The following is a 1,153,433-nucleotide window of genomic DNA, read 5'->3' on the forward strand; positions in this document are numbered from 1 at the left end:
GCCATCAAACACTTTTCATATGACAAGCCATTCAATTTTGGAATTATTTTCATGAACCTCCTTTGAACCCTCTCCAGTTTCAGCACATCCTTTCTAATAGAGGGGAACCAAAACTGCTAACAATACTCCAAGTGAGGCCTCACCAGTGCTTTATAAAGCCTCAGCATTACATCCTTGCTTTTATATTCTTGTCCTCTTGAAATGAATGCTAACACCGCATTTGCCTTCCTTGTCACAGACTCAACCTGCAAATTGACTGTGAGGGAATCCTGCACAAGTACACCTAAGTAACTTTGCCTCAGATTTTTGTATTTTCTCTCCATTTAGAAAATAGTCAACCATTTCATTTCCCAACACTCTGCGCAATACCAGAGCTATCTTTACATATTGTTTGAGCATTTTATCTCATTGGGACATTTCATATGCTCTAAGACATGTTTTCTAATTAATTTTTCAAGAACTGAGCGTTACTGGGAAGACCAGCTCTTATTATTCATCCATTGTGGCCATTAACTGAGTAACATGTTAAACCATTTCTGAAAGCACTTCAGATCCAAACACATTGGTATGTGTGGAGTCACATGCATTTAGTGTCTGCTTTATTAGGTATACCTGTACACCTGATCATTAATGCAAGTATCTAATCAGCCAATCATGTGGCAGCAACTCAATTCATCAAAGCATGCCAACATGGTCAACAGGTTCAGTTGTTCAGACCAAACATCGACTACGGAAGAAATGTGATCTAAGTGACTTTGACTGTGGAATGGTCGCTGGTGCCAGATGGGGTGGTTTGAGTATCTCAACAACTGCTGATCTCCTGGGATTTTCACACATTACAGTTTCCAGAGGATGGTATGAAAAACCAATAAAATCATCCAGTGAACGACAGTTCTGTGGGCAAAAAATGGCTTCTCAATGAGAGGGGTCAGAGGAGAACGGCCGTCCTGCTTCGAAGTGACAGGAAGGCAACAGTAACTCACGTAACCATGCGTTACAACAGTGGTTTGCAGAAGATTATTTCTGAACACACATGTTAAACCTTGCTTTGGATGGGCTACAGCAACAGAAGATTGCACCATTGTCCACTCCTATACCTTATAAAGTGGCCACTGAGTATATGCCTAACCAAGTATGAATGGCAGATTCCCTTCCTGAAGGGTAATGGTGAACTATATAAGGGTCTTAACACTTACTATATTTCAACGTTAATTATGGATTATGAACTGCAATTCCACAGCTGCCACAGTGGGAAGTAAACTCAAATCTCCACATTACTTGTTTGGTATTTTAACCACAGCATTACCACCATTCCTCTCAAAGCTGCCTGTTAGCATTACTCATGCAAGTTTCCCAAAAAGTATTTTCCTTCTTATTAATTATATTTAAGACAACAAAAGTTTAAATAATTAGTTAATTATTACCTCATTATCTTCAGAGGGAAACTAGGGTTACAATTCTTTGACCTGGTTGTCTATTTAGCCAAAGGGTGTCTGTGGAACATAGAAAATAGAACGAACAGTACATCACAGGAACAGGCCCTTCAGCCCACAATTTTGTGTGGAACCAATTAAATTAGTGATCAAATGGCCAACTAAACGAAGCCCTTCTGCCCACACAATGTCCATATCCTTCCATTTCCCTCACATTCATGTGCCAATCTAAATGTCTCTTATGAGTCCCTAATATATCTGCTTTCACAGCCACCCTGGGCAGCATATTCCAGGCAGTCAAACTCACAGTGTTTTAAAAACTTGCCCCTCACATCTCCTTTGAACTTGCCCTCCTCATCTTAAATGTATGAATACATTTCCACAGACAGTTGTGGAGGCCAAGCCACCGGGTATATTTAAAGTGGAAGTTGATAGGTTCTTGATTAGTCAGGGCTTCACAGCTTGGAGAAGGTTGCAAGTGGTGCTGAGAGGGATATTAAATCAGCCATGGTGGTTCGGTTGAGCAAACTTGATGGGCTGAATGGTCTTACTCACAGATGCAGTCTGACCTGCTGAGTATTTGCAGTATTTTCTGTTTTTATTTTAGGTTACTATTAAATGCTGCCTCTGTGTTGAGTGGTGTTTCACTGTCTTGACACAGGGCAGACATTCCTTCTACGAGTGTCACAATTAAAAAAAAAGTTCCACAAAAATATTATGTTTTAATGATTCGCTGTAATATTTTAAAATATACATGAAGGCAGCAAATAAAGTTATAAAAAAAGCAATCAAAGGCTGTGTTATGGAGTGACAGAAAAAAGGATTGTGTGCTCTGTTGAAACATTGGATGTCTGTTTTATCTGACAATGGCAGTTTGAGGTTTTTTTTAAGTGGAAAAGCCATTGCAATGGGCAGTTCCACACTCTCTTGACCTCAGAAGTCCGTCCTCAGTGGTAGGAGTAGTCATCACAGCTGGGGTCTTCCTGGGGTTCAGTGAATGACCATGACTTATTCTGTACCTTGTCGTGCCCTTCGCTCTCCACGAAGCATTGCAGAACTGTCTGATCTCACTGTTGGTCTCCTCCGCCCAGTTCTCTGGGGCAGACTTTGCATGCTAGGATAGGCATGTCCCTATTTTGCCAGAACGTGAGAACTGCTGTCTACCCTCACCTGGTTTAGTCCACCTGCGGAAGCGGTGTCCCAGGGTGCGGCCACTGTCGCATGCAAACAGCTACTTGGAGGCACAGGTAAGAGCTGAGTGCCCGCTGGGGACCAAAGGTGAGTGAGCTGCCTCAGATTGGACACGACATGCCCCTTCATCAGAAATACTACCCCTCTCTGCTTGAGCCATCACCCCTACTGGGGCACAGGCTGCCAACAGTATTTCACCAGAGACCTCTGTCCCTAGGTGTAGCCCATCTTTGAAGATGCCTTGGAGCTTCTTTCGGTGTTTCTGTAGCTCTGGGTTTTGCAGGGCGGGATTATTAGCCCGACGGCCAACCTTCCTCCTTTCACAACTGGGGTTGGGACCATCCATGGCAGAGTTCTGCCCCTCCCTATCACCCCTTAAATGAAGCATTAAAACTAGTAAAAACTCATGAAATAAAAATGATTGTAATCATAGGTTTACGTCTGGCTGCCTGTCCTGTATCTGTAATATATACATACATGACCACCTCATGACAGGACAGTAGCCTCTGGGAGCATTCCAGCAAGTTGCATTTTCTGAATCTGCCAAATGACTATTCAGAAGTATAAGGTAGACAAGTTTTAGACTGTTGTTCAACATATTGTGAAAAGATTTTAACCATCTTTAAATGCTTGGTTCATCAGCCAGCTGAGAGTGCAGTGTGATGTGATACCAGAGTGGTGAGAATCTCGTCGTGTGTCTCTATTGACAATTGCTTCAAGCGATTAGCAAGTGTGTGTGAGGACAACAGAGCAAGATCAGTCTCATAGTCATTCTGTGATTGGAGCTGGTGACAAGCTCTACAGGATACTGAGTCCATGGCAACTGTCAAGCACCCAGCCGCAAGCAATCTGCCGTAGGCCGAGCAGCATCTGTAGGAGGAAAGTGTCCCTTGACATTTCCAGTCAAAACCTTGCATCAGGACTCTCTGGAGAGGGGGAGATGGCCAGTGTAACATGGAGAAAGGGACCGTTGAGAAAAGGGTCCAAGTTGGTCGGTGGATTGTGGAGGGGTATATGATGACAGGCGGGTTGTGCCAGGTATGGGAGAGAAATGAAAGGGCAGTACCAGGTAAATGCTAGATGGAGGCAGAGTGGGGAATACGGTAGAGGCACGTGGAGTAAGTTTGGAGACAGCTGCTTGAGGAGAATAAGCTACAAAAACAAGAACAAAAAGTGACCTATCTTATTGTATTTTTCCAGCTTTGTTGTCAACCAGCACTTGCATAGACAGAGTCTGATTAGGAGTCAGCATGTAGAAAGTCATACTTGACGAATCTTTTGGAGTTTTTTTTTGAAAGAGGTAACCAAAAGGTAAATGAGAGCAGGGTAGTGGATGTTGTCGATTTGGAATTTAGCAAGGCATTCAATAAGGTGCCACACAGCAGACTGGCCAAGGTCTGGAAAGTTGGGTTCGATTGAATCCAGGAAGAGCTAGATGGACTTTCTCTACGCATGAGCTCCCAGAGGAGGTGGTTGAGGCAGGTACAATAGTTTAATTGAAGAAGCACTTGGATAGGTATGAGGAAGGGTGGAGCTTAGAGGCATTCAGGCCAAACGTGGGAAATTGGGACGAGCTGGGTGGCAGCTGTTCAGCATAGTCTCGATGGGCCAAAGGGCTACGATCTGTGATGTGTTTATTGTTCTATTATTCTGAATCTATTATATTGCCACCTCTTTTCTCACCTACGCTCTAGAGGCAAAGTAGCCAATGAACTTACTGACTGCAGTTTCCTTTCATGTGAATTGTGGCTAATTAACGTGTGTGATGTGGGAAGTATGAGAATAGGATGGTGGAAGTGGAATTGGGAGGGATGATGAAACAGGCATGAGGAGGCATCCAAGTTGAAGTAGCATTTATTATCTAAGTATGTATATGCTACCATTGTGATTTATTTTCTTGCAGGCATTTACAGGGAGATAAAGAAATACAATAAAATTTATGAAAAACTATAAACAAATGGCCGATAAACAACCAATGTGTAAGAGAAGAGAAATCGTGCGAAATAATATTGAGAACACGAGTTGCAGAATCCTTGAAAGTGAGTCCATTGGTTGTGAAATCAGTTCGGAGTTGAGGTGAGTGAAGTTATCCACACTGGTTCCGAAGTCTGATGGTTGCAGGGTTATAACTGTTCCTGATCCCGGTGGCATGGGAACTAAGGTTCCTGTACCTCCTGCCTGATGGTTGTAGTGAGAAGAGAGCATGGCCTGGGTGGTAAGGGGCCTCGACGATGGGTACTGCTTCCTTGTGGCAGTATATGGTCTAGTTGTACCTCCTTTGTTAATTGGAGAGTTTAGTGTAAAAAACTGTTGTGGGAGCAGCTAGATACACTGTTCCATAAGGGAGTAAAGGCACCACCTGCAATTTGTTTTCAGGAATATGAAGTTTTCTTCGAAGTGAGTAGCTGATTGAGAGTGTTTCTGATTTTGGTCCTGTAACCGGATGGGTGAACGAATGTATAAGAGACAGGCATGAGAACACGACTCTCTCTAGTCAGCAAAACCAGTAAGCAGAGAGCTGACAAAAGGTCACCTTTGCCCTCCTTATATGGGCGACGCGAAGAGGTCAGGCAGAAACGAGCAATGTCTGCATAGAGCAATGTTGGTTAACATTCAACTGATGGTCAGCTTGGAAGTGGTGGGACTTCTTTCTTACACCTTCTAGAGTCATACTTCAAAAGTCTGCACAGGTTTTAGAAAGGATGGGAGTTCTGCAGAGAATCCAATTCAAACTAGGTAGCAGGAAGAACAGTGAAAATAATAGATGGAAGCAGAACAAGTATGGCTTGGGTGTCCCTAAATTAACTTAAGACCACAAAACGTAGGAGCAGGATTAGGCCATTCAGCCAATCAAGTCTGCTCTGCCATTCCATCATGACTGATTTATTATCCCTCTCATCCCATTCCTCTGTCTTCTCCCCATAACCTTTGATAGGATCAAGAACCCATCAACCTCTGCTTTAAATATACCCAATGACTTGTCCTCCACATCCATCTGTGGCAATGAATTCCACAGATTCACCACCCCCAGCTAAAGAAATTCCTTCTCACTTCTGTTCTAAAGTGTTGTCCTTGTACTCTGAGGCTGTGTTCTCTGGTCCCAGACTCTCCCACTACTGGAAACATCCTCTCCACGTTCACTCTGTCCAGGCCTTTCAATATTCGGTAAGTTTCAATATCGAATAATTTGGGGAAACAACCAAAAGAACTGAACAAAATGCAAATTTAAACGAGAGTAATTCAGCAAATCAATCCTTTATGAGGTCAGATAATGGCCAATGTCTAACATGTCAATTTTTCAAGTGTCATGCTCGCTTCAATTGTAATATTTAAGAGAAGTTTGAATAGGTACATAGATGGGAGGGTTTTGGAGGGCTAGGGTCTGGATGCAGGTAGATAGATGGGAGTAGGCAGACGGTTAGGTCAACACGGACTCGATGGGCTGAAGAGTCTGGTTTTTGTGCTGCTATACTTTCTGATATCATATCATTAACATCTTCTATTTGTACTACAACAATAACCTATCTTTAATAATTTCATGCATTATCCTCAGAACAGCACAAGAGGGAGACATTTTGCACATTAATGGGTAGAACTTGAATCTTAAGAAGCAAATGTTTGGTAATAAGGTCTGTTAGAATGACATCCAGAGGAAGGCAGAAAAGATTTATGCAAATGTATGATTGAAGATCAAATCAAAACTGTAAATCTGAGAACTACCCTTCAACCATCAGGCTCCTGAACCAGAATGGATAACTCCCCTCATCCCAACACTGAACTGATTCCACAACCTATGGACTCACTTTCAAGGACTTAGAACTCGTGTTCTCACTATTATTTATTTATAATTTTTCTTTTGTTTTGCTTTTAGTGTTTTCACAATTTGTTATCTTTAGTACATTTGTTGTTTGTCAGTTTGTGTGTGATAATTTTCATTGATTATGTTGCATTACTTTGTATCTATTGTGAATGCCTGCAAGAAGTTGAACCTCAGGGTAGGAAATGGTGACATATATGTACTTCGATAATAAATTTACTTTGAACTTTAAAATGGAAACAGAAGATGCTGGAAATACTCAGAAGCTCCAGTATTTCAGTTTGAAGATGGTACTGGGCTGGAGGGGGGAGAAAAACAACTCATTAAGTTGCTGGAACAGTAGGACAGGGGAGATGTTTCTGATAAGCTAATAAGTTGTAATCAAAATTATCTAGTCAATGCACAATTTGCTTCCACTTCTAATCTAATGTACTGGATTCAATATGTTCTCTTTTACATTGGAGGAACCAAATGCAGACTGGTTGATTGCTTTGGTTCACAGGGGTAACCAAGATTCCTATTGCCTGCCTCTTTTAATTCCCAGTACCACTCTGACCTATTGGTCTGTATCCTCCTGTATGATTAAAATAAGCCCCAACTCAAACAGTTCCTCATTTTCCATCCGGGTACATCTGCAGTCATCTAGACTCTTGAATCCTGCAGCTTTAGGTAAATTAATATCCCAGTCTGTGTCAGTCATCTATCCGTGATATTGGCTTAGCTTATTTTTCAAAATCTTTTTTGCTTCCTCTGGGAGGACACGGCCAGCCTGACCTGTGTCTATGTCTTCCTGCTCTGCATTTTGCTCGTCCTACATTGCTTTAGCTCTATCTGTCAATGTTCTCACTCTCCAACTGCTCCCATTCACTCATTGGCCAAATAATCTTGTTTACAGTGTATCCCCATGGGCACGCTGTTTTCCCCGATCGGAGACATTCTCCTGCTCCTCAAATTTCCCTTCAGCTGAATGAGCTTTCTTTCTTTCCTTACCAACTCTGATAGAGGACCTTGGATCTGAAACATTAACTCTTTTCTCCTCCCATGTATGTAGCCTGACTTGATAAATATATGAAATGTTTTGGTTTCCACAGAGGGTTGAGTACATGAATAGAAACCTTAGAAGCCTGCACAGGTGACTGTAAGATTTTGGTGACAAATTTTAATCGAAGGTTAAAGATCTAAAAGATCAGCTTTTTTGCCACATTGAAACATTTTGCCATGTAGTAACATACCTTACAGCTGGTGGTGGGAATTGAACCCCAGACTTAAGTTGCCAGTGTAAAGCACTATGGTAACTGCTACACTAGGGGATCTGCAGCAGAAAAGGATCAAGGGGTGCACAATCAAAAGAAACCCATAGGGGGAGTAGCTCATAGCCAAATCACTTAACATGAATGAAAAGGTTCAATGTGATGGAATCGCAAAGATAATTCACGAAGACAGCCAGTAATGAAGGATAAGAGAGGGCCAATGTGGACTGATAGAAAGCACTTAAAAAAAAATGCAGTTAGAAATCAGTACATTACTGAAAGACAGATTGGTGTCAGGGATCCTTTGTTAAGAAAACAGACACAAATGTAGTATTTTGGACATTAAGATAGGTATAGACAAGTAAGAGGAAACAGGAGAAAAATTGCAGGTACAGACATTTGGGATATTACGTGTAGATGATGATAAGGATGTTCAGCATGGTGAGGGAGGAACAAATGGAGTATTGATTTGAGAGGAGGCAACAGGTGATGGTTGGCCTTTGAGGGGGCCCACGATTATTCTGATCTTGAAGAATTTTCTGGAAGTAGTAGGATTTAGTTTTAGAAACATCACATTATCATTATAGAGTAGATTTGAGTTGAAATCAGCTTTTAGCAGGTTAAATGGGATCCAGGATCAGCCATGATGAAATGGTGAAGTGGACTTGATGGTCTGAATGGCCTAATTCTACTTTGTTTTTGGTTTTATTAGCTCCAAGTCCAAACCGTAGTTTGCACAAAAACAAAAGTAGAAGCCAAAGATTTAAAAACTCTGAAACAAATGTTTTTTTTACTAAACAATGTATCAACACATTGATCTGGTTAATCTTGTCACATAAATTTGTGCCCTTAAGTTTTTCTGCAAGTCTAGTTCACCATAAGGAATCAAGTAACTGTGACTGAAAATTGACCACAAGTTCCTCCATGTTAGAATGGGTTTTTCCCCCCCCCCCCCCATCCAAGAGTGTTTGGGGTATGCATTCCATCACATGGGTGGCAAAACAAAGCCTTGACATGTTTGGAGTATCTATACGCTCTTAAATATCAATCTACAAGACCATGGATCAAAAGCTTCAGTGGGATTAGGTTGGGTTTGTCAAGTGGTACCTTGCACTGCAAATATCTATTACATCTGTCCCAATGGAACAGCTATCTCCAGCAATCTTTATCTTCATTCAACAGCAGTGACACAATATGCCATCTTTCTCCCTACTCGATAACACACCACAATTACCTGCACCATGTTGACACACTGTCTTACATCAGTTTCACAAGTCAATATATCTTCCAGCTGAACATGGGAAACTGATCATTTGAAGGATCTTCAAAATGACAGTCGCTGATAGTTTACATGCCCCATTGTTATAGTCCTTATTTTTTTCTTCTGACTATACAAAGTGTGCTACGTCCTTGGAAGTCCAAGATGTTTTGTTCAATTCTCTATATGGTCAGGGTCACACTCTGAACAAAGTTTAAAACGTAGCCTGGTGTAATTTTCTTCCATTTAAAGTTTACTGAACAACAGATTTCCTCATTTGAGCACATACTGAAGACTCATTTTATCCAAAGCAGGAACAACTCTTTCCCTAATGTTTCAATGTGCAACCAGCATAAAAAAGTGATTGATATTGAATATACAAGTCATATTAGATGAGTTATGTAAGTTTATGATAACAAGAAATTCTGCAGATTCTGCTAATCCAGGGTAACATAAACAAAATGCTGCAGGAACTCAGCAGGTCAGGCAGCATCCATGGAGAGAAATAAACAGTCAACATCTTGGGCCGAAACATCAATTGTTTATTCCTCTCTATAGATGCTACCTGACCTGCTGAGTTCCACCCACATTCTGTGTGTTGCTCTGGTAATACTGTAATTTGGTAAGCAATATTATCCTTTCCATAAGCTCACAGAGAGCTAATTAATATTTTGAAAGGAGAATCTACAGTGGTTCCAGGCAAGAAAGACCAATCAATCATATATTTGGATTTAATGCTACACATTTTTTACCCTGTGTCTTCCTTCTTATCAGAAAGCCTGAAAGATAAAGTTAAGCTACCAAACCAACACTTTTAGATTTCATGGATCCTTAGCTGTGATCATGTATTTACCAAAAAATTCATGGCAGTTAATAACAAATTATCCCCAATCATATATTGCTATATTTAACACAGAATTTACATGTCACTTGATTCAAAACTAACATTGGTAAAAAAAAATTGCCTGTTAAAATACAGCAGTGTTAAATATCAAACTATAGTGTTACCATAGAGATGAAGATTTAGTTTCCAAAGATTAAATGACTCTTCAGGTGTAAATCTATTGTAGGAGTGTAACTTGAACATGCAATTTTTTTAATATCATGGACAACATTTGAAAGTTGTTGATTGTAACAAAATGCTGAACAATTTGCATATCTGGGATATGACACAGCAGGTGAGTAATTGGCTGCAATATCCAATTACACAGCTTCATTTTATGAGCTCTTCCCCCCTTTTGCTCTGCAGTATTGCCTCTGGCACAAATGTATACAAGGATAATTATGGCAATAATCCAACCATACATTTCCTCGAATACAAGAGATAAAGCTTTGAAGCAGCTGAGCAACAAACTTAGTATTGATTTTTCTGGAGAGAACAATGCCTTCTTTTCCGGTTTATAATGAAGGCTGCCAAAATGTTACATTTTACCATAAATAATCTACTTTATGGCTGTGTTACATCAAAGACACATGTACCTTTTAGACCACATAACAGTACCATACAGGAAAAGGCCCTCCAGCCCATGACGTCTGTGCCAAATATGACACTAAATTAATCTAATTTCTTTTCCCTGTTAATGATCTATACCCCTGAATTCCCTGCAGATCCATGTGCCTATGTAAAAGCCTCTTTTCCATTACTCTAATATCTACTTCTATTCCCACCCTGGCACTAATGATTATATAAACTAAATATGCCATGCACATTCCCATTACACATTCCCTTTCTCAGTTTAGAGATATGCCCTCTAGCATTCGCTATTTCTACCACAGGAAAACAATTCTAGTTGTCTACCCTGTGACTGTCAATTTTATAAATTTCTCAAGTATTTTGCAAACTCTATTTCAGTTGCATCCTCTTTTAGTAGTGTAGCAATGCAAATATTTGGAAAATAAAGGGCTTAATCAAAATAGGACCACACATCCAAATGGAATGGAAGATTGCAATTTGATGGCTGTGTACTGCCAAAGCATTGAAAGAGAGAATGTCCACGTGAATGAACAGCTGAAGAATCCACTGAGTAGAATGTAGCCTCTACACCCTGGAGACAAGCTCACGTTACCATTTTGTTATTTGATTCAGTATCACTAGGAATTGAACAGCTTCCAATTCACTGAAGGCCCAAATTGACATACTGAAGTCTCCACAACACTATCTTTTTATAGAAAAAGATACCTTAATAATGCCAGATGTACTCGTGGCAATATTAAAGCAATTGCACTTAGCACCTATTTAAATTATAGACATTGATACATTTTCAGAGTCAATAAGTCAATTTTATTTTTTTATTTATTAATTGATATCTACATCAAAAGTTGCCTCCTCCCCAAAGCTGTTGTTATCACTTGGTCATACTTGATAGCCAGCCTAATTTAAAGAGTGACGATGTTGTTGAAGATGAGGATGTATCATCATCCTGTAAAGAAGCCAGCTGATGAAATAAGGTGCCGGGCTTCAGACTTTCTTCTGTGACCAATGTGGGCAGTATCTACAACAAAACAAATACAATATTTTAAGTTCCACTTTCTGCGTACATTTATTGTGCAAGACTGAAGGTTACAATAGAGAACTGTGCAAGTAAGGTCATTCATTATTCAGCGCTACTCCAACAGTGTGTGTTGCAACAAACATCCCACTGTAATTCTACATTTTTTTGGCAAGTTAAAATCAATTATTTAATTTAGTGATACAGCACCCTTCAGGCCCATGAGCCGCACTGCCCAGCAACCCATCTATTAGCCTAATAACAGGACAATATACAATGACCAATTAACCTACTAGCCAGAACGCCTTTGGACTGTGGGGAGAAACTGGTGCAGCCCCATGGGAGAACATGAAAACTCCTTACAGATAGCACTGGAATTGAACTCATATCCAGAATGCCCTAAGCTGCAAAAGCTTCATGCTAACTGCTATGCTGCCGTGGTGCTCCAACAAAAATGTTCTTAACTATCTTTCTCATTGTTCCCTGAATAACTCCCTCCACAAACTACATAAACTGCTTCAGAGAGATCACCGTTTATAAGCACAATATTCTATGCACACCTGCCAGTGGATTATATGATGAAATAATATATGGTTGACAATATTCACTAAAAAAAAAACCACACACACACACACACACACACACAAATCAACCAGCTGTATCATGATGCAAGGTCATTTTTGGAATGAAAGAGGCCAGATGTGGTAAGTAATACAATTATGTGATGGATCCTTCTATATGACCATCCAGGTCATGCCCTCTTCTTGCTGCTACCATCAGGCAGGAGTACAGAAACCTGAAGTTCAGGAACAGGCGCTTTTCTAAAATGATCAGGTTCTTGGAACTGACCTGCGCACTACTAATCCTCCCTCAGCAATGGAAAACTCGACCTCTTGCACTATCATGGACTTGCCTCTGATTGTGCTTTATTCCTGCACAGTCTCTCCCCCCCCCCCCCACTTCATTGTATAATCTGTGTATAATTCATTACTTATTTAAAGATCCAGTGCAGCAACAGGCCCTTCTGACCCACGAGCCCACACTGCCCAATTACATGTATAGAACTAATTAACCTACTGAACAATACATCTCTGGAGTGTTGGAGGAAAGCAGAGCACCAGGAAAAAACCCATGCAGTCCCAGGGAGAATGAACAGCTGTAGCAGGAATTGAACTTGGACGAATACACACAAAAAGACGGAGGTCACTGGTCGTGTAATAATATTATGCTAACAGCTATGCGAGCGTGCCACCCCACGGTCTTGTATGTATAAAATTTATATTTTGTGTCATCCGAATCTTTGTGCGTGTGATGCTGCTACAAGCAACTTTTTCATCTAATCTTGTAACCTCACCTGACTTGTGCACATGACAATAAACGTGACTAGTCTATTAATTACAACACAAGGGTGAAGACCATTACTCAGTGTCCTGTAATGACATTAAAGCTCTAAAGTATGGATTTGTTCTGGCCAGGCACAGCTGTTCACCTGACAAAGTAGCTGAGATACGAAACCTATTTGGCTCCAACTGAAATTTCCATTGGCTAAAGGTAATAAATGGGAGATAGTTAATACTTGGGACTGCAGCAAGTGCAGTCACAATTCCAGCAGGTCAAATTTAAGCAATGGAACATGCAGTCCTCCTGACAATGCATTCACATGCTTTAATATATCTGACAACTTAAGCAGCAGAAAACTAACTTACAGATTAACACACAAAATATTGGAAGAACTCAGCACGATGGAGGGGAATAAACAGTCAAAGTTTTAGGCCTGGACCCTGAAAAGGCCTGAAAAGGAAGGGGGCAGAAGCCAGAATAAGGTAGGGAGAGAGGTGAAGGAGTACAAGCTGGCAAGTGATAGGTGCGACCAGCTGAGGGGAAAGGTGTGCTGTTGGAGAAGGGGGACGAAGTGAGAAGCTGAGAGGAGGTAGGTGGGAGAAGGTAAAGCACACAGTTTCCTATCCAGAAGTCAGAATGAGACCTGTGAGTTACTTTGCTGCTGGACTTCAATGACAGGGTCCAGTTTTGCAATGGTCCTCTATTTGAATGTGGAAAATTGTCATTTAAATGCTGACCCCACTGATTTCAATGGGAATTCTTGACCTGTAAGTCTATTGTTTTATTTTGACTGTCCTGTTATAAATTACTATAAATTGCACATTGCTCACTTAGATGGAGACATAACAAGGATAATTCAATTAATTATTTGTATCTTTATTTTATGTAAACATTTTTAAAATTATTAAACTTAGAACTTGAAGTGATATACATCACATCTCAAGTAATAAAAGGCCTCATAGATAAAACTCCATCTAAGAGCTGCCAACTGCAGAACTCTTACAGGTTGAGAGCGATTTGGACCAAATGGAAGGAGCTCAGTTAGGTAACTTGGTCGGCACAGATGAACTGGGCCAAATGGCCTGTTTCCTGAGCTGTAGAGATCCATGACCAGTGCATCAGGGATGGGCCACTGTACTTTTCAGCACTCTACCTAGTTGAAAAATTGAGACATTGCAGCTGGACTCCAGGGTATAGAAGATCAGGACCGCCTTCCTGCCCCTGAGCACTGTGGGAGTGCAGACTTGGTCCAACACAATCTGACTCACTCTTACAGATAATTAAGGTAATGCCAATTAAAGATTTATATTAGAGTTGATCATTTCTATTCCACTAAACTGAAAGATCTGAATTTAGAGCTGGCTTTATCCAAAAGATCTATGTATCACAGCCAGTTGATCTATACCTTTCATCACCATGACTGAACAGCGTCAACATAGTTTTGAGCAATTATCTATTAGAAATTCAATGCCACAGCTGTTTGGCATTTCATAAAAACACACACCTCACATGCACACTGACGGATATTGAAACAAGCTGCATTACCAGCATTCGGCAGCAACTCTTCTAGGACGGGAACACAAAGTACAAATATATGGCAATAAATTACATTCATGAATTTGATCTATAAATAATTCAAACATGGCATGTACTGAGTATTATGAAGGCCATCAACTCCGAGAACCATTTTAGTTAAAGGTATTGACTTGATTCAATGTAATTTTGTTGTTTCAAATTAAATTTTACTTCTTAACATTCATTCATAGAATTTAAGTGTTTCTGTGTAAGACAGCAGATAAAAGTTTTGTTGAAAGCTACATAAAAATTCAGTCCTCAGAGTATTGGGTATGTTTAACCAAAGCAAATGTTAGAATTGTTAAGTTGTAGCCAGATTAAAAGGGAAAAGCTGCTCTACAACCAATCCTGCCCAACTCTACAGCAACTTCTGCAAATCTGCAAGCAAACAGTCCATCACTGCAAGCCACTCTTGCCACATCCAGGTGATTCGTTACAGCCCCGATTAAAATGCTTCTGGGCAATGCAGTAAAGCAGAACACACAAACCACTAATAGTAGTTTCTGGGCAACAGTACAAAAGTTATAAAAGAAAAAATCAGGTAGCAATAAAACCAGTGCATTTGAACTTGGGTAGAGCATCAGTGCCTCCATCAAATTTACTCAAGAACAAAAACAATTCTCGTGCATAATAATGTCAAAAATTACAGCAAAGGGTCTGTGGACCCCAGGCTGGGGATCCCCACTTAAAGAGTGTTTGTGTTGGATAGCAAAACTAAAATCATAAGTGAACTTTTGAATCCACAATGCAGTTCTTGTTTCATAATTCTGGACAGGTAAATCCAACCAAATCATGAATGTACACATAATCAAACAAGGGATTCTACTGACACTGGAAATCCAGAGTAACGCACAAAATGCTGGAGGAATGCAACAAGTCAGGCAGCATCTATGGAGAAGAATGAACAGTTGATGGTTCGAGCCGAGATATTTCATCAGGACAAAAAAAAAATTCATCTGTTTATTCCTCTCCATAGATTCTGCTTGTCTTGCTGAGTTCCTCCAGCATTTTGTGTGTTACTACAGACATAATCTCTTCAGTATTTTGTAACCTCTCTTGCAAATTCGAAGCTGTTGGTTAATCACAAAATTTGCACTGCTACCAAAAATTGTAAAACAAAGTACTGTGCTGCAGACACACCAGAAATTGTCTTTTCTTTCCCTCAATATTGTCTCTGAACTCCGAGTAAACTAAGAAAAATTTGTAACCACAATCATTAAGGTTAGCAAATAGTTCAGCCAGTAAAAAGTATGGCAGAAATGAAAACAGTTGTAGAGAAGTCAAGGTAAGCTATTTTTTCTTTCTCAAGAACATGGTGGATCACAGAATTACATTTCAGCAATTAACAATCAATTTTGCACTAATGGAATGGGTTTCGGGATTTAAACAGCATTCTTTTTCATGCTACAGAGTCAGTGATAATCTCAATGTCTGTTCAGAAAACTGCTTCAGAGCAGATATAAAACTCAGTACTTATTGAAACAGAGAACACAAGGTAACTCCTTTTAGAAAAGCACATCCAATTTGAAACTAAGCTGAGTTAAATTTACTTCTAGCAGAACTAGCCATGCATAGGCTTGACTGTCTTCACACTACTGCACACTTACTCATCAGAAATGCACTGGCATTGCTGTCCATCTGATCATAATGCTGTTTATTGTATATGATTACTCGAGCATAATGCAAAGCTAAATATGCTGCACGTGACTATAAATACCCAGTGAAGCTTCATCAAAAGGTCGCAGATGTGACAGGTCAATGGTTCAGCTGAAACTGAATTTACAGAAACCAGTTAAATTGGAAGCACATTATGAATGAAGATCCAAGTTTTAATGTTAAGTCTTAAATGTTATAATATTTTATGTAGTGTGGTATCAAAGAAACTAAAATACACCAGGATCGATTTAATATTGCCACCAAGACATCATCCAGCGTCTTGGTGAAGGACTGGTTTCAGTAAGAGGATGCTCTTGCTCTGCTAAATTAGCATCTGCTCTGTGCAGAAAAAGTCTCAGCCTTTTCCAAAAAATTAGTATCAAGTCAAAAATTATCAATATCTTTAAGGAGCTAGGCGCCTTGTAAAATATACAATTATAGAAGACTTTATCCACCATTTTGATAAAACCCATTGTTGCATACACTGTAATAATGATTAGGTGGGAACATTTAAAACTATTGTTATTATGATGAAACAGATTTCTTCAGGTATAAGAACCAAGGAATTAGCTGTTTTACTTTTGTGGTACAAGAGTTAAAATTCAAACCACATCTATATTCACAGTAATGAAGTCCACACCTACCTGACTCTTAACTTCACTTGCTCGGACAGATGATTTTGGCTTTCGGGAACTTGCCATACTAAGTGGCAGTAGACCAAATCTAGAATTGCACATTTACAATGTTAATGAGATGTATGATTAGTTCATACCAATAGTTGAAACTAACATTAATGACCAAGTTACTCCATAGTGTATAAACTAAAAATTAGTTGAATTAGTAAGCTACTAATATGCCTGAAACAGAAATTGGATTTTGTTTCTTTGCACAAACATTTCTTAATTTATACCAGGGCCAGTCTGCAAGGTGGCAAACAAGAGGATATAACACTGAAACAAAGTTGTGCCAAAATACAGGTACTCAATATGCAAATGAATATCATTATTGGCCAACTCAAAATGAACTTGCAACATGAACCTTTCACTTCAATGTTGGCTCTGCCTTTAAGAACAAATCAAAACTAAGTGCAATCTCAATGAAAGGTCATTGACATCTTCCACCCCATCCTCCACTCCTCGCCAAGTACAGAAAAAGCCCAGCTATCCAGAACCTCGCCACCTGACATGCTGTAGTAACTGAACATCCCGAGTTCTCTCAACTGGGACACCAACATTCTGATTTATTCAAGAAAACTATTCTAGGTCCCACAGTACTGCAGGAAGACCCAAAGGAACTGCAACAAAATCCCAAGGAAATGAAATTTTGCAAAGGAAGTGCACACTGAATTTTCATTGTTAAATATTTGACTAACCTGCCATATAGCACTGATTAGACACTGAGGCTCACTGTCAATGTTGACCCTAGTCCCATTTACCAGCACTTGGATCAGAGCCTTCTATACCTTGCTAAAGGTTGAGAAGGTACCGGACTCCTCAAGTAGTGTTGATAGGTGGGGGATAAAAAAATCTCAAAATCCCTCTAACCTTCTCACTCCTCACATTAAATCTGACCATCTAGTATTCTATATCTGTTATAGAAAAGGGTTCTTTCTGTTTATACTAATCAACTTTGTATCTCTCTCTAAAAGTCCTTCATCAGCATTCTCTGCTCAAAGGAAAACAAATCATCTCCAGATAACCTCCATGATACAGAAGTCTAAAGTTCAAAATAATAGGTTATCAAAGTACATACATGTCACCATACACAAACGTGAGATTTGCTTTCTTGCGAGCATACACAGTAAATACAAGAAACATGATGGAATCACTGAAAGACCACACCAACAGAACTAACAACCAATGTGCAAAAGACAAACTGTGCAAATACAAGAGAAAAAAATAATTATAATAAATATTGAAAACATGAGATGAAGAGTCCTTGAAAGTGAGTCCATAGGCCGTGGGAACTGTTCAGTGATGGGGCGAGCAAAGTTGAGTGAAGTAATCCTCATTGGTTCAAGAGCCGGATAATTGAGGGGTAGTAACAGTTCCCGAACCTGGTGGTGTGGGTCCTGAGGCTCCTGTATCTTCTTCCTAATAGCAGCAGCATGGCCTGGCTGCAGGAGGTCCTCAATGATGGATGCTGTTTTTCTGCAACAATGCTCCATACAGATGTGCTCAATGTGGAGAGGGCTTTACTCTGATGGAGGTTAATGGAGGTTATATGCTACCTCCTACATAATAAAAAGCACAAGCCTTCATCAACACCTTTTAGTATTGTGCTGCCCTCTTTAATAATCTACTGTATGCCAAAATCCTCTCTATTTCTCACTCTGTAGGGTCCTATCATTCATGGTGTATGTTGTACCCTTAATAGACTTCCAAAAAATTCAGCACCTCACATCAGGATTCTCGTGTCCACTCAACCCTCCCCACTGATCTCCCTGAGAGCAGGCAAAGTGCTACAGCTGCCCATTCACCGCCTCCCTCACCTCCATTCAGGGCCCCAAACAGATCTCGCAGGTGAGGCAACACTTCACCTATGAATCCTTTGGGGTCATCGATTGAATCCCGTGTTCCCGATGTGGCCTCATCTGCATTAGTGGGACCCATAAATTGGGGGACCACTTTGTCGAGCACCTCCAACCAGTGGCTAACCATTTTAATTCCTATTCCCATCCCAACATGTCAATCCGTAGCCTCCTCTTGTGCCACGATGAGGGTGCTAGAACAACACTTCATATTCTGCCTGCATAGCCTCCAATCCGATAGCATGAACATTGATCTTTCCTTCCGAAAAAATAATTCCCTCCCCTTCTCTCTTCTTTTATTCCCCACTCTGACCCCTTTCGCCCCCCTCTGATGCTCCTCCTTCCCTTTCTCCCATGGTCCATTCTCCTCTCCAGCTCTTTATCTTTCCCACTTATCTGGCTTCACCTATCACTTTCTAGATAGTTTCCACCCTCCTTTTTATTCTTGTCTTTCTCCTTCTTTTCCAGTCCTGAAGAAAAATCTTCGCCCGAAACGTCGACTGTTTGTTCACTTCCATAGGTGCTACCTGACCAGCTGAGCTCCTCCAGCATTCTGTGCATGTTGCTTTAAATTCCATCTGCCACAGCCCTCAACTTACCAGTTGATCAATATCGTTCAGTAGCCAAAGGTTATCCTCATTATCGACATCAACAATTTAAATTTTATGTGTCTTCGCCGCTCAATTACACCTGTGTATCCGATTACCCTACTAACCCATATGTCTTTGGAATGTGGGAGGAAACGGGAGCATCCAGAGGAACTATACAGGGTCACAGGGAAAACGTACAAACTCCTTCTAGACAGCAAAGAGAACTGAACCCGAGTTGCTGGTGCTGTAATAGCATTACATTACGCTACCACTAGGCCACCATTATGTTTATTATGTTCACTGCAGCCGTTATGTGCTTTGGCAGTTTTTAAATTTCAATGATATGCAAGAATCTCGCTTGCTGCTGCCAGAGGAAGGTGCCTGTGGTTGACCAGTCTCTATCGCCCTCTTGCCCGAGGATGTTGCCAGAGTCTTGGGTCTCAAGATTTAATCCACTTGGTTTGTGGACTGGACTCTGTAATTCATGTTACATGTGTTTCTCATCTCTGGTTACCGTTTTTTTTGTTGCTATTTTGTGCGATTTTGATCAAGGCGGACCAGCTCTGTGGTCTGCAGTCAGCGAGCAATACAACACTGAATTGAAATGAAGTGAACTAAACTGAAAATTTCTAGACTGTTTCCAGGACTCTGTCATTTGATGTTTTATATTCAGTGTGTTTTTTCGTTTGTTTTTCTGCCATTTGCACAATTTGTTCCTTCTTTTTGCACATTTCTTTGTTTCGTGGCTGTGGGAAGGGGGATCTCAGAGTTGTATATACCATACAATCTTAGATAACAAATATACTTTGACTCTTTGAATTTAGATTTTCATTGATAAGTAAATAAGTCTTTAAGCCAACATTCAGCCAATGAAAACACATTACAGAAAATTTACAATATTTTCACCATCTCTGGTGTTATTTCAGATCACCCCTTTTTACAAGATGTTGTCTCTACCACGTTGCTGGATCAACTTAACAAAAAAAACTTGGGGAAATGTGAACATCCAATCTGAACAATAAATGATCAAGAATGATGCTAAAGTGAAATCAGTCCATGTACCTCAACCTCTACGATTCCAGGAAGGAATGGGACAGGTTGTTGTTAATAAAAGATACAGAGTGAAAAGAAAACAGACCATGGGTATACTGAGCATAAGAAGGCTAGACAGACTGAAGATGTTCTTCCCCCTGAAAATGTTTCTATGTTATGAAATAAAGATAAAAATGATAGAGTGAATCTGCAGATGCTGGAAATAAATAAAAACACAAAATGCTGGCAAAACTCAGCAGGCCAGACAGCAAGGGTTTCAGCCCGAAACGTCGTCACTACCTCCTCCCATAGATGCTGTCTGGCCTGCTGAGTTCTACCAGCATTTTGTGTTTTTATAAAAATGATAGAATCCAATGGAACAAACTTATAATTCCTATGCAATTAATTTATAGCATCCTTAACATGATTCACAAAAGCTTCAAATAAAAATTGCCCAGTAATACCTTAAGTAGGTTACGTGTCCACATTCAAAATTTTTATTATCTAAATGAGACTAAATTGCAAACCAGATCTGTACAATACTAAGACCTTAAGACATAGATCAGAATTGGGACCATTGAGTCTTATCCACTAACAATTTTCCATTTGAATACCAAATAGCCCAGCAGCATCTAACAATATGAAATAGGGCCACATACAGGCACACACACTTACAACAGTTACACCCGTCCAAGCTTACCACAGAAATGTGATAAGGATTCACTTACCGGATTTGACTGGAAGCCAAAGGCAAGATATTATGAGGTTCTTGTGAGTTAAATATTGTACTTCTGTTAGTGTATTGTTTCTCTGTGCCAGTTAATAATCCAAAAAGCACCTAAAAAATAGAAACAATTTTGTGGTCAGGCTCAAAGCAGAGCAAGAAAAGCAATCATTCCTTTACATTTTGTACTGCTGTACTCAATTTTCTTTTAAAACGTTATGATTCAGAATCATTATGAAAGTGTTCACTACAGCCCTTTCCTGTTTTTGCAGGCTCTGTAATTCAATGACTCGATACAGTTGCCAGAGATTAGATGGTCAGTGAGGGAAAAACAAGTCTTTAAGCCCACTTTCAGCCAATTTTAGCTTTTAATATTAGGCACCAGAGGCTAGGAAATAAATTTACAACAGAATAAATGAGATTATATAGAGCAGGAGTTAGGAAGCTATGTTCCAGATGTCTCTTTTTACGATGGCATGATTAGCAGAACTAAAATAGGGCTAATTCTGATGCCTGTGGTTGATTCCGTTTAAGGATTTACTCAATGTTATGGTAAATCAAAACTGATTAGTGTAAGGAGGCAGAAGTGCATGTGTTTATTTTACATTGATATCTAGTAGCACAGAGGCTTAGAAAAATCCATCAGTGAATAGGCACACATTTAAGTAATAGGGATTGTAAATAATATTTTTTGCAATATTTATCACCAGTATTGCTAACTATAATGCAAAGCTTGTAAGGAGCTCAAATAATATTTATACATGTCTTTCCATGTATATTCACTTTCTGCCACTGTACTGTACATTTTATCACATTAGTATACTACATATTTAGTGGCCACTTTATTAGGTACATCTGCTTGTTACTGGAAATATCTAACCAGCCAATTATGTACTCAATGCATAAAGCATGCTGACATGGTCAACAGGTTCAGTTGTTGTTCAGACCAAACATCAGAATAGGGAAGAAATGTTATCTAAGTGACTTTGACTGAGGAATGATTGTTGGTGCCAAATGGGATGGTTTGAGTATCTCAGAAAAGCGGATCTGGGATTTTCACACACAACAGACTCCAGAGCTTATAGAAAAAGACGTGACAGACAAAAAACAAAGCAACCAGTGAGCAATAGTTGTCTGGACAATGCAGCTTGTTAAGGAGAAGAAAATGGCCAGACTGGTTCAAGCCGACAGGAAGGCAACAGTAACTCAAATAACCATGTGCTGCAACAGTGCTATACAGAAGAACATCACTGAATGCAGATGTTGAACCTCGAAGAGGTTGGGGCACAGCAGCAGAAGGCCACAGCGGGTTCTACTCCTGTACCTGATAAAGTGGCCACTGAGTGCATTTCAGAAAGGTAGCACAAAACTTATTATCTTTACATTCATTACAATTATTCACCAGCCAAGTACAAAGCAAACTAACTTCATCTTCCTTTCATCCACTAAACTACACTATTTCACAATGCTTTGTCCAGAAATCCAACCGAGGTTTGGAACTACTCTATACAAATAAAGATTTGATTCAGACTCAGCTGTTCTACTTACTGAAGTCCTTTGAGAAAGCTTACTCAGATTGTTGTTAAGGTGTGGAGTAAAAACATCCAAATCAAATGGATCAATGTGGCTTTCCAAAGTGTCTGACACATTTTGAACCCTAGTTTAGTAAAAGCAAAGAACAATGTCAATCTTAGTACAAGTGTTTACATATCTTTTCAGAATTCAAGAGCATTTGTATAAAATATTTAGGCTTTCTCAAGGAAGATCAGTACCTTGGGTCTTGCTGATGCCTGCTGCTTTTCACCTCTTCATTTCTGACTGTTAAAACTGAACTGAGGTATTTAAGATCAAAAAGTAGTTGCAAAGCTCTGTTCTGGGTTAAAGGGAATGCAGAGTCAACCTGAAACAAGACATAATGGTAAACACACACATATACAATCAGTGGCCATTTTGCTAAGTACACCTGCTCATTAATGCAAATATCTAATCAGCCAAACATGTAGCAATAACTTAATGCATGAAAGTATGCAGGCATGGTCAAGAGGTTCAGTTGTTGTTCAGGCCAAACATCAAAATGAGGAAGTAATGTGATCTAAATGACTGACTGTGGAATAATTGTTGGTGCCAGACAGAGTGGTTTGAGCATCTCAGAAACTGTTGATCTCTTGGGATTTTCACACAAGTGTCTCTAGAGTTTACAGAGAATGGTGCAAAAAGAAGGAAATAAATACACACACACACACACACACACACACACCCCCCATAAAATTTGATTCTTAAATACTTTGGATCTTAATTAATGCTCCACCATGCTGAGGATAAACCATAGAAAAAAAAGCATTTAATACTGAAGGTCCACCAATAAAGATCTTACTCCTCTAACAATATGATGCTGCCTACCAATCCTCAAGAAAGGGCAAAACTACTTAAGTGCTATAGATCTAAAACAGCATATAAACATTTAAGAGAATGAAAAAATATTTTAAAAATCAAAAGTAATCTCCAGCCCATATTGCGGTGTGGTTACCAGTCAACAGTAGATTTTAAGCACCATCAAATATTTCAAGATCAGATTGCAATTGGAAAGAGCAAGTTACGCTTTGCCAAGGCAAGGAAAGCCTGTCAATCCAATGAAATATTGGGAATTTCTGAACTATATTCACCCTTTAGCAAATCAGACAATGAGGGATTATTTCATGTAAAAGTCTTTTATATTTATTTTGATGTAGAAAAAGATAAGAGTTTCAAAACCACTATACAAAGCAGGTGCCTACAAAGGCACTAAACTGCTATTCTGAACCATAATATAAAGAATGATTGCAGAAATCTTGTAAAAGAATGATCAGCTTATTTCTACTTTCATAAAAATTTGATGATTTTCTCATAAAGTACTATAAACTATTTAGCTATTTTTTTTGTGGGGTGTGGTTTCAATATGATTCACCTCAACTACTGTGCAATCGCAGTCCTAGCTATTTACTTTCACAGAAAAGCACATTGGAAACCAAAGCCATGATTACAAAGACCACATAATCCACACGTTATAAACAGTCTTAAGCAAATCAGAATCAAGGATGAACTACACCACCTTTAGGATTCTTAAGACATTCATGGGATCTTCTTTGTCCATATGTACCATATCATCAAAATGAAGATAAGACAGCTGAGCTTTGTACTGTACTTGAAGTCACCTTTTATTCTACCAATTTGTAATAAAATGTAAGCCTAACCCAAACTATCTTCATATATTAACCCCTTCACTCCAGACATCAGTCTTGTGAACCTTCTGTACAATGCCTGCAGATGGAGTCCCATCATCATGTAATGTGGCATCAAAATAATTAATCATTAAGCATTAAAATTTAGGAACAATATCATCAATAATTTACTTGCTCCTGCTTTTCCAGTACTTTACTGGAATGACAGAGAGTCCATTTTCACAATAAAATAGTTTCTGTAACACTTCTGACGTACATCATAATGAGCAAACAAAAATTCTGAGAAACTTGATATCCTTGAAACTCATGTCACATCGGCAGAAAATCAACTAAAAATTTGCAGTCCTTTGCATACCACTCACATGCACAAATCTTTCTCAATGTCGTCAAGTTAACAATGGTCTGCACCGAATGCTTGATTTCTGTATTTTCTTTGAAAAATTACTTAAACAGCTTTTGGATAAGAGATGACATTAATAAAGGAAATTAATACCCAAACACTGACGACATCGCAAGCTGAGGTACCATGGAAGGAAAAGGTGAATGATCACATTATAAAAACTGTCACGGTGACCAAGCTTAAATGACTTCCTGAATAAGCATCTTTGTGAACAACAGATGCAACACAAATAAATGAGCTTAACATACCTTTTAAATTAAACAATCCTTAATAGCTTTAGTATATTCACAATTATTAGCCAGTCAATGAGACTTTATACGATCCAAAGTTTTAATTGAGCCTTTCATTTCACTACTTTGTAGCAACAAAGATCTGATGATTTTTAAAAAAAAATTCCATACCTCATCTAGTTTTGTGGAACACAGTCTTTCATAAGCAGGAAGCACCTCATCCAAACAGGACTTCAGCAACTCCTGAAGTGTGACCTTAGGAAGAGCATGACCTCCAACCCGGTTTATTTCTTGGCATAAACTAAAGAGAAGTGACTGAACATACCAAGAAGGCTACGGAGGGGGGAGAAAAATAAGGATGTAAACGAATGAAATGCTAGAATAATTATTTTTGACATATGGTATGACTTCATTCACACTATTAATTTGTAATTATCTTGTAGTAACATACTTTGTGAAATTACAATGCCTAAAATTTTTTTTGCAATTTCACTGAAATTACCAGTGACATTAATGTTGAATTTTTGCTAAGCAAACTTCTGCAGAAAGCACAGTAGAGTAGCTGGAAAAAGGGAAGTAGTATGAACGTAGATGAAAACATTGATAATCAGGACCTACCAGAATAAATCCATAGAGTCTAGGGGAGACAGCAGGGATCACTAATAGTGTGATTAATCATGCACTTTTCATTTCAATTCAGTACTATGTGGAGTCAGGATTTAAGACTTTTCCACATCTACGGTGCTGATAGATTAGATTACAGTCATCTGTGGCTTCAAATTACCATGAGCACTACTTTTATTACCGCAGAAATAACCCAACAAATTCTGGCGCAGTCAAGTAACAGTTGTACTTCACTATAAATAACATCGCTTTGGAAGAACATAGATCGAAGCTCATTTATCGCACATTCCGCCACCCCACTATTCCCAAACTCCCACAGATAATACATCGAGAAAAGACAAATAACTATCCACCAGTTAACAATTGTATGTTTCATATTATTTGCTATTCTTTAGATGCATCTTAACTTGTGGTTCAAAAATGGCTTTAAATAATGTCAGCAGATTATTGGTCTAGCTTTACAAGAAAGGTTGTACACAATTCAATTATACTGGAAAATTCTGCTAAAAGGCTATTAAAGCTTCAGGGTTTTTTTTTGCTAACAGCCACATACAGTACAGTGCAAAAAAATTACGGTTCCCAAAACTTTTGCACAATACTATTTGTACTTGTGCAGCAAAATACCACCCTGGGTCCACTCCTGTAGCTGATAAAGAGGCGACTGAGTGTATAACATACGATGTAAATATATGGTGGGAAATCTAGAAGAATTTATCTACACTAGCAAGAACAAAATTTTATTGCTAGTTGAAATCCAGTAATCCTTCATATATATACACTTATGCGAAGCTGGAGCAATGTAACAAGGGCTTAGGTGCAATCAAGTTTTAAATTTAACATGGATGTTAAATAAAAATGTATTATTTTGAAATAAGTGGTATCAGGGTAATAAACGGTGTTAACTATATTAACAGTACCCTGAAGACACAATAATGTCTTCAAAAAGAGATTGTATGTGCTAATACATTGAATATGCAAACAGCTCCTGAGCTGCAAGAAAATATGTATTGAAGAAAAGAAAATTAATATCTATGCTACCCACTTAATTTGATATTTTTGGATATTACCATTCATAACAGCAAACGTCCCTACAATTAGTGCAATATGTATGGAGAGAGGAGACAGAAATTGATGCTGATAACCCAGGGAAATGAATGGGAAAACTATCATATAACTACCAATCAGATGTGAATAAAGATTTTGATGATTGATTGTGTCCTTGATTTTTCTCCTGAAAACAAGTTATTTGAATGAGAAGAACAAACAATCCTTCTAACCTGTACAGGAAGACGGATTCTGGATGTCACACTATTCCCAGCTTCTGTTTCCTCTTGAATTTCAATTTCATCCCAGCTGGTCGCTGTGCACAGAATAGCCCCAGCTGTATGAGAGTGCAATGTATGGGTGAAACGGGAAACTAAAGCCTGAAAGGAGAAATATCAAAATTATCAAGAAACTATAAGTTACTGAAAAAAAATAGGAAAATGAACTGACAGGTCTTTACATAAACCATCAACTTACATCACACGGGTTCATATAATGTTGCATAGCATCCAACGCTATCTCATAAAAACTAGACCGAACATTTCACACTAAACTTATATGAAATGCAGGACTTAAAGAAACATCTTGAAGCAGGAAAGACAGAACAGCATGTTCACTGACCAAATGCAACATTTCCAATTAATCATGTTTACACAACACAATACAAAATTTCTCAAATTTATAATAAAGTGGCCACTTCATTAGGTACAGGAATGCAACCCAGTGTGGAGTTCTGCTGCTATAGTTCATCCACTTCAATGCTCGACGTGTTGTGTATTCAAAGATGCTCTAACTGTTAGAACACATGGCTGTTTGTTTCAGTTACTGTCACCCTTCTGTCAGCTTGAACCAGTCTGGCCATTCACCTGATCTCTCACATTAACAAGGCGATCTTGCCCAGAACTATCGTTCACTGGATTTTTATTTTGTTTACACACCATTCTCTGTAAACTCTAAGAGACTGTTGCATACAGAAGTCCCAGGAGATCTGCAGTTTCTGAGAACTCAAACCACCCTATCTAACATCAGCAATCACTCAATGGTCAATCACTTAAATCACATTTCTTCACCATTTTTGGTTCCAAGGTTGTCAAGCCGAGGAGTAGTAGCAGGGACAAACTCCCACTACCTAAAAGTGCTCCTCACAGCATGCGCCTCAAATAGCCTCTGACAACCAAGTCCAACTCCTGGCCTTCTCATGTGCCTTAGCCTCTAAGTCCAGCGGAACTGTTTCTACTGACAGGAGAAGGGGCAAAGGCAGGTCCTGACACCTTAAAACCAGTGCTTCAGGTAGATGGAGCTCATCAGCCTGGGAAGGCAGTCCATCTGAGAGAGGGAAAACTCTGATTTCAAACCTCCGCTGCCTTGCGGCCATACCCACTCATGGGAAAGGCTTCGGGAGTAAACCCTGAGGACAAATCCGGAGCTGGAGTCCCTAAGGCAGTCCGACGTTGTCATCAACCTCGCTCTGGCAACTCCTGTGACGTCACTGGTGCAAAGCTGTATCGGCCCTTGCCCTTCCCTTGGACAACATCGGTGGTGTGGAGAGGGGAGACTTGCTGCTTGGGCAACTGCCGGTCTTCCATACAACCTTGCCCAGGCCTGTGCCCTGGAGAGGACTTTCCAGGCACAGATGCATGGTCTCACGAGACTAACGGATGCCATCATCATCACCATTTTGATGTTTGGTCTGATCAACAACTGAACCTCTTGACCCTGCTTTTATGCACTGAGTCGTTGCCACATGATTGGCTGATGAGATATTAGCAGAACAAGCCAGAGAACAGGTATACCAAATAAAGTGGCCAATTAGGCATTGCTTCATGGAGCAAAGGGGGAAAACTACATCAACATTTTACAAAAAAAAAGATAAAAATATTCAGAATGGTGTTGCCTTGTAACTCTTTCCAACAACTAGCTGCTGTTCTCAACTGCCAGCCAAAAATTTTCAGCAAGGATTAGGAAGCAAATTCAGAATATGGAGTGGTGTGGTGTATTGGGGGGGGGGGGGGAGGGAAGATAAACTTTACTTTATTTCCTCTCAGACCCATGATGGAGAAAGAATGGCCAGAACAACTGGCCCAGTCCAGCATTTGAAGTGATTGTCCCTGCCAAATGACTGTCCATTCTAACAGCCTGGCAAACTCCACAGGCTTTCCTGCTCATTCTACACATTCCCTGCTCTGCAACAGATTCTGGCCTAGGATCCCCTTATAGCAATCACGCCGCGTGCTCAACCACTGATGCCATTTCTCCATCTCTACAGACTGTGTTTGCAAAACAGAGTGGCCATGCGAGGCAGCACTCAGCATTCTAACAAAAATTTGTGTAGAGATGTAATATTGTAGAATCCACAATTTTTAGAAAATAGCAAACCGGGGGAGACTCAAAAATCCTTACTTAAGGTTACTTAAATCTACAATCTTGAATGCATCTACAGTGGCATCTCAGTTAATTCAAAAAAACTTTATCCGTTAACAGGCCAAGTGTCGCCTCACCTGACTGGGGCCATGAATGGTAGTGATGGAGGTAGTGTAGGGATAGGCATAGCGCTTGTTCTGCTGGGAAGGCAAGTGCCTGTGGGGTGGGGGTGGGGGGGAGATCAGTAGAGAGGAATGAATGGACAAGGGAGTCACGTAGCGAGCAATCCCTGCAGAAAGCAGAAAGGTGGGGGGGGGGGGGGGGAAGAGAGAAACATGTGCCTGGTGGTGAGATCCTGCTGCAGAAGGCGGAAGTTACAGAGAATTACGTGCTGGACACAGAGGCTGGTGGGGTGCCAGGCGAGGACAAGAGGAACCCTATCCTTGGTGGGGTGGTGGGAGAATGAGGTGGGGCAGACATGGGCAAAATGCAAGAGATGCAGTTGAGGGCAGCATTGATAGTGGAGGCAGTGAAGCCCCTTTCTTGGAGGAGGACATCTCCTTCATTCTGGAATGAAAAGCTTCATCCTGACAGCAGATACAGTGGAGCCGGAGGAATTGAGAGAGGGGATGACATTTTTACAAGTGACAGGGTGGAAGACGTAGCTGTGAGAGTCAGTGGGTTTGTAAAAGACATAAGCTGTTTCCAGAGATAGAGACAGAGAGATTGAGAAAGGAGAGGGAGTTGCTGGAAATGGACCAGGTAAATCTGAGGGCAGGGTGGAAGTTGGAGGCAAAGTTAATGAAGTCAACGAGCTCCACATGGGTGCAGGAAGCAGCACCAATGCCATCGTCAATGTAGCGTAGGAAAAGTGGGTGAGTGACACCAGCGTAGGCTTGGAACATAGACTGCTCCACATAACCTCTTTTGTTTGAAGGAACTGGGAGAAACCAAAGGAGAAATTATTGAGAGTGAGGACAAGTTCTGCTAGTTTGAGGAGAGTGGTGGTGGAGGGGAACTGGTTGAGTCTGGTGTCCAGACAGAAATGGAGAGCTTTGAGGCCTTCCTGGTGGACGATGAAGGTGTACAGGGACTGGATATCCATCGTGAAAATAAGATGATGGGGGCCAGACAACTTGAAATCATTGAAAAGATCAAGAGCATGTGATGTGTCACAGATCTAGGTAGGAAGGGACTTAACTAGGAGGGAATAAAACTGAGTCAAGGTATGCAGATACGAGTTCAGTGGGGCAGGAACAATGGCTCTACCTGGATAAGCAGGTATGTGGATCTTGGGTAGGAGGTAGAACTGGGAAGTGTGGGTGAGGGTGATGGTGATGGCAGTGGATGGGAGAACACCAGAGCTGTGTTTGATGATGGAGTGGGAGACAATGCCTCCCCTTCTCCCTCTCTCACCTCATCTCCTTGCCTGCCCATTGCCTCCCTCTGGTGCTCCTCCCCTTTTTCTTTCTGCCATGGCCTTCTGTCCTTTCCCATTAAATTCCCCCTCCTCCAGCCCTGTATCTCTTTCACCAATCAACCTCCCAACTCTTTACTTCATCCTTCCCCACCCTCACAGTTTCACCTATCATCTGTTTCTCCTTTCCCTTCCCCCACCCTCTAATCGCAACTCCTCATCTTTTTATTTCTTCAGTTCTACTGAAGGGTCTCAGCCCAAAATGTCAACTGTACTCTTTTTTCCATAGACGCTGTCTGGCCTGCTGAGTTACTTCAGCATTTTATGTGTATCAATAAAATCCCCCTCTTTTGGAGCTCTTCTGTCCAATTAACCTACCTGCAAGGTCAGTAATAACCTTGCAATGTGGCATTTCATCTGCTGATCTGTCGTTGACTAAACTGTTTCATCAAGTGCGCTTGAGCAGAAGTCTCTTTCAGTTACACATAAATTGTAAAGTAACTTGCATCAGGAGAACCTTTGTATTGACACAGTACAGGTTACAGTATCTAGCAAATTTTCTTAATATTTCCAAATCATTGTAAAACAATGGGGAATTTAACCAAGTAAAGAGTTAAAAAAGTACTATGCGGCCAATATCAAACTATGCATGTGCTGGTGTTTCTGTTAAATCTAACTGGAATTTTCAGTGTTTGTATTTACCTGAGATTCTTCAGAACCAAAATGAAATACAGACATCTAGTAAGGCCACACCAGTGGTAGAAATGTTTTAACCCTTTAGTGCTGCATTTAGTGACTCTCAAGCACAAATTTAATCCTGAACCGCACAGCCAATTTAAAATCAGGGACAGTCCAGAAGAACATGGAGGGCTAAGAATTTAAAGTTAATCGAACAAGACAACTAAATTCACAAGTTATCATCTAAATAGCATAGCACTGGAGGAGGAAAGAAATCCTTAATTGAACTGAATGCACTTCAGGACAAAAGTGTTTTCCAAAAGGGCAAGAAGGTGCCAAGTAATCGACCATCAAACTTGTGGGTACCAGTTTTTCCAAATGTAGATTATACTTATTTAAAAAAAACACAGGACTGAAAATGTAAATCTAGAGTTACGGCATCACTGTAGTATGGAAATTGCACTGCAGCAGATGAGAGGTCATTACAATGGGTAGTTAAAACTATCCAACGCATCACCGGCACCAGCCTACCCAAAATCAAGGCCATATATACAGAAAGAAGCCAGAAAAAAGCCAGCAACATCATGAAGGTTCCTACCCACTCTGCTTATGGATGGTTTGGCCCACTCCCAAGAGCGGCGCAGTTTACATAATATCCACGCCAGGACCACTAAGCTCAAAACCAGTTAGTTCCTCCAAGCTGTCAGGCTGATTGTACGTGGCCTATCAGCGGCGTCGACAGAGCTCTACCAAGAGGGATTTCTCGCAGGCCGGCAGTGGTTATTTAAAAAGGGAGCTTCAAGTGCATTTGTCCATTGTACATGGCCTATCAGCGGCGTCGACAGAGCTCTACCAAGAGGGATTTCTCGCAGGCCGGCAGTGGTTATTTAAAAAGGGAGCTTCAAGAGCATTTGTCCATTGTACGTGGCCTATCAGCAGCGACAACCAGAGCACCAATCGTGAGTTAGAGAGCAGGGAAGGTTCAGGCATTAAAGCGAGACATGGCCTAGTGCAGCAGTCCTCAAAGGAGTGGTCTGAGACAGAGTGGTAGGGCTTTGGCTCATTTGGGCTTCAACGAGATAAGTGGGTGAGTGGACTTCATCTTCATTTTCTTTCTTTTTTTTAAAGAATAAAGAGGATATCTGTAAGGCTAGTACTTTGCTCTGGGTGTCAGATGAGGGAATCCTGGGAATTTTCCAGTCTCCCTGATGGCCACACCTGCGCCAGGTGCACCGAGATGCAGCTCCTGAGAGACCATGTTAGGGATCTGGAGCTGCAGCTTGATGACCTACAGCTTATTAGGGAAAGTGAACAGGAGAGATAGAAGCTACAGGGAGTTAGTCACCCCGAGGCTGCAAGAGTTAGGTAAGTGGGTGACTGTCAGGGAAGGGAAGAGCTCAGATAGTAGAGAGCACCCCTGTGGCCATCCCCCTAAGTAATCATTATCTCATTTTGGATGCTGTTAACAGACAGACAGAGGACGACCACTGCGATTGGGTCTCTGACACTGAGCCTGGTTCCATGGTGCAGAAGAGAGAGAAGATGAATGCAGTAGTCATATGGGATTCCATAGTGCGAGGAACAGACAGGAGGTTCTGTTAGCCTGATAGAGATATCTGCATGGTGTGTTGCCTCCCAGGTGCCAGGGTACAGGATGTCTCGGATCAGGTGCAGAGTATTCTGAAGGGAGAGGGTGAACAGCCAGAAGTCTTGGTACATGCTAGTACCATTAACATAGGTAGAAAAAAAGGGAGGTCCTGAAGAGAGAATTCAGGGAGTTGGGTAGGAAGCTGAAAAGCAGGACCTCCAGGGTAGTAATCTCAGGTTTGTTGCCTGTACCACGTGCTAATGAGTACAAGAATAGCATGATCAAGCAAATTAATGCGTGGTTGAGAGACTGGTGTACGGGGCAGGGCTTCGGGCTCCTGGATCATTGGGGCATCTTCTGGGGGAGGTACAACCTGTACAAAAGGGACAGGTTACACCTGAACCCAAAAGGGTCCAATATCCTAGCAGGCAGGTGTAGTAGAGCTGTTAGGGAGGGTTTAAACTGATTTAGCAGGGGGATGGGAACCGGAGTGATCAGTCAAGTCAAGTTTATTGTCACTTCGACCATAAACTGCTGGTACAGTACACAGTAAAAACGAAACAACGTTCCTACAGAATCCTGGTGCTACATAAAACAACACCAAACTACACTAGACTATGAGAGACAGCACAAGGCTGCACTAGACTACAGACCTGCACAGGAGTACATAAAGTGCACAAAACAGTGCAGGGCAGTACAATAATTAATAAACAAGACAACAGACACAGTAGAGGACAAATTACAATATAAAAGTAAATGATGTAGGTGTCAGTCTAGACTCTGATAGGGCTGGGGGAGGGGAAAAACAGAAATAAGTCAAAGATAGCTTTCAACAGAGATGATAGAAAGGACAGGCAGGAGATGAGGCATAATCACAGCCAGTAGTTTGAGCTAAATGACAATAGAGGTATGGTGCAGTTAAAACGGAAAGCAACAAATACTTGACCGAAAGTGTTGTATTTGAATGCATGCAGCACAAGAAATAAAATGGATGATCTTGAAATTCAGCTATAGATTGGCAAGTACGACACTGTGGCCATCTGAAACTTGGCTAATGGATGGCTGCCATTGGGAGTTAGGATACACGGTGTATCGGAAGATAGGTTAGAAGGCAGGGGGGTGGTATGGCCCTGCGTATAAGCAGTAATATTAAATCGTTAGAAAGGGATGACATAGGATTGGAAGGTGTAGAGTCTCTATGGGTTGAGTTAAGAAATGGCAAGGGTAAGAGGACCCTAATGGCAGTTGTATTCAGGCCTCCAAACAGCAGCCGGGTATGGATTACAAATTACAGCAAGAGATAGAAAAGGCATGTCAGAAGGGCAATGTCATGATAATCGTTGGGGATTTTAACATGAAAGTGGATTGGGAAAACTGGTCCTAGAGAGAGAATTTGTAAAATGTCTAAGAGATGGCTTTTTAGAACAGCTTGTTGTTGAGCCCATGAGGGGATCGGCTGTGCTGTACTGGGTGTTGTGCAATGATCCGGAGGTGATAAGAGAGCTTCACGTTAAGGAACCCTTAGGAAACAGTGATCACAATATGATTGAGTTCACTTTGAAATTTGAGGAGGAGAAACTAAAATCCATTGTGTCGGTATGTCAGTGGAATACCGGAAATTACAATGGCATGAGAGGGGAACTGGCCAAAGTTGACTGGAAAGGGATACTAGCAAGAAGGACAGCAGAGAAGCAACAGCTGGAATTTCTGCAAAAAATGTGGGAAGTGCAAGACAGATATATTCCAAATAAGATTAAATTTTCGAATAGAAGTACACTACTGCGGCTGACAAGTGAAGTCAAAGCCAAAGTAAAAGCAAAAGGGAGGGCATACAAGGAAGCCAAAGTTAGTAGGAAGACAAAGGATTGGAAAGATTAAAAACTTGCAGAAGAAAACAAAGAAAGTAATTCGGAAGGAAAAGATGAATTATGAAAAGAAGCTGGCGACTAATATCAAAGAAGATAGTAAACACTTTTTTTTAAGTATATAAAGGGTAAAAGAGAGTCAAGGGTGGATATAGGACCAATAGAAAATGACGCTGGAAATATTGTAATGAGAGACGCAGAGATGGCAGAGGAACTGAATGCGTATTTTGCATCAGTCCTCACAGTGGAAGACATCTGCAGTATACCAGACATTCAAGTGTATCAGGGAAGTGAAGTATCTGCAGTGAAAATTACAACTGAGAAGGTACTCAGGAAGCTTAATAATCTGAAGGTGGATAAATCTCCAGGATCTGACAGAATGCACCCTTGAGTTCTGAAGGAAGTAGCTGGAGATTGCTGAGGCATTAACAATGATCTTTCAAGATAGATTCTGGCATTGTACTGATGGCTGGAAAATTGCAAATGTTCCATTATTTAAGAAGGGTGGGAGGCAGCAGAAAGGAAACTATAGACCCGTTAGCCTGACACCAGTGGTTGGGACATTGTTGGAATCGATTGTTAGGGATGAGATTATGGAATACTTGGATGCACGTGACAAGATAGGACAAAGCCAACATGGTTTCCCGAAAGGAAAATCCTGCCTGACTAACCTATTCAATTTTTTGAGGTAATTACAAGCAGGGTAGACAAAGGAGATGCAGTAGATGTGGATTTTCAGAAGGCCTTTGACAAGGTGCCGCACATGAGGCTGCTTAGCAAGATAAGGGCCCATGGAATTACAGGGGAGTTACTAGCATGGGTAGAGCATTGGCTGAACAACAGAAAACAGTGGGAATAAAGGGATCCTATTCTGGCTGGGTGCCAGTTACCAGTGAGTCCCACAGAGGTTGGTGTTGGGACCACTGCTTTTTACAATACATGTCAATGATTTGGACTATGGGATTAATGGATTTGTGGCTAAATTTGCCGATGATACAAAAATAGGTGGAGGAGCAGGTAGTGTTGAGGAAACAGAGAGCCTGAGATAGTTTGGGAATGGGCAAAGAAGTGGCAAATGAAATATAATGTTGGAAAGTGTACGGTCATGCACTGCGGTGGAAGAAATAAACAGGCAGACTATTATTTAGATGAGAAGAGAATTCAAAATGCAGAGATACAAAGGGACTTGGGAGTCCTTGTGCAGGATACCCTAAAGGTTAACCTCCAGGTTGAGTCGGTGTTGAAGAAGGTGAATTCTTCACCACTGACTCATTTCTAGAGGTATAAAATATAAGAGCAGGGATGTGATGTTGAGGTTCTATAAAGCACTTGTAAAAGTATTATGTGCAGTTATGGACTCCTTATTTTAAGAAAGGATATACTGACATTGAAGAGGGTTCAGAGAAGATTCACGAGAATGATTTCAGGAATGTAAGTGTTACCGTATGAGGAATGTCTGGCAGCTCTTGGGCTGTATTCCCTGGAGTTCAGAAGAATGAGGGGGATCTCAGAAACATTCCAAATGTTATAAGGCCTGAACAGATTAGATATGGCAAAGTTATTTCCCATGGTAGGTGAGTCTACGACAGGCGGGCACAACTTCAGGATTTAAGGAAGTCCATTTGGAACAAAGATACGGGGAAATTACCTTAGTCAGAGGGTGATAAATCTGTGAACTTTGTTGCCACGAGCAGCAGTGGAGGCCAAGTCATTGAGTGCATTTAAGGCAGAGATAGAGAGGTTCCTGACTAGCCAGGGCATCAAAAGGTATGGGGTGAAGGCAGGGGAACGGGGATGACTGGAAGAATTGGATCAGCCCATGATTGAATGGCGGAGCAGACTTGATGGGCCAGATGGCTTACTTCTACTCCTGGTCTTATAATCAACACCTACACCCATCAATCCATCCACCACCACTACATACACTGTTACTTTATGAACATACAAAAAGTCTCCATAATATACCCATTTTTTATATTGTATTTTATAGGATGCTTTTACATTTATATTTATTGTGGTATTTTTGTTTCTTTACTGTATTCTTAGTGCTTTTTTTAAGCTGCATCGGATCCGGAGTAACAATCATTTTGTTCTCCTTTATACTCATGTATTGAAGAACGACAATAAACAATCATGAACCTTTGTAAAGATTCCCTAATATCAATGCACTGCTATATTCACTAATAAACAAACAAGGTAAATGTAGACACTGACCTTTGATATGGCAACATTCCAAATTCGATACGCACTCATGCTCTGTTGCAGCAGTTGATCCTTTATTTCCTGCCACTTCGCCTGTGCTGGCCTCACTTCTTGAAGCTTCCCCTTGCCCAGCTTCTTGACAGGACGGAGCTCACAGACAACATCGTTACTACTTGACTTGCCCAAAATGCACTGCTTGAGATGAGGGCAGAGCTCCCCTATGGACTGACACAATCGTGCCATAAAAAGGATGGTGTTGAGATTACAATCATTGGGAGAGTAAGGGCAGCTTTGCAGTCTCTCCTCTGCCATTTTAAGCTCTGCTCTCACACAGTTCAGAATGTACTGCACACAAGCAACACACTCTGTCTGCAGCATCTCTTCCACCTTCGCTGTGTCAGCGTATCTATCAAATGCAGAATTCTGTAGCTGTTGGGTTGAATAGTCATTGACATTGTCTTTTAAGGTGGAAGCAGCTGGTGGAAGATACATCACTAAATCATCCAGTTTAAGTTTTAATTTGGAATCGAGTGCTGAACAGAAACTTTGAACACAAAGTGTGAGAGCCTGAGTCTTCATGGAGAGTCCACTCTTAACAAAGTGACTACGATTTGTTACACTGACCCAAGCAGTGTCTGGTAAAAGATCATTATTGCTCTCCGACCAAAGATATGCAGCAACATTGTATTCAAACTCAACAGGTTTATTAAGGGCAGTGCTGGTATTTTTGGCCCGAAGCTCCTGTAGTGCTGAAATCAAGAGTTGTTTGGAACTGTGCGAGATAGATTCTACACCTTCTCTTGTCAGTGCCTAGAAAGAAGAAAAATGTTTATGAAATGTATCTTGTAGACCATAACTTACCAATTTCCCAAAATATTCTTCCTTTCATATTCCCTGACCACATTTTCAATTATAAGTATTAATTCTTTGATTTTTGGCCTTACTGCAAACAATAATCCAGATAAATACAATGGCCTTTAACAAAGAAAACAGCTCTCTTTACAAAGGCATAAGATAAGTAAGTGAGCATTGTCTAAAACTTCAAACACAACTAACGAGTTTGATAAACCTGGGAGAAGTTATGAAGAGATAGACTTTGCAGAGGATTCCAGATCATGGGATATAGAAGAAAATGGCTCAGCCTTCATCTTGAGATAGAATTATTTTAAAGAGTAGTGTGCAAGACACTGGCATCGTGGATGCAGGAGTGCAATAGACTTACAACAGGAAAAGGTGACAGAGACAGGAAGAAATAAGGGTATGGACACACCAACACAGAGAAAATAATATTAGAAGTGAATTTTTGGTAGAGATACTAATGGTTTGAGTTTTAAGATGAGTTTTATTTGTCATATGTACATCCAAACAGACGGTGAAAGGCATTGTTTATGTCAATGACCAACACAGTTCAATATGTGCTGGGAGCAGACAACAAATGCCACCATCTCTCTGGCACCAACTTACTAACCCTAGCCCTTGCATCTTTGAGAGGAAAACCATGCCGTCATAAAGAGGGAACATAAACTCCAAACAGACAGTGGCGGAAATTGAATCCTGATCACCGACTGCTGGTGCTGTAAAGTGTTGCTCTAACTGCTATGCTAGCATGCCATATGCAAGCTTGGATGGGAATATGTTTAAGTTGTTGCATCCAGGGATTTAGAGATAGATGGACTGTAGTAGAAGCCAGTGTTAAAACTAGGATAGACATAGGAAACTCAGTTTGACATGCAAAATGTCACCAAGATAATGGAGTGATTTTGCCTACGTAAAAGTTGATGGCCCACTCTTGTGCCAGTCTGTTCCATAACTTAAGAATAGTTGTAAAATGTTATCCATTTAAGCAGATAACCTGTGTCTTTTTAAGTGTACAGAACAGAACAAAATTTTTCATTTGATTTTTCAAATATGAAAAATTATTATAAGCATTAGTTCTCCCAGTCTGTGTTATTAAAACCCACTCAGCTACTCAAGAAACTATAATGGGAGCAGTTTATTCCTTTGTAGGTCACAGATAAAGATTTAACCATTCTTAAAGATAGGGCATTAGTACTGTAAACAATGGAAAAGAGTAAAAGGTAAACTCAAAATTTTAGGATTGATTGACAGCAGATTGTCATTGAGTTTGAATGCAGATGTAACAAAATTTAAATCAGGAAACATTAGTGGTATTCTACCTGCAATCTGTCAAGGAAGAGCTGCTGAAGGAAATCTTCCCAGAAGGAGAAAGGCTTCTCCAGGAGTCGGTAGCAAACAGTTTCCCAGTTCTGATATATTGATTCACTAGTGAGGAGTTCCCACACAGCATCTCGGATTCCGGCAAGACCCTTCAGACTTTTCACATAGATCAGCAGATTCCCAATTCCCATTTTTATGTCATCCTTACACCTTTAATAAAAGTGAAAAATCATATCACATTTGTAAGTCTTAACTACAGACAAGGTACGCACTTAATTTCCATTAAATTTAACCACTTCCTCCCAATTTACACCATTTTTGCCTTGTGGCCTGAGCTTAAATATTAAGTTACTATACAAATATTTATTCTATTTTACCCATATGGCGATCATGATAGATTTAGGCTACGATTACAAGCAATGTTCCCTCTAATTCGTAATGACCAGTGGCTCAAAAACCCTGTGCTGTGCAATTTTTTTTGCCCAGTGATGACAATATGTGCACACTGAATAATTGCTTCAATAAAAACAGTATAAATAAGCCAGTTTTAAAATCTGCAAACAAATCATTGCAAGCTCCATGTTGTAAACACCTTTCATATCAGAAACCAGAAAATGAAATGTAATTGTGTACTATTGTGAAATACACTTAACATGCCAACAAGATAGAGGGTGACAACCTTTTGTGTACGGTTGAAGTTCCTTTGTGCACTAGTAGCAAAAGATGTGTGCACACACACACCTTAGAGGGAACATTGACTATATGAGTGGCTCTTCGGGGAAAATTTTTGATAAAAAAATAAATGTACACTTAAAAGATACCATTCATGTATAGTGCAAATTTATTACTAACACGTAAAAGATCTGACGCTACCTTGGTCCATTATACAGGCAAACAATTAGGTTATTATTGCTATAAAAGAATAAAAATGTGCAAAAGTAACAGTTTATCTTGCCACAAGCTACTCATCCATTGTGGATGACACGAGTAATAGAGCTGCTGTCTTACAAATTCAATAGTGCAGTCTGTTTGGAGTTTGCACTCTCTACGTGCTTTCTTTGGTACTCAGGAAAGAAAAAATTCACACAGACTGGTCCACCATCTGGCCTCAGTAAACTGCCCGTGTTTAAACAAATGATAAAGTTAGGAGAGGGTAGTTCAATGGGAATGTGGGGAAAATAGCTGACAATCTGTGAAGAATGGAACTCTCCTGTGACCTGATATAGATAGGCTGAAATTCCTTACTTTTGCATCATGATCATGGTCAAAGATGACTTATTTCCTCTGTTTCTCTAAGTACTAAAACCACCAGAGGCATTATGGGAACTGCAGATTCCTCCAGAGATGGGGCAGACCTTGTGAGAAGCCTATGAGGAGGTCTATGTCTTCCACCACTTACACAGGGAACTGATACACTCTCAATCCATGAATTCAAGGCTCTCAATGGCATTCCAACACTGAGCAATAGATTCATAGCAGTTAGGAGCTATGTTGCATTTCAAGGGAAACTTTCCATTGTTTGCAAAGTAATTTCAATGAGAAAACTGGAAGAATGTGTCTGTTTTATATACGCCAACAAAACAAAGGAGCTGGTCATTGACTTCAAAAACAGGGATGATGAACATTCCCCCGTTTACATCAACAGTGCTAGGGTTGAGAGCGTCAAATTCCTAGGTGTGAACATCACCAATATTCGTCCTGATCCAATGAAATTGATGTCACGGGATGAAAGCCCACCAACGCTTTTACTTGCTCGAGGCTCAGAAATTAGGTTATGTTCCCATTGACTCTTACCAATTTATATTAATACACCATAGAAAGCATTCCGTTTGGATCCATAAAGACTTGGTAAGGCAACTGCTCTGCACGTGACCACAAGAAACCGTACAGAGTTGTAGGCACAGTCAGAACATCCCCTCTATGTATTCACTGCCTCAATAAATCAGTCAGCATGACAAAAGACATTTGCTCTTCTCCCCTCACCCATCAGGCAGAAGATACAAAAGCCTGAAGGCACGTCCCATCAGGCCCAAGGGCAGCTTCTATCCCACTGTTATCAGACTCTTGAATGGAACTCATGTACAAGATGGATCTGGCCTGAATCTTCTTTGTTATGATCTAGCACTTTATTGTTTACTTGCACTGCACTTTCTCAATAGTTTTTACACTTCATTCTGTACTGCCATTCTTTTATCTTATTTTAGGTCAAGTCAGCAATGCAACTGTTGCTCTTTTGTATTGCACGTCACATCTGAAACTGAACTTTACACAGTCAGTCCTGCCCTTCCCCTTCCCACTACCACTAGTGCCAATTCAACACTCTGTCATAAAATATTCACTCCACCCAAGAAAAAGCTTATGAAATTCATACACAGATCGTCTATCTCAAATCCAGCATCATTAATCCGGTTCCACCACCGGTTCAGATATAACTTTCGCCAGTCTCATTTCAAATTTCCCGCATCACCACGCCAACCCGTCACCTCTGTTTTGGTGGTGCCATTAGCAGAATCAGCCTTTGGCATGGTCCTTAAACAAAGCAAGTCATTCCTCTGTGATATTCTGCATTTATTTTTATAACCCGTGCTTATCTAGCCCCAGTCACGTCTTCATTGAATAAAGAAAGTGCTCTTCGTGGTGTAAAGCACAAACACCATATGTTATCTATACAAGATAAGGTGGAAGTTCTGAGAAAACTACATTGGTGTGTCTGTGAAAAGCAAATGCGGCTTGTGTAACACCAGGACTTACAGCATATAATATAAAGAAACAGAAAGAAAAGTTATGGCAAATCCAAAATATCTCAATAGACCATGGATTTGCACCTTGGAAGTTTCCAGGGCAAGATGCAAGTCTCCCCTCTCCACGCCACCGATGTTGTCCAAAGGAAGGGCATTAGGACCCATACAGCTTGGCACCGGTGTCGTCACAGAGCAATGTGTGGTTAAGTGCCTTACTCAAGGACACACACACAGCCTCAGCCAAGGCTCGAACTAGCAACCTTCAGATCACTAGACGAACACCTTAACCCCTTGGCTATGTGTCAGCACCCCAAAAAAAAAAGTAACAGATGTGCATAAGAAAAACAATGAAAGATGGGAGGTGTTCACAACTAGATAAAGTTCTCAAAGTGGTTTAAATTCTATATCAGTGAAGGTGTAGACCTGTCAGGAGAGATGGTGAAGGAACAACTGAAATTATTTCATGACATATTAGGACCAGATTATGAGTGTGATTGTAGTGAAGGGTGGCTTCAGCGACATAGCATAAAATTTCATCCGGAGCTTTCAAAGGTATGAAGCAGTTTACCATGCCAACAATAAAAAAAAGGATGAATTACATTGGAATAGTTAGAACATTACTTTGTTCCAGAAATGAGAGCTCACTGACTCTGGTGGTCTGGACAAAAATTGTAAGATAATGTTGATTTTAGATAACAGCTCTGCACATCCAAAAGCAGAACTCAAGGTACTGTTTACAGGGCACTTTAAAGGCAGGGTGAGATGATCATCAAGTGGGTTAGAGATGTTTATTTATTTAATCCTGACCTAACCATCTGTGATTCCGCTCTTATCACTTATCCGGCTCTGCACAGGTCCCAGTCATTCTGCATGTGTGGTGGTCAGCATATACCAATTTAAATTTGAAAAATTAAACGTTGCTGGAAGCCGAAAATATACAAAGACAGGCATAATGAGTTATGTGCATATTTTGTGGAAGGAAGTAGTTAGTTAACGTAAAGAGGGCAGTAAAGACAGGTGGATGGTCTCGCCCTTTACAATAAAGAAATATTGGCAGGCCATCTAAAAGCAATTTATTTTAATTGTAACCATTTATAATCTTCACAGGGTTCAACAAAACACAACTAAAACCCACTTTCTTACATGTTGATCCATTGCTGAAGAGTGTCTCTCAAATAATCATGGCTTATCGGATGAGCAAGTGTCCTCAGAGACGGCTGAAAATTCACAATGGAAGGCGGCAAATATTTGAACCAACTCTCAGATTTCACTTCTTCCTTTAACATAGTGATTCCTTTCTCTGCACAGATTAATCAAAGATATGTTTAGTTGCCTATGCACAGAAAGAAAATGCAATAATTTTACATTTAAAAAAATCAGGCTGGTGATTTTTAAATGACAGAAAATGACGCTATGAACCATATTTCCTACAAATATAATATTTTCAACATGACACCAAAATCTGATGCTGTCATTAAGTAGTGTATCATTCCTCAACATAGCCTGGGCAATCACATCCACATACTGCTGCTGGCTTGTGTGCAAATCGTTGTAGGTATGCTCACCTATTTGCACTGGGATTCCTTTTGTTCTCAGCCAAGTAGACCATCAGACTACAAGGCAGTGGAGCAAAATTAGGCATTCTGGCCCATTGAACCTGCTCCACCATGCCATCATGCCTGATTTATTCTCTCTCAACCCCATTCTCCTGCTTTCTCCCCGTAACCTTTGACGCCCTTACTAATCAAAAACCTATCAACCTCCGCCTAAAATAGACCCAACGACCTGGCCACCACCACCTGTGGCAATTAATTCCACAGATTCACTACCCCCTGGCTAAAGAAATTCCTCCTCAGCTCTGTTCTCAAGGTCAGTCCTTCTATTCTGAGGCTGTGCTCCCTCGTCCTAGACTCCCCCACAATTGGAGTACTCTCTCCGTGTCCATCTAGGCCTTTCAATATACAGTAGATTTGAGACTACCCCTCGTTTCTCCGAACTCCAATGAGTACAGGTCCAGGGCTATCAAATGCTCCTCATATGTTAACCCTTTCTTTTCTGGAATCATTCTCATGAACCTCCACTGGACCCCCTCTCCAATGCCAGCACATCCTTTCTTAGACAAGGGGCCCAAAACTACTCAACAAGTAATCAGCCTTTGTGAGAAAATCCAGGGACAGAAAAAATGCTGCACAAAATTTTTTTGCAACAAGTCTTTAGATGGTTACTGAAAGCAGTCAAGGATATTTTTCCCTTTCTCAATGGACAATGGTCTACATCAACCAAGGTCACAGAAATGAAACAGCCCTGCAATAGCTCGGACTGATGTGGTATGGCATAGATAGTACTCCCAAATAAGCACATGGAGGAAATTTATATTAAAATGAGCTTTCTATATTACTTTCAAAAAAGTCAATGAGACCCGACAAAGTAAGGTTAGACACCATATCTCATTATATTCTATAGCCCAATAATCTAGACTCAGAAGGAAACAAAAGGATAAAATCTCTTTTCAAACATAATACATGTCTGAAGACAGTTGTAACTGAAACTGAGAGGCTTGTGCATACCTGTTGGGGACCCACTTGTGATGGATTCCAAGGTAGTAAAGAGAAGGCCAGAGGTGAGTGTGGAATCTTGTGCTTTTCCTTGACTTGGGGTATAAAACAGAGCTTGAGCCTGATACATTGTGGTGGCTAGCAGTTCAACCAACGAACACACCTGTGCCTTGATCCCAGCTCCTAAAAAAAAGCAATATTAAAGGTCAAAGTGTGATATAGCCTTCGATTCCTTGAAACCATCATTAAAAAAAGTAAAACAGAACTCGCAGCCCAATGGCATCATTCCCTGCCATAATAACCAGCACTTTTCATCTGTCCAAAGAACAGAAATGGGATCAATAATTGTGCTCACCATGGTGGGGTTGGTTCAGTAACTGCTGTATTGCTGATTTCCTAGCTAAAAGGAAATCAGTGAGGGCCTGGCGTGGCGAACTGTCTTCCAGCAGGATAATGGAACAGAGAGCCTCTGCGATTGCCTGGTCTGATACAGCACGGCCCTTAAGAAGTGCTTTACTTTCCTGCAAAATGGATGATCTACAAAAACAGCACAAATGGGTAAGAAACAATATTCCTTCTGTTCAAATGAAAATAAAACTTTATTCCATGTAATTAACTCAAAAACTTCCAAAAATAATAAACTTTCCATTTTTGCATGAAATGAAAAGTAGTGAATGACTAATATCTAACAAGTGCCACATATAAAGTTTGAGTGCAGTACTCATTGCTGACCATGAGCAACACACACAAAATGCTGGAGGAACTCAGCAGGTCAGGCAGCATTGGTGGAGCAAAATAAGCAGTTGACACATCCTTATCAGGACACAAATGAAGTTTTCATATTGCATCGACTTATTACTAACAATCATGCTGGCCAATCCTTCTCTTTTCCTTTGGGTATAGTCTGACATGTTATACTAGAACCACATTAATAACATATTAAGCACTAGTATCTTATACCACCAGGCTGGAATCGTTCAAACAATGGTGATACCACATTTTGCTGCCACACAAAAGTAACTTGTTTCTTTGTCTATTAAGGTGGATGGATGAAGAAACATCAGCTCCGTCTTACCACAGACTCTGCATGACCTGCTGGGTTTTTCCAATGCTTTCAACCTTCTGTGTATTTTACCATGTTAGCTCAGTTCTTCTCATCAACTCATTAAGTCTAGCCTCCTACCTCCTTACCATTAACAGTACACAGATTCAGAAGCTTAACTTCTGTATTGCTGATTTCCTAGCTAAAAGGAAATCAGTGAGGGCCTGGCGTGGTGAACTGTGAAGATTCAGAAGCTTAACAAGTGCTATGGAGATTTATCCATTTTAACTCTTCACATCAGACATTCCCTCTATTCTACACATTGCTCCTACTACCCCAAACTACAGCATCTTCTTTGCTACAACCATGTTGAGAACTGTCATGGCAGATTGTGCATTTACTTCCCACAAGGATAGCATTCTCTCCAATTAAAACTGTTTAACTCTCACCGGAGACTATGCTTGAGACATGGATAAATAAAAACAACAATGCAAATCAGTGACCCATTGAAGAAAGAGCCCAATTTTCATTTCCTCTGAGATCAATCCATAACTCGATGTATTAAGCTTAATACAAGGCCAGCAATGGGAGCTTGTTTAATGTGTGAAAGAGACCACAAAAACAAAAGCAAGCCTCCCAGTTCCAAACAGAACTATTTCTCAGAGTCCATGAATTCATTATCTATTTAATGCTAATGAAATTAGCTGGCTGGTGGTGTAGTGGCATCAGCACCAGATTTTTGAGGGAAACAGACCCGAGTTTGAATCCGACCGGCTTCTTACTCACTTTCCATCCGTGCTGGATTAAGCATCAAGCTAACAACTCAGTCTCGTAAAAAACAGTCAAATGCTACAGAAATGGCAAAAATCCACCTGATACATTGTGGTGGCTAGCAGTTCAACACTTAAAACTGCACTGCTAATGAAAATCAAGCAATCTCTTCTAAGACAATTACAGCACCAACACAGTAGTTACCAACATGTAAAGGCTTCTTCCTTTTCTTTGTGTCACACTAAACCAACAGCTCCCTCTCAGTAGATAGATACTTTATTGATCCCAAAGGAAATTAGCATCACAGTAGCATAAGTGCACAGGTATACAAGAGTGGTAAGAAAGAATTTAAAAAGTTACCTATTAATGCATTAACTCAATATTCAAATATTTTGTTTTTAAGTCTGTGCTTCATGCAACTATATGAGGATGCTTCAATTATACTGTTTTAACAAAATCACAAATGGATGTTTATTCATTAAAGCCCAAACTTCTTCCCATATTCTTCAAGTCTGATTTCAAAACCACTGACTTTTTTGTCATTCTACTCAAGATAAGAATTCAGAACTGAATAAAAAATGTCTCAAAATGACAATTTTAGAATGAAATTAAAATACCTGTAGTGAATGGTAATCTCAAAATTCATGCGTGTCAAATTAGAATTGGTCATTTTGTCCAAGGTGAAACGTGACTGATGAATGCCAAGGTAAAGAAAAATTGTTTTTATACACGACCAGCTAACCTGAAATGGCCTGCTGCTGCGACCTGTCGTACAAGGATGGGGAATCGCGCCATGACAGGACTGTAATGGGAACTTGAGGAGTCCAACTGGAGAATGCTATGAATGTGGCAGCATAGCAAGTACATCTGAGTAGCATAGAGATAATGTGATGATTCTAAGGCACTCCAAATCTTCTCTGGCATATTCAGAAGGAGTTTAATCTGCACTGCCATGCTGTAGAATTTCTCCTGGGACTGTTGCTGAACCTGAAGCAGAAATTAAGCAAAAAGAAAAATCAGCGTCTGCATGTCATGTCTTTATTACACCCGAACAATTTGAAGATCAAGTTTCTAGCATCAAGATAAACACAAAATGCTAGAAGAACTCAAGTAGGTCAGGCAGCATCTATGGAGGGGAAGGCACACACTCAATGATTCAGGAATAGCTTCTTCCCCTCTGCCATCAGATGTCTGAATGGACACTGATCCCATGAACACTACCTCACTACTTTTTTCCCCCCCTCTTTTTGCACTACTTACAATATTTAACTTAACTGTTCAAATATATACTTCTTAACTGCTGCTGCACAATAAATTTCACGACACATGCCAGTGAATGAACTGTCAACATTTCAGGTTGAGACTCTTTATCAGGACTTGGGCCCAAAACATCGACCGTCTAATTCCCCTCCACTGATGCTGCCTGACCAGAATTCCTTTAGCATTTTCTGCGTTACTCTGGATTTCCAGCATCTGCAGAATATCCTGAAGGATCTTGGTCCTAAATGTCAGTTGTTTATTCATTTCCATAGATGCTGCATGACCTGCTGAGTTCCTCCAGCATTTTGAATGTGCTGTTTTGCATTTCCAGCATCTGGAGACTTTCTCATGTTTATGAACTGCAGAATCACTTGTGTTTCACATTAAGATGACCTATATTAAACAATGCAAAGATCAACTCACCTGCTGCATATCTCAAACACATTCTGCTTTAAATTCAATCTTTGTTTGGCTCTACCTACTCTACTGGTGGCCACAGAATATATCTTTTATCCTCAGATGCTTGTTAGTCTGCATCAGTTTTGTCCCAAATAGGGAAGCTTCTCCAAATTAATACTGCAAAACTGATGTCACTCTGTCAAAACTGCTTTAAGATATGAACTTTGGCTATCAAATCCACTGCTCCCTGGTCTGAAGGGCAATGCAATTTTAACAAATATCGATGATTTTCCACAAATTAACACACTAAGTACAATAACAACGCAAAATGCAGCCAGCCCCATAGTTGTTGACACACTATAACTCCTCCCTTTGAACTGCAATAGCATTTATTGTTACTCTTAGCTCTGAACTCTACATCAGTCTGTTGCAAACTTCCCATCCTATATTTTCTATCAGGCTACCCAAGTTCCCTACCTCACCCTGCCCTGCACCAAACTCATGCTACTTACTTCCTAACTCCTTAACCATGACTATTATATTCAGTCTCCATTGTTTCAAAGTTTCTCAGTCAGGTCGCCTTAAACCTCACTTTACCCAAAATCCCTGCAAACAGAAGAAGTGCTACACCTACCCCCACACTTCTTCCCTCACCACCATCCAAGGCCCCAGACAGTCCATTCAGGTGAGGCACCACTTCACCTGCGAGTCAGCTGGGGTGATATACTGTATCCGGTGCTCCCAATGTGGCCATTTATACATTGGGGAGACCCGCCGCAGACTGGGAGACCGTTTCACCGAACACCGGCGCTCAGTCCTCCAGCAGTGGCGGGATCTCCCTGTGGCCACACACTTCAATTCAACAGACCACTCCCACTCCAATATGTCTGTCCATGGTCTCCTCTACCGTCAAGATGAGGCCACACGCAGGTTGATGGAGCAATACCTTATCTCCCACCTCAGTAGCCTCCTACCTGCAGGCATGAACATTCAACTCACATACCTCTGTTGATAACCCTGCCCCCCCCTTACCCCATCCCTATCTATAATTTTAGTCTGGTTCTCTTTCTCTCTCTTTTTCCCCCCTCACTATAATCTCCCCCCAGCCCTACCTTTCTTTCTCTTTTATTTCTCATAATTCTCCACCTTCCTCCTAGCCCATTTCCCTTCAGCTTATCACTTCCCAGCTCTCTACTTCATTCCTCCCCCCACTTCTTATCCCCCCTCGACCATCCCATGTTACTTCACTCCTAATGAAGGGTTTCGGCCTGAAACGTCATCACTACCTCCTCCCATAGATGCTGTCTGGCCTGCTGAGTTCTGCCAGTATTTTGTGTTTTTATTTATTCCCAGCATCTGCAGATTCACTCGTGTTTACACAAAATGATGCTGGCTATGTCTTATCAGCCACAATATTCGTGAACACATCACTTTAAAATCGGCATACTTATGTTCAACTCCTTGATCATGATAAACTTCTCATTTTTAACCTCATGCGGTTATTTATGATTTATTTATTGAGAAACATTGCAGAACAGGCCATTCTGGCCTTCTTTGAGCTGCGCCAACCAGCAATTCCCAATTTAATCCCAACCTAATCACAGGGCTATTTACAATGACCAATCAACCTACCAACTTGTACATCTTTTAATTATGGAAGGAAACCGGAGAACCTGGAGGAAATACACGTGGTCACGGGGAGCTGTACTGTCCAGCAATCCCCTGATTTTACTCTAGCTTCATCAGAACCAATTAACCTACCAACCAGTAAGTCTTTGGACTGTGAGAGGAAACCAGAGCACCTGGAGGTTTTTTTTAAATGCAAAGAGTGGTGAGTGTGTGGAATGGGCTGCCGGCAACGGTGGTGGAGGCAGATACGACAGGGTCTTTTAATAGACTCCTGAATAGGTACACAGAGCTGAGAGAAATAGAGGGCTATGGGTAACCCGAGGTAATTTCTAAAGCAAGTATATGTTCGGCACAGCATTGTGGGCTGAAGGGCCTGTATTGCGCTGTATGTTTTCTATGTTTCTATGAAACCCACGTGGTCACGGAGAGAAAGTGCAAACTGCATACAAGACGCCTGTAAAGTGTTGTGCTAACCACTGTGCTACGTGCTCTGGGAACAGGGACACCGCTCTGGGAAAACCTCCTTTCCTTTTCAGTGGCTTCCTAGTCATCCTCCTTCCTTCCTTTTGCCACCAATGGTCCTGTCTTCATAGAGTATTCATGAATTCCTTTTCTAATTCTAGATGCAGAAGACTGTACAGAGACTCCAGTACAATGCTGAAAATATGTCAGAGATGACACGACACACTAGGATTCTCTCCAGTGGGTATCAACACAAGTCCTGGGGTGAAGTCCCAAGCTAGAGGCCTGACGTCTGTAAGTCTGAGAATCCGACGATAAGGACCGAAGACCCAGAGTCTTGGGGTTGGAGGCATGTCTGTGTGTGTGAGCGGGTGGATGGGAAAGGGGGTTTTTCTTGCTGTTGTCTTGTTGCTCTGTGCAATATTGTTAGCATTCTACCTTGCCGCTGAGCTGCCCACAGCACATCCTTAGGTCAGAACAATTAGGTTTAATATCACTGGCATGTCATGAAATATGTTGTTGTGCAGCAGTATTACATTGTAATTAACAATAAAACAGCAAATTACAGTAAATATACATACTTTAAAAGTTAAATTAAATAAGTAGTGCAAAATGAGAAAAAAAAGTAGTGAGGTAGTGATTATGGGTTCAATATCCATTCAGAAATCTGATGCCAAGAGGGTAAGAAGCTACCGTTAATCGTTGAGTATATTCTGGTTGTCAACACTAACAACGCACTTCACTGCATGTTCTGACGTACACAACGAGAACAAATCTGAATCCGGATAAGGTTCCACGCATTACTTCAAACAACAAAGCAATTCTTCACAGCTTTCAAAGCAATATGTAATCTCTGTTCAGTTTCCTCTATCAGCACTCTACAAATCTACACGACCTCGAGCACGACTGATAACAGCAGCAGAGCACACCACCTACAAACCCGCCCGCCAGTTGCACACCAGTTTGGGAATGTCACAGTTGAAACCCCAGCACGAGAATTGTAGCAGTTCCGAAAGAAAGACAGCCTCACCTCCTCAGAGGCAATTAGGACTCGTAATAAATAACACACACAAAATGCTGGAGGAACTCAGCCGGCCAGGTAGCATCTATGGAAAAGAGTACAGTAATAAATGCTGGCTTTTATCCCACAAAATAAACCATAAAAAATAAATTACTTGCGCCGTGAGGAAGTTTGAGAGTCTCCTAAAGGACAGTGACTACATGGTAAATATATGACATTGACCGTAAAACGCTTGGGAATGTCTCTCCTTCGGGTTGGACACTTCCATCTCATTGAATACACAGCAAACGAAATTTCAACAAGATAGTAATCTGCAATGCAATAGGAGCGACTGTTCCGACCTGCTGAGTTCATCCAGCATTTTTGTACGTCAGGAGCTGGACCCCTCCCTCCCCGCACTCACCTGGTTACTTCGGGAGGTGAGAGCGGCGGCTCTGCCGGGGGCACCTGGCTTGATCCGGGTACAGTAGTCGAACATCTCCTGCACCGAGGACACCACTTTCTCGGAGCAGAGCCGCATTTCGGTGATGGTGTCGGCCGCCTCGATCAGGTCCCGGTACCTCTCGCCCACCATCTGGCGCAGTTCCTCCTTCTTCTGCTCGATCTCAGCGCGGACTCGCCGCTCCACCTGCCGGATCTCCTCGGTGCTGTAGCGCTCGAAGAGCGACGCCGAGTCGTGGATGTCGCTTACACGGAGGCTCTTGGCGGGGACGGCCATGGCTCGGGGCGGGGGGCCAGGAGCTGCGGCGATCCCGACTGGAAGGTGGTCACCGCCTGTCGCTGAAGGGCGGTCAGACCAGCCCGAGCAACGGACCTGCCGATTCACCGAGACAGTTCGATGGCGAGTGCACCATCCTGTACACAGCGGCCCGAGTCGGAAGTCGCTTGGTCCTCCCGTCCGATTAGAGACGTGGCTATTCGGGGGGAGGATGGAAACTGGTCCTACTACGCAGGCGCGACACTGGAGCCCAAGGGCGCATGCGTGGAGTCTTACGTCCCGGCTCGAATTGGGCTACGGTTTGCTTGACGGGTAATCAACCCTCCAGTCTGTCGCATGCGTGGAATCAACACCTCCAGCCTGAGGAGGTCGGAGCTTGACGCATGCGTGGAATCAACACCTCCAGCCTGAGGAGGTCGGAGCTTGACGCATGCGTGGAATCAACACCTCCAGCCTGAGGAGGTCGGAGCTTGACGCATGCGTGGAATCAACACCTCCAGCCTGAGGAGGTCGGAGCTTGACGCATGCGTGGAATCAACACCTCCAGCCTGAGGAGGTCGGAGCTTGACGCATGCGTGGAATCAACACCTCCAGCCTGAGGAGGTTGGAGCTTAACGCATGCGTGGTATCAAAACCTTCGGCTTGAGTTGGTGGTGTTTGGCGTTTCCCGTTCGGCGCACGCGCGGGAGCAGTCCTCTTCCCCCCCCCCCCCACCCCGCCCCTCCGGGATCGGGGCGTAAAATGGGGGCGGCGCAGTTGCAGTAGCGGAAGTTCATAGGTGAGCGAGCAGCATGACAGCTCCTCACCCTCGGCTCTGATGCCGGAGTGTCGACGGCTGCGGCGCTGGTGACACTCACCTACCTCGTCCGGTAAGTGTTGGCCGCTTTCCAGTTCGGCTCGTCGCGGGCGGTGAGGGAGCCCAGACCCCCCCACCGGCGTTCCCAGGGTAACGGGATGGTGGCCTGATCGACTTGGGTAACTTCTGCTTCTACCAGGAAGCCAAACTGCAAAAAAAATACCGGCGGATCCGCATCGCCCAGATCCTGTTTCGCTGTAGAACTAGGGCTGGTCTAGCTGAATCCCCTGCCAGTCGATATTTCTTGTTGCAACTCAAGGACAAATTTTATTTTTTATTTCATCTTGCATTGTGTACCCTGCAAATAGACCTATCAAATAATGTATAGTTTGTACATCAATTAAACCTTTCCATTGGAAATTAACTCCCCTATCCCTAAGCTCATAAGCATAGACCGATAGATGCAGCGTCTTTTATGTTGTGATCTTGATATTTTTGATGACACAGGTTGACTTGTTCTGTAAATTCCATTACTGTGTTTAAAAAATCCGATTAATTGGGTTTTGGATACACAGGAGACTGCATTTGCTGGAACAAAAAAGGAACAAGCTGCTGAAGGAATGCAACAGATCAGCCAGCCAGTATCTGTGGAGGCAAAGGAATAGTTGATATTTCTATTGAGAGCTTGCATTAGGTTTGGAAAGTGTGAAAGTATCAGTCCTGAAGAAGGGTCTCGGCCCAAAACGTTGACTGTTCACCTTTTTCCATAGATGCTGCCTGACAAAATTCACTTCACATGCTGGTGATGATAAACCTGATTCTGATTCTGAAGTGCTGAGTTCCTCCAGTATTTTGTGTGTGTGTAACTTTGGGGCCTCACCCCTACCACTCACCTCTATATGAATATGCCCCCTTTAACTTTTCAGTTCTGATGCAGAGGTTCAACCCAAAATCTTGAGAAATCCTTTTTCCACCACAGATGCTGTCTGACTACACTTGTGTTTTTTTTTTGGTGAAGCTGCCAACGTGTACATTTCTTGCTGGTCCTTTGTACACGTTGAGCTGGTGGTTGGTTTTCAAGCCATGATGACGTTTGAATGCTGTCATTTAGGTGTGCCTGAATTGAATCTCAGACTCTTTCATTGTCTTTTCTCAACCCACATTTCCCAGCTCTCAGCAACCAAGTTTCTACCCACAGCTGAGCTCATAAGTTTTGAAGGCACAAGCAACAACATCATGACACTTGAAGCAATAAGTATTTTCTCTCAGTTTGGTTTGATACCCAGTTGGCATTCCACTTCCAAACAATGTTAAACCTGAAGTTTTACCAACTTTGAAAGTGTTGTACATTTTTGCTTAATGTATATCAGAACCCAAATATAAAAGCACTTCCATGACGCAGTAGAGAGGTTAACCACCCTCTTCAAGAAGAAGATCCCATCTTTTATTTTATAGCTATGTACCTGTTGAGGGTATACTAATGAAAGTATCTCAACATGTACTCTGTCTTACCCCTTTAAGATCTTGTACATTTCAAGAAGGTCAATTACCATTTTTCTGAAGTTCCAACAAATACAGATCCAACTTTTTTAGCCACATAAGTCAAGACAACCCTCTCACTCCAGAAGTTAGTCTATTAATCTCTTTTTGACTGCTTCAAATGCTAGTATATCTCTGCTTAAATAAAAGGGCCGACACTACCTGATACTCCAGATGTGGTCTCATCACCAAAACAGATATAGTACTTTTGAGCAATGTACTTTAGCATTGTGAAATTTGATATTTTCTCACTAAAGCTCCCCAACCCCCCCCCCCCACCCTTCCTCTATTTCCCACACTGATCTTTTACTACTTCTCACCTGTCTCTTACTTCCCCTGGGTACCCTCCTCCTTCCTATTCTCCTGTGGTCCACTCTCCACTCCTATCAGATTCTTTACTCTCCAGCCCTCGACCTTTCCTACCCACCTTGCTTCACCCATCACCTTCTAGCTATCCTACTTCCCTTCCCCCCATCTTTTTTATTCTGGCATCTTTGCCCTTCCCTCTCAGTCCTGAAGAAGAGTCTCAGCCCAAAATGTCTACTGTTTACTCTTTTCCATAGATACTGCCTGACTTGCTGAGTTCCTTCAGCATTTTGAGTGTGTTGCATGTAAATTTTTTTTGTAATGAGCAAGTAGGAACAAGTAAGCTTCTGTCACAATTTAGCATTATCTGCAGTAATCATATTGTTCGCTGTAGATTTGTAGCATCTATTTAATTTATTTAATCTATCTAGTGAATTTATGTAGCTTCAGTTGCATAGTGGTGAGTATAACACTTTACAGTGGCAGCTGCCAATTCCTGCCATTGTCTGTAAGGAATCTGTATGCTCTCCCCATGACCGTGTTCATTTCCTCCCACATTCCAAAGACATACAAGTTAGGTTTAGTTATTTATGGGCATACTATGTTGGTGCCAGAAGATTGGCGACACGCCAACACATTATCCACGCTAAAGATGTATGTATGTATCGATGAAACACTGCATTTTCGATGTACATGTGACAAATAAAGCAAGGGTCTCGGCCTGAAACGTCGACAGCGCTTCTCCCTATAGATGCTGCCTGGCCTGCTGTGTTCCACCAGCATTTTGTGTGTGTTGTTGTTTGAATTTCCAGCATCTGCAGATTTCCTCGTGTTTGCTCTTTAAAATGATATTTTAGCTTTCAGTAACCCATGTCCTAAGCCATTGTATCTTGGATAAGAGTTAGTTAATTATGGATTTGGTTGTCATGTGATGAATCTATAATTATCATTTATCGCGGATAACAAGGCACAGAAGTCAAGGTCATCCACTGCAACCAAGGACGGCCCCCATTATGACAACTACTCATATCTCTGGACCCGGACTTCTGATGTCAAAAAGTGGAATTGCCCCAGTGCAACGGCTTTTCCACTTTAAAAATTCTTTCGCACAGTTTACCTGTCATTATACGGACAGACAACATTGCAGGTTACTTGCAATATCTTGGCAGGCTAGCAAGATACACTAATAATGCAATGCAATGCAATAGAGATAATCTGACCCAAACTCCAAGTGAAAATGAAATTAAAGCACTTTTTTTAAAAAAAAGTCATCTGAGAGCTTCAAAGTTTGTCAGATGTTCAATCCTTATATGACTTAAAAAAATAAATTGTGACTACTTGCTTAGAATTTGCCAGCTGTTAACTGTAGTTCACGTATGATCATGAAATCTGGCATTGTCAGACAAAAAGGCAATTCACATTGTTTACAGAATGGAATTAAAGCAAGACTTTGAACTAATTGTAAGCCAGCAATGCTGAAGTAATAAACTGGGGTACTTGCAACAGGAGGGGTGAGGTGAGGGTTAGGATTGGAAATAGAGCAGTATGGGGTTCGAGATAAATGTATTCCCTGCTGTTGTGGAATGGTGAAAAGGAACCAGAGGAGTTTTATTTTCCCGTGCTTAATTCTACCAACACTTTTGGAAGCAGAGAAAGCTAAGATCCTGATGTGAGTTCCTGCCCAGAATACATCAAGACAACTGATCTAATCAGTAACAGCTATATTACATATTGCAAATGATAGTCAGCGATTAACAAACCACTTGTGTTATTTATTTCTCTGTGGAAATTGGAGAGAGTTATGGTCTCTTAACTGACATTTTGTGTGATGAGGAAAAAATTGGATGATCAGAGACATTTTTGTTCCACTTGGTTAACTTAATTATAGTAGTGTGTCAACTGCGGCTCACTTAGTGGCACTTTCTCCGCCAAATCACATGTTGTAGATTCAAACCCCACTGCAGACTTCAGCTGTCAGTTCACTGCACTGGGGGAATGATGCGTTATCAGTGATGTTGTCTGATAGATATGATGTTAAATGAGTGCTTCAAATGAATATGGAAGATCAATTACTTTATTTTCCTGGTGACCTGGTCTGTATTTATCCTTTAATTATAATAATTAAAAAGCAAATTATCTTGTCCTTGACACATTGCTATATGTAGGAGCTTGTTTTCAGCAAGTTGGCTACAATGTTCCTCCATTTTAACAAGGATAAAACCTGAAATAAAATGTACTTATGGTGGAGGAAAGGCAGTATAAAAATGCAAGTTTTTCTTCTTTAACTCAAGTAGGTGGATAATTGGGATATAACAAAAGCTTCAGCAAGCTACAGAGTACACGCTCTGAAGAGATGAGGCAACCAGGATCGAGCAAACTGAGTGAAGGCAACTTAAGAAATATTAGTGCTGAAAGATCATAAAATGTAAAATTGCACCTTTGTTTGTGGGATTTAGTGTAAAATAAAAATCCTCTTTTCAGAGTTAGCTGTTCAATTTTCAGCCCAAAAATGTTTATTAGGGGGTTTCTGTGGATCTTTATTGGGAGATCTTTATTCTCTAATTTAGCAATTGCAGAAAATTAAAGTAATTAAGCAAAGCTCTTTAACTTGTTTTGAGAGTTGTTGAACTGTTAAATAAAGGAAAATATTTTGTGCGAAGGTTGGGAGAGGGGGCTTTGGCTTCAATATTTCTATCATTCATTTTATCAGGTTCTTGTTTTGTTGATGTCTGTGAAGAGTATGAATTTCAGGTTGTATACGTGTATTAATACAAAGGGGGTTGTACACTTAATAACTTGACACACACTTTGTTTTTCAATAAATTAACTGACGATAAATAAGTCAGGCATTTCATCAATGAATTGAGAATTTAATGACAGTAAACCCATGATAAATGGCTATCCTATCATTCAGAAAGCACAGTTGTTCTGCTTCTAACTCCTTTGCTTCCCATACTCCCCCTTAAACTCACCAGGTCTCGGGTCTGTATGTGGGCTTTCTATAATTTGTGAAACAGCCTTTTTGTGTTGTAGAGTGAGGGAATTAAAAAAGCAAATAGCAAAAACTACTTGTGTCACAGGCGGTTAATGGTCTTCTATCTGTATTCCACAGTATTTTTTTGGAGACAGTAGTGCCATAGAAGTGAATGGGTTACTCTTTCAAACAGCTGTGGAAGTTGTGATAAAAATACACAGTAGCAATACTCACTGACTTCCAGGCTATAAGTTCAGCAGTGCATTTCCCAAGGCAAATATAGACAAATTCTTATGAGGTACTGGACAGTTCTTTGTTTCAAGTATGAATTTTGCATTGATAATTTGAAAAATCTTTTCCTTCCTATTTTGTACATCCATATTGCTAGCAAACTGATGATTATCTACGTCAAATTTATCATCTGATTTCCTGTTGATGGATGTAGAAAAATTGAACTAGGAACTTAAACTCTGAACCTATTATTATTAACAGTTTTCCCCTGAAGTATGTTTTATTGAATATATGCAACTACAGATCTTGTTCAGTTCAGATAAAAAGATTGACATAGCAAACCAGTGCTTCAGGAGTTCAAAACATTTATTTCTATGTTTACTTCGAGGAACTTGAGGTAAATTACTAACAGCTACACTGCTGAGTGAAGCACAGAGCGCACAACTGAAGCTTTTCTTTGGGGGTTAAAAACTGATGTAAATTCAAAGCTGGATTCGGCTACTAATGCTGAAACCCTGAGGGAGTGCTGAATAATGAGTCCTTTTTATTAGTTGCCGTTGGGTGAGTCTGACGTTTTAGAGATCTGTGTCTTATTTGCAGACAGATGTAGTCTGTTGGGGTGAGTTTCCAACACACTGAAGTCTTCTGGCTAACAACTGCAAATGGTCACATCAATACTTGGTCTATTCGCATCTCAAAGCAGGCTTTTCTAAGTTACATGTGCATCTGATTCAAAGGCTGTTTTTAATATTCAGAAATTGTCAGGAGTTTAATAATAACATATAATTACTCAGATACAGGCATTTTATGTGTGTGTCATTATACTTATTCTTGTTTTTCTTACCTGAACAAACCTAATAGTTACTAACAGACCAAGCTTGTTAAATTTGTTTCAGCTGGGGTTTCTTTTATCAGATGTTAAACATGAAATGTTTGAAACACTGAGCGAGTCAGGTGATATCTGGAAAAAGAGATAACCTTTCAAGTCTGAGAGCCATAATCAGAAAGTCAAAAGGTACACAAAATAAATGAATTATTGAATCCAATTATTTGTTTTTTAATATTTCAGATAACTATCAAGAATATTAAAATGATCTATGTACAAAATTGTTTAAGACCACATTAAGCAAATTTTATTAAATCAAAACGTGTGTGTGGTTTTTGTGGTAGGTCAATATTACAGCAGGAAATTCATCTTTTGCACTTGAGAAGACTTGCTGTAAAATTCAGCTGTCAGGTCTCAGATGAAAAGCTTAGCTAATATAGAGTATTTCTTCAAGGATTATCGGACACCTTTTATTAAGGACTTCCTATGCGGTGAAAGTATGTCTTGTGTGTAGTAGTGCTAGTTACTGTAAACTTATTTTGCTGAATCCACAGTTCTCTAATTAATACTTTAGCTGAATACTTCAGTTGGACTGAGATTTTATTTTTATTTATTATATATATGTATATATAAAACTATTACCTTCTATGGCCATCTTGCAACATTATTTAAATGTTTTTGTAATGTATTGATGTAGAATGAAGGAGTCCTTCTGAAGGGTTTTGGCCAGAAACATCAAGTGTACTTTTTTCCATAGATGTTGCCTGGCCTGCTGAGCTCCTCCAGCATTTTGTGTGTGTATTGCTTGGATTTCCAGCATCTGCAGATTTTCTCTTGTTTGAAGTTTTACCATTTATTTCCTTTCTCCTTTCAGATCTAATTCTGCCTTTGCTGAAGCCTAATGTCTGACCATCTCTATGGTTTGCCTGAAGGAAATGATTCTATGAGCTCCCTTCGCATATCCATTGGTGGTCTTCCCGTTATAGCTTCCATGACAAAAACAAGAGACTCTCGTTTTCACCTGAAATGGAAGGCTATACTAGTAGCTGCTGTCATTCTCTTCATATTCTACATGGTATATTTTCACAAAGGATCCTCACCTAGTTCTCATCTGCGAAATGTCCACAACTGGCAGATTGATAATTTTCCGAGGGACAGGTACAACGATACATACCCTCTTTCACCCCCACAGAAAACGCTGGAAGGCATCCGATACCGTATCGGCCTGATTGCTGACCTGGACACCAGCTCAAAGAGTGAATTGAACACTTGGGTCAGTTACTTAAAGAAAGGCTACTTAATTTTATCAAACAGTGGTGACAAGGTGTCTATAGAATGGGACAAAAATGACTCCACTCTCAAAACACATTTGTCGGAAAAAGGACGTGGCATGGAACTGTCAGAGCTAATAGCATTCAATGGAAAACTTTACACTGTGGATGACAGAACTGGAGTAGTGTATGATATTGATGGGGACAAGGCAGTCCCTTGGGTCATCCTATCTGATGGTGATGGGACTGTTGAGAAAGGTATTGCAGTAATTTACTTTCTCTGTTTATGCACTATAAATTGCTGTAGGTCTTTTGGAAGTCTGTAGCTTTCAATTCACTGTGTAAGATCCTGAGTAAAAGTTGGTTTATTTAATGCTTTTTATAAAGTCACATGTAAAACATCTAAAACCTGTAGAGAACATCGAATTATCTGGAAAATAATTTCATTTCATATAACCAGTAATGCAGCAAAGTCTTTGCTTCACAAAAAGAGAGGTGAGCTCTCTCAAGAAGAGATGGGAAACATTGAAGAAGCAGATTGCTGAGGCCTTCTCAGATGGTGAAAACTGGTAATTAAAAGAAGACTGAGTTTCGGAATGTATTGAGTAAAGATGGAAGGCTCTGTAATCAATAGTGAAAGGAATTGCAATGGGTAAATGGAAAAGGAGTAAGTCATAGTTAACAGAACTGCTGATGTGATGTTAAACATACATTGGAGGTACAAGGAGACTTTGGAGTTTTTGTGCAGAATTCTCTAAAGGCTAATTTGCAGGTTGAGTTGGTGATGAGGAAGGCAAATGCAATGTGAGCATTCATTTCGAGAGGACTAGAATGTAAAAGCAAATATGTAGTAATGCTGAGGCTTGATAAGGCATTAGTCAGACCACACTTGGAATATTGTAAGCAGTTTCAGGCCCCTTATCTAAGAAAGGATGTGCTGGCATTGAAGAGGTTCCAGAGGAAGGTCACAAGAATGATCCTGGGAATGAAAGGGTTAATGTGTGAGGAGTATATGGTGATTCTGGGCCTGTACTTGCTGGAGTTTAGAAGAATGGGGGGAGGGGGAATATCATAGAAACCTATTGAATATTAAAATACTTAGATAGAGTGGATGTGGAGAGGATGTTTCCTATAGTGGGGGAAGTCTATGATCAGAGGGCACAGCCTCAGACTAGAGGGGCAACCATTTAGAACAGAGATGAGGAGAAATTTCTTCAGCATAGGACGTGAATCTGTGGAATTAATTGCCATAGACAGATATGGAGGCCCAGTCGTTGGGATTATTTAAAGTGGAAGTTGATAGGTTCTTAATAAGTCAGGGTGTCACATGTTATAGGGGAGAAGACAAAGAATGTGGTTGAGGAGTATAATAAATCAGCCATAATGAGCATATTCAATGGGCAAAATGATCGAATTCTTCTCTTGTGTCTTACAGTCTTGTAGAAGATGTTAGGCAGTGGGATTAAGAAAGGCATTGTGAATGTCCTGACTATGAACAAAATCACCAGAGAGACACTGAAGTTAGTGGATATAGATGTCTTTATTCAGCAAAACGAGCAGCAGGCACCATATTTGACACATTCTTGAAAGAAGAGGCCTGTGTGACGAATATTACATGACATTTTTATATACTAAGGATCAAAGGTAACAGCAGGACAATTCTATAGTTGCAATGTATCTAAAATGCTTCCTTTGAATTACATTTCTAATTTTCAAACACCTCCATCTTCACACCCATACCCCAGACACTCAAAATGAATGTTAATTCCCACTGACACTGAGCAGCATTCATGCATATGCAGGCATCTGCAGTCAAATGGACTGTTTCTTGCTTTGCAACCACCCCCAAAATGCAGCTCCAGAGCGACCATTGTTCAGAGCTGCATTTTAAATTCAATCTACAATCCACATTCGGGCCTAAAGACTGGCTGCTGTTAAAATTAGAACTTGCTATATACCATTACTCCAGAATATGCCCAAACAGTGAACAAAGACAGAGTTTTCCAAGTCAATGCCCCTAGAGATGTGGAACCATCAGGATCATCTTAATGAAGGTAATGAGTGAGCCAGGCTTATTTTAAAGTTGAACTCAGGTAGCTACTCATATATTGTAGTGGGGCCAACATTTAAACTATTTGGAAGGTAACAAAAATAGTCATAATTTGCAGGAAAAATAAATGCTTTCTATGGGTTATTGCAAAATGTTCAGATGAGTAAGTGATGTGTTATCAGCGATTCTGTTTGATAGATGTGTAAAATCAGTGCCTAAAATGAATGTGGATGACCATAGTTGGAGAAGGAAGTAGAGGAACACATGAAGAAGGAGCTGGCATGAATCTGGGGAAGGAATTGAGCGCATAATTTATGTGAAATGACATTAAGAAAGAAGCTTGACGATGGGAAAGAATTTGGTTTGATGCTGGAAGGGTTGAACTTGATAGGCAGGGGGAAATCAGAGAAAATAGTGTACAGTGATGCAATTGTACCTTAATGAAAAATAAGAAAAGGAGCTCACTGGGGTATCTTGAAGTGAGAATGAAGAAATAGGTAAAGCATTTGCCTTGCGTTTCCTCAAAAGGAGCTTATCGCTATTGAAGTTTAACACTGATGATCATTATCCGCAGTCAATTCTTGGATTACTAAATGTTGCTTAACACAACCTGTTGGAGCAGTATATTTTAAAATGGTTTCTGCAAGAATGGATTAGTGGCATGCTGCCAATTCATTATTATTAACAATGTGCCAGGCTCTTGGATTTGGTGTTTTACTTTTACAAATTGAGGAGTTCCCCCTCACTTTCACTATAAGAAATTTCCAACCTCTGGTCCCTTCCAAAACCACTTTGCAACACATTGGATTTCTGTAAGCAAAATGGTTTCACTGGAGAATTAAAATACCATGAAGAGAAGAAAATTCTCCAATGGAATTATTCCATGGGAAACATTCTTGAGCTATTTGAGGCAGTTTGGTTAAAATCATAAACCTAAGCTTTCTCACTGCCTTTTAATGCTATAATAAGATCAGTCATGGGAGACCCCAACTGTGACAATACTCCAAAACCAACGCTAGTAACTGAACAAAACTGTGTTCTTACATTTAATGTCTTGAAGGCAAATTGGAGACATACTTTCATTTGATGGTTATTTTACTGTTTATCAGTCCATTGGTGAAAATGCAAGTATAAAACTATATTTTATAAAACCATGTAACACAAGAGCAGAATTAGGCCATTTAGCCATCGAGTCTACTCTTTCCCATTTGATTACCAACTAGCTCGACAGTATCTAGTAGCATCAAATTGGACCATAAGCAGGCACACAAACTTATGTCAGTATGCATATATTATATATACTATATATATTTTTCTGTTGCATAGACATGAGTAACTCAGCAGTCTGTGAAGGGATAAGTCTTGTTCATGTTTCACTGTATGCCATTCATTCAAAAGGTTTGTGTAAATCCTTAAAATGAACTTCTGTGCTTTTTTTAGGCTTCAAAGCTGAATGGTTAGCAGTAAAAGATGAGCACCTTTATGTAGGAGGACTTGGTAAGGAGTGGACTACCACCACAGGAGAGGTAGTCAATGAAAATCCAGAGTGGGTGAAAGTTATTGGCTACAAAGGTGATGTGAATCATGAGAACTGGGTGCCTCACTACAATGCTCTCCGTGCAGCTGCGGGCATCAAGTCTCCAGGTAAGAGCAGTGTGTGCCTTTGGTGACTCAGCATACGTGCAGAAAAACCTAGTATAACCTGGTCTTGTGCAAAGGGTGATTATTTTCCTGTGGAGATATGAAAGAGCAACAAGTGAAACCGTGAAAATGAAGTGACCCAAAAATTGGAAATTAACATGGGTGCACACCATTTTCTATCAAGGTTACAGGATTATTCCTGTCACTGCCCCCTCAAAGGGTCATAAAGATCTTTAAAGTTGTGATCTACTTTATCACTGGCATATAATCTTACCGGTCACTTGAGTAAGCAGTGTTGAGCCCCTTACTGAGAAAGGATGTGCTGGTATTGGCGAGGGTCCAGAGGAGTTTCACGAGAATGATTCTGAGAATGGAAGGGTTAGCGAAGGAGGAGCATTTAATGGCTCTGCACCCGTAGCGACTGGAGTTTTGAAAAATGGTGGGGGGGGGGGGGGGAGGAAAGATCTCTTTGAAACCTATTGAATATTGAAAGGTTCAAATAGAGTGGATGTGGAGAGGATTTTTCCAGTAGTGTGGGAGTTTAGCACCAGGGAGCACACCCTTGGAATACAAGGACGTCCCTTTAGCACAGAGATGAGGAGGAATTTCTTTAGCTGGAAGGTGATGAATTTGTGGAATGCATTGCCTCAGGTGGCTGTGAAGGCTAAGTCATTGAATAAATTTAAAGCGGGAGCTGATAGGTTCCTGATTAGTAAGGGCATCAAAGGTTACAGGGAGAAGGCAGGAGAATAAGACCATAAGACATGGGTACAGAATTAGGCCATTCGGCCCATTGAGCCTGCTCTAGCATTTTCATCATGGCTGGTTTATTATTCCTCTCAACCCCAGTCTCCTGTCTTCTCATGAATGATTTAGATGATAGATTTGATGGCTTTGTGACCAAGTTTGCAGATAATATGAAGATAGGTGGAGGAGCAGGTCGTGTTCAGAAAGCAGGTAGTCTGCAGAAGGACTTAAACAGATTATGATAATGGACAAAGAGACTGATGGAATATAGTGTAGGGAAGTGTATGGTCATGCACTTTGATAGAAGGAATAAAGCTGTAGACATTTTCTAAATGGGGAGAAGATTCAAAAACAGGTGCTAAGTTCTTGGGAGTTCCCTGCCTTTTCCAATGTTTTATGGTCTAAATGTTTTTTTAATCACAGTTGTTTTAGATCATAAAATTAACCAGTTGCTCACTGAGTAACCTATTCCATAAACTTGGCGACACCACACATTCAAAAATCAGATTTGAATTTTATTAAACCATAGCACACATTGCAATTTGTTTTGTCAATAACAGAATATTATCATTGGCTTGGCTTGCCTGTATGAATTACTCCATGGGGAAATAGTTTTGGCTTTGCTTTTCTGCCGTACACTAGAAAAAAACAATTCAAAATTGTGTTTCCGTGCAAAGACTAGGAGGGCAAACCTACCACGCGTAGAAATGGATTACAGTTGGAAATTTTATTTACCAAGTAATGCACATTTACTTTGTTTTTACCAATTATGACAATTGTAATGTTATGGAAGTGGATTGAAAACGTACCAAAATTAAAATTTGAAGGTGGATATCGGTTCTCATTTTTAGGGCTATATTGTTGGGATGTACCCTTCTCATTCTTTTAATTTGTAGCACTGATAAGCCTTCTTAATTAAATTCATTTTATAGGAAGATTACAAAAGAGGGATATGGTGTAACTGAGTCTTTGCAATGTGATTTGCAATTTTCCTAGATTGAGAATGAAGTGTCATCATTCTCTTCTAACACAGGATATCTGATTCATGAATCTGCTGCGTGGAGTGATCGGCTGCAGCGCTGGTTCTTTCTGCCACGGCGAGCCAGCAATGAACGCTACAACGAAAAAGATGACGAGCACAGGGGAACGAACCTCATTATTAAATCTACTCAAGATTTCAAAGAGGTCTCGGTGAGCAAGATTGGAGAGGTTAACCCAACACGAGGATTCTCCTCCTTCAAGTTCATTCCTGATACAGACGATCAGATCATTGTGTCACTGAAATCAGAGGAAGATAATGGGAAAATAGCCACCTACATTATGGCTTTTACTTTAGATGGACGCTTCCTTTTAGAGGAAACTAAAGTGGCTGACATAAAATATGAAGGAATAGAATTTATATAAGATTCCTCCTAATCAAAAGTGTTGGGATTTGGATCAAAGTGCTACTGCTTCCAAGAATATCCAGAAAAGCATTTCCTGATGAATGTTGGTTTCCTCTTTAGAATGGTTCTTCGTTGCTTTTAATCTGAAGTTGTGTTCTTTTGTAATACCCTGTTTGTTTACATTAAAGAAATTGAATCTGAGGTATTGCAAAATCAGAACCTCTGCACTCTTCTTGAAGATATTTTTAAAATTTTCTTGTCATTTTTAAAAATATATATAGCTGGGATGTTGCCTTGTATTTACATGCCATAAAACCTGCAACCGTGCCGTAAAGTTTACTTGTCCCTTTCCCTCAGATCAAAGCTGATTGTTTTGTTAATCTGTGAATTTGTAAACTTTAAACTTAATGAAGTTACATATCTTAAAACCGGAAATAATTAGTAAAATTACTATTTCACATGGATAGAGTATCAATTTGCAGGATAGAATATCAGTGACTTTTTCAAAGAAATCCTGACCTCACCAGCATGTGTTTTATATATATTCATACATGGGAAATGAGCATCACTGGTTCAGCCAGTATCTATTCCCCCATCCCTCATAAAGCATGCAGTTCTTTAACAGCTACTTTGACTGTGCTGTTCCAGAATTTTAATGCAGCTGCAAATAAGGAACGGCAACATATTTTCAAGTCAGGATGTGTTATTTGAAGCTCGTGAGGTTGTCATGAGCTGTGAGCCACATCCATTTGTGTGACAGTTTGTGGATTTGCAATTGAAAAGCCTTGGTAAATTGCTGCATGCAAGTTGTGGCCACTGTAGTCTGTATGTGGTAATGGATGATAGGTGCTGAATGGACTGGCGCTCAAATGCACTGATGTACTCGAGATATTCATAAGCTGGAATCATCCAGGCAGTGTGGAGAACAATGGTTTACTCGTCTGTAAAATTAAAACCTAGTCCAAATGTGATGAAAGCCTAGGAATGGGATTCTCAATCATGACCAAATCTCACCTGTAAATATAATCATCTCAAATGTGCAATTGAAACAATTTGTGTGTATTCTTAAATGAGCATTATTCAAAGAATTTACAGAAAAAGTATTCTGATTGCTTAAGAATACTCCAGTGCTGCCAGTGCACCTTAGTTTTGGTGAAGTTGCACTCAATGCTACCAGAATGTAATGTATATTTCTAACCAGACTTTGGATCTTGGGGTATACAACAGTGTATCTATTTCACCAACGTGATGTATCCCATTCAGTCTCCATCACAGGATCTTCTGTGTTGAATATTGCTGCAACTGGCCTATGTTCCATTCTTAATAGGTATTCTTCTATCCAATAAGTCAATGAAGCCTACTTTGGCATATCATGAACCCATTTGCTTGTTCCACAGGGTGTATGTCTTTATACCGTGTAGTTCAGTGTACTTTAGGAAGAAAATAGTCAAATATTGCTCTCTTGTGCAGGTCTCTCACTCCCACTTTCTTCTCAAGCCATTGACAATTGTTGATATTAGTGTATCAGGAAGAAGAGCCGTACTTTTATCTGACCATGGAAATTCAATGCTTTGTGAAATTATATCAGATACCCATCTTCCTCAAGTTCTCTTTGAGCTTTGTAAAATGTTCAGAAGAAAACCACCAAAGACTGCAACATTACAGGATTGTTTTCCAATCTATATTTTTTCATCATACTGATCAATGTCTTTTGCAGCTCCTGATTAGTCTCATAAATTGTATTGTATTCTGTAACTTCCATCTGGTTTAGTTTTACACAAATTTGCTGCAAGGCTGCACTTCTTCCTACACTCGACCAAGAATTTGGCATCTTCCTTTCTTTTTAAATCTGGCATTTAACCAAAGCAGTTTTCAATTGATTAGCCAGTAATTTGCCAGATTTATCACCACATATATATAAAACTGTCTCCTAGTCTTAATTGATTTTCAATCGAGGATGTTAATAATAGACTATGCTCCATTTGAAGTTCAACTCTCTTTTTATAAAGCTCCTTACTAGGAGCAATAGAATATTTCTTAACAATTTCTTTAATCTTGTCAACCAGCAGAAGTATTTCATCATTGATTCGTTTTTTCACTCCAGCAGAATATGAAATAATTTGTCCACGGATATATGCTTTAAAAATGTCCCATAATACCCCACTGGAAAAGCCAGTAGTTAGCAAGGATCTACCATTCAGACCTGAAATTGTTTCATAATGAACAATTGAGGTTGAAGAATCTATAAAAATAGAAACTCCTTTCACTTTAGCCTGAGAGTTCGAATAGTACTGTTCTCCCTTCCAAAACCTGAAGAAATATTGATTATCCTCTTTCCTCACATGAGTTTCTTGTGCAAAGATAATATTAGCATTCATTCTGTGGAAAACTTTTTTAAAAAAAAAATTTCTGTTTAATCAAATGGTTTAAACCATTTGTATTCCAAGAAACAAAATGAATAATCTTATCCATGTTACTAGTATCTGCCATATAGTAGGTAAAAGGTTAATCAGAATACAAGCTCATGAACCCAGAAGAGGAAAAAAGGTTCAAAGAGGAACCGGAACTTTCGACACTTCGGACATTTTTGTAGTTTCCAGTCAGCCCAGTTGGAAAAATTTAAACTAAAAGTAAAAGTAGAAATACCCCCTGCCCCTACCCACAAAAGCCCAAAAATAAGCCAAAGAGTGGTCTGAAAGCAATCTAATTCTAAATCTAACCCCATCTCTCCTGAAGACAGCCCAAAAGATACATGATTTGAAAAAAAAATTCAAAAAAATAAAAAAAGATTACTGTAAAGGAAAAAAAGACTACAATGGTTAATAAAAAAGTTTGCTTTTTTAAAAAAATACTAAATTTAGAATATAAAATAGAGTACCATTGTACTAATATTTTGAAAAAAACAAGCGCCAAATAGTATTGTTAGTTGTTTTCAAACACAAACGATTGAAAATGACGTATCAAAAAAATAAGGTCTTATGGGAAGAAGAAGGCAAAATGACATCTTGGAAAAAAAACAAAAAAAAACTGAATACTTCTCTGTAAAAATTTCAAAGAAAAAAACAGAATCAAACACCAAATCCTTTACTTAATTACTCTCAGAATCAAAAGATTAAAAGTAAAAAGAGCAGAGTCACTAAAGGGAAAAGAGAGCGTTTAACTAGACATACAAGACAAACCTACACTACAGACCGAAAGCAAAGATCCTCAAATTATAAAGGTCCAGATCTATAAGGTAATTATTAGCTCAAAAAAACCAAATCAGAACAGATGATGAAAAATACGGTACATTGATTAGTCCATAATAGAAGAACGCTGCTCCTCGAGGAAATTTTGAGCTTCACTTGGAGAATTAAACAATTGGCGAGAATTATCCGGAAGGACAACTCTCAAATGCGCTGGAAACAACAGAGTTTGTTTAAAACCTTTTTGATGGAACTCAGACATCACGGATTTAAAAGACATCCATTCCCTCAAAACTTCAGGACTAAAATCTTCGACGATGCCAAATTTGAAACTTTGAAAATCGATCATACCCTTCTGCCAGGCAATTCGAATCAAACGATCCTTGATATGAGCATAATAGAGACGAATAACAATTGGCCTCGGCTTGGCATCACTGGAAGGTTTAGGACGAGGAATGGGATGAGCGTGATCGATCACTGGGGGTCATCCAAAACTTTTGAACCAAACACATCAATTAGAAATTGAGAAAGGTATTCAATAGGATCACCACTTTCGACGTCTTCAGGAAGCCTGATTATCCGCAGGTTCTGTCTCCAAGATCGATTTTCGAGGTCGATAACTTTGGATTTATAACGTTCCAACAATTGAGAGGTCGAAGATAGCTTTTGTTCCAAAGTTTCAATTTTACGATCTCTCTGGCGAACGGCTTCATCGAGTTCTGAAATTCTTGCTTCTTGTTCATGTCTAAAAGATTTGATACTGTCTTCAACCATCTTAAAAACTCCAAAGTGGAGAAATTTTCATCTAGTTTTTCATATAGAAGCTTCAACATTGTATCAAAAGTTAGAGGGACTGGCTTGGATGAAGAGTTTGGCATCTTTTGCAGCCCCTTCAATGCTCTGGAACCTCAATACACATTGGAAGATACTCTAGTATGCATGACCTGACAATTTGGGCGTCGATTTTAGTCCAAGGGCAAGTACCATTTCCAATCTGTAATCCAGGCTCATTCATCTAAATTAGTTGAGTCAAGTTTAAAGTATTTACAAACAGCTTTAAAATGCAATTCATGATTATTTTCCCTGAAATTGCATTGGTGCTATTGAGATTTGACTGGGTTTAAACTCTTGTACAATGTAATGGCAAGTTATTGCCAATTAATACATTTTATGGTTGGCCTTCCCTATGTCAGTTATTGAAGGAGGTGCCTGTGGGAATAATACATCATTACTTTGAGAAATTATTTTTTGCTTCCACATGAAGTTGTACTCTGGATTGAGTAGCACACCACTTGTTAATACTCAACCATAGGTAGCATTCACATTGATAAGCTGTTGAGATATCTCAAGTGGCACTCCTAGAGATGGTTTGGAAGACTTGAATATCTTTACTGATGGAGACTTGTACATTTATCTATGATTTCTCGTAAGCAGTTATATTTTTTGAATTGTTTTAAAATGATGTCATGTACGACTAACTAGACTCTGTACATTGAGTAATGCTTTCCAATGTGCCACTGCAGGCATGAATTGCCCTTTATTTGCTCTCATAATTCAGTGGCTTGTAAGTTTCCTTTGAATGAAACCACATGAACTTTTAACATCACGCAAATCAACAGTATAAAAACGTTTCCAAAAGAGTTATTCTTTCCTGCTACAAAGCTATAAACTAGAGAACATTTTCAATGAAAATAAAACATTTTCTTTTTATACCATTCAGATCCATCTGCATTTCATATTGAGAAGAATTTCCCTCTTTGTTTTATTTTACAGAATCATCCACCCTAAACACAGATACATCACAAGCAGCATGCTCTTTTCAATTAGTTCTAATGTAGTCAGAATTAATTTTTGTATGTTTTTGTACATAAAATCAAAGCTTGCTAAAATTTATTACAATGCATTTATTTATAAAGTACTGAGCCAGCCAAACATTAACCAACTCAAACTTGAATGTATGGCACAATATACACCCCGCCCAAACTTGCCCAACACAGTTAGGCTCAAGTTGGGAAGCCAGGCTTTGGTGGAAAATATTACACCACTGTCCTGGTTTTAGCTTTTTACTTATTGAAAAGCTTTGGAGAGTAAGAAGTTGGGGCACTGAGTTCTGTCCTTCTTTCTGTAGTTAACCAAGTAAGACTTAAACCTACTCTTCTCCTGTTTGCCCCCTCCTCTGAGGAGTATAGTGTAAGATTTCAATATGAGTAGTACCATTAAATGCCAAGGTTTCATAAGAATGTTACCGGAGACTTTCAAAGCATCTTCCAATATTCTGTGCTTTTGTATAAGTACTTAATACTTGATGTTGCACACTCTCAAAAAGTAATGGTGGAGTTTTTCTGTTGAGTTCTCACACAAATTTTTCCAGCATAACTTGTCCAAAATCATCCAAACCAGTGCAAATGATCACCAAAATTGAACTGTTTTTTTTTAAACACACATTGTAGTGCACAGCTGGAATACTTTGTACAGTATACTGTGTTCTCCTTTTAAAGGCTATGCTTGTCTGGGAGGCACTGGAACAAAATTCTCGCTTGATTTTTGGGATGAGGGGTGTCCTGAGAGGTTAAATTGTGAGGCTGTTATCTCTCAGGTTCAGAAAAATGGAGTGATCACAAAATAATGTGCATGCTTCAGACTTGCAAACTAGAATTGAGGAGATAAGGATAAAACATTCAGAATTTTGGTAAGAAGGAAGTTCTGAGGATTGAGATTTTTTTGGGGGGTGGAATTTGCATATTAAAGGACTATGCTTGTTCAGTTATTAAGTGTTTGTAATCAGAGAATTGGATAGGAAAATGGAGTTCAGGTAAAAGAGTTGCCAAAATCTTGGTTTAATATTTGAGTAATATTTAGATTGTTTAGTAAATTAAAGCAATGAAACTACTAAGTGTGCCTGCATATTTTAAATAACATTCAGTAATTTCAAATTGAATTATTTGCAGATCACAATCGACAATCATGTTTATTTTTTGTAATTAAATCACTTTATGCTCCATAAGTACACCAAGTTACTTCTTTACCCATACTACCTGTTTGTGCTTGTTACTAGCATGTCTTGCATCAGTGAAAGAGGTGAGTTAAAGTGAATCTTGGTCCATAACACTTAAAGAAAGAAAGCACAGTTTGTACTACAGCTTGCAGTCAAAGTAAAAACTCTACCCCTGTATCATGATGGTCATCTTTATTTTGACTTGAGTTTGATCATCTGGAAATTGTATTCAGATAGTTATTATTCATTTTAAGTGCATTTTGCATTCTGGAAGAGATCACCTTCTGTTTGCAGATTTAATCACCTTATTCATGTGAAAATCAATTTAAGTCTGATAATAAATTAGTAATGAAGTAGTGGTTCTCTGCTGCTTAATTAATTTTTATTTTATTTCTGTGATTTAAATAATGGTTATGGCCATGGGGTGTTTTAACTTTATCCTTATGGTAAAACACTTTTTAATGTTATTCACTGGATCTTTAGATGGGAATGGTTTGTGAAAAAGGCACTGGGAATTTTACAAAATAGGTGTTTACTTAAAATTGAAGTCCAATAACTAACGCGACGTACAGTGCATAGATGTGACTTGTCCGCCAGTTCTACTCTGACTCATCTGTATTTGAACAAAAGAATGTACGGTTAAATTTGTTTGGATTTCATGTAATTGTTCATGCTGACACCAATAAATCTACATCCAATAATTTAAGTAGTGTTTAGGTTTGTTCACTTCAAACTGCACTATTACCAATTACTAGCCCAGTCAAACTTGTCAGTAACAGAGCTGTTGCCCAATTTTGAACGAAGTGTGACTTCTGAATGAGCACTTGCAAGACTAAGATATATTATCAGCTAAAATAAAGCCACTACATTGTGTGTAATAACAACAACAGAGCCAATAATTTAATTCAGATTTTTAAGTAAATTTTAAAGATGTAATTGAAACACCAACCTTCTCAATGGATAATTGGTATGAAGCAATAGAAAATCTTTTTGTATTCATTCAAGAGAGCTTCATAGGCTCAATCAGCATTTAATTTCCTATTTCTACTAGCCCTCAAGATGGCATTGAATTGTGGTCTTGAACCACTGATGTCCTTGAAGTGTGGGTATAACAGCAATACTTTTGGGAGATCACATTTAAGGAATATTAGTATATTTCCAAGCTAGGCTTTTATTTGGCTTGGATGGCAGCTTCCAGTCCTGTTCCCATTTGCTTCTAGTTCAGGGGTTCCCAACCTTTTTTATAACATGGATCCTTAGTGTTAACGAAAGGTCTGTGGACCCCAGGTTGGGAACCTCTATTAGTTGGCAGACGTTGTGCATTTGGAAGGTGTTTCTGAAGGAGTCTTGGTAAGTTGCAGCAGTACTTTCTGTAGAATATAGGTACTGTGCATTGGTGGATGGAGTGAGTGAATGGAAGTGGACTTGGTGCCCTTTCAGCTTTTTGAGTTGTTGTAGCTGCACTCATCTAGGCAAGTGGAGAATATTAAAAAATAGGAGCAGGATTAGTCCAACTGGACCATTCTACCTGCTCTTCCATTCAATAAGATCCTGGCTCTGTTTTCTTCAACCTAGTATGCAAAAATCTATTTCTAACTGTGTCTTAAATATATTTAATGAGGTAGCATCCATTGCTTCACCTGGCAGAGAATTCCACAGATACACTGTTCCCTGGGAAGAACAGTCCAGATTCAAATTTGTTTATCACATGTACATTGAAATGTAAAAGTGAATTGAGTCATTTGTATTAACAAACATCACAACCTAAGGATGTGTTGAGGGCAGCCTGCAAGTGAAGCCACACATAGAGGTGCCAACATAGTATACCCACAATGTTCAGTAGAACAACAAAACAGGGCCCTTCTCTCCCTCCCATTCACACACACACACTAGACAATTCTCCATTCTTAGAACAGGCCTTCAGTGTACTCGTGGCCTCTGACTTCCCCAATGGACTCACAAACTCAGTGCAATGGCCATCAGGCCTCAACTTTCAGACTTTTAATTGACCTTCAGACTTTGATCTTCAGTTATTGACCTCCAGGACTCGCCAATGACCAAATCTTCTACTCCGAATCTTGAAGGAGATCATCCATTGAGAATGTCAGTGTTGCAATTAAATCTCTAAAATTTAATTATCTCTCAAGATCTCTCTAATATCTCCCTCACATCTAATCTCACCTACCTGTGGAAAGAACTTGCCTATTCCTTTCCCCACTGTGTTTTCCATCATCCCTTCTTTAAGATTTGTGGATGGTCAGCATGTTTTTGAGATGAGTTACACACTACAGGATTTCAAGCCTCTAAACTGCTGTTGTAGTCACATTATATGCATAGCTACTCCATTTCAGTCTGTAGTCAATGGTAACTAAAGTTTAAATTTCAAAGTAAGTTTATTATCAAAGCATGTGATGTACCCTGCGATTGCCTGAAACTACCCTGAGATTCATTTCTTTGCAGATATTAATAGTAGAGCAAAGAACTAAAATGGAATCAATGAAAAGCTACACTCCAAGGACATTAACAGTGAGGGTTCAGTGATTGTGAATTTAATGACAATGATTGTCAGGGGACAATGGCTGGATTTTTTCTTTTTGGATATCCGCATGGTATGAAACTAATTAGGAAAAACCTTGCTCTCCATTTGTCCACGTGTCTCCCATCAAAATACAGAAGAACTACAATTACAATAAAGGTATTGATATTAGCAGATCTCCAAATGCAAACATTAAAGCTCTGAATAACTTGACATTTAATAGGTTTATGGCTTGCACTGGATTATCCAAGCGAAGTTAAGAATATGATGTCAACATTTTCAGGTTCCTAGTCAAGATTCATTGCATTGTTGATAGTTGTCTTGTTGATTCTTCTCTTCGTGACTGCATAAAACCACAGAATCTCCGACTGCAGAAAACCACAAAACCAAAGTTGTCAAACTGGTTATGACATTAGACATTTGCTACTCTCTTCAAAAATGCTTCTGTATAATAGGGGAGATGAAGCACTGGTTTATGATTTACAACAAATCTTTGGGAAATGAGTCTTCCCTTTAATACAAAATTATTAAAGTAAATATTCAGTATACTTAAATATATCAGTTAAAAGTATGCAACGTCTTTCGAGAAATGAAAAATTCACTGTGTTAGAACATTGTGAATTCAAACTTTTTGATCAGACAATCTCTAACTTAGAATGTAAATATAAGAATTCTGGTTATGAATTTTGATCTTGACATTTCAGAACATAATTAGATTTGTAAGATATAAAAAATAAATACACAAGAATACGATAACAAGTAGCATGTTGGTTAAATATTATTACTGTTCTTAAGTGGATTATTATCTAGGATTTGAATCAAAGTCTTCCTTCCAAACCTGGTTTCATTGAAGAAACAGCTTTAATTGACAACAGAAACACAAAACGCTGGGTATACTCGATGAGCCATGCAGCATCTGTGAGGAGAGGTGCAGCTAAAATTTCAGGTCTTCAACAGAAATGAATTGTTAATATTGTAAATAGTTGAGATTCATAAGTAGATAGAGCCTAGCTATGAAATGCAGTGAAGGACTTCACTGACACGTTCGTAATTTGTGAAATCAAATCAATCCTACAGTAGAACAGAGATGAGAAGGAATTTTTTTAGTCAGAGGGTGATGAATCTGTGGAATTCATTGCCATAGATGATAGTGAAGGCTAAATTGTTGAGTATTTTTAAAGCAGAGGTTGATAGCTTCTCTATTAATAAGGTAATCAAAGGTTGTTGGAAAAAGGCAGGAGGATGGGGTTGAGAGGGATAATAAATCAGTCATGATGAATAGTGGAGCAGACTCGATGGGCTAAATGGCCTAATTCTGCTGCTATGTTTTATGGTCTCAAAAGGTAAAACTTTGATTTGCAGCTTTAATGTGGGTTGTATCCTTGTATTTTAATGTGCTATCTCAATTGATAAGGTTTAATATCAACCACTTAACTTCAATTAAAATACTACACTGTAATATTTTTGACATAGCCCTAAATCTCCCGATTCTTCTAAATAAAATGTGAATAATAACTGACATTATTAAAACTACTGAACTATCGGCAGTTTGTGTAGTTCGCTGTTACTTGATCCAAAAATATACATAATGTTCAATAAAGACTTGTTTTCAGTGCTGTAGCTATGAAGTTCATGGCCATTTCTTCTGCAATTTGCATTAAAGCAAATTTAAAGGTCAGAGTCTGATTAATCATGAAAAGCTTTTCATATCTCGATTACACCTTGTTTGCTTTTTGTTCTGAGCATACACTGAGTACGGTATGCAAACAGGCACAGCCCTACTCCTTGTTGAATCACATTCAGTTTTTGTTCTTGTCATCTGTGTACTTAGACCTCATATGGCTAAATATTATTCTTACTCTTGGCCATTAGGCTCTGCCAACCTAAATGATGACCCCCTCCTGTTTGAGGTAACTTATTTTTTTGTCTTTTCTTCTCTTCTAATAAAGGTAAAGGGCTGAAGAAAAAGGAATCTGATAGGAGAGGAGAGTGGACCATGGAAAGGAAAGAGGGACACCAAAGGGAGGTGAGGAGAAGAGAAGAGGTAAGAATGAGGCCAGAATGAGGAATTGAAGAAGAGGGAAGGGAGAGTTCTCTTTGTAATTTCAAGTTCTGTGTACTTGTCCTCTTAGACTGCTCCAAAGAAGCTTAATGGAAGTTCAAGAAACAGGATGTTTCAATTAGAAACCTTTCAATATACACATTGAATTCAACAATTTCTTAATGTTATCATCCCTATTTTTTGTTTGGTAATGGTCCCACTGTTCCTGAATGCATCTCCTGTCAGCCCATATTTTGCTTCTTTTTGTGTCAAACTACCCCCTGTATTTTCTCCTTTTGCTCATTTCCTTTCATTTCTTCAATTTCTCCTCTCCCTCCCCTCGCCCAAACTCTATCTGAATATTGGCACTTGTTACACATATCAACTTTTCTCAATTCTGACAAAAGATCAGAGAATACAAGTTGCTTACATCAATGAGGTATTTCCAGCAGTTTCTAATTCTATACAAGCCTCTTCTGAAGTTCTTATTGCACCTTTTTCCTTCCTTTTAAAGCATGTTAGTTTTTTTGTCACATGTACATCAAAGTGTGTACAGTGAAATGTGTCGTTTGCGTCAATAACCAACACAGTCCAAGGATGTACTGGGAGCTGCCCACAAGTTTCACCATGCTTCCACGCCAGCTTAACATATCCTCAATTTACCATCCCTAACTGGTACGTTTTTAGAATGTGGGAGGAAACCAGAGCACCCAGAGGAAACCCACGAGGTAAAGAGGAGAATACACAAATTCCTTACAGACTGCAGCAGAAATTGAATCCCTTTTGCTGGTGCTATAAAGTGTTATACTACCTGCTGCCCTATTTACGATTTTATGGATCAATCCAGTAAAAATTCTCTTTGGGAAGAATTGTTTTATGGAGTTACAGTAGCAAATGCGGGGAAGGTCGGTTTCTCACCTGAAGGAGAAGTAGTTATCTAGGATTGTTACAGTACAGGCCTGCCTTTTTCACAGCCATGTTTTGATATTGATGTTTCCCACCGAATAACACCATTTTCCATTCTGAATTGTGACATTTGTGATATTTAACTGAGAATTCCAGGTGAAAATCACAATAGTATGGATTACATTTTTCACCTTCGATGTGGGTAAATGTAATATTCTCCTCTCTTTGGGCAATGTGGTGAACTACATATACCTGTCTGGACACACCCCTCTGCTGACTGCTCCTGTGGCTCCTCCCGCAGACCCCTGTATAAAGGCGATTGGAGGCACTGCTCCTCCCTCAGTCTCCAGGATGTTGTGTGATGGTCTCTTGCTGCTGACTGCTCTCTTCCAGCTAATAAAAGCCTATATCTCGCCTCACATCTCTGAGAGTTATTGATGGTGCATCAGGCATTACTTGGGAAAAATTTTTGAAACTTGTAACCCATCTGCTGCTATGAAATGACATGATTAAAGGAGGGGATCTCAGACACTGGTATATGCTATGGTGCTTCTTACTCTCATTCAAAGAATAATATACACTCAGTGGCCACTTTATTAGGTCCAGGAGTGGAACCTGGTGTATTCTTCTGCTGCTGTAGCCCATTCACTTCAACGTTCAATGTCTCGTGCATTCAGAGATGTTCTTGTGCATATTGCTGTTATAACACATGGTCATTTGAGTTGCCGTCATCTTCCTGTCAGCTTGAACCAGTCTGGCCATTCTCCTAGGATCTCTCTCATTAGCAAGGCGTTTTTGCCCACAGAACGGCAACTCTAGATGTTTTGCATTTTTCACACCATTCGCAGTGAACTCTGGAGACTGATGTCCATAAAAATTCCAGGAGACCAGAGGTTTCTGAGATACTCAAACCATCGCATCTGGTATCAACTATCATTCTATAGTCAAAGTCACTTAGATAACATTTCCTCCCCATTCTGATGCTTGGTCTGAAAAACAACAGAATTCTTGACCACGTCTGCCTGCTTTCATGCATTGAGTTGCTGTCACATGTTGGCTGATTTGATATTTGCTTTCTGAACAGGTGTACAGGTGTACCTAATAAAGCAGATAGAGTGTATATCTAGCATGAACGTCTCACATATTTGAGAACACAAAGTTGTATCATTAGATGAGGTTTTTAATGACCCCCCCCCCAGATAAAACTGGATACTTAAATAAGCCAAACAAAATGGTAAACTTGTGATCCAATTGTCTGTTTGCCTTGCAGGGACCTGCACCTTGGAAATGTTTGTATTTATCTCTTAATCGGTGTGACTGGACATTGTGATAAACAACAGCAATAGCAGGAATTCTAACTTTTGATCAAATCACACCAGTTCCTATTGTTTCTGTTACTCTCTCTGAGGGCACAGCCTCAGAAGAGAAGGATGTCCCTTTTGAACAGAGATAAGGAGGAATTTCTTTGGCCAGAAGATGATGAATCTGTGGAATTCATTGCTACCGACGGCTGCGGAGTATGTCATTGGGTATATATTATAGTGGAGGTTGATAGGTTCTTCATTAGTAAGGATGTCAAAGGTTACGGGGAGAAGGCAGCCAAATGGGGTTGAGAGAGATAATAGATGCACCATGATAGATTGGTACAGCAGAACATCTCTGTATTCTGAGGCTGTGCCCTTTGGTCCTAGCCTCCCCCACTATAGGAAACATCCTTTCCATGTCCACTCTATCTAGGCCTTTCAATATTTGATAGGTTTCACTGAGATTCCCCCCCCCCCCTCATTCTTCTAAACTCAAGCAAGTACAGGCGCAGAACCATCAAACACTCCTCAAATATTAACCCTTTCATTCCTCGGATCATTCTCATGAACCTCCTCTGGACCCTCTCCAGTGCCAGCATGTTCTTTCTTAAATAAGGAGCCCAAAACAGCTTGCAATACCCCAGGTGTGGTCTGACCAATGCCCTATAAAGCCTCATTATTACATCCTTGCTTTTGTACTACAGTAACAAATCTGGTACTCCAAGATCTTCAATAACACCCAACCATTAATTGTGAATCTTCCACTTTCAACATCCCTAAAATGCATCACCTTTAAGGATAAAATTCCATTTCCCATTGTTCTGCCTAATTTGAGCACAATCATTCCTCCCTCACTCGCCTCAACCTTGTTGCTGCCAACCTCATTATTAACACCAATTTTTTGCATCGTCTGCAATATTTCTTACTGTACCTCTGACATTTATATCCAATCCAAATTAAAAATATACAGGAGGTAAGTGGACACATGACAAATACTAAGGCGGATCCTGGAAAGTCTCCCAATCCTGCACGGCAATGGGGTGTTCTGCAATGTATCATCCTCACGTGGAGGGGGCAAGGAGAAGTCACACTCAAACAGCTAGAGAAGCTTTCACAGCCAGCAAGGTGCAGCCGCCCTGTTTTGACAGCTGCCAAGGCTGACGTAGACTTCGATTGCTATTGATATTGGTTTATCGTAGGCACATGTACCAAGATACAGTGAAAAGCTTGCCTTGCATACTGCTTACACAGATCAAATCATTACGCAGTCCGTGGAGCGAGATGAAGTTAAAATAATAACAGCGCAGAATAAAAGCTACTGCAGGTGAACGATAAAGCGCAATTCATTGTGAGGCCAGGAGACTATCTGATCATTCGAGTCTGTTAACAGTGGGATTGAGCCTGCTTGTGTGGGATTTCAGGGTTTTGTATCTCCTGCCTAATGGGAGAGGGCAAAAAGAGAGAACGCCCGGGGTGTGTAGGGGCTTTGGTTTTGTTGCCTGCTTTCCTGAGGCAGCGGGAAGGATAGACAGAGTCCACAGAGGGTAGTCTGGTTCCTGTGACGTGCTGCGCTGTGTCCACAGCTCTGCAGTTTCTTGCAATCCTGTGCAGAGAGCAGTTGCCCCACCAAGCCATTATGCATTCAGACAGAATGGCTTCCATAGTAACTGGCCTGAACGTTGGATCTGAATCTATTTTGAACATCGGCGCCATAAATTTCTGCATAAGCGAAATCAGAGACATTAAAGGCAAGATATCACAATATGGTTTGTGTTCGATTCCATGTAACCAAAGGTTTTAATGGCATTAATTCATTTCACTCGTCATTTCCAGGTATGGTTCCCTGCCTGAGGTATTTGGCCATATATTCTACTCTGCTCCAGTGCAAACCACTCATATCTTCTGTTTTCATGACTTTTGCTCTGTACGTTCTTCCCCATACGACTGCGGGCCCATCCCTGAAACATCACGAGTAGTGCGTGAAGAGCTTTACCACTCCTCCAAGAACCAGTCAGGATATCCAAATGGAAATTCTGGAAATCTGTAATCTGCTGGCCCTTCCAATGTTCATCTGTTCTCAGTAATAATTCTGGCCTGCACTTCACTGTTTTTACATGTCCCAGTTTATGTTTAATCTCTCCCTAACAGCCCTCATTAAACTATCAACCTGTTGGTTTAGAAGTAGCATATTGCTATGGCAACCCTGGTCCCACCCTATCAGTCATGTCATCTTTCACCTAACCAACCATCTCTACACTCTCACTCTACCAGTTCTGTTGAAGAGTCCCAGGCCTGATGACTTAACCCTTTCTACACATGCTGCCAGACCTGCTCAATATTTCCGTCTATTTTCTCTGGTATAACATCAGACTTCTGAACCTTGTCACGCAAGTCTAAGGTAGGGTCGGTGCTAAATATCAGATCTCAGCAGAAGATAAAACATTTGTTTCATTTCACTAGAGTCATACGACATGCAATCAAGCACTTTAGCCCTGACCTACCCACAGAGCTACTCCCATCCGCCCACATTTGGACGCAGCCCTCTGAAGCATTCCTTTCTATGCGTTTAACCAGATTTCATTTAAACATTGATAATGTGGCTGCCTCAGCCTCTATTTCTGGCAGCTTATTCCAAATATGCACCACATTTGTGCAAGAAAGCTGGCTCTGAAGTCACTTTTAAATCTCTTGCCTCTGATCTTCAGTTTATTTATTCATTACCTCAACTGTTTATTCATTTCCATAGGAACTGCCTGACCTGCTGAGTTCCTCCAGCATTTGCATCTTCAACCTACGCCATCTTTTTTAAGCACATCCTACCTGAGAAAAAAGCTGTGCTTTCACCCTGCCTATGCTCCCCCGCTTCTATCTCCTATGTTCCTGGGAATAAAGACCTTGTCTATGTAACTCAGGCACCCAAGTCCAGGGAACATCTTGATAAATCTATTCTGCACTCTCTAGTTTAATAACGCCCTTCCTATAAAAAGGTGACTAAAACTGTACACAAAAATGCAAGTGCAGCCTCATCAATATCTTACATAATGACAGTATAACTTCCAGCTCCTATGTAACAGGATCTAGTGTTTTCCCAGCATGTATGATGAATAAACTCTTCTCGGGCTTCCAGCTGGGTACAGGTATTGATTATAACCGATGTATCGATGACAAACTCTGCCACCTTCATCAGGAGTCATGCAATCATCTCTCTCTTACAGCCGTCATTAAACCATCCAACTTGTTAGAAAGCAGCATATTGCTATGGTAACCCGGGCCTCGCCTAAGTAGACATATTACAATTGAATTCCGGTTCTTACTAAGATTGAGACCTTTGTCTTTGTTAAAATTCTTTTCCTGCAGTTTTATTTCAATGTCTTCCTTCACCAGGCGGTATTGGTGCACCATCAATAACTCTTGGAGACTGGAAGTGAACGATAGGCTTTTATTAACAGCAAAAGGGAGCGCAACATCTCAGAGACTGAGGGAGGAGCAGTGCCTCCAATCGCCTTTATACCGGGGTCTGTGGGAGGAGCCACAGGAGCAGTCAGCAGAGGGGCGTGTCCAGGCAGGTATACATAGTTTACCACATTCACCCCTCCTTTGTTTTAAAAGAGAGTCCCCACGGGGTGAAGTTTCTTACAAATATATTTACAGGTCAAGTCTATCAGGCGGTCAAGTCTGTCGCTGCGATCTACGTAGCACCGGTGGTGATTGCACCGGTGACGGTGGTTGTGCTGGCTCCGGCCTGACTTGAGGTGCCAGCCTGTTAGGCATCAGTAATCCCTCATGCGTGTGCGTGGCGCCCGGTATGAGAGTGTCGTGAGGAGTCTGTGTAGGGCTTGGCATGCGCAGTGTCTCGTGGGTATATACATCGGTGGGTACGGGGTTCATAGTTACCGTGGAGCGTTCAGGGTAGGGGTCTGGTGCTCCTGTGGGCACCAGGTCGCAGACGGAGACCGTGTCCTCCCGCCCATCAGGTAAGACCACGTAGGCATACTGGGGGTTCGCATGAAGTAAGTGAACCCTCTCAACCATCGGGGAGTATTTATTGCTCCTCGCATGTTTCCAGAGCAGCACCGGCCCTGGGGACGTCAGCCAAGCTGGTAGGGTGGACCCAGTGGCAGACTTCCTGGGAAAAGAAAAGAGTCGCTCATGAGGGGTGGCATTGGTGGACGTGCATAACAGGGAGCGGATGGAGTGGAGTGCCTCAGGGAGGACCTCCTGCCAGCGAGAGACCAGCAATCCCTTTGACCTAAGGGCTAAGAGTGTGGCCTTCCACACTGTGGCATTCTCCCTCTCCACCTGTCCATTCCCCCAGGGATTATAGCTCGTGGTCCTCCAAGTAGCAATACCCCTAGCCAGCAGGTATTGGCGCAGCTCGTCACTCATAAACGAGGACCCTCTGTCACTGTGGACATAGCAGGGATATCCGAACAGAGTGAAGAGCTGGCGCAGGGCTTTTATGATGGACGTGGCAGTGGTATCGGGGCAGGGGATGGAAAAGGGGAACCACAAGTACTCGTCGATTATGTTAAGAAAGTACACATTGCGGTCAGTGGAGGGAAGGGGACACTTAAAGTTGACACTTAGTCGCTCAAAGGGGCGGGTGGCCTTGATAAGTTGTGCCTTTTCAGGACGGTAGAAGTGCAGTTTGCACTCAACGCAGACTTGACAGTCCCTGGTCATCGTCCTGATTTCCTCAAGGGAGTAAGGCAGGTTCTGGGCTTTCACGAAATGGAAAAGCCGGGTGACCCCCGGGTGGCAAAGATGTGCATGGAGGGCGTATAGCTGGTCGAGCTGTGCGCTGGCACACGCTCCCCAGGATAGGGCATCAGGGGGCTCATTGAGCCTTCCAGGCCGGTACAGGATATCATAGTTGTAGGTGGAGAGTTCGATTCTCCACCTCAAAATTTTATCATTTTTGATTTTGCCCTGCTGTTGGTTGCTAAATATGAACGCAACTGAGCGCTGGTCGGTCAGCAAGGTGAACCTTTTGCCGGCGAGATAGTGCCTCCAGTGCCTAATAGCTTCCACTATGGCCTGGGCTTCTTTCTCCACCACGGAGTGCAGAATTTCAGAGCCTTGAAGGATACGAGAGAAGAATGCTACCGGCCTTCCTGCCTGATTGAGGGTAGCAGCCAGCGCGAAGTCGGAGGCGTCACTCTCTACTTGGAAGGGAATGGTCTCGTCCACCGCATGCATCGTTGCTTTGGCAATGTCCCCTTTAATGTGACTGAAGGCCGCGCGGGCCTCAGCTGAGAGGGGAAATGTGTTGGCTTGACCAGGGGGCGGGCCTTGTCTGCGTAGTGAGGGACCCACTGGGCGTAATAGGAAAAGAAGCCCAGGCACCGTTTGAGGGCTCTGAGGGTGGTGGGAAGAGGGAGTTCCAACAGGGGGCACATACGGTCGGTGTCAGGGCCAATGACTCCGTACTCCATGACATACCCAAGGATAGCAAGTCGGGTGGTTCTGAACACACACTTGTCCCTGTTATAGGTAAGGTTAAGAGCTTTGGCCACTTGGAAAAATTGTTTGAGGTTGGTGTCATGATCCTGCCAGTTGTGACCACAGATGGTGATGTTATCCAGATATGGGAACGTGGCTTTCAGTTGGCACTGGTCCACCATCCGGTCCATTTCCCTCTGGAAGACAGAGACACCATTTGTGACACCGAAGGGGATGCGCAGGAAGTGATAGAGCCTGCCGCCCGCCTCGAAGGCGGTGTAAGGGCGGTCCTCCGGGTGGATGGGGAGTTGATTGTAAACGGATTTCAGGTCTATGGTCGAGTACACCTTGTACTGAGCTATCTGATTGACCATATCCGCGATGCGGGGTAGGGGGTACGCGTCAAGCTGTGTGAACCTATTGATGGCCTGGCTATAGTCCACGACCATCCTATTTTTCTGCCCTGTCCGAACAACGACCACCTGGGCCCTCCAAGGACTTGTGCTTGGCTCAATGATCCCCTCCCTGAGCAGCCGCTGCACCTCTGACTGAATGAAGGCCCTGTCCCCCGCGCTGTACCTCCTGCTTTTAGTTGCCACAGGTTTACAGTCAGGGGTCAGGTTGGCGAACAGCGGTGGGGGAGGGATCTTGAGGGTGGAGAGGCTGCAAGTGGTGTCAGTAGCGCAGCTGTTGGCATGGTGTTCGGTGGGAAGTGCGGGTCGGTGTGTGTGTGTGTGTGTGGTCAGTAGCGGGGTATATGATGAAGTCCCACAGAACTGAGGAGTTCTGACAGTGATTGGTGGGAGGGGCCCGTCATACTCCATTGTCACACTTTTCAGGTGGCTCTGGAAGTCGAGCCCCAATAGCACAGGGGCACACAGTTGAGGCATGACCAGTAAGACAAAGTCCTGATACTCTGTGCCCTGCACCACTAGTGTTGCTACACACCCCCCCCCAGATGTCTGTTGTATACAACCCAGAAGCCATGGTGACCCTCTGGCTTACCGGCTGTGTCACGAGTCTGCAGCGTTGCACCGTGTCCGGGTCAATAAAACTCTCAGTGCTGCCCGTGTCAAACAGGCAGCTAGTCCTGTGCCCCTCCACCAGGATGTCCATCATTGACCTTGCGAGCTGGTGTGGAGCGCTTTGGTCGAGGGTCACGGAGGCCAGAGTTGAATCGCCGTCTTGGTGCCCGGTAAGCACCCATGGGTCGGAGGCAGTGCGAGGTGGCGCCGACAAAGATGGCCGCCCGCATGCCTCGCACACGGCGGGGAGGCAAGATGGCGACCACCATGCCTTGCACACGGCGCTGCTCGACCCTGCTTGTGGTTTGGACCTACAGGCCTTGGCGAAGTGGACCTTCTTTCCGCAGCTGGAGCAGGTAGCTTCTCGGGCCGGGTAGCGTTTTTGGGGGTGCTTTTCGAGTCCGCAGAAGTAACACTGCGCGGACTTGCGACTGGCAGCAGCCATGGTCGATTCGCCGGCAGGTTGCAGGGTCTGCGGCGCCCACGAGGCCGTCGGGAGATCGCACGCCTGGACAGCGTCAACGTTGTGCAGAGCAGCCTCCAGCGTGTTGGCCAGCTCGATCGCCGAATGTAAGATAAGATCAGCGCGTTCCAGCAGCCACTGGCGCATGTACACTGACCCGATCCCCATGACGAAGGCATCTCTTACTAGGAGCTCTGCATGCTGTTCCGCCATCAGCCCCCTGCAGTCGCAGGCCCGCACGAGTGTCTGTAGGGCCCGGACAAACTCAGCGCCTGACTCTCTGGCCTGCTGCTGCCGTGTCGCTAAGCAATGTCTTGCGTAGACGGTGTTCACCGGCCACCGGTATTGTCTTTTGAGGGCATCCATCGCACCCTGGTAATCCGTTTGGTCCCTGATCATGGAGTAGACCCTTGGACTGACCCTGGAGAGGAGAACCCTGCGCATTGTGGCAGGCTCGGTCACATGAATCTCCTCCAGGTACGATTCGAAGCATGCTAGCCAGAGTTCGAAAGCGTCGCCGGCTTCCTGGGATTGAGGGTCGAGATCCAATCTGTCGGGTCGTAAAATGCTCTCCATGTTTTAAAATTGCTGTTAATAAAATTGATGCACCATCACTAACTCTCGGAGACTGGAAGTGAACGATAGGGTTTTATTAGCAGCAAAAAGGAAGCATGACTTCTCAGAGACTGAGGGAGAAGCAGTGCCCCAATCGCCTTTATACCGGGGTCTGTGGGAGGAGCCACAGGAGCAGTCAGCAGGGGGGCGTGTCCAGACAGGTATACATAGTTTACCACAGGTACCAAAAGCCATTGGCGGGCCTCAGTATATTTGTGCAGTCGAAGTCAATCTTGGGAAGATTGTAGGCAAGATGGGATAGCAGAAACCTGATTGGATGAGGGCTAACCAATCAGGAGGGACGGACTACAGGGGTATAAATACCACTGGACCAAACATGCCCAGGCATCATCCTGATGAAGATGACGGAGTTTGTCATCGAAAAGTCGATTATGATCAATTCCTGTACCCAGTTGGAAGCCCAAGATGAGTTTATTTTACCAACTCCTATACTCAATGTCCCAACAGATGAAGGCCAGTGATCCAAGTGCCTTCTTCACCCTATCCACTTGAGATGCCACTTTCAGCAAACTATGCATTTGAACTCCCAGGTTCCTCTGTTCTGGAAAATCCCTAGGGCCACAACATCCACTGTATGTCCTGCTCTGGTTTGATCTCCCAAAATACAATGCCTGACATTGAAAGCCATTTGCCAACTGCAGCCCACATACCTAGCTGAATAAAACACCCAAGTAATTTTTCATAACCCTCCACACTGTCTCCAGCACTAACTATTTTAGTATCATCTCAGCAGATGTGTTTTGGGTTCAGATACAGGATCCTGAAGGCACTCAACAATGGCACACCTCAGGGGTGTGTGTTTAGCCCACTGCTCTACTCTCTCTATACCCTTGACTGTGTGGCTAGGCATAGCTCAAATACCATCTATAAATTTGCTGATGATACAACCATTGTTGGTAGAATCTCAGGTGGTGACAAGAGGGTGTACAGGAGTGAGATATGCCAATTAGTTGAGTGGTGCTGCAGCAACAACCTGGCACTCAGTGACAGTAAGACGAAAGAGCTGATTGTGAACTTCAGGAAGGGTAAGACGAAGGAACATGTATCAATCGTCATAGAGGGATGAGAAGTGGAGAGAGTGAGCACCTTCAAGTTCCTGGGCGTCAATATCTTTGAGGATCTAACCTGGTCCCAACATTTTGATGTAGTTATAAAGAAGGCAAGACAGCAGCTGTACTTTATTAGGAGTTTGAAAAGATCTGGCATGTCAACAAATACATTCAAAAACTTCTATAGTTGTACCGTGGAGAGCATTTCGACAGGCTGCATCATTGTCTGGTATGGACGGGCTACTGCACAGGACCAAAAGAAGTTGCAGAAGGTTGTAAATCTAGTCAGCTCCATCTTGGGTACTAGCCTGCAAAGTACCCAGGACATCTTCGGGGAGCGGTGTCTCAGTAAGGCAGCGTCCATTATTAAGGACCTCTGCCACCCAGGACATGCCCTTTTCTCCCTGTTACCATCAGGCAGGAGGTACAGAAGCCTGAAGGCACACACTCAACGATTCAGGATCAGCTTCTTTCCCTCTGCCATCTGATTCCTAAATGGACATTGAATCTTTGGACACTACCTCACTTTTTTTTTAATATACAGTATTTCTGATTTTGCACATTAAAAAAATCTATTCAATATATATAATTGATTTACTTGTTTATTTATTACTATTTAAAAAAAATATTTTTTTTTGTTCTCTGCTAGAACAAAAAATATTTTTTTTTGTTCTCTGCTATTGCATTGAACTGCTGCTGCTAAGTTATCAAATTTCACATCACATGCCGGTGATAATAAACCTGATTCTGATTCTGATCTGTCAGTATTTAATCTCATGAAAGAGTCTGGAGACCTGGGTTTACACAAGTGACAAATCTGAAGCACCAATCTGCTGGAGGAGGTCAGCAGGTCAAACAGCATCTGTGGGAAGAATGGAATTATTGACATTTCAGGTCAAATCCTTACGCCAGTCCCTGCCTCCCAAAAGATTCTGCTCAACATACTGACTTCTTCCAGCAGATTGTATCTGGAGATCCCAGTGTCTACAGTCTCTTGTGTCTTTAACATTAGATCTGTGCCCAATTTCACCCAAGTGTCCCAAGCCATTCCAGAGACCTGGAAATTCAAATGCATACTGCTTTTTTTTCAGTATCTCTTTGCCATTTGCCAGGAAAATGACTGCATCCAAGATCTCCACAGGTAATAAATGGGTTCTGTTTATACAGATATCCTTAGATCAGAAAATACACAAAAATCACTCACTGTGGTAACCATATCTCCAAAATATTATCATAATTGGCATCAAAGCACACACAAGACTTACAAGAATGAACAATTCTAAAAGTGGAAAGAGAGGAAACTAGTTTTGATGTTTGCAGAAAAAAAATCATATGTATGTGTGGTGAACTACATATACCTGTCTGGACACGCCCCCTGCTGACTGTTCCTGTGGCTCCTCCCACTGACCCCTGTATAAAGGTGATTGATGTCTGAGCCCGGGCTCTCTGTCTCCAGGATGTAGTATGGTGGTCAATCACTGCTTGTCCCTTCTTCCAGTCAATAAAAGCCGATACCTCGCCTTCACATCTCAGGGTGAGTTATTGATGGTGCATCAATATGTACAATCAGACTTTTTAATTTTAATAATATTATGGGAGTTCACTTATATGTGTGATTGTCAACAAATAGGGCATTTGTAACATGGGAGATGACCTGAATTGCCTTTAAAAGTCTTTCATTGGGCAATGCCCAAAACACCCATGATTTATTAACACTTCTGGATCAGGATCTTAGTTTGATGCAGGCTAATTAACACATCCCTTTGTCTTAGAACATAGGACATAAAATGTATTCCACAGTACAGGCTCTTCAACACATGATATAAATCTGTAATATCATAAGATATAAGAGCAGAATTAGGCCATTTGACCAATCAAGTCTGCTCTGCCATTTCATCGTGGCTGATCCAATATTCCGCTCAACCCCAATCTTCTGTCTTCTCCCCATATCCTTTCATGCCCTGACCTATCAACTTCTGTCTTAAATATACATAAAGGCTTGTCCTCCACAGCTGTCAGAATTCCGGAGATTTCCCACTCTCTGGCTAAAGAAATTCCTCCTCATCTCCATTCTAAAAGGACGCCACTCAATTCTGAGGCTGCGTCCTCTGGTCTCAGAGTCTCCCACCACAGGAAGCATCCTCTCCACATCCACTCTATCAAGGCCTTTTGCCATTCGATAGGTTCCAATGAGGTAAACCCCTCATTCTTCTGAATTCCAGTAAGTACAGGCCCAGAACCATCAAACTTTCAATCCTGGAATCATTTTTGTGAACCTCCATTGAGCCCTCTCCAGTTTCAGCACACCGTTTCTAAGATAAGGGACCCAAAACTGTTCACAATATTGTGCCAACCTTTTAACCTACTCCAAGATCAATCTAGTACTTCCCTCCCAAATCGCCCTCCATTTATCTTTCATCCATGTGCTTATTTAAGAGTCCTCTTTCAGGACTCTGGGATGTAGTCCATCTGGTCCAGGTGACTTATCCACCTTAAGTCCTTTGAGTTTGCCTATCACTTTTTCCTTTGTAATAGCAATGTCACTCACTCCTGCTCACAATGACACTCACAGACCTGTGACAGTTTGTGTTTTCCACAGTAAAGACTGAAGCAATGTACTTATTAGGTTCATCTCCCACTTCTTTGTCCCCCATGATTACCTCAACAGCATCACTTTCCAGTGGTCCAATATTTACTCTCACCTCCCTTTTATTCGTTATATAACTGGAAAAACTTTTAGTGTCCTTTTCATATTATTTTTTAGTTTGCCCTCATATTTCATCTTTTCCCTTCCTATTGCCTTTCGTTGGATTTTAAAAGCTTCCCAATTATCCAACTCCCACTCACTTTTGTTACCTTATATGCCCTTTCCTTGGCTTTTATGCAGTCCTTAATTTCCCTTGTCAGCTACGGTTGCCTAGCCCTCACATTTGAGAACTTCTTCTGTGGGACATTTCTATCCTGCACCTTGTGAACTATTCCCAGAAACTTCAGCCACCTCTGTTCTGCTGTCAACCCCACCAGTATCCTCCTCCAATCTAACTCGACAAACTCCTCTCTCATGCCTCTGTAATTCCCTTTATTCCATTGTGATACTGATACATCTGACTTATGCTCCTCCCTCTCAAATTGCAGTATGAATTCAATTGTATTATGATCACTGTCTCCTAAGGGTTCCTTTACATTAAGCTCTCTAATAAGATCTGGGTTATTACACAACACCCAATCTAAGACAGCCTTTCCCCAAGTAGGCTCAAGTACAAGCTGCTCTAAAAAGCCATCTCGTAGGTATTCAAAAAATTCCCTCTCTTGCAAGCTGACACCAACCCCATTTTCCCAATTCCCTTGCATATTGAAGTCCCCTTTACAATCATGACATTACCTTCGTTACATACCCTTTCCAGCTCTCTTTGCAATCTCAACGTCACATCATGGCTACTCTTTGGGGGTCTATATATGATTCCCATAATGTTTTTTTTTATCCTGGCAGTTTCTTAACTCCACTCACAAAGATTCAACATTCTCTGCCCCTATGTCAGCTCTTTCTAAAGATGTAATTCCGTCTCTTACCAACAGAGCCACACCGCTGTCTCTGCCTTCCTGCCTGTCCTTTTGATACAAAGTATACCCCCAACTATGACCTTCTTTCAGCCACAACTCAGTGATGCCCACATCATACTGGCCAATCTCTAATTGTGCCACGAGTTTGTCCACCTTATTCCGAATGCTAAGTGCATTTAAATACAGCAATTTCAGTCCTGCGTTCTTCGTCCTCATGAATTTTGCCTCTGTGGTACAACTCAACTCTTTGCTCTGTAGTTGTACTGATTCGCTCTTCACTCAAACCTGGAACATCTGTACGGCAAAGATGCTTTCATCAGGATGCCTTTTATCAATGACAGCTCAGCATTCAATACCATCATCCCCTCAAAACTAAACAATAAGTTCCAACAACTGGGCCTCAGTGACACCTTGTGCAATTGGATCCTGGATTTCCTCACTTGCTGACCCCAGTCAGTTTGGATTAACAACATCTCCATCAGCACTCGTGCACCACAGGGCTGTATGCTTAGCCCCCTGCTCTACTCGCTTTACACCTCTGACTCTGACAGCTCCAATTCCATATTCATGCTTGCTGATGACACCACTGTTGTGGGCTGTATCAAAGGTGGTGATGAATCAGCATACAGGAGGGAAATTGAATATTTGGCTGAGTGGTGACATAACAACAACCTCTCACTCAATGTCAGCAAGACCAAGAAATTGCAGACTTCCGAACAGGGTAACCGGAGGTTCATCAGCCAGTCATCTTCGGAGGATCAGAGGTGGAAAGGGCTATCAACTTTAAATTCTTAGGTGTTACTACTTCAGAAGATCTGTCCTGGACCCAGCACATAAGTGCAATTGTGAAGACAGCACAGCAGTACCTCTACTTTCTTAGGACTCTGCATAGATTTGGCATGGCAGCTAAAACTTTGTAGACGTGTAGCGAAGAGTGTATTGACTGGCTGCATCATGGCCTGGTATGGAAACACCAATGCTTTTGAACGGAAAATCCAAATTCGACTGACTACATCAGGGGTAAATCCCTCCCAATCATTGAGCACATAAACATGAAACGCTGTCGTAGGAAAGCAGCATCCATCATCAGAGATCCTCACCACCCAGGCCGTGCTCTTTTCTCACTGCTGCCGTCAGGTAGATGGTACAAACCCCTCAGACTTGCTCTCCCAGCTTCAGGAATAGTTATTACCCTACAACCAGCAGGCTCTTGGAACATAGAACATAGAGCATAGAAATCTACAGCACGTTACAGGCCCTTCAGCCCACAATGTTGTGTCGACCATGTAACCATCTCTAGAAACTGCCCAGAATTACCCTACCAAATAGCCTTCTATTTTTCTAAGCTGCATGTACCTCTCTAAGAGTCTCTTAAAAACTCTTGAACAAAGGACCATAAGACATAGGAGCAGAATTAGGCCATTTGGCCCATCGAGTCTGCTCTACCATTCCATCACAACGGATCCTTTTTTTGTAGGGGATAACTACACTCACATGCCCATCCATTGAAATGTACCCACAACCAATGATCTCACTTTAAGGACTCTATCTTGATATCTCATGTTCTTGCTATTTATTACTATTTATTTATATTTTCATTTGCACAGTTTGCTGTTTTCTGCACTCTGGTTGATCTTTCATTGATCCTCTTATAGTTACTCTTCTATTGATTTGCTGATTACGCCTGCAGGAAAATGAATCTCAGGGTGATATGTGTACTTTGAAAAAAGGATCTAGTGCTTTCCCAGCATATATGATCAATAAAATCTTCTCGGGCTTCCAGCTGGGTACAGGTATCGATTTCATCAGGGATTCATGAAGAAGATTGTAGAGTTTGTCATCGAAACGTCAATTAAAATCAATACCTGTACCCAACTAGAAGCCCAAGAGGATTTTATTACTTATATGTACTTTGATAATAAAATTTACTTTGAACTTCAACTGATTCTCACTTGAATTAATACCTGCTGCATACACCTACTTCCTTAACCCCTGAATCTATAACAGTGAATAAAATTATTTGTTTTATTTTTATTTATGGATTCAGAGCAGAATAAACCCTTTGAGCCACACTGCTCGACAAACCCGAATTAACCTTAACCTAGCAACAGGTCAATTTACGATGTCCAATTAACCTACCCGGCATATCTTTAGTAAAGTGGGAGGAAACCAGGGGACCCAGAGAAGACCCACGCATTCCACAGGGAGGACGTACAGAGACTCCTTACAGAGAACGCCAGGACTGAACTCCGAATTGCAATGCCCCAGGCTGTAATATTGTCACGCTAACAGCTATGCCACTGTGAGCTTCTTTCGTGATCCTCCCCGTTTGTACTTTGGAGGTACTTAGGATCTGCTGTTTAGTACATTTTTACTCCCTCCTCCAGGATGTTAGCACAGTGGAATAACAATTATGGTTCAAAGTCGAGATGGTATGTGACTTCAAAGTTAAAGTCAAAGTCTAGTTTGTTGTCATTGGCACAGTATGTGTCTGCACAGGTGCAATGAAAAACTTACTTCCAACAGAATCACAGACACACAGCAACATATAAGTGGCATTCACAAGAAAAGCATAAATTAATCATAAATTACAATTACACCAAAAAACAAAAACACAATTAGAAAAACAAACACAAAGCCTTTTGTATTGCAGGTTGATCATAGTATTGCTAACCTGAGGTAATGATTAGGGTTGTACTGGCCGGTTTCAAGAACTGAATGGTTGAAGGGAAGTAGCTGTTCTCAAACCTGCCTGGTAGTGTGAGACCTGGGGCTTCTGTACCTCCTGCCAGATGATAGCCAAAAGAAGATGGCATGGCAGGGATGGTGGGATCTTTGTTGATGGATGTTGTTGTCTTGAGGCAGTGCCTCCTATAGATACTACTGATAATGGGAGAGGGATGAGCCCGTGATGTATTGGGCTGAGTCCACTACTCTCTGCAGTTTCTTACACTCCTGCTCGTTCAAATTGCCACAGCAGACCATGACACAACCGTTCAAGATTCTTTCAAAAGTATATCTGTAGGAGTTTGTACCTCCAAGAGGACCACGACCTTGTTGTAGGGTTTGGAGGCTTGTGTGCCTCAATGACCCAGACAGCTGTGCTGGTTGAAGTCAGGGCTTTACACTTTGGCTCTTGGTAGTGTCACCCATGCCAAGCCGGTCAAAGGGTAGAGGCCAGACTAAGAGTGGTCCACCAGTCCTCCAGGTTCAGGGGCTCAGCTCAGGGCCAACAACCCTGACTGGACAAAGAAAATTGTGACAGAAACAGCAATGAAGAATCCCTCTCTATCTGTGTGTGATGGTATGGACAACCAGCAGCGTAGTGGGCAGTAAGCAAGAAATTTGTAAGAATGTTCAATGCCATGCCAAACCTTGTCAATATTCTGGGAGGTTCACTCAGTGACTGTGACAGACAGACAGACTTACTTTATTGATCCCGAGGGAAATTGGGTTTTGTTACAGTCGCACCAACCAAGAATAGTGTAGAAATATAGCAAAATAAAACCAGAAATAATTAAATAATAATAGGTAAATTATGCCAAGTGGAAATTAGTCCAGGTCCAGCCTATTGGCTCAGGGTGTCTGACACTCCGAGGGAGGAGTTGTAAAGTTTGATGGCCACAGGCAGGAGTGACTTCCTATGACGCTCAGTGTTGCATCTCGGTGGAATGAGTCTCTGGCTGAACGTACTCCTGTGCCTAACCAGTACATTATAGAATGGATGGGAGTCATTGTCCAAGATGGCATGCAACTTGGACAGCATCCTCTTTTCAGACACCACCGTCAGAGAGTCCAGTTCCACCCCCACAACATCACTGGCCTTACAAATGTGGTGTTCCCGTTTAACAGTGGCCCATATCCCTCTTGATGAGCTTGGAAAGTACTTTTGAAGAAGTGCTGACAATTTGCAGCAAGGTCATTTTTAGCACATCTTCAGGTTATATTGCAACGATGGTGGAGTGAGTGACGACTTAAGGGTAGTAGGTGGGGTACCATTCCAGTGGGCTGCTCTCTACTCAACTGTGTCAAGCTCCTTGAATGATATTGGAGATGTACTTTTCCAGTGAAGAACATCCACCAAGCTCCTGGTTTGAACTTTACAAGCGATGAATTAAGAGATGAATAATTCATTGCAGAATATTTGGCCACGAGCCTGCTCTTGTGACAACTGCATTTACATGATTGCTGCAGTTAAGTTTCCAGTTAGTGGAGACTCTTGGAGGGTGAGATGATCGGAATGTCATTGAGTGTTGATGGGAGGCAGTTAGCCTGTGTCTCTAGTTAGATTTGTCATTGGTGGGCATATGCCATCTTTTCTGAACATTGTCTTGCTTTTGCTCAAGGCTATGGGCTAACTCATTACCAAAGCAAGTGTCAACTTCACTCATTAGCAAATGTTCCTCATATTGTGATGAAGGTCACTGATGTCACAATCGGGCTAAGGCAGGGCCTTGAGAAACGCCCAACACTGTCCCCTGATCCTGTGATGACTGAGCCCCAACAACCCTAATCTGCCTTGGCACCAGATTTGGTTCCACCCATCAGAGAATTCAACAACATCAGTTCCTGATATTTTGCATTGGACTAGATAGGCTGAAAGGTCAGGTTCTTTACTGTAGTGCTCTGTGACTCGGGGAGTTCCATCGATAGCAGGTTTTCTGGTGCTGAGCGGTGCCAAGCTTGGCTGATCGGTTTTTTTTAGTTCGAGGCGGTCAGTTTTGCCTCATCTGTAGAATTCAATTATTTTTTGCATATTTGAACCAAAACTCTAATGATGTCTGAAAGGCCTAGGTAGAGTGGAAGTGCAGTGGATGTTTCCAGTAGTGGGAGAGTCTAGGACCAGAGAGCACACCTCAGAATGTAAGACATGTCTATGGAACAGAGATGAAGAGAATGTTTCCTAGCAGAGTGTGGTGAATCTGTGGAATTCATTGCCAGCAGCGGCTGTGGAGGCCAAGTCATTGGGTATATTTAATTAGTAACGGCCTCAAAGGTTATGGGGAGAAAATGGGAGAATGGGGTTGAGAAGGCAAATAAATCAGGTATGGTGGAGCAGACTCAATTGGACGGATGACCTAATTCTGCTCCGATGTCTTGTGGACTAAAACTGAACTTTGACAGGCACGTTCTCCACAATTTCCAAAAAAAACTTCACAGGCAACATCACTTCTTCCTTCTGCCACCAGATGGCACTGCATTCAATAAGCTGTAAATTAAACAAGGTGTTCCAGACTCACTTTTTCTGCCTATTTATAACAATATGGTTGTTTTGCAGAAACATATACTTTTAAGAAAGCTAGCGTATCACAGCCAGATATCAAAAACTCAAGAGATTCTGCAGATGCTTGTAATCCAGAGTAACACACACACACACACACACACACACACACACACACACACACACACACACACACACACACACACACACACACACACACACACACACACACACACACACACACAATGCTGCAGGAACTCAGCAGGTCAGGCAGCATCCATAGAGAACGATAAACAGTTGATGTTTCGGGCTGAGACCCTTCATCAGATATTAAATATTGTATTTTATTCCCATGTGCTATTGAGAGAGGGGAAGAGCAGACAATATTTTACACTCCAGATGTTTTAAGAATTTTCTAATTAAAAATAAAACTGTGGAAGTTTGTCAAGCAAAGCATTGCAAACCTGAAATAAAATCAGAGCATCAGAATTGTATCAGATTATGAGAAGCGTAGATGAAGAGCAGAGCAGGGAGCTTTTTCCCCAGGGTTGAAACATCTAATGCTAGAGGGCATACTTTTAATATGAGAGGGATTTAGTTCTTAGGAAATGTGTAGGGCAAGAGGGAGTGGTGGGTGCTTGCCAGGAGTGGAAGTGGGGGCATTTAAAATGCTCTTAGATAGGCTCTTAGGAGAATGGAAGGACACAGGCCTCGTCCCAGCAGAAGGGATTAGTTTAGTTAAATTAGCACAACATTGTGGCAGAAGAAACTGTTCCTGTGCTGTACTGTTCTATGTTCTGTTTTACTAGAATGAAAGGGAAAACAGGTTAATCCATTGACTGAATGAACTTCCATCAAACTGCATATGTGAACCAGGTTTTATTAGTTAGCCTGTGGATAACACCCATGCTTGTAATAATATCCATGGTGTCCAACTGAAGTTCCAATGGTGAAATTAATCATTACCAATAATTCATGTGGCCTATGTTTTATCACACATTCCATCTTGGTTGTCGCAGAGACCCTGTCAGTGTAGGATGACTGCTAATGCCTTCCCTGGATCTTCCTCAGCAAAGGGACAGTGACTGTCTGTATGCTGAAACCAGGCGGACATTTTGAGCCGGACAAGTGGTGTTCCATTGCGTACATTGTTCTGTCTGTTTTAAGCCTGCTTTTTTTTTATTAAGATCAACTCGTATACAGTAAATTTTCAATGTAGAATAATATCCCAAGAGGCCGCACAAAAAACATAAAGAAAAGTTTGGACAGTCGAAGTTGGAAATGTTGGTCAAAGTAGAAGGAGGTCAGTGGAAAAATTTGTGATTGGAGAGTTGTACAAAAGAGTTTTCAAATCAGTGTCCTGCTATCCTTCTCCTGTGTCATCATCCAATGCCAGTTACCTCCACCGTATTACTTGTGGCTTTTTCTCTAACTTTTCTCGATTCCATTCAACTGATGTTACCCGCAGTCTATTTCACAACCAATGTCAAAGGCAAGAGCATGAGCAGCCTTGGAAAGAAATCCATCCAGCTTAAACTCTTCCTCTTGAAAATGGAAGCAAGAGATAGAACTTGGGTCTAAAATGATTCCTTGTCTGTACTGAAGGGGGCAGTGGTGTCAAATATGTAGCGTAGACAGCAACCATCACATACAGTAAATCATCTATAGCTTGAATTACTTCATGAGTTTACGAGTACTGTAAATCAATAACGTTCTAAAGTAATGAAAATCAGCACAATACACTAACAAATAAATGTTTCTAGTGATTTATACTTCCTTAATTCTGACCTAATGAATGACTAAGGACAAATGTTCAGAATATGTTACAAGTTAGTTTACTTACCAAAATAACACACTCAAAATGCTGGAGGAACTCAGTAGGTCAGGCAACACCTATGGAAGTGAATTAACGGTTGATGTTTCGGGCAGAGACCCTTCCTCAGGACTGGAGAGGAAGGGGGAAGAAGCTAGAAAACCAATTGCCAAGCTTTTTTCTAATTAGTTCGTCCACATAAAAGCTGCCTATCTGTTTGTAAAGTAGTCCAATGCTTCCAACAGAAGGAAGTGGACTTCTATTCAAAGTATTTATATTTGAAGTCTGGTTTCCACTGCATTCATAACTGGCTAACTTGTAAGAGATTTTAATAGAGCTCACACAGAAGTTTTGATCTAGCATCTTGGTGCATAGGAGTGTTTTATCTTTGCGGTGGTGAAGGAATTGGAATATGCATAAAAATTCAAAGGCGCCTTCTCTCCTGCTGTAAAGCCCACTTCCTGCCACTGACAACAAAATGGTTTTTAAAGCAGCCTTGCCAAAGTTTCATCATCAGAATTTCCCATTGTTTAATGTCATTCTTCAGGACACAATTATAAAGGAGAAAAAAATGATTGTTACTCCAGATCCAACGCGGCACAAAGAACACAATCAATATAAGTATAAAAGCAATCCTTTAAAACACAATGTACGAGTAACTGTTTGAGTGTGGCTGTACATACATAAGAATAGCTCAAATACATAGACTGATTGCATGTACATAAAGTGATGCTAGATGCAGGAGTAACTGACTCTGACAAAGTGACAAAGGGACTCGGTGAGAGGAACTCTTCCAGGTAGCAGCAGTGCGTGTGAATTGAATTGAATTGATTTTATTTCTTACATCCTTCTCACACAGGAGGAGTAAAAACCTTTATGTCCCGTCTCCATCTAAATGTGCAATGTGCAATTTATAGCAATTTGTAATAAACAGTATGTAGAACAGGACAGTCAATATAACATAGAAATACAGTTGTGGCAGTGTAAATTAATCAGTCTGATGGCCTGGTGGAAGAAGCTGTCCCGGAGCCTGTTGGTCCTGGCTTTTATGTTGTGGTACCGTTTCCCGGATGGTAGCAGCTGGAACAGTTTGTGGTTGGGGTGACTCGGGTCCCCAATGACCCTTTGGGCCCTTCTCACACACCTGTCTCTGTTAGCGTCCTGAATAGTGGGAAGTTCACATCTACAGATGCGCTGGGCTGTCCGCACCACTCTCTGCAGAATCCTGCGATTGAAGGAAGTACAGTTCCCATACCAGGCAGTGATGCAGCCAGTCAGGATGCTCTCAGTTGTGCCCCTATAGAAAGTTCTTAGGATTTGGGGGCCTATACCAAACTTCTTCAACCATCTGAGGTGAAAGAGGCGCTGTTGTGCTTTTTTCACCACATAGCCAGTATGTACAGACCAGGTGAGGTCCTCAGTGATGTGGATGCCAAGGAATTTAAAGCTGTTCACCCTTTCAACCCCAAATCCATTGATGTTAATAGGAGTTAGTCTGCCTCCATTCCTCCTGTAGTCCACAACCAGCTCCTTTGTTTATGCGACATTGAGGGAGAGGTTGTTTTCTTGACACCACTATGTCAGAGAGACGACTTCTTCTCTGTAGGCTGCCTCATTATTATTTGAGTTAAGACCAGTCAATGTAGAGTCGTCAGCAAATTTAATTAGCAGGTTGGAGCTGTGGGTGGCGACACAGTCATGGGAATATAGAGAGTAAAGGAGGGGGCTTAGGACACAGCCCTGAGGGGCTCCTGTGTTGAGGGTCAGAGGTGCAGAGGTGAGCGAGCCCACTCTTACCAGCTGCCGGCAATCTGACAGGAAGTCCAGGATCCAGCAACACAAGGCAACGTGAAGGCCGAGGTCTCTGAGTTTCTTGCCGAGCCTGGAGGGAATTATGGTGTTGAATGCTGAACCGTAGTCCAAGAACAGCATTCTCACATAAGCATTATTCTTCTCCTGATGTGTAAGGATGGTATGAAGAGCCATGACTATTGCGTCATCTTTCAATTGGTTGTGTCGGTAGGCAAATTGTAGGGGATCCAGTCTGGGTGGCAGCACGCTGCAGATATAGTCCTTGACCAGCCTTTCAAAGCACTTGCTTATTATTGAGGTGAGTGCGACGGGATGCCAGTCGTTCAGACACGTTACCTTGGTCTTTTTAGGTACAGGGATAACGGTGGATGTTTTGAAGCCGGAGGGCACTCTGCACTTGGAGAGGGAGAGATTAAAAATGTGGAAGCACAGCGGGACGGTGACTGTGTCAATGTAGGTATGAGGTGTGGAGTGTAAGTGTGAAGTGGGAGTGCATGACGGCTTGGAGGTGCTGAGGGGATGTGGAGCGGATGTAGTGGTAGCGAATATTTCCAATATTTATTCCTTATAAAGTATTGGAAATCTGCATCATACAGGAGAGCTGAAATGAGTCCAACCTCTGAGGGGAAAAAAATCACGAGATTTAAAGAAAACATTGCATGGAGCTATCGATTTAAATTTAGACATAGGAATAACCAGCAGTCATGCTGAGTGTGTCATGTTCTTTCTGCTTAATGCATCAAAATTATGTGTTGTCATCTGCACTCACTTTTCAGTCACAGTTCGTTCCTGTTTTCTTCATTTCCATTCTGATTTTGCTCTTGGCTCAAAATAGAATGGAGCAGAGGCGGTATATAAAGGTCAAAGTTCAACGTAAATTTATTATCAAAGTATGTATACGTCACCAAGCACTACCCTGAGATTCATTGTCTTGCAGGCATTCACAGTAGATACAAGAGAATCAATGAGAAGCTACATTTACTGGCAAAAAAAAAATGTGCAAAAGAGACAAACTGCAAATACAATAGATAAATGGACAGATCAATCGGTAGATAGATAGAGAGCTACATACGTACATGAATAATATTGAGAACATGGCTTGAAATTGAGTCCACTGGCTGTGGAATCACTTGGAGTTGAAGTGAGTGAAGTTATCCACACTGGTTCAGGGGCCTGATGGTTAAAGGGTAATAACTGTTCCAGAACTTCGTGGCCTGGGACCTAAGGCTGCAGTACCTCCTTTCCAATGGCAGTGAGAAGAGAGCATGGCCTTGAAGGTGGGAGATCCTTGAAGATGGTCTTAAAGTGACAAAAGAAGGAAGTTATCATAGAAAGGCTTTGAAAAGAGCTGTTCCTCAATGTTCGACAAGTTCACTAATAGGGCGAAAGCAGTACATGAATTTAAAAATGTAAGGATAAGAAGCTCACATTCTGATGCCACCCTGATGCCAGTAATGAGCTCCAGAAAGCAAAAGGCTTAGGTGCACGCCTCATGGGTCTGGTGGGATTTGGAATGGCCATTTGTATTCGATGTCGTTTGGTCTACAGCTGCTCCTTCGAACATATCCGCCAGATGCAGCAGCCAGTTGCTACATGATGGATGGAAGTGGTTTATTTACCGGGAACTCTGGCTTTGTATCCCGTCTGGGTTCTCTTCCCGGAGTGGCAGTGGAATTTCTCTGATCCGAGAATGGGCATCCACAAACGTTCCTGATTCTTTGCTCAAACCCAGCAGAGTTCACAACCCCACAAGCTCAGAGCTTGGCCAGCAAATATCATTTGGGTTCTTAAATGGCGATGACCCCATCTAAAAATGTGTGCCATTAGTTACCAAAAATGGACAGATTTCTAATGCTGCAAATGGCTGGCTGAATAAAAAACGATTTGAAGGGTAATTTTGCTGGAAAAGGAGTTCAACTCAGTGTTGAGTAATAAGAATTAATTATTCAGAAAAGAGGGCTACTCACAGTATTCTTATTTGTGCTCTACCTCCATGGCACTGCAATATTTCACATTAGACCATAAGACCATAAGACGTAGGAGCAGAATTAGGCCAACCGCCCCATTGGGTTGGCTCCATCATTCCATTATTCATGATTTATTATTCTTCCCAATCCTATTTACCTGTAACACTTGACACCCTTACAAATCAAGAACATATCAACGTCTGATTTGAATATACCCACTGGCTCGTCCTGCATAAAGGTCTGTGCAATTAATTCCACAGATTCACTACCCTCTGGCTAGAGAAATTCCTCCTCATTTCTGTTCTAAGGGGACGTCCTCCTATTTTAAGGCTGTGCCTGCTGGTCCTAGACACCCCACTATAGAAGGCATCTCCTCTGTGTCCATTCTATCCAGGCCTTTCAATATTTGGAAGAGTTCAATGAGAATCACCACCCCCCCCCCCACCGCTATTCTTTTAAACTCCAGCAAGTACAGACCTAGAACCATCAAATGCTCCTCATACATTAACCACCTCATTCCCAGAATCTTCTCTTGACCATCTCCAGTGCCAGCACATCCTTTCTTAGATAAGGGACTCAAAACTGCTTCACAAAACTGCAAGTGTGGCTGGACAGAAGCTTTATAAAGCCTCAGCATTAATTACATCCTTGCTTTTATATTCTAGTCCTCTCAAAATGACTGTATTTCTGAGCTATATTTCTTTAGGAGTTTGAGGAGATTTGGTTTGTCACCTAAAACTTGAAAATCACTACAGATGTCCCATGGAGAGCATTCTGACAGGCTGTATCACTGTCTGGGTGGGGGGCCACTGCACAAGACCAAAAGAAGCTACAGAAAGTTGTAATATTTGTCAGCTCCATCTTGGGTACGAGCCTCCGTAGTATCCAAGACATCTTCAGGGAGTGGTGTCTCAGGCCTGCAGTGTCCATTATTAAGGACCTACATCACCCAGGACATGCCCTTTTCTCATTTACTGTTGGGAAGGAGGTACAGAAGCCTAAAGGCACACATTCAGTGATTCAGGAACAGCTTCTTCCCCTCTGCCATCCGATTTCTGAATGGACGTTGAACCCGCGAACACTACCTCACTTTGTTTCTATATTATTTCTGTTTTTGCACCCATTTAAATTTAACTATATAATATACATATATATACTTACTGCAATGATTCATTACGCTTAATTTTCCATATTATCACATATTGCAATGTTCTGCTGCCAGTAAGTTAACAAATTTCATGACATATGCTGGTGTTATTGAACCTGATTCTGATTCTGCTGAATGCTAACTTCGCATTTGCCTTAAGAGTATTTATCCAGCTCTCTCTTGAAATTACTGCGTCCATCACCCACAGGCCGGATATTCCAAGTCACCATCTACTATGTTTGGAGACATTTTCCTAATTTCCTGTCAGTTACCTTGTTGTTGACATTCACTGGGAGAACATAAATTATTCAACTCTGAATAACCAAAGGAGGTTCACTTACAATCAGCCATCTTGGTGACCACAGGGCAGTTGAGGAGATTCCCCTTGCACGGGGAACAAATGCCGTGGCCCAATCTCCAATGCAATTAAAGAGGTGCGACAAATGGCACCAATAACCAGTTGATGTTTGAAGGAAGGATAACTAGAAGCAACTAAATATGTGCTCACATTTTTTACCCACACTGCTTATCTTTATTAAGAACAAACATAATGGTTAGTGGGATGAGTTAAAATGTAACAGGGGGCCGAAATCAAAAAGGATGATGAATACAGGACCAAAGGTATTATATTTGAATGCACCCAGTGTATGGTATAAGGTGGATGATCTTACAACGCAGTTAGAGATTGGCAGGTATGATGTAGTGGGCATCTCCAAGTTCCAGAAAACAAAAGGCTTAGATGCACGCCTCATGGGCCTGATGGGGTTTGGAACGGCAACTTGGATTCAGTGGCATTTGGCCTACAGCTTCTCCTTTGAACATACCTGCCAGATGCAGCAGCCAATTGCTACATGATGGATGGAAGTGGTTTATTTACAAAGAATCCTGGCTGCGTATCCCGCCAGATTCTCTTCCAGAAGTGGCAATGGAATTTCTCTGATCCAAGAATGGGCATCTGCAAGCATTCCTGATTCTTTGCTCAAACCGTGCAGAGTTCACAATCCCACAAGCTCAGAGCTTGGCCAGCCAATATCTTAAATGGCAATGACACTGTTTAAAAATGGGTGCAATTAGTTAGCAAAAATGGACAGAATTCTAATGCTGCAAATGGCTGGCTGAATAAAAAGTGTTTTGAAGGATAACTCTGCTGGAAATGAATGCTAACATTTACATTTGCCTTATGGGTATTTATCCAGTTCTCTCTTCAAGATACTGTTTCCATCACCCACAGGCTAAATATTTCAAATCACCACTTAGAATGTTTAGAAAAATTCCTTATCCCTTGACTTTGTTGTTGAGATTCACTGGGAGAGCATAAGTTATTAGTTGAGGCTTCAACTCTGAATAACCAAAGGAGGTTCACTTACAGTCAGCCATCTTGGTGACCACAGGGCAGTTGATTGAGGAGATTGCCCATACTCCGGAAGGAAATGCCATGGCCCAAACTCTAATGTAATTAAAGAGGTGTGATGAGTGCCACCAATGACTAGTTGGTGCTTGAAGAAAGGATAACTAGAAACAAAAGAAAATTAAATGCTTCCTGTGGAAATGTACATAGTAAAACCACCATTTGCAGTAGAGTGAAGGATCAAAGAAAGAGGGAAATAAACTAAAGAATGGGGAAAACAGGATGATTAGATTAAGAACACAAGAAATTATGAAATTCTGCAGATGCAGGAAATACAAATTCAGGACTGATGAAGGGTCTCAGCCTGAAACATCAGCTGTTTATTCATTTCCATAAATGCTACCTAACCTGCTGAGCTCCCCCAGCATTTTGTGTATGATTTTTAGATTAAGGTTCTTTAATAAGAGCAGATTTATGCAAAAGTAATTTTGATGAGAGAATACAGTAAAGTTGAAGTTCATGGATTCCTGCAGCTCCATTTCATTAGGAGCTTAAGAAGACTTTGTACATCATCAAAGAATCAAGCAAGTTTCCAGATGTACCGTGGAGAGCACGCTAACTGGTTGCTTCACTGTCTGGTATGGAGGGGCCACTGCGCAGGATTGGAAACAGCTCCATCATGTGCGCACTAGCCTTCCTACCATTGAAGACATCTTTAAAAGGCAATGCATCAAAAAGGTGCCCTCCATTACTATGGCCACCACCATCCAGGACATGCAGTCTTCCTGTTGAGGACTTGTGGCCATGTTTGCAGCCAATACTGAAATAGATTGAAAGGCAGGTAGTGTTGAGGAAGCAGGGTGTCTGTGGAAGGACAAAGACAGATTGGGGGAATGGGCAAAGAACTGGCAGATGGAATATAGTTTCGGGCAGTGCATGTTCATGCACTTTCGGCTGAAGGAAAAAAGGTGTGGACTATTTTCTAAATGGGGAGAAAATTCAAAAATCAGAAGTGCAAAGGGACTTGGGGAAACCTTGTGCAGGATTCCCTAAAGAATTCCCAAAAACTTGCCGGCTGAGTCAGTGGAATGGAAGACAAATGCAACGTTACAATTCATTTTGAGAGGACTAGAGTACAAAAGCAAAGTGTAATGCTGAGGCTTTATAAGACACTGGTCAGATCACACTTGGGGTATTGTGAGCAATTCTGGGCCCCTTACTGAAGAAGGGACGTGCTGGCGTTGGAGAGAGTCCAGAGGAAGTCCACAAGATTGATCCCAGGAATGGAAGGATTAACATTTGAAGAGTGTTTGATGGCACTGGGCCTGTACTCCCTAGATTTTAGAAGAATGAGTGAGCATCTGATGGAAATTTATCGAATATTGAAAGGTTTGGATCAAGTGGATGTTGCCTACAGTGGGGGAGTCTAGGACCAGAGGGCATTGCCTCAGAACTGAGGGATGTCAATTGGGAACAGAGATGAGGAGAAATTTCTTTAGGCAGAGTGTGGTCAATCTGTGGAATTCTTTGCAATAGAAGGCTGTGCAGGCCAAGTCATTCAGTAGATTTAAGGCAGAGGATGATGGGCTCTTGATTGCTAAGGACATCAAAGGTTACAGGGAGAAGGCAGGAGAATGGGGTTGAGAGGGAAAATAAATCAGGCATGATAGAATGGCAGAGCAGATTTGATGGGCCGAATGGTCTAAGACTGCTCCTCGGTCTTATAATAAACCTGATTTTGAAGGACAAAGAAGCTAAATCAACCAGTTAGAAATAGCAGCACAGGTTCATAAAGAAGGGATTACGCATTCAAAATAGTTCAGTAAAATCAAAAGGAATAAAGCTGGAAGAGGAACAACCATGAACTTTAGATTAGTATCGGTGCTGTGTGAGCATCTGCTGTGGGATGTTCCTTAACTATAAAACCAGGAATAATGGATGAAGAAAGACAAAATTGTTGGCATATAGAAAGGATGAAGAATATAATGTAATTAAACCTGGGTTATTTGCCCCAGAGAGTTCAGAGAGGAAGGGTAGTATTCTAATTTCCTGTGTGCAAACCACTGAGATGATCAGTCAATGGGGACAACTTAATTCGATCTCACTTGCCCCATCATTGAAATGTTTCCACAACATTTGGACTGACTTTCAAGGACTCTTCATCGCATGTTGTCAATATTTATTGCATATTTATTTATTATTATTTCTCTTTTTTTTGTTTTTGTAGTTTGTTGTCTTTTGCACACTGGTTGAGTGCTCAAATAGGCGCGGTCTATCATTGATTCTGTTATGGTTAGTACTCTATTATGGACTTATTGAGTATGCCCGCAAGAAAATGAATCTCATGGTTTTATGGACTTTGATAATACATTTACTTTGAACTTTTTGAACTTACCTCTGTGCCGTGCATGAATCTGTCTCAGATTGCTTTGGATACCCGTTTGTAAGGTACATTTCTCTTTGAGATCTCTGACAAGTACCTGTGCAATATAATTTATGCCAATACTTTGCAGCTTGTACTTTAAAAAGCTATAGGGGAAAGAGGTTTAAGGACAAAACTTGTTGCCATTATTATTGCTCAAAGCCAAGTTATTTTTATAGAGCTAGACATTATTTAACAAGTTCCATTGTGACTTTATGTTTTTGCACTGTACTGTTCCACAAAACAACACATTTCACTTCATAAGTATTTTTTAAATTTAGAAATACAGTACAGTAACAGGCCCTTCTGACCCAATGAGACCACAATGCCCAATTAGAGCCGTGTGCCCAATAAGCCTACGAAGCTGTACTTGTTTGGAATGTGGGAGGAATGAACCCATGCCACGGGTGCTGCAAAGTGTTACACTAACCACCATGTTGCCATGCCACCCCCTGTACTAATGTACTGCCCTGACATATGTCAGTGATAATGAAACCAATTCTGACTCCTTCACTTTGATTTTGGGACAATCAGCGACTCTGACTAGGAACTCTGAAAAGATCCTGGATTTGTAAAAGTAGTTGAGGCGGCTTGATGCCAAAAACTTTGCGTTTTCTTTTTTCCGTCCTGTAAAGCCAATTAATAACAATTTATGCCTCTCACATTAATGTGTACTCCGATAAACATGGAGATAGAAATGGGGTAGTCTAGCTAACCCCTCCAGGCTGACTTTTCTCACTGCCCTTTGGTATCCCCCAGTTGACAAAAATATCAGTCTCCATCTCTAAATTAACACCCGATTCAGAGTCAATTATTTGAGGAAGACATTTCCAAGCTGCTTCCCACCTTGCATGCAGGAGTGCTTCTTGCCTTCATTTTGAAAAGTCTGGCTCCAATTTTTAAATTCCTGATCTGTCCTACTGGGGAATATACTTCTATATCAATTCCCTTCAGTATCATGAAAACTGCAGTTAAATCACCCATAACCTTCTACATTCCAAAAATATGGCCCAAGGTTATAGAAGCTAATCTCACTTTAACCCTTTGAGTTAAACTTTCCCTTCAATAAATCTCTGCTGCAGAAGCGAATAGAGTTGCTCAGGTACTGTCGAACAAGGGACATGTTTATCTGCAACATACATTGTTCTCTAGATTATAAAGCCCAGGATACCTTTAATCTTCTCACATATTTCCTATGGCTGCCCATGACATTTTAATGATCTGGTACATGGATTCCCTAAGCTTCTTGTAAACTTCATTGCTTCAAGCTTCTCATGGTTTAGAAAATACTTTGTTCTTCCTTGGTCCAAAATGAATGACTTGGGAATCATAAACATAAGAGATTCTGCAGATGCTGGAAATCCAGAGTAACACATGCACAGTGCTAGAGGAGGTCAGCAGACCAGGCAGCATCTATGGAAATGAATAAACAGCCGAGACCCTTCATCAGTTAGAGTTTTGGTTATCGTCGGCCCTCCTTATCCACAGGGGATTGGTTTCCTAGACACCCCGCGGATACCAAAAAACATGGATGCTCAAGTCCCTTATTTAACCTGTCTCAGTGCAGTGGACATTAGGACCTGGCGGCGCAGCTCTGAATCCGCAGTGCTTCTGTTCACGAAAATAATCATGATCACAATTGAAAGTAAGGTGGAAGTAATAAAACGAGCGGTAAGAGGTGAAATGCCATCGGTCATTGGAAAAGCGTTAGGCTACAGTCGGTCAACAATCCGAACAATTTTAATGGAGCATGTGAAAGGCCCTGCCCCAGTGAAAGCTACAGTTATTACTAAGCAACGCAGTGGTTTAATTATTGAAATACGTATGTTTCTTAAGTGTTTTATATGCATAGAAAGGTAAAATATGTACTATATACTAAGACAAATGTTTGACTAACTGATGCTAAATAATACCGGATGTACCTGTTCCGACTTCAAATCCGGCTTAAAGACGGACTCAGGAATGAAACTCATTCATAACCTGGGGACTGCCTGTACTTTTAAGTCATTTTTAGATTACTTATAATACCTAATACAATGTAAATGCTATGTAAATAGTTGTTATACTGTATTGTTTAGGGAATAATGACAAAAAGAATAGTCTGTACATGCTCAAACAATGAGTGCTGGAGAGAGAACTTCCGGGTTTTCCTGATTCGCGGTTGGTTGAATCCGCGCTTGCGGAACCCGCGGATAAGGAGGGCCGACTGTATTCACTTCAAGATTCAAGATGTTCTGTTGTCATTCTTCAGTACACGAGTGTGAAGGAGAATGAAATGATTGTTACTCCAGATCTCATCATGGCTTGGCTTCGCGTTAGGAAGGGGGCTGCCCACGTCTGCTGCGGGCTCGCTGGTGGCGGACGAGGCCAGTACAGGACAAGCAGACCCGGCTGCAGCGGATGCAAGGGAAAATCTGTTCTGGGTTTGGTGTTGCTGTGTCACTCCAGATCTGATGCAGCAAAAAAAAAACACATTTAGCATAAAAACAAAAACTACAAAAATACAATAAATGTAAATATAAAAGCAATCTATAAAACACAACGTACAAGTAACTGTTCTATACATATGTAGGTTTTCGTAAATAAAACGGCAGAGGTGTTTTAAGTTTAAGGGAAACCAAAACAACTGCTTTATTGTCACCTAAACACAGAACATAGCGTGCAGTGAAACACTTCACGTCATTATATTCTATTCAAAAGTGAAAGATGGAGGGTTGTGCCTACCAAAGTTGGAGATCCAAATCCCGATCGCTGTGATGAGGAAGAGGCTGGCCTTGGAGCTTTCAGATGGACAGAATTATTAAAGCATCTTTCAGTATGGCTGAAGAGGACAACCGGGCAAAGATTCAGAGGCTGGTAGGCCTCCAGGTGCTAAAGGATGTCATGGGTCAGCAAGAGTTCGACATCGAGGCATACTTAGGGAAGGACCCTTTTATGCTTCGGGACGTCCTCGGGGAGATGATGGACGAGGAAGATGGTGGACCACCTAAATTCGAACTAGATTGGCGGTCAGTGGAGTTGGACAAGAGGGCCCAACTTACCCAACAAGGTTCGGGAGCTAAAGACTTCAAAAGCAATGAGCCGTCTAATTGGTGGCTGAAAAACCACGAAGGGTGGAAAGGGTATCAAGTCATGGATGCTTTGCTGCTGAGATGTGGTCAATACCCGATGCGATGTATGAGGAATAAGGGAGACAAAGGGAGAGTAAAAACCTGCAGGAGATGCGGTGAGGCCGATGAAACCCTGGTCCACGTCTCCGGAATCTGCTGGGTCGTCAAGAGAAGCCGTATCAAACGACATAACAAAGTCGTGGAAAGGTTGAAGGAAAAAGCCTGTAAGAAAGGATGGGATGCTTACGTGTGGAATGAGCTGACAGGTGAAGTGGTGAATGCGGGCTCACTTTTGACACTTAAGAAAAACTAGGACAGGTACATGGATGACAGGGGTTTGGAGGGATATGGCCCTGGTGCAGGTCAGTGGGACTGGGCAGAAAAATGGTTTGGGCCTGCTTCTGTGCTGTAATGTTCTATGGTTCTATGATTACACCAAAACTTCAGACCAGCGTCTTAACGTGAAAAACAACTCAATGTCGATGGTTCAGAGTTGTGCATACAGTGCCTATAAAAGGTATTGACTCCCCCCCCCAGCCCAGAAGTTTTCATATTTTATTGTTTTACAACATTGAATCACAGTGGATTTAATTTGGCTTTTTTTGACATTGCTCAACAGAAAAAGACTCTTTCGTGTGATACTGAAAACAGATCTCTACAAAGTGATCTAAATTAATTACAAATATGAAACGCAAAATAATTAATTGCCTGAGTATTCACCCCCTTTAATATGACACACCAAATCATCACTGGTGCTGCTAATTGATTTTAGAAGTCACATAATTAATTAAATAGAGATTGCCATGTGCAATCAAGGTGTTTCAATCGAGTGTAGTAAAAATACACCTGTATCTGGAAGGTTCAACTGCTGGCGAGTCAGTATCCTGGCAAAAACTATACTATGAAGACAAAAGAACACCCTAAGCAACTCTGCGAAAAGATTATTGTAAAGCTCAAGTCAGAAGATGGATACAAGAAAATTTCCAAATCACTGAATATCTCTTGGAGTACAGTTAAGTCAATCATCAAGAAATAGAAAGAATATGGCACAGCTGTAAATCTACCTAGAGCAGCCAGTCCTCAAAAATTGAGTGACCGTTCAAGAGGGGAACTAGTGAGGGATACTACCAATTCTGGAGGAGTTACAAGCTTCAGTGGCTGAGATGGGAGAGACTGCGCATACAACTGTTGCTCGAGTGCTTCACCAGTCGCAGCTTTATGGGAGAGTGGCAAAGAGAAAGCCACTGTTGAAAAAACACATGAAATCTTGGCTAGAGTTTGCCAGAAGGCATGTGGAACTCTGACATCAACTGGAAGAAGGTTCTATGATCTGATGAAACCAAAATTGAGCTTTTTGACCATCAGACTAAACGCTATGTTTGGTGTAAGCCAAACACCACACATGATCAAAAACACACCATCCCTGCCATGAAGCACGGTGGTGGCTGCATCAGGCTGTGGGGATGCTTCACTGCAGCAGGCCCTGGAAGGCTTGTGAAGGTAGAGTGTAAAATGAATGCAGCAAAATACAGGGAAATCCTGGAGGAAAACCTGATGCAAGAGAAATGTGGCTTGGGAGAAGACTTGTTTTCCAGCAAGGCAATGATCCCAAGCAGAAAGCCACAGCTACACAGGAATGGCTTGAAACAACAGAGTTAATGTCCTGGAGTGGCCAAGTCAGAGTCCAGACCTCAATCCAATTGAGAATTTGTGGCTAGACTTGAAAAGGGCTGTTCACTCATGATCCCCTTCTTGCACAGTCACTCAGTTTTTGAGGAAGGCCTGCTCGAGGCAGATTTACAGCTGTGCCATATTCTTTCCATTTCTTGATGATTGACTTAACTGTACTCCAAGGGATATTCAGTGATTTGGGAATTTTCTTGTATCCATCTCCTGACTTGTGCTTTTCAATAACCTTTGGACAGAGTTAGTTAGGGTGTTCTTTTGTCTTCTTGGTGTAGTTCTGCCAGGATACTCACTGAACATGGAATCTGACAGAGCTTGAGCAGTTTTGTGAAGAATGGGGAAAAATTACAGTGTCCAGATGTGCAAAGCTGATAGAGACCTATCCACACAGACTCAAGGTTGTAATTGCTGCCAAAGGTGCATCTACTAAATACTGACTTCAAAGGGGTGAATACTTATGCAATCAATTATTTTGTGTCTTATATTTGTAGTTAATTTAGATCACTTTGTAGAGATCCATTTTCATTTTGACATGAAGAGTCTTTTTCTGTCGATCAGTGTCAAAAAAGCCAAATTAAATCCACTGTGATTCAATGTCGTAAAACAATAAAACATGAAAACTTCCAAGGGGGTTGGATACTTTCATAGGCACTATATGTTTCCCCCATTACATTACCCTACATATAGACTGATTGTATGTACATAAAGTGCAGCTGATGATGTTTATGTAATGGTTGGGGTTGGATTAATGGGTGGAGGTGTTGATCAGATTGACGACTTGGGGAAAGCAACTGTTTTTGAGTCTGGTGGTCCTGCTGTGGTTGCTGCGTAGAAGTTTCCCTGATGGGAGTGGGACAAACAATCCATAAGCAGGGTAGGAAGGATCCTTCATGACATTACTGGCCCTTTTCTAGCATCTTTCTGCATTTATGTCCCTGATGGTGGATAGGTAGGTGTCGGTAATGCATTGGGCAGTTTTGACGACTCATTGTAGAGCCATTTGGCCCACTGCATCTGCTCCAGATGAACAGATACAATGAATTTGTGAAGTCCAGACAAATTCCTGGAACTTAGCATCAGCATCACAGAGAAAAGTGGCTGAAAATAGACAATAAGTTGGAGGTGACCTCCTGAACCTTCCCACATTCTATAACATTGCCATTAAATTGAAAGGGAGAATATGTGGCACTTCTGCAGCTGTGAAAGGAAAGGAAAATTAAGGAACTAGACCAGCTGTTGGCAAATGCTGCATTCTGCAATCAAGGGTGTGGTTAGAGCACTTAGAAAATTAGAATGTAATTAAGCAACATCAATGTGCTTTCATGAAAGGAAAACCTCACATTTCATAAATCTAATAATTTTTTGGACGAGTAAATAGCTGGGAGTTTAGGAGAAATCACTGGATTTTCAGAAAACATTTGTTAGAGAACACATAAAGGTTGTTAACAAAATGAGGGCTTACAGGACAGCATTAAGGAATCGTGTAACCTCTCCTTTTCATCGATAGAAAGGAACAAGAACAGAAAGCGATGGAAATACTTGGTAGCATCTACAGACCCCAAAGCAAGGTTAGTGTTTCATGGCAATAATGCTTCATCCTCACAGGTTAAAGGGGAGGTTAAAGGAGAGAATTCTGAGATCAGGTGTGTGGCAATGTCCGCGGGCTGCCCCCAGCACACCCTCGGGTTGTGTTGGTTGTTAACGCAAACGATTCAGTGCAACGTAGGTTTCGGTGTCCATCGAAACGAATTTGAGATGCAGCGCTCTGTTTCGCTTTCACACAGTGTGGTGCCTCAGTGATCAGTCCGACCACCCAGCTGTTGTCAATTTACCTCAGTGGCTCAGATGAAAAGACAGGATGCAATGTATAAGAATATGCCAATAACACAAAGGTTGGTGAAGATTAAGATGCACTAGGGGGCCTCAGGAGGCACCGACACTTAGTGGTTACTTTATTAAGTACACCTATACACCTGCTTATAATGCAAGTATCAGCCAATCATGTGGCAGCAACTCATGGAGGCAGTGGGACGTTCGGACAGGCTGTACATATACACAGGATGGCAGCAGGGTGTTAAGTTGAACAGCCTGGGGCAAGAAGCTGTTAGCCAGCCTGGCAGTACTGGTTCTTAAGCTCCAGCACATTCTGCCTGATGGCAAGAGATCATGGAGATTGTGGGGAGGATGTGAGGGGTCTTTGACAATGCTGAAGGCACTATGAATGCAGTGCTTCTGATGTATTTCCTGAATTGTGGGAGAGAGACCCCAGTGATTTTTATCACAGTCCTCACTATCCATTCCAGGGTCCTGCGAGCTGATGCATCGCATTTCCCATCCCAGACGGCGACGCAGCTGATCAGAACACTCTTGATGGTGCTCCAGTAGAAGGTGGTGAGACGCAGAAAGGCCTTCAACTTTTGAGTCAACGGGGAATGTTGGCACACAAAGAGAACTTGGTGATTATTTGGGTGAGGAACCAGGCCAACGATGACAGAATTGACCCAACAAGGGAGCTGCAAAGTTGGAAAGGGAAAAGAGAGTGGGCGTCTTTGCTGAGCCTCCATAATTCAGTTGACCAAACAAAACTATGAGATTCCTTTTTCATTAGAATAAAACAGCTGGTCCAACTTGCTGAGGCAGTTGAATGGACACGTGATGTACTAACTGGAACCATGTGTGATGTGGACAAATGTAATGCTATCATTAATATTTTGAGCCTGCTATATTACACATGTATCTTTTGGTAAGGCTACATAAGTTGCATTCCATGAATTAGTTAAAACCACATGTTATGCTTTTTATAAAATGGCATTGTGTTTCTCATCATCCGTACTGGCAGGCTCATAGACATCATGGGTCTTAGTTACTGAGATCACTGAAGATCAGTTGCACGATGAAGCTTTGGTTTCCTGAGTAATGCCTACTTATTTGAACAATCTCAGACAGATTTGCAGTTCAGCATTTAATCACTTAACGTCCTGCTGACTAACGTGGTGACATGGGAGCGTATTACAGCACCCGCAATGTGAGTTCAGTTCCTCCACTGTCTGTAAAGAGTTTGTACTTTCTCTCTGTCACTGTGTGGGTCTCCTCCGGGTGCTCAGGTTTCCTCCCACCGCCCAAAGACATGCGGGTCAGTGGGTTACTTGGTCACACGGGTGTAGTCGGGCAGCGTAAACTCATGGGACCAGATGGGTCTGTTGCCGCCTTGTATCTCTAAATAAAAATAACACAAATGGTGAACCTGAAACTTGAGATGTAAAGAAGTGTTGAAGACCTCTTCAATTTTCACAATGAACAAAAGCCTTCAGAAGACACAAAAATAGAAAATGTCGGAAATGTCCAGCAAGTCGGGCAGCGTCTGTGGAGAGAGAAATAGAGTTAGCGTTTCCGGTCAAAGGCCCTTTGTCCGATCTAGGAAGGAAAGATGAAAATATGCTTTAATGTTGCAGCGAAACTGGGGGAGAGACAGAGAGGACAGACAATATCTGTAAAAGGATGAGGACAGGTTAAATGGATTCATAACGGCAATTAGAAATGGTTATGCTTCTTTATCTGTGTGAAATGTTGGTAACTGCACAGCTGTGGGACTTGCTTAGAAGTCAGGCTACTACTAATGGAAAGAAATGAACTAAACCACAGACTGGTAAGTTGGTAAATGGTTTATTATTGTCAGACATGTCAGAAAACCTTGTCTTACATACCATCCATACAGATCATTTTATTACAACAGGGATTGAGATCGTACAAGATAAGAGAATAACAGAATGCAGAATAATGTGTTCCAGTTACAGGGAAAGTGAAGTGCAGGCAGACCATAAGGTTTAAGGCCATAACGAGGCAGATTGTGAGGTCAGGAGTCCCATCTTCTTGTACTATATCGTAGATGGATGACTGACAATAAAAATAACCAGTTTTCACAAAGGCAGAAGAAGCAATTTGGTTAAAATTGAGGAATAGGACGTTGAACATAAAACATTGTCACATTGTTATGTTTTATAACTTCAAAACATTAAACTAATTCAAAGAAAGACATGTGAGTCTGGGAATGTGGGTCTAACTTTGTATTGACTTTAAACGAGATGCGCGGGTATCGCATGGTAGCGTAATGATGTATACAATTCATCTATTTAGACATATAACCCACAATGAATCATTTAAATCAGCAAGAGTACTTAATCAACTAATATATATATACAAGATTACTCAAATATTACTTAAATATTCTTCCCTTCTTCTTCGGCTGTCCATCGATTTTCGATGATGACTGAGGCCTGGGCAGGGTTGTATGGGAGACTGGCAGTTGCCCAAGCTGCAAGTCTCCCCTCTCCACGCCACCGATGTTGTCCAAGGGAAGGGCATTAGGACCCATACAGCTTGGCACCGGTGTCGTCGCAGAGCAATGTGTGGTTAAGTGCCTTGCTCAAGGACACACACGCAGCCTCAGCTGAGGCTCAAACTAGCGACCTTCAGATCACCAGGCGAATGCTTTAACCACTTGGCCACGCGCCACATACTTAAATATTAAATACACAGCAAACATAGAACCCCACAGCACAGGTCAGGCCCTTCATCCCATGGTGTTGTGCCTACATTTTAACCCACTCTTAAGATCAATCTAACCTTTCCCTCCCACATAGCACTCCATTGTTTTTGACCATGCATGTGTCTAAGAGTCTTTTAAGTGTCCATAATGTATCTGCCTCTACCAGCAGCACTGGCAGCACATTCCACACACCCACCAGTCTCCATGTAAATAAAATACTACCTCTGACATCCCACCCCCCACATACTTCCCTCCAAACACCTTAAAATTATGCCCCCTTGTATTAGCCATTTCCGCCTCTGGCTGTCCACTCGATCTCTGCCTCCTATCATATTACATACTGCTGTCAAGTTGCCCCTCACCCTCCTTCACTCCACAGAGAGGTGGGCTGCAACCTGGCAAGCAGAAGCCAAGGTGCTCTCCCTCAAGCTTGTAACGCACCTCAAGCTGGAAGCTCAGGGTCACTCCTGCGGACTACATGCGCCTTGTGAACACTGTTGTGTCACCATTCTGCACACTGATGGTTTCGCTGTGGGCTTGAACTTTTTCCCAATGTGCCCATGCTTGGCCACAGAGCTTGCAGCAGCTCTTCACAAACCTAGCCAGCGCTCTGCTTCGCTAGTGTGCCCTGGGTTATTGTCAACGTGCTAGCATGCCCTCGTGGCAGAGACACCTGCATCTTAACCTGAAGGAATGCGCTGAGACCGCCTGCTTTTTGGCATTGCTGTACCATAAAAAGCGATACATTCACAAACCAGGGAAAATCTGCAGATGCTGGAAGTCCAAGCAACACACGCAAAACACTGGAGGAACTCAGCAGGCCAGGCAGCATCGATGGAATTGAGTTAAACAGTTGTCATTTCATGCTACATTCACGCTTTATCTGGATGACACAGATTCTGGTGGAGCAGAAGCAGTTACAAAGGTACTAAAATTAAAAAAAAACAATTATACCAATTGTTCGAAGTGAAACCAATTAATCCTGACATGTTGCAAATTGATGTGCCATTTTCTGTTGAAATTCTAATTTGTACTTTGGGCATTGCAAAACAGAATGTCACAGACATTTCAAAAGAAAACACAAGGTATCATCTGTGAAATGAAGGTGGATCAATTATCAGAAGAACTAAAATGGTAGAAAGGGAAGGAGATTCTCTCTGGGAATTTAACAGGCCCTGAGACTTCTGTGCTAATTTATTTTGTATGGGAATATTACAAGAATTACTCTAATGTTCAGAACATGGAATTAATTTGGGAAAATTAGGAACAACACATAATAGAAGAATGGTTTTATTATTCAGACATCTTATTTTCTTCTAATTTTGTAACACAAATTATGCGATGCCTCAAAATCACCGATGTCGTTAGTAAATGGTTCATTCATGTAGGGGGGGAAATGAGCTGGTACACAGTAGGAAAGTGGCTCACGCAGTCAGTATAACCGGGCTAGGGCAATGTTAGGAATGTAACCACATCAGTAAGAAATTTACATTATTGGCGGTGAGGAAGGCAAATGCAATGTCAGCATTCATTTTGAGAGGACTAGAATGTGAGGGCAAGGATGTCGTGCTGAGGCTTTATGAGGTACTGGTCAGACTGCACTTGGAGTTCTGGGCACTTATCTAAGAAAGTGTGTGCTGACAATGGAGAGGGTCCAGATGAGATTCATGCGAACAATCCCAGGAATGAAAGGGTTAACGTATGAGGAGCGTTTGCTGCCTCTGGGCCTGTACTCGCTGGAGTTTAGAAGAATGAAGGAGGGTCACATTGAAACCTATTAAATTTTGGAAGGCCTAGTGGATGTGGAGAGGATGTTTTCTATAGTGGGGGAGTCTAGGATCAGGGGGCACAGCCTTAGAATACAAGGACATCCCTTTAGAATAGAAATGTGGAGGAATTTCTTCAGCCAGTCACTGGCGAATCAGGGGAATTTATTGCCACAATCATCTGTGGAGGCCAAGTCATTGAATAGATTTAAAGCAGAGTTTCTTGATTAGTAAAAGCATCAAATGTTATGGGGAGAAGGCAGGAAAATAGGGTTGAGAGAGATAATAAATCAGCTATGATGGAACAACAGCAGCAGACTGGATGGGCCAAATGGCCTAATTCTGCTCCTATGTTTTATGGTCTTCATCCCCTGCATTCAGGAATGTGGACATCTTTCCTTCTCATGAAACATTGTAACTTGGGCAAGGTTTAACCATAGTAACCTATTGCAATCTGAAGTAGATAGAACATCTTTCATATGCATCTTTCTAATCATTAGAAATATAACAATCTGAACAAAGATAATGATCATTTACTTTATCGACAGAAGGTGGATTTTACCTGTAGGAGATAAATGCAAGGCGAGCATGTATTGAATATCAATAATAATGTCATTAACAAGGAGAAGCTGTCTTCCTGAACTGAAGCAGTATTTTTTGGAGATTGTACTATTGCCTGGAAGTGATCCAGGATTTAGATCTGACGACAATGAAAGATTGACTGTATACCTTCAGTGGCCATTTTATTATGTGCAGGAGTGAAACTCTGTGTGGTCTTCTGGGGCTGCAGCCCATCCCCTTCAAACTTCGAAGTGTGGTGCGTTCAGAGATGCTCTTCTGCACGCCACTATCGTCAAGTGCAGTTATTTGAGTTACCGCCACCCTCCTGTCAGCTTGAACCAGTCTGGCCATTTGCCTCTAACCTCTCATTAACAAGGCATCTTCACCCATAGAACTACCACTCACTGGGTGTCTTTTCTTTGTTTTACACACCATTTTCTGTAAATTCTAGGGACTTGCGCGTGAAAATCCCAGGAGATCAGCAGTTTCCGAGATACTCAAACTACCTAGTCTGGCACCAACAGTCATTGTCTGGTCAAAGTCAGTTAGGTCAGATTACCTCACCATTCTGATGTTTGGTCTGAACCTCTTGACATGTTTTCATGAGTTGTTGCCGCCTGATTGGCAGATTGGATATTTGTATTAATGAGAAGGTGTACAGGTGTGCCTAATCAGGTGTCCTCCGAATGCATTTCCAAATTAGGAAAGTATGGGATTTGAAGGGGAATCTGTAGGTGTTCCTGTGTGACTGACTGCCCTTGTCCTGCCTGGACATGGAAGTTGTTGATTTGGTAGATGTGGTTGGAGTAGTCTGGACAAGTAAATCCAATGCATTCTGCAGATGGCGTTTGACTCAGTTGCAGCGTGGCAGTGGTGAAGAGAGTGAATGCTTGGTACACTTGCTCAGTGTCAATCATACAGCGTGCTGTATTCTGGATGATATTGAACTTCCTCTATGTTATTGAAGACGCTGTCATCCAAGCCCGTGAAGATTATTTGCTAGCACAATTAAATCTCATTTACTTCAGAAATGAAAGATCTTTAGCATCAGTTTAATTTGTCACATGTACATCGAAACATACCGTGAAATGCGCAGTTCGCGTCAAATTGAACCAGCGAAGATTGTGCTGGGGGCAGTCCACAAGTGCCCCCATGTTTCCAGCACCGGCATAGCAAGTCCACAGCTCACTAACCTGAACCCATTTATCTTTGGAACGTGGGAGGTAACCGGAGCATCTGGAGGAAACCCGCGGGGTCATGGGGAGAGCGTAGAAACTGCTTCCACGCAACAGCAGGAATTGATCTCTGATCGGTGATCACTGGTGCTGGAAGACCACTGCAATAACCATTGCACTACTACACCACCCTCAAGTAACTTGCAACAATTCCTCAGGGCTAACAACCCGGATCTTCAAACAAAACTGTTACAGAAACAGCAACGAAGAGTCCTTCCACGTCTGCGTGTGACAGTATGGCCAAGGACGGACAGGTGGAGGACCTTCACTGCTGCCCTAAATGCCAGCAGGCGTAACGGGCAGTAAGTATTTCCTTAGAATTCAGTGAAATAACAAAGCAATTTGCCTTGCCCTGGGGTTAATTGATGAATTTATGTAAGGTTTGATCTGTCTAGTTTTGTAAAAGGCCAGAGCCCCTCTGAGCATTTTTACTGCAGCTTTGCAATAACAAGTGGGACACTGTTTCCTTATGTTGCATTATGACTTGCTAATAGGAGACAGATAAAAAGAGATATGGATGTTTTGCTCCTGATTTTGAAAAAAAAAAGCCCTATGCTTCAAGGACACAATTGCCCCAATAATAATTGATTTAGCTGTAGAAAATTGCAAAGAAAAATAACAAATTAACTGCTGGCCCTGATCAGTGTGGAACGTGTCTCTGGTAAGTGGTTCATTAACATGTGAACATCTCTTTATGTTGGAGCAATTTATAAAATGCTGGAGGAATTCAGCAGGTCAGCCAGTGTCTGCGACAAATAACTAGTTGACAAGTGGCTTTACTGTATTGCTGTGGGAAAGCAGTGAATATTTCTGAAACATGGCAGCATGTTTCCATGAAAATAGAATTAAAGGATGGTTTCTGTTTGGAAAACACAGGCACTTTAATTTGCAGTTTGCAACCCGTATCAGAGCTGGCAATCGTAAAACAAAGGGTATTCGCATCATTGGAATCATTTCCATCTCCGGAAAATAATGCACCCTTCAGTTTCCTAATATCACAATTAACTACTCATATTGCATTCAAGTTAAAAGCAGATTGAAATACTGGATAAAAATCATTGGGGCGGTGCGGTAGCTTAGAAGTTAACGTAACACTATTATTGCACCAGCGACCCGGGTTCAATTCCCGCCACTGTCTGTAAGGAGCTTGAATATGACCACGTGGGTACTCTGGTTTCACATTCTGAAGACATACAGAAAACCATCCAGATTAATTTCACATCCAAATGAAAGATACGTCTTAATCCTCATTAGATCATCCAAACGTTCCTTATAGTCTGTTTCAGCATTTACAGTTGATTGAATTGATAAAACTGAACCTATATTTTCAGTTAGCACTAGAGGCTTGAAATGTGCCAACAATGCCAACAAGAACTGACAGTTCCTCAAATTCTTCTTTTCTAAGTTCGTAGTTCAACATATCGGCGAACATCTTCATTGATCCAGTCCTAACTTTCTCAGAAATGACAAATTTTAAATCACGATATTTTTGAGGCAATGCTTTTGTCTTGGTTTGTAACATAAGTCCAGAGGGTTGGAATGAGGCCATTCTGCCCATCAAGCTGCAGCGCCATTCAAACATGACTGATTTATTTTTCCTCTCAACCCCATTCTCCTGCCTTCTCCCACTAACTGTTGATGCTTTTGCTAATGAATAACTTATCAAACTCTGCTTTAAATATACCCAATGTCTTGGCCTCCTCAGCCATTTCTACAGATTCACCACTTTCTGGCTAAAGAAATTCCTCTTCATCTGTGCTCTAAAGGGACTTTTTTCTATTCTGAGGCTGTGCCCTCTGATCCTAGATTCTCCCACTATAGGAAACATCCTCTGTGCATCCAATCTATTGAGGCGTTTCAATATTCAGTAGGTTTCAGTGAGATCTCCACTCATTCTTCGAGATCGTATCAGTTTAACTCTCCTTTACCTTGATCCCATTCACCCATCTTGGTTCCATAACCGTCAGTGTTCTTGCATATGCAAACATATTACTGTTATCCTGAGCCTTTCCTGTGATGTAAGACCATAAGCTATAGGAGCAGAATTAGGCCATTTGGCCCATCGAGTCTGCTCTGCCATTTCACCTTGGTCCTTTCGCCATTTTTCTTTCAGCTCCAGTCTCCCAGCTTCTCCCTGCATCTCTTCATGCCCTGACTAATCAAGATTCTATCAACCTCAGCCTTAAATATACTCAATGGCTTGTCCTGCACAGTGGGAACATTTTTCTGAGGAAGAAGAGTAGGGATGTATTTCAATTTTTATTATTCTGATGTGAATAATTATTTGCTGGTTTTACTCCAGTACAGCTGAACTCTAATTTCACCATCTGCGTGCTTGCTTCTGACTCCCACATCAGAGGAAATTCAAGTACTCGACTGAATCTTTTTAAACATCTTAAAGACATCGCTTAAATTAACTCCGTCATCTTCCACTCTCAGGGAATGTAACCCCGTCAATCTAACCAGCCCGCATAATTTAACCTTTTTAGTCTGGGTATTATTCTGTCGATGCACACACAGAATATTGGACTGCAGTCCCCTCTTTCCCTGCAATTTACATATCTCCGACCTCTTTACATTCCAGTTGAGATCATATGATACAGCTCAGCTTGTCAAAATTAATAAAAGCCAGGAGGCAAAATCAGAATCAGGTTTTGTATCACTGACATATGCTATGAAATTTGTTGTCTAGCAGCGGTAGTGCAGTGCAAAAGTTAAAGAAGTACTATAAATTGCAATAAGAAATATAAATTAAAATTAAATAGTGCAAAAGGAGAGCAAAATAAAAGCAAGTATGAGAGCAGGGAGCCAGGTACAAAATGCTTGAGGAACTCAGCATATCAGGCAGCATTTATGGAGAGGAATAAACAGTCGACACTTAGATGGAGTTGCTTTCTCACACACATGAGGTCAAAGTCAAAGGAAAATGATTCCCGAAGTACGTTTATGCCACCATGTACTTCTTTGAGATTCATTTTCTTGCAGGCATTTACAGGAAAATGAAGAAGTACAACTTATGAAAACTTATGAAACTTAAGGGATTGGACACGCTGGAGGCAGGAAGCATGTTCCCGCTGATGGGTGAGTCCAGAACTAGAGGCCACAGTTTAAGAATAAGGGGTAGGCCATTTAGAACAGAGTTGCGGAAAAACTTTTTCACCCAGAGAGTGGTGGATATGTGGAATGCTCTGCCCCAGAAGGCAGTGGAGGCTAAGTCTCTGGATGCATTCAAGAGAGAGTTAGATAGAGCTCTTATAGATAGCGGGGTCAAGGGATACGGGGAGAGGGTAGGAACGGGGTACTGATTGTGTATGATCAGCCATGATCACAGTGAATGGCGGTGCTGGCTAGAAGGGCCGAATGGCCTACTCCTGCACCTACCGTCTATTGTCTATTAAAACTATACATAGACAAAGACTGACAACAACCAACGTGTAGATAAAGACAAACAGTGCAAATAAAACCTAATGAAATGACACTGAGTTGCAACAGCTCTTGGTACTGCTGCAATATTGATGTCAGCATTTGAGACAGTTTGTGGGCGTTTCCTGCAGTTCAGAAGTTTATAAAAACGCCAGAAGAAAGTAAACAAAATCAAATGATTCAGCTGCAGGAGCAGTGGGGTGTTGAGAATATCTTTTTTAAAGCTTGAAGTGAGTTAGCGCCAATGGGTTGAGATAACCCCAGTCTGGCAAAACACTTTGTAATGATCACATGCCTGGAACGGGCGCAACACTGAATTTTTCCGTCGTTGTGACTGCTCTCTCGCCCTTCTTGTTGGCGAGTCATTCTGAGCTTTTCAGCTGCACTGTTTTTCTGTGGACTCGCTTGTTTTTGTTACGATTACCGAGTGCCAACACAGATGGATATAATATGTTCTGACAAAAGCCAATTACTCCAACCCCCACCTCTCCCCTTAACAAATTGCAGCTGGAAATAATATTGTGCAGCGGTGTCAACAATTTGTGCTCCTTTTATGGTTGAAGTCAGGCTTGAGCTGCAAAGCCAAAACAAACACTATTTCATGGAGAAAATGTGTGTTAATAGAACAAAACTCTGCGTGGTCAGTGAACTGAACTGAGAGGAAATGAGCAACTTGCTAACACCAAGTAAATGGTTCTACTTCCCTTACAGAATATACAGAATACTTAACAGATTTTTACCAATATTCCCTATTTTAATGGAATATTCATGAGAATTCCTTAAAAGTAATGTTCAAAGTTCAAAATAATTTTATGATCAAAGAACACACGTATCATCATATACCATCCTGAAATTCACTTTCATGCTAGATTTTACAGTAGATGCAAAGAATTCATGTACAACTGCACATACAAATACTACCAAACAACCTAAGTGCAAAAACAAGGTGAACTGTACAACTACAAAATAAAAACAAATAATAATAAATAAATACAGAGAATATAAGTTGTAGAGTCCTTGAACGAGTGTGGAATTATCCACACTGGTTCACAAGCCCGATGGTTGACGGGTGGTAACTGTTCCTGAACGTGGTGCATGGCACCTAAGGCTCCTGTACCTCCGTTTTGATGTCAGCAGTGAGAAGGGAGCGTGGACTGGATGGTGGGGGTCCTTGATGATGGATGCTGCTTTCTCATGGCAATGCTCCTTGTAGATGTGCTCCATGTTGAGTAGGCTTTGATGGCTTTGCCGATCCACAGCTTTTTCCATTCCTGGGCACTGGTGTTTCCATACCAGGCTGTGATGCAACCAGTCAGGATACTCTCCACTGTGTAACTACAGAATATTAATCTAATATCCATAAAATATTATTAAAAATCCTTTTCGAACAATCTTTTCATTTCTTTAAACATTTCATCTTTTGCTTCTTCAAAAGTAAGACTAATTGCATGTTAACAGCTAATTAACTGAGAATCAATAGTTCATAATTTTACAAACTTTGCTCCTTTTAATCCTCTCCCTGAGTCTTTCCTCCAAGCCTCCTCCCTCATCCTTCTGTGCACTGCAGTTCAGCAAAAGAGCACCAATGCAGCTGACAAATAGCCATCATAACTCCAGAAAATAAAGCAGCTATTTATCCCAGTCCATCTACCTGTCAGTCAGATCTATCAGCTTCTCTATGTCCCTTTCCTTCATCAACCCCACTTTCTTTAGTTCCGTTAATATCCAAAAATCTATTGATAACTCTGATAACTTAGAAACATAGAAAACCTACAGCACTATACAGGCCCTTCGGCCCACAAAGTTGTGCCGAACATGTCTCTACCTTAGAAAATACTAGGCTTACCCATAGCCCTCTATTTTACTAAGCTCCATGAACCTATCCAAAAGTCTCTTAAAAGACCCTATTGTATCCGCTTCCACCACCATTGCCGGCAGCCCATTCCATGCACTCACCACTTTCTGAGTAAAAAAGTTTAAACAAACAAACAAAAATCTATAAGTCCTGATGAATGGTCTCATTCCAAAATGTCGACTGTGGATTCCCCTTCATGGATGCTGCCAGACGTGCCGAAAACTTTCAGCATTCTCTGGATTTCTAGCATCTGCGCCATCTCTTGTGTTTTTGATTTCTACCATTTATCGCTCCAATTCTTTTAGATTGCACCTTTAGAGCAGTGTTTAGCTTGAGTTTGCAATTACTGGTGAAATATTACTGTATGTTGCTGATCTTTCACAAATCTATCCTTCCTTGGATAACTTAAAACCGACGAAAGTCAGAATCAGAATCCAGTTGAATATCACCAGCATATGTTGTGAAATTTATTGTCTTTTCAGCAGTACAATGCAATACATAATATAGGAAAAAACAACCCTGCGAATTACAGTACATATTGTATCATTTAAATTGTTAAATTAAATGATTCAGGTATCAGTAAAATAATTAGAAGCAGACTCAATGAAGTAAATATTTTGGTTTGATAGAAATTATTCCAAAGACTGATAATTGTAAAGTGTACCCATTGCTGATAGCAAATGAAACAAGGTCAAAGAATGTAGATGAGCATTTTATAATAAAATAACTATCATACCAGCTCTTTTTCTGCCTCCTTGCAATGGGGTCTGGTTCACAATACTGTGAACAGACTAACATGCAGAAAATGCTGGAGGAGCTCAGCAGGTCAGGCAGCATTTATGGAGGGGAATGAACAGCTTTGGGTTGAGACTTCATCAGGATGAAGAGGCTCGGCCCAAAACATTGACTGTTTATTCCCCTCCATAGATGCTGCCTGACCTGCTGAGTCGCTCCAGCATTTTGGGTGTTTTGCTCTGGATTTCCAGCAGCTGCGGAATCTCTTGTGTTTATGGTTTACTGCTAACAGGCTAACACTTAATATCCAAGCAGAGCACCATTTATTGGCTCACTAATGTGCAGGAGTAAGTAGAAACAGCCCAAGCTAGATGAGTATTCCTCAGGCAGCGGCAATGACAGAAATGAACAACATCCCTGTGGTCAGCTTCATCTGCCACTCAGTTCCAAACAAGCAGTGGGCTTGATCGTGAACTCTCAATTAGTTTTGGTTTTTGATTGCAAAACCTCCTGCAGTGGCCCAGCACATTCATTTTACCAGTTAACAGCATCTGCACTCTCTTGTGTCCTTCCTCTACTCTGTTTAGTGTGCCAGTTCAGTTACCCTCTGTCTGGCTTCCACTTGATAGAGACAAGTCCCCGAGGCAGGTTCAAACGCAGTTTTCCAAACACACGTCTAAAGCCTTAGAACATGAAACAGAGAATAGCCCAGTGCAGTGTAGGCCCTTTAACCTACTCCAAGTTCAATCTAACCCTTCCCTCCCACATTGCCCTCCATTTTCCTATCATCCATATATCTATCTAAGAGTCTCTTAAATGTCCCTAATGTATCTGCCCCTATCACCACCCCCTGGCAGCACATTCCACACACCTACCACTCTCTGTGTAAAAAACCTATCTCTGACGTCCCACCTACACCTCCCTCCAAATACCTTAAAGATATGCCCTCTTTTTAGCCATTCTGCCCTGGGAAAAAGGAGCTGGCTGTCTACTCTTATTTTGTACACCTCTCACCTCCTTCTCTCCAAAGTGAAAAGCCCAAGCTTGCTCAACCTATTCTCCTGAGTCATGCTCTCCAATCCTGACAGCGTCCCAGTAAATCTCCCCTGCGCCCTCCGCATCCTTCCTATAGTAAGGCAAACAGAACTGAACACAATATTGTAAGAGTAGTCTTAACTGAGTTTTATAGAGCTTCATAAACACAAGAGATTCTGCAGACGCTGGAAATCGTGAGCAACACACACAAAATGCTGGAGGAACTGAGCAGGTTAGGCAGGGTCTGTGGAGAGGAATAAACAGTTGATGTTTCAGGCTGAGACCCTTATCAGGACTGGAAAGGAAAGGAAGGGGGAAGAAGCCAGAATAAGAAGGTTGGATGAGGGGAAGGAGTACAATCTGGCAGGTGATAGGTGAAGTCAGGTGAGGGAGAAGGTAGGTGAGAGGTGGAGAGGTGATGAAGTGAGAAGCTGAGAGGTGATAGGTGGAAAAGGTAATCCAATAGAAGGGCAGACTGGACCATGGGGAGAAAGGGGAGGATAGGTGCACCGGTGTGTGTTGATAGCCAAGTGAAGAAAAGAGAAGGGCTAAGCGGGAACCCAGAATGGAGAATGGGAAAAGAGAGAACAGGAAGGGAGGAGAATTTTTCATAAGTTAGAGAAATCTATGTGGCTTTAGTAGCAAGCCTGGGTGCGCACATGGTCAAAGAGTCGGAGATCAGAGAGGGGGAACAGTGAGAGAGGGTCTCATTGAACTCCTGTTAATCTGAAATTATACAGCTTCTTTGTGCATCTTACACAGAGAAATTGTGACTATGCCAAACCTCTCAGTTTCAAGAGGTTGAAACTATTTTAATTTGTTTTTTTTTGATCATCACATTTTCAACAACAAACCTTCTGATGCAAATAACAGAAAAGAAATCAAATTAAGTCAGGCTGTGGCGGGTTAAAAATAATTTGTTTGCTCAGATGGAAGAAGAGATGGCTGACAGACTGAATTGCTCATTGCTGGTCAGTTCGGCATGCTGGGATAGATCTGGGTTTGTTTTCCAGCTACAAGATGGAAACTTGGAGCCGGATCAAGATTTCACTTAGTCATTCAGCTGGAGTGGAGAGGAAGAGTGTCAACAACTCGGATTTTGTTTGGATTTTATGGATTTGACTAGATTTTTATCAAATTGAATTAAGCCACAGATATTCATTCATTCCTTTATTTCTTTCCTGGTTATTTAAATTAATTGCTGAAATTCAGTCATCATTAAAAATATATATTTTTGGGATACAGTATTTAATCCTCATACATAAATAGATTAAGAAAATTATTTTAAACATGGCATAATTATGAATTAAATGATTATTATTACAAGGCAGTGATAAACAATTATTGACATCTCTTAAGATCATATGGAGATCAGGTTGAAAACAAACCATTCAGCCCATTGAGCCCATGACATCAATCAACCACTCATTTGCACTAACACTACAATAATCCCTTGTTCTGCTCTCCCCTCGCTCTCATTGACCCCCTTTCAGATTCAATCACTCACCTACCCACTAGGAGCATCTTCCAGTGACCACCTAACCTACCTACCTGAAAATCTCGAGGTAGGGAACTGGAGAAAACCCAATATATATACATGAGTACTTGAGTTACAGGGAAAGATTGAATAGGTTAGGACTTTATTCCCTGGAGCACAGATCTTTTAGAGGTATACAAAATTATGAGGAGTAGAAATAGGTAAATGCAAGCAGGCTTTTTCCACTGAGGTTGGGTGAGACTAGAACTAGAGGTCATAGGTTGATGGTGAAAGGTGAAATATTTAAGGGGAATCTTCACTCTGAGGGTTGTGTAGCATGTGAAACGAGCTGCCAGTGGAAGTGTTAGATGTGGTTTCAAATGTAACATTTAAGAGAAGTTTGGATAGGTGCTGGTGTTAGTTTATTATTGTCATATGTACTGAAATACTGTGAAAAGCTTGTCTTGCATACTGTTTATACAGATTCAATCATTACACAGCGCATTGAGCTGGAATAAGGTAAAGGAACAACAATGCAGAATAAAGTGTAAAAGCTACGGCAAAATGCAGTACAGGTAAACGATAAAGTGTAAGATCATAACGAGGTAGATTGTGAGGTCAAGAGACCATGAGTCCATTCAAGAGTCTGATAACAGTGGGGTAAAAGCTGTCCTTGAAGCTGCCCTTGGAAGTTCAAGTTTATATTTCTTCTTCATGATGGGAAAGGGGAGAAAAGACAATGCTGAGGGTGGGTGGGGACTTTGAATTTGCTAGCTGCTTTACTGAGACTGCGGTCTGCTGAGCTGTGTCTACAACTCTCTGCAGTGGAGGGCTATGGTACAGGTGAAGGTAGGCACGATGAGATGGGCTGAATGGCCTGTTTCTGAGAACCTGAGGCTCTGGTGCTGTGAGTCAGCAGTTCCACTAGCTGGGTCTCTGTGCTGCCCGTTCCTGCATGAGGTGAGACACACTCATGTCCCTCGTTCGTGAATTCCACAGTGATGCCCAAACTCACTCTACGTTGAGATACATCCCTACCTGTGACATGGTAGTGCTGCACTGTTGGAGATGTTGTCTACTCTGGATTATCTCCTTTAGAAGGACAAGGTAAATGCTATAGAAGAGCAGAGATCCTGGACAACATTTATTTTGAAAGGGGCAGATAGATAATCTGCCTTTCCCCTATTACTGTATACGGGAGCTCATTGTATACAAATTTGCTGCTACTGAGAACTCATGTTTCTTTTATTTACTTACTACTTTTATTTGCACTATATGTCCTCTTTAGCATATTGTTTTTTGTCAGTCTTTTTTTGTGTATTTTTCATAAATCTTATATTTCTTCACTTTCCTGTGAATGCCTGCAAGAAAATGAATCTCAAGTGAGTATGTGGTGTCATTAATAATAAATGCACTTTGATTTTGTATGTACACTTTAAAAATATCTAATTGGCTATGAAGCATATTGGGATGTCCCGAAAGTAGGTCAAAAGTGCCACATAAATGCAATCTTTCTTTCTGTGAAGTCTTCTGTTTTCAGGCAGTTAAGGTCAATCCAATGTTATTTTTTTAATTCCAACCTAACAATGAAAAAGCAAAAGCCCCTTACTTACATTACAGAATTAAAAGATATTGAGTGTGCCTTTCATTAGAACAAGGGACGAGAGAGAATCGATGAGACTCATTCCGAGTTATGAGCCGATTTGAACGAATGAAATCAGAATATTGACTAGTTAATCAGTCACCAACTGTGCAGAATACACCCAGAGTCCTCAGCAAAAGAGAAAAGGTGGGGGGTGGGGGGGGGGGGTAAAGGGAATGGGTAAGACATGACCTACAATAGATGATGGAGGAAACGGAATTCATAATGACTTTCATGAGTTAAATATTTGGACAAGATATTACAATTAAAATGGCACGGCTGAAAAGCAGAAGATGGAGATTAAGCAGAAAATCCACTCAGAGCTCATAGAACATAAAACATACAACACAGTACAGGCCCACCCTACTTCAATGTTGTGCCAACCTTTAAATCTACTTGAAGATCAATCTAACTCTTCCCTCCCATATAGCCCTCCATTTTCTTTCATCTGCGTGCCTTAAATGTCCCTAATGTATCTGATTCTACCACCACCCTTGGCAGCACGTTCCATGCATATACAACTCACTGTGTGAAAAGATTACCTCTGACATACCTCTACACTTTACTCCAAACACCTTAAAATGATGCCCCTTGTATTAGCCATTTCCACCCTGGGAAGAAGTCTCTCACTCTCCACTCAATCTATGCCTGTTATCATGTTGTACTCCTCTATCAAGTCATAGAGACATTGAACACCACAGCACAGAAACAGGCCCTTTGGCCCATCTAGTCTGTGTCAAACTATTAACCTGCCTACTTCCATTGACCTGCACCCACACCACAGCCCTCCCATCTATGTACCTATCCAAATTTTTGTTAAATATTGAAATCAAACCCACACCCACCACTTCCCTTCATCCTCCTCTGCTCCAAAGAGAAAAACACCAGCTTGTTCAACTTATCCTCAAGAGTCATGTTCTCCAATCTAGGCATAATCCTGGCAATGTTTTGTTTGGCTGAGTTCAAGGGTATTCACGCATAGTTGAATGACAATTAAACTTGAACTTGTTTCCCCTCAACCAACAAGCTCTTGAACCAGAGGGGATTTCTTCACTCACCCCAACACTAAACTGTTCCCACAAACCATGGACTCACTTTCAAGGACTCTACAACTCATGTTCTCGATATTTATTGTTCATTTATTAATGACCTTTTTTTTGTTTCTCTTTTTCTTATTTGGACAGTTTGTTGAGTGTCCATTTTTGTTGTGTGAAGTATTGAACACTTAATACACAACATATGTTGGTGGGGTGGAGATACATCTCTAGCAAAGGAAGTGTAAGGTGCTGCTTCCATCCACTAGCCTGCAGGTTACCCTTAGCAAGGTGTAGCACCTGCTTAGCCCCCGATAAGTGTCACGTGAAGCCACGGAAGCAGGTGGTGGATGGTCGTATGAGCAGGTGGGGGATATCACAAGTACTGGTTATGTGACCACTGACACCAACCAGATATTCTCTGAGGGATATTGATAATGGCTGTGGTCACCCGTCTTGTAAAGACACTTCCCAGAAGAAGGCGATGGCAAACCTCTTCTGTAAATTTGCCAAAAACAGTCATGGGCGTGGGATCATGATTGCCTACGCTTTGACACGACTATAATGAGATGATACAGTGGTTTTGATGGCTGACAAAGGTGTATCTAAAACATTAAGACAACTGACAGCTATGGAGGAAAGAACTCAACAGACAATGGAGATGTTTTGAGAGGGTAGGATTGAGATAGTGAAAACATAATCTGGAAAATCTGATACTCAACAAGTTATCTCATCTGTGGAGGGAAAAAATAGAAATGGTAACTCATTGATCAGGAACATTGCTTGCATATTCCTCTTCACAGATACTGCCTGGCCCACAGAGTATTTTCTAGCATTTTCTGTTATTATTTTATTTCAGATTTTTAGTGACCAAGGTAAAATGCTACCTATCCATTCATTTTTAATATCTCCGTTATCTGAATTCAGAACTTGAAGTAGAAATGAGGTGATAGGCTTTTTTTATCACAGTTCTCCAGCATTTGAAATTTAAATAAATACACAGCAAAAAACTTCCTCTGCTGTATTTTTCCCTCCAAACAACAGTTCAAAGTTCAAAGTAAATTTATTATCAAAGTACATATATGTCAGCACATAAACCCTGAGATTCATTTTCCTGTGGCCATTCACAGTAAATACTAGGGACACAATAGAATCAGTGAAATGCTGCACCCAACAGAAAGGACAAACACAAAAGACAACAATCTGTGCAAATCCAAAATGAAAGAAATTTTTTTAGGCATCCGTTAGTCTCGAGAGACTATGGATTTGCGCCTTAGAAAGTTTCCAGGGCGCAGGCCTGGGCAAGGTTGTATGGGAGACCGGCAGTTGCCCAAGATGCAAGTCTCCCCTCTCCGCACCACCAATGTTGTCCAAGGGAAGGGCAAGGGCCGATACAGCTTGGCATCGGTGTCGTCACAGAGCAATGTGTGGTTAAGTACCTTGCTCAAGGACACAAACACGCTGCCTCAGCTGATGCTCGAACTAGTGACCTTCAGATCACTAGACCAACGCCTTAACTTGGCCACGCGCCAACACGAAAGAAATAAAGAAGTAGTAATGATAATAAAAATAAGAAAGAAATATTGAGAACATGAGATTAGAGACCTTGAAAGTGAGTCCATAGGTTGTGGAAACAATTCACTGATGGGGTGAGTGAAGTTGAATGAAGTTACCCCCTCCGGTCAAGAGCCTGATGGTTGAGAGGTAGTAACTGTTCCTGAACCTGGTGGTGCGAGTCTTGAGGCTCCTGTACCTTCTTCCTATTGGCAGCAGCAAGAAGACAGCATGAGCTGGTTGGTGGGGGTCCTTGATGACAGATGCTGTTTTCCTGTGACAGCACTTGGTGTGGACCCATAAACACGTAAACCTGCTGATAATGTACTATGGTTCATCATCAACCCACACAAATCATGGACTTGTGAATTAATGATGTCAAATAAATTAGTCAATCATTAATCAATAGTCTGTTGTACAATGATTCACTCAAATAAATAGTGAGTCATTGTTAGCCATATGATTCCTGAGTCATTTATTCCAGAACAGTTGGCCCACAAGTTAAGGTTTTCATCAATATTAAATAGCATCCTGTCCATTTCTGATCTCCACATTGCAGGAAGGATGTAATTATGCTGAATAAAATGAGAAAGAAATTCACCAAGATGTTGCCTGGAATGGGGACTTTAGTTAAGGGTAGAGGCTGGATAGGCTGGGCTTGTTTTCCTGGAGTGAAGGAGGCCTGATGAGTGGCTTGATAGAAGTATACAAAATTTCTGAATGGACATCGAAATCACGAACATTACCTCACTACTTATTTATTTCTGCTTTTGCACCACTTATTTAATTTAACTATTGATAGATATATATATATACTTACTGTAAATCACAGATTCTTTTCTATATTATCATGTATTATATTGTACTGCTGTTGCAAAGTTTACAAATTTCATGACATATGTCTCTAACATTAAATCTGATTCTGATTCTGATAAGAGTCGCAGATAGGGTAGATAGCCAAAGTCTTTTTTCCCCATGGTAGGAGCTTCAAAAACAAGAAGACCTGGGTTATGGTGAAAGGAAGAAGTTGTAAAGGGGATCTGAGAAGAAAACCTTATAGCTAGAGAGAGTAGTTGATATCTGAAATGTTGCCCCGGGTAGTGATAGAATCAGACACAATCATTTATGTTTGAAATACATTTAGTTAGTCAACAAAAATATATATAAGGACCTAATACAGACAAATGGTGCTAGTGCAGATCAGGGGTTCCCAACCTGATGCCCATGGACCAGGCCTAATGGTATTGGTCCATGGCATAAAAAAGGTTGGGAACGCCTAGTGTGGATGGACAGAAAGGTCAGCATAAATGTGATGGGCTGAAAGGCCTGTTTCTGGGCTGTAATGACTCAAATACATTCAGCATTTGGTAATGTTACTTCTTGCATCTAATTGCTTCTCTATTCACACACCATTATAATTATATTTGTTTCTCAAACTAACCTTAATCCCATCCTGTAACTGTGAGGTAAATTTTAGATAAGTGCATTGTTTTTAACTATCAGAAGAATCAGATGATGGTTTATACTCTAAATGCCATAAAATTTGGTCTTGAGCAATGGCCTCTGTTCCAAGATTAAAGATTTTAAAGATTTCAATTCATCAGAATTACTGCTTTACTGTGCAAGTTTCAAAAACTTCTGTTATATGCCCGAGTTCCACAAACTCTAACTCTGAAGTTATTGGACATTGAAGCTGGGCTCAATATGAAGGCTTGGCCATTGATTAATAATTCATCCTATCTGGATTTGTGTTGAAGACCAGGCATCCATCTTCTTCCACAAAGGTTGCTTCTAGAGCTTCCATTGTTGGTGGTTGCCTCAAACCTTTCCCTCCTTGGCAAGGTCTTTATGCCCTCCCCAGTCTATCATTGGGTCACACTCAGGTCATCTCCCTGGCAACCAAATCACCACTTGATCATTTGTGCAGCCATTCTGTTCATCCAACCATCTCCATCTTGGGATCCTTTCTCTACACATTATTCTCGCTTACTCACAGCCTTCTCCCACAGCCTTTCCCTTCACCATTCCCTCTAATCTACTCCAGAACACGCTTCCTCTTGCAATAGCAGGAAGTGGTGGTGGCCCTTTTTGTGGCTTTGTCCGCAGAAGAACAACAGAGCCTTGTGTCCGCACCACAGAAACTGATGCAACCACATGTGCAGTGCTAGTTTAATATCCAGTCTCGTACACAGACAAACCTTTCATGCATTTAACCCATCACCTGCTTATTCCCCCGGATGAACATAACAACATAAGAAACAGAACTTCTAGCCGGATGTCGGGAGTCTGGGGGTTGTCAGACACTCCCCACGCAAGGACTGAGTTTGAGCTGAGTTGTCACAGTTCCGAGATACATGATTATTGGTGTGGACTGTAGTTTATATTCCCTTGTCTGTTTTCTTTCGTGTTGCCAGTTGCCAGGCAGGCGATACGTTACTCTTTCTGGGTGAGGGAAGGGATGGGGATCTGCAGTCTGATGTCCTTGTTGGTGTTTTTCCTTGTGAGTGACCTGTTAGATTTTTATGTGTGAGTGAGAGGGTTGGCGTTTGATGGTATTGTCGCTGTTCTTTTTTTGCATGGGTGAGAGAGAGAGAGAGAGAGAGAAAGAGAGAGAAAGGAGAAGGGGAGAGAGAGAGAGAGAGAGAGAGAAAGGGGGAGGGAGAAAGAGAGAGAGAGAAGGTGGAGGGGGGAGAGGGAGAGGGAGGGAGAGAGAGAGAGAGAAGGGGAGAGAGAGAAAGAGAGAGAGAGAGAAAAAGGAAGGGAGTGTTGGGGACAAGACATCATCTCATTATTCCTTTCCATTGATGCTGTATGATCTGCTATGTGTTCTTCCAGAATCTCGTATCTGTTACGTTGAGTAGCACATCTACCAAATAATGAAGGTTTGATTTCATAGAGCCGCTCTTGAGAAGGATGTTTCACCTTGTTTCTTTTATGTAAAAATAAAAATATTTTAGTGAAGATTTATGAACTAACACTGGGCAACAATTTTTTTTGAACATGTTGCTTCCTCAGAATTTCTTTTTTATTTATGATAGATCGTTTGAAGCAGAACACAAATACAATTTCAGACTACTTTTAGCATGTAGCAATTTGGAGAAACAAGAAATTAACTTTTATTGAATATAATCTATTTAACTGCATAATGGTGTTGTCACTTTGCAACAGTTCAGCTAAGCTAAAAATGTTTTGTTCATGAATTTTATTTGTACTCATTGTCTGACTTAAACGTCCAACAATAATCAGCCGGCATAGTTGTCCTGATTCTGTTTCTCCATACTGCAATATCCTGGTGAAACATTTCACCATGCTCGTCACTGACAGTGCCAAGATTTGCAAGGAAGAAGCCTAACTGGGAATGCAGAAAATGAATCTTTTAGTGGTATGTTAGACTTCATGGTTTTGTACGCTTGAAGCATGTTTTCAACCAGCTGCATGTAGTTTGGTGCTCTGTAGTTGCTAAGAAAATTTTCAACAACATCCTTGAATGCTTTACATGCGATTTTTTTCGGTCCCACCGGAAGTTCTTCAAATTGGCTGTCATTGATGACCTGCTTGGTTTGTCGCCAACAAAAATGCCTTCCTTAATTTTGGCAACAGTTACTCTGACTCGAATTATGAACTGAAAGAACAAATATAGATGATTTTTTAAAAAAATGGTGTATGGTAGGGAAATATCATGGCAATTTTTATAATCAGCAGACCAAAATCTATAAGCTATATCCAAAAGTGTTCAGGAAGCAAAATCGTTGTTCAATATTATTGGTCATTTTGTCATTCTTGATGTTGTGGGGTTAACTCAGTTTGAGAAAGAAAAACTAACAAAAATTAAGGAGTATAAATCATCAAAGTTCAACATTCAAAATGGATTTATTATTGAAGTATGTATAATATATGTCATCAACTCTGAGATTCATTTTCCCTGCAGAGATTCACAGGAGAACACCAAAATGGAGACAGGATTTGTGAAAAACTGCACACTAAAACTGACAAACACCAATGTCCAAACAAAGATAAGCTGTGCAAATACAAAATAACAAATGATAATAATTAATAAATAAATAACACTGAGAACATGAGTTGTAGAGACCTTGAAAGGTTGTAGAATCATTTCAGTGTTGAGGTGAGTGAAGTTATTCACAGTGGTTCATTTGCCTGATGGTTGAAGGGTAATAACTGTTCCTGAACCAAGTGCTTCATCGTCAGGGTAACATCATATCATTTCATACTTAGTTCCTCACAGACAAAGCGAATCCTTTTCCCTGACATGGTCTGCATTTTGCAATAATGATTTCAAAGAAATCAACATAGCAAAGTGAAATAGACTGGAAACTGGGGATTTCTGTGTAAGGCAGGTCTGCCACAGAAACTCTGAAATTTCTCTCAACAGCTCTCTGTCCATCACAGACTATTCAGTTTGCTCTCTTCCATCACAGACTGTGCAGTTTTTTTAATGTTCCCTAATGGAAAACTGGAAAATTGAATTAAATTAATGTTAAATTCATGTATTTATAAACTAATCCCACTGTAATAATCCCTGAAAATGTGGCACATTATTGGAGGTCTAAATCCATTGTTTGCAACTTCCTCAATGCTAAATATAAAATTTATGTATGTAGATTTTAATTCTCTGAGCTAAGTATTGCAATAAATTCTAAAACAACAACAGTAAGAAGTTTTTATTGCTGATATAACTGTTAGTTACGTAAACATTTGTGCTTGATCCATTCTTTATTTAGCACAGTCAAGTGTTATCAAATAATAATCTAAGATTGCCCACGCTCCTATTGGTTTTGTCTGAGACAATTCTTCAATGTGATTGGTCATTCAGCCAAATTGTTTACATTACTGTTGCTAGGTGCCAGGTAGCAACACACAGCTGACAAGAGATGGTTAGATCGTTGTCACTAGCGTTCATCAAGGTTTACAGCTAACACTGGTTCTTCCACAAATGAGGTCATTAAAGCAATACAAAAACATCGGCATAAGTGACAACAGCAGAAGTACCACAGCATTAGAGATTGTTACCCTAAATAAATATTACAAATATTGGGATCTATCTTTTCCAACCAGGAAAAGAATGCCAGCGCTGCAGGAGGAAGCGATGAAATATGTGCGAGTCCTAATGCATAGAATTATTAATGGATTTTAGGATATGTTAATAGTGACTCGAGAAATGCTGACTATGTTGATTCTGTGTCCATCTCCTGAGTGAATACAGATGTAAAAAATCCATTTAACATCTCCCCCATCTCTTCTTGCTCCATGCATAGGTTTCCACTCCAATCTTCCAGAAGACCAATTTCGTCCTTTACTATCATTATGCTCTTCATATATCTGTATAAGCCCTTAAGATTCTCCTTCACCATGACTGCTGGAGCAACCTCATGTCTTCTTTTAGCCCTCCTCATTTCCTTCTTAAGTGTTCTCTTGCACTTCTTATACTCTTCAAATCCCTTATTTATTCCTGTCTGCCTATACCTGCAATTCACCTCCTTCTTTTTCTTAACCAGGGTCTTAATATCTCTTAAAGACCAAGGTTCTCTCAACCTGTTATCCTTGCCTTTGATTCTGACAGGAACATACATATTCAGTACTCTCAAAATTTCACTTTTGAAGGCTTCCCACTTATCAAGTACACCTTTGCCAGAAAACAACCTGCTCTAATCTACATTTGCCAGATCCTTTCTGATACCATCAAAATTGGCCTTTCTCCAATTTAGAATCTCAACCCAAGGACCAGAACTAACCTTTGCCATATTTACCTTGGAACTAATGGCATTATGATCACCAGGTACAGAGATAGGATGTTATGTAGACGTTCTATAAGATGTTGGAGAGGCCTAATTTGGAGTATTGTGTGCAGTTTTGGTCACCTACCTACAGAAAAGATGTAAATAATGTTTAAAGAGTACAGAGAAAAATTACAAGAATGTTGCTAGAAGTGGGGGCCCTGAGTTATAAGGAAAGATTGGATAGGTCAGGACTTAATTCCTTGGAACGTAGAAGACTGAGGGAAGATTTGATAGCAGTATATAAAATTATGAGGGGTATAGATAAGGTAAATGGAAGCAGGCTTTTTCCACTAAGGTTGGATGGGACTACAACTAGAGATCATGAATTAAGGGTGGAAGGTGAAAAATTTAAGGGGAACATGACAGGAAACTTCTTCACTCAGAAGGTCATGAGAATGTGGAGCGAGCTGCCAGCACTAGTGGTGGACGTGAGGTCAATTTCAATGATTAAGAGAAGTTTGGATGGGTACATAGACAGTAGGGGTATGGATGGCTATGGTCTGGCTGAAGGTTGATAGAAGTAGGCAGTTAAATTGGGTTGGCATGGACTAGATGGGCCAGATAGCCTGTTTCTGTGCTGTAGTGTTCTATGATTCCATGACTCTATGTTACAAACTTAGCTCTGATATTCCACCCCCCCCATACTTTCCTCTTTTCTTTGTCTTGTTTTTGGATATTGGTTGTTTGTCAGTCCTTGTTTATGCGTTGAGTTTTGTAAATTCTATTGTAGTTCTTAATATTCTTGTAAATGCCTGCAAGAAAACAAAGAGCAAGGTAGTACCTGGTAACATATAAGACCATAAGACATTGGAGCAGCAGGTCTGCTGTACCATTCCAGCATGAATGATTCATCAGCCCCCTGAAGATCATTCTCCTGCCTTTTCCCCATAACCTTTGATGCCCCTACTATCAACCTATCAAACTCCACTTTAAATGTACTCAATGACTTGGCCTCCACATCTGTCTGTGGCAATGAATTCCACAGATTCACCACCCTCTGGCTAAAGAAATCCCTCCTCATCTCTGTTCTAAATGCATGTCCCTCTATTCTGAGGCTCTGGTCCCAGACTCATCCACGATATAGGAAACATCCTTTCCATATCCACCTTATCCAATCCTTTCAATATTCAATGTGATCCCACCCCTCATTCTTCTAAACTTCAATGAGTACAGGCCTAGAACCAACAAATGCTCCTCTTACATTAACCCTTTTATTCCCAGAGTCATTCTTATGAGCATCCTCTCCAACGCCAGCACATCTTTACATACTCTGATGGTAAATTTATTTAACGTTTTAACTTTGAATAAATGGAGGTCACCATATTGGCCATCCATGTCAACACTTTTAGTTGCACTTTGCCATACCCTCGGGTCGCACTTCCCGCTTGTCAGACATGATTCTCCCAACAGTGTTTCCTCCCTTTAAAAACACAAGGGATTCTGCAGCTTCTGGAAATCCAGAGCAACACACAAAATATTGGAGGAACTGTGCAGGTCGAGCAGTATCTACGGAGAGGAATCAACTGTCAACTTTTTGTGCCAAAAACCTCCAGGAGCAGCTGTAGGGTATCAGCTCAAAAATGTCAGCTGTTTATGCCCCTCCATAGATGATGCCTGACCTGCGGAGTTCATCCGGCATTTTGTGTGTTGCTTTCTCCCTTCGCCCTTTTGCAAGCTAGCATGAGGTTCCTGCACTGTAATCAGCTCTTCAGTGTCCCCAGACCTGCCAGAAACAAGGATTTTCTTTTTTTTTTGAATCACTTTTCACAGTTCAATGGATCCAAATGCATTTTACAGGAAATGAAGTGTTGCAGAAAATGTGGCTGCTGATTTGTATACAAAAAAAAATTCCCTCCTGTAACTGCCAGATGATTAGCAAATGTTCTTTATTTTATTGGTGCCATATGAAGGATGAAAATTAGGCTGGAGACGAGGGGTTATTTTCTTCTGCTCTGTTTGTAATAATGATGGTGGATCTTTCGTGTCCGTCTAAGAGACAATAGTTTAATGTAGACAGCAGACGGTGAAGAGTGAAGAAGGTCTCTCTCAGATTTCCCTTAAACATTTCACCTCTCGCATAAATGAGTAGCGGGGAGTGGGGTGGAGATTCATCTCTGCCGAAAGGAGGTTTAAGGTGCTTCTTCCGTCACGAGTCAGCAGGTCACCCTTGGGCAGGCGTAACACCTGCTTACCCTCTCCCCACCCCCACCCCCCGGTCAGTGTCACATGGAGCCATGGGAGCAGGTCATATGAGCAACTGGTGCATATCACAAGTCCTGGTTATCCATCCATTAACAACAAGCAGACAACCTCTGAAGAGTATTGATGATGTCGGGCTTACCCATCTTGTAAAGACACTGCCTAGAAGAAGGCGATGGCAAACAACTTGTGTAGAAATATTTGCCAAGAGCAACCATGGTCACGACAGATGGAAGACAGATGATCGCCACGTCATACGACACGGCACATAACGACGATGATGAGTGACAACAACACACTTCCAGCACTGTGGCAGACTGGCAGATTTGCAGTACCAGTGCAAACACTCAAGTCATGCAAACAGTTCTCCCAAGGAGCTATTGCCTTCATGGAGAACACTTGTGTAGGACATTGTTTAACATGGGGGGGGGGGGGCTGATGCACCATACAGTCCTTGACACGTTGGAGTCAGGGGCCAGTGGCACGTAGTGCAAGATGATTGGGGACCTTTGGCTGCTGCAGCCTTCCTCCACCTTCACTGCCGCTGTGATGTGTCATCATCTTCTGCCAGCTCCACCGTTGAAGTCTTGTTTGGATCGCTCTTTGTCTGGATCCTCCCCTTGGGCGTGACAGCATCACTCCTCAGCAGCTCACAAGCCTCTCCAGCAGGACAAGATGACCATCCTCAGATCCTCAGTGTTCACTGTACGTGCCTTGTTTTGCACCTTGGCCCCGGAGAAGTGCTGTTTCGTTTAGCTGTATACATGTGCATGGTTGAATGACAATTGGACCTGAACTTGGACTTTTGTCTATATGCCTTACAGACAGACTATTCCACACATAAGGACATCAAGGTGTACAGAAGAATAAAATTGTAAACTGTAGCGGTAAAGTTACAAAGAAAACATAGTGCACGTCGATCAGTAAATTCATGCAGCCATGTAAAGGTAAATTGAGAGATTGAGAGTTTGGCCCAGGAAGGGCCAACCAAAAATCTTGAATGACTATCGTCCAGTGGCCCTGACCTCATGTTGAAACTAGAGAGGCCGGCCCTGGCTCACCTCTGTGCCCTGGTCAGGTTAGCCCTCGATCCCTGCAGTTTGCACACCTGGAGCACATTGAAGCTGAGCAGATCCTACTCCCATTTGGATAAGCAAGGCAGCACTGTGAGGATCATGTTTTTATGATTTCTCAAGTGTTTTCAATACCATACAGCCTCATCGCTGGGGGAAAAGCTCCATTCAAAGTAGGCTGGCACTTCCATTGTACACTGGATAATGGACTACTTGTCTGACAGACCACAGTTTCCGCGACTTGAGAGCCATGTGATACATGGCTATAAACAGCACTGGGGCCCCACAGGGGACCTTATTGGTTCTCTTCCTGTTTACCCTGTATACCTCGGACCCAGCAATATTTGGGTATATGAGGGTAGGATGGGAGGATGAATACTGGGCCCTGGTGGAGGACTTCATCAAATGTTGCAAGCTGAATCAACTGCAGCTCATCATCAGTAGGACAAAGGAAATGGTGATGGGCTTTAGGAAGACCAATCCTGCTATTACTATTGATGGTGAGGACGTGGATGTGGTGAGGACCTGCAAGTACCTGGGGGTGCACCTGGATGAGAGGCTTAAGTAGAGCACCGACACAGAGGCTGTTTACAAGAAGGGCCAGAGATGCCTCTACTTCCTGAGGAGAAGACCGAGGTCCTTTGGAGTATGCAGGCCTCTCCTTCACACATTCTACCAGTCTGTTGTCACCAGTACAATCTTCTATGCAGTGGCAATGGCATCAACACAGGTGATGGTAACAGGCTCAATAAACTGATTAGGAAGGCTGACTCTGTCATAACAGTCAAACTGGACACACTGGAGGCTGTTGTGGATCAAAGGACCCGACAGAAAACCCTGGCAATTCTGGACAATGTTTCTCATCCTCTGTATGCCACCTTCACTGAACAGAGGAGCACTTTCAGTAATAGACTAAGACAACTGCGCTGCTCCGAAGAGCGCTGTATGAAGTCATTCTTACCCTCGGCTATTAGGCTCTGCAATGAGTCAGCCTACAGCCGGGGAAGTGATGGCCCCCTCCTGTTAGACTGTTTGTGGTAACTTATTTTGTATCCTTCCTTACTTCTCTTCTAATATTTGTACATCTGTGCACTTGTAATGCTACTGTGACACTAATTTCCTTTGGGGTCAATAGAGTATCTATCTATCTTTATCTTTAAGGTCTGTTCAAGAGTCTGATAAAAATGGGTTAGAAGCTGACCTTGGTCCTGGTGGTGTGTGATTATGTGATCTCAAGTTTTTGTATTTTCTGTCCAACGGGGGGGGGGGCATGTTTGGGGAGATGGGGAAGAGAGAATGACCAGAGTGGGGAGGGTTCTTGATTATGTTATGCCATGTAATACCCTCAGAAATGGTTAAAAATTAGGACCTATGTTTGGACAGTTGGAATGTGATGATTCCTATGAAGATCTTCATTAGTTTAATTAAATTGAAGGACCATTGATCCAGTTATTTATTTATTTTTAGAAAGCTTGTTGCTGTAACCGAAGTTCTAGCTGAGTAATCTATGTGAACTCCTTGCAAAATATTGAACTTTTTGCGGAATCATGAGTTACTGTTTAAACCAGCCCTATACATAATTCAAACATGTCACTTTTCGGTTCTTCCCAACCACACACAAGATCTGCTGAAAAGCTTTTGCAAACTTAAAAAATCTGAGTCATTCTTCAACTTGTGACTTTGTGGTTGTAAGCCTTGGGATGACCTTGTTGATCGTACAAATAGGAAAGATTTTCCAACATAACATTTCAGTAAAACTCATCATTTCAAAGTAAAACCCTTCCAAGTGCCTACTGATAACACTGCAGACAAAGCTGTCGCTGAGAAGGTTAAAGGATCTCCGACTAGCTAAATAATTACGTATGAAAGATATACTCTGCTCTCAGGCTCTGAAACTCCCCTCATCTTGTCAATTTCAACAATGATAATAAGTAAAATAACACTTGGGCTAAAAAGACCATCCAAGATAAGGATATGGCGTTCAAGGTCTAATGGTAGGCGTCCTTGGGTTTCACCATTTCTATACAGAATCTGAGAGAAATTTAACCCATCAAATCCTCAACTGTCTGGGAGCGTGGTAACCCAATGAGATAACGGACTCACAAATGGATGTTTTCAATGTCACATCCTGGCATTAGTCACAGATTCAGATCCTTCCCCATAATGGCCAGTAGCTTACTAACCTTGAACTCAATATACATCCAGCCAAATGATAGATACTCAGACCCTGGTGGGCAAAGTTCAAGGTACATTTATTATCGAAGTAGGTATAAGTTATACAACCTTGAGATTCGTCTCCTTACAGGCAGCCACAAAACAAAAGGATACCCAAAAGGACACCAAGATACACCACCAAACACAGAATGGCGGAGAGAGAAACAAAATTGTGCAAACAATAAAAGCAAGGAACAGCGGTCAGAGTGAAAGTGAGTCCATAGACACGCAGCCCGGAGCAGCCGGAGCAGGCCACAGCCTCAGCCCCAGTTCATCACACGGCAGAGCAAATCATTGCAGAGCTTACAGCCCGGAGCAGCCGGAGCAGGCCACAGCCTCAGCCCCAGTTCATCACACGGCAGAGCAAATCATTGCAGAGCTTACAGTCCGGAGCAGCCGGAGCAGGCCACAGCCTCAGCCTCTGTGCCACAAAGAGTAAAGTAAATGTTGCAGAGCAGCAAATAGAGCTTGACCAAACCTTGCCTTTAGTCCCAACACCTTGTCTTTTCAATCCATCTGGCCCGGTGCTTAAGTTGTCCAACCATTGGGTTATTCTATACTCTAAGACCTGGGCCCTATCACATCGATACGCTCTGGGCCTGGACCCCACCACCATACCCAACCTTTTCAAATCAGCTTGGTGCTAAGATTGATCAGACCTCTACTCCTCAGCTTTCTTTTTTCTCCAGTTCTGCCAAAGCGTTTCAGCCCGAAACGTTGACTGTACATTTTTCCATCAATGCTGCCTGGCCTGCTGAGTTCCTCCAGCATTTTGCGTGTGTTGCTCAGATTTCCAGAATCTGCAGATTTTCTCTTGTTTGTGATTTGATTTCCTCTAGGTGCTCTGGTTTCCACCCTCATTCCAAAGACATACGGGTTAATAAATTTTGGGCATGCTAAGTCTGCATTGGAAACAAGGCAACACTTACAGGCTGTGCTGCACAATCCTCGCTGATTTGATTTGATGCTAAACTTTAGATAGGTACATGGAGCTTAGATAAGTAGAGGGCTAAGCGCTAGGGAAATTCTAGGCAGTTTCTAGAGGTGGCACAACATTGTGGGTTGAAGGACCTGTAATGTGCTGTAAATTTCTAAGTCTATGCTCTATGTCTATTAAACGGCACATTTCACAGTATGTTTCAATGTTTTGACGTGCATATAACAAATGAAGCTAATCTTAGTTGTAAACTTAGCCAGCTCCGTCATAGGTATTATTCTCTGTGGTATCCAAGACATCTCCAAGGAGTGATGCTTCAAAAAGGCAGCATCCATCATTAAGGACCCCCATCACCCAGGTCATGCCTTGTTCTCATTGCTACCATCAGGAAGGAGGTACAGAAGAGTGAAGACACACACTCAATGATTCACAAACAGCTTCTTCCCCTCAGCCATCTGATTTCTGAATGGATATTGAACTATGAACACTACCTCACTACTTTTTAAAATTTCTATGTTGACATTACTTATTTAATTTAACTATAAGATCATAAAAACATAAGATATAAGAGCAGAATTAAGCCATTTCGCCCATCGAATCTGCTCTGCCATTTGTCATGGCTAATCCAATTTTCCTCTTTTCCTCTCAGCCCCAATCTCCTGCCTTCTCTCCATATCCCTCCATATTAGACCAAAAGACCATAAAACATACAGGGTACTGGATAATGGACTACCTGATTGGCAGTCCATAGTTTGTGGGGCTTCAGAGCTGTGTGTCAGACATGGCTATAAGCAGCACTGAGGCCCTGCAGAGAACTGTACTGGCTCCCTTCCTGTTTACCCTGTATACCTTGGATATATTGAACAAGTCTCCCAAGACCCCTTGCACCTCAGTTTTTTGTATTTTCTATCCATTTAGAAAGCAGACAACCTTTTCATTTCTTCTACTAAAGTGCATGACCATAATTTCTTGATACTGTATTCCATCTGCCATTTCTTTGCCCATTCTTCTAATCTGTCCAAGTCCCTCTGTAGGCTCTCTACTTCCTCAAAACTACTTGCCCCTCCACCTATCTTCATATCATTTGCAAGCTTTGCAACAAAGCCGTTAATTCCATCATCCAAATCACTGACATATAACGTAAAGAAAATCAGTCCCAACACGGACCCCAGTGGAACACCACTAGTCACCAGCAGCTAACCAGAAAAGGCTCCCTATATTCCCGCTCTATGCCTTCTACCAATCACCCTTTGCTTTATCCATGCTAGAATCCTTCCTATAATACCATGGGTTCGTAGCTTGTTAAACAGCTTCGTGTGTGGCACCTTGTCAAAGGCCTTCTGAAAATCCATGTACACAACATCAACAGATTCTCCTTTGTCTGGCCTGCTTGTTCCTTCTGCAAGGAATTCCAACAGATTTGACAGTCAAGATTTTCCCTTGAGGAAACCATGCTGACTACAGCCCATTTTATCATGTGCCTCCAAGTACCCTGAGACCTCCTTCTTTAATAGTCAGCTCCAACACCTTCCCAGCCACTGAGGTTAGATTAACTGGCCTGTACTTTCCATTCTTCTACTTCTCTCCCTCCTTGAAGTATGGAGTCACATTTGCAACTTTCCAGTCTTCTGGAACCATTCCAGAACGTAGAGATTTTGAAAGATCATTACTAATGCCTCAGAACCCTGGGGTGGACACCATCTGGTCCAGATAACATATCTACGTTCAGACCTTTCGGTTTCCCAAGAACTTTCTCTCTAGTTATGTACTTTCATACACTTCATGTCCCCTGACACCTTGAACTTCTACCGACTGAAGAAGACTGATGCAAAATACTTACACAGTTTATCCGCCATTTCATTATCCCCCATTACTACATTTCCAGCATCATTTTCCAGCGGCCCAATGTCCACTCTCACCTCTCTTTTACACTTTATGTATCTGAAGAAACTTTTGGAAGAAATTATAGTTTCTTTTAGGAGAATGTTTTCTCTGTTATCATGTATTGAATTGTACTGCTGCCGTATAGTTAACAAATTTCACAACATATGCCTGTGATATTAAACCTGATTCTTTGTCTACAAAAACATCGCTGGCTTTATCAGAAACACTGAACACTGATGGTAATTGGTACATTAAATGGTCCTACTAAAAATACAGTGGAAGTCAATTTTCCAGTGGGTTTTAATGAAGAAATGCATTAATAGGTGAAAAACAGAATGGATATCATCAAAGACAGGTGAGTAAGGACACCTTCAGACACTTGGGCCAGATCCAATGCACTTCTGTGCACTGTAAACTTTCATGGTTCTGTGAATTTATTCCTCATTATTTCTGACAATTGTGTCATTGTGTCAAAACCATTGCTACTTTAATTTCTACTAGAATTCCTCACTCCCAGCCAAGCGCAATTCATTTAAACGAGTACGCAGTCAACACATTCCTGAGCTGCCACGTCTACTGTTACAAGTCAGACGGGGGTGCCAACTTCTACATCCTGGCAGATCTTTTATGAATGCTTAAAAAGCAACATTTCACTGCAAATTGAAATTGCATCTTGGCTGCTATTGAAGAGATAAGCGAAGGACTCACTTATAACCTCAGAGAAGTACAGCATGGAAAGAGGTTCTTACGGCCCATTGAGTCTGTAACAACTCATTTACACTAATCTCATATCAATCCCATTTTTCCTGTTACAGGGAAGCAGCATCCATCTTCAAGGACCCCCACCACCCAGGGCATGCTCTCTTCTTGCTGCTTTCATCAGGAAGAAGATAGCGGAGCCTCAGGACTCACACCACTAGGTTCAGGAACAGTTTCTACACCTCAACTATCAGGCACTTGAACCAAAGGGGATAACTTCACTCAACTTCACTTGCCCCCTCATTGCAATGTTCCTATAACCAATGGAGTCACTTTCAAAGACACTACATCACATGTTCTCAATATTTATTGTTTATTTATATGTTTGTTTGTTTATTTATTATTTCTTCTTTTTGCATTGGCACAGTTTGCTGTCTTCTGCACACTGGTTGAATGCCCAAGTTGGGTGGTTTTTCATTGATTCTCTTATAGCTATTATTTTATCGATTTATTGAGTATACCCAGAAGAACATGAATCTCAGGGTTGTATGTGGTGACGTATACTGTATATTCAAGATTCAAGTATGTTTATTGTCAAAGAATGCATAAATTATACAACCTTGTGATTTGCTTGCTCTCAGGTAGCCACAAAGCTTTTAAATTGTCTAAACAGTACATTGTAGCTCGCACTAGGCACCCCTGCTGTGAAAGGCTCCAGGCCTAAACCACGCTGCCCGGTAATTCATTCCTGGCCCAGATTTCACTGCCCAGTAACTCACTCTGGGCCTAGACCATGCTGCCAGGTGACTCATTCTGGGCCCAGATCAATCACCTACACACTAAGAGGTATTTACCCTTGCCAATTAAACAACAACCTGACAGCCTGATGTGGAGAAGAAACTGGATTATCCAGGGAGGTCCCAGGGAGAGTAGCAAATTCTACACAAACAGCAATGGCTGTGGATTTGAACCCAGAGATGCAAAAGACAGCAATGAAGGACTGAAGTATTGAATCCAGATGACTGGAGCTGTGAAACCACCTGTACTCTATTATTAACAGCAAAACTGTTCTCTTCTCAAATTCTTCCCATTGAAGATTCTCAAAGATGTTAATATTGCCATGATTCTCCCCTTCTGTAATCTCCAACACTACTACTTGCCATTCATTCAACTCTGACTTCAGGATCTTGGGGCTCCCTTCCTTACACATGAGGTGTGGTATGTGCACACCTTGTGCATTGTAGCAGCTGATGCAGGCATATCACCTCCAGAATTTAACCATCCATTCCCAAGGTGCTGGCTCAGGTGACACTTGAATGAACAAAAGAAGAAAAGGAGAATCCTGAGAATATAACCTAATGTGTGCTCTCTCCTTCCTACCTGGTGAGAGGGAACAAAACGCAATTCAGTCTCCCGTGGCAGAAAGACTCAGCGGCCTGCTTTTGTGGCAGAAAACTGTTGCTAGAACCTTCGGCCTGAAATGGTTATGTTAAAACCATTGCAGTGTGACTGGAAGGTTTCAGGATTCTCTCAGTGACTCCTCCCCTACAGTCACCCTTCCTCACGGCAGTTCCGGTAGAAATTCCTGTGGTGAACTACATATACCTGTCTGGACTGCTCTTGTGGCTCCTCCCACAGACCCCTGCTGACTGCTTCTGTGGCTCCTCCCACAGACCCCTGTATAAAGGCGATTGAGGCCTGATGCCCGGCCTCATTCTCCAGGATGTAGTGTTGTTCATTCTTCCAGTCAATAAAAGCCGATACCTCGCTTCTTACGTCTCAGAGTGAGTTATTGATGGTGCATCAATTCCCATTCTGAACACAGACTCCTGTTGGACCTCTTCTTTTCCAACCCGCTTCCCTTTCCCAACTTCTTCCAGCTCTGACTCCGTCAACATCTTCTAACCCATTCGCAGTCGACGTCCATGTCTAAGACCAGAGGACACAGCCTCAGAATGGAGAGGTGTCCTTCTGGAATGGAGATAAGGAGGAATTTCTTCAGCCAGGGAGTGGTGAGTCTGTGGAATTTGTTGCCACAGGCAGCTATGGAGGCCAGGTCATTGGGTATATTTAAAGTAGAAGTTGAGAGATTATTGATTAGTCAGGACATGAAGCATGCAAATGAGGTCAAGCGGTTCAGACCAAACATCAAAAGGGGAAGAAAACTGACGAGAGTGACTTTGACCGTGGAATGATTGTTGGTGCCAGACAGGGTAGACTGAGTATCTCAGAAACTGCTGATCTTCTGGGATTTTCATGCTCACTAATCTCCAGAGCAAGAGTTCCCAACTCTTTGGACCCTACCATTAACCAATGGGTCCCAGGTTGGGAATCCCTGCTCTAGAGACTATTGAGCATGAAAATCCCAGGAGATCAGCAGTTTCTGAGATACTCAAGCTACTCAAGTCAGAGGAGAATGGTCAGACTGGTTCAAGCTGACAGGAAGGTGACAGTAACTCAGATAACCCTGCGTTATAACTGTGGTGTGCAGAAAAGCGTCTCTCAACGTACAACACGTTGACCCTTGAAGTGGGTGGGCTACGAACGTGTGCTCAGTGGCCACTTTATTTGATACAGGAGGTGCCTAATAAAGTGGCCACTGAGTGTAAGATCAGTAAGCACATCATTACCAGGTGGTATTGGCTGGAGGGGTAAACTCCAACATCATAGCAGTGGCATCAAATCAGCATTGCAAGTTTTGCTCAATGCCATGACCTGTCAGCTCAGTGCATCTCCAGTAAATGTTCACGGTCCCTGGGCCAACTGATCTCATCAAAATGATGCCAAGCACAATCCACACCACAGATGTAGACCAAAGCAATCAATATTAACTTGAGGTTCCAAGAGCACCTCTACTGCCCAAGCATGGGTGCCAGAGCATCACAGTTCCTCACTGATTGTCCTTCAGTCCGGATAATTATATAAATATTATTGAGAATGAGATTTGTAGAGCCCTTGAAAGTGAGTCCATAGGTTGTGGAATCAATGCAGTGCTCAGGTGAGTGAAGTTATCCATGTTGATTCAGGAGCCTGATGGTGAAGGTTAATAACTGTTCCTGAACCTCGTGGTGTTGTATCAGGTGGGCATGTAAGATCGTTGCCATGTTCAACACAGACTTCACCCGGACACCTGGGGCGTAATTCATCTCTCAGTCAGTATCACAGAAGCAGACTGCTCAGTCAATCATTGATTTCACAGTCCGCTGGATCGTATTGGATGCCCACACCCCATGAAGGCAGTTGCCACCACCTTCGTAAGCGCACTCAGACATGGGCGCTTAAAAGCTGTCTCTGCCTGTGAAGCCCCACCCCTTCAATCTGACCACTGTGCTTGAAGCCTATAAACACAGCGCTAACAGAAGAGACAAAACACAACTTCCTTCATCTTTGGAGATGAAACATAGAAACATAGGTGCAGGAGTAGGCCATTCGGCCCTTCAAACCTGCACCACCATTCAGTATGATCATGACTGATCATCCAACTCAGAACCCTGTACCTGCTTTCTCTCCATACCCCCTGATCCCTTTAGCCACAAGGGCCATATCTAACTTCCTCTTAAATATAGCCAATGAACCGGCCTCAACTGTTTCCTGTGGCAGAGAATTCCACAGATTCACCACTCTGTGTGAAGAAGTTTTTCCTCATCTCGGTCCTAAATGGCTTCCCCTTTATCCTTAAACTGTGACCCCTAGTTCTGGACTTGCCCAACATTGGAAACAATCTTCCTGCATCTAGCCTGTCCAATCCCTTTAGAATTTTATATGTTTCAATAAGATCCCCCCTCAATCTTCTAAATTCCAGTGAGTATAAGCCTAGTCGATCCAATCTTTCTTCATATGAAAGTCCTGCCATCCCAGGAATCAATCTGGTGAACCTTCTCTGTCCTCCCTCTATGGCAAGAATGTCTTTCCTCAGATTAGGGGACCAAAACTGCACACAATATTCTAGGTGCGGTCTCACCAAGGCCTTGTACAACTGCAGTAGAACCTCCCTGCTCCTGTACTCAAATCCTTTTGCTATGAATGCCAACATACCATTTGCCTTTTTCACTGCCTGCAGTACCTGCATGCCCACCTTCAATGACTGGTGTACAATGACACCCAGGTCTCGTTGCATCTCCCTTTTTCCTAATCGGCCACTGTTCAGATAATAATCTGTTTTCCTGTTCTTGCAACCAAAGTGGATAACCTCACATTTATCCACATTAAATTGCATCTGCCATGAATTTGCCCACTCACCTAACCTACTCAAGTCACCCTGGATCCTCTTAGCATCCTCCTCACAGCTAACACCGCCGCCCAGCTTCGTGTCATCTGCAAACTTGGAGATGCTGCATTTAATTCCCTCGTCTAAATCATTAATATATATTGTAAACAACTGGGGTCCCAGCACTGAGTCTTGCTGTACCCCACTAGTCACTGCCTGCCATTCTGAAAAGGTCCCATTTACTCCCACACTTTGCTTCCTGTCTGCCAACCAATTCTCTATCCACATCAATACCATACCCCCAATACCGTGTGCTTTAAGTTTGCACACTAATCTCCTGTGTGGGACCTTGTCAAAAGCCTTTTGAAAATCTAAATATACGACATCCACTGGCTCTCCCCTATCCACTCTACTAGTTACATCTTCAAAAAATTCTATAAGATTTGTCAGACATGATTTTCCTTTCACAAATCCATACTGACTTTGTCCGATGATTTCACCTCTTTCCAAATGTGCTGTTATCACATCTTTGATAACCAACTCTAGCATTTTCCCCACCACCGATGTCAGACTCATCGGTCTATAATTCCCCGGTTTCTCTCTCCCTCCTTTTTTAAAAAGTGGGGTTACATTAGCCACCTTCCAATCCTCAGGAACTAATCCAGAATCTAAGGAGTTTTGAAAAATTATCACTAATGCATCCACTATTTCTTGGGCTACTTCCTTAAGCACTCTGGGATGCAGACCATCTGACCCTGGGGATTTATCTGCCTTTAATCCCTTCAATTTACCAAACACCACTTCCCTACTAACATGTATTTCCCTCAGTTCCTCCATCTCACTAGACCCTTGGTCCCTTACTATTTCCGGAAGATTATTTATGTCCTCCTTAGTGAAGACAGAACCAAAGTAGTTGTTCAATTGGTCTGCCATGTCTTTGTTCCCTATGATCAATTCACCTGTTTCTGACAGTAAAGGACCTACATTTGTCTTGACCAATCTTTTTCTTTTCACGTATTTATAAAAGCTTTTACAGTCAGTTTTTATGTTCCCTGCCAGCTTCCTCTCATAATTTTTTTCCCCTTTTCTAATTAAGCCCTTTGTCCTCCTCTGCTGGTCTCTGAATTTCTCCCAGTCCTCAGGTGTGTTGCTTTTTTTTGCTGATTTATATGTTTCTTCTTTGGATACTATCCCTAATTTCCCTTGTCAGCCACGGGTGTACTACCTTCCCTGGTTTATTCTTTTGCCAAACTGGGATGAATAATTGTTGTAGTTCATCAGTGCAATCTTTAAATGCTTGCCATTGCATGAAGTTGCTTCTCTGTTGTCAATCAGCCAATCTGAAGAAGCATCATTGCACTTTCCAAGGATAATTTCATTGCTCTGAGTTTAAGACAATTCAGGTTTTAAGTCAGGGGCAGCACAACAGTGTAGCATAACACTGTTATAGTATTGGCAATCGGGGTTCAATTCTAGCCATTGTCTTCCCGTGACTGTGCAGGTTTCTTCAGTTTCCTCCAACATTCCAAAGATGTATGGGTTAGTAGGCCAGTTGGTCACGTGGGTTCAATTGGGCGGCACTGCCTTGTTGGGTTGGAAGGGCCTGTTAATGTGTTGTATCTCTAAACAAAACCATGATGGTGGAAACAGAATCGATGTACAGTACTGTGTGAAATTCTGAGGCTGCCTGAGACTTTTGCACAGTACTGTATTTGGCAACGTGGAGCAGAGAGCGAGTTTGTTTTGGGAATGGTGAGAGGTGTAGTGCCATGGGATAGGTGGCAGAGAAGGAGTGCCAGTGCCAGGGACGGGGAGGGGGGCTGGCGAGGTTCCAGATGCACCCGGCCCTGAGACGCCAGGGATGATCATTTGATTCCAAACAATTAGCTTTTAGATCATTACAAAATCTCCCTGGTACTTCCCGCTCCCCTGCCCCCCTTTTCCCAACCATGATTCCCCTCTCCCTGCTCCCTTCCCACTCTCAGCCCACAACAGAGATTCATATCAGAGTCAGGTTTATCATGAAGGTTGGGGGTTTTTTTTGCAGCAACAGCAGTACAGTACAATTCAGAAAGTAGCTACAGTTCTATGCTGAAGTCTTAGGCGCCCTAACTGTACATATGTGCCTAAGACTTTTGTACAGTACTGTATATGTTTTCAATCACTTCAATTACTGCCTTTGCTTTACTCATGGGAGGGGGGTGCTCAGCAGCATTAATTGGTACTTTTATGGATGGCAACCACAGAGATTATCCTCTTTAATCATTTTCAACATGTTTTTCATTTAACTAACATTCTTTTCCTTCCTTCATAATTGCTTCACTTCAACTCTTCATTAAAATCAACGCTGCTTATCCCATTACATTCACCATGAAAATGCTGGAGGAAAATATACTCAATGGACACTTTATTAGGTACCTCCAGAAGCTAATAAAAATAGCCACTGAGTGCATGTTCATGGTCTTCTGCTGCTGTGGCCCATCCTCTTCAAAGTTCGACATGTTGTGCATTCAGAGGTGCAAAGATTCAGAGTTGTAACACGTGGTTATTTGAGCTACTGTCAGCTTGAACCAGTCTAACCATTTTCCTCTGACCTCTTTCATTAACAGGGCATTTTTGCTCACAGAACTGTCATTCACTGGATTTTTTTTGTTTTTTGCATCATTCTCTATAAACTCTAGAGACTATTGTGCATGAAAATCCCAGGAGATCAGCAGTTTCTGAGATACTCCAAGCACCCTGTCTGGCTCCAACAGTCATTCCAAGGTTAAAGTCACTCGAATCACATTTCTTTCCCATTCAGATGTTTTGGTCTGAACAGTAACTGAATTTCTTGACCATATCTGCATGCTTTCATGCATTGAGCTACTGCCACGTTATTGGCTGATTTGATATTTGCACAAACGAGCAGATGGACATAATAAAGTGAACTCAGAGTTGGTATATACAGTACAGCCTTCCTTTGATGCTTAACTCCAATCTTAACTTTTTAAAGATTAGCATATGTTGCCACATGTAGATCAAAACATCAAACATATTATTGCGTCAACGCCCAGCACAGACTAAGGATTAGGCTGGGGACAACCCGCAAATGTCAGCTTGCTTCTGGCACCAACATAGCATGCCTACAGCCCACTAACCCTAACATACGTCCTTGGAATGTCTGAGGAAACTGGAACTCCAGGAAGAAACCCACGTGGTCACAGGAAGAATATACAAGCTCCTCACAGACAGCGGAGAGAATTGAATACTGTTCTCATCACTTCAACATGTCCTTCCTTTGCAGCACACAAAATGCTGGAGGAACTCAGCAGATCAGGCAGCGTGTGCAAAGAGGTAAGGGGCCAGAATGGGGAATAGAGGAAAAGGGGAAGGGAAGGGAATCTTTTTTTTTACAGGAAGGAGAAATCAATATTCATACTATCATTTTGAAGGTCACCCAGTCAGAATGTCAGGTGTTGCTCCTCCACCCTGAGGGTAGCATCATCTTGGTACAAGAGGAAGCCATGGACTGACATGTCAGAACAGGAATTGGAATTGGAATTAAAATGTTTGTCCGCTGGGAAGTTCTGCTTTTGGTGGATGGAGCAGAGGTGCTCAACAAAGCTGTCCCCCAATTTACGACTGTCTCACCAACGTCGGGAGCACTGGACACAGTGGGTGACTTTAGGTGTTGCCTCACATGGAAGGACTGGTTGGGACCCCGAATGCAGGTGAGGGACGAGGTGAATGGACAGGTGTGGAGCTGAGGGACGAGGTGAATGGACAGGTGTGGAGCTGAGGGACGAGGTGAATGGACAGGTGTGGCACTTTGGCCGCTTACTGGGATAATGCCTGATGGGTGATTAGAGGAGAGGAGTGAATGGACGAGGGAACCATGGAAGGAGAGGTCACTGCAGAAAGCAGAGAGTAGGGGTAGGCAAAGGTATCTTTGGTGGTTGGACTCCTTTGGAGATGGTGGAAGTTGCAGAGGATTATGTGTTTCCTTCCGCATTCTTTTTCACAATTATCCTGAAGTTCAACATGGTGGGTATCAAGAGTCATGCTTCGCAAAAGTCCTGGCTTTTATATCTAGGCCACAATTGTGTTTTTATTTTGAAAAACACAATTTGCTACGTGAAAGAAGGCTCTTGGATGAACTTGAAGCCCGTTCTGTGGGAAATGCTCCCCGGAACGCAAAAAGCCGATATCAGTTATGATGAATCATTCTTGGGGTGGAGTTTGCAGTGCACTCCGTAGGTCGAACTTGTTTGGGAAGGCAGTTCGCTCAGGTGGTGGCAACGAATGTTCACAGGGAGTTCAATAAACATTCAAAAATAACGGGCAGGGTTGCAATGGACCCAAGCCTGCTTCACATTCACTTTGCCCATTGTTGAACTTACTCCTTGAGGCTCTGCGATTGCCAGAAAACTGCCGGCCTCACTGCTGCTGGCAATTCCATGGTGGAATTGCTGACCAGACTACAGGCAGCAACAACCATCTTGGTCCAGGCCCACAATGAGGGCCATGAGCCAGTCCTTATTATGGAAACGGGATGGAGAGGGTCAGGAGCTTGAAATTCCTTGGATTTAACATTTTAGAAGATCTGCCTTGAGATCAGCATGTAAGTGTCATCATAAAGACAGCACAACATCTCTACTACTTGTTTAGAAGTCTGCATAGATTTGGCACGTCACCAAAAACTTTGACAACCTTCTAGAGATGCACAGTGGAGAGTGTCCTAACTGGTTGCATCATGACTTGGTATGAAAGCCCCAATGCCCAGGAATGGAAAAGGCTACAGAAACAGCGGACACTGCCTAGTAAGCACAAAGTACACTGCAGATGCTGTGGTCAAATCAACATGTAAAAACAAGCTGGAGGAACTCAGCAGGTCGGGCAGCATCCGTTGAAATGAGCAGTCAATGTTTCGGGCCAAAACCCTTCGTCAGGACTGAAGAAGGAGGGGGCAGGGGCCCTATAAAGAAGGCGGGAAGGAGAAGGCTGGTAGGTGCCAGGTGAAGAACCAATCAGAGGAAAGATCAAGGGGTGGTGGAGGAGAAACAGGGAGGGGATAGGCAGGAAAGGTGAAGAAGGAATGTAAGGGGAAAGCACTATGGGTAGTAGAAGAAGGCAGAATCATGAGAGAGGTGATAGGCAGCTGGAAGAGGAGGCAGAGTGAAACTAGGATGGGTGAAGGGAGAGGGAGGGAATTACCAGAAGTTGGAGAATTCAATGTTCATGTTAGTGTTTTCCCTTTACATTCCTTCTTCACCTTTCCTGTCTACCCCTCCCTGCTTCCCCTGCCCCACCCCTTGATCCTTCCTATGATTGGTTTTTCACTGGGCACCTACCAGCCTTCTCCTTCCCCCTCTCCCCCCACCTTCTTTACAGGGCCCCTGCCCCATCCCTCTTCAGGCCTGACGAAGGGTCTCGGCCCGAAACGGGCACGGCCTAGTCCATCAAAAGCAACATGCGCCCCACCGTTGTGCACAGTTACATGCAGCACTGAGACAGGAGAGCAGCATCCATCATTAAAGACTCTCAGCATCCAGGCCGCGCTCTCTTCTCACTGCTACCGCTGGGCAGGAGACACAGGAGCCTTAGGCTCCACACCACCAGATTCAGGGACAGTTATAACCCTACAAGGATCAGGTTCCTGAACTGGGGTGGACCATTCACCACCACTCTGAGCTGATCCTACAACCTACAGACTCACTTTTGAAACTCCTCCTAACCCGTTCTCAGTATTATTTATTTTTATTTGCACGTTTTGTCTTCTTTCGCAGGTTGGTTGTCAGTCTTTGTCTTTTTCATAAAATACTATTTATTTTGTAAATTCTATTGTATTTCTCTTTTTCTGGAAATGCCTGTCAGAAAATGAACCTCAACATAGTATATGGTAACATTATACAGTATTGTGCAGAAGTATTAGGCACACATATATAGCTAGACTTTTGCACAGTACTGTATTTATCAATATGGAGCAGAGAGTGAGTTCGTAAATCTGGAGGGAGCAAAGATGTTGGGAATAGTGAGGGTGAAGCGCTGCAGGAGGGGGTGTTGGACAAGTGCTGAGGCGGGGTGGTGTGGGTGCAGACACACCCAGCAATGAGACACCAGGCAAGGTCATTTGATTTCAAACAATTGGTTTCCTGATCATTACAGAATGTCTCTCTGGTGCTTCCCGCTCCCTCCCCTCTCCCTTCCCCTTTCCCCAACCATGATTCCCCTCTCCCTGCCCCCTTCCCACTCTCAGTCTGCAATAGAAACCCACATCAGAATCACATTTATTGTCGTGAAATGTGATTTTTTTTTGTGGCAGCAGTAAATGCAGTACAAAACATGCAATCATCTAAGGCACTGTAGCTGTATATATTTGCCTCAGACTTTTGCACAGTGCTGTGCGTACTTTGTTAATAAATTTACTTTTAACTTTGATCCTTCTCATAGTCTTTTGCACATACCGTATTCCAGTTGCTTTCAATGACCAGACACGTTTAGACACAGATGAGAAACTGGGATATAGCAGCAAGTCAAGAATTTATTAACACTAACCCATACGTCTTTGGAATGTGGGAGGAAACTGGAGCACCCAGAGGAAACCCTCATGGTGACAGGGAGAATGTACAAACTCCTTCCAGACAGTGGTGGGATTGAACCCCAACAGCTAATTGCTGTAAAGTGCTATGCTAACTGCTACACTACAGTGCCGGAGGATATGAACATAATGCTGAAAAATAGAGGTGAGGAGAACCATCAGCCAAGATCTTGATTAGTATCAGAACAGACTCAAAGAGCTGGATGGGCTTCTCCTAATTCTCATGTTCTTTTGTCCTGAGTAACTATAAAGAATAATTAAAAAAAATAAATTCCTTAAAACCACCCTTCAGTTCAGTAAATGACATAAAACATGAATGCTAGTTAAAGTGAAAAACGAACACTTTCACTTTCTTTTTGGGTGAAGGCTGGCAATGCTATGCATGTGAATGGTGTGTTGGGGCAGGTTCTGGACATAGGCAAAATATTAACTTCAGCAACCAATCTTTAGACCTGAATGTGTACTGTAGGTTTAAAATGCAGCTCTGGACGACGAGTTCCTAGAACTGTGAACAGTGGTAATTTGAAAAACCAGACAATGCTGATTAACATTCATCTTGTGTGTCTGGAGTATGAGAGCAAAGAGGGAGGTGTGAAAGTTATATGTAATTCAAAGGAAGCATTGTAGCTACATTGTAAATATAGAATTGTACTTTGATCTTTAGCATATAAAATGTCATGTAATATTGGGTCTTCCTTCAGAGAGTGTCTCATTTTGTCGAATAAAAGACTACATTATATCTCCCAGCCATGTCTCTCCGTTGACTGTTTACATTACAACATGGTGTCATGCTGTGGTTGCTGTCAAGCTGAGGTCAGAATACAAAGCACATTCAGTCCCACGCCTCAAATCAGACTGTACCGACTGGAGTTTAGAAGGACTCCAGTTGTGGGGAGAGGATTTCAATGGAATCTATTGAATATTGAAAGGCCAAGATAGAGTGGACATGGAGAGGATGTTTTCTATAGTGGGTGACTCTAAGACCAGAGGACACAGCCTCAGAATAGAAGGGTGACCCTTTAGAACATAGATGAGGAGGAATTTCTTCAGCCAGAGGGTGGTGAGTCTGTGGAATTTATTGCCACAGATGACTGTGGAGGCCAAGTCAGTGGATATATTTGAAGTGGAAATTGATGGCTTCTTGTTTAATAAGGTAACAGGGAGAAGCTTGGAGAGAGATAATAAATTAGCCATGTTGGAATGGTGGGGTAAGTATGATGGGCTGAATGGCATAATTTTGATACTGTCTCTTCTGGTCTTTTCACAATGCAAAGTCATAAGGAATAGGAGTGTTATGGAGAGGGAGGAGGTGACTCTGAGACAGCAGAGGAGAAAAGAACAGTATCAGGAGGCAAAATTAGAATAGGTTGTGGTGGAGGGACGAATTGTTTAATGTACAGATTTACTATGGCCTGATTACCCTTGCTGATCCACAGATTGTTATACAGGCACAAAAGAAATGGACGAGGCTACACACAAGATTCTGCAGATGCTCGAAATCCAGAGTTACACACCCAAGATGCTGAAGGAACTCAGCAGGTCAGGCAGCATCTGTGGAGAGGAATAAAGGGTCGCCGTTTCGGGCTGAGACCCTTCTTCAGGACTGGAAAGGAAGGGGGAAGAAGCTAGAGTAAGAACGTGGGAGGAGGGGAAGGAGTACAACCTGGAAGGTGAAAGCTGAAGCTGGATGAAGAGGAGGGTAGGTGGGTGAGCAAGGGGGAATGAAGTGAGAAACATGGGGTGATAGGTGGAAGAAGAAGAAGAAGGAATCTGATAGGAGAGGAGAGTGGGTGAAAGAGAAGGAGGATGGACACTAGAGGGTGGTGATAGGCAGGTGAGGAGAGGAGAAGAGGTGAGAGGGAGCCAGAATGGAGAGAAGGAGGAAGAGAACTTGCTGCCCTTTTGCCTTCTGAGATTTTCTAAGCCCCAGCAACTTGCCTACTATGCTTTAAAATTAGAAATCTTGTTAAATTGAAGGCTTGTAGCCTGATTCAAATGTCTTGGCAATCCTCGTGCTTCCTGAGAGTGGAAACGGTGGCCCAAAACTCATCCTTCATCTCAGACAGTCGATGATCTCGGTCTCCTGTCTGACTGAGATCTGCCCCCATCCAAAACCACACAGCTTTTGGATGCAAAGATTACTCCAAGTGAGGAGAATTTTTGGCTGTGATAAATCTCAAATGTTTAACTAAAACTGAAGCGTCTCCTCTCCTGAGCCCAATATTCCATTCCTTCAGTAGCAGATGGGCTGCTGAATGTAAGCATAATTATTCTCTGATTGTTTGGCAAGGCACAACTTAATCCAGTGCCACATGCATCCTTTTCAACAATAAACCCTCCTTCAATTTGGGCAGGGGAAAATAATTTATAACATTCATAAGGTTTCAAATCTTCAATATTAATTTTATTTTTTTAAAAAAATGAACCTCCCCCTTCCTGCTCTCCACAGCTAACACAGGAAAATCATTTTATTCACTGATAAAATCTCGTGCCAGCAATAAGTGCCAACTCTGCAGAATTTACATCTTCAAGCATTTTGCATTTGGAATAATCCATATGTGGATTTCAGAATGTGGATCCAGAGGCCAAAGGTTCACTCCATTTCTCACTGCAATGTTAAAACAACATGGTCAATTACTAACAGCGAGGCAGGCTGGAGATACGTCTCTACCAAAGGAGGTGTAAGGCACTCCTTCCCTCCACTGGCCTGCAAGTCACCCTTGGGCAAGGTGTAGCACCTGCTTAGCCCCCCACCGATCAGGGTCAGGTGACGCCATGGGAGCAGGTGGTGGATGACTGTAAGAGCAGCTGGTGCATGCCACAAGTCCTGGTTGATGCCAAGCAGACAATCTCCAAAGTGTATTGACGGTGGCTGGGGTCACGCATCTTGTAACGACACTATCCAGAAGAAGGAAATGAAATGGCAAACTACTTCTCTGGAACAAAATTGCCAACAGCAATCGAGGTCATGATCACCCACATCACTTAATGAATGGAAGATTGAAGATTACTAACACTGGGTGTGAAAGCTGTATCGGCAGTGAGATTTCAATGATTAGAGTTATGCAATAGGAGTGTTGGTGCTCCCTATTGATACGTTGCAGGTTCCTTCAGCTGCCAGCGTTAACACAGCAGATGCGATCTTTGCAGTCGCTCTTAATGGGATATATCAAGTGAAGTTGAGTTTATTGTCATGCCTACAAGTTCGGTGGGGTACGAGTACAATGAAAAGTTTGCTTACAGCAGCATCACAGGCACATAGGTTCAGACAGAACACAAAACATCATAACGCACACAAAATGCAGGAGGAATTCAGCAGGCCAGGGAGCGCCCATGAAGAGGAATGAAGAGTCAATGTTTCGGGCCAAGGTTCTTCATCAAGACTGGAAAGGAAGGCGGTAGAAGCCAGAATCAGAAGATGGGGAGGGTGAGGAGTATGAGCTGATAGGTGGTAGGTGAAGCTAGGTGAAGGGGAAGGAAGGTGGGAAAGGTAAAGGGCTGAAGAAGGACTCTAATGGGAGGGGAGAGTGGAGAAAGGGAAGGGGAGGGGCACCAGTGGGAGGTGAAGAGAAGGGGGAAGAGGGGAGCCAGAATAGGGAATGGAAAAAGAGAGAACTGGGGAGGGGGAAGAAATTACCAGAAGTTAGAGAAATTGACGTTCATAGTGTTCATTTTTCTTCTCTTCACTGTCCTGTATAACCTATGCATAATCTGAGAGTTATAAGACCACACTCAGGTTGGAGGAGTAACACCTCATATTCCGTCTGGGTAGCCTCCAACCTGACGCCATGAACATAGATTTCTGCTAATTTCTAACCCCCCCCCCTCTTTTTCCATTCCCCATTCTGCTCCTCTCTCACCCCCTTCTCCTCATCTGCCCATCAACTTCCCTAGTGCCCCTCCGCCCTCCCTTTCTCCCATGGTCCACTGTCCTCTCCTATCAGATTCCTCCCTCTTCAACCCTTAACCTTTTCCACAGGTAACCACAAGAGCAATGCTCTTCCAGTACAGTGCTGCTACTGACAGAACGTATAATGAAGGGGGAAGGTAAAGACTGGAGCTCCTAGTCCTGAGTCGGAATGGGCCAAGGCCAGATACAATAATGGAAAAACGGCGCCGAATTGAGAGCTGTTCTATGTGGATGGGAATTGTGGATTCCCTACAGGACAACTGCCAGGGATTTGTCAAGCAACTCTGTCGGGTAATGTAACAGGTGGAAACATACAGAATTCACTACTACCAAATCTGCATTTGGTCTGACGTGATGAGGTAACTACGTAAAGGATTTTTACCGCGCTTTGTGTTCAGTTTTTGGTGTTCAATAAATGAGTCGCTATGGTTTTTCTTAAACATAAAATGCCTCTGCTGTTTTATTTGTGAATTATAGGGGCATTCATCAGTCATTCAGAATGCTCGGGCTTAAAAGGAGAGGGTGCACAGCTGCAAAAATATCAACAATTTGTAATGTTGGATAACATAATGGCAACGTCATAGTTAGCAAAACACTGTTGCGAGACCTGAGTTCAATGCCACTGCTTTTTGTAAGGAATTTACGTCCTTTCTGTGACCATGTAGGTTTCCTCAGGGCGCTCCTGTTTCCTCTTACATTCGTGGGTTATTTCATCACATGAGTGTAATTGGGCCGGTGAGGGCTCGTTGGACCAGCGGGGTCTGTTACGTGCTGTAAGTCACAGCCAGGGACTCTGCCGCACGGGTTACAGAACGGCAGTCACACTCGTGAGAATGCACATTCCACCCAATCAGTGCTTCATTGTGGCGGTATTTAACCCCCCCTCTCTCTCATTTCAGTCTCATCCAGACCAGACCAAAGGCAGAGTAACGTCAACGCCCCCGCGCACTGTTGTCCTGGTTTTGGGGAAGCAGGGTACCGCTTAGACTGACATTGTTAAGGAGTGGAGTTTATTTAGTATTAAACTACTACTGCTGAGCATTAGCTTTAGTTTAGAAGTTCTAGTTAATGACCCTGCTGGCCTAGCGTTTATTGTTTTTCCTTTATTTCTGCGCAGTTCCTATTAAAGGTCAGTGAACTGTTGATCGGCTTCTGTCTCTCTCTCTCTCGGCCATAACCTCACACCTCTGTCACAATATCTCCAAATAAAAAATAATAACTTCATCACTCCAATTAATGTAAAGGTAATTCTTAAAATCAAAGCAGCTTCTTCCCTTCTGTCATGAGATTTCTCACCAGTCCATCCACCCACGAACAGCACTTTTCTATTCCTCTTTTGCACTGTTTATTGATTTTATTACCCTGACGAAGGGTCTCGGCCCAAAACACCAACTGTTTATTCCTCTCCATAGACGCTGCCTGACCTGCTGACTTCCTCCAGCATTTTGTGCAATGCCATTCAAATACTTGCGTGCCAGCCCGTCCCTGGCATAAAGCTGAGTGCCAGGTTGTGAAGCGTGTCTGGGTCCTTGCTCCGACATTCGATTCAGTAGCTACTGTAGTTCAGGAGCTGGGTGACAGAACAGTCATCTGTCAGCTTGTTTCAGATCATTGTAATTTCCATTCTGTGTGTATTGAGGGGTTGCTGCCCCAAACATTAACTGTTACTCACAGCAGACACTGCCTTGCCAATTGAGTAGTTCTGGTATTTCCTGTTTTTAGTCAAGATTTACGGCAGTCTTTTTTGAATATACAGTATCCTTATCCACAGGGTTTCAATTCCCTCATTATCCTCCTTTTCACTAACTGAGCCCAACTGCTTAGCACTGATCCGATAACTGTAGAATGGGTCTCTGCAGCTTCAGAATTCTTCAAAGACCCTGCTGGCACTTAGGTGAAATTTAAAAATTAAACATCTAATCCAACTGACTGCTCGTGCTATGAATGTCGCATCTGAATTCAATTAACAGAGGCTTGATCCACCATGCCTTTAGATGGCCCTCGAACCACAGAACAATATTTGAACAATTCTCAAACTCAACAACAGCAGCTTACACTCTGTGGCCAATTTATTAGGTATCTCCGGTGTATGTTCGTGGTCTTCTGCTGCTGTAGCCCGTCCACTTCAAGGTTTGACGTGTTGTGCATTCAGAGATGCTCTTCTGCACACCGCTGTTGTAACGCGTGGTTATCTGAGTTACTGTCACCTTCCTGTCAGCTTGAACCAGTCTGGTCATTCTCCTACGACCTCTCACATTAACAAAGTAGCTTTGCTCACAGAACTGCCACTCACTGGGTGTCTTCTGTCTCCCGCACTATTCTCTGTAAACACTAGAGACTGCTGAGCGTGAAAATCCCAGGAGATCGGCAGTTTCTGAGATACTCAAACCACCCTGTCTGACACCAACGCTCATTTCATGCTCAAAGTCACTTCAATCACATTTCATCCCCATTCTGATGTTTGGTCTGAACAACAACTGAACCTCTTGACCATGTCTGCATGCTTTAAAAAAATGTGATTTAACTTATAGTGGCACAGCGGTGTAGTGGTTACTGTAACGCTACTCCATGATCATGTGGGTTTTCTCCAAGCGCTCCTGTTTCTTCCCACATTCCAAAGATGTGCAGGTTAGTAGGTTCATTGGTCACATGGGGATAACTGGACTGCAGGGGCTCATTGGGTCTGAAGGGCCTGTTAGCATGCTGTATCTTCAAATAAATAAAGCAACTTGGAAGCTAAAAACACAAAAGAAACATTGATAAATAATGGAAGTTACTGAAATACTCTATTATTAAGCAAAAAGTAAAAGAGATCACTATTTTACCAATTTTCTGTTTGGTCATTCCCCTGGGGCCTGCACCAGCTTCGGTCCAAGTGCTGATTCTCAGTCTAAGAACACTCCCACCTCTGAATCCAGAGAACTCATATGGCTCCAACCATTCCTCAGCACGTTCAAGCCTCCCTCCTTTAACAGTGCCTCCACAGAGGTGCCAGGGCTGCTGGCACTGAGGAGACAGCTCCCTCCAGAACCTTGTGGGTCAGGTCAGTATCTTAGGACAGGTGATCGGGAGCTTGGTCAAAGACTCCTCCATTTTACGCAGCATTTCGAAAGGGAAACAGAAGGTAGAGAAGTGTTTTGGGAAAGAAATTCAAGGGTTAAAAGCCCCACATTTCCTGTGGACCAAACCAGACCCTTTCTGCAGGACATGAGAGATGGAAGAATCACAGAAAATAGAGTTATACAGCATGGACCAGGCCCTTCAGTCCATTTCATCCATGACAACCAATTTGCCTTCCTGAGCTCGTTCCATTTACCTTCTTTCAGCCTTCATATATCTTTCCTATCCACGTCCCTGTCCAAATGTATTTTAAATGGTGCACCCCGATGCCTTTTCTGTTGCTGCAGGGGATTTTAACCATGCCTGTTCTGAACCACTACCACCAACATACTGTACTACCTGTGAAACCAGAGGAGCCAACACACACGACCACTGTTACACTACCAGCAAGAACGCTAATCATGCTATCCCACGCCCACGTGTCAGAAAGTCCGATCACTTGGCTGTACTTCTACTCCCGGCATACAGGCAGAGACATAAAGACTGCAGCAACAGTGGTGAGGACCATGGTCAAGGGAGGCAGAAGAACACTCATAGGACTGCTTTGAATCAGTGGAATAGACGACATTCAGAGATACATCTTTTGATCTGAATGAATACACCACAGTTGTCATCAGCTTCATTGAGACCTGTGTGGATGAGTGCGTGCATTTGAGAACATACCAGACAAAGCCAAGCCAAAAGTGTAGGAAGAACCAGGAGATTCATAGAATGCTAAAGGCTACATCTGTGGCATTCAAGACCAGCACTATACATAAAGTCCAGGTACAACTTATGGAAGGCTTTCTGAAGAGCAAAATGTCAATTCCAATTGAGTGAGAGACAGAATTGGATGCACATCAGCTCTGGCAGGGTTTGCAGGCAATTACTTCCTACAAGGCATAACCCAACATCATGAATGGCTGTAATGCTTCACTCCCAGATGAGCTCAATGCCTTTTATGCACGTTTTGAAAGGGAGAATAAAACTACATCTATGTGAATCCCTGCAGCATCTGGTGACCCTGTGATCTCTGTCTTGGAAGCCGATGTCAGAACATCTTTGAAGACAGTGAAGCCTTGCAAGGCATCAGGCCCCGATGGTGTACCTGGTAGGGCGTTGAAAACTTGTGCCAATCAAATGGTGGGAATGTTCAAAGACATCTTCATCCCCTCACTTTTCAATTCAGAGGTTCACATCTGCTTCAAAAGGGCAACAATCATACAAATACTCAGGAAGAGCAGATTGAGCTGCCTCAACAACTAAGCACCCAATTGTACTCACATCTACTGTGATGAAGTGCTTTGAGAGGTTGGTCATGGCTAAAGCTAATTCCTACCTAAGCAAGGATTTGGACCCACTACAATTTACCTATCGCCATAATAGTCCTATAGTGGATGCAATCTCACTGGTTCTCCACTTGGCCTTGGATCACCTGAACAACATTAATACCTACGTCAGGCTGCTGTTTATTGATTACAGCTCAGTGTTCAACACAATCGTACCTTCCGTTCTAATCAACAAGCTCCAAAACCTGGGCTCCGTACCTCCCTCTGCATCTGGATCCTTGACTTCCTTATCGGGAGATGACAGCCTCTGTGAATCGGAAGTTACATCTCCTCCTTGCTGACAATCAGCACTGGTGCACCTCAAGGATGTGTGCTTAGCCCACTGCTCTACTCTCTCTACACCCATGACTGTGTGGCTACGCACAGTTCAAATGCCATCTATAAATTTGCCAATGACACTATTGTTGGCGGAATTTGGATGGTGACGAGGAGGCATACGGGACTGAGATAGGTCAATTGGTTGAGTGGTGTTACAGCAACAACTTGCACTTAGTGTCAGTTAGACCAAGGAATTGATTGTGAACTTCAGAAAAGGAAAGTCAAAAGAACTCACACCAGTCCTCTTCAAGTGGTGGAAAGAGTGAGCAGTTTCAAGTTCCTGGGTGTCAACATCTCTAAAGATCTATCTTGGGCCCAACATGTTGATACAATTACAAAGAAGGCATGACAGTGACTAATTTTCATTAGAAATTTGAAGAGACTTGGTATGTTACCAAAGACTCTGGCAAATTTCTACAGATGTACTATGGAGAGCATTCTAATTGGTTGCATCACCATCTGGTGTACAGGGGTCACTGCACAGGATTGGAAAAAGCTGCAGAAAGTTGTAAGCTCAGACAGTTCCATCATGGGCACTAGCCACCCTAGCCTCAAAAAAGCAGCATCCATCACGAAGATCCCCGTCACCCAGGACATGGCCTCTTCACATTACTATAATCAAGGAGGAGGTACAAGAGCCTGAAGACACTCAAACAGCTCCTTACCTTCTACCATCAGACTTCTGAATGGACAATGAACTCATGAATACTACCTCACTATTTATTTGCTCACTTTTTGCAAGGCTTACTAAACTTAATTTTTTAATATATACTGCATTTATTTTGGTAATTTATAGTTACTATTATGTATTGCAATGTACTGCTACCCCAAAACAGCAAATTTCAAGGCATATGCCAGTAATATTAAACCTGATTCTGATTCCGAAACGTTGCAATCATACTCAGTTCTACCACTTACACTGTAGATTATTCCACATACTATTGTTGTGAAAAAGTTAACCCTCGGGTTCCTTTTAAATCTTTCCCCTCTCGTATTAAACCTAAGCCCTTGAGTTTTGAACTCCCTTACCCCAGGGGAAAATTGTGGCTATTCTCAGGATCTCTGCCTCTCAAGATTTTATACACCTCTGTAAAGTCACCCCTCAGCCCATTTGCACGCCACATAAAAAACTCTGGCCCATCCAGAGCCTGCATTTAACACAAACCCTGCAGTCCTGGTGACAAATTCATAAATCCTTCTTTGCACCCTCTCCAGCTTAGTGGCATCCTTCCTGCAGCAAGGTGGCTAGAACTGTATGCAGTACTCTAAATGTATTTCAACAATTATGTTTTTTGGTTTAATTTTAATATTCTGGTTACTATTTTATAACACAAGAAAGCAGCATCCATCATCAAAGGCCCTGCCTTCTTATCTCCACTGAACCAGCGTGGATAACTTCACTCTGAACTGACTCTACAATCCGCAGACTCACTGTCAAGGATTCTCTACAACTCATCTTCTTAGTATAATGATTATTCATTTGCGCAGTTTGCCTTCTTTTGTACATTGGTTTATTCTCAGTCTTTGCCCGTTTATGTATATTTTTTGTAAATTCAGTTGTATCTTTTCCTGTAGATGCTGCAAGAAAATGAATCTCAAGATGTATATGGTAATATATATAATGCTAGGGTGCATATCATGTCAGAGTGATTGGCAAAATGCAACAGTAGATTGCTTTACAATTTTTGAATAGCTTAGTAAACCTAAAGGAAAATGGCGGCAGGTCATTTATTGAACAATAAGACAATAGCTGAAGATCTCAGGGGGTAGATCAAGGTTTGTTGAGAATCTATGTGAATTAATCTCCCCCGACTATTAATTAATCATTTCTAATAGAATCATTGAATCAATGTTATTGAGAATTTCTATTTTCATCCAAGTAGATCTTAATTCAATAGTAAGGCTTCAGTGGGGGTGAAATCAATGCCCTAACGAGTGCAATAAGTCATTTCTAAGACAAATCATTATTTCTTTGCTCTTGGAACAAATTTCAGATCACTATGCTGAGGGAGGCAAGCCATTCAAAGAGAACCTACTAATCAGCTTTATACACTGGTGTAGTCATGTTAGAGTGATTGGCATTATGTAATGTTAGATTGCTTTACATTTTTTGAATAGCTAAGTAAACCAAAAGGAAAACAGGCCTCAGTGTTCAATTACATAATGTTTACTGCATAATGTTTACTACCAAATTTTTCGAGTGCCTTATCTTAATTAAATTGCCTTAGCGGTTATACTCCAGCAGTTGGCCTCCAAAGTAATGACTAACAGTTTACTCTGACCTACAGTCCGATGGTTCCTTCTCCACGCATGCAGCCCTGTGGTTTCTTCTTCATAAAGAGGGAAGACATTGTCAAGAGGTGCGGTTGTTGTTCAGACCAGACACCAGAATGGGGGAAGGAATGTGATCTGAGTGACTTTGGCTGTTGGTGCCAGACGGGGTGGTCTGAGTACCTCAGACGCTGCTGATCTCCTGGGATTTTCACGCACAGCGGTCTCTAGAGTTTACAGAGAATGGTGTGAGAAGCAAAAAAAACATCCAGTGAGCGGAGGTTCTGTGGGTGAAAATGACTTGTTAATGAGAGAGATGAGAGAAGAATGGTCAGACTGACTCAAGCTGACAGGAAGGCAACAGTAACTCAAATAACCGTGCATTACAACAGTGGTGTGCAGAAGAGCTTCTCCGAACACACAGTACGTCGAACCTTGAAGGGGATGGTGTACAGCAGGAAAAGACCATGAACGTACGGGAATACACTCAGTGTCTACTTTATTAGGTACCTCCTTTGCCTAATAAAGTGGTCACTGAATGTACAGATAGCTTTCATCTTAATCATAGAAGAATGAAGGACAAATTTCTCAGTGTGTCCCATCATGTCCCTTGCACTTTGCCTACCAGCATTAAGTTCCCTTTGTCACTGTAACACTATCTTCTGCATTCCGCTTTCCTTTTCCTTTTGTACTACTTCAATGTAGAGTCATAGAAAAGTGCAGCACAGAAACAGGCCCTTCAGCCCATCTAGTTTGTGCCATACCTTAAAACTGCCTACTTCCCATCGACCTACACCCAGATCATAGCCCTCCATACTCCTTCCTTCCATGCACCTATCCAAACTTCTCTTAAGCGTTGAAATCAAACTTGCATGCACTACTTCCACTGGCAGCTCGTCCCTCATTCTCTCCACCCTCTGAGTGAAGAAGTTTCCCTTCACGTTCCCCTTAAACTTTTCACCTTTCACCCTTGACCAATTACCTCCAGTTGTAGACCCACACAACCTTAAGTTTGGAATGATCTCTTCGGAATGGCATGCACAAAAGCTTTTCACTGTATCTCAGCACATGTGAGAATCATAAGCCAATTACTTCCGCTTTATTTCAGATACGAAGGCGCTGAACTTGCTGAGTGGGGCCTGTCACGCTGCTTTGCAGACAGGATATGTAACTTGTGCACAGGTTGTAGTTTAAATATATCAGTAATAGTAGTTGGATCTCAATGATGCAATTGGACACCATGTGTACTCATCAAGTGGGTCCTGGAATGAGATCCACTGACCTGCAGAATAATCTATGGCACATTACCCCATAGGTACAACAGACAAATCCAGTAGGCTGCTCACCCATTTTCAGCAAAACAGAAAGGGTCCTTAGTCTTTCAGAGCACAAGATCTTGTGCCACACACCCAAAATGCTGGAAGAACTCAGCAAGCCAGGCAGCATCTATGGAGGGGAATAAACAGTCAACGTTTCAGGCTGAAACCCTTCGGCAGAACTGCAGAAAAAGAGCTGAGAAGTAGATTTAGAAGGTGGGGGGAGGGCAGAGAGGAACACCAGATGATAGGTGAAACCTGGAGGGGGAGTAATGAAGTAAAGAGCTGGGAAGTTGATTGTGAATGAGACGGAAGGCCGTGGAAGAAAGAAAAGTGGGGGGGGGGGCGAGTACCAGTGGGAGGCGATGGGTAGGAAAGGAGATAAGATGAGAGAGGGAAAAGGGGATGGGAAATGGTGAAGGGGAGGTTGGGAGGGGGGGTCATTTCCGGAAGTTTGAGAAATCAATGTTCATGCCATCAGGTTGGAGGTTACCCAAACGGAATATAAGGTGTTGTCTCTTCCATTTGGATTTTGTGCCACTATGCTTTCAGAGGACTTTGATGGTTGCACTTTAGCCTAGGAAATTTAACCAGCAGACATTTGCGTGGATGACTCAGAGAGAATAATAATTTACTGTCCAAACTCCAGATGGTTCTGATGATGAACAATTCCTTCCACTTTTTTATAGTATAACCAAATTATTTAAGGCACAGAACTCTTATGTATGTCAGCTATCCCAATGAATCAGAATCGGTTTTATTATCACTGACATACGTCGTGAAATTTATTGTTTTGTGGCCGCCGTACAATGAAAAACATAAAGAATTAGTATAAGTTACAATAAATAAATAATGCAAATGATGATTTTTAAAATTTAGAGATATAAGAGGCCCTTCAAGTCCAAAGAGTCAATGTTGCCTATTTGCACCCATGTGACCAATTAACATACACTTGGGAATGTGGGAGGAAAATGGAGCACCTGAAAGAAACTCACGCGGTCACGGGGAGAACATGCAAACTCCTTACAGACAGTAGTGGGATTTGAAGCTTTAGTCGCTGGTGCTGTCATAGTGTCACTGTACTCTACAGTGAGGTAGTGTTTATGGTTCATAAACTCTTCAGCAGTCCGATGGCAGGGGGAAGAAGCTGCTTCTAAAAGAATGTGTGTGCATCAACAGGATTGTGTACTTCCTCTTCTGGTAGCAAGTTGAAGAGGCGTGACCCAGGTACAGATGGTCCTTTCTGGTGAGGATCAGTAATGATAATGCTGGATGGTGTCAGAACCAGCAAAGGAAGGGAAGGCAGGAACAGTTTTAAAAATACATGAATCCTTGGATATACACGAGCAGTGGCCACTTTATTCTATATGCCTGCTTGTGAATGCAAATATCTAATCAGCCAATCATGTGGCAGCAACTCAATGCATAAAAGCATGCAGACATGGTCAAGAGGTTCAGTTGTTCAGACCAAACATCAGAATGGGGAAGAAATGTGATCTAAGTGATTTTGACTATGGAATGATTGTTGGTGCCAGATGGGGTGGTTTGAGTATCTCAGAAACTCCAAGGACTTTATCGTACAGCAGTCACTAGAACAGGGGCTCCCAACCACTCATTATGCCATGGACCAATACCATTAAGCAAAGGGTCCATGGACCCCAGGTTGGGAACCCCTGCTCAAGAGTTTACAGGGAATGGTGTGAAAAACAAAAAATAAACCCAGTGAGCAGCAGCTCGGTGGGCAAAAATGCCTCGTTAATGAGAGAGGTCAGAGGAGAATGGCCAGACTGGTTCCAGCTGACAGGAAGGCAACAGTAACTCAAATAGCCACACGTTACAACAGTGGTGTGCAGAAGAGCATCTCTGAACACACAACACATCGACCCTTGAATTGGATGGGCTACAGCAGCAAACCACGAACTTACACTTGGTGGCCATTTTGTTAGGCATGGGAAATATCTAATAAAGTGGCTGCTGAGTGTACTTTGAGGTTATCTCCCACCTGGTTAGTTTGGATGCTTGGGATTCTTCCCATTGTACGTCAGTGGTGGAATATGGAACACCTTTCTGTTATGGATTCTGCATAAAGCTGTTGTCTCACACCATCCCCTTGGTTACCTGGGTAGCTCTGACCCCACATTAGTGCCAATTAAAATTCAATTCAAATCCATGTAGTGCTACTAAAACCACACCAATCATTTAGAACCTGTGGAGAGAGCAGATGATTGTCCCTTGGCTTGACTTTTACCTGAATTCCATATGTACAGCTAAATTTCTTCTATCAATCAGACAGAATTCATTCAAACAAAATCGGATTTATTCTCACTGTCTTATATGATATTTGTTGATTCATTGCAGCAGTACCGTTCAAGACATAAAATTACTATAAACTACAAAATAACTAAATAGTACAAAAGCAAGAATGGCAAGGTAGTGTTCATGGGTTGATGGACTCTTTAGGAATTTGTTGGAGGAGGAGAGGTAGCTGGTCCTGAATTGTTGAGAGTATGTTTTCAAACACCTTTATATCCTCCCTGATTGTGGTAATGTGGGCGCGTCCCAGATGGTGAGGGTCACTTAGTGATGGACATCGCCTTTTCTTGAACGTGTCCTTGATGGTGGGGGAGGTTGTGGCCATGATGGAGCTGGCTGAGCTTATAGAACCCTCATATGTCCTGAATATTCAGAAATCTGTTGAATTCTATGTTGAGTGAACTTCTCTGCCTCCAAAGCCCTCTGGGTAGAGAACTGCAAAGATTCTCAATCTCTGTGTGAAGAAATCTCTCGTCAAATCTCACTCAACAATTGACCTCTTGTTCTGACACTGACCACTGGTAAGGGACTCCTCAGCTAAGGGAAACATCCTCTCCACATCCAGCCTCTCTAGCACATTGGGGGGGGGGGGGCAACACAGTAGCATACTGGTTAGGAGCACCATCACAGTGCCAGTGAGCTGGCTGGGGTCTGCATGAAGTTAGTACATTCTCCCCGTGACTGCATGGGTTTCCTGCAGATGCTCCGATTTCCTACCACGTTCTATATACGTACAGGTTAGTGGGTTAATTGGGTGTAACTGGGCAGTGGGGACTTGTTAGACCAGAAGGGCCTGTAACCATGTTGTATCTCCAGATACAAAAAAAAATAAATCGACTCTGTAAGGTTCAATAAACATCAGCAGTGCTCAGAACACAGAAAAGTGAACCGTTGCTCGGCTCACCCAGTGGATGGTCATAATAATCCTTTATTTGTTATCCTTTGTAGACAAAGTATTGTGCTTTTTAATCAGATTGTTTATAACGCTGGAATCTGGATCAAGACTTTTGGAGTCTCAGTGTAATTGTTTGCATTCCTTGGAACAAAGTGTTCATGAGTGTTAGATCAGCAGTGATTACGGTACAAAGAGAGTAGCAAAGAAGTGGCCAGTAAGCATGGACTTTGCAGAATAACGTCGCTGGGACAGTAGAATGCTTCTGTTTCTAAAGACTAGTCTGGAGTGCTCAGAAGGAAATGTGGAAATGTGCTGATGACATTGAGGAAGAGATTATTGCAACATGGAACACTGTTACAGAGAAAGGATGAAACAAAATTATTTCTGTGAAAACATTTAGATATTTAACAGATTTACAGGGAGAAAATACTCCTGTAACTTGTTTTAAATTCTTCAGACATAACCCACATAAAAAGCCTCATGGTTGTACTTCGATACACATAGTACTGTGCAAAAGTCTTAGGTATATGTAAAAACAAATTCTGTAAAACAAAGATACTTTCAACAATAATGAAATGAAAGGTTTCTAAATATCAAAAAATTACTATAAAGAGCAGTAAACTGTAAAAAAAACTAAATCAAATCAATGTTTGGTGTGACCACCCTTGGCTTTTAAAACTGCATCAGTTCTTTTAGGTACACTGCCACGCAGATTTATAATGAATTTGACTGGTAGGTTGTTCCAAGCATCTTGGAGAACTTGCCACAAGACTTTGGCTGTCTTGCTTGCTCCTGTCTCTCCAGGTAATCCCAGAAAGCAGCGATGATGTTGAAATGTTGAAACCATACAAAAAATCTAGGGTGCCTAAGTCTTTTGCACAGTTCTCTGTAACTCTGAGTTTCCCCAGGCAGGGTCATGGTATAAAGGTAAGACAGCAAAGTCAAAGTACATCTATTCTCTATGTATGCTATAATCAACCCTAAGGTTCATCTCCTTACAGGCGGACACAAGACAAAGAAATCCAATAGAACCCAATAAAAAAAGAGGACTGTCAAACACCCAATGTGCAGAAAAAAAACCAAATCATGCAAACTGAAGTTCACAAAAGTGAGTCCGCAACCAACAAAGCCAGTCCTGATGAAGGATCTTGGCCTGAAACACCAACTGTTTGTTGCACTCTGTAGATGCTGCCTGACCTGCTGAGTTCCTCTAGTATTTTTTGTGTGTTGCTTTGGATTTCCAGCATCTGCAAAATCCCTTGTGTTTATGAAGCAGCAATAATGTTCTTCCCCAAAATACAAAATGATAGAAATTATAATTGACCACTGTAAATAGCCTCATGTTTGTAGGAGAGTGGTAGAATCTACGGATAGTTGATGGGACTGTGGCAGGAATAATAATTGGGATTAGTGTAGGTGCATAATGGTCAGTGCAAACTCAACAGCCTGTTCCCATAACTTTAGGGGTCAAAAGCCAGAGCAGGAGTGGTTTTGTGTGAACTCATAGCTAGTATGCAACTTCTCTTATTCTCCATCTGAGTGGCCTTGTGTTCATTAGTCTATTCTCTGGTGTTCATTAGTCAGATTCAGAGAATCCACAGTGATGAGACTGGGGATACACTGTAGAAAATTAAAAACATGCATGCAGATGTTTAATTTCATGAAAACATAGTGAGGGTATAATTTTCTACCACTAAACTACCTTCCCCAAATGGTCTGTTCCACAGAATTAAGGAATACTCTCTCAGAACTGAAATGCCAAACCGTTATTTCAAAGGGTTTACAATTTATGTCATTGTCTGGCAGAAACAAAACCCATTGTTGAAAATAGACTGGCCTTGGCAACACACGATGATCTGTAACAAGGCAGTTTTGTAATGGAGACAGAAACATAGAGGTCTCGAAGATGGAGGTTAGAATGTCAAGCAACGTCTGAGTAGGAAGCTCAATATTTAACGGCCATGCTCTTAGATTCAGGGCAATCTTTCCAAACCCACCACAAACTTAGCTCTCGAGATGTTAAAGATAAAGATAACAATTTATTTATTGAGATACAGCGCAGAGTGCCCTTCTGGCCCTTTGAGCCAACTACCCCCCAATTTAACCCCAGCCTAATCACGGGACAATTTACAATGAACAATCAACCTACCAACCGGTACATCTTAGGACTGTGGGAGGAAACCAGTGCACCCGAAGGAAACCCACACGGTCACGGGGAGAACGTACAAACTCTTAGAGGGTCGCGGTGGGAATTGGACCCAGGTCGCCTATGCTGTAAAGCGCTGTGCTAACCACTACACTACCATGCCACCCTTTAAAGACTGAAGCTTTACTTGTCGCATGTCTGTCGAAGCATACAGTGAAATGAATTGTTTTGTCTCAGCGACCAACACAGTCTGAGAATTGTGCTGGGGGCAGCCTGCAAGTATCACCACGCTTCCAGCACCAACAGAGCATGTCCACAACTCACTAACTCTAACAGTACATCTTTGGAACGTGAGAGGAAACTGGAGCACCTGGAGAAAACCCACACAGTCTTGGGGAGAAGGTAGAAGCTCCTTACAAACAGTAGCAGGAATGAAACCCCAATTGGAGATCGCTAGCACTGTAACATGATCATGCTAACCACTGCCCTACCATGTCGCCCGCAATTGTTATTGTTTTGATCAAAATCTCCCTTGCTTTATAATTATTTAAGTTACCAGTTAAAAAAAGAAACAATTTATAAATGTCAGAATCTACAGAAGAGCCCCTGACTTTCTGTCAGTTGTATTTACTAATAAATAGTGAGTAATGGGGCCTTATCCACAAGATGGAAATAAATCATTCAAAAATGTACAAAAATAATTCCTGCAACAAATATAATTTGGGAAAGAATATGGAGAAAACAATGGAATTGCAGGAAGAGTCATTTCCATGAATTGAAGAGGGTCTGGCCAAGGTAAATCAGTACATCAGTAAATGAACGAGACCATGGCTTTGGGAGGGATTGTATGTGTTTCCATGAAGGAAAGGGATCCAAAGTCAGAGGACCCTGTATGACTAATGATATGGAAAGAAGTGAAATGGAAAAAGGCTTTTGATAAATAACATGTACGTATCATGAAAGGGTCTGCTGCTTTTTAGGTTGAGGTCAGTAACGGTATAAATCACTCAATCCACAAACCTCCAGGAAATGGGTGATTTACTCAAGGGTAAAGCTCAACTTTAAATCTACGGGAGCTGCAATCACAAGTTATAACCTCTGTCTCAATTCTGAACTTGCAACGTGATAAATGTGCCTCGCTTTTGCCAAGACAAACTGTACTTAGATCTGGATATTTTAAACATTAGAAAACAAAGCAAATGCGTAGCCTTTTGCACGGCAGCTCTGTGGTCAAGGAAAACACTATGAAAACATTTCTTGCTCTCTGTGTATCTACAACAAGGTTATGTTTTATCTATCAAATCCATTTTTCAACACCACGACACTGTCTTAGAGTGATGTTGCTGTCACAAGCATCTAAAGAATACTTCAGTGGTTGGAAATCTGTGAATTAGAAGCTTAAACGCAGGGATTGAAATTTTCTTTTTTTAAAATCAGCTATTGGGATTAAACTGTTTTTGCAAAAGGCTTACAATTGAGAAAAGTCGTATAGTAAATGGATTATCAACTGAGCATTTTTCATGTATCAAAGAGATGAATGACAAGTAAGATGTCCAGTTGGAATTCCGTAGTGAATGCGGTGTTAGTTGGTGGAGGTTCCATTCCAATCTGTTCAGAGCACTCCCAGAGTCCACACAGGTAACAAGGTAGCATCTGAACATTATTTGAACTGAGCTAATTATCTACGTGTGCTCAATTCCTTCGAAATAGACGTGGATGTATTTTCTGGAGACAGCTTGCGGATCAATTTAGTTACTGCTAAGTTACTTGGGTGGCGGGGTGGAGTTACGTTTCTACCAAAGGAGGTGTAAGGTGCTCCTTCCCTCTGCTACACTCGAGCAAGGTGTAGCACCTGCTTAGCCCTCCCGATCAGGGTTATGTGAAGCCATGGGAGCAGGTGGTTATATCGCACCTCCTGGTTATTCAACCACTAATGCCAGGCAATCTCTGAAGAGTGTTGATAATCAGAATCAGAATCAGGTTGAATATCATCGGCATAAGTAGTGAGATCTGTTATCTTTGTGGCAGCAGTACAATGTAATACATGATAATAGAGGGAAGAAAGAAAACTGTGAATTACAGTATATATATATATATACATATATATATATACACACACAGTATGTATATTAAATAGTTCAATTAAGCAGTGCAAAAAACAGAAAATTAAAAAGTAGTAAGTAGTCATGGGTTCAATGTCCATTCAGATATCAGATGGCAGAAAGGAAGAAGCTGTTCCTGAATCTTTGAGTGTGTGCTTTTAGGCTTCTGTACCTCCTTCCTGATGGTAGCAATGAGAGGAGGGTATGTCCTGGGTGGTGGAGGTCCTTAATGATGAACGCTGCCTTTCTGAGGCAGCACTCCTTGAAGATGACCTGGATACTACGGAGGCTACTGACCTGGGGGGTCACCTATCTTGTGAAGACACTGCCCAGAAGAAGGCAATGGCAAACCACATGTAGAAAAATTTGCTGAAAACAATCACGGTCAAAGATGTGATCACCCATGTCATGTGACACAGGCACATAATGATGATGATGATGACTCTGAATAACCCTGACATGTTACTTAAGTTAATATCATAGAACAATACGTTCAATTTAATGTCAGAGAAATGTATACAATTACATCCTGAAATTCTTTTTCTTTGCTAACATCCACGAAAACAGAGGAGTGCCCCAAAGAATGAATGACCGTTAAATGTTAGAATCCCCAAAGCCCCCCCAGCTCCCCCTCCCACGTACAAGCAGCAGCAAAGTGACAAACAACCAGCAAAAAAGCATCTTCACCCTCCACCGAGCTCTCAAGTGTGCAGCAAAGCATCAATAAAGACACAGACTTGCAGTACCCCAAAGACTACTCATTCACCCAGTAATTGGACATACCACAGGCTCTCTCTCTCCCTAATAAGAGTAAAAGCGGTGTCCCCATTTCACAGTGAGAGGGGAGACATAACAAAACAACTTGCCGACTTATGCTGTTAAAGAGTCTGTTGTGTCGTTTTTTCCGAGCTCTGTGCCCAAAGATCTCAGGTCTCTGGGCACACAGCTGGCAGCCAGCTCACTGCTTTCGATCTTCCGTGTCCTCCCACGACACACACCAGTTTTCTGCGGCGGCACCGACCTCGAATTCGCCCGCCTCCAAAGCCACGAAAATCCGGCACCCTGAAGGCGCACCAGTCTTCTAGGCCGCGTCCTTGGCGCATTGAAGAACAGCTGGTCGTGAGGCCCTAAGAGCGGGTCCCATTCCCGCAGAGTGTAACTCCAGGTCAGGGTCTTCAAAAGAACCCTGAAAAGGAAAAAAAAAGGAGATATTAAAGATAGAAATAGAGCTGTATCTGAAGATACAAGCAAAGCAGTTGCCGTTTAGCACCATCATCCTAATCTCTGCCCTCCATTAGAAAACAATTATTCTATTGCATTTTGTGTTCCACTATGAATGCTCCCAAGAAAATAAATATCAGAAAATGAATATGGTGACATATACATACTTCGATAATGTTTACTTTGATCTTTGATGAAAAGAATAAAAGTAGGATCTTCTTAGAGCGATTGTGATCTGAAGTTAATGGACTTATAATTTATGAGATATGGGTGTTGAGAGGAGTACACCAGGCTTGTAAGAAGTCGAGAGATGTGCTGGATGGGTCTCAGCCTCAGTGAATGTGAAGGTGATGCAAAGTAGCTGTAATGAAGGAATATTGGGTTTCAAAGAGGAGAGGGATTTGGAAACACATTTTCAAAAGATGCAAAAGAAAACAACTCAATTATTTAAAGCCCTGAAGAGAGCTGAAGAAATCAGGGAAGAGAAAGTCATGTAGCTCTAATAGGATCATGGCTAATCTCTTGCTTCAAGTCTGCTTTACTAACCCAAACCCCCCTGTCATTCTCCCTACATTTCTCACCGCCTCAGAGAAGCAGCCAACATAATCAAAAACCCCTCCCACTTGAGATATTCTGTCTTCTTCTCCCCTCCCCAACTCACAATCAGAAAGAAGATACAAAAGCCTGAAAGCACAGGCCACTAGACCCAAGGACAGCCTCTATCCAGCTGTAATAAGACTATTGAACAATCTCCTAGTATGACCTCATAATTTACCTGGTTATGGCCTTGTACCTAATTGTCCACCTGCACTGTGCTTTCTCTGTATCTAATACTTTATTCTTTATTCTGCATTCTGTTATTGATTTTCCCTTGTACTACCTCAAAGTAGCGATGTGATGAAATGATCTGTATGAATAGAATGCAAAACAAACTGTACCTTGGTACATGTGAAAATAATAAGCCAATAACTGCCAAATCCATATATTTTCTGATCTCCTCGGTGTTTAAAAATTGCATTGACTTGAAAGCAAGCACAGTACATCCTTCCCTAGGGTCACAATGGTCTTGATAAGCTGGGCTGATGCATGATGAATACTTAAATAAGACTATGTTTTTTCAGGACCATTGTGTTACATGACACAGTACAAAAACTAGACTGAGCTACATAAAAAAAACAACACAGAAAAAAATCTACACTAGACTACAGACCTACCCAGGACTGCATAAAGTGCACAAAACAGTGCAAGCATTACAATAATTAATAAACAAGACAATAGGGCAGTAAAGTAACCAATAGGGCAGTAAGGTTGAGATGCAATGGCAAATATCTGGCCCTTCGAACCTGCTCAGCTATTCAATACCATAATTAGTGTGTAATTAAATCAACCAAAAGTCAAGAATATAGAGCATAGAATCCCCACGCTATGTCCTTGATGGTTGGGAGGCTGAGTTGGTTTTTAAACCCTTTTGACATTGTTGAACTTCTCTTTTACCCTAAAGAATGAGTGATCTCTCATGCTAGACTGAAAACCAATGTGCTGATGAATGGTGGCGTGACAAAATAGCACACACAAAATGTTTCAGGAACTCAGCAGGTCAGAATGCATCTTTATTTACTTGTTTACTGCCTGTTACGTCTCTGGTGTTTAGGGCAGCAGTAAAGGAACCCAGTCTCTGTGTGTCCATACTGTCACACACAGATAAAGAAGGATTCTACATTATTGTTTGCGTTACATTTTTTTGACCAGTCAGGGTTTTTAGCCCTGAGCTGAAGCCCTAAACCTAGAGGGCCAGTAGAATATACTTAGTCTAGCCTCTACCCTTTGACCTGTTTGGCATGGGTGACCCTACCAAGAGTCAAGGCTCTGACTCTAGCCAACATAGTTCTCCAGGTCATTGAGGCATGCAAGTCTCCAAACCCTGCGACAAAGTTGTGGCCCTCTTGGAGGAGGCAGCATCCTTGGAGAGGAGTGAAGAGTTGACATCTCGGGCTAAAGTCCTTCACCAGGACAGAAGATCCTAATGTAGGGTCTTAGCCCAAAACATTGACTGCTCATTATAGATTTAGCTGGAATCAACAGCGTATGAAAAGAAGCATTATTTAAAGATAGTATAATTGCAGGGCACAGCAGAGTGCAATGGAGCACTCTATTGCATTGATGTTAATCTTACTTTGTGGTGCTCCAGAAGAATGCAACCAATCGCAGCTGGCTTCTATCAAGTCAACATCAAGTTGATTGCCACATGCACAAATACGGAGAGCTCCGGGAATAATGAAAAGCATTCTTGTTGCAACATCATAGGCACGTACGAACAGCACACAGAGTATAAATTATGCATAAATTTACAAGACAGCGAAGAGAAAAAGAACTGTGCAAGTCAAGACATTATTGGAAAATAAAACATGTCTATTTTAATGCAAGACATAGTCTCGTTGGCTTGTTGCCATGCATCACAACAAATTCCAAACGCATATAAAGGCTCAAAGTTCAAATTAAATTTATTATCTAAGTACATATATGCCACCATACACCACTCTGAGATTCATTTTCTTGCAGGCATTCACAGTAGATATAAAGAAGCACAATAGAATCAATGAGAAACTACGCCCAAAGATGGGCAAGCAACCAATGTGCAAAAGACAACGAATTGTGCAAAGAAAAACAAAACACTAAAAATAAGTAATTAAATAATACTGAGAACATGAACAGTTATTCAGGAATTGATCAGGAACAGTTATTATTTCTCAAACATCTAGAGGGAATAACTTCACTCGGCTTCATTTGCCCCATCAATAAATTGTTCCCACAACCTATGGACTCTTCATCTCATGTTCTTGATATTTATTGTTTATTTATTATTATTATTACCATTATTATTATTATTTCATTTTTTCTTTATTTTGTATTATCACAATTTGTTGTCTTTCGCACATTGGTTGTCCTACCCTGCTAATGTGGTCTTTTGTCAATTATATTACGAATATTGGATTTATTGAGTATGCCTGCAAGAAATGAACCATGAACCTTGGGGCTGTTTCTGGTGACATACTGTATATGTACATTGATAATAAATTTACTTTGAATTTTGAACTTATTGAACTTGGTAAAGTCCTCAGAAGTGAATCCATAGGTTATGTTCAGTGATCAGTTCAGTGATGTGGTGAGTGTAGTTATCGACTCTGGTTCAGGAACCTGATGGTTGAAGGGTACTAACTGTTCCTGAACTTGGTGCTGTGGGACCTAAGGCTCCCAAGCCTCCTGCCTGATAGCAGCAGTGAGAAGAGAGCATGGCCTGAATGTCGGGGGTCCTTGGTGGCGGATGCTGTTTTGTTGTGACAGTGCTCCTTGTAGATGTGTTCAAAGGTGGGGAAGGCTTTACCTGCATATGGTGAAGAATCAGAAAAGGTTGCAAAGAGGAATGGATTCCATGCACGTTAATGTCAAGTAGCCACTGGCATGTACACAGTTCATAGAAAGTAGAGAGGCTACAGAAGGACTCAGTCAGATTAGGAGAAGGGGCAAAAAAGTGGCAGATGGAATATAGTGTCGGGAAGTGATTGGTAAAAAAACATTAAAAATCTGAGGTGCAAAGGGACTTGAGTCACCTCGTGTAGGTTTCCCTAAAGTTTAATTTGCCCATTGAGTGAGTGTTGAGAAAGGGAAATGCTTTCAACATTATTCTAAAGGGATGTCCCTCTATTCTGAGGCTGTGAACCCCAGGTTGGAAACACTTACTCTAGAAACTCCGCTGATGGCGTACTACAGAGATCCCGTGCCACCTATTGATGCACCATCGATAACTCACTCTGAGATGTAAAAGCAAGGTATCGGCTTTTATTGACTGGAAGAAGGAACAAGCAGTGAGTGACCACCATACTACATCCTGGAGACTGAGAGGCCGGGCTCAGACCTCCATCGCCTTTATACAGGGGTCTGTGGGAGGAGCCACAGGAGCAGTCATCAGGGGGCGTGTCCAGACAGGTATATGTAGTTCACCACATTCACCCCCCTTTTGTTTTAAAAAGAGTCCCCATATGGCGAAGTTCCTGACAAGTATATTTACAGGTTAAGTCTATCATGTGGTCGAATCTGTCGCTGCGATCTACGTAGCACCGGCTGTGATTGCACAGGTGCCGGTGGTGGTGATTGCACAGGTGCCGGTGGTGGTGATTGCACAGGTGCCGGTGATGATTGCACAGGTGCCGGTGGTGGTGATTGCACAGATGCCGGTGGTGATCGCACAGGTGCCGGTGGTGATTGCACAGTTGCCGGTGGTGGTGATTGCACAGGTGCCGGTGGCGATTGCACAGATGCTGGTGGTGGTGATGGCACAGGTGCCGGTGGTGATGGCACAGGTGCCGGTGGTGGTGATTGCACAGATGCTGGTGGTGGTGATTGCACAGGTGCCGGTGGTGGTGATTGCACAGGTGCCGGTGGTGCTTTTCGAGCCCGCAGAAATAACACAGGTCGGGCTTTCGCCTGGCCGCAGCCGTGGTCAGGTTCGGGAAGTTCGTAGAATCGCGACTGGCAGCGGCTTTGGCGAATTCGCTCGCGGGAACCGGCGGGAACCGGCGTCTGAGGTGTCCACGGAACTGGCGGGGAATCGCACGACTGGACAGCGTCAGCGTTGTGCAGAGCAGCCTCCAGCATGTCGGCCATCTCGATCGTTGAGTGTAAGGTAAGATCAGCATTTTCCAGCAGCCGCTGGTGCACATACACTGACCTGATTCCTGTAACAAAGGCATCTCGTACTAGCAGCTCCGCATGCTGTTCCGCCATGAGTGTTTTGCAATCACAAGTTCGGACGAGTGTCTGTAGGGCTCGGAGAAACTCGGCGCTCAACTCTCCAGGCCACTGTCGTCGGGTAGCTAAACGATGTCTTGCGTAGACGGCGTTCACTGGCCGCAGGTACTGACTTTTGAGGGCATCCAGTGCCCCTTCGTAGGTCGACAGGTCCCTGATAAGTGAATAAACTTCTGGGGTGACCCTCGAGAGGAGAATTCGATGCATAACAGCGGGTTCAGTTACACTAATCTTCTCTAAGTATGATTGGAAGCATGCAAGCCAGAGTTCAAAGGCAAGAGCTGCTTCAGGGTCTTGGGGGTCCAAATCCAATCTTTCCGGACGTAAAACTCTTTCCATGTTTTAAAACTTCCAGTCAATAAAATTGATGCACCATCAATAACTCACTCTGAGATGTAAAGGCGAGATATCGGCTTTTATTGACTGGAAGAAGGAACAAGCAGTGAGTGACCACCATACTACATCCTGGAGACTGAGAGGCCGAGCTCAGACCTCAATCGCCTTTATACCGGGGTCTGTGGGAGGAGCCACAGGAGCAGTCATCAGGGGGCGTGTCCAGACAGGTATATGTAGTTCACCACACCTATATACACAGGCTGTTTCCTTTGTCAAACTGAACATCGATTCAATAAACGGAGAAGTTTCCCTCTTCTGCGACGTTTTTCTGTCGACATTACTCACCTGAAACTGAAATTAGATTTTTTTTTCCACTAACGTTGGTCTTTATATAAAACCAAATCAATTCCTGCAGACATATTCATTCAGGAGCAAAGTCTTCAGAAATGGGTGTAGGTTGAATTTCCTGTTTCAGTGTAGCAATGATAGTTGCTTTCTGCACAAACTCCCACGATGACCTGACTTCTTTTTCTCCCCACCACTGGTATCAAAACATTGTTGCTTTCCTCCTGCTTCACTCAGACAGCTTTAAACTTGCCACTTATGACACAGATTTGATGTTGGAACGAACTGAGGGAAGTAAAATATCAGCACATAGCAAACCTTCATGGGTACAGAGTTGTACAGCTTAGAAAGGGGCCCTTTGGCCCATCATGTCTATGCTGACTGTGAACATACCAAAGTCAAGCTGTGACTGCCAATCTTTCAAGTTGACCAAGCAGATACGGAAACACCTATTAACACTCCGCTATTCCCATTTTTGTCCCTGTTGTTGCCACAATACATCCATCCTAAACATTTCTTCCCTCACAACCAATCCACCATTGCTATGGAGCATCTGCACAATCCACTGCAGTTACTATGATGTTACATCAAAGGTCCCCAGTAGCACCTCTTGGACCCATGACCTCAACCACCAAAGTCTGGTTATGTCACCATATACTACCACGAGATTCATTTACTTGCAGGTGTTTATTGGAAAATAAAGAAATACAAACAGATTTATAAAAAACTATACATACCAAAGAGAAACATTAAATGTGCAAAAGAAGACAAATTGTTTAAATAAGAAAAAAGTAAATTTGGGAACATGTAGAGTCCTTGAAAGTGAGTCTATAGGTTGTGGAGCCAGTTCAGCGTTGAGGTGTGTGAAGTTATCCATGTTGGTTCGGAGCCTGATGGTTATAGAGATTTAACTGTTGGTGAATCTGGTGGGGTGGGTCCTAAGGCTCCTGTACCTTCTGCCCGATAGTAAAGTGAGAAGGGAGCATGGCCTGGATGTTAGGGGTACTTGATGATGGATGCTGCCTTCTTGTGGCAGCGCTCTTTGTGGATGTGTTTATCTTTGGGGAGGGCTTTGTCTGTGACGGACTGGGCTGTATCCATCACTTTTTTTGCAGACTTATCCATTCCTGGGATTTGATGTGTCCATATCACTCCATGTTACAACTAGTTAAGGTACTCCCCACAGTGCATCGATAGAAGTATGTCAGTTTTAGTGACATACCGAATCTGTGCAAAGGTCAAAGAAAGTAGAGGTGCTAACATGCCTTCTTAGTGATGGCACTTACATGCTGGGCAGATCCTCTGCTATAGCCGTGGAAGGAATTTAAATTGCTAGCACAGAAAAGCACCACACCCTGTATCTTCAGCTGACTCGGAAATATATTCCCATTCCTTCACTTTTTATAAGATGATGAGAAGCATTGATCGTGTGGATAGTCAGAGGCTTTTTCCCAGTGCTGAAATGGCTAACACGAGAGGGCACAGTTTTAAGGTGCTAGGGAGCAGGTACAGAGGAGATGTCAGGGATAAGTTTTTTACGCAGAGAGTGGTGAGTGCGTGGAATGGGCTGCCGGCAACGGTGGTGGAGGCGGATATGACAGGGTCTTTTAAGAGACTCCCAGATAGCTACACAGAGCTTAGAAAAATAGAGGGCAATGGGTAACCCTAGGTAGTTTCTAAAGTAAGGACATGTTTGGCACAGCATCGTGGGCCAAAGGTCCTGTATTGTGCTGTAGGTTTTTTATGTTTCTAATTTTGTCAGTCACCTACTCCCTGGAGCTCCCTGACTAGTAGCTGAGTCACCTTTTAAAGAGCAGTTAAGAATGGACGATAACTACAAGTTTTTGACCTGAAACACTCACTTTGTTTCACCTCCCTTAGATTCTGCCTTATCTTCTGAGCATCTCCATCAGTTTCAGATTATATTTAGATCAGTTTATTTGTGCACTTGAAGTGTTTCACATTAAAGGTATATTTGCTTAGAGAAGGCACACCTCCAGATCTCAATCCACAACAGAAACAACCGTACCAAGAGTGGCAGTTGCAACCGTAGCACAAGGAGACAAACATCAAGTGTTGCAGACAGATCTTCAACTCGGTGAAAGACGCTCTTTGCTCTGCCCGAGACTTGTTGCTGAAGATGTCCGTAGAGGAATTCTGCCAAATAGCCTGTTCCAGGCCACAGAGGTACATGCTGAGGGATGAACTGAAGCTGGTGCAGTCACTGCAAGGGCTCAGTGTAGAAGGACCAGAGTACGGGGTTGTTCTCCTACTGGAGAGGGACGGGTCAGGTGGGGGGAGGACACCCCTCAGTTATTGTACTAGTTAGTATAACAGCCCAGAGGGCCACATGAGTGGCAGCTGAGCTATTAATGTGTATGAACGCAATAGAACAGTATGGAAAGCATTGACCGTGTATGTAAAGAATGAAAAGGCATTGAATGGTTTATTCTTGTAAATAATTTTTTATTATGAATAAATTTTATTTTGTTTAATTAAAAAAGCGGCCATTAAAATGGGGGCACTCCCAGATGAGCTCAATTCCTTTTGACTTCTCTAACTTCCGTTAATGCCCCTCCTCCCCTTCTTACCCCATCCCTGACATATTTAGTTGTTTGCCTGTTCTCCATCTCCCTCGGGTGCTTCCCCCCCCCCCTTTCTTTCTCCTGAGGCCTCCCGTCCCATGATCCTTTCCCTTCTCCAGCTCTGTATCACTTTTGCCAATCACCTTTCCAGCTCTTAGCTTCATCCCACCCCCTCCAGCCTTCTCCTATCATTTCGCATTTCCCCCTCCCCCCACTACTTTCAAATCTCTTACTATCTTTCCTTTCGGTTAGTCCTGACGAAGGGTCTCAGCCCAAAACGTCGACAGAGCTTCTCCCTATAGATGCTGCTTGGCCTGCTGTGTTCCACCAGCATTTTGTATGTGTTGTTGTTTCAATTCCTTTTATGCTAACTTTGACCTTCAAAACATGGAGACACCTTCACAAACTCCCATAGCCTCTGATGACCCTGTGATTTCAGTCTCTGAGGCCAACTTGAGAGCATCCTTCAGGAGGGTGAACCCACAGAAAGCATCCGGCTCAGGCGAGTACCGTGCAGATCAACTGGCTGGAGAGTTCACCGATATATTTGGCCTCTCACTTTGGCAGTCTCAGGTACCCACCTGCTTCAAGCAGGCTTCCCAGTGCCTGCGAAGAACGTGGTAGCCTGCCTGAATGGCTATCATCCAGCAGCACTTGCATCCACAGTGATGAAGTGCTTTGAGTGGTTGGTGATGGAACATATCAACTTCTGCCTGAGAAGCAACTTGGATCCATTCCAATCCACTCACCAGCACAAAAAGTCAACAGCGGATGCCATTTCATTGGCTCTACACTCAACCCTGGAACATCTGGACAGCAAAGATGCATACATCAGGATGCTCTTATTGACCACAGCTCTTATTGAATTCAATAAAACTAATCAATAAGCTTCAAGACCTCGGCCTCGATACCTCCTTGTACAGCTATATCTTGGATTTCCTAATTTGCAGAGCCCAGTCAGTTCAGATTGACAACGACATCTCCTCCACAACCTCCATCAGCACGGGTGCACCTCAAGGCTGTGTGCTTCGGCCCCTGCTCTACTCCCTTTATACTTAGACTGTTTGGCTAAGCAGAGGTGCAATGCCCTGTTCAAGTTTGCTGATGACACTGCTGGCATTGGCCAAATCAAAAGTGATGACGAATCAGCATATAGGATGAGGTTGAAAATCCGGCTGAGTGTTGCCACAACAATAACCTTTCTCACCAATGTCAGCAAGACCAAGGAGGTGATTATTGGCTTCAGGAGGAGGAAACAAGTGGTCCATGAGCCGATCCTCATTGGGGGATCAGAAGTGGAGAGGGTTAGCAACTTTAAATTCCTCAATGTTATAATTACAGAGGATCCAATGACCAAAACCAAGGGATTGGAGGCCTATCCTGGACTTGGAGGGCTGTCCGTGTGTCTGAATGTGTGGGAGTGAGGGTGGGAGGGAGAAGGGGGCTTGTTCTGCTGCTGTTGTTTTTTTAACTGATTGTGTTCGGTGTAGTTTTGCGTTTTGTGTTGTTCTGCGAAGCATTGTGGGCATGCGACGTTGGTACCAGGATGTGTGGCAACACTTGCGGGCTGCCCCCAGCACATCCTTAGACGTGTTGGCTGATAATGCAAATGATGTTCTGGACTGAATGTCTCACTGTACATGTGATAAATAAATCAGAAAATAAAAGACCAGGCTGCTTATCTTGTTTAAATATACGGCTGCTTTCTGAAGAGCAGTTAATGAGAATGGCACTATCTCCAACCCTTTATCTTGGCAAAGTATGCTACTTCAAGGCCATTTTTCCAGACGTGTCCTTGTCAAAGAATCCGAATACATTTCCAGACCTTTTCCTATTAACTTGCCTTGTGCTGACTGCTCTGACCCACAGTTGCAGCAAATGTTTTCCTTTCAACTGCAAAGATTACAAGCGAAACACAATTTCTCACAGCGCACTATTTGTTAAACTCAAGTCCTCCCATAGTTACTGTAGAGGTTGGTCACGCATTTAGGAAATTGTCACAACAGTTAAGAAGTAGGGATCTCATTTTCACCAGCTTTCTTTCCAGGTATATTGAAGCATATAATCATATTAAGACAGCTTCATCCTTTCAGATATATTCCGGGCAGATTGCCTATGCTTGTGGAGAAGGTTACTGTGATGTGAATTTTTGAGATCATCATCTATTGGAAACCCTAGTTACTCATAGTGTTCTGCTGCCTGCCTGCACAATTCCTTGGCAAAACACAGTTAACAGTTTCATAGGCACAAGAAATCCTGCAGATGCTGGAAATCTCTAGCAACACACACAAAATGCTGGAGGAACTCAGCAGTCAGGCAGCATCTATAGGACAGAAACAGACAGGTGACGCTTCAGCCCGAGACCCTTCATCACGATTTGAAACATAGATCGTCTATTTCCCTTCATAGATGCTGCCTGACCTGCTGATTGTTTCCAGCATTTCTACCGTTATTTCAGATGTCTATTTTTTACAGTTTTTAAAATATTTTCGCTTTCAAGGACTCACTTTCGCTTTCAACACATATTCTCAGTATTATTTATTTATTTTTGTATTTTCACAGTTCGTCTTCGTTTGCACATTGCCTGTTTGTCAGTCTTTGTGTGTAGTTTTTTTGTTGATTCTATCGTATTTCTCCGTTCTACTGTGAATGCCTGCAAGAAAATGAATCTCAAGTTAGTATGTGGTGACATATATATAGAAATACTTCAATAATAAATTTGTTGAACTTTGAAATAAAATACATGATCACCACCATGTTTAAGTCGCTGGATCAGCCCTAAACAATTCACAACATCGGTGGCTAATTCATAGCAATGTATAATCAACAGTTAATGGTTGTTCTTCTCAACTCTTTTACTCATCAGAATCCAGTGCTTGATAGCCTTTTGTGTTCCTTTTTATCTCTGTCTCTTCACACTCATTGCCCCAACTTGCTCCATCTGTCCCCCCATGTCTACTTTTCTTCACTCTGTCTGTCTGTCTCCATGTACTTTCCACTGTCTACCATCACTGCTCCCTCTCCTTGCCCACTTGTCTGACATCTACATTCACCAGTCACCTTGGAGCCCTTTCATACCTTTCCCCTTCCCGTCTTTAAACTGGCCATTTCGCCTGGCCACACCCAATCCTGATGCTGGAGTTGAGTCTCCTGAAAAAGACATTTAGGCCACCTCTTTGCGGACTGGGTTTGAGAAGAAGGCGTGGAGAAAGATACAAGGGTCTGTGTCACAGCTCACCCTGAGCAGCTGCGTGTCAGAGGCCTCTTCGAACTACGGCCTGTTCCCTGTGACTCAACGGGAGATGGATAACAGGTGCTGCTGGCAGATTTTCAGCTTGGTGAGAGGTGCCCTTGGGTTGTCCGGAGAGGAACGCTTCCAACAGGCACATTCCAGGCTAAAGCAGTATGTGCTGAGGGATACGCTGATACTTGGCGAAGCCACCGCGAGGGCTCTGTGGAGATGGACCATGGTGTAGGGTTCTTCTGCTACTGGACAAGCGAGAGCCAGGATGGGGGAGGAAGTCCCTCAATTATCATAAAAGTGTACCACGCCAGCGGGGGGACATGAACAGCAACAGATCTATTAGTTTTAAGGAATGTAATAGAACAGTATTGAGGGCATTGACTATGAACGTAAGAATAAAAAAAGGCATTGCATGGTTTACTTATTATGATCACTGTTTCCTAAGCATTCCATTACCTTAAGCTCCCTAATCATATCCAGCTCATTGCACAACACCCAGTCCAGAATTGCTGATGGCCCAGTGGGATCAACCTCTAGCTGCTCCAAAAAGCCATCTTGGAGGCGTTCCATAAATTTTCTGTCTTGGGATCCAGCATCAACTTGATTTTCCCCGTGTATCTGCTCATTGACATCCCCCATGGCAAATGTAACATTGCTTTTTGACATGGTTCTTCTATCTCTTGCTGAAATTTCTAGACCACACCCTAGCTACTGTTTGGAGGCCTGTAAATAACTCCCAACAGGGTCTTCTTAACTTTACAGTTTCCTAACTCTACCCAGAAAGATTCTACATCTCCCAACCCTATGTCTCATCTTTCTATTGATTTGATTTTATTTTCTACCAGCAGAGCACCTCCTTCTCCTCTGCCTACCTGCCTGATAGATTGTGTATCCTTGGATAGTAAGCTCCCAACTACAAATGTCTTTCAGCCATGTCTCCGTGACACCCGCAACGTTATACCAGCCAACCTCTAACTCTGTTGCAAGATCATCTACCATATTTCGAGTACCGCATGCATTCAAATATAACACCTTCAGTCCTGTATTTGTCACCCTTTTCAATTTTATCTCCCTTTTACACTGCAACCCATCCCACTGACTACAACTTTGCCCTATCGTCTGCTTGTCCTTCCTTACAATATCACTATACGCTATCTCTGTTTGTAAAAACCAACATTCCTATCCTCAGCCCTATCATTCCGGGTCCCATTACCCCTGCCAAACTAGTTTAAACCCTCCCCAATGGCTCTAGCAAACCTGCCTGCAAAGACATAGCACCCCTTTGGACTCAGATGCAGCCATCCCTTTTGTACAGGTCATACCTTTCCCAGATGAAATCATAAATCTGAAAATCTGCCCCTACACCAGTTCCTCTACCATGCATTCATCTTCAAATAATTCTATTCTTACCCTCAATGGTGACTGTCACAGACAGCAATACAGATATTGGAGGACTTGTTTTTTAGCATTCTACCCTTTGTACGTCTTTGGACAGTGGGTGGAATTGGAGGAACTGGAGAAAACCCACCCATTCCTCTACGGAAGGACATCTAGACACTTTACAGATGGTGCCAGAATTGAACTCTGAACTCCAGAATGCTCTGAGCTGTAATAGTGTTGTGCTAACCACTATGCTACTGTGGTACCAGAGGTTCTCATACTCTATCGTGGCCAAGTGGTTAAGGCTTTGGGCTGATGATCTGAAGGTCACCAGCCGAGGAAGATTGTGTGTCCTTGAGCTAGACACTTAAGCACACACTGCTCCTGCACGTTTATAGCCCAGTGGCAGTAGTTGGTGCAGTATGGATAAGTCAAGACAAGAAGGAGCTCAGTAGTCAATTTTCACATCCATTAAGAAACCACAGCATTAAGTTCCCCCAGATACAAGAGGAGAGACTTTTCCTTCTAATAACTGGTGGTTATCTTTAACACAAGAGATTCTGCAGGTGCTGGAAATCCGGAGCAACACACACACACAAAATGCTGGAAGAACTCAGCAGATCAGACAGCATCTTTTAAAATGAATAAATAGTTGATTGTTCAGGCCACAACCCTTCATCAGGACTGGAAAGGAGAGGGGAAGACATCCGAATAAAAAGGTGGGGAGGGGGAAGGTAATGGTTGAAGCCAGGTGGGTGGGAAAGGTAAAGGGCTGCAGAGGAAGGAATCAGATATGAGAGGAGCATGGCTCATGGGAAAAAGGGGAAGAAGGAGGGGCACCAGGAGGAGGTGATAGGCAGGTGAGGAGAAGAGGTAAGAGGCCAGCGTGGGGAATAGATGACAAGAGAGGGTGGAGGGAGTCATTTTTTTTTACTGCAAGGAGAAATCAATGTTCACATTATCAAGTTGGAAGCTACCTAGACGGAATATGAGGTGTTGTTCCTCCACCCTGAGAGTGGCCTCATCATGACAAAAGAGGAAGCAATGGACTAACATTTCAGAACGGGAATTGGGATAGGAATTAAAATGATTGGCTACTGAGAAATCCCACTTTTGGTGGATGGAGCGGAGGTGCTCGACAAAGTGGTTCCCCCAATTTACGTCGTGTCTCACCAATGTAGAGGAGGCTGCTTTGGGAGCACCAAATGCAATGGATGACCGCAATAGATTTGCCGGTGAAGTGTTGCCTCACCTGCAAGGATGGTTTGGGGCCCTGAGTGAAAGTAAAAGAGAAGGTAAGTGGGCAAGTGTAATATATCTGTCACTTGCAGGGATATGTGCCAAGAGGGAGATCAGTGGGTGGAATGAATGCACAAGGGAATCACAGAGAGAGTGATCCCTGCAGAAAGTGGAGATAAAGATGTGTTTGGTGGTAGGATCCCATTGCAAATGATGGAATTGGTGGAGAATGTTGTTTTGGATGCAGAGGCTCATGAGATGGCAGTTGAGGATGAGAGGAACTCCATCTCTGTTAAGGCAGTGAGAAGATGGGATGAGTACTGATGTCTGGGAAATGAAGGAGGTGCAGGTGAGGGCAGCATTGATGATGGTGGAAAGGAAACCCCATTCTTTGAAGAAGGAAGACACCTCTGATGTCCTGGAAAGGAAAGTCGCATCGTAGGTACAGATGCGATGGAGATGAAGGAACTGAGCAAAGGGAATAGCATTTTTACAGGAGACAAGGTGGGGGGCAAGAAGAGGTATAATCAAGGCAGCTGTGGGAATTGGTAGGCTCATAAAAGATCTTGGTAAACAGTTTGTCTCCAGAGATGGAGACAGAAAAATCAAGGGGAGGGCGGTGTCAGAAATGGACCAAGTGAACTTTACTACAGGTAACCAAAAAAATTAAATTAATTTCTTCTAGGGCAAATGTAGAGCAGCAGTTCTTCATGATTCTATGGACATTTTGTTTTTGTCTTGTTTATGCACTCATAAATATTTAAAAAATGAGAACAATTTTGAATCCAACATCTTGTTGGCAGAGTATTGGTTGAAAAGTACATGGCTTGTTCAAAGGGAAAACGGGATTTCCTTCATTACAACCCAGAGAAACTTGGTATTTCAATAAATAACATGGAAAATACATATCTCTTAGTTTATTGCTTTCAAACATAACAACATCTGTTTTTTTTTGTTGTCCAATCTTAGTGACATTATTCACATACTGTATTTTCCTTTTTTTTCTATTAAGAGCCAGGAAAATTAAACTATTTCAAGAATCAACTACAGACATATTGGTTTCATAACCCACATTCTTTTGAGATTATGTGTGCAATTTTGCATTGGTTTCACAAAGCAAGATTTGTAGTTCCTCAAATGGTGTGGATAGCACTATTAACAGCTGCAGTTTTATTTATTTCTGAGTCATCTTAACATTTCTGCTTTTTTGTAAGTTCTAAGACATGGCTTTGATCTCAAGATTTCCTTTCAAGTTGCGATGTTTATTTTCACTTGGGTTACACGACCAGCAGCTCCACCCCAGGCAGACTTTATCCCACAGCACTTGTGCTAATTGCGATATTGTTCAGTTGAACCTTGTCATGATGCCAGATTGTCTTCGACTTGCTTAGCAAAAGCAAAGAGAGTGGATCCTCTTTTTGGTCAATAATAGGGACCAGATTTTGAGTTTAGAAATATATATCGCATGACTGTCTAATTGGTACCAGAGGGGGTGACTGGAGGCACCCTCGTTGAAAATAGGTCAAAGGTTAATGCCCAATGGAAGAATTATCAAATAGAAATATATGACAGAGTTAAGATCAATTTTAATTTTTAGAAAGTTACAATTCAAAACATACCAGCAATGTGCTCTTTCAACTCATTTGCCTGAGTCTCGATTGCCATGCTGTCTGATCACTCCATCCAGAGAGCTATAAAATCATCATATTTTCTACCAATGAACCGTTATGTTTATTGCTAAACTTCCTCTTGAGTTGGATGAGACATGAAATATCACTTTTTAATTTTCAGACCTCCAAGGGGACCACAAACTTGTTGTGGTTTGGAGGCTTGCGTGCCTCAATGACCCGGAGAGCTATGTTGGCTGGAGTCAGGGCTTTAAGCTTTGGCTCTTGGTAGGGTCACTCTTGGTAAAGGCTCCACCCAGAACCTGCATGATTGACGCTAACGAAAACTGAGAGGAAACTACTGGCATGATGAAGGAATCCCTGTCACCACCAGAGATGGCGGACCTTCATTGCTGCCCTAAACACCATGGACAGTAACTAAGTCATTCTCAGATCCAAAATATGTTTTGCATTCAGATAGCCACCAGCCATGTTGTGACGTATGTACGCTCTGCCCCTAACATTAACAGAAGTAAAACCATGCCTGATTTTTCTCCTGAAGCTGCTGTGAAGACAATGTTCTTGGTTTTGCAGTGAAAGACCTTGCTCCATTGCTCATTAGACATTCAGCAAGTACAACAACAAGCTGGCTGGTGGTGTAGTGGCACCCACACCGAACTCTGAGGCAAATGGTTTCGGGTTTTAATCCAGCCAGTTCCGTGCACGCTTCCAATTCATGCGGGGTTGAACATCGAGCTAGTAAATCAGCCTCGTAAAATAAACCAGATAAAAATGCTAAAAGAAATGGCATGGTTGCCGCCTGATGCGCCACATGTTGTGGAAAGGGGGGAAAAAAACACAACAACAAACTCTCTTTGTTGCTCCCCTCAAGTCGAAGGCCATCAAACAAAGACTGTTTCAGGCTACACACTAGCTATTGTTGATTTTGCGATCCACAAGTACTTCATGATTTTAAAAAAAAACTAAAAATAGATGTTGAGAAACCTCAGTCAACAAGGCAAAATTTGGCCTAATTTTTGCAATTGATTGAGAGTTGCCTTTTTCTTCACTCAGTTCTCTTCACCCTTCCTCAAGGGTACATCTAACTATTGTTGAGGATAACCCCCCCATTCATTTTTCCAGCTTCCATCTCCGAAGAGTCACTATCTTTTACCAGCAAAAGAGATAGGTGCAGAATTAGGCCGTACTGAAATGGCTGATTTATCTTCCCTCTCAGCCCCATCTTCTCTCCATAATCTTTGACACCTTTACTAATTATGTACCAATCAACCTCAACTTTAAATATACCCAATGATCAGAGAGAGCATTAGACATTAACTCGGTTCCAACATTCAACAGTGGGAAGTGGTTCTAAAGGCATTTAAAACAGAGGTCCAACAGGACACCATGCCCTTGGGTGGAAGGGGTGATGGGCAAATCACAGGCCGTGTCATCTGCAGACTTGCCACCAGCTTCCTGAAATAGCCACTTTATTATAAATACGGTAAGAGATTAAAGGATCGAACTCTAGTATGTCCTGAAAGTCTCTGAAGAAGTGTGACAACCCCAAAGTTAGTGAGAATCCCTGGCACATGGGCACTGTAATTCTGACAGGCATTGTAAACCTCAAACACTTTATACAGTATATGTAATTGTGAATTATGAAAGGTACACACCTCAGCCCTATTGTACCCATTCAGCACAGGGCACGCTCCCCAGTTTTGTGCCAAACTAATTTTAAAAATGGCCTCTAATTAATCAAATCCTTCTTCCCTGTCCATTGGCTAATTCTCTCCCTTCTCTGCATGTTCATGTGCCTATCTAACAGTCTCTTAAACACTCCTATGTTACCTGCTCCACTCTGGCAGCATACTTCAAGACCTCCCCCCCTCCCCCCCCAACACTCTGCATAAAAAAATTTGCCTCGCACATCTCAAGTTAAGTCAAGTCGCTTTTTATTGTCATTTCGACCATAAACTGCTGGTACAGTTCACAGTAAAAATGAAACAACATTCCTCCAGGACTATGGTGCTACACGAAATAACACAAAACTACACTAGACTATGTGAGACAACTCAAGGCTACACTAGACTGCATAAAAACAACACAAAAACTACACTAGACTACAGACCTACACGGGACTACATAAAGTGCACAAAACAGTGCAGGGCAGTACAATAATTCATTAATAAATAAATAAATAATACATGAGACAATAGGCACAGTAGAGGACAAATTTCAATATAATAATAAATGATATAGGTGTCAGTCTAGACTCTGGGTATTGAGGAGTCTGATGATTTGGGGGAAGAAACTGTTGCACAGTCTGGTTGTGAGAGCCCAAATGCTTCGGTACCTTTTGCCAGATGGCAGGAGGGAGAAGAGTTTGTGTGAGGGGTGCGTGAAGTCCTTCACAATGCTGTTAGCTTTGCGGGTGCAGCGTGTGGGGTAAATGTCTGTAATGACGGGAAGAGAGACCCCAATGATCTTCTCAGCTGACCTCACTATCCGCTGCAGGGTCTTGTGATCTGAGACGGTGCAATTCCTGAACCAGGCAGTGATGCAGCTGCTCAGGATGCTCTCGATACAACCCCTGTAGAATGTACATCTCTTTTGTACTTTCCCCCTCTTGTCTTAAATACATACCCTTTATTACTTGACTTTGCAATCCTGGGGAAAGGTTATCTGTGTCTCACATAATCTTATAAACATCCATCAAATCTCCTCTCAGCCCCCTCCATTCCAGAGGAAACCGTCACAGCTAGTCCAAGCTCTCCTCGTAGCACATGTCCTTCCAAACCAGGCAGAATCTTGGAAAAACTCTTCTGAAACATTTCCAAGGCCTCCACATTCCTTCCTGCAATGAGGTGACATTGAGCTGAACACAATACCCTAAATTTCCACACAGAGCTCATTAACCAGCTGAGAATCCCCAGGAAACTCAACAAGTCATCCTTGAGCACAGGGGCCTTCATAGGAACTGGGAAGGTAAACCCTCATTTGATCAATCAACATTCAAACGTTCTAAGTAAATTTATTATCAAAGTACGTATACGGGTCTATGTACAACCCTGAGGGTCCCTTTCTTGTGAGCTTTCACAGTAAGTACAAAGAAACACAAGCAAATCAACAGAAATCTACACACAAAGACGGACAAACAAACAATGCGCAAAAGACATCAAATTGTGCAAATACAAACAGAAAAACAAATAATAACAATTGACGAACAAGTAGTAAATAATATTGAGAAAGGAGGTTGTGGAGTCCTTGGAAGGGAGTCCATAGTTGTGGGCAGCACACGCAAAATGCTGGAGGAACTCAGCAGGCCAGGCAGCATCTATGGAAAGGAATAGACAAGTCGACATTTCAGACTGAGTGGGTCCGAAAGTTCTGGAATCAGTTCGACCTCAGTGTGGGGTGAGTGAAGTTATCGACTCACCCCAACAGTGAGGAGCCTGATAGATGAGGGGTAATAACTGTTCCTGAACCTGGTGGTGTGGGTCCTGAGGCTCCTGTACCTTCTTCCTGATGGCAGCAGCAAGAAGAGAGCATGTCCCCCCCCACCCCAGTGGTGCATGTCCTCGATGACAGTTGCTGCATTTCTGCAACAGTGCTCCTTGAAGATGTGCTCAGTGGCGGGGAGAGCTTTACCTGTGATGGACGGGGCTGTGTCCACTACATTTTTGTGGAATTTTCCATTCAATGGCATTGATGTTTCCATACCAACCAATCAATATATTCTCTGTAGCTGTACAGTGCAAAACATAAAAATACTATAAGTTACAATAAGAAATATAAGTTATAAGTAGTGAATCAGAATGAGAATCAGGTTTATTATCAGCGGCATGTGTTGTGAAATTTGTTAACTTAGTAGCAGCAGTTCAATGAAAAATAATAAATAAATAAATCTATTACAGTATACATATTGAATAGATGAAAAATTGTGCAAAAACAGAAATAACATACATTAAAAAGTGAGATGGTGTTCACTGTCCATTTAGGAACTTAGTGCAAAAAAAGAGCAAGCCAGTGTGTTCATTAGTTCATGAACCCTGAATTTCCCTTGTTGATGGATTCCACAGATACAAAAGTGGATAACTTAACTGGTATGGGAAGAGAAGCTTCTAGAATCTATTATTGACAGGATCCCTTTCAACCATGCACGGTACACGGTAGATCTGGACTTCAGTGCACTTTTGCAATTCAGATTTGATTGGTTATATTTCTTTTAAGAGCTGGCCGTGCGGGAAACGTGTGTCATTCCAGTGGAATTTTGTTTTAATAATGGAAGATGAATATTTACCCGGGAAGTTCAATCACATTCAGGTATACATGTAATTTGTTTCTTAGATAATTGTGCAGACTGGCTTCTCACCAGGATTGTTCTGAATATTTTTGAATAGTCAATCAATGTGTCTCCTAGGAAAAGCATCACATGGCGCTTTATAACCAACTATGCTTCTGAACTGGAGCACTGCGCTGCACACAGACAGTAAAATTAGTAATGTATTTGCCAGGACAATTGGGCATTGTGAGGTAGAGGAGTCTTGTTCAGCAATTTTGCATCCGCAGAAGATTTGATTTTGAAAATATCCCCATACACATGGGGGTGGGGGGGGGGGAAAGTAAAATAATTTTGCAGTTAACAATGCAAACTTTAGGGCTGGGGAAAGAAAACTGACAAAATCAGAATCAGCTTTAGTATCACTGACATATGATATGAGATTTGCTGTTTTGCAGCGGTACAGTGCAATACATAAAATATTATTACAGTAATAAATATATGTAGAAATAAATAAGTAGCGCGAAAAGGGAGCATTGCGAGGTAGGGCTCATGAATGCTATTTTCCCTCCTTAATGGGTTCCACAGACACAAAAGTGACTAACTCAATTGGTATGGAAACGAAGCTTCTAGAGTCTATTATTGACAGGACCCAATCGAAACGTGGGTGCGATTGCTGGCATAGGATTAATAGGGGTTTAATCCTAGGACACGCATTAAAAAAAAAGTCTGTCTGAAAAATCAGGTCAGCTCTTGGTGTTGGTTTATTACAAGTCCACGATTTTAAAAAATATATTTTTTTAATGAACTGAGTCACGGCGGTGCACTCTGGAGAGGTTTGTGGCTCATTAAACAGGATTAAAAAAAAAATGTGGAATTGCCAAAGCAATGTTGAGAGACCGGGGGGGGAAACAACATGCGTCTTTGAAATTGCCCTCAACGCTGGCTGCTTGCTGTAACTGGCCTTTGACACTGGGAGGCGGGGATAGCTCCCGCGTTAAATGGGGCTCAGCTCAGAGAAGGGTGCTGGGTGAGACAACACAGACAGAAGGCGTAGAGCTACAGCACAGGCAACTTGATGTCATTTTATCTTCGTGGATTTCTTCCTGCTTGACCGCGATCGCACACCAGCACAACTTGCCTGCTGTTCGAGAGAGCTCCGGCACCTGTAGGCGTTCTCTGCTGCGAGAGAGGGTCTTTTTGTGTGTTGTTTGTAAGAGCTTTATTTTAAAAAAAAACACAAAATGAGTGCTACGTTCAGCAATTTTGTGGCAACGGTATTTCTGCTGCTGGCTTTGAGGGTGGAACAGATTGCCGAGGCATGTAGCTGTGCTCCTATCCATCCGCAGCAAGCTTTCTGTAATGCAGATGTAGGTGAGTATAGACATCTCCGCACACTTCACTCCGTTCCGGGGCTCCGTATAAACCGTGAATTCATTGTGCGCGTACCGTGGCCCACAGAAGTAACCTAAGCCGAATATCTGAAAGGAAAGTTTAAAGAGACGCGTTGTTGCACGTTTGGGCTCAGTTTGCAGACGGCCTCTCCAGATATATATATATATATATTTCTCTCTGAGCAGCTTGGAACATGACGGGTTAATCTCAAGCGTTGCCTGTAAAACAAAATTAAAATGTGTTTACTTGGAAGGGGAGGAGGACCTGTACGTTGTGCAGGAGAGTCGCCAGCCTGAAGTTTCGTGAAAATGATTCTTTGAAATCATCAGCATTAAACGTGACCTGTTTATCCTGTTGATGTGCTCATCGGGAGAGTTTTGTACGTGACTGTTGTGGGTTTTGCCTCGGCTCACTGGGCTGTGTGCTGTGTCACATTAGACGCATGTTGTGGTCAGTTTTCTCTCTTTTTTTGGACCTATGAGGCTATGAACTACATTTGTACAGAATGAAGCCATTTTCTTTTTTTTGGAAATGTTATAGGAACATTTTTAGCGTTCTTTAATTATACACATCTCGTGAACAGAATATGACAAATTGTACTTCAAAATCAATTAGTGTGGAGAGGTATCGGAAATACTGCATTTTGACAAGCTTTTGATAAATTACCTCAAATTAGACCGTATCTATTTTTTTTCTGGACAATCGAAGGTCTGGTTGCATATCAAGATCCTTTCCATAGTCCTTTACGGAGAATCTGAAACAAAATGTACAGGTTATGTATGGTAAATACAGTAGAGGCAGGTTTTCCCGATGTTCATTTGATTCTGGATTAATTTAACCCATTATAAATTAATGGAAAAAGCAACTACATAATTTGTGTCTTGACTGAACTAATATACACGGAAGGCCGGTACTTTGACTCCGACATCATGTCCAGTACACGAACACATTCTTCGAGGTGCAGCTTTGTGAACTTAATTATATCCATACTTGTGAAAGTACTGACTCAGTAGCATTAGCAAGCAAACAGCAAAGCCAGTGAAATTTCCTGCTACAGAAATTTGTGCTTAGAATCAAATGCATCAAACTTAATGCCAGAATTATTATAGTTCCATGCTATGAATTAAATTAAAATATGCATTATATGTTTATCAGAAATAATAGATCATTTATACAAATAATTATTTGGCGTCTTGGGGTCATTAAGAATACTGTCCTCTCTCCTGAGGGTGACAATGATAGTGACAGGCCCGGTCTGCTGCTGAGCAGTGTGACCATATTTGTGTGTGTGTGTGTGTGTGTGTGTGTGTGTGTGTGTGTGTGTGTGTGTGTGTGTGTGTGTGTGTGTGTGTGTGTGTGTGTGTGTGTGTGTGTGTGTGTGTGTGTGTGTGTGTGTGTGGAGGAGGGGTGGTGGTGTGAGTATGGCTTATGAGTACTTTGCTGGAATGCCCCGCCCCTAGCCTCTCTTGCCAAGTTTCAAGATTGTTTAATGTCATTTCCAGTACACAAGTATTAAGGAAAGCAAAATATTTGTTACACTGGATCCAGTTTAGCACAAAATAAAGAACACAGTAAAGCACAATAAGGTAACTTGTGTACAATGATTATGTGTCCATAAAGCGACGCTGGGTACCGGAGTGACTGTATGTAAGGTGAATGACAGGATATGATAAAGTAGTGGTGATGGGGGGACGTGGAGGGGTGGGTTAGTGGGTGGAGGTGTTGATCAGCCTTACTGCTTGGGGAAGGTAACCGTTTACAAGTCGGGTGGTGGCCGCCTCCCTGGAGAAAGTGGGACAAAAAGTCCATGAGCAGGATGGGTAGAGTCCTTCATGACTAATGCAAAACCAGGTAGAGGAAGCCTGATGGTTTTAATTGCAGGGAAGGTCTATCAGTAAAAATTACAGTGGGGGTGATGTGCTATCAATTCACAAGGGTAGCAATTCGATGTTAGAGAAAACCTCTTTGTATCTCTCCTGATTCGATCCTTAGGAACGTGTCCTGTCCCGGAGTCGGGGAGCCAGGTCTGAAAACCTGCTGCAGAACTCTCATTCTTGTGACTGTTAGAAGTAATATCTTTCCTCTAAATCAGGGGTCCCCAATATGGGGTCCACGGGCTCCTCGCTTAATAGTCCAGAGTTCAGAAAGGTTAGGAATCCCTTCGCTAAAGCCTCTCCCTATAAGCTAAGGGGAGAGGCAGGAAGGTGGGATTGAGAGGGATAATAGATCAGCCATGATGGAATTGCCTAATTCTGCTCCTATGTCGTGAAGTCTTGTGGTTAAAAACGGCCTGGTTTTACCAACTGGAGAAGCCATGATTGAGTGCACAGTGTTTGCCAACTTCATTTGCATCAGCTCCTGGGGCAGGGGTTCCCAGCCTTTTTTATGCCACCACATAACTGAGGAGTCTGCGATTTCCCCACGTTGGGAGCCCCTGTAGGCAGTCCCTTGTGTTTAAATAGGAGCCCATCTCGTGAAATTCTGACCACAGCGATGGGTTCAAGTTCAGAGTGAGTTTATTATCAAAGTATTTATATGTCACCATAGATTCGTTTTCTTGCCAGCATTTGCAGTAAATACCAAAAAAAAAACCCACAGTAGAATCAATGAAAAGCTGCACACTGAAGTGGAGTGGGCGTGGTTGCTGGTAGGTGATGGCTGTCAAGGGCAAGGAAATAAAATTAAATGCCATTCTAGAGGCTTTAGTGGAACCTCATAAGCTTTGATTTGATATTTTTTGATCGCATGCACCAAGACACACAGTGATACGCGTCGAAAGTGAAAAATCAAAAAATGGTGAAAAGTGCAGTCAGCTTTGGATGTAGCCGACGACCAGAAGCCGAGTCTGTATTCCATCAAAGGATCGCAGTCTTAAGAGCCTGTTTCCTGCAGCTGATCTGGAATCAATTGTTTTAAACAGATCATAAAGAAATTCAGTACAGAGTACCAATCAAATTAATCTGCTTTATGGCCTCTCAGGATCTCTTGGATGTTTTCCATTGCTGCAATAACATTACATCCTTGAAGTTTAAAAAAAAAATCAGCTTCCATAGTTACTCCATAAATGGGCATTAATTTCACATCTGGACAGATTTTTTTATTTTGGTCTATAAACTAGACAGAATGGTATTGCTGGGACTTTTGGGCATTGGAATGTTAAGAGTTGATTGTGATTAAGTTCCACTGTCTAACTGAACATCTCCTAAAATGCTGGAGTGTTCCTGATTTTTAAATACAGTAAGGGTTTGAATGAGCTGTACCTGACGATAACCAATTTTCCTTTCGTGGACTTTTGTACGTGATCAATACTTAAGCAGTTTTGTCTGTAGTTTCAAGAGATATGGTGGTGACTGTTAAAGAATAATTTGTGGTTTTGTTCATTTTTATACACTTGCTATCAACTCGAGCCTTAGTCTCCCTTACAAGCACAAAGGATTCTGCAGATGCTGGAAATCCAGAGCAACGCACATGAAATGCTGGAGGAACACAGTGGGTCAGGCAGCATCTATGGAGTGGAATAAACAGTCAATGTTTAGGGCAGAGACCCTTCATCAGGACTGGAAAGTTCTCACTTCTTCCCCCTTCCTGATAAACTGGAAATTACCGACTGTTTATTCATCTTAGTCTCTATTGCCAGGTGGTTTTTGTAAATGACTTTCTCTAAAACAGGCTCTCAAAATGATTGGTTACTCTGAAGTAAAACTTCAATTTACAAATCTTAACCCCATCCTAGAAAAGGAGTGGTGCTAAAAATAGTTCTAAAAGATTGCAGTGTAGTCTCCCAGATGAATAGCAAATAATAAAATCTTTTCTTCTCCCTCTGGAGACATTTGGTCAACAAATATTTATTAAACTATCATAGCTCGCATGGACTAAATGAAATAAAAAGGTCTCTGAGCCTTTCCTGCCTTAACTGATGGGGAAAGACGAAAGAATCTACATCCTGTTTATCCGACTAAAAAAAATCTGCTTAGAGGTGGTTAAAGAAAATCTCATGATGTTTGTTTTACATATGAGCATGTTGATTTATGTGCCAGACCCTGCATTCAACTTTATATATAGTTTCCACAAGTTGGTTTAATGTCTGTCATTTAACAACTACAAAAACTACTTTGTCAAATGATAATTTAAATTCCTTCGGTAACCACTTAAATCTGTGAGTTTTTCAGTAATTTTCCTTCAGAAGGAAATCTTGATTAGCGAGGACTGACTTTGCAGAACAAATGCAGAATGGTAATAGAAGGCTACCTGGAACTGCAGTCTTGTAATTATAAATGGAACTAATGTGCTAATATTATTTTGTGACTGTATGTGCTGGATGGTAACTATACGTGCTGTGATTTGCATCTCGGCCCCAGAGGGATGATGTTTCATTTAGCTGTATACATGTGTGTGGTTGAATGACAATGAACTGGAACTTGATGGACAATTGACACAGAAGTACACTGTATTGGTAAATGGTAGTTACTTCATATTATGTTAGCCTTCAAAAGTCAACCCTTTGGTTTCATAATCGGATGTGTAAACTTTGCCCAGTATTTCGTACAGGGTCTTGAAGAGGAGATTTGCATATAGATTGGCATGAACAAAATAATATTGTCCACCTGTCTCCCCTTTTTAATTAGTCTCCTATTTACAGTGACTTTTATTGATACTTACTGTGGGGTGCCACAGTAGCGTGGCGGTCTGCGTGATGCCATCACAGATAAGAGGTCAGAGTTCAATTCTGGCATCCTTTGTACATTCCTTCCTGTGTGCGTGTGGGTTTCCTCCGGGAGCTCAGGTTTCCTCCCACATTCCGAAGATGTACCAGTTAGTAAGTTAATTGGCTAGGGTTGAATTGGTGGGTTGCTGGGCGGTATGGCTCAAAGAGCCAGTGTAACAAAACAAGTTTGCCACAAGTAATTTCTTCCTCCTTTCCAAACCCCCCCCCCCCCCCCCCGCTCTCCCAGTAGCCCTATAATTCCCATTATCCCTGCCTGACATTCTGCTAGGCTAACACAACATGGGCTGTTCTATTTGTACTTGCACACCAACAGCTCATCCCTCTGCAATTGGACCTTGGACTTTCTGACTAACAGACCCCAATCTGTTAAAATAGACAACCTCTCCTCCTCCACTCTCACCCTGAACAGCAGCGTGCCTCAAGGCTGTGTGCTGAGCCCTCTTCTGTACTCTCTTTTCACCTATGACTGTGTTCCTGTACATGGTTCTAACTCCATTATCAAGTTCGCAGACAACACCACAGTGGTTGGCCTGATCAGAGGGGATGACAAGACAGCCTACAGGGATGAGGCCCAGCATCTGGCCGCGTGGTGTGCCGACAACAACCTGGCCCTTAACACCCAGAAGACCAAGGAGATCATTGTGGACTTCAGGCATGCTAGGAGCCACACTCACATCCCCATCTACATCAATGGAGCTGTAGTGGAGCGTGTATCAATCTTCAAATTCCTTGGTGTCCACATTTCCGAGGATCTCGCCTGGTCCCTGAACTCCTCCATCCTAATCAAAAAGGCGCAACAGCGCCATTATTTCCTACGGAGCATCAAGAAAGCTCACCTCTGTCCCAGGATACTGACGGACTTTACCGATGTACCATTGAGAGCATACTCACCAACTGCATCTCAGTGTGGTATGGCAATTGTCCCATATTAGAGCGCAAAGCACTCCAACGTGCAATGAAAGCTGTGCAGCGGATTATCGGCACCCAATTGCCCACCATTGAGAACATCTACCATAAATGCTGCCTGGGCAGGGCGAAAAGCATTATCAAGGATGCATCTCACCCTAGCCACGGACTTTTTACTCTCCTCCCATCTGGTAGGCGCTACAGGAGCCTCCGCTCCCGCGCCAGCAGGCACAGGAAGAGCTTCTTCCCTGAGGCTGTGACCCTGCTGAACCTCACATCACAGCGCTAAGCAGTATTGCACCCATATTGTACTGTCTCAGTACTTTTATATTTGCATGCTGTAACACTTTCTATTTGCAGTTATTTTGTTCTTTGCATTTCTGGTTAGATGCTAACTGCATTTCATTGGCTTTGTATCTGTACTCGGCACAATGACAATAAAGTTTAATCTAATCTACAGGATTTTAGCTTGACACATCCAGCCAGCCAGAAGGGGCTATTCTGTGCTGTATCTCTGAATAAAATTTACTATTTATGTTAACAGAATATGGAATTGTTGACTGATCTTGGTTGACCTGCTAATGATGATTTCATTAGTCAATATGAATAATTTCATTTAATATCAGAGAAATGTGTACATCTTGACATTCTTATTCTTCACAGACATTCACAAAAACAGAAGAGTGCCCCAAAGAATGGGTGACAGTATAAATGTTAGAGCCCCAAAGCCCCCCCACTCCTCCCTCCTACGCAGAAGCAGCAGCAAAGCAACGACCCCCACCCACTTCTGCAAAAAGCATCCGCACCCTCCCTCCACCCACCAAGCGGGCAATGACAAAGCCCTCAAGAAAGAGACCATAATCTGCAGTACAACAAAAACTAATCATTCACCCGACAATTTGACATACTGCAGGTGCTCGTGCTCCCTCTCCCTCTCCCAATAAAGGGGGAGAAAGAGGTATCCCCTTTCCACATTGAACTTGCTTTGCGTGAAGTTGGAGAACCTTTGTGTTGGTGAAGCCCTGTGTCTACATTTGCATCCTGTGCCATGGGTAAAGTGGGTTAGACCAGCACTCCCAAAGATTCCTTTAATGTATATGCACTTCCAGATTTACCAGCTCCTCATACATAATTGTCCACAATTATTCAATGCTTTAACTCCTCAAATGCCAATTATTTTGTTTGACCTCTTAAATCTTGAAGCTGTTAAATTTCCTTCAGCTGATGACATGTTGAAACATTTTTTCCTCCAACTTTTCAGAGGTTTGCTTAATTAGTAATGTTCATTGAAGTGATAATCTTCGTTGTTTAATTAGTAATCTTCACTGAAGTGATGGTCCTACATTTCATCAGCAAGACCATCTTCAGGAATCAGGTGTCTGTCTACTCCAGCATTCTTACTGAGCAGCCCCAACTCCTTTCTGAATGCCTACAGCCTCACAAATCTAATAGTGTTCTTGTACCTGTGCCTATAGACATTGTCTTACCCCCACGGATATGTGAGCTGTGGTTCGGATATGCCTGGGTTTTTTAAATAAAAAGGTCTGCTTTCAATTTTCCTTGCCTGCAGTTTGTAATACCACTCTGAATTCCAGTTTCCCATACCAGCTAGTCTTGTACCATACACTTTGTTAATGCAGGTCGTATTGCATATAGGCACATCAACTGTTCTAAGCCAGTTGTTTTTTGGGCGCATTTGTGGGTACATTTCACGTGGCTGATATCAATCCAGTGTCCATTTCCGACTCTATCCAATTTGTACAATAACGCCAATAACCTGCAGTTAATTTGGTGTTAGAGTGACAGCTCATTTGTAAACCTAACCCATCAGAATGAGCCTTCCTCAATCCACGCGCTTTCCATCTTAACTCTGCTGTGAGCAGAATTCATTCCATCAAGCTGCCCTTATTATTTTACATAGGTTTGAGCCATAAATATTTATTTTTGCAGACTGGTTCGAGGTTTAACTATTTGACTTAAAATAGTAAATTTTTTATCCCAATTTTTATTCCTAAATCTTTTTTTGATTCCTTAGACTCTATTATTTTGTCATATCTGTGGCAGAATAAGCGCTCTAGAATTAATAAAATCCACCTCCAAAAATCTAAAAAAGAGGGTGGCATGGCTTTACCTAACTTTCGCTTATATTACTGGGCAGCTAATATACGTTGTGCTGCCTTCTGGTCTTTCTTCCACGGTCAACCTGAGTGTCCTAACTGGGTGGCAATGGAGTTGAGCTCCACTAAAGAATTATCTATATCTGCACTTCTTGGCTCTGCACTCCCTAGCAGTCTGCCCAGATCAATAGCTAATCCTCTGGTTAGACACACTTTGCGTATATGGGCTCAGTTCAGGAAATGCTATGGTTTCCAGGGGTTTTCCATTTCTAGCCCTGTCGCACATAATCACCTTTTTTTACCTACCACATTCGATTCAGCATTCCATGTTTGGTACAGGAAGTGTATTAGACATTTTGAAGATCTCTTCATTGATAACCGCTTCGCTTCTTTTCAACAGCTCTCTGTTAAGTTCAACCTGCCTAACGCTCACTTTTTCAGCTATCTCCAAATCCAACACTTTACTGCTCCTTTAATTCCTAACTTTCCTGAAATGCCTGCGGAAAATGCTATGGACCTATTTCTCTCCATTAATCCACTAGGTAAAGGTTTAATTTCAATTATCCAAGATAAACTAGCAGCCTTACGACGGGCCCCTGTGGATAAAATTAAAATGGCCTGGGAGCAGGATTTAAATATCTCCTTATCCGAGGAGAGCTGGGACTCAGTTCTCAAATCGGTTAACTCAACCTCTCTTTGTGCTCGCCATTGTCTCTTACAGTTTAAGATTGTTCATAGAGCCCATATGTCTAAATCTAAACTATCTAGATTCTACCCTGGCATTAGTCCGCTCTGTGATAAATGCAAGAGGGGCGTGGCCTCTCTCATCCATATGTACTGGCTCTGTCCTAGCTTGGAGAAATTCTGGAAAGATGTCTTCACTACACTATCGGGTATTCTGAATCAGCACCTAGAACCTAACCCCTTAATTGCTCTGTTCGGTTTTTGGGGCGAGACAGATTTATGTCTGGGTCCGACCAAATGCCGAATACTATCCTTTGCCTCTCTCCTGGCGAGACGCTTGATCCTCCTTAGATGGAGAGATGTTGCCCCGCCCACTCATGCGCAATGGCTTAACGACATTATGGCCTGCTTGGACCTCGAAAAAATTCATTATTCAGTTCTCAATTCGGATTTAAAGTTCCATAAGATCTGGGGGCCTTTTATCGAGTACTTTCATAACCTTCCTCTTGACTAGGGTTTTTTTTTTCTTTTCAGTCCCTTGCTTTCAGCTCCCTTTTTTTTCTGGTAGTAGGCATTATTATCCTCTGTTGCTAAGTGTATTTACAGTCTGGGAGTTTGACTGTCCGGACTTATACTCTCTATATTGTGTGGTGGTTGGTCTGGAATTGTTTTTTTTTCTTGTGTTGTGGGGTTTGGGGAGGACACTAAGCTCACTTGTCTTTAATTTAGGTGCTTTTTTGTTAAATTCTCTTCCTGTGTAGCATATTGTTATTGTATGCTTAACCTTGCTCTGTATTAATGCCCCTCATTGGGATTTGGGGTTTTTAATTTTGTAAAATGTTTTGAAAAACTATATAAAATTTTTTTTTAAAAAAAATAGTAAATTTTAAAGAAAAATGGCACGAGATGGTCAGAAGCTGATAAGTGGCAGAGCAGAGGAGCTCAACCAATCCAAGCAAGAGCTTTTCCAGAAAGTGTACAGATGCTGGCATTCCGCTCCCGTGCATTGATGGCCTGGGCTCGCAGGATGAAGTGGAAAACCGGAATTACGTGCTGCGTATTGCCAGCCCTTCGTCTTTACATTGTGCCGATACTGGGAACACAGAAGCTCATTCTGGTCTGAGGTTTTGGATGACTCACTGTGTTATTTCTGGGCAGGTGGCATGGATGCCGTCACTTTGGCCCACCTGGCTCTCCTCTGACCCTTTCTCTTTTCCTCACCTGCCAGTCGCCTCCGTCTGGTGCCCCTCCTCCTTCCCTATCTCCCATGGTCCACTCTCCTCTCCTGTCATTCCTCCTTCTTCAGCCCTCTTCCACCTGTTGCCTCCCAGCTTCTCACTTCAACACCCCTTCTCTCTCCACCCTCTTTCTCCCCCCCCCCCCCCCCCCACTTGGCTTCGCCTATCCCCTGAAAGCCAGTCATCTGCCAGCTTGGTCTCCACCCCCTCCGCACCTTATTCTGGTTTCTTCCCCCTTATTTTCCAGTCCTGGTGAAGGATCCTGACACAAAATGTTGACTATTTATTCCTCTCTCTAGATGCTGTCTGAACTGCTGAGTTCCTCCATCTTTATGTGTGTCTGTCTCTGTATTTTCAGCGTCTGCAGTCTTTTGTGTTTACTTCAGCCCATTGAGTCCATACCAATGACCAGCCCTACACGCATCTCCTAATCATGTTTTATTCTCCCACATTACTGTCAACTCCTCCCCAACACGCGCGCACACACACTTTGCCACTCATTGACACATTAAGGATGGGTTATAATGGTCAGTTACCTGAATCACATGTCTTTGGAAGGAAGCCCTTACAGTTACAGGGGAAACACACCTATTGCACACATGCAGATCACCTGGAGGTTGGTAGAGAACCGCAGCTGCTGGAGAGATGGGGTAGTAGTTTGCTCAGCAGGACAACTGTGCCACTACAAGGAAGCACAGTACTGTTGCTGCCCAGGCCAATGGCTGAAGACTACAGTGTACACCATGCAGGTCTGGAGCAGGTACTGAACTATAAGTGGGGATGGATTTCCTTGTGCTATTAAATTACACAGAGTTGTGCCATTGAAACTATTTAATGCCTGTTTGTGAGCAATGGGCACATTTTTGTTGGCCTGTTGCTGTTATGACTAGGAAACCTGGTTCTCTTCTGATTAATCCACAGTTTTGATTTTACTTAGAGGCAATAGGTTGAAAATGATGCCTCAGTTTTAAAACTGTGTCAAGGACTTTTTTGGGATTAGTCCACAGTTTTTAAAATTATTAACAATATTTAGTTTGGAAAGTTCTTTTAATTTCATATTGGGTCTAATAAGTCCCCTTCTAATGGGAAATAGGACAATAACTGTCTCCTTTTAATACACGAGGTTTTTAATTCCTTGGAACATTGGAGAATGAGATGTAACCTTATAAAAGTTTTTTTTTAATTGAGAGGCATAGATTGTGGTGAATATTCACTGTCCAGCGCCAGGGGCCTATTTATTTTTGTCAAGCTCAGCTTTCTAAACAAAACAGCTGACACTTCTGGCGATCTAAGCTTCCAACCAATATTCTTGGTTTAGCTTCTTATTGTAAACGGGAACCAGTCTTTAGTTAATGTAAATGTCGAGCAGTAATCAGTTTGAAGTTAAAAGGACAGCTTTGCAAACAAGCCCCATCTATAGAGCAGACTTGCTGGCCCACATCACCTGGGATTATTGCTCAAGAGATGCAGTGTAAGACAATGGGGTGTGTTAATTGGGCTTGTTAATAAAAGGGGCCTGTTCTGCTTGGCTGCCAGCAACAAGTAGTATTCCGCAGGAACCACTTCTTTTCACATTATATGTCAATGATTTGGATGCCAGAATTGATGGCTTTGTGGCCAGATTTCCAGATGAACAGTGGAAGGACAGATGGTGTTGAGGAAGCAGGGTGTCTGCACAAGGACTTGGACAGATTGGGAAAATGGTCAAAGAAGTGACAGATGGAATACAGTGTAGGCAAGTGTATGGTCATGCACTTCGAAGGAATAAAAGCATGAACTATTTTCTAAATCGTTTTCTAAATGGGGAGAAAAATTCAAAACTCAAGAGTGCAGGGGGTGCAGGATTCCCCAAAAGGCTAACTTGCAGGTTGAGTCGATGTTAAGGAAGGTAAATACAACCTGAGCATTCATTTCAAGTGGACTAGAATTTAAGAGCAAGGATATGATGCTGAGGCTTTATAAAGGCATTGGTCAGGCGATACTTGGAGTATTTTGAGCAGTTTTGGGCCCCTTATCTAGGAAAAGATGTGCTGGCATTGGAGGGGGTCCAGAGGAGGTTCATGAGTACGATTTTGGGAATGGAAGGGTTAATGTATGAGGAGTGTTTGATAGCACTGGGCCTGTACTCACTGGAGTTTAGAAGACAGAGGAGGATCTCATTGAAACCTATCAAATATCAAAAGGCCTAGATAAAGTGGATGTGAAGAGAATGTTTCCTATAGTTAATGAGTCTAGGACCAGAGGGTGTAGTCTCAGAATGAGGATGAGAATAGAGGATCCATTTAGAACAGGGATGAGAAAGAATTTCTTTAGCCAGAGGGTGGTGAATCTGTGGAATTCATTGCCATGGATGGCTGTGGAGGTCAGTTCATTGAGTATATTTAATGCAGAAATTCACAGGTTCTTAGTCAGAATCAGTATCAGAATCAGGTTTATTATCACCGGCATGTGTTCTGAAATTTGTTAACTTGGCAGCAGCAGTTCAATGCAATACATAACGTAGAAGAAGAAGAAAAACAAAAATGTGATAATAAGTATTCAATTACAGTATATGTATGTTGAATAGATTAAAAATCATGCAAAAAAAAACACCTCCCACTTGCGCCTCCAGCAGGATATTGGCAAAAACTTGACTCCTTACTACGACTCTATGTTTGGAACAGTAAACGACCCAATATAAAGTGGTCAGCTCTACAATTCAAAAAGTCGGATGGGGAATTGGCATGTCCAAATTTTAAACTGTATCACTGGGCATTTGTATTAAAAAGTCTTAGCTATTGGATGGAGGAGGATAAAGTTCCGTCATGGAAAAATATAGAACAAGAGCTAATAGCAGCAATAAGGTTGAAGGACTTTCTCCTTATAGGTATGTCTAACAAAAAATGTGATTTGTATTACGGTCCAATTTTAACCCATATGCTACAAGTGTTTACAGCAGCAGAAAAATTCCTTAAATTTAAAAGCATATGGTGCAAATCATCTCCATTATGGAACAATAATCATTTTCTATCTGGGGGAGGAACCATTCACTAACAGAACTTGGGAGGATAAAGGTATTACTATTCTTCAAGATATTAATGGGGCAAGTATTATCCTTAGCTTTCATGAATTGGTATCTTGATATAATATTGATAAACACTCTCTTCTACTTTAGAGTAAGATCAGCTTGTAAAGCCTGTGGGGTTCCCTGGGGGTCAGATTTAAAGGACCATCCCATTTTAAGTTGGATACAGAGTGCTCCAAGACAAATAGTGTCAGATATCTATGATAAATTAAACTCCTAGAAATATATGCCCACGTCAGGAATGAAAGCCTAAGATAGGGACATATCTGAATTGGGACAAGACTTAGAATGGGATGCGATTTGGGATAATGCTGCCAGTGCTTCGAAAAACCCAAGTCATTGGTATATATACACTTGAAATTTTGTTATAGAGCATATCTAACACTGAGAATTAGACATCAAATGGGACTGGTTCCTGACCCATATTGCTCATTTTGCCCCCACGGAACCGTTGGCTCTTTTATACATGTTGTATGGGAATGTCCAGGGGTTTTTGGTTTGTGGGGGAAGGTTATCAGTACTCTTACAGAACTAACGGGGGTACAATTACCAATGGACCCCGCTGTGCATCTTCTAAATGATGACTCCCACCTTTATGGAAAAAAACATGCAAAGGCTGGCTGGCAGGCTTGACTGCAGCTAAGAAGATTGTAGTCCAGCGTTGGAAACCTCCCCATGATATTTCAAGTACTCACTGGCTTCAGAGCTTTTTGGACATTTCTTACCTGGAATTATCATCAGCAAGAGTAAATGATGCACAACCAAACACAATCTTCATGTGGACAAATTTGATATCTAACTTAAAAGATCTTCTGTTAAAATAGGAATGCTCTGTCTGTGTATGCATTACTATTCAGTTGGTTGGTGGAGGGGGGATGGGGATGAGGGGTGGAGGGGGGATGTTGATGAGGGTTGGGGGTGGCTGGGTTAAACAGTCAAAATGTAATCGGCAGCTGGTTGTACTGAATGTAATTTGTTGGTGAAGCAATAAAAATTAGTGATAAAAAAATCATGCAAAAAAACAAATAATATATATTAAAAAGTGAGGTAGTGTTCAAGGGTTCAATGTCCATTTAGGAATTGGTTGGCAGAAGGGAAGAAGTCATTCCTGAATCATTGAGTGTGTGCCTTCAGGCTTCTGTACCTCCTTCCTGATGGTTAATCAGGGTGTCAGAGGTGACAGGGAGAAGGCAGGAGAGTGGGGTTGAGAGGGAAAATAAATCAGCCATGATGGAATGGCGGAGCAGAGTTGATGCGGTAAGTGGCATAATTCTGCTCCGATGTCTCAACAATGCTAGCTAAATTATTTAATCCAAGTAAGCTTATCAACCAGGTTAATAATACCACTTAGTATATTAAATATCTTAATAATTGGAAGACCTGTGTGCTCAGAGTCTGCTTTATAGCATTAATTGTAGGAATCTAGGAACTATTCCCTGGATGTTTGTAGACAACTTGTGTTAAAAGATAATCTGGGAAAATATTGTGTATTTGAAGTCGGCCAAGTGGCAGGAAAAGAAGTATAAATGTAGAGAGCGGTCAGACTTTTTAGGAATGATCCAGCAACGTCAAGAAGGATGACAGAAACATGGGGTGAACTAGAATCCATTTCGGTGATGGGCAACTGGTTCATCTGCAGTTCATGGGCATGTCTTTTTAGCTTTTAGAAATTGTACCTCCTGGTTTTGTAAATTCTTTGTGTTTTATAAATGGTATGTAATTTGGAAGTCTTAAGATAGAAAGCCTCTGAGTTTTAAATGTCTTTTTAGTATATTGTTTAAATGTATATCACCGAAAATAAATGAACTGTGTTTTAGCTGAAAGTACTGCATCTCCTCCTTGTGGGGGGGGGGGGGGGGCACCGGTCAAATAGTGGGTATTGGCTGATTAACTTACGGAGGGAAGTGAACTAGTCTTTGAAGATTAGTTAGTTATAATACAATCACCCTATAGTGAGGGTACCTGTATCTATCAATATCAGGCATAGCCTAAGGTCTTTATTTGAGTTTAGAAATTTGCTGTCAGCAAATCCAATTCTATCACAAGATGAGATGGGTTGTAACCTGAGGGACAATTCTTCACACAGAGAATGAGCTGCCAGAAGAAGTGGTTGAGGCAGATACTACTGTGTCACTTAAGAAGCACTTGGACAGGTACATGGAGAGCCAGGGCTTCAAGGGATATTCGCTGAATGCAGGAAATTTGGACTAGCTGGGTGGACAGCATGGTCAACGTGGACTGTATCCATTGATACTATTGCTCTGTGACTCTTGACTCTAAATAGGACTAGCTTAGATGCCCATCTTGATTGGCTGGGAAGTCAGACTAACTTAGCTTGGCTGGGCATTGTGGTCAGCATGAATGAGTTTCTGTTTCTTTGCTGTATTATTCTATGACTCTTTTTCCCATTAAAGCATTTAAGAGTGGCTATTGTTCCTAAATAGCATGCATCAGCAGCCTAATACATTCCCAGCCCATGGTTCCCGCAAGATTTACAATCCCAGAGAGGAATGCTGAATCATCACTGAGGTTGAAAGACTTGGGACGCTTCAGGGAACTGAGAGATTTGGAATGGGTAAAACAGGTCGTAGTCTTTTTCAAGTATCCATGCACTAAATGGCTCCTTCCACTAGTTTGTTGGATGGTGTTGGTATACTCGGAGGCCTTCCCACTCCTGCTTGGTAGTGGAAAGGGCTCAGTGGCCCCAGAAGTATTTGTAATGATATTAAAATGGTAGAGCAAACAATATGTATAATATTCCTGTTTTAGTGATGTCTGTGTGTGTTCTATATCTCGCCAGGATCACGTGGATTTGATTTAAGTAAAGAGTTTGGAGAAGTCTTGCTTTGGTGCCACATACATTACAGTATTTGGTCAGGACAAAGGTTAAAGATGAAAAGATAGAGATTAACTTTTTGAAATGCGTTGGGAGCAGTCCACAAGTGTCACCATGCTTCCAGTGCCAAAATAGCATGCTCAAAATTTGCACTAATTGCCATGTTGCTCAATCATATTGCCTATGATCCAATGGGACTACAATGAGAATCCTTGCCCTGACAACGTGAATAAGTTACTGTAGGTTGGTTTCTGTTTTATCCAGACTAATGCTTGAACCCTCAATCAGAATGAAATGAAGAGTCATTTACAGTAGTCAATGTAACTTACAATACTTATTAAACAGAAGACAGTATTATTTCAAATTACTGTTTTCAATTTTGAATCATCAATCTGCCATTCAAATAAGTTGGTTTGCAGTTGATGACTTTTATGATTTTTTTTTACATTTAAGTTCATAAAACCCAGATCACTGGAGAATAATTCCTTGTGAATTATGGAAATGTAGATGGGTACCTGATGTCATCTGTGACTCTATGCCAAGTTGGCAGAGGGCGCTAGGCTTAAAGTTTCTATAATGCGGTTTCTATATCCGAGTGCACTTTGTTATTTAGAGGTGACTAAAAGGTATCCCTGTTAACATCATTCAAACCTTTATTAATACTGTAAAGGGCATCTGACATAGTGGTTCCAGTAGTTTGGTTATGAGAGCGTGTGTGTGTGTCTGTGTGAAGATTAGCTTTCTTTGTCACGTGTATACCGAGCCACACATTGAAATGCGTTGTTTTTGTCAACAGTGTACAGGGGGCAGCCCACAAGTGTTGCTATGCCTTCAGTGCCGATGTCACATGCCCACATCTTTTCCCCCCCTAGCTTGTACTTTTTTTTCTTTTGGAATGTGGGAGGAAACCAGAACACACGGAGGAAATCCACACGTCACGGGGAGAACATTGAAACTCATTACAGACAGCCGTAAGACCATAAGATACAGGAGGAGAAGCGGGCCATTCGGCCCGTCGAGTCTGCTCCACGGCAACTGAACTCTGGTTGGTGGTGCTGTAAAGATACGCTAACACTCAATACGGGGGCACGGTAGTGTAGTGGTTAGCACAACGCCTTACAGTACGGGTGACCAGGGTTCAATTCCCGCTGCTGCCTGTAAGCAGGTTGTATGTTCTCCCTGTGACTGCGTGAGTTTCCTCCGGAGAGCTCCAATTTCCTCCCACAGTCCAAAGACGTACCAGTTGGTAGGTTAGTTGGTCATTGTAAATTGTCCTATGTGATTAGGATTAAATTGGAGGGTTGTTGGGCAGCACGGCTTGAAGGGCCGGAAAGGCCTATTCTGCGCTGAATCTCAATACATAAATATAATTCTATTATGGATTTATTGAGTATGCCCACAAGAAAATGAATCTTGGGGTTTTATATGGTGACATATATGTACTTAATAATAAATTTACTTTGAATTTTGAACTGACAGCCACAGAAATTGAACTCTGATCTGTGGCCCTGTAAAAGGTAACAGCACTACGCTATTGTACCATCCCTGTCTTTCTCTCTTTTGCTGTCTGTGTGACTTGGGTTGATTTGACAATCTGCTGCCTAAAGAATATATTAGTACAGTCATCTCAAAAGTAAGACAATAGAAATGCACAATTTCAGACGTGACACAGTCTGAGGAGACATTTAAAACAAAGGTTTGTTCATCCACACCTAACATTGTGTTTCAGTTACTGAGGTTAATTTGTATCAGATGCAGAGGTCACTTATGGGTGTTGAAAATTAATTGTCAGTTCCAACAATGTAGTCTTTCAGCGCTGATCTGAAGCGTGTCTCTGGCATTATATTGTTGGAAGCCAGCTTCACAAAGGTAAATGGTGCTTGCCTTCATTCTGCTCCTGTTGGTATTATAACAGAGCAGCAGATTAAAGCCAACCATTTAAAATGTCATCTGTTACATCTGCTATATCTTATGTCAGTTGGCTTTTGATTTTTTTTTTGCTGCATAGCCTTGGGCAGAAATCCAACATTTAAAATGAGCTGGAGTATGCTCCTCCAAAAAGAAAGGAGTTTATTATGTACAATTTTATAGCCAATATTATTAATTTTAGATATTGTAACAGATAGCCTGTCCAGCTATGGTAGAACAACATCTTGAGGTGAATATATTAGATGTCTCCCGTACCTAATAAAATGGCGTGCGTGTGTGTGTGTGTGCATGTGCGTGTGCGTGTGCGTGTGCGTGTGTGTGTGTGTGTGTACACGTGTATGGTCTTCTGCTGTCGTAGTGCATTCACTTCAAGGTTCATGCTTTTCTGCACACTACTATTGTAACACGTGGTTATTTGAGTTACTGCCGCCTTCCTGTCAGCTTGAACCAGTCTGGCCATTTTCCCCTGCCCTCTCTCATTAACAAGGTGTTCCCCCCCACAGAACTGCCACTCGGTGGTTTTTTTTTGTTTTTTGCTCCATTCTCTAAACTCTAGAGACTGTTGTGCATGAAATCCTAGGATATCAACAGGTTCTGAGATATTCAAACCACCCTGTCTGGCACCAACAATCATTTCCTGATCAAAGTCACCTGGATCACATTTCTTCCCCATTCTGATGTTTGGTCTGAACAACAACTGAACCCCTTGACCATCGAGTTGCAGCCACCTGATTGGTTCATTAGATATTTACATTAACGAACAGATGTACCCAATAAAGAGGCCACTGAGGGTATCTAACTGAGCGAAGGAGGGCTTAAAATACCAAAATGAAATGAATTTATTCACTCTCTTGCCTGGATAAATGTTAAAGTAGATTAAGATTAGCTTAATTTGTCACTTGTACATTGGAGCATACGGTGAATTGCATCATTTGCATCAACAAGCCCACAGCATGAGGATGTGCTGGTGGCCGCCCACAAGTGCTGCCACGCTTCCAGCTCCAACATGGCACGTCCATGATCTACTAACTATAACCCGTATATCTTTTTTTGAATGTGGGAGGGAACTGGAGCACCGTTGGGGAAAACCGTGCAGTCACAGGGTCAGTGCACAAACTCGCTACAGACAGCAGAGAGGATTGAGGTCCGATCTGCCAACCACTGGTGCTGTAAAGCGTTATGGTAGCCATTACACTAAGGATGTTGATGTACGTTCTGCAGGTTGGGAAATGGATGACTTTGGAAGAGTCGCAACCATTTAAACCGGATCACAAAGCGTGACTGGCAGGCAAGGGAGAGAGAGAAGCTCAGAGGGAAATGAAAATGGAAAGCGATTTCTATGAGATTTGGTATAGACTTGATGGCCTCATCTTACTGTCAGAAAATATGAGAAATTGCACCGGGCTACAACTGGTCAGTCCTAACATGGAATTAAATATTGAAATGTTTCAGACACTTAATTGAATTTCCAGTTTATCAAAAACAATTCTGGATTATGACAAAGTCAAAATAATAATCATGGGTGAAATTCTGATTCCCTTCGAGTTGGGCATCTGTTTCTGCTAAATCAAATGAGGAGATGAGCTTCCAACTAATGTAGATAGGCTTTCTCAAACTTTAAATGTAAGATGTTGTAAAGCTTCAATTTTTTTTTTGGCATTGCCTTCCTTTTTTGTTAGTGCTGTCACCGGAAGAGATGTTGCAAAGGTTGGTGCAAATGGGTTTTATAGTGGTGTAGGTAAGGGGTGCTTTTCATCAGTTTAAGATGTATAGTTTGGAACAGACTAGATGGGCCGAAGGGTCTGTTTCTGCGCTGTAGTGCCTTCCTTGTGACCCTGATTGTGCTTCTTCTTAACCCGTAACATGCAAAGTGAATTCAGCGTCAATTGGGAGACAGAAAAAAAATCAAAAGTGAAGAAAAACTGGGTTAAGAACAAAAGAAAAAAATCTTAAAGAAATAATATTTTGCACATAACCTCCAACAACCAAGAACAGGGGTTCCAACCTTTTTAATGCCCTGGACCCATGCCATTAAGCAAGGGGTCTGTGGACCCCAGGCTGGGAACCTCTGAAGTTAGAGCTGATAGAATGGCTGGTGTGCTCAATAGAATCTTTAGAGTGAAGATAGTTTAGTACACGTGAACCAGATAAATACAGCAGCTTTATACTATTCGTGGGAGAGGAGCAATGCAATGCTTCTTTTAGCAAACCTGATTGAGGAAACTTGGCCGTGGAGGATCCTCAGGCCAGCTGGAAAAGGAGGAGGGTTGGGCATGGGGCTAGTAACCCCACCCCATTTTAAAAAAACCCAGAGCTACACAAGTACCAACAATAGTTCCAAAGCCATCAACCCTGGGAGATGGGCTACCCCTGGGGACAGCTTGAAAGACTGGCCCAGGACAGAGGACTCTGGCGAGCTGCTGTCGACAGCCTGCATCCAAGGAGGGGTGATGGGCTTAAATAAGTAACTATGCAGAGCAGCGCCTTTCCATGGCAACTCCTAAACCCAATATCCCCACAAACCCTTTTTCATCTCTGTTACCCAGCTTTAACGTGGAAGAACACAACAGTCTCTGCTGGGACATGTGCTGACTAAATCAAACCGGAGTTGTGCAAATGTAGTACTATTGATTGCAGAAATCATTTGCGACCCTTTCCCAAGTTGTACAGGACAGTGCAAAAGTCTTGGGTATCCAGGCTATGATATACATGTATATCACTCGTTCCCACCAGTTTGTAAATGATGGTGGAGGGAGGGGCGTGGGATAGATGATAGTGAAGGAGTGCCAGAGTCAGGGTACGGGGGTGGGGTGGCTCAGGTGCAGCATCCCCCAGCCCTGAGACACCAGGCAAGGCCATTTGATTCCAAACAGCGGGTTTATTGATCATTACAAAATGTCTCTCTGGTGCTTTCCTCTCCCTTCCCCTTTTCCCAACCATGATTCCCCTCTCCCTGCCCCCTTCCCACTCTCAGTCCACAATAGAGACCCATATCAGAATCAGGTTTATCATCACTCACATGTCATGAAATTTGTGTGTGTTTTTAATTTTACGGCAAAAGTATAGTGCAATACATACTGCGCAAAATGTTTTAAGCAGCCTAGTTGTAAGACTTGCACAATACAGTGTACTTGCTCATGTGCAGTGGCATCCTGCTGGAATTCAGACCTGTGGGTATGAATGAAGTTACTTAATAGTCATTGCGAATGATGTAACATGGGTGAATAGTTTAAAATTAAGCTTTGGGGATTGGCCTTAAACCTGTTGCCATTCTATGACTATATCTGTCACAGTTGTGGAGGTGGAGAGGGTGAGTAACTTTAAATTCCTTGGTGTGATTATATCAGAGGTTCTGTCCTGGGACCAGCAGGCTTGCAAGAAAATGATTCTCAAGATAGTATCTGATGACATGCATGTACTTTGATAACAAATTAACTTTGAATTTGGTTTTGAATCAAGCAGCACATTGTAGGACATCCAGCCTCTGCCGATGTATCACTGTTCGAGTCGGTGGGGTGTTGGATATGGGTAGGACACGTCCAGTTAAGCTGCCTTGAATTACACAAGAGATTACTCTTTGGAAAGTTAGAAATGGGGTTGCTTTGCCTCTTGTTCAGACGCTCAGCAGATTGTTCCACTCCTGTCTGTAAAACCAGTTCAGACTGGGTAACCAGAGGTTACTCAGATCGATTAGCTGAGTCTTGACGTTGGTTTTCTTCAGTCAGATCCAGAGTGTCCCACGTGGTGGCATGAAGAGGATTGTGAATGATTGCAGTGGTAAGCTAGTGAAGAGGATTCTGTGAAATAATTCCTTTGGGTGACGCAAGTTCAAGACCATAAGACTCAGGAGCAGAATTGGGCCATTCAGCCCATTGCGTCTACTCCACTACTCCATCATTATTGACCCACTCAACACCATTCTCTTGCCTTCTCCCTATAACCTTTGACACCCTGGCTATCAAGAACTTATTAACCTCTGCTTTAGATGTATCCACGTACAGCCATCTGTGGCAATGAATTCCACAGAGTCACCTCCCTCTGGCGAAAGAAATTCCTCCTCGTCTCTGTTCTGAAGTGATGTCCTTGTGCTCTGAGGCTGTGCCTTCTGGTCCTAGGCGCCTCCATTATAAAGGAACATCCACTCTATCCAGGCCTTTCAAGGTTCGATAGGTTTGACTAGATTCTCCCACCACCATCCCCACCCCCCCCCCCCCCCCGCCACCATCCTAGGGAGTACAGGCCCAGAGCCATCAAATGCTCCACGTGCATTACCCCTTTCATTCCTGGGGTCATTCTCGTGAACCTCCTTTGGACCCTCTCCAATGCTAACACATCGTTCCTTAGGTAAGATGGAGGTTTCTGTGAAGTTTCAGAGATTGAAGGATATTATCAACTATTGGACCAGATACACAGTGGTATTTTACTTTCTGGGTTGAACAGATCATGGAGGCTGCTTGCAGTAGAGTTTAAACTAGGTAAGAAAGGAATAATTAATGTAATCAGTGCTACATGTGCCTGAATAATATGGCCCAGATATTGTTACTGAAGTTGAATTAAAATAAATGTTGGAATTGATGATGTATGGTAGTATTTTATAAAGTACACTAGAGACATTTCAAATCACAGATAGTAAACTGATAATTTTGATGTGTTAACTATGTACAATGTTCCCATCCTGGGGTCCATGGACCCCTTGACTAATGGTATTGGTCCATGGCATAAAAAAGATTGGAAACCCCTGGTGTGTATGTATTTGACTTTTTCGTCAAGTGCCAGATTTCCACTTTTGGCGGGGGGGGGGGGGGATTAATTCTTAATAGTGATTGGAAACATGGAGTTTGCGGGGACTGGATGGTGCGTGAGAGATAAATAATGAAAGGAAATATAACAGCCAGTGGCATCATGGTAAAGTCAGTGATCACTTTAGAAGACTGGGGTGGCTTTGCAACGTGGCCTGTTACAGCGGCAGTGACCTGAATTCATTTGCAGCCCCTGTCTGTAAGAAGTTTGTAGGTTTTCCCCATGGCCGAGTGGGTTTCCTCCGGGTGGTCCCGTTTCATCCCACATTCCAAAGAGGTAAGAGTTAGTAGGTTCTCACAAAATACTCTGCAGATGCTGGGGTCTAAGCAACACGTACAACACGCTGGAGGAACTCAGCAGGTCGGGCAGCATCCGTGGAAACGAACAGTCAACGTTTCAGGCCGAGACCTTTCGTCAGGACTGAAGAGGGAAGGGTCAGGGGCCCTATAAAGAGTTAGTAGGTTAATTGGGAGGGTGGGGGCCTGTTGGGCCAACAGGGCCTGTTACCATGCTGTATCTTGAAATAAAATGGTTAATTTTAACCAGTTCACTGTTGAACCCATAATCAGGTTTTAGTTGGGTGAAATGTACGTTTATTAGGCTTGCAGTAATATGTGTGGTCTGCAGAGGACAAAAACCAATGATTATGTTTTTATATTGTGGGGCACCAAAGTAGCATTAGCACAATGCTTTACATCTCGGGCACCGGAGTTTAGAGTTCCATCCTGGTGTCCACTGTAAAGGGTTTCTATGTCCTCCCCATGGGTTTCCTGTGGGTGCTCTGGTTTGCTCCCACACTCTAAAAATAGACCAGTTAGTAGATTACTTTATTGTCACCAAACAATTGATACTAGAGCGTACAATCATCACAGTGATATTTGTTTCTGCGCTTCGCACTCCCTGAAGTACAAATCAAAGTAAATATAATAAAAATTTAAATTATAAATCATAATTAGAAAACGGAAAGTAAGGTAGTGCAAGTCAGGTCCAGATATTTTGAAGGTACGGCCCAGATCCGGGTCAGGATCCATTGAGCAGTCTTATCACAGTTGGAAAGAAGCTGTTCCCAAATCTGGCCGTATGAATCTTCATGCTCCTGAACCTTCTCCCAGAGGGAAGTGGGAGAAAAAGTGTGTTGGCTGGGTGGGACTTATCCTTGATTATCCTGGCAGCACTGCTCCGACAGCGTGCGGTGTAAAGTGAGTCCAAGGATGGAAGATTGGTTTGTGTGATGTGCTGGGCTATGTTCACGATCTTCTGCAGCTTCTTCCAGTCTTGGACAGGACAACTTCCATACCAGGTTGTGATGCATCCTAGAAGAATGCTTTCTACGGTACACCTATAAAAATTAGTGAGGGTTTTAGGGGACAGGCCAAATTTCTTCAGCTTTCTCAGGAAGTAAAGGCGCTGGTGGGCCTTCTTGGCAGTGGACTCTGCTTGGTTAGACCAAGTCAGGTCATTTGTGATACATTGTCCCGTGATTAGGCAAGGGTTAAATCGGGTGTTGCCTGTTAAAATAAATATATATTTTATACTCGATAGAACTACAGATACAGGAACAGTAGTGAAAACCTTTTCAGAGTACCATCAATTAATGATCTTTTTTATGTATTCCATTTAAGCATGTATTGGACAACCCTCCCCATTTTAAGAATACTTTGTTCTCTGTTGTAAATATCTCACTCCACCATCTATGGTCAATAGCCAACTGAATAACAGAAGGTCCACAGTGGCCTCTCAGGAAGCTCCTAGTGGGAAGTAATGTTGGAATACCAAGACGTCCACGTTTGCTTGCCTCAAGGATTAGGCACAGCTTGGCGTCAACTCGTTAAGTCAGCACAGTGCTTCTAGTGTTCCCTTCAGTAAGGATTTTTTTTTTTAACTTCTTGTTATCGTTGTTTTCTGTGTAAACAGCAATACTTTAGCGAAATACAACAGACATGGGTAAGTCCAAGGCAATAATAAATATCTCAAACACATCCTAACAACTTCATCCTTTGGTCTACAGTGCCAGAGTTCTACACGCTTATCGTGGCTTTGCCCATTCCTCTTTGTTGCTCCACTTTGCATATTGGCTCTGCTCTTTCTAACCATGTTTACAGATTGATTGGCTACAGATCCACGGCTATAGAGCTTACTGTATCATTGCTGAATCTTTACCGAGTAGGTACTAAGGAACATGTGATACCACCCAAGCAGCAGAGCTGTGCTGACCATCTCTTCAGTGATGCTGTGTCAGCCTGTCCACTGTAACGATATGGGGCAGCATAACTCTGTTACGATATGACTTGAGCTGTATTTCTTATTCCTGAAGGAGCCAGGACACCCCACGATGAGCAACTGTGGCAGATACTGAGTGCTGCACATTTATTCATATGTAAAATAATTTACTAGTAAATATGAAAATGGCAGAAATGTTGATGAATAAGTACAGTGCCCTGATGAGGCGTCTCAGCCTGAAACCGCGACTCTGTTCCTTTTCCATAGAAGCTGCCTGATCTTCTGAGTTCCTCCAGCATTTTGTGTGTGCTACTCCAGATTTACAGCATCTGCAGAAGCTCTTGTGTTTATGATTATATAAAGTGTTTTTCCATTCATCTTTCTGATGTCAAATGTACAATGCCTCCTTAGATGTATGGGCATGTAATCTGAATATATCAGAATCGGGTTTAATATCACCAGCATATGTCGTGAAATTCGTTAACTTTGCAGCAGCAGTACAATGCAATACATAATAACATGTTTATTAAATAATTAGTGCAATAAAAATGCAGTGGGCTAGTGTTCATGGTTTCAGTGTCCATTCAGAAGTCTGATTGCAGAGGCGAGGAAGCTGTTCCTAATTCGTTGAGTGTGTGCCTTCGGACTCCTGTACCACCTCCCTGATGGTAGTGATGAGACGAGGGCATGTCCTGGGTGATGGGGGTCCTTAATGATGGACGCCGCCTTTTTGAGGCATCACTCCTTGAAGGTGTCCCGGATACTACGGAGGCTAGTGCCCAAGATGCAGCTGATTTAGTAATCTGCAGAGAGTTGTTAACTTCAATCCTGTGCTGTAGGTAGCTCCCTCCCCCATACCAGACGGTGATGCAGCCAGTTAGAATGCTCTCCACAGTATCTGTAGAAATTTGTGAGTGTTTCCGGTGACATGCCATATCCCCTCAAACTCCTTGTGAAATATAGTGCTAGCTGCTGCTAGGTTTAAATAGTATTATCCCAGCTTTATTTCATCTGTGCTGAAAATGTTTATTTTTAACAATTTACTGGTATATTTTAACTACCTTCAATCATCTCATATTGACTCCGTAAAAGCTCCTTGTGCTTGAGAACATTTGGGGTCACGTTTTCTTTTTGAGCAGATTGAGTTAATTTATAGCCATGAGTTTTTCTTTTTCCCCCTTTGCTTTATAGTATCACAAAAGCGTCCAAGATCAACAGGGACCCAGCGGCAGCTGAACTGTGGCAGCTCCTTACCTGCGGTTTTCAGAGGGCTGATGATTACCTCACCGGTTTTCAATCTCTTCTCGGCTTTTATCACACAGTTTGCAGAAGGAATATCAGCAGGTTTTAATGCCTTAGTTTGGGTACCTCATTATACAGGAGGCTGGAACCTCCGCTGCCAGTACGGAGAGCAGCATGCTGAGAACAGCCAAGAATATGAACATAAAATAAATTCTGGTGTTTGTCCCTACATTTATTTTTCTACATTAATTATTCCTTTAAATCCAATTTCCACTTGAGGCAGACAATTTCCTGAATTATTTGCTCAGCAAGAAATTCAGATCATGCAAGGATAAAACCTGTTTTTGTTATGAAAGGCACTTTTTCAAATTAGGTTTAAAATACAATATCAGCAGAATTGAGACCGCCAGCAAAATTCAAATGAGGGTATTTTACTTCTTCAGCTTGTCGTATTCCGAAATCCTCCCAGCATATAAATTTTTGGAGGTTTTTTTTCTGTAAGTTGATGCAATGTATCACATTTATTACCCTTTTTACAACATTTTTGTTTCTAATTTGTTTTTTTATTGAAGTTCATCAAACAAACATGTCCATAAGATGTATTTCAGACATTGTACATATATATCATATAATCAAATATATCACAAAATCTCCACAAAGTATTTATCTGGGGTATACACTTATAGAAAAGAGTGGAAAGAAAAAACAAGCAAAAGGAAAGAACTATGTACAAGTAGGGAGCGATCTTTTTTTCCACAACAGATTCATTGATTTGTGAGAATAAAATCAGGCCTATGAGGCATTATGTAGTTAAACCATTTTTCCCAGTATGAATCAAATTGTTCCAGCTTATGATTAACAGATGCTGTTATCTTCCCCATTTTGTAAATGTCAATTGTAATTTCCATCCATGTATTTAAAGTTGGGCAACATTTTTAAAAAGACCTCATCTACCCCAGGTATTTGCTCTTGTTCCTCAACACCACCCCCCACCACCACATTGTGCATAAGGTACAAAAATCCACAAGCAAGTGCCACCAGCTTCAAGGGCAACTCTTGTAGACTATTGAATGGTCCCCTAGTACAATAAAATGGTCTGTTGACACCTCAGTGTAGCCCAGTTATGATATTGTGTGGCTGTACTGCACTTCCTCTGACACTGTAACACAGTGGTGGGTGACTGGAATAAACTGCCTGGGGTGCTGGTGGAGGCAGAAACACTAGAGACTTTCAGATAGGCACACGAATGTGAGGAAGACATTGTGTAGGCAGAAGAGATTAGTTTGGTTAGCCATTTAGTTACTAATGTAAATGGTTCGGCATAACATTGTAGGCCAAAAGACCTGTTCCTGTGCTGTGTGGCTCTGTTCTATTTGGCCCTCTCTTTGTTTTCCCTCATACTACCTCCGTTCACTACCGCAGATGGCAAGCAAAACAAAATTTTGTCACAGTACCTCGGTACCTGTGACATTAAACCAATTTGCAACTCGAAGTGCATTACAGCTGAATTTTGTAACTTCATGAAAAATCTGAGCTCTGGTTCCCAGGTTCTAGAGCACGAATTTAATGTTGTTAATAGTAAAACATGGCTCTGGAATGTTGGGACAATAGCTTGAGGTTTACGTTTCATTTTGAGCTGCAGAAGAAATATTATCCAAGTTATGAAACCAGCAAATTACGGAGCTGTTGAGTGGTATTTGACCCCTGTGTTGGACAGATTTGTATGGGTGATCAAAGGCATTGTGAAATGTCACTAAAGTAGTCATGTATTGTGTAGAAATGCCATAACATAACTGGTTTTCTGAACTTTTGCTTAAAAATTCAGAAAATGATTTTTTTTGCTTGGTCATCAAAGACCTGACAAATTGGTTAGCCTGATTCAGAATGAAATGGTAACACTAGTTCCCATTTCTCAGCAGGAATGCTAGACAAATGTGCAATTGCTTGGTAGCCCCTGCCAGGATTGGCAAAGACCAGCAGAACCTAGCTGTCTTTGCTAGAAATTGAAACTCTTAATGGGATGTTAAGGGATTGGAAATGATAGAAGGCACAAGAGACCTGCAGCGTGATGTGCCCTGTTTGTTCTCTCAGCTGTTAGGTGAAATGGGGTGACCAGTCAATAAAGGTGGGGGGGACTCCCATTATCTAGCCAGCTATCCAGACCTGGATGGTAGTTTTGGCTTGAAATGTTTCCAGTGTCTGCTCTGAAATTGAGGATAGACTCTCAATTGCAAGATAATTTTCGATTTCCTCATTTGCAGACTCCAGTCAGTTCAGATTGGCAGCAATATCTCCTCCATAATTTCCATCAGCACGGGTGCACCACAAGGCTACAAGGCTGGCCCTCTGCTCTACTCGCTTAATGCTTGTGACTGTGAGGCTGTGCACTGCTCCAGTGCCATTTTTGCATTTGCTGACGACACAACTGTCGTTGGCTGAATCAAAGGTCGTGACGAATCACCGGACGGGAGGGAGATTGCAAATCTGACCGAGTGATGCCACAGCAACAACATCTTCCTCAATGTCAGCAAAACCAAAGAGCTGATTATTGACTACCGGAGGAGGAAGGTCCATGACCAGTCCTCATCGAGGGATCAGAGGTGGAGAGGGTCAGCAACTTTAAATTCCTTGGCATTATCATTTCGGAGGATCTGTCCTGGGTCCAGCATGTCAGTGCCAGTACAGGGAGGGCATGGCAGTGCCTCTTCTTAGAAGTTTGTGAATATTTGGCATGTCGTCTAAAACTTTGACAAACTTCTATAGATGTACAGTAGAGAGTACACTGACTGGTGTCATCCTGGCTTGGCATGGAAGCATCAACGCCCTTGAATGGAAAAACCCACAAAAGGTAGCGGATACTGCCCAGTTTATCGCGGATGAAGCCCTCCCAAGGAGTGCTATTGCATGGAAAGCTGCATCCATCAGGAACCCCCACCACCCAGACCGTGCTTTCTTCTCGCTGCTGCCATCGGGAAGGAGGTGCAGGAGCCTCAGAACCCACACCACCAGGTTCGGGAACAGCTATTACCCCTCAACCATCAGGCTATTGAAACAAAGTGGATAATTTCACTCACACCAACACTGAACTGTCCCCACAACCTAACAACTTGCCTTCAAGGCTCCTACAACTCCTGTGCTCAATATTTATTATTATTATTTTGTTTTGTATTTACACAACTTGCCTTGTGTACGTTGGTTGTTTGTCCATCCTTTGTTTTGCATTGATTCTGTTTACAGGCTGTCCACAAGCAAAGGAATCTCAGGGGAGTATATGGTGACATATACATATCTTGATAATAAAATTACTTTGAACTTGAAACTTTGAATTAGCTTTTTTTTGAGAAAGAGTTAGTTAAAGTGTTGCAAGCTTTTTATGGTCTAAATATTTGTAAATGTGCATAAGAATCTCAGTCTAAGATGGCAGCGGTCTCTCCAGGTCTAACGAACGAAGCAAATGTTTGTCTTGCACATTTTTCTTTTGATCCTGTTGGACATTAATACAAAATACTCTAGTATTATATTGTGATTTTTTTTTATTGGCTGGATCATAACTATTTGTGCTGTGTGTGACTGTACGTACTGCATTTTGCATCTTGGTCCCAGAGGAACGATGTTTTGTTCAGCTGTGTGCGTGTGTATGGTTGACTGGCAATAAATTGAACTTGAACTCAACTGGGTCCAACAGCTCCTTCCTCACCGCCACTTAACCCCACCCTTTCTTCTCTCTCCACTGCCATAAGTTCCATTTATTGGCAAATTAGTCATAGTTTAACTTTTTATTTTAAGTGTTTAGAAATGGGCTTCACGGCTGAGGAGTGTGCCCGCATGAGTTCGTAAAGCCAGTTCTGCCAACAGATGGCAAATCTGAAGAGATTAACAGCTTGCTGTGCTATCCCAATTCCATTGACAAAGTAAGTACGTAGTACATTTATTATGTAACATTAGGAATACTTTAATCATATTGCAGTTTGCAAAGCTTTTTTTTAAAGTTGGATTTAAGAAAGCATTAGGTAGTCTTAACAAAAACGTGCATGTTTCCTTGCTGCTGACAGATGAATATCATTTCTTGTGAAATGGCTCTGTGATGAAGTCAGCTTTTGAGAGAAAGGAATAAAGGAATATTTTTATGCTGAGCATAAGGGCGCCCAAAGTGACATAATAACATGTGTTATTTGTTATGACTTCATTCCTGTAAAATGGTTGCCAAGGGAAGTAGTAAAGAATAGAGTAGAATTTTGGATTCTAATTCCCAGTGCAAAAAAAAAGCAGCCAGATACATCCTTGTGTAATTAACCCTTGGGTTGCTGCTGGAAAAAAATGTATCCAAGCAAATAAATTGAAACTGTGCTCTGTGTCCATAAGATGCAGGAACAGAATTAGGCCATTCGGCCCATCGAGCCTGCTCCGCCATTCAATCATGACTGATTTACCACTCCACTCGACCCCATTCTCCTGCCTTCTTCCTGTAACCTTTTGATGCCCTTACTAATCAAGAACCTTTCATCCTCATCTTTAATCATACCCAATGACTTGTCAAAGTTGAGCTCAAGTCTTAAAATTCACCTTGTGGAAACAGAGACACATTTCATTTTGGTAGGGAGACATATTAGGAGAAGCAGATCTACTACTTGCTTTCTAGGTTAAACTCCAGGTATCATTGAAGAAGACTGAGCTTGAAGCAGTTTCTTTTCCTCCTTGCAAAGATAGTTCAATGTTGGGCAAGGGAATTTGTTCCAAGACAATACTGTGGATTCCAATTTATCAGGGCAGCCACTTATTTGGGATAACTCTTAAAGAACAGAAGCTAATCAAAAAAATGCCAGGATTACCTTCGTTTATCTCAGACACTATGCCTCTCAGTGGGGACTGGGGACTGTTGCTGAATAGGTTTTGACTAGTGTCAGACGTGTATACTTGTGTGGTTGTCTGACACTATGCTTAGAGCAAGCAGTTTGAAAATAGTGTCAGCTGCACGTGTGCGTTCAAAAAGCAACAATTTTTTTGTCACTGTTGGTTGGTGGGGAACAAGCAGTAAGACAAATCGGAACCATTTTGCTCACTGCAGTTTCAAGCATTCAGGCTTAGAGATGCCAGAACAGCCGGGAGTGAAAATGAAACTATTTCACTGCTTCAGCAAGTTGGGAACTACAGAGAATTTGAAGGTACCAACAAGCATCTTGAATGATACAATGAAAGTGAAGATTTGGAGGATGCAGTCGTCGAAATCATTGTATGAAGGTGGCCCATTATATGCACTCGGTCACCATTATATGCTGATTTTGTTTATTTAAAGTCAATCAAAGGAATGTGTACACTGGATGAATTTCTTTCTAATACAGGAACTAATACAACTTTTACAGTGCTGTAGAGGTATTGGCAGCTTTCTATGTTTTTCTGTATTTCATATGTAAACATTATTTGTTACTCAGTTAAACATTTCTACCATTTCAACAATTTCCAGAAACTCTGGCTAATTGGAGCAGTTGTTTAATTGGGCCAAAATGTACTGGTTCTGATGTGTCCCAGTTAACCGGCGTCCACTGTAATTCATTTACACTCTGGGAAGTGAACAAAGCGACATCACAGTACATGGGAATACAAATTGTTCAGCAGAGAAACGGATCCTTTGCCCCGTGATGACTAAGCTAGACGCAATGCTAAATTATACCAAGTCTCCTCTGTCTGCATATGATCGTCCAGCTATTTTGCTGTCTACCCACCAATGAACATATAGCATTGTGATTTGGCTAAACATACAGCAAGCCAATCATTTCAAGGTCGTTTGTTGTTCTTTAGTGCACGAGTGTAGAGGAGAACAAAATGATTGTTACTCCAGATTTGATGCAGCATAAAAAAAAGACATGTACATGGCCACATACAGTTGCATAAGATTAGCTTGTACGTAGACTGATGTACATGAGGTGGGATGTAGTGGTGGTGGATTGGGTTAGTGGATGGAGGTGTTGATCAACTTGCTGGCTTGGGGGGAGTAATTGTCCAGTGGTGCTCGTGTGGATTCTGCCTAGCCTCTTCCCTGATGGGAGTGGAATAAACAGTCCATAATCGGGGTGGGTGGGAGCTTCATGATGTTGCTGGCCTTTTATGGCAACTTTCTCTATATACAGCAGTGGTCCCCAACCACTGGGCCGCGAGGAAACGAAATGATTTGGCGGTATGAAGTGATTTGAGTCAGTGGCACTGCAGCTCGCTCCATATCACTTCATACCGCCAAATCATATCATTTCCTTGCGGCCCGGTAGCACGTGCTTTACGGCCCAGTAGTTGGGGACCACTGATATACAGTATGCCCCTGACAGTGGGTAGGCTGGTGCCAGTGAAGCATTGGTGATACTGGGAGATTTGAATTCCCTATAGAACTGTTCAGTTTGTTCCAATATTAAATAGTTAATTTTATTTAAAATCTCAGAAAATAATTGTAGTAAAGAAGCAGCAAATGTTCATGGCACTTCGCGTATCTTTTAAAGACTTTGCATAGATCCAGGTGTCACGGTGGTATAGCGGTTAGCATGACGCTATTGCAGGTTGGGGCGTCAGGCTAACCAATATACATTCACTTCAGAGTTCAGTTCTCGCAGTCCCTGAGAGTTTTCTCCAGGTGCTCTGGTTTCCTTCCGCAGTCCAAAGTCATTCCAGTTAGTAGGTTAATTAGGCATTGTAGCGTAATTAGGCGAGGGTTAATGGGGGTCACTCGAAGGGCAGGAAGGGCCTATTCTGCACTGTATCTCAAATGAACAAATAAAACTCCTGGTACATGGTTTGCACTAGACGACCCCACGCGATACTGAGCTCGGCAATGGCCACAGCTACCCTTTGCTCTGACGACCCCACGTGATACGGAGCTCGGCAATGGCCACAGCTACCCTTTGCTCTGACGACCCCACGTGATACTGAGCTCGGCAATGGCCACAGCTACCCTTTGCTGTGACGACCCCAGGTGATACTGAGCTCGGCAATGGCCACAGCTACCCTTTGCTCAAACGACCCCACGTGATACTGAGCTCGGCAATGGCCACAGTTACCCTTTGCTGTGACGACCCCACGTGATACTGAGCTCGGCAATGGCCACAGCTACCCTTTGATGTGACGACCCCACGTGATACTGAGCTCGGCAATGGCCACAGCTACCCTTTGCTCTGACGACCCCACGTGATACTGAGCTCGGCAATGGCCACAGCTACCCTTTGCTCTGACGACCCCACGTGATACTGAGCTCGGCAATGGCCACAGCTACCCTTTGCTCTGACGACCCCACGTGATACTGAGCTCGGCAATGGCCACAGCTACCCTTTGCTGTGACGACCCCACGTGATACTGAGCTCGGCAATGGCCACAGCTACCCTTTGCTCTGACGACCCCACGTGATACTGAGCTCGGCAATGGCCACAGCTACCCTTTGCTCTGACGACCCCACGTGATACTGAGCTCGGCAATGGCCACAGCTACCCTTTGCTGTGACGACCCCACGTGATACGGAGCTCGGCAATGGCCACAGCTACCCTTTGCTCTGACGACCCCAGGTGATACTGAACTCGGCAATGGCCACAGCTACCCTTTGCTGTGACGACTCCAGGTGATACTGAGCTCGGCAATGGCCACAGCTACCCTTTGCTCTGACGACCCCACGTGATACGGAGCTCGGCAATGGCCACAGCTACCCTTTGCTCTGACGACCCCACGTGATACGGAGCTCGGCAATGGCCACAGCTACCCTTTGCTGTGACGACCCCACGTGATACTGAGCTCGGCAATGGCCACAGCTACCCTTTGCTGTGACGACCCCACGTGATACTGAGCTCGGCAATGGCCACAGCTACCCTTTGCTCTGACGACCCCACGTGATACGGAGCTCGGCAATGGCCACAGCTACCCTTTGCTCTGACGACCCCACGTGATACGGAGCTCGGCAATGGCCACAGCTACCCTTTGCTCTGACGACCCCACGTGATACTGAGCTCGGCAATGGCCACAGCTACCCTTTGCTCTGACGACCCCACGTGATACTGAGCTCGGCAATGGCCACAGCTACCCTTTGCTGTGACGACCCCACGTGATACTGAGCTCGGCAATGGCCACAGCTACCCTTTGCTCAAACGACCCCACGTGATACGGAGCTCGGCAATGGCCACAGCTACCCTTTGCTCAAACGACCCCACGTGATACTGAGCTCGGCAATGGCCACAGCTACCCTTTGCTGTGACGACCCCACGTGATACGGAGCTCGGCAATGACCACAGCTACCCTTTGCTGTGACGACCCCACGCGATACTGAGCTCGGCAATGGCCACAGCTACCCTTTGCTGTGACGACCCCACGTGATACGGAGCTCGGCAATGGCCACAGCTACCCTTTGCTGTGACGACCCCACGTGATACGGAGCTCGGCAATGACCACAGCTACCCTTTGCTCTGACGACCCCACGTGATACGGAGCTCGGCAATGGCCACAGCTACCCTTTGCTCTGACGACCCCACGTGATACTGAGCTCGGCAATGGCCACAGCTACCCTTTGCTCTGACGACCCCACGTGATACGGAGCTCGGCAATGACCACAGCTACCCTTTGCTCTGACGACCCCACGTGATACGGAGCTCGGCAATGGCCACAGCTACCCTTTGCTCTGACGACCCCACGTGATACTGAGCTCGGCAATGGCCACAGCTACCCTTTGCTCTGACGACCCCACGTGATACGGAGCTCGGCAATGGCCACAGCTACCCTTTGCTCTGACGACCCCACGTGATACGGAGCTCGGCAATGGCCACAGCTACCCTTTGCTCTGCTGCCGATGCTCTTGGTGCTTGGAATCCCCGGCTCAGCAATGTGCTGCCGGATGGTTCCTTACTCTGCCATTAACCCTGTGAATCAGTGAAACTCCCTGAAACTTGCTGCCTAGATCAATCATTTTAATCTAAATATATGTGAGGTGGCATCATTTTGAGTTGATTTGCAGGAAAGTATGGGGGTGATGTCAGTTTTCTTTTACACAGAGTGCTGAGCGTGTGGAATGCCCTGCCTGGGGTGGTGGTAGGGGCAGTTGCATTATTTGAAGTTTAAGAAACTCCTTAGGTAGGCAGATGGATGATAATAAAATGGAGGACGTGTGGGAGGTGTGGTGAACTACATATACCTGTCTGGACTGCTCCTGTGGCTCCTCCCACAGACCCCTGCTGACTGCTCCTGTGGCTCCTCCCACTGACCCCTGTATAAAGGCAATTGAGGCCTGTTGCCCGGCCTCATTCTCCAGGATGTAGTGTTGTTCATTCTTCCAGTCAATAAAAGCCGATATCTCGCTTCTTACGTCTCAGAGTGAGTTATTGATGGTGCATCAGGAGGGAAGGGTTAGATTGATCTTAAGCAGGTTAAGTGGTCAGCAGGACTTTGTGGGCTGAAGAGCAGGTACTATGCTGTAATGGTCTAAAACTGTATCAGGCCTGACCTGCTTGGAACATAACATCACAAGTATTAGGCATGCATCATGATCTGCCATTCAATAGATTTATGGCTGATCTTGTACTTCACTTTCTGACACTAACCTTAAAACCCTTAATATTTGTAAATCTGCCCATCTCTCTGAATATACTTGATAAGTGAGCCTTCGCAGCCCTCCAGTACTATAAACTCCAAAACTCCGCACTCTGGGTGAAGAAATTTCCCCTCATTTAAATGCCTGGCTCCCTAGTTTGAGGATGTTGCCATGTTCCAGACAGCCCAGCCTAGAGTGGCTTAGTAAACCAGGTAAATAAATAAAATGCGTCCAGTAACTGCATTTTGTGTACCATCACTTCAGTACCTTTACAATGGTTTATTATTGTTGCATGTACTGAGGTACAGTGGGGAAAATTTGGTCCATATGGACTGTTTCGTCACATCAGTACATCGAGGTAGTACAGAGGAAAAGTTCCTTTGAACTTACGGTTCCAGAGAAAGGGCAGTCAGAAAAAAAGGGGTAAGACCTTGACAAGGTAGATTGTGATGTCAGAAAACCATCTTAATGTGGAAGATGTTGAATAAACTCTCTTAGTCTTCCAACCCGGTACAGGTATTGATTTTAACCAACGTTGCAATAACAAACTCTGCCATCTTCCATCAGGGATTATGCCTGGCCATATCTAGTCCAGTAGTACAGGGGTAGAAATACCCCCGGACTAGATGGCAGAGTTTATCATCGATACCTGTACCCAACTGGAAGCCCAAGAAGAGTTTATTTGTTTATTTATTTGTCGTATACGCCAGGAAAGCACTAGGTCCTTTTCGTAGAAGATGTCATTTCAATTTTATAACAACTTGTTAGAAGTTGTCCTTGAGCTTGGCGGTAGATGCTTTCAGGCTTTTTGTTACCTTCTGCTCAATGGGAGGGGGAGAAGAAAGAATATCTGGGGTGGGAGGGGTCTTTGATTATGCCGACTCATTTACTGAGGCATCGAGAAGTATTGACAGAGTCCAGAGAGGGGAGGCTGGTTTCCGTGATGAGCTGAGCTGCGTCCACAACTCTCTCTGCAGTTTCTTGTGGTCTCAGGCAGGGCAGTGGCAGTAACAAGCCACAGTGCATCTGGATAAGATACTTTCTGTGGTATGTGTTTTTGGGGAATGCCTTGATGTAGCATGGTCATTGGAAGTCACCGCTGTCGTTTCGACTGTGTGTCCGTTGCCAAATACCCGTTAAGATACCACCCACTTGCAACGTAGCAAACTAAAGTAAGTCTAACATCTTACTTAATTGAGGATTTAGACTAACAGTGTTGTGGTGAATTATATAGTTGGATTCGGACAAGGTGTTTGCATCACTCAGACACAAAATTAATATAATTGTGCCCGTAGATTTTGTAGTATTCTTTGCTTAGTTGAAGGCTGAAGCTAATTAAAGCAACATCAAGTGAAAAATTATTGTAATTTTAACGGAATTAAAGTCAGTTTTCGCACTGGATAATTAAGGCAAGGTGCTATTTAACAAATTACTTTCAAAGGCTTATCTTCCAATGAATAAAAATCCCCCAAAGCAGAACTTGGTGTGAGTTATAGCAGGCGTCGGTACATGGACCGGGCCTCAAAGCTGGGGTGTTGGCTGGCTGGTGTCGGGGCCAGTCAACACGTGATATCAGTGCGCTGTGGGGTTTGGACTAAATGCATCCATATTCCGCATTGTTGTATCAAACCGATATTCTATATAGGTTTGTTGACTTGTTTGTGTGAGGACTGGGCATCAAACTGCGGTGTCGAGGGGTGGGGGTGTGTGGGACCCTTATTACGTGATTGTGATGGGACTCTTATCACATGATGGTGATATTGTACGTGACTGTTGATAATGTGTCTTGACCCCATGGTAACGCTGTCTCGTTTGACTATATTCATGTATGGTTAAATGATAGTTAGAATTGAACTGAGTTAAAAGGACCGGTGGAGGGGAGTGGGTGAAGAAAAGCAGAACTTATTAATCACCTTTCAAAGGAATTTCTTCAGTGTACAATTGTGACATCCTCCAGCGGATGTGCTTGGGTCTGTTATTTTCAGACTCTTGACCTGTAATTTGTATTGGTGAGATATACAATTAGGAATCACAAAGAATGCATGCCAATGGTTCTACTTCTTTAGGAGTTTGAGGAGATTCAGTAGGTTTCCAGAGGCCCTTGCAAGCTTCTATAGACGTACAGTGGAGAGCATTCTGACAGGTTGCATCGCAGCCTGGTATGGAGGCTCCAATGCACAGGGTTGCCGGGGGCTACAGAGGGTTGTAGACCCAGCCAGCTCCACCATGGGCACAACCCTCCCCACCAGCGAAGCCAACTTCAGGAGATGATGCCTCAAGAAGGTGGCATCCGTCATTTAAAAACCCCTCATAATCCACTACATGCCCTCTTATTATTATTACCATTGGGAAGGAGATACTGAAGCATGAAGACCCACACTCAGTGATTCAGAAATAGCTTCTTCTTCTCCGTCATCGGATTTCTGAATGGTCCGTGAATACTACCTAATTATTACCTCTTTGCCACTACTCAGTTATTTTTCTAATTTATAATTTTCCTGTCCTTGCACTCCTGTGTCGTAAACAACCACTTTCACCTCATACAAGTAGGTGATAATAAATCTGATTCTGATTAGAGATTGAGATACATTCTTTTCAGTCGATCACCAGCAACGCGGTAGGCCGACACTGCAGTGTAGCGGTTAAAAGCACTTACAGTGCCAGTAATATCAACGATGGTAGTTCAGTTCCCGCTGGTGTAAGGGGTTTGTACATCTCTCCCATGACCACGTGGGTTTCCTCGGTGTTCTGGTTTCCTCCCACAGTCCAAAGATGTACTTGTTAGGGTTAGTGAGCTATGGGCATGGTATGTTGGCACAGGAAGCATGGTGACATTTGCAAGCTGCCCAGAACATCCTCACTGATTTGACACAAGTGATGACATTACACTGTATGTTTCGATGTACATGTGACAAATGAAGCTAATCTTTAAACAGCTTAAAAAAAATTTTAAACTCTTCGGTTTAGTCTTTGCTGGGATGAAGACTCTTACTGATGTATAGTGTCAGGAACCGAAATAAATACTACCTCTGTGGTAATATAGATTGCCTAACTGTTTCTAGATCATCAAACTTCATTGGAATTTGATTCTTATCTCTGAGTGAGATCATTAGGAATTTCTAGAGCGATGCTGATGGGAACTGCACATCACCAGACCACTGTTGCCTAATGATAAACAGCAACCAAGGATAACTTTCTTTATTAGACCACTAAACTAAGCTGCTCAAGATTCAGACGCTCCTCAGTGCGTAGCAAAGGCTGAACACCCCAACACTGTTTCAGTTAGACTAGCAAAAACTAAATGAATATACAGTTGGTGGCTGGTTAAAAAGACTCTTACTGGGAAATGGTTATCACAGGAGAGCCCAAATTTAAATGCATGGATGGAAATGACAATGGACATTTACAAAATGGAGAAGATAACAGCATATGTTAATCATAAGCTGGAACAATTTGATTCATACTGGGAAAAATGGTTTAACTACATAATGCCTCATAGGCCTGATTTTATTCTCACAAATCAATGAATCTGTTGTGGAAAAAAAGATTACTCCCTACTTGTATATAGTTTTTTTCCTTTTGCTTGTTTTTTCTCTCCACTCTTTTCTATAAGTGTATACCTCAGATAAATACTATGTAGAGATTTGGGACATATATGATTATATGATATATATGTACAATGTCTGAAATACATCTTATGGAAATGTTTGATGATGAACTTCAATTAAAAAAAATAAATTACAAAAAAAAAGAATATAGAGCCTCCTTAAGGTTAGTTTTGCGTTTAATATGGTGCTGCTGAAGTGCAGTAATGACTTGCTGGCATCAAAAACAACTATTAATTATTTTATCAATCGTACTTTTTTCCTCAGTCACTGTAATCAATAGCCTGTAACATCCCTTTTGAACCTGGCTTTTTTGCTTTGAGAACTGAAGTCTCGAAGATGCAGGACTTCTGTGGTGTGTGTAGGCTGAATCAAAGCAGCGTGGCCAGGGCCTGAGAGTGGGGGAGTAAAACAAATGTTTGGCTGCTGGAGTGGACTTGGAGGCAGAACCGAAGCAATGTGGAGGCAGAATCGAAGCGAGGCAGAGTCACGGTGCCGGGGTCCAGGACTGAGATCGAGGTTTGATCAAATTAAGTGCTGGGTCGATTTGGAAAGGTTGGGTGCAGGCCAAACTGAGGCGCTGGGTCCCAGGCCCAAGAGCATATCGAAGAGGCAGTGCCTGGGTCCAAGAGCGGGGAAAGACCCACTTTTTGGTTATTTTAACACCAAGTCAGTGTGTCAGGACCAGAGGCAAGGGATGGACCAGTGTTCAGCTAACTGCTTTGAGGTTTACTTGCTTCTGCGCTGAACTGAGACTGTGACAGCAACTAACGGGCTCCTGGATCGGCTGCGGTGATGACTGTCTTCGTGGCTGTGGACGCACTTCTGTAAACTTCAGTTCTGAATGTTCTTTGCTTACTTTGGGTTTTTTTCCCCTGCACATTGGGTGTTTGACACGTTTCTATTAATGGGTTCTATTGGGTTTCTTTGTTTTGTTCCTGCCCGTGGGGAGATGAAACTCGGTATGTATATAGTATACATTGTTGTTCCCTTCTTCACCTTGTGGCACATCGGGTGTCAACCTTGCCGTTTCTTTAGCATTTTTGTCAGTTTTTTACGAGACCGAGTTGCTGGCTTGATGGTAAACCCAGCACAGATGGAAAGCAAGTAAGAAGCCAGTCGGATTCGAACCCTGGACTACTCTCCTTGAGGTCCAGTGATGATGCCACTACACCACCGGTCGGCTATATAGTATACATACTTTAATAATATACGTACTTTCATCTTTGAACTGTAGAGGGGCTCGTAAGTAACAACGGGCGGAATCTTGTTGGCTGTGGCTGGTGATTCCAGAGGAAATGATTGGCATTTGGCCAGTTGAACAGAATGAAGTTTTGGACTCGTAATTGCTTCAAGTCCAGTGACAGGTTGCATCACATCACGAATCCGTCACTCGCTCCCTCGTTCACTCAGACGTGGGACCTCAAGCAGCAATGAGAGTTCATGTGGAAGTCCATATTCAGCTGAAGTGGCGGAAGTAATGATATGAAATGTAGAGCCAGAAGTGATGCAAGCTGTCACTTGGTGGGGAATCGCCACTCGTATCCTGCATCAGCATTCTGATTTCAGTGAAGATCCCGAGCTTGTGGACGTGAAGAATTCTTTTAAAGAAAATACAGTATAACAGTCTTGTGTGTGATAATGTACCACCTGTAGCCGACTATAATCAAGCTTTTGAGATATTGCATGGTGCCATCACCAAACGAGAAACAGTCCACCCCAACGCATTTCATATCCTAGTCTGGGATTTCAGTCCGGCTTGTTTGAAGAAATCCCTGCCCAATTACCACCAGCATATAACCTGAAGCACCAGGGGTTCCAACACACTAGGCCGCTGCTTTACTACGATTAGCAATGCCCACTCTTCCATGCCTAGACCGCATTTAGTGAAATCTGATCAGTTGGCCGTCCTTCTCAGACCTGCATACAGGCAGAGGCTAGAGAGCAAGACTCCAGAGATTAGGACAACAAAGAGTTAGTCACAGGAAGCAAAGGAGCACTGCAGGAATGCTTCAAGTTGGTGGACTGGGCTGTGTTCGAGGATTCAAAAAAGGGACTTGAATGAATAAACCACTGTTGTCACGAACTTTATATATTAAAAAAAAATCATTCCGAGTCTTCCCCAACCAGAAGGTCTGGATGAACCATGAGGTCTGCAATCTGCCTGAGGGCCAGATCAGGGGCATTCAAGTCTGGCAAAAAGAAAATTATAAGAGGGCCAGGTACGATCTCCAGAAAGTAATTTCATCGGCACTTGGCTTTTCCAGACTAAACTTGAATCAGTGAAGGATATTGAACCGCTGTGGCAAAGCTTGAATGGTGTCACCTCTGATAAAGTGAAATCAGGCGCCATAGATGACAACAGGGCTTCACTTCAAGATTTGCTCATTACCTTCTATGCTCGCATTGACCATGGAAGCATGGAGGAACCATCACAAACTCCCACATACCCCGATGACCCTGTGATTGCTGTCTCTGAGGCCAACTTGAGAGCATCCTTCAGGAGGGTGAACCCACGGAAAGTATCCAGCCCAGATGGGATGCCTGGCAGTGTACTAAAGACCTGAGCTAATCAACTGGCCGAAGCGTTCACTGAGATCTTTAACCTTTTGCTTCAGCGGTCTGAGGTACCCACTTGCTTCAAGCAAGCTTCACAGTGCCTAAGAAGAATGTGGTAACCTGCCTCAATGACGGTCATCCATCCACTGTGATGAAATGCTTTGAGTGGCTGGTGATGGAACATTTCATCTCCTGCCTGAGAAGCAATTTGGATCCACTCCAGTTTTCCTACCATCACAACAGGTGAACAGCGGATGCCATTTCATTGGCTCTTCACTCAACTCTGGAACATCTGGACCATGACGATGCATACACCAGGGTGCTCTTCATTGACAACAGCTTGGTATTCAATACTATCATCCCCTGAAAACTAATCCATAAACTTCAAAACCTAGACTTCAATACCTCCTTATGCAATTGGATTATATTATCGTCACTCGCAGACCCCAGTCAGTTTAGATTAGCAACAACATCTCCTCTACAATCTCCATCAACACAGGTGCGACACACAGCTGAGCGTTAACCCCTGCTCTACTCAGTTTACTTTTATAACTGTCTGGCTGAGCACAGCTCCAATGCCACACTTAAGCTTGCTGATGATACGACTTTCGCTGGCCAAATCAAAGGTGGTGATGAATAGGATGGAGACTGAAAATCTGGCTGGGTGGTACCACAATAATGTCAGCAGGACAATAGGAGCTGATTACTGACCTCAGGCGGAGGAAGCCTGAAGTTCATGAGCCAGTCCTCATCAGGGGATCAGAGGTGGAGAGGGTCAGCAACATTAAATTCCTCTGTGTTATTTCAGAGGATCTGTCCTGTGCCTGACACAGAAGTGCAGTTATGAAGAAAGCACAACAGACCTTTACTTCCTTAGGAGTTTGTGAAGATTTGGCATGACATCTAAAACTTCGACAAACTTTTATAGATGTGTGGTGGAGAGTATATTGACTGGCTGCATCACTACCTGGTATGGAAACACCAATGTCCTTGAATGGAAAACTCTAAAAAAACGTAGGTTACAGCCCAGTCCATTGTGTGTAATGCCCTCCCCACCACTGAGCACATCTACATGAAGCATTGTTGTAGGAAAGCAGCATCCATCTTCAGGGACCCTCACCACCCAGGTCATGCTCTCTTCTCACTGCTGCCATCAGGAAGAAGGTACAGGAGCCTCAATACTGGCAGTATTAGGTTCAGGAACAGTTATTACCCCCTCATTCTTCAGGCTCTTGAGCCAGAGGGGATAACTTCACTTACCCCATCATTGAAATGTTCCCAATCCTAGAGACTCATTTCCAAGGACTTCATGTTCTCGATACTTATTGCTTGTTTATTTATTGTTGTTGTTTTCTTTTTGTACTTGCACAGTTTGTTGTCTTTTTGCACACTGGTTGTCCACCCTGTTTGTGTGATCTTTCATTGATTCTAATATGTTTATTGAACTTATTAAGTATGCCTGCAAGAAGATGAATCTCAGGATTATATATGGTGAAATATATATACTTACTTACTTTGAACACTAAATATTTTGAAAAGTTTTAATTATTTCTATTGTGTGTCCTTTATATTTTCAATTTAAAAACTGTAAATGTTTCGGTTTTAATTAGCTATGAATTTCCAAAATTTAAGATGCAGTTTACTGTGCGGGCCACTTCTAAAGGCTAGACAGGTTCTGCAAAACCTTGCCTAAATAAAATACCCATGCTGCCTTATTGTAATGTAGAAAATATCAGATGTACATCAAAACTGGGCAATATAGAAATCTATTAAAAGACTGTGGGGCGTCACAGGTAGTGCAACTCTATAACAGCTCGGGACGTCAGAGTTCAATTCCCTTGCCGTGTGTAAAGAGTTTGTACTTCGCCCTGTGAGCACGTGGGTCTCTTCCATGTGCTCCAGTTTCCTCCCGCGTCCAAAGACGTACTGGTTGGTAGGTTAATTGGTCATTGTAAATTGCCCTGTGGTTAGACCAGGGTTAAATAGCTTGGCTCATTACACCAGTACGGCCTGATCCGCACTGTATCTCCAAATAAAATCGTTTGCATAGATGCTGCCTCACCTGCTGAGTTCCTCCAGCATTTTGTTTGTGTAGCTTTGTATTTCCACCATCAGCAGAATTTCTCATTTTAACAATCCAAGTTGGACTAATGCATCAAACCATGTGCAGAGTACAGTACTTCCCTCAAGTAATTTAGCCATTATTTAGGAAATAGTCTTGTTCAATGGTACCTTTGGGTAGTTCAGTGCCTTTTTAAAGACTGCATCAAATGATTATATCCCAACGTTGCCTCCACTGTGCGCACTATTCATTTTGAACATGGGCAGCACTTTAACAATCGCTCTTGATTCTCCGTGCTTGGGTGAGTGATTGAATTCCATATCTGAGCGAGTGGGTGATTAATATGATACTCTGTTTTAGAGGCTAGTCAGAGAATATCTCTCAGTAGACAGCAGTATTCAGTTTCGTCATTGTGCTTGCTTCAAATTGTTTTCAGAAAATTGGCTCATAACACTCGATGTGAATAGTGAACATGGTAGGGGGAATGGTAACATTAGGATTATGTTACTGGGTTGGACAATCCAGCAACGTATCTGAATGGAATTTTATAAACTCTGCATTCACATTTGATAATTAAAACAAAGGCTCAATTTAACTAATTAATTATGTGCCAGTAAATGAACAAGTGAATAAGATGAACCTGAATTAAAAGTGTTTGGTTAAAAAGACTTGCAGAGGAAAGCAAGCTACCCATTTTTTAAAAAAATTAAATAAAAGAAACAGACACTGGGTGGAGGAACTCCAGATGACTATTGAGGGATCTAATCTGAAATATAATAATTTTAAAATCAAAACCTTGATAAAATGGATCAATAACCATGGGGATTGTGGGTGAACAGTATTTGGCATGACTTGTGACAGGACAAGAGTTTTAGTTAAACTTCAAAGTTACTCCTTGTCATATTCCCTCTGCCTTCAGTATGTTAAAATAAACAATACAGTATTAATGCAATGTGTCGAGGTCTTAGCAACAAGAGAGAATTTGTGTTATTATTGAGGTAGACATTGACAGCATAAGGACTGAAATCCAACTTGGTCACTCAATATCAGTGTTACTCAATATTACTGAAAGGTCTGAACAGATTGTTTCAGTTTTGACTATTTCTCAGGAAGAGGAATAATTGTGAGTAGACATGAGGCCGAGTTGGTCTCTGGGACTGAAGATGAGGACTTTTGCTGTGCTGTGTTTGTTGGAGATCTCTGCCTGACCAGTACAGGGTGTTTGACAAGAATTTTGGGATAACAGGGAGACCAAAGTTTCAGCAATGCTATTACATGGTGCCACAATACTCACTTGCCCCCATCATTGAGGTGTTACCCACAGCCAATGACCTCACTTCAAGGACTCGTTATCTCATGTTCTGGCTATTTATTTACATTTGCATTTGCACTTTTTTGTTGTCTTCTGCACTCCGGTTGATCTTTTCATTGATACTTTTCTAGTTACTATTCTGTAGATTTGCTGAGTATGCCCAGAGGAAAATGAATCTCAGGACTGTATATGGTGACGTGTATCTATTTTAATAATAAAAATTAACTTTGAACAAGGCAGAAAGAGGAGTGGGCCACAGGGTTGGTACAGGAGAGGGTTGGGGTTGAACCAGATGTAATGAAAGGAATAATGGTCTGAAAAAATCATTTACCACTGACTGGCTACAACCTATGGACAAGAATTGGACCAGGTGTATACTAGATGACAGGAGAGAGATTTACGGAGATTAGTGCATTCCATCACGTCAGAGGCTGCAGTTGGCTCAGAAGAATGAAGAACAGATCATGTTTATCACAGCTGCATAAGGTATCATTAGTAACTCTCATCAGGACTTCCTTTTTGGAGGGCTGGGATTAGCTTGGGGGATGTGATCTGCACTGGCTGAGCCAGCATTTATGATACATGAAGAAGGGACTTGGCCTGAAACATTGACTGTTTATTCAGTTCCATAGATGCTGCCTGACCTGCTGATAGTTTGGTAAATATTTATTGACTAAAGGTTTCCAGTGGGAGAAGAAAATATTTTATTATTTGCTATTCATCTGGGAGACTACACTGCAATCTATTAAAACTGCTTTTTGGTAACATTCATTCCTTTCTAGGATGGGGGTAAGATTTGTAAATTGAAGTTTTTCTTCAGTCTTTTCGAGAAACGAGAGAAAATCTGCAGATGCTGGCAATCCAAGCAGCACACAAAATGCTGAGGAACTCAGCAGGCCAGGCAGCATCTACGGAAAAGGGTAGAGCCTATTTTAGGGAAAGTTATTCACAAAAACCACCTGGCAATATAGAGACTAAGATGAAGAAACAATTGACATTTCAGGCTGAGACCCTTCATCAGGACTGGAATGGAAGGGGACAGAATCCAGAGCGTTCTAGTCCTGATGAAGGATCTCAGCCCAAAACAATGACTGTTTATTCCCCTTCATAGATTCTGTCTGGCCTGCTGAGTTCGTGTGTGTGTGTGTGTGTGTGTGTGTGTGTGTGTGTGTGTGTGTGTGTGTGTGTGTGTGTGTGTGTGTGTGTGTGTGTGTGTGTGTGTGTGTGTGTGTGTGTGTGTGTGTGTGTGTGTGTGTGTGTGTGTGTGTGTGTTGCTCTGGATTTCCTGCATCTGCAGAATTTCTTGTTTATTATTTATTGTACATTGCTAACTATGTCTCTGAAGGTGGTGAGCTGACTTTCTGAATCCCTGCAATTCAAATGTAAGTGGTCAGCCACAGTTAACAGCAGAATCAAGTTGAGGTCCAAGGACTACTATCACAAGCATGTACATCACTACACCTCGATCTAAAATTGTTTTTAGGTGTATGGTATATTTGGCTTTATTAGCAACACCACTGAGTCCGAGATTTGGGAATCTGTGTTGCAGCTTTATAAAACTGGTTGGTCCACATCTGGAGTACTGCATCCTATTGTTGGCGCTCCATCATTGGAAGAAAATGGAGCATTTTGAAGAGGTTTACCAGAATGCTGCTTGGATTAGAGGGAATGTGCCCATAGGAAGCTGGGCAAACCTGGGTTGATTTCTCTGGAATGATGGATACTGGGAGGAGATCTGATTGAAGTTTATGAGTTTGAGAGGTATAGATAAGAGTAGACAGCGGGTATCTTTATTTTTCAGGATAGATCGTACTAAGGGACATTCATTTAAGGGGGTGGGGGGTGCAGCCTTTTAAAGTAGTGGGTGCCCGGAATATACTGCCAGGGTGGTAATGGAGGTGTCCAAAATATTCTTGGATAAGGAATTGATTGATGGGAGTGCCAATCAACTCCTGCCGCTGTCTGTAAGGAGTTTGTATGTTCTGCTTGTGACTGTGTGGGTTTCCTCCCACAGAGCAAAGGCTCACTAGTTAGTAGGTTAATTGGTCGTTGTAAGTTGTCCCATAATTGGGCTAGGGTTAAATCGGGTGTTGCTGGATAGTGTGGCTCGAAGGCCAGAAGGGCGTATTCCATGCTGTATCTCAATAAGTAAGCTTGTCCTGGATGAAGTTGGTTTGGAGTTGATGTGTGTATTGAAGTTGATGGGAAAACCTTTAAAGTGTCAGGGTAAAGCTCTCTCTACATCCCCTGACTTGTTTTTGCAGTCACAGCATTCTCAGGGCTGGTCCAATTGAGTTTCTGGTCAATAATGACCACTATGATGTTGATAGTGACAGACTCTACAAAGGTGATAGCAGGAGTCTCTTGTTGGAAATGGTTATTGCCTGGTCAGGAATATTATTTGGCAGTTTTGGTGATTAAATGTTGAAGTGCTCCATCTAGACCATATTTTGTCTGCTACCTCCAGTGCTAATTCAAATGTCGCTTCAATTCTTCAGCTGAGGGAGGACAGAGCCAGTCAGAAGAAGGTTTTCTTTCCCCTGTTGCCATGAAACAACATTGATTCTAGAATCAAGTTGAGGTCCAAAGACTATTATCATCAGCATGTACATCACCACACCTCTACCTATGGTGGGACTGTTCTGCCAGTGGGAGTTCCCCAGGGATTGTGTTGTAGAAGTGTGCACGTCATCTGTGAGATATGACTCTGTGAGTAAGTCCTGTGTCAGATTAGTTTATGGGGGGGATGAATCTTCAGATGTTGGCAAGGAGGTCTTCATGAAGGTGACTAGGCTGGGAGCAAATTTCCTGTGTTTGTATTTGGTGGCCCATCTAGTTGTATCCGTTTCTGTATTTTAACCTCTGCTTTAGCCTTTCTTGATGCCATTTCCGAGGGAAGTCACTATCGACCACGTCACCGCAGGTCTGGAGCCAGGTGTTGTTCAGATTAAAAAGGGAGGTGGACTCAAACCCCAAAGGTTGTTTGTTACTGAGGCATGTTAGAAATTTCACTGGAGGAATTCCTTCAAAAAGCAAAGTTGACATAAATCCAAGAGTTTAAAAACATGCCCAACCACTTCAGAAAAAGAAGGATTCTTTAGTTGAGACGAGAATAAAATTAAAACAGTATTTCAAAAAACTGAATAGAAATTAAACTTTCTCCTCCATTTTGAATTGATGTAGTTATAAAAATAGTTCAAGAAAGATAACAGCTTGCTAATTTTCCTATGCAGCACAGTAGATCTTGGATTCAAAGTGCATTTATTATCAAAGAATGTATAAATTATACAACCTTGATTTGTTTGTTTAACAGGAATCACAAAGCAAGAAACCTGAAAGAACCCAGTTTAACAAAAAACATAAGACCAACCCCCAGTACCCACAGAGAAAGTTTTTAAAAAAAAAAATCAAAACGAATCATGCAAACAATAGAAGCGAGCAGCAACAACAACAGCATTCCAAACCAAACTGAATCCTTGGATTCAAACCCCTGGAGCAGCTCAGAGTAGGCCCAAAGCCTTGGTCTCAGTTCATCATATTAGCGGGCAAATTGCTGCTGATTTATCTACCCTGTTTGGATTATCTCTTATCATTTGGGTTGCCTTCCAGATATATGCAGATAATGTGACACCTTAAATTTGACTTTTAATAGGTAAACATTGGCAAATAAACTCCTCTGGCCTTCAAGCTGGGTACAGGTATCGAGTATAATAGGTGATCATTGTTTTTCTAAATTGTATGTATGGCTTTATGTAATTATATTTGCATAGCTAAACCAAAAGAACAGGGAAACTTACACTCAATTTGATCTCAGCTAAAAATACCCCAGGTTCAAGGGGTTCCCAACCCTTGCTTAATGGTATTGGTCCTTGGCACAAAAATGGTTGGGAGCCCCTCCTTGGGGAATTCCAGTTTCTCACTAAATTCTACTTAAGACAGTGCCCAGGGTTGAATTCTACTTCAGCTTTCATTTCAACCTGCATTTATTCTATAGGCTTTATAAGCCAGATGATGGAAGAGTGGTGATGACACTTAGGGAACAGAATGAACAATGGCGGGCTGTCTCACCATGGCAACTTTACTCAGGAACAAGATCCATCAGGATAAACTTGTCACATAAAGCAGCAAATATTCTTTTGGTTGTCTTGATTAAAAGTTTTTTTTGTTTTGGATTCATTGCAATTCTCTCTACTTGGGGATTACGGTATTTGCAGAGTCTTGCAGTACAGAAACAGACACAATCAGAATCTGATTTATTATCACTTGAGTATCTGGTGAAATCTGTTGCTTTGTGGCAGCAGTACTGTACAAATTTACTACAATTACTATAAATTACAAAAATGCAAAATAACAACGTTACAAAAATAGCACAAAACCGGAATAACAAGATAGATTTCTGAATTGTCCATGAACTCTAATAGTGGGTGGGTGGGGGGGGGCAGTTTCTGAATGGTCCATAAACCCATGGTTGACTGACTCTGCACTGTCCATTAGGGACTTGTTCACAATGATCCTATTTTATTCTGCCTGTATTACATTTTTTTAGCCAGAGGGTCGTGGATTTATGGAATTCGGTGCCACATACAGCTGTGGAGGCCCGATCATTGAGGGTGTTTAAGGAGGAGATTGGTGGGTATCTAATTAGTCAGGGTATCAAGGGATGTGGGGAAAAGGCCGGAAATTGGAACTAGATGGGAGAATAGTTTAGCTCATGGTGGAGTGGCAGAGCAGACTCAATGGGCCGAATGGCCTACTTCTGCTCCTTTGTCTTGTGATCAAGACCCTCCACTTTCTGAATTCGCCAATTAAATTGTCAACTCCTTAACTCTTCTATGGTAGAACAAACAGGACATGCTACTGTTCCATCAAGCATCACAATCAAATGGATCAGATTGACTGTTATCTGGCCAAAGGAGGAAGCAGTGAATTTGGGTGATGTCCATTCCCCATGGGAGAATCTTGCTTGGTTGGTGGGGGGGGAGGGGGTTGAAAGCAAAGCTAAAATGGGAAATAATTTCCAAAATATGGGTGTTTACCTCAGAAAATCCTTGAGGCAATTTTAATCAGTTTTTTTTTAATGTTCACTTGATAACTTATAAAGGAATGCTGGGATTGTGCCAACTCAATAATGCAAAGCCTTTATTCAATATTCCTCTTGAATTGTCATTCAATACATTTTTTATCAAAAAATCATTTGTGGGACACAAGCATCAATTGTAAAGCACTTATAAGCCATCACACACAAAATGCTGAAAGAACTCAGCAGGCCAGGCAGCATCTATGGAGAGGAATAAACAGTTGACATTTAGGGCTGAGACCCTGTGGTGAACTACATATACCTGTATGGACACGCCCCCTGCTGACTGCTCCTGTGGCCCCTCCCACTGACAGTGGCTCCTCCCACAGACCCCGGTATAAAGGCGATTGAGGCCTGAGACCGGCCCTCAGTCTCCAGGATGTAGTATGGTGGTCAACTACTGCTTGTTCTTCCAGTCAATAAAAGCCAATATCTCGCCTTCACGTCTCAGAGAGTTAAGACCCTTCATCAGGACTGGAAAGGAAGGGGGCAGAAGCCAGAATAAGATGAAGAGCCTCAGCATATGGCATGTATGGTACACAGAGTGAATCTCCCTCTACACCATCTCATCGCGCACTCCACTTGCACTTCAGTGATGTCAAAGTAAATTTATAATCAAAGTGTGTATGTCTCCATATACTATCTGACGGTAGATTTTCTTACAGGAAAGTAAAGAAATGCAATGAATTTACAACAGCTATACACAAACAAAGACAGACAAACAACCAATGTGCAAAAGAAAACAAATCGTGCAATTAATAATTAAATAAATAACACCGAGTATTTAAGTTAAAGAGACCTTAAAAGTGAGTCTTTGGGCTTTGGAATCAGTTCAGTGTTGGGAGAGGAGTGAGGTTATCCACGCCAGTTCAAGAGCCTGATGGTTGTAGGATAATAACTGTTCCTGAACCTGGTGGTGAGGGACCTAAGGCTCCTGTACCTCCTGCTTGGTGGTGGTAGCAAGAAGAGAGCATGTCCTGATGACTGGGGGTCTTGTTGATGGATGTTACTTTTTTTTTGTGGCAGCGCTCCTTGTAAGTGTGGTCAGTGATGGGGAGGGCTTTGTTTGTGATAGACTGGGCTGTATTTACCACTTTTCTGTTCCTGGGTGCTGGTGTTTCAATCCGAGGCGATTGCACTGCAATTCGGAACAGATTGTTGAGGTTCTTTGTACTACAGGTTTTGTAACTGCCCGTGATTCCATTAGGAAATAAGCTGTGGGGATTGTTTCTGTTTGGAACCTCTGCTGCTAGGGCATCGTTTATTGATGATCCCTAGATGTCCTGAGGAGTCTGATACAGTGGTAATTAGGAGAAACCTGTTTCTGATCTCCTGGTCTGATTCATGTCTGATTGATACACTCTTTTTAAAACGAACTTTCAGTCTCTGCCATCAGGAAAGTGGTAGCAACTGTTTCACCTTGCAGCTCATGGTACTTAAGCTGAAAGATTTTTTTACCAAAATAAATAGTAAGAAAATTGAAATACAATTTCACTCTTCCAGTTGGAACCTCCTGCTTTATAATGAGAAGTGGCTGACTTCTTTGTAAGTCCATCACCCCTGCTGGGCATGGGCTGCTAATAGCAGCTCGTCAGAGACCTCTGTCCTGGGCTGAAGGTTGATCAGGCCCTTTCTCTTCTGCTTTCACCACGTGACTTTATATACCCTCCAGGCAAGGATCCTTCTTCTCCCAAGGATAAGGCCTTTGGAGCTTCTGTTGGGTTTTTACAAGACAGGGTTGCTAGCCCCACGCCCCGCCCTTCTCCTCTCACACCTGGGTTTGGGATCATCTGTGATGGAGTTGATGAGAAGTGTTGGAATCTGGATTTTTGCTCATTACAAGATATCAGACATAAAAAGGTTTGCAAAATCACCAGGTTTCTGGATCTTTCCCAAAGCGTACAATGGAAATTTCACGTCCTGCTTGACAGCCAGGTTGAGGGAAGCCCCTTGGGCACCTGTGCAATAAATTAACAGCGAGAATTTGTTCCCGCCACCTGGAGCCATGCCCAGAAACGCAGTGTCATTCCTTCAGAAGGAATGAGTCATACTTGGTCTCTGAAGGGATGGGCTGGGGTCGAGGGGGTGAACAATTTGAAAAAAATATATATTTCCCCCCCCCCCCCACGTCCTGGTTACTATTTGAAGAACGTTGACCAAAATACACATTTTGAAAAATAGTGATCACACAGTTCATTCCACGATACATTACTTTTATTAATGCAGTAGGTCAAGAAAGCATATTATTGTTGGAAACAGTAGGAAGTTGCACTCAAAATTCTGCAATTCATTATTCTTGAATTTAAATAATAATATTGGTTTTAAATTAAAGGAACATTGCCGCATGTGAAAGAGTTGGCAGCAATTCCAGTTCAATATCTTCTGTGATCCCATCATTAATCCCATCATTGATCCCAAGGTCCCATTATAATAAGTTATGTGGAAGAAGTGTATACGTGCTAAATTTTTTCTTAGAGTGGATTTAAAAGGGATAACGCCAGAATACGAAGGTGGAGGGGTTTCTTCCCTGATCTTGCTTCTTTCCCCCTTCCTTTCCAGTCCTGATAAGGGTCTCAACCTGAAACATTGACTGTTTATTCCTCACTTACAGATGCTGCCTGACCTGCTGAGTTCCTCCAGCATTTTGTGTGTGTTGCTCTGGATTTCCAGCATCTCTTTTGTAAACTTTGCACAATGTATTTGATTTAATTTTTAGGTTTGGTGATTTCAGCAACTTAGTTTTATTTTCATATTTTCGTAAACTACTTGAAACAATGAAACATCTACACTTTGAACAGTCGATAGATTCAAAACATTGGTTTAATCTTTTGGTTACAATTCTAAGATCTCTAGCGTAAGAGCTAAATGCATTTTAATGTCAAAGATGTTGCCCTAAATTTAAAATCCTGAAGAAGAATGATTATATATCATTACTAATATACATATTTTAATATGGAATTTGCATCGAGTTTGGTTTATTCGGCATATTATTAATATAGATATAGATAATAATCATCATCATCATAATATAGATATTATTCGGCATAATATCTAAAACTTTGACGAACTTCTATAGGTGTGTAGTGGAGAATATATTGACTGGCTGCATCACAGCCTTGTATGGAAACACCAATGCCCTTGAAGGGAAAATCATGCCAAAAAGCAGTGAATACGGCCCAGCCCATCACGGGTAATCCCTCCCCACAATTGGGCTTATCGACATGGAACGCTGTTGCAAAAAGGCAGCATCCATCATCAGGGGATGCAGGGTGGATGCTCCCCACCCAGGACGTGCTCTCTTCTCACTGCTGCTAACAGGAAGAAGGTACAAGAGCCTCAGGACTCACACCACCAGGTTCAGGGACAGTTATTAACCCCAACCATCAGGCTCTTGAACGAAAGGGCATAACTTCACTCAACTTCACTTGTCCTATCATTGAAATGTTCCCACAACCTCTGAACTCGCTATCAAGGACTCTTCCTCTCATGTTCTTGATATTTGTTGCTTATTTATTTTTTATTGTTTTTTTTTTGTATTTGCCCAGTTTTTTGTCTTTTGCACACTGGTTGAGCGTCCAAGTTGGTGCATTCTTTAATTGATTCTGCTGTATTTATTATTCGATGGATTTATTAAATATGTCTGCAAGAAAATGAATCTCAGGGTTGTATATGGTCACATGTATGTAATTTGAAAATAAAGTTTACTTTGAACTTTGTGTCAGTATTAGTGTCTCACAAAAGCGTCCTCTTGCTTGATTTCAACATCATGTCTTCAAGTGTCTGTCAGGTCATCAGACCTCAAAGTTCAAATTAAAATTTTATTATCAAAGTAAACATATGTCACTGTGTACAACTCTGAGATTCGTTTTCCTGTGGGCATACTCAGCAAATCTATGAAATAGTAACTCTAACAGGATCAATGAAAGATCAACCAGAGTGCAGAAGACAACAAACTTTGCAAATGCTAATATAAATAAATAGCAATAAGTAATGTGAATATTAGATAATGAGGCAGAGTCCTTAAAGTGAGATCATTGGTTGTGGGAACATCTCAATGGATGGGCAAGTGAGTGTGGTTATCCCCTTTTGTTCAGGAGCCTGGTGGTTGTGGGCTAGTAACTGTTCTTGAACCTGGTGGTGTAAGTATTGAGTCTTACTTGGAACAGATTTTGAATCTTTCTTAATTTGCTAATTACTCTTGTAGGTTTCAGGTTTGCTACTAAGTCTGTCACATTCTTTTTGCAAAAAGAAAATCAAAAGGGTGATTATGCATTTAATATTTAGTATTCCAAAGATTAGCTTGCTGTTATAAGCCTATAGTTATTAATTGTAGGGATATTCTGCCAGATCAATTGGGATTAAATCCCCATGCAGCCAGTACTAAGTGTTGAGCTAAGGTTCAGGAATGATATCCTCTTTTGGGAAGATTCTGTGTTTCTTTTTTGAGACCACAGGCAGCTACCCGGAGCAACTCATTTGATTTAAAGGAAATATTGAGGGAAGAGATGGAGGTGTAGAATTTATTGCCACTAGAGCTTGGGTAAATCTGCAAGGTGTTTGCTGTTGCTGCATGTATAATAAACATTGTCCATGAATCTGGCAGGTTTCCACACTTCTTCCAGCCCAGTGAGTGAGCAAAATGTGGGAATTCTTCATATAGATTTACCTTTCTCACCCCTGTCGTTGCTCCTCATCAGTCTGATCGCTTGTGTCGAGTAAGATTCTCTCCTAAAGGGTTGTTTATTGGTGGGTCCTCGGTGGGAGGAGGGGGGGCGGGGGTCTGTAGAGGCCAATCCAGGATCCACATAACCGGAATGGTAGGGTGAATTGTGGATGCCTGTGCGTGACTTTGTTTAATGCGGGGAGGCTGATGCATGGTGGCCGCCATGCACTCCTTGATGGATCGCATCAGGGTCCAGTGGCATGGAGTTCAGGAGGACTTGGAACCCTTCATTGCTGCAGCCTTCCTCTGGCTTTACTGCCATTGTGATGTCATCATCTCCCACCAATCTACTGCTGGATCTCTCTTTCCCCAGAACCTCCCCCTTTGACCTTCCTGCCACGTGTGACCCGACCAGGAACTCGGCGGCAGATGGCATTGCTCTTGGGAGCTCAGGAACTCACAAGCCTCTCCACCACAACAAGATGACCATCTCCACCCAGCAGCTGTATAAAGCAATCCTAGTACATCTGGCTGCTTCATTCTGGCTTACAATGGATTTTAGGCAGGACTGTGGTTGGATAAACAATGAGGTTTTAACATTCACATTGCTTCATTCATGACACTGTTTTCCTTGACTCTTGTGGTCTTCCAAGTTAAACGTGTCTAAGACTGTGCTCTTGATTAACTCTGATTCTACTGGTGCCCATTTTGGGTTGCTTTGATACTTTTTTTTTAATTGGGCGTGAGTTTTGTGTCGTTGAGCACTACAGCACAGATTCAGGCCCTTCAGCCATCTAGTTCATGCCAAATATTATTCTGCTCAATCCCATTTACTTTCACCTGGACCGTAGCCCTCCATACCCGTCCCATCCATGTACTAGTCCAAGCTTCTTTTAAATGTTGCAGTTGAACCCCTTTCCACCTCGTCCACTGGCAGCTCATTCCACAACTCTCACCACCCTTTGAGTGAAGAAGTTCCCTCTCATGTCCCCCTTAAATATTTCACCTTTCACTCTTGACCCATGACCTCTGGTTGTAGTCTCACCCAACCTCAGTGGAAAAAGCCTGCTTGTGTTTATTCTCTCAGTATCCCTATAATATTGTCTGCTGCTGTCAAATTTCCTCTCGTTCTCTTAAGCTCCAGGGAATAAAGTCTGAACCAATTCAGACTTCCCCTATAACTCGGGTCCTCTAGTCCCAGCAACATCCTTGTATATTTTCTCTGTACTCTCATTATATCAATCTCATTGATATACAGTAGATTCTGGTTATTTGGGCCATCAGTTAATAAGGGCAGCCACTTATTTGGGACAACTCTTAAAGAACAAAAACTATTTGAGAAAATAGCCGGATTCCCCTCATTTATTTGGGACATTATGCTGCTTAATTGGGTCAGGAGACTGTTAACAGTTTCTAGCTAGCGTCCATTGCGTGCACTTGTGTGGCCATTAGATATTGCACTGTGCTTGGATGGAACATTTTTTTAAATTGCGTCAGTTGCATGGGTTTGTCTTCACAAGGCAGTGATTTTTATCACTGTTAGTTCACAAGAAATAAGGCAATTCGCAATGGTTTTGCTCACTGCGGTTTCAAGCATTCAGGCTTCTAGATAGCAGAAACAGCTGGGAGTGAAAATGAAACCATTTCACTACTTCAAGTTGGGAACTATGAAGAATTTGAAGGTATTAACAATCATCTTGAATGTTACAATGAAAATGAAGATTTGAAGATTGCAGCTATTGAAAGCATTGTATGAAGGCAGTCCATTATCTGCACTGGGTGTCTGAGCTGATTTTGATCATTTAGTCAATCGAAAGACCATGGCAGCATACACTGGATGGATTCCTCTGTCAGTAACTATTAGGAACTAGTACACAATTTTATAATACTCTAGTAGTATCGGTAGTGTTCTAATGTGTTCAGCATTTATATAAATAAATAATTTGTTGCTCAGTTAAATGGTAACTTGTTTTTTTTTAATATATATACCTTTGTTACTATTTCCATGAAACTCTGGCTAATTGAAGCAGCCAGACTGTATTGGTAGCAATGTGTCCAGTAGATCCAAAATGTATTGATGTGTCCCAATTAACCAGAATCCAGTGTAATTCCTGTCGGAAATGCAGAGCAGAACTGCACATAATAGTCCAAATTGGGTCTCACCAGCGTCTCATACAACTTCAACGTAACATCTCAACTTCTGTTCTCAGTACTTCAATTTGTGAAAACCAGTGTGCCAAAAGCTCTCTTTGCAACTCTATCTGCCTGTGACGCCACTTGATGATGGATCTGTATTCCCAGATCTCTCTGTTCTGCTGCACTTCTATAAGCCCTACTCTGGTTGGTCCTTCCAAAAGTGAAACACCTCACACTTGTCTGTATTAAATTCCATCTGCCATTTTTTCCAGCCCGTTTTTCCCGCTGGTCCAGATCCCGCTGCAAGCTTTGATAGCCTTCCTCGTGGTCTACTGCGCCCCTCTTGGAGACTTTGCTGAAACGTTGCTCAATATTAGCAGCGTACCACTGGTGTGCCCAAGGAAAGGTATAGCCATCATAACACATTGAATATTGCATTGAGAGCAGCAATTGATCCTTAATGAATGGATCACAGAAGACATTTGGCACATTGAGTCCTTAAAGGTTTGGAGTAATTGTGTCAGGCCCACTCCTCCATTTTTCCCCATACCTCTGCCAATTATTATCACTCAAATGCCTATCCAATTCCCTATGGAAAGCAGTGGTTGATTAGCAACTGAACTCTGTTACAATTAACTTCGGACATGCACACTTAAAAATGGGTTTGGCATATTCAGGTGTGATTAAATGAGAGAATATTTCAAAGAGAAGATGAGATTTCTTTCACTAGCTGTGCTCCACGGTTGAACAGTAAAGCCATTTTCTAGTTAGTGAAGTCTTATTTATCAGGATGCCACAGTGCAACGTAAAAGGTGTTATGAAGATCCCTTAACTCAGTTGTTATGCGAAACTCTTCTGGTGCCGTGTGGAACATGGACCGTAAGACACAGGAACAGAATTGGGCCATTCGGGGAGAGAGGCCCTCCCAGTCAGATCCTCCGAGCATCACTCCCACAATCCACTGCCTGTGGGACGACTGTAGTGGGAAAGAGACAGTAGCACACCACTTTGCAGTCTGTGGGCTTGCCAAGAGGGTGTGGAGAAAGACGAAAGGGCCCGTATGGCACTTCACCCTGAGCAGCTGTATGGTAGGGGTCTGTCTAATTTAGGGGCTGTTCCCAGGGGCTCACAAGGAGACAAACATCAAGTACTGCTGGCAGATCATCAGCTCGGTGGAAGACGCCTTGCTGGTCTGCCTGAAAGTTGCCGGCACACCGAGATCTCCGTGGAGGAATGCTGCCAACTGGCAAGTTCCAGGCTGCAGCAGTACATGTCGAGGGAAGCACTGAAGTTTGGACAAACTGCCGCAAGGGCTCGGTGGCGAAGGACCAGAGTATGGGGTTGCTCTCCTACTGGAGATTGAGGGGGCAGGTGGGGTGGGGGGGGGGGAGGAAGCCCCTCAATTATTCTTGTAGTAGTATACCACCCCAGAAGGCCAGATGAATGCCAGCAGTGCTATTGATGTGTATAAATGCAATAGGACAGTATGGAAAGCATTGACCATGAATGTAAAGAATGAGGAGGCATTGAATGTAAATATTTTTATTATGCATAAAGTTTGTTAAAGTAGAACTAGGGCCATTCAGCCCATCGAGTCTGCTGCGGCATTCCATTGTGGCTGATTTACTATCCCTCTCAACTCCGTTCGCAAAGTTCAAAGCACACTTATTATCGAAGGATGTATGCATTATACAGTCTTGAGATTCGTCACCTTACAGGCAGCCACAAAACAAGAAACCCCAAAGAACCCACTTAAAAAAACAACGAACACCGGATGTGCAGAGAGAGGGAGGGGGAGAAAACAAATCGTGCAAACAATAGAAGTAAGCAAATGGTATTTAGAATGAAAGTAGGTCCTCAGACGTGAAGCCCAAAACAGCCCCACAGCCTCAGCCTTCTCCCTGATGAGATCCTCCAGCATTGTGTGTGTGTGTGTGTGTGGCTACAGCTTGTCACATCTTTCCCATGAACAACACAACGTGCTTCCACTGTGCTGAACGGATAATCAGTGTCTCCCTGAAAGCTGTATTAATAGGGTAAGCAGCATTAACCAAAATGAGATGCAGATGTACTAACACCAAAATGTTTCTCGTGGACAACATCAAGTACTCTGTGCATTAATACCAGTAATTTAAAAGTACAGAGTCCAAAAATGTATGAATCTGCAAAAAAATGACTCCACAAACTGAATCATCACCACTCGATCCTGTCAGCCCACTAAAACTGGATTGGTCTGTCCGGATACAAGGATACTTTATAAACTGCTTTAAAATCCCTTTGCACAGATATTTCTAAGGGAATAATAATTTTAGAAACACAAGCCTTGTGGTTATAAACGAATACTTCATTGTAAAGTTTATTATTGGTTTTAATAATTTAAAATATTAAAAATTAAATATAATTAATTTAAAAATGTTCTACCAAGTCAAAAGAATTACTGCCATCACCAAGTATAATCAAGATCCATTTTCTACCAGGCAGCTGATGATCGTAACCAGTCCATTTTATGTCAAGCTCAAAGTGGAACATTTCAGATCTTGGGCACCCTGCTATTTTGATGTGTAAAAATTTGGCGTTGTTTTTGCACTTAAGTTAGTTGCACTTTGATAGTAGGTGTTCTGTTAAGCCTCTTGTTGAGTCTCAAAAGTGCAGATGCTACTGAACTTTGCAGTGAGCGAGAGTTCAAAGTAAATTTATTGTCAAGGTATATATACAGTATATGTCACCACATGAAATCCTGAGATTCATTTTCTTGCAGGCATACTCAATAAATCCAATAACTGTAATAGAATCAGTGAAGGACTGCTCCAACAGAGCAGCCTCATAGTGTAGTAAAAGCTATCCCATTTGAGTCTTGAAGGCCATGTGTTTCAATTTGCACTTTTTCAACAGAGAATAAGACCATAGGTCATAGGAGCAGAATGAGGCCATTCAGCCCATCAAGTCTACTCTGCCTTTTCTTTATGGCTGATTATTATTCCTCTCAACCCCATTCTCTTGCCTTCTCTTCACGACCTTTTGATACCTTTACTGATCAAGAGCCAATCAACCTCCACTTTAAAGACGCTTATGACTTGGCCCCCCACTGCTGTCTATGGCAGTGAATTCCACAAATTCACCACCCTCTGGCTAAAGCAACTCCCCCCTTACCTCTTCTCACCTACCTATAACCTCCCCCAGGCAACCTCCTCCTTCACTCTCTCCTACGGTCCATTCTCCTCTCCTGTCAGATTCTTCCATCTCCAGCCCTTTGCCTTTCCTACCCACCTGGCTTCACCTATCTCCTTCTACTTATCTTCCTTCCCCTCCCCCACCTAATTTCTGGCATCTTCTCTCTTCCTTTCCAGTTCTGAAGAAGGGTCTCAGCCCAAAACATTGACTGTTTATTCATTTCCACCGATGCTGTCTGAACTGATTTCCTCCAGCATTTTCCCTATAGATGCTGCCTAGCCTGCTGTGTTCTACCAGCATTTTGTGTGTGTGTTGTTCCTCCAGCATTTTTGTGTGTTGCTAAAGAAATATCTTCTCATCCCTGTTCTAAATGAATATGTGTCTCTATTCTGAAGCTGTGCCCTCTGGTCCTCAACTCACCCACGATGAGAAACATCCTCTCCATATCCACTCTATCTAGGCCTTGCAATGCTCGAAAGGTTTCAATCGGAATTCCCCCTCCCCCATTCTTCTAAACTCCAGCGAGTACAGGCCCGGAGCCATCAAACATTCCTCGTAAGTTAACCCTGTCATTCATGGCATCATTCTCATTAACCTTCCCTGGACCCTCTCCAATGCCAGCAAATTAATTAATTTCTAATTCTACTCATTAGGGTATCAAATGGACTAATTCCCTCATTGATGTAAATTGGCTTATTCCCACAAGCAAGTATTTTTGTATTCAACTATTCGACACAAAGATAGGAAAAGTATATTACCATCATCTATAGGCTTACCTGAAAGACACCTCTTAGATTTTTTACTTGCAAATCGTACTACTTCGAAAGAAACACAACAGGAAATCAGGAGGTATCCAACAATAATTCTAGGGGATTTAGGGAAGATTTTTTAGAAAACAAGTGGCCTCTATCTGAAATGAAAATTTCCTCAGGAATATATTTTTTAATTGGTAATATCTTGAAACATAATTGTCAAGCTGAGGAGTGGTAGTGGGGACAGGCTCTCACTACCTAAAAGTGCTCCTCACGGCGTGCACCTCAAATAGCCTCTGACAACCAAGTCCAACTCCCAGCCTTCTTGTGTGGCTTAGCCTCTAAGCCCGGCGGAACCGGAGAAGGGGCGAAGGTGGGTCCTGGCGCCTTAAAACCAGTGCTTCGGGTAGATGGAGCTTGTCAGCCTGGGAAGGCAACCCATCTAAGAGAGGGAAAACTCTGATTTCAAACCTCTGCTGCCTTGTGGCCATATCCCCTCATGGGAAAGGCTTCGGGAGTAAACCCTGAGGACAAATCCGGAGCTGGAGTTCCTAAGGCAGTCCGACATTGCCTTCAACCTCGTTCTGGCAACTCCTGCGACGACACCGGTGCTAAGTTGTATCGGCCCTTGCCCTTCCCTTGGTATGGAGAGGGGAGGCTCGCTGCATGGGCAACTGCTGGTCTTCCGTACAACCTTGCCCAGGCCTGCGCCCTGGAGAAGACTTTCCAGGGGCAGATCCATGGTCTCGTGAGACTAACGGATGCCACAATTGACAAGAAATTCATTCCTTCATTGCTACTGAATTGCTGAAGACTTGCGCAGGTTGAGTACTTCAGCTGGGGTGAACTACAAGGCAAATATCTTCCAAAAGATTCTCAGTGATCATAGTTATATGATAGGGGGAGGAGAAGAGCTTAGTCTGATTTCTAACTGGAAAAAAATCACTGATTTAATTGTGCTTGAAATGTATTTGTTAGTCTCCAGATTTAGGCCTGGGGTAATCAAGCTGGCCCCACTGCTCCCCCTTTAACCCTTGACCTCAATCTTGTCAGGTCAGGCCCCCGTCTACACTAATTCACTTGATTACCATCAAGGATGAACTTGCATACGTCTCCAAAGCCCAGTGAAGTTAAAGTCCACCACTTGGCCCTAACCAGAGCTGAATGTGTGGGGGTGTTTTATCCATTTGGTTTCATTCGTAAATCTACATTTTCTATTGCCCTTTTCAGTGGAGATATGTAAAGTTGAAAGTAAATTTACCACATACAACTCTGAGATTCATTTTCTTGTGGGCATACTCAATAAATCTAAAGAATAACAACCATAACAGAATCAGTGAAAGATCACCCAATTAGAGTGTTCAACCAGGGTGCAGAAGACAACAAACTTTGAAAATACAAAAAGAAGAAACAATAATAAATAAATAAGCAATAAATATCAAGAACATGAGATGAAAAGTCCTTGCAAGTGAGTACATTGGCTTTGGAAACATTTCAGTAATGGGGCAACTGAAGTTGAGTGAAGTTATCCCCTTTGGTTCAAGACCCTGATAGTTGAGGGTTAATAACTTACTGAACCTGGTGGTGTGAGTTCCGAGGCCCTTTTATCTTCTTCCTGATGGCAGCAGTGAGAAGAGAGTGTTAAGTGATGATTAATGCAAACGATACACTCTGTCTCTAATCTGTCTCTAATCAAACTTGTGGTTTGAAAATTTGAAAACAGCGTCACGTTATAAATAATACATTCAGCGGGGAAGTATATTAAAGATCCAAACGTGCAATTCTCCTGCCCCTTAAATCAAGCGTTGCCACAAGTGATTTGGTATTGCTATAAAGCAAATGCTTATTCGTTTGCAAACGGATGCTGGATTCCAGAGCAAAGAACAAATTGCTGTGGGAATCCAGTCAAGACCCTTCATCTGTCTACCCATTGCTCTCCGCAAGTGCTGTCTGTCTCACCGATTTCCTCCAGCAGTTCATCTTTTGCTTATTCATGTAGGTAGAATCTTCTGCAAAACTGTTCTTTAATCTTCTAACCTCGGAAGTTGCTCTTCCTGGTGCATTTTTGTTGTTTTAACTATATTTCTGCTGGAAATTAATTTATCTCCTTTTTTTTTTAACTTTTCCAGTGATCAGAGCAAAAGTCATTTCAACTAAAGAAGTGAGTTCTGGGAACGATATCTACGGAAATCCCATCCAGAAGATCCAGTACGAGATCAAACAGATTAAGGTACCATCAACAAAGACCGAAAGAATATTCTGATTTTAATTAGAAATTTAATTCTCCAAATTCAGATCTGTATTACATTCTGAATCACCAGCACTGCAACAACAACTATTTAGTTCATGTTTTGTCAGTATGTTAGTCCAACATAAGAACGAAGTATAGTGAACCAGTGATGGTGAATATCCTGAGTCACTAACATACCAACAGAAAAATAACTGTATTTTGTTCATGTTACAGTGGTATATTGGTGACACCCAACTCCACTCATTAGAGTCGGTCTTCTTAATCTAATGTGGTCTCAATCCCGTACAGTTCAGTGATAACATTGGTGTGGGAAGGACGATAGGTCCTTGCAGAGTTTTGAAATTAATATATTTATCTCATTTTATCACTACAAAGGTAATTGCCCAATTATGGTGCTAAACAAAAATAATATATTTTTGCTGAGCTGAGAATCAGTTCTAAGTGATGTATGTGATTGATACAGGGGTCTCAGTCAACTAGACGCACTGTAAATGGTCATGTTCCATGTCTAGTAAATAAGTCTAGAGTCTACATATTCTATTGTAGCTTCCAAAACAGTTTTTATGGCCTCACTGAGATTTGCACCTCTTGCCCCAGCCAATATTCTCTTGCCTTCCTGTATTCCCACCCAGTCATCGCACGGATTTTGATCTGTCCTTCACACAGACAGTGACTTTGAAGGGATGAGATTGCTCTTGGCACATCTCTTGGTGATGTAATGTTGGATGAATGCTGGCAACAGCATAGCACAGAGCCAAGGGGAATAGGACTCATCGGCCTAATGATGTGATCATTAGCAGCAAAGGTTCTTCTCGGACTTCTCTGAGAAACTGTCTGAATGTCACCCAAAGATCTACTTGCACCTCTGTGATCTTGGTAAAGATCATCAGCTTTGTTCCCTGTGAGTGCAAGGCTGGTTTGTGCAATGGAAGTTACCAGCTCCCTGTAATCTTAAAGTCTGCTTCTATGGATGGTACAGTAGTGTGGTGATTAGCATAATGCTATTAGAGCTCCAGGGTTCAATTCCCGCCTCTGTCTGTAAGGAATTTGTACCTTCTCCCCATGACCATGTGGGTTTCCTCCCACGTTCCAAAATAAGATGTGTAGGTTAGGCTTAGTAAGTTGTGGGCATGCTATGTTGACACCAGAAGTGTGGTGACACTTGCAGATTGCCCCCAGCACATTACAAGCTATGGTGCATTCTACTAACACAAGCTTCTGCAGATGCTGGAAATCCAGAGTAACGCACACACACAAAATGTTGGAGGAACTCAGCAGGTCAGGCAGCATCCATGGTGAAGAATAAGCAATCGACGTTTCAGGCTGAGACCCTTCATCAGGGCTGGGGAAGAGTCTTGGCCTGAAACGTCAACAGTTCATTTCTCTCCGTGGGTGCTTCCTGACCTGCTGGGTTCCTCCAATATTTTCTGTTTGTGTGTGTGAGAGAGAGATGCATTTCACTGTATGTTTCAATGTGCATGCGATACATAAAAACTAATCTTCTTTCTTTCTCGTCATCTCGGGAGCTGTTAGGCCAACGATTCAGTCGGTAATGGTGACCTCAGTGGAGTTGTTGAGATCGCCTGCTTTACTCTCTCTTACTCAGACAGCAGTGGAAGTGAGCCAGGGAGTTCAGCTGCAGTACTAATTCCCTTGGCACTGAAGGTGCCCAAGGAGACACCAGCAGGGTGTGTGAAGGGTTTTAGATGCTGAATGTTCTTACGTGAACTCTTAAGCTGATTGGCAGTAAGTATAGGAGGTTGCCGGAGGTAGGGTTTTCACGAAGGCACTGTCTCTACCCGTGATTTCCATTAGCAACATGTTTGCCCAGCAGTTCCACGAGGATGGTCCATACCAGGACTCTTATTACAGCACAAATTCATAGAGCAATACAACAAGAGAGAGGAGTTCTTCAGCACAGCACATCCACATTGACCAAGTTCCTTAACTAACCTAGTCCCATCTGCCCGTGTCTCTCTAAATCCTTCCTATCCCTGTACCTATCCAAATAACTTTTTAAATGTAATTGTACCTGCCTCTACCACTTCCTGTGGCAGCTCATACCACATACTTACCACCACCTTGTCTAGAAAAAGTTGCCCTTTCAATCCCCTTGTTAAAATCTTTCACTAGTAACCCTATGCCTTTTAAACATTCCCCTGGAGGCAAGACCTTGACTGTTTACCTTATTTATCCCTCTCGTGATTTTATGAACCTCTGTATTAGGTCAGTCTTGTTATACGTATCCAAGGTCTGCTCTCCCCTATGCCTGTGTGCGACTTCCGTTTGAGCCAAGTGTGCCAAGGACATCAAACATTTTTTTCCTGCTGATCGAAAGAGCTTATCGAGCACAGACGAGCTACATTGGGTTCAGTGCTCTTGAGATAAAGAAGGTGGAACCAAGGGTCTGCGTATCTTTCTCCTGGCAGTCAAGCAGTCGTTTATAAAGTTCAAAGTAAATTTATTATCAAAGTACTTATATGTTACCATATACATCCCTGAGATTCATTTTCTTGCAGACATGCAAAGTAGAACTGGGAAATACAATGAAAAACTACATACAGCAAAGACGGACAAGCAGCCTAGGTGCAAAACGAACCTTACAGTGCCACGGACCCGGGTTCAATTCCCCCTGCTGCCTGTAAGGGAGTTTGTATGTTCTCCCCGTGACCGTGTGGGTTTCCTCGGAGTGCTCCGATTTCCGCCCACAGTCCAAAGATGTACCGTTTGATTGGTGAATTGGTCATTGTATATTGTCCAGTGATTAGGCCAGGATCAAATCGGGGGTGGGGGGGGTGGGGGGGGGGTTTACTGGGTGGAGCGGCTCGAAGGTCCAGAAGGGCCTATTCTGCACTGGATCTCAATCAATCAATCAATCAATAAATAAAGTGCACGTGAAAATAAATATATAAATAATGCTGAGACCAGGAGTTGCAGAGTCCTTGAAATTAAGTCCACAGTTTGTGGAATCAGTTCATTGTTGTAGTGAGTGAAGTTATCCACTCTGGTTCAGGAGCTGATGGTTGAAGGGTGATAACTGTTCCTGAACCTGGTGGTGTGGAATCTAAGGCTCCCGTACTTCCTTCCCGACGGCAACATTGAGAAGAGAGCGTGACCTGGATGGTGGGGGCTGTCAATAGTGGACGCTGCTTAGTTGTGGCAGCGACCCTTGTTGATGTGCTCGATGGTGGCTTTCCCCGCCTGTCCTGTTTACCATCCTTTCAAGATGAGTTTGCAATTCTTCTTAGGAAACGGATACAGCCGAGTGCAGGTACATTGACTAGCTGGCCCCTGTTTATGGAGCCTCTCTGACACAGCTGGGAAGTGACGGATCTGGATTCTGCCAGGAGTCACTTCTGCTGAAGGAGGAGGTTGCGATCTGCCAAGCAATCGAAAGGGTTCCTGCTGCTTGCTTGCTGTCCTTTAGTGTATTTGATCTAAGCTTTACAGAGACAGTAGTTGTTCCTAAATGAACTCCTTTATACTGCTATTATCCCATGGCACGTGCAAGTTAACGTGCTAAAGGAAGTTTGATTTGGAACTTTCCATGCTGCTCCCCCTACTGGTGGATTGTTTTATTTTCCAACACGGTAACTATATTTAATGATAGCATTGCTCAATAGTAAATCCAGGGAGGGACATTTTTATTGTGTTACGAACCCCGTAACTGGGTGTCTTACCAGCAAAGATAGAAGTGTCCGTTGGAGTCTGGTGATACTATTTTTCGCAATATTTATTAGCAAAAATATACAAAATAATATCAATGCGAATATACAGAGAATATATGTTAGCAATACTAAACCTAAAAGTGCGGGTATAATAGTAATCACTAATGAAACAAGCTCTATCGTTGTCTAGGGGATAATGAATTGTCAGATGGAAATATAAAGTTCAGTTCAGTTCATGCAGGCTGCAGTAGTTGTCAGTCGATGTGTTGCAATTGTTGGAGAGAGAGAGAGAGAGAGAGAGAGAGAGAGAGAAAACGTGTAAACAGTAACAGCTATTATCTTGCCAACCTTCCTTTACGATTTTGATCCGTCGATGCGTTGTTGTTGTGGCCGTTCACGTATGACCCCTCCGTCCTTTAGCTAGACCATTCTTCCATGGTGGACTCGTCACCCAGGCAAGGGTGGACACACACACAAGCCCCCACCGGTCTCGCTACAAAACACTGTGAGTTAAAATTTACCGACCTTTCAGTCGGTCTCCGATGTCCCACACTGTCTCGTGGGTTTCTGCTGCTCACTAGCGTTTCTCCTGGTGCGTCTGAGGGGTGTTACCCCTCAGACCTCACTTTTATCCCCACTCACGGGGTCTCAGGTGTCAATCAGGTTGGGATGATGTAACCCATCAAACCAGCCCACTCTGGTTGCCCCCTGAGGGGTTTCAATGAATAGAACAGTACCAAGTAAACAATCCTTCTCCAAAAGACAATAGCAGTAAATCAATGGTTCCGCTCCTCTTTTGTTAGTAGGAGACATTCCACCTTAGCTGTGCCTCTCTCTCATTAACTTTCATGAGCTGTTATCAATAACAACTGCCCTGGCAGATTTCCTTTTGTCTCTCTTACTTCCTTGTTAGCAGCATCGAAATAATAGCGATTTGCGATTTTCCAAAAGGGGAGGGGGCATGGGCGACTCTGCACCCTTCTGCCCATCAGAGTTGTTCATCCTTCGTAACAATTGTAAATGCAGAGTTTGCTAATATGGGAATTATCAACAGTGTAGTGTTTTAAAACAGTGTGCGGTTACTTCTAAATCAACCAGGTGTTATATAGTGATAACTTCTCCTCAGTCTGCATTCCATTTGAATGCTGATTTGATTTGGGTGATTTTTATCACAAAATAAATCCAGAGGTCTTTTCAGTTGACTACAAATGCCTTGTATTAACCTGTTTAAGATGGGTATGCTGAGTAAACTGGTTGGTTAACCATTAACTACCACTAAACTGGCTAAATGTCTTCATTTATAGATGGCTAGATAACGTCACTACAGATTCCACAACCTATGGATCATTTTCAAGGACTCTGCAACACATGTTCTCGGTATCGCCAGTGTCTCTAACTTCTGACCCCCAATTTTTGCACATTGGTTTGTTTGTCCATCTTTGTGTTTAGTTTTTCATTGATTCTATTGTATTTCTTTGTTCTAATGTGAATTCCTGCGAAAACAATGAATCTCAGGTAGTATGTTGTGACATACGCATACTTTAATAATAAATTTAGTTTGAACTTTAAACTTCATACAGTACCGATTAAGTATGTTTAAAATGCATTTAGACTGTCTCATAGACAGGCAGGAAATGGATGGATATAGACCACGTCCAGCCAGATGGAATTAGTTTCAAGTTAGCATCATAGTTAGAAGAGACACCATGGGCCGAAGGGCCTGTTTCTATGCTGTGTTGTTCTATGTTTAATAAATCCCAATGGTATCTACTGAAACTTGGAGTACTGCAGCAGAGTGCCAGCATTGTGACGCTTAATAAGATGCTAAAGTACCAGTATACCAAGCCAATGAATTATAAACCCACACAAGATGATGGTTTTATCAATCCATACTGAATCCTTGACCTATTATTGGACTGAACATAGACTTACATTCAGGAACATAGAATATAGAACAGTACAGCACAGGAGCAGGCCACTCATCCCACAGTTTTCAGCTGGTTCAGCACAACAACAAATATAGAACACCCAAACACTAGTCCCTTTACCTACACCATGTCCCTATCCCTCCATCTTCCTTATATCCATATTCCTACCCAAAGTCTCTTAAAAGCCTCTAATATATTTGCCTCTACCACCACACCAGGTGGTGCTTTCATCACTCTCTGAGTAAAAAAAAACTTTCCCCTTGCGTCCCCCTTGAACCCATCCCCCTCTTCTGAGAAAATCTACGAAGTAATTTTTCCCCAATTTAGATCAGTTACTAAAATGATGAAAAAGATGATGTGATTTCCATGTTCTTGGTACTCATACAAATTCTGGTATTATTTATTTAGGGGTAACAGAATGGGGTAAACCCTTCCCACCCAACAAGGCACACCATCTAGAATTCACCTATTTAACACTAGCCTAATCACAGGGCCAGTTACAATGACCAGTTAGCCAACTGACCATATGTCTTTGTGCTGTGGGCAGAAACTGGAGCACAAGGAGGAAACACATGCACACATGGGAAGAACGTACAAACTTTATTAGAAATCCAAACTCCGACGCCCCCAGCGGTAATAGCTTCGTGCTAACCACCAGGCTACCATGGCCCCCCAATAGAATACCTGTTGCTGAGCCATCCAAAAACGGTTTTACTGGGCTGAGATGTAAGGTGACTTCAGTTATAATCCTGTGCATTGTCTTAGTAGTAAAGGATTACTACGAGCAGTAATCCAGAAAGCGACTGATTCTTCCTTGAGAAAATTGAGACTGCCAGCAACATATTTGAACTGCATACTTGGCATCTTTATCAAGTCTGCAAAGGAACAATTCCTGCTGATGCAGTATTGAATTAATGAAGTAGTTTCTACATTCCATAATGCTTTATAACAAAAATACCCACTGTATCGATGATCTGCAGATGCCTAGAGAACTGGAGGGAGTAATTGCGATTCGGTTGACTCCTCTGGAATTGTTGTGGAAAAATGACAGTCATAATTGGTGGTTTATCGAATGTTCAGTGTGATGAGGCTGGGATGTAGATGTATTACCTCCTTGGAAATGAATCATTTAAATACCTGTTACTCATCTCTTCACATAGAGTTGTATGAAAGCATAGAATTGTTATGGTAGAAAGCAGAACAAAGTTAATGAATGTTGATTTGTCACAGCTGCAACTTACATATAAAAGGGTAAATTACTTAACCGAAGGATAACCGTGATATTGAACAGTAATGGAAATTAGCCTCAGGCAATTGCCCAGCTCCATAATTCTATCACTGCAGGATTTCTAAGATCTATTGTACATCACTGCTTCTGAAAATGTCAAACCACAGCTGGAGCTGCAGATACATAATTCATAAGTACCATTACCCGAAGATGATTATCTAGCTGCCTAAAACATAAAAAGTTTCTTAGATGATGCTGGATTCAGAATGAGAACGGGTAAAGAAATCAACTGTGACACTGGTGGTTAAGGGTTTATGCAAGATTCACTTGCATTTGAAAAGACGTTTTAAGGTATTGTACATTGCCCCCAGAATTCCACTAATACATTTAAATGAAAAAAAAAACTCATTGTTATAGAATAGCAAAAATTCTGTACTTTTTCTAGTTGTTTGGTTTTGTCTTTCATGTAAGCTTCACTGATGGCTTTCTATACGGCTGAATTAACTGCTCAATTTTATGATTCCCAAATGAATATCATGCCTGGAATTCAGTACCTAAGCAGGACTAATATGATGTACAAATTGCATGAGTTGGTCTTCAGTAAATGCATGAGCATCCATACTTAAAAGATTAAGTTTAAAACACATGACACATATGCGTGCTTTTAATCTAGGCAAAAACACAGTCTACCAAGTTCAAAGTTTAAAGTAAATTTATTATTGAAGTACATATACAAACCAGAAATTCGTTTTCTTGCGGGCCTTCACAGTGGATACAAAGAAACGTGATAGAATCAATGGAAAAACTACACTCATGTGAAGACAGACAAACAACCGATGTGCAAAAGACAACAGATTTGGTTCGGAATACTGTTGTTGCTTGCTTCTATAGTTCGCATGATTTGGGTTTTTTTCTTTTTCTCTCTGCGCGTTGGGGGTTAGTCGCTATTTTATTTTTTTAATTGGGTTCTTTTGGGTTTCTTGCTTTGCGACTGCCCGTAAGAAAACAAATCTCAAGGTTGTGTCATTTGTACGTTTTTTTTTATAATAAATGTACTTTGAGTCTTCAAAATTGTGCCAATATAAAAAGAAAAACAAATTAATAAAAAGAAGAAAGTGATAAATGATTTTGAGAACATGAGTTGTAGAGTCCTTGAAAGCAAGTCCCTAAATTGTGGACTCAGTTCAGCATTGGGGTGAGTGAAGTTATCCATGCCGGTTCAGGAGCCTGATGGTTGAGGGAATATAACTGTTGAAAAGTGGTGACATTTTTTAATAAAGGATATTTAATCAGTGGATTTCACAATTGCCTATGTCTTAACCAAATTGCCCTCCTGTTTTCTGGTATTCCACTAATTTAATAGGCAAATTCCATTGTTTACAGATGTTCAAAGGACCAGAATACAATATTGAATATATTTACACTGCCCCTTCATCAGCAGTGTGTGGAGTCATGCTCGATACAAGTGGGAAGAAAGAATATCTAATTACAGGTAAGTACATGCTTTTAATTTCAAGACTGCTGTCAAGATTTAAAGTTAGTTATGGTCTCTTCGGGGATCTCTGGAAGAATTTGCTAGAAAGTGAATATGAGGTCAACTTTGCTGTTTAGTTTTTTGGTTTCATTAATGTAATTGGACAAGCTTAGAGTGAAGACTCAGTGAAAAGCCTCCTGGGAAGGTGGGAAAAAGCCAATAATAAATTGCCTTCTTGTACTCTTGTCATCTCCAGGCAGTAGATTTGGTGCTGTGTTAAGAGCAGCCATGATGTTGCCTGCTGAGTAATTGATGGTAAGGAGATAGTTAGGACATAGGAGCAGAATTAGGCCATCGGCTATTGAGGCTGCTCCACCATTTGACCATGGCTGATTTATTTTCCCTCTCAACCCCAATCTCCTCCATTCTCCCCTTAAACTTTTGAGACTTGGCCTCCACAGCTTCATCGCCCTCTATCTCAAGAAATTCCTCCTCATTTGTGTTCTGAAGGATTGTCCTATTCTGAGGCTGTGCCTAAACTTTACAATAAACAGTTAAGTTCAAAGAATCTGCATTGTTTCTTCACATTCCACCAACCGGGAAACCAAATGGTTTTTGCAAATGAAACTGCAATTTACTTGCAAGTCCAATTTGGTGTACTGTATTCAGTACCTACAGTATAATTTCCTCTACACTGGGAAAGCAGACTGGGTAATCAGTTTCCCAGTTCCAGAAAATTAGTTTCTGGAAATTTGAAATGAAAACAGAAAATGCTGGTAACACTAAGAAGGTCAGCTAGCCAAGGGTCTCAATGAATTGCTGACTGCTTCTTTCCACAGATGTTAGCTGACTTACTGAGTATTCTTTCCCCCGCCCCCTTCTCTCTTTTAATATTCCCCATTCTCACTCCCCCTTACATCTTCTCTTCCCCTCACCTGATTATCACTTCTTTTGGGTCCCTTTCTCCCAAGGTTCATTCTCCTCTCCTATCAGATTCCCTCTTCAGCCCTCTATCTTTTCCACATATCACTTCCCAGCTTCTCACTTCACACCCACTTCCCATTTACCTTCCCCCTCCCCATCTCCCTTCCCCCTCACCTCTTCACCTATCACCTTCCAGCTTGTACTCCTTCCCCTCCCCAACCTTCTTATTCTGGCTTCTTCCCCCCCTTCCTGTCTGCTCTTGACGGCTCTCAGCCGGAAATGTTAACTCTCTATTTGTTTCCATAGATCTTGCCTGACCTGCTGAGTTCCTCCAGTACTTGGTGTGTGTTTAGTATTTTCTGTTTGCATTACAGACTGAGTAACAATTGAGTGGAGTGCCTCTGTTTGGGAAGTGTGACTCCGAACTTCAAGCTGCCTGCCACTTTAATTCTCTGTCGCGCTACGGCTCTGACTGTTTACAAAGTTCCGTTGAAGCCCGACATTAGCTTACGGAACAGCATTTTATGTTCCATTTGGGAATATTGCAGCCTTTGGGACTCAACACAGAATTCAACCTTTAAACATTAACTCAGTCTCCCTATCTTGTTTTGTTTCCGATCTCCAGCTGCTGATGCGTTGTGCATCTCGAGTGCCAGCAAATTCTTTTTCCTTCCCTCTGACTATTCCTGCTGACAAGATGGCACCAAAAACAATGTTTCCATCTCTTAGCTTTACCCCTCCCCCTCCTGTCTTCTCCTGTCATTTCGGATCTGCCCTTCCCACTTTCAAATCTCTTACTGTCTCTTCTTTCAGTTAGTCTCGGCCCGAAACGAAGACTGTACTTTTTCCTGTAGATGCTGCCTGGCCTGCTGCGTTCCACCAGCACTTTATGTGTGTTGCTTGAATTTCCAGCATCTGCAGATTTCCTCGTGTTTGTTTCACCTGCAAAGCTGACTTCTCTGTCACCACCTCTCACAGCAGCTTGTTCAGTTCAGAAGACACGTTAACGCTGTTTCCACAGATGTTACCTACCCTGCTGAGTGATCAAATATTTCCTGTTTTATATGTGCTTTACAAGTCAAGTCATCAATCATCATCATCAACATCATCTCATATTGACATGGGTGATCATGGTCTTATCCATGACCATGATTGTTCTTGGCAAATTTTTTCTACAGAAGTGGTTTGCCATTGCCTTCTTCTGGACAGTGTCTCTATAAGACAGGAGACCACAATGATCTGGCATCCATGGTTGCGTAACCAGGACTTGTGATAAGCACCATCGCACATATGACCGTCCACCACCTGCTCTCATGGCTTCACGTGACCCTGATCAGGGGCTAAGCTGGTGCTGCATCTTGCCCAAGGGTGACCTGCAGGTTTACGGAGGGAAGGAGTGCCCTGCCCTTCCTTTGGTAGAGACGCATCTCCACCCTGCCACCCATCAAGTTAAGGCAGCCAATTTAATTACAAAGACGAAAGATTCTACAGATGCTGGAAATCCAGAGTAACACACTGAACACTAGAGGAATTCAGCAGGTCAGACAGTACCTAGGGAAAGGAATGAAGAGCTGATATATCGGGCCAAGACCCTTCATCAGCTCTGGAGAGGAAGGGGGAAGAAGCCAGAATAGGAAGTTGGATGGGAGGGGAAGGAGTACAAGCTGGCAGGTGATAGATGAGTGGGGGAGGAGGAATTAACCAATTTAACTTTTCGTTTTAAATAAGATCCCTGGCATCAAGTTTCCTGCAGAACTTAAAGCCAAGTTTCTGATCATTTTAGAAGTTTGTGTTTAGTGTTAGACTTTGCACTGTGGACTTCACTGGCAAAGTTGGCACCGATGCACATCGCTACTCCTACCAAAGATGGTGGTGGAAAGCCACCTTCTGGATCTTTCGTCGTCCATCTTGGTGAACATGTCGTTTTGTTATTGGGAAGAAAAACTCAAGAATTTTGCCCCCATGAAAATGAACAAATGGCAATGCATATCCGGATTAGAATGGGAATTCACTTGTTTCCCTGGAGATTGATGGGGTGTGTGGGAGGTAATTTGGGAAGATTGTGTCTTACTTATCCCATTTTTTGCTGGGCGTTTTTGCTCACTTTGTATATATTTTTTCTGTGACTAGGTATGGTGTAGATCTCCTGTTTTGCGAGTTTGATGTGGTGCATGCAAATAGCATCCTCATTGGGGTTGGGAGAGTATAATTCAATTCCTAAGGTTGGAGATGTTCTCTGAGAGGGCAGTGACATTGATTCCCACCAGTGGAGATTTTGCAGAGAGTGTGTTCATGGTATCTCTCTAATAAAATGTGGTGGCTGTTATGGGTGCTCCATATCACTGAAGTGTACAGGACAGCAGAAGTTACTTCTGTGGGCTCGAGGTCTTAATCTTGGCTTGATCGCCAGATCATCAACTCAGTGAAAGACTCCCTTTGGTTTGCCTGCAAGTTGTTGGCTTGCCAGCACATCAAGATGTCTGTGGACGAATGCTGCCGACTGGCACGTCCCAGGCAACGTATGTGCTGATGGACGCACTGAGGCTTGGTGTAGCCACTGCAAGGGCTATGTGGGGAAGGACCAGAATGCAGGGTTCTTTTGCTACTGGAGTGGGAGAAGCTGGTTTGAGTGAGGAATCCCCTTAATTATTGTAATAGTGTACATTGTACTAGCCCAGACAGCTACATGAGTGGCAGCAGTGCTACTGATCTGTAGGAATGTAATAGAACAGTACCGAAAGCATTGACTATAAATGTAAAGAAAGAAAAACCATTGCATGGTTTATTCTTGTAAATAATCTCTTTTTAGCTTATAGCCAAAATTTTTTTGCAAATAAAAGGTGATGGTGAATACCAACATTCATTGAAAGATGAAATGTCAAAAGTGTGTCAGAGTCTCGTCACGGACCTTGGTGAACGATCTTTGTTTTGAGAGTGTTTATGGTAAGGTCCACTCTCCTGCATCAGCGAACGTCACGCAAGCACTGCCTGACCATTGCAATTGAAGTACCAAGTTTGGAGTGGCCTTGATTCTGAAGCAGAGACAACGCAGGTTTGTCATTTTCCCATTTATCCTCACCCAAGAGAAAAACTGTTAGATGACAAAGGCTGTCTGACAACGGTCTTCATCAAGATTCATTAAAATCACAGCGTTCATGCCATCACGTAATAGAATATTGTCAGATAAACATAAAGGAGAGTTCTAAACCCCAGTATGGATATTGGCAGCTGTTGGATTATTCTTGCAATATTTATAAGAATAAACCATGCTATATGTCTCTGTCCAAGTGAGATACCACACGGCTGCCTGGACCATGACAGCTATTGGATTAAACTTAATCCATTTTCATTGTCATCAGCCAGACCCCAAAACAACAGCAACAAGACCATAAGAAACTATCAAATATTGACAAAAAGAAGTACATGCTGAAGTATTCAAGAACTTTAAGACTATTGTTCTTCTCAAGCAATACTCCATGGACAACAGGAACCACAATATGTCTGTGGTGCCTGGACTGCCTTAAAGTCCAGCATGTCACATCTGTGGAGAGACTCTGGCATCTCCGTCAAACTGCGGAGGTCTAAGAGCTAAATGCAAAAGCAAAGTGTTCCTTGACTGGAGACCCTCAATGTATCAAGGGGGAGGAAGAAACAGCTTTATAGACACCCAATGGCAGTAGTGCAATAGGAAATTGGAATTGGAAATGGTGATGAATCTGTGGAATTCATTGCCCAAGGTGACTGTGGAGGCCAAGTCATTGAATATATTTAAAGCACAGGTTGATGGGTTCTTGATTAGTAAAGGTTATGGGGAGAAGGCAGGAGAATGGGGTTGAGAGTGATAATAAATCAGCCATGATGGAATAGTGGAACAGACATGGGCCAATTGGCCTAAGTTTACTTCTGTGTTTTATGGTTTAAAACTCATGATCCAGAGATAGGTGGTGAGTATAAAAAGAGCAAAATGTCTGCCGAGTCATTGACTGCCTCAACCTGAGTGGATTCTTTAGCACTCCCAAGACCAAGCACTCCATTAAGAGCCAACAATTGAGGTGAGATCACCAAGGACAGGCAGATGATCAACACCAGCCAGAAGCAGCATTATGAAAAACTCCAGAACTGTAACTCTGTCTTGGTGCCAGTGACCTTGATCACATCCCATGGCATATTACTCTGTCCAGCCTTGGCCCTGCCCCAAGCAGCAGAATGTTGAAAATAAATATCAAATGAGGAATGATGAGGTCTCAAGAAGATAATATCCCTGATGTTCTAAAACATGGTGGGGAAGAACTTCAGATACAAATCCACAACCTTCCCTCCCGTGTCTGGGAAGAGGATGACGTGCCAAGGAACCACAGAGATGTCATATTCATGACCAGCTTCATGGAAAAAAAGCTAAACGTGATATTGGTAATCCCAGGGTGGTCTACTTGTTTTACTGCCCATCCACGTGAAGGTCCATTTGAAGAATAATGGATATTATCTTCAATATGCAGAAACACTAGATAAATGCAGGGAATAGCTTACATGATGGATGCCAGGATGCATCACTATATATGTCCTCAATCTACTTCCTTCAGTGACCAAGAGCTGTTGCCTGAGTTGCATCTTAAAGAAAAATGGATATGATCTTCGATATGCAGAAACACCAGATAAATGCAGGAATTAGCATTAACCACCATACATGACTTCACAGAAGCCATGGGCGCTGTACAGATTTGAGGGGTATCCTTCTCATAGCTCACTGATGTCACAGATTCATCTCCTTACTACATCTACAAGATTCTGGACTGCGTGCTGGTGGTGAATGGAGTGGATTGATGGACAGTTGAGCAAGGAGACCCATTGTCCAAGGTGGCATTTAGCTTCGTAAACTGCAACAGCACTCACCCATACGAGTGTTGGAAAATATCTTGAAATGGTTGGAATGGCTTGATGAACTGGATGGTGAGACATTCATCATAGGGTACCCAACCTCTGAATCTCTCTGGAGGTCCACTATTCTTTGATAGATTAAGCTTTTTTCAAAGGTGGCTTGACCCAGAATGTTAATGGTGAGGTGCTCAGTTATTGTCATAGCCTTAAATGGTAGAAGACTTGGTTGTGCACCAGTTGGAAATGGTAATTTACCGACAGAAGTTAGCACAAGTATAACCTTGAATACATCAGCCCAGGCTTCTTTGGAGACGGAAAGATGGTAAGACTTACCACTGAACACTTCTCAGCTTATGATGTCAAGGAGGTCACAGAAGCAGTTAAACTATGTTGGATGTGGCTCCAGGAAGTTCCTCCAGCATTGTCTGGAACTGTAAAGGCAGATCTCCATCAATCATCTTCATTTGTATCATGTAAAGCTCCAATCAATGGAGAGGATTATCCTCAGCTTTATGGACGGATTTACTTGGGTTGTTCTGTCAAATATTGCCAATACCCATAAGTCCCATTTTGATTTTGGATCTCAGTCCCAGTAGTAACATTTCCATTTTGGCTGTAAGTGAGGTGCTGATCTGTCAAAGGACTTTTTTCCTTTCCAGTTAATGCTTGTGTAGGGCCCTTATATGGAAACTCGGTAAAATGAGCTGCAGCTGGAAAGGGCACAAATCGAAGAATTTTGGTCGGAAGAATTATTGACCATCTCACAGAACTGAACAACACACTGCAGTTCCCTGAAGGACACTGAAGGATGTTCTGAATTTCAGCGGGTGACCATTGTCACATCTCACGGGAAAAATGCAGCTCACTGCCGATACTTGACAAACTCTGTAGAGCTTAAAAGTTGTGTAATCCTGAACAATCTTCACTCCTTTGGCGATCAATGATGGCATCGCCAAAGGAGTGAAGATTGTTCAGGATTACACAGCTTTTTAGCTCTACAGGATTTGTAGAGCTAGTTTGTTTTAAACTGAAAACTGCGGCCTCCATTTTTCATTCTATCAATTAACATTTGGAGACAATGGGAGATTAAAACTGAATCCGTAGTTTCAAGATTCTGACTGTTAGTTTTTAAACTAGAGGTTTTTTTTTTAAACTTTTAAAAATTTGATATATTAAAGGTGATTTATTTTTTTATTTTCAAAACTCTTTTGCGCACGTTGTGTGGCTGATTCCTTCACTACTCCCAGATTGTTGAAATGAAAGTCCTCCTTTTGTGCAGCTGGAAAGACTGAAGTAAAATGATTAGATTATTCCCAGCTCTGTTGAGTTGAGTGCAAGTCAGTAAATTAACGTCCATACTTGCACACTTGGAAAGTTTGTGAATGAATTACAGGTAACTGCAGAGTTTGGGTTTGAGGTATCTAGTATAAAACTGGAATTAATCAACAGGGAGCCTGATGTAGATGATGGGTATAGGAATGTATCATCCACAGCACCAGGACATTGAACAGGTTTTGTAGCCTGGGGAAAAGTACACACTCAGGACAACAAGTACTTATTCGGGTTTTAATTCCTTTATTTGTTTTAAATGTTTTAATGCCAGAAGAGGGTCTTAAAACAAAACAAACAAATTTACAACCAGTTCCTGCCGTCACAATCTCAGTTTAACCTTCGATCCACACCCTTGTGTATCGACAAATTGCGTATGCAGTGTAAAAATGCATAAAGGAAACCACACACAACTACAGTAATACAAAGCTAATACGGTAGTGGCAATTCTGAAGGAACACAATACAAACATTAGAATCGCCCCAACCCTGTACCTTATACACAGCAGCAACAATGTAAGCAAATACACCTCATGTAAGACGTCTACTCCCACACGTGCTTAACTTCCAAACAGAGACTAAACATTCACGTTACACTGTTACATTCACAATCAGTCATGATGCAACAAAGTTAGACAAAAGGTACACTTTGGCACAACTTTTACACGATATTGCCTGGTAGTTAAGTTACAAGAAGGTTGACCTACTTGGCCGGTGAGGATCTTTGCAAGCCACACTATCCAGTGCTGATGCCTTCACTCGCGAAAATCTAAAGCATCCACATGTAAAACATGTCAAATTATAGATATTCTCAATTTGCCAGCAAGCATAAACGAATTCACATGGATATCGTCAATTAATACTCGCCTTTCCTCAGCATGCCCGGTATCTCTGGGAGGAACTTAATCCCAAAGCCCCACCAGCTTCTTTTGCAGAAAACAAAATGGTCTCCCCACTATATCGCACGTGCATAATGACATCACCATCTCCCCTTAAAGGCACAGACAACTATTCTAGGATTACCCAGATGGATGCCTTATACACTTTTAACAATAATGAATGAGATTGGACGGTCACCTGGTTACACAGGAATGAAAGCCACTCTATGTGAGCCTTTTCACCAGAAGGTGGCCCACCTTCACCTTTTCTGAGGCCAGCTTGGGAAAGGAAATGCTGGAGGAACTCAGCAAGTCATACAGTATCTATGGAGGGGTAAACTGTCGATGTTTTGGGCCGAGACTCATCATCAGATCTCAGACGGAAGCTTTTATTGTTTATTTCTCTCCATAGATGCTGCCTGACCTGCTGATTTCCTCCAGCATTGTGTGTGTGCTGTTCAAGATTTCCACCATCTGCAGAATCTCTTGTATCTATGACTTGACCAAATCCCACAAAAAATTAGTAAATTGAGGATAAAGGAAATGGTAAATTGGACCACGCCCTTCATTATTTACAATCTACTACTTGTCAAGGACTTGCAAGTGTATATAAAAGATATATTTGTTGTATGTCAGTTTGACACAACAACCTCAAGTTCACTTTGATTTAGGCATTGTAGTCAGTGTGCAAAACTTTATTCAGTAATTGTCAATAAAAATAACCTGGGTTCATTTTAATATACCCACAGGCAAACTGGACAAGGATGGAAAGATGCTAATTACGCTCTGTGATTTTATTTCTCAATGGGAAGTGCTAACTGCTACACAGAAGAAGAGCTTGAACCAGAAATACCAATCAGAGTGTGATTGTAAGGTAAGGAGCAAGTGGCATGGAATTAAAAAATACTATGTAGGTGACAATGAAATTGTAATGCACATGCCTGGTCAATTGGTGCTTCCTTAGTCAGACTGGTTCCTGCTTCCCCTCTCGTCTCCAATTGCCATTGAATGCATCGACACTCAGTGGCCAGTAGTACCTCCTGCACCTAATAAAGTGGTCTCTGAGTGTATGTTCGTGGTCTTCTGCTGCTGCAGTCCATCCACTTCAAGGTTCAACAGGTTGTTCTTTCAGAGATGCTCTTCACCACATCACTGTTCTAACCCGTGGCTATTTAAGTTACTGTCACCTTCCTGTCAGCTTGAAGCAAACATGCCATTCCCCTCTATCCTCTCTCGTTAAGAAGGCGTTTCCACCCACCTTATGAACTCTAGGGACTGATGTGCATGAAAATTCCAGGGGATCAGCAGTGTCTGAGATACTCTCACCACCTTGCCTGGCTCCAACAATTATTTCATGGTCAAAATTATTAGATCACATTTCTTCCCTATTCTGTTGCTTTGGTCTGAACAACTGAACTTCTTGACCATGTCTGCATGCTTTTATGCAGCGAGTTTTTGCCACATGATTGGCTGATTAGATACTTGCATTAATGAGCAGGTGTACCTAATAAAGTGGCCACTGAATGGAAGGCAATTAACTTGTAATATTCATGTCTGGTCAGTTTCTTTGTTAAACTGGTTCCTGCTTCCCTTTTTCTCTCCAAAATCCATTCATGTGAATGTATCTATTTTCAAGTAGCCCCATTCAGTGGACATTCAGTTAACCAGAATTCTTCACTTGACTGTGGAAAGAATTATATAAAGATTTAACTTGGAGGTCAATGTACAGATAAGGAACAAACTGTACATAAACACCATAATGTATTTACAATGTAAACAGCATTTTAAAACGTGATTCAGTGATGGGGGTAAGAGATAGAGGGGGGTGGGGTGGTGACCTAGAATGGTTGATCAGATTAATTGCCTGGGGGAAGACATTTTTATATGGTGTGAAGTTTTTGCTTTAATAGCCCTATAGCACTTTTCAGAAGGGAGCTTTAGGAAAAAGGTAGTTTGCTTGGTGGGAAGTGCCAAACTCGTGTCAAATATAGAGGCCTGATACAGAAATAACAGAAAATGCGGAAAATACTCAACAAGTCAGGCAGCGCCAGTGGAAAGGGAGACACACGAGAGACCAGAATCTGGAACAACAAACAATCAGCTGGAGGAGTTCAGTATCATCTGTGGGGAGGGGAAAATGCTTAACCTGGAACATCGGCACTTCCTTATTCCCCCACGGATGCTGCTTGACTCGCTAATTTCCTCTGACAGATTGTTTGTTTCTCTGGTGAAAAAATTAAACCATTCTGGTCAATAAATGTTATGCCAGTTCTTGCATTTTCAGAACTTTGTACTGAAACCCAGCCGGTTATTGGGTGCAGTAAAAAACAATGGGACATTTGTGAACGTTTGAGTAGACTTGTACAAAAAGCACAAACCTTGTATGTGGGTCTTGCAACCATTTAGTAAAAGGCCTAGACAGAGTGGACTTGGAGAGGATGTTTCTAATAGTGAGGGATTCTAGGATCAGATGGCACAGCGTCAGAATAGAGGAATGGTCATTTAGAACAGAGATGAGAAGAAATTTCTTTCGCCAGAGGGTAGTGAATGTGAAATTCATTGCCACAGATAGGCCAAGTCATTGGGTATATTTAAAGCAGAGGTTGATTAGTAAGGGTGTCAAAGTTAACAGGGAGAAGGTAGCAGAATAGAGTTGACAGGGATAATAAATCAGCCATGATAGAATGGTAGAGCAGACACAGTAGGCCAAATGGCCAAATTCTGCTCCTATGTCTTATGGTCTTATAGATCTTATCTTGAGATTTAGGACAACTAGTGGTTTAAGAAAAGAAGAGAGAAGAAGAAATGCTATAAATGGAGAGCTTTTTGTGAGGCCATGCCTGATATCGATAATACTGTTCTAGTCTCTATATTGATAGTGGCTTATTGCCACATGTACCAAAGTATAGTGAAAAGCTTGTCTTGCATATTGTTCATACAGATCAAATCATTGCACTATGCATCAAGCTAGAATAAGATAAACAATAACAATGCAGAATCATTGTTTGGATGTTTTGCTTTGAGGAGATTAAGGTTCCACTAATACTGGAGTTGGGAGGGGGGGCTACTTCCTTTCAAACACTAGAGATTCTGAGGGGATGTGTGATATACTTATAACAACACATAAGGAACCTCGGAAGTCCATGTCAGCTCCTAGTAAAATCATCCCTTTCCATTCTCCCTTAGTTGCTCACCCTGTGATTTACTCCCTCTTAATGATGCCCACCAGCTTCCTTGATTGTTTTTTTTGCCATTAGTTTAGCCGACCATCTTTGGGATGTCAGAAGAAACTCACATGATCAGAGAGAATGTGCAAAGACAAATCGAACATCCAGCACAAACACTCAAAGGCAGGATCTAACCCAGGTCCTTCAGTCTACTGTGTCAATGTATTGTGGCAAGGCTCCCTTTCACTCCAAAACTCAAGGAACAGTAATAGGGGAAAGGTTGGACAGGCTGGGACCTCTTTTCCTTGGAGCATAGGAAACTGCAAGGTGATCTTGTAGAGGAGTATAAAATCATTAAGGGTGTAGACAGGTGAATTCACTCAGTATTCCCACAGGGGGAAATCAAGAATTTTGCGCCATAGGTTTAAGATGAGAGGGGATAGATTGAACTGGAACTTGAGGGCAATTTTTTGTACATCAAGGGTGGTATGTGGACTGGGGTACCAGGGGAAGTGTTTGAAGCAGGCAGAATAATGATTTTGAAAAATGGATGGACAGGAAAAGTTCACAAGTTTATGGGCTAACTGCGCCAGCTTGGATGGAAACCGTGGTTGGTGTGGACCAGTTGGGCCAAAGGATCTCTTTCCACACTGTGTAATTTTACCTAATGATCAGGTGCTGGGATGTGAAGGAGACCTGGACTTCGTAGAGTTGTACTTCTGTGCCACAGAGGTTTGGAGATGACTCATCACTAGAGATGCTCAAGGCTAAGATGAATAGATCTTCTGGAAAGATCTATAGACACCAAGGGATTTAGGTGTTGTAAGGCTCATGCAGAAGGTGCAGTTAAGGTCAGGGTAAGTGATCTATTTGAGTGATAGGGAAATCCCAATGAGACATACACTCTAATCCTGTCCTTTGCTCCAAGAACTCAAGAATATAAAACAATATTATTCTGTGTAAATGCTCTGAAAGGCTGAATTGAGTATTTTAGGTACTGTGAGGAAACCAGTAGAGGGTCACACAGACCATCAACACTAATTCCTCTCAATTTCTATTTACTACGTCCACTGATTCTCTTAATTCTGGGGGGGTCTTGACAGGTTAGATGTGAAGGTTCGCGTTTTAAGGAAGAGGCTAGAATTGGGGTTCATTATTTAGAGCTAAAGAGTTGCCATTTTAAAACTAAGATGAGATGAAAACTATTTACTGCGAGTTGTGAGGCTTTGAAACTCTGTTCATCAAAGGGTAGTGGAAATGGGGAAAAAAGCAGAGTTCGATAGATTCTTGACAAGCGCGAATGCAAAAAAGGGAGTAGTAGGTGGTCACCGGACTTTTCCAGCCTGTTCCACGATTGAATATGATCATGGCTGACCTACACTCAGTGACCACTTTAATAGGTACAGGAGTGGAACCCAGCGTGGTCTTTGGCTGCTGTAGCCCAACCACTTCAAGGTTTGACATGTTGTGTATTCAGTGATGTTCTTCTGCACACCACTGTTCTAACGCATGGTTATTTAAGTTACTGTTGCCTTCCTGTCAACTTGATCCAGTCTGGCCATTCTCCTCTGACCTCTATCATTAACAATGCATTTTTACCCACAGAACTGCAGTTCTCTGGATGTTTTTTTGTTTTGTTTCTTACACCATTCTCTGTAAACTCTATAGACTGTTGTGTATCGAGTACTTTCATAACCTTCCTCTTGACTAGGGTTTTTTTTTTCTTCTTTTCGGTCCCTTGCTTTCAGCTCCCTTTTTTTTCTGGTAGTAGGCATTATTATCCTCTGTTGCTAAGTGTATTCACAGTCTGGGAGTTTGACTGTCCTGACTTATACTCTCTATATTGTGTTGTGGTCGGTCTGGAGTTGTTGTTGTTTTTTTCTTGTGTTGTGGGACTTGGGGAGGATACTAAGCTTACTTGTCTTTAATTTAGGTGCTTTTTTGTTAAATTCTCTTCCTTTGTAGCATATTGTTATTGTATGCTTAATTTTGCACTGTATTAATGTTCCTCATTGGGATTTGGGGTTTTTAATTTGTAAAATGTTTTGAAAAACTAATAAAAAAAAAAGAAAAAAAAAAAAGACTTGTGCATGAAAATCCCAGGATACTGGCAATTTCTGATATACTCAAACCACCCTGTCTGGCACCAACAATCATTCCACAATCAAAGTTACTTAGATCACATTTCTTCCCCATTCTGATGCTTGATCTGAACAACATCTGAACTTCTTGACAATGCATGCTTTAATGCACTGGGTAGCTGCCACAGGATTGGCTGATTAGATATTTCCATTACCGAACAAGTGTACCTAACACAGTGGCCACTGAGTGTATGGTCAACTCCTCTTCTGTAGCAGTTCCTCAAACTCAGTTCTTCATCACAAGCTCTGTTGCTGATTTCTTCACATCAGTTTATATCAATGTGCATCAAAATGAAATGGGTAAACGGGGCAATAGTTCGCAGACCGCTTGTCATTTAATAAACTGTTCATCCTTCTCCATTAGATTGTCAGGTGTCCGTCTGCCCCCTGCTACATCACCTCTCGAAGCGAGTGCCTGTGGACAGACTGGGTGACTGAGAAAAGAATTCAAGGACGTCAGGCCCAGCACTACGCTTGCATTAAGAGGAGAGACGATTCCTGTGCATGGTACCGTGGTGTGACGCAACCCAAGAAAGAGTTTCTGGATGCAGAAGATCCGTAACTTTATTTCATCCAACTCTCCTTTCATTGGAAAGTAAACACGAGAAAAAGTGTTGTCTATAATCTGAAAAAAAATGTAACCCAAATTTCTCTGTCCAGTATAGCAGATCTGTTTGCTTACTGTTTGGTGATACCTGTACGTAATAATGGCATATACTTATATTTCACATTTGGCATCAACTGTGCAGTGACTGCATTTCTCTGGCTAAAAATAGAAATGCACTTTTGTTTGTTACAGAAAGCTGCAGCATTGAAAATATTTGGTACAAGTCTGAGTGTGTTTTTAAAAGTGAGGATTGACTCCTCAGTTTTGTAAGTATTTTTACCCCTTTGAAGACGTAGAATAAAGCATTTGCATTCATGTCCAAAAATGATACTTTCCCCTCATTTCATTTTAGGAAATGCTGTTTTTCTTTTCAGATTCTGGACCATTCTCGAACAAATTTAATAATCTTGTCACAGTAACTTAACAATACTGCAGTTTTAGACTTTGCATGATGGAAATGTGTTGCAAGCTGAAAATAATAATAATCTACGCTGAGAGTCTTAATATTTATTCCTTTTGCAATGTAATAACTTTCATACTTCAATTATAGTTGTCACAATATCTTCTGATTTTAAAGTTAACCCAATATGAGCCATGATATTGATTATCATTTAGGCCATAATTATGTTTTGATTTATGATAATCTTTAAGTTTTTAAGTGCTTTTGTTCATCAAGTTTTTTGTTTTGGGCATGTAACTGCTACCCCTTTTACATCTGGTAATGTTTCACAGCCAGATGCAGAGTAACATTTGCAGAATTATCCCTTGGCTTTCTTAACATAGTCAGATATCCCGAGGTGCTTCACAGAAACATTATGATTCAAAATTTGACCAAATAAGGAGATAATAGGAGAAGTGAACTAAAGCTTGCTTTAAGGAGTGACTTTCAAGAGGGAGATAAATTTAGCAAGTGAATACCAAAGCTTAGGACCTCAATTTGACAATTCTCAAGTCAAAGTAAATTTATTGTCAAAGTAAAATCACAGTGAACCAACGAAACATTTTTGCTTCCTTTCCTCTCTAATTAGTGTTTATTAGGACAGCTATGATCTGGAACTGCAATACAATTAAACAAACTACAATGTTTGCAGTCCGAGTGAAAAGAATTTTATCCGTCTGAGATTTAACCTTGTGTATAAATCCACTATTTAACAAGTGACTTCACCCAGTTGTCTGCTGATATGGTATTTTCATCTCTAGATTTTTGAATAATATCTAGTTGATTAAAATAAAATCTGCAGTTGGAAAGGTATTCATATTCTTTGGCTTTCTGATTGGGTGCAGCAATCTGAAGCTTTACTGAGTTCTCACAGCCATTTTGTACCTTGACTCTTCAGTGCCCCATGTAGGGAGAGTCACCAACAATCTAAATTTCTTCACATCCTCGCTGAGGAATATTCTCCACCTTCCACCTCTGGAGAATACAGCCGCATGAGGGACCATTTCCTCTGATGTGAGAATCCAAAGCAACAGGGAGTAATCCTGAATCTGAAATCTGGTCCTTCAAGAGAGAATTTTGGAAGCATTCCATCACAGCCAGTGATAAACGTTTGGAACTCTTTCTCCAAAAAGCTGTGGATGTTAGATCAGTTGAAGAGTTTATTTTTTATTTTGAGCTGTTGTTCCAAGTACTTTTATCTCCTTCACCCCATTACCAAATGATTCATAATATTTCAGTGAATCACATGGCATAATAGGCTAATTTTTGAATGACTTACTTAAACCCACCCCTACTGGGACATAGGACACTGATAGCAGCTCGCCAGTGTCATCTGCCCTTGGCCAGTCCCTCAAGTTGTCCCCAGGTGTAGCCTTCTCTCTCCCAGGAATGAGGTGTAGGAAGGTTCTGCTTGCACTTCTGTAGCTCTAGGTTTTTACGGGATGGGTTTGCTAGCCCCATGCCCAACCACACTTTGTGAACCAGCAACTATTTTACACACTGTGCAGTGCGCCACAAGTTAGTGCAGTGTTAATGGCATTACAGCCAAAGTTAATTGTTGGAATTGTCAAGGCTCTCTGGCAGGGGTTCCCAACCTAGGGTTCATGGACTCCTTGGATAATGGTAAGGCTTCGTGGCTTATAAAAGGTTGGGAGCTCCTGCTAAGGTAAATAGGATTTTTTTTTAACGTGACCATCATAAGAAAAAGAGCAGTATTTCCATATCAGACTGTCTGTTTTTAAGCTATCAGAAGCAAAGTGGTATTTAAGGCAATGGCAAGTGTTAGGTGTTTGCTGTATGAATAAGTTCAAAGGTAGAGTGCAAAAGTTAGAGATCTGAAATAAAAATAAATAATTCTGGAAAGACATGGAAGACTAGAGAGCAGCTCCTGTACAGAAAGGACCAAAGGGTTCACAGTTCTGTTCCATCACACCCCCTTGAATAAAAGTCCAACCTTTTCACAGACATTTACTGATCTGATGGGAGCCCCCATCATTCCTGCCTTTATAGTCGTGCAGTAGCATTATTTTCAGAAAAGCTAGAAATTTTTAGAGAACTAGTGTTCTGTTGCAAATTAAGTATTGCCTCTTGAACTGCAGTATTTAATCAGTTCTCAATATTCTGCGTATGTCACCAGTTGGAGGGAGACATTTTGACATGATGTTGGATGCCAGTGGGGTTTTCAATGGGGAGAAATTCCAGTCAGGTCAGGAAGCTAGCCTTCAGGTTTGACCGAGTTATGACAGGAACAGGCATTCTCTGCGTTCCCAAGAAGCAGGTTGGCATTTCAAATTGGTTAGTAAATCTCAACCACTTTATTTAACCCACATTACAGACTTTATTATGTGAGGCAGATTTTCCTAGGACACGTAAGTGGATCACAATGGTATTTCCTTTGTTCAGGAGAGGAAACATCAAGTTTTCCTGGAAAAATCCTCTTACTTTCCAAACAGGCCCAGGAATGAGACAACATTCCTGCACACCCAGAGCTTGTGACTGGAGCTACTGTTTCTTCAATCTGCTCCAAATTATTTTCCATTCTGTCATTAATATCTACATAGTGAGCTTGTCATTGGCTAAAAGACTCACACAACTTCAACAATATGCGAGAAAATACCGAGTTACATATTTCCTTCCCAAAAATTCACTTCCCACCACCAACCCCATCCATCTCGCAAGTAATGCACACCAGTACGTGCCCTACTGTGTTGGAAGTGAGACGTTAAAAATTCAGTTTAGAGGAATATAAATATAGCTGACCACCATCATATTTTTCAATGCCAATTACCGGTATATTATTTAGAGGCAGACAAATCAAAGCTTTATATATATTTAAAAAACAAACTGATCTGAAACATTGAAATATTCCCAATGCACCACTAATACAGCTGCCTTGTAAATACCTCGTAAATATTTCTTTCATAATTAACAAATTCTTTAAGTATTACCAATAATAAAGATGAGCTTTATTAACACAGTGGATAGAATGTCACATACCAAAAGTTATTTTTCTACATTCTTGAAGTATCTTTGTACTTAATGCCCAAGCACTAAGATTTGATCTATTTCTTCTGTAATTCTTCAAAGTTTTATTAATAGAGTGTTTAACTTATAATTCTTTTAAAGCTAAGCCTTTTAAGTAATGTGTTCAGAAATTGCTGCCATAATTTAAGGCTTTGATATTTTGCGATGATTGTTAGAAGTTTAAAAAAGTCAGAGACTTGCAATTTGATCTGTGAGCATATAAGAGGATGATGAGAAACATTTGGCGCATGTGTTACTCTGTATAATTCATGTAGCAGATTCCATGTGGACTGAATTCATGGAATAAAAACTATTATCAAATAAAGATTTATTACTATATGTTATTGTAAAGTTTCTGTGTTAAATAGATAGGGCTTAGAAATTTTGGAAAATGGTGTAAAACAAATTTTATCAAATCCTCAGGACTTCACATACAACACCAATATTCAGTCTCATTGCATACAGTGGAAGTCTATATTGTCCTCAGCTGCTCTCCCACAAAAACTGCTTGCTTTGCTTGCAGGGTTAATTTTTACCCCTTGAATTCTTCTGTTAGATCTTGGAGAATCTGAGTTCAGAAATTATGATTTCAAAGTTTCAAGTTTCCAAGTGCATTTATTATCAGTGAGTGTATAAATTATACAATCTTGAGGTTTGTTTGCTTAACAGACAGCCACAATTCAAGGAACCCATACCCACGGAGAAAGATTTAAAAAAACACAAATCACATAAACAATAGAAGCGAGCAACAACAACAGTATTCCAAACCAAATTGAGTACTTAGATACGAATCCCTGGAGTAGGCCCAAAGCCTCTGTATTCGGTTCATTAGAGTAGCGGGGCAATTGCTGCAAAGTTCACAGACACGAAGCACAGCAGCCTTAGCATTGCGGAGAGAGAAGACCCAGACTATCTGGGCTGGCGTTTAATTTCTTCGGAGATCTAACAAAATTATTAACTTAATACTGTAGATAAAAATTGATTACAATTCTTTGTAAAATCCATCATGAGGGGACACCCCCCCCCCCCCCACACCGTCACTGAGACTGTGCTTTTATACTACTACCATCAGAGAGGACGTGCGGGAGCCTGAAGACACACATTCAACATTTTAGGAACAGCAGCTTCTCTGCCGTCAGAGTTCCCAACACCTACGATCGCTACCTTACTTTGTGCTCTCTTTTTGCACTACTTATTTATTTTTTAAAATATACTTCTAAATACTGTTGCCACAAAACAACAAGTTTCACAACACGTTGGAGATATTAAACCCGGTCCTGATCATTTCCAGCACAATCAGTTGAAAAACATGTTGAACAGAACATTTTCTCTTGGTAATTAAGAATTCTGAGGTTAACTTTGATGCACACATTATGAGTGATGCTGGCTGTGGTGTTTAAGACAAAGAAGTTTCCTTCTTGTGCTTTAACTTGAAGAAATAAGGTAGTCTGAACTTTTTAAGATCTCCCCGGGTTTAACAAAATTGCTTTGAAGGACAGGCAGTCTTCCTGCAAAGTTATCCATCTCTCACATTAGAAACCAAATGCAGAATGTATTCTACCTACGTTTTATCAACTTGTAATATACTAATTATAAGTAGATTGAAAAAACCACGGATGGATTTGCGATCACTTCCCTCAGCTACTATTTCTGCGCAAAAGAAAATCTTCACTGCAGTCGTACCATAATGATCCTAACAATGCCAAACCACATCAAATCAGCTGATTAAAATCAAATATTCAAAGTAAATTAACCAGTTAGTTGGAGCCCTATCAATGGAGATCTATTGTGGCCCAAATCCAAGGGCCTGCAATATCAGAGGCACACATTTCAAATTGGAGTTAAAGCTATTCACAGCTGCATCTCCGTTGCTAAGATCAAATGGTGCTAAGCTTCTGTGCATGTTTCCATAGAAATGGACCTTAAAGATGAGCTTTATTTGTCACATGAGCAAATATCAAAGCATGCAGTAAAATGTGTCGCTTGCACCAAAGACCAACACAGTCTGAGGATGGGCAAAGTCGCCATGCTTCTGGAGCCAGCAAGCCATGCCCGCAACTTACTAACTGCAACCCATGCATCTTCGGAGTGTGGCTGTAACCAGAGTACCCAGAGGAAACCCATGTGATCATGGGGAGAACATGTAATCTTACAGGCAGCTGTGAGAATTGAACCATGCTGACTGTTATGCTGCCTAATTCTAGGATAAATTTGGAGATTCAATGGTCAGGCTTCTACTATACTTACTGATGCTTGCAGGCAACGTTCCCTCTCATTTTTTTTTACACAGCTGCATGGAAAAACCATTGCTCTGAGCAGGAAATCTCTACACACCCTGAAAACTGCACGGCATTTTAATAAAATGTTATATAGAAGAAAATTCCAGCTGCGTGGCAACAACAGCTATGTGCTTAGGAGCATTTTGGTTACTGTGTGGCTGTGCACAAAGAGCAGAAGGAGTCTTTTCAGTCTAAGCAAAAAGTTGAGACTCAGGTGGAATCCTGTTACAACTTCACAACGAGGAGCTTCTTTTTAGTCAATACCATTTTATCACCAACTGACACACACAGAATGCTGGAGGAACTCAGCAGGCCAGGCAGCACCTATGGAAAAGAGTACAGTCGACGTTTTGGGCTGAGACCTCACGGCAGTACAGTCTTGCCCGAAACACTGACTGTACTTTTGTGTGTGTTGCTTGGATTTGCAGCACCTATAGATTCTCTTGATTATCACCAATTGGTTTTACTGGACATTTTGTGACTTTACACTGACTTGTAGTTCAAAATAATGCAATGGTACAAAAATAAAATCTATCTGAAGTCATGTTAAATATAAGGCACCATAACGGTAGAATTCCAGAAAGGCAAAATAGGAATGTCCCAATTTTCCTCAATAAAACCATATTAAACTAATTCAACAGGAATATTTCTTTTATGATGTATGACTTAACTTTAAGTTTTTGATTACAGAGTGGTATACCATTATGTGTTATGCTATAACATTTTGATCAATTTTATTACAATATATGAATGTACACAAGTTATGTTGAGATGTATCTATGTGTTGCACTCTGTAAATCTTGTTTTTTTTTCTTCTGAATAAAAATATTGTAAAAAAGAAAAAAGAAAGAAACAGGAATATTAAGAAGACAAATGCAGTCTTATCCCATAAAAGACTGATAATCTCTAGATTCAAGTACCTTAAAGTCAAGTTTTTCTAATCATGCAACATAACATGAAAGCATTCCTTCGTTTTTCAAGAATTTGGACAACACAGAACGAGAGTGTTGCCAGGACTCGAGGTTGAGAGTTAAAGAGAGAGGCTGAGAAGGTTGGGACTTCTTTCAATGATGTGTGGGCGGATGAGGGGTGATCTTACAGAGATGTATCACATTCTGAGAAGCATAGATAGGGCGAATATGCTGTCCTTTTCCCAAGTTTGGGGAATCAAGAGCAATAAGTTTAAGGTGAGAAGGGAGAAATTTAATAGGAACTGAGGGCAACTTTTCCACACAGAAGGCGGCCAATATATGGAATGAGAGGAAATGGTTGAGACAGATACATGGATGGAGACAGGCAGATGGGACTAGTTTAGATGGGAATCTTGGTTAGCATGCACCATTTGGGCCAAAGGGCCCGTTTCTGTGCTGTATGTCTTTTTGTCTGCATTTGAACTCTTCTTTTTTAATCCATGACATTGCCTCGAAATAACTTTGCCCTTGTTTTTGCACCCCGTGTAAGTTCTGTTCATCAGGAAATTCATGTACGGTATTTCTGGAGACAGACAAGGTGAACAATATACTCATTAACACACTCAGTTCCTCATCAGTAATCATAACTAGGTCATCATCATCATCATTATGTGCTGTGTTGTATGGCGTGAGTAATCTCTGACCATGATTGTTCTTGTCAAATATTTCTATAGAATTGGTTTGCCATTACCTTCTTCTGGGCAGTGTCTTTACAAGACAGGTAACCCCAGACATTATCAGTACTCTTCAGAGATTGCCTGCCTGGCGTCAGTGGTGGCATAACCAGGACTTGTGATAAGCACCAGTTGCTCATACAACCATCCACCACCTGCTCCCATGTCACCCCAAATCGAAGGCGGGGGTAGGGGTTGCTAAGCGGGTGCTACACCTTGCCCAAGGGTGACCTGTAGGCTAGCGGAGGGAAGGAGTGCCTTACACCTCCTTTGGTAGAGATTTAGCTCCACCTGCCACCCAACATAATTAAGTAGATTCTACTTTTCTTGATCTGTGTGGTTCCTCTTGGTAAAATAAGTCGCAAACCCTCTATTAAATTGCCAAGCAAATGTGACTTAAAGCTTCCTCACTGGTACATACTGTTTTGCTTCTTTGTTGTGTCTGCTTGGCTGGTCAGGGATCTGCTTGGCTGGTCAGGGATCTGCATGTGCATCTAATCAGTTGGACTACCTGCAGAAGATTTTCACCCACAGTACCTCCAGCTCCGATCCCTGCCTGAAACATACAGTAAGTTGGAACTGTTAATGACACACGAGTGGACACAAGGGTATGATTACAGGAAGGGGAGATGATGCAAAATACATTTTTCATTTTCAGTTTTTTTTATTGGTTTTAAACAAAAAAAGGATACAAATCAGAGGAGAAGTTATAACAAACACATAATGCAAAAAGTGTACAAACAACAAAAGGGATATATACTATCAAAGTCATATAATTGTATATAAACAAGAAACCACAACAACTGGCAAATCATAGAAAGAAAAAATTGGAAATTTTTGATAAAGAAAAAACAACCCCACTAACCTAACCTGAAACAAAACAAAGGAGACCGGGCAGTCCATTTGAGGATACAATTAAAAAAGAAAAAAAGAAAACATCCTTCTAGTCAGTTCTGAACCTTTATGGATGAAGAGGGACAAAATCAAAACAAACAAAAAACAACAAAAAAAGAAAATTTTACCTAAAAAAATAAAAAAGGGAAAAAAGAGAGAGGAAAAAAAGATTAAATCAAATGAAAATATTGAATAAAAGGTCACCAGGCTTGTTCAAAATTAAAAGATGTGTGAAACGTCTGGCTTCTAATTTTCTCCAAACTTAAGTTGGACATAATAGAGGAGAGCCAATGAAAAACAGTAGGTGGATTAGAATCTTTCCAGTATAACAAGATAGCTCTCCTAGCCAGTAAGGTTGAAAAGCCTATCACATGTTGAGAGGAAGCAGGAACACTTCCTGTTTCCTCTGGAATAATCCCAAAAATTGCCGTAAGTGAGTTAGGTTGTAAGTCCACACCTATGACTTTTGATAACGTTCTAAAAACATCCCTCCAAAAATTGTTTAACTTTGCACAGGACCAAAACATGTGAGTTAACGTAGCTACCTCGGCATTGCATCTGTCACAGGTGGGGCTTATGTTAGAAAACATATGCGCTAGTTTATCTTTTGCCATATGCGCCCTGTGTACTACCTTAAACTGAATTAAGGAGTGACATGCGCAAATAGATGAGTTATTAACTAGATAATAAATTTTACTCCATTGATCATCTGAAAGTGAGTGCTGAAGGTCCATTTCCCAAGCACGTTTAACCTTATCATTAGGCATCATACCAGCATTCATTAACTGTTTATATATAATGGCTGTCAATCGTTTTTGAAGTGGTTTGAGTTGAAAATGATGCAAAATACAGTGTGGACGGGGATTCCCTCCAGCTCCTGCCCTTTCCTATAAGCTAGCCTTTTGCACAGCGGCTGTGGTTGCAATGAAGGGTGTACTCATGAGATCCACTTCCCACAACCCCTCAGCAGCAACAACGTGGCATCTGCAATCTCCGCACGCAAATAGCACTGAGAATTATCATTGACTGTGCTTCTTCCTGTAGATGCTGCCTGGCCTGCTGCGTTCCACCGGCATGTTGTGTGTGTTGCTGAGAATTATTCAAGGTGGGTTTTAACCCCAGAATGGGAACAATACTTCAGATTGTTTCAAAGGTAAAATTTCACCATTCTGTTTTTATCAGTACAGGACCAAATGTGGTACACTTCTACAAACTGAAAACGGCTGAAATTGAATTTCCATCATTTTCTTTCCAGAATCAGAGTTGGGTTTGCTATCACCAGCATATGCCGTGAAATTTGTTGTTTTGCAGCAGTACATAATAATAAAAAACTGTAAATTGCAATAGGTATATATTTTGTATACATTTTTGTAGGTATATATATATTTTATTTTATTTAAGTTAAATGAAATGAATAGTGCAAAATGAGAAAGAAAGGTAGTGAAGCAGTGTTCCTGGTTTCAGTGTCCATTCATAAATTTGATGGCAGAGGGGAAGAAGCTGTTCCTGAATTGCTGGGTGTGTGCTTTCAGGCTCTTGTACCTCCTTCCTGGTGGTAGCAATAATTCCTGATTGAAACATAAGTTGGAACTGCTTATAACACCGGAGTGGGCATGAGGGTGTGATTACAGGAAGGGAAGGAGATGCCCTAGGTGATGGGGGTCCTTAATGGTGGATGCCGCCTTTTTGAGGCATCACTCCCTGAAGATGTCCCGGACACTGGGGAGGATAGTGCTCATGATGGAGCTTTGGGAACATTATGGCATTTAGAGTGTCTACCAACATTTTTATTCACTGATGTATGCTAAACTGCAAGTTGACATTTGGAACAGATTTTGAAGTGGTCCATTGTTAAGATGAAAACAAATGTCAATTTTGTGAAAGAAGTTTTATGTTTCAGCATCTTGTATCAGAATATTATAAAACTGAGGGAAAACATCCACTGAACTCTTGTACTGGCATCCACCCTCGTAATTCTTGTAATTTTGTATCACTGCCAAATAGTTTATCAGACCTAAATTAATTTTCAACCTCCATGTAGCAATGAAAATTTCTGGAAGCTCTTTCGCATACTCTTGTTACTTAGTGTTCAGATTTATATAGTGCATTGATATGAGTTACATTCTATATCTACAAGTGACTGCTTACAAAAAATACTGTGCTCCAAACAAAATCTGAAAGTCACTCAAACTTTCAAGTGAGAAAGGTCTGAATCTTCATCCATGTTTGGTTAAGTCATAGAAGGGAGGGGTATGGAGGGCTGTAGTCTAGGTGCAGGTCAATGGGACTTGGCAAAATAATAGTTCAGCACAGAGTAGATGGGCCAAAGGGCCTGTAGTGTTCTATGACTCGGTGTGTGAGGGAAGAAGTTAATTTGTTTCACCAAATTCCAGAGCACGAGCTTTGAGTGAAAGATTATGTTTGAAATCGTGACAGGAGACACAAGAGACAGCAAGTGCTGGAACTTGGAGCAACAACTTGCTGCCATAGGGGTTCCCAACCTTTTTTATGCCATGGACTAATTCCATTAAGAAAGGGGTCTGGAGACCCCAGGTTGGAAACCCCTGTGCTGGAGGAACTCAGCATATCGAAGAGCATCTATGGGAAAAATTGTGGTTGTGTTTTAGGTCAGGCTCCTCTGTCAGGGCTGTGAGTGGAAAGACGGGCTGGTAGACTTCACCCTTTCTCAGTCCACCAATCACCTCACCTTGGATCCCTGTCCCACCATACCGCTTCTCCCTTTTATACTGGTCATCCCATTCTCTGTCCTGATGAAGGGTTTCAGTACAAAATGTTGACAATTCCTTTCCTTCCACAAAAGTTTGAAATCAAAGAAAGTAAAACAGTACAGGCCCTTCAGTCCATGGGTTTGTGCTGATCATTTAACCTACTCTAAGATCAACGTAACCCTTCCCTCCATTATACTCCTCCATCTTTCTTTCATCCATGTGCCTATCTAGAAGTCCCTTAAATGCTCCTAATGTATCTACCTCCATCACCACCCCTGGCAGGGTTCTCCATACACCTACCATTCTCTGTGTGAAAAAACTACCTCTGACATCCTCTCCCCCCGCCCCCCCCCCCGTATTTTCTTCCATTATGCTCCTTCATATTAGTTAATTCCATCTGGTCTATTCACTCCAGTTCTGCCAAGTGAGTTTTTGACCAGCTTTACCAAGTGAGCTCTTCCAGTATTTTGTGTGTGTTGCTCGGATTTCCGGCATCTGCAGATTTTCTCTGGTTTGTGACCTTTCATCCTCCTTCACTCCAAAAAGAAAAGCCCTTGCTCAGTCATTGGACATGCTCTCTGATCTCCTGATAGATCTCTTCTATGCCTTCTTTAAAGTTTCCACATCCTCCCCCTACTGAGGCAACCAGAACTGAACACAATATTCCAAGAATTTGGTCTATAGTTTTGCAACATTAACTCGCGGCTCCTGAAGATAATATCCAACCCCCTCCCCCCGCCACCATCTCCACCCATCCTCGCTGCCCTCCATCTCCACCCATCCTCGCTGCCCTCCATCTCCACCCATGTGTGAAAACCAACACATCATACACCTTCTTAACCACCCTTATCCACTTGCACGGCAACTTTGAGGGACCTATGGATACGGACCACTTGACCCCTCTGTTCCTCCACACTGCTAAGAAATCAGCTAAATGCAAATTAGTATGTTTTAACATTTATTTGTAGAATCATAGATTCAAAGTCTTAATTGAGCCATCACAATAGGACAGTATTACAGAGCAAAATTGTTAATAGTATTTCATAATTAAGAGTGGTAACCTGGAACAAGTTTTATTATCAGCAGTTAACATGCACTTATCATTAGAGGTACTTATTTCAGTAAGTGTATCCTGCGTCAATCAGTAATGGATTTAAAATCAATGCATCATTTAATCATTTCATTCACAGAGAGGCCACTTTATTAGGTACATCTCATATCTAATAAAATGGCAACTGGGTGTATTTCCGTATGTTTGTGAACTTCTGCTGCTGTAGCCCATCCATTTCTACGTTCAACATGTGTGTTCAGAGGTGCTCTTCTGCACACCACTGTTGTAACTCATGGTTATTCGTGGCCAGCTACAATCGGTCTGTCCATTCTCCTCTGACCTTGCTCACTAACAAGGCATTTTCGTCCACGGAACAGCTGTGGGCTCTAATGATAAGTATCCCACTGGATACTTTCTTTTTCTTGTTTATCTGCACCAATCTGGAGACTATTGTACGTCAAAATCCCAGGAGGTCGGAAGTTTCTGGAATACTCAAACCACCCCCTCTGGCATCAACAAACTTTCTACAGTCAAAGTCCTTAGATCACATTTCTTCCCCATTCTGATGTTTAGTCCGAACAATAACTGAACCTCTTGACTATGTTTAATACTTTTATGCGTTGAGTTGCTGCCACAGGATTGTCTGATTAGGCATTTGCTGGTGTACGGGTATATGTAATGGAGTGGCCACTTCATGTAAGTCAGTTTGAAGCAAATAGAACAGTTGCAATATGATAAAAGTTTTAAATGTCTTTCAGCCATCGTATCAACCTCTTGAACAAATCATGTAATGCATCATTCTTTATTTTGAAATATTTAGACAGCTATAGCGATCAAATAGCTTGCTAAAGCTCAGAGTCTGCAATTAACCTCATTCCCATTGCCCTGTTTTTTTACTTAAATAGAGGTTTCAGATATACGGAAATCTTTTTACCCATTTTTTAACAAAGTACATACTGTACACGTCAGCATATACAAGCCCAATACTCATTTTCTTGTGGGCATCCACTGTAAATACAAAGAAACACAATCGAATCAATGAAATAACACACACACAAAGACAGAAAAAAACAACCAATGCACAAAAAACAACAAATTGTGCAAATACAATAAAGGAAACTGATAATAATAGATAGATAAATAATTAATTATTGAAAACATGAGTTGTAGAGTCCTTGAAAGTGAGTCCATAGTTTGTAGAATCATTCACAAACTATGGTACAGAAGTTACCCACTCTGGGTCAGGAGCCTGATGGTTGTAGTGTAATAGCTGTTCCTGAATCTGGTAATATGGGATCTAAGGCTCCTGTACCTCCTTCCTGACGGCAGCAGTGAGAAGGGAACATGGCCTCTTCATTATATCCTGTTCAGATTTCAAATTTGTTAACTAAAGCAACACCAAAAAAAAAGCAAGATTTGTGGAAACTAATTTTAAACTTGAAGAAGATATTATTCTGATTGTCAGCTGAATAAAAGGTGCTAAAAGTTCACCAGAATGACGTCCTCCCTACTGCCTCTCTGGTTAGACTCCTGACTTAAGATCATAAGCAACAGATGGAGCAGTGGGTGATATTCACACCCCTGCCGTCAATACCCATCATGCCAATTAGTTGTGTCTGACCTTTTACCTCAGCACCACTTTCCTGCACTAACTCAATATCTGTTGATTCTTTTCACTGTCTGACAATCTACTTTGAATGCATCTTGGGTAGTGAATTCCAAAGATTCACTGCCCCCTGGGTGAAGAACTTTCTCCTTATCTCTGTTCTGAATGACCAGTTCCTTAACTTGACATACGACACTTGGATGTAGAAACCCCAGTTATTGGAAACATCAGTAATGATGTACTCAATCAGATACCTTCAGAATTTTGTACAGTTTAACAAGATGATCTTTTACTTTACTAAAATTGGAAGTAAAGGTGCAGTCTGCTTTATTCTCCGTTAAGCAACAGACACTCTATTCCAGAAACAATTTTGTGGCTATTCACTGCAATCACTCTACTTTGCTTTAGCTGTAATAGAGCACTACAGCACAGGAACAGGCCCTTCAGCCCATCTAGTCCATGCCAAATTGTTATTATGACTTGACCCATCGACCCAAACTTGGACCATAGCTCTCCATACCCTTTCCGTCTATGCACTTATCCAAACTTCCCTTAAGTTTTGCAATCAAAATCTGCATTCACCACTTCCACTGGCAGCTCGTTCCAAACTCGCACCACACTCTGAGTTTCTTTTTTTTCTTTTTTTGCTCTCTTTTTGCACAACTTATTTAATTTTATTTATTTATTTATTTATTATTGTTGTGATTTATACTTTTTTATTATGTATTGTTGCCACAAAACAACAAATTTCATGACATATGCCAATAATTTTGATTCTACTTCCGAACAAGTTCCCTCTCAGGTTCCCTTTAAATATTTCACCTTTCACCCTTAAACTATGACCTCCAGCTCTAATATCACCCAACCTCAGTAGAAAAAGACTGCTTGCATTTACCCTGTCTATAACCCTCATAATTTTGTATACCTCTATCAAATCATCTCTCATTCTCCTACATTCCAGGGAATAAAGTTGTAACATATTCAACCCTTCCCTATAACGCAGCTCCTCAAGTCCCAGCAACATCCTTGTAATATTTTTTTCTGTACTCTTTCAATCTTATATTGTAATATTAGTTAAAATCAATTCAAAGATCTTTTTTTGCAAAAGTTATTTGTTGAAGCTCGGCCAGACCTCATTTATTCCAGTAGAAGATTACATCCAATTTTGGTCTCCTTATTCTAAAAGTAAACAGGTATAACATCCAAGCATTATCAAGGGAACAATTTTCTTTTTAATAGTAAGCAACAGACTTGCTCAGTTTGTAGCGTTTCATTTGTGCATTAAGCTTTGATTCACTCCAGTATATAGCTCTAGAAATATGAATTCCTGGAAGGAATTTTGGGCACATCCAAATCTCTGCAGAAATGTTTTCCCCTTCAGCATAACCAGCTGATAACTTGTTTGTTACTTTGGTAGTTCAAGTGGGATCCCGCCAGTGACATGGCCAAGTTGACATAGAGTGGTTCCGCAGTGCCCCCCGCCGGAAATACTATGGTACTGCAGTTGTTTGAACAATGCATCAACATCGACTCAGTGGCCACTTTATTAGGTACCTTTCTTCTAAAGACTACCATCAGAAAGGAGGTACAGGAGCCTGAAGACCTACAGTGGTATGCAAAAGTTTGGGCACCCCTGGACAAAATTTCTGTTACTGTGAATAGCTAAGCGAGTAAAAGATGACCTGATTTCCAAAAGGCATAAAGTTAAAGATGACCCATTTCTTTAATATTTTAAGCAAGATTACTTTTTTATTTCCATCTTTTTACAGTTTCAAAATGACAAAAAAGGAAAAGGACCCGAAGCAAAAGTTTGGGCACCCTGCATGGTCAGTACCCCCTTTGCCAAGTATCACAGCTTGTAAACGCTTTCTGTAGCCAGCTAAGAGTCTTTTAATTCTCGTTTGGGGGATTTTCACCCATTCTTTCTTGCAAAAGGCTTCTAGCTCTGTGAGATTCATGCACTGCTCTCTTGAGGTCTATCCACAGATTTTCGATGATGTTTAGGTCGGGGGTCTGTGAGGGCCATGGCAAAACCCTCAGCTTGCGCCTCTTGAAGTACTGTAGTCCATTGTGGATTTTGATGTGTGTTTAGGATCATTATCCTGTTGTAGAAGCCATCCTCTTTTCACCTTCAGCTTTTTTACAGAAGGTGTGATGTTTGCTTCCAGAATTTGCTGGTACTTAATTGAATTCATTCTTTCCTCTACCAGTGAAATGTTCCCTGTGCCACTGGCTGCAACACAAGCCCAAAGCATGATCGATCCACCCGCGTGCTTAACAGTTGGAGAGGTGTTCTTTTCATGAAATTCTGCACCCTTATTTCTCCAAACATACCTTTGCTCATTGCGGCCAAAAAGTTCTATTTTAACTTCATCAGTCCACAGGACTTGTTTCCAAAATGCATCAGGCTTGTTTAGATGTTCCTTTGCAAACTTCTGACGCTGAATTTTGTTGTGAGGTCGCAGGAAAGGTTTTCTTCTGATGACTCTTCCATGAAGGTCATATTTATGCAGGTGTCGCTACACAGTAATACAGTGCACCACCACTCCAGAGTCTGCTAAATCTTCCTGAAGGTCCTTTGCAGTCAAACAGGGGTTTTGTTTTGCCTTTCTAGCAATCCTATGAGCAGTTCTCTTGGAAAGTTTTCTTGGTCTTCCAGACCTCAACTTGACCTCCACCATTCCTGTTAACTGCCATTTCTTAATTACATTATGAACTGAGGAAACGGCTACCTGAAAATGCTTTGCTATCTTCTCATAGCCTTCTCCTGCTTTGTGGGCATCAATTATTTTAATTTTCAGAGAGCTAGGCAGCTGCTTAGAGGAGTCCATGGCTGCTGATTATTGGGACAAGGTTTGAGGAGTCAGGGTATTTATAAAGCTTTGAAATTTGCATCACCTATTGCAGCTCCTAGACTTTGGAACAGCATTCTCCTCCCTATCAGATCTGCCCCCTCCATCGACTCTTTTAAGTCCAGGCTCAAAACTTACATTTATTCACTAGCGTTTGAATCCTCCTGATGTGGCTGATTTTTGGTTTGTGCCTAGGCCCTTGTGAAGTTTCTTTTGTGCCTATAAGCTGTCCGTCTTGTTGGTTATGTTTGTCTTTCTTGTATTTGTGATTTTAGCTATTTACTCTGATCTGTACAGCACTTTGGTCAACGTGGGTTATTTTTAAATGTGCTATATAAATAAACTTGACTTAACCTGGCCTTTCCTAATGATGTCTGTGAACAAGCCATAGCCCTAACAAGCTAATTAAGATCTGAGACCTTGGTAAAAGTTATCTGAGAGCTCAAATCTCTAGGGGTGCCCAAACTTTTGCATGGTGCTCCTTTCCTTTTTTCCACTCTAAAATTGAACAAAACAAAAATAATACACTAATCTTGCTTAAAATGTTGAAAAGAATGTTTCATCTTTAACTTTATGACTTTTGGAGATCAGTTCATCTTCTACTCGCTTAACTATTCACAGTAACAGAAATTTTGACCAGGGTGCCCAAACTTTTGCATGCCACTGTACACTCAACATTTTAAGAACAAATTCTTCTCCTCTGCAATCAGATTTCTGAATGGACAATATACCAGCCTCAATATTTTTGGTCTCTTTTTGCACTACTTATTTGATATAATTTTTTATGTACACAGCATTTTGTATTGTAATTTATAGGACTTCTATGTATTTCACTGTGCTACTGCGGGAAAACAACAAATTTTACGATATATGTCAGTGATATTAGTTGTGATTCTGACTTATTGAGATACAGAGAAAAGCTTGTCTTGCATACTGTTCATGCAGATCATATCATTGCACGATGCGTTGAGGTAGAATAAGGAAAACCAATAACAGAAACAGTTAAATAAAATCCCTTCTTTGTGTGAGCAGAAGGGATTCGTTAAGTCAGGTGGTTAATTACTAGTTTAATTAGTTCAGGACATGTATATGTGGTAATGGTGGTGGTAGTGATGGCAACCATGGCTGTACTTTTCCTGGCTCTCTTCTGTCCCACCTGCAATAGAGCTTGTGGGTCCAGGATAGGACTGTATAGTCATCAAAGATCTCTCCGTTAAAGGGGTGGACAGCGTCATCGGGTTTCGATGGACAACCGAAGAAAAATTAGTTCAGCACAACATCATAGGCTGAAGGGTCTGTACCTGTCCTGTACTGTTCTGCGATACATGTAACGTTAATGGAAAGAATGTTTGCGTTGATATTTCGGGTGCCATGTATTCTAAAAGCAATCATCTCCGCAGGGTAGGTTTTTCCCGTACACGGTCGGAGGGATTTGTTAACACACTTCCAAACACTCCCATCTGCCTGAACCACTTTATTTATAGAGGTGAAAATCACTGTGCCTCCACATTTTCCCACATCATTCCCAACATCAAAGTAATATTGTTATCAAGGTAAGTATATGTTACCATATACCATGCTGAGATTAACTGAGGAGTAACTGTTCCTGAACCTGGCAGTGTGGGGCACAAGGCTCCTGTACTTCCTTACTGATGGCATCTGTGAGACGCCTTGGTGGTGGGCGTCTTTATTGATGGACCTCTTCGGCTGATATGTTGCACATCGCCCAATACAGAACACATTGCACCTAGCATACAGGATGTCGCAAGTGGTCATGAAAAACACAGCTGTTTCCCTGTGTACGTCAACACCTACAAGACAAGCTTACACATCGTCCTCACCCATCCCATAACAGCAATGTTGTTCTGCAGTGAGTCAGAAAGTCAGTTCCTTGCCATGCTCAGTGACAATTTCATTTTTAAAAAACTCTACAACCCAAGTTCTCAGTATTATGTATTTATTTATTTCATTATTATTTTATATTTGCAGTTTGTCTTCATTTGTGCATTGGTTGTTTGCCAGTCTTTATTGTATTGGTATCGATTATCGCTTTCTCCTTCTGGTAAAAGTAATTTCTCCTCCCCCTCCCCTCTTCTATTCTGCACTCTGGCCTCTCACCTCCCACTAGGTCCCCTCCTCCTTCCCTTTCTCCTATGGTCCACTCTTTTCTCCTATCATAGGTGATAGGACTTTTTCTCCAGTCCTTTACCTTTCCCATCCGCCTGGCTTCACCTTCCAGCTAACCTCTTTCCCCTTCCCCCACCTTTTTATCGTGGCCTCTTCCCCCTTCCTTCCCAGTCCTGAAGAAGGGTCTCAGCCTGAAACGTTGCCTGTTTGTTCGTTTCCATCGATGCTGCCTGACCTGCTGAGCTCCCCCAGCATTTTGCGTGTGTTGCTTCAGAGGTTTGTTGTGTGTAGTTTTTCATTGATTCTATCGGGTTTCTGCAAGAAAATGGAATAGTTCTCAGTGACTTATCTGTACTTTGATCATAAACTTACTTTGAACATTGAATTAGGAAAGAACAATTGACCCTGATATCTTCCAGAATTGTTTATACTCATGAGACACCCAAATCCTCAGGGCAACACCTTATCCTTATTGCCTCTTCTGTTGCACAATAGACAGTTTCATCTTTATGACTAATTGATTCACATATGCACGGGTGAGTATGTTCAGCACCCAGTGGATGCAATACTGGAAAATTGACATACCCACAACCAAATTAACTTCATTTTTTTTGCCCCATTATCACACCTCTCTGGAGGCAAGTGACTGAATTTTTATTGTCTCAGATTCAAACCAGGAATGTGTTTTAAATAAACTATGTCCCACATTTTGCACTAATTTTGACAGAGCAATTGGGCCAACATGCACAATCATACATACAACTAAATCTTTACAAGTTGATGGAATAATCTGATCTAGTTGAAATGTAACTGTAGGAGTGATGCACCATCAATAACTCTAGGAGACTGGAAGTGAACGATAGGCTTTCATTAACAGCGAAAAGGGAGCACAACATCTCGAAGACTGAGGGAGAAGCAGTGCCCCAATCGCCTTTATACAGGGGTCTGTGGGAGGAGCCACAGGAGCAGTCAGCGGGGGGGGGGGGGGGTCTGTGGGAGGAGCCACAGGAGCAGTCAGCAGGGGGTCTGTGGGAGGAGCCACAGGAGCAGTCAGCGGGGGGTCTGTGGGAGGAGCCACAGGAGCAGTCAGCGGGGGGTCTGTGGGAGGAGCCACAGGAGCAGTCAGCAGGGGGTCTGTGGGAGGAGCCACAGGAGCAGTCAGGGGGGGGTCTGTGGGAGGAGCCACAGGAGCAGTCAGCGGGGGGTCTGTGGGAGGAGCCACAGGAGCAGTCAGCGGGGGGTCTGTGGGAGGAGCCACAGGAGCAGTCAGCAGGGGGTCTGTGGGAGGAGCCACAGGAGCAGTCAGCAGGGGTCTGTGGGAGGAGCCACAGGAGCAGTCAGCAGGGTCTGTGGGAGGAGCCACAGGAGCAGTCAGCAGGGGGTCTGTGGGAGGAGCCACAGGAGCAGTCAGCAGGGTCTGTGGGAGGAGCCACAGGAGCAGTCAGCAGGGGTCTGTGGGAGGAGCCACAGGAGCGGTCAGCAGGGTCTGTGGGAGGAGCCACAGGAGCTGTCAGCAGGGGTCTGTGGGAGGAGCCACAGGAGCAGTCAGCAGGGGGTCTGTGGGAGGAGCCACAGGAGCAGTCAGCAGGGCTCTGTGGGAGGAGCCACAGGAGCAGTCAGCAGAGAGGCGTGTCCAGACAGGTATACATAGTTTACCACAAGGAGTGAGAGAAGAGGGGAGAGAGAGGGGGAGGTTGAGGAATTAGAGTTGCATTCAAGGGCCATTGAATCAAACAGGACCTCAGTACCAACCCACACGAAATTGTGCCTTTGCTACTTTACCTGGTGGCATTTACTGTGTTTTTTTTAACTTTAACTTCAGTTCAAAAATCACACCCTAAAAATTGTAGAGCAATTCAGGTGTGAGGGGCGCTGAATGTTTTACCTGCCTCTCAACGTGAATTGGGAATTCATTCTAAACATCAGTTAAGGAAACATATTAATGTGCCGTGAAATGTTGAAATTCACACGTCTATTTAAAAGCTTCATTCGCTCAAACTTCCTGCTGGTACTTGACTTTTCATACCGCTACACGGCGAAGCCCCCCTCACGCTGCAATGAACTGCGATGGATTCCTCCTCCCTGCACCTCCAAGCCAGGAGGCGCTGCAGAGCAGTTCCAGTCACTGTACTGTGATTGGCTGCTCCCGTCCATGTGATGTGTTGGCGCTCGCCCCTTACAATTGATCAGAGGCGGCTTCATTGCGGCGGTGCGAAGGATAGGAAAGTGTCAGGTATTTCGCTTTTCTAACCCTTGTAGTAGCTTTAGACGGCGAGTCTACTTGGAAAGATGCTGGTTTAAAGTGCTCAGTTGTGGAAATAAGGTAGCGGGATGTCGCACCCGGTCTGGAATATAAAAAGTGGCTTCTATTTGATGCTGCCGGGTTCATCCGTGCGCCTCCTCATCGTCTGCGATTAACCGTATATAAATCATGCACAAATTCCGGACTTCATCTTGTAGAATCATCTAAAATATTGTCAGCGTTCTTCCTGTTATATCTATAATGGCACAAATCCATTCAGTTACGAACCCTTATACTGTATTTTCATTAATAAAGTGTCTTATGAATTGCTTCTGGTAAAGTTCAGTCACATAAATAAGAAAATCTATTACATCAATGTGCAGAGTATCAAAAATAAGTAAGATTTTATCAAATCTATTTTGTTAGCTAAATAAATAGTCTGTAATCACAGTAAGGAGCATTGCACCCCCCACCACCACCACCAACTCCCACACCTCTATCACTAATACAAAGGTCCATTTGGGGGACATAACTTTCCCCAGAGAGCTGAGGACAGAGATGAAATAAGGATAGAGTGGGATTCAGCGCACTCTCAATGTGAATTGGGAGTTCATTCTAAACATCAGTTAAAGAGACATATTAATGTGCCTTGACATGTTGAATTTCACGCATCTACCGGTATTTAAAAGCTTCATTCGCCCAATCTTCCTGTTAGTCGGTGACTGACTTTCCATACTGCTGCATGGTGAGGCCCCTACACGCTGCGGTGAACTCCTCCTCCCTGTACCTCCAAGAGAGGAACACTTGAAGGTTTCAAATGAGAATATGTCCTTAGTATGAGCATCCTTGTCTCTGATCTACAGCAACTCGTTCAAGAATAACTTTTTGACAGTGTAGAATAACAAAGCCTTGGGAGTAGATTGTATCCCTGCTCAAGTCCTAAAGCTCGGCAGTGTAGAAGTTCAGTGACAAATCCACAGCCATACTCAGGAAGCTGTAATGCTGCATCTCCTCTTAGGGAACAAGGCAGGGCAAGTAACTGAAGTGGCAGGGAGGACTTTGGCTTAAGTGACCTCCATTTGATTAGCTTTAAAATAGAGATGGAAGAGGATAGGATATGTCCATCAGTTAAGGTCCTGAACTGGAGGAGGGCTAATTTGGGGGGGATCTTAGGCAGGACCTAGATGGGGTCCATTAGACATACGTAGGAGCAGAATTAGCCATTCAACCCATTGAGCTTGTTCCACAGTTTGATTATGAGTGATCTATTATCCTGTTCAACTCTGTTCCTCTGCCTTCTCCTTGTAAGCTTTGATGGCCTTACCAGTCAAGAACCTATCAACCTCTGCTTTAAATATACCCAGTGACTTGGGCTCCACAGCCATCTGTGACAATGAATTCCACAGACTCAGCACCCTCTGGCTAAATAAATTCTTCCTCGTCTCTGTTCTAAAGCGGTATCCCTCTCTTCCATACACACAACAAAGAGCTTGCTTCTTTATTGGTCTCTGAAATGTCTAGAAATACCTTCAATGTTACCAATACAAAGCCTTGCCACTATCTATTAGGTACGAATCAGTCACATGATAAAATACTTTGCACTTGTGTCGATGAACGCAGCTTCAAAAACCCTCAAGAATCTTGATGCCATCCAGGATGAAACACCTTGGTTTGGATGACACTCCATTCACAAAAGTATTTACTCCTTGCACCACCACACGTGTGCCCTCCAGAAAGTGCATCACTGCCACTTACCCAATTCACTCTTAAACCTGCCAGTTGTATCTTCAAGAAGAGTAAAGGTAGTAGGTACATGGGGAATATCACCATCTGCAGGTTCCCTTCTGTCCCACACATCATCCTGATCTAAAAATACATTCCTTCAGGATCACTGTGTCTAAATCATGTAACTCTATCCCAAAGCAGCTCTGTGCAAATACCTTTACCACTGGACTGTAGTGGTTCCAAAGAGCAGATGTGCTGGACAATAAAATCTGGCCATGTACAATCACGTACATGGATAAAAGAAACAGAGATAGGTACATCAGAGCTAAACTTCACAAGTGACCATTTTAACGGGAGATCTGAAAGCATGAAGTGGACCATTAATGGGATTGCTTTGAGTTATTAATTGGATTGATAATTTTAAATGAAAATGCAGTCAAAGCTGAAGCAATGAATGCATGCTTATCACTGTCAATTGAACTGAATGATAAAGGTTAAAGGTTAAAAAAATGCTGCAAATTGAGAAAATGGGAATTTACAAGCTGAAATGTCTGCACGCAATTCAGATAATCTCTCATGATGTCAATAGCGTTTACCATTAAAACCATAAGATTTAAAAAACAATAATGACTCCTTTATTGGAAAGGATCATAATGGTGCACACATTTGTGCCTTTTAATTTATGTTCATTTTTTACATAGTGGAAATACAGAATTATATACACACAGTGGCCACTTTTGAATGCCTGCAAGAAAATTAATCTCAGGTGTCATAAATGTACTTTGATTAACATATTTAAAGCCTGTTTGAAAGGAAAGGAATGAATGGCAAGTGGGAGAGTGTGATATTAAGAGACCAGGGCAGCATGCACCTGTTAGGATGAAGGTAAATCTGGAAAGTTCAGAGAACACATCCGCCAGCAAGGTAAAAGAAGGAAGTTTGAATTTTGGAGGTTGGGGATGAGTGAATCCCGAATTGACTATAAAAAGATGAAGAATACCCTTAAGAGGGAAATCAGGAGGGCAAAGAGAGGGTATGGGATGGATCTGGCAAATCCGGTTAAAAAATCTCATAAGTTTCCACAGCTAAATTATGAGTAAAAGGGTATATAGGAGAAAGTAAGACCCCTTAGAGATAAGCAGGACCATCTATGTCTCAAGCCGCAGGAGATAAGTGGAATTGTTGGTGAATAGTTCTCCACTGTATTAACTGAAGTGAAAATCATGGATGCTCAAAAAGTAAGGAAAATAAGTGGAGATATTTTATAGAATATTGATATTACCAGGAAGATGAAATCTGCAGCCTTGCCGTGTGTAAAGTTGGATAAGTCCCCAGGACCTGCATTGTTGGACTTTGTGGGAGGCTGGAGAAGAAATTGCAGAGGGCCTTGCACGGATATTTGCTTCATAATTAGTTACTGGTGTTCTAAAGACTTGAAGGTGGTTAATGTCATTGCATGTTCAAGAAGGCAGCAAGGACATACCAGGAAACTACAGGCCAGTCAGCCTGACATCCGTGGTGCTGAAGTTACTAGACTCCAGTAACTAGAGGAAATTCTGATGGGTAAGTTGGCTCAGGATGGCTTTGTTTGTGAAAAGTAGTGTTTATCAAATATTTTAGAATTTTTTGAAGAGGTAATCTAAAGGGGAGATGAGAGGAGGGCAGTGGATGTTGTCTATTTGGACTTTAGCAAGGCCTTCAACAAGATCCTGAATGATTGGCTGGTTTGGAGTGTTAGGTCCCATGGAATCCAGGGAGAACAAATTAGATGGATTCAGAATTGTCTCAGAAGTAGGAAACAGAGGGTGGTAGTTGAAGGTTGTTGATCGGAATGGAGGCCAATGACTGGTGGGTGCAGAAGTTGTTGTTGGGACCCTTGTTATTTATTATTTATATAAAATATTTTGAATTGAATGCAGAAGACTTGATCCGCAAATTTGCAGATGACACAAAATTAGGATGCACTGTTGATAGTGAAAAGAGATCATCGTGGAGGCAAATGGACATGAGGCACATTTTGGAAAGTCAAACCAGCCTTGGACATATTTTATGAATGGTAGGGCATCAGAGAGTGCAATGGAACAGAATGGCTGATGAGTTCATTGAAAGCAGCATCACAGGTACACAGGGTGGTAAAAAAGGCATTTAGCATGCTGGCCTTCATCAGTCAGGTCATTGACTATAGGAGTTAGGATATTGTGTGAATATATAAGTCATTGGTGAGTCTCTACCTGGAGTACTGAATACACTTCTAGTTGTCCTATTATAGAAAATACATGATTAAACTGATTAAAGAATTAAGAATAGAATTGCGAGTATGTTGCCAGGACGAGAAAACGAGTTATAGGGAGACATTGGCCAGGCTAGTTCTGTATTCCTTGGATCTAATGAGAATGAGGTGTGGCCTTATAGAAGTGTTTAAAATTATGAGAAGCATAGAAAAGATGGATGGTAACAGTCTTTTCCCCAAGTTCATCATCATCATCATCTTCATCATTAGGTGTCGTGTCGTATGATGTGAGTGATCATGGTCTATGATCATGATTGTTCTTGCTAAATTTTTCTACACAAGTGGTTTGCCTTGCCTTCTTCTGGGCAGTGTCTTTACAAGATGGGTGACCCCAGCCATTATCAATACTCTTCAGAGACTGACTGCCTGGCGTCTGTGATCGCATAACCAGGACTTGTGATATGCACCAGCTGCTCTTACGACCATCCACCACCTGCTCCCATGGCTTCATGTGACCCTGATCGAGAGGTTAAGTAGGTGCTACACTTTGTCCAAGGATGACCTGCAGGCTAATAAGTACCTTACACCTCCTTTGGTAGAGATGTATTTCCAGTCCACCACCCCAGGTTTGGGAAGCCCAAATCAAGGGGATATAGGTTTAGGGTGAGAGGAGAAAGATTTAATCTTTTCACACAGAGCTTGGTGAGTATATCGAATGAGCTGCCAGACGAAGTGGTTGAGGCAGGTACAACAGTATCATTCAAGAAACCTTTGGATTGGTAATGGAGGGGCAGTGTTTAGAAGGATATGAGCCGAATGCAGGAAATTGGGACTAGCTAGGTGGGCATTATGGTCAGTATAGGCTTGTTGGGCTGAATGGCCTGTACTGCACTGTTTGTTCTATTGAATAACAGGTTATCAGAGTTTTTTATTGTAATATTGGAAATGTACCAAATTTTCTGGTTTTGAAAACTAAATCTATCATTGTGCCCCACAGACTTCAAATTAAGTTGCTGACTCAGCTCTTCCCAGCAATCCTACTATTAAGAACTTCTCTTTTACCATAACCTGCTGTTTCCAGTCATCCACATGAATAATATCACCAAAGTGACTCTGCAAGTTAATCATATTAAAGTATTTCAACAGGCAGCAATCCAGAAGGAAAAAGATGTGTTGTAAGATCTGGGAAGGTTCTTTGGGCAAGTTTGTGAAGACAAGTACTCATAAACTCAGCTCACCAGCTGCTAACTTTATTATAATTTATGGAGGGGAATAAACAGTCTTGCTCGAAACACCGACTGTTATTCCCCTCCATAGATGCTGACCTGCTGAGTTCTTCAGGCATTTTGTGTGTGTTGCTTTGGATTTCCAGCATCTGCAGAATCTCTTATGTTTATCTATTGTAATTTTTCCTTATTCATAAAATTTGTTTTATAAATGTTTTCCAATTTTGATGAAAGATCATTATTTTAAATGTAAATTTATTTCTCTTGTATTGATCTTCCTTAACCAATTGAGAATGTCCATCATTTCCTGTTCTTACCATTGGGTTTTTCCTTTGCTTTTTAATTTGATAACCAGAAATGCCCTCTTCTATCAAAACATGAAAATTCCTCTACTGACATATCTTAATTAAGCTATAATCACATTTCCAAAGACATCAGCTTCCTGAGAAATTTGCCACTGTTTAATGATACTATGTCTTCAAATTCAAGAACAACTTCTATGAATGCAATGATATTTAAAAATTATTAAATTGAACTTGAATTGTAAATGTAATTTTATAGTATCTATCATTTTAAAAAGCCAGATGTGGAGTGATGGTCATAAAGTTCCTAACCAATGTTTTTAATGAAAGATCATTGAGTTTCAGCAGGCTATTAACAGGAGCTCCAGGAGTTATGCCCATGCTCTTGATTTTTTTTTGCTTTCAATAGATGCCATTTATATTGTAAATATAAATCAAACATCTACAGGCTATAGAATCTGAACTGTGCCATTGGGAGAACTATTGGTGAAGTCATCTAGACCTGGTCTCTCTCTAGCAGAGATATTCTCTCTGTCTATTCCCTCACACTCTGCAGGATCATTAACTTCAAAGTAAATTTATAATTGAAGTACATATATGTCACCATACACAATCCTGAGATTCATTGTCTTGCGGGCATACTCAATAAATCCGTAGTATCAAAACAGTAACAGAATCAGTGAAAGAAAATGCCAACTTGGGTGTTTAACCAGAGTGCAAATGCAAAAAGAAAGAAATAATAATAAATAAATAAGCAATAAATGTTGTGGGAGCATTTCAATGATGGGACAAGTGAAGTTATCCCTTTGGTTCAACAGCGTAATTATTTAGTGATAATAACTATCCCTGACGCTGGTGGTGTGAGTCCTAAGGCTCCTGTACTTTCTTCCTGATGGCAGCAGTGAGAAGAGAGCATGTCCTGCATGTTGTGGGGGGGGAGAGAGAATCCCTGATGATGGATGCTCATTTCCTGCAATAGTGTTTTGTGCAGATGTGCTCAATGGTGGGGAGGGCTTTACCTGTGATGGACTAACCAGAAATGTTAACCTTGTTCTCTATCCACAGATGCAGTCTGTCTTGCTGGATGGTTCCAGCATTTTATGTTGCTCTTTGGGATTTATGTGTGGCCAAGTGGTTAAGGCGTTTGACTAGCGATCTGAAGGTCGAGAGTTCAAGCCCCAGCCGAGGTAGCATTTTGGGTCCTTGAGCAAGGCACTTAACCACACAGTTAACCACACTTCAGTCCACCCACCTGAAAATAGGTACCGGCAAAATGCTGAGGGTTAACCTCACGGTAGACTGGCGTCCTATCCGGGGGGGAGTCTCGTACTCTCAGTCACTTCGTGCTACAGAAACCGGCATAAGCACTGGCCGGATGAGCCTAAAAGGCTCGGGACAGACTTTAACTTAACTTTAACTTTGGGATTTATACTGAAGTTTAACACAGTACATTTTACGATATTCCATAAGTGTGCTGTCAAACGATATCTGACGTTAAGCAGATGTTCCTTTGTTTGTTCTATTTAAACTGACTGATGGTACTTGCAGCCATCTACAGACACCACATTGGTGACAGGCTTTCTGTTTCTCTGTGTAACAGTGTGAAGAGATCCAACATGATGAAACTCAAAAGTATGGTTCTCAGAGTAGCAGCTTGTGAGGATGTCAGGGAATGGATATGTGAGATCCGTAGGAAGGCATGAAACGTACCAGCAGACTCGATCATTCACCCTGTATTTGGACTACGCGGAGCTTTTCTGTGAGGCGAACAACATCACTAAGGTCTCAGGAAAGGACACAGAGAGAGGAACGTGATGATGTGTGAGGAGAGGAAAGTGATACAGCTGCTCTTAGTATGGCTGAAGACATATGAGACACAGGTGAGTCTAGTCACCCCACAGAGCACAATCAGAGTCTATAACAAGAAGAATGGAAAAACTTTGATGAGACATTTCACTCTGATGCTGTCAGAAGTTGTTTTGAGAAGCAGATTGGTGTGGTGGACTAAATGCAAGATTTTCACCAGTAGGGAGATGCTGTGTGAGTTTGTGAGGCAGCTTCATTTAGAGGCTGATCCTGAGGCATTAGCACATAGACTGCAGATTCAGTAACGGTGTCATGGTATTCTTCACCAAGACTGAGTCTCACAGAGACCTCACATGGGTTCAGTGGGAAGCTTGCAGGTCACAAGGTTGAGAAGACTCCTGAAAACATGGGTGGAAATGGTGGAGGCATTCAGCTTCAGAGTGCCTAGTGTCACAAATGCAAAAGGGTAGGACCCAATCCACTATGGTGGAGAGGCAAGCAGCAATGGAGAAGATAATTCCCGTAGGGTGGCGGATGAGCATCTGGGGTACATATTACAAGTCCTAGTTATGCAACCACTGACGCCAGGCAGACAATCTCTGAAGAGTATTGATGATGTCTGGGGTCACCTATCGTGTAAAGGCACTGCACAGAAGGCAGCAACGGAAAACCTCTTGTGTAGAAAAATTTGCCAAGAACAGTCATGGTCATGGGATCATGTCATATGACATGGCACATTATAGTGATGACAATGAATTCCCATATGTCTTGGAAGCAGGGAGGTAAGTCTGAGAACATAGGGTGTACCTGAAATGGATAATTGTAAATAGACGTAACAGTTTTTACTGCACTTTTGATGGACTAAAGATGATAAATGTATTGATTGAGGAAATGATCAGAAGGAATTTTATTATTTATTTAGCAATGTAATGTAAAGTAGTACCTTCCAGCCCTTTGAGCCATGCCACCCTGTAACCCCCTGCAACCCCAATTTAACCCTAGCCTAATCACAGGACAATTTATACTTTCCAGTTAACCTACCCAGTACATATTTGGACTGTGGGAGGAAACCAGAGCACCTGGGAAAAACCCATGCATTTCACGGGAAGGACATACAAACTCCTTGCAGAGGGTACCAGAATTGAATTCCTAACTCCTACGCCCTGAGCTGTAATAGCGTCGTGCTAACTGCTTTGCTACTGTAGCACCCCAGCATAGACTGAGAAGTTTGAAAGGATGAGTAAATATATTTGGTTACATTTATATCTGTACATTGCATAATTTCACAACTGTAAATAATTATCTGATGGAATAATGTACATGTGACAGGTCATATTTTAAAGGGCTTGTTGCTTTTTTAAGGGAGAATCAGTCTAGTGTATCTTCAAGAACTGTGTGCTGCATTGTAATATGCTGCTGCTTAGTTTGGGAATTGGCTATGCTTAAAGGTGTTCTATTATTAGTTCTGTCAAATCTGAGTGATAGTACTTGAGGAAGTTTCAAAGAACACAAAACAAATTTAAAATTACCAATTGATCTCATCAATTGCTCTTTACAGAACAGTTCCAGATGCCTATTTCCCTCTACGTGTGTGTTTCCTGACATATTTCAGGGAATTGTGGCTCTAATTCTTAAACCATGTCTTTCCCCCCTGTCAATTTAAGTGGCATCTTTCAGTTTTTTTCAAATCTTTTTGAATTATTTTTTTTGGATACCTAGTTGTTGTTGGAAAGGCCAGCATTTCTGGGAGATTTGCTTACATAGACTGGTGAATAGCAAGGCAGAATAATTTTAATTAGTGTGAGATTGAAATGTGTTTGTGCTTATAAATCCAGGGTGTCCTTGCAGGTTTGGTAAGCAATCCAGAAAATAAAATGTATGTGCATTTGATTATTAAAGAAGATATGCTGTTCTTCAATCCCTGGTGAAACCCCCACCTGGAATATTATGTCCCACCTGAGGAAAGATACAATGCTGAGGGAAGGAAGGCTAATTTGTTTTTTTAATCCAAGGTCACAATCTGAAAATAAGCCTTTCAGAACAGAGGTGAGAGGAGCAAATCCCTTCACCAGAGATTAGCTAAGCTTTTAAATCCTCAACCCAAGAGGTTCATCCATAGCATGTTCAAAATTTTTTTTGAAATTATGGGAAGGAGGGATAGAGGCTGTGAAGAACAATGGCTATGATCTTACTGAATTATGAATCGGGCTGAGGGGCCGAATGGCCTACTCCTCCACTTCTTAGGTCCTTTATGTCATATCCCTGAAACGTGTTTGAAGTTTGTAAAACACTGTCATCCACATAGCAGAATTAGAAATTTTGAATTCACCAATAGATGCATGATAACAACACAACGTGCTTCTGACCTACGGTACTCGGAGAGCACTCTCCGGACATTTACATGCCCATTCACCAGGCATGTCATCCGTCAATCATTGCTGTTTACTGCATGCTTCCCCGGATGTACAATGCAGCTCTGCGCCGAGTCCATGTTGTGTGACACATCTGCAGTGCTTGCTGGCTCCACATTCGTTCTGCTCAGGTAATGCTGACTGGCTTCCTTTCGGGGGGCGGGGGTGGCGTAATCTGGTGTAGGACGGGCGGGTTAGGTTCGGGTGCAGTCGCCAGCCCCGAGGGATTCAGTGGAGTATGCAGCGAGTGAATATAGCGAAATGTTGCACAATGTCACTGCAAATGGATACACGCAGCCAGCTCGAGGCTGGTCGGCCTGCTTTCAGGGTTCCGCTCTCCCCGTTGCTGATTGGTGTGCGTCGCCACTTTGCGCAGCAAGTAGGCGGAGATTAGTGCGCGACTGGCTTCCAATTGGACGAGTCGGTCGTCGATTAAATCGTGGCGAGAAGGAGGAGGGGAAGAATCAGCGTTGCGAAAAAGCAGCTACAAAGTATCCGTGGCGCCAGAGAAGGAAGTCAGGTCAGAATTGGCGCAGTACCCCATGACACGCCGCGATCGCAAATTAAATATTTTGTACATGTTTAGATGTATTATTCAGTGTGGTTGTGGATAACGGGGAGGTTTGAGCGTGACTTTCACACTTGACTGGCCGTCTAATGTCCTGTTTGGAGGGTTTAAACACGTGCTTGGTTGCTGCATGCCGGAGTCAATCGCGAATTTAACAGGTCGTGATGGAATCCCGGCATCGGTCTCTCTGACTTTAACACTGCTACCTGGCAGGATTTATCTTTATCAGCAAGAGGCTTTCAGAATTATTCTGTCATCTCACGTTTATTATGTTTCGAAAGCATTTTTTAGTCGAGGTATTCTCTGAAGCCATTAAACGTGGTGACAGCACCGCAGCATTTTCGGAAACGGTTAAGAACATAAGTCAACACTTCAGTGAACGGTACTAATTTAACCGCGTTATTCTGTAGCCTTTAATTTTGCCCGGTCCGAAAGACAACTCCAGGTTTTTAAGGTTATGGTTTAACAAATTCCTAGTACTCTGCAGTTTGTTTTTCTGATTTTTGAAAAAAAAGAAAGTATCAATGAGTTCATGGCACAATATTTGGGTTTATTTAACCCATCAGATATTGAGAATCTTGGATTTAGTGATATTTCAACATAGTGAAGGAGTTAATGTGAGGACTATCGGTCACACTTTGGTCTTGTTGGCACGTCGAGTTGGGTAGAAATAGCCTTGTTACACTATTTGAAGAAGAGCTCGGACTTGTGTGTCTTTGTCAATCTCTCACCCTCGGTGTGTATAGGTACCAGGAAAATGCACAAGGGTTCATTCATCTTGTGGTGGGAAAGGCAGCCATATTTGTCCTCTCAGGAACTTGTGCTGCGCATCAAAGCAGTTTGTAAGGTCCTTAAGATGTTCTTAATGCATTAATTTAATTTACCTTTCCTCTTGCTAATTAAAATATTACTTAAGTTGTTCTGTATTACAACTATTGTGGAGGAGGTACAGGAACAAGAAGACCTGTTTTAACAACACCTTCTTCCCCTTCACCTTCAGATTTCTGAACGGTTCATAAACCAATGAAATTACTTTTTTACTATTTTTTCAGCTTGTAGTTTTGTCTTGGATTGTACTTCTGCCACAAAATAAATTCCTGACATATGTCAGTGATGATAAAGGCACGTTTATTTTTCTCTCAGGTAAGGAAGGGGTAGGTACAAAAGTTTGACCACAAATGGTGAATTGTTAATTGGCTTGATTTCTGCCATGTTGGTGTGAAAGAAACCAGATTTTAGAATGAACACAGAGGAAAGTATTCATGTTGGAAGTTGTGTTTAAACTAGCCTGTGTATCAGGGTAGAAATGTACCAACAATAGAATACAGAGTCAGGAATATCCAGGCTTCCGGTGTTGGTCTATGGTTGTTCGTCCTGTCTGACAGTGACAGATTTGTGCAGTTCTTCTGTTGTGCAGTCGAGGCTGGTTGTTGGAGTGCAAGTTGTGCACAAGTCGCTGCGGTGTTAATCACAGGAAGAGTGTGCTAGGGCAGCCCCATACAAGCAAGTGGGGAAAATGGTGAATAGTGACTACTTTAGCTAAGCAAGGTAAAGGATTGAATAGTTGTTTCCTCTAAAATTGTATCAAAAGCAATCTATGTATGCAGGAGATCTGAAACAAAAATAGGAAATGCTAAAAACACACCACAGGTCAGGTACACTCAGTGGTAACAGAAGTGAAGTCGGTGTTTGAGGTTGAGGGCCCTTCCCGAAACCTGAAATGTTGACCCAGTTTCTCTTGTCATAGATGCTGCCTGACATGCTGATTATTTTTGTTTTCCTTTGATATTATATGTAGCATGAATCTTCGGGCCAGTTTGGTTGAGGGGCTAAGAATATTAGCATCTAGGTCCTTTGAAGATAAAATTATAAAGTAATTGGGGAAAAGTAAAAATAAATATTAAAATTATTTTGAACTCCATGGAACATGTGGGGATCCTCCGATATCCAGGCAATCTTTCTTTTTTTTTCTTTCTTTAGATAAGGGTTAGGGGGGGAGGGGGAGGGTTAATATTATTTTTCTCATTATTTTATCATCATATTTATTCTTCGTAATTTTCTAAAATTTAATAAATAATTTTTAAAAGAAGAATATTAGCATCATGGGTGGGAGAAGGGATGTAACTATTCTTTTTACATCTATCTATGCTTATTGATTGGAATAATTATTTTGTAGGATTTTACTTCTTGCAATGAAGTATGCTTCCAAATATCTTATTGTAACATATTGTATATTTTATGTAGTGCAAAATATCAAATTTCACAATTTCGTATCAATTTCAGTGATATTAAACCTGATTCTGACCTTATTCCCCTGAAATAAGGGGAAGACACCAAGGAGTTGCTATGAAGCAAATACTTGCTCTGTGTTTTTTTTTGCAAACCTAACGAATACTGAAAGGCCAGGATAGAGTGTGGAGAGGATGTTTCCATTAGTAGGAGAGTCTAGGAATCTCCTGGCCTTTAAGACTCTGATGAAAAGTGTGTGTTCAGCCAGTGGGTGATGAATCTGGAATTTTGTAGCTTCAGAGGCCTGTGGAGTCCAAGTCATTCAGTGTATGTAAGACAGAGATTAATAGGTTCTTGATTGGTAAGGGGATTAAAGGTTACAGGGAGAAGGCAGAATGGGGGGGGGGGGGGGAATAACAGCCATGGCTGAATGGCGGAGAAGACTCACTGGGCTGAGTGGTCTAATTTCTGCTTCTATATCTTATGGTGTGTGGTCTTGTGTAATGATGCTTCTGAAGCATTGTAGATGATATCCTTATACGGACGGACTGTGGGTAATGAACAGGTGCTCTGCTTTTACAGACGTCCATAAGTTGATTTTATCCATAGGTTGGAAAGTACATTAAAAAATTCTATATGGTAACCTTTCCTTCAATTTTGTAATGGCATTAAAAAGACAAGGCTGATAAGCACAAAATATTTATAACAGTGGTGGGAGAGAAGAAACTAATTCTGCTATGTGTAGGAATGGATGTATGTTTATGTGCCAAAATTTTGGATTTGATTATATTAGTGGGAGCTTGTTTATCTATATGAGTACCTGTAAGGTGGGAGTTCAAAACCCTGGGGACAGTCTTTATAGTAAAACATTGCATCTCTTTGAAATAAATTGGTATCTGGGTCCTAGCCTGATGTGATTTGGACCTAGAAATAATGTATCACTGATATATGGGTTCTGCCGAAATGGAATGAATTAAGTGACATACAATTTTTCATGTACACCTTTACTCCATTATGCTTCAATCTTTACAATAATAGGCATATGCTGTTGTAAAATATACAATTACTTACCTAATGCTGCCAGAAGAAAGCTATTCAGTCCAATGTGAATGTCCATTTCAATATAATTTGGAAATTTTCCATATCGTTGCAAAGCAATTATACTGTATGTATCCTGCTGATAAAGCAGGCAAAAGGCTAGAAGTTGTGCAAAGTTGAACCAGGACGAATTTTTCCAAATGTCCTCTAACATCTTTCTTTGTTTGACTCAGTACACAACCATGCCCGATTACACAGTGCAGCTCTCTGTTGAGAAGCAGCATCGTATGTGTCTCTGTTAAAGATGGAGATTAAATTAACATTTTATAATCAGAGGGCATGGTGTGAATTGATGTGGCTGTGCTTTGTTTTAAATCAAGTACCTCTTAGCTTTGTTTATCATAAGTAATTATTGCCTGCCTAGTTTTACATAACTTGGTGTATGTACTGCAACCTTTAAGTAGGTGGTTTGATTTTGAAAGGAAGATAATATGACAGATATAGAACATAAAACAACCCACGATGTTGCTTCGACCTTTTACTTTACTTTAAAATCAGTCTAACCCTTCCCTCCTACGTAACCCTCCATCTTTGTATCAGCCCTGTGCCTTTCGAAGAGCTTTTTAAAAAAAATGTTCCTGATGTATGTGTCTCTACCACCATCCCTGGTAGCGTGATCTATGCACCCACCACTCACTGTGTAATTTTAAAAAAATCTTACCTCTGACATTTCCCCCCCCCCACTCCCATACTTTCCTCCAGCCAGCTTAAAATTATGCTGCCTAGTATTAATCATTTCAATCCTGGGAGAACTTCTGGCTATTTGCTTCTTAATCATCTTGTACACTCCCAGTTCAATGAATTGGTGACTCTTTATATGCTCTGTGTGCTTCAGTGAAATACAATGTTTGTAAAATGTCAGCCTTTAAATTCTTCACCCACAGATCCTTTTGTGGTTTCATCATCTTCATTTGTACATCCTGCCTTATCCATCATTGAGTTCCACTGTACATTTTTAGTTCCTGTTCTCTGGATTTAAACATTCTGGTTGACAATACCTTGGTCACCTCTTGTAACATTTATTCAGCGCTTCTAAAGTGGAGCAACCCTTCTGGCTCTTTGGGCCACACTGTCCCAGCAACCCCACAACCCCAATTAATCCTAACTTAATCATGGGGCACTTTACAATGACCATTAAAGCTACCTGATACATCTTTGGACTGTGGGAGGAAACCAGAGCACTGGGGAAAACCCACCCATTCCATGGGGAGAACATGTAGAGACTGCTTACAGAAATTTTAACAGAGCTCATATACCATAGTTGTTCAATGAGCAACTGTAGTTATACAGAACTGATGTTCTCTACTTTTGTATGTGTTCTATGTGAACAGCTTTATGTGAGTGTTTGTTGGTTGTTATTTGGTTTGTATATTTTGTTACAAATTTTTTTTTTTAAATGTATGTTAGTTTTAATACCCAAGAAGCTGCAGAAATGGCTAACGGCTTGTGAAAGGCTGAATCAGAGAAAGATGCGTGCTTTTGAAGTTGTTTGGATATAATTTTATTTCCCTGAGCAGGTGCACAACTTTCACTTGCCCGTCTTTCATTGACTTAACACCTGGCCCCTTCTCTGTCCCAGTGGAATTGGCTGTAAATGGTAATTGTGTTGAGGCATACCGTTTACTAGCTTAAGCATTTCTCCCTCAGAAATTATTTTTATTTTGATAGCAAAACTATCTCCAGATCCTGTCATAATTCAGAATACAATTTGGTGGGGGGAGAACCGAGCTCTGTTTGTGCTGTTACCTTGGCTGTAGTAGCCTTGTGTTTACTGGCTTATGTGAAACTGGTTACATGAATTCTTGAGCCGCACATAATCTGCTGGAGATGCTCCTGGGGTCAAGCACATCAGTTGGAGGAAAGAGGGCGTCATTGTTTTGTGTTGAAACCCTGCATCAGGATTGAGCAGATTGTGTTGCTTCACATTCCAACATCTTGCAGTCTCTGGCGTCACCTGAACTTCCAAGATCAAAGCAAATTTATTATTGATGTGTATGTCACCATATGCTACCCTATAACATACCATATACTTGTTTGAATCAGTCAGACTGGGTTGTGCTAATATGTTTTCAATGCCGTTAAATGTTAGATTTCTACTCAGGGTGTACTCCCTGATGTCGCTGCAGGAAAATTGGTGAAAATTTAGTTTAAAATAAATATTAATTAGTATATCAAATAAATTTGATGTGGACTAGTGAAAACATAAAGAGCTTGAAGTAATTTCGGAAGGATGCGAATGTGAGGTCACTTTTTTCTAGCTCTGGAGTTGCTTAATGGATTACAATAAGAGTCTTGTGTCAGCTTGTCCTTGGATTTGGAGCAGATATTCCTAATAGCTTCATTTCATTTGAAATGCATTCTTCAAGGGCAATACTTGATCAATAACATTTAATCCAATGGAGTAACTGGTTCTCCATACACAATTAATCTTCCTGACTCAGACTCATCTTAATTTTGAAATCTCTCTACCTCAGCAGGACCAATGCTAGAATTCCAAGTGCTGACATTTAATAAATAATCACGGATGTGAACTATTACTGGAACTGACCAGTGTAGTTGGCAAACCTCGTGGTTTACATGATGCTTTTGTAATAAATAACTATCATAATCCCATTTGATTGCTTTCAGTTGTCTTGTAGGTGGCTGCACTTGATTTAATCAGGTAGACAGAAAGGAGAGGATATCTTGATGGAATTTGATAATCCCTCAGTCTTGCTTTCATTGTCTCTCTATATTGACCATAATTAAAGTCAGCCATGGCAGCTTATTGCTGCTATCTACTACTATATCTGAGGGATGACAATAATGAATGTGAATCATCTCCAACCAAGAAACCTCTTCCTGTCTGGAACCCTACTTGCCTCCTGAGTTGTCCAAGGATTCTTCCTTGACCTCTTTCCCTTTCATCCCATAACCTTTCCCAGGTGCAAGTAGAGGCATGGGTACAAATGAGATTCGCTTCTACTCTGCATAACATTCTTTGGCTGCTTCTCTGCTTTCCTATTTCAGGAAAGCCCAACTTTTTTCCCAGGCAGCATTGAAAGGGCTGGTTTGCTACTTTACCAGGTGAAGGCTTTAAAATAATCATCACATTTATTGTTTTAAAAAAATACCATTTGTGATTATATTGCATTAAATTGGGTTTTAAACCTTGTCCTCTTGTGTGCACAGATGACTTGTGGGCTCCATTACACAATCTTTAAAGGCTATAAACCTTCATCATATTCCAACTTGATTACTTAAACCTTTTTAATGGCTAAAGGCTTTATTTGTCACATGTACATTGAAACATACAGTGAAGTGTGTCATTTTGCATCACACACAGTTGGCAGATTGTGCTGGAAACACTCTGCTGGTGTCGCTACATTTGCAGAGCTAATGTAGCATTACCACAACTCAACTAACCGTAACCTTAACTGTATGTCGTTTGAACGTGGGAGGAAACTGGAGCATCTGGAGGAAATCCATGCAGGCATGGGGAGAATAAACTCCCTACGGCAGGAGGTGATCTCCCATCGGTGATTGCTGGTGGTTTAAAGCTTTGCGCTAACTGCTACACTACCGTGCCCATGTTATTGCTGTTCTCTGCCCAACATGACAAACAAAAAATTTATATCAACACACACACAAAGTGCTGGAGGAACTCGGCAGGTCAGGCAGCATCTATGGAAAAGAGTAAACAGTTGCCATTTCAGCTGAGACTTCTTGAGAACTAGCCTTCTGAGTACCTCCAGCATTTTGTATGTGTTGCTTTGGATTTCCAACATCTGCAGATTTTCTGGTGTTTGAAAATTTATATCCATCTTCTCCCATGTGTTGTTTGCCTGCTTTGTCTTTCCTCACTGCTCTTCCATTGTGTTCTTGGTTACCAAATGCCCTCATTTAATGTCTTTGCTCTTTAAGTGTGTCCAAGATTTCTTACCAGTCCATGTCCTCAAACATTTTGTACTCTGCATTCTTCTACAACTTAGAATCTCCTCATCCACTTCTTCACACCAGCGCATTATTACACTGCCACTCTTCGCCCATTTCCTGCTTTAAATAATGTTTTATTTAATACCTTTTTCTAAATATCTTTTCAGTTGTGATCTTTGATCAAGATTTTGGCTTTCTTCCTAACTTCTGTTTTCATGGGTAAGTGTGAATGTACATTCTGCTTTCCAATTTCAGATTCTGAGGCTTTCAGGCATATTTTGAAATTCGTTGATAATGATGCAGTAAGTACCTGCTGTTATTTTGAACAATATTCTTCTTTGGATTTTCAAGCACTTACGTAATTTTTTACTTTAAAAATCAGGAAGACCAAAGGAATAAATTGTAAAATTAATTGTGAGCAACCTTTCTCCCTTCCATTCCCCACTCTCATGAAACTAATATTCTAATACATATAGTATGGATTCCTCCAGTGAAAAAATAGATGTGAGACAATTTTAGAGAAATTTGACATAGTAGTGCTGGAAGTAACCAAAGTTTTTACCTCTCTCAATTCACTAATTGGAAACTCTTAACATCATTTTACACAGAATTTACTGCTAGAACAATTGTCATCTCTTGGTAACATTTTGATACAATGTTCTTTAAAGCTACAGATGCCCCCCATTTTGCGAATGTTCGCTTTACGTCAACTCACTGTTATGAAAGACCTACATTAGTTACCCGTTTTCCCTAACAGAAGATGTTTTCACTGTTACGAAAAAAGGCAGCGCACGCCGAGCAGCCAAGTTCCTCCCCCAGAGCTGCATTCTAGCCGGCATTGCTTAAACACGTGCCTGTGAGCATCTGTGCTTTACGTCGATTTATTTTGTGCATCCGTTAGCAAGATGAGTTCTAAGGTATCGGAAAAGCCTAAAAGAGCGCGTACGGGTGTTACACTTAGCATAATTAAATGTTTCGATTGTGGTGAACAAAGTAAGGACATAGTGAGTTTGGCTAAGGGTTTTTGGAAGTTGATGAAGATGATGTTGAAGAGGTTTTGGCATCCCGTGACGAAGAACTGACAGATGAAGAGCTGATGAAGAGGAAAGGATAACAATTGAAACCGAACGCAGTAGCGAACAGCCCGTAAGTGAAGTCATCCAGGAACTGAAGGGGAAGCAATTGTGTGAGATTTTCGCTGCGATTGACAACGCTGCAATGATTGCAGAAAAGTATGACTTTAATTTTGAAAGGGTACGTAGGTTTAGGGCATATTTGCAGGATGATTTGAGTAGTTACAAAGAACTGTATGATAGAAAAATGCATGAGGCTAAGCAGTCAAGCATACTGTCATTTTTCAAGCCTTCCACAACAGCCACAGCAGACGACGAAACTCGACCTTCGACATCAAGGCAGGCAAACATAGAAGAAGGTGACCTGCCTGCCCTGATGGAAATAGACGACGATGAGATGACACCCCAGTCTCCTCTACCTCCCACCGCCCCAACTACCAACGACTCAGCCTAACACACCATCGTCAGTGTCCTCACTGTCTTCCCGATTCTGGTAAGTGAAACTACACTGGGCGTACATTATTTCTACTTTATATAGGCTGTGTGTTTTTATGTGTTATTTGGTAGCTTCATAGCTTAAAGGTTACTGGAAAGAGTGCTTCTGCCAGGAGCGCTTGCGCCATGTGTTTTTGGCGTGAGTGCTGCCGAGAGCGGTGGTGGGTGGACGGTGCTGCAATAGTGGTAGAAAAGTATTCCTACATTATATAAGCTGTGTACTTATTTGATCATTCCTGCTTTTACTATATGTTACTGTTATTTTAGGTTTTATGTGTTATTTGGCATGATTTGGTAGGTTATTTTTTGGGTCTACGAACGCTCACAAATTTTTCCCATATAAATAAATGGTAATTGCTTCTTCACTTTATGACATTCCGGCTTACGAACCATTTCATAGGAACACTCTACCTTCGAATAGCGGAGGAAACCTGTATTTAGTGAATCTATTTTTGAGTTAACTGGATGCAGTTGTTTTGTAAACAACAAGGAAATGGTGTATGTGAATTGAGAGCCAAACTAATGATGGATGGATTCAGCAGGTTGGGACGGGGTGAGTTTATGTTTGGAAATTTGTTGATTAAAAGACGTTAAAGCTTATCAGGTTTTAAGTACATTACAGAGTTTGGGTGAGTGTAGAAACTAGAGTAATTAATAGGCAAAAGCGGGATGTAATAATGGAATAAGAAACAACAATTAGGAGCAGAAGTGTAGAGGTGTAGTACATTTATTATCAAAGTCTGTATACTATGTACAACATTGAGATTTGTCTCCTTACAGGCAGCCACCAATAGAACCCATTAAGAACAAAGAAGTCTGTCAGACACCCAATGTGCAGAAAAATCGTACAGACAATAAAAGTAAGCATTCAAGAAAGTGATCCACAGCCATAAAGCCAATCATCACTGTATCTGATCCAGTAGTCCATTAGTTGGAGGCCACGGCCTCAGGTGTAGAAGCAGCAGGATAAAGGATTTCCCCAAAGCATTTTACCTCCATTGAAATGCAGTCACTGTTTTAATGAGGGAAACATGACAACAAATTTACCTAAATTAGATGGTAATCAGTACTGGATTTCAGTTGGAGTTTGTGGAGATTTACCGCCTAAGGCTGGTAAATTTCTACAGATGTACAGTGGAGAGCATTTTGACTGGTTGCATCACGACCTGGTTTGGAGACTCCAAAGTGCAGGATTTAAAGAAGCTGCAGAGGGTTGTAGACTCCGCCAGCTCCATCATGGGCACTAGCCTCCCCTCCATCAAGGACCTAAAGTAGGCAGCATTCAGCATTAAGAACCCACCAACTGGGCATGCTTACATGCACCTCATTACATGTTTCTCATTACTACCATCAGGAAGGAGTCACACTCAATGTTAGAGGAGAACACACACTGGAGACCCATACTCAATGTTCACTGTTTTAGGAATAACTTCTCTACTCTCATCTGATTTCTGAACAGTCCATGAAGTCATGAACTGTTGCAGCTAGAACAATTGTCGGCCATTCCCCTTTTGTTCTGTTTAATTATTTATTGTAGCTTGCAGTAAATTTTATGTCTTTCATTGTTGTTTTGTGGCAACAGTACAAATTTCATGGCATTTGTTAATGATAATAAATCTGATTCTAAATGACGCTTCCACAAAACAGAACTGAGTTGCGCTTTATAATTTGGGTGGGTCACAGCATAATTCCCTTGTCTTTCAAAATTGTTTCGTGGATTCAGTTTCACTAGAGACTGAATGGGGTCTTGGTTCAGCCCCTCATCTCAATGATGGTTCGTCCAGTAAGTACCATTCAGCCCTTCGAGTCTGCTCCACCATTGCAATGTGGCTGATTTATTATCTCTTTCAACTTCATTCTCCTGCCTTTTTCCTGTAAGCTTTGACACCCTAATTAATCAAGAACCGATCATTCTCCACTTTAAATACACCCAAAAACTTGGCCTCCACAGCTGTCTGTGGAAATAAATTCCACAGATTCACCGGTCTTTGGCTAAAGAAATGCCTCCTCAACTCTGTTCTAAAGGGACATCTCTCTGTTCAAAGGCTCTGCCCTCTGGTGTTAGACTCTCCCACTATGAGAAACATCCTCTCCACATTTACTCTATCCTGCAGTCCTGCTCTGGAGTTTTTGTGTTCAAATCTCCAACAGGAGACTGGAACGCACAGCCTTCTGAGATTGTTCTAAACTGAGGAGCCTTTCTAATAGTGGATAAATCTGGCAAAGTAGGGAAGGTTAATTGTGATCTGGAAATTCAGCAGAAGGACTGCTGGTGGTGGGAACAACTCTGGCAAAGGCACCCTGCAAAACTGAAGGTGTTTTTTTTTAAAAAACACTTGCTAACCAAACAGAATTGCTTTGTGCTGAAATGTAATCATTACAAGTGTCAGATATGTTAGTTATTATGGGAATGATTTACAAGAGTTTATTTTTAAGCAGTGAGACTGTGATTTTTGATGTAATGAATAATGCGTTTTGATATCTCAGAAGGTTAATTTTATGTTCTGTTAAATTTACACATTTTTATGGGAGGATAGCAACTTTGCAAAAGTGTAGAAGCATTTCTTTTTTGGAAAGTACTCTTCGGTGTTTGAATCCTCTCCTGCATTTTGGAATGCAGTAGAGAACCTGTCAAAAATTTTTCAAAGATGCATGATTTATATTCAAATTCTGTGTGATCTTATGCTATGATAGTTCATGAAAAGGTGGCATTTTCATTTGTCCTAGTGTTGTAACGTGCCTCTAAAAATAGAGTAGGAATTGTAATTGCTTAAGGCCAGTTACCTGACCTGTTTAAGTACCCTCCTGTGATTCAGACAAGGTTATACTTTGAAACAGAATTGGCACTGCTTGTTTCCTTTTGTATGTTTTCCAATATTATGTTATGGAAAGTTTAACAATGTGTGTATTGTGCATGGTCAAGGTGCTCTATTTCATCCCTCTGCTTTGGATAGGGAGGTAATTTGCGAATCATAATTTAATAATCTCCTCAACTTGTACATGTGGAATTCAGCCAATTGAATGAGTTCATGTTCTGGAATTTGAGTATTTGGGCTGAACAAGATGATGTGTAGGGAAAGATGAGGGAAAAAAACCGAGTCTTGACATTTTGGGTGACACTTAAAAAAGAAGTAAATGGAGACTTGTCTTAAGTTAAATAATTTCAAAATAGAGCTACTGGTATATGGTGATGTTTTGTGGGTAGCTCACGGGAAAACTACTGGGTATTTAGGTTAACTGTTGGCACAGAACTACAGTGAACTGTGGCTGAGGCCTGCAACTATTAAAGCATGGACTCACTTTTGTGAACTTCAGTTCTGAATGCTATTTGAACGTTGTTATTGTTTGCGTGTCTTTTTCTCTGTATGTTGGGTTCCTTTGTTTTGTAGCTGCCTGTAAGAAGACAAATCTCAAGGTTGTATAAAGTATCACACGCAAAATGCTGGTGGAACGCAGCAGGTCAGGCAGCATCTATAGGGAGAAGCACTGTCGACGTTTCGGGCCGAGACCCTTCGTCTGTTACTATCTTTCCTTTCAGTTAGTCCTGACGAAAGGTCTCGGCCCGAAACATCGACAGCGCTTCTCCCTATAGATGCTGCCTGAATTTCCAGCATCTGCAGATTTCCTCGTGTTTGCTTTGTATAAAGTATACATACTTTGATAATAAATGAACTTTGTACTTGATGTGGTTTTGCTACGGCTCTGGACTGCTCCTTGTTAGTATACTTGAATCTTATTGTCTCTGCAGGCCCGCATATTTGCCTGCTACACCTGCATGTTTATCTTCTGCGAATGGTGCTCGAGGGCACCCAGGTCTCTTTTCATCTCCCTATTGACCTTCTTGCTGGATTGAATATCTTGAAAGTTCTAGCTGTGATGATGGGAAAATATTAATGTTATGCATCATTACATGACAAAACTGACTCTTGGAGTTTGGATCTCCCCAGCTCAATGAAAACATCCTGAAGTTCCCACTTCACAGACTGTGCTGTTTTTAACCTTCAGTAGCATAACTGGCAATCAATAAAGTGATGTAAACATCAATTTATTTACAAACTATTGTTGCTGCAAAATATCCTGAAAATGAGAATCGTGTTGCATGAATGTAAGCGAATGTTTCAGTGATGTGAGCTAAAATAATTTTGCATGAATTGTAAATTCTTCATTTTTCAGAACAACTGTTCAGTGATTATCGAAGGAAGAATTTTTGACTTTATTAAAAAGAGTGTGTTCTAATGCTCATTTATAGCTCTGTAATTTTTAAATAACTAAATACTGTACATTTTGCTTCCTGTTTTACTGTTGTGTGTTCACATGAATTGTTCCGTGACTCATAATGTTAAGGGTTGCATTGAATTGAGCAGTCAAAGGCATGCCACAGAGATAATATTAATATAATTTCAGACTTTTCTAAACAATTCCTTTTTTTGCAGCAATTTGTACACATCCAGATTTCTTAGTTATATTTATAAGATAAAATTAGTCTTGTTCATCACATGTACATTGAAACACACAGTGAAATGCGTCATTTGCATCGTCAACCAACACAGTCCAAGGATGTGTTGAAGGGCAGCCTGCAAGTGTCACCACGCTGTCGAAAATGTCTCCACTCTTAAAAGGACACTGATAATCTTGCATAGAAATGAAATCATTCTAAGCGGTATTGATGTTTTAGTATATAAGTGAATATTTGATAATGAAGTGAGAAATTAATGATCTTAGACCTGAGAACAGAACTAGTGCACCCGAAATCAATTAAAATTAGCAATGGAGCACAAATAATTGAGGCACACAGCTATGTGTTTTTAAAAAAAATGCAAGGACTTGCTTTTCCATAGTGCCTATCACAGTGTCTGAAGAATATAGTCACATTTGTAATATATGGCATGGCAGCTAATTTTGGTACAGAATTTTGTGGCTGACAGGATACGGTAGATGGGGAGCTCCCAGTACTCACTACCCCACCTGCACAGAACATAGTCAGACATCATCATCATTACGTGCTGTGTCTTGAGACGTGGGCTATCATAGTCTTCTGTCTATCATAACCGTGATTGTTCTTGGTAAATTTTTCTACAGAAGTGGTTTGCTATTGCCACCTTCTGGGCAGAATCTTTACAGGATGAGTTGTGCCAGCATTTATCAATACTGTTCCGAGATTATCTGCCTGGCATCAATGGTTGCATAACCAGGACTTGTGATATGTACCAGCTGCTCATATAACCTGCTCCACCACCTGCTCCCTTGGCTTCACGTGACCCTGACTGTGGGGCTAGACAGGTGCTACACCTTGCCCATGGGTGACCTGCGAGCTAGTAGAGGGAAGGAGCACCTTACACCTCCTTTGGTAGAGATGTATCTCCATTCCACCACCCAATACATGTCCTTGCAAAATCCAGCCTCAGAATCTTGTGGTTGACAGGAACTGGTGGATGGGGAGCCGCCTACCTGCACAGAACAGTGTCAGACATGCAGAGTAGATGCCCCTTCAAAATCCCTAACTCCTCAGGGTGGGGTATTTCTCATTGCAGGGTATTTTCATTTCAAACACTGACTTTTTATTCTGGTGGCCAACTTCTCTGAATCGGCAAGACTTAAGCAGATTACCCGTGCATTCACGATTGCAGATGCTCAATATTTTTAGGAGATTTTTAATGCAATGTCAAAAATTTAGAAACCATTAAAAATCAATTCAATAAACAAAATTAAAATTTTTTAAATGATAGAAAATTAAGACAACTTTAAAACAGTTAAATATTTTAACTTTAGTGTTGGCTGATTTGCGCACAAATATTTGAAAACTCAAATCCTATCACTTCTGAAAATAGTTCTCTGACATGTAATTTGCCTGGTGATATATTGTCAATGGTTTTGTAAATTTGCATGCAAGTACAAAATGCTACTGGCATTTAATTGCCTTTTGAATCCAGTTTGTTTACATGGGAGTTAATGATGCAATTTTTAGTACATTATGCAAATAGGAGTTTCTCAGCTTGCAAGCTGTTGGGGACGTTTATACATAGGACATGCCATTATCACATGGTGATTTACTGAGAAAATAACAATGATGTGGATCTTTCAAGATGTGGCTGTCTTTGTTGTTACTGAGCTCCGCTCATGTCACGCATTGAAATGTAATTTGATTTTTTATGTGTTCTGTTCAACTGCCTTGTTTTCCTTGGTATTCTGCAGTCTTTCATGTTCCTTTGTAAATATTTGAAAGAAATATGAAATAACCAGTGAACACATTGACAAATTTGACATTGAAAATGGGTAATTATTGGAAAGTTTTACCAGTGGAAGGATGTCAGCTGTGAATTTGGGAATTTATGGGCAGTGCTTACATTTTCACTTTCACACTTAATGATAATTTAATGAAAGTACATGTACGTCACCATATACAACCCTAAGATTCATGTTCTTGTGAGTACAGGGGGCCCCCCGTTTTTTGAACATTCGCTTTACGACAGCTCGCTGTTACGAAAGACCTACATTAGTACCTGTTTTTGCTAACCAAAGAGGATTTTTGCTTTTACGAAAAAAAGATGCCCGCTTTATATGTGTGTTTACCCCGAGAAAGTCTACAATGACCATGAAGCCTTGTGTGGGCAGTTGTTTGTGCATGTGTGTATGTACATACGTATGTGTGTGCGTGCAAATTTTTTTTTCTCCAAATCGATTTTGGCTCACTGTCTTCCCGAGTTTGATAAGTGAAACTACACTGTACATACAATATTTCTACTTTATATAGGGTGTATATTTATCATATCATTCCTGCTTTTACTATATGTTGGAGTTATTTTAGGTTTTATGTGATATTTGGTAGGTTATTTTTTGGGTCTGGGAACACTCAAAAATTTTTCCCATATAAAAATAATGGTAATTGCTTCTTCGCTTTACAACATTTGGGTTTACAAACGGTGTCCTAGGAATGCTGTACCTTCAGATAGTGGGGGAAGCCCGTATACACAATGACTCCAAGAAACACAATACTATCAATGAAAGACTGCACCCAACTGGACGGATAGACAATCAATGTGCATAAGATGACAAATTGTGTAAGTACAAAAGAGAGAAAAATGTTAATAAATAAGTAAGCAATAAATATCAAGAACATGAGATGAAGAGCCCTTGAAAGTGAATCTATAGGTTGTGGGAACAGTTCAGTAATGTGGCAAGTGAAGTTAACCCCACTGGTTCAGGAGCCTGATGGTTGAGGGGTAATAATTGTTCCTGGACTTCCTGTACCACATTTTTGATGGCAGCAGCAAGAAGAGAGCATGACCTAGATGGTGGAGATTCTTGATGATACTTTCCTGTGACAGTGTCCCATGTAGTTGTGCTCAATAGTGGGGAGGGCTTTACCTGTGCTGGACTGGGTTGTATCAACTATCTTTTGTGGGATTTTCCATTCAAGGGCATTGATGTTTCCATACCAGGTTGTGTTGAACCCAGTCAATATACTCTCCACCACATATCTATAGAAGTTTGTCAAAATTTTAGATGTTGAATCTTCACAAACTTCTGAGAAAGTAGAGGCACTGTTGCATCTTATTCATAATTTTACTTGCATGCTGGGCCTAGGACAATTCCTCTGAAGTAATAACACTGAGGATTTTAAGTTACTGACCCTCTTTGCTTGTGATCCCTTGAAGAGAACTGGCTTATGGACCTCTGGGTTCCTCCTCCTGAAGTCAGTAATTGGCTCCCTGGTCTTGCTGATGTTGAGTGAGAGGTGGTTGTGGCACCACCCAGCCAGATTTTCAATCCCCCTCCTTCATGCTGCTTCGTCACCTCCATAGAATGTAAGTTCCAACGATTTTCTCCTGCTTCAGACCATCACTACCGAGCAGTCTTCCATAAGTTGTCATTGAAACCTGTTGGATATTGAAAGGTCTTGATAGAGTGGATGTGGACGGGATTTTCTTGTAGTAGGAGAGTCTTAAGACCACAGGGCACTGCCTCAGATCAGAGATGAGGAGGAATTTCATCCTATGAAAAGTTAGGTCTGAGAAAGCCTGCTTTGGAGTTGGTCACTTATCCTGAAACCTTAATGTGTAAGTATTTAATTTCTCCCAACGTGTCTGCAACATTGAGAGGTTTTGGGCTTGTTTTTTGCTGAAGTGCATGTACTTCGTTAGATCTAAGAATCTGGAGCAGTGGTTCCCAACCTTTTTTTGGCCATGCCCCACCTAATCACCTCTAAAATCCTGATGCCCCCTGTGGTGATATATAATTCTTATTATTCAAAAAGTGAACTCCTATTCACCTGGAGGAAGCCTAAAAGACCATTAACTTGGTTTAAACAAGCTTCCAAAGAACATGGCATTCATGAAAGAGAAAAATAAAAGAACTAAAGGACTGTTAAAGTTCTGAGGAAGAAATTACTAAGAAATTGTAAAAAAAAAAAGAACATTAAGTGATATTAAAATAATAATAATAAATAAATAAAACAATGCCGATTCGTTTCTACAGCATACAAAGACAGATACACCGTTTAAAAGAGATGACGCAATGTACACACCTTCACACCACCAAGAACCGAAAGCTACTGCAAAAAGCAGCATTGGCGCGACCTCGTACGAGTTTCTTGCGCGTTTGGACTTGTTCATTCATTCCTTCCTACATCAGTCAATTCATTAATTTAATTATGAAAGCCATTTGATGGTTGTAATGATGGTGATACACTATATATACAGTACATACGCAATTAAACGTACATACACACAAGTATTTTTATGTATGCATACTGTATATACACATGTATTAACTCGCGCGCACACACATACTCACACAGACTTACTAGAAAAAAATCACTGTTAATAACTCATTCTCAAATTGCCCCCCTTAAAAATCAAATTACCCCCCTGTGGGGCGTATGCCCCACGTTGGGAACCACTGATCTGGAGTATTGAGAAGAGGCCCCTTTTTGTTAGTTTTTATATTGATTGAGTGCTTTTCCAAATTAGACAGATGATCATTCTCACTTTGCTAGTATCTGTTAAATACCTGTAATCATTCTTTTTTGTACAATCTGAACTGGAAGATGTTATGCAGAAGTATGCTATGCTCTGTAAATGACTCATTTGGCTTCCTTGCTTAAGATTGGAAACAAAATTAAAATACAAATACGTTATCAGTCACCAAGGAGATAATATATCTTTAAATATTATCTTTCAATCTTGTGTTACCCACATTTATTCTACAATAGAAAATCAAAAATTAATTTTATTTTGTGGCCTTCACCAGCAAACAAAAACTGTGCTCTGTTGATATGAAACTTGCTAATGTTTGCCAGCATTATTTTTATTTTGGAATTGGTATTTGATTTTCGGAAAGCTAATGAATCATCGCTGGTGGGATTTTGTGGTAGGAGTAAATGTATTGAGGCATGAAGTCTGTAATTCAGGTACATTAAGAGATTCTACTGCATAATTGCCAGTCTATATAACCAACAGCTATTAAATAACTACCAGGCCAGGAATTGATGCACAAGTATATGGTTTTCATAAGTTTTTAATTTATTGAGATACAGATCGGAATCATCCCTTCCAGCTCTTTGAGCTGAACCATCCAGCAACCCCAGACTTAACCTTCAGCGAATCACGGAGCAATTTACGGTGACCAATTTACCTATCAAAATGATATGTTTTTGGACTGTGGAAGGGAACTGGAGCACTTGGAGGAAACCCACACTGTGTTAGGGAAAATGTACAAACTCCTCACAGGCAGCATGGCAGGAATTGAACCTGGGGCACTGATACTGTAAAGCGTTGCGATAACCACTACGCTGCGTGTCAAGTAGATGCAGATGAGAGAAGAAGAGAAATGTGGAGAAGAGTGGGAGTGAAAAAAATATTAGCACAGAAAAGAAAAAGACGGACTTAAAAATGCAAGAAAGGGATGAGCAATAATTACATGCGTGGAGGGGATCCTTCGTTTTCATTTGCTAAACTACTTGTTATGATGAACAATGTATTTACAAAACTGGTTAATTGTTCAGAAATCAATTGTAGTTCTGCCTCACATTCTTTCATGGGTTCTATATTTGCTCAAGTCTCAGTTTTGGAATATAATTCCTGCAAAATCAGGTTGCTTGTTTTCAATGGTGTTTCTGTAAGTGAGAATGAAATTAGCTAAATCACTACAAACTGGATACAGTGTGTTAATTCTTATTTTCATTGTATTGAAAAAATTAATTCTTCCATCAAAATTAATTATGCTATACTTGTTTTATATTTTATGATTGATGTTTTTGTTTGGCTTTTTTCATTTAATCATTGACAATTAAGATTAAGTACCTGTGTGTCAGCCGCTCCTGGGTTACGAACACCCAAATTATGGGTATGCCTACACATATGAGCAACCTTTGTCCTCATTGTTTCCTTTCTAGTAAAAAAAACTGTTCAATCTATGTCAGATCTTCTTGTGAATGCTGCTTATGATGGCCTGTGCCTGTTGTAAGATTTTCACTACACCTGTGCCTGTGACAATAAACCCGACTTTGGCTTCCATAATATTATTAAAATCAAAAGTCGGTGACTTGCGTACATACGAAGATGTACATATTTTCTTCTCTCGCTTCACCCTTAATGATTGTTCTTATCAGTCTTTGTGCTTCTGATGCCATTCATTTCAATACTTTGGAGGTTTGGTTACTATATTGAGTGTTCTTAGCGTATTCTATGGCTTGTTAACACAATCAATGTATTGATGTATGTAAAACTGAACCCAGTCGTTGCCTGCATATTAATTAGGCAGACCTGATCTTGAATTTTGTTTGCATTCACTTTTGGAAAATGGGTGTCTCCGGAAAGGTCAATATTTATTGTCCTTGAGAAGGTGGTGGTAAACAGGTGTCTTGTTGCTTTTCCTGAATAAGTGTGCTCTCTAGTTGCTGTTGGTTGGGGAGTATGAGGATTCAGACACATCGAGAGTAAAGAACTGACAATTTCAAACCCTGGATGGTGTGTAACTTGGAGGAGAATCTGCAGGTGCTGGCATTCCCTTGCAGCTGCTATTCTTGATGATGAATGACATGGGCTTGGAAAGTGCTTTCAAGCAGCTGGTTGAGCAGCTGCAGTACATTTTGTAGACCCAGCCATTATATGTAATGAGTAGCCGAGAAAATGGAATACGTTAGGGGGCTGGTGAGGTTCTAGTCAAGTGGACTGCTTGTCTGAGATGTTGCCCGGCTTCTTGAGAGTTGTTGGGGTTGCACTCATCCAAGCAATTGAATGTATTCCATTGTGTTCCTAACTTGTACCCTGCACCTCAGAATGATCTTGGGGCATCTGGAGGTGAATGACTTCCGTAGGAGTCTGTGGAGATATGCCATGGCATCCAAAACTTTGACAAACTTCTATATAAATGTGTAGTGGAGAATGTGTTGACTGGCTGCACCATAGCTTGGTGTGGAAACACCAATGACTTTGAACAGAAAATCCTACAAAAGGTAGTGGATTTGGCCCAGTACCTATGTGAAATGCTGTCATCGGAAAGCAGCCTCCATCATCAGAGATTCTCACTGCACAAGCCATGCTCTTTTTCTTGCTGTTCCATCAGATAGATGGTACAAGAGTTTCATCTCTCATACCACTAAGTTCAAGAGCAATTACTACCCCTCAAGCATCAGGCTCCTGAACAAAAGGGGTTATCTACGCTCATTTGCCCATCAATTATCTCACTTTTAGGACTCTTTATCTTGTTATTTCATGGTTTCTTTATTTTTTTGCTATTTATTTATATTTGCATTTACACAATTTGTTGTCTTCTACACTCTGGTTGATCTTTCATTGATCCTGTTATAGCTGCTATTCTATAGATTTGCTGAGTATGTCCACAGGAAAATGAATCTCGGGGTTGTATGTGGTGACGTATGTGTACTCTGAGAATAAAATTGACTTTGAACTTTGACTTGCACGCAATACCAGCCCCTAAATTGTCCAAGTCTTTGTGTTCCTGGCCATTTATCAGCTCATAATTGAATGATTTTTCCAGGTCTTAATTTCAGTGGATGATTCTTGATAATTGTAATTCATTTGTCTGTCTTCAGGAAAACATATTTTGAATTGCACTGGGGGAATAAAATGCACAAATGTTTTTGTTAATTATCAGGAACTAACCAAAATGGACAAGAAAATTAACATCTATCTGCAGCCTTTGCATAAATTGTGGACAGTAAAACTTTGCTGTCTGCTGAGTTTTTAGAAGTTTATGAAGAGGAGGTAGAATATCTTTTGCTCTCTGTATAAACAGAAGATTAGAATTCCTGTTTGATTAAACCACAATTGGGGATCAGGTCTGATTTTTTTCAGAAGAGGAAAACTAAATAAGATACTATTTCATGATTGCAGACACCTGAAGGGAATGTGCTTCTACAATTTTTCCTCAATTGTATCATTTGGAGAATTTTTGTCTTAACCCTGAGTTTTGTAAATCTGTGTCAAAACAAAGTTAATTTGAGCTATCCTTATTTCTACCTAAAAAGTAAACATTTCCATCTTTGGAAACTGTAGCTTAAATATGTAACCACTGTCGGAATGATTAGTTTTCCAAATCCAAGTTCACTTATTTTAGTAAACTTGTTGTGGTTTATCATACTGCTGCTGTTTGACTGAGATAATTCTTGTATTGATTAGTTCAGTGTGCTGCTGGCAGAAGATGAACTAGATTGTTGCATTTTTGCCTTTCAGTGATGCACCATGCCTATAGTAGACAAATTGAAAGAAGCACTGAAGCCCGGACGAAAAGATTCTGCTGACGAAGGTGACCTCAACAAACTGCTGGCAGCTTCAGCTAAGAAGGTTCTTCTTCAGAAAATTGAATTTGAGCCTGCCAGCAAGAGCTTCTCCTACCAGCTAGACTCACTGAAGAGTAAATATGTCATTTTGAACCCAAAACCTGAAGGGGCTACTGGTGAGCAAAATGCTTGTTCTGCCCCAACAAAGAAACAGGGTAAGCCACTCTGAACAGCATTTATTATTGATTGCATTCCAAAGTTCAATGAATATAGTGATTAGCTCCATTTTGGGAACACTTGATATTTATGGTAACCTGACTTCTTGCAAATCTCAGTTAAAATATCTAAATGCCAGAACTGCCTGCAACAAAATGAATCTCAGGATTGTACATAATGACATATATGTACTTTGATAATAAAATTGCTTTGAACTTCGCCTGCAAAGCAGACTCTGAAAATATATCTGAGTCAGCATGGAGGTGAGTGAGAGATGATATGTTAGATGAAGAAAAGTGGCGGGCTTGAGACTTGGATTTGCTGGTGTGAATAGCTGATTTCAGTGCCTTAGCTCCCATGTACTTTATGTATTTTCTGAGTGGGCCATGAAAAACCAACATCATGGCTAAATCTTGCAGTAAAGGCCAGATTTGTTGTGAATGGATAGCATTATTTCTGGAATTGTGATCTCAAATGTTCTGACATTAAAAAAATGCTGTAACAATGAAACAAACCTTCGCGGTAGTTTTTGTTCAGGAGCATTTAAATTTCCTGCCATAAGTAGCTGCTGACAAAGACTTGTGTTTTATGAGCCATTGAAAGTTAATTTCACATATTTTCAGGCCTGTGAATAAAAGATCAGATGTTAATTCATGTGATCACTGTGCATGTACTTTTCCTTATTTTGTAACATTTACTTGAAATTTTAAAGCTATCTGGCAATGTTGATTTCTATGGACCTGTTTAGAAACTGGATTTTAGTTTCAAATTTTGAACATAATGTTAAAGGAGGAAAAGTAACCTGATTTGAATACTTTAGTAACACACAATTTAGTACTTTTCAAGAAGTGTTTTAAGTTTGGATATGTATTTAAACAAAAATGTCACTTCAATGTTTAGAATAATTGCCACAGCTCCGAATTGGTTCAAGCACAACTTTTATGTCAGCTCAGGTGCCTGTAAATGTAAACCTGAAGTAGTGGAACTGTAATGCATTTTATTAATGGTTTAATTTTTATCCTAGCTGGTACCCAAAAATCCTGTTTGTTTTTATATTCAGTTTATGAAACAAGCAGCATTCCAAATGACGGCATCCCAGCACCTCAGAAAATTTTATTTCCTATGGAAAAGCTGTCCATGAAATGGGTGCGTGTGTACAGAGTTGGAGCTGGATTGCACAACCTTGGGAATACTTGCTTCTTGAACTCCACTATACAATGCTTGACGTATACACCACCATTGGCCAATTACCTCCTCTCGAAAGAGCACAGTAAGACATGTAAGTTGCTGCATTTAAGGTTTTTTGAAATTATTATGCATTTCTGGTAGTCACATTAGACCATAAGACAGAAGAGTAGAATTAGGCCATTCGGCCCATCAAGTCTGCTCTGCCATTCCATTATGGCTGATTTATTATCCGTCTCAACCCCATTTTCCTTCCTTCTTCCCGTAGTCTTTGATGCCCCGACTAACCACAAACCTGACCTCTCTACAGCGTCCTGGGGGAAAAAAATCAAGGACAGAGTTTAAATCAATTTTGTTTTCAGCAATCGAAATGCTTCTTTCTGAAATCTTTTATGAAAGACACAGACATGTCACCGAGTAGTGGATAAAGGTTGAAATGGTTGATAGATTACTCGAGGTTTATTACAGAGGTGTCAGCCCCAGAATATGGGCTGTGTTCCCAGTGTTGGAGTTAACGAATGCACCATGGGAGGAGCAGTGAGGAGGGAATGCCGCACAATGGGAGAGAACTTTTCACATCTTCACATCCAGAAATATTTTCAGTATTGATGTTCCAGTTTTTACATTAAGGATCACTGTGTTTGGATTGTGGGGGCTTTAAAACATACTGAGTTATATTCCTTGGTGAGTCATGAAAGGTTTAATTTTATTGCCACTTAACCAGCTCAGGAAGCTTTTGGAGCACTCCGGTGCAGTCAGCTGCAGGCTATGTGCTGACCTTACAAGACCTGAATGCGATGAAAATAACACCTGCAAATCAATTATTAAAGTAAGCTACTGCCTACTGCTGATAAAGAAAAAAATGCATTTATATAATGTCCTTCACCCTATCAAAACATGCCAAATATTTAATTTTCAATTGCATTCTTTAGAACTGCTATCACTACTGTAATCCAGGAAACAGCTTGTACACAGTACTCTTCAATAAGACGGCATTGTGATAATCAGTTAACCATATTTATCTTTAACTATAATCCCATAATTTGTGCAAGATTTTAAATTATTAGTGACCCTGCTAATGAAGTGCTTTTCACAAAATAATCATCTTCGTGCAGATGCTATTGCAGATTATTTAAAAACATTATTGTCATATTCAAATGTTTTCTCTTGATGCGATTAAATCACATATTGCCTTAATCCTGGTTTGGTGCCCTCTTTTAGTTTGATCTAATTTTGATGGGCACAAAATTGCCGTAGAGTACAGTTTTTGAAATGTAAATTGATGCCTGCATGATTCCCCAGACAAGTTCATTTGTTTTCATTTGGACACTTTGGTCTCTGTGGCATTGGGCGGCACAGTAGCGCAGTTGCTTTACACCGCCAGCAATCATCAGTTGGGGTTCAATTCCCACTGCTGCCTGTAAGGAGTTTGTACATTCTCCCCGTGACTATGTGGATTTCTTCCAGGAGCTCCAGTTTTCCTCCCACATTCCAAAGACGTACATATGGTTTGGGTTAGAGAGTTATGGGCATGTCATATTGGTGCCAGAAATGTGGCGACACTTGTTGAGGTTCCCAGCACAATCCTCACTGATTCAATTTGACACAAAAAATGCATTTCACTGGGTGTTTTGACGTGCATGTAACAAATGAAGCTAAACTCTTTAAATTGTGGTGAAGCGAAGGTATATTGCTCAGACCATTCACGTGAAAGCTGTGCATAAAATGTCAGATGCACATTGCAGTATCCGCTCAATACAGCGCAAATATTTTTTGTGCTAGATAATACACAACCAATATTTTTTTCATCTGTCTTGCTCTGTTATTTCCTGTGCTGCCTATTAAAACTAAGCTATTTCATAGATGTTCAAAGCTCTTTCAGATTTCTGACCTAGAAAGCAGAAGAAAATTGTCAGCCTTCCTGCAGCTGTTTTTTTTTTGTGTGAATATGAATTTTGTTTAACCTTGCTCACCATAATGAGCAGGCTATAAATCACCGCACATTTTGCTGTGCTCATCATCAGAAGCTAGTGCACTTCTATTACTCTGAGATGTGTTGCAGAAGAATCTGCACCACATCTGTCTTTGGAACAAAACTTGTCATTATTTACTTTGCCATGGTCATAGTCAAATTTGATGAGGAATCACAGTATTGAAATGGAACTGGGCTCATAAGATAAGGGATGCATTTAAAATGAAATTCATGGAGTGATTGTATAGGAGGTGCTGCATTCAGCACAAATTCCAAGTATTTAAATAGATATTTGAAAGGAATCTTAGCATATATACATATGCATGTATTATTGATCTAGAGTCAAAATTTCAACTGCTTCTGCAGCAGCTGAAGGATTTAAATTTAAACAATTAAATATACGCTTATTTAAAAGCTTGCCTAAGTGCTGCTTAAACGTAATTACAGTATTTGCCTCCACCACATCTGGCTCAGTGGCCGATTTATTAATTGCCTCTGTACCTAATAAAGAGGCTACTTGTGTGTATCCTCCTGGCCTTCTTGTGCCCATCCACTTCAAGGTGCCACTTCATGGCCCATCCACTTCAAGGTTCGATGTGTTGTGTGTTCAGAGCTGCTCTTCTACACACCACTGTTGTAACGCTGGTTAGTTGAATTACTGTCTCCTCCCTGTCAGATTGAGTCTGTCAGGCCACCCTCCTGACCGTTCTCATTAACAAGAACTACCGTTCACTAGAGTTTTTTTTTGTTTATCACACAATTCACTCTAAACTCCTGAGACTGTTGTGTGTGAAAGTCCTAGGGATCAGCAGTCTCTGAGATACTCAAAACCACCCCGACTGGAACCAAGAATTATTCCACTGTCATTGTCACTTAGATCACACTTGCTCCCCAGTCTTATGTTTGGTCTGAGAAACAGTTGAACCTCTTGACCCTGTCTCCATGCTTTTATGTATTGAATTGCTGCTCCATGGTTGGTTGATTAGCTGTTTGCATTAACAAGCAGGTGTACAGGAGTACCTAATAAAAAGGCCACTGAGTGTACGCATGTGCTTATATTATAGATCCAGAGGCAAAACTTCAAATCCTGCTGCATCAGCAGGAAATTTAAATTCAAGCAATTAAATATACACCATTCAAAAGCTTGCCGAAATTCCTCATAAATGTAATGACTGCATTTACCTCCACCAGCTCTGTCAGTGATTACATAATCTATCTTCATTTAATTTTTCAATCTTTTTTATTGATTTTCAAATAAAGAATATACAACGTAATCTAGTATACTTCTTTCAGATCACCCCTCAGCCTCCTTCACGCCAGGTAAAACAACCCAGTGTATCTAATCTCTTCCCCCATAACTAAAGTCCCCAATCCACAAAACGTTCTGGTAATTCTCTTCTGCACATCTTAGAACAGCACAGCATAGACCAGGCCCTTCGGCTGATGATAGTGTGCTGACCATTCCACCTATTCATAAATCAATCTAACCTTCCCTCCCACATAGCCCTCCATTTTCTTTCTTCCATGTATCTGTCGTAGGGTTTCTTAAATACCCCTTACGTAGTTGCCTCTACCAGCACCCCTAGTTCCCTGCACTTGCCACTCTGTGTAGATTAAAAACCTACCTCTGATGTTCTCCCTATACATCCTTCAATCACCTTAAAATGATATCCCCTCATATTGGCCATTGCCACCCTGGGGAATTAGCTCTGGCTGTCCATTCAATCTGTGCCTTTTGTCATCTTATACCCCTCTATCGTCATCTCTCTCACTCTCTTACACTCCAAAGAGAAAAGTCCTAACTTGCTCAAATTTTCCTCATAAGATGTGCTCTCTAATCCAGGCAACATAGTGTTATAATTAGACCAGGCTATATGGGTGACATCAGGAAGCACCTCATTAACTGAAGGTTGCTCGAGATTGAGAACAGAATTGCCGAAGGTCACCTGGTTCAATTGAAATCTTCCTTCATGAAGAAAAGTATTTAAGTATTTAATAATTTGAATTATAGTTATAGAAATGGACTTAGTCCTAGACCAGTATTCTTTTAATATCTCCTGTGTTTTGTCTACATCCAACGTGACATTAAATGCTGAAACAGTGCAGGGCAACAGTTATCAAAATCACTTAAGTAGAGCACAAGGGAGGTGGTTCTCCAGACATACCGGGAATGCTGTGTCCTGTTTTGGCTGCCAATGGGCGAGTGCAATAATGTAGAGAAACATGCCCTGGCATGGTTTTCTTGTTTGGGATCTTAACTTAAAAGTAGTTGGAAAAAGGTAATATGGAAAGAAAGCACCTGGCAGACAACCTTGTTTTGAGGCATTTGAGCATTGAAAGGCATTAACATTAAGCAATAAATACCTGAAACTAGCAAATTTCCAAGTCTGAGGCATTTGTATCATGTCATTGAGGTATTTGAATTATAAATGGATAAGTGGAGTGGAGGTACAAGTTGGAACAAGTGTTATTTTAGAAATGATTTAGTAAACAGCTTTCAAGTCAAATTAAAAGAAGTGATAACTTAGAACTGTTTAGGTTACTAATGCTGTACTGGGTGGATTTTAGGATTGTTATGGGAAGATGACGTACAATGGAATGAATGGTTATACTTATTCACGTATACATTCTGCTACTGATGAGGCTATAATAAACTGACTTAAAACTGAATAACATTCAAGACCACTGCCGTGTGTTTGGGGTCATGTGTAGGCCAGACTGGCCAAGGAATTAAATTCCTTCCTTGAAAAACATCGGTGAACTTGCTGGTATATTTTAACAATTACCTTACTGTTTTTTTCCCCTCCAAGTTTTTTTTTAATTGCCTCACCATAAACTTCCCAACTCCTGCGGTTAGATATCATCTTCAGTTCAAATAGTACAGTCCTCTGCTAACCTAACCCTATCCTGCAGTATCTCGTAATATTCCTAAAATATCTGAGAGGAATGAAGAAAATTACTTGACTCTTTTGAATGGCACCCATGCATATAGAAGATTAAATTGCAATTATATTATAGTTTCTGTCACCATATAGCTATTTCTGAACCTGGAATATATAACGAAACACTTGGGGAGGATACAGTTAAAACTATTAACTCTTCCTAATCCATCTACACGTTTCATTAGTTCTCTGGAGGACAGCTTTTGTCTTAAACTTAATCATGTTTGGTTAAATCCATTGTAATTTGGGTGGGAAACCATCTGAATTCCTCAAAAAAAAATTGAAAAGCAAATAAGTTTGATATTTAGTTAATTTAGTTTCTCCTTTGAAGAATTAATATTAATTAATAATGAGTTGCTTTAGATCTGCATGAAAAAGTGATTCCTTTTATTTCAGAAAGAGATGATCTCATGAGTGACGTTAGGCTGCTTTACAGGGGTCGATTTCGAAATGTTTCTGTATCAGCAGGTTTTACTTGAGTACAAAATTCCATACATGTTGATAAGTCATTGGAAAAATATTCTGCTCTCTTGGACTCGACAACTGTTCTTATTGTGTGTTCGCTGTATGAATCATCTCATTGAAAATGTACTTACAGGGCTTGGTGGCAAAAAAAACTGGGGAACATTGTAGGGTTTTGCATTTTGTTGTTTGTGATAATGAAATTGAGTATTGCTTGAACGCTGTGAAATTCCAGCACCATATGGCTGTTTTTATTTTGGGTTTTGTGCTGCACTAATGATACTTGCTCTTGGTTTTGCAGAAGCAGCAGTTGTTGCCACACAGTAAACTTGATAGATCCTTGTACTTGGCAGCAGGAAAGGGCACATGTATCCTGCCAAGCTCCTCCCCACCTATCTCACCACCTCACTTTGAATGTGACAGATCATTGTTAATTCTAAATTGGATTGAGCTACTGTAATTCAAGATTTATTACCCTAGTTTAAAGGAGAACCAAATAATTATTTCTCTGCTTCCAGGTCTGATGCAGCATCAGAAAATACAATTGTATAAAGAACACAATTTTAAAAAAGCACACAATAAACATAAGATAGATTGTATGTATATAAGGTGATGCTAGGTGCAGGAGTGTCTGAATGTAAGATGACTTTTTATGTTGAAAAATCATGGCAAGCTAGTTCTCTTGACACCTTGCTTCCGGTCTGAACAATGAAAGCTCTGCAGTGCTGTTACTGTGTTTATCCTGACCTCAGTGTCACTTCTTGCATATTCACGGTGACCAGATTGCTTACTTTTATCACTGCAGCTGTTTATCCTTCTCTCTCAGCATTTCTTGCAGCAGAAACCTCAGCCCTCTTTCTACTGCTGTTTGATTAATTACTGCATCTTTTTTTTTGCTTGTTTGTGGGGTGCCATGGTAGGATAATGGTTGGCAAAATCACTTTACAGTGCCAGCTGTATTACTGGTTTTGATTCCAGCATAATCCTCATTAATTTGATTCGACACAAGCAACTCATTTCACTGTACGTTTCAATGTACATGTGACAAATGAAGTGAAGCTTATCTGTCTGCCATTTTGTCTGTCTTAAATTTAGCTGATAGTAACAAAAAGACACAAACTGAAACAGACCAAGGATTTTTTTTCTTTTACTCTGTATTTGTATAATAGCAAATGGTTTAGAGAGCAACCAAAAATATACAGTGGATTCTGGTTAAATAGGACTCATTAGCCCCAATTAGCCAAAGATTTGTGGAACTTGTTAAAAATGTATCAGAAAGATAAACTACCATTCAACTAATTAACAAATAATCTATTTAAATGAAATAGAGAACAAATTAGGACACTACCAATATTACTGCAGTACTATAAAACTGTATTAGTTCCTTGTCTAACGGCAAGGGAGCTGGTGTATGGGGTTGAGTAGGATCTGGGCTGAATGGGCTAATTCTGCTCCTATGTCTTATGGTCTAATAGTTATTGACGCAGGAATTCTTCCCATGTACACTGCCATGTTCTTTTGACTGAAAATGAACAAAATCAGTGATAATTGACTGCCTCGTTGCCTTCCTGCATTGAAGTAGTATGGTGATATTCCAAAGTCAAAATAAAAAACAAAAATTATCAAAAATCACTGCTTTTTGAATTGGCATCTGTGATTCCAAATCGATAACATAACACAAGCACATGCATCTGATGCTGTTTAAAAATTGTTTGCTGTAAGCACGGTGTAGTAGTCTAACGGCCACACAGAGCACACGACTGGTGTTAGTTAGGAACTGTTCAGCACCAGTTTCCTGTCCCAATTAAACTGCATGGTGTCTCATATAAACAAAGGGATCCCTTTTTCGATTAGTGTTGTTCCAAATAAGCAGCTGCCACGATTAACCGATGGGCCAATTAACTGGAATCCTCTGTACTCGCAAATTGCATCTATTGTGCATGGATTGATCAGTCATATTTTGAATTTTAGATGTGCTAATTTGTGATGTGAGTAAAGGCCAACATTGTTAAAAACTCGGGTAGCAAAGGGGCAGGTTCTAATGTGTATCATGATCAATTTAATCGGAACTAGAAGAGATGCATTTGATTCTTTGATGACCGAAAGTACTTGATTTTCACCAATGGTATAAAAAAAATAAAAAATCACTGAACCAAGTATAAAACCCAAATAATGTGTGCATTGCATCCTTCAACAGCTTGCATCCTGTTTTCAAAGACCAGCTATTTTATTGTAGCTTGTGACTTGGCATAGGGATGGATATAATGCAAGGGGGAGAAAAGAAAATTGCCATTGGCTTTCCTATTTCCAAAGATGTTCTAGTTTAAACATTTATCATCTTGCTTGAACTTGCTCCTTAATGTCCCTGCCTCCTACTACTTCTGTTTTAAAAAGAAACATTGATGGGCGACACAGTGATGCAGTGATAATCTAACTACTACTCAGTTCCAGCAACCTGGGTTTGATTCTGACTTTTAGTGTTGCTTTTGTGAAGTTGTCACTTTCTCACTGTGAACACTGTTTCTCCCATATTTCACAGAAGTGCAGGTTGGTGGGATAATTAGCTACTGTAAATTGCACCTAGCTTATAGCAAGTGGTAAAAAACTGGTGAAGTTGATGAGATGGTGTGCAGTGAAGAAATAGAACTAATGTAGGAATTGTGCACTTAATGGTCCATGGACATATTGGGTCAAAAGGTCTGCTTGCATGCTTTGATCCAATAAAATGGGGTTTTCAACCTGGGATCCACGACCCTAGCTTAATGGTATTGGACAATGGCATAAACAAAAGTTCGGGAAACCCTGCTGTAAAAGAAGATTTAAGATTATTTATCACACGTACGTTGATCCACTTTTGTGAACTTCATTTCTAAATCTTATTTGCTTTTATTGTTTACATGATTTGTTTTTTTTCCCTGTACATTGGGTGTTTGGCAATCTTTTTTTAAATGGGTTTGATTGGGTTTTTATTTTGTGTTGCCAGTAAAGAGATGAATCTCAATGTTATATATGGTAAACATACATTGATAGTAAATGTACTTAGAATTTTGAAACAAACAGTGAAATGCCTTGTTTGCATCAACAACTAGCATAGTCCAAGATGTGCTGGGGACAGCCCACATTTATGTAAGCTTTATGCTTTGAACCTCTTCCCCTCTCGCCTTCCAGGACTTGAGCAGTCTTTCAAAGCACTTAGTCCAGTTTAGTGTCTTGCATTTATTTCGTGCACTTGATGTGGTATCTTCGACATGCATAAACATTTGCGGATCACCTGCCTTCCATCATCAAGGACCCCCACTATCCAGGCCAAGTTCTCTTCCCACTGCTGCCATCAAGCTCTTGAACCAGCATGGATAACTTTACTCACTTCAATGCTGAACTAATTCCACAACCTACAGACTCTTCCAAGGACTCTACAACTGTGTTCTCAGTATTATTTATTTGGTTTTTTTGTGTGTTTACACATTTTGTTGTCTTTTGGACATTGGTTGCTTGTCAGTCTCTGTAGTCTTTTCATTTTTTCTATTGTACGTCTCTGCTTTAATGTGAATACCTGCAAGAAAATGAATTTCAGGGTGGTATATGGTGACATAGACTTACTCTGATAATACATTTACTTTGAACTTTAGTTAGCAAACCTGACAGCTTCCATAGCCTGTTAATGTAATTCTGTGTCCCACTCACACTTTTGCCTCTTTGGTGTTCTACACCATTCCAACACTGACAATGTAAGCTTGAAGAATGGCACCTTGTTTTCCATCTGAACACTTTAAACTCAATACTAATTTCAAGAGCAGCAATAATATCAGTAATCTAGGTTTTTCCATCATGCAGAATCAGAATCAAGTTTATTATCACCAGCCTGTGTCGTGAAACTTGTTAACTTGGTAGCAGCAGTTCAATGTAACACATGATAATATAGTAAGGGAAAAATAAGTAAATTACAGTAAGTATATACATGTATATTGAATAGATTTAAAATGGTGCAAGCATAGAAATAATGTTTTTTTTTAAAGTGAGTTAGTGTTCATGAGTTCAGTGTCCATTTAGGAATCGAATGGCAGAGGCTGTTCCTGAATCGCTGAGTGTGTGCCTTCAGGCTTCTGTATCTCCTTCCTGATGGTAACAATGAGAAGAGGGCATGCCCTGGGTGATGAGGGTCCTTAATAATGGACATCACTTTCCTGAGGCACCACTCCTTTAAGAAGTCTTAGGTACTGCAGAGGCTCGTACCCAAGATGGAGCTGACTAATTTTGACTTTCTACAGCTTCTTTTGCTCCTGTGCAGCAGTACCCCCTTCCCATCCCCCCCCCCAGCCAAGACAATGATGCAGCCTATCAGAATGCTCTCCATGGTACGTCTCTAGAAGTTTGAGTGTTTTAGTTGATAAACCAAATGTCTTCAAAATCCTAATGAAACATAGCCACTGTCTTGCCTCCTTTATAGCTGCATCAATATGTTGGGACCAGGTTAGATCCTCAGAGATCTTGACAGTCAGAAACTTGAAATTGCTCACTCTCTCCACTTTTGATCCCTCTAAGAGGATTGGTTCATGTTCCCTTGTCTTATCTTTCCTGAAGTTCACAATCAGCTCTTTCATTTTAGTGACATTAAATAAAGGTTGCTGCAACACCACTCCACTAGCTGGTATATCTTGCTCCTGTATGCCCTAACATCTTCATCTGAGATTCTACCAATAATGGCTGTATCATCAGCAAATTTATAAATGGCATTTGAACTATGCCCATCTACACAGTCATAGGTATATAGAGAGTAGAGCAGTGGGCTAAGCACACACCCCTGACGTACGCCTGTATTGATTGTCAGTAAGGAGGAGATACTATCATCAATCCGCACAGATTGTGGTCTTCCAGATCCAATTGCAGAGGGAAGTACAGAGACCCAGGTTCTGTAACTTACCAATCAGGCTTGTGGGGGTGATGGTATTAAACACTGAGCTATAGTCAACGAACAGCATCCTGACATCAGTGTTTGTATTGTCTAAAGCTGTGTGAAGAGCCATTAAGATTGCATCTGCCATTGACCAATTGTGGCGATAGGCGAATTGCAGTGGGTCCAGTTCCTTGCTGAGGCAGGAGTACAGTCTAGTCATGACCAATCTCTCAAAGCATTTCATCACTGTAGATGTGATTGCTACTGGGCGATAGTGATTAAGGCAGCTCACAGTACTCTTCTTGGGCACTGGTATAATTGTTGCCTTTTTGAAGCAGGTGGGAACTTCCGACCATAGCAGTGGGATGTTGAAAAATGTCCATGAACATCCCCGCCGATTGTTTGGCACAAGTTTTCAGAGCCTTACCAGGTACTCAACCAGGGCCTGCTGCCTTGCGAAGGTTCACCCTCCTTAAAGACAGCCTAACATTGGCCTCTGAGACAGAGATCACAGGGTCATCGGGTGCAGCAGGGATCTGCACAGCTGTAGTTATGTTCTACCTTTCAAAGCGAGCATAGAAGGCATTGAGCTCATCTGCTAGTGAAGCATCACTGCATTCATGCTATTGGGTTTCACTTTCTAGGAAGTAATGTCTTGCAGTCCCTGCCAGAGTTGTTGTGCATCCAGTGTCGCCTACAACCTTGCTTGGAATTGTCTTTTTGTCCTTGAAATAGCCCTCTGCAAGTTATACCTGGTCTTCCTGTACAGACCTGTTGTCAGACTTAAATGCCACAGATCTCGCTCTCAGCAGATGGCATACATCCTGATCAATCCAGTACAACAAGTTTTCGTCGGCACACATTCATCCACGCATTTGTTTATTTATTTCTCTTTATATAAAGAAAAGGGATGTGCTGTCTTTGGAGAGGGTTCAGAAGAAGTTCACTGGAATAATCCCAGGAATGAAAAGGTTAACATATGAGAAGTGTTTCTGGCTCCAGGCCTGTACTCATTGGAGTTTAAAAGAATGAGGGGGAATCTCTTTATTGAATATTGAAAGGCCTGGATAGTGTGGGTGTGGAGAGGATGTTTCCTACAGTGCGGGAATTTAGAACCCAAGGGCACGGCCTCAGAATGGAACAGAAAAAGAGTAATTTCTTTCACCCAAGGTAGTGTATCTATGGAATCCTTTGCCACAGACAGCTGTGGAAGCCAAGTCATTGGGTATATTTAAAGTGGAGGTTGATAGGTTCTTGTTTAGTCAGGGTATCAAAGGTTACTTGGCAGGAGAATGGGGTTGAGAGAGATAACAAATCAGCCATGGTAGAATGATGAGGCAGACTCAGTGGGCCGAATGGCTTAATTCCACTCCTGCGCGTTATGGCCTGTGGTCTAATTGCTAGTATTTAAAGTAATGCTATCTTGACAACTTTGACCTGCATCTATCTCATACTTCTGTTTTCTTTCCCTTTCCCCTCTCTGCAGCTTAAAACAAGTTTGTTTTCTTGCCCTTCCACTTGTGATGAAGGTCATTGAATTAAAATGTTAACTATTGCTCTATTCCTGGATGCTGCCTTATTTGCTGAGTTCTTCCATCGTGTTCTCTTTTCATTCCCAATTCCCCACTTGTGGAAAGCCTCTTGGATGTATTTCATGCAAGATGCAGTTTGTTATTGGAACATATTCAATCCAGTTGTTGGGTTTCTTTTTATTAGTTTATTTCTAACCAAGTATTAACCTTTATGAACTTAGCTGTTTTATTCAACTGTGATATTTATCAATGAAACAACTAACAGTGGGATTTTTGAACTTGCATTTCATGTGTAAATGATCTGTGTGTTGTTTTTTGACAGGTACTCAGGCTGGGTTTTGTATGATCTGCATCATGCAGAACCATCTGATACAGGCCTTTGCCAATAGTGGAAATGCTATCAAGCCATTGTCATTCATTCGTGAATTAAAAAGTAAGCTGTAGTTTTTCTCTGGAAGTTGGTATGCTAAGTGTTTCGACATTTTATTTTATTGAGGACCTTATTAAAATTCCATTCATTTCAATCTGTTACAACATGTACTTTCAGTTTCTTAACTAAATATCTTGCTGTACTTTGATTTATAAAGTTTTATTATGGTATTAATTTGCTGTTTAGGAACTAATGACAACATTTTTGACTTGAGAACCAGGAGTAGGCCACTTAGCCTTTCAATCCTGTTCTGATATTCAAATAGATAATGCAGGTCAACACACACACTTGGATGTTGCTCAGATTTCCAGCATCTGCAGATTTTCTCTTGTTTGTGAGATAGTGCAGGTCTGTGCATTAACTCCACCTATCAGCCTTGGTTCTATAATAATTCATACTTATTCCTTGGAGAAATAAATTTCTTTGTTTTCAATTGACCAAGTCTCAATGACTTTTGAGGGAAACTTTGTAAAGTAGTGAAATTACTGGATTAATGTGCTGCTACAATTTTATTTGTATTCTTCCTGCTAAACTGCAAGACTCAAGTTATGAAATTAATTCCTCCTAACTTACAATATTTTTTAAGTTTCATTAAAATGCAAAGTAACTGTATGAAACATTGGTTCAGTCTAATCCCAACACCACTCATCCCCCACCACCCACAGTTGTAGCTAATTGTTTGAGGCATCCTTCCCAGAATGTATTTGGAAGATTTTTCCAAAGGTCATTTTCTTCAGACCATGTTATTGTGAGAATAATAAGAATGTGACCAAAGTAGACAAAGCTAACCTGTGGCAATACCTATGGGTTGCCCCTATCCTCGGATGTGCTAATTTTTAACACAAGCAAAACATTTTGTTGTATGTTTCGATTATACATGTGATAAATCTGAATCAGAATGTAGAAGTGCCCGTCACATTTTATGGTTGTTGTGATTGAAAAAATTCATTGGAGAGACACTGAAGTTAGTGAATTTAGAAGTCTTTATTCAGCACAACAAGTAGTAGTCATCATGCTTGACACACACTTGAAAGAAGAAGCCCACCTGACCCAATAGAAACATAGAAAACCTACAGCGCAATACAGGTCCTTCGGCCCACAAAGCTGTGCCGAACATGTCCTTAGCTTAGAAATCACCTTAGAAAATTACATGACATTTTTATATGCTAAAGATCAACAGTAACAGCACAATGATTCTATAGTTACAGTCAATCTACATTGTTTTCTTTAAATTACATATAATTTTCAAATACCTCCATCTTCGTACCAACACTCCTAGCTGCTATGCAGATCGTCTAGGACTCGCAAAGCTGCTATGTAGGTTCACTCTGTGGTTAAGAAGGCATATGGTGCATTGGCCTTCATCAACTGTGGGAATGAGTTTAAGAGCCGAGAGGTAATGTTACAGCTATATAGGATCCTGGTCAGACCCCACTCGGAGTACTGTGCTCAGTTCTGGACGCCTCACTACAGGAAGGACGTGGAAACCATAGAAAGCGTGCAGAGGAGATTTACAAGGATGTTGCCTGGATTGGGGAGAATGCCTTATGAGAATAGGTTGAGTGAACTCAGCCTTTTCTCCTTGGAGGAACAGAGGATGAGAGGTAACCTGATAGAGGTGTACAAGATAATGAGAGGCATTGATCATGTGGATAGTCAGAGGCTTTTTCCCAGGGCTGAAATGGCTAGCACGAGAGGGCATAGTTTTAAGGTGCTTAGAAGTAGGAATGGGCTGCCGGCTGCAGTGGTGGAAATGATAGGGTCTTTTAAGAGACTCCTGGATAGGTACATGGAGCTTAGAAAAATAGAGGGTTATGGGTAAGCCTAAATAGCTCTAAGGTAAGGACATGTTTGGCAGAGCTTTGTGAGCTGAAGGGCCTGTATTGTGCTGTAGCTTTTCTATGTTTCTACTTAGGACATACGTGATGAATGTTAATCCCATTAGCTCTACAGTTGTGTATGCAGCTCAGGTAAATGGATGTTTCCTGCTTTGCAGTCTGCAGCTCCGGGAAGACTCTTCATTCAGGGCTGCATTTTAAATTCAGTCTACAATCCACATTCATATCTGAAGGCTAGCTGTTGTTTAAATTATATGCCACAACTCCAGAATACACCTCAACAATGGTGAGAATGGTATAGAATTCTACTTGTATGATGTGATTTTTTTTTGCCTCATGTTCCTGTAATTAATTTTAATTACAGAAATAGCAAGACATTTTCGATTTGGGAATCAAGAAGATGCACATGAATTTTTAAGATACACCATTGATGCAATGCAGAAGGCTTGTCTCAACAGCTATACCAAGTATGTTAATTTTTGCATATTGTTGATTTTGAGAACAACTGGTGAGGATGTAAACAAAGTGCCTGCTTATTAAAAGAAAATTGTTTTTTCCCCTTGCATCATGCTAGTACCCTCGTGGATAAAATCTGTGCATGGAGCGGAAGGAAGCAATTTGACAGATGTTTTTTTTTAGTGCCAACTGAGACTCAATTTGGTATTGAATTAGGCAGGCAGGATTTGTGATATGACTTTCCGATCTGGGGCCCACCATTGCACAGTGTAATTAAAACAAAGTTATTTTGAAACATTTATTTTCTTAATTCACCAAGTGGACAGTCAGCTGAATGACTGAGTACTTCTGTCTCCCCGGATTACAGTGAAATGGAGTTAATTCTACTTTTTATGTGAACAATGTTTCTTCAGTGTAATCCACCAATTGAGTGTAATAGTGTCTCTCTTTTCCTCCAATCCATCTTCCCCCCCCCCCCCCCCCCAATCGTTTACAAACCCTGAAGGCTGGATCGACAAACACAAGCTACTTCATTAGTTCATCAGATCTTTGGCGGATACCTTAGATCACGTGGTAAGTTCATTGAAAAAGTGTTTCAAATGGATTCTTTATGTAATAGTAATCTTGATACTTGAGCAATGTCGTAAAGAAATAAAATCAGAGGCCTTGTCAGCCCACTGCATCTATGCCCCACTGCAGAAGATTTTTAAATTTAATTTTTTTTCTGGGATATGTGGGTCGTTAATGCAAATGACACATTTCACTGTATTGTTTGATATACATATGATAAATCTGAAGGTGAATCTCAATCTGAATCCCAGTTGCCTGCTTCAGGTCCATATCTTTGTGCTTTGTCTATTCGTCTGCCTGTCTAGATGCCTCAATGTTGTGATTATATCTGATTCTACAACCTCCTCTGACACCATTTTCCAAATTTCAACCACTCTGCATACAATAATAAATTCCCTCCGATCTCCTTTAAAGCCCTTTCCCTTCACTTTAGACATCTGCATTTTTGTTTTTGATATCCCTACCTTGGGGAAAATATTCTTACTAACTACCATGGATCTGGCTCTCAAAATGTTATGTTCTTCAAACAAAAAGACCTAGTGCTTTCCCAGTGTAGATGATGAATAAACTCTTCTTGGGCTTCCAGCGGTATCCCACAAGAAGCCCAAGTAGAGCTTATTTGATTATGTTCTTCGCTCAGGTAACCCATCAGTTTCCTTTTGCTCCAGGGAAAGCAAATCTCTCCTCATACTTTAGCTAGAAAACATTGATCATATGAAGTTATAGAACAAGGGAGGTCATTGGACCTACACTCAGCAGTCACTTTTTTAGGTACACCCATTAATATAAACACCTAATCAGCCAATCATGTGGTAGCAACTCAGTGCATAAAAGCATGCAAATATGGTTAAGAGGTTCAGACCTAATATCAGAATGGGGAGGAAATGTGCTCTAAGTGACTTTGACTGTGGAATGATAGTTGGTGCCAAGCAGGGTGGTTTGAGCATCTCAGAAACTGCTGATCTCCTGGGATTTTTCACGCACAACAGCCTCTGGAGTTTACAGAGAATGGAGTAAGAAACAAAAAAACAGCAATGAGTGGCAGTTCTGTGGGGAAAATATCTTGTTAATGAGAGAGGTCAGAGGACAATGGGCAGACTGGTTCAAACTGCCAGGAAGGTGACAGAAACTCAAATAACCACACATTACAATAGTGGTGTACAGAAGAGCATCGAACCTTGAAGTTGATGGGCTATAGTAGCAGAAGAACACAAACACACACACTCAGTGGTGACTTTATTAGGTACAAGAGGTCCTTAACAAAATGGCTACTGAGTGTATTGTAACCATGCTGACTGCAGATGCCTTGCTGAAACAAATCTAGCTTTCCAGGTGTGGTCCATGATCTTATAGATTATGGTACATGAAGTGCTTTAACTATTAGTGAGTTTCTGCCCCCATAGCTCTTTCAAGCAGTGAATTCATGAGTCTGAAAATACTGTTGTTGGTCTCCCTTCAATCCTAATGAATAATATTCACCTGTTGTAGGATTAAAAGTTAACCTTTGTATTTATTTTTAAAAAGTACATATTTCGTGCTTTTTCTTAAAATTTTAAGATCATTGAAAGTAGCTGCACAAGTTTATAGGATGGTTAAGAAGGCTCTTGGAATGCTTGCTTTTATTAGTTGAGGCATTGAGTTCAAAAGTCACGAGGTTAATTTGCAACTTTATAAAACTGTGGTTAAGCCACATCCGGAGTATTGCATATAGTTCTGGTTGCCTCACTATAGGAAGGATTTTGAGGCTTTGGAAAGGGTATAGAAGAGATTTACCAGGATGCTGCCTGGTTTAGAGCTAACATGAGAGGCTGGATAAACTTGGAGTGGCACAGGCTGAGAGGAGATTTATAAGTTTATGAGAGGCAGGAATTATCTGCTTTCCATGGTAGAAGTATCCAATGTGCATGGATTGAATGTGTACAGGGGCAATTTCAAAGAGGATGTGAGAGGTAAGTTTTTTTTTACTTGAGACTGGTAGATGCCTGACAAATACATTAGAGGCTTTTAAGAGATATTTAGATGGGAACATGAATGTGAGGAAGATGGAGAGATATGGATATTGCGTATGTAGTAGGGATTAGTTTTTGGGTGTTTTTGTTTTACTTTTTAGCTGGTTTGGCAGCTTAATCTGGACCGATGTGCCTGCTCCTGTGTTGTACTGTTCTATGTTCTATCACAGCCAAGACTTCCGTCAAAAATGTCATCATTTACCTTGAGTGAGCTTAGTAATGTTAAAAGATACATTTAAAAAAAATAAGGCATTTCCTTTTTAAGAGAAGGAATTGAGAATGAGTTATTGCCTTGTATTGCTTAGCATAGTGAGATGTGTATAAATAATGTACAGGTGTAAATTGATTATTTGAAGTACAAATCATATTTCAGGCTAAGTGCACTTTTCAGCATTAGTCATCATTTGAAGGGATTCCCAGAAACTGAAAACTACATCATAGACTTTGGCAGCTAATGCCACACTATAATTCTACCAATGGTGATTTGAGGCCAAAGGGCAAGTGGGGGAGGGTTTCCACACTCGGTATCAAATGTTCATTAATTATTACTGTATTTTTGTTTTGTTTTTGAATCTCTTCGCTTTCTGCATCCAAAGTTAAGTGTTCCATGTGCAAGAGTGTATCGGATACGTATGATCCTTATTTGGATATTGCCCTTGAAATAAGGGTAAGTGGATCTTTCTGAAGGGTTAATGTCATTTTTGAAAAATGATCTGAATATAGGAGCACATGTGTGGGTCCTGTTTGAGTTACACCAAAAGATGGAATGTAAACTTCAGTATGAATGTTAATTTTCAACGGAGTTATTATCCTGAATGGGCGTCATCAAGAGTGATGCCTTCTTAGTGTCTTGTCAGTCTGCCTTGGTTGTTTTTAATTTTAACATGTTGCATCTTTCATGTCCTTTAATCTTTGAAATAAGTGATGTATGGGTTATTAAGTTAATTGGTCACATGGGTATAATTGGTGTCGTGGGCTCGTTATGGCAGAAGGGTCTATTACCATACTGTGCCTCAAAATAAAATAATCCACATCTTAATTTTCTCTAACATTTAAGCCGTAACATCAGTGCACGTCAGAGAGTTCAAAATAATTTTTTGACTTAAATTTCACGAGTGAATTTTTATTCAGTAGATCAGATTTTTTTGGGATAGATCTATGAATTCCATCAGACGAGTTTCTGTTACCCAGCACTGGTGTAAGCTGGGGTTTACCTGTGGCCGAGCATTTGGCATAGTATAGTGGAAAGCCAGAGAGGGTTATTTGAAATACATTTAGATATTATGAGGATATCTTGTAAGATTAGCAATTTTTGTTAGTGTAGATTAAGTAGAGTCATATATTTTTAATAAATACCTATTCAGCATTTCCTTTTTGGTCTGACCATTCTGCATTGTCTTCCAGCAAGCACCCAACATTGTCCGAGCTCTTGAACTCTTTGTGAAACCTGATTTTCTCAGTGGGGAGAATGCTTACATGTGTGCAAAGTAAGTGTTTATAAAAATGTCTTAAGTCGTGTTTAACATTTGTGAATTTGGAAAGTAGGAAAGCTCATTGAGTAACTGCTTAACCTGTGTTGATCAGGAAGGTACCATGATTAATCTTTTTCCTCAGCTAAGGGAGAGAATAGAAAATTGAATATACTATGTATCCAGGCTCAGGAACAGTGAATAATTGATTCCTTTCTTTTCACACCATTGTTTCCTTTTAGGTCAAATGTATTTTTACTTTAGATCAGCAGTTTGTGCCTTGAACAGTAAATGTCTGAAGCTGTACAACAGCAGTGCACGTTCTTCATGTAAATGATATGTTGCTATCTTTTCATGTGATATATAATAAATATTTTTATAGAGGTGCCAAGGTAGCATAATGTTTAGTGTGACACTATTACAGCTTGGGGCGTCAGAGTTCAGAGTTCAATTCCAGCATCCTCTGTAAGAAAGTTTGCAAGTTTCTCCCGTGTGCATGTGGGTTTCCTCCAGGTGCTCTGTTTTCCTCCCACAGTCGAAAGACATACTGGTTAATAAGTTACTTGGCCATTATAAATTGTCCCGTGATTAGGTTAAGGGTAAATCAGCAGGTTGCTGGGCAACAAGGCTCAGTGGGCTGGAAGGGTCTGTTCTGTGCTGTATCTCCAAATAAAATAAATATTAATTCCTGGCGAAACTAACAGCTTGCTGACTCCCAAAACTGCTTTGGAAAAAGTCACTTCAAAATTCTGCAGATGAGCTGGGGGTGATTCTCCATGTTATTTTTTTCCCAACCTTGCCACCTGATTCTTGCTATGCAGTTGTTCGAAGTTCAAAGTAAATTTATTATCAAAGTGCTTATAGTTCACCAGATACAACCTTCATCATCGTTGTCTTACAGGCATACAGTGGAAATCCAAGAACCATAATAGAATCAGTGAAAGACATACCCAATAGGGCAGACAAACAACCAATGTGGAAAAAGCAACAAACTTAAATTTTAAAAAAAAGGAATAAATAAATATATAAATATTGAGACCATGAGATGAAGAGTCATTGAAAATAAGTCTGTAGGTTGTGGGAACAGTTCAGCTTTGGGACAAGTGAAGTTGAATGAAGTTATCCCCTCTTGTTCAAGACCCTGATAGTTAAGGAGTAATAACTGTTCCTGAACCTCGTAGTGTGAATTCTGAGGCTCCTGTACCACCTTCCTGATGACTTGTCTTAAAGAAATTAATACAGTGATAATTTTAATGTCCCATTTCATTCTACTATGAGTTTAATGATATTTTTGTTGCAATATACTATTTTTAAATGACATTCTTACTTAATTTACATTCTTCTTTGAGAGGGAGAATGTTATTCCATGATTGTATTTGAAACACCCTGGTTGCAAAAGTCTAGGGAAGACAATGTTTGTCCCTGCCAAATTAGTGAGATTGAGGCGCTCTCCCACTCCAAACCCTAGTTTGTGTGAGTGCTGTGTAATTTGCTATCCTGCTACCAATTGGTGCCACGAAATAACAAACAGTACATTGTATACGATTAAAGGAATTATATATATGAATCTTAAAATCTAATTAAGCAGTCAATTGTGCACAAGTTAGAGCTCATCTTGAACTTCTGTCACTCATGAGTTGGGCCCTCGTCAACGTGAACGCCCACACCACCTTCCGAACGTCATTCGCAATCCATCTTGAGCAAACGGGTCTCCCACCAGATAGTATGCTACAACTGGTTCTCCCCAGCCTCTTCTCTCTTCATCGTCTGCTGAACAAAAATAGAAACCCAAGACCAGCCTTATTGTCCCTCACCAAGAAAACCTCTCACTAATTGGATGGCACACATTCTACATCATCCCTTATCTTCAGGAGTAGTCCAAACTAGCTGAAGTGGAGCAAGCTGAAAACAAGCAGCTCTTACAGAACTGCCAAAAATGAAATACATACAGCATAACAGTACAGATATGAACCAGGGCATTACATACTTAAAAACAGTAATGTATTTAAGGCAAGGTAAGCATGCTCATTTTGCTCTTCCCATCAGACATTTTATGCAAGGTTTTACAAGCCTAAGATAATTAATACCCTTAATTTTCAGTACTCTTGTGAAATTTCATTAAATTTCTTGGAACCAATACATTCTTCTGTTTAGCACTAGAAATGTACATGCAATACTTGTCAGATATTCCAATAGTGTGAATTTTAACAAATTAAGGTTGGGTATATATAACAAATAGTTGAAACAATTTTAAAATATCTTAAATTTTTGCAGGACTGGATTAAACTGTATTGCAGTTAGAATTTAGGCTTTTGTTTGCCATTGTTGCTGAAGTACAGTACACTACAGTGTTAACATTGATCTTTAACTTATTTGAAAAGATGTTATTGACTATAACTACCACTTTCATTAGGTGCAAGAAGAAGGTGCCAGCTACCAAACGCTTCTCCATTCATAGAGCATCAAATGTTCTGACACTTTCCTTAAAGCGATTTGCAAACTTCAGTGGTGGCAAAATCACAAAGGTGAGTTCGTCTTTAGTTAATTACCTTAATAGCTGTGACATTTTGTTATGCTGTAGCAAAACTTTACCTGGCAAAAAAGTAAATCAGTGGTGAAAGTTTATGCATTGTGAAGTGGTGCACAACTTCCTTCATTGTTTATTATTTCAGAATTTCTAAGTGGATGCTGCTTTGCAAGATCTTAGAGTCATAAGAAAGCTGGCTAGTAAATGCCTTTAAATCGGGTTAGCAACCTCAGGTCCACTGACCTCTTGCTTAATGTTACTGGTGCATGGCATTAAAAAGTTTGGGAACCTCTACTTTAGATCTAAAATGTATCTTGCTTCTGGTTAAAATCTAGTTTTCAGCTACATAAAGTTTCATTAGTGAATCCCCTTTTTAGTATATTGGTATATACTTTTTAGTATATATTATCTTGGACAATTGGTTTGAAATAATGTTTTGACATATCTCTGAATGTCTCACATTTGGAAATAAAGATTAACTCTGAAACCTGCTTTATATTTTTGCTCTCTGCTTGAACAGGACATTGGCTACCCTGAACATTTAAATATACGTCCATATATGTCCCAAACCAACGGTGAGCCTGTCAATTATGGGCTGTATGCAGTGTTGGTACATTCTGGATACAGTTGTCATGCTGGCCACTACTACTGTTATGTGAAGGTGAGAAGTCACACAGTTAACTTCACAGCTCAAAACTGTTTCACTTCCCTGAAATGTGGGCAATTCACCATAATATTGAAATATGGGTAACACCCTGGTTAAGATCTTTACTGTTATGCTGTAGGTATTTCATTTTCGCGGTTCGTTAAGAGCAGTCTGTTCTGTTTTTAGCATGTTTGGGTTTGAGCTAAAGTTAAGGGGCTATGTTTAAATTTTTTTTTATTGAATTTTCAAATAGGTTACAGAAAGAAAAAAAATTGTCAACCCTTCCCCCCTCAACCCCTCCCCCCAAACATATCCCTATAGGAAAAAAAAGAGAAGAAAAAAGAAAGGAAAGAAAGAATGCCTGGATATCGGAAGATCCCCACATGCTCCATGGAGTTCATAATAGCTTTAATATGTATATTTAATTCTTTCCCCAGATAACCAATAATTTTATCTTCGGAGCACCTATATATTTAATCCTATCTTTTGTAAATAAGGGCGCCAAATTTTCAAAAATATTTCATATTTATCTCTTAAATTATAAGTAATTTTTTCAAGTGGAATGCAGCTAAAAATTTCATTCTTCCAACGATCTATACTTAAGTATGAATCCGATTTCCAAGTAACTGCAATAGCCTTTTTGGCTACTGCCAATGCAATTTTTATGAATTCTTTCTGATATTTATTCAGTTTCGATTTCGATTTTATCCCTTCAATATCGCCTAGTAAAAATAATGTTGGATTATGTGGAAGTTGTATTCCAATAATTTGTTCCAGTAAAACTCTTAAATTTGTCCAAAAAGGTTGAATATTAAAACAAGACCAAGTAGAGTGTAAAAAAGTACCAATTTCTTGATTACATCGAAAACATTGATCAGATAAATTTGAGTTTAATCTATTTATTTTTTGTGGTGTAATATATATTTAATGTAAAAAGTTATATTGTACTAATCTTAGTCGAACATTTATTGTATTTGTCATACTGTCAAGACATAATCTTGACCAACTTGTTTCATCAATTTTAATATTCAGTTTCCCATTTTTGTCTTGACTTATGAATTCCTTGTTTAATTGCCTGTTTTTGAATCAAATTATACATACCAGAAATAATTTTTTTAATTTTTCCTTTATGAATTAAAGTTTCTATTTCATTAGGTTTCGGCAATAACATTGTTTGACCCAGTTTATCTCTTAAATAAGCCCTTAATTGGAAATAACAGAAAAGAGTGTTATTTGATATTTTATATTTATTCTTTAATTGGTCAAATGACATTAATATACCTCCTTCAAAACAGTCTCCTATATATCTAATCCCTTTGTGAAACCAGTTATATAAAAGTTGATTATCCATTGTAAAAGGGATAAGTTTATTTTGAATTAAAGGTCTCTTTGCAAATAAAGATTTCTTTATCTCATCATCAACATTTATTTTATTCCATAAATCAATCAAATGTTTTAGTATAGGAGATTCTTTCTTTTCCCGTATCCATTTAGATTCCCATTTATATATAAAATCTTCTGGTATATTTTCTCCTATTTTATCTAATTCTATTCTAATCCATGCCGGTTTATCTTCATCAAAAAAATAATAAATCTAAGTTGATTTGCTTTGTAATGATTCTTAAAATTTGGTAATTGTAACCCTCCTAGGTCAAATTTCCATGTCAATTTTTCCAACGATATTCTTGACATCTTACCTTTCCAAAGGAATTTCCTCACACATTTATTTAACTCTTGAAAAATCTTCTGCGGTAATTGTATTGGTAATGTTTGGAATAAATATTGTAATCTAGGGAATATATTCATTTTTACAACATTGACTCTACCTATTAATGTTGTTGGTAACATCATCCATTTATCAAGATCCTCTTGAATTTTTTTCAATAATGGCAAATAATTTAGTTTATATAAATTCTTTATATCATTATCAACTCTTATACCTAAATACTTTATACCGTTTGTCGGCCATCTAAATTGAGTTATTAATCGACATTGACTATAATCTCCTTTAGTAAGGGGTACAATTTCACTTTTATCCCAATTTATTTTGTATCCTGATATTTTCCCATATTCTTCCAAATTAGAAGATAATTTATGCAACTAATGCAATGGGTTAGTTAGATAAATCAGAACATCATCAGCAAATAAATTAATCTTATATTCCTCCTGATTAACTCTGAAGCCCATAATATCTGAATCAGTTCTAATTAATTCAGCTAATAGTTCTATCGCCAACACAAATAAAGCATGTGATAATGGACAACCTTGTCTAGTTGACCTTGTTAACTGAAATGATGTTGAAATTTGGCCATTTGTCACCACTTTAGCTTTGGGGTTAGTATTTAAGGTTTTAATCCATTTTATAAAAGATACTCCTAATCCATATTTTTCCAATACCTTAAATAAAATATCCCATTCCAATCTATCAAATGCTTTTTCTGCATCCAAAGCAACTGCCACACTCATTTCTTCCCTCTTTTGTGCCAAATGAATTATGCTAAGTAACCGAGTTACATTATCTGCCGATTGTCTATTTTTAATAAATCCTGTTTGGTCCATGTGTATTAATTTTGGTAAGTATTTAGATAATCTGTTAGATAAAATCTTTGCTATTATTTTGTAGTCTGTGTTCAACAGAGAAATAGGTCTGTATGATGTTGGCTTTAAAAGATCTCTTTCTTCTTTTGGCAATACTATTAAAATATCTGTCAAAAAAAGATTCTGGAAGTTTATGCGTTCTTTCCGCTTGGTGTATTAGCTCCATAAAAGGAGGAATTAATAACTTTTTAAACTTTTTGTAAAATTCAGGCGGAAAACTATCTTCTCCTGGAGATTTATTACTCTGAAGTGATCCTAGAACTTCTTCGACCTCTTTTAATGTAAAAGGCACATCTAATCCCTTCTGTTCTTCCGAATTCAATTTTGGGAGAGTTATTTGTGATAAAAACCTTTCTATCTCAACAATATCATTTTGTGATTCTGATTGATACAGTTCAGAATTAAAAATTTTAAAAATTTCAATGATTTCTAAAGGTTTATAAGTAATTTTATTTACACTTGTTCTAATTGCATTTATCATTTTGGAAGCCTGGTCTGTTTTTAACTGCCAAGCAAGAATCTTGTGTGATCTTTCACCTAGTTCATAATAACTCTGTTTAGTTCTCATAATTGCTTTTTCTGTTCGGTATGTCTGAAGTGTATTGTAGTTTCTTATTAACAAGTTGTCTTTGTTTTTCTTCTGTCATATATATCTTTGAGATTCTTTTTCTAATTTTGTAATCTCTTTTTCCAATTGATCTATTTCTACCATATATTCCTTCTTAATTTTAGAAGTATAACTTATTATCTGGCCTCTCAAATATGCCTTCATCGCTTCCCATAATATAAATTTATCATCAACTGAATGTGAGTTTATATCTTAAAAAAAACTGAATCTGTTTTTTCATAAAATCACAAAAATCTTGACGTTTTAATAATATTGAATTAAATCTCCATCTGTAAATCGATTCCTCATCATCATTGTCATTATCAAGGGGGAATGATCTGACAATATTCTTGCTTTATATTCCATATTTTTCACTGTCTTGAATATTGGCTGATAATAGGAAAAAATCTATCCTTGAATGTTTTATGTCTATTTGAATAAAATGAATAATTTCTTTCTCTTGGGTTAATTCTTCTCCATATATCAATCAAATTTAAATCTTTCATCAATGATAAAGTTAATTTTGCTACTTTTGGTTTTGTAACAACCTTTGTTGACCTATCTAAAACTGGGTCTAGACAAAAGTTAAAGTCTCCACCTATTAATATTTTATCGTGAGCGTCAGCCAAATTCAAAAAAGCCTCTTGTATAAATTTTACATCGTTTTCATTTGGTGCATAAATATTCATAAGAGTCCATAGTTCTGAAAAGATTTGACAATGTATAATTACATATCTTCACGCAGAATCAATGAATACATTTTGTATTTTAATTGGTAAAGTTTTGTTGACCAAAATTGCAACTCCCCTCGCTTTTGAATTAAATGAAGCTGCTATAACATTTCCGACCCAGTCTCTCTTTAATTTCTGATGTTCTATCTCTGTTAAATGTGTTTCTTGTATAAAAGCTGTATCTATTTTCATTTTCTTAATGTATGTTAAAATTCTTCTTTTCTCCGGTCCATTAAGCCTATTAACATTAAAACTTTAAAAATTCAGTAAATTAGTCATTATTTTTAACGGGGTTACTCCAGTCTATAATAATACACAATATTTCAACTCTCATAGTACCTTGGGGAATTATTTTAAAATTCTCCATGTTGCTATGTGTCTCCCCTCCGATCATCCAGGCAAAGAAAGAAAGATAAAAGAAAAATAGATTATTAAAAAAAAACCCTGCTAATGTCGTGAATGGGAAAAAAAGCACAACATTACCCCCCTCCGTTGTGCGGGTCATGGCAAACGCCATGATTACACACGTGAATCCCTTAGCGATCGATCCGAAGTTCCCCCAGCTCCCCCGTAACGTAATAAAAGTATATATAAGAGAAGAAAAAATAACATCACTACTCTCGATTAATATTTCTCAAATTTTTACCTTTCTCCCCCTGTATCATATAATTAAAAGTATATTTAAATATTCTTCTGTCCTTAATGTCCATCAATTCACTTCACTGTCCCGGTCTTCATCTTTAATCTGTTTCACTTTTAAATCTTTACCGTGTCTAACGAATATTTGGGAGTTCTTGTGCAAACTCCTCTGCATCCCGATGATCAGTAAAAAATCATCTTTTTCCGTCATCCAAAAAAATTATCAGTGTTGCCGGGTGGTGCAATATAAATTTATAACCCTTTTCCCATAAAACATTTTTCACTGGATTAAATTCCTTCTTTCTCTTCAAAAGGTCATAACTTATATCAGGATAGAAAAGAACTGCTTTCCCTTCTATCATCAATGGTTCATTTCTCTTTCTGGCACATTGGGCAGCCGCCTTCAGGATCTTTTCTTTATCTTGATATCTTAAGCATTTTATCAAGATTGGTCGTGGGTTTTGATCAGGTTGAGGTTTTGGTCTTGAGGCTCGGTGGACCCTTTCGATTTCAATCAACTGGGTTCCCTCTCCCTCTATCCCTTCTTTAAGACCAACAATTTTAATATTATTTCATCTACTAAAATTTTCAAGCACGACTATTTTTTCCAACAGTCGTTTTCTTTCTGATGTCCAGGCAAGAATATTATCTTCCATTTTATTCACTCTATCAATAGTGTCTCCCGTTAATTCTTCCAGCTTTTTAAATTTCTTGTCCATTTTCTCCTGTTTTTCACCATTTTATCAAACATAGTCTTCATATTTTTAATATATTTTATTATTTTTAATGTTTTTAATTCTTTTAATTCATGCATTATTTGCGCCAAAGCTTCTCTTATGTCTCCAGAATATCTTCCACCTCCAACCTCTTCCTGTTGTTCTTCTTTTACCTCCTCATCTTCATCTGTATGTTCCAGAGAATCCGAATCCACCTTGGGTTCATTTTCACTTCCACTTCCAATCGTAGCTGGGATTTGTAGTTCAAATTGCTCATGTTTCCACATGCCCTTTCCTTCGCGCACGCGCAGTTCCTGTTGTTTCTTCTTAGAGACTGTTGATGTTGCCGCCGATTCCTGTTCTGTATCGCCGGATGTGAGATGCACTCGAGTCCGAGGCTTCTTCATGGTGGCCGGGCCAGCTTGTATTGTCTTCAAAGTAGTAGTTTTCTTCTTTGTCTGTTTAGGAGGCATATCTAAGGAAAATCCTGAGTAGTTTAGACGTAGTTTTTAGAAAATATTTACTAACTTTTCTTCACTTAAGCACTAATTTATTAGTTTTTTACGGGAGAGCTGGACTTCCACGTCTCGATCCTACGTCATCACGTGACGTCCCCCAGTTAAGGGGCTATGTTGTTCAACTTGGGAATGTTGTGTCAGCCAGTCAGGATGGTGGAATTGGGAGAAGGCTCTGAAGAACACTAGGTGGGGAGGTTTTTGTGACGGACACTGGTGTGGGTCGAGGTCTTTATGACGGGAGCTGGGAGAAGACAGGAGGGAAGATGGCTGAGGATGCCATCCCTGTTGGACAAGGTGCTTTATGCAGATGAATGGCTTCAAGGAGGAAGGACCAATACTCCTATGGGAGAGCCCGTTTGTTCATAATGAATTTCGAGTGACGTTCAGAGGGTGGTGTGGGTTTTCATGCAGACTGTGGGTCCAGCATGTGAGTTAAGGACAACTTCAAGATGAGCTCCACCTTGTGTGCACATTTAGACTGGGTTAACTGCAATGGTCCCTTTTTAAAATCTTTTTCCTCCTAACTGATAAAGCTGAAATTTGTAAGTATACTTTATTATTGTATGCAGTGTACAATCTGTTATTTCTTGCCAATGGCTAGTTGCATGGGGCAGTATTTACACAGATCGGGGTTTGGATGCTCAAAACATCCCAACTTTCTGGTTTTGGTGGGACCCAAATCATACCAACACTAGATATATGGAGACTGAGAAAGGTGGTTTTCACACCGCTGAGTCCAATGGCTGTTAGCAAGGGGCTAAAGAGCTGCATCTATAGACATGCCTATGAGGTTTCCTATGTAATTACCTCAAGAAGTTACTCAGTAGTTAGATTTCTCATTTATCTTGTATACTGGACTTGCGCTAATTCTTTGAATAGTAACTTTTTATTGCGTCCTATTGATTTATGAACTACTTTCAAGACAGTTGTAGGTAACTATTTTCTTCCGCAAGTATTGTCAAAAAAATAACCTGCAAAAATGAACTCATGTTTACATCCAACGCTAGATCAGTTTCAATCTCTAAAGTTATAAGTTCATTTGTGAAAATAAACGGAACATTCAGTTCTCCTCAGAAGCACTCAGTGATTAAAAATGAAATGCAAATCAGATAAAAAGATTATAAAGGCAATTTTGTGGTAGATGTGGTGAGACAGGTTACACAGTCTCATGAACTGATGTTACAAAGATCATGATTTATCCAGATTGTGAATATTATTTTGCTTTCTTTCAGGCTAGCAATGGTCAGTGGTATCAGATGAATGATTCAATGGTCCATTGTAGTAACATCAAAGTGGTGCTGAACCAGCAGGCTTATGTCCTTTTCTATCTGAGGTTGGTGTTGCTGATTGCCTTGTGGTTTCATCGATGTTGTATGTGTAAAGATTCAATGTTTTAGTTGAAGTCTACAGTGTATTTTTGGGATCTAACTGTTGCAAAAGACTAGAGTGTCTGTAATTTGAAAAATTATGTCTTTTAACTTGGAACTGCTTCACTGTCACAGGATGCCAAACGCCAAGAGTAGTGTGGATGAAGTGTCAAAGCAGAATTCTATTCAGCAAATTGTCAAGACCAGCAACGGCACAACTGTGCCAAAGAAACCTATACAGAATGGATATTTGGGCTCTCCTCTGATGATAAAGGTTAGTTTATACGTGAATAATGTTGGGGTTGGGGGGGGGCATGGAAGTGAGGTGGATAATTACAAGGCCAGCGACCCAGTTTCAATTTCTGCCACTGTCTGTAAAGAGTTTGTATGTTTTCCCCATGGGTGCATAGCTTTCCTCCTGATGCCCAGGTTTCTTCCCATGTACCAAAGACGTGGGTTAGCAGGTTAATTGGTCACATGCAGGCAATTGTATGGCGCAGGTTCTTTGGACCGGAAGGACCTGTTACCATGCTATATCTCTAATCTAACATAAACATTATGTTCTAGTGTAGGAATAGCAAAGCCTGCAACACTTCATTGTTCTGAATGGGAAATGGCATTGCAAGACAAGGCTCAGGAGAGATCCACAGGCACATTGTCCAGCTATATTCAATATATATACTGTATATATGCAAGATGAAATTTGTAGAAAAATAATCTTCACTATGTCTTGAGTTAAATGAAATTCAAATGCATCACTGGTTGTTTCTCAATCTTTTCAGTATAATTTTTCTTCCACAAGTCTACAGTCTTTATCAATATAGACATGACCACTTTGATACAGTATCAAGGGATAGTCAGGTGTCTTACTGATGGAGAACATAACAGAAGGAACAGAACAGTCCCGTAATCCTTTGATCCCTCAAGTTGAACAAATAAATTCAGTCATCATATATCTGTCTGTAATGAGTGATACTAAATTCTGTTCTGCTAATGGTATATTAATCACTAATAATCCTTAACTAGAAGTTGACATGAGATGACCAGAGTTATTCAGAATTAAACAAGTTAATGCCTATGATCAATATTAAACACAGATGAAATGCTTTGAGAGGTTGGTTATGACTAGACTGAACTCCTGCTTCAGCAAGGACCTGAACCCATTGCAATTTGCCTATCACTACAATAGGTCAACGGCAGACACGATCTCAATGGCTCTTCACAAGGCTTTAGACCACCTAGACAACACAAACACCTATGTCAGGATGCTGTTCATTGACTATAGCTCAGTATTTAATACCATCATTCCCACAGTCCTAATTGAGAAGTTGCAAAACCTGGGCCTCTGTACCTCCCTCTGTAATTGGATCCTCGACTTCCTAACCGGAAGACCACAGTCTGTGCGGATTGGTGATAACGTATCCTCTTCACTGACGATCACCACTGGCACACCTCAGGGGTGTGTGCTTAGCTCACTGCTCTACTCTCTATATACACATGACTGTGTGGCTAGGCATTGCTCAAACACCATCTACAAATTTGCTGACGATACAACCATTGTTGGTAGAATCTCAGGTGGTGATGAGAGGGTGTACAGGAGTGAGATATGCCAACTAGTGGAATGGTGCCACAGCAACAACCTGGCACTCAATGTCAGTAAGACGAAAGAGCTGATTGTGGACTTCAGGAAGGGTAAGACGAAGGAACACATACCAATCCTCATAGAGGGATCAGAAGTGGAGAGAGTGAGCAGCTTCAAGTTCCTGGGTGTCAAGATCTCTGAGGATCTAACCTGGTCCCAACATAATGACGTAGTCATAAAGAGGGCAAGACAGCGGCTATACTTTATTAGAAGTTCGAAGCGATTTGGCATGTCAACAAATACACTCAAAAACTTATATAGTTGTACTATGGAGGACATTCTGACAGGCTGCATCACTGTCTGGTATGGAGGGGCTACTGCACAGAATGGAAAGAAGCTGAAGAAGACTGTAAATCCAGTCAGCTCCATCTTGAGCACTAGCTTACAAAGTACCCAGATCATCTTTCTGAAGCAGTGTCTCAGAAAGGCAGTGTCCATTATTAAGCACCTCCAGCACCCAGGGCATGCCCTTTCCTCACTGTTACCATCAGGTAGGAAGTACAGAAGCCTGAAGACACACACTCAGTAATTCAGGAACAGCTTCTTGCCCTCTGCCATCTAATTCTTAAATGGACTTTGAAGCTTTGGACACTACCTCACTTTATTAATATACAGTATTTCTGTTTTTGCACAGTTTTTTAAATAATCAATTCAATATATGTAGTTGATTTACTTATGTATTATATTTTATTTATTATCATTTTCTCTCTCTGCTAGATTATGTATTGCATTGAACTGCTACTGCTAAGTTAACAAATGTCCCGTCACATGCCAGTGATAATAAACCTGATTCTGATTCTGGAGATGTTATCAAATGGTTCACATAATTAGCCTTTGAAGTCGTATCAAATTGTGAAACAATTAATTGCCTTTCACGTAGAGTTTGGATCATTTAGTAATCAAAGCATCTATGAAGATGGTTAGGGTAAATGTTAAAAGTTGGTTTCATTTGATACAACTCTAATCCATCAAGGGCATTTAAGAGCCAGATAGCAAAAGTTGTTTATGCAAATCTTGAGGAAAAGTCATACAATTGGCTTTTAAAATTAACCTCAAAAGATTTGAATTGTTCTCATCACACAACTGAAGACCATTGACAGCTGCTGAGTCCAAATTTAATTCTTTCTTGCGTGGTCCGAAAGGTGATTACTGTCTTAAAACTAGAAAAGACTGGAAGCACTCAGCAGCTCAGGCAGCATCAGTGGAATGAGAAACAAAATTAACATTTCAGGTCCATGACCCTTCGTCAGAATGAAATGTTCCCAGAATTTTCAATTTTTATTTTAAATTTCCAGTATCAGCAATATCCACCCCCCTCCCACCACTCCAAGCTCCAGTTTAGTGTCTATGTATATGTCCATGTCTATGTATACAACCTAATGAAACAATGCTCTTCCAGACCAAGGTGCACATTACAGTACATCTAACTTGCACACAATACATAAAGAAATAACACAATTAAATTAACAAATTTTGCAGGAGAACTTTGATTTTTTTTGTGCATACATGGATATGAACAGCTGAAATCACACTTTTTTTCTCCTTCTCACCAATGCTACTGCAGCTCACAGGGTTGCAGGTGGTTACTTAGTAACATGGTATCTTTTCCTCATTTGAGTGGATTTAAATAATTTGCAGATAAACAGTTGCTCTCATGTCTGAGGTAACCAAGAAAGCTATAGACAGAAAAATGAAGTTGCCAAAATCTGCTTTGCTTTATCTGCTTTTTCTTTTAAAAGGTAGTGCATCCAAATCTGGCAGGATTTTAGTTATTTTAAAATTAAGGTCCAAATACTGTAGATCTGTTTTATCCCCCTTAATATTATGGTCTTTGAGTCATCTTGTGTTTTTAGTTCAGGAGAGTGCAAGTAAAATAAAAAAATATCAAACAAAAATCAGTCCATTCAGCCCCAAATAAAAATAAAATCTGCAGATGCTGGAAATCCAGGTAACACACACAAAATGCTGGAGGAACTCAGCAGGCCAGGCAGCATCTATGGAGAAGAGTACAGTCAATGTTTTGGGCTGGGACTCTGATAGGAGTCCACTCAGCCCAACTGTTCGTTTTATTTAAGCTCCATCAACTTGTTTTCCCTAACCCAATTAATGTATCTATTTTTATACTGTGTGTTTTTCTAGCTTGATGTAAAATACTTTTTTTTGCCTTAGATACTGTAAAAGAGGGTCAATCAGTTCCACTTCAAGTAAAAGTTTATGAACTTGACACTACTTTGCACTTAAAGTTCTTGACTGTGATTTTTTTTTTTGTTCCCCCAAACATTTTTGACTACCCTACATTATGACCACACCCCTCTCAGTCTTTTTTTTTTAGGAGAAAGATGCCGAAGCTCGATTTGATATCTTGATAGATATGACTTGAATTTTCCAATAGCTTTTCATTACATGAAGACCAAAACAGTCTACAGACCCCCTAGTGTGGTCTAGTCAAGATTTTAGATAAAGTTAATGTTTTTTCTTTACTCATCTCCTAGAAATGAATCTGTTTTAATCCTAAGCAACAGGCACAAATTGCTGGAGGAACTCAGCAACTCGGTAGAGAGGAGTAGATGACGCTTTTGGCCAAGCCTCTTCATCGCAATCCTGATGAAGGGGCTTGACTCGAAACGTTGACAGTGTACTTGATTTCCAGCATTTACAGAATCTCTTGCATTTCTTTTTTTTTAATTCTGCTTTTTTCTGCGGTCTTTATTACTGTCTTGAAAATGATCTGTGTATTTGAATTACTAAGCTCCTTGGCTTTCATTTTCCACTATATTTCTCATTCTGGTGTCCAATTCTTGTCTGTAAATAAGATATTTGTTTTGTTTGATATAGAAACCAGAGTCTCAGCAAGCAAAACTCCAAGCATCTGGGAATGTTGGCGTGCCAGTGCCGAGAACCACTATTAGCCAATCACCAAGGCTTCCAGGGAAACCAACAAATCCACAGACTTTCATAGATGAATCACTGAAGAAGATTAAGAAATCTTTACCTCAGCTGCAACCAAAATCTTCTCAGGGCCAGTCAGCTAATGGTTCAAGTAGCAGCAGGCCACCTCTAGAAAGTACAAAGGTGTCTACACCAGAAAGCAAGGAACTGCCTTCATCTACCTCATTGAAGTCATTGGCATCCACTGGTGGAGCAGAGCAGAAAGGAAAGGAAGGCCCCCAGAACCAGCAAAAAGGCATTGGCAGCCCCAAATGTGTAGTGAATGGGAGCAATACTACAAAGAATAATCAGCAGTCCGAGCCAGAAGAGTCTGATTCTGAATCTCAGGCACACAGCTCTGGTAATGAGAGGACTGAGAGCAGCAGTGAGGAACAGGGAGTGGCCAAGATAAAGCCCCAGTTACTTGCAGAAGAGCAATCCAGTACCATGTCACCACCTCCAGCAAAGAGGCTCGCTCTGTCGGCCAAAAAGGTGGGTGTGTATTCTGGGATACGGGAGTCATTCTATAACTAAATGCTTATTGAGCTTTTTTTTCTGTTGTTCAGACTGCTTTGTTATCCCAGGGTGGAGAAATAAATTCACATTTAACTATGTTGGCTATGTGTATGTTTGCCTCTTCATCCATCTCCAAGCTGTACTTTCTGTATTTGCCATTCTATTGTGGTCTCTGTGGATAAAGGGTTTATTTTACCACAGTGGTATGAAAACACAAAAATATCTACTTTTAATCATTTACAGCTATCTTAAATACAAGGTGATCCTGTATGTGGTGGCGATTCCAAATGGCTTAGGTCAGATCAGTATTACAGGCAACGATTTAACCTCTATCATTTTGACCAAGGAATTTTAATAACATGTCTATTACTGCACTATGCCAGTCTGATGATAGTTGTAAATTCTCTGCTTAATGAACCCTGCCTTCTTCCTCAATTTTTTTTTTTGCTGCCATTTTATTTTCAAACATATCTTCCATTTGATGCGAAGCAAAGTGTGAATTTATTTGGGTTGATTTGTTCATTTCTTCCTTCTCCCTCTGTTAAAATACTGACTTCTATTTAATCCCATTTGGTATGCAATTAAATTCAGAATAATTTGTGAAGAATTCTGGGCTTGAACCCACAGCGGACAGTTGTTGGTTTGGGTTGCTTCCTGATGTAATGCAGTGGAATAATACTTTCTGGGCAATGGAGAAATATCTGAAACATACCTAATTTTATTTTGTTGATGTTGAAATTGGTAACATTTTAAAGTGAATTGCACTTAAAAGGTGTGAATTTGTCAGTTTATATTAAACTAGGGTGAGCCTATAAATCAATTTCCATTCATCTATTACAGTAGTTGGCTGCAACACTTAAAAGATTGGGTTTTATCACCACAAAGCAATTTGGGAGGGAAAAATTTTGACAAAATGAAGGAATCTTCAGAATTATCATTCAATCTTAATTATTTTATTCTAAATGGGATTGAGTTCATTTTCTCTTCAAAGTGTGTGGGCCTGGTTGGTGACACCAGCATTTATACCATGTCTTAAATGCTCTTGAGGTTGTTGTAAACCACAATTTTGAATTACTGAAAACTATTGGAACACTTACTCTCAACAGTCCAATTAGGTAACAAGTTCCAGCATTTTAACTCGGAGATGTTGAAGGATGGAAATATATTACCAAGTCAAATAGGCGATTTATGAATTTGATACTTCAAGCTATTTGCTGTTACAGTTCTGAAGAAGAGTCTCAGCCCAAAAGTTGACTATTTATTCATTTCCATAGATGCTGACTGACCTGCTGAGCTCCTGCAGCACTTTGTGTGCTTTGCTTTGGATTTCCGGAATCTGTAGACATTCTCATGTTTATGATTTGCTGTCATTCAGGATGGAAATTTGGAGATATAATTGAAATATTGGCGGAAGTGGTTCTTGTTGGTACCTTTTTCAGTGGTAATGTTCTATCGATGGAGGAAATGATGCGTGTGCAAATCACTTTGTCTCCATGGTATTTAGCTTCTGGCGTATTTTTGGAGTTGTGCTCATTAAGCCATGTGCATTGCATTGCACTGCTGATCTGCTTTTTAAATGGTAGGTGGGTTTTATGGAGACTCGAGAGTCACTAGCTGCACAGCGCCCAAACCCTGACCTGCTCTTGCACCTCAATGTTTATGTGAGTAGGCCAATTAAGTTTCTGACCAGTGGCTGAGATATTAATGATGGAAGATTTTCCCTGTTAGTGTTAATGAGTGTCAAAAGAGTCTGGCTGCTGTTTTGTTGGGGGAAGTCATTAACTGAAGGTTATGTGGCACACTCATCAATGAGCAGCCTACTTCTGTCCGATTTTGTTCCATGTAGCCATGGATTGCATTTCTTGAAGCTCGAAGTTAGTTGGATGCTGACCTGAGGAAGACCTATTGTGATATTCTGTTGACCTCAACACCAAGCATCAATCTTAGTGCTGGGTGTGACGTTCCCAACAGATTTGTACATCTTGGATTTCCCACCGAATTTTACCAGGTCCTCGTTCCTGAGTTTTACTTGGTCAATTACTCGCTGAGCAGTTTCAGTTATCCCAAGATTTGGGCCTCTGCTGCAGTTGGGTCCAGAGTGGACCAATCCTAACAGAGGCTAAGCAGAACATCAGATTAATGCTGACATAAACAACTGCAGATGCTAGAATCCGGAGCAACACGCAAAATGCTGGAGAATCTTGGCAGTATCTGTGGAGGAAACGGACAGTGGATGTTTTGGGTTGAGGCCCTCCATCTGGACTGAAGGAGGGGAGGTGGCCTTCATGAACAAGGGTGGGAGTTCTGCACTTTTAACATTCCTCCCTACTCATCATTGTCTTTGGCTGTCATCCTCATCCCAGAGAATGAACTCTAGCTCTGCTCTAACCAGGGCTTGTGGTAATTTGTATGGCTGACCATAATCGTGTACTGGTTCAATTGAGAGGTTTCTCTACTTCATGTTGCTTGCGGTCATGTTTTATGTAAACAGATTCAAGAATCTGGAGTAGTTAAATCAAATATGAATTGTATTTATTTCAAGCAACCACACAAAATGCAGGAAGAACTCAAGAGGTCAGGCAGAATCTATGGAAAAGAATAGATAGTTGATATTTTGGGCCAAGATCCTCCTTCCGGGCTGAGAATTTAATTAACTAGTTAAAACAGTAGTAAAATAATCTTTCAGTAAGCTGGCAAGCATGATTCCATGAAGTGGACTCTGGGATTACAACTATTGCTTTTTCATTCCAGAACAGTTTGTTTATGTGCACTGGCGGTGGTTTGTGTGCCTTTTACATGAGCTTATATTTGAATAATTTCATTCAGCTATAAACACAAGACATGCACTCAGTGGCCATTTAATTAGGTACGGATGTGCCTCATAAAGCGGCCACTGGGTGTATATTATAAAACACGTTACATTGGTATATTTTATAATTTTAAGATTTCTGATTTTATTTGTGTCCAGCATTAATAATCTAAAACTGCAAATCTATCTAAACTGATAAATGGTAATTATTTTAACATTTTCTGTCTATTGTTTTCCTACTTTGTTTCCCTAGCTGTCTAACCATGAAAACTTTCTGATTCTTCTTTGCCATACCCTCTTTTATGTTTTCTTCATTCATGGATACTTTTTAGACCACCAAGTTTTTATTTATGTCAATAACTGCAGGCCACCACCAGCTGGAAGGTGACAGAAAATGAGCCACGCTCCCCATCACTCTCATCAGTCCACAAAGCAAAATTAATGAATAAAGGCCACCCATTTCCTTCTGCAAACAAAACTAGGTAAGAGAAACGTGCTGCTTATGAACTGAATCATTCTTTCATGGTGAAATTGCACAAGATGAACAAAGCAGCTCAAAGAATTCAATAAATTTTTATAACTACTCCTTAATTGTCTGATTAATTCAGTTCAACCTCATTCACTTGTTATGTACCATGTTCTAAGATGTGAGCGATCACGGTCTTTCCATGACCATGATTGTTCTTAACAAATTTTTCTACAGAAGTGGTTTGCCATTGCCTTCTTCTGGCCAGTGTCTTTACAAGATGAGTGACCCAAGTCATTATCAATACTCTTCAGAGCCTGGCGATAGTGATCGCATAACCAGGACTTGTGGTATGCACCAGCTGCTCAAACGATCATCCACCACCTGCTCCCATGGCTTGCCCAAGGTGACCTGCAGACTAGTGGAGAGAAGGATCACCTTGCCCCTCTTAGTAGAGACACATCACCACCCTGCCACCCAACAGTTTAACCTCCTTAAGTGATAGTGTTCTAAGTAATTTATTTATTGAGATACAATGCAGAATGGGCCCTTCTGGCCCTTTGAGCTGTGCCAACGCAGCAAGCCCCTCCCCCAGTGCACCCTACCCTAATCATGGGACAGTTTACAATGACCAATTAACCTACTAACAGGTACGTCTTTGGACTATGGGAAGAAACTGGAGCACCTGGAGGGAGCCCATGTAGTCACAGGGAGAAGGTACAGTTGCCTTACGGAGTAAGGGCGGGAATTGAACCTGGGTCACTGGTACTATAAAACATTGTGCTAACCACTACACTACCATGCCACCCCAAGTTCTAAAACAGGGGCTCCCAACCTTTTTAATGCTATGGACCCCTACCATTGAGGGGTGCGTGGACCCCAGGTTGAGAACCACAGGTCTAGAGACCTAATGCAATGCAGACTGGGCATTGAGGCCTCGAAGTTCTTCTGGGTTATTTTAATTTTCATAGACTCTTTCACCACTCGGGGTACACGTTGTCATCTATATCAATGAACTGGATGATAATGTGGTAAAACTGGGTCGGCAAATTTACAGATAATATCAGGATTGGAGATGTAATGGCCAGTGAGGAAGGCTATCAAAGGTTGCAGTGGGATCTGGACCAACTGTAAAAATGGGCTAAAAATTGCAGATGGAATTTAATGTAGGCAAGTGTAAGGTGTCCTCCCAAAGTGCATTGTTTTTAGTGTAGCGACACATCTTTGAAATTCGGTTAACATTTGAAATTATCTATTTGGGTCCTAAGCATTCCTATAGTTTCTAGTGAGCTAGCAAGTGAAGAGCTCAGTGCAATTTTTGAGAGTTTCATGCAGGCAAATCTGGACAAACTTTAGGAACACCAAGAATTGAAAGCCTATTTGTTTTTAGAGCTTTGAGGGTTATTATGATTAATGTCATTATTTTGACTTCATCAAGAGTTTTTTTACACACTGAAGTAATTATGCATCCACAATTTTGTTCAGTGAGTGTATGGATAAAATATACAGATTGTTCGGCTATATTGCAGGTTGTTTATAACGGGACTGATGGATTAGAGAACACTCTTTGCATTATATGGGTTGCATTGGTTATTTTGCAGTCGAGAAAAGCTGTTGAAGGCAACTACAGCCTGTTCTGCTACACTGCAACTTTCTGTAATGGGAGTTTCTTAAGAATATATCTATCATGTTAAAGCAGAATTGCCTGTACTCTATTTAGCCGTAAATATTTTAGGTGGCCTGTTAGATTTGCTTTGTTTTGTCCAGTTTTAATTTTAATTTTAAGCCAGTGAACCTTTGAAATCTGGTATTTTTAAAGATTATGTAAAATATTATATACTTCAGATGTGCAGCTCCCACATTGGCCTAATTAGTGGTCTCAGAACCCACAAAATCCTTCTGGTTGCTGAGAGACTGCCCAAGAAAAGAGACTCATTCAACTGACTACAGGGGTATGGGTGTACCAGTAGTTGAATGAGATTCATATGTACTGTTCCCTCTAAGTTGTGCGCCAGCGCAGTAACTGTAATGCTCCTGTACATGTAGCCTTGTTGCACAGCTGGAATTTTCTTTTATACAATGTCTTTTGAAGTGCCACACAGGTTTCTGGCCTCGTAAACCAAAAAAAAAAATCCTGCTCAGAGCAATAGTTGGTCTGTGCAGCTGTAAAAAAAAAACACATATATATCCACTTGGAGGAGTTGAGAGGAATAATGAGGTGATCGTACTTGTTGAATGGTGGAGCTAGCGGTTAAGGCATTCAGTGTGATTCCTGTTTCAGTACCATATTTGTGTTCTAGGAAATTAGTTGTTAAGAAATTTTGCAAAATGCACTTTTTCTCTATTTTAGGACTTTCCCACCAACTCCAAAAATGCAGATTTCCCAACAAACAGGATTTTGTTCTTCATCTAAAATCTCTAAAAAGTCATGTAGTTCTAGTTACTCTGAGTCGCAGCTACAGTCATCAAAAGCCATGGAAGCAACTGGGCTGCCCTGTTTTCCAGTTGATGGCAGTGCTACCTCATTGGAAAAGAATAGTTTATCCAGTAAGAGTACTGGAAAAATGTGCAATTCTAAGACTGAATTGGCAAATGAGCCACACAGACTTAGCATCGCCAACTCCATGGACCCATACAACAGTAGTAAAAGGAAAAAGAAAAAACATAAATCCGCTTTGAAAAGGGATGCGATTTCTTTTGATTCTGAATCAACTGTCCAGACAAACTGTGATGAAGCTGCCAAGACTCACAGCAAACACAAAGGCAAGAAAAAGCGACATACGGCAGAAGAGAATGGTGGTGCATGTGACCGACTGCAAGTAAGTTATTCCGTGGAGATGTATTAGTACGTGATTCATTTCAGCAGTATGAAAGCGAACATGATGTGTAGTTTCTTTGTGTATATTTTATCATGGGACTGCATATTTTCATTGAAGAAAAACACGCTCTTTTTCATGTAGACTTGGCACATCAAAACTGACCAAACCTACTATTTTAAGATGAGCCAGAGTAGTGAGAAATTTACTGGTCAGTTCGAGAGATATTAACCTTTTGTAACCTCGTAACGTTTTGTTAAATATGCAGTCTCAGTTTATCTGTTCAAGAAGGCATGTTAGCTATGTCCTTGCCTCACTGCTCTAAACACAATACTGCACAGATTCTTAAAATAATTGAAATACCTTTTTGAATTTTGTGTGCCACGTTTGGATACTGGATTGAATATTTTAATTGTCATAAAAATGTCAAGATTCTAAGCTGTGGTAGAAAGATGCATGCATTAGTATCTTGTTCATTACATTTGTTTTCTGACCCATTACATTAAAGGTGTTTAAGCAATGTGCAGTTTGAAGTGATTGTATGAAATAATTTCTAAAGTAGGCTAATGTATTGCAGAATGAGAAGAATGGTTCAGGAAGGCTCATCCAAATGAAAGTTAAGAAAAAAAAGAAGCGTAATAAGCATGTCGAAGTATCTGAAGAAAACCACCTTGCCGAGACTGCTGTTGAAAGGTACGTGATTTATGATTGGTCAGGATATTTTTATGATTTGATGGAGTGGTGTTTTCCATTAATTTCCCTGAATTTTTCCAGTACCTGTGTTTGACTATTTTCATCCCCTGAAATACTCTTGGCTGTCTAGCTTATAACCTCTGGCATGAAGTGACTGCTTTTTATTGCCCCCAGTGTTTAAATATACACATGGAGTGGCAACATCTGCTTTTGTATTCAGGCGTTTTTGCTGGACTCTCACTGAAGGTAGATGAAGAAAATTGTAGAGGCTATGGGCATCATACAGGCCTAATTTGGTTTCCACATTTGGTACTGTCAATCCTTAAACACTTTTGTTCTCACTTGAAATGTGTTGCTCACTTTCCTGTCACTTGGCAGCCAGTGTCATTTTCGAACTTTGACACTTGTTGCATATTTGGGTTGTTTTGCTGTTTTATTTCACAGGTTCCCTCCTACATGAGGAATATCCAGGTTTGATAATATTCCTTGGTGATCCAAGTCCTGTTGACTGAAGTGTGTATTTCAGAATTTGTATAGAGCTGCCACTTGCCATTATGGTAATTCTTTAACTGGAGACCATCCACTGGGTATTGCGTTTCTATCGCTTAAAAAATAAGAAAGCCATACTCAGTGCATCAGTATATACTGAGTGTATGTCCATGATCCTCTGCAGCTGTAGCCCATCCACTTCAAGGTTCGACAGAAATTCCCTTCTGCCCACTACTGCTATAACGTGTGGTTATTTTGAATTACTGAAGCTTGAAGCAGTCTAGCCATTCTCCTCTGACCTCTCTCATTAACAAGGCATTTTGCCCATCGAAGTGGTGCTCACTGCATGTTTTTCTTCCGTGCCATTCTCTGTAAACTCTAAAGACTTGCGCTAGAAATTCCCAAGAATTCAGCAGTTGCTGAAATACTCAAACCATTCCATCTGACAGCAATAATCATTTCACAGTCAAAATCACTTGGATCACATTTCTTCCCCATTCAGATGTTCTAAACATCTTGACCATGTCTGGATGCTTTCATGCATTGAGTTACTGTATTATTTTATGGCTTACAAGATTTGGACAAGTGACTTCTCTATTTCTAAATCATACAAGGTGGATCAAAGGTATGTGGAATTTTACATGCCACAATTCAAATCTCCTATCAAAAAGCAATGAATAACAGTGAATCCCATCCAAGAATCCAAGGGCAGTGGGTTCAACCCATCATCCAGGCTGGAAAATTGCAAACATAACACAGATGTAAAATCAATTATTTGCAATAATTTGGTTAAAGCCTCAACACAATGCACTGCAGAGGGACCCTGAGACGCCTGATTTGCAGAAAATCTTGATTTTAATGACAGTGAAACTTGCTGGGGTAGAAATTTGGCCTTGGTTGCTTGTGCTGAATCTGCTCGTCATTGTGTCACTTACTCTTTCCCTGAAGCTCCATTATGTTACCTTAAAATTTTTAGAACAAAGTTTTCAAAGTGGTATTTGATGGAGGTCTTCTACCATATAATTTTCTCATCAGAAGCAGCCAAGATTTGCAAGGGGTTTTCCTGTAAATGTGTTATTCTGTAAGTCTTTAGTAGATAAAACAGATTGTTTAATTTTTTAAAAGACTTACTGTTAATCTATTTTATTATAGTTATTCAATGCAGGATGAACTACAGGCTGAAGAGGAACTGGAAATACCTGAAAATTTTGAACTGAAAAAGAAAAACCATGAAGCGAAAGATGGCAAAAAAAGTGAGAAAAAACACAGGAAACGAAAGAGAAGCATGAGTTTAGATGAATATTCAGAACCTCCAACAGAGGAGCCAGCAAAAAGAAAAACTGGAAGTCAACAAGGTAGGTTATTTTATTGCATTTATAGATTATTAAAAATTAGCAATGCCCTCTTCTTGTTCAGCTTCTTGTCACATGCACAAGTACTTACTTGCCACAGCATCGCGAGCACATGGCATCAAATAACAGCATTCACAAGAAAAAAACATAAATTAAACTATTTTTACAAGAGAGAATACAGTTCAAACAAAATGAAAGTCCATTAGTGGAAAGTAATCAAAGTGATCAGTGTTGCTAAACTCATAGTGATTAGAGTTCTGCCAGTTGGTTCAAGAACCAAATGACTTAAAGAAGTTGGGTTTCCATGAGTCAAATTATGTGGTAATTCAGGCTTTTGTGCCACCTGAAAAAGGGAAAATTTAAATTTCTGAAAATTATTGCCAGCTATATTGGGATTATAAGTGGTATTTTCTACACTGCTGACTCTTGTGTATTAGTTTTCCTTGTAGAATATTTGCAATGAAAACTACCTGTTACAACAGGTTCAACCATTTTCTTTGAAATAATTTAAGAAAGGAACATGAAATCTAACCCTTGCACTGAGTTCTACAAAGGTGTTAAGGCATTCTTTGCCTTAACCCTTTTGTTGTGGGAATGACTTATATGCATTTTAACCCTTTTTTTAAAAAAAAAAATTGTGTTGTCCTTTCTGGCTAATTTTTCAGCCCAGATTTTTAAGTATTATGTATAGAAATTTCTCCTCACCTTGGCTGATCTTTTAATATGAGGTTTTATCACTAATACTAAACTCTGCAGCCAGGGGAAATGGTCTTTAAACATCAGCACAGCCTGGGCCTCATAGCTCACTTTTCATTCTACTGAATTCCATTGTATACGGGCCATGTCTTAAGCCTTTCCTTGTAGGACAGCTCTCATGCCAGACATCAGTCCTTCACTGATCTACATTTTGATGTCTCCAGCAATAGTTAACATCTTGATCTAGTTACTTACAAGAAATTCAAGCTCTCTGGGATAGTTCCATCTTGAATGCCCTGTATCTTCGGTGCAAATTTCCAAATAGACTGTCTTGGTGAAACATGTCTGCACTGTCTGGACGGGTTGCACTTGGATCTGAGGGGGACCAATATCCTGGCAAGGAGGTTTGCTAAGGCTATTGGGGAGAGTTTAAACTAGAATTGCTGGGGGTGGGGGCTGGAAACCAAACTGAAGAAATGGAGGAAGGGGCTGTTGACTCAAAAATAGAGAAAGCTTGGAGACAGTGCAAGAGGGAGGATAGGCAGGTGATAGAGAAGGGATGCACTCAGACCGATGGTTTGAGATGTCTGTTCTAATGCAAGAAGCATCGTGAACAAAGCCGAAGGGCTTATAGTGTGGATCAGTACTTGGAGCTGTGATGTTGTGGTCATTACAGAGACTTGGATGGTTCAGGGGTAGAAATAGTTACTTAGAGTGCCAGGCTATAGATGTTTCAGAATGGACAGAGAGGGAGGCAAAAGAGGTGGGGGCAAGGCACTGCTGATCAGAAATAATGTCACGGCTGTCGAAAAGGTAGACGTCATGCAGGGATTGTCTACCGAGTCTCTGTGGGTAAAAGTTAGAAACAGGAAGAGCTCAATAACTCTACTGGGTGTTTTTTGTAGACCATCCAATAGTAACAGGGACATCGAGGAGCAGCTAGGGAGACAGATTCTGGAAAGGTGCAATAATAACAGGGTTGGTGTGGTGGGTGATTTTAATTTCCCAAATATTGATTAGCATCTCGCTAGAGCAAGGGGTTCAGATAGGGTGGAGTTTGTTAGGTGTGTTCAGGAAGGTTTCCTGACACACTATGTAGATAAGCCTACAAGAGGAGAGGCTGTTCTTGATCTGGTATTGGGAAATGAACCTGGTCAGGTGTCAGGTCTCTCAGTGGGAGAGTATTTTGGAGATAGTGATCACAATTCTATCTCCTTTACCATAGCATTGGAGAGGGATAGGAACAGACAAGTTAGGAAAGCGTTTAATTGAAGTAAGGGGAAATATGAAGCTATCAGGCAGGAACTTGGAAGCATAAATTGGGAACAGATGTTCTCAGGGAAATGTGGCAAATGTTCAAGGGATATTTGTATGGCATTCTGCATGGGTACATTCCAATGACACGGAAAGGATGGTAGGGTACAGGAACAGTGGTGTACAAAGGCTGTTGAAAATCTAGTCAAGAAGAAAAGAAAAGCTTACAAAAGGTTCAAAAAACTAGAAGACAGAGATCTAGAAGATTATAAGGCTAGCAGGAAGGAGCTTAAGAATGAAATTAGGAGAGCCAGAAGGGGCCATGAGCAGGATTAAGGAAAACCCCAAGGCATTCTACAAGTATGTGAAGAGCAAGAGGATAGGACGTGAGAGAATAGGACCAATCAAGTGTGACAATGGAAAAGTGTGTATGGAGTCGGAGGAGATAGCAGAGATAGTCAATGAATACTTTGCTTCAGTATTCACTACGGAAAAGGATCTTGGTGATTGTAAGGGTGACTTACAGCAGATTGAAAAGCTTGAGCATATAGACATTAAGAAAGAGGACGTGCTGGAGCTTTTGGAAAGCATCAGATTGGATAAGTCTCCGGGTCCAGATGAGATGTACCCCAGGCTACTAGGAGAAGATTGCTGAGCCTCTGGCGATGATCTTTGCATCGTCAGTGGGGTTGGGAGAGGTTCTGGAGCATTGGAGGGTTAGAGATGTTGTTCCTTTATTCAAGAAAGGGAGTAGAGATAGCCCAGCAAATTATAGACCTGTGAGTCTTACCTCAGTGGTTGGTAAGTTAATGGAGAAGATTCTGAGAGGCAGGATTTATGAACATTTGGAGAGGTATAAAATGATTAGGAATAGTCAGCATGGCTTTGTCAAGGGCAGGTCGTGCTTTATGAGCTTGATTGAATTTTTTGAGGATGTGACTGAACACATTGATGAAGGTAGAGCAGTAGATGTAGTGTATATGGATTTCAGCAAGGCATTTGATAAGGAACCCCATGCAAGGCTTATTGAGTAAGTAAAGAAGCACGGGATCCAAGGGGACCTTGCTTTGTGGATCCAGAATTGGCTTGCTCACAGAAGGAAAAGAGCGGTTGTAGACGGGTCATATTCTGCATGGAGGTTGGTGACCAGTGGTGTGCCTTGGGGATCTGTTCTGGGACCCCTTTGTGATTTTTATAAATTACCTGGATGAGGAAATGAAGGGATGGGTTAGTAAATTTGCTGATGACACAAAGGTTGGGTTGTTGTGGAGATTGTGGAGGGCTGTCAGAGGTTACAGTGGGACATTGATAGGATGCAGAACTGGGCTGAGAAGTGGCAGATAGAGTTCAACCCAGATAAATGTGAGGTGGTTCATTTTGGTAGGTCAAATATGATGTCAGAATATAGCATTAATGGTAAGACTCTTGGCAGTGTGGAGGATCAGAGGGATCTTGGCGTCTGAGTGCACAGGTTGTGTGGTTAAGGCGTACGATGCATTGGCCTTCATCAATGTTAGACCCATATTGGACCCTGGTCGGATCCCACTTGGGAGTACTGTACTCAGTTCTGGTCACGGAAGGATGTGGAAACTATAGAAGGGTGCAGAGGAGATTTATAAGGATGTTGCCTGGATTGGGGAGTATGCCTTATGAGAATAGGTTGAGTAAACTTGGCCTTTTCTCCTTGGAGCAGTTGAGGATGAGAGGTGACCTGATAGAGGTGTATAAGATTATGAGATGCATTGATCGTGTGGATAATCAGAGGCTTTTTCCCCAGGGCTGAAATGACTAACATATGAGAGGGCACAGTTTTAAGGTACTTGGAAATAGATACAGAGGAGGTGTCAGGGGTAAGTTTTTTTTTTTACGCAGTGACTAGTAAGTGCGTGGAATGGGCTGCCGGCAACAGCGGTGGAGGCGGATACGATAGGGCCTTTTAAGAGACTGCTGGATAGGTACATGGAGCTTAGAAAAATAGAGGGCTATGGGTAACCCTAGGTAATTTCTAAAGTAAGTACATGTTTGGCACAGCATTGTGGGCTGAATGGCCTGAATTGTGCTGTAGGTTTTCTATATTTTCTATCCATTGCAAATGGATCTTTGTGGATTTTGGGTCTTATTAACTGAATTTCTTACCATTCTCACACCTTTGATCGAGTTAAGAAGGGATATTTCTTTGTCCATGAGTGTCTTGGTACGACATTGCTGTAGGTCAGTTGTCCTTGCAGGCTTTTGTACTTATATAGTACAAGTTCAAATTTATTGTCAAACATTCTTGCGGTATTAATGCCATGAAAATTATCATTTTGCAGCAGCAGTGCAGAATATGGCAAATAGAAATTTCATAAACTTAGCATTAATTATACATAACTTGCACAGAATAAATAAAAGTAAACATAACCAACATTAGTGCAAATGGAGGGATATATAGTCTTGAGTTAAAATTGGTTTTTAAAGTCAGTTCAAGAACCTTATGGCTGTGTGGGAGTGTAGTTGGGTTGGTGGCTGGTCTGTCTGTCCTAACTAAAGTCAGAAATTCAATATCTGTAAGAATAGTTGTTGCTGTTTTGTTTCCTTCCCAATGACCATCTTATTTAAAAGAAAATTATTGTGTTAGTACATTTTCAATATTGGGTGTTGTTTATTATTGGGTCGGGTGTTGTGGATTTTGACTGGTGAGTTTGCATATGTCACAGGCATCATTTATGGGCAGTGGTACAGCAGAGCTGAAACCTTTCTTTGTCACTAACCTAAATGGCTGAGCCATAATTCTGAGACTAATTGTTTCTGTCAAAATCTACTATATTAAATTGGCATTAGAACTTGACTGGTCATGGACTCATGCAAATCAACTGTCTGGCTGCAGGCGCAAAGCAGATGATCTTACAGTGGGAACCAAGAAGTTGGTCATTTGATTGTCAGTAAACTGCTTCTGTGTTTCAGCTCCAGTTATCTTATGGGACAGTCAGATCATGGGTGGCTTTAGACGCTCTCAGAATTATTCTGGTGAGGGCAAAGCTGCAGAGCCCATTTCAAGCCTGGCCCAGGATGAGAAGAAGGGATCCACTGTAATTGAAGAGCTCTTGAAACATTCGAGCAACAAAGCTTATGGAACTGAAGGTTTTTGTTTTTTGCCTTTTACTACTAATCACATGGTAACGCGTCATTTAGTGTAACGCTTTATAGCACCAGCGATCTAGGTTCAGTTCCTGCCACTGTCTGTAAGGAGTTTGTATATTCTCCCTGTGACTGTGTGTGGGTTTCCTCTGAGTGCTTCAGTTTCCTACCACATTCCAAAGACACATGGATTCGGAGGTTAATTGGTTACATTGGTGTAATTGGGTGGTGCGGGCTCAAAGAGACTGTTACCTTGTTCCATCTTAAGAAGAGATGTCCATCCAACCACTGGCTATCTACTCTCAGTTGTTTAATTTTTCCATATACTTTTGAGGTCTTCTCATAACTTAAACCATGCATAAATAATGGTCATCATCTTCCTGCAACTCATACACTTCCCCAAACTAACAGAGCAGAGGCTTGAGGCCAGTTTTGTTTCCCTTCTGATGATGTGACTAAGCTGAATTGCAAATTATCTTGAGTGTATTTTCCTATTTCCAGTGATGAGCGGTTGCTCCTCACATTGGAGTACATTTGCATCTCTCTGAGAAACTTAGTAAAACTTGGCTTTATTCATAGGCTCTGATTTATTTATTTACTTTGTAGGCTCAAACAGCTTTGATAAGCCAGGTTAGTATCATTTCGTTTTGTGACGATCGAAGCTAGCCCTTTCAAAAACACTGTAAGGCTAAGAATTTTTGCAGGTTGCATCTCTGAACTTCATGCAAAAGTTGAATTATTTATTTTCCAATCAGGCAGTTAAATGGCAAGTCAGGAACTGTATATTTACCTTTGACACATAATTAAGAGAGACAAGATTTAATTATTTAGCACTGAGATTGTATTGATCAATGTTTTTAGGTATAATTAAACTGAATCATAATTGTTCTATCCATCATTTTGTTCTGGTAGTGCTGACTTGGGGAGGGGCAACATCAGCGATCAGTGAGGATGCCATCAATTATGTAAAAAATGCAAAAGAAGAGCGTGTCATTGATGAATGGGATGAAGAATTCGATCGGGGAAAGGTAAGAGGCTCTGTTTATCCTTGAAGCCCTTAATTAAACAGAATCGTGTATATACACTCAGTGGCCACTTTATTAAGTGTGGGAGTGGAACCTATTGTGGTCTTCTGCTGCTGTGACCCATTCACTTCAAGGTTTGACGTGTTGTGCACACCATGGCTATTTGCGTTACTTTCGCTGCCTTGTCAGCTTGATAGTCTGGCAATTCTCTTCTGACCTCTCTCACATCAAAAAGGCGTTTTCACCTGCAGAACTGCCACTCACTGGATTTTTTTAAATCAGTTTTTTTTTGCATCATTCTCTGTAACCTCTAGAGACTGTTTTGCAATCCCAAAAGGCCAGCAGTTTTTGAGATGCTCAAACCACCCCGTCTGGCATCAACAATTATTCCATAGTCAAAGTCACTTGGATCCCATTTTTGATGTTCAGTCTGAATAACAACTGAGCCTCTTGGCTGTGCCTGCATGCTTTTATGCTGCCTCATGGTTTGCTGATTAGGTATGTGCATTAAATAGCAGGTGTACCTCATAAAGTGGTCAATGGATGTAAATACAATGTGAGTAAATCAGAAAGGGCCCTAACTGCACCTCCTGGCTGCTTTACCTTCCGTAAGGTTGAGGGTGATATTTACCCTGATTTTTCCCAACTGATACCATCTCTCGTGGTTACTAATAGGTCTAGAAACATTTCAATTTGGGGCTTTCGTACTCGGCATGATAGAGGAGTTACAATATTTCGAGTGATGACACCAGTCCTGTGAAGCTGGCCTCCTACCTGCGATTATTGCCTTTACTTCTAGAGCTTCCAGCAAAGGGAAACTTGTCCACACTTTCAGAATCTTGCATGTTACAATGAGATCTTCAGAGAGTTGTCAGCTCATGGTATCCAGTCTCCCCTCAAAGCGTAGCTTTCCTGATGTTCCCCTTTCTTTGGGAGCTGCAACATCTTGGAAAATTAAAGCAAGTGTTGCCCCAGAATTTTTGTCAATGCTGCTTATCGAACTCATAGTGGTTTTATATCTCGTGTAGGAGAGGTGGTTGGAATTGTTATAAACTGCGTTGCCTATCCTAGAAGAATCCAGAGCTACTTAAAAGGTTCATGCTCCAAGCAGAACCTGCTGACAGATTACAGAAAATCGGAAACCTGGCCAATCACATTAGTTGTGTGACATATTGTTTTATTTGCCGATTATTCAGGAGTAGCATATTTTGATTGAAATCAACAGATGCTATCTCTGAAATTGCATTGTGTAATACTGATGCACAAATGGTAGTGTAGCGGTTCGTGCAGCACAATTACAGCTCGGGGCATCAGAGTTCAGAGTACAGTCGGCCCTCCTTATCCGCAGGGCATTGGTTTCAAGACCCCCCCCGCGGATACCAAAGTGCGGTGGTCTTTAGGACCCAGCGGAACCCAGGACTTTATTTAACATTCTCAGTGTGGTGGGCATTAGGACCTGGCGGTGCAGCTCTGAATCCGCAGTGTTTCTGTTCACGAAAATAATCACGTTCACGATTGAAAATAAAGTGGAAGTAATAAAGCCATCGGAAAGAGGTGAAACGCCATCGGTCATTGGAAAAGCGTTAGACTACAGTCAGTCAAAGATCGGAACAATTTTAATGGAGCATGCGAAAGGCCCTGCCCCGATTGAAAGCTACAATTATTACTAAGCAACGCAGTGGTTTAATTATTAAAATAAGTATGTTTCTTGAGAGTTTTATATGCATAGAAAGGTAAAATATGTACTATATACTAAGAAAAACGTTTGACTAACTGACACTAAATAATACCGGATGTACCTGTTCCAACTTCAAATCCGACTTAAAGATGGACTCAGGAACGGAACTCATTCGTAACCCTGGGACTGCCTGTACTTTTAAGTCATTTCTAGATTACTTATAATACCTAATACAATGTAAATGCTATGTAAATAGTTGTTATACTGTATTGTTTAGGGAATAATAACAAGAAAAAATAGTCTGTACATGCTCAAACAACAAGTGCTGGAGAGAGGTTTTCCTGATCCGCAGTTGGTTGAATCTGCGCATGCAGAATCCGTGGATAAGGGGGGCCGACTGTACAATCCTGGCGTCCTCTGAAAAGAGTTTATGCTTCCTCCCCATGAAAGTGGGTTTCTTCCAGGTGCTCCAGTTTCCTCCCACGGTCCAAAGATGTACCAGTTAGTAGATTAATTGCTCCTTGTAAATTGTCCCAAAATTAGGCTAGAGTTAAATTGGGGGTTGCTGGTGGCAGCGCAGCTTGAAGGGCTGTATTTCTCAATAAATATTGAATAATTTCTGTGGCTTCTAACTAACAGAAATCGAGCAGCAATATTTCAAAGATGACATTTTTGACTATAATTAATACAAGTCAAGAATCGCACAGGTATATCATTAGCCTGATCAGAAACACGAGGTTAAGCAGATGCTGAAAGTCCAGAGTAACCCACGCAAAATGCTGGAGGAACTCAGCGAGTCAGGCAGCATCCATGGAAAGGACAGTCAATGCTTTGGGTCAATACTCTTCATCAAGACTGATGCAGGTTTATTGGCCTTATGCTGGAATTGCATGAGTTTCTGATAGATGAAGATGGGATTAGACTTTGTTATTTGCTTGCTATTTCGTAGCAAGTCTAAACTCATCCACTTGATGTGTGATTTAGGTCCTGTAGTGTACAACTGCTGCCAATAAACGTACTGTCAGGTGGTTTAAGTTGTAATAGAAATCTGCATTTTTGTGTTCTCAGGTCAAAAAGATGAAGAAATATAAAAGAGAAAGAAGGAGAAGCTTTAATGTTTTCCAGAGAATGCAAAACAGAAGGAATTTTTGGTCGACCACTCACTATCGAAAGTTTTCCAGGTTTTGAAGTAAGTATCGTAGCCTAGCGACGAACATACAAAATTACAGCTCTTCAGCCCACAATGTTATGCCGACCTTTTAACCTACTCAAAAGATCAGTGTAAACCTTTACACAGCTCCCCATTTTTCTATGATCCATGTCAGTATCTGCCTGTACCACCACTCCTGGCAGGACATTGCACACACTCATCACCAACTGAGTAAATAAATTGCCTCTAACACTCTTCTCTCGGTTTTCCACCCCCCCCCCCCATACTTTCCTCCAATCATCTTAAAATTATGTTCTCTCGTATTAACCTTTTCCACCCTCTCTGGATGTCCAATCTATTAATGCCTCTTATCATCTTGTACACCTCTATCAAGTCACCTCTCATTCTGCTTTGACCATGACGTAGGAGCAGAATTGGGCCATTTGGCCCATCAAGACTGCTCCATCATTCCATCATGGGTGATTTATTATTCCTCTCAACCCTATTCTGCGGTCTTCTCCCCATAACCTTTGTTGCCTTGCCAAAGGTCTTCTGAAAATCGAACCAAACAACATTCGCTGACACTCCTATGTCTATCTTGCTTGTTATTACCTCAAAGAATCCCTAGAGATTTGTTTGGCAAGATTTCCCCTTAAAAACCAAGCTGACTTTGCTGTACTTTATCGTGTGCCTTCAAGTACCCCGAAACCTCATCCTTAGTAATGGACTCAAACATCTTCTGAACCACTGAAATCAGGCTAATAATTATAATTATTAGCTTATAATTTCCTCTCTTCTGAAAGAGTGGAGTGAAATTTGCAATTCTCTAGTCCTCTGGAACCATGCCAGAATCTAATGATTCTTGAAAGATCATTACTAATGCCTTCACATTCTCTTCAGCTACCTCTCTTAGAGCTCTGGAGTGTAGTATAGTTGACTTGTCAACCTTAAGACCTTTCAGGTTCCTGAGTACCTTCTTCTCCTTAGTAACAGCACAGCACTCATTTCTGTCCCTACACTCTTGGATTTCTGACATACTGTTAGTATCTTCCACAGTGAAGACCGATTCAAAATCTTATTACCGGTAGTTCGTCTGGCACTTCTTCATCCCCCATTACTGCTTCTCCAGCGTCATTGTCCGGCAGTCCAATATTCACTCTCTCCTCTCTTTTACTCTTTATGTATCTGGAAAAAAAACTTTAGGGATCCTCTTATATTATTAGCTAACTTACCTTAATATTTCATCTTTTCACTCCTTACCACTTTTTTAGTTGCCATCTGTTTGTTTTTAAAAGCTTCCCAATTTAACTTCTCATATAATTTTTGTTATATGCCCTCTCTTTTGCTTTTATGCTGTCTTTGACTTTATTTATCAGCCACTGTTGCCTCATTTTCTCTTTACAATACTACTTTATTTTTGGGATGTATCTATCTTGCGCCTTCTGAATTGCCCCCCAGAAAGTCCAGCCATTGCTGTTCTGTTCTCATCCTTGATAGTGTCCCCTTTCAATCAACTTTGGTCAGCTTCTCTCTCATACTTCTGTAATTCCTTTTACTCCAGTTAATACTGATACGTCTGACTTTATCTTCTCACTTTCAAATTGCAGTTCAAATAATGATCACTGACTCCTAAAGGTTCCCTTACCTTAAGCTCACCAATCAAACCTTTGTTCCAAATAGAAAAGCTTTAGCTTACTTCAACCTCTTCTCATAAGACATCCCCTTTACAGCTGGGGGTAGCAAGTTCATATATTTTGTATAAAGATTCTACCTAACTGTTTCAGTATTTATATCAGTCTTGGTAATCATCCAGATTTGAAGTGTTCCAAAATGTATTAATATCCTTATAAACAGCTAATTACTTAGCCATTGCCAATATAAGTACATGATTTTGATCAAATTTGTGTGACTTTGCAAAGATTTATGAATTGCTTAAAAACATCATTTAAAATCAGAATACTATACTGATGTCCAATTGTTTTTGAATGAAGAAAACTTAAGTTGGAATCATTAATTAATGAGATTGTGCTTAGGATATTGTGAAATGAGTTATTTTCAGTTAGTCCAATAATACACCCGGAGGCCACTTTTTTAGATGTCTCCTGTACTTAATTCAGAGGCCACTGAGTGTATATTTGTGGTCTTCTGCTGTTGCAGTCCATCCACTTCAAGGTTTAACGTGTGTTCAGCTATGTTCTTCTGCTCACCACATTTGTAATGCGTGGTTATTTGAGTTACTCTCCCCTTTCTGTCAGCTTGAGCCAGTCTGGCCATTCTCCTCTGATCTCTCTCGTTAACAAGGTGTTCTTGCCCACAAGCCTGCAGCTCAATGTATTTTTTTTTTTTTTGTTTTTGCACCATTCTCTGTAAATTCTGAAGACTGTTGTGTGAAAATCTCAGGAAATCAGCTTTTGAGATGCTCAAACCACCCTCTCTGGCACCAACAATCATTACATTGTCAAAGTTACTTAGATCACATTCAACTGAACCTCCTGACCTTGTCTGCATGCGTTTAAGCATTATGTTACTGCTACATGATTGGATGATTAGATATTTGCAATAATGGGCAGGTGTACCTAATAAAGTGGCCATTTTTCTCATGTTTAAATGTATCCATAAAACTTCCACATTCTTTTGCAGAAGAAAACAGACTTCAGCTGGTTAAAGACATGTACAGGAAGAACCAGCACAACAAACTTTCGGCGCTGTGGAATGTTGTGACTTTTGTTACAGTTCAAACATTGATACTTAAGCCATTGTTGGCAGAAAACCCAAGTTACAACATTTAAAACAGAGGTTTATTGGTGATAACAGATCTGTAACACAGCTAAACTGACTGTGAACTGAGAGTCTGCAATCAAGTGTGGATTAGGTGTCTCTGATTTTATGAAGCTCATCACGTCAATAAACAGCAAAAAAAAAGCTGGATTCAGAATTCCATGGAAATGCATTATTTGTGTTAAGAAGGTGTTTCTGATTTATGTCCAAAATACAGAACCGCATTGCAACTCTATTCATTTTCTCTTACCTTTGGAAGAAAGAAAACTAAAGTCCTATATTGCATTGTAGCAGCTAGTCATGATATTCAGTGAAAAGATGTTTGCTGGGTATTTCTATCAGTTGGTCAATGAGAAATTACATATTTACTTAGAGAAACGATAAAATTTATTTGATGTACAACAGGGCAGTACTAGCCAAGGTTCTATTTTGTGTTAATAAATAATTTTATATAGGGCAGAGAACATAAGTATTGCCTTGCTAAACCAGTCATCTGAACAGGGTACATTTAAACTTAAATTCTTTCCTTTACGCCATCTTTGCCAATGTTCTAACGTTAGAAGGGAAGAACATACCACTGGCTTTTCCTCCTCCCTGAATGCTACTGATAGTGTTTTTAAACAGTGCAAGACACTTGTTATGTACCTTCCTGCTCTCCAAAAGGTGTCCTAGTAGATGATTTACTTAGTGTATTAGCCTGGCACATTACTTCATTTACTGTAATTATATCAGTGCGGCATGGCGGTTCAGAAACAAAGTGCCTATAAAATAGGTGGGGTTCAATAAAGACTTGGAAAACAACAGGCATGGTGCTAAGAGCAAAGCTGACATTTGTGTACAAATTATACAACAGTGGCACTCCTTTGCCAAGTTTCTGACTTTTATTTGCACTATGTTAGTGAAAGAGGTCTCCGTTAGCTGCTTTTTTTAACTATTGCTACATGTTCTTGGTGGGGTGGTGGAAGGCAGGAGAGAGTGTCCTGAATGTCAAGATTAGTTGCTTAGAAACTCAACTTCTTCAGTGTGTTATATTGTTACTGCTTGGGAGTATTCCCAAATTTTTATTTCACACTCTGTGTATTAGGATAGTTCCAATTTAATTCACTTTGACTTCTGCAAATGTATATTTACTACTAAAAGAACTCATTACTTTTTTTCCAATGGAGTATTGCTGTATTGAAATAAGATGCAAAATCAGCACACTGAGATGCAAGTAGATACTGAGGAATATCAGTATATATTAACTTTGACTATATATGTTAATCAATGAGTTACCAACAAGACACCGACTTGATGCTTTATTAAAACAAAATTAAGAATTTGCCTTACTTCTGTCTGCTTCAAATCTTCAGCTCCAGAAACAAGACATGCTCTTGTCTATCATTTGAACAAGAAATTACTGTAACTTACCAGTGTAAGTAACTAGATCCTTAGGTGCTTTAGAATATTGTAATCATTATTTGATTGAAACAAAATATTAAACAAGGCGATGTTAAATATGTCAATATTAGAAAGGGTTGCAATTTAAATCAAACAACTTTCCTGTGGAAAAGTTCTAATAGCTGAGTTGTCAAGAGTTTACATTTTGTTTGTAAAAAAGAAGTATTTTAACAAGTTAAAAAATTTGATTACTGGTCACAATTGTACCTTATTTAAACTGTATTGAGTGGATTGAATGATTGGTTTGGAAATTCCGAGCATTTGTTAATGTTTGAGTAATGTATTGAATTGTAATGTGATGAAAGTTTAGGTTATTAACTGAAAAATGTTGGTTAAATGGCTTTGTAAGGAGAGCATTTGAGGCTTTAGAACTTGGTTTTACTGATATCAGACTTATTTAATATGTCTCATCATTTTTTGAGATGCATCATTCCAACATTTGAGAGGAAAAATATCCATGTCTGTTACCCATTGAATGTATTTTTTAAAAGTTTGATTCTGTATCATATTAATTTACATATGTGTATGATGCCTCTATTTCATATAGAGTTACAGGGGAACCGTGCCTGGAAAATGAACAAGTGAAATTCAATTAGGACTTCGTGTTTCACTATTCTGGTTTGTGACATTAATAACATGCAATCAGGCAAAACTTCAGTAGATCAGTAGAAATGGTGAAGTGAATTACTGAAATATTGCAGATTTACCCATATAAATTTATAATTAAATTAGTTAAAGCTTTACAAAGTGTTTTATCTGACTTTCAACTTAGAAATTAAGAAAGAAAATGCTATCAATGAAATGCTCAAATGAAAACCTTCGGTGTCATTTTGATTTGTGCAAATGTGATGAGTTTCTTTATTTTGTGAAGCAATAGGATATTGCAAACCAATCAGTTTCAGGACTTGAATATTAAGAGACCCACTTGTAAATTGGAAGAAGAGGTTCACTCTGCAGAATGCCAGCTGCAGCTCAGTTTTTAAAAATTCATGTTAAATTTTTACATTGAGTAGTGGGAGTTGTGGTGAGAGTTGTTTAATGATGGAATTCCAGGGCTTTTCCATTACTATGCCCCACCTGAAGCAGGAATTCTGTTGGAGCAGTTCTAAAGCTTTGGAAACCTGAACTGTCAGCTTTGTGTACCTCTCATCTCAATGTTGAGTGGAAAATGGGAGCCTGAGCTGAGACACAGGAGCAGAATCATGCCATTTGGCCCATCTTTGCTATGCTATTCAATTGTGGTTGATTTATTATCCCTCTCAACCCTGTTCTGCCCTCTCCCGTACTCATTGGAATTGAAACAGCAATCATGATTTGAATGTCTAAGAGGTCTGTGACCATGTTTACATATTTTAAAGGAAATGGTTATCATCATATTATCATTGCACTTGTGGGACATCTAAGTCATTGTTCATGTGCCGTTGTGTCAAATGTTTAAGGAGCAAATGGAACAAAAGAATTGCAGTGGTCTACGAACTTAGAGGATCAGTTGTAGATACTTGTAAATATCTGGCTCTGGATGAAAAAGACTTGTCAGAAAACCTATGCTAACCTTTTTCTTATTTTCTTTAAATTAAAATGCACACTCAGTAGCCATTTTATTAGGTACAGGAGTGGAACCTACTGGTGCTGTAGCCCATCCACTTCAAGGTTTGACATCTGCATTCAGAGATGGTCATTTATTCACCACTGTTGTAACATGTGGTTTTTTGAGATATGGTCGCCTCCCTGTAAGCTTAAACCATTCTGGCCATTCTCCTCTGACCTCTCTCATTAACAAGGTGTTTTCACCCACAGAAATGCCCCTCACTGGAATTTTTTTTGTTCTTTGTACCATTCTCTATAAACTCTAGAGACAGTTGTGTGTGAAAATCCCAGGAGATCAGCAATTTCTGAGATTTTCAAACCACCTTGTCTGGCTCCTAAGTCACTTAAATCACATTTATTTCCCATTCTGATGTTTGGTCTGAATGACAATTGAACGTCTTGACTATGCATGTTTTTATGCATTGGGCTGCTGCCACTTGATTGGCTGATTAGATATTTACACTAACAAGCAGGTGTATCTAATAAAGTGAACCTGAGTGCATTTTGTAACAATGTGGTATGTGAATTGAAAGGTACAGTACAGAAATGAGCTCTTTTAAATATGTTTGAGCAAAGGTAATAGAGGAGCTAAATATTTAGATGCTCTTATTAGGGTTGCTTGGACTTTGAATATGTTGAAAATGGACTTTTCTCACCAACCCATTAATCACACACCTACAGCTAAAATATATCTGTCTAAGTTTAAGGACTCAATTAGTGTTTTAAGTGCTTTTTAAATGAATTAAATTGCTAGGATAATCTTGGGTTCTTGCAGCTATTTCTCTCATTGAAACAAATGGAATTGCTATTTCTTTGCAAAAGGTGTGTTACATAGTCAAAGAAATTGTGGCAAGAGGATTAGGATTTCTGTGTTTGAATGCTCATTCAGGGAAATTGCAGATTTGCTCTTACATTGGCAATTCCTTGAGCAGTTGCAGAAAATTGAGGCTCTGTATGCTTGAGATTTTCTGCAGCTCAACATGAAGCAAATTCGCCAGAATGGGCATTGTGAGCAGTGCTTGCTGGTCGATCTGTTGTGTTGCTGTCATGAGTAAGCCATATACAGTATATGAGTTGGAATTGTGTACATTTTCAATTGAATTTGCATGGAATGAAAAAAGTCACCAGCCTAAATTCCTCAGCTGTAGAGGACTATGCAGATGGAAAGCCAAAGTCAGTTGTGTTCCAAAACCTGGTCCAGATAAAATTTCCTTCCAAGTTTATACATCATATCACTGTTCATATGTTAGATTCAGTTACAAACACTTTTAAATTTCACTTGTAAAACTTTTGCACTTTTTCTGCTGTGCTCTTTATTATGAAAATGAGTTTCTTAAGTCACAGGAATTAATGGAGTGTACAACTAAATAGCCACCTGTAACAACAGTATTCTGGAATACGTAATCCTATTACAAGGTAAGCATTCAGTAGAAAACTAAAGAAAATTGAATCATTTTCAAGTCATCGTTCATTAGCTAATATTTGGCATCATCTCTCCACACAGTTTTTCCAACGTGCATTGAAAATTCTGCATTTTATTGTCCCAGGCTGTTAAAATGTTATCTTTTAATAAAGTACACAAAACAATTTCAGTTGCTGCTTATCTTACTGCCAATGTCAGGAACATATAGGAAATCTGAATCCAGATTGGATTGTATGAAATATTCTTTGCTTCATATATGTCCAAAGAAAGAAAGTTTGTGACTTAAATGTATTTTATGTTAATGTCATGATTTCCACTCATATCAATGTGACCTGTATAGAAAGTGCTTTAAGATATGCACTTTAAATCCCAATTGTTTTTTAAAAATAGGCTTATTTATAATTAATCTGGATCATTTAATTGATTAACACCAATGCAGTTAATAATATAGGACTACAATTTCAACATTTCAGATTCTGATATAAATGTACATGTTAATTATCTGCAATATGTTATTATTTTGGCATTCTAATGATTTACTTGATGGTTTTTAGATGCTGATTTTGGTCTAATGGTTCTTTCAAATTAAATGTTCATTCTTGGCATTTAGTTTCAGCATTTGCCGCCTTATTGATATTAAGTATCTCTTTAAAATATGTGCAATAATGTTGCCTGTCTGTGATGTGGATGAAATATATGCACATGTATATAGACTTGACCTATTGTCCTTTGTTTTTAATATGCCAAATAATTTCTAATGAAAACTGACGCATGCTTTATCTTGAAAACATGCATTCTTTGAGTTTATTTGCGATAGACTGGCATCCTATCGGTGGGGAGGGGGTGGGGGGGGGGGGTCTCATACTTTGGCGCTTCACACCACGGAAACCGGCATAAGCACGGGCCTGATGAGCCTTTAAGGCTCGGGGCAGACTTTAACTTTGAGTTTATGGGTAACATCATCACTGAGTTGGTGGTCTTCTGCTGCTTTGAATTTGATCTGTCTCATGAAGAAACTGAAATCGGTAGTTTAGAAGTAATAAATGTTACAAATAACTGAGGAATTACAAATGATATGCGTGCTTAGAGAATTCTTAAACTTTGTTTCTGCGCACAACCTAAATGTAAATTTAGGCCATTGGACTGATTGCAGTTTTACTAGTTTGAGAGAAAGTGGAGACAATGAATAAGGACACTTAAAAGAAATTAGAAGTCTATGTTAGCAATTGATCATAATGTATGTACAAGATGTAGATTAATTAAATAGTAATCATTTGTAGTGGAAGCACTTTATCAATGCATTATGAATTAATTATTGCAGTCTTTGAAAAGATGGGATTTTATCTATCAGATAACAGACATCCAGTCTTAACTGAGATTTGTTTGCTACAATGGATATTAATCTGGATTATCTATAGCTGTGGTTATAATTTAATTAGGGCAGCCTAGTGGTGTAGCAGTTCGTGCTATTGTCTGGGCTCTGGGGAGACAGATTAGACTGGTAAACTTGGGTACTGTCTGCCTGTGGAGAGTCTGTATGCTCTCCCTGTAACCACATGGTTTTCCATTATGTGGTTTGGTTGCTGCTGAAGATGTGCCACTGAGTTAACTGGCTTTTATAATTTGCCTCTTGGCTATGTAAAGAAAATGAATGGGGAGAGATGGGCACATGAAAGTCGACGTGGTAAACCAGGGAAGCAGAATTAGATTTCTCTACTGCAATCTGGCATAGACCTCGTGGCATGGATGGCCTCTTGTGTTGTTGTAAGATCCTAAGAATACAATTAAGTCATTCAACCCATTGAGTCTGTTCTACCATTCAATCATGGGTGATATTTTTCCTCTAGTTCCATTCTCCCATCTTTTCCCAGTGCACCCAATGTCTTGGCCTCCACAGCCCTCTGTGACAATAAATTCTAAATTTGTCACCCTCTGGCTGAAGAAATTCCTCCTGATCTCAGTTTTAAAGGAACATCCCTTTTTATTCCAAAGTTGTATCTTGGATCCTAGAGTCTCCTACTAATGGTAGTAACCCTCTCCACATTCACTCTATCCAGGCCTTTCAGTCTCCATTAGGTTTCAATGAAATCCACTCCTCCCTCCGTGAGTTCGTTCCTCCAGCATATCGTGTGTGTTCCTTTGGATTTCTAGCATCTGCAGACTTTATCATGTTTGTGATTGACCCTCCCATATCCTTCTGAACTCCATCGAGCACAGGTCCAGAGATAACAAATGTTTCACATAAATCTTACATTTCAGGGATCATTCTCGTGAACTGGATCCTCTCCTTGGCCAGCACAGCCTTCCAGATACAGGGCCAAAGGAAGCAATTCCACTAATAAGATCTTTTAAGTGCTACAATTACAGTTATATGTGGCCCATTCACCCTCTCCCTCACCTCTATTCAGGGCTCCAACAGCCCTTTCAAGTGAGGCAAGACTTCACCTGTGAATCTGCTGGCGGCGTCTTGTGTCCAGCGCTCCTGAGGCAAACTCCTCTACATTGGTGAGACCCATCATAAATTAAGGCACTGCTTCGTTGATTGCAACATATAAGATTATTAAGGGATTGGACAAGATAGAGGCAGGAAATATGTTCCAGATGCTGGGAGAGTCCAGTACCAGAGGGCATGGTTTGAGAATAAGGGGTAGGTCATTTAGGACAGAGTTAAGGAAAAACTTCTTCTCCCAGAGAGTTGTGGGGGTCTGGAATGCACTGCCTAGGAAGGCAGTGGAGGCCAATTCTCTGGATGCTTTCAAGAAGGAGCTAGATAGGTATCTTATGGATAGGGTAATCAAGGGATATGGGGACAAGGCAGGAACCGGGTATTGATAGTAGATGATCAGCCATGATCTCAGAATGGCGGTGCAGGCTCAAAGGGCCAAATGGTCTACTTCTGCCCCTATTGTCTATTGTTGAGCACCTCTGCTCTATCTGCCAAAAGTGGACTTCTTGGTGCCCAAACATTTTAATTCCCATTGTCATTGCCATAAGGAATTGAAACCGTGGAGATATTGGTCCATGGACGCCTCTTGTGTTACAATGACGCCACTCTCGGGGTGGAGGAGCAAAACTTTGTTTTCTGTCTGGGTGGCCTCCAACCTGATAGCATAAATATCAAATTCTCCTTCCAGTTTTAAAAAAAAAGTTTCTCTTTCCCTCCATCTTCTATTCCTGATTCTAGCCTCTTACCTCTTCTCACCACCCTGCGTCCCCTACTCCTTTCTCCTATGGTCCACTGTTTTCTTCTATCAGATTCCTGTCTCTCTTGCCCTTTTCCTACACACCTGGTTTCACCTAGCTTCCCTCCTGCCCCCTCCCCTTTATTCCAGGGTCTTCCCCATTTCCAGTCCTGAAGAAGAGTCTTAGCCCAAAACATTACCATAGATGCTGCCTGACCTGCTGAGTTCCCAAAGCATTTTGGATATCTGTTGCTTTGGGTTTCCAGCATTCACAAAATTTCTTCGAGTTTATGGAATTCGGTTGCATTCCTTGTTAGTTGTAAAATGGCATGTTAAACAACTAATTGAGATGAAGAGAAGATGATTTGGTGTTTCCAGCAAATTAGTAGGGCATAAACTAAACATATTTAAATACAGTTTGCGATATTCTCACTTTGTTCCTGCAGAGTTTCTTTAATCACTGTAATTATGTGCTGATGAAATTAGTAATCATAAAGATGTGGCTTGTACACCAGAGTTTACATTTTAAACTAGTTTCTCTAATCAATTGGTAGCATTTTGAAGTGGTCACTACTAAGAATAACTTTCATCCTTGACTTTAAAATAACACTTTCCATTGTTCATTTTCTAAAGGTCTTGCCGTCTAGTCTTCTGATTATTGTCCCCTTTCCTGCTTTTTGTTCACTTTTCATCCTGAATTAAATTGAGTACTTTGGAAAATGTTTTGGATCTATGGTTTTGGAGAAAGAGCAGCAAGTGAATGAAGAGTGTGGTATCACCCATGTTCCTACTGAGCAGCAGAGCAGCTTCAATGGGTTAAATGATCCACTCTTAGTCTTACAACTTGCACTCAGATAAAACAGAAAAATGATGGAAACAGTCAACAGATAAGACAGCAAATGATAACACAAGATTTTCTAGATGCTGCAAATCCAGAGCAACACTTATAAAATGCTGGGCAGGCAGCTTCTATAGAGTGGAATAAACAGTTGATGTTTCAGACTGAGACCCTTCATCCGACAGTATCTGTGGAGAAGGAAAGAGTTAACATTCTAGTCAGCAACCTTTTATTTCACATTTCCAGCATCTGTGGTATTTTGCCCTGAGTGTTTGAAACAATATTCTGGTATTGAAGATGAGAAAATCTGCAGATGCTGGAAATCCAAGCAACAAACAAACAAACAAACTCACACACTCACTCACTCTGCTGGAGGAACTCAGCAGGCCAGGCAGTATCTATAGAACAGTTGACATCTTGGGCCAAGACCCTTCATCAGGACTGGGGGATAAAAAGATGAGAAGTTAGATGAAGAAGGTGGGGGAGGAGAGGAAGAATTAGAAGGTGATAGTTGATAGGAGAAACTGGTGGGGGGTGGGTGAAGCAAAGGGCTGAGAAGCTGATAGGTGAAAGATAAAGGGCTGGAGAAGGATAAAGATCTGATTTAACTTTTCATCTTTCTTCCCAGTCCTGATGAAGGGTTTAGGCCTAAAATGTTGACTGTTTACCGTTTTCCATAGAGCTGCCTGGCCTGCTGAGTTCCTCCAGAATTTTGTGTGTGTTCTGGTACTAAAGCTAATTTGTAACAGTCGAATAGCATGAAGGGTCTGATTCCTTCACACATTACTTTAAATCCATTCTCAACTTGTGTTCATTCTCATCTTATGACCTTTTAACTTCTCACCTGGCCCACCCCTGGGTGCCCCCTCCTCCTCTTTCTCCTGTGGTCCACTCTCCTCTCCTACCAGATTCTTTCTTCTCCAGCCCTTGACCTTTACCACCCACCTGGCTTCACTCAGCAATTTCCAGCCACCCTCTAACCCCTCCTTCCACCTTTTTAATTCAGGCATTTCTGCCCACCCCCAGTCCTAAAGAAGGATCTCGGCTTGAAAGTCGACTGTTTACTCTCTTCCATCAATGCTGCCTGACTTCCTGAGCTCCCCGAGCGTGTTGCTCATGTTACCTTTGCGGTGCTAAATTTATTTGCTATACTACCTTGGAACCAGGAGGTGGCGATCCTGCTCAATCCATTCCTTGTAACTTAACACATCCTTTGCCAAGCAACACACACAAAATACTGGAGGAACTCAGCAGGCCAGGCAGCATCTATGGAAAAAAAGTATAGTCAATGTTTCAGGTCGAGATCCTCAGTAGGACTCTTTTCCATAGATGTTGCCTGGCCTGCTGAATTCCTCCAGCATTTAGTGTGTGTTATTTGTACTTCCAAAGCATCTGCAGATTTTCTCTTGTTTGTGATTGGACATCCTTTGCCATTCCATCCATGCATTTTTTAATATGTGGAAATCCAGTTAAAATGTGTTCATCCTTTAAGAACACAGTAAATTTGCTGATGCCATGCAAAAGAAGTAGTAACCGGCTGGTAGTGTAGTGGCATCTGCACTGGGTCCAGGGTTCAAATCTGGCCGGCTCCTTGCAGACTTTCCATCAGTTGATGGATACAAGAGTAACTCAGTCTGCTTTTTTTTAAAAAATGTTAAAAATGCTGAAGAAACGGCAAGGTTGTCAGCTGATGTGCCACAAGCTATGGAAAAGAAAAACAACGATGCAAAAAAGAGTCAGATATTTTGAGACGACAAGTTCAAAAAGTCAAAGTAAATTTATTATCAAAGTGCATATGTCACTATATACAAACCTGTATTTCATTAAAGAAATACAACAGAATTTATGAAAACTGTGCATTGTCAAAGACTAGCAACTAATGTGCAGAACAATTCAAATGGTGCAAATAAATAGATACTGAGAACCTGAGTTGTAGAGTGCTTGAAAGTGAGTCTGTAGATTGTGGAATCAGTTCAGATTTGAGGTGAGTGAAGTTATCCGCACTGATTTGGGAGTCTGATGATTGTAGGTAATAATTGTTCCTGAACCTGCTGGTGTGGGATCCAAGGCTAGGGTATCCTGCCCAAATGGAGGTAGTGAGAAAAGAGCATGGCCTGAATGGTGGGGGTCCTTGATGACGGATGTTGCTTTCTTATGGCTGTGCTTGTAGATGTGCTCAATATTGGGGAGATCTTTGCTTGCAATGGATTGGGCTTTCTGTATCCATCACTTTCTGTAGACTTTTCTGTTTCTGGGCATTGGCACTTCCATGCCAGCCTGTGATGCAACCAGTCACTATATTCTCTACTGTGCATCTATAGAAGTTTGTCAGAGCTTTAGATGACATGCCAAATCTATAGAAACTTCTAAGAAAATAGAGATGGTGGTGTGCTGCCTTCTGGTAAAATGGTGGCATGCTTGGGTCCGTGACTCAGGGTGCTAACGTAACTATATGAGCTGGTGCAGTGACAACAACTTGATGCTTAATGTCACCAAAACCAAGGAGATGATTGTTGATGTCAGACGGTCTCACCCCTCAGCATCAGCGGCTTCACAGTGGAGAGAGTGGAAAACATCAAGTCCCTTGGGGTGCAAATCTTGGACAATCTCACCTGGTCCAGGAACACCACAGGGATTGTGAAACGAGCCCAGCAGTTTCTGCACTTTCTGAGGAAGCTTAAACAAGCATCACTCCCCACTAACATCTCAACTACATTCTACAGAGGAGTGGTTGAGAGTGTGTACTCCAGCTGCAGTGCTGCTGACAAAAAAGCCTTGCAGAGAGTGGTTAGGGGAGCAGAGAAGGTTATTGGGGTCTCCCTACCTTCTGTCCAAGACCTCGTTCAGAGTCAATGCCCTCCAGAAGACACAGTACATCATTAAAGACCCCTCACACACTCTCCATGAACTGTTTGTTCTTCTGCCATCAGGTAAACGTTACAGGAGCATCAAAACAAAAACCACAAGGTTACTAAACAGCTTCCTCCCACAGGCATTCAGACTGCTAAATAGCTGCTCTACCTGACTCTGCTTTGGACACTTTTAACTTGCACTGGACACTTATAACTTGTTTTTAACTGACATGTGACTGCTGTGTTTTACTATTTATTGTTATGCTCATTATTTAGTGTTGCGTTTGTTATGTTATGATTGCACTGCTCCTGGGAAACGCTGTCTCATTCTGCCCTGCAGAGCTGATGTACGGTTAGAATGACAAAGTTTTTGAATCTTGAATCTCGAATCTACTTTGCACCATGGCCTCAGAGGAACGCTGTTTCACTTCGCCGCATGCATCTGTATGATTGAATGACAATTACACTTGAACTTTGTGATAAGACTTGCATACTGGTCCCAGGACAGATCATTTGATATTATATACCAAGGCATTTAAAGTTACTGATCTTCCCCACCTCCAATCCACCAATGAGTACTGGCTTATGGACCTCTGGTTTCTTCCTGCTTTGCATTGCCAACGTGAACCAATCTGGCACAACCACTGCATCTGCTGTAAATCTGAAATTAGCACACAACTTGCTGGAGCTTGTCTCCCAGCTCAGGAAGGATGTACAGAAAAGGAAGTGCAGAGGGCATTGCAGGTCATTCACCTTTTACAGAAACAGTCATTGATGAAAAGTCATTGAACTTGGAACAATAACTGGTGCACTAAAGCTGCCTGTTCTGGTAAATCCCCATAGCTGCTGTCTACTTAAAAACAAGTGAACTTTCTGTATTGAAAGAATTGGATGGAAAACATAAACTTTCGGATTACAAAAAAAATCACATGGCTTGCATTGCCCATGTAAAAGGGAACCAAAACTGATAGTTGTCAAAAGCTGAGGGAGGGAGGGAGGGGTTGGTGTCAGTGCAACAAGAATCATGAAATTCCAACTTAACCAAACTGAGGAAGTAAAACTTCAAACTCAAGGTTTTCCAGTTAGGAGAAGTGCCTGAAAACCCCGGAGAAAGGAAGAAATTCAGATTTGCTTAATCATTGCCAGTTCTTGGTGGTGGGGTAGGGGTGTGTGTGGAGAAAAGTCAAAATTGGTCTATTGGTTCAGTGGAAATTATGGACTTAAATATGTATCAACGCAGGTTTGGTTCAGGGACGTCACCAGAGTGTTGATTGAAAATAATCTAAACCTCAGCTAGACGTTTCTTCAACACCTTGCAAGGCATTTCACAGAAACATCAAACTACATTTTACACAAGGTTGCGTGATGTAGAAGGGGAAAAAATTGAGGCGCAGTGTCTTTTCAGCAGCAAAATACAAAATTGCTGGTGCTTGAAATCTGAAATAAATTCCCACCACATGGGCCACGACGCCACTGCACATACATCACCTAGCACCACTTTATGTACATACAGTCAGTCTACGTATATAACAGCCCATGTACATTGTGTTTTATACGGCTGCTTTTATAATGATTGTGTTTTATTGAGTTCTTTATGCCTATTCTGTTTTTTTAACGTTGCACTGGACCCAGAGTAACAATCATTTTGTTCTCTTTTACACTTGTGTACTGAAGAATGACAATATTGAATCCTGAAAACAGCAAGTGTTGTAAACCAGAGTTTTCCACCATCCTGTGTTGCGATTTTAGGCTTTCAAGTTTCCTTGAAGAGGAAGAGCAGTCGGGGGAGGGGGGTTTACAGAGTTTCACAATCATCCTCATGTTGGCATTGCATCTTACTGTCTGTCTGCCTGCACTTTCTCTGTAGCACTATATTCTGCATTCTGTTAGTGTTTTCCCCGATACTACCTCAATATAGTGATGTGATGGAATGGATAACATGTAAAACACTTTTGTTTTAATGTACCTCAACACATGTGACAATAATAATCCAATTTGTTGTCCCTGATCACTGGTGAACCATTGCTGAACCTGAGGCTATGACTGGTTAGACTAGATTTAGAATGCGGTACTGGAGTTCACACTTAAAAGACGAGGAAAGGGAAGATTTGGAAACGTGGATGCAGATGTTAAGCTGCTTAAGGTAAATTTATTATCAAAGTACGTGTATGTCACTTTGAGATTCATTTTCTTGTGGGCATTTACAGTAAATGCAAAGAAACAATAGAATCAGTGGAAACACAGCATGCAAACAAAGATTGACAACCAATGTGCAAAAGGCAAAATACAATAAAAACCATTGAGAACCTGAGTTGTGGAGTGATTGAAAGTGAGTCCATAGGGTATGAAATCAGTTCACTGTTCTGGTGAGTGAAGTTAGCAAATTAAAGGGTATAAATAACTGTTCCTGAACTAAGAGGTGTGGGACCAGAGTCATTATGGTTCTGCTGGTCCTGTTTTGAGTTGGAAAATGGGCAATAGAGTTTTGGTTAAGTTTGCATTTTTGGAGGATAACTGAGCCTATGTGCTGGAATATTATTTGCAGTAATACAAGCTATTACATTAGCTTATTTATTATTAGTTTCAGATTCCTAGTGTAGAAAATTAATTCTGCTGATGATTACACGTCTACGCAAGGACAATTTTTTCCACAGCAACATTTGGTAAACAGAAGCTTTGAATATGCAAAGTAATACTTAATGTACACGCACGCACGCTGTGGTTAAAGTCTTAAAATTCCCCCATCCCCTCTTTAAACAAATTTGCATAAGGTATGGACATGTATAATGAGCTCTTATATTAGGTTGTGTCTGGATGATAAATCTGTTTTGTTGTTTTGCATAATTGCCAAGTCTTTGTATGCAGACTAATATCAAGACACGTGGAAAGTTTACTTAAATTTCAGGAGAGGTGGGAGGAGAGATCTGAATTTTAGAATTCTCATCTGGAAAATCGTGGGAGTTTTTCTGCTTTGAATACCACAAAGTCCTTCCCCTTTATTAGATAATTAAGTTGTTTTCAGCTTTCTACTAGTTGCTCTCTGTAGCATAAGTAAAAATGATTTTTACATCCTAGATTGGACAGCTGAAGGGTTTTCACATTGTCGCGCATTATTTTTAATAATATTCTGGCACTCGACTGTAAAATTGCAATAAGATCTGTTCCTGGTCCCCTGTCCACATTTTCACTAAATCTTCTCTGTCACTGTTGTTGGTGGGTCAGTAGCCACCTTGTTCATCCTGGTTCTCACACACCAGTACACCATGCAACAGCAAAAAAAATTACTGTTCCCATCTTTGCTGACCTGAGGCTAAAAGTTAGGCTAGGATTAACATGCAGTACTAGAATCAACACTTAAAGGCTGAGACGTGGAAAACAAGGATGCAAATATTGAGCTATTGTTGACCTGGGAGACATTGTAGTTCTACAGGACCGGGTTTGAGTTGGAAAATAGGCAATAGACCCTTGGCCAAGCTTGAGCAGACAGACGACGAGGAAGGATTGGAAAACAGTGATGCACCATCAATAACTCACTTTGAGACGTAAGAAGCGAGATATCAGCTTTTATTGACTGGAAGAATGAACAACACTACATCCTGGAGAATGAGGCCGGGCTCAGGCCTCAATCGCCTTTATACAGGGGTCTGTGGGAGGAGCCACAGGAGCAGTCCAGACAGGTATATGTAGTTCACCACAAACAGCACATGCTAATTTGAGGCAGAATAGTCGCAGGGAGTGTCTTGATCCAATTAAGGCACAGTAGAATCCACGAAGGGGAAGCAGAGAGAGGGGAGTCTCACAAAACATCTGCTAAAGAGAGGAGGAAAACTGCAAAGTCAGAATGCCTTAAAGAAACTCCACAACAAGAGTAGTACAATATATGCTCTAATATGTCATCAAATATTTGGATGCTACATGTTGAGGTTCATAGGAAGTTGTTTTCTGGATGAACAAAACTCAACTCTAAAATCCTCATTCCTAATTCACTCCAGTTATTCTGTAGACTTCATTCTTGTGAAAGGTGAATGGTTGCAGATTTATTTGTGTGATCTGTTTCACTTTGTCATTATTTCTCTTTTCAAAATCTAATTGTGAGTTGGCATACTTATGTAATGCCTTGGTTAAGTTTTCTGATGCTATGCTGTGAGGTATTTTATTGTAGCAGTTTTCTGTCAAAACAGTGTGTCCTGCTGGTAATAGTGTTTTTGGCTTTGGCTAAAGATGAGGAGCCATGTTGTTCAACTTGGGAATGTTGTGTCAGCCAATTGTAATTTTTTTGCCAGTGGAAGATTCAGGAGAGCTGGACGGGATCAGATTTCTGAAGGACAGTAGTCTGGTTTGGGGTCTTTTGGCAGGAGCTGTGGAATGGAGCATGAGGGAAGATGCCGCAGAATGCTGTTGGAAGGGGAGTCTCGGTTGCAAGAAGTAGTTTGTGCAGATAAATGGTTTCAAGGAGGAAAGGCCAATATTCCTGAGAGAGCCAGTTCATTTGAGATGGTCTTCAAGAGAAGTTCTGAATGTAGTGGACGCTTTTACGCAGAGTGAGTAAAGCAATACACCCCAAACTACTCCAGAAATTAGCTCCAACGTTTATGTGCACATTGGACTGGTTTAACTGTAATGAGCCCTTTTGTTTCTCTTTTCTTTTTCTGTAACTGTTTGTTAAAATGGAAAATTTGGTAAATATGCGTATTTTCTTTATAATTTTATGTTATTGTACAATCTGTCATTTCTGGGCTACTGGTAACTGTATGAACAGTATTTACACAACGTTCGTGACAACCTGTGTTCCTTAATTGGAACATCCTAACATTCCCATTTGGTTGAACTCCAAATCATACTGACCCCAGATGTATATAGTTTATGAAAAGTGGCCTTCTCTCTGCTGAATCACATGGCTGTCAGCAGAGTTAGCTAATGAGCCAAGTTTGTATTTGAGGGTTACACTTATTTACTACACATTGTGCTGCTGGTGTTTAGGGCAGCCATAAAGGTCCTCCATCATAATAGATTCTCTATTGCTATTTCTGTAGCTCTCCGGGTCATTGAGGCACACAAGCCTCTAAACCCTACAATAAGGTTGTGGTCCTCTTGGAGGTATGAGCTGGTATGAAGTGAAGTAACAAGAGTAACCACAGACATACAAACCAAAAGCACACACAAGCTTTCTCCAATTTTTAGGCGTAGTTGATTTTTTCGCATACTTGGAAAGTTTTGATTGTCTGCACTTAGCAAATTGGCATGGTTGCAATAATTCTTGTAGTATTGCATTGCTGTTCTTTGGACTTAATTTTTCTAATTAAATTTTGAAAATTGATCTATGGAACTAGATATAATTGAGCCACTGTTTGTTCTTTTTTCAGATGAGAATTAGGATTGAAAGTATTGCGCAGACAATAAATGAATTTCATTATGTTGGCTGACTTTACTGGCAATGCTGCTGTATCCGAATGCTCTTTATAGAAAGAAACTGTAAGGTAACACTATGGTGTGGTATATAAACCAGGAATAGGTCATCAGGCCCTTTGACTTTGTTTTTCCATTCATCAGGATCATAACTAATCTTCTGCCTGGATACTTTTTACCTGCACCATCCTCATATACTGTATCTCAATTGCCGTAATACCAATAATTCCACCAATATCCATTCTGAATGAACTCAATGACCGAGTTTACATGCTAGACAGAGTGAATAATTATAAAGATTCAGCACCCTCCAAGTGAAGACATTTCTCCTATTTTGTCTTAAACAGCCAATCGCTAAACTGAGTCTGTAACCAGTAGTCTCGACTCCTCGGACAAGGAAACACCCTCTTTGCATCCATCATGTCAAAACCTGCAGGAATGGTCACTAAGACCCCGCACAATTGCAGTAAGACATCCTTACACCTGTATTCAAATCTTTTTCAGATAAAGACTCCTGTATACCATTTGCATTCCTGGTCAATTCTGACACCTGTATGCTGGCTTTCACTGATATGTTCACAACACACCTATGATCCCTTGAATATTGAATTTCTATTCACTTAAAATAATGCTCTGATTTTCGTCTTTTGCACCAAAGTGGATAATCTTTCTCATTCCCTCAACCCCAAACTTAATTATCATCAGCCAAGTGGAAATGTAATATTCAGTGAAATTGAATATCATATTTTATCATGTTTTGCACTGTTTTTAATTTATTTAGTATGTGCATATATACTTTAATGGATTTACCTATTTAATTTTTCCTATATCATCATGTATTGCATTGTGCTGCTACCGCTGAGTTAACAAATTTCGTGACATATGCAGGTGATATTAAACTCGTAAGGTTTAGCAGCTGTTTAGCCACTCTGATCAGAGTCATGTGAAGCCATGGGAGCAGGCGGTGGATGGTCGTGTGAGCTGCTGGTCCATATCACAAGTCCTGGTTATGCGACCACTGATGCCAGGCAGACAATCTCTGAAGAGTATTGATAATGGCTGGGGGTCACCTGTCTGGGAAAGACACTGCCCAGAAGGAGGCAATGGCAAACCAATTCTGTAGAATTTGCCAAGAACAATCATGGTTATAGGCCATGATCGCTCATGTCATACGACACGGCACATGATGATGATAACAAGAGGATAAGTAAAATTTAGTATGTACTCTGACAGTACATTTTACTTTGAACTTTGAGTAAGAGACACAGATTGAGTGGATAGCCAGAGACATTTTCCTAGGGTGGAAATGGCTAATACAAAGACATAACAAATCTGAACACTGCATTCTCCATTGATGGTTTATGGACATATGACGAAAGTATTTGAAATATGAGCAGACTGATGCACCATCAATAACTCTCGGAGATGGGAGGCGAACTATAGGCTTTTATTAGCAGCAAGAGACCACCACACAACATCCTGGAGACTGAGGGAGGAGCAGTGCCTCCAATTGCCTTTATACAGGGGTCTGTGGGAGGAGCCACAGGAGCAGTCAGCAGAGGGGCGTGTCCAGACAGGTATATGTAGTTCACCACATTCACCCCCCCCCCCCTTTGTTTTAAAAGAGAGTCCCCGTGGGGTGAAGTTTCTTACAAGTATATTTACAGGTTAAGTCTATCAGGTGGTCGAATCTGTCGCTGCGATCTACGTAGCACCGGCTGTGATTGCACAGGTGCCGGTGGTGATTGCACAGGTGCCTGTGGTGGTGATTGCACAGGTGCTGGTGGTGATTGCACCGGAGACGGTGGTTGTGCTGGCTCCTGCCTGACTTGAGGTGTCAGCCCATTAGGCGTCAGTAATCCCTCATGCATGTGCGAGGTGCTCAATATGGGAGTGTCGTGAGGAGTCTGTGTAGGGCTTGGTGTGCGCGGTGTCCCGTGGGTATACACTTCGGTGGGTACGGGGTTCATAGTCACCGTGGAGCGTTCGGGGTAGGGGTCTGGTGCTCCTGTGGGCGCCAGGTCGTGGACAGAGACCGCGTCCTCCCACCCATCAGGTAAGACCATGTAGGCATACTGGGGGTTCGCATGAAGTAGGTGAACCCTCTCGACCATCGGGGAGTATTTATTGCTCCTCGCATGTTTCCAGAGCAGCACTGGCCCTGGGGACGTCATCCAAACCGGTAGGGTGGTCCCAGTGGCAGACTTCCTGGGAAAAGAAAAGAGTCACCCATGAGGGGTGGCATTGGTGGACGTGCATAACACGGAGCGGATGGAGTGGAGTGCCTCGGGGAGGACCTCCTGCCAGCGAGAGACCGGCAATCCCTTTGACTTGAGGGCTAAGAGTGTGGCCTTCCACACAGTGGCATTCTCCCTCTCCACCTGTCCATTTCCCCGGGGATTATAGCTCGTGGTCCTACTAGTAGTAATACCCCTAGCCAGCAGGTACTGGTGCAGCTCGTCACTCATAAAGGAGGACCCCCTATCACTGTGGATATAGCAGGGATATCCGAACAGAGTGAACAGCTGGCGCAGGGCTTTTATGACGGACGTGGCAGTGGTATTGGGGCAGGGGATGGTAAAATCGGGTGACCCCTGGGTGGCAAAGATCTGCATGGAGGGCGTATAGCTGGTCGAGCTGCGCGCTGGCACACGCTCCCCGGGATTGGGCATCAGGGGGCTCATTGAGTCTGCCAGGCTGGTACAGGATATCCTAGTTGTAGGTGGAGAGTTCCATTCTCCACCGCAAAATTTTATCATTTTTGATTTTGCCCCGCTGTTGGTTGCTGAACATGAATGCAACTGAGCGCTGGTCGGTCAGCAAGGTGAACCTTTTGCCGGCGAGATAGTGCCTCCAGTGCCTAATAGCTTCCACTATGGCCTGGGCTTCTTTCTCCACCACGGAGTGCCGAATTTCAGGGCCTTGAAGGGTACGAGAAAAGAATGCTACCAGCCTTCCTGCCTGATTGAGGGTAGCAGCCAGCGCAAAGTCAGAGGCGTCACTCTCTACTTGGAAGGGAATGGTCTCGTCCACCGCATGCATCGTTGCTTTGGCAATGTCCCCTTTAATGCAGCTGAAGGCAGCGCGGGCCTCAACTGAGAGAGGAAATGCGGTGGACTTGACCAGGGGGCAGGCCTTGTCTGCGTAGTGGGGCGTAATATTGGGCCCATCTTCCATTGGGCGTAATAGGAAAAGAAGCCCAGGCACCGTCTGAGGGCTCTGAGGGTGGTGGGAAGAGGGAGTTCCAACAGGGGGCGCATACGGTCGGGGTCAGGGCCAATGACCCCGTTCTCCACGACATACCCAAGGATAGCAAGTTGGGTGGTTCCAAACACACACGGTGTTCACCAGCCGCAGGTACTGTCTTTTGAGGGCGTCCAGTGGCCCTTGGTAGGTCGGCAGGTCCCTGATTAGGGCATATACCCACGGACTGACCCTGGAGAGGAGAACTCTGTGCATGATAGCAGGCTCAGTCATGGGAATCTCTTCCAGGTACGATTGGAAGCATGCAAGCCAGAGTTCAAAGGCAATGGCTGCTTCGGGAGCTTGAGGATCAATGTCCAATTTATCTGGTCGTAAAATGCTCTCCATGTTTTAAAATTGCAGCTAATAAAATTGATGCACCATCAATAACTCTCGGAGATGGGAGGCAAACGATAGGCTTTTATTAGCTGCAAGAGACCACGATTAGTAGCAAGAGACCACCACACAACATCCTGGAGACTGAGGGAGGAGCAGTGCCTCCAACTGCCTTTATACAGGGGTCTGTGGGGGGAACCACAGGAGCAGTCAGCAGAGGGGCGTGTCCAGACAGGTATATGTAGTTCACCACACAGACTTTGTTTATTATGAATTCTATTTAACACAATTTCAATCTTTTGCATCTGCAATCTGTAACATTATCCAGAGCGATGTCAGTAAAAATCAACAGGAATGGATTGTCAGGATTGTATTTCTGAATCTGTTTTATAAATATCACACAGGTACACTAGAATATTACTTCTGTTCAGTTTTAAAAAGGAAAATGTTTTACTAATCTGATATTTCCTTCTGTAACACCACCTTGATTTTTCTCGTGTTTTTACACTGTACTGGGCATCCTCAGTACATCACCTCATTTCTTCTGGCATTTCTGGTTCCTGCCTACATCCTTTCCAGTCCTAATGAAGCCCAAAATGTGGACTGTTTATTCCCTTCCATAGATGCTGCTTGACTTGCTGAGTTCCTCCTGCATTTTGTGTGTGTTGCTCAATACATCACTTCTTTCTGATGGGCAAAAAAAAAAGCAATCGATAGATCAGAGAAAGTTCCAATTCTTGCCATGCATCTATTATCCTCTTATTTGAGTTCAAAATCAATAATGCTTTGCAATGATTTGTTTCATTTGGCAGACATGTGCATCGTTACGGATTCAATAATACAAGCTATGCATATTTTATAAGGTACATATTGAAAAAGGGATAGATAAATAAACTCTCAAACGCTGGAGGCCCAGAATTTAGAGGTGGTCATTTCCGAGCGCATTCAAAGTATCAATTGGATCTATGGTCAGAATTTATTCCCTTGCCTTAATGTTTCCACATCAATTGCTATATAAATTGGGATTAAAGACAATACAAAATGTCATTTTATGAATATCCATTAATAATTCACTTTTACACTAGACAGCATGAGTAACTTACCTAAATTTTGAAATTCCCTCTGCTATTCAAAACTTTACTTTTTTTTAATAAGACTGAAAGTAGAATTAGGCCTTTCGTCCCATTGTGTCAATTCCACCATTTGATCATGGCTTATTTACTATTCCTCTCTACCCAATTTTCCTGCCTTCTCCCTGTAACCTTTGATGTCCTTACTTATCAAGACCCTATCAATCTCTGCTTTAATTATACCTAATGACTTGGGCTCCACAGCTGTCTGTGGCAATGAATTCCTGAGATTCACCAACCTCTGGCTACAGAATTTTTTTCCTCCTCAAGTCAAGTCAACTTTTATTGTCACTTCGACCATAACTGCTGGTACAGTGCATAGTAAAAATGAGACAATGTTTTTCAGGACGATGGTGTTACATGACACAGTACAAAAAACTAGACTGAACTACGTAATAAAAAAAACCACGGAGAAAGCTGCACTAGACTACAGACCTACACTGGACTGCATAAAGTGCACAGTGCAGGCATTACAATAAGTAATAAACAGGACAGTAGGGCAAGGTGTCAGTCCAGGCTTCAGGTATTGAGGAGTCTGATAGCTTGGGGGAAGAAACTGTTACATAGTCTGGTCGTGAGACCCCGAATGCTTCGGAGCCTTTTCCCAGACGGCAGGAGGGAGAGGAGATTGTATGAGGGGTGCATGGGGTCCTTCATAATGCAGTTTCCTTTGCGGATGCAGCGTGTAGTGTAAATGTCTGTGATGGCAGGAAGAGAGACCCTGATGATCTTCTCAGCTGACCTCACTATCCGCTGCAGGGTCTTGTGATCCGAGATGGTGCAATTTCCGAACCAGGCAGTGATGCAGTTGCTCAGGACGCTCTCAATACAACCCCTGTAGAATGTGATGAGAATGGGGGGGGGGGGAGATGGACTTTCCTCAGCCTTTGCAAAAAGTAGAGATGCTGCCGAGCTTTCTTTGCTATGGAGCTGGTGTTGAGGGACCAGGTGAGATTCTCCGTCAGGTGAACACCAAGAAATTTGGTGCTGTTTACGATCTCTACCGAGGAGCCGTCGACGTTCAGCGGGGAGTGGTCGCTCCGTGCCCTCCTGAAGTCAACAACCATCTCTTTTGTTTTGTTCACATTAAGAGACAGTTGTTGGCTCTGCACCAGTCTGTTAGCCGCTGCACCTCCTCTTTGTAATCCTCTCTGTCATCTTTGTTCCAAAGGGATGTCCTTGTATTCTGAGACTGTGTTCTCTGGTCCTCTCCATGTCCATGCGACCAGGCCTTTCCATAATGAGATTTCAATTCTTCTGAACTCCAGTGTGTACAAGCCCAGAGGCATCAAATGCTTCTTGCGTGTTTATCTTTTCAATCCTGGGATAATTTTTGTGAACCTCCTCTTCAATGCCAGTAGATCCTTAAATAAGGGGCCCAAAACTGCTCACAATACTCCAAGTGCAGCCTGACCAATGCCTTTATAATGGCTATTGCTTAACTGGTGGCTTATAAGGATCTTGCAGTCTTTACCTCTAATTATTGTCTATCCTGCAATACTATACCTTCTGTCAATATGTCCTGGCACTTTGAAATTTCTATGAACTGATCTATTTAACCCCTCTTTCTTTGTCAGAATCATGTGATATGTCTTAAAATTTGTTTTGTGGCAACAGTACAGTGCAAGGCATAAAATTACTATAATTTGCAACAAATAGTGCAAAATAGGAATGATAGACCTCATATTCTATTTCTCTCAAAATTTTGCATACAAGCTTTTGCTTGCTCATGAATAATGGGTCAAAATTACAATAGACTGGAGGCCACCCCCTCATGCTTAGTTCTAAATCAACTCTCGCCTGCTGTTGTGGAAACAATTGAGACCACACTTCTTGTCAAATGTGTGATTTTCCATTTACCATGATGATGAAGTGTGTCGCTTGGCAGAAGCTCCCTGAATGTGTGTGAGGAAGAAACTAAGAAACTGTTGTCTACTACTAAGTTGTCCGCTGGCCTGCTTGAGTCTGCCTCCCCATCAATGCGTAAGATTAAAACTGAGTGGAACTTGGTCCCAATGTCAGTTTGCCGCTCTGATTCCTTCCGTTTTGAAAGCTGGCAGCATCGGTGTGGACCGAGAATGCAAAAGGTAGCGGCAGGGCGGAGAAGTAGTGTATGGGGGGCGTTTTCCGGAATAAAAGGGGTTATCTGTAGCACCCCCCCCCCCGTCAGCGTACAACCACTCCAGAGGTGCGACTCTACACACACACAGAACGCAATTGTGCACCCCATATTTCCCTGGCAAACGAGGGCCACGAAACTCGTTCTCGTAGCAATCGATTATCTTGCTCAGCAGCTCTTTCATGTGATGCTCTTAGCGAATTGTGCAAAATATTTGGTGCAATCGCAGGCGAACAGCTTGCACGGATAATGCATTTTGGGCATGGGCAGATTGTTTGCGGTATTTGTTGAGCACGCCTCCGGGGAAGGGGGTGGATTGGGGCGGCGCTGCGTTGGGCGAAACCGCCGGGGTTTCGCAAAGGGCCAGGTCGGTCGGTAGGTCGCAGCCGCCCGGTTTCCCCCGCCCGCGACCTCGGGGGTCGCTCGCTCCTGTGGACAATACAGCCGGGTCACGTGCACCCCCCCCCAACCCCGCCAGCCACGCCCCCTTCTCCCGGGGCAGTGACGTCAGGGCGTGTGGCCGGGCTGCTCGAGACGAAGTGTGTGTCCCGGGCCAGCGCGAGCCCCAGTCAGCTGGCGGGCAGCGGCGCGTGAGGAGAGCGAGGCGGCGACAACAACAACAACAACTCCCGGTCATGGACGAGGACAACGACGGTTAGTGGAAAAAAAAATAACCCCGTAAATCAATGCAGAAGCTTGCACCAGCCGGGGGCTGCAATCTGGATTGCACCTCCTCCTCTCCTCTCTTTCCCCCCGCGTTTGTGCTCGGGAGGGAAGCACCGCGGTACAGAGAGAGAGAAAAAAAATCCAACTATATATTCTTTTCTTTTAATTTCTTCACCCACCCCCCCGCCCCTCCGCATCGTGAGGTTAAGTTGTTGCAGGAGGAGAAATCCTGTTAAGTTTCCTCACTCGTGAGAATCTGGAACTGCAGTGTCCAGTTTTCACACCACGCTGCTTCCAACCACGCTTCGGTGGGCGTAAATGCAACTCCCTTTAAACCAGCACGTGACCCGCGTGGGAGTCTTTAAAATAGCCAAGTTTTCAGTAATATTTTTTCTGCAGGTGTTGTTAGAAGGGCGAGTCCCTCTGCAGACGAAACAAATGCACGTATTGAAGTTCGTTGCATGAGGAATCAGCATTTCTTCCTATTTGTTTTCCGGTGTCTTTTTACCCCACTTCACTTTTTCCAGCATTTTCAGTTTTTAATCTTGACTGTGGGGGAAAAAAGATCATACAGTAGTGACCTGCTGGTGGGACAAGTGTGGTATAAACTTTTGCTTCCTTTCATGTGGTATTCAGTAACTGTGAGACTGAACTTCGCGTCAGTCAACTCAACCGTCCAACCTGTCAAGGAGCACTTTCACACACTTCTCACGTAATGTGACTTGGCCTTTACAGAAGGTTTGCTGAGCATCCAATAAAATTAATTGCATTCTTTTCATGCATAAATGATCAGTTTTAAGAATAATTTGTGCACAGTTTAATTGTTTATATATTCTGTAGCTTGTTTTTGCTTCATGGACTGGTGCACTTCATTGCAAAAACTCCTCCTCCCCCTCCCCCCGGTTTTATTACTATTTTGGATCTGCTATTACACGTTCCATTGATTGGTTTTTTTTTGAGGTGCGGAGAAGTGGTGTTACAGAGTGAAGATGAGCCTTGTGCTGGTTTAGTGCATTGTCAAGCGCCCAGAAGAGAATACAAGGACAGCCTTGTTATTCATAATAGTGTAGATTTTCAACAGTCTGTTGGTTTACCATTGATTTTGAGGATGACGATAGGAGCTTTTGAAGTGGGGCAGTTCCACTCTCTCGACCTCAGAAGCCCAGTCAGAATCAAGTTTAATGTCACCGGCGTATGTCATGAAATTCCTTGTGCAGCAGCAATACATGTTAATACATAAAACCTGTAAATTAGAGTAATAAGTGTGCATGTATATATTTACTTACCTATTTAAAGAAGTTAAATTAAGTAATGTAAAAAGAGAGGTAAAAAAGAGGGCAGTGTTCATGGGTTCAGTATCCATTCGGAAATATGATGACAGAGGGGAAGAAGCTGTTACTGAATCATTGTGTGTGTGCCTTCAGGCTCCCGTACCTCCTTCCTGATGGTAGCAATGAGAAAAGGCCATGGCCAGGGTGATGGGGGGGTCCTTAGTGATGGATGCTACCTTTGTGAAGCACTCCTTGAAGATGTGCTGAATGCTAGGGAGGCTAATTCCCATGATGGAGCTACTTTCTGCAGCTTATTTCGATCTTGTGCAGTGACCCCACCCACCCCCGCCCCATACCAGTTGGAATGCTCTCCACGGTACATCTAGAAATTTGCGAGTGTCTTGGGTGACATACCGAATCTCCTCAAACTCCCAGCGAAATGTATTCCAGTGGTACGAGTGATCGTCACAACTGAAAAACGTCCTTGGTTGCAGTGGGTAGCTGTGACGTCTTCACGGAGTGATGAAGAACTGCCTACCCGGCCACTGGATCTCACCGGTGGTCTCTTCCACCTAGTCCACCAAAACTGACTTCGCATGCTATGATAGGCATACTCCTGTCTCACCGGCATTTGAGGCAAACCGGCTACCCTCTCCTGGTTTAGCCTGCCTGTCGAGGTAGGGTGCCAGGGTGTGGGCGCTGTTGTAGCTGCTTGGAGCCAGAGGTGAGGGCTGTCCCAGAATGGACATGTCAACCCTAGGGGCTCCCCCTCCCTGGACACTCATGCACCGCTTTCAGCAATCTATGGTTTGACAAATGCACGAGGGTCAAGATGATACCTGAGAGTCGTTCGCAAAAGTACAACTAAAGATGTGCATTTCAGGTAAGGCTTATTGATGATTTATCCATGAACAATTGCATAGTTTAAATTGACTTTTTACAACGAGAACGTGAGATCTGGCTGGATTGTTGAGCTCTACCCAAGTGAAAGCGCATTGAAGGGATCATGGAAGATATTCATTTAAGGAAGGTTTTGACAGAGCTTCTTGCCTCTATTACTGCATTTTTGTGTTTTGATTACTCTCCTTGAAGTTGTGTCTCTGAACAAGGGAAACAAGATCTGTCTTGTCAGAAACAGGTCTAATATCATAGCATTTTGTTGTTTTGTGGCAGCAGTACCGAGAAGTAGCAAAAATACCCATTAAAATAACAAGAAATACATCAAACATGAATAAATAATGCAAAAATAGTGAGGTAATGTTTATGAGTTGGCTCATTGTCTTCAGAAATCTGATGGCAGAGGTAATGAACTAGTTACTAAAATGTTGAGTGTGTCTTCATCTCCTGTGGCTCCTCCCTGATAGTTGAAATGAAAAGAGGGCACGTACTGAGTGATGGAAAGTTTTTAATGATGGATTGCCACTTTTTTTGAGGCATCGTGTTTTGAAGATGTCCTCGATGCTTGTGTGGCTAGTGTCCGTGATGGAGCAGGCTGAGTTTGCAACCCTTTTGTTGTGGGAAATCAGGTTTGTGGGTTGGGTGAGTGGGCACAGAAGACAAATCACTATCAGTAAGGGGGTTAACTATTTATTTACAAGACAGGTCAAACGTTAAGCGTTCAGTAAACACTCCAGCTAAACTCGGTTACAGGTATTTATCTAAACTGAGCACCCGAAGTGGCAGGGCAAAGCAGAAGCAAAGCATTCACGCAGTGGCAAATACTTTAAAGCCTGGACTTTCTGCATTGCAGCACACACCCCCACTGTCTACTGCATTCACAGCACCCTCGTCTACCTGGTCCACGGTGAACCGAGTGGAAAAGAGTTGCCGCACACTAGATTTAAGCCCTACTGGTGCCGTGTTGTCATCAGCTCAATGGAAGCTAGTGGAAGGGGCTACAGTGCTCCTTACAAGGGCCAGTCCCTGCTTCCCATGGGGGAGTGACTTTTGACGAGCAGGTAAATCAAGACATGAACAGTGGCATATCTGTAGCTTTTTCAGTGGCCTCTCCTTTCCAGACAGTGATGCAACCAGTTAGGTTGCTTCAATGATACATCTGTAGAAATTTACTAGAGTTTTTGGTGACATACCACATCTCCTCAAACTCCTAATGAAATTTAGCCGCTGGCGTGCCTTCTTTGTAACTGTATCAATATGTTGGGCTCAGGATAGATCTTCAGAGACACCAGTAAATCTGCAGATGCTGGAAATCCAAAACAACATGTGCAAAATGCTTGAGGAACTCAGCACTTTGGGCAGCTTCAAGGAAAAGAGTAAGCAGTCACCATTTTGGGCTGAGACTTTTCTTAAGTGCTGAAACGTCTAGGCCCGAAATGTCAACTGTTTACCCTTTTTTGTAGATGCTGTCTGACCTGCTGAGTTCCTCCAGTATTTTGTAGATCTTCAGAGGTGTTGATAGCCAGGAACATTGTGTGGGTGTTACAACAATTCAAGGAAGGAAACTGAGTCGGATTTTTTTTTTGCTCCTTTCTATGATATTGTGTCATAATGTCATTATTGCATCATCAGAAATACTTCTTAATAATCTATAAACGTTGTACAATGTCCCACTTGCACATTTCAGTGAAGTGATGATTAATCACATTTGTACTTTGTATGGGTAGATTTTAAAAAGTTCACTAAAATTCTTACTTTTAGTGAAACTTACTAACTTGGGAGTACGAGTTCTGAGGACTTTCTACGAGCCTACTTCTGGTCTTGGCTGAATTCACAGTTTTATCGGTCTGTAATGCAGTGAGGCTTTCGGACTCTTTAGCAAAGTTTTGCAGTCTTGATTCTGGAAGGGGACAAACGCAGTGGGATTGATGCTGTCATATTTTAACTGGCATTAATTAGAAAATGCTGTGAATAAATTAATTAGGAAAAAATTGTGACTCTGAAGTTCTTCAATTCTCTGGGAAATTCTTCGATTCTTCCATGAAACCAAGAAAGAAAAGAAAGGCAGCAGGATCATCAACCCCCAAATCCCACCACCCCACACAAAAAAAACCAAAATAGATGTTCAGCTATGCAGTTTAAAAATTATGTTATTCCTGTAACCTTAGAATTAATTTTTTAATATCCCTAATCTGGACCTTGGAAGGTGTTAGCAGAATGCCTTCCAGTCAGTTGTATAATACAGAAGTGGGCCCTTTGGCCCGTCATGTTGATACTGGCCTTGCCAGCTTCTCCATCTTCCTTGCATTAGATCCCAATCCTTCAGTTCCTTGCCTGTTTAATGGCCTGTAAAAATGTCTCAAAACATAGCAATTATATCTCCTTCCAGCACCACTGCTCTGACAGTGAATTCCAGATACTAAGCACTCTTTGTGTTGCAGGAGGGAGAAAAACAAACTTTCCCTCAAATCACCTTTAAAACTCCTTCCTGTTGCTTTAAGCTTATGGCATCTTGTTTTGATAACTCTCATCGTCATCATGTACCGTGTCATGAGTTTTTCTACATAAGTGGTTTGCCATTGCTGTCTTCTGGACAGTATCTTAACAAGAATGGTGATCCCAACCATTACTAATACTCTTCAGAGATTGTCTGCCTGGCATCAGTGGCCGCATAACCAGGATTTGTAATGTGCACCAACTGCTCATATAACCATGTACCACTTACTCCCTTGGCTTCACATAACCCTGATTTTGGGGTGGTGGGCTAAGCAGGTGCTATACTTTGCCCAGGGCGACCCGAAGGCTAGTGGAGGGAAGGAACGCCTTACACCTCCTTTGGTAGAGATGTTCCTTCATCCTGCTGCCCAATTTGATACCTCTAGCATAGGGAAAAGATTCTGACTGTCTGCCCTATCGGGGCCCCTCATAGTTATATATACTTCTGTCAGATCATACAACAGCCTTCTTTGCTGTGGGGAAAACTAATCTAACTTATCCAGTCTCTCTCACTAAAGTCCACAAATCAAGGCAACATCCTAGAGAACCTGGCGAACCTCCTCTGCATTCTGTACAGCACAACCACATCCTTCCTCTTGTCTGGTGACCTAACTGGTGTTTTTTTAAGTTTCAGCATCTTTCTTTTATGTTTCATTCCCTGATCTATGAATGTAAATTTCAAAATAAATTTATTATCGAAGCATGTGTGTCACAATGTACTTCCCTGGGATTAATTTTATCACAGACATTCACAGTAGAACAAAGAAATACAATGGAATCAATGAAAAACCACACAAATAAAGACTGGCAAGCAACTAATATGCAAGAGAAGACAATCTGTGCAAATACAAACTATAACAAATAGTAATAATAACTAACTTAATAAATAATTACTGAGAACATGAGGTGTAGATTCCTTGAAAGTGAGTCCATAGATTGTGGAATCAGTTCAGTGTTGAGGTGAGTGAAGTTACCTCTCTGGTTCAGGAGCCTGATGATTGAAGGTTAATAACTATTCTTGGAAACAATAAGCATGCCATATGCCTTATTCACCCTATCTTAACTGCTAATTTCAGGGAACTTTGGACCTGAACCCTCTGTGCATCAACATTATTTAGCACCCTACTACTTCAACTATAACCTCGTAATAGACTGGCGTCCTCTCTGGCGGGGTGGGGTGGGGGGGGGGGGGAGACTCATACACTCAGTCACCTCACACCACGGAAACTGGCATAAGTAATGCCTGATGATCCTATAAGGCCTGGGACAGACTTTAACTTTAGCTTTACTTCAAATAGCAGGACATAGTTCAGCTGGAAAGATGAAAGATGGTTTTTTTTCTCCAAGACTTTATTGATCTCAGACAAAAATATGACGAATGTATTGTTAAGACAAAATTCAACAAGCCCATAGTGTTTTTTTTAATTGATTTTCAATACTGTCATAGCATGCAGTTTAAGAAGATTAATTGGGAAAGATAAGAAGGTAGACTGGAAAGATTTTTATTGCCCTTTAGGAGCAATTTGACTAGGTGCTTGTATTGACATTGTACAAACAAACATCAGTTATTATCTGACAGGGATGTTTCTTCAAAAAAAAAAGGAAAATCCCAGTAGTCACATGGAAGGAAGCTGTGGGCCTCTTGTGTCTGTTTCTCAATATAGTGGGTTGCACTTCCCTCTACTCTGTCTGTAGTCCTGCAGATTCTTTCCATTGCTACTTATTCAGCTCCTTATTGAAATGTCTGTTTCTGCACCTGGTGTTCATTACTGAAATCACTCATTGTTATACGTACCTTGTCCTACCGCAATGCACTATTTTTTTCAAAAGTTTATTGAGGTACAGCGTGGTATAGGTCTTTCCGGCCCCTTGAGCCACAGTGCCCAGCAAATCCCCCAATTTAATCCGAGCCTGATTTCAGGACTATTTACAATGACCAACTGGTGCATCTTTGGAATGTGGGAGGAAATCCACACGGTCACAGGGAGAATGTACAATTCCTTGCAGTGAGCAGTGGCAGGAATTGAACTCTAGTTGCTTGTACTATAAACAGCTTCTCTCTATCCTATTCTTTATTATTTTAAAGAGCTCAGATCTTGCTGGTTCCTCAATTCCAAGAAGAAACCCAGATCACTCACACCCCTCTTCTGTGGAATTATTTGGGCAATTTCATTCTGCATTCTCTCCATGGCCTTCCCACTTTTCCCAAATTTGGCAACCCACTGGGTCCAGATGAATGCACCTGTGGTTGATGAGGGAAGGAAGGTTGCAGAAATCATTACAAAAACTAAAATTACTTGCAAGACAGTTTCTAGTTCCAGTTTAGAGATTCAGTCTTGAACCTGATGGTGTGAGACTTCTGGCTCTGTAACTCCTCTGCAATGGTAGTTGCAAAAAGATGACATGGCCAGGATGGTTGGAGATGTTTCTTCATTTAGATGCTTCTGATGGTAGGAAGAAATATGTCTGTGGTGTAATTATGTAGGCAAAGGACTTTTCCTTTTCAGTTTCTAATTAGCCGAGCTTCTTCTAGAACCCTTCTCTCCTTTTCTAACCTTTCCTTCACATAAAAAGTGCACTAAAATACGATCAAAATATGCCAGTTATTTCAAATGCTCTTATTTTAGCGCTCATTCCCATTTTTCCTTTGTGATCTTTCAGTAAGCTGCCTGCTTTTCACTTGTGTTAACAATTATGCATCTGTCATCTGCTCTGTTACTTTGATGTTTAGCTCACTCTTGCATGTCTAGGAACTCCTGACTTTAATTTCTATATCACCGAGGATTGAAAAAAGAAATATTTAAATGCTTTCATTTGAAGCAGAGGTGTGTATGTAATTAAAATTAATGTATTTGTACTGAATTGCTAGTATGGTAATTATTGCAAATATGTGCTTGGCATTGGTGGCCTTAGATTCTGTGTTTTCCATTTTAAATCGTTAGCTGGGTTTAATCTAATAGTAGACTTGGCTCTCTATGTCATGAAGTACATGTCTCAGAACATTTTAAGTGGATGAATTCAGCCCAAAGCCAGATACAAAAGTCAACAGCATGAAATTTTTAATCCAATTCGTAGTTACTTTGTGTAGCTCCAGCTCTTCATTTTAAGATGATGAGGAAGAGCAACAAGAGACTAATTGGCCAACTATTTTCAGATTCAGTTTATTGTCATTTAGAAACCACAAATGCAATGCAGTTAAAAAATGAGACAATATTCCTCCAGAATGATATCACAAAAGCATATGACAAAACAGACAACACCAGAAAATCCACATAACGTTTGGCAATCCCCAATCCAGAGTCTGGAGAGGCTGCTGCGTATTAATATCGTGCTATTGTCTTAGCGTGTTCCCCAGAAAGGAGCTCCAAACCACCAGACAAAACAAGACCAAAAACTAAAGCTACAAGACCTGCACAAAACCACATAGTTACAACAGTGCAAACAATACCATAATTGATTTAAAAAAACAGACCATGGGCAAAGTAAAAATAGTCCAAAGATGTTAAAAGACTATAAGTTCGAAAGGAACCACCACACAGATTCCACAAGTCCTCAGGGTCCTGATTTGACTCATCATCCCATGCTGGCGGCAGAAGGGAATACCCCCGCTATGGACTTCCATGGTGCCGCCCGACTCAGCCTTGCAGACACAGCACACAGTGAAAGCTCCGTCGAACCCAGCCTTGCAGACGCAGCACACAGTGAAAGCGAACTGACCGCAGTGGACTCCGAGTCTGTCGAACCTCCAAGTCTCCGACCATCCCCTCTGGCACAGCTTCTCCGAGCACCATCCTCTGCCGAGCATATTGAGACGCCCCCGCCAACGGCCATCAGCAGCACGACTCTGAGGACTTGGGGGCCTGTTCTTCCCAGCAGAGACCCGGACCTCACAGCAGCAGCAGCAATGAAGGTCTTCCTGGAGATTTCCAGATGTTCCTCCGTGCTCCCACGTCTGTTTTCAACCGATTATGATTGCGCACGGCACCCTGCTTCACAAATAACAGATACTCAGCTCCAGAGTAGCTGATTTGTAGAATAAGTTATTGTTCAATAGAACTATCTTATTTTTAATTTCATGTCAAAGAGCTAACCTTTGCCAACTCAAACCCAGTAATCTTTTGCCATCCCGCTGTTCACTGAAAATAATCTTGTACCATATTCTTATCTTTAAATGGGTAGTAATGTTCTTGAGATGAGTTCCTCCCTGTAAGCACATAAAAAAATGAGTTGTTCTTATAATTATCTACCAAATCTGAACTTTTTGGAACTTTTTGGAAAAGGAGGGAACTTCATTTTGCTAGTCTTTTCAACATTGCCCTAACCTGAGGCCCACCTAATAAAACTAAATGTGAATTTCCTTAGATATCTCCATTGCAGCAATTCATTTGGAGAAAATTGTTTTTTTTTTAATGACATCCAGTGAGGTGTGAAAGGTTAAAAGGCCTTTACTTTGCAAAATGAGATGTACACTCACTGAACATTGATCTCTTGAACTTCTGGTAATGCACCCCACCCCTCCATTACCATTTCTCATCCCCTTTTTCCCCTCTTACCTTATCTCCTTGCTTGCCCTCTGGCACTTCTCCCCCCTTTTCTTTCTTCCATGACCTTCTGCTCTCTCCTATTAGACTCCTCCTTCTCCAGCCCTGTATCTCTTTCAACAATCAACTTCCCAGCACATTACTTCATCCCTCTCCCTTCAGGTTTCACCTATCACCTTGTGTTTCTGTCTCCCCTCCCCCCACTTTTAAAATCTAGTCCTCAGTTTTTTTTCTCCAGTCCTGCTGAAGGGTCTCAGCCCGAAATGTTGACTGTACTCTTTTCCCCACAGCTGCTGCCTGGCCTGCTGAGTTCCTCCAGCATTTTGTGTGTGTGTTGCTCAGATTTCTAGCATCTGCAGATTTTCTTGTTTGTATACTCAGTGAATAATCAGTCACCTCCTGACCCTAATCATTCCATGGTCATGGTCACTTAGATCACATTTCTTCCCCATTCTGTTTGGTCTGAACAGCAGCTGAATCTCTTGACCATTTTATGCATTGAGTTGCTTTCATGCGATAGGCCGATTAAGTATTTACATTAACGAGCAGGTGTACCTAAGAAAGTGTGTATGCAAGGGGACGATCTGCCCACAGATTCAGGTAAAAAGAGACCATTATGTTTTCTGTAGGCAACTGTATGAGTACTCCTTCGTTTTTGGCCATGTTCCTCTAGCCAACTGTACTTCATTAAAAATAAGTCTGATTGGTCTGATTGGGAGTTGACTGTGTGCAAATTGGCTGAGGTGTTTCCTACACAGCAATACTTAAAGGTCATTGTTATCAAATCCTTTTGGAGACTTGATCTGTTGCTTTGAATTAAATACAACAATTTATTTTAGGCTTCAATGTAAAAACAGAAAATGATATCAACTCCTAAGGTGTTATTTTCTTGCTTTTATCTGTGATGAAGCTTCTGCAAATATCAGTACATTCCTGCAGACTTTTGAAAAACAACTGACAGCTGTCTGAAGAAAAATGGTTCTAAAATTACATACCACCTTGTTATGAACGTGTGAGCTACTTGCAAAACTGTGGGCTCACTTTTGGGACTCTGCAGCTTATCTTCTATTATTTTTTTACTTTTTAAAAAAACTATTTGCACAATTTGTCCTCTTTTGTACATTGGATGTCAAGACATTGAATGTCTTTGTGTTTTTTGATGGATTCTATTATGTTTCTTTGTTTTATGGGTGCCTGCAAGATGAATCTCAAGGGTGTATCAGGCATACATAATTTGGTAATAAATAAATTTGAACTTTGAACTTGACTTCCAGAGATCCGATGATCCTCGTCCAAAAAGCTGTACACTGTGATATTTAATGTTTTACTGGATCTGTGAAATTTAATTGCACATGTGAAAATTGGAATGACCAGATGACCGCAACCAACAGACTAGTATCGTTTTGATGCAATGCAAATTCATCTGAAATTAAAAAGAAGATGCAACTACACTTGTAATCACTGATGCTTAAAAGGCAATGTGATATTAACTTTATGAACTATGTTTGAGCAATTTTGCAGTCTTGTAGCTTCACTGCTATGCACAATATGTAAATGTTCTACGGCAATTTGTACAACTGATCTTTATTCCTGTCCATAGATGCTGCCTGACCTGGTAAGTTCCTCCAGCATTTTGTGTGTGTAACTCTGGATTTCCAGCATCAGCAGAATCTCTCGTGTTTATGCTTGTACAATAATTTCACATTATAAACATGCTATGGAGTTACGGCAGCACAGTGGAATAACAGTAGACCTGCTGCCTCATAATTCCGGCGACACAGGTTCAATTCTGACCTCCAGTGCAGTCTGAGTGTTTCAAACATTTTCTCTGATACTGGTGAATGTCCCTAGTTTCTCGCACATCCCTGAGAAATACTGGTAGGTTAATTGGCCCCTGTGCACTGTGCAGGATTTCCTAGACTGTCATATCTAATCATTGGATAATGCAGATTATAATTATAATTTTTCTTACCTCACTACTTAGAGGATTAAAGATCTTTTAAAATTATATTTCATGCTTATTTCTTAGTAATTTATTCTCCTTTGCACATATATTAATATGTGCTACCTATACTTGGATAGGGGCTGATTAACCTACTGATGTTTCTTGGGGGCGTGGGAGGAAACTCAGGATATTCACACAATATCAGCAAGAATATTTAAAATACACAGACTGCACTGGGGATCAGAATTGAATCTAAATCACTGGAGTTAAAGGCAGCAGGTGCACTGTAGTATATTATAATTCCATAGTGTGTTCCTAATGTGAACCTTTTGCACTGATAGCGGTTGAACTACTAAGGCTCCCCATGGGGGGGCTGCATTGGGCTGGAGGCCGAGAGGCTGCATCTCGGCAGATGAAGGCCCCACAGAAGGACACTTGCTCTCTTCAATGCTGATGGAGGATGTTCTAAAATTCCCATCATCGTGATTATTATTGGTGTGGACCGTAGATTTTATTGGGGTCTCAGTTTTTCTGTGTTTTCTTTCTTGCTTCCAATTGGCAGGTGGGCAATATTACTTTATTTTAGGTGAGGGAGGGGTTGGGTGTTTGATGTTATTGTTATTTGTCCCTTTTTTTTGCATGGGATGGGGCTAGGGGGTTAGGAGTTTTGATGTTTTAGCTGCCATGGGCAATCTATTAGTTCTTGTGCGAGGGAGAGGTTGTGGGGGGGGGGGGGGTTGGGGTTTGCAAGTTTTGTTTCTTTTTTTATGTGTGTGTGTGTGTGTGTGTGTGTGTGTTGATGTCTTTTCTTTCAACAACATCCATGCTTTTTCTGTATTTCATGGCTATCTGGAGAAGACGAATCTCAGAGTTGTATTCTGTATACTTTGTTAATAAAATGAGCCTTTGATTTACATTTTGTGTGTAGCAGTAAGGCTACAACACTGCACAATTGATGAAATATAGTTCATAAAGTTTTGATCACATTACTTATTGGAAGTGTGGGTGGTGAAATGGCAGATGGAGTTTAATCTGGACAAGAATGAGGTGTTGTATTTTGAGAAGTCAGATGTAAAAGAAAACTGTATAGTAAACGGCAAGACCCTTGGAAGCATTGATCTTCAGAAGCTCTTGAGGTTCAAGTCCATAGCTTCCTGAAAGTAGCAATGTAAGTAGATGAGATGGCAAAGAAGTTGTATGGTAGAGATGCCTTAATCAGTCAGGGCAAGGATTGCAAAGAAATCATGTGGCAGAGTTGCCTTAATCAGTCAGGGCAATGAGTATAAAAATCAATAAGTCATAATATAACACAGAATGGAAATGACTCCTTTGGTTCAACTTGTCTGTGTGGACAAAGATGCCCAGCGGAGCCCATTTGCCCCATGTCCCTCTAAACCTTTCCTATGTCAAGTGTCTTTTAAATGTTATTGTACCTCGATCCATTCCCATTGGCTGCTTGTTACGTGTATATCTGTATGTGTGTCCTTGATGACAGCTAGTAGCAGTGATTGTGTTGGGCAGTTTCAGCTACCCATTGTAGAGCCCCCCCCCCCCCCCCCCCCCCGTCTGCAGCAGTGTAGTTTCCCACCACACAGCATGTTAGAAGTCTCTTAGCTGTGCATCTGTAGAAAGCCGTGAGGTTTGATGTGCATCGACCGGCTCTCTTCAGCCTCCTCAGAAAGTAGAGGCCTTGGCGAACTTGTCTGTGGAGGGCATGTTTTGTGATCATGAGCAGTTGTGTGAGATGTGTGCTTCCAGGAGTCTGAAACAGCTTGCAGTTATATACTCACAGTCATACTATGAACAGTTTCTGAATTGCTTGCAATCATTCTGCTAGCATGAATTTGTACAGTTCTAATTGTAATGTTTTGGTTGATTAATGGAATATAGTAGTTTGTTATGTGGTTGTTGGGACAAAGGGTGTTGCAAATAAAGGTAGACCTGAAAAAGGATCTAGTGCTTTCCTGGCACATATGACAAATGAACTCTTCTTGGGCTTCCAGCCAGGTACAGGTCTCAATTTTAACCGATGTTTTGATGACAAACTCTGCCATCTTCATCATAGATGAAGCCTGGGCATGTCTAGTCCGGTGGTATTTATGCCCCCCTTCGTCCGTCCCTCCTGATTGGTTAGTGCTCATCTAGTCAGGTTTCCGCTGTCTCACCTTGTTTACAATGGAATTCCAGTTCTTACTTGGAGCAAGACCTTCGCCTTTGTTAAAATTCTTTCCCTCTAGTTTTATTGCAATGGCTTCCTTCAGCAGGTCTTCCCAAGAGCCATTGCCACGGCACAGTAGTTTTATGCTGTTGAAGTCAATCCTATGGATGTAGCAAAGGTAGATTGACATACAGATCATCTCTTATTGGAGCATTGAAAGTGATAGCTCTCAGAAAAATTGCAGTGATTGGGTGCAGCAGTACACCAAGAGCAAATACCATGTAATATCACATGATTATTCGTGGTTTACTGTAGAGAGAAATTAGTAAATTGTAGGTTTTGTTCTCAAGAAGTTTGTTGTAGCTACTGTGAAAGCACAGATTCACAAGCAAATGATAATGTTTCAGATGTTATCTATATGAGAGGCTGTTGCTCCATTTGCAGACTGATTTCATGTAATTCTAAGTCGACTGTTTATTTGCCCTCCATAGATGCTGCCTGGCCTGCTGACGTGTTCAGTGTTAATGGAACTTTACTAAAAAGAAGACTTTGGTTATAAGTTTTTGGTCTTTTTTGAGGAGGGGGAAGGGGTATGATGCACGCAGGTATTGGCAAACAGGTATGAACCAGTTCAGCATGTCGTGCATTTAATGTATCTTTAGTACTTTCAGGAAGGATGAGGGAATTGTGGTTTCTATAAAGTTATAAGTTCAGCAGATAAAAGGGGAAAAAGGTGTGTGTCAATTGCATATGTTATGAATCCTGTGGTAAAGAGACAGCCGAGGTGTTCTGTAATTAATTTGATGCTGTAAGTCAATCCACTGTATGAAAAGAAATGATTATTGAATTTTGTTTTGAGTGAATGGTTTGTGTATTGCTTGTGTGAAGATGGTTCTGTTATCACCTGTCAGTCATTTTTTTTTTCTCTGTTTGTTCCTGAATATGGTGTCTGGCTGGTCTACTGATGAGCACGCAGCATAGACATCACAAAAACCACAAACACGATACTCTGCAGACGCTGGAAATCCAGACTAACACAAACAAAATGCAGGAGGAACTCAGCAAGTCAGGCAGCATTTACAGAGGGGAATGAACAGTTGATGTTTCATGCTAAGACCCTGCACCTGGACCAAAAAAGAAAGGGGAAGAAGCCAGAATAAGAAGATGGGAAGAGGGCAGTGAGTTCAAGCTGCCAGTTGAGGGAGAAAGTGGGTGGGTGTGGGAAAGTGAAATGAAGTGAGAAACTGAGAAGTGATAGGAAAAGGTAAAGGGCTGAAGAAATAAGAATCTGATGGGAGAAGCCCCTATCTTCCCCTGCCCACATACCTTCCTCGTCCTGCTAGCTTATATTCCTCCCCCTCCCTCCACCTTCATATTCTCTATTCTCCCCCCATTCCTTTACAGTTTTGACGAAGAGTCTCAGCCCAAAAAGTCGACTGTTTATTCCTCTCTCTGGATGCTGCCTGACCAGCATTTTGTGTGTGTTACTCAAAAATGTCACTTCGTGGAAAGCTGCCCCTGCCTTTTTAGAACAAGGATTTGTGTCATTGCCAAGACTTCATTTCAAAATAAGTTCTTTATAAATTTAGAATTTGCTGCAGATGTTTTTTCTGAAGCTCTTGTACACTTTATGTGTGATGGATGTTTTAGTATTATTGAGGGTAGGCTGAAAGCTCAACAATGGGATATGAGAGAAATAGAAATAGAAAATAGAGAGAGTACAGAGGAGATTTACTAGAATGTTACCTGGGTTTCAGCACCTAAGTTACAGAGAAAGGTTGAACAAGTTAGGTCTTTATTCTTTGGAGCGTAGAACTTTGAGGGGGGACTTGATAGAGGTATTTAAAATTATGAGGGGGATAGATAGAGTTGATGTGGATAGGCTTTTTCCATTGAGAGTAGGGGAGATTCAAATAAGAGGATATGAGTTGAGAGTTAAGGGGCAAAAGTTTAAGGGTAACATGAGGGGGAATTTCTTTACTCACAGAGTGGTAGCTGTGTGGAATGAGCTTCCAGTAGAAGTGGTAGAGGCAGGTTCGATTTTGTCATGTAAAACAAAATTGGATAGGTATATGGACAGGAAAGGAATGGAGGGTTATGGGCTGAGTGCAGGTCAGTGGGACTAGGTGAGAGTAAGCATTCGGCATGGACTAGAAGAGCCAAGATGGCCTGTTTCCGTTCTGTAATTGTTATATGGTTATATGAGAGGTGTTGAGCATCTTCAAGTCTGATGCCTTCATCAGAACCATGTGATACATCCTTCTGACAAAGGGTCTCTCTCCACAGTTGCTGCCTGAACTCTCCCACTACAGGAAACCCCCTGTCCATATCACTCTATCTGGCCTATCGGTGTTCCTGATAAAAGGTTTTGGCCCGAAACATCAACAGTTTATTCTTTTCCAGAGATGCTACCTGACCTGCTGAGTTCCTCCAGCGTTTTGTGTGTGTTGCTTTGGATTTCCAGCATCGGCAGATTTTCTCATGTTTGTGATTTCCTATCAATATTTGATAGGTTTCATTGAGCTACCACACACCCCTTCCTTCTATGCTCCAGTGACTACAAGCTCAGAACCATCAAACACTCCTCGTACATTTGTACTTTCATTCCCAGGATCAATCTTGTAAAAGTCTCCTCTTGACCCTCCAAAGCCAGCACACCTGGGGCCCAAAACTGCTCTAAATGTGTTTTGTCCAATGCCTCATAAAGCATTGCATCCTAGATTTTCTACTCTTGCCCTCTCAAAATGAATACTAACATTACATTTACTACTGACTGAACCTGCAAGTTAAACTTTAGGGAATCCTGCACCAGGACTCCCAAGTTCCTTTGATTTCTAAATTCTGTCTGGATTTAGGAAATCGTCCACGCTTTTATTTCTTCCATCAGAACGCATGACTGTAGACTTCCCTACTCTGTATTCTTTGCCCATTCTCCCAACATGTCCAAGTCCATCTGCAGACCCCTCAACATGACCTGTCCCTACACCTATCTTTGTATTGTCCATAAACTTGGCGACAAAGCCGTCAATTCGTCATCAAGATCATTAACATGAAAAGTAGCAAACCTTGCACCAACCCTTTGGGAACACCACTGGTCACCAGCAGTTAACCTCTTTATTCCCATTCTTTGCCAACTGATGGCCAGCCAATCTTTTATCTATGCTCATATCTTTTCTGTAATACAGTGGGCTCCTATCTTGTATAGCAACTTCTAGTGCAGTACCTTGTCGGTTAATAAAGCTTCTATGAAACTTTTATTGAACAGGATAAATTACAGACCACATATTTGTCTTTGGTTGAACAAGGTTTCAGACATTTTTACATAACATTAATTGCCAAGTATTAAGGTCATAATGTATTCATCTCCACATAAGCAGTGTTTTTGTGAAAATGAAGAATCTGATGTTTTTTCTGATAATACATGTGCTATATTTTATTGAAATATCACAGTTGTATATTATCAGTTCCAACTATTGAAGTGGTGTGGTACAATGAGTTTAAACAATGAATTTGTATGTGGGGAAATTTGCACATCTGTTGCTCAATTTAAAAGTATTGAAAATATTGAAAAACTTCTAGGCAGTCCAACTTCATACCATGAATATTGAATTTGTATTGTTGTCAAGGTTGGAAGTGTTTACCTTCAATAGCTTGCAGTATGCAGTCCTCTTAGCGATCTTTTTAAGATACCGCATACTGGGTGTGGTGAAATTGTAATTGTTTCTTTTGGTAGTCAGTTGAGTTGCGCGACATCCTGACGAGGTTTGCCAGACTCGAGGCCTTAAACAGTGTTGACCAGTTTCATTTTCAATTGGATAGGATTAGAATTCTGCATGTGGGTTAACTGTTGCTGGTCTTGTGTTTATTTTATTTAGAGATACAGCGTAGAATCGGCCTTTCTGGCCCTTTGAACTGCACCGCCAGCAACTTTCTGAATTAACACTTGCCTAATTATAGGGAAATTACAATGACCGATTAATCTACGGATCTTTGAATTGTGGGAAGAAACCCACGCATTCATAGGGAGGACGCATAAACTCCTTCCAGGACTCTGGAATTGAACTTGGGACTCTTTGGCACCCCGGTCTGTAATAGTGTTGCGCTAATCACTACGCTACCATGTGTGTGTGGAAATAAAGAGGGAACGTGGATGAGAAGTGGGACTGGCCAAGGGTTGCTGAAGCAGTGAGTGTTCAGTCACCCTGACTGGCAAACAGTGTTTGTGATTACTGTGAGCGGTGAAGAGACTTGGCTGTAAAGTCTTAAGGACTGAAAATTCCAATATCTGCCAATGCCTGTATTCACAGAATAACGTGGGAATAAAGGAAACTTCTCAGTGGCACTTCGGTACAGAAAGCCAATGAGCAGAAATTGTATTATCATTGTAATGGAGTTTTCAGCTGTTACTGTAAATATAGTTTTATATTTACACCTGAAGATTTAAATGCTTGAACTAGTTTATAAATCTTAGCAGTGGTACTTTGCCTGACAGCAGGTATTGTGACTACAGGTCCTCCCCAAGTTAAGGCAGAGTTCTGTTCCTGTGAACCCTTCATAACCCAAGCAGAATCAGTATCTGGTTTAATATCACTGACATATATCATGAACTTTCTTTTGTGGCAGCAGTACAGTGCAAAAAAAGCTATAAATTACAATAAGAAATGTATATTAGTAGTGCAAAAAGAAAGCAAAATATGGTAGGGTAATGTTCATGAACTGGTTCATTGTCCGGAAATCTGATGGCAGAGGGGCAAAAGCTGTTACTAAAGCATTGAGTGTGTGGCTTCAGGCTCCTGTACTACCTCTCTGATGGTAGTAATAAGGAGAGAGCACGTCCTGGGTGACGAGTACTCAAGGTGTAAATGTGACCGTGAACAGAGTTCACGCAGTAGAAGATGCTTGCAGCTTGGCAGCAGCTGGCGACTCCATTCAGCTGGTCTCCTAAGAGCTTGTATGTGCTGTCTGTACATAAATACACTAGTCATACGTTGAGGAGGACCTGAAAATGTTCTGCATTTATGTCCTCAGAGGTGCTCGAGTGCTAACTTCATTAAAATAGCTAAATTCCTGCCATCATTATGATGCCAAGATGAAAGCTTTAATCATTAATGATGGGTATTGCTGACCCAAGGTTACCTGTAGCTCTTTGATTATGTGCACTGAGAAATCTGGAAGTTCTTTCCCCAAAGGTAAATTAACTGATGTTAAATTGAATACAAAAGGTGTACAGTCGGCCCTCCTTATCCGCGAATTCCGCATGTGCGAATTCAACCAACCGCGAATCGAGAAAACTTGGAAGTGCTCTTCCAGCACTTGTTGTTTGAGCATGTACAGACTTTTTTTTCCTTGTTATTATTCCCTGAACAATGCAGTATAACAACTATTTTACATAGTATTTACATTATATTAGGTATTATAAGTAATCTAGAGATGATTTAAAGTATACGGGAGGATGTGCGTAGGTTATCGTGGATCGGGATCAAAAAAATTCAGAAGTTCTCTTAGTAAGTCGGAACAGGTACATTTGGTATTATTTAGCATTAGTCAAATATTAGTCAAATGTTTGTCTTAGTATATATTTTACCTTTCTATGCATATAAAACACTTAACGTATGTTTCAGCGCCGGGCTTGGGAATGGAAGTTCCCAAATTCGATCCAGTGACAGATCGCTTCCTAGCGCGCTTTCCATCCGTGCCTGGTTGATGTGGAGGATCAAAAACCCGAAATCCCAAAACCCAATAATTAAACCACTGCGTTCCTTAGTAATATTTGTGGCTTTCATCGGGGCAGGGCCTTTCTCACTTTATCCTTTAAAATTGTTCCGTTTGTTGATCGATTGTAGCCTAACGCTTTTCCAATGACCGATGGCGTTTCACCTCTTTCCGATCGCTTTATTATTTCGACTTTATTTTCAACCGTGATCGTAATTATTTTTGTGAACAGAAACACTGTGGATTCAGAGCTCTGCCACTGGGTCCTAAGATCCACCGCATTGAGACGGGTTGAATAAGGGACTTGAGCATCTGCGTTTTTTGGTATCCGCGAGGGGTCCCGGAACCAAACCCTCGCAGATAAGGAGGGCCGACTGTACAGTACCTCTCTGGTTGTATTTTCAGTCACTGTTACATGCAGTAATAGGTTGAAGAAGTGTTGAAGCCATGTTGCTGCTTGTGTAGGGGGGAAGATTTGCATGACAATGAGTAGCGAAAATAGAAAAGGAAGGCAGCATCAGTAAATGAAAGCAATGTGTCACCTGTGACTCCTTCAGATTTTCAACATTTGCCTTTTTAGTTTCCTCTCCACCCGCTTCAAGTATCTTTTTGTATTCTTGGAATTGAATTTTGATTCTTAAAAGCTTTGAGCAAAATGCAAACTTCTTGACCACTCCTACTTTCCAAGGACGAAGGTCATTTTCAGTAAATGGGGAAGAAGTGAAACTACTGATCAACTTGGGTAACATACACAGAATGCTGGAAGAACTGCAGGTCAGCAGGATCTCTGGAGAGGAATAAACGTTTGAGACTTTGGGCTGAGACTGGTCATCAGGTCTCAACCGGAAATGTTGACTATTTATTCCTCTCCAAAATGCTGGAGGAACTCAGCAGCTCAGGCAGCATGTGTGGAGAGGAATAAATAGTTGATAATTGGGTTGTTGCCTGATGAAGAGTCTCATCCCGAAGCATCAACTGTATATTTCTCTCCACACATGCTGCCTGACTCAAAGAGTTCCTCCAGCATTTTGGAGAAGAATAAATAGACAACATTTTGGGTTGAGACCTGATGATGAATCTCAGACTGAAGTGTCGACTGTTTATTCCTCTATATCGATGCTGCCTGACCAGCTGAGTTCCTCCAGCATTTTGTGTGTGTTATTCTGGATTTTCACCATCTGCAGAATCCCTTGTGTTTATCATCACCTTGGGCTCTCTCAGGCTTATTAGAGGACTGCACAAAAATAGTTGTAATTTAAGGGATTGTTTTAGAGTCATAGGGTAATATATCACAGCGACAAACTCAAATGGTCCACGCCGACCGAGATGTCCATCTCAGCTAATCCTATTTGTCCACATTTGGCCCATGTCCCTCTGAACCTTTCCTATCCATGTACCTGTCCAAGTGTTTATTTCCAGGGAGTGATTGCTGTAATTATTTTCTGTGGTGTACTGCATCAACTGAGTGCATTTAAGTTTTGCTGGTCACATCATCTGACTGGCAAATCTGTAACTAAGAAGTGTGGACAGCAAATTTCTTGTGTACAAATTGAGACTAGGGTATATCTGCTCAAGCCACACAAGTTGATAGCCAGAACATGGCTGCAAAGCAATTTTGTCCATTGCAAAAGTCATTGCCACAAATGGCCAAGTGGGTATATTTAAAGCAGAGGCTCTCAATTGCTAAGGATGTTGAAGGTTATGGAGAGAAAGCAGGAGAGTGAGGTTGAGAGAGATAATAAATCAGCCATGATGGAATAGTGGAGCAGACTTGTTGAGCCGAATGGCTGAATTCTACCCCTTTGTCTCATAGAAAATCACTGCAGCAATTTCAGTTTTCAATTTGGAACGTAACATGTGCATACAGTGCAGTAGTTGGGCCACAGCAGTATATTTAAGGGAATTCTATCTGCTGAGCGAGGAGAAACCATGTTTATACTGCAAAGAAGAACTAATACACTTTTAAAAATAAGATTAACCTAGTGCTGTTTTTATAATACAATGCAAATGTCATTGAAATACTTGTACCGGAAAGTTTGAGTTGCACACTTAGATTCTATAAGCAGCAGATGTAATCAGTGAGATGGAAAGTAGTTACTGTTTTTCCAATCTGTATTTTTTTTATTCGCATCTTCGTTTAGCCAGGTTACAAGCATTTAAATTACTCAATCAACAATCAGTCTGCTTGAGGAACTCGAGGAGATCTGTCCCTCCACAAATGATGCCTGACCTACTGAGTTCCTCCAGATTGTTTGATGCTCCGGATTCCAAGATCTGCAGTCTTCTGCGCCTGTATTTAAAATATTTGACTCTCCGACTTTGCCAAAAATAAAAAAAATTGTAAATGTAGATCCTCTTAAACTTGCTTAGCCAACCCTTGATATTGAAATAAATTGAATCACTGTTCCCCCTACCAGGTTTAATCTGGTATGGATTCTGCAGGCTGATTTCCCTCCCCAGTGCAAGTACTGGTGAAGTGCAACCAATTTCTGCTCTTTAATTGGATTCCATGGGGAGACCAGCAACAGCGCACAGATTGGAAATTGCCAGTGAAATTACCGATGGCACTGTGATGCAGCTGGTAGAACCGTTGTCTCACAGCACGAGTCCCAAGTTCAATCCTGACCTCAGGTACTCTCTATGTGGAGTTTGCACCTCCTTCCTGTGATCTAGTATGTTTCTTCCAGTGTTCAAAACTACATTTATTGTGGGCGGCATGGTAATGTAGCGGTTAGCTTAATGCTGTTAAAGCACCAGTGACCTGGGTTCAATTCCGCTGCTGTCTGTGTGCCATCTATTCTCTCTGTGACCTGGTGGGTTTCCTCAGGGTGGTTCAGTTTCCTCCCACATTCCAAAGATGTGTGTTAGTAGGTCAATTGGTCATATGGGTGTAATTGAGCAGTACAGGCTTGTTGGGCTGGAAGGGACTGTTAACTGTGCTGTATCTCAGTATGGGTTCAGGAATTCCTTTCCCTACAGGAATTCAGGGCTTTATGGCACTTGTACAGAGAAATGCTGGCAGTGCCTCATGGAATCGCCAGCATTTGGCAAAATCCAGCCTATTGCAGTAATTAGACTTTTCCTGACAAAGTGCAAACTTCTTTTCGCACAAAGTCAGTGCTACATTAGAATGGTGAGAGCACCATAGCCCAAGCTTGGAAATTGCTCTTAAGTGATGTCAGTGCTATTTAGAAAAGAAACTAATTCTCATTGCTCAAGTACTGCTGAATTATGTTCAGTTTGGCTAATTTAGTTTTGTTACAAGTTAATATCAAACAATCAACAACAAAATACTTTTCTTTGGACCTGAACCATGAACTTGTGCCTTTTGCTCCACAGATGCTGCTTGTCCCACTTGATTCTTCCAGCTTTTTGTTCCATCCCTCATACCTCTTTCTTGGATGTAATTTTTCCTTTCGACCATTTGTAGTGCCAGACTAAATTGTGCAATTCCCTCTCTGAACTTTGCAGAGGTGTAATGGCATCAATGATCTCTGAATAAGAAAGCTTTAAATCTACATGCAATTACCGGTAAGTTGTAACTTAATCTTAATACAATTCTGCTCAAATGTATTGCTGCTGTGGTACATAGGTAAAAACCATATTGCAAATGAAAATGGGTCCATAAGTGCTCAAATAATATCTGCAGAGCAATAGTTTGTTTAATTATTCTCAAACATACTGTTTATATGTATTCTGCTTGGCAGCTTTGAAAGATTTCTTTTCAAGAATTTTGCATTGCCGACTTCACAATATAGCACCTATCACCCAATGCCCATGTATCCAGCAATACTGAAAATCTGCTTGTTCACAGAAGCACCCAGAGATCTCTATTATTATCCAAAGAAAGTTCAAATGTTTTTGAGAAAATTGGCTTTGGGACATAATTGAATGTGCAGTCAGTTATATTGCTGTTGAGTCATTAATTAGGGAATCATTTGTCAACGAGAGATAAATTGCTATGTTTAAATGCTATTATGTGTTTACTGAAAATAAGGAAAAGACACTGAGTATTAATTGATTTCTATCTGATGAAATAAAACTATTTAACTTGTTAACCAAATCTGTGTAGTGATCAACTGCATGTCCGTATCTGTATGTTCAGTGTGTTAGACAATTGTCAACTTGTCCTTCACCAAGGATATTGTGGATTTAAATCCTTTTGCTGTACTTCAGCAATTAATCTAAGCTGCTTCTGTTGTTGAGGAAGTTCTGCATTGTCAGTGGGCCAATTCTTGGATGAAAATTGAACAGAGACTCCATTCATCCATCTTGAAGATCAAGTGACTCCACCAGGTTATGGCAGCAGTTTATCAAGAGTCCTGACTAATGTGCTTCCATTTAACAGCACTGAGAGTGTCCCATGACTGGCCTTTAGTTCAGTTTGCTACTATTTTGGAAACTTGCTGCCCATGAACTGAATGCCTTGTTTGATTCTATTGGAACAATTGATGCCTTGGAGATTTGTGTGTGGATCGCTCTGCGATGTTTGCTGCAGAGATTGGTTTTGTTTTAAAGTCATCATTTTTAGCATAGCCCTCTTCCACCAGGCTGTTGGATTTCTTAACACTCTGCTGCCACCCAGCACACATGTACACTCTGTCTGAATGCCCTGCTGCATCTCCCCACACCCCCCCCCCCCACCCCCTGTCCCCAAACACTCCTCAACTCACAGACACACTTTCATTCTACACTGGTCACTTCATCTTTTATTGCTACTGTTTCACTTGTTTATAGGATGTTTTATTATAATAGTGTCAGTAACATAAACGTGCACCTCACATTTTATACCAACCTGTCAGTCTTCAGGCTATGCCACTCGGGCTTGTCTTACGTGACTGTATGTGTCTGAATGTGCTGTGTGTACTGTTTTGCACTTTGGCCTCAAGAGGAACAACGTTTTGCTTCGCTGTATACATGTGTATGGTTGAATGACAATAAACTTGAGCTTGAACTGCGTGGCTGGCATTTTCAAGTTGTACTTTATTCCTCACTAGGAAAACGCGTTGAATAATTTATAACCATGCCCTTACCCTTCTTTTGTCACAAGCATGAATCAGAATAATCAGAATCAAATTCAATTTCACCGGCATATGTCATGAAATTTGTTGTTTTGCGGCAGTAGTGCAGTGGAATGCTTAATAAAAAAGCTATAAATTACAACAAGAAATATCTACATGTTAAATAAAATGCGTAGTGCGAAAAGTGAGCAACAAAAATTGTGAGGTAATGTACATGGGCTGATTGTCCGTTCAGAAATCTGATGGCAGAGGGGAAGAAGCTGTTCCTATAATGTTCAGTGTGTGTCTTCAGCTTCCTCCTTGATGGTAGCAATGAGGCGAAGGCATGTCCTGGGCGATGGGGGTCTTTAATGATGGATGCTGCCTTTTTGAGGCATTGCCTTTTGAAGATGTCCTTGATACTCTGGAGGTTACAGCCCCTCATGGAGATGGCTGAGTTTGCAACTTTCTGCAGCTTTTTCTGATCCTGTGCAGTGGCCCCTCTGTACCAGATGGTGATGCAACCAGTTAGAATGCTCTCCACATTACATCTTAGAAATTTGCTAGAGTCTTTGGTGACCTACCAATTCTTCTCAAACTTGTAATGAAATATCACAACTGTCATGCCTTCTTTGTAACTGTGTCAGTATATTGGGCCCAGGATAGATCTTAAAAGATATTGTCATCCGGGAACTTGAAACCGCCCACTCTTTCCATTGCCAATCCCTTTGAGGACTGGCGTGTGTTCCTTTGACTTCCCCTTCCTGAAGTCCAGAATCAATTTCTTGGCCTAACTAACACTGAGTGCAAGGTTGTTGCGACACAACACAACCAGCCAATCTACCTAACTCCTGTATGCCTCCTTGTCATCATCTGAAACTCTTCTAATAGTTGTATTATCTGCAAATTTATAGACAAAGCTTGAGTTGTTCTCAGGCACACAATCATGGGTGTAGAGAGAGTGGAGCAGTGGGCTAAGCAGACATCCTTGAGGGGCGCCTCTTTTGATTGTTAGTTAGCAAGGAGGAGATATTATTTCCGATCCACACTGACTGTGGTCAATGAGCAGGTTAAGGATTCAGTTGCAGGGAGAGGTTCAAAGGCCCAGATTTTGCAGCGTATTAGTTCTGAGGGTATGATGGTGTTGAACACTGAGCTGTAACTAGTAAACAGCAGTCTGACATAGGTGTTACTGTAGTCCAGATGATCTAAGGTCAGGTGGAGAGCCAGTGAGATTGCATCCGCTGTAGACCTATTATGGTGATGGGTAAGCTGCAGTGGTTCCAGGTCCTTGTTTAGGCAGGAGTTGATTCTGACCGTGAACAACTCCTCAAAGCATTGTAGATGTGAGTTTAACTGGGTGATAGTCTGGTAGCTGACCCTTACCTTCTTGGGATTGTCATCCTTTTGAAGCAGGTGGCAACTCTGATTGCAATGGTGAGAGATTGAAGATATACTTGAACATTCACGTCAGTTGGTTTACACAGGTTTTCAGGGCCCTACCAAGTATAGTATCAGGACCTGGTGCCTTGCAAGGGTTCACCCCCTTGAAAGACTTTCTGACATCAGCCTCCGAGACCGAGATCATGGTCACGAGGTGCTGTAGGGATTCGCACAGTTGTAGTTTTATTCTTTTGTTCAATTGTAATCACCAGCTAGAGCCAGATATACCCACTATTAGGTTACAAGTTCCAAGAAAACCTGTAATCGTGTCTTTCTTAGCAAGGGAGTTTTCTTGCTGATGAAACTTCAGTCTGTGGACTGAGCAAGTTCCTGCTGTAACATTGGCAAAATGTGTTATGCTGAAGTTAAGTTTGGTGAGAGTAAGCGTTCGGCACGGACTAGAAGGGCCGAGATGGCCTGTTTCCGTACTGTAATTGTTATATGGTTATATGGTTAAGTTGCCAAATAAATCTGAAGTTGTAAGGCTTTTCCCCAGTGCTGGAACGGCTAACATGAGGGGGCATAGTTTTAAGGTGCTTGAAAGTAGGTACAGGGGGGATCTCAGAGGTAGATTTTTCACACAGAGTGGTGGATGCATGGAATGCACTTCCAGTGACGGTGGTAGAGGCAGATACAATAGGGTCTTTTAAGAGACTCTTAGATAGGTAAATAGAGCTTAGAGAAATAAGGCTAAGTAGTAGGGTAATTTTAGGCAGTTTCTAGAGTAGATTACATGGTTGGCACAATCTTGTGGGCTGAAGGATCAATAATCTGTTGTAGACTTCTATGTTCTATGTTGGATATTCCTGTACAGTCTTGTGAAATAAAAAATAGACATGCATTTGTATAGTGTTCCCAAGGATGTCCAAAAGCACTTTGTAGCAAAAAGTACTTCATAAATATAATAATTGTTAAATAAAGCATGAAAACCAGTACAAGCTCCCATAAACGGTGAAGTAATAAGCTGGATGATCTGCTGCAGTTAAGTTGCTTGAGGAATAAATACTAGGCAGGACATCAAAGAGTATGACTGAATCCTCTGAGTGGAGCAATGGGATCATCTGTGTGCAGCTTGGATGGCAACCTTTAATGTCTTGGGCATATCCAACGAGTTGGTACCCTATTACTACTGCTCTCACTGTTTAGATTTTATACTCTGCAGTGCAGATTGGAGCTTGAGTCCATATCTTTTTAACATGAGAATATTTCTTCCCTCGCTTTCATACAATTATGTTTCAGCTAAAAAATAATTCCATTAATAGCATTCAACTCCTCCTCAAGATCCTAATTTTTATCTTAGCTTCCTCTTTGTCTCATTTTCCCCTGCATTCTTGGGCTAAGCAAGAGAAAGGGCAGGGAGGCAGTACTGGAACCTGAACGCTCACCTCAAGGTTCAACAAGAGCTGCATCTACACTGCCATGCAGAACCCTAGTTCTACCTTGGACTATTGTGCCTCAAGTTGCACCAATATTGTTTTTGTAATTTGTCATATTGGAAAGAGTGCAGAAGTGGTTTTCGCAGGTGCTGTCTGGACGAGAGGGCCCAAGTTTGTTGGGAGGGTTTGGTCCCATGCTGGATCTTTATTCGTGGAGTGCAGGAGAATGAGAGGTGACCTCATAGAAATTTATATAATTATGAGGGGTCTGGCTAAGGTGGATAGTAATAGTCTTTTCCCCAAGTTGGGAGATCCAAAACTAGATGTCACAGATTCACGGTAAGAGGAGAGTGATTTAAAAGAGAATTGAGAGGTAACTTCTTTACACGTGATAATGAGAATCTGGAATGAACTGCCTGAGGATGTAGTCAAGGCATGTATGACTGCAGCATTTGAGAGGTATTTGAATAGGTACATGGATGGGAGGGTTATGGGCTGAGCATGAATAACTGGGACCTATGGGGAGGATGCTATGGACCAGTTAGGCTGAAGGGCCTTTTATTGTGCTGTATTATTCCATCATGCAAGTTATGTCAAATTAACTTAATTTAAGTTTATATAGTTTGTGAGGTTTGTAATGTACTGTGCTGTATATATATGCCCAGAATTTATATACTGGATGATCAGTATATCCCTATGGCAGTAAACTTGAACGTCCCTGGTACAGTTGCAACAAAGGCTATTTTGGTCTTGGAAAAATGTCACCAACCTGATTTGAGCCCAGTGGCTTCAAAAGAACTTGATCCACAGAAGTAATGTTCTTGTGTAGTTGTTTGAAGTTCTTGCATCAAATGATAGTTGTTCATTCTGTTTCTCACCAAAATCCAATGAGCTATCACTGAAGTGGAAAAAAGTTTTCATCAGAGCTCTTTTGGAAGAATACTTTCCACTCATGTGTTGTCTTAAACTGTCTGGATCTCTCTCAGGATTGTTTGATTCTCACCAAACTCAGTTTATTTCAACCTTCACCTTACTTTACTCCTTTTGAGAAACTGTCTACATTAAGTTGTTCCAAAACAAACTTAACTGTCTATAAATGGTATCAGAAAAAGCTTTAATTTGCTGTACACAGAGTGGGATTTGGGGTGGAAGGTAATTTAGTTATGACCAGGTTCAAGGCGAATGCAATTCTTTGCACAAACTTGTTAATTCAGTGCTGAGTGAAGCAGAGTTTGTGTACCTATGTATCGTAGAGGATGGAAACTTACGAGAGAGGTTTTTTCCATTTTATTCTCCTGCAAGTGTTGATAGCTGCTTATCACCACCCACATGATTTTTTTTTAAACTGCATATAGTTTGATGTGGAAATGGATTCTGTAAAAATATTGTGCAGTCAATTACTAGTGGACTTTGCTTTGCAAATTGTTTTGCTTGGTTACCATAGTAGATAGAGCAGTTGAACAGTTGTATTTAAAGTATATAGAAGTAACTTCTAGTTGGAGAATAGGTATTGAATTAAATTACACATGAGCCATAAACATCTTCATTATTTTTCCTTGTTTATTAGATAATTGTGCTGAAGATAATCATCCTTGGACTGCTTCAATAACTGTATTATCCCTCAGTGCTGCAGTCTTTTACTGATACACAGTATGTGTCTTCAGCATTGACACCACCAACCTCCATATCCACTGTTCCCTTGCCTCCCCTTTGCCCCTGCACATGAAAATTTGATTTTTCCACCATTACCTTTTATGTCCAAACCTTCGAAAGCCTCATGCAACTTCATTCTGTGCACTTGCTTTTCTTATTGCCTAGTTATAGTTCATTGTTGCAGAGTGACAGAAGTTTGGTGTATGTGAGGAGTGTGTTCCTTTATTCTTATTAGTTGGTTAATCACTTAGGCAATCCATTAAGTCTTGTGCCCTTGATTCTTGATTATTCTGCCTTCCCCTTTCCAGTCTGAGGAGGGGCCTTGGCCTGAAACATCATCTCTTAAATCTCATAGATGCTACATGACCTGTTGATTTTTCTCCAGCATTTTGTATGTGCTAATCTTGTGTCCTTTATGAGGTGGAAGAAAATCTCAACGATTTAACTGTTGTTCTTGCATATTCAGGTATGGTATGTATTTCAAAATTCTAAGTAAAATTATTATCAAATGCCACCATATACAGCCTTGGGATTCATTTTCTTGCAGGCATACTCAATAGATCCATAATAGAATAATAATCCTAATAGAATCAGTGAAAGACCACACTAACTTGGGTGTCCAACCAGTGTGCAAAAGACAGCAAACTGGGCAAATACAAAAAGAAAGAAATAATAGCAAATAAATAAGCAATAAATATCGAGAACATAAAGTGAAGTGTCCTTGAAAGTGGGTCCATAGGTTGTGGGGACATTTCGGTGATGGGGCTCGTGAAGTTGAGTGGTTAATCCCTTTTGGTTTAAGATCCTGATGATTAAGGGGTAATTACTACCTGTTCCTGAACTTGGTGGTATGAGCCCTGAGGCTCCTGTACTATCTCGATGGCAGCAGTGAGAAGAGAGCACGGCTGTTTAAATTTAACCTTGTTGGAAGTTTGAAGCTTCAAGTGTATTTTTTTTTAAGATAAAGTCCTGAGATGAAAAGGAGGAGGGTGGGAAAGCATTTAGTTGACTTTGAAATAGCTGCCAGCTAGTTGACTCTTGGGTGAAGTTAAAAGAATCCTTGTCTTTCTGGGGCAAAATACCAATTTTGTTTGAGTCAGAATCAGTAAAATCACATCAGTAAGTTTGCCACCTCTGGAGCTGAGACTATATTCACTGATTCCAGCAAATGTATGTTAGGCAATTATGGGCTTCAGAAATAACATCCAATCTTTCTTATGATTGATCTTTTGTGCTTCCAGGCATGGACCCATGGTATGATACAATAATTTACATAATTGCCTTTAAAATGGAAACCTTACTCATAAGTCACAGTATGGCTGATGCAGTAGGGGGTGCGCTTCTGAGTACAGAACTGCAAGATGTTGCAGAGCTGTGGGAATTAACTAACTTTTCCTGAGTTCAAAGTGTTTGATTTGTACAACTGATGATTAAACTGGGAAGTCATTTCCTGTCCTTCACCTTGACAATTATAGGGATCAATCACTTTTAAAAAGAAAATAGAGTTTGAATGTCAAGGTTCTGTTACGCCTGTGCCCCCTCCTTTTTGAGAATCGCAAGATCGCTATTAATTCAGGTCAGGAGGCCCAGGAAATGAGAGAGTGACGTTTGGAATGTTTGGCCCTTCGGCGATACAAAGCCACGGAACAGGTCATTGTCTTTTGGAGACGGAATTGTGTATTGAATACTGTATGATTCATCGAAGCCCCCCCAGGCAATGAACCGAGGGGGGTTGGTGGAGGGATTGCATCATCTCAACCTGATTGACAGCTGAGACCCTGGGAGTCAGGATAAAAGAGGATCTGTGGGAACAGCCCCTCAGACGCACCAGAAGAAATGCTAGAACTCCTGTAACAGCATAATAGCGAAAGCCGGTGGAAAAGCCCACGTGCGTCCTTTTCCATTTGCCTCGGAATTGGTGGGGCCTTTACCATGGAAGCCCGGCTTTAGCTAACCACAAAGGGGAAATCAGCCCCCAACGACTCTCGAAGGATTGACATCATAAAAGGAATGGGCAAGTTAAACCTCCGTCTCTCTCTCCAACCCAAAAGCTGCAGCTTGAATGAACTTGAGTGACTTTTATATTTCCATCGGACAATACATTATCCCCTAGACAACGATAGAGCTATTTCTTATTGATTATTATTATACCCGCGCTTTTAGATTTAGTATTGACGTATATTATATGTGTGTTTGCATTGATATTATTTTTGTGTATTTTTATCAATAAATACCGTTAAAAATAGTACCATCAGACTTCAACGGACCTCTCTATCTTTGCTGGTAAGTGACCCAGTTATGGGGTACATAACAGTTCTGATAACTTGAAGATTGAATAAAGCATTTTTATTAATTTCATATAGAGCAATGCAGGTGTATATCAGTAGGTTAGAAATTGTTGTCGTGTGTCATTCTGTATGGTGATTGAGGGCCTGTTTATGAAATAGAAGAAATTGATTTTTGACCTTAGTTTAATTGAGATCTTGCTGTACTTAATGTTTGGGTCCATGCAAATCAGTTTGATAATTGAACTTGATTTCCCTATGATTGCAATAAATTTTAGGACCTCTGTATATAAGACCATAAGATATAAGAGCAGACAGAATTAGGCCAATTGTAGGCCTTTTCAAAGTCACTTTTTTGACTAGAATGTAGCAAATTTTGTTTTGGTGCACATTGAAGAAAAGGGAAGTTTAAAAATTACAAAGAGGCTGTCACTGTCAGATAAATGAGCTTGCGAGTTGTGTCAAGAGTCCTGGGAAATTCATTAATACTGTAATTTTTCCCTTATTGTTTATAGTTTTAGTATTTATATACAGTTTAAAAGTTAACATTTGTAATGTTTTACATAAATATCAGATCTGGCTTTTATTATTTGCCACATTGACTGTATCATGTTCAAGGTACGTTTGTTGGCAAAGTAAGTATGCAGTATACAACCCTGGGATTCATCTTCCTACCGGCCTAAAAAATCAAAGAAACACCATGGAACCCATTCAATGAAAACATCAAACACCCGATGTGCAAAAAAAACCAAATCACACAAACGGCAAAAACGAGCGAAAAGCACAGGATTTAAAACGTCAAGCACAGAATCATTGAACCAATCGAGGAAAGTTCAGTTCAGTTAAGTTTAATTTAGTGCTCTGTCGTTTGTTGACTTCAGGCTGCTGAACCAGTCTGCTCCAATCAAAATTACACAAAATAGTAATTAAAAAAGGAGTAACCAGAAATGCACAGTGACCTGAACTACACAGTCTAATCCACAAACTCCATCGATTAAACGTTGCCCAAGACCCAAGACTCTGGCATTATCCACCACCAGCATCAAGCCAGAGGGGAGAGAGAGACCTGTGAAACGCAAGCACCTTGAGCAGCAAGCGAGAACAAGAGAGACAGGGCAGATGGAGATAACTTCCTCTGGCAGCATTGAGGGAGAGGGCGAGGGTGAGGGAGGCCGGTCAAATGCAGGCAGACAGTACTGAACACCCGCTTGCCTTTTGCTCTTGTCCTTGTGGATTTCAATCTTGTTTTATGCTCCAATCGGCAAGAAATCGAATCGATCATGGGTTTGCGTCCTGTCTGCAGGCTCCTTGGCCTCTGGGCCACATACACTGCTCGAAACCTCGGAGACAGGAAAGCACCAGATTGTTCAATTGGCCTGAAAACACACCATCAAAATGTAAGTCATGGATTCTAATAGTAGCAGAATCATATCTGGAAGAACAAGAAGTAGTAGTAAAAGAAGTAGATTCGTGAACTGTCTGAAGGACATCATCTGTGCTTATGTTCACTAGTGCCATATTCTTCATTTTGGTTCCCATTGAAATGGAAAGAAGGCTGAGAAATCATGTGGGCTTTTCTCCATAGTTGGGAGCTTAGTATCAAAGGATATACTTTGTATGTACAGCACAGGCAGGAAGGCATAGGCGGTAGTGCATCTCTGTGGTAAGAGATGGAATTATATCTTTAGAAAGCAGTGACATAGAGTCATAGAATGTTGAGTCTTTCTGGGTGGAATTAAGAAACTGCAAGGGTAAAAAAAAATTATAGGAATCTTCTCTTGGCCTCCAAATAGTAGCCAGGTGGTGGGGTTGAAATTGAAAAGGGAGCTGGAAAGGGCAAGTAGTAAGGGTAATGTCACAGTTGTAAAAGGGGACTTCAATATGCAAGGGGATTGGGAAAATCAGGTTGATGGTGGTTCACAAGAGGGGGACTGTTGAATGCCTATCAGATGACTTTTTTAGAGCAGCTTGTGCTTGAATCTACTTGGGGAAGGCTATCTTAGATTGGGTGTTGTGCAATTATCCTGATTTTTTTGAGGGAGCTTAAGGTAAAAGAACCCTGAGACAGTGATCATAATATGATTGAATTTGTATTGCAATTTGAGAGGGAAACATATGAGTCAGATTTATCAGTATCGCAGTGGAATAAAGGGAATTAGAGAGGCATGAGAGAAGAGCTCGCTCAGATGGATTGGAGGGGGATACCTGTAGGGATGACAACAGAGCAGAGGTGGCTGAAATTTCTGGGAATAGTTCACAAGGTGCAGGATAAATATGTCCCACAGAATAGTTGTTCTCACATGTCAGGGGTAGGCAACCATGGCTGACGAGGGAAGTTAAGGACTACATAAAAGCCATGGAAAGGACATATAATGTAGCAAAAGTGAGTGGGAAGTTGGATGATTGGGAATTTTTTTTTAATCCACCAAAAGGCAATTAAAAATCCATAAGAAGGGAAAAGATGAAGTATGAGGGAGAACTATCTAATAATGTAAAGCAGGATATTAAGTTTTTTCAGTTACATAAAGGGTAAAAGGGAGGTGAGAGTTGATATTGGACCACTGGAAAATGATGCTGGTGAGGTAGTAATGGGGGCCAAGGAAATGGCAGATGAACTTAACGGGTACTTTGTGTCAGTCTTCACTGTGGAAAACACTAGCAGTGTGCCAGAGGTCCGCGAGTATCAGAGAGCAGGAGTGAGTGCCATTGCTATTACAAAGGAAAAAGTGATAGGCAAACTCAAAGGTCTTAAAGTGGATAAGTCACCTGGACCAGATGGACTACATCCCAGAGTCCTGAAGAGAGGTTGCTGAAGAGATAACGGATGCATTGGTCACGATCTTTCAAGAATCACTTGATTCTGGCACGGTCCCGGAGGACTGTTATGCTGCAACTGCACAGTATACTGTTGAAGCCACAGGTGATGTACTGTGAGCAGTTCTGGTCTGCTTACTTGAGGAAGGATGTACAGTACTGGCTTTGAAGGCAGTGCGGAGGAGGTTCTTCAGGTTGATTCCAGAGATCAGGAGGTACACTATGAAGAGACATTGAGTGGCCTGGAGCTGTACTCACTGGAATTCAGAAGAATCTTATAAAAATATATAAAATTATGAAAGAGATGGATAAAATAGAGGCAGGAAAGTTGTTTTCACTGGTAGGTTAGACTAGAACTAGGGGACATAGCCTCAGGATTCGGGGGAGTAGATTTAGGATGGAGATGAGGATGAACTGTTTTTCCCAGAGAATGGTGAATCTGTGGAATTCTCTGCCCAATGAAGCAGAGAAGTTATCTGGCTAAAGTTTGTGCGAATCATTGCTTCTTGCTGTGACTGCAGTGTAGTGAATTGCTATTGATTTAAAGTGAAACTGGCTGATTTAATTGTCCTGCAGAATTTCTTACCCACAGATGCTGGCCGGTGCTACTGGTGGTTTCAAATTTGTCTCCGATCTCCTGCGTCTGCAGTTTCTTTATGCTCTAGTCCTGTGGGATTTCTTGAAGTCATGTGAGAATCGAGAGTTCATCTTAACTAGATGTACACCACAAAACTGGGAGCTGGAAACTTCAGATGCTACCATCGCGATGAGCAATAGTGTGGGAAAAGGGGAAGAAAGACTTATTTACAAACATTTTCAACTCCTGTTAGTGTTGAAATTGAAATGTCTGATATTTTTACTTAAAATCTTGATAGTGGTGTAGACTTTAGTCACATACTTATGATAAAACAACAAATGAAGTTTCCAACTGTCACAAGTAAAAAACAGACTTTTTGAGCTGAATGACCTAATTTTGCTGCTGTCCACAGAGACTGCATCATTGCTTGACAAAGAGGGCAGATGGTTTAAAAGGGGAACAAAAAGTACTGGAGGAACTGAGCAGGTCAAGCAGTATAACTAATTGCACGCAATGAAATTTGACCTAGGGAAAAGAATTTAAATGGCATTTCAGCATGTCGTGAAGTTGACATTTGGAATCAGAATCAGGTTTATTTTCACTGAAATTGGTTGTTTTGCGACAGCAGTAGAGTGCAATACAATAAAATTTACTGTAAATTATAAATGTATAAATAATTCTAAAAAGCAAAACAGTGATATGCATGGGTTAGTGGACCATTCAGAGATGTGATGGCAGGAGGAAAGGAGCTGCTCCTAAAATGTTGAGTGTGCATCTTTAGGCTCCTGTACCTTCTCCCTGATGTTACAATGAAAATAGAGAATCCAAGAAAGTACTAGTTGATTGCTCAACATCTGATAGAAAAGTAACCCATAAGGTTTTGCTCTGGAATAACGATACTGTAATGCTAAAGCTAAATTTTCCTCTTGCTTACTAGATGATTTGACAGACGGTATTTAAGGATCTAATCCAGGGGTTCCCATGGAACCCCTGATCTAATTTCACATTGGTGTTTTGCTACATAAAGTGCAATACTTGGGCTATGTTCCAGATACAAAGGTTGAAGTATTTGATTTTCAAACTGAGAATATACTCTGGTTATGTAAGTAAATGAGGGTTATCTAGTGAGGGAAGTATCTTCCGTAAGACATAGGAGCTGAATTATGGCATTCAGCTCATCGATCTATACCTTCCATCTAACTGAAGAGTAGTATAGGAGGCTAAATGTGAGTTGTTGGAGAACATAGTCCTTTTCTTTCTTTCTTATGGATAAATAATCACTTCACTCTTTGTCCAGTACAGTGACTTTACAAAATAACTTATAGTTATTTGCCATGCTTCACAAGAGTGTATCAGGCAAACCTTGCCACTGAGGCACATAAGAAAATAGGCTGATGTTTGGAAGTATGGTGAAAGAAGTTTTCATGAATGCCTGAATGGAGGAATGAGGGAAGGTTATCAAAGAGTAATAGTGCACACTCTGTTACCAGTGGGTCAAATGCAGTTTAGGTGATCCAGTTTCTTACCTGCTTATCATCTCCCTCTGGTGCTCCTACCTTTTTCCTTTCTTCTATGGTCTTCTGTCCTCTCTTAACAGATTCCCCTTTCCCCAGTCCTTCACCAGATCAGATGAAGGGTCCTGGTCTGAAGCATCGACTGTACTCTTTTTCATAGATGCTTACCTGGCTTATTGAGTTCCTCCAGTATTTTATGTATATTGCTTGGATTTCCAGTATCTGCACATTTTCTCTTGTTTATTTTGGTGTAATGTGTTTGTGTAATTGGACAGTTATAATCTTTTCTACCGTTGGGGGGAGGAGGGGAGAGTACGCACAAATTGTGAACGTCTTGTAATTCCCTTCAATAAGTGGCATTTGCTTAGTTACGTAAGAAGGCACAACAACCGGTTGAGTTGACTGAACAGCAGTGGTTTCACACTTAACTGTTTAACCTTTTGAGATGTGTGAGAATATTGTTGTTTTGGAACCGTGGTAAAATGGTATCAGTTTAATAATGGAGACACATGAGGTAGCAGATGCTACAATGTGGAGTGAAAAATGAAAAGCTGGCTCATGAGACAAACAGCATCTGTGGAGGAATAGGGATGGTCAATGTTTTGGCTTGTGACTTGCATCAGGTGTCAGAGTGTGGAAAGAAGATAGTTTAGAGAGGGAGGGGAATGAAGATTGGTGGGTGATGGTAGAACCACTGGTTTGATGATGAGGGAACTAGATTGAAGAAGGCAACATGCTGGTGGATGATAGGAAGGGAAAATGAAGGCAGATGGAGTGGTGGAAGGAGGAAGGGTGTTGAATTGAGGATGGAAACCAGATAAGAGAGGGATAATGGGAATATGGGGAAGGGAATAGAAAAGGGTGACCAAGGGAGTAGCATTAGGAGGAGAGATGTTGGATGATGGGCAGATAGAGATGGAATGGTGCACAAAGGAAGATGGAACCTCGGTCAACTGGAAGGGTGGGAAAGTGTCAGGGTGTGTTGGTTGCCTCAAATTGGAGAATTCACTGTTGGTAGTATTGGGCAGAAGGCTACCCAAATGGAATGTGAAGTATTGCTCTTTAGGTTTGCATTTGTCCTCACTGTTGCAGTGGAGAAGGCTGAGTGCTGAAAACGTGCATCAGAAGGTTAGGACACCATCCAGTTGGTGTATTTTGAGAGGCGATAGTGGCCTAGTGTTCTGTGGTGGGGTCATGGCCCAGGGGATGTATGAGGACCTATCTGAGAACTGCTAACTGGCTTCATTTTAAACTGGTCTAAAATTAAAAACGGGTGTGTGAATTACTTAGTACACTTGCAAGCAATGGAAAACATCCAGGGTACTTTAGAAAACCATAATGAACAAAAATAAAATGTGAACCAAATTCTTAGAAATGTTATATCACCAAATTTTGTGGTGGGGGCTTGTTGATGACGTGATCTGTATTGCTGAGACCAAGGGAAGGCGAATGCCCAAGGGCCAGAGTTAGAGCATCACTAAGTTTTTGAAGTGTGCAGCTGAAGAGGTTGTTCACCAGAAGGTGTTGGGCGGAGTTAGGTAGATGTGGATGAGTTTCAATGCAAGGATGAGAATTCTAATTGGTGTATGCTGTGTTTGTAATTAGAAAGCCAATGCTTGGCAAGCACAAGGTATGCTCACTGAACAAAATTTCAGAAAGGGCAAGATCTGTGCCGAATTTAAGGGTTGATGTTTGAAATCTGGCTGGAAACATTCAGTTTCATTACCACTGACATGCATTGTGAAATCTGTTATTTTGTGGCAGCAGTACAGTGCAGTACATAAATTATCCATATAAAACATTCATAAAAATCAAAATAAGATGCATGTATAATACAAAATTAAATAAACAGTGCAAAAAGAGCAAAATAGTGAGATAGTGTTCATGAGTTTACTGTCTGTTCAGACATTTAATGACGGAGGGAAAGAAGCTGTTTCGAAAAGATTAAGTGTTTGTCTTTAGGGTCCTGTCCCTCCTCTGGTAGTAATGAGGAGAGGACAGTGGACGTGCTTTTGAGAAGAAAGTTTAAAGGTAAGCAGTTCAGTTAAACAATAAAATCACTGGAATGCTGTAGAAGGAATCCCGTTTTGAGATTACAGCAGAACTGAGATAGCAAACAGCATTCATTCACTCTTGTTTCTCCCCACCCCTACTAACAATGCTGATGGAGAGGCTGTCAGTACCAGTTTGCCTCTGTCTTGCTGGCCACTGTTGTTTTCTTCACGTTTCTCCTTCTTGTCCATTCTCCATGTCCTACCTTGGAAGCATGACATCTCGCACAAGAAGGCCAGTGATGTGGTCAGGTGACGAAGGAGATCCACTGTCCAGGCCTCCAGTCTGCACTAGACAACCAGTGAGCAGGAGGCACGTGGGCTGGTCACTTCGGTGCACCTGGAGTTGGAGGTCCTGCCATTGGCTAGTCCAGGAGTCAATACTGAAAATTAGAGCCCAAAGGTCATTCTGGTTTTGAAGGAATTTTGTGGATGTGAGGGAGAGAGGAAAGGGGCTTGTGTTGCTGTTTTTTTATTATTGCTTGTTGTGTTCTGTTTTGTGTGGTGTTCTCCCAAGCATTGTGAGTGTGCTATTTTAGTGCCAGAATGCGTGGTGACACTTATGGGCTTGCCCCAGTACAGCCTGGAGGTCGTATTGGTTGCTAAAACAGATGATGCATTTCACTGTATGTTTTGATGTACAAGTGATAAATAAATCTGAATCTGAATGTGCTGCACCTACCTCTTACCTATCCAGCTCTCATGCACCTGCTCTCTCAGCTACTCTTACAAAGCCAATGGCTTTGGTGTTGATGTTTCAGAGATTGAAGTGGACTATACTGTTGAATTAGAGCAATGATATGTTGAAGTTAACTATTTCCTTTATTTATAGGCATGTGATCTCACAGTGAGACATACTTATAATAATAACTTAGAGGTATGAATGTGTGGAGTGTGGGTATACTAAAAATTTGAAGGGAAATTAATGAACGTGCTAGATAATGTAATAGCTCTCCTATCAGACTGCATTTAATAATGGAGCAGTGGAGATGTTCTGATTTCACAAACAGGATTTCTTTATGGCATGAGACTGAATGCTTGAGCACCAGGAATGCAGATGTCAATAATCTAAAATGTAAATGATCAAGATACACTATTTTTCCTTTTTTTAATATGCAGAATTGGTAATGAGACAAACCGAGAGAGCCAGAAAAGACAAATGACTGCAAGAATAGTGGAAGAGTGGTTTGTATCATGCAGAACCACTTGGACACACTTTGTTAAAGAAAAACAATCTGTTACTTGAACTATTGTTGCCATTTTGTGTGCTGTGAAAATGCACACAGAACGTTCATATAAGGGACCACAGACGTTAGATAGCTTAAATCACCAATCACTTCCTTCCTCAGAGACGAGTGATTAATTTGATCATGGGTGAGTTAACATTCAGTGCATCCTGCACTCATGCATTGGCTGATATTTGTCATATCCCCTGATTCACTTACAAACATTTACAGATACATTGTTGAAAGTATCCTGACTGATTGCATCATGACCTAGTATGAATTGGAAACCGGTCTATTATATGTCATGAAACTTGTTCCAATGTACAGGAGCACAACAGACTGCAGAAAGTAATGAACCCAGCCCAGTTCATCGTGGCCATCACCCTCCCCACCATTGACAGCATCTATAAGGAGGAACTATCTATCAATAAGGATCCCCATCATTCTGGTCAGTCTTGCTGCTACTGCTAGGAAAAAATTGCACAAACCTGAAGTACCGCACCACCAGGTTTCAGGAGCAGCTAATTTCCTTCAACCATCATGTCTTAAATACATCTGCACAACGCTAACCACGCTAACCCTACCTCAGGGATGGAACACTGGGCCTCCTCTTGCACGACTGTAGACTTGTCTCTGAATGTCTTTCTTTTTGCGCTAGTGTTTATTTTTGTATAGTAGCTATTTCTACTTTGCTGTCTTTAATTTTTATTCTATAATTTACTGTATTTGCATTGTCTGTATCCATGGCCTGTGATGCTGTTGCATTCAGGGTTTTCATTGTATCTGTATGTCACCATTCTTATGCATATGTTAATAAATTTGACTTACTCTAATGTGAAGTAGAGTCTCTATTGTCCTTGTGCTGTTCCTTGAGATTGTGAATTTTCAATTTTTGCATAATTAGCACCCACAGCAAATGATACAGAAATTGTGATTTGTCTGAATGAGATCAAAGACCTTTTCAAGAATATTGAACATTATTCCCTTCAGATTTATTGATTTAAATGTGTTTGTTTCAAATAGGAACTCAGCTTTGGATAACTTAGATGATTAGGAGCAATGAAGGCAACTTGCTGGATGTCTGAGAAATTCCCTCTGCCCTTTAAAATTTGGAATTGGCAAGCACAGTCCAAATAGATAGTTGCCTTTCATTTTACTAACAGCTTGAGTAAAATTAATTTCCTGTGTTCTACCACCAACAGTGAATAAATCTTTAAAAAGTGCACAAATGAATGACCTGAAATATCAGCAATCTGCAGGTATTGATTGTCTTAAATAACAGATTCAGCTGGCAGAATAATAACTGTCCCCATCCTTTTTTATAGGCACTTAAGAACAAATCAGGAAATTTTATTCAGTATTTCTGTTTCATAGCAACATATTTCTATCCTGAACTTCAAGGTGAAGTCAGAGCGTTCAACCTCCTGACTACAGATTTTCTGTAAAGGTTTCTGCTAATATTGCAGAAAATGAGACATGTATTTGTGGATGTGATTAAATTATATCTTTGTTTCACACTGTCTGATTTTTTTACCATAGACCTTCAGGATCACATTTTGCTTGCATGGAGGCTTTAGGAATTCTTTATTAAATTAAAAAAAAATCTACATTCATCATCTACAGCATTTGATTTTGAGGTGATGGAAAATAGATAATTATAACACAGGTAAACTGCTTTGAGCTCAGGCTCTGATGTTTTTAAGACCATAAAACATTAGGCTGTATGGCCCATCTTGTATACAGCGCAATTTGATCATGGTTGATTGTTATTCCTCTCAACCCCCATTCTCCTGCCTTCACCCTGTCACATTTGACACTCTTACTAATCTAGACCCTTTTACTCTTGGGGTTGTGTTGGTTGTCCATCATATCCAACAATGGCAGGAGACTTGTGCAGGAGGGTTTTTAAAAGTGAAAACACTGTTGCACTGGGGCAGTTCCACTCTCTCGACTTCGGAAGGCCCAGTCCAGTGGTACGAACAAGCTTATCAAACTGGGGTCTTCTTTGGTTGCAGTAGACGACCATGATTTCATTTGTGCCCTTTCATGCCCTTTGCTGTCAATGAAGTGTTGCGGAACCGCTTTCCTGGCTGTTGGATCTCACTATTGATATCATTCACCCAGTCTGCTGGAGCTGACTTTGCATGCTAGGACTGACACGTCCCTGGTTCACCGGGATATAAGGCTCTTTGGCTACCCTCATCTGATTTTGCCCAATTATTGAAGTGGTGTACCAGAGTGTGGCCACTGTTACATGCAAACAGCTACTTGGAGCCATAGGTGAGAGCTGAGTGTCCGGTAGAGCCCAAAGGTGAGTGAGCTGCCCCAGAATGGGCATGACAAGCCCCTTCACCAAAGGTGCTACCCTCCCTGGACACCCCATAACCGTTCTCGAGATTGTACATTACCAAACGCAGTGAATTCATTGCGCAACCTACAGTGAGAAGTCTTTAAAAATATATATTAAAAATAATAATTGCTTGAATTAAAAAGGCACAGCTGTTAAAATAGCTGAAATATGTGATTAAGGGAAATAGTGTTTTGATTATCATGCCAGCATATCTTCAATTGATAAATTGTTGGAGGTGCAAAGCTGGGTTAGTGTGGAATGTGTGAAAAACGCAGCAAGGAATAAGAGGAATATAAAAAGATGAAGTGTGTAAGGATCACAGAAAATTTTCTTGTGATTACAAGACCCTGTTGGACATTGGTAATAAAGAATATGCAAATTTGGTTTACTGGTTTATTCTGAGACCGACAGCGGGGGAGCTGTGCCGCCTTGGTTGCAGCTCTGGCGGTGGGGGGGGGGGGGGGAGGGGAAGAGACACTGGAGGCGGTATGACACAGTGTCCATGTTGGATTGGGGGCTGGCCCTCCCATTGGTACTACAGTCCAATGTGTGCTCGCTGGAAGACAAACTGGATTGTTTGCACACGTTCGTATGCAGACTGCTGCCGACCTGCTCTTGCCAACAACACTCATGTGCCATCAATTTATAAAACATCACTCCAAGAACTTGGGTTATGTTATGTTTTTTTTTGTTTCACTGTATGTTTACTGCTATCTTACATGTGCTATATGTGCCTAGTGCTGTGTTTGACTGTTGGTACTGCTTTTATGCACCTTGACCCTGGAGAAACATTGTTTTATTTTGGCTGTATTCATGGGTATTCTTGTATGATAATTAAACTTGAACTTGCTGTTGGATATGATATAGACAAGTTTGAGGTCATCAACTTAAATGTGAGAAAGAGTGAAAGGTTTTGATGTTCAGGAGTATTTGGTCAACCTAGTTTGGGAATCACTAAATCAAAATAAAATCAGATCAAGTTTAATTATCCATACATGGATACAGCTGAACAAAACAGCAGTCCTATGGGGCCAAGGTGCAAAACGTACACAGCACGTTCAAAATAGGGAGCAACAAAATAGTCATGCAAAAAAAAACATATATAGTCAAGATCCTGAGCGACATGTCCTGCAAAAGTTGGTAGACCAGCCAGCATTTCCATTACATGGATCGTTGATTTTTTATTGGAAGAATATTAGCATATGAGAAGAATAGCTTCCAATTACTTGGAGCCCTGCTGAGATATGGGTCTGTAGAATCTCTACCTGAGGAGTGATATATTTGCAATACTGCAAGTTTACTGATGGTGTATGGAGCTGATTTGTTGGATGGTGGGTTTGGAATATAAGGAGAGACTAAGCAAGACTGGATCTTTATTCTCAAATGTACAAGAATAAAGATGAAGAAATTTCTTTGCCCGAAGTATGGTTTCTCAATGGATTCCTCTACCCAGGAGGGCCGTGGAGGTGCAAGTTTAGCATAATTAAGAGCGAGGTTGATGGATGTTAAAGAAATCAAGTAGTTTTGGGTGGCACAGTAGTGTAGTGATTAGAGCATCGTTTTACAGTGCTGGCTGTAAGATCAGTCTATGAGGAAATGGAACCCATGACCGTGTAGATTTCCTCCAGATGCTCCGGTTTCTTCCCGCTTTCCAAAGATGTACTGGTTAGGTTTAGTGAGCTGTGGGTATATTATGATGGCTGTGGAAGAATGGTGACGCTGATTTGACTTGACAATGCATTTCACTCTGCTTTGATGTGCATGTGCTAAATACAATTGATCTTTGCAGGAAAGTGACGCTGGGATAAGAGACACATTCTTGATGATATACACTTGTTTCACCAGCAATCTGTGCATATGGAGCAATACACTGTTTACCAAAGCTGTTGGGAAGGGAACATAGTCAAGAATTGATTAATGCTTACTGTGTGAATTCTCATCTGGTGAACATTTCTGGGCTTCAGTCATGTGTAATATTTGATTTTGAATCGACATGAGTTTGTAGTTGGCAGAGGACTGGTACTGTGAATTCCCAGCAGAATAAAGATAATGTTATTTTCCAGTGTGATATCCAGGAGGAGATTTTTTTCCCATGGATGTTAATCTGCAACAACATATCACATTTTATAAATTGCCAAGTTTAACACTGAAAGTGACCATTAAGTTCATTTACATATCCCTTGATGTGATAATTAAATTCTTAATGTGTTGCATTCATTACCGATAGTGTATTATTATATATTATAATTGTGATTTATAGGTGGGAAACAAACTATTAAGCAACATTCTAAGACCCTATCTTAAATGAGTAATCATGCAGCTTTTAATCCCTGTGAAGACTTTGTCTAATCATAACGCAGTGCCTGGTGTATTCATGATAGGAGAAGACAGGAGGGGGAGGGGTGCAGCTAAGAGCTGGAAAGGTGATTGGCAAAAGGGATACAGAGCTGGAGATGAAGCCACACTCGTGTTGGAGGAATAACCTTATATTCCGTCTGGGTAGCCTCCAACCTGATGGCATGAACATTGATTTCTCTAACTTCCATTAATGCCCCTCCTCCCCTTCTTACCCCATTCCTTATTTATTTATTCCCCCTTTTTTCTCTTTTCTCTCTTTGTCCCTCTCAAAATAACTCCTTGCCTGTTCTCCATCTTCCTCTGGTGCTCCCCTTCCCCTTTCTTTCTCCCTAGGCCTCCCATCCCATGATCCTTTCTCTTCTCCAGCCCTGTATCCCTTTTGCCAATCACCTTTCCAGCTCTTAGCTTCACTCCACCCCCTCCGGTCTTCTTCTATCATTTTGGATTTCCCCCTCCCCCTCCTACTTTCAAATCTCTTACTATCTTTTCTTTCAGTTAGTCCTGAAGAAGGGTCTCGGCCCAAAACATCAACTGTGCTTCTCCCTATAGATGCTGCCTGGCCTGCTGCGTTCCACCAGCATTTTGTGTGTGTTGCTTGAATTTCCAGTATCTGCAGATTTCCTCGTGTTTGCGAACCCCAGTACAGGCCGCCTCCAGTCCTTGGCCCTGGGTTCTCAATCTTGCAGATATCATCAGCCCTGCAACTTTTGACTTTTCTGACCATGGGTTTGACCTTGGTGTCCAGACTTGAATAACCAGTCACCCTGGTCCTTGTGACTCCTTCAGGCCTCTGCCCCCAGATTTGCCATGTTCTGGACTTCAACCTTCAGCTTTGCCCTTTGGACTTCATCCTTGGATTGTATTGGTCGTTGACACAAGTGATGAATTTCACTGTTTCAGAGCAACTTGGGCTTGTTGAGCCAGAAGGGTTGTTGCCATGCTGTATCTCTAAATGAAATAAAATTTCCGCAAAACTTTAGAAGATCCAACCCCAGTTAATCACATTAAATTGCTCTTATTGAACACATGGTGAAAGTGCATAATAACTACAGAAATGAAATCAATTTTATTTTCAACATGTACAGTAATAGCATATCCTGCAGTGAGTAATAAAATCCTTGTAATAAAATGAGCACTGACAGATAACTGATTTTGATGTCTTGATGAAGGGTCTCGGCCCAAAATGTTGACTATTTATTTCCCTTCAGAGACGCTGATTGACCTGCTGAGTTCCTGCAGCATTTTCTGTGTGTTGTTCAAGATTTCCAGCATCTGCAGGGTTTTCCAATCTAAACAACCAAAAATGTCTTGCTGAACTTGTTTCAGATTGCATTATGTCTAAGAGAGCTGATTTTGTTGTTCTTTTTTTCGTTTTGGAGACAAAAACAGAAGTAAGAGGCTGAATTTAATTTTTGTATTTGCCTGGTCCCTGATTAACAGAAGCAGTGGTATCTGTATTAGTACAGGGTAGCGTTGGTAGGTTGTGAGCAAGCTATGTTGGCAGCAGAAACATGGTGACACTTTCAGACTTCCCCCAACACATAATGAGACTGTTAGATATTGACCCACACGACACAATTCACCGTATGTTTTGATATTTTTATGTACATGTGACAGACAAAGCAAATCTTTAAATTTTAATCAGCCCTGATGAAGGGTCCCATCTGGAAAGTCAACTCTATTCCTCTTCCGTTGTTATTGCCTGAACTCAGTTCCACCAGCATTTGGTGTGTGTTCGTCTCTAAATTTAAGCTTGTCACCTTTTTACATTGGGGGTTTTCCAATCTAAACAACCAAAGATAAGGTCTTGCTGTACTTGTTTCAGATTGCATTATGGAAAATCTAGTTTTGGAAGTAATTGAGTATGAATATTTGAAACTTCTCTGGGGGAAATGACCCAGCATTATACCCTATTCACAAAGTGATAGGTATGTATACAGTCAGCCCTCCATATCCATGAGTTGCGCATCCATGGATTCAACCAACCGCGAATCGAAAATATTTGAAGAAAATTCCAAAAAGCAAAAGTCAAATTTGCCGCATGCCGAGCACTATGCTGAATCCACGCGAATGAAGTGATGTGTAGGCATACCCTTCTGTAGCCTCCCGCCATTTCACAGATCCTCAGTCTCTCTCCAGCACTCGTTGCTTGAGCATTGTTCACCTCGTGTCTCATTCGTTCGCTACTTGTGTTGTGAGTGAGAGGAAGGAGTTTAAGGCTAGTAAGGGATGGCTAGCTAGCTATGTAAAGCACTACAGCCTCAAGAACTTAAAGATTGCAGAAGAATCGGCATCGGCTGATGCCAAGGCAGTATCAGCATTCCCAGAAGAGTCACGATGGTTGCGTCTGTACTGAATATGTACGGACATTTTTTTTCTTGTCATTATTTCCTAAACAATACTGTATAGCAACTATTTGCATAGCATTTACATTGTATTAGGTATTATAAGTAATCTAGAGATGATTTAAAGTATATGGGAGGATGTGAGTAGGTTATCTGCAAATACTACGCCATTTTATATAAGGACTTGAGCATCCGTGGATTTTGGTATCCGCGGGAGGTCCTGGAACCAATCCCCCACAGATACTGAGGGACAACTGTATTATCAATGATTCAAAAGAATATGCTTTTCTGAAGCTCCCTGTGTTGAAATTATATATTATTACAGCAAGTTTTGGCTAAAACTTGCAGGAATCCATGTAATACAAACCTACGCATGAGATTCTGCAGATGTTGAAAATTCCAAGACCACCTGACTGCGTAAGCAAATACTGGCAACCAATTGTTCAGTGGACTCATGGAGCTGGGGGATGTTTGAGAGGCTGGAAAACACACAAACGACCGAACACAAGGGAGGTTCTACTGATGCTGGAAATCCAGTCTCGACCCGAAAAGTCGACTGCTTATTTCCTTCTATTGGTCAAACCTTCTCTTGTGCATGAAATAGTTATTTTATAGTATATACAGTCTGCATGGACTTGACAAGCAATAATAGTATGGTTCATTTGACCCCCGTTACTGTTTGAGTAATCATATCAATAGCAGCCAAAACCTCAGACAACTTTATTTCCTCTCCTCTCCATTATTTAACATTTTATGCATTAGTGTTATTCATTAACTATTTCTGGCCATACATTTAACAAACATATTTATTCCATTGTTTAATGTTTTGTATGGTTTCCATCTGTCTCATGCTCAATCTTGCCATACATTAAGGAATGCAGTACAGTTAGTCCCCGAGTTACGAACGTCCGACTTACAGACAACTCATACTTATAAACCGAGGAAGGAGAACACCATCTGCCATTTTAAGTTGGATCGCAACGCTGTCCACCATTTTAAGTTGTTGCTGTTGACACTGTTTTGAGTGTGTAACTTTGTATTTGGCTTAAATTTTTCTTAGCAAGATTCACCCTGACCCCCGCCACCTCCCCCCCCCCATTCCATTCGGCTGGTGGTGCAGTGAGATCAGCGCCTGGCAGGAGAATAGAGTTTCTCGAGTTTGATCCAGTTGAGTTGATGTCGATCCAGTGACTCCTGTACCATCCGTGCCGGGTTGATGTCGAGCTCGAAACTCAACCTTGTAAAAATAAAAACACTGCCACCTCCAGTTTAAATTCCCACACGGAATATTGAGGGGGATCTAATACCCAAACCCAGTACAGCCCCCACTTGTCCCATTTAACCTGTCTCAGTGCGGTGATCCTTAGGACCCAGCAGACCTCAGGAGCTGGCGCAGCTAGGGACCCACCACCCACAGTATTTCTGTTCTGTTGATGGGAAGCGATCGCGATTGAAAATAAAGTTGAAATAATAAAGCGTTTGGAAAGAGGTGAAACGCCATTGGTCATTGGAAAAGCGTTAGGCTACAGTCGGTCAACGATTGAAACAATTTTAAAGGATAAAGTGAGAATAATGGATCATGTGAAAGGCCCTGCCCTGATGAAAGCTACAATTATTACTAAGCAACGCAGTGGTTTAATTATTGGAATATATATGTTTCTTAAGTGTTTTATATGCATAGAAGGGTAAAATATATACTATATACTAAGACAAACGCTTGACTAACTGACACTAAATAATATGGGATGTACTTGTTCCGACTTAACATACAAATCTGACTTAAAGACAGACTCAGGAACAGAACTCGTATGTAACCTGGGGACTGTCTGTATTCGATTAACACACAAATGATTGAGGAACTCAGCAGGTCAGGCAGCATCTATGGCAATGAATAAACCGTCAACATTTTGGGCTGAGAGCCTTCTTCAGGACTAGAAAGGAAGGGGAGAGATATTAGAATAAAAAGGTGGAGGGAAGGAAAACAGGACTACACTAGCTTAGATGATGATGGGTGAAACCGTGTGGGTGGGAAAGATAAATGGCAGAAGAAAAAGAAATCTGGTAGGAGAGAAGAGTGAACCGTGGGAGAAAGGGAAGTAGGAGGTGCCCCAGGTGGAGGTGATAGGCAGGTGAGGAGAAGAGGTAAGAGACCAGAATTGGGAATAGAAGACGAGAAAAGGGGGGGAAAATCAACTGAAAGGAGAAATCAATGTTAATGCCATCAGGTTGGAAGGCTACTCAGACGGACTATGAGGTGTTGCTCCTTCATTCTGAGAGTGGCCTCATCGTGGCGGAAGAGGAGGCTGTGAACTGACATGTTGGAACAGGAATGGGGATAGGAATTAAAATGGTTGGCCACTGGGAATTTCTACTTTTGGTAGATGGAGTGGTGGTGCTTGACAAAACAGCCCCCAATTTACTTTGGGTCTCTCTGATGTAGAGGAGGCTGCATCTGGAGCACCGGATACAATAGACGACCCCAGCAGATTTGCAGGTGAAGTGTTGCCTTAACTGGAAGGACTGGGGCACTGAACGGAGGTAAGGGTGGAGGTAAATGGGCAATTGTAGCATTTCTGTTGCTTGCAGGGATATGCATAATTTCCAATTAAAATGCAATTAGTTAAATATATCATTTAATTAACTATTTTTAATCATTATTGATTAAAATGTTTCATCTTAACCCTTCATTTCATCGGTAAAGTTGGAATTAATTCTATCATGTTCGACATTGATCATTGTGAAATCATGTAAAATATTTTAAGGTATGTTTACACATGTTAGAGAGGCTGCATGTCTGTCTTAAGCTGAGACTTACTTACAAATGCAACTTGAAGTTGTTTTGACATCAAATTTTTGTTTGAAACATTAAGTTTAATGAGAAAAAAATCTTTACACTGGGTTATTTATTGGAAAATTTTTGAAAGGCATATGGTTTAGTTTAAAAGTTTGAATACAGATCAGTAAAGAGCAATCAGAGGTCTTTTTTTAATTACCATTTTTGTGTCTGAAAGACCGTGATATTGATTTTATTTAGTGGAAAACCTTGGATATTTAAGCAGAGATTGGTAAATTCACAAATCTATATTAAGATGATGAATATGGCATTGGAATACTGATATATTTGTATTTAGCTGCTAATTGGAATCACATTGCATTTTGTGGGAAAATGCAGAAATGGTTCTTCAAGGAAATCAAAGTTGCTAATAATGGATTCTATCAAAGAAAAGTCCTCTTATGACCAGAATTTGAATTGAAGTGACACGAAGACCATGTTTTTATTACATCATGTAATGTTTTGTTTTCTCTCCATCTTACGTTTTTGATTATCGAAATGTTATTTTTAGTTACTGATTTACTGTTAGTCCAGTGATTGCAGACAGCTTATTTTTTCAATTGACATCAAATTTGTGTTTGTTGGCTCGTGTACGTGCGGTGATACAGAAAGTCTTAGCTCCCTGTACAGCAGAAAACCAATTATAAGGTTGCCATGAATCAAGTAAGCAAGCCCTAAGGTTAATGATTTAAGTGTGGAAGCTCAGTTTTCTGTTGCTAGGAAATTTCGCTCTTATGTCATTTCATTTGTATTTTGTTTCTACTTCACAGACTTTGTTAATGCTTTCAGGGAAGCCTGCATGTAATTAACTGTGGATGATGTAACAATGCAAGAGATACAAAAGATTAATGCAGACTGATGCTCTTAAATTTAGAGTTCCTTAAGTTAAAAGGAGGACCCGATTTTAGAACAGCTGACAAGGGAATTAGAACTTGCTAGGCCATCAATTCGAGAAGCGAAGACGCGTCTTTTGGCATTATGTCTCCATACAGTTGCAAACTGTCCGGTGCCTTTGTCTGAAAACTCTTGCCTAAACTATAAATAAACTTTGCTCTGTCAGGGACTGTGTACAAGCGCTGGATGTTGTCTGTTTTTGTAGATAGACAATTGTAGTTTTCTTGCCTGCTGAGAGCTCCCTTTATTGTGCTATCGCATGTGATATTGCTTGGTGTTTTATTTAAAAGCAGTCATTGTGCAACAGCTTTTCAAGGAGAATAATGATGGAAAGGTTATGCATTCGATAGTGGGGACTATTTTTCATTTACTGGTATATCATTTTGCTTTAGTAGCAAACTGATGCTCCGAACTCAAAATTAAGGAAGTGAAGCAGTTATATAGAGTTTCACTTCTGTAATTTAAGTGGGATAAATCTGCTGTAGATGATTATCTGTTGTCCTTTGGAGTTGATTGTAACTGTGTGTCCAACAGCCCGGAAGATTAGGCAGTTTGGAAGCTGAAGCAACTCTTGTGAGGGATGGTGGGGGTGGGTTGGTTGGGAGAAGAAACTCTGATAGTCAGCTGCAGCTACTTCAGAGTATTGAGTATGAGAGTTGGGATGTTATGTTGAAGTTGTATAAGATGTTGGTGAGGCCAAATTTTGAGTATTGTGTGCAGTTACGGTTACTTATCTGCAGGGAAGATATCAGTAAGATTGAAAAGAGTACAGAGAAAGTATACAAGGATGTTGAAAGGACTGGAGGATCTGAGTTGTAGGGAAAGGTTAAAAGGGTTTATTTTCTAGAGCGTAGGAGAATGAGGGGAGATTTGAGAGAAGTATACAAAATTATCAAGGGTGTAGGTAGGGTAAGTGCAAGCAGGCTTTTTCCATTGAGGTTGGGGGAGACTAGAAGTAGAGGTTATGGGTTAAGGATGAAAGTTGAAATATTTAAAGGGGGAACCTCTTCACTCAGAGGATGGTGAGAGTCTGGAAGTTGTGGATGCAGGTTTGATTTCAATATTTAAGAGAAGTTTGGATAAGTACATGGATGGGAGAGGTATGGTGGGGCTATGGTCCAGGTCCTATGATGGGATGAGGCAAAATAACATTTTGGCATAGACTAGATGGACCAAAGGGTCTGTTTCTGTGGTGTTGTGCTCTGTGGCTCATATTCTTGACTTCTTTACAGGAAGATAGTCAGAAATGATTAAATATACACTGTAAAATTTGTGGGATAGAGATGATTTTAATTTATCAAGACTCACTCTGTATTCTACCATTTTATACTAGTAATGTACTTGAAATTCACAGATAATGTTTTAAGGGGCAGGTTTAAAGCATTGTCAAGAAATCTGATGATTTATAATTGACATTAAAATGTTCTGCTGAGAATTGGTTGGGTATGGCTCCGTTTACCTTTAAAAACGGGATTGGAATTGCATGCTGCTGTTCTCATTCTTATGAAGCAAGTCTGAGTTGTAATCACTTTCTTTTATTTAAGGTTTTACTTCTCAGTACATTAAGTCTTAATTTCTTGTGGTCTTTTTTCAGAAGACCATTTGTTACAATCATGATGGTACATTTTATACAGTATGTTCATTTCATGTAACAGAATTGAGTTGCTAAGCAACAGTGAACATGCTACCCAACAGGTGCATAGAATCCTCCCTTCAATTCATATCTATAGAGAAAAAAGAGATTTTATGGAATTCAGTGTAGAGGGGTTGCTGTAAAATAGGGTTGGCCATATATTTGATTCAGAATCATTTGAGGTTTGTCCTTAATTGTAGCTTAGCTTGTTCTTTCCTCTGTCTGTATCGGATTGGCTGACTGAAGACTGAGGCTGATCTGTCAGGCAATGACGTTGTAATATTTAGTAAATTGGAAGTATTTTCCTGGGATGTTCGGCCAGTAAAATCTGATTATTGTCGGTCTGCTGCAGTGGTGCATTATAAGACAGTCATATGGTTTCCTCTATATATAGTAATTCCTTCCTTAGGAGAGAACTTCAAGACTCTCTGACGGCCTGAGAAATTAGATGATGCTGTGAAGTCTCTGTGGGGGGGAAAAGCCACTGTCACTGAAATAAATGTACTTGACAGCTCTTGGATTACAAAAACGTTGAACCAAATGATGGGGACCGTCAGTGAGCTCTGTGCGTCCAGCTTCCAAGCTTTCCTGTGTCCAAGTGTAAATGTAAAATCAGGTATGTTTGACCAGCTTTCAGACAGAAGAGAAACCTTTTAGGTTCTGCTGTGTAAGACTTTCTTGGTAGTGTTGTTAAAAAGTGAATAGATGTTACAATGTTGAATAGCCGTTGCCCAGATAGAATGGACATAATGTAATGTCTCTCTTGAACAAAAATCACCTTTAATCAGCTTTATCGTGATCTTTCAGAGTGATTGTTATTGTGAGCAATTTATCCACGTAACTCTATGGCGTTCATCTGCTTAACAGGGCTATGGCACAGGAAAGTGAACTGGAGGAGCTGTTGCTAAAGAATAGTTTCACGAGTCTGAAATTTCATTTAGAGAGGGAAAATCAAAAATAAAAATGGCTACCAAAAATGTTGATTCTTAAAAGATGTTGATTTTGTGGAATTTATCTCCAATGTTGGCTATGGCTGTTACTTTACAACACACATAGCACTGGGCCGCTGAATCCCCAAACACCTGGAATCCAGCTGGGGATGTTATATCTACATATTATTTTCATTACTGTATGGCTTTGTAAACTTCATATTTTTGTCCCCTCATAAACTAATGTGAAAAGGTCAAATTTGTGCTTGGAGAAGTATTGTTTTTCTAGTTGCACGTAGCAGTCTACAAATTAATAACTATATTGGAGAATATCACTATTCATTTGCAGTCGGTTAGTTGCAATTAAGTGAGGTAATCAGCTTTCATACTAGGTAAAGTAAAATAAATAATAAAAATAGTGTATCCAGCAAGAAAATGTACAAGCTGCTCTGTTAAAACCTTGCAGCTATATTGAAATGTGATTTTTATTTAAAAGCAATAGTCTAGAAATTAAATGCTTAAAGAAAAATAGGTTATGTATTATAGATACTGATAGTGGTTGACAGTGTTGGATTTTGCTGTAAATATTCTATAGCTGGTATTCGATTGTATGATACATTAAATAAGCTATCGAAATATACTAGATTTGGTTGAGTTTGTTAACACTGTAGTTTATGCCTAATTCCTGTTGCAATGACCCATGGTGGGCACCATATGGTTCTTTCAAAAGCAGCTGGAATGTGGACAATGTCCCTTGGAGAATGCTGGCTCATCTTGCTTGGATTTGATAAGTAATTTAAATATTTTGTAGAAAATATGCCTCAGGGCATTGTGTGACAAACGTGTGCCTTCCATATTGTAGCTATCTTACAGACACATACTAAACACTTGCAATTGCATACAGTTACAAACTGATTAATCTAAGTGAGCAATTAGCATTCATAATAGGTAAAATATAATGGTTAATAAAAGTGTTATGCAGCAAGAAAATCTTTGAGCTGTTCTGTCAGAACTTTCCTGTTTCCTATCCTTCAGAGCCAAATCATGCCAGAAAATACAGATTTAATTTTGTTAATTTACAAATATTACATACTGTGGGGGAAATGGGAGTTGATCATTTAGCTTTTTGAACTTGCTCTGTAAGTTAATACTTTCGTGCTTGATCCTGTTGCAATGCCGTATTCCCATTTTCCACATACCTCTTGCTTCTCAGGAATGTATTTATAACCTTAAATATATTATCAACATGCCACTACAGCCCCTGTGGTAACAAATTCCAGTTTCATTACTGAGTGAAGAAGCTTCTCCTCATCTCTGTCCTAAGTTTCTTGCCTTGTAATCTAAGACTGTGACCCATACTCCCATTATAGACTCTCAACTAGAATAAATATCTACTTCACATACATACAGTCTTTCTGAACCAGTTAGAATTTTATGTATTTCGATTATTCCATAAAACTCTTAAGTCAAAGCTTAGAAAATCTCTCTACCTGGTTCCACCATCAGGAGGGTCAAACTCCGAAAGTATACCGAAATGTTGGTCTTGAGGTGACCTTTGCAAAAAAAAAAAGATAATTTGATTGATTATATACAGTACCACAGCAAACTGGAAATGGCATGAATTTAGAAAAGCTGATTTGTAATTTTATGTAATTAAATCTAGATTATTTCACGGGCAGAATGAGATTTCCCATCTTGAATTGTTGGCCATCACTAGTTTTTAGTCCAATGTATTATTGTTGGGGATTTGGAAGAACCAAGTTTTAGTTGCTTTTGTAAGTTGGGAGCCAGGAAAGATTTAGAAAGTTGTAATTTAACAAAATTTGTTTTGACTTAACATTTTTAAATTTGAATCTAGAGAGGAAATGTGAATTAAAAAAAATAATTTGGAAGGCACTGCATGAAAAGATGGTAGAATTTCAGCTTTCAGAGTATCATCAGATACTGTTTGGCAGCAGGCAGCAAGGTAATTCGAGGGTTATGTGCAGAGTGTAAAGAGTGGGAATAAATGACTCACATCAGGCTAAATAGTCTTATGTGTTTTTCTCTCAACCCCCCCCCCCTTCATTCCTCTGTTCAAAATTGTAAAATAATAACATTTATTTTTTGTTTAAGAAAACCTATACAAGTTAATCTCTTAATGAAGGGTGCCTCTATCTCTGTAAGTGATAAATGCAGTCCTGCAATTAAATAATGGTTGATTTAAAGGATTGGATAGTAGCACCTGAGTGGTTTATAATCTCCAACCAACCATTTCCAGCCTTGAACCCATATGAGGATAATGACATCGAATTATTACTGGATTGGGAGAAGGGAGAAGAATGGGGTTGAGAGGGATAATAGATCAGCCATGACAATGGTAGAGAAGACACAATGGGCCAAATAGCCTTATTCTGCCCTATGCCTTATGATCTTACATCTTTAATGGACCAGGATCAATCTGACAATGTGCAATATTTTGTGGATTGTTGTCTTTTATAAGAAATTTATAACTATAAAGGATGCAGACTCAGTTGACACTATTTATTTAATTGTGTTTTTAACTAACATCTTTTTGCCTTTTATTTTCAAGTTTGCACTTTATCCCACTGTAAAACACTTTGAACTACTTTGTATGAAAAATGCTCCATAAATAAGCTATTATTAGTTTGACTATAAATATAATGGCTACAAATAAAATGTGTATCCATATGTCTGGTATATGCTTGCATATAGAATAATGGAACTAATGATGTTAAACTGATTGAGCATGGAGCATGAATTACTTCAATTACTTAAGGGTTTCTAATCCTAAAAGCTGTTTCCCCCAATTTGTCTGTATGTTTATTTGTTGTACTATTTAAGAAATTAAATGTCTTTCTGTGACTTAAACAGGAATTGAATCCAACTCTGCAAGCAAATAATTGTTTATCTTTAATCTGTTTACTTCTAAACTATGATGCAAAGTAATAATACATATTTTACGAATTCTAATGCAACACTCTGATCTTGTTCCCAAATACGTACTGTGAAGAAGTTCTTATTGGAGCCTGTAGGCTACTTTCACAGCCATGGTATATCACAACTAAGAAGGGAAGTGTTTCAAAATAGAAATGTCTATCAATTGTAGTTTTCAAATTGTAACAGCTACCTCTTAAAGGGACCGACCAAAGGTTTTATGATTTCTTTCTGAATCCACATTTAATTTGGTAGAAACCTGAATTATTGGGTTGAAATTTCCTGACATCATTTTCTGTGCTTATTGGAGCAATTTCTTCTTGCTTGCAAATCTGTAAATAATGTCAATCTTACTCTGCTGTTATGAATTCAGAATGTAAGCATTGCTCAAAATTGATTCTAATCACCATTATTGACAGCAAAAAAAAGCTATTCTTTGAGCATGATAAGATGTGCTGTCTGTGAAGCTCGCCCATGCCTGTTCCCATCCCTTCCCAGCTCTTGAAGATTTTATTTACCGTAACTGAAATTAGGCAGGTCTGAAGTTTTTATAAAAGTGCTATTGGGAAAGGGTGACATCTGGTAATATTGGAGCCATTCACAAATGCTGGACGAACTCAGCAGGCCAGGCAGAATAAAAAGTCGGCATTTTGTATAACTTTTTATTTCTGCAGGATCTTTTGTGTTTATATTAGAGCCATTGCTATTTAGCTAGAAACCTCTAATTTCAAGCAGGTTAAATTATTTAAACTTGAGGGTAATACCTTGAAGGTGAAATGATTGATTCTTGCCGTTCAGTCTTGTCACTCAGTGAGTTGCTGAAATAGGGCCAAGAACAAGTCTTCTTCAATGGTTGAGAATCATTTAAAAAATTTTATTTAGAGATGCAGCGCAGAGTGTGCCATTCTGGCCCAATGAGCCTCGCTGCGCAGCAACCCACCTATTAGATAGATAGATAGATAGATACTTTATTCATCCCCATGGGGAAATTCAACTTTTTTTCCAATGTCCCATACACTTGTTGTAGCAAAACTAATTACATACAATACTTAACTCAGTAAAAAATATGATATGCATCTAAATCACTATCTCAAAAAGCATTAATAATAGCTTTTAAAAAGTTCTTAAGTCCTGGCGGTAGAATTGTAAAGCCTAATGGCATTGGGGAGTATTGACCTCTTCATCCTGTCTGAGGAGCATTGTATCGATAGTAACCTGTCGCTGAAACTGCTTCTCTGTCTCTGGATGGTGCTATGTAGAGGATGTTCAGAGTTATCCATAATTGACCGTAGCCTACTCAGCGCCCTTCGCTCAGCTACCAATGTTAAACTCTCCAGTACTTTGCCCACGACAGAGCCCGCCTTCCTTACCAGCTTATTAAGACGTGAGGCGTCCCTCTTCTTAATGCTTCCTCCCCAACACGCCACCACAAAGAAGAGGGCGCTCACACCAGCAATTTACAACGAGCTATTAACCTACTAAATGGCAGGTCTTTGTACTGTGCGGGGGGGGGGGGGGGGGAGAGGGGGGAGGGTGGAGGAGAGCTGGAGCACCCAGAAGAAACCCTTGTGGTCATAGGGAGAACGTACAAACTTCTCATAGATGGAATTGAACTCCAAGCTCCGACACCCTGAGCTGCAATAGTTTTGTGCTAACTGCAGTTGTGCTACTGTGATGCTGTATGCATTTAGTGTGCTAGCATGATGTATAACAAAAAAATGACAAACTTGAATAATTATAAAGAAAAAATGTGTTAAAGTTAGAGGTTAAAATATGGATAGGAAATAAAATACACAAATACTAGCAAGTATTTACAATGTAAACAGCTTTATAAAATGTGGTTTTAAGTGTTTACAGTGCGGTGATTGCAAGGGGGTGTGAGATAGAAGGGGTAGGGTGGGTAATTAGAATGGTTGATCTGATTAATTGCCTGAGGGAAGAAAATTTTAAGATGGTGTAAAGTTTTTGTTTTAATAGCCCTAAAGTGCTTTCCAGAAGTGGGATTTTGGAGAAGGCAGTTTGCCAGATGAGTAGTATCCACGACAATTCTTTTTTCCCCTGCCTGCTTCTTTGGCCTGGATACATACAAGTTCTGCAGTAATGGTAGACTGCAGCTAATGTCCTGACAGTTCACTCTGTTTTCCTCTGGTCAGATGTTTCTCTTGACCTTGTCCTCTGCTGCCTTTCCTCTGATGTCGTCTAGCATGGTGAACTCTTGGTCAGTCTCTGCTGTAAATTTGGTTGTAAAGAAAATGAGAGTATTTCTGAAGTGCTTTTCACAACCTCTGGACTTTTTGAAAGGCACTTCACAATCAGTTTGGTATTGAGCCAGTGTTTTCAATTCAGAAAATGTGGCAACCAATTTGTAGTCAGCTATCTCTGATGAAAAGTGGCGTGATGATGACAAGGTAATCAATTACCAACCTTGAATTAACCTTTGGGCAATTGTGTATCCTTTCATTTGTTCTTGTCTTGCTTCAGACTTGAAGATTTGAAAAGGATATGAAAGTTACTGATGCATCAATAAGGAGTTACTGGAGAGCCTCAGGCAGGCACTACAGGGAGCAGAAAAAAGAGAATAACATTGTGTGAAAGAACTCTTTTTTTAAAAAAAAAAGTTTTCGTTCCATAAATGCTGCCTGACCTGCTGAGTTTCTCCAGCATTTTATGCATATTACTTGCAAATAAAAAAAAGGATTTGGGATTAAGAACCAGATAGCATGATGTGAATCCTTGGGGAGGATGGTGGTGGTGGTGGTGGGCAGGAAAATTAATGAATCACACCACTTAAAATAAAGGCCTGAAAAATGAGGAAGTTGCAGAGAAATGCTTACAAGATTGTTTTTATCCAAAAGGACTATATAATTTCAGACCAAAGAGCAGAATTAGGCCATTCGGTCCATTGAATCTGCTCCACCATTCAGTTGTGGTTGATTTATTTTCCCACTCAACATCATTCTTCTTCCTTCTCTCTGCTGCCCTTACTAATCAAGAATCTATCAACATTAGCTTTAAATTTACCCCTATTTTAGTGCAGTAATACATAGTATTTTATGTCATTGTATTGCCATTAGCAGCTAATTTTAAATTTTTAATTTAGATCTGCTAGGTTTCTTTAAAAATTATAGAAATAATGGCATTGAAGAAAGCCATTCAGCCCATCATTTCTATCCTGGCTCTGAATTCCATTCACCACTTCTCTTTCCTCACATCCTGCAATTTATTCTTTTTCAAATGTCAACACAATTTCCTCTTTGAAGGTCCTGATTTTTGTTTTCATTATAGAACCATATATCATAGAAATAGGCCCTTTGGCTTAACTTGTCCAGTTGGGCAGTTTTATTAGCCTTTGATTTTTGCCGTGTTAAATAAATGAAAACCTCTGTTGTAATTTTTTTTTGCCTGTTGATGCACTTGAAAGTTTTGAGTGTAATATTTTTGGATGTGCAATACTGTAATCCTGAACATCTTTCCATTAGCACTCAGAAAATTAACCAGCAGCAGCAGGAATTGCAAAGAGGTTTAATTAAACCTGTAGTTTTATTAATCTCTTCATTGGTTTCCTATTTATTTTTGCTTTAAGTATGCTGAAATTAAGATACCTGTGGTGTTTTTAGGTAATGCTCAATATTTCTTTAAAGTACTCCTTGGTGGTCTTGCTGGCAGATGGGAAAACCTCTGTAGAAACTGCTTTTTCTGGACCTTTCTCAATTCTTTCTGCTTCATGCTGCCTATCCCTTGGTGGTTTTGGACTTACTCTTCAATAGCAGTAAAATCAAAATGCTACTGGTGAACTGTAGTGAAAATATGAAGTTTTTACTATTCTCTGTTGTATTTTTGCACATCACTGATAGAATTTGGTAGAAATCTGTGGAGAACTTGGAAATACTTGGTGAACATCGAACACCGATAACAAATTTCACAAAGTGCTGGTGATATTAAATCTGATTCTGAACATTACAGTACAGTACAGGGTTTTAGGCTCATGATGCTGTGCTGGCCTTTTAACCTGCTCTAACTCTTCCCTGCTACATAGCTCTCCATTTTTTTTCTAACATCCATATGCCTATCTAAGAGTTTCTTAAATGCCCCTAATGTATCTGCTTCCACCACCACCCCTGGCAGGATGCTCCACACTCCCCCACTTCCCCCCCCCCCAATCTCTGAGTAACAAAACAACTTATCTCTGATATTGCCCTTATTGCTTTCCTCTATTCTGCTTAAAATTATGCCTGCTTGTGTTAGCCAATTCTGCCTGAGGGAAAAAGCTCTGACATATCCACTAGGTCTATGCTTTAGACAATATTAGTGGAGAGCAATGAGTTAATATTTCAGATCACCAGAAGCGTTAATTCTTGCTGTGATCTCCACGGAGGAGCTCCAGATCTGCTGGAGGTTGTGGTCGTTGAATTTACTTGCCAGCCAGGTTGATTTGTATGAAACTACATTTTGTCACTTGAAGCAAGAGCAATGAATTTCATGTTGATTAAATTCACAGGAGTTTCTCCAATGTGGTTCTGTGCATCACTGAATATAAAAAATATATCAATGTTTTACTTTTAACTTGCTCCAATTTATAAAGGTTTGATCACAAGTTAATAATGAACTGTGCTTTTTGTTAATGTATCTGAACATTTACCTAACTCAGAGGTTCCTATGGACCCCTTGCTTAATGGCATTAGTTCATTGCTTAAAAAAGGTTGGGAACCCCAGATATAAATCAAGCAAGGATATAGGTGGTAAAATATTGAAAGAGATAAAATTCTGATGGTAAAGAAGTACCTAATTTACTTAAGCAGCTAAATCTCCAGAACAATCAATGCCTTATTGAATCATGTTCTAATGTACAAAAATGGGTGACAGATTTGGTTTTCTGGGCCTTTCCCTTCCTTCTCTGTATTTGCTCCTTGCTTGTATTTCTCTACTCCTTGCAGAGCTGAAAAGGTCTAATTTCTATTCTCAAAAGGTAATGCAAAAACCCAAAAGGTAATGCAAAAAATATAGTGACCATTTCCATTTGGGTGGAAGAATAAAGAGAAGCTATCAATGCAGAATCGGCAAGGGTACCAGTATAGAATCCAGGAGAAATACTTCACCCAAAAATGTTTGAACTGCAGAAATTGTTATCGTAGAAAGTGGTCGAAGGGAATAGTGTTGGTGCATTTAAATATGGTCAGGGGTACAAGCAAACTGGGCTGATTGACCTGTTTCTGTGATGTATGGTGTGTAATCGAACATCCATATTATCCTGATGCAGGTTTGCTGCTTGACCCACTGAGTTCCTCCAGCAGATGATTTGTTGCTTTAAGCTATCTTGAAAATTTCATTTTATTTGTATGGCTTCCAGCATTAGGTTTCATTTGGATTGAAAAACAGGACTGTGTATTCAAGAGGGATCTGTGCTACAGTGCTGTGCCGAAGTCTGAAGCATATATATATATATATATATATATATCTAGGGTGCCTTAGACTTTTGTGCAATACCTGTACTGTTATAGTTTTATGTATTTCACTGTACTACTACCTCCACAAAAAAACCCAACAAATTTCATGATAAACCTGATTCTGACATGGGTCTCTGTGGACTGAAAGTGGAAAGGGGACAGGGAAAGTGGAGAGGGGAATCATGTTCGGGAAAGGGGAAGGGAGCGGAAAGCGCTAGAGAGACCATCTGTAACGATCAGTAAACCAATTGTTTGAAATCAAATGACCTTGCCTGGTGTCTCAGGTGATGGGTATACCCCTCTGTGCCACCTGTCCCACATACCTCATGCAATGCTCCACCTTTGCCAATCTCATCATCCTTTGCTGCTGCCAGGTTTACAAACACTGTCTCTGCTTCATGTTGAGGTGCATCTCTGTCAGGATTAATGGACACTTTGCTGTCAGAGATCTGGAAGAAACATATCTGTGGGAAATGCTCTCCACTTCTATTAAAAAGCTGCAAAATGAAATGTAGGCTTTACCATCTTAACCCATTTAATTGCTGGTTAATTAGGCTAATTCTCCCTTGTGTGTGCACTGTTCCCTCCTGAGGCAAAATAATTAGTCTTGTGTAGCACATGCGAAATGCTGGAGGAACTCAGCAGGCCAAGCAACATCTATGAAAATAATAGAGTTGAAATTTCGGGCTGAGACCCTTCATCAGGAACCCCCATGAAGGGTCTTGGCCTGAAAAGTCGACTCTTTATTCTTTTCCATAGATATTGCCTGACCTGATGAGTTCCTTCAACATGTTGTATGTTACTCTGGATTTCCAGCATATGCAGAATCTCTTCTGTTTATAATTAAGTGACATTTTGCACTTATATCTTTGCTTGATTTAGGCAAATATTCATTGTTAGATGCATTAATGAAAAACACAGTTCATTTATTCACTTGTGATCAAACCTTCCCAATTGTTAAAGACTATAATAGATACATTTTTGTATTCATTAATGTAGAATATTATAAATTCAACTCCTTGTGAGGAATTGAGGTGTGAGGTTGAAATGAGATGATAGAAATTGCATCTTGGGTGCTGTACCAGTGCATTTACTGGAGCAATATCAGTATTGTACTCACGATGCATTTGTGAGACATCCAGGGACACGTTCATAACTTTGTTTAAATTCCTAAATGCCTCACCTACACGAGACAACTGAGAAATATGCTAAATGGCCACTTTATTAGGTAATTGTGGTCTTCTGCTATACCCCATCCACTTCAAGGTTTAACACATTACATGTTTAGAGATGCACACTACTGTTAATAACGCATGGTTATTTGAGTTACTGTTGCCTTCCTGTCAGCTTGAACCAGTCTGGTCATTTTCTTCTGACCTCTTTCAATAACAAGCTGTTTTCGCCTACAGAACTGCTGCTCACTGAATGTTTTTTTTTTGTTTTGCCTCAACATTGTCTATGAATTCTAGAGATTGTTGTGCATGAAAATCCCAAGAGTCAGCAATTTCTGAGATAATTCAAACCATCTTGTCTGGCACCAGCAATCATTCCACAGTCTGTCATTTAGATCATGTTTCTTCCGCATTCTAATGTTTGGTCTGAATAACAACTGAACCTCTTGACTATGTCTGCATGCTTTAAAGCATTAGGATGCTGCCACATGGTTGGCTGTTTAGATAGTCACATTAATGAGCAGATGTACCTAATAAAGTGACCATTGAGTGTATTTGTGCAACTGTACATTCACGAGTGGTAGTACGATATAAATAGTCTGTGAGGAATAACATTTCATCTGTAGTGGGTTAATGAACATTTATGTATATTCAAAGATAAGCAATTTTGGTAGATTAAATCCAATTTTTGAAATAGATTTCAGTTCATGTGTGGTAGAAATTCCATTAACCAAAATTAAAATATATTGCATCTTTAGTTCTAGCTTAAAGTAGCTTTCCATTAACTAACTGTGCACTGCTGGGAGTTCTGTTTGAATACAAAGCTTCAGCTTTTACTGTGCATTAATCTGTTGGATTAACTAGTCCAAGCTTTTATTTTATTAAATTTTGTGGATAATGTTGAAATTCTTGGACTTCACATTGGGGTTGTGACAAGTGATGACCTGATTCTCTTTGTGTGAGAGAGCATGCAGTCCATGGGAACTTAAATATTCTGCTTGTGATTTTCCAGGTGTAAAATGTACCTAAAGATTGAGTAACTTGACCAGCAGATGCTTGCTTATTATCTATCTGTGGTGCACTGATCTTGTATTGATTCAGGTTCACGTGCAAGCATTTAGAACTTAACTAGAATTAAGACCATGAGACATAGGAGCAGAATTAGGCTATTCAGCGCATTGATTCTGCTCCGCCATTTCATCATGGCTGATCCATTTCCCTCTCAACTTTGTTCTCCTGCCTTCTCCTCATAACCTTTTAAGCCCTGACTTATCAATCTCCACATTAAATGCACCCTGTGGCCTAGCCTCCACAACCGCAATGTGGCAATGAATTCCATAGATTGACCAACTTCTGGCTAAAATACTTCCTTCTGATCTCTGTTCTAATTGGATGTCCCTCTATTTTAATACTGTGCCTCTGTTTCAATGAAACCCACCCGCTCCCCTTATTTTTCTCAATTCCAGTGAGTATAGGCCCAGAATCTTCAATTGCTGCTCATATTATAACCTTTTCATTTCTGGAACCATTCTTGTGAACCTCCTCTGAACCCTCTCCAATGTCAGCACACCCATTCTTAAATAGGAGGCCCAAAACTGCTCACAATGCTCCAAGTGAGGCCTTATCAGTGCCTTATACAACCCCAGCATTATATCCTTGCTTTTATATTCTAGTCCTCTCAAAATGAATGCTAACATTGCATTCACCTTCCTCACCTCCAATTCAATCTGCAAAGTAACCTTTAGGGAATCCTCCATGAGAACTCCCATCTTCCTTTGCACCTCAGATTTTTGAATTTACTGCCCATTTAGAGAATAGTTTGAGCTTTTAATTCTTCTACCAAAAGGTATATCTATACACTTCCCGACACTATATTCCATCTGCCCTTTCTTCGCCCATTCTCCTGATCTAAGACCTTCTGCAGCCTCTCTGTTTCTTCAACACTATCTACCCCTCCGCCTATCTTCGTATCATCCGCAAACGTGGCCACAAAGCCATCAATTCCTTCATCCAAATCACTGACATACAACTTAAAAAGCAGTCCCACTAGTCACCGGCAGCCAATCGGAAAAGGCTCCCTTTATTCCCACTCTTTGCTTCCTGCCAATCAGCAAATGTACTGTCCATGTTTCCTGTAAGACCCTGGGCTCTTGCAGTCTCATGCGTTCTGCTTTGTCAAAGGCCTTTTGAGAATCCAGATAAACAACTTCCACTGACTCTCCTTTGTTCAGTTGTTGTTCAAACGAAACATCAGAATGGGGAATTAATGAACATCCTCATTTATATAATAAAGTTCCTATGTTGCTCCACAGACTTTCGATAAAATTGATCTGCCTCAGTGCCTGAAATATGATAAACACATTTACAGCAGGTACAAAGAATATGTTCCCTACTGTTTAAATGACCCATTACATCGTGACGTGATTCAGTTGGTGGATTCCCCCCCACTGGGTAGTGTTTTAAGAACGGCAAAATTAGTAATGCCGAAGGAACTCAGCCAGTGAAACAGCATCTGTGGAAAGAGAAATCTGTAAATATTTTGAGTTAGAGCATGCTGGAGTAATGCTGCATGTGCCGAGGAAGCCCAACTAATCACCTGAATGTGTTCATGCAGCACGTACGTTGTTAGCATCTACATCGGACTGCCACTTTGAACTCCTGGAGTTATTTTATGTTAAGCATGCTGAGCAGAGCCCCCAGAATCAGAGTCTCCATTCCTTAGGATTTCCTCCTTAGTGAGGGAGGAAAAAAACCGGCATTTCAGATAAAATATATAGGTCTGTTCAAGTCAGCAAAGTAAAGGTTAACAGTACAACTGGCAACTTTTCAACATTTAGAAATACTCAAGATATCTTTGTGCTTTATATCACTACTTGTTTGGGATCAGTGAGGCACAGGAGTGTTACTAATGGTGAGATACACTCTTGTCTTCTGAACTGTTGCCTCCAGTTTTATGGCAAAGATTAAGTGGTGACTAATCATCATCATCATTATGTTCTGTGTTGTATGAGCATGATTGTTCTTGGCAACATTTTCTGCAGAAGTGGTTTGCCATTGTGACCTTCCGGGCAGTGTCTTTACAAGGCGGTGATGCCACCCATTATCAGTATTCTTCAGAGACTGTCTGCCTAGTGTCAGTGATCACATAACCAAGACTTGTGATGTGCACCAGCTGCTCATACACTCATCCACCACCACCTGCTCCTGTGGTTTCACGTGGCCCTGATCGGGGTGGGGGGGGGGGCAGGTGCTACACCTTGCCCAAGGGTGATCTGCAGGCTAGCGGAGGGAAGGAGTGGCTTACACCTCGTGTGGTAGAGACGTATCTCCACCTCTCCATCCGCTTAAGACTTTCATTGTGACATGCTGGCTTGGGTGGAGCGCTTGTATTCTCAGAGAAGGTACAGGTTGTGGTTCATGAGGTTTTGATTCTTTGTGAAGTTTATATGTTGCTTCTGTTTCTGTACTTGTCAGCATCTGGGATAGTCATAATGAAATCCATGCTGACTACACCAGCAAAAAGCGTTATAGGAAGGATCTGAGTTTCTGGTGGCTATCTTTGATCTCAAAAAAGTTTATTATCAAAGTACATTTGTCACGATACACCTTAATTTTCTTGCAGGTATTTACAGGAAAATGAAGAAACACGCTAGAAGTTATGAAAAACGATACTTAACTAAGCCTGACAAGCAGCCAGTGTGCAAAAGAAGATGTGCATAGTATTATTTGTTATTAATGAGAACATGACTTGCAGAGTCCTTGAAAGTGAGTCTGTAGGTTGTGGAGTCATTTCAGTGTTGAGGTGAGTGAAGTTATCCATGCTGGTTCAGGAACCTGACAGCTGAAGAGTGAAAACTGTTCCTGAGCCTGGTGGTGTGGGACATAAGGCTCCTGTATCTGCTGCCTGAGGTAGTAGAAAGTGAGAAGAGAGCATGGCTTTGCATGATGGTTGTTTGCAGGATGAATTATTAATGGTGCTTTTATACCAATTCAATCTAATTTCAAATTTGACCAAATTGAATTGAATGTGGCATTATGTTTGTTGCTGCTTTAATGTAGAGACACTCAGAGCTTGCATCATTGTCTCTTAAGTGATACTAGTCAATGGACCTCCTGTTCAACTCAGCAGTTGACTAATAACACAACACAGCTTATTTTTAGTATCTGTTTAATGATTTCCAAAATTGAGACATTTCTGTAAATGAGAATCTCTTGCTTCGAGTTGCAAAGACAAAATGAGGGCTGGAAGGTTTAGAGATGGTGATAGGTTGGGTTATTAAGGGAGGGTTGAAGGTAATGATAAAGTACAGTATTGCAATAGAGATAATTAGGAGACTGGGATTGAATTTGGTCTGTGGGTGTTTGTCACCTATTGCAGGATCAGTTAAAGTTTCCTCATCGGAAAATTGAACACTGTTCAGGAGGTGGTGAAGGTTTAAGCAGTGGACCGACTGAAGCCAGGAGAATGTAGCAGATGTGGAAGGAGGCAGCGTGCTGGAGATGATAATCCATGCAGGATGTTCAATGTGGCAATGAAACACATCATACTGAGCTAGTGGCTGGGAAGGGACATGGGATAGGTGCCAAGTGTAACATTTGTTAAATGTAACATGGTTTGCCAACCATCATTTCAGTTTTAAGGGTAAGTCAACATGTATCATGTGATTGACTGCTCCCTGTTGCAACAGTATTTTAGAGCTCTAAGGAATCTGTCTGGTTAGAAGAATGACATAGTCAAAATGTTGCCACAGACTAAACTGATGTTATTTAACAAAGTATCTTTTGAGGTTTGAATTTCTGGCTACATTTTTTTAACATGGTAGTCAGTGAAAGAGAGAGATACCGAGACTGCAAGTGTTGCAGAACTGGGCTGGTAGCCAAAGATAATGGCTTTTTCTGCAGAACAGACAAGTGGATGAGATCAAAATTACCCGAGTCGATGAACCAATGAAAAGTACATGAATATTCCAGATCTCTGTGGCTTTGTACATTGTTATGGCACCAAGAAGCCTGTAGTGGAAAATACTTACTGTGAGGTCCTGTTGATGCATCACGTTATTGCCTTGGGATGTGATATTAAGCACAAAACTAAATTGAAAACCCCAAAGGCTTTGTGTGAGACTCTTCATGAAAGTTCCAATTTGGCACATATTGGGTGAGTTTCAGTTACCTATGTAGGTTCATATATAAAAATGAAATCGTCTTTATAAAAAGAGTCCATGTTCTCCACATCCTGCCATGAATTTCCTGTCATAACAGGTGGCTACTTGATTTTGTTTCTAATTCTTAGAAATTAAATTTATTTGCATGGAAATTTGTGAAAGGGGGCATCTGATAATCCAGTCACAGGACTGAATTTTACAGTGACACAAAACCCATTTGTTAGTATTGTAGGGTAAACTGACAGCAACTTTCAGAGACTGGTAGATATGCATTTAAATGCTGAAATTGGTAAGTTATGAACACAAGAGTTTCTCCAGAGGAATTCTGCAGGTCAGGCAGCATCTATGGAGAGGAACAAACAACTGACATTTTGGGCTGAGACCCTTCATCAAGACTGGAAGGGAAGGGGAAGGAAGCTGAACAAAGACCAAAAGCTCACACTGGTATTAGGCACAAAACAAAACACCCACTCATCCAGCCTTCTCTCCTGATTGGATGGCTCATATTCTGAAGCACCCATTATCTAACTCTAACCCAAGTATTGCTTGGCCATGACATGAAGACCATTACATGAAATAACCTACAACATTAGCAGTGAAACCTTTACCAGGGCATTACATGAATAATACGGAGAACACGAGTTGTAGAGTCCTAAAAGTAGGTTGTTGAATCAATTCAGAGTTGAGGTGAGTGAAGTTATCCCTGCTGGTTTAGGAGCCTTATGGTTGTAGGGTAATAACTTCTGAAACTGCTGATGTGGGCCCTAAGGTTTCTGTACCTCCTGCCTAATGTTGATAGTGAGAAGACCAAGCTCCCATTTCCTGCACTTATAATGTCACAGAGCAATACAACAGGGATTCAAGCCCTTTGTCCCAGCGAATCCAAGCTCACTGCAGTGTCCACCTAATTTCCTGCATTCAGCCCATATTTCTCTAAGCCCCATATCCCTCCATGAACCTATCCAAGCGTTTCTTAAACAATACTATTGTACCTGCCTCAACCACTTCTTCTGGCAGCTCCTTCCATACACTCACCACTCAAGCTGACAGGAAGGCGACTGTAACTCAAATAACAACACATTACGACAGTAGTGTGCAGAAGAGCAGCTCTGAACGCACAAAGCATCAAACCTTGAAGTGGATGGGTTACAGCAGCAGACCACGGACTTACACTCAATGGCCACTTTTTTAGGTACAGGAGGTATCTAATAAAGTGGCCACAGAGTGTATACAAGCATTGCTAATGTTGTTTCATGTCTTTCAAGGCTCTCTGAATGCAGACTAATGTGCACATATCTTCAGCCTTGATACTTCAGTGAATGTGAAAAATACACCAGTTTTTAATGCCTCTGAGAAGGTTTCTTTACTAGCAGGTTTCTAGATTATTTCAGAGCACATCTGAGAGTAGACCATGGTGCCACAAAGCTAGGATGTAAACAAACCAGGCAGGGCAAGAATGACAGTATAACGTAGACATAGGAGATTCTGTAAATGCTGGAAATACAGATTAACTCACAAGTGGTGTAGGTCAAACAGGATCTATTGAGGATGACAGGACTTTTCCATGAAAGGGATGCATTTTTTAAAATGCCAGTCGCTTAGTATGAAACTTTATTTTTCATCATTATAATTTCATAAAGGTTGGTCTGGAGGCGATGTGTCCATAGTCTTTGTCAAGGTACAATTTGCACATTCCTAATATTAACAGCAGCCTTCAGCCAACAAAAGCTCCATATCTTCTCATTTACAAAGCATTGTTAGCAATGTGAGATTTAAGAAGTGACGGTTTGATGAAAATGAGCCAAACACTAAATTTAATAAAAACAAAAAAGGTCGTCTGAAACTAAAATTACTCAGTTGCATTTTGTTAATTAAAAAAAAGATCTGAACTCACTGAACATGCTGTTTATTTTCTATTTCCTCCTGTTATGGTACTAATCTCAAACAGATTGCAAAGGACACATGTGTACCCAGCCACTGGCTCGCAGTTTACACTCCAGCATCCAGTTACAGCCAGCTACTACCTCCCATTTTGGCAATGGCTCCCTTGTGCAAATCCAGCAATACAACAGGCATCAGCATACAACATCATGAATTTGGAGATCCAAGTCTTCCAGGCCAATGAGTACCAGAGACGATATTTTGACAAAAAGAAGAGGATAAAAGGATTCATGAGGATAAAGAGTGTGTGAGGCACAAACAATAAGTAGATTGAGACATGAAGAGTTGTTTGCAAAAGAAGAGCTGATGTAAGAAAACCCACAGAAAGGGACTGACATGTATGAGCATTGTGTAAGAGAAGCATAAAGGCAGCAAGTGACTTTTCTAAGAATAACATAGGAAATGGATAATTTCCTTACAGGAACAATATCAAAAGATTGAATGAGTGCAGAGAAAGTTTATAAGTGTGTTGCCAGGACTTGAGGATCTGAGTTAAAGGGAAAAGATGAATAGGTTAGGTCGGGAGGGGGGTGGACTTTGGGGTTCTTATGTTTAACTGTCATTCATTCTCTGGGGCACTCCTCTGTTTTTGTGGATGTTTGAAGAAAAAACATTTCAGGATTTATATTGTATACATTTCTCTGACATTAAATTGGACCTTTGAACCTTTATTCCTTGGAGTATAGGAGAATGAAGGGAGATTTCATAAAGGTAAACAAAATTATGAGGGGTGTCGATAGGTCAAATGCAAGCAAGCATTTTCCACTGAAGTTCAGTGAGACCATAGATTAAGGATGAAAGGTGAAATATTTAAGGGGAAGTGGCAGTTGAATGTTCAAGACAAGTTTGGATTGGATAAGTACATAAGTACATGGACGTACTCTGCCTACTGTAGAGAGTTGTAGAGGCCAGGTCATTGACATATTTGAAAAGTAGATAATTTTTGAAAGTTTAGGGAATCGAGGGCTGAGGAGAAATGATGCAGGAGATTATTTGGGGTCTGGTCTGATCAGCCATGACCATACAAAATGGTAGCACAGGCTTGAGGGACAAGCTGTCTTCTCATAGTCCTAAATTTTTGTGTTGTTATTTTGGAAATGCAGCTGCTGTCATACACAGAACAAGCTTGCATGAAAGCAATGTACTTATAATAAGATAATCTGTGAATATTGACTAGGACACTAGAAATAACTCCCCTAATAATTTCCGAGATAGTTTCAAGGGATTTTTTTTTGAGAGAAGACAGACCCTCATCAAAAAGATATTGCGAGGGGTGGGGACATCAACTTAAGGAGTGAGAAAAATAAATTCAGAATTCACCAAATGAGGAACAAAGAATCAATAAAGATCATGAACATAGAGTACAACAGCAACCTTTTGGAAACAGACTGTAAATGAAAGGAAACGTCAGAAAAAAATGTTTAACTGAGTCCTAGACTGAGACAGGAGAAATTGTATTTGAGAATAAAAAAAAGCAGGAAGATTAAATCCATATTTGAGAAAAAAGATACAGAAAGGATGTGGAGCTAAATGAAATCAGAATTTCAGAAAAGTATTGGTGGAATTAATAGGACTGAAAGCTTTAATTATGCTAGCTGCTTCACCAAGGCAAAAAGAAGTATAGACAGAGTCCATGGAGAGGAGGCTGGTGTCTTCTCTGAGAAGTAGGCTGGTGTCTACTCTGGTGACTGTGCTGAGCTGAGTCCACAACTCTCTGGAGTTTTTTGTGGTCTTGGGTAGAGTAGTTGCCATACCAAAGAGTGATGTGTATGAATGGGATGGTTTCTAAAGTGCATCTTTAAAAACTGGTCAAGGTCAAATGAGATGCCAAATTTCTTTAGACTCTGGGTGGAAGTAGAGGTGCTGGTGCATTTCTTTTTAATGCCTGTAACATCAGCTTGATTGGACTGGCACAGGTTGCTGATGATGTTCATTCCAAGGATCTCGAAGCTCTCAATCCCCTTTACCTTGGCACTACTGACATAAACAGGAGCATTTGCACCACATCCTTCCTGAAGTCAATGACCAGCTCTCATTTTGTGGAAAGATGTGGGTTCTCAGAAGAAAGCACAGAGGACATTTACAGAGACGTTACAATGATTGGCATGTTGCTGCAAAGGAAAAACTTGACAGGTTGAGGCAGTTTTCTTTGAAAGAGCTGGCCGAGGGAAAGTGTGTTTTGGGCTTAGATTGAGTAAACAGAAAGGGCTGGTGGCTCAGTTGTGCAGCTTGTTCAGGTGTTGCTTCATAGCTCTTGTGATCTGGGTTCAATCCCGACCTCTGTCTGTGAGGAGTTTGACTGTTCTCCCTTGCACTACATGCCTTTTATTTACTACTCTGGTTTCCTTCTGCATCTAAAAAATTGTAGGTTGTACATTGCCCCTAGGAAGTGTTTAACTGATCTACATCATGTTACAGAACAAAAATATCCATAATTTCCCATAGATTTCCTATGCTTCTCCTTATTCTCATTATGTATGGAAATTGAGGTCGCGGCCTATGATTTTATCATAGGTCACATGAATATTTATTTGGATTATTTACTGACTACTGATCTAAGGAAGGTCATCAGGACAGATATCTGGAATGAACACTGTGACCTGAGAACATGGGAACTTGTTTCAGAAGATTACTGGGAATGACTAAGGATGAAACTCATCATGGCCTCTTTTATTTAATTACACCTGGTGTTTATAAATTCACATCTAGAAGACATACCGGTACTCAATAGTGATTGACTGGAAGTAGTAATTAGTAAAAATTTAAAAGAAACATTAGAATCCATAAAAATGGAGCTCAATTTTATTTAACACACAGAAAATGCTGGAGAAACTCAGCAGGCCTGGCAGCATCTATGAAAAAGAATGAACAGTTAATGATTTTGGCCAAGACCTTTCATCTAATGAATCCATAAATAAATGGTAAAGCAGAATAGCAATGGCAAAACTAGCTTCAGGTATTCAACTGAGAGTTTGCCAGAGCAGCTGGGGAGACCCTTGTTCAAAATGAGCAATTTCAGTATAAAATTATGTAGTTACACAATTTCAGAGATGTGTGTATTAAGTTTTTCTTCATGTCCATGGAAACTTGAAACTATCACAAAGCTTGCCATTACCAGTTCTGTCAGTTACATACATTAATCTCAATTGCTTTGTTGAATTAAATCCTGTGTATAATGAATGGATCCCTGGATCTGGATTGCAGTAATTGTTTAATGATTTTAAGTTTCATCAGACACTTTGTCCTGTCACAAAGTGTTACCATTGGCTGGAGACATATTGATAATTAGAACCTGCTAAGAAGTTGTGCCTAGTTCTGGTGGCTTGTTGATTACAACATGTGTGGACTCTACAATTCATATTCTCAATACTTATTTCTTGTTTTTTATTATTATTGTTTGTTTTCTTTTTTTGTATTTGCACCATCTGTTGTCTTTTGCACGGTGGTTGTTTGTCCATCTTTGTGTACAGTTTTTTTTCCCATTGATTCTATTGTATTACTTAGTATTTACTGTTAATGCCCACAAGAAAATGAATTCCAAGGTGCTAACAGTGATTATATATGTACTTTAACAATAAATTTACTTTGAACTTTGTCCTTGACCAGAGTGTTTCATTGATCACCTGTAGCTCAAGGATTAATGGTAAATGTGCTTGATTACAGTAGAAATGGCTGTGTTAGTTTCTTCTCAATGTCACCTGGTATCCAAGTCATAATAACAGAGCAGACTATGGCACTCTGTAGTTCAAGATTTTAGATTAATTTACATTCAGTTATATTTCACAATCCATTACTGCCACATTTTAGAGCTGATGATTTTAAGTGCAATCTAAATTTGTTTATTAAAATTGCAATAAAAAGTATTTTAAGGCTTTGTAATGCTGTTTAACTTGCAAAAATCACATAGTGTATTTCATATTTCCCCATGACATAGAGGGAATCCATTAGGTCCATTGATTCAATGTTGGCTATCAAAACAATCCTGTCATTCCCAATTCCCCCACTTATTCCCTCTTAGATGTCCATCAAATAACCCTGCAATTCTCGCTGATGCAATATCAGTAATTTACAGCAGCTGATTACCTAGAATTCTCCTTTTTAAACATCACCAAAATTTTAAAGCAGTTTTTGGCTGGTCACTTTTAATCTGCTTCCCCAACGTCCTGAGTTCTACCAGTCATAAACCATAAATCTTGCAGAATGGCAGGTCCTTGCATTTGCATTAAGGTCTATTTCCAAGAAGTATCAAAAAGTAGAGGGCAGAAGTTTAAGGTGAAAGGAAGGAGTTTAAATGGAGATTTTAGAGAAAATATTTTTGACGTTAAAAGTTGTTGATCTTTGGAAATCACTGCCAAAGAGGCTGGTGGAGTTAGACACAATCACTGCTTTGCTGGTGGATTCAGACACAGGAACAAATAGACAAAGCTGAGAAGGAATGGATCAAGTGTTGGCAAATGAAATTAATGTAGTTGGGGCTAAAAGGGTCAGTATGGACATGTAGTACCAAAGAATCATCTCTATGCTCTACAATTCTCGGATTCTATCACCCTGTCAACCAGAGCATCTTTGAAATATGTGAGGAAACCAAATCATTGAAGCAATATTCACAGAGTCAGAGAGAGAACGTGTCAAATGCACACTGATAGCACTGCAGAATATGATTGAACTTTAGGTATTGGAGCGCTAAAGCAGCAATTGCCCACTGCACTGCCCAAGGGGGCATTTTGATGTGTCGTTCCTGTGCTGGCTTATTGAAAGGTCTCTTTTATTCTGCCCATTACCTAGTTCTTTCCCCATAGCTTCAGAAAATTTCTTGTCAAGTATATATAAAATTTTCTTTTGGGAATTAATGAGAGAGCAGATAGAAGCTTGGGCAAAGGGACAGGGCCACCGTTTAAAAAAAAGGGCAGCAGATTATAGAGGCTAAAACTATGCTTTACGGTATCAGCGACCTGGGTTCATTTCCTGTCATTGCTCACAGGGAGTTTGTAAGTTCTCCCCGTGACCGCATGGGTTTCCTCCAGGTGCTCTGGTTTCCAAAGTCCAAAGAGGTACCAGTTGGTAGATCAATTGGTCATTTTAACTTGTCTGGTGATTAGGCTCAGATTAAATTGAGGGATTGCTGGGCGCTGCAGCTCAAAGGGCTGGAAGTGCCCATTCTGTGCTGTAAATAAGTAAAAATGACAAAATTATATATAGTATAGCATGGAAACAGGCCATTCAGCCCTTCTTGTCTGTACTGACCAAGATGTCAATGAAAGCTAGTCCCATTTGTCAGTGCTTGTCCTATACCCCTCGAAATGTTTTCTTTCCATTTTGTTGAAACTTGTTGGTTCACAAGATTAATTTGTCAAAATATCAGTTGCAAAGCAGCCACCATTTCACCTTGTTTTGATACCATAATATTCATCATTTGCGTCACTCCCCTGAGCTGCAGTTTCTGGCTAGGTAGTTATGGAAATTATGAAATACTCCATCCATTTTGATTAATTATTAGCACCAGCTGGTTGTCACTATGCCCATTCTTTACATAGTTTTCATTGGTTTGGGATTTAACTTCTAGATTATGAAGTATAGTTTTATTTGTATTTTAAGAAATTGCTGTACAGGTAGTTCCCGAGTTATGAACGTCCGACTTTCGGACAACTTGTACTTATGAACCGAGGAAGAACGCCGCCTGCCATTTTAAGTCAGAATGTGACGCCGTCCGCCATCTTAAGTCAGATCGCGACACCGTCCGCCATTTTAAGTCGTTGCCATTGACACTGTGTTGAGTGATTAACTTTGTATTTGGCTTAATTTTTCTTAGTAAGATTCACCCTGACCCCGCCCCCCCACACCCCTTTTTGGTGGTGGTGCAGTGAGATCAGCGCCGGGCTTGAGTTCCATCCAGTGACAGACTGCTCCCGTGCCGGGTTGATGTCGATCCAGTAAGTCCCGTACCATCCATGCTTGTTGACGTCGAGCTCGAAACTCAACCTCATTAAAAAAAAACACTACCACCTCCAGTTTAAATTCCCACGCGGAATATTGTGGAGGATCAAATACCCAAACTCAGCACAGCCCCCACTTGTCCCATTTAGCCTGTCTCAGTGTGGTGATCCTTAGGACCCAGCAGACCTCGGGAGCCGGCGCAGCTCAGGACCCACCACCCACAGTGTTTCTGTTCCATTGACGGGAAGCGATCGTGATTGAAAATAAAGTGGAAATAATAAAGTGTTTGGAAAGAGGTGAAATGCCATCGGTCATTGGAAAATCGTTAGGCTGCAGTCAGTCAACGATTGGAACAATTTTAAAGGATAACGGATAAAGTGAGAATAATGGAGCATGTAAAAGGCCCTGCCCCGATGAAAGCTACAATTATTACTAAGCAACGCAGTGGTTTAATTATTGGAATACATACATTTCTGAAGTGTTTTATATGCATAGAAAGGTACAATATATACTATATACTAAGACAAGTGTTTGACTAACTGACACAAGCTGTTTCATTGTTCTTCATCGTAAATTGTACTTGTTCCGACTTACGTACAAATCCGACTTAAAGACGGACTGAGGAATGGAACTCGTATGTAACCCAGGGACTGCCTGTATTTCTCCATTCTTGAACTGTCAACACCGTTATTTGCTGCATCTTAAAGCTTTGAAGGTGATTAATAATATTTTTATTTTTGCTTTCTGATGATGCTCTGAGCAGGATCCCAGTGAACCCTTGCTTTCAACAATTTTTTTACATAACATGGAGCAGAAGTAGCACATATACTTCAGCTGTGGTCATAAGGTTTGGTACATGATTAGTATAAATTGACCTGTCGTTTCTCACAAAGCTGATTACTCTGTGAACTTCTTTGACCTTGTCCAGATTGAGGTATTGATTATAATGTTTTGTGTACTGGCTTTTCCACCTTTCTCACTTCTGTCCTTGTCAAAGTATCATTACATTTTATAACTGCAGTACATATCCTTGCATTTCAGTCTAACTCCCTTTCTAGTCTCCAATGGAGAATGACTGATGTCCCTGTCCATCTCTGCTCAGCTTGATCACAGCTCGCTAATTCTGTGTCTTTTTAACACTTTGGTTGCATTGGGCAAATCATTCCCTAGTACTTCATGTATCTAGATCAGGGGTTCCCAACCTTTTTAATGCCATGGACCAATACCATTAAGCAAGGGGTCTGTGGACCCCAGGCTGGTGACTCCTGGTCTAGATAATATGGAGGGACTATTTGACCACAATGAGCAACCTTTCTCTCTATTCTCTGGCATCTCCAGTCGAATCAAAGACTGGCATTAGATTGTGCTTATCATGTTTTTTTTTTCAGGATACGCCAAAGTACTTCACTGGTCATAGTTATATGGTAGGAGAAGCAGTTGCTAGTTTGTGTACAGAAAGCTTGTACAAACAAGAGTGAGCTAGTGAAAATGTAATCTATTAGAGTTGGGTAAAACTAAAGTCATTGGGCATCAAGGGGAGTGTGTTTCAGCACTGAGTACATAGTTTGTACAGAGGAAAATGAATTTGGGCATTGATGCCAATTAGCTCAGCTCCAAAGAAATTGCTGTAGGAGCACTTTGTGGGAGTGACTTAGGCCCAACCATCTCTAGCACTTTCATTCTTGGGTTAGAAGTCTTTGCGGATTTTTGATCGACTGGACTTGCAAGTTCTCAGATGGGAAGCAGTCCATTGCTGCGTACAGCAAGACCCAAAGAACTTTCAAGTGCAAACCGATAAGTGGCAAGTAACATGTGCACTCCTCAAGTGCCAAGCACAGGACATCACTGACAAGGGAGCGTTTAGCTTTACCACTTGTTATGCATTGGGAATGTAATTGGTGAGTTCCCTTGACATTATCTGGATGCTTATCACCATTTGGCAGAGATCTAACTGGACGAGCCAACCAAATTCTGTAATGATAGGAACAGATCAGTTCAAGGTAAAGTTATTATCAAAGTATGTATATGTCACCTTGAGTTTCATTTTCTTGCAGGCATTCTCAGGAAAATAAATATAGTAGAATTTAGGAAAAAATTAAAAAGCTAACAAGCATCCACTATGGAAAAGAGGATAAATCATGCAAATATTAAATATCAAAAGTTAAATAAATAATACATAAATATAACAATAAATAAAAGTAAATAATATAGAGTCCTTCAAAGTCAGTCTTATAGGTTGTGAAATCAGTTCAGCATTGAGGTGAGTGAGGTTATCCACACTGATTCAGGAGCCTGATGATTGTTAGGTAATAACTGTTCTTGAACTTGATGCTGTGAAACTTGTACCTCCTGCCCAAGACAGAGTACAACATAAACTGAAGTTGATTGACTCCCTATCCATCACCAATACATTAGCTCTCATACTGAGGATACAGTGTGCTTATTTGCAATGTGCAAGACAATTGTTCAACTAAGTTAGTTTGTCAGCATCTCCCAAACCTCAGTGCTCCACTACTAGGCTGGGTAAAGGGAGCAGGTGCATGGGAATGTCACCACCTGCAGGCTCCCTTCTGAGTCATGTGCCATTATGACTTGAAAATGTGTCACCATTCTTTCATCCTTATGGTATATAAATTGATCCCTGCTGCATCACAGCCAGGTACGGAAGCACCAATGCCCAGGAATGGAGAAATCTACAAAAACTGGTGTCTACAGCCCAGTCCATCATAGTCAAAGCCCTCCCCACCATTTAGCACATCGACAGGGAGCATCATGCAAAGCTCTTTTCTTGCTATTACCATTAGTCAGGAGGTACAGGAGTCTTGTGTTCCACCGCACCAGGTTCAGGAACAGTTAGTGGCCTTCAACCATCAGGCTCATGAACCAGTGTGGATAACTTGCCTCACCTCAAAGCAGAACTGACTCGGCAACCTAGAGATCCACTTTCAAGGACTCTATAATTCATGTTCCCATTTACTTTTTTATTTACTATTTGTGCGATTTGACGTCATTTGTGCATTGGATGTTTGTCTTTGTTATGTATAGTTTCTCATCAATTTTATTGTTTTTCTTTATTTTCCTGTAAATACCTTCAAGAAAAGGAATCTCAAGCTAGAATATGGTGACATACCTGTACATGAACTTTGACAACACTCTGAAAGTACTTCATCAGGTAGCCTGCAGTGTCCTTGGGTGCTGGCCTTGCTATATCACTAGGATGAAAAACTATTGGCCAGGGCACAGGGTATAATTTCCCTGCTCTGCTTTCTAATAATTCTCCTTTGAAATAATTTTGTGGAGGTTTTTGCTTCACTTTGAAAGAACACAGATTGGCTGTTAGGTTAATGCCTCAACCGAAACGGAATGTTGATTTTACCCTTGATACACCAGGGCAACTGAGGTCAGTCTGATCAGAAACTGGACATTAGTATGTTAAATAGGTAATCTGCATTTTAACTATGTAGTGCCTTAACTAGTTGAAATATTTAAAGGTTGCTTGCTAACTTATTTTGATAATTTTAGGTAATTTGAAATTATTTCAATCCAACATGGAAATAAAAGAGGAGAACGTCCATTTGGTCAAACTTTTACTACAGCTCTTTACAAGAGCAAAATAATGGATAACAGGCATACCGAAATACTGATATTTTGATAAATTTTCAGCCATTTTATCTTTGTATTGGGTAAATACAATAAACAGTAACCTTTAGCAGAGGTTTCCTGCCTTGTGCTGTGAAATCAAACACAACCATCCTAGTTAAATTATGTTTTCCCTTCTGTTATTCCCACCCTGAGTTTTCATACTGTTTTCAACTTCCCTCAATCTAAATTTAAGTTTCTATTTTAGTAGGAATAAGTGAATTAATATCTAATTTGGACTGATTCCAAGTGACATTTTTGTATAATCACTAAGATTAATACAGACTTGATTCAATTCCCTCTGTTAAAATAACGTAAGTGTCAGTATGGTGGAGGGGAGAGATTTGAAACTTGTATTTTGGATTGATGCACTCCCCCCATATGAAGGCAAACAGTTATTTATTTTGTCTTATGTTTTCCCCATTTATTATAGAGGGTAGTCCAATGTTCCTCCACTCATCGTCAATACAAGTTGAATCATTCAGCCCAAAAGTCCAATTGTGTGAAGGAGAATCAAATCTCACCCCCTGCATTCCACCACCTTTCTTTCCTGCTGTACTCTCAAAACTGAATACTGCTTGGAGATATTACTGAGGAGTCTTGAACTGCTGTAGACACAGACATTCTTTGCTGCTCTTACACAGATTTTTAACACACAGACATGAGCAATACTAATGGGGCAGTAAGATATCTGCCATATGTGTATGAGGCACAACTTCACTGAGGGGTGCCTGGTAATGATTGCTTCCTGCAGGAACTATAAATGTCCTTCATTGCTGCCCTTTTGATTATAGTCAAGCTTTGAACTAAAATAAAACCCACTGTTTTTGCTCAATGATTTCAAAGCACCAATAGATTTTAACCACAGGACTGCCGTCTTTTTAGCAAAGAAAAACAAAGTGATCTTCTCAACTTCCTGTTTGGCTTTTAGAATATAATCCTCAAAACTTCAGCAAGGTTTCTGTTGTTGCCAGAGGGCATTTTAAAGCAAGTTTACAACAGGGGATTGTGAAGAAATTTAGTTGTTCTGAAACAGAAAAATGAAGTTAATTGGGCAGTCAACAACATATTTAACTTAAAAGTCAGTGTCATGCCATTGTACTTAATGCTGTGCATTCCTTGTGAGCCAGTATCTTACAATTACTTGTTTCTGCAAGTTTGAAAACTGATCAGGTTAGTATTTGCTTTTGTTTGACCCACATCTTGGGTACTGTGGCTCAGCATTTCTTACTCTTCTTTTGCCCATTATGCCATTGGCATTTAGGGCAGCAATGAAGGCCTTGCATTTCTGGAGCGTTCATGGCTTCCTTCATTATGCCCTTAGCTTCCTCTCGGTTTACTGTCAGTCGGTGATGCAAGTCCCAGGTGGAGACTCAGGAATACTGTGGCACACAGACGTATAAGGATTCTTCATTGCTGTTTCCGTAACAGTTTTGTTTGACCAGTAAGGATTGTTGGCCTTGAGCTAAACCCCCAAACTTGGAGACCTGGTGCACCACTCCAAGTCTGGCCTCTACCCTTTGACCTGTTTGGCATGGGTGATCCTACCAAGAGCCGGAGCCCTGATTCCAGCCAGCATAGCTCTCCAGGTTATTGAGGCATGCAAACCCCCAATCCACAAGGAGGTTGTGGTCCTCAGCATTAGTTATCACTGTGCCTGTGTACTTGGAAATGACGTAAGATATTTTGTCCATTCAAGGTTTCTCCTTCCTTTCCTGAAAGTACTGGTTTCTTGTGGGAATGGTTTCATAGTTTCCAGGGCTTGATGTGGCTTATGAGTGATAGTAGAATGGGGCAGCACTGCTGAATGGGATCCTGTGCTCCATCAACATCTATGAAGATGTACATTTTCAGAGAGAATTGGGTAAAGAGTGGGAATTTGGGCACAAAAGTGGGAGTTTTGCAGAGCAGACTTGATGGGCCAAATGGCCTAATTCTGCTCCTATGTCTTGTGTATTGTAAAACCAGGCCACAAAGCACTGGTGCTAATTGATGCGTGACTAAAATCTATTGATCCAGCCCAGGTAGAATTAGTGACCTCCCTTGTGTGCTTCCACCATTCCACTATGAAACATTTAGTGCTGGATCGTTTAAGCATTAAATGGTTGAAGGGGAGTAACTGTTCTTCAACCTGATGGTGTGGGACTTAAGGCTTCTCCTCTTCTTGTTTGATGGCAGTTGTGGGAAGAAGGTATAAGTTTTCTTTAAGAATGCCAACATTGGTTGTATCTACAGGAGGCGCCACCTCAAACAGGCAGCATCTGTTATAAAAACCCTCCCATCTAGGAATTGCCATCTTCTCACTCAATGTTATGCTGCAATAGAAATGTCAAAGGTGACTTGGAGCTTAATTTCTGAATGTGTGTGTACATTAGCACTATTCTCTATACGACAGCTCAGTGATTGAGATTGGAGTGCCTTGAATATTGAAAAGCCTGGATGAAGTGGACGTGGAGAGGATGTTTCCTATAGTGGGGGAGTCTACGTCCAGAGGGCACAGCCTCAATATAGCAGGATGTCCCTTTGTAACAGATGAGGAGAAGTTTCTTTAGCCAGTGAGTGGTGAATTAATTGCCAGGACGACTGTGAGGGCCAAGCTATTGGGTATATTCAGAGCGGTGGTTGATAGGTTCTTGACTAATAAAAGTATTCAAGATTACAGAGAGAAGGGAGGAGAATGTAGTTGAGAGGGATAATAAATCAGCCATGATGGAATGCTTGAGTAGACTCAGTAGACTGAATGGCCTAATTCTGCTCCAACGTCTTATGGTCATATTGATTGGCAGGCAGCTTTGAGAAAGGCAAAGTGGTTTACACTTCCTATTTTCTAACACTTCCAGGGGAGGTTTGTTGGAGATGAGATGCAGAGTTGCAGTGAGAAATATTGAGAAATGTGTTGAGCCATGATGTAGCCTTCTTCACTAAGATAGGTTCAGATTAAACCTGCTGGTTAGGATCATTGTTTGCATACCATCATGTATTGGGAATTGGGAAGAATTTCTGTTGGTAACCAAATTTGATGACAATTTGATATTCATTGCCATCTGTTGAAGTCAAAGGTGTAAGGCTAAGAACGCCAAGTTCAAGCACAACATGTTAAAAATAAGTAATCAAGTAATTGATAAAGTATAAAGTATCCATACAGAATCAGAAACACAAGAGATTCTGTAGATGCTGGAAAATCAGAATAACGAATAGAAGACGTCCTGAATGAAGAGCCTCAGTCTGAAATGATTATTAATTAACTATTCTATGGACAGAAATTAATAGTTAATTTCTGTCCATAGATGCTGCCTGACCTGCTGAGGTCCTCTAGCATTTTGTGTGTCTTAACATACAGAAGTATGTTATGTGGTGTAGTCCCAAAGCAACAGGGTTAGAGACCAAGTGGGCCCCATTCCCATACTTTTCATTGCAGAATAAATTGGAATTTTAAAAAATTCAATAATATGAAGCTGTCTATTTTATTCTAAATTCCTTTAACCTCTATTTTGTAATAATTTAAGCCAGGAATACACAAAGTTTAAATGATCAAAGTACATATATGTTGTCATATACTACCTTGAGATTTATTTTCTTGCATTTATGGGAAAAAAGAAATAAAATTTTATGAAAAATATCTAATACATAACCAATGACTGACAAACACCAATGAGTCAAAGAAAATGAACTACAAATACAAATAATACTGAGAACTGGATTATTTGTATTTAATATGTGGTGGTTTAAATTGGTACAAAATAATTTTTACTTTCAAAGGTTTGCCCTGTATCGTGTTTAATGTCCTAGAGCTGAATATGGTGGGTTCAAGGTTTTGTTCTATGTTAATTTTTAAGCTGCAGGGTATTTTTTGAAACAAAATAATCTTAAATGCCAAACAGGAAGCAGATTTCCTGTTCGTGAACTTGCAATTTTACATATTTTAGTTCTGCTTTTGATCAGTCTGTCCAAATGCTCAGCAATTCACCTCGCCCCAGGCACGTACTACAGCCAGAAAATAAAATCATGATTTGTTATCTGCTGTGTGCACCTTCAGATCCACACACTACACTATTCTTGCAGTAATGTGAGCAATTGTGCTCGAAATAACTGATAGGTCTATTAAAATGTATGTTTAATTCTGAGTTTGCACTTGAGGTTGTAGTAAGGGCACGCGGGCAAGGGTGAATACCAGGCGGGAAATGAGGTATTATACTGTTTTATTGTTTCCCATCTATTAACAACAGCACCGAAAAGCAGATATAAAATTGGTCAAATGGTCTTTTCTTGCTGTCCCCTAGTAATTTACCTCAAGACCAACATGTAGCAACACTCTTCTGTTGAACATCAGAGAATCCCTCTTTCTCACTTAATTCTTTAATCTCCATTGCCATATTAATTACAGTATTTATGGTTAGCTTTGTCTCAAACAATGGAAGTTTTGATTTTATTATGACAGAGCTTCTAATCGAGTTTCTCAAAGGAAGGAAAAAAATACTTATTTGAGCTTCAACCGGCTTTTTTTTGGTTTGATTTGTTGCTGGTAGACATTGTTCCTGTAGGAAGCTTTCAATAAATGTGTCGGTGAGCTATCACACCACCCAAAACAACATCACGAGATGTCATTGTTGGCTCAGTTGGTAGCACTTTTTGGAGCTTAGAAGAATGAGGGGAGATCTTATTGAAACATAATGTCCTTAGGAAACATGACAGGATCAATGAGAATTTTGACTGATGGGACATAGGTACCTGATTAGGAGGCAGTCATTTCAAACTGAAGCGCACAGGTACTTTTTGTAGGGGATGGTGAATCTTCGGAATTCTCTTCTCCAGGGGGTTTTGGAGGGTTCGATCATTGGGGAACAAGTGGATAAATACCTGAATGATGAAGGAATTGAGGGCTTTGGGGAAATGACTCAGAAAAGGAAGTAAGGCCTGAGGCAGGCACTAGGGCCTGACTGACCTGTTCCTACTCCTATTTTCTAATGTTCTGTGGATACATTAGCACAAAAATCTAGGCTGTGAGTTTTTATTGACAGGAGTGCTGTCTTTTCTCAATGGCGTGTTAAACTGAGGCAGTGCCTGCTCTCATTTAAAAAAGATAGCCATGGCAATATTTCAAAGTGCAGAGGAGTTATCCCTTGTGTTCTGGGTAATATTTATTCCTCAAATTACATTCCTTAGACAGATTGTCTGACCATTATTGCATTGCTCTTGTAGATGCTCCTGGTCTCAAATTGACCCAACACTGCCACATTTTCCATATTTCAACAGCATCTGCACAGAAGTACTTCCTTGGCTGTAAAGTGCTTTGGGATGTTCTAAAAGGGTCATAAATTAGGTTACACATCAGCAAGTCATTCTTTTATTACTATACTGAAAACTAGACATCATTTTCTAAATAATGAAATGAGGCCAGCAATCTTAGATGTCGAAAAATATAAATGATTTTTTAGAATTTATTTGGAATAGAATTGACCCGGGGAAACATTAAATGCAGTTTGTGCTGAAATGGCAGTGCTTTTAAATAATCATTATCAATGTGACAGCAGGAATATTCTGAATTGTTTGAGCTGAATGGGATTTTTTTTCTCTGACTGTTTTTATGTAAAGTTTTGAAACCTGCCTTCCACGTTCACTTGCTTTGTTTTTCATTAATACTATACTTTCCTAGATGAAAGGACCTCACCTTTGCATGGAGATGACTTAGAGAGACCTTCCTATGAACTTTCAAAGCTCAGGGCAGTGTTGGAATTATTTATTGCTTTGTGTTCCTGTGCTCCAATGAATCACATGCTGCTGGCCTTGTGCAATAGGAAGTGCTGCAGCACTCAAAGTTGCTTTTATTCAGTTATAATTCTGCTTTTGTTTAAACTCTTAAGTATTTTTTAACATTCACGATCTATACAGAAGGCAAAAAAAATCAATGGTCATTTAGTGAAATGTCTTGTGTAACATCAATAGTCCTATAAAGTCAATTTGAACAGCATTAATGACTTGAGTTTATTAATCAGCCAAGTTGGCTGTCACAGATGCAGTAACTTTGATAGTCATGTCTTCAGTTTCGGACCATGGCAGCTGTGCTATCCAGACTTGTGCACAGTATAGAATCGTGAATGACATTCTGAGCAAATGTCGTATATCTTTGTAATGCAGGTTAAAATGAGCACAAAATTTGTTCTTTCATGTGCAATTCATCTGCTGGACTTCCTTACCCTTTATAATGGCTGTCACTGGAACACAGAATTTAATCGTTCTTGTGATGCCAATACATAACTAATAAAGCAATTGATATGTGATTAAAACTGAATAAAATTCTCTTAAAATTAATTCAGGTTTGCTGTTTATAATTCCTGGTCACTGCCAATAGAGTTCCATCGCGTACATATTTCAATCTCAAGGGTAAAATTACATAATTACTGAAGGCCTATTTATTGCATTTTTAGTAGTTTTAAGACAGTATAATTTACTTAACTAATAGTTCTGTGTGATGCAAAAATTAGAAATAACCGACTTTTAACCATTGAATTTCAGTGGCTAGAAGATGTTATTTTTGGTCTGTCTGTGGAAGGGCTGATTAACCACAAACTACTCACTAATCCACGCCTTCTGCTTTGAGCACCAGGTTTTAAACATTATTTACCGTTGTCTGCAGCTGACAGTTTTGATTCCGCTCTATCATGATTTAACCTTGTGGACCCCATACATATTACTTGTATATTTAGACTTTGTTTGTTCCTGATACCTCAGTTAACATTAAATTGAAGTTACAGTACTGTGCAAAGTCTTAGGCAAGTCTTAAGTCTTAGTATTTAATTGTTCAAGTGGTTTGGGGCATTGTGGATTGTGGTGGTTGCAATCAGAGTTCAAACTATTTACCTACTTGTCAGTACTCAAGCCATTTGATCGGATGCATGCTTGCTTCCAGAAGAGGAATCCTCTATTGATCCTTTTCCCATTCTCTCACTTTCTATCAACACTATTATTTTTGCCAATTACTATAGAGGAAATTAACAGATGCCAGTTAACCTATCTCTATTATGGGAGAAAGCCAGGGCTCCTGATGGAAACTGACACTGCCACAAGAAGAATGTGCAAACTCCACGTAGACCATGCCCAAATTGCAGTTGAATCTGGATTCTTGGAGAACTGAAGCAGCAGCACAAACTACATCACCATGTTTTCCACCTTTAATCTCTAACTATTCGACCGCTTGTAACACTTTCTACATTCACAGAGTTATGCAGCATGGAAGCAGAACCTTCAGTCCAATTTGCTCATGCTGGTTAAGATGGCTATTTACAATAATCCCATTTGCCTCTCTTTGGCTCATATTCCTCTAAACCAGGGGTTTCCAACCTGGGGTCCACAGATCCCTAGCTTAATGGTATTGGTCCATGGCATAAAGAAGGTTGGGGAACCCCTGCTCTAAACCTTTCCTATTGATTTATCTACCCCAATGCCTTTTAAATATTGTGATGGTACTTGTCTTTACCACCTTCTTAGGCAGCTTGTTTCATATATCCCACCACTCTCTGTGGAAAAATTTGCCCTTCAGGCCCCCTTTAGATCTTTGTCCTGTCATCTGAAACATATGCCCTCTAGTTTTTGACCCTGGAGAAAAGGACTGCAATTACCTACCCTATCTACTCCTCTCATAATTTTATTTATCTGACTCATGTCATCTTTCAGCCTCTGTTGTTCCAAGAAAGAAGTTCCAGTCTAACTAATCTGTCCTTGCAACTCAGCTTGGTTGCTGTGGCCTAACCCACAGGTGGACTATTGTGTACAATCTAGTTGCCACAATTTGGACAAAGGTAACATGATGTTCCATCTCCTATACTCAGTGCTTTGGCCAGTGAACGCAAGCATATGGTACGGCATCTTTGCTACTCTGTCCCTTTGTGTCATCACTTTCAGGGAACTGTGTACTTGTAAACCAAGGTCTGAATGTCCAATAACACTCCCAGGATCCAGCCATTCACTGAGTATGTCATGGGCCTGGTTTATCTCTCGAAGTGCACTGGGGCCACATGGGTTTCCGTCAGGTGCTCTGGTTTCCTCCCACATTCCAAAGACGTACGGGTTAAGATTAGTTGGTTGTTGGCCTGCTCTGTTGGTGCCGGAGGCATGGTGGCACTTGTGGGCTTCCCCCAACATATCCTTGACACAAAGGACAGCTCTAGACATAGGAGCAGAATTAGGCCATTTGGCCCATCAAGTTTGCCTCGTCATTCCATCATAGTTGATTTATTATCCCTCTCAAACCCATACACTTGCCTTCTTCACGTTACCTTTCATGCCCTGACTAATCAAAACCTATTGATCTCCACCTGCACAACCATCTGTGGCAATGAATTCCACAGATTCACCACCCTCTAACTAAAAGATTCCTCCTCACCTCTGTTCTGAATGAATGCCCCTCAATTCTGAGGCTGTGCCCTCTGGTGCTAGACTCCTTCACTGTAGGAGATATCCTTCTCCACATCCACTCTGTCTTGCCCTTTCAATTTTTGATAAGTTTCAATAAGACCCCTCCTCCCCCTCCCCAATTTTTCTAAACTCCAGTGAATGTAGGTCCAGAGCTATCAAATGCACTTCATACATTAACCCTCCCATTCCTGGGATGATTCTCATGAACCTCCTCTAGGCCCTCTCCAATACCAGCACATTTTTTTTCTTAGATGAGCTGCTCACAGTACGCCAAGTGCAGTCTGACCCATGCCTTATAAAAATTGTAGCCTTGCTTTTGTATTTTAGCCCTCTTGAAATGAATGCTAATATTGTATTTGCCTTCCTTTCCACTGACTCAGTCTGCATGAGGACTTCTCTGCCTTTCTTTATATTGTCCACAAACTTGGCCAGAAAAACATCAATTCTTTCATCCAAATCATTTACATAGAGTGATAGAAAAATTTAGCGCGGAAGCCAGTCTTTCAGCCCATCTAGTCAATGCAGAGCCATTTAAACTACCTACTTACGTTGACCTGCACTGGGACCATAGCCCTCCATATTCCTCCTATCCATGTACCTATTCAGACTTAAACATTGAAATTGAACTTGCATGGACCACTTGCGCTGGCAGCTTGTTCCACACTCTCGGGCACTCAGAGTGAAGAAGTTTCCCCTAAGGTTCCCCTTAAATTTTTCACCTTAACCCATGACCTCTAGTTGTTGTCTCACCCTTTACTCATTGGAAAATGACTGCTTGGATGTAACCTTATCTATATCCCTCATAATTTTGTATAACTCTATCAAATCTCACCTCAGTCTTCTATGTTCTATGTTTAGAAGGGGTAAGATGAGGGAACACAAACCAATCCTCATAGAGGGATCAGGTGGAGAGAATGAACAATTTCAAGTTCCTGCATGTCAAGATCTCTGAGGATCTAACTTGGTCCCAACATATTGATGCAGCTATAAAGAAGGCAAGATAGTGACTATATTTCATCAGGAGTCTGAGGAGATTTGGTTTCTCACCTGAAACACTCAAACTTTTACAGATGTACCATGGAGAGCATTCTGACTGGCCACATCATCATCTGGTATGGGAGGGGATGGTGCGGTTCCTGCACAGGATCGAAGTAAGCTGCAGAGAGTTTTGAAATTAGTCAGCTTTCGTAGTATCCAAGACATTCTCAAGGGGCCATGCCTCAGAAAAGCAGCTTTAATCATCAAGTACCCCTTCCACTGAGGACATGCTCTCTTCTCATTGTTACAATCAGGGAACAGGTAGAGAAACCTGAAGGCACACACTCAGTGATTCAGGAACAGCCTCTGCCATCCGATTCCTAAATGGACGTTGAACTCATGAACACTACTTCACTACTTTTTTCTAAATTTTTGTTTTCACACTACTTATCTTAATTTAACACATGTATTTTTTATATATATATATATATATATACATACACACATACTGTAATTCCGTTTTTATCTATGTTTAATCATTCCAACTTTTTTCTACATTTGATCATGTATTGTATTATGCAGCTGTCCTGCAGTTGATAAGTTTCACGACATGCAGGTGATATTAAACCTGATTCTGATTCTGAATAAAGTCCTAACCACTTCAGTTTTTCCTTATAACTAACTTCATATTTCCCTTTGATAAATATAACTTTCCTTCTGATGTATAACATGGAAAAAAGCTGTCCCAACACCGACACCTGTGGCACACCACTGGTCACTGGCAGCCAACCAGAAAAGGCCCTCCTTGTTTTGCCAGTCAGACATCTTCCATCCATGCTAGGACCTTTCCTGTAATACCATGGGTTCTTAACTTGTTAAGCAGCTTCGTGCAGCACCTTGTCAAAGGCCTTCTGAAAATCCAAGCAAACAATATCCACGGATTCTCATTTGTCTATCCTGCCTGTTATTTCCTCAAAGTATTCTAGCAGATTTGTATAGTAAGATTTCCCCTTTAGAAAACCATGCTGATTTTATCATGTGCCTCTAAATACACTGAGACCTCTTCCTTAATAATAGTCTCAAACAACTGACAAAGAAATGGTTGTTGACTTCATGAGGGCACAGAGCGACCACTCTCTGCTGAACATCGACGGCTCCTTGGTAGAGATCGTTAAGAGCATCAAATGTCTTGGGGTTCACCTGGCGGAGAATCTCACCTGGTCCCTCAACACCAGCTCCATAGCAAAGAAAGCCCAGCAGCGTCTCTACTTTCTGCGAAGGCTGAGGAAAGTTCATCTCCCAACCCTCATCCTCACCGCATTCTACAGAGGTTGTATTGAGAGCATCCTGAGCAGCTGCATCACTGCCTGGTTCGGAAACTGCACCATCTTGGATTGCAAGACCCTGCAGCGGATAGTGAGGTCAGCTGAGAAGATCATCGAGGCCTCTCTTCCCGCCATTACAGACATTTACACCACACGCTGCATCTGCAAAACACACAGCGTTATGAAGGACCCCACGCACCCCTCATACAAACACTTCTCCCTCCTGCCATCTGGGAAAAGGCACCGAAGCATTCGGGCTCTCACGACCAGACTTTGTAACAGTTTCTTCCCCCAAGCCATCAGACTTCTCAATACCCAGAGTCTGGACTGACACCAACTTACTGCCCTCTACTGTGCCTATTGTCTTGTTTATTATTTATTGTAATGCCTGGACTGTTTTGTGCACTTTATGCAGTCCTGGGTAGGTCTGTAATCTAGTGTAGTTTTTTGTGTTGTTTTACGTAGTTCAGTGTAGTTTTTGTATTGTTTCATGTAGCACCATGGTCCTGAAAAACATTGTCTCGTTTTTACTGTGTACAGTGCCAGCAGTTATGGTTGAAATTACAATAAAAAGTAACTTGAACTTGAACTGAAGTCAGGCCTATAATTTCCTTTCTTCTGCCTGCCTCCCTTCTTAAACAATGGAGTGACATTTACAATTTTCCAGTCCTCAAGAACCATTCCAGAATCTAGTGATACTTGAAATATCATTACTAATACTTCCACAATCTCTTCAGCTACCTCTTTCAGAATCCTGGTGTGTAGTCCATCTGGTTCAGCTGACTTATCTGCCTTCAGACTTTTCAGATCTCAAAGCGCCTTCTCCTTAGTAATAGCAACATCACTCACTTCTGCTTCCTGACACTTCCACATTTCTGGTATTCTGTTAGTGTCTTTCACAGTGAAGACTGTTGCAAAACACTTACAGTGCCTACCTGTCTGTCCTTTCAACACGTGCTACAACATCATACCTGCCAATTGTGCTACAAGATTATCTACCTTATTCTGTCTACTGCTTGCATTCATATATAACATCTTCAGTAGTCATCACCCTTTTTGATTTTAGATAGATAGATAGATAGATAGATACTTTATTCATCCCCATGGGGAAATTCAACTTTTTTCCAATGTCCCATACACTTGTTGTAGCAAAACTAATTACATACAATACTTAACTCAGTAAAAAAAAAAATATGATATGCATCTAAATCACTATCTCAAAAAGCATTAATAATAGCTTTTAAAAAGTTCTTAAGTCCTGGCGGTAGAATTGTAAAGCCTAATGGCATTGGGGAGTATTGACCTCTTCATCCTGTCTGAGGAGCATTGCATCAATAGTAACCTGTTGCTGAAACTGCTTCTCTGTCTCTGGATGGTGCTATGTAGAGGATGTTCAGAGTTATCCATAATTGACCGTAGCCTACTCAGCGCCCTTCGCTCAGCTACCGATGTTAAACCCTCCAGTACTTTGCCCACGACAGAGCCCGCCTTCCTTACCAGCTTATTAAGACGTGAGGCGTCCCTCTTCTTAATGCTTCCTCCCCAACACGCCACCACAAAGAAGAGGGCGCTCTCCACAACTGACCTATAGAACATCTTCAGCATCTCACTACAGACATTGAATGACGCCAACCTTCTAAAGAAGTACAGTCGACTCTGTGCCTTCCTGCACAAGGCATCTGTGTTGGCAGTCCAGTCTAGCTTCTCATCTAACTGTACTCCCAGATACTTGTAGGTCTTAACCTGCTCCACACATTCTCCATTAATGATCACTGGCTCCATATGAGGCCTAGATCTCCTAAAGTCCACCACCATCTCCTTGGTCTTGGTGATATTGAGACGCAGGTAGTTTGAGTTGCACCATATCACAAAGTCCTGTATCAGTTTCCTATACTCCTCCTCCTGTCCATTCCTGACACACCCCACTATAGCCGTGTCATCAGCGAACTTCTGCACATGGCAGGACTCCGAGTTATATTGGAAGTCTGATGTGTACAGGGTGAACAGGACCGGAGAGAGTACGGTTCCCTGCGGCGCCCCTGTGCTGCTGACCACCGTGTCAGACCTACAGTCTCCCAACCGCACATACTGAGGTCTATCTGTCAAGTAGTCCACTATCCAATCCACCATGTGAGAGTCTACTCCCATCTCCGTTAGTTTGTGCCTTAAGATCTTGGGCTGGATGGTGTTAAAGGCACTAGAGAAGTCAAGGAATGTAATCCTCACAGCACAACTGACCCCCTCTAGGTGAGAGAGTGATTTGTGCAGCAAATACGTGATAGCATCCTCCACTCCCACCTTCTCCTTATACGCAAACTGAAGAGGATCCTGGGCGTGCCTGGTTTGTGGCCTCAGATTCTGTATTATCAGCCGTATCTGTATTATTTGCCCCTCCGTTATACTTTAACTCAACCCACTGATTGCCATGCTGCCCTATCATCTGCCTGTCCTTCCTCACGTCCACTACACACTGCATCTAGTTGTATAGCAACTGCCCCATCCTCAGCTCCATCACTCTGGTTTTCATCCTGCTGCCAAATTAGTTTAAACCCTCCCCAACAGCTGTATCACTCAACAGCTGAATACCTACACTCGGTCCGCCAGAAAAAGCAGGATCTCCCAGTGGCCACACATTTTAATTTCACGTCCCATTCCCATTCTGATATGTCTATCCATGGCCTCCTCTATTGTCAAAATGAATCCAAACTCAGGTTGGAGGAACAACACCTTATATACCGGCTGGGTAGCCTCCAACCTGATGGCATGAACATTGACTTCTCTAACTTTCGTTACCTTCCGTTAATGCCCCTCCTCCCCTTCTTACCCCATCCCTGACATATTTAGTTGCCTGTTCTCCATCTCCCTCTGGTGCTCCCCCCTCCTCCTTTCTTTCTCCTGAGGCCTCCCGTCCCATGATCCTTTCCGTTCTCCAGCTCTGTATCACTTTCGCCAATCACCTTTCCAGCTCTTAGCTTCATCCCACCCCCTCCGGTCTTCTCCGATCATTTCGCATTTCCCTCTCCCCCTACTACTATCAAAACTCTTACTATCTTTCCTTTCGGTTAGTCCTGACGAAGGGACTCGGCCCGAAACGTCGACAGTGCTTCTCCCTATAGATGCTGCCTAGTCTGCTGTGTTCTACCAGCATTTTGTGTGTGTTGTTGTTTGAATTTCCAGCATCTGCAGATTTCCTCATGTTTGAGCTGTATCACTCATCTGTTTTACTGTATGTTACAGTGTACTTGTGTGAGAGATATATATATATCTTTACAATTGTCTGAATTAAATTCCACCCACCATTTCCCTTGGCCACTTCCCCACATGATCTGAATCCTGTTATAAACTTAGCTTCCAATTTTGTTGTTTTCAACAGACTTATTAATCGTGCCTCCTACCTTCTCTGCCAAATCATGATGAACATGGCTAATGAAGATAGAAATATCTCTGCCAAGGCCAATTTATACTTCATATGTTGCTGTCATTTTCCAATTTATAAGACACCTCATTGTGCCAAGGTTTGGTGTAATAACTGGTTGAACAGTTCACTGGACAGTAGGTGGCAGATTAACATGCAAGTTGGGATATTCATATTGGGAACCAAATATTTTCTGGGTTTTTTTTGCATGAGTGTGCTGCAAAGTGTAGGTGTTCTTTAATCATTTTCTAGTGTAATTCCTTAATTTAATCCTCATGTTTTACAAGCTAATAATTCATGTAGTACAGTAATTAAAACTGGTATGTAATTTGTGTAGAATTTGATTGTATATTGAAAGCATTTGCATGCTGAATATTACCAGCAGACAAGAAGTATTGAATGCTATTGTGTATTTTGGCCTAATAAAAATCTAATTAATGGTGATTCAAGAAGATTTTTGAAGATTTGTTTTCCTCCAACCTTGGAAAATATTAATTTTTGGTAAGACCTAGTTGTTCGGATAGATCTTCAGATAGACCTAGTTGTTTGGAATCCAGTTTCAAGACCAGTGCTTCAAATGAAAATCTATAATGTTTTAGTTGTAATTGCAAGCTGTCAGGATGGGAGTGCAGAATTTCAGAAAGCATCTTACAACTTTGAAATCATTTTATATTCTCTCTCATTGCCTGAGTCAAAGGAAAGGATCTTAATTTTGTCCCTGGATTTTGCTTCTGATCTGGTGTAGTGGTGAGGGTGTGCTGGATTGTTGAGAAGACAACATAGAACTAAAATACCAATTATATCATTGCGCTGAACATCTATGCTCTGTCCGCCAGAGAAAGCAGGATGTCCCAATGGCCACACATTTTAATTCCACGTCCCATTCCCATTCTGATATGTCTATCCATGGGCTCCTCTACTGTCAAGAGGAAACCACACTCGGGTTGGTGGAACAATACCTTATATTCTGTCTAAGTAGCCTCCAACCTGATGGCATGAACATTGATTTCTCTAACTTCTGTTAATGCCCCCCTCCCCTTCTTACCCCATTCCTTATTTATTTATTTATTTATTTTTTCTTTCTCTTTTCTCTCTTTGTCCCTCTCACAATAACTCCTTGCCTGTTCTCCATCTTCCTCTGGTGCTCCCCTCCCTCTTTCTTTCTCATCCCATGATCCTCTCCCTCTCCAGCTGTGTATCCCTTTTGCCAGTCACCTTTCCAGCTCTTAGCTACATCCCTCCCCCTCCTGTCTTCTATCATTTTGGAACTCCCCCTCCCCCTTCCACTTTAAAATCTCTTACAATCTCTTCTTTCAGTTAGTCCTGACGAAGGGTCTTGGCCTGAAATGTCGACTGTACTTCTTCTTGTAGATGCTGCCTGGCCTGCTGTGTTCCACCAGCATTTTGTGTGTGTTGCACCAATTATACTCAGTATTCTCTTTATTAAGTGTACACCTGTACACCATATTATTGCAAATATCTAATCAGCCAATCACAAGTCAGCTACTCAATACAAAAATACATGCAGACATCATCAAGAGTTTCACTTGTTAAGACCAAACACCAGAATGGGGAAGAAATATGATCTAAGTGACTTTGACCATAGAATGGTTGTTGAAGCCAGGCGGGGTAGCTTGAGTATCTCAGAAACTGCTACTCTCCTGGGATTTTCATGCACAAGTCTGTGGAATTTACAGAGAATGGTGCGATAAAAGAAAAAAAACATCCAGTGAGCTGCAGTTCTGTTGTCAAAAGCTCTTTATTAATGAGAGGTCAGAAGTGAATGGCCATACTGGTTCAAACTGACAGGAAGGTGATATTAATGCAAGTAACTACTCGTTACAACAGTGGTATGCAGAAGAGCATCTCTGACAGCACAATGTCAAACCGTGAAATGGATGGGCAATGACAGCAGAAGTCCACTTCGTTAGGAACAGGAGGTACCCAATAAAGTGGCCAGTGAGTGCATACCCAAATTAATGTTGATAATGCTATGAAAAGGTGAAGAAAAGCAGAAGTGGTTCTATTATCACAACCAATAGCACCAAGATTGGAGTTGATTTATTCATGGTATTGTTTTATAATTGTCACATATACCAAGAAACAGTGAAAAGCTAGCCTTGCATACTGTTCATGCAGATCAATTCATTACACAGTGTATTGAACTAGAATAAGGTAAAACAATAATAATGCAATATTAAGTGTAAAAGCTACCCAAAGATTGCAGTGCAAGATCACAATGATGTAGATTGTGAGTCCATCTATCGTACAAGGTCTGTTCAAGAGCCTGATAACTTTGGATTAGAAGCTGTCATTGAACCTGGTACTTTCACATTTTTGTATCTTCTGTCTGACGGGGAGAGCGGAAAAGAGGGAATGTCCAGGGTGGGTAGGGTCTTTCATCATGATGACTGTTTTACTGAGGCAGCAAGTAGAGACCAAGTCCACGGAGGGGAGACTGATCCTGTGACGTGCAGAGCTGCACCCACAGCTCTCTGCAGCTTCATGTGGTTGCGTGCAAAGCAGTTGCCACACCAAGATATTATGGATTCATATTGTCACGTGTACTGAGAGACAGAGCAAAGCTTGTCTTGTACATTCTTCATACAAATCAAACTATTACACAGTACATTAAGTTAGAGCAAGTTAAAACAATAAGAAAATGCAGAATAAAGTGTAACAGCTACAGAGAATGTGCAATGTAGGTAAACAGTAATGTGCAAGATCATTGTCTGATCATCCTTGAAAGTTTCTGTGAACAAAGTGGCTGTTTCATTTATCACCAAATGACAGTCACTGTATTTCTAAACCATGCCAGAGGAGTTTGAAAAGCCTTTTCATAAAATTGCAAATGGTCATTCTGAAATGAATCAGCATTACCATTTATTGAAACTGCAAATTTATTTCTGAAAATTGTACCACAGTAGGAATTTTATGTAAAATTGTGCTTCACAACATTGAGCTTTCGATACTGTTAGGGTGCATCCAGAAATCACAAAGTTTGTAAAGGCTCAGCTTTCTCAGCATTTGGATTTGAAAACATTGTCACTTTTGTTGGAGTGGGACCAGTGCTAAATTATTCCTTGCCTATTACACAAAGCCATTTACCTGAATTCCACATTGGGTCTTTGGGACTACTGTAGAAGAGGCAATCTGGAGTGCTATAATGAGCTATAAAAAGGACATTTCTTGCTGTTTGTTATTAGCATTGGTTTCCCTGTGGAAAAAGCGTTCCTAGCAGAATCTTCTCTAAAAATACAAATGGTCCTTGCATTCAGGCAGTGATATGATCCCTTGAGATCATCAGCAAATGACTGCAATGTCTTCCTCTGTGTACTCCAATTTCCTCCCACATTCCAAAGATGTATGGTTTAGGGTTAATGAGTTGTGGGCAAGCGAAGTCAGTGCCAGATACGTGCAACATTTGAGACTGCTCAGTATAATCCTTGCTGATTTGATTTAGCAAAAAAAAAGCATGTTGTGATGTACATTTGATAAATAAAGCTAAACTGATCGTTATAAAAAAAATACACAAGCTTGAAAGGATAGCTACAAAATCACTTCAAAAGCTTAAAGATCCTACTAAAAATTTGATTGGGTGAAAGGGTAGCCCATTAGGTATTGACCACTGAATGGAGAGCCACACAATAATCTTCCTTTTGCTTCAGCCTTGAGCCATTGTTTCACAAAATTCCGGTTCTAATAAACTACACTGGGTGGATAGGTCTCTATCAGCTTTGCACAACTGGACACTACAATGTTTCCTCATTCTCCTTTACAAAACTGCTCAAGCTATGTCAGATTGCATGGGATCACGAGTGAACAGTCCGTTTCGAGTCCAGCCGCAAATTCTCAATTGGATTGAGGTCTGGATTCTGACGTAGTCACTCCAGGACATTAACTTTGTTGTTTTTAAGCCAATCTTGTGTAGCTTTGGCTTTATGCTTGGGCTTATTGTCTTGCTGGAAAACAAATCTTCTTCCAAGTCTCAGTCCTCTTGCTGACTCTTGCAGGTTTTCCTCCAGGATTTCCCTGTATTTTGCTGCATTCATTTTGCCCTCTACCTTCACAAACCTTCCAGAGCCTGCTGCAGGGGAGCATCCCCACAACATGATGTAACCACCACCATGCTTCATGGTAGGGATGGTGTGTTTTTGATGATGTGCAATGTTTGACTTACACTAAACATTTGGTTTTGATGTGATGGCTAAAAAGCTCAATTTTGGTTTCAACAAACCATAGAACCTCCTTCCAGCTGACTTCAGAGTCTCTCACATGCCTTCCGGCAAACTCTAGCCAAGATTTTATGTGAATTTCTTTCAGTAGTGGTTTTTTCTTTGCTACTGTCCCATAAAACTATGAGTGGTGAAGTACCTGGGTAACAGTTGTTGTATGTGCAGTCTCTCCCATCTCAGCCACTGAAGCTTGCAACTCTTCCAGAGTTGTGATAGGTCTCTGGGTGACCTCCTTCACTAGTCCCCTTCTTGCACGATCACTCAGTATTTGAGGATGGCCTGCACTAAGCAGATTCACAGCTGTGGCATATTCTTTCCATTTCTTGATGATTGCCTTAAATATTCTCCAAGGGATATTCAGTAACTTGGAAATTTACTCGTTTCCATCTCCTGACTTGTGTTTTTCAATAACCTTTTGCCCGGATACTGCCTCACCAGCAGTTGGACCTTCCAGGTACAGGTGTATTTTTACTGCAATCATTTGAAACACCTTGACTGTACACACGTGATCTTCATTTAACTAATTATCTGACTTCCAAGTCCAATTGGCTGCACCAGTGATGATTTGGTGTGTCATATTAAAGGAGGTGAATACATACGCAATCAATTAATTAATTAATTCACTTTGACATGAAAGAGTCTTTTACTGTTGATCAGTGTCAAAAAAATCAAATTAAATCCACTTTGATTCAATGTTGTAAAACAATAGAACATGAAAACTTCCAAGGTAGTGAATATTTTTTACAGGCACTGTACATGCTAGATGCAGTTCACAGCAGCCAGTTAACCTACTGAGTGTACTTTGGGATGTGGGAGGAAGCTGGTGCACCCAGTGGAAACCCACATCAGCAGGGGTCAGGATCAAACCTGGATTGCTGGAGCTGTGAAGCAGCAAGTCTACTAGCTATGCCATCTGAATTTTAAATCGGGATTATTCCGTGCGTAATTTAAAGATGATTTCTTGCCTATCCCTTCACTGAATTTTTCATACCAGTTTGAACATGTGTCCCCAGCCTTCATATTATCTGCTAATGGGAGCAGCTTCTCTATTTACCGACCTCTATTCTGGTAAAATGGTGGTGCAGTGATTTCTGTGTGACCAACCAAAGGTATTATTGTCTTTTTTTAATGTATTTTTTTACAACTGAAAGACCCTGCTGGACATTAAGAACTTAAAGTACTGCAGGCCTAGCCTATCAGTGGAGTTGCTCATTGGCAGAGAAACTGAAGGAGCTGGACTTGATGCGGACTGTGATGCTGCTTGTGAACAGAGAGGCGTTGGTGCACGAAGGGAGGTGTGTAGTCTAACAGCAAGTGATCATGATAGTTGCTTTTCTTGTGATTGCAAGACCCTGTTGGAGATTAAAGCTCTGGAATACTGCAAGTCCAGTTCATTGGTCTTTTGGCTAATGTCAGGGGTGGACGGCGGGGGAGCTGTGTGGCCTCAGTTGCCGCAAGGACTAGGCCTCGAGCCATGGTGTTGCCTGTTTGCCATTGTCCAGGGAGAGGCTTTGGAGTTGGCAGCAGGAGTGCCGGAGGCAGTGTGGCGTGGCATCTGTGCTGGAGTCGGTACTGCTCTCCCCCCAGTGTTCACTCAGCAAAAGACAAGCCGTAGTATGCTTGACTGGAGACTGCTGCAACATTCATGGACTCAGGGACTTGAACTATATTTTTAGTGTGCGACTATATTATTGCTTTGTTACTCGTGCCTTGTGCATGACTGTTGGTACTGTGTTTTGCACCTTGGCTCCAGAGTAACGCTGTTTCATTTGGCTGTCTTCGTGGGTACTTTTGTATGGTTGAATGACAAATCAACAAACTTGAATTTAAATCCAATTTCTGAATAATGAGATAGTGGATTCTCAAGCCTTACTGTAAATAGGTTGGATTTGGTCATTGAATACCATTCCCTAAACGCTTGCTTAATATTCAGGTTTCTGGGAAAGGAAAGGGAGGACAGTAATGGAAAGATGTGAATGATGGAAGGTAGTAATGTAGAACGATCAAGCTTTTTCTTATATACTGATCGTGTGTCTGTACCCTGGAAATTTCTTAGCTTAAAAATACATTGAAATAAAATATAGTTATGGGTTTTTGCAAATCTTATAAACCAGTTGGTCTTTGGGGAAATTATGATTCCATGTAAACTAGAGGAAACCTGCGGACCTACAAGAGACTGCAACAATCTAGAGTTGCTCGAGAAAGCCTGTTTCCAATACTAAACTTATCATCACTGATGCCACAGACATGAGTCCATCTTGATTCACTTGGTAGAAACTTTGAAATTTGAACATAATATGAATTCTGACGTTGCTCAGTCCTGAGTAAATATTTTCAGTGAAGCCCCCTTCTATATATCTGCCATCTTAGGTATGGTACAGTCTTTGAAGAAGAATCTCTCTGCAGCAATTAGAGTATAGAAGAACATGGAACATACAACAGAGGAACAGGCCCTTCGGCCCACAGTGTTGTGCTGAACCAATTAAATAAGTGATCAAATAGTGGACTAAACTAATGCCTACATAATGCTCATATCCTTCCATTTCCCTAACATTCAAGTACCTACCTAAACATCTCTTAAAATCCCTAATGTATCTACCTCTGCCACCACACCTGGCAGTTCATTCCAGGAACCCACCATTCTCTATGTTTAAAAAGTTGTTTTTTGATTTTACCCTCTCTCCCTTAAATGCCTGCTCTCTGGTATTAGAATTATCCCTTAACTAATAATAGTCACAAGCACTCCATGTGGTCACTTATCTCTCCTACGCCTCCAGTATCTATACGCAAATCGAATGTGGTGTTTCAAGCATTATAGTGAAATACGGTTTTAAACAATAATCAAAATTTAAAATGAGTGCTCTTACTGGAAATCTGAAATTAAAGATGCGCAGGAAATATTGAGCAGGTCAAGCAGCAGCGTTGGAGAGAGGAGTTGAACCATCTTAGTTCAATAATATTTTATCAGAAGGGTATGAAAACGTGATGGAAGTTCATCAGCTTGAAGCATTAACTCTGTTTTCTTCTTTGGTACTGTATGGCTCTCTGGGTATTTCCAGCATTTTCAGTTTATATTACAGTTCAGATTAATCAGTTCGGCATGTCCTCAGGATGTGCAAAATGGAACAGAAATCATTCTTGAAGTGAAGTAGAAAAGTGCCCTGAAGAACAGTTTCAGCCCGAAACTTTGACTTCATTTCCATGTTGCTGCCTGACCTGCTGAGTTCCTCCAGCATTGTGTTTTGTAATAGAAGTCATTGTTTATTCTTTTATCATTTCTACTAATAATAGTAAGGTCTCTATTTAATATGCTCTTTGGCCTCGAAATACTTTGTATATTGTGAAAATTGAAAACAAAAGAAGGAAATTCTCATGCTCTGTAAATGATTATTTTCTAAATATTATGTCATAATTTTAGATCTATTAGAAATGATTATTCTCACAATATGTTGTTCTGTTGTCATAAAATGTAGGTTGCTGAAGTACTACCTTCGGTTTATATCAGTAATCCTATAGCTAGGTACTACAATTATAAAGGTAGCAGTCTGTTATCATGGACAAGGGTACAGTTTAATCTGATGATGGAACCACAGGTAGGCAGTCTAGTATAGGAGCGTGTATTCATTATAAGACTGAAGAATATATTATGCATAATATGTGCATGGCTGCATTGAGGTTTGGAAATGAGGTTGAAGAATCTTGCTTGATTTGCAGAGGCTCAGGGAGTCTGTGAGTTAGATCAATAAAGGGTTGATCATTATATGGGTTGGAAGAGGAAATAGCTAAAACAACACAGTAGATTGAGGTGGAGAGGCTGTCGAAAGCGATGGAGCTGCTGAGCACCACTGAGATGAAAGTATGGATATAGATCTCAACAGTGGAGAAGGAGGAGAGGTGCAAGTAATAATGTACAGAGATTAAATAAATCAATCTGGAATAGAGCGGAAGATGCAGCCCTGGGGGTCAAAGAGAACCTGGACAAGTACACACCAAATGTATCCATTTTGTTTTCTAAAGCAAACCAATGTTTCAGAAGAGTAGGCAATGTCATTGAACAGAAAAGCCTACAAAAAGTAGTAGAGATGGCCCAGTCTGTCCCAGGTAAAGTCCTCCCCACCATTTAGCACATGTACACAGAACATTGTTGCAGGAAAGCAGCATCGATTATCAGGGACCCCACCACCCAGGTCATGCTCCCTTGTCACTGCTGTCATCAAGAAGAAGGTACAGAGCTTCAGGTTCAAGAACAGTTGTTACCCCTCAACCATCATGCTCTTGAATCAGAGGGAATAACTTGTCCCATCACTGAACTGTTCCGCCACTTTCTCAAGGACTGATCATCTTGTGCTCTTGATATTTAATGCTTATTTATTTGTTTGTTTATTTACTTTTTGCATAGATTGTTATCTCTTGCACATTGCTTGGTTTTGCCATCCTGTTGGGTGCGGTCTTTCGTTGAATCTATTATGGTTCTTAGTTTTACTGAGTATGCCGTCAAGAAAACAATTCTCAGGGTTGTATGTGGTGACATGTATGTACCTTGATAATAAACCTATTTTGCCCTTTGATTTTGAGCCTTGAGCTTCATTTAAACGCAGATAACCTCAAATATATCAGTGACATGCTACAATTGGGATTTGCTGATGCTTGTATCTGTTGCCAAGCCTATTATTTTTGGAACAGCTCTGAAGTTGTCTTTGTGCAAACACATGTGCAGGCCTGAAAATGCCAAAGTCACTGAGTCATTTATTACTTCGACAGACAGGAAGGGCGCCAGCTCAGCTGCATAATCAGGGTGTGCCTGTCTCAAGGGTAGTTGCTGCAAATGAAGCTCAGCACCTCCTTATACAGTGACAGAGCAGGCAGCCAATTGGTGTTCTGTGGCTGTTGCACAGTCAATTGTTAAATTACACAAAGTGTAGTGATTGGCTTATGAGTACTAGGTACCGATAAGCCCCGCCTGCTTTTCAGCAACTTGAGCTGTGTTAAGAATTCTTGGATCTCTGCTCAGCAGTTTAAGTTTCAGCTTCAACTGTTTCATTGAAATAGTTTTTATTTTGTTATTTTGATCTAGAACGGGTGCCGGGAACAATGGTTCTCAACGCTGAAGGTGGTGTTGGTAAGTTTGAATATCTGACAGGAAATCCATTTCCTTTCAACAGTGTAATCTGTTTATTCTCTGCCAGTATAGGTACGAGTTTATAATCATGAAGGAAGCAAAGAAGCATTGAGTGTTTGTAAAGTTAACTTATAATTTATTACTAAATTTCTGAATATACTTTACAAACATTTTTAATAATGGAGTATATGTCCTGTGACGCTTTTCATGTTACCTCGTTCTAAACTGAAAATGAACATGATTGTAACTTTTTTTTTGTGCTAGCTATATTAATTGACCTGCAGATGGTGTTATACCAGACTTTACTGAACAATGCTGGATAATTCGGAAGTAGCTGTTCAAGCATTTACGTATAAAGTAATGACTTTGGAGCTAAATTGCCGTCTTAACTAGAATACATTTTGTCAACATAATTGGCAGCATCAGATGATATGATTTTTCCTTGATGAAACTAAATGACAAATCATTATTGATCTGTGAAGTGTCTTTGTGGCTGTAGAACAGGGGTTTCCAACCTTTTTCATGCTGTGGACCAATACTTTTAAGAAAGGGTCTGTGATAGAATGTTTATTGCTCCATCCACTCCATAATGTACTGGTTAGGCACAGGAGTACATTCAGCCAGTGACTCATTCCACCGAGATGTAACACTGAGCGTCATAGAAAGTCATTCCTACCTGTGGCCATCAAACTTTACAACTCCTCCCTTGGAGTGCAGACACCCTGAGCCAATAGGCTGGTCCTGGACTTATTTCCGCTTGGCATGATTAACTTATTAATTAATTATTTATGGTTTTATATTGCTATATTTCTTCACTATTCTTGGTTGGTGCGGCTGTAACGAAACCCAATTTCCCTCGTGATCAATAAAGTATGTCTGTCTGTCGGTCTGTTGCTCCAAAGTATTGAAAATATACTTTTATAACCTATTTCACTTCTTGCATAACCTCCATGGAACATTCTGCTTCTTCTTTTCTTAAGCCCTTCACCCCTACTGACAGCAGCTCACCTGTGTCACCTATCCTGGGCCAGTCTTTCAAATTGTCCCCAGGTGTAGTGTATCCCTCCTCTCCCCAAGACAAGGATCTTTGAGCTTCTGTTACGTTTCTGTAGCACTCGGTTTTTCCCAGAGTGGGGTTGTTTGTCCCAGGCCCAATCCTCCTTCTTTTGCAGCTGGGCTTGGGACAATTCATGACGAAGTTGAGGAGCCTTGCAGCCAGTAACAGTTCTTAAACCCTATTGCAATGCAAGCAGCTTTGTAGCTGGCTTCTTTATAGCCAGCTTCTGCAAGTTGTAGTGTCAGAATGGTCACAATTTTGTTTTGATGATGTTGATTGAAGGACCAATACTGAACAAGACACTAGCGAGTACTCACCTGGTATGGATTAATGTCTCATCCAAAAATTTACTAATCAGATTGAGTCATTGCTAATTTCTAATTCTGAAATTTAAGCAAATTAATGAAAATAAATAGATTCAATATGAACTATAAATGTTCGCATTTTATTAGTGAGTTCTTCACTGAACTAATGATTTTATTTCTGGTTCAGCATGCTGCTTTAAATCCGACATGGTTGTTTAGAAACATAAAATGATGGCTTACACTGCAGTGACTCCAGCAGAGAAAAATTCTCCTCTTCAAAATTCACTCCTTGTGTGTAATCTCAATATACACAAGTTATCAGAAAATGGAAGTGGGAAGCCATATAAGGTTTAACAGTTTGCAATGATCTTTCTCAAGTTAGAGAATGCAGTTTTGTTCTTCAAGTCATAATATATGGATTTTTTTAAAAACTCTCGAATCAAAAGTGCACAAACTCTTTGTTTAAATTATATAGAATAGTGGGAACAAATTGCAGCAATGCCTCACATTATAGGGAATTAACTTTCTGCTTAAGGATAGCCTAATCAATTCCTGTTTAAAATTATCTTAATATATTATGTAAATGTTGAATCTTACTGCTAAAAATGGTACATCTTATCATTATGTTGGGGTCAGGTAGAGTGGGCGAAAGTGTTTGCACACCGTTTTAAAAACAAGTAAAATAGGTTAGCTTAATTAGAATTGTGTTATGTGCTGCCATCTAAGTTTAAACTCCAGCATAATTTCAATCAAGTCAATACTTTTTTTCAAAAATTATTACCGTTGTCTTCCATAGTTGTAGGAGACACAACCCCTTAATTTAATTTGAAGGACATTTGAGTGCTGTGCATTCTTTATTTCTTTGCTTCAGTATTAGTTCTTTGCTTCATCATTGTGCACTCTCAGATGCCTGCCCTTTGGCCACAGCTTCAATTACTTGGAATAAAGAGTTGACATTTCAGACAGAGACCCTTCATCAGGACTGCGAAAAAAAGGAGGAAGAAGGTGGGGGGAGGGGAAGGAGTCCAAACTAGAAGGTAATGGGTGAAGCCATACCAAGGGTAAGGTGTGTGGAGTGGGGGGGGGGGGGGAGGTAGTGGGTGAAGTGAGAAGTTGGGAAGTGCTGGATAGAAAAGGTAAAAGGCTGAAGAAGGGTGGCAGGTAGCATAGTGGTAGCACAACACTTTACAGTACCAGTGATCTGTGTTTAATTCTTGCTGCTGTCTGTAAGGAGTTTGTACGTTCTCCCGATGACTGTATGTTTCCTCTGAATGTTCCAGTTTCCTCCCACAGTATGAAAACGTACTGGTTAGTAGGTTAGTTGGTCATTGTAAATTGTCCTGTGATTAGGCTAGGGTTAAATTGGGGGCTGCTGGGCAGTGCAGCTTGGAGGGCTGGGAGGGCATACTCCGCACTGTATCTCAATAAATAAATACGTAGATAAAAGGAGGAATCTGATAGGAGAGGAGAGTGAACCATGGCAAAAAGGGAAGGAGGAGGGACACCAGAGAGAGGTGATAGGTATGCAAGGAGAAGAGAGAAGGTGCACCTTCTTATTCTGGCTTCTTCCCCCTTTTCAGTCCTGATGAAGGGTCTTGGCCTGAAATGTTGTCTTGTTATTCCTTTCCACAGATGCTACCTGATCTGCTGAGTCCAGCATTTTGTGTGTGTTACTCTAGGTTTCCAGCATCAGCAGAATCCTTTGTGTTCAGTCACTGGGTGTGCTTTCCCAGCCTCTCATACTTTGCCCTGCTCCACAAATCCATTGAACAATTTGTAGATTGGATACCAGTATTTGTTTATGCTATTGGGAGGTGCTTGGAATATTTTTGCCTTGTAAAGGTGCTATATAAATGCATCATGTTGTTTTAGCTCCCAGTAATCACCACTTGTGTAATGATTGTTGCTTTAGTGCAAGGAGAAAGAGTCCCAGTCATACTGCTAAATAAAATTTGCAGATTACAAGCTTAGTGTATTATGGTACATACATTCTTTGAAACTGCATGGAAATGAAAAAGAAATTCAGCCATTTCTACCCCATTTTAAAACTTCTTTGGTCTGTTCTATGATTTTCAAATTGATTCTGATCTTGTGGTCTGAGAAAGTACAAAACTGATTAAATCATTCAGTAGCCGATTTTGAAGTAATGTAATGTCATTGCGCTGTAAGTTATTACAGTCGGTTAGGGATTGAGGGCAGTCAAATATATCTTGTTGAAGCCCACTTAATGGGTTCTGAGAAGTTGTGATTAAATTATCCTTTCGTTTCCTGCCTGCACTAAATTTGGTGCTGGTCTGCTACAGGACTTTAACTTGTATTATTTCAGTTCCAGCCAGTGTATACTCAGATACAGCTGACACAAGACTTTGTAGATGGTATAATCTGGAGCGAAAAAAGAAGCAAACTGCTAGAGGCAGCATCTGTGGATGCCAAGGGATGGTTGACCTTTTGGATTGAGATGCAGGTCGGGACCTAAAACTTCAATCATCCCTTTCCTTGCACAGATACTGCCTAACCCATCTAGGCTTCTAAACCAGTGTGGATAACTTCACTCACCCCCACACTGAACTGATTCCACAACCCATGGACTCTCTTTCAAGGAGTTCTCAGTTTTATCTGTCTATCGCTTTTCTATTTGCAGTTTGTTTGCTTTTGCACATTGGTTTATTCAGTCTTAGTGTGTAGTTTTTCATTGATTCTATGATAATTCAACTGTAAATGCCTGCAAGGAAATGAATCTCTGGGTAGTATATGATGACATATATTCACTCTGATAATAAATTTACTTTGATTTTTGACTTTGACAAGCTCCTCCAGCAATTTTTTTTTGCTCCAACTAATGCCAGTTGACCTGCAGTAGCTGAAATCTTCACATTCGTCTGTAGTGTTGACAATGTTAATGCCTCAGTCTCGACAAGACAAAGGAGATGGTTCTCAACTTCAGGGAACTCTCATCACTCAGACCCCTCTTTACATTGGCAGCACAGCAGTGGAAATTGTTAGTCGTTTCAAACTCCTGGGTGTACACATATTGCAAAACTTCTCATGATACCAAAATACATCCAGCACACTCGGGAAAGTTCACCGAATGCCTCTACTTTCTGAGGAGGTTGAAGAGAGCTGGGTTTTGTACATGTATACTCATTTCCTTCTACATGTGCGCTGTAGAGAGCTTCCTAACATGCTGCATTACTGCATGGTACGGAAATAGCACTGTGGCAGACAGGAAGGCTCTACGTCGGGTAGTCAAAACTTACGATGCATCACTAACTGCTGCCTATCCGCCATCAAGAACATGTGCTGGAAAAGGGCCAGAAACATCATGAAGAATCCCACCCATCCTGCTCATGGACTGTTTGTCACACTCCCTTCAGGGAGGAGGCTGCATAGCATCCACGCTAGGACCACCAGACTCAAAAAGATACTTTCCTCAAGCAGTAAGGCTGATCAACACCTTCACCCACCCCCCACCACAGCTTTATTACTTCCTATCAGAGGCACCTTACCCCCACACCTAGTGTCACTTTATGAATGTACAATCAATCTATTTATACTTATTCTTTTTTATTGTTCTGTTTATCTTATTTTTTTTTGTATTGCATCAGATCTAGAGCAACAATTATGTGTTCTCCTTTACACTTGGGTACAGGAAATGAAACTAAACAATCTTGAATCTTAATATCATATTCATGAAATGCTGAATTCTTTCTTATCACTGTAATTTTATTGTGTTTGAATCACATTTGTAGCTACTTATTTCTTGTAGTCTGGGTGTTCAGATAGTCTGAAATGAAAGCATTCAGATTAGGCAATCAATGGGGCATCTGCCATTTTCTTGACAATATTATGTAGATGATTGTTTTAACATTTGCATTCATACATGAAAGGAATTTGTTGTATTCCCAATAAAAGGGACAGCACTTTTTGGAATGTGGGCCAACTGTGTAGGCCATAAGCAAATTTGTTTTCCTTTTAACCCTAAGACAGAACATTGGTGCTATTAGAATGCAACATTTGATTTATTGTCCTCAGGGATATGGTCAGGAAATCACTGCTGCTTTTTTATCCCTAATGATTGTCCATTGCCAGAGTTGTCAGTACCTTATGTTCCTGATGCAGTCCAGAAACAGTCTGTCAGCTTCAGGTATGAGTTCTGGGACGTTCAGAATGTCAGGTGTAGTGGCCCGAGACTGAAAGTTGCTCAAGCTGTCTGGAGATTCTCAGCAACTCATTGGTATTATTTTTGAGGCCCCAGGCCTGATACCACAGGAGTCATGAGCCGAATTGAATATCTACCTCAATTTCTTCTGTCTCCTTTGGGGAAGTGGGCTGCCTGTCAATGAACAGCTGAGCCCTGGGGCTGGAAACTTCAGTCAGTGCTGCTCACTATGAATTATAAATCAACCTGTTTGCCATTTCAAAGCAAATTAAATCAGAACAGTTCCAGATATCTGTACAAATGATAGTTTAAACTTGAGGTACTCCAGCATTGATTGAACAGCAATGATGTTTTCAGGAAAGAAAATGGAATCAAAATTTCTCCTCTTCAAAACCCAGTCCATATTTTCCACATAAATCACATTGTACACAAGTTAACAGAAAATGGAAGTGGGAAGCCATGTAAAGATTAACAGTTTGCAATGTTCTTTCTGAAATTCAAAAGAGAGGGGTAACTTGTGTTTAAATCATATACGATAGCAGGAACAAATTGCAGTTCTGTCTCACATTATACACTCAGTGGCCACTTTATTATGTACACCTCGTTAATGTAAATATCAAACCAGCCAATCATGCAGCAGCAACTCAGTGCATCAAAGTGTGCGGAGGTTCAGTTGTTCAGACCAAACAGCAGAATGGGAAAGAAATGTGATCTTTGTGCCTTTGACCACGGAATGACTGTTGGTGTCAGACAGGGTGGTTTGAGTATCTCAGAAACTGTTGATCTCCTGGAATGTTCATGCACAACAGTTTACAGACAATGGTGTGAAAAACAAAAATAAATCCAGTGAGCAGCAGTTGTTTGGATGAAAGTGCCTTGTTAATGAGAGAGGTCAGAGATGAATGGCCAGACTGGTTCAGGCTGATAGAAAAGTGACATCAATTCAAATAACCACACATTACAACAGTGGTGTGCAGAAGAATATCTCTGAATGCACAACACATTGAACCTTGAAGTGGATGGGCTACAGCAGTAGAAGATCATGAACATACACTCAGTGGCCACTTTATTAGGTATGGGAGTAAGTGTTAACTTTCTTTTTAATGGTAGAGTAATCAGTTCCTATAATCTATAACTTAGTGAAAATTTTATCATCTACTGCAAAAACATCTTGCCATGTTGAAAATCTTGTGTGTCTCTGATAGCGTAAGATTACATAGATTGTAAGGAAGGAACTCCAGCACTGAGTAACTTGATTTTGCTGCTGTATGTTGCAATAATGTCTGCCACTGTAAGTATAAAATGAACCTTCTTCATTAGACAGACATTAGACAAGTTTGATGAGCCATTGGTGTAGTGACCTGGAAGGTAGTGTGGTGCTTTCTGAATCTGATCGACATTAGCACTACAGTTTGGCAAGGGGTGTTTAGTTAGAAGATGCATAAATCTGCGTCTTTGTTCTTAATATAGTGAATTAGTGAGATATTTTTGTGATCCACCATTAGCTGCTTACTCTGTTATTTAGGCTGGTCCTCAGAAGCTCGTACCCAATACATGTTTTGCAGTATTACAGGGATACTCTTAGAGTGAGTGTGTGAGTGAGTGTGTGAGTGAGTGTGTGTGTGTTATTTTGAAGATTGAATCTGTAAGAGCCAACTCCAAGTTTCATAGTTGCTAGTTAATTGAAGACTGGACATTTCATAATAAGAACAACTAGCATTTAACTGGTATCTTTTAAGATGGTAAAATATCTAGTGATGCTCAACAGGGTAATTAGCAAATAAAATTTGATGCTGAGCCACAGTTAATTAAATTTTGAAGCCGCTGACAAAAGCTTGATCAAAGAAATGATCCGTACAGAGAAGAAAAGTAGGGAATTTTAGGAATACCCGTCAGAACATACAGTGGTAGAAGGAAATTGAAGTTACTTAAGAAGCTGAGGTTTAAGGAAACTAGAGATTTTCACAAAAAAAAACTTGTAGTACCAATAAGTTTTACTCTCACATAGAGTTAAATAACCTAGCTTTAGAAACCTAAAAAATGGGAACAGGACTTTGTCATTTGCTCCTTCAGGCCAACACAATCATGGCTTATCTTCTACCTAAATGACATTGTCTAACGTTGTATCTGCATTTCCTGATTCCCCTAATATCCAGAAGTATATTGATCTCGGATATGATTGAGCCTCCACACCTCAATGGGGCAGAGACCTGGGTTCAACTCTAGTGCTGTCTAGGGGGAGCTTGCACATTTTTATTCTAACTACATAAGTTTCATGGATCCATACAGCAAACAGGCTGTTCAGCCCCACCATACCGTGCAGACCAGTGCGTACCCATTTCGATGAATCTCATCTTCCAGCACTTGACCTGTCGCTTTTTATACCTAAGTGCTTGTCTAAATACTACTTAAGTGCAGTTTAATGGCAACTTACTAAGTGAAATGTTTCCTTTCACAATTGAAAGTAATTAGTTGGCCGCTGTGAGATACCACAATTTGTGTAGGTGAATAATGGAGATTGGGGGGAGTTGATGGAAATGTGGGAAGACTGAAAAGAGATTAGTGTAAGATCAATGTAAATTAGTACTTGCGGTTGGCATGTACTTGATGGGGTTAAAGAACCTGTTATATAATAGCAACACACACAAAATGCTGGAGGAACTAGATGCAGGCCAGGCAGCATCTGTGGAAAAGAATACAGTCGATGTTTCGGCCTGAAATACTTATAAGTCACAAAGGAGCAGCACAATAATGTAGTGGTAAGTGTAACACTGTTACGGCGTTAACTGTAATATCAGGGTTCGATTCCTGCCACTGCCTGAGTTGAGTTTGTATGTTCTCTCTCTGACCGTGTGGGTTTCTTCTGGGTGCTCCAGTTTCTTCCCGTGTTCAAAAGGGTGTGTGGGTTAGGGTTATTGAGTTCTGCTTATGCTATGTTGCCACTGGAAGCATGGTGACACTTGCAGGCTGCCCAGCACAATGCTTGTTGAGGTGATTTGATACAAACGACACATTTCAATGTATGTTTTGATCTACATGTGATAATTAAAGCTTTAATCATATTTGATGGTGGATCATACTGTAAGGCACATAATTTGTGAAGCCAGCTAACTCTGGAGAGGAAGTTGTCTTGGACGTCTTGGCTTTCAAGCTCCTGTATTTTCTTCCTGAAGATAGTGAAGAGGGAATGGCCAGGGTGCCTTAGTGACCAGGGAAAAGAGAATGTAAATTCCTTTTCATGTGGCCATAATTGAGGCCAAGCTCAGAATTTCATTGAGAGATTGTACCACAATGTTTTATCAAGCAGGCTGCTTCACAAAAATTGGCTTTGCCTTTCTGAAAACCCTTTCCAAGTAGATCACTTGTTTCACAAATATATTTGATGCTATTTCAGAATTAAAGAACTAGGTTTTTCTCCTGTCACTTGTTAAATCAACTTTAAAATGAATGACAAAAACATCATATTTTGAAAGGTTTTTTTTTTAAACATATACATTTATTTTTTATTAGCTGAGGAATAACTATAAATCAGTTTCAGGAACTCTGTTTGAACAATCAGAAAACAGTGAACTTTCCTGTGCTACCTACTGGAATTTTGGGGATTGGTGAAGATGCGTGGCTTGTGGACCTTTGGTTTCCTCCTCCTGAAGTCAATGATTACTTCCTTCATCTTGCTTTTATTGAGTAAGAGGTTGTTATTGTGGCACCACTAAGCCAGATTTTTTATCACCTTATATACTGATTCGTCACCACCTTCAATTTGGTCTTTGTCAGTGGTGTCATCAGCAACCTTGAAAATGGCATTGGAACTGTGTAAAGCATGGGCCAAGCACACAGCCTTGTGGTGTATCTGTGCTGATGGAGATGTTGCTAATCTGAACTTGACTGGGTTCTTCAAGAGAGGAAATGAGGATCCAATTGCACAAGGAGGTATTGAGGCCAAGGTCTTGAAACATATTGATTAGTTTTGAGGGAATGATGGTATAAAATGTGGAGATGTAGTCAATAAAAAGCATCCTGATGTATGCATCTTTGCTGTCCAGATTTTCCAGGGTTGAGTGAAGAGCCAATAAGATGGCATCTGCTGTTGACCTGTTGCTAGGCAAATTGGAGTGGATTCAAGTAGCTTCTCAGGCAGGAGTTAATATGCTTCATCACCATTCCAGCATCTGCAGAATCTCTTGTATTTATATCTGAGTAAAACTGTTTGTAGTACTAAATCTCAACTGCAGGATATTGCCAAAATTCCTTGGAGACTTTGTTTTGGTATTTCTGCTAGGAGTGGGGTTTCCAGTATGATCATGCAGCACAAGCCGTTTGACCCACTATGTTCATTATGATCTTTTTTTGCCCGTTGTCAGGGTGATGCAGCATGGGAACTGACCCTTGACCCAACTCGTCCATGAGACCATGATGTCCACCAAGCTGGTCCCATTTTCCTGGTGTCCCTCTGTACCCCTCTTATCCATGTACTTCTCCATGTCCTGTTTCATTGGAAGGAAGGCTAAATCTTAGTCATTTATTGTTTCTTGTTAAGGAATGCACAGACTATTCAGACACTCAACTAATCCGCTTTCCCTCCAGGGCTGATGAAATGAGTCAAAATGTTGAGTGAAATACAGCTGACTTAGCCTTCTATTTCATTCTGAGGTTGTGTGCTATCTTGTGACATCAGATTGCAGACAAGTTTGATCTACTTAAAATTTTTTGTGGAAAACACCTTGCCACTGCAACTGCTGTATGGTTAAAATGTTGACTGCAGTTGCTTTGAATGTGAGATACATAGCAGGAACACATATCTGAGGGTTCAGGAAGTGGCTTTGGATTCTGAGTGTTAGTTTTATTCACACAGAAACAAAATGTGCAGTAATACTAAGATTTGGGTTACACAGGTTAGTATTAAAGCCTAACTACCGAAAGCATCCGTTTGGTTCATCTACATAATAACTACATAAATATTTCACTTCTGAAGGATTTACTGTCCACAAAAGTATGCTCTCAAATGAAAAAATTACCTTTTCAGTTGCATAAGTAGGTTGAGTGCTTTGGTGTGACGTTTCCCAAGAGAGTTTCCTGTCATCACAAGTTGCTTCATGATGCTCCAGCTGAGAGCTGGCAAAGTTCCTCTTCGAACAGTGAGCTTGGATTGCAGACTTTAGTCTCATAAGAACATAAGAAGTAGGAGTAGGCCATCTGGCCAGTTGAGCCTGCTCCGCCATTCAATAAGATCATGGCTGATCTGACCATGGACTCAACAACAACTACCTGCCTTTTCTCCATAACCCTTAATTCTCTTGTGCTCTCACTCTGTTTCTCTCTCCCTCCTATCTCGTGCTCTCTCTCTCTCTTCCCCCTCCCTACCTACTTCTCTCTCCTCCCCCTTATTAAATTCATAAATTTTGCTAATATTGTCAAACAGTATTTATTTCACACTCCTGGCCATGAATATTTGGTAAATGATCATGCAAACCTAATTCTGATTTTTAAAATGAGTAAGTATTCATCAGTCAAATGTTAAACATTAGTCACCAGACAAGGCTCTGCATCTATCTCATACTTGCAAGTGAGTTGATAGTGTGTCAAAGAACCACACCCCAGATGCATTAGGAAACTGTTCAAGTAGGACAGCTGGCAGCCCGCAGCAATTTTCGGCTTCAGCAGTTCCTTCAACAAGTTGGGAGTGGATATTATGAAGGCCCCTCCCTTCTTGTAATGCATTGGTGAAGCGTTCATCTGTAAGAGTTTGTGATTTAATGAACCTGAGTATTCTCAGAAATGGGCCCGTCAAGATGTTCATTTACTCTGTAATCCCATTTGGCCCATATTTCTCTAAACCTTTCCAATCTGTTGTGTACAATCTAGTTGCCACATGTCAGAAAGGATGTGGCAGTAAGCGAGGAGGAAAATGCAGAAGAAATTTAACAGGATTTTGCCTGAACTGGAGGTTTATAGTTGGAAGGGGAGATTGCTGGGTTGGGTTTATTCTCACTGGAGTATAAGAGGCTGAGTGATGAGTCTTGATGAAGGGTCTCAGCCTGACACATCGACTCTTTATTAATTTATGGTTGGCATAGACAAGGGTCCTACACTGTGCTGTTACAAGTGTCTGTAGGGCCCGGACAAACTCAGCGCTCGACTCTCCGGCCTGCTGCCGCCGTGTTGCTAAGCGATGTCTTGAGTAGACGGTGTTCACTGGCCACAGGTATTGTCTTTTGAGGGTGTCCAGTGCCCCTTGGTAGGTTGGCAGGTCCCTGATCAGGGAGTAGACCCGTGGACTGACCCTGGAGAGGAGAATTTTGTGCATTGTGGCAGGCTCGGTCACACAAATCTCCTCCAGGTATGATTGGAAGCATGCAGGCCAGAGTTCAAAAGCGATGCAGGCTTCTGCAGATTGAGGGTCAATATCCAATCTGTCGGGTCGTAAAATGCTCTCCATGTTTTAAAATTGCTGCTAATAAAATTGATGCACCATCAATAACTCTCGGAGACGGGAGGCGAACGATAGGCTTTTATTAGCAGCAAAGTGGAGCACAGCATCTCGGAGACTGAGGGGGGGAACAGTGCCTCCAATCGCCTTTATACAGGGGTCTGTGGGAGGAGCCACAGGAGCAGTCAGCAGAGGGGTGTGTCCAGACAGGTATACGTAGCTTACCACAATTCCTAATTAAAATGGAAAATGCTAGAGACGCAAGCAACACACACAAAATGCTGGTAGAACGCAGCAGGCCAGGCAACATCTATAGGAAGAAGTACAGTCGACGTTTCGCGTGGAGACCCTTCATCAGGACTAACTGAAAGAGAGATAGAGATTTGAAAGTGGGAGGGGGAGGGGAAATCTGATATGATTGAAGAAGACAGGAGGGGGAGGGATGAAGCTAAGATCTGGAAAGTTGATTGGCAAAAGGGATACACAGCTGGAGAAGGGAGAGGATCATGGGAGGGGAAGCCTAGGGAGAAAGAAAAGCCAGAGGAAGATGAAGAGCAGGCAAGAAGTGATTGTGAGAGGGACAGAGAGAGAGAGAGAGAAAAAAAGGAGGAATAAATAAATAAATAAATAAATAAATAAAGGATGGGGTAAGAAGGGGAGGAGGGGCATTAACAGAAGTTAGAGAAATCAGTGTTCATGCCACCAGTTTGGAGGCTACCCAGACGGAATATAAGGTGTTGTTCTTCCAACCTGAGTGTGGCTTCATCTTGACAGTAGAGGAGGCCATGGATAGACATATCACAATGGGAATGGGACGTGGAATTGAAATGTGTGGCCACTGGAAGATCCTGCTTTCTCTGGTGAACAGAGCGTAGGTGTTCAGTCTCTCAGTCTGCGTCGGGTCTCACCAATATATAGAAGGCCACACCAGGAGCACTGGACGCAGTATACCACACAACCCGACTCACAGGTGAAGTGTTGCCTCACCTGGAAGGACTGTCTTGGGCCCTGAATGGTGGTGAGGGAGGAAGGGAGGAAGTGTAAGGGCAGGTGTAGCACTTGTTCTGCTTACAAGGATAAGTGCTGGGAGGGAGATTGGTGGGGGGGGGTGGGGGGGAGGTGGATGAATGACCAAGGGAGTCGCGTAGGGAAGCGATCCCTGCGGAAAGCAGAAGGTGGGGAGGGAAAGATGTGCTTGGTGGTGGAACCATTTGAATTATATTCCTAACTGTTCTGTAATTTGGGAATGATAAGGTGGCCCTGTTACTAGGAGTTTAAATCCCACCGTGGCTTGAGAACTGAAATTTGGTTTTTAAAAACATCTAGAAATCAAAAGTGTTATCAGTAAGCATGATGGCAGATATTTTATTATTTTTCTTTTGGCTTAGAAACCTGTGTTCAATCGCCAATCTGATCTATAAGTCATCATACCTACTGCAAGGACACAATTGGTTTAACACTCTTCTGAACTACCTATCCTCCTATTTGTACCAAACTGCTATGAAGATGATACATTATATCTTCTCTTCCCTATAAGTGTTAAATGTTAAATATATGTAATCCAGCATTTTGGGAATCTGATTAATGAAACTCATTCTAGAGATAAAGTTGCCCTGCACTAACTTGCGTACCTGGAGATTTAAAGTTGACTATTTTGGAATATTGGCCCAATACAGCCACTCCCTGCCTTGTGTTCATCATTTCCATCAATAACACAGGAAATCCTTTCCAGGAAGCTCAAACTATAAGCCATATCCTTTCCCGTCATTGATGTAGAAATCACTTCCTTTTACCAATTATTCGGTTACAATATTTGGTGGTTTCATCATTGTGCAGTGTAACTCTGGAATAAGAGTATGATATTGAGGAAGGCTTTATGAATTGTTGTCATTCAGCTAATGCCGGGGTTATTCAGTGAACCAACAAAGTGTAGGTGTGTAGGCCTCCATTAGTCTCAACAGACCATGGATTTGCGCCTTGGAAAGTTTTCAGTACCAAAGACCTCAGTACCAAAAAGTGAATAAAATCTTGATTGGGTGGTTTCTATCCTAAAACTGTAATTCGTTCATGGTTGGTCCAGTGGCGTGCTCAGTGATGCCATTTCTAAGATGGATTAACTTGAGATCAACTTTATTTAATTTCTGTTGCTAATTGCGTAGGAAACTGTAAAAGTAGACTATTTTAGGCACATTCCTTGAGTGGTTTTGATTAATTATTGGGACAAAGTCTTGTTCCTGAATGGATTATGGAATTGAGATTTTAATGGTTCCCTCATGCAGTCTGATTGTTAACAGCAACCATTGCTGTTTCATTTTCCAAGGTCTGCTCCAAACAGCTCTGTTCCCTATAAACCTCAGTAGAAGATGTTTTTTGTGTTTACTATTTCTGCTATGCAACAGCACAGAAGGACACTCTCTGGCCCATTTCGTTAATGGCTTTAAATGTTGCTGAACTCTTCTCCAGGTCTGATCCATGTCATCTTTTCAGAGAGCTAAAAATGAATAACCTAATATTTGTGTATTAGCCATACACAACATCTTTTCATTGCTTCAAAACGCAAAATGATTTGAGAGATCAGTCAGCATGTTCTGATCAAGACTGATCAGGTTTCCAAGTGAGTACCTTGCCTCTTTCTGCTAACCAGTCCTTTCCTTACTCCACTCAACATTTATTTTCCTCAAGTTCTGCATCAAATGATTTTTGTTTACTGCACATGGGAGGCTTTTGTGAGAATGAAAATTCTTTAAGAGCCTGGAGTCACACAGCACAGAAATAGGCCCTTCAGCTTAACTAGTCCATCCCAATGAAAATTCCGATCTAAGTCCTATTTGCCCACATTTGGCCTGACCCCCTTTAAACCTTTCCTATCTATGTACTTGCTCAAGTTCCTTTTAAATGTTGTTAATATGTCTGCCTCAAACACTTACTCTCGCAGCTCATTCCTTATTCTGACCACAAACCACTTTAACACTTGATTACTGAGTCCCTTCTACATTGGGTAGAAATGACACTCGGAGAGCAAAGAGAAAGGAAGGACTGAGATTGAGGCTTTGGGCCTACTGTGACTGCCCTGGGTCTATAGATTGTTTTGTCACGAATGCTGTTGTTTGAATGATTTGTGTTTTTTTTTCCTCTTCTCTGAGCATTACATGATGGTGTTTTATTTTAAAATTGGGATTCTTTTGGGTTTCTTTGTGGCTGCCTATAAGCAGACGAATCTCAAGGTTGTATAATTAATACATTCTTTGATAATAAATGTACATTGAACCATTTGAAAGGAAAATGGTTAAGGCAGCCACAGTGATGCAGTTAGTAGAGCTGCTGCCCCACAGTGCCAGAGGTACTGGTTCAATCCTGAGCTTGTGTGCTATGTATGTGGAGTTTGCAAGTTCTCTCTGCCTCCGCATGGTTTACCTCTTGGTGTCTAGTTCTCTCTCACATCCCAAAGATGTGCTAGTTGCTAGTTTAATTGGCTAGTTTAAATTGCCCCTAGTTGTTGAATGATAGAATCTGATTGGTAGTTCATAAGAATACAGGGACTTTAAAATGAGTCCATATGGTTAGTTGGGTTGGAGGTCTTGTTCCTCAGCTGTCTCTCTCTAAGATGACATAATACTATGAAGGAATTGGGGAGGAAAAGAAATGGATGACAATTAGAGCAAGGAGAACATTTATTACAATGAGAGAATAACAGTGGTTCAGAGATTAGGCTTGATACGTTATAGGTGTTTGTGAAGGAAAGCTGGAACCATTGATCAATGAAGAATGTCAGCATTTATTTAAGGAAGGTAGTTCAGGCATAAACTGTGTATTAGTTTGGGTGGTGGGGAGCAGGGTTTTGAATGTTAGTTGGTGGCAGAAAAGAGGATTATTTGAAGCAGGAACATAAAAAGCTGCAACTTTATGAGAGAGGAAGATTGCTGATTTGAATATGGACAGGCAAAAGGAAAGCAGATTGGAAAGGAAGGATTATCTTATAAAATACAATTCTATATCATTTCTGTTTCTCACATGCCATTGGCAGACCCCCAACATGCACAAACTTAAGTCTGATTTAAAAAAAACTTTTATTTTTTCCCCCTTAAGTATGATGTGTGAGTTTACTTTTCAAATGAAGGATTGTTAACAGTGCTTGCAGATCAAGTTACAAAGCCTTCGTTGTTCATGGTATTCACATGCTTATAATTGAGGTCATTACTGAGTTTTCAGCTGTTTGAGTTTCTTCTGTTCTTGAAGCATTTGTTGGTTTTCTAAGTTGGAAAGTATGATCCTTGTTTGGGACCCTGATGAAACTGTTGCTTCTTTGTGAAACCACTACTGTTTCTTTCTTTTGATGTAAGTTTCAAATGGAGGTGTTTGAATTGCTACCATGTGGTTTAATACCAGAAAGGAAGCTGCCAGATTGTCGAAATTCAGTTCTCTCATGTACGTCAGACCTACCATTTACACCAGATCTACCCACCTTTAAAAACAGATGGGTGTTCAACCTGAAATGTTAATTTGATTTTCCCTTTCCACAGATGTGTCTTGACCTCTTGAGTATTTTCACAATTTTTCCATTTTTTATTTTAGATTTTTAGTGATTGTAGATTTTTAAAATTTTTATTCGCCTTATCTTATTGGATAAATTGTTCACTCAAGGCTAGTGTATCATTCAGTTATATAATATGTTAACGTTGTTTGAGGTTATCATCCTTTACTCTACCATTGGGGAATGATATATGTGGCAATATCAGCAAAGCCAGCATTGAATGACATTTTTTTTTAAAGAAAACAGGTTCAGGCCACAATCTATGCCAGTAAATTCTTTTTTGTTAAGATGCCAGTTAAGTTCTTTAATGTTGTGCTTTTGTTTGTGTTTCTTGTTCAAAATCAAAGTAAATTTATTATCAACGTTCATATATGTCACCATTAACTACATTTTCTTGCAGGCATTTACAGGAAGGTAAAAAAAATCAAATAGAATTTATGAAAAACTATATATGAACAAATTTGGATAAACGAACGTACAAAAGAAGACAAATTCTGCAAATAAAAAAATAAATAATACTGAGAACACGAGTTCTCAGAATACAAGAGGGAACTGAAATCTGAGCTCATTAATATATATCATGCCAAGATAAAACTGCGGATAGTGTGAGATATGAACAAAGTGCACTAATAAAGTAGGCTTTCCTTGGAAGTTGAGTCAACATAAAGTCTAATAAGCTGTGAGTCAGAAAAGAATTATCTTTTAGAGGATATAGAAATGCTGGTGGAATGGGATGACTTGTGGAAGGTTAAATTTTACACAGAAATGTGCAAAGTGTTATATTTTGTTCAGAAAATTGAGGAAGGCGATTTTCAGCTAGAAGGCACAATTCTAACAGGAATAGAAAGATTTGGAAGTACATCTTCATAAGCCATTGGTGCCAGGGCAAGTGGAGTAAGTGGTTAAAAAGCATAAAGGTCTCTCAGTTTTATCAACAGAGGCACAGTCTGCAAGAATAAGGAAGTCATAATGAATTTTTGAATAATATTGGTTCAACCACATGTGGGTATTGTGTCCAGTTCTGGGTGTTGTATTTGAGGACAGATGGGAGAGGGAGTAGAAGAATTTACTGCAGCCCTTTAAGCAATGAGGGACTCAGTTATGTGGATGGATTGCAGGAGCTGGGGTTTTCTCCTTGAAACACAAACTAAAGAGGTCTTTAGGAGATACTTAAAGTTGCGAAGAGGAGACAGTAGACGATGAGAACCATCGTCATTGGCCAAAATGTGAAGCAACAGAGGAGCTAGAATGAAGGTAATTGACAAAGGAGCCAAAATTACCAGGTGGAACATTTTTATGCAGAGAATGATTGATGTCTGAAATCTGCTGCTGGTGTGGGTAGTGGAGACACAGCCAAACATGGTGTTTGTTAGGGAGCTGGACAAGTACTTGAAGGGGAAAATGTTGCAGGATTGTGGGGAGAAGATGGGAGAATGCAACCGCTCTTAATAATTGCCTTTTTTAAAAAACTGATCTTTTGTGATTGCAAAACCTTGCTGGACATTAAGAAGTTAACGTACTGAGGGTCTTCCCCATCAGTGAGTTGCCTGTTGGTGGAGAAGCTAAAGGAGCTGGACATGGTATGGACTGTGATGCTGCCTGTGACAGAGAGATGTTGGTGCATGAAGGAGGTGTGCAGAATACCAGTGAATAATTGCCTTAGTCGCTTTTCTTGTGTTCGCGAGACCCTCCTGCTGGACGTTGGTAGTGTGGAATGCTGTTAAGTCCAATTCATTGGTTTATTGCCAAATGGTGGGAGAGCTGCATTGCCTCGGTCATAGCAAGGACTAGGCTCAAGCCGCGGTGTTGCTCGTTTACAGCCGCCCAGGGAAAGCATTGGAGTCGGGCACTCCACCAGAGTGGTGCAGCGTCCATACTGAAGCCGGTGCTACCCCCCAGTGTTTGCTCAGCAGAAGACAGACCATATTGTGTTCAACTGGAGACTGCTGTAACATTCATGGACTCAGGGATTTGGATGACTTTTGTTGTGTGACTAAATTGCTATATTATGTGTAGAGTAACACTGGGTGTATTCATGGGTATTTGTGTGGTTGAATAAGAATTAAACTTGAACTTGACTGCTTGAATTGCTCTTATATGGAACTGACAGACTGAAAGGACTGATTGGCTGCCTTCTTCCTCCATCCTGATGAAGGGTCTCAGCTCAAAATGTTGACTGTTTATTCCCCTCCATAGGTGCTGTTTTGATCTGCTGAGTTCCTCCAGCAATTTGTGTATGTTACTCTGGATTTCCAGCATCTGCTGAATGTTTTGTGTTGCTGGTCTTCTTCCAAGTTGTGGTTCTGTAAAAGGGGTTCGATTCTGCTAAAAGCAGTTAGTGCAATGATATAAATTCTACTCATTTTGTGGTGTAACTCAAGAGGGTGAAAGCAACAACTTGGGCAAATAGAGCCAGTGAACAAGAGACAGAATACATAGAAAAGATTTATCAAAAGTAGAAAACAAAAGAGTAGGAGTTGAAAGTGGTAATACATGGGACCGGTGCTTCATTTTACACCAGAGTAAGCACCATTGTGTTTTCAGAGTGATAGTCATCTTGTGCAGCAGCTGTAATGCTGGTCACTGATGGCAAAGTTCCAACCTTGGTCTGTTGGGTGACTCTTGCACAAGTTTTGCCCAGGCCATGTTTCTGTAGGATGGTTCAAGATTTGATCTTTATAGGGTTGTGTGGGGGAGAGGGGGTGCCTGCGTGAGGAAAATTATGCAGGGTATAGGGCAGAGCCCCAGCAATTTTCCATCCAAATGCAGGATCTTTTTCGATACAGGACTATTCACTTCCCCATCCTCCCTCTACCTTTCTCTTACCTCCACTCCCCTCTTCTCTCATCTTCTCCCTCCCATCCTACATCTTTCCTCTCTGTTTCATCAACCCCCTCCCTCCTTCCACTCCTCGCCCTCCCTGAAGAAAGGCTTTGGATTAACATGGCAAAGCCATTTTCACTTGTTTGTGATTCATAAAGAATGAACTTTGGTCTACAAAAGGCCAGGTATGTGGAGATAGAGTTTTAAACGTATTTCGAGTTACAGCACAGTAATAGGCCCTTCCACTCCATCAGTCTACGTAACACAGTTACAATTGTGTGACCAATTAACCTACTAACGGTGCACGTCTACAGAGTGTGGAAGAATTAATCTACAGATTACTGTGGCACAATGTAAAAAGAAAATACAAACTCCTTACAGACTGCGGTAGGAATGAAACCCAGTTGCTGGCGCTGTAAGATGCTACCCATTGCACTGAATAGTTTATGTACATTCCATTGTAAGTAGCATCAATGGTATTGTTGATTGCCTAGATACATTTAATGGGGGGGGGGGGGGGGAATGCTAAAGCATGGCAAAGATTCAACGCACACTTATTATCAAAGTATGTTTAAATTATACACCGAGAAATTTGTCTGCTTATAGGTAGCCACAAAGCAAGAAACTTGAATAACCCAATTAAAATTATCCCGATCTGCTCCTAGAATAGCAACACGCACGTGCACAGGGACACTTTTTCTGCATCATTTAGCATATTTCTCCATTTAGGGTTCAATTAAATTACATATTCACTTATTTTTGACCCAGTTTCTTGTTATTGTGGCCCCTACGAAATCTAGCATGGCCCCTGGTGGGGGCATATGACCTACGTTGAAAACCATTGGAATACCCCACTCACACTCCTGCTTTCTTTCTATGAATAAGTCCTGAGCCATCACTGTTCCCAGAGTAAATCGTGGATTAATCAATGGGCCAGTTATGAGAGATTGTAGAAGATAAAGCTGTGATTGGGTGAATAGAGCTTGAGTGAATGACTTAATGTGGTGAGGGCCAAAGAAAAGTGTGGGTGAGAGGTGCTGCATGCAGATCATTGTGTCTCATTGTGTGTTGTGCCCCTTTTTAATATTAGGACATAAAGAATAGACAACTACAGCATAGTACAGGCCCTTTGGTCCATGATGTTGTGCCAATCTTAAACTTAATCCATCTGACGCAGGGGTTCCCAAACTTTTTTTATGCCCTGGACCCCTACCATTAATTGAGGGGACCTTGGATCCCAGGTTGGGAATCCCTGATCTAATACATACCTCCCACATCGCCCTCCTTTTTTTCTTTTCTTTGCATGTACCTATCTAAGAATCTCTTAAACACCCCTAATGTATCTGCCTCTACCACCATCCTGGCAGAGTGTTTCGTGCACCCACCACTCAGTTTGGGGAAAAACTAATGTATCCCTGTTATTCCCACTATACTTTTCTCTAATCACCATAAAATTATTCCCCCTTGTATTTGCCATTTCTGTCCTAGAAAAAGATCTGTTAGGCTGTAGATATTCCAAAAAAAAAATCCTCCAAATTTCTGCTGTTACGGAGCAAATATATGTTGAACAACCTTTGGCATTTTTAGCTGTTAAACTTGCTTTGCTAATGTCAACTGTGCTAAGTAAATTGTGTCAGTAAGTTATTCTACTGGCTGTTAATATTTAACATGTAATGTGTGTGCAGTAGTCTTCATGTGCCATTTCAATTTTAAAATGAAGTGTATCTGGAGCCAGATTTTAGATTTTTGTTCTTTAATTTCATGCCTTTTAATGTCAGTTTGTGCTTCAATATACAAAATTAAAATGGCTGCTTTTGGCTCAGAATTAATCATGATTCTCAGGTGGTTATTGGGGTAATGCTACTGTTTGTTTTTAGCACATTTTTCAACAAGCTGCCGGGTGCTAAGTATGTTAAGTAACCGTGGTGGAACATCCTATCAGTGCTGAAATTATGAGAAACGGTGATAGCACTGAGATTGCAGGTGTATCAGGTACTGGATAGACGTGACAAGAAAAAACTTAGCACAACTAACAAGAATCCATCCTATATACAGTACTGTGCAAAGGTTGTAGGCAAATACATGTAGCTAAGCTGCCTAAGAGTTTTGCACAGCACTGTGTTTGTCAATGGAGTGGAGAGCGAGTTTGTAAACCTGGGGGGAGTAAAGGATGTTGGGAATGGTGTGGGTGGTGCACTGCAAGAGGGGAGTGGGACAGGTGCCAGGGGTGGTGGTTGGCATGGGTGCAAACACACCCAGCCCTGAGACACCAGCAAGGTCATTTGATTCGATATATTTGGTTTATTGATCATTAGAGAATATCACATTGGTGCTTCCCATTCCCTCCCCTTTCCCTTCCTCATTTCCCAACCACGACTCCACTCTCCCTGTCCCCTTCCCACTCTTACTTCACAATAGAGACCTAGATCAGAATCAAGTTATCATGACAATTTTTTAAATTTGCAGCAGTAGTACAGTGCAGTACATAAAATTATATAGTACTGTACAAAATTCTTAGACACCCTGGCTCTATCTATCTATAATATATATATTTATTTAAGACTTTTGCAATGTACTGTATTTGAATTGTTGAATTGATTCATGTTTTATTCAGTGCTTGAAGTAATTTATACAAGAATTTATCTACTGTTGTAGATGATCTTATGGCATCCTGTGCAAGAACATTGCATACCTTATTATAAACTGGTTTTTGAAATAATATGCTGAGCTGATATTTGAAAGTATTTATAAATGATATGCCTCAATCAACGGTGGGAAACCATTAGAGCATCTGTTGAAGTGGTAGCTTATCTGACTGAAAATAAATCTCAACACTTATTTTTGAACACCTTGTTACATATTCATTATTTTCAGTTGTCATATTTTTTTCCAGAGTTATTGGGGTCAGAGTTATTCATTAAATCACCCTTTGAATATTGTAAACCATTTTGCTTTCCTACAATGTGTTATTTCTGATCACTGTTCTTAGGTAGCATCTAGCAGTGTGAGCTAATTGATTTGTATTAAATTCACAGAGCTGTATCTGAACAATCTTCCAGCAGGCTACTTGGTGGAAAAAAGGCCTTGGCTTTAAGTAAATGGCTTGGGATTGATTTGCACTAGAGATGTCCTGGAATGGATTTAAAATTGTGGAATATGAAAAATATGAGCCCTTTTGGTCAATCGCCTAGTTTATTTTAATGGTAGTCTGTAGTGCTGGCTTCTGCTATTTGTGTTAGAATTTTTAATTTTATCTTTTTTAGGTCGTAGGTTGTATAATAACAGCATGTAATTCTTAACTGCTACTTAAAAACTGCTTCAGATGTCATAAAAAGAGGAGTTTTAAAAAGAGACTCAAGAAAGAGGCTCTCAGAATAGAAACTTGCACAAAACCTTGAAAAACAGGAATAGCATCCAATTGAAGTAGCCTTTGATGGTGATTCAAGGTTAAATGGTGCCGGATGACAGAAGAAATACAAGTGAATCTGCCAATAAATGGCTTCAAGTAAATATGGATACGTGACTTCCAAACTTGGAGGACTCTCAATGAGGTCAGAAAGAGCAAGGGAACTGATCATTGACATTGGGGCATCAGAGGTGGAGAGGCTCAGCAATTTCAAATTCCATGGTGTTATTATTTCAGAGGATCTGTCTTGGGTCATTATGAAGAAAGCACAGCAGCGCCTTTACTTCCTTAGAAGTTTGCGAAAATTCGGCATGACATCTAAAACTTTGACAAACTTTTATAGATGTGTGCTGGAGAGTATGTTAACTGGTTGTATTATGGCCTGGTATGGAAACAACAATTCCCTTGAATGGAAAAGCCTACAAAAAGTAGTGGGTACAGCCCAGTCCATCACTTGCAAAGCCCTCCCCACCATTGAATGTATCTACACAGAGCGCTGTTGCAGGAAAACAGCCTCTAGCATCAAGGACCCCCACCATCTAGGCCATGCTCTCCTCACTGCTGCCATCAGGACCCACACCAGGTTCAAGAATTATTTCCCCTTAACCATCAGGCTTTTCACCCAGAGGGGTAATTTAACTTAATGTCACTCACCCCATCACTGAATTGTTTCCACAATCTATGGTCTCACTTTTAAGGACTCTTCGTCTCATGTTGTTGATATTTATTGCTTATTATTATTTTTCTTTTGTATTTGTGCATTTTGTTGTCTTTTACATGATGGTTATTTGTTGAGTGCAATCTTTCATTGATTCTGTTGTGTTTTGTGTATTTACGGATCTCAGGGTTGTATATGGTGACGTGTACTTCAATAATTTACTTTGGACAAACTGTTTTGGCTTATCTGCCCACAAGGAAGATCTATCTGGCAATGACTCGATATCAACTTTGAGCATGTTGCATATCTGCACCACCTGCCCACTCGTACTCTCAGTCGCTTCACGTCATGGAGACGAGCACAAGCACTGGCCTGATGAGCCTGTAAGGCTTGGGACAGACTTTAACTTTAATTACCTTAATGCTTTTTCCATCCCCATCTCTACTGTCAACATGCCACTCTCTCGTATTAAAAGGAGCTGTAAGATAAGAGCAGGAACTGCATAATACAGTTGCAAATTTGTTTGTGTCTGGCTTCTTATTACTTGGCTTCACGCAAAGAGAATGGTATTGGTAAACGAGTACAATCTGCTCACAAGACATAGGAACAGAATTAGGCTATTTGGCCCATCAAGCTTGCTCTGCCATTTCATCATGGCTGATCCTTTTCCATCTTGGCCCCAATCTCCTGCTTTTACCCTGCATCCCTTCATTCCCAGACTAATCAAGAATCTATCAACCTCTGCCTTAAATATACCCAATGATTTGGCCTCCACAGCCACCTGTGGCGGTGATTTCCAGATTCACCACTCTGGCTAAAGAAATTACTTCTCATCTCCATTCTAAATGGACATCACTCTGTTCTGAGGCTGTGTCCTCTGGTCTTAGACAGTCCCACCATAAGAAACATAACTCTCCACATTCACTTTATTGTAGCCTTTCAACATTTGATAGGTTTCAATGAGATTCTGCTCTCCCCCCCCCCCCCCCCTCCCACCACCATTCTTTTGAATTCCAATGAGTATAGCTGCAGAGCCATCAAACGCTCCTCATATGATAAGCTGTTCAATCCTGGAATCATTTTTGTGAACCACCTTTGAACCGTCTCCAACGCTATTAGACCCTTTCTTAGATTAGGGGTCCGAAACTCCTCATGATACTCTAAATGAGGCCTCACCAGTACTTTTATATTCTAGTCCTCTCGAATGTTCATCTTTGAATACTGATGGTAGATTGGTTTATTATTGTCACACATACTGAGGTGAAGTGGAAAAACTCTTGCATACTGTACATACGATCGATCCATTACACAGTGCTTTGAGGTAATGCAAGACAAAACAATAGCAGAATGCGGAAGAAAGATAACAATTCAGTGGATTACTGGTTGGCAGCAGTAAGATTCATGATCACAATGAGGTGAATTGTGAGGTTGAGAATATTTTATCTCACGAGGAAATCTTGAGATAAGAGCCCATTTTATAACAGCAGGAGAGAACCTCTCCTTGAGCCTGGTGGCATGTGATTACAAGCTTTTGTATCTTCTGCCCAATGGGAGGGGCGAAGAAGAAAGAACACCATGAGTAGGTGGGATCTTTGATTATGCTGGCTGCCTCACTGAGCTAGGAGGAAGTGTAGACAGAGTTGCTGGAAGGGAAACACAAGGAAATCTGCAGATGCTGGAAATACAAGCAACACACACAACATGCTGGTGGAACGAAGAGCCTCGGCCCAAAACATCGACAGCGCTTCTCCCTATAGATGCTGCCTGACCTGCTGCGTTCCACCAGCATTTTGTGTGTGTTGCTAGAAGGGAGGCTGATTTCTGAGATGTGCTGAGCTGTGTCCAAAACTCTGTGCCTTTCAAAGTAAATGTATAATCAAAGTTCATACGTCGCCATATACAACCCTGAGATTTATCTTCTTGCGGGCATTCACAATAAATACAAGAAACGGAGCAGAATCAACGAAAGAGCGCACCCAACAATCAACATGCAAAAGACAACAAACTGTGCAAATATGAAAAGAGAAATAACAATAAATAAATAAGCAATAATATAGAGAACATGAGATGAAGAGTCCTTGAAAGGGAGTCGACAAGTTGTGGGAACAGTTTAGTGATTGGTTGAGTGAAGTTATCCCCTCTAGTTCAAGAGCCTTTATGTTTGAGTGGTAATAACTGTTCCTAAACCTGGCAGTGAATCCTGAGGCTCCTGTACCATATTCCTGCTGACAGCAGTGAGAAGAGAGCATGTCCTGGGTGGTGGGGTGATGCTGGATGATGGATTCCTTGTGGTTATTGGCAGAGAACTTGCATACCAAGCCATGCTGCATCCAGACAGGTTGCTTGCCATGGTGCATTGATTACAATTGGCAAAGGTAACGGGGACATGCCAAATTTAATTAGCCTCCTGAGAAAGTAGAGGTATTGATGAGCTTTCTTAGCCGTGACTTCTATGTGGTTAGACCACGACAGGTTATTTATGCTGTTCACTTCTCGGCATTTGAAGCTCCAAACCCTCTTGACCTCTGCACCATCAATTTAGGCAAGAGAATGTATAAGTATAAAACATCTCATTATATTAAATTAAGAGCAGGATGTTCTGCCAATATCCTGACAATTGTTCGTTCCTGTAACAAAAATGCCCTTCAATGAGGCATTATCTCTTTCTTGTTTGCACTGGGCAAACTGACCATAATATTTATTCATCTAACAATGTCTCATGGGATGTGAGGCAGTTTGGGACAATCTGAAGGTTTAAAAGGCACTGCAATTTTTGCATTTGGACCAAGATTAGTTTCCTTTTTGATATTTTCAGTGTTGCCCAGTAAAATTTCATTGAAAAACATAGCTAATTGGATTTTTGCATTGAAACTTGATTGCAACTAATCTCTTCAGACTTTCTCAGTAAAGTTGGTGTCTTTATCTGTGTAATTAGATTGGGAATCACATGATGGTGGCTCATCTGAGAGTTTTAAAATAGTTAATAAGTGAAAGTTGTACTGTTCCAGAAGGATAAAGAGGTCATATATATATATATCGATTTATTGCAAGAGCTTGTATTTACTCATTCCTACCTTGCACTGAACAAATCAAGCAACTGCCTGACCTCAGCTGCCATGGTAACCTGGGTCAGTGATCATCTTACGGATTGAAATCACAGGGTTTGAACCAGAAACTAAATGGAGTCCTTGATCTTTTCTGTCCATAGTTTTTTTTTGTCAGGAATTGTCGAACAATGTATAGAGGATGTAATCATAATTACGGGAAACTTCACGGGTACTGATATCCCTCTGGTGTTTTGCACAACCACCTGTTCTTCATGGGCATTGCCACCTCGCTGATGTTCTGCAAGGTCATCTATTCTTCACCCACAAGTTAAGTGATTGCTGAAGGTGTGACAGTGAGGTAATCCTATAAACACTGCCCATTCAAGGGAAGTCCCATCACACATGAAGTCAATTCAATAAATTATCCCTGTTCCAGAGGAACTATGAAAGAGCTGTTCAGCTGATCCCAATTCCCTGCACTACTTTTTCTCCTTTTTAAATTTCAATCCAGTTCTTGTTTGAAAGTTGGCATTGAATATACAGTACCGTATCAGGTTGATCGCGACAATATAGCGAGCGTGCATGCGGCTGATCGCGCGGCAAGTTGATTGGGCCTCCTGCGTTCTGGAGGTACTCGCTCTTGGGCGTGGGCTTTCGAGTGAGTGCACATCTTTTATCTCGGTGGGATCGGTTCATCGGTCATTCACTGTGAGGTTGCCCAGTGTGTATCATTACTATCATGACTCAGTAAAAACATTTAATTATACTATTCCATTGTGGTTACTTCTGCGCATTCTGCTGGCACGACTCCACATCATAAGATAGCATCCCAGTTTTCCGGCAAGTGTTATGCAATTGGGAACCATGCTGAATACCACCTTGGCAAAAACAGCTTTCTAGACAATACAAGTGATGGGTTCATCCCTTCTCACGCACTAGTGACAAGGCAGAGGATTTCTGACAGCATCACATGTTATAAGATGGGATTTAAAATAAATAATCATAACTGTTGTACCTCTCTGTAAATCCCTTTTTATTTGTAGGACAAGTTTAGTGGTTCTGGCTGATTTTTTTCCAAGTAACTTCAGGAAGAAAGAATAGGACAGAATCTGTTACTGCCCTGCCCCTGCACTACAGTTGCCACTCTGTCGATGTGAATGAATGCATTGTAGGGGCTGTCTCAGCAGAGGGGGGACGGCTACACATTCTTGATAACTACAGCAGCTGGTGCGTCTGTGACACGTTCACCCTCATCCCCTCCCCGGTACCCCATTTCCACTTGGCTTGTGGCTTGCAAAACTGTCAGTTTGATCAGATTCATTCAATATTCACTTATATTCAGTGACACTTGTAAAAGTACAGAAGTTCTTTTAAAAAGATAGTTTAATGAAAGAATGTAAAGCTTTTCCCCTCTTTTTTAGAAGCTAAAGTATACATTTGCACACAACCAAAGTTATTAAAATAAATAACAAACATTAAAATACTGCAGGAACTCAGTGGGTTGAGCAGCATCTACCGGCAGGGGAAGGAACTGCCAGCAGCTCAGGTCATGTCTCTGCACCAGATGTCCCGATGCAAGGTTTCGACCCAAACCATCAATGGTTCCTTTCCCCCTGACAAATGCTGCCTGACCTGTTCAATTCCTCCAGCAGATTGTGTTGTTCCAGGTTCCAGCATCTGCAGTCTCTCATGTCTTCAAAATTTAAATTCTCATCTTTCTCCTGAGAGCCTATGTCTCTCGTTTGTTTGTCTTGGGGTCATACAGCAGGGAACCATGCTGACTAGGGGCACCCATCTGTATGAACCCAACATTTGGCCCCAAGGCATGAGTGTTACATATTATATATGTGGAACAAGAATGACAAGAAGTAGTAGGATTAAAGTTTTTACTGAGTTATGTTAGTGAAAGTGCACACTAAGCAACTTGCGGTGCAGGAGCGATGAATCAGGCCCGCCAAGTCGAAAATGTGTGCAATCTAAAGCCTGCATGGAAAGGTAGAGCCCTCTGCAGGGAGGAGGCCAAATCGCTTCACCACATGATCAATCAGCTGCATGTTCCTTTGTCACAACTGATCGATCAATGCAGTTCAATGAGAATCAGGGTTAGCTCAGCTCAAGGTCTGGGTGCGAGTTGTCCAGCCTGCGAATTGGGAGTCCCACAGAAGAATATGCTGCTCTGCTAAACTCTTTCAGAAATGCACCAGGACAGTCACAGGGCAACAGGTGACTGCTGTTCCCGGCACTGGAAAGCCAGGAATTCTGTGACGATACTCCGGTAAGACTCTTGGAAATTTCTACAGATATATCATGAATTGCATTCCAACTGGTTGCATCACCGTCTGTTATGGAGGGGCCACTGCACAGGGTCTGAAAAAGCTGCAGAAAGTTGAAAACTCAGCCATCTCCATCATAGGCCCTAGCCTCCTCAGCATAAAGGACATCCTCAAAAGGTGATGCCTCAAGAAGTTGGCATCCATCATTAAGGACTCCCATTCCCCAGGATGTGCCCTCTTCATCTCATTGCTACCGTCAAGAAGGAGGTATAGGACCCTGAAGGCACACCTTCAATGATTCAAGAATTGCTTCTTCCTCTCTGCCATCAGATTTCTGACTGGACAACGAACCCGTGAACAATGCCTCACTGTTTTTTCTTTTTTTGCTCTTTTGGCACTACTTAATTTAATTTTTATATACATTGTAATTTATAGTTTTTTATTTATTCAGTGTACTGCTGCCACAGTGCATTTGATGACATATTGCAGTGATATTAAATCTGATTCTGATAAATACCAGTATTAGATCTATTACATCCACGTTACACTCCTACAGCCTGCTTAGTAACTGTCTTAGTTTTTAATTCATTAGTGTGATTTAGAAGCAGATTGTTGTGCAGCTACTTATTAAAATCCTGATACAAGATCTTGACCTGAACTGCCAACAGTTCTTCCTGCCGACAGGTGCTGCTCAACCCAGAGATCCTGTAGCAGATTGTTTATTGCAGCATTTCAATATTTATTTATTTTAGTTTTAATGACTTTTAAGTGTGCAAGTGTATATTTTATCTTCTAAATGGGGGAATAAAACTTTTATATATTCCTAAATCAGTGCATTTAAATTAGACGGCACAATGATCTGTTTCCAAATCACTAGAGGAGTTACTCTTCCTTGTAATCTTAAATAGTGACCAACTTTTAAAAGTAATATTGAAAACAACAGATTGCTTGTAAGATTATTTGTTTGTCTGATGTAGAAGTGTTAGAGGGTGCAGAGGAGATTTACTAGAGTACTGCCTGGATTAGAGAACACATCTCATGTGGAAAGGTTGAACAATCTTGGGCTTTTTTCTTTGGAGTGAAGGAGGATGAAAGGTGGTTTGATAGAGGTGTACAGGATAAGAGGCATAGATTGAGTGTACAGCCTTTTTTTCTTGGGGAGGGAGAATGCAATAATGTATGAGGACACACTTTTAAGGTGATTAGAACAAAGTGTAGAGAGGGATGTCAAAATAGGTCTTTAAAACAGAGAGGTAAATGCATGGAGTTCTGGGGAAAGGAACTCCTTTTGGACTCGGGCTGAATTACAGAGGAGTGAGAGAAGGGCTGACCCCTGAGCACGCAGGCCCACTGGTGTGTGGTCACGCCCTGGTGCTCGTGAACCAGATCCCCAGCTATAGGTAAATAGCCCCACTGCCTCGTGGGCAGCCTTGGGAGAGACGAAGGCTACGGGAGTAAACCAGGGCAGCAAATCCAGAGTGGAGCCCCTAAGGCGGTTGGATGTCATAGAACATCCTTCTGGCAGCTCCTGCAGCCAAGCTGGTGCCAAACGTATTACTTCATAAGCTTTCCTTTGGACTACACTGGTGAGACTGAGAGGGGGATCTTGACAACTGGGCATCTCAGGACCCCCATACCTTCCACCCAGGCTTGTAATGATGATTATCATCACCCATTGTCTTCTTGAGACAGACGAATGCCAACCAAGTGCATGGAACACACTGCCAGGGGTGGTGGTAAAGACAGGTACATTAGGGACATTTAAGAGATTTTTAGATAGGCAGATGGATAAAGAAAAATGGAGAGCTGTCTCAGAGGGAAGGGTTAGATTGATCTTGGATATGTTTTAAAAAGTTGTCGCATGATTTTGGGCCGAAGGGCTAATACAGTGCTGTACTGTTCTATGTTCTAATATTGTAATACTTATTCAGAGTTAATTAAATAAGTCCTTCCATTTTCTTAAAGGATTAAAAGACTGATGCATAGAAAATATAAACCAGGTACCTGTACATGTTCAGGTGCTGAGTTGGAACATGTTGCTGACTTATCCATCCCAGTGCCCTCAAGCCCAAATACCATCAGCATCACTAATGGCTGCTGTATATAAGCATACTGCTTAGATTAAGTTTCACAGCAGGGCTCATGTCTTCAGAAGAGGATAGCTGATAACTGACAAATAAATATGTAAAAATTCTCAAAAGGTCAAAAAAATGAGCAAGTACCTCAATCAAGTCTCCCAAGGCCTGTGGCAAGCTGAACATCAGAGTGCAATCACCATTGATCCACTGAAGAAGTGTATAACACATTTCTATGAAATAAATTGATCTTTAACAGATTTTGAGGTATAAATAAAGCAGGGATATTACTGAAAGGTGCAAAAGCTGGTGTTATTTATTTGAGATCCAATCTCGTTACATGCAATGCCATTAGAAATCCTCAGCCTTGTCATCCATGCATAGGAAAGGGTGAATCTGTCATTTGTAATGCCTGGAAAGCTGTTTTTGTTGTGGTGGCATTCATTATCTGTGTACAGGATGATAATTCAACTATGTTCAGAGCAGATGGAACTCTGCAGGTTAATCGGTCTAGAATGTGAAAAGAACAAGTTGATTAACAGAAGTAAAAATTTGTTATTATCATTAATTGTCAATTTTCACATTGTTGGATAGAATTATATGCTTTTGTTGTGATGCAATTAAAGCTATATAAAATGAATTTGACATTGGCAGGCAAGTTAGAATTGAACAATTAAGATTGCATAGGGTGGCAAGGTAGCAGAGTGGTTAGCATAATGCTTGATAGTACAGTTGCTGCCAGTTAAATTCCTGCCACCACCTGTAAGGAGTTTGTATGTTCTCCCCCTGACCATGTGAGTAGACTCCGTGTGCGCTCACAGTCCAAAGACCGACTGGTTGGCTGGTTAATTGGTCATTGTAAATTGTCCCGTAATTAGGCTCAGATTAAACTGAGGGATTTCAAGTTACAAATTTCATGACGCCGGTGTGATGGTAAACCTGATTCTGATTCTGCATTGTGGCACGAAGGGCTGCAAGGGTGTATTCCGAGCTGTACGTGAATAAATGAATACAATTTCTTTTTTAAATACAAATACAGAAAATTTCTGAAATGTCCTGTGCTTCTGATGTTAGCAGTATATTCCAGCAAATCAAGATGATTGAAACTTGGACAATGTCAGTTAGAAAATTATCAGTATAACTCCTTCAAATGGAGTGGGATGCATGTTAAGTAAAAAAGGGATTAAAGGCTGTAGAGATAAATGTGGATCAGATGATCAAGCATAGTACAGGCATAATGGACATCAGCTAAACAGGTTTGAATTTTGAATGTGTGAGGATAGATGGACATGTTAGAACTTGTTTTTACTCTGCTCTGTGAACAATGAATCAGTGTATTAGGAAGTTAAGCAGGCAGATTGGGTTTTATTGGACAGATGTCTTTGGGTCTTTGCATAAGTGAGCCTCATTGACCAAGTGTAGTTTTCTCATGCTTCCTTTTGTTATACTCTTATGACTAAATGATAGACTCATTCTAATGTAAAATAGCAAATGCTGTTTATAAAAATTAATTTTTATTACAAATTCTATAGAAAATTCACAACCCTTTGTAATAAGCAACCATCTTTCAGAATATTAATTTTATACTGAAAAATGGTGCATGGAAGTATAATGTAAGGTCACTGTGTGTTATTTTAGTGTGCTGCTGGGTGTACGTATGTATTAAACACTTCAATATGTTTTTAGTGTTATGTTGGTGTTGCTACAGTAAACTCAGCAGTGACTGTGTCAACGAGTCTAAACTCACAGCAGTTAGATTTAAAAAAAGAAGTGCTTTAAATTTGTTCATACCCAAGGCACAGGTCATGGGCAAATTAATATTTCATGGGCCTGCCTCTTGAAAATTTAGTAGTATATAAGCCCAATGCTGAATAACCTGTACCCAGTGTATGGCTTTTGTAGCCTACTGGTGAGGACTGTGCTAAAGAAAGCTTGGGTCTAGATTGGGGAGTGGGTGCATGGTATAAAAAAACTCCAGAGTGGGATGCACTGAGTCTTTTGACTGAGTCTAATGCGTGTGTGCGTTTACTTGCATGAAATGTTGATGCAATTTATTAGATGAGAAAACAAAATGAATTGTGTGTTTTTTTAATTATAATTTTACTTATGATTTCAACAAGACTAAATTTGGAAAAGATACTTTGGCATTCAAGGAAGAGTTGAATGAGCTTATGAGCTGAAATAAGATTCAAATGTAATTTCTTTATATTTAGAACTAATTTGACTGAAAAAGGAGGAGGAATTTTCTGGCTGTTCATTCTATAGTTACACATGCGAGTACTGTTGTACATGCAAAACATCTATAAATTTTTTTATCATAATTTCTTAATACTGTATGTTACTGTATTCATTTTTATTTTGAAACTTGCAGAAACCCCTCAGCACGATTAAACGTACAAATTAAGTTACAGAACAACTTTACACTTGAGTGCTGAAAACCAGTTCCACCATTTGAGTGCTATTTTATTGAATGTGCTGCCCTCTGGAGGAAATGTTGAAGGTCCCAGCTTCCCACTCCAGCATTCTCTGTTAACCCATACTGGAACACAGCAGTTAACTCAATAGTTTAAGCTGATAGAATTGATTTCTGAGAAAGTGGATCTATCAGTGGTCAGTCAAGCTGTAAGTAATTTAACTTATCGCTTTTTTTGTGAATGGCCATGCCTACAAGCCCAGACCAAGAGAAATATGAGCAGATTTATGATGAGTAGTTTATTGTTTGGATAATATTTATTACAGCTCTTTTTCTATACAGATTATGCCTGTGGAACACCCACGTTTAATTTGCTGGAACTGCTAAATATACTCAGTGGCTACTTTATTGAATGCATCTGTATACCTGTTCATTAATACAAATTGGCCAATCACATGACAGCGACTCAGTGCATAAAAGCATGCAGATGTGGTCAAGAGATTCAGTTGTTGTTCAGACCAAACATCAGAATGGGGAAGAACTGTAATCTAAGTGACTATGGATATGTGTGTTGGTACCAGATAGGGTGGTTTGAGTATTTTAGAAGCAGCTGATCTCCTGGGTATTTCACAACGATCTCTAAATGTTTACAGGGAATGATGCAAAAAACAAAAAAAAACACCCAGTGAGAGGCAGTTCTGTGAATGAAAATGCCTCTCTAATGAGAGAGGTTAGAGAAGAATGGCCAGGCTGATTCAAGCTACCAGGAAGGTGACATTAACTCAGAAAATCATGCTTTACAACAGTGGTGTGCAGAAGAGCATCTCTGAATGCACAACACGTTGAACCTGAAATGATGGACTACAACAGCAGAAATCCAAGAACCAGGCAAAAGACCAGGCGGTACCTAATAAAGTGGCCACCTATATTTCCACAATGTAAAAAATGACCATGCATTAAGATAACTTAAAAGGCACAAATATGTGCACCATTATGATCCTATCCAAAAAGGAGTCATTATTATCTTTAAAATCTTGTTTTAGTGGTAAATGCTGTTGACATCATGAGCGATTATCTGAATTGCGTGCAGACATTTCAGCTTGTAAGTTGCCCATTTTCTCCATTTGAGGCATTTTTAACCATTATCATTCAGTGCAGTTGACATTGGTTAACATGCATTCATTGCTTCAGCTTTGACTGCATTTTCATTTACAATTGTCAGTCCATTTTATAACTCAACTTAATCCCATTAATGGTCTACTTCATGCTTTCAGATCTCCTGTTAAAATGGTCACTTGTGAAGTTTAGCTCTGATGCACCTATTTCTGTTTCTTTTATCCATGTACGTGATTGTACATGGCCAGATTTTATTGTCCAGCACATCTGCTCTTTGGAACCACTACAGTCCAGTGGTAAAGGTATTTGCACAGAGCTGCTTTGGGATAGAGTTACATGATCTAGACACAGTGATCCTGAAGGAATGTATTTTTAGATCAGGATGATGTGTGGGACAGAAGGGAACCTGCAGATGGTGATATTCCCCATGCACCTACTGCCTTTACTCTTGGAGGGCAAACTGGCAGGTGCAGGTTTAAGAGTGAATTAGGTAAGTAACAGTGATGCACTTTCTGGAGGGCACACGTGTGGTGGTGCAAGGAGTAAATACTTATATGAGTGGAGTGTCATCCAAACCAAGGTGTTTCACCCTAGATGGCATCAAGATTCTTGAGGGTTTTTGAAGCTGCACTCATCGACACAAGTGCAAAGTATTCTATCACATGACTGATTTGCTCCTAAGAGATAGTGGCAAGGCTTTGTATTGGTGATATTGAAGATATTTCTAGACACTTGAGAGACCAATAAAGAAGCAAACTTTTTTTTGTGTTCATGGAATAGAGTGGTGTCCTTTTAGAAGAGATGAGGAATTTCTTCTCCCTGAGGGTGTTAAATCTGTGGAATTCATTGCCACAGCTATGAAGCCCAAGTCATATTTAAAGCAGAGTTTGATAGGTTCTTGATTGGTAAGGGCATCAGAGGTTATGGGGAGTAAGCAGGAGAATGGGGTTGAACAGGATGATAGATCACCCATGATCAAATTGTGGAACAGCCTCAATGGGTTGAATGGCTAGTTCTGCTCCTTCATATGTCTTTTGGTCCCATGGAATAATGATTGTGTATGAAGTTATATGGACCAGACTGGTAAAGATGACATTTCCTTAACTAAAGGTTATCAGTGAGCCTTGTAGGCTTGTAGAAGAACCTGTTTGTTTCAAGAATGATTGTTGAAAATATCTATTTAAAAATCAGTTTACTTAATTAGATGAACTCAAGTGTCCCAACTACATTGATGAGATTTGATCTATGGATCATTAAGCCAGGTCTCTGGTTAATTGGTCCAGTAATTAACTGCTACACCTAAGTTCCGACCATGACAGTTGTTCTCAGCAAGTAAATTCAAATAAACAGACAATGCCTGTGAATAGTGAAGTAGTGAAATGCAGCAATTGTTCTGCAGGGCTGAGCTGGTCTCAATAAATGAGATGGCAGGGAGGTTCAGGCAATGGGAGAACCCTTTTGAAGTGAAATAATCTTGTCCGTTGTCAATGTAGTGGGACCTTCACCGAGGACCTTTCCTAGAGTGCCACTGCAAATCATGTCATAGCATTCGGAACTGAACCATATGACGAGATTGCTGATTGTTTTAGTTGGAAACTTGGCTGTTTATCTGAAATGCACATTCAACATGACAGCAACGGATCATTATTAAGTTATGTTTTGTAAATGTTAAACACTCCGTCAACATTAAATCATGCCTGAGTATGTATTGTTGCTGTCTAATTGAAGGAAAAATTGAATGTATGGCTCAGTAAAAATGAGTGCACTTGCACAGGACAGCTCACAGTGGTATGCATTGGTCAGCTGTCTGGCCAAAGATTAGGAATTATAAACATGAACACAGTTGTCAGCCCAGTAGCGGGCCTTCTGGCCCACCGTGTCCATGCTGACCTTCAAGTACCCATCTATACTCAAGTAACAGCACTTGGCCCTTGACCTGCTTTCTCTTTCCCCTTTAAATTCCATATTGGGGCTGAGAAGGAAAATGGATCAACCATGATGAAACGATAGAGCAGACTTGATGGGCCAAATGGCTGAATTCTGCTCCTACATCTTATGGTCTTATAAATGCTTATCATTAGGGATATTGTGAGTAGCATACTGCCCCAGCGCTAGAGATTCGGGGTCAGTTCTGACCTTGGATGCTGACTGTATTGTGTCTCCCTGTGACCACGTGGATTTCTTTTTTGTGTTCTGGTTTCTCTTCCACCCACCCCTCCCCCCATGTTCCAAAAGATGTGTAGGTCCGCAGATTAATTAGCCACTGTAAATCCTAGTCTAGAGCTGAGTGGTAGAGTCTGGGGGTGTTGAAGAGAATGTTGGGATATATGATGAGCCTAAATGGGTGGTTGATGATCAGCATGATCTTGGGTGGCCAAAGGGTCTATATTTGTGTTGAATGCCTCATAAATCTACAACTAGATCTTCCTCTACTATCATCTCAAGTAGTGTGTTTATATCCGGGGTTCCCAACCTGGGTTCCCTGGACCCCTTGGTTAATGGTAGGAGTCTATGACATTAAAAAATGGTTGGGAACCACTGCTCCAGATGTGGGAAAAATAATCCTCAGATCCTCGCTAAATCTCTTGCCCTATCCCTGTAGCTCATAATTTTATACATATAGTGTTTCTTTCCTTCTTCCTTCTCCCCCTCTGTCATGCAGTCTAGGGAAAAGGATTTATTCTATCCAGTCTCTCCTCAACTATGTCAGCCAACATTTTGGTAAATATCTTCTTCATCCTCTTCCTTCAGAACAGAATGTCAAATCTGGGACTTGTGTTTGTTGAGAAATCAGTGCCTCCAAATAAAAATCATGGACTGACACTTACAAAGCACAGTTGGCTGAATGGACTCCTTCACTGTGTGCCCAAGAGTCGTAATTTAGTTCCAATACAGAGCTGATTAGAGACTGTTTTGTGACAACTGGCTTAGTGTCCTGTAGGGAAAAAAAAATGCACTATGTCCTGATACATGTGGATATTTTAATGCAATATATTTTCCTGAAAGGAGATGATACTTGTTGGCCATTCTTGCCCAGTTAAATGGCAAACCCTGCAAAAAAAAACACATAAATTCAAACTGATTTGGGGTAGATGATTATTTTTTTGAAATGTTGGTGCTTTATTCTTCTCCATAGGTGCTGCCTGACCTGTTGAGTTCCTCCAGCATTTTGTGCATGTGTTGCTCTGTATTTCCATATCTGCAGAATCTCTTGTGTTTGTGGTTATTTTCCTTCCTGCTTACGTTTCCGAATCAGGCAACTCAAAGTGCACACATTTATCAAATACTGATGATCTGTATTTTAAGATTTCTTAGTGCATAACTTTAGACAGGATTAGAACCTAAGGAGTTAACTTTTAACCTATATTAATGCATGTGGTGTAATGTGTCCTTGGAGAATCCGATCAGGTTTGAGAGCTGATTTTCAGTGGAGCTGTGTTTAGCACAGGCAAGGGTGGAGCCTAATCGCATGCATCCAACAGAGAAAGAGAAGCGTACTTCGCACATTCACCAGTGTCACAGCTGCATCACTGGGGAAACATACTGAGAGTGCGGCATCAGCACCTTTTTCAGCCTTTTGAACAGGACTTAGCTGGAACCCTTTTGTATTTACGTTGATAGCACATTATTTTCATCTGATAATTCTGGCTGATGGATTAATGGTTTACTGGCAACAGCCACTGATCTTCTCAGCACAGGCTAAGGATATGCCTATGGACAGAAGAAGGACAACATTAAGATTGCAAAGGCCTTTTTAATCAAGGTGAAGGTTTTATTTAACAAAATGACATTTGAAATACACTGCATTTTACTGAACATGTAGAGCATAATTTCGATGGTTGTATTTTGTTGGAGATCTATTTTAATCTTAGAATTTGTCTGTACTCTGCTGTCTTGGAAAATACAACCATTTTTAATTATGTTGCTGTGTATATTGAAGACTGTCAGCTAGTGGATAGAAGCACTGTCAGGGCCCTGCACAAATGTACTCAGGTACATTATCTGAGTTGTGATAAATGCATATATTCCCTCTAAATTTTTTGAGCCATTTATTGAGAGTCTTTGTTTAAATTTGGGAAAACAAAAATTGAAATTTTATGCCTCACGTTCCCAATTTCTGTTCTTGCTTCTTTGAACAAATGATGCTTCATATTAAGAATTATTGCCTACATTTTCAGCATCGTTGTCATTGTCTTTAGATGCTCTCATTGCATTTTTTTCACTGCCTTGAGGAGAAAGATAACTAATACAATTAAATCAGAGGTTAGGAAAAAGTGCCTTTGTCCTAATTTGATATTTCTAATATTTAAGTGCAGTTCTTTAGATATGTGAGTTTGAACATGCTTTTCATTTGGTTAAAGTATACAGAAACCTTGCCTTTTGTTTTATAATATTAAGTATGGCAATTCTGCCCTTGTCATCCAGTGAGGACTATTAAAATAAGTGCTAAATTGAAATTGAAAATAATTATTTTCAGCTATTGTTGGGTAGTTTTGCATGGAAATTTGGTTATATTACAGCAAGGGGTTAATTAGGACGTCAGGACTAAAGAATTTCAACGCCTACTCTTTATGGCATTAATATCTTCTACGTATAATAAGCCAATTGTATAATAACAGAATTCCATTCTTTCTGAAAATGTGCCCTATTGAGGACCCTGGTGTAATATATGCTGTTTCAGCATTTGTCTATTGGGATCAAACCATCTGCTTCTCAACAGTTGCAGTCAGTGCTCACTACCTTCAGACCTGTCAGACCGTCAGCAAATTACCAGACCGGACAGTCCCCTTGCACACAATGTATAAAGAGCTCCAGGCTATGTTGAGGGAAATCCTCCATTTTCAACAGGCTTGGTTAACTGTTACATAGGAGATTACGATGATATCGTACAAATCTCAAGCTGTACATGACTTTATATATAAATTTCAACAGCAATTGCATTAATGCATTAACCCGTCAATAGCTTTCAGATCCACGATTCCAAAAATGTATCCAAGGTAAAGGATATGATTCTACACTGCAATAAATAAATAGAATGATTGCACCATATTGATTTTTTTTTGCATGCTTCCATAATAATTTCTGTTTTCCAGAAAGTTGCAAAACCTTTGTCCAACAAAAGCTTTGTTTTCTTGTATTCATGTATTTTTCTAAAGAATTTGTCTTTATTATGCGGTTAAGAAAAAAATTTACAACTATCATAATCCTTTCAGTAAAATTCACATTTTAAAATGGGATATACTGAAAGTCATCTCATATCGTAATCAAACATTTTTATTTCTGGGAACTTCCCACAAATGTTCTGGTAAACTCCTTTCATTTTGCTAATGGTAACGAGTTTTGATTTGTTTATTCAAAACAGCTGAAGCCATCCAGTGATGAACTAGCAAGAAAATTTATTGATGCTTATTAATTGTAATGTTATTCTCTGTAGTATCTGGAGGACTGTTAGTTGGATTGTCACATTGAGGTTGTAGGTCTGATACAAGTTTTTGTAAAATAGAAGTTGATTTATTTCATCAGCTAACGGGAGGGAAGTGATTCTTGTTTATGTCAGTACACGCCTGGTAATTCTGTTTACTATTACAGATATACAGCCAGACATGAACTGTAGTCAACCACTGAGCTGACATTTATACTGATCTGATACTAGCAATGAATTCAATAGCTAATTATTTTATAGGCAGCTGCTTTTGGAGGAGACAGTCGCAATTGTTATATTCTGAAGAAGTCTTAAAATTGAAACATTATCTTTGCTTCTCTCTCCACAGATGCTGGCAGCACTGCTGAGTGCTCTTGCCTGTTTTTATTATAGCCATTTTTATAACAGCTATTTTTGATATGAAGGTAATTTAGGAAATTTGTTTTAATTGATCTTTGTTATTATGATAGTGGTATAAGAAAATAGCAGGAGTTGGGTGCTTAACACTTCAAGCTTTTCCTACAATTTTCTATCATCAAGACTGATGAGCCTGTGGTCTCATGCCCTCTTTGTGCCAGATCCCCATTGCCATCAATTCATTGATCTTTGAAAAACTTAATCATTCCTTTTAATTACCCCTAACAAACTAGCCTGTTTCATCAGTCCTGATGAAGGGACTCGGTACAAAACATCAACCGTTTATTACTCTCTATAGATGCTGCCTGACCTGCTGAGCTCCTCCAGCATCTTATGTTTATCACTCTGTATTTCCAGCATCTGCACTGCCCCTCATGTTATTAAAATGCCGAATGTCCTTGTATTTATGATTTTGCCACTCTCTAAGGTAGAGAATTACAGAGATAAACTGCCCCAAGCAAGAATTTGTTTCTCAGCAGCTCACTTTTGAATGACTGTTTCCCCTAATCTTGTAACTCTTTCTGTAAATTTCTGGTGAGGCTGGATTCTTGTGTTTGGTAAGAGACACTGCACTAGGGTGGATGCAAAAGGTTTTGAGATGGAACAGAGGAGAGTTACCAGAATGATTCCAGGAATGAGGGTTTTCAACTACAAGGTTACCCATTTTCTAATATTTTTTTCTAGTCCTGATGAAGGGTCTTGGCCCAAAATGTTGGCTGTTTACTCTTTTCCATAGACGCTTCCTGGCCTGCTGAGTTCTTCCAGCATTTTGTGTGTGTTGCAGGGATTTTTCTCTTGTTTGGGACACAGGTTAATGGTGTGCAGGTGTATTTGTTACTGGAAGAGCTGTATTTCTTCTGTAATTTCTTTTTTCTTTGTATTTTTTTTATTTACTTGCTGGGATTCCTATGAAAAACAAGCTAGGGGAAACAGTTGAAGACCTTTGCCCGAATTATTGCCATTTTCAATTGCCCTGCAGTTGATGTTCCATGAGTTTCCTGTTTCCAAACATAATGCTTATCTTGAATAAGTATTCACATTTCCCTAAAGCAAAATTGAATTGCTTCAGGAAATATGAAGTGAAACAGAATTGCTGGAAACAGTCAGTGAGTCAGTCAGGCAGATCAGTGAGGTCACTTACTGTTATATGTACCAAATTGGTGCCTTGCTGGACTGTGAGGCACAATGTGCTGAAATTTATAATGAACCAGAATGTTCCTCCATATCTCATTTCTACATACAAGAAAAAGTTCAAATCTCTTTTAAATACAATATGTTATCCTTACTTTTATGACAAATATAGTGTTTACAGTACAAAAGGACCTTTTTAAGATTCATTTAAAGATGTTTGTGCAACATGTATTTCAGGATGATATTGAACTTCTTGGTGTAACATGAAATTTTGCTGCTCTCTTAAACTGTGATTGTGTTCACTTGTAAGATACTGTATTCTTTATTTTGTACACAATACACAAATTTAGGAATAGTTCTGAACTTGTGTCAAACAAGTCCCTGTCCTTCTCGGCATTCCCAGGCTACTGCTGATCTCTGCATTGTGTGCAAACCTGGCGATGTATCGAGCTGCTAGAATAGAGAACTGCAGCCTCTGTGTAATCCCACTACTGAAGAAAGAGAAGTTTACTGTTTGATCCAACAGAACTTTACTGTTTGATCCATCCGGGGGTGGACGCAGTCAGTCATTATTTAGGAATTAATCTTTACTCCCTTTCTTCAACCAACCAATGCTAAAAGGTTCATTTAAAACTGGTTTGAGTGGTTCAAGGTCAGCAATTTAAAGTTGGAATGATATGGACAGAATGATGTTTGAACTGTACAGTATTGTTTTGGAATGGTAAATAAGTATCAATAATACTTATGATTTAAAATGTAGCCATCTACATTGTTAAAGTTTTCAAACTTGCTTTAGTCTATTAAAGCCTGTGTTTAATTCTGTGGTTGTTGATGGTTAATATGGACTTTGTGGACAGATAAGCCTATTTCTTTGCTGTATCCCTTGTTTGATTTGCTCACATTCTATTTGTGAGAGCTGTGTAACAAGATTACGCTCAGTTGCCACTTGATTAGGTACACCTGTACACTTGCTGGTTAATGTAAATGTCTAATCAGCCAATCATGTGACACAAACCAATGCATAAAAACATGCAGTCATGGTCAAGAGGTTCAGTTGTTGTTTAGACCAAACATCAGAATGGGAAAGAAATGTGATCTATGTGACTTCGACTGTGGAGTAATTTTTGGTGCCAGGCAGAATGGTTTGAGTATCTCAGAAACTGCTGATCTCCTAGGGTTTTCACATAAAACAGTCTCTAGATTTACAGAGAATCGGGAGGAAAAACAACCAAAAACATCCAGCGAATGGCAGTTCTGTGGGCAAAAATGCCTTATTAATGAGAAAGGTCAGAGGAGAATGGCCAGACTGGTTCAAGCAGACCGGAAGGGCATAGTAACCCTAATGCTTTACAACAGCGGTATGCAGAAGATCATCTCTGAACGTACAACATGTCAAACTTGAAGTGGACGGACTGTAGCAACAAAGACAGAGAACATATGCTTAGTAGATTCCAGTTAATTGGGACATATTGGAACCAGTATATTTTGGTCCAGTTAAGTGGCTGCCCCAATTATCCAAAGGTTCATAGATATAAGTAAAAGGGTATAAAAAAAGATAAACTATCATTTAACTGGGTATCAAATTATGTATTTAAATGAAATACAGAACACATTTGAGCACAACCAATACCTCTACAGTACTATAAAATTGTGTATTAATTCCTAATAGAGGAATTCATCCAGTATTCACTGCCATTTTTTTTGAATGACTAAATGTACAAAGGGGTGTATGGGGTGTCCAGGGAGGGGTAGCAAGTCTGGTGAAGGGGCTTGTCATGTCCAATCTGGGACAGCTCCCTCACTTTGGCTCCCTACTGGACACTCAGATCTCGCCTTTAGCTCCAAGTAGCTGTTTGTATCTGATAGCAACCACATCCCATTCACTGTTCAACCTGCGGGCTAAACCGGGTGAGGGTAATCAGCGGGCTTCATACTACATTGAGATAGGGACATGCTTATCTAGTATGCGATCAGCTCTGGTGGACTGGTCTGGTGAGATCCAGCAGCCAGGAAGGCGATTCTGCAATGTCCCATGCAGAACAAAGGGCATAATGAGTCCCAGAAAGAGTCATAGCCATCCATTGCAACCAGGGAAGACCCCAGTTTGTGATGATTATCTATACCACTGGACCTGGATGGGCGAGGTTGAGAGAGTGGAACTACCCCAGTGCAACAGCTTTTCTACTTTATAAGTTCTCTCACACGTTTCCTGGCATTATCAGATATGATGGACAACCACCAATGAACAAAATCAGTGCAGATGCCATGCTTTTTAATGGACTCCCTTCATACAATGCCTTCGGTGATTGCATCCACCAAATCTTTCATTTTCATTGTAACATTTAAAACGATTGTCAACGAATTCTTCATAGTTCCTAATGTGTTGAAGCGTGAAATCTTTTTCACTTTCACTCCCAGCCATTTCTGACATCTCCAAACCTGAATGCTTGAAACGGCAGTGCACAAAACAGTTCTGAACTGTCTTGCTGCTTATTTCTGACCAACTATTAGTGACTAAAATCACAGCTTTTTGAACACAAGAAACTTGGAACTGACGCTATTTGAAAACAGTTTAATCTAAGCACAGTGTAGTGTCTAATGGCCATGCAAGTGCATGCGACTAACGCTAGTTAGAAACTGTTCGGTAACCGTCTCCTGACCCAATTAAGCAGCATTGTGTCTAAAATAAATGAAGGGAATCCCAGCTATTTTCTTGATTAGTTTTTGTTCCTTAAGAGTTGCCCCAAATAAGTGGCTGCTGCGATTAGCCGATGACCCAACTTACAGGAATCCACTGTATTTATAATTCTGAATCAGTGACTGTTTTTGAACACTGTATCTATAAAACATTTCACGGTTTTGGCATGTCCTGTTTTCTCTTTGCAATCTGATAAAAGATCCCCTATCCCATACACTGTACCAGGCAATGTTTTTCTGTTTTGTGTTAAGCAAAAACAAAACACTTCGAGTTAGCTTTGATTTCTTTTTCATAGGCAGTAGATAAGCCAGTAACTGAGAACACTAGATGGTATTCTTAGGGACTCAGTGCAGAGATACGTCCTGAAAGATGAACATTACATAAACTTGCTATGCTCAAAATATGCATAGCTGACATGAGAGATTAACCATCATAGTATCATATTGCTGCAGTGGGAAGACTGGTCTATTAATGTAGGGTTCTGAGGGCATAACCTAGACGAGTATGTGCACTGTCAAGCTTAAAATAACTTTCAGATTCCAGCAGTCCATAGTCCTTGTGTTCCAAAAATGAATTAATAGCCTCTCTGATTTGGAATCACAATTCTGGATGTAGCTTAAAGGAAGAATTTATATTGCAGTCGCCTGACTAGCTAAGGATAACTGCTGTAGTTTAGCATGTCACAGCTGGTAGCATTGGCCTCTGGGCTGAACTGTTATTTCAATTCCCATCTGAGTTCAGAATCTAGGGCAACAGTGCAGTGCATCCTTGAGTTGTATTGTTGGAGATGTCCCTTTTTCAAAGTTCAAAGAACATTTATTATCAGTCTGTATATACTGTATACGACCTTGAGATTCATCTTCTTGCAGACGGCCACAAAACAAAAAAACACAATATGATGGAATAAATAGGATTGTATCAGCTGTTTGAGCTCCAATGGGGATTCAAGACACCAGGCAGTATTGGAGGGGAAACAAATATTTTTCTATAATATTTCCCCCTCAACAAATAATGCATAAAACATATTAAATTTTGATTCAGCCCATAGCAGTTCATAGTTTGTGGCTCTCTCTCTGTGGTTGCAAAGTTTACCTACCTGGATAATCACTGGATTTTGAAAGTAATTTATTGCAGGAATTGCTTTGAGATGATCCACATGATAAGCTGCAGTTCAAAAACCAGGTTTATCTGGGTTAGGATAGATTTGTGCCATGTTTTAAATGCCATAATTGGAAAAGGTGGTTGCAATGGATAGTTTGCAGAAAGTATCACCTGAGATAACAGGATCTGAATAAATATATTGGCAAACAGTAAAGGTTAAGAGGGGAATGATTCAAAATTATGACAGATATTGTTGCTAAATAGGAAAAACAATTTCTATTGTTTAGCAAGAGCACACAATTAAAATTAGTAAAACCAGGAAGTGGGAAGGTGCAAGGTATCAGATTTGATATTGAAATCTATATTTTGTTAAAATTATGAGTTAAAATTAATTACAAACATAATATACTTGGAAATAATTAAAACCATTACTCAAAAGTAAAATAATTCAAAAAGTATTTGGCTTCTGGTTTGTCCCCAATCTGTAGGCTCACCATACCCATAGAAGTGTACAGCATCTTGTATTCTGCATCTGTGTGGGATCTGAATCAGACTGACTTGGTATGACATGAAGTCTGTTGTTTTGCAACAACAGCATAGTGCAAAAACAAAATTACTACAAGTTTTGAAAGCAAATACTGCTAAAATGGTATAATTAGAACAAAATGCTGGAGGAAATCAAGTCAGTCAGTAACTAAGGAGGGAGCAAACAGTCGATATTTTGGACCAAGTTCCTTCATTAGCAGTTTATGAAGGAGTGATGAGGTCATGTTCATGGTTCTAAGGACCATTTAGAAATCTGAAGGCAGAGGGGAAGAAGTATTCCTGAATTGGAGTATGCATTTTCAGGCTCCTGTACCACCTCTCCGATGGTATAGAGAAGAAGGCAAGTCCCAGATGATGAGGGTCCTTAGTGATGGATGTCACCATCGTTCTGATGGATGGCGATTTTCTCCAACATTGTACTTGGGAATCCCAGCACAGCCAACTCTGGAGTTGAAATCCTTGCAATCCAGTGATGGGTGTGATGCTATATGAATTATCAGTCAATGTACTTGAACTTCTGCCTTCCCTGCGTCTGAGAACCAGTGAAATCCCAGTAGTGTAAAGTGAGTGGTTAGGCAGGCAGGGTCTGTGGATTGTGAGTCCATGTGATCGGCTGGATCTAGCGTGATTCAGACCATTGTAACGTTCCAGTGATCCTGTTGGAATTCCAAAGGATGTTACAAAGAAAGTAGATAAATATTTTAAAATATAGAAAGAATGGTGTGCAAGACTATGAGGGGCATAGACAGGGTGGACTGTAGTAAGCTTTTACCAACACAGATATCTGTAACCAGAGGGTGTAGATTTAAATTATGGAGTAAAAAGGTTTAGAAGGCAAATATAAAAGTTTTTACTTGTGCAGAGGGTGTTTGAAGTTTGGAGCACCCAACCTGGAAGGGTGGAAGGAATGGAGAATAACAGCATTTAAATATTGAGTTGAGCACTGGAGTTGGCAAGGCATAGAAATTCTGCAGACCTGGAGCTCGTAAATGGGATTAATGTTGATGGGCACAGGTACTGTAGTTCTGATTTAATGAATCAGTATTCCTGATCCTTTTGAGCATTGTAGTTTGCTCCACTATGTGCTGAATTGAAGCTGAGGTTGTGGGCCTGTTCCGGCTGCTCTGGGGTTCATGTCTGAGGATTTTATTTTTAAAGGAGTCAGGGAGTCAGTTTATAACATTCTTCAAATATTGGCTTTTCAAGAAAAGATCCCCAACTCTTTAATCTGAGACCATACATTGTGTACTTAGAAAAGGGGTGCATGGGAATGAATGATTTCTGACTGGTTAGGAACATTCCAAATATATTCTTAATTGGCATGTCTAAGATGATGATTCACTTCAACCCAACAAAATAATTCTTCCTCAAGGTAACAACCTTCAGAGGCATTGGTATACAGCTATTCCTATACTGAACCGGAATGTTTCTCTCTTAGTAGTTTATGTTTTTTAAATATTTCATTTGTTACCATGGTAGTAACAATGTGGTGGGTTTTACCACAGTATATTTCTTGGCTTGAGTGTCATTTGCTCTGCGTGGTGATGTTTATGGTGTTTTGGTATTTTCACTACAAATAAAGATAAATGAAATGTTCAGAATATTTAGGCGGTCAGTCTACCATTGACTAGAATTGGAGAAATTGACTTGTAGACAAGCGCGCCTCAATGACTAGATAACTTGCCACTTTCGGTTAGTATACATTATGCTGTTGGCTTGTCACTTTGTGCAGATATTGCTGTCTATATGAAAATACAGCTTTGTTTTAATCAGTAATGTGCATCTTCCTGGTAGTTCCTGAGCAGTATTCCAAGCAAAGGAACTATTTATTGAATTAAGCTCTTGGCACTTGTGGATCTTGGGTTATTAGGTATTCATCTGTTTTAAGGGCAGTATGGCTGCTGATATATCAGTGGTTGGTAAGCTGTTAGAGAGAAAAAGTTCAAAATTCAAAGTAAATTGATTATCAGAGTATATATTTGTTACCATATACTACCCTGAGATTTCTTTTCTTTGGGGTATTCACAGTAGCTACAAGAAAACACAATAGAATTAGTGAAAAAAAACTACACACAAACAAAGATGAACAACCAATGTGCAAAGAAAGACCAACAGTGCAAATACAGAAATAATAATAAATAAACAAGTAATAAATAATATTGAGAACATGAGTTACAGAAACCTTAAAAGTGATTCCAAAGGTTGTTGGATCAGTTCAGTGCTGAGATGGTGAAATTATTCACAATGATTCGGGTTGAATGGTAATAACTGTTCTTGAACCTGGTGGTGTGGAACCCAACGCTCCAGTACCACCTTCCTAATGGCAGCATCGAGAAAAGAGCATGGCCTGGATGGTTGGGGTACTTGATGACGGATAAAGCTTTCTTATGGTAGCGCTCCTTTTAGATGTGCTCAATTGAGAAAGAGTGAGTTGTTGCACTTGGGAGGTCAAGTATAAAGGAAAAGAGTACCTTAAATGGCAGAACCCTTAGGAGCTTGATATACTGAGGAATCCTGGGGTGCAAGTCCATAGCTCTCTGCAAGTTCTTCGGCTGTCCATCGATTTTTGATGATGACTGAGGCCTAGGCAAGTTTGTACGGAAGACCTGCAGTTGCCCATGCTGCAAGTCTCCCCTCTCCACGCCACCAGTGTTGTCCAAGGGAAGGGCATTAGGACCCCTACAACTTGGCACCAGTGTTGTCACAAAGCAGTGCGTGGTTAAGTGCCTTGCTCAAGGACACAACACGCTGCCTCAGCTAAGGCTCGAACTAGCGACCTTCAGATCACTAGACCGACGCGCCACATACTGCAAGTTACAATGTAAGCACAGAAGGTGGTGATGAAGGTGTATGGCATACTTGCCTTCATCAGTTACGGCGTTGAACATAAGTGTTGGTAAGTTATATTGCAGCTGTATAAAGCTTTGGTTAGGCCACATTTGGGGTATTGTGTGCAGTTCTGCTTGCCGCATTGCAGCAAGGATGTGGAGGCTCTGGAGAGGGCACAGAGAAGATTAAACAGAATGGTTGCTTGTATTCGAGGGTATTAGCTATAAGGTGTGGTTGGACAAAGTTGGATTGTTTTATCTGGGGCGCTGGACGCTAATGGTAGAGCTGATGGAGGTTTACTATATTATGGGAAGCATGCATAGAATCTTCCTCACAGGGTGGAAATGTAAAATACTAGACAGCAGAGCTTTAAGGTGAGAAGGGAAAGCATGTAAAGGAGATGTACAAAATAAAATTTGACATGAAAGTGGAAGGTGCTTGGAATGCACTGCTGGGGTGGAGGTAGAAGCAGACATGGAAATGATGTTTGATAGAAGAGCACATGAACCGAGAGAATGAATGGATATGGATCACTGATGTGTGGGTGAAATTTGCATCATGTGTAGGCAGTTAGGATCTATGCTTCTGTAGATGTGTGGTGGATATTGATTGGCTGCGTCACAGCCTGGTGTGGAAATACCAATGCCCTTGAACAGAAAATCCTACAAAATGTAGTGGATACCTCCTAGTCCATCACGGATAAAGCACTCTCCACCACCGAGCACATCTACCCAAAACGTTGTTGCAGAAAAGCAGCATCCTTCATCAGGGACCCTCATCACCCAGGACATGTTCTCTTCTCACTGCTGTCATCAGGAAGAAAGTACAGGAGCCTCAGGACTCATTATCAAGTTCAGGAACAGTTATTAAACCCCCCACCCCAACCATCAGGCTTGAACCAAAGGAGGTAAATTCACTTAACTTCACTTGCCCCAACAATGAAATGTTCCCACAACTTGCAGACTCACTTTTCAGGACTCTTCATCTCATATTTGTGATTATTTATTTATTCTTTCTTTTTGTATTTGCCCAGTTTGTTGTCTTTTGCACACTGGTTGAACACCCAAGTTGGTGAGGCTTTCATTGATTCTGTTATGGTTATTATTCTATTATGGATTTATTGAGTAAGCCTGCAAGAAGATGAATCTCAGGTTTTCTATATGGTGACATACATGTACTTTGAAAATAAATTTACTTTGCACTTTGAACTTTAATTGAATTTGGCATCATGACTGGCCCCAGATTATCATGGGCTGAAGGGCACGCACTGGTGCTGTACTGTTCTGTGTTCCATGTTATATTGAACCCCTATTAAAACAGACAGAAATTAAAATATTTCTGGAAAATTGTATGTAATTGTACTGTGGTCGTATTTTAACAAAGATTTTTTTATTGTCTTGGGGCCACATTGCCTGCCAGTACCATGACCTTTTTTTTTGGTTTTGAGCTAATGGTTATATGCATGACTGAGATTTTTAATCTGTTTCAAAGTTCCTGATGGACTGGCTTGTTTTGCATTTTAAATATTTACTTAATTCTGCTTTAAATATTTTTCTCATGTTTTAAGTCCTTTGCAATGCCAAGTTATCTAAGCTAATCAAGTCCCAGACCACTGAGAGTAAAACCAGGGGCCAGGCTATACAAACAAAGCAATCAACTGCATGTCTTATGACAAAAGTTCACTGCATTGCAACAATATGTGTTTATTGTTTTGGGAATAGTTAATCCTGCAAAGAAATCCCACAATATATTGATTTACCATTTTTTTTTTGGTTATTTCTTGCTGTTTGTGGTGTTTACTGAAGGGACATTGCCTTATGCATTTTTTGAAACTTCTATTGTGGATTGCTGTAGATGGAAGAAATATTTTGTTGCAATAGCAGAGAATTCATAATGCAAGTCTGTGAGTCTAATACAAATGAAGGACTTCATAAAACCCACGCACATTGCAACCACTTGAAATTCTTTGGGAGGCCCAAGGTTGTGGAAAATAATTTATAAGTCAGTTTTTTTTTTAAATAACTGGTTTGAATTCTTCAGTGGAAAACGGAAAATTGCATTCACGTGAGGCTGTGTCATCATGGGAGCTTCAGTGAATATTTCTGAAGAATGTGAAGAGATAACCTTCAGAAGTGCATACATAGGAAATCATAGTCTAAGCAACCAGTGGGTTGTTTCTCTGAACTGGAAAGTTGGGGTTATAATATAAAAACGAGACAAAATGAACGGTGAATCATAAACGTGATTCTGCAAATGCTGGGAATCTAGGGCAACATACAAAATTATAGCGTGATGATGAATAATGATGAACTTTTTGTGCCAAGACCCTTCATCAGGACTCATTACTAGTTCTGAATGAAGGGTCTCATCTCAAAGCATCAACTCTTTATGCCTCTGTAGATGCTACCTGACCTCCAGTATTTTGTGTTGCAGAAAATTGATAGTGATGTTTGCTCTCTCCTATTAAAACTGATTGTGGATGGACCATGAGTAATGTAAGGAGGGAAGAGTTCTGAGGCATTAATAGCTTGAATATTTTACTTGACTAAAATTCACTGATAGCATTAAAGACCTAGTTTTCTGAAATGTTTGAGTTATCATCAGCCTTTTATTTATGCTGCATACCCTGAAGCATATATTCTGGACTTACTACAGATGTAAGGATCAAGGATCAGCTTTATTCTCTGTACACATTTACATGTATTAGGAATCTGCTGTGGTGTGTTGGTGCAATATGCAATGAATAACAACATTCAACAATTAATGAAGATATATAAAAATAAGTTCAAGGTTCAGGTGCAGAAATACATAAATACCAGCATGTACTTACAATTCAAACAGCACTGTCGTGAAATAAATTTCACGACGTATGCTGGTGATTTTAAACCTGATTCTGATTACATTACAGTGTAATGTAGTAGATAGAGGGATGTGGGGAGGCTAATTAGAATGGTTAATCTGATTAACTGTCTGGGGGAAGAAACTTTTATGATGGCGTGGAGCTTTTTTAATAGCCTTATAGCACTTTCCAGAAGGGAACTTTTCGAAAAAGGCATTTTGCTGGTTGAGTATTCTCTGCAATGATTCTTTTCTGCTGACTTCTTTGTCCTAGACTCAGAGAATTCCTGCACTGATGCTAAATAGTGTTTTATCACATTTGTGACCGTTCCTGAACTCAATTCTCTGAGTGACCATATGCACAAGTAAAAGACTTAATTTAAAAAAACACTGTTGTTGATATGTGATGGTTCTTTAGATAAGTGGCCAGAACTTGCTCTTACCAGTGAAAAGTTTAGTTGTGTGTTCTGTAAATGAATGCTTTTTTGTTGTGTCAGAAATATTGACTTCACTTAAAAGATAGTTTTATGTGATAGATAGTTTTATCCAGTTTTTATGTGATACATGAAAAGGAAGCTGCAGTTAATCTCAACGCTTATCTTTATAACTTGTTATCTTGAATTGATAATACAGTTTATAATATCAGAAACCATAGACTGAGCTTGGCTGTTCTGCTTATCATTTCCATCGAAGCTGATTTAATAGAGCCCACATGTTCCTGCATTGTAATTTCATACACTGTTCCACATATTTTACAGTGCCTGATAAGGCTGTACTGAAAATGACATTGAATTTAGAAATTGAATCTCATTATACACATTGATAGCTGTGTTAATTTGATTCAATTAGAAATGTGGAATCTTTGTAACTGCTTCGTAGACATTAACTTAAAAATTGGAAATGCTGTGTTACGTGTTGAGATAGAGTTTAATTTACGTGAACATGCATACATTAATCAAAGGAAGGGAAAACTCTGGTATTATTCTGTTCTGCCAAATGCTTTAGGCAGTTCTGAATAATTAATTAGTGGTTTGGGGAGGGAGAAGTAGAAGGCACCAAGCATGTGAAGCAGCTCTTGACTAGTTTAAACATGGGTCAGGTGACATTGAAGGTCAGAACAGCTGAGGTTTGCCAACCAGCAGTTGTGCTCGCATTAGTGATCTCGCCGGCTCACTGTATTCATGTCTTTACTTCTAGTGCCCGCAGACCTGACTCCAGAAGAAGTCATAGAGCTAGAAAACATCCGACAACGCAAGCAGGAGCTCTTGGCTGACATTCAGGTACGTTGCTGATTAGACTGGGTGCCTTATTTTGACAAGTTTAAAGTAAATTTGAAATTCCAAACAGAAGTTCTCAAAAGTTTTAGTTAGTTTTTATTAGTTTTACTTTCGATCCAATTGTTAGCAAAATGTGATTGATTTTCGAAGGTCAAATTCTTTATAGAATTGGAGAACGTTAGCTAATGTGAGATATAACTTCTAAAATTTTAAAACTTCATTTGAGTGAGTAGCTTTCTTTCAGCTTTTGCAGAAAACCAGAAAACAATTCTCATTTGTTCAGGTATACTTTTTTGGATGGATTTGCCATGAGCAGGATCTGCTGTACAGCTCAAAAATAAATATAAACTTTGACTTAAGTCAAGATCTATAATAGTAATTTCTTACCCAGTGCTTAAGCTGCTTAATTTGCATAATTTATAATATGAATAATAATTCATAATTATTTATGAACAACTACCAAAATAATGCAAATTCCAACTATGTCTGTAATTGACAATACAGTTTTTAAGGCGCTTTCTTATGTGTCAACCAATGTGTAAATGTTACCGCCTTCTCTAAGCGCTTCAGTGAAAATTATACTGTATTGTTCAACTTCTTTTATCTGATCTGCAGTAACATTGCTGTGGGGTATTATCCATGAATCACTTAAACCTTCATCCAAATTAGCAACTGGATTTTTTATGATCATATTACTTTAGTTTATGGTTGATCCAATCAGCTCTTGCAACTGTGTGGATATATCATGATGTATCAAACATATCTCTTGAAGAAGCCACATTTTCATGATGTGCTGGACATCCACATGCCTGTCCCATTTTTATTGCCAATTGTAGCAAAGACACGTTTGCTCAGCAACTTGGTAACATAACGTTTATTGGTTTTCCATCTCTCATATAAAGTGAGCTGAAAAAGAATGACTGTTGTGTCCTGTCCCAAAAACACAGGAATGTATTATTCATCGCTAAAGCTCAGTGCAAGTGCACGTGAAAGATTAGACTGTGATCCCCACTCTAGGAATGGTGTGACCTATACCTAGGAAATCCAGGTAAATGTACAGAAGAGAATTGTGTGCTAAACTGGAAGTAACAAGCGCAGATTTTTTAAAAAAGATGCTTACTTGTATTTAGGGCCATATCACATCTAAGCAAAATTACTGGCTACTCTGCCCCCATGGGACACCACCAGAACACTTGCAACTCCTCTCTCACATTGCTACCATCATTCTCCTTTCTACCGAGGTTGGATGGGACTACAACCAGAGGTCATGGTAATGGGTGAAAGGTGGAAAGTGTAAGGGGAACATGAGGGGAAACTTCTTCACTCAGAGGATCATGAGAGTGTGGAATGAGTTGCTAGTGCAGGTGGGTACATGCAAGCTCAATTTCAGTGTTTAACAGAACTTTCAATAAGTACATGTATGATAAGGTTTTAGAGGGCTAAGGTTCCAGTGCAGGTCGATGGGAATAGGCAGTTTAAGTGGATTGGCATGGACTAGATGGGCCAAGGGGACTGTTTCTGTGCTGTACTTTACTGTGGTACTGTCATTCTTTGTAATAGCCTCATAATCCCAATTTCCTATCTTCCATCCTTGCCTTCAGCAGACAGCCCATTTACTCAATCTTCAGGCTGTGTCAGCTGGATAAGTCCACCCAACCCCCACATTAAAATCTATTTCTACTTTAGTATTTTTGTCCAGAGATGGAGTACACCTATTCTTGAGGCCAGTTATTTGTTTTAATCAATAGACTGTTTTCTATCCCCTGAGCACATCAAAAAGGCAGACTAATGGGTATTTTGGGATGAGGGGATAACATTGGGATGAGGATGTATATCATAAGAGGTTTTAAAACGAACATTGCTTTGGGAGAAAATCATAAACACAAGATATTCTACAGATGGTTGAAATCCAGAGTAACTCACACACAATGCTGGAGGAACTGCTGAGTTCCTTCAGCATTTTGCATGTGTTGCTCCGCTTGATCTTGATTCCCGTTTAGGTAGAAATGCACAATTGTTCAGCTTATAATGTTAACACCAAAATCAAAACTGCTGTCACCAAAATCAAGAGTAGAGTCATAGAAAAGTTCAGTACAGAAACTGGCCATTTCGCCCATCTTGTCCATGCCAAAACTGTTTTTAAGTTGTCTATTGCCATTGACCTGCACTGGGACCAAATATTTCCCTTCACGTTTGCCTTAAGCTTTTCAACTTTCACCTTTAACCCATGACCTCTGCATGTAGTCCCACCCAACCTCAATGGAAAACTCCTGCTTGCATTTATCCCTCATAATTTTGTATCCCTCTATCAAATTTCTTCCCAGTGTTCTACTTTCTAAGGAATAAAGTCCTAACCCATTCAATCATTCCATGTAACTCAGGTCCACCAAACTCAGCAACATTCTTGTACTCTTCTCTGTTCTCTTTCAACCTTAGATCTTTCCTGTAGGTCAGGGATCAAAGCTGCAGACTGTATTTCAAATTAGGCCTCACCAACATCTTGTACATCTTCAACATAACATCCCATCTCCTGTACTCAATACTTTGACTTATGAAGGCCAATGTACCAAAACCTTTCATTACGACCCTATCTACCTGTGACATCACTTTCAACAAACTACGGACCTGTATTCCCATTTCTCTTTGTTCTACCACATGTATCTGTGCCCAACCATAAGACCTACTATGTTTGGTTCCACTGAAGTGCAACACCCTGCACTTGTCTGCATTAAATCCCATCTGCCATTTTCCAGCAGATCAAGATTCCTCTGCAAGCCATGATAGCCTTTCTCCCTGTCCAACAACACCCCAATCTTGCTTTCATCACAAATTTGCTGATCCGGTTAACCATTCTATCATGTGGATGACAAGCAACAACAGACTCAGCACTGATCCTTGTGGCATACCACTAATCACAGGCCTCCAGTCAGAGAGGCAACCCTCTGGTACCACTCTTTGGCTTCTCTCACAAAGCCAGTAGTTGTAAATCCAATTTACTATCTCATCTTGAATGCCAAGTGAATGAACCTTCTTGACGAACTTCCCATGCGGGACCTTGCTCACGTCCATGTAGACTGCATCCACTGCCTTGCCTTCATCCACTTTCTTGGTAACTTCCTCAAAACTCTATTAGATTGATTAAACATGACCTACCATGCACAAAGCCATGCTAACTATCTTAATCAGTCCATGTCTATTCAAATACCTGAATATCTAAGTCCTTAGAATACCTTCCAATAACTTTTCCACAACTGACATTAGACTCACCAGCTTATAACTTCCTGGTTTATGTTTAGAGCTTTCTTAAGCAGCAGAACAGTATTGGCCTGTCCCTTAAAACCCTCACTAATTTTTATAGGTGCACCGTAGAAAGCATTCTTCTAGGGTGCATCACAACCTGGTATGGAAGTTGTCCTGTCCAAGACTGGAAGAAGCTGCAGAAGATTGTGAACCTAGCCCAGCACATCACACAAACCAATCTTCCATCCTTGGACTCACTTTACACCATACGTTGTTGGAGCAGTGCTGCCAGGATAATCAAGGATAAGTCCCACCCAGCCAACAAACTTTTTCTCCCACTTCCCTCCGGGAGAAGGTTCAGGAGCATGAAGATACGTATGGCCAGATTTGGGAACAGCTTCTTTCCAACTGTGATAAGACTGCTGAACAGATCCTGACCCGGATCTGGGCCGTACCTTCCAAGTATCTGGACCTGACTTGCACTACCGTACTTTCCCTTTTCTGTTTTCTAATTATGATTTATAATTTAAATTTTTATTATATTTACTTTGATTTGTACTTCAGGGAGCACGAAGTGCAGAAACAAATATCACTGTGATGATTGTACGCTCTAGTATCAATTGTTTGGTGACAATAAAGTATTTGTATTTGGTCCTCCTCCAATCCTCTGATACTTCTCCGGTCACTAAGGATGATATAAATATCTCTGGTAGTGCCCTGGCAATTTCTGCACTTGGCTTTCCATAGGATCTGAGGGAAAGTCTTGTCAGACCCTGGGGATTTATCCACCCTGATTGCCTCAGATAGATAGATAGATAGATACTTTATTCATCCCCATGGGGAAATTCAACATTTTTTCCAATGTCCCATACACTTGTTGTAGCAAAACTAATTACATACAATACTTAACTCAGTAAAAATATGATATGCATCTAAATCACTCTCTCAAAAAGCATTAATAATAGCTTTTAAAAAGTTCTTAAGTAGTTTACTTAAATACATTAAATACAATCAACCCCGGCACTTTAACATATCTTACTCCTGGCGGTTGAATTGTAAAGCCTAATGGCATTCGGGAGTATTGACCTCTTCATCCTGTCTGAGGAGACAGCAGAAACCTACTCCTCTGTAATCTGTACAGAGTCCATAAAGTTGATGCTGCTTTGTCTCACTTCTATAGACTCTGTGTCCATCTCCTGAGTAAATACAGCTGCAAAAATGTATTTAAGATCTCCCCCCCATCTGTTTTGGCTCCACACATAGATAACCATTCTGATCTTCCAGAGGACAAATTTTGTCTCTTGCAATCCTTTTGCTGTAACTGATCTGTAGAGTCCCTTCAGATTCTCTTTCACCTTGTCTGCTAGGGCAACTTTGTCTTCTTTTAGCCCTCCTGATTTCTTTAAGTGTTCTCTTGTATTTCTTGTACTCCATAAGCACATCAATTGTTCCTGCTTGCTCCTCATTTTTTTTGGTCTGTTATCTAGGGCCTCAATATCTCTTGAAAACCAAGGTTCCATACACCTGTTATTTTTACCTTCTATTTTGACAGGCACATGCAAGCTTTGTACTCTGAAAATTTAACTTTCAAAAGTCTCCCACTTATCGAGTACACCTTTGCCAGAAAACAGCCTGTCCCAATCCACACTTTCCAGATCATTTCTGATACCATCAAAATTGGCCTTTCTCCAATTTAGAATCTCAACCTGTGGACCAGACGTATCTTTTTGCATATTTAATTTGAAACTAATGGCATTGTGATCACTAGATACAAAGTGTTCCCCTACGCAAAGTTCTGTCACCTGTCCTGTCTCATTCTCTGATAGCAGAGCAAGTATCATACACGCTCTTGTTGTGACTTCTATGTACTGACTAAGGAAACTTTCTTGAACACATTTGACAAAGTCTACCTCATGTAGTCCTGTTACAAGTATGGGAGTCCCAGGCAAGATGTGGAAAGTTAAAATCACCTACTATAACAACCTTCTGTTTCTTGCAACAGTCTACGATCTCTCTATAAACTTGTTCCTCTAAATCCCTGGAATGTTTTGTAGTCTGTAATATAGCCCCATTAATGTAGTCATACCTTTCTTATTTCTCAGATCCATCAGTAATGCCTTACAAGTTTTCCAGTCTGTACTGATGAAGCACTGCTGTGACATTTCCCTGACTAGTAACACCCCCATTTTATCCCTCTTCCCCCCCCCCCATTTTATCCCTCCCCCTCTCCTCATGTCTAAAACAGAAACCTGGAATATTATGCTGGCAGTCCTGCCCCTCCTGCAACTAAGTCTCAATAATAGCTACAACATTATAATTCCATGTGTTTCTATGTACTTATATGCTCTGAGCTCATCCTCCTCTCCTATGATACTTCTTGCATTGAAATACATGCAGCTCAGGACACTGGTTGTATCATTTTACTTTTGATTCCTGACTTTGTCTGAGGTCTTACCAGCATCTGCATCTGCCTCCACAACCTGTTCACCAAGTGTTCTGGCACTCTGGTTCCCATCTCTGTGCAACTCTAATTTAAACCTCACTGCGCAGCATTTGCAAACCTTCCCACTAGGATGTTAGTCATCTTCCAGTTCAGGTGCAAACCATCTCTTCTGTACAGGTCTTACCTTCCCTGCAAGAGAGCCCAATGACCCAAAAATCTTATGCCTTCCTACAGTTAGAAGCAGGAATGTGAAGTGAAGGATCTATTACTGAGCTTCAAGTGAACATTAGTTATTGGATTTGTTTGTAACCTTTTCAGATAAGAATTTTGCATTTTCATAAAAATCTTTTTCAGTGGAGCCAAACATGTCTCAAATTTCATCCAGAGTTAAACCATATAACTTGCTTACTTTTTTAGCTCCCAGTGGGGAGTTATGATCTCCTGTTTCCATCATCCTCTGAAATCGATGGTACGGTTGGAGTTCATCAATGCTTCTGCAATCCATTGCATCCACTATACAGGGGATTGGGCGATACAGCTTCACTAGAGCTCTGTTGGCTAGCCTTAGCTGTTTCCACCTCTCAGAATGAGGACATAGGGTTGAACTTTGAGAGACAAACAATATAAAGCTAAAGAAATTAATCTTGCAACTCTTGCCAAAAATTATTAAAGGTACAATTGTTCTATCCTACTTACCTATGTATTGGCATATTGCCAAAGTATTCTTTTGCCTCACAAATTGGAAGCTTAATCCATAGTTAAGTGAGTATTTGAGGCTGATGCTCCAGCGCAGTGCTAAAAGGTTGCTTTCAAATAGAATATTAATGTGAGAATAACCTTGTGTCATTAATCTTGCTCATTTATTTTCCTCAATCAATGTCACAGAATTAATGTGGAGCAGAATCAATGGGCTCAATGGCCTAATTCTGCCTCTGTCTTGGCGTATAATTGCATAGCATATGTACAGAATCAGTGTTGATGTGTGTTTATCACATCTACACTCCTTTTCAACTTTATCCATATTTTCTAATTGGCAATGAAGTATTTTGGGACATGGTGAATGGTGCTTCACATTGCATTATTTTTCGTCCCTCTAGGAATAAGGTCTTTTAGTATAATATTGGTTCATATCCTTACAAATGCCGAACTGACCAGGAGAAGTTTACCGTGAACATTAGTCTGTACTAAATTTCAAATGTAGAGATCTTCTAATCCTGTTCTATAAATTTCACTCAAATAGTTGTTGAGATTGTTTTACCCCTGCAACTTGTGTTTATGTTTAGCTCAAACATTGTGCAATGCTGGTGAAGCTCCGATTAGAATGGGTGTGGTGCTGGTAAAACTAAAACAGTATTGGAATTTGTAATGCTATTTATGGTGGAGTGGATGGCTAGCCACTGATTGTACCAATTTATTCTATTACAATAATAGAATAATATTCTATTACCAGGGCCTGTCATAATACTTAGTTCACGACTTGGAAAAAATCATGTTCAATTCAGTAAGACGGTGATTATCTTCCTGCTAGCAAGTACATATTGAGAAAAACTATTCATAGAATTGCTGTTCTTTTCCACAGAGAACAAAAATGTATTTTAGGCAGTGTGGCCTTTTTCATTGGATGTGTTTTGTAAGGATAAACAAATCTTGAGTGATAATTCTTCCTTGTTTTCTATCACTGTTGTAAAACAATGTACAATATTGTCAAATTCATCTGTTTAATTAGTTGCCTAAATGGGGCATACTGCCTTAGAATTCTTTGGCACTAAACTTAAAGGGAATCTTTTATCAGTTTTATTAGCCCTTAAGCTCTGATAGTGTACCTTAAACACAGTCATAATTGTGTCAGAGCTCGTGCGCAATTTTGCACAATGACATTTCTTCACCCACCATTTACAGAAAGTGAAATTTGTGGAGGAGATATGTTGTGCAGCATACCATTTCAGGAAAAGAGGTGATTGGCATTTTATCCCTGCAAAAAGTATTAGTTAAGGTTAATTTCCTGCAAAGACTTTTGAAAATGAAGCTGTTTCAAAGTTTTTCTTGTGAAACAAAAACAAGTTGTTACATTCTCTGACTATGTTACATTCTCTTTGAAATAACTCAAGAAAATAATTCAGATAACATTTTGAACATTGTGTCACTGATTTGATTGAGAATTTTGAGTAGTTAACAAAAACAATTGAGGGCAGCAGGGTAGTAGACATTGTCTACATTAACATCAGTAAGGCATTTGACAAGATGCTCCCGAAAGTTAAAGCAGTTAGGATCCTAGGAGAGCTGGCTAATGTAATCGAAATTTGCTTGACGATGGGATAGTGGTGGAAAGATGCTTTCCTGATTAGAGATCTGTGACCAGTAAAGCACCAGAGGGATCAGTGCTGAGACCCATGCAACAACATTGATGTGAATTTAGGAGGAATTATTCAGATGTTTGTCGGTAACATTGGAAGTTGGCAGTATTGAGTAAAGTGAGGAAATATGTCCAAGTTTAAAGCAGGATATTGATCGGATGGAAAGTTGGGGAGAGCACTGGCAGATGGAATTTAATCTTGACAAATGCAAGGTGATGTATTTTGGGAAGTCAAATAGGATTGGATGTGTATATAGTGAATAGTTGGTTGGTAAGGAAAGTTGATGAACAGCGGGACCTTGGGTGAAAACTGAAAGTAGCTACATGGATAGATTGTCACATAGATGGCTACACACAGCAGCTATGATCGTGCATTTATGAGGCTTTTACACAGTTACTTGAATACCTGAGGAGTGGAGGGATGTAGATCATGTACAGGCAGAGGAGGTTTAATTTAATTTGTCATTGTGCTTGGTGTAGACATCATGGGTCATAGATCCTGCTCCTGTTCTATACTGTTCTATTTTCTTTGTTCTGTAGGGTGGTGAAGAAGACATCTGACATGCACGTCTTTATAGTTCAGAACATAGAATACAAAAGTTAAGATGTTGTAACTTCAGACAGTAGTGGTTAGACTGTATTTGGAGTATTGTGCACTATTGGAGAAAATACATTGGAGGTTCATCACAATGTTCCCTGAATTGGAGAACTTTGATTATAGGAAGAGATTGAATAGGCTGGTCTTGATTTCCCAGGCTGAAAGATGGAAAGGCAAGGTGGTGAATTTGTGGAATTTGTTGCCACAAGCAGATGTGGAGGCCAGGTCATTGGCTGTGTTTAAGGCAGAGATTGAGAGTTTCTTGTTTAGCCGCGGCATCAAAGGTTGTGGGGAGAAGGCCGGGTGAATGGGGCTGAGGAGGGAGAAAAGGATCAGCCATGATTGAATGACGGAGCACAATGTGCCAAATGGCCTAATTCTGCTTCTGTGTCTTATGGTTAGAGGGATATGGGTCAAATGCAGGCAGATGGGAACAGCTTTGATAGGCAAGTTGGTCAGTGTGGATGAATTGGGCTGAATGGCTTGATTCCATGCCGTGTAACTCTATGATTCTTTGACCTAATGGAGAAATATAAAATTATAAGAGGCACATGTAGAGCAGATTGTCAGAATCTTTTTTTTCCCCATGGTAGTGATAGCAAAACAAGCGGGCATAAGGTTTAAGGTGCGACGAAGGAGAGTTAAAGTTTTTATTTACACAGAGAATGGTTGATAAGTGGAACCTGCTGCAAGAGGGATGATGGTGGAGCCAGATACAATCGTTATGTTTAAAAGACACTTGATAAAAAAAGGGTGTAGAAGGATATGGGTAGCTGGGATTAGTGTTCACAGACAAAAAGGTCAGCATGAATGTGCTAGGCAGACAGGCCTATTTCCATGCAATATGTTTAGTACTGGAGTCATAGAACACTAAACACAGAAACAGGCCCTTTGGCCCATCTAGTCCATGTTGAACTATTAATCTGCCTCTACCATTGACCTGTACACAGACCATAGCCTTCCATACCTGTCCCATCCAAGTACTTACCCAAATTTCTCTTAAATGTTGAAATTGAACCTGTACCTCACCTGTGGCAAAGGAAGTTTTAAATATCTCTGACAGGGCCCCTGTAATTTCTGCACTTGCCTCCCACGGGGTTTGAGGGAACACCTTGTCAGGTCCTTGGATTTATCCATCCCAATTTTCCTGAAGGCAACAAATGCCGCCTCCTCAGTAATATCTATGACTTCCCTGCTGCTTTTCCTCATTTCTGATAGTCACATAGTCTGTTTTCTGAGCAAATACAGATACAAAAAAATCCATTTAAGTTCTCCCCCATATCTTTCAGCTCCACGAATAGATAACCACACTGATCTTCGAGAGGATCAATTTTGTCCCTTGCAATCCTTTTGCTGTTAATATGTCTGTAGAAGGCCTTAGGATTCTTCTTCATCTTGTATCCTAGAAGCAACCTCATGTTTTCAGTTAGCCCTCCTGATTTCCTTAAGTGTTCTCTTGCATTCCATGTACTCCGTAAGTACCTCATTTGCTCCTGCCTGCTTATACTTGCTAAGCATCTCCTTTTTTCTCTTAACCAACACCTCAATATCTCTTGAAAATTAAGGTTCCCTAAAATTGTATTCCTTGCTTTTTTTATTCTGACAACATACAAACTCCGTACCCTCAAAATTTCACAATTGGAAGATTTCCCATTTACCAATTACACCGATTGAGGGGAACAGCCACAGGATACTCTGCACTGGCTGCTCATCCCCTTTCACTGTTCTGACAGTCACCCAGTTACCTCTGTTCTGCACCTTGGGTTTAACTACCTCCCTGTATGTCCTGTTGATCAATCCCTCAGCTCCCGAATGATCTGGAGTTCAGCCTGTTCCAGTTCCTTAACACTGAGGTCTCCCTGCCTGCCCACATCCCACAAGAGGAGCTTTCCACTACCCTGCCTGGCAACCCCACTGCTCTAACTGTGCAAAAAGAAAGAAAAATTAAACAAAAAAATTAACTTGCAGCCCTCCACATTTCTCTCCGAAGCCTCTGAGCCAATGCCTGGGCTTCCCACTCTAACTCTGGCTCACTCGCACAATGGCAGCTCCGTTTAAAGTTTTAAAGATTCAAAGTGCATTTGTTGTCAAAGAACGTATAAATTATTCAACCTTGAGATTTGTTTGCTTAACAGGCAGTTGCAAAGCAAGGAACAAGTTTCACTACACTTGCTGGTGATAATAAACCTGATTCTGAACCTGAAAGAACTCAATTAAAAAAAAATAAGGCCAGCCTCCAGTGCCCACAGAGAAAAGGGGAAAAAAATCAAATCATGCACATAGTAGAAGCAAGCAGCAACAATAGTATTCTGAACCAAGTTTAGTCCTTGGATCCAAATCCCCAGAGTAGGCCCAAAGTCTTGGTATTCAGTTAATCATATTTGCAGGGAAATCACCACAAAGTTCACAGACATGAGACACAACAGCCGGGGGCAGACTCACAGCCTCAGCATTGTGAAGAGGGGTCCCCAGACTATCTGTGCTGACATTTAAAATTGTCCAAATTTCACATTAGGATCCATGCCCCCTCTGCAACGAATCATTCTGGGACTAGATTTTCCTGTCGGAGAAGCTGTTCTCAACTTCTGCAAATCGGTTCGGCACTTGGAGTGATCCAACCTTGGCGGACTCTCGATACCCTGCCTTTCCGGTCTGTTTGGGCCGGTGTTTAGATTATTCAAACAGCGTATTGTACCTCGCATTAGGACCTGGGCCTTGCCGTGACTAATCACTCCAGGCCTAGAACACACCACCCAAAATTTGCATCAGACTTGAATATCACTGCTGAAGAAGCCGTTCTCGACCTCTCCAAATCACCTCGACGCTTAGAGCTATTCACACTCGTAAATGGGTTAATTGGATGGGCATCTGAACTCCTCTGTCCCTAACTTCTTTCTAATGGCATTTGTCAAGTGCCTATTTATGCACGATCCAAAGTCTCCTTGGCACCCAGAATGTCGGTCTGCCCCCACTCGCTTCTTTTGAACTCTCTCTCGTGCTACACAATCCAATGTCTCCTTGGGAACTGTATAATTTCTGACTCTGGCTTTCAAGCCATGGTTAATTTCTATCCACTTACACTGTCTTCAGTGAGGCATCTCAGGAAATATTTGGGCTTAATTCCTAATTTGTGTGATTTAAGTACTCTGGATCACTTAAAAATTGCAAGTGTGCTGTTAATAGTAAAGAATGACATCATTTGAAATTTTGCAAGTTGATAGGGCTGCTCAGAAGGTGTGTGGTGTGTTAGCTTTCATTAATCAGGATTCAGTTCAAGAGCTTTGAGGCAATATTGCAGCTCGATTTAAAAACCCCAGTTAGACTACATGGAGTATTGTGTTCATTTCTGGTCGACTCATTATAGGAAGGATGTCAAAGCTATGGAGGGAGTGCAGAGACAATTTACCAGAATGCTACCTGGATTGGAGAGCTTACTGGAGATGTACAAGATGATCGACTGGATAGCCAGAGACTTTTTCCCCCAGGGTGACAATGTGAGAGGGCATCCTTTTAGAGTGAATAGAAGTAAGTATAGGGGGATGTCAGAGGTAGGTTTTTTTACATAGTGCTGAGTGTATGGAACTCACTGTTGGGGGTAGTGCAGGCAGATACATTAGAGACATTTAAGAGACTCTTAGGCACATAGATGACAGAAAAATTGGAGTTTGAGGGAGAGAAGAATTACATTGATCTTGGAGTAGGTGAAAAGGTCAGCAAAGCATCATATCACGAAGGGCCTTTACTGTGCTGTGCTGTAATGTTCTGTGAAAGTGGACCATGAAGCAGGTAATGGTAAATAACAGACAATACTGTGATTGTCTTTTTTGAATAATATATTTGTCTTCATCTCTCCTGTGATGCAGGCTTTGCATTATAATTTACTTCTGCAGAAAATCATTAAGCAATTTCAACAGACTAATATTAATCTTGAGTAATTTGAGATGAGAGATGTTATAATTAATTTCTTATCCTATTTATCTTCTTTCACCAGAACCAGAACAATATTTGTTTTTTGTCCCTCCAGGTTTGTGGAAGAAAAAAACAAACAGAATTTTTGTTCAGGTGTTAGAAGATAAATGGGATAAGAAATTAATTATAATTGTGATTAGTTTCATTCACATTTTGAGATGAAAGAATAGCCAGCCATGATTGTGAAACGAAAAATCATTGGAATTGATTGTTAGTGGTGGCCATTATTTTTGCTTTAGAAGAGGACAGGGATTGGACTCCCTGTGATTAACAAACAAAAAGTCACCTAGCATTGGTCAAACAATAGTGCATTGACAGTGGTCACAATATACACAATAAACAGTGGCCTGAGGAACACTATATTGTGCAGGGTGGCAGTGTTTTTTTATGAGGCCGAGTTGCGAGCTCGATATCAACCCGCCACTTTTATAAATCTATAAAACCCCATTCATTTGCTCCAATACCACTGCAATTTGTGGTGAAGGTGAACTGTGTCTGATACCAGTCTCAATACAGATTTGTGCCACCTCAGCATCTACAGAACTGTAGAGATAAAGTTATTGTCATACAAAACCCTTGCTAGTGTGTGTTGTGAGATGATGGCATTTATGTCATTAATACAAATTGAGTGGAAGAAATTTGATTTGTGTGCTAGCATGGTACACTTAAGAATTTGGGCTATTAATTCCATCTGACTCTGGCAGTTGGTTGTGATGTAACAGCTATGACTCTTGAGTGCCCTGATGAAGGGTCACTGTCTGAATCATTGACTGCTTACTCTTTTCCATAGCTACTGAGTAGCCCAGCCTACTGAGTTCCTCCAGCATTTTTTGTGTGTTGCTCTGGATTTCCAGCATGTGCAGATTTTCTTGCATACGTGCTGTTCTGACTAGTCCTAATGAAGGGTTTTGACCTGAAACATCGATTTATTTATTTTTTTATTACCCTCCATAGATGCTGCCTGACTTGCTCAGTTCCCCTTTGTCTTTCTTGTCTGTTTTTAAATGTTATTTGTTAAGGTCATAGTAGAAGAGGCAGATGTAGTGGTAGTGTGATCACTCAAGTTGAGTGTGATACCCTAGAAGTTTGTCAATGGAGAATGCTATCACAAGGTCCTTGACAGGTCGGGGTTAGGATCCAGTGGCATGTAATGCAAGATGACTCGGAGACATTCACTGCTGCAGCCTTTCGCCACCTTCACTGCCATTCTGATGTGTCATCTTTCGCCAGCTCCACCATTAAGGTCTTGGCTGGATTGTTATTTGTCTGGAACCTCCCCCTTGACCTCATCACTGTGGATGACCCTACCATGAGCTAAGCACCAGATGGCTAAACTCCAGATGGCATAATTTTCACTATCTCAGAAATTCACAGGCTTCTCCATCACGGCAAGGCGATTGAACTGTGAGACCTGTCATGTACAAGTTCCCTGATCACCCTAATTATGTTTCCATGCTGCTGTAGCTCATAATTAACTGTAGTAGAAAACTATGGTTTGATAGGTCATGGCACTTGTTAACTATGTACCACTTATTACGTTGCTTGGCTATTGTTAACTTGTGGGTATCTTCTTCAATGAATCGCACTTAAGTACAGATCTTTAATTTTATGTGGCAATCCTGATTCCTTCTCCAAATGTAAACAGTTTGAACTCGTGACAATGGAAGCACGTTGCTCAATTGCGTCATTTGCATTGGTTCTGTCCATGCAAATACATGTTAAAACTCAAGGAGATTGCTGTTTCTTTTTGACATTTGAAGTTTAGTAAGCTTAAAATTATCATTCTTTATTCTGATTAGTGGCTTCTCTGTTCCCTAAAGAACGAACCACTTTATATATTTGTATGGAGTTCTTCCTATTGCTGTCCAAAGACTGTTGGATTCAAAGTTGCAGTTAAAATCTGTTCCATTACAGATAGAAAGATAGCCAAATTAACTTTCTAATTATTCTAATTACACTTGCAAGCAACATATCACCAAATAAAAATTAATCTCATGGTAGTGGAATTCATGTGAACAATTTATACAAACCAGTAATTATAATAAAAGTTGTTATAACATAGATCTCTATACTTCATCTTTAATCCATTACTTCAGCAAAAACTGTGAGAATATCCTCCATGAGTTGCACAGTGTTGATCTTGTCACATCAACTCCTTTTGTCTTGTTCACGCTTAATGCTGTGGGAATATTTAGGAACAATTCTTTCAGTTCTGTAATCATTTTTATTAGCAAGGGTAGGAAGCCATCACGATATATTTGAAAGGTTAATATATGAGGAGCATTTAATGGATCTGAACCTGTACTTCTGGAATTTAGAAAATAAGGGAGAATCTCATTGAAACATCAAATATTAAAAGGTCAAGATAGTGGATGTGGAGAGGATGTTTCCTATATTGGGGGAGTCTAGGACCAGAGTGCACAGCATCAGAATACAAGGGGTGTCCCTTTGAGTCATAGTTAAAGAAAAGTACAGCACAGAAAAGAGCCTTTGGCCAATGTGGTCCATGCTGAACCATTAAAGCTGCTTATTCCCATTGACCTGCACTGGGACCATAGCCCTCCATACCCCTATCATCCATGTAACTATCCAAACTTCATTTAAATGTTGAAATTGAGCTCACATGCACCACTTGTGTGGAACAAGCAGCCAGCACTCTCATGGCCCGCTGAGTGAAGAGTTCCCCTCATATTCCCCTTAAACTTTTCACCTTTTACCCTTAACCCATGACCTCTGGTTGTATTCCCACCCAACATCAGTGGAAAAAACCTGCTTGCATTTGCCCTTTGTATATCCCTGATAATTTTAAATACCTCCATCAGATCTCCCCTCAATCTTCTATGTTCCAAGAAGGAAAGTCCTAACCTATTTAATCTTTCCTTGTAACATGGGTCCTCCAGAGATGACAAGATTCTTATAAATTTCCTTTTCTCTGGACTCTTTCAATCTTATTGACATTTTCCTGTAGGTTGGTGACCAAAACTGCACACAGTACTCCACAATGGCCTCACCAACATCTTGTACAGCTTCAACATAACATCCCATCTCCTGTATTCAATACTTTGATTTATGAAGCCAACGTTGCAAAAGCTTTCTTTATGACCTATCTACCTTTGACTCCACTTTCAATGAATTATGCACCTGTACTCCCAGATCTTTGTTCTACCACACTCCTCAGTGCTCTACTGTTCACTGTGTAAGACCTACCTTCGTTGGTCTTACTGAAGTGCAACACCTCACACTTATCTGCATTAAATTGCGTCTGCCATGTATCAGCCCATTTTTCCAGCTGATCCAGATCCCTCTGACAGTCATGATGGCCTTTCATGCTGTCCACTATACCCCTAAACTTGGTGTCACTTGCAAATTTGCAGATCCAGTTAACCACATTATTATCTGGATTGTTGATATAGATGGCAAACAACAACAGACCCGGCACCGATCCCTGCAGCACTTCACTAGTTACAGGCCTCCAGTCAGAGAGGCAACCTGCTACCACTCTCTGGCTTCTCCCGCAACAACAATGTCAAATCCAATAAAACCATAAGATATAGGAGCAGAATTAGGCCATTTGGGCCATCGAGTCTGCTTCGCTAGTTCATCATGACTGATTTAATGTTCCACTCAGCCCCAATCTCCTGCTGCCTTCCTGTATCCCTTAATGCCCTGACCAATCAAGAACCTATCAGCCTCTGCCTTAAATATACATAAAGACTTGGCCTCCACAGATTCACCATTCTTTGACTAAAGACATTCCTCTTCATCTCCATTCCAAAAGGAAGCCCCTCTATTTTCTGAGGCTGTGTCCTCTGGTCTTAGATTCTCCCACCATAGGAAACATCCTCTTCACATCCACTCTATGAAGACCTTTCACTATTAGATAGGTTTCAATAAGGTCACCCATCATTCTTCTGAATTCTAGTGAATACAGGCCCAGCGCTATCAAATGGTATTCATATGCTAAGCCATTCAATCCTGAAATCATTTTCATGAACTTCCTTTGAACCCTCTCCAGCTTTAGCACATCCTTTCTAAGATAAGGGGCCCAAACCTGCTCACAATACTCCAAGTGAGGCCTCACTAGTACTTTATAAAGTCTCAGTATTACATCCTTGCTTTTATATACTAGTTATTTTGAAATGAATGCTAACATTAACTTTCAAATTAATCTTTAGGGAATCCTGCACAAGGACTCCCAAGTCCCTTTGCATCTCAGTTGTTTTGTATTTTCTTTCCATTTAGAAAATAATCAACCCTTTCATTTCTTCTATCAAAATGCGCGATCATACACTTCCCAGCACTGTGTTCCATCTGCCATTTCTTTGCCCATTCTCCCAATCTGTCTAAGTCCTTCTGTAGCCTCTCTGTTTGCTCAAAACTATCTACCAGTCCACGTACTGTCACAGATCTCTTCAGCCACCTCTTTCAGAACTCTGGGATGTCCACCGTCTGGTTCGTATGATTTATCTACACTCGGACCTGTCAGTTTCCCAAGAACCTTCTCTCTAGTTATGGTAACTTCACAAACTTCATGCACCTTGACATCTGGAGCATACTGCTAATGTCTTCCACAGTGGAGATACAAAATACTTATTTATTTCATCTGCTATTTCATTGAACCCCATTATTATCTCTCCAACATTGTTTTCTAGTGGTCCAATATCACTCTCACTTCTCTTTTACACCTTATGTATCTGAAGAAACTTTTGGTATCCTCTTTAATATTATTGGCTAGCTTAATTGCGTATTCCATCTTTACTTTCTTAATGCCTTTTTTAGTTGCCTTCTGTTGGTTTTTAAAAGATTCCCAATTCTCTAACTTCTCACTAATTTTTGTTCTGTTACAGGCTGTCTCTTTGACTTTTATGTTGGCTTTGACTTGTTAACCATGGTTGTGTCTTCTTACCTTTAGAATACTTTTTCCTTTTTGGGATGTATATATCCTGTGCCTTCCGAATTGTTTCCAGAAATTCCAACCTTTGCTGCTCTGCTGACATCCCAGCCAGTGTTCTCTTCCAATCAATTCTGGCCAACTCCTCTCTCATGCTTCTGTAATTCTCTTTACTCCACTGTAATACTGATACATCTGACTTCAGCTCTCCTCAAATTTCAGGGTGAATTCAATCATATTATCATCATGCCCCTAAGGATTCTTTTACCTGAAAGTCTCTAATCAATTCTGGTTCATTGCACAGCACCCAATGTGGAATAGCTGATCCTCTAGTGGGCTCAACCTCGAGCTGCTTTAAAAAGCCATCTTGTAGGGACACTAGAAACTTCCCCTCTTGTAATCCACCACCAACCTCATTTTCCCAATCTACCTGCATATTGAAGTCCCCCATGGCTATTGTAACATTGCCCTTTTGGCATGCATTTTCTACCTCCTGTTGTAATTTGTAGACCACATCCTTACTACTGTTTGGGGATCTGTATACAACTCCGATCAGGGTGTTTTTACACCTGCCATTCCTTAACTCTATCCACAATGATTCAACATCTTCTGACCCTACGTCACCTCTTTCTAATGATTTGATTTCCTTTTTTTTTACCAACAGAGCAATGCTGCCTTCCTGCCTATCCTTTCAATACAATGTGTATCCTTTGACTTAGAGCTCCCAGCTACAATCTTTCAGCCATGATTCAATGATGCCTACAACATCATACCTGCCAATCTGCCACTCTGCTGCAGTTCATCTATTTATCTTATTAAATATGCAGTTCATCTTATTCTGTATACTGCGTGCATTCAGATACAACACCTTCAGTCCTGTATTCACCCTATTCAATTTTGATATTCACCTTTTTCAATTTACTACCTCATCTTGAATGCCGAACTTTCTTAACCAACTTCCCATGCAGGACCTTGCCAAATAGCTTGCTGAAATCTATGTAGACAATATCCACTGTCTTGCCTTCATCCACTTTCCAGGTAATTTCCTCAAAAAGCTCTATTAGATTGGTTAAACATGGCCTACCATGCACAAAGCCATGCTGACTATTCTTAATCAGTCCATGTCTATCCAAATACTTGGATATCCAATTCCTTAGAATACCTTCCAATAACTTTCCCACAGCTGACACCAGACTCTCTGGCCTGGTTTATGTTTAGAGCATTTCTTGAACAGCAGAACAACATTGGTTCTCCTCCAATCCTTTGGTACATCTCCCGTCACTAAGGATGATTTAAATATCTCTGCTAGTGCCCTGGCAATTTCTGCACTTGCCTCCCATTGTGTCCAAGGGGAAAACCTTGTCAGGCAGGCCCTGGGATTTATCCACCCTGATTTGCCTCAGTGCAGCAAACACCCCTTCCTATGTAATCTATACATGGTCCATGAAATTCACGCTGCTTTGCCCCACTTCTATAGACACTGTGTCCATCTCCTGAATAAATACAGATGCAAAAGTTTATTTAAAATCTCCCCTATCTGTTTTAGCCCCACACATGGATTACCATTCTGATCTTCCAGAGTTCAGATTTTGTCCCCTGCAGTCCTTTTGCTGTTAACATACCTGTAGAGTCCCTTTAGATTCTCTTTCACCTTGTCTGTTAGGACAACTTTGTCTTTTAGCCCTCCTGATTTCTTTCTTAAGTGCTCACTTGTATTTTTTGTACTCAGTAAGCTCATCATTTGTTCCTACTTGCCTATATCTGCTGTGCACCTCCTTTTTATCTCTTAACCAGGGCTTCAGTATCTCTTGAAAAACCAAGGTTCCCTATACTTTTTATTTTTTACCTTTTATTCTGACAGGCACATACAAGTTTTGTACTCTGTAAATTTAAATTTTGATGGCCTCCCACTTACCAAGTACACCTTCGCCAGAAAACAGCCTCTCCCAATCCATACTTGCCAGATCATCTCTGATACCATCTAAATTGGCCTTTCTCCAATTTAGAATCTCAACCTGCAAACCAAACATATCTTTTTGCATACTTAATTTGAAACTAGTGGCACTGTGATCACTAGATGCAAAGTGTTCTCCTACGTAAAGTTCTGTCACCTGCCCTTTCTCATTTTCTAATAGCAGATCAAGTATCGCATACTGTCTCATTGGGAGTTCTATGTACTGATGAAGGAAACTTTCCTGAACACACTTGACAAAGTCTGCTCCATCTTGTCCGGGACAGAGATGAGGAAGAATTTTTTTAGCCAGATTGTGGTGAATCTGTGAAATTCAATGCCACAGACGGCTGTGGAGGCCAAGTCATTGTGTATATTTAAAGCGTAGATTGATAGATTCTTGATTAGTCAGGGCATCCAAGGTTGCAGGGTGAAGGCAGGATGGTAAATTTAGCTAGTTGCAGTAAAGGAAGCAGTGAGGATTTTTTGCAAAGTTTGAAGTCATTATAGGATGTATGTCAATAAAGCACTGTCAACTTCTAATTCAGCACTATCATTGTTACTAAGTAGAAAGTCTCGAAGTGAGTTACTTTCTGCTGCCGAATTAGTGTTTGGAAATTCCTCAGAAAAATAGGTACTTTTTGGATCTGATCACGTATGTCAACTCTAGAATGAAATGTTTAGATGAGGGAAATTCTAGTCATTCAGACTTCTGGAGTTAACCTGTTCACATGTTATTGGACAGGAGTTATTGTGAAGTTATAAGACCTTTTTGCCCATCAAGTATGCTCCATGGCTGATTTATTATCCCCCTCAACCCCATTTTTCTGCCGCCTTCCCATAATCTTTGATGCCATTACTAATTAAGAATTTGTTAGCCTCTGCTTTAAATCTACACTCTGGCTAAATATATTTCTTCTCATCTCTGTTCTAAAAGAACATTCTTTTATTTTGAGGCTATTCCCTTTTGTCCTGGCTTCTTCTTCCCCCCCCCCCCCCCCATTCTTAAAATATCTTCTCCACATTCACTCTATCAAGGCCTTTCAATACTCAATAGGTTTCAATGAGAACCCCCTTCCATCTTTTTAAACTCCAGTGCGTACAGGCCAGAACCATCAAACACTCCCCATATGTTAACCCTTTCATTCTCAGGATCATTCTCATGAACCTCCTCTACACCCTCTCCAATGCCAGCACATTCTTTCTTGGATAAGGAGCCCAAAAAGCTATTAAACTATGATGCTCAGCCTAGTTACCAGCATTATATTATCTAGTTTATCATAGTTGCGTACTGTTTTCTAGGTGCTGAGACAATATTTTTAATGTGATATACCAGAACAGTAAAAGGATTGTAAATTAAACCTTCAAAGTAGGTATGTTTTAATTGGTTTGTATGCTTCTATAGCAACTAAATTTCTAATCCCACTTTCAAGGACTTTTCATTTCCATGATGTACTTGGCCCCACTGAGGAAGATTCATTCAGTGAGTAAGGTGTGGTGGAAATTCATTATAAAGACCTGATGATTTTGCTACATGTGGGACACTGAGGGAACCTTCTCACCCTTCTCTTTTGTTTTATGTTACATAGATTGTTGAAGAAACTGTACTGATAAAATAAATTTAGCTAAGTGACAGTTGGTTGATCAAATCATGATATCTGGGAAAAACTCTTTGTAGGTGAATTAATTTGAATATCTATGATATAAGGACTATTTGAATCATCATTGATATCACTGCGGAAAAAGGATATTCAGCACTTTAATAACACGAGGGGTTCTGCTGATGCTGGAAATCTGGAATTACACAAATGCAGAAATGCACAGACCGGCCAAGGAACATCTATGGAGAGGAATAAACAGTTGACATTTCTGGCAGAGACCCTTCATTGGGACTGGAAAGAAAAGAATAAGAATAAGACATTGGGGGAAGAGGAGGAGTACAAACTGGCAGGTGATAGGTGAAGCTATTTTAGGGGGAAGGTAGGTAGGTGGGGGATAAAGTGAGAAGCTGGGAGATGATAGGTGCAAGAGGTAAAGGGCTGAAGAAGGAGGAATCTGATTGGAGAGGAAAGTGGACCATGGGAGAAAAGGAGGAGGAGAGGCACCAGAGCGAGGTGATAGGCAGGTGAGGAGAAGAGAAGGGTTAAGAGGAGAGCCAGAATGGGGAATGGAAAAAGAATGGGAAGGGTGCATACATTTTAATTTTATTCCAACTCTTAACAAACAATCTAGACTGTCCTTCTGAGCTCTTTCTGTGTATGATTGTGCTTTCTCTGTCAGGAGCTTATTACAAATCATTTCAAAAGCCATTGTAGAATATCTATTTTCACCAATTTATTGTGAACTCTAACCATTTGTTATATAAACTTTTACATGTCAACGCAGATTTTTCTTCCCTTGGGAAATTTCTCTTGATATATCCTGAATAAAGTCTTTTGTATTTTTAAACATCTCTACAAAATCTATTATCCTTCCCTGACTCAAGAAAAAAATTAGTTTAAATCTCCCATAAATCTGCATTGCTGTAATCTCCCATCCCTCGAGTTATTCTAATAATGCTTTTCTGTACCAGCTTGTAAGTTCAAATTCAAGTTTATTATCATTCATCCATACACACATATGCCAACAAATGAAACATTGTTCTTCCATATCATGGTGCACAACACAGCACATGTAACTCTCACACAACCCACAAAGTAACGTTATCACAAATAAATTAATAAATTAATGTATCTTCCAGAGGACTGATATTTTGTATAAGGTGTATTTACAACACAAGCTTAAAAGTAAATAGTATTTTAATTTATTTATTGAGATACAGCATGGAGTAGGCCCTTATAGCCCTTCAAACCACATTGCTGATTAACCCCCGATTTAACCCTAGCCTAATCACAGTACAGTTTATAATGACCAATTAACTAACCAACCGGTATGTCTTTGGACTGTGGGAGGGAACCGGAGCACCAGGAGGAAACCCACAGTCACAGGGAGAGTGTACAAACTCCTTACAGGCAGTGATGGGAATTGAACCTGGGTCGCTGGTACTGCAAAGCATTGTGCAAACTACTATGCTACGCGCTGCCCCCAAGTAATGCTACTGACGCTCCATGCGTGATGAGACCCGAGTGGTGGCAGGGAGCTCAGTAGTTCTATGACCCGGGGGAAGAAGCTGTTTCCCACCCTACCAGTCTTAGTCCTAATGCTACCATACCTCTTGCCTGATGGTAGAGGGCCAAAAAGATTGGGGGATGGATGGGGAGAGATCCTTGACATGCTGAGTACCCTGCATACGTAGCGCTCCTGATAGCTATCTTGGACAGGTGGAAGAAAGTGTTCTTCATAAAATAGGGAGCTTGGAATTGGATGCAATGTTACAGCTAGCGCAAAGCTAGTCTTGGACATGATAGGCTGAATGGCTTTGCATGTTATACACTCTCAAATGCATGACATGCTTAGCTCTATATTTAATCTTACTGCTTGAATGATTGTTCATTTTGTGAAGAAATGTGATTAATTTAAAAATGCTTTTCAGCTGCAAAGCATCTTTTTTTTAGTTCAGCAACAAAGCATCTCTCTTAGTTTGCTTTTGCAATGTTGAAATTGCATATACACTCAGTGATCACTTTACTAGATACACCTGAACACCTGCTAGTTAATGCAAATATCTAATCAGCCAATCATGTGACAGCAGCTCAATGCATAAAGGATTGCAAACATGGTCAAGAGTTTCATTTGTTGTTCGGACCAAACATCAGATTGGGAAAGAAATGTGATCTAAGTGAATTTGACCGTAGAATGATTCTTGGTGCCCGAAGGGGTGGTTTGAGTATCTCAGCAAATGCTGATCTCATGGGATTTTCCCAAACAAAAGTGGAGTTTACAGAGAATGGTGTGTGAAACAAAAAACATCCAGTGAACGATGGTTCTGTGGGTGAAAACGCCTAGATAATGAGAGAGATCAGAGGAAACTGGTGGCAGTAACTCAATTACTAGAGTGGTGTGCAGAAGAGCATCTCTGTATGTACATATCAAACCTTGAAATGGATGGGCTACAGCAGCAAAAGACCATGATCATACACACAGTGGCCACTTTATTAAGGGTACTTAATAAAGTGACCATTGAGTGTGTGTTCAGCAGTAGCGTGTAGGCACAGGATAATACTTTAGTAAATGCTCTTGAAAATTTAAATTAGTTTATTAGACTGAGTTAAATGTGTAGATTGATTAGCTGCAACATTAATTCTGCATTGATGTCCTGCCAGCTGATGTCTCTGCCTTTCTTCAGCAAACTACTCTAACATATAAAGTTTTAAAAGCTTTTAGTTCTTAATATTGTTCGTTATTGACTTCAAATTACATATTTTGGCAGATCCTGAGTGCATTGAGATTATTGGAATTGATAGCTTTGTTCCATTATTTGAATAAAATTGCAAATAATACAGTGGAAACTATTCAGGATTATTCCAAGTTATGGAGATATTGTCCCATTATGCAGTTTTTATAACAAATACATCATATATTGAACATCTGTATTGAACATCTGTAATATCTGCACTATATTCTTATGAATGTTAAACACAAGAGAATTCTGTAGATGCTGGAATTCCAGCATATCGCATACAAAATACTGAAGGAACTCAGCAGGTCAGACAGCATCTATGGATTGGGATAAACAATCAACGTTTGGGTTGAACCCTTCATCAGGTTTTATGAATGCTTCCTTTTCTAGTCTGCCTTTTCTCACAGCATATTCCAATGCATATCTAGCCACCTGTTCACAAAACACAAAAATGAATAATTTGTGAACACAAGGCACCCTTAACATTCTTAAAACCAAAGAAGCTAATTCATGAAAATTGAACTGAAAGCAATTTAAAATTTAGATTTAAATGAAGTGAGGTGTAGTTCTAGATGTGCAGCTCAGCACAGAAGAAACAAAGAGACAATACATCAGTGCAATAGCATGCAATTTAATATTTTTATAGGATTTAAAGATCTACATACAAAATTGCTGTGCAAGGTGTGACAATTGGATACAGTTCATTTTTTTAAAAAACTATAAGCCAATGATTGGGGCAATTAGGGCAAATCAGGTTGACTTAGCCCTTTGTTTGCCTCTAGCCACATTTGCAGCAGCTTCTTTTAAAGAAGGTTTGAAAAGCCTGAGGGATACGTCAGCTCAATCTGCTCCGATCTCACTGTTGGTAGTTTTTAGGGCAGAAAATTGAAGCTGACACAGAATTAGGTCAGGAAGGTTTGACGTGCAGAAGCCTTGAAACAGCACTTTCAGTTTCCAAATGAGTAAAGAAAATAGAAAGGAGGAATGGAACCATGATTTCTCTCTGGAGTAATGAAAAGGCCCTAATGATGCCACCTTTTGATGTAGGATTATACTATTGAATGGAGAAGTATGATTTGTATTCTTGTTGTTCCCATACAATTAGATTCTTGGGAGGGATTTTCAGCAAGAAATGCTGCAATATCTCAGCTAAAATGTCGACTGTCAATGTTGCCTGACCTGCTGAGTTCCTCCAGTGTTTTGTATGTGTTGCTTTGGATTTCCAGCATCTGCAGAATCTCTCAGGACATGTTCAAAAGGCAATGCCTCATAAAGGTGGCATCCATCACTAAGGACCCCATCACTCATTGCTTCCATTAGAGAGGAGATACAGGAGTCTGAAGACACATACTCGATGATTTAGGGCCATTTTCTTTCCTTCTACTATCAGATTTCTGAACAGACAATGAACCAACCCATGATCACTACCTCACTATTTTTGCTCTCTTTTTACACTACCTACTTAATTAAATTTTTAAAATATATGTTTCTTATTGCAATTTATAGTTTTTGTATATAGTGCACTACTGCAACGAAATGACAAATTTCACAACATACTTTATGTCAGTGATGTTAAATCTGATTCTGATATTTGTGTTAGTGTCTGTGCTGTCCACTTTCAAATTAAACAGTTAATGTCAGAGAGACCTGAATGAGCTCGTGCCATTGTCTGAAGAGGAAAAGAGGAACTTTGCTTGGTTTGTGGCATTTTTTTCCCTCAATTAACATCACTCAAACAAATTACCTGGGCATTATTTCATTCTGGTCACTGAGATCTTAACTGGAGCAAATTGGCTGCTGTGATCCTTTGCAATGGTGTTTTTAAACCATTAACTATGAAACTTTTTGTGAAGATCTTGAAAGGCAATTGTATAGACGAATTCATTCTTCCCTTTGCAAGTTGAAGAGCATGTAATTCAAAATGCAGTGTTAATGTAATTACTAAACAATGATTGCACTTCAAAGTAGGATGCTAAATGTGGAGCCTTTGAAATATCTGAGATTTAATCAGGCACTAACTACATAAAAAGAAATCGTTTCCACAAAAATAGTGTTGTACAAAATGTGCAAAGTAATGATTCAGACTAACAACTCTAAATATTTTCATTTAACATAGAAACAAATATTAAAACACCAATTAACATTAGAGTATGAAAATGGAGTTAATCCCACAGTTTTATCATGCAGCTTCAATTTCTTCTTTTTAAATTTTTTTTGTGACCACTTTCCTTCAAAAAACTGTTTTAAGGCATATAATTGAGCATCCAATTTCTAAATGGACATTAAATCCACAAATACTACCTCACTATTTTTAAATTTATTTCTGTTTTTGTACGACTTATTTTAACAACTATATTATATATATTTACCGTAATTCCATTTTAAAATATTTATCATTGTAGTGCTGCCACAAAGTTAACAAATTTCAGGACATATGCTACAGGTTGAGCCCCTTTATCAGTCAGGACTGGGAGAAATTATAATGGCAGAATTTACTCCCAGTCCTGATGAAGGATCTGTGTTGCTCCAAATTTCCAGCATCTGCAGTCTCTCTTGCAACTCCATTGTGACTTGCAAATCTTTCATTCTTCCAGTGAAGAATATCTCAATGAATTAAAAAATTGAGGATCAATATCTGAAACATTAATATTCCACTTTCATTCTGTTTTAATGTTAAATTTTGCTCCTACACAGTTATCACAATTTTATCAGTCACGGTGTAAATTTGTCTCTTTTAGAATAATGTGTGTGGAACATGTGCAATATTTCAAGCTTTTGACTTCTGTGTTGTGTATGAAGTCCAAAGTTAAAATTTTTTGTGACTATAAAAGACAGTAATAAATTAATGTCAAAATAACATGATCAAATTATAATTGCTTAATGTGGTTAGACTGATAAAAGTAATGTTATCACAACCCATGGGATTAAATGTTTGGATCTTGTATAAAGTTGCATTTCTAATCCTAATGTTCATCAAAGACAACTAGTAATTATTATCTATATCTCCCAGTGCAATTTTGTAGGTTAATCTGTGTATTGACTGTAGGAAAGATTCTCCAGAGACCATTAATAAATGTTATTCCTCTGGTTGTGATTGAAGGGAATTGATTGTGAGGATTATGGAAGATGATGTTTTTGAATGAGGAAGGCACACGCCTTGGCAAATTCTACAAAAATGACAGATCAGTTTATCTATACTATTAATCAGTGCTCTGGATGGGTGAATTCTATAACCTATAGACTCACTTTCAAGGACTCTACAACTCATTTTCTCAATATTTACATTTATTTTTTGGATTTGCAAGGTTTCTGTTTGCATATTGGTTGTTTGTCCAGTTTGTGTGTAGTTGTTCATTGATTCTATTGTATTTCTTTGTTCTACTGTAATTGCCTGCAAGAAAATTAATCTCGGGGTAGTATATGGTGACATATATGTACTTTGATAATAAATTTACTTTGAACTTTGAATTTTGGCAGGTGGGGGAGATAACTGAGTCTAACTAAATTTGGGCTGTTCAAAATGAGGGATATTTAAAATAGTGTTCAGATTTTCCCTTCTGCTATATCAGGTTATAGGACAATAGGGCAGGTTGCATCACTGGTGTTTGATCTGCTAGTATCTCCAACCTTGCAAAAGTTGAAAATGAGTTCTATTTTCATCATTCTAGGTCAGTCTAAGATTGTATCCTGATTTTGGATTTACATTTTTTTTTTCAGTTTCAGAATCATCAGTCTTTTCCCACGGCATATTTTTCCCTACCAGGTATCAAGCAAACTTCACTGTGGTGAAGTCTAAAAACCATGTGATGAAATTCTTCCTCTATAAAGAAATTGTTTCCTACAGTAATATTTCTTCAGAAAACAGTCTAGGTGATGGTACTGCTATCCTGATGATCAGAGTACCTAGTTCTGAATAACCTTTGGACGTACAATTTCTCATCTTGGTGAAGACTGAATTTGCCAGCAGGGCACAAACAGTCTTCAACCTCACATGTTGATTCTGTTCCTCCTTCCACAGATGCTGAGTATTGAGAGCATTTTCTAACCTTATTATGGGGAGTAATTGGGTTATTACACAATTTTAATTCATGTTCGGTTTTGTATTAAGGTTACATATTTAGCTGTGTCATAGGCATTTCTTTCTACGCTGATGACATACTGGCCTACATGTCTAAGGGGAGAGTTATCTGGCCTTTGTAATGAAATTGAAAGTACATTTGTTGAGAGTACACTTACAGACAATGACTTCAGGGAATATTGTCACCTTATTGTTTGATTTTCATGTTTGGTTAATAAATGACTTGCTTGAGAGCAATTGCATACTTAGTGGTGTTACTTATTGAATCTAATCCTTTTACAGCGGTTGAAGGATGAGATAGCAGAGGTTACGAATGAAATTGAAAACCTAGGTTCAACAGAAGAGAGGTAAGAACTCAATTCTGTTTTCTCTTTGTTCCGTACGCAGTACCTGCATTGAGTGTTGTCAAAATTGTACCTACTTTTAGAAATACTCTGTTACGCAGAACAATTACATGTAGTTCTACATGATATCCTAAACAATGGTACAATTCACAACAACTCAGAGTGATTGGATTGATAATTTAATATGTAAAAACCATGTATTACTGGCCAACATTTAACTTAAAACTGCTGCCACATCAGAACCATAGAACACTACAGCACAGTACAGGCCCTTCAGCCCTCCATCTTGTGCCGACCCATGTAATTCTTAAAAAAAGTACTAAACCCACACTACCCCATAACCCTCTATTTTTCTTTCATCCATGTGCCTGGCCAAGAGGCTATTAAATACCCCTAATGTTTTAGCCTACACCACCATACCTGGCAAGTCATTCCAGGCACTCACAACCCTCTGTGTAAAAAAAAAAAACAAAAAAAAACTTACTCCTGATGTCTCCCCTAAACTTCCCTCCCTTAATTTTGTATATATGCCCTCTGGTGTTTGCTATTGGTGCCCTGGGAAACAGGTACTGACTATCCACCCTATCTATGCCTCTTATAGGGTGGATAGTCAGTAAGAACAGTAAGACTAGACTCTTTAGTAAGAGTTGTAAGTTTAGTGGGAATTTTGCCACAATACTATTTATTCATTGTAATGGTGATGGGAAGTGTTCAGTCATGAAACTCTCTGTCATTGTATGAGGCTGCATAAGTCATCTGGCTTCTCTCTTGCCTCTTCTCCTCACCTGTCCATCACCTCCCTATGATGCTATTCCTCCGCCCCTTTCTCCCATGCTCCACTCTTCTCTCCTGTCAGGTTCCTTCTTCAGCCCTTTTATCTTTTCCACCTATCACCTCACAGCTTCTCACTTCATTCACCCCCACCCCATCTACCTACCTTCACTTGTCACCTGCCAGCTTGTACTCCTTATACCTCCCCCCCCCCCCACACTTTATTCTGGCTTCTCCTCCCTCCCTTTCCAGTCCTAATGAAGGGTCTTGGCCCACAATGCCGATTCTTTATTCCTTTCCATAGATGCTGCCCGACCTGCTGAGTCCCTCCAGCATTTTTGTATGTGTTGCTTTGTTTCCAGCATCTGCAGAATCATGTTGTGTTTATTATGAGGTACATTTGGCTAGACGATCTTATTTCTTCTTTCTCATTAATATTATAAATTCATCCTTCTGTAGTAGTTGCAGCAGAGTGACAGCAAGTTGGAGGAAATCCCAAGTTATTATATGGAGATTATTTTATTGTGGCTTCCATTGTCACTGTTTCAACTTTTAAACATCCCGGAAGCTAGAGTGAAAAAGAGCAGATAAACCAAAAACAGGTTCTTAACAAGAATTTGCATAAAATACTCCCTTGTACAATAAATATTTGCCTTGGTTTCCAAGACTGCATTAGATTTCAAATGAGTTAAATTCATTCTTTTAACTGTAATAATATGGTGGTAATGTGCTACCCCTTGTTAAGTTTTCAAAATTTAAAATTGCCTGTGATCCCTATGGGTCTGTGACCAAAGGTGTTCTGCAGTAATCAGTGCTAGGATGTCTGTGATATGTGCAAATCTATGTTCTATATAGAACAAACACTCGGTAGCCAATTTATTAGCTAGCTCCTATTCAAAATAAAATGGCCACTGAGTGTGTGTTTGTGCTCTGTAGGGTGCTGCTGTAGTCCTTGTAAGATCCAACATGTTGTGCATTCAGAGATGTTCATTTGCACACCACTGTTGTAATAATGTATGTTATTTGAGTCGCTGTCACCTTCCTGCCTGCTTGAATCAGTCTGGCCATTCTCCTCTGACCTCTCCCATTTACAGGACATTTTTGCCCACAGAACTGCTGCTTACAGGATATTTTTTTTTGCACCATTTTCTGTAAACTCCAGAGACTGTTGTACATGAAAATCTTAGGAGATTAGCAGTTTCTGAGATGGTCAAACCACCCCATCTAGCACCATGGTCAAAATCACTTGGATCACATATCTTCCCCATTCTGATGTTTGGTCTGAACAACACCTGAACCTCTTGACCATGTTATTTAATCTGGGAAAACGTGAGGTGAAGCACTTTGGGAGGCCAAATATAAGGACTTACAGAGGGAAGCATTGACTTACAGAGGGATCCTGGGGTGCAAGTCACAAAAAGTGGCAATACAAGTAGATGGCGTATGACGTGTTTGCTTTCATCAGTTGAAGCAAAGATTATAAAAGTTGATGAATCATGTTCTCAGTGTATAAAGCTTTGGTTAAGCCACTTTTGGGGTACTGTATGCAGTTATGATTACCGCGTTAGAGGAAAGATACGGAGGCTTTGGAGACACTGCAGAAGAGGTTCACTAGGATGTTGAACATGAGGAAATGTGCAGATGCTGAAAATTCAAACAACACACACAAAATGCTGGTGGATCACAGCAGGCCAGGCAGCATCTGATGAAGGATCTCGGCCCAAAACGTCGACAGTGCTTCTCCCTATAGGTGCTGCCTAGCCTGCTGCGTTCCACCAGCATTTTGTGTGTGTCACTAGGATGCTGTGTGGATTAGATAGTATAAGCTATGAGGTGAGTAAACAAATTATTTTCTCTGGAGTGATGGAGCCTGGGGAGAGCTGTGATAGAATTTTATAAAATCTTGAAGGACATGGGTAGATTGTCAGAATCTGTGCTCTGGGCTGCAGATGTGAAATACTAAAGGGCATAACTTTAAGGTGAGAGGGCTACACTTAAAGGAGATATACAAGACAGGTTTTTGACACAGTAGCAGGTGCCCAAACTGTGCTGCCATTTGTGATGTGGGAAGCACATATGATAGTTCAAGTTCAATTGTCATTCAATCAAACATGTGTGCAGCTATACAAACAACTTTCCTCCAGGGCCAAGGTGCAAAGCACTGTATATACAATCACACAGAGCACATATAGTTACAATAGCATATACACTCTCAAACTAAGATTAGCACAAGTCCATGAGTGGCATGTCCTGAAGATTGATGGTGCATGGGATGTTGTCGTGGAGCCTCGCTTCTGCAAGAACAAGCACGCAGCAGTTCCTCATCTCCCACAGATGAAGGCAGTCCAGCTTCTGACATGGTGCCAATGTGATTTCTTCTGTAGATGTTGAATTCCAAATTATAAAGGCTGATTTATACTTGTGCGTATGGGCTATGCCGCAGCCTACGCCGTAGCCCTGATTTTCACTTCTGCATAGCTCTATGCCGTAGCGAGCATGCTTTAGTGTGTGCCAAAACGCTAGTTGGTGATGGGGTTTCTATGCCACTGTGAGTTTCTTCGTGAGAGACATGGATGAGGAAATGCATTTCAAACATTTTTGCCTGTCGACAGGTAGATTTGACGATTTGGTTCATCTATTTTGCATCGGTGTACAGACATGGTGGAGAAGAAGCAACTGGAAATGGATAGGAGGAAATGCGATGCTACCAATCACGGTTGTTGCGGTCTGCGTCACCGCGACACGTGAGTTACTCTTTTGGGGAGGTGCACGTCACCCTATGGCAAAGGGTACGGCGTAGGGTACGCGGTACCTACGGCATAGATGTGACGCACAAGTATAAATCAGCCTTAATTCTGAAAAATTAACTGAACAGGCAACATTGCAAATAATTTGCTCTATATAGTTTAAACAATAAGAACTTAACAGCGATGGGTGTGTGGAACACAGAGCCATGGGCAGTGTAGAGGCAAATATATTTAAGATGTACTTAGATTGGTACATGGATGATAGAAAACGGGATATGTAGGAAGGAAAAGTTAGATTGATCTTAGAGTAGGTTAAAAGGTTGTCCCAATATCGTGGGCTGAAATGCCTGAATTATGCTGTAATGTTTAATGTTCTATGATCTAAGATAACAACCATGGGACACATTCAGAGATATTTTGGGATTCCTACCAGGCTTTTTTCTGTGTGAAGATTTTTATAGGCAGTACCAAGGCTTTCTGTTGTGAATCACTGATCCATTTTGAAACAAGTAACCATGTATGTCAGCAGAAAAAAATCAGTAAGGTTGTGTGAAGGGCTTGAATTAAATAATTTCCTGTCAATGCAATGTTAATATTGGATTGGCTTACCATTGCAACTTCCTTAAGGTGTGACATCTTTCTGTTGCTCTACACCAGACTCTTGCACACCATGTTCAGCCTGGTTAGTGCCTCCTGCCAGTGATGCTGCTGCTGTTCTCGAGTAAAGCATCCCATGTTGTCAGCTAAGGCAATCTTCACTGTGCAGTTCCTCCCACTCATCAGATTGTGCTCTTTTATTGCCAGTTCCTACATTGAGTTTTATTCCTGCCTCCACATTATTGGTCCAATGACAAGGTGTTGCCTGGTCTATTAACTGTTCCAACCTTGGAAAGGCTGAAGTGTTACTGAGATTGTACTGTATTTATTAACTAGCTTTTTCTAAAACTGGGAACAAATCTTATCCTGATGTGTATCAGCATGAGACATAGGAACAGATTCAGACCATTCAGCACATTGAGTCTGCTCAGCCATAAAAGAATACCAATGAAAGGGTCTCAGCCTGAACATCAACTGTTAATTCATTTCCATAGATGCTGCTGATCTGCTGAGTTAGAACATAGATGTGTACAACACAGGAACAGGCCATTCAGCCCACAACAATGTGCTGAAGCAGCTAAAAAGCAAATTAAAACACCCTAACACTAATCCCTTCTACCTACACCATGTCAGTGTCCTTCTATCCATATATTCATGTGCCTATCCAAACTTTTCTTAAGAGCTGCTAATGTACTTGCCTCTACCACCATACCAGGCAGTGCATTCCAGGCATCCATGACTCTGAGTAAAAAAAACTTGCCCCTCACATCCCCCTCTCACCTTCAGTGCATGCTCTCTGGTATCAGGAATTTCAACCCTGAGAAACAGATACTGTCATTACACCCCCCCATCTTTGAACATCGATTTCTCGAACTTAGAGTAATTTTCTTCCCCCCACCCCCCGACCACCATCTCCATTCCTTTGTCCCTCTCTCACCTTATCTCCTTACCTGCTCATCGCTTCCCTTTCCTGTGGTGCTCCCGCTTTCCTTTCTTCTATGGTCTTCTACCCTCTCCTATCAAATTCCCCCCTTCTCTAGTCCTTTATCCCCTTCACCAGCCAACTTCCCAGCTCTTTATTTCACCCCTCCCACTCTCCCCAGTCTTACCTATCACTTCTTGCTTTGCACTTCTTCCTCCCTGCCCCCTACCACCTTTCTCTAACCTCTCATCTATATTTTCCCAGTCATGGCCCGAAATGTTGATCGCTTACTCTGTTCCATAGATGCTGCCTGGCCTGCTGAGTGCGTGTTACTCTCTGTCCACTCTATCTATGCCTCTCATAATCTTAGAAAACGTCTATCATCTCCTCTCCAGCATTTTGTATGTGTTACTCTTAAAAATATTCTGTAGCTGCATTCATTTTAAAAAAAAAACACACCCAAATTCTTGTTACTTGCCCCTCCCCCTTACATATCTGTCCCCAAAACTTCTGTTAAAGCTCCTGTTGTGTCCCACATGTTGCTAGTGCCAAATCCTAATTTGATCAATCTCATTCCCTTTTTACCATGTCCACCCACATGGCACCAGAAGAGGTGTAGTTACCATACTGTGTGATAAAATACATCCAAAAATTGCAGCCAGTTGATTGTTTATCTCTAGCGAGGGAAATTTGGTTAGGTTTGTATTCAAATATTCTGTAATGTATTGTAATATTACTATGATCCGATGGTTAATAATATTTTAGTTAACAACAGCACAATGCATCTCGTTCACTTCTATTTGCCTGGCTTCCAGTAGAGGCTTGTGCACAGGGCACAAGGTCAGTGCTGATGCAAAAAAAATAATTCATTGTTTGAATAGTGACAGAACAAATTATGTTGTTACAAGCTAAGTAGCTTCAAAATCAGCATGGAGTTTTTGGAATGTGATGAGAGCTTTTCATCGGTTCAGGGCTCGAGCATCAACAATCCACTTTGTTATTCATGATGAACATTGTTGTTAAGATGATTTTGTCAGCCATAAAGGAATTATGCAGGAAGTTTCGTGCACCCATCTTGTGTGACTTAAACAATGCCTAATTCGAAAGCTATTTCTGAATAGGTGCTAAATTTGATATTGTATGTCTACAGTATGTTTATTAAGATACAGCACGAAACGGGCCCTTTTGGCCCTTTGAGCCATGCCACTCCCTAATTTAACCCTAGCCTAATCACTGGGCAATTTACAATGATGAATTAACCTTCAAGAGCATGTCCTTCTCTTATAGTTACATCTTCTAAAGGTGATTAGTAGTGAAGCATTATAATGGATTTTTTTTAAAAACAAGAAAGTTAATAGCCTTTGATAACTGCCAAGGTATTAAGCTCTAGAGTTCCCTGTGTAAACCTATCTGCTTTTTCCTTCCAGACTCTCAATTAAACCTGTCTCTTCCAACAAATTGACAGTCACATGCCTTAACAAACCATTTAGTTTAGTTGCATTTAGTTGATTTACTACTTCAGTTCTGTTATATAAATGAAGGTACTTTTTTTAATCCAATGGAAGATCCCAAAGACATTTCATGAGTTAAACTAAAAGCACCAATTGACAAAAAAATAGTTAAGACAAAACTAATCTATAAAACAACAGCAATACTAAACTGTATATTTAAAGTGCAGGTTGATAGGTTTCTGGTTAGTAAAGGCATTAGAATTTAGAGAAGGCAGGAGAAATGGGGTTGAGAGGGGAAAAAATCAGCCATGACTGAATGGTGAAGCAGATGTGATGGCCTAATTCTGCTCCTATGTCTTATGAATCCAAATTGTCGACTAGTCATTTCCCTCCTGACCTGCTGAGTTCCTCCAGCAGTTGGTTTTGCTGCAGTTCACAGCATCTGCAGTCTCTCGTGTCTCTTCCATACTCTTGCATTACAGGTTTCTTTGTGTGGCATTTTTTAAATTTTCCCAACTCTGTTTACAACAGTAAAACAAACCATAAAATACCTTGTATAATGTGGTTTCTGTGCCATTTGGATCAGGAACGTCCCAGGTTACATTTCCAGTCACAACTAATTCTTCTTCTGATCTTTCGTGTTGCTAGGCACGAAATTTGGGAAATCACTCAGTGGTGTTGTCTCTGAAACACTGTCCAAAAACTGCTGCGACAGAAAAATGCTGGTGTTTTTACCTTTGGCTGACCAGCAAAGTATGCCTGCACACCACCTCATAGTTCATTGTATGACTGCATTAGACAGTTATTTCATTAGGTGTAAAGCCATTAAGATGATTAAATATGATATTTAATTACCATAATTAATTATCCAGAAATTCTTTCTTTATCGTGCCTTGTATTGGTTCTATTGTCTTTTGTAATTGTTGGAAATTATTATCTGTAGTATAGCAAGAGATAGCACTTAGCCACATATTGATTGAGTTTATTTTCTTACCCCCTCACCCTTCTCTCTTTTTCCATTTCTCATTCCGGCTCTCCCTCTTACCCCTTCACCTCTTCTGCCTGTCACCCCTTCATCTGGTGCCCCTCCTCCTTCCATTTCTCCCATGGTCTACTCTCCTTCCCTGCCAGATTCCTCCTTCAGCCCTGGCCTTTTCCACCTATCACTCCCCAGCTTCTCACTACAACCTCCCTATCCCATTGAGTTACCTTCCCCTAACCTTGTCTAGCCTATCACCTGCCAGTTTATACTCCTCCTCCTCCCCCAGCCCCTTAATCTGGCCTCTTTCAAGCCCTATCTTTCTAGTCCTCATGAAGGATCTTGGCCTGGAACATAGTTTTTTTTAAATTCCTTATTCCTTTCCATAGATGCTGCCTGATCTGCTGTTTTCCTCTAGCATTTTGTGTCTGTTGTTTTGGATTTCCAGTATCTGCAGAATCTCTTGTTATAGAAACATAGAAAACCTACAGTACAATAGAGGCCCTTCAGCCCACAAAGTTGTGCCGAACATGCCCCTACCTTAGAAATTACTATGCTTAGCCATAGCCCTCTGTTTTTCTAAGCTCCATGTACCTATCCAAAAGTCTCTTAAAAGACCCTATCGTATCCGCCTCCACCACTGTTGCCGGCAGTCCATTCCACGCACTTACCACTCTCTGCATTTTTTAAAAAAAACAACTTACCCCCTGACATCTCTATACCTACTCCCCAGCACTTTAAACCTGCGTCCTCTTATGGCAACCATTTCAGCCCTGGGAAAAAGCCTCTGACTATTCACACGATCAGTGCCTCTCATCATCTTATACATCTATGATCTTATACATCATTATACGTTATGATTGGCTTTATATTGTCTTTAGTCAAATACAAGTTCAGTAGTTGATAATTTAAAAAAAACATCAAAGCTTAATAAAGTTCCCAGTTTTATCAAAGGGTCTTTGACCCAAAATGCCCACTCTTGTTTCTCTTCCCAAAGATGCAGCCTGACCTACTGTGTATTTCCAGCATTTTCTCTTTTTATGGCACATTTTAGTGATCAGTGGCTGTCCTTTTCAATTAATGTGTAATTTTAATTCATTTTTCAGAAAAAAATATGCAACGAAATAAGCAAGTGGCCATGGGCCGGAAGAAATTCAATATGGATCCCAGAAGGTAAGAAATCTTGTTGCTTCCATGTTGTCAGTGTTTTGAGTGAGGTTGTGTCTTGTCATTATATTGCTGAACATGCACATAGACGTCATTAATTGTCACAACAGCTATTGGGTTAAGTCAATGATCATACAAAGGAGAGGTTCTGGTACAAGGGAGTCCTTAATCTCTCTCAGTTTTGTGAGACATTTGTCCTTAGTTCATCCATGAGTATGGGGGAGAAGTAAATATGACAAACCTATTTCAATCCATCAAGGCTGCTCCTTTCAGCAAACTGTGAGCAATTTTTCATGTTTTGGTTCTTGCTTGCTCTATTGGGGGGGCAGATGATATAGATTTGATAAAGGTTAATCAATTTTTCAATCACAATTTCAAGTTGACATTTATCTAGGTCACAGAACATTGGAGCAACACTGGTCTCAGAGGCTTATGATTTTTAAACAGTTGATAAGTATCAACGAATGAAGTTAATATTAAGCGGGTAAAGATATGTTCTTTGTAAATTGGGAAAAGGGCAAGTTTTATTACTTGTCCTCAATGATAGTTTTTTAATGATGAGCTGTTATTCTTCTTGCCACCTTCAGTGAAATTGCTCAGGATTTCAAAGATAGATCTGCATTATTCTATGATGTTATTTATGCCATCTTACACGATTTGTTAATTAGCATTTACAGGCTTTGCACTCAATACAGGCAATTTTATTTTCAAAGCATGGAACATATTGATTTGAAACTAGGATGGCTAATTGAAACTCATTCTGAAAACATCTGTCAAAGATCATTTTCAAAGTGGGAATCCCAAATGAATTCCTGTAATTTGTTTTTGCGAATACCTCCAAATAAATAGCAATGCTTTTTTAATACTTTATGCAAAAAGGGAACTAATTGTATTTTTAAATTTAATTTCTTCATGAAAAATGATGGCAGCATCTAATTCTTTATACATCATAATATTTAAGGCATTTAGCTGTAAATGCACTGCTATTATTACATGAATCCTCAGATTTAATGATGTTATTAGCATACTTGTCTGTGTACATATTTGCTACAGAAGTTACATGTGTAGGAAAAAAATGTTACAGATCTTGGAAGTGGTGAGAGGTATTGAACTACGCAATAAATTAGTAACATCTTTCTTCACTACTGTATGTTCAGATTTCAGTCATAGTAACAGTATTTTTATTTACAGCTGTTATGGTACTGACATGCTAGCTATCTTTTTTGAAAAGCATTTTTGTGCAAAATGATTTGAGAAATTTTTACAATCTATTTAACACTATGAATGAAATTGAATGAAATTAATTTATTTCGGTCAGTACAAACATAACAAAAAGCATCATTTATAACGATGATTTCATAGGACAAATTACAACAAAAAAATTGATATTCTTTAAAACAGACTGAAAGGAAGTAGGCTGAAGCTACAGCTCATTACGCCTACCCCTCTGACTTATACAATAACATATTTGGCATCAATCATTACATCAAAAACAAAAAAATTCATAATCTTTTAACATGAAATCCAATTACAGATATCATTTATTTACATTGCTCCCATTCGTTTTAAATCATGTATTTTATATTTGTTCATTAAATAATTTTTTAAACTTGTTAAGTGTAGTGCATGTTTTTAAATTCTTACTAAAACTGTTCCATAGATTCACCCCTCTGACTGAAATACAATGATTTTTTACATTTGTTCTTATCTTTTGTTTGTGAAATATACATGTTCCTCTCAAATCATGTTGATTTTCTCTCATTTTAAACAACCTTTGGATACTTTGGGGTAGTTGTCCATTTTTTACTTTATACATAATTTGTATTATTTTAATATCTACAAAATCTCTGAATTTTAAAGTGTTTAGTTGAATAAATAGTGGATTGGTTGGCTCATAATAACTTGTCTTATTTTCTATTCATGTAACTTTCTTTTAGAGTAGAAAAATTGAATTTGTATTTGTTTTGTATGTATTTCCCTGTACCTCCACACAGTAAGTCATGTATGGGACCATAAGTGAACAGTATAATGTATGGAAAGATTTGACGTTTTTGCTTTGACGATTTATTTGTGGTTTCCAACTTAATTTACTATCTATTACCACTCCTAAAAAATTTTGTTTCAGATACCTTATCAATTTCAACATCATTTATATTAAGTTTACCATATGAGTTTGGTACACAGTTTCCAAATATTATGAATTTAGTTTTACTTAGATTCAGTGATAATTTGTTAGTATTAAACCATTTCTTTATCATTTTTAGTTCGTTCTCCACTGTATCCAAAAGTTGTTTCAGATGTTCCCCACTACAAAATATAGTTGTATTATCAGCAAATAATATACATTTTATGTCTGAGAGACCAAACATATATCTTTTATATACAAAGTGAATTAATCGTTTATGACTTTCTTACAGCAGTAAATGAAGTTTATTTGGAACAGGCTGAAAGTCTGTATTTTTGGATAGATGGTGGAAATAAGGAAATATAATTTAATTAAAATAACAAAAGTCATTATTTTACTGAACTACATTAACAGTAATATGGTTCTGTGATCATTAAAGTAGCTTTCAACCACATTAACAGGTTAGTTATTTTTTGGATTATTATTCTACTTCATCAAGAGAGTTCCATTATTAAAGCACATTTTGGGATTTGTTGGAGACCAGCCAAACTGCATGAAGTCAGGATTCCTGTAATGTCAAAAGGTTTAATTATTGTAATTGCCTTCATTCCACTTCATGCTATTGCCAAATAATTGACGGCTAACAATTGGGCATTGTTGCATTGAACTGTTAGTGTTAAGCAAAATTGTTAGCGTTGAAAATGAATATAATACATAAATGATCTTGTATCTGTTTACTAATGGGTAAATACACTCAGTGCCCACTTTATTGGGTACACCTGCTCATTTAATCAAATATCTAATTAGCCAATCATGTAGCAACAACTCAATGCATAAAAGCGGGTAGACATGGTCAAGCGGTTCAGTTGTTGTACACACCAAACATCTGAATGGGGAAGAACTATGATTTAAATGACTTTGACTGTGAAATCATTGGTGTTAGATGAGGTGGTTTGAGTATCTCATCTCTTGGAATTTTCACGCACAATAGTCTTTAGAGCTTACAGAGAATGGTGCAAGAAAAATAAACATCCAAAGAGTGGCAGTTCTGTGGTCGGAAACGTTTTGTTAATGAGAGAGGTTAGCGGAGAATGGCCAGACTGATTCAAATTGACAGGAAGGTGACATTAATTCAAATAACCACATGTTACAACAGTGGTGCACAGAAGAGCATCTCTGAATGCATGACTCATCGAACCTTGAGGTGGATGTGCTACAGCAGCAGACTACCATGAACATACACTCAGTGGCCACTATATTGGGTGTAGGAGGTACCTAATAAAGTGGACACTGCATGTAAACTTCTTTGATCATAGAAAATAAAAATCTAAAATAAAAACAGAAGATGCCGGAGCCACTCAGCAGGTCAGGCAGCATCAGTGGAAAAAGAAGCAGGTATTTTCTTTGCAGCAATTTTCCATTGTTTACACTTGATTATTTTTAAAGCTACAACACATTAAATATTTGGTGCAGTAATATCATAACACCTTATAATGCTTGTGATTGTGCATCATTCCTGATTTTAAAACCCACAATAACCTGAATTTATAACAGAATACTTTATTTTTGGTCTTTTGATCTATATAACAGTACATTTAAAAGCACATTACTGACAAAAGGTTCACACCAATTTCTTGCAGCACATTTTTATTAAACAAATGATACAGTGGAAATTAGTTTTAAATTAATCTGTTTTCATATCTGTACATTCTGTTTGATATTTGTGAAAGGTTTTAAATTCTGATTTTTGTGAGCCTTGAAGCTGATTTTTAATCTAAGTCTCTTGATTGTATCACATCTATTCATTCTCTTGCAAAAACATTGCACCCTCTTCCTCTACTGGACTGTATTTTATTGTGCCCATGGTAATGTGATAGGTTAAAATAAACCACTGATATTATTGTCTTTAAAAGCTTCAATTGAATTTCAAGTGTATTCTTTGCTACAGGGAATTCAATTTCTGATTGAAAATGAGCTGTTAAAGAATACTCGAGAGGATATTGCGCAGTTTCTGTACAAAGGAGAGGGACTAAACAAGACTGCAATTGGGGATTACCTAGGAGAGAGGTAATATTGGTTATGGTTTATTAATTTTTGACTCGGTGTATTTTGTAACAACTAATCTATTTTCCACTCCAAACTAAATCTGTATCAGCCTGTTTCCAGTCTTCATAATCTTCTTCAAAAGTCTTCACTATTTTTTTTATTCTGAGTCTCTTTCTCCAAAATCTATTATTTGCTTGATGCCTATCTTATGCCCATGTGACATACACAGAGCTAATTTATTTATGTATGGATTGCTACGCACGTTAATACTGTGCATGTACTCTTTCCAGCACAGTAAAAAATCTGATTAAAAGGTCCCATTTTAACTGAAAGTAGCAGCAGGTCGCATACTAACCCACTAACACACGTGTGTCAGTTGTCACTTGTCATTGTCTCAATCAGGCTTCTAGCCCATTAGACTGGGCTAGAGTCGGGAGATGATTTCTTAATGCAGATTGCAATTCCATGGTATATCGTGCACACAATTTGGAACCTTCACTGGTGCAACTCCACCTGTGTGACATTATAAAGGCTCATAAAAGATGCTGCTGGAAACTCTTTAGAAACAAAAGGCAGGAAGGTTTCAATGGTTCATAGGAAAAATATTACTTTAAATAAATCCACAATAATCAAAGTTCAAAATTCAAAGTCAATTTATTATCAAAGTACGTATGTTACTATATACTACCCTGAGATTCGTTTTCTTGTGGGCATTCTCAGTACAACAAAGAATTACGATAAAATCAATGGAAAAATTACACACAAACCAAAGATGGACAAACAAACAATGCACAAAAGATAAACTACAAACACAAAAAAAACTAATAATAAATAGTACTGAGAACATGAGTTGTAGAGTCCTTGAAAGTAAGTCCATAACTTGTGGAAACCATTCAGTGTTGCTGTGAGTGAAGTTATCCATGCTGGTTTAGAAGCTTGCTGATTGAAGGGTAATAATGGTGGTTGAACCTGGTGGTGTAGTACCTAAGGCTTCCATACCTCCCCCTCTGAAGACAGCAGTGCGAAGAGAACGTGACCTGGATGGTGAGGTTCCTTGATGATGGATGCTGCTTTCTTTTGCCAGCCCTCCTTGAGGATGTGGTCAGTGGTTTATTGGTGAATAACTCAATGGTCGGTAATGAGTGCTTGCCACTATTGGGAGGCCTCCACAGTATTGTGTCCTCCATCTGACTATCTGCATAAAGAGCCCAATTTCCAACTATGAGAGGAGTAGCATTCCGCTTTAAAGTAACAGCAGCTCACATGTTGATTGCAAATAAAACTGAAGCCTCAAAATGGCTGTTGCCTCACAGATGTAATGCTGAGAGTTTTTGGTCTGATCACATGAAGGACAATATTATTTCATTGCGCTATTATTCTAAGTGATGTAAAAATGTAACATACCTTCTGTAAAAGTTGTATTCTGACCTCTTACAGGGATGAATTCAATGTCAAAGTTCTTCATGCATTTGTGGAGCTTCATGAATTCACAGACTTAAATCTGGTGCAGGCTTTGCGGTAAGAATGATTAGTAATGAAATGCAAAAAAAAAGATATTAGCATTTAAGCTGCCTAGCAGTGTTTGTCATGTTTTTTTTTTCAATCCTCAAGTAATTTGCAGATATTTTGCTCATCAATAGTGGCCTGCTGTCTAGGAAGTGACAGTGGGCTAATTATAAGATTAAAATAGATGGTAAGTTTATCAAATGAATGTTTAGTCCGAACCCTTTACAGAAATTAAAATCAATCTTAAAATATTCTTGATTGTGTTATTCAATTGCATGTTACACACCTCTAAATAAATTTGTAATTAATTAACAACTCAGTTAGCTGTTGTCAATAAATGGAGTTTTTATGCAAAATCCTGTATAGCTATTTAAAATAGTGTTCCAGTTAATTGTGACACGACAGGGCCAGTATATTTTGCTGTAATTGTTGCTGTCCCAATTAGCCAGAGTTTCATGGAAATAGTTAAAAAGATATATATTTTAAAAAAAGATTCACTGAGTACAGTAACAAATTATGTACTTAAATGAAATGCAGAACAAATTGGAGCACTACCAATGTTACCACCGTATTATAAAACTGTTCCTAGTAATAATAAGTTCCTAATAGTTATCAATGGAGGAATTCAACCAGTATGTGCTACTGTTCTTTTATTGATTGTAAATGAACAAGAACTACACAGACACCTAGTGCAGATAATGGACTGACTTCATACAATGCTTTTGATTATTGCATCCTCCAAACCTTTATTTTCATTGTAATATACAAGATGATTGTTGATACCTTGGTTTTTTGTTGTTCCTAACTTGCTGAAGTATTGAAATCATTTTATTTTCACTTTCAGCCATTTCTGGCATCTCCAAGCCTGAATGCTTGGAACCGCAGTGAGCAAAACAGTTCTGAATTGTCTTACTGTTTATTTCTCACTAAACATCAATGACAGAAATCACTGCTTTTTGAACACAAACACACGCAACTGACACTATTTAAAAATTGTTGGCTCTAAGCAGAGTTTAGTGTCTAATGGCTACACGAGTGCAACACGACTAGTTAGAAGCTGTTTGGCAACAGTCTCCCGTCCCAGTTAAGTGGCATGGTGTCCGAAATAAACAAAAGGAATCCCAGCTATTTTCTTGATTAGATTTTGTTTTTTAATGGTTGTCCCTAATAAGTGGCTGCATCAGTTAACCAAAATCTGCTGTACGTAAATTGCTGGGTGTAGATGGAGCCAGATATTGTTACGAAAGCTGACTACCTTTTAACCAAAAGCGCTACATTAGTTTGATCTATCATTTCAGTATTCTAATAGGTTCACCACAGTATCAGAATGAAACTGTACTGGCTCGATTTTATTATGATTATGTGATTGTGATTAATATAGTAGTATGTGGTAGAAACGGAATGTACAAAGAAGATCGATGCACAATTTGGGTTGCATAATCTTGCACCAATAGATTGGTACAGAAATCTAAAATTTTATCATTTTGGGAGACATCATTGTGCTTTTAACACGGAAGGAGATTAGTTTGGATTGTTTGGTATTAAATGCCTTAATCGGTTTCATGCTGCATTTAGAGAAAGTGGAGAGGGATAAATAAGTTAGCCATGATGTAAGTACAGAGTAGACCTGATGGGCCAAATGGCCTAATTCTGCTCCTGTGTCTTGTGTTCTAATAGTTTAAGCAACCTCCAAGTTCCTTAGCTGAAGTTGGAAGTTCCCATTGTGTGGAGAATGTCACTAGTTACCTAACTAGTTTAGGCTGCAGATAAGCTATTGAACAAGTAGGTCATGTATTCCTGTTGATGACTGAATTATTCCGGTTTCATACTCATTTATGTCAACTTGTCAGGTTAGATCTCTAAATCCTATCTAGTAATGCCTGTTTGAAATACATCAATGCTTAGGTCTGTTGAATACACAATTTATCACCTCACTGTTGCCCCCCCCCCCCCCCCCAAACGCCTGAAGGAATATCAGACTGAAAACGTAGTACAGGGTAAGTCAGGTAATGTAGTGAGGCAGATAATTGACCTTCTGATCAATTTTGTTTGATCTTGATCTCTGTTGTTGGTTGTGTGGCGATTGCACGGCCAACTGTTTGCTCCATTTCCTCTGTATCCAAAAGACATGCAGGTTGGTAGGTTAATTGCCCATTTTAAATTGCCCCCAGTGTGTAGGTGAGGTGTAGAATCTGGATGCAGTTGGCATAAATGTGGGGGGAAGGGGTTACAGGGAAAATTATTAAAGGGATTGCACTGTGAGCCAGCACAGACATTATGGGCTGAAAAGTCTCACTCCATAATGTATGAAAATATGTTGCCCACAGTATGAAACATCTGTGAAATTCCTGCACAACTTGGAGCAGAATGTAATAGATTTCAGGTTGCTCGACTAGTGTACGCTTCAATGTTCTGTTTATTTTCATTTAAGTGCTCCTTCAATATATCATTAGAGTAAAATGCACTGATAGATTGTACAAAATTTATGTAGTATGTATGAAATAAGATGAACAATTTCCCAATGAGATAGATATAAAAATTTGTCTTGTATAACCAAAAAATATTTTGAATAAACAGATTTTCTCTTAGATTTAGAGGCCACTCCAGTGCCATTACTAGATAAATAATATACCACCTTGTATTCTGAAATATGCCACTCATTATCCTCATAAAAATGTTGGTGTTAATACAGTGATGCATGTTGGTTCTATCTTGTGACTAAAATTTAGAATCTATAATCTGAATATTAGCAATTTACTCTTTTTAAACTGATATAAAAATATCAGGCAATTTCTGTGGAGCTTCCGGTTACCTGGAGAGGCACAGAAGATTGACCGAATGATGGAAGCTTTTGCACAGAGATATTGTCATTGTAATCCTGGAGTCTTTCAATCCACTGGTAAGCCACACCGGTGCCTTGTATGATTTAGTCATTTAATTCAATGATAAAATGTTTTGAGCTAAAATAATAAGGAACTATTTAGTTTTTTCAATAGAGCTCTAGAGTAAATATTTGAATATTGTGTTGGTTAAACTAATTTGATTTCTCAAAGTTCAAAGTAAACTTATTTATCAAAGTACATATATGTCACCATATACTACCCTGAGCTTAATTTTCTTGCGGACATTCATAGTGAATAGGATCCCAATAGAGTCAATAAAAAAACCGCACAGAAGTGAAAAAATGCCCACGACAGATATGGACAAATATTGAGAACACAAGTTGTAGAGCCCTTAAAAGTGATTCCAGAGGTTGTGAAATCATTTCAGTGTTGGGGCAAGTGAAGTTAAGCCCTTTGGCTCAAGAGCCTGATGGTTGAAGGATTAACTGTTCCTGAACCTGGTAGTGTGGGAGGTGAGGCTCTATGCCTCTTTCCTGATGGTAGCAGTGAGAAGAGAGCATGGTGGGAGGAGGGGGCCCTTGATGTTGGGTGCTCCTTAATGTGCTCAATGGTGATGCTGTATATTGAAATTGACACGGAAGGGGGCAGTGTCAGTAGTTCCTCGAGAGAACAGTGGCAGAGTGACATATGGAGGTGTTTCTTTCAAAAACAATTCATTTATTTTACCAATTTGAATAACATTTTAATTTTAGCAAATTTTGCATAAACATATTAGAGTCCTTGTAGAACACGACACCACAAAAAGAATCCCTTTGGCCCTTCTAGTCCATACTGAAATATTAATCTACCTAATTATATTATTTATATTAATATGTATTTTTAATTTAAGTACAAAACTGAAGTCCAGTTTTCTTTGCAGATACCTGCTATGTGTTATCTTTCGCGATTATCATGCTGAATACTAGTCTACATAATCCAAATGTTAAGGATAAACCCAGTGTGGAGAGGTTCATTCTGATGAACAGAGGAATAAATGATGGTGGTGACTTACCTGAAGAACTACTACGTGTGAGCATCACAATTTATTGCTGTGTTTGTGTGATAGAGGCAGCATTGAATAATGTACAGTACCGTTCAAAAGTACTTAGGCCCATATGTATAGCTAAGACTTTTGCACAGTACTGTATTAGTCAACATGGAGTGGAGAGCAAGTTTGTAAATTGACTGTTCATGAGATCAGAGTTACTTTTCTGACCTTACAGTTAAGACTTGCAACATTTGGTCCACAATAACTTTGTGACAGTCACTTTCCATGATGGCTGGAACTTGAAAATTCACAGACTTACAAATATGGAAAAGGTTTTATTTTATATTTGATCCGCATTTTATTATTAATAAAATGTAACTAATTCCTATGTTTGTTAACAGAATCTATATGAAAGTATTAAGAACGAACCGTTCAAAATTCCAGAAGATGATGGCAATGACTTGACTCACACATTCTTCAATCCAGATCGAGAGGGCTGGCTCCTCAAACTAGGTTAGTTAACTCGGTTTAGTTTCAGGTGGTCTCCCATCTTGGGAATTATAATTATTTTCAGTACAGTAAGTCAGTTGAGTTTTATAGTGTGAAACATTAATAGTGCATTTTTGTGAAAACTGCTTTAAGACGATAAATTATAGTGAAGAATGGTACTGAATTCTTTAAGTATTGGAACTTAAATGTAAAAGCAAGTCAGAATATATGGAAGTTAGTGGTGTTTAAGGATATATGAACGCTATAAACATTGTCTTAAATTTTCTATATAATTCTGAAATGTTAGTATAATTCAACCTGACCATTTAAAACCATAAGACATAGGAGCAGAATTAGGCCATTTGGCCCATTGAGACTGCTCTGCCATTCCATCATGGCTGATTTATTATCCCTCTCAACTCCATCCTCCTGCCTTCTCCCTGTAACCCAAGGGTTACCACTTCTTTTTAATGCCATGGACCCCTACCATTCACTGAGGGGTCCGTGGAACCCAGGTTGGTAACCCCGGTTACGAATTACAAAACTATCAACCTCCACTTTAAATATACACAGTGAATCATATCCAAATCTCAACATACTTCAAACAAAAGTTTAATAATGTACTTAAAATGCCTTTTGTATTAAGCCCCATTTCATTAAATGAAAAACAATTAGTGATTTATAAATTTTCTTTCTAATAATTTTGATGAGTTTAGGATTATTCATATCAATCATGTTAAAAGATGTATGCTAAGTATTCAGTCTATCATGAACGCAATTCAAGGAATTTTCTTTGGTGGATTCTTATGGATTTTTCATTCCAGCTTCCAAAATAATATATTAATACCTTTTTATGTGACAATCTGATTTAATATTTACAGCTAATTTAGTAGATAAGTGGTTTGAAAGAATTATGGTAGCAAAGGGATTGCTATAACCAACTGAAATATTGATTGTTGTTGCAAATATAAAATTGTAATAATTCTAAAATAGAATGCCATTGCATTTTACTTCCAATTTTTTAAAAAACATTGCTGTACATTTTACCATTTGCCTGTAACCAGAATTGAAGTGTATTGTATAAAATTACAATGTATGGCTTTAAAATGAGAATGGTGTGCTCTGGATTAAAATATATACACTTTAATCCTCCCTACCTAGAATTAGCCTTCACATTCCACAGTGCCACTGGAGGTTGACTAGTGTATTAAAAGGAATTTAAAGTCAAATTTATAAGCTAATTGATTCTTCCCTTTATTTAACAAATGCTAAGAGACCAATTATATTGCACATTTTTAGCAGTTGAAGGTCTAGGGCTTCAACCATTAAAACCTGCAGATCAATTTTGTTTTGAAATTTTCTGAACAGTTCAGTAATTATCCTTCATTCTTCAGAATGCATTGACATTCATTACAAGCCATTTCTATCTGCATTGTTCTTCCTCCATGCAACGTCCATTGCTGCTTAATCTCATTGCTAATCAAATACATCCTGTGCTACAGATACCACCAAAATGGTCCTAACATTGTATGCATTGAAAAATTATTTAATTATTCACAATAATCAATTATTAAGCCACAGGTTTGTCAGGATGAGCATATTTACAAAAAAAGTTGTCTTAGTTGAAATACATTTGCACATTTTGAAAATGTCACGTAATTAATTGAGAGTTTGAAATGTCATTTTCTCCATTAAATGGAAGTTTTGCATAATGTATTCTTCCAATTTATCTAAAAAATGAAGCAAAGAGTTTAGTGAATCATTGCCTGTTGCATTTTTTTATTACTCTGAACTGATTTAATGAAGGTATTAGTCTATTAAATAAGGATATACTACTGACTGTGTTATAACAGCACACAGTGGAAAGCTGTGCTAACACAAAGTGATTTCTGTTAATATCACATCTAATAATTAATGCTTAAAACTTTCAATTATTGCAAGCATCCAATCACCTTTGAGTATACCATCAGACCATAATTATTTGGAATAATTTCCACAATTTGGGTTTAGAATTAAAATGGGTTATTCTGATTCTAAAGTCATTTACCCTTTGCAGGAGTAACTACTCGTGTTGCTTACACCAAGCATGTAATAGTAGCTGTTTGTTTTATTCCCTCTCTGAAATTTGGGCCCACTAAGTTCAGAAGCACAATGCAATGCAAAGCTATTACTTTCTTGTGTATTTAGTGCCAGCAACATGATGTAAATTTCTCCCCCATAGATTTAAAGCAATGCATGATTTGAATTAGTGATAAGATCTAGCTATGTAAATTGGAGCTCCAACATCTGGGTTCTATAAATTGTAGCCACTAATGCACTATACACCTGAGAACTATTTCATTCCATAATAATCATTCCTGTGTGTCTATATATCACAGATTTATGATGCAGTTTTAATCTTTTCATTTTTATATGCAGATATGAGTGAATTGGAATTCATTAAAAAAATTTAGAAGGGTGGGATTGATTTGTATAGTGGGTTAATATGTAAGCTATTAATTTTCTGTACCTAGATTTGATTCTAAACTGTACTTCAAGGTGAAAACTGCGAAAATCCACATTGCCTTTGTTTTAAAAAAAATAGAATTTAGAAGCTATATTGAGATTAAGCACCATTGATTAAGTGAAGAAGAAAATCAGCCTGTGAATTATTTGCTTCCAGTCATTGGTTATTGCCAATAATTGATCTAACTTAAATTTAACAGAACTGTCTCCATCAGTAAAACAAATTATTATCCAAATATCTGAAAGTGAGCATAATCATTCAGTAGAAAATTAAAAATCAAATATTAGATATCTAATATCTATCCCCATTGAGGCCAATCTTCATTCTTTAAAAAAAAGTTTATGATTGACACTTGTAAAGCTCTAAATTGCTCTGAATAAAGTAATTTGTATTTTAGATTTAAAGGTTTAATATAAGACATAGGAGCAGAATTAGGCTCTTCGTCCCATTGAGTCTGCTCCACCATTCCATCATGGTTGATTTATTAGTCCTCACAACCTCATTCTCCTACCTTCTCCCTGTAACCTTTGACACTCTGACTAATCAAGAACCTATCAACCTCCACTTTAAATATACCCAATGACTTGGCCTTCATAGCCATCTGTGGCAATGAATTCCACATATTCACCCCCCCTGGCTAAAGAGATTCCTGCTCATCTGTTCTAAAGGAACATCCTTATATTCTGAGGCTGTGCCCTCTGATCCAAGACTCCCACACTATTGAAAACATTATCTTCGTGTCCACTCTATCTAGGCCTTTCAATATTTGGTAGGTTTCAATGCAATCCCCTTCTTCTTCCTAAACTCCAGTGAGTACAGACCCAGAGCCATCAAACGTTCCTCATATGTTAACTTTTTTTATTGCTATTCTTGCGAACCTCCTCTGGCCCCTCCCCTTCCCCAATACCAGCATATCCTTTCTTATATTCTTACAGATTTCCTTTTCTACCTTTCAATGAAGTATTAACAGGATAATTAGTTTTTTTAATACTAAGTGTAAATTATCTCATGTTCATTATGATAAATTAATTTAGAACACATGGTCAAAATCCTAAGTCGAAAGAAATGATTAGAATTCTATTTATATTATTTTAAATTATTTTAAATTTGAAGGAATACTAAATAAAATGAAAGTTGTAGTTCATTTAGTGGTGTGAGTCCAGTGAGTTCCAGCCTTCAGAAAGTTAAGCACAAAAATGTTTAATGTCCAAGAAATGCTGCTTTTTATGTGGAAAATTAAGCCAATGCCAGTCAGTTAGGGTGGTCATAATTGAAGTAATGCAGTATTTGGAAGAACAACAGAGAATTAGCCCTAGTGTCCTGGTGAACATGTATAGTGTATTTAAATAAATAAATTATTATTATCACATTTCTATGTGCAAATTGGCTGCTACATTACAACAATGACTATGCTACAAAAAGCTCTTTATGATCTGTAATGCATTTTGGGATGTACACAGATTGTGAACGATGTTTCATGTATGCCAGTCTCCATGATATTGTTGCATAAAGGCATAATGCCAGAGTTTCCACACACAACATGCCTGTGCATGTGCAGCCAAGCATCCAAAGACTGGACTTAACCTTCCTTAAGATTCAGAAAATCTGAATCTGTCAGCTTTCTTGTTCATGGACCTCATATAGTGTCCAGTGGTGGAACCAAGTCTTGCTGAAATTGTCGACTTTTGCACAGTACTGTATTTGCCAACGTGGAGTAGAGAGTGAGTCGCAATCTGGCAGGAGCAAAGGATGTTGGGAATGGTGAGGGAGGAGCACGGCAGGAGAGGTGGTGGAGGAGCAGTGCCAAGTGTGGGGGTATGGGTGCAGCCAACTCCCTTCCCCTTTTCCCTATCATGATTCCCCTCTCCCTGCCCTTTTCCTGCACTCTCAGTCCACAATAGAGATGCATATCAAAATCAGTTCTATCATCACTCATATACATCATGAATTTTTTTTTGTGACAGCAGTACTGTGCAGTACATAAAACTGTTACAGTACTGTGCAAGAGTCTTACACTCCCTCATTGTATATAGGTGCCAAAGACCTTTCTAGACTCTTTGGGATATGAGTGGTTAAGTCATTTGGTGCAGGATACTCAGCCTCTGGCCTGTTATTGTGACTACAGTATTATGCGGTTGTCCAATTGGCTTTCAGGTCTATATTGACACTTAAGGTTTTAGTAGTGGAGAACTAAGCAATGGTAGTTTCAGTAACTTTCAGAGGGAGATGTTTAGACTCTCTATCACTGAGCCTGCTTTTTGGAAGTGGTCACTGTCTGGAATTTTTGTGGTGTAATGTCATTTGCAACATACCAAACTTGTCTGGATACAGTCTGGGTCATGCAGTATTGGGGATAGTCTGCTTCGTTTACTGAGGAGAAGTGAATAGAATTTAGCAGTGTACAATGATTAGGTAACATCACCACTTCAGATTCGATGGAAGGAGTTTCACTGATGAAGCAGCTGTGGATAGTAGGGCCAAAGACTGTTTGGCGTGTTTTCCCTTCATGGCCATTGTCTTTAGCTTTGGAGCTTCAAAGATGATCAAATGCTGCCATGAAATCAAAGACATTTGCATTCATCTCTGGAACCAAGCTTGGTTCAAGATTGTGGGGAGAATTGGTATGGTTGGTCCTGGTGAAACCCAAGCAGGATATTGGTGAATCACAAACACAGGAAAGTGTGCAGATGCTAGAATCCAAAGTAACACACATAAAATGCTGGAGGGATTCAGCAGGTCAGACAGCATGTATGGAAAAGAGTAAACGGTCAATGTTTCAGGCCAAGGCCCTTCTTCAGGGGTATTGGTGAGTAAGTGCTCAGTACAACACTGTTGATGACCACCATTTGGCCAGTGATTGACATGAGACTGATTGGGGCAGTAAATAGTTAGCTGGATTGGTCTTGCTCTGCTTTCTAAAGTACAGGACATACACAGACAATTTTCCATGTTATTGAATAGAAACCCATTTTGTAATTTCACTGGAACTGATTTGCTAGAGGTACGTTGTTATGGAATACAAGTCTTTAAATTCAGGTATAGATTCATTTATTTTTCACATTACACTGAAACATACAGTGAAATGCATAATTTGCATTAACAACCAGGGCTGGGATAATGGCTGGTTCTTTAGGCTTGACTACATGCAGTGCTTCAAGTCACTTGATATCACGGAGTGAATTAAATTGGCTGTAGACTGCTTTTTGTTATAATTGGATCTTGGAAGGAGGTACTTTTGCAAAAACTGGTTAAGAATACTTCAGCCTTGCCATTTCATACTGGGCACCACTGTCGCTGAGGATGAGAATTCTCTGGTGCTTCTTCCTCTCATTAACTGTTTAGTTCACCATCTCCAACTAGAAATGCGAGGCTTGCAGAGCTTTGATCAGTTCCATTGGTCATGAGATTGCTAAGCACTGTTTAGTGCTTATTAGCATTCATTCCAATCCCTTGTGGTTGCTTCATTAGGTTGGCACCTCAGCTTCAGGTAATGCTGGCACTGCTCCCCCATTGATACGGGTTTGATCACAGAATTTGGTCATCATAGTAGAGTGAAGGATATGCTGGATCATGAGGTTACATATTATGCTGCTGCTGGTGATTTATAGTTCCTCAAGAATGCTAGGTTTTAACATGCTGAATTGTTTGCGAGTCTATGCCATATTAGAATGATTGGAGTCACAATTAGGCAATTAAGATGCAGAAGAGAATAGCAGGCTGATGTGTGACTTATTTGTGGGACAGTTCTTCCAGTTTGAAGACCAGTCCCCTGGATTTTGTATTCAAATTTTAGAGACTTTGTCAATGCCTAATAGCAAACAGTGTAGGCCACATAATGCAAACAGTAGTACCTAATCCATCAACACGCACAAAGTGCCAGAGGAACTCAGCAGGTCAGGTAGTTTTATGGAGGGAAATTGTTCATTTCCCACCATTGATTTTATCTGACCTGCTGAGTTCCTCCAGTATTTTGAGTGTGTTGCTCAAGATTTCCAGCTTCTACAGAATCTCTTCTATATCTGTAATGTTCTCGCTCGGGTGTAACGGAACCCGAACTAAACATCAAGGTAAACCATAGTCAATGAAAACAAGGTCGCAGTAAGATTAACCATTTACTGTTCACTCTTCCACATTAACGTATGGTGAAAACTGTTGATAAAACAATACAAGATTTGTACAGTATTTGTTTCCTTCTAGATAGCACATTTACATCGTGAATACTTGCAAAGGTAAAACTACGACAACTACATTACATTAAAGTGCAGCATACAGTCAGAATCTACTTACGCCATTGACTGCTTTAAATACACTTCAACACAACTATCCGCAACTCTTTAATTAACGAAAACATAAACCTTATCGACCGTCGTTACTTTTAACAGAATCAGCGTTAACATTTTAATTCAACATATTGATTATCTATGATCTTACAGCGTTGCTTCACTGTGATTTCTAATGCATAGAGAGACAACTTTCTTGCGCTGGTCTCACAGGTGTGTGCCCCCTCCGTTCCGTTTTTCCCCAAACCGGTATTTTCCCACAAGACGAGGCGAAACCGGATGTGACGTCATCGCATGCCGCGATATATCACAGACAACGAACATACTTTAAACAATCCTAACTTTAACTAAAAAATGCTAACAAATGAATTACTAAGTGAAAATATTATAAACTAAATAACTGTCATAAAGGCAGCACAATATCCCTAAGCCATCAATCACATTATAAACAATTCACTCTATGGAAACATGCAATATATTAGAGCTATAGTACCTATATCCTTCCTAGGTTGGGCAAGTGGGGAGAAAACTGCTCAGAATGAAATTCTGCTTCCCCTCCCACCGACTTGGGAGTATTTGATGTTCATGCAACTGACAAATGCTAAAGACAGTATATTCCATCATTCTCCACAGTTACATCCTTTATTTGATTCACACAAAACTCCTACCAGAAAAAGAAGATCCACTATTTTGTGTATAAATATCATATAAATTTTCAAAACAATTCCATTGTGTAAATATTGAATATTATTTTAATATTATTTCAGTTGTGGAGGATTGAAAGTCCAAGCAGTTTCAGCTAATCATAAACCCAAGAGATTCTGCAGATATGCTGGAGAATCCAGGGCAACACATACAAAATACTGGAGGAACTCAGCAGGTCAGGCAGCCTCTATGGAGAGGAATAAATAGTCGATGTTTTGAGCCAAGTTCCTTCATTAGGACAGGTTTATTTATTTCCATTGATGTGGTCTGACCTACTGAGTTCCTCCAACATTTCCTCCAGCCCATGGCCCCACCACCATTTTGTCAACGCTAGTCGGAACTCGAACAACGCCCTCCGGGGCACCAGTAGCCACCCCACCGAACACACATGCAGAGATAACCAGCAATCGCACACCCGCAAAGGCACACCAGCTCTTCACCGCAGAAAACAATCCCGGACGAGCACCCACAATGTAACCCCCTGGGTCGCCTCAGGCTCGCTCAGTTCATTCTCGTCTAGGGGGAGCAGCCTTTGGCCCCGCCAAACTGGGTAATCAGCTTGTGTGGATGCTGTGTGATGTCCCCGCCTCGCCAACGAACAAACAGGACACCATATGCGATTAAATGATTACAATTTATAAAGATTACTATAGCTGATTAATAACCATACAGTATATATGAATGAAAAGAAAATAACGAAAAGGCACCAAACTTATCAAAGTCCAAACCACTTCGTGCACAACCGTTGGAGCTCAATTACTGAAGTCTTCTGGCCACCATTCGATCCCCTCCGAACTCCTCGACTCGCAGCTCAGGACCGTCTAAAGTGGTCAACCAAGCACATCTAGCGTCATCTCCTCTCCTCGGGGTACCTCCTGGCCTTGGACCCCTGCTTGGGGTCCGTTCCTCGCACAGTTTACAGCATCGCATCCTCTCTCTCTCACCCCCTCGCACCGACTCCCCAAAAGCCTGCCAACAATAGCTTACAGACTCAGAAGAAAGAACAACATTAGTCCCAATTGGTTTACAAAGGAATACAATTCTCATTATCAGTAAATTTTAACCCAAACAAGCTTCCAGCACTCTCTCGCAACAAAGAAGCATTCCTACTTTTAACAAAACAAAGAAGCCATTTTGATTAACATACGCAGTAACAAAGAAAAAGAAGAAACCTCCCTTTACATGTGTATTATGAAGCCTTTTCAGCTTCTGGACTTCAAATAGTTTAGGTTTTATTTTATTTAGTTTTATATAGAGATACGGCATAGATTAGGCCCTTCCTGTCCTTCAAGCCACATTGCTTGGCAACCCCCGATTTAACCTTAGCCTAGTCATGGAGAAATTTACAATCACCAGTTAACTTTCTACATGGTATGTATTTGGTCTGCGGAAGGAAACCTGAGGACCAAGAGATATGGATTTATGCTAGAAATCTGTACTTAATTGTGTGACTAGATATGGATTGTAAAGTAAGTAGCTTGTACACAATTTGGAGTCGAAATATGAAGCACACCACTAAAGTTTTACGGAGAATTGCAGTTTCTTTTTGGAGTATTTATAACCTTTTGAAAGGACGTACTGCATCTTGGTATAGTACTATTCATTGTAAAAGAGAGAGATTAGATCTCTCATTAAGTATACTGTTTAATACATTGTTAATAACAACAATTTCAACTTAATATTGCTTGTTGGTTGCTCTCACTTAAGTGAAACAGTTAAATGATCTTGCAGGTATATTGATGCACAGCAGTGTGACATTTGTGGTATGGGTTAATTCTCATAACTAAGGCCTAAGTGAAAGATTTTGTACAGACTATCTTGAAATCTGAGTTAGTTTCGATGTTTCAGCCCAGTTTTAAATTTTGAACACGCAAAATATTTTGTTATAATTTTGACAGATTTGAATGATTTCATTTTTACCTATGTTGAAAATTCTGTTTATTCACTTTAACCCTTTGAGCGATCCAGTTTGCAGTTTTGCATTCACTGGCACGTGAATTTATTTTACAGAGTATTAAAAGACAGAAATGCACCCCAGAATACAGTTGTGACTCAGTAATCTGACATTTATATTGAATCAATTACATTTGAGACTATTAAGTAAATGATATCTACAAAGGAAGTGGACATGAAAATGAATACAATTTATGTTTTCCTTTAACATTTACTTTAATTGTCTGATAAAGATGAACAAGTTGTTGGTACCCAATTTGAAATCTGTATTAGCATGCCGATAGCATGGATTCAATCTCAAATCAGTATCTACATAGAGAATCTTTATTTTTATTTTTATATTAAGAGATATCATTGGGATGAAATTAACTTAAATTTCTTAATGTGGTGGTTAAAAGAACGTTTGTAAAGGTTGTGTTGGCCACTTTTTTTTCACTGCCATATTGTATTGACTCATGGTGGCTTAATTTCACTTTGGCTGTCATAAGCCTATGTACTGTACTGTATCTCTTTCGATCTTTGAGTGATTTAGATCATTGAGAGGTCCAGAAGGATAAGAAGCTAATTTGGTTGCTGGATTAACTGTGAAGTAGATTGAACATGTAGGGAAAAATCTCAGACTCTACTTAGGTGAAGGATAATTTAGAATATTTCTTCAGGAAAGACTATAAATTATGAAATACTCTAACCTGGACCTTGCCATAACTAGTGATATTATCTGTTAATTACTTACCTTTAGAACATTTTTAAAATCTTTTAAAGTGAATTCTCAGCACTGAGTTTCATATAAGTGCTTTTCTTTTCATGTGTGAAATAGCAATGTTGGAATTGTCAGAGTTTTGGGGGGAAAAGCAGCAAATAATAGAGTTTGAAACGTTTCAAAGTTATTTGAAAAAATACAGGTTTTCAGAATACTTTATTACATTTCAAATACAAAATAGAGGCAAAAGAAATTGTAAAATGCTCTCATTTTAAAGCAGTCGGTTTATCAAGTCACTTCTGCAATTCTAGTACTCAAAGGGTTAATTTATAAAATTAATTTTGTTTTTCTTTTTAATTTTCTTTCCTTCCCGTTTGGTTGTTACATGACTGGCCCTCTTTCATTATACACACAGGAGGTATGTACCACACTGACATGTAGCTAATTGTGCCCAGGGTGCTGCTGGTCTCTGTCTTACAGCTGGTGGTAGAGGTGTGCTGCTTTCATTAGCGGGTGTTTGTTAGCTCTTTGCTACATGTGAGCTTAAAGTAGCAGTACAGTGGATCTCTCTTAAATACATAAATGTAAATATAAACTTAAAGCAGAAAATTGATATGCTAATTGGTCTCAAAGTAGATGATCCAAAATAATGTTGTGTTATATATATTATTTTTAAGTTCAAGACTAATATTGAGTTAGTCTTATTTGTTAAAGAATTACTATATTATTTACCTTGGAACCAAACATTTCTGTAGCAAACTTATTAATATTGATATCATCAGAAAAAAAGTTTGTAGAAACATTTTGCATTTAACAGTTTTCCACTGTACTGCTGCTTTGCTTTCTTTGGAGATCAATCTGTGGCCTTTGTCCGACAGGGACAGTTGCTTTTGCAGTGTCCTACTGATTTTCATATCCTAAATGTTCACACGTAAGTGGAAATGCTGGTGCCTGCAGTGGTAAAGGTAAATGGGACGTCTTGCAAGTGTGATTGAAAGCTAAAGCTTGACTCTTGAAATTTTAACAAAAAAATTAATACAGTGAAATGTGAAATTTGTGTTTGTTCCATTTACCTTTGAACGAATAATGTAAAAATTAGGACATACTAAAGTTTCCAGTGAGTTAAAAGTAACTTTGAAGAAATATTTTTTCATGTTTTCAAATTTTGTTAGCTGTAGATAATTTTAAAATTATTTAGTTGCCAGAACTCATTGTGTCATTTCTTCAAGATTGGTTATTTTTCTATAATTTCAGTTGTTCAGGTAGTTAATGTCATCACCTTCATAATTTGATCCATATACCATCCTGATGGGCATGTATTGTCATAATTTCAATGTCACTAGGTTAATATCCTGAAGTTCCATACCTAACACCATTACCGAATCACTTTCACCCAAAGGATTGCAGCAGGTCAAAGGGAAAGTATGCCATCACCTTAACAGTGCTAATAGATAAAGGCAATTAGTCCACATCCCACCCTACTCCCTCCAGTCCAGCCACATCCCAAAAGCAGCAAAGGTTTATGAAGCACATGCACTCAGTAACAACTTTATTAGGTACAGGATTGGAACGCAGTGTGCTCTTCTGCTGTTGTCGCCCATCCACTTCAAGGTTCAATATGTTGTGCATTCAGAGATGCTCTTCTGCACACCATTCTTGTTACGGATGGTTATGTGAGGTACTGTTGCCTTCCTGTCAGGCCAGTCTGGCCAGTCTCTTCTGATCTGTCTCATTAACAAGGTGTTTTCACCCACAGAATTGCTGCTCACTGGATATATTTTCTGTTTCTTGCACCACTCTGTAAACTCTAGAGACTGTTATGTGCAACAATCCCATGAGATCAGCAGTTTCTGAGATATTCAAACCATCCCATCTGGCACCAACAATAATTTCATGGTCAAAGTCACTTAGATCACATTTCCTCCCTATTCTGATGTTTGGTCTGAACAACAACCAAACCTCTTGACCACATCTGCATGTTTTTATGCATTGAGTTGCTGCCATGTGATTGGCTGATTAGATAATCGCATTAACGACTAGGTGTGCAGGTGTACCTAATAAAGTGCCCACTGAGTGTATGTGGCAAAAGCAGAGGAATGGGACTAATTGCCTGGCTCCTGCAAAAAGCAGGCAAAGGCCCATTGAATTAAATAATCTCCATGTTGTATGATTAAGTTGCATTTGAAAACACAGAATTAAAAATTAAAATGTAATTTGGTCTTGTTTTGAATTTAACTGCATGATTTTTAATTATGTAGAAGAAGACCTCATTAATAATTAAGTTTCTTTTGTTCTTGATTTCTTTTCCCCAGTTATTGATCAACATTACTGAATGCTTTATATTATATTCAGTTACAATGAAGTAACTTCATAATGTGAAACATGTTCCCTAACAGTTTCTGATTTATCTGTTTTGATAGTAATTATTCCAAATGATAAGAAAATCCTGTTTTTTAGTTCTAATTTTGGATTTAAAAATTGCAGTAATTTTCTTTGATAGTTGATACATATTTTTCATTCCTGCTGTAGAAGTTCTTGAGCCACGTCACTGGAGTGGCCCAGTAATAACATTAATAAATATACCTTTTTCTGAATGATCTTATATGCAGTAGGCATGGCTGTTAACTGCCCTGGAAATCAGTCTCATGCCTCTGGATTCCTACAATGCCATACCAACAAATGAATTACAATTAATTTGATTTAGTTCCATTTCCTAGACCACGGATGTGTTACATTTAATTTTGTAAAATATTGTGCATGCAATAGTCAGTGCCATTGTAGACATTATTAGATACTCATTCACTAGTAAATTTGAAATATTTTTCCCATTACCTTTTAAAATCTTGCACAGTTTGATATAGCCAGACGGTGGTGTAGTGGCATCCACACCAGACTTCAAGACGAGTGGTCTCGGGTTTGAATCCAGCTGGCTCCTTGCACGCTTTCCATCCGTGCTGGGTTGAACGTCGAGCTAACAATTCGGCCTCATAAAAAACAGACCAATGCTAAAATAAAAATGGCAAGGTTGCTGCCCAATGTGTCACAAGGTGCAGGGAGAAACAAAACAGTTTAATATGTTACAAAAGTGCAATAGTTATAAACACCTATGTATATATTCACAAGTTACTGCACAGATTCCATATTTTCTCTTCTGCAAAATCGCTGATGAAAATTTGAGTATTGCAGTGAGAAGTATTTAGATCATAAAGACATAGGAGCAGAATCAGATTTGGTCCAATGGATTTGGTCCATCAAGCCTGCCCTGCCATTTCATCATGCCTGATTTATTATCCGTCTCAACCCCATTCTCCTGGCTTCTCCTCATAACCTTTGGCACCCTTACTAATCACGAACTTATCAAATTCCACTTCAAACATTTCCAGTGATGTGGCCTCCACTGCCGTCTGTGGCAGTGAATTCCACAGATTCACCACCCTCTGGCAAAAGAAATTCATCCTCATCTCTGTTCTAAAGGAACATACCAGGATAAATACCCATACTTACTGTGTTTTTGGGTCTCTCCCAAACCAATCATCTTCCCTCAATCACTCCCTTCCAACTCTTTCCCCACCCAGCAACCCTTTACCCATTTGCTTTCATGTCCCCGATTCCATCTGCCTGTCAACCACATACTTAACAAACACAGAATTCTATTTACTCCCCAGTCATTCCATCTGCCCATCACCCCTTCCCTACCTGATTCCTCTTGTCACCTTACTTATTAGACACCAGAATCTGTAGTTCTTTGTTGACTCCATGTATTACCCCCACACTCGCCACCCCCCCCCCCCCCCACCAGCTGGCTGTATCTGCCCATCAGTCCCCCTCCTCACTCAGTTCAATCTATCACTTGTCTGCTCTTGCCTCACAATTTCCTCTACCTCTATATACAGTCTATCTTCCCTCTACACGCAGTCCTGATGTGGGGTTTTAACTCAAAACAGCAACTATCTCTCTGCTTTCAGAGATGCTGCCTGACCTGCTGATTTTCTCCAGCAGACTGTTCTTTTTATTTTGCTCCTTATCCCATTGACATCAATCTCATGTGTCTCCATTATTCACTGAAATGAATTGATGACTGTGTTATATTTGTGATTTCTATACACCACCGTGATGTATTTCAGTAACACTATGTAATAACAAGGTTATGAGAAACAGTATTTCTGATGACCTTTCAGCAAGCAGTTCTGTGTTTTATTTTGGCAGCATTCTTGACTGCTTCGTGTTTTCTAACCACAGTGTTAACTAAATATTCACATTTTAGAATAAAGAATAAAATCTAATTTAATATCAGTTATTTTGACACACTTTTTGCAATAGCAATGCTACCTACACAGGCGATTGACATTCAGTTTTTTTGAGTGACTTTTAAATTTCAATTGGAGCATGAACATGTGTTATGGAGTTTGAGTTGCCAGTTTCAGCTATGCATTCTGCCTGGTCCCATTCCACATATGGGCTATGTGCATCAGGGCTCCTGGGGTCTAGCTGGAAGCACAATTTATAGTCTTCAAGCAGATATCCATTCTATTCCCTTTGTGGCAGAGACTTTCTTAGGCATGTGTATGGCAGAAACATTTGTGGAGAGATATAGGAAAATATAGCTGCCCACTTCTTTAGAAATTAACTCTTTAAAAAAAAAAATGCTTGGTATAGAAATGACAGTCGCAGTGTTGTGTACAACATTGCAATATTAATCAAAGTTTAAACAAAAACTGGAATTCTGATGTTAAAATTTGGATCTTCAGACTTCTACATGAGATATATTTTTACTCTCTTTGACACTGTTATTTTTAGGCTTCAATTAATAATATACCTTAGTCAGGAATGGAATGTTGGCTTGTCCTTCCTTCCCCCTTTGTCACTGACTGTTTTATATAGATGACCTGATTGCAATTAAAAAATCATTGTGCAGAATATCAGACCAGATCCACATTGTGCTATTTTGTACACAATGCACTGGTGTAACAGCTGTTCCACATGTCATTCATTTTTTCTGTGTAGGGTTTATTTCAAACAGGATAGTAGGTAGGCAGAATAAAACCAATATTATAATAGATTTGAGAAGTGTGCAAAAGATTTCTCTTTTTTCCACTCAAAGAAAGCAGTTTTTTAAAAAACTCTTCATTATTTAGTGGCGAACAAGTCTTCGAACACCTTTCCAAAAGAGCTATGCATCCACTGTAAGAAGCATTTGTGTATCGAGAAATCACTGCTGCTTTTGGGTTTTAATGCTCCAAAAACAAATCAGCCCTTTAGTGGAAGAGAAAATCTCAGCTTGTTGCTTCCCTGTTATTCAACTTGTTGTCCAGATGGTAGCGCTAGTCACCATGTACAGTACTGTTTAAAAGTAGGAATATCCTTTGAGCAATTTCAAGACAGGAGCTCTGATAAACAAATTATTTTTAAACATCTAACTGCTTTACATGCTTTTATGCTTGGAATAGACCAATACTCTTTGTTGGATTGCACAATGGGGGTTTTGTTTGGGAGGCTGACTAGAGCTCTTAACCCCTTTGATTATTTCAGGAGATGACTTGTTGCATTAGAAGTTGCAATGATCCTGTTTAAGCCTATGACCCCGGTGGTTGTACAGTAAATTTTACACTGCAGTATTGATTTTGGTCTAGTCCTTGATAAAATGCATATCTTTTTTTGAAATTATTTCACCTGAATTCAATTAACATTATCTTTAAATGAATACATAATTTTAATGACTTATTAATCAATGCTTCATTTTGAATTTACTTGATATAAGTTTCTCAATCTTAAATGGTTTTCTTTCAGAATATGATTGGAGTGAAGAGTGTATACAATTTTATACTGTAATGTGCCTTGCAGGAAATTGACTAAACCATCTCAATATCAACTTGAAGCTGGTTTATCTGTATCATATTCACATCAAGGCCAATTGTATGACTTTCATAATTGCAGTAGGTGTTTTAAAGACAGTTAGTTTTGTTTTAATTATTACTCTGACTCAGTAGTCCTGTGCTTATCTACTGCTTCAAGACCACCCCTTTGAATTTATCCAGCTGTAGAAGGTGCAGCAGATTACCGTCATGGATATCAGCACATCTCTAATAGAAGATAGAACGTTACAGTGGAGTACAGGCCCTTTGGCCCATGATGTTGTGCTGACCTTTTAACCTACTCTAAGATCTAGGTATACAAATTATCTTGAGTGTATGACATCATATGTTATGTACTCAACTAAGGTATCAGCTGAGTGCTAATGAGGTAATTGATTAATTGTTGCTGATGAGCTGGTGTTCATTCCCCATTAGCTGCAAACATGAAATGACTTCCTCTCTTAGTTTTTTTTCTCTTATTTATTTGGTCTTTAAAGAAAGTTAAATCCTGCAGTATAACTATTCCCTATTAATCATATTCAAATAGGAAATTGGCAATTATGGGTTTTGGGGAATGTGATTAATAAAGCATTCAATTCTAGGTACACCTTGCCCTAAATCATCTTCAAGCTAATTTGATCATGGTAACATAAATAAAATATATTTTCTCCTAATATTTTAAGGTGCAAACCTGATCTCTCACTTTGATATGCTCTGCAATCATCATTTCTTGTTGTCACTAATCACATTTTGATTCTTTAATCCATTCTAAGCAGTTCATAATTCATGTCTTGCCTTTCCTTATACAGATATTGCTCATCTCATTCTGATAGCAGTATTGTAGAAGAAGCCTTGACGTACAGTATGATGTGCATCCTATCAGTGGCATGTGGTGTTGTATTTGTGTGTAAAACGTACTACTTTTATTCTATGCTACCTTCCCTAAGCATTGCCCTGTTGTGTGTGTCTCTCCAGATCTTCCACAATATTCTTCATTATTTGATCAGCTAATAGCACACTTAAATTCATAGCTCCCAGGCACAGAAAATTAGATTTTATTTTGAATTGGAGTTAATGGCAAAATTGCACATAGAATGTTGTGACTGGACAAATGATAACACTGCCTAAACTTTATGGAGACGGACACAATCAAAGGCTCTGCTGTGCCTCAGGCTTAATGAGATACTTGTGAACCTTTTGCATTTTCTCTTTTATTTTCTTCCTTCCAAACACACATTTGTCAAACTACAGGTGGAAGAGTGAAAACGTGGAAACGCCGTTGGTTCATTCTGACTGACAACTGCTTGTATTACTTTGAATACACAACGGTAAGTTAGGGTATTAAGTTTTCAGAATTTTACTGATTCCTTACTTGAATTTATATTCTGTTTTTATTTTCTTAAGGAATGGCTGAATATTTGGGTATTGCCTTGTATGGTTCAATCAAGTTTTGTTTGATGCTTGTACAGATATTAACCATGAAAATGTAATCTAACACAAGGTTTTGAATCACCTCCAAATCTCACTGAGGTCAACTGAAATGTGAAGCAACTACCACATCATAATAGTTGAAAAAGCTTTTTTACTGTTTCTTGGTATTCTCTTCCCAGAAAGTATTGATTCATGCTAGTTTAGGCAATATTCACTGAAGCTTTAAGGTGAGTATAAAACGTGGGCAATGTAAGACCATGAGAGACATGAGCATAATTAGGCAATTTGGTTCTTTGAGTCTGTTCCACCCGTTCCAGCATATTTGGATGCAGGGAAGACCTGCATTATGCCACCAAGTACACATTTGCAACCATAACCTTGCCCTAACAAATTCCTGATTTAAATAGAGACTTGGAATAAAGAGTTGACATTTCAAACTGAAGTCCTTCATTAGGACTGGAAAGGAATGGAGAAGAAGCCAGAATAAGAAGATGGGGGAGTGGAAGGAGTCCAGGCTAGAATGTGAGAGGTGAAATCATATGAGGTTAGGTGGGTGGGGGAGGGAGGTGAAGTGAGAAATTGGGAGGGACTGGGTGGAAAAGGAAACAAGGTCTGAAGAAGGGCGGCACAGTTGCAAGTTGTTGACACAATGCTTTACAGTACCAACGGTTTGGGTTCAATTCCTTCGTCTGCCTGTAAAGAGCTTTTACATTCTCGTTGTGACCACATGGGTTTCCTCCTGATGCTCTGATTTCCTCCACAATACAAAGATGTACTGGTTGGTAGGTTAATTGGACATTGTAAATTGTCCTGTGATAGGCTAGAATTAAATCGGGGGGACTGTTGGGTGGCATGGCTTGAATCTCAATTAATGAATAAATAGAAGAGGGAATGCCAATGCAAATTGGTTTTGTATTTTGTATTTATTTTGTATCCATCACCAACTTTATTTGGACTACTTTTATGGATGCGTTTGCATTTGGCAATTCTACATGAAATGAAACAGAAATTACTCTAATCGGATCCAGAACTTGGTTACCTAAATTTAAATTTAGTGCAGAGAAGTTTATGATGCTGATGATGTCAATAAAGAATTAGCAATTATTCTTTTCTTTCCTGAAGGTGCATATTCTGATTTGGGTTGCAGCTAGTTTTTTTTTTCCAGTCAGCTGTTATTGCTTACCAAATGCCTTTTAATATTGTTACACTTGACAGTGATGAGGTGGATGTTAACCATGACCATTGGTGGGTGGAATCCCTGCACCATTGCACAGGAGATGGTCAGTACTTAATGGCACCAGGGAGTTTTCAGTTATTATGATGCAAGAGCTTTGTGCCTTCACAGTGGAGTTGAGTTGGAAATATTGACCTTAGCTGGTATGGGTTAGATGTTTGGTAGAAGATGTTCTTGAGCATAAATCAAAGCAAGGTAGCAGGCAGGTGCAGCTAATTATTACTAACACAGGTTGGCTTTTCTTTTTGATTGGTGGATTTTAAAAATAGACAAGAGTTATTACAGTGTGTTGGTGATGTGGTGATGCTGCAAATGAAATATTGTTTTGGTCACCTTTATAAAGAAAAGATGTACTGGCATTTAAGGAAGTCTTAAAGTTATTCACTAGACTAATCACTGAAATGAGGGTGTTAACCTATTATGAGCAGCAAAGAAAAATGTAAACCTGTGTACTTTTGAATTTGGAAGGGGGGTGTTTCATAGGAGGAATGACAGAGTAGATGTTGAGATGTTTCTACTCAGAAGAATTTGGAGTGAGAACACATAGAAGGCCAATCATTTTTAAAACCATTGGAACCAGCACCAAAGATAAGGTGAAACCTGGGGCAGATCATCTTTGATCATACGGAGGGGTTGAGTGGAATATTAAACCTAATTACTTAAATGCCTCTGGTTAAAAGTCCTTGGTATATATAAAACCCTCCTTGTATATGTATTTGTATGAGCTCTGCCCTGAAATGAATTGGCAAAGAGATGTGGGATTGTGCAGTGAAGAGCAGGCTACATCCCTCTCACCTAGTGGAGCAATGTAAAATCAGCCTTTGGTTATTCACCTTACAGAGAGATTACAACTCAGCCTCATGTCTGTAACTACACTCTTTCAATCCCAAAGGATTTCCTGAATTGTTACAAGCACTAGAAAGGTTTGCAACACCCTTGCTACTGGAGCACTCCTACTTCTGGCTCTGTGAAGAAAATAAGACTTCTTAATTACTCTGACTCCTTCCTAGGAGTCATATCTAGGACTCCTCTGACTTGGAATTCTCTTCCTTCTGTTTTGATCTGGGAAGAAAAAATTAAGTAGTTTCACTGCTTGGGCTACTAACTTGCTTTTGGTTACCAGGTTAATTCTGATCATTATCTTGGGCAAGCAATTTAAAAATCCAGACTTTGCAAAATCAGGGGTAAAGTAACTGTCTGGTTTCACATGATCGATTTGTTCCTTTAAAAAAATCCTAATCATTGGTACTAAACACAGTGTATTTTAATGTCAGTGCATTGTACACTGCCTTAGAAATTTATTCTAATGACTTTATTGTCATGCTCTGTCAGTTCTTAGCTTTTTCTGAGTTTTACATTCTTTGTAGACATTGGTGACTGATTGTTATCCATATTATTATAAGCATTGAAATTTGAATAATATGAGGAGGAATCTAGCCAGAATGCTTTGCTATGGTGTATCTGATTCAGTCCACAAACTCCAAGTTGGCTAATATAAAGGAAATGGAATGCATATTTGGACCGCATATAAAGAAGGGCATATTCTTGCACTTAATTAATCCAATATACTTATGGATCATGTATTGATAAAGATATGTTGAAAATAAGGCAAACATTGATATTTATATTATGCTAATTATTATATTAATTTTTGTACCATTTTCAGTAACTGATGGCCTTTGTTTAAAACTTAGTTTAGATAGATATAGTTAATAATTTCTCATATTATAGTCATTGAGTAGTTAATATTAGGGAAGTGTGTACTATTGATGTCGCCTGAAAGCTTTTGCAAGTTTTAACATGATGTTGACATGCGAATTGTCTTGTGGAAATATAAGGGTTTATAAAATTTGCCCACCTTTTGAGCAAAATCTATTTTTATCTCTCATTTGTTCTTAAATGCACACCACACTGCATTGGATGTCTTACAATCAATGGTTTAGGTGGTTACCTCCTCCTCAACTTCTTGCCAAACCTCAAGGACAAATGCCACACCAGTCCAACCTCATGTATTTTGAATTGCCCTTTGGTTTACAAAAGTATCAAATTGTTCACTGTCCTTATTTTCATGTTTGGAAGTTAACAAATGTTGCAAATTCCACCCCCACCATCAAAAATTGTCATATTAGTTATATATGGAAATTGTGTATTCATAAACTTTGCCTTAAAAGAATAGTACTTTCACAGGATAAAGAACCCAGAGGAATTATTCCACTTGAAAACCTCAGCATTCGAGAAGTAGAGGACTCAAAAAAACCAGTAAGTTAATCAGAAATTATATCACTTTCAAAAATAGTGTCTCTTCAAATGTTTCTGACATTTTAATTCAGTAAATTTCAGTGATTGTTTAGGCATTCGTGCCAAGTATTTTGTGATATTTCAGTTCGCAACAGAAGAGAATCAGAATAAAATGTTCAGAGGATCTGCAATTCAAGTAAAACATGACATATTATTGGGAAGAAACCTTAAACTTTAAATGATGTTGAGGTAGAATTGGTTGCCAATGGTGTGGAAACCTTTAATAATAGAATAGCTGAATAATATACCTTTAATAATAGAATAATGGAATAATAAATATGGAGCAAGGAACAAGCAGCAAAATTGTTTGTTATCTGGCCTTGAGAGAAAGCAGAAAGTGGAACTAATGGGTACCTATTTACAGGGGAAGAGGGTGAATAATGTTATTCAACAAGATCATTGCTGTTCACAATTTACATTGCAGTCTGTATTACAGCCTGCATTGGAAATTTAGACTTTGAAATCTTCTAACACAGCTTCTAACTTTTCAGAGAATACCAAATTGATGAGAGGATAATCAGTACTTAAGAGGATTTTAACAGGTTACCTTTTGCAGAATATCAGTAACCTTTTGCAGAATAAGCAAATTGTTGGATAATGTGGTTTGTCATGGATATAGTGTTTTTTTATAGATCACATATTACTTTGAAGTTGCATGACAAGATTATGTGTAGAAGCAAAGGGATCACTAACTTTTATGCCCCAGGTTAGCAAGGTCACAAGGAATACACATCAAGCCTCAGGATTTGATTGTTTCTAGAGGAATGAAAGTGAAAAGTGGGGAGTCTGAGCTGAGCTGAGCCTACTTTGAGGTTGTAGATAGAATGGATGCTAGACTTGTGTGACTTTTCTCTTGAGAAAAGAAGCAAAAGGGGTTACACAAAACTTTAAAATTGGGAAAGATTTTGATATAGTTTCCATTTATGGGAGAAACATTCTAGAGGTCTTCAACATAAGATAATCAATAAATTCAAAAGAAAAACCAGAAACAAGAAAAAATCTGCAGATGCTGGAAATCCAAGCAACACACAAACTGCCGGAAGAACTCAGCAGGCCAGGTACGAAAAGAGTACAGTCAATGTTTCGGGCTGAAACCCTTCAGGACTGCCGAAAAAGCAGAAGAAAGTTCTTTCTCAAAGAATGGTGTGAATGTACAGCATGAAATAGTAGAGGGTAAAGATTAGATCTGTTATCTTTTCAAGCATTTATTATGACTATGGGCTTGAAGTATAGTTGCATGATATAAATTAAAGTATACTTGGTGAACAGAAAATAAAAGAATAATTTTTAAATTGCTTAACATCGTGATCCTTTACCAGCAGATTTGTTAGTTCTCTTAGAAATAGCTTACAGTTCTTATTTTTTTTAATTTCAGAATTGCTTTGAGCTCTACATTCCAGATAACAAAGACCAGTTTATTAAGGCCTGTAAGACTGAGGCAGATGGCCGAGTGGTAGAAGGAAGTCATACAGTTTACAGGATATCTGCACCAACCCCGGAGGAGAAAGATGAATGGATAAAATGTATAAAGTGAGTAAATAATTATTCATCATTCAAGCTATAGATATGATATAAAATACATAATTATATTAATAATATAATAAATAATATTATTCGGCTTGAGGAATTGGAGGTGCGGTTGCATGAAAATAAGATTGTATAGTATTTTTAATTCTGTGATATCAAATGTTCCTCATCTTCATGTAAATGAGGTTGTGCCTTCATCATAAATAAACCTGGAACATCTTCCTGATGAGTTCAAAGTAAGTTTCACTGGATATAATTATGTAAGACAGTGGTAAAATTGAACCCCACATCTGTCACGATCCACATCAGTATTTCGTGTTTTTCCAGTGTCGAATTTCTAAGTAATGGTTTCCTGTATTGTATAATAACTATTTCTACCTCTCCTGGCTAACATTGAAGCCCAAAGCTCCAGGATGTAACTGTGTGGCAGGAAAATGAGGAAAAACACACTGCATTCTTCATTTAATAATTTAAAGTAACTTCCTGGCTACTGAATAAAGCTGAACTTGCTTTTTAATAAACTTTCAAAAGATCATCTAGATTCCAGAATGATAGAGGAATGATTTTATATACATGTATTGTGGTGAGGAGCAGTTAGCATCTCCATGAATTGGTTTTGGTAGCATAGCATTACCAAGGTAATCATGCTATCATGTTTCCATGAGTGCTTAATCCCTTCACGAATAGAAAGAATTTCCACTCACTAAATCTTCAGATCATCATTAATCATGAGAGGATTTTTCTGAAAGTCAATGCCATGTTCCCTGTTAGCTTCCAGAATTCCTTCATTTTTAGGTCTGCAATGCCTGGTACTTTCAATAGACATTGATGCCTTTAGGGAAGGATCTTGGAAGACCCTCTTTCCTGGGGTTTATGATGCCAGTGCAAATACCCACCATACCAGATGAATGCCAATGAAAAGGCAGCCAAGAAATATTAAAAACAGTTGTGAAAAATCCCATTAGTTTCTAGAAAAATGGATTTGGGTGCCTCCAACATTCTGGGAGTGTACTGCAATACAAGTTCCAGTAGAATGGAGAATTTACTCTGATACGTTTACATAAATTGGTCGACAAGAGAAAACAGTCCATGCCTGAGGAAGAGCAGCCAGGAAAGACCATGGTTATCACTGTACTATTCTTTCAAACCCTGATTTATTTCTGCCTTTATACTCTCTCCTACTATGTGATTCCTAATTAGGGGTCTGTACACTGCCACCGTATGTTTCTTCTTGCCAGTTGACATTTTGGGCCGAGCCCCTTCTTCAGCAATCAGTTTTGCTGGATTTCTATGGCTCTAAGCAGAACTAAGCAAATGGGCAAAGAAGAAAAAAATCCTTATGTAAATTAACCCTTGTACATCCCCCTAAATTTTTCTTTTGAGTACAAGGTCATTGAGATCAATCTTCCTGGATAGTTCTTGTAACACGGTAGACCATGCCCTTGCTCTGTTGTATTTTATTCTTTTCTATCACTGTTTAATAAATCATGACTGCAGTTGTTGAACAATTAAGCCAGAGGATTGAATTATTTATGGTTTAGGTGCTACATTTGTATTCCAAGTCTTATGGTGTGCTGTTTAAACTACTTTTGTTTAACTTGCAGGGCGGCAATCAGCAGAGACCCTTTCTATGAAATGCTGGCAGCAAGAAAGAAGAAAGTTTCCTCAACTAAGAAGCATTAGAATGACAGCATTTTATGCAACTTGATTCAAGTATCTTTCTAAAATTGACCATTTTGACCCAAAGAGGTCTGTTTTCAAGTGTCAGTAACCACAGTGCATTCTAGGGCTGGGTATGTGCTTGTGCTGGAGCGAAGTGCTGAAAGTTAGAAGGCTCTTCTGTTGCCTACTCCTCAACTAATGAAGATATAGTTTTTACTCAAAAAAAATCTCTCAATATTTCTCTCTGCACAGCTGGTCTGTTTGTGGAGTCCAGGGCCGCTACTTTACCTCCTCAAAGCTTTATATTTCTTATCAAGAAGCTCTTGATTTAACATTTTTTTTTTGGAAGGGGCCTATGATTCTATCAGCCATATTCAAGGACTGGTATGATTGAAAATCCATGTCAGCACTAGAAGCCTATACATAGAAAGCTATGAAAAATATTCATCTTGGAAAGTTAAGGTCAGGATGTCAGTGTTTCATATGCCAGTGGACAGTGCGACAGGTGTTGGGCTATGATTCATGATGTTCTAGTAATATGAGGGTGTATAACCAGTTGAGACTACTGGAGCAAGATAAGTGCCGACATGGAAATCGGAAAATGAGGATTTTCCTGGAATGAAGCCAGTTACATTATAACTGAAAAAAAACTGCGCAAGAAGAATCGTCTGTCCTTCAGAAGGCACACTTTGATTTAATTTTTTAATTGAAGCTTTTGTTAATATATGTTTTACTTATTCTTGTTGGTTTCCACTATTCAATGCACTGGTGAACAATTGCAGGAAAAAAAGAGATGACTAAGCAGTATTAGTCTATTTATCAGAGCTGTATATACTTAATGTAAAGATTTTCTTTTTGTACTTATTCAATTGATTTTAAGTTGTGAGGATAAATTGTTGGAGTAATTTTTCAGTCTTTGCCATTCATACTTGTAGCACTGACAAACCAGGTCAAATAAATCAAATTCTCTGTAATGAACAATGAGGTCTACTTCCTGTATTTTTAACTGTACACTGCTTAATGTCCTAAAGAAAACTTCATCCTCATCAGCTGAATACCCATTTCCTGTGTGACATTTCTGTATTTCTGTCAGTGAAATTGTTTGTTTGATTCTGTTATATGTAAACATTAAAAGGTTTAAATTGTGATACCAATTTTTACATGATTTATAAAATATACGAAATGCTTCCTTTGACCATTGGCAGCATATATTATTTAAACTTGATTTTGTTAAAGTGTATTGCATTTTTTATTGTTCAGATTGAAAATACTAGATGCAGTGATAATGTTCAGTTCAGAAAGGAACTTAATATTTTTTCATTAATCACCTTGGACAGGCTGGCTTTAAAAAAATTAAAAATAACAAGAAAAAAATATTAACTTGAATTAGTAGCAGGATTTGATTCCCTGAAATTAAGTACTACAGGTTTGACCTTGATCTGCTTATTTGATAGTTTCAGTTTGCATCATCATTCCAATTTTCAATTATTGAAAGAACAATACTTTTTCAGTTGAAAATAAATTTATTATCAAACAGGAAAATGAAGAATTACAATAGAATTTACTAAAAAAACTATACATTAAGAGTGACAAACAACCAGTGTGCAAAAGAAGACAAATTGTGCAAATAAAAAATAAATAACTAAATAAACAATACTGAGAATATGAAATGTAGAGTCCTTGAAAGTGAGCCCATAGGTTGTGGAATCAGTTCAGATTTGAGGTGAGTGAGGTGGTTCAGGAGCTTGATGAAATAACTCAATGCAAGTGTCAGAACCTGTGCAAACACATTACTGCAAGTGGGTTCAATTGCACTGGGGTTTTAAAGGGACAAATTTTGACTATTTAACATAGAAAGCTAAGTTGTTATTGCATGTTATCAGAACCAACAAAAAAACAAATATGCTTATGTTTTCAAAGTGCAAAGTAGTTGAGATTCAATGTACATTACGTATACAGCCTTGATCTGTCTGCTTACAGGCAGCTATAAGGCAAGAAACGTGAAAGAAACCAGTTTTATTTTTAAAAAGAGACCAGTCCCCAATGCACAGAGAAAGAGGGGAAAATAAAACAAATCCTGCAAACAAAAAAAGCGAACAACAACACAGCATTCTGAGCCAAATTGAGTCCTTGGATCCAAATTCCTGGAGCAGCTCAGAGTAGGCCCAAAACCTCAGTATCAGTTCATCACATTAGCAGGCCAAATCACCACAACGTTCACAGACATGAAGCACAGCAGCTGGGTGCAGTCTCACAACCTCAGTGTCACAGAGAGAGGAGTGAACATCATGGGAGAGTGAGCAAAGTCAGCTAGGTACATGACACTCTGCCTTTCCAGTCTACCTGGGCTGGCATTTAAATTGTCCAAACAGCAGATCGTATCTTGCATTAGAACCTGGGCTCCACTGCAACAAAACACTCCAGGCCAAGATTTCGCTGAAGCTGTTCTTGATCTCTCCAAATCAGCTTGGCACTTGAGAATGTTTCAACCAAATACCCGGGTTAGTTGGACAGGCATCGAAACTCCTCTGCTTCAACTTCACTCCGAATCACTCACTCCAACTCCATCTGTGTCAATTTTCACAGCGCAACAGTGCAGCTCATCTCTCGAATTTGTTTTGCCTCTGCTCATCTCTTAATTGTTTGTGGTGATAGTTTACCACAATTTACTTAAAGTGTTACTAGTAAAGATTTTTGTCAAATTTTTGCTTTCAAAATAACAGTAAGCTGTTTCATGCCTTCAGTAGCACCATCTTAAACTGGAAGAATAAGGGGTTTTAGCATAACAGCTTAAAATTCTCCAGAAGATTTAGAATATATTGGTTTCTAATGTTATTTATATGTATTTATTTTACACATAATGCACAAAATAAGTGCTGACACATTCTCATTTATTTGTAGAAGTCCATGTTATTTTCATGGTTTAGAAAGTTTCACTCATACATAAAGACTATTTAAGAGAATCTTGCAAGCTGAGAGCAATGGTTGAGGAAATAGGATTTTAAATTACGATGACTTAGTTGTATAAGACATTGGGTGAAATTGATTTAGAATATCTGTACTGCAATAGACATGTTAAATACTGGAAGCAGCCATCAGGTTGTGCAGTGTCTGTGGAGAGGGATCCTCTGATGTTTTTGTGAGGACAGTGAATGATGGAAGTAAATTTAATTTTTAGTTGGACAAAAAGGACGAGCATCCAAATATATAAGGTAGGAGAGGTTGACTGTTAAAAGTGGTGGTGGTAAGGAAGGTAAATGCATTGTTAGCATTTGTTTCCAGAGGACTGGAATATAAAAGCAAGGATGCAATACTAAGGCTTTATAAGGCAGTTGAAGTATTATGAGCAGTTTTGAGCCCCAGGTCTAAGAAAGGATGTGCTGTCATTGAAGAGGATCCAGAGGAGGTTTATGAAATGACCCTAGAAATGGGAAGGTTAATATATGAAGAACATTTGATGGTTCAGGGCCTGTACTCGCTGGGATTTAGAAGAACGATGGGAGACCTCATTGATAGCTATCGAATATTGAAAAACTTATAGTGAACGTTGAGAGGAATGTTTCCAATAATAGGGAAGTCTAGGACCAGGGGGCATAGCTTCAGAATAAAAAGATGTCCCTTCAGAACAGAGATGAGGAGGTATTTCTTTAGCCAAAGGGTGGCATTTATTACCACAGATGGTTGTGGAGGCCAAGTCATTGGGTATATTTAAAGTAGTGGTTAAGTATGTTCTTGATTAATAAGGGTGTTAAAGAAGGCAGGAGAATGGGATTGAGAGGGAAAGTAAATCAGCCAAGATGAAATGGCAGAGTAGACTCAATGGACCAAATGGTCTAATTCTGATCCTATGTCTTATGATCTGGCTGAGATGTGCAAAGGCTAATGAATAGGAGCAATGTCTGGAAAAAGCTTAGGTAAGAAGAAACCAGTGAAATCTGAAATTACTTAGAGGTAAGAAATATAATTGGAATGTTGGAAATGTTTTATGGAAGCTAGAAAAAGGCTGTTACTATTATTAGAGTCCGAAAGGTTTTTATTTGTGTAGTGGGGAAAAAAGAGGTGTTTTTTCCTAAATGATGTTGAGCTTCATTGGAACAGAAGGAAGCCAGATCTGAAATAAAACCAAAGTGATGAAATACTTAGATAGGCAACATCTGTGGAGAGAGAGAGAAAAAAGCAAGTGTTAACAATTTCAGCTGATGAGACTTTATCAGAACTGGAAAGGTGACACCAGGGTGGTCAGGAATGAGAATGGCATAGTGATTTAGTGACAATCAACAGGGAGCTTGGGATTATCATTCTGGATTGAGTAAATGTGTTCTGCAAAGCAGAATCAACGTTTGGTTTCTCCTGTGTATAGTGAGCACCAAAAACAGTAAATTAAATTAAAAGAAAGTGAAGTAAATTGTTGCTTCACCTGGATGCCTTGTTAAAAGAACAGGACAGGTGTTAAATCTGCTGCAGTTATGTCATGGTGGGGGGGGGGGGGGGGCTTTGGTGAAGAGAAGCTGGACAGAATGATCCACTTGTGATACTGACAGTGGAGAAGATGCCAAGTGTCATGGCATTGGAGGTGTTGGAAATTACAGTTATTCCACTGAATGTGAAGGGTGATATGGTAGAAGGCACAGAATCTCATTCAGGAGCCAAAATGGATAAATTCTGTTTAGTAAGTAACTATGTTTTGAGAGTGTATTTTAAATATATCCACATACACCTTGTCATGTATGAGTGAAACTTATTAAACCATGAAAATTATGAGGTGTTCTCTCTTTAGTTAATAAAGTGAATGAAGCATTATTCTGTTTTAGATTTATGATTTGCCATGGAATCAATTGTCAATGGGGAAACTGGATCTATCATATTATAATCACAACAAAAAAAAATCTGGAACATTGCAGTTTCAACATTTTTCATCATTGTGCAGCTTTCAGCTAATTATTGTTGTCTGTGCTTTTGCATTCTTGCAGGATGATCATAGATTAAATTCAGTACATATTGTCTGTAAATTGGGTTCAAGCAAACATGCATGAGATCCCTGCCAAACTCAGGAAGGCCATGTTTGGAAATTAAAATAAATCATGCTTATTTTTTCTCTCAGCATTACAAAATTGAAAATTAGACCTGCTGTTGCTAGCTCTTGAGCCAGCCTTCAAGAAAGAATTACTGGGCAGCATAACCCAGGACCTAAAGGCAGAGATTTTCAGTACAGGGTCAAAGCCAAAATGGTATTCAAGCATATATTATATGGTGCTGTAGAAGTTCTGGGCAATGTGCTATTGGTTTTGATTATTAAAGATAAAACAGAAAAAGTTTAAAAATATTCCGATCATGTAACATCTGTATTTCAAGTCAATGAATTGGATAATGTTAGATACAAAAATAATTAAATGTTGAATAAGCTTGGGGAGAGGCAGGGAAGACAAAGGGGAGGGTTTTGATACGGTGTAGGCAAGAGAGGGTGAATGACAAAAGTAATGGGAGAGTTAACAAAAGTGATGGAGATCATTGAATAAAAAAAGTAATATCTGGGAAGTGGTGGCTAAGATCTAAAATAAGAGAAGAAAAAACTGATGGAAATCTGAGATTGAAAACTGCAATGCTGAATACCTGAACATGTGAATTTCAAGTATGAAGATGAGCTGCTGTTGCTGAAGATTTCATTAGTCTTGAAATCAAACTCAATGGGTGAAGCAGCATCTGTAAAAGCAAAGGGATAGATGACATTTCGGGTTGAGACTGTATGGGGACTGAGAATATATAAGGGAGATTGCCAGCATAAAGAACTGGGGAGGAGGGGTGAGATGTCTGGTGGAGTAAAGGGAAGGAAGAGTTTAGAGAATGAAAGTTAGATTCACAGTCTCGAGGGTGATGATTGTAACCAAATGAGGAAGAGGGTAGACTAGGGGAGAAGAAACCAAGTGGATAAGTGTGCGGGTGATGGGCAGAAGGAAGTATGGAAGATGAACAAAGGGAAGTGGATCAATCAATGGGAAGAGAACATGGTGTGTTACTTAGAATAGGAAAGTTCAACGTTCATATACATTGGTCTATAGGTTGCTGAAGTGGACTATGAGGTGTGGTTCTTCAGTTTTCTTTTGGCCTCTCCTTAACAGTGGACAAGATGTGAGGTTGGGAAGCAGAGCTGAAGTGACATGCAACTAAAGGCTTAAGATGGCTGTTACAGATAGATGCAGGTACTTCATAAAATGGGCATTCACTCTGCAGTCTGGATTCACTCTTTAGGAGACCACACTGAGAATACCAAATATAATAGATGAGGTTGGAGGAGGTCCACATGAATCTTTGCCTTGCCTGGAAGGCTCTTCATGTCCTTGGTGCTGAGGGAAGAGGACTGCCTGAAACAGTTGCAAGGAAGAGTGCCAGAAAGTCATAGAGAGAGAGTGATCTGTGAAAAGCAGAAAGATCTGGGTGGAGGGGGTTTGGGTTAGAGGGGAAGATGTGATTGTTGGTGGGATCCCATCATAGCCGGCAAAGAATGATGTTGGATGGGGATCTAGAGGTGAAGAACAGGGGAACTCTCTCTCTTGTGCCTTGAGGGAGAGGACAAGGGTGACTAGAGGAGAGGAGATGTACCAGAAAAAGTGAGTGAGGATTGAATACATTACAAAGAGGGGAAGCCATGTTTCCTGAAAAAGGAAAAAGCCTAAAATGGAAACACTCACCTTAAACAAGATGTGAGGTTGCGGAGATAAGAAACTATGCAAAAGGATGCCCTCCTTACAGGAGACAGTGGGAGGAAGATGTAACTGTACAAGTTAGTGTGTTCATAGTAGGTAGCAGGGGATAAATTCAGAAAAAGAGACAAATGTCAGGAATAGTCCAAGTGAACTTGAGGCCAATGCAGAAGTAGGAGAGCTGATACAATTGATGAGGATCTGTCCAAGTGAAAGCTGCAGCACCAATACAGTTGTTGATGTTGTGCAGAGTGTTGGAGGGAGGTGCATGCAGGTTTAATTGGAAGATTATCTGTTGTCTAAGACAGGACCCAATATAATGGAGAATTGAAGTCACAAGATTTTAATTGTTACCTCCCCAAAACCCCAGACATACCTTATAGAGGGGAAATTCAATTTCATATGCTTAATATGTGCTGTATAAATATGAATTGTTAATCAGAGGGTGTCCAAAAACATAAAATTGATCAACACAAACCGAGAGCTTTAGGAAATCAGCAAGCCAGGCAGTATCTATGGAGGGGAATAAAAGTTGAGGTTTTGAGATGAGATTCCTCATCATAGATGCTGCCTGACTTGCTGAGTTTCTCCAGCATCTTGTGTGCGTTTGCTCAAGATTATCAGCTTCTGCAGAATTACATGTATTTATGAAATTGACCAAAATAATTTTTAAAAGAGTGCACTGGTGATCCGTGCTCAAAAGTTGTGCGCTCAGTTCCCAGCAGTTTCATGCCCAATTTAATGCAGCTGTAAATACTTTGTAGCATAATCAGAAACAATTAACCCTTAATGACATGTTCCCCATGGCAGCGAGGCGCATTATGGTTGCCAGAGAAAGAGAGTTAAAGGAAGAGTGCACCAAGGGTTAATCATAAGGACATCCAATTTCTGACAAACTAGAAGAGGGGTCTACTGCGAACTAACGAGTATAGACAATGAGAGTGACTGACGTTCCCTTTGAAAATGCAGGCATCGTGTGAAACAATGGCAGACACAAAGTACTCTGCAGATGCTGTGGTCAAAGCAACACGTTGGAGGAACTCAGCAGGTCGGGCAGAATCCGTGGAAACGAACAGTCAACGTTTCAGGCCGAGACCCATCGTCAGGAATCAATGGCAGTAGTTCCGCTGCATCCAGGGTGGGTCGACAGAAATATTGATCTGACACTTAACACACAATGAAGTGTTAACCATACCAACTGTCGGCCAGTACTTTTCCCCAAGTAATTTTTAAAGCATCCTATGTATACAATTTGTTCGAATAACTTGGCGTTTAATTGATAGTTGGGTCTCCTGTATTCGGAGGTATTTTATTGCTCGTAAATTGTTTTGGCTGCACGAATGCAAGCTCAAAACAAAACAGAATAGAGAAACCCTTTGAAAGGAATTTCCATGCCCCCTTTATCGCCAAATAAAATCATAATTCAAAGCGAGGAGCCGGACGGAGCGTTCCCGCGCTCAGAGGCACGCGCACCGGGTAACCACCGCGCGTGGCTTGGCTCGGGGCGGCAGTTGGGTGACGGTTATTTTTCAAATCCTTTTAAAAGCGGGACAGGCGGACAGGTAGGCTTCACCGCGCTGCCCCTGCAAACTTTCCACATGCCTTTCTGCCTCTCCCACTGAAATGCAAAAACCCGAAAGCCGTTCGGCTACACCTATTCATCGCTCTTTTTTAATATTTTATTTTCCAAGCGTCTCGAGAGGAGGTTGCAACCCCACGTTTTCACGTCCATCACATGCTCGGCACCTCCTTTCGCTCAGCCGACCTCTATATTCCTCTTGCCCTTTATTCATTTATTTTTGAAACTTTTAAATTTTGTCTTGCACTGTACTGCTGCAAAACAACACTTCACAGTAAATGTAAGCAATAATTGAGGATAGAAATATACAAGATTTCAAAAGACACAGACCCAGTGTACAGACTCTCCCCTCCCAGGTGGAAATAAGTATGCAGGTGTATAATTTTAAGATGACTGGAGGAAAGTATGGGATGGGGGGGGGGGGGGGTCCGAGATAGGGACATTAAAAAACTTGAATAGGCACATGAATTATTGGAAAAAATAGAAGGTTATGAGGCAGGAAAGAGACTGATCTTGAAGTAGGTAAAGTTCAAAGTAAATTTATTATCGAAGTATATATACTGTAAGTACCCATCTGCAGCCCTGAGATTAATATACTTGTGGGCATACATAGTAAGTTTTAAGAAAAACAGAAGAACCAATGGAAGGCCATACCCAACAGGACAGATAAACAACCAATGTGCAATGGACAACAAACTGTGCAAATACAAAAGGAAAATTGAAATAATAATAAATAAACAATAAATATTGAGAACATGAGATGAAGACTCCTTGGAAGTAAGTCCAGAGGTTGTGGGAACAGTTCAGTGATTTGGCAAGTGAAGTTATCCCCACTGGTTCAAGACCCTGTTAGTTGAGGGGTGATAACTGCTCCTGAACTTGGTGGTGAGTCCTGAGGCTCTTGTACCTTCTTCCTGATGGTAGCAGCAAGAAGAGAGCATGGTCTCGGTTTTGTGGTTCTTTGAAGATGGATGCTGTTTTCCCACGACTATGCTCCGTGTAACTGTACTCAGTGGTGTGGAGGGCTTTACCCATGATAGAGTTTAACTGTACTCAGTGGTGTGGAGGGCTTTACCCATGATAGAGTGTAACTGTACTCAGTGGTGTGGAGGGCTTTACCCATGATAGAGTGTAACTGTATTCAGTGCTGTGGAGGGCTTTACCCATGATAGAGTGTAACTGTACTCAGTGGTGTGGAGGGCTTTACCCATGATAGAGTGTAACTGTACTCAGTGGTGTGGAGGGCTTTACCCATGATAGAGTGTCACTGTACTCAGTGTGGAGGGCTTTACCCATGATAGAGTTTAACTGTACTCAATGGTGTGGAGGGCTTTACCCATGATAGAGTGTCACTGTACTCAGTGTGGAGGGCTTTACCCATGATAGAGTTTAACTGTACTCAGTGGTGTGGAGGGCTTTACCCATGATAGAGTGTAACTGTACTCCGTGTGGAGGGCTTTACCCATGATAGAGTGTCACTGTACTCAGTGGTGTGGAGGGCTTTACCCATGATAGAGTCTAACTGTACTCAGTGGTGTGGAGGGCTTTACCCATGATAGAGTGTAACTGTACTCAGTGGTGTGGAGGGCTTTACCCATGATAGAGTCTAACTGTACTCAGTGGTGTGGAGGGCTTTACCCATGATAGAGTGTAACTGTACTCAGTGGTATGGAGGGCTTTACCCATGATAGAGTGTAACTGTACTCAGTGGTGTGGAGGTCTTTACCCATGATAGAGTGTAACTGTACTCAGTGGTATGGAGGTCTTTACCCATGATAGAGTGTAACTGTACTCAGTGGTATGGAGGTCTTTACCCATGATAGTGTAACTGTACTCAGTGTGGAGGGCTTTACCCATGATAGAGTGTAACTGTACTCAGTGGTATGGAGGTCTTTACCCATGATAGAGTGTAACTGTACTCAGTGGTGTGGAGGGCTTTACCCATGATAGAGTGTAACTGTACTCAGTGGTGTGGAGGTCTTTACCCATGATAGAGTGTAACTGTACTCAGTGGTGTGGAGGGCTTTACCCATGATAGAGTGTAACTGTACTCAGTGGTGTGGAGGTCTTTACCCATGATAGTGTAACTGTACTCAGTGGTGTGGAGGGCTTTACCCATGATAGAGTGTATCTGTACTCAGTGGTGTGGAGGGCTTTACCCATGATAGAGTGTAACTGTACTCAGTGGTGTGGAGGTCTTTACCCATGATAGAGTTTAACTGTACTCAGTGGTGTGGAGGGCTTTACCCATGATAGAGTGTAACTGTACTCAGTGGTGTGGAGGGCTTTACCCATGATAGAGTGTAACTGTACTCAGTGCTGTGGAGGGCTTTACCCATGATAGAGTGTAACTGTACTCAGTGTGGAGGGCTTTACCCATGATAGAGTGTAACTGTACTCAATGGTGTGGAGGGCTTTACCCATGATAGAGTGTAACTGTACTCAGTGTGGAGGGCTTTACCCATGATAGAGTGTAACTGTACTCAGTGGTGTGGAGGGCTTTACCCATGATAGAGTGTAACTGTACTCAGTGGTGTGGAGGGCTTTACCCATGATAGAGTGTAACTGTACTCAGTGTGGAGGGCTTTACCCATGATAGAGTGTAACTGTACTCAGTGGTGTGGAGGGCTTTACCCATGATAGAGTGTAACTGTACTCAATGGTGTGGAGGGCTTTACCCATGATAGAGTGTAACTGTACTCAGTGGTGTGGAGGGCTTTACCCATGATAGAGTGTAACTGTACTCAATGGTGTGGAGGGCTTTACCCATGATAGAGTGGGCCATGTCTATTACTTTCTGGAGGCTTTACCACGCAAAGCCATTGGTGTTTCCATACTATGCCGTGATACAACCAGTCAATATATGCTCCACCACACATCTATCAAAGTTTGAGAAGTCGTGCTGAATCTTTATATATTCCTAAGGAAGTAAAGGCTCTGCTGTGCTTTCTTTGTAATTTTGCTTACGTGCTGGACACAGGACATCTGAAATGATAAGATGAGGAATTTAAATTTGCTGACCCTCTCCACCTCTGATCCACTGATGAGGACTAGCTCATGGACCTCCAGTTTCCTCCTCCTGCAGTCAATAATCAGCTCCTTGGTTTTGTTGACATTGAGTGAGAGGTTGTTGTGGCGGCACTCAGATTTTCAGTCTCCCTCCTTTATGCTGATTCATCGCCACCTTTGATTCATGCAATGGCTGTGGTATTGTCAGCAAACTTCAATATGTCATTGGAGTTCTGCTTAAATTCACAGTCATAAGGATAAATTAAGTAGTACAGAGGGCTAAGCACACAGCCTTGTGGTGCACCTGTGCAGATGTCAGGATGTCATGGGCTGAAGGGCTTGTAGTGTGCAGTACTGTTCTATGCTCTAATAATAAATCTGATATAGATCCTTCCTTCTCCGTGGATTGTCACCTTGTCGTTGTGGAGAAGCTTGTGTGGTCCTGAGATCCCGAGATCTGGAGCTATGCTGCTGGTAGGGTGAGGTCCCTGACAAAACACAATCCAACTGAGACCTCAACAGTGGAACAGGCGGATGAAATTACTTCAAACTCATCGGCTGTGAAGGCGGATGAAGGCTGCAACAAATCCTTCAGCTTCAATCGTTGTAGTTTCCATTCCATTGGAATCAGTTGGTTAATTTGTGAAGTATCGTGTGCTTCTTGGAGTGCAACATCAAGTACACGTTAAACAAATACACGCACAGGCATCTTCACTCTGTGATAGATCAACGGAATGAAGACTATCATCTTCGACCTTGAGGGATAGCCACTACGACGACGATAGATCCTTCATCCTGCACTGCTTCATGAAGGTTAATAGTATCATTCGGGATGTCTGCCACCCTGGCTATTTTTCTCTTTTTTACCTTCTGGGAACATGAAATCTCAGACAACCAGACTTAGAAACACCTTTATTCCCCCATTGCTAGAAGAGTTGTCTTTCATGCCTCCTTCTCAGTGGTGCTCCCACCTCTGACTCTTAACTCTACTTTTCCCCTTTATTCCTTATTGTCACTTCAGTGCTTCTTTTCTGCAGGGTGGAAACTTCCCAGGGTGGAGGTTTTAAGTACTAGCGGACATGAGAGAGGGAAGGTTTAAAGGAGATTTGAGGGGCACATTTTGTTTTACACATTTTGGGTACCTAGAATAGGCTGCTGTGAGGTAGACACAGATACAGTAGTGGAATTTGAGACAGTGACACATAATCCATATAGTTGCATTTCTTTTATGTTTATGTGCAGGCAGAAGAGATGCAGATTAATTTGACACCATGGCTTGATATAGTGAGTTGAAGGGTATTACTTGTGCTAAATCTACAATTCCTTGTACTTAAGTGTACAATATATCTTTACACTATCCTGCTGTTTTGTGCTTGCTGCATTTATTATTATTATGGATGTTATTCTGTAAGTTTCATGTGGACAAAGAAATGCATTGCACCCTAGTGTTTATAGCAATAAATGAATCTGAATCTGAAACAACATTGAATAAAAACAGGAAATTTGAGTATTTTGATTCCTTGGTCCTGCAGAGAATGTTTGAATCAATTTTCCTGTTCCATTTTTTTGTGTGGGGAGGAGGGATTTGGGGGCTGATGATCGTGCTACCGTTCTTTTCTTTCTTGGTTTCGTGGTTATCTGGAGGAAAAGAACTTCAGAGTTCTATACTTTGATAGCAAATGAACCTTTGAACCTTTAAAATTGACCATAAGACTTTAAGACATAGGAGCAGAATTAGGCCATTTGGCCTATTGAGTCTGCTTTGCCATTTAATCATGGCTGCTCCGTTCTTTTCCTCTCCTCAGCCCCACTCCTTTCCCTTTTCCCGTAACTGTTGATGCCATGGCCAATCAAGAACCTATCAATCTCTGCCTTAAATACACCCAATGATCTGGCCTCCACAGCTGCCTGTGGTAACAAATTACACAAATTCTCCAACCTTTGCCTAAAGAAATTTCTCCGCATCTCTGTTTTAAATGGACACCTTTCAATTCTGAAGTTATGCCCTCTTGTCCCAGAATCCCTCACTATAGGAAACATCCTTTTCACATCTACTCTGTCTTGGCCTTTCAACATTGAAAAGGTTTCAATGGAGATCCCCATTGAGGGTGATCCCCTCTCTCATCCTTCTAAATTCCAGCAAGTACAAGCCCTTCAAACATTACTCATATGATAGCCCTTTCATTCCCAGAATCATCCATGTGAACCTCCTCTGAACCCTCTCCAATGCCAGAACATCTTTTAGATAAGGAGTCCAAAACTGTTCACAATACTCAATGTGATGCCTCACCAGTGCCTTATAAAATCTCGGTATCACATCCCTGCTTGTATATTCTAGACCTCTTGAAATGAATGCTAACATTGCATTTGCCTTCACCACTGACTCAACCTCCAAGTTAAGCTTTAGGGTGTTCTGCACAGGGTCTCCCAAGTCCTTTTGCATCTCAGATTTTTTGGATTATCACCCTGTTTTGAAAAGAGTCTGTACATTTGTTCTACCAAAGTACATGACAATGCATTTTCCAACATTGTATTTCACGAGCCATTTTCTTGCCTATTCTACTAATCTGTTTGAGTCCAAATGCAGCCTTCCTGTTTCCCCAACACTACCTGCCCCTTCACCAATCTTTGTATCATCTCCAAACTTGAAAACAAAGTCATCTACTTCATCATTGAAATAATTGATACACAGCACAAAAAGAAGCCGGCCCAGCATGGACCCCTGTGGAACACTACTAGTCACTGGCAGCCAACCAGAAAAGGATCCTTTTATTCCCACTCACTGCTTCCTACCAATCAGCTAATGCTCTAACCAAGCTAGTAACTTTCCTGTAACACAACAAACACTTAACTTGGTAAGCAGCCTCATGTGTGGCACCTTTTCAAAAGCTTCTGAAAATCCAAAAATACAATATCCGTTGCATCCCCTTTATCTATCCTGCTTGTATTCTCTTCAAAGAATTCCTTCCTTCAAGGCAAGATTTTCCCTTAAGGAAACCATACTGACTTTGTCCTATCTTGTCCTGTGTCACCAAGTACTCCATAACCTCTTCCTTAACAATTGGACTCCAAAATCTTCCCAACCACTGAGATAAGGCCAACTGGTCTATAATTTCCTTTCAGCTGAAAATGAGTAGAGTGACATTTGTAATTTTTCAGTCCTCCGGTACGATGCCAGAGTGTAATGATTCTTGAAAAATCATTACTAATGCCTCCACAATCTCCACTGCTACCTCTTTCAGAACCCTGGGGTGACATTCATCTGGTCTGGGTGATTTATGTGCCTATAGGACTTGCAGCTTTTGAGCACCTGGCACTTCTCTTCCCTCACACCCTTCAACACCTGGCACACTGCTAGTGTCTTCCAACGTGAAACCTGATGCAAAATTCTCATTTAGTTTATCTGCCATCTCCTCATCCCCCGTTTTTATTTCTCCGGCCTCATTTTTTAAGCAGTCTTGTATCCATTCTCATCTCTTTTATTTTTTATATACTTGAAAAAGCCTTCTCTATCCACCTTGATATTGTTTGTTAGCTTGCTTTCATATTTCATCTTTTCCCTTCTAATGATTTTTAGTTGATCTCTAGGCTTTTAAAAGCTTCCCAATCCTCTATCTTCCCACTAATTTTTGCTTTGTCATATGCTCTCTCTTTTGCTTTTACATTAGCTTTGTCTTTTGTCAGCCATGGTTGTACTATATTGCCATTTAAGTGTTTCTTTGTTTATGGAATACATCTATCCTACACCTTCCTCATTTTTCGCAGAAACTCAAGCCATTGCTGCTCTGCTGTCATCCCTGCCAACTCCTCTCTCGTACTGTAATTTCCTAATACCACTAAAAGATTGCTAGTAAGACTACTTTCTCCCTATCGAATTTGAAGTTGAACTCAATAGTATTGTGATTACTGCTTTCGAAGGGTTCCTTTACCTTAATCAGAATCAGACTTTAATCGCCAAGTACCTATGCACATACAAGGAACTTACTTCCGGCAGATGTTGTCTCTCTGCTCATAACAATAATAATGATAAATATAAATGAAAATATAGATTATACATACAGGTAGTGCAATCCAAGTAATAGTTAGCCGACAGTTAACCGGCAGTTAACTGTTCAGCAAAGTGACCGCAGTAGGGAAAAAACTTCTCCAGTGCCTATTAGTCTTAGTCTGGAAGGATCTGAAACGCCTACCAGACGGAAGCAGATCAAACAGTCAGTGCGCAAGATGGGAGGAGTCCTTTATGATGTTCCCCGCCCTCTTCTTCAACCTGGAAGAGTACAGGTCCACAATAGAGGGCAGGGAGGCTCCAATGATGCGCTCGGCAGTCCTCACTGTGCACTGTAGTCTGGTTCTATCCTGCTTGGTGGCGGCTCCAAGCCACACAATGATGGAGGTGCACAGGACAGACTCAATGACTGCAGTGTAGAACTGCAGCAGCAATTCCTGAGGCAGACCGTATTTCCTCAAGAGCCGCAGGAAATACATCCACTGCTGGGCCTTCTTCAGGATGGAGCTGATGTTCTGCTCCCACTTCAGATCCTGAGAGATGGTGGTTCCCAGGAACCTGAAGTTCTCCACGGTGGACATAGGGCTGCTGAGGACTGTGAGGGGAGACATAGCAGGGGGATGTCTCCTGAAATCCACTATCATCTCCTTTGTCTTGAGCGTGTTCAGCTCCAGATTGTTCCGACTGCACCAGAGCGCCAGTTGGTCCACCTGCTGTCGATATGCAGACTCATCACTATTCTGGATGAGTCCGATGACGGTAGTGTCGTCTGCAAACTTCAAAAGCTTCACATAGGGGTTGGAGGAGGTGCAGTCATTGGTGTAGAGGAAGAACAGCAGTGGAGAGAGGACCCAGTATAGCTGTTCCCCTCATAGGCTCAACGACAAGCTGCTCTAAAAGCCATCTCGTAGACATTCAACAAATTCACTCTCTTGAGATCCATTACCAACCTGATTTTCCCAATCTGCCTGCATGTTAAAATCTCCCATGACTATCATAATATTGCCCTTTTGACACACTTGTTCTATTTCCTTTTGTAATCTAGTCCACATCCCAGCTGCTGTTAGGAGACCTGTATATAACTGCCATCAGGATCCTTTTACTCTTACAGTTTCTTAACACATCTTTCTAATGATTTGATGCCATTTTCTACCAGCAGTGCCATGCCACCCCCTTTGCCTACCTTCCTATCCCTCCAATACAATGTCTAACCTTGGACGTTCAGCTCGCAACTACAACCATCCTTCAAACAATGATTCAGTGACGGCCACAGCATAATACCAGACAATCTGTAGAAGTGCAACAAGATCGTAACCTTATTTCTTATACTTTGTGCACTGAGATATAACACTTATTGCCCTGTATTTGCTCCCCTTTTTGATTCTGCATCCCTAATGCACTGTCGCTCACCCTGTTGGCTGCAGTTTTGACCTATCATCTGCCTGCCCTTCCTAACAGTCTGATTGCATGCCATTTTTGCTTTTTTACCTTCTGTCCTATCTCTAATCCCTTCACTCCAGTTCCCATCCCACTATCAAATTAGCTTAAACCCTCCCCAACAGCTCTAACAAAACTGCCTGTAACAATGTTGACAACAACACACACAAAATGCTGGTGGAACACAGCAGGCTAGGCAGCATCTATAGGGAGAAGCGATGTGGAGCGGTGATCACTGTCCCCCAGATGCTCACCCACTGAGAGATCTGTGACCTGACCCGGTTTGTTACCTAATACTAGAACTAATATGGCATTCCCCCAGTCGGCCTGTCAACATACTGTGACAGGAATTTGTCCTGGACACACTTAATAAGGATCACTCCACAAGTGACTGAAAATGGAGTTGGACACAGGCTCAGCTTTAACAGTGATCTCTATACATGACTACAAATGACTGTTTTCTCACCTACCTCTGAAACAAACTAAAGTACTGCTAAAGACTTACACAGGACAGAAAGTGCGTCCCAAAGGTAAAATTAAAGTGACAGTGACCTACAGAGACAAAACACAGCAGCTGAACCTCTATGTACTGGAAAATGGAGGACCACCATTGTTGGGACATGAATGGCTCAGGAAAATCCAGTTGGATTGGCACACCATCAAGGCACTGGATGTGTCAACAAAGGAGGGCAGCTGGGCGGGGAAGATGTTCGCAGCTCTCCTCTCAACCATTGTCGACTATTATAACGATGAGGAGGAGCTAGACAGCGTCAACTGGGAGACAGGTATTGCCAATAAGCAGGTTGATGAAGACTACCTGGAAGTAAAAGAGCAGATGTACCGGGCGAAATTGACATCTCTCAAAAGACAGTGACAGCAGTTACAGGAAGGCACTTTGCAGGAGCATCAGAAAAGGATGAAGAAGCTAGATCAACAATACAAGCGAGGAATACGAAATGCTGAGCTTCTTCTGCAACTGGAGACAGAAAAAGTGGAAAGCAATTATATTAGAGAGAAGAAAGAAGCGGAGAGGGCGCAGGAGCCCCCACCTCAGACCGGCTCGAGCCGCAACCACCTCATGCAGCCTGTCAACACCATGAGCGAGGCCGAGATGGAGCAGCAATCTGAACAGCATCAGCAGCAACAGCTAGACAAACTTAAATCCACCGGGGAGCAGAAAGTCATCGCAACAAAGGTTCTTGGAACAGTAAAGTGGTTCAGTGTACAGTAAAGTGGATATGGATTCATCAACAGGAATGATACCAAGGAAGATGTGTTTGTATATCAGACTGCTATAAAAAAGAATAACCCACGGAAATGCCTCCGCAGTGTTAGAGACGGTGAAGCTGTGGAGTTTGACGTAGTGGAAAGCGAAAAGGGTGCAGAAGCAGCAAACGTAACTGGTCCCGGAGGAGTTCCAATCCAAGGAAGCCGATATGTTGCGGACAGAAATCGCTATCGTCGCTGCAACCCCTGCCACCGAGGTCCACCACGTACTTAGCAACAGAACATTGAAGGTGGAGAGAAAGGAGATGGAGCAGAGTCAGCAACAGATGGAGAAAATCAAGATGATCAAAATCAGCAGCATCGCCCTCCTTACAGAATACAGCGTTACCCACCTTACTTTGTTCGTCGTCGGTATGGTCGCCGTCCACAATGTAGCAACCAGCCTCGGAGAAATTACTGAGGGTGGTGAAATAAATGAAAACCAGGCTGCTGGGGCAGAAAGTAAACCGAACAGAGGACAAAATCAACTCCATTCAAACAGAACAGCTTTTGCACAAGGTGAATCTTGAACCAATTTTCTCCTTTTATTGAGAATCATACACTTAATCCTTTCCGTGAAAGTTTCTTTTGCACGTACATATTTTGAATCCTCAGCCAATGTGTCTTGTTTTTCACAAATAAGTTGTGAAACAGCATCAAAACAGAGGTAAATTCTGGCAGCAAACTGTAAGGTTTCTTTATTGTTGTATTTTCACACTTGTGCTGAATGTGCATCTGAAGGAATTCTCCCTCTTCAGCCAGACAGATAGCACTGCAGGTAATCCTTAATATCAGCAAAACTGTACTTTAACAGCAGTTTAAGAACAATGGACCAAACAACAGGATTTTGATAAACTGCTGCACCAAATGCTGAAAGATTACTGGTAAAGTACTGATCTTTCTGTGAGTCATTGGATTGCCTCCACTTTTAAATAACTAGTAGAGAGAGCAGATCACCAACCACTTCTTTTGTTGGTGATAAGTCATCTTTGAAGCAGACCATGGAAACTCCCTATACTCAGAGGTCAACTTTTCATGACTTTTATATGGAAATCTGTATTTAAAACAAGCAAGTTTATTGACAGACGTTACTCAGAGGGGCAGAGAAGACCCCCCCCCAAAAGACTTGAGTAGTAATAATAATAATTATTATTATTATTATATTATAATTTCATATTATTAAGTTACTAATTAAACAGTGGGTGGGTATTTGTATATTAAGGGTACACATACAGTATTTGTTTAGCGTAAAAAAAAAAGTTAATACACTTTTTAAAGGGGAGGAGTGTACCATATAGCCTACTGTATAATATGGAACTATTTTATGTCATCGTAACACGCTATTGAGCATGCATTATTGAGGCTCATATTGATCTGTATATATGTGTGTTGAGTTCGGTTTCAATTAGTAAAGAACCCTGTTAATGTAGCTCCTGTCTCTGGCATTTTTATTAGTGATATTGTTGTGTAAACGGCCATATACACAACAATGGGTAAATTATGTTTGATGTAAAATGATATGTACCAATGCTGCTAAAATTATGAAGAAACTAAGCGAAGGAACAACTTTTATATAAATTCAATTATAAACATAAGAACTTAGAATAGGGAAAATGTTGACTTATTAATGTAATTTAAAGATGTGATCTCAAAAAGTATGATAGAAATGCATACAAAAATTTTATATGTATTATAGATTGATTTACTTTATATTCTACCCATTTAGGAAAATAAAGATACTTGATTTCAACAACTTTCGGTACAGTAAAACTGGTTGAAGGGGAACAATGGAACAAGAGGAAGAAACATCTCACAGACAAGAGGATGACCCACGGATAGCCTTTTTGCAGAGCTTAACTTTATTGTTTTTTGCTATAAAAGAAGATAAATGGGAAAAATTTTCTGAGTCAGAAGAAAACAGGAAAATAATGACGGACTTCTTTAATACAGAAGACTTAATGATTCTAGTAATCCATATCAATGCTACAGGGCAATTGACTGCAAGTTTAGGATTTCCTGCTTCAATAAAAACTAAGGGAATTTACTTTGTGAAAAAGAAGATGCTCCGTATCACTAATGATAATTTTAAAGAGGAATTAATGATTGGTGATATCAGTAATTCACCGGTTGAACAATTATTAACAGTGATTGAAGAGGTAAGTGCGAGGATAAAATACAGTTCGTGATATATGTGAAGTTGAAAATGAGAAAGGCCTTTTAAATGCTGTATTTTAATCTACAGACATCTTGACTCTTTCAGCTTGGGATGCATCAAAAAGGAATGTTAATATCTTAAACACAAAAGATTCTGCAGCTGCTGGAATCCAGAGCCATGCACACAAAATGCTGGAGGAACTCAACATGATAGGTAGCATCTATGGAAATGAATAAACAGTTGATGATTCAGGCCAAGGCCCTTCTTCAGGACTGGAAAGGAAAGGGGAAGATGCCAGAATTAAAAAATGGGCAGAGGGGAAGGAGGACTAGCTAGAAGGTGATAAGTGAAGCCAGGTGGATTGGAAAGGTAAAGAGCTGATGAAGAAGGTAACCTCCAACCTCATGGCATGAACATCAATTTCTCTTGGTAATTTTTTTTCCTCCCCTTCTTTCTTCTTTCTATTCCCCTCTTTGGCCTCTTACCTTTTCTACTCATCTGCCTATCACCTCCCCATATTATCTCTTCTTCCTTTTTTCCTATGATCTACTCTTTTCTCCTATCAGATTCTTCTTCTCCAGCCCTTTACCTTTCCTATCCATCTGGCTTCACCTAGACCTTCAAGCTAGACCTCCTTCCTCTCCTCTCACTCTTTTTTATTCTGGTGACTTCTCCCTTCCTTTCCATTCTTGAAGAAAGGTCTTGGCCTGAGATATTGATTATTTTATCATTTTCATAGATGCTGCTTGACCTGCTGAATTCCTTTAGCATTTTGTGTATGTTAATATCTTGTTCAAGAAACTACTTGTTATATTTATTGATCTTTGATAAATGTTTTAAATATACAATGGTATTTAAATGTTATTTATATTTTTTGCTGACTAGCAGACTAGTTCATAATCCTACTCCTATCTAAAGACCCTAGTCCCATAAAATATGCAAGGCCACACTTGTGTAATAGAACATGGATAAAGGCCTTTCGGCCCAAGCCCATGCCAACCATGGTATCCACCCAGCAATTCCCAATTTCTTGCGATAGACAAACATCCCTTTAAGTTCTGCCTGTCATGTACCTATCTGGGTGCTTCTTAAATAATACTATTGTACCTGCATCAACCACTTCCTCAGGCAGACTACTCACCTTTCTCTGTGTGGAAAAAGTTGACCCTCTCATCTCTTTTAAATCTTTATCCTCTCAACCTAAATCTATGCCCCCTAGCTTAGGGCTCCTTTACCCTGGGAGAAAAAGTCTGTTACTATCCTCTTTATCTATTGTCTCTCATAATCTTAAACACTTCTGTAAGGTCACCCCCTCATTCTGCATTTCAAGAAATAAAGAACTAGCTGGTTGACCTCTCCCTATGGCTCAGACCCACTAGTCCTGTCAATATCCTTGTAAATTCATTTTTATACTCTTTCCAATTTAGCCATGTCTTTTACTGTAATAGGGTTATCAACTGTATGCAGCACTCCAAATGTGATCTCACCAATAACTGCAATATCCCAACTCCTGTACTCAATGGTGTAACTAATGAAGAGCAGTATGCAAAATGCCCTTTTCACTATCCTGTCTACCTGTGATGCTGCTTTCAACAACTATGCCCTTGTACTTCGTGATCTCTCTGTTCCATTCAGCCCATACTGCTCCACAGATCATAGTCCTGTTCTGGTTGGACTTGCCAAAATGCATAACCTCACACTTATTTGTAATGAAATCCATTTGCCAGTCCTCAGCCCACTTCCATAATTGATTAAGGTCCTTTGCGATCTGGGATAACCTTCCTTACTATTAACAAAACCTAATGTTGTGATATCTGCAGGTTTGTTCATCATTCCTAGTATATTCACATCCAAATCATTCATATAAGTAACAAATAACAAGGGTTCCAGCACTGATCCTTGTGGCATACCACGAGTCACTGGCTTCCATGCTGAGAAACAACATTATACTTGTGGTTCTTACCTCCAAGAAAATTTTGAATCCTCCCAGCTAATTCTCCCTCGATTCCATGGGACCTAACCTTATAGACAAGCTTACGAGCAGCTTGTTGAAGGTCCTGCTGTAATTCAAATAGACATCATCCACTACAGTACCTTCATCTATTCTGGTTACTTCTTCAAAAGAATCTAAAAGTTTTGACAAGCATGTCAAGTTACTGGAGGGAATAGGAGGTGAAAGTGAAGCAAGCACTGAATGGAGTATGACCCATTCTACCATAAATTCTGTGTCTGTAATTTTTACTGATTTTTGTGTCTAATGGAGTATGAAATAAAGGACTACAGTTTATGATGAGAATAGCAGTGTGGCTGTCATCTCTGACTGTTAGAAGAAAGGAAACCTGACCTCAGAATTATGCTTTCATTCATAAAGTTGGCTTGAATGATCTCCTGCTCCACCTTAGGATGTGCTGCTGGAGCTTTCTGCATTTAAAACAGAAATCAGTGAATTGACGAACATTCAACTATTAATAAATTATCTGACAGTAAAAATTGTGGAAATATTTTCAATTATTGAACATGATGACCGACTTCTTAAACAATGAACAAAGCCATAAATATTGCTTAATGGCTTCTCTGGCCTCAACATTAAATTTGTGGACTCTAGTTCCATGAAAAATGGCTTGGAATTAATTAAATCTAATCATTGTTTTATCTTTAAAATATGTTTTTAATATTTCTGTATTTCTATATTTTTACTTCATTCACTAGAAGTATTTAAATAGTGTTAAAGACTATTTTTCCTGTTGATATAATTTTAATTGGATGCCAAACATCCCTTATTGTCTGTGCCTGTCAGCAAATGAAATTAAACTTGAGGTAATGACATGTCACCATTATCCATATGTGCAAATTTCTAGCAGGTCAGTGCTGTGCAATGCCTATCTGCAAAATGTAGGTATTTGTGAAGTATTGGTGTAGTTTACAAGTGTTTATTGGGCTTTCATGTTTAATGTAATGATGTTATTCAAAATTCATAATTATTCTTTCCTTTTTAGATAGTGTGTCCACTTTTCACTAACACTGATAATATGACGAAATGGCCTCAAGTTGTATCAGAGGATGTAGTGAAGCATGCGCAACAACTTAAAAATGATGTGTTTGTCGTTGGTGGACAACTGAAGGGGAAAGCACTCCTTGCTTTTCCAAAAAGTGCAGACATTTTGGAAAATTCAGATGACGATTCAGATGGGTATCAGTGCAATTTCCACTTTACTTACTCCTAATTGTAAAAAATGTTTTTTTAAACCACATTGGTCTAATTAGACCATACTTTACTTTCCAGTTAGAGAATTCAGATGTCCTAGTATGAACAGTCTTCTTATGTTGCTATGATGCTAAAAGATACATGACACCAAGAAGGTGACATGTTTTGATTATGTTTTTCAACTTGATATCTTTAGCCCAGTATATTGTAACTTCCCCATTAAGGTCCTACATACATGAAGGCACATGAATCACATAGCATTTATGAAATACACATTTGATAAACAATATGTACCTCTAAGCACAAATCAACAAACAAAAGAACTGTAAGATAAGCTCCTCCTATTCTATTTTGTAAGAGATTTTTGGTGTTTCTTATGGTTGTTGATGTGAGTCTTCTGTTGTTAGATCATTATCTCCTTTTGCGTTCATATTTTTCCTTAATGTTAGATGCAACCAAGAAACTTGCATCTAATCACAAACCAAGAGAAAATCTGCAGATAACACACACAAAATGCTGGAGCAACTCAGCAAACCAGGCAGAATCTATGGAAAAGTGTACAGTTTATATTTCGGGCCAACACCCTTCATTAGGATCTGCCGCAACTGCTCTCAGGTTGAGGCTTTTCATTCTAGAATGAAGGAGATGTCCTCTTAATTCAAACAAAGGGGCTTTCCTTCCTCCACCGTCAATGCTGTCCTCAACTGCATCACTTCCATTTCACGCTTGTCTGCCTTTACCTTACCCTCCTGTCACCCCACCAAGGATAGGGTTCCTCTTGTCCTCACCTCCCACCTCACCAGCCTCTGCATCCAGCAGATAATTCTTCATAACTTCCACCTTCTCCAATGGGATCCCACCACCAAGCACATCTTCTTACCACCCCCCCACTTTCTACTTTCTGCAGAGATTGCTCTATAAGCAACTTCCTTGTCCATTAGCCCCTCCCCACTGATCTCCCTCCTGGCACTTATCCTTGCAAGCGGAACAAGTGATACACCTGCCCTTACACTTCCTCCCTCTCTACCATTCATGGCCCCAAACAGTTCTTCCAGATGAGGCGACACTTCACCTGTGAGTGAATCTGTTGGTGTCATCTACTATATCCGGTGCTCTTGGTGTGGCCTCCTGTATATCGGCAAGACCTGACATAGATTGTAAAACCACTTCACAGAGCAACTACACTCTGCCAGAAAAAGTGGGCTCTCCCAATGGCCACCCATTTTAATTCCACTTCCCATTCCCATTCCAGCATGTCAGTCCATGGCCTCCTGTACTGTTGTGATGACGCCACACTCAGTTTGGAGGAGCAACATCTATTATTCTGTCTGGGTAGTCTCCAACCTGTCGGACATTGATTTCTCAAACTTCCAGTAATGCCTTCTCTCCACCCTCCTCCAACATTACTCATTCCAATTTCCCTCTCTCACCTTATCTCCTTAGCCCATCACCTCCCTCTGGAGCTCCTCCCCCTTTTAGTTCTTCAATGGCCTTTCGTCCTCTCCTATCAGCTTCCTGCTTCTGCCCTTTATCCCTTTCACCATTCAACTTCCCAGTTGTTTACTTCACCCCTCCCCACCTCCCAGTTTCACCTATCATCTTGTGTTTCTTCCTCTCCTCCCTTCACCTTCTTACTCTGACTCCTCATCATTTTTTCTCCAGTCCTGATGAAGGATCTTGGCCTGAAACGTTGCCTGTACTCTTTTCCATAGATGCTGCTTGGCCCGCTGACCCCTCCACCATTTTGTGTGCGTAACTTGATTTGATGGTACTTGCCAACTGCAACTTAAAAGTCACAATTATCTCTAAGTAATTGACATTTGATGACTTTTTTGTCATCACAATATTTCTTAAAATGTAAGGTCAGCCTAATGCTTGATATAATGGTGGAAGTAAAGTTTGCAGTGAGTCGATTATGCCACACTCCTTCCACAAGAGTGTTAATGATAATTTTATTTAATTTATTTTTGAAATTCAATTCCATTAAATTCAATGAAATCAGATTATGGAAACAAACTCAAATACATTGATAGAATGATAAAAACATCAGAACAATTGTTGGCCTATTGTGGCTTCATTACATTGCAAATAAGTTGGGTGTAATTCATATAAAATTGGAGATTTACTGTATATTACAAAGTCATGCAGATGTTTATTGAAATTGCCTAGTTGCAATTGATCTATTTCTTCCTGGTGTTTCTAAATTCAAGCTCACCTGTTGAAGTGGATAGTGCCGTTTTACATGCTATTGAATCAGTAGTCATTGATTGGATGCATCAAGTGAAAGATGTTTTAACCAAGGATTCAGCACAATCTTTGTTGGATGGCTTAAACCCTCTACCTAGAGAAGAGATTGATTTCTGGGACTTGCGGCTAAAGGATCTAAATTGCCTCAATGAACAGGTGCTCATTATTGTTATGTATTTGAAATAAGATATTTAGGTTATACAGAAAACTCAAGTTTTATAGGACACAAATTTACAGAACATGCTGAAATCCAGGATGCTGCACATGATTAAAAGTATTTACACAATCAATCACCATTTGTTATCCTGCCAGAAACATTTAATAATTTGACCAAATAAAGGGTTCAGCATTGTTGAACTTCAAATTTCAGTCAGTAATAAGAAATACATAAATACAACAATGTATTTATTTTACCCTATAATTTAGCAAAATACTCCAATATGTTCTGCAAAAGTGTTATTAAACAAATTGTGGATAGATTAGAGCACCTTCTGGTGCTACCTAGACGTGTCCAAGTAGCACCAGAAGGTGTATTCTACAACTGGATAGATTAGAGCAGATGATCAAAAGCTAGGTCTAAGAGCTAAAGTTTAAGGAGTTTCTCAAAGGAGGAAAGAGTGGGAGAACAGTTTAAGGAGGGCATTCCAGGTTTGTGCATCTTGCTAGCTAAGGCCAAGATTATAAAGGATGAAACTTTGGAATGACAGAAAGGCAAGAAATGCAGGTGTTTAAATAGCAGGTCAGACAGCAACTGTGGAAAGAGAAGCAATATTTCACATTTCAGGTCAAACACCCTACATTAGAACTGGGAGAGAAATAAAACAGGCCAAATTTAAATTGCAGAGAAGGTGTGGGAAGATTATAAAGCTGTTAAGGGATCACGGAGACAGGAAAGAGAGGAGCCTATATTATTCATTTGATTATTGTTGGTCTTCTAGCTCAATACCATATTACCACAAGTGGTAAACCATTTAATACTGAGATTGAAAGAAATTTCTTCTCCTAGAAGTGTGATAAATTCATGGGAGTCTGTACTGTTAAAAGCAATTGAAGCTAAATCATTAAGTATATTCAAGAAGTAGTTAGTCATTGTTTGTTGGGCTAGAAGGATCAAGGAATATGGGGAGAAAGTTAAAATATTGCTATTATTGTCTTGAATGTGGTGCAGGTTTTAGGAGCTGAAAAGGCTTCTCCTGCTTCTATTTTCTATATTTTTACTCTTTTGCATCTCAAAAGTTCATCTATTGCTTTCTTAAGTATGTGCTGCACCATAACACAATGAGTATTTTGTAAGTAAGGGATAGCTTTGACTGGGAACCATCTTAGGTCAGCAGGCACAGGGCGAGGATTGATTATTCAAGTCATTCAAGAGATGTGAATTTTGCATCCTGAAATAGCATTTAGCTTCCCATCTCCCATCAGTTGCCCTTGAGAGATGGCGGCAAACATTCTTCTTGAATCGTTGCAGTCCCTGAGGTGTAGAGATATCCTCAATGTTGTAAAGGAGAGAGAGTTTTAGGATTGTGGCTCAGTGACAGTGTTGGAATGGCAATATCTTTCTCAGTTAGGATGGTGTGTGTTTGGAGGGCAACTTCCAAGTGTTGGTGCTCCATGCTTTTGCTGCCTTTGTCTTTCTAGCTGGCAGAGGTCATGGGTATGGAAAGTGCTGTCCAAGGAGTCTTACTGAGCTGCAACAGAACATCCTACAGATGGTTAAAATTGCATTGGTATTGAGTGAGTGAAAGAGTATGCATGGGGTGCCTATCACCTGGGCTATTGTACCTTGTATGGTGTTGAGTTTCTTGAGTGCTTTAAAGCTGTACTCATCCTGGCAACTGCTCCATTCTGAATTACTGTGGTCCCATATCCCATAATCCCAACTGCCTCATGATTTTTCCATGTTCCCTTTCAAATAGCCAGGACACCAGTTTCTGTCTTCCGTTCCAACTTGCTATGTACTGGTTTCTGCACTTCTTTGTAACTCACTGAAGCTCCTGTTCCTGTGCTCCCTTCCCACCCATTGGGGCCCCAGTTCTTGTGTTCTATTCACCAGGGCTCTGATTCTTGCAGTCTCTTTATTTAAGTTTATCATTCTACTGTATAACGTATTAGAGAACATCCAATGGTCCAGAAATTCTGTTAGTCTGATACTGTTCTGAGCATTGCAGTTTAACTAAATCTTACTGTAAAATCCATTCAAATACAGAATCGCAGGAAATGGTCAGCCTGGATAGTGATATACAAATTTAAAACTGAAAATTAGTAGGCAGTCCAGCAACTTCTCAATTCTTGCTCAGTTTAACTGCCTACATGGAGACCTGAAAGGAGTTAGAGACAAGGTTGATCACATGTTATGAATTAGCATTTGTGGTTCAAAGTTCCAAGGAAATTTATTATCAAAGGTCATATATGTCACCACATATAAACCTGAGATTAATTTTATTGTGGGCACACTCAATAAATCCATAATAGAATAATAACCATGATAGAATCAATAAAAGACCACACCAGCTTGGGTATTCAACCAGTCTGAAAAAAGAAGGAAATAATAATGAATAAATGAACAATAAAGATCAAAAATGTGGGAAATCTTTGTAAGTGAGTTCATAGGTTGTGGGAACATTTCAATGATGAAGTGAAGTTGAGTGGTTATCCCCTTTGGTTCAAGAGTCTGATGGCTGAGTGGTGATAACTATTCCTGAACCTGTGGTGTGAGTCTTGAGGCTCCAGTACCTTCTTCATGATGGCAGCAGTTAGAAGAGAGCATGTCTTTGGTGGTGGAAGTCTTTGATGATGGATGTTGCTTTCCTGCAATAAAGCTTTGGATGTGTTCAGTGGTGGGGAGGGCTTTATCTGTGATATACTGAGGATATCCACTAACTTTTGTAGGATTTTCCATTTGAGGGCATTAGTATTTCCATACCAGGCTGTGATGCAGACGGTCAATATACAGTACTCTTCACTACACATCTATAGAAGTTTGTCAGAGTTTTAGATGTCATGTTGAATCTTCAAGAACTCCTGAAGAAGTAGAGGCACTGCCGTCTCTTCTTGCACTTATGCGCTGGGCCCAGGACATATCTTCCACCTTTGATCCTCCGATGAGGACTGGCTCATGGACCTCAGGTTTCTTCCTCCTGAAGTCAATAATCAGCTCCTAGGTGTTGCTGACATTGAGTAAGAGCTTATTGTTATGGAACCACTCAACCAGATTTTCAGTCTCCCTCCTATATGGCGATTCATCACCATTTTTGATTAGGACTACAACAGTGGTGTCATCAGCAAACTTAAATATGACATTGGAGCTGTGTTTAGCCACACAGTCGTATGTGTGAAGTGAGTAGAGAAGGGGGCTAAGCACATGGAGACCATGGAAGAGATGCTGTTGGCAATCAACTGACTGGAGACTGTGAGGAAATCAAGGATCCAATTCCACAAGGAGGTATTGAGGCTAAGGTCTTGAAGTTTATTGATAAGTGAGATGAGCAGGGCAAGAATAATGGACAAACGTATCAGGGATGATAGAAAATGCAGAGAATATAAGGGTAAAATTAAGGTGTCTTGATAGAAAATCCAAGAATGGCCCAGGACTTAGGCAAATCTGTGATTTTTTTGAAGACAAATGTTCAATGATTTATTAATAACTTGAATATTGTCATATCTGGATCCTAAAAGAAATTGTGTATTGCACGTAGTATCTGAAATATAAATGATATTCCAAAGCATTGAGCCTTTATCTGTATTACTGTATTTCAGTTGTGGACATCAAAGGTACGCAAAATTTCTGAAGTTCTGGAAAAGTCGAGGAGCAGTTACTGGCCAGCCCTAAAAAACCTTTATGATGACATCAGAGAAGGTACTTGTAATGTATAACTGTTTTGTGTCAAGTCTAATAGCAGAAGAACTAAAATCTTTTGATAATACAATGGTGTCTTTATAATGTATTATATTTGTAAGATTTTATGTGCTTCTGAGGCTAAAAGTCTGCCTGCTGTGCAATCTAATTTCTAAGGAAAATAAAATGTTCAAATAAAAGTTAGGGACTTGTTACTTGAATACATAGATTTTTGTTCCTAAGTTCTATCTGAATCAATGCACACTGTGGATGTGTTCACTGCTATCTAATGTTGGATTCTGATGATCTTGATCCAAGGTTCCTTCAGAAGTCAAGAAAGGCATAAAACTTGTTTCTTAAGTGCTAAACAAAGAGAATTGAAAATATAGAGTTGCAAAAGCCTAGTATCTAAGAACAAAGAAAAAAACCACAGTTGGTGGGACAATATGTTCAGCTCTTTTTATACCATAGATAAGAACATTCCATTCAAATTTGTAGATACGAATTAACCAATCAGACAGCCCTTCCTTGTTCAAATAGTTCGATACCAAGAGAAGCTTTCAGAATCATGCAAGGAACTGTAACCACTAGGGGACATACTGAACAATTGCATATACATACTTCGACCATTAGGAAATGTACTAAACAGTTACATGTATATAGGTAGTTATATAAAATACAAGCAGGCAACACGCAGGTCGATGGAATTCCACAGACCACTCCCACTCTGACATGTCTGTCCATGGCCTCCTCTACCGTCAAAATGAGGCCACACGCAGGTCAATGGAGCAATACCTTATCTCCCGCCTAGGTAGCCTCCTACCTGCCGGCATGAACATCCAACTCACAGACCTCTGTTGATACCCCTGACTACCCCTATCCCTATCTATTATTTTAGTCTGGTTCTCTTTCTCTCTCTTTTTTCCCCCCTCACTATAATCTCCCCCCAGCCATACCTTTCTTTCTCTTTTATTTCCCATAATTCTCCACCTTCCCCCAGCCCATTTCCCTCCAGCCTATCACTTCCTAGCTCTCTACTTTATCCCTCCCCCCACTTCTTATCCCCCCTCGACCATCCCATGTTACTTCACTCCTGATGAAGGGTTTCAGCCCGAAACGTCGTCAGTACCTCCTCCCATAGATGCTGTCTGGCCTGCTGAGTTCTGTCAGCATTTTGTGTTTTTAAGAAAATAACAATTGTTTAATTGTTAAATAGTAAAGAAAATAACAGGGAATCATATATAGGCTTCCAAATAGTAGCCAAGATGTGGGGTTAAGTTTGCAAAGGGAGCTAGAAAAGGCATGTAATAAGGGTAATGACACAATTATAACTGGGGATTTCAATATGCAAGGGGATTGGGAAAATGAGGTTGGTGTTGGATCGCATGAGAGGGAATTTGTTGAATGCCTATGAGATGGCTTGTTAGAGCAGCTTGTGCTTGAGCCTACTTGGGGAAAGGCCATCTTAGATTGGGTGTTGTGTAATAACCCAGATCTTATTAGAAAGCTTAATGTAAAGGTACACTTAGGAGAGTGATCATAATACAATTGAATTCATACTGCAATTTGAGAGGGAGGAGCATAAGTCAGATGTATCAGTATCACAATGGAATAAAGGGAATTACAGAGGCATGAGAGAGGAGTTTGTCCAGGTGGATTGCATGAGAATACTGGCGGGGATGACAGCAGAACAGGCGTGGCTGAAATTTCTGGGAATAGTTCATAAGGTGCAGGATAGATATGTCCCACAGAAAAAGTTCACAAATGGCAGGGGTAGACAACCATGACTGGCAAAGGAAGTTTAGAACTGCATAAAAGCCAAATATGTAAAGGGCATATAAGGTAGCAAAAGTGAGTGGGAAATTGGATGATTGGGAAGCTTTTAAAATCCAACAAAAGGCAACTAAAAAAGCTTATAAGAAGAGAAAAGATGAAATATGAAGGCAGATTAACCAATAATGTAAAGGTTTTTCAGTTATATAAAGAGTAGAAGGGAGGTGAGAGTTGATATTGAACAACTGGAAAATGATGCTGGTGAGGTAGTAATGGAGGACAAAGACATGGCAAATGAACTTAATGGAAACTTTGCATCAGTCTACACTGTGGAAGACACTAGCAGTGTGTCAGAGGTCTGTGAGTGTCAGGAAGCAGGAGAGAGTGCCATTGCTATTACAAAGGAAAAAGTGCTAGGCAAACTCAAAGGCCTTAAGGTGGGTAAGTTACCTGGGCCAGATGGACTACATCCCAGAGCCCTGAGAGAGGCTGCTGCAGAGATAACAGATATATTAGTCATGAATCACTTGATTTTGGCATGGTCCTGGAACATATTTATGAATGTTAACTAAATGGATAGTAGAGAAAGATAAAAACAAAATGGGCCCATTATAATTAAACAGTCAAATGTGTACAGGTTGGAACTCAGCTCTTCCAAAAGTCATATTCACCGATTCTCAGTAGACCTCCACACCTTGCTCCATCTAATCATGGTCCCCCACCAGGTTAAATCCTATGACTGGGTTTCTCCAGCGTCTTCTGTCTTCATCGCCCACCGAACAAAGACCCCAGTTCATACCGGTGTCAGTCACACAAAAAACACCTGCTCTCCTTATTGGATGACTCACATTCAATAGCACCTGTTAACTCTAACCATAACCCAAACACTGCTTTTACAGAAAGACCATTATGTTAGTAGTGAAATCCCTTCCAGGGTGTTACACTCTCCCCCACCAAAATTAGTCATGTCCTCATGACTTTGAGATAATTTATCACCCCTTCATAAATAGCATTTTAGATCGGTACATAGAACTATGATGTTGTGGCCATTACTGAGACTTGATTGAGAGACTGTCAGGAATGGGTGCTTAATGTTCCGGGGCTTCAGTATTTTAGAAAAAAGGTTAAAGAGATGAGGGATTTGCACTACTATCAGGAACAATATCACAGCTGCACTCGGGTCATAATGGAGGGTTTGTCCACTGAGTCTGTATGGAAAGAGCACAAAAACAGGAGAGCAATCACTGATGGGATGGGACTATAGACCCCTCTCCAGTAGCCACCAGGACATCGAGGAACAGATACGCAGGCAGATTAAGGAAAGGTGTAAAAACAGTACAGTTAATGTCATGGGAGACTTCAGCTTCCTTAATATAAACTAGGACCTTCTGAGTACAAGAAGTTTAGATAGGGTAAAGTTTGTTAGGTGCATCCAGGAGGGTTTCTTAAATCAATAAGTAGATGGCTCAACAAGAGGAGAGGCTGTGCTTGATCTGGTGTTTGATAGTGAGCCTGGCCAGGTAACTGACTTTTCAGTGGTGAACTGTTAGATAACATTGACCACAACTCCTTAAGTTTTAAGATAACTATGTATAAGGATAAGTATGGATCTTGCAAGAGAATATTAAAGGGGAGCAGAGCAAATTATGAAAACATTAAGCAGAAGCTAGCTTTGAGCAAGTCCATATCTGACATGCGGAGGATATTCAAAGACCAGCTGCACAGATTACAGGGCAGGTACGTTCCTGTTAGAAGGAACGACAAGGGTGCAAAGTAAGAGATCCTTGGATGTCGATAGAGGTGATGAATTCAGTCAAGAAGAAAAAGAAAAATTATGTAAAGCTTAGGAAGATAGAATCAAACAGGGCCCTTGAGGATTATAAGGAAGCCAGAAGAGTACTCAAAAGGGAATTTGGAAAGCCAGGAGGTGCCATTTAAAGTCCTTGGCAAGTGGGATTAAACAGAATCCCAAGGCATTCTATACAAAGATCAGGAACAAGAGGATAACTAGGGAGAGTGTAGGCCCACTCAAGGATAAAGAGGGGAAACATTTGCTTGGATGCAGATGATGTAGGTAACGTCCTTAATCAGTACTTTACATCAGTATTTGCCAGTAGAGGAGAAGGAGATCAATGTTGACTGTATTGACATGCTATGGCATTTTGAGGTAATAGAGGAGGTAATGTTGTGTCTCTTAAAGAGCCTTAAGGTGGATAAGTCCCCAGGGCCTGATGGGATCTATCCCAGGTTATTCAGAGAGGCAAGAGAAGAGAATGCTGTCCCTTGACCAATATCTTTGTGTCCTCTCTAGCCCCAGGCAAAGTCCTGGAAGACTGATGAGTAGCTAATATTGTTCCATTATTCAAGAAGGGAATGGAGGATAATTCTGGAAAAAATAGACCGAAGAGTCCCACATCAGTAGTAGGGACTTTATTGGAGTGAATTCTTATGGATTCATTTGGAAAACCACAGCCTAATTAGGGAGAACCAGCATGGCTTTGTGTGGGACAAGTCATGTCTTACTAGCTTGATTGATTTTTCTGATGAGGTGATGAGGATGATTAATGAAGGTTGAGCTGTGGATATTGTTCACATGGAGTTTAGTAAGGCATTTGAAAAGGTCTCTCATGGGAGGCTCATCAGAAGATTGAGATGCATGGGATCCATAATGAATTCAGAATTGGCTTGCCCATAGAAGATAGAGGGTAGTGGTCAAAGGGACTTATTCTAGCTGGAGGTTTGTCATTAATAGTGTTCCACAGGGATCTGTGCTGGACCTGTTTGTGATGTATATAAATGATCTGGATGAAAATGTAGATGAGTTGGATAGTAAGTTTTCAGATGATACGAAGATTAGTGGTATTGTGGATAGCGTAAAAGACTGGCAAAGTATACAACAGGATATAGCTCAGTTGCAGATATGGGTGGAGAAATGACAAATGGAGTTTAACCCAACCAAGTGTGAAGTGTTGTACCTTGGCAGGTCAAATGTGAAGCGACAGTACATTGTTAAGGGAAAGATCCTTAACAGTGTTGATGAGAAGAGGGATCTTGAGGTCCAAGTTCATAGCTCCCTGAAAGTGACTACACAGGTTGTTAGGGTGGTTAAGAAAGTATATGGCATGCTTCTCTTTATTAATTGAGGCATTGAGTTCAAAGGTTAGGAAGTTACGTTACAGCTTTATAAAATTCTAGTAGGCTGCATCTGAAATATTGCATACAGTTCTGGTTGTGCCATTATAGGAAGGATGTCGAAGGTGCAGAAGAGGTTTACCAGGATGTTGCCTGGATTAGATGGCCTGTTCTATAACAGGAGGTTGGACAAACTTGAGTTGTTTTTTTTTGGAGCGGCAGAGGTTGAGGGGAGATCAGACAGAGATTTATAAGATTATGAGTGGTACAGATACAATAGATTTTTATATATTGTATAAATATATTTTTCCAAGGATTGAAATGTCTAATACCAGAGGGAATGCATTTAAGGTGAGGGGGGTAATTTTAGAGGAGATACAAGGGGCAATTTTTTTACACAGAGAGTGGTGGATGCGCAGAATGTTCTGCCTGGGGTGGTGGTAGAAGCAGAAATATTAGAAACTTTTAAGAGACATTAAGATAGACACATGAAGGTGAGGTATCTGGTGATTGTGTAAGTAGAAGACAGGATTGTGGTGTGGGCCAATGTGTCTGTTCCTGTGCTGTATGTTCTTTGTTGAGATTGATAGGTTCTTGATTGGACATGGCATCAAAGGTTATGGGGAGAAGGCCGGGAACCGGAATTGAGGAGGAGAAAGAAAAAGGATCAGCCATGATTGAATGGTGAAGCAGATTCGATGGGTCTTGTGGTCTTATGTTGTATACTGTATGTGACAACAACTGATATTTGAATAAGCTTCAAAATATCCAATAGTTGTCAGCGCTGATTGACGTCTTCTGGCTGGTTAGCGACTTGCTCGCTGTAGCCCAGCAGTGTGGGCACTTGGTCAGAGGCTACAAGCACATTCACCACATTGCGTGTTGTTCTCTTTGGGCACTAGCTTAGCTCACTTGCATTGGCAGGTGTGTAACCACTTGCTGTCTACTTTTACTGCTGTGTTGGTGAATAATAAACACTGTCTGCTATATTGTGTATATCCGCCTCTCTGAGGTAGAGGGGTCCCTGTAGGGACATAGGATGCCCTGCTACCACCTTGAATGGAATTAATTTGGTCTTCTTGTTTGGGGTCACTCTAAAGCCACATGAGACTACAGGAAGAGCTGTAGGCCACGGTAACCTTCCTGATGATTCCATTCATTGGTTTGACTTGTCCTGATGACTCTGAGTGGTGTGGGCAATGAAAAGACCATTCCTGACAATTTCTGACAAACACTCCCAGTGAAATGTGTTCCTTTGTCAGAGTCAATGTTTTATAACATTCCCCATCTATGAATAGATAGTTACAATATATAAAATATAAGCAGGCAATTAATTGTTAAACTGCAAAGAAAGTAACAATTAAGCAGTCTAATCCAACACTAATGTTACACAATACATATCTGCATTTTCATTGGAATAGGAATGTCATGCACTATCCACTCAGGCAGAAGCAGGCTTCTGGCACACCTATGAAGGCTGTTTTGTGCAACTTACAGAGGACCTCTCTGAACAGCTCCCAGCTGCCAAATTGGCATTGGGACTTGACAACAGTAATTTAAATTAGCTATCTATCTCCCCACTGATCACACCTATTCCCATAAGTGAGTGTAATAGTGCATAATATAGTGAATGAAAAGAAATCTCATTGTGAATGAAATATTGTTCTGAAAAAAAACACCTTTTCTCCATCAGGACCAACCTTCTCCAATGTTGTTGTTCTTCTTCTTCCTTTTTGTGCATCAGGCAGCAATTGTTTTTGCTGTTTCCTTAGCATTTATCTGTTTTTTTTACAAGGGCAAATTGTTAGCGCGACGCTCAACCCAGCACGGATGGAAAGCATGTAAGGAGCCGACTGGATTCAAACCCAGGACTACTTGCTTTGAAGTCCGATGCTGATGCCACTACACCACTGACTGGCTACCTTCTCTAATAGCACATGTGAAATAGGTGCATGGGTTGTCTGTAGAGCTCTCAAGCTTGCATCAACACTTCTTCTCTGCTTCCATCCTTCATGCCTAAGACCCTTAATTAACCTTCACCCTCTTAATCATCAATCTCCCAAATCACCTCTCAAAACATTTGATATCCGTTAAAACATTACCATTTCCTAAATGTTATTACTCATTTCCCATTTTAACTAATTCCCATCCGAAAGGTTATTGTAATCTATGGTCCTCTTCCATTTTACTGAGTATTGCAGTTCCTTGACTGAATTGTCAGTTCCTCTCACTAATGATCAAAGAAATCCCCACTTACTACTGATCCCAAGTAGTAGATCCTTCCCATATTCCACCATGTAATGGACAATGGCTTTGCTCCATCCTTGCAGGGCTTTCTTGTTAGTGATCTTCTGGCTCCAGCTTCAGTCTTGCCAATTTTTTTTCATGAGCCCTGCACTGGTCTTGTATGTGACTGAATTATCTGGCTACTTTGCCTTGAATGAAAGCACTTGTGTATCTGCTACACTCTCAGTGCTATGTGACCATTTGATGAAATTTGAGTTTACAATTGATAACTGCTTACCTTTCATTTCTGTGACTTGTGTATTGTCTTTATCAAACGTAGGCCTAGAAGAGGCTAATGATATTGTTTTGCATCTGATACCTTTGAAGTCTTTAGTAGATGACGTAATGCAAACAGATTATGAAGAGGTAAGAAAACTGAGAACTAGCAATGTTCTGATCTGAAATGTGCTATGTGGTCATATTTAGAAGATAAGAAAGAAAAGCGACTTGTACTCTTTGAGAAATTGCACACATCAAATGAGCTAACTTGTAGTTTTGGTTGCCTAGTCAACAGAGGCAAGATTCAGCACTAGTGTTGCAAGAGAGGAGACAGATGAGAATTCAGGTGCCAACTCAGTTAAATTTATACTCTGAGTTCTATACTCCCCTTGTTTACTCCTCTGAGTAAACCTCTTAATCTAATTTCATGGTCATCCCTTGAAATTTGCCACCTTTCATGGCCTTGCTAACCTCATTGTCACAGTCACAAAGAAGCCACCATTGGTGACTTATTTATTTCTCTCTTGCTTGACTCCCCTTTCCCTGTTCATATTTCCTTCAGTGTCCTCCCTTAGAAAATAAATTATAGTTTGCTGATATTTGCACTTCAAAATCCTCAGCTTTTACATCTTTCACTCATTTCACATAGCAATTCTATAACTACCAATTTGTTTTCAAAACTTTGCCTCTATCTTTAAGGCTCTGCACCCCATTATAATGACTAACCTCTTTCAACTTGGCTGCTTTCACTGCATAGCTCCCTTAAATTCAGAGATCACACACTTGAACAGATATATAATGGACAATTAATTTGTGCCTAGTGTAGTGACAGTACATAAAATAATAACAGGCTCTTTTCTCATCTGTTAAAACTACTTGGTATTCAAGGATCAAGGATCATTCAGTAATGCAAAGGTAACTTATGGTCACCCCACCTCTTCATGCGCTGCATATGTGAGGAGCTCAAGTTCTGTTTTGCTACCAAAATAATGACCTTTCTCTGCTGCTTCCTTTCCTTCCCCTAAAGCATCAGCTAAGTTTCTAATTTTACCCCCCGTCTCAATCTAAGTTGTGTTTTTCTCCATTTTCCTAATTTCTCATTTACAGTATATCCTCTCATATCCATGGAATTCATTGTGATGCTTTTTCCATAAAATTATTGACTACCTATTATTTCTTCCTAGCTCCCATAATGGTGGTTTCCATTTCTTAGGTGCTGCCCCATCTTCTTTAAATCTCTGATTATCACTCTTCTGCTCAAAGTAACCACAGTTGACCCCTCTGCCTTGCAGACTAAGAACAAATGGAACTATATGTTTAATGTACAGATGGTCTCTTCCCAGAATCAAAAAACATAATAAATATTTAAACAACGGATGGGTTAACATCAAGGGAAATGATATATAATTTTGTGTATGTTCTTTTTGTGGTGGAAAGGATTTGAGTTTAAAAAGACTGTTATCGGGAGTATGTCAGGTATTTAATTGGCTACCAGTTGAATCTTCAGTCTCTTGTTTATAAAGTTTCCTGAGGTTACTTTATAGCTTATGCCTGAGTAAAAATTGCAGAAATTTGACTTGCTGAAACACCTTGCGTCATCTACTTAATGTTGTACTTGAATTTAGTTTACCAAATTCCAGTCTCATCAATAAATGTATGCTGCCTATTCATTGTGCGAAGTGTTTAATTATGTATATGAATGTCTGCTTTGCAATTCTTAGTTTACAACACAATCTGAATTAGACAATGGAACTTGAGTGAACACAGAAATAATATTCATGTTCATTGTTAGAGCAATAGGATTTTATTGTGAATATATCAATGACACTTTTTTTACTTATACTTTACTATACTTTTTTACTTTCGTTACAGGTGTCTCCTTATGTCGATATTATAATGCATACTGTTTGTTTAGTGTGGGCCAATTCTAAATATTACAACACCCCTGCCAGGATCATAGTTATCTTACAAGAGATTTTCAACCTCTTCATTGATATGGTATGGAGTTTTTTTTAACAGTATGAAGCTTATCATTCAACACAGTAGAAATACAAACATCTTATAGTGAGACATACTTAAGTAAATTTGCTTGTATTTTTCTTATTCAAATTTTATTACACCAATGTGAATGATTCCAATCCCCTATTCCTTGTCCCTTATTCCACTGCTGTTCCTTGATTTACCTTGAAGATCTTTTCCTCGGTTTTTAGACAATGTTTTTAGGTTTACAAGAATGTTATCAGGACTCATGAGCCTGAATAAAAAATCATGGGGGGAGGGTGGTGAGCGTAGATGGGGTGAACATGCTCAGTCTTTTTTCCAGAAAAAGGGAATCAAACACTAGAAGGCACAGGTATAGTGTGAAAGTTTGAAAAGAGATCTGAGGGGCAACTTCTTCACAAGGAGGGGGTGTGTGTATGAAATGAGCTGTCAGAGAAAGAAATAGAAGCAGATTCAATGGCAGCATTTAAAATATATTTGAATAAGTACATAGATAGAAAAGGTTCAGAAGGATATGGCCCAAATATAGGTAGGTAAGACTAGCTTAGGTGGGCATGGGTAGGTTGAGCTGTTTTACTCTAAAACTCTATGGCAAGCTCTTTATTCGAGTGGATAGAAACTTTTAGACAATAAAGATTTTTGGATTTTCTCCCCGTTTAGAAAATAGTCTGCACATTTATTTCTACTACCAAAGTGCATAACCATGCATTTTTCAACATTGTATTTCATTTGCCGCTTTCTTGCCCATTCTCCTAAGTGTGTAGTTAATTTCAGTAGGTCAAATTTGAAGCCAGAATATAATATTAATGGTAAAACTCTTGGCAGTGTGGAGGATCAGCGAGATCTTGAGGTTCGTGTCCATAGAACACTCAAAGCTGCTGCTCAGGTTGACACTGTTGTTAAGAAGGCATATGGTGCGTTGGACATCATCAACCATGCGATTGAGTTCAAGAGCCGCAAGGTGATGTTTCAGCTATATAAGACGTTAGTTAGATTCCACTTGGAGTACTGCATTCAGTGCAGGAAGGATGTAGATACTATAGAGAGAGTGCAGAGGAGATTTACAAGATGTTGCCTGGATTGGAGAGCATGACTTGTGAGAATAGGTTGAGTGAACTTGGCCATTTATCCTTGGGGCGACAGAAGATGAGAGGTGTATAAGATGATAAGAAGCATTGATCGTGTTGGTAGCCAGAGGCTTTTTCCCCAGAGCTTAAATAGTTAACGTGAGGGGGCATAGTTTTAAGTTGCTTGGAAGTAGGGACAAGGGGGATATCAGAGGTAAGTTTTTCACACAGGGAGTGGTGGATGCATGGAATGCACTGCCAGTGATGGTGGTAGAGGCAGATACAATAGGGTCTTTTAAGAAATTCTTAGGTAGGTGCATGGAACTTACAAAAATACAGAAATATGCAGTAGGGAAATTCTAGGCAGTTTCTAGAGCAGGTTACATGGTTGGCACAACATTGTGGGCTGGAGGGCCTGTAATGTGCTGTAGATTTCTATGTTCTATGTTCTGCAGCCTACCTGTTTCCTCCATACTACATGCCCCTCCACTAATCTTTGTATCATCTGCAAACTTGGCAACAAAGCCATCTATTTTGTCATTGATATACAGCATAAAACAAAACAATCCCAACACCAACCTCTGGAAAAGACCACTAGTCACTGGCAGCCAATCAGAAAAAGATCCCTTTATTCTCACTCTTACCAATCAGCCAATGCTCTAACCATGCTAGTAACTTTCCTGTAATACCACGGGCTCCTAACTTGGTAAGCAGCCTTATGTGTGGCACCTTGTCAAAGACCTTCTGAAAATCCAAATATACATCACCAACTGCATCTCCATTATCTATCCTAATTATAATCTCCTCAAAGAATTCCAACAGGTTCATCAGGCAAGATTTTCCCTTAAGGAAACCATGCTGACTTTGTCCTATCTTGTCCTGTGTCACCAAGTACTGCATAACCTCATTCTTGACAATTGATTCCAGCATCTTTCCAACCACTGATGTCAGGTTAACTGGTTTATAATTTCTTTTCTGATGCCTTTCTCCTTTCTTAGAGTGACATTTGCAATTTTCCAGTCCTCTGTCACCATACCAGAGTCTATGATTATTGAAAGATCATTGCTAATGCCTCCACAGTCTCTAACGCTACCTTTTACAGAACCCTAGGGTGTACTTGATCTGGTGATATATATCTTTAGGTCTTTCAGCTTTTTAACTACCTTCTCCCTTGTAATAGTAGCTGCACTCACTTCTCTTCCTTCACACACTACAACATCTGTCACACTGCTAGTGTCTTTCACAGTGAAGACTGATGCAAAATACTCATTTAGTTCATCTGTCATCTCCTTGACCCCAATATTATTTCTTCAGCCTCATTTTCTAGCAGTCCTATATTCACCCTTATCCATCTTTTATTTTTTACATACTTGAAAGTACTTTTACTAACCACTTTGATATTGTGTGCTAGCTTGCTTTCAAATTTCGTCTTTTCCCTTCTAATGATTCTTTTAGTTGCTCTCTGTAGGTTTTGAAAAGCTTCCCAATCCTCTATCTTCCCGCTAATTTTTGCTTTGTTGTATGCCCTCTCTTGTTTTTACAAAAGCTTTGACGTCCCTTGTCAGCCATGGTTGCACAATTTTGCCATTTGAGTATTTCTTTGCTTTTGAATACAGGTGTCCTGCACCTTCCTCAGTTTTCCTAGAAGGTCACACCATTGCTGCTCTACTGTCATCTCTGCCAGCAGTTCCTTCCAGTTTACTTTGGCCAACTCTTCTCTCATGCTACTGTAATTTTCTTTACTCCATTGAAATACTGCGTTGTCAGACTTTACTTTTTCCCTATCAAATTTCAAGTTGAACTCAATCATATTGTGATCACTGGCTCCTAAGGGCTCTCTTTTACCTTAAGTTCCCTAATTGCCTTTGCTTCATCACATAACACCCAATCCAGTATAGCTGATCCTCTAGTAGGCTCAATGACAAGCTACTCTAAAGAGCCATCTCATAGGCATTCAACAAAATCACTCTCCTGAGATCTATTACCAACCTGATTTTCCCAATTGACTTGCATGTTAAAATCTCCCATGATTATCGTAACATTGCCCTTCTGACATGCCTTTTCCATTTCCTGTTGTATTCTGTGGTCCAGATCCCACCTTATGTTGGGAGGCCTGTACATAACTACCATCGGGGTCCTTTTACCCTTGCAGTTTCTTAACTCAACCCACAATGATTCAACAACTGTAGATCCTTTGTCACATCTCCCTAATGATTTGATGTCATTGTTTACCAGCAGAGTCACGCCATCCCCTCTGCCTACCTTCCTATCCCTCCGATACAATGTGTTACCTTGGGCATTCAGCTCCCACTACAACCATCCTTCAGCCACGATTCAGTGATGGCCACAACATCATACTGGCCAATCTGTAATAGTGCAACAAGATCATTCACCTTATTTCTTATACTCCATGCATTGAAATATAACACTTTTTGTCCTGTATTTGTTACCCTTTTTGATCTTGCATCCTTAATACACTGATATTCACCCTGCTGGCTGCAATATTGTCCTATCATCTGCCTTCCCTTCCTGAAAGTCTGGCTGCACACTATCTCTGCTTTTTTTTTTAAACCATCCATCCTATCGTGGGTCCATCCCCCTGCCAAATTAGTTTAAACCTTCCCCAACACTTTCAAAAACCTGTCGACGAGAATATTGGTCTCCCTTGGGTTCAGGTGCAACCCTTCCCTTTTGTACAGGTCATTCTTCCCCCAGATGAAATCCGAGTGATCCAAGAACCTGAAGCTCTGCCCCCTACACCGGCTTCTCAGCCACACATTTATCTCCCAAAGCATCCTGTTTCTACCCTTACTAGCATGTGGCACAGGTAATAATCCAGAAATTACTATCCTGGAGCTCCTGCTTCTCATAAGACATAAGAGCAGAATTAGGCCATTTGGCCCATAGAATCTGCTCCACCATTCAAATCATGGCTGCTCCTTTTTTCCTCGTCCTCAGCCCCACTCCCTGGCCTTCTCCCTGTAACCTTTGATGTTGTGGCCAATCAAGGACCCCTTTAAATACACCCAATGAGCTGGCCTCCATAGCTGCCTGTGGAAACAAATTCCACAAGTTCACCACCCTCTCACTAAAGAAACTTTTCCACATCTCTATTTTAATTGGACACCCTTCTATCATGAGGCTGTGCCCTCTTGTCCTAGACTAGCCCAACATGGGAAACATCCTTTCCAGATCTACTCTAGCTAGGCCTTTCAACATTCGAAAGGCTTCAATGAGATTCCACCTCATCCTTCTAAATTCTAGCGAGTACAGGCTGCATATAAACTTTCCGCATATGATAACCCTTTCATTCCCGGAATCATCCTTGTTAACCTCCTTTGAACCCTCTCCAATGTCAGCACATCTTTTCTAAGATGAGGGGCCCAAAACTGTTCACAATATTCAAGTTGAAAGTTCACCAGTGCCTTATAAAGCCTCAGCATCACATCCCGAAATGAATGCTAACATTGCCTTACTACTGACTCAACCTGCAAATTAACCTTTAGGGTGTTCTGCACAGGGACTCCCAAGTCCCTTTCCATCTCAGATTTTTTGGATTTTCTCCCATTTTAGAAAATCCTCTGCATATTTATTTCTTCTATCAAGGTGCATGACCATAAATTTTCCAACTTTGTACACATACTTGCTGCAGCCTTCCTGTTCTCCTAATACTATCTGCCCCTCAACCAATCTTCGTCTCATCTGCAAACTTGGCAACAAAGCTATCTAATTCATCATTGAAAACACTGATAAACAGCATAAAAAGAAGCCGTCCCAACACTGACCCCTGCGGAACACCTCTAGTCACTGGCAGCCAACCAGAAAAGGATCCTTTTATTCCCACTCACTGCCTCCTACCGATCAGCCAGTGCTCTAACCATGCCAGTAACTTTCCTGTAATACCACGGCGACTTAACTTGGTAAGTAGTCTCATGTGTGGCACCTTGTCAAAAGCCTTCTGAAAATCCAAATATACAACATCCACTGCATCCCCTTTATCCATCCTACTTGTACTCTCCTCAAAGTATTCCAACAGGTTCATCAGGCAAGATTTTCCCTTAAGGAAACCATGCTGACTTTGTCCTATCTTGTCCTGTCACCAAGTACTCCATAATCTCATCCTTAACAACTGGACTCAGTCATCTTACCAACCACTGTGATCAGGCTAACTGGTCTATAATTTCCTTTCTGCTGCCCTGCTCCTTTCTTTAAGAGTGGAGCGACATTTGCAATTTTCCAATCCTCCGGAACAATGCCAGGGCCTAATAATTCTTGAAAGATCATTGCTAATGCCTCCACAATCTCTACCACTACCTTTTTCAGAACCCTAGAGTACAGTTCATCTGGTCCGGGTAACTTATGTACCTTTAGGTCTTTCAGCTTTTTGAGCACCTTCTCCCTTATAATAGTAACTGCACTCACTTCTCTTCCCTTACACTGTTCAGCACCTGGCACACTGCTAGTGTCTTTCACAGTAAAGACTCATTTAGTTCATCTGCCATCTCCTTGCTTTCAAATTTCATCTTTTCCTTCCTAATGATTCTTTTAGTTGCTCTCTAGGTTTTTAAGAGCTTCCCAAGCTCTACTCGTTAATTTTTGTTTTGTTGAATGCCTTCTCTTTTGCTTTTACATTAGCTTTCCATGGTCGTACTATTTTGCCATTTGAGTATTTCTTTACTTTTGGAATACCTCTATACTGCGCCTTCCTCATTTTTCCCAGAAATTCAAGCCATTGCCAATCTGCTGTCTTATGTCACATCCTTCTATTGATTTGATGCCATTCTTTACCAGCAAAGACACACCACCCCCTCTCCTACCTTCCTATCCCTCCAATACAATGTCTAACCTTGGACATTCAGCTCCCAACTGCAACCATCTTTCAGCCACGATTCTGTGATGGTCACAACATCATACCTGACAATCTATAAAAGTGCAACAACATCATCCACTTTATTTCCTATACTCTTTGCATTGAGATATAACACTTTTGAGCACTGTATTTGCTGCCCTTTTTGATTCTGTATCCCTAATGCACTGTTGCTCACCCTGCTGTCTGCAGTTTTGTCCTATCATCTGCCTACCCTTCCTTACAGTCTAACTGCATGCTATCTTTGTTTTTTTGCCTTCTGCCCTATCCCGAGTCCCTTCACTCCATTTCTGATCCCACTGCCTAATTAGTTTAAACCCTCCCCAACAGCTCTAACAAACTTACCTGTAAGAATATTGGGTCCCCTCTGGTTCAGGTGCAGCCTGTCTCTTTTGTACAGGTCATACCTCCCCCAGAAGAAATCCCAATGATCCAAGAACCTGAAACCCTGCCCCCGCACCAGTTCTCAGCCATGCCTTTATCTGCCAAATCATTCTGTTTCTACCCTCACTGGTGCGTGGCACAGGTAGCCATCTAGAAATCACTACCCTGGAGGTCCTGGTTCTTAGCTTTCTGCCTAGCTCTCTAAACTCTCTTTTCAGAACCATTTTGCTTTAACTTCCTATGTCATTGGTACCAATATGTACCAAGACATCTAGCTGTTCTCCCTCCCCCTTCAAAGTACTGTGGACACAATCCAAGACATCCCTGATCCTTGTGCCGGACAGGCAACATACCATCTGGGTGTCCTGTTCACGTCCACAGAATCTGTTCCCCTGACTATTGAGTCCCCTATCACTACTGCTCCCCTCTTCTCTTTCTCTTCCTTCTGCATCATGGATCCATGCTCAGTGACTGTAACCTGGTCTCCATGGCATTTCCTTGGGAGGTCAGCCTTCACAATAGTATACCTATTATTGAGGGGAATGGCCACAGGGGTGCTCTGCCTATTCACTTTCCAATTCCTTCTCCTGACAGTCTCCCAGCTACCTGCCTCCTGCAGCTAAGGGTGACTACTTCCCTGTAACTCTGATCGATGATCTTCTCACTCTGCTGTACGAGCCGAAGACCAGCCACCTGCTGCTCCAGACCCCTAACACTATCTTCCAGGAGCTGCAGCTGGAAGCACATCATACACATGTAATTCCCTGGGAGACTCTGGGAAAGATAAGAGAATGTCTTTTTTATACACAGTTCCTAACATTTTATTTTTGTAGACCTGTACCTTTTTGAACCCAGATGTGCTAATGAAAGGATTGCAGGGAGAAATAGAGGAGGTGTTGGCAACAATCAATATGGCAACATCAGTGCTTCGGAAGCTTTATGATACCTATGAAAATAACCGTTCCGGGATGTACAAATTCTTTAAGGTACTGTATATTCATACAATTTTACATTAGAAATTTTAAAATATTGAATTTAATGTTTTTTTTTTCAATTCAATATTTGCAGAAGTATTCAAAGCAAAAGTTACAGGAGTTGGAAATCTAAAATAAAAGGATCAAATGAAAGTATTCAGCTGGTCAAGCAATATTTGTGGACGAGAAGCAGTTAATGTTTCAGGTTATTTAGTTTCATAAGAAATGGAAAAGGGGGAAATAAGTGTGTTTTAATTTTTAGAGAGACTAGTGGAATATCTGTGTTGGAATGCAGATCAAGATTGGGCAGTAAGAATTTTTTTCTGGTGCTGATGTAATGGGAAATAAAAGATAAAATAATATGTTGGGACAGTCAGTACAGAGCACCAGGAGGAAACCTACTTGCTGATGGAGAGTGCAACTCTATGCTACAGTAACCAAGGTCAGGATCAAACTTGAGTTTCTGGTACTGTGTGACAATAGTGTTATTAGCTGTACCAAGTCTTCTTCACTGCAGATGCTGTCTAACATGCTGGGTATTTATAACTCTTTTGTTTCAGATTTCCAGCAATTGCATCTGACAGCAATTTTCGAACTAGGTTCTTTTGCTTCCTTTCTCTGGTATTAAAAGCAGTTTGTTAATTGAATAACTTTGGTTTCCATCTTATCCTAGATGTTCCCTCAGTTCTCTCTTTTCTTCTTTCTGCAATTTAGAATATGCTCATTTTCTCTGTTTTTCCAATTCTGGTAAATGGTTATGAATTGGAAAAGGTGATTCTTTTCCCCCTTCATATACTGTAACCTGCTTGATCTTATGCGTATTTCTGGCATTACCTGCTTTATAAAAGTACATTGGCTATTTATCAATTTTTATTTTTTGAGTGAATGTTTAAGGTCTTATATCTTGTATCCCATATAGGTAAAAATGAACTCAAAAGTGTATTTATGCAAAATCTGTGAGAGAAGGGTGTGAGTTGTTATTCCAAAAAGTGTTTAAAATGTATGTCCTTTTAATTTAGGACAAAGAACCAAAATACTGGGAGTTTCCTTCACATCTTGTCTTTGTAAGGTTGGACAGATTTATGCATCGATTACAGACTATAGAGGTATTGTGCTTTTTGTGGGGAAAAAAGACTTTATGGTATAAAATGTTTAGTATTATGAGGGTTTGCTACCCAGTGTTGTAATGGCATCAGCTTTGGACTCTGAGGCAAATGGTCCCGAGTTCAAATCTGGCCAGCTCGCTGCATGCTTTCCATCTGTGCTGGGTTGAGTGTCGAGCTAGCAACTTGGCCTTGTAAAAAAAAACAGTCAAAGTGCTATGGAAACTGCAAAAATGATGTGATGCCCAATGCACCACAAGGCACGAAAAGGAACAACAGCTATAATGGGTGATGCATGGGTGAATAATAACTTTCCTTCCTTTGTTCTTAACCTCAAAACTGTTCCAGTTTAAGACAAATACCAAACCTGCAGTTGTTTTTCATCTTTTAAAATGCTGATTCAGGAATGACTGTGAAACCAAAGAAACAGAAGAAAATCAGTAATGTTAGTAATTTTTAAATGGACAAATATAAATGATAAAAGAAAATTTTAATATAATCTATCAAAAATGAAGTTAAGTCAAAGAACCTTTGTTATTAAATTGAAGTGGAGTTAACACATTTGTCCAAATAAATATAATTTGTTTGTGTCACTGTTTATGCAATTAAATACATCTCTGATGTTGGATGGTGTAAACTTGTTTTTAATTAGCTTTGAGGAAGAGAATTACAACAATATAGTTACTGTTAAAATTTATTTTTGTGCTTGCCTGTTCATTTCAACTGCATTCTGTACTCCCCTACCTTTTTAGAGATGTGTATTTTAGTTATTTTAGTTGCTTTTGGAAGACTGGAAATATCACTTGCTAAATTTTAAAATGATTTACGGTACAAACAATCAGTTTGGTGAAGGAAAGGCTGAAAATCAGATGTGCCTTCTGAGCCATCAGCTCATTGGATCCTACATTGATTTGTTCTCATGATGTCCCCATTTTGTTTTTTAAAATGACCAATAGACACTTTGGGTTTCTTTATGATACATTGGCAATGAGTCATTGTTATATGCTAGATCATATCAATTTTCAACCAGCAAGTCTACAGAGCCACGTACTGTCAGCTACCTGCAGAATGTGTCAATGGATTTTGACCCTATGTAGTGGCAGTGTGCAAGTCCAGTACATGGGTACGTATCTCCTGGTTTGTCATTCGACTCACACTAAAATCAAGCAGTGAACAAAAATAATGTAAAGTGCTAGATACACTTTATATCTAGCTTTGAGTTGATGAACTAGACAATTTTCAGAGATTCATCTTCAAATCTGAATGAATACACCACAGTTGTCATTGACTTCATCAAGATCTGTGTGGATGAGTGTGGGCCTTCGAGAGCATACCAGACATTCCCAAATGAGAAGCTATGAATGAACCAGGAGATTCGTAGTCTGTTGTGGCATTCAGAAGTGGTGATCCAGAATTATACAAGGACCAGCTATGACCTACAGAAGGATATTTTAAGAGTGAAAAAACTCTTAAGAGTGACTGTAAAGATGTAACTGGATGCATGTCAGCCCTGGCAGGCTTTGCAAACCATTACTTCCTACAAGGTGAAATCTAACATATTGAATGGCTGTGTTGCTTCAGTCACAGCTAAGCTTGACACCTTTAATATATGCTTTGAAAAGGAGAATAAAATTACAACTGTGTGATCCCTGCAACATCTGGTGTCTCTGTAATCTCTGTTTCGGCAGCTGATGTCAGGACATCTTTCAAGAGGGTGAACCCTTGCAAGGCATCAGGCCCTGATGATATACCTGGTAGGCCACTGTAAACCTGTGCAAACTGACTGATGGGGGTGTTCAAGGACTTCTTCAAAGTCTCACTGCTACATTCCCACTTGCTGCAAAAGGGTGACAATCATACCAGTGCCTAAGAAGTACAAGGTGAGCTACCCCAATGATTATCACCCAATTGCACTTACATCTACTGTGATGAAGTGCTTTGAGAGGTTGTAGTATGGCCAGGCTCAACTCCAGCCTAAGAAATAACCTGGACTTGCTGCATATGCCTATCACCATAATACGTCTACAGCAGATGCAATCTCACTGGCTCTTCGCTTGGCCTTGGATCACCTGGACAATAGCAAACGTCAGGCTACTGTTTATTGATTACAGCTCGGCATTCAACACAATCATACCCTGAATTCTAATCAACAAGCTCCAAAATCTTGGCCTCTGTACCTCCCTCTGAAACTGGATTCTTGACTTCCACACTAGAGGTCAGAGTCAGTATGGATTGGAAACATCTCCTCCTCACTGACAATCAACACAGGCGCAGCTCAAAGATGTGTGCTAAGCCCATTTCTCTACTCTCTCTACACTATGACTGTGTAGCTAGGTACAACTCAACTATTGGCAGAATTACAGATGGTGACAAGGAGGTATACAGGAGTGAGATAGATCAGCTGGTTGAGTGGTGTTGCAACAACAATCTAGCACTCAATGTTAGTAAGACCAAGGAATTGATTGTGGACTTCCGGAAGGGGAAGTTGAGGAAACACACACAAGTCCTCATCAAGAGATCAACAGTGGAAAGGGTGAGCAGTTTCAGGTTCCCAGGAGTCAACAACTCCGAAGATCTATCCTGGGGCCAATATATTGATGCAATTACAAAGAAGGCATGACAGTGACCATGTGATTAGTGTAGCCATGGAGCTAGCATATGGGACAAACCAGGTCCAATACAGTCTGGCTTCATCAGTTTTATTCAGTAGAATAAGATACAAGATTCAAAATTGTTTATTGTACATGCTTGTAAAGGAGAACTAAGTGATTGTTACTCCAAATCCAATGCTGCATTTAAAAACACAGTAAATATAAATATAAAAGCAAGCCTATTAAAACAATGTACTAGTACCTGTTGATTGTGGCCATATATACTTGAGATTAGCTTATATAATGCATATAGACTGATTGTACATAAAGTGAGGCTGGGTGCAGGAGTAACTGCACATAAGGAGATTCTGATGGGAAATGATAAAGTGACAATGTGACTCTTGGCAAAATGAACTCTTCCAGGTAGTAGCAGGGCATATGAAAACAGAGTGGGACAGCAACTGTGTCAGTGTAGGTATGAGGTGTGGAGTGTAAGTGTAAATTGGCAGTGCATGGGTGGGGGAACGAAAGGTGCTAAGGGGCTGTGGAGAGGAGTAGCTGAGGTGGAAGTAGTGGTAGTGAGAGGATGGTGGGGTGGGTAAGTGCTTCATGTAAAACAACATTTTAAAAATTATGATATAGTAAAAATGTAAATTGGATGCAAATATTCGGCTATCACATGTGCATCTAACCGGAAATTGCTGCATTTGCCTAATAGATTCTTACTTAACTTGCCTAAAGAAGTGAGGGTTGGTTATTGAATGTCAATATTCAACATATCTTCCATAAAATATTCTCTGTAGTGATATAAGTTTGACAGTGCTTACTTGACTACTTCATGTTGTGTATTGTGCCTAAGTAAAATGGGAAATGTAAGGTAAAATAAACAAAGGAGGCAGAAATATTTGCGTCTCTTCTTCTAAATAAGCCCCTCATGGTTGAGGCATACTTAATGTGAGTTCAGTAGGTTCTGAGTCAGCTGAAGAATCCTGTATGTGATCCGCAGGTGGGGCTTAGGATGTTTGATTGGATGAATGGACAATTGAGGTTGTTAGGTACTTCCACTGCTTGCTCATGGCCTCAATGGGTTCCTGCTGTAAAGACAAGGAGCTCATATCAAAAGTCATCAGTAAATTTTCTGCTTAAGTGTTGTATGATAAACTTATTCAGAGTTTGATGTCTTTATACAGGAGATATTTTCTACTACTGTTGAATTCTTAAAGCTTGAAAAAATTGAAGTAGGAGGAGTGAGAGGAAATATCCTAGGTCAAATGGTACAACAAATCTACATGGAGTTTCTAGAAGTCATTAAAATCTTTGCCGATAGCAAGTACGATCCTTTGGATCCAGAAGAACATGTAAGGAAAATTTATTGAGATGAAATGCTTCTCTGGCATATTTAAACCATTAAGGTATTAGTAGTTTGCTGATGCTCACAAACAGGAGAATATCTGCATACTCTGGAAATCCAAAGCAACACACACAAAATGCTGGAGGAACTCAGCAGGCCAGGCAGCATCTATGGAAAAGAGTAAACAGTCGACATTTTGGTTCGAGACCTTTCATCAGGACTGGAAAGGAAGGGGGAAGGAGTCAGAATAAGAAGGTGGGGGAAGTGGATAAAGAAGTACAAGGTAGCAGGTGATAGGTGAAACCGGGAGAGGGAAAGGGGGTAAGTAAAGTGCTGGGGTTAATTGACGAAAGAGATAAAAGGCTTGAGAAGGGGTAATCTGATAGGAGATGATAGAAGACCGTGGAAGAAATGGAAGGGGAGGACTACCAGAGGGAGGTGATGATCACGTAAGAAGAGAAAGTGTGAGGGGGGAATGAGCATACCAGAACACTGGATAAAGTAGATTACCCCAACAGACTTATAGGTGAAGTGTTGCCTCACTTAGAAGGACTGTTTGGGGCCCTGAATGGTAGTGGAGGAGCAGGTGCAGAGGCAGGGACAGCACCTGTTCCTCTTGCAAGGATAATTTCCAGGAGGGAGATTAGTGGGGAGGGTCCCATATATTGGTGAGACCCGATGTAGATTGGGAGACTGCTTTGTCGAGCACCTTTGTTCTGCCACCACAAAAAGTGGGATTTCCCAGTGACCACCCATTTCAATTCTTCCTAATCTGATGCAGCACAAAAAACACAATAAGATAAAGAACACAACAATAAAAAATAAAAATACATACAGTATGTAGTGTTTTCCAGTTAATTATTGTGAGTAGTATTTCTATTTGTTTTAGTGCCCCTCTAAAATGTATAATTTGTCAGTGCTGTGAAACTCTTGTATGAATTGTATCATTTCTCAGGATGTGTACTGAACTTGCTGTGCCTTAATAAACCATGCCTATTTATGTTAGTGCAAGTATGATCTGGTATTCAGTCACAATTCAGGTACCAAATAATTGTTTTTTAAATTACTTTATTTATTTTGAGTTTTTAATTGCTTCTGAATGTCAAAGACTTTTAAAAGATTGCTAAAATCCTTCAGCGCTTTCACAGCTAGCAAAGTTTTGTTCCAGCTTTGCTGTCTGTCTGTGAGGCATTCTGTGGGCTGGCCCTTTATTTCTTGCCATCAAAAGTTAGTCCAATTTGAAGCATTGCAGGATTCCTGGCTATGGAGGACCCTTCTCATCAACCCCAGGGAAATGTGAATAAGGGCCAATAATAGGCAGCAATTCTGGGAAGCAGGAATAGTCCAGCATGTCCTAGCCCATTCATTTAGAAAGTAACTTAAGTCTTATTACCTAAACAAAAATTTAAATATATTTTAGTTTGGATATTTGACCACAAATAAAAACTTATTGTTTCATTTTGATGCATTTACAAACAGAATTTTGAAGAAGATTACAAAGTTTTTCAAAATACAATTGCAGATTTTGACAGAAGATTAGGTATGATAATATCCCAAGGATTTAGTGACTGCTCAAACATTACATCTGCTGTAAAGGTAAATACAAATATGAATTCTGTTTTTGGGTCTTAGTATCAAATAGAATCATAAAATGGTTATAGGATGGAAGGAAGCTATGTACAGTCAGTGGCCACTTTATTAGATACCACCTGTACCTAATAGAGTGGCCATTGAGTGTATGCTTGTGGTCTTCTGCTGCTACAGCCCATCCACTTCAAGGTTTGATGTGTTGTGCATTCAGAAATGCTCTTCTGCACAGCAATGTTGTAATGTGTGATTAATTGAATTACTGTCACCTTCCTGTCAGCTTGAACAAATCTGGCCATTCTCCACTGACCTCTCTCATTAACAAGGCATTTTCGCTCACAGAACTGCCACACACTGGATATTTTTTATTTTTCATACCATTCTCTGTAAGCTCTAGTTTTCATAGTTTTATTTCAGAACCTTGCTTAACCCTCTAAGAATGATTATTGTTTGTCTACAGAGAGAGATATAAGAATATGCAGCTGACTGTAAATAGAGATATTGTTGGAATGTATCAAAGAAAAGAATTGGGAAAATATTTGGGAAGTTTGAAAACAAAGCAACTTGCCTGGAAATCCAGTGGTTCAAGCATGTTTGTTTATTTCATTGAGTACTAACACAATTGGACGGGTTACGTCCTAAACCTAAAGGGGTCCAATATCCTAGCGGGCACATTTAATAGAACTGTTAGGAAGGGTTTAAACTAATTTGGCAGGGGGATGGGAACCAGAGTCATAGGGCTGAGGAAGTGGAAAACAGAGAGAAGTTGCAGAACTTGGCCTCTGTACCTCCTTAAGTAATTGGATCCTCTGTGCGGATTGGTGATAGCGTAACCTCTTTGCTGATTATCAACGCCAGCGCACCACAGGGGTGTATACTTAGCCCACTGCTCTGTTCTCTGTATACACATGACTGTGTGGCTAGGCATAGCTCAAATACCATCTATAAATTTGCTGACAATACAACCATTGTAGGTAGATTCTCAGGTGGTAACCAAAGGGCGTACAGGAGTGACATATGCCAACTAGTGGAATGGTGGGCGCAACAATAACCTGGCACTCAATGTCAGTAAGACGAAAGAGCTGATTGTGGACTTCAGGAAGGGTAACACGAAGGAACACATACCAATCCTCATAGAGGGATCAGAAGTGGAGAGAGTGAGCAGCTTCAAGTTCCTGGGTGTCAAGATCTCTGAGGATCTAACTTGGTTCCAACATATTGATGTAGTCTTACAGAAGGCAAGACAGTGGCTATACTTTATTAGGAGTTTGAAGCGATTTGGCATGTCAACAAATACACTCAAAAACTTATATAGTTGTGCCATGGAGAGCATTCTGACAGGCTACATCACTGTCTGGTATGGAGGGGCTACTGCACAGAACTGAAAGAAGCTGCAGAAGGTTGTAAACACAGTCAGCTCCATCTTGGGCACTAGTCTACTAAGTACCCAGGACATCTTTAGGGGGCAATGTCTCAGAAAGGCAGCATCCATTATTAAAGGCCTCCAAACAGCAGCTGGGCTGTGGATTACAAATTACAGCAGGAGATAGAAAAGGCATGTCAGAAAGGCAATGTCATGATAATCATTAGGGATTTTAACATGAATGTGGATTGGGAAAACCAGGTCAGTACTGGACCTTAAGAGAGAGAATTTGTAGAATGTCTAAGGGATGGCTTTTTAGAATAGCTCGTTGTGGAGCCCACTAGGGGATTGGCTGTGCTGGATTGGGTGTTGTGCAATGATCCAGAGGTGATAAGAGAGGTTAAGGTTAAGGAACCCTTAGGGAACAGTGATCACAATATGATCGAGTTCACATTGAAATTTGAGAGGGAAAAAATAAAATCCAATGTGTTGGTATTTCAGTGGAATAAAGGAAATTACAATGGCATGAGAGGGGAACTGGCCAAAGTTGACTGGAAAGGGACATTTGCAGGAAGGACAGCAGAGCAGTGATAGCTGGAGTTTCTGCAAGAAATGTGGGAAGTGCAAGACAGATATATTCCAAATAAGAAGAAATTTTCAAAGGGAAGAAGTACACTACTGTGACTGTCAAGTGAAGTCAGAGCCAAAGCAAAAGAGAGGGCATACAAGGAAGCCAGAGCTAGTAGGAAGATAGATTGGGGAGCTTTTAAAAACTTGCAGAAGGAAACTAAGTAAGTCATTCGGAAGGAAAAGAAGAATTTTGAGAGGAAGCTGGCGACTAATATCAAAGAAGATACTAAATGCTTTTTTTTAAGTATATAAAGGGTAAAAGAGAGTCGAAGGTAGATATAGGACCAATAGAAAGTTATGCTGGAGATATTGTAATGAGAGATGCAGAGATGACAGAGGAACTGAATGCGTATCTTGCATCAGTCTTCACAGTAGAAGATGCCTGAAGTATACCGGACATTCAAGGGTGTCAGGGAAGTGAAGTTTGTGCAATTAAAATTACAACTGAGAAGGTGCTCAGGAAGCTTAATAGACAATAGACAGTAGGTTCAGGAGTAGGCCATTCGGCCCTTCTAGCCAGCACTGCCATTCACTGTGATCATACACAATCAGTACCCTGTTCCTGCCCTCAATGGTCTTAATGGTCTGAAGGTGGATAAATCTGCTGGACCTGATGGAATGCACCCTTGGGTTCTGAAGGAAGTAGCTGGAGAGATTGCGGAGGCATTAATGATGATCTTTCAAGATGGCATTGTACCGGATGACTGGAAAATTGCAAATATTACTCTGCTATTTAAGAAGGGTGGGAGGCAACAGAAAGAAAACTATAGACCTGTTGGCCTGACATCAGTGGTTGGGAAGTTGTTGGAATCGGTTGTTAAGGATGAGATTATGGAGTACCTACTTCTTCTCCTATATCTTATGGAATTACACAGGTATTGCACCAGTCCATGCAGACCAAAATCTAATGTACTAAAGCCTGAAGTAGTTGGTTCAGAAAGGGTTAAGTCTCACTCAGCATGTTATGTGAAAGTGAATGGAATTGTTCATGGCATCAGTTGTGTTTCTTACCATAAATCATTGTGTTTTATTTAGGTTAAATGGTACATGAGACTTGACATTTTAACATCCTTTTCCAGTTAGAATTCAGAGTGAGAATCAGGTTTAATATCACTGGCGCATGTCATAAAATTTCTGAACTTAGCAGCAGCAGTTCAATGTAATAAAAAAACCAGAAGTGCAGCTTTAAGTAACAGCTTCAGTGGTCTTACAATTCACAATGAGCAAGCTTCAGGGGAAGGTGACTGGTGAGAAACTGTAATTCACTTTAGAAAGACATCTTAACGTGTGGCAGGGACTCAAGTAAATTGAAAGCCATTGGAACAAGGAGAAGCCTTTGAACATGATATGAAGCCACTGTATTCTGTGTTTGAAGGCATCACCTCCAACTGCAAGGAGCTGCAGTTCAGGATCTCTGAAGTACAGGAGCAATACATTCACAAGTTTTGTGCAAAGTCACAGCTGCTGTCATTGCTCACTGCATCAAACCAAAGTAATACTTCTCTGCTGCATGTGCTGGGCCTCTTATTATAGAAATCAAGCATTAAATTGTATTGTTAAAATTGGTACCTAGCACAAAGCAGTATGAAAAAAACTATCTTTCAATTTATAAAAGCTTTTTTACAACTATAATGTGCAATGAACATTTTTTTTTAAAATGTGTAACTGTGAATTGTGAAAATTTATTCTTTTGTTTCAGTTGATGAACATGTTTGGATTTTTCATTAAGCGTCCACTGATAAAAGAAAAAATGTCTGAAAAATACTCTGTCATGGTTGACATGGTTAACAGAGATTTAGATGATATCAAGGTAGTGTTTGATGCACACTTGAAAACCACTGCAGCAAGGAACGGTTATCCTTTTATCAACAAAAATATGCCGCTTGTAGCTGGTGAGCTAAAATGGGCATTGGAAGTGACTGAGAGAATGGAGGTGACAATGAGGAATTTCAAGTCCTTTGAACATTCGTAAGTCTTTAAGTTACAGTGGTAGCTGTTAATAAAAGTGAATATTTAACATGATTTACATAGAAAAATAAGTTAACATGCTATAGAGGTTTGATAATATTTTTTCTGCTTCAGAATAATAATTTAATGAACTTTTGAAAAAATATTTTGGAGGCTGAGTGAGAAAAGTTCTCACAATAAGGAAGAGGTTAATTATGTGGGCAATACATTTTCTTACCACATTTAGTGCAATGTGGATGTTATTATCTCTCCCTCTCCCCCTCCCCCCCAGAAACTGTGCTTATTTTGTGAAATCAGATTAAATGTGAAAAATGAAAAGAAAATATCTTTCAAGATCTGCTACTTGTTTACTTCGTGAAATCCATTGAAAGTACTACAATCTTAGAATTATAAGTGACCACTGAGATATGAAGGAGTTGAGTTAATAGAAAAAAGTGCATGTTGCAGTCTTTTGTAATGCAAAACATTCACCTGCATATGTGTCATAAAAAGCAAGTTGAAAAACATTTTTTCCTTATTTTTACAAAATTTCCATGAAAATGAATGTTATTTCATATCTCAAATCCTGTAAAGCTGAATTGCCATAATGGGGACGGGGGTGGTAGACTGTGGAGGAGAGTAAATTGCCTATTTATGCCAATTCCATTTGACCATATTAGGCCTGTATTCCTTTACTTCTTTCCTGTCAAAGTACCAGTCGAAACACTTTGAAAACAAATGTATCTGCATCCACTATCTCCTCTGACAGCTCATTACAAATATCAGAAGTATGCCAGTGTATGGAGATGGAAAAGCAGAGATTGTCTTCTTTAGAGTAAAAAATAACAATTTGATCGATGCATCAAAATTATGCCAGAATAGGAAAAAATGAACAATGAGAAACTGTTTCCAATGCCAAAATGTTTATTAACTAGAGACGATAGATTTACGACAAAAGCTCAAAGATTCAGAGGTAACATGAAGAACATATTTTAATAAATCAAGTAGTTGTAATCTGAAATATATTGTTGAAATACTTTCAAAGGTAACTTCCAACAGAATTGGATAAATATTCAAACACCACACTACAGGTAATGAACAAGGGAATGGGACTAATGAAATATCCAATAGATCTACCAAAGAGCTATCGCAGACATAATGTAGCGAGCAAGCTCCTTCTATGCAATGTTATTCAACATTTCCTTGGTGTTTCAGCCCTATATTGTATGAGAAATTATTAAAACACCCAAAATTTTTTGAAGTGATTGAGGTACAGCTGGAAGTTTACATTGGGGATTAAATTTCATTTCCTTCAAAACAGTTATAGGTCAGACGAGGAGGCTAAACTTATTTTAAATAAATATGAAGAGATGAAATCCTTACTTCAAAAATTTTGTGAACAAGTTTATAGTGAATGGATTACAAAAGTGGATGACGACTGCCAATTTAATTTGAATCAACCCCTTATTTTTCGTAATCCAAAAACAGACCTGATCAGCGTGAGCTTTAGCAAAAAGGTGAGAAATTTGCCTTTAGAAACTATCTTCTACAATTATGTAACAGGATTCAAACTAATATTAAGTCTAAAACTTCTGTGAACTCAAAGTATTTTTTTGAATCACGGTTCCAGGAATTCCCATAATGTTAAAATTTCCTTTTAAATATTAAATCAACAAATTTGTATGTTAGATTTGGCTAGTTTCTTTCATATCTTTTACTTAAAAGTCTAATATTGAAGATTATAGTGTTGAAATCAAAAGCAAATTGTCTTCTTTAAGAAAAGAAGTACTGACCAAATCAAACCTACCTGTGGAGAAAGTAACCAAATTAACATTTCATGCTAATGATCTTTAGTCCATTTGCCTGACTATTTCCAGCATCTCTTGTTTTTGAACATGTGATCATTGAGATAAGTATGCTTTGACTTTTTTCTGAAAGTTGAAGAAAAGTGTGTGCCACTTATCTAATTAATAGTTTGGAATTCTGTATTGAATGTAGTCTGTTGTACAGTTTTATATCTAATTGAATTGGAGATAAACTTCACAATTTATGGATAGTGAGATAATTGTATTCAATGTGATATTTAGGGCATGTGTAACTGGCAGTCAGAAGGTTAAGTGGAGCATTATAGCCATTATCTGAAGCAGACTGGAATACAAAGGGAAGAATTTCTAATAAATGTGTAGTATCCAACCAGATTTTGAAGGAGTGAAACCATTAACTTCTGTCTTTGTCTAGCACACTTGCCCTAATTGGTAAATGATAAGTCAAATCATTTGTTACTTTAATATCATATTAGTTCCCAAGAACCTTGGACTTTGTATCTGTACCATCATTAAGACTGCTTAATCACCAGATCATCGTCTCCTCAGCACCCCTCCTCTACTGCAGCTTGCAACTTAATTGCAGTTCAGTTTTTGCTATAATAACTCATGTCAATGCTCTCCCTGAGCTTAATTATTATAACGAACTTTGACTGGTATTGCTCTATAACCTTGTCTCAAAACTAAGCAGTTTATATCCCAGTATACATTAGATCTTATTCTCAGTTTACCTCAATGCCTGCCACCCTATACAGTTTACAGAGAAATAAGCAAGTTTAAATTTTTGTTTTCCCTCCATTCTTCCTATTTAGATTCAAAGATTAACTAATTCCATTTGGATGGAAATCACAACATGTAATATTTTAATAAACAGGAACTAATTGTTTAACACCATAGATTGTTAACACCAGATTTTCCTTTATATTTTCATTCATCTGATTTTAGTTATGCCTTTTTAGAGTTTGCTTATGGTGATTTCATTTATCTTATTTAGTTGGTTGCAGTTCTTCGAGAAGTTCATTATCTGAACATTCAGGAGAGAGAAGACATACCAACCAGTGGAACTGATGTCTTTTTGCTGAATAAAACTTTCCGAAATTTTGTTGACAATTTGGATATTATAGTTGGATGGTATAACAAGGTGCATTTTAGATGTTACATTTATGCAAATGTTTTAGAAAATTTCAAAAAGTTATTCAGAGTAAAACATGATAAGGCTTTTTTTTGTTAATGCCTGAAATTTGGGTTTGGTAATAATATTGCAGATAATAATGCTCATGATTATTATGGACAAATCAGACAACATCATAGTAATTTTAGAAGTCATAACAAGTCTAATGGTGCTCACTATTAATAAGGGTGAACTGAATAACAACTACTGCACTTTTGACACGAGAAGATAATTCTGGAAATGCAGAAACTTATGACACTCTGATGCTCCACGCATTTACGCTACCAGAAAAAAACAACCGATAGACTTGGTATTCACCCACTGATTATTCCATAAATAGTGACAGAAAAAGTTGAGGATTGGTGCATTCATGTGGTAAATGTACCACATTGTGAACTGTAAATGTAGTTTCTGAAAATATAATCAGTCACACTCTGTCAGAATATAATTGTTGGTTTTAGCATTTTCTCTTTGCTCTTTTTTTCAATCTCTTTATTATTATTAATAATATTATGAACAAAATACAATTGATATATTAATAAAGGGATTACAAACATACAAATTCCCATTACACATGAAAGAATACATAAACAATGATTACAGTATAAATGAGTTTTCCCAAAACATGGACCATACAGTATATGTATGAACAAGGTAAATCTAGGTATTTCATAATATATATTAAAAAAAAACAGAAAAAAGAAAAAAAAAGATTGCAAAATTGACTAAACTACTAATCTAATAGCTAATGAAGAAGAAAAAAGAAGAAAAAAAAGAAAAACTAAAAAGGAAAAAAAAGGGCTGTTTATAATATCTCACAAGAATACATAATCATCAGTGTCGTCAACTCCAATCCTCTCAACATAAATAAGATTAAAGCTGGAAAATCCAATAAGCTTGGAACAGGGTCATATTACATCATATGAAAATATTGAATAAATGGTCTCCATATCGCTTCAAATTTAATAGAAGTATGGAATACACCACTTCTAATTTTTTCTAAATTTAAACATTACATAGTTTGAGAAAGCCAATGAAATACAGTGGGAGGATTAATTTCCTTCCAATTCAACAAAATAGATCTTCTAGCCATCAAATGCAATCATTCGACAGGCGGAAGAAGATAAATGAAGTGAGTCCATCATTAGTAAACCAAAAATTGTGGTAATATGATGGGGTTGTAAATCGATGTTCAATACCGCAGAGATAATATCAAAAATATCTTTCCAATATTTTTTCAAAAGCGGACATGACCAAAACATATGAGTTAAAGACGCGATTTCAAATTGACATCTATCACAAATAGGGTTTATATAAGAATAAAAATGAGCTAATTTATCCTTGGACATATGGGCCCTATGTACGACCTTAAGTTGTATTAATGAATGTTTGGCACATATAGATGATGTATTAACTAATTGAAGAATTCTATCCCAATTCTCAATAGGAATAATAAGATTAAGCTCTCTTTCCCAATCATTTTTTTTTCTTATAAAGGGGCTCTGAACGTATCTTCATAATTATATTATAAAGTTTTGATATAAGCCCTTAATATATTCTTGCACCTTGGCAAATTATTGGCAATTACTTTATGATGCTTTGAGGATTTTTAAGTCAATGATTTGCAAATTTTCATATTGTTAAAATATCACTATTGAGTGTAGTTTAAATGGTTCATTGTCAATTTGAACTTAGCAGAGTTTATGAAAATAATCAATGTGCAATGCTATTTTCATTCAGCATAGCTAAAAAGTCTTGCATTATCACTTCTGTATTTATAATATTGTTCTAATCTTTCAGATAAAACAAACAATTCTTGCTGTTGAATATCCTTTGATACAAAATGAATTGGCTGATATAGATTTTAAATTGGTTAAAGCAGAAAGACAGTTGTATTGGAATAGTCAAGGTATGTTTTCTCCTAACTCTATAAAAATATATGCTTTACTATCACAGTAATTGCAATCAGAAGCAATAGTGAATGCTGTTCCGTAAGTAAAGTAATTCTAGTTAATAATTTTAATGATAATGATGCACATTCCATGTGATTCATATTTCAAATACATTTTGTTACACGGATTTTGTATGTTCAAATTATTTGATATACATTCAGGAGTTGAACAATAATGTCACCCGGACAGAATACAAGCAGTAAAACTGCTGGAATTTGATGTAAGGATTTAGTAAAGTTTGTGTTACTGTAAAAGAGCATTTTGATGAAGTTCCTTCCTTGCAAATACTCAAGAAATGTTGAAGCAACAAATAGTTAACTTTGCAACTGAACTCTTATCCATAAGGGTTTAAGAAGAAGAGAATAATGTAGAAGTTTTTATGCTATGTATGTTGTTTTACAAGAGATTGCAGCTGCAAAGGTATGCACAGCTTTTTGCCAGTGGGGGGAGGGGGGGAACTGTGGCTTGATGCCGCTTATGCGTGGGAGGGGTGGAAGCTGGTGGGGGAGAGACTTTGGGGTTCTTACGTTTATCTGTCGTTCATTCTTTGGGGCACTTCTCTGTTTTTGTGGATGTTTGCGAAGAAAAATCATTTCAGGATGTATTTTGTACTCATTTCTCTAACATTAAATTGGACCTTTGAACATCCTAATCTGGGCCCACCAAAATGCCACTGATTTAACAGGAGTTTAATAGACTGCTTAGCATGAAAGAAAATGATCTAATATTAGAAATGCTTTAATGTCATGTGACTGACTTACATTGAAATCCTGATTTGAACACCTGTTGCCTGAGTAGAGTTAAAATGAACAGAAAGATATTCCCCACATATAGAATTTAACATTTTTCTATTGTTCTTTATTTTTTGAGCAAGAGCAGAATATCTCAAGTGTGTGTGTGTGTGTGTGTGAGGTGGGGATGGTGGGGAAGAGGGAGGTATGTGAGTGGATATTGGATTAAATATGCAGAACTGATTCCAGATTGGGGATTTATCTGTAATATCATTTGGAACATCATTTGGAGAGTTGTCTATGGGGATCAGCAATAATTTCCCAATCTGGTTAAATCTGATGAATAGTTCATTTTGGATCTAAGGAAGTGGAAACTGTTAAGCTTTAAAAAAACCCTTATTTATCAGTCAGGATTATTTCATATGGACTATAAAGGGATGCTTTAGATATTCTTCTATCTTTAATTTTCTTTTCCTATCTATTATCAAGCAGAACTCTAAAGAAAATGATGGTGTCACGATATGACATTTATAAGGGCAGAAGTGGCACAGTTATTTTCCCTGGCCCTTCTTTGGTCCAGTATGCTTTCAACTAAAGACACACAGGTTGGCACCACCACCTGTTTGTCCTCTGTTGGGCATAGGTTCATGGTGTTCGGCATGAAGATAGCTGTGGCATCATCCAGTACCTTAAATTGCTTTCATATGGATTTGGTGTAAATGGATGCTTGATGGTTGGGTCCTGTTTCTGTGCTGCATGTCTCAATAACTCTAAGACCTTTAAAGTGGGCCTTGCAGTAAGATGTTCTGGGAGATAGATAACCAACTTTTAGAGGGAAAAACTTTCATGCTAAGCAGACTATGCTATAGACCACCAAGTCATCAAGGGTGGACAATTTGCTTCATTAAAAAGAAGTAACAAGGATTGTTTCTGAATGTCGAGAGGTTTAGCATAAAAGGCCATAATATGGTATAAAGATTAATTTTTAGTTTAATAATTTAATGCATAAATGTTCACAACATTAATGATTATGATTGTTGAAGGTACTTGGGACTAGGTTGGCTAAGTTTGACTTCAACTATTTCCTTGAGAATGGATTGGTTGAATCAAGTAGCCAATTCCTTATGAAAGTAAAATCTAATGTTTTCTTAGTTCTTGGGCAGTTTCTCAGTATCAAGGTTGACTTGCTTCTACTTTGGTGTTGCGGGTTCTTTGGTGTTGGCTACTGAAGCCAACATGGAAGCTGCAGAATCTTCCACAAATGGGTAGGCAGGTTGTCAATGCTTTTTTCTTGCGTGTTGCGCCAGACAGTCAGCCATTCTTGTCTGGCGTGTGGTGTCAGGATTGGTCTCCTTTCAGATTAACCGGGTCAGGATATGAACGTTTCTAACTTGACTCTTGTTTTTTTTTTAATGAGGCCGAGTGGCTAGCTCAACGCTCAACCCAGCATGGATGGAAAGTGTACTCGTGGGTGGTCCAACTTGTATTCGAATTCGGGAGCCTTCGCTCCGGAGTCCAGTGCTGATGCCATTGCGCCACCAGCTGGGGAAGTGGTTTAACTTCCAAAATTTGGAGGATTTTGCAAAGATATAGTTGTTGGTATTTTTTCAGTGACTTGAGATGCCTGCCACAAGTAGTCCAGGTCTTGAAGGCATAGGGTGATCACTGTGGTCCTGTAAGCAGTTCGATTTTCAAAATCCCTTTTCTTCAAGTGATCAAAAACTGTGCTGGCACATTAAGGTGCTGATTGTTATGTTTTGTAACTTCAAAGCATTAAATTAATTCAATGGAAGATGTGGGGGTCCAAAATACAGGTGTAACTTCATCTTTACTTTAAGCAAGGTGCGTATGTATCACACAGTAACATGATGATGTATGCTATTAATGTAGTTTTACATATAACCTATATTAATTTTTTAAATGAACAAGAATGCTTAATCAAACTATATGTGTATGTGTGTGTATATACAAAATTGCTCAAATATTATTGAAATATTAAATACACAACACAGATGTCTGCTTAGCAATGAACTTCAACTCAATAGAGAATGCATCTCAACTATATACAGAGTTTACTATATAATACAACTGTTATGTACAAACATTCACAGCATAGTAAATTATTAAATTGTCCCATTCAGGCTTAAAAATTTAATCGCTGTGGAGGATTTTCTACTCTTAGGATAACATCTTTAGTGGTAAGGCGATCACTCTGCTTGGCAGGTGAAACTTGTGGCTGTGAAAACAACCTCAGGGTTCTGAGACCTCCTCCATGTTGGTTGTAGGAGTTGATTCTGAGACTGCAGGAAGTGGTTCTGTCAGTTTTGGACACCTTTCTTCTCCCTTTCTTTCTCTGAACCTACTTTGTTCCCTTTTTCTTACATCCCTTCTCTGTTTCATGTCCACAATCTTTCTCTTCATCTCTTCCCTCTTTTCTTTTATCTTGGTCTTGGGAAGGTCCTTTTAGTTTACTGGCATATTTTCTTATTAATCCTTCTCTTGCTCCCTTTACGATCTGATCTCTCTTCTGGTTTCCTCATCTACAACATCATCAGACAAATCCTCTGTTTTCGTATTTCCATTGACTCCTTTCTTTTTGGTGTTCAATTCTTCCAGCTGGGTGTTGGTCTTGCATCTACTTTTACAAGCAGCTTTTTGTCTTCCACTTGAAGTTCATGCAGTCACCTTAATGCATGCGGAGTAGATTCTGGTCTTTGTAGTCACAAAAGCCAAATGTTTGCAACTTTCCTGAAGGTCTTTGAACTCTCCTCCAGCTTAAAACAAAGTCACATTTTGGAAGTAACTACCTGATTAACATATCAGAGACTTTCTCAGATATATAGCCTACAAAAACTGTTGTAGTCAGATCAATGCTTTTGTCACTTTCATGCTTCCTTTGAGCAGCATGGTCCTTCTTTGGTCCAGTATGCTTTCCAACCAAAGGCACAGAGGTTGGCACCACCACCTGTTTGTCCTCTTTTGAGCTAAGGTTCATGGTGTTTGGTATGGAGACAGTTGTGATATCATCCAGTACCTTTCTTAATTTGATTTCATATGGCTTCATTAGAGGGGATGTGGCATGCAAATTGTGGTTTGATCTCCAATCAAATTATAGTTATCTCAGCCAATCATTCACCCACAATGCTGATCCTTCTGTTTTCACTACATATAAGCTGAATGTGGCTTGTTGGTTGTTGTATTTCACTGTTATGAATGTTATTTCCACAGGAGGTTATTTTTCTCTATTATAAGTTCTTAGTTGGATACCTGCAGTCTTCAGTTTTGTATCTTTGAAATGCTGTTCAAACTCATTTTGTGGAATGATGAAACTAAATGAATCAGTGTCTAATTCCATTTTAATTAAATTGCTATTCATTTCTAGCTTAAGCCATATTGCTTCTCTATTGTTAATTTTCACACTGCTAATTTCAAGGTTACACAATCCTGAATCACTCTCAACATTATCAGATATTTCATCAGCAGCATACAGATTAGTACTCTTTTTGAAACTGCAATTTGATCTTTTTAGCATTTTATGTTCTCTGATCGATCCACTTATTTTTGTCTGCCCGACATATACTTTGTATGTGTCTTTGTTATATTTTCTGCAAGTTTCACCTTTAAATCTGAATTTTGTGGTGTATGTGAGCCCCTGCCACAACGGTAACACAATTTGTTTGGCCAGGCCGGTTTCTGCTGAGATGTTGCAATTTTGTTCATGCTCACTTTCATTCCTGACTGCAACTCAGTTGCATCTCTGTCTGCAGTTTCCATTGAAACAGACATTTCCACTGCTCGTATGAATGTGCGTTGTGCTTCATTTAGCAGCTGTTTTAGAATGCTTTCTTTTAAGATTCCACAAACTAAATGATCTGTTAAGGCCATTATCAAACAGTCAATGCTCAGACAATATCTTCAGTTCTGCCACATATGCTGAAATGACTCCCCTTCCTTTTGATTCCACTTATGAAACCTAAAGTGTTCTGCAATCAACAGTGGCTTGGGTTCTTAGTGTTCCTGCATCACTTTTACAACAGCAACAAAGCTAATTTCTGATAGTTTGGTTGGAGCAGTCAAACTTCAAAGCAAACTGTAGGCCTTTAAACCTAATGCACTTAGCAAAATTGGCACTCGCTTCTCACTGACTATTTCATTTGCTTCAAAATATTGTTCCAATAGTTCAGTATACATGAGCCAATTACCCACTGTGTGTATAGGTCCTAATGCCCTTCCCTTGGACAACATCGATAGTATGGAGAGGGGAGACTTGCAGCTTGGGCAACTGCCGGTCTTCCATAAAAAAAACCTTGCCCAGGCTTGCACCCTGGAAACTTTCCAAGGTGCAAATCAATGGTCTCTCGAGACTAGTGGAGGCCGACACCCACTGTGTAATCAAATTTGGCAATCTTTTCAATGTAGCTAGCCATTTCTGATTTTTTAAAGGACTATTATCACCCAATAGTCATTTTTTATAAACCGTGAGTTCTTCAGTTTATGGCCTTTTAAAAACAAACCTTGATTGTGTCTTTCCTTCAAAGAGCACAACATTGTTCTCCTGCATTTTATTTATTTTATTTTGAATGTCTCACTGCACTGTAGCAGGTCCATAGCCATGTCAGGTTCATTTTAAGAATACCTTGTTGCCAGTGTTATGTTTTATAACTTCCAAACATTAAATTATTTCAAAGGAAGATGCGGGGAATCCAAAATATGGGTGTAACATTGTCTTTACTTTAAGCAAGGCGCGCATTATCAAGTGGTAGCATGATGATATATGTAATTAATTATTTAAATGAATAAGCATGCTTAATCAAACAATACATATACAAGATTACTCAAATATTATTGTAATATGAAATACACAACACTGATATCTGTCTTTGCTGAGAGAAGGCTCCTGAACTGGCCCACGTTTCCAATGCTACATTGTGAATCTTTATTACTGGAGAATAGTGTGATATACTGGAGGCAGGTTGGTAGAGGAGTATTACCTGAATAGGCAGTCTTGTCAATCACAGCTGATAATGATCTGAAATTTACTAAATGGAGCCTTGCAATAACAACTGAATACTTGTTCAAGTATTTACTAACTACTAGTAGGTTGTGGTCTCATGGACAATGTATAAATTGACTGAATTTGAAGTAATTTAAGCAGAATTTAGCCAGTAATTAAAATAACCAGTGTATTAAAATGAACAACATTAATGAGGTGAGATTTTGTACGATTGCTGGCCTCTGCAGTTGTAAATCGTTAAGAATGGCTTATGTGATTCTGGAGTTTCAGTTAAGGATGATGAACGTCCCCAGGTCAGAGCTGTCTTTTGGACTTTATTAGGTTTGGTGTTGGTGGTTGCACTCAAGTGGTTTGGCAAACTAGATTTTGTATCAGTGGAAAGAGTATAGGACTGCAGTATAATGTGAAGTATAATTAGCACAACTTGCCTGTATTTAAATTTCCATGATCTGATAATACTGTGACATTCTGGGCGGGGGTTTGGTCGACAGCCTGCCCCTGCATTTCTAATGACCAGCACTGTTTACTGTTCTTGTGTTAAAATGCTTTTGTGGGCTTATGGTGGGAAGTTACAGTTCATTTATTGTTACATTTTAGCTTGGGTTATACAGTTATTTGCTTGTGTATTTGTGGGTCACCCTAACTGTAACCTCTCCTATCAGTGTGAGACTGGTTGGGTTCACTCTCCAGTGAAAGAGCTTCCTTGTCTGTCATTATGGACCAAATGCTGGCTGTTCTTGAGCAGCTCCGACCACTGCTGGTGACGTCCCGGCCGGTCGTTCTGGCCGGAGACTTCAACTGCACCGTTGAAGCAGCTGGACGATCCGGCAGCGACGACGGCAGGCTGGACGGTACCTCCAGACTCCTGATGGAAACGGTAAAGACAGCCAAGCTGCGCGACACCTTTGGCACCCCCACAGGTGGAGTGCAGCCAAAAGCCACCTGGACACGACCGGATGGCTCAGTCCGCTCCAGCATCGACGTCCTCTTCCTATCAGTGTCCCTCACGGACAGATCCACTGACGTCACGCTGGTGTTCTTTTCTGACCACTGCCTTCTGCGAGCGACCTGTCACCTAAGGGAGGACCGTAAGGCTGGTAGGGGGACGTGGAAGCTGAACGTTAAGCTGCTGACCCCAGAGAACATCGAGGAACTAGAGAAGGAGTGCACAGGTTGGAGAACCTTGAAAGCCTTCTTTGATTCCCCGGTTCACTGGTGGGAAGCCACCAAGGAGAACATCAAGTGGTTCTTTTTTTTTAAACTTTTTTTTATTGCGTTTTTAAGTGATTACAAAGTATGGGGGGAAAATGTATATATCCCTTACCCCCTCCCCTTAACCCCTCCCCCCAACATCCCTATAAAAAAAAGAGAAAGTGAGAAAGAAAAAAAAAGAAAGAGTGCCTGGTTGTTGGAAGATCTCCACATGCTCCATGGAGTTCTTAATAACTTTAGTATATATATTTATTTCTTTCCCATCAAGTGGTTCTTCATCCGCAAGGGTATCCAGAGAGCAAGGCAGGGGCAGAGGGAACTGCGTAAACTCCAGACAAAGTTGCAGCAACTCCTCCTTCTGCAATGAAGGGGGGTGGATGTCAGGGAGGAACTGCGGGAGGTGAAGGGCCGGCATGCCCAGCACTTTGCCACCGAATCCTCCAAGATTATCTTCCGATCAAGGGTCCAAACCGTGGAGCAGGACGAGATGTGCTCACGATTCTTCTTCCAAAAGGTGCACAGGGGGAGCTCTGTGATCCACAACCTTAAGGAAGAGGACGGCTCAGCCGCATCCTCGCAGACATACTGAGGATCTGCAGGTCATTCTACGCCGGTCTGTATGGAAAAAAGGCCACAGACTCCACAGCCTCCCGCAACTTCCTGTCTATCACGCAGGTCTTAGACGAAGGCAAGCGGGAGAGTCTGGAGCAGCCACTGACCCTGGACAAGCGGACTGGCTCCGTCCGTTTCTTTGAGTCTGGTAAGACCCCGGAAGCGATGGCTTACCGGTCAAGTTGTATTCGGCTCTGTGGAACCGGATGGGCCCCGACCTGCTGGAAGTGTACAACGCTACGCTCCTGGCAGGCAGCATGTCAGAATCCATGAGGAAGGGCATCATCACCCTCATCTACAAGCAGAAGGGGGAGAGGGAAGACATTAGAAATTGGAGGCCCATCTCACTCCTGAATGTGGACTACAAGATCCTGTCCAAGGCTATCGCCAATAGGGTCAAGTCTGCACTGGAGCAGGTGAACCATCTGGACCAAACCTGTGCTGTACCAGGCAGGTACACCATCGCCTCTGTGCAGGACAGTGGGGTGGACACCTGCCTGGTCAGCTTGGACCAGGAGAAAGCCTTCGACAGGATATCGCACACGTACATGGCGGATGTACTCTCCAAAATGGGATTTGGGGAGGGAATCCGGAATTGGATCAAAGTGCTCTACACAGACATCTGTAGCGCAGTCCAGATCAATGGGTGGGAAACAGAAGGCTTCCCCATCAGGTCTGGAGTCAGGCAGGGCTGCCCTCTCTCCCCTGTCTTGTTCGTGTGCTGCATAGAACCCTTTGCCGAAGCCATCAGGAGGGATGAGGGCATAAGAGGGGTGACGCTGCCAGGCAGTGGAGGGCCCCAAGTGAAAACCTCCCTGTACATGGACAACATCACCGTCTTCTGCTCTGATCCGAGGTCAGTTCGCAGGCTGATCAGCATCTGTGAACAGTTCGAGCAGGCGTCAGGGGCCAGAGTCAACCGCACGAAGAGCAAAGCCATGCTCTTTGGCAACTGGCCCGACTGATCCCTTCACCATCAGGTCTGATCACGTGAAGGTGTTGGGGATCTGGTTCGGAGGGGCCGAGACGTGCAACAAGAACTGGCAGGAGCAGACTGCCAAGGTCAAAGAGAAACTGGGACTGTGGGGAGGGCGCTCCCTATCGATGGTGGACAAGAACCTGGTCATCAGGTGTGAGGTGCTCTCAGGGCTGCTGTACTTGGCGCAGGTGTGGCCAGTCCCCTGCTCCTTCAGCTCAGAAATCACCCAGGCTGTCTTCAGATTCATCTGGAGATCCAAGATTGAGCGGGTCAGAGGGACCACCATGCACAAGTCCTTGGACAATGGGGACAAAAACGTCCCCAATGTCGCCCTCACCCTGATGGCCAATTTTGTGTGTGGCTGCATCAGGTTGTGTGTGGATCCCAGGTACGTGGGCACCAAGTACCACTATGTGCCCAGGTTCTACCTGTCGCCCTGGCTACGAAGGATGGGTCTGGCCCCTTTCCCGCGCAACACCCCTGTCAGCTGGTCGTTGCCGCCATACTTGTCCTTCATAGAGAAGTTCTTTCAGGTCAATGCCTTTGACCACAGGGCCATCAGGCAGTGGTCAGCACATAAGGTCCTGCAGGCACTGCAGGAGAAGGACGTGATGGACACAGTGGGGTGGTTCCCTGAGGAGACCGTCCAGTTCATCTGGCAAAATGCCTCATCGCCAGACCTCACCAACAAGCACCAAGACCTCACCTGGCTGGCGGTGAGGGGGGCCCTCCCAGTCCGATCTCTCCTGTACGCCTGGAATGTCATCTCCACACCCCTCTGCCCACGGGAGGACTGCAGTGAGGAGGAGTCGGTGACCCACCTCTTTGCACACTGTGGGTTCGCAGAGGAGATGTGGAGGAGGATGGAAGGGACAGTGTCAAGGTTCATCCCCAGCAGCTGTGTAACAGAGGATTCTCTGATCTATGGGCTGTTCCCGGGGACGCACACCGAGACCAACATCCGGTGCTGCTGGCAGATCATCAACTCGGTCAAAGACGCTGTTTGGTTAGCCCGAAACTTGATGGTCTTCCAGCATATGGAGATGTCCGTGGGGGAATGCTGCCGACTGGCACATTCTCAGCTGCAGGAGTACGTGCTGAAGGACGCACTCAAACGGTGCAGCCACCGCAAGGGCCCGGTGGGGAAGGACCACATTCTAGGGTTCTTCTCCCGTGGGAGTTGAGGGGTAGGGGGTGGGGTGTATATCCCTGAACAAGTGTATGATAATATGAAGTAACAGAGTGGCACTTGGGTGGCAAAAGTGTGGAAATGTAAAGACTGTAAAGGAAACATTTGTAAAGGACCGAGAGTCATTGAATGGTTTATTGTACATAATTTTATTTTTGTATTTTTGAATAAAGTATATTTTGTTTAATAAAAAAAAGGACCAACTGCTCGCCACAATGTATTCAATTTTGCACTGATTCTACTATGATTTCAAGCGCATGATATGGTGACTCACATCTCCTAATAGCAGTTGTTATTTAAAGTTGTGACTTAATATGTTTTGACTGTTTGCCTTGACCATACGAGTTTAATCAATATTGCTAATTGCATGATGATAATTATTTCTTTGTACTTCCATTTCTTGTTAGGTGTTTGGGAATATATTCAGGAGACAAGGAGTATGTTATATGATCTTGAGCACAGAATTCAGCAATGCAAAGACAATGTAGAAATGATGCGTCTCATAATGTTGGTGAGTATTGCTAGAAAAAGTGTCCATCCACCAGTGCTGGAATTGAATTGCCCCAACTAGGCACCCTCTTACTGTTTGGCTGCTTAGTAAAACTTGATCAGAAAAGGTGCTACAATACAGTGAATGACTGGAAGGTTCAGTTCATCATCAATAAAATCTAGTTCAATATGTGTTTTGAAGTGGCAGTTTTAATTGTTAGGACATTTATTGGCATTAACCTGAAGAAAATGGTTACTTCAGTTTCCAGAACTTCTGTTTTGATTCAGTCAGGTAAACATTTTCTAACACAGACTTAATTTGACTAAACCAAAAATGTCTTTTTTAGAACTGATAGATTTTGCTTCAGAGCATTATCTGTCAAATATGAACTACTTAATCAAGCTGCATAAACCAATGCAATGGAGAAAGAAGACTAATAACACAATGCAAGTGACTAACTGCTTCTAAGTATTTCCTGGCAGGGTTACTATTGCTGCTGTATATTTGAATAAAGCAAGACCATGAATAGCAAAATCTATTATCACCTTGAAAAAACTTATAGGGAGATAAAAGAAATGCACTTTTAACTTCTTAAAGCTAGTTGTCATTTTCATATATAACAAGCAGCACAGATGCTTGGACCCAGAAAAAAATAGATAAATAACAAAAAGGAGGCCATGTTAGAAATATAGAAAACCTACAGCACAATACAGGCCCTTCGGCCCACGAAGTTGTGCCAAACATGTCCCTACTTTAGAAATTACTAGGCTTACACATAGCCCTCTATTTTCCTAAGCTCCAAAAGTCTCTTAAAAGACCCTATCATATCCGCCTCCACCACTGTCATCAACAGCCCATTTCACACACTCACCACTCTCTGAGTAAAAAACTTACCCCTGACATCTTCAGAATCTCTGCACAGGCACTTTAGAGCTGCATCTGGCTTTTCAATTATTTTAAATTTTTCCAAGCAGTTTTGGTAGAGGATAATTATGCATTTGCTGTTTCCATTTCAGCCGTTACAGTAATCCTCATTTTGTTTAATACTCTTGCAGATATTGTTTACTTATTGATTCATATTTTGGTATCTAGGTACCTTTGGTGATGCCAAACACAAGAGATTTTGCAAATACTGAGAAATCTTGAGCAACACAAAATGCTGGAGGAACTCAGCAAGTCAGGCAGCACCTATGAAGGGGAATAAACAGTTGATATTTTGGGGTGAAACCCTTCATCAGGATTGGAAAGGAAAGGGGCAGAAGCCAGATTAAGAAGATGGGGGGTGCCAGGAAGGAGTACAAACTGGCAGGTGGTTGGTGAAACCAGGTGAGGGGGAAGGTGGGTAGGTGGGGAGGGTGATGAAGTAAGAAGCTGGGAGGTGATAGGTGGAAGAGGTAAAGGGCTGCAGATGAAGGAATCTCATAGAAGAGGACAGTGGACCATGGAAGAAAAGGAAAGAGGACAGGCAACAGAGGTTGGTGATGGAGAGGTGGGAAGAAGAAAAGGGGTGAGAGGGTAACCAGAATGGAGAAAAGAAAACAAGTGAAAGGGAGTGAGGGGAATTACCAGAAGTTAGAGAAATCAATGATCATGCCATCAGGTTGGAGGCTAAATAGCATTCAGTCCTGACGAAGAGTCTCGGCCCGAAACGTCGACAGTGCTTCTCCTTATAGCTACTGCCTGGCCTGCTGTGTTCCACCAGCATTTTGTGTGTGTTGCTTGAATTCCCAGCATCTGCAGATTTCCTCGTGTTAGCATTTTATAAGCGACATAGTGTGAGGATGTATAGTCAAGATACCTGTGAGAGTCAGTAGCTTTGTAAAAGATCTCAGTAGATCATCTGTCTCTGGAGATCGAGACAGAGATACAGAGAAACAGAATATAGAAAAGTGTTTCCCTTGATTGCTAATCATTAATCAGATAACTGATAGGCATAAAGTAAAATGCCAGCTTTCTGCAACGAGTACCACTTGGATCAGTCAACTGACAGCTTAGAGTGGAAGAGAAATTGGTCCCAAATCACTGCTGTAATATTCTCTTTTGCAACTATTTTAATCAAACAAATATAATTAACTGAGAAGAACATAAATCATAGAAACAGGAGTTGAGCGTTTGGGACTTGCCCCACCATTCAGTACGATTGTGGATGTTTGTTTATCTAAGAGATGCTTTATTGTACTAACCTTATATCGCTGAATTTCGTTAATATTCTAAACTACATTGTTCTCTGTCATGAACATACCGATTAACTGAACTTCCAGACCTCTTTTGGGAGTGAATTCCAAGGATTTGCTGTTTGATTAATGAAGACATTTCTTCTCATTGCACTCATGAATAGACAACCCTTATTTTGAGTCTGTGGCCCTGGTTCTCAGCAGCTCAGAGAGAGGAAACATCATCCCTATACTGTTAAGTACTGAGAGAATTTTACATTTTTAAACAATCTCTCACTTTTCTAAACTCCAAAGACATCTCATAAGACAGTCTTCCCATCTCAGGAATTTGATTATTGCACTCTCATTCTATCCATTTTTAGGCTGACCTGTACAAAAATTTGAGAGCAAGGTCAGGGATATCTTGATCTAGCTTTTCTTTATGTAGCTGCAGCAAGATGTCCCTAATTTTGCCCTCAAATTCTTGTGTAATAATGGCCAACATATTATTCTATTTGCTTGCCTGTTCCTGCATGTTAGTTGATGATCCAGTGGAAAAAAGATTCAGTTTTAATTGGGTTTTAATATACCAGTTCTAATTTATGCTATTGGTTAAGCCAAAATAGCTGATGTTACATGATTAAGTTCATAAATATCTGAATTAGAAAATTATTTGGGATGAAGTTTACATAGAGCTAAATAAAGATAATTTGATCGTTTTTCATTAGTACAGGCATCACTTTTTAGAGTATTATTGAGAATTATTGATATTAGTAATACTGATATGAAGCAACCTAATAATAATAATTATTCATATTAATTACACTCAATTAATATTAATATATTTTCTATTATTTGTGTTATGTGTTGCATAATAAAATTAAGGAGAAATGTTTGGAGCAACTTGGTGGATTTACTTAATTGGCTAATTGGAAATGGTGATACATAAACCTCTTAGAATGACCGATGCATGATTTTGGTTGGATTGTGATAATTCTTTTTGAGTTTTTTTTAATAGGAATGGTCAACGAGCCCCTTATTTGAAAGAGGAGGCAATAAAAAAGATTCATATTTGGACTTTGATGGCCGACCACAAATGTTAAACAAAAGATACTCAGTTGTTCATGAGGATGGAGTAAAACTTCATGCATTATTGGAGGTAAAATAGGAAGTATTCATTGTTTACATTGCCCTTTGTAAATGACCAGCATTGTAGGTTGCAGAAAGTTCAGGACTTTATCTGTTTCGGATGTATTGAAATAGTCAATGTAAATGTAATAAACGTATGCATGAGGAGTTAGCTAAAGATGGAGCAGAGTTGTGTACTGTAGTGATAAAAGGAAGGCAATAGGCATGTTATGTTTGATTATGTAGTCATTGGCCATTCCCTTTGGTGCCCCCAGGAGGCTATGTTTGGCTTCCTCAATGTGCTGCTCCAGAGCACAATGTATGAAAACACTGGAAGTGTTAGCACAATTAAGCCAATTATGCCAGTCTCTACATCACTAGCACCTCTAATATTAGCTCTTTAAATTGTCCGTCACTCCTACTAGTAAAGCAGGAATATCTTCCAACCAAATAGTAGGGAGATGGAAGTCATTATCTTTAATTTATCATGTAAATTTCCATTGCCATGTATTTAAATAAAACAATAATTAAATAATGCAATCCATTACTCCGAGAGCACTTAACAATATAGATGCTTCGAGCTTTCCTCAGGGCTAAAAAGTCTAGAAATTAAGAACACAAGCTAAGGAAAAGCTGTGCATCATTTAGAACAATGGTGAATTTCTGTCACTCAGAGATGTAAATGGTTTGAATTTCCTATCCAGGCGAGCTGAGGGTCTTTCAGAGTATAAACCCTGCTACCCACCTATCGACTGCATTCTTTATGCTGAATGTATTAAACTAATCCAGATTAATTGCATCCTTGGTATCATATATTAGATTGAGTTTAGCTAAACTTACATGACTGTGAGGTCAGTAAGAACTTTCTTTTTCCTGTAACATCAACAACTCTGGTCTTTCTTTAGTTTTTCTGTTCCAGACATTTTTGCTTCATATTACATCAGTATGTATTTTAATATACTGTATTCTTACCTAGCCTGCCTAATTTTACCCTCATGAAGGTATCCAAAATTCTCCTCGGGATCCATTTATGAAAATTCTGTACATGATGTCTTATATTAGCTCCCAACTAAAGAAACCACAATCTTTATCTTTGCTTTCAAATTCCCCTTGGCCTTTACATATTTCTTATGTCCTCTACAACTACATTCTCTGATATATTTGTCTGGCTCTTGATCAGCTCAGATTTAAAATATTTTATTTATAAATGTGCTTTTAGGCATCAAGAAGTCAAGGCATTCAAATCTTTACTTTCCCCTTCAAGGTGCTCTATAAATCCTACCTCTATTATTAACCTTCTGTCTCGGTATCAAATTTTAATATAATGGTCCTGACCAACACCTTGTAACATTTTGTTATAAAAAAGTACTATGTAGATACAAATTCTTTCTATTTTTCCCAATGCTGAGATTGTTTCTGATTTGATTTAAAATGAATAATATGGATATCAAATCACATTAATGACTTAGTAATGAATGATTATAAAGTTTGCAGATGATGCTTAAATTGCTGGCAGTTCCAATAGTTGGTAAGATAGTCTAAGGCTACAGAACAATCTGATCAGCTATTCAAAGTTTAAAGTTCAAAGTAATTTTATTATCACCACATACAACACTGAGATTCTTTTGTCTGTGGGCATACTCAGCAGGCCTATAAAATAGTAACTATAAACAGGATCAATGAAAGAGCAAGTATAGCATAGAAGACAACAAACTATGTAAATGCAAATATAAATAAATAGCATTAAATGATACGAGCATGAAATAACAAGGTAAAGATTTCTTAAAGTGAGATCTTTGGTTGTGGGAACCTCTCAATAGATGAGTGTAGTTATCTTCTTTTGTTCAAGAGCCTGATGATAACTGTACTTGAACAAGGTAGTGCGACTACTGAGGCATATGCACCTTATGCCTGATGGTAGCAGCAAGAAAAGAGCTTGGCCTGATTGATGAAGGTCAATGATGACGGATGCTGCTTTTCTACGACAGCATTTCATGTAGATATGCTCAATGATTGGCAGGGCTTTACCTGTCATGTAATTCACTACCTTTTGTAGGATTTTCCATTCAAAGGCTTTGATGTTCTCATAGCAGGCTGTAATGTAGCTAGTCAATACATTTTCCACGACACATCTATAGAAGTTTGTCAAATTTTTTTTGATATCATTATTAAATTGTGCAGAACAATGACGAATGGAGTTTAAACGAATAAACATGATGTGGTACATTTTTTGGAGAGATCTTAAAAAGGTAGAACCTTAGGGAGTATTGAGGAATAAAGTTGGATGGTATCTGAAAATGGCAGCATATGTAGAAGGCATGCAGGGTGCTTGCTTTAATTAGCTGAGCCATAAAATATAAGAGCAGGGTAGTCTCGGTACAACTTTATAAAATATTGGTTAAACCTCAGCTGGACAATTGTGTGCATTTCTGGTTACTATATTATAGGACAGCACGTGGTTGCTCTGGAAGAGGAGAAGAAGATAGATAAGAACAATGTTGGGCCCTTGAAGAATGAATTTGGTGAAATTCTTATGGGAAACAGAGAAATGGCAGAAGAATTTAATAAGTACTTTAGATCTGTCTTCACTAGGGAAGACTCAAGCAATCTCCCAGATGTATGGATGGGCAAAGGACATAGGGTAACAGAGGAAATGAAACAGATTGACATTAGGAAGGAAACAGTGATGAGTAGACTGATGGGACTGAAGGCTGACAAATCCCCAGATCCAGATGGTCTGCATCCTAGGGTACTAAAGGAGGTGGCTCTGGAAATTGCGGATGCATTGGTAATCATTTTCCAATGTTCCTTAGATTCAGGATCAGTTCCTGAGGATTGGAGAATGGCTAACGTTATCCCACTTTTTAAGAATGGAGGGAGGGAGAAAACAGAGAACTATCGTCCTGTCAGCCTAATATCAGTAGTGGGGAAGATGCTAGTCCATTATTAAAGATGAAATAGTGGCATATCTAGATAGCAGTGATAGGATTGGGCCGAGCCAGCATGGATTTACCAAGGGCAAGTCATGCTTGACAAATCTATTGGAGTTTTTTGAAGATGTAAACAGGAAGTTAGACAAGGGAGATCCAGTGGATGTAGTGTACCTTGATTTTCAGAAGGCATTTGATAAGGTCCCACATAGGAGATTGGTGGGTAAAATCAGAGCTCATGGCATTGGGGGGAAGATATTGACATGGATAGAAAACTGGTTGGCAGATAGAAAGCAAAGGGTAACGGTGAATGGGTGTTTCTTGGAATGGCAGGTGGTGACTAGTGGGGTGCCACAGGGCTCGGTATTGGGACTACAGCTGTTTACGATTTACATCAACAATTTAGATGAAGGCTTTGAGAATAACATCAAGTTTGCTGATGATATTAAGCTGGGTGGCAGTGTGACATGTGATGAGGATGTTAGGAGAATTCAGAGTGACTTGGATAGGCTGAGTGAGTGGGCAGATACTTGGCAGATGATGTTTAATGTGAATAAGTGTGAGGTTATCCACTTTGGGAATAAGAACAGGAAGGCAGATTATTATCTGAATGGTGTAGAGTTAGGTAAGGGAGAAATACAAAGAGATCTCGGAGTCCTTGTTCATCAGTCACTGAAGGTGAATGAGCAAGTGCAGCAGGCAGTGAAGAAGGCTAATGGAATGTTGGCCTTTATTACAAAGGGAATTGAGTACAAGAGCAAGGAAATCCTTTTGCATTTGTACAGGGCCCTGGTGAGACCACACCTGGAGTATTGTGTACAGTTTTGGTCTCCAGGGTTAAGGAAGGACATCCTGCCTGTAGAGGAAGTGCAGCGTAGATTCACGAGGTTAATTCCTGGGATGTCTGGACTGTCTTACGCAGAGAGGTTAGAGAGACTGGGCTTGTACACGCTGGAATTAAGGAGATTGAGAGGGGCTCTGATTGCAACATATAAGATTATTAAGGGATTGGACAAGATAGAGGCAGGAAATATGTTCCAGATGCTGGGAGAATCCAGTACCGAGGGCATGGTTTGAGAATAAAGGGTAGGTCATTTAGGACAGAGTTAAGGAAAAACTTCTTCTCCCAGAGAGTTGTGGGGGTCTGGAATGCACTGCCTCGGAAGGCAGTGGAGGCCAATTCTCTGGATGCTTTCAAGAGGGAGCTAGATAGGTATCTTATGGATTGGGGAATCAAGGGATATGGGGACAAGGCAGGAACTGGGTATTGATAGTAGATGATCAGCCATGATCTCAGAATGGCGGTGCAGGCTCGAAGGGCCAAATGGTCTACTTCTGCGCCTATTGTCTAAATGTTTAATTACTGAAGAGTGATTGCAAAGACAGGAAATCTGCAGATGCTGGAAATTCAAGCAACACACACACAAAATGCTGGTGGAACGCAGCAGGCCAGGCAGCATCTATAAGAAGAAGTACTGTTGAAGTCTCGGCCTGAAACGTTCATTGTACTTCTTCCTATAGATGCTGCCTGGCCTGCTGCTTTCCACCAGCATTTTGTGTGTGTTGAGTGACTGCACAGGCTAGGTTGTATTTCTTGACAGCAAAGAGAATCCAACCTCATTTGATAAAAGGGAGTCATAATGGCAAACAGAAGGCTTACATCATTGCAAAATTAAATTTTTTACTTTCTTCACTTTCAAATACAATATTATGATTTTGACCACTAAATTCAGGCATGCCAAGGACTTCAGAAAATACCACAAATATGCTACCCTTCTCAGTATGTAGACAACAATTCTTCAGAAAAGTGGTTGAATAATTGTATTATACAAATAACAAATTGTAACTTACTCTGTTTTCAGGAAAATAGAATTCTTTTTAAGGCTGAAGAAAAATCTTCAAGTTGGGAGAAATATGTGGATTATGTAGATAAGATGGTTGTAGATGGCTTCCATGCAGTGGTCTTAAAGTCTCTACGATTTCTTCTCCACAACATGGAAAATGAGGTTTGTAGTACTGAAGTTGACTTACAGAGAAGCTTGAGTATACTTATTCAAAATCATATGAAAATAGCTATAAACACAATACAGCAAAATTCAAAAACAGGAAAATTATGAGTAACATTTAAGATGTTTTTCCTTTTTTGATAAATATCAGTGCAAATTGAATATGACAAGCCTCAGCTGTGATACCCAGCAATCAGATATCTAGGTTCTGTGTATTATGATGCTTATGTAAGATATGGCTACTTGAGTGAGGTTTTGGAGGTGATATAATTTGTATGCATATTCAGTGTTGTGAGCATGTTCAGCATGGATGCACATAGATTCAGATATACTTAAAATTATAAATATTTATAAGTTTAAAATATAATTTTCTCTACACAGGCTGAGAAAATTTTATTTTAAATTTATAAAAAATGAATTATTGGTCCAGTAGAAGCTGAGAAAGCAGAATTAATAATGAGAAGCAAGAAAATGGCAGAGATGTAAAACAAATATTTGGTATCTGTTTACATGATAAGAGCACAAAAGGCATCCTAAAACTAATTGGGGATTGGGGCCAAATGGAGGAAGAAAATTAAAATGATCACTATCAATAGTGAATTTGTGAGTTAGTGAGAATATTGTAACTGTAGTGAGATTTTGAGGGTGTCCTTGAATTTGTAAAGTCACAATTTAAAACAGTTTAACAGTTTTCAGTATATATGTAACAGTAGCAATTTTTCTTCCTATATATTTAAAGGCTGCTGGTTCTCGGTTTTTGAAGCTAAATTATCTTCTGATATTTTGGATCCCTAGGCTCATGTTACACCACTGTTTGAAATACGTCTCGAGCTCACAGAGTCTGATATTGATTATCGTCCAACTTTAGGAATAGGCAGTGAATTCTATATGCTCATAGAAAATTTGATGAATGACGTCTATAAGCTTGTAGGCCTCGTACCACGCTTAGCAAAACATAGTTCCCGGAAAAAGTATCAGGTGAGACCATAAAGGAGAATAATTTCATGTACTTTATTTGAAATTTTAAGAATTATATAATTTTTGTTTAGGGACATTCTTTTTGGAAAGGATAGATTTTATTCACCAAATATGTCCTGACATACTGGGTAAAAATAGAAAAAGTACTCATTTTTAAATTAATACAATGTTGTAATTTTATTTCCTTAGAATTTAATTTTGCTTCAATTTTAATAGAGGTAAAAGTCATAAATTATGCTCATCAATTCAGTCATTATTTTGTTAAGTTTGTTGAAGGTGGTTAACTTCCAGGGAGACAAACTGATGTATACAATATGAAGCACAATATCCAAAATAAAAAAAACATATGGACAATCTTCTATATACTACTAAAACTCTCATGCTCAGTTTGTTTGTCTGTTTGTGACCTCCAATTAGCCCAAACGGTGCATTACAGCGGCACTGTTTTGACTAAATCAACTTAAAATGCGCTAACTTACAGAATGCATGCAAAGTTCAGGGTTATATATCCGTATAAAATTGCTCACTCGTCAATCAACAGGCCCCGCTTTCCCCAACCTGAGCCAATTCCAGCTTTAATGGAAACTGCGACGCAACACCACGATGCATGCGCACGGCCAGTCTCAGCAGCACTTCACAATGCTCACAGCAGTGACACTAACTGGAGCAAAAGGGCAGGACAGCTCTATTTCGAGCGGTCACATTCTGTTAATCACCATAAGCATGTGCAGGATTTGGACAGATCAAACTGCCACCCATCAATAAGAGATAGTTAAATCTAATTATAATGACGTACTTAAAAACACTCATCAAACCCTTTGCTGCAGTCAAAGGGCAGCGGTAATTATATCACGTCCATTTAGGAGAGCGCCAACCACATCATCAAAAATAATCAGCATCCTGGAGGCTTTGGTGTTACTGGTTCATATCTTCTATCCAGCATTAAGGTAAAAAAAAATGGTCAGCCTAATTATGCCACGTGGAAAGAGAAGGGGGACATTATGGTCAGGATGACGCCAAACATCGTCGGGAAGCAGCAAGGAGAGGGAGAGAACAAGAATCGGATGAGGCCAGGGTTGCACGACTCCAGGATCAAAGAGTCAGGACAAAAAAGATGAGAGAAGAAGAGACAGAGGAGGAGAGGCGTGCGCGTCTCCAGAATGAGAAAAACAGGCACAGGAGGAGGAGAGAGGAAGAGACAAAGGAGCTGAGAAATGCATGTCTCCAGGATCCGAGACAAACAACAAACAGCAGAAGAGATGAAGAGACGGGGGATGAAAGGGCTGCACGTCTCCAGAATGACAACGAAAGGCACATGGGTGGCAGATCAACCAGAAATCTTGCCATCAAAAGTGTCCTTCGTTAAACAAGGAGGAGCCATATTTGCCTTGCCAAAGCACATCACATCAGACTGCACTACCTTTCTCTCAAAGGGTGCCCCAACAGGTCACCCGGTTGTCTAGTCTGAAATAAAAACAAAAAGTGTTGGAGATACTTGAGCTGTGAGGCAGCATCTACACAGAGAAGCAAAATTTCAACAACACTTTAGAAGTGGGAAAAGGGAGAAAATAAGCTGCAAAATAAGGGAGAGGATTTGAAAGTATACAAATACAAGTGGGATGTTTGTGATAGGATTGAGACCTAGAGAAACCAAATGATGCAAATCCTGTCTTGAGGGAAGATGTTAAAGTTAATTATAGCTAATTATAGATGTTAAAGTTAATTGTCTGTGTGTTATTATGTGTGCATAGTAAAGAACTTCAGTTCCTAGTAAATGATGCAAGGAATTCACGCGTAACTAGAAGCTACAATGGTGATTGGGTTGCACACGCATGGGATTGAGCAGCAGTTCAGTAATAAAATGTCTGAATGTAGACCCACATCAATTTTGTCTTTATTAAGAACAAACATATTATGGTGTCAGAAGGTAGTGTGATGTGTAAACGTGGAGGGTGAATGAATACTGCACATGACTACGAAAGAGACTGCATGAGTACGAAAGATGCTAGCAGCAAATGATGGAGAGAAGCTGGCCACAGTTTGAAGTAAATTTTATTATCAAAGTACATATATGTCACCATATACAACCCTGAGATTAATTTTCCTGAATGCATACTATAAGAAGATCAATGAAAGATCAACTGGAGTGCAGAAGACAACAACTGTGCAAAAGCAAATATAAATAAATAGCAATAAATAATGAGAACAAGAAATAACAAGATAAAGAGTCCTTTAAGTGAGATCATTGATTATGGGAACATCTCAATGGATGGGCAGGTGAGTATAGTTCATCCTTTTGTTCAAGCCTGATGGTTATGAGGCAGTAACTGTTCTTGAACCCAGTGGTGCGAGTCCTGAGGCTCTTGTACTTTCTATCTTGATGGTAGCAGCGAGGAAAAAAGCATGACCTAGGTGGTGAGAATCTCTGATGATGGATGCTGCTTTCCTACGACAGCGTTTCATGTAGGTGTGCTTTACCCGTGATGTACATGGCCGAATCTACTACCTTTTGTAGGATTTTCTGTTCAAAGGCATTGGTGTTTCTAATCTAGGCCGTGATGCGTCAACATCTTAGATGTACAATAAGGCAAGGGAGCACATTGTTTCGGAAGTTCAGCAGTCACTAGATTCATCAAGGGAGATTCAAGTGAGAGACCTAGCGTTCCTGTCATGGATAAGTTTAGTCCTCCCACACTTAGGCAGTCTACTGGCAGTCTAAGTGATAACTGGAAACACTTCAAACAGTAATTCAATATATATTTAGCTGCTAGCAGAGAGGGAGTGATCGATGAAAAACTGAAAGTGTCTATATTTCTGCATGTAATTGGTGAAGATGCTTTGGACATCTGTAACAGCTTTCAAGTTGATGAGACAGCTTTTACGTTGGACATTCTGTTGACAAAATTTGAGAAATATTTTGTCCCAAATAAAAACATCATGTTTTAGAGATATGTCTTTTTCCTGTAACTAGAACCAAAGTGTTAGCTTTGACCAATACATAGCTGAACAACACACACTGAGTAAGTCCTGTGAACTTGGAGATTTGAGAAACTCACTAGTTAGAGACAGAATGGTTGGCGGAGTTCCAGATAATGAATTGAGAGGAAGACTTATGCGTGAAAAAGATTTGACACTGGAAAAGGCTATGAATACATGAAGGGCAGCATGGATCACACAGGCACAAGCTAAGGAGCTGCAAAGAGCAGAAACAATCGTGCATGCTGTGAAAACAGAGGGGCAGAACATAAGGCGCTTCCCAAAGCAGCAGCAAAGCAAAGAGGAAGGCTGAAAAGCAAATGTGGAGGTAAACATTCCAAAGATGTGTCCTGCTTATGGAAAGTCATGCAATAATTGTGGGAAGAAGAATAATTTTGCAAAGTACCGCAAAACTGGGGCCACCAAGAGAAAGGTGCACATGTTGATGAGGAAATGGAGGAATTCTTTGTGGATTCTCTACGGACTGCTGGTGCTGGTAAAACAGAATGGGTTATTCCAGAGACTGTGAATGAGACAGTAATTCCATTCAAACTTGACACCAGAGCCCAGGTGAATCTGTTATCCATGGATGATTGCAAGACTCTCATAGTGAAGAACAAGATTTATCTAGTGAAATTAAAAGTGTCAGGCTACACTGGAGAGAACATTCCAGTAAAAAGGGCTGTATAGTGACCTTCAAACACTAGGGGTATCACCTGTAAGTCACAGCTATTGATCATAGAAAAGAGTATAGCCAGTATTAGGTCTGAGTGCATATGAAAAACTCAACCTGGTGAAAAGAGATTTCACTGTGGATTCACAGACTAAAGATAACCACACAACACTCATGTCAGAGCATGCAGATGTCTTTGAGAGGCTTTGATGCTTACCTGGTGTACACAAAAGTCATATAAATGAAACAGTGACTCCTGTCGTCCATGCATGCGGGGAGTTCCGTTTCCACTTCGAGACAAACTTAAACAAGAACTAGCAGGCATGAAATGGATGAATGTCATACAGAAAATGTTGTGAAAAAGAAAAATAGAGCATTGCGGATATGTCTAGACCCAAGAGATCTCAATAAAGTCATCAAGAGAGAGCATTTTAAATTGTCAACATGGGAGGAGTTCGTGACCTGGTTTGTAGGTGCCAAGTGGTTTAGCAAGCTTGCACATCATCTGGGTTTTTGCAGATGAAACTTAATGAGGCAAGTTTGAGACTGTGCACTTTTAACATACTGCTACCATAGGGAAGATTTCACTTTCTTCAGTTACTGTATGGGATTCTGTCTGCACCAGGTCTACCATAAAATGTAATGTTTGAGGGTATTCCTGGTGTCAAGACCATGATAGTTGACATTATTGTCCGGGGGCCTATAAGGATGAACATGATAGACAACTGATACAAGTGCTTGACATGACACAGAATGTAAATTTGAAATTAAATATAGAGAAATGTGATTTTGGTGTTAAGATATTGATCTTCATAAGAGATGTCATATCTGAAGAGGGAATGAAGTCTAGCCCAAGAAAGATGTCAACCAGTGAAAACATGGAGAGACCCCAAAACAAAGAGGAGGCGAGACATTTTTTGGGGATGGTGACTTACCTGGCTAAGTTAATCTCTCGACTATCAACTGTGTCAGCACCACTTAGATCACTCCTTGAGCAGCAAAATGAGTGGAATTGGTCTCATGACCAAAATGAGTGTTACCAGATGCTGAAAAGAATAATAGATGAAGAGCCCATGCTGAAGTTTTGATTTAGAAAAGTGTACTAGGATCTTGGCTGATACGTTTCTGTGTGGCCTTGGAGCAGTAGTACTGCAGCAGCATGATGACACAAGGCAACCTCTGGCTTTGCATCAAAGGCTTGAAGAAGTGTGGAAACCAACTATGCACAGATAGAAAATGAGTTTCTCTCCAGCACATATGCAAGCAAAAGGTTCTATCAATACATCTATGAACAAGGTTTTGAAGTGGAGACAGACTATAAACCACTGGTTTCAATTTTGTCCAAACCACTTGAATGACTATCCTATGAGGATACAGCACATGTTGATAAGGCTGCAGAAGTATGATGTGAAGATGATCTACACACTGAGAAAATATGTTTGCTGTTGATGCGTTGTCTCAAGCATTCAACAAGAAAGAAATGAGTGACCATGAGGTTAATGCAGATATGAGGCCTATGTTGATGTGATTGTCACCTCCCTTCCAGTAATACCTGATAGAACAGAGCAGATTAAGAAAGCAGCAGCATCGATAAAACAATGAAAGAACTCAAATATACAAAGTGGAAATGATGGCTAGCTGCTAAGAATGGCTGTCTAATATATATTTAGGATTGTTAGGCTTGCAGAGCTGAACAGTCAGTAGTGAAAGATATGGTCTTCAAAGGAAACAGGTTTGTGATTCTGGTGCAGCTTCATAAGGAAATGCTCCTAAAGGTGCACAAAGGGCATTTTGGTGAGGAAAATTGTAAACGCAGAGCTCATGAAGTGATGTGCTGGCCAAGAATGAACCAAGAGATCACAGACCACTGCTTCATGTGAAATATGCCTCACCTACAGACCAAAGCAGCAAACAGAATCGGTTACACCACACCCTGTACCAGGCCATACTTGGAGTGGATTTGTCTGATTATAATTGAAGGAGTCATATTGTTGTAACAGACTACTTTTCCAAGTACCTAGAGCTTGCAACACTGCAATCAACATCCAATAAAGCAGTCATCGCCTTCCTGAAAATTCTGTTTGCAAGGCATGGAGTTCCATATGAGGTAATATCAGGCAATGGTCCAAAACTGTTGAGCTGTGAATTTGAGTCCTGTGCCAATGTTGGGGGTTTTGACATATAACTTCAAGCCCACATCACCCAAAATCTAATGGCCTAGCAGAGAGTTCATTCAACATAGCGAAGGACCTCATGAAGAAAGTGCAAGGTGGGCGAGAAGGTTTCCACAAAAGTCTAATGATTTACAGAAGTGTTGCACCGCAGAATGGCCTTTCACCAGCCCAAATGATGATTGGATCGACGCATACGCACTACCCTTCCAATGCATGAAGACCTGTTGACCCTTAAAGGAGCACACAAGGTCAAATTGGCTAAAGTGAAAGGGAAAGAAAACAGAAACAGTATCATGATAAGACTGCAAAAAGCCTACCAGTCCTGAAGCCTGAAGATCAGGTGCAAATCTGAGACCATGATTCTGGTACATGGTATATGCAAGAGGAAGTAGCTCCACATTCCTACCAGATCCAGATGGAGCGAGGGACACCTCTGACAAAGAACTTTTTATCTATGACCACAAGCTCCAACCCATAGCTGTAAATGCATCATCTGTCGGTACACCAAAGGGGCAAGCATATGTAAAAATAAACATGTTGATCAAATGAACATATGAGAAATAAAGCATTGGTTATATTACAGGTGGAATATTATGTACACATCTGATCAGCACACGATAGGAAGTACCTGATTTCATGGGAAAGGGTGCAGAGGAGATTCACTGGGATGTTGTCTGAGATGGCCTGTTTTCTCTGGAGCAGACAAGGCCGAGGAAGACGAGGTAGAAAATAATATAGAACCAAAGAACACTAAAAAAAAGTACTAAACTAAAATAAGTACTAAAGTACTTATCTGTGTTTATCTATGAAAAACATAGATAAGGTAATGGTAAAATGACTTTTCCTCATGGCAGAGGTGTTTAAATCAGAGAGCATATATTTAAAGTGAGGAGTAAGAGATCTATAGAGGATGTTTTGAAGAATATTTTTTTCACCCAGAGGGTGATTGAAGTTTAAAACAAACTGCATCAGGTGCACTCACAAAATTTAAGAAGCTTTTTGATAAGCAGTTGAACTGTCAAGCCAAAGTAGCAGAGGATCAAGGGCTGATAAAAGGAGTTGGTTACAGAGGGGTACATATATAGTATTTGATAGTCAGTGTAAGAGCCTGTTGGCAATTCAGGACACCAACTAGAAATTAGGATGCAAAAATTAGTTGATTGGAGTTAAAAATTACTGAGCCCATGCTGGCCTCATCTGAGATTTTTAATTGCCCAGCAACTCCAATTTCAAGTTGCAACTGGGGCTATGGTAATATTGCACTTGATTTTCTTTTGTTAAAAATTAATATATTAATAATGAGCAAACATTTGGAAGCAAAGTTAAATGTATAATTTTGGTTTGGTTTGTAGATTTGTTTACTATAAGGGCATTTAATCTTTCACCTGTCAGAATAGCAAAGTATATTATTTTGCTTTGACCATAGATAGATCTGGAAGAGATGACTGACTTGTCAGAAATGCGAGAAGAAATAATGTCTCAAGTGATAAATGTTATGAAGCAGGCTGAAGAGTATGAGGACTCATTTGATGAGTATTCCTATTTGTGGGTGGATGATCGCAATGAATTTCTGAAAGAATTTCTAATATATGGGCGAGTACTCACGCAGGAGGAGATAGAATCCTATGGTGAAAAAGGTGTCCCTCCAACACCACCTACTCTTCAACAGTTTAAAGATCAGGTAATTTTATGTTGCTTCTTTCTAAATACATAGACAAATGTGTAGAAACTACAATGTTCTTACCATATCTAAACCAGTTCCATAATCTTTATTGAAGAGAAACATCAATGTCCTTTTTAGTGTTTCCACATACAGAATAAAGTGATGCTCTGCTCATTGGGTCTACATTTACACACATGCTTTAGTTAAGATAACAACACAAAACATTACAAAGGCAAGGACCATTGCTCCATATTTCTAAGGTTTCCAATGATACCCTCCTATTAGTACATTTTGTTAAAATGCTTAGATGGTATGATTTATTGATCTGAAGAATAAAATATGAACAGAAGGTTGTGAGAGTGCCGAACAAGCTGCCAGCACATGTGGTGCATGCAAGTTTGATTTCAACATTTATGAGCAGTTTGAACAAGTACCATGGATGGTAAGATTATAGAGAGCTATGATTCCAGTGAAGGTCAATGGGAGTAGGCAGATTAAATGGTTCAGCACAGACTAGATGGGCCAAAGGGTCTGTTTCTGCACTGTACTTTTCAATGACTATGATTATGACATAAATTTCAGATTAATACCATCAAAAGAACTTTGTAAACAACCACTTTTTAACCTTTTCATTTCTGATAGCTTTCTGAGTTGTTTAATGGTATCAGCAAGGCAGGTGGATTAGCTGACAATAGGGCACATGCAGAGGCATTGCCAAAAAAAATGATGGGAGGAGAAATAGTTAGAACAAGTACAATCCCAAAGTCTCAAAACTTGAGACAAGCATAAGACTATGTTTTGGAGAAATTGTATATGAAATAGAGTTTCCTTGGTTGTCAAACAAGCTAATTTCCCATTTACAGTATATACAGTACATTCTTCCTCCTTTCTCTTCCACTCAACATTACTTTCTTTCTTTCCAGTATTCTCTATTTCCTTCCCTCCTTAGTCCTTTGCATTTTTCTTTTCTCCTCTTCCTTCTTTCTTTCTCTGTCTTCCCTTTAATTTTTAACCTCCCTCATAGAAAGAAACAAATGCATGTACAAAAACAGGTTATTCAATTTATCACATGCATGCCACCAAATAAGGGCCGTAACTTAATCTAAATTTCTGGTTCTTGTTCCAGAGCTTTCTAGGTTATGGTTCTTTGTGGTCATCCAGATATTACTAAATGTGATGAGGAATTCTGTGTCCACATGCAGTTTGTTTCACTACATCCATTATTCTTTGGTAAAAATGTTTAATCAACTTCTTTGTGAATGTGCCCCCAAGTTTGTCTATTTCTCCATCTCAGCAACAGTAGCACATTAACAACCTTCCGACCTCCTGGTATAATGTGCAGCCAAGGGAACTGGAAAATAAGAGACTAAGCCACTATATTCCCTCGTTTCCTTTAAGAACCAAGGCTACGTTTTATCTGAGCATGGTGATCTCTTCATTTTGAAAGTTATTCTCCTTTCTTCAGTCCCGTGTTCATTGCCTTTATCAATTTTGCCCACGTCACACTTCAGTTCATCCCACTGACTGCAGTTTTGCCCTATTATCTACAGGTCCTTCCTCACAGTGTCACTACACACTGCATCCACTTGTATACCAACTGCTGTATCCTCAGCCCTATCACACTTGTTTTCAACCCCCTACCAAGTTAGTCTAAGCCCTTACCAACAGTTCTAGCAACCTTGCCCACAAGGATATCAGTCTCCCTTGGGTTCAGGTGTAACCTGTCCTTTTTGTACAGGTCACACCTTCCCCAGAAGAGCTCCCAATGATCCAGAAATCTGAAACCCTACCCCCTGCACCAGTTCCTTAGCCACCCATTTCATCTGCCAGATTATCCTATTTTTACCCTCACCAGCATGCGGCACAGCCAGAGTTTACCTGCTTTTCAGCTTTCTACCCAACTCCTTATGTTTTCTCTTCAGGGCCTCCTCCAATTTCCTACTTACGTCATTGGCACCAATTTGTACCACGACTTTGAGCTGCTCACCCTCCCCTTTTAGAATGCTGTGAACCCGATTTGAGACATTCCTGATCCTGACACCTGCAAGGTAACATGCCATTTGGGTGTCTCTTTCATGTCCACAGAATCTCCTGTCTGCTCCTTTAACAATTGAGTCCCCTATCACTACTGCACTCCTCTTGTCCTCCCTTCTTATATGAACCACAGAACCAGATTCAGTGCTGTAGTAACCTCCTAGTAATTCACCACCCCCCCCCCACCCCCAACAGTGTCCAAAGCAGTACAGTATACTTATTATTCTTATTATTGAGGGGGTACTCTGCACTGGCTGACTATTCCCCTTCCCTCTCCTTGCAGTCAGCTTGATACCTGCCTCCTGCAACTTAGGGGTGACTACCTTCCTGTAGCTCCCATTCAGCAGCTCCACATTCTCCCATATGGGCTGAAGGTTATCAAGATACAGCTCCAGTTCCTTAACATGGAAGTCTTAGATGACAGCAAGCGGGAGAGTCTGGAGCAGCCACTGATCCTGGAGGAGCTGACTGGCTCCATCCATTCCTTTGAGTCGGGTAAGACCCCGGAAGCGATGGCTTACCGGTCGAGTTGTATTCGGCTCTGTGGAACCGGATGGGCCCCGACCTGCTGGAAGTGTACAATGCTGTGCTCCTGGCAGGCAGCATGTCAGAATCCATGAGGAAGGGCATCATCACCCTCATCTACAAGCAGAAGGGGGAGAGGGAAGACATTAGAAATTGGAGGCCCATCTCACTTCTGAATGTGGATTACAAGATCCTGTCCAAGGCTATCGCCAACAGGGTCAAGTCTGCACTGGAGCAGGTGATCCACCCGGACCAAACCTGTGCTGTACCGGGCAGGAAGATCTCAGACAGCCTCGCGCTGCTGAGGGACACCATCACCTATGTGCAGGACAGTGGGGTGGACGCCTGCCTGGTCAGCTTGGACCAGGAGAAAGCCTTCGACAGGATATCGCACACGTACATAGCGGATGTACTCTCCAAAATGGGATTTAGGGAGGGAATCCGGAATTGGATTAAACTGCTCTACACAGACATCTGTAGTGCAGTCCAGGTCAACGGGTGGGAAACAGACAGCTTCCCCATCAGGTCTGGAGTCAGGCAGGGCTGCCCTCTCTCCCCTGTCTTGTTCGTGTGCTGCATAGAACCCTTTGCCGAAGCCATCAGGAGGGATGAGGGCATAAGAGGGGTGACGCTGCCAGGCAGTGGAGGGACCGAAGTCAAAACCTCCCTGTACATGGACAATGTCACCATCTTCTGCTCTGATCTGAGGTCAGTTCGCAGGCTGATCAGCATCTGCGAACAGTTCGAGCAGGCGTTGGGGGCCAGAGTCAACCGCACGAAGAGCAAAGCCATGCTCTTTGGCAACTGGCCCGACCGATCCAGCGTCCCCTTCACCATCAGGGCTGATCACGTGAAGGTGTAGGGGATCTGGTTCGGAGGGGCCGAGGCATGCAACAAGAACTGGCAGGAGCGGACTGCCAAGATCAAAGAGAAACTGGGACTGTGGGGAGGGCGCTCCCTATCGATGGTGGACAAGGACCTGGTCATCAGGTGTGAGGTGCTCTCAGGGCTGCTGTACTTGGCGCAGGTGTGGCCAGTCCCCTGCTCCTTCAGCTCAGAAATCACAGGAGCCATCTTCAGATTCGTCTGGGGATCCAAGATGGAGCGGGTCAGACTGACCACCATGCACAAGTCCCTGGACAACGGGGGCAAAATCATCCCCAATGTCACCCTCACCCTGATGGCCAACTTCATGTGTGGCTGCATCAGGTTGTGTGTGGATCCCAGGTACGTGGACACCATGTACCACTACGTGCCCAGATTCTACCTGTCGCCCTGGCTACGAAGGATGGGTCTGGCCCCTTTCCCGCACAACACCCCTGTCAGCTGGTCATTGCCGCCATACCTGTCCTTCGTAGAGAAGTTCTTTCAGGTCAGCGCCTTTGACCACAGGGCCATCAGGCAATGGTCAGCACGTCAGTTCCTGCAGGCACTGCAGGAGAAGGACGTGACGGACACAGTAAGGTGGTTCCTTGAGCAGACCGTCCAGTTCATCTGGCAAAATGCCTCATCGCCAGACCTCACCAACAGGCACCAAGACCTCACCTGGCTGGCGGTGAGAGGGGCCCTCCCAGTCCGATCCCTCCTGTACGTCCGGAGCGTTGTCTCCACACCCCTCTGCCCACGGGAGGACTGCAGTGAGGAGGAGTCGGTGACCCACCTCTTTGCACACTGTGGGTTCGCAGAGGAGATGTGGAGGAGGATGGAAGGGACAGTGTTGAGGTTCATCCCCAGCAGCTGCGTGACAGAGGACTCTCTGATCTGCGGGCTGTTCCCAGGAACGCACACGGAGACCAACATCCGGTGCTGCTGGCAGACCATCAACTCTGTGAAAGACGCTTATTGGTCGGCCCGAAACTTGATGGTCTTCCAGCACATGGAGATGTCCGTGGGGGAATGCTGCCGACTGGCACATTCTCGGCTGCAGGAGTACGTGCTGAGGGATGCACTCAAACTTGATGCAGCCACCGCAAGGGCCCGGTGGGGAAGGACCACATTCTAGGGTTCTTCTCACGTGGGAGTTGAGGGGTAGAGGGGTGGGGTGTATACCCCTGAACAAGGGAATGTAAATATGAAATAACAGATTGCCACCTGGGTGGTGAAAAGTGTGAAAATGTAAAGACAGTAATGGAAACAGTTGTAAACAATTGAAAGTCATTGAATGGTCTATTGTATATAATTTTATTTTTGAATAAAGTATATTTTGATTTTTAAAAATGGAAGTCTTCCAGAGTTCCTATATCTCATACAAAGAACATTCCTCGAACCTTGGACCTTTTATCACCATACAAGGTCTGTACTGCTGGATAAAGAAAGAGAAAATATAACTTACAAGAAACTTACTTAGAGTCCCTGCCTGTTCTCACTTAAGTCTTTTGAGCCAAAGCCTGATCACTCTAATAAAAGCTTTCTTGGATATATTTCAAAGATATAGGAACATGGGAAGAAGGAGCCATTCAGTCCCTCAAGCCTATTTTTCCACTCCTCAAGATCTTGATTGATCTTCTATGTGAGCATCACGTTCTGTCACTTACTACGAAATCTTTGACTTCCCTAAAGTCTATCGATATAGATTCCACCACCACCAGTGTAAGAATTTAAAAATCTCACCCCCTATGGTGTGAAGAAATTTCTCTACATCTCTTCTAAATGTTAAACCTGTACTCCTGGTCCTAGACTCCTCATTCCGGAGAAACAACTTCCCTGCATCTAGCTAGCCTAGGTCTTCATCAACTCCACTGGATTCAAATCCTAGAACTCCACCTCAACACCCCACCCGAAGGAATGCACTACTCTCTCACAAGCAATTAGGGCTATGTAACGTGCTAGTCCTGCCAGTAAGCTTACATCATGAATAATGAATTAGTTTAAAAGAAAAATACTTCTTTGTCTTTGCCCTTAGCATCATTCACTACATCAATGACTTAACATTTCCCTTTTTGTGCATGTACTTAGCACAAAGCTTAATAACCATAAACCTTGATGAAGTGTTGAACTGACACTTAGGTTTGGACACACCCATCAGAGTTGTGCACCTACAGGGCTCCTTGCAATACAAATATCAAAACAGATTTGATTTTTTTTGTGCAGCCTAACATGATTTTTCCATCTACTGTACAGCAAATCTCAAGGTGAAAAAAGTGTAATTTAACATTTTAACATGAGGTGATAAGAGAGAATTCTGTTCTTTCATTACTCTTTTTAAATGTTTTGTCCCAGTTAAAGTTAGGTTTGTTAAAATCCTCTACTATTATAGTTTTGTTGTTTACTTATGTATTTTAACCTCTATCTCCAATGACAGTTTGGTGGTAAATAGTGCACTCCCAAAACAACTTTTTTTTTGTTTAGTTCAATTTGTTACCCGCTTCTTGACATTTTCCCCCCTTTCCCCTCCCGACCCTTACCTTTCTCCTTTTCATCTCCCTTTCACTATCCATTCTCATCCATTTTCCTTTCAAATGTTTGTAGGGCTCATTCTCCTGCCTCTGCAACATCATTCTCCAGCCTACAGCTGGCTCTTAGGGGGAATGGCATAGCTGGCTATCAGTGTCTCTGTGAGAAAGGTTGGTTTAATACCCCCTGCTAAATTCAATAAATGCTTTCAAGTTGCTGTGTCTAAGAGTCATGCTTTGGTTTGGAAGATTCCCCCCTGTGTTTCACAGAAGTCCATCCAAGAAGAATCTCTCAGTTGCAAGAGAAATTTAAATAATTTTTGAAGTCACTGGATATTTGCATTGCAGAAATAATGCTATTTGATTTTTACTAGTCTGCAACTGGACATTTGCTATCTTAGGTGCCAAGATTTGGAAAATCATAAGAAAACTAGGATGTACCATGCGAATCTCATGTGGACAAGTTTCCAGTGGAAAAAAAGTCTATTTGGGATTGTTGGCAGCCATTTTCCTGTTCATGCGGTTAAAACAAAATCCTCTATTTTTCACAAGATAGGGAAGTTGAGGCAACATTTACAGCTCTCATTCTTCACCCTTAACAAACTCTACTCAAACTCAGTCCCGGATAAGCCTGACAGTAATGTAATCTTTTAAAGCATATATGTCAAACTCAAGGCCCGCGGGCCAAATCCGGCCCGCGGTGGAATTATCTTTGGCCCACGAGATAATATCTAATTACTATTAAAGCTGGCCCCAGTAATCGAAGCGCCTATGGCGTATGATATGGCTAATGCTGAGTTTATTCAGGTACCAGGTTTTCAGAGTTTTTAGTGTTTATTCGGCAGTCTTTTTCATAAGAAACGGAATTTGTAAAGTGAAACACTTTGTAGTTATAGCAGAGACTGAGACACATGAGAGCAGGCTGAAAAAACGGAGGCAACAAAAGCTGCGTTCGCACGCGTCCGACTGATCCGGCCCGCATGAAGCTGCATTTTGCTCAATCTGGCCCGTGACCTAAAATGAGTTTGAATCCCCTGTTTTAAAGTAACAGTAAAAAGTAGGTTCTTCCTGATGTTCATGTTCAGTTTATTGTGCATGAATTGCACAATGCAGCAGATGCATAAATGTGGTTGAATATAAGGTCATTTGTACAAAAGACGATTGATGTATTTTCTCATCATGCTTTGTAATTCATACAAAACTGACTGATTCCTACTGATAAGTATTAGGAGTCAAACTATAAAGTTGTACAAGCTACAACTCAAAGCATCCAGGAATAATATAATTTGTAGAAAGTATCTGATATAAAATTTAGTATTTTTCTTTAATCTATGTACTTAGATTTTGGAATGCATATGGCATCAAGAGAAAGATGTTTATGAATATCTGTATTCACTGTCTTCTTTAGATTGACTCCTATGAAGTATTATATGAAGAGGTATTAAAGTTTGAGACTGTAAAGTTAATAGCCCCCTGGTTTAAAATTGATTGCAGACCTTTCAGGCAGGCTCTTCTAAACCTTATAAAACGCTGGAGTCTTTTATTCAAACAATATCTTATCGACCACGTAACCAACAGGTAATATTATGTATCAGATTTAACTTGATGCATAGGACAATAGTGTTAATTTCACATTTTACCTATTTTTGTGATACAATTAAGTATAAGTAATTTGTACTATTATGGCACTGTAAATGAATGAGGATACATTGAAGATACTTTATGAGCCAGTACTTACTGACTTGGTTCTCCTATCAAGAGTTGTTCTCTTAGTATTCCCTATACCAAAACTTACCTGAGGTTCAGTCATCCTCACCCTCACTATCCAAACTTCAGCAGTGTGGATTCAATGGCATCAGAACTCCAGTGGTACAGTGAGGAAACTAACCATGAAATTAGCCTGAAAGGTTTGACAACTAGCAAAGTCCTGTTCTCATTTTTACTGGTACTTAACGCTATGGGGGATATTTTTCACAGATTTTAAATGTATTTACAATTCAGAGACATTTAAAAATTGTTAATATTGAAGTTACTATGGTAAAAATAATTAAAATTAGAGAAAGGATGTTAATAAAAATACACAAATATTCAGAAACATTAAAGTGAAGTAAGAAAGATTAGGCTGATAAAAGCATCAAAGACAGTTTGTATACTGGCCTCATTAGACATTTCAAAACCTTCAGAACTAGTAGAGTGAACTTTGATTTCAAAAAGAAATGTAGAATAATATACCATCCAAATGCATGCACTTCACAACATCCATTAAAAATGTGTCAATTTTTAGCTTTTAAATGAGTTTGATGCTATGTTCATGTGAGTATTTAGTTTTCAATTACAGACATTGGATGTACATTTCCTCCCCAATTTTGCAGGATTTCTGTTGCTTCAACAAGATAAAAAAACCTTGCAACACATAAATTGAGCAGAATTGCTTCCTATAATTTTCTGTCATAAACCCACTACAGGATCACAGTCTTGTGCCATTCTGTTTAGACCAACAAACTGTCACTGTTCTTGTTTATTTATAATCAGGTGCACTGACCATGTGCCTTCAAGACATTTGCTTTTATGCTTTCAAAACACAGATTTAGAACAAGCTGCAGTTGCCTGGATCACCTTAAATCAGTAGAAGAGAAGAGCTTCTGATTGCAAAGTATAAAAAGAGATTCTTAGAATTGGCAGATACTTTTGCGAAGATTTTTGTTGTGGTTCTGCTTTGCTGCTTCTTCCATATGCAGATTTCCGTCTTGTTAATCTGCTACCATTCTTCCCAGTAAAAAGACTTAAAAATACAAATACTGAAAATATGAAACATATAACAGAAAATGCTGAAAATATCACATTAGGTTGAATCTATGGTGAGAGATGGTTGGTGGTGTAGTGGCATCAGCACTGGGCTCCAAGGTAGATGGTCCTGAGTTCAAACCCAGCTGGTTCCCAACCTGGGCAGCAGCAGTATCTGCATGGAAGAAAGGCCTGGCAATCTACTTCTGTATCTTGCCATGAAAACCTTATGGATCCTATTGTCCATGAAATTGCAAAGAGTTGGACTTGACTTAATGACTGAACAACAAATGGTGAGAGAAACATTGCTAGTATTTAAAATAGTTTATCTTTCATCACAGATAAATCAGAGATATCGCACTTGGGACCTCGTCAAAAAGTTTTTGTAAATCCAAATATACTGTATCTACTGTATTAATCTTGACAATAGGTGTCATGTTTTCAAGGTATTCGATAACCTTGATCATCTAAGACCTATTCCTTCACTACTAGCTTTTCATTATTTTATTTACCAGGTGCATGTATGCCTAAGATTTAAGTGAACTATGTGTAAAGAATATATTGCTTTAGCCTGAAATTATTCTCCAGGCATGTACTTATCTATCAGCATTTCTAAACCTGCTTGCAATATTCAAGCATCCTGATCTGTCCCTATTGCACAGACCTTAGTATATGTGCAGATTGCAATCAATACCTTTCTCTAGAAACCTGATGAATACTTAAAAACTCAAAAGTAGTATAATGTAACTATCTTTTCTGGAAGTCACGTTGTTTGTCCCTGATGTACTCTCCTTCCAAAGAGAATTTAATACCATATGTATAATTTTTCTGGTTCTTAGTTTGTTTATCTGCATATTAAGTTAAATAAAAATGTATGCATTTCTATTTTCTTCCAGTATCTCTAGCTGCTTTTGAAATCTAGACATTTTCCATAAATTTTCCACTATAACCACTTGATTTAGTCATGTATAAGGCAACCAACTACCCGCTGATTCCCAAAGTTCTTTGAAATCTTTAGTTAGTTCTCACTATTTCGACAATACATCTATAACCCTAACTGTGATGGTATTTAAATAACTGCAGTCAATAAGTAAATTGAGAGCTCATTTCAGAAAGTATTCTGTTAATATTGCCTATGATGGTGAAGTTTATTGAGGAAGCCCCTTAGAAGGTTAATCATTTTCTCATTGTCATAGTATTAGTAATAGAACATAAACTCCTTGTGAAAAGTGAGATATGCTTTTTAAATGTTAGGTTATATTTCAATATCAAAGGCCAGATATTTCTTTATGGCTCTCCTGAAGCATTCAGAAAAGAAGAAAACCCATAAAGAACCCTCCAGTACATGATGTCTCATTCTAAAGTGAATTGTTACTGGAGAGTCTGGGATGTTTAGTTTATTATTTCTCTTCACTTAATAAACTGAGCTAGAGGTTTTGTTTAAGACTTAAAGAATGTACACTTTACATACTATCTTTGGTTTTATTCACTCAAAAAGCATTCAAAAGAACAAATGAACTAATGCTGTAATTCCAAATTGTAATTGATTTTGATTATCTTCATTCAATTTTGCCTTTTGTTTTAATTTAGTAGTTAGTTTATAAAATATATGGTGAATACTATTCTAATGAAACACCTGGATGTAATGCAGAGGCTATATACAAGGGCCAGAGTCGCCTCTACTTCCTGAGGAGACTGAGGTTCTTTGGTGTATGCAGACCTCTCCTTCACATGTTCTACCATTCTGTTGTCGCCAGTACAGTTTTCTATGCAGTAGTATGCTGGGGCAATGGCATCAACATGGGTGATGCCAACAGGTCAATAAACTGATTAGAAAGGCTGGCACTGTTATAGGACACACTGGAGGCTGTGGGAGAACAAAGGTCCCTACAGAAAATCCTTGCAATTCTGAACAATGTTTCTCATCCTCTGCATGCCACCTTGGCTGAACAGAGGAGCACTTTTAGTTAAAGACTAAGACAACTGCGCTGCTCCAAAGAACATTATATGAGGCCATTCTTACACTCACTCATTAGGCTCTATAATGAATCCACCTATAGCTGGGGAAGTGATGACCCCCTCCTGTTAGACTGTTTGAGGTAACTTATTTTTTATTCTTTCATACTTTTCTTCTAGTATTTTTATATTTGTATATCTGTGCACTTGTAATGCTACTGTGGCACTGTAATATCCTTTGGGATCAATTAAGTATCTGTCTATCTATCTGTCTAATTCATGCCACTTTGGTTTTCCAGCTTGAATGCTTTAGAGGCTTTTATCAAGGAGACAAATGCTGAACTAACAAAAACAGTGAAGGAAGGGGATTTGAAGGGACTAATACAAGTTATGGGATATCTAAAAAAAGTAAAAGAGAGACAAGTAACCACAGATAACATGTTTGAACCTTTGAAGCAAACAATTGAACTATTGAAGACCTATAATGTGGAGATGCCAGAGGAAGTTCACACACAGCTGCATGTAAGAAGTAAAACCTTTGATTTATAAATGTATATATTTTAGCATTCATTCATAAATGAACCACATTAGGGATGGTGTTCCTAATAGTGTCGTCATTATAGTGTACCTAATTGATTACTGTAGGTTGTCCCATTGTGTTGGTTCAAAGGGGAGTTGATGGCATGTATGAGAGAAGCTACAGTCAGTGGCAGGGGGCAGGGAAATAAGGAGAGGGGAGTTAGAAATAATAGACTAACTGACCACTGTAAAGTACCTTGGAGAAGAAAGGTGTTCAGAAAATCAAAGGAGATAATGGGTGTTTGAGAGAGAATAAGGTGGGGGGGAATTGGTTGAATGGAATTGCTCAGAGAACTGGCCTGGATGTTATGGGCATACTCTCCGATTATGATGTAAGGACATATGGGCAAATCATGTTAGAAATTAATCTTCCTGATACTCTTGGGAAGACATTTCAATTGGAGGCATCATCTAGGATGTTACTGTGCTTTTGTTTCATGTAGCAATATTATAATATACTAGTATTCATATGGCCTGCAACATTTTAGGTAGAAAATGTCATTTTGCGCATAAAAATAGCAACAAAAAAAATTGGCCTGGATCCTGCAGAATTTCACCATCATCACCACAGAAAGTTGCCAGGAACTTAAATTTCCATGCAACTGTTTGCAAAAGCTGAAATGGAAGTTGCTGTCAGCAATCTGCCACTATAGATCAAATTGAGTTCTGATACTAGATTCAATTCAAGGTGAGAGATTTGAATTAAATTGAATTGACTTCCATAGGACACTCAAAGCAGCTGCATAGATTGACACTGGTTAAGAAGGCATACGGTGTATTGGCCTTCATCAATCGTAGAATTGAATTTAGGAGCCGAGAGGCAATGTTGCAGCTATATAGGACCCTGGTCAGACCCCACTTTGAGTACTGTGCTCAATTCTGGTCGCCTCACTACAGGCAGGATGTTGAAGCCATAGACAGGGTGCAGAGGAGATTTACAAGGATGTTGCCTGGATTGGGGAGCATGCCTTATGAGAACAGATTGAGTGAACTCGGCCTTTTCTCCTTGGAGCGATGGAGGATGAGAGGTGACCTGATAGAAATGTATAAGATGATGAGAGGCATTGATCGTGTGGATAGTCAGAGGCTTTTTCCCAGGGCTGAAATGGTTGCCACAAGAGGACACAGGTTTAAGGTGCTGGGGAGTAGGTACAGAGAAGATGTCAGGGGTAAGTTTTATACTTAGAATGGTGAGTTCATGGAATGGGCCACTGGCAACGTTGGTGGAGGTGGATATGATAGGGACTTTTAAAAGACTTTTGGATAAGTACATGGAGTTTAGAAAATAGAGGGCTATGTGTAAGCTTATTAATTTCTAAGGTAGGGACATGTTCGGCACAGCTTTGTGGGCCGAAGGGCCTGTATTGTGCTGTAGGTTTTCTATGTTTCTCTGTTTTTCCCTTCCTCCACTACTGATGCTATCCTTATCCGCATCTCCTCCATTTCCTGGACATCTGCACTCACCCCATCTTTCAGCCACCTTAATGTGGATAGAGTTCCTCTTGTCCTAACCTACCACCCCATGAGCCTCCGCATCCAACACGTCATTCTCCATGACATCTGTAATCACCAAAGGGATCCTACCACCAAACACATCTCTACCCTCTTCTCCCATGCAAACTCTCCATTTTACATAGGGATTGCTCCCACCATGATTCCCTTCTCCATTCATCCCTCCCCACTAATCCCCACTAATTTCCCTCCTGGAACTTATCCCTACAAGCTGCCAAAGTGCTACAACTACCCATTCACATCCTCATTTACCTCTACTCAGGGCCCCAAATAGTCCTTTCAGGTAAGGCAATACTTCACCCGCAAATTGGGGACCGCTTCATCAAGCACTTTGGTTTTATTCATGAGACGTGGAATTTCTCAGTAGCCAACCATTTTAATTTCTATTCCCATTCCCATTCCAACATGTCGGTCCATGGCTTCCTCTTGTGCCACGATGAGGCCACTCTAAAGTTGGAGGAGCAACCCCTCATTTTCCATCTGGCTAGCCTCCAACCTGATGGTATGAACATCAATTTCTCCTTCTGGAAAAAAAAATCCCATCCCCCCTCCATCTTCTCTATTTCCCACTCTGACCTCTTACCTCTTCTCATATTCCTGTTACCTGCCCTATTGCCCCTCCTTCCCTTTGTCCCATTGTCTACTCTCTTCTCCTGTCAGATTCTGTCCTCCACAACCCTTTACCTTTTCCATCCACCTGGCCTCATCTTTCACCTTCTAGCTATCCTCCTTCCCCTCACTTTTTTATTGGTGTCTTCTCTATTTTTTCTAGTCCTGAAGAAGGGTCTTGACCCAAAACATTGATTGTTTATTCATTTCCAGAGATGCTGCCTGACCTGCTGAATTTCTCCAGCATTTTGCGTTTTGTTGCTTTATATTCCAGTATCTGCAGCATTTGTGTTTTGAGGTAATTGGAATCAGCATAGATCAGTATGATAGTGAAGGGCCTGTCTATGTGCTGTATGATGCTATAACTAAATAACTCTCTGTGGCTCCATTAATCTAATTTGATGTAAATCTGCTTTCCATTCAAACCCCTAAGTTGTTTTCAAAGGTACTTCATTTGATAATATAAATATATTTTTATGCTTAGGATCTACCAGAACAATGGAACAATACAAAGAAAATTTCTGTTATTTGTAAGCATGCTGTGTCACCTTTACAATCTGATGAAGTTAATGTCATTAGAAGGAAATGTTTACGATTTGAGGTAAGACTTGCCTAAAAAGGAATCTTGCTGCTATCAGCAAACTAATATTTACTGCTATTAAACTGATGTCAATTTTCCAATATATCAACAAAATATTTGTATTCTTCTTAATGGGGGGGGGGGGGGTCACTGAAAAAATGCAAGGATTTAACCTTGTTATCTTTACAACTCAGGTATTCAATTTTGAAGTGATACATGTGCAAAACATATTTATTTGAGTTCCGTTTGATCTAGAGATCTTTCTGGAAAAGATGGTAAAAAAATAAGATGGAAAAGCTAAGAACCCATCCTTTTTCTCACCTCCAGAGAAGACCCTTCCTTGCTTCTATTGCTTGTCAAGCCCCAGATTAGCTTTGAGGGTAAATGGTTGAGAACAGGAAAAATACTGAAGTGGTGGCAGATCACACAAAATTATAATAGGAATGGGCAGGGACTGTGTGTCTATGAAAGGAAAAATTGTCTGACAAGTCTATTGGTATTTTTGTCAATGAGAACCAGAATAGATTAGGGCATGCAAGTCGATGTGATATCTGTGGACTTTCAGAAGGCTTTCAAAAAGGTGCCAAACAAGAACATTACTTTAAACTAAATCAGAGTACACAATATTATAGGAAATATTTAGTCATGAATTGGGTATTGGTTAGTGGACAGAAGATAGAATAGAAATATTTGGGTTGGGTGTATGTGATGAATGGTATGTTGAAGAGATTATTGCTCAGGGTTCAGTGGTTCACAGTCCATATCAGTGATTTACAGATTGGTTCTAGTATAATATATCCAAGTTTGTTGATGATGAAAAACTAAATGGCAAAATAGGTCTTGAGCAGAAAGCAGAAAAGATTTATTGGAGTATAGACAAGTTAAATGAATGGGCATGTATATAACATATAGAATATACAATGGAGTTATCCACTTTGGCAGAAACAATAGAAAGGTAAAGTAAACACATTTTTAAAATGATGAAAAATTGCAAGAAGTTTGTATCCAGAAGGAACAGAGCAAATCAGATTCTCATATTTTCTTATAATAGAAGGGAACTCTCCCTAAGTCTATGCAAATTCACAGAGCATTTGCACCATCCTCATTCTCCATGTTTCGTGTAATTTAATCTTTCTCACATATCCACCTACTACCTTTTTCTCATTGTACCTACCTATAATGAGGCTAATTCATAGTAACCAATTAATGTACCAGCATTTTGTTTTGAAATTAAGTGAATTTGGAGCACCTGGGAGAAATCCATGTGGCTATAGGGAAAATGTAAACTTCGTAGTGCTACCTGAGACTAGAACTGAACTTGGGTCATTTGAGCTGTGTTTCACTTGTGTTCTAATCACTGGTAATAAAAATGCAGGCACAGCAAACAATTATGCATAACCCTGGTGAGACTGCATCTAGTATATTGTGTACAAGTACATCCTAGGCATGGGCCTTTTGGCCTATGACGTCTGTGCTGAACATGATGTCAATTGAAATTTCTCATTGCCAGCACCAGGTCTGTATTTCTGCATTCACAGCAATGCCTCTTAAACATTGCTATCATATCTGCTTCCAACTCCAAGTTTGCCCAATCTCTCTTTATAGCTATGTTACGTACCCCGTAACTGGGTGTCTTACCAGCAAAGATAGAAGTGTCCGTTGGAGTCTGGTGATGCTATTTTCAACAGTATTTATTTGTAAAAATATACAAAACAATATCAATGCAAATATACAGATAATATACGTTAGCAATACTAAACCTAAAAGCGCGGGTATAATAATAATCAATAATAAAACAAGCTCTATCGTTGTCTAGGGGATAATGAATTGTCAGATGGAAATATAAAGTTCAGTTCAGTTCATGCAGGCTGCGGTAGTTGTCGGTCGATGTGTTGCAATTGTTGTAGAGAGAGAGAGACGAGAGAAAGAGAGCGCGCAAACAGTAACAGCTATGGTCTTTGCCAACCTTCCTTTACGATTTCGATCCGTCGATGTGTCATTGTTGTGGTCATTCAAGTGTGACCCCTCCGTCCTTTAGCTAGACCGTTCTTCCATGGTGGACTCGTCACCCAGGCAAGGGTGGACACACACACAAGCCCCCACCGGTCTCGCTATAAACACTGTGAGTTAAAATTTACTGACCCTTCGTTCGGTCTCCTATGTCCCACACAGTCTCGTGGGTTTCTGCTGCACACTAGTGTTTCTCCTGGTGCGTCTGAGGGGTGTCACCCCAGACCTCAATTTTATCCCCACTCACGGGGTCTCAGGTGTCAATCAGGTTTGAATGACTTAACCCATCAAACCAGCCCACTCTGGCTGTCCCCTGAGGGATTTCAATGAATTGAACAGTACCAAGTAAACAATCCTTCTCCAAAAGACAATAGCAGTAAATCTCCTCTTTTGTCAGTAGGAGACGTTCCACCTTGTGTACCTCTTAGCTGTGTCTCTCTCTCATTCTCTTTCATGAGCTGTTATCAATCTCAACTGCCCTGGCAGAATTCCTTTTGTCTCTCTTACTTCCTTGTTAGCAGCATCGAAATAGTAGCGATTTGCAATTCTCCAAAAGGGGGGGGGGGGCATGGGCCACTCTGCACCCTTCTGCCCATCAGAGTTGTTCATCCTTTGTAACAGCTAATACTCTGAAATCCAGGAAACATCCTGGTGAACCTCTTCTGCATCCTCTTCAAATAAGACCAAAACAAAATTCTATACAGCTATAACATGACTTGCCAACTTTTATATGCTACATTTCAACTGATGAAGGCAAATATGCCAAATGCATTCCTTACCAACTGATTGGTTTATGTTGCTGCTTCTGAGAATCTATAGACATGCACCCCAAAATCCCTCAATACCTCTATGTTCCAAATGGTCCTACTATTTATTGTATATCTTCCCCTAGCATTTGACCTCCAAAGTGCAACAACTCATGTTTGTCCAGATTAAATTCCATCTGACATTTCTCTGTCCACATTTCCATCTGGTTGACATCTTGATAAATTTTTTGACAACCTTTTTCATTATTCACAACTCCACCAATTTTTTTGTCATCTTCAAATTTATTAAACAGCTCAATCATATAACAGAGGTGTCAGCCTTGATCCCTGCAGAACACCACAGGTCACAGACCTCCAGGCAGATAACACTCTTCCGCCATTATCCTCTGCTTTCTATGATGTATTTTGAATCCAAGCTACCAAGCCATCATGGATTTCATGTGGCTTAATGTTCTGTGTCAGTCTGCTATGGGAGACCCTCTCAAAAATTTTACTAAAGTCCATTTATTTAGCATCCGCTGCCTTGCCACCTCAATCATCTTTGTCATCTCATCAAAAATGTAATCAAGTTTGTAAGACATGACATCTTCTGCACAAAGGCATGCTAACTATTTTTAATAAGTCCATGCTGTGAATTGATCCTATTCCTAAAAATCTTCTCCAATAATTTCCCTACAACTGCTGTAAGACTCACTGGCCTGTAATATATTGATTTGTCTCTATTGTTGTTCTTAAACAGAGAAGCAACTTTGGATTTTCTCCAGTCCTCTGGGATCTCACCTGTGGTTAAAGAGAAAACAAAGATCTCTATTAAGGCATCAGCAATTTCCTTTTGCCTCTCTCAATAACCTAGGATAGATCCCATCAGGCCCTGAGTACTTATCCACCTTAATGTTCTTCAAGAGTCCAACACCATCTCCTTCTTGATATCAACATACCCTAGAATATTAGTATACCTCTCCTTGATCTCACTATCTTCCATATCTTCTGAATACTGATGTGAAGTACCCATTTACTACCTCACACGCTGGTTCTAGTTCCAGACATAAATTTCCGCTTTTCTCCCCCTAGTTAACCTCTTATTTATAATGAATTAATAAAATGCCTTGGGATTCTTTTTAAATCCTACTTGTCAATGACATTTCATAACCCCCTTTAAACCTTCCGATCCCCTGTTTTTCCTGATTCCCTTATATTCCTGAAAGGCTTTGTCTAATTCAGCTTCCTAAATCTTACATATGCTTCCTTTTGCTTTTCGACTGGATTTGGTCATCCAAGGTTCCCAAACCTTGCCGTATTTGTCCTTCTTCCTCAGAGGACTATGTTGCCTGAATTCTGATCTAAACGACTCCCACATGTCAGATGTGGTCTTCCGTATTAACTTATAGAATGAGGGGAACACTTTGGAATTTAAATCTATGAACTGGGATTTCCTTTAAGCCTTAAATGACAATTAAGATATGAGAGTAGGATGTACTTGAATAACGATTTCCCTTTTATGTTCTGTTTTTTTGCAGATTAACCAACATGGTTTTAGGCAAAAGTTTAAATTAAAGGCTCCTTTCAAGTATGACAATCCCAACCCATATAGGGCTTTAGATAAGGTAATAATTTATACTTTTGTCAGTTGACTTGAAATTGTTCTGCACCATATGATTCTTTCTCAATAATAGCAGGGCCATTATTTGAAAATATTGAACTCAATGTTGAGGCGTGTTCTCTGCTCATCCATTAATGATTGTTTCACCAGCACTATAAGTTTATAATTAATGGAGTCATTTTCCCTATTACCATTTCCTTCTCCATCTCAGTTTTTAAAACTTTCCTTGATATATCCTCTTCTATGTGTTATTGCTCCTGTGCCGTTCTTCTTTTGTTTTACAGTACCTTCTCTAGTTGGTTTGTACCCTTCGTTTCTTTTCTTGTTGACTCTATTTTACAAGTTGTCTTTGGAAATACTAAAACATTTTTTTCCATGTACCTTTATAGGCTCAAAGGAAAATTCTTGCTATGGAAGATGAATTGCAAACACTGTCACAATCAGCTGCTCTATTTGAAGTTTTAGTTCCTGATTGCAAACAGCTGAAAGCTTGCCGCAAAGAAATTACATTATTGAAGCATCTGTGGGATATGGTTATTCTCGTAAGACTCATGCATCACTTGTATTAAGATGTATAATTTTGATCAGTGAATTATTTATTACCATTTGTGATGTCTTTAGAAAGGATTCAATTTTGAAATTAGTCAACTGGGGGAAGAATTTGTTGTGAGTGTTTCAACTAAGAGGTAAATGTGGCAATGTATTAACATGTGGACAATTAATACCTCTAGGTCTGTGCTTCTTGAAGTAAGTTCAAAGCATAAGTGTTACCTTGTCATAATGACTCCTCACCAGCTTGCGGGCATGGGTAGCAATGCCCAGATCCTGAAAATATATATTAAGAAAAATCCCTTTGCTGTCCATTTCCTTAAAACCCTGCTTATCTTTTCCCTCAGGTGCCTACCACATTCCTTTAGATTCCTTTATTTTGAAGGGGGGTGTGGCATATGGAAACTTTTTTTTAATACAGAGTGAATATAGTCTAGAATTCACTACCTGTAAGGGCAATGGAAACAGAATTAATCAGGGCTTTCCAAATGGAATGTGGTAGGCACCTGAGGAAAAAGATAAGCAGGCTTTTATGGAAATGGACAGCAAAGGGATTTTTCTTAATATTTAAAGGGAAAAGCTTCACTCTATTCTTTCATAACCAGCCATGATATTGTATGTCTGTTTGAAATCCCTTTACACTCTTCAGAGAATCATAGAAGATTTATTATAGGACAAAGATAATTCTGCCTATCGTATCTGTGCTGGTTAGCCTATTCCTACTGCTGTGTAAGCTCATAAGCTATGGGTCTTCTTGGACATAAGTGAGGACATTTTTAACGTGATGAGAGTTTTCATCTCTTCTATCTCTACTAATTAACTTCTGGATAGAAAACTGGTTCCTTGTTAACTTTCTGTTAATTACTTCAAACTATGACCTCTGTTTTTTTGACTCTGACTCAGCCTGCTAAAGGAAATAGATCCTATCTGTTTACTCTGTTAAGGCTCTTTGTAATTTTATACACCTCAATTATATCTCCTTTCAGCCTCACAAACTTCTCCTCCTCCTCCAAGATGTCCACCCTTTCATAGCTAGAATTTTCTCATCCTGATAACATCTTTGTTAGCCAGAAACAGCTGCACCATCCCTAGTATACTCATATTTTTCCAGTAAATGGTGAACAGAAATGTACGCCTTTCTCTAATTGGGCTCTGACATATTTTTGAATATGTCCATGAATATTTTTGAATATATCCAGAATAATTTCCATGGTCTTATACTCGGTGCATCAATTAATAAAGGAAACACACTGCATAGTTTATTATCTATCCTCTTTACCGAGAGTTTAGTTTTTTTTTAACTTCTAATAGTATGTGGAAATATAATTTGAGATCTCTGCATTGCTTCACAACACTAATCCTCCCATTTAGTGCATCTTTGGAGGGGAATAAACAATTGACATTTTGGGCCAAGACTCTTCATTGGGACTGGAAAAGGTGGGGACAGAAGCCAGAATAAGAGGGAGAGGAATACAAGCTTGCAGGTGATAGGTGAGACCAGGTGAGGGGGGAGGGTGGGTGGGTGGAGCAGGGGGTGGATGAAGTAGGAAGCTGGGAAATGATAGGTGGAAAAAGTAAAGAACTGAAGAAGAAGAAACCTAATAGTAGGGGGTTGGGAGTAATTTCCAGAAATTAACAAAATTTATGTTCATGACATCAGATTGGTGGCTACCCAGACGAAATATGATGTGTTGCTCGTCCAACCTGAGTTTGGTTTCTTTGTGACCGGGGACAGACGTGTCAGAATGGGAATGGGAAGTTGAATTGAGATGGGTATTCTCCAGGGGGTCCTACCTTTGCAGCGGAGCGAGCAAAGGTGCTCGATGAACAAATACTGTATAGCAAAAAGATGATATTCTTAATCTGATTAAAAAAAACATATTTACATATCGTCTCCAATTTTCAGGTCAGCTTAACAATTGATGATTGGAAGACAACCAAGTGGAAAAACATTAGTGTGGAGAATATGGATTCGGATTGCAAGAAATTTGTAAAAGACCTAAGAACAATGGATAAAGAGATAAGGCCATGGGATGTTTATTCTGGACTAGACAATTTAATTAAGAACACCATGACTTCACTGAAAGCTGTAAGTGAGTTGCAGAACCCAGCAATAAGAGATCGTCATTGGCAACAACTCATGCAGGCAACTAAGGTACTAAAGAAGGGAATTTTGTAATCTTTTACAAAATCTTACAGATGTCATGCTGCAAACAATAATAATTTCCTCTCAGAACCGTCTGTTGATTGGAGCAATTGGATGTGTTATATGGCAGTCTTGCATTCTGTTCCGAACTCTTATGGTTATTTTTATACCTTAAATGTTCTTTAGTTCTCTCTCTATATAAAGTGGACATTTTCACTAACTTGCTCAGAGGTAACTTTTAGGCCAGGAGCAGCCAACCTTTTACATTCCATGTGTCAATTTTTTCATGCACGAGTTCAGATGAGCCATACAACTCTTGTACCCCCATTCAATTCTTGTAAAAATATGTTAATACAGACATATTTAGCATTCTTACTTGACATATTTAATATAAAAACAAGATAAATATTACTTACCTTAATGAGACTTTTAACAAATATATTTTGTCTTTTAATTTTTTATTTTTTATTAATCACATGTTCTTTCTGTAACTCAGACCCAAGCACTAGCTTCAGTTTTCCTTCTATTTCAGTCTGATGTTGTGTTTTATAGTGTCTATTAAGATCATGTCTTCTATTATGTGAGAAATTGTCTTCACAAACAATGCACAATGGTTTTCCTGATGGACCCGCTATAAATAAGAACTTATTTTCCCACTGTTCATTGAATTCACTTTCTGCTTTTCTTTTGCACTGTAATGGGTAACTGAATGTAATTTTTGAAAAAGTACAAAACTGTAAATGTTCACAGAGGATGAACAAAGCACAATTCCGTAGCGCACGAGAGTCAATTGCAAACTGGCAAAAACCTGTGACATACTGTTGGTGCAGACGCCTGGTGCCACAGGATCAAACAAGTATCAAACGTGTATTGAACAGTTATGGAATGACTGCAGAACAAATGTCCTCTTTCCTAGTTTGACTCATTGAACATTTTTTTTAAAAACTGAAAACAGATTAATGTGAAAGAAGATATTTGCCAAAAGATGTGCACAAAATAATAAAATCGCTAAATATAATTGCTAAGTTTTAGATTTATTCTCAGTAAAACCCATTTCTAGCTCTAAGCTACTTGAATTCCTGTTATAGATTTTTTTTCTACAAATCAGTTTTGGTTAATACTTTTTGCATAAGTAGGCTTACTTTTTTATTATTATCACTGGGGTGCAATGCGCCACTTCTAATCATCCAATGCCCACTTTTGGAGCATGCGCTATAGGTTGGCCATCGCTGTTTTAGGCTGAAGTGTGCACTGCAGTGGCTATTGCAGGTTTGATAACATTGAACAAAGTAATTGCAGCACAAGATTACAAAAACTGTCTTAGTAGGAGTACTCAGAATTTAAATAATTATTTTTCAGACTGGTATCCTTGTGTTTCCCATCTGAGAATACTTGTCTCATATTCTGTTACCATTTCTCTGAGCTCAACACAATGTTGAGCAAGGTAAATGTTGGTTTGCCAACAACAGCATCATTGCAGTTGTTAATTTGCCCAACAGATCGTACTGTTTCTTATACTTGTTCTGTACATAGTTATTATTTTCTTTATCATTTCAATGAATATTTTACTACTATAAAGCAATCTGAGCTTGCAGTTTGTAATCATACCCACACCATTGACTCGTGTATTTAGAACAAGTTAGAATCATAGGAGAGGCATCACCCAGTTCATAATCTTGCTTACATTCCCCATATGGATGAAACTTATGATCTGTCCATTTCTTGTAATTTTGTTGCCAATATGTAGTTAAACCATATTGCATGAGAAGTTCTAGCAATGTTGTATTAGCTGATCTTGACTGATACTACAGAATGCAAATGTTGATTATATTTTCAGCACAGCAGACTTATGATGAGAAAATCATTCATGGTTCCTGCTTTTGAAGCCTGATTCTAAAAGTGTATGAAGGAATCTGCTGTGAAGGGTCATAAAAGCCAAACGCCATTGACCTTCGCCTGTAAGGGCAGCTAGATGATTTAAAGAAAGGAAATTCATTTTGAAGGAGAGAGAAAACTGATTTTAAATGTGTGGAGAAATTATGGATTTAAAATTTACTTCATTTCATTGTTTCACAGGTCAATTTTCTAATGTCAGAGGAAACAACTCTTGCGGACTTGTTGAGTCTGCAGCTGCACAACTTTGAAGATGAAGTGCGCAACATTGTAGACAAATCTGTGAAAGAGTCTGGAATGGAGAAGGTATTGGATTCACTTCATTAAAAAAGAGATAAGCAGGACAACTTGTAACTTTCAAATTTTAGTGGCCATACTAGCCAAAAGATAAAAGGTAGATTTGGAAAAATATGCACTCTGTGAAAATTCACAGAATTTGTGAGTTTATGTCCATAACTGTTGAAGTGTATACCCAAAATGAGAAGTTTAACAGTGGAAATGCAAGTACATAAATCTTATCTTTGTAATTTAACGTTCTGTTAAAAAAATGTTTGATCAAGATGCAATTCAGTTACTGGGCTCTGTTTGAATGCTAACAACAGGGAGCCTACGATCACTAAATAAAAATTGTCATGTTACATGTAACTTTAAAAGATACCAAATACAGTGGGCACTGCTAAAACCTTTTGGAGAAAATTTCCACACCAATTCCAGTAAAGCTCCATAATTGAGGTTTGATAACCTTTCCTTGTGTTAGGTAATTTGGATCCCATGATAGAATGGCTTCCATCTATCCTTGTTCTCCCTCTCCCTTTAGTTTTCAGTGGGTCCTGGTGCAAGTCATACAATGCACTGATAGAAAATAAGCACAAAAAGGCAGGATTCCAAACACATTTTATTGCTGTCATAATATTTGCACTGTGCCCACTGTAGTTATTTGTGTATATTCAACATGAGCCTGGAGCAGAGAAGAGTACCCAGACAGTGGAAAACATCCTGTATTGTCCCGGTACCGAAGAAACCACAACCAAAGGAGTTGAATGACTTCAGACCTGTTGCCTTGACGTCGCACGTGATGAAGACCATGGAGCGGCTGATAATACAGAATCTGAGGCCACAAACCAGGCACGCCCAGGATCCTCTTCAGTTTGCGTATAAGGAGAAGGTGGGAGTGGAGGATGCTATCACGTATTTGCTGCACAAATCACTCTCTCACCTAGAGGGGGTCAGTTGTGCTGTGAGGATTACATTCCTTGACTTCTCTAGTGCCTTTAACACCATCCAGCCCAAGATCTTAAGGCACAAACTAACGGAGATGGGAGTAGACTCTCACATGGTGGATTGGATAGTGGACTACTTGACAGATAGACCTCAGTATGTGCGGTTGGGAGACTGTAGGTCTGACACCGTGGTCAGCAGCACAGGGGCGCCGCAGGGAATCGTACTCTCTCCGGTCCTGTTCACCCAGTACACATCAGACTTCCAATATAACTCGGAGTCCTGCCACATGCAGAAGTTCGCTGATGACACGGCCATAGTGGGGTGTGTCAGGAATGGACAGGAGGAGGAGTATAGGAAACTGATACAGGACTTTGTGATATGGTGCAACTCAAACTACCTGCGTCTCAATATCACCAAGACCAAGGAGATGGTGGTGGACTTTAGGAGATCTAGGCCTCATATGGAGCCAGTGATCATTAATGGAGAATGTGTGGAGCAGGTTAAGACCTACAAGTATCTGGGAGTACAGTTAGACGAGAAGCTAGACTGGACTGCCAACACAGATGCCTTGTGCAGGAAGGCACAGAGTCGACTGTACTTCCTAAGAAGGTTGGCGTCATTCAATGTCTGTAGTGAGATGCTGAAGATGTTCTATAGGTCAGTTGTGGAGAGCGCCCTCTTCTTTGTGGTGGCGTGTTGGGGAGGCAGCATTAAGAAGAGGGACGCCTCACGTCTTAATAAGCTGGTAAGGAAGGCGGGCTCTGTCGTGGGCAAAGTACTGGAGAGTTTAACATCTGTACCTGAGCGAAGGGCGCTGAGTAGGCTACGGTCAATTATGGATAACTCTGAACATCCTCTACATAGCACCATCCAGAGACAGAGAAGCAGTTTCAGTGACAGGTTACTATCGATGCAATGCTCCTCAGACAGGATGAAGAGGTCAATACTCCCCAATGCCATTAGGCTTTACAATTCTACCGCCAGGACTTAAGAACTTTTTAAAAGCTATTATTAATGCTTTTTGAGATAGTGATTTAGATGCATATCATATTTTTTACTGAGTTAAGTATTGTATGTAATTAGTTTTGCTACAACAAGTGTATGGGACATTGGAAAAAAGTTGAATTTCCCCATGGGGATGAATAAAGTATCTATCTATCTGAAGAAAAATTGAGCATTAGAAATATAAGTCAAAGATCAGTTAATTGTAAATTATTTACAGACATAAGTTCTTTATTTTACAGGTGTTGAATCAGCTGGATAACATTTGGAGTGTCATGGAATTTGAACACGAACATCATCCCCAGACAGGAATCATGTTGTTGAAAAGCAGTGATGATCTTGTAGAGACATTAGAGGACAATCAAGTACAGTTACAGAACCTGATATCTTCTAAATTCATTGCATATTTCCTTAAGCAGGTGTCCAGCTGGCAGAATAAGTTATCCACAGCAGACTCTGTCATTGGTATCTGGTTTGAAGTACAGAGAACTTGGATGCACCTTGAGAGTATTTTTATAGGTTCTGAAGACATCCGTACTCAGCTGCCTGAAGATTCCAAGCGCTTTGAGTCCATTGATATTGATTTTAAAGTAAGTTGGCTTTATGGATAAAAAACATGCTTCAGTGAAATCTTGGTCATACTTTGCCATTTCATTTCTTTCACTTCAATGTAACCTTGGGAATGAATAAGTAAATGAAGTATAGATGGAGGTAATAATTGCAAGCAAGAGATTTAACGCAGAAAGCTCAATGAAGAATCAATGCTTCTTCCAAAGCAAAAATACTCCAATACATTTTGGAAATGACAGTTTTAAACTTCTTAGGCCAGTAAACTGGCACATTCAAAAATACAAAATTGAATTACTTATTCAAGCAATGAATTTTGAGGTAGAATTTACTGTAACTGAAAATGTTGAGAGTTTGCTCAAAAAACAGATAAGATTCCCCTCTAGCAACGCATATATCATTGTAGGTACATAAACGTTAGATCATTTTCTTTTATTGCTATTCATGTTGTTGATTCTATTCTAATTTTTCCATTTTTGATGCTATCAAAGTTATATAATTCTCAAATTAACTAAGTTTTATATTTCATATACCTATTTATATAATAATTGTTGCAAAACTGTAATTTGTTAAGGTATGAAGTCATTTTTTCAGTTGTAAAGTGCCTTAAGCTTTGCTGAAAAAGGATAATTGCTTAGAGCCAAAGGTGTTGTTTGCTTTGCTCAGGGACTAAATTAGTTATCTCCTAAAAATGATTATGAGCTTCATGGGATGTCAGTAATTCCTGTATTATTTCTGATTTGGGAATGTTGGGTTCAAGTTATGCCCTGTGTTCGTTTGGAAGAGAGACAACCAACATCAGAATATAGCAAAACGTGGCTTTATTGGCAGAATCGTAACTGGCACAGCGAATCAACGGAGTCGCTGGAGAAGGCGCGCTTTCCAACTTCCCCTTACAATCTGCTCTTATTTATATCCCTTTTTCCCCCCAGCACAACCCCCCGCTACATATTAGGTAATATGTGTCCATCTTATTGGCCCACAGCCATATGCTCACGAGTTACCTGTTTCTTTTGTTTACTGAATCGCGTGACACTAGTAGTTTCGGTGTAGCGGGGTCCCCAGTTTCGCTCCCCCCTCCCTCGCATTCCGGCCTCCTACTATTACGTGAGCCACTCCTGACCTGTAATGGCGGTCTCGAATTAACCCTAACATTAACCCTAACACTCCCTCCCTTGGCCTCCCAGAGGCCACATCCCTTACAAGCTTTTCCGCGGCTGTCGGGATCAGGCAGGGAGGTGAGCGTCCCCCGGCACTCTTTGGCGTGTCCTCACTCTTTGCATATCCTGATTTGTCCGACCTAGGGTCACAAAATATGGGTAGGGGTTCCCTAAACATACACAATTTATACAAGTAGCATGCAACATTTCAGAAGACTTATTCAAAAGCAACTCTCAATTTCCTCCTTGGCATGGCCCATTCCAGTCCGTGTTCTCCCATAGTGCGTCCGCTTTCGGGAGGGCCTCGATCTCCCCTTCCACCAGGAACAAAGGTGCCTGGTACGCCGGTGGAGGTCCATCCTTTCCAGTCAAGGCTCGATCTGTAGTTCGGACAGCTAGGGTCCTGATACAGGGTATGCAACAACAACCACACGTAATAAAGATAGCAATTGAAATAGACAGTCCTAGAGCCAACTGTCCAAGTAGGACCCCCCATTTCCCAAATGTACGGTTCAACCAATCCAGCACTGGGTTATTGACTCCCGATTGTTGCTTTAGCTCATTGGCCAGGGACCGCAATTTAGTCAAACCCTTGGTCAGCGATCCGTCCGGGCCTGTATCGTTCGCTTCGGCTATCGGCGCCTTACCTAGGAGCATCACTCCTACCCATATCAGGGTTTTCCATGGCGTCATCCTCCTCGGCTTCCTCCTCCTCTATGTCGGAGTCGGGATCAATCGGTCTTCCTTTCTTTGTCCTGGAGCAGTGCGAGAAATGGTGCCAGTTATTGTCCCCCTCCCTTCCCACCTTGAGTGTATTGTTTGAAATTTCTGTAACAGGGTATGGGCCATGCCATCGCTGCTCGCTCCAGGAGGAGCGCCCTGGTTGCTGCAGGTAGACCTCATCTCCTATTTTTAGCGGCAGCTCGGGGGCTGCATCCTCAGGGTGGGCATTCCTGACTTGTTTAGCTATGAGCCTCACCATCTGGCCCAGGACTCTCATGTATTGGGTCATGTCCTGATTCATTGTCTCCCAGTTTTCCTCCCACCGTGGCGATGTGCGCGGTCCCGGCATGGAGCGCCCCGTTAGTATCTCGTGTGGTGTTAGAAAAGTTTCCCCATTCTTTTCTTGCCGCATGGACATCAGAGCCAGGGGGAGTGCCTCCACCCAAGTGAGCTGGGTACCCACCATTACTTTTGCAATTTTGTCTTTTATGGTTCGATTTGCTCTTTCCACTAGACCCTGGCTTTCTGGGTGGTAGACACTGCCGAACCGAAGGGTTATCCCTAGAACGCCCTCTACTCTGGCCAAGTGTTCGTTTTTAAAGTGGGTGCCATTGTCTGTACAGATTTTAGTGGGGATAGTGGGGAGATTTTAGGGAGGGAGTCCCAAAACCGGTTCCTAAACGGGTCAAATAGGGATGACTCATCTGCGCGGGTGCACTTTGCCAGCTTCTGTGCTCGGCTCAGTGCCTCTTCCGCCCGGACCTTCAGCAATATGGTTAAGTATATCGGCTAGGGCTAAGCGGTCCTGGCAGGTCTCCCTTTCAAAGGTCCGTATCCATGCCGCCGCCCCATTTGTTAGTGGCGGCAGCTTTTTTATTAACGTGTCCAGATCAGTACGGGCCCAGGGGACATACTTTACTCCTCCCCCATGTGTGGCCAGTAGGGGGCCCTGTAGACCCGGCCAGGAGACACCATCCCCCGGCGTGCTAACCGCGTCCATGCTATCCCTATCCTCCGAGGGGTCGGGTTCGTTGGTCTGATGTATGGACGGGCTGCCTTTTACCAGTGTGGCATGCAGTCCATACCCTGTGACTACTACCGAGTCCTCCTCTGGAGGCCCTTGAGGCTCGGTCTGTCGCCTCAGCTCAGGATCTCCCTTGCCACCTAGAATCGTGAGGGCGGCATGTCGGCCAGCCTGGGCGACGCGCTGGAATGACTCTGGGGAGGTTCGGAGGGCAGGCACCAGTCCGGCCAGTCCTCCCCTTCCCTCGGGAGGGCGACATGGGCCTTGAGAGTCCTCGCCTCCTCTGTCAGGGCAGTGAGTTCTTTTAGTTGCTGGCTGTGCTGCGTCAGCAGGGTGAGCATATGTTCTCGGATGGGGTCCTTTACGTCAATAATACCACCTTTTATTTCCATCATAGGAGCTTGGACATTCTCCTGTGGGGCTGACGGGACTGATGGTGCTAGATCTGCTTTGGGTGGCTGGGGGGGCTCTGCAAATGGTGGAGGGGCCGTTGCTGGGATAATGTGATGCGGGGCGTGAGAGGCATTAGACCATCCGGAGGGAAATGGTGGGTAAAGAGGCTGGTGGTCTATGATCCACTCTGGGTCTGCGGGGTCAATCTCGGGGTCTGGACATGTGGCTGACTCCCTTGGGGTGGGGCGCGGGAGCTCGGAGTTCCCCGGCGGTTTGTCCGCATGCGCCTGGAACCGGGACAGGAATTCCTTGAGATACACATCCTCATCCTCTAATTTGGCTACGGACTTGGATTTTCCAAATAACTTTCGTTTTGCCTCCCCTCGTCTGTTTTCCAGATCATCGAGGACACGAAGTTGAAATTCAGCCAGCAAGGAGAGGGTCAGAAATGGTTGGTCATCGGCTGGGAACCATCCTTTGTCTCTCCACGCCTGAAGGCTTTTTTCTAACATGTGTAATTTCTTTTCTCCCTCCTTTACTGTATTGTTATGGGAGATCGAGTGTCTGACGCTCTGGAGCACCCCTCCAGTGCGTGGTCTATTTGCAGCGACAGTGGCGGGGGCCTTTTGGGTGAAGTCTGAATCAGGGGGATACGTGAGGTGGACCGCCACAAACCCCAGTTCCGCGGTTGTACTTGCCGGACGGGCGGTGCCCAATAGGGGCACGGTTTTTAAAGGTCCAATGCCACGCGGAAAGTTTGATTGCATTGATCCCTTCTCAGGCCAATCCCGCGACTCCCACTTTGGGGTCAGACTCATTGTGAGCTCTGTCTTCCATTTGTGTGGCGGGGCCTTAATTCCCTCCCAGGTAGGGGGGCGGATTACCTAACTTTATCACTGTTCTGGCAGATGCTTGGGGATTCGCTGCCAGGTTATCCAAAATTTTAGCCATGTGAACGGGGTCTACAAGGGTGCGTCGAACCTCACTTAGAAGGTGGTCTTTCTGGTGGGGTGCCTGGTCTAGTACCTGAAGTACATTGTTGGGGTCCATAATGGCATTATCTAACAATAGCTGCGATGTAAGAAATAGTGCCGTGGTTTAGGCTCAGTCGCCACCACGGGACACCGGGGTGTTCAACACGCAGGTGTCCGAGTTTTGGTAACTTAAAGTTGAAGTGTTCCATGGCTCCCTAGTGCACAGAGAGGATCAAATGTGGGACAGTCGCCTTTCAAAACCTGACCTTCGCGTGGGAGATTTCTCCTCTTAACAACCAGTCTAAGGTTGGCGCCGTCAATATCCCCGTGCACTAAGATGTACCGCGGAACACTTTCTCCTCCTCACTTCTGAGACTTTTATGCCCTTTTGGGCGGCGGGTTTCTCAACTCCCCTCACTCAGAAGACTTTTCCACGGGCAGAGGATCCTGCTAAAACGGATAAGAAAAATAAGTACTTACCAGTCACGATTCCGCACCTGGAATGAACTTTCACGAGGTAATTTGGGGTTGATGAGGTTCCATCAGCAGACAAGATCTAACTCAGTAATTTAACTATCTAGTGGAAGTCTTAGATATAACAGGCACTTCCTTACCTTATTCAAGACGCGGCCGCAAGTTGTCTGCCGTCGGACCCGCCAGCCTGTGTTGTCTCTCCTTCCCCACGTCGGGGTCACCAAATGTTGGGCTCAAGTTATGCCCTGTGTTCGTTTGGAAGAGAGACAACCAACATCAGAATATAGCAAAACGTGGCTTTATTGGCAGAATCGTAACTGGCACAGCGAATCGACGGAGTCGCTGGAGAAGGCGCGCTTTCCAACTTCCCCTTACAATCTGCTCTTATTTATATCCCTTTTTCCCCCCAGCACAACCCCCCGCTACATATTAGGTAATATCGGGCACTTGTGTCCATCTTATTGGCCCGCAGCCATATGCTCACGAGTTACCTGTTTCTCGCGTGACACTAGTAGTTTCGGTGTAGCGCGGTCCCCAGTCCCCCTCCCTCGCATTCCGACCTCCTACTATTACGTGAGCCACTCCTGACCTGTAAAGGCGGTCTCGAATTAACCCTAACAGGAAGCACACCATAGTTGTGTTTCTTGTTCAATTTATAATGATTTCTGCAACACTGTTCATTGTATGTTCATTTTCATACTACTTTAAGTCAGTAGATTTCCCTTAAAGGGAAGACACTTTGAAGTTAGATCAAGATTAAGTTGAATAGAAAAATGGAGGGCTATGTAGGAGGAAAGGTTAAATTGATCTTAGAGTATGTTAAAAGGTTGGCACAACATCGTGGACCAAAGGGTCTGTACTGTGCTGTAACTCTCGATGTTCTATAAGACATGCTTGTTCTCCCCATTTATGATGCACTGTAATTAATGTAGGGATAACATTTCCACTGACCGTGACATGACTAGATAGCCAATTACCATTTTTTAATTTGCAGGAAATCTTGGCAGATGCAATAAAAACTCCAAATGTAATCGAAGCAACAAATAAACCTGGTTTGTATAACAGATTGGAAGAAATACAGGGACGGTTAGTAATTTATTTATTTTTATGGTTATATTAATAAAGCATTTTCTTCTGCTCTCCATTTCTGGAAAGAACAACCTGATATATTCTCTTTTCTTGCCTTATTAATTATTTCAAATATAATAACTCAAATCATTAATTGGCTTAGTGATAGACGGAACAGGAAGATAAATACATGGATAAATGACTGGGCGTGCCGTTTCCATCTCATGAGTTATTGGAAATAAGTATGAGGACAAGCTTCACCTGAACTGAGATGTCCTAAGGAAATACTAAATAGGATGTAGTTAGAATATTTGAAAAATCCAAAGAATTGGACTACAGTAAAACAGAGTAGGATTTATAGAGAAAGAAAAGTGGGACAGCTGTATAAATTTTTATTTTATTTACTTTTAATTTAGTGATACTGATCAGAATAGGTCCTTCCAACCCTTTGAGCTATGCCGCCCCAGCAACCACCCAACAATCCCCATTTAACCCTAATCTAATCACGGGATAATTTATAATGGCTAATTAACTTACCCAGTGCTCTGTGGAAAGAAACTGGAGCACCGAGGGAAAACACACGCATTCCCTGTGGAGAGCATATAGATTCTTTATAGATGATGCCAGAATTGAACTCCAAACTCCAATGCCCGTAGCTATAATAGTGTCACACTGACGGCTAAGCTACTGTGGCTCCCATTACAGTAGTGTGATAGCATAATGGTAGTGGAGTAAAAGAATATAACTAATTTTTTTTAAAAAGTATTGTCAAAGGAGAAGGAGGAAATAAATGCTTTAATTTGGGTGTGTAATGAATAAAGTAAAAGTAAAATAAGAAATTGCAAATGCAATTATAAACTATCAAAAAAAATTAAGCAATAAGATAAAATTTCAACAATACCAAAATAACTAGAAATAAGAGTTCGAAAATGGAATATTTCTGCTTAAGTTACTCCACTTATGTTAATATCAGTAATGTTAAATGTGTAGCTTCTTGCCATGTTTAGTTCAAAGTTAAATTGTTATTGAAGTACATACAGTACATATAAAAAGTTTTCAACCCTCCCCCTTGGAAGTTTTCATGTTTTATAGTTTTACAACATTGAATCACATTGGATTTAATTTGGCCTTTTTTGACATTGATCAACAGAAAAAGTCTCTTTCATGTCAAAGTGAAAACAGGTCTCCGCAAAGTGATCTAAATTAATGACAAATATAAAACACAAAATAATTGATTGCATAAGTATTCACTCTCTTAAAGTCAGTATTTAGCAATTACAGCCTTGAGTCTGTATAGATATGTCTTTATCAGCTTTGCATGTCTGGACACTGCAATTTTCCCCATCCTTCTTTACGAAACCGCTCAAGCTTTGTCAGATTGCATGGGAATTGTGAGCGAACAGCCTTTTTAAGATTCAGCCACAAATTCTCGTTTGGATTGAGGTCTGGGCTCTGACTTTGTCACTCCAGGACATTAACTTTGTTGCTTTTGAGCCATTGCGGTGTAGCTTTGGTTTTATGTTTGGCATCATTGTGTTGCTGGAAAACAAATCTTCTCCCAAGTCCCAGTTCTCTTGAAGACTACATTAGGTTTTCCTCCAGGATTTCCTTGTATTTCGTTGCATTCCATTTATCACCTACCTTCACAAGCTTTCCAGGGCCTGCTGCAGTAAAGCATCCCCACAGCATGATGCAGCCACCACCGTGCTTCACAGTAGGGGCTGTGTGTTTTTGATGATGTGTGGTTTGGCTTACACCAAATATAGTATTTAGTCTGATGGTCAAAAAGCTCAATTTTTGAACCTTCTTTCAGCTGACTTCAGAATCTCCCACATGCATTCTGGCAAACTGAGATTTCACGTTTTTTTTTCTGAACAGTCGCTTTCTCTTTGCCTCTCTCCCATAATGTTGTGACTGGTGAAGCACCCGGGCAACAGTTATTGACTGCACAGTCTCTGAAGTTTGCAACTGCTCCAGAGTTGTCATAGTTCTCTTAATGGCCTCTCTCACTAATCCCCATCTTGTATGGTCACTCAGTTTTTGAGGACAACTGGCTCTAGGCAGATTTACAGCTGTGCCATATTCTTTCCATTTCTTGATGATGGACTTAACTGTACTCTAAGTGATATTCTGTGACTTGGAAATTTTCTTGTATCCTGACTTTTGTTTTTCAATAACATCTTCATGGAGTTCCTTGGAGTTTGGAGTGGTTTTTTTTGTCTTCATGGTGTGGTTTTTGCCAGGATACTGATTCACCAGCAGTTGGACCTTTCAGATACAGGTGTATTTTTACTAAAATCAATCGAAACACCTTGTCTGCACACTGGTGATCTCTATTTAACTAATTATGTGACTTTTAAAACCAATTAGCTGCTCCAGTGATGATTTGGTGTGTCATATTAAAGGGGAGGAATACTTATGCAATCAATTATTTTGTGTTTTATCTGGCCTAATTCTGCTCCTATGTCTTATGGGCTTACGGTCTAACTGGGGAAGTTGGTGCATAAGCATCAATTGTGACCAATTGGATTGAATGAGCTGCTTCATTGTTTTAGACATAAAATACGAGACTTTAGACTAATGCTTTTGATATAATCCTCCTATTTTCTGTGATTTCACTGCAGTTTGATTCTTTGTGAAAAAGCTTTGGCGGAGTATCTTGAAACAAAAAGACTAGCTTTTCCTAGGTTCTACTTTGTCTCTTCCGCAGACTTGCTTGATATATTATCAAATGGTAACAATCCTGTTGAGGTGAGACACTTGAATTTCTTTTTTCAGTGTGATATTGTGTAGTATTCCTGATAGCATAATCCTCAATAGAGCACATTATATTATACAATTTGCTTCCAAGTACAATTACCATTTCCAGTACTCAGCTAAACTGTCACACGTTAATTTACAGCCCAATTGCTTTTCTACCTTTGGAGGTAAAGGCATATTAGTTATCTCCAGCTGTTAGTGCCAAATCATCCTTGCAATTAGGATAGGATTATTTTTATACCATATTCTGTGGGGACTACACATATTTAATGCACAGATGCTGCCTAAACTGCTGAGGGTTTTCAGCAAATTCTATTCCTGTTTTCAGATTTCCAGCATTTTTTTTTTTTTACTTTCAATGGCAGTTAGACTTTCATTTTGCAACATATGGGAATTGGTTTCTGCTCCTAAAGATAAATGATAATATCAGATGTTTGCCAGATTTGTCTGTTCAAATTGCTGAGAAGAAATTAAGCAAAAAGAGCAGATTATCGGTGGTGATTGTAATTGCTGTAATTTAATGACAAAAGTATGTAGTCTGATCTGGGTATCTTGTGAGAAAATGAAAGGAGAGCTATTTTGTAGCTTTTTCCTGTCTGTTTTAACAGCAGTTTTATGTTTCTCTTTCTTCTTTAATTGCCTTGAAGTTGGCTTTTGCTTTGGTTAAGGGACAAGAATTAGTGCAGTTGAAAAACTGCCTATTTTTGTACCATTAATTTTCCATCATCATTTTCAGCTAGCAATAAAATTGAATTGGTCTGTTCTCAGGGTATATCAGCACCTGATTTTAGCAATCCAACATTGAGATTCACAATGGACTAGAGATTAATAAACATCTGCAGAACAGGTTTATAATAACTGTTTCTGGACCTGAAACTTATTGTTATTGACATTTGTCGAAGATAACTGCAAATCTGTATGATGTTGCATTCTCAATTGTATGTAAAGATATCCTGTCCTTTCATTAAGTAAAAAGTTGAAACTATTTGGGAGACATTTAACTGTCTTTTTGTATACTGAGCACATTTATAAATCCTGAAAGTTATTGTCTAATATAATAATATTGAATGCAATCTTTGCCATAATCAAGGGTTTCCTCTAAATTTTTTCATGGTTAAAAGAGGAAGTAGATAATTAGAAGAAGGAAATGCAAGCATCTCAACTGTAAACAGGGCAGTCAAAGGCAGTAGTGCTTGCATGAATCTTTCTCTTCACAGTATTTAGATCTTCAGCAATATTCTTGTTCTTTTCCAGTGAATATTGCAAAACTGAGGAGACTGTAATATATAGCTAACTGCCAATACCTACATAATTTTGAAAACTATAGTTAATGTAGCACTTTTCGGGTCTTTCACAATTGCAGATGGTAATGAAAGGAGTATAAATCATCTTTATTGAAAAATAGATAGAATTGGTTGAGTAAATCCAGTAGTGTGATATTGGATGGTCCACAAATGTTATAGAGGCTTGATGTATGTTACTCAACTATGAACAGCAACAAAGATAACAGACAGAGAATATTGCAGGTGAAACTTGACCATGCCTGAGAGTAACACTGATGAGAATTAATGTTAGGTTTTGAAAATGCTTGCAAATGTAGGGTTTTGGTTGAAGATAATTAGAGAGTGCTTAATTATGCAAACAGTGGCCTGCACCAAGAATAATCCCACCATTTATTTTCTAGTACTCGCACTTTCTAAAAATATTTTAAGTAGTCTTGCTTGAAGAACAAGATTAGCACCTGTGTTAGTAGATACTCCACATGATTTAATCAAGACCAGGAAGTCTCTGGTCCCACACCACTAGGTTCAGGAACAGTTATTTCCCCTCAATTATCAGGCTCCTAAATCAGAGGGAGGAAACTCATTCCAACTCTGAACTGGTTCCACAACTTATGGACTTACTTTAAAGGATTCTACCACTCGTGTTCTTGATATTTATTACCTATTGATTTATTATAATGTTTTTTCCTCTTTTTGTATTTGCACAGATTGTTGTATTTTGCACATTGGTTGTTTATCCCTCTTTGTTGTGTGTGGTTTTCACTGAATTTTTTGTGTTTCATTTTATGTACCGTGAATGGCCACAAGAAAATGAATCTCAGGGTAGTAGATGGTGACATAAATGTGCTTTGATAATAAATATACTTTGAAATATTCACTTTCAACTATACTAAAGAACTCACTTTACAACAAACCATGCATTAAAAGACCCTAAGACAGCGTTATGAAGAGTCTTAACCATTTCTAGTAGCAATTGATGATGGATCTATGGCATGTTCTCTTTGGGTTTGCTAGAATTTGATCTAGGTCTTCTGATGTACTGAGGAAAAAAGGAATTATAGATAAGGATTAACAAGAAGCAGCAAGAGTTTGGATTAAACAATTGCTTTCTTCCAAGCTAAATGAAATGAAATATATGTTTGTCAATGGAGTTGAAATGTGAATGTTCTTTCTTCCTTGCTCACTCCCATAAAACTTGCTTTAGGATTGTTCTCCACATTGTCCAAGGGAGGAAATAGAAGGGTTTATGGGAATGACATGGGAAATGCAGACTATTTACAATGGTGCTGTATAATGACAACTCTTTTGATTATCCTGTTGATATGCACCATAATAGAAAAAAAGTATAATCTATATGACTTATTTTTGAAGTTTGTAGCAATTTTTCCAATTATGTCAAAAAAACTTTGATTAATTTTGTAAATAATGTATTTTACATTTGCTAGAAATTTAGTTCGCTAAACATTTCTGTTTCTGGAAGATTTAGTCTCAAATAGAAAGTGCCATTTTAACAGGTACTCCCTTTGTGCAGTAGAATTTGATTGAGCTGTTTAAAAGTTGGAGACTATTCCTGTTCTTATTACAGTGATAATTTTCTTTTTCTTGAATTCTACACACTTTTTGACCCCACCACAAAGATTCAACACTAACGAGGAATGAATGGGAGTTGAGAGAGTTGTAAATGCTGAACTCTTGTATTTACAACAAGGTCAGGGTGAAATGTGTCTTTGCAAATAAAGTGGGAGGAAACATTCTTGTGTTGCTTCTCCTCTCCTCTTAATACCTAGAGCCAAAGCCACTGGCTTGAGTTTTGTGTTTTAACTTTTACTTAGAATGAGAAGGCAATTCCTAACTTTTCTGTGTCTCTTTGTAAATCCTTGGACCGACAAGCATTTTAATTGACTCCCCTCCCTCCCTTCCCCCTTATATAGCAACAATTAGATCAGTTAAAGTACACTCAGATCATATTAATGACCTGACACCAAATTTAGAGTTAATCAAGTAGGGCATATTTTAGACATAATTGTGTTTCATCTGACAGAAGTCAGGTGAAAGAATTTAAGAATGTTATTATCATTAAATACATACATGCATTTCTAATCAACACAGGTATGTATTTTCTTAAGAAAGTAAGATATTATGGTGGTTAATACTTTTTCATTTAATAGGTGAGCCAACATTTGGCAAAATTATTTGACAGCATGGCTAAACTGAAGTTCCAAATGGATGCTGATAACAAATTGATGAAAGTTGCAATTGGCATGTATAGTAAAGAAAATGAATATATGCCTTTTGATAAGTTGTGTGATTGCACTGGTCAGGTAAGTGGTAGTTAATTTACTGTAATACAATGATCACTTGGTAAAATGACAGTACGTGATTACTTCTGTTATGTTCTACACTCGTTTAAACAAGTACATGTGATTATTCTAAAACCTATTTGCATGCCTTACTTCTGTAATGCTGTTCAATGAATGTTTTTTAGCGATGCTTGATTTCATCAAGTCTAATACATTGAAACTGGTAAATACTTGCTTAGGAACATGAAGCTAGCTTTATGCATTTTGTTCACAAGCTCAAAAAGATTGATATTTAATAAGTTGTTAATAGAATAGAATGTGCATCATTTCTCTGCTAGTGAATCTTAATGTAGCAAAACAACATTGTGGGTTACTCTAACTATATTTTCAAAAGTTATACATAGTGCGATTTGCATAATTGCAAGGTTCACAGAACTACATTGTCTGGTTAAAAATTCAAATTTATTAATCACTTGTTCCTAAAAACATACAAATGTGTCATTTGTGTTAACAGCCAACACACCTAAAGGTGTACTAGGGGCAGCCCACAAGTGTCACCACACATTCTGGCACCAATAGAGCATGCCCACAATGCTTGGCAGAGCACCACACAACTCAACAAGCAACAAAACAACAGGAAAGCAAGCCCTATTCCTCCCTCCAACCCACGCCAAACCCAGGTCGACTGTCTCCAGCAGACTCAGACTCACAGACTTTGGGCCTTCAACTTCCCCAGCAGACTTGCAGAGATTTGCAAACTCAGGCTCCAGCCAATAGGCCTCGACTTCCTCAGGCTTCAGTCCTCAGCATCAACCCCATGACCTGCTGATCACTGAACAATAGACCTCAAACTCTGAAGCCACCGATGACAGGGCTCCTTACTCTAATCCTCGAACTGTTGTCTCACTGATTCGCGAACAAAGTCATTGGACCTTGTTCCTCCTGCCCACATAGAATTATGATTCAAAAATTCTCCAACAACTTGCTGACCCGGGGTCCACCCCTGGTCTGTGGCCCAACATTTGACTATGGATATTCCATGTCTGCTTCACTGGCCTTTGAACATTGTGGAGGTTTAGACTCCACCCTGACCTCTACTTCCCCACATCCCTGTCACTAGACTCTAACCTGACCCCTAACTTCCCTCTCTGTCCCAAAAGCCATTCCTATGAACCTAACAAATACCTAAATCTGAGCCACAACCCTGACAGTTATCGTTCATGATGTTTATTCTCCCAAACATACTCCACTAGCCCAAACCCCAACTCACTTCCATTTCCAAAGATCATCTGAGGACCACATTTACTGAGATGATGCTTGAATTGCAACTCACTGGCAAAGTAGTAGTGGGAAGGTTTGCCTGTAACATTAACCCTCTCCTTTATACATACTTCTTTGTACATACATAGATGCTGTTTGAGCTACTGAGTATTGTCAGTGTTATCTTTAATTTCAGGTTTCCAGCACCTCACTATTTTATATTGCACAGTTCCAACATTGTTTCATTGCTCTCTCCTCTCTTCTCATTTATCTTCTTTCATTTCCATCTTCCCTTAGCACAAAAGGTATGATATACAAACCTTTGCCATGCTCTCTTAGATAGCCCACTACAATTGGTATCATTCAGTCTCTGATGGTCTTTGACCTATCTGACAATCCATTTGTTCACTTACCTGTTTCCCTTTTCTGAATGTAAACTGTTTCCTAAATTTCATGAAAGGAAATTGACTTGAAGTATTATTTCCATTTCATTTTTTGCTGATGTTGCCTGCCTGTTGATACCTCCATCTTTTTTCTTTTCTAAGTTCCAGCACTTGCAGTTTTTCACCTATTCTCCACTGTATTTTCCTGCATTTTATCTGTGATTACAGTTTCAATAAACCTAGTTTCTTGTGACAGACTTGATATGAAAGGTACTGAATAAATTAATGTTATAATCATAGTTGTACATATTTGTCCCTCATTCTGTTTATTTCAACTTTTTTTTTCTATATGCATTGTTGCCAGGTTGAAGTTTGGTTAAACCGACTATTAGAAAGAATGCGTGCCACCTTGCGTCAAGAAATTGCTGAAGCTGTAATAGCTTATGAAGAAAAGCCAAGAGAACAATGGATATTTGAATACCCTGCACAGGTAATTTTAGGAGCAAGTGTCACATTCCATTGGTTAACTTTTACTAGAAGAAGAAGAAACTCCTTAACTATGAGTGGAGTCATCGGGACGCTGTTGTGAGGGTGTTTTTTTGAGCAGGCTTTCTTATTTTTATGAGGCTGAGTTGCTAGCTCGACGTTCAACCCAGCACGGATGGAAAGTATGCAAGAGAGCCGGCTGGATTTGAATTCTGGAGCCTTCACTCCGAAGTCCAGCACTGATGCCACTTCGCCTCCAGCCGGGCAATTTTTACTAGGAAAATGTCATAAATTGCAAAGGTTTCTAGCTGAAGGACACAACGTTAAGAATATATCACAGAGGGAGGTTTTGGAAGACCATAATCAATCCAAAGTAATTACATCTTCAGTCAATCACTTTAGGACCATGCTTTGACCTCACCAATTCCTATTGATGTACCATAGAAAGTATCTTATCCAGGTGCATCATGGCTCAGTATGATGACTGCTTTGTCTATGACCACAAGAAACCACAGAGTTGTTGACACAGTTCACTATATCATGGAAACCATTCCCCACCTCCATTAACACTGCCCATACTTCTTGCTGCTTTGGTAAATCAACCAGTGTAATCAAAGACTCCACTCACTCCAGACATTCTTTCTTCTACCTCATCCCGTTGGGAAGAAGAAACAAAAGCCTAAAAGCACATACCACCATGCTCAAAGACAGCTTCTATCCCAATGTTTTAAAGACTATCGAATGGTACAATAAGATGGACTTTTGACCTCACTATCTACCTTATTGTCTACTTGCACTGCACTTTCTCTGTAATTGTGATACTTCATTCTGTACTCTACTGTTTTACCTTGTACTGCCTCAATGCACCATTGTAATTAATTGATCTGTAGGAATGGTATGCAAGACAAGTTTTTCACTCTTGCTCAGTGCATTTGACGATAATAAAACAAATTACTGTACCATTTCTATGCAAACTACCAGATGCTAGGGACTTGCCTGCCTTTAGTCCCGTTAATTTTGCTAATACTTATATTCTAGAGGAAGTTATTAATTCAAGTTAAAGTTTTATCTCACTAAGTACCATTTCCACTAAACTCATTTTATTTTTCCCACATTCCAATCAAGGATTGCCTCCCAGTTTCGGTCACTTGTCTACACACTAAAGGTAATTCATTCATCAAGCTACACATATTTGAGACAGCAGTAAATCTACATAATCACAAGGAAAATATGAAAACTCCACAGAGCGTACCAGTCATCAGGATTGAATCTGGGCCACTGAAGCTGTAAACTGTAAGGAAGCAGCTGAATAATTTGCATCACTGTGCAATTTGCTGGTTTCTATATTGGGATTCAACTATTAGAATTTGCATCCCAAGGCAAATAAAGAATGGCCAGGATTTTGTGGTCAGTATTAAGCAATGCTGTCTTGCCTGCTCATCTAGTCTGACACTTGCTGCGGTGATCCAACCAGCACGTTCAAATTATTCAGTTTATTATTAGAAAATGTGTATAGTATATTGTACTTAGACTTCACTGACATCCATGAAAAACAGAACCCCAGAAGAATGAACGACAGAAAAATGTTAGAACCTTAATGCACCCTCTTCTCCCTCACCTGCGCAAGCAACAGCAAAGCATCAACCTCCCCCCACCCATATTAGCAAAACAGCAACAGCACCCACCAAGCAATAGCAAAGCACCCAAAGGTGCTTTTCTCTCCCCCTTCCCCTCCCTCCCCCCCACTTTCTCTCTCCCTCTCTCCTCGCCCTTATCCTCATCCTCCTCCTCCTCTTGCACCCCCTTCCCCAACAAGGGGCAGAGAGATGTCACCCATTTCACAGCGAAATGGGAGACTAACAGTCGATGTTACAGTCTGATGCATCACTTTTTATTGCGAGGTTCTCTGACTCAAGAATCGGCAGCAAACTCTCCTCACCAGAGAGAGCAAGAATGGTTGCTCGAATACAGAGAATTCTCAAACATCTGCTGCCACAAAAACCTGATGTTCCTTCTCCTGTGAATCCTTAGTCGACAGCCTTTTCAGGGAATGCCAAATCAGTCCAGAAAGGTAATCAAGACCTGTCCACAATAATCTCCCAACATAACTTTGTATTTTTTGAAATACAATATTGGCAGACTGAATCTGGGATATTGTATTAAATTTGACAACCTGACAGCAGGAATGCTATTTTGCTCTTCAAATGTATTACTCATTTGTTGGGTTTAAAAGGGTCATAGCAGGACCATCTATTCAAGGAATCTTCCTGACTGCTAATCTTGCTAGCTTCCTTTACATTGTAAGAAAAAAATGGGAATTATGACCTCAAATAGCATGACCACTTTATATTCAGCAGCCTTCTTAGCGGAGCGAATTCCACAAATTCTTCTTTGATAGATCTGATACTGTCATATTCTTTACCTTTTATTTAATTAAAATTATACTAGATATAAAATTGCATCATTCTTAAGATTTTTGCTATGTTTTAATGAAAACCTCATCCAGCCTGAAAATACAGTTAAAAATGCAATGACAAAGTGACACTGACAAGTACATCTGCTTAAACTGTAAGTCTCAAATGTACTAAATTAGTAGTAGGGCATTGTGTAGCTTTTCACTATTTCCTCTTTAGATTATTATACACACACACACTCATATTGTTACAATATTTATTTCAGGTTACTCTGACTGGTGCTCAGATTATTTGGAATGGTGAAGTTTGTGCCACATTTGGAAAATTGGAAGAAGGTTATGAAAATGCTATGAAAGACTACCTGAAAAAACAGGTTGGCTAAATCTTGTAACATACTTACCTTTTATTAATACTTTTGAAGAACTTTTGACAATTTTGGCAAATCTTCAGATGAGAAACTGAAATTGAATTAGGCATTGGTTGGAGAGTGTATCCCCTCATTTAAACATTCTGCATGGCAAGCCAGTCTGGAAGGTTAAATGCCATTGAATCTATAAAGAGCTAGTGAGATGGATTCAAAGTGGTGCGAAAGAGGAAGGAAGCAGAGGGTAGTGGTTGACGGTAGGTTCTCGAATGGAGGCTGCTAACTAGTGATGCGTCACAGGGGTTAATGTCATTACCGTTATTTATTTGAAATTGAATGCACAACACTTGATAAGTAAGTTTGTGGATGCCACAAAATTAGGAGGTGTTTTGATGGTAAAGAAGATTATCATAGATTATAGGGGTATCAATTTTTTGTGTTATTTGAATGTGTGATAGCTACGTATTATCCATTCACAGGATAGCTATCCAACAGGCAAATCAAAAACACTTGCATCTTTCAGATTTATCTCTTCCACCCTGTTTCTCCTACAGCAATCTGTGTAGCATTTCTTAAAGACATCTTAGTGTTCCAAACAAAGATACCATGTTGCTCTGTGTTGCAACTGGAAGCTTGTTCTTAATTTTTAATAAAATTCTGTGGTCCTTGCAACAAGGTCAGACATCAGACGGTGTTCCCAATATGGAGGGTAACAACATCAAAGGCTCTTAGTAACACCTTCTGATGTCTGGCATTGAACATTGATGTTTTATATGTTATATGTGCTGACCTATATAAACTACTCAGTGATAAAGCTAGCCCTTCCCTCCTAAACAGCCAACAACCTTCCAGTTTTCTTACATTCATGTGCTTATTTATCCTTATTGTATCAGCCTCTACTACTACCCCAAACAGTGTATTCCAGATACCCACCACTTTGTTTAAAAAAAATCTTCTCTGACATTCCTCCCTAAACTGTCCGCCATTCAACTTAAGCAGATGTCCTCTAGTATTGGCCATTGCCACCCTAGGGAAATATGCAGCATCCATCAACAAAGACCCCCACCATCCAGTCTATGCTCTCTTCTCACTACTACTATCAGGCGGGATGTGCAGAAGCCTTAGGGGCCTTACCACCAACTTCAGAAATGGTTAATAACCTAAACCATCAGGCTTCAGAACTGGTGTGGATTACTTTGTTCATCTCAACTCTTAACTGATTCTATGATCTACAGCTCACTTTTAAGGATTTTGACAACTCTTACTTTCAGTATTTTTTTAAAATTTGCACAATTTGTCTTTTGCATATTGGTCAACCCTTGTTTATGTAATTTTCATAAATCCTATTATTTCTTTATTTCCTGTAAATGTCTACAAGAAAATGAATCTCAAGATAGTATGTGGCAACATACTGTATATGTACTTTGATAATACATTTTACTTTGAGTTTACTTTGACTGTCCACACCACCTATGCTACTTATCATCTTGTACATCTCTATCAAGTTGTCTCCCATCCTCCCTTGCTCCAAAGAGAAAAACTCTAACTTGCTCACCATTTCTCATAAGAAATGTTCTCTAATCCAGGCAATTTGCTGGCAAATCTCCTCTGCACCATCTTTAATGCTCCCACATCCTTCCTATAATGAGGCAACCAGAAGTAAACACAATACTCCAAGTGTGGTCTAACCAGAGTTTTGTAGAGCTGCAAATTTACCTTATGGCTCTTAAAATCAATACCCCAAACATGAAGGCCAACTCACCATATGCATTCTTATGAAGGGTCCTGGCCCAAAAGATTGACTGTTTATTCCCTTCTGTAGATGCTGACTGACATGAGTTCCTCCAGCATTTTATGTGTGTTGCTTTGGATTTCCAGCATCCTGCTGAATTTCTCATGCTAATGATTTGCATTCTAACTACCCTGTCAACTTGGTGGCAACTTTGAGGGATCTATTGACTTGGATTTGAAGATCTGTCTGTTCCTCCCCACTGCTAAGAATCCTGCCATTAACCGTGAACTCCACCTTCAGGTTCAATTTTCTAAAGTGTATCACTCACACTTTTCATGACTGAACTCCATCTGCCACTTCTCCACCTAACTTTGCACCAGTGGGAAGGTTTACAAGTGGTGAGGGATGTTTTAAAATCTGTTTTGGGGATGTGCAGCAGAATGAAACAACATAAAAGGAATAATAAAGTGTACAGGATTGTGAAAGGCACACAGGCTGAATTATTCTCTCTGCCCATGTTTGGAGCTGATACTTGCCCACATGTATTGAGCTGGATAGTTAGGTCTGACCATATTGTTTGCTTGCATCCAGGAGGTGTCCAGAAATGCAATATGCAGATACTATAGATGTAAAAACAGAGTGCTTAGAAAATAGTAACAGGCCAAACAAGCCAACATGGATTTACAAAAATAAAAATTGTGCTTGATATATCTACTGGATTTTTTTTGAAGGTACAGTTTTATTAGCAAATGTGGGAGAATCAGTTAATGTAGTGTATTTGAACTTTCAGAAGGCTCTGGATAAAGGACCATGTAAGTGATTATCATGCAAATTAAAAACACATAGGAGTAGGGAGATAGGGAGTAAAGTACTGACACAAGCAGAGAACTATTTGCAAACAGGAAATGAAGAGTAGGAACAAATGAGAATTTTTTTCCCACTACTGGGGTACTGTAGTGATCAGTGCTAGGACCCCAGCTAATCATAATATATGTTAATAATTTAGATGAGGGAGTTGTATGTAATATATCCAAGATTGCAGATGCCACAAAATTGTGTGGGGGTGAGAGTGTGAGCTGTGAGGAAGATGCAGAAAAGCTGCAATGTGTTTTGAACATGTTGTCAAAGTGGCAAACCTACGGCCAATACTGCATAATGTGGATACAGGTGAGGTTTTTCATTTTACTGGCAAAGACAGTAAGGCAGATTTTTTATATGAATAAATTGGGGAGGGCAGGATGTACTGAGATCAAACCTTTGTTGGAAGTAAATATGTAAATGCTTTGAAGGCACAGGTAATGAGCGAATCTGATTAGGGGTTTCTTGCATTGTCTGTTTTTATTACACTTTGAACCAGTTTTGCTAATCTATTTGAACACCAGTTTGGCTTAATAGATGATTTTTTTTGTGTGTGACAGATTAGTCAACTGAATGCACTTATCACTTTACTGATTGGCAACTTAACAGCAGGAGACAGGCAAAAAATCATGACAATTTGTACAATAGAGGTGCATGCTCGAGATGTTGTAAGCAAAATGATTATGACTAAGGTGGGTACTCTGTATTTCTTTCTATTAATTTTGCATTTAGTTGTTTTTATAGGAAACTAACAAAGTTCCTGTCAACAGTGATTATGGCAGATTCAAAGTTAAAGTGGTAGGGGAGTTTCTGTAACTCCCAGTATGTGTTCTGCATGGTGTGTTGCTTCTCTGGTGGCAGAATAAATCATGTCACTGAAAAGACATCAAACATGTTGACGGGATAGACGTATAGCCAAATATTAGGACTTAAAGTTAGTGGGGGCAGTGGGAGGAATCCTTCAAGCAGTGCTAGGAGCTAAGCAAGAAGTTCACTGTAAACACTTCAGGTTTAATAGTCTGGATTATTTCCACACCTATCTGTTGGTTCTCGAGTAGGGGGACTTGGAGAAGTGGCACGAAAGACTGTAACATTGGAAAAGCAAACTGCTGGTCTCCCCTCCCCCTCCACCTCTCCAAGAGAACCTGTCTCCAATACCAACGTGTTGGGTTCTGGACTGTAGTTTTTGATGGATTCTAGATCAAGATCTCTTTGGCTGTTGCTTAAATGGTGGTGGTGGTGGTGGGGGGGCGGTGCTTCTGCTGGAGGAAGGGGGGGAAAGAGAGGTTTGATGCTTCTGCTGCATGGGTGTGAGGAAGTGGAGTTCTGATGTTTCTGTTATTCAATCTTTGGGTTCTTTTCTGTGAAGAGTAAGGATTTTAGGTTGTATACTGTATATGTTCTCTGATATTAAACTGAATCATTTTAACCATGCAAAACTATGTATTGGAATAATAGTGTTAACATATGGGTGCAGGAAAAGGCTAGAAAAGAAGCATTATATTTCTGGAGTATTGAGAATTGAACTATGCAGAAGTATCTTCAGCTAAATAGTCTGGGTATATGAAGTGAGCTGCCAGATGAGGTGGTAGAGGAGGTAAGATACACAGACAGGAAATGGATATGGACCAAGTGGCACCAGCTTAGCAAGGCACATTAGTCAACGTGGATGAGTTGGGCCAAAGAGCTTTGATGCAAGTGTTTGGAATGTTCTGTGCTAAAATAATGCGCAGAGTGACTGGACAGTTGCTTTGGATCCTTGAGGTTATATTCCCAAGGTCCCTCAGCTCATCAACACTCCCTAAGGCTATTTTATTTACTGTGTAATTCTCCACCATGCATAGCTTCCAACTGCACTATTGCACTTGTGGATGAAATTCCATCTGACTTGTCAGGATTAAAAATTCCAGTTGAGGCAGAGTAAGTAAGTCAGGAAATCATGTTGCAGTTGTATAAAACTTTGCACAGCATGTAGTTCTGGTTGCCCTATTACAGGAAGGATGTGGAGATTCTGGGCATGGTCCGGAAGAGTTTTACCTGGATGATGGCATGATTAGAGAATATTCACTATGAGGAGAGGATGGACAAATTGGATTACTTTCTCCAGAGTCTCAGAAGCTGAGAGGAGACCTGATAGAAGTTTATAAACTGTTGAGAGGCATAGATATGGTAGATCTTTTTTTCCAGGTTAGAAATATGTGGAATACTACTTTGTAGAAAGCATAGCTTTGAGATGAGGGGAAGTTTTAAAGTGGATGTGCTGAGCAAACTCATGGAGAGATTAGTTTAAACTGGCATTATGCTCAGCAAAGACATTGTAGAAAGAAGAACTTGTAACTGTGCTGTAGTGTTCTATATTCTATAACATCACTTCACCAAGTGATCAGTTTCACTATCTACTATGCTACATCTGTAAGCATATTATTCATACCTTTTAAATTTACATCCAGGTCCTTGCTGTATATCAGAAATATCAAGAGTTTCGGTGTTGATCTTTATGGTACAAAACTAGTCACAGTCTTTAATCCACAAATAGCTTCCCTCTACTATCTTCCTCTGCATCAAATTACTAATCCAGTTTGCATCGGCGCTCACCTTTTGAACCAGCCTACCATGCAGGACCTTGTCAAAATCCATAAAGACCATTCAAAATCCATGAATATATTTAGTTACCTCTTTTTAAAAAAAAAATCAGTGAGATAGAATTTCCCATAAACTAAGCAATGCTGACTATCCCTAATCAATTCTTTCCTTTCCAACTTCAAATAAATCCTAACCCTTAGATTATTTTCCAGTAATTTCCCTGTCAGTGTTGTCTGACTCAATGTCCATTAGTTACATGGCTTATCCCTGATGCCTTTCTTGAATAAAAGAAACACATTTATTGTCCTCCAGTTATCTAGCACCTCACATATGTTTACAAAGATGTAAAAATCTCCAAAAGAGATCCAGAAATCTCCCTTGCCTTCCATCACAGCCTTGGATATGTGTCAGTGGGCCCTGAGGATTTATCCATTATGTGCTTTAAGATCTCCCCTTTCCTAGAAAATCAATGTGCCTCTACCTGAACACGCTTCTACTTTGTATTTCTATTTGGTGAATACAGATGAGAAGTATTCATTTAAGACCTCACCCAAATATCCTACCACCACATGCAGATTGCACCATTTTCATCTTAGAGTACCTACTTTCCCCGGTTACCCTCTTGCCCCTGTTGTAAAATGTTTTGGAATTCCATTAAATCATGTCTTTCAGTGATATTTCACAACCCTTCTTTGCCCTCTTAATTTCATTTTAAGTACTCTTCTGCACTACTACTCATTAGTCTCATCCATTTTTAGTTGCCTCTATCTGCCATGTGCTTTCTTTTTCTCTTCAACTTGGGTTCCTTCATCTTTCCATCCTACTTATTACCCTTTCACTGGGGGGGGGGGATTAGCTTTATTTGTCACCTGTACTTTGAAACATACAGTGAAATGCATAATTTGTGTCAAATTATATCAGTGAAGATTGTGCTGGGCAGCCCACAAGTGTTGTCACACTTCTGGGCCCAACAAAGCACGCCCACAACTTTCTAACCCTAACCATACATCTTTGGAATGTGGGAGTAAACTGGAACACCCAGAGCAAACCCACATGGTCACAGGGACAATGTACAAGCTCCATCCAGAATTGAGCTCTGATCTTAAACAGCTGATGACGTAAAACATGCCGCTAAGTGCTATGCTACATAGTCTGAAAGGATAAAGAGTTATTGAATAATAATAATAGTTGGAAAAATATTTAGAAGAGAAGAACATTACAGTATGATCAAGGGCACTGTACTAAATGAGCACTTCTTCTAAAAAAAAAATCAAAACTGGCCATGAAGGTCAAAATCATTTGACATATTGTGATAACATAATGTCCTTTTTCTGGATAAGAATAAAATTTATGCATGATTTAAGCACAGCTAAATAAAGTTATATTTATGCAATTTAAATGTCTGTTTCTTACAATCAATTATATAAAAAGGGTGTGATATGTTGATACCTTTACAATTAATCATCAATCTTAAAAGCACATTGAAAACTGTATGATACTACTACTTTTTGTGGGGATGGAATTGTTTTGCAGGTAGAGAATATCCAGGCATTTACTTGGCAATCTCAGTTGAGACATCGCTGGGATGATGAGAAGCAGCACTGTTTTGCTAATATTTGTGATGCGCAATTCAAATATTCTTACGAGTATCTAGGCAACACTCCTCGGTTGGTCATTACTCCACTTACAGATCGGTGAGAAATTTATGGTTTTCTTGTTTCTTATGTGTGGAAAATACAAATAATTTGATATAGAAAACATACTACCAGTACCCGGTATATTATGGTGATCCATCAAAAGTGGTGCACATAGCGACCCAGTCAGAGGATTACATACAAAGCATTACTAGAATGTATTCTGGGACTTCCTAGTCACAGAACTAGAAACCATCTCATTTGGTTAGCAATCTGAGAAAGTTATGGTTAGGTTTGCAGTCATAAAAAATTGTTCAGTTCCTAAAGGAGGATGCTAAAATAGTTCTGCAGTTCAAATCAGTGTGATACCTTGCAATAATGATAACCCATTGCCAAAATGTTGAGGAAGTCTACATCACCTCGGATCATGGGATGTGGATAACAATGTTTGGGCAGTTGAGCCAGTGAAAAGGTTTGGGAGTAAACAATAGGTTGACAGGGATTCAAGAGAAGTTGGTTGAGATGGGATTTTGTCAAACTCATTGGAGATTGGAAGGGATGTTGTGTCGAAGAGCCAGCCAACAATTAGTGGGCCTGGCATTCATTTGGTCAGTTGGACAAACAAAGTTGGAAGTTCAGAGTTAAGGGGCAGTTCAACAGTCAATTGGAGAGGCTGTCCAGTAGATGTTAGCAGTGAGACAGATATTAGTGGGATTGAACAGTGGGATAGAAATTTATGATATCCAGCAGTAGACTGGGTAAGATTGGGCTTCTTTTAACAGATATTCTAACAGGCCTTAGCCTGCCAGTTAATGCTATTCTTCACTTGCATAGATAACATAAAATATATTGATATAGAAAAGAATAGTTCGTCTCCTAAAGAAGGATGCCAAAATAGTCTTACATTTGATGTCATTGCACATGCTTGTCAGTTTTCTCATCTGTGTAAGTCATATGTATGGAAACTTCAATTCTTTTGAAGTCTGATACCTATGCAACAAATAATTGATCAACGTTAACAAATAAGCTTTTGATAAAAATTTGATCACATACCAGCCAATAATGTTATATGGCATTTTAGAATCTCCATATTTATTTCTTATGTTAAGTAAATAAGGTCACTTGGTAAAGAAATAATTTTATTGCTGAAAGCATGAGGTTATGTTGCAGATGAAGAGATTTGGATAGCAAAATTCACAGGAACTACTGTACTTCTGCTCGATTTGTATTATTTAGTAGAAGTGCAAAAATGATTTATTTTTGTATAATACATTTTTATTTCTACCAGGACTTCATGAAAAACTTTACAGCCAAATGTAAACAGTATTCTTGTAATGTTAATAATATTGTACTTGGTCAATTTGGATTCCAAAACAATATTATCATTTTATATGTAATAATGAATCCATTTAATAATATTGAGTAAGGGGTATTATATCAAACTCATTTCAACCCAGTCTTTGTCTTGGATAAAAGCACTGCAAATTGAACATGTTGCTGTGTTACAGAGAAAAAGGTTTTCTGTTTTGAAGACTTAACAATCTTACAGCTGATCTGCTTTCTGATTTCATGGATAATATCAAATTTCTGATTAATTGACAACTATCCAGATCAAACGAAGATGATAATGATGTAATTCTTACACTTTTAATTCCATGTCAATTTAATAATTCCGACATAGCCAAATCTCAGCTGGATCTCCGATTTCCTCACTAAAAGACATCAGTTAGTCTGGATTGACAACAAACTCGCTTCCACTCTCATCATCAGTTCAGGTTCACCACAGAGCTGTGTGTTTAGCCTCCCTCTCTACTCACGTTATACTTAAGATTGCATGGCTAAGTTCCATACTTTATTACACCACTGTTGTTGGCCGAATCAGAGATCATGATGAATTGGCATATAGAGAGGAAATTGAAAACCTGGTTGAGTGGTGCCACAGCACCAACTTCTCTTTCAAGATCAGCAAAGCCAGAGAGCTGATTATTGACTACAGGAGGAAGAAGCGGAGGTCCATGGGAGCCAGACCTCATTAAGGGAACTGTGGTGGTGGGGCTTAGTAGCTTTAAGTTTCTTGGCATCAACTTATTAGTGGATCTGTCCTAGGGCCAGCACATAAGTGTCATCATAAAGAAGGCGTGTCAGCACCTCTGCTTTCCTAGAAGTTAGCGTAGATTCAGCATGTCACCAAAAAGTTTGACAAATTCCTATGGATGCACAGTGGAGAATATCCTAACTGGGTGCATCATGGCTGAGTAAGGAAGCGCTAATTTCCAGGAACAGAAAAAGCTACAGAAAGTAGTGGATACAGCCCAGTCCATCACAGGCCCTCCCCACCATGTGGACGCATTTGTCATCAAAGATCTTCACCATTCAGGCCATGCCCTCTTCTTGCTGCTACCAGTTACAGAAGGCTTATGTTCCCCCCCCCCCCCAACAGTTATCATAAAGACATCAGGCTTCTGAACTGGAGTGGATCTGAACAGATTCTATGATCTACAGATTCACTTTTGAGGACTATAGAATACAAGAGCAAGGATGTGATGCTGAGGCTTTATAGGGAACTGGTGAGGCCTCACCTTTAATACTGTGAACAGTTTTGGGCCCCTCATCTTAGAGAAAACGTGCTGGCATTGGAGAGGGTCCATGAGAGGCTCACAAGGATGATTCCCAGAATGAATGGGTTATCATATGAGGAATGTTTGATGGCTCTGGGTCTGTACTCACTGGAATTCAGAAGGATAAGGGGGGATTTCATTGAAACCTTTTGAATGTTGAAAGGCCTTTATAGAGTAGATCTGGAAAGAATGTATCCCATGGTGGGAGAGTCTAGGACAAGAGGGCACTGCCTCAGGATGGAGAGGTGCCCTTTCAAAACAGAGATGCGGAGAAATTTCTCATGCCAAATTGTGGTGAATTTGTGGAATTTGTAGCCACATGCAGCTGTGGAGGCCAGGTTGTGTGTATTTAAGGCAGAGATTGATAGTTTCTTGTTTGGACATGGCATCAAAGGTTACGGGGAGAAGGCTGAGAACTGGGGTTGAGGAGGAGAAGAAAAATGATCAGCCATGATTGAATGGCAGAGCAAACTCGATGGACCAGATAGCCTAATTCTGTTCCCATCTCTTATGGTCTTATGAACTCTTTACAACATGTTCTCAGTATTATGTTTATTTACACAGTTTGTCTTCCTATTGCATATTAGTGTTTGTCAGTCTTTGTTTATGTATAGATTTTTGTAAAACTCTGTATTTTTTTTCCTGTAAATGCCTACAAGAAAATGAATCTCAAAGTAGTATGTGTATTTTGATAACAAATTTACTCTGAACTTTGAACCTTTACTGAACTGTAAAGCAAGAGAATATGATAGTTGTACAAAGAGTCGAACGATAATTAGCAATAGAATTTTAAGAAATTTACAAACTAAACTGTAAAATTATAATGGATTTTTGGTAGATAATGATGTTACTTTGGTGGGGGGGAGACAGGTTGAAACATAAATCACTTTTAAAGAAATGGAATTTTTGAGGAATCAAGGTGATCGTGAGCAGTAACCAAGGCTACTGAAAGACACATTTTTCTTTTATTTAATGTTGTATGGGCCTGTTTTGAAAGAATTTAATAAAGGATTGGCAATCCTTTGGCATGTATAGGGTATCGGAGGAGTAGCACCTCTGGTGAAAAGACTTGTTGTGCCCTTTCTGGAGCAGCTCACTCACCTTTGGTCCCCGCTGGATACTCAGCTCTCACTTGAGGCTGTTTACAACAACAGCAGCCGTACCCCCAGTACTCTGTTTCAACAAGCAGGCTAAACCAGATGACGGTAGTTGCTGCCTCATACCCCATTGTGATAGGGACATGCCTGTCCTAGCATGCATCTCATTCGCTCCAGCGAATGCGATCTTCAGTAAGATCCAATGGCCAGGAAGGCAGTACTGCAATGCTCCCTGGTGAACAAAAGGCATGAAAAGGCACAAAAGATGTCATGGTCATCCAGTGCAACTGAAGAAGTACTGCTTATTCATTCCACTAGATCTGGACTTCTGAGGTCGAGAGAGAGAACTGTCCCAGTGTAAAAAAATGTTCCACTTTAAAAGCTCTCCTGCGCAGGTTTTCTGTCATCGGACACAATGGACAACCACCATCCGCCCCTTCTAACCTCACAGAAGATGCTACAGAGCGCTTCATATCCAGCTATTATTTCCTCCATGAACAAAACATTTCAAGGTGATCTGGAGTATATGGAAGTATCGTATGACTCTAGTTTGGAATTACAATACAGACAAAATTGTGTTATATTGTCCCTTTCACCTGCTCTGTATCGTAATATTACGCATCTCTAGATATACATAGAGCATGTAGTAGAAGCTCCTTTTACTCAATTCATTTGTGCAATGCCTCATCTAACCCAATGATACAGTAATGATGGGTAGGAATAGAAAAATGAGGCAGGGTGTCGAACTGTGAGGGATGCGAAGTGTAGGAAGGGAGGGAAAGATGAGATTGGTAATAGGATCATGTTAGAGCTGTTAAAATTGTGAGAGATGATAGGGTGAATGAGAAGGCTGGTGGGAGAAATAATTACCTTTCTTCTCTCTAGTGGAGAGAGCATGAGAACAGTCATGCAGGGGACAGAGGAAGTCCAATTAGGACTCCGTCCATTGTTGCAGAGGAGAAACACGTTTCAGAAAGGAGGATATTTAAGAGGTACCAGAATGGAAGGCCTCATCATCGGAACAAAAACAACAGAGACAAATATATTGGGGGAGAAGAATTATTGTACATAACATTACAAGAATGCCATTTCACTAGTGGAGCAGATTTAGTGCTGTGTTTTCACTGAGTCTTTTGCTTAATGAAAGTAACTTATTTTCACTTGTACAGATTTGATTTACTTATAATTGTCTTGGGTCTACTTCTAAGTGAGATTCTCTACAAAATCAGTACATTTTAGGTAGTGGGGACTAGAAACCCAAAATTTATCTTCTCCTTTTTGGTTGTTTTTATTCAGTTGCTATATTACGTTAACCCAATCACTGCATCTGATTATGGGTGGTGCACCAGCAGGACCAGCAGGAACAGGTAAAACCGAGACAACTAAAGATCTAGGAAGAGCTTTAGGAATAATGGTTTATGTTTTCAATTGCTCAGAACAAATGGATTATAAGGTAAGGGTGACAAGTTTATTTACAACTTCATAGAAATACAGCATTTATGAGCTATCAAGTCTAAATTTTACTGTCTCCCACTTAACTTTCATCTACAGCACTACAGCACAGAAAAAGGCCTTTCAGCCTATCCAGTCTGTGCTGAACCTTAATCTCCCTAGACCCATTAACTTGCATCCAGACGATAGCTATCCATACCCCTTCCATCTATGTACCCATCCAAATTTCTCTTAAATGTTGAAACCAAAGCCATATCCACCTCTCTACTGGCAGCTTGTTGTACACTCTCAGCATCCTCTAATGACGAAGATCCCCCTCATGTTCCCCTTAAATATTTCACCTTTCACCCTTAGCCCATAACCTCTATTTCTAGTCTCATCCAATCTCAGTGGAAAAAGCATGCTTACATTTACCCTATTTACACTCCTCATGATTTCTCTAACAATCTCCCCTCATTCTCCTATGCTCTAGCAAATGTTTTCCTGACCTATTCAGACATAACTCAGGTCCTTAGATCCTGGCAACATCCTTGTAAATTTTCTCCGCACTCTTTCAATCTTATTTACATCTTTTCTGTAGGTAGGTGATCAAAACTGCACACATTATTCCACATTAGGCTTTATCATCATCTTATACAACTTTAATATAACATCTGAACTCCAGTGCTCAATAGTTTGATTTATGAAGGTCAATGTGCCAAAAGCTTTTTGTAAAACCATATCTACCTGTGATGCCACTTTCAAGGAACTATGGATTTGCATTCCCAGATCACTCTGTTCTTCTGCACTTCTTAGTGGCCCACCGCTCGCTGTGTAAGTTCTACTCTGATTTGTCTTCCCAAGGTGCAGTACCTCACGTTTGTCTACATTAAATTCCGTGTACCATTTTTCAGCCCATTTTTTCAATTGGTTCAGATCCTGCTGCTTCCTCGCTTTCCACTATACCTCCAATCTTGGGGTCATCTGCAAGTTTGATGACCGAATTTACCATATTATCATCCAGATCATTGACAGACAACAATAGAGCAGCACCAATCCCTTCGGCACTCCACAAGTCACAAGCTTCCTGTCAGAGAGGCAACCATCTCTGGCTTTTCACAGAAAGCCAATGTCTTATCCAATTTACTACCTTATCTTGAATGCAAAGCAACTGAACCTCGTGACCAAGCTTCCATGTGGGATTTTGTCAAAGGACTTGCTAAAGTCCATGTAGACAACATCCACTGCCCTGCTCTTCATCAACTTTCCTGGTAGTTTCATCCAAAACTCTATAACTTGTTCAGACATGACCTACCATACACAAGGTCATGTTGATTATCCCTAATCAGTCTCTGTACTGTATATCTAAATACTTATATAGCTGGTCCCTTAGAATGCCTTCCAATAACTTACCCACTATTGATGTCAAGCTCACTGGCCTATAATTTCCTGGCATGATTTAGTTGTCCTCTTAGTAAAACAACTTGATTTTTAAAGAATTTATAAAATCCACTTGTGGCAAAAATCTATATGTTGAACATTATGCTGTATATCTCGATTGTTTATTTTTTTTTGTCTTGGAGTCATACTGCACAAAAAACATCTGCAAACTTCCTACATTCACAATGAAGTTGTTAATGTAGTAAACATTAAAGGTCACAACACCAATCCCAATGGAACACCATCTGTCACAGGCTTTCAATAATATAAAACAACCCTCCAATATCATCCTATACCTCCTATTACCAAACTACTTTTGGATCTGATTTGCCTTTGATCTCATTGACTCTAATATTTTGGAACATTTTCTAAAGCCAGGGAGAAGCCCGGGCTTTAAAAAAAAAACACATATCCTTGCCCATAAAGACTTCGCAAAGTTTCACTTAGAGGATACTGTAAAGACGTGGAAGAAGGTCTTGTGGTCAGATGAAACTAAAGTTGAACTTTTTGTCCTCAACACTAAGTAAACTAATAATGCGCATCAACCATGTAAGACCATCCCTACTGTAAAGTAAGTTTAAGTTAGCATCATGTTATGGGGATGCGTTTCAGCAGCAGGGGCTGAAAATCTGGTTAGGATCGTTAAGAAGATGAATGATGCTAAATACAGAATTCTTGGATAAAATACAGTTAGCCTCTGCCAGAAAGTTCAAACTGCGAAGGAAGTTTATCTTTCAGCAGGACAATGACCATGGAGTGGCTTCAAGTGAAAAAAATTGATGTCCTTGAGTGGCCCAGTCAGAGTCGTGACCTTAACCCGATCAAACATCTCTGACAAGACCTCAATATTGCTGTCCATCGCTGCTCCCCAACTAATCTGGCACAGTTTGAGTAATTTTGCAAGGAGTAACAGGCAAATCTTGCTCTGTCACAGTGCGTAAAACTATTAGAGAGTTATCCAAAAAGACTACTGACTGTAATAGTTGCAAGTGTGGTTCAAGTACAGAGCAAAGGGGGATGAATACAGTACCTTTGAACTGCTGTCATTTCAGTTTTTGAGTTTTTAATTTTTCAAGTTTTACAATTTTCCCTGTCTTTGGTCTCTACTGTGAAAAGAAGAGCATGTAATTCATAAATAAAAATTCTCAGTTAATTTGATCAAAGCCCCTGGTTATAATACTCATTTATGTGAACAAAGGGTTGGGGCTGAATGCTTTTACAAGGCACTGTATAGACAGACCACGCCAACTGCACTGCCTTTAACAATGCACGTCCCTCTTTTAAAAATTCAGTTAGATTGTTCAAACAAGTTCTGCTCCAATCAAAGCCATATGTATTCAAGTTTAGATTAATTCTGTCCCATGGGCTTCTTTCCAGCAACTTCCCTATCACTGATGATAGACTCACAGGCCTGTAATTACCTGCCTTTTATCCCTGCTGTTCTTCCTGAACAAAAGTACCATATTTGCTGTCGTCCAGCCATCTGGCTTCACACTATGGCCGGCAAAGATTTTTAAAAATCTATCAGAGTTCCAGCAATCTCCTCCTTTGCCTTGAGTTGTAACCCTGGATGCAACTCATCAGTCCCTGGGGATTTATCTACATTGAAGTATCTAATACTTCTTGTGAAAACATGTTCTAGGATTTTACTCGCTCTAGAGAATAAACCGGTGTAGAAGATGTTATTGGTAGTGAGCCAAACTATTACTTCACCCCATTATAGCTGACTAGTTTGTAAATCAAATTTAATTTAAAAATTTATTTGTTTATCCTTTTCTATTCAAGAGAAGAACTTAGATTGACTAAGTTTTCATGTTTAATTCCAATGCCACACTCAAGACAAGTTGGTCTATTCAGTTTTATTTGTATCATAAATTTTAATAGTAGTTCATATGGTTTGCCAGGACTTTTTAGAGGATAACCAACAACTTCTCCCCATTACCCACTAAGTTTGTAATGATTAATTATGCACTTAGGTTAATAAATTCCACCAATTGTCCTGGTCTTGCAATGTTTCAAGGCATAGTTTGCCATGTACTTACTTTGTATGTTACGTTAGCATTAATAAAGTATATATTTTTTAATCAAATAGTCCTGTGGAAATATCTACAAAGGCCTGGCACAAAGTGGAGCCTGGGGCTGTTTTGATGAATTCAACAGGATTTCTGTGGAAGTTCTGTCAGTGATTGCAGTGCAGGTAATGCAGTGATGTTCAATTGTAACCTATAGAAAATTAGCACACCAAAGTTATGATTTTTCTGTATTTGTTCAACTTCTCTATTTCAGCAGAAATATTCTCTGTCACTTAAAACATCAGCCTTGGACCAGTTCTTCCTATGACAGGACACTTAAATTCAAGGAATAAAGATTTCTCAAAATTTTATGCCACCCTGAAATGGCCACTGCTCAAGGAGAAAGTGTCTGAATGGGAAGCCTGAGATTAACCCATAATTTGCATTATTCTGGTTGTATGTCACTACCTGCGGTGCTTTTGAAAACAGCTTTCTCATTTTATAACAATCATATCAGGATACCTTTGAGTCAAAGTATGTTTTTGAATGGGAAGGAAACTAATTGCAGCAAGTCTTAAGTCTTCTGAAGTCACAAGAAGTTTTGCTCTTTCTGGCTGCAAATTAACCAGAAAACAAAACTCTGTAGCTGTTCATTCAATTTCCACCACGTATGGAAAAATTCAAACCGCAATGTCATATTTGCTCAGGCCATACGAATTTCTTTGAGGAATTTTGTCACCTTAGATCACTTTTACGCACAACGAGTTTCTAGAATGCTTTTTTATTATCTCCATAAGCAGAATGTTAGCCGTCTAGTTTCTTGAAGTGCTGTGAAATTGTTATTGGTATTGGTTTATTATTGTAACATGTACCAAACTGCAGTGAAAAGCTTGTCTTGCATATCGTTCATACACATCAAATCATTACATAGTGCATTGAGCTAGAACAGGAAGTCCAGGTGTTTGTGAGCTTTCTTGGCCATGACACCAATGTGTTGTAGCAAGACAGGCTATTGGTGATGTTCGCACATAGCAAACTGAAGCCTTCCACCTTAACACCATTGATGTAGACTGGAGGAAGTGTAATGCCTCCCTTTCTGAAGTCAATTACCTTCTCTTTTGTTTTGTTGACATTGAGGGAAAGCTTGTTGTCATGACACCATGTCAGTAAGCTCTCCATCACCTTTCTGTACTTAGATTCATCATTGTTGAAGATGTAGCCCATACGATGACATTATCTGTAGATGAAATTAGAGCAGAATATGGACAGATAGTTATAGGTGTACGGGAAGTAGAGTAAAGAGCTGAGAACACAGCCTTGAGGAGCACCAGGGTCTAAAGTATTCATGGCAGAGGTATTGCTCCCTATCCTTTCTGATCGGAGTCTATTAGTCAGGAAGTCAAGAATCCAGTTGCAGAGGAAGACATTTACTCCCAGAGTCTGGAGAATGGTGATGATTTGCTTAGAGTAATGGTGTTGAAGGCAGAACTATAGTCAATAAACAATAGTCAGATGTGCAGATGCTTCACAGATGAGTGTAAGGCCAGAGATATGTTGTCAGCTGTAGACCTGTTTTGACAGTAGCCAAATTGCAGTGGGTTGGGGCTGTCTGGAAAGCTGGAGTTGATACATGCCTAGACCAGCCTCTCAAAGCACTTCATGATGGTGGATGTCAATACCACTAGGTAGCAGTCATTAAGACATGTTATCCTGGTTTTTTTTGTTACTGGGAAGACAGTGGTCTTCTTAAAGCAGCAGGGAATCATAGCTGAAGTAGGCAGAGTTAGAAATGTATATAAATACCCCTTCCAGATAATCCACACAGGCATGACCAGGGATACCATGTGGACATGATGCTTTTTATGGGTTCATTTTCTGGAAAACTGATCTTGCGTCTGCGATGGTGACTGTAGATTCAGGTGCTCTGGAGACTGTCAGAATGGGTGGTGACATACCTATTCCCTTCTGTTCAAAACATACTAATCTTTCCGATGTTAAGCTCATCAGAATGAGATGTGCTGCTGTTGGTGATGATGCCCAACTTTGTTTCATAACCCATTATAGTATGTAAGTTCTGCCACAACTGATGGCTGGATTAAAACTCAATTTTGGATTGGTACTGTCTCTTAGAATCTCTGATAGCAGCACACTCTTTACAATTAGAATGGTACAAATCTCTTTAAAATAAAATTCTAAAGTTCTTTGTTTCATTCAAGATTGTCAAATGCCTATCTTAAAAATAAAACAGGCTTGAAATTAAATAATAATCTAACAGGGTTGATATCTTCTGGAGAGTGTGCAGAGATTCAAAGAGAAGTCCTACTGATTCATAAAAAGAAAACATTCCCATGAAGAGATCTTAAAAGTTTAAAATGGATGGCATTTTAAAATGAATGTAATTTTATAAAGTTATTGACTAGGATTAAACTTTATCATAAATGTTACAGGTAAAATGTGTTCAAGATGCAATACGTGACAAGAAGGAAAGATTTAATTTTTTGGGAGAAAATATTGTTCTTGTCCCTTCAGTTGGGATTTTCATTACTATGAATCCTGGTTATGCAGGGCGTACAGAGCTGCCAGAAAACCTGAAAGCATTATTCAGGTAGTGTAACTGATTATTAATAAACTTTTACTTTATGATAAATTTCACAAAACAACAACTTTCATGATGTATGTATGCAAGTGATAAATTCCACTTTGACCCTGAATTTGGTGTCTATTCAAATACATAGTAAAAACCACTGTTTAAGCAATACAATTAAAATTGATGGTGCCAATGTGATTTGCAATAATGTAAAACATTGTGAGTCTTTGCTTTATAATACTTCCATTATATCAGACCATTTGAGGTACTGTTTTTTATTTTGTTAAATCATTGCATGTTATATGTTATAATCTTATTCCTTTTCTGACTGATTTAACATATCTAAAATAAACATGAACAAAATAGTTGATTCACTATTATGTATTTCACTACATCATGAAAAATAACCACTAATTTGGCAATCAAAAATAGCATATGCTGGAAATAATTTTTAATTTAAATAAAGATAGAGAATGGCTGAGAAAACTTAAAGCTATTAAATTGATGTTTTTTTTCAGTGACTTCCATAAACCTTGACATAATTTAAGTATGAAGTGTATTTTTTTTTGTCCAAGAGCTCAGGCTTGAACTTTTTTAACATTATGATTTCAATTTCTATGTTTAAGAACATTTAGATGGGGACTTGAATAGACTGGGCATAGAAAGATATGGATTAGTGCGGGCAAATAGGATTCATGTAGGCATGGATGTGTTGAGCTAAGGACCTGATGCTGTGCAGTACATCTCCATGACTCCATGGTGATGTTGATTGTATATTAAATAATTATTCCTGAAATTACATTCAGCAACATTCCACTCTAGTTATGACAAAAGCTACTAACTTGCTCAAGGAACATTTTAAAACATCCAAGAAGTATTTATAAATTTCTGAGAAAGTGTAAATAATCACATTTGCGGACAGGATTTTAGAAGTCTTGGAAACAGATCCTTGTTTTAACATGTGATGCTAATTAACTGAATCTTTAGCAGTGGACTACTCCCTGTGCTGATATGTAAGGTTAGATTTTAAGGCTAAAGCCCCTAGAGTGGAAATTGCATCCACAACTCTTCAATTCAAGAAGGTTGAAATACAAACTGGAAGCTGTATTCTAGCAAGGATGCAACTCTATTATATGTTCATCTTTTTCTAAAAATTTAGATATCAGTTTGCAAATCAACCTTCACATGCCAAAGTGGAAGTTCCTAAACTTTTGGAAAACTTTCTCGTTGGAGTACTATTTTTATGCTCTAGTGTCAAAATGAAAGTAAAAACACTCCTAGTTGATATTTTTCAGTTAGTTCATTTAAAATGACAGTTTGGTCAGTGTCAAGACCTGAGAGGCATAAACTGAACTTTCACCCATGTATCTTTGAAGAAACAGGCTGGTTAATGGGTGACGGAACTAGTAATCTTAGTTCAGTAATTAAATTACCATTTTTTTCCATTTGTCTAAATTCCTGACAAGTCTGGAAAGAGCTTACATTTCCGAGTAGTGAATCATGTTTCTAAGAAGTCTCTGGCATGCCACCCTCCAAAGGCCAATCCAAATTTGGCTATGTTGTGGGCATAACTGCTTTGAACCTTGCAGTTGTGAAAATATGCATTTGTGGTTTCTTGTCATTCATAATTTTTAAAAAAACAGTGAAACAAAAATCCTCTTGTTGCATTCTCAGCTAATGCAGGAAGCACGAGGCTGAAAGTTTTTCACAGGTAGATGGGAGTGCACAGTTGATGTTAAAGCAGATCAGGTCGAAATTCCACACTAGCAAGAGAACGTGTTGTGTATCAAAGATTCATGTGTCTTCAAACATACAGATTTATGATTTATAATTTCATTTTCTTTTAGACCCTGTGCTATGGTTGTGCCTGACTTTGAACTCATTTGTGAAATCATGTTGGTTGCTGAAGGTTTCATTGATGCCAGACTGCTTGCCAGAAAATTCATTACACTTTACACACTCTGTAAAGAACTGCTTTCCAAGCAGGTAATAATAAAACATGAATTAGCTTAGATAATGTAGCAATCTAATTTTCATCAAAGAGCCCACTGAGGTTGTGTATATAAAATAATTAAGAAAAACCCAATGGGCACAAAGGCACATCCAACAAAATTTGACATAAAGCTGTTTAAGACTTGCTCTAATAAAACAATGCAAACTGGAAGAACAGTACCAATGTTTTGATTTGGTATTTTATTGGTCTGTGATCTTGACTTTAGGTTGAGAACACCATTCTCTAGTCAGCAAATGCTGCTTATACTTCTGAATTTTCTGCTTTCAACTATATTTACTCTACTTCATCCTTACTCTATAACTCTCTCATTAAATCATTCCTATGTTCCAAATTATCACACTTTGATTTTTTTCTTCAGTCACACATTTCTTCAACTATTTTTCTTCAGCTTTGAGTTTGTTAGCTCTTTAACATTCAGCTTTACTTGCTTTTAAACTATCAAGTTAAGATCTTTTAGTCTACTCAAAAGTTAATGAAAATGCAGAGGGTAATTTTAAATAACAAGAACAGCTGGGTTTGAATTGATAAACTTAAAACTGTAAGCACAACTCAAATTCCCTCCCCCTCCCTTTAATAAAGCCCAAATGGGATAAGGTTTACAGTTAAGAAATGGCAAAATGAACTACTGTAGATCATACTTGTGTGCAATGAGATTGAAGTAACATGCATTCCAAAGGCTGATTTAAAAACACCATTAAAACCACAAGGCAAAAGATTTTCTGCAGCAAAGGGCAGCCTATCTATCCTTGATTTCCATTGGTATTGCCATGTCAATCCTCCACCATCAACATGAAGTCAGCAATGACTATAATCTTCACCAGTCACACAAAAGCTGTAGCTACAAGTGCAGGTCAAAGCCCTTGGGCAAATTACTTAGCTGCTCATTACAAAATGTCTTTCTTCTATCTACAAGACAAAAGTCAGAAACATGATCAAAGCACCTTGTCTAAATGAGCACAGCTCTAACAATGAGGTGTTTATTGTCATCCAAGACTACTTGCCTTGGATCCACCCTAACCTTCATTCCCTTTGCCAACTTTGCACAATAGCTACAGCATTTACCATTTTGCACATATTTAATTAGGCTACTCTGACATCTCCCAAACCCATGACCTATACTACAATAAAAACCACCAATGACAGCAAGACCTAGGGGTCACCACTGCCTTGGTAATGTATTGGGTATCCTCCATTATTGTTGAGCTAAATTTTGAAGCCTCCAACTCAAGTAGTGAGGACCTTCACCAAAAGAAGCACCATGATGCAGCTCACCTCTTCTTTCTCAATTAGGATTGGATACATACAAGCCCAACGTATTTAAAAGTTTTAAAATATCTGATTTTGTAGAAAATGATGTTTTCTTTGTATTTTCAAAGCAGTTGATGCCATTTCTTTTGACTGTTTTCATAAAAGACACTATTTTTATCAATAATATCTCTCTTGCAGGACCACTATGACTGGGGATTGCGGGCTATCAAGTCTGTGCTGGTTGTTGCTGGCTCTTTGAAAAGAGGAGATCCAAATCGCCCTGAAGACCAGGTCCTTATGAGAGCCTTGAGAGATTTTAATATTCCTAAGATAGTAACAGATGATTTGCCTGTTTTTATGGGGCTTATAGGAGATCTATTCCCAGCCCTTGATGTGCCAAGAAAGAGAGATTTAGAATTTGAACAGGTAATACTGAAGTTCATACATTTAGTTCTCATCATTTGCAAAATGATGACTGGATTACATTATGCATGTAAACCCAGAATTTTCAAATGACACTAGTCAGAATATTTTTGTAGAATCAGTTATGCATAAATAAAATGTCATGCGTACAGAGTGTATGTATATACATACATATACTTAAGTACTTTTAAAGTATTAGTTTTATGTATATACAGACAACTCCCAAATTACAGAGTGTTGAGTTCCTAGAAACTAGTTTGTATTGCAATATTAATATTGTAAAGCTGCATCATCTGACTTCCACTAGGAAATCTTGTGTTGAAAAATGCGAATTTGTGTTATTTATTTACTTTTTTCCTTATAAATTCTGTGAGATCGAATTTTATTCATATTTGCAATTTGTGAATTTTGTAAGGACACATTTCCATTACCTGAACAGATATAATGCAATGGTTGCCCACACTTAGAATGCTGTATTTTATACATATGTTTCCTATCAATATTAGAGCCTTTTTCAATCTAGGATACTTCTGTTGTAGTGTGTTATTGTTATGTAGTGATGATATAAATATAGAAAAGTCTATAAGAAAAGAGCATGAGAAAATAAAAACACATATTGGCTATTTATTTATTTTTTACAATGCAGTAGGAGGTCACTTAGCCCATTGCATTTATGCCAACCCTCATTCTCATTCTCACTTCCTTATTTCCTGGTATCCTGGCAACTTAATTTCTCTTTCATGCCCATCAACTTAACTTTTATTGTTTTTGCTTCTCTCCAACACAAATGGATGATTTGCAGTAGTCAATTAACCTCTAAAAAAAGATGGGAGTGAGCAACAGCACTCAGTGTCAACTTACTAGCCAACTGGACCATATGCAAATTCTACACAGTATCTAAGGTCAGGATCAACCCTGAGACTCTGGCAGGATCACTAGCCACAGCATCATCTGTTGTTACACCATTAACCCCTTTGAGCTTGTTCAGCCATTCAGTGCCAATTCAAGTTTGGCGACAGCGCCACTGTTGTAAGCTGAATCGAAGGTTGTGATGAATTGGCATATAGGAAGAAAATTGAAGATCAGACTGACTGATGCCACAACAACCTCTTACTCAATGTCAGCAAGACAAAGAGCTGATTATTGACTTCAGGAAGAGGAAACCAGAGGTCCATGTGCTTGTTCTCATTGGAGGATCAGAGATGGAGAGGGTCAGCAACTGTAAATTCCTCAGTGTTATCATTTCAGAGGACCTGTCCTGTGCCCAGCACGTAAGTGCAATTACAAAGAAAGCACGACACGCCTCTACTTAAGTGTTTGCAAAGATTCAGTAAGACATATACATTTTTGACAAACTTCTATAGATGTGTGGTGGAGCATATATTGAATAGCTGTATCACAGCCCGGTCTGGAAAATCCTACAAAAAAAATGGTGGATACAGCCGAGTCCATAACAGGTAAAGCTCTCTCTTGTTGTAGGAAAGCAGCATCCATTATCAAGGACCCTGATTACGCGGGTCATTCTCTCTTCTCGCTTTTGCCATCAGGAAGAAGGTTCAGAAGCCTCAAGATTCACATCACCAGGTTCAGGAACCTCTCAACCATCAGGTTCTTGAACCAAATGGGATAACTTAATTCAACTTGACTTGCCCTATCATTGAAATTTCTCCACAGTCCATGGACTCACTTTCAAAGTGTCTTCATCTAATGTTCCTGATATTTATTGCTTATTTATTGATTTATTATTATTTCTTTAGTATTTGCACAATGTGTTGTCTTCTGTACACTGGTTGAATGCCAAAGTTTGTGAGGTCTTTCATTGATCTTTTATGGTTATTATTCTGTTATGGATTTATCGAGTATACCTGCAAGAAAATGAATCTGAGGGTTGTATATGGTGACATAAGTTTATTTTGATAATAAATTTACTTTGAACTTTTTTCCAAGTTGCAGTTCCCTGATCAACCCTCTGCGAGAGAGAATATCAAGGATTCACAACCAGTGAAAAAAATCTCCTTGTCTCTATCCTAAGAAGTCTGTTTCTTTCTCTCAGAATTTAATGCCTAATTCTTCACTCTCCAGCATACATATATAGCCACTAGCATTTCAAAAGCGTGAATTTAAAGTGTCAAACAATCTGCTAGAAGAACTCAGCAGGTCTATCAGAATCTGTGATGGAAGCAGAATCATCAACATTTTGGGTTGAAACCCTGCATCAGTACTGAGTCAGTCTTGTGTGTAGCTCCATATTCTGGCATCTGCAGGCTCTTGTGTCCGTAGTAAAAGTGTGTTGGATATTAATAGGAGTATCATGTAATTATCTGGAAAATGTGCTATTCAGGCAGTATCAAACTTTTGAATATGCTGGATCATCAGAATTTTATGAGAGTATGTAACTTTTTCCACCCAAATGCATCACCTAACGTTTACCTATTAAACTCCCATTTTGTAACTTTAAGTTCTTCCTGTATTTTGTTGCGTGCTTTATTTCCGTTATCCATAACACTTAACTAATTTCAGTTTTTGAAATTACGTTACACAGCCTTCGCATTCTATGAGGGCAAGAAGGCCCCACCAAGCTAGTGTTTCTCCTGCAATCTCTTGTCATTGCATTTTCTGAATGCAGCACTGCATTCTCCTTGATTCACTGTAAATTCTAGGGACTTATTTTTATATTACAGTAAATATTATTGTTTTCATATTATGAGTAATTTTAAGGTAATTCATATTTACTTATTTTAAGAATTTACTTTTTTAACATGACAAATGTTCTTATATTTACATAGATTGTTAAGCAGTCAATTATAGAACTTCATCTGCAACCTGAAGATAACTTTGTCCTGAAAGTAATTCAGCTGGAGGAAATACTTCAAGTACGTCACTCAGTTTTCATTGTTGGCAATGCTGGATCTGGAAAATCACAGGTAAATATCTGTCTGAAATGCTTGAGATAGTGACTGTTTGTTTCCAAGTTCATTCATATCCTTATGATGTACCATGATCCGCAATTTAAGTGTTTGAGGAAATCAGTTGATTCCTCATTATGAACATCTGACCTTGGTTTATCAGACTACAGAACCACAACAATTTTCAATGCTAGTTTAAAGAAACAGGTGTTTTTTTCTTTTTGTTGACCTCAATTTTTTCCCAGTGAGATAGAGTAATATCACAGTGCTTTGTGAGAGATGTGATGAAAGAAATAGCATGAGGAATAGGCCATTTTACTCCTTTTGATTGATCACTGCTTACAAAACTATCAGTCCCTACCTTAGTTGCAATCAGCCACTAAATCTCCACAGCCCTCTTGGACAGATCTTTCCAAAAACTCTCCTTAATCTTGGCAAAGAAAGTTCTCTGTGAATAGCCTATCTTTTCTATTAAGATTATGATCCCTTAGAAATCCAACCAGAAAAAAACAAACTCAAAACCTCTCAGGAATTTTATTTATTTACATCATATTGCCTATTACCTTTGTAAATCTCAAAAGGGTACAGGCTTAGTTTACCTAATTTCTCTGCAAACAACAATCATGCCATCCCAGAATTTAGTCCAGTGAATTCATTGTACTCCCTCTATATTGAAAGTGTGATTAAGATTAGCAAACTAGACTTGTACACTATACTCCGGATATCTCACTAGATGTCTCCACTCTTTTACTCAATTCCTCTAGAAATTAAAACCAACATGGTGTTTTACTTAATTGCTCGCTAAGCCTGTATATTAACTTTCAATATTTAATGTACAATGATGTTTAGGCTCCCCCTAGCACAAACACCACTCAATGACTTTGCATTCAAAGAAAATTCTGCTTTCCTGTTATCTTCTACCAAGATGAATACCCTGATTTTTTTTTTAACATTGTATTCCATGGCCCCATTTGCTTATTTTTTTTATGTATGTCCCTGAGCCTGCCTGTACCCTGCTTACAACCATCGCCTAACACTTAGAACATCACGAAACTGGGGTATATGAGCATCAATGCTCCTTCCTCATTCAAATCATTGTTATAGATGATGAATTCCTGGGATATCAACATCAGTGTCCATGGTAATCAATAATCACAACTTCCCAACTCAAAAACTTTTTATTCATGCTCTGTTTTTATTTATCCAGCATTCAATTCATATGTTATAAATTTGCACAATAATGCATCAAGCAGCATCAAATTGATTTGCCCTTTCCCATCTGCTAAATACAGCCTCAAAAACGTCTAATTGCTATGTCAAAAATGATCACCCCCTGATAAGTCCATGTTGACTTGGCCTAAGCCTATTATTATTTTTGAAGTATCATTTCCTTCAGTAATTCTTATATTTTCCTTACTACTCATGTCAGGCTAACCAGACAATTTTTTTTCTGTCTCTCTCTTTCCTTTCCTTAATCATAGAAATAAAATTGCTAAATTTCAGTCTATTGAGCAATATAGTGTGTGTGCGTGTGTCTGACCACAGAAACTGAATCGTCAGTATTTCTGATAATGTCAAGGACCTGCCTTCTTTAACTACTGCAGTGCTTGTGGTTACTCTTCTAAGGCAGGATCATAGTCATACATCATGAAAACAGGCCCTTCAGCCCAACTAGTCAATTTCAACCAGGATACCTATCTAAGCTAGTCCAATTGGCCTATTTTACTCTAAACCTTTCCTATCTATGTACCCAGCAACATCCAACTTTTTAAATGTTGTTACTGCCTCAACCACTTCCTCTGGGAGTGACCACTCTGTGTGGAAAGCATTGTTCCTCAGGTTCCTATTAAATCTCTCCCCTCTCACCTTAGATCTATGCCTTCTAATTCCCAACTCTGGGAAAGACTGTATGCATTCACCTTATCTATGGCCCTCATCATTTTAGTCACTTCTATAAGGTGTATGAGAATGAATCTCATACCAATATCTACAAGTAAATGTCCTTGACCAACCTGCCCTTACTGTGCTTCATTCCCATTGTCACATGACAAGTAAGGTTGATAATAATACTCTGGAAAATATGGATAACCATAAGCAAAAGAATCCCATGAGGGGTATTCACATAGTGCTGTACATCTAGGATCGAGTCATTTTGGGAGTTTTCTTCAAATTCTGGGAAGTTGGATGACATAATGTCAAACCTGAGCCAGAAAGCCTCCTGCAGACTGTCATCTTCTGTTGTACTGTAAAAGATGAATCAGTACATGTTGAACACTGCTTGAAAGAATCACTGGGAGTCAGAAGGGCTGGATATACTTCAATTGGAAGCCTTGGTAAATCTGAAGTTTAAGTATATCTGGAGCCACACCACATACACATGCACATACACAGGTTACTTTCGATGCAATGCTCCTCAGACAGGATGAAGAGGTCAATACTCCCCAATGCCATTAGGCTTTACAATTCAACCGCCAGGACTTAAGAACTTTTTAAAAGCTATTATTAATGCTTTTTGAGATAGTGATTTAGATGCATATCATATTTTTTACTGAGTTAAGTATTGTATGTAATTAGTTTTGCTACAACAAGTGTATGGGACATTGGAAAAAAAAAGTTGAATTTCCCCATGGGGATGAATAAAGTATCTATCTATCTATCTATCTATCTATCTATCTACATACAAACAAAGATGGTAATGTTTGTTGAACATCAGTTGTCTAAGCTCCAACACCTAACAGGTATTTCTTAGGACAGGAGAACTATGTTCATGATTGCCTACCTTCCCATCATATCAGAAGTGCATAATTATCAGTGAACAATGTTTAATTCCATTCTCTCTCCCTAGAAAATGAAGTATGTTATATCCTGACAACATTCAGGCATAGACTAACAAGTGGCAAATAAGCCAGGCTAATACTAGCCAATGATTTTGATCATTAATTTTCAGTCTTACTGCTTTTTGTTTAACTTTGCAGGTAATGCAGTCCTTGAAAACAACTTACCTGAACCTGAAACGAAAAGCCATCAGTGTTGATCTAGATCCCAAAGCTGTGACTTGTGATGAATTGTTTGGGATTATTAACCCAGCAACAAGGGAATGGAAAGACGGTAATTGGTTTGAATTGCTAAGCACAAATGATAAAGGAAAGGTAGTATCTGCTTGGTTAATCACTGTTTTAAAATTCATTTCTAGAATGCATGGAGGAGGGCGAGTTTCCTTGGGGTTTCTCCTACTCTGCCATCTGAACTTTAGCGGGCAGTTGACTCAGACATGATCTGCATGTATATGGAAGTTTTATTGTAGCTCCACTGAAAATAGTTGTGAAGTAGCACAGTGTAATGTTACTGCATTTGTTTCTAGAGGTCAGGATCTGGAGAAATGAATTTGAATCCCCAACAGTGGCTGGTTAATTTCAATGCAAGAAAGTAAGGAAATATATTGATAAAAGTAAGGAAGAAAAAATAAGGAATTATAAACCTCCTTTGTTGCCAGTGCAATTGGTTCTTCATTGCTTAGTGAAATGTCCAGTGATTTACTTCCTTGGTAATTAGGGATGGACTACGAATGCTCACCCTGCCAAAAAGGATTATAGCTTGGAAACATTTATTTATTTATTTCTAATTAATTTTTATGAGTTTCTACAATGCGACAAAACAAAAAAAAGTTTTTAAAAAAAGAGCTTTATACAGTGCAAAACAAACATATCAAAAGTACAGTTCATAACAGTTAAGGAAAGCACCCATGGTAGAATTGTATAAAATTAGTTACCACCCCACCCTCCCACTACCCAACTCTAAGCCAACCTTACGACATATGAAAAGGTTAATCTGAACTTTATCACCACAGAGCTGTATTTATAAAAAGAAGGTATATTGCCTAATACCTAATCTATAATATGTTTACAGATTTTAAAAAAACTATAAATCTTAACTGTAAGAAGCTGGAAGTAAGCGATTTAAATGCATAAGAAAAAAAGGGTTATCTAAACAGGAATTATGAAAATATTCAAGAAAGGGTCCGCACACCTTTTGAAACTTTATGTACGAATTAAGAAGTGAATAATGAATCTTTTCAAGGTCTAAGCAGGACATAATATCTCTAAGCCATTGAGCATGAGTGGGTGGGGCAGCATCTCTCCACCTAAGAAGCACTGCACGCCTGGCCAAAAGAGAGGCGAAAGACAATGTATGACATTTAGTCGGAGTCAAATGCATGTCAACTTCTCCTGAACTACCGAAAAGAGCAATCAGAGGGTTAGGTTCCAAATAGCAATTAAGTATATGAGATAAAGTTTTAAAAAACTCTCCAGAATTTCTGCATGCTAGGACAAGCCCAATACATTTGAATAAGGGAAACCTCGCCCCCTGTACACTTACCGCAACAGGGGTTAATATCAGGATAAAGCTGTGACAATTTAGTTTTAGACATTGAGCCCTGTGTGTCACGTTGAACTGTAAAAGGCAGTGGTGAGCACATAGAGAAGTTGAATTAACTGACTTGAGAATTGAATCCCAAACCTCATCGGACAAAGAAAATTTTAAATCGTGCTCCCAGGCAGTTTTAATTTTATCAAAGGGAGCTCGCCTCAACATTAACATATCTTGAATAGTAGAAATTAAACCTTTACCTAATGGATTCATATGAAGAAACAAATCCAGAACATTTTTAACGAGTACCTCAGGAAAGTTTGGTATTAAAGGGTTGATAAAATGTCTAATTTGGAGATGTCTAAAGAAATGAGGCCAAACTTTACAGACAATTGTTCAAAAGTTTGAAAGCACTTATCTGTGAAAAGATCTTCAAAGCACCTAATGCCCTTTCCGTATATTTATTTTATATTCATTTTAAAATAAAGATCACCTACGGGTGAAATTCTAATATAAAATCAATATATTTATTTCAGAGCATTGTAAAAAAAATCTGGATCACCTATATGCTCACTTAACAGCTATGCAGAAAATTATTGTCCAAACATTAATATAGACTTGGACAGCAAAAAATTGCACTTCTCAAAATGAAGTGTGTTTTTCATGTGTGTTTGTAGAGGGAACCTGACAACTAAACTATTTATGGTCTAAAGTCAATATGATCTAAAGTCTTATAGTACAATTTCAGTTTTATAAGAGTGCATTTATACTGCAGCTAAAGAGGATTAACGAGGATGTTTAATCTACCTCAACCATCTATCCCATTCATCTGACTTCCCACTGTAAAATTTGTAGAAATTTCAGCCAGGTTGTGCAAATGTTTTTGGCTAAAACTTCCAACTAACAGCAGGAATCTTGCAAATCAAAATGGTTGGAAGACTTAATGCATGAGATGTGAAGTAATGTTGAAGTTCTCTAATACTCTGGTTTGACCACATTTGGAGTATTGTGTTCAGTTATGGTCACCTCATTATAGAGAGGTTACAAAGCAGATTTATCAGGATGCTGGCTGGATTAGAGAACATTTCTTTTGTGCAAGCCACAGTTTTTCTCTCTGGAGCATGGAAGATGAGAGGGGACTTGATGGAAGTGTATAGGATTATAAGAGGCATAAATGGAGAGGATAATGCACACTGTTTTCCTAGGGCAGCAATGGCCAATACCAGAGGACATCCATTTAAGGTGAGTGGAGGAAAGATTAAGGGAGAGTGTTGATAGAGCTTGATATAATTGGGACATTGGTACATGGCTGTAAGGAAAATCGAGGGTTATAGGTTGTGCAGTTATGGAAGGTTTGGTTGATCATGAAGCATATTCATGTAGGTTGACACAATATCATGAGCTGAGAAAATGCAGAAAATCTTTGCATAGTTTGTAATATTATAAACTCATGCTCATAACATGCTTATAAATGAATTAGATAGATAGATAGATACTTTATTCATCCCCATGGGGAAATTCAACATTTTTTCCAATGTCCCATACACTTATTGTAGCAAAACTAATTACATACAATACTTAACTCAGTAAAAATATGATATGCATCTAAAATCACCCTCTCAAAAAGCATTAATAATAGCTTTTTAAAAGTTCTTAAGTAGTTTACTTAAATACATTGAGTCCTAACCCCGGCACTTTAACATATCTTACTCCTGGCGGTTGAATTGTAAAGCCGAATGGCATTGGGGAGTATTGATCTCTTCATCCTGTCTGAGGAGCATTGCATCGATAGCAACCTGTCGCTGAAACTGCTTCTCTGTCTCTGGATGGTGCTATGTAGAGGATGTTCAGGGTTTTCCATAATTGACCGTAGCCTGCTCTGCTACTGATGTTATACTCTCCAGTACTTTGCCCACGACAGAGCCCGCCTTCCTTACCAGCTTATTAAGACATGAGGCGTCCCTCTTCTTAATGCTGCCTCCCCAACACACCACCACAAAGAAGAGGGCGCTCTCCACAACTGACCTATAGAACATCTTCAGCATCTCACTACAGACATTGAATGATGCCAACCTTCTAAGGAAGTACAGTCGACTCTGTGCCTTCCTGCACAAGGCATCTGTGTTGGCAGTCCAGTCTAGCTTCTCGTCTAACTGTACTCCCAGATACTTGTAGGTCTTCACCTGCTCCACACATTCTCCATTAATGATCACTGGCTCCATATGAGGCCTAGATCTCCTAAAGTCCACCACCATCTCCTTGGTCTTGGTGATATTGAGACACAGGTAGTTTGAGTTGCACCATATCACAAAGTCCTGTATCAGTTTCCTATACTCTTCCTCCTGTCCATTCCTGACACACCCCACTATGGCCGTGTCATCAGCGAACTTCTGCACATGGCAGGACTCCGAGTTATATTGGAAGTCTGATGTATACAGGGTGAACAGGACTGGAGAGAGCACGGTCCCCTGCGGCGCTCCTGTGCTGCTGACCACTGTGTCAGACCTACAGTCTCCCAACCGCACATACTGAGGTCTATCTGTCAAGTAGTCCACTATCCAATCCACCATGTGAGAGTCTACTCCCATCTCCGTTAGTTTGTGCCTTAAGATCTTGGGCTGGATGGTGTTAAAGGCACTAGAGAAGTCCAGGAATGTTATTATTATTCTGAATTGAGTAAAGGTTATATTTCAAACACGAGGAAATCTGCAGATGCTGGAAATTCAAACAACACACACAAAATGCTGGTGGAACGCAGCAGGCCAGGCAGCATCTATAAGAAGAAGCACTGTCGACGTTTCAGGCCGAGACCCTTCATCAGGACTAACTGAAAGGAGAGATACTAAGAGATTTGAAAGTAGTGGGGGGAGGGGGAAATGCAAAATGATAGGAGAAGACCGGAGGGGGTGGGATGAAGCTAAGAGCTGGAAAGGTGATTGGTGAAAGTGATTCAGAGCTGGAGAAGGGAAAGGATCATGGGACGGGAGGCCTCAGGAGAAAGAAGGGGGGGGGGTGGGGGAAGCACCAGAGGAAGATGGAGAACAGGCAGAGTGATGGACAGAGAGAGAGAAAAAAAAAACTAAATATGTAAGGGATGAGGTAAGAAGGGGAGAAGGGGCATTAATGGAAATTAGAGAAGTCAATGTTCATGCCATCAGGTTGGAGCTACCCAACCGGTATATAAGGTGTTGTTCCTCCAACCTGAGTTTGGATTCATTTTGACAGTAGAGGAGGCCATGGATAGATATATCAGAATGGGAATGGGACGTGGAATTAAAATGTGTGGCCACTGGGAGATCCTGCTTTCTCTGGCGGACCGAGCATAGGTGTTCAGCGAAACGGTCTCCCAGTTTGCGTCGGGTCTCACCAATATATAAAAGGCCACACCGGGAGCACCGGACGCAGTATGCCACACCAGCCGACTCACAGGTGAAGTGTCGCCTCACCTGGAAGGACTGTCTGGGGCCCTGAATGGTGGTGAGGGAGGAAGTGTAAGGGCAGGTGTAGCACTTGTTCTGCTTACAAGGATAAGTACCAGGAGGGAGATCGGTGGGAAGGGATGGGGGGGACGACGAGTGGACAAGGGAGTCGCATAGGGAGCGATCCCTGCGGAAAGCAGAAAGGGGGTGGAGGGAAAGATGTGCTGGGTAGTGGTATCCCGTTGGAGGTGGCGGAAGTTACGGAGAATTATACGTTGGACCTGGAGGCTGGTGGGGTAGTAGGTGAGGACAAGGGGAACCCTATCCTGAGTGGGGTGGCGGGCAGATGGGGTGAGGGCAGATGTGCGGGAAATGGGAGAGTTGCATTTGAGAGCAGAGTTGATGGTGGAAGAAGGGAAGCCCCTTTGTTTAAAAAAGGAAGACATCTCCTTCGTCCTAGAATGAAAACCTCATCCTGAGAGCAGAGGCGGCAGAGACGGAGGAATTGTGAGAAGGGGATAGCATTTTTGCAAGAGACAGGGTGGGAAGAGGAATAGTCCAGGTAGCTGTGAGAATCTGTAGGCTTATAGTAGATATCAGTAGATAAGCCGTCTCCAGAGATGGAGACAGAAAGATCAAGAAAGGGAAGGGGAGGTGTCAGAAACGGACCAGGTAAATTTAAGGGCAGGGTGAAAGTTGGAGGCAAAGTCAATGAAGTCAACGAGCTCAGCATGCGTGCAGGAGGCAATGCCAATGCAGTCGTTGATGTAGCGAAGGAAAAGAGGGGGACGGATACCCGTATAGACTTGGAAAGGTTATATTTAATGGCTTTGTTTTGGCATTTCAGGACTTTTTTCAACCATAATGCGTGACCTGGCCAACATTTCACATGATGGACCAAAATGGATTGTGTTAGATGGTGACATTGATCCAATGTGGATTGAATCTCTTAATACTGTGATGGACGACAACAAGGTTGGTCAACATTTCAATAGTCAGTATGGGGGGCTAACTTTGCTTGAATAAGAAAACATTTTCAAATAATGGAATGCCAACTCTTACTATATTTTTGTAGTTTTTGTTTTGTCACATTATGTCACATTTGAATTGGATCATGATTTAATAACTTGTATCACCTCTATTCAAGATAGTATCTTAAAATATTTAGCAAAACTTTAGACATTCTTTTGAGAATTGCACTAACCCTTTCCTTTCTTCAGCAGTTTTATTCACCATTTTTGATAGAACATTTCCTTAAGTTGATTCGTTATATTAAATCCAGAAGTCCCTATCTTGTCTGTATTTGCTAAAAAAAAAGTTGCTTAAACTCATTCTGGTGAATGCATTCCAAGAATTTTATACTTCCTGCCCTGCCCTGCCCTAATTTAGTGTAAGGGTAGTTGAAATCCACTACAATAACCATTTTTTTTAATCCTTCTTTGCACTTGTCTCATACAAATTGCTTAGGAATCAATAGTATGCCCTGAAAATTAGATTTTCCTTTTTCTGTTCCCCCATTTCTACCCATATGACCTCATGTGTTAGAATTTCTGGCTACACCCATCAGACTGCTGAATGGTGCAGTTAATGTCAATTATCACTACTCAGAATTGATTTTATGACATACAATCAAGGACTCTTTACAACTCGTGTATATTTGTTGGTTTGTCAATGTTTATAAGACCATAAGATATAGCAGATGTAGGCCATTGGGCCCATTGAGTCTGCAATGACATTCAATCATGGGCTGATCCAATTTTTTCAATCATCCCCACTCTCCTGCCTTCTTCCCATACCCTTTGATGCCCTGGATAATCAAGAACCTATCTATCTCTGCCTTAAATACACCTAATGACTTGGCCTCCACAGCCACTCATGGAAACAAATTCCACAGATTTATCACCCTCTTGACTAAAGTAATTTTTCCATATCTCTGTTGTAAATGGACGTTATTCAATCCTGAAGTCATGCCCTCTTGTCCTAGACTCCCCTACCATGGGAAATAACTTTGCTATATCTAATCTGTTCAGGCCTTTTAACATTTGGAATGTTTCTATGAGATTCCCCCCCTCATTCTCCTAAACTCCAGGGAATACAGCCCAAGGGCTGCCAGACGTTCCTCATACAGTAATCCTTTCATTCCTGGAATCATTCTTGTAAATCTTCTCTGAACCCTTTCCAATTTCAGCATATGCTTTCTAAAATAAGGAGCCCAAAACTGCACACAATACTCCAAATGGTCTCACAAGTGCCTTACAGAGCCTCAACATCACATTCCTGCTCTTATATTCTATACCTCCAGGAATAAATGCCAACATTGCATTTGCCGCCTTCACCACCGACTCAACCTGGAAGATACCTTTAGGATATCCCGCACAAAGGCTCCCAAATCTATTTGCATCATTTTGAATTCTTTCCTCATCTAAGTAATAGTCTGCCTGTTTATTTCTTCCACAAAAGTTTATTTCTTCTAACATTGTATTTCATGTGTAGTTTTTTTTGTAAATTCTATGGTAAATGACTGCAAGTAAATGAATTTCAATGCAGTATATGGCAATGGATATATACTTTGATAATGAATTTACTTTGAACCTAATAAAAGCCCCAAAGCTTTAATTTTCCTTATCTGTTATTATTTTATCCCATTTGTTGCTAGAACTCCTCTCTAATTCATCTTATACACACATTCTCCCAGATAAGTTTCCCTGATTTATTTTTTCCCATTCTTTGTTCTCCCTTCCAGACTTGCTCATTTAACCCTTACCTTCCAAAGCAATGGTCAGTTTTCAATATTATGGCCAAGGTATTGGATACCCAAATTATGGAAGGCTTCTTCCTCAAAAGTGCCATCCATTGTACCATGTAATGCGCTATATGCATGACACGTTTGAGGAGGCTTAATAGATAGATAGATAGATACTTTATTCATCCCCATGGGGAAATTCAACTTTTTTTCCAAAGCTGGATCTTTAACATGTCCATTTAACAATATATTTCATAGGTTGTGCATCAGAAGTGATTGAAGAGACCTGACATGCCTTTGTTGTCTAGAAAAGAACTAAAAATCCAACTTTTTGTCAATTCTTAAGCTGCTGCTTTACTGGTTTCATTGATAAAGTAATTGTTACTGCGTTCCTTATTTTCACCCGGTTTTTTTTTTTGCTTATCTATTTTTAGCCCCAAACAGAACCTCTTTGCTTCTCTTCACCATTTCCTATGCTTATGATCTTCCTACTTTGTTGGCTTCTTTGTAAGCACTCTGACAGAAGAGCTGTAAATTAGAAAACCTACATATCTGAATCTGGAGAAGAGAAAGTCTGCAGATGCTGGAAACCAAGCAACACATGTAAAATGCTGGAGGAACTCAGCAGGCCAGGCAGCATCTATGGAAAAGAGTAGTCAATGTTTCGGGCTGAGACCCTTCGTCACTGAAATGTCAACTATACTCTTTTCCATAGATGCTGCCTGGTCTGCTGAGCTACTCCAACATTTTGTATGTGATATCTGAATCTGTCTTGGTTGAATATTCAATTTGATCACATTAGGCCTTGCTCATAAGTATTGTCCACACCTCCTCACAAAGTTAGCAAATTGCAGTCTGATTTATTCCACATATTTTTTATGTACATTGTTGAGATTTTAAATTCTCGCATAGCAAAAATACTTTACCATGAAACTGAATAGCATAAACTACAGAAGCCACTGAATGGCAAATTCTTTTTATAATACCTTTAAGTAATTTTATATTGGTCTACTCACAGCTGAAGGGTTAAATGTCCTTCTACAATTTTCCATTTCTTTAGTGGTAAACACTTTTAGTGTGAATAAAGCAATGGATGTTTACCTTTCTTAATGTTAGAAAGAAACTATAAATAACAGTTTTTACACTTTATGAACAGAATTGTTCATAAATAATATTCTCATTTTTGCACAAGTATTTTCAGTATATTATCAATGCCTCCATTTGACATTTTATTGATAAAGTTCCACTAAGTGAAAAATTATGTGCAAACAGAACAGATTTGCCTTGGTTTATTCACTTAAGGTTTTCTGGCTTCCCCTTTGTTTTATAGAAAATTAGTTGCTTTTACTCTGAGTGACAGTAACATAAATTTTAGTTGTGAAATAAAAATTTAAAAAATGCTAATAATGCTGACAATTTTGGGGTTTAATCTATTGTACACTGGGATACTTTTCTCCAAAACAAACTATTACAATTAAGAGCTATTCTTTTTCTCAGTTTCTCAGGGAAATTAAATTATTTCTTTTTTTTTGTAATTTGACTTATTCACAATGCGAAGGTGCTAACTCTTGCTAGCAATGAACGAATTCCACTGAACCCAACAATGCGTTTGCTTTTTGAAATAAGTCACCTGAGAACTGCTACACCAGCTACTGTGTCACGAGCAGGAATACTTTACATCAACCCTGCAGATCTTGGATGGAGTCCGTAAGATATTACTTTATATTTTATTGCCCAAATTAGTCTATAAAATGAGACAATAACAATAAATAATAAAGTTGAAACACTTTCTGTTAAAATTGAATTAAGAAGATGTATAATTCAATTAGAATGTGTGGTCAGGAAGTCTGTTGGCACCCAGAATCTTCAAAGACACAACAGCACAATAGTGTACTGCATACACAGTGTGAATTGTTTACAATAAGCTCAGGTTAAATTTGGTGCTGTCTGTTTAACTTATTGGCTATCCGACAGGGCAGATGGTTGAACGTTATTTATTTAAGCGATGACTTAAAAGGTCACAAACTACAGAAGAGAGATTCAGATTCAGTTTATTTGTCATTTAGAAACCACAAATGCAATGCAGTTAAAAAATGAGACAATGTTCCTCCAGAATTATATCACAAAAGCATATGACAAAACAGACTACACCAGAAAATCCACATAACATCTGGCAATCTCCAGTCCAGAGTCCGGAGAGGCTGCTGCGTATTAATATCGCACTACCATCTTAGCGTGTTCCCAGGAAAGGAGCTCCAAACCCACCAGACTAAACAAGACCAAAAACTAAAGCTACAAGACCTGCACAAAACCACATAGTTACAACATATAGTTACAACAGTGCAAGCATAGCATAATTGATATAAAAAAAAAGACCATGGGCACAGTAAAAATAGTCCAAAGATGTTAGAAGACTATAAGTTCAAAAGAAATTGTATTCTAACTGCAGATACTAGGAATATACTTTTGAAAGGAGAGGTATTATTGCTACAGGTGCACCAAGATACTTAAATGATGCATTACAAAATAAGCATCGGACAGAAGGTGGGTCATTCCACCACTAACCATTTTTCTCCAGGAGTGAATATATTACAGAACAATTAATGCCAGGAACTTGAAATCTCAAAGCTGGAAGTAATGGTGAGAAGACAAAAATGAGATAAGGACTTGCAAATGCTACCAGCTTTTTAGAATTATATATCATTGTTGATGAGATCATCCTAATAACTATCTATATGCTGTGCAAATTCAGTCAGAGTTGAAAAATGCCTTACCCTTTATATGTGACTAAAATGACTACCCTTGACAGGCCGGTGATGCAGTAGATGAGGTGAGATAGCAAGGAGCCCAGGTAATACTGTTGATAATGTGAAGGGAAAACCCCTGCATGAGTTAGAGTCATTGCTGTACAAGTTAAGTGTTTGTAGTTCTTGGAAGTCAATCATCCCAATCCCAGGGCATCAATTTATGAGTTCCTCAGGGGAGTGTCCCAAGTGCAACCAGTGTTAACTGCTTCTGCAATGCTTTTCTTTACATTAAATTATTAGAATGGGCGATATTTGCTAATGAGTGCACAATGATCTATTCTATTTACAATTTTTCCAAAAATGGAGCAACCATGCCTCCCTGCAGCAATACTTAAAGAATAAAACATCTGTGTCACAAAAGTTGCAGGCAATGATCATTTGTGACAATGTCAAGTTTATTTTTCCAGCCACACTCGATTTTAATGATTTTTACATCAGTAAGTATTTCACCATCAACATCAAAGGAGTCACCATTGACTAGAAACAAAATTTAATCAACCAGATAAGTACTTTTATTCTCAACTTTTGTCTCCAATTAGTAAAGAATGCATATAGGATACTTCCCTTCATTAGTTGAATACCAGAATTGGGAGGCTATATTTCAACTATATAAAGCATAGTTCAGCTTGAGTACTGTATTGATTTGGGCACCATACTATTGAAAAGAATGGATAACACTGGAGAGGGTGTAGAGAAGTTATCTGGAATGAAGTGTTTTAGTTATCGGGAAAGATTGAAGAGACTTGGTCTTTTGATAGTGGAACAGAGGAGGTTAAGAGGCTACATGATTGAGGTATATAAAATTATGAGAGATTTGGTTTACTGTAGGAATCTTTTCCCAATATCAGAGGTAAATAAAATTAGTGGCCATAGATTTAGGGTAATGGGTTAGAGGTTTAGAGAGGATCTGAGGAGCTTTGTCATCCGGTGTAATGAGTACTGCCAGAAATAGTAGTAGAAGCTGAGTTGATGACAGCATTTAAGTGATATGGAGGCAGAATCATTCAGTATATTTAAGGCAAAGGTGGATAGATTCTTGATTAGTCAGGGCATGAAGGGATACAAGGAGAAGATGGGAGATTGGGGCTGAGAAGGAAAATGGATCAGCCATGATGAAATGGCAGAGCAGACTCAATGGGCCAAATGGCCTAATTCTGCTCCTATAATCTTATGGTCTTATGTGTGGACAAATACTTAAATTGCCTAGGTATTAAAAGTTAGAAGTCAAGTGCAAGGAAATAGGATTAATATGGATGGGTGCTTGCAGGTCAGATGGATCTAGTGAACTGAATAGTTTGTTTCCATGCTGTGTGACTTTTTGACTCCATGATTCCAAATTCAGATTTATGGATTATAGCAAGTTAGCTAACTCAGCTTTAACTTCAAAGCTTTTTTTGAGATTGTGTTATACCTTCTACAGGCATTATCAATGGTACTTCCACTATTATGCTGTAACCTGGTTCAAGATCACAAATCACTTACTCTCACAAATCTCCTCTTCAGCTATTAGTTACTGTGAATGCACATTTCACAGGTAGTCAGATTGTCTGAATGTACTATACCTTAAGGAAATGACTGATCGGGTTGAATCCTCCTCTGACTGCAGCTTCAATTCTCCTCACTTGGGCCTGTTGGTAGTTCCTGTGAAAATATTTAGCCTTGATAAGTTTGTGGTACCTCACTTTATCAGTAAAGTATTGTCCATTATAAGTTGGGAGCTGTTTTTCTACCATAAACACATTTTATCTAGTGTGCCAAAGAGAGCATTTTTGGTTGGAATGTTTCTGTGTTTTTTTGCTTGATCTTGTCAAATATGCAAAAATTCATGGACATGGTAAGATTGAACTCAAAAATTTTAACTTGATTCCCTTTGTATTTTCATTAATAATTAAATAACTTTCTCTTTTGTGTATCAGTGTGGTAGCTAGCTGGATTGAAAGTCGTGAGGTACAGTCGGAAAAGGCAAATCTTCTAATATTGTTCGATAAATATTTTCCGATCTGTCTTGAAAAGTTGCGTACAGGATTTAAGAAGATTACTCCACTTCCAGAGATCACCATGGTGCAGACAGTTCTTCACCTGATGGAGTGCCTTTTGACCCCAGCCACTGTACCTGCTGATTCTCCCAAGGAACTCTATGAACTATATTTTGTGTTTACTTGTGTTTGGGGTTTTGGAGGTACAATGTTTCAAGATCAGGTAAGTCCTGGGTGCAAAATAAAGTACTTTAGGTTCAATCAAATTTGTCATTTGTTATTATCGCCTGATCTGATTCCTTGCATGTTCCATTCTTGTTAAAATAATGTAATTGATTGCAATCAAATATTATTAGAAACTGGCAGGGCTGGATCATCCTTGACTGGGTCCTTAAGTTGTAATCACCTTTCATAGGATCCCTATGGCTGTAGACCATGGGAAGTGCAATCTGAGAGCTTGCCTATGATTCATCAAGATAGTCTTCTTACAGATTATGATAATCAGATTTCTAAATCAGAGAAAGATTATAACATCGTGACTATCTAATTTGTGTTTATTCTCCCTTTTGTAAAATATAATGTGAATAACAACTTTAATGTACTACATTGAAAGAAATGGGGATTAATAACTTTTCAGCTGTAAAATATGATTGGAATACTGAATGGTGAAAAGGAGAAGGTAAAAGATGGGGCATTATATTTTCTGCAATTTCAGGGAAGATGTTTTTCAGTTATAGGTATTGGTGGAGATGGAGGAGTGAACAAGAAAATTCTGCAAGCAGTGGTCCTCCAGAATTCTGAATGATACCTCTATTTCCATTTATTACATATATGATTTTTAAATTGCTTGAGAAGATGATAGATTTTCCTGGTCAATCAAATTTCTAAGAATTGAATAGATGTGGTAAAAACAGTATGTTCATTGAAAGACGTTAAGTTGTGCAATATTTTGAATGCGTATATACATAAAATATTTTGATCATATTTATACATTACTCTTTACAGCTTGTGGATTATCGTGTTGAATTCAGCAAATGGTGGGTGAATGAATTTAAAACTGTCAAGTTCCCATCCCAAGGGACTGTATTTGATTATTATATTGATTCAGAAACAAAGAGGTTCATATCTTGGTCAGAAAAAGTGCCTGCATTTGAATTGGATTCTGATTCTCCACTTCAGGTACATAATTCAAAAATATATATTTTTATTTAAAAACTTTTAATATCGTCCTCATGTTTTTGCTTTAGCTTTCATGCAAATGTCGTTTATGACATAGTACTGGGTCTTATAGACCATGAAGATTCATGTCTTATTCATTCATCTGCATTGGCCCAAAGAGTAATGGTGATAGCACTTGTTTTCTGAAATCAGTAGAAGTATTTGAGGACAACTATTTGTCCATAGAAGCAAACTCCAGCACAGTCTCTAGGCCTCTAAGAATGAGAATCGAGTGTTGAAAATTTCCGTATGGAAATGAATATGATAAAATTGCATTTATGTGGTTTGTTTAATATACAAAAATATATCAAGAGTATTTGCAAAGCAATAAGGGAACAAAGATGGAAAATACCAGCAATGTGCAGCAGTGAGACACCTGTCTGTTGAGAGAGGAATTGTAAATATTTCAAGTCACTGGATTGATTTTCATTAGAACTGGCACAAAAGCAGACCTTTGCACAGGAAACTAAGATGAGGTCAAAAGGGTAATTTTTGAGCAGCTTTATAAAATTAATTGGGTAAATGGCAAATAAGGCAGTGATGGAATTACAAATAGTAGGTGAAAATAGCAGTGCTGCTGGATTGAATAACTGGGGGAAAATTCACTGGTAATGAAGTTTGAACAAGTATGTAAAGTGGATTGTGTAGCTGAATGTGATTTGAAATATGACAACATTTTGGACAGCAGTTTCCTTGTCATGAGATTGAAGTAGTGCCAGTCATTGTTAAAACTGCAGAGATTTAAATCAATGGAATTAGTGATGGAGAGAGCGAGAGAGATCTAGTTATATGTGGATCTTGGACAGTGCCCAATCAGAGTTATATTTCGCTGTACTTTATTTAATCAAAGTTATCATGACTCACTGAGAACCTTTATGATGTGATAAGAAATACATTATTTTAAAAAAAAATACAGCATCATAACACAACTCAGGTAAGAGGTAAGGCTTTGTGAGGTTGTGTGGCAGCAGATCACAACAAATACATGCACCCACTTTATAAATACTGGAGGACTCCCTCAGAGCATTTCAGAGTTGTTGAAAAATAATTCCTGAGCATGGCAAAATCAGCATTTAGATGGGTTTGGATAATCAAGAATTAAATAATCAAGGAGGTACAAGAGATTACAGATGCTGGAATCTGGAGCAATAATGTGCTGCAGGACTTCAGTGTGTCATGCAGATTCTCTGGAAGGAAAGTGTGTCAAAATTTTGGCACAAAACTGCATCAGTACTGAGATAATAATCAAGATGTGATTTTGTTGAGGGATAGTTCTACCCAACCAACTTTTTGAGAAAATTTAATTTCATGCAGTTTCCATGTATTTCATCAAGGCATTTCTTAAACTCCTAAATTAAAAAAGAACTGGAACATAAAACTTTGATATACAAGGCAAAGGGACAAGTTGGGATAAAAAGTTAAAACTTGCACTTGCTAGAAAACCGAAATAAAATTGGAGAATGATGGAATGACAGGTCAGGTAGCAAGGAGGAAAAGGTTGACATTTCATATTGATGGCCTTTCATTAGAAAGTTGCTAAGGAAGAGAAGACAAGGAATAATTATTAATGGATATTTTAGTGAATGCAGTTCATCATGTTCCATTGCATCTTGTGACGTATACCCATTAATGACAGAGTTATATGTCATGGCTGTAATTTCAAAGTTGGCAGTGTGGTTGATAACAAGAAAGCTTTGGGTTGCAGGAATATGTCACTGGACTGGTTTGTTAGGTGCAGAAGTTACAAATCAAATTCAGCACAGAGATTTGTGAGGCGATGTGTTTGGAGATAGCAAACAAGACAAGGAATTCAGGATAAATGTTAGAGGAATGGTAGCATCTTCAAGTGTTTATGTATCTCTCGAGGTGGAAGAAGTTTCATGTTACTTTATTTTGATTGGTGGGACATAGAATATAAGCACAGTGAAGTGATTCTAGAACTATATAATTGACTGGGCCACAGTTGTCGTATTTGGTAAAATTCTGGTCATCCTACCTGTCAAGGATGTAAAAGGAATGAAAGAAAATATAATTATGTTTTCAAAATAATGTAAGGTTTAGATAGTGTGAACGGAATAGAACTATTTTATTTGACAGACATATCTATTATTAGAACAATAAGTATGGACTTGACATATTTGAATGAACATAACTGACTCTCCTTTCCAGGGTAGGAAATTCCATAGGTTCCCCTGAGAAAGATGTTTCTTCTTTCTTAGTTCTAAAATACCTTATTCTGGAACAATGCCCCCAATCCTGGATCTAACTGCATGTAGCCTGTCAAACCTTTAAGAATTTACATCTTCTCACATTCTTTTGAACTCTACGGAGTATCACACTTTAGCTCGCAGCATGTGGCAAACCTGCTAGCACTGAAATCTGACGGTCAAATCTTAGTTGTGCTCCTTCTATATCCTTTCTTGGTTAAGGAGACTGAAACTGTACGTAGTACTTAAGATGCATTCCCACCTAGGTCCTAAATGATTACAGTAAGACTTCCCTGCTCTTGTGTTTAAAAGCTAAAGTTAAATGCTTAAAGGCTAACGTATAATTTGCGTTTTTAGTTGCTTGATGTACCTGTATTTTGGCCTGCAGAGATTTTTCTATAAGCACAACTAGATTTCTTTCAATATCAATACAGTACAATCTCTCACTAATTAACAAATAATCTAGTTTTCTGATATGTACTCTAGAATAACTTCCACACACTTTTCCATATAGTAATCTATTTGCCATGCTTTCTCATCCGTATTTTCTTAAAACTCCTTTCTATTTTTTCTTTATATTAATAATTTGACTGAGCATTTAATTATCAGCAAATTGTGAAATGTGACATTTGGTGCACTTGACCAAATTGATATAGTTTATGTATGAAAGCTTTTGTACTTTCATACTGCTTAAATATTTTCCCACTTAGTCAATCCTTTCCACAATCCATGGCAATTCATAAGCAGATTTGCAAGCATGTACTGTATATATGAATGTTTTTGCCTTGGATTTTTCTTTTGCTACATATTTAAAATGTATCTTTTTTAAGAACTTCTATGAAAATCATGGAGCTTTGTGTGTGAAGCAAAATTAAGGAAATTGCATAACCATGGAAAACGCATAACCACAGAACTTTTTGCATTAAAAAAGGATCACAGCTTTATTAAATAAGTTCAGATGTTAACGAACTTAATCACTAGAGACACACTAAAGTTTGCAACGAGTGCCAGATAATGTAACATAATAGCTGGAATTCTCTAATGTAATCTAACATCTTTCTATTCTGAATATGGTCACCATTGATCTATAAGACTTTATGTGAATGAATGTTTGATTAAAAATGTTAGTAAAAGTTGCTTTCCATATATAAGTATATTAAAAATTTAGCTGCATCAAATGCAGGCTTATAAAATTAATATTTTTTTCAACTTTATATCATGAAGGCTGCTCTTGTACATACAACAGAGACAATTCGCTTACGTTACTTCATTGATCTAATGATTGAGATGGGTCGGCCAGTAATGTTAGCAGGAAATGCAGGAACAGGAAAATCTGTACTCATGGGAGCAAAGCTAAATGCTCTTAATGTTGAGGAATATGTGATTCAGGCTGTTCCTTTTAACTTCTACACAAATTCTGCAATGTTACAAGGTATTGAAATGATCATAAGTTAATAATTTTTCTCTCAATATTACATTTGGTCAAGGCATGAGAAAAGGCCTCTGACAGAAGTGGCAATAATCTTTGTTGTATACAATATGTTAGAAATTTACATTTTGTAGAAAAGAAAGAAATGTGATTTTGTTTTATTTCAGAGGTGAGAGGTTGCAAAGTGTTGATATTCAGAGGAACCTGAGTTAATGAAAGTTAACAAATAATGAACAGGGCAAATAGTATGTTGGTCTTTATTGCATGAGATCTTGAGGAAAGGAACTTAAATGCCTTTATCCATCTATAGAGGGCTCTAGTGAGACAATTCTAGAATATTATATTCAGTTCTGTTTAACTGAAAGGAAGATATTTCTGCAACAGAAGTAGTGCATCAAAAGGTTCATCAATTAATTCCTGGAATACTGGTTTCTCATATGAGGAGAAATAAATCAGACTGGGACTTTACCTTGAGTTTTTTTTTAAAAAGGTGATCTCTTTGGAACACATAATTCCTTCCTCCCCCCCCCCCCCCCCAAAGAATTTTAAGAATTGTAGATGTAGCAAACCTGGAATAAAATAGGAAAATGCAAAAAGCAGTCAGCAAGTTAGGTGACGTCTTTGGAAAGAAAAACAGAGTTAACAACTCATGTTCTGATTAAGGATCTTTTACCTGAATTGATGTTATCCATGGCTGAAGCATCCAGAACCAGGAATCCTGGTTGAGATGAAAGGGATCAGCCATTCAAGATAGAGTCGAGAAGAAATCTCTTCACACAGATGGAAGTGAACATTTGGAATTGGATTGATATTTATGCATTAAGACAATCAAGAGAAATGGTGCTAGTTCAGGAAAGAAGTCTGAAGTTAAGTTTAGCCATGGTCTTATTGAATGGCAAAACAGGCACAAGGGACAAAATGGCCCACTTCTGTTTCCATTTCTGATGGTTTGTGGTTATGGAAAAGCTACTAGGCATCACCTCAGCAGAAAATGCTACAATTTAATGGTGGGAGATATAATGATGCTTAAGACATTGGAAAGGTTTAAATGGCAAGCATATATTCAGGTAAACTAGGCATGCAAAACTGCAGGAAGATGTGTGATGGTATGATACCCAAGAGGTATCCTGATGCAGCCATAAGTGTATTTCAAAATGTAATCTTTTATACTAAGATAGTTGAAAATTGCCACTTTAACCTGGTCACTAGCTGTAACGACTGGTGGTATAACACAGCAATGTCTGAATTTCCTCTCGGACCAAGATGCATTCAAAAGCAAATATTTTTATTTTTCCAAGAGTGCCATGGTTTAGACTTTTGCTTAGTGGAGAGTTTAGGGAAATATGCCCAGTATATGAACAGTAGATATCTTAGAGATTGGAAAGACCTATGCCTGGTGAATGGGGACAACAAATCTGAGAAAGCAAAAAGACATAAGCCTGGTCACAGTATATTCCTCTCTATCATTCTTCCAGCATGTTTGCTCCTTCCTCTTTTTCCCAGAATGAGATTATTAGATAAATCTCCAGAAAGAAAACATACAAACTGATGTTTCTGAAAAGATTAAACCTATATTGGCATTAAAGTTTCGAATCTGCTAAGCTCTAAGTCACACAAGGTCCTGTAAGAAATATATTTCTAAAAGATCTATATAATTTTGCTTATAAGCATCTGAGGATCCCTTTAAATAACATTTTTAAATGCTCCAAAAATATCCTTATCTTTGTACTTTAAAAAGTTATTAATTTCATCAAATAATGTTCATTGAAATACATAATCCTTATGAAAGAAACTAAAATTCTTCTCTTTCACAATCTAGAAATTGATAATAATTATTATTTCAGGTTTGTAGCTTAGTAAATGTTTATCATTTTTGGTTCCATTTTAAAATCTATTTTGTCATGTGTATTGCTTCCATTCATTCAAGCATGCATAAGCAATTAAACAAATATCTCTCCTTAACTAATATTTAATGAGTGTTTTGGTCTCTAAAAGGTACACTTCAAGAATGAATATTGCCCCTGATTTTCCTACAGTGATGAATTGGTAACATAACACCACAAATTTTCTGATCTTGATATTATTTTACACCATTTATAATTCCATTATGTCATGAAGAACACAATGAGATAATTAGAAGTGCTGTATCTATTTTATTTACTGGGTTTGAAGAATGTGTCCAATGTGAGTTTTTTTTATCTTCCTGGGGTGGTTGTTGAGGGCATCTTTTAGGCTGCATGGTTGAGGCATTAAAAGCTGTCTCAACCTTTTATGAAAATCTCTCTCATAATGAAGACAGAGTTGCCTTAAAGAAACAGTGGAATATGGAGTGGCTTTGTTCATAGTTAAGATGTAAGGATCCTTGTGCCATAGAAGCACCTTTACAATCTTGGAAGTACTCAGAAAGACTATCCGTTATGAACCACTTCTATGTATCAATTGATCCAAGAGGAAATTAATGGATCCTTTAATTTTTGAATGACTAGAGTCTAATTCTAGCAAGAATCACATGAATAAACATCATTATACATAAACCATATATAAAATAAATTGATCAAAAGAAATCTTGAATATCTAGGAGGAGTCAGCATGGCTTTGTGCATGAAAGTTGTGCTTGATAAATCTGTTAGAATTTTTTTTTCTTGAAGTAACCAAAAAGGTAGATGAGGGTACGATAATGGACGTTATCTATTTGGACTTTAGTAAGGCCATTGTAAACTAGCTTGGAAGGTTAGATCCCATAGAATCCAAGGAAAGCTAGTCAGTTGGATTGAGTATTTCCTAGAGGTAGGAAGCAGAGAATGGTGGTTGAAGGGTGTTTCTCAGAATGGAGGCCATTGATTTTAGTGGTATGCCACAGCAGTCTTTGTTGGGATCCTTGATACTTGTTATTTATATAAATGATTTGGATTCAAGGACAGAAAGCTTGATCAGCAAATTTGCAGATGGTACAACATTAGGAGGTGTCATTGATAGTGAAGAAGGTTGGTGTAGATTATAGGGAAATTTTGATCAGTTAAGAAGTGGGCTGAAGAGTGGGAATGGATCTCAATACAAACAAATCTGAGATAACGCATTTTGGAAAGTCAAACCAGCCTTGTATTTATACTATGAATGATATGGCACTGGAGAATATAATATAACAAAGGGAGCAAAGAGTAGAAGTGTGAAAGCGGCGCCATAGGTAGACAGGATAGTGAAAAAGACATCTTTGCATGCTAAGGCACTGAGTCTGGTGTTTGGATATTATTTTTCAGTTGTATAAGCATTTGGTGAAGCTACAACTGGAGAACTATGTACTGTTTTCATCACCCTGTTATAAGGAAGATGTGGTTAAACTGATTAACTAATGCAGAAAAGACCTGAGTTATTGGGAGGGGTTGGCCAGGCTAGTTCTTTATTCCTCGAAATGTTGTGAGAGGTATAGACAAGGTGGGTAATAGTCTTTTTCCCCAGAGCTTGGGGAATCCAAAACAGGGGCATAAATAGACGGAGAAGTGGAAAGATTTAAAAGGGAATTGAGAGGCAACTTTTTCATGCAGAGAGTTGTGAGTATATTTAATAAGCTGCCAGAGGAAGTAGTTGAGGCAGGTATGATACTATCATTTAAGAAGCAGTCGGGTAGGTACATAGAGAGGTAGAGTTTAGAGGAATATGAGCCAAACATGGGAAATTGAGATTACCTTTGTTGGAATGGACTGGTTTTATCTGTGCCATACTACTCTGTGATTCCATCATAGTATTTAATATTGCTAGATAAATAAACTGAAGAATTAAGTCTAAGTTTCCTTTAGCTATTCTTGAGAAGCAATTGGAAAAGAAAACAGGAAGAAACTATGGCCCCACTGGAACTAAGAAATTAATATATTTTATTGATGATATGAACATGCCTGAAGTGGATAAGTATGGAACTGTAACACCTCACACATTAATCAGACAGCACATGGATCATGGACATTGGTGAGTAATCTGCTTAGATACTTTTAAGCTTCAGAATATTCAAGTCACCATACCATCATAGGTAAAAGTCTTGTGCAAGAAGTCACCATTATTAAAGGTCTGTGAATGTAGCTTTCTGCTCTATCATTTATTACGTCACTTTTTTTGAGTCCGTTTTTTATAGTAGTTTAAAATTTAGAGATTCTATTTTCCATGTGAAAGGAAATTTTAACTTCCTTTTGTATTTGACAAGCAGTTTTCAAACAAGTCAGTCTTTGTATGCCTAAAGCTGCTGAGCTTCCCAGAATAACTGCTTTACTTGCATTACCGTACTTTCCCTTTTCTCTTTTCTAATTATGATTTATAATTTAAATTTTTATTATATTTACTTCGATAAGTAATTTAAACTTCGTACTTCAGGGAGCATGAAACGCAGAAACAAATATCACTGTGATGATTGTACGCTCTAGTATCAATTGTTTGGTGACAATAAAGTATTTGTATTTGATTTGGAAGAAAACCTGTAGGTGCTAATAAAGTTGACTAAACCTCCTGTGGAAGCCCATTTCTTGTGTGTTCCCATTCAAAAATTAAAGGCCCCTCTTTTTATCAATTTATCCTCCTGCAAATTACACCATTCATATCAATACATATAATCATGAATATACAGTATTGAAAAACAGCTTGTTTAATGTTTTAATATAAATTTGCATATAATACATTATTTTCTCCTTAAGTAATATGTAAATTTCTCATTAGGTATGATAAGATCAAGTTGACATTGAAAGATATTCATAATTGCCAGTATGTTGCCTGTATGAATCCCACAGCAGGTAGCTTTACAATTGATTCTCGGCTTCAGGTAATTCAAATGGTTTGCTTCAAATATGATGTGTTTTGCAATTTAACACTGGTTCACATTTCCTCCTATATTTTCTCCATATGTAATTAGAATAAATCAGATAAAATATAGTAATAAATTATCAGAGATGTAGTAAGCAACAGAGCTTTCTGTACAAAATCTTACACTGTAAATTAATGATCTCCCTGTAACAGAAACAAAAAAAAGCCAAAATGTTGAATCAGGGATTCAGCTTGCATTCAACAATATATCCAGACAGGTGTCAGCCAAATCTATTTTTGACCTAATCAGCTAAATGATCAGGCAAGATAAAATAACTCTTGTCAGTTGGGTTGATGTAGCATTTGGATTATCTGATACTAAAGAATGGAAATTTATCCTGAGTATTTCTTTGGAATTTCTCCTCTGCAAAACACCTATTGCACAACTTTATAAATTTAAATTTCTATCATCCTTTAAAGTCAAAGTGAAAATACTCAGTCGCATTGTTATATATGAAATTTGATAGGAGAGCATTTGAGGAAAAAGTAATTAGGACAAATGAGAAAATTCTTAGTGAAGAAATCACAACACAGCAGTAAATAGATAATCAACAGGAGTAAGGAACAGAACAGGCCATGTGGGATCCTTTAATTCTCATCAGTATTTATTTTCATAAGATAATTCTGTTAATAAACCTTACAAAAATTTAACTAGGTGTGATTATAAGATTGATTACAACTATAAATGGACATGTTTATTTTCCGTTTAAATTTTATGACTTTCATCTGCTCAAATCACTTTTAAAGGTATTGTTTTCTGCTATCCTAGTACATGTTTTTATAGTTTATCAATGTTACCAGCACATGGAATTTATCAGAAATATTTGAGGTAAGCAGTAAGTGAAGAGGTGCTTTTGCATCTTTTCATATTATTACAGCACCTTGAAGAAAAAACTGCTTTAACGTACAAAATGTTTTGAAATGCAACATTGAATAGGTTTCAGCTGAAGCACATAACATAAAAATGAGGACCAAAAGTGGGCTGCATTGTCATTGAATTCACTCTACTACTTAATAAAATCATAGCTTATCTGGTCTTAAACTGAACTATGCATTCTTGTCTGCTTACTATAACATTTCACCACCTTGTTTGCTTTAATTACGTACCCATGCCTTAAAATATTCAAAGTCTGTGCTGCTACTAACCTTTTGAGGAAGAGGGCTTCAGAGACATATAACCTCCAAGAGGTGGAAAAATCTCATCTTTGTCTTAATTGGGCAGCCCCTGCATTTTAAAAGCATAAACCCAGTTGTAGGTTTTCTCACAAGATCTTCTCCATATCTACTGCATCCTAGAAACTCAGATCAATTCCCCGTTTCTCTTTGAAACTCTAGTGGAAATAAATATTATCTTTTATCTTTTGTTAGGTTGCCCATTTCACACATCTGTTAAATCTTTTTTGCAGTTCTTTGCTAAATAGTTCTTGTTTGAGGGGTCTTCAAATTAAGTAGAAGAATATTTCCCCTTTGGCTCTCAGTTATGCTATCAGTCAGCAATTATGTTGTGAATTCATAGTTGTTTACAAATTTGCCACTGTTTTCAGTTAGATGCATTTTAATTTGCCTGTAGTTCTGTTTGTATGTATAGTCAATCTCCATATACTGTGAAAGCAGTTTTGCCATTTCAAGATTTCACTGTCTGAAATTATTTATTATGTCACAGAGATAATTATGTTTTTTCATATATCTTGTTACTTCAGCGCCATTTCTGTGTTTTTGCTGTGAGTTTTCCAGGACAAGATGCACTTCAATCCATATACAGTGCTATCCTCTATCAACACTTAGTGAATCAAAATTTTCCATCACCTGTGATAAAGTTCCATTCACAGCTGGTCACTGCAGCCCTTGGTAAATGCATAAAGAAACAAAAGAAACTCTTGGCATTCCTATGTCTTTTTTTCTATTAATCAAATCTATATTTGTTTATTAATTACCAAAGTTCTGTGTCTTTTAAAGCGTGCATTTATTCAGCTTAATGTGTATTTACTGGACTGGAAATGTATTTAACACTGGAGGTGGGAGCTCAAAGGTAGACTTCTCTATTAGAGAACAGGATCTATAGGTGGAATATGCTGTGCTGTTTTGGCATCCTTACCAAAGCCAGAATATACTTACTCTAGATATGGTATAATTTTAGATGCATAAAGTTTATTCCTGTTACAAGAAGGTTTATATTTGAGGAGACATTGCATTGCTGATGCATAAGGTTCTGAAAGGGACTGACAGGAGGATGTTGAGATGAAATTCAAATATTGTGATTGGCATTTTCCACAGAGATGAGAAGAAAGCTCCTAGTTGCACAATGTAAATCTTTTGCATTCTCAGCCCAGAGGGCTGTAGATGCTTAGTTGTTGAATATATTCAAGAGATCAACTATCTGTCAATACTAAGGAAATCGCCGGTTCCTGGATAATCAGGACACTGGATTTGAGATATGGAATTAGTCAAGATCTTCTATTTCTTAAGTTTCTCCAATGCTGAAGGAGGAGAGGGAGACAGATGTTTCTGACGTGTATACATAATGAAGAAGCAATGTATGCAAAGACTAATTTTCAAAGAAAATGACCACTGAGTTATGTTGACCGCTGCACATAGAGAGCTAGTCTCTGAAACTTCTTGAACCTCTGCAGTACTTGAGGTGTCAATATTCCATAATGCTTTGAGGGAATTGTACAACCTTGCCCTTAGGAAAGGTGGAACAAGATCTATCCTTCTCCCCTGGAGCTAGAAGAAAACTGCTGGAGGAACTCAGTAGGTCAAACAACATCTGTGGAGATAAAGGGCTATTTGACATTTTGAGTTGAGACCCTGCATCAAGACTTTGAGCTTAAAGAGGGAATGGCTTAAGATGGCTGAAATTTCTAGGAATAGTTCACAAGATGCAGGATAGATATGTCCCACTGAAAAAGTTGTTCTCAAATGGCAGGGGTAGACAAACATGGCTGACAAGGGAAGTTAAAGACTACATAAAAGCCAAGGAAAGGGCACATAAGGTAGAAAAAGTGATTGCAAATGTGGATGATTGTGAAGCATTTAAAATCCAACAAGGAGCAACTAAAACGGCTATAAGAAGGGAAAAGATGAAATACGAGGCAAACTAGCCAATAATATAAAGCAGGATACCAAAAGTTTTTTTCAGTTATATAAAGAGTAAAGGGGGGGGGGGGTGAGAGTGATATTGGACTACTGGAAAATGATGCTGGTGAGATAGTAATGGGGGACAAAGAAATGGCAGATGAACTTAATGGTACTTTGCATCAGTTTTCACTGAGAAAACTATATCCTTGAATATTCATTTCCCAGGCCCTGTCCGCTTGAAACCATGTCTCTGTTAATGTTAATGAAATGTTGAAAGGACTAGATAGGGTGGATGTGGAGAGGATGTTTCCTCTGGGCATATCCAGAACTAGAAGGCACAGCCTCAAAATTGAGGGGTGACCTTCTGGAACAGGCAAGGAGGAATTTTTTTTAGCCAGAGAGTAGTGAATCCATGGTATGCTCTGCTACAGACTGCGGTGGAAGCCAGGTCCGTGGGTATATTTAAGGCTGAAGTTGATGGTTTTCTGATTGGTCAGGGCATCAATGGTTATGGAGAGAAGACAGGTGTGTGGAGTTGAGTGAGATCTGGAATCAGCCATGATGGAATGGCAGAGCAGACTTGATGGGCTGAATGGCCTAATTCTGCTTCTATGTCTGATGGAATAAGTAGCCAGTATAAAGAAGTAAGAGGAAGGTGTGAGACAGAAACTGGCAAGCAATAGGTTAGGAGGGTTTGGAGGGCAGATGGAGGAAAGTGAAGAAGGAAAGGTGGGGATAATCACAGGTTGTGAGTGCATGAGTAGAAACAACAAGGTGCTGCAGTTTCAGGATCCTAAAACATCAGGAAGATGGTAAGTAGAATTAGATAATGGAGGGATGATTGGAAGATGGGAACCACTAGGGGACACTGTGAGTGGAGTGTGGTAGGCAGATGGAACCAGGTACAGTTGGTGAGGAGAAATTGGAAAGTCGTGGGCTGTAGAGGATGATGGCTTTAGAAGGGAGGCCATAAGGTGTGGATTACCTGAAATTAGGGAATTAAATGTTCAAGCCATTGGTTGTAGTCTACTTGGGTGGAATAGGAAGTGCTCTTCCTATGGTTTGTGTTTGGCCGCACCATGGCATTGATGGAGGTTGACAACAAACAGGTCAGTGTGGGAATGGACAAGGGAGCTGCAATAGATTGTAACCAGGAGCTCAAGATAGCAACATGGGAAAAACAATTTTCCCCCACCTCACCTAACCCGTAATCCATTCCATATTAATTCTGAAGAAGCATATCTTACTATTTTTCTCTAAAGTTTACTTCTCTGCTGCTTCTGCTTGCCACTGTTTTGGACTTCATCCTATAGTTCTATTGGATTAATAATACTGGCACAATTGTCAAATCAATGCTTTTTAATGTTTTTAAGAGTGACATTATGACATTTAAGGCTTTTTTAAAACTTCATGTTTTATTGACAGCTTTGCATCAGAAAATAGCATCATCTTACCTGCCAACTGCCATAAAATTTCATTATATCTTTAATTTGAGAGACCTTTCTAATGTCTTCCAGGTACAGTATTACATTTTATTTCTCTGAATATACTGTCACATGCAGCTGATATTACTTCTGTAATTCTTTTTATTACTATTTTTACTTCATGCATATTTACATTCAATTTGTAATTATATACAAAATGATCAATGGTCTATCATTGCTTTGTTTTTTCAAATCTACCATGGAGCAAAGTAAAAATATGTATATTAAAAACTCCTCCTTGATGTACCTAAGAGTCTATATGCACATTATTCAAAGTATAGTCTAATCAATGTTTGGGAAGTTGAAACCTTACATCCTAGCTTGCAATCTATGGAGAGAGGTTGCACGGATTAGGGCTTTTCTCTTTGGAGTGAAAGAAGATTAATGGTGAGAGGTGAATTAACAGAATGTACAAGATGATAAGGGGCATACATTGAGTGGATAGCCAGGGTGCAAATGGCTAACATAACACCGAGGGGGCAGGGGAGCATGATTGGAGGAAAGTATAGGGGGGGTTGTCAGAAGTAAGATTTTACACATGGAGTGGTGGGTGTGTGGAATGTCTGCTAGGGATGTGTGAATGTCTGCTAGGGATGATGGTGGAGACAGATACGCTAGGGACATTTAAGAAACTCTTAGATAAGTTCTTGCATGATAAAAAAAAATGGAGGGCTATGTTGGAGGGTTAGATTGATTTAGAGTAGGTTAAAAGGTTGGCACAACATCGAGGCATTGATCGTGTGGATGGTCAGAGGCTTTTTCCCAGGGCTGAAGTGGCTAACACGAGAGGACACAGTTTTAAGGTGCTTGGAAGTAGTACAGAGGAGATGTCGGGGGTAAGATTTTTATGCAAAGAGTGGTGAGTGCATGGAATGGGCTGCCAGAGACGGTGGTGGAGGCAGATACAATAGGGTCTTTTAAGAGACTCCTGGACAGGTACATGGAGAAAAATAGAAGACTATGGATAACCGGAGGAAATTTCTAAAATAAGTACATGTTCGCCACACCATTGTGGGCTGAAGGGCCTGTAATGTTCTGTAGGTTTTCTATGTTTTAACATCGTGGGCCAAAGGACCTGTACTGTGCTTTAATGTTCTGTGATCTGTTTAGTAAAAAGAAACAATGCTTTTGCTATTGTCCTTAATTCCAGTCTTCCAGTGGGTTATCTGCTGCTGTTTTCCAAACAGTTCCTGCAATCCTGTTACATTGTGGGTGCTTGTATTAAAGTTTTTAAGATTCTATTTATCACATAGCCTATATTGAGTGTGCAAATTTGACCCCATGTTTCCAAAGTAAGGAAGGATTCCTGACAGTAGCTGGATTTTCTGAGGATAAAGATTACTCAGTTCAACAGCAGGACTTGATTAGATCTTTTTTTACTTTTTGCAAGCAGATTAAGTTCCCAGCTAATCTGCTGAAAAATCTAAGGAGGTTGCACCCATCGCCATACTCCAAGTAGTCTGCACAGTTGGCATAGTATCTGTATTCAGCAATGTAGGACTTCAAAATTTTAGTTCCATGATCTTAAAGAAATTCTGTATTCCCTTGCAAATCACTTGACTCTGTATCATAATAATTTAAAGATTTTAATTTTAGTGTTCTTTCATGCATTGTGTGCCTTTACTCCCTTTGGATTTCCACATGTTTCTTCTTATCTTCATAAACATTAATTAATTTATAAGAACGGGATGAGCAGACTATTTTCTAAGGAATCTGAGATCCTTCAATGTGTACAGCAGGATGTTGGAGACCTTTCACCAAGTCTGTTGTAGTGAGTACAGTCTTTGTGGCTTTGTGTTGGGGGAGCAACATTGGTGCTGGTGATGCAAAAAGACTAAATAAGCTCATCAAAAAGGTTGGATCAGTCCTTAGCTACAACCCGGACTCTTTTGAGTTAGTGGTGGAGAGCAGGTAACTAAATAATTATCCATTATGGACAATCAGGGACATCCTCTTTATAACCTACTGAATAAGCAGTGGAGCACATTTTCAAACAGGCTCATTCAGCTTGTCTGTTGCAAGGATCATTACAGAAAATCTTTCCTACCAAATGCAATAAGCATATACAATAGTTCATTTCTGTGCAATAGGAGAACACACGTCATTGTACAATAGTATAATTATTTCCTACATTATTATTGCATAGTGTTGCACATTATTGCACATTGGTAAATTATTAGTTAATATTATTTATTATTGCTAAGTGTGTTTTTAAATGTTGCTGCAGTAACAAAATAATTTCCCATTTGGGATCAATAAACTACTACCTATTATTATTATTAACACTGCTGAACTCTGCATGCATATTTTCTCAGAGTAACTTCAAGAGTTAATAATTTTGTCATGAATTGTAAGCATTTTTAAAAAAGTATACTTTACCTTATTGCAGGGTTTTTTGTTTGCAACGCCAGAATGTGCAAAAACTAATCATGACTTAGTTCGACTTCTGTTACATGAGACTTCCCGAGTTTATGGTGATAAATTAGTTGATGAAAATGACATAGAGAACTTTCCAAGACATCAACAGCACATGCTTAAAATGTGCTTTGCGGTAATTAATCGTCTATGCTTTTGAAATTATCATTCAAGTAAAAGGCAATAATTTCAGAAACTGCTAAAAAGAGATTTGTCTTAACTAATTATTTCAATGCTGGATTAAAAAAGCTTCATAAATCATAGATTTAAATCATAGCATAAGTCAAAGCACAGAGAGGAGCCACTGAACACATTGAATCTATGTTGGCTGCTGGCAGAGGTATCTCATTAGTCTCATTTTCATGCTGTTTCTAGGTAGCCCTTCAAGAGGTTCTTTCACAAATACCTATCTGATTTCATTCTTATGATAGTAGTGGTTTCTGTTTCCACCATCCTTAAAGCAGTGGATTGCAAAGTACTCTGAATAAATGAGTTTCACCTCATATTTCATTTTAAACTTGAGTCCTCCACTTCTTGACCCATCCGCTAACTGGAACAGTATCCCTCTTACCTACGTCATCTAAACTAAATGCTATCTTGCAATTCATAATCAGATTGAAAAATAGCTTATATTTTATACTTGGTAGTTTACAAAGGAATAAACCATAATGCTGGGAACTGATAATTACCCAATTTTATGGTATTATAACTTTTAATTAAACCAATATGTTTTGTATGGTTAGGATATGGATGAGTCCAGTCTTTTCCAAAAGCCCAATATTTATTGCCATTTTGCCACTGGTATTGGAGAACCTAAGTATTTATCTGTGGATAGCTGGCCAGCTCTGAATAGACTGTTAGTGGATGCTCTGGACAGCTACAATGAAATCAATGCAGCAATGAATTTGGTGAGTAGTTTAAAAGATTACATTGAATTAATAGAAGTAAAACTATTTTTGAATGTAATACTGTTATGATCCTTTATTTTCTACTCAAATTTATGATATTAACATTATATGTTTAGTATTCTTGAGGTTTTTTGATGTTTATGAACAGTCTTCAGTAAGTGGTATGAAATGGTACGGATAAAAGACACTATTATATGAACATTCTGTGTTAAGATGGATTCCTCAGTAATTAATTGGATAGTTAATTCGTGAACACATTTGTCAGCATGTTTTTGAATAATGTGAAAGCATCATAATTAACAAATAGGTTATGTTATTTATTTTTTCAGGACTAAAATGGGTTCAATGACTTGTTTACATACAATTTCCCACACCCCTCCTACCCCCAACACACACAAAAACGCTACTCAAGCTGCTGAGTTCCTTCAACTGTTGTCTTTTGCTGTGGACTCTGCAGTCTCTTGTGTCTCCTGCTGCTGCATTTGGTTTTGGATTATTTTGGAATTATTGTCAAGATCGCCTGTCATTTGCCAACTCTTTTCATCAGTCTAGTATTATTCCAGAAAGTGATGATTTTTTCTAGTTGCTTTTTCTGAAATGCAAATTGGAGTCTCAAATTGTACTCCAAACAGATCCAGATCTGACATCTAATAGCATGAACCCACCTCAAGCCCAATTATTTATATTTTCCCAAACTCAACCCAACTGAAACTGACTATTGCTGTAAATATAACAATCTTAAGAATGTTGTTTGCATATTCAGAGTATCATTCTGACTGAAAATAAGCCAAAGTGATGTGGCACAGTCCAGCAATATCCAACCTCTCAAAAAAAGCTAATCACAAATCCAACCCATATAGTCAGCTCATATCAGGCTTGTAGTGAGTAACCAGGCTCTACTGTAATTAAATAGTGATAAACTGTAAATGTTATAAATATTAAATAAAAACTGAAAATGCTGTAAATACTCAAAATCAAGCAGCATATATGAAAAGAAAAACACAATTTTCATTTAAGGTCAATGACCTTTTGATAGAATGGTCTGAAAGATTGTGGATGTGAAAAGATCATCTATCCCTTCTCAACCATCTTCTTAAACTAATTTTTCATGCTTCCTCCTCCCTCTCTCTAAGAAAATTCTTGGGCTGCTTTGGCTAAAATCAGCTAATCAACAATGTCTGTTACTTCATATCATTCCACTAACCTACCAAACCATGCATCCTCCTGTGATCCTCTCTGTTCTAGTTGTGCCCCCTCAGATTTCTATAGTTCCCTTGCATTTTTACTGATTCCTCCAAATCTGTTTAATTTATAAGGTTTACCAGCTGCTGGTGGTAGCTGAGAAAATGACATGGCCTGGACAGTGAAGATCTTGAATAATAGATATTACCTTCTTGAGGCAGTGCCTAATGTTGGTATTTTCAGTGGAGTGGAAGCAAGTGTGTGTGGTGTACTGGGCTGAGTCTGCAGTGAATGCTAACCTATTCTATCATAACGCAGCAATTAGGCTACAATAAAAACCATTGCATCTGCTGTATTCTTGCACAGTAACAGGGGCCTGGTGTCCAAGACAACATATTTCTTTGCCCTTCAGCAGTACACCTGTCAAAGTTTGTGTCAGAGCACAGTCACCAATAGTACTAATATCTACAGATCCCTAATTTAAAGGTCCCCATTAACACTAATATGGACACCAGTCAATCCCAGAGATGATCTTAGAGTTATTTGATTCCTTTTAACTCATCTAGCAAAAAAAGTTGATTAACTTTTCCAATGAGCAGAATCGCAGGTATGCCACACAACGACTCTGTTATTCAGAGTAGATATGAAAGATAATTTTATTCAGATGAGTAATGTTTTAATGATGAAAACTTTGGTGTGTTCTTTGGAATTTTTTATTGAACCAAACACAATATTTGTGCTTTCAGTGGGCTAAGTCTTCATAGACCATCATTTTTAAAACATGTTTTGTTAAAAATCTCATCTCTACAGGTTCTGTTTGAAGATGCAATGGCCCACATTTGTAGGATAAATCGTATCTTAGAATCCCCAAGAGGAAATGCCCTACTTGTGGGAGTTGGAGGCAGTGGAAAACAGAGCCTATCTCGGTTAGCAGCATATATCAGCACTTTGAATGTTTTCCAGATCTCACTTAGGAAAGGGTATTCAATTGGTGATCTCAAGGTACAACATTTTTCTTAATTCTAAAAAAAATCCTTTACATTTTGATTCATTGCCCTTTCTTCACATTCTAATATATGATTGGAAAAAAACTGCTCAGATGATGAGATAGCTGCTAGTGAAATACATGCACTTAATGTTATAGTATGTACCTCCCTTTCAATTAAGTACAGTACTGTGCAAAATCTTGGGCACCCTAGATTTTTTATATTAATTTTGTTTTAGATTTTTTTTTTGTCTTCTACATTAGTGTGTCAGTAGAAAAGAAAATTTTAGATTTCCAAGCATTCATTTTCCAAAAAATTAAATGTTGGAGACATTTTTGTACTTATGTAAAGAAGGTAATGTATTATGTAATAGACTACTTTTCGAATAAAAATAAAAATTTGTCTGTAAAAGAGTTGGAGGGTGCAGATAAGTGTCTGCAGCCAAAAGTGAAGCATGGTGGAGGTTCCCTGTAAGTTTGGGGCTGTGTTTCTGCAAATGGAGTTTGTGATCTGGTCAGAATTAATGGAATCCTCAACGCTGAGAATTTCCAACAGATTCTCATCTATCACACAATACCATCAGGGAGGCGCCAATTTCATTCTGCAGCAGGACGATGACCCCCAAACACAGTGCCAAGATTGTAAAGATCCAGTGATGCAGGTGGATGCTTCCCTGGTGTCATGGATTATTGATTACCTGACTGGCAGACCACAGTACGTGCGCTTGCAACACTGTGTGTCAGACAGAGTGGTCAGCAGCACTGGGGCTCCTCAGGGGACTGTCCTGTCTCCCTTTCTCTTCACCATCTACACCTCGGACTTCAGCTACTGCACAGAGTCTTGCCATCTTCAGAAGTTTTCTGATGACTCTGCCATAGTTGGATGTATCAGCAAGGGAGATGAGGCAGAGTACAGGGCTACGATGGGAAACTTTGTCACATGGTGCAAGCAGAATCATCTGCAGCTTAATGTGAAAAAGACTAAGGAGCTGGTGGTGGACCTGAGGAGGGCTAAGGCACCGGTCACCCCTGTTTCCATCCAAGGGGTCAGTGTGGACATGATGGAGGATTACAAATACCTGGGGATACGAATTGACAATGAACTGGACTGGTCAAAGAACACTGAGGCTGTCTACAAGAAGGGTCAGAGCCGTCTCTACTTCCTGAGGAGACTGAGGTCCTTTAACATCTGCTGGATGATGCTGAGGATGTTCTACAAGGCTGTGGTGGCCAGTGCTATCATGTTTGCTGTTGTGTGCTGGGGCAGCAGGCTGAGGGTAGCAGACACCAACAGAATCAACAAACTCATTCGTAAGGCCAGTGATGTTGTGGGGGTGGAACTGGACTCTCTGACGGTGGTGTCTGAAAAGATGATGCTGTCCAAGTTGCATGTCATTTTGTACAATGACTCCCATCCACTCCATAATGTACTGGTTAGGCACAGGAGTACATTCAGCCAGAGACTCATTCCACCGAGATGTAACACTGAGCGTCATAGGAAGTCATTCCTGCCTGTGGCCATCAAACCTTACAACTCCTCCCTTGGAGTGTCAGACACCCTGAGCCAATAGGCTGGTCCTGAACTTATTTCCACTTGGCATGATTAACTTATTATTATTTAATTATTTATGGTTTTATTGCTATATTTCTACACTATTCTTGGTTGGTGCGGCTGTAACAAAACCCAATTTCCCTCGGGATCAATAAAGTATGTCTGTCTGTCAAACTCTTTACAGATCAGTGGCCAGAATTGAACCCAGGTCACTGGTACTGTAAAGTGTTGTGCTAACCACTATACTACCATGCCACCTTCTTTCAGCCACAACTGAATGATGCCCACAAGGTCATACTGACCGATCTCTAATTGTGTTACAAAATCATCTACCTTATTTCGTATACTGTGCATTCAAATCTTAACACCTTCAGTCCTGTATTCATTACACTTTTCTATTTTCTGCCTATGTTACACTTCAATTCATCCCACTGACTGCAATTTTTGCATATCATCTGCCTGTCCTTCCTCAAAGTCCCACTAAACACTGCATCTACTTGCATACCAACTGCCCCATCCTCAGCCCTATCACTCTGGTTCCTGTTCTCCTGCCAAAATTAGCTTAAACCTTCCCTATCACCTCTAGCAAACCTGCACACAAGAATATTTGTCCCCTTCAAGTTCAGGTGTAACTTGTCCTATTTGTACAGATCACAACTTCCAAAGAAGAGATCCCAATGATCTAGAAATCTGAAACCTTACCCTCTGCACCAATTCTTTAGCCACATATTCATTCGCCAATTAATTCTATTCCTTCCCTCATTGGCACATGGCACAGGCAGCAATCAGTGATTACTACTCTGGAGGTCTTATTTTTCAACTTTCTATCTAACTCCCTATATTCTCTCTTCAAACCTTCTCTCTTTTCCTATATATGCTGTTGGTACCAATATGCTCTTCACCCATTTGATCTGAGACATCCCTGACCCTGGCACCTGGGAGGCAATATACCATCCGAGTGTCTCTTTTCCTCTGACTATGGAATCTCCTATCACCCTGCTGTCCTCTTCACCTCTCTTCTCTTCTGAGCAGCTCCACAGACCCAGTCACTGTGGCTTTCCCCAAGTAGGATGTCCCACCTGACATTATCCAAAGCAGTATGCTTATTATCGAGGGGACCAGCCACAGGCGTACTCTGCAATGGCTGCCTACTCCATTTCCCTTTCCTGACAGTCAATTGGGTACTCGATGCCTGTAACTTGGGGTGACTGCCTCCCTGTAGCTCCTATCTATCACCTCATTTTCCCGTATGAGCCGATGGTCATTGATCTGCAGCTCCAGTTCCCTAGCACGGCCTCTAAGGACCTGAAGCTTGGTGCACTTCTTGCAGGTGTAGTTATCAGGGAGACTGGAAGCCTCCCAGAGTACTCACATGTTACACAAAGAACATACCACTAACCCTGGAACCACTCTCACTACATTAACTATGTACTAATACACAAGGGAAGAGGAAAACAACTTGCTAGATGCTTACTTAGAACCTCCACCTATCCTTGCGGAAGCTTGTTGAGCCAAAGCCTGACCACTCTAACACTAGCCCATTCCAACAATGGTCGCTCTGCTTACAACTTACAACTTTTTATTGGCTCAAATAAAACTCAGTCCCATTGAGACTTGTCCTTTTAAGATTGATCCCAACTGGCAATGATATCTCTCTGTCGCTCTCATTCTCGCCTTCGCCCTCTCTCTCGCTCTCTCTCAAGTCCTCAAGCCAACATCCTTATAAATTTTCTCTGCAGTCTTTCAAACCTATTGATATCATTCCTGTAGTTAGGTGACCAGAGCTATACACAATACTTCAAATTTGGCATCACCAACATCTTGTATAACTTCAGCATAACAGCCCAACTCCAGTACTCAGTACTCTCATTTATGAAGCCAATGTGCCAAAAGCTCACTTTACGATCCTATCTATTTGTGATACCATTCAAGGGGTTATTGATTGTTATCTTCACATCCCTTTGTTCTACTACACATCGCAGTGCTCTGCCATTTCACTGTAAATTCTACCCTGATCTGTCCTGCCAACTGTAACACCTCACAGTTGTCTGCATTAAACTCCATCTGCCATTTTCAATGGGTTTTTCCAGGTGATCCAGATCATGCTGTTAGCTTTGATAGCCTTACTTGCTGTCCACTCCACCTCCAAACTTTGAAAATGTGTTGATCCTGTTTACATTATTATCTAAATCATTAATAAAGATGATAAACAATAATGGACCCAACACTGATCCCTGCAGCATGCCAATAGTAACGGACTCCAGTCAGAGAGACAATCACGTACTAACACTCTCTTCATCCGCTAAGCCAATACTGAATCCAATTTACTACTCTATGCTAACTGCCAAGTGACTTAACCTTCTGGATCAGCTTCCCATGTGGGACTTTGTCAAAGGCCTTCATAAATCCATGTTGGCAATGTTCACTGCCTTTCCTTCAGTAAACTTCCTCGTAACAGTCTCAAAAAAACATAATCTGGTTAGACACAACTTACCACGCATAAAGCTCAGAATATCTTATAATTACCTATAACTGAAGTCAGGTTCACTGGCCTATAATTTGCATTCTTACTTTTAGAGCCTTTCCTGAACAATGAAACAACATTTGCTGTCCTCTGGCACCTCATCCGCGACTGCAGACATTTAAAATATCTCAGCCTATGATGCACCATCAATAACTAAATGACACTGGAAGTGAATGATAGACTTTTATTAACAGCGAAAAGGGAGGACGACATGTCGAAGACTGAGGGGGGAGCAGTGCCCCAATCGCCTTTATACAGGGGTCTGTGGGAGGAGCCATAGAGCAGTCAGCAGAGGGGCATGTCCAGACAGGTATACATAGTTTACCACAGCCTAGTCCCTACAATTTCTGCATTGACCTCCCACAAAGTCTGAGGAAACACTTTGCCAGGCCCTGGGGAGTTATCCAGCCAAAATTGCCTCAAGGCATCAAATACCTCCTTTTCTGTAATCTGAATATTGTCCATGACCACACTACTCTGTTGATTCAGTGCTATAGACCTAGTGTCTGTATTATGAGTAAATAAAGATGCGAAAAATTAATGTAAGGTCTTTCCCATCTCTTTCGGCTCCATGTGTAGATGATTACAGTGATCTTCAAATGGACCAATTTTGTCTCTTGCTATCCTTGTGTTCTAATTCTGTATATCTATAGAACTTCTAGGGATTCACTCTCACCTTGTCTGCCAGAACAACCATACATCCTATTTTAGCCCTCCTTATTTCTCTCTTTTTCTTCTATTGCATTTCTTATATTCCTCGAGCGCCTCATTACTTTTTACAGTTTCTAAATTGTTAGTTATGTATTGCTAAAGGAGAAACATTTTCTTCCAGTCAAACACTGAAAAGTTCAGAATCATTGTTTTTAATTCCTGCCACCAAGCATTACAGATGCTTCTCTATGTAAACAAATCTCTTCTATAATCAGATATTGTTTTTATTCATAAGGCATGGTACCTATGTGTGAACAACTAAATTCAGAGCAATCAAGAAGCCAGAATTAGAAGAATGCAGATATTTCAAAGAGTTAAGAATTGGAGACAATTTTAAAGGTAGAGGGGAATGGGTATTTCAAAAAGTTTGAAAACAAGAGTGAGAATTTTAAAATTTAGATTCTGCTTAATCAGAAACCAATACATATCAACTGATATTACTTGAATCAGAGAGGTTACCAAGGACTAATGACTGTAATTTTATATTCTTAAACTTCACAATGATATCCTTATACAAGATAATATTATCTCTCCTTGAAGTACTAAATGCTTTTCAAATTTGTCATCAATCCCCTTCTCCTCAAAACACAACTTTGAAATTTCTGATCTTGCAAACTAGTACCGTAGATGTCGGATTATAAGCCGCTACTTTTTTCCCACATTTTGAACAGCTTTGAACACTGCGGCCTTTACTACGGTGCGGCTAATGCATGATTTTTTTTCATGCCGCCAAAAACATTTTGCCTCATAACAGTAGACCAATAAAATTGATGAGTAGTTCACAGAGGTCCAATGAAATTGTACGATAAATCAAGCGCACTTTCACAATTAAATTATTGTAAATCAGTCATTTGTACTCACCCTCATCAACATGGAAAACACTTGAAGAAAAGCATTGTGCTGCCTTTATGGCAGTTATTTAGTTTATAATATTTTTGCTTAGTAATTCATTTGTTAGTAATTTCTAAGTTAGAAGTGTTTTAACTATATTTGTTTTCTGTACTACATCGCGGGATGCTATGACGTCACACCCGGTTTCGCCGCGTCTTGTGGGAAATACCGGTTTGCGATAAACGGGAATGTGGGGGGCAAGCGGCATTAGATCTGAGTGAACGCTGCTTTTAAGTTAAAGGCGATCAATAACTTTTCCTGGTAGGCTGCAGTATATATATTTTTTACCAGTCGTTAGGAGATATTGGAATGTTGTTCAGTAAAAAAGTATACGCAACGTAATTTGTGTGTTACTGATACGTATGTATATTTAAAAGTAGCCGCGTTACAGGCACGGTTCGAAAAAAAGCATTTGCAATATGTATTTGTTTATGTTACCATATGGATTTAATTAAAAGTTAAAAAATCCTCACGTGTAATATCTTTCTGTGTAAATATCTCATATTACAACGTGGGACACCTGCGGCCGAAAATCCGGTGCGGCTTGTACAAGTACAAAATTGATTTTCTTTCTAAAATTAGAGCCAGCGGCTTTTAATCAGGTGCGCTCTGTAGTGCGAAATCTACGGAAACTCATTCCAATCCCCTTTTCCTTTTTAAGTTCTTGAGATATGCAGTTGGCTTTAAAATCCATTCCAATATTTCCAAGAACCATATTTGTATCCTTCGAGCAAGTTATGACCTGTAAAATTTACCTGAACTGGTACATGGATGGGAAAGATTTTTTTGCTATATGACTATGAATCTAAGTCAGTACTTAATAAAGTTACTAATTACATGTCTGGGACTGTAATTATGATAAGCTACCTTGCCTGCTCTTTTACAATCAGCAGACTTTTATATATTTGACACATAACCTAATTTTAAGACCTCTCAGCTATTATGCAATTGAGTAGAACTAGACAACTTCTTGGCAATTACCTGAAACCGAGCTGGACTCCACAAACTGTGCTAACACTAAGGTTGTCTGTATTTGTCTCTGTAGCAAAATCAAACTTTGCTCTCCCCTCGACTTAACAGCTGCTGAAACATGATACACATCTTTACTAATTCTAATATTCATTACTCATTACTAGCCTTTCTCATTCTCTCCAAAAAGTAGAAGTTCTCCAAAAGTTTGTTATCTATTTCCTAAATAATAAAATGCATCCAGTCATAAGAATTATGTTACTTTGTATGTATTGGCTTCTGGTTAAATAGCACCTCAATTTAACAAAATGTATTTCAATTCACACAGGCAAGCTAAATTGGGATTAAAGTCTTCATAATTATAGTAGAATTTAGCTAAAGGCAGGATTTTGTTTTCTCCATTAATAATGAGGTAGATTTCCTTTTCATAAACTCATAAAAATGTATTGCTCATGACATTGCCTACTTTAAGGCAGATTAGGAAAAATATAAGAACAGCAATGTTTACAAGTTCTCTTTATTAATGCCATCATCACAAAATGCAATTTAACTTTATAGTAGTTTACTGAGATTCTAATGTACTTATAAATTTCTTTCAATTAAGATTTTAACTATTTTTAAAATATCTATCCATCTTTACATGCTGATGTGTAGAATTCATTATACAACTTGAAGTCATCCGGTCATATGGATCTGACTTGATTTTATCACTATTTATTAAAATAGGTAGACCTTGCTGCTCAATATATCAATGCTGGAGTAAAGAACCATGGAACAGTATTTCTGATGACTGATTCCCAGGTGGCAGAAGAGATGTTCCTTGTACTTATTAATGATCTTTTAGCATCTGGTGAGATTCCAGGGTTATTTCAGGATGATGAATTGGAAAATATTATTGGTGCCATGAAAAATGAAGTTAAATTACTGGGCTTGCAGGACACCAAAGATAACTGCTGGAAATTTTTCATAGAGAGAGTGAGGAGACAATTAAAGGTATGGTTATGCTTTTGTGAATTTTTAATAATTTTAATCGGCTGCTTATTCTGTTAAGTGCAACAAAGGTAAAACAAAATATACTTCAGAGAAATTGAAGGATGGACCCGAAGGTTAAAAAATCATTTCGTCCTCATATATCTTGCTGTTACTTCTTTGTAATATCTAGATCGTTTATATAGCAGTTTGGAAAGAAGAAAAGTAGGGGTATTTATTTTTAGTGGATCTGAAGATTTTGTATAATAAATTATGAAGTACTACATCATCATCATTGGCAGGAGGATGTTATTACACTTTGTAACCCCAGGTTGCCTCATAATGAAGTCTAGATTTTATAATTGTATTAATAATGAAATTGGCAGTATTTTCTACCACTATATGATTTTTTTGTGAAAGTGCACAAATATAAATGACTTTAGTGATTTCCAGACTGTGGCTAGCAGAATCTTGAGATGTCTGTAGTCTGATGAATGTACCTTCAATCTTCAGAAACGTGATGGATAGTATAATTGCTAGAGCCATCAAGTAACACTTGCTTAGCAACAACTTGCTCACAGAAGCCCTGTTTGGGTTCAGCCAAGGTCACTCAGTTCCTATCCTCATTACAGTCTTAGACCAAACAAGGGAAAAAAGGCACAGATTCAATCGGCCAAAATATTCTTCTTCGATGTTGGAAGGAAAAATAGAAAAGCTTATCTTTCTTCATTGAATTTTTTTGTTTTACCCTTCTTTCCAAAATAGCTTGCATCATACAGTCTTTCTGCTAACATCTTTTCCACTCACATACTTTCGATGTCTTTTTGCAGGCTCTTTATGTCCCACTCACAGCTTTGCCAATCCACCTATATTTGTACCATGAGCAACTTTAATTATGGTAAATATAGATGATAAATATCTGAGGCCACAGCACTGATTCCTCAAGACCCCACTCTAGAAAATCTGAAAATCTAGCCAATCTGAAATGATCCCTTTATCATAGTTCTGTTTCCTTTTAGTTCCCAAATCCCATGTGATTTGACAATATATTACTCAATCCACTTTTAACTTGGGTAATAACAACTTCTTTTATGTGGTATATTATCAGATATCTACTAGAAGGTATTTGAGGATTTGTTCAGTTCCCATTGAAGAGAAACCTATCTAACTTGTTGAAGTCCTCAAAAACATCTTTGTTTCTCAGGAAATAAAGTCCTCTCTCTGGCCATATCTTCATCTGCTTTTTCTTTCTATTTTTGTACTCTTCCATTAATAGGGAATGGCTGCTCATTTAAAGTGAGAAGATCCAAGGCACTTCTCTTCAGAAATGTCTTCAGTAACTAAGTTGTTGCTACAGATAACTAACTGCAAGCAGGGGAGTAGCAAGCATAGATGGTCTGCTATTCATAGAGGAAGACCAACTGGAGTCCTTTCACAAGCCAAATATGGTTTTTGGATCACATGTTGTTGCCCACAAGTTTAGCTAGAAACCATTCTTACTGACTGAATGTTTCCTAAATATTGAACAATAATTAAGGCAATCAACAAAAGCTAGAGATGACACATGAAAATAATATTTATCTATTTTATGAGTCATTACATTTTTGAATGCTCTTGATAGGATGGTGAAAGTAGATTTCACCATTTTAGTGAAATAGTGTTCAAAATGGAATTGAATATTTGAACAAATAATATGGGGATAGAGCTGGTGAATGGAGCGATCTGGTTACTTTTAAAATGCTAGCACAAACTCAGTGTGCTGAATAGAGTACAATGTTTTCTGGCCTATGAGGCTATGACAAATATCCTTTCTTGTTGGAATATATTATAAAATTCATCTTTTTTTAGTTACTTTAAGGCATATTTTTCTTTTTATGCCATTTTCTTTGTTTTTGCAGGTTGTTCTATGTTTTTCACCTGTGGGTTCAGTTCTACGGGTACGTGCTCGAAAATTCCCTGCTTTAGTGAACTGCACATCAATAGACTGGTTCCACGAATGGCCAGAAGATGCTTTGATGTCTGTTAGCAGACGCTTCCTTGCCAAAACTGAGGGAATTGAGGTAAAAAATATTTTTTACATTTTTATTTTGTAAATGTGTAAAGTACTTGGAATGTATCAATGCCTAACAGCCTGGTCTTTTTAGTGTACATTTGAACATCAAAACTGTTATTTTGTCCATCACCAAACAAATTTATTTCCATTGTCACCAATTTTATTCTTCTGTCCTCTTTTTGATTTTGATTGGTGCAGCATTCATAAAGGTAGTAGTGAGTAACCCATCTCATTCCTAACTAGTGCCTTTGCAAATGGCGGTCTGGCTTTGAGAAACAAGAGGTGGGTAATTTGCCAAAGAGTACTTTGCCTCTGACCTGTGCTGGCAGCCACATTATTTTTGTTGCTCAGAAAACTTCTGTTTAGTAGTATTACCTCCTATATCATTGTGGTTGGAAGACCTTGGAATACAGTTCAATATGCAGGAAATGTGATTTAGCTCCCCGTACCAACTGAACTTCCATTCTGTCATCCTGAATTCTAAGGGACTAGCACTGACACTTGTATTTCTTCAGATGAGTAGCTCAATGTTGTAAAATAATTTAAAAACTACATGTGTAGATAAAAGCAGCATTGTTAAAGATTAACAAAGATTGAAACCTATAATCTGAGTCTCTTCATACTTCAAATGCATTCCAGTTCCAAGGAGTTTGGAGTGAAGATTTTGCATTATACCTATTGTTCTTTAAGTATGGTACAGTATTTACATTTATATAGTGTCTTAAATTATTGGCTATATTTATGAGATGTTTTATGCTTTTCAAATAGCAGCATTAATTTTTATGTATCTGTAAAAGCATTGAAATTTCTGCATACTGTGTTGCATTTCAGGCTGAAGTTAAGAACTCTATAAGCCAGTTCATGGCATTTGTACACAGAAGTGTCCAAGAGGTATCTGCAGTCTACCTAGCTACTGAAAGACGCTACAACTACACAACACCCAAAACATTTTTGGAACAAATTAAACTTTATCAAAACCTACTGTCAAGCAAAAGGAAAGACTTAATCGCTAAAATGGATCGACTTGAAAATGGTTTGGCAAAACTTCACAGTACTGCTAGCCAGGTTTGCAAAGCTAATCAAATTAACATTTGAAAATTTACAATTATAGTTATAATTTCAATCACAATTTCAGCACATAAAGAACAAATTGAATTTCTATGAGGGGCAGCAATTAATCTCATTTTTCTTATGGAAATTAATACTTTTAGAAAATACTATATTTTAGCATATTTTGAAAAATAACATAAATACATTAATAAGTACTAGACAACATATCAGACATTTTTTTTCTTTTCTCTCTCCTGTAAAGCACTATTAACTTAGAAATTGATTCGAATGTAACCATCAGGTCCAAAATTAATAAAATTACAACAGCACAACTCTGAACCATTGTAGTTAAGATATGCTAGTATTTGTATTAGTACAAATCACCACAGGATTGCTACAATTGCTTAGGGCTTGAAATTCCATAATTTGACAAAATTGAGGTTAAATGCAAAGTGTGTTTATGTTGCTTTGGAAAAAGGCAGTTACTTTAAAACAAATGTATCCTACCAAAAGGGCTGTCCTGATGAACGGTCTCGGCCTGCAACGTCGACAGTGCTTCTCCCTATAGATGCTGCCTGGCCTGCTGTGTTCCGCAGCATTTTGTGTGTGTTGTTATCCTACCAAAAGTTGTTTTTTTTTTTTGCCTTCAAATTCCAGCATCTACAGTTTCTTCTGTCTCAAACTAGAGCTATACATACAGATCAGTTTCTAAATTATCACAGCCACCATCCAAATGCACACCAGAAGAGCTGTATCAGAACTTTGTTCTGAAGATCAGAGACACACTGCAGCATAGTGGAACTAGAGGAGACACATCTCTTTAAAGTATTCCCATGAAACAGTTACCCGTGGAACTTCATACTCAATGTGCCTGCAAGGTCGACAATGCACCAACCAAGAAGCAACCAAACGAGTTGTCCTTCCATACATTTGAAATATGGAACATAGAAATCGACAGCACATTACAGACCCTTCAGTCCACAATATCGTACCGAGCATGTAACCTACTCTAGAAACTGCCTAGAATTTCCACACTGCATAGCCCTCTATTTTTCAAAGCTCCATGTCTCTTAAAAGACCCTTTTGTATCTGCCTCTACCAACGTCGTTGGCAGTGCATTCCATGCACCCACCACTCCCTGTGTGACTTAACCCTGATGTCCCCCCTGTACCTACTTCCAAGCACCTTAAAACTATGCTGCCTCTTGTTAGCCATTTCAGCCCTGGGAAAAAGCTTCTGGCTATCCACATGATCATTGCTTCTCATTATCTTATATACCTCCATCAGGTCATCTCTCATTCTCCGTCACTCCAAATAGAAAAGGCCAAGTTCACTCAACCTATTCTCATAAGGCATGCTCTCCAATCCAGGCAACATCCTCTGCACTCTCTCTGTAGTATTCACATCCTTCCTGTATTGGGATGACCTGACTGAACACAGTACTTCGTGGGGTCTAACTAAGGACTTAAACAGATGTAACATTACCTCATGGCTCTTGAACTCAATCCCACTGTTGATGAAGGCTAACACAGCATACGCCTTCTTCACAACACTATCAACTTGTGCAACAGCTTTGAATGTCCTATGGATACGGACTCCAAGAACTCTTTGATCCTCCACATAGCCAAGAGTCTTAACATTAACGTTATACTCTGTCTTCAAATTTGACCTACCAAAATGAACCACTTTCCACTTATCTGGGTGAATTCCATCTGCCAGATCTCAGCCCAGTTCTGCATCCTATTAATGTCCCGCTGCAATCTCTGACAACCCTCCAGACTATCCACAACCCCCAACTTTTGTGTCATCAGCAGACTTACTAACCCACCCTTCTACTTCCTCATCTAGGTCATTTATAAAAATCACAAAGAGGAGGGGGCCTAGAACAGATCCCTGCTGAACACCACTGGTGACTGACTCTTGCCCCCGCCCCCATGCAGAATATGAACCATCCACAACCACCCTTTGCCTTCTGTGGGCAAGCCAATTCTGGATCCACAAAGCAAGGTCTCCTTGGATCCCATGCCTCCTTACTTTCTGAATGAACCTTGCATGGGGAATCTTATTAAATGCCTTACTGAAATCCATATATACTACATCCACTGCTCTACTGTCATTAATGTGTTTTATTAAATCCTCAAAGAATACAATCAAATACAATCTGAGAGTTAGTAAGAGCCTGTGCAGTGGGAGCTAAATAAAGTAATTTAATCCATTGAATAAAATTGGACCCAAAGTTAAATTTTTCTAATATTTTAAATAAATAATTCCATTCAACCTGGTCAAAGGCTTTCTCAGCATCTAAAGAAATCACGCATTCTGAAATTTCTTTAGAGGGAGAATAAATAACATTCAGTAAACGACAAATGTTAAAATGAGAATAATGATTTTTGATAAATCCGGTCTGGTCATCAGAGATAATAGAAGACAGAATGTTTTCCATCCTATGAGCCAAAAGTTTAGATAAAATTTTAGCGTCAACATTAAGTAAAGAAATAGGTCTGTAGGAAGAGCAATCAGATGAATCTTTATTCTTTTTGAGAATAAGCGAAATAGAGGACTCATAAAAGGATTGTGGTAACCTGCCTAATTTAAAAGAGTCAGAAAGAACAGAAAGTAAGTGAGGAATGAGCAAAAGAGCAAAAGCCTTATAAATCTCTCCCGAAAATCCATCAGGACCGAGAGCTTTCCCCAAACTTAGAGAATGGACAACCCAGGCAATTTCTTCAGAAGAAAAAGGTTGTTCTAACCATTTTCAATTAACCTCAAAGTGAGGGAAAGTTTAAACGATCTAGAAAATTATTCATAGAAAAATTGGCTTTAGGGGTATCAGAGCTATACAGTTTAGATTAAAATTCTTTAGAAGTATTATTTATTTCGAATTGATCAGATGTTATATCACCTCTTGCTTTGGAGATTTTCTTAATTTGACGTTTAACTATTAAAGTTTTAAGTTGATTAGCCAAAAGTTTGCCCATTTTATCACCATGAACATAAAATTGACTTTTATCTTTTAAAAGTTGTGTTTCAACAGGGTGAGTTAAGAGCAGATCATATTTAGTTTTAACTTCAACATGTCTTTTATATAAGACCATATCCAGATCGGAAGCATATTTTTGATCTAAATGTTTCAGCTAATTGGCTAAATCAGTTCTCTCCTTAATAGCTTTTTTCTTAATACTTGCTTTATAGGAAATAATTTGGCCTCTAATATAAGCCTTGAAAGCATCCCAAATAATGCTGGAAGTACCATCTAGCGTATTCTCTTCAAAGAAAAAAGTAATCTGACTCTTTAAAAATATTTTAAAAACCTTATCTGATAGTAAAACTTGATTAAAATGCCAAAATCTGTTTGATTGAGACACACCTGGAAGATCTAAAGATAAAAAGATGGAGACATGGTCTGAAACAGCAATTTCTTTATATTCACAGGATCGAACAGGGGGAACAAATAACTATCGACAAAAAAAATCAATCCTGGAATAGTTATGATAAAGATGAGGAAAAAAAGGGAATATTTTCTACTTGCTGGGTGTAAAAAAACAGCAAACATCAATAATGTCACATTTCATTAGAAAAGATTGGATAAAGGAGGCAGATCTACTAATATTCAATCTTTTCAAAGACGAATGGTCTAAAGCAGGATCAAGACAGCAGTTAAAGTCATCTCCCAAGATTAAAGCGTATAAATTTAAATCTGGTAAAAAAAAAGTTCAAAAAAGCTGTGATCATCTATATTCGGACCATAGAGATTAGCAAAATCCATTAATTTGTTATCTAATTTCCCTGAGACTATAACAAACCGCCCATTAGGGTCAGACATTACATCCTGTTGAACAAAGGCAACTGAGTTGTCAATCAAAATCGAAGTACCTCTGGCCCTGGCTTGAAAGGAAGAATGAAAACCTAGACCATTCCAACGCTTGAACAAATGCCCGCAGTCAGATCTGTGAATGTGTTTCTTGTAAAAAAAAATAATTGAAGCATTCAATTTTTTAATATAGGTAAAAATCTTACTGTGTTTCACAGGGTGGTTTAAACCTATCACATTTAAACTAAGTAAATTAATATTGTGTACCATTTTAATATGCGTAAAACAGAGGTTAAACATGTAAGCCACTGGAATATACAAAATATCCAAACCTTAAAATTCAAAATACTTAACCAAGCAATAGATGAGTCAGGGATAACCAAACAGCTGATAAAAAGGAAAAAGAAAGAAAATAGCCCACTCTCACCCTCCTCCCTCCCAAAGAAAAAAATCGCCCAAGAGAGGATGAAAGCTAATCTACTGATGAATCCCACCCACAACATCCTACTGGCAGAGCTCCAAGGGAAAAAAAGATTAGTAATGAATGAATTCCAACCTAGACCAAATAACCTTCAAAAGAATTTTTTTAAAATTAAAACATGGTGTTTGCAAAGAATAATTTCAAAGAAAACTTACTGAAGTTAAGTCTATTAATTTTCTAAACAGAAAAAATAAAAATACGAGATGAAAGAGAAGGATTATTTATGAAAATATATTGAACGAAAAAAATAATTATTTAAAGAAAGAAGTAATAAACAAATAAACTGCAAAATTGCAACAAATTGATCAGTCAAACTGAGGGAACAAGGTTATATGAAACAGAAATAAACAGTTAAACTTCTGGAGTTGAATAAATAATATAGAAACATAGAAAATAGGTGCAGGAGTAGGCCATTTGGCCCTTCGAGCCTGCACAGCCATTCAGTATGATCATGACTGATCATCCAACTCAGAACCCTATACCTGCTTTCTCTCCATACACCCTGATCCCTTTAGCCACGAGGGCCATATCGAACTTCCTCTTAAGTATAGCCAATGAACTGGCCTCAACTGTTTCCTGTGGCAGAGAATTCCACAGATTCACCACTCTCTGTGTGAAGAAGTTTTTCCTCATCTCGGTCCTAAAAGGCTTCCCCATTATCCTTAAACTGTGACCCCTCATTCTGGACTTCCCCAACATCGGAAACAATCTTCCTGCATCTAGCCTGTCCAATCCCTTTAGAATTTTATAAGTTTCAATAAAATCCCCCCTCAATCTTCTAAATTCCAGTGAGTATAAGCCTAGTCCATCCAGTCTTTCTTCATATGAAAGTCCTGCCATCCCAGGAATCAATCTGGTGAACCTTCTCTGTACTCCCTCTATGGCAAGAATGTCTTTCCTCAGATTAGGGGACCAAAACTGCACACAATATTCTAGGTGCGGTCTCACCAAAGCCTTGTACAACTGCAGTAGAACCTCCCTGCTCCTGTACTCAAATCCTTTTGCTATGAATGCCAACATACCATTTGCCTTTTTCACCGCCTGCTGTACCTGCATGCCCACCTTCAATGACTGGTGTACAATGACACCCAGGTCTTGTTGCACCTCCCCTTTTCCTAATAGGCCACTGTTCAGATAATAATCTGTTCTCCTGTTCTTGCAACCAAAGTGGATAACCTCACATTTATCCACATTAAATTGCATCTGCCATGAATTTGCCCACTCACCTAACCTATCCAAGTCACCCTGCATCCTCTTAGCATCCTCCTCACAGCTAACACCGCCACCCAGCTTCGTGTTATCCGCAAACTTGGAGATGCTGCATTTAATCCCCTCGTCTAAATCATTAATATATATTGTAAACAACTGGGGTCCCAGCACTGAGCCTTGCAGTACCCCACTAGTCACTGTCTGCCATTGTGAAAAGGTCCCGTTTACTCCCACTCTTTGCTTCCTGTCTGCCAACCAATTCTCTATCCACATCAATACCATACCCCCAATACCGTGTGCTTTAAGTTTGCACACTAATCTCCTGTGTGGGACCTTGTCAAAAGCCTTTTGAAAATCTAAATATACCACATCCACTGGCTCCCCCCTATCCACTCTACTAGTTACATCTTCAAAAAATTCTATAAGATTCGTCAGACATCATTTTCCTTTCGCAAATCCATGCTGACTTTGTCCGATGATTTCATCTCTTTCCAAATGTGCTGTTATCACATCTTTGATAACTGACTCTAGCATTTTCCCCACCACTGATGTCAGACTAACCGGTCTATAATTCCCCGGTATCTCTCCCCCTCCTTTTTTAAAAAGTGGGGTTACATTAGCCACCCTCCAATCCTCAGGAACTAATCCAGGATCTAAGGAGTTTTGAAATATTATCACTAATGCATCCACTATTTCTTGGGCTACTTCCTTAAGCACTCTGGGATGCAGACTATCTGGTCCTGGTGATTTATTTGCCTTTAATCCCTTCAATTTACCTAACACCACTTCCCTACTAACATGTATTTCCCTCAGTTCCTCCATCTCACTAGACTCTTGGTCCCTTACTATTTCCGGAAGATTATTTATGTCCTCCTTAGTGCAGACAGAATCAAAGTAGTTATTCAATTGGTCTGCCATGTCTTTGTTCCCTATGATCAATTCACCTGTTTCTGACTGTAAAGGACCTACATTTGTCTTGACCAATCTTTTTCTTTTCACGTATCTATAAAAGCTTTTACAGTCAGTTTTTATGTTCCCTGCAAGCTTTCTCTCATAATCTTTTTTCCCTTTCCTAATTAAGCCCTTTGTCTTCCTCTGCTAGTCTCTGAATTTCTCCCAGTCCTCAGGTGTGTCGCTTTTTTTTTGCTAATTTATGTTTCTTCTTTGGACTTGATACTATCCCTCATTTCCCTTGTCAGCCACGGGTGCACTACCTTCCCTGGTTTATTCTTTTGCCAAACTGGGATGAACAATTGTTGTAGTTCATCCATGCGATCTTTAAATGCTTGCCATTGCATATCCATCGTCAACCCCTTAAGTATCATTTGCCACTCTATCTTAGCTAATTCACATCTCATACCTTCAAAGTTACCCTTCTTTAAGTTCAGAACCTTTGTTTCTGAATTAACTATGTCACTCTCCATCTTAATGAAGAATTCCACCACATTATGGTCACTCTTACCCAAGGGGCCTCGCACAACAAGATTGCTAACTAACCCTTCCTCATTGCTCAATACCCAATCTAGAATGGCCTGCTCTCTAGTTGGTTCCTCGACATGTTGGTTCAGAAAACCATCCCGCATACATTCCAAGAAATCCTCTTCCTCAGCACCCTTACCAATCTGGTTCACCCAATCTATATGTAGATTGAAGTCACCCATTATAACTACTGTTCCTTTATTGCACGCATTTCTAATTTCCTGTTTAATGCCATCCCCAACCTCACTACTACTGTTAGGTGGCCTGTACACAGCTCCCACCAGCGTTTTCTGCCCCTTAGTGTTATGCGTCTCTACCCATATCAATTCCACATCCTCCAGGCTAATGTCCTTCCTTTCTATTGCGTTAATCTCCTCTCTGACCAGCAGCAAAAGAGCTAAAGAAGAGTTCAAAACATGTTGAAAAAAAATTAATTCAGCAAAGAAAATATGATAAGAACAGAAACTAATCATGAAAGTATACAAGAATAGAAGAGAGAATTGTTCAAAAGAAAGATGTACTAAACCATTAGACTATAAAATTCCAAAAACAATGCCTGCAGAAGGCAGAGGGTCGTGGTGGAGGGAGTACATTCAGATTGGAGGGTTGTGACTAGTGGTGTCCCACAAGGATCTGTTCTGGGACCTCTACTTTTTGTAATTTTTATTAACGACCTGGATGTCAGGATAAAAGGGTGGGTTGGCAAGTTTGCAGATGACACAAAAGTTGGTAGTGTTGTAGATAGTGTAGAGGATTGTCGAAGGTTGCAGAGAGACATTGATAGGATGCAGAAGTGGGCTGAGAAGTGGCAGATGGAGTTCAACCTGGAGAAGTGTGAGGTGGTACACTTTGGAAGGACAAACTCCAAGGCAGAGTACAAAGTAAATGGCAGGATACTTGGTAGTGCAGAGGAGCAGAGGGATCTGGGGGTATGTGTCCACAGATCCCTGAAAGTTGCCTCACAGGTAGATAGGGTCGTTAAGAAAGCTTATGGGGTGTTAGCTTTCATAAGTCGAGGGATAGAGTTTAAGAGACACGATGTAATGATGCAGCTCTATAAAACTCTAGTTAGGCCACACTTGGAGTACTGTGTCCAGTTCTGGTCGCCTCACTATAGGAAGGATGTGGAAGCATTGGAAAGGGTACAGAGGAGATTTACCAGGATGCTGCCTGGTTTAAAGAGTATGGATTATGATCAGAGATTAAGGGAGCTAGGGCTTTACTCTTTGGAGAGAAGGACGATGAGAGGAGACATGATAGAGGTGTACAAGATATTAAGAGGAATAGACAGAGTGGACAGAGTCGTGGTTTCTTGAGATAACCAGGAGACACAGAAAATTCTTCAAGAAGTATAAGCCTTTATTTGCAAACAAAAGCTGAGACAATTAATGAGTGTGTCACTAATTGTCTGCCGAGCCCTAGTTCACAGTATTATAGTAATTTCTTATCTTAGTTGCATTAGCATATACTTGTTCTAGTGCCTTGACTGGTCCCCATACCATCACACCACTCCATAGCCCATACTTGCTCTAGTCTACTCCCTGGAACACGTGTTCCCCTTCTCGGCCATGACTGGTCCCCATATCATCACACCACTCCATGATCCCGTCTAGCACCGTTATCTCTACATGCTTACTTTCACTGTTAGCTACTTTCTTAAGGCTAGCTACATTCTTAAGGCACTGATGCATTCAATAGTACAGAGACAATACAGAGATTACATTCTGGCTAATAAGTTAGATACATAGTAAATAGCAAACACAAGGCTGGTCACATAGTTCTGGCCACACAGCAAACGTTGCAACTTTAATCTCCAATAACAGCCAGTGCCTCTTCCCCAGGGCACCACTGCTCAGTACAAGAGGACATGGCTTTAAGGTAAGGGGAGGGAAGTTCAAGGGGGATATTAGAGGAAGGTTTTTCACTCAGAGAGTGGTTGGTGCATGGAATGCACTGCCTGAGTCAGTGGTGGAGGCAGATACACTAGTGAAATTTAAGAGACTACTAGACAGGTATATGGAGGAATTTAAAGTGGGGGGTTATATGGGAGGCAGGGTTTGAGTGTCGGCACAACATTGTGGGCCGAAGGGCTTGTAATGTGCTGAACTATTATGTTCTATAAATGAATATCTCAGAAATGACAGCTTGACTGCTCCAAGAACACAGAATTTCAGATGCACACACACCAACGTCAACATTGAGGAGAGTACTTTGTAGACCAAAACAATGAACAACGCTAGACAATGTAGTCCAAAAAAATCCAGTGTGGGGACTGCCGCAAATATTATATCGGCCTAACAGGGAGTAAACTATCCACAAGGATCGTGAACATCAATTAGCTGTAAAGTGGAATGACCAAGTCTCTAACCATGAAGATTGAGAGGGGCACAAATTCAACTGAGCAGCAGGGAAAGTCATGGCACACACAAACATGCAGCTTGCAAGAGAATTCCTAGAAGCATGGTTTTCCAAGAAAAATTCTGTAAACAAGCATATAGTTCTTGATCCTATTTATGACCTGATGCAGGTAAAATTCTTAACCACAACATACGAAGTTTGCCACACAGCCAATCAGTGACAAGATTTCCTCCCCACATCACAATTGAGTTTCCAAATTGATATCCAATCAGCTGACTGAAAAATATATAAAGGCCAAGAAGCCAGAGGAGACACCACAATCAACTGCTGACTGATGATGTCAGCTCATATGGTGATGAAATGTTTGTAAGTAAATTGCCAAGATCAGAGAACAACTCATCTCAACCATCAACCACCCGAGCTACACATCTGAATTATTTCCAGAGCTACTGATCACCATGAGAAATGCTTCTCTTAAAGCCATTCTGCTGTTGCTAGCCCACTATCAGGAAGAGCAGAATAGATTTGAGACTAGTATTTTAAATTTGTATAGGGTCATGAAAGCAGAGCTAACCTGAAAATTGGCTTAAGAAATTAGTCAGTAAAGGTGCAGTGGCTGACCTTTAAAATACACAGAATGGATATACACGTTCCACCAGACAAGAAAATTCCCAGAGGAGGGCCCACTATCCATGGTTAACTAAAAACAGTTAAAAACAATGACAATCTTAAAGCAAAGGTATATTGTTGTACAGGATTACGGCTGCACAGGTGGAAGGTCAACTGAGGAAGATCTGTACCAGCAAGGCGGCGGGACCGGATGGAGTTTCCCCACGATTACTGAGGGCCTGTGCGACTGAGCTGGGAGAACCACTACAGCGCATCTTCAACATGAGCCTGGAGCAGAGAAGAGTACCCAGACAGTGGAAAACATCCTGTATTGTCCCGGTACCGAAGAAACCACAACCAAAGGAGTTGAATGACTTCAGACCTGTTGCCTTGACATTGCACGTGATGAAGACCATGGAGCGGCTGATAATACAGAATCTGAGGCCACAAACCAGGCACGCCTGGGATCCTCTTCAGTTTGCGTATAAGGAGAAGGTGGGAGTGGAGGATGCTATCACGTATTTGCTGCACAAATCCCTCTCTCACCTAGATGGGGTCAGTGGTGCTGTGAGGATTACATTCCTGGACTTCTCTAGTGCCTTTAACACCATCCAGCCCAAGATCTTAAGGCACAAACTAACGGAGATGGGAGTAGACTCTCACATGGTGGATTGGATAGTGGACTACTTGACAGATAGACCTCAGTATGTGCGGTTGGGAGACTGTAGGTCTGACACGGTGGTCAGCAGCACAGGAGCGCCGCAGGGGACCGTGCTCTCTCCGGTCCTGTTCACCCTGTACACATCAGACTTCCAATATAACTCGGAGTCCTGCCATGTGCAGAAGTTCGCTGACGACACTGCCATAGTGGGGTGTGTCAGGAATGGACAGGAGGAGGAGTATAGGAAACTGATACAGGACTTTGTGATATGGTGCAACTCAAACTACCTGCGTCTCAATATCACCAAGACCAAGGAGATGGTGGCGGACTTTAGGAGATCTAGGCTTCATATGGAGCCAGAGATCATTAATGGAGAATGTGTGGAGCAGGTTAAGACCTACAAGTATCTGGGAGTACAGTTAGACGAGAAGCTAGACTGGACTGCCAACACAGATGCCTTGTGCAGGAAGGCACAGAGTCGACTGTACTTCTTTAGAAGGTTGGCGTCATTCAATGTCTGCAGTGAGATGCTGAAGATGTTCTATAGGTCAGTTGTGGAGAGCGCCCTCTTCTTTGTGGTGGCATGTTGGGGAGGAAGCATTAAGAAGAGGGACGCCTCACGTCTTAATAAGCTGGTAAGGAAGGCGGGCTCTGTCGTGGGCAAAGTACTGGAGAGTATAACATCGGTAGCTGAGCGAAGGGCGCTGAGTAGGCTACGGTCAATTATGGAAAACCCTGAACATCCTCTACATAGCACCATCCAGAGACAGAGAAGCAGTTTCAGCGACAGGCTGCTATCGATGCAATGCTCCTCAGACAGGATGAAGAGGTCAATACTCCCCAATGCCATTAGGCTTTACAATTCAACCGCCAGGAGTAAGATATGTTAAAGTGCCGGTGTTGATTGTATTTAATGTATTTAAGTAAACTACTTAAGAACTTTTTAAAAGCTATTATTAATGCTTTTGGAGAGAGTGATTTAGATGCATAGCTACAACAAGTGTATGGGACTTTGGAAAAAATGTTGAATTTCCCCATGGGGATGAATAAAGTATCTATCTATCTATCTATCAAATAAAAGCAAGACAGAAGAATTTACAGAAAATGAAAAAGACCGTAAAGATTAGTTAGGAAGGAAAAATTGTAGTGTCATAAAGCTAGTCAGAAATATAAGAAACAGATGGGAAAATTTTCTAAATATATTGAAATAAGAATTAACAAAAGAAATATTAGTGCTATGAAAATTGAGTTTAGGAAATCAATAAAGCAAAGGAAGTAGGTGGCACATGAATTAAACAAATATTTTGAATAATTTTCTTACTATGGACATTACAAGTAATATCCACAAAAAAGCTCTAAATCAGGGATTGTAAGAGAAGGCTGAACTTGAAAATTACAAGTACAGGGTAATGACACCGAGCAAATGGTTTGAACTGTGTTGTGATAAGTCCCTTCATCTTAGGGTCTTAATTTTAATTTTCCAAAATTCCTTAGATTGGAAAAAGTGACAGTTATTCAGAAAAAGAAGGAAGACAGAAATCCCAGCTAGTAAATTACACCCCAGTTAGATTTATATCTGCTATAAAGAAAATAGTACAAGCAATTAACCATGAGGGCACTGAAAAAACTTCAAGGTAAATAGGCAAAGTCATCATGGTTTTGTGAAAGAGAAATCAAATATGTTCAATTTATTTGATCTATTTGAAGTTATCATTTCATTGAAGAAACTTGTGTTGTGTATATAGGGGAAATAGTGTTTTCTACACCTAGATTTCCAGATGATGGTCCATAGCCACGTCAAATGTTATTTTGGAAAATATGATTTTATGAAGTTGTTATATTGCTGCAGATAGAAGATATTATTCTTGTTGGTAAGATGTAAAGAATGATGTATCATTCAAACTCCACTTCCAGGCTGAGTTGTCAGTTTGTCCCAATCTTCCTGATTCTCTTTACCAGGGAATCAGGTTTAGTTACAGATTACTCTTTCCAATTTCTGTTATCCTATCAGATCCACCTCCAACTCTTCAATAGCATATCCAAATTGAAGCTTACTGGTTGCTCCTTTAACTTTAATGCAATCCCGCTACAGCCCTTGGCTGCATGCTGTTCCATTTTCTGAAAATCCTCAGCACATGCTCAGTCTTGGTGCATATTGGCACCAATGACACAGGTAGGAAAAGGGAAGGAGGTACTGAAGAGAGAATGTAGGAAGCTAGGTAGAAAGCTGAAAAGCAGGCCCTTCAGGGGAATAATCTCTGGATTGCTGCCTGTGCCATGTGCCAGTGAGGGTAAGAATAGGATGATTTGGCAGATGAACATGTGGTTGAGGAACTGGGACATGGGGCAGGGTTTCAGATTTCTGGACCATTGGGATCTCTTCTGGGGAAGGTATGATCTGTATAAAAGATGTATGTTGCACCTGAATCTGAGGGGGACCAATATCCTTGTGGGCAGGTTTCCTAGAACTGTTGAGGAGGGCTTATACTATTTAGCAGGGGGATGGGAAACTGAGTGATAGGGCTGAATTAGTGGGAAGTTAGAGAACTGGGAAGCTTTTAAAAACCAAGAGAATGCAATTAAACAGCCAAGAGAAGGGAAAATATGAACTACGAAGGTAAGATAGCCAATAATGTCAAAGAGGATACCAATTTTTTTCAGATATATAACGAGTAAAAGAGGGGTGAGAGTAGATATGGACTTCAGGTCTTGGGAAGCTGAAAGGTCTGATGGTAGCTAAGTCACCTGGACCAGATGGACTGCACCCCAGGGTTCTGAAAGAGCTAGCTGAAGAGATTGAGGAGGCACTATTAATGATCTTTCAAGAATCAAAATATTTTTTCATGATTCCAGAGGACTGGACAATTGCAAATGTCACTCCACTCTTTAAGAAGGGAGGGAGGCAGAATAAAGGAAATTATAGATCACATTAACCTGACCTCAGTAGTTGGGGAGTTGCTGGAGTTAAGAATGAGGTTTCAGGATACTTGGAGACACATGATAAAGTAGGCCAAAGTCATTGGGGTCCCCAACCTTTTTTTATGCCTGGTACAAATACCATTAAGCAAAGGGTCCATGAACCCTAGGTTGGGTAACCCTGCCTTAAGGGAACACCTTGCGTGACAAATCTGCTGAAATTCTTTTGAAGAAATAAACAAAATAGACAAAGGAGAAATGGTGGATGTCATATACTTGGATTTTTAGAAAGCCTTTGATAAGGTGCCTCACGTGTGCCTTTTTAGCAAGATAAGAGCCCATAGTATTACAGGAAGGATACTAGCACAGGTAGAGCATTGATTGATTGGCAGGAGGCAAAGAATGTAAAAAAAACGGAGCCTTTTCTGATTGGCTACTGTAACCAGTGGTATTCCAAAGAGGTCAGTGTTCATTCTACGTTGTACGTCAGTAATTTGGATGATGGGATTGCTGGCTTTGTGGCCAAGTTACCAGATAATACAAAAATTTTTGGAGGGGTGGGTAGTGTTGAGGAAACAGGGAGGCTAAAGAGTGACTTAGACAGATTAGGAGAATGGACAAAGAAGTGGCAGTTGGAATGCAATGCCAGGCCAAGTACGGCCATGCACTTTGGTAGAAAGGATAAAAGCATGGACTATATTCTAAATGGGGAGAAATTTCAAAAATCCAAGGTGCAAAGGGACTTGGGAGTCCTTGTGCAGGATTCCCTAAAGGTTAATTTGCAGGTTGAGTCTGTGGTTAGGAAGGCAAATGTAATGTTAGCATTCATTTCAAGAGGATTAGAATATAAAAACAAGGGTGTAATGCTAATGCTTTACAAGGCACTTGGAAAGCTTCACTTAGAGAGTTGAGTGCAGTTTTGGGCCCTTTATCTAAGAATGAATGTGCTAAGATTGGAGAGGATTCAGAGGAGGTTCATTAGAGTGATTCTGGCAGTGAAAGGTTTATCGTATGAGGAGTGATTGATGGCTCTAGGCCTTTACTCACTGGAATTTAGAAGAATGGGGAGGTTCTCATTGAATCCTGTTGAATGTTGAACGGCCTAGATAGAGTGCACTCCATTTAGAACGGAGATGAGGGTGAATTTCTTTAGCCAGAAGGTGGTGAATCTGTGGAATACATTGCCACAGGTCATTGGGTGTATTTAAAGTGAGGATTGATAGGTCTTTGGTTAGTTGGAGCTTGAAAGATTGCTGGGAGAAAGCAGGAGAATGGGTTTAAGAAGGAAGTGGATCAACCATGAACAAATGGCAGAGCAAGCTCACTGAGCAGAATGGCCTGTTTCTGCTCCTATACCTTCTGGTCTTATGGTCATTTCCAGATATTGAGAGAACTACCTTGTTTTTTTCCCCTCTGAAAACCCTACATTTCATATTACATTGTGTATAATGGCTCCTGCATGAAGATTTCACACAAATATGTAAATTATTCCATCTGTTGTGGATAGATTGCTTAGATTTCCTTAGATTGCCACCGTAAGGAGTTCGTATGTTCTACTTGTGACAGTGTGGGTTTCCTCTGGGTGCTCCGGTTTCCTTCCACAATCTAAAGGCTTAGTAGGTTAATTGGTCAGGTGGATGTAATTGGGCCAGAAGGCTCTGTTACCATGCTGTATCTCTAAATAAAAATAAAATGTTGTCTCTGTGGTGTTAAAGATCTCAGGTGCTACTTCAGTCTTGATCTGTGAATGCAAAAGTATTTGGCAAACATTCTTCGAAGTTCTCTAATTTACTGTAAGCAAAAATCATACATTAGTTTCTAAGATTTTAAAAGACAATTTATCTTTTCATCTATTAATTTGTCTATCAAATTAGTTTTATAGGACAAATTTATTAACCTCAAACTCTGAAAAATGGGCCAGGTAAAAAGTTATCACAATTATTTAGCAGTCCTGTCCTTCACTTCTTTAAGTATGGCATTCCAAATGAAGTTCAGAACCTCTAACTTTGTACCTTATATGGTGTACTAAGGAATGAAATGTAAACGTTGATATCTTGACTTTCAGGTAGACGATTTAAAAAGTAAACTTGCTGTACAAGAAGTGGAGCTGCAGCAAAAGAATGAAGATGCAGACAAATTAATTAAAGTTGTTGGTCAGCAAACTGAGATTGTTACTAAAAATAAAAAAATTGCCGATGAAGAGGAGAAGAAAGTACAAGTAATTAATGAGGTATAATAATTATTTTGCCCCAATGATGATAATTTATCATTATCATTTTATTGTAAAATTGCAATAATGCATTTTATTTACATTTAGAATGTAAGAGAGAAACAACAATCTTGTGAAGAGGACTTAGCAAAAGCAGAACCAGCTTTAGTTGCTGCCAATGAAGCACTGAATACATTAAATAAGGTATAACCAATAATGAAACAAGGTATATCGGACCATGCGCAAAGAGTAGATCAAGTGTAATATTTAATTTCTTATATATCTAGTATGGGCTTCATTCTAGGTTTTACCCATGTTTGTTGAAACTGCACATTCTGTGAATGAATGGCTTTCCCCTGTGTGTTTCAGTTTCCTCCCACATATCTAAGATGTGCTGGTGGTAGCTTAACTGACAACTGTAAATTTCCTTTAATGTGAGTGAGTGACAAGAGAATTGTAAGGATTTGATAGTGAGGTGAGAGGCAGAAATGGGATTAGTTCAGGATTAATATAGATGATGCCTGATGATTGGTGATGTGAGCTAATTTTGTGACCTTTGGTAAAAACAGTGACAGGTGTGACTAAGAAATTATTCAAAGTATTTCAGAAGTTGGATAAACATACAGATAGTCCTGATGAAGGGTCTTGGCCCGAAACATCGACTGTTTACTCTTTTCCATAGATGCTGCCTGGCCTGCTGAGTTCCTCCAGCATTTTGTGTATGTTGCTTGGATTTCCAGCATCTGCGGATCTTCTTGTGTCATTACTTAATTTTATTCATATACTGCTGACAAGGGCAATATTTATCAGCCCCTGAGAAGATTGCTAAGTAATTCAATGGGTATTCTAGCAAGTATATCCATTACTCAAGTAATTAATTTTTTCTAATGGAATAAAATAATAAAAATTTTGCAGCCCATTATTTAGTTTTCATAATATTGCTGCATTCAGTGTTGCAACTGTTCTATTCTGTCAGCTCATACTTTTTCTGTCTGTTGAAAACCCTTTGCTGAAATTCCAATGACTGAATAAATATTAAGGGAGAAAAGTTTGTCCCTGGTAGGTTGCATTGAACATGGATTCACAGTAGTGACCGTGTGCTTCTCAGGTGCTAACAAATTTGGTTCCACATACTTACAAAATTGAATCACTGCTATATCATCTAGAAGATAAAAGTATTCCCATGAGGCAAATAATAATGGTCCATTCTTAAAAGCTTGTTGAGAATGTGTTGGGAAGTGACCTTCGTGTCCTTCTTCCTGAGGTATTGTTGAGTGAGGAGGTCTTGTATATAGATTCAGTGGCTGAAGAAGAAGTAATATGATTTCTAAGTCTCAGGGAAATGGAGACAAAAAGTGGAAAATGTTGGTTAGCAGGTCAGGCAGCATTTGTGGAAAGAGAAACAGGGTTAAAGGTTCAAAGCACAAAGCCTCCATTGGATCTAGAAAAATAGAAAAAAAAGTTAGATTTAAGTTACTGCCATGGCATTTGACCGTTCTAACCTTCGATACACTGTTTATATGATTACACCAGTTAAGTTTCATTTTATTGGTGACCCTAAGATATTGCCCAAGATATTGATGGTGAGAGATTTAGGAGCAGTAATTCTTTTTAAATGCCAAGTAGAGTTATTTAGATTCTTGGTGGTGGTGATCATTATCTGCTACCGTAATTGGCTGACTGTTACTTGTCACTTATCAGGCAACTTCAAAAAGTTGGTCAGGTCTTATTTCAACGAAGATGTTTAGCTATGTTATATATTTTGTTTAAAATTGTTAATTTAATATGTGTTTTGATTGCTAGAACAACCTGACAGAGTTGAAATCTTTTGGCTCCCCGCCTGATGCTGTAGTTCTTGTGACTAGTGCTGTGATGATCCTTTTAGCACCAAGTGGTAAGGTCCCAAGAGACAGGAGCTGGAAAGCTGCTAAAGTTATGATGGGTAAAGTGGATGGCTTTTTAGATTCACTGATAAACTATGACAAGGAACGAATCCCGGAGTCTTCCCTGAAAGCTTTCCGGTATGTCAATCAATTGTTAAATTGCTTATTGTCTGAAAAGTAGTGAAAATATGGACCTGTTAAACATTTGTTCTTTAAAGCAAAATTTCAAAATGTAGAATTGTGCCTATTTAGTAATCATTATGAAAGATTTAATGCACTATCAATCTAATGATTGGTTTAAACAATAAAGATGTTTAAAAATTGATAATGTACCTATAAACATAAGTAAAATTGTGCTGCATTATGCACACTAATATTTCAGTCAATGACACTGGTGTTGATTTTAATACCCACATCTAACAGAAGGGGTTATTTGAATTGCAAATGTCTCCCCCATTCTCACATGTTATGTGAAGATAATTTCAATATTCACATCCATTGACAACACCATAGTCAGTTTTTAATTCAGATCTTATTCCATTTCACTTTCCTGTGAATATGTGTTATTAATGTCATTAATATCCACTTTCTGTGGATTATACACAGAAAAGGTGGTTTTAACAGCAGGAATAAACTCTGGAATATTTGAAGCAATCATTCATTGCTTACAGGATTGTTGGGGATTTAGTCATCACATGTTGTTTGTAGACTGTGTCTTTGGTGAGCATAAGCTGTGTGTGGGAGTGGAGGGGTGCTGAATACGTAAGTCTGTAGTGTGTGAGATTGACCACTGAACTTAAATTTGGCTATTTTTCTTCAGATTAGTCGATGCCATAGCAATGGTCCTGGTGGTATTCTGCCAAAAGTTAGCTTTCCTTACTCTTTCCCTACCATTTACACTTTTTTCAGATACCTTTGCCCTTTCCAACTCTGCCAAATAGGATTAGCTTGCTTTCTACTAGGAGGGATGAGGCCTCAGTTAGTCGGGGTCAACCATGGATGTTGTGTCCTAGCTCTCTCTATACACAAGCCAGGACAGTGCAGGACGGAGAGCAAGCTATTGCCCATGTAGCAAGCTCACGCATCTGATGAACCCAAAGGGACGGCAGAGACTGATACAGTTTGGCCATCAGCAGCATTGCAGGTGTTGGCAGTCAGTGTTGAACTAAACATAGGACTGCTTTAGGCACTCCTGCTCTGGAATTTTCCCTTGGAGTTTACTCAGTAAGCCTTCCCCATGAATGGGTATAGCTACAAGACAGTGAGATTACAGCTTTCCTTCTCCTAGATGAGCTGCTAACTGTGGCTGACAAGCCCCATCTGCCTGAAGTGACTAGATTTAAGGTGTCAGTAGCCTGTCTTTGCCCCTTCTCCTGTCAGAAGAAGCAGTTCTGCCAGGCTTCGTAGCTAAGCCATGTGTGAAGGCCAGGAGCTGGACTTGGGACTTGGTTGTCAGAGGCCATTTGAGTTGCTCTCCTTTGTGAGTATTTACTACGTAGTGGGAGTTTGTCCCCACTACCACTCCTAGAAATAACATCTTTAAGGACTTGCATCAGAACTTCATCAAGATACATGTCTGACACCAGACAGCCAAAGGCACCCTGTTTTGAGCTCTCTCTGGTAATTAGTTTCCAGAAGTACAATCAATATGCTTTGTTTAAATTAGCAGAGAAGCATCCAAAGTGGCAATAAAAACTTTAATACTCTCTGAGAACACATGAAAGTTGTGCAGACCGCAGGAACAGTGTACTGCAATCATAGAACATAGGAGCTGAAGCCATTTGGGTCTAACCACATTTTGATCATCCACTTCAGTAACCTGTTCCTGCTTTCTTCCCATATCCCCTGAATCTTTTAGCATGAAGAAATGTATTTGCTTCTTTCCTAAATATATTTAGCAACTTGATCTCCACTTCCATTTGCCTTCTTAACTGCACATTTCACCTGAACATAGCCTTCAGGATTAGCTATTAGCTGTCTATTAGATGTTGAAGACTTGTGGCTCCTTCACTTTCCCAATTCATTATCATTCAGATAATTTTTTGTCTTTCCCACTCACTCAACTTGTCTAAGTTACTCTAGAGCCTCTTCATATCATTCTCACAGATACAATTTTCCCTCTACTTGCTTTCCACTTCCAGCTTCATGTCATCTATGAAATGCTATGAACCAACCCCCCCACCCCACCCCCCGGCTTTTCTGGGCATCCCTAGAAACACTTGTTAACCCCTCGCTAACGAGCCACTGGACTCAGCACAGAGGAAACCCACCTTTCCCGGCTTTGTACGTCTAAGGTGTATACAACTTTGGCCCCACCAAATCCATGAGATTAGGATGTCTCGCCCACCCAAACCCCAGTCTGAGTGAATGCTGTATTATTTACTGCCCTGCAATTGCCCGATGGCATGAAATAACAGAGTGCACACTGCATGCGATTATAAATAAGTATATTTGTGAATGTTAACTTAACCAAAGAGTTAGTAAAGAAAAGAAAGAAAACAAACAAACGAATCCATTATAACTAAACAGTCAAATGTACACAGGTTGGAGCTCTTCCAACAAGCATATTCACCGATCCTCAGTAGACCTCCACACCTTGGTTCCACTGAATTACGTATCCCTACTGGATCGAATTCTGCGACTGGTTCTCTCTAGTGTCTTCTCTCCATCTCCTGCCGAACAAAGACCCACCACCAGTGTCAGTCATAAAGCCGCTTTCCCAGCCCTCTCTAGAACCTTCTCCCCATTCCACTCTCCTGACTGGATTGTCCACATTCCTAAGCTCCCTTATCTCTAACAGTAACCCAAGCACTACTTCTACAGAAAGAACAATACATGAAATGCCCTACAACATCAGCAGCAAAACCTTTACCAGGGTGCTACAGTTACACTTTGTTCCCTCATTCAAATTATTGATTTATATTGTGATTAGCTTGGTCCCAAGCTCTGATCTCTAAGGCATCCCAGAATGTACAGGACAGGAGTAGACCTTCAAACTACAATATCTGCACTGAACATAATGCCAATCTGAAGTAATCTTATATGCTTGCACAAGATTGATACTCCCCCATTCCCTGCATGTTCATGTGCCTGCTTAAATGCTTCTTTAAACATCACTATTGTATCTGCTGCTTCTACCTCTCCTGGCAGTGTGTTCCAGAAACACACAATTCTCTGACTTCAAAAAAACACTTGCCTTGTAAATCCCCTTTAATCTTTCTCCAGCTCACCTTAAATCTATACCCTCTAATATTTTACCTTTTCCCCCCGAGAAAAGGTCACTGACTGTCCACTCTGTCTGTGACACTTGTAATTTTATATTCTGCCATCAAGTCACCCCTCAGGCATGTCTGAAACCCAGGGATCGTAGCCTCAAAATAAACAGATAGTGTTAGTGAATCTTTGAGATATTTTATCCACAAAAGAAATGGAGTCTTAAAAAATATTGAAGACCGAGACAGAGAACAATAGATATTTGCATGTTAAGGAAAATGTCATTCTGATAAAAGATCGTTGAAGGGAATAACAAGCACAAGATGAATGGCACACTTCAGTTCTTTTATGTTCTCTGTAAGTATTAGCTGTTGGACAAAAATATGTTTTATCAAAACCTTTTTCAGATTGAATAAATTCTTGTCTATTACTGATAGCTGATACAGTTTATATTATATAGAAAATATTACTGTAGTTATAATAGAAAAGATTTTGTATATTCATCATTAAAATACAGCAAAGTACTAATTTCTTAAAATTAAAAAAAAATCCTTTTAGTTTTCTATTTATGAATTTCCTTTTACCAGGCCAATTCTTGACAATCCAATGTTTGATGCTGAATTTGTTCGGACTAAATCCATAGCTGCTGCTGGTTTATGCTCTTGGTGTATAAACATAGTGAGATTTTATGAGGTGTTCTGTGAGGTGGAACCTAAGAGGATCGCACTGGCACAGGCTAATGCTGAACTGGCAGCAGCACAGGAGAAACTTGCTGGTATTACACGTATGATTAATGTAGGTATAAACATCACAAATAATCAAAGAGAAATTAGATTCATTTTAAGAGTTCAATAAGATTTTTCCCAAAATCATGGAATGCCTTTAAAAAGTTAAGCAGGTGTCAGATTTAATTTTTGCTTTAAGTTTATCACACTCTATTAGAAATTTTAAATCCAGTTTTGCCTTCTTCACAAACTCAAACTGCATCAGACATCCAATATGATAAAAGAAATAAGAATGTAAGAAATACAAATAGTAGGTAATTCATCCCCCTATATCTGCACTGCCATTCAATAAGATTGCCATTTAGTTTTGATCTCAGCACCACTTCCATGAACCTATATTTCTTGATGTTCTTAATATCAATTAATTTAGCTCTTGAATATATTTAGCAACTAAAGCTCCACGTTCCTTTTGGGTCAGAATCAAAAATATTCTTTTCATTGTACCCCTTATTTTGAGATTGTGAGCTTGGGCTTAAAGCATTCACTGAAGGGAAGCATCAAAACCATATTTATTTAGCCAATCCCCTTAAGAATTTAACCTCCTATTTTAAAAAATTTGTTACCTCATATTTGGAAAGCCAAAAATATATAGACCTTGTCCATTTAATCTCTCCTTAAGTGACAGATCTTCAGTGAAATCAGCCTGGTGAACCTTCACTGGACACCTTAAACAAAAGTATATCCATCCTTACATCCTGTACAAAAGTGCAATCTCATCAGTGTTTTATGCAATCAGAGCACGATATCTACTCTACTCCTGCTGTCAACTACTCACGCAGGGCCACCATGCCTTCTGTCCTTACTGATTGATCTTGATGTTAATTTTTTACTGATTCATGTACTATGATACTGTGGTCCTTGGAACACTAACCTCTTTCAAACTCTTATAATTTAGCATATATTCAACTTCTCTATTTTCTGCCATATAGGAAGATTAAATCACAGTTTTGTGCAGGCAGTGAAGTGGCCTGCACCAACTTCACATTGACAATCGTCCCATCTATTTAGTTCATAAGGATTGCTTTTAATGATCTGATGTGCACAGTAAGACCCTTGCGTATACAAGTTAGAGGGAAAATTATTATTAAAGTGTCCGTTGGTCAAACTGAAGCTCTTAGAGACTGTGGAATTACGAACCATTTTCTTATAATTAGGGCTAGGTTTTTCTGTTTGTAATGAAAGGTAGCAATTTAGAATTTTGTTCCAAAGACTGCAAATGATGCTAAGCTAGTTTTAAATCTGATAGAGATTTAATAACCAAAAATATCAATAATTATTCTTAAAAACAGGGTACATGTTGTATGTTAAGTTTATAGATCAACTAAGGACTGAATAAATGATGGAATTGGCTCAGAAGCTAAATTGTCCTGTAACTGTGTTTTATTTGAAATAATAAGTTATAATGGAACCTTTCTCAATTTTCAGGAACTTAATGAAAATTTAGCAAAGTTGACAGCTGAATTTGAAAAAGCCACTGCTGAAAAACTCAAATGTCAAGATGAAGCAGATACTACTAATAGAACAATTTCACTTGCAAACAGGTACATTGGCTTTATGGAATGCTAAATGAGCAACCTGCACTAGTTCTAGATGCTCCACTCTTCAGAATTTCATTTCATAATCAATCCAGAGTGATCTTGAATGTATTTATTTCTCCTCAATGTTCCATTGTTACTGTGGATGACACACCAATGGAGACTGTAGGAAATTCAAACCTTGCAGTTACCAGCTGCTACACACCTGTATCCAGAAACAGGCAACTCTAAAGACTGTGAAGCAACAAAACTTGATTGTGTAGATAACATAGGGATTTGCATTTATGACTGTTCTACTAAATGGCCAAATTTTTAAGCTATTCGGACTGTTTGCCCCTTTCATCTGTTGCAGATTTCCAGTTTGTATAAAGTTAACTGTTCGGAAATTTTCTGTGCTATTTAACTTTTCAAATCCCCAGCCTCCTTTTGGTCTCCTACCTTAGTAATCTCAGCAGTCATGATTACTTGGTCTGTGCTATTTGGCTAGGATTGTTTCCAAAGATTTTAAAATAAGATTGATAATTCACCCTCATCTCCTGAAACATGTTATTTTGGATGATTGAAGATCATTCCTTACTGGAGCATATTCCAGAATTACAGAAGGAAAACTGCACTTTTGAAGGTATAACTTTTTTGAGTGCACCTTTTATATTGAGTCACATCTATCTGCTCATATTATGTAGACATAATCCTAAAGAATTTTGGTTAACAAATATGCTGGAATCAAATTTCCAATTCATTTAGGCATAATTCAATAAAAATGAATTAGTTTAGGATTTGGCCTTGTATCACTTTAAATTGGTTGTGAAATGCTATATGGTGCCACGTAAAAGTTCAGAATGATTTGTAAAATCATAAAATTGGTACAACTCAGGAGGAAGTCATGTGGTCTATCAAGTCTAAATTGCGCTCCTAGAATTTCTATCAATTCTAATCCTCTGCTCTTTCTCCTGAAAATTATTCTCTCTCAAAATCCGTCCAGTAGATTAGATTTGGTTTAGACCCCACAGACAGTGAATTCCAGATCCCAACATTTCTCTGAGATATAAAATCATTTCATCTATGTATATCTTTTACTTTAAAATGTTATATTATTATCCTCAGAACCTTTAACAATTTGTTGGTGTGAACAGTCCTCTCTATTTACCCCATCTAAACCATTCACGATGTTGTAATTTTCTATATCTCTCTTGGCTCCATAAAGAACCACACCAGCTTTTCCAGTCTAACTGAAATCCCTCATTCCTGGAACAACTACTTAGAGTCAAATGCATCTTGTCTTCTATTCTTTTTAAATAAGCATGCAATTGAGGGACAATCAGTGATCTTTTTGGGTTGCTTTGACAGAAAAAGGAGGAAATTTTCTGTGGGTTGCCTTTCCACACTGTTAGTCTGTGATTTAGAATAGATTGAGTAAAATATTCCTGCTCTTTTCCTCATTCTAGTTATCCTATTGGAGACAAAAGGACAAAAGAAGAAAAATAGATAATATTTCAGCTAAACAGTTTTGATTTCTTACAGACTGGTTGGAGGTTTGGTATCAGAGAAGATCCGTTGGGGTGAATCTGTTGCACTGTTCAGGGAACAGGAAAAGACTTTGTGTGGTGATGTGCTCCTTGTTACAGCATTTGTTTCTTACGTTGGATATTTCACAAAAAAATATAGGAATGATCTTTTGAATAATTACTGGATGCCCTTCCTAGAAAAACTTGAGGTACAGATTTGCTTTAAATTGCTTAGAGAACTGTGAATTGATGACGTTCATTCAGAGACTGGGCTATTGCTGTTGATATTATGCATTGAGTACTGGAACACACTATGTTAAATATTGTTTATTACTTGTGCAGATTGAATTTATTAAAAGTAACTCTGTAATATGAAAGACCAAATGATAAATTATTATTATCTTCTCTGGCACAAAGAGAAGGATTCTGGAGGGACAGGGGAATTTCAAAAGTTACAGGAAGGACAAAATGATAATGCAAAGTCACAAAAACAATAAACATGTCAGGCAGGGTACGGCAACTGAACAAAATGCTATACCTTCTTAGAGTCAGGACATTCAAAAATGGTCAATATAGAGCTGAAGATTCTTTTTCTGAATACATGCAGCAGTCATAACAAACCTGGTGAATAAGAGGAAGAAATAGAAATAACTAGACAAGATCTAAAGCAAAGTGATCAATGATGGGAATTAAATATTTTTGGAAACTGAAAGTGCTTGAGTTCAGTCTGAAGCCAGGGTCTTGAACCTAAATTAAGAAACAAAACAACACTCTATTGGGTGAATTGGTTCTGATAGATGAGTGAATGACTTTTCTAAAGAAATCCCTTTGACTATTCCTGCTTTGGTCTGAGATGACTGATGAGGCTGATGTAAACACTTCTGAAACTTGTAGGTGGGTAGTTTGTAAGATGGTGTGCTTCTTCCATCATCTTGAAGGACTTTGATACGTGGATTCTGTGTCATCCCCAATGCTCCTTTGAACAATCATGGATTGGAGATTCTTAAAGGTCAATGGGCCAGCAATGGCAAACATTTTAAAAAATGAATTCCAGAAAAACAATTCAAACTTGCATCCTTTTTTCAGTGAGAAAATGTGTAATTTAGGTAATTCTTCCTGTTCAGTGTCCTCATTGTTATCTTTACTGTAGTGATCAGATTACAATTGTCTTGAAACAGAACATATTACACACAAAAACAAATGTTACTTAATTTGAATGCTTTTTGACAGAACGTCCATCTTTTGGGAAGTTAGATGCATCCAGATGTCATGTTTCTTAACACAAGCTTCACTTGCTCATTATATTTCCTACAAGTGATGACATCATCAATGTGCTCATCTTATTTTAATTATTTAACAACAAACATTGTATCAAAATGTCTTGACCTGTGACCCTCATGCTTAACTCACTATAAAATGAGAAGTATATTATGTTGAAAGGAGTAGCCCACCCCTCTCCTGGGATATTCGTTTTGTGTTCAAAAGTCCTCCCGTGAAATTTTTATGAGGAAAATAAATTAATACCTGCAAACATCTGTAAAGATTGTGGCTTCTTTGAATTGGTAAGTGTTTTTCACAGATCTCTTGATTTTTAGCCTGATTTCTTGTACTGCTGATTTCAGGATTTTGGGCCATTAGACCTGTACCTTGGTCAGGAAGAGTTTTCACTGGGACATGCACTGTTATCTCCCCCTTTTTCCTATCTCCGTTGTTTTCCCTATTTCTCCCATTATTTCTTATGTCCAAGCTATGTTTGAAGAGATTTGCTCACTTCTTGTAAGTCAGTGTGTGAATGATTCTATTTAAAAAAACAACCATATGTGAAATGCTCAGGTCAGAGTCCAGAATAGTTTTTTAAAAAGAGCAATTCATCAGAACAATCTCTTGCAGCAGAATGCACTTGTTGTTTCATTGTGAGTTAGTGTGAAGGTCATTGGTGAAGCTCTTTTGATCTAATTGCTGTTATTAATAACTAAGTCAAGCCAAAAACAGTTATGGCATCATCAGTTGTTTTGTGGCATCTGAACTGGTTTTAGCACAATACCTATTTTTTCACACCAAAAATGCATCAAATCCAAATACTAGACACATTTTCTAAAGGAGTGAAAAGATATTATTTGAAACTTTAAATATATTCAAATAATTGCACACAGATATTTTAATTTCAAATCTTAATATAGGCCTCAAGTGTGTAAATATTTTTATACTTATGATGTGAGTTCCAATCAGATTTCAAGATATTTACAATATGACTCTTTGGGGAAATTGTTTTAGGTGCCAATACCAATTACTGAAAATTTAGATCCACTTTCTCTTCTGACTGATGATGTTGATATTGCTGCATGGAATAATCAGGGATTGCCAAGTGATCGGACATCATCAGAAAATGCTACAATTCTCTGTAATACAGAGCGTTGGCCTTTAATTATTGATGCACAGCTGCAGGGCATTAAATGGATTAAGAAAAAATATGGAGATGATTTGAAAGTAATAAGACTTGGACAAAAAGGGTACGTATGTTAGTTGAAGATTAAATAATTGAAAATGATTTACAAATAGTTGACGCATTAAGTTTTGCTTTATTTCTTTACTTCCCAGATGAAAAAGTTTTTTTTTAAACTTTATTTCAGAATACATCCCAGTTTTGTGTCGTTGACCACTAATGCCAGCAACTTCTGCCAGCTTTTTAATCACGCTCCCAGTAAAGAAATGCTTCTTAACATTTTTCCAGAATATTCCATATTCCATTCATATCCCTGAGCTGGTACATTCATGCTGTAGCCATGGACATTGTTTTGGATATATCTGTTCTTTTGTAGTAGCTGTCATAAATTCCATCATCAAATTATTCTGGATGTTATAATGTTTGCATTTAGTGAAATTCAGTAGTGTAGTCTCTTTAGTGGAGATCATTGGATAGTTCCCCTATCAATTAAATTTGGTGATCACAATGTTGAATATATCTAAGATTGATTGTATGTACTTAATTGGTAACTAATTATAGCATTTTCTCAGGACATTAAATATATTTTATTTTCTGAGTAAGTTTGAAGTTAATTACTTAACAATAGATTATTTACTGTGATCCATAGCCTTGTTCTATTTCAATTTTATTGATTTGGGTTGAACTGTCAATGCAATATACTGTAAAAAAAATAGGGACCTTTTGAAATGCCTGTTAACTAGACTGGTGTATGTTTAGTCAGTAGTTATCCAGATTAGTTGTTATTATTTTTTAAATATGTCTGTCATTTCCAGTTTAGTAGCACTTTGTCAACACTAGACAATATTATAGAAACATAGAAAACCTACAGCACAATACAGGCCCTTCGGCCCACAATTTTATGCCGAACATGTGCTTACTTTAGAAATTACCTAGGGTTACCCATAGCCTTCTACTTTGCTAAGCCCCATGTACCTATCCAGGAGGCTCTTAAAAGACCCTATCATATCCGCCTCTACCACCGTTGCTGGCAGCCCATTTCACACCCTCACCACTCTCTGCGTAAAAAAAATAAATACTTACCCCGACATTTCCTCTGTACCTATTTCCAAGCACCTTAAAACTTTGTCCTCTCATGTTAGCCATTTCAGCTCCTGAAAAAGCTTCTGATGATCCACACAATCAATGCCTCTCATCATCTTATACACCTATATTAGATCACTTATCATCCTCTGTCACTCCAAGGAGAAAAGACCAAGTTCACTCAAACCACCCCCATCAGGTATGCTCCCAAATCCCAGCAACATCCCTGTAAATCTCCTCCGCTCCCCCTCCACATCCTTCCTGCAGCGAGGCGACCAGAACTGAGCACAGCACTCCAAATAGGGCCCAACCAGGGTCCGACACAGCTGCAAAATTACTGCACCTCTTGGCTCTCAAAATCAATCCCGCGGTTAATGACGGCCAATGCACCACAAACCCTCACAACCACAGAGTCAACCCGCGCAACAGCCCCGAGCATCCCATGGACACGGACTCCAAGTTCTCTCAGATCCTCCACACCACCAGGAGTCCCACCATCAACACTATACTCCACCATCACACTCGACGTACCAAAATGAACCACCCTACACTGATTGGGGTTGAACTACATCTGCCAGCCCTGCATCCCATCAACTGCAACCCCCAACATCCCTCCACACCATCCACAACCCCTGCGACACCAGCAAATCCACCAACCCCTCCCTCCACTTCCCCATCCAGGCCATAACAGAATATTTTAAATAGAATCTACTGAACGTGCTATATTGGCAAGATATACGCCCTTAATATCGATCTGCTGTCACTCACTAGCTGCAGTTTAGTGCTTAATGAAAAGGCAATTATGTATTGCCCATCTCTAATTGGCCTTGAAAAGATGATAGCAATCTACCTTCTTGAACAACTACAGTCACACTCCAGGAGTTAGGCTCAGTGATGGTGAGGGGCTGGTAGCGTATACTGCATGCCAGGATGTTGTGTGATTTGATGGCGAATATGCAGGTGGTGGGGTTCCTATTCGTGTCCTTCTAAGTGGTAAAGGTCTTGGGTTTGAGAGGTACTCTTGGAGTAAAGGTTGAGTAACACAGAGCATTTTATAAATGGTATACCCTACAGCCACGGTGTGCTAGTGATGTAGGGAATCAGTGTTAAGGGTGGTGCATGAAGTGCCAATCAAGCAGGTTTTTGTCCTACAAAAGTATTCCAACAAACTCGTGGCTGGTAGATTTGTAGTAATTTATTACAAGTAGTACGTACAGCAGGATAGTCAATATAACATATGATGCACCATCAATAACTCACTCTGAGACGTAAAGGTGAGGTATCGGCTTTTATTGACTGGAAGAAGGAACAAGCAGTGATTGACCACAATACTACATCCTGGAGACAGAGAGGCTGGGCTCAGACCTCCAACACCTTTATACTGGGGTCTGTGGGAGGAGCCACAGGAGCAGTCAGCGGGGGGGTGTACAGACAGATATATGTAGTTCACCACAACATAGAAATACAGTAGAGTCAGCACGAATTAAGCAGTCTGATGGCCTGATGGAAGAAGCTGTCCCAGAGCCTGTTGGTCCTGGCTTTTATGCTGCGGTACTGTTTCCCGAAAGGTAGCAGCTGGAACCGTTTGTGGTTGGGGTGACTCAGGTCCCCAGTGGTCCTTTGGGCCCTTTGTTTTTGTGACATTAAGGGAGAGGTTGTTTTCTTGACACTACTGTGTGAGGATGATAACTTCTTCATTAGCTCCAGGATATTCAACCTTTGACCTCTTGTATCTGAAATGTTTACGCAGGCTGGTCAGTTTGTGTATCTGGTCAATAATGATCATGGCGAAAACCACAGATGGAAGAAGTTTGCTGATGATGCTATTGATGATACCATGATGAACACTAGGCAATTTGGTAAACTTGACACTTCTTGGACAAGTGAACTAGTTATTAATAATAACCAGTTTCCCATAAACTATCCACAATGCTTTTAGACACATGTAATCTGCTTACTTAGATTATGCCCCGAGCCTGGCATGATCTAACTTCTAGCTACTGTTATCCCTAAAACTATTATTTTAAATTATACAAACAAGTAATATTTTTATTGGGTATGCAGATATCTTGACAGCATTGAAAATGCTGTATCCAATGGAGATACTTTATTACTTGAAAATATTAGTGAGACCGTGGAAGCTGTGCTGGATCCTCTCTTGGGAAGAAACACGATCAAAAAGGGAAAGTAAGATTATCTGTCATTTACTCTTTAGATGTCATAACTTGTTTGTTCAATTTACAAATGGGGCATGAATCCACCAATTGGACAATTTAAATGCTGGTTCAGATAGACTGGAAGGGCAGGGTGTTGGGACTGGAGGTAAGGGTCGGGCCAATTTTGCTCATTCCCCCATGATGTTATTCCTCTCTCCATGACACTGTGAGACTGCCTTGCTGTGCTTTGTGCCCGTGAGCTTCACAGTGATTTGCCCCACTCATATGGTGAACTGAGAGCGAAGCTTGGGCCTATTCTGGTTGCTCCGGGGATTCGGATCTAAGGGCTGAACATGGTTTGAAATACTGTTGCTCGCTTCAATTGTTTGCATGATCAGTGTTTCTTTTCTCTTTCACTGTGCATTGGGTGTTGGTCTTTTTTTTTTTAATTGGGTTGTTACGGGTTTCTTGCTTTGTAGTCACCTGTGAGCAGACAAATCTCAAGGTTGTATAATTTATGAATTCTTTTACAACGTATCTTTGAATAAAGTACTATAATATAGTATAGCTGTATCTGATCAACATTTTGATATCTCTTCACACCAGAAAGCAACCTCATCAACCTTTCCTGACCCATCTTCCTTAAATTAGTAAACAAAAACAGTACAGATATTCTGGGTTTAACAACACAAAGAAACCATGATTTCTCTATGCAACAGCATTCTACAGTCTCTGCTGTTTGAATCTTCTTTCAAAATGGATAACCTTATGTTTTAATTTTAATGTTATACTGCAGTTTTTGTCCATTCACTTAACAGAAGAACGTCTTTTCACAGGCTCTCTGTTTGTCTTTACAGGTTGCTTTCCCAAGCACATTTAACTACAAAGTGCTTGATCACTTTCATGGAAGTCTTTGGCATAGATTATAAATGTCTGATGCCCCTGCATTGATTGATCCCTGTGGCACACCACAAGTTTCAGCTTGCCAATTAGAAACTGACCCATTTTTTCAATGCTATTTATAGTGATTAGACAATACATTAACAATATGAACTCCTTTGCAGTAACCTTTCCTCCCTGTCCTACGCAGCCATTTTACACATTACCTAGCCATGACATGCTGCATAGTAGGTATTTATCTAGAAATGGCAAGCAGGATATATCTCCTTCTGAGTCATTAATATGATGAAAATAAACATGCTTGCTGCAGATATACAAGCATGCATAATTCTACCAGGAAAGCCCCCAGATATCCAGCACTATATACATGAATTACAAGGACCTTAGAATTAGCAGCAACATTGCACAGTGTGGTTTCTCAAGAAAGCTTCCATCATTCAATAAGATCATGGCTATTCTAATCTTGGCCTCAGCTCCATGTTTCATTTGAATCCTAACCTGTGACTCCTCTGAATATCAATAATCTGACCAGTTCACCCTTAAATATGTTCAGAGGTTCAGTTCCACCTGCTCTCTGGGTATAAAAAAGATAACTGGTATGATCTCTATCTCATTTCTCAGAACAAGTACAGATAAATTGACAACAGGGTTGCATTTATATTTATATCTATAAATATATTGTAAAGTTTAGCACAACTTATTCTATAACCTAGAGATTTAAATAATTATTATTTTACTCTTGGTTTAGATATATTCACATAGGGGATAAAGAGGTTGAATATCATCCCAATTTCAGAATGATCCTCCACACCAAGTATTTTAATCCACATTTCAAACCAGAAATGCAAGCTCAGTGCACTTTGATTAATTTCCTTGTGACAAGAGATGGTTTAGAAGATCAGCTACTAGCTTCGGTGGTTGCAAAAGAACGTCCTGACTTAGAACAACTGAAGGTACATTTTAAGTACACAAATAAAAAGGCAAATTTGTAGAAATACACATTTAATGAATATCTTAGAAAATTTGTCACAGTAGTATATTTTCCATAACATTGCTCATTCAGATAGAGCATAAATTTTATGTTGTTAATATAGGATACATAATCAGATCAGTGATATTTTTAATATTATTTATGAAATTTGGCAATACTTTTGAAATCAAATGAAATTTTCTTCTTAATTATATTGATGCAACAGTAGCCTTGTAACAGTGGTTAAGTTTTTTAAAAAGCAGCACACGAAGTGCAGAGACAGTCAAGTGTTAACAAAAGGCAATAAAATGGAAGAATTCAAGGTTCGTAAAGAGTGAGTAGCAGGTGATAATAATCATAAAGAAAGAACAGAAATGGCTAGCTGCATCAGAAAGATAGACACATTTGATTACTCAACAGATAAATGGATTTTATATACAGGGCAAATTGAACAGTATTTTGAAGCAAATGAAATAACCAGTAAGAAAGGAGTACCAGTTCTTTTTAGTATATTGGGTTTAAAGGTGTGTAGTTTGCTTTGACTGCTCCAACCAAACCTGCAGAAGTTAGCTTTACTGATATTGTGAAAGTGAGGCAGGAACATTTAGAACAAAAACCATTGTTGATTGCTGAACACTTTAGATTTCAAAAGCAGAATCAAAACGAAGGGCAGTCCATTACAGCGTATATGGCAGAATTGAAGAAGTTGTCTGAGCATTATCAGTTCAACAAAGGGCTTGATGATGCACTGAGAGATTGTTTAGTTTGTGGAATCTTACAAGAAAGGATTCAAAAACAGCTCCTGACTGGAGTACAGCTTACATTTAAAAGAGCAGTTGAAATCATTGTTGCAATGGAAAGTGCAGACGGAGATGCAATTGAATTGCAGTTAGGAATGAAAGTAATCATTAACAAAATTGCATTGTCTAAACAGAAACCAGCATTGCTGAACAAATTGTGTTACCATTGTGGCAGAGGCTCACATAGACCAGACCAATGCAGGTTTAAAGGCATAACTTGCAGAAAATGCAACAAATTTGAACACACACGAAAAGCATGTTGGGTAGGCAAAAATAAATGGACTGCACAGGGAAGTGAAAAAGCTAAGAAGTCAAGTTTCAGTTTAAAAAAGAACATCAATCTGCATGATGTTGATGAAAAATACGATAATGGTGAAAGTGGCCCAGGACTGCATAACTTTGAGATTTACAATATGAAAACTAACAATAGACAAGGAATATAGCTTACACTGGAAGTGAATGGCAAATTAATTAATGGTGTCAATGGAGATAGGAAAACAGAGGATTCATCAGATGATGTTGCGGATGAGGAAACCAATAGGAGACATCAAATTGTAAAGGGATTAATAAAGGAATACTCCATTGAACCAAATAGTCTTCTCAAGATCAAGATGCACAAACTAGAAGTAGAAAAGGGACAGAACAGATGGAGAGAAAGAAAGTGAATGAGACAGAATGGTGTGAAAGAAAAGGAATGGGAGAAAGATAAAGAAAGTGATCAAAGTAGATCCAGAGAGAGGAATGGGGAGGAAAGATGTCTAGAGCTGTCAGAACCATTTCTTGTAGATTCAGAGTCAACTCCCACAATCACCACAGAGAAGGCTCCAGAACCTGAGATTGTTTCACTGCTACATGTCTCACCTGCCAAGCAGAGTGCTCCCCTTGTCTGGAAAGACATTATCCTCTGAGAGTAAGAAAGACTCTACAGCATTTAAATTTTAAAATTTACCATGCTGTGGATATCTGTATATAGTAGCTGTATTGTGATTTGCAGTTGTAGCTAAGTAGGAAGGAGTGTTGTGTATTTAAGTAATACTTGAATAATCTTGGATGTACATATACTGACTTAAGCATTCTTGTTTGTTTAATTAATTCATTACGAGTTATATGTATAAATACCTGTATTGCATATGTCATCACATTACCATGTGATACGTGCATGCCTTGCTTAAAGTAAACACAAAGTTAGAATCGCATTTCAGACTCCCGTGTCTTCCTTTGCATTAGTTTAATGTTTTGAAGTTTCAAAACTTGGCACTATTTGTCCCTCTGAATATAAAAGATCCCTTAGCAGTTCTGAAGAAGAATGCAAGAGTTTTCTGTGAATCTTGGCTGATAATTCTGCTTTGACTGACATTGGTGAAGCACAGATAGTTTGGTCGTGTTTCTCCTGTATTTGTATCCTAGTTGTTTCCAGATTGCCTGTTATACTTTTCTATATTCCAGAAATATGTATGCTTTTAGGACAGATCAAGAGTTTTATATTATCTGAAGTGTTGCCAGGGCAGGTAAATTTCCTACAGGGAAATTCTAAAAAGGTGCCATTTATAAATTGTTCTTAGCAAAAGTTCTATTGTTAACAAAATGTCTTCTGAAGGATACTTTTCTTTCACAGTATATTGACTGAGTATTTCAACCAGGCAAGCTGACCTCATCAAAACTTTTGTTGATGTAATTTACTAACAGTTAATTAACTTAAATCTTTGAATGTAATATTAGATTTCTCTTAACAGAAGAGCAATTCTGGAGATTACATTTGTATTTCTACATAAATTTCAAATAGTTAAAATTCTCTGCCAAAAGTGCATTTTTACAAAAACAACCATATGTAGAAGTTTTGTTAAGATCAGACAATTATCTCTAATATTTCAGGCGAATCTTACAACACAACAGAATGAGTTTAAGATTGTTCTTAAACAATTAGAAGACTCCCTTCTTGCTCGACTTTCTGAAGCCTCAGGAAATTTTCTTGGTGATACAGCTCTGGTAGAGAACTTGGAGACAACCAAACACACTGCTACTGAAATAGAACGAAAGGTTGGCTGGTGTTAATGGTGTTACAAATTTTTATACTGTATAAACTGTTCCTCCATCAATGAAATTTATTCAGACATTTGAAATATTTCATAGATCTAATTCCACTACAATCAGAGGCCCCAAACATCTGTCTGTTGGAGCTGCTTTTGCTGGATTGGTTCATTAAAGAATTATGTTTGAAACCATAGTACTCACTGTATTTCACCATTAATACTCTGAATCTCCACTCACAAAAAGATATTTTACATTTAATTCATAAAATCTCCTCTGGAGCTAAACTGTGACTGAATATAGTGTGTTTTCAAATTTATTTTTATGTAATAACTTAATGTTAACTTAAGTTATTTTTATCTAAATAACTTAATGCAGCTGTCTTTTACTTAACTGAGATTTATTCTCTATTTGACTTTTAACTGTGTCAACACAATCTTTTGCTTTGAAAACAGTGAAGCAGTAGTTGTTGCTGTTAACTGCACTTGAATGTATTAATTCTCATCTTTTGTATTTTTGCAGGTGGCTGAAGCAAAGGTTACAGAGGTTAAAATAAATGTGGCAAGAGAAAATTATAGACCAGCTGCACAGAGAGCATCCTTGCTCTATTTCGTTATTGATGACCTCAACAAGATCAATCCTATTTACCAGTTCTCTCTCAAAGTAAATGTTTGTTAAGCCTAGGAATTAATAATGGGGAAGAAACTGTTTAACGTCTGTAATAGAGTGGGAAATTTGGAGATTGCTCAATGTGCACAAGCATATTTGAGCTGGTACTACACTTATTTACTTGGTCTATTCATTGGAAATAGCTTTGGGAATGTGTTGGGGAGATGGAGATGAAATGGAAAATTTGTGTCACTGCCTATATCTAAAGGTAGCCTTCATCTCAAAAAGTGTTTTGAACAGAATTCTAATTGAAATGCAGAATGGCTAGAAAAGTTCATTTCAGCTTAAATGTGTTAAAGAGCGATATGTACAATATACCTCAAAAGTAGCAAAGGTTAATTTGCAAATCAGAATATTAAACTATAAGCATTATAAATTTCAAGCTCTTGCTGCTTGTTGAGTGTTCCAGTCAGTGATATTGTTACCCAGATACCAGATAGGTAAATTGTATAATCCTCGTGCCCAGCAGGATCACAACATGTTGCTGCATGTGGATACACTGTAATACTACAGGAAGGGCTCTCTTTAGTTTGTACCACTGGATTAGAATAGCTGGTGGAGAAGCTCAACCAAAGCAGTCCTCCTCGTACTAATATTCTCAAAAAAATTCTTCTTTCAGCAGTTTGATCAGGGCATGACTGCGCAAGCGCGTGGATGTCAACCAGTGAGAACAGTGGGAAGAGTTTAAAAGGAGACAGCGTTAGAGTGGGTGACAGAGTAGGAAGGCTTTAGCTCATTGGGGCTTCGGTGATAACGGGTCGAGGCAAGGCAGGTTATCTGTGTACAATACAGACAGGAAGAATGTGTGTGAGGCCAGTGTCCTGTGCTGGGTGTCAGATGTGGGAAGTCCTGGAGACTCCCAGCCTCCTGGGCGGCCATATCTGTGTCAGGTGCATCGAGCTGCAGCTCCTTAGGGGCTGTGTTAGGGAACTGGAGATGTAGCTTGATGACCTTCTGGTCAGGGAAAGTGAAGAGGTGACAGAGAGGAGCTATAGGCAGGTCGTCACACCAGACAAGAAGGAGACAGACAAGAAGCTCAGAGACCTCGGCCTTCACCCTGCCTTGTGCAGCTGGATCCTGGACTTCCTATCAGACTGCCGGAAGGTGGTAAGAGTGGGCTCCCTCACCTCTGCTCCTCTACCCTCAACACTGGTGACCCTCAGGGCTATGTCCTAAGCCCTCTCCTTCATTCTCTGTGTACCCATGTCTGTGTTGCCACCCACAGCTCCAATCTGCTAATTAAATTTGCTGATGACACCACATTGATTGCCCTCATCTCAAATAATAATGAGGAAGCCTACAGAGAAGTCATCACTCTGACACAGTGGGTCAAGAAAATAACCTCTTCCTTAATGTTGGAAAAGCAAAGGAGCTGATTGTGGAGTCCCCAAATCCTAATGAATTTCTACAGGGGCACAATTGAGAGCATCCTGACTGGCTGCATCACTGCCTGGTATGGGAATTGTACTTCCCTCAATCACAAGACTGGGCAGAGAGTGGTGTGGACAGCCCAGCACATCTGTAGATGTATACTTCCCACTATTCAGGACATTTACAGAGACAGATGTGTAATCACCCAATCACACAAACTGTTCCAGCTGCTACCATCCGGGAAATGGTATTGCAGCATAAAAGCCAGTACCAACAGGCTCCGGGACAGCTTCTTCCAATAGGCCATCAAAATGATTAATTCACGCTGATACAATTGTATTTCTATACTATATTGACTGTCCTGTTGTACGTACTATTTACTCCTCATGTATGTGAAGGATGTAAGAAATAAAGTCAATTTAATTCAATTCAAACAATGTGTTCATTACTACAATCTGTGAGGTGTTAATGTTCTTAAAGACAGGAAGAATTGCTTCAAGAATCTGACTATACTGTATAAGGCACTTAATTAATCCACATTCAGCACTAAGTCATAATACACCTCTTTTTAATTAATACATTCTCTTTATGGTCTTGTCAATGTGTAAACTCCGTCAACAATTTGGAGAGCACAGTGATGCACAAGCTACCATGAGCAAGCAATTTGGTGACGGCGTCCTGCCTCCAGTCCAATCATTGGAGGTTATTTGTGCACTAGCATCCCTGGGCCCCATTTTGACAATTATTAATTATAATTCCCAGTATATTTGATTTTGATAATTATTTAAAATTATATTTAATTTCAATATTAGAAGTATCTAATTAATTCTTGTTCTATTTATTTAGGCTTTTCATGTTGTATTTGAAAATGCCATTCACCGCTCAGTACCTGCAGATGATGTTAATGATCGTGTTGTCAATCTCACAGAGGAAATCACCTATTCAGTTTTTGTTTATACAACCAGAGGTCTGTTTGAAAGAGATAAACTCATCTTCACAGCTCAGGTCGCTTTTCAGGTAAACTTCTGGTAAACTTATTGCAGATGGCATTTTATATTTTAAATTTTTCATCTTTGATTTTAAAATTCACATCCTTCTCAAAATCTGGCTTCTAGATCATCTCCCATTTAATTACATACTAGAATTGCTGACTATGTCTTTAGTTCCCAAACTGGTAAGTGCTTAAATTTCCTGCCTAAACCTCTCCATCCTTTTTCGTCCTTTATGGTTTCCCTTAAAACATCATTCTTAGATCAAAATATTGTCTGCCATGAAATTTATGTGACATGCAACATTTTAGAGCAAAGGAAAACCCAGAATCTGGAAATTCAAAGAAAAAACTTAAGACATTGGTGAAACAAATTTGGGGTATTGTGTGCACTTTGCATTAATTCAATGGACAAGGGATTACATCATAAATATTGAATATAACTGCACTAAACTGAAAAAAGTGCAGATGACTGGCTCTTCACTCGGAAGGACTTTTGGGTCCTGGGATGGTGCGAGGACAAGAGGAAGGAGTAAAATGCCATGGTAGGAATAGCAATTGGTAAATTCTTGCAGCCCTTATCTGTAACTTAAACTTGCTTGTTTACTCATTTCCCAGTTCTGTAGAAGTGTCAATGAGCCGAAGCATTACCTTTGGTTTCTCCCCCCACGGATGCTGCTAGATTGCTGAGGCATTTTCTGTTTTAGTGTGACATTTTATTTAATAATTATCCTGTGACGTGTTTCAAAATATTTCACTATATCAATGATAAGACAACTGTGCTGCTCCAAGAGTGCTATCTGAGGTCATTCTTACCCTTAGCCATTAGACTCTGTAGCCGGGGAAGTAATTATCCCCTCCTGTTAGGCTCCTGTACATTAACTTATTTTTTATTCTTTCTTACTTCTCTTCTAATATGTGTATAACTATGCACTGGTAATGCTACTGTGACACTGCAATTTCCTTTGGTATCAATGAAGTATCTATCTATCTATCTGTATATAAGTATGAGCTCCCACAACAGAGGATGATGAATAGTTGTAATTCCCTGACTTGCTGAGGAAAGAATTTCTCCTAACTTAAGCCTTAAATGGCTTGCTTTACCCCTTGTATTTAGTTTTTGATGACTCTGGCAGAGGAAAATTTTCCTATTTTCAATGTAGCCACCTCTCATTCTTCTGAACTTTGTAAAATAGGGGCCTAGCCTATTAATTTCCATGAGTCAATCTGGTGAATCTTCTTTGCATTCCCTCATTAAGCAAGTATAATATTTTAATTCTAAAAATTGTGTACACTATCACAAGGTGTGGCCCTAAATAATCTTAGCAAGACATCTTTACCCTTGTACTCAAATTCTTTTGCAACAAGGATATAGAGAAAATATTTGTTAATGTACGGTGTTGTAAGAGAAGCAAAGTTATTTTTTGCTAGTGTACTATAGCAGAGATTTTGATAAAAGATCTGTGTATAATGTGCCTACGTTGACAGTTAAGTTCAACTCAAAGAATCTGAATAATGGGCAAAAAGTGGCAGCTAAATTATAATGTAAGGAAATATTAGGTTATCTGCTTTGGTAGGAAGAATGGAAATAAAATCTATTAGTCACATTGATTGAAAGCATTAAATATTGGCATTAGGAGAAATCTGAATGTATTTGGTCCAAAATTTAGGGTCTCTTGTTTCATCTTCAAGTACATAAATAATGCCATGCATATCCAAAATTTCTGTGTCTAAGAGTATATTTTTATTATTTTACCATTTCTAATTTTAAGACATAGGCATAGCCATAAAAAGATTATTATGCCAGTAATAGAAAGATTAAAGAACAGACAAGCACCTTTGGAAAAAATAGATTGTCAGCTGCTATTTTTATATTTTAGAGAAAGGAATGAGAAGTAGTTTCTTTTCTGTTAAATTAACAATGTAGAACATTTATACTATGAAACAATGGTAGTAAGAATTACATATACTGTATATAAAATGATGAAAGTATATTGGTGTTAATCAAGATCTTTATAAATAGTATGGATGAAAAAGATTTTAAATCATGAAGCGTCCGTTGGGAGAAATGATATAAGCAAATGCTAGGTGAGAATTAAAAAAAAACACTTGTATGTGTTAAGTTTTAAACTATTGATAAACCATTGATATGTTCTTAAGTTAAAGGGTGTTAAAATTCTAACAGGGTGTAAACAGCATGATTTAAATTCTATTCTTAATATTGTGCTTGAATAGGTTTTTTTAATGAAAAAGGAAATAAACCCACTTCACCTTGACTTTTTGCTGCGATTCCCGTTTAAGGCTGGAGTTACAAGTCCTGTTGATTTTCTTTCAAATCAAGGATGGGGTGGCATCTTGGTAGGTGTTTACATATAAAATTGTGTTAATTTCTAATGTGGTGACAAATGTAATATGTGTGTGAGTGTGTCGACAGTAAAGCAGCGACACTTTATTGATATGTTTTTTTCTAAATTGGATAATAATACCCAGTTATATGTATTGGAATTACTTAACTGAGCTACTTCCAAAGCACTTTACATATCCACTGTACCACAAACATAGATGAGGGCAGCAATTGCATGAGAATCTGCCATCTGCAGGCTACTGTCTAGGTTGCACCCAATCCTTAACTGGGAAAGGTATCGTCTTTCCTTCATCTTGTGTTGAAATCCTTTGATCTCCCAACTCACCAGCCTTCTGTAGTTGTTTAAGGGTTAACTATCACGGATGCATTGGAGGTGATAAATCTCTAGGGCCGGGTGAGATCTATACAGGTATGCATAGGAAGCAAGGGAGGAGACAGCTGGGGTCTGATGGAGATTTCTGCATTTTTGCAAGCCACAAATGTGGTGCCAGAAATCTAGACAGTTAATATTTAAGAAGGGCTTCAGAGATAATCTAGAGAGCTACAAGGTGGTGAACATGACACCAGGGGTATGAAAAATCCTTGGGGATATGATTTATGTATTTTATGAAAGGTAGAGGCTGCTCAGGGGTGGTCAATATGGTTCTGAGCATGGAGATTCTGTTTCACTGGTTTGAATGAGTTTTTTTGAGCAGACAAGACCATAACACTGTAAGAGGTAAGAGCAGCATAAGGCATTCATTCCATCAAGTTGCTCCACTATTTCATCATGGTTCATCTATTTTCCCTCTCAACCATGTTCTTCTGCCTTCTCCCTGTAACCTATATACCTTAACTAATCAAGAACCTATCCACCTCCACTTTAAGTACACCCAAATACCTGACCTCCCGAGTCACCTGTGCAATGAATTCCATAGAGTCACCGCCGTTTGGCTAAAGAAATTCCTCTTCATCTCTATTCTAACTGAATGTCCCTCTATTTTGAGAAGCCTCTCTGATCCTAGATTGCACCACTGTAGGAAACATCCTTGCCACATCCACTGTATCTCGGCCTTACAACAATCAATAGATTTCAATGATATCCTCCCCCCCCCCCCCCATTCTTCTAAATTTCAACAGATATAGACCCAGAGCCATCAAACACACCTCATAGAATAACCCTTTCATTCCCAGAATCATTCTCATGAACCTTCTTTGAATCCACTCCAATGACAGCATATCCTTTCTTAGATAAGGGGTCCAAAATTGTTCACATTACTCCAAGTGTGGCCTCACCAGTGTCTCAGCATTACATCTTTGCTTTTATATTCTAGTCCTCTTGAAATGAATGCTAACATTGTATTTGCCTGCAAGTTAATCGTTAGGTAATCCTGCACAAGTCCCTTTGCATCACAGATTTTTGAATTTTCTACCTGTTTAGAAAATAGTTTATGCTTTTGTTTCTTCTATCATAGTCCATTACCATATGCTTCCCGACACTGTTTTCCATCTGCCACTTCTTTGCCCATTCTCTTAATCTGTCTAAGTCCTTATGTAGCATCCCTGCTTCATCAGTACTACCACCTTGGACTTGGATCACTCCAGTATGCCTACAGTCACAGCAGATCAACAGCAGGTGCCATTTCATTGACTCTTCACTCAAAGGTGTAACATCTGGATAGCAAAGGTGCATTAATTACAAACGTGTAGGTTGCTATTCATTGACTACAGCTTGACATTTAGTACTAATTTCCCCTCAAAACTGATCAATAAGCTTCAGTCCTAGGCCTCAACACCTCCTTCTGCAACGGGATCCTCAATTCCCTCACTTGTAAACTTCAGGTGCCCCACAAGGCTGCTTATGACTGTCAGGTTAAACACAGCTTCAATGACATATTTAAGTTTTCTAATGACACCACTGTCATTGGTCAAATCAATAGTGGTGACGAATCAGCATATAGGAGGGAGATTGAAAATTTTACTGAGTGGTGCCACAACAACCACCTCTCACTCAATGTCAGCAAGATCAAGAAGATGATTATTGACTTTAGGAGGAGAAGACCAGAGGTCCATGAACCAGTAACTTTAAATTCCTCAGTGTTATCATTTCAGAGGATCTGTCCTGGGTCCAGCATCTAAGTGCCGTAATGAAGAAAGCACGATGGTGCCTGTGGTAAACTATGTATACCTGTCTGGACACACCCCTCTGCTGACTGCTCCTGTGGCTCCTCCCACAGACCCCTGTATGAAGCCGACTGGAGGCACTGCTCCTCCCTCAGTCTCCGAGATGCTGTGCTCCATTTTGCTGCTAATAAAAGCCTATCGTTTGCCTCCCATCTCCGAGAGTTATTGATGTTGCATCAGTGCCTTTCCTTTCCTTAGAAGTTTGTGAAGATTTGGCATGACATCTAAAACTTTAACAAACTTCTATAGATGTGTGGTGGAGAGTGTATTGACTGGTTACATCAAGGCTTAGTATTTGAACACTAATGCTCCTGTATGGAAACCCTATTTTTTGTGGAAATGGCCTACTCCATAATGGGTATTGCCCTCTATTGAGCACATGTTGTAGGAAAGCAGCATCCATCATCAGGACCCTCTCCATCCAGGCCATGCTCTTTTTTCACTGCTGCCATCAGGAAGAAGGTACAAGAGCCTCAAGACATGCACCACCAGATTCAGGAGCAGTTTTTACCCCTCAACCATCAGGCTCTTGAACCAGTGGGCATAGCTTCACTCAACACTCTCCCCATTACTGAACTGTTCCCATAACCTATTGACTCACTTTCAAGGACTTTTCAACCCATTTTCTCGATATTTATTGCTCAATTAATTGACATTAATTCTTATTTTTTTTATTTTTTTTCTCTCTCTCTCTATTTTCACAGTTTGTTGTGTTTTTTTTTTGCACAATGGTTGTTGTCCATCTTGTTGGGTGCGGCCTTTTCTGATTCTATTGTACTTCTTGTATTTACTGTGATTGCCCGCAAGAAAATGAATCTCAGGCTTGTATATAGTGACATACATGTATTTTGAGCATTGAACTATGTTTAAGAGGCACTTAAATAGGCAAGACATGGACTTAATGCAGGCAAATGGAGTTAGTGTAGATAAACAAACAATAAAACTAAGCATGGATGTGGTGAGCTGAAGCTCTAGTTTCTAAGATTCTCTAAGTCCAGATTTGTTTCGGTAGAGCACCCAATTCTAGCAGTGCAACTGAGGATAGCACAAAATTGATCTTGCTTAAATAAGCAGGGCATTTCTTCAGTGCATTTTGTAAATAGCTTTTCATATACAAGATGAAAAATTAAACATTTTGTTCCAAAGAACAGTTAAGGAATGCAAAATCACCAAAGGTAATGCACTGTAAAATCCATCTATCTAGTTGTAGGAATGAATCTTTTTCCTCATCTCTTTTATCATTCTGATTCTTCAGCCTTTAAGATTAGTTTTGCAGATGACCACATTAAAGCATTTTTTCCCTAATGAAAGATTTCTGGAATGAATTAGAAAGCTCAAAATTATGGGAAACCTTGTCATCTATGAGTTAAAAATAGATACCAGTCAGTTTTCATGGGCTATGTTTATATCTTTATAATGGGCATTCGACTCTTCTCCTTTCACCAAAATCCTGCTGATCCTCCCAGGAAAATCCAATTAATTTGTGAAGTGTCTACTGCTGTGCACTTGAAAAGGCAAGTAGGCATTTGAAGGAGAGAAGTATATGAAAAGGCAGTTCACTCATGATTAGAGGATATGATGCAGACCATAATGGATATTTGTGTTCTAACTGGCAGAAGAGTAAATCAAACACTCTCCCTTCATCTCAAAGGTCCTCACCACTGTTTCACTGGACTTTGAATGGCAATCCCTAGGCAAGTGAACAAAAGGGGGAGTTAGGAAAATAGGTTATAACTTTATCTGTGTCCACTTCTCATAATCTCATGCTGGGCAGGAAAGGGGGTAGTGGCTGGTAGTTCCATGGCAAAGGTGAAACAAAATTGAGGAAGGAAGCCATCTGATTTCTTCCATATTTACATATGTCATCCACATGTGTTTTAGTTGGATGTTTCTTCATATATATAATGCTATGAGTTTTATTTTGAAGGTCTTGGCAGAAATGGAACAGTTTAAAAATTTGGACAGTGATATAGCAGGTTCAGCCAATCGCTGGAAAAAAATTGTGGAGTCAGAAGCTCCAGAGAAGGAAAAATTGCCACAAGAATGGAAAAATAAAGGGGCAATGGAGAAATTGTGCATGATGCGGTGTATGAGGCCTGATCGAATGACATACGCTGTTAGGTATAGTGAAATAATCTACCTGTATATAATTGCATATTTCAGAAAATTAATGATCATGCTAGCAGAGGAGGATTTGGGAAAATATATTATTGTCTAAGTCTGGTTGACTACGCTCTCAATTATTACTCACGTCAGGACAGAGAAACTTTTCAGAAACTGGAAGGAGCTTAAAGGTCCTGCCTCACCTACATGCTGAAGAGCAAAAGCTCTCAGTTTTCTAAAGTCCAGTAAGAGTAAGTTCAGAGAAGTGGAAATAGCAGGCAGTAATACTTTCCTTCAAACTACCTCAAGTGTTGCATAGAGCCTTTGTGGTTCTCAGCAGCTACTTTTGCCTCCATCACTGTATTGAAGAAATCTTATAGGTCTTTATCAACAATATTTTCAATTTTGTTCTGCAAAATATCTTGTTGATAATTTTTAATGCAAAAAAAAGTTTAAATTAATTTTATGTCATTAACATTAAAATATGTATTGGGGTTATTTCAGTGAATGCAGTATAATCAATTTCCATGATATCCTTCAATCATTTTCAGCTATCAATATGGTTTCTGGTTGCACAGAGTCTTTTGTGTTAATCTTGAATGGGACACAGCTTCATTAGTTTAATGTATTTCTATGCACAACAATTTGAATCTCTCATGCAAAAAATAAAAACAATTGATGGCATTTGCCACAAACCTAATGGGTAACTGGCCTTAGCATGTGGAAAAGTAGACCAGGGAAACCATACTTGCTTCACATCTGATCAACACATTAGAGAGACACGAGAGACTGCAGATACTGAAATCTGGGGCAACTTGCACAAAATGCTGGAGGAACTCAGTGGGTCAGGCAGCATCTACAGAGGGAAATGAACAGTTGACATTTTGGGCCAAGATCCTTATCAGGATGTATGATGAGGACCTTTCATCAGGACAGTTCCTCCACCATTTTGTGTGTATTGAGCACCACCTTAGTCACCTTCACAACTTACTTAGTTTATAATTTACTTAAGACTATAATGCAGAAACTTATTAAATATTTTATGGTAGTCCATTTAAACTATATCCATAGATATTTTTCCTTAAGTTACTTTTAAGAAGTTAATTTGGTTATCTCTAATCAGCTTAATTTCTCTCATGTTATTAATGTTTTACCAGCCTTCCTAATTTCTTCAATGTTAGAATAAATCAACATAGGAACATTGAAGTAGCAGTAGATTATTCAACGCAATTAGCTTGATCCATAATCCAAACAGATCATTTAATTTCCTTTGATAATCTCACCCAACACAAAACTATCCATTTCTGTCTTGAAATTAGAACAATTGAAAATTTCAAGTTCTTAATCATAAATGTTGTTTAAAATTTTATAGTGGCTATGTGGAAGAAAAGTTTGGAGCTAAATATGTGGAGGGTCGGAGTATGGAATTTGCAAAATCATATGAAGAAAGTAGTCCTTCCACTCCGATATTCTTTATTCTCTCACCAGGAGTTGATCCACTAAAGGATGTAGAAGCACTCGGTAGGTGGACAGAATTGGGCAATTAATTCATGTGTTTATAGAAAGGTGCAATACTCAGTTTAGATAGTAATTAACACTTAACACTGAATCAATATACAAAGTCAATTCATAGGCCTTATTTAAATTATGCCATTTTGGTTAGGGCATCACTGTAATGGTGCAAATTTGGTTAGCAACTTAAATTGAGTATGTTGAACAGATGCCTTGCCATAATGGGAAAATATTCATAGCCATAGTGTTATAAGACCACAAGATATAGGAGCAGAATTAGGCTATTTGACCCATTGTCTGGTTCACCATTTCATCATGGCTGATCCATTTTCCCAGTCAGCTACAATATGCCTTCTCCCCTTAGGAATATAGTGCAGAAGTAGTTCAATTGACGCAACCCACCCATACCGGCCAATATGTCTATTCTGAACTAATCCCATTTGACTGCATTTATCCCATAATCTTCTAAACCCTGTCTAAATATCTTTTAAACATTGTGCTTGAATTCGCTTCTACAGCTTGTTCTGTATACAGTACCCACCACCCTCAATCTCCTTTTGTACCTTTCTCCTCTCACCTTAAGTCTGTGACTTAGTTTCAGACTCCTTTACCACAGGATCTACTGTATCTAAGATCCTTATGATTTTATGTATCTCTATAAGGTTATCCCCGCAGCCTTTTATATGCAAGTGAAAAAAGCTCCCAGCCTATACAGCCTCTGCTTATAACTCAAGCCTTCCTGTCCCAGTAGCTTCCTTGTGAAAGAGATGATTCCATAATTAACAATATTCTGACAAAGCCTGACATGAAAGATACTGAGAGACTCTCTATCTCATTCTTTCCCTCATACACTTAACAGTTCATAGCTGCCTAAAGAAGAAAATACCAAAGATTTATATACAACCTTCTGCAGAATGGAAGTACTCTGCTCAGTATTTAGCTAGGACTTAACCCTAACCCTGCCGTATTTGCTTCCTCGTTCTAGATTTGCAAGCTAGAAGAAACAATTTCTCAGTATCTTTTGTTTCTGGGTTTATCAGAATCTCGAAACTCTTGAGATCATATCTCATTCTTCTAAAGCCTAGAAAGAGTACTCTAGTCTTACTCAATAAGGCAACCATGTAATTGCAAGAAACAATCCAGTGAATCTTGGCTGCACTGACTCCAAGACAAATGTATCAACTTTAGATAAAAAGATGCATGCAGTGGTTCAACCAAGCAATTCCAGCAGAATCTCAGTGTATTCAAATTCCTTGTAATAAAGGGTAATGTACGATTTGTCCTTTGGGATTACAATTACTTGCTGTTCTTGGATGCTTACTTTCTGCTTCTCTTGAACTAACATCACAATTCTTCTGTGTATCAGAGCTTACCAGATACTCACTGTTTAGTAACCTGTCTGTATTCCTTTGTATTCACAGCTCAGTTTTGCTCTTAGCTTTGTATTATTAACAAACTCGGGTATATTATGCTCTGTTTTTAAATCAGTCATTAATATAAATTGTGAATAGCTGACCAAAAATTTCTGATTGGTGTGGTATCCCACTAACAGACTCCAGCTTCAGAATGACCCACTTGGATCTACTTTCTGTTCTCAAGCTGTCCTCTGCAGTTTCTAATAGGCTACCTACCTCTGAATCCATGATATAATAAACTTTGTGGTATCTTATCAAATGACCTTTGAAACCCTGCTATACTATATTCACTAGTTCTCTCTTTAGAAGTTATATCATCAAAAATCAGTGTGAGCTTTTTCAAACAAGATTTCCCCCTCATATTGTAATTCATCTGTTTCAAAGAACTCTGCAGGGTCTTAGAAAATGTTATTGCCTGACCTTAAGGAAGAAAATTCATTGTCATCATTTTGCCAACAATGAATATCAAGTCCATATTTTATATTTTTTTCTATCTATTGTTTCTTAAATAGTGTTTTTGTTTTCCAAAATCTTCTGAGACTGTTCTAAATCAAGTATATTTTGGAAAATATTCATTAATACATATCAATACTGTACACATAAAATACTGGTGGAACTCAGCAAGTCAGGCAAAATTGATGGAAATTAATAAACAGTCGACAGTTTGGCCGAGACCCTTCTTCATGACAGAAGAAGAGTCTTGGCCTGAAGCATCAACTATTTACTCTTTTCCACATGCTGAGTTCCCCCAGCACTTTGTGAGAATTACTTTGGATTTCCAGCATCTGCAGACTTTCTCATATCATTAATACTTAAGCCTTTTCTGCAACAATTCTGCCTGTAGGGCATACATGATCAGATCTTGAGAAGTTTTCCGTTTTTTGTCCATTCTTTCCTGAGTACTTTCCCTTTATTAACAGTAATGACTAGAAACCTCTTGTCATTAGATGCTTGCTTCCCATCTATTTCTGCTGCATCCTCAGAAGTGAAGGTATTTGTTCAGACTACATCATTTATAATTTCTCTTATATTTTGAACCCACATTTAGTTTTGTTTTTGTTTTCCTGTACACATACAAACTTCTTTAGTGTTAATTTAAGATATTGTATCTTCTTCCTCCTTAAAGCTTAATTCTAAATTGTACACTATTGTGATATTATATTGTCTTGTACATTGACTTAGTATAATTTGTTACTTTTTACTCTACATAGGCAAAAAATTAGGCTTTACCATTGACAATGGCAAATTCCATAATGTATCACTGGGGCAAGGTCAAGAGATAGTAGCAGAAGAAGCTTTGAATGTGGCAGCTGCACATGGACACTGGGTTATTTTACAGGTACTGACATAGTTAAATGTTTAAATATTATAGCCTAATGTAAAATAATTATCATTAGAGACCACTAACCAATTAATAATTTTATATTAACGTAGAATGAAAAGCAGTTTAAATGCAGGCCACTATTGGCTAAGTTCTGAGGCCATCTGTTCATCCGCCAATCCGTATTCCATTGCCTATTCTAGCAACACCCCCAAAACACCCAGAATCACTCCATGAGCCAATCTAGTTTTTCAACCTTTTGATTTTGTGAGGACAATAACTGGTGAACTCCATGCCTTATTGTTCTTTGCTCAGTGGTTTTATGAAAATTATTTCAGTTGTCCAATTTTCTGGTAGCCATGATTGCCAAAGTATTGGAAAATATTTTTGTCAGTGTTACTTGCCCAAATACTACTGAATGTATTTCAGAGGTGTCGAACTCAATTGCACATGGGGCCAAAACTCAAAGCACACTTTAGGTCGCGGGCCGAACAGGATAAACATTTATTGAACACACTAAAACTAAACATTTTTTGAACATAAATATGAATAAAAACAGACAGGAATATTATTCCAGAAAAAATAAACTAAAACTTTAAATAACTTAAATATTTTGCTCTCCATAAAAATAACTCCTGTCAGTATTATACAAGTTAGAAATATGAGCATGCTGCAAAAAAACCCTGAAAATATAAATAAAATTTTGCTTTTCAGCAAAAGTTAAAACAACAACAAATCAAAACACTCAGTTTTCTTTGCTCTTATGCCGTTTTGTCAGAGCTGGATGCTTGGCATCTTTTCTTGGCAATAAGTTTGTTTAGGTTTGGTGTAAGGTTCTGTGTTGTGGAGATTCTCAGGATGGACTGCAGGTGTTCATCAGTGAGACGACTCCTGTGTGATGTTTTGTTAATCTTCATCACTGAGAAAAGCTTCTCACACAGATATGTGCTACCAAACATGCACAAGGTTCGAGCCGCATGTAGACGGAGCTGAGGCATTGCTTCAGGAATGGAGCGAATAAACTGTACGGGCCCTGCAGTGTCGTACTTTGCCTTTAGTGTCCCATTACACTGCAGCTCTATCAGCTCCATCTGAATCTGTACAGGTGCAGTTTCCACGTCGACGGCAAATGGGTTGCGAAGCAGCTCGAAATTAATTTTTTGTGCTTCAATGTCACCAAAGCGCCGTGCGAACTCAGTGCGAAGTGCGCTCAGTTTATCAGCAAAGTGCGCATTTGGGAACATCATTGCGCCGACCTGGTTCAACATTACTTGGCAACAGGGAAAATGAGGCAAGTTGCACTGGTGCATTTGTGTCTCCCATAAGAGCAGCTTCACTTGAAATGCCTTCACTGCATCATACATGTCAGTGATCATGCAGTCACGTCCCTGGAGCTGAAGGTTTAAGACGCTGAGATGTGTTGTTATGTCAGCCAGAAACGACAACTCACATTTCCACTTTTCATCCCGCAAAACTGTGGAGTCTTTTCCTTTACTGTCCATGAACTGACAGATTTCCTTGTTGAGCTTAAAAACTCTATTGAGAACTTTTCCCCGACTCAGCCAACGCACCTCTGTATGATAAGGAATGTCGGCAAACTCTGAATCTATTTCCCGCATAAAAGACTGAAATTGCCGGTGATTTAAACCTTTAGCTCAGATAAAGTTTACGGCTTGTGTTACAGTGCTCATTACATGTTCCATCTTTAGGACAGCGTTTCTTGGTGTATGATGCAGTGATATGTTGTTAACTCACCAGTACAGTTCTCCTCCTGCATCTTTACCCGCATCCTTCCCACTAGTCCACTTTTTTCACCGCACATCGCCGGTGCTCCGTCTGTTGTAAGTCCAATAAGTTTGTCCCAGGGCAATTTCATGTCGGTTACACTTTGACATACATTTTCAAAAATGTCTTTTCCTGTCGTTGTCCCGTGCATCGATTTAATGTTCAATATTTCCTCTGTAACGCACAAATTGGAGTCCACTCCTCGGATGAAGATAGCCAGCTGTGCAGCGTCCGTCATATCAGCACTTTCATCCACAGCAAGCGAGTATGCAATAAATGGGTTGCTTCTTTCAATCAACTGTGTCCTTAAATCAGTGGCTATCTCACAAACTATACTCAGCAACCCATCGGTTTTGAAAGACTTTTTTCAGAATCAACTTTTCTCTTCGCCATTGTTAGGGGTTAGCTTTGACTTCAGAATAGCGTTGTATACAGCAACAGACACTTGACGCGGGAATGTTCCCAGGTAGCCTATCGGCAGCTGTTGCGCTGCATTATGGGATCTGTAGTTTGTGTGTTATCAGCGCTTCATATCGCCGGGCCATTAATAATTAAAATAATAGATCTATCTAAAATGATCTCGCGGGCCAGATATAATTGTACGCCGGGCCGGATACGGCCCGCGGGCCTTGTGTTTGACACCTATGATGTATATCAATTATATTATTTCTTGAATTGTTCCTTATATACTTAATTTCTACATTGTTATATATAATTGTTGTACATTTATAAAAAATCTCTTCTAGAACATTCATCTAGTAGCTAAATGGCTGAGTACATTGGATAAGAAAGTGGAACAATATAGTACAGGTAGCCATGCAGATTATCGTGTTTTTATGACGGCTGAGCCAGCTGCGAGTCCTGAGGGACATAATATTCCCCAGGGATTACTGGAAAATTCCATTAAAATCACTAATGAACCCCCAACTGGCATGTATGCTAACCTGCATAAAGCACTGGATTTGTTTAATCAGGTAAAACAAAATGGGAATATATTTGAGTTTAACTGTGATATACTTAATGGATAACTTTTAATGCAAATATTAATATTTCTCTGTTCTTTATTTAGTTATACCAATATATTAAAATTTAATGCTAAGATATAAATAAAATGTCAGTAAAATGATTATGTATAAACACTACAGTGCTTAAATAACTGCTTGTAAATTTAACCTTTTTCTTAAAAATGTTAATGATTAAATTCTATTATTTCATTATTTTTACTTCTTATTCAAGCAAAATGCATGCTGTTTTAAGGCTGGCAAATTAATTGCCCTTTTCTAAACACCGAGAGAGATAATGGTGAACCACCTTACTGAATCATGAGAGGCTTGGTCAGTATTAATCAGTCAAATGGGAACAAAATTCCTGTGGTCCTATTTATTACAAGCCATAAATCATATGTAGAAAGTTACTTCAATCAAAAGAACAACTAATTTCCATTTCCTCAACAATTCTTTATGGTGGTAAACCATCGATATAAATTGCATGTTTTGGATGAACTTATGAAATACAAAAAATTTCTGTGAAGTAAATTAATTTATCTGTATAATCATTTTTTTGCATTTTGTTAGAAAATTGAAGCAAAATATAATCTTAATTTGCTACACTTGACAATTAATATTTTACTCATTCATGATATTAATTTAGTTGTGCTTATATTTATTAATTTTACTTCCATATTAATGTAGGACACCTTGGAGATGTGCTCCAAAGAATCTGAATTTAAGTGCATTCTTTTTGCACTTTGTTATTTTCATGCTGTGGTTGCTGAGAGACGTAAATTTGGAGCACAAGGATGGAATAGATCCTATCCTTTTAACAATGGGGATCTTACAATTTCTGTTTATGTACTATTCAACTACTTAGAAGCTAATCCAAAGGTAAAGTTCGCAAACAATAGTTTACATATTAATAGTTTTCTGAGTTTAAATTTTTGTCTCTAGTAAAAATAACATTCTGGAAATTTTCTTTGATTAAAGAGGCAAATGTTAATCACAGGAATAGTTTTTTTTGTCATATGTGTAAGTAGTGGGACCTGAATATTGATGGATGCATCTTATTAAGAAAGATCATGAAGGAAAAGATGGAGAAAGGGCTCTGTTAATGAATGAAGAACTTAGAGCCACCTTAGTTCTATATATTAAGCAGTAGAAGTGGTTTGGGTGGAAATAAGAAATAATAATCAAGAAGTCACTTGTGGGAATTATGTTCAGGACTCCTAATGATACCTACACAATAGAATGAAGTTTTAAGGAAAACCAATGGGAGTTTGTCAGAAATGTACAGTGAAAATCATGGGGAATTTTAATGAATTTGTATATAGACTGGAAAATCAGTCGGGCTAGAAAAGTCAAGATGAGTCATTTGTAGTGTGATTTCAGGATAGTTATATTTGAACAGCATATTGTGGAACCAACCAGAGAGAAGGCTATACAGCAAGATTATTGAAGGAGTCCCCTCCCCTGGTCCTTTCACAATAAAGATGCTCCTTGGTTACTGTGATCATAAAATGGCTAAATTTTACACTGTGTTTTGAGAGTGAGAGCGGAGCTAGTTAAAGTGAACTACAAATTTATTTAAAGAGATCTGCTGATGGCAACCATTTAAGAGGATCCTTAAGAATGCCGAAATTATGTAAATTTCAGTGAGAAAAAAAACTTAGAAGGGATATGATCAACTATGTAATTATTTTAAAAAATATTAAAGGTAGTATCAAACTTGAAGCAAAAGCATACAACCGCACAAAGGTATGTAGCATATCAAAAGATGAGCATAAGAATGAATACAAAGATTAATAAGGGGAACTTGAAGTACAAAACAAATACAGTAGTCCATAAATATAAAAGTAGTATTTTCATCAGTGATTAAGACAATAGCAAACAATATATGTATTTATCTTATGAGAAAGTGAGTCCAGAGAATTAATAATGTCAAATGAAATTGTGGATAAATTTAACTGAAAGTTTGCAAGAGTTTTCCTATAGAAGATATTACTAACATTGCACAAACATCTGTAAATCAGGAATTGAAAGGCTGGAGGAATTGTGGTTTTCATCCTGAGATCTGAAAAAAAAGTGGTTAATAGTAGTTGGTACAGTGGTTTTAATTTTCTGAAATTTCCAAGATTCAGTGAAGGTTTCTAATACCTTTTGTGGACAGTGTCCAATGGAAAAGTTCAAAGAAATCATTTAGCACAGCTAGATAACCCAATAGCATTAAATGCCCATGCACAGTAGACTAAACTTGGTCCTCTATTTCTTCATCTGACTTAGGAGGCACGATAATACCCTAATTTATCATGTAATAAGGTGCATTATATCTCACAGGGTTGGAGCAGTCTTCTCAGATTGCTTCCATAGAAAATTTACCTCTTGTTCATTTGAAGCCTCCCCAACAAAAGGTCTTGCCCTTAGTCACAACAAACACAGGCACTCCAAAATTAGATGGAAGTCAAATTTAATGATCAGAATCTTCACTTGTAAATTAAATTGCTACTGGAACTGAATTTCTTGTTCATTAGAAAGATATTCAGGCTGAACAAAATAAACTTTGCCTGTCACCATCAAAGCTATGTCAAATCTGGGTCAGATTTACATAGAAACATCGAAATAGCCCTCTATTTTTCTAAGCTCCATCTCTTAGAAGTCTTAGAAAAGTCTCTTAAAAGACCCTATCATATCTGCCTCCACCACTGTTGCCGGCAGCCCATTCCATGCATTCACCACTCTCCGAGTAAAAATCTTACGCCTGACATTTCCTCTGTACCTATGCCTCAATGCCTCTCATCAGGACCTCTATCAGGTCACCTCTCATCCTCCGTCGCTCCAAGGAGAAAAGGCCGAGTTTACTCATCCTGTTTTCATAAGGCATGCTCCCCAATCCAGGCAACATCCTTGTAAATCTCCTCTGCACCCTTTCTATGGTTTCCACATCCTTCCAGTACTGAGGCGAGCAGAACTGAGCACAGTACTCCAAGTGGGGTCTGACCAGGGTCCTATATAGCTGCAACGTTACCTCTCGGCTCCTAAATTCAATTCCACGATTAATGAAGGTCAATACACCATATGCCTTCTTAACAGAGTCAACCTGCGCAGCTACTTTGAACGTCCTATGGACTCAGATCCCAAGATCCCTCTGATCCTCCACACTGCCAAGAGTCTTACCATTTATACTATATTCTGCCATCATATTTGACTACCAAAATGAACCACTTCACACTTATCTGGGTTGAACTCTCAGCCCAGTTTTGCATCCTACCAATGTCCCACTTTACCTCTGACAGCCCTCCAGACTATCCACAACACCTCCAACCTTTGTGTCATCAGCAAGCTTACTAACCCATCCCTCCACTTCCTCATCCAGGTCATTTATAAAAATCACGAAGAGTAGGGGACCCAGAACAAATCCCTGAGGCACACCACTGGTCACCAGCCTCCATGCAGAATATGACCCATCTACAACCACTCTTTGCCTTCTGTGGGCAACCAGTTCCGGATGCACAAAGCAATGTCCCCTTGGATCCCACTCCTCCTCATTTTCTCAATAAGCCTTGTATGGGGTATCTTATCAAATACCTTGCTGAAATTCATATACACTACATCTACTGCTCTTCTTTCATCAATGTGTTTAGTCACATCCTCAAAAAATTCAATCAGGCTCGGAAGGCACGACCTGCCCTTGACAAAGCCATGCTGACTATTCCTAATCATATTATATCTCTACAAATGTTCATAAATCCTGCCTCTCAGGATCTTCTCCATAAACTTACCAACCATTGAAGTAAGACTCACTGGCCTATAATTTCCTGGGCTATCTCTATTCCCTTTCTTGAATAAAGGAACAACATCCGCAACCCTCCAATCCTCCAGAACCTCTCCCGTCCCCATTGATGATTCAACTATCATTGCCAGAGGCTCAGCAATCTCCTCCCTCACCTCCCACAGTAGCCTGGGGTACATCTCATCCGGTCCCAGTGACTTATCCAACTTGATGCTTTCCAAAAGCTCCAGCACATCCTCTTTCTTAATATCTACATGGTCAAGCTTTTTAGTCTGCTGCAAGTCATCACTACAGTCACTAAGATCCTTTTCCATAGTGAATACTGAAATAAAGTATTCATTAAGCACCTCTGCTATTTCCTCCGGTTCCATACACACTTTCCCACTGTCACACTTGATAGGTCCTATTCTTTCACATCTTATCCTCTTGCCCTTAACATACTTGTAGAATGCCTTGGGGTTTTCCTTAATCCTGCCCACCAACTTCTCATGGCCCCTTCTGGCTCTTCCAATTTCCTTTTTAAGCTCCTTTCAGTTAGCCTTATAATCTGCTAGATCTCTAACATTACCTAGCTCTCTGAACTTTTTGTAAGCTTTTCTTTTCTTCTTGACTAGATTTATTACAGCCTTTGTACACCACAGTTCCTGTACCTTACCATAACTTCCCTGTCTCATTGGAACGTACCTATGCAGAACTCCACACAAATATTCCCTGAACATTTGCCACATTTCTTCTGTACTTTTCCCTGAGAACATCTGTTCCCAAATTAAGCTTCCAATTTCCTGCCTGATAAACTCATAATTCCCCTTACTCCAATTAAACGCTTTTCTAATTTGTCTGTTCCTATCTCTCTCTAGGGCTATTTTAAAGGAGATACAATTGTGATCACTATCTCCAAAATGCTCTCCCACTGAGAGATCTGACACCTGACCAGGTTCATTTCCCAATACTAAATCAAGTACAGTCTCTCCTCTTGTAGGCTTATCTACATATTGTGTCAGGAAGCCTTCCTGAACACACCTAACAAACTCCACCCCATCTAAACCCCTTGCTCTAGGGAGATGCCAATCGATATTTGGGAAATTAAAATCTCCCATCACAACAACTCTGTTAGTTTTACACCTTTCCAGGATCAGATTCCCTATCTGCTCCCTGATATCCCTGTTACTATTGGGTGGCCTATAAAAAGCACCCAGTAAAGTTATTGACCCGTTCCTGTTCCTAACCTCCACCCACAGAAACTCGGTAGACAATCTCTGCATGATGTATACCTTTTCTGCAGCCGTGACACTATCACTGATCAACAGTGCCATGCCCCCACCTCCTTTGCCTCCCTCCCTGTCTTTTCTGAAACATCTAAAACCCGGCATTTGAAGTAACCATTCCTGTCCCTGAGCCATCCAAGTCTCTGTAATGGCCATCACATCATAGCTCCAAGTACTGATCCACGCTCTAAGCTGATCCGCTTTGTTCACAATATTCCTTGTGTTAAAATAGACACATCTCAAACTGTCCATCTGAGCGTGTCTCTTCTCTATCACCTGCCTATCCTCCCTCACAAAGTCTCCAAGCTTTCTCTATTAGTGAGCCAACCGCCTCTTCCCCAGTCTCTTCAGTTCAGTTCCCCCCCCCCCCAACAATTCTAGTTTAAACTCTCCCCAGTAGCCTGAGCAAACCTCCCTGCCAGGATATTGGTCCCCCTGGGATTCAAGTGCAACCCATCCTTTAAGCCTTGATTACAAAAATGAAAGAATTCAGTGTTTTAAAATGACTACTCAGGAGGGTTTAAACTAATTTGCAAGGGGGATGGAACCTGGAGCGATAGAGCAGTGAAAGAAGTGCATGGAGTAAAACCAGATCTAACATATAGAGAGGCTTTGAGGAAAGAGAAGCAGAATAAAGGGTGTATAGGTAGTAAGGTAGAAGGGCTAAAGTGTGTGTACTTCAACGCAAGAAGCATCAGGAACAAAGGTGATGAACTGAGAGCTTGGATACATACATGGAATTATGATGTAGTGGCCATTACGGAGTCTTGGCTGGCACCAGGGCAGGAATGGATTCTCAATATTCCTGGATTTCAGTGTTTTAAAAGGGATAGATAGGGGGGGAAAGGGGGAGGAGGGGTGGCATTACTGGTCAGGGATACTATTACAGCTGCAGAAAGGGTGGGAAATGTAGCAGGATCCTCTTTTGAGTCATTATGGGTGGAAGTCAGGAACAGGAAGGGAACAGTTACTCTACTGGGGGTATTCTATAGGCCCCCTGGTAGCAGCAAAGATACCGAGGAGCAGATTGGGAGGCAGATTTTGGAAAGGTGCAAAAATCACAGGGTCATGGGTGACTTTAACTTCCCTAATATTGATTGGCACCTGATTAGTTCCAAGGGTTTAAATGAGGCAGAGTATGTTAAGTGTGTCCAGGATAGATTCCTGTCACAGTATGTTGACAGACCGACTAGGGGGAATGCCATACTAGATCTAGTATTAGGTAACGAACCGGGTCAGGTCACAAATCTGTCAGTGGGTGAGCATCTGGGGGACAGTGATCACTGCTCCCTGGCCTTTAGCATTATCATGGAAAAGGATAGAATCAGAAAGGACAGGAAAATTTTTAATTGGGGAAGGGCAAATTATGAGGCTATGGGGCTATGAGGCTAGAACTTGCGGGTGTGAATTGGGATGATGTTTTTGCAGGGAAATGTACTATGGACATGTGGTCGATGTTTAAGGATCTCTTGCAGGATGTAAGGGATACATTTTTCCAGTGAGGAAGATAGAGCATGGTAGGGTGAAGGAACCATGGGTGACAAGTGAGGTGGAAAATCTAGTCAGGTGGAAGAAGGCAGCATACATGAGGTTTAGGAAGCAAGGATCAGATGGGTCTATTGAGGAATATAGGGTAGCAAGAAAGGAGCTTAAGAAGGGGCTGAGAAGAGCAAGAAGGGGGCATGAGAAGGCCTTGGCGAGTAGGGTAAAGGAAATCCCCAAGGCATTCTTCAATTATGTGAAGAACAAAAGGATGACAGGAGTGAAAGTAGGACCGATTAGAGATAAAAGTGGGAAGATGTGCCTGGAGGCTGTGGAAGTGAGCGAGGTCCTCAATGAATACTTCTCTTTGGTATTCACCAATGAGAGGGAACTTGATGATGGTGAGGACAATATGAGTGAGGTTGATGTTCTGGAGCATGTTGATATTAATGGAGAGGAGGTGTTGGAGTTGTTAAAATACATTAGGACGGATAAGCCCCTGGGACCTGACGGAATATTCCCCAGGCTGCTCCATGAGGCGAGGGAAGAGATTGCTGAGCCTCTGGCTAGGATCTTTATGTCCTCGTTGTCCATGGGAATGGTACGGGAAGATTGGAGGGAGGTGAATGTTGTCCCCTTGTTCAAAAAAGGTAGTAGGGATAGTCTGGGTAATTGTAGACCAGTGAGCCTTACGTCTGTGGTGGGAAAGCTGTTGGAAAAGATTCTTAGAGATAGGATCTAAGGACATTTAGAGAATCATGGCCTGATCAGGGATAGTCAGCATGGCTTTGTGAAGGGCAGATTGTGTCTAACAAGCCTGATAGAGTTCTTTGAGAAGGTGACCAGGCATATAGATGAAGGTATTGCAGTGGATGTGATCTACATGGATTTTAGTAAGGCATTTGACAAGGTTCCACATGGTAGGCTTATTCAGAAAGTCAAAAGGCATGGGATCCAGGGAAGTTTGGCCAGGTGGATTCAGAATTGGCTTGCCTGCAGAAGGCAGAGGGTCGTGGTGGAGGGAGTACATTCAGATTGGAGGGTTGTGACTAGTGGTGTCCCACAAGGATCTGTTCTGGGACCTCTACTTTTTGTGATTTTTATTAACGACCTGGATGTCAGGGTAAAAGGGTGGGTTGGCAAGTTTGCAGACGACACAAAGGTTAGTGGTGTTGTAGATAGTGTAGAGGATTGTCGAAGATTGCAGAGAGACAATGATAGGATGCAGAAGTGGGCTGAGAAGTGGCAGATGGAGTTCAACCTGGAGAAGTGTGAGGTGGTACCCTTTGGAAGGACAAACTCCAAGGCAGAGTACAAAGTAAATGGCAGGATACTTGGTAGTGTGGAGGAGCAGAGGGATCTGGGGGTACATGTCCACAGATCCCTGAAAGTTGCCTCACAGGTAGATAGGGTAGTTAAGAAAGCTTATGGGGTGTTAACTTTCATAAGTCGAGGGATAGAGTTTAAGAGACACGATGTAATGATGCAGCTCTATAAAACTCTAGTTAGGCCACACTTGGAGTACTGTGTCCAGTTCTGGTCGCCTCACTATAGGAAGGATGTGGAAGCATTGGAAAGGGTACAGAGGAGACTTACCAGGATGCTACCTGGTCTAGAGAGTATGGATTATGATCAGAGAATAAGGGAGCTATGGCTTTACTCTTTGGAGAGGGAGGATGAGAGGAGACATGATAGAGGTGTACAAGATATTAAGAGGAATAGACAGAGTGGATAGCCAGCACCTCTTCCCCAGGGCACCACTGCTCAGTACAAGAGGACATGGCTTTAAGGTAAGGGGAGGGAAGTTCAAAGGGGATATTAGAGGAAGGTTTTTCACTCAGAGAGTGATTGGTGCGTGGAATGCACTGCCTGAGTCAGTGGTGGAGGCAGATACACAAGTGAAGTTTAAGAGACTAATGGACAGGTATATGGAGGAATTTAAGGTGGGGGGTTATATGGGAGGCAGGGTTTGAGGGTCGGCACAACATTGTGGGCCAAAGGGCCTGTAATGTGCTGTACTATTCTATGTTCTATATACTCAATTCTGGTTGCCTCACTACAGGAAGGACGTGGAAACCATAGAAAGGGTGCAGAGGAGATTTACAAAGTTGTTGCCTGAATTGGGGAGCATGCCTAATGAGAATAGGTTGAGTGAACTTGGCCTTTTCTCCTTGGAGCAACAGAGGATGAGAGGTGACCTAAGCGAGGTGTGCAAGATGATGAGAGGCATTGATCATGTGGATAGTCAAAAGCTTTTTCCCAGGGCTGAAGTGGCTAGCACGAGAGGGCACAGTTTTAAGGTGCTTGGAAGTAGGTACAGAGGTTAAGTTTTTTACGCAGAGAGTGGCGGGTGCATGGAATGGGCTGCCGGCGACGGTGGTGGAGGCGAATACGATAGGGTCTTTTAAGAGACTCCTGGATAGGTACATGGAGCTTAGAAAAGTAGAGGTCTATGGAAAAGCCTAGGTAATTTCTAAGGTAAGGACATGTTTGGCACTGCATTGTGGGCCGATGGGCCTGTATTGTGCTGTATGTTTTCTATGTTTCTATGACTACAAGTGTTTTATTGGAAATATTGTCAATAGGACAAATCATGGACCATTAAAAACACATTTGACAATTAAATATTTTTAGATATAATTTATAGCCCATTTAGTTTTACTTCTTGTTAGAATGTCTATGTGATGGCAGAAGCTACATGATTTTGAAAATTGAAAAGTATATATCATTTGATTCAGTTTTGACCTATTGGAAGAAATAAGCCTGATGAAATCCTATTCAAATCCTATTCAGTATTATCCTTTCATATACTTTGAGGGAAATAAAACTTAAGCTTATCCATCTAGATTATTTTTATTACAGTATATTCTGTTAAATAGGTACCCTGGGATGACTTACGGTATCTCTTTGGTGAAATAATGTATGGAGGCCACATCACCGATGACTGGGATCGTAAACTCTGCCGTACCTATCTGGAGGAATTCATAAGAAATGAAATGCTGGATGGAGACCTTTTGCTTGCACCTGGTTTTCCTATCCCACCTAATACTGATTACAAGGTAAGATTTTAAAAAAAGATTTATTGTCAATTATCAAGATAATGTTACACTTTATTGTAACATTGCTTTTCTATGACATGGTGTAAAATCATATTAAGAATGCACAAAGAAATGTGAAAAAATCTCAGACTATCAACAAGAAGAGTACAGATTGGAGTGGGTCATGAGCCTCCTTCCCCAGTCATTTTGAGTTGGTTATCACCCATTCATGAACACTAGAAATAGCATTCAGGTCTGTGCAAGTTTCAAGCTCAACATCCTAAATCCCAGTTCTATTTTCTTCGTGCTAAGTTGACCAAATCTCAGATGGAATCTTTCCAACTGGCCAAAACAAGCTATACCATTGAGCCTGAAGTTGTCAGTTAATAGCTGTTTTTAGTCAACACCGTAAGTGTATCCAACCAAACTCCTATTGATTTTTTTCCACTGCCATTTTGAGTAGAATGTGATTAAGAAAACTATGGTGATGGTGGCAGAGGAATGGTAAAGACTTAGATGTAGAAATTGAGAAAATGTCAGTGGGCAGCGAGCATAGTCAGGATTAGAGTTGGAGACTGATAAAGAGGAGTTAAGATTATGAAGTTCAGAGGAAATTGTAGAAGCTTTTGGACAGTTCTGAAGATGTTAGGGTTTTTAGGTTAGGCAGAAGCAAACCTACTTCTGGTTCTAAAGGCATTTATCTCATGCATCAACACTTTCTGGCACTTTTTTTACTAACTTGGTTTTCCTGAAGTCCAGTAGTAATTTAAAAAATGAGTATGTTAACTGAAGTCACGTAAGTTTCAATAATTATCACCTTCTGAGGGTAGATACCATGTCTTCCCCTTGCACCATCTTCATTAAAATTGAAAATGGACAGGTACCTGGCTAAGATATATAATATTTTAACTGCCTCTAATTTAATGCGTACATGGTTTTGAAAAAGACAAGAATTTCTCTTTGTTTCACATAAGGGTTATCATGACTACGTGGATGAGGTATTGCCTCCTGAGAGTCCATACTTGTACGGTTTACATCCAAATGCAGAAATAGGATTCCTAACAGTGATCTCTGAAAAGTTGTTTCGCACTGTTCTTGAGTTACAACCTAAGGAATCAGCTGGTGACAGCAGCACTGGAGTAACGAGGGAAGAAAAGGTATATAGATTTTTAAGCAAACATTAATTACAAATACAGTATTTCTTAAAACATAGATACTATGTTTAAAAATAGTAATGATTAACCATTTCCAAAATTGTCCTTCAACTAAAGTTGTATGCTATATTACAAGATCAATTGAAAATTGAGAAAAATCCAGTTACCCCAGCAAATAATGTAAATGGAGAAGAAATAGTAAAATTAATATCAAATCAGTGTCCATGGAATAATATACTGAGTACATACATGTTGATCTGAAAGACCTGTTTCAATGGTGTATGACTCCATGACTGTTAAACAAAGAATACATCATTGACTAAACATTTATCTGAATCTTTCTTGCCACAATCTTGTACCTCGTGCAATAAACATCGTGCAAGAGTTAACCTTTAGAATTCAGAATCAGGTTCAGGTTTATAATCACCAGCAGTGTTGTGAAATTTGTCAACTTAGCAGCAGCAGTTCAATGCAAAACATAATATAGAGGGAAAAAAAGTAAAAATAAATAAATAAGAACCAATTACAGTAAATGTTTATTGAATGGATTAAAAATGGTGCAAAAACAGAAATAGTATATTTAAAAAGTGAGGTAGTGTTCATGGGTTCACTGTCCATTTAGGAATCGGATGGCAGAGGGGAAGAAGCTGTTCCTGAATCACTGAGTGTGCACCTTCAAGCTTCTGTACCTCCTACCCAAAGGCAACAGCGAGAAAAGGGCATGCCCTGGGTACTGGGTGTCCTTAATAGTGAATGCTGCCTTTCTGAGACATCGTTCCTTGAAGATGTCCTGGGTACTTTGTAGGCTAGTAACCAAGATGGAGCCAACTAAATTTAAGACCCTCTGCAGCTTCTTTCGGTCCTGTGCAGTAGGACCCCCCCACCCCATCGAACAGTGATGCAGCCTATCAGAATACTCTCCACCGTACTTCAGTAGAAGTTTTTGAGTATTTTTGTTTACATACCAAATCTCTTCAAACTCCTAATGTAGTATAGTTGCTGTCTTGCCTTCTTTATAGCTGCATCAATATGTTGGGACCAGGTTAGGTCCTCCGAGATCTTGACACCCAGAAACTTGAAATTGCTCACTCTTTCCACTTCTTATCCCTCTATGAGGATTGGTATGTGTTCCTTTGTCTTACCCTTCCGGAAGTCCACAATCAGTTCTGTTGTCTTACTGATGTTGAGTGCAAGGTTGTTGCTGCAACACCACTCCACTAGCTGGTATATCTTGCTCTTGTACACCCTCTCATCTCCATCTGAGATTCTATCAACAATGGTTGTATCGTCAGCAAATTTATAAATGGTATTTGAGCTATGCCAACCCACACAGTCATGGGTATAGAGAGAGTAGAGCAGTGGGCTAAGCACACACCCGAGGTGCGCCAGTGTTGAATGTCAGCGAGGAGGTATTATCACCAATCCGCACAGATTGTGGTCTTCCAGCAATGGGAGGTACAGAGGCCCAGGTTTTGTAACTTTATAGGTCAGGATTGTGGGAATGATGGTGTTAAATGCTGAACCGTAGTCGATGAACAGCATCCTGGTATAAGTGTTTATATTGTCTAAGTGGTCTAAGGCCCTGTGAAGAGCGATTAAGATTGCGTCTGCCGAAATTAATGAGAAGCTTGCTCAAATGTCAGTTGTTGAGCTACAGTTTGTAGATGAAGTCCGATTTTGCACATTTTCAGAGTCTGAGCTCCTAGCCACGTTGAATCACTGAGAAGATGGGCCTTACACTCAACGTGCAAAAGTCACAGACCCACTGCCATCCAGCCCCTTCTGAATCACACTGGTTGTAAATCCAATAGTTTTGATTTGATGCTATTGATATGCAGGTTAAGGGAATTCTGGAAGATATCCTGGAAAAACTGCCAGAGGCTTTTAACATGCACGAGATCATGGGTAAAGTGCAAGATAGGACACCTTATGTTGTTGTGGCCTTCCAGGAATGTGAAAGAACAAATATACTGACTGCAGAGCTGAAACGATCTTTGAAAGAACTAAATCTTGGTCTTAAGGTTTGTCATATTTTAAATAATTTATTTTGTTTTTTCTTTGCGATAGTTCAATGTGACCAAGATCCCAGCTTATCTTTATTTTTCTATAAATGCTGAAAATGAAATTTCCCTTATTTAGTTGATGGATCTGAGATGAATAGATTTTCTTTCTGCTAGCAGCTGTTCAGGACTACGATATCAGTTTGAGATGATTAAGCTAGTAAAACCATTAACTTACTAAATGGCAGGATGTGTTTAAGGGGCTGTATGACTTGAGTCTTATTTCCAATGTGGAGGAGTACACGAAGTAAGTAAACCATTGGTTTATATTCTAGTATAAATAATATAGTTTAATGGTCTGAAATGGATCAAAAGATTGTTTTCATCCATAATTATTAAATACCTATTACTATCCTTCATTTTGAAGATTCAAAGTGAAGATACATCTGCCCACTCCATTGGTTCCTGTGAGAATTAGGTCTTTAAATACTCAAACGCCTATTGCTTGGACAACTATGATGACAGTCAAATAATATTCTAGGCTTAAAATTACAGCCAAGAAGCAATTTCTGCTGCCTTATCTTCTTCAAAGAATTGTGCTGTTACAGGTATTGGTTTTGTTGTCACATGTACTGAGATACAGTGAAAAGCTTTTGTTTTGCAGGCCATCTAGACAGATCATAATTAAATCAAGAATGAATAAAAGAAGGTTTATAAATTGAGAATAACAAGAATTTCTCTACTATAATGGTTGTCTAATTCTGCAGATGATTCTAGAGGTCATGATTTGGGAAAATAAATAGCATAACTGTTGGGTCAAGACAGGGTTGTAGGTGATAGTTTGTCATTAGCCCAAGTGAAGTCTTATTTTAATTTGACGCACCAAAGACCAGAGTTCACTTATTAAAGTTTTCTTTAATATATAAATAAATACATAGATTAGGAAATACCACAAACTTGAATTTCAGTTATTAAAACAACACATTTTTCCATCTGTGTTTTTCAGGGTGAACTGACTATCACAGCTGATATGGAAAATATTTCAAATTCCTTATTCTTTGACATGGTCCCAGATACGTGGGCAAAGCTTGCATACCCATCGCTTTTGAACTTGGCTGTATGGTTTACTGATCTCCTTCTTCGTATCAGGGTGAGACAATAAGTTAAATGATTAACCTGATTGAAAAGTATTAATGATAAAGAACAAAAGGACAGATAATATCCAGTGCTTGACTGTTTCCTTCATTAACACCATTCCTACACTAGATGCAACATCAGTGCTTTTAAAAACCGATACTGCTAAGGTACTTCTAGGTCTGATCTGCTATTTAATTATACCAATATTATTTATATACCTCATTTAATATGGAAAGCAACTTCTGTTTCTATTATTTAATGTAAACTGGCAATTCCTGGGTTACTCCAAGTATTTGGCTGTTTGATCTTAAAAATAAGCCCACCTCTGTAAAGAGAAAAAAGAACATTCAGGCAAAAATTGCCCCTCCATTTCTCCAGGTGGTCAAAACTCATCAAATAAGTGTTTTTCATCCCATCAATATTAGTAAATCCAGATCTCATCTAAAAATAAATCTCAACATTATTTTATGCCTGTTCTTAGTCAAGCCCTAGTCCTACCAGACCGATCCAAGACACAATTACAATCTCAGCCCTTCATTTGGCTCTTACCACTGATGTGGGTGATGTAAATCCTTTAATATGGGAATTAATTTTATCAATTTATATAAAACACTGCTGTTACCAATAATGAAAGATTAGAACTAAGATCCTGAAGCACTGGGCAATCAACAGATATATTTTGTTTTAGTGAATTATCCCATAAATATATTCTGGCATCTAATCAAACTAGTTCTAAAATGTTTGCAGAAAAATATTTTATTGAAACTTTCTCACTAAATTGTGTTTATTTCTAGGATTTGGAAGCATGGAGCACAGATTTTACTCTGCCAAATGCGGTGTGGCTTGGTGGTTTGTTCAATCCTCAGTCCTTCCTCACAGCTATAATGCAATCTATGGCTAGAAAAAATGAATGGCCATTGGACAAAATGTGCCTAGCAGTGGAAGTTACAAAGAAAAACAAAGAAGACATGACAAGTGCTCCCAGAGAAGGAGCTTATATCCACGGGCTGTACATGGAAGGTTAGGCATTTGTACAATCAATAATTTTTAATAAGTATAGGTGAACACATACTTATGGTCGCTCTGAATGGTATATTATAACAAATTTATAAAATTATTCAACAAGCTTTCCTAGATTTCTAGCTTTTACCAATTTAGCAAAATCCTAATAACATACCACTGATAAATATTCTTAGAGACATTCCAACACTGAGAGCAGTTTTCATTATTTTTTTGCTATAAAATATGTTTGCAGTAAAAGATTTTCATTCATATTACTACTAATATTTTATATGTTGAAAGGTGCCCGTTGGGATAAGAACAGTGGAGCCCTTGCTGACGCACGACTGAAGGAACTTACACCATCGATGCCAGTTGTTTTTATCAAAGCCATTCCAGTGGATCGTCAAGATACAAAAAACATTTACGAATGCCCAGTGTATAAAACCCGTACCCGAGGTCCGACTTATGTCTGGACTTTTAATCTGAAAACAAAAGAGAAACGAGCTAAATGGATCCTTGCAGGTGTTGCAGTTTTACTACAAGCTTAAAGAGTGATGAAACTTTACTTTTTATTGAGTTTGTTTATCGTTTACGGCAATAGATTAAAAAAATAACTATCTACTTCAACCATTTATTTAAATAAACAGTAATTAATTAAAATTAATAATTAACTGGCATGGTAATTTGATTTTATCTATGTAGAAATAATACACAAATGCTGCTTGAGGTCTGGCGGTTTAGATGGCCTTTAATATTTTGTTGTAACATTATATTTTTGCTTTTCACGATTTCATCAGAATTCAAAAGGTAAGCATGAAATTCTTCTAAAGACATATGTGTATATATATTATATGTATATATTATATACACACACACACACACCAAGAATAGTCTTCATATTGTACAGAGGACTAGAAACCATAGCAGGCAGGGTCACATACCTATAAGAAATTGTTTACCACTTCTAAATTTCAGCACCTCAATGCTTGCAAGGCTCTACCTTATATTGAAAACAAAAGAAAATTCCTAACTCTTCTAATTTTTTTCCCCAAAAATAGCAATGTTGGGAATAAATAAAGATGTATGGACATTAAAACTCATAACAAATAGATACTGTGCAGTTTCAGAGCATTTGACCTTGTGCATGACAAGGTACAAACTTTAAGAAATTTAACAAGTAAATGGAAAAGATGCCCTAAATCAGGAATTAACTCAATGGTTGAAAGGATTTAACATAAACTGTAAATCAGCAAAGCATTACAACTACTCTTCAGAGCAACTAGATTTGGGGAATGAATGCTAGCTTACTAGAGTCACCCACAGATCATTATCATTATTTCACCTAACTTTTTGAATAACAATTCAAAATGCACCACTTTGGTAGGAAAGCAAGTTTTTGAAAATCAAGTTATTCATCTTGTGCCTACTTCTGAGAGTTGAATGATATACAAAAACGGCCATTTTTGAAAGCACTGGTCCGAGTTATACATCTGCAAGAAATCTAGGTCAGAACAAAAATTCTATTCACTCTTTATCAGGCTAATGAAGCACAATAAGAAAGAACTTCCAAGCCAAGAATTCCTATTGTTGGTGTTCAGTCAAATTCAAATGCACCAAGAAACGAATTCAAACTTTTTGTGACCACCCAGCCATCAAAAGGATTTTGTCCAATTAATAAAATCCTGGGCAATGTTCCTACAGGCATGGCAGGTAGGTCTTGCATTAGCCTCTCTCCCAAAATACAACTGTTACTGAATGCAGCTAACTAATGGTATTTTATAAGACATAAAATTAAGGTACATTTATAATCTTTAAGGTAAAGAAATTCTGGAGTAGAAATTAGAGCACATGACCAAGGTCAGGTTTCTATTCTGTCCCCTCGAAAGCATATCTCTTGCATAAAATTACATCAGCGTAAAATCAATCATGGAATCTTAAGGCTGCATTAAGGAAAAGTTGGGAGTTTAGTTGCAGTTTTAAATTTTCAACTACCATTATTCAAACAGTTCTATTGATCAAGATGCAGAATTGGAAGTTGAAGTATAATGAACTTACAATAGACATACCCTTCACTAGTTTCTAGAAAAAGTGCTTTATTAATGGTGTTACCAGTTTCACCCAGAGTTTCACATGTCTATTTGGCTGGTCAAATGTAGAAGCCAAAACTTCACTTGATAAATGGTACAAATTCTTCTGTTCCTGAAAAATATAAGTACAAATTTCTTAATTATGAAGTCCACATCAAATAACACAATAAATTATTTACTTGAAATCATGTTTTCTCCCAACCAAAGATTCAGAGGACTCCAAGTTATAGAACAAAGTCAACATAAGAATGTGAGGACAAGGATTTGAAAATTTAAAGTCTGAAAAGAAATGGAAGCTTTTGAGGTTGGAAGTGATGCTATGAATTAAAAAATATTTAATTCCAGCCCCAAATCCACTCCAGTAATGGCTGAACATCAATTCATTTGTCAATTCCGGGCCTGGGCTCCCCCACTTCGATCCAGCCCCAAATCTGCTCCAGCAATGTGGCCATACCTGCATTCTCGAGTGTCCAGTCCACTGAATCCTTCAGGATACCACAAAATGCCAGGTCGTACATACGATTCAAAAGCATAACTCCCAAAGGGAGTTGAAACTATGAGTTGCAGAGATTGTAGTTCAGAAAAAGTGTACTTAATAAAAATGGTTAGTAGTTTTGTTTGGTTAGCTGCTTGTAAAGCTTTGGCATGACTTTCCCAGGCAGAGAAATTGCTGGCATGTCCTCCATTCCCAGAGGGAAAAAAGGAAAGAAAACAAGATGAGCTGAAATTACAGATGGATGACTGATAAAGACCAAGAAATCAACTTATCTTACATTGTAGAATTCAATTTCCAGTACAGAAAGCTGCAATTGAGGGGCAATTCCTCAAGCATGCCTTGGGTCTCACTATGATGGCACAGGAGGTCACAGATTAACAGGTCAGAGTGGGATAGGGGAATTAAAGTGTAAAGCAGTGAGAAGCTCAGGGTCACCGGGTGAAATGAATACAGATGTCTTGCAAAGTGATCACCAATACAAAGTTGGTTTCTCCAGCATAGAGGAGACCACACTGTGAACACTGAATGCAGTGCACAGCACTGGCAGTTCAACCTGTACCATCTGTTATATTTGCTCAGCTTCTTTTGTCTTCCTCCTCCTTCCTCGGGGTTTTGCTTCCAGCTCTGTACTTCACAAATCCCACATTCATCAGTCCACAGTCTTGCTCTCCAATTGCTCCCATTCACTCACTGACCAGGTAACATTGTTTACAGACACAAGATATTCTACAGATGCTAGAAATCCTGACTAACACACACAAGATGCTGGAGGAACTCAACAGGTCAAGCAGCACCATAAAAAAGAATAAAGATAAATGTTTTGTGCCAGAAGGTTCTTGGTCTGAAATGTTGATTCACAGAAACACAGAAAACCTACAGCACAATACAGGCCTTTGGCCGACAATGCTGTGCCGAACATATACTTACTTTAGAAATTGCCCAGGGCTATCATAGCCTTCTATTTTACTAAGCTCCATGTACCTATCCAGGAATCTCTTCAAAGACCCTGTATCTGCTTCCACCACCGTTGCCAGCAGTACAAAACTCAGCACTCTGCATAAAAGAAACTTACCCCTGACATCTCCTCTGTACCTACTTCCAAGCACCTTAAAACTGTGCCCTCTCATGTTAGCCATTTCAGCCCTGGGAAAAAGCCTCTGACTATCCACACGATAAATGCCTCACATCATCTTATACACCTCTATCAGGTCACCTCTCATCCTCCGTTGCTCCAAGGAGAAAAGGCCAAGTTCACTCAACCTATTCTCATAAGACATGCTCCCCAATCCAAGCAATATCCTTGTAAATCTCCTCTGCATCCTTTCTATAGCTTCCACATCCTTCCTGTAGTGAGGTGACCAGAACTGAGCACAGTACTCTAAAGTGGGGTCTGACCAAGGTCCAACATAGCTGTAATATTACCTCTTGGCTCTTGAACTCAATCCCACAGTTGATGAAGGCCAATTCACTGTATGCCTTCTTAACCACTGAGTCCACCTGCACAGGAGCTTTGAGTGTCCTATGGACTCGGACTGCCAGATCCCTCTGATCCTCCACACTGCCAGGAGTCTTATCATTAATATTATGTTCTGCCATCATATTTGACCTACCAAAATGAACCATCTCATACTTATCTGTGTTGAACTCCATCTGCCACTTCTCAGCCCAGTTTTGCATCCTATTGATGTCCTACTGTAACCTCTGACAGCCCTCCACACTATCCACAACAACCCCAACCTTTGTGTCATCAGCAAATTTACTAACCCATCCTTCCACTTCCTCATCCAGGCCATTTATAAAAATCACAGAGAGCAGGGGTCTCAGAACAGATCCCTAAGGTACACCACTGGTCACCAACCTCCATGCAGAATATGACCCATCTACAACCACTCTTTGCCTTCTGTGGGAAAGCCAATTCCGGACCCACAATTCCCTCCATTATTTTACACTGGCCATCTCCCCTATCCACCCCTCCCCCCCCGCCTTTTTCAGTCCAGATGAAGAGTTTTAACCCAAAATGCCAATTCCTTTCCATAGATACTGCCTGACCTGTGACCTGCTGAGTTCCTCTAGCATTGTACATGTGTTATAGCTTATCACCATGCTCACGCTGCTTTTAACGACAGCCTCCTCCTCCGCCCTACCCTCCTTGCAGCTTCAGATGCTTCTTCTGTCTCCTTTTCATTTCTGACCTGAAACTTTGATTCTGTTTTTCCTCCCACAGATGCCGCCTGAGCTCCTGAATATTTCCAGCATTTCCTGGCACCTCTATTTTTTAAAATGTTCATCAGAGGTGTTCTGAACAAATCTTTTCAATAATAATGTCAAAAGGAGAGATGCTGAGATTTACTGGCACATTTCCATGAAAAGTCTTGATCCTCACTTAATGTTACATTTTCACCTTGACTTCAGCGGCATTTATCAGATGACCTGGGAAAGTAGCAGGTCCACCCTTTTATCGGAAACATCGTGCTAGCATAGTCCGAATTGATCAAGACCAGTACCTCTCCTGTGCCAATGAGGTCTCTGGTAACATGGAATGAGGTGCAGACATCAATAAGTTGCAGCCAGCTTCCCAAACAACTAGTGTCATTTTCTGTAGATTTACCTTGCACAAACTCTAAACCCCACACAACTCTAGACATTAAAATCCTGTTGTTCCTAACGATCTGCAAATTTATAGCCTAGTATAAAATTCTTACAGCCGACGTTAGAAGCATAGAGCTTTAAGGATTACTCCAAGTGCAGAATATAATGTGGACTTGCTTTTCCACAAATGGTTGTTGTAGGCAAGTGAGTCAAAGTGTATGAGCAATCAGATTAGCATTTGAAGGATATACAAAAACACACTGGGGAAAAAAAGGAGTAGAATTCAAGAAGATATTGTTCCAGCATATTCACTGGCAGACTGCCATCTTATGATTAACCCCCTATTCCTAACTACTTATGTGCATGGGAACAATCCTATCCGGTTTTGTTTCAGAGAAGGAAAGCAAGGATGTGTATGCTCATAACTATGTTCATGAGGCACCACTGACCAACTTCTAGCTCAGCTCACTTCCGTCTAAGCATTAGTAAGATTCAGCCTGTTATAATTAACAGAGACTGTCATTTTAGAGCCTGATGTATCAGAGACTGAAATGTGTTAGCAGAACAGAATACACCTTTTCTACCTGATCTGCTGAGAATATTGAAAATTTTGTTCTTATTGTACATTTTCATTTAGTTTTCAAGTTGGGGGAAACTTTTAATCTCAGTATAACTATCTTAGATACTACCAAGAGCAAAAAATGGAAAGCATCCTCTACGTAGAAAGTAAGAGCACATAATAAAATAAATAAAACACTTAAATCCATTACTGACCTGATGTAACTGCTGTTGTAACTTGCAATTTTCTGTCACAATTGCTAACTGAGCCTCCAGGTCTCTGTGCACCGATCTGTACCCAAAGTTGGGAGAGCCAATCAAAGTTAGACAAGGCCACTTGCTTCCCAACAGGTAATACCAAAGACCTACGTAAAAGAGGTATAATAATGAACAATGCTTCAGGTAAAATGAGGGGCAATCATTGCACTATTCATTTCTGCTATGATGCATTGCAGCCAACAATATTACATGTTTTGTGAATTACAAGGCTCCTCTGAAACTAACAAAGCTCTACAATTTTTATCTGAACTGTATTGGCTTTCTTTTGCGACATGGCATGGCTGGTATTGCCAGGTTGAGTATCCAGACAATGAGTTCTACAGATGGCAAGAGAAACAAGGGGATTCTTACAACAGACCTTAATCAGCAACATGCGATGTATTCCAAGGTTGAGGATTCAATGGTCATAATCATATATTGGGTCATCTAAAATCCACACTGTGGACCAGGTCACAATATTCTTGCTTTTATGGGTTTTGACATGGAATATCTTCCAGAGAGGTTGAAGCCAGGGACTTGGGCTGTAGAGTCAGTAAGGGGTTACTGTACCCAGCAATGGATCCATCCCAGAATTCCCTTCGTTGGGATATCTATCCTGGGCCCTCAGTATGAACGTTGGCCACTGTTGTTCAGAGTGGCCTGTGTAATGTTAGACATGTTTGTGGTGATTTTGCTAAGTGTAGGTAATGGGAAGTTAGTGACTATGATACCCATCTTGCAAAGGACAATGGAATCATTATGATTCCAATATAGGATAGTACTTGTAGTCATTCATTTGGAATGGAATTAAGCCTCCTTGTTACCATATTGATAGCAACCACTTAGTGCATGTTTATCTTCAGCTAATGACTGTAAGACCATGAGGGAAATTGATATTTGGCTGCAGAACATACTGGGAGGAGATTAAAGTGCAGTAAGGGACTTACTTCCCCTTAACCTTCCAGAATGGTATGTAACAGGCTTCGGTTAAATGGTACCAATGTGCAAGTGTTCTAACCAGGATGCCAAGGTTTGTGGCTGAAGTATCTGAATCCCTTACCTAACATTGCTATTCTTCAAAAGGACAACCACATGACTGAGTAACCTAGTTTGAGCTTGAGGCAGGAGGCCTGGAAATGGCACTCATGAGTTACTGAGACAAGTAATAACAAGCACTCTAGTTTGTTATGACCAAAGTTCACAGAAGTTGGAGAATGATATCCATGAAAAGGTCATTTAACTTGTAAACACTAATATTTCATTTTAATAGTACTCATAGAGAAAACCAGATTTACTATAATGGAAACACTAACTTACTGGAAAACTTAGCACTCAAAATAAAACAAAATCTAAACAATTTCAATTAAAACTAAATAAACATGACACACACTGATAATTTGCCAGTTCATTGTACTTTTTATAAAAATACAGCATAAGGCACACAGATTGAATAAATGCTAGCTTGTAAGCATTTTGTAAAACAAATCATTCTAAAGAAAAATTAGGTTTTGTGGGAAAAAACCCTACAGGAAGCCAACTGCGCTTCTCAGAATTCACAACAGAAACCATTCAGTTCAGACCATTCATGTTCCTTCACGCAAACTGAAAAGCATTCCATTTATGAAACACCAACAGAATGAGGATTATGGTTAAACATGAACACCCTGTTAAGGCTGGATTTGTTAAAGTTTATACTATGCTAATACAAACATTACAAAGCATTCAAGATGGCTTCCTCCGCTAATGTAGAGTTCAGAATAGAACCACACTGCTACTTCAAATAAAGGCTCAGAATACACACTATGGCAGATAGAAAATGCAGAGCTCTGCTGAAGAACTTGCACTCCTGAACATAAAATAATAAATATCAAAAGATTTTAAAATTACATGAAAATCCAAAACCAAAATAAACTGTTTCCAGAAAAAAAATTGCTGCAAATGTTAGCAAGTCAGAGAGCAACAGAGTTATTATTTCAGATCCAAGACATTTTAACAGAGCAAAGAAGTTCAAAACTACAAAGTACAACAGAACAGAAGTAGGTTAGCTTCAAGTTGTAGCGAGGGTGCAAAAGGAACGATGAAGCCAAATATCTCTGATACAGCAAAGACAGCCTTGGCACATTAATACACTGTTACAATCCTAGCCAGCTACACTAATACCCTTCTCAGAATGCCACCAACTACACCGACACGGTGTTCACAGTGTCACCGACCACACCGACACGGTTCACAATGTTACTGACCACAACGACACGGTTCACAATGTTACCGACCACAGCAACACGCTGTTCACAATGTTACCAACACCAAAACTCTGTACACCATGCTACCGACTACATCTATACACTGTTCACAATTGCACTCCCGTTGCACTCACATCCATCATCATGAAGTGCTTTGAGAGGCTCGTCATGAGGCATATCAAGACCCTGCTGCCCCCCTCACTGGACCCCCTGCAGTTCGTGTACCGTCCCAACCGCTCAAGAGATGATGCCATTGCCATCACCCTCCACCTGGGCCTCACCCACCTGGACAAAAAAAGACAAGTACGTTTTTGGATGCTGTTCATTGACTTCAGTTCAGCATTCAACACAATCATTCCTCAGAAACTGATTGGAAAGCTGAGCCTACTGGGCCTGAACACCTCCCTCTGCAACTGGATCCTAGACTTCCTGATTGGGAGACCTCAGTCAGTCCAGATCGGGAGCAGCATCTCCAACACCATCACACTGAGCATGGGGCCCCCCAGGGCTGTGTGCTCAGTCCAATGCTGTTCACTCTGCTGACCCACGACTGTGCTGCAACACACAGCTCGAACCATATCATCAAGTTCGCCGATGACATGACCACGGTGGGTCTCATCAGCAAGAACGACGAGTCAGCTTACAGAGAGGAGGTGCAGCGGCTAACGGACTGGTGCAGAGCCAACAACCTGTCTCTGAATGTGAACAAAAGAGATGGTTGTTGAATTCGCGAGGGCACGGAACGACCACTCCCCACTGAACATCGACGGCTCCTCGGTAGAGATCATTAAGAGCACCAAATTTCTTGGTGTTCACCTGGTGGGGAATCTCACCTGGTCCCTCAACACCAGCTCCATAGCAAAGAAAGCCCAGCAGCATCTCTACTTTCTGTGAAGGCTGAGGGAAGTCCATCTCCCACCCCCCATCCTCATTGCATTCTGTAGGGGTTGTACTGAGAGCATCCTGAGCAGCTGCATCACTGCCTCGTTCAGAAATTGCACCATCTCGGATCGCAAGAACCTGCAGCAGATAGTGAGGTCAGCTGAGAAGATCGTCGAGGTCTCTCTTCCCGCCATTACAGACATTTACACCACACGCTGCATCCGCAAAGCAAACAGCATTATGAAGGACCTCACGCACCCCTCACACAAACTCTTCTCCCTCCTGCCATCTGGGAAAAGGCACCAAAGCATTCGAGCTCTCACGACCAGACCATGTAACAGTTTCTTCCCCCAAGCCATCAGACCCCTCAATCCCCAGAGTCTGGACTGACACCAACTTACTGCCCTCTACTGTGCCTATTGTCTTGTTTATTATTTATTGTAATGCCTGCACTGTTTTGTGCACTTTATGCAGTCCCGGGTAGGTCTGTAGTCTGGAGTAGTTTTTTTGTATTGTTTAACGTAGTTCAGTGTAGTTTTTGTATTGTTTCATGTAGCACCATCGTCCTGTGTACTGTACCAGCAGTTATGGTCAAAATGACAATAAAAAGTGACTTGACTTGACAATTCTACTAACTACAGGAATATGCTGTTTACAATGCTACTGACTATATCTATACAATGAATTCTACCGACTACACCGATACTCTGTTCACAATGCTATCAACTACACCAACAGGCTGTTCACAATGCTACCAAAATGCTGTTCACACTGTTACCTGTCTAACGAGAATGTTTACAGGAAAGCCAAAACAAAAAAAAGAGACAAAGGATCTGAAATAGTTTCCAAAGCTCTTGGAGAGAACTGATAACAAAAAGATGCCTGGTCATGCCCCAAAAAGGCAGCGTCGTTGGACAAGAAAATAACTGATGGTATTATTACATCAGTTCCTCGAATCCGTGCCGTGAATAACTCGTGCAGTACTCTAGGTCAGATGAAGTACAAGAACTCTCTGAGAAACAAGAAGAGAAAAGAGATAAAAAGACAGATACTGTCTCTCATTAACACAAGCGATTCTGCAGATGCTGGAGATCCTAAGCAACACACACAAAATGCCAGAGGAACTCAGCAGGTCAGGCGGCATCTATGGATTGAATAAACAGTTGATGTTTTGACCCAAGACCCTTCTTCAGGACTAAAGAGAAATTACCTCTCCTCCAGAACCAGGGAATCACAAAGGAAACATTCCCTTCAGAATGTGAAGGCGGATGCAGAAGGCATGCCTGGTGGTGAAGTCTCATTAATAATGGCAGAAATTGTTTCGCTTTTCACAGATCTAGCATTTTGTTTTTCGTACACTTTGCTACAACATTAAAATTAGGCATTTTCCCCCCCAAGTAGTAACTTAACAATCTTTGGTTACAAAATCACAACTCATTTAAAATTTCTCAAACATAGAACTGACAGGATCAAACTGCATCCTCATTCATTCAATTCACCTCTCAGATCCCAGAACTATACTGTTTGTGGTGATTCTGTTTGTGTTGGTTAGCCACTACAGTTCCAAGAATACAAAAAAAAATTTAAAATATTCCAAGTGATGCAAAACACAAGAAGCAAGACAGAAATGCAGGTTGCTTCCTTTCCTTCCTGATGTGAATTCCCTCCATTTTCATCTGTGTAGTTCAATGTTCTACATGTTTTGTTGGGATGGAGAGTGATTGGGCATGACAGCACTTATTGCTGATCCCCGTTGCTTGAGTTTGGCATTTCGGAGACACAGTGATCACGTGCAAACCAGAGCTGGTGGGGAGTTCTTGAGCTGCCAGTGAATCAGATGGTTTTTAACTAATCACAAAAGGGTGCATTTCTAGCGCCATCAGTTACTCATTGTTTGTCCAATTTAACTGGAACCTCTAACTATTATAGCACCATGTGTCTAATACAATTTCTAGCAGAGACCATTTCTTGGGGTTAAGCTATAAGGGTATGCTAACCACTACCCTAATGTACTGCCCCTAAAGAGGATGTGTTTTTGTGACAGATTTCAGGGTTCTGAAAGAGGTGGCTTGGAGAGATTGTTGAGGCATTAGAAACAATCTTTCAAGAATCACTAGATTCTGAAATGGTTCCAGAGGGTTGGAAAATTGCAAATGTCACTCCACTCTTTAAGAACGGAAGAGGGCAGAAGAAAGGAAAGTATAGGCCAGTAAGCCTGACTTCAGTGGTTGGGAAGATGTTGGAGTCCATTACTAAGGATGAGGTTTGGGGGTACTTGGAGGCTCATGATAAAATAGTCCAAGACAGAATGGATTCCTTAAGCGGAAATCTGACAAATCTGGAGGAATTCTTTGAGAAAGTAACAGGCAGGATAGACAAAGGAAAGCCAGTGGGTGTTGTTTACTTGGATTTTCAGAAGGCCTCTTACAAGGTCTAGCATGTCAGGCTACTTAACAAGATAATCCACGGCTTTTACAGGAAAGATACTAGCATGGATAAAGCATTGGCTGATTGGCAGAAGGCAAAGAGTCAGAATTCTGGTTGGGTTGCCGGTGACAAGTGGTGTTCTACAGGGTTTGGTGTTGGGATCACTTTTCCCCCCACATTATACAGTATGTCAACAACTTGAATGACAGAATTGACGGCTTTGTGGCCAAGTTCAGACGATATACAGAGAGATGGAAGGGCAGGTAGTACTGAATAAGCAGGGAGTCTGCAGGACTTCGACAGATTGAGAGAATGGGCAAAGAAATGGCAGATGGAATGCAGTGTAGGGAAGTGTATGGTCACGCACTTTTGTACAAGGAATAAAGGCATAGACTATTTTCTAAATGGAGAAAAAATCAGAGATGCAAAGGTACTTAGGGGTCCTTGTGCAGGATTCTCTGAAGGTTAGCTTGCAGGTTGAGTCAGTGGCAAGGAAGGCAAATGCAATGTTAGTTTTCATTTCAAGAGGACTAGAATATAAAAGGAAAGATGTAATGTTGAGGCTCTATAAGGTGTTGGTCAGACTTCACATGGGAGTATTGTGAGCAGTTTGGATCCCTTATCTAAAAGATGTTCTGACATTGGAAAGGGTCCAGAGGGGTTTCATGAGAATGACTCTGGGAACGAAAGGGTTAACCTATTGAAACCTATTGAATATTGAAAGGCCTAGAACACAGTGGATGTGGAGAGGGCGTTTCCTATGTTGGGTGAGCCTAGGACCAGAGAGCACAGCCTTACAATAGAGGGACATCCATTTAGGAGGAATTTCTTCAACCAGAATGTGGTATACCCGTGGAATTTATTGCCACAAAGGCTGTGGAGGCAAAGTCATTCAGTATTTTTAAAACAGAGGTTGACAGGTTTTTGTTTAATCAGGCTGTCAAAGCTTACATAGATAAGGCAGGAGAATGGGTTGAGAGGGATAATAAGTCAGCCATGATATACTGGCGGAGCAGATTCCATTGAGATTGGGTGCGACTTCAACTAAAGGTATTGGGTTAAGGGTGAAAGGTGAAATATTTAAGGAGAACCTGAGGGGGCATCTCTCCACTCAGAGGATGTGAGAATATGGAACGTGCTGCTAGAGGAAGTGGTAGATGCAGGCTCAATTGCAAAATTGAAAGAAGTTTGGATAATTACGTGGATAGGAGGGGTATGGAGGGCTATGGTTCAGGTGTGGGATGATGAAGTACAACATGGAGAAGATGGGCCAAAGGGCCTGTTTCTGCACTATAGTGCTCTATGACACTATGACAGCAGACACTTGGGAACATTACTAGCTGAAGGATACCCTTCCAAGTACCATCCTCACTTGGAGAAATATTGTTGACTTTTCAATATAGTTCTATCTGAATCTTGTCAGCAAAGACTGGACCCCAAAAATTTAATTCAGAAAACACGCCTATGATGTAACAGAGCTAATCCCGCTGCAGCAGATATTTATTCAAAATCATCGGGGAACAAGCACTTCTGTCAAAAATCAATGGCTACCTTTGATGCTACGTAAGCCAAGGAGCCAAAGAGCTCATACATACAAAACCAAGCAATAAAACACACAATCTCAGAGCAGCTGAGGTGCCAGAGTACTGAGCAGGAGTCCTAAGTATAATGATTTCAAATCCTTACTGATTCAAGGATGAACTTTATTGACCATATCCATTTACATGTACAGTGGATTCCAGTCAATTGGTCCATCGTTTAATCAGGGCAGTCGCTTATATGGAACAACTCTTAATGAATGAAAATTAATTGAGGGAATAGCCAGGATTCTCTTCATTTATTTGCGACAGTACGGCACTTAATTTGGACAGGAGACCGTGGCCAAACAGTTCCCACTTACACTACAGTGCTTAGATGAAAAAATTTTAAAACAACGTCAGCTGCGTGTGTTGTGTTCAAAAAGCAGTGATTTTTGTCACTGATAGTTGGTGAGTAATAAATAGTAAGACAATTCAGAACTGTTTTGCTTACTGCAGTTTCAAGCACTCAGGCTTGGACATGCCAGAAATGGCCAGGGGTGAAAATGAAATGATTTCACAATTTCAGCAAGCTGGGAACTATGAAGAGTTTGAAGGTATCAACAATCATCTAGAATGTTACAATTAAAATGAAAATTTGGAGGATGCAATTATCAAAATCATTGTATGAAGGCATTCCATTATCTGCACTGACCTTGTTCATTTACAGCCAATCAAAAGAACATGGCAGCGTATACTGGATGAATTCCTGTCGACACTTATTAGGAACTAACACTCAGCTTTATAGTACTGTAGTAGTATTGGCTGTGTTCTAATTTGTTGCTCTGTTAAAAAGTAGTTTTTTTTAATAACTTTTTAACAATTTCCATGACACCTCAGTTAATTGGGACCAAAATGTACTGATCCCAATTAACCAGAATCTACTGCATTAGGAATTTGCTGTGCTATGACATGCAACAACAATGATAAACAAATAGAGGTTAAAGTGCAGATATAGAATAAAATGAGCATAAATTCCATGTGCTTCCAATGTAAACAGCATTGTAGACAATGGCTTTATGTGTCTTCAGTGTAGTGCAATAATGGGAGAAATAGGGATGGTGGGGGGGGGGGGGGGTGGACTATGACATGATTAACTGTTTGGGGAAGAAACCAAGTTCCTAAGAATAAAGTGCCCTAATGTTGGTTGTTGGTTGTATGATAGGGAAGGGGATATGAACAGGGTATAGTGGGAACAACGCAATGAGTTTCATCTCTAAGCTGATCAACAAAGTCAGAGCGAGGAGTTTTTTTCCTCCATCTCTAACCATCCACTCCAAAATTATGGCCAATTGAGGAGCTGTTGCTGCAGAAATCGACTAATTTGCCTGATAATCTAAGTTTCAAATTCAGGCCCTCTCGCCCCAGTTCCTCAACGTCCCTAAACACTGTCCATCCATATTCTCATCTGCTAGATATTTCATTAATAGCCCCTTCTTTCTCCAAACGCAACAGTTTTAGCTTCTACAGAATTTTGTAAGTGAGTAGATATTAAATTCTTGTAAACCCCTGCCAACCACCAGGTTTGAACCAGTTGTAAAGATATTTAAAAATATGTTCCCAGTCAGTAAACCACAAATACAATGAACTGTCTGCTTCATCAACTAAACACAGAGGCTCTCATTGCCTGTGTATTCTTGTAATTCAGTTACACAAACACAAGGGATTCTGCAAATACTGGAAGTCCAAAGTGACACACACAAAATGCAGAACTGATGAAGTGTCTCAGCCCAAAGTGTTGACTCTTTATTTCTCTCCGTAGGCAGCCTGACATTTTGAGCTCCTTCAGCATTTTGTGTTACTCTAGATTTCAGTTGCTGATTTCTCCCACAAGAGTTTGATTCTGGATAACAATGACCAATCAACATCAGCCCGCTCACTAAGTTTTACCATGCAGCCTTACGACACGCTGCTCAGCTGGCAACAGAAACAAGGTCATACTAGGCTACACAAAATTTTACTGGAACATAATTCCCTACTGCAAAAAAAAAATATTCTACCATTACATTCAATTACTTGGATTCATGTAATTGTTTTCAAAGTGCACTATATGAATTCTGCCCTTCCAAAATCAACTTAGTCATACAATGTACACTTACTATTCAAAATATCTGTACACCTGCTCATTAATGCAAATATCTAATCAGCCAATCATGTGGCAGTAACTCAATACAGAAAAACATGTAAACATGGTCACGACAGTCAGTTGTTGTTCAGACCAAACATCAGAATGGGGAAGAAATGTGATCTAAGCGACTTTGACCATGAAATGATTGTTGGTGCCAGACAGGGTGGTTTGAGTATCTCAGAAACTGCTGATCTCCTGGGAGTTTCACGTACAACAGTTTCTGGAGCTTACAGAGAATGGTGTGAAAAACAAACAAAAAACATCCAGTGAGCAGCAGTTCTGTGGGCAAAAACTCCTTGTTAATGAGAGAGGTCAGAGGAGAATGGCCAGACTCATTCAAGCTGACAGGAAGGCAACAGTAACTCAAATAACCATGCATTACGTCAGTGGCATGTGGGAGCATCTCTGAACACACAACACGTCAAACCTTGAAGTGGGCAGGCTGCAGCAGCACAAAACCACACCAGGTTACAATCCTGTACTTAGTGTAGTGGCCGCTGAGTGCATAAACAATTATTTTTGAGGAAGAATGTCACAAAGGGTGCACTTGGAATATTGTCAACAGTTCTGCGCCCCACATCTTAGAAAAGATGTGTTGTTATTGGAGAGAGTACAGAGAAGTTTCACAAGGATGTTCCAAGAATGAAAGGGTTAACATATGAGCAGCGTTTGGCAGCTTCAGGCCTGTACTTACTGGAATTTAGAAGAATACAGGGGGATCTTATTGAAATCTACTGAATGTTGAAAGGAGTAAATAGGGTGGATGTGGAGAGGATGTTTCCTGTGGTGGGGATATCCAGAACTAAAGGGCACCGTCTCAAAATTGAGGGATGACCTTTTCAAACAGAGGTAAGGAGGAACTTTTTTTTAATCAAACAAAGCAGAAATTGATAGATTCCTGATTGGTCGGGGCATCAAGGGACATGGTGAGAGGGCAGGTAGACGGGGTTGAATGGGATCTTGGATCAGTCATGATGAAATGGTGGAGTGGACTCCATGGGCTGAATGGCCTAATTCTGCTCCTATGTCTTATGGTTTCACTTTGATTGGTTTCTGCATAACCATGTCGTGCACAGAAAATATACAAACAGCATCGATATCAGCAGGTAATCCACTCTAGGTATGCAAATTGGCAATACTGGAGTTTGAAGCCAAGTGTTCAGGGTCCCGGTCAATGGATAGTGTGGCGTTCAAGGCCTGAAGTTTGGGGTCATTATCCAGTGACCAATTTGCTGTCAACAGCAAGTACAGTGTTGATATTAGAGAGAGTACAGAGGAAATTTACTAGAATGTTACCTGGGTTTCAGCACCTAAGTTACAGAGAAAGGTTGAACAAGTTAGGTCTTTATTCTTTGCAGCGTAGAAGGTTGAGGGGGGACTTGATAGAGGTATTTAAAATTATGAGGGGGATAGATAGAGTTGACATGGATAGGCTTTTTCCATCGAGAGTAGGGGAGATTCAAACAAGAGGATGAGTTGAAAGTTAGGGGGCAAAATTTTAGGGGTAACACGAGGGGGAATTTCTTTACTCAAAGAGTGGTAGCTGTGTGGAACGGGCTTCCAGTAGAAGTGTTAGAGGCAGGTTCCATATTGTCATTTTTAAAAAATTGGATAGGTATATGGACAGGAAAGGAATGGAGGGTTATGGGCTGAGTGCAGGTCGGTGGGACTAGGTGAGATTAAGCGTTCGGCATGGACTAGAAGGGCCGAGATGGCCTGTTTCCGTGCTGTAATTGTTATATGGTTATGGTTATTAAAGATGGAAGCCCGAAGGTCAAATGGAAGTTGGAAGTCCAAAGTCAAGGTCCATGGAGTTGACTGTTTACAGCCGACCAGGAAGAAGGTATTGGAGTCCATGTTCCACCAATGTGCCGGGGGTGGTGTGGCATGGCATGTGAGCTGGAGTTGGTGCTGCCCCCTAGTGCTCGCTTGACAGAAGACAAGTCGTATTGTGTTCAACTGCAGATTGCTGCCACATTCATAGACTCAGGGTCTTAGACTATATTTTTTTGTGTGACTGTATGGTTTTGTGTGCTGGCACGTGGCCAAGTGGTTAAGGCGTTGGTCTAGTGATCTGAAGGCCGCTAGTTCGAGCCTCAGCTAAGGCTGTGTGTTGTGTCCTTGAGCAAGGCACTTAACCACACATTGCTCTGTGACGACACCAGTGCCAAGCTGTATCGGCCCTTGCCCTTCCCTTGGACAACATCGGTGGCATGGAGAGGGGAGACTTGCAGCATGGGCAACTGCCGGTCTCCCATATGGAAACTTTCCAAGGCTCAAATCCATTGTCTCTCGAGACTAATGGATGCCTATATATATGTTACTGACATCTTAAATGTGCTATGTGGCTATGTGTACTTTGCGCTGTGTATATGTATATCACAATCTCCATCAGCACAGGTGCACCACAAGACTGTGTGCTTAGCTCCCTGCTCTACACGCTTTACACCAACGGCTGTGCGGCTAAGTACATGGGTAAAGGCCTTCCAACCATTGAGCACAACTATAGGAAAGCAGATCCATCATCAAAGATCCTCACCATCCAGGCCATGCTCTTTTCTCGTTGCTGCCATCAGATAGAAGGTACAAGTGGCTCAGCACTTGCACCACCAGATTCTTAAACAAAGAGGATAACTACACTCATCTGTTGGGATGTTCTCACAACAAATTATCTCACTTTAAGGACTCTTATCTTATTATTTCATGCTCTCGAGTTTTTTAAATTGCCATTTACTTATATTTGCATTTCTACAGTTTGTTGTCTTCTGCATTCTGGTTGATCTTTCATTGATCCTGTTTACAGTAACTATTCTATAGATTTTCTGAGTCTGTTCGCAGGAAAAAGAATGTCAGGGTTGCATCTGGTGACATGTTTGTAGTCTGATACTAAAATTTACAGTGAACTTAGTTGGTAACGTGTTTCGTACCTTGGGCCCACAATAACACAGTTCTGTTTGACTATATTCATGAATGACTGAATGACAATTAAACTTGAACTTAAAGGCCAGAGCCCCAAGTCTGCTGGAGAAATTCAAGGTCCAATGTCTATGAACGCACGTCTGGGGGGGGAGGGGGGGGGGTGCGCGCGCGCATACACACACATTGGCTGCTGTTTCTTGTTGTGTTCTACTGAACAGAACATTGTGGGCGCACTATGCTGGAACCAGAATGTGTGGTGACACTTATGGGCTGTCCCCAGCACATCCTGAGGTTGTGTTGGTTGTTTACACAAAATGACTCATTTCACTGGATGTTTTGACGTACATTTGTTAAATAAATGAACCTGAACAGCCAGATGATGTACTTAAGTACTTCTGCGGGAAAGAACTGTTGGTCAGCATATCAAGAACTCCCCTCCTTCCACCAACAAGACAGGAATATTTAGATCCACCCCACAGAAGGGGGACTTGACCTTGGTTACTACATGAAAATACATTGATATGATCATTTTTAAAATGACATTTCTGTCAACATCTCAGCTGTCTGAAATGAGACATGAACCTTTACCTTTTGACCAGTTTGGTATGGGTGACCCTACCAAGAGTGAAAGCACATGGCTGTGACCCCAGCCAACTCTGCTCTCCGGGTCATTGAGGCACACAAGCCTCTAAACCCTACGACAAGGAAATGCCTCGTGTCATAAAGAGTCACAGATTGGACCAGTCCTACCCAATTGAGGAAAACCTGATGCTTTGAAAACATTTGATTATAAATCCAACATTTCAATCACTACTGGAGTTTAGAAGGTATATTACCACCAACCTTTTGCATGGAAAGTCCACCCTTTTCGGAAGTACTCATGTAACATTATTCTATCTTGCAGTCCACTCTGACACACCCTGTTGTAAAATTGTCTGGCAATGTAAACATAAGCCGAAGGAATGGCTCCTGCGACACCCTTTGCGCCGAAGAATCCGTTCACTTCTGGTGAGGCTAACAATATCCGGTAATCTGCACAGGTCCCCAAGATTAGATCCATGTAGTTTTGAGTAAGGTTAAAATACCCTGAAGTCAAGTATATTGTAGAATCCTCTTCAGCTTCAGTCATCAAGGCTTCAGTCACTTGCTCGTCTATTCTAATTCCAAAGGGTTTCATTTGTATTATGGGGTAAATCCAAGTGTCCGTCTGTCGTGGAGTTCCATCTGCGTCATAAGTCAGGACCAACTCATCTTCAGAAGGACCTTCAGCCAAGCCTGTTAGGTGGGGTGCGTGTTGTTGCTTGCGTCTTGCCTCATCCACCACAGCCATGATCCTCTCGTGCGCTGCCGCACAAAAATCTCTTCGACTGCCTGAAAAATAATTTCAACAGTCAACTCAAGTATTCTTGCTGAATGTCAGCACGGACATACAAAAATTACAATAATCTGATTAAAGGTTAAATATAAATTGTTCTATCAGAATTTCAGAGAGCACAAGTAAAAGGAGTAGGCCTTTCAGCCACTCAAGCTTGTTCTGCCATTCAACATGATAGCTGATCTTTTGCTGGCCTCACCTCCACTTTCCTGCTTGTTTCCCCATTATCATTGACTAACCAATAAACAAGAATATACCTACTTTAATCTTGAATATATTCAGTGATTCACCGAGCACAGCTTTACACGCAAGCTTCGGACCTGAATTTTTGTCCTCATCTCTATTTCGAAAGGGCTATTCACTTATTCTGAACCACACAGACTGCTGGAGGAACTCATCAGGCCAGGCAGCATCTATAGAAAAGGCTGACGTGTCAGTGATGAAGGGTCTCAGTCCGAAACATCAACTGTAGTCTTTTCCATTGATGCTGCCTGGCCTGCTGAGTTCCTCCAGCATTTTGTGTGTGTTACTTGGATTTCCAACATCTGCATTTTCCCTTGGTTTTGATTTGATTCACTTACTCTGAAATTCTGCCCCCTAAAGTCTAATTATCCCACAGGAAGAAACAGCCTCTCAGCATATACCCTACAATCTCCTCAGAATCTTAGATAACATTAAATCTTGATCTTCTAAACCTTATGAACCTGTCTAACATTTTCTTATCAGACACCCACCTGATCTCCATCTTCGATGTATGCACACTACTCACATAAAAGTTATGTACAATAATCCAAGGTCCTGCAGTCTGCATTGCTGTAGCAAGAGTTTCCTACATTCGTTCTCGGTTGCCTTTGCAATAAAGGCCAACAGTCCATTTGTTCACCTATCTAACTGCTGCAACTGCATGCTAACACTTACCGGTATTTATTTTGTATTTTATTTAGAAGTACAGCACGGAATAGGCCCTTTGAGCCATGTCGCCCAGCAACGCCCGACAACACCGATTTAACCCTAACCTAACTCCAGGTCAATTTACAATGACCAATTAACCTACCCAGTACAGCTTTGGACTGTGGGAGGAAATGGGAAGGCCCGGAGAAAACCCACACATTCCATGGGAAGGGCATACAGAGACTCCTTACAGAGAACACTGGGATTGTACTCTGAACTCTGACGCTGAGCTGGAAGAAACACAGAACATACAGCATTGTACTAACTGCTACGCCGCCGTGTCCCATGTACGTGTCCATTCAGGTCTGTGCCTGGCAGCAAGCATCTTGAATCTCTCTGCTTCCATCATTCTACATAGAACATTATGTTCTAATATGTTCATATCTAACATATGTTCTACTTTTCTAATCTTCCTTGTATAGTGGACAACCACAAATATCCCATCTTGTGCTCACCCACCAAACACGTGATTGTTCACTTCACCTATTTATATACCTTCGCACACTGTGCGTCCTATCTATCTTCTTGCTACCAGCGACTTTGGAGAGAGCTCAGCACTGGTCCCTGCAGCAACCTACTAATTATGGCATGTCAACCAGAAATTATCCTGATTCTGTTAGGTAACTATCTTCTATCCCTGCTGATATATTACCCCTTGTAACAAGTTATATAAAGCTCAGGCTCAGGCACAAACAGAAGTATGTAGGTATGAACAAAAAGCCTCAGACTTTTTGTCTGATGCTCTATTTTCGCTGCCATCAGGAAGTGGTACAGCAGCCTCAAGACTAACGCCAGCAGATTCAGGAACCGTTATTACCCCTCAACCATCAGGCTCTTGAACCAATAGGGATAACTTCATTTAGCTTCACTTGCCCCCATCACTGAACTGTTCCCACAACCTAAGGACTCACTTTCAAGGACTCTTCATCTCATGTTCTCAATATTTTGTGCTTATTTTTTCCCCTTTTGTATTTGCACAGTTTGTGGTCTTTCATGCAAAGATTGTCTGTCCTGTTGGGTGCACTCTTTCATTGATTCTATGTTGCTTGGATTTACTCAGTATGCCCACAAGAAAATGAATCTCAGGGCTGTATATTGTGACATCATGCATTTGATAATAAATTTGCTTTGAAGTGACAAAGGTCGAGTATTCCAGTCTACTTAACTTAGAACGTAGAACACCACAGCACAGTACAAACCCTTTGTTATATACCCCTGGGGTTCATTTTATTCGGTAGACTGTCACCTTAAAACGCCGGGAGAATGAGACTGACTTTTGGACACTGCTGACTGCAGAGTTGTTTGGTTACTATGGTGGAGAAAGGTGGAGTTATTTGACGGTCAATTGAATGGTATGGTTTCTCTGCAGCTTGTTTTTTTTTTTACGAGGAGAGACACACACAGAGTCGAGATGGATTCCGTCAATGGAAGACACCAGTAAGTTGGTCGCTGGTTAAACTTTCAGTAGACCAAAGGGGTGAGATGAGATCGATCCAGAGTATTGATAAATAACTCTCACAAGTGCTGCAACTAGAATAAGTTTGCAGAGAGAGAGGAGCAGAGAGGAAGGTTTGAAACAGAAGAAACCTAGTGACAAAGAGGTCACTGTTTGGACTCTTTCTCCAAGTAGCCCGCGAGGGTGAGTTTGTTTCCATTTGACTACGAAGGTGTGATTGCCACATAGTTAATCCACAGGAGTGGGTTCTCTGGTGAGGGGAAACACTTTGTGAATACCTGTGTGTTTACCCTTTTGTCTGGGTGTGGTAATTCATTGAAGAAAGGCACCCCTGTGGCAAATCACTGTTGAGAGTTATTTTGTATGTCATGGAACTGGATAAGTGGCTATCATATTCTATGTGCTTGGGGTAACCTTGTGGAATCTACCGGTGTGTCAACCCTTGCCTGGGTGGCGGTTCCCTTGAAGATGGTCCCCTTTTGATAAGCTACTGTGGGTGATAATCCATACGTGGATTCTGTTCGAGTATCTTGTGGCCACCACTTTGGGATGTCCCGTAGCCGAATTCCGGTGTGGTACCACTTGTGTTGAAAGGATATTCATTGAAGATCACTGTCAGTGATACTTCATGTGTGGAGAGGAACAACTACGGAGATAGAACCTACTGCTATTGTTATTTTGTATTGCTGTCATGGAAACTGTGGAATATCGATGTAATTGCCTTCTCACAACATTCAGACAGACATACTTTATTGATCCCGAGGGAAATTGGGTTTCGTTACAGCCGCACCAACCAAGAGTAGTGAAGAAATATAGCAATATAAAACCATAAATATTTAAATAATAATAAGTTAATCATGCCAAGTGGAAATAAGTCCAGGACCAGCCTATTGGCTCAGGGTGTCTGACACTCCAAGGGAGGAGTTGTAAAGTTTGATGGCCACAGTCAGGAATGACTTCCTATGACGCTCAGTGTTACATCTCGGTGGAATGAGTCTCTGGCTGAACGTACTCCTGTGCCTAACCAGTACATTATGGAGTGGATGGGAGTCATTGTCCAAGATGGCATGCAACTTGGACAGCATTTGGACAGTCGCCTTTGGACTACAAGCATCTCGCATTAATTAACCTGTGCATCTGAACTGAACTTCTCTTACATGCCATCGTAAGACTGTAACTCTTGCCACCTGAGCTTGAATAAGTTTGGAAACTTTATATTTACACCTATATATGCATAACACTGTTAACTCTTGATTTATCTGGTTTAAGTATATGATGTAGTTACTAATAAAATAGTGCTTTGTTAACAGCAAGACCAGACTCCAGGCGTGTTCTATTGCTGCTGATACTTTTACAGAGTTGTGTGTACGTAACACCCTTTAACCCCTGATGCTGTGCCGACCTTTTAACCTACTCAATGATCAATTTTACCCTTCACTCCGATAGACCATAACCCTCCATTTTGCTCTCATCCATGTCCCTAATCTATCACCTCCACCACCACTCCAGACAGTTCATTCCAGGCATTTACCACTCTGTAAAAATAAAAACACCTTGCATCACCCCTAAATTTTCCTCCATCCACCTTACAAAGGTGTCCTCTGGCATTAGCCATTGCTGCTCAAGGGTAAAGATGCTAGCTGCTCACTCCATCTATACCTCTTATAATCTTATACACCTCCGTCAAATCATCTCTCATCCTCCCTCGTTCCAAAAACATTCTGGAGGAAGTGTAGCCCTAATGATGGAAGATGGGATAACGAAAGTAGAAAGGATGGACGTTAACTCCAAGAATCAAACAGTATCAGCCTGGATGAAGCTAAGAAAGACCAGGGGGAGATAATGATTGGCAAATGTGTGTACGAGTAGCAATGATGCAATGCAGGAGAGAAATGTTATGAAAGCGGGAATACAGTTATTATGGAGACTTAAAGCCACACATAGTTTGGGCAAACCAAAATTAACTGTTTTCTAGATGAGACGCAGCAGGTATTTTATATGACGCAGGTATGACGCAGCAGGTATTTTATATCCTGTAGTGTGTAATAAGAAAGGGTTAATTGATAATCTGGCAGCTTGAAGGCCTGTACAGACTAACCACAATACAATAGTATTTTATGTAAAGGTGCTTATATTGAAATGTTCCTACAATCAATGATCTCACTTTAAGGACTCTTTATCTCATGTTCTCATTACTTACTGCTATTTACAGTGGCATGCAAAAGTTTGGGCAACTCTGGTCAAAATTTCTGTCACTGTGAATAGCTAAGTGAGTAAATGATGACCTGATTTCCAAAAGGCATAAAGTTAAAGATGACACTTTTTTTTTAAAATTTAAGCAAGATTACTTTTTTATTTCCATCTTTTAAAGTTTCAAAATAACAAAAAAGGAAAAGGGCCCAAAGTGAAAGTTTGGGCACCATGCATGGTCAGTACCCCCTTTGGCAAGTATCACAGCTTATAAACGCTTTCTGTAGCCAGCTAAGAGACTTTCAATTCTTGTCTGGGGATTTTCACCCATTCTTCCTTGCAAAAAGCTTCTAGTTCTGTGAGATTCTTGGGCCGTCTTGCATGCACTGCTCTTTTGAGGTCTATCCACAGATTTTCGATGATGTTTAGGTCGGGGGACTGTGAGGGCCATGGCAAAACCTTCAGCTTGCACCTCTTGAGGTAGTCCAGTATGGATTTTGAGGTGTGTTTAGGATCATTATCCTGTTGTAGAAGTCATCCTCTTTTCAGCTTCAGCTTTTTTACAGATGGTGTGATGTTTGCTTCCAGAATTTGCTGGTATTTAATTGAATTCATTCTTCCCTCTACCAGTGAAATGTTCCCCGTGCCAATGACTGTAACACAAGCACAAAGCATGATCGATCCAGCCCCGTGCTTAAAGTTGGAGAGGTGTTCTTTTCATGAAATTCTGCACCCTTATTTCTCCAAACATACCTTTGCTCATTGCGGCCAAAAAGTTCTATTTTAACTTCATCAGTTTCTTGTTTCCAAAGTGCATCAGGCTTGTTTAGATGTTCCCTTGCAAACTTCTGACACTGAATTTTGTGAGGACGCAGGAAAAGCTTTCTTCTGATGACTCTTCCATAAAGGTCATATTTATGCAGGTGTCGCTGCACAGTAATACAGTGCACCACCACTCCAGGGTCCGCTAAATCTTCCTGAAGATCTTTTGTAGTCAAATGGGGCTTTTGATTTACCTTACTAGCAATCCTACGAGCAGTTCTCTTGGAAAGTTTTCTTGGTCTTCCAGACCTCAACTTGATCTCCACCATTCCTGTTAACTGCCATTTCTTAACTACATTATGAACTGAGGAAACGGCTACCTGAAAACACTTTGCTATCTTCTTATAGCCTTCTCCTGCTTTATGGGCATCATTTATTTTAATTTTCAGAGTGCTTGGCAGTTGCTTAGAGGAGCCCACGGCTGCTGATTGTTGGGACAAGGTGTGAGGAGTCATGGTATTTATAAAGCTTTGAAATTTACATCACCTGGCCTTTCCGAACGATGACTGTGAACAAGTCATACCCCTAACAAGCTAATTAAGGTCTGAGACCTTGGGCATTAAATGACTTTTTCCTTTAAACCTACACTGATCTTACCAGAATGCAAGGATCTTTGAAAAGTAACAATGATGCATCCACCTTTTTATGACCTTATAGCCATAGGGCCCAGGGGACCTGTCAAACCAGCCTATTTAGTTTACTTCACAACTCTTATTGCTTATTAGCTTCTGCCCAACTTGTTCTAAATTTAGTTTCACCCTCTATATTATAAACACTCTAAAATATTCTACATCTTCTTCCCTCGTATTAATCTTCCCATGTCCCCTTTGACTCTCATCAGTTTTTATTGATTCACCACAGAAAGCATCCTATACACGTTGCAGCTTGGTATGGCAATTGCTGTACCCATGACCGTAAAAAGCTGTAGGGAGTGGTGGATACAACTCAGAACGTCACAGAAACCAGCCTCTTACACCGAGCCGCCCCCACCCCTCCATGTTATGTGGCCACTTAACTGATCTATCCTTAATGTGTTTAGTTTTGTAGAAAATAATAACATGAATTGTTTCATGGACAAAATTTATTCCGACTTCTCAGTGCTAAATTTTACTTCGATAAATTTACTGGCTTTCCTCCATGGTCTTTTGGCTAAAATCCGAGTTTAAAAAAAAACAGTAGCAGAACATTTACAAGGAAGCAGCTTGGCACCTTGTCAAGGATAACTAGGAAGGAACAATAAATCCTATGCTCGTCAGCAATGCCCAGCATGAAATTTTAAAAATTACAGTTTACAGTCATGAATACCGTGTATAACAAATGGTAAACTGCATCCCATAACAGATACAGACACTTTACTACGGGGTACATTTCTGATGCTAGGATTTGATCATGGAATCATTTAAATTTAATTCAGACTTTATTTAAGCATCAATAGTTAGTTATCAAAAGAGTCAAAATCCATCTTCTAGTGGATGACAGAGGTATGTACACAAACCTTCATTAAACTTCCCCCCCCCCCCCCCCCCCAGTGATTGGGGTACATTTTTCTCACTTACCAATATAATGGCAGCGCTAAGAATTATGTCTGACTATAATGTCAGGCTTAGCAACACTGTTTATTTGCAAAAGCACTTTGCTCTATCTAAAAGCTTGTGGTGTGATAGTGTTACCTAGCAGGAGATAATCTTTTTGTTTTGTGATATGCTACAATTTTTGAAATAGTCCTCAAATATTGTTCAATACTTCAGAAGGAGCACTCAGAGGACGCTTTATTAGGTATCTTCTGTAGCTGTAGCCCATCCACTTCAAGGTTCGATACGCTGTACATTCAGAGATGCTGCTATGCACACCAGTTATAATGAGTGGTTATTTGAGTTACTGTCACCTTCCTATCAGCTTGAACCATTCTCCTTTGACCTCTCTCATCAGCAAGACAGTTTCACCCACAGAACTGTTGCTCACTGGATGTTGTGCTGTTTTTCTCTTTCGGTTTTTCAAACCATTCTCTAGAAACTCTAGATATCATTGTGTGTGAAAATACAGACCAGCAGTTTCTGAGATACTCAAACCAGCCCCTGTGGCACCAACAATCATTCCATTGGATCAAACTTCTCCATTCTGATGTTTCGTAGGAAGAACAACTGAACCTCTTGACATATCCACGTACTTTTATGCACTGAGTTGCTGCCATATGATTGGCTGATTAGATATTTGCATCAACAAGGCGAACCTAATAAAGTGGCCACTCCCCATATTAGAGCATATTACAATCTTTCAGCCCATGATGTTTTGCCAATCCCTTAACCTACCGCAAGATCAATCTAACCCTTTCCTTCCACATAACCCTCTATTTTGCGTTCATCTATGTGCCATATTGGGAGGAAGACTGTTGTCATGTGCAATTGTTGAATGAATTCATAAATAAAAGATGTGAAATAGTTCACAATGAGAAAAATTTAGCCTTGTTTCAGTTTTCAGAAGAGGAAGAAAAAGTTAGGCATCATGTGCAATTCACAAAGAGCTGGGATGAAAGAGAGAACCACTAGTTTCAGAGGCAGTTTAAGTGAAATTCCCTTTGGGAAAACCCTAGATAGGCAAAGGATGGAAACTACAGCTCCTAAAAGCAAGAGAACAAAGCACAATGGAAGTTCCAAAATGTAGTTAAATAAAGCAGGCAGCAATCTAATCTAATTTAAGAAAGCCTAGGTAGCTAATCAGAATCCAGAGAAAAGACAGCCCAAAGATGAAGAGTCTCAGCCTGAAACTTCAACTGTATATCCCCCTCCATAGTTGCTGCTGGCTGATTTGAGGAGTTCCTCCAGCATTGTGTGTGTGCAGCTTTTGTTAAAAAAAAGCTTGGCAGAAGAACAAGAATGCTGCAATTTACAATTAGTCACGTGAAAAGAAATAGGACCAATTGTAAAATTAGATGAACATTACTTCAGATGTTTATCTGTTAATAGATGCATAACATCCACAAGGATGTATTTTTGGCTTAAGGGCCTTTTGTTGGTAATTTATAAAGTAGTATAGGCAAGTGTAACTAAAATAAACATGCAACAATGTCTTGAATTTTCAGTGAATAAACTACAGAAAAAAATGGTTCTGGGCTAACTAAGGTATAGGTACAGCAGGAAAGTTGAAACTAAGAAATTAAAGAGTAGGTCACACAGCCTCTCATTCCCTGCTCTACTATCCAATAAGAACAGGGATCATCTGCTGCACCAATCGATAAGAGCACAGAGCTGATCTTTTATCACAGTGCCACTTTATGAACTAAATAAATTCACTAAAAAGGCTAGACCCGTCCTTGGCTACAATCCGGACTCTTTTGAGTTAGTGGTGGAGAGGAGGTCAGTAAACAAACTGTTATCCTTTATGGACAATCTGGCCCATCCTCTCCATGACCTACTGAATAAGCAGCACGGCACCTTTTCGAACAGACTCGTTCAGCTCTGCTGTCATAAGGATCATTACAGAAAATCTTTTTTACCAAATGCAATAAGCATAACAGCTCATCTCTGTGCAACAGGAGAACACACATCATAGTACAATAGACTATTATTTCATACACTGTGTATATTATTCTGTACATTATTATTAGTTAAGTCTGCACATTGTCAAGTGTGTTTTAAATATTGCTGCTGTAACAAAAGAATTTCCCACTTGGGATCAATAAAGTACTTATTAAAATATCCAGAACAGTTTAAATACAAAAATGCAAATAAGGAATAGCGGCTAATGAATCAAATGTTGTTCAAATTTATTGGGTCCTTATAAAAATGTAAAGATATTTTAAAATTCAAAGAATTCAGATTTCAAATTAAAACTCAAAGAAATTAAGAACTTTATAAGAACTTAAAGAAGGGCAACCCAGTAGTGTAGTGCTTATCATAATACTATTACAGCACTGGTGATCACCAGTTGGTGTTCAATTCCTGCCACTGCCTGTAAAGAGTTTGTACTTTCTCCCCGAGAGCACACGGGTTTCCTTCGGGTGCTCTGGTTTCCTCCCACACTCTAAAGACGCAGTGTTAGGGTTCGTGAGTTGTGGGCATGCTATGTTGGCGTAGAGGTATGGCAACCCAGCAGAATCCTTGCTGATCTGATTTGATGCAAATTATGCATTTCATTATATGTTTTAATATCATGTTATAAAGCTATATTCTTCCTGTTAAGAAACTGATGTCATAGTAATAACCTATCTATTGAAACAATCTAATCATAACAGAGTTTAAATAGAGACCTCTGCTCTTCTGCAGTTAAGATATTAAATTGCAAGTCCACAGAAATATACCCAATGTGGATTACTTTATGTACAATGTAATTGAATTTTAATTGTGACTTTTGTGGTCATTTAGTGATTGATGTTACAGTTCTAATACTACATTCACAATCACACCACTGTCATTCACTTGCACATCATCTATTGGCAGAGGGTCCCTGAAATCATTGCAAGAGTTTAATAATTCAGGGTTAAAATGATGCTGCCACCCAAACACAATCCTCTGTTCCAAAGCAGATTCTGTAAAGATAATGTACTCATTTAAACTATCGTTTCAACTGATCAGTTATTAAATGTTAGTGTCCCTCTGTTGGTTGGGGTAGACCATGGATATTCTGTCCTAGTTCTCCTTGTTCATGCAGCACTATCTGCAGCTGATGAAACCAGTGCGAGAGCGGCAGTCTCGGTTGCCGAGGGCACACCTGTAAGTATCTCAGCTCTACTGGAGATGCTGTGTTCCTTTCTATGGGTCTATGTCTTCTGCAGCTTTCGGGAACTTTTCTTCACCTGACTTAGGGTGCTTCTCCTCTCAGGACTCTAGGCTGACGTCCAGTGCCTTCACGTCCCGCTTGCAGACATCTTTGAGCGCAGTTGTGGGTTCTCTTGCCTGAAGCCAGCTTACCATAGAGGAAGCCTTTTGAGATTCGGCCATCCTGCATGTAGCAAACACAGCCCAACCAGCTCAGCCTATGCATCCCGAGCAGGCTGTACATGCTAAGGCCAGCACGAGCGAGGAGATGCCCAAGTGTTGAGCCTTCTCTCCTGCTTAGCGTTTGACGCCCAGGTCTCGCTGCCATGCACTAGTGCGCTGGTGACACAGCCATTGTACACCGCCATCTTTGTTTTGAATGAGAGAATGGAGTTCTCCCAGACTCATGTGGTGAGACTGGCCAGAGTTGTTGCAGCCTTCCCAATGAGCTTGACGATTTCTGCATCCAAGAAGAGGTTGTCACTGATGATGGACCCCAGGTATGTGAACAGATGAACAACATCCAGTTTGTAGTTGTCAATGGCAACGACTGCTGGTGCCTCCACGTCTTGTCCTGAGACATTTGTCTTCTTCAGGCTGACAGACCAAACTCCTTGAAGGCCTGAGAGAAGCGATCCATCAAGCTCTGGAGGTGCTGTGGAGTAAACAGCAAGTCTGTGATCATATCCTCACACACTCTGGTTTTTGCTTTTCTGTAGGTGAGGTTAAAGAGCCTCCCATCTGATCTAGTGTGGAGGTAGATTTCCACTGCTGCTGTGCCAAATGTTGCCTCAGGAGAAGGACGAAGACGATCCTGAAGAGCGTTAGAACAAAAACACAGCCTTGCTTAACACTTATATCAAATGTTTTCAAAGGGTTACCACTGTACTGCACGATCCACCTTACTTCGCTGTAGAAGCATCTGATCATGCTCAGTAGCCTTGGTGGGCAGCCTACCTTAGAGAGGATCAGAAAGAGCCCATTTCTGCTGGCCAAGTAAATCCCTTGGTAAGAGCAATAGATACACTGCAGACTTTCTTTGTTCTCCACACTCCTCCTGGAGTTGGCAAAGAAAGAAAATCACGCCCACATTTGACCTCCCAGCACAGAAGCCACTCTATGACTCCGAGTAGACACATTCAGCCGAGGTTATAGGCCGACCAAGAAGACTTGGCAAAGACTTTGCCAACAACACCCAAGAGGGCGATGTCCCTGTAATTGTTACAGTCACTTCTCGCACCTTTGTTTTTGCAGACAGTAACAATCTTGGCGTGGCTCACATCCTGTAGTACAGCCCCTACCTGCCACCACTAACAGGGGCGAGCAGCAGGTGCAGTAGGGTAGAGATGCAGTGCTTAATCAGGTCAGGGGGAATCCCATCATTGCCTGGCGTCTTCACAAGGCCAAGCTGCTGACTAGGAGCTGAGCACCTCTAGGGTTGGCTCTGCATCCAGTTCTTCCATTGTCGGCAATGGTGTTCAGGGCTGAGGTGGTGACACAGTGTTCACTCTGGAGTAGAGGCCAGAGTAACATTCTATCCACTTCTCAGTCTGTTTGCCTGTCTGTGATTACTGCTCCATTGATGTATTTGAGCGGAGCCATCTTACTCTGAGAGGGGCCGAGGGCTTCCTGCATGCTACCTCGATGCCCTGATATTGCCAATCAGTGCTGTGGTCTGGATGTCTTCACTGAGCCACACCCAGTATTCATTGGTGCAGAACTTTACTACTAGCAGCCCTGAGGAACTGTAGGTTCCACTCAGTGGGCAAAAGCATATACTTGGCTAGGGCAGCATGCACAGCTTCAATAAGAGGGATAATCTCATTGGATTTGCCTGTGAACCAGTCATTTGTTTTGGAGATCTTCTTTCCAATGGTAACCCAAGCTGTACTGTAGATGGTATTCTGCAGGTGAGCAAACTGCTCCAGCAGGTCTGGGTGAGACGTTTTGCTGACGTCAGGGCAAGGGTTCCCCTCTTGTTTAGCGTGACGGAATTTCTTTGACTGCAATCTGATCTTGCAACACACCAATGAGTAGTCTGTATCACAAACTGCACTATGGTAGGAACATGTGAAAAGCACGCTGCTGAGGAAGGAACTCCTGATCATGAACAAGTCCAGCGGGTGACAGTGAGAGCATCTGGGACAGATTATGATAGCTTCAGAACTCCAGCAATCGCAGTTATTAAATATTTTACCAAGATCAAAAGACCATAGGGAATAGGAGCAGAATTAAGCCATTCAGCCTACTGAGTCCACTATGGCTGATTTATTATCCCTCTCAACTCCATTCTCCTGCCTTCTACTCATAACCTTTGGTTCCCATGGAATGTTTCAACTTTAAAAACGACAGAAATTTTTGAACATTTAATCTTGCCAACTCTTTATAATGCCTTCACAATAAAATCAGTAACACGATTATGAGCCTTGAAAATACATGTTACTACCACTGGGTGTCACTGTGGGACAGGGAAATACAGTAGCATGCTTCACAAGAGGCAGTCAGTACAAGCACACAAAAACTTTGTTAAAAAAGAGATGAAGATTTAATTTTAAATGTACTTAGTACTTATAGAATTAAAGTTCAAATATATTCCCACTTTCATCTTCTGAATTCTCGCTCTGGTCTCCATGATAAGCATATCTGAAACAACTGCCTGGAATACAGCCATGAGTATTTCTAACCGGAATCGTGCCTCTCCTTCTCAACCTGTTACGGAGTTCCTGACTAAGCAGCCACAGCCCATCTGCCCCAACATGCTGTCAGCTGTGGTACTGGAGATAAGGCTTTGCATACTATTGCTCTTAAAGCAAGTGAGTGGCTGCAGTAGGAGATAAAGATTTGTTCATCCATATCCCTCAATACACTGGAGGATTAACGTAGACTTTTCCCCTCGAGTCTCTGGAATGAAACTTGATCTTAAGCTTCTGAGCCCAAGATACAAGTTCTACCAGACGATTCAATGTTTTCTTTCTGAGCTGAAGTTGGTCAGAATCTAAACTCAAGTATATAAGCCAAGTTCATTGACAAAGCTTTGACTGTCTATATTCATTAACTATTGGAAGGAAGTGAATTTCTAAATTAACAGGGCCTTCACTTGCAGTTAGTTCAAAGAACAGGACAGGCTCTTTGAACCATGAGGTCTGCAGTGACCATGAAGACAATTTAAACTAATTCCATCTGAACTATTCCCAACCTACTTGTGTGTCAAAATACTCCTTAAACATCACTGTCGTACCTGCTTCCACCACTTCCCTGGTAATACATCCTAGGCACCTGCCACTCTCCTTTAATATTCCACCCCATTTTACCTTAAAACTATAGCCTCTATTATTTGACATTTCCATTCTCAGATTGTATACAAGAGGCACATATTACTAGGGAGGATTGGGAGGGTTTGAGTCCCTAGATAAATGGCTATATCATGATTTTCTCTAACAAAAGGCACAAAATGCAGTTTATCAAGTCCAAGATGAAAAAATATATTATTCATTCACCTTTCCCTCCCTAAAACACAAGTTTCATGACAGCAAATTTTATTCCGTATTTTGTATTTTTGGGATGCGATCTGTGAATTATTTAAGGGCGAGTTTCTATTACCCAAATGTTGGCAACATTGTGATTGAACTTGGCAGAACCAGACGGAGATGGAGAAAGAGGTGGATTTTTGTAGGTTATGAGATCTGAGCCAACCAGACAGCAGTAGGGATAAAGAGCGTAAATAAATGAGTAGTTTAATAGGGGATCAACTCAGTTAAATTTCCAGACCTGGCTGGACTTTGTTTGCAGAAACCTTGCTTATATCATTCTTCACTATTAAAACCTGGTAGAACTTGTAGCTTCCAAAGATTAGCATCTTCAGAACCACATGGGCTAATTTCTCCTGCCCTCAGAACTTGCACGTTCAGTGCAGAAAACAAATAATTCCCAACTTGTGCATTTCACAATAGGTAATGCCTGGTGGAATTGCTCCTGATCTCCAAATTCAACATGCAAACCATTATAATCATGTTCCACATTGGGAAAACAAAAAACAATTTTCATATGCATAACAAGGGAATCAAGTCTCTAGGTTACTACACTTAATGGCCACTTCATTAGGTACACCTGCCCATACAAATATCTAACCAGCCAATTATGCGGTAGCAACTCAATATATTAAAGTATGCAGACATGGTCAAGAGGTTCAGTTGTTGTTCAGATCAAACATCAGATTGGGGAAGAAATGTGATCCAAGTGACTTTGTCTGTGGAATGACTGTTGGTGCCGGACTCAGAGGTTTGAGTATCTCAGAAACTGCTGATCTCCTGGGATTTTCATGTACAACAGTCTCTAGAGTTTATAGAGAATGGTGCATTAAAAAAAAAATCCAGTGAGTGGCAGTTCTGTGGGAAAAAATGCCAAGTTAACGAGAGAGGTCAGAGGAGAATGGCCAGACCTGTTTAAGCTGACAGGAAAGCAACAGTAACTCAACCAACCATGCATTACAACAATGGTGTGCAGAAGAACATCTCTGAACACACAGCACATCGAACCTTGAAGTGGTTGGGCTACAGCAGCAGAAGACCACACTGGGTTTCACCCCTGTACCTAAAGTGGTCACTGAGTCTATTTTTCCATACATTTCAAGCAGAGGGTAGCAATAACTAATTCATATAATTTTGTTAACTGAAAAATCATAATTCAGTAGGATACGGGCTTGGCAACAGGTTGAGGAAATGGTAAATTGATCCTACCTGTGAATGGATGGATCATTCCTGGTTTCACGTCAGCTGTGCCATTCTGCTCCAACTGAAGTGAGATATCACTGACTGCACCAACCAACTCATCAAAGAAATCTGCAATCTCACGGCAGTCACGTAGTAAAACATAACGATCCTGGCGATTCGTAAAGTAGGAATCACTGAGATTTGCCCTAGAATATTTGAACAAAAAGGTAGAATTTATTATCCGCAATATCATTTTTTTTTTTGAGTGTTCAGATCAGTTTCACTACCAGCAGTACAACAATTACGTTCACAAATTCTATTCCACCCATCAGATCTTTTTCCCTTGTTACACGGTAATGAGTGGCACAGTTGATAAAGCTTCTGCCCCACAACTCCAGTGATCAAAATCTAATCCCCACCTCTGATGCTAACTGCATGGAGTTTACACGTCCTTCCTGTGACAGCATGGGTTTCTTCTGGGAGCTCCAGCTTCTTTCCACACCATAAAGACAAATGTGTCAATGGACTACAAACACCAGCGGTCCTGCAGATGCTGGAAATAACTAGCACAAAATACTGGAGGAACTTGGCAAGTCAGGCAGTTTCGATGGAGGGGAATAAACAGTTGATGTTTTGAATGAGAGCCTCATTAAAGCCGCCCGACTTGCTGAGTTCCTCCAGCATTTTGTGCTCGTGTTAATAGGTTGAATGATCACTGTAAATTACCCCTAATGTATAGGTGAGTGATAGAACTAATAAGAGAACTGGTGTAGGATTAGTACAAAAAAGGCGCTCAATAGTTGTGGGGATGTTGTGAGGCTATGGGCCTGCTTACATGCAGTATGACTTTGACAACTGAATCACCGGCCCACACTTAGTAGAAGTAACTATGAGTCTAGTGACACTCACCATTATTAATGCAAAACTCAATCAGCAATTTTGAGCTGCAGACTGCTAAACATGGAAATCAGGAGCTCCTGTGTGAAATGCTCCACTTTTCTAGCGCATTGCCATAACAGCGTACTGCGAGGAGACTTGCCATTTAACTATGTTGGAATCTTTCATGATAGCTACTCACAAAATTGTTTTGTGAAAGAATCTCGGGGGCAGCACAGTAGCAGTACGGTTAGCATGAAACTATTACAGCGCCAGCAACAAGGATTGATTTCCCACTGCTGCCTTTGAGTTGGTATGTTTTCCCCTGACCACATGCGTTTCCTCCCACATTCCAAAGACATATGGGTCGTAGGTAAATTGGTCACATGGGTGTAATTGGGCTGCGCAGACTTGTTGGGCCAGAAACGCCTGTTACCTTCTTGTATCTCTAAAATAAACAAAAAACATACCATAAAAGTTGCATGTCTATTCAAATATTAAAGAAATTTTAAACAGCTAAGCAACTTTGATGTTGAACCTTTACAAGTGCAAAGACTCACTGCTTCAGATACAACCCATCCCTCTGCACAATCTGGAGTGGACTGCCCCGCAGGACACGTTGCCCTACAGCTGCTCCCTATCAGTCTGCTTGGCCCAGCTCTGGCCACTCACTACTGGATATCTTGTCTAGACTCTCGAACGCCAAACAACTAGGTGGGAATCTGGATAAATTACAGACAATAAGAACTGCTGTTAAATTTGGCAAAATTCTACATATTGGGGATTTCTATTTTCTGCCACCACACTCATTATCAGGGGCGATATTTAATTTATTCTGAAAATCAATTACTGTGTTTTATACTCACCCACTAATAATAACATTATTGTCAAAGAGGTAGACTTTGATGTGCTGTAGGCCAATCGTCTCATTGAAACGCTCTGGTACAAGAAGTTTAAGAATTCCCCTGAGGTCTGGGGTGTGATACAAAGAGATACACACTTGATTTGGAAACTTCTTCAACAAAGGAATCAGCATAGTTCGAGAGTTCTTCTTGCCTAGGGAATAGTACAATGCAATCAAAAATAGAATGATAATCAATTTTCAATTTAAAAATTTCTCACAAAACAATTAATGTGGAAAATTTTAAAATAAGTAAACAAAAAATGTCATAAAGGATTAATACATACAGTCATAAAGTCAGAATACTACAGCACAGAAACAGGCCTTTCAGCCCATCTAGTCCATAATGACTTGATCTTCTGTTTAGTCACATATTACCTGCATCCAAACCACATCCCTCCATACATCTCCCATCCACATACCTTATCTAAACTTATCTTAAATGTTACAATTCAACTTGCATCCACTTCCTGTCAGCTTGCTCCACACTTGCGCAATCGTCAGTGAAGATCCCCTCAGATATACTTCAAATATTTCACTTTTCACCCTAAACTTATGACCTCTAGTTTCACCCAACCTGAAGGAAAAAAGCCTTCATGAATATCTATCTATACTCATCATAATTGTGTATACGTCTAAAGTTCACTCCTCATTCTCCTGCACTCTAAGGAATAAAGACTTAAGCTATTCAATTTTTTTCCCTATAACTCAGGTTCTTCACCCTTTCAAGCTTATTGATATTGTTTCCTGTAGGCAAATGATCAGAAATGCACACAATACTCTAAATTTGGCCTCACCAATGCCTTATACAGCACCAACACAATATCCCAATTCTTATACTGAATGCAATGATTTAAGGCCAATGTGCTAAAAACTCACTTTACAACCTTAACAATTTATGATTCCTAGATCCCTTTGTTCTATAGCACACCTCAGAGCCCCAAGATTCACTGTGCAAGTCTTACCCTGGTTTGTCCTCCCAAAGTGCAACACCTCACACTTGTCTGCATTAAATTCTACCTGCCATTTTTCAGCTCATTTTCCCAACTGCAAATTCTGATGGCCTTCTCCGCTGTTCACTACACCCCCAACCGTGGTGTCATCTGCAAGTTGGCTACATTATCATCAAAATCATCAATGCAGATGATAAACAACAATGGACCCAGAACCAATCTCTGTGGCACACCACGAGCCACAAGCCTCCAGTCAGAGAAACAGTCATCTACTACCACTGTCTTCTCTAATTTGCAGACAATTACCAACTTCATCCTGAGTACCAAGCAATTTAACCTTTTGGACCAGCCTCTCACCTGGGATTTTACAATGGCCTTGTTAAGGTCCATGCCTGCCAGATCACTTCTGATGTCATTAAAACTGGCCCTACTCCAATTTAAGATCTCAGTCCGAGGACCAATCCTACCCTTCTCCATAATTATCTTAAAATTAGAACCACTAGATCTAACGTGATCCCCTACACACACTCCTGTCATCTGCCCTGTCTCATTCCTCAAAAGGGGATCCAGTATAGCACTCTCTCTAGTTGGGACCTCCATATATTGATCAAGGAAACTTTCCTGAAAATGTGGTCAGACAGCATGCTTCCAGTGTCTCAATACATGTCAGCACCCTGACCCAAGAGCAGCAGGAGAGCTCCAGGTGAAAGGAAGTAAGCAATAGTTTCTACCATCCCTTTGAGGGAAAGGCCCAAATTAAGTTTCCCAGTTTTATTAACATACTGTTGCATAAACCCAGATCAACAATAATCTAAGCAACAACAGACCACAACTGGAAGCTCCTTGGAGAAATTTGTTACTAATTTTAAAGCACCCAGTTTATGAGACAACTTTTGAGCAACTTACATTGAGTACATGAATCATTACGATGTGTCTATATCATTACGATGTGACTGGCTCTTCAAATGCCATTCAGCCATCACCTAACATTACAGTTTGAAACACCCAATATACAATGCGATAAATTTTAGCTCTATTTGTTGAAATGCTATAAATATTAATGACAAATCAAGCACAACACATGCAATACACAACTGGCCTTTGTTCAAAGGGCAATGGGAATTTTTCATTATGATTTCATTAATTAACTTACTGCCAGTAATTTTTCCAAGGAATTAGTTCCATCATTACATCAATAGGTAAATACTTCTATGGTAACAGCTGTAACACACCTCTAGACCCTCTTGTGCAGTCTAGCAGAACGGCAACTCTAAGACCAGGTACCATAGCTTCCTCCTGTGACCTTTGCAGAGATTCCTCAATACAATCAACCTAAAGAATATTGAGAGAAGCAACATAATTTATTGACTTGACCCAAAATATCAATTCCATCAGTATTGTAAAACTTGAAGATTTTCATTTCTAGTTCTAGAAAATAAAATAATTCTCCTTTCCTACCACAAATCAAGACAGTACAGATTAAAACAATACAGTCTTCCAGTTTCTTTTCTTGTTTTATCACTGTAACTTGCCATGGAAGGTGGAATTACCAGAACAAGTTATTTTAAAATATATTTAGTTATTCAAGAAATTGGACTAATTTTATCATGTCCAGGCTTCTAATAACAGGGATGCTCAAATGGATTCCAAGTCTTTCATTTTAAAAAATCAAATGCTAATAACATTTTAAACAAGAGGTACAGAATCGCTTGATAAATGCATTTTTCCAATTTGTCCCACTATACACAATAACATTTATTCCAATTTTTAAATTTATAAATTGATGATTTTTATCAAATAAATTTTAATTTAAAAACCAGATAGTTATCACCCTCAGAATAAACTGACAGAAATACATGCAACATACACAAAATGTTGGGAGGAACTCAGCAGGCTAGGTAGCATCTATGGAAAAAGTACAATCGACGTTTCGGGCCTAGACCCTTCAGCAGGACTGGAGGAGGAAAAGATGAGGAGTGCATTTAAAAGTTGGGGGGAAAGGAGAGAGAAACACAAGGTGATAGGTGAAACTGGGAGGGGGATGAAGTAAATAGCTGAGAAGTTGATTGGTGAAAGTGATACGGGGCTGGAGAAGGGGGGTGTCTGATAGGTGACAATAGAAGGCCATGGAAGAAAGAAAATGGGATGTACACCAGAGAGAGGTGATGGGCAGGCAAGGACATAAAGTGAGAGAGAGAAAAAAAGGGGATGGGGACTGGTGAAGGAAAGGGTGGGGGTCCATTACCAGAAGTTCAAGAAATTGGTGTTCATACCATCAGGCTGGAGGCTACCCAGACAAAATACAAAGTGTTGTTCCTCCAACCTGAGTGTGGCTCATTGTAACAGTACAGGAGGTCATGTATTGACATACTGGAATGGGGTTGGGAAGTGGGATTAAACTGAATAGCCACTGGGAGATCCCGCTTCTTCTGGTGGTGTGCTCAGCGAAACAGTCTCCCGATCTACATCGGGTCTCACCGATATACAGGAGGGGAGGGAAAGATGTCGTTGGTGGTGAGATCCCGTTGGAGATGGCGGAAGTTCCGGAGAATTATGTGCTGGACGCGGAGGCTAGTGGGGTGGTAGGTGAGAAAAAGCAGAATCCTATCTCTGGTTGGGTGGATGGAGGATGGGGTAAGAGCAGATGTGCATGAAATGGAAGCCCCTTTCTTTGAACAAGGAGGACATCTCCTTTGTTTTAGAAGGAAAAGTCTCATCCTGAGAGCAGCTGCAGCAGAGACAGAAGACTTGAGAGAAGGGGATGGTGTTTTTACAAGTAACAGGTAGAAAGAGATATAATCCAGGTAGCTGTGAGAATCAGTGGGTTTATAATAGACATCAGTAGATAAGATGTCTCCAGAAATACAGAGAGTGAGATCGAGAAAGGGAAGGGAAGTGTCAGAAATGGACCAAGTAAATTTGAGGGTAGTGTGGAAGTTGAAGGCAAAGTTGATGAAGTCGATAAGCTCCGCATGGGTGCAGGAAGCAGCGACAATGCAATCATCGATGTAGTGTAGGAAAAGTGGTGGGAGAGTGACACCAGTGTAGGCTTGGAACATGGACTGCTCCATGTAGCTAACAAAAAGGTAGGCATAGCTGGGACCCATGTGAATGCCCATGGCTACACCTTTTGTTTGAAGGAAGTGGGAGGAGCCAAAGGAGAAATTATTACGTGTGAGGACAAGTTCTGCTATACGGAGGAGATTGGTAGTGGAGGGGAACTGGTTGATTCTGGTGTCCAGACAGAAATGGAGAGCTTTGAGGCCTTCCTGGTGGACGATGGAGGTGTATAGGGACTGGACATCCATCGTGAAAATATGATGGGGGCCAGGAAACCTGAAATCATTGAAAAGATCCAGAGCGTGTGAACGAAGGGACTGAACTGGGGGAATAAGACAGAGTCGAGGTATGCAGATACGAGTTCAGCGGGGCACGAACAAGCTGAAACAATAAGTCTATCTGGATAAGTGGGTTTGTGGATCTTAGGTAGGAGGTAGAAACGGGAACAAAAATACAATTTTAATTGAGCTTAATATGCAGTGAATTTTATTTGCAGAAATAAATTACAGCTTTGCAGAAATCCAACAACAACATTCACAGTAATACTGCTTTCCTGCAATTTATTAAAGAATTACAATTTTTTTTAAAGAAGCCAAAACACTCAACTATTTGGAAAGCAGACTAACCAATTAGCGGTACTGCAATAGAATGGTTTAGTTGCTTGTGCAGCGCCCTTAGAGATGGAATAATGATTCAGAAACAAGAGTTTAAATACCATCTAGGGAGTTCGATAACTTGAGTTCAAGAAATTAAATACATTTGGAATAAAAGCTGATATGAATAAGACTGACCAAAAACCTTCTGGTCAAATGCCCATCCAATTTATTAATGTTTTCAGGGAGAAAATTTGCCTTAAAGCACAATAAATGTTTAAAACAGAGTTTCTGTAGATGCTGGAAATCCAAAATCAACACATACAAAATGCTGGAGGAACTCAGCACATCAGGCAGCATCTATGGAGAGCAATAAACCGTTGATGTTTTGGACTGAGACCCTTCAGCAGGGCAATAAATGTTTACCTTGTAAGCAGGAAAATCTCATAATAAATCAATAAAATTCTCAATGATCTTAGTCTTCAAAATGCAGAAGGCTTAACCACCTTGCTCAGAAGTCTTACCCTCTAACACATTTGCTTTCCTCCCATTTATTCTCTCACTACTATAAACAACTGCAAATTAAGTGTATAGTTCAGTAAATATTTATATTTAAAGCCACCTTTTATTTCCCACTGATTTCTTCTGACCCTATTTCCAACAACATTAGTCTCAGAAACGGAAAGTGACAGGAAAAAATGATCATCTCTATGGAAGGTTCTCATGACCTACCCAGAATATATCACATGCTTGAGTTTGTGACTTGTAAAATAATTAGTGGTCTCTGAGGGAGCTTCAATGACCCCAACGGAAAACTATAAACACTTTGCTCAAGAATCGTTTGGCCATAAATCTAAATTGCACACTATTCTGACTCAGAAACATATTGCGATTACTTCACTGTCACTTGGTCAAGATCCAAGTAACTTAGTATACATTGCCTAAAAGGAAGGTGAAGTAACTTCACCTGACGTCACTCCACACTTTAAGAAGGGAGGAAGGCAAAAGAAAGGAAATTATAGCCAAGTTAGCCTAACCTCAGTGGTTGGGAAAGGGTTGAGAGTCCATTATTAAGGATGAGGTTTCAGGGTACTTGGAGACTAAGGATAAAATAAGTCAAAGTAACAAACATGGTGGAGAAAGCTGAGGTAGTAAGTGTCATTTACTTGTATTTTCAGAAGGCATTTGATAAGGTGCCACACACGAGGCTGTTTAACAAGATAAAATCCCATGGGATTATAGGAAAGATACTGGCATGGATAGAGGAATGGCTGACATGCAAGAGGCAGAAAGTGGAAATAAAGGGGGCATTTTCTGGTTGGCTGCCAGTGACTAGTGATGTTCCTCAGGGGAGAGTATTGGGACCTCTACTTTTCACGTAGTTTGTCAATGATTTGGACAGATCATCAAGTTCGCCGATGACATGAGTGTGGTGGGTCTCATCAGCAAGAATGATGAGTCAGCATACAGAGAGGAGGTGCAGCAACTAAAAGGCTGGTACAAAACCAACAACTTGTCTCTGAATGTGAACAAAACAAAGGAGATGGTTGCTGACATTAGGAGGGCACGGAGCGACCACTCCCCGCTGAATATCGACGGCTCCTCGGTAGAGATCGTTAAGAGCACCAAATTTCTTGGTGTTCGCCTGGCAGAGAATCTCACTTGCTCCCTCAACACCAGCTCAATAGCAAAGAAAGCCCAGCAGCGTCTCTACTTTCTGCGAAGGCTGAGGAAAGTCCATCTCCCACCACACCCCCCCCCCCCCCCCCCCCCATCCTCATCACTTTCTACAGAGTTTGTACTGAGAGCATCCTGAGCAGCTGCATCACTGCCTGGTACGGAAACTGCATCATCTCGGATCGCAAGACCATGCAGTGGATAGTGAGATCAGCTGAGAAGATCATCGGGGTCTCTCTTCCCGCCATTACAGATGTTTACACTACACGCTGCATCCACAAGGCAAACAGCATTATGAAGGACCCCATGCACCCCTCATACAAACTCTTCTCCCTCCTGCCGTCTGGGAAAAGGCACCAAAGCATTCGGGCTCTCACGACCAGACTATATAACAGTTTCTTCCCCCAAGCTATCAGACTCCTCAATACCCAGAGACTGGACTGACAACAATTTACTGCCCTCTACTGTGCCTATTGTCTTGTTAATTATTTATTGTAATGCCTGCACTGTTTTGTGCACCTTATGCAGTCCTGGGCAGGTTTGTAGTCTAGTGTAGGTTTTTTTCCTGTGTTGTTTTTCCACGTAGTTCAGTGTTCTTTTTGTACTGTTTCATGTAGCACCATGGTCCTGAAAAACGTCGTGTCGTTTTTACTGTGTACTGTACCAGCAGTTATGGTCGAAATGACAATAAAAAGTGACTTGACTTGACTAGACAATAGTATTGATTGCTTTGTGGCAATATTTGCAGATGATACGAAGATAGGAGGAGGGGTAGGTAGTGCTGAGGAAACAATGTGATCGCAAAAAGACTAGACAAATTGGAAGAATAGACAAAAAAGTGGCAGATGGAATACAGTGTTCAGAAATGTTTGATAATGCATTTTTGTAAAAAGAACAAAAGTGCAGAATATTATCCAAATGGGGAGAAAATTCAAACATCAGAGGTGCAAAGGAACTTGGGAATCCTCGTGCAAGACTCCCAGAGAGTTAATTCACAGGCTGAGTCTGTGGTAAAGAAGGCAAATGCAATGTTGGCATTTATTTCAAGGCGAACAGAATATGAAAACAAGGAGATAGGGCTCAGGCTTTATAAGACACTGGTCAGGTCACACTTGGAGTATTGTCAACAGTTTTGGGCCCGTTTCTCAGAAAGGATGTGTTGTCATTGGAGAACATCCAGACCTGGATCACGAAGATGATTCTGGGAATGAAGCGGTTAACCTATGAGGCAGCTTTGGGCCTGTACTTACTGGAATTAAGAAGAATGCAGGGGGTCTCATTGAAACCCACTGAGTGTGAAAGGACTAGATTAAGTGGATGTAGGGAGGATATTCCAGAACTAGCCTCAAAATTGAGGGACACACTTTAGAACAGAGGCACCGACAAATTATTTTAGCCAGAGTGTAGTGAATCTGTGGAATGCTCTGCCACATGTAAACATCTGTAATGGAGGCAAAGACCATGGATTATACTTAAAAGCGAAAATTGATAGTTTCCTAATTGATAGGGCATCAAAGGTTATGTCGAGAAGGCAAGTGTATGGGGTTGAGTGGGATCCAAGATCAGCCATGATGGAATGACAGAGCAGACTCGATGGGCTGAATGGCCTAATTCTGCTCCTATATCTTATGGACAACAATAGTTCAAAGTCGCTCAGCTTCACTGACTCAAATGAAATTAGGGAAGAACAATAAAAGCTGACATTTCTAAAAACAAAGCATTGTGCACCTGAAATACAACATGAAGCATCAAATTTTTAATCATATGCAGTTTTAGATTATTACATGCCTTTACTTTGCTAGTTTCCAGAGAAGGAATTATATCAAAAAGTAAAATAACATTCCACAATTAACTTCCATAGTTCTCTGGTATGTTACCTACCAGCTCCTGTTCCAAAGGACCTGTTCCAAGGTACAAGGAAGCCAAAACGATTCTCTTCTTTGCCATTTTAATGTGTTCCTACTTATACAAATAAAATCAAAACATTATTTCACTACTATCATATTCAGAAAATTCAGTGATTTATACTAAATACTTGCGCAGAAGTTACTCATATAGGCTCAAACAATCTGGCCACGATCATCCAAATCCTTTCGCTCAAAGTACATGCAGCAGAGAAGAAAAGAACTCTTAACCCCTTGGTTAAAACTAACCAAGTTTTGAGATCCCCAATCTCAATGAACATTATCTTTTACGCATGGTTTTATTTTTTTTACTACTTCATTACAGTAAAATAGAAGTGTGTATTTTACATGTAATCTCCAGGGCACAGGCATAGCTGGATGGCTCATATTTTCATCTATATTCAATACAATGCTGAGGACAACACAACTTTATTCAGTTTAGAGTAGTGATATCAGACATACTATTTGGTTTATTAACTTATTGCAAATCGTTCAACTAAATATTGTTGAAAACCAATGGTTGATGTGTTAAACAGCATAAGCTTGTTGGATATACTCTTGCCAAGTGACAGGAGGGCCATGTCACATGACAGGAAGTTATTTGATCACATATATAAAAGATTTTGCAGTTAACAGGGAGAATTACTTTGTACTGGAATTGGAAGTGGGATAAAAAGGACTAAATTGGAGAAGGGTGGCCGTGTGGAGATAGGCCTCTACCAAAGGAGGTGTAAGATGCTCCTTCCTTCTGCTGGCCAGCAGGTCACCTTTGAGCAAGGTGTCGCAGCTACTCAGCCCCTCCAATCGGGTCACACGAGGCCGTGGGAGCAGCTGGTGCATATCACAAGCCCTGGTCAGGCGACCAACGACACCAGGTAGACAATCTCTGAGATGTTTGATAATGGCTGAGGTCACCTGTCTAGCAAAGACAGAAAGGCGGCAATGGCAAACCACTTCTGTAGAAAAATTTGCCAAGAATGATCATGGACATGAAAAGACCATGATCGTCCTCGTCTTACAACATGGCATATAACGAACGAACAAACAAAGTCAACAGGGCTTTGTAACAGCAGAAGGAATGTGAGAAAATTGGTTTGGTTTTCTCAAAATCTGTTGGTTTCCTGGATTGATTGGGCAGACTTTGCCACAAACTGTACTGATGCAAGTGCTAAGCTTCTATTACTTATTGTTGACCGACAGCGTAACGTGGCTAGCAGCATGTGTTTACCTGAATAATGTAAACTGTTAGTTCCTGTTGCTAATTAAGTGATAAACTAATTAACTTGAACATTACAGCACAATACAGGCCCTTGAGCCCACAATACTGTGGCAACCTTTTAACCAACTCCAAGATAAACCTAACCCTTGCCTCCTGCATAACCCTCCATTTTTCTATCATCCAAGTGCCTGTCTAAAAGTTTCTTAAATGCCTCAAATGTAGCAGCCTGTAACACCACCCCTGGCAGGGTGTTTCACACACCTAAAGCTCACTGAGTAAAAAGCTCTGCCACCACCCCCCCACCAATATTTTCTTCCAGTCACCTTAAAATTATGCTCCCTCAGAGTAGCTATTTCCACCCTGGGAAAAAGTTTCCAGGTATCCACTCGATCTAAGCATCCTATCATCTTCTACCCCTCTATCAAGTGATCTCTCATCCTCCTTCACTCCAAAGATCTCCTCTTCTGGTTTAAGATGGCACTGGTGAAACACAGCAATGAATTACTGGCAGCAACCAAACTACTAACACCTCTATTAATCAAACTTTTCCTGGAAAACAATTATTGAAATCAATAGCCTATAACTTCCCTTTCAGAGCTGAGCTTTCAAACCACTTTTACGACCTGGCATTTTTGCAGCATGAAATGAAGTCTCGAAGGTGCAAGACGATTTTAGTGTGGCATGTACAGGCTGAATCCAATACAGTAAAGTCAACATCGAGTGTATATTTCTGGTCTTCTGCTGATGTGGTTTGACAAGTTTTGTGTTCAGAGACAGCATTCTGCATACCACAGTTGTAACATTTGGTTTTCTGAGTTACTGTCACCTTCCTGGCAGCTTGAACCAGTTTGTCCAACCACCCTCATTAACAAGCCTTTTTCACCCACAAAGCTGCCTCTCACTGTTTTTTTTTTGTTTTTCACACCATTCTCTGTAAACTCTAGCTACTGTTGTGCGTGAAAATCCCAGGATATCAGCAATTTCTGATATACTCAAACCACCCTGTCTGGCACCAACAATCATTCCATGGTCGTAGTCACTTAGATCACATTTCTTCTCCTTTCTGATGTTTGGCTTGAACAACATCTGAACCTCTTGACTACGTCTGCATGCTTTTATGCATCAAGTTGCTTCCTCATCATAGGCTAATTTGATATTTGCGGGTGTACAGGTGTACCTAATCCAGTGGTCACTGAGTATAGTCTACAAGAAGCAACAACAGCATGTTTCCTGTATATTCATGAGTAAACCAGACGTATCTTTTTTTAAAATGCTAATCTTAACTTATCCTCAAGCCAACTTGAAGTCCGCAGTCCCTGGATGAATCTACACCTCCTGCATTACAGGAAAATAATGCTGTCCAAACACCTTCTTAATGAGCAGATTAAAAATATGCAAGCATAATACTACACAAGTAACCCCTGCAACCTTAAAGTCAAGTATCACAGGAGACTTCATAAAACAGTCAGAGACTAGTTATAGTTCTATCCACCAATGCAAATAAAACAGAATGAACAAGTAAAACAGTAGTTCAAATTTCCAAATATCATTTTCTCACATACTGTGCAGGAACCCAGAACATGTACACCTGACGTAATCACAAGTGAAAATGGCAATTGTTTTATGATGTTATTTGATGGGACAAAGATAGAGATAGAGATTTGGAAAGCAAACAGAAATAAAAATCCGGTACTGCAAATTTGTTCTTAACTTTTACTCATCAAATTTAAAAGGCATTGAGAAGAGACTGTCAACTGTTCAGGTTATAAAATCCTTTGCTTGACTCACCTTCAATGTACCATAGAATTCTGAGGGAGAACTTAAGACATTAACTTGACTCCCCGAAATTCCAAAAGCTGGAATGAGCTCTCCAATCCACTGGAATCGCTGAACATTGTGTGCGGGGATGCAACAAGGTGGAGGGGGCAGATCAGCCTTTGCTTTAGCTTGAGCCAGCAGTGGAGCCAAGAGCAGATATGATGACCTATATGCAAAGAGGTTTCTTATATTAAAGAAAGATAACAGGGAAGTTAACAGCCTGCAAGTTAGTGTATTGCTCTCTTTTTTAAAACGTATTAATTTAATTTTTATTGAAAGAATGACACAATACAGAATACGTAATGCATTACATTTTCCTTCATTTTGTTTAGGGGTAAACAAGTTAGTTTTAAGAAGGAACGACATTGCAAGTTGATTAAGGTCAACCAAAGTAACTAGTCGAGACATTAAATGACTCATTTGAAGAATTCAATTGCTTCAACCCAAATAATAGGAGCACAGAAATAATTACCCATTTAAAATTTTTTAACTTATTATTCTTAGTAGTTTTTTCAAACTTTAGCTTCTTGACATACAAGATAAATCGCAGTTTCTTTTGAAAGCAATGTGGTCCATGAGAGGTTTTGAGCATACAGATGATTACAAATCACACTTAATTTGTTTCAGCCATCAGAAGCAGTACTGTGCAAAAATCTTGGGGACATATACATAGCTAGGATGCCTAAGGCTTTTGCACAGTACTGCATTTGTCAAAGTTAAGCAGAGAGCAAGTTTGTAAATCTACAAACAAGCTGGATGAACTCAGCAGGTCGGGCAGCATCTGTTGAAACCAGCAGTCAACGTTTCAGGCCGAGACCCTTCATCAGGACTGAAGGAGGGGGCAGGGGCAAATGATGTTGGGAAATGGTGAGGGATAAGCACTGCAAGAGGGGTATAGGACAGGTGGCAGAGAAGGATTGCCAGGGGTGGGGGGTTGCACGGGTGCAGATACATCCAGCCCCGAGACATCAGGTAAGGTGATTTGATTCCAAACAATTGGAATACTGATCATTACAGAATGTCTCTCCTTTGCTTCCCAATCACTTCCTCTTTTCCCAACCATGATTCCCCTCTCCCTGCCCCCCTTCCTACTCAGACTGCAATAGAGACCCATATCAGAATCAGGTTTATCATCACTCACATGTTATGATATTTGTTTTATTCTTCAGCAGCAGTACAGTGCTATACATTACATTGTTACAGTACTGTACAAAACTCTTAGGTATCTTAAAAGTGCCTAAGACTTTTGCACAGTACAGTATTGAAAATATTTAAAAAATCATTTTGAACATACGTAACCTCTGGCTAAAAGAATAATTGGGACTGAATAAGAATTTTTGAACTGAAGTAAACTCTGACTTCAGCAGTTAGCTAAAAACCGGCTTATACTAGTTCTCCCTTGGTTTGCAGAGAGACATTGAGGGCTTGATAACATTGTCCATTGTACCCTCGTTTGAGTAGGAGGAGGAGGACTCACCGATAAGGACAGGAATGAATATCCATCTGTAATTAAGTCAGGGTCTAGCAAAGGGAATAACTGATAAGAACTGGACAGTACATCCATCTGTAATTAAACCTTGATTAGCAGACACTCTTATCTAAGTAATTAAGTTTTGCACCAACAGACTTGGTGGGTGTACCAGTTCAAATAACATCTTGCGACAGTAATGTATGGGGCTTACGATGTATAAGCATATGGCTGTAACCTAAGTGGGCCCACTTGTCGGATGGTGGCAGCACTTACGTGCCTTCCCTTCGAAAACTGGGTCTCAAACTCCTGCAGGAGGGTGTGCAATAAAATGTTTTAACTATAAGAAGCTGGTCTCCCAAGTTTTATTCAGATTCGACTTTAACAGTATATCTTTGGAAATCAAAGAACAGTGGCAAGCATAATCCTGTCAAGTCTTCCTATGATTTATAACAGTACAACATAAAAAGAAAATACTTGGAAATGCCATCATATAAAAAAAAGAATCTAGCACACAGTAATAGACCTAATAGCCCCTTACTCCTGCTCCATCAATCAGTTCAATTATGGCTAATCTATACCTCAACATCACTTACCAGGTTAACTTTGTATATGTTGATAGTGTCACCGAACAAAAAAAAAATCCAACAACTTGAATGAAAGCACCAAGCACCCCAACTTCCTCAGACTGGGACAATAAGTGTCATTAAGATTAGAATTTGGAAGTAGAATTTATTTCTAACCTTTTTTTTTATTCATCAAGTCAGCACCACTCCACCACTCCCCCTTGTATTCCATCCAGATCTAAGTTCCATTGGGTTTAGCTTTAATTCTCCCACATACATCAAAACATACAGTGAAGTGCATCGTTTGTGTTATTGACCATCAAAGCCTGAGGATGTGTGGAGGCAGCACGCTTAGAACTTACTAACTCCAACTTGTATGTCATTTTTGTAATGTGGGAGGAAACCCACACGGTCAAAGGGAGAATGTACAAACTCCTTACAGAGAGCAACAGAGATTGCACCCCAATCTGCCAATCGCTGGTGCTGTAAAGCATCATGCATGGAACATCACTGTGCCATTATGCCTATCAGAAGGTAATGAAATGGGAATTTATCAGTCAGTAGTGGATATTAATTGGAATTGCAAAGGATGTGAAGAATCCAACTGATCAGTTCATGTAATCAAACTTCTTTCATTGCAGCTTCTATTAACCACACTAGAACCATGAAGTAATTCCAGAAAAAAATATCTGGAAGATTGCTGGAATGTGAAGTTTCCTACTACAAAATAGTAAAGTTAAATAGCAAGTAAAATCATTTAAGAGGAATGTACACATAACAAAGCAACAGAAAACTACCCATCTTGCATGAAATACAGCAAGGAGCAGTTAACTGCACTGTGAACAGATTCTAAATAGATCAAACAATATCATTCTACATTGATCATTCTATGCAACAACAGATCCAGGAAATGGTGATTTTGCAGATTTTCAGTCAGATCATCTGGCTCACTTTCTCACAAGAGATCAGAAAAGTGTTTCTCTCCACAGATGCTGCATGACTAATTGAGTACGTCTGATAGTTTGCCTCTATTGGTTTTACCTCAAAATGATTCAATTCAGATCCTTTTGCCATTATAGGTCCTCTCTAGGTCACAAATATCCGATTAATGGACTCCTGCTTCAGTAAGGATCTGGACCCATAGCAATTTGCCTATCGCCACAATAGGGCAACGGTAGACGCAATCTCAATGGCTCTCCACACAGCTTCAGACCAGTTGGACAACACAAACAGCTACGTCAGGATGCTGCTCATTGACTATAGCTCAGCATTTAGCACCATTATTACAACAATCCTGATTGAAAAATTGCAGAACTTGGGCCTCCGTAACTCACTCTGTAATTGGATCCTCGGCTTCCTAACCAGAAGGCCACAATCTGGGCAAATTAGTGATAACACATCCTCCTTGCTGACAGTCAACACTGACACACCTCAGGGGTGTGTGCTTAGCCCATTGCTCTACTCTCTATATACACATGACTGTGTGTCCAGGCATAGCTCAAATACCATCTATAAATTTGCTGACGATACAACCATCGTTGGCAGAATCTCAGGTGGTGACAAGAGGGCATACAGGAGGGAGATATGCCAACTAGTGGAGTGCTGCATTACTGTCTGGTATGGAGGGGCTACTGCACAGGATCGAAAAAGCTGCAGAAGGTTGTAAATCTAGTCAGCTCTACCTTGGATACTAGCCTACAAAGTACCCAGGATATCTTTAGGGAGCAGTGTCTCAGAAAGGCAGCATCCATTATTAAGAACCTCCAGCACCCAGGGCATGCACTTTCCTCATTGTTACCATCAGGGAGGAGGTACAGAAGCTGAAGGCACACAGTCAGTGGTTCAGGAAGCTTCTTCCCCTCTGCCATCTGATTCCTAAATGGAAATTAAATCTTTGGAAACTACCTCACTTTTTAAAAACTATGCAGTATTTCTGTTTTTGGACTTTTTTAATCCATAAATGTATGGATTACATAAATAAATGTAATTGATTTACTTGTTTGTTTGTTTATTTATTTATTTATTATTACCTCTCTCTCTCTCTCTCTCTCTCTCCCCCCCCCCCCCCGGTAGATTGTGTATTCCATTGAACTGCTGATGCTAAGTTAACAAATTTCACGTCACATGCCTGTGATAATAAACCTGATTCTGATACCCTGTATACACCAACAACTGATTGGAAGACCAGACAGGGGTCGATGGATGATGACAGATTTACTAACATTCGTCAAGCGGATACGGGACATTTCCATATACCTTCTCTGCCCACTACTGAATTACAACAATGAGCAAAGCTGGTGGCATTGAGCAGGCTCGCTCACCCATAGAGTGATTCTGCAGGCGGCTACTCTTCCCGCACCTGCTGTTATGATCCTCTCCCACACACTGTTCTCGTTTATATCCCACTTACGAGCAGGTCTCAGATACAGAGCCCTGGGCTGGCTGCGGCCAGAATACCATAGCAACATCCTCTCCATCGTCTATGAAGGCTCTCGACCGGAAACGACGCCTGTCCGTTTCCCTCCACAGACACTGCTCAACCTGCTAAGCTCCTCCAGCACTTTGTGTGTTGTCCCCAGAAAAAATATACTTAAATGGCTGGCACCTGTTGCGTCTTGGGGATGAGTAGAGAACGGGAAACCAAAGAGTGGCCAAGGAGCCGTTCGGTTCTGGACACATTTGTCGCAGCGCGGCCCCCGGTGTCAGCCGGCATCTGAGCCCTGGAGGCGGGGCCCACCCCTCGGCTCGCGAAATTCCCCGCCGGGGGGGAAAAGCTGGCCTCCGGCTTCAAACACTCACCTCCGCTCCCTTCGCCTCAGCGCCCCTTTTCTTCTCGTCAAGCCGCTAGCGAGGGTTTTAAGCGCCGAGGCCACCAACCTGTGCGCCGCCATGTTTGCAGCGTGGAGCATGCTGGGATAGACGGTGCGAGGCTGCAGGTTGGTGACCGCAAACCGCGCTCCGCTCCAGCTCGCTGCAAACTCTCACTTTAACCCTAAACTCTGCATCCTGCACGCCACACTTCCACCTTAAGCCCTGCATTCTGCGCACTGAATGCGATCCCCGAGCCTGATGTTGCTTGCTGGAGCAAGTGAGGGAGGAGGGGAGGGATGATGCTTTATTGCTGCTTGTGCGTGGAGTTGGGGGTGGGGGGGCTTTGGGGTTACCACAGAACATTACAGCACAGAAACAGGCCTTTTGGCCCTTCTTGCTGTGCCGAACCATTTTTCTACCTAGTCCCACTGACCTGCACCTGGCCCATGTCCCTCCATACACCCCTCATCCACTTACCTGTTCTAACGTTTTTCTGTCATTCATTCTTTGGGGGCGTTTTCCTCTTCAGTGGATGTCTGGATCGAGTAAGAATTTCAGATTGTATACTATATACATTCCCTAACATTAAATGGAAGCAATAAATTGTATGTTGTCCCTAAAACCTGCATTTTGCCCACTTCACTTTGCCTCTCCTTCCTATACGTTCACAAACTGCATGTTATCCCTAAACCCTGCATTTTACAGTCTGCATAAGTTGCCCCTATTAGCTTGCCTCTTGTCTACAGCACATCACATGTTACTCCTACACAGTTTATTTTGAATACTAGAATCTGCAGTATTAAACGAGGCATTTTGCAAATGGCAGAACTAAGTGACTAGAGACATCACGGAAGTAGGCCCTTCAGCCCAATTGGTCCATGCTAGCCAAGATTCTTGTCTAAACGTGTCCAATCTGTTATGCCCGTGACTTTTGTACATCATGGACTACATGTTGCCCTACATTTTGCAGACTACCTATTGCCCCTAACTCTGTATTTTCTGAATGTGAGCATTGCTGGCATAGAGGTTCACTACCCACCCCAAATTGCACTTGAAATGGAGTTGGACCATTTCTGCAGCTTTTAAGAATTGTTCTAACAACTCTGGGGTTGCTTCTAGGCCATGTTCACAAGATTTTTAGATCTACTTCCCCCTCAAGAATAAGGTGGGATTTTATAATACTTAGTTTGTGGTCAACAATGCTAATGAGAGCTTTATAAGTGATTCCAGCTGGCATATTGTTGCTGCACTTTACGCACAGCTCCTTGAGAGTAAAAAGGCTCAACTCAAAGTTCAAATTATATGGGTTGTCGAAGTACATACATGTCACCATCTACTACCTTGAGATTCATTTTTTGCAGGCATTCACGGCAGAAGAAAGAAATACAAATGAATCAAAGAAAAACTACACACAAAGATTGACAAACAACCAATATGCAAAAGGAGATAAACACTGCAAGTACAAAAAAAAGTAATAATAAATACGTAAATAATAAATATGGAGAACATGAGTTGTAGGGTCCTTGAAAGTGAGTCTGTAGGTTGTGGAATCAGTTAAGTATTGAGGTGACTGAAGTATCCATTCTGGTTCAGGAGCCTGATGGTTGTAGGGTAATAATTATTCTTGAACCTGGTGCTGTGGGACCCCAGGGCTCAGGAACAGTTACTACCCTACAACCATCATTCTTGCTGGTCTGGATAATATATGGCGTGAGATCTTTGGTAGCATGATTAACTGTCCTCTGTGGCCTAACAAGCTATTTATTGGGTTTGGGGATGCGTGACAAATGCTGGCCTTGACATTGATGGTCACATCCCTTGAATGAATAATCAATCTGATTCAATCCTCTGACATGCAGCTGTTTCCCTGAGTTAGATACATACTGGACTTGATGCCAACAGTCTCTAATTTGTTTGCTTTGCTGCATTTGGCCTGAGCTGGTTCTTACATTTATAGGGGTGGGACTTGTCCCACTCATTTTTGGATAAAAGCTTCAAATCTACTGGCTGCAGAGGATCTGACTCAGCAACTGGTGGGACTTTGGACATCATCTATTGTCAAGCCTTCCTAAACAGCTGGCCAAGAGCGTGTATGTAAAAACTGTGTCCCTAACATAAATGTTCAGCAGCTTCCAAGAATGATTACAGTGATAATGATAATAATAAATAAAACAAACAAACAAACAAACAATTAAATAATATTCAGAACATGAGATGTAGGGTCCATGAAGATGAGTCAGTTCAGCATTGAGGGGAGTGAATTTATCCACACTCGTTCAGGAATGTGATGTTCAATGGGTAACAATTGCCCTGCACTTTAACACTGCAGACTGCACATTGTCCTTACATGCTGTGTTTTTAAAAAATGGAGACTAAACTATTACTAAACCAAGAAACTAGTTTCATGCACATCACACGCTTCTCTACATTTTACACCTGACCCTACATTATATGTTTTGCACGTTGCACACTGTAATTTGCCCCCATTGGTATATGTTAGATACTGCATAGTGCAATGCCCTTTAGAGTCAGAATCGGGTTTAATATCACAGGCACAGGTCATGAAATTTGTTAACGACAGCAGTACAATGCAATATATGATAATGCAGAAAAATAAATTAGAGTAAGTATATAGATATGCATATTAAATAGTTCATTAAAAATAGTGCAAAAATAGAAATAGTAAAAAGAAGTGAAGTAGTGTTCATGGGTTCAATGTCCATTTAGGAATCAGATGGCAGAGGGGAAGAAGCTCTTGCTGAATTGTAGAGTGTATTCCTTCAGGCTTCTGTACCTCAGAATCAGAATGAGGTTTATTATCACCAGCATGTGACGTGAAATTTGTTAACTTAGCAGCAGCAGTTCAATGCAATCCATAATCTAGCAGCGAGAGAAAATAATAATAAATCAAATAAAACAGTAATAAACAAGTAAATCAATTGCATATATTGAATAGATTATTAAAAATTTGCTAAAACAGAAATACTGTATATTAAAAAAGTGAGGTAGTGTTCAAAGCTTCAATGTCCATTCAGGAATCGGATGGCAGAGGGGAAGAAGCTGTTCCTGAATCACTGAGTGGGTGCCTTCAGGCTTCTATATCTCCTACCTGATGGTAACAGTGAGAAAACTGCATACCCTGGGTGCTGGACATCCTTAATTACAGACGCTGCCTTTCTGAGACACCGGTCCCTAAAGACGTCCTGGGTACTTTGTAGGCTAGTACCCAAGATGGAGCTGACTAGATTTACAACCTTCTGCAGCTTCTTTCAGTCCTGTGCAGTAGCCCTTCCATACCAGTTAGTGATGCAGCCTGTCAGAATGCTCTTCTTTATAAGTTTATAAGTGTTTTAGGTGACAAACCAAAACTCCTTACAGGGTCATGGAGTTACGCAGCAAACAACTAGGCCCTTTTGGCCCCCCAAAGTATGCTGACCATCAAATATCTGTCCATACTAATCCCATCTACAAGTACCTTGTAGTCTTTTATGCAATGGCATTCAGGTGCATGGCTGAATACTTGTTAAATACAATGAATACTTATGACATTTTAAGAAGTACTTTTATCTGTGGGCTGCAGCCTATATATTGTTCCTGTACTTAGCAAATTATACAGTGCAGATAGCCATCCCCTGATCCAGTATTTTACACATTGCAGAATAAGTATTTCCCCAGTTAATCACAGTTCATGGGATAATTGCAAAACAAATTAGATTTTCACTAAACTTACATATCAATTGTATATAGAAACAAATCATTTCGGCCTGGAGCTCCAGATGCCCTAGAAAGTAATGGCTGTCAAAAGCAACCTCAAGTACCTCTCTAACAAATTAGATACTAAAATCTTGAGAGAGTGAAGGCTACTATCAGCCTGTGAATGGTATCACCATTTGCCTCCTTACAGGCAGCCACAAAACAAAGAAACCCAATAGAACCCATTAATAAAAGAAAACTGTCAAGCACCCAATGTGTAGAGGGGAAAAAAACAAATCATGCCAACAATAAACACAAACAAATGGTGTTCTGAACTGAACTGTTTTCACATTCCCACTCCAGTTCACATTCAAAGTAAAATTAATTATCCAAGTATCAAACAACAGTATCTGTTATCATTTAGTAACTTGAGATTCATTTTCTTGCAGGCATTTGCAGGAAAATAAAGAAATATAATAGAAATTAAAGAAAACTGTACATAAACAAAAAAAAACTGACAAGCAACCAGTGTGCATACGAAGACACTTTGTGCAAACAAAAAAATAATACCAAGAACATGAGTTGTAAAGAGTCCTTGAATGTGAGTCTGTGGGTTGCACAGTCGGTTCAGTGCTGTGTTAAGTCAAGTTATCCATGCCGTATCAGGAGGTTGATGGTTGTAGGGTGTGGGGCTTAAGGTTTGTTATTTGCTACCCAATGGCAGTAGCAAAAAGAGAGCATGGCTGGTCAATGAGGCTCTTTGATATTGGATGCTGCTCTCTTGTGGCAGCGCTCCGTGTAAATGTGCTCAAAGGTGTTTTTTCAATCTCTGTTCCACCCGCACAACCCTCCTAGGACACTGCACGTCTCCGGTTCTACCCTTTTGGTCATTCCCATGCTCAAATCACCCAGCAGCTTTCAGTGTTCTAAGTCCTTGAATTTCCTTCCTTACATCTCTCTGCCTGTCCAACTCATTTTCCTCTTCAAAGCCTAGCATTTATTTTAGTTTGTATTAACACAATCTGTCTTCTTTTGCACATTGGATATTGTCAGTCTTTATTTATTTATAGTTTTTTTTATAAATTCTATTGTATTTCTTTACTTTCCTGTAAATGTCCTGCAAGAAAATGAAGCTCAAGGTCAAAAGTGGTAATATATATGTATTTTAATAATAAATTTACTTTGACTTTGATTTACCATCTGTTTGCTACACAGTGTACATTTTTGTTTGATAACTCTTGTGAAGTTCCTTGGAATACTTTGTTATGTTAAAGGTGTTGCTGAAATACCTCTTATTATTTTACATATTAGGCCCTCTTCTGATCAAGGTCAACCATAGATGTAGCATCCTAGCTGTCTACACAAGCCAGGGCAGTATGATATGGGGAGCAAGCTGTTGCCTATGTAGCAAGCTCCCTCTCTCCAAGTAGCTGATGAATCCAAAGGAACAGCGGAGACCAATACAGTTTGACACCAGCAGCATTGCAGGAGTTGTCAGTCAGCACTGAACTCAACATAGGACTGTCTTAGGAACTCCAGCTCCAGACTTTTCCCTCTGGGTTTACAGCCTAAGCCTTCCCCATGAGTGGATGTAGCCGCAAGGCAGCAGAGGTTTGAGATTCGAGTTTTCCTCCTCCTAGATGAGCTGCCAACCACAGCTGATAAGCTCCATCTGCCCGAAGTGACTGATTTTAAAGGACCAGTAACCTGCCTTTGCCCCTTCGCCTGTCAGTAGAAACAGTTCCACTGGGCTTAGTAACTGAGCCAGAGGTGAAGGCCAGGAGCTGAACTTGGTTGCCAGAGCCTATTTGAGATGCACATCATTGGGAGCATTTAATAGGTAGGAGAAGTTTATCCCCATTATTTGCCCCCTCCCTGCTATGACAACCTTAAGGAACTATCATTTTACATAATTGCACATTCTATCCATGTAGTGTAGCTTGCTGTCCAAACCAAGATAACACCAAATCTTTGACCTGGTCTTTTCTTAGCTAATTTTAAATTAAAAATAACAGTGTACTAGACCTGGAAAAAGAAGAAACTTCACCCAGTGTTCCTATAACGATTGCTGTCTAGTTAGTCTTTCTGTATGCCAGATTGTTCTGAGGTGCCTCTCAGTGAAATTAGGCTTTTTTCAATCACAATCTCAGTCACATGTGAAGTGTAAGCACTTTGATGGCACAGCAGAGCACAGTAAGAAACGCTGAGGGAGAAAAAAAGAGCAAAGCTGGAGAACTAACTTTAAAGTTCCTTTGTAATACCTTTGCAAATAGCAGCTAGATATTTATATCACTGGTCTCATGTGAATAATCCAGCTGGAACAAAATGGTCTTTCCTCCGCTCCCAGCAAAAATAAATCATTGACATCATCGCATGCTGTTACTTTTTCCAGCCAAAGACAGGTTACACACAGCTCACTCTGGTTATTGTGGTTATCATATTCCTGGTCTGCAATGATATTTCCCAAGCATCATGAAAAGCTGACATTATGTAGTACTGAGCTTGCATCATGCTGATGTCAATCTGGTGCCACTTGCTTGCCATGTGATCAGATTCTGGAACAATGGGGGATCTTTTTTTTAAAGAAAGATTAGCTTTATTCCAGAATATCCCAAGATTACTTCTTCTGTTGAAGCTGCCAGTTAAGCTTCAAATTGTGAAAATGCTAATGACTTTCTTTCCAGTTCTTTCTCAGCCTGAAACGTCGACTGTTTATTCCCTTCCATAGATGCTGCCTGACCTGCTGAGTTCCTCCAGCCTTTTATATTTGTTCTTCTGGATTTCCAGCATCTGCAGAATTTCTTGCGTTTAAGTATTATGTTACACATAGTATCTTGTCCACACCTTTCACGCTGCCTTGTACAGTATGCATTCACTAGTCATGACAGAATTTCAATTGGTCACCACATTTTCTGGCCTCTTTCCCAAGCAGTCAATCAGCAATTCTTGCATCTATTCACAGCATGTCAGCATTAGTGGCAAGCCCAGTGATTATTGCCCTTGAGAAGTCAGTGGGGTGGGGGGGGGGGGACGACACTTCCTTGAAAAACTTCTGTTCTCTGCTGATGGTATTCTCAAAAAGCAGTTGGATAGAAAGTTGCAGCATTTGAGCCCATCAGTGGAGAAGGAATTACCATATATTTCTAAGTTGGAATTGGATGTGTCATTAAGGGGATCCTGCTGCTGTTCCATTGTACTACTGCTATTGTCTCTTCTTAGTGGAATGGCTTTGGGAAGTCGGAAGTTGAGATACTGTACATCTCAGAATACCACCTGTTGCTGCAGCCATGGTGTCTGTGTATCCAATATAGTTGAATCGCCAATCAGTAAAGCAGTTTGTACCTTAAAATGGAATGCACTCAATGAAAGTAAATGGACTAGGCCATGACAACTAATGAAAAGTAACTTTATGATTTATATCTATCAGTTCTACTTTTTTGGAAATGATATTTGAAAATATGAATAAAATAATGCTACAGAAAGACTGGCAGAAACAAGCAGCTCCTATAATAAAGAAGTTAGAGTTTAGTTTTAGTTGGGGTGAATTAATATGGACCAAACAGTCTACTTTATTTGTAATTATCTTACAACCTTTTAATAGCTTGTGCACAAGTAAGAATTACTTACATTCAGTTAGTTTTAGATGATTTTATTATAGTAACATGTACAATGAAAAGCTCGTCTTGCATACTGTTCATATAGATCAAATCATTATACAGTGTATTGAGGTAGAGCCGTTCTGCAACGGAATGCTTTCTTGGGTACATCAATAAAAATCGGTAGTGGGCAACGGGGATGTGCCAAACTTCTTTAGCCACCTAAGGAAGTAGAGGCATTGGTGATCTTTCTTGGTTGTGCTATCAACATGGTTGGATCACAACAGGCTCCTAGCGACCTGAAGCTCTCAACCTCAAGTCCATTGATGTAGAAAAGAGCATGTGCGCCCCACACTTCGTTCCTGAAGTCAACAGCCAGCTCTTTTGTTGACACTGAGGGAAAGGTTATTTTCATAACACCATGTCACCAAGCTCTCTATCTCCTTCCTGACTCATTGAGATATGACCAACTACAGTGGTAATAGGATAAAACTCAGTGGGCCAGGTAGATCCGTCGTGGGAAATGAACAATCGTTTGCTTGTTACTCCATACTTTTTTTCTGGATGTTATATTGTGTATATATATGTATATGTGTATATATATCTGTGTGTGTGTATATATGTATATGCATATATAAGTATATGTGTGTATATATATATACGCATATGTAAGTATATGTGTGTGTGTATTGTTTCTTCCCTCTCCTGTGGAATAATTGTTGGTGCCAGACAGGGTGGTTTGAGTATCTCAAAAGCTGCCTATCTCTTGGGATTTTCATGCACAACAGCCTCTACAATTTACAGAGAACAGAACAGAAAAATATATCCAGTGATAGAGCTCAGAGGCCATGCCGCTTCAAGCTGACAGGAAGGCAACAGTAACTCAAATAAATATGCGCTACAACAGTGGTGTGCAGAAGAGCATCTCTGAATGCACAACATGTTGTACCTTGAAGAGGACGGGCTACAGCAGCAGATGACCCCAAACATACATGAGTGTGTGTGCGTGTGTGTATTATATATTACATTTATAAAAATGTAATATATATGATTTACATAAAATATAATATTTATATCTGTGTGTGCAAGTGTGTATATATATTTACATGAGATAAGCATGCATTGTAATAATTCAAATCTTCAATTAAAACAGGTTTTCTCTATTCCAGATACACATAATGTGCTCTATAAAATCCAGTCCATTCCTTGCACTGTGGCAAATGTATGTCACAGGTCTCCATTATAAACCAATAATTATATCTGAGAAGTCACTCCCTTCTTACGATAAAATATGTGTGATAGTACAACTTGTAATATACACTTTGATTTATGGTCATGGATAATAACTTCCTTATTTCTACCTGTAATTAACCAAACAGACGTCAAGGTAACAGCCGATTAAGTATAATTACTTTCAACACTCCCATCCATCGAGAAAAAAACCCTCAGTTTTGAAAGTGGCTAAATTGCTCACTGTTTATCCACCCAAATTAGTTTTCTAAGATAGCACTTTCTTTGATACTCAAATGAGTTGTGCTCACTCAATTTATCCTTCTCTACAGTTTTCTCTAAAATCTACAATGAGCAAAACTTATTATAACATGAAAAACTAAAAGTTCTATAAGAGTATGTGTTAAGAAATGTTACAAAGTACTTAACTCTTAACTAATTCTTCAACTCGCAAGAAAGTTCCTCTGAATCTGGTTCTGAACCCTCCAAGAAGACCACAACCTTGTCATGATTTGGGGGCTTGCGTGCCCCAACAACCCAGAGAGCTATGTTGGCTGCAGTCATGGCTTTAAGCTTTGGCTCTTGATAGGGTCACCCATGCCAAACAGGTCAAAGGGTAGAGGTCAGTCTAAGAGTAGTCCACTGGTCCACCAGGTTCAGGGGTTTGGCATGGGTGACAACCCTGACCGGTAAAACAAAATTGTTATGGAAACAGCAATGAAGAATCCTTCTAAATCTGAATGCAGTGGTATTTCTGAGTCTCCACTTGGGATTTGCATGACTGACAGTAGTGAAAACTGAGAGGAAGCTACTGACATGATGAAGGAAGCCCCGAACACCGCCAGAGATGGAGGACCTTCATTGCTGCCCTGAACACCAGCAGCATAACCGGCAGTAAGTAAACAAGTAAGTGATTCTGGGCAAAGCTCACACTGATGTTGACACCTGTCTGTACAGGTTTATTAAAAACTACAGAGATGCATACAAACTCCTCAAGTTGTACTATGAATTCCCCTCTTAAAGGATCACATCCTTGCCAAATGATTGGTACAAATCCTTCCTTCATGCCAAAGAAATCCATCTACCCTGACCCTAGTCCAATTGATTCAGTGTCATCAATTATCACTGAAGAGTTGTGATGGGGAAAATAATTGAGCATATCAGCACCTGGAGAAGCCAGACTGCAAAGACTTGTTGGGAAAAATATGATAATGCAAGTCTAGTCCTTGGACTTATCTTGTTTGTGAAAGGAAAAAAAAAGCCTTTGCCTCACTTTTCTAAAGTTGTTTCAAAAAGGTCAAACACGAGGAAATCTGCAGATGCTGGAAATTCAAACAACACACACAAAATGCTGGTGGAACACAGCAGGCCAGGCAGCATCTATAAGGAGAAGCACTGTCGACGTTTCGGACCGAGACCCTTCGTCAGGACTAACTATAGATGCTGCCTGGCCTGCTGTGTTCCACCAGCATTTTGTGTGTGTTGTTTCAAAAAGGTCCTCTGGTTTCTCATGGCATTCTGGATTAAATTTGGATCAATTTTAATGAATATTGGCCAATCTGGAGAATATGCATCTTCCTACAGTTGCTTCCTATACTGTTCTAGCAGGAAATAAGAAATTGAGTCAACAGCATCTCTTAGTGTTCACCCATTAAAGACTATAGGGAAGCTAGAGCATTCTACCTTAATAGATGTCAAATTTGTTGTTGTATAGACAGATGTTCAAAGATATGTCCAAGATAAAAAACACTCCTGTCAGATTACTTCTTTAGCCTTTTACCTTGGTTTCCACCTTTAATCGCCCAGCTTCTCACTTAATCCCCACTTCTCCACACACCTACATTCCCTGTCACCTGTCACCTGCAAGTTTCCCCACTTTCTTATTCTGGTTTCTGCCCCCTTCCTTTCCAGTCCTGATGAAGGGTCACAGCCTCAAACGACAATTTTTTTTTTCTTTCAATAGATGTTACCTTACCTGCTGAGTTCCTCCAGCATTTTGTGTGTGTTACTCTGGATTTCCAGCATCTGCAGAATCTCTTGTCCTTAAGTTTAGTAGGAAGTATGAGAGGTGAGTGAAGCGATTGGTTTAAAAGCTTTCAGAGGTAGACATGGAAGTGGAGAAGTTGTGAAATAAAGGGGCCAGCTTTAGAAAGCAAGGATTGGATGACCAAAGACATGACCAATGTTAAAGCTGGAAATGGATGTAAAAGAAGGTTGGAGTAGAACCATAGGACGAACAGAAAGTTAGGGCAAATTTAATACCTGGCCAGTCAGTGACCTTGAAAAGGTATAAGAAAAGGTACACTAAGCAAATTGCAGTGAGTATTGAACTGGACATAAGTGATTAAAATGTATGTAGGTTAGTCATGGGGAGTTCACAATGAACCCATCACATATGAAATGATGGTTGGCTGTGAACTCTCTTTGGAGGTACAGTATTTGCAAAGGGGCATGGAGGTGCAAAGCTCCGCAATAATTGGAACTTCACCTGCTATTCAGGTGAATGGCTGGTGGTTGTCACACCTCTTGAAGTACACTACCAGATACAGCATTCAGTCCTACACTTTGTTGGGTACCTCCTGTATCTAGTAAAGTGACCATTGGGTGTATGCTTGAGCTCCTCTGCTGCTGTAGCCCATCCACTTCAAGGTTTGATGTGTTGTGCATTCAGAGATGCTCTTCTGCACACCACTGTTGTAATGAGTTGTTTGAGTTACTGTTGCCTGTCAGCTTGAACCAGTCTGACCATTCTCCTTGGGCCTCTCTCATTAACAAGGCATTTTCACCCACAGGACTGCTGCTCACTGGATGTTATTTTAGTTTTTCGCACCATTCTCTGTAAACTCTAGAGACTTGTGTGTGAAAGTCCCAGGAGGTCAGCAGTTTCTGAGATACTCAAACCACCCTGTCTGGCACCAACAATCATCCCATGGTCAAAATCACTTAATCAAAATCCACATTCTGAGGACTGAACAACAACTAAACCTCTTGACTATATCTACATGCTTGTATGCATTGAGTTACCACATGATTGGCAGATTAGTTATTTTCATTAACAAGGTGCACAGGTATAACTAATGAAGTGGCTACTGAGTGTTTGTGTAAGTTCGGAGAGACAATGGTGGAGATGAGGTGGTGACCATCATGAATATTGTGAACTCTTCTAATTCCTCATTATAACACTCCATTCCTTAATAGATCTGGTGTTTGTTAATCGATATTCACCAAAGCAAAAGTTATAATCTCTGGTGGACTGGAATGTATTTCGATATTGATGGCTTTCAGACATGGTAACATTTGTATTTTTTTTATTGCTGCCTGAATCATAACAAAGAGAACCACTTTCTACTTCAATATATATTTATGTGCAGACAAGGCTGATGATGGTAAAAGGCCTTAATGTTACTCAGTTTAAGGTATGATTGGAAAAAGTTAAGTGTGGAGTGGATGTAGTCTATGCGATACCTGACAATGGGGTTTGAAGCTGAGAAATATTTTGCCTACTTACCAAAAAGGGTAACAAAGAGGATGTTTTCACTCTTCGTGATGTTAATGATCTTTTACTTGTTGCATTGTACATCGCCTCAAAAAACCTTCATAACACTTATTTATTTAGTGATAGAACATGGAGTAGATCCTTCCAGCCCATCGAGCCATGATGCGACAACAACCTCACAACCCTGATTAACCCTAACCTAATCATGGGACAATTTACAGTGACCAAATGACCCATCTGTTATGTCTTTGGACTGGTGGGAGGAAACCGGAAAATCCACAATTCCACAGGGAGGATGTACAGAGACTCCTTACGTCCTGGGCTGTAATAGTGTCGTGCCAATTGCTAAGTTGGCATGTTGAAGAAACGTGCAAGGTGCCAATCAGAATCTGCTCCTGTAATAATCATCATAATAATATGTGGATACATGGACGGACAAGATCTGCGGTTGAATTTTTGAGATTTGGATCATATTTCTTTTTGTAGCAGTCATAATAGGACTGAAGACATGGATAGACAAGATCTGTGATTGAATTGTGATTTGCATCTTATTTTTACTCAAATTATTTGAGAAAACCTTTGAAGCTAAGGAGTAAAGATAATGTGAAATTATTCCTTTTAATAAGAAGTACCATTTTGTACCATAAACAAACTGGATTTGGGATTTCTATGCAAGGATATTTTACTTTATGTACAATCAGATTCACTGATTTGTTACTTGGCTTAAAGCAATGCTCAAAGCATTTTGTTGACTAATTTGCTTAGGAAAGGTACAGCAATAACACTTTGAATTTTTATTTGTTGTGAGTTTAATTTTACTATTTTATTTTATAATCTAACAGTAAGGTCACTGTGGAGCTTCTGCATTTGAAATAACAGTGATGAGGATAATAAAGCATTGACACATTTGACCTGAGTTACACAATCCTTGCAGTCTTGTGCATTGACAATAACGAGGCATCATCTCTAATGATCCAGCTCCCATTCTGAAACTTCGTAAGTATAGCGAATTATCTATATTTAATGCCTTTTGATCATGTTCACAATTGAAGGGCAGATTAACATCAATACGTGAGTATTTCCATCTCTATGGAAACATTGGATGGTTTTGCCTATTATATACCTTGCACTGAAGTTTGGGTATTTAAGTCAAGAGTTTATCGTGAACGTATTGGTCGAAGCAGGTAAAAAAAATCAATAAGACCATAAAACATAGGAGGAGAGTTAGGCTATTTGGCCCTTGGAGTCTGCTCTGCCATTCAATTATGGCCAATTTATTAACAACTTCTTCCTCTCTGCCGTCAGATTTCTGAATAGGCATTGAGCCCGTGAACACTACCTCACTACATTTAATTACTTATTTAATTGAACGTTCGTGTGCGTATATAAAATTTCAAAACAAAAACTGAATTACAGTAATAAATATATACACACTTATTATAATTCAGTTTTTATTATTATGTTTTGAAATGTACTGCTGCAGCATAACAATATGCCAACGACATTAAACCTGAATCTGATTCTGATTCTCTCAACCCCGTTCTCCTGATTTTTCCCTGTAACCTTTTTTTTTCGCCCTTTCCTTAATTACGAACCTATCAACCTCCGCTTTAAATATGCCCGGTGATTTGGCCTCCACAGCGGTCTGTGGCAATGAGTTAGTTCCACGGATTCAGCACCTGGTGGTCCTAGATTCCCCCAACTGTAGGAAACAATATCCAAAACAACGTAAAAATACTCAAAAACACTTCATTAAACAGCGTGATTCTAGTTTTACTAAAACATGTGCAGATGTTGCCAATTGCTTAGTCACTAAATAACGGCCAAATGCTTGTTATATTATTGTTTGGGCAAAAGCGGTAACTAAGGAAAAATATGTTTACCTAAGTAAGTAAAAGATTGGAAATCACTTCCGTAACAAAATAACCTTACACCGTGACTTGACGTTCAGCTGCCAGTTGGCACCTTTAGGGATGTGGAAAGTGAGTATTCCTTCCATACCACTTCTATTGGCCTATTCACTGTCCTGAGATTTGGGATGAATCATTTCTTCGGTTATCACTTGGCGTTTGCTATTCCCAGAAACCCGGTACATATTTGGAGATTGGAAGCTCCCTTTGTTCCCAGTTACAGATGGAGGCTGACTCCGTAACATTCGTCGTTTGTTCCTTCTTGGAAGGCAAAGGAACAGTTTTACAACATACCTCAATGAACTGAATACGGGAAGGAACCGGTTGAAGTTTTTTTTGGTCTTGGCTCAAATTTTCAAGGACTCCTTAAATACTATTGACTTGTTTTCTGTCTGCATTTCAACTTAATTTTTTTTTCCTCTTTCTGGTAACGAGTTTAAATTGATGGAAGCCTTTCGGTACAAGTACCCATAGGGGGATAAATTAAGCTAAAGTCGAAGTCTCGCATAAGCACAGTGTACGGGAATCTGTGCAAATAGGCGAACAGCATTAATTGCATGGGCTTTGAATATGTGCAGTTTGGTCCCAATCCAAGTGATGGCGCCACCAGATCTTTAGCTCAAAGCGAGAACAAGAAGCGGGGAGTTCGCCTTTATTGGCAGTTCAGGGAGAGTTGTATACATTCCTTCTTACCCCCTCTTAAAATAGACCTTTAAATCGGGCCAAATGGAGGCCGTGGCGTTTCAATATTTTCCAAGCTCGCTGTTGATGCGAACGGGATCCCTCGTATGCTGGCAAACCCCCACTTTTCGGGCCCTTCGGAACAGGGACTGAGCTCTGAACGGCGGAGTGGAATGAGCCCCTTGGTGTGCGGAGGGAACCAATTTGTTTCTAGCGCCTACAAATAATAGCATAAGCTCCCAGAATCCGAGCGCCCGGCTTGAAGCATTACACACGCACAGAATGTGAATGGTCCCGGCACCAAAGCAGACTCGCGCTGCTTTCTTTTCTTATGAATCGAGCACAATGTGCCACGGTTTCTGAATCATTGCTTCACAGCAGAGGCTCCTCGGTAAATGCTGCCGATTCCGAGGGTAATGCAATAATTTTATTGCACCTTCTAAGAATGAAAATACTGAATCAAACTCTCCCAGAAGGAGCGATCCTCCCAGAATCGATACCCGTAAAAGAACGCGCTCTTTAGACACTTCCCTTTCTGGCAATTCGCCCATTTTTTTTCTCTCTCTTTTGAATCACGTTGTTACCAGAACTATTACATTTCCAGGAACGGGAAGGCGGGGCTACCGCGCACAGATATAAAGCCGGCCTCTCAGAGCAGTTGTGCTTGTACTATCAGAGAGATCGCGATCAGCACCGTTATAGTGAAGTCTGGCAGCCATCTGATCGACCCACATACACAAACTTTATCGACTTCTTGAAATACATTTAAAAGGGCATTGATTTGAAAGGAGCCAAGAAGACGGAGAGCTTCCTGTAGCTGAGCAGTTGTGTGATTTATATTCTGTGGCCCGGAGGCTGCAAAGAATCAGCGCTCGCTTCTCTCCAGTACCCGAGCTCGGGCAACTTTTCGTGCCTCAGCTGATCTCATCACATTTGAAGCGTTTGACCCTCGATAAAGAGACAAGCAGCTGCAAACGGTAAGCCGACCGGATGATCAGAATTTTGGCTTGATTTTCTTTGGGGGGGGCGACTTTGGTGGAGAAGTTTGAGTAGTTTGGGGTTAACGACACCGGGATGGCGGATTGGAATTCCAAACTACGAGCATGTGCTTAAAGAAACAATTTGGAGCCAAATGGGGGTTGGAGTGCCCTAGGGACCTTTCCAGCCTTCTCCGCGGGTCTGAAATGTTTACAGATTCTTGCTCAGAGTCTCACTTCTTGCTGCTGTTAAAGTCAGAAACAGCTCACCTACGTAGACCAGTTTGGGGGGGTGGGGTGGACTTTTCTAGGGACCAACTTTCTGCAACACGTTCTAAACATAATTATTAATCGGTTGTGTTTCGGTATTTTTAACAGGCGCTGGAAACGTAAAAACAAGCCACTTTATGCTTTAACAGAAGTTTTTGAATTCTCCCGGAACTTCCAGATTCAGGACTTATCTGCAATGGTAACACACAGTAAATTTGACGGGATGAGCCGTCCTGTCGACATGCCAGCTCAGAGATTATCGTATCGATTGAAGACCTTCTCATCCAAAAGCGAATATAACCTTATCATGAACACTGTGCGGAAACTCAAGGAGAGCGGCTTCTACTGGAGTACAATGAATGGGGGAGAGGCAAACATCCTCCTCAGCTCGGAACCGGTCGGGACATTTCTAATCAGGGACAGCTCGGACAATAGGCATTTCTTTACCCTCAGCGTTAAGACAGAATCGGGCACCAAAAACCTGAGGATACAGTGTGAAAACTGCTCTTTTTTCCTACAAACGGACCCCAAAAGCACTCAAACAGTTCCTAAGTTTGACTGTGTGTTAAAGCTCATTCACCATTACATGCCTTCAAAGTCTACAGACTCAGGGAATGTGAAAAGGGTCTACTTCATTTATTCGGGAGGCGACAAGATCCCACTGGTTCTCTCCAGGCCCCTTTCATCCACTGTTTCAACTCTACAGCACCTCTGTAGGAAAACTGTAAATGGACATGTAGAGGTGTCTGGCAAAGTACAAGAACTGCCAATGCCTGTCAGACAATTTCTACAGGATTATGATGCCCCTGTATAATCCTTCAATTGCCATATAAACTCTCACAAAACCGTCTGGCTTTTTTGGCTGGATATCTAAGCTTGAAGAAACAGAAATATTTGCACTCTTTTTTATTTATAATAGATTTCAATAATTTATAATAAAATGCACTATTTTCAATGACAACAAATCTGCATGCTTCATTTCTGAAATATGTGCTCTTCTGCCTGTTTGATGCTTTTCTGGTGAAACATGGTTCAAGTTCCTAATGTAGGCGTCAGACTCTGTTAACTTAAGACACACCAAAAAAAAAGACAAGTTTGCTTTCAATTAGTTTTCATTGTAATTTATCCAACCTCAACCCCTTGAGCCATGTTAAGTCTATAAGAGATAGGAGCAGAATTAGGCCATTCGGCCCATCAAACCTGCCGCCCCCCCCCCCCTTTTTTAGGGGCTACCATTTGATGTTAGCTTTTAGGAAAGTTACCGTCTTAATGGCTTTTAGAGAATTTTCATTTTATAAACAAAATGGTAGTGCCAAGGGGGTGGGTAGCATTCTCACAATATTTAACGTAGCATGCTTGCAGTTCATTAGAACATGAGTGGTAATTCACAGTTCCAGCTTACTGTGCAATACGAGATCTTAGTGTGGCAGTCTTCAGTTTGTTGCTACAATATTTTTTTCCAGGTTGTTACAAGAAACTTAAATGGGCTGGTTAGTTCTGTAAGTTGCATAAACATTTTTAAGTCTCGTTACTGTACAGTCAGGCTTCTCTGAATATTGCAATCAAAAAGTCACCTGCCTGTTTTCACACATTTATTTCCTGTAATGTTTAACTCGTGGTCAGGCCTTTGGCGTAAACAGTTCATCATGCTTTCTATGAATAAGAACGGTCTATCAAGTAGTTAGAAATAGGCAGATAATATGAGTAATGCATGGTTTACATCAAAGTTCCAAGTTTTAAATTATATTTGACTTGCTGATTCCCAGAAAAGTAAACTAACCTTTAGATAATATTTAATAGACTCTGATAGAATCCCAGAAACACATTATCACAAGTCCTAAAGCTTTCTGAGCTGTGCATGTGATTCCATTAACATCCTGTATGATTAGCACATTTTCCAGGTTTTAAAACCGCCAACATTCAAATATTTAAGTAGAACCTTTTGGGAAATGGTTTATGGTGTTGAAATAATAACTGCAGCTCACATTATAAAGTGAGTGAATTCAATAAGCATGGCGGTAGGAAAGGAGCTTAATCAGTTTTAAAAACCGGCAACATCCAAAGATTTATGTAGAACCTTTTGGGAAATGCTTTATGGCTATAACTCATGGTGAGATAATAACTACAGCTCACATTATAAAGTGTGTGAATCAGTAAGCTTGGCGGTTGTAAGGGAGCTTAAGCAGTTAGTTGTTGCCCCTAAACTGCTGAAGAAGCCCATTAATGTTACCACGTTGATGACTGTACTCAAAACAATACCTGCTCAGTCAAGCCTTCAGCAATGTAATCCTCATCATTTAAGACAGCAGCTTCAGTCAGTAGTGGCTTGATGGAAACGTGTGCTTTTGAAATCAATTGATGCTTGTGCCAGTAATCACTTGCCGTTCTCTGCACAAATGTGAATGACTGGGAATGCTGATAAATTTAAATAGCTGTGGTTGTGTGGTTTGATTGTGTATGCTGCATAACCTCTTCCAATGTGCTGTAATGATATCCAATATAGCAAGCACTGGAAATGTACAGACATAATGAAATTTCTAAGCTATCTGAAATTATTAATTTTCCTGGAGAAAATTATAGTCAAGTCAAAATTTAAAAAACCTTATTAGAAGTAACATACTCATTTAATACCCTCCTAATGAAGATATAAGATTTTGTTCAAGTGCAAGACATGACTATGTATGCAAGCCTGTAACAGTGAGAGACAAGCTGCTTTTCCTGTATAAATTCAAGGACAAATTATTAGTCTTGTTTGCTTTCTATATTTCACTAGTGATCAATGTATTGAACACAAACGCAGTGCTAGCGGATGTGAACTACCCACACCCAAGGTCTGCCTTTGACCTGGCTCCATTCCAAACAGCTCCAAACTGACAGCGAATTCTATTACAAAATTATTGCTTCCCACCATGTTAAATTGCATTAACTGCTGCGTTGGGTTTCTTATCATGTGAATTCAGTAGCCCCTTGCCAGTTTGGATGTCTGGGTAACCCAGTAAGGTACTTATTGACAGACATCACACTTTCCACTGGAGAAGAACATGAAATATTCTTGAACAACTTTTGAGATTAATACTGAGGAGGAAATAAAATAACAAATATTGGTCAGAGCTGCTCAGTTTCATTGCGGCGCAGTGAGGTAAGTAATGTAATAGCTTTCTCGGTTATCGTTCTTTTCTATATAGGATCTCAATTCTCTTCACTTAGTCATATACACTCAGTGGCCGCTTTATTAGGTACACCTGTACACCTGCTTGCCTATGCAGATATCAAATCAGCCAACCACGTGGCAGCAACTCAATGCCTAAAAGCACGCAGACACGGTCAAGAGGTTCGGTTGTCAATAAGAGCAAAATATTAGATCACATTCTAAGTGGCTTTGACCTCAAAGTGATTGTTGGTGCCAGACGGGGTGGTTTGAGTATCTCAGAAACTGCCGATCCCCTGGGATTTCCATGCACAAGTCTCTACAGTTTACAGAGAATGGCACGAAAAACAAGCAGCATCCAGTGAGCAGCAGTTCTGTGGGCAAAAAAGTGCCTTGTTAATGAGGGAGGCCAGAGGAGAATGGCCAGATTGGCTGAAGGTGACAGTGACTGAAATAACCACGCTTTACAACAGTGGTGTGCGGACGGCGTCTCTGAGCGCAGGTCATGATGAACCTTGAGGTGGATGGGCAACAGCAGCAGAAGACGACAAGAAATACTCAGTGCCCACTTCATTAGTTACAGGAGGTACCTAATTAAGCGGCCACTGAGTGTATATGCAAGGTGAATGTTGCGCAGAGAAAGATAACAATTGGACCTTTCCTATTGAAGCATCCCAATAAGCATCAGGGTTGTACAAACCCAAGTTTATGCCCTACTGCATATAGCTAGCTGTTGTGTGTTAGAGCTACAGTATGCTGGTGTCCAGCAAATGAAACCTACATCCAGTACCTTCTGTGCCTAAGTGGCCTCTATGTTCGTGGTCTTCTGCTGTTGCAGTCCATCCACTTCAACGCTTGATGTGTTGTGCTTTCAGAGATGCTCTTCTGCACACCACTTTTAACGTGTGGTTATTTGAGCTACTGTCGCCTTCCTGTCAGCTTGAACCAGCCTGGCCATTCTCCTCTGACCTCTCTCATTAACAAATTATTTTTGCCCACAGATCTGCTGCTTACTGGATGCTTATTTTTAGTCGCACCATTCTGTGTAAACTCTAGAGACGGTTGTGCGTGAAAATCCCAGGAGATCAGCAGTCTCTGAGATACTCAAACCACCCCACCTGACACTAACTATCATCCTACAGTCAAAGTCACTTAGATCATGTTTCTTCCCCATTCTGAACAAGAACAGAACCTCTTGACCATGTTTGCATGCTTTTATATGTAGAATTGCTGTGGAGCAGACTCAATGGGCCAAGTGACCTAATTCTGCTCCTATGTCTTATTGTCACATGATTGGACGATTACTTATTTTGCATTAACAGGAAGATGTACAGATATACCTAATTAAGTGGCCACAGAGTGTATATGCAGGGTAAAAGTTGCCCAGAGCAAGATAACGGTTGGATCTTTCCTTCTGACTGAGTGAGATTACCCAGTGAGGGATATACACACTATACTGGTCTGTATAGTTAGTTGTTGTAAGTTAGGTTCGTGTTAGTGTCCTGCATTTGACATCCATTTCTTAAAGCAGAGATTATGATCTACATGCAGTGATCCTGGAACAACTTTCCATGTGCAAACAGGTGAGTTTGTGTGTGTTCAGTCAATTCACGCATTCCTTGCTAAGGTTCACAGAAGTATAATGGGAGTCTAAGAGCAGAGGGCACAGCCTCAGTATAGAATAAAAGGACATCCTCTTAGAACAGAGATCTTTATCCAAACGGTGATGAATCGGTGGAATTCATTGCCGTAGACAGCTGTGAAGGCCAAGTCGTTGGGAATTTAAAGCGGAGGTTGATAGGTTCTTGATCAATAAGGATGTTAAAGGTTAAGTGGAGAAGGCAGTTGAGAGGAATAGTAAATCAGCCAAGATGGAATGGTGGAACAGACTCAATGGGCCAAATGGCCAGATTCTGCTCTTCTATCTTATGGTCTTATTAAGTTAGCGAACTAGAAGTTTGTGCCTTGATGTATGGATCACTACCCCAACTCTAATTAATACCTTCAGTAAAGATGTTGGTTGGAATGAATGGGTAAAGTTGGGTCCAGATTGATAAAAACTATGAGCGGAATCAAATCTGAAAGGATGTTTTGAGAGAGTAAGGCACAGCAGTACCGTTTTAACCTTGTTATAGATTTATAGCGGCTGGATCAGAATCAGTTTTGATATCATTGGCGCGTGTCATGAAATTTGTTCTGCGGCAGTAGTACAATGTGATACCTAATAATTAAAATATCTGTAAATTATCATTAGAAATATATTTTAAAAATTACTTAATTAAGTAGTGCAACAAGAGAGCTACAAAAGAAACAAAAACAGTGAGGTAGTGTACATCGGTTCATTGACCATTCAGAAATCTAATGGTGGAGGAGAAGCTGTTTCTAAAATGTTGAGTGTGTGGCTTCAGGCTCCTGTACCACCTCCTTGATGGTAGCAATGAGAAGAGGGCACGCCTTGGCCGATGAGGGTCATTAATGAGTCGATGTCTTTTGAAGGTGTCCTGGCTATTGGGGAGGCTAGTGCCCAGGATGCAATTGGCAGAGTTTGCAAATTTCTGCAGCTTTTTCTGACCCTGTGCATTTGCCCCTCCATACCAGACAGCGACACCACCATTTGGAATGCTCTCCACTGTACATTTGAAATGTGTATTTATTTTTAATTTATTGAGATGCAGCGCAGAATAGGTCTTCCTGGCCCCTTCGAGTCATGCTGTCCAACGATCCTAATCGCAAGCAATTTACAATGACCAATTAACCTACCAACTGGTAGGTCTTTGGACTGTGGGAGGAAACCAGAGCACCCGGAGGAAACCCACATGGTCATGGGGAGAACGTACAAACTCCTTACAGGCAGCGGAGAGAAATGAAAAGCTTCATGCTAGCCGCTACGCTACAGTGCTACTAAGTGATACAAGAAGTCAGAATGCTGTTGACGATACATTTCAAATATCTAGGTGACTTTCTTTAGAGTACTAGTAAATCCAATAATATGGTTTCAGCTTTGATGAAAAACTACCCTACCCTGCTGGAATGCTACTGTTTGGCTGTTTTTAATAGTTATCAAGCAACTGGGACCTGCTTGCTGCTCTTCAACCCTTTGAGAAAAAAAAACTGGAAGATATTCCATTGAAAACTTAAAATATTGTTCTGGAGACACAAGAGAGTGCAGGTGCTGGGAATTTGGATCCGAGCGCGTCACAGCAATTGACAACTGACAGCAGAATGATGTCTAAGTTATAGCTCTCTTCGAGCTATGTGAAGTATTTGAAATGACACAAGAGTAAGTTCCCTGTTCTCATTCACCACTCAACAACTGTGAGGGAGGATCCTCTGACGTAGTTTACTACCCCGACACCCCCCCCCCACCAAATTGTTCCGTTACCATAGCTGCAAAGAGAATATAAGCAGAGCTGTTTATTCATGATAAATGCCAGGAACCAACAGTAAAACACTGTGAAACTCTATAGTCTCATCTATGTCGTACAACTGCAGACTCTGACAGTTCAATAGAGGGCTGTCTCAGACTTCAGAAAGCTAGACTGATGATGAACTTGCTTATTGCTAATTAAGCTTTTTAGTAATTTTTGTTGAATATGAGTTCCTGACGGTCTTCCTTTAAAATGATTAGCAGTGGATATCTCACTAAACTGAAGTACCAGTACATGTTAAGAGGAGCACTTTCAAGCATATTCAGTGCAGAATTTTAAATTATCTCAAAGTTTGTACTTCAGGGGACAAAAACATCTGTTAATGTGTATTTACAGATCTACCAATTACAAATTTACTTGGAATTGTTTCATTTGATCACAGAGCTTAAACGAGAAGTAATATAGAAAGTTTAAAACTGACACCCAATTATTTAGGAATCTCCTTGGAAACAAGATTTTTTTCTTGCAAAACATGTTACTATCACTAAACAGTGTACCGAGCCAGCGGGTGGGGAGAGCTGACAGCACACGCACTTCCTGTTAGTCATAACACATATGACTGGCTTTTCAAAACACACCCCTCAATAAAGCCTCAAGGACATTAAAGGTTACCTGGGAAAACTGTTATGCGTTATGGCAGTTTGGAGTTCTGGAGTGCTAATTTCTTTTATCAAATAACTGTTAAATAACATTCGGCTTAAGTTGAAGGACATCAACCTATCTGTGTTTAAGCACTTCCTGCTTCCAGTAATGTGGAAATGTGGGTGTTTCAGCCTAGACTATTATTAAGTGTTTTTAAGTAACAAAGAACAGTAAGTTTATTATGTGCATGTGATGGTTTTAGATTATTGTAGTCATACAGTCATAGAGAAGCACAGCATAGAAACAGGCCCTTTGGCCCATCTAGTCCATGCCAAAACTAACGAAAACTACTCCCAACGACATACATCGGGACTATAGAACTCCATTTCCCAGCTATCCATGTACCTATCCAGACCTCATAAATGTTGAGATCAAGCTCGCATGGACCACTTGTGCTGGCAGCTCGTTCCACACTCTCACCACCCTCTGAGTGAAGAAGTTTCCCTTCATGTTCTCCTTGAACTTCTCACCTTTCACCCTTGAGCCATGACCTCTGGTTGTAGTCCCACTCAACCTCAGTGGAAAAAGCCTGCTTGCATTATAAATACAATAATTGGTTTAATGTTAAAGGTATCTCAATTGCTAGAGTTTTATCCATTGAAGCAGGTTCTAAGTTCAAATCACACATAGGGAATTCGAGCACTAGGGTGATATCCATGTGTATTTCTGAGAAATATATTATTATTTCCATATCTGATATAGGAGAAGGCCACTATTCCCCCTCATATTTATCCTTAACACCAGATGTTCCTACATTCCCATTAATTCTCCTCCTCCTCTTTCCTCCCCCCCCCCCCACCCTTCTGCACATAGATTCTACTACTTGCTAAACACTGACGTGTCCCTATCTCACTAATATAAGGCCTGCTGGCTACCCTCACCAGGTTTACCCCGCCTGTCGAAGCGCCACATGCAAACAGCTACATGGAGTGTGATTGAGTTGCCCCAGAACGGACACAACAAGCCCCTACATCAGAGGCTTGCCACTCTTCACCTGGACACGCCATACAACCCCAAAAAATTCTATAGTGCCCTGGCTACTGCTAAACATTCCCGCTATTTGGAATGAAAGAGGCCATAATCAGAGTGGAAGAAAAAAAAAATGAACAGATCTTCAAAGATTCAAAATATATTTAGTATCAAAGAATGTATAAATTGTACAACCTTAAGATTTGTCTGCTTAAGGCAGCCATGAAGCAAAAAATCTGAATCAACCCAATTAAAAGAAAATAACAACCAACACCCAATGCACAGAGAAAAAAGAAAAAAAAGCAAATCATGCAAACAATAGAAGGGAGCAACAGCATTCTGAACCAAACTGAGTCCTTAGATCCCTGGAGCAGCCCAGAGTAGGCCTGAAGCCTCTGTCTCAGTTCATCATATTAACGGGACAAATCACCGCAAAGTTCGCAGACCGAAGCTCAGCAGCCGGGGCAGTCTCACAGCCTTAGTGTGAAATCAGCCTGACCATTGCCTCTGGTCCCAACACCCTGCCTTTCCAGTCTATGTAACTATGAAAATGGACAAGGGAGAGCCAGTGGATGTAGTGTACCTGGACTTCCAGAAAGCTTTTGATAAAGTCCCACATAGGAGATTAGTGGGCAAAATTAGGGCACATGGTATTGGGGGCAGAGTACTGACATGGATTGAAAATTGGCTGGCTGACAGGAAACAAAGAGTAGCGATTAACGGGTTCCTTTTGGAATGGCAGGCTGTGACCAGTAGGGTACCGCACGGTTCGGTGCTGGGACCGCAGCTGTTTACAATATACATTAATGATTTAGATGAAGGGATTAAAAGTAACATTAGCAAATTTGCTGATGACACAAAGCTGGGTGGCAGTGTGAAATGTCAGGAGGATGTTATGAGAATGCAGGGTGCCTTGGACAGGTTGGGTGAGTGGGCAAATGTATGGCAGATGCAGTTTAATGTGGATAAATGTGAGGTTATCCACTTTGGTGGCAAGAACAGGAAGGCAGATTACTATCTAAATGGAGTCAAGTTAGGAAAAGGGGAAGTACAACGAGATCTAGGTGTTCTTGTACATCAGTCAATGAAAGTAAGCATGCAGGTACAGCAGGCAGTGAAGAAAGCTAATGGCATGCTGGCTTTTATAACAAGAGGAATTGAGTATAGGAGTAAAGAGGTCCTTCTGCAGCTGTACAGGGCCCTGGTGAGACCCCACCTGGAGTATTGTGTGTAGTTTTGGTCTCCAAATTTGAGGAAGGACATTCTTGCTACTGAGGGAGTGCAGCGTAGGTTCACAAGGTTAATTCCCGGAATGGCGGGACTGTCATATGTTGAAAGATTGGAGCAACTGGGCTTGTATACACTGGAATTTAGAAGGATGAGAGAGGATCTGATTGAAACATATAAGATTATTAAGGGATTGGACACACTGGAGGCAGGAAGCATGTTCCCGCTGATGGGTGAGTCCAGAACTAGAGGCCACAGTTTAAGAATAAGGGGTAGGCCATTTAGAACAGAGATGCGGAAAAACTTTTTCACCCAGAGAGTGGTGGATATGTGGAATGCTCTGCCCCAGAAGGCAGTGGAGGCCAAGTCTCTGGATGCATTCAAGAGAGAGTTAGATAGAGCTCTTATAGATAGCGGGGTCAAGGGATATGGGGAGAGGGCAGGAACGGGGTACTGATTGTGTATGATCAGCCATGATCACAGTGAATGGTGGTGCTGCTAGAAGGGCCGAATGGCCTACTCCTGCACCTACTGTCTATTGTCTATCTGGGCTGGTGTTTAAATTGTTCCAAACAGCAGATGGCGCCTCGCATTAGGAGCCTGGGCCCCACCTCAGTGAAACAGCCTGGTCTAGACCACTCCACCCAGTGATTCACTATAGGCCTAGTCCTTGCCGCCTAGCTTGAAGCCTTCTTCAAACTGGCTTGGCGCTTAGAGCAATCCAACCTTGCAAGTGGGTTAGTTGGACGGGCATCCTCTGCCTTGACTCCTCCACTCTGAATTGCTCACTCCAACTCCATCTGCATCAACTTGGCAATGCACCAACATGGCTCATCCCTCAAATTCACTTCCCCTTCACTCACCTCTTCATTGTTTGCGGTGATAGTTTACCAAAATTTACTTCAGTAAAAGTGTTATTAATGATATTTTCAGTCAAATTTCCTGCCCTTCAAACTACTAGTAAGCTGGCACTCATCTTCAGTAGTGCCACTTTAAACCAGAAGTTGTCTTCAAATTTTAACACTTTTTTCAGTAAAGATTACATCTGATGGAGAGGTTTGTCAAAACTGAGACTGTGGCCTACCTTCAACTTTGGATCAGGATATTGCTGCCTATTTTTTTTATTACTTAGAATGATCAGGAATGTTTTCAGTGCTGGAGCGTAGGAATCTGAGTAATTCTTCAACAGAGGAGTAATTGAAGTTTGCTTTCACCTACTTGCCACTAAGATGGTTTGAACTAGAAATGTGTGATGGTGTAAAATATAAATAACTGTTCAGAACAATATGTGGATCTGAACCATGCCAATATCTATGCAACCTTTGAGAGAGAAAGAGATTAACTTCATTTGTCATGTGCATATCGAAACTCCAAAATGTATCGTGAAATGTGTCATTTGTGTCAAAAAACAATAAAGTCCAAATATGTGAGACAGCAGAAATTCTGCAGATGCTGGGAATCCAAGCAACACACACAAAATGCTGGAGGAACTCAGCAGGCCAGGCAGCATCGATGGAAAAAAAGTGCAGTCTATGTTTTGGGCTGAGACTCTTCGGCAGGACTGGAGGAAAAAAAGATGAGGAGTAAGAGTTAGGAAGGGAAGAAGAACCACAAGGTGATAGGTGAAACGGGGTGGGGGGGTGAGGGTGAAGTGAAAAGATACAGGGCTGGAGAGGGGGGAGTCTGATAGGAGAGGACAGAAGGCCACAGAAGAAAGGAAAGGAGGAGGAGTTCCAGAGGGAGGCAATGGGCAGGCAAGGAGATAAAGTGAGAGAGGGAAAAGGGATTGGGGAATGGGAATGGGGGGGGGAGCATTACCAGAAATCTGAAAAATTGATGTTCATGCCATCAAGTTGGAGGCTACCCAGACAGAATATAAGGTGTTGTTCCTCCAACCTGAGTGTGGCCTCATCACGACAGTAGAGGAGGCCATGGACTGACATGTTGGAATGGGATTGGGAAGTGGAAGTAAAATGGGTGGCCACTGGGAGATCTCACTTTTTCTGGCGGATGGAGCATAGGTGCGTGGCGAAGCAGTTTCCCAATCAATGTCAGGTCTCACTGATATTTAGGAGGCCACACTGGGAGCACCAAATACAGTAGATGATCCCAACAGGCTCACAGCTGAGATGTCGCCTCACCTAGAAGGGCTGTTTGGGGTCTTGAATGGCAGTGAGGGAGGAGGTGTAGGGGCAATTGTAGCACTTGTCTGCTGGCAAGGACAATTGCCAGGATGGAGATCTGTGGGGAGGGATGAATGGGCAGGGAGTTTCGTAGGCAGTGGGGAGGGAGGGAAAGATGTGCTGGGTGGTGTGATCCATTGGAAATGGCGGTAGTTCCAGAGAATTAAGTGCTGGACGCGGAGGCTGGTAGGGTGGTAGGTGAGGAAAAAAGGAACCCTATCCCTGGTGGGGCAGCAGGAGGATGGGATGAGGCCAGACGTGCGTGAAATGGAAGAGATGTGGTTGAGGGCGGTGTTGATGGTGGAGGAAGGGAAGCCACTTTCTTTGAAGAAGGAGGATATCTTCATTCTGGAACGAACAGCCTCATCCTGAAAGCAGATGTGGTGGAGAGAGAGGAATTGAGAGAAGTCACAGAAGGGGAAGAGTTTTTCTTCCAGGTAGCTGTGAGAGTCAGTGGGCTTATAATAGACATCAGTAGATAAGCTGTCTCCAGAGATAGAGACAGATAGATCAAGAAATTTGTGCTGGGAGCAGCCCGCCAGTGTTACCAACACACCAACAAAAACACTCATGGCCTTTGGCAAATGAAACACAGCACACAGCATAAGACTGTACAGCAAGTACAGGCCCATCAGGTTTTGTACCTTTGCTCTGGAGTATCGCTGTTTCATTTGGCTGTATTCACAGGTATTAATTTTTGACAATTAAACTTGAACTTGAAACTTGTACTTTAAACCAGGCTCTATTAAGTTTAAAGGGATCCAGGATCCAGGGCTCCGGTAAGTTTAAAAGGAACACAGTGACTCTAAAGGGTGGGAACAATCGGGCCCTAGTAAGTTTAAAGGGATCACAGGAAGCAGGGTCTCACTGAGAGTCACGGGTGCATGGGAAACATCACCTGGTGAATTGGATGCCAAAACATCAGAATGTTTTATAATCCGATAGTGAACTATTGGAGCATTACTGTAATATCTGGCCCCAGCTCTGCACATTGGAATTAATGCTGAGTTTGTTATTGGACACTCAGCAAAAGGTAAGTAAGCATGTGCAAGTACATTATTGTCTTTATCTGTTTAATCCTTGCAGTTTAGGAAATCCAGCATGATACCTGATACAAAGTGCTATTACAATGTCATAAAGTTATGCCGGTCAGATTTCCTTTGAAGTGTGTATCTGGTTAAGAAAAGTTTTGTAGTCTGCGCGGAAGACAAAGGGAGTGGGCGATGCAAATGGAGAGCTTGACCCCCATATCGACAAAAGTTATCGTCCAAGTATTGGTTTGTGTATGGTTGTTGTACAAGTCCATCTATGGCGAGGACAGCAGGGCTAGAAATAGCAGGTTAAAGCCTCAAAGCACGATAGGAATGAGTTAAAGGAAAGGACCAGGACCAGCATTTTGTGTGTGTTACTCTGGATTCCCAGCATCTGCAGAATCTCTTGTGTTTATGTTGTAATGCCAAATGGGACAGAGGGTATCTCAATGAGTGAAAGAGACATACAGTTACAGTGAGAAATTGAGTTAACACTTCAGACCTTTCTGGTTCACATGAATGGTTGGACTGAACTATCACTATCTTCTTTCCCTTCACAGGTCTGCCTGACCTGCAGAGAATTTCGAGTATAATCCATAAGCACTACCTCACTGCTTTTTTTGCACTACTTCTTTAATTTGACTAGCTTCCTCTCGGTTTTTACTACTGTCAGTCATGTAAGTTCCACATGGACACTCAGGACTCAGATGAAGAAGGATTCTTCATTGCTATTTCCATAACAATTTTGTTTTACCGGTCAGGGTTGTTATTCCCTGAGCTGAGCCCCTGAACCTGAAGGACTGGTGGACCACTCTTAGTCTGGCTTCTGTCCTTTGACCTGTTTGGCATGGTTGCCCATACTAAGAGCCAAAGCATAAAGTCCTGGCTCCAGCCAGAGTAGCTCTCCAGGTCAATGAGGCACACAAGCCTCCAAACCAAATGACAAGGTTCTGGTCCTCTTGGAGGATTGTAATGTACTGCTGCCACACAACATCAAATTTCACGGCATATGCCAGTGATATTAAAGCTGATTATGATGTTTTATTTGCTTTCTTTTAAATTTCAGATATCTCGCTTTTCAATTACTTTTGGTAGCGAGATACGCCTTCAATAAAAGTTGGCATTTCCGGCAGCAGTAACTTGAATGCTCAGGAATTTGTTGTCATTCAATCGTAATGAATTGAACATTTAGTTATTTACTTACTGAATGACGCTTACTTGTACTGGAATCGATTCACATGGACTGTCAGGAAACATGCTTGAAACACGTGGCAGGAAACATATGTCTTTGCTGACATTTCCTGCTACAATTGGCCAATGCAATTTAATTCAGACTTCTCCCCATGTAGTGGAATACCAAGTTTATCTACCATGAGACATTTCTTTTTCCGCTTCCAGTTGTGTGGCTTGACCCAGCCTGTACCTCATGATGATCGCATCAGGTCCGGCCACAATTACTGAGCCTGCACTGAACTTCTGCAGCCCTGCGGAATGTACTGGACCGGAACCAGACCTTCTATGGTGTAACCTGCCAATGGGCAGCTCTGATGCTCTGGAGTCACATATAGCCCAGACCCAGTAACAGCAGGCATTTATGAACCTGGTGGATTTTACAACAATTTGGTAGCTTCCTTGTGGTACTAACCTCTTAATTCAGTTTACCGGACTTGACTTCCCCAGGTAATAAGCATATTGCTGAATCATTTGGCCAGAGTTCCAGATAACGTCCAATAACTGTACCACTAGGCCACGTCATTTTGGTGGTAGCATTATTTCGGGCTGAAGACCTCCTGAGCACTTGCAGTTGTGAGTTTCTTTTGATTTTAGTTTTTCTTCACTTTTCAGTGCCACCTGGTCCTATGTACATTGCCGACTGTTCTCAGAGAGCTGCCCACTTCCACCACCATTTTCAAAATGGTGGACCATAGTCCATATGGGTGAAGGGATTTTTCATCCAGACTAATCAACTGCCTTACTTTGTGAACATATGTTAATGAATCAGAGGTCCCCAATAGTGGAAAATATGACTCCAAGTGTAGGGACAGACAGGAATAGTTCAGAATGATGAGGTTATTTTCTATTTCGGGCATTCTGAAAATGTTTTGTACATCATGGGGGAAGTGGAGGGATGGGTTAGTAAGTTTGCTGATTATGCAAAGGTTGGAGGTGTTGTGGATAGTGTGGAGGGTTGTCAGAGGTTACAGTGGAACATTGATAGGATTCAAAACTGGGCTGAGAAGTAGCAGATGGAGTTCAACCCAGATAAGTGTGAAGTGGTTCATTTTGGTAGGTCAAATATGAATGCAGAATATAGTATTAATGGCAGTGTGGAGGATCAGAGGAATCTTGGGGTCTGAGTCCATAGGACACTCAAAGCAGCTGCGCAGGTTGACTCTGTGGTTAAGCAGACATATAGTGTATTGGCTTTCAACAATCATAGAATTGAATTTAGGAGCTGAGAGGTAATGTTGCAGCTATATAGGACCCTGGCCAGACCCCACTTGGAGTACTGTGCTCAGTTCTGGTCGCCTCACTACAGGAAGGATGTGGAAATCATAGAAAGGGTGCAGAGGAGATTTACCAGGATATTGCCTGGATTGGGGAGCATGCCTTATGAGAATAGGTTGAGTGAACTCGGCCTTTTCTCCTTGGAGCGACAGAGGATGAGAGCTGACCTGATAGAGGTGTATAAGATGATGAGAGGCATTGATCATGTGGATAGTCGGAGGCTTTTTCCCAGGGCTGAAGTGGTTGCCACAAGAGGACACGGGTTTAAGGTACTGGGGAGTAGGTACAGAGGAGAAGTCAGGGGTAAGTTTTTTATTCAGAGAGTGGTGAGTGCGTGGAATGGGCTGCCAGCAACGGTGGTGGAGGCAGATACGTCTTTTAAGAGACTTTTGGATAGGTACATGGAGCTTAGAAAAATAGAGGGTATGGGTGGGCCTAGTGGTTTCTGGGGTGGGGACATGTTTGGCACAACTTTGTGGGCCAAAGGACCTGTATTGTGCTGTAGGTTTTCTATATTTCTACCTAATCAAAAACACAAAGAGATTCTGCAGAAAATTCCATTGGTATGGATGACATGTAACTTTCAAGAAATACTACTACAGCCAATTAAATAGTGTTTTATTTCACTACAATTTAGGGATCATGCTCTTACATTTCCCCAGATTAGAAAAGTGGAGAGATATTCATCAGCAAAAGAAAAATTCTCTTTAGATTCTTCTTCTTAAGCAGTCCCTAGGGACTGGGGGAGGTTTGCTTCAGTTCTGGCTTTGTGGGTTCTGAAGATCTGATAAGGCAATGTGAGAATGGCTAACTCTTCCAGAGATGGGGCCAGGCAGCATTCAGGATGGGTAGTTTATTAGCTAGTAAGGAGGTTGGGTTCTTCCATGCTCAGTTTCCATGTGCTCTCCATATTCCCAAAGCATCTTCCTGAATGCTCTTCCTCTACATCAAGTGGCCATGGGCCTCAAGGATTTTCAAGAGCCACTGGGAATGCTGCATCTTCTTGAAGGAGGCTTTGGGCATACGCTTGAATGTGTATGTTTCGCAAAGTTCTCCTGCGACTGAGATCAGAACTAAATCTATGCAAGACATAACATAAATATTTGTTTAATCCAGGGGTTCCCAACCTTCTTAATACCATGGACCCTTACCATTAACCGAGGGGTCCAGGTTGGGAACCCCTGGTTTAATCTTCCATGGATCATAAAAGTACAAAGTTCAAAGTAAACTTATTGTCTAAGTACATACTGTATATCTCACCATATACTACCTTGAGAGTCATTTTCTTGCAGGCATCACCGGAAAACAAAGAAATGCAATAGCCAATGAAAAACTGTACACAAACAAAGACTAACAAGCAACCAATGTACAAAAGACAAATTGTGCAAATATAGATAAACAAATATACACACAAAAAAATTAGATAGAGAAATAAATGATACTGAAAACATGAGTTGTAAAGTCCCTTTCAGAGTTGTACAGTGTACTTTTGTTACCAGGCTGAATTACGATAATAAAAGCAAAATGACAAAGCTGCAGTATTTCATTTCAATATTTCACTCAATAGTCAAGTAGGTACATGAATTTTGAGAACAGCAGCAATTTTAACAAGAATTGATTGTGTTTCCTAAAAGGAAGTATTCATTGTCTGTAGCTCGCTGTAAAGTTTGTAAATTGTGTGGAAGTCATCTATGAGAAAACCGACAATAGATGAGAACTGGTCGTGATCCATAGAAGCCTTGAATTTCCCAGAATCTGGTTGTGAAATAGCATTTGGTGATGAGTCACATAGTTTATTATTACATCAATCATGCCCTCTGAAAATCTAATTCTTCCCATGCAAAGTTGCTATGGAATGCAATGTTATACACAAGGCCGTTCAGTCCACTGCGATCATGCCAGTTCTTTAGGAAAACTGTGCCTAACAGACCTTTTCTCCGGAGCTATATCCCAGTTTTCCAAGTCTGAAAGTGCCAGTCCATGAGCATATTTTTGCTGGACATTTGCTTGCACTTTTTGAGACAGTGGAGTCGGGCGAAGAGGGGTACAGGTGTTCCCCCCCCCCCTTTACAAAGGTAGAGCGTTGCTATGAAACCTTTCTTAAGCCGAAATGGCATAAAGTGAAGAACCGTTAATTTATATGGGAAAAATTTTCTTAAAAGTGAAAACCCTCTTTGTAATGCAAAAACAGGTCACTAATGTAGTTCTTTTGTAAAAGCGAAGTGGCGTAAAGCGAACATTCGTAAAGCGGGGCACACCTGTATAGAGTGAGGGGCCTCCTCATATTTCCTGGATTCCTTGTCCACCAGGATCACACTACTTTACGTGCTTCTGCTGCTGGGATACACCCGCTATTTCAAATTCGAGTGTGCTGTTCTGGCACCTGTTGCTCGAATCCACTGATCTCCTGGACTGAACTTGAGGGCTTCTCAGCAACAGTCCACCATCTTTATCAGTCAGGCTGTACAAGTCTGGGTAAAGACGATCAGAATTATTCTTCCAGTGCTATGTTTGTCCCACTCCCAACAGGGAGGAGGCTATGTAGCACCCACGCCAGAACCACCAGACGCAAAAACAGTGACTTTCCCCAAGCAGTAAGGATGATCAACATCTCCACCCACTAACCCACCCCTCTATACCCCAAACCCCCATCACCACTACTTCATCATTTCCTTTCAAAGTCACCTCATGTTATGGATAGACACTCCTGTGCCTAACGTCACTTTATGGACATATATCAAGCTGCGTATATAAGCTATCTTTTGCATTTATATTTATTGCGTTTTTTTTATTATTGTGCTCTTGGTGCTGCATCAGATCTGGAGTAACAATTATTTTGTTCCACTTTACACTCGCGTACTGGAAATGACATTAAACAATCTTAAATATACAGTATAACCTTAAGAAATACTACTACAGCTAATGAAATAGTCTTTTGTTTTATTACAGTTTAGGGGACCTTGCTACTACATTTCCCCACCTTAGGAAAGTGGAGAAAGGTTCACTGGCAAAGAAAAAGCACGTCACTCTCCTCTAACGGCCAATGCTGTTACCACTGCTTGGACCTCAGTGGCACAGTCCCGAAATTGTAGCAATCCTTTCAAAAATTGCTTCACAAGTTAAGCTGAGTGGAAATTTGGAACAATTCATCCCTACTCTTTGTGTTCCACACCACAGATAACGGCATAAAGTACAAAATTATTGAGTCAAATATGACATCCTGGGCTATTTACTGCAACACTTTTGTCACCCTTCCTTGTAACCTCACGATTACATTGCAGATAGCCAACTGAACTTGTATTACCAGATAAATTTGATTGCGAAATAGAGTGGGAACATGTAAAACATGTCCTTCCCATTGTCATATATTCAAATTCATTATTTTTAAAAGTGCACCTTTCACTATAAGGTCTAATTAAATCCCTGATGGAAACATCATTAGTTTCCACAAGTGTCTGTAAGACTATAAAACCATAAGACCTAGTAGCAGAATTAGGCCATTCAGCCCATTGAGTCTGCTCTGCTATTCTATCATGGCTGAATTATTACCCCTCTCAATCCCTTTCTCCTGCCTTCTCTTCAAACCTTTGATACCCTGACTAATCAAGAACCTATCAATCGGCCTTAAATATACCCAATGACATGGCTTCCACAGCTGTCTGTGGCAATGAATTCCCCAGATTCACCACCCTCAGTCTAAAGAAATTCCTTCTCATCTCTGTTCTAAAGAAATGTCCCACTATTCTGAGGCTGTGCCCTCTGCTGTTAGACTTGCCCACTATGGGAAACATCCTCTCTGCATCCACTCTAAAAAGACATTTCAATATTTGATAGTTTTGAATGAGATCCTTCCTCATTCTTCTAAACTTTGGCAAGAACAGTCGCTGAGCCATCAAGTACTCCTCATATGTTAACCTTCTCATTCCTGGAATCATTCTTGTGAACTTCCTCTGGACTCTTGAATCATCAAGGTGTAATTTCAATGATCTACCATGATCTACAATGATCAAAGATTTACCATTGTCTTTAAATAATAAATTCATTTCCTTCAAAAATTCTACTTTCAAGTATCTCAGGAACTATTTCACAACTTGATATTAATCACCATGGTGTCATTATAAGTTGTAAAATTATTTCATTTTTGGACTTAACAAACTGACAGTTAACCTTGTAACCCAGAATTCTAGTCTTTCTACATCCCTTCTTCCTGTTATAGGAATCAGAGATATTACAGGATATTTCAGGGCTTATTTCCTTTAAGTCATTAGGGGGAAGTAGAATTGTGTATCTAATATTCCAAAAGGAAAACTGTTGGTTAATATTGAAAGATTATAACATGGAAATGTGATGAATTTATTGCCAGTAATACTCCCTCAGATCATAATGGCCTAGAAATTGCAATATGCCTGGCAAAATGTATTAAGGCATTTCTATGAGGAATGCTTCATTATTTTTTGTGTGACTACCATTGTGTGGTGAGGTAATGCTTAGCAGAAGCATGCTAAGGACAAATGCTGAGGAGAAATTATGAGGGGTATAGATAGGGTAAATGCAAGAAGCTGTTTCCACTGAGGTTAGGTGACACTGGAACTAGAGTTTATAGGTTAAGGGTGAAAGGTGAAATGTTTAAGGAAAACATGAGGTGGGGATTTCTTCACTCCGAGAGAGCGTGGAATGAGCTGCTGGGGGAAATGGGGAATGTAGATGCGATTTCAACATTTCAAAGAAGTACGTTGATGGGAGGGGCATGGAGGACAATGGTCTAGATACAGGATGATGGGAGTAGGCAGAGTAGTAGTTTGGCATGGACGAGATAGGATGAAGGGCATGTTTCTGTACTGTAGCGCTCTTTGACTCTGTGACTCTATGAGGTGAGAAGGGGAGGAGGAGTCACTTATTAGGGCAAGTGGGAGAGATAGAATTGGTGAGGGAAATGGTTAGCTGGAGGTTGTTGGTTCAGTTAGTGAGATGATTGAGATGGCCACTTGTGGAGATTACCTGATGGGGAGAGCCTGAAGGTAACAACAGGCAATAGTGACAGTGATCCCGAATGCAAAAAAAAACATAATCAGGCATCCAATATGGATACCTTGAATCAGTGGCAGGAACAGCGCAGAGAGGAGTAAATGAAAGTACAGAAGAGACAAGCAGAGCAACCATTGTGGGAGCGGCCATTGTTGGGAGTGGGCCAGTGGTGAGATTGGGGTGTCAGGCTTTGACTCAAAGGAGGCTTTGGCTCAGCAGAGGCATTGGCTCTGGGTAAGTTGTCTGAGTAAGTTTCTGTTAAGTTTTCCCTTTTTCTTACTGAGTCGGGGGTACTGAGTGTAGTTTAAATGGCCATTGTGTGCTCTTCATTCAGGTGTTGGAGTCCTGGGTCTTCCAGGGAGCTCCATCTGCATGAAGTGCACCCAGCTGCCGCTCCTTGAAGACCGTGTGAGGGATCTGGAGCAGCAGCTGGATGACCTTTGGCTTGTACGGGAGAGAGAGGAGATCATTGATTGAAGTTACAGAGAAGTAGTTATCCCTAAGTTGCAGGAGGCAGGTAGTTGGGAGACTGTCAGGAGAAGAAGCGGAAAGGTGAATAAGCGGTTAGCGCAGAGCACATCTGTGGCCATTCCCCTGAATGGTGAGTATGCTGTTTTGGATACTGTTGTAGGGGATGCCCTCCTGGGGAATGCCACAGAGACCAGGTTACGGTCACTGGGCATGGGTCCGTGGTGCGGAGGGGAAAGAGAGAGAAAAGGGGAGCAGTCATCAGAAGAACAGACAGGAGATTCTTTGAACATGAACAAGGCTCCTGGTTGATATGTTGTCTTCCAGATGCCAGGGTTGGGGACATCTTGGATTGCATCTACAGTATTTTGGAGGGGGAGGGAGAGCTGCCACATGTCTTGGTATATATCGGTACCAGTGACATAGGAAGGAAAAGCAATGAGGTCCTGAAGAGAGAATTTAGAAAGCTAGACAGAAAGCTGAGAAGCAGGACCTCCATAGTAGTAATTCCTTGATTACTGCCTGTGCCACAGGCCAGCGAGGGGAGAAACAGGATGATTTGGCAGATACTGTATATGTGTGGCCGAGAAGCTGGTGCAGGGGGCAGGGTTTCAGGTTCTGGGATCATTGGGATCTCTTCTGGGGGAGGTATGACCTGTACAAAAGGGACAGGTTTGCACCTGAACCCGAGGGGGACTGATATTCTCGTGGGCAGGTTTGTTACAGCCCTTGGGAAGGGTTTCACCTAGTTTGGCATGGGTATGGGAACCGGAGCGAAGGGACTCAGGGTAGGGCAGATGGTAAAAAAAAACAAAGATAGCATGCAGTCTGACTGTCAGGATTGAGCAGGTCAAACTTGCAGCCAGCAGGGTGAGTATCAGTGCATTAGGGGTGCAGGATCAAAAAGGGTAACAACTCAAAGTGTTATATCTTAATGCATGGAGTATAAAAAATAAGGTGGGAGATCCTGTTGCACTTTTATAGATTTTATTATGCTGTGGCCATCACTGAATTGTGGCTGAAGGATGGTTGTAGTTGGGAGCTGAATGTCCAACTTTAGATATTGTTTTGGAAGGTTAGGAAGGTAGGCAGAGGGGCTGGCATGGCTCTGCTGGCATCAAATCATTAGAAAGATGTGGCATACTATCAGAAGATTTTGAATCCTTATGGATTGAGTTAAGAAATTGGAAGGGTAAAAGGACCCTGATAGCAATTATATATAATGGCCTCCAAATGGTAGCTGGGATGTGGACTACAGATTACAACAGGAAATAGAACAAGTATGTCAAAAGGGCAATGTTATCATAGTCATGGGAAATGTTAACATGCGGGTTGATTGAAAAGATCAGGTTGGTAATGGATCTCAAGAGAGTGAATTTGTTGGATGCCTATGAGATGACTTTTTGGAGCAGTTTGTCGTTGAGCCTACGAGGGGAACAGCTATACTGGATTGGGTGTTATCAAATGAACTGGAGGCAATTAGGGAGCTTAAGGGAAAGGAACCTTTAGGAAGCAGTGATCACAGTATGACTGAGTTCAACTTCAAACCTGATAGGGAGAAAGTAAAGTCTGACATATCAGTATTTCAGTGAGTAAAGGGAATTACAGTGGCATGAGAGAGGAGCTGGCCAAAGTAAATTGGAAGGAGGTGTTCGTAGAGATGACAGTAGAGCAGAAATGGCATGCGTTTCTGGGAAAAATGAGGAAGGTGCAGTATAGATTTATTCCAAAAACAAAGACATATTCAAATGGCAAAATAGTACAACTGTGGCTAACAAGGGATGTGAAGGCTAATGTAAAAGCAAAAGAGAGGATGTACAGCAAAGCAAAAATTAGCAGGAAGACAGAGGACTGGGAAGCTTTTAAAAACCTACAGAGAGCAACTAAAAGAACAATTAGGAAAGAAAAGATGAAATATGAAAGCAAGCTAGCAAACAATATCAAGGTGGACAGAAAAAGTACATAAAAATTAAAAAGGAGGTAAGGGTGGATATAGGACCTCTAGAAAATAAGGTTGGAAGAATAATAACGGGGGACAAGGAGATGGCAGATGAACTAAATCAGTATTTTGCATCAGTCCTCACTGTGGAAAGCACTAGCAGTGTGCCAGGTGTTGAAGGATGTGAGGGAAGAGAAGTGAGTGCAGTTACTATTACAAGGGAGGAGGTGTTCAAAAAGCTGAAAGACCTAAAGGTACATAAGTCACCTGAGCCAAATGAACTGCACCCTAGGTTTCTGAAAGAGGTAATGGTAGAGATGGTGAAGGCATTACTAAATGATCTTTCAAGAATCATTGGACTCTGGCATGGTTCCAAAGGCTAACTTGCAGGTTGAGTTGGTGGTGAGGAAGGCAAATGAAAAGTTAGCATTCATTTCAAGAGGTCCAGAATTTAAGAACAGGGATGTGATGCTGAGGTTTTATAAGGCACTAGTGAGGCCTCACCTTGAGTATTGTGAACAGTTTTGGGCTCCTGACCTCAAAAAAGATGTGCTGGCATTGGAGAGGGTTCAAAGGAGATTCACAAGCATCATTCTGGGAATGAAAGGGTTATCATATGAGGAACGTTTGTGGACTCTGGGCCTGTACTCATTGGAATTTAAAAGGATGAAGGGTGATCTCATTGAAACCTTTTGAATGTTGAAAGGCCTAACCAGTGTCGACGTGGAAAGGACTTCTCCCATGGTGTGAGAGTCTAGGACAAGAGGGCACAGCCTCAGGATAGAGGGGCATCCATTTAAAACAGAGATGTGGAGAAATTTCTTTACCCAGAGGGTGGTAAATTTGTGGAATTTGTTACCACAGACAGCTTTGGAGGCCAGGTCAATGGGTGTATTTAAGGCAGAGATTGAAAGGTTCTTCACTGGCCTCGGCATCAAAGGTTATGGGAGAAGGCCAGGGAATGGGGCTGAGGAGGGGGAGAAAAGGGATCAGCCATGATTGAATGGCGGAGCAGACTCGATGGGCCAAATGGCCTAACTTTGCTCATACGTCTTATGGTCTAACTCCATGGCAATGATACACATAAGTCCCTTTAGGTAAAGTCTTTGTGTAAAGTATTCAAAGATGTGAATATATTAGCCTCAGTACTTATTTAAAATAGTTTATTTACTAGATCACACTGCTAAAAACTATTTATCTGCCAAAACTTTAAACTTCAGATTGAATGTTTATGACAACATTACACCATGTGACTCTGCTATCTAGTTGAATCAGAGTTAAAACACACAGATGCAGGGAAAACATACTCCATGCCTAACGGTACATCACAGCTAGGGGCCCCATCCATCTCCAGATAAGATCTGCTTCTGAGCAGCTGGAAGTCTCATGTACAGAGGGCCCAGATTTTTCTTTAAAAAAACTGGATTTTGCTGTTTAACCTTTGGAATTTTTCAGCAAATTTTCCATTCAGTTACACTGAAAAAACATGACAGAATAAATTGGCTGTTTTCCCGGAGACATTCTGTGCAGAAAGAATGCAGCACCTGGGAAAACAGATACATTAAGGAGGGACGCCCACAAGATACTGGATATTATTTTTTTTAAATATATCCTTTAAACACAGGAATTAACCTTTTATAGCTGAACAGAAGATTAGGGGTTAAAGAGATCTTCAAGGTCTTGAGGTCATGCTTTATGTATGTATGTATGTAAACTGTGTTGAAATGTCTCAAAAATGTCTTCTTTCAGTTGACACGAAAGACCCTAGTGCGCTACTCTAAAGAATGGTAACTTTTTGTTAGTATCTTAGCCAAGCTTCTCAGCCCATTTGCAGTAAAACTGCCATCTCTTTCCCGCTGCTCTCTGCAATGAGTCAGTAGCTTCTCCCCGTGACTGCTTGGATTATCTGCAGGCTCTGGTTTCCTCCCAAATTCCAAAGAAGTATGGGTTAGTAGGTTAATTATTCATGGACGTACTTGGGCTCATTGGCGGGAAGGGCCTGTGACCATGCTGTATCTCTAAATAAAAAAATAACATAAATGACCTGGGCATTTACAAATAGTTTTTATTTTTAACTTCTTTCAAGTTTATGTTAGCGATACCGCACAGATTAGGCCCTTCCAGCTATTCGAGCCACGCTGTGTCAACCACCCCCAACAAATAAGCCCAAGCTAATTATGGGACAATTTACGACGACCAGTGAACCTACCCTGTATGTCGTTAGACATACAACACCATCCCAAGCTGTATAAGTATTGCACTAGCCATCTGTTGATAGTTGAGGAACGTTATTATGTGCAAATTAATTGCTGAAGTTCTGATATTAGAGCAGTGTTTAAACTTTAGAAGTAGTGACAGGTTTGGAGTCACCTTGGTGTGCAGAAAAACACATTTAAAATTACAATTCTATTTTTGTACTTTTCTATTTGTACAAGTGATTCCCTTAAACTTTACAAAATATTTTGTTTTACAAATGATACTCATGAAATATAATCACTTCCAAGAGCTTTACCAGAATCAACAGCTTGCAATATTTTGTTTAACCTTGTAGCTACTTCTGGGAAAAGACACTCCGCGTCTTTGTTCTCTAACCCAGCTGATGCTTTTTTCTCTGTGTAGCTTGCGCCAATGTGATTAGTTTGTGTGAGAATATCATGGTAAGACAGTCAAGATTGTTCAACATGACTCTGGTTCCTTTTGAGGCCATTGTGAAAAGGTCTGGAGCACCCTTTACCACCCCAAGGTAAGGTCTTCAAAAGCCTTGTGCACTCTGAGTGGCAAAGTTCACATTGCCACGACTTTCAAGAGCACAGAGTTTTCAAGTAACAAAATGCAAGATTAAAGAGGGAGGATGTTTATCTTTCTTTTTACATTGTGGGCTGCACTCCAAGAATGAGAGGTTTGAAGGTGAATACTGGAACAATACACCCAGTGGCCAGTTCACTCGACGCATCCTGCATCCAGCAAAGAGGCCAAGAGTGTACTTTCTTGGTCTTTTGCTGCTGTAGCCCATCTGCTACAAGGTTCAACATGTTGTGTGTTCAGCGATGCTCTCCCGCACGTCGCTGTTGTCATTTGTTGCTGTCACCCTCCTGTCGGTTTGAACCGGTCTGGCCATTCTACTTCGACCTCTCTCATTAACAGGGCACTTTCACCCACAGATCTGCCGCTCACTGGATGGTTTTTATTTGTACCATTCTCTGTAAGCTCTAGATTCTGTGAAAACCCCACAAGAACAGCAGTTTCTGAGAGACTGCTCCTCCTCCTTCCCTTCCTCCCAAGGTCCACTGTCCTCTCGTATCTGCAGTCCTTTACCTCTTCCGTCTGTCACCTCCCAGCTTCTCATCTGGCCCCCGCCCACCTTCCCCCTCAGTTGGTTTCACCCATCACCTGCCAGCTTGTACTTCTTCCCCTCCCCCCCTCCATCTTATTCTGCCTTCTTCCCCCTTCCTTTCCAGTCCTGAAAGGTAAGCCTAGTAATTTCTAAGGTAGGGACATGTTCGGCACAACTTTGTGGGCCGAAGGGCCTGTATTGTGCTGTAGGTTTTCTATGTTTCTTTGTTATGTTTATGTCTCAGCTTGAAATTTCAACTATTAATTCCTCTCCATAGTTGCTGCCTGACCTGCTGAGTTCCTCCAGCATTTTGTGTGTGCTACTCAGACATCTATAGCCACTTTCATTTCATTTGAAGTGTTGTGAATGTCTGGATGTAGTACTAACGAGCTTTTAATATAGCACAAGAGTATCAGAATCAGGGTTACTATCACTGAAATATGTCTTGAGATTTGTTGCTAAGCAAACAGTTTTTCTAAAAAGCTTGTGTACAGGCTTATAACACCATTGGTTAATATTTCAGAATATAAAGAAATTAAATAATAGTAATAATATTTGAATGCTCATTAAATATTTTGGACTCTCCTGTTTGAATCTTAACTTAGATATATGTTCCAGTGTTTACTTTGCACTTGTGATATTCATTACATTTTTAATCCTGCAAGCTAGTAATTGTGTTTGTTATTGGATAGTTCATTGTATTCCAGCATTTGTCAATGTCATCACTGTCAGCTGGATGGTATCACTGACGCTCAGTGTCAGCCAGAAGTCAACATTGCGAAAGAGATCTCCAAACTTTTGTGGGCAGCTCCCTTTCTTTAGTGGCAGAGGCGTGTGCCCTCACTTTGACACTCACCAGAAAACCCAGGCCACAGTCACCGTCTCTGTGCCACTGAGACTACCAGACCCATGGGCTGACTGAAACCTGCGTTTACGGACCACTGGGACTCACGAGGAGGAATAAATGAAGGGACAAATTGCAACACTTTTTCAAAGAGCTGACCGCACTTTAGCTGGCTGTACAATGATTCCAAATTCTCTAACTGATAAGTATTTCTAGTCCTTAATCAATAACTAGAAAAACATTTTCCATGCATATATCAAATCTTCAAGTTCAAGTTCAATTTTATTGTCATTCAACTGTATACATCTATACATCGAAACAAAACATCATTCCTCCGAGATTAAGGTGCAAAACACGGTTATGATCCAGGACATACACAGTCACAAAGTAATATTAGCACCAGTTCCCAAGGGGCATAACCTGAAGATTGAATGAATGAATGAAGGAATTGACTTTATTTCTTACATCCTTCACATACATGAGGAGTAAAAATCTTCACGTTACGTCTCTGTCCAAATGTGCAAGGTGCAATTTATAATAAACAGTATGTACAACAGGGTAGTCAATATAACATAGAAATACAGTTGTGTCAGCGTGAATTAATCAGTCTGATGGCCTGGTGGAAGAAGCTGTCCTGGAGTGTGTTGGTCCTGGCTTTTATGCTGTAGTACTGTTTCCTGGATGGTAGCAGCTGGGGTGACTCGGGTCCCCAGTGGTCTTTCGGGCACTTCTTACACACCTGTCTTTGTAAATGTCCTGAATAGTGGGAAGTTCACGTCTACGGATGCGCTGGGCTGTCCGCACCACTCTGCAGAGTCCCGCGATTGAGGGAGGTACAGTTCCCATACCAGGTAGTGATGCAGCCAGTCAGGATGCTCTCAATTGTGCCCCTGTAGAAAGTTCTTAGGATCTGAGGGTCCATACCAAACTTCTTCAACCGTCTGAGGTGAAAGAGGTGCTGTTGTGCCTTTTTCACCAGACAGCCGCTATGCACAGACCACACGAGATCCTCGGTGATGTTTATGCCGAGGACTTAAAGCTGTTCACCCTCAGATCCACTGATGTCAATAGGGGTGAGCCTGTCTCCATTCCTCCTGTAATCCACAACCAGCTCCTTTGATTTGGCGACATTGAGGGAGAGGTTGCTTTCTTGACACCACTGTGTTAGGGTGACATAAAATGCGAGGCGCTTGATTATGTAAGATAGTATAATGTTACTAGCACTATTATAATAAAACAAGAAGTCGTATAAATATGTGAAACAGCAGCAATAAAAGATGAAAAGTGTCCAATGCAGGATGAGAATGTGTGAGTTAGGGAGTTAAGAGGAAGGTGATAGGACATTCAGAAAGGGTGTACATGTGCACTGGGTAGCAGCAGGGTATTAAAAAGTCTGATATCCTGGGGGAAGAAAATTTACCTCAGACTGATATATTCCAGATTGCAAAGGGTTAAGCCCAGACATGCGACTAATGTCTGAATGTACTTCCATAATCATTCTCTGGAATCCCTTAGCAATATTACTTCTAAATCGATTATTTGCCTGGAATTCATTTGCATACTGCCCACGCATGCTTCTAATGAAAAGTGAGATAAATACAGGTCATTTCCTCTTCTTGTCAGGTGGCGCTACCATTGAAAGTTCCACAATCAAATATTTCAGGAAGTAAATAGCGATTATTAGTCAACCATAAAAAATGGTTTTACAAACAAAGGGAGGACTCTCCCTGCGCTGAAACAAACTGAGGTAGACTAAGCAATACGTGAAACTTTTGTTCAATTAGCAAGTGGGACAGTTTGGTAGTTTCCGTGGAACTGACTTCATACAGACAGGTAACAAAGGGACAACAGCTTAAACATGAGAATCAAAAAGAAAAACTGCAAAAGCAGAAAAATAAAATAGTAACAGAATCAGAAACTGCTGGAAACACTCGGCAGAGATAGGCTGCTTAAGTGGAAAGAGAAACAGAGTTAAGTATCAGGTACTTAAAACAGAGATCGATAGGTTTTAATTGGTAAGTGATTCAGAGTTACAGGGAGAAGACTGCACAATGAGGTCAAAAAGTAAGCCACAATACAATGGGACAGCAGATTCAATGGGCTGAATGGCCTGATTCTCTTCCTCTATCTTCATCAATGTATATCTGTCTCAGCCGATGCTGCTATGCCAGCTTTTTATTTCCAGTGTTTTCAGTTTTCACCTCACTGAACTGGATTGTAATTCTTCAGAGATGTTCTGATAGTGAAGGAATTATTGCATAGTTGGATTCACCTCTCTAGCTTTTCCACAGAAGCTGCCTGGATTTTCAAAGTCACGGAGTCACAGAAAAGTACGGTGTAGAAACAGGCCCTTTGGCCCATCTAACCCAGTCGAGCCATTTAAGCTGCCTATTCCCATCTAGCCCTTCCTTCCATCTACCTATCCAAACTTCCTTTAAACATTAAAATCGAGCTCACATGCACCACTTGCACTCGGCCCTCTGAGTGAAGAAATCTCCCCTCATGCTCCCCTTAAACTTTTCACCTTTTCACCTTAACCCATGAACTCTAGTTGTGTCCCACCCATGGTCCAGTAAGGGATCATATAGCAAAGATGGGGTTTACTTGTCACATGAGTACTGAAATATACGGTGAAATGTGTTACGTCGCATCAGAGCAAATCAGGATTATGCTGAGCAAGTGGCAATTCGACTCCAAGGAACAATAAAATAACACCTACTAAGTTATGCACAAGTGCCTTTCTCAAGGCGACTGCTGAACATTGCAACAAAGCTCCAGGCAATTAATTTTTGTTCTCATGATACATGGTTTAAAATAGGGGACAGTGAAGAAGGAAATAAAAGCAATTTAAAATCTTAAAGAAATATTTTCCCTTCTGTATAATCTCAAACACTACAGTGGCTGGAGACAATAGATACTGCAGTTGAAATCTGGTGTTAAAAATCAAGTCGCTGGAAGAACTCAGTAGGTCAGACAGCATCCATGGAGGTGCATGGATTGTCAATATTTTAGGTTGAGACCCTACATCAGGACTGGAAGTACAGAGGGAGGCGGCCAGTTTAAAGGCTGAGGCAGGGACTATCAGACAACAGGTGGAACCAGTTGGGGATAGGTACAAACAAATAAGGAGAGAGAAATAAAAGGGGGCAGATGGAGCCATGTTAGGGTCAGAGCTTTACCTCTATTTCCTCGTTCCCATTCTCACCTCTGTTACTTATCCAAATCAAACTCTGGTACTTTTTCATGTTCCTACTTATCTCCCTCCAGCAGTTGCCTTACCTTCATGCACCCATAAACATAGGAGAAGAATTAGGCCATCTGGCTCATCACGTCTGCTCCACCATTCAATCATGGCTGATTTTTATCCCATTCTCCTGCCTTCTCCTTGTAATCTTTGACATCCTGACTAATCAAGAACCTATCAACCTCCACTTGAAACAAACCCAATGATTTAGTCTCCACACCTGTCTGTGGCAATGAATTCCACAGCTTCATCACCCTCTGGCAAAAGAAATCCCTCCTCATCTCTCTTCTAAAGGGATATCCTATTCTAAGGCTGGGTCTGAAACTCTCCAAATATTGGAAGCAGCCTTTCCACTCTAGCTATGGCTTTCAGTATTCAATGGTTTTCAATGAGATCCCTGCTCATTTTTTTTTTTAAACGCCAGCAAGTACAGGCCCAGAGCCATCGCCTGGATGGAACCCACACGGCCATTGGGAGGATGTGCATACGCCACAGCAAATGATGTCGGGATCCGACCCAGTTCTCTGGCACCCTGAGAACAGTAATTCTACCAGCCGTGCCTCTGTGCCACAGGGGCAAATCACCCAAGCTCCGAAATAGATCGTGAGTGGCAGTACCAAGAAGACCTGTTTAAATCCCGCTCCTTAAGTATACACCAGCTGGAAGAACCAGGAAAATCACAGTCCCTCACTTGAAGGTTCATAATTGCAGAACATTGACAGCTCAAGCAAACCTGCAAGAAAACACAGTCTTTTTCACTTCGATATTAATTCATTTGCAAAAACTGGATTGGTTTCCTCTTTCTTTAAGAATCGTGGTTTCCCTTCTGCGGTCATCAATGATGCCCTCACCCACATCTCCTCCATTTCCCGCACTTCGGCCCTCACCCCATCCTCCCATCACCACAACAGGGACCGTGTTCCCCTTGTCCTCACCTTCCACCCCACCAACCTCTGGATCCAGCATATTATCCTCTGCATCTTCCACCACCTTCAACAGGACCCCACCACTAAGCACATCTTTCCCTCTCTTCCCCTCTCCGCTTTTCGCAGGGATCGTTCCCTCCGCGACTGCCTGGTCCACACGTCCCCGTCCCCCCACAGATCTCCCATCTGGTACTTATCCCTGCAAGCGTAAATGCTACACCTGTCCCTACACCTCCTCTCTTACCACCATTCCGGGCACCAGACAGTCCTTCCAGGTGAGGCAGCACTTCACTTGTGAGTCTGCTGGAGTCGTCTGTTGCATCAGGTGCTCCCGGTGCAGCCTCCTCTACATCGGCGAGACCCGACGCAGATTGAGGGACCGCTTCGTCGAGCACCGCCGCTCCATCCGCCACAACAGACAGGATCTCCTGGTTGCCACCCACTTCAACTCTGCTTCACATTCCCTTTCGGATATGTCCATACACGGTCTCCTCTACTGCCACGAGGAGGCCAAACTCAGGTTGGAGGAGCAACACCTCATATACCGTCTGGGTAGTCTCCAGCCCCTTGGCATCAACATTGAATTCTCCAACTTCCGGTAATTCCCTCCCTCTCCCTTCCCCCATCCCATTTTCACTCTGCCTCCTTTTCCAACTGCCTATCAACTCTCTCATAAACAGTGCTTTCACACATTCCCTCTTCCCCTTTCCCGCCTACCCCCACCCCTTGATCTTTCCTCTGATTGGTTTTTCACCTGGGACCCACCAGCCTTCTCCTTCCCCCTCTCCCACCACCTTCTTTATAGGGCCCCTGCCCCCTCTTTCTTCAGTCCTGACGAAGGGTCTCGGCCCGAAACGTTGACTGCTCATTTCTACGGATGCTGCCCGCCCTGCTGAGTTCCTCCAGCGTGTTGTGCGTGTGGATTGGTTTCCTGCTGCCTAACTGTGTGATCAGCAGATGTAGAATCAGCTGAGGGTTATTCTGTTTGTCTTGAATAGTTACACACATGTGCACAGATAATCATGCACTTCGTGTTACTTGATGTGCTGTACATATAATGTCTATGTATATAAGCTAATTTTATGCATGTATGGCTGAACCCAGGTACATAGTGTTTTATAGAATTGCTTTTATATTCATATTTATTGTGTTCTTTATGTTCACTGTGTTTTTTGTTAAGCTGCATCTTAATTTGAGTATCAATCATTCTGTTCTCCTTTACACTCGTGCACTGAAGCATGACAATAAACAATCCTGAATCCTGCAGCTTTAAATCTGGACGCGCTCCCAAGCTAAAGCTGTGGATATCACTTTGTGAGCGGTAGTCCCAAAATACCTTAGCTGATTGAGGTCAATTGTGGCAACGCAGGCATGTCTTGTGGATCCAGTTTTTGCACTGCCAAGTGTCGAGTTTCAGCCACGGAACACTGCTGAGCGGTGAGCCGAGGCCGGCTGTTACTGTTAGAAGTGCGAATTACTGGAATCTGTAAGTACGGTGTGTGTAATTCCTGTTTGCAATAGCTTGCTACCACCCGCCGAGGTCAAGGCTGCTCGTTTAAAAGCCAACGTGGTCAGTTCTGGTTAGAGGCCACGCGCCTTCTCCAGGTCAGAAGGTGATCGAGCTAGTGGATTTGAAAACAGTTCATTCAGTCACTGGCGTCCTGTTGCCACTGCACTCTTGCGAAAACAGTCACCCACTCACTGAGCTGCCAGGAGCAAGGAATCTCCCAGACTTTTGAGTCAGCAGGTGATGTTCACTGGTAGCCAGCAGACTCAGCTTTGCCAAGTTTTTATTTAGTGCATCTGGCCTGCTGAGCAAGGAGTGTGTGAGACCCTAGGGAGAAATGGGGTCTTTCAAAGTTCAAGTAAGTTTATTATCAAAGTACATACTATATGTGTTACCATAAACACAAGGGATTCTACAATGCTGGAAATCCAGAGCCACTCAGCAGGTTGGGAAGCAGCTCTGGAAATGAACAAACAGTTGACTTTTCGGGCCAAATCAGGACTGCAAAGGGAGGGGCAAGAGGTCAGAATTTGACGTTGGGGGGGGGGAGGGGTAGGAGCACAAAATAGAGGGTGATAGGTGAAGCCAGGTGGGTGGGAAAGGGGGGATGAAGTAAGAAGTGGGGAAGTGGGAAAGGTAAAGTGATGGAAAAGAAGGAATCTGATTGGAGGGGAGAGGGGAGCATCAGAGAACGGGCAGGAGGAGGGGCACCAGGGGAAGGGATAGGCAGATGAGGAGAAGAGAAGAGGTAAGAGAGGAGCCAGAATGGAGGAAGGAAGAAGAGGGAAGAAGGAGGGGGAGAATTACTATTTACTAACTTGAGATTAATTTACCTGCAGGCATTTACAGGAAAATAAAGAAATTCAATATAATTTATAAGACTATACATATACAAAGACCAACAATGTGCAAAAGAAGACTCATTATGCAAATAAAACAAAAATGCTCTGAGTATTTGAGTTATTGGAAGTGAGTCTGTAGGTTGTGAAATTAGGTCAGAGCTGAGGTGAGTGAAGTTACCCAAGGGTCTGATAGTTGTAGGGTCACAACTGTTCCTGAACCTGGTGGCACTGGGACCGAAGGCTTCTGTACCTCCTGGTAGTAGCAAGAAGAGGGTGTGGCCTGGATGGTTGGGGGTCTCTGATGAAGGATGCTGCTTTCCTGTAGCAGCTCTCCATGTAAATCTGCTCACTGGTGAGGCGGGCTTCAGCTGTGATGGACTGGGCTGAATCCACCACTTTCTGTAGTCTTTTCTGTTTCTTGGGCATTGGTGTTTCCATACCAGGCCAAGATGGATACTCTGCACTGTGCACCTATAGAAGTTTGTCAAAGTTTTTGGTGACATGCTGAATCTATATAAACTTCTAAGAAAGCAGAGGCACAGTTTCATTGTGATGACACATGTGCTGTCTCAGTCTGGTGGGATTAGCTGATGGGGTGTCGGTGGTGATGACTAGGGTGATGAGCATTGATGAGAAACCTTTAGTAAATAGTGATAGACAGGAAAGAGTTTCTTCAAAACAGCAAGGGATTGGCCTTGAGCTTTTTGAATACAGAACATTTTTGATAGGTCATGTGACTTACTCTTATTACTGTGCTTACTTATTCAGCCACAAGTTAGCCACAAAATCTGATATTTTGCCTGATTACTGATCCCTAAAGTGTGCAGAGCCGTTGAGATGAAGATTGAATGAAGAGATGCCAGGATGGGCAAAAGTCTTCACCCCATCCCTCTCCACACCCCACCACTTGTGCATCCCTACACAACAATCATTTCTTACACAAAGTAGAGCCATAACACATCAGTGTCCATCTCCAGTCTTATTAGCATTATAAACAAAATGTCAAATGTGCTTTCAATGGCTAAAAGGATATGTTTGCTTTCTATCTAGTATTGCCACTGAGCTGGCATTGGTTTTTGAAGAAGAATTATTTGTGCTGTTATATCTTTCTTTCTCTATTTATCTACCCATCTATCTATTGATTGATTGATTCAGATACAGTGAGGAGTAGAGCTGTGCCACCACCAACCCTTAATTTAACCATAGCTTAATCATGGGGCAATTTACAATGACCAATTAACCTACCAACCAGTAGGTCCTTAGACTGTGGGAGGAAACCAGAGCACCCGGAGGAAACCCATGCGGTTCATGGGGAGAACGCACAAACTCCTTACGACAGCGGTGGGAATTGAATCCGAGTCGCTGGCACTGTAAAGTGATGTGCTAACCATTGTACCACCATGCCACGAAGGAAGTTTAGATCTGCATATTTAGTAATGATGTATGTAGACTATGTATATAACATTTGAAGGAAGTATTGTTCTACCTTTCAATAAGTGACTTAATGTTTGATTTCTTGAATCCATTTATGATACAACTTGGTTGATCTAAATTTTTCTTTTGTTTAACCCTTGTATGTTTTGATTCTCATATCCTTAATAATAAAGAGAATTCTGGTATCAGGCATTGCTAAAGGGAAAATAAACCTTTGGTGTCACGGTACACACACACAATGTTGGACGTAATCAACAGGTCAGACAGCATCTATGGAGGGAAATAAATAATTAACATTTGGGACAGACCATCTGTCAGGACTGGGAAGAAAGGTGGCAAAGGTTTTTGGCCCAAATGTCAGCTATTGATTTCCCTCCGTAGGTGCTGCCTGGCCTCCTGAGGTCCTCCAGCAGTTTGTGTGTGTTGCTCTGGACTTCCAGCATCTGTGGAAAGACACACGTTAAACACTAGCATTGTCAATGTGTGCAAAGGTTAGTTTCACGACCTCCCGCTCACATTGATGACACCTGCAAGGGTGTTGGTGTGGTCAGTAAAAGACAACTCCAATGCCAAGTTTACCAGGGTAACACTGAGCAGTGGATATGGATCTGGTGAACAGCCACGTCCGCCCTGACAATAATAATAAACTTCCATGGTGCTCACCAGAAGAAACCATCTCTGTGCATGGTAGTTATCTGATCTGGTTTCTTGGACCTGGCTGGACCAACTGTCATAAATTGAGTTCAAGGTTTGTAAGTTAATGTCTTTTCCACAGATGAAGTTCATAGAGCCATAGCATCAAAATAGGTCCTTTGGCCCTTCTAGTCCATGTTGAATTCTTATTCTGCCCAGCCTCATTGACCAGCATCTGGACCATAGCCCTCCATACCCGTCCCAGCCATGTACTGATCTAAGCTTCTCTTAAGTGTTGCAATCAGACCTGTATTCACCACTTCCACTGGCAGCTCGTGTAGCACCCTCAGGTTCCCTTCAGATATTTCACCTTTCACCCTTAACCTATGAACATTAGTTTTATCTTACCCATCTCAGTGGAAAAAGTCTGCGTGCATTTACCCTATTTATATCCCTCAAAACTTCCATCTCAAAGCTTTCTCCATTGAATTTGATTCACGATCAGCATGTAACATGGTGTTTGATTGTTTGATCCTGCTACCCGGCCTGAGATTAGCTTCAATCAAAGTTATGGGGCCTCTGCATTGATGTTGCACCTGGATCTTCTGAAGGAATGTCCCATGCCCGTCGAGACTGGAGAACAGTGGGAGATGTGCATCAGGTTTTGAATTAGTGCTTTGGGCTGTACTTTCTGCTCACTGGCGTGACTGACGTTGAGCAGGGAGGTTAGCCGAGCCTGAAGGACTTTGCTTCTCCTCGTGCTGGTAGTCAGGTGTAAGGGAAAACATGGAGTAGTGTAATTTGAAATTTAAAGGAAATGTTTAGAAACAGAAGGTCAAAGGATTGTGGAAAAAAAACCTTGTCAAATGCCAATATCAAGCAATCAATTGACTATTATTTTTACTGAAGTCTCATTACACTAACGGCAGGACATGATACAGGCTGTCCCAGGTCATGCAACTCCCCATTTCTGGACATCCTTGTACGCAAGTGAACTCCCGTAAAAATCTAGAATGGAAAGGTCTGTATCGTTTCATCTCTGTCTGCCTGTCTGTCTGTCTCTCTCTGTCTCTGCCTCTCTTTCTCTCACTCCTCTCTCTCTCTATCTGGCTTCTTCTCTCTCTGCCTCTGTCTGTCTCACTCTGACTCTCTTTCACTCTGTCTCTGTCTTTCTCTGTCTGAACCTCTCTAACTCTCGCACTCTCTGTCTCTCTTTCTCTTTCTCTCTCTCTATCTGTATCTGTCTTCTTGTCTCTCTCTCTCTCAGTCTGTCTCTGTCTCTCTCTCTCTCTCTTTGCCCCTCTCTCCATCTCTCTAACTCTCTCACTCTCTCTCTATGTCTCTCTCTCTCTATCTTTCTGTCTCTTTCACTCTCTTTCTGTCTGTCCATCTGTCTTTCTTTCTGTCTGTCTCTCCCTCTCTCTCCCCCTCTCTCTCCCTCCCTCTCCACTTTTTATTTCTTAATTATTAAATCTGTCATTATTCTTTCTAATCGGATTTATAGCTTGTGCTTTTGAAGCCATTCATTACAATTTTGCAGATATATCTGGTGAATTTTGTGTATTTTCTGACTGTGGACAAAATTGACACACGGAGCCAGTATAACATGGAACCTATTTGTTTCCTTGGGGTGGCCTGTAGTCTGTTTCCAAAACTTGGTTGCCTTGGTAACAGGAATGGCAAATTTCAGGATCAGAATACAGTGCACAGCCTTTCCAATACACTTGAGTTCAGGACTGAACATGGATTGCTATTACACTATTGATTTTTATACCAGATGGTACTTAATGGAAGAATATTGAAGCATGGGAATGGCAATACAATTATTTGCACAATTTGTCTTCTTTTGCACTTTGTTTCTATGTAAGACCATAAGACATAGGAGAAGAATTAGGCCATTTGGCCCATCAAATCTTCTCCACCATTTCATCATGGCTGATCCATTTTTCCTCTCAGCCCCAGTCTCCTGCCTTCCCCATGCCCTGATTAATTAAGGATCTATCAACCTTTCCCTTAAATATACATAAAGACTTGCCCTCCACAGCCGCCTGTGGCAAAGAATTGCACAGATTCTGTGTATCATTATCATCATGTGCTCTGTCGTATGATGTGAGCAATCATGGTAAACTGGGCAACGAACAAAACACTGCAAGAAATGTTTTTTCAAGAATATTTTCCATTGATTCACTATGGATAAGCTTTGATCCACTTAAACTCCTTCATTCAGGAAAAACAGTGTTGACTTTTACATTTTCAAACCACAGCTGGCAACCCACCTCTCTGTTCTGCTCAATGCATTTAAGACCGATTTTCCAGAAATGACGATAGGACAATCTGCTGTACACCTGTGTAGTGCGAATTCCTTGGCAGCAAAGACCGTAGCTAAGCTGTTGCTCTCCATTCCAAAGTAGAAAGGGAGTTCACTCAGGTTTCAACCATCCCTGGCTTAATCATTTACAGAATGGAGCCACATCTGTTGCCCGTTGAGAAAGGAGGTTGGCAGAGTCGGAAGGGCTGCCTACCTTTGCCTCTCCTCCTAGTCAGGTGTGTGAGAAATTCCTTTGAATGGAAAATCCAGCAAAAAAGTAGTGAATACAGCCCAGACCATCATAGGTAAAGCCCCCTCCACCACTGAGCACACCTGCAAGGAGTTCTGTTGCAAGAAAGCAGCATCCTTCATCAAGGAGCCCACCATCCCAGCCAGGCTCCCTTCTCGCTTCCACCCTTGGGAAGGAGGTACAGGGGCCTTTGGTCCCACACCACCAGGTTTAGGAGCAGTTAAAACCCTTCAACCATCAGGCTGATGAATCAGCCTGGACAACTTCACTCACCACAACTGTGAGCAGATTATTGAGCACAACCTATGGACTCACTTTCAAGGACTCTACAACTCATGTTCTCAGTATTATTTATCTAGCCATCTCTTTATTTTCTTCTTGTTATTATTATTATTATTTATATTTACATAAATGGTCTTCTTTTGCACATTGATTGTTTGATAGTACTTTTTCATCAATTTCATTGTATTTCTTTGTTCTACTGTGAATGACTGCAAGGAAATGAATCTCAGGGTGTAGTGTTTGATGACATATATGTACAGTACCTTGATCGTAAATTTACTTTGAACTTTGATAAGCCTTGCTGCATAACATGGAACTGTAGATTCTACCTTTGCTGTTGCATTGATTGAGTTCCTGGGTGTCTACATCTCTGAAGATCTATCCTGGCCTCAATATTTTGGTGCAATTATACAGATGGAACTCCAGCTGTTACATTTCTTTCGGAGTTTGAGATGTTTGGGGTGTTGGGGTGGAAAGCGAGTGACGTCTTGGTTCGACTTGCTTCTCCACGGGGTTTGCCTGTCTCTGTGCCAGATTGAGGCTGTGGCCTGCAACTAGTGGAAGCCTGAATCGCCTGGAGGGATGCCTGGCATCATGAACTTCAGTTCTAAACACCATTTGCTTGCTTTATTGTTTGCACAATCTGTTTTTTTGTTTGTCAGTCTTTTTTTATTTTTAATATTGGGATTCTTTGTTTCGTGGCTGTAAGGAGACAAATCTCTTGGCTGTATAAAGTATAAATACTTTGATAATAAAATGTACTTTGAACCTTAAACGTTGAACTTTGAGCTTGAGGAGATATGGTATAATACCAAAGACTATTAACAGATTTCTGCTGATATACCGTGGGGAGCAATCTGACTTGTTGCATTAACATTTGGTATGAAGGTGCCAACATACAGGATCAGGAAAAAAAGCTTCTGGTTAAGATGGCACTATCAAACGTATGTGACATCTCTGGTAGTCAAAAGGTTAAGAAATCTGACTAAAAACATCACTAAAAATCCATTTTCTGAAGTAAACCGTGTTAAATTTTCACTGTAAACAGAGAAGGGGCGAGTGATAGTGAGGTGAGATTGGGGGATGAGCCAAGATGGTGTGTTGCAGGATCATTGCAGATGGAGTTCCCACGCCTGTGCAATGGCCCGGGGGTGAAATTCAATTGCTCTGGGCATCGAAAGGAGTGTCAGGTCCCAGGCAGAGAAGTTCCGATGTTCATTCAATTGGCCTGTGTGAGAGGTTCTATTGCTATGGGCACCAAAAGGAGATGTCGGGGTCCAGGCAGCGGAGATTTGGTGCACATTTAACTGTCCTGTGTGCGAGGTTGGACCTTAGATCTGAGCTGATCTGAAAAGTTTGGCAGCTTTGGGCTGGGTGATGGAATCTAGACCTGGAACGAGTTGCTGGGCGGCGTGATCTCGGCTCTGAGTCCTTCGCTGTAGCCGGGACCTAGTGCGAGGTACGATACACTGCTTGGACAATTTAAATGCTGGCCCAGGTCAGAGGGAGTCCTTGTACAGGATTTCCTAAAGGTTAACAAGCAGGTTGAGTCATTGGTGAGGAAGTCCAGATCATTGAGTATATTTAAGGAGGCGGTTAATAGGTTCTTTATTAGTCAGGATGTCAAAAGGTTATGGGGAGAAGGCAGGAGAATGGGGTTGAGAGGGATAATGCACCTTCCGTAATTGAATGGTGGAGCAGGCTCAATGCTCCTAGGTCTTATGCTTTGGGTGGCAGGGTAGTGATATGTCTCTACCAAAGGAGGTGGAAGGTGCTCCTCCCCTCCACTGGCCTGTAGGTCACCTTTGAGCAAGCTGTAGCACATGTTTAGCCCAAGATCAGGGTCGTGTGAAGCCATGGGAGCAGGTGGTGGATGGTTGTATGAGCAGCTGGTGCATATCACAACTCATGGTTATGTGACCACAGGCGCCAGGCGGACAATCTCTGAAGAGTATTGATAATGGCTGGGCTGCCCGTCTTGTAAAGACACTGCCCAGAAGAAGGCAATGGCAAACCACTTCTGTAGAAACATTTGCCAAGAACAATCATGGCCATTGGCATGGCTCAAAATAATGCTGATGATGTCTTATAGCCTTATGATCTTTCTGTATGTCCTATATTCTTACTGTAACTTGTAGTCATTTTTATGTCTTGCACTGTACTGCTGCAAAACAACAACATTCATACGTCAGTGATAATCTGATTCTGATTCTGGTTCTAAATCAGTTTTCTCATACACATCTAGGGAGCAGCTGCACTGTGCACCGCAGCCAGCATAAACATGGGACAATTAGTAGGACGAAGGACAGTATCAGTTCCAACTACCAAGTTGCTCTGTGAAACCGGAATGTACACAATAAATTTTTGGTATGGATTTCTACTTATGTCTGTTGCCACTTTCCGAAAAAAAGCAAGCAATGATGGCAAAGTTTCTTCAAGGTTGAAGTGTGTCAAAGGGCATTTCGTCAAAGTTGGATCTGTTGCACTTGTCTGTCTTCATCTCAAACACCATGGACTTGGGAGATGGAAAGAAAGTATGTGACGACTTCAGTGTGTCATGACCCCAGCCCCCTCCTTTGTGAGAATCGCAAGAGAGAGAGAGAGAGAGCCTTATGGTTTGGAATGTGGGCTGGCCGCTCAGCCAGACAAAAGCCTTGGACATAGCCATTGTCTTGGGAGACACCTTTGTGGAATAAGGAACTGGACTACGTGCAAACCCTCAGGACAATGTGAGATGGGTGATGGGGGAAAGATTGCCTCACCCCCACCCTGATTGACATCTACAACCCTGCCAGTCCAGATAAAAGGTGGGCTGCCGAGGCGGGGCCTCAGATGCACCAAGGAGATACATGAAGAAGACACGATAGCGCTTCCTGTCGAAGCGGGAAGCCATTCTGAAGGAAGCCACGTGCGTTAGATTCCGGATTGGGAGTCTGTGGCTGAAACCAAAAGGAAAAACCGCTTTAACTAACAACAGGGATTTGCTTCGCAAGGACGACGGGCAAGTGTTCCTTCTCTCCCTCTCCAACACGTGAAATGCCAGTGGTTCCCGAAACGGGGAAGCCTGCAGGCTTTGAGTGCCTCTTATATTCCATTGGACTCAGTATCCCCTAGACAACTATAGAGCTTATTTTTGATTGATTATTACTATACCTGTGCTTTAGATTGAATTTTGACGATGTATATGATCTGAATGTTTTGTATTAACCATACGTTTGTGTCCCTTTATAAATAAAACGTTTGAAAATAGTATCATCAGGCTTCAGCGGACCTCTCTATCTTTGCTGGTAAGTCACCTGGTTACTGGGAACGTAACAAGTGTAACCGGTTGACATTGCACACGGTAACTATGCTGCACGGGCGGTAAGGGAGTAAATGTCTCTGGTGCCCATCAAGCAGCTGATTTGTCCTGGTTGTCTAGTTAGTTACGGTGCATGCTCCAACTACGCATACACTCAGGAGCCACTTTATTAGGTACACCTGTACATCTGCTCGCTAATGCAAATATCAATCATGTGGCAGCAATCCAAGGCATACAAGCATGCAGACATGGTCAAGAGGCTCAGAACAAACATCAGAATGAGGAAGAAATTTGATCTAAGTGACTTTGACTGTGGAATGATTGTTGGTGCCAGGCAAGGTGGTTGGAGTGTCTCAGGAACTGCTGATCTCCAGCACAACGGTCACTAGAGTTTACTCAAAATGGTGTGAAAAACAAAAAAAAACATCTAGTGAGAGGCAGTTCTGTGGTTGAAAATGCAGTGTTAATGAGAGAGATCAGAGGAGAATGGCCAGAGTGGTTCAAGCCGTCAGGAAGGTGACTTAGATAAACATGCCTTAAAACAGTGGTGAGCAGACGAGCATCTCTGAATGTGTGGCTTGTCGAACGTTGAAGTGGATGGGCTACAGCAACAGAAGACCACAAACATACACTCACAGGTACAGGAGCTACTTAATAAAGTGTCCTCTACCTGTAAGTACAAAGGCTGTAGAAAGAAGATTCGAGTTTAGAACATGGCATTGACTGTCAAGGGCAGGAGCTTGGATTTTCAATTGCTGGAACTGGCTCCTGCATGTTTCTTATCTCCCATCAGCCCACATGTCTTGTCTATTCCTTGCTGCAAGCAGACAAACTGCTTCATTGTTTGTGGAGTGGTATTGAATTAATTAATTATCAGCAAACATCCATACTTACAATAGAAGGAAGGTCACTGATACAGCGGAAGACACAACTAATGCAGTGCATGGATTAAGGATCTTACTCCATGATCTCATTGCGTATCCGAGCTCAGAACGTAAAAGGAGGACACTTGGGCGTTCATATAGGTGTCAGCTCTGAGAGCGTTCCTATTTCCTGTCTTAATTTTCTGTAATCTCCAGTCTGAGCACTGACCTCTTTTGACAATGACAATTGGTATACTCTCAATCAACAGGGCAGCATGGTATTGTTGTAGTTAGTGTAATGATTTATTTATTCCTTTTAATTAGATATACAGCACGAAGTAGACATTTCCCACTGCCCAGCAACCTCCGACCAATGTTCCCTCTAAGATGTGCACACGTATACATGAATTTAAACTATGCACAAAAGGTTATCATCCTTTACCTGTTGGCATGTTAAGTATATTTCACGATCGTACACAATCACATTTCCTTTTCCGGTTTCTGATGCGGACAGTGTTGACAACGTAGAGTTTGCAGATTTTAGAACTGGCTTATTTATACTGTTTTTATTGAAGAAATTATTCGTGTTGTCATCACTGGGCAAAAAAAATTACACAGCACAAGATTTTTGTGCACACTGGTCAAAATTAGAGGGAACTTTGTCCCCCGACACCCCTATTTAACCCTAACCTAATCATGGGATAATTTACAATGACTAATTAACCTACCAACCCTTATAACCATATACCAATTACAGCATGGAAACACGCAATCTCGGCCCTTCTATTCCGTGCCGAACGCTTACACTCACCTAGTCCCACCGACCTGCACTCAGCCCATAACCCTCCATTCGTTTCCTGTCCATATACCTATCCAATTTTTTTTTAAATTACTATATCAAACCTGCCTCTACCACTTCTACTGGAAGCTCGTTCCACACAGCTACCACTCTCTGAGTAAAGAAGTTCTCCCTCATGTTACCCCTAAACTTTTGCCCCCTAACTCTCAACTCGTCCTCTTGTTTGAATCTCCCCTACCCTCCATGGAAAAAGCCTATCCATATCAACTCTATCTATCCCCATCATAATTTTAAATACCTCTATCAAGTTCCCCCTCAACCTTCTACGCCCCAAAGAATAAAGACCTAACTTGTTCAAATTATGTGGAAGGAAACCAGAGCACACAGAGGAAACCTACACTTTTCACAGGGAGGATTTGCAGAGACTCCTTACAGAAGCCACCGGGATTGAACTCTGAAATCTGATGCCCTGAGCTGTAATGGCGTTGTGCTGACATGCTACAGTGGCGCCCAAAGCCAAAACGTAGTCAGCAGGATTTGAACCTGTGCGGGAAGACCCCAGTCTATCACCTAACCCCTCGGTCACAACTACTGTGATGCACCATCAATAACTCTCCGAGACGTGAGGCGAGATATTGGCTTTTGTTGACTGGAAGAAAGAACAAGCAGCAATTGACCACCACACTGCATCCTGGAGACTGAGACCAGGGCTCAGGCTCCAATCGCCTTTATACCGGGGTCTGTGGGAGGAGCCACAGAGCAGTCAGCGGGGGGACACATGTCCAGACAGGTATACGTAGTTCACCACATACTGAAACAACATGACGGAGGAAGCAGCGAGGCTGCAGGAGGACTTAGACAGATTAGGAGAATGGGTAAACATGTGGCAAATGGAACACAGTGTCGAGAAGTGTATAGTCATGCGCTTTGGTAGAAGGAGAAAAGCACAGGCTGTTTTCAAAGCAGGGAGAAAATTTAAAAATCTGAGGTGCAAAGGGCCTTAGGAGTCCTCCTGCAGGATTCCCCAAAGGTTAACTTGCAGGTTGAGTCTGTGGTGAGGAAGGCAAATGCAACCTTAGCATTCATTTCAAGGGGGTCTAGAATACGAGAGCAGGATGTAATGCTCATGCTTTGTAAGGCACTGCTGAAGCCTCACTTGGAGTACTGTGAGCAGTTTTGGGCCCCTGATTTAAGAAAGGATGTGCTGACATTGGAGAGAGTTCAGAGGAAGTTCATGAGAATAACTCAGGGAATAAAGTGTTTATTGCACGATGAGTGATTGATGGCTCTGGATCTTTACTTGCTGGAATTTAGAAGAATGAGGGGGGATCTCATTAAAACCTATCGAATGTTGAAAGGCCTAGATAAGGTGGAGATGTGGAGGGCACATTTCCTACAGTGGGGGAGTCTAGGACCAGAGGGCACAACCTCAGTATAGAGGGACATCCATTTATAACAGAGAAGAGGAGGAATTTCTTTAGAGGGTATGAATTTGTGGAATTCATTACTATAGGTGGCTACAGAGGCCAGGTCATTGAGGGTGATAGATTCTTGATTAGTCAGGGTGTGAAAGGTTACAGGGAGAAGGCAAGAGATTGGGTCCAAAAGGGAATTGGATCAGCCATGATTAAATGACAGAGTAGACTTGATGGGCCAAAAAGCCTAATTCTGCTCCTATGTCTTATCATCTTATGATGTTATGAAATGGACAGTTAACTTTTCTGGTTGGAGCCCTTCATCTTGGTTCAGGATCCACATTCAGCATTAAATCAGTAAACGTAAGGAGGCAATATATGTCCAGGGATACACTTTGGATCGAAAGGTTACTTAGGAAGGCAGAGGGAGAGGCTTGGCTGTCTTGGTAAAAAATGAAATCAAATCATTAGAAAGAGAGAGTGAGAAGATGTTGAATCATTGTGGATAGAGCTAAGGAACTGAATGGGGTAAAAAGACACTGTTGGGTTTTGTATACAGACCTCCAAACGGTAGTAATGAAGTGGCCTACAAATTACAATGGGAGATGGAAAATGCATGCCAAAAGGACAATAATCGTAGAGGACCTCAATATGTAGGTAGATTGGGAAAATCAGGTTGGTGCTGGATTACAGGAGGGGGAATTTCTAGACTGCCTACAAGAAGGCTGCCCACTAGAGCATCAGGTATTCTAGATTGGGTGTTGTGCAACAAACCAGTATTGACTAGAGAGCTTAAGGTAAAAGAACCCTTAGGGGAAAATGATCATAATAAATTCAAATTCACCCAGAAATCCAAGAAGATTAAAGTGAGAATTTATCTCTGTAATTAGTTTTATCTTCTGAAAATAAAATTTCAGCTGCAGAACATCAAAACTACCATCTCTACTCTTCCATTTTGTTCAATTTTTATTAATCTGAATGGAAATGTCCCTTTTACTTCCTCCTAAAATAATTGACTGTCATTTGATATGGAAAGTAGATTTATTTTCCCTGTAACTAATTTTCACTGGTCACTTTTATTCTCAGTAACCATACAGGAAATTCAGTTTCATGCGGATGTGCTGATGAATTCTAAATTGAAATGTAAAGGTCTTATTTTGAATGAATGAGCTTGTATTCAAATCAGGAGCATTCCTGAAATAAGATTTCCTGGAATCACCATGAGGTGAAAATTCACCAGTTGCATTTGAGGGATGGTAACAGTGCGGAATTATGCAAAGTCACAGCCTGCTCCCTGTGCCTTGCCCAGGAGAAGCCAATTGGTAAAGCAGAACCTTTAATCATTTCTGTTCCAACTATGTAAATTCCATTCTAATTAGGTTAATGGTGTCCTGCTACCACATGGGTGGAGGTTGTTGGCACTTGAGAAACAAAAGTGAACAGTTCAAAACTTAGCCACAACATCAAGGAGGAATTTTCTGCCAACTCTTCAAATGGTATTTTCCTAATGGCTTTGACTGTAAGGAGCCTGTATGTTTCAATCAGATAAGGTAGACTATTTAACAGAATTTTGTTTTCACCACCTTCTGCATTCCACTGATACCTGTTCCTAACACCTGAACACCACCCCCCACCCCTGACCACCAGTCCTTTAATTTTCCTGATCACTTTCCAGTGGCAGTTAATAGTTGACGGTGTTACAGTGATAACAGTGGATGGAGGATGAAATAATTTGATTTTGTATTTTCTTTCTCATACACTGGAAAGATTCTTCCAGCTGTTGAGTTGTTGTATGAGGGAAATTTCCAGGGGAAGATCAGTTAATTCTGGAATCTTATCTTCTGAAATCTATTTCCTGTGAAATCGCCCAAACTTCTGCTGTTCACATCTGAACCCACCCACCAGTGCTGGGCTCACTGACCTGCACTAACTCCCAGTTTGGTAGCACTTCAAGTTTTAAACTTCACCCTTGTTTTAAAATCATTCTGTACATTCTTTCTTCCTCTCCTTCTCTCTCACTCTCTCCCTTTCTCTCTCTCTCTCCACTCTGTTTTTCGCTCTCTCTCTCTCTCTCTCTCTCACCACTTTTTGTAGCTATTCTTTCTTACCAGTCTTATGTGCTTCAGATGCCATTTATTACAATTCCGAGGAAATGTCAGTCCATATCAAGGATTTTTGTGCATTCTTTGACTACCGGACAAATTTGATTTATGGAGCCTGTAAAAAATGGAACCCACTTGTTGCCCTGAAGTCTGTTTCCCAAAACTTAGTTGCCCTGGCAATGAACCATGGATCTAATTCTAGCTTCTTGATCATACGTATCTTTCAAAACTTCATCACTGTGCCACTGAGTCTCACTAGAATTTGACCTCTGTAGCTCCATCTCCAACCTTTTTACTTCTCTCATTCTTTAGAATGCTGCTCGAAGCTTCCAGTCACTCTAAGTGGCTTTTTGTCACATTGTGCTTCATAGATACAAGAGATTCTGCCCATGCTGGAAATCTTGAGCAACACACACAAGATACTGGAGGAACTGAACAAGTCAGACAGCATGTATGGAGGGAATTAAACAGTTGACAATTTGGGCCAAGACCCTTCATCAGGACTGCATTATAATGCCACCATGGGAAGACTCTGTATATTTTGCCATGTCATTTAATAAATGGAAGTTGCAACAGAAGACATTTCAGAAGAAAGATTGCACAGTGGTGCAGATTGCAGAGTTACCACGTAACAGCTCCAGAGATCTGGGTTCACCCTGGGTTCATATTTTTTATGTTTTCTCTGTGACCACATGCATTTCCTCTGGGTGCTCTGGTTCACCCCTATTTCAAAGATGTGCAGTAGGATACGCTAAATGACCATCGTAAATAGCACCTGTGTGTAGGTGGGTGGAGGAAATGGAGGGATTTGATGGGAATGATTGAGTTTAAAATGGGAACAGTGTAGTGGGTGCTTGAAGGCTAGCACAAACTATGTGGGTCAAAAGGTCTGTTTCTCTCCCTGGCTCTTGATTTAATTGCAATCAACCACATAAATAATTTTACCCAACTACAAATCTTTGCCAATGTGCTCTGAGAAAACCCACAAAAAGTGTTCATGATAAGCTTACCTAATATATCTTGAATACCAAGAAATATCAGTTACTGGGAATAACAGCACCGAAGTTCTAAGTAAATTCATTAACAAAGTGTATATATATGTCACAATATACAGCCCTAAATTAAATTTTCTCATGGGCATACTCAGTAAAACCAATAACCATAATAGAATCAATGAAAGACCGCACCAGCTGTGCGGACAACTGGGGTGCCAAAGACAATAAAGTGTGCAAACACAAAAAGAAAGACATAATAATAATAATAATAATGAATAAATAAATATATCGAGAACCTGTGGTAAGGAGTCCTTGAAAGTGGTCCATAAGTTGTGGGAACTTTTCAAGGATGGGACAAGTGAAGTTGAGTTGAAGCTCAAGAGCCTGATGGTTGAGGAGTAGTAACTATTCCTGAATCTGATGGTCTGAGTCCTGAGGGTCCCGTACCTTCTTCCTGATGGCAGCAGTGAGGAGAGAACATGACCTGGGTGGTGGGGGTCCCTGATGATGGATGCTGCTTTCCCACAACAGTGTTTCATGGAGATATACTCAATGGAGGGCAGGGTTTTCCCTTTGATGGACTGGGCTGTATCCACTACAATCCATTCAAGGGCATTGGTATTTCCATACCGGGGTGTGATGCAGCCAGTCAATATACTCTTCACTACACATCTAGAGAAGTTTGTGAAAGCTTTAGATGTCGTGCCGGGAGTTTGTGACCACTAGCACAAATAGGCCTCGGGTTCTTTTTTGCCCTGTAGGTAAACTTTGAACCTTTGGTTGGAGGTGCCTCAGACAGCCAAGTATGAAGGTCAGGCGGTGATTTTGTGAAATGAGCAGATTCATAGTGTCATGCAGCATAGAAACAGTGCCTTAGGTCTACTGAGTCTCTGTTGATCGTCTATCACCAACTTATATGAACCCTGCACATTTTAACCTCCCCCACATCTTCACCAATTTAGCCCCAGACTTCATCAACACACACAAAATGCTGGAGGAGCTCAGCAGGTCAGGCAGCATCTGTGGAAGGAAGTGAACTGTCAATGCTTTGGTGTGAGACCCTTCATCGGGACCGATTCTATCATTCACCTACACACTAGGTGCAACTTCAGTAGTGAAATAACCTCCAAAACTGCACAACATTGGGACGTGAATGGCAGCCTGGAGAGAATCCATCTAAAGAGAGGGAGAACGTGCAAGCTCCACACAGACTTCATAGGACATTGCTTAGAGCACATTTCAAAGCCCAAAGTTCAAAGTTTAAAGGGGTGGCATGATAGTGTAGCGGTTAGCGGCTTTACAGTACCACCGACCCAGGTTGAATTTGCGCCATGGCCTGAAAGGAGTTTGTACGTTCTCCGCTTGACAGTGGGGGTTTCCTCTGGGTGCTCTGGTCTCTTCCCACAGTCCAAAGCTATTCTGTTTGGTAGGTTAATTGGTCATTGTAATTTGTCCCATGATTAAGCTAAGAAAAAATTGGGGGTGTTAGGCAGCATAGCTTGAAGAGTTTGAAGGGCCATTTCTGTGCTGTATTAAAGAGAAAGCACATTTATTATCAAAATATGTATACTATATACAACCTTGGGGTTTGTCTCCTTATAGGCAGCCACAAAACAAAGAAACCCAATAGAGTCCACTAAAAAAAATAAGACCAACAAACACCCAATGTGCAATAAAAGAACAAATCGTGCAAACAATAGAAAGTAAGCAAATAGCATTCAAAATTAAAGTTCACAAAAGTGAGTTCACAGCCATGAAGGCTGTGTTGCAGCCTGTCCGGGAGCCTGTTAATTGCAGGAAACAGCCTCAGTTTAGCGCAGAGGTGACGAAGGGCTCCAATTCTAAGAAAGGATGTCCTAGCATTGGAGGGGATCCAGAGGAGGCTTACTAGAATGATCCCGGGAATAAAAGGGTTTATGTATGAGAAGCTTTCGATGGCTCTGGGCTTGTACTCACTGGCATTAAGAAGAATGAGGGAGAATCTCATTGAAACCTACCGAATATTAGGATACCAAGATAGAGTGGATGTGTGATGTTTCCAGTGGTGGGAGAGTCTAGGACCAGAAGGCTCAGCCTGAGAATGTGCCTTTAGAAAAGTGATGAGGAGGAATTTATTTAAAGAGGCAAAATCCTTGGGTATATTTAAAGTGGAGGTTGACAGGTACTTAATTAGTAAGGGCATCAGAGGTTATGGGGAGAAAGGGATAATAAATCAGCTATGATGGAATGGAGGAGCAGAGCCAATCTGGCAAATTGGTTGATTTTGCTCTTAGGGTTTTATGGTCAGATGGCACTGGACATCAGGATTGAATCCAGGCATCTTTGTCAGGAGGGGCCGGATGGACCCAAACGCAGGACGCAGGCACTGAAGTACCAGGGGGAGGACAGGATGGGGATGCCATGGCATGTAAGGGTAGCTGGGGTTCAGGCAGGTAGAGTTCAGGCAGGTGGAGCAGCTCCCGAAGATCAGGCAGGCGGAGCAGAGCGGCTCCCGAAGTTCAAAGTCAGGTAGGCAGGCTCCCGGGATTCAGGCAGACAGGTCCCCGGGATTCAGGCAGGCAGGCAGACAGGTCTAGGTGGAGATAGGCTAGCGGAGAGCCCTCCCTGGCCGGGCCGCATGTATCCCGGGTAGGGGCGCCTCCCAGGCGGAAACACCGGAGGCCTGGGCACGACGCGGACCCCTAGGCGGGTGCGGGCACTATCCCAGAGTTCGGGCGGAAGAGAAGGACAGGGCAGAACCCCACCGGGCCACGGCGGGTTGGCCAGATCCACCCGACGGAGGCGAGGGATAGGAGCAGGCAGAGGTCCAGGTTGACCAACACAACAGCCATGACAATGGGAAATTCAGAAACGGCTGGCAGACAGCACGACCGCACGAAAAACAAAACCGAGCGGAGAAGCGGGACCAGCGCATGGGAAGAATGGTGGGAGAGCGGACCAACCTGGCAGTACTGGTACAGGCAGAGAAGCATGATGAAGAATAGGTCTGAACCCGGACAGGATAACCGAATGCAGAGACGAGTTCAGAGCCGGCGGGGAAACAGAACAAAACAACCACCCACCTGGTCCCAGTCCCAAGGCCCCTTATAAACACCTGCAGCTCAATGAGTTACAGGTGTGCCTTCTTGAACCAGGAGGGTCCTAACTAGATCACGGGTGACGGGAGGGACAACTGCAGGACCCGGAGTCCGGAGCCCCCGGACCGGATCAAAACCCGGAATGCGGATTCCGGACCGGACCCTGACAATCTTCTGCATTACTGTGCTGCTTTCTGAAGCAGTATCGTGCTTCACTGAAGTCCTGTTACAATGAGAGTAACTACAGATCCCTTCACTTCAGGGGTTCCCGACTTGGGCTTGCGGTTAATGGTAGGGGTCCATGGCATTAAAAAGGTCGGCAAACCCTGCTTTCATGGGCTCTCCACTGTTTTCTGGCTGCCTGGTACAGTTCCCAAATCTCTAGAAATTGGCAACATAGGTTGGCCTTCATGTGAGATTGAATTCTCTACACAGGTCAATGTGGCATCATAAACTTGCACTAATTAAATTTCTGGAGGAATGTTATCCTTTATCCACAAATATTGCCTGACCAGCTGAGTAATCCCAGCATTTTTTGTTTCAATTATTATTTTAGTTACCACTCAGGATGGCATTTATTGTTGCAATGGATAACATAAACAGTCGGCAGTCCAACAAATGATAGGAGCATCAATCAAATATGAGCATTTTGGTTTAAGCAACATCAACTTCTCTGTACATGTAGAGCACATTGCGTTTTTCTACTAATAATTAACAAGGTTACCATGTCAGGATAGTAAAATAACCTTCGGCATACAAATGGATGTTTACTTATTCTTCTGATGGTCACATGGGGTTACTGCAAGATGATTATGTTTCTTATGGACGTCAACCAAAAACCAGGTTGTTCTGACAAACAGGCTGTTTGTTGGACCTGTGATGTCAACTGCTTCTCTTTCTACCATGCTGCCATGTTGAATGTTTTGTCCAGTTTCTGTTTTTTAATTGGGTGCCGTGGTAGCAGAATGGGCCACTATGGTAGTGTAGCTGTTAACCTAACAGTTTACACTGCCAGCTGTAAGTTCGGGGTTCAGTTCCTGCCACTGAGGAGTAAGGAGTTTGTACATTCTCCCTGCGACCATGTGGGTTTTTCCTCAGGAGCTTCGGTTGCCAAAGCCATATGGGATGGGGGATAGGATTAGTAGGTTGTTGGCATGCTATGTTGGTGTCAGAAACATGGTGACACTATGGGCTGCCCTCAGCGCATCTCAAACTGCATTGGTCATTGATGCAAACAACACATTTCACTGTATTTTTCAATGTGCATGAGATAAATAAAGCTAATCTAATCTCAACATGGATAAAATCACAATGATGAGAAGCAAGCAAAAAGTTTGCAAATCACTGCTTTTAAAAGTAAAAGAGACTTTTAAAAGAGGCTTTTAAAATGTACTTGGGAGAAACAGCAAACACACCATAACCTGCAGAGGGACTGACCAAGAACCGGTCGGTATGATTAGCCCTTTTCTGTCAGCATTAACTTGATTGCCCATTTGGCCTTCCCAGTTTCTATAATTTACCCAAAGCCACTTTTTTTTTCCAGAAGCTTAATGACAACAATGGTATTTATACTCAAATATTCATCTAGGGATAACATCAACTCTGCTCTCAGAAAATGTTTGGAACTTTTCTATATTTTCAACAGTTTTCATTAAATTCCCAGTTGGCCTCACCAAACCAAACAAAGGATAAAAGTACGAACTAATGAAAGGTCATGGAAGTTTACAAATTTCTTGGTTTTGAAGTTTAGTATTCTCTGTAATTGCAAAATCAGGCTAAGAACCTCCCATGAGCTTGAGTCATAGGCAGCATGAAGCATCATGGTTAGCACAACTGCTCTACAGTGCCAACAATCATCAATCGGAGTTCGATTCCTGCCTTGGACTGGAAAGAGTTTGTACATTCTCCCTGTGACTGTGTAGGTTTTCTCCAGGTGCGCTGTTACCTCCCACATTCCAAATGCTTATTTTAGGGTTAGTGAGTTGTGGGCGTACTATGTTGGCACCAAAAGTGTGGCAATCCTCGAACTGTGTTGGCTGTTGACGCAGAATGACACATTTCATCGTGTGTTTCGATATTTCGATGTACATGTGGGGAATAAAGCTCATCTTTAATGTGGTCTATTGTTATATGGTTATCAAGACCTGTTCACTTGAATTATCTGTGGTCTCATCAGGTTTGAAGTGTAACCTTTCCACCATCTGGGCCGCACCATCTTCTTGCAGCTACCACTGGGCAGAAAGTACAGAAGCCTGAAGTTCCACACCACCAGGTTCCAGAACAACTGTTTCTCCTTAACCACTCAGGTCTTGAACCAACCAAAAACAGTTTCAATCACTACAGTTTAACATCACCATGAACACCTTGATCCCTTTGGTCTTCAATTGACTTTGTGTTCTTTTTATTCTAATTGTGTTCTTTCTTGTAAAAAATATATATAATTTATGTTTGGTTTATACTTGTCTTGTAAATGCTCCCATGCGATGCTGCTGCGAATAAGATTCCAGCGCATGTACTTGTGCATGTAAACTTGACTTTGTCTTTGCATCACTCTGAAAAATAAAACTCGCTGCAATTTGCTAAAGGATCCTTTGCTGTTCACCTTTGGTCAGAAAGAACAGTTTCAGTAGTGATGACTTCAGGCTCACCAGAAGATCCTCGCTGATAATCAACCCTGGCACATCACAGGGACGTGTGGTGTCTCTGCCCACTGCTCTACTTCACGCCCACAGCTGTGTGGCTCGGCACAGCTCAAATGCCATCTGCAAATTTTCTGAGGACACAACTATTGTTTGTAGAATTTCAGATGGTGATGAGGAGGTGTACAAGACTGAGATGGGTTCATTGATTGAACAGTGTCGCAACAGCAACCTTGCACTTAACGTGAGTACAACCATGGAATTGATTGCAGACTTCAGGAAGGGGGAATCGAAGGAACACACACCAGTCCTCCTCAAAGGATCAGTGGAGGAAAGGGTGAGCAGTTTCAGACTTTAGTGCGTCAATAACTCGTTGGATCCTGGGCCCAACGTATTGATGCAATTAGAAAGAAGGCACAACAGTGGCTATATTTCATTAAGAGCTTGAGGAGAATTGGTGTGTCACCAAAGACTCTTGCAAATTTTTATAGCCGTACCGTGGAGATCATTCTAACTGGTTGTATCACCGTTTAATGTGAAAGGGGCTACTACACGGGATTGGAGAGTTGCAAATACTGCCAGCTCCATCATGGGCACTAGCCACCCCACCCCACCCCCCGGCACTGAAGACATCTTCAAAAAGTGAGGCCTCAAAAATGCGGTGTCCATCATTAAGGACCCCCATCACCAAGGACGCCCCCTCTTCTCAGAGCACACTTTAAGTGTTTTAGAAACAGCTTTTTCCCCTCCACCATCAGATTTCTGAATGGTCCATGAACCCATGAATGCAATGTCACTATTTTGCTCCATCTTACACTAAATTATTTTTTATATATTTCTTATTGTAACTTATAGAAATTTTGTTATGTATTGCCCTGTACTGTTGCCACATGACCACTACCTCATGATATTTTTTTCTTCTAATTTTTATACTACTGATTTAATTTAATTGTATGTGTTTCTTATTGTAACTTATAATTTTTTTTTATCACCTGTTGTACTGTACTGCTGCTGCAAAACAACAAATTTCATGACGTATACCAGTGATACCCGATTCTGATTCTGAGATCAATTCAAAAGTTGCCCTTTCTTCTGAAGGTATCGCATGCTTTGAAGTCATTGGCTAAGTCATTGGGTATATTTAAAATGGAGGTTGATGGTGACGGGTGAAAGTTGCTGGTGATTGTGGATTTGTGTTTGTGATTGTGGCACACATGAGGCAGTCACTAACTTGGAGAAAACAGCTGTGATTGTGGGAGGGTATCATGATCTTTGGAGGGGGTTATGCATTGTGGGAATATACCCATTGTTGTTAATGGTCAGGATGTCTGAGGTACTGGGATACATCAGCCACAATTGAATGGCAGGCCAGACTTGATGGGCTGAATGGCCTAATTCTGCTCCAATGTCCTATGGTCTTATGGTATTCTGGACAGAGAAATGACTTGCAATAAAATGTATATTTCCCAGAAGAAACGGAATTGCTAGTGCATCCTACTGCTGTTGATCACATCCACAGGGATCAGTTAGCCTGAATTAGTTAACAACAAAGAGAACATTATTTACCAACACACATACAAAGTACTTGAGGAACTCGGCAGGGTCAGGTATCATCCATGGAGATGTTTCAGCCAAAGATAGATATATATGTATATAGTGTGTGTGTGTGTGTGTGTGTGTGTGTGTGTGTGTGTGATAGATAGATAGATAGATAGATAGATAGATACTTTATTCATCCCCATGGGGAAATTCAACTTTTTTTCCAATGTCCCATACACTTGGTGTAGCAAAACTAATTACATACAATACTTAACTCAGTAAAAAATATGATATGCATCTAAATCACTATCTCAAAAAGCATTAATAATAGCTTTTAAAAAGTTCTTAAGTCCTGGCGGTTGAATTGTAAAGCCTAATGGCATTGGGGAGTATTGACCTCTTCATCCTGTCTGAGGAGCATTGCATCGATAGTAACCTGTCGCTGAAACTGCTTCTCTGTCTCTGGATGGTGCTATGTAGAGGATGTTCAGAGTTTTCCATAATTGACCGTAGCCTACTCAGCGCCCTTCGCTCAGCTACCGATGTTAAACTCTCCAGCACTTTGCCCACGACAGAGCCCGCCTTCCTTACCAGCTTATTAAGACGTGAGGCGTCCCTCTTCTTAATGCTTCCTCCCCAACACGCCACCACAAAGAAGAGGGCGCTCTCCACAACTGACCTATAGAACATCTTCAGCATCTCACTACAGACATTGAATGACGCCAACCTTCTAAGGAAGTATAGTCGACTCTGTGCCTTCCTGCACAAGGCATCTGTGTTGGCAGTCCAGTCTAGCTTCTCGTCTAACTGTACTCCCAGATACTTGTAGGTCTTAACCTGCTCCACACATTCTCCATTAATGATCACTGGCTCCATATGAGGCCTAGATCTCCTAAAGTCCACCACCATCTCCTTGGTCTTGGTGATATTGAGACGCAGGTAGTTTGAGTTGCACCATATCACAAAGTCCTGTATCAGTTTCCTATACTCCTCCTCCTGTCCATTCCTGACACACCCCACTATGGCCGTGTCATCAGTGAACTTCTGCACATGGCAGGACTCCGAGTTATATTGGAAGTCTGATGTGTACAGGGTGAACAGGACCGGAGAGGGTACGGTTCCCTGCGGCGCTCCTGTGCTGCTGATCACCGTGTCAGACCTACAGTCTCCCAACCGCACATACTGAGGTCTATCTGTCAAGTAGTCCACTATCCAATCCACCATGTGAGAGTCTACTCCCATCTCCGTTAGTTTGTGCCTTAAGATCTTGGGCTGGATGGTGTTAAAGGCACTAGAGAAGTCAAGGAATGTAATCCTCACAGCACAACTGACCCCATCTAGGTGAGAGAGTGATTTGTGCAGCAAATACGTGATAGCATCCTCCACTCCCACCTTCTCCTTATACGCAAACTGAAGAGGATCCTGGGCATGCCTGGTTTGTGGCCTCAGATTCTGTATTATCAGCCGCTCCATGGTCTTCATCACGTGCGACGTCTAGGCAACAGGTCTGAAGTCATTCAACTCCTTTGGTTGTGGTTTCTTCGGTACCGGGACAATACAGGATGTTTTTGTGTGTGTGTGTGTGTGTGTGTGTGTGTGTGTGTGTGTGTGTGTGTGTGTGTGTGTGTGTGTGTGTGTGTGTGTGTGTGTGTGTGTGTGTGTGTGTGTGTGTGTGTGTGTGTGTGTGTGTGTGTGTGTGTGTGTGTGTGTGTTGCTAAAAACCTCCAGCATCTGCTGAATCTCTCGTGTCTCTAAAATTGCTCAACAATTTGCCCAGTAAAACTCCAAATTCAGTAGAGGAAGAAAACCCAGTCAGTTTTAGATGTAATTCTGCTCCCGACTCCCACGGTCCAGGAGCATCTGATGACAACTGGAAATCACTTGGTTGGCAGAGAGAAGGCAGCTTGCCTTGAAACGTTTATATTTTCTGGTATTTCAGTCACCAAGGAAACATTTCACGTGCTCAACGGTAATGAGTGACTCTGCTAAGACCTAATGTTTTCTTTAATTAACTCAAAGGCAAAGGTTAAAAGCTGTGTTAGCCGACTAATATCAGTAAGCACACAGTTGCCTAAGGAAACAACAATAAGGTTCATGGATATAAAGTAGATCTCTTTGAAAAGCTTTTAACAAAAAAGTCAGTAAACACATTGGAATCTCCCAAAAAGGTAGAAAAATAAATTAAACATTACACACTCTCCTGAGGCAAAAAGAAAAATCTTAATCCAGCATGTTTTATGTATTTCTGACAAAAAGATTGAAGAAAAGATTTTGAAGGCTGTTTGTGACTTCAATACTTGGCCACTCTGTATCAGTGACCTTCCTCTCTTCACCCCTTACCATACCTCCGCTCTTGTTTATTTGCCAATGTGTTGATTTTTTCCAAACACAGGTCATGTTGAAATGGATCACTGCATAACCGCAGTGTAGATTGTGACAAGGTACACTTTGGAACTCGAATGCAGAGCACAGGGTTAATGGCGGGTTCTCAGCAGTGTGGAGGAACAGAGGGATGTCGGGGTCCACGTCAGCAGATCCCTCAAAGTTGCCGCGCAAGCTGGTGGGGTGGTTAACAAGGTGTATGGTGTGTTGACCTTCATTAGTCGGGCGATCGAGTTCGAGAGCTGTGAGGTAACGTTGCAGCTCTGTAAAAGCCTGGTTAGACCACACTTGGGGTATTGTGTTCTGTTCTGGTTGCCTCTTTATGCGAAGGATGTGGAAGCTATCAAGAGAGCAGGGGAGAACTGCTGGGGCACTCCCTGTATAAGAGAGCATGTCTTATGAGGAAAGGTTGAGTGAATTAAGGCTTTTCTCTTTGGAGCAAAGGAGGAATGAGAAGTGGCTAGATAGAGCAGTATAAGATGATAAGAGCCATTGATAGAGTGGACAACCAGCACCCTTTTCCCAGGGCAGAAATGGCTAATATGAGAAGACATAATTTTAAGGTGATTGGAGAAAAGTATAGAAGGAATTTCAGAGGTAGATTTTTAACACAGAGAGTGGCTGGTGTGTGGAACAGGGATGGTGACAGAGGAAGATACATTAGAGACATTTCAAATACTGTTGGATAGGCAGATGGCAAATGGAGGGTTATGTGGGAGGGAACGACTAGATTGATATTGGATTAGTTAAAGAGTCAGCACAACATTGTGGGCCAAAGGGCCTGTACTGTTCTACATTCTAAATACAGTGTTCACTTCCAATGTTTTTAAAAATCAAGTTCACTTCCAAAATACCGAAAACCATGCTGTAAATTACAGGCTAACTTGTTAAAAGGGCACTTTCATACCTCAAATCATAGTAGGAGACCATTCAGCCCATCATATTGGGTTGATGGCCCTTTGTTTGCACAACTGCCTCTACATTATTTATCCCTGGTGCTGTAAGTTTCTTCAAAGATTTTATCCAGTTCACTTTTGAATCGACCAATGGAAACAATTCCTACCATCTAACAAGCTGTGCTCTGAAATGGTACTTTCTTATCTCTTGTTCTTTTGCCAGTCACCTTAAGTTCTCTGTTCTCTGAAGATTGACCCTGCTGCTACTGAAATAATTTTCCTTTGTTTACTTTGACAAAGCTATTCATGAATTAGAGCATTTTTATCAAATCAAAATTGACCTCAAATGTTAACTCTGTTTATGAAGCATTTACTTCATGCTGCCTGACTTGCTGCGTGTTTCCAAGGTTTCTTTTTGTTTTAATCTTGATTAAAGTCAGCTTAACATTCCCAGGGTAGCCAACCACTAATTCTTGAATTCATATCAGTAAATCTCCTTTATATCCTCTTCCAGTGCAACTACAACATTTTCACGGCCGCGAGGAGATAAAAACAAATGGCCCAGTTTCAAGTTATCTGGGCTTTGCTACTGATACTGGTCCAAAATGGTTGTTGTCACATCTCATCTACCCCTTTATTGTGTTTATTGTGTACTTTGCATGATACACTGGAAGTTTTTGCTACAAATCTTTAAACAAAACTCTTCAAATCGGCTGACTTAGTGTGCTATACTGATTTATATTCAAACCAGGCATCAATACAGCTCGAACCAATTTTCCATCTTGGGAAAATGGAAAATCACATCTGACAAATTCCTACCAGAATCAAAGTTCAAATAAATTTATTATTCAAGTACATATGAGGCCCTCAGGGTTAATCATTGATGTTGTGCCCTAGCTGTCATATGTGTAACCTGGTGACCGTTGAATCTTATTCAGTATCATTAAAAATGTACTTAGGCATTCATCTGGGTAATGCTAGAATAGTTGTCTGTGCCTTTAAGTGGAGATGGTGACGTCATTACGCACATGCAGGGTAGAGGGGAGACCATTTTGTTTTCTGCTGCAGAAGCTGTTTGGACGTTGGAATCAAGTTCCCCCAGAGGTGCTGGGCTTAGTGAGGAAAGATTTTCATGAGTAAAGAACTCGACGCTGGATAGCGTGGCTTGCAAAGTTCCTCACCAGCCAAGTAGAATTGCCACTACCATATTAGTACTGTATTAGTTTTGTGCGGTTTTCTTTATATTTTTAGACTGCATATGCAATTGGTCGATACACAACTGTGTGGATCGAAGGATCGAAGTGGAGATTGTAATGGCAGGACCTGGTTGTAAAGTCGTTCCTTTTGTTTTAAGTCCCTCTTCTGGCACTTAAACATCTAAAACAGATAAAGGAATTAAAACCCGAAAAAGTATTTGTTGGCCTGAGTGTGTACTTTTCCCCAGGCCACAATATATGCAAGCCAGGCAGTTATGATATGGAGAGCAAGCTGTTGCCCATGCAGAAGTCTCCCCCTCTCTAATCACCTGACAAATCCAAAGGAACAGCAGAGACCAACACATTTTGTTAGGAGTGGCATTACAGGAGTCACAAGTCAACGTTGACCCAGTGTAGGACTGCCTTATGGACTCCAGCTCTGGATTTTCCTGAGTTTACTCCCAAAGCCTTCCCCGTGAGCGGGTATAGACTCAAGGCAGCAGAATTCTCCTTCTCCTAGAGCTGACGGGCCCATCTGTCCGATGCGACTGGTGTTAAGGCAGTAACCCTCCTGTCAGTAGCAACAGTTCTGCCGGGCTTAGTAGCTAAGCCACAAGTGAGGGCCAGGAGCTGGACTTGGTTGTCAGAGGCTATTTGGAAAGCACGCCATTGGAAACATTTAATATCTAGTGGGAGCTTATCCTCATTGCCATGACGACCTTAAGGAACCTCAAGTCACCATACACTACCCTAAGAATTATTTTCATTCACAGTAAAATGAAGAAATACAAAGGAATTAATGAAAAACTGCGCACAAAGACCGACAAATAACCAATATGCAAAGGAAGACAATCTAAGCAAAAACAAAAATGAACCTAATAATAATAATTAATAGATAAATGATTGAATGAATAAAATTGAGAACATGATTTGTAGAGTCACTGAAAATGCACCCATGGTCTGTGGGATCAGTTCAGTGTTGAGGTGATTGAAGTTATCTACACTGGTTCATGAGCCTAATGGTTATAGGGTAATAACTATACCTGGACATGGAATTAAAAACAGATTTCAGAATCTGAATCAGATGTACTTTCACTGATGTGGATTTTTTTTTGTTTTATGACACTATTCTGGAAATTATTCTTAAGTTCAAAACTTTTACAGGGAGTTTACTGGAGGGACGTATGGAGGGCCACATCTAGAGTTCCCTGAAAGTGTTTCAGACCTCTTTCATAATATCTAAGTATAGTAAAGTGGATTATGAAACACTGTGATATCATCAAAATTAGACCTAGTTCAGGAAAGAAGTTAAGAGAAAATCTAGAGCTATGTTGCAATTTTCTGCAAGCAACAGTTAGCCCTCCATGCACTGCATTCATTGGAAGGCTTTTAATCAATTTCAAAGAAACTGCAAGTATTACAACACATTACTGCTGGATTTACACTGTAGTCTTGTTCATGCTTTATCTTTTATCCTGTCTGGTGTGACTCAACACACCAATTGCATAAATCTTTCACACCTATTGGTAATCTTCTCATGCATTGTGTCAGGCTGTGTGAATTAAGATGACTTTCAACACTTTAAGTGCCGACATCCTACAGACTAACGTGGAAGGCTGCCTTGTGTTTCAATATGATCTCAGATAAGATGTAACTTTGTGGATCATTGGTGTGTAAGCTCAAGCCAGACGCAAGGCAATGCTCACAAATGGGACCCAATCCCTCCAACCTATCAGGGGAGTAGAGAAGTTAAAATGATCCTCTGCCAGCATTAAGTCCTTGGAGATTTCCTATAGATTAAAAAAAAATTATACCTATTCGGTAAAAATAAGAGGAACTAGCAAAGATTTGATACTTTTCTCCCTGACCACCTGATAATTTGTTACCACAGGCGGCTGTGGAGGCCAAGTCATTTGGTATAATTAAGGCAGGGGTTGATAGATTCTTGATTAGTCAGGGCATGAAAGGACATGGGGAGAAGATGGGAGACGGGCTGAGAGGGAAAATGGATCAACCATGATGAAATGGCAGAGCAGACTTAAGGGGCCAAATGGCCTAATTCTGCCTCTATATCTTATGGTCTTATAACAACCTAATAGATTGTCTTCTCATCTATTAGACTCATGGAGTCCTACAGCAATGGAACAGGCCCTTCAGACCAACTCGTTCGTGCACACCAAAGTGTCCACCTAAGCTAGTCCCCATTTGCCTGCATGTAGGTTGGATCACTCTAACTTTTCCAATCCATATATCTATCTAAATGTCTCTTCAATGTCATAATTGTACCTGGCTCTCTTTTATCCAGCAACCCATTCCAAATACGGACCACCCTCTGTTGCCCGTCAGGTTGCTTTTAAATCATTCCCCTCTCATTGTAAGCCTGTGCCCTCTAATTGTTAGCTCCCTTTTCATACGATAAAAGACCGTGTGCACCTACCCTCGTAATTTCACACATCTCGATAAGTTCACCCCTCACAAAAACAAGAGATTCTGCATAAGCTGGAAATCTTCAGCCACACACACAAAACGCTGAAGGAATTCAGCAGGTGAGGTAGATTCTATGGAGGGGAACAAACAGTCAACATTTTGGGCAGAGACACTTCATTAGGTCTCTTCACCCGCCAGTCTCTTACACCCCAAGGAATAAAGTCCTAGATGCCCAGCCTCTCCCTATATCTCATGCCACGAGTCCTGGCAACTTTCTCGTAAATCTTCTTAGGACTCTTCAAACTTTTTAAACACTCAATCTACACTTTTTCTCTCAGTTTTATTTGAAGTTATAGATGACAAGCCCTCCCTAATATTAATCAAGAGGAAAGCAATGGTGTCTTTGCTTGCTGAGATCAGAATTTACCTTCCTAATGTAAATTCCGCCCGGGCAACTAACCTGGGGGAGAATGTTCACAGAAGACAAACCAACACCAGAAGAAAAGCTGTCAGGAAAGACACCAAGTTAATCCTTGCTTAAAGGAAAGGGTGGAGTACAGGGAAAGGGTTCCAATGATAATCACAATGGTCAGCCAAAGGGAGAAGGCAAAGTACAAATTAACACACACAAATTGCTGGAGGTCAGGCAGCATCGATGGAGAGGAATAAAGAGCCAGCGTTCTGGGACGAGTACAAGAGCAGGTTTGGATCAATGCTGAGGAAGGGAAAATTTGGACCATGGGTGGGAAAAGGATTGAAGTACAAGGATGAAGATGTAAAAAATTATGTCTGGGGACTGAGACCTTGGGTCCCACACTAAAAAGTTCTGGAACAGTTATTATTGCACAACCAACAGATTCTGAACCAGTGTGGATAACTTCACTCGCCTCAACTCTGAGCTGATCACTGAGCGCAAATTATCAACTCACTTTCTAGGACTCCACAACTCAGGTTCTCAGTGTTTATTTACTTATCTATTCATCTATCTATTTACATATTTATCATTATTTGTTCACTTGTTTATTTATTTGTTTCTTTGTCTGTCTGTTTGATAATTATGTATTATTTATTTATTTTTATTCTTAGCGCAATTTGTCTTTTGCACATTGGTTGTCACTTCATTTACGTATAGGCTTTTTTCATAAATTATATAGTATTTCTTTATTTTCCCATAAATGCCTGCAAGGAAATGGAATTGGGGTGGCACAGTAGCCTAGTGGTAGGCACAACGTTTTACAGTACCAGCGACCCAGATTCTATTCCCATCGCTGTCTGTAAGGAGTTTGTACATTCTCCCTGTGACCGCGTGGATTTCCTCTGGGTGCTCCGGTTTCCTCCCACAGACCAAAGACGTACCGGCTAGTAGCTTAATTGTTCGTTGTAAATTGTCCCAAGATTAAGTTAGCTTTAAATAGCTGGGTTCCTGGGTGGCACAGCTCGAAAGGCTGGAAGGGCCTATTCTGCACTGTATCTTAATCAATCAAATCGGAGGGGCTATACAAATATGTAATTTTATAATAAATTTACTTTGAACTTTAACTTTGAGAGACTGTTGCCCATAACATTCCAACTTTTGATCAGCTTGAGAAAACAAAACTCATTATACATCTGGTTTACTCCAACTATTTCCCCTCCCCCTTTATTAATTCTCGATAAACAAATTACTAAAACTAGCCTATTTCTGGATTAAGTATTATATGGTTGTTTCTGAGCTGGCCAGGCTCAGCACTGCAGGGATTATAAGCTTATAAACTTATAATGTCCCAGGACAAAGTTCCTCTTTGTTCTCGTCAACTATTGGTGTCCAGACTTGTTGCCAATAACCTAATTGTTCCTTCTTTTAAAAGTTTTTGCAACAAACTTTCAGAACGCTCAAATGCCCAATAAGCTAATCAGACACAGGAGAGCATCTTCATGGGACCCTCAGATCTTTCTCCATGAGAGTCCCGACCCACATGGGTATTGTGCTATTTTAACTAAGGCCTCTAGTTGTCTCTTATTGCCTTAATAACCACAATGTTTGGGTGGCACAGTAATGTAATGTTAGTGTAACACTATTACAGCACCAGCACCAAGGGTCCAATTCCACCGCTGTCTGTAATGAATTTGTATGTTCTCCCTGTGACTGTATAGGGTTCCCTCTGGGTGCTCTGGTTTCCTCCCATAGTCCAAAGACATAAGGGTTGGTAGATTAATTAGTCACATGGGTGTAATTGGGCAGAAGGGTCTATTACTGTGCTGTATTTCTAAACAATAAAAAAATTAAAATACATAGCACTTCTGCGCACTGTTGAGGGATTGGAGAAGTTTCAGACTGAACCATTATTCCTAATCTCACTTCCACCAAATGAACATTGTTCTATAAGTAATTAATGATCGTTGGACCGTGGGTGTCATCAAATCACAGTTCAAAATTTATTCATTATCGAAGTATGTATACTATCTTGAGATTTGACTCTTCACAGGCAACCAGAAAATGAAGAAACCCAATAGAACCCATGAAAGAAAAGAAGACCATCAGACACCCAATATGAAGAAAAAAGAACAAACCATGTAAACAATAAAAGTAACACAAATAACATTTGGAACTGAAGTTTACGAAAGTGCGTCCACAGCCACGAAGACAGTCATCACCGCAGCTGATTCAGGAGTCCGTTAGTTGCGGCCACAGTCTCAGTTCAGTGCAGAGACGAGTAAACCTTGTAGAGCAGTGAGCTGAACAAGCCTGTCCCTTACCATCGGGAACTGAGCAATTCTCTCCTGAAAGTACTGAGTCTTAGAGAGAGCGAGCTTGTGCATTTGTTTCTTTATCTCAATAAAACTCAGTTTCATCCTAAATCTCACATTTAATCTCACAAGTGAATACACAAAGCAATTCCTGGTTCTTTAATCTGTGATCAAATAGTGATGAGCCCTCTTCCAATTAAGTTGTTATCAATACATTGATCATTTCTTGAAAACTTCACAGGCAATTAACTATTCTAGTTAATGCTTGTTTAAACTGAAAACACTGCCCAGTATTCTGTTCTGGGACAGTTGCTTTCAGCATTTTCCAAGTCATCTTTGCACTGTTCCATTTCTCTTCTCAAGATATTTAAGACTGACCTCCTTTCCCATTAGACACTGTTGGAATTTAGCTGCTATGCACATGACTACAATCATAGTCAGACAAGCCACGGTGGGTTATTAAAGACTGGATTGGTCTGTAATACTATATAAAGAGGGGAACTGGCAGATCTGAAAACAATAAAACTGCAGATGCTGGAATTCCGAAGGATGTGGTGCAATTAGCAATGTTGTGGGAGATATTCAGTAGGTGATCTATGTAAATATAAAGATATCTTCAAGGATCAGCTATATCTGCCATATACGTTTGCAAGAATTAGAAATTTGCTGTGGTGTGTTGGCAACAAAACAACATTCAACAACGAATAATGAATTATATAAAATAAAGTTAGATGTATGGATATGGGATATACTTTGTGTAAATAAATAACTACCAGCATGCCCTTATTGACGACTACTTTTCTACAGATGTCAAATGCACGGGTAGCAATGAAAAATCTGCAGAAGGTTGTAAACTCAGCCAGCTCTTTATTGGGCACTAGCCTCCCCAGCACTGAGGACATCTTCAAAAGACAATACCTCAAAAGGGTGGTCTCCATCAGTAAGGGCCCCCACCACCCAGGACATGCCCACTTCTCATTGCTACCATCAGGGAGGAGATACAGGAACCTGAAGACACACACTCAGTATTTTAGAAACAGCTTCTTGCCCTCTGCCATCAGATTTCTGAACGGACTATGAACGCTACCTCACTATTTTGCTCTCATTTTACACTAGTTAATTTTTTAATAGATTTCTTATTGTCGCTTACAGTGATTTTGCTGTGTATTGCATTGTACTGCAGTTGCTAAACAACACATTTCATGACATACTGTATATCAGTGACATTAAACCTGATTCTGACTTTGTGAGTTTGGGAGATGCCTTCAGAATAACTTTAGTGAATTGCTGCACTGAATTTCATACCTGCTACACATAGAAGCCACATAACACCAGTGGGGGAGGGAAAGAGCATTCAAATGGCGGTTGGGGTGCCAATCAAGAACACTGCATTGTCCTTGATGACAAATAGAATCTTGATGATGCACTCATTAAGGCAAGTCATTATAATCCTGGTCACTTCTAATTACAAATCATTATAATCAGGTCACTTCATTATAATCCTGACCTGTAGGTGCTGAAATCGCTTTGGAGTGTCAGGAGACAAATCACTCACTGCAGGATACCCCACCTTTGCCCTGTTTTTGTGGCCATAGCTTTAAGGTTGTCAGTTCTACTAAATTTCCAGCGGGATTGATAGTTGGGGAATCGGTATTAGTTGTCCCGACGAATGTTGTGTAGTAGTGATTGGCCTCTGTAGGAGGAAGTCATGGTGGTGCACATGTTATTTTGAAAGTTACTTGCTGCGACTCAGCCTGAACCTGGCTACTATCAAGTTTGCTATACTTAGGTATGGATAGCTTCAGTGTTCAAATGGATCTGTACATTGTGCCATTAATGCTACTGTTATTGGGCAGGAAGTACAGGAGCCTCAGGTCCCACACCACCAGGTTCAGGAACAGTTATTACCGTACAAATATCAGGCTCCCGAACTTTCACTCACCTGAACTCTGAGCAAAATTCATAACCTACAGACTCACTCGCAAGGATTCTACAACTCATGCTCTCAGTATCACTTAATTATTTTTTATTTGTACAATTTATCTTGTTTTGCACACTGGTCATTTATCGGTCTTTGCTTATGTATAGTTTTTCATAAATTCTATTGTATTTCTTGATTTTCCTGCAAGAACATGAATATCAGGGTTGTACATGGTGGCATAAACATACTTTGATAACAAATTTACTTTGAACTTTGATTAGGCAGATGCTGGGAAGACGTTACCTTTGGCCGGAGAGTCTGGAGTTAGGTGGAATTGTCTGAGATAAGGAGGAAGTCAGTAGTCCAGGTCATCTGGAGAATGGGAAAATTGTGCCCAACACCTTTCAAAGTTCAAACTTCAAAATAACTTTATTATTAAAGTACATACATGTCCCCATTTCTTGTAGGCATTCGCAGGGAAACAAATAAATACAATAGAATCAATGAGAAACTAAACACAAAGACTGCCAACTAACAAATGTGCAAAGGAAGACGAACTGTGCAAATAGCAATAATGAAAATAAAGAAATAAATTGACCAATGAACAGATAATGAAATAGGTAAATAAATAATACTGAGGACAGGAGCCATTGAGTCCTTGAAAATGAGTCCATTGGTTGTGGCACCAGTTCAGAGATGAGGTGAGTGAAGTTATCCGCTCTGGTTCAAGAGCCTGATGGTTGAAGGGTAATAACTAACTATTCCTGAACCTGGTGGTGTGAGGCCCAAGGCTCTTGTACCTTCTTCCTGATGGAAGCTACAAGAAGAGAACATGGTGGTGGTGGTGGTGGTGGGGTGTGTCCTTGATGATCTACTGTATGCTGCTTTCTTGCGTTAGCGCTACTTGAGAAGTACTCAATGGGTGGGGGGTGGGGGAAGAGGGCATTTCCTGCGATGGACTGGGCTGTATCCACTACTTTTCGTAAACTTTTCCATTCTTGGGCATTGGTGTTTCCATACTGGTCAGGATGCTCTCCGTTGTGTAATAGTAAAAGTTTGTTGAGGTTTTAGATGACATGCCGAATCCACGCAAACTTCTAAGAAAGCGGAAGCTCTGTTGTGCTTTCTTTGTAATGGCACTTACATATGGGCCCCAGCTCAGATCTTCTGATATGGTAACTTCAAAGAATTTAAAATTATTGACCCTCTTCATGTCTGATTCCCCAATGAGGATTTGGTCAGGGGGAACTCCAGTTTCCAATCACCCCTTTGGTTTTGCTGACATTGAGTAAGAGGTTGTTGTGACACCATTCAACCAGATTTTCAATTACCTTCCTATATGGATCGAACCTGGTTCCTGGAGTCATAAGGTAGCCACGCTAACACTTATATTGGCGCTTTGCATGGTTCTGTATGGCCCCTTGTGCAATAGGACTTTCTGATCCTATGAAAGATGACTCTACCTTTTTTGAAACTTGAATTGATCCAGTCCCTTAAAACTTGTCGCACACAAGCTCTGAAGCCAAAGATCAAGAGGGTGAATTTCGCAAGAGGATATTTCAGCAAAGTGCACTGAATTGCCGTTCAAAGTGATCATAATCTTTACCTTAACTGTAAGACCATATGTGGTTTTTGGACTTTTCAAAGAGGACTACATCAGCCTGAACCATCATCCTTATAATATTGATCATTTTATGCCAAAATAAATATTTGTGTGGAATTTAACCTGACGGCCAAATTTCAGTTCAACATCTGTTTAAAAATTAAACTCTAAACTTACAAAGCTTCTGTTGTCTAAGTAAATAAATTAAAAGAGAATATTAAGTGTTACGTTCCCCGTATATATTCTCCATTTGAATGTTAATGCGGAAAATATCCCTCACGGTTGTGGAGTACTCACCACCAGTGCCGAATGGTGGGACTGCTGTACTGTTAGGTCACCTTGTGGTGGTGCGGAGGCTTGTGAGTTCCGGAGCTCCCATGAGTGGTGCCGTCTGGAGTTTAGCCATCTGGCACGTAGCTCCTGGAACGGCCACCCTTGGTGGTAAGGTCAAGGGGGCAGTTTCAGAAAAGGAGCGATCCTCAATGGTGGAGCAGACGATGACACCTCAGAATGGCAGCGAAGGCGAAGGGAGGCTGCAACAGTGAAGCGTCCCCACTCATCTTACGTTCCATGCCACTGGAACCTGACCCTGATACGTCAAGGAAGCAGCCCGTGTACCAGCCTCGCCACGTTACACCAAGTCACGCACAGGCACTGTCCATTAAGGGAGTCCGCCCTAACATCCCGGGTTTTGTCCTGAAGTGATCAGTAAGTGGCAAAGGGGGCAGGATTGGGAGGTCTGGGCCCTCGGAATACGTGGATCCCAGATCGATCTCTACAGACACCTGAAGGCTCACCGATAGACAGCCCCTTAGGAGAACATCATACTCCACTCAATTGGTCGAACTACTGTGACTGTTTGAGCCACCATCTTGAAGATGACCCAGATAGGTGAGGCCCTGCCTTCTATCACAGGAGGATCTGAAAGATCACATGGCACAGCTTGAGGGACAACACAAGGTGATGCTGGAAGTCTGGGAAACGGATAATGAATCAGCCCTGCCACAGATGGAGCCAAATCTAGGTGTGCCTGTAGGCTTCAAGCTATCTGGCACTTTGCCAGACTTTTTGGGCAAATTCTAAACTTGATGGACATTCAAGAGGAAGTGTTAAATATCTCCCTTTCTTCCTTCCCAAAATTATAGACAGGTCTGCAATATGAACTGGAAGTGGAGGGTCCCACCCATTGTTTGCCTTGAGCCAAACCCTTGAAAATGGCAATAGATCATCAAAAGGCCAGCAATATCATAAAGGATCTCACTCTCCCTGCTCATGCACTGTTTGTCCCACTTCCATCAGGGAAGGAGGCTACGTAGCATTTATGTTAGGACCACCAGACTCAAAAACAGTTATTTTCCCCAAGCAGTAAGGCTGACCAACACCTCCACCCACTAACTCACCCGACCACACCCTCAAACACCACTACTTTATCATTTCCTGGCAGAATCACCTTATGTACAGACACTCCTCTGCCTAGCTTCACTTTATGTGCATTGAATCAATCTCTATAGAGGTAAATAACATACCTAATGTGTAACGGGGGTTTTTTTCTTTTTCTTTGTTACTGTGTATGTAATCAAAATGGCGTCTTTGTTTTGTTAAAAGTAGGAATGCTGGCGCCTGTGTTAATAGTAGGAATGCTAGCGTCTTTGTTATGATAAGTGCTGGAAGCTTGTTTGGGACTATAAACTGATTGTTGGTGGGGGTTTTGGGGAGTCGGCGCGATGGAGTGAGAGAGAGAGGTCGGGGTGCTGGAAGCTGGGCGACGGTACGGACCCCGAGCGGGGGTCCCCGGCCCAAGGTTTTCGGTGAGGAGAGGAGACGGAGACAGAGGAGTGTGGAGCGACTGGTCGACCACCGTGGGGGTCCCAGGAGGCGGGTCGAGGAAGTCGGAGGGGATCGAATGGTGGCCAGAAGACTTCAGTAATTGAGCTCCAACGGTTGTGCACGAAGTGGTTTGGACTTTGATAAGTTTGGCGCCTTTTTTTTCTCTTATTCATATATACTGTATCGTTAGTAATTGCTTAGTTATAGTAATCTTTATAAATTGTACTCATTTAATCGCATAAGGTGTACTGTCTGTTTTTTGAGCGAGGCGGGGACATCACACAGCATCCACACCAGCTGATTACCCAGTTTGGCGGGGCCGAAGGCTGCTCCCCCTAGACTAGAACGAGTTTGAGCGATGCCTGAGGCGACCCAGGGGTTACATTGTGGGGGCTCGTCCGGGATTGATTTCTGTGGAAGCTGTGTGATCGCCCTCTTTGAATTGTGTCTGCGGCGAAGAGCTGGTGTGCGTTTGTGGGTGTGCGATTGCCGGTTATCTCTGCATGTGTGTTGGGTGGGGTGGCTGCTGTTGGTAGCCCGGAGGTCGTTGTTCGAGTTCCGACTAGCGCTGACGAAAAGGTGGTGGGGCCATGGGCTGTCCATGCTGTTAAGAGTGCGAGGAAGGTCTGGTTGGAATGTTTCAGCAGAGGTGGGCTCCGCCCGGCTGTTGGAATAATGTCCAGCCCTAAAGGGGCGGAGACGTGGGCGGAGCAGACCGCTCAGTTGTTGGGTGAGTGGCAGTGCTTGGCTGAGGGAAAGCGACAGGGATTGGTTGAAAGTTTGAGTAGGCGGGCTGGTAGCGTTGTTAGAACTGTCGGGCGCAATTATCTCGAAGTGACAGCTGCCAGTTCTGGGAAAGTGTGGGAAAATGCGTGTGGTTCGACTGGAAGTCAAATGCCGCAGCTGGGGGGCTTATCATATCCGTGGCAGGAGATTGGTGGGAAGTTTTTAGGGTATCCCTTTTGGTTAGGAGGGCAGATAAATTGCTTGCGGAGACAGGGGGATCTGTCAAGGGGATCAGTTGTTCCGTTGATCCGAGAGATGTCGGGAAACTTAGAGGAGGCCCAGTGGGGGAACGGCTTGGGGTCTCTGGGGGAGCACGTTCCCAGCAATGTACCAAGGAACTCCCGCAAGGAACAGACCCTATTCCTGAAGGCTTAGAGGGACCACGCAGTCAGGTGTTGTTACGGATGGATGGAAGTCAAGTTAAAGCCATCCTCGGCACCGGGGCACCGGTTAAGTTGCTGTACAGTTTGTGTTATAACCGTTTTTGGAAGCCTTTACCCTTGATGACATTGACGGCACTGGAGATTTGGGGTACCAGTGCCGGTGATTATAAAGACGACGGTTGTTGGTCAGTGAAAATGGAGTTCTTAGAGGCAAATGTGGAGGTGACTGAGGTTCGTGAATCGTTAATGCTGATGTGTCCGGACACTGTTGAGACGGGCAGCGTTTCGGTTATGGAGAGAACCAATATCCTGTTGGTGCGCTTGGGGGCCTGCCCGGAGGAGGCGGGTGAGAGCTGTTTGGAGGCATTATCGATGCACCCAGAGTTTCGAGCTGCTTGTGCGGACGTGTGTAGCAGTATTGGGCCGATACCGAATTCAAACAAGAGCCGTTGGTGGTATGGCCTGGAGGAGTATCTGAGGGTGAGACCCTCTTAGTGGACGCTGCGAAATACCACCAGGGAGGGGAGTTGACTGCTGAAGACACCTCGGTGAGGCAGAGGTTGCGGCAACTGGCCCCTACAGCGTGGCAGACGTAGGCAGCGTGTATGTGGATTATATTGGGCCGTAGAGGCGATGGCCTATCTGAGTGGTGCGAAGAGGTTTAAGGTGCTGGATCTGAGGAGTGGACGTTGCCAGATCCCGATGAGTGAGGCCGCCAAGGAGAAGACGGCGGTTAAAAGTTTCCTAGGAGTCTTTCCGGTCCGAAAAGATACCACAGGGTATCTCCGGAGCCCTTGCAACCTTCCTGCAGGGCATGTGGAAGACCATGGGGGGTGTGGAGGCATTTGGAATTTTGACGTATGTGGATGATCTCCTGGTATTTGGATTTGCCTCAGGAGAATATGAAGTGAGGTCGTTGCTGGAGCGGCTGAGAACTACAGAGTTACAGTGTTTTCTGGACACGTGCCAGGGCTGGCGAAGGTCGCAGCTCGTGAGTGTCTGTCTCTACGGAATCAAGTTTGAAATGAAGACTGAGAGACCGGAGAGAGTGATCTGGAACCATTTGAAAGACGTACAAATTGGAGAGAACGAAGAAAGTTGTTTGACTGAGGGCCACAGCAAACTGAGAGCCTGGAGAAGGGAGCTTGCGGAGGTGAAGAAATTGCGGACAAATCTTGGAAGGGGGAAGCGGTAGCTTGAAGGGAACCTGAAGATGACCATTGACAGTTCAAATGAAGTACAACACCTGAAGGTTGATCTGGAAGAAGTCATGAGGAGGAAAAAAAGAAGCTGGAGAGAAGTGCAGTGAATACTGAACTGGAGGGTGACCAATCTTTAACTGCTGCTTTTCAGGTCGGGGTGGAAGAAGCTGTTGGAGTAACTGCATTCCAGATTGAGATGGCCGGGATGCAGGAGTCAGAACTGCTGAGCCAGGGGCCAGAGAAGATGATAATCTCAATTGCAGGAGGCTGAAGAGACTGCAGGAGCAGTGCAGGCCACGCGTTTCCGTTTGGAGAAGATCAAACAGCAGCTACTGATCACATAAATGAGGAAGAATACGGATTCAAAGGCTGATGTGCTGGATGTGTAGTACATGCTGCCTTTTGCTGACTTTCCCTCGATTGAGGAAGAGACCTTTGGCCCTTCTTCCACTGAGTCAGGTGTAGTGGGGAGGGTTAGCTGTGTGCAGTGTGGGGCATGAGTGAGAGGTTGAAAGAGGAGTTGGTAGTGGACCCAAGGTATCCTCAGCTGTGTCCTAGCCTAAGGGTTTAGGTGAGGGGGGTACGGAGGTCTCAGAAGGGTTAGGGAATGCCCAGATAGTTGGCCTATATAGCGCCTAAGGAACAGGGCGTGAGGTTTACTGTGTGGGGAGGAGATGTCACTGCTGGTGTTTGGGTTATGGTGTGTTGGCAGGAAAGGTGACGAGTTATCTAATAGTCATGAGGACATGACTTTTATTTGGTGGGGGGAGAGTGTAACGGGGTTTTTTTTCTTTTTCTTTGTTACTGTGTATGTAATCAAAATGGCGTCTTTGTTTTGTTAAAAGTAGGAATGCTGGCGCCTGTGTTAATAGTAGGAATGCTAGCGTCTTTGTTATGATAAGTGCTGGAAGCTTGTTTGGGACTATAAACTGATTGTTGGTGGGGGTTTTGGGGAGTCGGCGCGATGGAGTGAGAGAGAGAGGACGGGGTGCTGGAAGCTGGGCGACGGTACGGACCCCGAGTGGGGGTCCCCGGCCCAAGGTTTTCGGTGAGGAGAGGAGACGGAGACAGAGGAGTGTGGAGCGACTGGTCGACCACCGTGGGGGTCCCAGGAGGCGGGTCGAGGAAGTTGGAGGGGATCGAATGGTGGCCAGAAGACTTCAGTAATTGAGCTCCAACTGTTGTGCACGAAGTGGTTTGGACTTTGATAAGTTTGGCACCTTTTTTTTCTCTTATTCATATATACTGTATCGTTAGTAATCGCTTAGTTATAGTAATCTTTATAAATTGTACTCATTTAATCGCATAAGGTGTACTGTCTGTTTTTTGAGCGAGGCGGGGACATCACACAGCATCCACACCAGCTGATTACCCAGTTTGGCGGGGCCGAAGGCTGCTCCCCCTAGACTAGAACGAGTTTGAGCGATGCCTGAGGCGACCCAGGGGTTACAAATGTATTTATGTTCATTGCTTTTTTTACTTGTGTCATCAGATCCACAGTAGCAATTATTTTGACCTCCACTACATGTGTGCTTTAAATGACATTAAGAAAAATTAATTCTTAGATCTTCAATCTTGAACCTTGAATCTTGATATCCAAGACAAACAAATGGGGGGGAACATCTTTGTTGTTTTTCAAGGCTAATTGCCAGTGTCATTATATTGATATAATGCATGGTGCTGATTTTTGGTTCTTTCTGCCCTTGGGAGTTTCCCTGGTAGACTCTTATGCTGAGAGTTTGGACTTAACCTGAAAAATAGCGTAGGCGTATTTGTCATTCATCAGCGGTGTTAGACGAAAGACCCAGCAGCCGTTCATCAGCTGTAACCACTATTTGCGTTTCCTTGTCTGGACTTGTGCTCCTGAATGTCCAGGATTAATTATAATCGAACATAAAACATAGAACAGCGCAGCACAGAAACAGGCCCTTCAGCCCACAATGTTGTGCCAAGCCAACTAAATTAATAATCAAATGGCCAAATAAACTAATCCCTTCTGCCTACACGATGTGCACATCCTTCCATTGCCATCACATTCCTGTGCCTATTGAAAAGTCTCTTAAAAGTCCCTAATGTATTTGCCTATACCACCACCTCAGGTAGCACATTCCAGACACCCTCCACTGTCTGCATTAAATACTTGCCATTCACATCTCTTTAGTACTTACTCCTTTCACCTAACATTCATTTCCTCTGGTTTTAGACAGCTCAACGCAAGGACAAAGATACTGTCTGTCTGCTCTATCTATACCACTCATAATCTTAAGTAACGCACTGTAAGGTTTCACTGCTAATGTAATGGCCTCTCTGTAATGGTTCACTGCTGAGGTAATGGTTTCTCTGTAGCAGCAGTGTTTGGGTTATGACTAGAGATAATGGGGGTTTTGGAATGTGCACCATCCCACGAGTAGACCGCCGGACGGAGTGGACTGGGAGTGAGAGACCGAGGGTCAGCGGTGCTCGGAAGAGGTCGCTGGGGATCGAATGGACGGAACCGTGAGCTCCCAGCATGCACATTAGACAGCTTCGTTAAAATGGGCCCTTTTTCTTTTTATTTTCTCTACTAACCCTAGAGTCAGATTAAGATTTATAAAGTTCAATCGCTTAATTGCATATGGTGTACTGTCTGATATTCTGCGGTACAGATTTGTGACCGGGCAACACATCACGCAGCATCCACACTATCGAGATTTCTCAGTTTGGCTGGGCCAGAGCCTGTCTCCCCCTAGACAAACGCATGCTGGCCAAACCTGAGGGTCACACTTAGAAACCTCTATCTGATCTCCCGTCAGCCTCTGCCAAGTGTGCTCTGTGATGGTACTCTCCGGCCGCCTCTCATCAGCTCGCTCCCCTCTCGATCAGGAGGTGCTCAGCAGAACAGACTTCCACCTCACCAAGTTAATCATCCACAGGGGAAGAAATGCTGTTACAATGGATTCAAGGAGAAATGTCTCCTGATAGAGGAGAAACAGTTGCACAGGTTGTTTTCTCTCAGCCAGTCCTGACAGTGTGTCGGATTACCTATGACAGGCGGAAACGGGTGGGCGGCAGCTCGTTGTTTGCGTTGTTCTGCTGAATATCGTGGACATGCTATGTTGGTGACGCTCGCTGACTGGCCCCAGCACGTCTTCAGGCTGTGTTGGTTGTAGATGAAAACGACACATATCACCGCATTGCGATAAGCAAATCAGAATCTGAGTCTTTGTCATTGCTCGACCTCGAATCATAAAGCTATGCCTGGATCTGTCTCTCTCTAGTCAGCAGAGATGCTTCGAGGTGGCTCTGGGAAAACACATCTCCAGATACCAGAATATGGAAAGCTGCCACCTGCCCACCCCTTCCACCTCTCACTTGTAACCTGACGCTCCGTCTTGCTTGGATGAGTAAAAGCTTATGCTTTCAAGAGGCTGCTCCTGTGATGACTCTGCCCCTCATTCATGCCCTCCTCCCCCCCCCCCCCCCCCCACCCCCAGCGCTTTTCTGAGTACAGGCACAGCCGAGACCTTTTCCGGGAGGGTGACATCGATCGCACAGCCCGCGTTACTGACATTGGCTACGCGTGCACAGACTGGAGACTGCGGCCTGCAGGCTGGGAGCTCACCTGCACACGTCCCGGGTCCAGAGATCCAGAACTCACAACGGAACAGCTAAGCTTTGCTTTGCTTTGTAGTCGGACTCTTGTACCGAGATCTCGTCACAAGACAGCAAGCTGCTTATTGTTCACTGCACGGTTAATTTATTTAGCGAATCAGTGTGGAGTAGGCCTTGAGCCATGCTGTTTCAGCAACCCCCGACAAACCTGATTAGCCCAAACCCAAGCACGAGATAATTTACAATGATCAATGAACCCACCCAGTACATCATTGGACTGTGGGAGGAAACCAGAGCACCCAGGGGAAACCCATGCATTTCACGGGGAGGATGTATGGACTCCTTTCAGAACGGTGCCAGAATTTAACTCTGAAGTCCAGGATGCCACGTGCTGCAAAGTGGGTGCACCGCGCTCCAGAGGAACGTTGTTTCATTTGGTTGTATATATGTACATGTCAGATGACAATAAACTTGAACTTGAGATTCAGAGCAGACCGACAATGGCACAAACTTTAATTTTGTTCATTCTGACAGCCTCATTTTGGTATGAACGTTATCCAAAAATCAAAAGAGACAAAGATCGGTTGAACGCACGCCGTCTTTTTCCCAGGGAAGGTGAACTAAAAGCAGCCCAGGTTTGAGGTGAGAGGTGAACCATTTAAAAAAGATTTGAGGGGCAGCCTCTTCACAGAGAGGGCAGTGTGCACAGAAATTAACATACATTTGGATAAGTAATGGACAGGAGGGTTTCTGAAGGATAATGGCTAAAAGCAGGCAAATGGTACTGGATTGGTAGACATCAGGGTCAGTATGGATGAGAAGGACTGAAGGGCCTGTATTCATGGTATATTAATCGAAATACTTTTTCATAGTAACTATACTCAAAACATTATATATATTTTCACTCTTCTAAGCAGTTCTTTGTGTTCCCTTTCAACCTGTCAATACCACTAGTTTGTTATGAAGGATGAGCAGCTCTGATGGGCAGAAGGGTGCAGAGTTGCCCATGTTCCCCCCCCCCCCCCCCCGGGAAAATCACAAACCATTACTGCTGCTATGCTGCTAATGAGAGAGAGAGATGTAAAAGAAAACATGAGGGAACATCTACTACAGTTAAGAGAGAGATAAAGCAGGAGAGAGAGATTTGTTGATTCACCGTATTATGACTTCTGAGAGACTTATGGCTTCTGAGAGGGTTATTTATCTTGTACCATTCTGTTCATTAAAATTCCTCAGTGGACAGCCGGAGTGGGCTGGTTTGATGGGCTAAGCCATTCAATATTGATTGACAACTGAGTGGGGATAAAAGTGAGGTCTGGGGAGGCACCCCTCAGACACACCAGGAGACACACTATTGAGCACTGCCTGAGTGTTGGAACCCACGGGAACGTGTGGGGCATCGGAGACCGAACAAAGAGAGCGGTCAGTTGAACACACAGTGTTATAGCAGGGCCGGCGGGGGGCTTGTGTGTGCGTCCACTCATGCCAGAGTGACGAGTCCACCACAGTAGAACGGTCTAGCTGAAGGACAGAGGGGTCATAACTGAATGGCCACAACAACAACGAAACGACGGATCAAGAACGTAAAGGAAGGTTTGCCTGCCTGTAGCTGTCACTGCTCGCTCGCTCTCTCTCTCTCTCTCTCTCTCTCTCTCTCCCTCTCTCCAACAATTACAACACAACAACCAATATCTACCTCAGCACGTATGAACTGAACTGAACTTTATACTTTTCTATGACAATTCATTATCCCCTAGACATCGATAGAGCTTGTTATTATTGCTTATTATTATTCCTACATTCTTAGGTTTATTATTGCTAACATTTATTGCCTATATATTTGCATTATTGATATTGATTTGCTTATTTTACTAATAAACACTTTTGAATATAGTACCAACAGACTCCAACGGATTCTTCTTTCTCTGCTGGTTAGACACCCAGTTACGGGGTACGTAACTAGTTAAACTAGTCATCCTTAAACACTACATTGGTGGAGTATCTGAAGGGCAGTCATCAGGGCCCAGCTCGTCTGACTCCACTGACAGCAGGACCCTAGACTGTGGACCACCCCCACAAAGCTTTTGCGGTGGCTGTACCAGTCTTCAGTGCATCCCCCACCCTGGAGTATGCTTGCCGGCAGCTTCCACTTCTGTTTAAGATGGTGCTGGTGAAGCCCAGCAACTATTTATCGGCGGCAAACAAAACAAAGAATACAACTAAATCCTTTACTAATTACACTTCCTCTGGTAAACAATCACTGCAAACATCGGAGACGAGCGGGTGTAAGGCGGAGTCGAGGCGAGGCCCATCCACTAAAACCGAGAGTGAGGGAAGACTCAAGGTATGGTCGATCTAAGCAACGGGCTGATTTGGAAAGGTCAGGTACGGGCCGAAATGAGGCGGCGAGGTCCAGGCCTAGAGTGCATCAAATCAGCATCCCTAGGGAGAGGAACGGCCTGATGTTCGGACGATTCAAACGCCAGGCCGTATTGAAAAGGCAGGGTGTTGGCACCAGAGGTGAGGGTCGGGCCTACTCTGCAATGTTTACTCGGCTCTGCACTGAACTGAGGCTGTGGCTGTGGACCGCTCCAGCTGCAGTGATGCCATGCTTCATTCTGAATGATATGTGCTTACTTTTATTGATGGTATGGTTTGTTTTTTTATCTCTCTGCACGTTGGGTGTAAGGCAGTCTTTTTTTTAATGGGCTCTTTTGAGTTTCTTTGTTTTGTGGCTGCCTGTATGAAAATACATCTCATGGTTGTATAATGTATACATACTTTGAAATTTGAATTTTTGACACTGGGAGGCCAGTAAGTGTTGGAATTTCTAAAGTACGTCTGTGATAGAGTTGATGATTTCCCAGCAACAGTTGACATTTGCCTCACATTGTCTCTGACAACAGTAAGAGTAACTATTTAATTAGAAAATTGTATGAATGTCCCTGGAATCCACAGTTACTGTCTGCACATAGTCTCCAGCTTCGTCTCACTATGACTCCAAAACGTATTACTTCATGTTCCACGTTCTTTCCGTGGGAGTGTATTGACCTCTCACAGTCCTCTGTTATTTATTACACTAGGTATTGGCTGAAACAAAAGAACTTGAAAGTGTTGTGTATTTAATATTTCAGTAACATTGCAAAATTATCATTTGAGTAAGCATTCTTTATTTGTTTAAAAATTCATTATGGTATATATGTTAAAATACCTGAATTGCTAATGTTGTGACGCTACCAGCTGAAAAACATGTGCCTCGCTTAAATGTAAACACTAAGTTAGACCCACATTTTGGACTCCTTCGTTTTCCTTTCAATTCCTTTTATGTTTTGGAGTTGTAGAACATAACAGAAAAATGAATCAATTTACCTCAAAGCTTTTATTTAACTGTCACCATGTACTGTCCTGAGAATAATTTTCTGGCAAGCATTCATAGTAGCTACAATGAAATTCAATGGAATCAATAAAGAACTACACACAACCAACTGACAAGCAACCAATACGCAAAAAAAAGGCAAACTACGCAAATACGAAAAATACTAAGTAAATTTAAATACTGAGAACAGGAGTTGTAGAGTCCTTGAAAGTGAGTCCATAGTCTGTGTGATCGGTTCATGAGTTCAGTATTGAAATGTGATGTTATCTGTGGTAACTTCTACTTTACAAAAAGACCCCTCGACAACTTGATGGCCAAAAGAGCATCTTTATCTGGGACGGCAAATGATATTTACAATACAGAGGCTTCCAGGTACCTCGTGCGGCATGGGTGGAGGAACTATATACAATGCATACTGGGAGTAAAAAGAGCGGAAGTAAAGACCCCGCCAACCCTGGATCCCGCCTCTTGCTACCAACAGCTTCCTGATTAGTATTAGCTTACTTTTAATAATACTCACATTACAACGCTTCCATGCTAGCTTAGGGGGCCTGATGGTTGAGGGGTATTAGCTGCTCCTGAACCCGGTGGTGTACGGCCTACGGTTCCTGTATCTCCTTCTCAATGGCAGCAGTGAGGACAGAGCATGTCCTGGTTGGTGGTAGTCCTTGATGATGGATGCTGCTTTGGTGGTAGCTCTCCTTGCAGATGGGCCCAATGGTAGGGAGGGCTCGACCTGTGATTGGCGATGCAACTTAATTCTACTTATTGCAGTCAGTCACAAGCTGGAAATCATTACTTTAATTATTGATTCGTAGAGTATGGGCACTGATAGCAGGACTAAGATTCATTGCTAATATTTAGTTAGCTCTGAGAAGGTGACTGCAGTCCTGTAGGCGTGTATACACCTGTAGTGCTATTAAGTGAGAATTCCAGGGTATTGACAGAGTGACACTGAAGGAACAGTAATATAACGCTGTCAGAATGTGGTGCAATTTGAAGGTGGCGGTGTTCTGGTGTGTAATAATGCAGTGTTTTAATCCGAAATGTTGATGTTACCATTTCCCTCACAGATGTTTCTCAACATGTGGAGTTCCTCGAGAGGCTTGTGTGTCCTTAGCAACCTCATAATGAGCAGAAGGTCAGTTTACTGACACTGGGAGTTAACTAGTGACACTTCGGTGGCCTGCAGCACAGATTTGCCCATCACATGTGGAATGAGTCATTTCCATTAGAAACCAACACTCTCGTGGATGTGCTGGGGCAGCCCGCAGGGTCGTCACACGTCCCAGCCCCAGAATAGCGTGTCCACAATGCTTAGCAGAGCAACGCAGAGCACAACAAAACAGAACGTACCAAATAACAAATCAACAATAGCGGAACAAGTCCCATTCCTCACTCCCAATGCACATAGACAGTTCTTAACACCAGGACAACCTGTCTTCTCTTGTTACTCCAACTACTAAACACTTCCCAGGAGAAAGCAGTCCCACTTAATTGGCACTCCATCCACAACTTGCAGATTAATTCCATTGGCACGCAGCAGCTACTAAATACACAATGCACTGCCACTCTAACCACCAGCCACTTGCCAGAGCTGGCAATTCCACCTTAAGGTAGGAGTAGATCTCTTTATTTTGACACGAAAGAATCTTTAACTGTTGATCAGTGTCAAATAAAGCCAAATTAAATCCACTGTGATTCAATTTTGTAAAACGATAAAACATGATAACTTCCAGGAGTGGTGGGTGGGGGTGGGGGGGGGGAGAGGTGAATGTTTTTTATAGGCTCTGTATACATTTCCACAATAGTCATTTATTTTTACCTGAGCATCTGGCGGAAAGCAGGTGGGAAGCCAGGCAAAAGCATCTGGGAGACTTACGTTTCAAAGTTTTTCCACTGAGGTTGGGTACGTCCATATACCTATCCAAGATTCTCTTTTGTATCTCTGATGTACCTGGCTTTACCACCACCCCTGGCAGTGTGTTCCACGCACCCCCACTCTCTGTGTGAAGAACCTACCTCCTACATCCCTCCATACTTTCCTCTAATCACCTTCAAATTATGCTCTCTTGTCGATATTCCTCAGCTTGGAGGGTTGCAATTCTTTGGAGTTCTCTACGCAAGGGAGTACAGGTTATAGAGTCTTGGAGTTATACAGCAAAGAAAAAAAAGCCCTTCAGCCCATAACCCTGTATTTGGTCAATATTCCCCTGAATCTTTCCTACTTTTGTGCCTAAGTATCTCTTAAGCATTTGTATTAGTGCCCCTCTCACTTCCTTTGGCGGCTCTGTCCACATATTCAATGGCCTCTGTGTGACCTCTCAGGACCCCTTTGAATTTTTCCTCTCCCACCTTAAACCCTCATTCTCTGGTTTTGACTCCCCTAGTCTCGGGAAGAGACCGCGGCCATTCATCCTTTTTGGATATTCAATTGTCAAGTATTTAAAGATGAGACTGGTTCCCTTAATGTCTTCTTAAAGGTGACTGGGAAAGTTGACAAGTTGAAAGGTAGATCTTGTTCTCATCTCAGAACATGAGACCATAACCCATAGGAGCAGAATTACACTATTCAGACCATCAAGTCTGCTCTGCCATTCCATTCTGACTGACTTATTATCCCTCTTAACCCCATTCTCCTGCCTTCTTCCTGTAACCTTTGACACCTTGACTAATTAAGAACCCATCAATTTCCACTTGGCTCCACAGCTGTCTGTGGCAATGAATTTCACAGATTCACTGGCCTCTGGCTAAAGGAATTCCTCCTCATCTCTGTTCTAAAGGAGCATCCCTCTATTCTGAAGCTGTGCCCTCTGGTCCTGGTCCTCCACCCACAACAGGAAACATCCTCTTCACGTCCACGTTTTCTAGGGCCTTTGATGTTCGATAATTTTCAATTAGGCCCTCCTTCATTCTTCTCAATTCCAGCAAGTCCCAGAGCAATCAAGCATTCTTCATATATTAGCTCTTTCATTCCTTGGTGTTATAATACGCATGCACCCGTGCCAGCTTCTGGGATTTAGATGCTCTAACTCTCCGCAATATGGATAGCTGGCATGGCCCCTTTAAGGATTCAGAACCATCCCACTGATTGGCAGCCATGGTCTGGTGCCAGGATTTCAATAATTAAGGAGCACCTGAACGGAGGTTCAGTTCTTAATTGTTCGCACTTCCTGGATTAAATCTAGCATCTGGTTCAGTACCCTGTTCTCGTTTCAGACCGGTGTCGTGCCACAATTCCAGTTTCGGATACTCCAGCACTTGGGTCCCAACTATCCTTGCTTTGGTCTCTCGGCACATTTGGATCATTCTCCTTGAACATCCCCTAGCCTCTCTCCAATTCCAGCACATCCTTTCTTAGATAAGGGGCCGAAAGCGGCTCGCGGTATTCCAGTGCAGTCCGACAAACGCCTTTTAAAGCCTCAGCATTGCTTTCTTGCTATTATATTCTAGTCCTCTTGAAATGAATGCTAGCGTTGCATTTTCCTTCCTTACCACCGACTCAACCTGCAAATTAACTTTTAGGGAATCCTGAATGAAGACACCCAAGTCCCTTTCAACCTCTGATTTCTGGATTTTCTCCCCAGTCGAAAATATTCTACGTCTTTATTCCTTCAGTCAAAGTGCATGACTATACATTATGTTCCATCGGCCACTCTGTGCCCATTCTCCCAATCTAAGTTCTTCCTCAATACTACCAGCCCCTCCTCCAATTTTGTGGTATCTGTAAACAAGGCCGCAAAGCATCAATTCTGTCATCCAAGTCATTGACATATTTACATGACAAGAAGCAGTCTCAACACTGACTCCTACAGAACACCACTAGTGACCAGCAGCCAACCAGGGAAGGTCCCCCTCCATTTTCCGCTCTTTGCCTCCTGCCAATCAACTAATCTTCTATCCATGCTAGTATTTTTCCTGTAATACCACAGGCTCTTCTCTTGTTTAGCAGCCTCACACGTGGCACCTTGTCAAAGGCCTTCTGAAAATCCAAGTAAGCAACGTCCACTGACTCTTCTTGGTCTATCCGGCCTGTTACTTCCTCAAAAAAAGAGAATATAGGAATTTAGGAATTGCTAAATGCAAAGCAGGAAGCCGTACCCAACTTGTCAGGCAGGGTATGTCTGCCACTCCTGTATAAGAAACGAAAAGATGAACAGACAGAACTGGTATCACAGGCGGATGAGAGTCAGAGAAATCAGGTTACCTGCAGCTTAACAACCTTCCTTTTCGGCCCTTTAGTTCCAACAAAGAGTCTCTGATCTGAAACGTTAATTCAAAATCACGATCGGGTTTGTGATCGTGGACATACTTTGTGAAGTTTGTTGTGCAGTACGTACCAAGACATAAAAATGTTTGTAGTTTACGATAAAAATCAGTAAGTAAATGGTGCAAAAGAGGTTTAGCGAGATATGAGTTCATGGACTGTCCGAGAACCCTCTTGGCAGAGGGGAAGGATCTGTTCCTAAAATGTTGAGTTTGTGTCTTGATGGCAGTAATGGGAGGAGGTCATGTCTTGGCGATGAGAGTCCTTAATGATGAATACCGGCTTCTTGATGCACCGACTTTTGGATCTGTTCTTGACGTTGGAGGCTTGAGTCCATGATGGAGCTAGACAGTCTATATTGGAGTATAAAAGTTGCATTGTTTGCTGTGTAACCAAAACTATGTAGTCAGCTTTGAACTTGCTATTTGCTAGAGAATGAAATCTTAAGAATGTAGAAGACAATGGTGTGTTAATGAGAGGTAGCTAAGAGATGTAGGTTAGAACATGATTAAGTCAATAGGTAGAAACAATAGTGGCGGATGTACTTGTGATACACAACTATAGAGATTGGATATGCTAATGCAACTAAACCAGGAGATTGCTATAAAAAATGCTATGTACAAGGATCGGTGGGCAATCAGTGACTAGCTCAATGACTGTCTCAGCTTTGATTTGCAAATTAAAGTTTAATACTTCTTGAAGAATCTTCTGCGTCTCCTGGTCGTTTGTGGGGCACGAGAAACCACGACATCTACAACCCCCTGCAGTTTCTTTCGATCCTGAGCCTCGATACCAAGCAGCTATGCAACCAAGTCTGGAGTTTGAACTTTGAACTCTGAGTGCTCTCTAGGGCACACCTGCAGGAATCTCTCCTCACATCTTTTCTCTTCCCACAGATATGCCCTGACACACTTAATATCATCAGCATTTCTGTTTTAACTTTAGACACAAATTTCACGTGGAGTTAAGGAATCAGGGCCTAGCTGTTAAATTCTCCCCGATCCCAGCTTGCTGGTGGCAGATGGGAGGAGTTTAGTCTTGCCATGCTCTGGCACACCATATTTGTACTCTGTTCAATCCAGAACTTCTACTTTTTCTGTGACTCCTGAATAACCATCATTGTGTACAAAACAAAATGTTCTTTTCGGTAATAGAACTGTTTTCCTTTGAGTAGTTAGCTCTGCCTAACAGGAAATAAAACAAGGAGTTTACCAGAATGCCATTATTTACACTTATTCCCTGGGGCAGGCCTTGGTAATGTTTGTAGGAAGGGCTGCCTATGTGCTGGTTCCAGGAACCACAAGCATACAATTACACTTCAACATTTTCCTCCTAAGTTCAAATCAGGCTTCTTTCTCTTCCCAAGTAACCTTCAAAGATTTGGGTCACATGTAATCTTGCAGAATGTATAAGTTATTATGGTATTATTTCAAAGAGTATCAAGAGAATTTCAAAGACAATCAGAATTAAGGATGTTGATTGAGAGATAAATAATATTGAATATTATTTATCCTTCAATCAACATCCTTAATCTCAAAGTTGTATAATTTATACATTCTTTGATAATAAATCAGCTTGAATCTTGAAATCTACCATTATCGCATTATTTTTCATGGGAGCTTTTTGTGTGTAAATTGAATGCCATATTTCTCAAATGATAACGATGACCAAATTGCAAAACTATTTATTGGTCATGTAACACCTTACAATGCCCAGAGAGCAACGTGAATAAAACATAGAAACCCTACAGCACAATACAGGCCCTTCGGCCCACAAAGCTGTGCCGAACATGTCCCTACCTTAGAAGTTACCTAGGGTTACCCATAGCCCTCTGTTTTCTGAGCTCCATGTACCTGTCCTGGAGTCTCTTAAAAGACCCTATCGTATCCACCTCCACCACTGTCGCCGGCAGCCCATTCCACGCACTCACCACTCTCTACGTAAAAAACTTACCCCTGACATCTCCTCTGTACCTACTTCCAAGCACCTTAAAACTGTGCCCTCTTGTGCTAGCCATTTCAGCCCTGGGAAAAAGCCTCTAACTAGCCACACGATCAATGCCTCTCATCATCTTATGCACCTCTATCAGGTCACCTCTCATCCTCTGTCGCTCTAAGGAAAAAAGGCCGAGTTCACTCAACCTACTCTCATAAGGCATGCTCCCCAATCCAGGCAACATCCTTGTAAATCTCCTCTGCACTCTTTCTATGGTTTCCACATCCTTCCTATAGTAAGGTGACCAGAACTGAGCACAGTTCTCCAAGTGGGGTCTGACCAGGGTCCTATATAGCTGCAAGATTACCTCTCGGCTCCTAAACTCAATCCCACGATTGATGAAGGCCGTATGCTTTCTTAACCACAGAGTCATGCTATATTTCATACGAATAGTATCATTTTTCTACCTTGAAGAAATGATTGTCTGATCCAATACAAGTGGCCTCACCATATTACAAAAAGAACCATGTCACAAGTTTCCTTAACATTGGATCAAGAAATGTGAGATTAAAATAAAATGTTGAAGGAAAGTTTTGGAGGTTGTCAGAGGTAAGTTTTTTATACTGAGAGTAGTAACGTACTGCCATGGGTGCTGACAGAGACAGATACAGAAGGGACATTTAAGATACTCTTAGACAGGCACATGAATGAAATAAAAATGGAGGGTTACGTAGGAGGGAACTGTTAGATTGATCTCAGAGTAGGATAAAAAGTTGGCACAACATTGTGGGCCAACGGGCCTGGACTGTTCTGTACTGTTCTGTGTTCTATCTTTCTTGATTTACTTTATTTTGCATAAATTTCTGTTTTATTCTGTATCTCAGATCCTTTTGGGAGTGATTTGTGAATTCTGTAAAGGCAAATTTCTTGTTAGGTGAACCACCTTTTCGTGGAGGTTGCCTGTACCGAACATTGTTATTAGCGACCTTGAGGCATGGCTTGCAGGGTTGATTTTTCCTGACCTGTTTCCAGCCCAGAAACATCACCTCTCCCACCGCCCCAGAGCTGAGAAATAGATATTGGTGTGCAGCAGCTCCAGGCTCTGGTTTTCAGTCAGTGTGGCCTGGAGTTTTAGGAATTTAGAGAATTAGAGGCTAGATTAGTTAAACCAACTTCCATAAGAATGAAGTTCTCGATAAGCCATGCCTCATTCTAATGGCATTTTCCATGTTCAGCTCTTGGAAAGTTTCAGTAGAATTATTTCCTGGCCTGTTCTGTGCCACTTAACCATGTCTGAATCAGCATGCCACTGTAATCATTCTTGGAAGCTGCAGAACATTTATGTTAGGGACACAGTTTTTACGTACACACTCTTGGCCAGCTGTTTAGGAAGGCTTGACAATAGATGATGTCTAAAGTCCCACTGATTGCTGAGTCAGATCCTCTGCAGCCAGTAGATTTGAAGTTCTTATCCAGAAATGAGTGGGACAAGTCCCACCCCTATAAACACAGGCATAGAACCATGTAAGAACCCAGCTTAGGCCAAATGCTGCAAAACAAACAACTTAGAGACTGTTGGCATCAAGTCCAGTATGTATCTGACTCAGGGAAACAGCTGCGTGTCAGAGGATTGAATCAGTTTGATTATTCATTCAAGGGATGTGACCGTCAATGTCAAGGCCAGCATTTGTCACGTATCCCCAAACCCAATAAATAGCTTGTTAGGCCACAGAAGACAGTTAATCACACTACCGAGGATCTCACTCCATATATTATCCAGACCAGCAAGGATGATGGTTTATAGGGTAATAACTGTTTCTGAGTCCCGAGGTCCCACAGCACCAGGTTCAAGAACAATTATTACTCTACAACCATCAGGCTCCTGAACCAGAATGGATACTTCAGTCACCTCAAAGCTGAACTGATTCCACAACCTCTCGAGACTTTCAAATACTCTCAATATTATTTATTTACTCTTTTATTTATAATTGGTGTGATTAGAGGCCTTTTCACATTGGTTGTTTTGTCAGTCTTTGTTTATAGTTTTCCTGAATTCCATTGTATTTCTTTATTTTCCTGTAAATGCCCGCAAGAAAATGAACCTCAAGGTAGTATATGGTGACATACACGTACCACAGTAATAAGCCAGTTCCAATTGTTGGCATTTATTGCCCAATGCTAAATTGCCCTTAAAAATGGTGGTAGTGAGCTGCCTTCTGGAACCTCCATAGTCCTACCCTCCAGTGCTGTTCAGGGTGGAGGGTAGTTGGACATGATGATGATAAAATTCGAGATGGCATTGCATACGCAAGTGGCTCTGTTGGTGATGCTCCCAGCTGCCTTTGTTTTGACGGTAGAGGTCGTGGGTTTGGGACCTGCTGTTGGAATACCTGAATGTGTAACTACAGTGCCTTTGACAGTGTGTATGCAGCCACTATTTACAGGCGGTGGAGGGAATGAAAGTTGAAGGGGTTGATAGGTCTCAGTCTTGGGCCTGGATCATGTTGAGAGTTTTGGTACCGTGCTCATCTGGGGAAGCATTCCGTTGTGCATCCGGATGTCCAAAGTAAGTTTATAATCAAAGTATGTATATGTCACCATATACTACTTTGAGATTCAGTTTCTTGTGGGCATTCACAGTAGATACAAAAGAATCAATGAAAAACTGCACTCAGCAAAAACCAACAAGCAACCCGTGTGCAAAAGAAGACAAACAGTACAAATACACCAAATAATAATGATAATGAATTAAAGTAATAAATAATATTAAGAACATTAGTTCTAGAGTTCTTGAAAGTGAGTCCATAGGTTGTGGAATCAGTTCAGTGAAATTATCCACTCTGGTTCAGGAGCCTGTTCCTGAATCTGATGGTGTGGGTCCTAAGGCTCTTATGTCCTCTTCCTGATGGCAAGAAGAGAGCATGGCCTGGGCGGTGGGGGTCCCTGAAGATGGATGCTGCTTTCTTGTGGTAGCACTCCTTATATGGGCCTGGTGGATGATGGTAAGACCTTGAGGTGCCAGGAGCAGAGAGACTCAGCGTAGAATTCCCAGCCTCTGACCTTCTCTTTCAGCCATAGTAGTTATGTGGCGAGTCCATTTGAGTTTCTGCTGAATGTTAAACCCTCACTCCAGGTATTGTTGCTGGGAGACTCAACAGCAGCAAAGCCATTTACAATCAATGTTCAAAATAAATTTATTATCTAAGTATCTATCTGTCGCCATATACAACTTTGAGATTAATTTTCTTGCAAGCATTCACAGTAAATACAAAGTAACACAACAGAATCAATGGAAGAAACACAAAGACTGAGAAACAATCAATCAGTGAAAGAAGACAAATTGTTTAAATAAAAATAAATGTAGGGTCAGTTCAGAGTTGAGGTGAATAAACTTAGCCATGCTGATTCTGAAGCCCGATGGTTGTAGGGGAAGTAGCTACAATCTCCATCAGCATCAACGCCTGACACTTTTGGTGAATGTTAGCCAATGTTGTTTATCATTTTATCTAGATGTTGCCTAGATCTTCCAGCAAGCAAGCACGGGCATTTTCATCCGCTACTAAATTGTGAACAGCATTGAGCATTGTGCAGTCATCAGCAGAGAAGCTGTGATGGAATAAAATATCTGTAGTCATCAGAAAGCATCTGTACTGATTGGGGTCTTCCAATGAAGAAGCTGAGGATCCAATTCCACATTCTTGTGGATACTCGGTTTTCGGAGACCCTCCTATTTTGGAGATCTACATTTCCACACGACACGGTGGAGAGGTGTTCCTCAGGCATGTGTTACACCACTATCTGTGTCTGTTCGAAAGTTCAAAGCTAATTTATTGTCCAAGTACATATATGTCACCATTACTACCTTGAATAAAGAAATACAATAGTCAATGAAAAACTACAAAGACTGACCAACAGCCAATGTGCAAAAGCTGACAAACTTTAAATAATAAATAAAGTTCAAAGTTAAAAGTGAATTTATTATCAAAGTACATATATGTCACCATATTCTACCTATAGATTAATTTTCTTGCTGGCATACTCAATAAATCTATAATAGAATAATAATCATAATAGAATCAGTGAAAGACTGCACCAGCTGGGCATTCCATCAAAGTTCAGAATCAGAATCGGAATCAGGTTTATTATCACTGGCATGTAACGCAAAATTTGTTACTTCGCAGCAGCAGTTCGGAGTAATACATAAAATAGAAGAAAAAATAAAATAATAATAATAATAGATCTTATTCAGTATACTTTATAAAGTATACATATATTGAATCGATTAAAAATTGTGCAAAAACCAGAAATACTATATATTTAAAAAAAGTGAGGTAGTGACCAAGGGTTGAATGTCCATTGAGGAATCGGATGGCAGAGGGGAAGAAGCTGTTCCTGAATCGCTGAGTGTGTGCCTTCAGGCTTCTGTACCTCCTACCGTTTGGTAACAGTGAGGAAAGGGCATGCCCTGGGTGCTGGAGGTCCTTAATAATGGATGCTGCCTTTCTGAGACCACCGCTCCTTGAAGATGTCCTAGGTACTTTGTAGACTAGTATCCAAGATGGAGCTGACTAAATTTACAACCCTCTGCAGCTACTATCAGTCCTGTGCAGTAGCACCCCACCCCCCCATACCAGACCCCATACCCCCATGCAGCCTGTCAGAATGCTCTCCACGGTACATCTATAGAAGTTTTTGAGTGTATTTGTTGACATACCAAATCTCTCCAAACTGCCAATAAAGTATATCCTTTGTCTTGCCCTCTTTATAACTGCATCAATATGTTGGGCCCAGGTGAGATTCTCAGAGATCTTGACACCCAGGAACTTGAAACTGCTCACTCTCTCCACTTCTGATCCCTCTTTGAGGATTGGTATGTGCTCCTTCATCTTACCCTTCCTGAAGTCCACAATCAACTTGTGTACAACATTCTTTATAAGGTCTGTGAAAGATTCATAAACAGCACCTTTGCTGTCAAGTTATCGGACTGAATTATGACAACAAATGCGAAGTGACGAAGTTGTGGTATTTCATTTCAATACCCCGATGAGCCTGGTTCATGAGCATGATGAACCTGGTAGTGAAGGACCTAAGCATCCTTGTTGATGGAAACAATCATGGGTTGCTGCTTGACGTGGTTCTAAGGGCCGGAAGCTATATCACAATCATTTAAGAAAAATATACAGCTGTATAAAAAAACCATCTTGCTACCTATTGAATATTGAAACGCCCGAGTGGATGTCGAGAGGATGTTTCCTATAGTGGGGGAGTCTAGGACCAGAGAGCACAGCCTCAGACTACAAGGACATCCCTTTAAAACAGAGAAAAGGAGGGGTTTCTTGAGCCAGAGAATGGTGAATCTGCTGAATTCATTGCCACTGACGGCTGTGGAGGTCAAGCCACTGGGTATATTTAAAGCTGAGGTTGATAGGTTCTTGATTGGTAAGGGTGTCAAAGGTTATGGGGAAAAGGCCGGAGAATAGGGTTGAATCAGCCTTGATGAAATGGCCTAATTCTGCTTCCATGTCTTAGGCCTTATCTCATCTTGTTAAGAAATGGGACCACTTCCAAGACAAGAAGTTACCAATTACCCTCACACTCATGTCTTTTAGTGGCTGCTAATAACAAAGGTGGTGCCCTAGCCTGATGATGCGCCATCAATAACTCTCGGAGACGTGAGTCGAGATAGGCTTTTATTAGCTGGAAGAAAGCACAGTCAGCAGCAAGAGACCACCACACAACATCCTGGAGACTCAGGGAGGAGCAGTGCCTCCAATCGCCTTTATACCGTGGTCTGTGGGAGGAGCCACAGGAGCAGTCAGCGGTGGGGGGGGGGGGGGGGGGGGGGCGTGTCCAGACAGGTATAATGTAGTTCACCACACCTGAATTCCTAGATTCTAATTCTGTGCTCCTCATCCTCCACCTACCTACCTTTCCCCCTCACATCGCTTCACCTATCGCCTTCTAGCTTATACTCCACCACCTTCTTATTCTGGCTTCTAATCCCTTCCTTTCCAGTTCTCTGTCCGAAACATCAACTCTTTATTGCCCTCCATAGATGCTGCCTGGCCTGCTGAGTTCCTCCAGCAATCTGTGTGTTAAGCCCTTGGAGATGTGTCTGAGTTGGGCAGCTCCAACAGCAAGTGCAACAAGGCCCTGAGGCCTGACTTTCAATCAGTCAGAACAGGTTTCAAATGTCAAAGGTATTCCAGTAATCTAAATGTATTACACTTTTATTTATAGATTAAAATAATTCAAGCCTATTTCTGGTGATAATAATTGACGTGCATTTTCTTTGTCGCTTCTAGCAGTCAATGACAGTATGAACAAAAGATGTGAGCCGGAATTTCATTTCACGTCTCAAATAGAACACAATAGTACAGAATGCCACCAGGGAATTATTTTAAGAAAAGGGGACATCAGGGTGTTCTTAACAGTAAATAAGTGACATAAATTCCAGACAAGGTGTGCTCTGATGTGTGAATAATATAAAAACATGTATTTGATAAGGTGCCTCACATAAGGCTGCTTAACAAGATAAAATCCCACGGGATTACAGGAAAGATACCGGCATGGATAGAGGAATGGCTGACAGGCAGGAGACAGCAAGTGGGAATAAAGGGGGTCCTTTTCTGGTTGGCTGACAGTGACAGTGTTCCTCAGGGGTCAGTATTGGGACCGCTACTTTTCACATTTTTTATCAATGATTAGGATAATGGAATTGGTGGCAAAGTCTGGGGATAAGTGGAGGGGCAGGTGGTGCTGAGGAAGCAATGCGATTGCAGCAGGACTTAGACAAATTGGAAGAATGGGCAAAAAATTGGCAGATGTAATACAGTGTTGGGAAATGTACGATAATGCATTTTGGTGAAAGGAACATTAGTGAAGACTATTATCTAAATGGGGAGTAGGTTCAAACATCAGAGGTGCAGAGGGACTTAGGAATCCTTGTGCAGGACTCCCAGAAGGTTAATTTACAGATTGAGACTGTGGTATAGAAGCCAAATGCAATGTAGGCATTTATTTCAAGGAGAATAGAATATAAAAACAAGGAGATAATGCTGAGGCTTTATAAGACACTGGTCAGGCTGCACTTGGAGTGTTGTCAACAGTTCTGGGCCCCATATCTCAGAAAGGATGTGTTGTTGTTGGACAGAGTCCAGAGGAGTTCACGAGAATGATCCAGGAATGAAGGGGTTAACATATGAGGAGCGTTTCACAGTTTTGAGCCTGTGCTCACTAGAATTTAGAAAAATATGGGGGGATCTTATTGAAACCTACTGAATATTGAAAGGACAAGATAGGGTGGATGTGGAGAAGAAAACCTGTTTTTTAGCATGATGTGTGGGTGGAGGGGTGGGGATCTGTCTCTAACAAAGGAGGTTTAAGGCGCTCCTTTTCTCCACTAGCCTGCAGCCCACCCTTGGGCAAAATGAAGCATCTGCTTAGCCCCATTGATCAGGGTCATGTGAAGCTATGGGCGTAGGTGGTCGTATGAGCAGCTGGTACATATTACAAGTCCTGGTTATGTGAACTCTGACACCAGGCAGACAATCTCTGAAGAGTATTGATAATGACTGGGGTCGCCCATCTTGTAAAGACACTGCCCAGAAGAAAGCAACGGTAAACCCCTTCTGTAGAAAAAACTTTTCAAAAACAATCATGGCCGTGAAAAGACCATGATCGCCCAATCACATGACGGAGTACACGATGAGGATGATGCAAGATATTTTGATATTTTGTTCTCTTCTAGTTATTTATTTTTTCTATTTCTTAATGCATTTAAAAAATCTACGTAACAATGCTGTAAAACACTGAATTTTACAACATCTGTCAGTAGTAGTTAACCTGATTCAGATTTACCATAAATAATTAGTTTTTATAAATATGTATTTCTTATTAACATGTGCATGTGAGGAAATAAGTAAGTGTGTGTGTGTGTGTGTGTGTGTGTGTGTGTGTGTGTGTGTGTGTGTGTGTGTGTGTGTGTGTGTGTGTGTGTGTGTGTGTGTGTGTGTTTGATTATCTGGAAAAGGACACAACTACAGCTGACAGTAATTTCATACAGCTTATTTCAAAGCTGTAAAGAGATATTTAAATATCCCAGGGCAGGCAAGCAGTATTATTGATGATCAGACGGAAAGAAAAAGCACTCTACACCTACGGCGACATTTCATTTGTCGGACTAAAACATTAACTGATTCCCCTCACACACCTGACCTGTTGAATGTTCCCAATGTATTACTGATTTGTTTGTTTGCTCATTTGTGTCTGTTTGTTTATTTATTTATCACACAGTTTGTCTTCTTTTGCATGCTGGTTGTTTGTCACACTTTGATGTGCAGCTTTTCATTGATTGGCTTGTATTTCTTTGTTCTACAGTGAATGCCCGTAGGCAGAGGAATCTCAAGGAACTATATGATGACATTCAAAGTTCAAAGTTGCAAGTAAATTTATTATCAAAGTTATGTATATGTCACTAAGTAGTAGTCCATTTTCTTGCAGGTATTCACAGTTTTTACAAATGCAGGCTTTACAATTCAACCGCCAGAACTTAAGAACTTTTTTTTTAAAAGCTATTATTAATGCTTTTTGAGATAGTGATTTAGACACATATCATATTTTTTTACTGAGTTAAGTATTGTATGTTATTAGTTTTGCTACAACAAGTGTATGGGACATTGGAAAAAAAAGTTGAATTTCCCCATGGGGATGAATAAAGTATCTATCTATCTATCTATCTATCTATCTCTCTATCTATCTATCTATCTATCTATCTATCTATCTATCTATCTATCTATCTATCTATCTATCTATCTATCTATCTATCTATCAGTAGAACAAACACACAGAGACATAAACAACCAATATTCAGAAGAAGACAAACTATGCAAATACAAAAAATAAGTTGTGTATATATATATAATATATATAAGTACATACATACACAATACTGAGAACATGAGTTGCAGAGTCCTTGAAAATGAGTCCACATACTGTGTTGTGACCACCTTAATGTTGAAGTGAGTGAAGTTATCCAGGCTGAATTTCTGAACCTGGTGGTGTGGGACTTGAGGCTTCAGTAGCTTCTTCTTGATGGCAGCAGCATGGCCTGAATGGTGGGGTCCTTGAGGATGGACACTGCTTTCTTGTGTCAGTGGGGAGGGCTTTGTCTCTGATGGACAGGGCTGCGTCCACCTCTTTGGTCATATGACTTCTGCTTCACCTTCTCCTGCCGCCCACCAAGATCAAGTATTTGCTTTCCCTCTGGCTTTGTAGATGATCAGAGATGATTTCTGACAATTAGATCAGGAAACAAACACATTGGAGCAGGGTTTCCATTTTCTGAATGACATCAACAGATCCTTTTAACATACTGTGTGCAGAAAAGCATACATACAAAGAGACACACTGTCCCATAGATGGAGAATATATCTCTCACACACACACACACACACACACACACACACACACACACACACACACACACACACACACACACACACACACACACACACACACACACACACACACACACACACACACACACACACACACACACACACACACACACAGTCTCAGTATAGAATACAGGGGAATCCCATGCAAGTTCGCCTATTTTCAATCTTATTGGGAGGAATTTAAATGAAACCAGTTGTTCCAGATAACAGTTGTAACAAAAACAACAGGAGTAACTGGCAATCATAATCACTGGCAAAAAAAATCCAGTGACCTCTTTGTGACAAAGGCCCTACCTTTGTCAAATTCCCAGCACTGAGATAAAATACATCGGCACAGTAGATGATACAGGGTGTGAACAGGATGTAGTCAGGAGTGTGCTGGGATGGGTGAATGAGGCAGGAGGCAAAGGTTCCCTTGTGTGTGAATGTTTGCATAGTGTGTGTGTGTGTGTGTGTGTGTGTATACCTGTATGTTCAGATGTAGATGTATATGCATATGTCTACCTGTGTATCTGTTTGCCTATGTGTGTTCATTATCTGCCTCTGTGTGTGTGTGTGTTATTTGCCTACATGTGTGTCCTTGTGAATTTGTGCGAATGTGTGATCACTACCTCAGTATAGCAACACTATAACACTATAACCACTTTACACAATTACATTTTTTCTTATAAATGCTGTGTATGATTTATGCTTTGCTTGCAAATGTTGTGTATATGATGTGCCTGTGATGCTGCTGAAAGTAATCTATTCATTACTCATGTGCACATGTAGACTTGAGCAGATGACAATAAACTTGACCTTGACCATTTTTGGAGTAGATGTAAATCATTCTCAGTCCTGGAAAAGCTCAAAGTTCAGAGTAAATTTATCATCAAAGTATGCAAATGCCATCATATACTACCCTGAGATTTGCTTCCTTGCAGGCATTCACAGTGGAACAAAGAAATGCAATAGAATCAGTGAAAAACCACACGCAGTCAAGACTGACAAACAATATACAAAAGAAGATGAAGAAGAAGAAAGAGAGGAATAAGATCTTCACTGTTTGTCAGGGCCTCCTGCAATCTTGCAATATGTTTGAGGAACAGGACTTCATCTTTTGTCTGAGCATATCGCAGTTTCTGAATTCAAAATTGAGCTCTCCATCTTTAGGGAACAATTTTTCCATCTGTATCAAAACTGGCCATTTCTAACTACCAGCATTTTGGCTCTTTCTGTTTGTATGTTTGCCAGTGGGACATGACCACAGCCTCACCATTAGCAAAGCACAACTCAACAATGAAACATGATCAGTAACTAACTGCGACCTTGAGTCATTTGGTCTCACCCCTCTAGGGACACCGCCTCTGCTGTGGTGTGTTGGTGTGACATGCAACGAAAAATAGCAATCAACAATTAGAAAGAATAAAGAATTATATAAAAATAAAGTTAGAAGTAGATATATGGAATAAAATGTGTATCAATACATAAATACCAGCATGCATTTACAATGTAAACAGCATTATAAAAAGTGGTTTAAAGTGTGATGCACCATCAATAACTCTCTGAGACGTGAGGCGAGATATTGGCTTTTATTGACTGGAAGAAAGAACAAGCAGCAATTGACCACCATGCTACATCCTGGAGACTGAGGGCTGGGCTCAGGCCTCAATCGCCTTTATACTGGGGTCTGTGGGAGGAGCCACAGGAGCAGTCAGCGGGGGGGGGGTGTCCAGACAGGTATAATGTAGTTCACCACAAAGTGTTTGCGGTGCACTGCATGCCTGAGGTAATAGATAGAGGGGATGGGAGGAAGAGCTAACTAAAATGGTTAATCAGATTAACTACCTGGGGAAGAAGCATTTAAGGTGGCGTGAAGATTTTGTTTTAATAGTGGAAATGCTTTCCAGAAGGGGACTTTTGGGAAAGGCAACTTGCTGGGTGGATAGTGTCAGCAATTATTATTATTCAGCGCTGGTGAGGCCTCACTTAGAGTATTGTGAGCAGTTCTGTGCTGCTTATCGTAGAACCTCAAAGGAGGTTCATGAAAATGAATTCAGGTTTGAATGGCTTGTCGTATGAAGAGCGTTTGATGGGTCTGGGCCGGTATTTTTACTGGAATTCAGAAGAATGTGGGGTGACCTTATTGAAACCTACCAAATGGTGAAAGGTATTGCTAGAGTGAATGTAGAGAGGATGTTTCCCATGGTGGGAGAGTCTAGGACGAAAGGAAACAGAATAGAGGGGTGCTCTTTTAGAATGGAGATGAGGAGGAATTTCTTTTGCCAGCAAGTGGTGAATTTCTAGAATTGTTTGCCACAGGCAGCTGTGGAGGTCAAGTCTTTATGTAATATTTAAGGCAGAGATTGACAGATTCTTGTTTGGTCAGGGCATGAAAGAATATGGGGAGAACACAGGAGATTGGGGCTGAGGGGAAGAGTGGATCAGCCATGATGAAGTGTCGGGGCGGACTCAATGGGCCTAATCCTGCTCCTATGTCTTATTATAACATTATTAGGATGTGGACGAGAGATGAATTGTGTGAAGAAATGTAATGGGTCAGGTGGTTGCTAAGGAGACAAAGTTTCTTGTTGAGACCCTGTGTCCGAGTGTGGATAAAACAATTAAGTCTGAGCCGCAACCTCACCGGACACCACAGCTCAGCACCATGTTGACAGGAAGAGATGAACGTGATGGGCATGCTATCTTTGTGCCAGAATGAGTGGCCACACTTCTGGGCTTTTTCCAGCACATCCTTAGGTCACATTGGTTGTTAACACAAACAACCCACACCACTGTATGTGGTAAATGAATCTGAGTCTAAGTGTAAAGGGAAGGTAGGCTGTGAGACAGAGGCTGGTGGGTGAAAGACAGAACCAGATGAGGGAAGGATGTTGGGCAGTTGGCCAGGTGGGAAGGGGGATTGTTGAGATTGATGTTGGTGGCTGGTAGCTGGGAACATAAGGAAAGATTTCCAGTACCTGCAGAATCAAAATGAGTGGTTGTCTGAGGACTCAGTTGGGCCTGTGGAAAGGTGGATGTTGAGAGATGAGGGAATGACTGGTCTTTCTCTGGAAATCAGGACCAGGTGTGTATTCTGTGGAAGAAGTGTGTGATCAGAGACCAAGAGATCAGGCAGTGGGTGCAGGATTGCTACACAGGAGGGCGGGGATTGCAGATCGATAGTTGGGGGGGGGATATTAGGATAATGAGGACAGAAAAGCTGCCAAGGGTACAATTAAGTTTCTTCCCCATTTCGTTCCAGTCCTGATGAAGGGTGTGTGTTACTCTAGATTTCCAGCATCTGCGAAGTCTCTTGTACATATAATTAAGTATTTTCCCTACCCTGCCACATCCCAGTCTGGAACTTCACCAGTAAAACTATTATCCCAGTGAAGCCCAGTAACAAACCTCTCCCAGAACAACACCATCCACATTCCCCTACAACGTGTTGGTGTCACGTGGTTGATGGAAGGATGTGTCCAACTGAATTTCCCAAGCAATAACAATGGTTCACTCATGAAAATGTCTATTTTCGGTTGCTAAATGTTGAAAAAAGTAGTATTATGCAATTAAATTCCAGGCAAGTTATTCTAGTACTTAAGTCTGTAACAATTTGATAGTGACCGAGCCTGGGTTTCAGAGTAAACAGTTTCCACACTGATGTTGAAATGTACCTCATCTACCAAAAATTCACAACAAAGTACGTAGTGCTGCCTGAAAGAGCTTGTCATTTTCTGAAATTTGATTTTAAAATATTCTACTCCCATTGGATGCATTTAACATTTATGTAAGTTCAGACATCTGTTGTGATTCCTCCTGGGCGAAAGACACTGAAAATATTGGGATGATTTATAAAGCTAAGTAAAACTTTCTGTCAGAGTCGTACAGTTCACTGGGTTCTCTCACTATCAAGTTCCAGTTGATTATCATTCAATCAAACACATGTACACAGCTAAATGAAACATCGTTCCTCTGCGGCCAAGGTGGTCATCACAACACACATGGTTACCATCCGGCTCATACTGTCACAAAGTAATATTGACGCAAGTCCCTGAGTGGCATAGCTTAAAGATGGGCAGCGTGACATAAAGTCTGAAGTTGGAAAAGTCCACTGTTTATTATTTCCCTAGATACTGTCTGGTCTGAGTTTCTCCAGCATTTTGTGTGTGTTCCGCTGGATTTTCAACATCTGCAGAATCCCTCGTGTGTATGATTTGATGCTCCACTGCCAAGTGTCTTTGACGTACGTTTACCCTGAAGAAGTTCAAATCTTCTCTTCGACGGGAGTTCGGTGAGACCCCCTCTCGTTCCTCCCTGCTCTGTGCTGCTCCTCCCCTCCCCCCACCTTATTCTTGCTTCTTCCCCATTCCTTCCCAGCCCTGACGAAGGGCCTCGGCCCAAAACGTCATCTACTTATTCATTTCCACAGACCCTGCCTGACCTGCTGAGTTCCTCCAGCAATTTGTGTGTATTGCTTTGGATTTCCAGCATCTGCATATTTTCTCTTGTGTTTATGAAGTGTGAAGTGCATGTTTATGTAAGACCTACTCCAATACCAAATATGTTTACCAAAAGATCTCAAACAGCCAAATAACTTGCATTGTTGTTCGCACTATGTTTTCTCTCTTTGAATGTCTTATGATATGATAGAACAAGACTGACAACACAACAGGATATTTATAACAAATAAAGAAATTGGAGTCATGTTACTATTTTAATTATCAACCTTGATTTCCTTTCTTCATGTTGTCTCTCGTGATTTAAATCCACATTGATTGCTGGTTGAGCTTTTACTCAACAATAAGTCAATGTGGATTTAAATGATAGACAATAATGTTGGACATACGTTAGAATGTTTCCTCTTGATCTTTTGATACTTCGATCATATTACTAAATAAACACGCCCAAAATAGAGACTGCAGAGTTAAGCTATGGAGTGCATTCCCTGCTGGAAGTGGTTAATCCCAAATTAAATTGTGACATAGAGTTCAGCCTGCTAACATTTGACTGCATCATCGGCATGTAACTGGACGTGGACACAGAGAGTGGCTGCCCAAACAAGGCACGGGATGGGATGATGGAACTTCACTGAAGTAATCGAATCTGTGCAGCTGATCAGAGGGCGCGCAGTGGCGCAGGCGTTTTAATCCGGGCCAGTGTGAATATGAAACGTGATATCCTGACTGATTGCATCATGACCTGGTACGGCAATTTCAATGAGCAGGAATGACGAGACTGCAGGGAGTTAGGCACAGTCCAGTACCTGACTGGCACATCAGCCCACACCAATGACAGTATCTACAGGAGACACCACCATACATGTCGTGCCCCCTTCTTCCTGCTGCTGTCATATGGAAACTTGAAGTCCCATACCACAAGGTTCAGAAATCACTACTTCTTGGTGATAGAGCCAGATCTGTTAGGGGTATATAAGAAACTCTTAGGTAGGCACATGTATGATAGAAAAATGAAGGACTATGTAGGAGGGAAGGTTAGATTGATCTTAGATTAGGTTAAAGGTCAGCATAACATCGTGGGCCGAAAAGTCTGTACCGTTTGTAATGTTCTACGTTCTTTATACACCATCAGGTTCTTGAATCAAACTGCACAACCCTAACCCTACCCGAAGAATCACTGGGGGCCCGAGTTACCCCAACCACAAACTGTTCCAGCTGCTACCACCCAGGAAACAGTACCACAGCATAAAAGCCAGGACCAACAGGCTCCGGGACAGCTTCTTCCACCAGGACATCAGGCTGATGAACTCACGCTGAAATGAGTGTATTTCTATGTTACATTGACTGTTCTATTTATTATAAATTACTATGATTGCACATTGCACATTGTGTTGGCACGTGGCCTAGTGGATAAGGCATTGGTCTAGTGATCTGAAGGTCACTGGTTCAGGCCTCAGCTGAGGCAGGGTGTTGTGTCCTTGAGCAAGGCACTTAACTACACATTGCTCTGCGATGACACCGGTGCCAAGCTGCTTGGATCCTAGTGCCCTTCCCTTGGACAACAGAGGGGAAGGCCTGCAGCTTGGGAAACTGCCAGTCTCCCATACAACCCTGCCCAGGCCTGCGCCCTGGAAACCTTTCAAGGTGCAAATCCATGGTCTCACGAGACTAACGGATGCCTATATATAATGCCTATACATTGCCCATTTAGATGGAGACGTAACGTAAAGATTTTTACTCCTCGTCTATGTGAAGGATGTAAGTAATAAAGTCAATTCAGTTGAATCCCTGAACAATGGAATTGTCTCTACTTGTGTCTCTTTTTTTGCACTATAGTCTTAATTCCGCATTCTACTTCTTTCTTTCTTCACTGTCTTGTATGAGATTAAGGCTTTGAGGGAGAGGGCAGAGGATGAACCAACGTTCAGCTCACCACTCTGTCAGGTTTTACTCGCCTCAGCGCTGAACTGGTTGCAGTTCTCCTCAGCAAGCTGGTAACACCTCACATGGCAGATGACTTCTTCATCAAAATGCAGACGCTATCCTAAACCTTGTCCAAGTTGGCATGGAATGGCACCATGCCTCTTCTGAGTGCTTCTGCGCAGAAGCCTGGAGTCTCTCAGCACCTTCTGGAGCAACTATGCACTTTGCTACAGCAACCAAGTTCCTGATCTGACTCGCACAGCCCTAATCCTACCTCAGCAACAGAGCACTGCAGACCACCACTTGCACCACCCTGTATTTGCCTCTGATGTGCCTTTTTTAAAAGATTTTTTGAATTCTCTGTAGCTAATAAATGCATGACAGTAAACTCAACTTGGATTTACCCGCATCCCATCCATCGTCATGGATTACAATGTCATTTTGTCGACTGACGTACACCTTCCTGCATTGGATGGACTTTCTTCAAGGCAACCTATTCAACAGCATATCCACGCTACGTTTTTTTACAGTTAAAAATTCTCACTGTGTCTGACATGGGATTCAGATTCATTTTTTAAAGCATATGTACGTTAAAACATACAGAGAAATCTGTTACCAAAGCGACCTAAACCTGAGGACAGCCTGCTTGTTTTGCCACACAACATATAACGCCCACAACGTCCACAGAACACACAAGTAACTACAATAACAACAGAACAACAGCAACAAAATGAGAGCTGCATGTTAAGCCCTGTTCCTCCCTCCGACCCACTCACCCTCGCTGTCACACAGAGAGTCCTCTAACTCCAGGAAAGGAATCCTCCGGGCGGCCAGCCTCTGGTGGGCTTCTGAACTCGCAGACGTTGGGCCTTCAACCTCTACAGTGGATGGCCTGGAGAGACAAAGAGACTTTGGCCATATTCTGGACCGCTGATCGACCTTTGGGCTTCAATCTTCAAAGAGCAAAGTTAAACTCCACCCCGCCCCATTCTCAGTCCCACCTTCACCTTGCTGGACAAGTGTTTCCGGTTTTGGCCCGGAGTGGTTGTGGCAGCCGCAGCTGGACGAGACCAGGGTTCGGGAGATCCATCACAGCTTGGTGGCTGGAGCCCTCATGTTGAGGTGGGTGCGATGGTGAACGTTGTGCAGCTGAAGATCATGAGGGGAATTCTTAGAGACTTCCCACCTGTACCCAAATAAAGGAAGAAGCAAATATGAAACCCTGGTCTCCATGGAGATCTAGTATACTACAGGGACTTAGGCAGCCTCATTGTGGCTGACGAATAGAGGGACAGCAGATTATACGGACATCTCTGTTTGTGGCATTGCTCAGTACATTGGGTGCTTGCAGCATTTCTTTCACCATTGGTCTAACTTGGGGAAGTACTTCACCCTCTGAGGGTACTGAAATGTAAACCATTTAACCTTTACATGAGAGATTCTGCAGATGCTGGGCAACGCACACAAAGTACTGGAAGAACATTTGGCTCTTTTGGCTCCTCCCACTTCCTTCAAACAAAAGATGTAGCCATGGGCACTCGCATGGGTCCCAGCTATGCTTGCCTGTTGGCTACGTGGAACAGTCTATGGTCCAAGCCTACACTGGTATCACTCCCCAATTTTTCCTACGCTACATTGATGACTGCATTGGTGCTGCTTCCTGCACCCATGTGGAGCTCATTGACTTCATCAGCTTTGCCTCCAACTTCCACCCTGCCCTCAGATTTACCTGGTCCATTTTCAACACCTCTCTCCCCTTTCTAGATCTCTCCGTCTCAATCTCTGGAGACAACTTATCTGCTGATGTCTAGTATAAACCCACTGGCTCTCATGGTTATCTGGACTACACCTCTTCTCACCCTATTACATGTAGAAATGCCACCCCTTTCTCTCAATTCCTCCGTCTCCACTGCATCTGCTCTCAGGATGAGGCTTTTCATTCCAGAACTAAGGAGACGACCTCCTTCTTTAAAGAAAGGGCTTCCCTTCCTCTACCATCAACATTGTCCTCAACTGCATCTCTACCTGTTGTTCATGTCTGCCCTCATCCCCTCCTCCTGCTGCCCCACCAGAGACAGGGCACCACACCCCACCAACCTCCATGTCCAGCACATAATTTCGTGTAACTCCTGCTCTCTCCAATGGCATCCCATCACCAACCACCTCTTTCCCTCCTCCCCCCAACTTTCTGCTTTCCACAGGAATCGCTCCCTATGTGACTCCTTGTTCATTCATCCCTCCCCACTGATCTCCCTCCTGGCACTTATCCTTGCAAGCTGAACAAGTGCTACGCCTGCCCCTACACCTCCTCCCTCACTACCGTTCAGGGCCCCAAACAGTCTTTCCAGGTGAGGCGACACTTCACCTGTGAGTCTGCTGAGGTCATCTACTGGATATTGTGGCCTCCTGTATGTTGGTGAGACACAACGTATGTTGGGAGACTGCGTCGCTAAGCACCTACACTCCGTCCACCAGAATGGTGTTCCACCTCCATGGGGGAGAATGTGGGTGTAAAGGAGGATGATTGATGACAGAAACTTATATTTACATGACACCTTTAAAATGGGAGAAACATCCCACCGTGTTTCATAGAACAAAGAACATAGAATAGTACAGCACATTACAGGCCCTTCGGCCCACAATGTTGTGCCGACCCTCAAACCCTGCCTCCCATATAACCCCCCACCTTAAATTCCTCCATATACCTGTCTAGTAGTCTCTTAAACTCCACTAGTGTGTCCGCCTCCACCACTGATTCAGGCAGTGCATTCCACGCAACAACCACTCTCTGAGTGAAAAACCTTCCTCTAATATCCCCCTTGAACCTAAATCAAACAAACAAAAAATCACCCCAGACCACACAAGATAGGTGTCTCACAGTTTGGGCAAGGAGACAGACTTTGAGAAGCAGGCCAAAGGTGACAGGTCAGAGCAGACCTTGGAGGGAAACGTGGAAACCTGTGATTTGGCACGGCACACAAGGATCACACATCCAAAGCTGGAAGAGCTCCAAGGGCTTCATGCAGAAGGAAGTGGCTGAGCTGATAACATATCTACAGATGCATGAGAACTGTACTGTTTTTTAACCAGGCATCAGAAAATATTGGACACACTCAACAGGTCAAGCAACATCAAATCTCACTCTGATTTGTAATGGCCACTGTGCGCAAAAGTCTTGTGCTGTGCAATTTGTCGCCCAGTGACAACAAAATGTGTGCATTGAGTAATTTCTGCAATAAAAACAGTATAAATAAGCCAGTTCTAAAAGCTGCAGACAAATCATCACAAACTCCATGTTGTCAACACTGTCTGCATCAGAAACTGGAAACGAAATGTGATTGTGTACGATCGTGAAATATACTTAACATGCCAACGAGGTAGAGGGTGAAAACCTTTTGTGTGCAGTTTAAATTCCCCTGTGTGCTAATGCACCTTAGAGGGAGCATTGTTCAGCATCTCTGGAAAAGAAAGCGGTGAGGTTTCAGGTCAAGGCCATGTATGATGTAAGTTGGAGAGAGAGGGAGAGGTGGAGAAAGACGGAGAGTCAGACTCAAGTTCTAGTTTAGACAAAAGGTCTTTGATTTTTTAAATATCTATCTCTCATTGTAATTTATAGTTAAAAAAATATATTTATTTTTATTTAGAGATACAGCGCAGAAGGCTCAATGACCTATGCTGCCCAGTAATCCATCTGTTTAACGAAAGGTCTCGGCCCGAAACGTCGACAGCGCTTCTCCTTATAGATGCTGCCTGGCCTGCTGTGTTCCACCAGCATTTTGTGTGTGTTGTCGTTTGAATTTCCAGCATCTGCAGATTTCCTCGTGTTTGCTCTTACAAGGATGTTGCCTGGATTGGAGGGCATACCTTATGAGAATAGGTTGAGCGTACTTGGCCTTTTCTGCATGGAGCAACGGAAAATGAAAGGACAGACTGATAAAGGTGTATAAGATGATGAGGGGCATCGATCATGTGGATAGCCAGAGGCTTTTACCCAGGTGCCAAGGGGATGTCAGAGGTAAGTTTTTCACATAGAGTGTGGTGGGTGTGTGGAATGCACTGCCGGTGGCGGTGGTGGAAACGGATATAATAGGGTCTTATAAGAGCCTCTTAGATAGGTACATGGAGCTTAGAAAAATAGAGGGCTATGCGTTAGGGAAATTCTAAGCAGTCTCTTGAGTTGGTTACATGGTCAGCACAACATTGTGGGCCGAAGGGCCTGTAATGTGCTGTAGATTTCTATGTTCTATGTTCTATTGCTAGCGTACTTTGTACTTATTTCGATAAGATTGCAAGCATTTGCAACATTATTGATTCTTCAATCGATGGAATAAGTTCAACATTCCTAAGTGTCTTTTTGTTGTCAGTGAATAGGGGAAACCAAACATTCTCTAACAGGCAAATTTGACTGGAAACATTCACCTTACACAATGAGGTGGAAAGGAGGAAGAAGAGTTTCTACTTTTACAAATTCTGCAAAACAATTCATAGAGTTTATGGCTTCTGTGTTCCTGTGAATTCAAATTGCCATATCAAACCATAATGTAACCAGTTTGGGATACTTTGAACAGTACATCTGTAGGATCTTTTAGAGCATTTGGTGGAGCTTTTAAGAAAGTAAAGATGTTGATAGATACTTTATTGATTCCAAAGGAAATTACAGTGTCACAGTAGCATTACAAGTGTGCAGATTTAAGTATTCGACGAGAAGTAGAAAGAATAAAAAACAAGTTACCACAAACAGACTAATGGGAGGGGTCATCACTTCCCTCACTATAGGTTGACTCATTATAGCGCCTAATGGCCGAGGGTAAGAACGACCTCTTTGGAGCAGCACAGTTGTCTCAGTCTTTTACTAAAAGTGCTCCTCTGTTCAGCCATGGTGGCATGCAGAAGGTGAGAGCCATTGTCCAGAAATGCCAGGATTTTCTGGAGGGTCCTTTGTTCTCCCACAACCTCCAGTGGGTCCAGTTTGACTCCTCTAACAGAGCCAGCCTTTATAGTCAGTTTAACGAGCCTGTTGGTGTCACCTGTGTTGATGCCATTGCCCCAGCACACCTCCGCAGAGAAGATTGTACTGGAGACAACAGACTGGTAGAACATGTGAAGGAGAGGGCTGCATACTCCAAATGACCTCAGTCTCCTCAGGAGGTCGAGGTGACTCTGGCCTTTCTTATACACAGCCTCTGTGTTAGTGCTCCATCCAAGTTTGTCATCCAGGTGCACCCCAAGTACTTGTAGGGCCATGCCTTATCCACATCCTCTCCATCAACAGTGACTGGGTGTTCTGGCCCTAGTGTGCCTTCTAAAAGATTGCATCTGCGTACTGGGCCCAGGACAGGGTCATCTGATACGTTACCATCCAGGAGTTTAAATGAGACAGGTAGCTCCAGGTACTAGTTACAGCTCTCCACCTGCTTAGATACAGGAATAGACAAAAGGTGGCCAAATCAAAGGTGGTGACAGAGCAGCATATTGGAGGCAGATTGAAAATCTAGCTGAACAGAGACATAACAACCTGACACTCAATGTCAGCTAAGCCAAGGAGATGATTATTGACTTCCGAGCAAAAAACCGGAGGAGCACGAGCCAGTCCTCACTGGGGGATCAGAGCTGGAGAGAGTCAGCAACTTTAAATTCCTCAGTGTTATCACTTCTGAGGGTTTGTCCTGAGCCCAGCACTTAACTGCGATTGTGAAGCACGGCAATGTCTTTACTTTCTTGAGGGTTTGTGAAGATTCAGCTTTTACAAACTGTGGTGGAGAGTATATCGATTGCCTGGTATGGAAATGACAATGCACTTGAATGGAAAATCCTGTAAAAAGTGGCGGATATGGCCCAGTCCGTCGTGGACTGACTACACGGAGTGCCGTTGCAGGAAAGCAGCATCAATCATCAAGAACCTCCATCACCTAGGCCATGCTTTTCATCAAAGATAGAAGGTACAGGAACCTCAGGACCCACACTACCAAGTTCAGGGACAGTTATTACCCCTCAATCATCAGGCTTTTGAAACAGTGAGGATACCTTCACTCAACTTCCCCTGCCCCATCACTAACCTGTTCCCATAACCAATGGACTTCCTTTCTCTCATGATCTCAATTTTTATTGCTTATTTATTTATTATTATTATTATTATTTCTTTTGTGTTTGCAGCTTGTTATCTTTTGCACACCTGTTGCTTGTCCATTCTGTTGAAGTGGTCCTTTATTGATTATACTGCATTTCTTGGGTTTACTGTGTATGCCTGCAAGAAAATAGATCTCTGGGTTGTATATGGTGACATATATGTACTTTAGCAATAAATTTACTTGGGGAGACAATTAAGAGATTGAATAGATACGTGCAGGAGACTAAATAGATTATCCAAACCCCAAACTATTGTGAGTTAGTTAGTTTATGAATAGTTGAAAGGGACTTTGCAAGTAGAAAACCCACACAGAAAATCACAACACATTTGGTTATACTGGGTTAGAGTCCAGTGGGGGAAAGAACTCAGTTTCAGGCGTCTTGAATCATGGGGCAATTAGGGTGGATAAATCCCTGGGGCCTGATAAGGTTCTTTTGACCCCGAGGGAGGCTAGCGTGGAAATTCCTAGCTGAGATATTAAATCATCCTTAGCAACAGGAGAGGTACCAGAGAATTGGAGGATAGCCAGTGTTGTTCTATCACTTCAGAAAGACTCTAAAAATAAATCAGGAAATTATAGGCTGGTGAGTCTGACATCAGTAGTGGGAAAGTTATTGAAAGATATTCTAAGAAAACTGATGTATGAGTATTTGCATACAAAGCATCTGATTAGTCAGCATGCCTTTGAATGTAGTATGATGTGTCTAACCAATCTTATAGTTTTTTGAGGAGGTTACCTGGAAAGTCAATAAAGACAAGGCAGTGGATGTTGCCTACATGGACTTTACCAAGGCATTTGACAAGGTCCCGGGCATGTGAGGTTGGTCAAGAAGGTTCAGTTGCTTGGCATTCAAGGTGAGGTAGTAAATTGGTTTTGAAGGAGAAACCAGAGAGTGGTAGCGGATGGTTGCCTCTCTGACTGGAGCCCTGTGAGTAGTGGAGTGCCACAGGGATCTGTGCTGGGTCCGTTGTAGTTTGTCATCTATATCAATGATCTGGATGATACGGTGGTTAACTACATCAACAAACTTGTGGAGTGGACAGCGAGGAAGACTATCGTAAGTTGCAGCAGGATCTGGACCAGCTGGAAAAATGGACTGAGAAATGGAAGATGGAATTTAATGCAGAGAAGTGTGAGGCTTTACACTTCAGTAGGACCAACCAAGGTAGGTCCTACACAGTAGGGCACTGAGGAGTGTGGTAGAACAAAGGGATCTGGGAATACAGCTCCATAATTCATTGAAAGTGGTGGCACAGGTAGAAAGGGTTACAAAGGAAACATATGGCATATTGGCCTTCATAAATCATTGTATTGAGTACAGAGAATGGGATGTTATGTTGAAGTTGTAAAAGGTGTTGATGAGGCCTGATTTTGGAGTTTTGGTCACCTACCTACAGGAAAGATGTAAGTAAGGTTGAAAATGTACAGAGAAAATTTACGAGGATGTTGCCGGATCTGGAGGAGCTGAGTGATAAGAAAAGATTGAATCGGTTAGGACTTCATTCCTTACAACGTAGAAGATTGAGAGGAGATTTTATAGAGGTATACAAAATTATGCGGGGTATCCAGGCAGGCTTTCTCCACTGAGGGTGGGTGAGACCAGAACTAGAGGTTATGGGTTAAGGGTGAAAGGTGAAAAGTTTAAGGGGAACATGATGGGAAACCTCTTCACTCAGAGGGTCGTGAGAGTGCAGAGCAAGCTGCCAGTGCAAGTGGTGCATGCGAGCTCGATTTCAATGTTTAAGTGAAGATAGGACTGGTACATGGATAGTAGGGGTATGGAGAGCTATGACAGACATCCCACCTCTCCCGGATGTTCCGGGAGTCTCCCGCATATTGATAGCGGCTCCCTGACACCTGTAAGTTATTTATAATATCCCAGAAGTCAATTTTTTTGAGAGTGGGAGAGTGAGAAGAGTGGGGAGAGTGGGGAGAGCGAGAGAGTGAGAATGCGCCATGGCAGAGTGTTCCAAAACCAGAAAATATAAAACATACTTCACCCCAGACTACACTAAAGTGTACCCCAGCCTAATAGGGGTCAAAAATAATGACAGTGTTACTCACTGCACTGTTTGCAACAGTGACTTTTCTATTGCCCACAGTGGGTTAAATGACTGTAAAAGACATGTTGAGGTGAGTTTAACAGGTGTCATTCATTCATTAGCATAGCTAACGGTATTTAAACTAGCTGGCTACCTGCTAAGGAGCTACTCTATTGCAGAATCCCCCCTCTCCTGGAAGTTCTGGGAGTCTCCCACAAATTGACGGTGCTACCTCCCTGAAATGAGTTTTTGCAGGGTGGGATGTCTGCTACGGTCCCAGTGCACTCGATAGGCCTAGGCAGTTTAAATAGCTCAGCACAGACTAGATGGGCTGAAGGGCCTGTTTCTGAGCTGTACTTTTTATGTCTCTATGATACCTAAAATATAAGCTGACATAGCTGGTCCACTTTGGAACTGATTGTCCTTCACAAGTATTTCATCGGCATTGGAACATTCTCAGATCATGTGCCAGACAACAGAAAGGCAAGTCTTGCTCCAACTGAATGAGCAGCTTTAAAATGTAGTCATGAACTCAGTGCACTTGAACGATGACGTTCACTCCCCATTCATAAACTGATGAAGACATTGATAAACTTCTATTAAAAGACCAGCCTGCTTCAGACTTTCTTTACTGATAGAGGTTAAAGAATTCATCAGCCAGGTGGCCAATAGAAAGTGACTTTTTAATCAGTACAAATCTAACATCATAAAATATTCAATATCAGTAGGTTGCTATAAATAAGCAATCTGTTTTATGCGTGACATAAAGCTCTGATTTTTTGATAATCCACTGCTATATTTAAGTATAAAGTGGAGCTTAAGCCACAGAAGAATTTCTTCTCTTAAAAGTTCATGGTAAATTTGTTGCTCCCTTTGCAAAGCCAATAGACAATAAACAATAGACAATAGGTGCAGAAGTAGACCAATCGGCCCTTCGAGCCTGCACCGCCATTCTGAGATCATGGCTGATCATCTACTATCAATACCCGGTTCCTGCCTTGTCCCCATCCATATCCCTTGATTCCCCTATCCATAAGATACCGTCAAGCCGTCAAGTTAGAATTCATGAGGCCAAGTATGAGATAGAGTATCTCTTAAGAACATACCACAAGGACGGTAGATTCAACATTAACTCTTACTACAGTACAGTTGTCACAAAAGGTGCTGGAAGAATTCAGGGGTAAGTTTTTTATGCAGAGAGTGGTGAGTGCGTGGAAGGGGCTGCCAGTGACAGTGGTGAAGGAGAATACTGTTGCGACCTTAGGTAACGTTCTGATTTTATTGTCTTTGTTTTGTGAGGAAGGGCGTTGGGAATTTGATGTTATTGTCACTGCTTTTTGTGACGGGGGTTTGACGTTCGGGTTTTTGATGTTCCAGCTGTCATTTTCCATGCGGGTGATCTGTTGGAGTTTGGTGTGAGGGAGTGGGTGGGGGGGTTTTGGGGTTTACGAGTTTTCTTTCATTTTCTTCGTCATGCCAGAGGTGGGGGAGGGGTGGAGTTAACATAGAAACATAGAAAATAGGCCATTCAGCCCTTCGAGCCTGCACCGCCATTCAGTATGATCATGGCTGATCATCCAACTCAGAACCCTGTACCTGCTTTCTCTCCATACTCACTGATCCCTTTAGCCGCAAGGGCCATATCTAACTCTCTCTTAAATATAGCAAATGAACTGGCCTCAACTGTTTCCTGTGGCAGAGAATTCCACAGATTCACCACTCTCTGTGTGAAGAAGTTTTTCCTCATCTCGGTCCTAAAAGGCTTCCCCTTTATCCTTAAACTGTGACCCCTCGTTCTGGACTTCCCCAGCATCGGAAACAATCTTCCTGCATCTATCCTATCCAATCCCTTTAGAATTTTATACGTTTCAATAAGATCCCCCCTCAATCTTCTAAATTCCAGCGAGTATAAGCCCAGACGAACCAGTCTTTCTTCATATGAAAGACCTGCCATCCCAGGAATCAATTTGGTGAACCTTGTTGGAGTTGATGCTTTCTTTCAACAGCCCCTGTGGTTTTTCTGTATTTCATAACTATCTGGAGAAGACAAACATCAGAGTTGTATTGTACTTGCACACTTTGACAATAAAAAGAACCTTGAACTTTTGAACCATTTGTACCTTTTGATTTGCTGAATTCCTGCAGCATTTTGTGTGTGCGTGTGTGTGAGAATGACATTGGGAACCTTGAATTTATTATATAACCATATAGCCATATACCAATTACAGCACGGTAACAGGCCATCTCGGCCCTTCTAGTCCGCGCCGACGCTTACACTCACCTAGTCCTACTGGCCCGCACTCAGCCCATAACCCTCCATTCCTTTCCTGTCCATATACCTATCCAATTTTACTTTAAATGACAATACCGAACCTGCCTCTACCACTTCTACTGGAAGCTCATTCCACGCAGCTACCACTCTCTGAGTAAAGAAATTCCCCCTCGTGTTACCCTTAAACTTTTGCCCCCTAATTCTCAAATCATGTCCTCTTGTTTGAATCTCCCCTACTCTCAATGGAACTATTCATCGAGACCATGAGGTGGATCCTACGTAGCCACTTTTGAGCCCAAAGACCCTAGACTGGAGGGAATTGCCTTTGAGCAGACTCCTTGTAAAACTGGGAGGAGTGAGACTGTTTGCTCCTGAGATCCTCAGAGGGAGTTGCAAGTGTCAGATATGGCTCAACAGTAAAATTTTGAAAGTACTCAATTGTGAAGTGTATTGGTTTCCTGAGGTTGTGTAAATAACAGTATAAATGCAAGACTTGGTTTCCTAAGGTTTCCTTCTGGTCTTTCCTCATTGCCCCAAGGGGTGTAGAGACAGAAATTTATGGAAAAGTGAAGAGCGTAAGGAAAGAGAACCGGTGTAGGCTGATCTCTCCCTCAAACCTGCCCCACCAACCGTTTCCTGGCTGATCTTACCCAGACTCGAACCTTCTTCACTACTTTCTGCTCCCTTTTTGCACTACTTACTTAATTTAATTTTGCTGCTGCAAAACAACAAATTTCATGACATACTTATTTAAAAATGAAGTGTGAAACAGATCCATCTGGTCCAATGAGCCACACCACCCAGCTGTTCTAACATGAACCCAATCACAGGGCAACTTACAATGACCAACTGACCTACCGATCTACATCTTTGAAAGGCGGGAAGAAACCGGAGCACTTGGAGATAATGCATGTGGTCACGGGGAGAATTATGAGCTCCTTATAGGCAGCGCCAGAAATTCCCTCCGAATTCTGACAACCCGAGGTGTAATGGTGTTGCATTAACCACTACACTACTGTGATGCCCTATACCAATTATTTTCAACCTGATACTGATCCTCTTCTTCTGTGCCAGTGTCCTCAATCTTGACGTCTTGCAACGATTTATATACATACATCCCCTTGTCATACTTCTAGTTTCCGGGATAGAGAAAGGAATCAACAGTTTTAAAATTTCTACTACGTCTTTCCCAACCTCAGGCCTATTCAGTGTGTTAAAAATGTAATTCCTATAAACACTACTGCAAGAAGTGCCAGCCAATTTGAGCACGTCAAGTTCCAAATCCTATGTAATAGTCACCAGGTAAGCAGGTAGACCCCCTCTGTTGACTGTATGTGTCAAATGTACAAAGTAGTAACAATTCCAGATGGAACAGAACATTTTGTGCGCAATGATACTACACAGAGTGGCCACCTCATTCTGTGGAATCAGAAGAGTTCACCATGATGGTCACCCAGTTGATGGTCACCACCTCATCTCCACCACCCTCTCTCCAAACTAACACATATACCCAGTAGCCGCTTTAATAGGTTCACCTGTATACTTGTTCATTAATGCAAATACCTAATCACCCAATCGTGTGGCAGCAACTCAATGCATAAAAGCATGCAGACATGGTCAAGAAGTTCAATCGTTGTTCAGCCCAAACATCAGAACGGGGAAGAAATGTGATCTAAGTTACTTTGACCGTGGATTGATTGCTGGTGCCAGGTGGGGTGATTTGAGGATCCCAGAAACTCTTGACCACCTGAGATTTTCACGCACAACAGTTGAAAGAGAATGGTGTGAAAAACAAAAAAAAAACATCCAGTGAGTGGCAGTTCTGTGGGTGAAATCGCCTTGTTAGTAAGAGAGGTCAGAGGAGAATGGACAGGCTGGTTCTAGTTGACAGGAAGATGACAGAAACTCAAATCACCATGCATTGTAGCAGTGGTGGGAAGAAGAGCATCTCTGAATGCAGAACATATCGAACCTTGAGGTGGATGGGCTGCAGCAGCAGAAGACCACAAACGTACACTCAGTGGCCACTTTATTAGATATAGGAGGTATCTAATAAGGTGGCCACAGAGTGTATATCAGACTTGTAGTGATATTTCCTTTAGAGTTATATTGTTCAGTCCCAATCTGGCTCAGTGATATTAATTGAGATAAGTATTGGCAGGAAACTTGGGATAATTCCTTTGTTCTTCAATATATGGAAAGGATGTCTTCCATCTTCTCAAGAGGGAATGAATAAACAGTACTGTGCAAAAAGCCTTAGGCACGTGTATCTAGCTAGTGCGCCTAAGACATTTGCTCTCTATTGTATTAGTCAACGTGGAGTGGAGAGCAAGTTCTTTTTCTTGCAGCAGTACAGTGCAATACATAAAATTACTACAGTACTGTGCTAAAGTCTGAGGCACCCTAGCTATATATATGTGCCTAAGACTTTTGTCAAAGTTTCAAAGTTCAAAGTCAATTTATTATCAAAGTATGCATATGTTATCATACACGTATCACACTGAGATTCATTTTCTTGTAGGCGTTTCCAGGAAAATTAAGAAATACAACAGAATTTATGAAAAATGATGCATAAACAGTCTGAGTTTAATATCTCATCCAAAAGGCAGCTCTTCCAAGCATGAGGAACTGGCTCCATACTGCACGGACATTGTTTGGAATTCAGCTGCATCAAGGACAAAGTTGATATTTTCAATGTTCTGCAACACCAGTGGCTCAAGTGGCTTGATAAGTAGATCTGATGTAAGGGCATTCTGTTTCTGTACGCTGACTGACACTGACTTTGACAATGAGCCTCTGCATCCTGATTTCTCTGTGAATATAATGCATACCATTGGAAGTTACTGAAGGTGTTGCTAAAGCAACGTTATCTCAGGTAAGACAACCCCATGCCTGTTTAAAGAATATTCCAAATATATAACAATATAACCATATAACAATTACAGCACGGAAACAGGCCATCTCGGCCCTTCTAGTCCGTGCCGACGCTTACACTCACCTAGTCCCACTGGCCCACACTCAGCCCATAACCCTCCGTTCCTTTCCTGTCCATATGCAATCTATCTCATGATACAACTGGAATTATAAAACACTGCCTAATGACAAGCCTTGTGCTGGTTTTTATGGAAACACCAATGCCCAGGAATGGCAAAGGCTACAGAAAGTGATGGATACAGTCCAGTCCATCAGAGGCAAAGCCCTAACCACCATTGAGCACAGTTACAATGAAGGCTGTAACAAGAAAGCAGCATCCGTCATTAAGGACCCTCACCACCCAAGCCATGCTCTCTTCTTCCTATTGCCATCTGAACAGAGGCCTCCAGAGACACAGAGGCCTCAGATCCCAAGCCACCAGTTTCAGGAGCACTTATTACCTGTCAACGATCAGGCGCCTGAATCATCGTGGACAACTCCACTCACCCCAACTCTGAACTGATTCCATAACCTGTGGACTCACTTTCAAGGACTCTACAGTATGACTTGCATTATCAGTATTATTAATTATCATGAATGATTTTTAATTATAACAATAATGATTAATTGCCATTAATGCTATTACCATCGGGCAGGAGGTGCAGGAGCATTAGGTCTTACACCACCCGATTCAGGAGCAGTTGTTACCCTTCAATCATCAGCCTCTTGACCCAGCGTAGATAACTTCACTCTGAACTAATTCTTTGACCTGCAGACTCACTTTCAGAGAATCATGATCTCAGTATTATTTTTGTTTTCACAATTTGCCTTTTTCTGCGTATTTATTATTTGCCAATCTTTGTTTATGTGTAGCTTTTCTTGATCGTATTTCTTTTTTCATGTAAGTGCCTGCAAGAAAACAAATCTCAAGGTAACATACGTAATTTGACATTATATGTCAAATATAATGACATACATAAAAGGACCTTCTAGACAAAAGAATTGAGGATGGAGTTAAAACAGTTACAAACCACTAAATAGAGGAAACTTAGAAACAGGAGAAAATCTGCAGATGCTGGAAATCCAAAGCAACACATACAAAATGCTGGAGGAACTCAGCAGGCCAGGCAGCATCCATGGAAAAGTCAATGTTTCGGGCTGAGACCCTTCTTCAGTACTGGTTTTAGGCTGTGCTTTATCTGACTTGTGAGTCCGGGGAGGAAGTACTGGTAGAAAGGTTGTCCAGAATGCTCAATTCGTTACAGTTATGAGTCACTGCATAGTTTTAAGACACAAGGGATGTTGGTAATTTTCTCTGGATTTCATCACTGATCCTTTACCTACTTTTAAAAAGCTCATGGGAGTGAAAGAAAGAACAGAGGTTCTGAAGCAGAAACTGCGACAGATCTTTCTCGCACGTTCCAGTCCAGCAAGCCACGAGATGCTGGAGGAACCCAATGGGTCAGGCAGCATTGATGGAGAAAACTAGACACTTGATATTTAGGCCTCAGACTCTTCAGCTGGACTGAATGATTCATGAGGTCATTCAGTTATGTTCTGATGTTGCAGTTTATCCCCGTGAGTAATGGCAGAGGAGGACTTTGCTCCAAACCTGTCCTCCTGCATTTCACCATACCCTATCTACCAAGGTCCACAACGAGACCCTGGAAAATGTGGATTTCTTTTCACATGCTGGGAGCTGTGGCTCAGAAAAGCAGGCATTAATGTCAAAATTCACTACCCCCTCCGAATGATATCAGTAACATCTTCAGCCAAGCAAGAGGGTACTTGAAATTCAAGGTCTCAAACCCAGCTCCAAGTTAGACTGAGAACAAGTGATCCCTGCCCTCCTGTGTGCTTTAGATGATAAGACCATGAGTCATAAGAGCAGAATTAGGCCATTCAGCCCATCACATCTTCTCTGCCATTCTATCAGGGCTGCTTTCTTATTCCTCTCAACCCATATAGAGCTGTGGATAACCAACCACAGATACCACAGCACTGGAGAAACCCCCAAAATACTGTCTTTGTGTTATACTTTGTGTATTTGTGTTTGTGGATACTCCACGTTCAATGGCAGGACTGGCCCATTGCGTCTGCTCTGCCATTCCATCATGGCTGATTTATCATCCCACTCAACCCCACTCTTCTGCCTTCTCCCAGTAACCTTTAGTGCCCTTATTAATAAAGAACCTATCAACCTCTGCTTTAAATATATCCAATGACTTAACCTCCACAGCTTTTTTTAGCGGTGAATTTCACAGATTCACCACTGCCTGGCTAAAGAAATTCCTCCTTATTTCTGTTCTAAAGGGACGACCTTGTACTCTGAGGATGTGCCCTTTGGTCCTAGTCTCTTCCACTATAGGAAACATCCTCTCCATGTGCACACTATCTAGGCCTTTCAATATTCGATAGGTTTCAATGAGACTTCAGACTCCTGAAACAAATGTACTGTAAATTCTAAGATTTCTAGAACAGAGAAAATATTTCAATGGTGTCCTCAAAGCTCACAGGAAAAATACTCATGGGAATCCTAAACCTATCACGAACAAGAAGGGTTGTGAAAGCGTTGAGGTGTGTACTGTTGTTGCATAAACAAAGTCATCGGAGAGAAGTACTGGTAGATCTGAAGCAGGCTCTTTATTCGACAAAGTGAGATACAGCAGGCATCAGGTGGAGATGTTCTCAGAGGAAGAAGGTCTGCCTGACCCAACACAACATGACATTTAATGTGCTAAAGATCAAAGGCCAATTCCATATTTACAAGGCTTCCTTTGACCTACACACCTCCCTCTTCATACCCACACAACACACTATAACGAATAATGAATTTAATCAGCATTGTCTGGTCTTCAATTAACTGTAGTGTCTTCCATTTAATTGTGGTTCATGGTCTTAAGAACCTTTTGTTCAGAGCTGCATTTTCGATTGAATCCACAGTTCATAGTTGAATCTGAAGTCAGTTGCAGATGTTATTTGCTATATGTGCTAACCCCCAAAAAACACTCTAACAAGTACAATAAATGTGAACAGAGGCTGCTCACAAACTGAGGAAGAAATAAATACACTCCTAAACTACTCCATGCCATTAATATGTGGCAGTTTGTAGAACCTGCAGAGATTTCCCACTTGCTTTATATCATTTGAATTGCTGAACTAATTCCATCAAAGAGAACTACGGCTTTCTGGCAGCCTCATAAACTTCAAACGGTTCAAACTCTACATTCACAAGAGTGATCCTGATGAAAGCCTTGAAACCAATTTCACGCATTCTTTTGTAAAACAGAACTTAGGTTTTCAGCTTAAAGTAGTCGGGGTGCCTGGGAGTCCTGGGAAAATTCTTCAGATGAACCGTTCCATGGTTTAGTGACCCTTCTTAGGATTAGCCAACAGAGCTCTCCACTAGAGGAGTTCCATCAGTCCAAACGTCCCATCTGTCCTGCGGAAGACATCAGACATCCAGCAATGTACTGACCACTTCACGGGAAGGTTTACAGATTTGCCCTGGTAGCATGTCTAATGTGAGGGGCAAGAGTTCTTTGCACTGTTAATCTCTTGATCTGCAAGGTTTGTAACTGGTACTAAGGACCTGGCTTTCTTCTATTGTTTAACTGTTATCTTCCCAACTTGGCCTGTTTCCTTGGTTGCTTCCAGGTAATTTGAAATCTGCTGTGGCAGATGCTGGAATCTGGAGCAAGAAATTACTGGAAGAACTCAGTAGGTTGACCAGCATCTGTGGAGGCAAAGGGAGTATTAACTCTGGGTCGAGACCCTGCAGGATTGAGAGTGTAATGGGAGAGGAGCCAGTACTCCTGTTTTATCGCTATTTTGTGTAATTTTGATTGGGGTGGACTGGCTCTGTGGCCTGCAGTCAACAAACGACCCAGCGCTAAACTGAACTGAACTGAACCAAACTGAACATTCCTGGATTGTTCCAATGACTCTGTGGTTTGATGTTTTATATTCTGTGTTTTTTGCTCGTTTTTTTGCCATTTGCACCCTTTGTTAGAACCATAGAACATTACAGCATAGAAACAGGCCTTTTGGCCCTTCTTGGCTGTGCCGAACCATTTTTCTGCCTAGTCCCACTGATCTGCACCTGGACCATATCCCTCCATACACCTCTCATCCATGTACCTGTCCAAGTTTTTCTTAAATGTTAAAAGTGAGCCCGCATTCACCACTTCATCTGGCAGCTCATTCCACACTCCCACCACTCTCTGTGTGAAGAAGCTCCCCCTAATGTTCCCTTTAAACTTTTCCCCCTTCACCCTTAACCCATGTCCTCTGGTTTTTTTTCTCCCCTAGCCTCAATGGAAAAAGCCTGCTTGCATTCACTCTATCTATACCTATTATATTTTTATATACCTCTATCAAATCTCCCTTCATTCTTCTACGCTCCACAGAATAAAATCCTAACCTATTCAAACTTTCTCTGTAACTCAGTTTCTCAAGTCCCGGTAACAGCCTTGTAAACCTTCTCTGCATTCTTTCAACCTTACTAATATCCTTCCTGTAATTTGGTGACCAAAACTGCACACAGTACTCCAAATTTGGCCTCACCAATGCCTTATACAACCTCACCATCACATTCTTTTGTTCTTTTTTTTTTGTACAGTGAGTGTCTGATGTTTTCTTTGATTGGGCTCCATGGTGTTTCTTTTGTTCATGGCTGTCTGTAGAAAGATGAATCTTGGGGTTGTACACTGATAATAAATGTCTTTGGATATTGAAGTGTGAGGAAGGGGAGAGGGAGAGGCTGGTAGACAATTGGACAATAGGTGGAACGAGATGGTGGTGGTGGAGAGAGGGGTAAATGATGGAATCCAGTGGGGGAGTCCGGGAGGTGGGAGGGTTGAGTCAGAGGACAGCTGGTCACGGGTGGGAACTTAAGAGAAAAAGAACATTATAGACAAGTGGAGGCAGGTGGGGAAGGGTGGAGATGGAGGTCGGTAGGTGATAGGTAAAATCAGATAAGGGAGGAGTGATGCACAGAGAGAGCCAAGTGGGAAAGGGGATCAGAAAGGCGAGCCAAGGGAGAAGGTATGTAGGTGATGGGCAGGTGGGGGTTGTAACAAGAGGGGAGAGGGATGTAGAAGTGTACATAGGGAGAGAGACACATGGTGGAGTGGATTACTTGTAACTGGCAAATTCAACATTCATACCATTGAGCTGTAGGCCACACAAACAAAATATGAAATTTATATGAGGAATATGAAATTTGTGTCTGGTAGGTTCTTGTGGAATATTTATAGACAAGGGAGCTGAGGGGGAAAATGCCCTGAGCCTGTAAAACATGTGAGCCCCAGAGAGAGTGTTTGTAATGTGGATTCCACATAAAACTCATTTTGTAGATTCAACGGGGTTCGTTGCAAACCAGGAAATGACCTGCATCTTATGAAATTGGCACCACAGATAAACTTACAGGAAAAAGTATTTTCCTCTGACCATTTCATAGAATTCAACAGCCCACTGCAAATATGTTTTTTTCTTGTCTAGTGGAGGAATGAATTATCACTCAGGGTCAGCTTCAGATCTCAATCACCTCGCTTGTTTGAATTTGATAACCTTTTTCGGCTGTGGAGCTCAGCAGCCCATTGGGCATAGGCTGTTGTGTGTTGACTGTTGTGCAACATAACCTGCAGTGATATGGATGACGCGCTTTTGCAGCTCTTTGGGTAGAAGGAAAATAATGTGGATTTGAAAAAGCAGAGAAAAATGATAAATAAAATATAAGATCACTGCAAATAACGGATCTATGATCTCATGTGACGAAGATCAAAATAAATGGGATGAAAACACTTCGATAAGGATCTTTAATTGTCAGAGGCAGTGAAATTCATGTAAAAGCCTTTGAGATAATGTTGTCTCAATGAATCAGCTTCTGCTCTTGTGGCATTGAACTATTTGATCAGCTTTCTAGTAGTCCAGGCAGCTAAATTCTCACTGTGTGGATTGTAGCTGTTGTTATAAAATGACTCTGGATGATATTTTATATTTGCTGAAGGTCACGACCAATTGCACCAACCTAATAGCTAATAATTCAGCCCGCTCCCTCATGACAGCTTGTAAACCGTCTCTACTCCTTAAGTTCTACCTCTCAGACTCTGTTGGGTAAGGTATGTGCACGATGAGGAGAAAGTGGGGTGACAAGAGAAGTGGATATTCTAAACAAAAGACCCAACCGGTTCCCTCCACCACAATCCTCCTCCGTTTGGCAGAACCGGTCCTCAACCTCAACAATTTCTCCTTTGGCTCCTCCCACTTTCTCCAGGCGCAAGGGGTAGTCATGGGCACCCGTCTGGGCCTCAGCTATGCCCAACTTTTTGTTGGCTATGTAGAGCAGCCCATGTTCCAAGCCTCTGTTAGTAATGCTCCCTAACTCTTCCTGTGCAATGATTGAAAAATGACTGCATTGGTGCTGCTTCATGCACTCATGCTGAGCTCATCAATTTCATCAACTTTTTCCCTGCCCTTGGTCTATTTCTGACACCTCTCTCCCCTTTCTCTGGAGAGGAACTGTCTACCAACATCTTTTATAAATCCACCGATTTCCAGGGTAATCTTGACTATATTTCTTCCCACTCTGTCTCCAGTAAAAATGTTATTCCCTTTTCTCAGTTCCTTCATCTCTGCCACATCTGTTCCTAGGACATCAGAGATATTCTCTTTCGTTGAAGAAAGGGGTTTCTCTTCTTCCACCACTGATGATGCCTTCACCCAGATCTCCTCCATTTCCCGGATATCCGTCTCACCCCATCTTCCCACTGCTTTAACAGGGATACTGTTCCTCTTGTCCTCACCTACCACACCATGAGCCTTTGCATCCAACATATCATTCTCTGTAACTTCCACCATCTTAAAAGAGATCCTACATCCAAACACACTTTTACCTCCACCCCACTCTCTGCTTTACATAGGGATCACACACCCTGTGATTTCCTTGCTCACTTGTCCCTCTCCACTAACCTCTCGCTGGCTCATAACCCTGCAAGTGACAGATATGTTACACCTGCCCATTCACCTCCTCCCTTATCTCCATTCAGGGCCTTAAACGCTCCTTCCAGGTGAGGCAATACTCCACCTGCAAATCTTTTGGGATTGTCTATTGTAACTGATGCTCCTGATGTGGCCTCCTCTACATTGGTGAGACCCAATGTAAATTAGGAGACTAGTTTGTCAAGCCCTTCCGCACCCTCCACCTGAAGTGGAATTTCCCACTGGCCAACCATTTTAATTCCGATTCCTATTCCCGTTCCGACATGTCATCCCATGACCACCTCCTTTGCCATGATGAGGCCACTCTTAGGATGGAGGAGCAAAACTTCATATCTCATCTAGTTGCCTCCAACCTGGTGGCATGAACATCGATTTCTGCTTCCGTTGAAAAAATATTCCCTTCCCCCTTCACTCTAGCCTCTTATTTCATTCCCTCACCTGGTGACCCTCCTTTTTCCCTTTCTCCCATGATCCACTCTCGTCTTATCAGATTCCTCTTCTCCAGCCCTTTACCTTTCCCACCCACCTTGTTTCACCTATCTCCTTATAGCTTCTCCTCTTTCCCCTCCCACCACCATTTTATTCCGTCATCTTTCCCCTTCCTTACCAGTCCTGAAGAAGGGTCTCGGCCCGAAACGTCGACCGTTTATTCATTTCCATGGACGCTGCCTGACCTGCAGAGTTCCTCCAGCATTTTGTGGTATGTTGTTCACAACTCACTAACTCTAACCCTAATCGTACATCTTTGGAATGTGGGAGGAAACCAGAGCACCTGGAGGAAACATAAGCAGTCATGGGGAAAGCGTAGAAACTTCTTACAGGCAGTGGTGAGAATCAAACCCTGATTGGTGGGTTCTGGTGGTGTAGTGATTGCATAGAGTGTTACTCTTCAGTGCAACAAGTTCCAATGATCTTTCTTTTAATAATACCAAACATGGTCATAAATAAAATATTCTGTGGTGCAAGTATGAAAACGATTGTGACATTTCAACCTAGGGTCATGAATATTTTACACTTATTGGAAAGGTTTTATCAAGTAGAAGAAACATAAGAAGGTTCTTTTACCAATTGCTCAAGTCTTGTCTCAGAGTTATCAAAGTTAATCTTTTAACACGATTTTTCAGCACTGGAGAAAATGAGGTAGGAATTGACCTGGTGTTCCATCCACTAAATTTGACTTCATTGATTTAAATTTCAGAAGTGGTGAAAAATGTGCATTATTACTGCACACACAAACAAGATAAATTTCATGTCTGCTTACTTAATGGGTGGCGGGTTGGAGACGTGCCTCCATACCACAACCCATCATGTAAATAAAATGTGTAGGCGCTCCTTCCCTCCGCTACCCTGCAGGTCATCCTTGGGCAAAGTGTAGCCCCTGCTTAGCCCCCCCCCCCCCCAACCACTGAATCAGGGTCATGTGATGCCATGGGAGCAGGTGGGGGATGGCTGCACGAACAGTTGGTGTATGTCACAAGTTAACCACTGACGCCAGGCAGATAACCTCTGAAGAGTTTTGATAACGGCCGGGGTCACCCGTCTCGTAAAGTCACGGCTCTGAAGAAGACAACGGCAAACCACTTCTGTAGAAAAGTTTGCCAAGGATAATCATGTTCGCGGAAAGGCCATGATTGTCCGGGTCACATGACTCCGTGCATAGTGAACAGATGATTTACTTAAGCAGTGTCCAAGCCACATGGGAAAGAATTGCGGCTGTGGATGGGAATCAGGAAAGTAGCATTTAAGGAGACGTTCGTCATTTTTATAAGTATTAGTGGGAAATGTTGTTTGTCTCTGCACGGCAGTTACCATTTCTTCAGCATCTGTCTGCTTTTTACAAGGCCAAGTTGCTAACTTGATGCTCAGCCCAGCATGGATGGAGAGCGTGTAAGGAGCCAGCCGGATTCCAACCCAGGACCACTCACCTTGAAGTCCAGTGTGGATGCCTCTACATCACTGGCTGGCTATTAGTGGCCATGTTACAAGTTAATATGCTGAAAGCTTTGATCAGATTACACGTATCGCCATCCACTTTTGTACTTACGCCAATGAACTCACAAACAACAGGGCTGATGTCACCTATTTGTGAGATGGGGGGGTGGTTTTAGTATGTTTTAGCTGCTGCATTTTGGGGTGAACCATATAAAGGGATATGGGGAGAAGGCAGGAGATTGGGAATGAGAGGGAAAATGGATCGGCCATGACGAAATGGTGGAGCAGACTCGATGGGCCAAATGGCCTAATCTTGCCCCTATATCTTCTGCTCTTGTCATTACACACAGGTGGGCAGACCATGTGCATGAGATACATGACCTATCAGCATTCCAGGTAAAATTCCAATTCAATTAACCTGTAAAATAAATATTTCCTCTTACTTAACTTGAGCTGTGTGGTGTACTGAGGGAGGTGTATGACCAGTAGCATAAAGGTTTATTGCCCTTAGATTCTACTGCCCCTTGCTGATTAACCCAGGGCTTATTGCACAGAAGCTGCCTGACTGGCTGAGAGTTTCAGTATTTTATTGTTTACTTCTTATTTGCTCAAATTTTGGCAGCATCTAGAAGTTAATGCACATCCCAGGACAAACACCACTGTTCTCTAATCACTAGAGATTCAGCGGATGCTGGAAATCCAGACTAAAACCCACACACAGAAGAAATGCTGGAGGAACTCAGCAGGTCAGGCAGTATTTATGGAAATGAATAAACAGTCCATGTTTTGGGCCAAGACCCTTCATCAAGACTGTCTGGAGAGGAAAGGAGAAGAAGCCAGATATTTATGGAGAGGAATAAAGATTTAATGTTTCGAACCAAAACCCTAAATCTGGATTGGAAAGGAGGCACATGGTTTCCAGTCCTGATGAAGGGTCTTGACCCAAAATGACGACTATTTATTCCTCTCCATGGATGCTGCCTGACCTGGTGAGTTCTTCCAGCATTTTGTGTGTTACCACTATTCCCTCTCACTTTGTACAATGTGTCATAGATTCACTTACAATGGTGGTTTGAAGTGCTTGCTTCTGTGCTGTATGATGCTCTGTGTCTCCAGTATACTGAGAAGATCAGGAGAAAATCAGAGATTATAGTGGAATCATACAATGGAGAGGACACAGAAAGAAGATATTTGGCCCATTGTTCTCATGACATCAGGAACTTACTATCTCCACATCCTAGCCCCTTTTCTGTAGCCTTCTGAACTTTTTCTCAGTGCATCTGATCTGTCTGGACACATTGTGTTCTACAATTTGATTTCTCTGTCTGTATAAATCATCGATTTACTGCAATGTAATCACAAATGGATGATTCTGGCTTCTTCCCCCTTCCCTTCCAACCCTGCTGAAAGGTCCCAGTCCAAAACATTGACTGTTCTCTCCTCTCCATAGATGCTTTCTAACTTGCTGAGTTTCTCCAGCATTTTGTGCACGTTATTCTGTATTTTTAGCACCTGTAGAATCTCTGGTGTTTATGAACTTTGATGTCACCAAAATAAAATGAAGTAAAAAAGTGTTCGATGGTTTGGGAGCAGTCTGTGCAAAAACAAAGATCTGTTAAGATTGTTTTAAGGTTCAAGAGATACTTGGGGGGAAAAAAAGTAGTTCGGAAGACTTGAGCAGGTTTCTTTTGAACTTGGTAACATCACCGATTCATGCTCTCGTTTTTTTCACAGCATGTGAATCAGTTTGAGCCAGAGGAAATGGTGCAGGATAGGGGAGGGGAGGGGAAGGAGTAGAAGCTGGCAGGTGATAGGTGAGACCAGGTGAGTGGGTGGGGAGGGAGAACGATGTGAGAAGTTTAAGTTGATTAATCTCTTCCACCTATCACCTGCCAGCTTGTACTTCTCTTCCTCTCCCACCTTCTCATTCTGGCTTCTGCCCCCTTCCTTTCCAGCCCAGACGAAGGGCACTGGGCCAAACCACCAACTGCTTATTCCCCACCATCAATGCTGCCTGACCTGCTGAGTTCCTCTGGCAATTTGTGTGTGTTGCTCAAGATTTCCAGCATCTGCAAAATCTCCTGAGTGTATTCGGTGCCTTAATGGACTTAAGAATAGAGTCACACAATAATTAAGATCTTCGATGGCATGGAAAGATATATCAAGATGCTGGTAAATAGGATTAATACAGATGGCTTATTGACAGTCTGTATGGCCGTGGATTGTGGAAGAACTGTTTCTGAGCTGATTAACTCTGACTCTTTATTCAAGTAACAGCTGGAGACCTTCGGGAAAGCGCTGGTGACAAGGGATAAACAAGACTTGACATTAAGAGAGCTAATTTTAGAGGATTTAACAACAACAATCCATGCAATTCACTGTGTCCCGGGTTTGAGATGATAGAATAAAGGACTACTGTTCTTCAGCTCAGAATCAACAGATTCAGTCATTGCCAGTAAGAATCTCCAAAGCTTCTATGCATTTTTTATTTGCTGTCTTCTTGGAACTAAAATTTAATGGCTTGTAAAAGAGAAAGTAAATTTTGGGACATTAATTTCATTGTAATGTTGACTTTAATTAAAAGAAAAATATTTCTAGGCTTACTCCGAAGATAAAATAATTGGTTATTTGGGGAAATAAATAAATATATATACTAAAGTTATTATGAACTCCGTGGAGCATGTGGGGATCTTCCGATATCCAGGTACTCTTTCTTTCTTTCTTTTTTCTTCTTTTTCTTTTTCTTTTCTTCTATAGGGATGCTAGGGGGGGAGGGGTTAAGGGGAGGGGGGAAGGGTAGATAATTTTTTTTCTTCTTTCTGTAATCATTTGAAAACTCAATAAAAAAAATATTTCTAGACTGTGGACACAAAATGCTCTTCCCTGCATTAACTTGGTATATGTTAAGTGTCAGAGACCTGGGGAAGTGGGGTGAATCTGGTCTCACTCCATAAGACCATAAGACGTAGGAGCAGAAATAAGCCATTTGTCCTATTGAGTCTGCTTGGCCATTCCATCATTACTGATTTATTATCCCTCTCAATCCCATTTTCCTGCCTCCTCCCTGTAACCTTTAACGTCCTTACCAATTAAGAACCTTTCAATCTCTGCTTTAAATATACCCAATCACTTGGCTTCCACAGCTTATGGTATGTCAGAGTTAGAGTGATTCAGCTTGGAAATAGGCCCTTTGGCCCATCAAGTCCTTTCATAACATTGCTGGAATCGTTGTTTTGTTGTTGTTGAAATAGCTTTCTACTTTACATAAGAACACAAGAAATAGGAGCAGGAGTCGGCCATCTGGCCCGTTGAGCCTGCTCTGCCATTCAATAAAATCATGGCTGATCTGGCCATGGACTCATCTCCACCTACCTGCCTTTTCCCCAGAACCCTTAATTCCCCTATTATGCAAAGGTCTATCCAACCTTGTCTTTAATACACTTACTGAGGAAGCCTCCACTACTTCATTGGGCAGGGAATTCCACAGATTCACCACTCTCTGGGAAAAGCAGTTCCTTCTCATCTCCGTTAAATCTACTCCCCCGAATCTTGAAGTTATGTCCCCTTGTTCTAGTGTCACCTACCAGTGGAAACAACTCTCCTGCCTCTATCTTATCTATCCCTTTCATAATTTTACATGCTTCTATAAGGTATCTTTTCATTCTTCTGAATTCCAGCGAGTACAGTCCTAGCCACTCAATCTCTCCTCATAGTCTAACTCCCTCATCTCTGGAATCAACCTGGTGAACCTCCTCTGTACCACCTCCAAAGCCAGTATATCCTTCCTCAAGTAAGGAGACGAGAACTGCACACAGTACTCCAGGTGCGGCCTCACCAGTACCCTGTACAGTTGCAGCATAACCTCGCTGCTCTTAAATTCAATCCCTCCAGCAATAAAGGCCAACATTCCATTTGCCTTCTTGATAGCCTGCCATACCTGCAAACCAACCTTTTGTGATTCATGCACATATTTTATCAAATAACATTCTGCTGGAGGAACTCGGCTGCCAAGTAGCATCTATTGGGGGAGGGGGGGTGGAGGAATGGAATTGTTGGAATTTCAGGTCGAAGCCCTGCTGGGACCCCAGTTGTTTACAATGTATATTAATGATTTAGACGAGGGAATTAAATGCAGCATCTCCAAGTTTGCGGATGACACGAAGCTGGGCGGCAGTGTTAGCTGTGAGGAGGATGCTAAGAGGATGCAGGGTGACTTGGATAGGTTAGGTGAGTGGGCAAATTCATGGCAGATGCAATTTAATGTGGATAAATGGGAGGTTATCCACTTTGGTTGCAAGAACAGGAAAACAGATTATTATTTGAATGGTAGCCGATTAGGAAAAGGGGAGATGCAACAAGACCTGGGTGTCATTGTACACCAGTCATTGAAGGTGGGCATGCAGGTACAGCAGGTGGTGAAAAAGGCAAATGGTATGTTGGCATTCATAGCAAAAGGAGCAGGGAGGTTCTACTGCAGTTGTACAAGGCTTTGGTGAGACCACACCTAGAATATGGTGTGCAGTTTTGGTCCCCTAATCTGAGGAAAGATATTCTTGCCATAGAGGGAGTACAGAGAAGGTTCACCAGATTGATTCCTGGGATGGCAGGACTTTCATATGAAGAAAGACTGGATTGACTAGGCTTATACTCACTGGAATTTAGAAGATTGAGGGGGGATCTTATTGAAACATATAAAATTCTAAAGGGATTTGACAGACTAGATGCAGGAAGATTGTTTCCGATGTTGGGGAAGTCCAGAACGAGGGGTCACAGTTTAAGGATAAAGGGGAATCCTTTTAGGACTGAGATGAGGAAAAACTTCTTCACACAGAGAGTGGTGAATCTGTGGAATTCTCTGCCACAGGAAACAGTTGAGGCCAGTTCATTGGCTATATTTAAGAGGAAGTTAGATATTGCCTTTGTGGCTAAAGGGATCAGGGGGTATGGAGAGAAAGCAGGTACAGGGTTCTGAGTTGGATGATCAGCCATGATCATACTGAATGGCGGTGCAGGCTCGAAGGGCCGAATGGCCTACTCCTGCACTATTTTCTATGTTTCTATGTTTCTATCAGGAGTGAGAGTTTTAACCCTTCTTGCTTATTGGATTGCAAGATCATCGTTCTTGTTCATTTATGAACATGTAGTCAGTTCATGCATTGACTTAGCAATACTGGAGCTCAGTGCTTTTCGTCCGTACCCTCCATCCCCCCCCCCCCCCCCCCCACATTCACCTTGTCTTTACCCACTCACTGAACAATCTCTACCTCCTTAAGGTCACTCAGATCTTAAATAGACTACGTTTTAAACTTTCTCTTCTAAACATTTCTTGTTTTGGGTCTCTCTTTTCCCTTTCGGCCTCTCTTTAACTTTTACTCCTCTGTGTATTTTCTTGAAATTGCTTTCTACTGTAGCAATTAACAGTCTGCTAGAGGAACTCAGCTGCCGAGTAATATCTGTCGGGGTGGGGTTGGGTGGGGGAGAGTACGGAATTTTTGGAATGTCAGCTTCACGCTCTGCATCTGGACTGAGTTTAGAGAGTTTAGATGACTGGTACAGCAATGTGGAAGAGAGAGGGGAGGTGGGAGACAATAGGTGGATTGAGGAGGGTGAGGGTTGATGGGCAGATGAAGCCAGGTGGGGGAGCGGGAACAGAGGCATCGGCAGTCTCCCGTGTCTCTAGTTTTCTACTTCAAATGATTTGTGTGATTGAAGATGGCTGCAATTGTCTTCATTTTGCAAACACGGAAATTAACTGCTGTTGTTCAGCTTGGTGGCTGTGGACTCACTTTTGTGAACGTTAGTTCTGAGTGTTACTTGTTTACTTTTTATTTTTTTACACAATTTATTGCACCATGGTGTTTGACAGTGTATTTTAATGGGTTCTATTGGGCTTCTTTGTTTCATGGCTCCCTGTAAGAAGATGAACCTCAAGGTCGGTTACGGTTTACATGCTTTGATAATAAACGTACTCTAAACTTCCTTTTCTCAATGAACCAAGTCACTGAATAGTTTACTCAAGACTGAGTCTGTTACCGGATTCACAATTTAAATTGCTTACTTTATGACTAATTCTAACCTGATGTTCACACACTCGCTTCCATTGTTGCTGAAGGAAGCTACTGTACTAACATTCCTCCTGAAGCAGATGTCTCAGTAATGGGAATAGCAGCCCTCTCATTCAGCTTCCTCTTGCCAAAAAAAACATCAAATGTTCAGGAAGATGGACTTAAAACGCCAAAGCAGTGGTTAGAAATGAAATGGATCGGTGACATATCAGTTTTGAGAATAACACGCAGCACCTTTTCAGAAAATTCTTAAGCAAGATCGGCTTCTGGAACACAAGTGACTCAGCACCACAGTACAGAATGATCCAGAAGAAACAGTCCTCATGAATCACAATCAGAATCTTTATCATCACTGTCATGCATATGTTGTGAAATATTTGTTTTGTGACAGCAGTACAGTATGAAACATAAAACATTATCATTCGTAATTTTTATAAATTACCACACAAATATTTATAGAGTGGATCCCAGTTAATTAGGCCCTCGGATAGTCGGGCAGCCACTTACTCAGGACAACCCTTAAAGAACCAAAACAAATCGAGAAAATAGCCGGGATTCCCTTCTTTTATTTGGGACAATATTCCTCTTAATCGGGGCAGGAGAATACTGTTGAACATTTTCTAACTAGCGTCAGTCCCGTGCATGTTAGGTGACCGTCAGGCATTATAGCACTGTTCCCTCTAAGCCAGGGAACCTTTTCTAAGCCATGGACCAAAGCCATTGAATTTCAGGGGTGAACCTGTGCTCTAAGTTGTGTGGGTGTGTGGCCGCACGGTAACTGAAATACTCCCACACACATAGCCTTTGTTGCCGTGAAGCTGGGCTTTTCTTTGACATAATGTTTTATTAAAGTGCAGCACGGCTTTCAGGCCAGGTAAACATTTCCTGCGTAGAGCTATTGCTAGTCTGCGCAGCTGTAAAACAGACTAGAGGGAATATTGCACTACACCGTGCTTAGAGTGAACAGTTTTAAATAGTGTTAGTTGTGTGTGCTTGTATGCAAAAAGCAGAGATTGTTGTCATGTATAGTTGGTGAGAAATAAGCAATAAGACAATTCAGAACAGTTTTGCTCACTGTGGTTTCAAGCATGCAGACTTAGAAATGCCAGAAACAGCCTGGAGTTAAAATGAAACTATTTCAGTCCTTCAGAAAGTTAGGAATTACGAAGAACTCGAAGGCATTAACAAACATTTGGATGCTACCTTTGATCCCACTGGACACTCAGCTCTCACCTGTGGCTCCAAGTAGCTGCTTGCGTGCGGCAGCGGCCATGCCCCGGTACACCACTTCAACGGGCAGGTGAGGGTAGCCAGGGGGGTCTTGTACCTTGGCGAGATAGGAACTTTCCCGTCAGCCCCAGCGGGCTGGGCGGACGAGATCTACCGGGGGTCCAACGGCCAGAAAGGCGGTTCTGCAATGCTACGTGCAGATCGAAGGGCATGACGGGGCACAGAAGAAGTCACATGGTCAGCCACTGCAACCAGGGAAGGCCCCGCTTGTGATGTCTACTCATCCCATTGGACAAAGACTTTCAAGGTTGGAAGAGTGGAACTGCCCAGTGCAACGGCTTTTCTACTTTAAAAACTCCCCCGCGCAGGTTTCTTGTCATCATCTGATTGGTGTTAGTATTGATTGTGTTCTAATTTGTTCTGTATTTCATTTAAATACATAAGTTATTACTCAATTAAACGGTAGGTTTTCTTTTTCATATTTTTTTCAACTATTTCTACAAAACCAGCTAATTGGGTCAGCCACTTAATTGGGCTAAAATGTAAGATAACATTAGCTAGGGTTTCAATCCCCAGTATTATTAGTGTCTGTTACATAATGTTTGAGAAAGAGTTGCAAGGTTTAATGGAGGCACAAGAGATTCTGCAGATGCCGCAAATCCAGAGTAACACATACAAAATGCTGGATGAACTCGGCAGGTTAGAAATGAACTGCTGACATTTCGGGCTGAGACCCTTCATCCAAACTGGAAAGATAGAGGGCAGAAAGCAGAACTAAAGGATGGGGGAGAGGAGGGGGAAGTGCACAAGCGGTGGGTGATAGGTGAGGAGGGAAGGTAGGAAAGTGGGGGAGGAGATAAAAACAGAGTGATGTGAGAAGCTGGGAGGTGATATTTGGAAGAGGCAAAAGGCTGAAGAAGAAGGAATTGGATAGGAGAGCATTGTAGAATATGTCTTTATGGTCCTGGTGAAGGGTCTCAGCTTGAATTGTCCGCTGTCATTTCCTTTGATAGATGTTGCTTAACCTGTTGAATTCCTCCAGCGGTTTATGTGCTGGTGAGGTTTAATATGTACATTATTCTGCAGAATGAGTGTTTTCATTTTACTGTTACGGTAAGCACTCCAATCTGAGCTGATCTTTGTTCAGGAGTGTTTTTATTGCAGTATTGCATCTCCCTTAGATTGCCGCCACAAGCCAAATCAGCCAGCTGAGGTTTCGCATCTCAGTGAATTTACACAGCAGAAACCCCAACACTTCCCAAAATCCCACTGGAAAATTTGGAAATGCATGGAGGGAGGGCAGTTTCTCCTTTTGCTTTTATTCCCAGGACATCGCCACCCCCACAACCATGGAGGGTGGGGCCTGGGTTCGGAGATCATTTCCAGGATTACTAAAAGCTTCCAGTGCAACGTTCTGATGACTCGTCATTGCAGCCATAAATATAAACAACGGATTAACAACAAGCCTGGTGTCATTCCAACGGGACAGTGGGGCTCCACTCAAAGCAAGAAAGTGAGTTGCTGTGGATATCCAGAGTGTATCAGTGAGCTCATGTTTCCATTAGAGTGCTTCCTTTGTTTTGACAGGGCCATTATTACACAAAGCACAACTACTTTCAACTTTTGCCGGTTTTTTACTCAATACACATCTGACTCGTCCCTCTTCCTTGAATCCTCTGTCTTGGGGAGGACAGGCCTGCTATAAAAATAAGGTATTGGCTCCTGTGTCAGCTTTGCTGGACCTGCTTGTGCTTTTCGTTTAAAAACCCTAAGACTGTAACGGCATCAGCACTGGACTTCAAGGTGAGGGGTCCCGGATTCGAATCCGGCCGGCTCCGAACACGCTTTCCATCCCTGCTGGGTTGAGCACCGAGCTAGCAAGTCAACCTCGTAAAAAAAAACGCAGACAAAATGCTAAAGAAATGGCAAGGTTTAAATATACCCAATGGCTTAAATATACCCAATACACCCAAAATTGCTTTCCACAGCTGACTGTGCAAATGATTTCCTCAGATTAACACCTCCAGTAAAAGAAATACCTGTGCTAAAGGACTCCAGGTGATAGGAGAGACCAGGTAGTTCTCATACTATTCCCTTTCACTCCCCTCTCCCTCATTCACCTACCATCCCCCTCACCCGGACTCACCTGTCGCCTTCCAACTTGTACGCCTCCCCCTAATGGGACCCTTTTATGCTGGGTCCTTCCCTCTTCCTTTCCAGTCTTGATGAAGTGTCTCACCCCGAAACATTGACCGTTTATTCCTCCCCATAGATGCTGCCTGACCTGCTGAGTTCCTCCAGCATTTTGTGTGTGTTGCTCTGGATTTCCAGCATCTGCAGAATCTCTTGCGTCTCCTTAAAAAAACATGATAATGGGAATCAATGGACAGCAAAATGATAGATCTCGGAGGAATGAACTTACTGAATTTACACAGGTTAAGTAACTCCGCAGCTGATTGAAGCTACTAAGTGAAAATCTAACTCATACAAAATTTACAGATCTGTCTTTTTCCCACATTAGGGCTTCAACCTGAAACATCAACAAATCCTTTCATCCCACAGATGTTGCTTTATTCGCTGAGTTCTTTTAGCAGATTGTTTGCCATAGAAACGATCTTAACCGGATACATCACAGCTTGGTATGCAAACTATTCTGTGATTATTATTATTACTATTCTCAAGCTCATCAGCCACACTGGGTCATAAGCTGCCAAAGGTAGCTCACCACGGTCCGGTCTTTCACAATGTCTCCAGGTGTAGCCCTTCTTCTTGGTATATCCTTCCTCTCCCAGGGACGAGGTCTTCAGAGCTTCTGTTGGCATTTCTGTAGCACTGGGTTTTCATGGGATGGGGTTACTAGCCCCGTTCCCAACCCTCCTCCTTTCAGAGCCGGGCTTGGGCCCATCCATGGCAGAGCTAAGAAATTGTGAACAGAAATCAGTCTCCTCTCCATGGACTCAATCTACGCTTCTAACTTACTTACTGCCCGTTGGGCGACTGGTGTTCAGAGCAGCAGCGAAGGTCCTCCATCTCGTTAGTCCTGACGAAGGGTCTCGGCCCGAAACGTCGACAGTGCTTCCCCTTATAGATGCTGCCTGGTCTGCTGTGTTCCACCAGCATTTTGTTTGTGTTGTCCTCCATCTCTGTTTGTCCACCCAGATGTAGAAGGATTCTTCATTGTGTTTCTGTAACAGCTTTGTTTTACCAATCAGGGATGTTATCCTGAGATGAACTCCCAAATCTGGAGGACTGGTGAACCATGACTTACTGAATAAACAGTGGAGCACCATTTCTAACAGGCTCATTCAGCTTTGCTGTCACAAGGATCATTCCAGAAATTCTTTCCTACCAATGCAATAAGCATAGACAACAGCTCATCTCTGTGCCACAGAACATACATCATTGTACAATAGTCTATGTTTTATTATTTCATATATTATTATTGCACAGTATTTCACAATACTACACATTGGTAAATTATTATTGTGTATATTACTATTCTGTACTTTATTATTGGTTAACATTATAATTGTATTGGCACATGGCCTAGTGGATAAGGCATCTGACTAGTAATCTGAAGGTCACTGGTTTGACCTGAGGCAGCGTGTTTGTGTCCTTGAGCAAGGCACTTAACAACACATTGCTCTGCGATGACACCGGTGCCAAGCTGCATGGGTCCTAGTGCCCTTCCCTCGGACAACATAGGTGGCATGGAGAGGGGAGACTTGCAGCTTGGGCAACTGCCGGTCTCCCATACAACCCTGCCCAGGCCTGCGCCCTGGAAACTTTCCAAGGCGCAAATCCATGGTCTCAACAGACTAACGGATGCCTATAAAAACATTATTATTATATTTATTATTATTGCTAAGTGCGTTTTTAAATGTTGCTGTTGTAATGAAATAATTTCCCACTCGGGATCAATAAAGTACTTATTATTATTAGCCATTCTTAATCTGGCCTCTACCCTTTGACCTGTGTAACACTTACCCAACAGGCTGGTATATGTCTAGGGGAAAAGGAGATCCAGCCACTCACCAACCCTACCTCCCGTACATGCAGGTGCTGTGAGAATCAAGTTTATGCCGCGTGTACACACACCATATCAAACTCACACCAGATACCGTTACAGAATACACTTTAAAGATTTTACTAAAACTAAAAGAGTACTATGCAATACAGTATATATGAAGGAAAAGAAAATAAAGCAAAAGGCGCCAACTTATCAAAGTTCAGTCAGTTTAGTGCACATCGTTGGAGCTCAACCATCGAACCATTCGACCCCTCATCGCTTTCCTCCGACCTCCACGTCCTCGCACCTGGGACCACCCCGGTGGTCAACCGAGCAGTGCAGCGCACGTCCACCTTCCTCGGCATCTTCTTCCCGACTCCCCTGTAAAAACTGTGAAAACCCCCAAGCTCCCAGCCCCACAAGACAAAATAACATTCCCCATTGGTTAACAAATGAATACAATCCCCATATCTGCAAGTCCAAAGCTAAACAAGTGCGAGAAAAAAATACTTATCAGACATAAAAGCATTCCTACTCTAGCAAACCAAAGAAGCCATTTTGATTACATACACAGTACATTATACACCTGCTTGGCATGTGTGACCCTACCAGGAGCCAAAGCATAAAGCCCTGACTCCAGCCAACATAGCTCTCCAGGTCATTGAGGCACATAAGCCTCCAAACCACAGCATAGATGTGGTCCACCTGGAGGACACTTTCCACTGCTTTGGAGAACTAACCAGGGACCCTTCCCTCTTGGTCATTCTCTCATCTGCTCCCTACCAACAGGCAGAAGATACAAAAGTTTGAGAACATGTCCCACCAGGCTCAAGGGTAGATTCTATCCCACCTTTATATCGCTCTTAAATGGACTTCTCATACAATAACTATTAACTCAATTTATCTCATCATAGCTGTTACACTTTACAGGCCCATTTACCATGCACTTTTTCTGTAATCATAACTCTATATCCTGTATTGTGTTTTTGTGTTCTTCTGTTTGATTTCAATGTACTCACGTATGAAGTGATCTGTCTATAAGTAATGCAAACAAAAATTTTCAATGTATCTTGGTACATGTGACAATCATAATAAATCAACCAACCTTTATTTTACTGGGAGGTTTTCCTGCAAGAGGACCACAACCTTGTGGTTTGGAAGCTTGTGTGCCTCAATGACCTGGTTAGCCATGCTAGCCAGGGTCAGGGCCTTATGCTTAGCTCCTGGTAAGGTCACCCATGCCAAACAGGTCATAGGGCAGAGGCCAGACTAAGAGCAGTTCACCTGTCCTCCAGGTTCAGAGAGTTCAGTTCAAGGCTAACAACCCAAACAAAACTTTGGAAATATATGGACAAAAATATGGAAATAGCAGTGAAGAATCTTTCTACATCTGTGTGTGATAGAATTCCCGAGTCTCCATGTGGGATCTGCATGGCTGACAGTAGTGAAAACCCAGAGGAAGCTACTGGCATGGTGAAGGAAGCCCCGAACACCACCAAGACCAAAACCAAAACTGGTTTCTGCAACGTACGAACCATGGGCCAAGGACGATAGAGATCTGCTGCCCTAAACACCAGCAGGCATAATGGGCAGTACATAAGTAAATTAACATATTTCCTTTTAATGTGTGAAGACTTCCGTTAATAACAGCAGATGAGAGATTGTCAGAAGAATATTTTATATCTACTAAAGATTATTGCTCCCCCATTCCAACACCTGCAGTCTCTTGTGTCTCCACAAGAATACAATTTTAAAGTACAGTACACTCAGTGGCCAATTTATTAGGTACAGCTATCTCCTGTACCTAATAAAATGGCAACTGATTGCATGTTTCTGGTCTTCTGCGGCTATAGCTCATCCACTTCAAGGTTTCATGTATTGTGCATTCCGCGCACCACTGTCGTAACACGTGGTTATGTGAGTTAGCGTCACAGTTCTGTCAGCTTGAACCAGTCTGAACATTCTCCTCTGACCTCTCTCCTTAACAAGGTATTTTCACCCATTTCACACCATTTCTGTAAACCCCAGGGATTGTTGTGCACAGAAGTCCCAGGAGATCAGCAATTTCTTAGATACTCAAACCATCCCGTCGGGCACCAACAATCATTCCACGATCAAAGTCACAAATCACATTTCTTCGCCATTCTGATGTAGGAATGAACAAAAACTGAACCTCTTGACTGTGTCTGCATGCTTGTATGCGTTGAGTTGCTGCCACATGATTGGTTAATTAGATACTTGCATTAACAGGTGGACAGGTTTATCTAATAAAGTAGCCACTGAGTATATAAACTACCTGTTCAACATAATTCACTTTTTCTCTTTTTTGGAATTAATGATTTGTATATAAGCTCCGCAGCTTTCAACAACACTCCAATCAAGATTAAAGTGAGCTTAAATGAAAGATTACCAGGTTTACATAATTTCATGAATTCCCATGTGGGGGTGGGGAAACAAGTTGACTTTAATTCGGTTATTGATTTGTCTCACGAAGGTGTTAATTTCTTGATACCTAACCAATACTAATGAAGTTTTAGAGATTGGCTTTGAAAAAAAAGATGCATTACAACACGAAGGTTACTCAACACTGTCAGTAATCTTGTGAAACATTTTACCAAGAACGTTCTGGGCCCACAGTGATAAATATCTGCAACACTATGGGAAACAGTAAAGGCTCAACTGGACAAGATGTAGGTACTGATGGGGACAACTGGTCCAAGACCCTGATAATTTAATGTTGAATGTTTTATAGCATCTGCGGAGTTTACCGAGATAGATACTCTTTTACTAATACAATGCTCTATTCATAATCACCCTGGAATTTCAGGTCAAATGCATATGATTTATTGCAGATTTTCTTTAGAATGATTGTATTGTAGGATAAAGACTTCCTGCTTAAAGTGTACACATTTATTGGTGTGATGCCACAGTATTAGACTCAGTGGCCACTTCAAGGTACACCTGTATACCTGCTTGTTACTGCAAATATCTAATCAACCCATCACTTGGCAGCAACCCAGTGCTTTAAAACCATGCAGACATGGTTCAACCCAAACATCAGAGTGGGGAAGAAATGTGATCTAAGTGACTTTGACCATGGAATGATTGATGGTGCCAGACGGGGTGGTTTGAGTATCTCGGAAACCACTGATCTCCTGGGATTATCACGCACAACAGTCTCTAGAGTTTACAGAGGATGGAGCGAAAAAGTAAAAATATCCGTTGAGCAGCAGTTCTGTGGGTGAAAATGCCTTGTTAATGAGAGAGGTCAGAGAATAGCCAAAATGGTTCAAGTTGACAGGAAATGACAGTAACTTAAATAACTACACATTACAACAGTGGTGCGCAGAAGAGCATCTCTGAGCGCACAACACGTCGAACATGAGGTGGATGGGCTGCAGCAGCAGAAGATCACATTGGGTTCCACTCCTCTACATAATAAAGTTGCCACTGCTTGTATACATCAGCTACATCTTGAATGTATTTTATGTCTCAGCCTCCATCGTCCTCTGAGGCAGAGAATTTCAAAGATTAACGCGCTCAGAGCAAAGTGGCACTGAGTTTTGTACTCACCCATCAGGGGAAACATGTCAAAGTAACTGGTGGTCCGGCCCACTGGGTCTAGGCCTGAAACGTCGACTGTACTTCTCCCTATAGATGCTGCCTGGCCTGCTGCATTCCACCTGTATTTTGTGTGTGTTGCTTGGATTTCCAGCGTCTGCAGATTCCCTCGTGTTTGCACTCAAGATCATATGCTTTTAAATAAAATTTCCTCGGAAGGTCTAAATTCCAGAGTATTAAGTCTGTTCCAAATAATCTTTCATCATAGGAAAGATCCTTCAATCGAGGAATCCTTGCTCCACTGACACCAGAAATTGTTGTTTTTTACCTTAAAGAGACCAGATCTGTGCATGGTGCTCCTAGAGACATCTCACCTAAACCGTGAGCCACACCTCAGCAAGAGCGCTCTGTTTGGTTCTCCAACACCTTCCAATAAAGGTGACCATTTCTCGTTACTTACTGTACCTGCGTGCCAGCTTCCTGCTTTTCATGTGCAAGGACAATCAGATATCACAGAACATTTGATGCTTTTGAGTTCTTCCTTCTGACGCTTCTGTAGAGCTGCTACTTGCAAAAGCAACTAAGTGAGCAGGAATTATACAACAAATGCCTTTCCCTGCACAGGCTGTGTTTGGGTATATTCAACGGAGAGCTGATTGTTCTTAATTAGTAAGGATGCTAAAAGTTAAGGGAAAAGCTAGGAGAATGGGGTTGAGGGGGGATAACAAATTATAATGGACTTCCGAAGGAGATTCAATGGGCTGAATGGCCTAATTCTGCTCTTCTGTCTTTTGGACTTAATGTCCCAGACAGTAAGCTCTCAACCTCTGGCAGCGTCAGTACAGCAATACCAGTGGGCAGGTCAGCTCTTTCCGGTACAATTATACGCCTTGTGGTTGGGTTGAGTTGTTCTCCGATCCTGGCAATTCATTTGCAAATGTCTCGTCACCTTACGAGGTGACATCATCAGCGTGCTGCTAATTTGCGGTGTGTCATCTGAATGCTTGGCCCTTATGTACTTAGCAATCAGCTGATTGGGCATCATTGCAAAAACTCAATAGTCGTCTGGAATTCTGCCCGCAATGGCTCATAAACAGAATTGATGCAAACTGTAAACACATGTTTGTTTACAGAATTGTTGGAGGAAAACCACGCTTCTAGGAATTCTCCTGCGTGTTTGCTTGCGCCATGACTTTCACCAATGCCCAGTCGAATCTGTGCCCCTCTCGATATAAAGGCCAAGCATTCAGATGAACACTCCACAAATTACCAATGCATCGATGATGTGTTCTCATATGATGATGAAACGCTTACGAGTGAGCCGCCAAGATCGGAGAACATCTCAACCCAACCATCAACCACCCGAGTTATGCATCTTCCAAATTATTTCCAATTTGCACCATGTTTATCAAAGGGGGTAGATCGTTTCATTAAACTCCATCAGCTTTCATTTCACCCACTCATCTAGCTTCTCTAACTCCTTTTGTGCAGGCAATGTCTTAGATGCACTGCCTACTTAATGAATGAAAGCCTTTTCAATTTGTGAATGTGCTCTGGACATGACATCATCCTTGATCATGAGAAGATGCTATAGTGTTAATGAAACCAATGATGCTTTCTGTTATTTCCCAGTGGGATGTACTCAATATAGGCCATCACTTCTACAGAGAGGTTCAGAAGTGGTATAGGCATGAAGAGAAAGAGCAATGGCCCAGACTTCTCCATCATATTTCCTGCCCTGATAAGAACACTAGGTGATCAAAATTATTGATTTGCTTATGGAGCGGGGGAAAAAAAAGTTGCGGGGGGTTGTAAACTCAACCAGCTCCTTTGGGGGTACTAGCCTCTCCACCATCGAGGAGATCTTCAAAACTGCCACCTCAAGAAGGTGGCAGTACTAACACTAAGGACTGTCGCCTTCCTGGACGTGAACTTTTATCGTTACTGTCATTGGGGAGGAGATACAGGAGCCTGAAGACTCACATTCAACATTTTAGGAATAGGTTCTTCCCCAGTGCCATCAGATTTCTGAACAGTCCATGAATCCATGAACTCTACCTCACTTACTGTACTATATATTAATTTCTTTATATTTTTATTATAACTTATTGTAATTTTTATGTATAACACTATACTGCTGCCGCAGAAGAACAAATTCCATGACGTATATCAGTGATGATAAGCCTGATACTGATTCTGCCTTCAAAGGTAGGCAGGGCCATGTTAACACAATTGCCACCTTCCAGGAAGAAACCAAGTTAGTTCCTTTACTAATAGCTCAGAAACCTGATAGCCTAGTAAAGAGAGAAAACACAAAGTTGGGAAATAATAATAATAGATCAGAAACCTTCTCTCTACTTGTTTCACACTTTGTACTTATGTGGAGTCTTGGTTCCCTTTGGATATTAATCATTGCAGCAATTACTGAATCAGCAGTAGCATTAGGGAATCAGTAGAGCACATGAGAGCTGAGGTCAGACTTACATACAGTGTACTGTATGGCCACGCAAGCTCATTCATCAGCAATATACTCACTTGACGGGAAAACAGGCTGATTTCCCCTCTTACACAAGGGCAATTGGAATACCCCAGTTTCCCAGTCTGGAAAGAGCACCAGGGGCAAGCCAGGGGATCTCCTCCCTTCTTTCTCTACTCAAGGCTGAGCTACTTGGAGTGCCCAGGTTGGGAAGTATGGATAGTCCTAATTCTGATGTCATAACAAAATCCTGAAACTGCTTCATGTTTCAGTAGAATTACCAAAAACAGCTGTTCCCCGTTATAGCAGTTACAGAGACAAAGGAGTTCTCTTTTCGTGATCTTCTGCCACTTTGGGCGTGTTTACAGTAGGGGCAGGATCTTTGAGAAAGGTCAGTTTCAGTTCCTTCCCAGCTGTGAGCCTGCAGCGAGTCTCCCAAGGGGTTTTCCATGTGCTTTTTTTGTATTTGCCTCTCCGTATCATGACGTCTTTCTTCACAGAATTTTCAACTTCCCTGTGGCCCTATTGACTCTGACAACAGCTGCTCAGAGAGAGTGAAACGCATTTGCCTTCTGTCAAAAACTGACTGCCATTCAATCATTCAATGGGACAATACTTGTGAGATATTTTGGAAGTGTGTGTGTGTGTGTGTGTGTGTGTGTGTGGTGTGGGAAATGGTTTTAGGTACATCATGTTCATATTAGACTTCTGAAAGCTATTTGATTACGTAGTCCCAAAGGCTTTTTTTTTCCTTCTGGTAAACTTACTCTTTACAAGTATATATCTAATTCCCTACTGAAGATAATTAATGAATCTGATTTTGCCATCCTTTTAGGCAGTGCAGTTCAGTTCACAGTAACTCACTGCGTAAAATATTTATCCCATATTCCTCCTTCTCTCTTTTTCCATTCTCCATTCCGGTTATCCCCTCACCTTTTCTCTTCTTGCCTTCCCATTGCCTCCCTATGGCTCCCTTCCTCCTTCCCTTTCTCCCATGGTCCCCTATCCTCTCCTCCTTCATCCCTTTGCCTCTTCTACCTATTCTCTCCCAGCTTCTTACATTATCCCCACCCCCACCTACTCCCTTATCTGGTCTCATATATCACCTGCCAGCTTGTACTCCTTCCCCTTCACCCACCTTCTTATTCTGGTTTACGCCACCTTGTCCTGATGAAGGGTCTTGGCCCAAAGTGTCGACTGTTTATTCCCCTCCATACATGCTGCCTGACCTGCTGATTTCCACCAACAGTTTGGATGTGCTGCTCTAGATTTCCAGCACCTTTTGTGTGTAAAGCAAACATTCTCCTTCTTGTTTATTTAAAGTTATCCTCAGTTACTTTAGCTGTCCTAATGTTTTATTTTAAAAAAGATATGTAAGTTGGAGTTCATTGTTGTTTAACTGCAAACTGTATTCCAGAAGATTTTCAAACTGACTGTCCAGACACGTTGGGCTGAGAGGCCACCTGTGGAACTAAATGATAACTTTAAAGGAATAATTGATGGGTAAAATTTTAATTATTTTGAATTATGGCCAGTAATTGGGTGGTAGGGTGGAGATAAGTCTCTACCAAAGGCGGTGTAAGGTGCATTGTAAAGACACTGCCCAGAAGAAGACAAAGGCAAATAAATTCTGTAGAAAAATTTGCCAAGAACAATCATGGTTATGAGACTGTGAATGCCCACGTCATATGACACGACACATAATGATGATGGACAGTAATGGGATAGTAATGGAAATTAGATCAGATATAATATCTCTATTAGAATCAGAATTAGAATCAGGTTTAATATCTCTGACATTGTCATGAAATTTGTTAACTTAGTGGCAGCAGTACAATGCAATACATGATAAATACAGAATAAAAAGAAATACAGTATATTAAAAATACTTACGTATATTAAGTATACATAAGTATACCTGGTCTATTTCCGACACCTCCCTCCCCTTCCTAGATCTTTCTGTTTCTATCTCTGGAGCCAACTTTCACCCTGCCCTCAAATTCACCTGGTCGATTTCTGACACCTCCCTCCCCTTTCTAGATCTTTCTGTTTCTATCTCTGGAGACAACCTATCCACCGACGTCTACTACAAACCTACTAACTCCCACAGCTACCTGGACTATTCCTCCTCCCACCCTGTCTCCTGCAAAAATGCTATCCCTTTCTCTCGATTCCTGCGCCTCTGCCGCATCTGCTCTCAGGATGAGGCCTTTCATTCTAGGACAAAGGAGATGTCTTCCTTTTTTAAAGAAAGGGGCTTCCCTTCGTCCACTATCAACTCTGCCCTCCATCACGTCTCCCATATTTCACGCACCTCTGCCCTCACCCCATCCCCCCACCAGCCCACCAGGGACAGAGTCCCCCTGGTCCTCACCTATCACCCTACCAGCCTGCAGATCCAACGCATAATCCAACGTAACTTCCGCCACCTCCTACGTGATCCCACCACCAACCACATCTTCCCCTCCCCCAATCTCGGCTTTCCGCAGGGATCGCTCCCTACGCGACTCCCTTGTCCATTCATCCCCCCCATCCCTCCCCACCGCCCTCCCTCCAGGCACTCATCCCTGCAAACGGAAGAAGTGCTACACCTGCCCCCACACTTCTTCCCTCACCACCATCCCAGGCCCCAGACAGTCCTTTCAGGTAAGGCACCACTTCACCTGCGAGTCAGCTGGGGTGATATACTGTATCCGGTGCTCCCGATGTGGCCATTTATACATTGGGGAGACCCGCCGCAGACTGGGAGACCGTTTTGCTGAACACCGGCGCTCAGTCCTCCAGCAGTGGCGGGATCTCCCTGTGGCCACACACTTCAATTCCACAGACCACTCTCACTCCGTCATGTCTGTCCATGGCCTCCTCTACCATCAAGATGAGGCCACACGCAGGTCGATGGAGCAATACCTTATCTCCCACCTAGGTAGCCTCCTTCCTGCCGGCATGAACATCCAACTCACTGACCTCCATTGATACCCCTGCCCCCCACCCTTACCCCCATCCCTATCTATTATTTTAGTCTGGTTCTCATTCTCTCTCTTTTTCCCCCCTCACTATAATCTCTCCCCCCAGCCCTACCTTTCTTTCTCTTTTATTTCCCATAATTCTCCACCTTCCCCCAGCCCATTTCCCTCCAGCCTATCACTTCCCAGCTCTCTACTTTATCCCTCTCCCCACTTCTTATCCCCCCTCGACCATCCCATGTTACTTCACTCCTGATGAAAGGTTTCGGCCCGAAACGTCGTTATTACCTCCTCCCATAGATGCTGTCTGGCCTGCTGAGTTCTGCCAGCATTTTGTGTTTTTTACTTATGTATATTAAATTGTGTTGGCGCGTGGCCAAGTGGTTAAGGCATTCGTCTAGTGATCTGAAGGTCGCTAGTTCGAGCCTTGGCTAAGGCTGTGTGTTGTGTCCTTGAGCAAAGTTCTTAACCACACGTTGCTCTGCGACAACAGCAGTGCCAAGTTGTTTGGGTCCTAATGCCCTTCACTTAGACAACATTGGTGGCGTAGAGAGGGGAGACTTGCAGCTTGGGCAACGGCCGGTCTTCCATAAAAAAAACTTTGCCCAGGCTTGCGCCCTGGAAACTTTCCAAGGTGCAAATCCATGGTCTATCGAGACTAACGGAGGCCTACATATGTATTAAATCGTTAAATTAAAAATTGTGCAAAAACAGAAATAATAAAAGTGAATGTGGAGGTGTTCATGGGTTTAATGTCCATTTAGAAATCGGAAGCTGTTCCTGAATAGGTAACAATTAAACTTACCCTGTCCTTAAGGAAAACTGGATTTTCTCTGTTTGTGTGTAGCATTTGGGGAAGCACTCATTTAATCTTTTGGGAATACTGTTCTTCCTATTGGTTAATTAGATATATATGGCAGAATGTTGGAATGAGCAAAATAGGTCAATATGGATTATTCATCATTTCTCATCATTTTAAACATGGAATATTAGGAATCACAGATAGTATAACAAGCAGAACTGTTGACTCTGGTACTAATAATGTGTGTTGACAAAATTCAAATATGGCCATTGGTAAAATGTTTCGCAGGCTACAGCTGAGTGAAGTAATGGCTTATATTCATTAAATTGGCATCAGCAGATTTGGGTAGTTTCTTTACTTATACTGGTGCACTTCATTCCTTTAGTTGCAATCTGAATAAGTTCAGATAATCAAAGGAATCAAGAGGGGAAAAAGTCACACGATTTACAGGAAGAGTCTGATATTATCTGTCACTAGTGCCTGTACATTGTGATTATACCCAGGCGCTGAATAAGGGCAAGTGTTACTCTATATAGTTGCATCTGACTTGAATATTCACCAAGGGGACTTCCTGACAGATCCTCCAACTCATAATGACAGCTCTTTTATTAGCAAGTAATCAGAATTACCTGATGCTTGATTCTGGAGAAACCATTAACAAAGCAGTGTAAGTGGCCTTGGTGACTTCGAATGGTCTTGCTCCAGTGCATCCAGATTGTCTTCTTGTTATAACTGTGTAGTCAACAAGGCCAAAATGACAAACGCAATAGATTCTGCAGGTGCTGGGGATCTTGAGCGACACTCACAGAATTCTGGAGGAAATCGGCAAGTCGGGCAGCTTCTACGGAAGGGAATAAACAGCTGAATCCTGATGGAGGGTCTCGACCCAAAATGTTGACTGTTTTTGCCGCTCCATAGGCGCTGCCTGACCTGCTGAGTTCCTCCAGCATTTTGTGTGTTTTGGTTCAGTTGTTCGGACAGTTCAAAACCAAATCTATTACAACGCCGTTGATCTTAACCACCCAATCACTAGCTCGGAGAATTACTGAACAATAGACCAAATTATTCAATCGACATTCAAGATCTTGAATTTTAAATAAAATGGCTGGGAATTAAATAATTTCCAAGCAAATTATGAATGAAATTAAAATTTGGCTTTACCCAAAGTGTAATGGAGAGAAACAGGCTAAAAATGAAAAGCTAACATATTTTAACATTATGCTAATTTTGAGTTATAAGCTTTCTCCAATGATTTGTACATATTCTACCTATGGTGAAATCGTCAAGCTCACATGATATTTTAATTTTTTTTACTCATCTCTGACGCAGTAAGAGGACACATTAAACTTGGACTTGTTTTAAAAGAAACCGATTCCTGCCTCCATCTTCTACCTTCCTGTGGTTACACGGTAGGTTATACTAAGTTTGGGCTACCCTGGTAACCTTTGGTTTCACAAGAATCTTACTCATTTCAGTTTCAGTTTGCGATAAGTTAACCAAAACAGGAAATCACTCAAGACTTGAGAAGTACTTAACAAAAAGGAGAATCTGACTGACATCAGTGAATCAATCACTTGTTCCATGAACACTGGGCTTCCACATCCAACCTGCAAGATAATATAAATAGCATCCTACACTCATATTGTTACACTACACTAACACTGCTGTAGCGTTACAAAATACAGGCTCATCTTACCTTAGGGGCATGCATGAATTGAAAGAGGAAGACCACTCCACCCATTTGTGCAAGTTCATCTGGTAACATTAGGGATGTACACCAAAAGTAGGTATATTTAAAGTGCACACACTTCATATGGCACACACAACATTGACCCTGACCTTGGAAGTGGAGTTTTATGTTATGCACTCAGTGACCACTTTGTTAGCTATCTCCTGAACCTAATAAAGTGGCCACTGAGTGTACGTTTGTGGTATTTTGTTTACAAGGTCAAGCCGGGAAACTCAACCCAGGCACGGATGGAGATAGGCGTGCTAGGGAGCCAGCCGGATTCGAACTCGGGACCTCTCGCCCCAAAGTCCAACACTAATGCCACTATGCCACCAGCCGGCTAGAGACTAGAGTCTATTGTGCACGAAAATCCTAGAAGAGCAGCAATTTCTGAGATACTCAAACCACTCTGTCTGGTACTAACAATCATTGCACGATCAAAATCACTTAGCTTATGTTTCTTCCCTGTTCTGACGTATGGTCTGAACAACTGAACCTCTCTAGACTCTATCGAGGATGTTATATAAATGGATGTTTTATAAATTTGTTGAGTATGCCTGCAAGAAAATGAATCCCAGGGTTGTATATGGTGACGTATATGTACTTTGATAATAAATTTACTTTGACCTTGATCATGCCCGTATGCTTTTACTCATTGAATTGCTGCCACACGGTTAGCTGATTTGATATTTGCATTAATGAGCAGGTCTACGAATGTAGCTAATAAAATGGCATCATTGTCCATCGAATCCGATGATGACAGAAAACTGTGTGGGGGAGTTTTTAAAGTGGAAAAGTCGTTCAACTGGGGGCACTTTCACTCTCTTGACCTCAGAAATCTGGGTCCAGTAGAATGAACAAGGGTGACAAACTGGGGTCTTCCATGGTTACAGTGGATGACCATGACATTTCCTGTGCCTTGTCATGCCCCTTCGCCCTCCATGCAGTGTTGCAGAACCGCCTTCCTGGTCGTTGGATCTCACTGTAGATCTCATCCGCCCAGTCTGCCACAGCTGACTCCACATGCCAAACCAGACGGGGTCCCTGTCTCACCTGGGCCTGAGGCCCACCAGCTCTCCTCACCAGGTTTAGCCCACCTGTCGAAACGGTGCACCAGAGTGTGGCCACTGTCACCTGCAAACAGCTGCTCGGAGCCGTAGGTGAGAACTGAGTGCCTGGTGCAGACCCAAGGTGACTGAGCTGCCCCAGAATTGACATGGCAAACCCCATCACCGGAGGAGCTACCACTACCTGGACACCCCCTGTATCCCAATGAGGTAAGATGAAATAAAATACCATCAAACCAGCCAGCTCTCAAAAACATGGAAACACTCTACATAAGAATTTCTTCCTATTCCCTATGAGAACTATGCCATTGAAACGTACAAGTTATTAATCAGCTTTGCAACATGGATGCAAGGATAAGAACATAATAAGATTGAAAATCTCAGAGTTCAGATTTATTATCATATAAAACCTTGAGATTTGTCTTCTTGCAGGTGTTCACAAAACAAAGAAACACGATAGAATTCATTAAAGATTCACATACAGCAAGACCACCACATATCCTCACGATGTTAATCTTGCTCGATGCGGTACTGCCGCAGAGTAATGAAGCCAATTATATGTTTGCCTTCCGCTATCAAGTCTTGATGCAACATCCATCCCAACGATGACTGCCCAGCCGTACCTGCTCTCCTGAGAGTCTAGTTTGCCAAATCACATCCCATTGTCAATCCAGTCAGCTCCATCTTGGGCACTAGCCTACAAAGTACCCAGGACATCTTTAGGGAGCAGTGTCTCAGAAAGGCAGCGCCCATTATTAAGGACCTCCAGCATCCAGGGTATGTCCTTTTCTCCCTGTTACCATCAGGCAGGAGGTACAGAAGCCTGAAGGCACACACTCAACGATTCAGGAACAGCTTCTTCCCCTCTGCTATCCGATTCCTAAATGGACATTGATCCCGTGAACACTACCTTACTTTTTTAATACATATTATTTCTGTTTCTGCATGATTTTAATCTATTCAATATACATATACTGTAATTGATTGATTTATTATTATTTTTATTTTATTTTCTTTCTCTTTTATATTATATATTGCATTGAACTGCTGCTGCTGCTAAGTTCACAAATTTCACATCACATGCCAATGATAATAAGCCTGATTCTGATGATCCTGATCCTAAGCATGGTCCTGATTCTGATCATGGCTGAATTAATCTTGGTCTCAATGCCACTTTTCCATCCTGTCTCCATATTTCTCGATCCTATTGTAGTTTAAATGTCTACTAATCTCCATACAAATGGGTGAAATCAAAGCCTTCAATCCAAGTGCACCATGAAAGATGTAATTATTATTTAACGTATGTGGGGTGCATGGGGTGTCCAGGAAGGGGTAGCACCTCTGGTGAAGGAGCTTGCTGTGTCGATTCTGGGGCAGCTCGCTCATCTTTGGTCTACACTGGGCACTCGGCTCTCATCTGCAGCTCCAAGTAGCTGTTTGCATGCCACAGTGGACGCACCCGGTACACCGCTCCCACAGGCGGGTTAAACCAAATGAGGGTAGCCAGCGGCCTCACACCCCGCTGGGACAGGCACCTGCCTGCCCTTGCATATGAAGTCTGCTCAAGCTGATTGGGCGGAGGAGAAACAGTGAGAGCCCATGGTCAAGAAGGCGGCTCTGCGACGCTCTGTGCAGTGCGAAGGGCATGACGAGGTCCAGAAGATGTCATGGACATCCACTGCAGCCAGGGAAGAACCCAATTATGACAATTGCTCCTATCACTAGACCTGGATTTCTGAAATCAAGAGAGCGGAATGAGCTTTTCCACTTTAAAGGCTGTCCAGCACAGCTTTCTTGTCATTATTGGACGTGACAGAAAATCACGTGAAATAAAGAGTCAAGCTTGGAAGTGAACGTGGAGGGAATATCTCACTGCCCATTACGTTTGGCGTGATTAGGCTGATGACGAAAAACTTGAATTTTTTTCAAGGAGTCTTAAGAGAAGGGAATTGGTGAAGTCTTTGACATCTTCAAGAACGCTGAACCAGTCAAACCTGCTCACTAAACCTGAAAAGCAAGAAGCTGAAGAGTGGGTGAATATAATCTCGGATGTCGTCATTATTTCAGCTTGTCATAATTGTGAATGATGTGTAAACCTTCAAGCTCTGCATCTCAGCAGCACCATCAACATTCACAGTGAATGTACTAGATTCCCCTGAGGTAGAAATGCAGGAGTACACTGAACAAACACTAAATTACTATGTCCAGGTTTGTACTGTAGTAATACATTTAGTTTAAACTTAAGTGCACTGTGATAATTTTTTTTATCACTGTACACATTATATTGTGTTAGCAGAGTACTGTTAATGCCTCACTGTTGTACTACAATACACTTATTTCAATTTATCAGCAAGAGCTGCAGAATGCTAAATTTCCTTTCCTTTATTTTATTACCTTTAGAATTATTGATTTCACTAAAGTTCATTTAACTCCTAATTAAGTGACCACAATTGACTAACATATCACCAAATGTACCAAAGCCAAAAGTAGTAAAGATTTTACTGTATTTAGTTTACATCTTTTGAGGACAAATAATGTGGTAACTTCATAAATAATATTGAATGTGGTTCAAAGGAAAATGAAGTACTTCAGAATCAGGTTTAATATCTCTGGCCTATGTCTTGAAATTTGTTGTTTTGCAGCAGCAGTATATTGCAGTACATAATAAAAAGAACAAAAAGAACACTGTAAATTATTGTGATGTAGCAATTTAGACCGCACTCTGTGTACATCTGTGGAAATCTACGAGTCTTTGGTGACAGAACGATTCCCCTCAAACTCCTAATGAAATACAGCCGCTGTTGTGCCATCTTTCTGATCCTCAAAGATGTTGACACACAGGAACTTGAAATTGCTCACCTTTTCCCCCACTTCTGATCTTTCCCTTCCTGAAATCCACTATCAATTCCTTAACAATGTCTTACTGATATTCAGTGCAAGTTTGTCGGCTGTGGCATCACCCAATCAGCTGATCTATCTCACTTATGCCTCCTCACCTGAAACTCTGCCAACAATAGTTGTGTCATCGGCTAATTTATAGGTGTCCTTTGAGCTGTGCGTAGCCATACAGTCATGGGTGTGGAGAGACTAGAGTAGCTGAATAAGCATGCATCCTTGAGGTGCACCAGTGTTGTTTGTCAGCAGGGAGGAAATGTTGTCTCCCAGTGAGAAAGCCAAGGATCCAGTTGCAGAGGGAGGTACAGAGGCCCAGGTTTTGGAGCTTGTTGATTAGAACTGAGGGTTTTGTTGTGTTACGTAATTAATTTAATTTAATTTTATATCAGAGTTCAAAGTAGATTTATTATCAAAGTTTGTATACATTATACAACCTGAGATTCGTCTCCTTACAGGCAGCCAGAAAGCAAGAAACCCGAAAGAGCCCAATTTAAAAAAGACCAACCCTCAATGCACAGAGAAAGGGGGAGAACCAGCACAAATCATGTATAAAATAAAAGCAAGCAACAGCATTCTGAACCAAATTGAGTCCATTACCCAAATCCCAGAGCAGCCAGTGTAGGCCTATGGCCTTGGTCTCAGTTCCTCATATAGCAGGATAAATCGCTGTGAAGCTCACAGGCATGAAAATGTTGAGTGTGTCCCTTCAGGCTCCTGTACCTCCCCCTTGGTATTAGCAATGAGAAGAGGGTAGTTCCTGAGTGATGAGGGTGCTTAATGGTGGATGCAGCCTTTTTGAGGCTTTGCTTTTTGAAGATGTCTTTGTTGTCCTCAAGACACTAAAATGGAGATAGCTGGCCATATGATATTTATTGTGGAGCAAGAAGTGAAAGCAATCATTCCTGCTAATATATACTGAAGGCAATAAAAGGAGCAAACACATCTTTACAATTGTTCTTTCTTTTTTCACAACCGTTTATTCTTCTGCCTGACCTGCCAAGTTCCTCCAGAATTTTGTGTGTGTGTGTGTTGTTTAAGATTTCCAGCATCTGTACTACTTCTATTGTACTACCACCAGCACCCTGTAAAGTTGCGTCAAAAGATGTTTCCCTTGTCTGCCGTGACTTGAACAGGAGGGATGGGGTGGTGGTGGGGAGGGGGAGAGAGTGGTGGGAAGTGGAAGAGTAACAGTGTCAAAATAAGAGGCTCTACATTGAAGCTGGAGATTACAAAATCTTCAGTCAGAGAGAGTGAATTTTTGGAAGCAGGAACACACAGGAACATAGAAAATAGAAGCGGGAATCATCCTGAATAATACATTACAGAATGAAATAAAATGAAGTTCTTTACCCAAAGGGATCATGACAGCTCTGATGATGAGTTCATTGAAGAAAGAGACAGCTAAATGTTTATGTATTGATAGAATCAAGGAGACGATTGTGGTGCACAAAACTGCAGAGGTGAAAGATGAACTGAAATCTTATTGAATGGCAGAATAACCTAATCCCATTTCTATTACCTGCATTTTTATTTTCTCACACTTGTTTCGTAGATGAAGAAGCCAAAGAAATGTCTGAGATTTTTTTTTGTATGTGGGCGGGATGGGAGGATCAATGGTTTGTTTACCGATATCATTACTAAATCTATGAATGGCTCATTGGAAATTAGAGCTAATGGTCTCACTAATCATGATTCCCAGCTTGTTTCACTCAAAATCTGATGATTCATATGTTCCAGGATGCCTTTCTGTCCGAATACTGATTGAGTATTAACTCCTGCAGCCTAGATAAGGCCATTCAACATATCACACCTGTGCTGTCCAAGTATCCCCAGTCTGTTGTTCTTTTCCTTGTGGCCCCATTTTTTTCCTCTCTTTTAATTGTGTCTAATTATCACTTACAATTATTATTGATATTGTTCCCTCTCCATTTCAGTCTCTTGCACATCAGATCATATCAACTCTCTGTCTAAAGAAATTTCCTGATCTCTTTGCTGAATCTAACAAGCACAGTCCCAGCTTCTCTGGACTCTCTAATTGATTTGCAGCTCTCACTTTATCCTCATTTCTTCAATACTCACTTCTCGATGCTCTCCCTAAATCGTGATTCCGACAACTGCACAATTATCAACCAGAAGTTTGTCTTCGATCAGTACCACTACCTGTTCAAGATCCTGAGCGAAGTGAAAATGCATCGCGTGATGGAAAACAGTCAGTGCATTAATACTGCAAAATGTACTCAAATGTACTCAGCTAAGGATTCCTACCGTGAGAGTTGATTTACTCCGTAGACCATTCAGGGAGGACGTAGAGGAACCTGAGCATGCATACTCATTCTACCCCTCTGCCGTCGGATTTCTGAATGGACAATGAACCTACGAACACTACCTTGCTTTTTTGCCCTCTTTTTCAGATTCAGATTGAGATTTATTTATCAAGTGTACATCAAAGCATACAGTGAAATGCGTCACTGGTACTAACAACCAACAAACTCAAGGATGAGCTGGTGGCAGCCCACAAGTGTCACCACACATTCTGGAGCCAATGTAACATGCCCACAATATTCAACATAACAACATGCAACATATATTTATTTTTATATATTTCTTGTTGTAACTTATGGCATTTTTTTTAATGCATTGTACTCTACTGCTGCCACAAAACAACGAGTTTCAAGACATATGTGAGTGATAGTAAACCTGAATCTGATTCTGATTGCTTCGGGGCTTATAGCAAGGTCCAGCTGCAATTACACAATGAGCGCATAGACTCAGTGGCCACTTTATTATGTAGAGGTGAAGCCGGTGTGGTCTTCCGCTACTGTCACCCATCCACTTCACGGTTCGATGTGTTGTACATTCAAAGAAGCTCTTCTGCACACCGCTGTTGTAATGCTTGATTATTTCAGTTACTGTCGCCTTCCTGTCAGCTTGAACCAGTATGGTCATTTTACTCTGACCTCTCTCATTAACAAGGCATTTTCACCCACTAAACTGCCGCTCACTGGATGTTTTTTTCTCGTTTTTCATACCATTCTCTGTAAACTCCAGAAACTGTTGTGTGTGAAAATCCCAGGGGATCAGCAGTTTCTGAGTTAATCAGACCACCCAGGTCTAGCACTAATAGTCAGTCCACTATCAAAGTCACTTAGATCACATTTCTTTCCCATTCTGATGTTTAGTCTGAACAACAACTGAACTTCTTGACCATCTGTACACACTTCTGTGCATTGAGTTGCTGCCACATGATTGGCTGATTTGATACAGTGGATTCTGGTTAATTGAGACACATCAGGACCAGTTCACTTCGGCCCAATTATGCTGCTTTCCCAATTAGCAATTTCCCAAGTTTCATGGTATACTTTAAAAAGTACAAAAAAAGACAAACTGCAGTTTAACTGAGTAACAAATTACGTATTTAAATGAAATACAGAACTAATTCAAACACTACCAAAGCTACTACAGTACTATCAAATTGTACTAGTTCCTCATAGTTATCAACGAAGGACTTTGTCAGCGTTTGCTGATGTATCCAGTGTATGCTGATGTGTTCTTTAGATTGACTGTAAATGAACACAGTGAGCATAGGCATACAGTGCAGATAATGGACTGCATTCAAACAATACTTTTGATGATGGCATCCACCAAATCTTCATTTTCATTGTAACATTCAAAATGATTGTCAATACCTTCAAATTCGTCAGAGCTCCTACCTTGTTGAAGTGGTGAAATCATCTCATTTTCACTCTCGGCCGTTTCTGGCTATCTCTATCCTGAATGCTTAAATCTGCAGTGACCAGAACTGTTCTAAATTGTCTTACTGCTTATTACTTGCCAAATATCAGGGAGAAAAATGACTGCTTTTTGAACACAAATGCACACACGTAATGCTATTTAAAAACTGCTTGCTCTAAGCTCGGTGTAATGTCTAACAGCCACACAATGAACATGCGGCTAAGGCTGGTTAGAAATTGTACGGCAAGAGCCTCCTGTCCCATATAAATGGCATAGTGTTCCAAATAAATGAAAGGAATCCTGACTATTTTATTGATTGTTTTTTGTTTGCTAAGAGTTGTTAAAAAATAACCAGATGGCCCGATTAACCATGGCCCAATTAACTGGAATCCACTGTAATTTCATTAACAAGCAGGTGTACTGTGGCCACTAATAAACTGAACACTGAGTGCATGATTTAGACTGACCTATCTCAGCATTAGTTAACAATGTCTGAATGTTTATCTAGTTCCCTTTTGAAAAATACAACAGAATCTGCACCCATCAACTTCTCAAATGGTGTGTTCTGCATCCGGACAGCTGTGTAATATAAACACGTCTTCCCTCTTCTCAGACACATTGTTTTTTTTTCTCAGAATCTGTTATTTCCAGCTTAGAAATGTTGAAGCAACTGTTTACCTTTTGAATGTATTGAATCTTGGGAGTCCTGGGAATCCCCTTAAAATATACATTATGAAACTCTGACTGTTTGAAATTCCCGTCAGCTGGTTTCTGTGGAATGCTGATGCAGAATAACCATGAAAACATTTTTTTTTAAATCCCAAGGAAATGTTTCCAACTTTTCAAATTGTCTGATTATGCCTTTAGACATGAATTAATAATGAGGTTGCTCAATTTCTGTATAAAGATAAAAATCAGTTTGAGCTCAAAACGGTTAAAAACCTATCAAGGTAGATCCACTGTGTTAAGTATGAAATTTATTATTGAAAACTTTTCAAGATTTGGATACCATTTAGTGAGGGAAGATCAAACAAAATCCTCTCTCGGTGCAGTTACTTATACTGTAACGCTCTGGGTCTGTGAGTGAGTGAGGACTCAATGGGTCAGGGTCGACCATGGATGTTGTGTCCTATTTGTCTGTGTACATAAGCCTGGGCAGTTCAGCATGAAGAGTAAGCCGTTGCCCATGTAGCAAGCCCTGCCCTCAAGGCAAACGATGGACCCAAAGGAACGGCAGAGACAAATCCAGTTTGGCACCAGCGGCGTAGCAGGAGGGGTCCGTCAGCTTTGAACTCAAGGCAGGGCTGCCTTAAGGACTCCAGCTTTGGATTCTTCCCGCAGGGTTTACTCCAGAAGTTTTCTCCATGAGTGGGGATAGCCGCAAGGCGGGTAAGGTTTCAGATCAGAGTCTTCTTTCTTCTTGATGAGCTGCTAGCCATGGCTGATGAGCCCCATCTGCCCAAAGCGACTGGTTTTAAGCCTCCTGTAGCCTGCCTTTGCCCCCTTACCTGCCAGTAGAAAATATCCCGCCGGATTTAGTAGCTAAGTCACTGGAGTTTAGAAGAATGAATGGGGCTCTCATTGAAACCCATTGACTATTGAAAAGCTTAGATAGGGAGGATGTAGAGAAGATGTTTCCTATAGTGGAGTATCTAGGACCAGAGGGCACAGACTCAGAATAGAAGGATGTCCCCTTGGAAGAGAGATGAGGAGGAATTTCTTCAGCTAGCCAGTGGTAAGTCTATAAAATATATTGCCACAGACAGATATGGAAGCCAAGTCATTGGATATATTTAAAGTGGAGGTCATTAGATTCTTGATGAGTAAGGGTGTCAAAGGTTATGGAGAGAAGGCAGGAGAATTAGGTTGGGAGGAATGATAAATCAGCCATAATGAGCCAAATAACCTAATTCTGCTCCTATGTCTTATGGTTTTATGGTCTGATAAAAGTCAGTTCACCAAGCTTGTACTGCTTTGATTGACATGGAGCAGAATTGAATCTTTGTAGAAAGGCAAAAGAGACTGCAGATACTGGAGTGTTGAACAGGAAACAGAACTCTGAAATAACTCAGCAGGATCTCTGGAGGCATAGGGTTTATGTCAACATACAATGTACGCTGTCTGTTGACTTAGTCAGTGTGAACAGTATGCAAGAGAAGCTTTTCACTGTATCCTGGTACCTGTGACAATAATGAACCGATACCTGAACTGATCTCAAGTCAGAAATGAACAACAATCGGAGTCATAGAGGGCCACAGCTCAGAAGCAGGCCCTTCGTCCCATCTAGTCAGTGCGTGTGAGAGTGTCACAGAGGCAGAGGGAGCCAGCTGGAGTCACTGCCTCTCTGAGTGGGTCAGTGAGTCTGCTCAGTGCTCCCAGATCTGCTGGGACCTCCCCAGCCCCCTGCCTGCCATGGTTCGCCCACCTCAGCAGATGATGCCTGCAGTCCCACAGCAGCTTACAGATCCTACCCCCATCTCCCAAACATCTGGTCGTACGTACAGGGTGTCCATAGGTGGTGTGTTTGTAATGCGGGAGGAGCAATCGCTCTTTCAGCATTTGACACGCAAGCGACCATAAGATATAGGGGCAGAACTAGGCCCTTCGGCCTATTGAGTCAGAACCAGGATTTATATCACCAGCATATGTCGGGAAATTTGTTGACTTTGTGGCAGCAGCACAATAATAGAGAAAAATAACTGCGACACATCTCATACACACACACACACACACACACACATACACACACGCACATACACACATACACACACACACACACATACACACATACACACACACACACACACACACACACACACGCACATACACACACACACACACATGTAATAGTTAAATTAAATAAGTAGTACAAAAATAGAATTTTAAGAAGTATTGAGGAGGTGTTCATGGGTTCAATGTCTATTCAGAAATCTGATGGCGGAGGGGAAGAAGCTGTTTCTGAATCATTGAGTGTGGGTCTTCAGGCTCTTGTACCTCCTCCCTGATGGTAGCAATGAGATCAAGGCATGACCCGGGTGTCTGGCGTCCTTAATGATGGACGCTGTCTTTCTGAGCCATTGCTCCTTGAAGATGTCCTGTATAACATGGGGGCCAGTGCTCATGATGGAGCTACAACTCTCTGCAGCTTACTTTGAGTCTGCCATTGGATCTGCAACTGCTTATATCTGATGTATGGTCATCAAGATGGCAGTACCAGTCAGCAAAATAGCTCTAGAAAAAAATCACTTTCAAAAAAAATATGTCAATGCATCACAGTGGCTTGCAGAGTGCTAAAACGAACTTCAGGACAACTACAATTACCAGCTGACAATAAGCTATCCAAATCAAATACAGCATCATTTGTCCCAGTCTTCTGGGCTATTTGCTTGACTCAAAGTCAATGAATTACAGAAAGTTCTGAGGACACCTCTTAGTGGGTGATTGATGGCTTCGTTCCTCTTGTTGCTGTCAGTTTAAAGTTATAAAACAAAACAAAAACTACTGCCAAGGGAAGGGACCGTGCAATGCTGTTCCTGATGGGGCGAGAATCATGCTAATCAATTTCTACCAGGTGTTGTTTTTTGGAATGTTGCCCAACAAACTCTTTGACCTTTCATTCTGCTGAATTAACATGTGTTTCAGCCTCCACTTAAGAGGGCAGCGTTGATAAAGTCAGTGCATGTTGTTTCAGTAAGGAAGGACTTGGACAGATCCAACCTTGGGCTGTTCGGAAGTGCTCTTATTGCCAATGAATATTCTGAAGTCTGGTCACTAGCAGCAAGGTGACCATGAAGTCCCATTCCCATGTTAGGCCCCTTATCCAAGAAAGGATGTGGTGGCCTCCTTTCTTATATTTTCACGTTATGCTTCTTAAAACATTTTCACGGAATGATTTACAAAGACCAATTAACCTAGTAACTGGTACATTTGTGGGAGGAAACTGGAGAAAGACCACACGATCATGGGGGGTATGTACAAACTCCTTACAGACAGCACTATAACTGAACTCTGAACTTTGATACCCGAGCTGAAATTGTTTAGCGCTAACTGCTCCACTACCGTAGCGCCCCTGAGACAGTGGCGGGAGCCTGGAATGTGCTGCCTGGGGTAGTGGTAGAGGCGGATACATTAGGGACTTTGAAGAGACCTTTAGATAGGCACAAGGAGGTAAAGAAAATGCATAGGCAGAAGAGATTAGTTTAATTGGCCATTTGATTACTAATTTAATTGGTTTAGCACAATACTGTGGCTTGTGCTATACTGTTCTATGTTCTCATTTGTGATATTTGATCTTTATGTATGGTGGGGCATAGATTTCATACATTTGTCTATTTCCTTTTTAAGTATCAGTTGTATTTCCAATTTTATTTTTTTTCTGATTCTCCTTATTTTCGTTTTTAAAATCTTTTTATTGATACATAATCTTCTACAGCTATAAAATGATACAAAACTTCAACAAGTTGATATATATACAATTAATAAAGCTGAAAATAAATTTATCAAAAAAGGATAAAGTATGATAATGAAAAATATGTTATTATAAAGAAAAGAAAGAGAAAAGAGAACCCCAATTACTAAAAGAAGAGAAATCCCACTAAGTACAAGAGAAAGAAAAAGAAAAAAAAGAAAAAAACTTCTCCTTATGTGTTTATTTCAGATTTGTTTCTCCCATTGCACAGGGAAGGAGAGCACAGGTCAAACAAGCTTTAAGTGACAGGAGATAAAGATGAAAAAGATAAAATAGTGAGAAGAAAGAGGAAAGATGTTTAAAAGTAGAGAGGTGGATATACAGAGGAATTATTTAGGGAAGAAATAAAATAGCAATAGTAAGAAAGGAACACAAAATCATTAGAGGGCACTTGGAGTATTGTGAGCAGTTCAGGGCTCCTTATCTAAGAAAGGATGTGCTGCCATTGGACAGGATCTGGAGGAGCTTCACAAAAATTATGCCAGGATGGATCTGGGCCTAAACTCGCTTGAGTTTAGAAGAGCGGGGAGGATGAATTTCATTAAAATTGACCACATTTCGAAAAGCCCAGATAAGTGGATGTGGAGAGAATGCTTTCAATTGTGGGGGAGTCCTGGACCAGAGGACACAGCCTCAGAATAGAAGGATGCCCATTTAGAACAGAACTGAGGAGGAATTCTACTCCTATGACTTATGGTCTTAGAAAAGCAAAGCAGACACAAGAAACTGTAGACATTGGAATCTGGAGGAATACAGTAAGTTGGAGAAGATTAAAGTGTCAGGCAGCATCTATGGAGGGAAACGGACTAGCTCTCTCTCTCTGCTCATCATCCACAAATTTCTCCACCCTCACTGTTCCTATCTGCCCTCCCCACCTCCGTCCCTTGATCCCATGGTCCACCTTTCCCTCCTATTAGATTCCATCATCTTCAACCCTTTGTCACTTCTGCCTACTGCCTCCCAGCTCCAGTCCTGTTTCTGCTCTCCCCCTCTCCTATCTGCCTTTCATCCCTCACCTGGATCAACCTATCTCACGCTTCCCCTACCATTCACCTCCTTATAGTGGCTAAGGGTGGCACAGTAGCGTAACACTTTAGAGCACCAGCGATTAGCCAACAATGTTTAATTCCTGTCGCTGTCTGTAAAGCGTTTGTACGTTATTCGTGCTCCAGTTTCCTCCCACATTCCAAAGATGTAAGGGTTAGGGTTAGTAAATTGTGGACAAGCTAGACCCTTGCAGGCTGCCCCCAGCACGTGTTGGTCATTGATGCAAACAATGCATTTCACCGCATGTTGTGATGTTTCATTGTACGTGTGTAATCTTTATCTTTGATCTTCCTCCATCTTTCATTTCAGACGAAGGTCTGGACCTGAAATGCCCAATGATAAAATGCAGGATGTTAAAGAAGAATCAAGGAACTTCAGGGCATAAACAAGAGAAAATCTGCAGATGCTGGAAATCCGAGCAACACACACGAAATGCTGGAGGAACTCAGTAGGCCAGGCAGCATCTGTGGAAAAAAGCACGGTCGACGTTTTGGGCTGAAACCCTGGCTTGCTGAATTCGTTCAGTATTTTGCATGTGTTGCAAGGAACTTCAGGGAACAGGCAACGGGGAAAATCATTTCTTTTTTCTGAATAAAGCTAATACTAGGGACTTTCCTCTGTTGAATAGGAAACACAGTGTGTAGCAGAAAATTCGATACAACAGAAGTCCAGCAAATCCCTGAACTCGCATATTACATGGCAGGCAATGACAGGCTCAATCAAGCACTGCCTTTCTGCGCAAATCTGCGGCACAGATCCCCTTTGACATTTGAATAAGGAACTGGTTTTTTTTTACATAAATATGTGATTATTAAATTTCCATTGAATTTTGAGTCTTACAATAAGTTCATGTCTGGTAATTGAACAGATCTTTTCAGTTAGTAATATGATTCAGCTATTGTCATTCCTCTGAAGTTGTGCTTCAAATCCAGACCTGACTGCTGGGATGATGTCATCTGCAGATGTGAGGTCCTGTGCCTAATTTGAGTTCCATCTTCAGATGGACCCTCCATAAATATCCAACTAACCCCCCCCCCCCCACTTTGGGCACTCTGCTCAGAGAAGTATAGCTGGTAAGAAAATTGATTTCCTACTGCTCCTCCAAGGTTGTCCAGAAGTTTGCTTTTCCTCCTACTAGAATCATTTTGCTGATTACAACCAGCACAATGTGTGTTTTTTTTCTCCTCTCTTCTCATCATTTGCCCATCAACTCCTTCTGGTGACCCTCCTCCTTCCCTTTCTCCCATGGGCCACTGTCCTCTCCTATCAGATTACTTCTTCTTCTGCCTTTCACCTCTTCCATCAATCACTTGCGAGCTTCTTACATCTTCCATCCTTTCCCCACCCACCCACCTTCCCCCTTTTGACCTGGTACATGGATAGGAGGGTTTAATGGGACACAGCTAAGTGGCACTTGCTTGGTGGGCACCGGGGTCAATGTAGACAAAAATAGAATGGTACAGCACAATGTATTACAGGCCCTTTGGCCTATGTTGTTGTGCTGACTCTTTAACCTACTTCAAGATCAATCAAACATTTCCCCTCATTTGAGAGTCTCTTAAATGTCCCTAATGGATCTGCCTCTATCCCACCGATGACTTCCACACATCCACCACTCTCTGTGTTAAATATCTGCCTCTGACATTCCACCCCATACATTCTTCCCACCTCAGAAAGTTATGCCCCCTTGTATGAGCCATGTCTACTCTGAGGAAATGTATTTGGCTGTACACTCAATCTGTGGTTCTACTCATCTTGTTTACCTTGTTGGACTGAGAGGCTTATTCCACATGTTATAATTCTAATGACCATCTCCAACAAGATAGGCTCTAACCATCATCCCTTGACATTCAGTGGCATCACCATCACTGAATCCGCTACTATCAACATCCTGGGGGTTACTATTGGCAGAAAACTGAACTGGTCTAGCCATATAAACACCATGGCTACCAGTACAGGTCAAAAGCTATGAATCCTGTGGCGTGTAACTCACCTCCTGACTCCCCAAAGCCTGTCCACCATCTACAAGGCTCAGGTCAGGAGTGTAATGGAATATTCACCACTCACCTGGATGAGTTCAGCTCCATCAACACTCAAGAAGCTTGACACCATCCAGCACAAGGCAGCCCACTAGACTGGTACCCCTTCCTCAAGCATCCAATCCCTCCACCATCGGCAAACAGTTGCAGCAGTGTGTACTATCTACATGGTGCATGGCAACAACACACCAAAGTTTCTAAGGCAGCATCTTCCAGACCCACGACCACTACTGTATAGAAGGGTGAGAACAGCAGATACCTGGGAACACCACCACTTGGAAATCCATGCTCCCCCCCCCCCCCCAAGTCAGTCACCATCCTGAATTAGAAACATATCCCCATTCCTTCATTATCACAGTGTCAAAATCATGGAATTCCCTCCCTAACAGCACTGTGGGTGGACCTACACCTCAGGGATTGCAGTGGTTCAAGAAGGCAGCTCATCACCACCTTCTCAAGAGCATCTTGGGATGGGCAATAAATGCTGGCTTAGCTGGCGATGCCCACATCCCATGAATAAATAAATTTAAAAATGTTTTAAAAAATACTCCATGACTCTCTGCCAGTTTGGTTGAAGATGAATACTAAAGGTTCATAGCTGCGGGAAGAACAATAAATTAATCAAGATTGTTCTGAAACTGCAGTAGTTTGTAGCTGGTCTCCATCTCAATTTTATTTCCAATCCGCACCACCTCATCTCTTGATTCCAAATCTCTAGAAGCTTTTATCAGACTGAAATGTAACAATGTTGGTTTTGAAGTTGGTGATTGATCATTCCCCTACTCTTTGAGGGAGGGTATTCCAGATTCCCACTCCCCTTTGTGTAAGTAATTGCTTTTTGTCATCACTCCTGAACTGTCTTAGATTGATCAGAAGATTTTGCCTTCTAGTTTGGAGTCTTCACGAAGAATAGATTCCTCTCTAACAGCTTTCTCAGACTTTACAATCATTTAAAGTGCATGAATTGAGTTAGAGTGATAGAGACCTAGAACATTACACCACAGAAACAGGCTCTTTGACCCATTGAGTTTGTGCCAAACTATTAATCTGCCTAGTCTCATCAACTGCTCCCGCAGCATAGCCTTCCATACCCCTCCCATCCACCTACCTATCCAAATTTCTTTTAAATGTTGAAATTAAGTATCCTCCACTTCTGTTGGCAGCATGTTCCACATCCCTCACCATCCTCTGAGTGGAGAAGTTCCCTTTCATGTTATCCTTAATCCAAGACCTTTAATTCTAGTCTCACTCAACCTCAGTGGAAAAAGCCTACTTACATTTATTCTTTCTATCTACCCTCATAATTCTGTATCAAATCTCCCCTCATTCTTCTATACTCCAGGGAGTAAAGTCCTAACCTGTTCAACTTTCCCTATAACTTTCCCTTAAGTCTTGGCAGCATCCATGTTATTCTTTAATCTCCCATTCCTAAGGGAAGCTACACCTTGTCTGTGAAGCATGTCCTTATTCTTTCTCCCACCTGAATTAAAGGAACAATGTTCAAAAGAAATCCGGCAGGCCAAACTGGAAATGCAGCATTAAAATTTCAAGTGAGAGTAATTCTTGAGTCGTTTGTATTAAATGTGAGGTGTTGTGCCAGCAGTTCTAAAATGAGATTCAGAAGAGGATTTAATGGGCGTATATTGACACAAAACAAAAGAAAATGTGCAGATGCTCAAAATCCAGGCAACACACACAAAACGCTGGAGGAACTCAGCAGGCCAGGCAGCATCTACGGAAAAGAGTACCGTCGATGTTTTGGGTTGAGACCCTTCATCAGGACTCAGCCTGAATCATCGACTGTTTTCTCCTTGCTATAGGTGCTGCCTGGCCTGCTGAGTTCCTCCAGCATTTTGTGCATACTGTATTGACATGGTCTGTAATGAATGAGTACAACAGGGAGCAAGAGCTGTACCGCAGCCACGCCTCAATTTGCTGGGAATGAACACTTCTTTTTATTTCTGCGTTTCGTACAGTTGTTAGTTCATTGCCCAGTTCAGCAGTAACCTCCAGTACCAAGGGGTTCCGTGGTGAAAGTGTGTAGACGAGTTTAGAATAGAACAGTAAAGAGGTGACTAAGCAATGTCACCCCTCTCTGCCACCAGTAGGCTGGTATTTCCAATTCTTCTGCTTTCCTGGTAACGAAAGTGATAATCATTTGACCTGCACAGGATGGGGTGGGTTGAGGTGGAAGGGTTATGTTATGACTGTTTGCAGCAAGCAGTAATCAGACTCAGGGGGCGAATGGAAAACATTGCTTAGGTGGAGAGACTACTAAAATTAAACTATTTTCTGATTGCCAGTCAAACTGTGATAGAAAACCGATTCAACTGGGTACTTAGGAACTTGGTTAAGCATGAGTTTGATTTTGGTTGCCTCCAGGAAATAGGGAGTAGCTTAAAAGAAACTGCTGCTATTGATGACAATATAGACATAGAAAGTCTCTGTTTCCCTCCAAGTAATCCCTTTGAGGTTAGAAGTTAATAAAAGATAAGAAAATAGTTGCAGGAATAGTCTGTTGTCCCTATAATATGATCATGGGTGATCGATCCCAAGTTTCAACTCCTCTTCTGTGCCAGTTCCTCACAGTTCCCAATTCAATGGGCATAAAGCCTTACAATTCTACAGAACAGAAACATGCCCTTCAGCCCATCTAGTCTGTGCCAAACTAGTCCCATTGACCCGCACCTGGACCATAGTCCTTCATACCGTCCTCCCATCCATGTACCTACCCAAATTTCTCTTAAATGTTGAAATCAAACTCGCTGGCAGCTCATTGCATGCTCTCACCACCCACGGAGTGAAGATGTTCCCCTCATGCCCCCATTAAACATTTCACCCTTCACCCTTAACACATGACCTCTAGTTCTAACCTCACCCCACCTCAGTGGAAAAAACCTGCTTGCACTTACCCTATCTATACCCCTCATAATTTTATGTACCTTTATGAAATCTCCCCTCAGTTCTGATGAAGGGTCTCGGCCCGAGGCATCGACTGTTCACTCTTTTCCATAGAAAAGAGTAAGAAAAGACTGTTTACTCTTTGCCTGCCCTGCTGAATTCCTCCAGCATTTTGTGTGTGTTGCTTGGATTTCCGGCATCTGCAGATCTTCTCTAGTTTGTGATTGGTCCCCTCATTCTCCTACGCTCCAGGGGATGAAGTCCTAACCTATTCAATCTTCCCCTTTAACTCAGGTCCTCAAGTCCTGGCAATATCCTTTCACGAATGTATCTCTTCCCGCTTCAAATACCAGCAATTATCCGACCGCCACCACCTTTTGGGGTAGAGAATTCCAGAGATTCACCATGTCATGTGATAAGAAGGTCCCACTCATCTCAGTTTTAAATGCTTCTTAATCGTGATCGGATAGCTGGACATTGCATCCAATCTACACTCAGTGGCCACTTTATTAGGTACACCTGCACACCTGCTAAATAATGCAATTATCTAATCAGCCAATCCTGTGGCAGTGACTCAATGCATTAAAGCATGCAGACGTGGTCAAGAGTTTCAGTTGTTCAAACCAAACATCAGTATGGGGAAGAAATGTGTTCTAGGTGACTGACTGTGGAATGATTGTTGGTGCCAGATGGGGTGATTTGGGTATTTCAGAAACTGCTGATCTCCTGGGATTTTCACACACAGTGATCTCTAGAGTTTACAGAGAACAGTGTGAGGAACAAAGGTCATCCAGTGAAGCATGGCTCAGTGGGAGAAAATGCGTAGTAATGAGAAAAGTCAAAGGAGAATGGCCAGTATGGTTCAAGGTGACAGGAAGGTGACAGTAACTCAAATAACCACACATTGCAACAGTGGTGGGCAGAAGAGCAACTCTGAAAGCACAACACATCATACTTTGAAGCGGATGGGCTACAGAAGACCATGAACATACACTCAGTAGCCACTTTATTAGGCACAGGATGTACCTAATATTGTGGCCACTGTGAGTAACTTCCTCCATCATAAGGTTTTCAGCTTCTTCTATCTCCAACAGCCTTTTCTTTCTCTTCCTCTCCCAGGCCACGATGAGAAGTTGTCCTGGTGGCTCTGCCAGGTAGTCAGGAATTACATGAGCATGGACTTGTTCAGCATTTGAGGCTCCACGCTGGGATTATGATTCTAGTCTCAGTAATGCTTGATATCACCCTGGGTACACGTGGCAAAGGAGTGGGTGAAGGATTTCCAATAATCCTGCTGCATTTCGTACCTGGAAAAAAAAACACAATCCTTCAAAGGAAATGTTGGCTGGCTAGTACTCAAGTAGTTGTTCAATAGTCAAAGATAATCCCTGGCCTGAAGATGAGTGGGCTAGGGCTGTTCTTTTTGTAGAGAAGGTTACTTGATAGAGGTGTACAATATGATAATGGATTGGGCAGCCAGGGATTTTTTCCCCTAGGAAAAGTGGATTAGCGGGAATGGCTAATTCAAGATGTTTGGTAGAAAGTATAGGGGAGATGTCAGGGGTAGGTGTTGTTTTACAGAGTAGTGGGTGACTGGACCGCACTACCTGGAATGTTGGTAGAGGCAGATAAATCAGGGTCATTTAAGAGACTCTTAGATAGGCAGATGGACAGAAGAAAATGGAGGGCTCTGTTGAAGGGAAGGGTTAAATTGATCTTAAGTTAAAGGATCAGCACAACATCGTGGTGTCTTTTGTTAGAACAGCGAGAAGTACTGTCGTTTTACTATTCTGCCCTTGCTCAAGACTTTTCCCCATTTTCAGAATCAGGTTTATTATCACCGGCATGTGACGTGAAATTTGTTAACTTAGCAGCAGCAGTTCAATGCAATCCATAATCTAGCAGAGAGAGAAATAAACTAATAATAATAAATAAAATAAAACATAATGATAAATAAACAAGTGAATCAATTATGTATATTGAATAGATTATTAAAAATGTGTAAAAACAGAAATACTGTATATTTTAAAAAGTGAGGTAGTGTCTAAGGGTTCACTGTCCATTTAGGAATCGGATGGCAGAGGGGATTCCTGAATCGCTGAGTGTGTGCCTTCAGGCTTCTGTACCTCCTACCTGATGGTATCAGTGAGAAAAGCTAGACAGATAGATAACTCCAGTCCCGCATAACTGTAGTTTGAAGACAGTTACACCAACATTTTACAGTACACAAGGAGCCAGTGTAAAAAGACATTGCTTCTTGACATCCTACCGAAAGGCAGATTCAAATATTGATTGAAACATAGAAAACCTACAGCACAATACAGGCCCTTCGGCCCACAAAGCTGTGCCGAACATGCCCTTACCTGAGAGATTACCTAGGGTTACCCATAGCCCTCTATTTTTCTGAGCTCCAAGCACCTGTCCAGGAGTCTCTTGAAAGACCCTACTGTATCCACCGCCACCACCATCACCGGCAGCCCATTCCACGCACTCACCACTCTCTGCATAAGAAAACTTGCCCTTGATATCTTCTCTGTACCTACTTCCAAGTACCTTAAAACTGTGCCCTCTCGTGCTAGCCATTTCAGCCCTGGGAAAAAGCCTCGGACTATCCACATGATCAATGCCTCTCATCACCTCATACACCTCTATCAGGTCACCTCTCATCCTCCGTCACTCCAAGGAAGAAAGGAATTGAAGTTCCTTTGACTCTAACGAAGTGCTTCTGACAAATAAATGAATATACAAGCGATTATAAAATGGCCGACCTAATGTTGAAGGCTAATTGCTTAGCAATGCGATAATGAGCAATCACCAAAAGCTGTGAAGTCACAGGTAGGCAGTGAGATCTCATAATTAGAAATAAAATTACAATCCAAATTGGGGGAGACATAACAATGCTGGAATGTTCATGACACAAGATTTTTGTTTCATTTTGAATGCATTTTTTCCCTGTTCCTTTCCTCAGCCTATGCCAATCTTTTAGGCCATTTTAGCCATCCAGTATTAATCTTCACCTTCACCATTCCAATGAGCCCTCCCTACTGATCAGCTTCATTCATGCACTAGACATTCTTCCAGAACAACAATTTCTGCGAAGACTTGACTGGCACTTTTAGTTTGCTGGTAAAATTTAATTTGGTCCAAATCTGAGAAAGGTTTAAACTTGGTCTTGGGCCTAAAAATTCAGCCCAAATTTCCTCCTGGAAACTTACAGACACATTCAGTAGAAAGACGAGACTTTCAAACCAGATAGATATTTGCATAAAATAGTGCTATGAATTTATTAGACATTAAATATTGCATGAGAGTTACTGCTTTGAGCCATTATTAGCTATTGGTAAATATAGAAATGCTGAACATTATAGTCATAGTGTCTTTGAACCATACAGCATAGAAACAGGTCTTTCAACCCACCTCACCCATACTGGGTAACTTGTCTATCAGCACTAGTCCTTATCGTCTGCATTTGGCCCGTATCCGCCTGTTACAGTTTACAGTATAGGCTTCGTAGTTACAGAAACAAGAGATCCCATAAATCACATAGCAAAGAGGACAGTAACTCTGGATGGTATTCTTTGTCAGACCAACACTAACCCAACATTTCTCTCCAGTTTTTGTCCAGGTGGAATTTTGGTTTGATTTTAGTGTTCATTTTGAAATATAACATTAATGATATATGTTTCTTTCTTGCAGAAGAACATTTACATTAATTGATGTTGTGGTGTTTGCCGATCTTGGCAATTAGATTGCAGATATTTTATTATCAGTCGCAGTGACAATCCTCAGTGGGCAGTTGTTGGTGTTTCTCTCAGGGAGGGCACGCGTTCTTGTTGTCCTCCATTTGCTTGTCTCAGTCCTAATTGGCTGCCCCCTACAGTGACCTTGGAATTCTATTGGCTCAAATTTCTTTGGCTCTCAGGGGTTCGTAGATGGTGTCTATCTCAATCTGTTTGTTTACGGAGTTATCAAAAGAGAACCATGTTCCTAAAGAATCTCGTGCCTGCTTTGTGTTTGCCTGCACCGTGTCCCAGTTAAACTGCTGTCCTTCTTGGTCTTTATATATCGAGATCGGCGACAGTGGCTCACGTCTCCGGACCACCAGTTTGTGTTACCGTAAGCGAGTTGAGAGTTTCCGCCCTGGCTTAGTCCTTGTTGCAACTCATTTGCGGTAACACAAATCGGTGATATGGAGGCATGGTCCGCTGTCGCCGATCTCGGTATGTGAAAACTGGGAAGGACGTCGCTTAAAACGGGACGCGGCGGAGGTTCTGGCACAGGCAAACACGAAGCAGGCACGAGAAACAAGGTATCGAAGTAGATGCCATCTACAGCCCCCAAAAGCCAAAGATACGCTAGCCAATAGAACCCAAATGTCAACTGAAGGTGTCTTCAATCAGGACCGAGGCAAGCAAACGGGGGCCTGCCTAAACGCGGGCACTCCCAGAGAGAAACTCCAGCAACTGCACACTGAGGACGTCACCTCAACTGGTCATGAAACACCTGCAAGCTGAATGCCAAGGTTGGCAAGTACCTCAATATCAAAGGCCTCAAGCAGAGCTACTAACATTCACTGCCATCCTAATTTACATTAATGTTACGCCCATATGAAGCAAATGGGGAAAGTACAGATTTCCACGCTGAAACCTGGGAGATTCCCATCTGGGAGTGGCCACTGGTAGAAACTGAAAGAACAAAAGCCTGTGAATTTTAACCCAAGTGCCCCTTCTTTGGGATTTTTGTTATCAAGGTGACAGTGTAGAAACAGAGGGGCGAAGGACTGATTTTTCTGTTTAAATTCTCTTCAGGTAGATGAATGAACGTTGTAAGGTGATACAGAGAGTGAAGATATTTGGATATCATGTCTCTAGAATTCTTCAGGTATTCCCACCACTCTGCTTACACCTACGCACATCTTTGCCTCTTTCAGAATCCGTACAACTGGCTCCTTTCACCGTCTTTTCAATGCCCGCATTCCAGCTAGGATTGGTGATTAAGTTAGCAGATGGCCCAAAGAAGAGAATTCAAATCCTAAAAACAGCTATAGGGTAGTTCCAAATAAAATAAATCCAGCATAGTCGTAAAAGATGACAATGAAGTTTATGGCCTGTCATAAATACTGTAAATTCCTTCAAAGAAAGACGTTTGACACTATTAAGAGATCTGGGCAACATGGAACTCCAGACAATTCCCAGATGGAAATGTTCCACACTTCAATGTGAAAAACTGTACTTCCTCCACAATCTAACAAGGGGATCATGTTAGTGTAAGTGATTTTCTGTAAAAAGGAAAAATTTAGCATCGACGCTATAATATTTCCAAATGAAAGGCACGATCAAACAAAAATTCTGCCCAAGGAAAATTGGATGGCAGAGAGCTTAATTCTTTGTTACTCCTCTGAAGTGGGTGCCGGGGAAATTTGGGATGTGCGGTAAATCACAGCCCACCCAGCAGCAGCAGCCACCTTTGCAAAATAATGGAATCACGACCTGCTGTGTTTGCTAGTGTCACCTCTGTTTCCTCTGCCCACAGCGGGAATTGAACCTGGGTTACCTGCACTGTAATGTGTTGTGCTGACCACATGCTGCCCAATTTGCATGTTGATTGCTTGTCCGTCTTTGCTGTGTGTAGCTTTTCGTTGAACCTATTATGTTTCTTTGTACGTACTGTGAATGCCCACAAGAAAATGAATCACAAGCTTGTATGAAGTGACATATTGTGGTGAACTACATATACCTGTCTGGACACGCCCCCGCTGACTGCTCCTGTGGCCCCTCCCACTGACCGTGGCTCCTCCCACAGACCCCGGTATAAAGGCGATTGAGGCCTGAGCCCGGCCCTCAGTCTCCAGGATGTAGTATGGTGGTCAACTACTGCTTGTTCTTTCTTCCAGTCAATAAAAGCCAATATCTCGCCTTCACGTCTCAGAGAAAGTTATTGATGGTGCATCACATATACAGTACATTCCTTGGGTATAATATTTCTTGGGTAAATAAATATATTTTAAAGTTTGAACTTTGGATTTTCCCTGATTCCACTAAACAGCAAGTTAATAGTCACACATCGAGCACTGCAACAGAGCAGGAGATTTCTCTCCCTGAAAGATATATGAATCAACCAGATTTTGTTGACCATCTGGCAGTTCTGCGGCTTGTAGTATTGACGTCAGCTTTTTATTACAGATTTTTTTGCCAGTAAGTGCAAATGAATTAGGATGGAGATAGGTAAATATTTGAAACATTAAGGAATAGAAAGCTGAAGAATGGAGGAATTAAAATTTGGAGCAGGTCAGCCACGATCTTATTGAATGGTAGGTTAGGCTTGTGAGGCTTAATGTCCTATTCCTGCTCCTATTTCCTTGTGTTGCCGTGAAGTATGTGTAAATATTTGTTCTCCCCTCAACCCATGCACCTTCCCTCACCTGGTCTCACCTGTTACCTATCGCTTGTGCTCTTTCTCTCCCCCCACCTTTTTATTCCGGCTTCTGCCCCCTTCCTTTCTTGTCGAGGCCCGAGGCATTGACTGTTCGTTCCCCTTCGTGGCTGCTCCCTCATCTGGTAGATTCCTCCAGCATTTCATGTGTGTCGCCCTGGATTTCCAGCATCTGCAGAATCACGTGTGTTTATACACTGAATACTCTGTAGTTAACACTATTGACTACATTTAAAGTGGAGGTCGAAAGATTCTTGATAAGTAAGGGTGTCAAAGGTTACGAGGAGAAGCAAGGAGAATGCGGTTGAGAGCAAAAATAAATCAGACATGACTGAATGGCAGAGCAGACTTAATGGGCTGAATGGCCTAATTCTGCTCCTTTGTCTTATCGTCATGTTATCTATGTTGGTGACAGTGTATCTGTGGAAAGTTGCTCCAGTGGTACCTGAATGCTGGGGATACTCTGAGATTTAGCATTGACTCAATGGGGCAAATGTCCTTGAATGTTATTAGAAAATATGAGAAATATGCTTTTGCAGGTCTCTAACCAATGTGGGTTAATTCGCACATTAAACATATTTACGGTTTCTTACTCAGCCACACACTTTCTGTTCCAACCTGTTTGGCACGCTTTCGTCGACGAGAAACGCCCTTCTTCAGAACTCAATCAGCAGGTCAACAATTTTTACTGTGGGGTAGTTCAGTTCTCTATTTTGTTAGCCCGGTCATGTTTGGTAAAAGTAGTTTTACAACCTAACCGATGTCTGAATTCCGATTTCCACCTGATATGTCCTGGTCAACAGGAGAGTGAGATAAAATGCTTCATTTAATGGCCCCAAGTTTGTGGGATCCCCGTTGGAGAAATGATACTTGATGTGCTTTCCCTGATCAGAAAGTGGTGCAATCTCACTCCTCATCTGCAGAAAACAAAGCTAAGTAGCAGGAATAAAAATTACGGATGCTGGAAATCTGAAATAAAAATAGATAATGCTGAAAGTACTCATCACCTCGGGTAGTAACTGATGAAAAATAGAGTCAAAGTTTCAGGACAGAGACCTTCATCTTGAATCCTGGTGAAGGGTCTCATCCTGAAACCTCATCTCTTTATTCCTTTCCATTGATTCTGCCCGACCTGCTGAGTTCCTCCAGCATTTCATATGTGTTACCCTGGATTTCCAGCATCTGCAGAATCTCTCGTGTTCGTGAGAGAAACTAAGTTGGCATTTTGAGTCAAAGACCCTCAATCAGAACTGCTGAAGTATTAAAAATGTGTGTGAAAAGTTGGATTATGTGGGGAAGGACAGGGAGAACAGGGAATCAACTTTGAAAGAGGGCAAACCAAGGTACCAATTATTTTAAGGACATGGAGGTAGAGACAGACACTATAAAAGTAACAAATAAAATTAAATCCTTGGGCCAAATAATCTAACAAATAAGCAATGAAATTCCATCACATGTACTCTTCCTTTTCCTTTCAGCATTCCTTCCCGCTGCAGCTCCCAGCTCCAGTCTTTCATCCCACCAAGGCACTTTCCCGGGAAACAATGCCCTTTTACCTCTTTCCCTTCCCTTCCCAACACTCGGGGGCCTAAACGGACCTCCCAGGTGAAGCTGTGTCTCCTGCTGAACCAAATTAGTGTCACTCATTTGGTGCTCATGATGAGATCTTTGCAGGGGAGAAACCCATGCTAAATGAACATAGAACATGAAACATACAATGTAGAACATACAACATAGAATATACACCATAGAACATACAACTTAGAACATTACAGCACAGTACAGGCCCTTCAGTCTGTGATGTTATGCTGACCTTTTAATATACTCTAAGATATATCTAACCCTTTCCTCCCACATAGCCCTCCTGATGCACCATCAATAACTCACTCTGAGACGTAGGAAGCGAGGTATCGGCTTTTACTGACTGGAAGAATGAACAACACTACATCCTGGAGAATGAGGCCGGGCAACAGGCCTCAATCGCCTTTATACAGGGGTCTGTGGGAGGAGCCACAGGAGCAGTCCAGACAGGTATATGTAGTTCACCACACCTCCACTTTTCTATCATCCATGGGTCTAATTTATCTGCCTCCACCACCACTTCTGGCAGAGTGTTTTATGCTCCCACCCCTCTATACAGTGATTGGCTAACTGCTTTGGGGATTAACGCTTTTCAGCCTTCAGGGATGACTCATTGAGCAACTTTGCAGAATGGACTTGAAGGGCCAAATGGCCTAATTCTGCTCCTACGTCTTAGGTTCTGATGGACACTGAGCTTCCAGAGTCCTGTCGAGTTAATCCTCTATCCGAACCCCAGTCCAATTTCTCTGCCTTTAGACTCCCACGTTGCTCTAAGAGTGTCCAATGTCAGTTTAAGGAGCATCACCCTCGTTTTCTGTTCAGGTGCTCAACACAGAATTTAACACTTTCAGGTAACTGAATATTTTCTCTCTCCACTCCCTATCGCCTCAATTTGTTTTATTTTTACTTCATTTCTCCATTTGATAGTGCTTAAAATAACCATTACATTACTAAAACTACTAAATGCCTTATTAAGAACACTTTATTAATAACTATCGATGGGGAGGCGAGTGGCAGAGGTGCAGGCAGAGGTGAGAAATGGTGGAGGAAAGTGAAGGCAGAGGCAGGGCTGAAGTAGAGTCAAGGCAGAGCCATGGCATCTCTGAGAACATGGAGGCCCTGATGTTGATTAATTTAAATGCTGGACCGAACTGGAAAGGTTGGGTACGGGCTGAATCATGGTGGTGGGGTTCAGGGCCCAGAGCGGTGCAAGATGGAGGAACACCTCAATGTTTGGACAATTTAAGCACCAGGTCGGACGGAAATAGGTGAGGTTGTCAGCACTGGAGGCAAGGCTCTTCGCTAGGTTCTTTGTGATGAACTGAAGCTGTGGCCTGCTCCAGCTGCAGTGATGCCTGGCTTCAAGTCTTTTGTAAAACAGTTCTGAAGCTATTTGCTTCCTTTTAGTGTTTGAACGACTTGTTTCTTTTTCTCTCTCTGTGCCTTGGGTGTTTGATGGTCTTTGTTGTTATGGGTTCTTTTGGGTTTCTTTGTTTTGTGGCTGTCTGTACAGAGATGAATCTCAAGGTTGCCTAATGCATACATACTTTGTTAATAAAAGTAGTTTGCACTTTGAACTTTGACATTGGGATGTTACGTTGAAATTGTACCAGACAATGGTGAGGCCAAATCTTGAGTATTGCATATAGTTCTGGTCACCTACCTACAGGAAAGGTACTAAGGTTGAAAGAGTGCAGAGAAAATTTAGGAGGAGGAAATGAGTTACAGAGAAAGTTTAGGATTTTATTCACTGGAGCGCAAGGGAATGAGGGGAGATGTTATG

The 1,153,433-nt window shown here is 40.7% G+C and overlaps 8 protein-coding genes, 3 long non-coding RNA genes and 1 pseudogene across 21 annotated transcripts; 9 read left to right on the top strand and 3 right to left on the bottom strand.

Annotated features, from left to right (window-relative positions):
- Positions 1-11,207: 11,207 nt before the first annotated feature.
- Positions 11,208-51,500, bottom strand: cog1 (component of oligomeric golgi complex 1). Of its 3 annotated transcripts, XM_073026239.1 has the most exons (15): positions 50,975-51,500; positions 46,543-46,787; positions 44,343-44,524; positions 44,000-44,170; positions 42,576-42,732; positions 38,691-38,901; positions 36,526-37,323; positions 26,636-26,782; positions 24,906-25,067; positions 22,659-22,786; positions 22,435-22,543; positions 20,891-21,000; positions 16,655-16,733; positions 16,072-16,127; positions 11,208-11,441 (listed from the first exon to the last, which is right to left on the bottom strand). In XM_073026239.1, exons 1-14 carry the CDS (start codon positions 51,287-51,289, stop codon positions 16,110-16,112), a joined length of 2,832 nt encoding a protein of 943 aa, XP_072882340.1. In that variant the 5' UTR covers positions 51,290-51,500; the 3' UTR covers positions 11,208-11,441; positions 16,072-16,109. The 3 variants fall into 3 exon arrangements, with proteins under 3 accessions (XP_072882340.1, XP_072882339.1, XP_072882341.1); XM_073026238.1 differs by lacking the exon at positions 16,072-16,127 and having other exon boundaries at positions 50,975-51,497; XM_073026240.1 differs by lacking the exons at positions 16,072-16,127; positions 46,543-46,787; positions 50,975-51,500 and adding an exon at positions 46,418-46,535.
- Positions 51,501-51,775: 275 nt separating this feature from the next.
- cant1a (calcium activated nucleotidase 1a) lies at positions 51,776-71,936 on the top strand. 3 transcript variants are annotated; one of them, XM_073026241.1, is made up of 5 exons: positions 51,776-52,158; positions 58,032-58,150; positions 58,836-59,490; positions 62,723-62,926; positions 64,704-71,936. In XM_073026241.1, exons 3-5 carry the CDS (start codon positions 58,863-58,865, stop codon positions 65,072-65,074), a joined length of 1,203 nt encoding a protein of 400 aa, XP_072882342.1. In that variant the 5' UTR covers positions 51,776-52,158; positions 58,032-58,150; positions 58,836-58,862; the 3' UTR covers positions 65,075-71,936. The 3 variants fall into 3 exon arrangements, with proteins under 3 accessions (XP_072882342.1, XP_072882344.1, XP_072882343.1); XM_073026243.1 differs by having other exon boundaries at positions 58,051-58,150; XM_073026242.1 differs by lacking the exon at positions 58,032-58,150.
- A 126,994-nt stretch (positions 71,937-198,930) lies between these two features.
- On the top strand, positions 198,931-288,248 carry timp2a (TIMP metallopeptidase inhibitor 2a). The gene is made up of 5 exons (XM_073026244.1): positions 198,931-199,313; positions 262,107-262,207; positions 270,436-270,544; positions 279,281-279,405; positions 284,204-288,248. The coding sequence occupies exons 1-5, from the start codon at positions 199,184-199,186 to the stop codon at positions 284,399-284,401; spliced, it is 663 nt and encodes a 220-aa protein (XP_072882345.1). The 5' UTR covers positions 198,931-199,183; the 3' UTR covers positions 284,402-288,248.
- A 17,060-nt stretch (positions 288,249-305,308) lies between these two features.
- usp36 (ubiquitin specific peptidase 36) lies at positions 305,309-390,148 on the top strand. Of its 6 annotated transcripts, XM_073026246.1 has the most exons (22): positions 315,099-315,165; positions 324,207-324,410; positions 325,193-325,272; positions 337,108-337,369; positions 338,431-338,649; positions 350,680-350,790; positions 352,990-353,092; positions 353,587-353,654; positions 356,257-356,327; positions 357,065-357,147; positions 359,543-359,654; positions 360,177-360,317; positions 367,344-367,444; positions 367,614-367,752; positions 371,956-372,540; positions 375,740-375,855; positions 378,190-378,658; positions 379,233-379,348; positions 380,990-381,192; positions 386,083-386,259; positions 387,169-387,284; positions 390,028-390,148. In XM_073026246.1, exons 4-22 carry the CDS (start codon positions 337,117-337,119, stop codon positions 390,145-390,147), a joined length of 3,303 nt encoding a protein of 1,100 aa, XP_072882347.1. In that variant the 5' UTR covers positions 315,099-315,165; positions 324,207-324,410; positions 325,193-325,272; positions 337,108-337,116; the 3' UTR covers position 390,148. The 6 variants fall into 6 exon arrangements, with proteins under 6 accessions (XP_072882351.1, XP_072882350.1, XP_072882348.1 ...); XM_073026248.1 differs by lacking the exon at positions 325,193-325,272; XM_073026250.1 differs by lacking the exons at positions 315,099-315,165; positions 324,207-324,410; positions 325,193-325,272 and adding an exon at positions 305,309-305,325.
- Positions 390,149-468,907: 78,759 nt separating this feature from the next.
- On the top strand, positions 468,908-643,844 carry cyth1b (cytohesin 1b). Its single transcript, XM_073026540.1, has 15 exons — positions 468,908-469,097; positions 519,079-519,123; positions 571,593-571,675; positions 599,817-599,881; positions 608,453-608,518; positions 610,777-610,789; positions 612,586-612,704; positions 614,121-614,201; positions 616,976-617,088; positions 617,952-618,100; positions 618,461-618,572; positions 635,796-635,872; positions 639,397-639,468; positions 640,883-641,037; positions 642,639-643,844. Exons 1-15 carry the CDS (start codon positions 469,022-469,024, stop codon positions 642,715-642,717), a joined length of 1,305 nt encoding a protein of 434 aa, XP_072882641.1. The 5' UTR covers positions 468,908-469,021; the 3' UTR covers positions 642,718-643,844.
- Positions 643,845-660,440: 16,596 nt separating this feature from the next.
- On the top strand, positions 660,441-661,221 carry LOC140714859 (Y-box-binding protein 1-like; annotated as a pseudogene).
- A 1,257-nt stretch (positions 661,222-662,478) lies between these two features.
- Positions 662,479-911,625, top strand: LOC140714860 (dynein axonemal heavy chain 17-like). The gene is made up of 80 exons (XM_073026542.1): positions 662,479-662,847; positions 665,843-666,036; positions 668,262-668,454; positions 672,055-672,154; positions 679,605-679,690; positions 681,416-681,541; positions 688,696-688,848; positions 689,856-689,942; positions 693,721-693,888; positions 695,361-695,477; positions 699,161-699,429; positions 700,730-700,925; positions 702,226-702,372; positions 704,203-704,311; positions 714,499-714,602; positions 717,753-717,893; positions 722,655-722,798; positions 723,594-723,776; positions 731,026-731,280; positions 738,622-738,791; positions 742,253-742,475; positions 745,138-745,254; positions 749,528-749,614; positions 750,000-750,152; positions 752,066-752,314; positions 754,382-754,504; positions 756,664-757,011; positions 762,731-762,822; positions 765,429-765,555; positions 769,016-769,168; positions 771,155-771,280; positions 773,956-774,063; positions 777,205-777,336; positions 780,761-780,921; positions 785,873-786,029; positions 789,540-789,644; positions 791,907-792,064; positions 793,894-794,032; positions 795,507-795,734; positions 798,518-798,655; positions 801,613-801,745; positions 807,272-807,399; positions 810,726-810,874; positions 813,891-814,173; positions 814,956-815,129; positions 818,600-818,807; positions 822,599-822,764; positions 823,503-823,605; positions 825,347-825,494; positions 828,150-828,241; positions 830,598-830,759; positions 831,367-831,531; positions 833,524-833,715; positions 841,072-841,338; positions 843,213-843,374; positions 844,199-844,432; positions 860,007-860,171; positions 860,259-860,354; positions 861,954-862,171; positions 865,834-866,041; positions 867,457-867,572; positions 869,088-869,280; positions 871,346-871,581; positions 874,662-874,784; positions 876,402-876,606; positions 879,296-879,460; positions 879,974-880,114; positions 882,338-882,508; positions 884,715-884,837; positions 888,935-889,128; positions 890,483-890,631; positions 893,249-893,376; positions 895,890-896,117; positions 896,835-897,026; positions 905,552-905,731; positions 906,685-906,867; positions 908,703-908,885; positions 909,871-910,014; positions 910,796-911,021; positions 911,304-911,625. Exons 1-80 carry the CDS (start codon positions 662,479-662,481, stop codon positions 911,549-911,551), a joined length of 13,416 nt encoding a protein of 4,471 aa, XP_072882643.1. The 3' UTR covers positions 911,552-911,625.
- On the bottom strand, positions 911,359-963,427 carry pgs1 (phosphatidylglycerophosphate synthase 1). The gene is made up of 10 exons (XM_073026253.1): positions 963,259-963,427; positions 958,396-958,591; positions 955,366-955,443; positions 949,387-949,486; positions 947,167-947,356; positions 945,452-945,630; positions 930,011-930,538; positions 916,950-917,098; positions 913,070-913,202; positions 911,359-911,485 (listed from the first exon to the last, which is right to left on the bottom strand). The coding sequence occupies exons 1-9, from the start codon at positions 963,366-963,368 to the stop codon at positions 913,083-913,085; spliced, it is 1,650 nt and encodes a 549-aa protein (XP_072882354.1). The 5' UTR covers positions 963,369-963,427; the 3' UTR covers positions 911,359-911,485; positions 913,070-913,082.
- A 15,094-nt stretch (positions 963,428-978,521) lies between these two features.
- socs3b (suppressor of cytokine signaling 3b) lies at positions 978,522-980,088 on the top strand. The gene is made up of 2 exons (XM_073026252.1): positions 978,522-978,853; positions 979,232-980,088. Exon 2 carries the CDS (start codon positions 979,320-979,322, stop codon positions 979,935-979,937), a length of 618 nt encoding a protein of 205 aa, XP_072882353.1. The 5' UTR covers positions 978,522-978,853; positions 979,232-979,319; the 3' UTR covers positions 979,938-980,088.
- Positions 980,089-1,004,295: 24,207 nt separating this feature from the next.
- LOC140714733 (uncharacterized) lies at positions 1,004,296-1,075,633 on the top strand. 2 transcript variants are annotated; one of them, XR_012095985.1, is made up of 3 exons: positions 1,004,296-1,004,434; positions 1,072,924-1,072,988; positions 1,074,926-1,075,633. It is a non-coding gene; the product is annotated as an uncharacterized lncRNA (long non-coding RNA). The 2 variants fall into 2 exon arrangements; XR_012095984.1 differs by lacking the exon at positions 1,004,296-1,004,434 and adding an exon at positions 1,011,395-1,011,525.
- LOC140714734 (uncharacterized) lies at positions 1,036,505-1,043,764 on the top strand. Its single transcript, XR_012095986.1, has 2 exons — positions 1,036,505-1,036,656; positions 1,043,392-1,043,764. It is a non-coding gene; the product is annotated as an uncharacterized lncRNA (long non-coding RNA).
- Positions 1,075,634-1,096,412: 20,779 nt separating the features above from the next.
- LOC140714893 (uncharacterized) lies at positions 1,096,413-1,114,447 on the bottom strand. The gene is made up of 4 exons (XR_012096025.1): positions 1,114,168-1,114,447; positions 1,112,095-1,112,303; positions 1,101,329-1,101,493; positions 1,096,413-1,097,455 (listed from the first exon to the last, which is right to left on the bottom strand). It is a non-coding gene; the product is annotated as an uncharacterized lncRNA (long non-coding RNA).
- Positions 1,114,448-1,153,433: the final 38,986 nt, after the last annotated feature.

This window comes from Hemitrygon akajei, chromosome 22, assembly GCF_048418815.1.
Source record: "Hemitrygon akajei chromosome 22, sHemAka1.3, whole genome shotgun sequence".
Classification (NCBI taxonomy): domain Eukaryota; kingdom Metazoa; phylum Chordata; class Chondrichthyes; order Myliobatiformes; family Dasyatidae; genus Hemitrygon; species Hemitrygon akajei.

Coding starts and splice junctions, on each gene's coding strand:
- cant1a (XM_073026241.1), top strand. CDS start 58,863: ATGTCTGACCATCTCTATGGTTTGCCTGAAGGAAATGATTCTATGAGC. Junction 59,491..62,722: donor TGATGGGACTGTTGAGAAAG/GTATTGCAGTAA, acceptor TGCTTTTTTTAG/GCTTCAAAGCTGAATGGTTA. Junction 62,927..64,703: donor TGCGGGCATCAAGTCTCCAG/GTAAGAGCAGTG, acceptor CTTCTAACACAG/GATATCTGATTCATGAATCT.
- socs3b (XM_073026252.1), top strand. CDS start 979,320: ATGGTAACACACAGTAAATTTGACGGGATGAGCCGTCCTGTCGACATG.
- usp36 (XM_073026250.1), top strand. CDS start 337,117: ATGCCTATAGTAGACAAATTGAAAGAAGCACTGAAGCCCGGACGAAAA. Junction 337,370..338,430: donor TGCCCCAACAAAGAAACAGG/GTAAGCCACTCT, acceptor TTTTATATTCAG/TTTATGAAACAAGCAGCATT. Junction 378,659..379,232: donor GTGCATGTGACCGACTGCAA/GTAAGTTATTCC, acceptor AATGTATTGCAG/AATGAGAAGAATGGTTCAGG.
- timp2a (XM_073026244.1), top strand. CDS start 199,184: ATGAGTGCTACGTTCAGCAATTTTGTGGCAACGGTATTTCTGCTGCTG. Junction 270,545..279,280: donor GAAAGAATATCTAATTACAG/GTAAGTACATGC, acceptor ATATACCCACAG/GCAAACTGGACAAGGATGGA. Junction 279,406..284,203: donor AATCAGAGTGTGATTGTAAG/GTAAGGAGCAAG, acceptor CTTCTCCATTAG/ATTGTCAGGTGTCCGTCTGC.
- cyth1b (XM_073026540.1), top strand. CDS start 469,022: ATGATGGGGACCGTCAGTGAGCTCTGTGCGTCCAGCTTCCAAGCTTTC. Junction 571,676..599,816: donor AGCTCTTGGCTGACATTCAG/GTACGTTGCTGA, acceptor ATCCTTTTACAG/CGGTTGAAGGATGAGATAGC. Junction 639,469..640,882: donor TAGAGGACTCAAAAAAACCA/GTAAGTTAATCA, acceptor TTTTAATTTCAG/AATTGCTTTGAGCTCTACAT.
- cog1 (XM_073026238.1), bottom strand. CDS start 51,289: ATGGCCGTCCCCGCCAAGAGCCTCCGTGTAAGCGACATCCACGACTCG. Junction 44,525..46,542: donor GCAGCAGCAGGCCATTTCAG/GTTAGCTGGTCG, acceptor CTGTTTTTGTAG/ATCATCCATTTTGCAGGAAA. Junction 38,902..42,575: donor CTTCAGCAATGGATCAACAT/GTAAGAAAGTGG, acceptor CTTTTATTAAAG/GTGTAAGGATGACATAAAAA.
- LOC140714860 (XM_073026542.1), top strand. CDS start 662,479: ATGGAACAAGAGGAAGAAACATCTCACAGACAAGAGGATGACCCACGG. Junction 786,030..789,539: donor CAGAACAAATGGATTATAAG/GTAAGGGTGACA, acceptor TTAATCAAATAG/TCCTGTGGAAATATCTACAA. Junction 876,607..879,295: donor CTGACTTAGAACAACTGAAG/GTACATTTTAAG, acceptor CTAATATTTCAG/GCGAATCTTACAACACAACA.
- pgs1 (XM_073026253.1), bottom strand. CDS start 963,368: ATGCTCCACGCTGCAAACATGGCGGCGCACAGGTTGGTGGCCTCGGCG. Junction 955,444..958,395: donor AATTCTATGGTACATTGAAG/GTGAGTCAAGCA, acceptor TTGTATAAGTAG/GAACACATTAAAATGGCAAA. Junction 947,357..949,386: donor CTGCACAAGAGGGTCTAGAG/GTGTGTTACAGC, acceptor ACTATTCCCTAG/GCAAGAAGAACTCTCGAACT.